This window comes from Gopherus evgoodei, chromosome 6 (genome assembly GCF_007399415.2).
Source record: "Gopherus evgoodei ecotype Sinaloan lineage chromosome 6, rGopEvg1_v1.p, whole genome shotgun sequence".
Classification (NCBI taxonomy): Eukaryota; Metazoa; Chordata; order Testudines; family Testudinidae; genus Gopherus; species Gopherus evgoodei.
Window position 1 is genome coordinate 132,621,052 of NC_044327.1, and position 1,117,817 is coordinate 133,738,868.

At 50.2% G+C, this 1,117,817-nt stretch overlaps 2 protein-coding genes and 3 long non-coding RNA genes across 10 annotated transcripts; 2 read left to right on the top strand and 3 right to left on the bottom strand.

The window, feature by feature from the left end:
- The first annotated feature begins 22,326 nt into the window (after positions 1-22,326).
- LOC115653974 lies at positions 22,327-52,505 on the top strand. The gene is made up of 4 exons (XR_004001055.1): positions 22,327-22,763; positions 23,162-23,322; positions 38,509-38,716; positions 52,331-52,505. It is a non-coding gene; the product is annotated as an uncharacterized LOC115653974 (long non-coding RNA).
- Positions 52,506-64,384: 11,879 nt separating this feature from the next.
- Positions 64,385-72,804, bottom strand: RPP25L (ribonuclease P/MRP subunit p25 like). Of its 2 annotated transcripts, none has more exons than XM_030567144.1 (2): positions 72,709-72,804; positions 64,385-65,873 (listed from the first exon to the last, which is right to left on the bottom strand). In XM_030567144.1, the coding sequence occupies exon 2, from the start codon at positions 65,862-65,864 to the stop codon at positions 65,307-65,309; it is 558 nt and encodes a 185-aa protein (XP_030423004.1). In that variant the 5' UTR covers positions 65,865-65,873; positions 72,709-72,804; the 3' UTR covers positions 64,385-65,306. The 2 variants fall into 2 exon arrangements, with proteins under 2 accessions (XP_030423004.1, XP_030423006.1); XM_030567146.1 differs by having other exon boundaries at positions 72,685-72,746.
- Positions 72,805-149,880: 77,076 nt separating this feature from the next.
- On the bottom strand, positions 149,881-624,386 carry CNTFR (ciliary neurotrophic factor receptor). Of its 5 annotated transcripts, XM_030567634.1 has the most exons (11): positions 624,215-624,386; positions 527,182-527,267; positions 457,530-457,662; positions 374,635-374,716; positions 309,330-309,560; positions 225,160-225,277; positions 224,033-224,199; positions 206,137-206,300; positions 159,649-159,829; positions 155,028-155,172; positions 149,881-151,092 (listed from the first exon to the last, which is right to left on the bottom strand). In XM_030567634.1, coding segments are annotated over exons 4-11 (1,089 nt in total). In that variant the 5' UTR covers positions 457,530-457,662; positions 527,182-527,267; positions 624,215-624,386; the 3' UTR covers positions 149,881-151,091. The 5 variants fall into 5 exon arrangements, with proteins under 5 accessions (XP_030423494.1, XP_030423497.1, XP_030423496.1 ...); XM_030567637.1 differs by lacking the exon at positions 457,530-457,662 and having other exon boundaries at positions 149,881-150,974; XM_030567636.1 differs by lacking the exon at positions 457,530-457,662 and having other exon boundaries at positions 149,881-151,014.
- A 689-nt stretch (positions 624,387-625,075) lies between these two features.
- LOC115653728 lies at positions 625,076-645,338 on the bottom strand. The gene is made up of 3 exons (XR_004000988.1): positions 645,251-645,338; positions 642,539-642,540; positions 625,076-625,088 (listed from the first exon to the last, which is right to left on the bottom strand). It is a non-coding gene; the product is annotated as an uncharacterized LOC115653728 (long non-coding RNA).
- A 161,053-nt stretch (positions 645,339-806,391) lies between these two features.
- On the top strand, positions 806,392-810,265 carry LOC115654087. The gene is made up of 3 exons (XR_004001086.1): positions 806,392-806,403; positions 807,417-807,426; positions 810,165-810,265. It is a non-coding gene; the product is annotated as an uncharacterized LOC115654087 (long non-coding RNA).
- Positions 810,266-1,117,817: the final 307,552 nt, after the last annotated feature.

Here is a 1,117,817-nt window from a genome sequence, read left to right on the forward strand (position 1 = left end):
GCTGTTCGGTAGCCCTTGTTTAAACTGATTTGGGTGGGTATCCTCTGAGTTCACACAGACAGGTCCCCACAGCTGGCCCTAACTGGGCCCCATGTCGATGCAGGAAGGAGGCCAAGGACTGCACGGAAGAAAGAGACGGAACTGAAGTGGGAAATCTGTACTTCAGGGGTGAAGCACACTGGTGGGAAACACATGAAAGGAGAACTCGTGCTGCCACTGCCTGAGCAATCCCTGTTGACACCAAACATTTTGGAAGGGAGATTAAACCTTGCACTTCAGGCAGCTGGCCGATCTCAAATGACAAAAGACCAAGCTGAGAGCTGCAAGGGGCAGATGATCTCACATCTGCAGGGCCCCACCAAATTCACAGCTGTGAAAAACGCATCACGGATGGACTGTGACATCTGATCTCCCCTGTGAAATGTGGCACCCCAGCTGGGGACTCCTACTATGCACCAGGCTCCAGCGGCTAGTCCCAGCCTGGGCTGGGGAGGGACAGGACTCCCTCTTCCCCTGCAGGGGTCACTCCTGGAGCTGAGTCAGACCCACCTCCAGGAACCTCACCCAGCTACAGGAAGCTCTGCGGCTGCTGGCTGGGAGCCCAGTTCTGGAGGCAGCACATAAGCAATGGTGGCTGTCAGCCCCCGACCCGGGCGCAGAGGCCGTGGCCCCAGCTGTCAGCCCCTGACCTGGACAGGAGGGTGCTGGGAAAACTTGGACGGATGGTAACTCACCCCTCCCATATTCTATGACCCTCACTTCTGCACTGCTGTTGGCAGTGGTGCTGGTTTTAGAGCTGGGCGCCCAGCTAGCAACTGCTGATCTGCGGCTGCCCAGTTCTGAAGACAGTGCCCCTGTCAGCCGCAGCGCAGAAATAAGGGTGATAATCCCATAACCCTCCCACAACTCCCTCCGCCCCCACAACCCCTTTTGGCTCGCGACCCCCACAGTTGCATCACCATGAAATTTCAGATGTAAACCTCTGAACCTGTGAAACTTTTTAAAATCCTATAACCGTGAAATTGACCAAAATGGGCCGTGAATTTGGTAGGGCCCTACACATCTGCTACCGTGGGGTTCTTACACCTTCCTCTGATGCACCTGCTGCTGGCCATGGCGAGACAGGACACAAGACTAGATGGACCCGGGGTCTGAGCCAGTCTGGCAGTTCCTGTGCTCTGTCCCCAATCCAGCAGCCTTTGCCCAGCACGAAATCCACCTGAAACAGACTGTGTGACGTTTAAATCCATCCCCATGAGCTGGGACAGGCAGAAGTGACTTATGCAGGATTCATTAGCTCAGCTGCTGAACGCCTCAGCCAGAGATTCTACACAGAGCGACAAGGGGGAATATTTGAGAGTTCACAGCAATCGTCCAGGAAACCTCGGGGCACTGCGGTCATTCATCAGAGGAGTCTTTTCATGTTACCATGGGAGTCCTGCGCGGTGCTCCACAATCCAGTCTCTATTCCTCTCACAGCAGCACAGGCCTAATCCTCCAGGGTGCTGAGTGCCTCCTGGGAAGTGCCAAGCGTCCTTGGAGCCTTGCAGAGCTGGGCGGGACAGCTCCCCATGCAGGTGCACCCTAGACTCAAACTGAGCGCTTTGGGGTCTGGAGAGAGGAGCTCTGCCAGAACCAGAGAGATGCCTCCACCCGGCTAGACTGAGGGGAATCCCGAGGGAACCATCCCTACATGGAGATACAATGGGGGCAGGGGGAAGGACAACTGGAATCCCTGCAGCACATTGGTCAAAGCCTGCGTGGCCAAGCTCAGGCTACCCACTGTGCTCCCTGCCCCTCCACAGAGAGGAGGCAACTGTCCAGAACTTGGACTATTGAGGGGGAAACTGAGCCCCGGAACATTTCAGGTGAAACTCTGGAAACCCCCTCCAGCAGGGAGATCTGGGAGGGTGTGGAGCTGTGCTGTCCAGGGCAGAGGGAGGGCGCAGGACAGGGGGGTCTGCACAAACACTACAGCCCAGGCCAGCACTGATGGGAAAGGGAGGGAGAGCAGGACCGAACTCCACTCTGGTGTTGCATGCACAATGAGGAAGCGTCTTGGAACTGCCTCCTTTCCCACCACGGCTATTCGACCTGCAGTAATCCACTGCCAGCCTCCTTACGTAAGCAAAACCCCGTTCCCAGGCTGCAGAGCAAGGCTGCCTCACCCACGGCTGGCTTTGAATAGCCCTGCTCTCTCCCACACCCGTCCAGCTCCCTCTGCCCCTGCAAGGCCATCGTGCCACCTCCCGCCCCACATAAACTTCAAGCTCATTCGTCTCTGAGACGATCGCTGGGGCCAGCAACACAAACTCCGGAGTAAGGGTCAAACTGCCTGCTGCATCCTTGCAGGGGCCCGCAGCTGGGAGGCAGCAGGGAGGGCGGGGGGCAGCCCAACACTCCTCTCCCTCATCCAAAGCCAAGAAACAATTTCTTCACTCACGTGTAACACAGCGTGGTGTGTGAAATCTTAAAGGGCCGCCGGCCAAGTGCGGCGTGTGCATTCTTCAAGGGACAGGGCCGGCATCCAGCATCTCTGACTGCACATCAAAGCACAAATTTCCTTCCTTCTTGTTGCTAACAAAGCTCCGGGTGATTACAAACGGGACGTTTAAGCAAATCGAACCCTCTTTCTGCTTTTTATGCTGTTTTATTTTCTGCCTCCCGTAGTTTGGATAACAGACCTAGCCCCACCAGTTCCTCTGAAGAGTCAGTTTGACCAGTAGCAATTTCACTTTCAGTTTGCTCATGCCCCAGCACAAGCCTGGGGTGCAAATGCCCCAGCACCACTGACGCGTTTGTTCTGGTTTTCTGAAGATGTTATCACTGGAACTAACAGTAGAAACAAGTTTTTATGATTTTTTTTGCTCTTAAAAAAAATTCCTAAATCTGGGGCTAAGGACCAGAGAATTGGAAGTGGTCGGGAAATGTCCACGTTTAGAAATTCCACATGACGTGTCCTTTCTCAGTCTGAAATGGCCTTTCGGTTTAGGGTTAGGTTTAGTTTAGACTTCTAAAAAGTTTTTAAAAATAAAAAAGTCCACATCAAAACACAATGTTTCAGTTGACCTGATCTGAAAAAAATGTTTGGATTATCGGCTTGTGAAAATTTCTGAGATTTCAACTTCTCGTCAGTTTGGCATGGGATTTTTTTTTTTTTAAATCATGGAAATTTCATAGGATGGGGCAGCATATAGTGCCCAGCCCTATGGAGATGGGCAGGGACCCCCCCGCCCTGTACGTATAAAACTTTCTGCATGGGCATTTGTTCTGAGAGTGACCAACATGATCTGGAATTAATTCCTAGTGCCTGGCAGGACACTTATAATGGGAGGAATCTATGCCACTGTAGTCATGGAGTGGGGTATGTGAGCCCTTAGCCACCTTCTGCCTTTTCCCACCATATTCCAGCCTCCTACTGCAACAGGTGGAAGATAAGGGATCCCCCCAGGGTTTCAGAGGATGCAGCAGCACCCAAAGCATCTCTCTCAACTTCACATAACATAAGCAGGCCAAATCATCCCTGGTGAGAGGCCATCAGGGCGTTCCAGCAGGGATGAATTTGGCTCAGTGCGTTTGATGAGATGCGCCCACCTCCTGTCACACTTTAAGGGCCTCCTGCTGCCTCTCCCCATCCCAAACCACCCAGTACCACGCTCACCCTGAAAACGCCTTGCGGGGAAGGGGATGGGTGGGGGTCATTCCCCCACTCCCAAAGGAAGATGCCACGAGGGGAGGGAAAGCTGAGCAGTCCCATAACCAGGGGCTCTGGCCAGGCAGCACATTTCGAACACGGGAAAGGGGACGCTGCCTTGCCAGGTGTGTTCACGCTACCAGGAGTCTCAGAGGCCAGTGCTGGGGCTGGCACTCAATAACGCGACTCAAATACCGGACTTACCCAAAGAGGTAAACTGCGCCAGCCAGACATTCGCTTCCCACTCACCGCTGCTCACACCCATAGCCAGCTAGGGGCACCGTCAGGGGTGGGAGCGTCACAGCCTGGGCCAGACTAGACAGCCTGCTCCAGTGGCGCACGTCCCCGCCCTCAGCGGTGGGTGCACAGAACCTGCCGACAATACAGCAAGTCCCCGGCTGAAGCTGGGCCTGGGGCTGCTTGGGGCTGACAGACACGCTGCATCCCAGGCAGAGCGTGGGAGGAGCCGAGTGCCCCCAACAGAGAACCCCAATGGGAGCGGCTTGCAGGACAAGACCCCAGGAAAGCTGGGGGCAGGAATGCCCTTAGGATCTCCATCTGCAGCCTGTTTGGGGCTCTCTGAAGCTCCAACATCTGACTCTGCTGATCAGGGCCGGCTTTAGGAAGTGCGGGGCCCAATTCGAACAGTTTCAACAGGGCCCCGGCAGGGATGACTAAAAAAAAAACCAAACCAAACCAACAACAAAAAACACCTGTAGAAAAACAAGTGGGGCTTGTACTCACCAGGTGGTGCTCTGAGACTTCGGCGGCACTTTGGCGGTGGGTCCTTCACTCGCTCCAGGTCTTTAGCGGCACTGAAGGACTCGCCGCCAAAGTGCCGCCGAAGACCCAGAGCAAGCGAAGGACCCGCCACCGAAGTGCCGCTGGAGACCTGAAGCGCCGCCAGGTGAGTAAAAATTAAAAAGGAGTCTCTAGCCAGGAAAGGGATTCTCACTGGGTGCGGGGCCCTCTTAGGCGCGGGGCCCGATTCGGGGGAATTGGTATAATTGGCCTAAAGCCGGCCCTGATGCTGATGTCCTGTCCGCCTCCCCTTTGCCCCGAACGCTGCAGTTGGACAGGCTCTGTAGTGACGATGGCAGCAGCACCTGGCCTGTTAGAGCGCCCTGACAATCCAGCAACAGCGCCCACCCTGACACCCCTCCCCGTCGGGCCGATGCCTCCCCAGAGGCCTTTGGGGGTCAGCCAGCTGCACCTCTGTACAGAGAAGAGCAACCAGGCACCTGTGGAGCGCGCTCAGCGAATCCCAGCAGGACGCTGCAGCCTATTGCAAAGGCACAGACAACCAGAGCTGGAAACACTTATGGAAAAGCAGGAGAGCAAAACAATCAAATCGGCTCCGCTGGCAGGGAGAAGGGAGCCTTGGCCAAGAGTGCCAGGGAAACCCAATCCACCCCCCTCCCCATGGGCCCTTATGCAACTTTTCAAGAATAATAAAACTTGGAGAGGTCCCATCTTGCAGCCCCCAAACTAACTGCGGGGTCAAAGCAGCACCAACCGCTCGTCTCAAACCTGTTTCAAAATCGAAGCCCGTGAGTTAGTGCCAGCAAAGAGGGGGAGCGTTCGTGGGTCTGTGTGCATCCCAAGAGCGTGGATGCATGCAAACGAGGGGTGTGTGCACAAAGGAAGGGGTTGTCTGTGTGCATCCAAAGGGGGCGCATATGCAAAGGACTGGGGTGCTCGTGTCTGCGTGCATCCAAAGGGGGTGCGTGTGCAAAGGACAGGGGTGCTCGTGTGTCTGCATGCATCCAAAGGGGGTGCGTGTGTAAAGGCCAGAGGTACTTGTGTGTGTCTGTGTGCATCCAAAGGGGGTGCGTGTGCAAAACCCAGGGGCGCTTGTGTGTGTGTCTGCGTGCATCCAAAGGGGGTGCGTGTGCAAAGGCCAGGGGTGCTCGTGTGTGTCTGTGTGCATCCAAAGGTAGTGCGTGTGCAAAACCCAGGGGCGCTTGTGTGTCTGCGTGCATCCAAAGGGGGTGCGTGTGCATCAGTGCATGCACAGAAGGGGGGAGGCCAGAGCACTGAGGCTGGCCGGCTCCAGCCCAGGAAGGGGGTGTATTACCTGGCTCTGCGCGGAAGGTGCTCCGGGGATGGTCACCCCAGCCCTGCCCGGAGACAGCGGCGGCTCAGCCCCAGGTGAGTGCCCCGGCAGGCTCCGCGGAGAAGAGCCCTCGGGGAGCAGGCGGCTCCGGAGGAAAGAAGCTGGGAATCGCAGCAGCGACTTCGGAGCAGCAGCAGCGGGGGAGGGAGCCAGAGAGGCGGCGATCTAACCGCTGCCTCCATGGCCAGGGCACCCCCCGGAGGAGGAGCCCGCTCCCCCTTCCTCCTCCTCCTCAGCCAGCCAGGCGCTGCCCCATCAGGGCCGGGGCTCCCACGCGCGTCCGCGGCCAGCAGCCTCGCCTCGGGGGGCAGCGGAGCAGAGGGACCCCCCCGGCTGGCCCCCTGCCCCGGATGGTGGGGAGGGGGATGCGCCCGCTGCAGAACTTCCAGGCAGTTTTGCTTGGCTCCTGGATTCCACGCGAGTTTTCACGTCCACCACTTTCCACTCGCTCCCGGTGCAGGCTGCCCCGCTTTGCCCCGGCACAGCAAGGGGGCCTCTTCCTGGGTCCCTCGCCCTGTGGGGGGCGGTCAGCGTTCACCTCCTTTCCATGGCGATCGGGGGTGCCCCCCCCCGCTACAGGTCTGGTCTGTAGGCGGGTCCCACGCGTGTCACGGCCACGCGCGTGCAGCAGGGCTCGGGTGCCGCTTCCTCGGGAGAGCGCGGGGCTGCGGGGGCCTCTGCAGCCGGCGCCTCCCACGAGTCCCCCCCAGCGCGCGTGGGGGCCCCCGCGCGGATGCTGCAGAAGGGCGGGGGTGGGAGGGGGAGTCTCCGCGGAGCGAGGCGGGCGCTGGGCCCCGAGTTCCAAAAAACAACTCATCCCACTCCCGCCCCCCGCCTCCCGCCCCAATTCCAGCTGTCTGAGCCGGGGCGGGGCTTCCCGGGCCAAGCCTCTGCCTCCTCCCCTGCCATTGGCGGCTTGGCACCCGCCGGGCTCCTCATTGGCCAGGCACTGGGCGGGCCCCGCCCCCGGGGGGGGCTCACCCATCAGCTGGCTGCCCCTGCTGTGCTGGGCGCAGGATGGGGGGTGGCCTGGGCCCCACTTCTTCCCAGCTGCAGGGACAGGGCAGCAGCTGCAGCATCTGGAGAGGGACAGCTTTGCTGCTGTCAACACCAAGGCAGGAGCATTGTATTGTTGCCATAACAAAGGCTTCGGGGGGCCCTGCTTTGCGACGCCTACAACAGAGAGTAAAGAGCAGAGGAATTTCCCCCACAGCCTCACTCCCCTTCAGGGCTGGCCTGCTCTGTTACAGGGGCACCTGGAGAAGTGGGGGTTTTACCCACGAAAGCTTATGCCCAAATAAATCGGTTAGTCTTTAAGGTGCCACCGGATGCCTTGTTGTTTTTACTGGCAACACAGAGTCTGTCTTTCCTGAATTCCCCCTGGATTAATTTTGCCCCCCCCCAAACCCTTCACCACATACACACAACCCCCCCCCTTTTGAGCCTGTTTGAGAGGTACACTCTGAAGGCCTTCAACTGAGGGTCAAGTGCCTGGCTGACTGTTTTGTAGCAGGACGTTTGTATGTTGCCTTTAAATTCTGCATGAATTTAGCACTGACTAAAGGTGTCAGGTTGCAAGCTTATCAAAATGAAGCCCCCCCCCACACCCCCAAGCGAGGTGCCAGCCCATGCCAAAGTCCCCATGTCTCCACTGAACCCTGACAAACACCAAGCTGGGACCAGTCTGGCTCACCTGGGTGGTCGTATTGTTAAAATAGGTATGAGATGTATAAAAATGTGTTTAGACTTTATTGAACGCTTGTGAGTTGTTGCCTGCATTCATCTCCCTGATAACTTCCGTACTGTAAGGTGATATCTGAAGCATTTGCATTGTAAGCCTCTACAATCGCCAGACAGGAGAGATGCATTCATTAACGTGAAATACTAGCTCCAACAGGTGTAAGAAGGCCCACGGACAGCTGTGTGAATTGCTCCCTCCACCCCCATGAAGAGTAGATGTGCAAGTGAATTCTTCCCATCTGCTGAGTTTGCAACTCAAAGCAGAAGGAGGGAAGGAATAAAAAGCACTAACCAGAAGGAACTGTTTCTTGATGCTGCTCTGAAGGGCAAGGATTGCTAAGCAGAAGATCCCCAGTGCTTAGCCTGGGTTAGCCATAAAGGACATATAAACCTCGCTTATCACAGAAGCTTCTATTCCCTTTTGAAACGTAAGATTGGAACTCATTTGTGTTTGTATGTTCACCTGCTTTAACCTTGTAAATAACTTTCTGATTTCCTTTTCCTAGTTAACAAATCTGTAGATGGTTTGTTATAGGATTGGCAACAAGTGTTGTCTTTGGTGAGAGATCTGAGGTGCAATCGACCTGGGATAAGTGACTGACTGGTCCTTTGGGACGGGGAGTAACCTGAATATTGCTGTGATACTTGGTGGAAGGGACCAAGTATCTTGCCTGGGTGGCAAGACAGATCGAAATACCCAAAGGGGCTGTCTGGGACTCCATGACTCGGCTGTTTCAGCACCTGAGGAGTTTAGACTTAGTAAATGGTTGCTGAAAACTAAGTATAGAATACCCAAAAAAACCAGGAGTACTTGTGGCACCTTAGAGACTAACACATTTATTTGAGCATAAGCTTTTGTGGGCTACAGGCCACTTCATCGGATGCACAGAATGGAACACACAGACAGGAGATATTTATACATACAGAGAACATGAAAAGGTGGGAGTAGCCATGCCAACTGTAAGAGGCCAATCAACTGAGATGAGCTATCATTGGCAGGAGAAAAAAAACCTTTGAAGCGATAATCGAGATGACCCATAGAACGTGTGAGGAGAACTTAACATGGAGAAATAGATTCAATTAGTGTGATGACCCAGCCATTCCCAGTCTCTGTTTAAAACTAAGTTAATTGTATCTAATTTGCATATTAATTCGAGTTCAGCAGTCTCTCTTTGGAGTCTGTTTTTGAAGTTTTTTTGTTGCAAAACTGCCACCTTCAGGTCTGTCACTGAGTGGTTAGAGAGGTTGAAGTGTTCTCCCACTGGTTTTTGCATGTTGTGATTCCTGATGTCAGATTTGAGTCCATTTATTCTTTTGTGTAGAGACTGTCCGGTTTGACCAATGTACATGGCAGTGGGGCATTGCTGGCACATGATACCAGTTTAGGGGTTTGTTCCCTGTTTCCTCTCAGTCTGCCCGGAGGTTGGAACCTGTGCCCTTGAGCCACTGCAGGACACATCTCTAGGAGCTCGATTTTCACTCAAGACTTAGGTCACGGTAAGAACATGACCTCAAGGGCACATGCCAACTAACACGACTCTGCAGTCAGTGTAGACTGGGGCCAACTCGTGTTAACATCCTGTCAGCTGGTCACAGTTAGCCCAGGGTTCCAGTAGGATTTACCTGTGTCCAGCAGGTGTGACTGTCCCTGTTTACATTGGCTGCTAAGTCATGGATAACCGTGTGTTAAGTAACACAACCTAATCTTCTTGTGAAGACAAGCCTCTAGGAGTGAGACAGGCGTTCAGTCTCTGAGGCCCATTCAGCCCTTAGCCTCAGCTGAGTTTTCTAGCAAAGTGCTAGTCAGTGTGGACTGTGGGGAATTGTTTGGGAACTGGATAAGACCATCTATTGAAGGCTATTTGTCTCTTATGAAATGGCCTGCAGAAGGAAAAAGATGGAGAACCAGTGAGCTGGGAAAAGATACCTCTCCCGCCCTGGCCACCAGCTTTGAGTCTGGCTAGAATGGAGCAGGTGTCTGTCCTGGGTGCATAGCTCATGGGAACCGGAGGAAGGGTGACCTTTGCTTTTGAAATTCATTCATCTTAGTTAGTAAGAATCCCCCAAACCAGGTGCAGTTTCTGTGGCTTCTGCTTTTGCTGCAAACATTTCCCATATCTTTAATACTGTTATGCTGAAGGTGGTGAATTCATTCATAGATTCATAGAGCTGTTTCCCAGGAGGAACCATCAGATCATCTACTGTGACTTCCTGTATATCACGGGCCGTTAAATTTCACCGAAATACCCCTGTACTGAGAGTCCAGTGACTCGTGAATCGCTGCCATCAGGTGAGTCTTGGATCCAAAGATAATCAAGACCTCATTAAAACTAGTGGGTGACAACTGCTCTTTCAGGCTCTTTCAGGAAGGAACAATCACGCCCCATCATGTAGTAAAAATAACTGCATGTAATTGTGGTGACCACCCCAAGCAATAGGCTGTATGGCAGGCCAGAGTTAGCCAAGGAAAAATGACAAGAGGTTCCCTGAGCACATGTGGGGACCCAGGCTACGGATCACAGGCTGTGGGTGCTGGAGGCAAAAAGCCAAGGAGGAGGAGTTGAAAGCGTGACCCTAAGAGGACACAGGGAGAGAGGACTTCTTGGGCACAGAGCTCACTGGAGTGGCAGATATGGAGATTTCTGAGCAAGATAGCTGCCTGCTGTTGCTTGCTTCTCCTGAGTCCAGGGAAACGGGACTTTTGTACGATTCTCTAAATAAGATTAACCAAGAACTGACCTGACTTGTATCACTGATTTCTCCTCCTAATGGCCTGCCAGGCCCCGAATACTGGCAAACTGCTCAGGGCGAAGGGGCAGCCGTCACATCCAGCCAATTCAGTTCCTGAGGAGGAGGCGTATGGCAGAAATGTACAGCATTGAGAGGAAAGCGCAGAGACTTTCGGTACAGCCTTAGGCCCCACTCTTGCAACTGGTTCCCTTGCATTAGTTCTCATTGCAGGATCAGGGCTTTAAAGGACTAGAGGGGAAAAAAACCCACTGACTCAGAATGTACAAGTTCAACAAGAAAATTCCCAAGCCCTATTACATATATATCTGTATTCCTGAATGTCTCAAAAATCTCCACTGGTATGTACTGGGCAGCTGGTAATTCCAATAGGAAAAACTCTCTTGTATTGAGATCAGAGATGCAGGTGGATTGTAGCTGATCTAGAGAACAGCGGGGAATTTACAAAACTCCTGCTAGGCAGATCCACAGGCTATTTACCTAAAGAGAGCTGTGGCCATCTGTGCCTGTTCCCAAGGTCTTTGGCTGCAGCCCTGAGCTTCCTGTCATGACACGGATCATTGGATTGCCAACATAGTTGCTTCCTGCTGAGTTCTGCAGAGAAGGAGGATGGGCCTGGGGTTAAGGACTTGGGGATGGTTCTGTTCTTGGTCTGTCACAGGCTTCCCAGGTGACCTTGTCTGTGTCATTTCTCTTCTCTGTGGCCTCCTTCCCAATCTGTCAGATGAGGGTAATAATCCCTCCTGTCTCCCATCTGTTTAGACTGAGAGCTGTGTGGGGAAGGGGCTGTCTCATGCTACGTGTGTGTTCAGTGTAGCCCTCCACCCAAGGGGGCCCGGATCTCGGTTTGGTTCTCTAAGGACTTGCTGGAATGCAAATAATCATTAGAGCCAGAGCATTTTAAAGAATTGGAGCCCGATTCTGCGCTCCTTTCTCATAGCGACTGGTACCTTACACCACCTACTTTCAATACAGCTACACAAAGAGTGAGGTACCACTTAATACCATACAGGGGCAGCAGAATCAGGCCCGTAACACCGAGGGATTTAGTCCTGTGTTTCACACCGCCCTTTGGCTTTCAAAGATTTACTCCTCACGTAAGTGGTATCAATCACAGGGCTGCTCCCTGCAGCCCCTGAGTGGCACAGGGCTCCTGTTTTCCTGTAGAAAGGCCTCTGCAAGATGGCAGCCAAATCTGAGCTGGGCCTGACAGGAAGGATGGTGTAATGGTTAGGGCACTGGCCTGGGACTCCATTCCCTGCTCTGCTAAACACTGTCCGAAGTGCTGAAACCCCCCAACCCATGAAAGCCAATTTCTGCAGGATGCACAACTACAGCCCCCAGAGATGGGAGGCAGCAGAATGTTAGATTTCTGGGAACACTTGATCTTTCATGGAAGGATTTTGATAGCCAACAGGGAGCTTAATAGCATGAAATACCAATGCTCTGTGCTTTCAGCTTTCAAAGCACTTTAGAAAGGGGTGCGAACCCGTGTGAGGAAACTAAACCAAAGCAAGGTCAAGGGACGTGGGGAAGGTCACCCAGCCAATCAATGGCACAGCTGGGAGTAGAACCCGGGAGTCCTAGTCCAATGCCCGGCTCACAGAATCACAGTCCCATCCCCAGGATGAGTCCACCCTATATTTATGGAGCAGCAGCCATGCTGAAGGATCCCAGTGAAATGTGCATGCAGGGTTCATTTACCTGCCTCTTATGGACGAGAGGAAGCAGAGAGTAAATATCTTCAGCTAAAATGGCCAGGGGGACTTGGAAATTCAGAATGCACCCACCCCCGCTGGAATTGGGCTGGGATACCAGGCATAACACCCCAGATCTTGCAAGAAGGCCTGCGGAGTCTTTAAACCCTGTGAACAGTCAAGGCCAGTGAAGGGGTGTGGAGAAGCGTGTTTTCTAGCGCTATACTCTGAGCAATAGCAAGCAGATTTCCAAACCGCAGGGGACTTGGGCCCCTCACAGAGTCGTGTTAATGACCTTGCTGAGGAAGGGCATCAGAAATCTGGTCAGGGATGATGGGGAGGATGCAGGGAGCAGGTGGCAGGGGAGACATTCATCACGAATCATCAGGCCTCGCTATCCTGCAGGTGGAGTTTGCTGATTCCGGTGGTGGGTAATAAGAAATGCAAAGCGCCCCGAGACCAAGCATCCTGCAGGAATCTGGCTGGACCGAGTGCCAAGGCTCCTGCAGTGTCACTTCGGGAATAGAATAAACTCTACAATCATCCGTGAGCCCTGGCATGAGCTGACCTTAGCTAAGGGCGAGGAGCGGAGACACTCCCTACCGCAGAGCCAGTGGAGCAGCACCACCGTTAGGGTGCATGGGCTGGCATTGACTGCTGGGGGCTTTGGGCTGCAGCCGTTCAGCATGCAAACCCAGAGCAGATGGAAGAGAGGGCAGGCTCCGAACTGCACTGCCCCGTGCCGGGATCCTATCCAGGTTCAAGGCTCAGTCAGGGATTTGACAGGTGCTCTCCTTCAGAGGAAACGTGAAGCCAAAGCCCAGACTAGTTGTGATCACAAAGGGTGTGTCTACACTGCACACTAAGCCCAGCACCTAATTTCGGTATGAACCCCGGCTCTGCTTCCATTCACACACAAATCAGTCTGACCCAGGTGTCAAGGCTGATTCCCCACTCTGGCACTTTGAGTGCAGAAGGTGGGGGCCCACAAGGACTCTAAAAATTAATACTGGCCACTTCAGGCTTGTATTAAACTCCCGAGGTTACAACTTTTCTTTGACCTTGGATTGGTAGATGCTGCCACCACCCAAGTGCAGAACCCCTTTGAGAGCCCAGGAAGGCGCATTTGGGAATTCTTTCCTGAAATCCTTTCACCCCCCTCTGGGGAACAGCTGAGAAAGGAAAACAAGGAAATCAGCTATTGCCACCAGCTAATTAAACAACATATTAATTAATTAAACTAATTAAACAACATATGCACAAACCTCTTAGGACACAAAAATCCAATCCTGGTCTTAAAAAAGGTAAATTTTATTAAACCCAGAAAGAAAGGAAATACATTTGGAACTTAGGCTTTTAGTTAGATCTTATAAGAATCAATTACAAAGATTAAGCATCAAGCTAGCTCTCTTGGGGTTCAGCTTAAAGGTTACAAGCAAAACAAAAGCATCTGGGGTTAGCACAGGGGAGTCCACAAGCCAGTAAGAAATAAAAGAAATAACCCAAATCGCGTCTTTCTAGACATTCCCTGATTTACTTACCTTTTTGGGTTGTTAAAAGTAGTTCTGGATATGATCTGATGATTTTCATATCTGCCTTAAAGCTTCTCACAGCATAACTGCTCCCTGGTCCCCTCTTTCCCGGGGAAGTATTTTCCCCATTTTAAAAAGTTTTAACCTTCTCATTGGCTCTTTTGGTCAGGTGCTGACTCCCTTTCCTTTACCAGGGGACTTTTTAACCCTTTACAGGTAAAGCAAGCAGAGAACAGCCACCAAGCGGGACTTTATAGCTAACTGGCTGGCTGGGTGTCCATCAAAGAGAGCTAAACCCCCCCCCCCACCTTCATTTGTCACACCAGGTCAGCAAGCACTCAGGACCCAGGTCCTAGGGCCCTCACAGAGAGGTGAGTCAGAGCCCACATCCTAATGTGACAAGTCTAAGCCCTGTTATTTTGCAGTGTGGATGCAGCTTAAGCCACAGACCCAAGTCAGAAGGCTGCGTCGTGCAGTGTGGACATGCTACCATGGCTGGGAGACTCGTTTCTGGTGGCTGTGAACTCACGTTTACAATGCAGTGTGGATGCTCCAGAGCAGGCTTGGAAACACCAACTCCACATGCCCAGCTCCCCCAGACCTGGGTTTCCAGTGCAGTGTAGACACACCCTATGGGGCTTTGTGGCACTTTACACAAGAGCAGGGCAGTTAACGCCTAGCCAAAGCCCAATGCTGGGAACCCTAGGTGCACCCCTCTGCTGCTTCAATAACGCACAGAATTCTGCTTCACTTCCTGTCCTAAACTGGCATGTAGACTTGCTGGGCACTGTCAAACAGCTGCTGCCTTCTGCTGGGTGACACGATTCCTATACCCAGGCTAGGTAAGCCTGGCTGGCTAACGGGTAAGGAAAGCATTTCAAGGGAGCTGCTTCCTCCCCTCTACTGGGGACCTGCCGGCCAACAACACTGCCTTAAAAGGGGCTGGGGGATGTGTTGATTTTGTGCCACCTCTGTCAGTGGGTCTTCAGCTCTGGCACAACATACACAAGCTCCCCCAGGGAGGGTGGAGGTAGAAACATAGGGGGTAGAGCCCTGCCCCTGAAGAACAGCCAGTCTGACTCCAGCTTCTGGATTTAGAGTGTCTCCTAGGGGCTTAGACAGCAGAAACATAAATGTCTCCATAGCCATTATATACCCCAGAGTCACGGCACCTCTGACATGTACACAGCTCCCTCCAGCCTTCCACAGAGCTACGGGGGTGCACGTACCCCTGACTGAAATGCAGCCACCTCTGGAGAGGAACACAACAGCTGTTTATTGTGGACGGCAGGGCTCACAGTTCCGAGCAGAGTGAGCTGGGTATCCCTCAGGCCTTCTCTTTGGGCTACAGGTTCAAATCCCTCCAGGACAGGTGGGGCGGGTAGATCCCTTTGTCTCAGCAATTCAGCCTGATTGCAGTGAGTTTGCCAGCTCTTTGCCAAGGGGACGACTTGGGGCGGGATGCATGCCAGGCTCTGGAGCTGCTTTGCTGTCTGGTTGTAAATTGTCCCGTCCATGCATAAGGTCCTTTGTGGCTGTTCTCACTGTTCCTGTCTCAGTCCAGGTGTCTGTCCGTCTTGACCTCCACGGGAGGGTAGGAGCCGGTGGGGAGTGGGCTTCCCTCTTTCCCGGCCTCCTGAGATACTATCATGAAAACAGTGGGTATATTTCTTAAATGGATGTCCCCAAGACAGGATGACCTAATGCTGGCCCAGAATCCTTTGCATCGGCTGTAGCCTGCTGCAGCGGAAGCGACGTGACAGCTGGAGCAAAGACTTTGGGACCCATCTGAGACGCGATGGCGCTGTCTGTGCAGAAATGATCCTTCTTAGCCCTAGGCTTGGGCTGAGCTGGGATTATGAACCGACCCAGACTAGGCCACACTGAGGGTGACTGGACACGGGCGGGTGTGGGGAGGCAGCTGACTTGACACCACTGGAATAAGCAAGTCTCCTGGCATATCTCCCGCCCCAAGTCCTCCCTCTCCAGTGTATGTTCCTGCATTTCTCAGTGCCCAGTGCTTCTGGCAACAGTGCGTCTGTAGAATAAACCTGACAAAGGTAAAGCTCATTATCCTGAGGGGAAACCGAGGCACAGAGCCAAGCTACGACTAGCTAAGGGCGCACAGCAACTAAATGTCAGAGCCAGGACTAGCGCCCAAGTCTTCGAAGTCCCAATCCCGTAGCCCATTCACTGACCTGCTTGCCTTCGCTCCGTTCTTCTGCAGCCCTGTGCTGGCGCTGGCCCCAGGTCACCTCTACGCAGGCTCATCTTCCCCTGGTACCCGCTCTGCTGCTTCTCCCTCAGACTAAACCCGCTTCCCTGGCCCCTTCGCCAGGAGGTTTCGCTTGAGAAAGGCAGTTAAACAAGCTGGCCTAGGCCTGAGCTAGTGACAGTTCGGGGCTGGGCCACGACAGACCTGACATTGCTTTGAGATCACGCTAACGCCCTGAACTCGCTTCCGGCCATGCCCAATGACCAGGGTAGCATCAGGAGGCTGCCTGCCATTGCCCTCGGCCCCTTGAAGCCAGGCTGGGCTGCTTGGAAAGCAACGACGCTGGGAACAGGCGGAGCAACCCACCAGACACCAGCACAAGCTATCGCGGCATCTCTTGCTCAAGGGGGGGAGAAGAAAGCCGGGCAATGGGGGCTAATAAGCAGCAGAAACACTGCTAAAGGGGGTGCTTTGCATGAGGCATTGGCTAGTCACTGAGGCGCCTCTAAATCCTCTGGGCCGAAAGCCCCAGTAATCACAGGGCTATAAAACACTAGCCACTTCAGAGCAGCCAGGGCCAGGTCAGCACATCGGTCGCTGCCATGAATCAAGCAATGCTCCCTGTTCTAATCCCAGCCAGATTACACCAGCCAGAGCCCTTTATTAAACTCATGTCAGCCTCATCAGCGAAAAGGACAGCGGGCTGGGGAAGATGCATTTACATGAGTGGATGGCTTATGTTAGGGAGAGCGGTGGGGGGGGGAAGGGGGCTTCTGAATACTGGCTGGGCCCTGTGCTCAAATTGTATGTAGGCGCTATAACATACATGCATCATATGTCATGGATGTGTCTGCTCTAGGTGTAATATGCAGATGTGTGAACGTGAAACACACACACACGCACACACGCACTCCTTCATGTGTGTACTACACACATGCATGTGGGTGCCCGTGAATTGTACGTATGTGAAATACACACATCATCTGTCCCGTGTACAATACATACCCGCGCATTATGTGTCTGTTGTGTGAACACATGCGTGTGTCATGGGTGTGCATGCTGCATGTGCCTGATATGGATGCATCACTGGGTGGCCATAACATACATCACATCACGTGCAGTCAATGTGCAGCCCCGAACTCCTTGGTGTCAGCGGGAGTTTGGCATGAACAAAGCCTGCAAGCTGGGGGTCAAGGGTCTGTGACACTTGCAGGGAGGGCGGGGGCGGCCTTTGCTGCATCTGCTCTGTGACGAAAAGAGTAGCTCATAATACTCTGCACTTGGACAGTGACTTCCATCCATGGACCAGCGCGTCTCACCCGGTCACCGATTACCTCGCTACCCTCCCTGGTCCTGCCCAGCCCTCTGAACATGGGACGATGCTGCACTCCTGACAGTTTGACTTCAGTGTGGAGAAACAAGGAACCAGGGATTCCTTGTGCCCCAGGCAGTGGAAATTCCTTGGGTCAGTGCAGCAGAGCAGGGCAAGGAGACGAGAGACAATACAGAGCGTGCTTGGAAAGGAGCCAGCTAATGGGACCACCTGAACCCAGCTGGAAAATGGTCTCAAACGCTGCCTCCAGCTGCCTTTCATACCTGCTGCGTGGTGGGACTGCTCCAGGAGCTGTTAACATCTCCTCCCCATGCGCTGGGCATGTCAGGAGCCATCAGGTCGCCCTGCAGCTGAATTGGGCGGAAATGTAGCTGTGTACAGGCATTAACCCCTTCTCAGCCAAAGCCCTTGCCACTGGGTACAAGCCGTGCCACCCCAGGCACTAAAGGAATTACCACCTGGGAGACTCAGAAAAAAAATCCATGTGGAAAGTAATCAAAGTGTCAGAAAAACTGGAGCGATTAACTCTGGTAGGTCCCGGCCAGCTCATGCACCCCATTGACTGTCGTGTGCATCTGTGCACCAGAGACAGACCAGGACAGGGCCGGAGCCTCAGCTGGTGTGACACAGCCACGCGCCTTTGACTTTAATGGTGCAATGGAGCTGAATCACCCCACCAGAGAATCGGGACCCCAGGTAGGGCATACATCTGTCTTTGGCTGCATGTAGACGGCAGGATTGCTTGTTTGCCTGGGTGGGTATGTGCATGTAGACGAGGATCTGTACAAATACTGAAGGGCAGTCTGTGTGTGTGTGTGTGTGTGTGTGTGTGTGTGTGTGTGTGTGTGTGTGTGTGTGTGTGCTAAGCATCTATGTTGTGTGTGTGCATCCGTGTGCTAAAGGTCTCTATGGGTGTGTGCACGTGTATCTGTGTACTCTGGCAACCATCTGGAAGCCAGGGTGCTTATTCTACTCACAGCCCCTCTCTGGTGGCATCTCTTTTGGGTCCCAGTCATGCCAAACTTCCTGCCAGCTGGGAGGGTAATTCCAGCTCCTGCCGCCTGCCGTGGTTAGCGAGGCTGGGGAAACGTGTCTTCTTTCCCCTTGCTGATCCTTGCTACGTGCTTTTAGTGGTCACTCGGAGATTTTTCTGCTTCACTGCCACCTTGGGTCAGAGAAAGCCTCTCTTCCGACGACTGCTTAAAACCCTTCCTTTGCACCTGACTGGGAGACTTAACTCTTAGCCTTTGTGCTCAGAGAGCTCCTCTCTTCCCCTGCCCTGAAAGTGCTCTAGCCACCTCATTCTACAGAGCAGGAAACTGAGGCACAGAACGGGGACGTGCCTGTGATGCTGGCAGACCAGGTACCAGCTCATGCCAAAGTCCCCATGTGTCAACTGAACCCTAACAGACACCCAGCTGGGACCCGTATGGCTTTCCTGGGAGTTCCTATTGTTAACATTGGTATTGGAATTATAAGGCTGTGTTGAGTGTGTAGACTCTAGTGAATGCTTGTGAGTTGCTGTCTGCGTTCATCTCCTTGATAACCTCCTGCCTGTGTAAGTGACAGGACAGGAGAGAGACATTCATTTTTATAGTGTCTGTGTCTCAAATGCTTTGTCGAGTTAGAAAGTGTCTCGATGAGAGGAGGAGGATAGGTGTTTTCAGCAGAAATCTGAGCTGGCCGGTGGAGAGAGACACAGGGAGATCCCTGGGGCTGAGGAGGAGAAAGGGGGCACATTGCAGAGGGAGAGCACCAGGGCCTCGCTTGGTGACCCCCCCGGTGACCTGACTTTCCTGACTTGGAGGGAAAACAACTGTCAAAATATCAGAATTTCCCATGGGACAGAAAATTCTAGTCGTCACCAGTTCTAACTTTGATCCAGTCTAAACGCCAAACATGGATCATGCCTGTTTCACACTGACTAGGATCCTTCAGGGTTCATTTATGACCCCCTCCTTTAATTACTTTTGGTCTGGAATGAACGAAAGGCACTGTCCTGTGCCATGTTCCTGTAAGCTGTTGCACAGCTGCCATGTTCTACCCAAGAGGTGGCTTCCTTTCAGCGGTGGGTAAAGTGAATCCTTTGTATAAAATGTGCCTAGTGCTTTAGGATATTTAGATAAAAGGTACTGCATAAAGCTTGGGAACAGTGTGCCAGTTATTGACATTCTGTGTATTGCATCATATCGAGTCCAGCACTAGGTGAGGAGAAGCAGGGTCTGGCAGTTAGAGCACTACACAGACCATCAGTATTTTCAGCCTGGTTTTGGTTAAAAAGCTGGACATGGGACTGTGCGACAGAACACCTAGGTTCTCTCTGATGCTGAGTTGCTGTGGGAATCGCTGTGTATTCATTCTCTGCTGAGGTTCTGGTAAGGCCCCATCAGTACAGTATATGAGTGTAATGTTGTGAACCTGATAAGATTCAAAATCAACTCTGATGCTGAAACCCTGGAGTTCAGAGACTTTAAGGCCAAAGGGGACCATTGTGCTCAGCTAGTCTGACCTCCCGCCCATTGTTCGTCGCAACCACGTGCAGGCAGCAGAACTGTGTGCAGCTCCATAGAGATTAGCGGAAACCTGCCCAGTGACACTAACTTTGGCCCTCTGCAGTATTACAGCTGTGACTTGCAATGACTTCCCTAGCAGTCATTAAAATGTGCTTCGAGAGCAAACAGGTTAAACTCCTTGACTCCCAGAACGAGGAGCTGGAAGTCCTTAAAGCCTGTCTAATTGAATGTAACCCACAGAAAATATCTACCCTGGTCTGCCTTGGCCACGTCAGGTTCCATGAGCGATTCTGACCGATTATCTCTGCTGCCATCTGGTGTGTCAGAGGAAGGGCGCTCCGTTAGAACTCATAAAAAGTTGTCATTGAAAGGAATGAACATTTTTATGAAATGTTTGGTTCCTTTCAAATTTTGGTTTTCAGTTTGTTTGTTTACTAAAAGAAAATTGTTTCCTTTTGGTTTTCCCTTTTCTGCTTCTTTCCTTTTCCTTATCCACCGTCTTTTTCCAGTGAGGAGAAGAAGGTTAAAGGTGAGGGATATTGGAAACTGAAATGAAAGGTTTTCTTCAAATTTAAAAATTTTGCTTCATTAGAAAAAACTCCTTTAGCCCCTGTGAAGGCCCCTGTTCAGACGTCTCAGACAGGGTGACCAGATGGGGGTGGGGGGCAATAGGAGTCTATCTAAGAAAAAGACCCAAAAATTGGGACTGTCCCTATAAAATCAGGACATCTGGTCACCCTAGTCTCAGATTAGTCACACAAAGGTTGAATCTCCTAACACTGGAGCAGGGAGGTGGGATAACCTCTGCACGTGGCTTTAATGAGCCCATTACTGGATACAGTGCCCAGTTCTGATGCCCACGCTTCCGAAAGGGTTCAGAAAAGAGCTCTGAGAATGATCAGAGGACTGGAAAAGCTGCCTAACAGTGAGAGACTGAAGGAGCTCAGTCGAGTTAAATTAGCCAAGAGAAGATTAAGCGGTGACTAGCTCAAGGTCTGCAAGTACCTACATGGGGAAGAGATTGGTGATGCTAGATGGCTTTTTAATCTAGCAGAAAAAGCCATCACATAGTCCAAGGGCTGGAAGTTGAAGCTAAATTCAGATGAGGAATAAAACTGGATACCATGAGATTAGGCCTGATGAAAGACTGGGAGTGATGGGGTCATTACAAAACCTAAACTTAATTTCCTCCATACTAATTTCTCCCTACTGTTACTCTCACCTTCTTGTCAACTGTCTGTAATGGGCCACTCTTACCACTTCAAAAATTATTTCTCCTCCCTTGGTATCCTGCTGTTCTTCTTCGAGTGATTGCTCATATCCATTCCAGTTAGGTGTGCGCGCCGCGCGTGCACGTTCGTCGGAAACTTTTTACCCTAGCAACTCCAGTGGGCCGGCAGGTCAACCCTAGAGTGGCGCCGCCATGGCGCTTGATATATACCCCTGCCGGCCCACCCGCTCCTCAGTTCCTTCTCACCGCCGTGTCGGTCGTTGGAACTGTGGAGCACGGCATTGCTGTCTTCCACGTCCCTAGCTCTCCTTCGTTGTACAGTTCATAGTTGTAGTTAGTAGTAAATAGTTGTTAAGTATAGTTAGTTAAGCAGTATTTTGTAAATAGTTGTAAATAGTTGTTAGCCGGTTTGGGCCGTAGCCCTTCCCGGCACCCGGCACCGGGCCCATGCCTAGTTCGCCGGGCTTCAAACGGCGCCACTCTAGGGGGCGACCTGCCGGCCCACTGGAGTGGCTAGGGTAAAAAGTTTCCGACTAATGTACACGCGCGGCGCGCACACCTAACTGGAATGGATATGAGCAACACATCTCGAAGAACAACAGTTACAAAGGTGAGTAACTGTCTAGACTGACCTCACACTTGGTAAAGCAACCCCCATCCTTTCATGAAGTTATACCTGCTTCTGTATGTTTCACTTCATGCATCTGATGAAGTGGGCTCTAGCCCACAAAAGTTTATGCCCAAATAAATTTGTTAGTCTCTAAGGTGCTGCAAAGCCTCCTCGTTTTTAATAGTGAGTGTAATTAACTGACGCAACAATGTACCCAGGAAAGTGGTGGATTCTCCGTCATTTGGAGGCTTTAAACAAAGGCAGGATGTCTATTGAAACAGCTCAAAAGAAAGTCATGGATTTGATGTAGAAATGACCAGGTGAGGCTCCATGGCATGTTACACTCCCTCTCCCCATGGCCACAGCTTGCAGCTCACAAGCTCCAGGAAAGAGAGGGACCCTGGCTGGCAAACCCTGGCAGATATCTGGGGGCTGCAGGGGACACATGACCCCATGTGTCACCTCTGAGAGTTCTTTAAACAACCTCCGTACCACCATATAGAAACACCTCTGCCCGCCTCTTGGGTACTTTCCTTGGCTTTTGCATCACTCCCCCTGCTTAGCAAGACAGGTTTCAGTTACGGTAAACCCCACCCCTCAGTTAGGGCATAGCACAGACAGTTCTCCTACTATATTCACTATTACTACTCACTATTCACTACACTCACTATTCACTACTCTTACTGTCAGAAATGTACATCTTATGCCTCATCTGAATTTAGCTTAAACTTTCAGCCATTGGATCATGTGATGCCTTTTTCTGCTAGATTAAGAAGCCATCTAGTATCACCAAGCTCTGCCCAATTACATCGTGCCTCCCCACTATCAGCAGGTACCAGTCGTCATTTGATGCACATGCACCCACCCAGTGTGTAAAGACGGAGCTGATCAGACAACTGAAAATCCTTGTTCCTGCTCAACTGTTTCTAGATCTGAACTCACTCCTCTGCAGGCTGAGGGGCTGAGCCCGGTGTGCGGACGGCACTGCAGTGAAAAACAAGGCAGGGGACGTGGCACCCAGTGAAACCACAAAGAATTGGGCTAAGTGGTGGAACCACCTCAGAGGCGAGACAGCTGCAAAGGTGGCAGCAGAGACAGCAGCAGTGGAGGTGTTCCTTGACTCCTCCCTCTCCACCCCCCAGTTCAAGGTGGGGGGAGATGAACCCACTTTAAAGCATCCCTGAATTCTGGGACTTGGCTGACTTCGGCCAGCCAACGGCAAGCGGGACGCAGTGGAGGGCAAGGGCAGTGGCATGATAAAGGGACTTTTATCTGTTGGAGTTTCATGCTGCAAGGTGGGAAACTGAGGCACTGCCCAGCATCCTGTGGGCCAGGTATTTTCATATGGTTTGCCTGCTTTTGAATAGCGGGTGAGGCGTCTGCCCAGATCGATCCCGCAGTCTTGCTCCCTCTTGTTATACACACAGTACTGCTCGCATGTGGGGCAGCTTGGCCTCATAGAGGCGCCCAGGGGTGGAGTTCAGTTTGCCCGGAGTTCTGGGCAGGAGCCCAAGCTGGATCTGGTTTGTAATGTTAAGAGGATCCCCTAGATATTGAATCCAGTCCTTGTTGCTGCCAAAACCACCTGGCAGAAGGGCTACACTGGTCCCTTCTGGCCTGAGACTATGAAAATCACTGGTCATCTTGGGCTGTTTAGGCCACAGACATTATTACAAACTTATTTCTAAGTCCACCTTGACCTGTCGTAAGTGATAACCCACATGCTTTCCAGATGGAGACAGGATGCCTGAGAGATCAAATCCTCCACAAACTGTTGCTTGCTGCCCACCTACAGCGATCGCTGCAGAAAGATTGTGGAGCAATAAGACATCCTCTGAATGTGATAAGAAACCTAAAGACAAAACCGGTCACCCTCCAGAGGGCTGGAGACGGGTAAGGAACACACCAGAGCAAGCCCTTTGGTCTGCCTGCTCTTTGCTGACGTCTCGTTAGCTGCCTCAACAGTGTCTGAGTCCCATCCAATGTTGGCCAGGTGGTAAGGACGCTAGCCGAGGACTTGAGAGAGCAGAGGTAGATTCCTTGCCCTGCTACAGACTTCCAGTGTGACAGCCCAGTCCCTTAACCTCCCAGTGCCTCAGTTTCCCATCAGTCAAATGGGGATAACAGCCCTGCCCTGCCTCACACGAGGATTGGGAGGATACATTGAAGATTGTGAGGGGCTCGGTTACTACAGGGATAGAGGCTGTGGAATTACCTAGACAGAGAGAGAGGGAACCAGCACTAAATTCACTCCCAGGATCTAAAGCAGGAATAAAGCTCAGAGAGACATTGCAGAGACAATCCTGGGGCCATTTCATTCTGCCACCAGCCGGGAGTCCCCGTGCTTGGTGCGGTGTGGGAACCCCCACTGCCAGGGTCTCCTGCGTGCACTGCTGGAGCGAACAGTGAAAGGATCTGACTGCGCTGGCTTGACGAGATTCTAATCATGAGGCTGATCTCCGAGGAGGACTGGTCTCTGCCTCCTTGGAGAGAGGCCACAGGGGCAGAGGGCACCGTGGGGAGGGAAGAGAAAAGATGGGAGTTCACATCAGGGGCACGGGGACCCCAGAATAAAGAAGGTGAGGGGAGATTGCCCAACGGCCAAACCCGCATGAGATCAGGAAGATCAAACGGTTGCTGCAGGGTTCCTGGAAAAGCAGCAAAGCCCCTATTAATGTAGTGAAACCAGGTGTTTGTCAGCCCTTCACACTAGGGAAAATAACGGGGGAGATGTAACCCCCATTCTGCCTTTCCCCAGCGCCAGTCCATGCAGAATTGGATGGGTTTGCATCACTCTGCCCTTTGCCTGACTGCCCTGGGGGGGGGGGGAGCACGCTGGGAGCTCCAAGGTCACATCCAAGAGCAAAGATTATAGATGTATGAAATCAAATGAAGTCCTGATGGTTTGATTCGTGGTGCGGCTGAGTCAAATATACACAAAACAATGGTGCTGAGGACCCAGCGATGGGGAGGACCCATTCGATTGGCTACTCCAGCTGGTGGTCAGCACAGGGTTAGGCCCTACAATCTCCTCCTCGGGCTTTTGCCCAGTACAGTCACAAGCTATGGTGTTTATACCACTTCTCTTGGAGGGCTTTTCTACAACCTAATTATTTGTGTTGCAATAGCACTGGCTAAAACCTGGGTCCCAGTTTGCTAGGCTGTGTACACCCCCCGCCCCCAAGAGACAGTTTACAACCTAAAAGGCTAGGACAGACAAAGGAAAAGTGATTATCCCCATTGTACAGGTGGGTAAAACTGAGGCCCGGGATGATGACGTGACTAGCCCAAGGAGCCAGTGGAAGCTGAGTTCAGATCTCCTGCGTCCCAGTCCAGAGCTTTCCCCATCCTCCCCACTCAGACACATTTAATCAACCTCACCTTTAGAACACTTTCCCTGGGAGTCGCCTGCCACTTCATTTCACCCCATTACTCCCAGTCTGCCCCCCTTGGAGCTGCCCAGAAGCTCCCCTCCTCACCTAGATCTTTCTGTGCCTTCCTGCTCTTAGCACCGCTCACTCCACAGTCCTCGGGGAACAATATCGCCCAATTTTCTAACAAGAGGAGCTATTTTTATCTCAATCTGCCTGCCATTCTCGTGTCATTGATTGGGGTGGGCTGCCGAAGCTGTCAGGCTGCAGTAGCAGGCACTGGAGTGTGTGTTAACCAGACAAGAGGAAGGAACGTCGCCTGTCATAGCTTCGGCAGAACACAAACCCCAGCTGTCTGGAGTTTGGGCTTTTTTTAGAGCCTGCTGCACAGAGACTGCAAGGGGAGTTCCCTTGTCTGCGCCTCGCTTTCCCCTCCGATGGCACTCCTTTGCCAGACAGCCAAGATTTTCAGCACAGCCACCTGCAGCCTAAACCTAGAGATGGCCATTTGTGCTCGGTGGTTTTTAAGATACGCCCCGATGGTCAGGTTTTTTCACAGAGTATTAAATCAATTCCCTTGAAATCCTTGGTGCTACTGCCTGGATCCAGTACACCCTTCTCAGTAACAGCCACAAAGATTAAAGGGCTGGAAGGACGGATTTATTAAGAAGGGATTAAAAGGGCTAAGTATGCGTAGCTTGGTTGGGAGACAAATAAAGGACCAGCTATATGTGTCTGAAGGAGATGAACACCATGGGAAGGAAGGGAGACTTGTCTAGGGTGCAGAACTGAGGGCACCTGGGTACACCTGGATTTAGGATAATTTAGCCTGAATATCATGAAATATTTCGGATAGTGAAAATATACGGAGCTCCAGAGAGGAGAGCTGGGAGGCACATGGCTTGGGACATTTCCCTGCTGTAGCCTCTCCAGTTTAAAAAACAACGAGGAGTCTGGTGGCACCTGTTTTTTGTAGATATAGACTAACACAGCTACCCCTCCAATACTTGTCTCCAGTTCTAACAATCCAGCATGGGCCACCATGGGATGGACAAGACAGGCCACAACTAGACATCTCTGGAGGCAAGAGAGAGAGCCAAAAACTTTTAAAAGGACGAAGTTGTTTCCATTTCTCAGGATGCAAAACAGGCCCATTTTTTGTGGTCTTTTTAATTAATTTTTTTGCGGACAATGTTATCAACATTTTTCATTGACTGAAAACGAGCTTTTGGGTAAATGTTCCCAAAGCTTTTAGTGAAAGTTTTTCATTCTCATTATTCCCCTCACCACCCCCAAAAGTCACCAGTTTTTAAGGAACATTTTTGAGTTGGGCGGGGAACCAAATGGCCCTGTCTCAAGGATGCTCTTTTAGTTTGAAAAATGTCAGTGTGCTCCACTAGAGAGCAGACGGGAAAGGTCCCACTGGGTAAGTTATTCCACAACTTCCTGCTTGGAGTTTTTGGCACCTTCCTCTGAAGAAGCTGCTCCTGGTAGGGCCCTATTAGTCGTACCTTTTTTTTGGACCAGAAGAGTCCATTTTGATCATTTAGTCTGACCTCCTGGATAACACAGTTCCAAGAACCTCACCCAAACACTTCTCTATCATCCCATAACTTCTCTTTGAGCTATGGCGTATCTTTTCAAAAGACATCCTGTCTTGATTTAAAGACTCCAAGTGAAGGAGAATCTACCATGTCCCTTGGTAAATTGTCCAAGAGCTAATTTCCCTGCCTGTTAAAATGTGTATGTTATTTCTAATCTGGATTTTTCTAGCTTCAGATACCAGCCATAGGCTCTCCTAGTGCCTTTTTCTGCTAGATTGAAGAGCCTGTTACTATCAACAATCTTTTCCCCTGTGTAGGTATTTGTACATAAGAACAGCCACACTGGGGCAGACCAATGGTCCATCTAGCCAATGGAGCTTCCTTCATCACCAAACTCCATCCTGCCTTACCCATGCTTTCCCGTGAGGGGCGACCCTCGCAAGAATCCATTTCAGATGTTCACTGCTCTAGAAAGCCAGGGGGCTGAACCTCAGGGGATAAATAAAGAGTATATTCCTATCAAATTAATGTCATTAAAGCAGAGACCCAACCAGCATACACACCGTTGCAGTAACGCAGAGGGGCAGGAGTTCCTTGTTTGGCAGGGAGAGATGCGGTGTTAGTCTGATGCGATACATCAGTCACACGCACTCTGATGATCACCATGGGTTCAAAGGGTTTCTTAGATATCTGTGGTTTAGCTGGACGGTCGCATTCAAATCTGTTTTCTTGACTTCCTGCAGCCTCCATGACTTTCCTGGTCTAACATCCACCCAGAGAGGAGGAGTATTCTGGCCTTCCCAACTAACTTTGGCCTGGTCACTGGACAGGTGTCTGCCTTTGTCTGGATTGACCTGATCCTCCAAGTCATTCACTGGCTTCTAGGAGGTGAGGTCTCTCCACACGTCACAGATCAGGGCCCTAGTGAGTTTCCAGGTTCCATCTGATCAGTGTTTCCCATTCCTAACACTACGGTTGTGTTTAAGATACCATGTACCTTGCCACACGCAGACAAATTAATCTTCCTTCATCACTGAGGATGGAAGAGGTAGAGTTTCCTGAGACAGAGCCGTATTACTCCCTGTCCAGGGAAGGGTCACGTTTCTATTCTTCAGCAGGGCCGGCTCCAGGCACCAGCTTATCAAGCAGGCGCTTGGGGCAGCAACTCCGGAGAGGGGCGGCACTTCCACGTATTCAGCGGAGGGTCCCTCACTCCTGCTCGGAGCGAAGGACCTCCCGCTGAATTGCCCCAGAACGCGATAGCAGCCTTTTTTATTTTGGCTGCTTGGGGCGGCCAAACTCCTGGAGCCAGCCCTGTTCTTCAGCTACTGAGTAAGATTTAAGCACTTATTGCAATAAATCAAAGCTGTAAACTCCTATACGATACAGGGAAAAGACAGCACATGGCAATGGAGCCGAACTCATTTTGGGAAGGGTGAGTTACTAGGGTCTGTGGAGAAGGATGTGAAGTAAGACTACATAATGCCCTCAGTCTGCAGCTCAGCTCCCACTGGCATCAAGGGATGGTTTAAACCAAGGCTTGAAATGACTAATCACTCAACAAGAAATTCTGTTCCTCTTTCGGACCGCTGCTATCCCTGCCCTTTGCTTCTCTAGTTCATCTCTATTTTTATGTCTCTTCTCTATGCAGCACCTTCTCTGAAGCAGCCACCCCCATGCCGTCCTGGGAATCTCACTCCTAAAGTAATCAGCAGTGAAATGGTTAATAGTTTATAGTTAAACGGGACATCATTGGGCTTCAGAGTTAACATCTAATGGGGTATGTGATAAATTAAGGGGGGGGGTAGCTCCCTTTTATGGACACCCAGCCAGCCAATAGCTATAAAATCCCTCTTAGCAGCTGTTCTCTAATTGCTCTACCTGTAAAGGGTTAAAAAGCCTCACTGCGATGCATAGGTAACAGGAAGCGGGTGGGCACCTGACCAAAAGAGCCAATGGGAAGGCTAGAACTTTTTAAAACCGAGAAAAAAGAGTTTGTCTGTCTGTTGTTGTCCCGGGGAGAGGCGGACAGGGCAGCAGTTATGCTGTAAGAAGCTTGGGCCAAGTGTGAAAAAATCATCAGTATCATATCTAGAAACTACTCATTTAAAACTCTAGATATGTAAGTAGATCAGGAAATGTCTAGGAAGCCGTGATTAGGTTTATCCCTTTGATTTCTTAATGGCTTGTGGATTTCTCTGTGCTAACCTTTGTTTTGCTGTAACCTTTAAGCTGGACCTCAGGAAAGTTATTCTTGGTGCTTAATCCTTGTAGTTGCTCTTTTAAAAATCTAGCAATAGCCAGAGTTCCCCGATGTATTTTCTTTCTTTCTTTTAATAAAATTTACCTTTTTTAAGAACGGGATTGGATTTTTGTGTTCCTAAGAGGTTTGTGCACATGTTGTTTAATTAGCTGGTGGCAACAGCTGATTTCCTTGTTTTTCTCTGTCTCAGCTCTTCCCCGGAGAGGGGGTGAAAGGGCTTGAGGGTGCCCCACAGGAAGGAATTCCCAAGTGCGCCTTCCTGTCCTCTCAAAGAGGTTTTGCACTTGGGTGGTGGCAGCATCTACCCATCCAAGGTCAGAGAGAAGCTGTAACCCTGGGAGTTTAGTACAAGCCTGGAGTGGCCAGTATTAATTTTTAGAATCCTTGCAGGCCCCCACCCTCTGCACTCGAAGTGCCAGAGTGGGGAATTCGCTTTGACAGGGTTAATGGGTGCATGGAAGACAGCACCTCTTGGAGTGACTGCAGACTCAGGAAGCCAGCGCTGTCTCAGTTTGCACTTGGTGCACATCTGGAAGGGCTTCTGTACAGCCATAAAAAGTGGTGAGGTTTTTTTGTTGTTTTTTTTTTTAAGGAAAGCTTGAATTGCATAGAATCTGAATATGTCACACAGGGAATATTAACTCATCAGGCAGGCTAGATTTGGGTGCACCTCCTGTGTATACAACACATTTAGTAATCATCCCTTCTGTCCAGTCATAACCCACTTCTTTGTTCTCTTTCTATGTCCCAGCCACTGCCATAGAGATGAGTTACTGCAGGTGCCTCTAGCTACATATATAACAGGCTTTGGGAAGGGGGGCAGGATAGCTTAATGGTTTGAGCATTGGCCTACTCAACCCAGGGTTATAAGTTCAATCTTTGAGGGGGCTATTTAGGGATCTGGGGCAAAAATCAGGACTTAGTCCTGCTAGTGAAGGCAGGGGAATGGACTCAATGACCTTTCAGGGTGGGTCCTTTCCAGTTTTATGAGATATGTATATCTCCATATTTTAATAGGCTAGTGTCAGGTACAGTATCTTTCCCCTTCTTGTATCTCAGCTTACCTTTCTGCTGTGGGACAGATCAGAGGTTAGTCTTTTCATGATACATTATTATACAGTGTGAGATCTCTGATAGAAGGAGAATGACATTAAATCTCTAAAGGCAAATGCACACACACACACACACTCTTCCTCATAACTCTGGAAACTATTGAGACTTATTGTCAATAATCACTTTTTTAAAGAGACATTTGAGGGGTGGGGGTCCCCAAGTTTTAGTGCTTGTTACTATCACAAGTTCAGTTGCAAAATATAATTCTGTGCCTGGTGGCACATACATCTTCACCCCTACAGCTCGTCCCTGGGAAGACTTACCCTGCTCAGTATCTGTGGAATGCTGTCCAACCCACCCCCGTCAGGCATGCCAATGGCTTACAGTTGGGGAACGAGGGATAACCCCACCATCTCCTTCCAGCTCCCCTTGTGTCTCTGGAATGACAGTCTGCAATTTGCACAGCCTGCGGCAGTTCTAGTCCTCTCCTTCTCTGGCGGGGTGCACGAGGCTGCAGTCTGAGTCCAACAAGTTGGCCAGATTCCTGGAACACAATCTTCACAGCAGAACCTTCCACTGCCCTGCAGAGTCCTCCACTCCAGCACCTGGCACTCACTCCTCCTATTTATAAACTCCTCCCCATCCCCTTGCGTTCCCATTGGTCCACTTTCAGAGTGACTCCGGCTGTGTCCTGCCAGGCTGTTTGCCCACAATGGAAAAAACCTAGGTAGCTTCAAGCAACGAATTAGCACACCCATTGCCTGTCACACCCAATTTCTGGATGATTCTGGCCCACCCAGCAGTCACCCTGCCCGGCTCAGGGAAATCTGCAGCATTTAGTGGGGTAAATAAGGGAAGAACCTGAGGGCTACATAGTGCTTGTTTTGGGAACTCTGGGCATGTCTATGTAGCATTTTTGAGTGAGCTGCCCAGCCTGGGGCCACAGACAGCTGGAGGGCCTTGCACTAGTACTGTAAAAACAGACGTATAGACAGTGCTTTGAAGTTGCAGCTGAAAGTTAGGGACGGGGGGTGGCCTTCAGAGCCCAAACCACCACTTCAAAGTGCTGTCTATACAGCTGATTTTAGAGCACTAGTGCAGGCCCTGCTAGCCCGAGTTTGTGGCCCCTCTCCAAAATGCTGTGTAGACATGGCCACAGAGTTCCCAGAACAAAACAAGCACTATGTTGCCACCAGTGGCTTCCCTTATTTACATAAGAACATAAGAACAGCCCTACTGGGTCAGACCAAGGGTCCATCCAGCCCAGTATCCTGGTCTACTGACAGCGGCCAATGCCAGATGCCCCAGAGGGAATGAACAGAGCAGGGAATCATCAAGTGATCCATCCCCTGTCACCCATTCCCAGCTTCTGGCAAACAGAGGCTAAGGAACCATCCCTGCCCACCCTGGCTAATAGCCATTGATGGACCCATCCTCCATGTACTTATCTAGTTCTTTATTGAACCCTGTTATGGTCTGGGCCTTGACAACATCCTCTGGCAAGGAGTTCCACAGGTTGACTGTGCGTTTGTGAAGAAATGCTTCCTTTTGTTTGTTTTAAACCTGCTGCTTATTTAATTTCATTTGGTGGCCTCTAGTGTTTGTGTTATGAGAAGGAATAAATAACACTTCCTTATTTACTTTCTCTACACCAGTCATGATTTTATAGACCTCAATCATATCCCCCCTTAGCCATCTCTTTTCCAAGCTGAAAAGTCCCAGATTTACTAATCTCTCCTCATACGGAAGCCGTTGCAATGCAAGCTTGGGAGTTTACACACACAGTAAGATCAGATCACAGATGAACACACATGCTCCAGGATGGCTGGAAACTAAACTTTTGTAGCCAATCAACATCTGAAATCTATCCTATGCCTATCAGCAGCAGGCTGGGCACAGGGCAGGGAGTAAGCTTGACTTGTTGACGTCTGTGGGAGTTTTCCCACCAATTCCAAGGGGAGTGGGAGTGGGCCCATAGTTTGTTTCACTGCAGACTTCACCCAACCACGTTGTAATTAGAGCAGCAATCAGCCAGACCAAAAGACTAGCGCTGAGGCAATTGCTCCTGGCCCAGTCCCCACTGATGCACCTATCCGCCTGGGTCCAGACATTGCCAGTGACTGCTTTCCTGGCTCCAGTCTCTCTCTGTAGCTTTGGTTGCAAACCCCACTCTAGTGGATAAAACTGGAGAGTGCCACAGGAGTTCAGCACTGTCCTTCTCCAACCCCTTGTCCCGTTGCCTCCCCGCACCAGGCCGTAATGTAATAGCGATTAACCGGCTCTTAAAGTGCTGGTGGGGGGCCCTAGCCGGATTTGGCTGGGCTCTGTGGGAAGCGTATGTCACCATGCCAGCACCTCTGCCCTTTGAAAGAGTACAGAGACACCCGCTGGTGTCAGGCCAGCTCTGATAGACAGGGCAGGGGGTGGGACTTGGGCCCTGCCTCCATCTCACCCTGCCTGTGTTGGACGATGCCTAGCTTGGCCGGAACCGCCAGCCCTGTGTGCTGCAAGAATGCCACACCTAGACTGTGGCTAGATCCTGGGTTGGGGCACAAAGATGTGTGTGTGCGGCGGGGAGGGGGTCATTCTTGTTGGTCTGCTCAGGGCCAGCCCAGACTGGGCCCCTAAATTATTAGAACTGGGCTTGTTCAGAGACACATGGGCAGGTTCTCCATAGGTGTCATAACATTTATAAATCTATTGTCTTACTATCCTTATACTTACAACTTGGAAACAGAAGATTAGAAAGCCTGGAGATAGAAAAATCACTCTCAGAGCCGAGAGGGCACAGATACAAGACAAAAAACAAAGAACTCACACCCAAAACTTCCCTCCCCCCAGATTTGAAAAAGTCTTGTTTCCTGATTGGTCCTCTGGTCAGGTGTTTCAGGTTACTGTTTGTTAACTCTTTTATAGGTGAAAGAGACATTAACCCTTAGCTATCTGTTTATGACATGCCCCCCAAATTGCAGACAGTGGGGAACCTCACTGGCAGCGATTTCTTCCTAGAACTTTAAAATAAACAGATTAATATAACACATGCACCTTTACAAACTCTCACGGGAGAGAGCATCAGCTACTTTGTTAGAAGCTCCTGAGATGTGCTGAATTTCAAAATCAAAATCTTGGAGAGCTAAACTCCAACGAAGAAGTTTCTTCTTGTTCCCCTTGGCAGTATGAAGCCACTTTAGCGCAGCATGGTCAGTTTGTAGCTGGAACCGCCGTCCCCAAACATATGGGCGTAGCTTTTCCCGGGCGTACACAATGGCATAGCATTCCTTTTCACTGACTGACCAGTGACTTTCCCTCTCAGACAGTTTCTTGCTGAGAAACACGACAGGATGGAAGTTGTGATCCGTTGCTTCCTGCATGAGAACTGCTCCGATACCATGCTTAGATGCATCCGTGGTTACTAGGAATTACTTGTCAAAGTCCGGGGCCCTGAGCACAGGGTCAGACATGAGCGTCGCCTTAAGTTGGGTAAAGGCCTTTTGACACTCATCAGTCCAGTTAACTGCATTTGGCTGGGTCTTTTTGGTCAGGTCGGTCAGTGGTGCCGCGATTTGGCTGTAGTGTGGTACAAATCGCCTGTAGTACCCGGCCCAGCCTAAGAAGGACTGAACCTGTTTCTTTGACTTTGGGACAGGCCACTTTTGGATAGCATCCACCTTGGCCTGTAGGGGGTTTATGGTTCCTCGACCCACCTGGTGCCCCAGGTAAGTCACTCTGTTTTGGCCTATTTGACACTTTTTGGCCTTAACAGTTAGTCCGGCCTGCCTGATGCACTCAAAGACCTTTTCCAGGTGTAGTAGGTGTTCGGGCCAGGAGTCTGAAAAAATGGCCACATCATTGAGGTAGGCAACTGCATATTCTCCCAGTCCTGCTAGTAGACCATCTACCAGCCTCTGGAAGGTGGTGGGTGCATTTCGAAGGCCGAAAAGAAGGACATTAAATTCATACACCCCTGCATGGATGACGAATGCTGACCTCTCCTTGGCAGGTTCATCTAGCGGTACTTGCCAGTACCCCTTGGTTAAGTCTATTGTAGAGATGAACTGGGCACGTCCCAACTTCTCCAATAGCTCATTGGTGCGTGGCATTGGATAGTTGTCCAGACGAGTTACTGCATTTAGCTTACGGTAGTCCACGCAAAAGCGTATTTCCCCATCTGGTTTGGGTACCAGAACCACTGGAGATGCCCATGCACTGGTAAATGAGCGGATTATACCCATCTGTAGCATGTTCTGGATCTCCCGTTCTATAGCAGCTTGGGCATGAGGAGACACCCGATAGGGTGGGGTTCTAATGGGGTGAGCATTACCTGTGTCAATGGAGTGGTATGCCCGTTCAGTCCGTCCTGGGGTGGCTGAGAACAATGGGGCGAAGCTAGTGCACAGCTTCTTGATTTGTTGCTGCTGCAGACGTTCCAGGGTGGTTGAGAGGTTCACCTCTTCCACACCACCACCACTTTTTCCTTTGTAGTAGACACCTTCAGGCCACTCAGCGTCATATTCTCCCTGGGCTGTAAACTGACAAACCTGTAAGTCTCTGGAATAAAAGGGCTTGAGAGAATTAACATGGTACACTCTGGGCTTTAGTGAGGAATTGGGAAATGCTATGAGGTAGTTCACAGTTCCCAGGCGCTCTTGGACCGTGAATGGCCCTTCCCACGATGCTTCCATCTTATGGGCCTGTTGTGCCTTCAAGACCATAACCTGGTCTCCTACCTTGAAGGAACGCTTTCTGGTATGTTTGTCATACCAGGCCTTTTGCTCTTCCTGAGCATCCTTTAGATTTTCTTTAGCAAGGGCTAAAGAGTGTCGGAGGGTGTTTTGTAGGTTGCTTACAAAGTCCAGAATGTTCGTTCCTGGAGAAGGCGTAAACCCCTCCCATTGCTGCTTCACCAACTGTAATGGCCCCTTAACCTCGTGGCCATACACAAGTTCAAACGGTGAAAACCCTAAACTGGGATGTGGTACAGCCCTGTAGGCAAACAGCAACTGCTGCAACACTAAGTCCCAATTATTGGAGTGTTCATTGACGAATTTACATATCATGGCCCCCAAAGTTCCATTAAACCTTTCAACCAGGCCATTGGTTTGATGGTAGTACGGGGTGGCAACCAAGTGATTCACCCCATGACTTTCCCACAGTTTTTGCATGGTCCCTGCCAGGAAATTAGATCCTGAATTTGTAAGGATGTCGGAGGGCCAACCTACCCTGTCAAAAATGTCTGTTAGGGCCTGATACACAGCGTTAGCCCTGGTGTTGCCTAGAGCTACTGCTTCCGGCCATTGGGCAGCAAAGTCCACGAAAGTCAGTACGTACTGCTTTCCTCTGGGCGTCTTTTTTGGGAAAGGACCCAGAATATCCACAGCTACTTGCTGAAATGGGACCTTAATTATGGGGAGTGGCTGGAGAGGGGCCTTGACCTGGTCTTGGGGCTTTCCCACTCTTTGGCATACCTCACAAGACCGGACATACTTGGCAACGTCCTTGCCCATCCCCTCCCAGTGGAAGGACTTCCCCAATCTGTCTTTGGTTCTGTTCACCCCAGCATGGCCACTGGGATGATCATGGGCTAAGCTTAAGAGCTTCCCCCGGTACTTAGTTGGAACCACCAACTGTTTTTGCGGCTGCCATTCTTCCCGGTGTCCACCAGAAAGAATCTGCTTGTATAAAAGTCCTTGGTCTATAACAAACTGGGATCGATTGGAAGAACTGAGAGGCGGTGGGGTGCTCTGTGCCGCCGCCCAAGTTTTCCGAAGGCTGTCATCTGCTTTCTGCTCAGTCTGGAACTGTTCCCTTGAGGCTGGGGTCACCAGTTCTTCCTTAGACTGGAGACTTGGGCTTGGTCCCTCTGGAAGCGATGTAGATGATGGGGTATTTCTGTTGCTGGTGAACCGCTCTCCGCTGGTGCACCTGAGGGTATTTCAGGCTCTGGCTGAGCCTTTTGGGTATGGCTGTCTTGTGCTTCTGCCAGTTCTGGCTCGCTGGCTCCCTCTGGCGTTGAGTTTGAAGATGTGGTTGCACTTGCTGGTGCTGGTTGCTGTTCCAGTTCCAGGCCTGGGACTGGAGGGGCTGTGGCTGTTTCAGTGGTTGGCATGGGATCCGGGTCCACTACCTCTGTCTGGGTCTCTGGTAACACAGACAGGCCCCTGTGGACGGCTCAGGAACAGGAATGGGTCTGGAAGCTTGCCTGGTTTGGCTACGTGTAACCATTCCCATTCTCTTGGCCTGCTTCACCTGGTTGGCCAAGTCTTCCCCCAATAGCATGGGGATGGAATAATTGTCATAGACTGCAAAAGTCCACATTCCTGACCAGCCTTTGTACTGGACAGGCAGTTCAGCTGTAGGCAAGTCTACAGCTTGTGACATGAAGGGGTAAATTATCACTTGGGCCTTTGAGATGATGAATTTGTGGTCTATGAAGGATTGGTGGATAGCTGACACTTGTGCCCCCGTGTCTCTCCATGCAGTAACCTTCTTTCCACCCACTCTCAAAATTTCCCTTCGCTCCAAGGGTCTTTGAGAGGCATCTGGGCCTGGGGATCTTTGGTGTGAGGGTGGTGTAATGAACTGCACTCGGTTTGGGTTCTTTGGGCTGTTGGCCTTTATATGTCCCAGTTCATTACACTTAAAGCATCTTCCAGCTGACTGGTCACTGGGTCGAGGTGAGTTACTGGAGACTGGTGAGGTGGAAGAATAGGGCGTCTGTGGCTTTCCTTGGGTTGTAGGTGGGGTCTTTGGCTGCCCTCGGTTGTAGGGTTTATTGTCGGTGTGCCCTCTGGGGTATTCATTCCCCTTGACAGTAGCTTTCTTGCTTTCTGCCGCTTCCATCCATTTGGCTCCAATCTCTCCCGCCTCGGTGAGATTTTTGGGTTTTCCATCTAGTATGTACCGTGTTATGTGCTCAGGAACACCATCCAAGAACTGCTCCATTTGTATGAGGAGGTGCAGTTCGTGCAAGGATTTAACATTGTGTCCCGATATCCAGGCCTCATAATTTTTCCCAACGTAGTAGGCGTGTTTGGGAAATGACACATCTGGTTTCCACTTTTGGGTTCTGAAACGCCGACAGGCATGATCCGGGGTTATCCCCATTCTGTATCTGGCCTTGGTTTGGAAAAGTTTATAGTCGTTCATTTTCTCCTTAGGCATTTCAGCTGCCACCTCTGCTAAAGGTCCACTGACCTGTGGCCTCAATTCTACCATGTACTGGTCTTCAGGGATGCTGTACCCAAGACAGGCTCTTTCAAAATTTTCTAAGAAGGCCTCAGTGTCATCACTTGCCTTGTAGGTGGGAAATTTCTTGGGATGGGGAACCATAATTGGCGAAGGGTTGTTAGGATTGACTGGAGTATGCTGCCCAGCCTGCACTAACTGCAGTTCATGTTTTATCTGTTTTTCCCTCTCTTCACTTTCTTTTTGTTGTTTTTCCATTTCTCGGTGGTAGGCTGCCTCTTCTTCTGCTTGTTTTATTTTGTGGGCCACCTCTTCCTCTTGTAGTTTTCTTCTGTGGGCTGCCTCTTCTTCTTCTTCTTCTTTCCTTCTGTGGGCCACCTATTCTTCTAATTGTTTTCTTTGGTGGGCTGCCTCTTTGGCTGCTTGTTCTCTTGTGTAGGCTGCCAGTTTGATGTTTTCTATTTCCCAGATCTGGATCTTAGCGTCCAAAATATGGGTGTTAGCATGAAAACCTCCAAGCTTAGTTACCAGCTTGGACCTGGTATCGCTGCCACCAGCTAGGGATTATACAGTGCCTAGCTCACTGTGGTCTCCCCAAAACCTTCCCTGGGGGACCCCCAGACTCAGATGCCTTGAGTCTTACAACAAAGGGAAATAATCCCCTCCCCTTGTTTCCTTGTTACTTCCTCCCAGGCTCCCCTCCTTGGACGACCCTAGGAGATTCCCTGCTTCCAGTCCTGGAAACACAAGTACCGAGAGAGCTAATCTCTCTTCCCCCTCACCCAGAGGGTATGCAAAGTCAGGCTTAGTAAATCTAACACAAAGAGATTTTCCCCCTGACTTCTTCCTCCAACCAATTCCCCAGTGAGCTGCAGACTCAATTCCCTGGAGTCCCCACTAAAGAAAAACTCCAACAGGTCTTAAAAAGAAAGCTTTATATAAAAAGAATGAAAAAGACATTAAAAATAGTCTCTGTATCAAGGTGACAATATACAGGGTCAATTGCTTAAAGGAAAAAAATGAATAAACAGCCTTATCCAAAAAGAATACAATTTAACACATTCCAGCAACTACACACATGTAAATACAAAAAAAATATATAAACCTATTGTCTTACTATCCTTGTACTTACAACTTGGAAACAGAAGATTAGAAAGCCTGGAGATAGAAAGATCACTCTCAGAGCTGAGAGGGCACAGACACAAGACAAAGAACAAAGAACTCCCACCCAAAATTTCCTTCCCTCCAGATTTGAAAAAGTCTTGTTTCCTGATTGGTCCTCTGGTCAGGTGTTTCAGGTTACTGTTTGTTAACCCTTTTATAGGTGAAAGAGACATTAACCCTTAGCTATCTGTTTATGAGAATAGGTAACAGGTTCTGCTATGCGCTGACACACAGATAATAGGAACCCCTCTAGCTCCAGGCCCCCGGCTCGTCAGCTCTGGCTCTAGATGCTCACACATGCAGCTCTGGAGATCCCTGGTCAGTCTCTGCTGCGTTGCCCAAGACAGCGGTTGCCGCACAGGGGCAGTGACTGTGCATTCACTCCCCAGTGCACGCGGAAGTGGCCAGCTTGCCATCACTGGAGTGTGCAGCTGTGGGCACAATTCCACATGGCTCAGCGCAGGCCTGGATGCTCAGTGCTGATTTTCTCCCTCCCTAGACGCCCTGCAAATTTCCCATTGCAATGAAACGGCCATAATCCTGCACCGAGGCGCCTTTCGGACTCTGGATGGGGAAAGCAGCAGCAGTAGCCGTGTGCCGCTTGTAGCCCTACCTCGTGCAGATATGGCGGTGCCATGAGCTACTCCGTGATCGGATGCGAGGGCACAACTTTCACAACGCAACAGGCGGGCACGGTGGAGCAGCAGGTGTTTGCTTTTGATTAGCTTGCTCCTAGATACCAGCCACCTTCCGAGGCTCCTTCACTTCCAGGCCTTGCCTGCCCTCGTGCAGCACCCTGGAGCTGCTGGCAGAGCCGCGCTCTCTCTCCCACTCCCTATGACCGCTCCCATTTCCTGCCCCAGCCAGCTCAAGAGCCCCCGCCTGCTTCCCCTGAAATCCATGGCAAAGCTCCCCTTTGTCCTCCCTGACAGCAGGAGCAGGCTGCCAGGCCCTAGCCCACGGCCAGCTCCCCGGGGGCAGGGCAGGAGATGCAGCCCCCAGCTGTTCAGGCACCAGTGTTTCTGCACACAGAACGCTAGGCAGAGACAGGAGCCTTCCCCACACCTGGGGACTCAGCACCCTGCACGGCGGCTAGACCCACCAGCAGAGTCCCAGTTCAGACCCCCCACTGCCAGGCCCCCCAGCCCAAAGCTTGATGTCCCGTGTCCTCCTACTGCGCTCTGGATGTGTCCAGTTCCCCACTGCTGCGTCTGTCCCTAGCTGCCCGGCCCAGAGGTGCTCCACCCCACCCTTTTCACCTCCATAGGACTCAGTCATACTCAGCCGGGCTCCAGCTGAGAGTCATGGGGGGGCTGCCCAGGGCTCACTTGCTGACCCCAATCCCTGCTCTCTACTCCCTGTGCAGCCACTCCAGCCTCCCCAGCATAGTCCTCCCCTGCCCCAGAGAGCCCCAAGGAAAGACTTGTGTGTCATTGGAACTGGCTTCTCCCCAGTGTTTGCCATAGGGAGAGGGCAGGATGGCCAGCGGGAGCACAGTCTGCTCCAGCGTGGCTGGATACTTGTCACACACCCAAACCTACCTACCTACCTGCCTCTGCCTTGCCTTGCCCTACCCCCCCACCTCAGTTCACAGTGGAGGACAGGCTATTTATCCATGAGTGCCTGGAATGGGATGGTTGTGCTAATTAGTGGGTGGAGTTAGAGCATATGATTTAGGCAGTGTCCCGGAGCTGCAGGGTGCCCTAAGACCTCGCATCTATTTGTAAATGCTCTTGTACCTGTCTGCGACTTGGCTCGTCCTCTGTCATCATCTTCCATTATAAATCCTGCACAGATGCGAGGCTTGTTCTTTACAATCTCAGCTCCATGCCACACCAGCGTAACAATTCATCCAGCCCGAGCCCCGGCAGTAACGTGTGTGCATATGCACAGGAGCGTCAGGCACTTGCTTCGTGCATGTGATGGTCTCTCCTCTCTCTTATGCACCTGAACCCAGACGTTCCCAGGTTCTAGGCCTGGGATGACTGTGAATATCTGTAGGACTGAGGCTATTGGCAAAGCAGCTCCCAAGATGGGTCCTGAATGCCCATCCAGCCCAGATGCCTGTAACAACTTTTCTTCTAGAGGAGTACATAAAAGACAGGCTCACTATATCTGAGTGTATCTCCCTCCTGTGGCTGGGCCCAGTGAGGATCCCCACCTTGCAGGTGTTAGGCGAGGATCCCATTAGCTCAGACAGCAGAGACCTGTGTTTTTCTTGATGCAGAAGGTGCTGAGTTCAGACCCAGTTTCCCGAACCCCATGTGATTGGTGCAGAGCAGTAATTGTATCCCAGGGTGCACCAGCTAGAACTGGTGCACAGCGGCATCAGATATGGAGTTGCCAACCCTCCTGGATTGGCCGGGAGTCTCCCGGAATCAGAATCGATCTCCCAGTGGCTACAGAAACCAAGCCGGGAGATTTTAATAGGTTCCTAAAAGTCTGGCCGGCAGCACAGCGGGGCTAACGCAGGCGCCCAACCTGCCCTGGCTCCACGTGGCTCCCGGAAGCAACCGGCACGTCCCTCTGGCTCCCAGGCACAGGAGCGGCCAGGGGGTCTCTGAGCACTGCCACTGCCCTAAGCGCTAGCTCCACAGCTCCCAGTGGCCGGGAACCACAGGGCGGTCACTGCAGCAGGGACTGTGACTGCAGGCAGGCGCCGCACGCAGAGCCACCTGGCCACCCCTGAGCCTAGGAGCCGGACATGCCAGTTGCTTCCAGGAGCCGCTCAAGGTAAGAGCTGCCAGGAGCCCACGCCACTCACCTCCTCCTGTGCCCCAGCCCCCTGCCCCAGCCCTGAGCTCTCCACCCCTAAACTCCTTCCCAGAGCCTGCCCCCACCCCCTTCTGCACTCCAACACCCTGCCCCAGCCCTGAGCCCTTCACCCCTAAACTCCCTCCTAGAGCCTGCCCCCTGGCCCCCTTCTGCACCCCAACACCCTGTCCCAGCCCTGAGTTCCCTCCTGCACCCAAACTCCCTCCAGGAAACTGCACCCCACACCCCCTCCCACCCCCCAACCCCCTGCCCCAGCCCTGAGCCCCCTCCCACACCCAAACTCCCTCCCAGAGCCTGCCCCCACCCCCGTTCTGCACCCCAACCTCTGCCCCAGCCCTGAGTCCCCTCCTGCACCCAAACTCCCTCCAGGAAACTGCACCCCACACCCCCTCCCACACCCCAGCCCCCTGCCCCAGCCCTGAGCCCCCTCCCACACCCCAACTCCCTCCCAAAGCCTGCACCCACTACCCCCTCCTGCACTTCACCCCCCCGGCCCAGCCCAGTGAATGTGAGTGACGGTGGGGGAGAGCGAGCGAAGGCAGGAGTGAGGATGGAGTGAGCAGGGGAGGCAGAGCCTCAGAGAAGGGGCGGTGTGCGGGGCGGGGCCAGGGTGCGTGAGTTTGTGCGATTAGACAATTGGCAATCCTAATCGGATACAAACTCCACCCTTCCACCAGCGTGGTCTTGGTGCTGGGACCCAGACGGCTTTGTAAGCGTGGGTGAGCACTGTCACCCTCTAGTGGGTGGGCACCCATGGAGGATAAGGGTCACCCTGTTAAGAGCACCCCTTTGCTCACACGGCAGGGCCATGTGCATTTAGTGATGCTCGTTGCCCGCTGAGGCCCATGGTGCATAGGTCACACTGTGACAGATGCACGTTCTCATCTATAGGGGTCGTCATCGCCCCCTCCTGACTGCAGTCTGTGTCACCTGTTTGTTCTCTCAGCATCAAGGGCTAACCCCTACCCCTCTCCGGCCACACCCACATTCTCTTTCTTATGCCATGTGGGTCCTCTAACCTCGCCCCTTCCTTGCTGGGCGCAGGATTCCACATGGACGTGTGTATGGATTGTTATCTTGGTCATCAGGCATAAGCCGCTACAGCGAAAGCTAAAGCACTTGTTCTCATCCCCTCCCCTGCCCCGAGTGTAGCAGACTTCTTTTTTGTGTGGCTCTCTCACACACACACACACACACACACACACACGCCAGTGAATTACACATATCTCTACCCACAATGGCCTTTAACAAACCTAGTCCTGGGAGTGTCTGACGAACCCCCTCAGCTCCCATTGACTTCAGCATTAAAGGAGTCCAGCACGGCCTACAAGGATGAGCACAAACCCACTGTGGAGTGACCCAGCTTCCCCGTAAAACACACACCAAATCCCAGCGAAAGAATCAAACGAAGGCGAGTGAGGACAACACCCCTGACTTGAAAGCCTGCTGCACATGTGGGACACTGTGTGGTACAAAGCAACAGTGAGCAAATAAACAACCAACCCTGAGAATCTCTTGTCATCAAAGGAAGGCTTGAGATATCTTCAATCTCCAGCTGCTTTCTCCTTCCCCCGACATCTTGACCTTTTGCCAAAAGGCCTGGCAGTGACATAGGAAGAAAGCTCTTTATCTTGGGTTTAACAACAACAATAACAACAAGTGACACCTGGCAGAGATCAGCAAGGCATTGCATTTTATTACTCTGGATAGCTCCGCAGAAGCCACAGACTGGCTAACCTAGTAAGGAGGGCTTTAAACTAGGTTCGACGGGGACAGGTGAGCAAAGCCCACAGGTAAGTGGGGAACAAGACCTGGGAGATGGGTTGGAAACAGGAGGGAGCACGGGCTATAATGGCAGAGAGGAATGAGGGTCAGGGCAAAGCTGGGAGGCAAGATCAAACCAGTATCTTAGATGCCTTTATACAAACGCCAGAAGTATGGGTAATAACCAGGAAGAACTGGAAGTGCTAATAAATAAATACAACTATGACATTATTGGCATTACTGAAACTTGGTGGGATAATACACATGACTGGAATGTTGGTGTGGATGGGTATAGTTTGCTCAGGAAGGATAGACAGGGGAAAAAGGGAGGAGGTGTTGCCTTATATATTAAAAATGTACACACTTGGACTGAGGTGGAGATGGACATAGGAGATGGAAGGGTGGAGAGTCTCTGGGTTAGGCTAAAAGGGGTAAAAAACACAGGTGATGTCGTGCTGGGAGTCTACTACAGGCCACCTAATCAGGCGGAAGAGGGGGATGAGGCTTTTTTCAAACAACTAACAAAATCATCCAAAGCCCAAGATTTGGTGGTGATGGGGGACTTCAACTAACCAGATATATGTTGGGAAAATAACACCGCGGGGCACAGACTATCCAATAAGTTCCTGGACTGCATTGCAGACAACTTTTTATTTCAGAAAGTTGAAAAAGCTACTAGGGGGGAAGCTGTTCTAGACTTGATTTTAACCAATAGGGAGGAACTTGTTGAGAATTTGAAAGTAGAAGGAAGCTTGGGTGAAAGTGATCATGAAATCATAGAATTTGCAATTCTAAGGAAGGGTAGAAGGGAGTACAGCAGAATAGAGACAATGGATTTCAGGAAGGCGGATTTTGGTAAGCTCAGAGAGCTGATAGGCAAGGTCCCATGGGAATTAAGACTGAGGGGAAAACCAACTGAGGAAAGTTGGCAGTTTTTCAAAGGGACGCTATTAAGGGCCCAAAAGCAAGTTATTCCGATGGTTAGGAAAGATAGAAAATGTGGCAAAAGACCACCTTGGCTTACCCTTGAGATCTTGCGTGACCTACAAAATAAAAAGGCGTCATATAAAAAATGGAAACTAGGTCAGATCACGAAGGATGAATATAGGCAAATAACACAGGAATGCAGAGGCAAGATTAGAAAGGCAAAGGCACAAAATGAACTCAAACTAGCTATGGGAATAAAGGGAAACAAGAAGACTTTTTATCAATACATTAGAAGCAAGAGGAAGATCAAGGACAAGGTAGGCCCACTGCTCAATGAGGAGGGGGAAACAGTAACGGGAGACTTGGAAATGGCAGAGATGCTCAATGACTTCTTTGTTTCGGTCTTCACTGAGAAGTCTGAAGGAATGTCTAGTATAGTGAATGCTTACGGGAAGAGGGTAGGTTTAGAAGAGAAAATAAGGAAAGAGCAAGTAAAAAATCACTTAGAAAAGTTAGATGCCTGCAAGTCACCAGGGCCTGATGAAATGCATCCTAGAATACTCAAGGAGTTAATGGAAGAAGTATCTGAGCCTCTAGCTATTATCTTTGGGAAATCATGGGAGACGGGGGAGATTCCAGAAGACGGGAAGGGGGCAAATATAGTGCCCATCTATAAAAAGGGAAATAAAAACAACCCAGGAAACTACAGACCAGTTAGTTTAACTTCTGTGCCAGGGAAGATAATGGAGCAGGTAATCAAAGAAATCATCTGCAAACACTTGGAAGGTGGTAAGGTGATAGGGAATAGCCAGCATGGATTTGTAAAGAACAAATCATGTCAAACTAATCTGATAACATTCTTTGATAGGATAACGAGCCTTGTGGATAAGGGAGCAGTGGTGGATGTGATATACCTAGACTTTAGTAAGGCATTTGATACAGTCTCGCATGATATTCTTATAGATAAGCTAGGAAAGTACAATTTAGATGGGGCTACTATAAGGTGGGTGCATAACTGGCTGGATAACCGTACTCAGAGAGTAGTTGTTAATGGCTCCGAATCCTGCTGGAAAGGTATAACAAGTGGGGTTCCGCAGGGGTCTGTTTTGGGACCGGTTCTGTTCAATATCTTCATCAACGATTTAGATGTTGGCATAGAAAGTACGCTTATTAAGTTTGCGGACAATACCAAACTGGGAGGGATTGCAACTGCTTTGGAGGACAGGGTCAAAATTCAAAATGATCTGGACAAGTTGGAGAAATGGTCTGAGGTAAACAGGATGAAGTTCAATAAAGATAAATGCAAAGTGATCCACTTAGGAAGGAACAATCAGTTTCACACACACAGAATGGGAAGAGACTGTCTAGGAAGGAGTATGGCAGAAAGAGATCTAAGGGTCATAGTGGACCACAAGCTAAATATGAGTGAACAGTGTGATACTGTTGCAAAAAAAGCAAACATGATCATGGGGTGCATTAACAGGTGTGTTGTAAACAAGACACGAGAAGTCATTCTTCCGCTTTACTCTGCGCTGGTTAGGCCTCAACTAGAGTATTGTGTCCAGTTCTGGGCAACGCATTTCAAGAAAGATGTGGAGAAATTGGAGAGGGTCCAGAGAAGAGCAACAAGAATGATTAAAGGTCTTGAGAACATGACCTATGAAGGAAGGCTGAAGGAATTGGATTTGTTTAGTTTGGAAAAGAGAAGACTGAGAGGGGACATGATAGCAGTTTTCAGGTATCTAGAAGGGTGTCATCAGGAGGAGGGAGAAAACTTGTTCACCTTAGCCTCCAATGATAGAACAAGAAGCAATGGGCTTAAACTGCAGCAAGGGAGATTTAGGTTGGACATTAGGAAAAACTTCCTAACTGTCAGGGTAGTTAAACACTGGAATAGATTGCCTAGGGAAGTTGTGGAATCTCCATCTCTGGAGATATTTAAGAGTAGGTTAGATAAATGACTTTTAGGGATGGTCTAGACATTATTTGGTCCTGCCATGAGGGCAGGGAACTGGACTCGATGATCTCTCGAGGTCCCTTCCAGTCCTAGAGTCTATGAGTCTATGAGTCTATAAGCAGCAGACATCAATGCTGGAAATCACCAGGGCTGTCCTTAATGTCCTGCGGAAAGGCCAAAGATCTTATTCTTTGAACAGCTGTCATTGCTGTAACATCGGGCAGAAAAACAACTCCTGGAACAAAGCTGAGTTCCTCTGGCAGGCGTTAGGCAGAAACAAAACAGCGCATGTCTAGGTAGTTATCTGGCCCTATTCACCAGGGAATCTGTGCACCTCACACTCACCAATTGAGGTGACCCTCGCAGTGCCGCTGAGACGGGGAGGTGATAGCCCCAGATTGCACAGGGTGTCAGGAATGAGGACTTGCACAAGCAGTCAATGGAAGAGTTGGGAATTGAACTGGAGTCCCAGCCAGTGCCCGAGCCACTAGACCATCCATCCCACTGCATGCCAAAAGGGTGGCCACAAGGTAACAGGCTCTGGAGTCCTTATTCTAGTGTTTTCAATACACAGGTTTGAGGCGTCTTTAAAATATAAGGACTATGTCAACGTCAACAAACATCTAGAGGGGGAAGTGTGGAAAGTTCTACGCTTTCTAATTTGGTTTAATTTTGTTTTGACATATTCATGTTAATAGTTATATTTGTCTATATTATATTTTACATATTATCTGTTACTTTGCTGACACTATACAAACTGAAATGACTGGACACTGAAGTGAAATGTTTCAATGTCTCCAAACTGAATTTTTTCAGAATTTTCCTTCCACAAGAAATTTTGACAGTTTGTTTCAATTTGGAACTAAAACAAATTGTGAAACATTCAAGTTTCCCACGGAAGGGAAATTCTATTTTCCAACCAGCAGCTAAGGTGACCTTCAGTTTTCCACCCCAGCCCAGAAGGGACCCAGAATTGAGACAGAATTCAGCCCGTCGTGAAACATTCTTGTCTTTTCTCACTGCGTTACAGGTTGCCTGTGGGTGGGAAACGTCTCCCTTGGGTGAGGTTTTGCTGCTCATGGACGATATTTTGCTCTCCACTCTCAAACTGGTCTTGGCACATCTGGCCAGCTAGCAGGGACAGGGTTATGCCCCTAGTCAGTCAGCTGTAGTTCCGTGTTCTGCCACATACCTGCAGCTGTGTTTGATTAGAGCCTGTGTGGTACTGGGAAGACGCCCCAGCCCAGGAGACAGGAGGTCAGAGCTCAGACAGTTCTTACTGTCTTCAGGAATGCTCCAGCGTAGTGAGTGTCTTCCTGGGGAACGAGGAGGGCTCCATCCTGAAACAGCTTGGAAAAGACTGGGGCATTATCTAGCTACAGAGAGCAGGGCCAGCTTTAGGCCTATTCCACCAATTCCCCCGATTCAGGCCCCGCGCCCAAGAGGGCCCCGCGCCCAGTGAGCATCCCTTCCCTGGCTAGAGGTGCCTTTTTAATTTTTACTCACATGGTGGCAGTCCGGGTCTTCGGCGGCACTTTGACAGCGGGTCCTTCGCTTGCTCTGGGTCTTCGGTGGCACTTTGGCAGCGGGTCCTTCGCTTGCTCCGGGTCTTCGGTGGCACGTTGGCAGCGGGTCCTTCGCTTGCTCTGGGTCTTCGGTGGCACTTTGGCAGCGGGTCCTTCTCTTGCTCTGGGTCTTCGGCGGCACTTTGACAGCGGGTCCTTCTCTTGCTCTGGGTCTTCGGTGGCACTTTGACAGCGGGTCCTTCTCTTGCTCTGGGTCTTCGGTGGCACTTTGGCAGCGGGTTCTTCAGTGCCGCTGAAGTCCTGGAGCGAGTGAAGAACCCACAGCCGAAGACTCAGAGCACCGCCCGGTGAGTACAAGCCCCATGAGTTTTTTTACGGGTTTTTTTTTTTCAGTCATCCCTGCTGGGGCCACATCGAAACTGTTCAAATTGGGCCCCGCACTGCCTAAAGCCTGCCCTGCCAGAGAGTGGAAAGGAGGCAGGATAGGAATCTACTGAGGGAGGAAAGATTGGCTCTCCATGCAGTGCTGAGAGCACCACTGGCAGGCAGCTGCAACCAAACCATTCTGTGACCCCGTCTGTGGTTTACAAGATGGAAAGACGAGAGGGATCCGAGTGAGGAAGCAGGCGGGGATGTGCAGAAAGGAAGATGGGAGAAAGGAGAACAGCAAAGCAGATGAAGAGAAGAGAGGATGATCCTTAGGCTCTGGAGCAGACACTCAGGAAGGAATCCCTGCCACTGAGCCAAGTGGTGCATGCAATGCTGCAGCTGAGCATCCGCACCCGCCAGTTACTGGAGAAGAGGCTATTGTCTCTCAGTCAGTTCTAGTCCCAGCCCGCAGCTCCGAGGGTTTATTTTTAGCAAAGAGGCAGGGAACCTTCTTGCCTTTAATGGAAATTGATCTGTTATTCATGGCTTTGATGGGTGAGTGTCCGCCCATCGCTCGGACCTGACCTCACCTTTGCCCAGTTATGCAGCTGCATTAGAGCCGTACAACTTGTGTCCCAGTTCCAGGGGGAACCTGCTCTGCTGGATGCCTGCTCACAGAGAGGGGGCAGCTCTCTGACTGCCAGACAAACCCTCCCTGCTGCTGCAGCTCCCAATTGCAATGAGATTGTTCCACATGACCGGGGTGGGGCACCTATGACTCTCCATCTCCCTCCCGAGTGTCATATCCATCTTGGCAGTCATCCAATCCAAGCTTGGTTCCTTTGGACTGGGGGCCTTGGCTCAAGGTGGTAAATGTCAATACAGCAGACTGGCACCTCTGTCGAGCTGCTAACTTGTTCTCCAGAATCTCAGCTGTCATTTAAAAAACTAAGATGGTCTCCAGCCATTAGGTTTGCAAAATATACCCTCCAAAATGTGACCCGAATGCAACCGACACAGCAGAGACAAGTCTGCGGAGAGCCTGGAGCAATAGCTCACAGAGGTGTGAACTGTCCCACTCATCTCAGAGAGGGGGTAACTCAGCTGCACAGTGATGCTAATCTAAATGGCAGCATTGCTGCCTCTTTCATTGTTTGCTGCTGTCAGAAAAGGGAGGGAGGGTCACAGATCTGCAGGATCCACCTGGAGCGATGACTCAGGCTGGTGCCATAAATGGTTGCTATGTAGGAGGTGCCACCACTTGTTCCGCTGTGCTGCCCCAGTCAAAGAGCCACGCGCAGGAGCCCAACAGCACAGGGAAGGGGCGTTCAAGGAGCCCAGAGAGCTGCACAGTAGGAATCCTCCAGCTCCCTTGTTCCTCCCACTGCTCCCTGGCTCTTGCTGGAGATTCCCTTCCTTCACGATACCTTCAGAGAAGAGTCAGGATCATCTCCAGATGGCCAGAGTCCTGCAGTCTGATGGAGGGAAGCTGGGGGCTAAGCCTGCCTGTGGCTCCCATACACGCTCGCAGCAGCCTTCTTGCTGTTGCTTCAGCCCGCATGGGTCTTCGTTCCACTCTTGCGCTGTGCCCACGGGCTGCAGGCAGAGGAGAGCGGCTCCTGACCAAGGGCTTCCTGGTTACATCATGCCACCAGCCCAGCAGAGGTGGAAAGAGGGGGCCAGGGGTAGGTAACGCTGACATTACAGGCACCAGGAGGACCGTGGTCTCCTGGAACCACTGGAGCCCAGGGATGCTCTGTGACTTTGCGTGCCCAAGCTCTTTCAAGCACTCAGCTTGTGTTTTATAGCAGGTTAAGAAACAGAGCAGACCTTTGCTTTCCCGGGAAAATTAATCTCTGGAAAAATCCAGGACCCCTGGAGCTCCATTCCCCCCCTCTCTCTCCTTAATCGGGGCCAGGAGGACATGGTCTGCTGCCGGAGGGAGATTGCTTTATTAAGGCAGTAAGTCAGCAATGGCTCTTTGCAGGGCACCAGGGCAGAGAAATCAAGCTTGCATTCTGGCCCCTGGAGAGGCTGGAACAGCGTGGCACAGTGAGGAGTGGTAGGCTCTGCTGGCTGTGTGTCTGAGGGGAGAAGGGGCACTACTAGGAAAGGTTTTTCTCTGAAGACGGCCTTGAACCACAGCCTGAGAACATTCTTCCAATAAGCACGAGCTTTCAAAAACTGGTCTTCAATTTGAGTATCAATTCTGCCACTCACTTTCTTTCGGTCATGGTAGCCGCTAACGGACAATGTATGCTGCTCACTCATTGCATGATTGGTAATGTATGCAGTATTCTTCCACCCATTGAAGCCTTTGCAAAGCATTCCCCACCTTTTGGTGTCAGAAAACAAGCGGCAATAAAAACAGTTCACTTTCTTCGCAGAAGGCGAATAGATGGGCCATTCTCCCTTGCCAATCCGTTTGTTATATTCAGACATTGATTTGGTCAGGTAATGATTCTGATTGGTGTACTCCCCCATTGTCAATGAAAAGTCAGCATCTAGATTCTGGTATTTCTGTGGGCCCTTCTCAGTCCAATATGCAATGAGATCTTGAGAAGTCATGTTCCACTCGCCTGGATCACTGGAGAAGGATATTTTTGCGTTACTATCACTGGGAAAGGGTTAGGGAAGCTAGAGAAGCCACAGGAGGCTGCTCCTTTTCACCAGGTGTGGGTGCCACGGGTTCACTTGGGCTGGAGTCGCCTGGACTTCCTCACCACCAGTCTTGGTAGGAGGAAAAAACGTTAGGAGAGGAGAGCTTTCAGCACTGCATCTTGTCTTTGGCCTCCTTCAATTTCTGCCAGCCTCCTTTCTTCAACATGGTTTCTATTGTCCAGTGTAGGCCTTCTGGGTGCAAAGTTCAGCAGGTTCAGCATATCTATTCTAGAATGTGTGATCAGCTGCTCTGACATGAGGTTTTTAAAGCATGAGTTCTGTGTGCACTAGCCCCTCACGGTTTGTATTTGTTTTAAGCTTTCTGTAAGAAAAAGGTAACAGCTAGAAGGGACACAGCTCTTTAGATGGTTGCCCAGTCATACTATTTAGCACTTCTGTACTATGTTAGCTCTTCAAAATCACTGTACAACAAGAAACAAACTTAATCTAAAGCCTTTCAGCATTTGAAAGACTAGGAGTTAACAAAACAGAGCTATTCCCTGTTGTGTTCTTTGCCCCTCCCCTCCAACTAAAAGATTTCATTGAAAATCAGCATCTTAAAAGAACCATTAAGGATCTTTCAAAAGAACAGTCCAACCACAGCTGCTGTAGTGACACCCTTGTTACATCAGGTCTGGTGTTTGTTTAAGGCTGGTGTAGAATGAAGGGCGAGCTTCCTGTTCCGTTTGCACGTGTAAATCACGCAGTCCTTGCTTATTTTTTTTCCCTTAAAGTGCTCTGAGTTTAGGGGAAGAAAGTGAATGAGATTCTGCTTATATCAGATGTAAAAAAGCAGAAGGGACCAAAATCTAGTCTTGTGTAAAAATCTGTTCTCCGTGAAGTCAATAAGGCTACACAGGTGTACCTGTCAGCAGGGATTGGCCTGTGTTCTCATTCCTTCTCCAATCACATTCCAGGCTTACCCAACATTTTCCACTTGGGAAAGAAGTGAGTTTGAGTTGGGGCACAAAAATGAGGCCTAACTTCAGGTTTATTTAGCTTTAAGTTTTTGGAATGAAACTCAAAAGAAATCAAATGTGAGGTACTTTTATGATGGATTGAACTGCTAGTGAACCATCAAATGGACAGAACCTGCCTTTAGCCTATCCCGCCAGTCCTTGTATCAGAGCCTGCTAAGACCTGGATTTAGAATCCTGGAGGGAGAGGGGAGGGAGAAACTTACAACATTGTGTGTTGAGCTTCCTCCAGTGCTTTTGTAACCCCTTAAAAGTACAAAGCTGTGTTGGCCTGTGGCACTAGGCTGAGTGTGAGGAAAGAACTTGGTAGCCTGTGCATCCCAGTACAGAAAAATACATCAAAGAAAGAAGTTGGATTTCTTTGATTTTTAGTACAGTTCAAGGCAGTATTGAACACCGTGCATCACAACTCTGAAGCCCCTTGATGGAAGGTTCTGTAAAAGTTACAGGACTGGTATCCAGAATGGGATGAATTGTTTTTCCTACAGATGTGTGAGAATTCGTTCCTTAGACATGGGCGGGGCAGTAGTTCTGGCTGGAGCTAGATAGAGTGTGTGCAGGTTCTGTGCAAGCTTCCCACACTGCTGCCCTGGTGCTGCCTCTTCCCCCCCGCAACTCTCCCCGGCCCTGCCCCCCGGCACTCACCAGTTGTCCAGAAACAGGACCCAGCACACATAGAAGATGATGTTGAAGGACACTAGGACCCGGGAGGCAGTGTCCTGGAGCTGCCTGCCAGCCTCAGCCCAGGAGAGGGACAGAGGGACCTTCTTCCCTCCCTGGCAGCTAAGCAGAGCTCTGCAGAAATTAGGGGTGGGGGGAGTAGAGGGGCAATGCCTGCTCAAACTGCACCCACAGCTTGCACGGGTTCCCGTGGTACCTGGATTTATAGTGTCTGGTCACCAGTGTTAACTGGATCTCCGGCAGTGTCCAGACGCAGCAGGCTGCCGGCTGAGCTCCTGCTAGGCTTTGCCTTTCCCCCAGCCTGGCCACACCCCCTGCCTGACCAGTAGGGCCTAAAAATAGGAGGGCCTAAGGTTATCGCTATATTAGCATATGGGTTAATCCATCCCTGCCCCTGGGCTGGCATCACGGCCCTGGCAGAGCAGCAGTGGGAGGCAGCCCGGTGGTTGTCTCCTGCAGAACCATGGCTGTCTCCGTTACACCCCACCACGCCCAGTGAGGACTCGCAGCCGCTCCCTCCGGGCTGAAGGGCCGTTAGCCATTCTTACCCCCGCCCAGATTAAGGTGACCAGATGTCCTGATTTTATAGGGACAGTCCTGATTTTTGGGTCTTTTTCTTACATAGGTTCCTATTATCTCCCACCCCCATCCCAATTTTTCACATTTGCTGTCTGGTCACCCTAGCCCAGAGTTTCTGCATTTCAAACTGCGATCCACTGAAAGCATCGCACCTCGTAATTGATCATCCAGGCCTCCAGTTTCAGGCTGAACCAGCTTCAGGGCAGCAGCTCCTATTAGGATGGAGACAATGAGTTTCTGCAAACGCACCAGGACCTGGCCGGCTTCCATCTGACTAGCGATTCCCATTAAAGTCTGAGGGGCTTTGCTCGGTGCTGGGCCCTGCTAAGGGCTGTTCAGAGACGGTGCCCGTGCCCACAATCCTGAAACAGCACTCAGGCCATACAAGAGGGCTGTAGCTCAAGCCAGATTCTGCTCCCCACGTCTTCCTGGCAGCCACCTTCTCTGCTTCTTCCAGACCATTTCTGCAACCTCAGCACTGTTGTTCTGTGCCTGAGAGGTCCATGGATTATTAAGCCCCAGTGAACCCAAAGGAGAAATGGGTGGTACAGGTGAGAACAAACATCACAGCTGGGTGTGTTTATTTTTATAGGGATGCAGTGTTGTTGTGTCTCTAATCTGGGACCAACACAGGCTACAAGGTGGGGGAAATAATCTCTTTTTTTAGCCCAGCTTCTGTTGGTGAGAGGGACACGCTTTTGAGCTTCCACAGAGCTCTTCAACTCAGAAGCATGTCTCTCTCTCTCTCCAACAGAAGTTGGGCCAATAAAAGGTATTACCTCCCCACAGTGGCAACTAGTGGGGTGGGACACAAAGGGGGCACCAGCTAAAGGGGGGCATGTGAAATCACCACATGACACCCCCATGTGACTCCTCCCCACCTCAGCCCCATCCCAGGGTCCCCAAGCTCTCCCTGTCCCATCCCTTCCCCATCCCACATTACCTGGTGTGTGTGGGGGGAGCTCTGCACTGCGCCGGGCAGCATCCCCTCTCAGGCAGCGTGGGAAGGTGCAGCAGCAGGACTGGAAGAGGAGAGGCTCTGGCCCTACCAGCTGCTAGCCCCTTGCCTCCCTTACTGTGTTTGGGGATGGGGGGGGTCAAGTGACTTTCCAGGCTCCTCCCACCCATTGCCCTCATCCCCCATCGTGTCTCTTTATTTTTATAGGCACAGAAAGGGCAAGTTTGTGGAGAGCCATTAAACTGGTGTTGTAAAGTCCGGGCACCTGGGTGTGCTCAAATTCACACAGAAGGGCAGCCTGGGGGTGAGCAGTCCACCCACTTCACCTGATGAGACCCAGGTGAGATACCCTGTCTCAGTGCTGGGAGTGCCTTGGGAACACCTGAGGAGGGGAATGTCCCCGCCAGCCATATAAGGTCAGGCTAGGTGACAGTGGTCCCTTCTGGCTATGGAATCCATAGGGAATAGTAGCAATAGGCTGTAGGGCTGCTGATCAGCCTAGGTTTTCTGGCATCATCCTGGTGTTCATGGAGTAGGGTCAGAATCACTTCCAGGGACCACGATGCAGCAAACGGTGTCACAATTCATCAAGGCAACAGCCTAATACAAACAGCATGATAGTGCTGGCCCTTTTGACCCAAGCAGCTAGCCCACACTCAAGGCCTTGCCGGCTTGTTTCAGTTAGGAGGAGAAATTGATTATATGAGTCAGCTATGTCTCTGCTGCAGTCCTGTTTATTTACAAAGAATGTTCACAAAGTCTGTTTCCCTGAACAGGTTAGGAACAAACAACAACAGGCAGTTTCCTTGTTTGGAAATCCAACCCTGTTTCCAGTCAGCACTCTGCCCCCCAAAAGCTCTGTCTCTGGGTTTCTTCCCAGGGTCACACTACAAGAACTTCCTTGCTGTCTCCTGGCTTTTCTGTAGCTGACACACACTGTTGCAATCCAGTCAGTGCTCAGTCCCACAGCTTCTACGCCAGCCTTGTCCATGATTTGGGCAGTAGCTTCTACTGGTTCAGCAATCACTAAACAAAGGGACAGTTACTTGCTCCCTTGATTAGGCTGAATGAAAGGCAGCTAGCACACACTTAACAAGGTCTGTGATTGCCCATATAGAAAAGACACACCTGATGGCTGCTACCAACATCCTCCAGCATAACAATATTAGGATGCATGCATTTGTCCCATTAGATCACTGGCTCTTAATCTGTGGCCCCCAGGGTGTCTGGGAGCAGTCCCAGGTGGCCTGCAGATATGCTTCAAAGCTGCAACAACAGTGATATTGCAAATCCCGATGCTTTAAGCAAAGACTCTTTGGGTTTTGCAGATGCTTTTTCCATCATTTACACTCAAAATCCGCAAAGTTCTTCTCTGCCCCCTTTGTGTGGGGGTCTGTTAGTGCAAATCAGCTGTGATTAGCTAGATAGATGAGTCCAACATTTGAAGGGAAGCATACACCTAGGCAGCCAGAGCCACAGAGACCTGGAGTGATCCTGGTCATAAAGGACACAATTAATGGGAGAGACGAGAGGATGATAAATGTAAAGCCCTTAATTCAGGGAAAGGAAGAAAACAGCCGAGAGGAGAAAAGAGGGATGAGAGAAAGAAGTAACTAGCCAGCTAACATTGTGAGAGTTTAGTTTCATTTTGTTTTCTTAATGACCTGTCCATTGCTAGCTAGGTCAGGAAGTGGAGGGCTCAGGGGTTGGGAGTGGAAATGGGCCTAAAAGGATTTTGATTTGAAATGGCCCATGGCATGAGAGAATTTGCAAACCACTGTGTAAGAGAGAGAGTCCTATCCCCTTCTTAGCTAGGGTAGCCATCAGGGCCCCTAGGGGTGGTGCGATAGGAGAACCGAGAGGATGAATCAGGACAAACACAAAAGCCGCATTGTCATTTTAAAATGTTTGCTGCATTTGGCTAGGGTTGTCTATTCATCTAGCCTGAATCAGCTTGCTTCTCTCCAGTATTTTACAAGCTCTGTTTAGGAGCCTGAGTGCAAAAATAAACCACATGGCAGGATTATAATAAAAGTAGGCCAAGAGCTGTGGCGCATTGTCTGCATATAAAAATCAGGCGCCTTGGGCCATCTGGTGGCTGCTGTCTCTCTACAGAGCCTGCTGATGAGATGTTATGTTGTTTAATAGTTTTTCACAGCGGGTGCGTTGGCTTCTCTGAAGACAGAACAGGGAGCCTGAGTAGCTGGGACAGGACCTACTAGAGTGGAGTGTGATGTTTGTGTTGATCTTTAGGTGCTCCTGTAGTCTGAGCTGCTTGGAGCATGCTCCCTGTGAAGGGATAGGACTGCGTGCCTCCAGATTAGCAGGGGAAGGGGACAGACATGTGAGCAGAGCTAGGCACAGCCTTGGGAAACTCTCACCTGACAGCCCGATCCTATGTGGTGCAGAGCACCCCACAAGTCAATATGAATTCAGGGTACTCAACACTTTGCAGGATTGGATATGGAGAATATAGGGGTGGGTTTTTCAAGATCACTCAGCCCTGGTCTAACTCTGCTCCCCGATGCTAATTTTTACTCCTGCTGTGGAGTTTCGCACCCATTAATATCAAGGCAAGAAGCACAAAAGTTCTCAATCTTATATTTTGAAAACAGAGGCACAGAGAGGGGAAAAAACGTGAAGAAGAGCTCTGTGTGGCTCGAAAACTAGTCTCTCTCATCAACAGAAGTTGATCCAATAAAAGATATTCCCTCACCTGCCTTGTTTACCTAAGATCACACAGCAGATCAGTGACAAAGCCAGGAAAAGACCTCAGTTTCCCTGACTCTCAGTCCCATGCTCAAGCCACTGTACCACGCTGCCTGTTACTTACATTGTGACAGCTCCCAGAAGTGCCAACCAGTGGCAAGGCTTACTGAATCAGACACTGTACAAACACACAGGAAGAGTCCCTTCTCCAAAGAGATTACAATTTAAGACAACACTTGAAAGGCATGGGGGAGGAATGCAACCACGGTATGGTCAATTTTAATACCATAAACTAGTGGCTTAAAAAAATTATAAGAAAACAATCAAATAGGTCCATCAATGGCTATTAGCCAAGATGGTCAGGGATGCAACCTGGTGCTCTGGGTATCCCTAGCCTCTGACTGTCACAGGCTGGAGGCGGATGATGGGGGATGACACTTGATGATTGCCTGTTCTATTCATTTCCTTGGAAGCATCTGGCATTGGCCACTGTCAGAAGACAGACTACTGGGCTAGATGGACCATTGGTTTGACCCAATATGGCCGTTCTTACGTTCTTAAACCCAACTGCTTGTCAAGCTGTCCAGAATTAGCTGGCTGATGTCTTACAGGTATCACGGCAGGAGTGGGCCTTGCAAATGGATTTGGAGGTGGAGCGGGTAGAGGTTTATCCATCAGTTCAGTGAGGGCAGGAGGAATGTGGAAGAAAGCATGAAGACAGCAGATGAGGCAAGTCTTGTTGGCAGAGAAGCATGGGGAAGGGCTACGTCTATTTTACGTTCTTACCAGTTTAGTATTGGGACCGCAAAGCACAGCCCAGGATAACCTTGTCCTTGAATCTGGCAAGCAGCATACCCAATCTGCTCCCAGCACTTAACAACCAGGGTCCACTAACCCCAGCACTGCCCCAGAACTTGAAGAGCTCTGTAGAGGCATTTATTCCGAAGCTGGAAGAACCCAATTAAAGTCTCATGGACCAGGCCTGACAGCAAAAGAGCTCTTCACATCTAACGGTATTTCAAAGATTATGTTTGAAAGGAAGGAAACCCCTGCCTCAGATGAACATCCCACTAATAAAAGCAAACCCGGCTCTTCCTTCCCCTTGTTTTCATGGGTGAGGCTATCGCTCTGCTTGATGGGGCCTTTGTGAATATTTCAGGAGGGATCAGAAAGCCTCTGCAGTTGATGATGATAAACAGCAGACAGCATTAAAGAAGGGAAATTGTATGATCTTCAAAGGGAGGAAAGTGAACATCTGAAATTCAAATGAAAGGAAGACTCCTGCCTTCAGGCACACTGCAGCTCTCAATGCAAGAGTCTTGATGGCACCACTTGGAACAGAGGTAGGCAACAGACAGTAACACTGAGATTCTGTCCATTCAACCTGGAGCTAGCTTACATGGTCCCAACACATAGGCCATGGCTACACTAGAGAGTTGCAGCGCTGGTGAGGGGGTTACAGCGCTGCAACTTAGGATGTGGCCACACTTGCAAAGCACGGCCAGCGCTGCAACTCCCTGGTTGCAGCGCTGGCTGTACACCCAGTCGAGCCTCGGGTGTAGCGATTCCAGCACTGGTGATCCAGCACTGGTCAGCAAGTGTGGACACCACCAGCGCTTTTATTGACCTCCGGGGTATAAGGAGGTATCCCAGAATTCCTGTCCACAACAAACCAGAAGAAAGGGAGAGCTTGGAGTTCAGCCAAACTGCTTATTTAAAAAACAAACACAGCTCCGGTTTGCTGAGCGAGCGGAGGCAGGCAAGGGAATTACTTTGGAATGTTCACAGCTGTTTGCTTGAAGAGAGAAACAGCAGGGCTCACATGGCAGAGGGGGAGGGGGAAGTCCATGTTGAGCAGATGCTTATCTGGTCTGATGGCTATTTGGGAGTACATAATTTGCATTAAGTGAATGAGAGAGGGGTGGGGGAAGGGGGTCAGAACTTTTAAAATGATTGAAGGTAGGCACTGTGTGTCTTCCAGTCCTTAGAACTTGCAAGGCAGGGAGCTGAGAACAGTGTCAACTCCAAAAATCCACTCTCTCTGTCTCCTCCACGCTCCCTGTCACATTCCACCCCACCCCCCTCTTTTGAAAAGCACGTTGCAGCCACTTGAATGCTGGGATAGCTGCCCACAATGCACCACTCCCAACAGCGCTGCAAGTGCTGCAAATGTGGCCACACTGCAGCGCTGGTAGCTGTCAGTGTGGCCACATTCCAGCGCTGGCCCTACTCAGCTGTACGAACACGCTGTAACTACCAGCGCTGCAGAACTGTAAGTGTAGCCATGGCCATAGTACCTGTCTGCTGTCCATGCCAACCCAGTGGCATCATTACGTGGTGCATCAATAGGGGGAGTTGCACATTTAGCAGCCTAAACAGTTTGTCTCTCTTGAATGATCTTGTCAAAGGGATAAGAGTAGTTCTTAAATGCCCTTCTGCCCCAAAAACATAGTTTCAGAATCCAGTGCAGAATATACAGTTGCCTGCCTTCTAATCTAAAACCGGAGCAAACTCCTTGTAGTAAAATGAGACCCTGAAACATAAACCCTTATCAGAGGCCCAGTATGAGGCCTGAGGCCTGAACTAAAGTAATGGTCAAGACTTTGCTAACATAAAGCAAAGTTAAGCTGTGAGCCAGAGGCAGGCCCTGCTCACAGAAGCTGGCAAGGAAAGGGCTGATGCTGTGAAAAGAGACACACCTAAAAGGTACCGGACACCAGATATCAGAACATTTGCACAGTTGTACACGCCACACGGGTAACAAGGAACAAGCTGACCCATCCCAATGACAGGGCCAAAGGGGAATATGATGCATAGAGTTGGTTTGTTCGAACCAACATGTGCAAGGTGAGAGGCGGCACCTTGCTACACAGAGGGGTTGCACCGCAATACGTCAGGAGTGATGTGTAATTTGTACCTGTGTATAAGAATGCACATCTGAGGAGTTGTCTTTGTCCAGCCTCGGGGGCAGTGGAAAATCTCGTCACTGACTGAGCTGTGTCCATTGTCAGGGAGCACATACGTACTAGCTAGCAGCATCTTGGACTTCTATGCTGGGGAGCTGGAGGCTGTGTTTCTGACAATAAACTTCGCTGGGTGCCTTCGTACCTTACTAGAGTCTGTAGTCATTGAGGGTTCTCTCGGGGTCTGCTGGGTCTGCCATCTGCACAGAGCCGGGGCAGCACACAGGGGGAACATGCACGCAGCCGACTGTTATCATCCAACAAGAGCAGAGCACCACACAAGGAGCATCTGACGACACTCCTCGTATGATGGCAAATTGTTCAGGGTCCAAGTTGCTTGGCCAGAGTGCTGTGGATGCTGCAGACTGATGGGCACAGGAAAGAGAGGGGACTTCTGGCTGATTTATAAAAGCAGGCTTTACGGACTTCAAGGGGCACATCTACACTGCCTCTGGGAGTGAGTGTCCCAGCCCTGGTCCGCAGACTCACACTAGCACTTTAAAAATAGCGGCAGACATGTTGCATTGACAATGCAGCTCGGGCTCTCAAGCCCACCCACCACTCTCTCCTGTGGCTTCAGAGCCTGTGTTCCAGCCTGAGCCACAATGTCTACACAGCTATTTCTGGAACACTAGCAGGAGCCCAGCCCAGCCAGGGAGGCTCACTCTCAGAATGCAGTGTGGACATGAAGGAGATTTACCACAACCTGGGACCATTCCTTCCTGACCCCTGTAGATTATCAATTTAAACCTTGAAGCCAGATACTGAATGAGACTTTGCTTACAGTTAGCATGTAAGCACTTTGGGGGAAGGGCTATTTTTTTTGTCTGCGTAGCGCCTAGCACAGCAAGGGCCTGGATTGGGACTGGGGCTGCTAGGCTCTTACGACAACACAAGTAGTAATTAGACTAGTTCTTAAACTGTGGTCAGCAGAGAGCTGGCTGGTCACATGAGGGTGGCTCTGCTCCTTGTTTCCAGCTGCCAAATGGCACAGAGAGCTAAAAATCCATTACGTAATTTCCTTTCTCCATTGCCTATGAAAGCGACTGCTGTAGTTGCCATGGGGATATTATAGGGGAGCAAGTGAGATGAGGGGTATCCACAAAACAGTCACTCAAATGGGGCCCCTCTAGGAGTCTGGCCCGTTGGGTTTGGCATGCACAGTAGTGTGCCATCAACAGGCAGAACACTGAATCCAGACCTTGACCTGTGTCTAATGTTGACATGAACAACACATCCTCTCTCCTGTATCTCCTGGGCATCAGCAGGCTCAGTCCCTGCCAACCCATGGATAGAGCAGGGGCAGGCAAACTTTTGACCTGAGGGCCACATCGAGTTTAGTAAATTGTACGGAGGGCTGGTTAGGGGAGGGGGTTGTGGCCCGGACCCCCTCTCCTATCTGCTCCTCCTGTCCCCGGAACCCCGCCGCCCTATCCACCCCCATCCCACTCCCTGTCCCGACCGCCCCCGGACCCCTGCCCCCCCAACCCCTCCTCTCATTCCTGACAGCCCCCTCCAGGACCCCTGCCCCATCCAACCATCCCTTTTCCCTGTCCCCTGACTGCCCCCTGCCACCCCAATCCCCCCCTTCCTGATTGCCCCCCAGGGCCCCTGCCCCCATTCAACCCCAATTGCTCTAGACCGTCATCCACACCCCCGCCCCCGACCACCACCCCGAACTCCTCTGCCCTCTATCCAATCCCTCCTGCCCCCGCTCCATGCCCCCTTACCGCGCTGCCTGGAGCACCAGTGGCTGGCAGCGCTACAGCCATGCCACCCGGCTGGAGCCAGGCCACACTGCTGCTGCCACCACCACACAGCACAGAGACCGGGTCAGGCCAGCTCTGCAGCTGTGCTTCCCCAAGAGCTCACAGCCCCGCTGCCCAGAGCATTGTGCCGGTGGCAGGGCAAGCGAGCTGAGGCCGTAGGGAAGGGGGGACAGCAGAAGAGGAGAAAGGGGCTAACCTCCTGGGCCAGGAGCTTGACGGACGGGTAGAATGGCCCCATGGGCCATAGTTTGTCCACCCCTGGGATACAGGAAAGGATACAGAACCGGAATCAAATGATCACCTGCATGTCAGAACAAAGCAGAGCAACAACTACTGGGTGACCAAGCCAACCTATTCCATTCTCCCAACAGAACAGAGCCACATTCACTGCTCTGATTCAGCCATGAGGAAGCAGGACTTGCAACTGCCACATAATTCTGTGGCTACATTTGTGGGGTTCTCAAAGAGGATCAGCAGCATGGCTTCCTGTTGCGTAAATAGCAAGTGTACCTATATGTGTAAGTGCTGGGAAATAAGAGACATCCACAGCTTTCCGGAGAAAGATTCTTAGCAGCACTGATTCAAAGTAATTCCGTCTCTGGGTTCTGGGGCCATCACAGAGCTTGTATGGTGTAGGAAGTCACAAAAATCTTCACTGGGAATAACAGTGCAGCCTCTGTCTTAGTTTCTATAAGTCAAAAAGGGTGGGTTGATATAATCTGATATGGTAGTTTTCTAACAAACACCTACTTAAAAATAAAAACACTCTGCAGCTTTAACAGGCATTACATGCTAAGTGGTACATTAAAGAGGATTACATGTGCCATTTTGGGATCTGGCTCTCTTTCAAAAGAGCATTTTAGTAGAAAACAAAAGCAATTTGAGCCCTCTGGTGATAGGTTCACTAGACACACTCAGCTTGATCAGTCCCCTGTGCTTGCTTCTTTGGCACTTGTTACTTATCTCTGCTAATTAGTTAACAAAAACCAAGCTTCTCCCTAGATTTAAGGAAGACAGGAGCTCTGTGCCAGTGGCGAGGACTAGCATGCCTCTTCTGAAAATGAGTTACCTCAATTTAAATGAGATCTTCATCTTCAAAATACACCTCCACCTCGATATAACGCTGTTCTCAGGAGCATGAAATTTTACTGCGTTATAGGTGAAACCGTGTTATATCGAATTTGCTTTGATCCACCAGACGTGCAGCCTCGCCCCACCCCAGAGCATTGCTTTACCGCATTATATCCGAATTCATGTTATATCGGGTAGCGTTTTATTGAGGTAGAGTTGTGTCTCCAGCCATCATATACCTTGTTGAGTAAATTTATTCTGGTGGAAGTGCATTTATTTATATTCAGTCTGCCAGGTTCTCTCTCTCTCTCTCTAAGTACTTTGCTGAATTGGGGCCTCAATTTGTATCCATCTGCCTTGAAGGTATACAGACACTTCACTGACAGTGGTTTTTTTCTTTTTTACAGACTCTGAAAACAAAAAAAGAATTCACAAGCAACTTCCAAGTCTCATGAATTTCTCTTACACAAACACACACTAGGCTGTTACTCATGGCATAATTACATGGATAAATTCTAAATCTGCATTACAGACTTCATGCAGCTTTAACTCCTGTTATAATTTCTAATCAGACAATGATCCTTAAACAAAGCATATAAGATTGAGTATGTTTGTCTTCAGATCAGTCAAGATCTTAATAAAAATCAGTTGAGCCTCAGGCTATGGGAACCTGAGTAATGGGATGTAGCCAGCATCTTCAGGTCATGAATTTCAAGAGAGGCAGATTATCTTATTCATCTTTGTACATCTGCTTTATGACCCTTAGTTATTGTGTCATGAGTAAATAATACTTCCTTATTTACTTTCTCCACATCAGTCATGATTTTATAGACCTCTATCATATCCCCCTTAGTCGTCTCTTTTCCAAGCTGAAAAGTCCCAGTCCTATTAATATTTCTTCTCATACAGAAGCCATTCCATACTCCTAATAGTTTTTGTTGCCCTATTCTGAACCTTTTTCCAATTCCAGTATATCTTTTTTGAGATGGGGCCATCACATCTGCACACAGTGTTCAAGATGTGGGCGTACCATGGTTTTTGTAGAGGCAATATGATATTTTCCATCTTATTATCTAACCCTTTCTTAGATATTTCCTACATTGTTAGCTTTTATGACTGCCACTGCACACTGAGTGGATGTTTTCAGAGAACTCTCCACAATGACTCCAAGATCTCTTTCTTGAGTGGTAACAGCTAATTTAGACACGGTCATTTTATACACACACACACACACACAGAGTTGGGATTATGTTTTCCAATGTACATTACTTTGAATTTATCAACATTGAATTTAATCTGCCATTTTGTTGCCCAGTCACCCAGTTTTGTGAGATCCTTTTGTAGCTCTTTGCAGTCTGCCTGGGACTTAACGATCTTGAGTAGTTTTGTATCATCTGCAAAATTTTGCCGCCTCATTTTTTGCCCCTTTTTCCAGATCATTTATGAATATGCTGAATAGGACTGGTCCCAGTACAGACCCCTGGGGGACACCACTATTTACCTCTCTCCATTCTGAAAACTGACCAACTTTCTTTCCTCACACTATCAACAATCCTTCTAATTTTTTGAAGAAAAAAAGTTTCACAAATCTGGTTCACTTTCTACCATTGACACTATGTATAACTTTGTATTTCATTCAGCTTGGACAAATATAGGAGAGTCACTTTCACTCTGTCTCTCATACATTAGCACTGGAACACAACACTGGCAGGCAAATGTTAATATCCTCACAAAAAAAATTTCATGGTATTGTGTGTTTCAAGGAAATATTTATATTTATTAGAGATGAAAGCATCAAGAGTAAAGCATAGGCGAGGAAGAGTTTGCTGACAAAAATATCAAGTTTTATGCAATCGTGAATGCAACTTGTGTTGTGAAACATGACTTTTGTGATATGATTGAAAAGACACTTACATGCTCAACTTTAGAGGTAAGTATGTGAGTCAACCTTGTGTGCTGGTGAGCGTGCAGATTAAAAAAACTTGTTCTTGATTCTGAAAGTGTCTCACTTAATGTGACACAAGACACACTAATACTTCCCTTCAATACTGACTTATGTAAATCCTTGATTTTACAGAAGTTTACATTTGACTTCAATTGACCTAGCAGTGTTATTTTAAGTAAAGAGTGGCTTTGGCAGGCTCTGAAGGGAGTCTGAGAGTGTCTCATTGCTGATGCATTTAACAGGAGAGTGGAAATTATGGACATCATCCAGAAAGCAATTTATAAGATTTGTTCTTGCAAGTAATCTTTCAATTACAACTATAGAATCTTTTCCCTGACTCATGTTTAACTGAAACAGATTCTCATAAAATGAAATGGCATAAGAAGGAAACTACATTATTTCCTCTGCTTCTTTCAGCAAAGTTCTGAAGCTTCAGAACTATTTCAAAAGTATCTAAACAGATTTAACAACACCTAACCACAAAAAGCTGCCCCACAATCCCTTTAGGGAACACAAGTGTTAACCTTTCTGAGGCTTTAAAGATGATTTGTAACGGGAAACAACCTATTGGAGCCTTTTACAATTCTTTAAGAAGAACAGAAGTTCAACATATTAATCCCTTCCTCCTCAACCACAGCTGAGTGTGCTCAGGTTTCAGCCTAGAGTGATCTCTAGTCCAGTCCTCTAAATGTTACTAATGGCCTCTGGCAAAAAGAGAAAAGGATGGAGACAAGATTTCTAATGTAAAACACAAGGGGGAACTTTATTTTCCCCTTTACCATTCCTTTATGATTCATAAAGCAGGGTTTAAAATAGCGAACACCAAAGCAAAAACTATTAACAATTGTATCAAATGCTTATACAGAGCTGTATGTCAAGATGATTTATACCAATTACTATCCTCACAAAACCTCTATGACACACATACAACATCCCCCATTCTCCAGACAAGGAAAAGGAGGAATAGAAGGGATGTGACTCCCCGAAGGTCACACAATCACTAACTGCCAGAGCTGAGATCCCAGCTCCTTATTCAGATCACCAGTCTCTTTCAAGGAATTAGCAGAACATACCCAAAAAAGGGAAACTGAGCCCAAAAGCTCTGTTAGGAAGTCCAGCCCAACAAAATGCCATTGCAATAGCTAGTTGGCAGGGAAAGCCAAAAATGCAACCTCAAGCTCAGAGTTCTACAACATAGCCCACTACCCTTTCATCTCTAATACAGACGCAGGGCTCACTCAGACTGCGAAAATAGCATGTTTCATCTTCAAAGCAACATCCATGGCAACTGAAACCTACTCCATTTAATGCAGATTAGTTTTGACCTCATGACTTCTGGCAAATTACCATTAAACAGAGTTTCAGCAAGTCTGGTCTACCTTGCCTCATTTTTAAAGCATAAGCAGCCAAGTATCACCAAGGAGGTCTTCAACAAAAAACCCTGTCAAAATAGAATGCCAGATTTGTTATGAGAATTTATTTGCCACGGCTATGACCATATCTGTTTTCACATGCCCCTCATCCCTCTCCCAGTTGTGCTAGGTTTCAGCATTCTCTACCAAAGAGCTCGGTCACTCTGTGTTTGGTGGTAGCACTCGAGCCACACTAGGTGGCTTGGTTTTTTGTCCTTGATGCCATTAACAATTGCTTCTGATTTATCTTCGTCTCAAGGCTTTTTGTAGGATTCTCCACGTCCTCCAACAGATCTAGGATGCTTTCCTGTGCGGCCAGCCCCCCTTCCTCCACTCTGCTTTCTTTTAATTTGTCCCTGGGACTCTGCTTTAAGTGTCTCGATCCAGAAGGCATCAAAAGAGCCTGGGGCCTGATACCCAGGCTCTTGGGAATCTAGCGCATCTTTGCTCAGCAAGATACATATGGCAGGAATATTTCTCTTCACTGTCAAGGCATCTAGACCAGCCTCAGGGACAATGGGCTCCCAGATCTCTTCAGTCTGTCTGAAGAGCACTTTGGTGATTTGGTGGAGACCTGTGAGTCGCCGCTTCATGATTTCCACACAAGTGATAGTCTTGCTGATGGCTTTGCCAGAGCCAGTGAAAAGAATCTGCCTAACTGAGTCCGACTCCATCTTGCCGATAGCATAACCCATAAGATTTCTGATTTTGCTGCCATCCTTCACTTTCATCTCAATAATATCTGAAGGCAGGTTGGTGAATGGAAGGGGAGAGGGCTTCTCCACAATCTTGGATTTCTTATAATTCTCCATCGCAGACCACTGTAAATGAGAAGAACATCATCAATGAATATTTCTAATTATGATTCACAAAGACAACATACCTAAATTCACAGGCTACATTACCTGATTGATAAAAGTTGAGTAGAATCCACACTATATTCATTTGAGTTACCATACCACCTGAGACCTTGTCATGGACTGGGACCCCATTGTGCTAGATACTATATTCTGACTTCCAGCGTGTTCTAAAGCAGCAGTTCTCAACTGGGCCCCTGGGGGTCCACGAGCTGTTTCAGGGGGTCCACCAAACAGGGTGCTTGGAGCCCCAAGCCCAGCGGCTGAAGCCTGGATCACTGAAGCCCCAGCAGATGCTCCCCGAGCCACTCCCCAACTCCAAGGGGCAGAAGCCTTGAGCCCCTCATTCCCCGAGGCTCCCAACCCCCTTCCAGTGGCTGAAGCCTAGCCCCCCTCCTCCACCATGGAGTTTTTATAGCATATTGGGGGGGTCTCTGAAGGAAAAAGGTTGAGAACCCCTGTTCTAGAGTATCTACCTGAACTCAATAATCTAAACAGTATCTTAATTCATATTCAACTACCTGTGTTTTGACAGCACCCAGGGATCTCATTCTGTGAGAGGCTGCACAGACACACAGGAAGACAGTCTCTGTTCTGATATTTACTCATGCTGCTTAGATTTGCTTGAAAATGATCAGGACAGTTTTAGGCACCTATAGGTACCATAATATAGAAGAATGCATACTGAGTAGTAGGCCCAAACATACCAAACGCCTCCATTTCACATAACACTATTTAAAAATGTTATTTGCCTGATTAAATGAAATTCTCCAGTCTAAGATGCTGCCAAGTACTGGAGTTAGAGATGATTCTGGAGTTACAGATGACAACAGTCACACAAAACATTCATAGGAACAATGTGATACATTGAAAAAGTAAATAAGAAACAGCAAGCTAGTTTGGATTCAAACATTACTATGCATTATCTGCAATCCAAGCTTTGCTTCTGTGTGGCTAGCACCTGGGAGCCAGAAACTGAAACTAACTGATGTAGTTTTGCAGTCCCAAGCACAGAGAAATGGTAAAACTAAACAGAGTCACTGGTGAAATGCAGGAATTAAGTCATTTGGATGAGCTCAGAGGAAGAATGGACTGTTATTTTTATGTCAATGGGACATTTACCACAACTGTGCCTCATGAGGGACTCTGGAGCCAGCACAACATGAACCCTTAAGATATTTCACATCAGAGACAAACAATTCCCATCCCCAGAATAACTCAAAGCCTGATGATACATGCAGCCCATAGGAAGGGGAATTTTACTGAAGAAGGCTAAATGAACTGGAAGGATAAGAGCCCCCTGTCTCTAGCCAGTTATTGTACAAGGCCTGGGGTCAGATCTTGTCTGACGTGAGATGTGAAAGTATGCAGGTCTCAGTTTTTTTGGGGAAAAAGATATGTAACTAATGAGGAGGTGTCTCTGCTTAGGGTTTGAGAGGAGGGTTGGGAAACATACAAGGGGCCTGGGATGGATGTGGAGACTGGGTAAAATTCTCAACTCTGCAGAGTGGAAGGGATTGGGTGGATAGATGTGGGGGAAGGATTGGAAAGGAGAGATACAGGAGATGGGGAAGGGTCTCTGCTCAGGGATGTGCATGGGAGGGACTGGGATGGATAGGGATGGATATAAGCGATGGGAGGCAGGGATATGGGGGCGGGAGGATCTCTGCTCAGGGACACAGAGAAGGGAAGAACAGCAAAGAATCCTGTGGCACCTTATAGACTAACAGACGTTTTGGAGCATGAGCTTTTGTGGGTGAATACCCACTTCCTCAGATGCATGTAATGGAAATATCCAGGGGCAGGTATATATATGTGTGCTAGCAAGCAAGCTAGAGATAACGAGGTCAGTTCAATCAGGGAGGATGAGGCCCTGTTCTAGCAGTTGAGGTGTGAAAACCAAGAGAGGAGAAACTGGTTCTGTAATTGGCAAGCCATTCACAGTCTTTGTTCAATCCTGAGCTGATGGTGTCAAATTTGCAGATGAACTGAAGCTCAGCAGTTTCTCTTTGAAGTCTGGTCCTGAAGTTTTTTTGCTGCAGGATGGCCACCTTAAGGTCTGCTATAGTGTGGCCAGGGAAGTTGAAGTGTTCTGCTACAGGTTTTTGTATATTGCCATTCCTAATATCTGATTTGTGTCCATTTATCCTTTTCCGTAGAGACTGTCCAGTTTGGCCGATGTACATAGCAGAGGGGCATTGCTGGCATATGATGGCGTATATTACATTGGTGGATGTGCAGGTGAATGAACCAGTGATGGTGTGGCTGATCTGGTTAGGTCCTGTGATGGTGTCGCTGGTGTAGATATGTGGGCAGAGTTGGCATCGAGGTTTGTTGCATGGATTGGTTCCTGAGCTAGAGTTATTATGGTGTGGTGTGCAGTTACATGCATCTGAGGAAGTGGGTATTCACTCACGAAAGCTCATGCTCCAAAACGTCTGTTAGTCTATAAGGTGCCACAGGATTCTTTGCTGCTTTTACAGATCCAGACTAACACGGCTACCCTCTGATACTAGAGAAGGGAAGAGGATCTCTGCTCAGGGGTGTAGGTTGGGATGGCTAGATACAGGGAGAGAGGGGTCTCCATTCAGTGGTGCAGGGGAGTGGATATCGGGAGTGGGAGGGCTGGGATAGATGGATGGATACAATAGGTCTCTGTTCAGAAGTGCAGAGGGATGATATGGGGGGGAGGGAGGTTTCTGCTCAGGAGTGTGTAGGGGGGTGTTAGGGATTGATGGATATGGGGGAGGAGGGTGCCTGCTCAGGGAGTAAGGCAGGATGGATATGGGGGAGCCTATGCTCAGGGGATAAGGGGGGAAATTGGTATGGAAGGAGAGAGATCTCTGCTCAGGGGTGTAGGAAGGTGTGGGATGGATGAATATGGGGGAGGGGGGTTCTCTGTTCAGGGGTGTGTATGAAGGTTTGGGATTGATGGATACAGGGGTCTCTGCTCAGGGAGCCCAAGAGGATGAATACGGGGGGGGGGGTGTCTCTCTGTTCAGGGGTGTGTATGGGGGTTTGGGAATCAGTGGATACAGGGATCTCTGCTCAGGGTCCAAGCAGATGGATATAGGAGGAGGGGATCTCTGCTCAGGGTGATGGATACAGGGGTGAGAGGAATCTCTGCCTGAGTGCAGGGGACGGAAACAGGGGGGGTGTCTCTGCTTGGAGGTTTAGGGGGGATGGATACAGGGGAAGAGGGGTCTGTCTCTGCCTGGGGCTACAAGAAGGAAAAGGGAAGAGGGGTCCCTGCTCAGGGGTGCAGGGAGGGTGGATATGAGGGGGGGTCCCTGCTCAGGGGTGATGGCTATGGGGGGGTGTCTCTGCTCAGGAGTGATGGATATGGGGGCTCTCTGCTCAGGCGTGTGGGGAGGTTGGCCATGGGGGGGTCCCTGCTCAGGGGTGCGGGGAGGGTGGCCATGGGGGGGTCCCTGCTCAGGGGTGATGGATGGGGGGGCTCTGCTTGGGGGTGAATATAGGGGGTGGATATGGGGGTCTCTGCTCGGGGTGATGGATATGGGGGGGTCTCTGCTGGGGAGGAAGGGAGGGTGGTTATGGGGGCCCTTGCTCAGGGTGATGCATATGGGGAGTCCCTGCTCAGGGGTGATGGATATGGGTGATGGAGGGGGGGTGTCTCTGCTCGGGGGGGCAAGTGTGGTTATGGGGGTCCCTGCACAGGGGTGATGGATATGGGGAGGGTATGGGGGGGTCTCTGCTCAGGGGTGTAGGGAGCATGGCTGTGGGGGGTCCCAGCTCGGGGTGATGGATATGGGGGGTGGCTATGGGGGGTCTCTGCTCAGGGGGCAGGGAAGGTGGTTATGGGGGTCCCTGCTCAGGGGTAATGGATGGGGGGGGTCTGCTCAGGGGTGATGGATATGGAGAGTGGATGGGGGGGTCTCTGCTTGGAGGGCAGGAAGGATGGTTATGGGGGGTCCCTGCTCAGGGTGATGGATACGGGGGGCTGGATATGGGGGGCTCTGCTCAGGGGGCAAGGAGAGTGGTTATGGGGGTCCCTGCACAGGGGTGATGGATATGGGGGGGATATGGGGGACTCTGCTCAGGAGGTGGGGAGAGTGGTTATGGGGGTCCCTGCGCGAGGGTGATGGATGAGGGGTGGATATGGGGGGCTCTGCACGGGGGTGATGGATATGAGGAGTGGATATGGGGGGCTCTGCACGGGGGGCAGGTAGGGTGGTTATGGGGGGGCTCTGCGCGGGGGTGATGGATGAGGGGTGGATATGGGGGGCTCTGCACGGGGGTGGTGGATATGAGTGGTGGATATGGGGGGCTCTGCGCGGGGGTGGTGAATATTGGGGGCTCTGCTCAGGAGGCGAGGAGGGTGGTTATGGGGGTCCCTGCACGCGGGTGATGGATATGAGGGGTGGATATGGGGGGCAGGGAAGGTGGTTATGGGGGTCCCTGTGCGGGGTTGACGAATATGAGGGGTGGATATGGGGGGCTCTGCTCGGGAGGCAGGGAGGGTGGTTATGGGGGTCCCTGCGTGGGGGTGATGAATATGAGGGGTGGATATGGGGGGCTCTGCTCAGGAGGCAGGGAGGGTGGTTATGGGGGTCCCTGCGTGGGGGTGATGAATATGAGGGGTGGATATGGGGGTCTCTGCTCGGGAGGCAGGGAGGGTGGTTATGGGGGTTCCTGAGTGCGGGTGATGGATATGAGGGGTGGATATGGGGGTCTCTGCTCGGGAGGCAGGGAGGGTGGTTATGGGGGTCCCTGCGTGCGGGTAATGGATATGAGGGGTGGATATGGGGGCAGGGAGGGTGGTTATGGGGGCCCCGGGGGGGTGATGAATATGAGGGGTGGATATGGGGGTCTCTGCTCGGGAGGCAGGGAGGGTGGTTATGGGGGTCCCTGCGTGTGGGTGATGGATATGAGGGGTGGATATGGGGGTCTCTGCTCAGGAGGCAGGGAGGGTGGTTATGGGGGTCCCTGCGTGCGGGTGATGAATATGAGGGGTGGATATGGGGGGCAAGGAGGGTGGTTATGGGGGTCCCTGTGCGGGGGTGACGAATATGAGGGGTGGATATGGGGGGCAGGGAGGGTGGTTATGGGGGTCCGTGCTCAGGGTGATGAACATGGAGGTGGGTACGAGGGCTCTGCTCAGGGGGTGGGGAGGGTGGTTATGGGGGCTCTGCGCGCGGGTGATGAATATGAGGCGTGGATATGGGGGGCAGGGAGGGTGGTTATGGGGGTACCTGCGTGGGGGTGATGAATATGAGGGGTGGATATGGGGGGCTCTGCTCCGGAGGCAGGGAGGGTGGTTATGGGGGTCCCTGCGTGGGGGTGATGAATATGAGGGGTGGATATGGGGGTCTCTGCTCGGGAGGCAGGGAGGGTGGTTATGGGGGTCCCTGCGTGGGGGTGATGAATATGAGGGGTGCATATGGGGGTCTCTGCTCGGGAGGCAGGGAGGGTGGTTATGGGGGTCCCTGCGTGGGGGTGATGAATATGAGGGGTGGATATGGGGGTCTCTGCTCGGGAGGCAGGGAGGGTGGTTATGGGGGTCCCTGCGTGCGGTTGATGGATATGAGGGGTGGATATGGGGGTCTCTGCTCGGGAGGCAGGGAGGGTGGTTATGGGGGTCCCTGCGTGCGGGTGATGGATATGAGGGGTGGATATGGGGGGCAAGGAGGGTGGTTATGGGGGTCCCTGTGCGGGGGTGACGAATATGAGGGGTGGATATGGGGGGCAGGGAGGGTGGTTATGGGGGTCCCTGTGCGGGGGTGACGAATATGAGGGGTGGATAAGGGGGGCAGGGAGGGTGGTTATGGGGGTCCGTGCTCAGGCTGATGAATATGGAGGTGGGTATGAGGGCTCTGCTCAGGGGGTGGGGAGGGTGGTTATGGGGGTCCCTGCGTGCGGTTGATGGATATGAGGGGTGGATATGGGGGTCTCTGCTCGGGAGGCAGGGAGGGTGGTTATGGGGGTCCCTGCGTGCGGTTGATGGATATGAGGGGTGGATATGGGGGTCTCTGCTCGGGAGGCAGGGAGGGTGGTTATGGGGGTCCCTGCGTGCGGGTGATGGATATGAGGGGTGGATATGGGGGGCAAGGAGGGTGGTTATGGGGGTCCCTGTGCGGGGGTGACGAATATGAGGGGTGGATATGGGGGGCAGGGAGGGTGGTTATGGGGGTCCGTGCTCAGGCTGATGAATATGGAGGTGGGTATGAGGGCTCTGCTCAGGGGGTGGGGAGGGTGGTTATGGGGGTCCCTGCGTGCGGTTGATGGATATGAGGGGTGGATATGGGGGTCTCTGCTCGGGAGGCAGGGAGGGTGGTTATGGGGGTCCCTGCGTGCGGGTGATGGATATGAGGGGTGGATATGTGGGTCTCTGCTCGGGAGGCAGGGAGGGTGGTTATGGGGGTCCCTGCGTGCGGGTGATGGATATGAGGGGTGGATATGTGGGTCTCTGCTCGGGAGGCAGGGAGGGTGGTTATGGGGGTCCCTGTGCGGGGGTGATGGATATGAGGGGTGGATATGGGGGGCAGGGAGGGTGGTTATGGGGGTCCCTGTGCGGGGGTGGTGGCTATGGGGGTGGATATGGGGGGGTTTGTCTGAGGTTGGAAGGGGGTCAGGAAAGGGAGGGGGTCGCCTCGGGGGGGTGCGGGGCGGGACAGACGCGGGGGAGGGGGCAGGCCCGGGGGGGCAGAGGGGGGCTGTGTCCCCATCACGAGGCTGAGGGGCCGGGACCCGAGGGGGAGGGGGAGGTGCCGGAGGGAGGGACACGCGGGGGGGGGAAGGGGAGCCGCTGCCCTACCTGCCCCGCCCCCGCCGCTCTCACCGTTCCCGGCGGCAGCGAAACGCCGCACGCGCCACCGGCCCCGCGAGCCCCGGCGGCCCTGTCCGGCTCAAGAGCGCGTCGCGCGGGCCACGTCAGGGGGCGGGGGGCGCAGAGTGACGGTCGGGGAGGGGCGCGGCCGCGTGCGCCAACGGCCGCGAGTCTGGGCGCCCCGCCCCCCGCAGTCACGTGAGCGCCTTGTGCCCCCGCCCCCCTGCGCCGTCACCATCGCCTGGCGTCACTCACGCTCCCTCCTCAACGGCAGCTGCTGCGTCACGGCGGCCCGGCTGGATTGCCGGCCGCAGCGCGTGCCCCCTGCGTGTCAGGAGACCCCGCCCCGCTCTCTGCCGCCCTCCCCCGCCGTTTCCATGGCGCCCTTGCTGCTCAGCTACCGAATAGGGTACCCCTGTGACGTCAATGGTTGCTATGACGACATGATGTGCGTGACGTCACCTAGCCAGGATGCCTGTAGTCAGGACCAGACGCCAGGACCGGGGAGACACCCCCGAGCTGGCCAGTGCCTGGGAAAGTTATAAAACACCCCCACCCCCACCCCCACTCCCCCCCCCCAGCTCCGGCTCCTGTCGTGTCCCCAGCCCCTCGGGGTGCAGGCGGGTCAGCTCCCGGGACTGCCGCAGGGAGTGCAGGACAGGCAGGGACTCTTGTGGCTGCTGAAAACCAGAGGGGGAGTCCAGGTAGCAGGAGGGAGGCTGGATAGGACAGTGGACTGGGAGAAGAGAGATTGGGGGTTTATATCTGGCTCTGCCAATCTGGCTGTATGATTTGGGCAAGTCATTTCATCCCTTTGTATCTCTGTTTAGACTAAGCTATTCAGGGCAGGGACTGTCTCTTCTTGCTCTGTGCGTGTACAGTGCCCAGCACAGTGAGGTCCTAATCTCAGCTGCGGGCTCTAGGTGTCACAGTAATAAATTACAATAGTGACGTGTCACCCAGTCTGGAATCTGGCCAGGATACTAGAACGTCTATATCCTACTCTCAGAGAAAATGTCTTGGGATCTTCAGTGAAGACAAGTATTCAAGGCCGTTTGGTTTTACATTTCATTCAAAAGACAGCACCTTCACCAACACATGGACCTAGATCTTCATCCTGGCACATTTGTTCAGTTCTGATTGAGAGAGAAGAGCATCAGCTACTCAATCACCTCAGCAATTTGGATTTTCTTTGGATGTCTCAAATCCAACTACTGACTGTCTACACTACAGCCGTTACAGCTGCACATCTACAGCACTGCTGCTGTAGCACTGTAGTGTAGATGCTTTCTACATGGATGGAAGGGATTTTTCCATTGCTTAATTCACCATCCTTACAGGCAATAGTGAGGGTGATGGAAGAATTTTTCTGTCAAATTAGCTTGTCTATACAGGGGGTTGGGTTGACCTAACTACATAGCACAGGGTGCAAAATTTTTTATAGCCTTGAATGTCATAGCTAGGTTGATGAATTTTTATGTGTAGATCTGGGCTCAATCTGAAACCGCTTAGTTTTTGAGATGCAACAAGTTCTTAGTCTGAGCTGATATTACTGCAGGGCTTCTAGGACATATGAATATCTCAGTAAAATATATGTAAGCAGAGTCAGGATAAGATCTACCCTGACATCTGGTGGAAAGAATTTCAGAGAGTGTATTTGCATAGGCACGCCTACCCTATCCCAGACTGCTGAGCTGTGGGACTGCTTGGTGACAAATGACTCACCCTCAGTTGGGTGGTACTCGCTAGACAAGGGACATGGGTTCCAAAACCCAGTGAAGTGAGAGAGGCTGGGGACAGGTATCTGTGTTGGGGGGGTGGGGTGCAGCAGCAGCAGCAGCAGCAGCAGCAGCAGCAGCAGCAGCAGCAGCAGCAGCAGCAGCAGCAGCAGCAGCGTTGTGGAGCCAGAAGCACCACTTCCACTCTCTCCACTGTGGAATGTCAGAGTTGATTTTTTTATTCCCTCAAGAATCTGTATACAGGTTACTGAGCTGAATTCACGTTGGGCTAATGGTGCACTAGCACGGGGGCTCCCCTACTATGAGCTGGAATCACTAAGAGCTGAGATCACTATTAGAGCTGAAATCACTGAGTACTGTGCTAACTAGTAGGGGAGCCTGAAGATATAATGTGAAACAGAGCGGCTGGCAGAGTGGAGCAGTTGCGGGGACGGCTGGAACGGATCACGGGACAGCTGGTGGAGCAGAGTGGCTGGCAGAGCGGAGTAGCTGTGGGACAGGTGGAGCGGCCCACAGAGTGAGCGGAGCCGAGCATTTTGCAGGGAGAACTGGAGCAGCTCATGGAGCGGAGCAGTTTCTGAGGACGGCTGGAGGAGCAGCGTGGAGCGGCTGGTGAAGCGGAGCAGTTCGTGGAGAAGGCGGAAGCAGAACCCACGGAGAGGCAGGGCAGTTGGCCCCGGACCACGTAAGGTGACCCTTTCTACCCAGGCTGGGGGGAGAGACCTCTACAGATAAACTCTCGAACTCTGGGGTGGCATTGACCAGAGACTTTTGGGTTGTTGGACTTTGGGGTGATTGGACTTAAAACCCTAAGGGGAAAAAGGACAGTGCCAAACGTATTTGGAGGTGGGTTTTTGTTTATGGTTTGTGTTATAACCCTGCTTGTGGTGTTTCTCCAATGGGATGCCACATTGATTCCTTCCTTTATTAAAAAGATTTTGCTACACTCAGACTCCGTGCTTGCGAGAGGGGAAGTATTGCCTCCTAGAGGCGCCCAGGGGGGTGTGATATGTGAGTGTCCCAGGTCACTGGGTAGGGGCTTGAGCCGGTTATGCATTGTGTTACTGAAACGGAACGCCTGGATACTGAACCCGGCCCTTGTGCTGCCAACTCAGAGGGGCAGAAGGGTTACTTAAAGACTTAACTGCTGTAACACCAATGAAAAGGCTGACTGCCAAAACAAATATAGAGTATTGAAATCATAGTTTCTTAGAGTAATGGAGCCTTAAAATGAAATAGTAGCAATAATGAATTATAGGAAACTCAGTTTGTTGACAGTTTACCAAGACTGAATTAACTGTACAAATTATTGGATGATTAGCAGCAAAAATATAACTTCCACCATCTCAACATTAGGATTTTTAGCTCCTCATTATTGAGTCATTACTCTTAGAGACCCCCAGACTTCAATGTGATGTGAGAAATGCAGATTTCATGCCACTTAATTGTAGCAAAGCTCTATCGGCTTGCACCAGGCATATTACCTTGATGGTTTTGTTATTAGCTTTGCTCAACTACTACTCTGTGTCTTGGAAATTTTAGACCAATGAGCTGATGCTGACTCAGTCCATGGGGTTTCACCATCTGTAAACTGTGCAATAATAGCACTTACCCCACAAGGGTGTTGCAAGGATTAGTTAATGAGCTAGTTTCAGGGCTAGCGTAAATGGGTGCTTTTTTGAGACAAATTCAGAGGAGATAGTTTCATAGAGTTTTAGCCCAGAAGGAACCAACAGACCATCCAGACCAACCAAAAGACCTTCTGTACATCACGGGCCATTAATTTTTCACCCAGATGCCCCTATATTAAGCCCAAAGATTTTAGTTAGATTAAAGCATTTCAGACCTCAAGAGGCTAAACAGGAAACATCAAAGTGCCACCAATGCCTGAGGCTCCTGCAATGGCAGGGAACTGATTAGGTGAGTGTGCCCAAGAGGTCTGCATACCATGCTACAGAGGGAGGTTAAAAAAAACAACCCACAGTCCCAGGCAATCTGACCCAGGGAGACATTCCTTCCTGACCCCAGATCTGGCAAACAGTTTGACCCTGAGCCTGTGAGCAAGAAACACCATCTAATCAACTAGAAAGGATTCTGTGTACCACCTCAGAGCATTAGTCTGTCCCAGCTCCAGCTGCGGTCAATCTCTGATCCTTCAGAGGAAGGAAAAAACAACTACCACCACCCAGAACATGTGGGGGGAAAATCCTTCCAGGCTCCTGCAGGTGATGTAAGCAATGTAAGTTACACGTCAAGTATAAGATGATCAAAAAACTGGTGTAAGTGTCCAAGTATGGTAACTTGAGGAACAGAGTGGGCTTTAAAAATAATATAATTTATATACTAAGAGAGACTTATCTGCATTACAGTAGCATCTACAGACTCCAGTCCCATCGTTGGAGGCACAAACAATGGACAAAAGACAGTCTCTGCCCTGAAGAGCTTATAGTTTAAGTATAAGATGAGGGACAACAGATGGATACAGCAGACAGATGAGGGGAGCACAAGGGAACAATAAGATAACTGTGATTAGCATGGTAATCAGTGGTCACAACACACCAGCTGTCCTGCCATTCCCATCACAATGACATATGTTTAATATCAGAGGGGTAGCCGTGTTAGTCTGGATCTGTAAAAGCAGCAAAGAATCCTGTGGCACCTTATAGACTAACAGATGTTTTGGAGCATGAGCTTTCGTGAGTGAATACGCACTTCATCGGATGCATGTAGTGGAAATTTCCAGGGGCAGGTATATATATGCAAGCAAGCTAGAGATAACAAGGTTAGTTCAGTCAGGGAGGATGAGGCCCTGTTCTAGCAGTTGAGGTGTGAAAACCAAGGGAGGAGAAACTGGTTTTGTAGTTGGCAAGCCATTCACAGTCTTTGTTTAATCCTGAGCTGATGATGTCAAATTTGCAGATGAACTGAAGCTCAGCAGTTTCTCTTTGAAGTCTGGTCCTGAAGTTTTTTTGCTGCAGGATGGCCACCTTAAGATCTGCTATAGTGTGGCCAGGGAAGTTGAAGTGTTCTGCTACAGGTTTTTGTATATTGCCATTCCTAATATCTGATTTGTGTCCATTTATCCTTTTCCGTAGAGACTGTCCAGTTTGGCCGATGTACATAGCAGAGGGACGTTGCTGGCATAGGATGGCGTATATTACATTGGTGGACGTGCAGGTAAATAAACTGGTGATAGTGTGGCTGATCTGGTTAGGTCCTATGATGGTGTCGCTGGTGTAGATATGTGGGCAGAGTTGGCATCGAGGTTTGTTGCATGGATTGGTTCCTGAGCTAGAGTTACTATGGTGTGGTGTGCAGTTACTGGTGAGAATATGTTTCAGGTTGGCAGGTTGTCTGTGGGCGAGGACTGGCCTGCCACCCAAGGCCTGTGAAAGTGTGGGATCATTGTCCAGGATGGGTTGTAGATCCCTGATGATGTGTTGGAGGGGTTTTAGCTGTATATGATGGCCAGTGGAGTCCTGTTGGTTTCTTTCTTGCGTTTGTCTTGCAGTAGGAGGCTTCTGGGTACATGTCTGTCTCTGTTGATCTGTTTCCTTATTTCCTCGTGTGGGTATTGTAGTTTTGAGAATGCTTGGTGGAGATTTTGTAGGTGTTGGTCTCTGTCTGAGGGGTTAAAGCAGATGCGGTTGTACCTCAGTGCTTGGCTGTAGACAATGGATCGTGTGATGTGCCCGGGATGGAAGCTGGAGGCATGAAGGTAGGCATAGCGATCGGTAGGTTTTCGGTATAGGGTGATGTTAATGTGACCATCACTTATTTGCACTGTGGTGTCTAGGAAGTGGACCTCCCGTGTAGATTGGCCCAGGCTAAGGTTGATGGTGGAGTGGAAGCTGTTGAAATCGTGGTGGAATTTTTCCAGAGTCTCCTTCCCATGGGTCCAGATGATGAAGATGTCATCAATGTAGTGTAGGTAGACAAGGGGTATGAGTGGACGAGAGCTGAGGAAGCGTTGTTCCAGGTCGGCCATAAAAATATTGGCATATCGTGGGGCCATGTGGGTGTCCATAGCGGTGCCACTGATCTGGAGATATATATTGTCATCAAAGTTGAAATAGTTGTGTGTGAGGATAAAGGCACAGAGCTCAGCAGCCAGCTGTGCTGTGGCATCATCAGGGATACTGTTCCTGACAGATTGTATTCCATCTGTGTGTGGGATGTTTGTGTAGAGAGCCTCTACATCCATGGTGGCTAGGATGGTGTTTTCTGGAAGGTCACCAATGCATTGTAGTTTCCTCAGGAAATCAGTGGTGTCACGGAGATAGCTTGGAGTGCTGGTGGCATAGGGTCTGAGCAGAGAGTCCACATATCCAGACAGTCCTGCAGTGAGAGTGCTGATGCCCAAGATGATGGGGCATCCAGGATTTCCGGGTTTGTGGATCTTGGGTAGTAAATAGAATAACCCTGGTCAGGGCTCTGAGGGTATGTTGATTTGTTCCGGTGTTAGTGTAGGGAGTGTCCTGAGTAGATGGTGCAGTTTCTTAGTGTATTCCTCAGTGGGATCTGAGGGAAGTGGCCTATAGAATTTGGTATTGGAGAGTTGTCTAGTGGCCTCCTTTTGGTAGTCAGACCTGTTCATGACGACAACAGCACCTCCTTTATCAGACTTTTTGATGATAATGTCAGGGTGGTTTCTGAGGCTGTGGATGGCATTGCGTTCTGCACGACTTAGGTTATATGTTTAATAGCAACTCTGAAGGGCGCAGCTTCCTGAATAACCTTGTCTTTGGATTTGGCAAACAGGACACCCTCCTCTTCCCAATGCTTGACCACCAGGGTCCGCTAACCACAGCACTGCTCCAGAACCGCCTTGCAGAGCCCTGTAGAGGCATTGATCTCAAGGCTGGAAGAACCCAGTTAAAACTTCAGGGATCTGGCCTGACAGAATAAGAGCTCTTCACATCTAAAGGGATTTCAAAGATTTTGTTTGAAAGGAAGGAAACCCCTGCCTCAGATGAACATCCCACAAATAAAAGCAAACCGGCTTTTCCTTCCCCTTGTTTTCGTGGGTGAGGCTATCACTCTGCTTGAAGGGGCCTTTGTGAATATTTTAGGAGAGATCATGAAGCCTCTGCATCTGAGGATGACAAGCAACATAAAATGTTAAGGGAAAGTGATCTTCAAAGGGAAGAAATTGAACTTCTGAAATTCAAATGAAAGAAGATTCCTGCCTTCAGGCACACTGCAGCTCTCAATGCAAGGGTGCTGGCAGCACTTGGAACAGAAAATCTCAGGCTGAGAGAAGTCAAAAGGGTAGGCCACCAACAGAATACCGAGTCTGTCCATCCAACCTGGGCATAGCTCAGATGGTCCCAATACATAATATCTATAAGGGATGTGTGTATTGTTTCTGTTGTGGGATGCCAGGCAGGAGGTGGCAGAATTGAGACAGAATCTCTACTGCTTTCCACAGTTCCCGTTGGCTGGGAATGGTGAACCACAGTCACTGGGAGCTGCGGGGGGCTGTGCCTGCAGATAGTCGATGTCAGCAAAATGTCTCATGGCCGAGTCAGATTACCCTGATGGGCTGCAGGTTGCCCACCACTGCTCTATAGTAACGTTTTCAGTTTCTCTTCATGAGAGTTTGTCCATTCCCCTAATTCTCACCACCCATCTCTGTACTCCTGCTACGTCTGCAATCTTCTACTTCTCTCTACATCTGTTTGAGATGGGGTGACCGGAACTAAATTCAGTATTCCAGGTGACAACTCACCATTGCCTTATACAAAGGCATTATAATAGTTTAAATTTTATTCTCCGTTCCCTCCTTTATGCACCTTAACATTGTTTAATTCATTGACCGCTGACTCATAAGCCATAGAAGTCTTCAGTGAGCTGTTTACACTGATGTCCATATCCTTCCCTTCAGTTGCTACAGTTAATTTAAAACCCAGCAAGGTGTATAAGTCATTCAAACATTCCTTCCTTTGTGCAATTAGTGCTGGCTGCCAAAATATGGTCCACACACTGGGGAATGAACCAGGGGCCTCCAGAGTTAAAAGTGTGAGCTGCTACACCAAGCTAAGCTCAAAGGCCAAGCCTCAGTAGCTGGGAATTGTAACAACTCCTGTCCTGTCTGGATTGGCACAGAGGGGGAACCTGTAACAAACACTCATCAGTGGGTTAGACATTGTCATGATTCAGGGCTATTAGCTCCTTTGATCACCCATTCTCTGTGAGTGCATCCCCTTCAGGCATTTGGCATCTTGCCTTCACCTGTCCTGGGATGAGATTATGCAATTTTCCCACTCTTACACTGGTTCCCTGGGGTGCAACACCCTCTGTTCTAACCCTGATTGCTCAGTAAGTCCCCCTGGCTTCAGCTACCTGCCAGCCTTCCCTGTGGGAGCTGTGGCCAATGTTGAATGCAGTGACCTAAAGAGCCTTTTCAGAACAAAGCATTGTTTAATCTCAACAGCAGGACACAGCACAACAAGGGAAAAGGGTTTTAAAATGACAAAAGACATAGGCATATATCCTTCCTACCAATTGTCTAGGTACGCCTAGCTTATCCCAGACACACCCCACCTCTGTCTGCTCGCACAATCTGCACCCCAGCAATTTCTACTTCTCTCTCTGACTTAAGAGTGTGCCTGTAAAGCCGGTGGTGTCGGGGCTCGTCCCTCTCAGGCGCGGCAGGGAGCCAGGGTGCCTCCTTACACACAGCAGTTCAGGTAGGCCTAACCCCTCAGCAGGCGTTGAGGGAATAAAGGGTCTGTAAACAAAGTATAGCCCAGGCCCTTGGGCAGGGCGGGGCAGTGGCAGTTCAGGCTCAGGCCTCCAGCAGGCTGAGCAAACACAGTATATCAGCCCAGAAGGCTACACAGAAGGCCTCCTCAGGCCAGGGAGAGGGGGAGTCTGCCACCCTTGGGAGGGTGGCAGGGGGAACGCAGGCCCTCCCACTCCACTGCGTTCCAGCCCGGGGCCCTAGCAGCGGCAAAGGCACGCTGCTGTCAGTGGGGATCCTGGCCGAAACACAGACATGGGTTCAGGCTCTTCAGGAGCCAAACCAGGGTCAGCTACCCCAGCTACTTCCGACCTCCCCATCTCTGGGTACCTGTCTCTCACCAGCATTGTCTGGGGGGTCCCAGACCATGGGCTCCTCCGGGTACCAGTCGTAGGGAGGCTCAGGCTGCTCCTCGGGGTACCAGGCACAAGGCAGGTCAGGCCGACGTTCCTCCAGGTACCGGGTATGAGGCAAGTCCGGCCAGCGTTCCTCCGGGTAGTGAGCGCGGGGCAGGTCAGGCCAGCGCTCCTCCGGGTAGTGAGCACAGGGTAGGCTGGGCCCAACGGGACCTCTGGCTCCAGCATCTGGCCTCTCTGGCAGCCAGCCACCAACTGAGTGCTTGGGCTGGGCTTTTATACTTCCTGCCCCGCCCCTTGACTTCCAGGGGGCGGGGACAGGCGGCAGTGGCTCCACCCACTGAGGCACCTGTTCTGGCTCGTCCCTCTCAGGCGCGGCGGGGAGCCAGGGCGCCTCCTTACAGTGCCCCTTTACAAAGTCCACCCAGTCCTTTGTTTTCTCCTCTGCCTCTTGAGCCTCATCATACTGATGTGGTTGGCTTTTCAGGAGGCTGAGTATGTAACAGAGGCATCCTATCCCTGATTTTAGGGCAGCACAGAAGAGGGCTCAGGGCCAGCTGGGAGCAACTGAACACTTTCTGTCTGGTGGTTATGAGCATCTGGGTGGTAATTACTGGGCTAATTATGTAATTGGCAGAAATAGAGTGGATACAAGAAGAACAAACAGAAAGCAAGGGATGCTCGGAAGGTTAGCTGTGCTGAGCTGAGGAGAGAAGCTATGTGGAAAGTTCCTGCTACACTATGTCCATGTTATGTGGCATGTGTAAAAGTGAAGAGGAATAAAAGATACACATGGTGAAAGGAAAACAGCCTGTGTGTATGTTGACTGGGAGGTAACAGAAATAGGCTAGACAGTGCGGCACACTGAGTAGCCATGGAGGAGCCTGTGACAGGGTATACACTGCAGAGCACTTGATTTTCTGCATTGTTTTTGTGCAAGTCAGCTTCTGCTGCAATTAACCCCCTGGTAATCAAATAGAAAACACTGCAATAACCATCAGGCAAAAAGAATATATAACAGTCACAAAAATATTCCAGGCAGCTCCCATGTGCTTCCCATTAGTGACTTTACATTTGTCCACATTGACTTTCATCAGTCATTATGTTGTCCACCTAACTTGGTTAGGTCCCTCTGAAGTGCGTCACAGTCTTCTGTAGTCTCAACTAACCTAAATCATTTTATGTCATCTGCAAAATGTTGCCACCCCGTGGCTCACCATCTTTTCCAGGACATTAATATACTTAATATCAATCCTAGTTCAGAAGCTTATGGCATCTCACTGTTGATCTTTTGCCATGAAGAAAATTGACCATTTCTACTCTTGGATTTCTACCTGTTAGCTAATTTTTGATCCATGATAATGTAAGCAGTGTCAGGATAAGCTCTACACTGACATCTGGTGGAAAGAATTTCAGAGAGTGTATTTGCATAGGCACGCCTACCCTATCCCAGACTGCTGAGCGGTGGGACTGCTTGGTGACAAATTGCTCACCCTCAGTTGGGTGGTACTTGCTAGACAAGGGACATGGGTTCCAAAACCCAGAGAATTGAGGCAGGGGCATCAGCATCTGTCTGCATGTGTGTGCTGGGGGGGGGGGCCAGTCTCCTTGTGGAGCCTGAAGCACCAGTTGCACTCCCTCCTCTCTCCACTGTGGAATATCAGAGTTGATTTTTTTTATTCCCTCAAGAATCTAGATACAGGTTACTGAGCTGAAATCACTTTGGCTAATGGTGCACTAGCACTGGGGCTCCCCTACTATGAGCTGGAATCACTAAAAAGCTGAAGTTATTGAGCTAAGAGCACTGAGTATGGTGCGAACTAGTGGGGGAGCCCAAAGCTATACTGTGGAACAGAGCTGCTGGTGGAGTGGAGCAGTTTGCGTGGACGGCTGGAGTGGGTCACGGGACAGCTGGTGGAGCTGAGTGGCTGGCAGAGCGGCTGGCAGAGCGGAGTGGCTGTGAGACGGGTGGAGCGGCCCACAGAGCGCACTGAGCCGAGCAGTTTGCAGGGACACCTGGAGCAGCCCACAGTACAGCTGGTGGAGCAGAGCAGTTTGTGAGGACGGCTGGAGGAGCAGAGTGGAGCGGCCGGTAAAGCGGAGCAGTTCGTGGAGAAGGTGGGAGCAGAACCCACGGAGAGGCAGGGCAGTTGGCCCCGGACCATGTAAGGTGCCCCTTTCTACCCAGGCTGGGGGGAGGGACATCTGCAGATAAACTCTCAAACTCTGGGGGCTGCACTGACCCAGGACAGAGACTTTTGGGATTGTGGGACTTTTGGGACTGTGGGTGATTTGGGGAGTTGCTGGACTCAAGAGCCCAGGAAAGAGCACACAGCCCAATTTCCTGGGGTGGGTCTTTGCTCACGGCTGGGGCTATGAACTCTAGTTGAGGTGTTTTTCCCAATTTAGTGTTTGTTGTTTATCTCATGTATTAAACCTTTTCTGCTACACCGAGACTCTGTGCTTGCGAGAGGGGAAGCATTGCCTCTTTGAGGCGCCTAGGGGTGTGTGTAAGATTTTCCCAGGTCACTGGGTGGGGGCTCGAGCTGGTTTGGCATTGGGTTATTGAAACAGAACCCCTGGATACTGAACCCGGCCCTTGTTGCTGCCAACTCAGAGGGGCAGAAGGGTTACAATAATATTTCGCTTTTTATCTCATAACTAATTAATTAGTTTCTGTAGGAGTCTCTTCAGAGGGATTTTGTCAAAGGTCTTTTGAAACTCTCCTTAAATTATTCCCTTTCTTCTACTACTACTTTATTTTACTTTGGAACTGGCCTGTCATTTGTTGTGTGCATCCACAGCACCAAGCACAATCGACCCACCCTCACTGGCTTTCGGGTGCTACCACAACAACAACAACAATAGTTTTGTTCTAGAAACAGAAATTTGGTGGCCATCCTGGGCTGGCAGATGATGACTACACTCGCCAGAGCCTTTCCTCAGACTAACTGACTGAGCAGTGAATCTCTTGGAAGTAGAAAACGATGAACTGGGTTGTCAGCCAGAGATGCTTTCACACAGCACTACACTTTGACATGAGGGAAGTCTGCTCTCTTCTAGTCTTGCAGCTCCCTCCTGTGGGCAGTGCAGAGGCCCGTGGATGCAGGTTCTTTAAGCACGGCGGCCCTCAGTTCAAGACATTGGTGGCATGACAAACTCTATAGGTGTTGCAAAGTATACACACACACAAAAGACATCATGTATATTTCAGAGATAAGTAACATCTGCCCATGGTAGGGCTGCACATTGCCTGGGATTTGATTCCTTTGTGTCCATCTGTCATTGATATCCATCCCTGACACAGTGTCGGGTTGCTACCTAGCAGGATGCCATCTTTGCCATCTCTTTCCTTTCTCCCAGGGTCAGGAACAGTTTTTCCTCCTCACTTTTTGATGAGAGGTCTTTTATCAAGACCATTGTCAGAGCCTGTGGAATGAACTCCCACAGAAACTAAGGACCATCACAAGATGTCTCCATTTCTCTGATCTCCCTTCTCCAACATCAGCATAGAGCAGTGTGTACATTAAAAAAACAACAACAGCAAACCTACCAAAACAAAACACTAGCCCATCTGCCATCCCTACACAAGTCACAGTTGTCTCCCTGGGGAGATGATATGAGGAAGAACAAACCACATCAGACAGATGTCAGCCCCATCAGTCAATGCACTCCTGGAAGGCACATAGATGCTACAGTGATAAGGGCGGTATACGAACCAACAGAGAGAGACTGAAGAAATCTTTCTCATGTATCCTTGTACTTGAGATGCTGGATTAGAAAGAATCATCTCAATCTCCTGGCCTCTTGGGTGGGTCGATGTGGGGCAGGAGCAGAAGGAGATGGAGCCATGAAAAGTCCTTCTCGCTCCATCTGTGGCTGTGTAGAAAGAAGTGCCAATGGTTTCAAACCACCCGCCATCTTCTGCCAAAGACTCCAGCACCTTCTGTGCTGGTGCAATACAGCTGTGTTAGTGACAGCTGGGGCACAGGGCAGCACCCCAGGCAGGAGTAGCTGTGTGGAGGAGGTTTCACTCACAGGGCCTTGGGGCTGGAGGGGGCAGAGCGGATCAGTCATTTTCAGCATTTGTTCAATCCAAATTTCCTACAGGTTGCTGCCTCAGTTTCAACATGCCTCAGACTGAGCCAAGCCCCTGCCCATTCCAGTGGTACCTGCAGCCCAATTTCAGCCCCACTTGCAGTTGAGTGGCCCGTCTAAAATACAGATAAAACAGACTGGAAGGGGAGAACATTTAGAGAATCAGGGTTACAGAGAAGTCTCGATGTAGAGATGCCCTTGGGAACAGAACTACAGCACCATGCAACAGTGCAGCTTGTGTGGGAAGAGCCCAGTATTTGTATCCCCATGGACAATGCTGCACTAGGGCCAGGAGTCAGGGGCAGATCCTGGAACTAGCCTCAGAGCTAAGGCAGTGACTAACGGTGAGTCCTGACTCACCTCCAGGAGTGGGAAGTCACTCTAGCTTCAGCCTTGGCCTAGTTCATCCCTGATGGCCACCTGGTCTGTGCAGCTGAGTCTATCCGCTCTGCAGCTAGGAGTTCAAAGAAACTCTGTTCAGAACCAGTCAGTCCGGGCCATCTCACACCCACTTGCTTTCATTGGGGGGTACCTCAGGAAGAGCCTGCCAAGCAAACGCAGTGAGCAATCCCACCTCTCTCCTAAAACAACAAAAGCTGGCCACACTTAATATTTTCCTGGTAGGGGCTTGGCCAAGTGAAAATCTGCAGTAAACCAGTGCAATGCCAGACCGGATGGATTATTAACGATTAGATACCTGGGACACATTTGCCAGAGGGAGGAAGTGTGCTCGGTGTGCTTTGGGAGCCCTGCCTGGGAATTCGCAGGGTGCAGGAAAATTAACGCTTTGCAGCAGTGGTGAGTGGCTCTGCTGCAGTTTAACATGGAGCCTGTTGGCGAGAGGAAACTAATTTCTTAAGCAGGGAGTGATTTCCCAGAGATCCATCACTATGGGCAGAGTTGTGCCCATGCTGAACAGAGGCTGCCATAGTCTAGAGAAACCCTGCACCCCTGGAATTTCTGAATGGGCTCAAAGGAATTGAGTGATATTTGTGCGCTAACACTTCAACCACTACCCCAGTCATTCACGGCCCTATCTGGTGAGGTGCTGAGTGCTTCCCACAATGTGCTGAAGCCATTAAGCACCTTGCAGGACTGGGGCCTGTAGTGAAAACTATCTCCCTGAAGAATGGGCAGCTGACCTGATGTCTGTGTCAACCTTTGGGAACAGACAGTGCTGTTCATCCCCCTTTGTAGCCGAATCCTCTCCCTTTTCTTACAGCCCCAGTCCAGGGCAGGAAAGCAGGGCTGGCCCCAGAGCAAAATGCCTGCACCCCCCCCCGCAAAGCCACATGTGTCTCATGCCATGGGAGGTGACCCCAGTTCCTAGGAAGAGACAGTTAACAGTAATGAGGAATTTGATTATTAGAAATGTAGGTAGTTGGATTTGCGATAATCAGGAGAGCCGTTCGGTGAAGAGCCTGCCAGGTGCAAAGGTTGCGGAGCTCGAGACATCTCAATAGAATTACATGCCGCGCTGAGCAGGAGCCAGTGGTCATGGTACATGTAGGTACCAGTGACATAGGGAAATGCAGGAGAGAGGTCCTCGAGGCTGAATATAGGCTGCCAGGTAAGAGATTAAAGTCCAGGACCTCCATGGTAGCATTCTCTGAAGTGCTTCCAGTTCCACATGGAGGGCCAAGGTCTCAATGCATGGATGACATGATGGTGTTGGGAGGAAGGATTTAGATTTATTAGATTTATTTATTTAGATTTATTAGGAACTGGGGAACATTTTGGGAAAGGAGGAGCCTATACAGGAAGGATGGGCTGCACCTAAACCAAAATGGAACCAGATTGCTGGCATGTAAAATGAAAAAGCTCATATAGGATTTTTTAAACTAAGGGCTGGGGGAAAGCCGACAGGTGTGGAGGAGCACACAGTTCAGACAGAGACATCCCATAGGGGAGGATTTATTAAAGGGGATTCTCTATATTCTAGTAAAGAAGAGAGGATAGAAGTTGATGAAGTACAGGTAGGAATTGAAGAGAAAGGGTCAAACAAAAGAGGCCCATTCAAGTACATCCCATGAAGACAGACAACTAAATATTGACAAATGTTGTAAATGCTTGTACACAAATGCTAAAAGTCCAAATACTAAGATGAATGATCTTGGAGTGGCTCGTATTAAAAGAGGATATTGGTCTAATACGCATCACGGAAACTTGATGGAACAATGATAATCAACGGGATGCAGTAATACCAGGGTAAAAAAAAATAGGAGTGAGAGTAGGTCACGCTGGCGGAAGAGTGGCACAGTATGAGAAAGAAAGCACAGAGTCAAAGATAGTAAAAATCTTAAATGAATCAAACGGTACCACAGAATCTGGACAGCAATCCCATGCTTGAATAATAATATAACTAGGAATATCCTACTGATCACCTGACCAGGATGGTGACTCTGACTGTGAAATGCTCAGGGAGATTAGAGGCTGTAAAAACAGAAAACCCAATAATAATGCAGGATTTGAGCTAGCCTCATATTGATTGGGTACAGGCCACCTCAGGATGGGATGCAGAGATATTTCTAGACACCATTAATGACAAGCTTCTAGGAGCAGCTCGTTCCTACAAAGGAGGATTAAATCACGAATTGCCTCCCAAGTGGAGCACAGGATCTGATGCAAGAGGTGAATAGAGCTGAACTGCTTGGTACTAGGAACCATGTTGTAATGAAACTGAACATCCTTGTGGGGGGGAAATGCCAGAGAAACCCACCACTGTAGCATTTAACCTCAAAAAGGAGAACCCCACAATAATAAGGAAGCTTGTTAAATGGAAGTTGAAAGGAACAGTCACATGTGAAATGCCTGAAATCTGCATGGATGATGATATTTAAAACCCCATAATAGAGGCCCAAACTTTTCTGATTTTGCTGCCTCTCTGCTGCCTGCCCAGGCCCATCACCAGCTCTTCTGGACTTCTCCCTTGCACAGCTTGGCTCTAGGCCGGACACACCTTGTAGGTTCATTAATCCTTAAGGGGCCAGTATAGGGTTTATAAATCCCGTCTGACTTCCCCCTCCAGGGGGCACTGTCTCCCTTGGGTGAGTTCCTCAACTTCCATAACAAATTCTGACCATGTGAACTAATTAAGAAACACCCCTCCAGGCTCTCTCCCTGTGCAGACGCTGTCCCCCGTATTCCCAGGGGCAGGGGGAGGTGGCAAAAGCCAATCCAGCGCCTCCCAGCCCGGTAGGCAGATTCACGCTAGCTCCGCTCGAGCGAGCGCGCTAGAAATAGCAGCTTGGACGTTGTGACTCAGGGTAGCCACCCGAGTCCAAGCGACCACCTGGGGCCGAGCCTGGACCGCCAAGTGTGCCGCAACATTCACAGGTGCTAGCGCGAGGCCCCCTAGCACGAGTCTGGCCACCCGTGCTGGGAGGTATGCTCCCAGCTGCAGTGTGGAGAGTACATGGGTGCTGCCTTCAATGGTCACGTATGTTCACCCTCCCCAGGGGGGCCAGTTCCCCTGAACCCAAACATGGCCTGGAAGCCGCTGGGCCGGTGGGAAAGCTCACTCACTGCTCTGGAACGGTTGGTTGATGGAGCGACTGAGAATCGAATTTCAAAGAAACAAACGCACACACCTTCCTGGCTTGGGTCCCTTGGGAGGAGCAAGTAGGGCCAGCCTTAGGGAAAATGGTGCCCTGGGCGAACTTGCATTGTGGTGCCCCTGGCCCCCGCTGTCTCCCCAGGCTCCCTCCCCATTGCCCCCAGGTCCTGCTTTCCCCTCACTCCAATTGCCCTGAGCTCCCAGGCCTGCCCTGCTCCTTGCCTCTTGGCCACGGTACCCCTTGACCACAAGGCCCACCCTTAGGGCTAGCTGCTGTTGCTTTCCCACTTCTCTGCCCTAGGAACTCACTGTAGCCTCCTTCCAACAGCAGATTCCCCAGGAAACACCCAGCAAACAGCAGCAGCTGCTTCTGCTACTGATTCAGCCAAGGAGCCCTACCCCCACTTCCCTCTAACCCAAACCTCCCCCGCACCCTAGGTTAGCGGGAAGTCTCCTTCCATTTACTGGCTGAACTCCCCCCACTTCCCACACCCCCATATGCTGCTGCGTGGGGTTGGGGCTGGCTGAAGGGGTTATGGCTCCTCCCAACCCCATAGCTTCAGAGAAACCAGAGCAGGCAGAGGCTAGGCTGTGTCTTTCCTTTGCCCTAAAAGACATGGAGAGGAGGAGGAGAAGGAGGAGGCAGTGTCTCACCCCCACCCCACAAGGCAGACGGGGTAGAGGGGCCTTGTGTATCACACACACGTATGGCTTGGCCGGCCAACAGAGGGTGTTCTGTGTGAGGGGTGCTCCTCAGCTGTCCCCACCCCAACAGAGAGCCCCCCATACACAGCTGCTGCAAGGGAACGGAGAACAGTGGGTTGTTTTCCTCAGTAGCCCCCTCCCCCCGCCCCCGTGCCAGCTTCCTGGGGGGAGACAGCGCCAGGGCTGGCCTCCTCAGCGGGGTTCCCCCCGAGCAGCTTTGGGGGAGAAGAGAAGGAAATGGGGGGTATTCCTCAGCCAGCCCCCAGCTAGGGGGAAGCATGCCCTGGTGCACCTGAACACATTCCCCCTTGTCCCCCAGTGTGCGCGGGCGGCTCACCGGGTGCAGCAGAGGGGCCTCTGCTCCTGCCAGGCTGTAACTAACTCCACCTGCCCTGCCAGGCAGCCCAGCGGGGAGGAGCGCACTGCAGTGTGTGTGTGTGTGTGTGGGGGGATTACATTGGGAAACAGCCTGCCTGGGCTGGGGGACACGTTCCATGCAGCCTCTCCTCGGCCTCCTGAAGCGAAACTGTGAACCCCCTGCCTCGACAGGGCAGAAGGGGACGCACTCCCCCGCCCCATGATTACTTCATATGTCTCCCAGGTGCTGGCCAGCCCTATGCTGGCAGCTAGCTGCTAGTTTGGAGCCCGATGCTGAACCATCACCCCTGCAGGTGCCTGCTACACACAGTGACCCCCGAAGCCAGCCGAGACACCCACCTAGGCTCGTTGTGGCAAAGCCCACAGGCGGCGGGGCTGCAGAGGGGGCTAAAGCTCAGACTTTGGAGACTCCCTGTGGGGAGTCTTAACTAAGAGGACAGTTTGCACCTCTCTGCCCTGCAGGCCAGCGCTCCCAGAGCTGGACATGGGTGATGCCCCACACCCTTCACACTGCACTGGCCAGCTTCAGACGCTGGTGCTTACCAGAAGTGCTGCTTCTGGCCCAGGCAGGAAGCCAGCCCTGCACGGGCAGCAGTGGCTGCCAATCAAAGTGGGGAAAGCCAGGGAGGTGCCACAGCGCTGCACCCAGAGGATCCTGAGCCCCTGGACCAAGGCGTCCCTGTGACCACAGAGCCCTGGGGAGTCGCCCATGTCGCCCAACCCTAAGGGCAGCCCTGGGAGCAAGCACTCAGGTGAACCATTCTCAGAAGCTCTGGGCTCAGCCACTGGGAACAGGGCGGGTGCATCTGTCACGGAGTGTGGGGAGTCCGGCCCTGCACCCCTCTTCCTGGGACCCACAGTGACTCTTAGCCAGCCAGTAAAACAGAAGGTTTATTGGACAACAGGAACACAGGTTACAGCAGAGCTTGCAGGCACAGTCAGGACCCCTCCACCGAGTCCTTCTGGGCTTTCAGGGTGCTTGGATCCTAGCTAGGATACCCTGAATTCCGCCCACACAGCCCCAAGCCCAAACTCAAACTGCTTCCCTCCTGCCACTCCCTTCCTTTGTCCCCTTCCCGGGCAAAGGTGTTGACCTTTCCCCTCCCTTACCTAGCTCAGGTTACAGGCCCTGGCATCGTCCATCCCCTAAAGTCCTCCCCTGCTCTCCCACTCCCCACACAGACAGTCCCTACTGCATCACATCTCTCCCCCCTTCGAGACTGAACTGAGCGGGGTCACTCTGCCCAGTGACCTGGGGAAGTTCAGGGCCCCCTCTCTGGGACAACGCATCCGCTGTCAGGTTGGCACTTCCCTTCACATGGACCACGTCCATGTCATAGTCCTGCAGGAGCAGGCTCCACCTCAGGAGCTTGGCGTTGGCTCCTCTCATCTGGTGCAGCCAGGTCAGGGGAGAGTGGTCGGTGTACACGGTGAAGTGTCGCCCAAAGAGATATGGCTCTAGCTTCTTAAGGGCCCACACCATGGCCAGGCATTCCTTCTCGATGGCCGCGTAGCTTTGTTCCCGGGGTAGCAGCTTCTTACTCAGGTACACGATGGGGTGTCTCTCCCCCTTTTCATCCTCCTGCATTAACACTGCCCCCAGTCCCGTGTCTGAGGCATCAGTGAACACCATAAAGGGTTTGTCAAAATCTGGGTTTGCCAGAACTGGGCCACTAACCAGAGCCTCCTTCAGCGCCCGGAAAGCCTCCTGGCACTGCTCAGTCCAGATCACCTTGTCTGGCTTCCCCTTCTTGCACAGTTCAGTGATGGGGCCGGCTATGGCACTAAAGTGGGGCACGAACCTTCGATAGTACCCCGCCATCCCAATAAAGGCCTGGACCTGCTTTTTGGTTTGGGGAGCAGGCCAGTCTCTGATCACCTCCACCTTGGCTGGTTCCGGCTTCAGGCAGCCGCTCCCCACAAGATGGCCCAGGTAAGATACTTCAGCCATCCCCACCTTGCACTTCTCCACCTTTACTGTTAACCCAGCCTTTTGGAGTCGGTCCAGGACTTGTTTAACCTGGGATATGTGGTCCTCCCAGGTCTGGCTGAAGACGCAGATGTCGTCAATATACGCCACGGCAAAACTCTCCATCCCCCTCAGTAGCTGATCCACCAGGCGCTGGAAGGTGGCCGGTGCTCCCTTGAGGCCGAAGGGAAGGGTCAGAAACTCATAGAGCCCCAGAGGGGTGATAAAGGCCGATTTCAGCCTGGCATCTGCGTCCAGCGGCACTTGCCAGTAGCCTTTGGTAAGATCCATTGTGGTGAGGTACCGAGCACCTCCCAGCTTGTCTAGGAGCTCGTCAGGCCTGGGCATAGGGTAGGCATCAGATACGGTGATGGCATTGAGCTTTCGATAGTCCACGCAGAACCGGATTGACCCATCCTTCTTGGGGACTAGCACCACTGGTGAGGCCCAAGGGCTGGAAGACGGCTGGATCACCCCCAAAGCCAGCATGTCCCTGACCTCTCTTTCAAGATCCTGGGCAGTTTTCCCAGTGACCCGAAAAGGGGAGCATCTTATAGGGGGATGTGACCCGGTCTCCACCCGGTGGACAGTCAAATTAGTGCGTCCAGGCTGGTTGGAAAACAGCTGTCGGTACAGATGCAGCACCCCTCTGATTTCAGCATGCTGGCCCGGGGTCAGTTGATCAGAGAGGGGAATCGCCTCCAGGGGGGAACCAGCTTTTGTCCCAGGGAATAGATCTACTAAGGGGTCATCTCCCTGCCCCTCCCAATGTCCACACACGGCCAACACCACATTCCCCCTGTCATAGTATGGTTTCATCATGTTCACATGGTACACCCGACGGTGATGTGCCCGGTTTGACAGCTCCACCACATAGTTTACCTCATTCAGTTGCTTGATCACCTTGAAGGGCCCTTCCCAGGCGGCCTGGAGTTTGTTTCTCCTCACGGGGATGAGAACCATCACCTGATCCCCGGTGGCGAAGGCACGGGCTCGTGCTGTGCGGTCATACCAGACCTTCTGCCTCCTCTGGGCTCGGGCCAGATTCTCCCTGGCCAGGCCCATGAGCTCGGCCAGTCTTTCCCGGAAGGTCAGGACATACTCCACCACTGACTCTCCCTCGGGAGCGGCCTTCCCCTCCCATTCGTCCCTCATCAGGTCTAGGGGCCCCCTCACCCGCCTTCCATACAACAGTTCGAAAGGTGAAAACCCGGTAGATTCCTGGGGTACCTCCCTGTACGCAAACAGCAGGTGAGGTAAGTACTTGTCCCAATCTTGCGGGTGCTGGTTCATAAATGTTTTTAGCATCATCTTCAGCGTCCCGTTGAACCTTTCTACCAGCCCGTTGGACTGGGGGTGATACGCTGAGGCCCAGTTGTGCTGGACCCCACATTTCTGCCATAAGGACCGGAGCAGGGCCGACATGAAGTTGGACCCCTGGTCCGTTAAGACCTCCTTGGGGAACCCCACCCGGCTGAAAATTGTCAGCAGCGCATCTGCCACTGTGTCTGCTTCAATAGAGGACAAGGCCACCGCCTCGGGGTAGCGAGTGGCAAAATCCACCACCACCAGGATGTATTTCTTCCCTGACTGGGTCATCTTGCTGAGGGGTCCTACTATGTCCATGGCCACCTTCTGGAAAGGTTCTTCTATGATGGGTAAAGGCCTCAAAGCCGCTTTCCCCTTGTCCTGGGCCTTCCCCAACCTCTGGCAGGGGTCACAGGATTGGCAGTACTGTCGGACATGGGTAAAGACCCCAGGCCAGTAAAAGTTCTGTAGCAGCCTCTGCCTGGTGCGCCGGATCCCCTGGTGCCCTGCGAGAGGGATGTCATGAGCCAGGTACAGCAGCTTGTGATGAAACTTCTGGGGAACCACCAGCTGCCTCCTGATCCCCCATGACTCTACTTCCCCTGGGGGAGCCCATTCTCGGTACAGGAACCCCTTCTCCCACAGGAACCTCTCCTTGCAACCTCTCCTCATGGTCTGTACCGCACTAAGGTCAGCCCGGTCCCTGTGCTTCCGCAAGGAGGGATCTTTCTGCAACTCGGCCTGGAACTCAGCAGCTGGGACAGGGATGGGGACCGGCTCTCTCTTGCTGGCTGGGTCTGAGGCCGCAGCCTCTTTGAACCGTGCCCCTGGGCGTTCCGCGCTCCCTGGGTTAGGGTCCTGCACCTCGGGTCGAGTACCTTCCCTGTTGTCGGGGAGCAGTGCCCTTTGCCGACTCTGACTACGAGTCACGACCAGGGCACTCTGGGTGTTACTAGGCCAGTCCTCAAGGTCCCCTCCCATTAACACGTCAGTGGGCAAATATTGGTGTACCCCCACATCCTTGGGGCCCTCCTTGGCCCCCCATTTCAGGTGTACCCTTGCCACGGGTACCTTGAATGGGGTCCCACCCACGCCCATCAGGGTCAGGTAGGTGTCGGGCACCATCCGATCTGAGGCCACCACCTCGGGCCGGGCCAGCGTCACCTCTGCGCCCGTGTCCCAGTACCCAGTGACCTTCCTCCCATCCACTTCCAGGGAAACAATGCACTCTTTCCGGAGGGGCAGCCCCGCGCCCACCCGGTAAACCAAAAACCCGGAACCTGAAGCATCCGCCGGTGGTATGTTGCCAACCCCCCTTTCCTGGGAATGTAGCCCCTCCTCCGATTGGGTTTTTACCCAGTCCACCCTCTGCGGGTTGGGTCTGCTTGGTCTGTCCCTGAGCTTGGGGCACTGGGCCCTTATGTGACCTCGTTGGCCACAGCGATAGCAGCCCATATCTCGTGGGTCCCCTTGAGTGGGTCGGAGGGACCTGCCACTGGATGTTCCCCTTTTGGGGGGGTTCTCTATAGGCCCCCTTTGGGAGGTCCCATGATGACTCTCTCTCTGCGTTGAGGCAGGCCTGCTCCTTCGAGACTCCTCCCGGCCATCCCCTGCCCGACTGTCCACAAATTGGTCGGCCAGCTGGCCTGCATGCTGCGGGTTCTCCGGCTTCTGGTCCATCAACCACAGCCTCAGGTTGGACGGGCACTGCTCGTACAGGTGCTCCAGTATGAATAGGTCAAGCAGGTCCTCTTTAGTTTGGGCCTCAGCTGTCCACTTGCGGGCATACCCCTGCGCCCGGTTGACCAGTTGTAGGTATGTGACCTCACGGGTTTTACGCTGGCTCCGGAACTTTTTCCGGTACATCTCAGGAGTCAGCCCAAACTCGCGGAGCAGGGCCTGTTTGAACAGTTCGTAGTCCCCTGCCTCCGCCCCTTTCAGTCGGCTGTACACCTCCACGGCTGTGGAGTCCAGTAAGGGGGTGAGAACTGCGATCCTGTCTGCAGGGTCAACCCGGTGCAGCTCGCAGGCATTCTCAAAGGCCGTCAGGAAGGTATCTATGTCCTCCCCCTCCTTACGCCGGGGCAGCAAGTGCTTATCAAAGCTCTTTGTAGGCTTGGGTCCCCTCTCACTCACCGCAGCCGGGGCCCCACTGCTCGCCAGCCGGGCCAGCTCCAGCTCATGTTTACGCTGTTTCTCCTTCTCCTCCCGCTCATGGTTACGCTGTTTCTCCTTCTCCTCCAGCTCATGTTCACGCTGTTTCGCCTTCTCCTTCAGCTTTTGCCTCTTTAACTCGAGCTTCTCCCTTTCATATTCCAGCCGCGTCCGCTCCACGGATGCCGAGCGTTGCCGGGAGGATCCCCTGCTGGGGGGTGAGCTTCGCTGGGCAGATCCCCTGCTGGCCGGGGGTGTCACGGTGCCCTCGGTATACACTGGGCTCCTCCCCGCCCTTCCCCTACGCCTAGGAGGGGGGGGTCTCGGGAAGCCCTCGTCCGCCGGCTGACCACTCCCAGCGGGGACAGACACTGGTGCCTGCGCTGCATCTGCTCGGCTGCTTCCCTCAGAGACAGGGCTCCGTTCATTCATGCGGTCTCCCTGCTCCAGCTGGGCAATCAGCTGGTCCTTGGTGCATCTCCCCGGGCGCAACCCCCTCTGCTTGCATAGCTCCAGCAGGTCACACTTGCGCCGCTTGGCATACATCTTCCTGCTGGCCACTCACAGGCCGGGGTGCTCGCCGCTTCCCACGGTTTCCAGGGGAACCCCTAGTGCACCAGCCCTTCGTGAGGTCACCACCTCTCTGCCAGGGTCGAGCTGCAGACTCCTCGCCCCTGGGACCGCTCGCTGCAATCCCCCGGGGGACCCTGTTACTGCAAAGTCCTTCTCACTGGGCACACACTCCCAGGGGTTAATCACCCCTTCGTTTTACTGCTCCCCAGTCACTTACTGCAGGAAGCGCCGTCCACGGGGTGCAGTACATCCCACCGCTGCCACCAGTTGTCACGGAGTGTGGGGGAGTCCGGCCCTGCACCCCTCTTCCTGGGACCCACAGTGACTCTCAGCCAGCCAGTAAAAGAGAAGGTTTATTGGACAACAGGAACACAGGTTACAGCAGAGCTTGCAGGCACAGTCAGGACCCCTCCACTGAGTCCTTCTGGGCTTTCAGGGTGCTTGGATCCTAGCTAGGATACCCTGAATTCCGCCCACACAGCCCCAAGCCCAAACTCAAACTGCTTCCCTCCTGCCACTCCCTTCCTTTGTCCCCTTCCCGGGCAAAGGTGTTGACCTTTCCCCTCCCTTACCTAGCTCAGGTTACAGGCCCTGGCATCGTCCATCCCCTAAAGTCCTCCCCTGCTCTCCCACTCCCCACACAGACAGTCCCTACTCCATCACAGCATCACAATGGACAGGTAGCCCACAGCTGCCATGGCAAGCAGAGAAACAACCTCCCTCCTTGGAGACACTTGGGGTATGGCTACATTTGGAATTTCAAAGCGCTGCCCCGGCAGCGCTTTGAAGTGTGAGTGTGGTCAGAGCGGCAGCGCTGGGAGAGAGCTCTCCCAGCGCTGCATGTAAACCACATCCCTTACAGGTGTAGCCGCCCTGATTACACTGACGCTTTACAGCGCTGTATCTTGCAGCGTTCAGGGGCGGTTTTTTCACACCCCTGAGCGCGAAAATTGCAGCGCTGTAAAGTGTGAGTGTAGCCATGGCCCAACTGGATTCATGCATCTGAAGGCCAGAAGGGACCATTAGCTCATCTAGTCTGACCTCCGGTCTAGCGCAGGCCACAGAATGTCACCATGTTACCCCTGCACTGATCCCAGTAACTTGTATTTTGGATAAAGCATCTTCCAGAGAGGCGGCCAGGCTGGATTCGGAGACATCAAGAGATGGAGAAGCCACCACGCCCCTTGGGAGGTTGTTCCAATGGTCAGGCACCTTCCCCGTTAGACATGTGTGCCTTACTGCTTGTTAGAATTGGTCTGGCTTCAGCTTGCAGCCGTCTGTTCTTGTTCGGCTTTTCTCGGTTAGATTAGCAAGGAGCAACCAAGTTCCTGCCATTTTTCTCCCTGAGGCAGGTACTTCTTCACCGTAGTCAATATGTCTCTCCTTACGTGAGTTACTGCAAGGCATTTTGCCTCACCCTTGAATCATTGTTGTGGCTCTTCTGTGCACCCTCTATAATTGTTCACTGTCCTGTTTAAAATGTTGAAGGACATAAATCCACACCGTGTAGAGGTCAAGCATAGGAGTTTATTACACACAGTGCTGGTGGCATGTTACCTTGCTTATTAGGCTGAGAGACACTGCCAATTAATTGATTACAATAGAATATATGGATTTTACATGGGAGGGGGAAAGTGACGGGGTAGGCAGTTCCACACCCCAGGATACGTTTTGCAGCAAGACAAGATAGCACATTAGCCAATGGTTAAAAGGTTACATAATGTCTCTGCCCATGGTCTCAAGTTAGCAGGTTAACATTTAATGAATAATTTTGTAACCCTTCTGCCCCTCTGAGTTGGCAGCAACAAGGGCCGGGTTCAGTATCCAGGGGTTTCGTTTCAGTAACACAATGCATAACCGGCTCAAGCCCCCACCCAGTGATCTGGGACACTCACATACCACACACCCCTGGGCGCCTCTAGGAGGCAATACTTCCCCTCTCGCAAGCACGGAGTCTGAGTGTAGCAAAATCTTTTTAATAAAGGAAGGAATCAATGCGGCATCCCACTGGAGAAACACCACAAACAGGATTATAACACAAACCATAAACAAAAACCCACTTCCAAGTACGTTTGGCACTGTCCTTTTTCCCCTTAGGGTTTTAAGTCCAATCACCCCAAAGTCCAACAACCCAAAAGTCTCTGGTCAATGCCACCCCAGAGTTTGAGAGTTTATCTGTAGAGGTCCCTCCCCCCCAGCCTGGGTAGAAAGGGGGCACCTTACGTGGTCCGGGGCCAACTGCCCTACCTCTCCGTGGGTTCTGCTTCTGCCTTCTCCACAAACTGCTCCGCTTTACCAGCCGCTGCACGCTGCTCCTCCAGCCATCCTCAGAAACTGCTCCGCTCCACCAGCTGCTCTGTTCCATGAGCTGCTCTAGTTCTCCCTGCAAACTGCTCGGCTCCGCTTGCTCTGTGGGCCGCTCTACCTGTCCCACAGCTACTCCGCTCCGCCAGCCGCTCTGCTCCACCAACTGTCCCGTGATCCGCTCCAGCCGTCCCCACAACTGCTCCACTCCGCCAGCTGCTCTGTTCCACAGTATAGCTTCAGGCTCCCCCACTAGTTAGTACAGTGCTCAGTGCTCTCAGCTCAGTGATTTTAGCTCTTTAGTGATTTCAACTCTTAGTGATCTCAGCTCTTAGTAGGGGAGCCCAGTGCTAGTGCACCATTAGCCCAAAGTGCGTTCAGCTCAGTAACCTGTATTTAGATTCTTGAGGGAATAAAAAAAAATCAACTCTGACATTCCACAGTGGAGAGAGTAGAACTGGTGCTTCTGGTTCTACAAGGCATAGACTACACCACCAGGCACAGATACCTGTCCCCAGCCTCTCTCAGTTCACTGGGTTTTGGAACCCATGTCCCTTGTCTAGCGAGTACCACCCAACTGAGGGTGAGTCATTTGTCACAAAGCAGTCCCAGAGCTCAGCAGTCTGGGATAGGGTAGGCGTGCCTATGCAAATACACTCTCTGACATTCTTTCCACCAGATGTCAGGGTAGAGCTTATCCTGACTCTGCTTACACTTTGATAAAATGTTATTAGTATAAAATATATATATATGTTGAATTCTGATTTGGGATCCATAGGAATGGAGCAACTCCTTTGATTGTCCAACAGGTATATTTTTAGGGGTTAAAACAAAGAAAGAGTGAGAGTATATGACAATATAGATTGTCTTCTTTATGTCTTAAGGCAGGCGTTGGTCCCTGGGAAGGGAGGTGGAAGGATGCCATATTTTATACTGACGTGCTAACTTTTTATAAACTCAAGGTTGGATCTGTAGGAAGAACATCTCCCAACAGAAGAGACTAACACAATAGGAACAGGGATTCTTTGTTCAATTTGCAACTCTGAATAAGACACAATTATTTAGTTATTGCTTTAATATCTGGCATTTCTACTGACCAAGCATATTTTTAGCAAAGGCAATGTTATTTTGTTTCCCCCAGCTTTCTCTTAGCTGATCACTATTTGCTAGGCTTCTGGCCTCTTGACCAGACTTTGGACTTTGGGTCTGGAAAAAAGCTGGCACAATCCATATACCAGGTTGTTACAAAAAATGCACATGCATTTTAACCCTTCAAATGTGGACACCAGAACTGGGTGCAGTATTCCAGTATCTGTCTCCCCAGTGGTGTAAACAGAGGTAACAAGTCCCCTGCCTACTGCTTGTCACTATGCTCTTTATACATCCCAGGATCACATTAGTGCTTGTTGCCACAGCATGATACTGGGAATCCATGTTCCGTTGTTTGTCCACTGTGATCCCGAAATCCTTTTCCAAGACACTGCTTTGATTTCCCTAATCCTGACTCTTTGGGACTGAAAGCTCCATTATCCCCAGCATGGGGCCTCCTGGCTGGCTGATGGATCCTGGAACTCTCCCAGATCTCTCAGACTTCTCAGCAATGAGGCTAAACCCTTGGGAGAGTCTGGAGAGTCCCTGGCTTGTGTAAGATTTATTATTCCTCTACCCAAGTCAGCCATCTCCATAAGAAACCTCAGGGCTGATTTTGAAAGCTCACAGCTGTCACAAGTTGTAGGGCCAGGGATAAAATCATTATCAGAGCAAATTCCATGTCAGCTTTCACAGCTGTAGAGTGGCTGACCATACCAGGGGCGAGTGACATACCCAGCATTCATAATCAAAGGCGATTCAGACTCTGGGCTCCTGTGATTTAGATGATACTCGGTCCCCAGAATCTAAACACACATTAAAAAATATTCACTGAAAAAAATCAGACGGAAAGTGTTTTGATTTCAGTGTGAAAAGTTCAGTTTTTAAAAACCAAATCCCCCCCCATTCCCCTCTGCCCCCCAATCCCCTTTCCCCCCCCCCAAACAACTTTTTCCAGTTTTCAGTGAAAGTTCTTGGTGCTCATGGCTTCGATGGGTCTTCTCCTTGCACAATATAAGGCACAGGTGAGGTCTTCCAAAACGTTGCCCAGGCGGTTTGTCCATTTCATGCCTTTCACAAACCCACGTTTGATCTAACATGCAGCACGTCCCTCCAGGCCCAGCTTTGCCTCGTTGTGAAGGTCCATTTTCCTGACCCTGATGTTGAATTGTCTCCCAAGGGAAGAGTGGGAGCTTCATTGCTTGGCAGTTTTAAAATCAGGTGGGACAAATTCAGTGAAACGGGTCCAGTCGGAACAATCCTGTCTTGGCCCCAGGGAGATAGACTGGGAAGTTTACTAGGCCATTTCAGCAGGGCCGGCTTTAAGTCGATTCACTCGATTCCCCGGAATCGGGCCCGTGCCAAAGAGGGCCCCGTGCCCGTGCCTAAGGGGGCCCCGCTCTGGGGCTCTTTGGCAGCATTTTGGCAGTGGGGGTCCACTCTGGGAGTCTTCAGCGGCATTTCAGTGGTGGAGGGTCCTTCGGTGCCATGGAAAACCCGGAGCGGACACCCCCTCCGCTGCTGAAGTGCTGCCGAAGCCCCGGAATGCTGCTGAGTATTCCAGTCAGGCTCCACGGGTCATAAAGCCGGCTCTGCTTTTCAGTCAGTATTACCATTGTTGTATGTGTATGACAGTCATGCTCTGAAGACCCAATCAGGGATTGGGGTCCTGTTTTGAAGGGCATTGTACACACCCATAATGAAAAGCCGGTCCCTGCCCCACAGCATTACAGTCACATACAGGACACAAAAGACAACAGGTAAGTAAAGCTCCATCTCTAACATCTATGAGTCTATGGCCAAAATTCAGCCCTGCTGGTGCCACTCTGTTGAAGTCCATGGAGAGGCACATAGCTGAGTTTGGTCCCCACGCAGGACTTGTCCCAGCATAGCTCTGTTGTTTAGGGGTATGATTGGTTTCCCACTATAGCTAGACTAGTACAAGCCTTGGTGTGGATGCAATTATACCTGTATAAAGGTGCCTTATTCCACCACTGGCTTTAACATGCAGGCTGCTCCCTGCAGCCCAGCTTGACCTCCCTATGCCAATTAATGAAGAACCATCTACTTCTATAAAGGTGCCTTATCTTGGTATAGTTTATTCCCCTTCCCATATGGCAATAATCTATCCCAATATATGCACATTTGCATCCATGTAACAGCACTCACATTCGGCAGGGTAGCACTGCTTTAACTGTGCCCTATAACTAACACGGTACAAGGCGAGTGTAGACAAGACTCCATGTGGATTCTGCCAAACAACCGCAGTTCTGACACACCACCACAAGGGGACACTGTGACACTGCTTCAGCCACCAAGAGAAGGTCTGTGGGGCTGAATGTTATTTCAAGGACTTGGCTTGATGGGTTTTAGTGGATCCTGCCCCAAGACCGCTAGTGGGCACGGGACGGCGTGAGACCCTCCCACCCTGTTGCTATCAGGGCTGTCCGGTCCCCACCTCACCCTGGAAAGTCTCATGAGCTCTTGGAAAGGAGCAGCTGGGATTTTGGGGCTTTTTTATCCCGAGAGCCGCACAGGCGTGGAATGAGAGAGCAGCCACCCAATGTCCCGCTCTGCCCCCAGCTCAGATCGGTAGCAGCAACCTCCCTCCCCCCACCCGAGCCCCGCTCCATGCAGTGGTACAGGAGTTTCTTTGCTCCTCCTCCTCCTCCTCCTCCCTCTATTCTCTCCTCCCCAGTATTCAGGAGCCCCTAAAGCATAGAGGGCAGAGACCCTGCTAGGCGAGTGGGTCAGAGCCCAGCTGAGACCCGGGTCCTAGCCCTGTCATTTTGCAGTGTGGATGCAGCTTACGCCACAGATCCGAGCCAGAAGGTCTGCGTGGTGCAGTAAGGACACATTAGCACGGCTGGGAGACCCGGGTCCAGCAACTATAACCCAGTTACCCTGCAGCTTGGACACTCAAGTGCAGGCTTGGAAATATCAAGGCCACAAGCTTGGCTGCCCCAGACCTTGGGGTCACCATGCAGTGTAGACAGGCGCTGGGGAGGCTGTGGTTCTGAAACACTCAGGAGCTGAATGTAACTATGAGCAGAGAGACTCATGCTAGGAGGCGGACATCATCGGGGCATGCACAGCTGGGTTATCATCTGCAGAGGAGTAACTGGGGCTAGGAATCAGGCCTCTCAGGAGAGGATGGAAGAAAGAAGGGCAGGGACAGAAAGTTGGGATGCTCCACAGGGGAGGAGGAAAAGCCTCCACCTGGAGCAGGTAGAAAGGTAGGAATTGAAGCAGAAGAGATGCCAGCTTCCTAGATCGTGAAGATGGGCCGGGCCAGTCTGGTCGGCTAGTCCAGCACCATGGGGATTAGTGCAGCTCCTAAAACACAAGCCATTTTCACACCGCTCCAGGGAGAATCAAGCACTTGGGAAGATCAGTCTCAGGGAATGTAAAACACACATACAGACGAAATAGCAGCGACCTTCTAACAAATACCGTGAGCAGATGGGAAATCTCAGTATTATCCCAGCTGGGGTGAGCTGCAGTAATTACAGAGAACCTCTTCCCCGACCCCCAGCTGGCGTGCCTAATGCAAGGATCGACCTCAGATCGGAAGTTTAGGGTCTCAAACGGACAGGAGAGGCGAAACCCCAGAATATGAGCGGCCAAGAGATGGTGGGGGACGGGGCTGCTGGGTTTTAGCCAGAACCTCTGGCTCAGAGAGGGCCAGATCGTGACTTTTAACCCACCCCTGAGCCAAGGCTGGTGCACTGGGCCCCAGCAACACCCATCTCTGTTTCCCTTGCACCATGTGGGGCAGGAGTCATTTGCTGTAGGCCTATACCAGGAGCAAGTTACAGCACCTACCCGTGTTGGTTCTGTGATTTCCCCCACCTCAACTCCTTTGACACCTTCTAGGCACCTGTCCTGGTGAGGGATAATGGGCGCACAGCACCCACTCGCGCCTGCACGCCTAGTGCCAAGGTCTGGGCAGTGCTCCTACACCCCCACTCTCTGGTCTGAGTGTGTGGCGCAGTGGTGCATCTACACTTCAATCACTGGCTGCAGTGGCAGTGCGCGTAGACATGCCTGAGCTAGCTTCCATCTAGCAGCTCGGGGACCAAGGGCGGGGAAGCTGAGGCCCAGGCTAGCAGCAGGCTCCCCGAGAGGGAGGGCAGACGGGGCCCAGTCTGCATCCTGCTGCCTTCAGGCTCTGCACAGGCTGCTTTACAGTGTGGGTAGTCTGGCTTGGAGCACTCTGGCACATGCCTTCCTCTCCCACCTCCTATGGCTCCGATACACCAGGCAGCTCTTGTATCTCCACCCGAGGGGGTTCCCTGAGACATCTCCGAGCTGCTGGTCTTCCGGTAGGAGCTCCGCAGGACCTGAGAGCTAATCTCAGTGACCAGGTCTGTAGTGGCGGCCAAGGGGAGGACCTCCTAATGGAGCCCCTGCTGCACAACCCAGACCTTTGTGTGCAGCTGGCGGAGTCTCCCCGGTGCACCGGAGGTTGGTCCTGGCTGGGGCTGCTAGAGTCGGAGACCTCCTGAGCTATGATTGGAGGGACTGGGTGGACACTGCGGCACTGGGCCAGGGCATGGAGCTACCATTCCCCCTCCCCGCCCCGTGTTTCCCCTGTCGCATGCTCCAGAAGGTGAGGGCAGCCTTGTCTCGAGTGGGTCCTGTGGAGGTTGCTTCCTGCCCACCCCTAATCCCTGGCTCTCCAGAGCTCATCATCAGGTCCCGGTCTCATGAGCCCCCCCTGCCACCCCGACACATGTCCTGAGTCATGTGAACGACATCCAGCTGGTTGGTCTCCAAACCATGCCCGGAGAACACCTGCCCATGTTCCTGCTTCACACCCGCCACCTCCTCACCCTCGTGTCCCGTCCTGACAACAAGTGACCGGACCTATTGCCACCTGCCAAGGGCCAGGAGCCCTGGTGGGCCAGTCTGTGCCCACTGTGATTCCATAGCCCACCGGGGACATCAGCTCGCAGCTCCTCCATGGAGCCGTGAGCGCGGGCATGTACCTGGCGCGGTTCACGATCTCCCCAACACCACTCCCATCTGTGGACAGAGGGAGACCCTGGCACCCACCTATGCAGAGTGTGACAGGTTGCAGCCCCTCTTCTGGCTCCCACTGAGGGTCTGGCTGCACCTCCTGATCCTTGCACATTGCCCCATCAAATCGCGGGACCTCCTCCTGGTGCTGACCAAGATGCCCATCCAATCACCTGCCTCAGGTAGTGTCCACACACTCCTTCGGGGTCCCTCCTCCTGGATTCTGAACCTTTGACCTCACTCATGCTCCCGTTTTCTCCTTCATCTTCCCATGTACTCAGTGGTGGACTGGCCTAGTGGCTCCTCCCCCTGGCCTGTAGTTTTGGGCGGGCCTAAACCCGCCTGTCCCAGGACTCACAAACAGTACAGGCGGCTGCATGAGTGTCACAGAGTCACCGGGCGATGCTCTGGAACTGCTCCCCACCAAGCCAGTCAGGACTTTGGGGAGCCTTCTCTCCCTTGGAGCAGACTTGTTTAGGGCAAGAAGCTCACACAGCTTTACCTCCTGGGTCTTTCCTTGGAGCATTCAGCATCCTCTGCCCCTCCGTGCGCTTCCCACAGCGAGTCTGCCCCAGCGGGGTCCTGGGGAAGCCACCGGGTTCTGCACCCCCACTTTGCAGTCAGACGTAACTCTTAGCCAGCCACTAACACAGAGGTTTATTCGATGACAGGAACAGGGTCTAAAACAGAGCTTGTAGATACAGCGAACCGGACCCCTCGGCTGGGTCCATTCTGGGGGGCAGTGAGCCAGACCCCAGGTCTGCCCTCCACCCTTGACCCCAGCCAGCTCCAGACTAACAACCCCTCCCAGCCCCTTCTTTCTGCTCAGCCCCTTTCCCGGGCCAGGAGGTCACCTGATCCCTTTGTCTCCAACACCTTCAGCTGGCACCTTTGCAGAGGAGGGGCCCAGGCCATTAGTTGCTAAGAGACAGAGTGTCAGGCATTTAGGTGCACTGGCCCTTTGCTCTGCCAGATACTTAAGAACTGCAATGGGGACACTGAGGCACCAACACAGTATTCAGAGAAAACATTAAGAACTTTTCCAGTTTGTTACAATGAGTAATTAGCCAGGGCTATGGGCTGGCTTGTATCGTTTGCAATGATGCCTGTGTCGCAGCTGGTAATCTTGCTAGCTAGATAAAAACCAGCTCGGGTTTGTCCACACAAGCTGCAGCCGCACCTCATGAATGCAGGTAGACGCACCCCTAGTGAAGATCTAACCCAGGGGTAGTCCATTGGCAGACCGTGGGCCAAATCCGGGCCTCCAGATGATTTTGAATGGATAAAAACATAAGAATGGCCACACTGGGTCAAACCAAAGGTCCATCTAGCCCAGTATCCTGTCTGCTGACAGTGGCCAATGCCAGGTGCCCCAGAGGGAGTGAACCTAACAGGCAATGATCAAGTGATCTCTCCCTTGCCACCCATGTCCACCCTCTGACAAACAGAGGCTAGGGACACCATTCCTTACCCATCCTGGCTAATTGCCAGTAATGGACTTAACCTCCATGAATTTATCCTGTTCTCTTTTAGACGCTGTTATAGTCCTAGCCTTCACAACCTCCTCAGGCAAGGAGTTCCACAGGTTAACTGTGTGCTGTGTGAAGAAGAACTTCCTTTTATTTGTTTTAAACCTGCTGCCCATTGAACTTTTTATTTACTTAGTATCATTATTTTTTTTAATTATTATTTTCTCCGGAGTCTGGACCTTGACAAAGAAATTTGGACCTTGACAAGAAATCACTGACTACCCCGACCTAACCCACAGTAGAGATTTTGGGTCCATCTGTTCACATCTCACTATAGTGAGCAATTACTCCCCTGAGTAATCCTGTTAGATGCAATGGGAAGGCCTGTGCGTGCAACTGCTCCCCGGGTGAGCAAGGACCTCACAAGCTGGCATAGTGTTTGATAAAATGGTTATTTATTTGGGCTTTCGGGGCCATCCTGCCACACGAGCAGCATTAAATCTGGCATGAAATGAGGAGAAGAGATATGATCACAGCTGCCCGCCCAGCACAGAAGGTCCCTTGGGAAGTGGGTAAAGCCAGGGCACGGAGGGGGGTTACAATTTCCAGACAGTTCACAAATTGTCACATACCCATTGGTGGGATTCCTGACAAGTTATTCTCAACAGGCCGGAAGCTTTCTGGTTAAATGCTTCCACGCCAGTATGCCGCAAAGTGAAATACACTCCCGGAGCAGCTTCCCCAGAGAGCACTAGATTCCAGGGATTTCTTGCTGCAACATATAAAAGTTTTACTAGAAGTAATCCAAGTAAATACTGCAAATCTCCTGGCCCTGCCAAGACAAGCTCTTGCCACATAAATTACTGCCACACAAGGGGTTAGAAGCTCTAAAACATAACGCACTTCGCCAGCTAAACACAAGGCATTGACACCAGCTCAGAGATTTGTTCTGCCTCGGAATTTTATTGCTCCCCAAATTGTCCGAGATACTATGTGATGAGGAAACACGTTGCTGACCTATCTGCTGCGGACATGTCGAGCTGTGCAATCTGTTTGGAACGAGGCAAAGGAAACTATGAATAAAAAGGTGGAATTAGCGATTAGACATGCGTTTCAGGGATTGCAAAGGGAGATGAAATGTTCTGACAAGAAAGAAACAGCTTCTCCCGCTGCTAGGTGTTATTATTACAATAATAATAGAGAGGCTCCAGAAGAAACTGGCTCTCCACCACCCTGCTAGGTTCTGCTCAGTCTGCTCCAAAGGGTTTGCATTCGAAATAGACAGCAAAAGATTATTGCCACTATTTTACAGGCAGGGAACGCAGCTGGATGTCTGTCGGAGCTCAAAATCCCAGCCTCAAAGACAGTCCGTTCGGAGTCCATGGGGGACATTTCCAGCTGCCTAGCAAAAGGACAAACAAATCTGCTGACGTTTCCCGTGGACATTTTTGTTGAAGTTTTTTTCTCACTGGATATTTTTCAGTGGACTCTCGTTACACTGAAGGAGCCTATGGGGGAAGGGGCATCTCCAAATACCTCCCTGTCACAGCTCCCCCCTCTCCTCAAGGGTCCCAGCAATACTCCACCTGACACCTGGCTAACATAGGAAACACCCGTTGGGGGTTAATTTTTAATATTCCAAAGAACTCTGCCCTGCGTCTTCAAGCAAACCTTAATGTCCCACTGTGAAATCCTCAACCCACCTCATCTTCTCTGCAGCAGGGCCTTCAGGATTTTGGCTCTCTTTTCCCCCTGGGTGCCTTCATTGATGAACCAGTCAGCCCAAGTGATCGCCTCCCCTCCTGGGCTTACCACAGTCCTCATCTGCCCTTCCTGGGCTTGACTTCATCCCAAAGGATGGCAGCTTCCCAGCCAGTCTCTTTCTGGCCCCCAGCCCTGGGTCATCACCACAGAAGCAAATTCGCCTCCTGCAGCTTTCTTCACTGGCTCTTCTGCCAGAGCTGTCCCCACAAGCTTCCTCTCTGCAGCTGTCTTCTTAGCTTCTAATTCAGGTGTTGCCCTGCCCTGCATTAACCTCAACCTGGGTGCAGCTGTCTAGGCATCAGGGGCTGGTTTCATGTAAAGGGACCACTGCCCTGTGACAGGGGCTAGCTCCATTCATTTGGGGAACACCTTGATGGGCATGGCCTGGCTTACTGGGGTTCAGAGAAATAAATAAATGGAGATACACCTGTCTCATAGAACTGGAAGGGACCCTGAAGGGTCATTGAGTCCAGCCCCCTGCTTTCACTAGCAGGACCAAGTACTGATTTTGCCCTAGATTCCTAAGTGGTTCCCTCAAGGACTGGGCTCACAGCTCTGGGTTTAGCAGGCCAATGCACAAACCACTGAGCTATCCCCCCCCCCCAACACATACAATGGAGCAGATCCCAGTAAGAAGCTCACAGGTTTTGGGGTGGCTAGAAGAAATGCTGGGATGTTAGTGACAGCCGTGCACAGCTGCAGTAATCTACCCCCACCTTGGAGCCAGAGCAGAGCTCGGGGGATGTGACCGGGGTCCTAGTGGGGAGCCAGCTGTGGTCACTCAATTAGGGTGAGCTGCAAAAAATGGGGCAGACAATCCCCATAGAGCTGGTGGATATTCCAATACTTAGATTCACCGAGCCAGCATAAAACAGCTTCTTTATCACCTCACTGGTTACTCAGACGTCCAAACAACGCAGTTCCCTTAAAGTGACCCAGCCTCAGGCCCCATCCAGGTACCCATGTCAAATATGATGAAAATGTCTGTAAATCTTATTTCATCATATAAAAGAAAAGGTTCTACCAGTCCCAAAGGATCGGACACATCACCTCCCAGGTTAACGAATGTTTCGGATCTTACCCAAATACACGCTACCGCCTATTCTTATTAATTAAACTAAAATGTATTAAAAAACAAAAGAGAGAGAGGCTGGTTAAAAGATCAATACACATACAGACATGAGTTCAATTCATTGAGGTGCAGATTCACAGCAGAGATGGTGAACTTTGTAGCTGCAAAGAGTTCCTCTAGAATTCAGGTCATAGTCCAATGTCCAGATCTCATATTCAGGGTGTACCAGCATAACTGGGACCTCAGTCTTGCAACTCAAACTTCCCCCAATGAACTCTAAGCAGATCTGAGGTGGCAGAATCATGACCCAAGGACAATTTCATGTCTTTTGACAACTTGGGATTCCCTCAGGAACAACAGGTCATTAGGATGACTTTGAAGGAGGTCCATCACTGGTACTTAGCTATACTCATCAACATAAGGCCATTTGCTTGTTCCTCCACCATTCACAGCACATTTCAATGAGAGATGAATACCGAGATAGCCCAAGTTTACAATTCATTTCAATGATATCAGAATACAGCACAGACATGGACGGTTGATTACATTGTGGACCCTACTCACGCATATGTAAATACACAAAACCACAGACATTATCTCCCCACATGTCTTTTGAGGGTTATTTATTTTTCAGGATGTTTAACCCTTTCTAGCCATGTGTCACAGAGGGGAAATGTGACTCTTGTGATTCTCTGCTCCCCCAGCAGCCCATCACCTGGGGGCAGGAGCAGGCTCTGCACCTGGATCCAAGGTCCACGTAGCCCCATCTGGGTACAAGCTGGGCTCTTGCACTCCCTTATGCCCTATGCAAGCACACAGGCCAGGGCACAGTTTAGCCCCAAGAGAGGTCGGCTGCAGTCTCTACAGCCAGGGCCTTACCCTTCCACAGCTGCAGTGCAACTGCACCGAGTGTCTTCAGCACCAGCCTGGGTATCCAGGACATGATGGAAACAAGACATCTTCTTCCACCTTCAGTGGACATGGAGATCGACTGATCACCGTCCTCTGTGCTCCAGCCCTTAGGTTCCCCTCAGGCTGCTTTCTTCAAGACTAAACATGCCCAGTTTTCTTAACCTGTCCTCACTGGTCTAAACCTTTGAGTATTTTTGCTGCTCTGGTCTGAACTCTCTCCAGTTTGTCCACATCTTTCTTACAGTGCAGTGCCCAGAACTGGACACGGCATCCAGCTGAGACCTCACCAGTGGTAAGCAGAGCAGGACAGTCACCTCCCGTGTTTCAACCCAGGACACTCCTGCTAATACACCCTAGAACGACAGCAGCTTTTTTCACAACTTCATTCAATCTGGGAGGCACTCTCAGCCCCAGAACCTTTTCTTCAGTACTGTCCCTAGCCAGTTACTCCCAAATGGGTGACTGTGCACTTCATTTGTCCATCCCAGGCGTAGTACTTTGCACTTAGGTAACCCTCATGCCAGGTGGAATTGGCAGCAACATCAGCCAGGTTCGATACCTAGGGGTTCCTCTAAACAGGTCAACACAGACCCAGCTCCAGCCCCAGAGCTGCCCAAAGGATTCAGGGGGCCTGCGGCAGACCAATTTTGGGGGAGCGGACCTAAAAAAAGGCACCATCCACTGCGGTGCTTGTACTTACCGGGCGGTGCTCCAAGTCTTCAGCGGTGGCAGGTCCTTCACTCGCTCTGCATCTTTGGCAGCACTGAAGGAATCGCTGCCAAGCACCACTGAAGACCCGGAGCGAGTGAAAGACCTGCTGCCGAAGCACCGCTGAAGACCCGGAGTGAGCAAAGGACCCACCGCCGAAGTGCCGCTGAAGACCTGGAGCAAGTGAAGGACCCGCTGCTGAAGTGCCGCTGAAGACCCAGAGCGAGTGAAGGACCCATCACCGAAGTGCCGCCGAAGACCCAGAACGAGTGAAGGACCCTATGCCGAAGCACCGCCGAAAACCCAAAGCGAGCGAAGGACCCGCTGCCGAAGCGCCGCCGAAGACCCGGAGCAAGCAAGGACCCTATGCTGAAGCACCGCCGAAGACCTGGAGCGAGTGAAGGACCCGCTGCCGAAGTGCCGCCGAAGACCCGGAGCAAGCGAAGGACCCACCACCGAAATGCTGGCGAAGACCCGGAGTGAGTGAAGGACCCGATGCCAAAGCGCCACCGAAGACCCGGGGTGAGCAAAGGACCCGCTGCTGAAGTGCCGCTGAAGACCTGGAGCACTGCCGGGTGAGTCAAAATTAAAAAGGCGCCTCTAGCCAGGGCAGAGATTCTGAGCCAGGGCTCACAGGGCCCCTGCGGGGCCTGGGGCAAATTGCCCCACTTGCCCCCCCTGCCCCTGGCAGCCCTGTCCAGCCCCTGCCCAGGAACCTGGGGAAATTACACTCCACCCCGGGCACCTCTCAGAGGCAATACCTTCCCTCTCACAAGCACGGAGCCTGCGTATCGCAAAGAAAACTTTTAATAAAACAAGGGAACAGAACCCTTGCATGATGTGGGGAAACCCCACAACCATGATTCGAAAGCATGTGACCAAACAGCCACCCCAGAGTACACTGGGCAGTTGCCTGGGCCTCAGTTTCTCACCTTGGGTTGCAAAAGTCTGTCAAACAAATGTTCCTTTAACACCATTCCCGTCTCCTTCCACCGCACCCCACTCCCAGTGGCTGGCCTCGGCCAGCGAAGACCCGGCGTTCCCAGGTACGTTCCCATGAGCCCATTCACTCTGTGTTGCTGCCCTTTGCTCCACTGCCCTCAGCCACTGCACCGCTGGCCGCTGCGCCCTCAGCTGCTACCACCCCTCTCTCTCCTGCAACCTCTGCAAGGCCCTGGGATTGCAGCAGCTCCTGCAGCTGCTCTCACTGACGCACACTTCCCCAGCAGCCCTGAGGCTGAGCCCTCACACCTGGTTTCAATGATTGCAGGTCTAGTGACCACTTAACAAAACAAACAACTCTCAGTTGGGTCTAATGAGCTGTAATCAGTGGGTAGGGGAAGGGGTCAAGTGAGACCCAGAGCAGCACCCACACCAGGAGATAACACCACCTTGCTGGGCTCTGGCATCCTTTCTCCCTGCTTTGAAGTGCAGCCCACCTGAGGGTGAGCGGCTAAGCACAGATCTGCTTCCCTTTACTCAGACAAGAAGGATAAGGAGCTTTCACTACCCCTGCCACTGACTTGCAGCCAGCGGGTGACCTACATGTCACATGGAGCATGTCTGACAGGCGGTGAGGTGGGCGCTGGGCGGCCAAGGGCCTGGAGCCGATTCCAGCGTCAAATCCAGCCCCGGGAGCCGTGGCTCAGAGCAGTGCCTGGGACTGGATGGCTCAGCCCGGTGGCAAAGCCCAGCCCTCAGCTGGCTCCCTCGTTGACCATTTCAGCCGAGAGAAGCCAAGGGTGGACAGGGCCACGGCTCCACTGGTGGTGAGTGAACCGCCGGCTGGGGGAGGCTAGTCCCCGGCTGGAACCGCTCGAGGACGCGCCCCCTTTCTCCTGCAAGAGCCCCCCTACGGCTGCCAGCCCCCCATCCCCAAGGGGCCCAAGGGGGAAGGGCAAGCAGGGCTTCGGGAAGGGCTCTCTGCTCTCTGCTTTCTCTGAATGGACAAGAAGCCAGGCATGGGAGGCAGCGCCGCCAGCAGCAGTTACAGGCCCAGGAGGGGAAAGCAAAGGGTATGCATTTGCTGGAGGGTGAGATGGAGTTAAGCGTATACATAATGGGCCAAATTCTGCATTCATGGGGGGTAGAGCTGGAGTAACCTCACCGAGTTCTTCTGTTTCTCTGGATTTACACTGATGACAATGGGAGCAAAATTAGCCTCCTATAGTGTGTCTGCACTGCATGGTAAGCCAGGGTGTGGGGGACCCAGGCTTGTGGATTCAGTGTTTCCATGCCCGTGCTTGAGTGTCCACACTGCAGTGTAAACTGGGTTTACAACTGCTGGCCCCGGGCCTCACAGCAATGCTAACGCGTCTGCACTGGACTACACAACCTTCTGACTCAAATCTGCAGCTCGCATTGTTTCCACACAGCAAAACCACAAGACTTGTACCCAAGTCTCAGCGGAACTTGGGCTGGGAGCCACCCATTCCTTGCAGAGTCCTAGGACCCAGGTCCTGGGTGCTTGCTGACCTGAGTCATGGTGGTTTATGTGCAGACAGAAGGGGGGTTGGGGGTTGGGGGGGTCAAACCTGAGTCTGAGCCCAGGGTGTGCAGCATAGCAGTCCCCATAAGCTGCAGCCTTCCCCCGATCAGCAGTGGCCCCTCGGTAATGACTTAGGTGTGCCTTGGGCACAGGGATCAATTGGACCCTCCCCAGACAGCAGCTGGAGGGCACTGTGACAGCAGAAACCAGGGGATAAATTCCCTCTCACAAGGACAAGAGCAATGTGTTTACGAAGATGAGTTACCTGCCAATTCAAAAGCTGGAGGAGCCTGAGAGGCAGCAGTAAGGGGCCAGCTTGGAGCCACGCCACGTTGGCTCTGGGGCAGTGATGGGACTCAGCGGGTGGGGCCTGGCCCCAGGGAGGGGGATCCCCGACAGGACAGGATACCTGGAGGCAGAGGGGTTACCTGAGATACAGTAGCTCCTCTGGGAGATCTCACCATGGAATGCGCCTCCCTGTGACCTGCGTTCCAGTTCCAGCCATGGGGAGCAAATGAGACAGGGCGGGAAGCAGAGGAGGCCTCTGAGCTCAGGGAGAGGCCCCACAAAGGTGGGCGTTCCTGTCTGCCGTACATCTTCAGCACTGCCAGTCAGGGTCTTTCTGCCCTGCTGCTCCAGCCCTCAGCACTTCCAGGGGCTCTTAGCAAGCACGGGGAGTGAGGGCCAGCGGGTACCTTACTGGTAGAGGGAATAAAAGTCACCTGCCCTTGTAGAAATGCAGACCTTTCCACCTCCTGGTAGTGGAACACCTTGGAGAGTTTCAGGGCACAATTCTGTCCTGAGCGCTGTGTGGGGAGGCCAGGACTGGGATAACAGGGAGGCTGCAGGTTGGGATGGATTGGCCCTGACAATGCTGTGTGGGGGACTCAGGGTTGGGGTAGCAGAGGGGCTGCTCGTCAGGATGGAGGGGCATTGGCAGAGCTGGGAGGGGGCAGCCTGGAATGGTCTGGTCGAGGTTAGTGCATGGTCAGGGTGGGACCATCCAATTCTGCTGCAGCTGGGGGTGAAGAGAATGAAATGCTGGGTGTAGGCACCAGGTGGAAAGCAGGCTGCTGAGGTCAGGCAGGTGAGGTGTGCGTTGCAGTGACAGGGCTATGGGGAAGCAGGACTGCAGTGGTGAGGGGTCAGCAGGGAGGTGCACTAACAGAGCTGTGCAGGCAGAACGTAGCCAGCAGTTGGCTGGCACTAACCGGAGCTGTTGGACCCGAATGCTTATAAACTGGGCTCCCCTGGGGGCACAGGGCTCAGAGACAGGCACGTATCTATTACACACGGAGTAACCTCCAGCTGGCTGTATATTACGGGGCTGTAATTCTGTCAGGCAGCCCTCTGGTGACACCATAAAGTAGGGGAGTGAAGCTGAAGTTGTTTATCAGCCTTGCCAGAATCCCCATGGTGGGATGAACCTCCAGAATGTGCTACCGGGGCCCTTGGGGAGCATGTTCCTCAATACCAGACATGGGGAAGTGAATGGTTCCAGGACGCCCTGGCTCCAGGTTCCCATTTGGCCAATCTCAGCGCAGAACCAAATGCCATGGGCCGGAAGTCCCCAGTCGCGTGCCGTGGAGAGCCAAGAGCAAATGGGTGAGCAGCGAGCCACAGGCCGGAACAGAGTCACGTGAAGGGTCTGTGGAGATATTCCAACCATCAGACAAGTTCATGGGAATCGGAGGGTGAATGAGGCCACAGTGTGTAGCACGCTGCCTCAGGGCATGGTGATCCCCGGGAAGGAATCAGCCCTGTTCCCTTCCCCCTGCTCCAGCCCGATTCCAGGGAGGTGGTAATTGGCTCCTGGCCTATGTCAGCATCACCCCGGCCCTGCTTTACCGGCTGGTGCACTGGCTGGGTGGAACCTTTTTTCCTGCCTCTCCCACCTGCCGGGAGGAAAGCCGGTGTGCTAATAAATTTGTTAGTCTCTAAGATGCCACAAGTACTCCTGTTCTTTTTGTGGTGTGCTTAGAGTGGTTGTTACTAGATTTTCAGGCACTTTGGCACTACAGTGCTGGGGGCCATCAAAGAAAGCAAGCATGGATGGATAATGGTTTATTAAATCTCAAAGCATCAGTAATTCCAGCAGGAAAAGATAAACACCATGCAGCCAACAATGTTAATGCGCCATTCCATTTGTGGTTCTAATCACACAGAGCCAGACACCAGCGGCTCCTCAGCTGGCGTTGATGGGCACAGTTTTCAGTGGAGTCATGCAGAATTACACCAACGAAGGATCCGTACCAGGAAATTGATAGTTCAGGTTCCCACTGAAATGCGGCTGCTTCTGGGGTAGAGGGCAGCAACCAACCAACATAGTAGCAGGAGGACAAGGTTTTGGCCAGGGATAGCAGGGCAGCCACCTGCTTTCCCAGAGAGCATCAAGGGGGTCTTTAGCATTCACACAGCAGGCAGGTGTCATGTGGGAGGCTCCTATGCAGAATGTACACTGCATGCAGCTCTATCTACCTGTGTCCGCTGATGCTTCTGCTGAAATTTGAACCTGTGGTGGCAGGGAATCAAGGTATTTTAAAGGTGAGGCCCCAAACCATTGCAGCAATGACACAGGGATAGACTAGGAGTCACAGGAGACGGGATTCTGTCCCCACCTCCACTGTGCTGCAGGGTCTGGTGTGAGTCACTCACACCCTGTCTGCATCCAGCTTTGGGGAGTGCTTTCAGGCCACTGGGTTACAACTGCTTAGCCTTATTCACCTAATCTCTCATTTTTGTGTGGGAGGGGGCGAAGGGGGGATTGCAAGTGGATTTGCCGAAGGAGGTTCTGCAGGAAATGAAACAGCAGCTGCAGCCCGTTGTACCAAACCTCCCAGCATCCCATCGTCTCCCAGAGCCCCTGGTGGAGGCCTAACCAGGCCTGAGATTCCCTATCTTGAGCTCACGGCCTGGGCTGCTCAGTACGTTGGTTCTAGTCACTGAATCCCCAAGAGGATCAAGGACCAGCCCCGGCTCTCCCAGGCAACCCTGCAATTAGGCCATCAGGCAACGCTGCAGTTGTGTATCGCCCTGCACCATGAAACCCCGGAATAAAACATGGTTTAGAGAGGCCACAGCGCTCCCAGGCCTGGAACTCCAGGTGCACTCAGGTGGTCTCTTGATCTGGTGCTGAGCAGGGCCAAAACAAACACCACCACCCAAGACAACATCAGGCTGTCCAGAGCAGCGAGCCCATCTGGTTCCAAGCGTGCAGCTGCTGTCCCACTGCAATTCACTCCGGCTCTTATAATTTATTCATCCCAGGATGCAGCTTATCCATCTGCAGTGTCATTACTGGAGATACTATTAGCTTTAAAATTTTATAAACTGCGGCGCAGGTGACAAGTTGAAAAGTTAAAGAGGGTGATTGTTGCAGGAGAAGAGGGTGATTGTTGCAGGAGAAGAGGGTGATTGTCAAGCAGGGCTCACCCTGGCTAAGAGATCCAAGCTCTTTAGAGGTAATGGGGGAGATCTGTATCTCCATGTGCTGGGCCTAGCCATGTCTCCAGATCTTTCAGCTCTCTCTTGGCTGTAAAGCTGATAGTGCCCCGGTGAGAGTGATTGCAAAAGCAGCTGTTTACATCTAGAAGCATCAAGCTCAGGTGCCTGGTTGAAGATATGAACGCAGCAAACACAGGAACGCAGGGCTGTCTGCGTAGGAAGACGTGTGTTTTGCTTCCTAGTTTTCCATGAACTGGGATCAGGGAGACTTTGGATGGGTACCTGCACCCTAATGTTTCCTAAATACCCCATCGTATTTGGATCCTGCAGTTTTGGGTTGTTCACTTTGAGACACCCAAATGTCCCCATCCAACCCTGCCGAAACCAAGACAGCCAAAGTGAGAGGGCTTCATTGCTCTGCACCTCATGGTCCTTAGCTGTGGAATCAGGATTATTTAATGGTTCACCTCATCCTGGTGCCACGTGGTTAATTCTGTCTGTCCATTCATCCCTGTCTGTCTGTCTGTCTCAGGATGTCTCTAGCCGTTGGCTGTAGGCATTGAGCAGAACGTGCTTTGCAGCCGTTCGATGGCATTCTCCTGAGAGGGTGAGACATTGGGCTCAGCTGCCATTTTCAGTGGTTCACAGCACTGCAGTTTCCAAACTGGAGCTCTGCCAGCCCCATTCCCCACGCAGAGCCAGGCGGGTGCCCAGCGGAGGAGCTTTAGAGCAAAGTGGTGAGGCAGTCGTCTAAGGGGAGGAGAACACTCAGACGCCGAGGAACTCGCTGTGAGCCTAGGCCAGGTCTGCAAGCCGTCCTTGCAGTGGGATTCCTCCCCACCGCTTGCCCTGAGCTCTGGCCTGGGCTCACTGGGCCCTGTTTAAAGGTTGCTGCAGCCCCCATCCCAGAGGTTATTAATTACAATTAATTATTGCTTAATTCACTGAGTGGCCAAGCCCAGCCCTGGGCTCTTCCAGCTCAATAAGGAAGTTTAAAAGTTTCATTTGCCACTCAGTGAGGGCTGGGGGTCATGGAGTGGGCTATACAGCAATGCTATAAGCATGAACTGCAGCCTGTCTGTCCGTCCCCCCCCCAAGTAATAAATTAGGCATGTGCTGGGAGTGGGGATCAATCAGACCCTCCCCCAACAGCAGCTGAGGTAGTTCTGACAGTGGGAGTGGGGGATAAATTCCCTCTCACAAAGAACAAGAGAACTACGGGTATAAAGATGATTTACCTCGGATGATTTACCCGAGAGGCAGCAGCAAGCCAGAGCTAATCCACATCTGGCCCTGGGGCGACGATGGGACTCAGAGGGTGGGGAGTGGACCGGATGACACGGCTGGGGGAGCAACAGACAGGAAGGAGGGTGCAGGGTCCCCAGGGATGGGGCATTAACTGAAGCACCTTCAGATGTTTCTGTCTCACGTGCTTTTGTTTTTCATGGGAGAGAGTGCGATTTAGGGCAGGTTTCCTCTCCAGCAGTTGTCCTCATTCACCCTTCACCCAGACCCCCCAGATTCATGTCCCCCAGGCCCACTGACCCGCATGGACATAGGAGCACACCCACCCACCCATCCATGCATGAGCTTCCATATGCAGACGCATCATCCTCATGTGAAAATAATTCTCAGCACCTGCATTGGGAAGGGGAGTCCAGAATCAGCATGGTGGCTAGAAGCACTCCGTGAGGACAAGATGGCGCTCTCCACGTTTGAGCTGGGTGGACCATGCCTGCCAAGGGTGATCCTGCTGTGACATTAAGCAGCCAAGGACAAGGGTCAAATCCACGAGTGGTGGGGCTCAGAGAATCCACAGAATCAGGAACATTCAAACGACAAAGGAAGTTGATCGCACCATGGGTGGTCCACCCAACAACCACAGCTGTCAGCCTGGAAGGGCTTGGGGAGATTAGCACAGATGCAGATTGCTTTAATATGATGCACATAAACTCACACCACCAATTAACTGAGGGACCTAGTAACCTAGGGAGGTGGTGGGATCTCCTTCCTTAGAGGTTTTTAAGGTCAGGCTTGACGAAGCCCTGGCTGGGATGATTTAGTTGGGGTTGGTCCTGCTTTGAGCAGGGGGTTGGACTAGATGACCTCCTGAGGTCCCTTCCAACCCTGATATTCTATAATTCTGTGATTAACCGTAGTATCTATTCTAGACTAGGTCTTACCTCGGCCTCATTACCGCAATATCTGAGCACCTTCCAATCGTGCATTAAGCGACATGGCTAATATCTGCCATATGCAGTTCTCTCTTCCTTTTTCTCCCCCAGAGGACAGCCAGAGGAGAGTTTTGCTTTTCAACTGTTATTTTTCATGTATTGATCACCTGCTTCCTGTCTGACACATGGTTATTATTGATGACTAGTTGAAGACATGTGCCTTGCAGTTGGAGCAGAAGGTGGGCAGCTTTGGGTGGGAAGGTCCTTCGTTCCTGGGGGATTTGTTCCACAGTCCCAGACCAGCCCCTGAGAAAGTTCTGTCTCCTGCACAGATGAGCTTTACCCTTATTGTAGACAGTTCCACTGTGCCGCAGGAATGAAATTGTCACCCACGTCCGGCATCCTGGAGCTTTTGGTGACCTTTTAGATCTCATGGTTTCATAGATTCCAAGGCCAGAAGCGACCGCTGTGAACATCTAGTCTGCCCTCCTATAGGACACAAGCCAGAGAATCTCGCCAAATAATTTCTGCATCAAGCCCATCACTTCTCTTTGCGCTACCACAGGGGTTCTCAAACTGGGGATCAAGACCCCTCAGGGGGTCATGAGGTTATTACACGGGGGGTCACAAGCTGTCAGCCTCCACCTCAAATCCCACTTTGCCTCCAGCATTTATAATGGTGTTAAATACATAAATAAGTGTTTTTAATTTATAAGGAGGAGTCACACTCAGAGGCTTGCTATATGAAATGGGTCACCAGTACAACAGTTTGAGAACCACTGTGCTACAGTGTCTCTTTTAGAAAGACATCCAAGATTGAAAGACTCCAAGCAATGCAGAATCCACCATGTCCCTGGGTATCTCCTGAGCCCAGGCCATTGAAAACCTTGATGATAAGAGCCAAGGCCTTGAACTTCACTCATTATTTGACAGAAAGCCAGTGTAGAAAGCAGAGGACAGGTGCAAGGTGCTCACAGCAGCCGATGTTGCCAGGGAGACAAGCTAAAGCATTCTGTTCTAGCTGGCATTTCCTAAGGGCAGATGGCTTTGTGTCCAGGTGTATTGCATTGCTGTAGTCAGGGTGGGAAGTGATAAAGCTGTGAATATTGGAGGCCAGCCATCATCCACTAGAACAGAATGGAGTCTCCTAGCCAACTGGAGATGGTAGAAAGTGTGACTCATGGACGCTGCAATGTGAGAGCTCAGCATCATCCAGGAGTCCCCTAACCTGCAAATTGATATAACCAAAGGAGATCGTTCCCTGCCAACCATCAGAACCTCTGCCTTGCCCTTCCGCTACATTATCTTCCTACTCCCATGTGGCACAACCTTCAGCCTCAAGGACACTAAGGTTGAATTGTTCCTCCCTCCGATTGCTGCTAGAAACATCATGTGGGCACAAGTAGAGATGAGCAAATAATGTGTAATTCATCATTTATTTATCACTTTTGCCTCTTTTCCCCTTTGCAAGCAGATTTCAAAATTCTTCACAGGTGCTTGCCGTGTGGAACGAATGGTGACTTTCTCCCTTGTCTGGTTTGAAAAACGTATGAATGGCTCAGAAGTGAATATTCAAGGTCTGAAATTCCAAATTCATGCTATGCTGCTGAGTTGTATAAGTACCATTTCTAGCCCATGAACAGATGACTTGCAGGCCTGACCCACACAGGGAGAATCTGGAATATTACAAAGGAACATGTGCACTTTGTCACTCACTCACTGGGACACATCTGTAAAGCGTGTCTCGGCCACTACCGGATAAGAACTTACTAGGGCTGATAGCTAATAGAGTCCCTCGTTTAATTTAGGTGGTAGAGAACGGTGCTGAAGGCTGAAGTTCAAACTCCACTGATGATACTTGGAGAGGGGGTGGCAATGCATTCACATTTACTATTTGTGCTACTAAAGTGCAACGGCTCAAATATTTGGGGGAAGTGAGCACGGAAGGGCCATAAGCCCAGTTCGATGGAAATGCCATCCTGAATTCAATTGGCCAGTCCCAGGGAACGTTTCCCAGCATCCTCGCATCGCTGTAAATCACTCAAGCGACCGACGGTACAAGAAATGCACCCAGGGCTTGATCCAAACCCCAATTACATCAACCCAACACCTTCCACTGACTTCAAAGGATTTTGGGTCAGGCTGGGGTTTGGCCATGAGGGGAGTTTATCCAACTACGCTGCTGCCAACTATGTGCTTTACACATTGAAATCAAAGATCAAGGGCCCGAGTCTCCCTGGCTGGCCCCATAGCGCTGCCATCGACCCCTGGCAAAGCACGTAGAAAACCACTTCTTCCCAGAACAGCCACCATCTTGCACTCCCATTGCAGGGGGGTCACAGGCTGCCCGAGAGGGAGGGCAGCGAAGACTCAGGCCCCAATAGGCCGCCTGTCCTCTTCGGCTCAGTTCATGCCGATCCTCTTTCTGTAGCCTAGGAGAGTGCGGGGTAGGCCAGGCAGCCTCAGCCCGGGGTAGCTGCCTCTGTGCTGTGCATGTTCCTTGTTCCCTCACCCGAGGGCCAGGGCAGCGAGTGCTGGCCAGGCACAGGCCGCACTGCTAAGGCACTTGCTCACCTGCTCAGCCGCACGTCTGCTCTCTGAAAGCAACTTCTAGTGCAGACTCGGTCTCGGTCCCACTCCCCCTTCACGGCCTCGGGGCTGGATTTCCAGTTGCCCTCTGAAGGGCCAGATTCCAGCAGCCTTCCACAAGGGACGTTCCCCAAGCCGTGCTGCTGCTCTCCCCACCTCTGTCCCTTCCTGCCGACTGCCTTGCTGGCTTCACATGCTTTGCTTGCGGCAGGGGAAGAGTGGGCTTTGTTCCGTTAGTAACCCCAAGAGCAGCAGAGGCAGTGCCCCGCAGGCTGGCAAGTTATCTCCATAATGGAGTTGCCGTACAGAGCTGTCTCCTCTGAACTCGAGCAGTTCAGGTGCTGGCTAATCCACTCGTCTCAGCTCCCAGCACTGCCCCGCTCCACAACTCTTTGGGGTGTCAAACGGCACCTCGTCCCCCTGCTTCAGTCTCGCTGCCTTTCGGTTACCTCCCTTCTGATGTGAATTTTACAAGAGCCGACTTTCCAGCCCACAGCTGCTCAGCGTCTGCTCTCCATGGCACGTCCCTCTTCAGCGCATCAAGTCCCATGGTCTTTGGGAATCTATTTCCCTTGGGAAAACATGCTTCCCACCTACCCAGGAACCACCACATCACATCAGAGCAGGGGCAGACATCTAGACCAGAGTCCTGTCTCCGATAGCAACCAGCATCTGGTGTGGCTGAGGAAGGTGCAAGACACCCCATGACGGAACTGCAGGCAATAACCATTCTTAGGGGGAGGGGCTTCCTACCCCTGTTAATTAGTGGCCTCAGGCACTGCACCACTGGCCATTAATTAGTGGTTGGCTCCAGCTCTGAAGCAGCAGCGTTCCTATCCCTTCACATTTCAATCCTATCTCCTTCTGAGGTCCCTGCCTGGAAAACAGGATTCAAAGGAGCCAGAAACTGCTTGCAGGGGGAAGTCTGCAGAACGTTGCCACAAGCCATTGTAAAGGTTGAGAGCTTAGCAGGATTCCAACATGCTAAACAGTTATTTTTTCTATTGAGAGATCTAATCCTTGTTTGAATTTCGCTGACCTCAGGAGCATCCTGTGGCAGGGAGCGTTTTCGGCACACGCCCCGAGCCAGGGCTGCGCTCTTTGGCGCTCTTCGTGCGATCCCTGGGAGCCTCGTTCTGTGGCACTCGAGGCGGCAGGCTTGAGGGTCTCCCATCACGGCCCTGGAGCAGGTGCGTACGTACTCATGTCACACTCATTACTGTATGCTGAAACCGCTGCTGTAATGTCTGCCCAGCCTTGTGCCGAAGGGCCATGGGACGGGAAAAGGGGCTGCCAAGATGAGGTCTAACAGCAGCATTTAAAAGCCAACAGTTGCTCTGGCCATTGTGAGATGACCCCTTTTCTTCAGCATCAAGGTTCATTCTGGGGGAGCCCTTCCCTCCCTCCCAGGTGCATTGTGGGGGAGCATCTTCCTCTCTCCCGGGTGCATTGTGGGGGAGCATCTTCCTCCCTCCCGGGTGCATTGTGGGGGCGCGTCTTTCTCCCTCCCTGGTGCATTCTGGGATGTTGTCAGGTGGGCAGGGTCTCAGACGAGTATATGGGAATTTTCCATGGGGCTGGGAGGGGAGGGGAGACAGACATGAGCAGGTGCCAACCTGGAGCCCAGTGCAGATCCCTAGTGAACAGGATACTCTGGTCTCCACGTCCCTGCTTGTTGCTCCTTCCTGACTCTGCCAGCAAGGTCGTGACCCTCCCCTACAATACCCGACCCACGTGCTGTGGGGCAGCACTGCAGGGAGCTGATGGGGTGAAACGATGGGTCAGGGAGGAGGCTGACACCAAGTCCTGGCGACTGAGTGGCAGCAGGGCGGCTGCAGCAGCAGGACCCAGTGTGGTATCTGGAAAGGCGGCAGGTGGGTGCCATCCCGACCAAGCGAGCAGGGGGCCCCATTCGTTCCCGGGGCAGCCAGCCCTCTGCCTTGCGCTGCAATGCCCTGAGCTGCCCTTCCATGGCAGCCTGGCCCAGTCCCTAGGTCTAGCGGCTGCTCTCGGCTTTGCTGGGGCCCTGCTGGCCCTTGCTGCAGCTCTCGCCTCAGGCGCCAAACCTGGCTGCTGGTGCCAGCGGTCGGTGTCGCTCCCATCGAGCAGCAGGATGAGGCCATTGCAGCACGTGGCTCAGCGCCGAGGAAGGACTCCCCCTTCCTGGAGCCTCGTGTGCATCTGGGGCTCCATCCCCCTCCGGCAGCCCCGTGCACCTGCACTCCTAGGCGGAGAGGAATTTACCCTGCCTCAGGCTCTCAGCATAAGGGGTCGGCCCTCATAAACCTCTGCGGCACCAGAGCCCAGGCCAGCTGACTCGCTGGCGCCCACAGGGACAGCCCCCTACGCCCCCTGCACATTCGCCATCCGCTCGTCCAGGCCCACTCCTGTGCTGGGATGATGCGCGGGGACCGAGGTCATTCCCAGGCCACATAAAGCTGCCTGGCTCAGGTGGGGCGGGGATGCAGTTGGGATCTGTGCTGATGGCTGCGTGTCCCCCCAATTGCTCCCCACTCCCCCTCCAGGAGCACTCTGGGTAACCCCGTTCTGTGGGAGGCAGGATGAAGTCATCCTGGTCCGCAGCGAGCTCCTCCAGCTGCCTGGAGCCTGGGCAGATTGTGGGACGTGTCTGGTGACTGACGAGGCCTGAAAGCCACATTTATGTGAGATGATATCAAGAGTTTTAATTTTTTATGAGTGAGGGGGAGCGCCCAGGGACAGAGGGGGGAGCGGGGCGAGGGACGGGGGCGAAACGCGCTTTGGTTTGGTTTGTTGACCCGCAGCTGCAGAAGTGCTGCTCAGATCAAAACAACATCCAGTCCCGTCCAAGGCACAGGGAGCAGCTGGGGCCCGGCAGGGAGGAGGCTGGGCCGCGGTTTGCAGAGGCCGGCATGGAAAGGAGACGTTCCAGCAGAGTGGAGGCCGCCTACGGGCAATTAGGAGCCAGGCGGTGGCACACGCTAACAGGTGCTCTCTGGGCGCCTGTGACCGAATGCAGCTGGGGCTGACTGCTTTGCCCAGGTAGTTTGAGCCCCCTGCTATTCCAGGCCTGGCCTCCCCTTGCCGAGAGCTCTTCCAGTGCCCCTCAGCCCAAACCCACAGCCCCAGCAGCTGCTCCAGGCCGGGTCTGCTCCTATGTATTGCCTGAACTGTGCATTTGGGAGACAACATTGCTACGTTCTGCTGTTCTCCTGCTTTTTCACTCCTTTGGCACAGCTCTGTCTGGGATGCCCATCACCCCAGCATCTGAGCCCACTTGTGCTTGCCCGTTCCTTAACTTGAGGGGTAGCTGAAAGGCCAGGGTCCGTTCACATACCATGGGCAGCCATCTCATGACATCTCCTGTGAGGCACTTCCTGAGAAGCTGGCCATTTTGGACCCAGCCTGTTTTCTCTGAGACTGGACAGCTCCTCTGCTCGCCAACCTGTGAGATGCCAAGTTCTCTACCCACATTTCAGCCTGAAGCCTCCCCCAGCCCTTGCGGAGCGGGTCAGTTATCTGTCCCCTGTCACAGACAAGGCCTGTGGCTTCTCCAGGGTCACGTGGCTGCCAGCCAGTGGCAGAGACAGGACAGGAACCCAGGAGTCCTGCAGCCTGCCCCATCCACTGGCCCATGCAGGAGTGCGATTTATACCCAGAGGCTCTGGCAGGGCAGGGTAGCGCACTGGCATCTCATGGGATCGCCCCAGAAAGGAACACACAGAAACCACATGGGCTGGAAAGCTCCAAATCTTCCACTAAGAAAGGCATTCAGTCGCTGCACTGGGCCCTGACCACTTTGGGGGCACAGCCTTTGGAGAAGCAGGCATAGGCATGGGCACTTGGGCAATTTCTCCTGCTCTCCATCTGTCCCTGCTACTTAAACCAATCTATCGGTAATGCCAAGGCATGCAAGGAAGTTTTCACTGGGGGGGGGGTTCGGGACTAGGGGGGATCCGTATATCGAAAGGGTTCTGTCAGCTTGTCTCTGAGCTGTTCGCTAAGTCACCTGAAGCTGTGTCTGTCCCCTGCCTGGCTGGCCTGAGTGCTCTAAACCCCGGTGTCTGGTAGCCAGTCCTCAGCTGTCAGTGACGCGCCCGTGGTCAGTGGCATCTGCCAAGCTTTGCTGGTGCAGAGAGGGCTGAGGGGGGAACGGCCCTAGTCCAGCGGTTCTCAGACTGTGGGTCAGGACCTTACAGAGGGTCCCAACCCCATTTTAATGGGGTCGCAGAGCTGACGTTATGCTTGCTGGGGCTCAGGGCCGAAGCCCGAGCCCCACCACCCAGAGTCAAAGCCAAAGCCTGAGGGATTCAGCCCTGGGCGGCAGGGCTCAGGTTACAGGCACCGCACCTGGCCCCGGCCCTGGCCAGGGTGTCAGAGCTTGCGAGGACTCAGGCTTCAGTCCCCCTTCCTGGGGTCGCGTAGTAACTTGTGTTGTCAGAAGGGATTGCGATGCAATGAAGTTTGAGAACCCCTGGCCTAGTCACACCCTGCCCCAAGGCTGCCGAGGGGTCTGTGTGTCCCGCTCTGGCCCTCAGGCCTTTGGAGACCCTCCTTCCTAGGCCCTTTTGTTGTTATTCAGCTTGGTTACTGATGCCCCCCAGGACAGCTCAGCAGGACTAGAATAGCAGGTCTTGATTGTCAGGTGAGGGGGAGAGTAGAGCTCTCAGCCCATCTGTTCCCACCAAAGGGAGAGAACAAGGACTGTTTATAAAACTCCGCTGCAGCTCGCTGGGTTTGAGAATGGAGAGACTCCACATCAAAGACTGTTTCCGCTCAGAGGCTCCTCCATCAGGGTCAGCTATAACATCCTGTGACAGCCCCTCCGCCTTGTCTTCAGCCTGGGGCTCACAGAGAGGCCATTGCACATAATATTGAGCAGGGAGGTACGTAGGGTGACCAGATGTCCCAATTTTATAGGGGCAGTCCTGAATTATGGGTCTTTTTCTTTTATAGGCTCCTATTACCTCCCACCCCCTTTCCCGATTTTTTACATTTGCTGTCTGGTCACCCTAGAGGTACAGTAGCTTTGAGTGCTCCCTGCCCTGCAGGGGTGTTACCCCCTAGACCAGACCTTGTGGCGGTTACAGCTAGGAGGACGCAAATACAACAGGGCTGCGTGTAGGGCCATGGCTTCCCCTCTGCCCCTTGATGTGCTGCGGGTGCATGCTGCCATCCCGTCCACCGGCTCCTGCTGTCTGGGGAGTGAGAGCAAATCCTGCACTGGCACCATTGCGTGAGAAGGGAGGGATAGCTCAGTGGTTTGACCATTGGCGGTGAGTTCAATCCTTGAGGGGGTCACTTAGGGATCTGGGGCAAAAATCAGTACCTGGTCCTGCTAGTGAAGGCAGGGGGCTGGACTTGATGATCTCTCAGGATCCCTTCCAGTTCTAGGAGATTGGTATATCTCCTATTATAATTATTATTATTACCGAGCCACCCCTGCAGGGACCCTGCTGGGGGACGCTCCACAGCCCAGCTCTCTGCTGTTTTGGTGGTGTGTGCTCTGCACCTCGCGCTGCCTTTGCTCCTGGCAGGGTCCACGTCAGGGATACATCAGCCCGTGGAGCCCCGTGCACCAAAGGCAAGAAATGCTGGAGCCGCCACCGGACGCGCGAGGGCTCTTTGTCTAGCGCACAAAGGTAGAGCGAGATCCAGCAGCTGGATGTGGAAGCTAGAAAATGTCAGACTAGAAATGAGGAGCACATTTCTAACAGGGAGGGTGACTAACTGCTGGAACACCTTGCCCAGGGACGGGATGGGTTCTTCGTCACAGGGAGTCTGGAAATCAAGATGGGATGTCCCTTTCTTAGGGATCCTCTGCAGCTCAAACAGATGTGACGGGTTTGATCCCGGAATCCCCTGGGGAGGTTGTCCGGCCTATGATACACAGGAAGTCAGCTCATGAATGATCCCTTCTGGTCTTGGAATCTAGGAATCCTGGCTCTGGAGGGACCCACTCGAAGGGGAAGTGGGAAATCTATCTCCACGCCTTGTTCAGTCCTCTGCCTCGGTGCTGAGATTGTCAAGGGCCAGTTAGTGCCAGGTGTAGGGTGGTTTGTGCTATGCGGGAACAAATCTCACGACAAGGGCTTTGACTGCAGCCTACCAAGCTTGTCCCGAGCAGAGGCCCCTGAACAGAATGCGATGGGCACAGCAGCGGGGAACATTACAGATATCACAGAGCTGGTTGGGGAACCATTTTCCATTGGTGAAGGAGCTGCCTTCAAAAGCACACTGGGTTTGCTGACATTGCATTTAAGGGAAAAGAACAAACAACCACAACCATGTCAAACTGTCCCATTCCTGACATTTTTTGAACAAAATGTTTTGATTTGTCATTTTTGCCACAAATTTTCATTTAGATTCTAAAGTTCCATTTGAATGTAACATAACATTTGAACATGTGAAATTGGGACAAACCATTTTGATTGACCCCCAGAGGCAATTCCCACCCCCCACCAGAATTTTCCCACCTGGTGGATTTCAAAGGTTTCCGATTCACAGTGAAGCCAGATTTCAAAATCCCTTATGGGACTGAGCAGTGGTCCACTGGGCAGCTCCATTAGTTACACACCGAAGTGTGGTGGAGATGGGACTAAGGCTATCTGGATTGAGACGCGGGCAATCTGGAGTCGCTGCCCTGCTCTGTCTTGGGCAAGTCATGGCAGCTCTCCGGGCCTCGATTCCCCATCGGGAGAAATGAGATAATAATGCTTTCTCAACCTCGGTCTGGGCTGCAGGCTCTTAGGGGTGGGGGCAGCGTATCACTTTGGGCAGGTACATCTGCCCGGGGGCTGGAGGGAAAACGTCTGGGCCGTGTAGACATACCTGCCCTCGCTCTGATTGCACTAGCTCGCTAAACTTAGTGAAGTAACTGCAGCAGCCTGGGTGGTGGCTGCCCGTGTACGTGCCCAGCGTGTCAGATGGGTTTGGACTCGGGTCGGCTGCCATGGCTACACTGCTATTTTTAGTACGCTTCGCGTCTGCCCACCGGCGCTGCAAATTACAAGGTCCAGTGCCAGTGTAGCCATTCCCTGAGCATGCAGTGCCCAGCAGAGAGGGGCCCTGGTCTGCGCTGGAGCCACCATGTGCTACGGTAAAACATAATACACTAGAATACGGTCAGCGATCCACAGGGAGGAGCTGAGACCCTTGTGACCCGTCAGAGGGATGGTTTCCCTCGGGGGTTTTGGTGGGTTTTGGAGAGTGGCACAAGCAGTGATAAGCCCTTTCTGCCACCTTCCTCTTTATGTTTCCTCCCTGCTGCGCTGCTGTAACGAGTCTGAATTAGGCTTGTGGCGTTCCTGCTCTGCTTTTGTGGGGTTTAATTAGCCCTCTGCATTCTCCCAGCAATTAGCATGGCACATACTCTTCCCTGGGAGCCGTGCAGACAAACAAGGAAAGGAGGCCAGACTTCCGGGAGACACTTTCATTCCGTGCCTAAGCCAGTACCAGAGCGCCAATTACTCTGCTTCTGAGCCCACGCAGCGGCATTAGCACCCCTCGGGCTGTCTCCTTTCCATCAATCACACAGTCTGTCTGAGCAGCCCAGACAGCAGAGCTGGGTTTAAAGACAAGAATCAATCAGAGATGCTATTAGATAAACAGAGTGGCAAAAGCCAAATTAATGCTCAGCTTTTTCTTAAAAGGGATTAAAAACAAACCAGTTAATTGCTCATTAGGTGCCTTCAGCTCAGTCGGATCAACCTCCGGAGGGCGAGCAACTCACATGGGGTTCAGCTGCTCAGTGTTTGGGTGCCATGCGGTTCACAGTGCCATCCTCCCTCCCCTTTGGAGCGCCCGCCTCGCCATGGGCTGCATCAGAAAAGCCTGTCTTGTTAATGACTGACAACAAAAATTCCTACACCACCCCCAGAGGGGAGACCCAAGCCTGAGTCTGCCTGAGCCCTGCTACCCCGGGGGAACGGACCCAAACCAAAGCCTGAGTTCCAGGTAATTCTCTCCTTGGCTGGCCAAATGGGGGAATCTCGAGTAGGCACAGGGAGGTTAGTTTATCTCTGCCTTTGGCACTGATGTGACCGCTGCTAGAATCCTGGGTCCAGTTCTGGTGCCCACAACTCCAGAAGGATGTTGAGAAACTGGACAAAGTTCAGTGAAGAGCCATGAGGATGACAAGGACCAGACAGCATGGTCGAGTGAGAGACTCAAGGAGCTCAGTCACTGAAGCTTATCAAAGAGAAGGTTAAGGGGTGACCTGCCCACAGTCTCTAAGTACCTTCGCAATGAACAAATATTTAATGATGGGCTCTGCAGTCGAGCAGAAAAAGAGATCCAGTGGCTGGAAGTCACAGCTAGCCAAATTCAGACTGGAAACAGGATGCAAATTTGATGACAATAGGGGGCATGGTGGATGCTCCATCACTGAAAGTTTTAAATCGAGTTTGGAAGTTTTTCTAACAGATCGGTTCCAGCTGGAACAGGAATTAAGGCAGGGAAGTCCTGTGGCCTGTGTTAGATAGGAGGCCAGATGAGCACAGAGATCCCTTCTGGCCCTGGAATCTATGAATCTGCCATTTGGTTCTGCCCCTTCTAGCCTATGCTGGATCTTGGGCTACTGCAGCCCGGCACCTAAACACTGTGGGCTGGGGTGGGAGGTGAGCGTCGGTGATTCACTCACCCAGAACGGAAACCTAGCATGGAGTTGTCATAAACAGATAGCTAAGGGTTAATGTCTCTTTCACCTGAAACACCTGACCAGAGAACCAATCAGGAAACCGGATTTTTTCAACTTTGGGTGGAGGGAAGTTTGTGTAAGAGGTCTTTTGTCTGTCTGCCTGTTTCCTCTGAGCTTTGGAGAAGTACTTTCTACTTTCTAGTCTTCTGTTTCTAAGAGTAAGGACAAAGAGATCAGATAGTAAGTTATATGGTTTCTTTTCTTTGGTATTTGCATGAATATAAGTGCTGGGTGCTTTGATTTGTATTCTTTTTGAATAAGGCTGTTTATTCAATATTCTTTTAAGCAATTGACCCTGTGTTGTATCATCTTAATACAGAGAGAACATTTGTATTTTTTCTTTCTTTTTTATATAAAGTTTTCTTTTAAGACCTGTTGGAGTTTTTCTTTACTTCAGGGAAATTAAGTCTGTACTCACCAGGGAATTGGTGGGAGGAAGAAATCAGGGGAAAGCTGTGTGTTGGATTGCTAGCCTGATTTTGCATTTCCTCTGGGTGAAGAGGAAAGTGCTTTTGTTCCAGGATTGGGAACGGAGAGGGGGAGTCTCTGTGCAGTTTCACAGAGCTTGTGTCTATGTATCTCTCCAGGAGCACCTGGAGGGGGGAAGGGAATCAGGATTATTTCCCTTTGTTGTGAGACTCAAGGGATTTGGGTCTTGTGGTCCCCAGGGAAGGTTTTTCAGGGGGACCAGAGTGCCCCAAAACACTCTAATTTTTTGGGTGGTGGCAGCAGTACCAGGTCCAAGCTGGTAACTAAGCTTGGAGGTTTTCATGCTAACCCCCAAATTTTGGACGCTAAGGTCCAGAATCTGGGAATAAGGTTATAACATGGTGTAGCAGCGGCGGGATATAGACAGAATCCAGAAGCCAGTAGGAATATTATATTTTTCTTTTCTCTGCTAAGGGCTTTTTAGCAGAGAGAAACAGTTTGGTTTTAAAAGGGAACCAGAGAGAATTTTTTTTTTCTGCACTCTAGCAGTTTGTGGTTTGCATATTAAGCGAGAAGACTGTTAAGGGTCTTTTGTCATGCAATAGCCCTCCCATTAGGAGGCAAGTAGCAGCACTTATATGCATGCAGATAAAGTGGTTTTTCTGGTTTCCCTTAATTGAACATTAGCTAGAGAGAGAAAAGGAAAAAAGCACTGTTGCTAGGCAGACTTCAGGAGGCAACAGAGAGCCTGCAGTTCAGAAGATAAACACCGGAGGGCACCCCAACACAAGAAAACAGGAACCATGACTTCTAAGGCAAGGATTGACGCCGAAGAACAAATCAAAGACGCTGAACACAGGCGACAGATGGAGATGAAAGAAAAGGAAGAAAGCCTCAAACTGGCAGCCTTCCAAAGAGAACAGGCAGCCCAAGAGGCAGCACACAAAAGAAAACTAGAAGAAGAAGAGGTGGCCCACCGCCGAGAAATGGAAAAACAACAAAAAGAAATGGAAAAACAACAAAAAGAGAATGAAGAGAAGGAAAAACAGAGAAAACATGAACTGGAGATGGCAAAAGCTGGGCTGTATGTGCCAGCCAACCCTAACAACCCGGCGCCAATTATTGCTCCACAGCACAGGAAATTTCCCACCTACAAGGCAGGTGATGACACCGAGGCCTTCTTGGAAAATTTTGAAAGAGCCTGTCTTGGGTACAGCATCCCCGAAGACCAGTACATGGTAGAATTAAGGCCACAACTCAGTGGACCTTTAGCAGAGGTGGCAGCTGAAATGCCTAAGCTGCAAATGAACGACTATAAACTTTTTCAAACCAAGGCCAGATACAGGATGGGGATAACCCCAGATCATGCCCGTCGGCGCTTCAGAACCCAAAAATGGAAACCAGAGGTGTCATTTCCCAAACACGCCTACTACATTGCAAAAAACTATGAGGCCTGGTTAACAGGAAACAACATTCAAACCTTGGAAGAAGTGAACCTCCTCATACAAATGGAGCAGTTCTTGGATGGTGTTCCTGAAGACATCACACGGTACATACAAGATAAAAATCCCAAAACTATCGCTGAGGCGGGGGAGATTGGAGCCAAATGGATGGAACTGGCAGAAAGCAAAAAAGCTACTGTCAAGGGGAACGATTACCCCAGGGGGCACACAGACCATAAACCCTACAACCGAGGACAGCCAAAGACCCTACATACCACCCAAGTAAAGCCACAGATACCCTACTCTTCAACCTCACCAGTCTCCAGTAACTCACCTCGGCCCAGTGACCCATCAGATGGAAGATGCTTTAAGTGTAATGAACTGGGACATATCAAGGCCAGTTGGAGGTGGAGCTACTAGGAAGGTTTGAAAGCTAGAAGCCTCTGGTAATTGGCTGAACCTTAACCAGTGGGCGGGGCATTCACTCAGGCCAGGGCTTTATAAAGCTGCGCACAAGCGACCAGGGAGCTTAGCGAACAGGAGCTGCTAACAGGGAGTTTTGCAAGGGAGTTTGGAAGGGGAGTAGGAAGGGGGGGTCCCTTGTCGGTCTCATCTGTGACCCATTGGTCCTCTGAACCCATAACCTGATCACATTGAAAACCTTTCTGTTTACAGCAGAGAGGACTTTGAGAGAGTTTGACAGAGGGAGGCTTACAATGGTGAGGAGGACCCGCAACACCTGTGCTAGCACTACTTCTGTCTCCTCCACCTGCGCCTGTAGCCAGACAGAGCACCAAAGCATGGATGCTTTTACCCAGATTCTGGTGTGGGCTTGCAAAGACTGTAATTTGCAATTTCCACTTACTGATATCCAGGCTGGGGGTGGCATCCAATGTGAAAGGTGCCTGCTGGTGGAATCTCTCAGGCAGCAGGTGGGAGAGCTACAGGAGGAGGTGGCCAGGCTGAGGAACATCCATGCCCATGAGCAATTCCTGGACAGTATCCATGTGGAGACAGCTGATGGTGCTGTCCCTGTTGACAGGACTACTGACACTCCAGTGGAGGAGATGCTTCACACTCCAGTGGAGGAGGAGGCTCAGGGCGGACACAGCCAGCTGGTTACTTCTAGCAGCAGGCAGTGCTCCACCGCTGCTGCGAACCCTCCTGTTGTGGTAAAAGATAACCATTATGCTCTTCTTGATACAGGAGAGAAGAAATCACCCCCAGTAGTTAAGGGGGTGAAGCCTCGTACCCCTAAGGCTGGGAGGTCTGCTGCCACCACTGCTAAGAAACGTAGGGTAGTGGTGGTTGGAGACTCTCTGCTGAGGGGGACGGAGACACCAATCTGTCGCCCTGACCGTTCATCCCGGGAGGTATGCTGTCTGCCAGGGGCCCGTATCCGAGATGTTACAGAGGCTTTGTCGAGGATTATCCGGCCTTCTGACTACTATCCCATGCTACTCATCCATGTAGGCACAAATGATACTGCGAGGTGTGATGCTGAGCAGATCAAGAGTGACTACAGGGCTCTGGGAGTACGGGTTAAGGAGTTTGGAGCGCAGGTGGTATTCTCTTCGATTCTTCCTGTTGAAGGTAGGGGTCCGGGCAGAAACAGATGCATCGTGGAGGTGAATGCCTGGCTGCGAAGATGGTGTCGCCAGGAGGGCTTTGGCTTCCTCGACCACGGGATGCTATTTGAGGAAGGACTGCTAGGAACAGATGGCGTTCACCTTTCGAAGCGGGGAAAGGCCTTATTTGCGCACAGACTGGCTAACCTAGTAAGGAGGGCTTTAAACTAGGTTCGACGGGGACAGGTGAGCAAAGCCCACAGGTAAGTGGGGAACAAGACCTGGGAGATGGGTTGGTAACAGGAGGGAGCACGGGCTATAATGGCAGAGAGGAAGGAGGGTCAGGGCAAAGCTGGGAGGCGAGATCAAACCAGTATCTTAGATGCCTTTATACAAATGCAAGAAGTATGGGTAATAAGCAGGAAGAACTGGAAGTGCTAATAAATAAATACAACTATGACATTATTGGCATTACTGAAACTTGGTGGGATAATACACACGACTGGAATGTTGGTGTGGATGGGTATAGTTTGCTCAGGAAGGATAGACAGGGGAAAAAGGGAGGAGGTGTTGCCTTATATATTAAAAATGTACACACTTGGTCTGAGGTGGAGATGGACATAGGAGACAGAAGGGTGGAGAGTCTCTGGGTTAGGCTAAAAGGGGTAAAAAACACAGGTGATGTCGTGCTGGGAGTCTACTACAGGCCACCTAATCAGGCGGAAGAGGTGGATGAGGCTTTTTTCAAACAATTAACAAAATCATCCAAAGCCCAAGATTTGGTGGTGATGGGGGACTTCAACTACCCAGATATATGTTGGGAAAATAACACCGCGGGGCACAGACTATCCAATAAGTTCCTGGACTGCATTGCAGACAACTTTTTATTTCAGAAAGTTGAAAAAGCTACTAGGGGGGAAGCTGTTCTAGACTTGATCTTAACTAATAGGGAGGAACTTGTTGAGAATTTGAAAGTAGAAGGAAGCTTGGGTGAAAGTGATCATGAACTCATAGAATTTGCAATTCTAAGGAAAGGTAGAAGGGAGTACAGCAGAATAGAGACCATGGATTTCAGGAAGGCGGATTTTGGTAAGCTCAGAGAGCTGATAGGCAAGGTCCCATGGGAATTAAGACTGAGGGGAAAAACAACTGAGGAAAGTTGGCAGTTTTTCAAAGGGACGCTATTAAGGGCCCAAAAGCAAGTTATTCCGATGGTTAGGAAAGATAGAAAATGTGGCAAAAGACCACCTTGGCTTACCCTTGAGATCTTGCGGGACCTACAAAATAAAAAGGCATCATATAAAAAATGGAAACTAGGTCAGATCACGAAGGATGAATATAGGCAAATAACCCAGGAATGCAGAGGCAAGATTAGACAAGCAAAGGCACAAAATGAGCTCAAACTAGCTATAGGAATAAAGGGAAACAAGAAGACTTTTTATCAATACATTAGAAGCAAGAGGAAGACTAAGGACAGGGTAGGCCCACTGCTCAATGAGGAGGGGGGAACGGTAACGGGAGACTTGGAAATGGCAGAGATGCTTAATGACTTCTTTGTTTCGGTCTTCACTGAGAAGTCTGAAGGAATGTCTAGTATAGTGAATGCTTACGAGAAGAGGGTAGGTTTAGAAGAGAAAATAACGAAAGAGCAAGTAAAAAATCACTTAGAAAAGTTAGATGCCTGCAAGTCACCAGGGCCTGATGAAATGCATCCTAGAATACTCAAGGAGTTAATAGAAGAGGTATCTGAGCCTCTAGCTATTATCTTTGGGAAATCATGGGAGACGGGGGAGATTCCAGAAGACTGGAAGGGGGCAAATATAGTGCCCATCTATAAAAAGGGAAATAAAAACAACCCAGGAAATTACAGACCTGTTAGTTTAACTTCTGTGCCAGGGAAGATAATGGAGCAGGTAATCAAAGGCATCATCTGCAAACACTTGGAAGGTGGTAAGGTAATAGGGAATAGCCAGCATGGATTTGTAAAGAACAAATCGTGTCAAACCAATCTGATAGCGTTCTTTGATAGGATAACGAGCCTTGTGGATAAGGGAGAAGCGGTGGATGTGATATACCTAGACTTTAGTAAGGCATTTGATACGGTCTTGCATGATATTCTTATAGATAAGCTAGGAAAGTACAACTTAGATGGGGCTACTATAAGGTGGGTGCATAACTGGCTGGATAACCGTACTCAGAGAGTAGTTGTTAATGGCTCCCAATCCTGCTGGAAAGGTATAACAAGTGGGGTTCCGCAGGGGTCTGTTTTGGGGCCGGTTCTGTTCAATATCTTCATCAACGATTTAGATGTTGGCATAGAAAGTACGCTTATTAAGTTTGCGGATGATACCAAACTGGGAGGGATTGCAACTGCTTTGGAGGACAGGGTCAAAATTCAAAATGATCTGGACAAGTTGGAGAAATGGTCTGAGGTAAACAGGATGAAGTTCAATAAAGATAAATGCAAAGTGCTCCACTTAGGAAGGAACAATCAGTTTCACACATACAGAATGGGAAGAGACTGTCTAGGAAGAAGTATGGCAGAAAGAGATCTAGGGGTCATAGTGGACCACAAGCTTAATATGAGTCAACAGTGTGATACTGTTGCAAAAAAAGCAAACGTGATTCTGGGATGCATAAACAGGTGTGTTGTAAACAAGACACGAGAAGTCATTCTTCCGCTTTACTCTGCGCTGGTTAGGCCTCAACTGGAGTATTGTGTCCAGTTCTGGGCACCGCATTTCAAGAAAGATGTGGAGAAATTGGAGAGGGTCCAGAGAAGAGCAACAAGAATGATTAAAGGTCTTGAGAACATGACCTATGAAGGAAGGCTGAAGGAATTGGGTTTGTTTAGTTTGGAAAAGAGAAGACTGAGAGGGGACCTGATAGCAGTTTTCAGGTATCTAAAAGGGTGTCATCAGGAGGAGGGAGAAAACTTGTTCACGTTAGCCTCTAATGATAGAACAAGAAACAATGGGCTTAAACTGCAGCAAGGGAGATTTAGGTTGGACATTAGGAAAAAGTTCCTAACTGTCAGGGTAGTTAAACACTGGAATAGATTGCCTAGGGAAGTTGTGGAATCTCCATCGCTGGAGATATTTAAGAGTAGGTTAGATAAATGTCTATCAGGGATGGTCTAGACAGTATTTGGTCCTGCCATGAGGGCAGGGGACTGGACTCGATGACCTCTCGAGGTCCCTTCCAGTCCTAGAGTCTATGAGTCTATGAGTCTATAAGGCCAACTGTCCCAAGAACACCATGCGAGTGCAATTCATTACACCACCATCACCCCAAAGATCCCCAGGCCCAGATGCCTCTCAAATACCATTGGAGCGAAGGGAAAATTTGAGAGTGGGCGGAAAGAAGGTTACTGCGTGGAGAGACACGGGGGCACAAGTGTCAGCTATCCACCAATCCTTCGTTGACCCCAAATTCATCAACCCAAAGGCCAAAGTTACAATTTACCCCTTCATGTCACAAGCTGTAGACTTGCCTACAGCTCAACTGCCTGTCCAGTACAAAGGCTGGTCAGGAATGTGGACTTTTGCAGTCTATGACAATTATCCTATCCCCATGCTACTGGGGGAAGACTTGGCCAACCAGGTGAGGCGGGCCAAGAGAGTGGGAATGGTTACCCGTAGCCAAACCAGGCAAGCTTCCAGACCCATTCCTGTTCCTGAGCCGTCCACAGAGGCCCCGTCTGTGTTACCAGAGACCCAGACAGAGGCAGTGGACCCGGATTCCATGCCTACCACTGAAACAGCCACAGCATCTCCAGTCCCAGGCCCGGAACTGGAACAGCAACCAGCACCAGCAAGTGCAACCACATCTTCAAACTCAACGCCAGAGGGCGCCAGCGAGCCAGAACTGGCAGAAGCACACGACAGCCATACCCAAAAGGCTCAGCCAGAGCCTGAAATACCCTCAGGTGCACCAGCGGAGAGCGGTTCACCAGCAACGGAAACAACCCCATCACCTACATCGCTTCCAGAGGGACCAAGCCCAAGTCCCCAGTCTGAGGAAGAACTGGTGACCCCAGCCTCAAGGGAACAGTTCCAGGCTGAGCAGGAAGCAGATGACAGCCTTCAGAAAGCGTGGGCGGCGGCACGGAGCACCCCACCGCCTCTCAGCTCTTCTAATCGATCCCGGTTTGTTATAGACCAAGGACTTTTATACAAGGAAATTCTTTCTGGTGGACACCGGGAAGAATGGCAGCCGCAAAAACAGTTGGTGGTTCCAACTAAGTACCGGGGGAAGCTCTTAAGCTTAGCCCATGATCATCCCAGTGGCCATGCTGGGGTGAACAGAACCAAGGACCGATTGGGGAAGTCCTTCCACTGGGAGGGGATGGGCAAGGATGTTGCCAAGTATGTCTGGTCTTGTGAGGTATGCCAAAGAGTAGGTAAGCCTCAAGACCAGGTCAAGGCCCCTCTCCAGCCACTCCCCATAATTGAGGTCCCATTTCAGCGAGTAGCTGTGGATATTCTGGGCCCTTTCCCAAAAAAGACGCCCAGAGGAAAGCAGTACGTACTGACTTTAGTGGACTTTGCTACCCGATGGCCAGAAGCAGTAGCTCTAGGCAACACCAGGGCTAACACTGTGTGCCTGGCCCTAACAGACATCTTTGCCAGGGTAGGTTGGCCCTCTGACATCCTTACAGATTCAGGGTCTAATTTCCTGGCAGGGACCATGGAAAAACTGTGGGAAACTCATGGGGTGAACCACTTGGTTGCCACCCCGTACTACCATCAAACCAATGGCCTGGTGGAAAGGTTCAATGGAACTTTGGGGGCCATGATACGAAAATTCATCAACGAATTCTCCAATAATTGGGACCTAGTGTTGCAGCAGTTGCTGTTTGCCTACAGGGCTGTACCACATCCCAGTTTAGGGTTTTCACCATTTGAACTTGTGTATGGTCACGAGGTTAAGGGGCCATTACAGTTGGTGAAGCAGCAATGGGAGGGGTTTACGCCTTCTCCAGGAACTAACATTCTGGACTTTGTAAGCAACCTACAAAGCACCCTCCGACACTCTTTAGCCCTTGCTAGAGAGAACCTAAAGGATGCTCAAGAAGAGCAAAAGGCCTGGTATGACAGACATGCCAGAGAACGTTCCTTCAAGGTAGGAGACCAGGTTATGGTCTTGAAGGCGCAACAGGCCCATAAGATGGAAGCATCATGGGAAGGGCCATTCACGGTCCAAGAGCGCCTGGGAGCTGTAAACTACCTCATAGCATTTCCCAATTCCTCACTAAAGCCTAAAGTGTACCATGTTAATTCTCTCAAGCCTTTCTATTCCAGAGACTTACAGGTTTGTCAGTTTACAGTCCAGGGAGATGATGCTGAGTGGCCTGACGGTGTCTACTACGACGGAAAAAAAGACGGTGGCGTGGAAGAGGTGAACCTCTCAACCACCCTGGAACGTCTGCAGCGGCAACAAATCAAGGAGCTGTGCACTAGCTTCGCCCCATTGTTCTCAGCCACCCCAGGACGGACTGAACGGGCATACCACTCCATTGATACAGGTAATGCTCACCCAATCAGAACCCCACCCTACCGGGTGTCTCCTCATGCCCAAGCTGCTATAGAACGGGAGATCCAGAACATGCTACAGATGGGTATAATCCGCCCATCTACCAGTGCCTGGGCATCTCCAGTGGTTCTGGTACCCAAACCAGATGGGGAAATACGCTTTTGCGTGGACTACCGTAAGCTAAATGCTGTAACTCGTCCGGACAACTATCCAATGCCACGTACTGATGAGCTATTGGAAAAGTTGGGACGTGCCCAGTTCATCTCTACCATAGACTTAACCAAGGGGTACTGGCAAGTACCGCTAGATGAACCTGCCAAGGAGAGGTCAGCATTCGTCACCCATACGGGGGTGTATGAATTCAATGTCCTTCCTTTCGGCCTTCGAAATGCACCCGCCACCTTCCAGAGGCTGGTAGACGGTCTACTAGCTGGACTGGGAGAATTTGCAGTTGCCTACCTCGATGACGTGGCCATTTTTTCAGACTCCTGGCCCGAACACCTACTCCACCTGGAAAAGGTCTTTGAGCGCATCAGGCAGGCAGGACTAACTGTTAAGGCCAAAAAGTGTCAAATAGGCCAAAACAGAGTGACTTACCTGGGGCACCAGGTGGGTCGAGGAACCATAAACCCCCTACAGGCCAAGGTGGATGCTATCCAAAAGTGGCCTGTCCCAAGGTCAAAGAAACAGGTCCAATCCTTCTTAGGCTTGGCCGGATATTACAGGCGATTTGTACCACACTACAGCCAAATCGCTGCCCCATTGACCGACCTGACCAAAAAGACCCAGCCAAATGCCGTTAAGTGGACTAATGAGTGTCAAAAAGCCTTTACCCAGCTTAAGGCAACGCTCATGTCTGACCCTGTACTCAGGGCCCCGGATTTTGACAAACCATTCCTAGTAACCACAGATGCATCTGAGCGTGGTATAGGAGCAGTGCTCATGCAGGAAGCAACAGATCACAACTTCCATCCTGTCGTGTTTCTCAGCAAGAAACTGTCTGAGAGGGAAAGTCACTGGTCAGTCAGTGAAAAGGAATGCTATGCCATTGTGTACGCCCTGGAAAAGCTACGCCCATATGTTTGGGGACGGCGGTTCCAACTACAAACTGACCATGCTGCACTAAAGTGGCTTCATACTGCCAAGGGGAACAACAAGAAACTTCTTCGTTGGAGTTTAGCTCTCCAAGATTTTGATTTTGAAATTCAACACATCACAGGAGCTTCTAACAAAGTTGCTGATGCACTCTCCCGTGAAAGTTTCCCAGAATCCAGTAGTTAAAAAGTGTTCTTAAAATCTAAAGTCTGTTAGTTATATACTTAGTAGTATATGTAAAGGTGCATGTGTTGTATTAATCTGTTTATTTTCAAGTTCTAGAAGAAATTGCCGCCAGTGAGCTTCCCCACTGTCTGCAATTTGGGGGGCGTGTCATAAACAGATAGCTAAGGGTTAATGTCTCTTTCACCTGAAACACCTGACCAGAGAACCAATCAGGAAACCGGATTTTTTCAACTTTGGGTGGAGGGAAGTTTGTGTAAGAGGTCTTTTGTCTGTCTGCCTGTTTCCTCTGAGCTTTGGAGAAGTACTTTCTACTTTCTAGTCTTCTGTTTCTAAGAGTAAGGACAAAGAGATCAGATAGTAAGTTATATGGTTTCTTTTCTTTGGTATTTGCATGAATATAAGTGCTGGGTGCTTTGATTTGTATTCTTTTTGAATAAGGCTGTTTATTCAATATTCTTTTAAGCAATTGACCCTGTGTTGTATCATCTTAATACAGAGAGAACATTTGTATTTTTTCTTTCTTTTTTATATAAAGTTTTCTTTTAAGACCTGTTGGAGTTTTTCTTTACTTCAGGGAAATTAAGTCTGTACTCACCAGGGAATTGGTGGGAGGAAGAAATCAGGGGAAAGCTGTGTGTTGGATTGCTAGCCTGATTTTGCATTTCCTCTGGGTGAAGAGGAAAGTGCTTTTGTTCCAGGATTGGGAACGGAGAGGGGGAGTCTCTGTGCAGTTTCACAGAGCTTGTGTCTATGTATCTCTCCAGGAGCACCTGGAGGGGGGAAGGGAATCAGGATTATTTCCCTTTGTTGTGAGACTCAAGGGATTTGGGTCTTGTGGTCCCCAGGGAAGGTTTTTCAGGGGGACCAGAGTGCCCCAAAACACTCTAATTTTTTGGGTGGTGGCAGCAGTACCAGGTCCAAGCTGGTAACTAAGCTTGGAGGTTTTCATGCTAACCCCCAAATTTTGGACGCTAAGGTCCAGAATCTGGGAATAAGGTTATAACAGGAGTCTCACCCGGGACATGGACCACTCGTTCTGGGCTAGCCAATCAACCTCGCTCCAGGTGATGGAGCTCCCGCCATGCCCTTAGGGGTGAAGATACCACAGCCTGTGAGAGCTTGCTGCTGGGAAACATTTCCTGCGACTGAGCATCCCCTGCCCTGCTCCCCCAGCCTCTCTCCTTCGGTGCTGCGTGGCGCGTTGGTAATGTCCCAAAGCAGCACCTGGGAGGGGACTGACGGTGGAGAAGCCGCGGGGTCCCATTCTGCGCAGCCGACCCAGTCTGGATTTCATGTTATACGACGCACTGGTCTCTCAGACTGCTGTGATTCCTGGTTCCTCCCTTTGCGGGGTCCTTCTGGGAAGTGGAAGGCCAGGACTCGCCAACGTTAGAAACATTCACACACAGCTGTGCGTAATGCTGCCAAGATGTTCGGCATCCGGGCCTCTACCATTCTCCTTCCCGGGCTGCCTTCACGCTGCAGCCTACCCGTGCCAGGCTCCGTAAAGGACAGCGCACCAACCCACAGCCACCTGTGAGCAGTTACTTACGTAGAGGCTGGGCAACAGTTAATTAGCTAAGGGACCACTGTAAGTGCTCAGGTGGGAGGGCCCAGAACATGGAGGAAGCTCCTGAGCCGAGGAACGTCTTAGGGAGCCGGGTAGGGTGCTCAGCAGGAAAGGGAACCTCAGGACGGTTTCCAAAAGGACAGAGCTAGGAGGCCAATGCCCTAGAGAGAGCTGGTGCCAGCGAAAGAGTCTTCCCACGCAGCGGTAGGTGGGCAAGGCCGCAGAGGAACGAGATGCTGCTCCAGAGAAGAGCTGCTATGGTTTGACCTCTGTGGGCCCAGACTCCAGAGAGGGAGCCCTTCTTCGGGTGAGGCCACACTCCAGAGGCCTTACTGGTAAGGAGCCTGGCAGAGGAGATGGGTAATTCGGGACAAGGGGGTCGGGGGAGTGCAGCCAGACAATATTAATTCCGCCTCCCCCCCCAAGCTAAAATGCTGGCGTTAAGTTGTTTTGCAAACCATGTTCAGTCTTTGGTTAAATTAACTAGGCCCTTGGAGGGACATTGCTCACTATGCACAAACCTCGTTAACGTATTGGTAGCCCATAAGGGGAAACTGAGGCAGGGATAGCCACTGTGATTCTGCCTCAGGCCACCAGGGGGGCATGCTGGGCGACAGGCTAGCCTCAACACAAGGGTGCGCTTCGGGTGCGAAGGCCCCACCATAGCTGTGCATCAAGCAAACTGCTTCCCAATCATCACATCACCTTCCCGGGCTCATTCTTTGGTTAAACAGCTGAATCACTCTTCTACCCAAAGGCTCTGTGTGGTGCTCCTCAGCCCGGCCGGTATGGCCCAAAACCTCTGGCCCGACCGAAGCTAGATCTGTCTGCCTGGCCGGACCCAAGAGGCAGCCGCTTTTCTAATTGCTTTCCCATTAGGAGCTGCCTTTTCCCTGCCAGGTCCCCACCCAAAGAGCCGGCTGACATTGTAAATCACCCTGGCTTTTAGGGACGTGAATCCATAATTAGTGCATAATTAATTAGCAGCTGTTTTCCACACTAATGACACATTAATAAAAGATGAAGGCGTGTTGTTGGGTAATGGAACATTAACGATGAAACATGATCCTGCATGAAGCCTGTTAATTCCCATCGCTACCGGAGCGGGGAAGCGGGGTGAGTTTGGAGCGAACAAGCCCCTCGCCAGGCTCCATCCCCCTCATGAAAGCTTCTGTGAGACCCCGGTTGGCTTCACATGTCCTTCACATGGCATGGCTGGGTGTTTCCGGTCGCCTGCCTCACTGTTCTGGTCACCGCCAGCTTCCTAGGTAGGACTAGGCCTGCTGGGCCAGATCCTGACCTATGCTCCAGCCTCTTTGTCCTGCACCTGTCGTAAGGGGCATGGCTAAGGAAAAGGGATGTGGCAATCCCCAGCAGGCACAACTGCCCTCAGGAGAGGAGGGCTGTTACTAGTCAGCATCCCTGAGATTGCGGTGGATGAATTGGCCCCCAGCAGCTCCAGGGATCAGAGAGAGAAAAATAGCATCCATCTATTTTCCAACACCGACCTCACGTCTTGCCCCGACTACAGCTTGGTTGGACCCCTGATGGAAAAGTCCAAACATGGGCAATTTCTACGCTGAGTAAAATGCTATTTCTCTCTCTCGTGCCTGCATGGAAAGGCACCATGGCAATCAAGCCGCTCTCCCTTTTGCAAACGTGTTTTGGAGCGCTCAGCAAACTGCTCGGTTCCTATCAGGACCCAACCACCGAGACTGCCCAGATTCATCCAGCCCTCAGCAAAATCTCCTCTGCCAGCAGGAAAACAGCTGGAGGTTTATTGAAGAGGGACCTTACTCGGCACGGAGTTGTCTCTGCTAGGCACCAGGCGACGGTCCACCAGCATCTCAGAATGAGAAAGAAGGCTGCTGGTTTTGAGCCACAAGCTGCCGTGCAGAGGGACTTCTCCCAGCCTGAGGCCGGGATCTCCATTTTAGGGTATTTCCCTAGGGGAGCAGGAATAGGTGTGTTTGCACTGCAGACACTCTGGAGTTGATTGTGGTGGCAGACAGTTAGATAAGGTCACTTCTTTTGACAGCCAAGTGCAATATTCATTTTCCCCCCAAGTGCGGGCCCTGATTCAGCAAAGCATGTGCTCAACTTTAAGCATCAGCCTAATCCATGTGATGTCACTGGGACCGCTTGTGCACCTAAAGGTGAGCACGTGTGTCAGTGCTTCGTTGAGCTGGGAGGAGCATCAGTTTCCAGAACTGCCAATTTACTAACAACCTGTTTACTCACCCACCTAGCAGTAAGTACATGGCTGAGCATCGCTCACGCACCTGTCATGGCACGATCGTGGGGCCATGGTTGTTTCAGGGAAGAGGCAGGTTTCTGGGCAGTCCGGAAAACACGTGCTGGGAGCAGGGGCCAGAACAGTGGTTCTCAAACTTTTTGTACAGGTGACCCCATTCACACACAAAGCCTCTGAATGCGACCCCCCTCTTATAAATTAAAAAAGGGGGGGATTTAATGTCATTTTAATGTCACAGGGGCCAAGGCTGTCAGCCCGGCAGGGGTGAACCAAAAGCCACTGGAGTCATATGTGCCATCCCCGGGAACCGCCAGAGGCCAGACCCCTGCAACCATGGGTCACACGCAGAGACACCTTTGCTCTGTATTTTCTTTTCCCAGCAGCAGCCAAAGTAGCCCGGAGCTGGAAGAGCTGCAGCAAGGCCCCAGTGTCATACTTCCCGGGCAGGGCAGGCAGAGCAAATGCTAATGCGATTGCATGGGTGTGGCTGGGGATGGGCCCCCTCCAGCATCTCCCTGGCAGACTCGGTGCAGCCCAGACAGGCCCCATCCGGCTGTAGGGCATACCCTGCTTCAGACCAACAGAGCACATCCTACCCCCAAGCTGTAGCTTTAGGCACATTGCTCCCTATAACTGTAGGGTGCAGCTTGTGCTGTATCAAGAATTGCAAGGATTAAAATTAAAGGGGGGGTGCTGAGCCCTCTCTCTGGTTATTGAGAATGTCCCTGGTCAGAGAATGGGGGCCCAATGAACAAGGCATCTAAATGCTCCTGCCAGGATCTGGGGGGCTGGGAAGGCCCCTCTCTTTAGGGTTGCCAGGTGTCCTGTTTTCGACCGGGCCATTAAAAGTCCATTTGGCGGCGCGGGGCTAAGGCAGGCTCTGCACAGCTCTCCAGAAGCAGCTGGCACGTCTACCCCTAGGCACAGCGGTGGCCAGGGAAGCTCCGCACTCTACGCCTGCCCGGAGTGCCGGCTCCACAGCTCTCATTGGCCGTGAACCAATGAGAGCTGCGGGAACAGCGCCTGCAGGCGTGGGCAGCACACACCGCGCAGAGCCGCCTGATCGTGCCTCTGCTGAGGGGCTGGACATGCTGGCCACTCCCAGGAGCAGCACGGAACCAGGGCAGGCAGGGAGCCTGCCTTAGCCCCACTGCGCCACCACCGCCTGGGAGCCGCCTGAGGTAAGCGCCGCCCAGCCAGAGCCCGCACGCTGAATCCTCTGCGGAACACCCTCCTGCACCATAACTCCCTCCCAGACCTAACACCCCCTCCTTCACCCCAACCCCTTACCCCACCCCTGCATCCCATCCTGGAGCCCACACCCCACAGCTCTCCTGCACCCCAACACCCTGCCCTAGCCCAGAGCTCCCTCCTGTACCCCAAACCCCTCAGCCCCAGCCCACCCCAGAGCCTGCACCCCCAGTCAGAGCCCTCACCCCCTTCCACACCGCAACCTGGAGCCCTATTCCATACCCTGAACCCCTCATTTCTGGCCCCACCCTGGAGCCCACCCCTCCATCTCCACAGCTCACTCCTGCCCCAGCCCAGTGAAAATGAGTGAGTGTGGGGGAGAGCGAGTGATGGTGGGAGGGGGGCTGGAGGGAGGGGGATGGGGCCTCAGAGAAGGGAGCAGGGCTGGGCCTCGGGGAAGGGAGAGGGGTAAGGGTGCTCAGTTTTGTGAAATTAGAAAATTGGCAACCCTACCTTTCCTATCTGCAGGCCATTCCGCCCGGCTGGGGAAAGCCTGGCTGGTGAGCGCTCCAGCAACGCAGGTGAAAAGCAGCAGCCCCGTGCTAAGGATCCGTCCCTCACGGACCAGCCCAGCGTTCGGTTCCCGTTACAAGCCTAGCTGGAGCACTGCCCACATCCTTCCTTGCTGGGTGGCACCGTTTGCCAGATACTTTCTGCCCATGGGGTGTTGATGTCACCTAGCTGCTCTCTGTGGCGCATCACCTGAGCCATGTGTTACACGTGCGCGTGTACACACACACACACACACTCCCTCCCTAGGCTAATAGCCGCCCAGTGGGTACATGGGGGGAGTGGTTCCTTAGCAATCATGAGAGCTAGCTGGTACCTTGCACCTTCCATAGCACTTGCTGGCTGGGCCCTCGGCCCACATGGCTGGTGCCTCTGGCAGCGCCTTGGCGGAGCGGCCGGCTGTTGGTTACCCCAGCATTAACATGGGACTTTTTCCTGTGCAAAAAGATTTCAATACACTGGGACCCCCAATGGAACCTCTTACAGGTGACCTTCATTTTGCCTGTACCAGCCATGGGCAGCCTCGTGACAAGAACAGCACTAGGAGCCCAATGGCACAATCAGCCCACTGCCCTTCATCTCCCGGCCACAGCATGTTCCAGTGGAAAGGTGCCGGGACGCTAGCAGAGAATGGTAGTGTGACAACGGCAGTGTGCTGCATGAGGTGACCCACCGTGGCCATGCCCTGGTGCGGTGCAGGGGTTCCCCAAGAATTTCACATGCGCTGGGTCAAACCTCCCTCCAGCGTGTCTGCTTCCCTCGGCCTGGGCCTGCTGCTCTGGGAACGTCAACTCTGAAACAAAGCCGGAGCCATGCGCGATGGGGACAGGGCCCCACGGAGCCTCAGCGCAGGCGCCCCGTGTCCCGGGTGGCCCCAGCCAGCGAGCTGGGACTGGACGCACGGGTGAGCACACTCATGTACCAGATACGTGTGAGTCTTTGGTAGGCCCTGTGGCTGGTGAGTGGCGGCTTTGGGTGAGGGGAGGCTGACCGCTGCATGGGGACCGTAGAGGATGGGTTCACACTGGACCACCACTAGGCCCCTGCCTGGTTCTTAGACACCGTGTTTTGAAGGCTCACAGAGACATGAACACTCAACCGCTAAGTCATACGTCGCTGCTGCTGCGGCCTCCATCTGCACGGAGCCCAGCTTGGAGGGGGACTGGCCTGCACGGGATGGAGCTCTGCTCGGGGTTAACCTTGCTGACCCCAGCCAGCTGAACAGGGCGCGGGGGAGATCAGCGAGGCTGTTCCCGTTCAGAGCCCTATTAAACTCTCAACAGTGGTGGGGCTTAGCAGCCAGCGCCAGAGAGTTAATTAGGGGCCTGTGCTGGGGTTTTATTGCCCAGTTAAACATTTAGTGCACTGTGGTGGGAGGGACACGGCTGCAATGGCTGGAGCCTGCAAGCGGCTTTCTGGGAGCCTGTCCCAGGTCTGGCCTCTCCATCTGACTGTGCTGGACAGCACATGGGCCAGGGTGACACTCCGGGCCCCGTCCCCCTCCAGCAGCCCAGCTCCAACCTCTGGGCCTTATTTCCCCCACTCACCCTGCCAGCTGCAGGAGACCAGCAGCTCCCATCTACTCCAGTGGGCATCCCAGGATGGGGCCCCACCTCCTTCTCACAATCCCACCAGCTCCAGTGCAAGAGCTCTCTCCTGTGCAGCTGCTGGCCCGCGGGCACCCGTCCCCTGCTCCGCTTGCATGTCTTCTTGGCACAGCCACCTCTTCGCCCGGCTCGCGCTGTCTTTGTCTTCCCCATCCTCAAGGCGTTTGGCCTCTGCTGTGGCTCCCCCTCCGGTTCGCTGGCTGGAGAACAGACTGGTCCCACTGTATCTGTGGCAAGTATTACTAATAAAGTAGCGCCCAGAGGTTCCATTCCCAGCTGGCACCCGTTGCACTAGGCACTGTCCCCACACTGCGAGATGTCCCTTGCCCCGAAGAGCTTACAATCTAAGCAGGTGAGACAGACAAAGGGGGAGGGGAAACTGAGGCACAGGTCACCAGCTGAGCTGGGAACAGAAGCCAGGGCTCCTGACTCCCAGTTCAGTGCCCTGTCCACCAGACCCCACCACCTCCCTCTTGACGCCTGCCTTGCTGCAGGAGGTGGTTATTACTGGGTCAGAGACCGGCTAACACATCTGCCCCTTGTGAAAGTTTAACTAGGAACGGCCGAGTCAATGCAACTTTACCATGAAATTACCCTTGAGATGAATGCTGCAGTAATGGGGCATCTGCACTTCTGCTCTGTGTCTTCCGACAGTGGCCAATGCCAGGTGCCCCAGAGGGAATGAACAGAACAGGGAATCAAGTGATCCATCCCGTCACCCTTTCCCAGCTTCTGACAAACAGACACTAGGGACACAATCCCTGCCCATCCTGGCTAGTAGCCATTGATGGACCCATCCTCCATGAATTTATCTAGTTCTTTTTTGAACCTTGTTATGATCTTGGCCTTCACAACATCCTCAGGCAAGGAGTTCCACAGGTTGACTGTGCGTTGTGTGAAGAAATACGTCCTTTTGTTTGTTTTAAACTTGCTGCCTATTAATTTCATTTGGTGAACCCTAGTTCTTGTGTTATGAGAAGGAGTAAATAACACTTCCTTATTTACTTTCTCCACACCAGTCATGATTTTATAGACCTCTGTCATATCCCCCCGTAGTAGTCTCTTTTCCAAGCTAAAAGTCCAAATCTTATTAATCTCTCCTCATATGGAAGCTATTCCAGATACCTAATCATTTTTGTTGCCCTTTTCTCTACCTTTTACAATTCTAATATATCTTCTTTTAGACAGGGTGACCAGATCTGCACACAGTATTCAAGATGTGGGCGTACCGTGGATTTATACAGAGGCAATATGATATTTTCTGTCTTATTATCTATCCCTTTCCTAATGATTCCCAACATTCTGTTTGCTTTTTTGACGGCTGCTGCACATCGAGTGGATGTTTTCAGAGAACTATCCACAGTGACATCAAGATCTTTCTTGAGTGGTAAGAGATAATTTAGACCCCAGCATTTTGTATCTATAATTGCGATTGTGTTGTCCAATGTGCATTACTTAGCATTTATCAACACTGAATTTCATCTGCCATTGTGTTGCCCAGTCACCCAGTGCTGTGAAACAGCATGAGTCCAGAACTAGTAAGGCTAAAGGACCAAGACCGCCCTTGCACTGGGAGAGGTGCCAGGCAGAGCTGTCCCTTGGGTGGGGGCGAATGGGGCGACTGTTCCAGGCCCCACGCTTTGGGGGGCCCCATGGGTCGGTGTCACTGAAGAGACGAATCCGTCACTTCTGCTGCGGGCCCCACACCCCCTTTGTGATGGCCCTGGTGCCAGCTATCTAGAATGATGGGGGGCTCTTAATCTAGTTTGATTTCCTCATTCTGATAGGTATAAGGCTGTTTTCTAGAACACAGGGGGTCTGTAGAATGCCAAGTCGCTTGAACTCTGGGTAGTGCTAGAATGCCAAAAACTCTCCAAAAGGCTCTAGAACTCTTAGGGATTCTAGGACTCCAAAGGGCTCTAGAATACTGGAGGTTTTAGGTCTCCAGTGGGCTCTAGAACTCTTGGGAGGTTCTGGGACTCCAACAGGCTCTAGAACTCTTGGGGGTTCTGTGACTACAATGGGCTATAGAACACTTGGAGGTTCTGGGATTTCAATGGGATCTAGAACTCTGCAGAGGGATTCCAAAAGTCTCTAGAACTCTTGGGAAGGTTGAGGACTCCAAAGAGATCTAGAACTTTTTTTAGGGGTGGGGGTCTAAGGACTCCAAAAGGCACTAACACTCTTAGGGATTCTGGAACTCCAAAAGCTCTAGAACTCTGGATCTGGGGCTTTTTCAGTCAGTCCAATTTCTTCCCCACCCATCAGCCCTGGACAGTGGGAACGACTGGAAGCATTCTGCCCTCTTTAGCCCCCCATCACTGGGGTCCCCAAGGGTCTAGAACACTCGGGGCTCAGCCCCGACCCTGACCTTGAGGTGAAATAATTCCAGGGGCCGACAGTCATCATGAAATGATCAGGTTTAATGAACAACCTCTCTCCTGGGTGCTTTGTTGTTGTTGTTGTTGTTTGTTTTTGGGTGTGTGAGTGTATATGGATTTTTTTGTTTGTTTTTTTATATATACATCTATAAAAAATTCAAATACAGCATGTTAACTTTTGGAATACTAGGACGTCGGGTATTAAATACTGCGCTCGGAACGGGCAAGGAGCTGTCTTACAAAACAGGACCGGGGTGTGGCGGGCGTAGGGGGAGGAAGGAATGAAGGATGAGGGGTGGGAATGGACGAGCGTGGCGGGGAGATACGTTTGTGTCGCTACAGTTCCATTATGAATATTTGTTTTTCAATAATAAGACAAATACAGAAACCGAGGCGCTTCCCTGTAGAAATGGAAGGGAGGTGATAAAGAGAGACAATCAGGTGACGGGCCAGGGGAGAGTTGCAGACTTCGCCGGAGCTATCGTCTCCTTGCTGATTTCGCCTGGGCTGGGGGGCCCGGGTAGGTGTCTGGGAGGCACCAGGAGTCCAGGGCAGGCGGGCGGTGGAGGGAGGAGGGTCAGTTTGGCTGCTGTTTTCTTAGATTCCTTTTTCCAGTACAAAAGAAAGCCCCAATGTACTAGTCTGCGCTTGTGAAAACAGCGCTTATGTCCTCTGTCGCACGGGACTGGGGGTGGGGAACTGCATCTAGGGAACTAACCTCCCCCCAGCCCCTCCGGCCTGGGGCTTCTGGAAGCCAGTTCAGTTCTTTGGAGCCCGCCGTGAGGAGCAAGGAGGGGGGTCACCACCTTACAAGGCTCATTGTGGTTTCGATGCCCCTCCCCCTTCCTGTGTGTGTTTGACACGTTTCGTCACCCGTGTTGTGGCGGCGGCGGCAGCAGAGCGCCGTGGGGGAGAAGCGAAGTCGTGTAGCATCTTTGGCATGGCGGTTTAGCTGTATGATCCGATCTCTCGCCCGGGATGGCTGGTGCTCTCCTCTGGGCGCTGCGCTGCAGCACGGCTGGGGTCCGGGTCTCACTGTTTGGGGGGGCATCGGGGTGGGGGGAGTCTCTCTCTCTCTTTTTGTAAAGGCTCCGCGGTTCCCCTGGCAGTTCGGGGAGGGGGCGGGGAAACCCTCACGGCGTGGCAGGTCTGTCCTTCTACAAAGTGAAGCGATGAAGAGAAATGTGATACGTCCGCCTTAACATGTGCAAAATAGAAGAGAAAATAGATTCAGACGGGGCGGTGGTCTCCTCCGTGGGGCTGCGAGGAGGGGATCTGCAGGCGGGGAGAGGAACAGAGAGAGGGGTCACCGCCTGCGCCCGGGGGGCTCCGAAATCAGCACACTCTGGAGTGTCACAAGCCAGAAGAGACCCACCAGATCATCCAGTGTAACCCGCTCTGTATCACAGGCCACTCAACACCCAGCCTCCCCCCATGCTGCACCCAGAACCTGGATTACAGCAAAGCATTACAGGCCTTGGGAGCTATTGTGTGCCACAGGCAGAGATCAGGAGTGACTGAGGGGCACCAGAGCCCAACGTCTTGGCAATGGCAGGGAACCGACTAGGTGAGATAGAGCCAGATGATCCCAGCAGGCAATCCACTCCCCACAGAGGAAGACACCTCCCCCTGCAAGATCACTGCCAATCTGACCCGGGAGAAAATGATCCCAACCCCAAATCTGGTGATCAATTAGACCCTGAGCAACTCACCACCAAGTGCCTAAGAAAGGGACTTCTCAGCCAGCACACTCCGAATAGTGTCCCATCTCCACCCCGGCCATCTCTGATACTTCGGACCGAAAAATCCCCAAACCCCAGAATACAATGGGGAACAAATTCCCTCCCAGAGCCCTCCAGGTGATGGCTGAAGCCCTGAAGCACACAGGTAGATTTATAGATACACAGATTGGCCCTTGTGCCTATCCCTGGGGTGCTCCACTCTGCATCATAGCGAAAGGAATCCACAGGCTGCAGTCAAAGTGCAGGGATCCCAGAAATCCTGCAATTACTGGAAATTTTGGCATTAACTTCAATGGGGTAAGGAGTTCATCACTCTGGAAAATGGAGATCTCCCCTCGCTGGTAGCAGCAGGGGGTCCCTTATCCTCTGAAACGCCTCCTCCAATAGGAAGTGCATTGTTTCAAGGCTCAGTGGCTCTGAAACGTCCAGTGTTCCAGGCTAAGCAGACTGCTTTGTGTGAGGAAGAGCAGTGTGTCCACACACAGCACTGCTCTCCCCTGAACGCAAAGAGAGTCACTCCCTGGGCTAAGGCGATCCTATCTGTGCGTGTGTGGGCAAGGGGCATCCAGGAGTTTGCCTGTGTGTGCGTCCACACGGGTGTGTCTGAGTGCAGACCTGCGTGAGCGTGTGCATTTGAGTGTGTGTGTGAGCAGGCGTACGATGTGCGGGTGGATATATGTGATGAATGTGTGTGCATACATACAGGGTGTGCACGCAGGCTGGGTAGGGTTGCCAATTTTGGTTGGACATATTCCTGGAGGAATCATTTCATCACATGATATAATTTTAATTAAAGATGAATCTTCAATTCCTGGAGACTCCAGGACAATTCTGGAGCCTTGACAACCCTAAGTGTGTGTGTGCATCACTCTGTGTGTGGATGCATATGTGAGTGTGTGTGTGTGTGTGTGTGTGTGTGTGTGTGTGTGTGTGTGCATAAACGTGCATATCCATGCATGGGCATGAGTGTGCACAATTGTGTGTATGTACCTATGGGTATTCATGCATGCCTTTGTGTGCATGTACATTTGTGTATGTGTATGTGTCTGTGCGTACATCAGTGTGTACCTCACAGACTCATCAACTTTAAGGTCAGAAGGGATGATCATGATCCTCTAGTCTGACTTCCTGCATGTCGCAGGCCACAGAGCCTCCCCCACTCACTCCTGTAACAGATCCCTGACCTCTGTCAATCTGACTTGTGGGAAAATTCCCTCCCGACCCCAAATCTGGCGATCAGTTAGCCCCTGAGCATGCGGGCAAGACTCAACAGCCAGAGCTCTGGGAGAGAATTCTCTGTAGTAACTCAGAGCCCTCCCCATCTCGTGTCCCGACTCAGGCCACTGGAGATATTTGCTAATAGCAGTTGCAAATCGGTCATACGCTATCGTAGGTAACTTCATCATACCAGCCCCTTCATAAATTTATCAAGCTCAGTCTTGAAGCCAGATAGGTTTTTTGCCCCAAATGCTCCCCTTGGGAGGCTGTTCCAGAACTTCACTCCTCCGATGGTAAGAAACCTTCATCTCATTTCAAGCCTACACTTGTTGATGACCACTTTCTATCTGTTTGTTCTTGTGTCCACATTGTGCTTAACTCCGATAACTTCTCTCCCTCGCTGGCGTTTGTCCCTCTGATGTATTTATGGAGAGCAGTCAGATCTCCCCTCAGCCTTCGTTTGGTTACGGTAAACAAGCCAAGCTCCTTGAGTTTCCTCATATAAGGTAGGTTTTCTATTCCTCTGATCATCCTAGTCTCCCTTCTCTGCACCTGTTCCAGTTTGAATTCATCTTTCTTGCACATGGGAGACTAGACTATGTATGTACACGGGTGTGTGTGTTTGCCTGCTAAGCTTTCTAGTTAATTTTTAAAGTTTAAAAGTTTTAAAAATTGTTTAGGAGTCTTTTGAAAATGTCTGGACGGTTTTGTGCCTCTGCTTTTGAGAAGGACTGAATTTTTCTTTTGCTTTTTCAACCTTTCTGAATTCCATATCTTTTTAGATTTAAAAAAGTTGCAGTTTTTCCAAACTGAAATGTTTTGGATGCTGAAATCAACATTTTTTTCAGCCCAAGCATGTTCAGTTTTCCAAAAACACCACGTGTGTGTGTGTGTGTGTGTGTGTGTGTGTGTGTGTGTGTGTGTGTGTGTGTGTGTGTGTGTGTGTGTGTGTGTGTGTGTGTGTGAGATTTCTGGTTTTGAAAACCGATCAAATTTACTCCAAAAAACCACACCATGTTTCAAACAAACAATCTCATCACACTTATTTGGGACCTGGCTCTCATTTTAACTAAGGACCCTTCCCCCTCGCTGGCCCAGCAGACAAAATTAGAGTGAAAATGCCTTTAGGAAACCCTGCCAAACCTTCCTTCCTTCAGCCATGATGATACTCACAACACTGACCCCCCTCCCACCTGCAAATCTGAGCACTGACACCCCCTTCGACTCACACCCCGGCACTGACGTCCTTTCGTACTGCAAAGCCCTGCCAGGAGAAACAAGACTCAACCCGTCGCCCCAAACAAACAACAAATCAAATCAAATCAACACCCCTCCCATCAGCACTCTGACCCCCAAAAGACAGAAAGGCCAGAGATTTTACTACTGCTCCTGATTTTACACGAAACGCACCCAGACAGCATGATGATGGGCAGAAGGCTAAAACAGATTAGAATAGACCGGGGTAGGCAACCTATAGCACGTGTGCTGAAGGCGGCATGCGAGCTGATTTTCAGTGGCACTCACACTGCCCCGGTCCTGGCCACCAGTCCAGGGGGCTCTGCATTTTAATTTAATTTTAAATGAAGCTTCTTAAACATTTTGAAAACCTTATTTACTTTACATACAACAATAGTTTAGTTCTATATTATAGACTTATAGAAAGAGACCTTCTAAAAATGTTAAAATGTATGACTGGCACGTGAAACCTTAAATTACAGTGAATAAATGAAGACCCGGCACAGCACTTCTGAAAGGTTGCTGACCCCTGGAATAGACAGACAGACAGACAGATGTGCATGGGGGATAGATAGATAGATAGATAGATAGATAGATAGATAGATAGATAGATAGATAGATAGATCTAACAGGCATCTTGTGTCTCCAGTGTCCTGGGCTACATCTGCACTGGACAGGTGTGTTTTTCGCCCAAGACACCTGGCGCCCGTTAGCCCCTGTGCACTCCTGGTGGAGACAAGGCTCCGTAGCGTCGCTGTGAGCTGACCTAGGTGAGGCCGACCCAGCACAGGGCTCTAGTGCTGGCCTGGCCTAGCTCCTTGCCGGTAACTCTACCAGTGCAGGTAGCTACCTCCCAGTGAACACACACTTTGGTGCCAGTGAAGAGCACACAAGGACTCTACGTACTGCCCTGCAAGTGTGACTGTCCCATTCCGGCGGCCCGCATGGGGCTAGTTTGGCTCCAGCCCAGTGAGGATGGGCAGGAGGGAACTGCTGGAGCTGGAGAATACTTACTAAATAAACAGAACGCCAACTGCTGCCAGTACCAATCCCTCTGCCCAGGACACGGTCACGGCCCCACTGCCAACGACGGCCTCCAGGTCGCAGATCTTGGTGGTGGGGGGCGGCACGAAGGAGGAGGTGCCGGTGGTCGTCGTCTCTGGAGCGAGGGAAAGGAACAGCCTACAGATGGGCCAACAGGCAGCTACGATCTGCATCACCTACTTCCCGCTTCACCTTCCCTCCAAGCATCAGGCCCGCCCTGGGATGGCACAGACGGCAGCTCCTCTCCCAGACCAGGGCTCGCCATGCCAGCCTGTCTGTCCCCTGCCTATTAAAAGCCCTCTGCCCTCCAGCAACCTCCTGCGTTGCCCTGACAATACTTCCTGGATGGGGAGAATCTGTCTGTCCCCCCGTCATCTCACCAGCTAGCCTCTTGCTTTGTTAGTCTCTCTGTGCACGTGTGTATCCAGCCCTCCTTCACCACACGAGCCCCTGATTTATTGCCTCTTCACCTCCTCCCTGGCTGAAGGGGGCTGGGCATGGCTCCCTTTGCTCTGGGCACGGCCCTGGGAACGGGACACTGGCATGAGCTGTCCTCCCTCAGCCCTCCTCCTGCCCATTCCGAGGGGCCTGGCGAGCAGCCCCTCCAAGAGCTCCGTGCCCCCACCGGGCTGGTCTATGAGCATTGCAGCCTCCTGGGTGGGCCTCAGCTCTGCACGGCTCCTTGGGGTGCCTGCGTCTGCCGAGGGACCGGCACGGCGCTTTCTGCAAGCCCAGCTCTGCTTGGGCCCCGTGTTACATGGAATGGCCAGCAGAGGGCACCATCCCCCCACAGAAATGTCCCCGAGGTTGCAGGGCAGATTTGGGGATCCCCAAAGGCAGAGTGGCCAGAGCCTGCGACGGGAGCCGGGAGACGCAGCACGGGCCATCGGCCCGCCCATGTGCATGGAGAGCCATGGCCGGGCTGTGCCTCGGGTCTCCCTGCCACGCAGGCCTGGGCTGGCGTGTCCCCCCAGGTTGGAACGTGGAGGTCTCTGCTTGGGGGGACCGGCTGGGGATAGCAGGTCTAGGGGGGTGGCTCGACTTTAATGCCACACGTGGCTGGTGTCCTCCGTGAGGGGGGTTAGAGAGAGAGAGAGGGAGCTCCTGGTGGGAGTGCCAGTCGCGTGCGTGGTGATTTGGCTCACCCCTGGGGAAATCTGGCCAGACTCATCTCCCTTTGGGGTCCTCCCCATCCTACAGTGCTCCTGATTCCCACGGGCATGCGCTGTCTCCTGCAACGCGGCACCAGCAGGGGGTGAACAGGGCCGTGAATCCACACAGGGCAGAGGAATGTTGTGGCTCGGCTTGACTGTGATGAATGAGGCGCGAGCAAGTGTTGCCTCCCAGGCTGGCTTCCGTAGGCCTGGTCGCATCAGATGCACAGAGCCCCCTGACATCACTGGCATCTGACATCACCAGCAGTGTGGGGACAAGTTTCATGACATCATCAGACATGTCAGAGTTCATGGTGTCATCAGGGCTGTGACTCAAGGCCTCTGACATCACCCTCCCAGCACGTCATGTGCCCTGAGTCGCCCTTAGCCTCAGTCAGGCTTGTCAGGAGCACCGCAAGTCACACGTTTCTCGACCTCATCAGCCTGCACCCCCTAGCCACAGCCTTTTCCCCTGGTGCCTTGCACTGGGCTGTACTCCTGGCATACAGCCCCCCGCCCAGACATTTCCCTATTCCCCCCGAGAGCAGGCCCCGGAGGGCTCTAACCTGGAATTCCCTCCAGCCTATCTGGGGCCCCCACCTCCATAGCGCTGCCAGAGCACAGTCACCACCAGCTCTTCCCTGGCAGCAAGAGGCTGCTCATGCTCTGCTTTTCGATCTAACTGGGGCCACTGGGCAGGACCCAAAGGGCAGCAGTGTCAGTCCAACATCTGGAGAGCAGGCCAGGGGGAGCCGGTCACTAGTCACATGCTGACCAGAACTGCCACCAGGGGCCAGGGGCCAATCCTGGGCGGGATGATCTCAGCAGGTGCTTAGCCGAGGTGTCCAAGAGACAGAGAAAGGGAGGAGCAGAGGCTAATTCAGAGGGGTCCGGTGCAGCTCAGCTATTTCAGAGCAATTGTCATTGTGTGTGCATCAAGAGGTGTGCAAAGGGGGGTGCGTGCGAGAAGTATGTGTGTCTGCATGCAGGTCATGTGTGTGCATTCCAGGTGGTGTGTGCATGCATATGAAGAGGAGTGTGTGACTCAACCTGCAGCGACACTTGTATAGTGTGTCATGCTCACAAAGGATCGGTTAACTGAACTGGAGAAAGTCGGTCATGTGTGCGTATTCATGTGAGCGTTCACATGCCTCAGAGAGTGTCTGCGAGTGAATACAGCTGTGTGTGTAAATGGGTGAATGCATGTTTGTAAGCACTTGGGTGTATGTTTGTGTGATGTCCGGGTGTGTGTGTCTGAAGGTGTGTTACTTTGCCAAGATTTGTGTATGCGTCTGAGGCAGCATGTGTCTGAATGGCTGCAAACTACTGGCTCTGTCTGATAAGCTTCATGCAGCCGAATCCTGGCAGGTGCGGCAGCCTCCAGAGGGCACATCTCGGTGTATCATCCTTCAGCTTGAGAGTGAGCAGCCTGGGCTTCTTCCTCCAGCCCACAGCAGCGAGTGTCTCCCTGCTCGCCTGCATGCCCCATGCGAGCGAGGCTGCATTGGCTCACACAGCTAACAGCCCGAGGATTTGCACACACAGAGCGTCGGCAGTGCCAAGGCCTCGCACACCCATGGCCAGTAGTGCCGAGGATTTGCGCAGCGCTGAGAATTTGGACGCTCTCCCAGTTGTCTGCGAGAAGCAGTGACTTGTTTGCTCTGGGGATGTGGATTGCCCAACCTCCTGGCAGCCAGTGCCAGTTGGAGGAACCAAGCCGGCGGCCGCTCCAGTCCTTCTGGGAAACTGAAGGCCGACGTCGTGAATTTGGATGCGGTCCCAGCTCTTTCCTAGAAACAGAGGCTCGTTAACGTTGTGCCTTTTCTTTCTAATTGGTGTGGCTCTGAGCCATTGTGCGGGGTCGGGGGGCTGGTCGCACTCCACTGAATAATAACCTTCCTACGAATCCTTAGCGCTTCTTCGCAAGCCGGAGGCCAGAGCCGGGAGGGGTTGAGTCAGCACAGGCCAGGCCACCATCTGACATGCCGGCTGAAACGCTGTAACACAGCTGGGGGGAGTGCACCCGCCGCAGGGATAGTACATGGCCCGGTCCTGGTGGAGGCCAAACCTCGCTGGCTCTTAGCCAAAGCTCTCGAAGGGGTCAGGGCAAGAAACAGAAGCAGAGGCTAATTCCGAGGGCGCCGGCAGGGCTCCGTTGTTTCCGAGCAGTGTGTGTATGGACAGGTGTTTTGTGGGTGGGTGAGCATCCAGGACATTTGCACGTGTGTGTTGTGTGTTGAGGAGAGAGAACCACGGGGCTAGTGCTCAGCCCAGGGACTGGAAAAGTTTGAATCCCAGCTCGGAGGCTGCGTCACTCTGGCCAGGGGTGGGTTGCTGAGGTCCAGCTGGCAAAGGTCTCTGCTAGTTTGGGGGGCCCAGCCTGGGAGGCTGGAAATGCTGCTCACTGGGAACCCACATCTAGCTGGCTCTTTTAAACCTTGGGCTTTAAACGTCCCATGACTCAGTTTACCCATCTGTCTGCTGGAGAAGGGGGGGGGAGGGGCTGTTCAGGTTAACTGTGTGCAACCAGAGATGGACAGAATGGAACAGCTCGAGATGGAGGGAGGAGGCGTCTGGTCTGAGTCACGGCCTGGGACAGGCTGGAGGGAGCCCCGTCAGATGCATTGACGACAACAAGGGGCTTGGGCCTTGTTTCTTTTTTCGTTTCTCCCCACTCTCTGGCAGGAGCTCCAGTGTCACAGCTGGGCAGATCCAGTGTGGACAGCATAGGCATTATGGGCCCCAGCCAGCCCCAGGAGTCACGTGATGAATACGAATCTCAGCTGCCATTTAAATGCAATGTGTTTCGGTCCTTCATGGATGCACAGAAAAGCTTGAAAATGTGCCCTAATAAACTGATGCCTACCTGAGTATGCAGAGAGCCTGAAGCAATAGCTCCAGAAGCTGGGGACTGCCCCCTGCATCTGGATCCTGAAACCTGCTGCCACCTGGAGGAAGGGCAGGGCCTCTGGGTCCCTGGGTTGCTTTCACTCAGTCTGGCGAGCGCCAGTGCTCCTGACCTCCAGCTGTCCCATGATGCAGTGCACCAGCTTGACAGGGTGAGGTCTAGTGGGTTAGAGACTGGAAGGCAGGACTCCTGGTTCTGTCCCTGGCACTGGGAAGACAGTGGGGTCTAGTGGTCAAAGCAGGGGGCCTGGGAGTTAGGACTCCTGGGTTCTGTGAGCAGCTCTGGGAGGGGAGTGGTGTCTTGTGAGTCAGAGCAGAGGGCTGGGAGCCAGGACTCCTGGGTTCTCGTCCTGATTCTGCTACTTGCTGTGTGAACTTGGGCAACCCTGTCACCCCTTCGTGGGGCCTGACTCTCTGCTTCCCATCATCTGTGCAGCAGTGGTGATGCCAAGCCCTTGGCAGGAGAGGTGTCAACCCCTGGGCCCTGCTGCATCGTTCCTGCTGGCCCCCCTGCTGCCTGGCACCCTCACCTGCCACCTGGGCTTCCGTCGTGAGATGCTTGGGCTCCTCCGTCCAGGGCGTGGCGTGCACAGCGACGCTCCAGTCGCTCCACGTGCCAATGTCGTTGTCCTTGGCGGCCACCTGGATGATGTATTCCTTGCCAGCGTAGGCATCGGTGATGGTGTGGGATGTCCCGTCCGACAGCTCCACCTGCATGGGGAAAGGGGAAGGGGTAGTCACCAGGGAGCAGTCGCATCCCTAGGGGAAGGTCTGTGGAGAGAGGCTAGAGGGGACCCTGGGGCTTGGGCAGGGCCTTTTCTTGGGCGTGGATGGGGAGCTAGGCCCACGGAGCAGAGCAACCGGCATCCCCTGCCCTGGCCACGGCTCCAGCAGGAGGGGCCTGGGCCACATCCCCATTACCGGGTGACATGAATGCTACAGCCGGTCACTTCTGCAGGCCAGTTTCACAGGCAGCCTGAGATCCCCTGGAGTGGGACAGGGCTGGGGGGCTGACCCGGGCAGCCCTCCACGTACCCAGCTCCCATCAGCATCAACGGGGCCTGGGGGCTCCAGGATCAGGCCTGCGGAGAAAGGATGGAAAAGGGAGGAGGATGGAGGGATGGGATGGGAGAATGGAGGGGGAGGGGATAGGGCACAGGGATGGGGTGATGGGGGAATAGAGGGGGGAGGGGACACAGGGATGGGGGAATGGAGGGGGAGGGGAGGGGGCACAGGGATGGGGGAATGGAGGGGGAAGGAAGGGGAGGGGGCACAGGGATGGGGGAATGGAGGGGGAGGGGATGGGGCACAGGGATGGGGTGATGGGGGAATAGGGGGGAGGGGACACAGGGATGGGGGAATGGAGGGGGAGGGGAGGGGAGGGGGCACAGGGATGGGGGAATGGAGGGGGAAGGAAGGGGAGGGAGCACAGGGATGGGGGAGTGAACGGGGAGGGGCACAGGGATGAAGAATGGAGGGGGAGGGGCAAGGGGATGGGGGAATGGAGGGGGGCACAGAGATGGGGGAATAGAGAGGGAGGGGATGGCGCACAGGGACGGGGAATGGAGGGGGAGGAGATGGGGCACAGGGACGGGGAATGGAGGGGGAGGAGATGGGGCACAGGGATGGGGGAATGGAGGGGGAGGGGATGGGGCACAGGGTGGGGGAATGGAGGGGGAGGGGACAGAGGGAAATGGAGCTGAAAGTGCGTGAGGAGGGGCAAGGGGAGGAATTGTAGCTTGGCAGGGGATGGGGGGCGTCATGGCAGCCTGTCTTTCAGGTGCCATCTGCTGGGCCAGGGTGTTGGCGCCAGTTCTGAGCGGCAGCACAGCATGTGCCAGGCGCTGCACAGCAGGAGCAGGGCAACAGCCGACCTCCGCCCCCGAGGCTGGTCCCAGCATCCCTGACCACTGTCTGGCAGCTCCTCTCTGTTGGGGATGGGGTGGGGGGCAAGGGAGGGCTGGAGCCAGCTGCCTCCTCTGCCCTCGCCCTGAGCCCTGCACGGGAGGGTCCATCATTCCCGTCGGGCTGGGCACAGGATGCATCAGCGCCGTAGCGGCTTAGTCCCTGCCACCGGGTCCAGCAGGCCAGCCAGTCTGCCCTGGCAGTGCCCATGAGCGCCAGAGTCACCGAACGTGGGCTGGGGGCAGGAGAAGGGGAGACATGGCTAGAGACCAAGGACCGAGAGACAGAGGGGAGGGACAGAGATAGATCGCAGAGTGGGACCAGGGCTCTATTGGCTGCCTCTCTGCCCCCCTGGCAGTGCCCCGGGCACCGCCAGCCCAGCCTGCAGGGGATGCTGCACAGGGGGAGCTGGCTGCAGAAGGGCGGGAGGCCAGGCCCAGCGTCCACACCCATGACAGGCGAGCCTCAGTGCATCCTCCCAGCCGAGCTCTCCCTGAGCCCCAGAGCCAGAGCCCCTGCTGCACTCCGGTGCCCCACTCCACAGCCATGCTGCCCAGGACACCTGGCAGCAGCCTGGAGGGGCACAGGTAAGTCCTAGGGTGATCCTTACTCCAGGCTTTCTCTCTGGGGGTGGAGGGGTCTTTTCACAGAAGACGCATGCAGTGGATTCTGGGCTGATGCAGGGAATGACCCCTGCCCACACCCATGCCAGCGTCAGGCAGAGCTTTGGGCAGGGTGTCATAAACAGATAGCTAAGGGTTAATGTTCTTTTACCTGTAAAGGGGTAACACCAGTAACCTGAAACACCTGACCAGAAGACCAATCAGGAAACAAGACTTTTTTAAAATCTGGGCGGAGGGAAGTTTGTGTGTGAGTTCTTTGTTCTTTGTCTTGGGTCTGACCCTCTCGGCTATGAGAGTGATCTTTCTATCTCCTGGCTTTCTAATCTCTGTTTCCAAGTTGTAAGTACAAGAATAGTAAGACAATAATAGGTTTATATTGTTTTCTTTTGCATTTACATGTGTGTAGTTGCTGGAATGTTTTGAATTGTATTCTTTTTGAATAAAGCTGTTTATTCATTTTTTTCTTTTAAGCAAATGACCCTGTATTTGTCACCTTAATACAGAGAGACCATTTTTATGTCCTTTTCTTTCTTTTTTATATAAAGCCTTCTTTTTAAGACTTGTTGGAGTTTTTTCTTTAGTGGGGACTCCAGGGAATTGAGTCTGCAACTCACCAGGGAATTGGTGGGAGGAAGAAGTCAGGGGGGAAAATCTCTTTGTTTTAGATTTACTAGCCTGACTTTGCATACCCTCTGGGTGAGGGGGGAAGTACTTGTGTTTCCAGGACTGGAAACAGGGAGGGTGGAGTCCCTCTGTTTAGATTCACAGAGCTTGCTTCTGTATATCTCTCCAGGAACCCAGGGAGGGAACACCCGGAGGGGGGAAGGGAAATGGTTTATTCCCCTTCGTTGTGAGACTCAAGGAATCTAAGTCTGGGGGTCCCCCAGGGAAGGTTTTGGGGAGACCATAGTGCGCCAGGCACTGTATAGATTCCTGGCAGCTTTACCAGGTCCAAGCTGGTAACTAAGCTTGGAGGTTTTCATGCTAACCCCCATATTTTGGATGCTAAGGTCCAGATCTGGGAAAAATGTTATGACACAGGGGGGCGGTGTGTGTCTGTGGGGGGACAACATGTCGTGTTTGTGAGGTTTCCTCCTCGCCACAAAGCCTGGAAACTCCATTGTTTTCAAACGAAAGTGGGGATTTGGGAGCACAGCTCTGGGGTGAGGGGTGAAATCTGCAGCTGCAGACTGACCAAATCCACAGGGCTCTGCTCCATCCGTCATAAGCATCCCTACCATAACAAAGCTTGTGCTCAGCCCCGCGCGAACGAGCACCCCGCCGGTAACAAGCCCGCTGCCTAGCAGTCAGGAGCAATCCTGCGGTAACAAACAGGGACTGGCATGCCTTAGCCAAGGATAACATACCTGCCCAGCATCCAGGAGCACCCTACAATCACAAATCAGCGCCCGGGGCCCAGCACGCAGGGACAGCCCACCACCAATAACCAGCCGGCACACGCGAGGGAAGGAAACGCACTACAGGGACAAGGGAGCTCTCTGGTTCAGGCGTTCAGGGGCTCGGCAGAAAATGGACAGGACACTGCTTTGTGAAGTGCTGGGCAGCTGTAGCTGTGTTGGTCCCAGGATATCGGACAGACGGGGTGGGGAAGGCAAAGCCTTCTCTTGGCCCCACTTCTGTGAGAGAGCTCCCAAATGCACGGCATTCCTGCTCGAGCCAAGGCCAGACGCCCAGGCGGACTCCCGGAGCCAGCCCCTCTCCGGATTTCCGCTGCCAGCCCACGCCACCCCACACACCCGGCGTTACAGGAGGGTTGCCCAGGCGCCGCATTGCACGCTTGGTGTGATGGCTTAACGCTGAGGCATTCGCCTTCGCGACCTCTGGACCCTGCACTTGAGTTTGACTTTGGCCACAAGTCAAATAAGCCAGTGGGTCTCTCCTCAGTCACCAGCCGGCGTCTGTCCATACAGGCGCCAACTTTCTTCTTGCTGGGTGGGTGCTTCACCATGCTCTGTCCTCGAGGCCACGCAGCCCCCCTCTTCTCCCAAGGCCCCACCCTCGCTCCTCCTCTTCCCACCCCTGCTCTGCCCCTCCCCCCAGCACCTCCTGCCCACCATCCAGTGGCTGGTGGGTGCTGAGCACCCACAATTTTTTTCCATGGGTGCTCCACAGCACCCACTGATTTGGCACTTATGTCTGTCCACATTTCAGAACCATCACAGAGCTCAGCACTGCTCCGAGCTGAGCGTCAGGGGGAGACCAGCATCGAGGGGATCAGCAGAACGGGGCGGGGGGCAGGTTGGACAAGCAGGGGGCAGCAAGTCGCAATGGAGGTGCATCGGCGCAGCTCTGGGCGGGCAGGCTGCGACTGGACGAGCAGTGGGACTCCCAGTCAGGGCTGGGGGGCACTGACTAGAGTTGTGTGGGGGGAAGCTGGAAGACAGAACTGAGGCATGCTGGGAGCACTGCACAGGGATGTACCAGTGCTGGGCCTTACTTACACGAGAGTGTCACGCCTGCTACACATACAGCGTGTTTAACACCCAGCTCTCGCGCTGCGAAACCAAAGGGGTGAGGCTCATTATTCTGCACAGACAATGGCAAAGAGGGAAACCAGGGGAAATCTCTCTCCCTCCGCCCACGCCACCTAGGGCAGAGTAAGGCTCAGTGGGTTCCTTGGGTTGAGAACCTGGGTGGTGCAAGACATGGGTTTGCTCGAGGCAAACTGCTGGCTTGAAGGCCCATCTCCGGAGCACATTCCAGTGTCCACACAGCACCGTAGGAGCTCAGGCTGATCGACTCTTACAGGATCTCTTAGCTTCTGCCTTTGGGCACATGACATAGGGCATGTCATAGAATCATAGAATACGGGTTGGAAGGGACCTCAGGAGGTATCAATCCCCAGCAGGACCAATCCCCAACTCAACTGTGAACACTATAATCGTCAGTCCACCTATGTACGGGGGAGAAGCTGCCCAGGGCTTCTTGCCTCCGGTGGAGAGATCCATGCCTAGAGTCTGGTCAGCTGCTGTGGGGAGCTGGGAACCCAGGGGGCAGCAGCCCACCCCAGGAGCCTGGGTGTCAGACCAGCTGGGGAGCCGACTTTCTTCTCAATGTCACCGCTCCAGCTATGGACAAGCCGCCTTATGTCGACCTAACTCTGTAGTGCAGACAAAGCCATTGACTGAATGCAGGAACAGAGTCAACGACATTTCCCAGAAGGCTAGCTCAGCACCCTGGATTTTGCAGGATTGTATCTGAGATTTCCATGGTGGAATTCTGCCCTGGAGTGCAGGTCTGGCTCTCACTTCATCCAAATCCACTTGCTTGGCCCTACTTGATATGTCTTCAGTGCTGTGCATGCCAGATCCTCCCCAGGCATGAACTGGCACCATGGCACAGACTCAACGGCACAGGGCCAGTTTTCAATGGCTGAGGATCTGTCCCATTCCATTTAAAATAACACAGGGACATTCATAGACTCATAGACTCTAGGACTGGAAGGGACCTCGAGAGGTCATCGAGTCCAGTCCCCTGCCCTCATGGCAGGACCAAATACTGTCTAGACCATCCCTGATAGACATTTATCTAACCTACTCTTAAATATCTCCAGAGATGGAGATTCCACAACTTCCCTAGGCAATCTATTCCAGTGTTTAACTACCCTGACAGTTAGGAACTTTTTCCTAATGTCCAACCTAAATCTCCCTTGCTGCAGTTTAAGCCCATTGCTTCTTGTTCTATCATTGGAGGCTAAGGTGAACAAGTTTTCTCCCTCCTCCTGATGACACCCTTTTAGATACCTGAAAACTGCTATCATGTCCCCTCTCGGTCTTCTCTTTTCCAAACTAAACAAACCCAATTCCTTCAGCCTTCCTTCATAGGTCATGTTCTCAAGACCTTTAATCATTCTTGTTGCTCTTCTCTGGACCCTCTCCAATTTCTCCACATCTTTCTTGAAACGCAGTGCCCAGAACTGGACACAATACTCTAGCTGAGGCCTAACCAGCGCAGAGTAAAGCGGAAGAATGACTTCTCGTGTCTTGTTTACAACACACCTGTTAATGCATCCCAGAATCATGTTTGCTTTTTTTGCAACAGTATCACACTGTTGACTCATATTAAGCTTGTGGTCTACTATGACCCCTAGATCTCTTTCTGCCATACTCCTTCCTAGACAGTCTCTTCCCATTCTGTATGTGTGAAAAAGACGGTTACTCACCTTTGTAACTGTTGTTCTTCGAGATGTGTTGCTCATATCCATTCCAGTTAGGTGTACGCGCCGCGCGTGCACATTCGTCGGAAAACTTTTACCCTAGCAACTCAGTGGGCCGGCAGGTCGCCCCCTAGAGTGGCGCCACCATGGCGCTCCATATATACTCCTGCCGGCCCACCCGCTCCTCAGTTCCTTCTTGCCGGCTACTCCGACAGTGGGGAAGGAGGGCGGGTGCGGAATGGATATGAGCAACACATCTCGAAGAACAACAGTTACAAAGGTGAGTAACCGTCTTTTCTTCTTCGAGTGATTGCTCATATCCATTCCAGTTAGGTGAATCCCAAGCCTTACAAAGGCGGTGGGGTCGGAGTGAAATGTGGCAGAATAAAACTGCTGAGCCAGAGGCTACAGCCTCTCTTGACTGCTGAACCAGGGCCTACTGCGAAGCAAAGGTATGGACCGAGGACCAATGGAGCTTCACGACAGATCTCGTGGGTAGAAACATGAGCCAGCAAGGCGGCAGATGAAGCCTGAGCCCTGGTAGAATGCACGTTGATGTGGCTTGGGGAAATATGAGCCAAATCATAACAAGTGGGGATGTCCGCCATCACCCCAGATGAGATCCTCTGAGAGGAGAACAAGCAAGCCCTCCCTTTGGCCCGCTACCGTGACAGAGCTGGGGCACCTTAGGAAATGGTTCTGTCAGCACAATATAATGCGAGCAGTCCACAGATGTCCAAGGAGTGCAACGGTTGTGCCCATTGCGTTGAACTGTGGGTAACATGAAAAGCCAAAACCACCTTAGGGAGGAAAGCCGGGTGCGGTCATAACTGCACCTTGTCATTGTGAAACCTAGTGTACGGCGGAACCCCCGTAAGAGCTCTGATCTCAGAGACCCGTCTGGCCAAGACTAGGTTGAGGTCCCAGGTCGGGGCTGGGCGGCGCACCCGAGGGTGCAAGCGCTCCAAGCCCTTGAGGGACCTCGAACCCATAGAGCGTGAGAACGCTGAACGTCCATCTCAGCCTGCTGGAAGGTAGAGATGGCTGCTGAGTGTATCCTCAGCGCTGATACCGCCAAGTCCTGCCGCTGAAGGCCAGAGGCAGGCCAAACAGAGGGGATCGAGACCTCAGCAGGAGCAAGATCGAGCGTATTGCAGCTGTAAAAGAAACGCTTCCACCTGGCCCGGTACGTTGACCAGGTGGAAGGCTGCCTGTCACCCCGACTCAGGTACGCAGCAGCCACCGTGAGGCGAAGAGGCTGCAGGTCCGAGTGACGAAGCCTGTCGTTGCCCTGAGTGATGAGGTCTGGGCTGACAGGCCGAGTAACGTGGTATGTCAGCGCTGCCTGGACCATTCTGGAGTGATCATGATGATGCACGCTCTGCCCCTGCGGAGTTTGAGCAGGACCTAATGAACCAGTGGGAACAGTGGGAAGGCATAATGCAGTTGGCCTTTCCACGGCATCAGGAATGCGTCCAAGATCGATTCCGAGGAGAGATCTTGGAAGGAGCAGAACACCTGGCATTTCCTGCTCTCGCGGTGAGCGAACAGGTCTGTGTGAGGAAACATCTCCACTTCCGGAAAGCGGGACGCCTCACATGGGGCAGAGTGATCACTCGTAAGGCAGGAAAGACCTGCTGAGGCAAAGAGTTAGGACGTTCCAAACGCCTGGGAGAAAGGACGTCGCCAGCTCCATCGAGTGGGCCATGCCAAAGACCCGGAAATGGATGGCCTCCTGACAAAAAAGGGGGGGGGAGGACTATTTCCCCCCTGAATACTTATGAAGCACCTGGTCGTTGTGTTGGCTGTAAACACCGAGATACAACGGCCTCGCAGCTGCCGCTGGAACCCCTGGCATGCCAGGCGGACTACTCTCAATTTTTGGGGCATTGATGAGGAATGCCAGCTCCCTAGAAGACCAAAGGCCTTAAGCTCAGAGGTGACTATGAACACTCGAGCAGAGAGATGAGGCGTCCGCTGTCAGGGGCAGTGAGCCGGACTTGGAGAGGACGGAGGCGGAGCTTGGCGTGTTTGGTTACAAACTTGCGGGCAACCATAGACCCAGGAGACTGAGACAAGAACGAGCTGAGGTCGTTGGGAAAGCCTTCAGACCTCAGATGATTGTTGCCATCGCCTAAAATCTCAGTTGCGATAAGCAGGCTCCGGCTAGGTAGGAGACCAGGATAGCCCCTAGGGAGCCCAACCTCTGCGTGGGGACCAGAGTGGATTGCTCTATAATAAACAGCAGGCCTTGACCTGTGAATAAGACCGTGGCGATGCCCACGCGCTGAGTGGTTTGTGTCTCAGAGTCTCCGTGGATAAGCGAATCGTCCAGATACGGAAAAACGCATATCCGACATCAGCGACGGTAGGCGGCGACTATGGCCGTAAACCGGGAGTATTGACAGTCGGCTATAGAGCGGAGGCATCTCCCGTGCGGAGGGAAGATGGCATTGTGAAAGCACGCGTCCCCCATATCCAGGGCGGCACAGCAGCCCCCAGGAGGCAAGGATGGAACAATGGTTCCCAGGGACACCACGCAGAACTCCAACCCCATCCCAACCCGGTTGAGTCCGCGCAGGACCAAGAAGGTCTGAGACCTGTGTTCGAGTGGGGGACTAGGGCATAACGGGGGTAAAACCCCTTACCCCTTTCGTCCGCTGAAGTGGGACAGGGCTGGAGCAAATTAAAGGTGGTACCTATGCTCCATCGTGCGCAGGACCCAGCGATCTGAAGTAACTGGGGCCATGCCAGGAGAAAGCGGGATCGGGATCCCGTCCTGCGACTGGTACACCGCCCTCAGGTGAACCTTGGAAGGTCCGTCTTTGGACCCAGTGGTAATTGCGAGGGACCTTGACTTTGGCTCTTTAGGGGTCCTGACGTTCGTCTGCGACCACCTTGGTCCTGCCGTTTGCCAGAGTTCTGCCTCTGGCTAGGCACAGAGTATGGCGGCTGGGGCCAGAAAGGCCTGCGTTTGGTCGCTGGCGTATACATGCTGAGACGCATTAGGACCCTATTGCCCACCAGACTTCGCAGTCTGGGGCTGTCTCTGCCGCGAAGATGCCTTTACCAACAAGGGGTAAATCCTGAATGGCATACCGCAGCTCCGGCCGGAGGTTTAAAACCTGAAGCCATGAAATGCACCTCACGGCGACACTCAAGGCCAGAGTGCTGGCCGCAGAGTCTGCTGCGTCCAACGAGGCCTGGAGGGACGCTCTGGGAACCTTCTTTCCCCCCGTCCTCCAAGACGGCAGCGAACTCCAGGTGGAAGTTTTGAGGGAGAAACTCCTTCACTCAGGTGCTATAATTATCGCAGCTAAGCAAGGCTTGTTGCTTTGCTACCCCGAGCTGCAGGGCCCCTGCAGAGTACACCTGGCGGCCAAGCCTGTTCATTCGCCAAGCCTCTTTCTGCTTCGGGGCTGGCGCCCGCTGGCCATCATATCAGGATCGTGGTCCTGAGCATAAAATCTGCGCATATGGGATGACACGGATGCGTGTCCGGACGGCCATGGAGGTACTAAAAGAAGGCACAGGCAGAGTCTCTGACTCACTCGGACCTTGCCCAACTCGGCACCGGGGACCGGCATCGGGAGGCGTATCGGTACCTGGAACGAGATCCAGACCCGCAACCAGAACGGTGTCGGGGGGTCGACCGAGATCTCGAGGCTCGGAGAAAGGCTACAGGAGTCAAGGTACCTGCCCCGGTGCCAGAGGTCGGAATGGTGCCGATAGCGGGTCGGCGAACGGGATACCGACCGGTGCAGCGAGTGTGACCAGTACCGAGGAAAACAGCACCGGGACTGCCAGTGGTGTCCGTCGTGCCGACAGGACTTGGAGTGTCTGCGGGACCGTGATCATGAACGGTGCCGCTCTGCTGTGCTGACAGGGGACAGTCCCCTGAAGAGACTGTATTACCCGTACCGGCGGTGCCCGGGTCAGGCAGCACTGACTCTGTCATGGCGCTGAGAGCCCTCGCCGTTGGTAACATCTCCGGCGTGAAGGGAACAGCGGGCTCAACCACAGTGCGTACTGGGGAGCTGTCAGGCACCGGATTCGACGGCCCTCGTGGGACCGGGATCCACGGTACCGAGGTCATCAGAGCTTCGGTAGGTGTCGGTGCCGGACGATCCGAGTTAGATAAGCTGTCTGGCTGCGGTGCTGTCAGCACTGAAGCAGCGGGAGTAATACGCTCAACCACGGCGCGTGCCGGGGAGCCGTCGGGCACCGGATTCGATAGCCCTTGTGGGACTGGAATCGACGGTGCCGATGTTGTCGGTGCCTCAGAGGCGTCGGTGCCGGGCAATCCGACTTAGACTAGCCCTCTGGCTGCGGTGCCGTTGGCATGGAAGCAGCCGGAGCAGGAGCTCAACCACGGCGCGTGCCGGGGAGCCGTCAGGCACCGGATTCTACGGCCCTTGCGGGACCGGGATCGACGGTGCCGACGTCATCGGTGCCGCAGCAGGTGTCGGTGCCGGGCGATCCGACTTAGACTAGCCCTCTGGCTGCGGTGCCGTTGGCACGGAAGCAGCCGGAGCATTAGCTCTACCACGGCGCGTGCCGGGGAGCCGTCAGGCACCGGATTCTACGGCCCTTGCGGGACCGGGGATCGACGGTGCCGACGTCATCGGTGCCGCAGCAGGTGTCGGTGCCGGGCGATCCGACGTAGACGAGCTCTCTGGCTGCGGTGCCGTTGGCACGGAAGCAGCAGGAGCAGTAGCTCAACCACGGCGCGTGCCGGGGAGCCGTCAGGCACCGGATTCTACGGCCCTTGTGGGACCGGGATCGACGGTGCCGACGTCATCGGTGCCGCAGCAGGTGCCGGGCAATCCGACTTAGACGAGCCCTCTGGCTGCGGTGCCGCTGGCACGGAAGCAGCAGGAGCAATACGCTCAACCACGGCGCGTGCCGGGGAGCCATCAGGCACCGGATTCTACGGCCCTTGTGGGACCGGGATCGACGGTGACGACGTCATCGGTGCCGTAGCAGGTGTCGGCGCCGGGCGATCCGACTTAGACGAGCTCTCTGGCTGCGGTGCCGCTGGCACGGAAGCAGCAGGAGCAATACGCTCAACCACGGCGCGTGCCGGGGAGCCGTCAGGCACCGGATTCCACGGCCCTTGTGGGACCGGGATCGACGGTGCCGACGTCATCGGTGCCGCAGCAGGTGTCGGCGCCGGGCAATCCGACTTAGACTAGCCCTCTGGCTGCGGTGCCGCTGGCACGGAAGCAGCAGGAGCAGTAGCTCAACCACGGCGCGCGCCGGGGAGCCGTCAGGCACCGGATTCTACGGCCCTCGTGGGACCGGGATCGACGGTGCCGACGTCGTCGGTGCCGGGCGAGCCATCTTAGACGAGCTCTCTAGCTGTGGTGCAGTTGGCACAGAAGCAGCAGGAGCAGTAAGCTCTACCACGGCGCAAGCCGGGGAGCTGCCAGGCACCGGATTCAGTGGTCCTGGGGGACTGGAATCGACGGTGCCGAAGTCATCGGTGACTCTGCAGGTGTCGGTGCCGGGTAACGCAACTTAGGCGAGCTCTCTGGCTGCGATGCAGGTGGCACGGAAGCAGCGGGAGCAGGGGGCTCAACCACGGCGCGTGCCGGGGAGCCGCCAGGCACCAGCAGGAATCGTAGGCTCTCTCGACCTCGGAAGAAGGGAGCGGTGCCGAGTCGACATCGGTGCCGGCGACGGTCGGTGCCGAAAGGCCTTGGTAGTACCGGCGGGGTCCGGTGCCGAGGAGGCGCTTCTGCCCGCCGCTTGAACATCGCTCGGCGCCCAAGATGGAGGGGTAAGTGAAAGTCCCGCACCTTTTTGTTCTCGGCTTAAAAGCCTTGCAAATGGGGCACTTATCTGTCAAGTGTGATTCCCTGAGGCACTTCAAACAGGAGTCATGTAGATCTCTCTTCGGCCGCGGCTTCTGGCAGGCCGGGCCCCTTTTAAAACCCGGTGAGCCATGCATGGCTCCGGCACTGGGCTCATGGAAGGGGCTACTTCCTGAACCCCGCTAACTAAACTAACCATGTTAGCAAAGAAAACACGTATAACCATACAAATATATATATAAAAGGGTTATAACTGCATAATTATATACGAGAAAACGAGTAGCTAGGGAAGTGGAGGTCAGCTAAGCCGCGCTCCACTGTTCCAACGACCGACACGGGCGGTAAGAAGGAACTGAGGAGCGGGTGGGCCGGCAGGAGTATATATGGAGCGCCATGGTGGCGCCACTCTAGGGGGCGACCTGCCGGCCCACTGAGTTGCTAGGGTAAAAGTTTTCCGACGAATGTGCACGCGCGGCGCGTACACCTAACTGGAATGGATATGAGCAATCACTCGAAGAAGAACTGATTGTTCCTTCCTAGGTGGAGCACTTTGCATTTATCTTTATTGAACTTCATCCTGTTTACCTCAGGCCATTTCTCCAATTTGTCCAGATCGTTTTGAATTTTGACCCTGTCCTCCAAAGCAGTTGCAATCCCTCCCAGTTTGGTATCGTCCGCAAACTTAATAAGCGTACTTTCTATGCCAACATCTAAATCGTTGATGAAGATATTGAACAGAACCGGTCCCAAAACAGACCCCTGCGGAACCCCACTTGTTATACCTTTCCAGCAGGATTGAGAGCCATTAACAACTACTCTCTGAGTACGGTTATCCAGCCAGTTATGCACCCACCTTATAGTAGCCCCATCTAAATTGTACTTTCCTAGTTTATCTATAAGAATATCATGCGAGACTGTATCAAATGCCTTACTAAAGTCTAGGTATATCACATCCATCGCTTCTCCCTTATCCACAAGGCTCGTTATCCTATCAAAGAACGCTATCAGATTAGTTTGACACGATTTGTTCTTTACAAATCCATGCTGGCTATTCCCTATCACCTTACCACCTTCCAAGTGTTTGCAGATGATTTCTTTGATTACCTGCTCCATTATCTTCCCTGGCACAGAAGTTAAACTAACTGGTCTGTAGTTTCCTGGGTTGTTTTTATTTCCCTTTTTATAGATGGGCACTATATTTGCCCCCTTCCAGTCTTCTGGAATCTCCCCTATCTCCCATGATTTCCCAAAGATAATAGCTAGAGGCTCAGATACCTCCTCCATTAACTCCTCGAGTATTCTAGGATGCATTTCATCAGGCCCTGGGTGACTTGCAGGCATCTAACTTTTCTAAGTGATTTTTTACTTGCTCTTTCCTTATTTTCTCTTCTAAACCTACCCTCTTCCCGTAAGCATCCACTATACTAGACATTCCTTCAGACTTCTCAGTGAAGACCGAAACAAAGAAGTCATTAAGCATCTCTGCCATTTCCAAGTCTCCCATTACAACTTGCTATACAGGAACAGACCAATGGTCCATCCAACCTGGCTCCCTGCTATGCTGGGTCAGACCAACAGCTCATGGAGTCAGATGTCCCATCTCCCTGGCACACCAGACCAAACGCACCCTCCACTCCTCTCACTGGCAGGTCCAGTGCCAGAAATGTAGAATTAATTCCCCTGCATTTGCCCACTCACCTCCCCGAATGGCTCTGGTCTTGGATACAGTTCTGTGTTACATGACACACGCGAAGTGTTTGATCAAACCCAGGGGCAATGCACTGATTCGCCTGATGCGCACATGTCTGTGTGTGTGGACACCATGTGACTTCCATGTGGGTAGAAGGAGCTGCAGTGTCTTCCCTCCTTCTCCAGCACCAACTCACACCTCCTCTGCCCTCTAGCCCTGGTTATCTCAACCCTGAGCCTGTTGGATTCTCATACCTCAAGAACCAAGGCCAGGCCTTCCTAGATCCTGATGTCAACGGGCCAGGGTCACTCCCCAGCCTCATGCAAGGACGTGCACGGTGCCATTATCTTCTCACCTCCCTTTCAGTCACAACACATGAACTGGTGCTTGCTCCCCCAGCACCGCCTCTGGAAACCTGCAGCCCATGGACCCCTTAGATGGGTGCTGTCAGACGAGCGGGAGGGGGCTGTCATGTTTGTCATAGGAAATCTCAGGATCAACAGGACGATGGTACCCTCCTGTGAGCCCTGCATTTAACCCAGGCACTGCTGCTGCCCACTTCCCATCCACGGCATCGGAGCCCTTATGAACAGCCCCATGTGCAATTGGCAAGACTTGCTCATGCCCCCTCCCTTCCTTCACGGCCTCACTGACACAAGCCATCTTCTCTCCAGACACATGTGGCTAATAAACACGTCTGAGTGGATGAAGGATTGCGAGGGGTCTGACATGACCCATCTGCTCGGCTCAGGGGCGGGGAAGTTGGCCTCTGCTCTCAATTCTGGAGCTCAGGAGGCCAACGGAGAACAGAGGCAGGAGGGATAGAACCAGAGCTGGGACACCGACCATGAAGCTCCCGTCTCCTTCCCCCCTCTCCCTGGCAGAGAGCATGGGCCAGATCTCAGCTCAGCAGTCAGAGGAGGGAGAGGAAGCCGCTCCCTTTGTGGCATGGAGTGCTCAGCATGAGCCCAAATCTGTGCAAGAGCAGAGGGAAAATTCAAGGGACATTATGTGCTGCCATCCCAGGGGGGCAACTTGGATAGTGGGTGTGTGAGGTGGGACTCCGCCGGGAATCTGGAATCCTTCTGTCAGTCCGAGGCTGCTGATGAAGTGATGGGATAGTCTGACACCTCCACTGTTGTCTGTGGAGTAACAGTGAGTAATATGAATGCCCCAAATCAGGGCAGAGTAACTCCAGCAAATTCCTTGGGGCCCCAGCTGAACAAACACCTGAGTTTTTAAAGAGCGAAATTCAGCTATGGGAGCAAGGTGGAGATCCCCATCCTCCCAGCACACTGCGCAGCCGCACGTTCAACCAGTGAAAAACAAGACAGTCCTGTTACGCCATTCCAACCACTTCCCGCTGGCCTGACACCCTCCCCAGGGCCAGGAAACTGTTATCCAGCATGTGCTGAGAGCTGGTGACCTTTTCTGGGGTGCCCCCGGGAGGACGACTGACAGACCAAGGAGATGTGCCTGCTGAGACAGCCGGCCCAAGAATAGCGGTGTGCAAAGGGAGTAGGGTGACCATATGACCCAATTTTGTAGAGACAGTCCTGATTGTTGGGTCTCTTTTTATATAGCCTCCTCTTACCCCCCACCCCTGTCTCGACTTTTCACATTTGCTATCCGGTCACCCTAAAAGGGAGGTCCCCGTGTGTATCTGTGCATGCCATACTAGGTCTGGAGCAATCAGAAAGAGATGAGAGCCATGGGAGGAGGGCACCCGTGGGTGGAGACTGGAGGGGAGAGGAGTTAGGGAGACTGAAAGTCCCAGGGTTGCTAAAGAGGGAAACAAGGGAGAACAAGGCATTTAATTTGTTGGAGTTGTCTTGATGCTGACCCGGGTAAGGAGACCCATGGGCTGGGCTGGTGGAGAATGATGTCTCATTGGTGCCATGTGACCCAATGGAGATACCCTAGAGCCCTGGTACCCCAGAGAGGGTGGCAGACAAAGAGCCAGAGGATAGCAATGGGGGTGTGTGTGTATGGCTGTCAGTGTGTGGATAGTGCTGTGTGCAAGTCAGTAGGAGTGTTGTGCAACAGACTCTGTGTGTGTGTGCACGTGCGTGTTTTTAAGTATGTATGTTTGCGGGTAACAACATGTGTATACTGAAGCGGTGTGTTTGTGTGTGCCCAGGTGCAATATTGTGTGCATGAGTGAATGAGCGGGAGGGTCAGTGCACAGACGTGTACATGAGTGTTAGCATGGATGCATGGAAGTTTGGTGTGTGAAAGGTTATGTGGGAGTCTGAGAGAATGTGTGCACTGCGGGCGTTGTGTGCATGAGTGTGTCCAAGAGTGTGGCAGCATGTGTATGTGGGTGTGGGTGGTGTCTGGGTTTTTATAGGGATGTGTCAATGTGAGTGTGTGTGCATGTATGGGGTGTGTTGGTGTGTGTGCTGAAGTGGGTCAGTGTGTGTGAATGGGGGTGAGTGCAGGGTGTGGGTGTGGAAGTGGGTCAGTGTGTGCGCATGGGTGAGAGTGCAGGGCGTGTGTGTATGGAAGTGTGTTAGTGTATGCATGCGTGTGAATACTAGGTATGTGTGTATGGAAGTGTGGCAGTCTGTGTGCTGGGCGTGTGTGTAAGAGTGTTAGTGCATGTGCATGGGTGTGAGTGCTGGGCATGTGTGCGGAAGAGTGTCAGTGCACGTGTGATGCAGAGAGCGCAACGGGTCCCCTTAGGGAGTTAATAGGAATTATTAATGGCATCTGATTTCCTCTGGGAAGCTGGAGTGTCCCCCCTACTCTCTGGAAATAAAAAAATCTGCCCCCCCCCGCATCAGCTCCCCCTCCCCACCCCATGCTTACGTAATCCTCTGGAGCCACTGAGGGAGCCTGTGGTTTACAGCTGCGGCGCATTCCTGGGCCTCTTGCTGTGGGCTGCACATCCAGGGCTAACTCAACACCCACTTCAAAGCCACACACACGAGGATATTAACCCCCGCCCCGCCCCATGGAGGGGGAGCCCCACACGAGCTGTAGGGAGGTCACAGGCTCCCAGCCCCATTGTAACAGGCTAATGCCCCCGTGTCGGCCTGGGGCCATGGCTATTGTATGCTTGATCTGCCACAGCGTGGTCCCCGCTGCTGTGCATGGGGCCTGTGGCCTGGGTCCGGTCTACACGGCAAAATGCAACAGCACAGGCCGACTATCTGCCAATCTCTAGACACACAGCCAAAGCCCCTCCCCGGGGTATGATCCCCCCAGCACAGGGGCACATGCTGCATTGGGGCTGGAGCCTCCATTTCAATCTGTCTGTGGGGGTCCATTCCAGATCCAGTGGCAGGTTGCTGCCATTGCTGCTCTCTTCACTAGCTCGATAACCCCCCATCAAACTCCTGCCAACATTATCTGACACTATTAATCTCTCCCCCTCCCCGCCGCCAGACAGGAGGGAAGTCTGGGGCCCAACTTTAACAGCTGATAAAGCTGATTGGGACCAAACCCCAATGCAATCCGCACAGCTGCCGCTCCGCCAGCAACGCCCCCCACACCCACAGGACTCTGGCAATCACAGCTGCAGAGCAGAACTGGGCCCATTCCCCCTGCTAATCAACATGCAGACAGGAATATTCCACTTCTGGGGCCACCTCGGCCAAAGCAGCAAATCAGCTCTCTGCCACAAAGCCCCGGAGCTGCAAAAATTCAGTCGGTCGCTCTCGAAGGTACCTAGATTCAGAGATTCCAAGGCCAGAATTGACCACTGTGATCATCTCCTCTGCCGTCCCGTAAAGCGCAGGCCAGATACCTGCCCCACGCTAATCTCTAGAGCAGAGCTGTTAGCAAAACACCCCATCTTGAACTGAAAATTATCAGTGATGGAGACTCTACCACGACCCTTGGGAACTTCTTCCACAATTAATTGCTGTCACTGTTAAAAATTTAGGCCTTATTTCTTGTCGGAATGTCTCGCTTCAATTTCCAGCCATTGGATCTTTCTCTGCTAGACTGAAGAGCCCATGATGAAATAGTTGTGCTCCATGGAGTACATACAGACTGCAATCGAGTCACCCCACACCCGTTTCTCTGTTAAGACTGAGCTCCATGAGTCTATCACTGTAACACCTGTTTTCTAACCCTTTGCTGATTCTTGTGGTTCTTCTCTGAACCTTCTGCAATTTATCAACATCCTTCTTGAACCAGGGGCACCAGAACTGGATCCCAGCAGCGGTCGCACCAGTGCCAAACACAGAGGTAAAATAACCGCTCTACTCCCACTGGAGATTCCCCTCTTGATGCATCATGGACTCGCATTAGCCCTTTCAGCCACAGCATCGCACTGGGACCTCAGGGTCAACTCATCACCCATCACGATCCCCAGGCCCTTTTCAGAGTCACTGCTTTCCAGGGCAGAGTCCCCCTCCGTGGAAGTGTGGCCTGCGTTCTTTGTTCTAGACGGTTCCCAGTACTAAACAAAACCACACACCCCTTCGACTGTCAACTCTTTGGGGCAGGGACCACGTCTTTGCTCTGTGTCTGTACAACAACAGGCTGCGGGGCCAGCCCTGGGGCTCCTCCTGCGACAGAAATACGATGTGAACCTCCTAGCGAGTGGGCTGATTAAGCCCGTCCCAGACTGAAAGATGCTGAAGGTGCCAGTGATACAAGTCACGGGGAAGAACAAATCAAAAGCAGCACCAAGCTAGCCTGCTGTGCAGCCTTGCTCGGAACAATCACGCCAGCAGGTGAGTGGCAGAGCCAGAGCAGACCGTCCCCAAGTACCGTCAAGGACCCTAAACCGGAGGTGGAAATTGGAGTCACCAAGCAGTGCTGACGACGCTGTCTGGCCAATGTGTCAGAGGCAGGCGTCCTCAGCTGGTGTGAACTGGCCCGGCCCTGCTGAGGAGCCGGCCTGTGATTTTCGTGGCGCAGAGGCTGGAATCTGACACTTCTACACAGTCCCGTTACTTGGTCTTCTGCTCTGGGCCTGGGACAGTCCTGGAGTGCGTGCATGTGAGCGTCTGGGGGATGGCTCGCCTGGACCTGGGAGCTGTGATTCCCAGCCCACGCAGGTGTGCCTACACCAGCTCTGCTAGCGCCCAGAAACAGCGCTGTGTGTGCAGCTGTGGCACGTGTGTTGGAGATTGTTGGTGTGACATGGGTGTGATTATGAGCATTTGTGGTGCTGTGCTGTGGGTATCTGTACTGTGTATTGGTGTGTATTTCTGGTGACGCATGCTGGTGTATATTTGTGGTACTGTGTATTGGTGTGTATTTGTGATGGTGTATATGTGTGGTACTGCATGTTGGCGTGTATCTATGGTGCTGTGTATTGAATCTATGGTAATGGTGTATATTTCTGGTGCTGTGTGTATTTCTGGTGCTGGTATGTATTTTTTGGTGCTGGTGTGTATTTGGGGTACTGTGCGCTGGTGTATATTTGTGGTGCTGTATGTCTCTGTGATGCTGTGTGTCTCTATGGTACTGCACTCTGGTGTGTATTTGTGGTGCTGTGTATTGGTGTATATTTCTGGTACTATGTGTATTTGTGGTGCTAGTGTGTATTTGTGGTACTGTGTGCTGGTGTGTGTTTGTAGTGTGGAGTGTCTCTGTGGTGCTGTATTTGTGGTACTGCACGCTGGTGTGCATTTGTGGTTCATAGATTCATAGATTCTAGGGTCAGAAGGGACCAACGTGATCATCTAGTCCGACCCCCTGCACAAAGCAGGCCACAGAACCCTACCCCATCCACTTCTATAACAAACCCCTAACCTATGTCTGAGTTATTGAAGTCTTCAAATTGTGGTTTGAAGACCTCAAGCTGCAGAGAATCCACCAGCAAGTGACCCATGCCCCACGCTGCAGGGGAAGGCGAATAACCTCCAGGGCCTCTGCCAATCTGCCCCGGAGGAAAATTCCTTCCCGATCCCAAATATGGTGATCAGCTAAACCCTGAGCATGTGGGCAAGACTCACCAGCCAGCACTCAGGAAAGAATTCTCTGCAGTAACTCAGATCCCATCCCATCCAACATCCCATCATCAACCACTGGGCATACTTATCTGGCGATAGTCAAAGATCAATTGCCAAAATTAGGCTCTCCTGTCATACCATAATCTTAAAGCCAGATATGTCTTTTGCCCCCACTACTCCCCTTGGAAGGCTGTTCCAGAACTTCACTCCTCTCATGGTTAGAAACCTTCGTCTAATTTCAAGTCTAAACTTCCTAGTGTCCAGTTTATACCCATTCGTTCTTGTATCTACATTGATACTAAGCTTAAATAATTCCTCTCCCTCCCTAATATTAATCCCTCTGACATATTTATAAAGAGCAAGCATATCCCCCCTCAGCCTTCTTTTGGCTAGACTAAACAAGCCAAGCTCTTTGAGTCTCCTTTCATAAGGCAGGTTTTCCATTCCTCGGATCATCCTAGTAGCCCGTCTCTGAACCTGTTCCAGTTTGAATTCATCCTTCTTACACATGGGAGACCAGAACTGCACACAGTATTCCAGGTGAGGTCTCACCAGCGCCTTATATAACGGTACTAACACCTCCTTATCTTTGCTGGAAATACCTCACCTAATGCATCCTAAAACCGCATTAGCTTTTTTAACGGCCATATCACATTGGCGGCTCATAGTCATCCTGTGATCTACCAATACCCCAAGGTCCTTCTCCTCCTCTGTTGCTTCCAACTGATGTGTCCCCAATGTATATCTAAAGTTCTTATTATTAATCCCTAAGTGCATGACCTTGCACTTTTCATTATTAAATTTCATCCTATTACTATTACTCCAGTTTACAAGGTCATCCAGATCTTCCTGTATGATATCCCGGTCCTTCTCCGTGTTAGCAATACCCCCCAGCTTCGTGTCATCCGCAAACTTTATTTTCACATTCCCGCTTTTTGTGCCAAGGTCAGTAATAAAAAGGTTAAATAAGATCGGTCCCAGAACCGATCCTTGAGGAACTCCACTAGTAACCTCCTTCCAGCCTGACAGTTCACCCTTCAGTACGACCCGTAGTGGTGCTGTGTGTTGTTTCATGTCATCCATGCTGCCCCACGCGGCATCCCCTTGCCACTACCAGGCTGATCCCGGGGAGGCCGGGTTTGCCCTGGGACCCACAGGGCATCGGCCCCTTTGTTCACCCTGAGCCAGCCTGAGCGTGGAGCTGCTGGGGAGCCGCAGAGGCAGGTCCCGGTCCCCGGCTCTGCTGCAGTGGAGGAGGAGGAGGGGGACCGGGGGAAAGATGAGATTTGTTTCACAAATGCTCCGATTCCCTTTGTGCTTTATACTGCAGTGGGGCCCTGCTGCCTCGTGCCAGGTGGCTGGGCCCACCCCCTGCTGTGCTGCCAGCCGGCACCCCCAGCCAAGCCCCACGCCAGGGGGCTGGCGCACAGAAAGCCCCCCTAGCTCGGCCATTCAGGATTTACAGGGGGACTCTCAGCAGCACTCCCCACCCTGCTCTGGGCTCTCCCCTCGGTATGGCTGCTGGACAGAACTGAAGCTTGGGACATGATGGGGAACTGGAGCCAATTGCAACAAATAGAAAGTTACAGCCCCACCCTAGAACATCTTGGGCTCCGGCTCGAGGGCCGGCACTCGCCTTAGAGGCTCCGTGGAAGACCCTGGGGACTTTATTCAACCGCCCCCAAGATTGGCAAGATTTCCGATAGAAACACAGCTACACACCCCCTTTCCCTGCAAAGCTTCCCCCCTCCCAGACCCATTATACTGCAGCCTCAGCTGTGCCTCACCCTCTTAGGGGTCAAACTGGCCCTCGGATTGGAGTCTGTGTCCCCCTGCCCTTTCCTGTTTGATGTTGGGAAGATGCTGGGACAGTGCCAGGGGAGCGCCGCCGGGTGTCACTAGTCATTTGGAAATGAGCGTGAGATGAAAGGGACCGTGGCTGCAGGCAGCTTAGACAGCAACAGCCGATCATTGTTCCTGGCCTGGGAAAGGCCGGCGCTGGGGCGGGGACGGGGGAGCGGGGGCTTTGCAGATTCAAGGACCAAGGCCTAACTGCCTGTGTCACAGTGTAGGCAAATGAGCGGGCCCTGCAGCGAGGGGCCGGTGAGGTGATCCCGTGGGGCTGTCGAGGGGCCTGTCACGCTGACCCAAGGTGGGTCACTTGGAGGTGGGACACATAGAATCATTGCATAGAACTGGAGGGGACCTCGAGAAGTCTCTAGTCCAGTCCCCTGCACCGAGGGCAGGACTAAGTATTATCTAGACCAGCCCTGACAGGTGTTTGTCCAACCTGCTCTTAAACATCCCCAATGATGGAGATTCCACAACCTCCCTAGGCAATTTATTCCAGTGCTTAACCACCCTGACAGGTAGGAAGTTTTCCCTAATGTCCAACCTAAACCTTGCTGCAATTTAAGCCCATTGCTTCTTGCCCTGTCCCCAGAGGTTAATGCGAACAATTTACTCCCTTCTCCTTGTAACAACCCTTTATGTAGTTGAAAACTGGTATCATGGCCCCTCTCAGTCTTCTCTTCTTCAGACTAAACAAACCCAATTGTTTTCAATCTTCCCTCCTAGGTCATGTTTTCTAGACCTTTCATCAATTTTGTTGCTCTTCTCTGCATTTTCTCCAATTTGTCCACATGGGTGTTGCAGAGGGAGGTGGGACAGATGGCTGTGGACAAGGCCCCAGAAATCCCACCTCGCTTCTCTCCCCTCTGGAAGCGCCTCTGTGCAGACAGCAGACCGTAGGCCCCCAGCAAGTCTCCCATCCACCAGCTTGTTTATCTGTCCGCCTTGGCTCCCGATAACCCCCGAGTGCCCTGACTGCCAAGGAGTAATCTATCACCAGCTTGGACAACGTTGCTAGGCAGCCCATATCTGCCTTGGTTTGAATTCACTCCGCTGCTCCGGGCTGCAGCCCTCTTGGCCAGCCTTCAGCATGCAGAGCTGGAATGGGCTGCCCCAGAGAACTCCAAGACCTCTCTCTCTCCAGGAGACATCAGCCTGCAGCCACCAAAATCCACATTCAGTTCGGAGCAGACACAAAGTTGAGCGAACACGGCTAGATCTGCACCTCCTGCCTGCACAAGCAAGAGGCTCTTGGAGTGGGGGTAAGGTGGAGCCACCAGACAGCTCTCTCTCTAGGTTCTTCTCTAGCTTCTCTCTTTGGGGTTGCTAAGCACCACACAATCCCCGTAACATTATTCCCATTGTGCAGATGGGGAAACTGAGGACCAGACAGAGGAAGTGACTCGTCCCCAAGGTCACATATGGTGTCGGTATCGGTGCTGGGAACTCTCAAGTCCCCAGCCAAATCCCATAACCACAGGCCAATGCCCATCCACGTGTGTGATGGATACAGCTTCCAAAGTGCTCTAAGCAGCAGCCACAGTGCAAGGGAACACAGGGATGAAAGCCATTTACTGGAGGCAACGGACCGAATCCTCTGGGACACAGAGAGGTGACAGCTCCTGGGACGGTCTCTTTGTGTAAATGCGTTTGCAGGGAGAGAGGCGTAAGAGAGTCCCCCGGGCGACGGAGACAGGGGATGGGAGATGAATGACATGAGACATCTGACCGAAAAAGATGGATTTTCCCCTCTCTCTGGATTTACTTCGTTGACTACTCTGCAGCAGGATGAAAAAGACCAGGATCAGGCTGCTGGGTGTGTGATGCAGCCAGGGTTGGAGAAGCAGAGGGAAGGGGAGGAGAGCGTGGGCAATGCGAGAGGAGTAAGATATTGCTACCCTCTACGAGGAGACCTCACCTCCGTGGAGCAGCGCCAGGTCTCAGCTGAGATCTGTCAGTCAGCGGCTTGGGTTCTAACCAGACATGTAAACCTGCGAAAAAACCGCAGAAATTGGGCTTGTTTTTGGCTTAATTGGTTTGTGAGTTGCTTGTTGGCTAGTTTTGGGCTTGTAGCTTGTTGTAGCTTGTGGCTTCTTTTTTTTGATCAGCTCCCGGCAAGCAGGGGCAAGGGGGGGAGAGTCAGGGGTGCACAGCGGGCCCACCACAATCCCAGACTGCATGCCAGGGGGGTCTAGTCACATAGAGTGTTGTGGTTCTTAGGGATTGGCTTGTTTTGAAATGGGATTAGCTTGATTTTTGGCTTATTGTGAAAATTGAGGGCCTTATTTACCACCTGACAGTTGGGCACTATGATTCTAACCCAGAGTTTTCTCTCATGACCAAAACCAAAGCAGAATCCAGATCCGTGGAGGCGAGGAATCTCCGCTGGCATCGGCCCATCATGCTGTGCGTGAGATTCCCAGCTGCATTCATGAGATGGAGATAGGCTCTACGCACAGCACCCAAGCACCTGGGGACATGCTTTCTCCATACCAAGGAATGCCTTCTGCAGGCCGTGCAGTGACCCCCACTCCTCCTGGAGCCAAAGGGCACCTGAGGGGTGCTCAGCACCATGCAGGATTCGTCCCTCGGCTGATGTGCTGTTAAACATGAGAGGAAGGCTCCCCAGAATATCTCCACCCAGCCCTCCGGCCCCGTTGCGTGCCGCGCCTTTGTCAAAACAGACCCCCACGCTGCATCGTGCGCTGGAGCATAATGAGGGTAGATTGTAATTGCAGTCATTACGCTTCCTCTCCCGCACACGCTCCCTCGCTGCTCGGATGGAAAAACACTGGCTGTGGTTTCTCTCCTGGGCCCTTCCCCCACCCTCACGGAGTCTCCCCTGCCTCGGGGAGAAAGGAGAGCATGTCCAGCTGGCTTTGTGCTCACCTGGTACAGAGACACCAGCCAACGTCAGGAAGCAGGCCTGCTTCACACCGACTCGGAGTCTGCATGGGGCATTTTCATGGGTTCCCGCTGCCTCATGCATGCTCCTCTGGGACTCCGCTGCTCAGCAAGCACCTGCACTTTGTTGGGTGTCAGGGTTTCAAGCCCCCTGCCATGGAGGTGGCACCGGACAGAGTTGCAGGCCGGTGATGGAGCATTTAAAGCCGCACTTCACAGTGTGTCCGCTTGATGGCACCACAGAATTTTTAAATACATTTGCCACTCGCCAGTCACCATAACGCAAACGAACTGGGAAAGCCGCCTGGTGCCCAACCTGAGGTCTCGACAAGCACACAGGTTCCCCTCAGCTGAGCTCCAAAGGGGAACAGCAGGTGTCCTTGGAGGCAGAGAAAACACAGGACTTGGTTGCAATGACTATTGAGGGGATTCCTGATTGTGGTTGCTGGGCACAGACAGACCTTGGGGTTCCCTAGGGTGCCTTAGCTCCCAGCCTGTGCTGCCTAGTGTCACTATGCAGGGGGTCGTGGCTGTCACCAAAAGGGCTGCTGAGTGCAGAACAACAGGGTTTCTACCCCAGCCAGAACTGGGGCACTGTGCTAAGCGAGGCAAGCGTGAGCCACAAGCAGCCGAGTATTGAAAAAGGGCAGGTGAGGCCACCAGGGGGCGCCAGCCATGCCTACTCTACCCCTGCTTTGAATGTTGGACTAGCTCTGCCAATCCCCATCTTCCATTTCTCTGTCATGGCAACAAGCAAGAAGGCGGAGCAATGGAGAGCCAATCAAAGCGCAGGCTGTGGAATGCAGCTTGTGAGCCCCAGTGAGCCTTTCTGGCTGCTCCCTGAGTCCCCTCTGAAGCCTATTCCCATTGCACCTCTCCCTCCAGGGAGTGCACAAGCCCTAACTGGAGCTGCCAAGGGGCAGGAAGAGCCCCGCGGAGCCAGCCTGTGCATTCCCCAGGGAACCATGCTGGGTGGCCCCATCGGGCTGGAACATGTTGGGAAGAGAAGAGATTTCCAGACTGACCATGCAGGATTGAGACAGACAGCCAACCCCTGCCCCCCTGGGCCACGGGGGCCAACCTGGGCCACACTCACATTCCCCCAATACTAGCTGTGCCCAGAGACCCAGCAAGGGGGAGCAGGGAGAGAGCGATACTGAAGGCTGCAATCCCTCAGTGCCCCAGTCCCCAAGTTGATCCTCTGTCCTGTGACCAGCTAGCATCCTGCCCTCCACCTTCCGCCGGATCCCACAGCATCACTGGTGACAAGCATCCCCCGCAGCTCCCAGACCCTTCCTCACCCCTTCAGAGATGATCCTCTCCCTCCCCAAACCCTCCAAGTTGTCAAAGGCCTTCATACCTTGTGTATCCATTCCCCAAGGCAGGAAGTCATACAAGTGGTCCTGGTTTCAAACATTGGGCCACCTTAATAAATTCAGGTATTTTGTACCTCTCTGGTCTTTTCCCAAGCCCTGGTCAGGGGTTTCCAGGGAGTGCCCCAGCCTAAGGCACAGAGCCTGAGGGAAATGGAAGGCGGCACATTTAAAACTGAACAAAGGAACACACAAGACACACTTAGCCTGTGGAACTCATTGCCACAAGATATCAGTGTGGCCAAGAGCTAATCAGGACCAATTCAGGGATAGGATATTTGCATGGATAACAAGAATATCCAGTATTATAAGAAAAATAACTGAAGAAACCCTCCTTTTTCAAGGCGAACCTCTAAACATCGGCAGGAGCTTCCCCCGGGCTGAGGAGGTTGAGTCTATAACTCCTTATTGCGGGGCTCCTGCACCTTCCTCTGAGGCAGCGGGTACTGGCCATTACGTGAGACAGAATGGCAGGCTAGATGGACCCCTGGGCTGATTCTGTCTGGCAATTCCTCTGTTCCTAGGACTAATGTCTTCTATCTACCAAATAAACAAAGACCAAGAGTTACCAGGTCTTCAGTCACCACGGACCAGAGCCATCCTGGGAACTTACAAGAGAAAAAGAAGGAGCTGCACCGAATTGGGCACATGCAATGTTTGGTTCCTGGTTCCGATCCCCGCCTGGCTGGGAGTCACCAAAAGCCATCCCCCATCTGGCTCAGCAACCCTGGGGAGTGGCACTCCACTCCCTAGCTGGGCAATGGCCACAGGAGATTTGGTGTCCACTGGCTCCATGTTGTCGGCAGTGGCAGAAGAGAGCCAGGGCATCAAGCGGACCAAAGGGACTGAACCTGCCCTCCCAGTTAAAAGAAGCCACAGGGCAACTCTACCGTCGGGGCAGCGCAGATGGGAGGAGGCAACGAAAGCAAACCCTCTCCTCTCAGATAACCCATAGTTAGTGAGACCTGCAGGGATAGGGCTCCTTGGCTGTCCTCTGTAGACAGTGGGCCAAATTCTGCATTGGGTGCACTAATGGTAATCCAGGGACACTCCAACAGAAAGAGGCTGTATTTACATCAGGGTAACTAGTGGGGCTCACTGGGAGTAGTGGGGTAAAGTAAGACCTGACCTGAACCTTCACCCAAAATTTCAGCCCAACCTGATATGCAGACATGGGTCAGCGCTGCCTTTGCGCCCCACAGCGCTGGCTGGGCATGGAAAGGGATTCACCCAAACACAGTGACTCAGGCCATCCGGGTGCTGGATGCACCAGAAACGGGTCGAGGAACCCAAAGGGTTTGGGGAACACCCGAGGGTGGCAGGCCATGGAACAGTGGCCTGGACCTGAGTAGCTGGAGAGTGGATTAGACGCTCCATAGGAAGTGGTGAAGCGCTCAAGACTGCCGTGATTCCAGGGCAGCTTAGCTTAGCTGTTAGTGTGACAGGTGCAGGGCAAAGCTTTGCAGCATCCAGGGCTCTGGCCGGCCAGCCCAAGCAGTTTCCAGCCTCTGGATTAGGTTTTGAATCGATAAGGCAGAGAGCACACTGGGAAGGGATCCGACCCGACAGCCAGCCAGATTGGTGGAGGGAGGAGGGGCAGAGAGGCAGCATCAAAGAGAGAAATTCCTTAATCCACGTCCCTGCCACACAGGGACAAAAGTGGGCGAAGGCTGTGAATGGTAATTTTTTTGGCTGGGGGAGGGCTGCGTTTCACAGCCCGCTTTGTGCACCTGCCAAAAGTCACTGGGGCTGGCTGCAAAGCAGAGCGGAGATTAATGAAGGCTCAATAGCCAGTGCAATGCAGGGCCATTAGCATTGCAAAAAAAAAAAAAAATCCCGACTCCATGAAGCCGGTTATTCAGCTGTCCACGCTGACAGCTCGTGCAGGAAATCTCAGCCATTCTTCCACTGTCTGTCCTGTCCCACCTCCACCGCCCAGCTCTCCGAGAGACAACGTCCTTCCCTTTGAGTTTCCTCAGCCCCCAGACAAATGCTTTTCCACCACTGCCTCCACCTGCTAACTGAGCGGGGACAACTGGCTTTAGAACAGGGCCCAAGTCCTCAGCCCAGGGATGCCCCCCAACCAGGAGCACGGAGGGAGCTGGGGGGCTCAGGGACTCCCATGGTATTACATAGCAGAGGGTCCCCAGAGCCCTATGTCCTGATGTCCGTGCTAGACACCGAGGGACGTGGCAGACCCGTGCATGGAAAGGAGGTGACGGTCAGTCTAGGCAGAGCGATATCCCCTGCTAATGAGGGCTGGCTGAGTGCTCTCTTCTGTGGGCGCCTCCCTCGCTTACTAATAAGCTCCTGACTCTAGGACGCAAGCCAAGCTTGGAGGCCATCTCGTCAGCTCTGAGGCAGTGTGGACAGAGGAGAGGTAGGACTCACGCAGGGCCACCGAGCAGCTCTGCCAGGCCAGCGGTCTGCTATGAGGAAGGGGCACCAGCTGGGGCGCCATGTGACCTGGGGGCACAGCGCACATGTGGCAGGGAGGCGATGGTGCTGGATGTGGCATGCTGGGCAGCGCAAGGCTGCAATGGGGCAGGGGAGGGATGGGGCATAGCCTGGTCTGCAGCAGAACCTAACAGAGGGGGGCAGGAACTTGACAACTCCTGTCCCCAGGGTCCCTTCCAGCTGGGACCAGACTCTTCTCCTCCCCCACACCCCAGCCTCTGCGCTGCCTCTCCAGGCCTACAACACAGGTCTCCCTGGAGCATGGAGCAAAAACCAGAGGATGAGGAGGCTGGGAAGACACGAAGACCCATTGGGTGACCCTGGTCAAGTCCCTTCCTCTCTCTGTGTCTCTGTCAAATGGGGACAATGTCAGACATTTGGGGTTTGCCCCCCAGTGCAGATTCCAGCTCTACCTCCCCCCACCCCCGGTATATCACTCGTTGGGCCTGAGGGTACCGAGAATCAGGGACACCAGCTTGTATAGGAACAGGAGCGACCCAAATCTTGGCCCATGATGCCAACTGAACCCCCAACCCATGGGGCACTCTCTAGCTGGAGCTCCTGGCTGGGTTCCAGCAGGCACTCAGTTGCTGGGCTATAGAGAAATCATTAGCTTTCCCTGAGTCGTTAGGTGCATGCTGGCAGGCTCAGGTCTAACATCAAGGGGAGAGAGCAAAGGGGTTGACACGGCCTGGGCAGTAGCACATGGTCGGTGTGGGGTCTGACCCAGCAACTTCAAGAACAGCACCGAGGGGCACTGGCCGAGCTCTGTGTGTGGGGAGTTCAGGGCTGGGATAGTGGGGGCTGCGGGTCGGGACTGGGAGGCATTGATAGAGCTGAGGGGGAACCCAGGGCTAGGATAGTGGGGGCTGTGGGTCAGTAGTAGGGGGTAGTGGCAGAGCTGGGGAGCAGGAGCCCAGGATTGGGATAGTGGGGGCTGTGGGTCAGGAGTGGGGGGCATTGGCAGAGCTAGGGGAGGAGCTCAGGGCTGGGATACTGGTGGCTGTGGGTCAGGAGTGGGGGGCATTGGCAGAGCTGGAGTGGGGGTGGCCTGGGACAAAAGGGAGCTATGAGTCAGAACTGAGATGCATAGCAAGTTTGCTACCAACAGCCCCCTAGGCCTCCCTCCAGACACTGCCATTAATCCCTCACTCAGCAATTCCTCCCCATCTGGAGGTGTTCAAAGCTCGTTTAACCCTGTCCATGCCCTGGGGCTCTAACGGTGCCCCACACGCTGAGTGGGAAGCGGCTGAGCGAGGTGCTAAACTACCTGCAGCCGTCCAGTCCCTCCACGGGACCTCGCGCTCCCTCACCATGTGCACCATCCTGGGGCGAGAGGCAGGCCTGTCCACTCAACGCTTCCCCACCCCATGCCTGCCTGCCCCCAGCCCAGTTTGCCCGCGGGGGTAAAAATCTGGGGCAAAACCCCAGCCTGCATTCCTGGTGCACTCTGCCTGGTAGCTGGGTGAGCTGCAGCCAGGCCTGAGGTCCAGAAGCCCTTCGAAGGGATGTGAACAATCCCCCACAGCGGGGGGTGGGGGGTGAGGGCTCTGTGGCTGCTGGGTTCTGCTTTCTATTCCTCCACACCTCCCCTCCCTCCTGTCAACACACAGGCTCGCAGCCTGCTAGGAACGGGGGTGTCTCTCTGCAACCTAGTGCACTGAACAGAGCTTCTCCCTGCCCCAGGGGGGCACCGCTGAGCCAGACGCAGGTTCGATGCCGAGAGAGCTGGGTCAGGTCCCTCGAGGGCATCCACTCCCTCTCATTCCCCTTCCTTGCATTTCTCAGGGGCGGAGGCATAGGCGTGGTTTGACTGGCAGCTCCAGCCAGACCAATGGGGCCACATGGGGAGGGCAAATTCTCCACCTGCCTGAGACTTGCAGTTTGGGGGGGGCAATGCCTCCTCCTCCCAAACTATGCCCACGGGTGGAGGCGCTTTAGGGCAGCCGTGCGGCCACGGTGCAGCGTGGGAGATGGGTGGGGAGCCCGGCACGTAAAGGAGGATGGGCACCTGAACGACCACTCCCATGAGACCCAGGGCGGGGGGGGGGTGCTTTTCAGAGCGGGAATATTGCCGTTTTCACGCACTTGGGTTCTCAAAGAAAAGGACCTATTGCCCAGACTCTTTTGGCAAAGGAACGCACTGAACGGAGAACCCCATTTCCCACCGAAAAGCAGTTTGGGTGGAAAACGTGACAGTGGCCCCAGGGCGACGATGGGGGTGGGGGAGGCAGCCAAAGGGAAAGAGGAGGTGCAGCAGAAGGGGTGCTAAGAACGGAGTGAATAAGCAGGGAGGGGCAGAACTGGGAGGGGCCTTGAAGGGAGAACAAGAAACCTGAACTCATCAAGGTGGGGTTCAAAGTGCAGGGAACCCCATTAAAAGGGACAAACAAAGGGGGAAAAAAACCCCATTGGATCTGTGCCCTTTTCTGTTTCTTTGCACCAGATGAAGAAGGGCTGGAAGGTTATTTGAAATACGCATATAAATCAATCAAAGGACAGGCCATGGGAATCCTACATCCAATATCAACACAGCCCCGACCAACCCAGGAGATGTGGAGAGTCCCGGAGAGCAACTGAACGCTGAGCTGTTGACGGGGAAGGGATGGTCAGGCTCAGTCTATGGGCTCAGCTCGCAAGTGTCAAAGCCTCTGTAGGCTGCTGCGAGCTGGTGTGTGTCCACACACAAATCTCCTCCCAGTGGGAGAAGTTACTCCAGTTTGCAAAAGCAAGTCTGTAGCAGCGAGAGTTAAACTGAGGAGCAGCAGCGTGCGCAGTTCAGTCATTAGGGCACTACCCTACCACTTCAGAGACCTAGGCTTAATTTTCTGCTCTGCCACACACTAGCAGTGTGACCTCAGGCAAGACACTTAGCCTCTCTGTGCCTCAGTTTCCGCACCTGTACAATGGGGTTAATAGCACTGTCCACCTCGCAGGAGTATTGTCAGGATAAATACATTAAAGACAGTGAGGTGCTCAGATACTGCGGTGACAGGGGCCAGATAAGTACCTAAAACAGATATGTCCTGCTCCAATTTCACTAGGCCCATGCATGCAGCTCTCCCATTACATCCCCTCGGACGTGTTTACACACAAATGCACACTGCTTTAGTTAAACCAGTTTAGCTCAAACCTGTTCTTAATTGAGTTCTAGGTAGGTCTACACTATAGTGGCACAGCTGCGTCATGTAGAAGCGGTTTTTCCATCACTGTAGTTAACCCACCCTGCCAAGAGGCAGTAGGTAGGTCAATGGAAAAATTCTTCCTTTGTCCTAGCTGTGTCTACACCAGGGGTTAGGCCAACTGAACGACGGTCCTCAGGGCACAACATTTTTCACAGCCGAGTGACATAGCTGGTCAGTCTGATTTTTAAATGTGGCCCAGCCAAGGTTTAGCCAAAACAAGCTTGGTTTAAACTGAAATAAGAGCGTCCACACTGACTTTAGCACCAGCTTAAGTAAATCAATTTAGAATCACTCCTTTGGTTAAACAGGTGCATTTGTGTGTGCAGACAAGCCCTTAGGCAGAGTCTTTAAAAGGCTTTGGGTTTCCATTCCTCTTGGTCGATGCCTATTAAAGTCTGACATCCAATGGGCCTTCGTTAAAGATTTACCGTCCCCTGCCATGAAGCCGGGATCTCCCAACACACATGCTTTGAGACAACTGAGCTGACAACCCTGATATCTCTAGGGGAAAATGATGTTAGAAACCTTCCAAATTTCCAGGTTTTCTTTACCGGTCACAAAGAGACATGCTGGAGACTTGCTCCCATCTGGGCCTGCAGGAGTCCCCGCTCAGTGGCATTTTTAGCCTTTCCTGATCTAGATGTTCCCCATAGACATAGGGATGTTTTCAGTTATTAACGACCATGATGATTCTGGATTCCAGGCTCCTCGCTGGCTGAGCGCTGTGCATCCCCAAGAGGAAACGGGAATTCACTGCTCGCCCAGGCGGAGGCAGCCCAGCTACAGCCTGCAGAAGATTTCTGCTTTGCTTCAGGTTACTTGGCTTCCTCATTAACGTGTCAAGGGAACAGTCATAAACAGAACCCTGCCGAAAGAGCACAACCCCCTCCTCGCCTGACCCCCCCTTCTCTCTCTGATTAAAGACCAGACTCCGCCATCTCTCCTGGCCTCCTCCCTCCCAGGGTGGGCCCACTGAGACCAGTGGACCTGCTGGCTGAGTCAGACTCGACTGCACCTGCTTACAGATATGGCCCATTACTCAACGAGGGGGCGGGGAAAAACAACAGAAAATGTGGAAATGGCAGAAGTGATAAATGGCTTTTTTTGTTTCGGTTTTCACCAAAAAGGTTAGTAGCTATTGGACGTCTAACATAGTGAACGCCAGTGAAAATGAGATAGGATCAGAGGCTCAAACAGAGAAAGAACAAGTTAAAAATGACTTAGACAAGTTAAACGTCTTCAAGCCACCAGGGCCTGATGAAATACACCCTACAGTATGGAAGGAGCTGACTGAGGAGATATCTGAGCCGTTAGGGATTATCTTCGAAAAGTCATGGAAGACGGGAGAGATTCCAGAGGACAGGAAAAGTGCAAATCTACTGCCCATCTCTAAAAAAGGGAAATAAGGAGAACACGGGGAATTACAGACCAGTCAGCTGGAAAGATAATGGAGGAAATAATGAAGTAAAAGATTTGCAAACACCTAGAAGACAATAAGGTGATAAGTATGAGTTAGCATGGATTTGTCAAGAACAAATTGTGTCAAACCAACTTAGCTTTTGTTGACAGGGTAACAAGCCTTGTGGATGTGGGGAAGTGGTAGACGTGGTATATTTTGACTTCATTAAGGCTTCTGATACTGTCTCGCATGACCTGCTCATACACAAACTAGGGAAATACGACCTAGATGAAGCTACTATAAGGTGGGTGCATAACTGGTTAGAAAATGGTTCTCAGACAGTAGTTTTCAGTGGTTCACAGTCAACCTGGAAGGACATAACAAGTGAGGTCCTGCAGGGACTGGTCCTGTAACCGGTTCTGTTCAATATCTTTATAAATGATTTAGATAATGGCATAGAGAATATACTTATAAAGTTGGTAGATGATACCTAGCTTGTGGGGGGTGGGGTTGCAAGTGCTTTGGAGAATAGGCTTAAAATTCAAAATGATCTGAACAAACTAAGGACAAATGCAAAATATGCCACTTAGGAAGGAACTATCAATTGCACACATACAAAATGGGTAATGGCTACCTAGGAGGGAGCACTGCGGAAGTGGATCTAGGGGTCATGGTGGATCACAAGCTAAATATGAGTCAACAGTGTAACTCTGAGATGTATTAGCAGGAGTGTTGTTGTCATAAACAGATAGCTAAGGGTTAACGTCTCTTTCACCTGGAAAGAAGTGATCTGAAACACCTGACCAGAGGACCAATCAGGAAACGGGACTTTTTCGGATCTGGGTGGAGGGAAGTTTGTGTGTGAGTCCTTTGTTCTGGGGTCTTCTGCCTGTCCCTCTCAGCTATGGAAAGGATTTTTCTATTTCCTGCTTTCTAATTTTCTGTTTCCAAGTTGTGAGTACAAAGATGGTTTGTTGTTTTGTATTTACATGTCTATAGTTGCTGGAGTGCTTTGAATTGTATTCGTTTTGAATAAGGCTGTTTATTCAATATTCTTTTAAGCAATTGACCCTGTATTTGTCACCTTAATACAGAGAGACCATTTTTATGTACTTTTTCTTTCTTTTTATATAAAGCTTTCTGTTTAAGACCTGTTGGAATTTTTCTTTAGTGGGGGACTCCAGGGAATTGAGTCTGTGCTCACCAGGGAATTGGTGGGAGGAAGAAGTCAGGGGGAAATCTGTGTGTGTTAGATTTACTAGCCTGACTTTGCATTCCCTCTGGGTGAGGGGGGAAGAGAGATTAGCTCTTGGTAATTCTGTACTCCAGGACTGGGAACGGGGAGGGTGGAGTCCCTCTGTTTAGATTCACGGAGCTTGCTTCTGTGTGTCTCCCCAGGAACACCTGGAGGGGGGAAGGGAAAAGGTTTATTTCCCTTTGTTGTGAGACTCAAGGGATTTGGGTCTTGGGGTCCCCAGGGAAGGTTTGGGGGGACCAGAGTGCCCCAAAACACTCTAATTTTTTGGCTGGTGGCAGCTTTACCAGGTCCAAGCTGGTAACTAAGCTTGGAGGTTTTCATGCTAACCCCCATATTTTGGACGCTAAGGTCCAAATCTGGGACTAGGTTTATGATAGTTGTAAGCAAGACCCAAGAAGTAATTCTTCTACTCTACTCCGTGCTGATTAGACCTCAGCTAGAGTATTGTGTGCAGTTCTGGGCCCCCCATTTCAGGAACGACGTGGACAAATTGGAGAACGTCTAGAGTAGAACAAGAAACATGATGAAAAGTCTAGAAAACATGACCTGTGAGGGAAGATTGAAAAAATTGGGTTTGTTTAGTGCGCAAAAGAGAAGACTGAGAGGGCACGGTAACAGTTTTCAAGTACATAAAAGACTGTTACAAGGAGGAGAAAAATTGTTCTGTCTAACCTCTGAGGATAGGACAAGAAGCAATGGGTTTAAATTGCAGCAAGGGCGGTTTAGGTTGGACATTAGGAAACGTTTCCTAACTGTCAGGGTGGTTAAGCACTAGAATAAATTGCCTCGGGAGGTTGTGGAATCTCTATCATAGGAGGTTTATATGAGCAGGTTGGACAAACACCTGCCAGAAATGGTTTAGATAATATTCAGTCCTGCCCTGAGTGCAGGGGGCTGGACTAGATGACTGTTCCTTTCCAGTCCTATGGTTCGAAAGCTTCTCATGATTTTGGGGGTCTCAATATTTGGGCGCCCCACTGGAGTCAGCTGAGAATAGCCTGATTTTTGGACAGTGCTCAGCCCGTGCCCTCTGCTAGCCACAGCAACCTGAGAGACCTCCCAGAGGCCAGCCCCCATCCTTATCACAACCGAAAGGTAGCGCTGGGCTCTCATCCAACCACACCCATTGGACTGGGAGCAGGAAGCATTCAGGAAAGGCCTGTGGCCTGTGTAAGACAGGAGGTCAAGCTAAACAAGTCTGCAACTCTCTGGAAATCTTAGCTCTAATCGAGATACGGAGAAGCTATGCAGCTCCATGAATCCCTGTGAAACTTTTCCTTCTGTTTCTCCCAGTGGCCCAGCTCCAGAAGACAGGTCTCAGGGAGGCTGGTGTTCTGAGCATGGCCGTGCCTCACCTGCTCTGGGCAGGGCTAAACGACATGGTGGTTACAATGCAGTGCCCAAGGGTCACGCGTTTGCTACCGGAGGGCTCCCACTGCTGCTACCACCAAGCAGGGCCACCTGAGGTGGGCGCAGTTTCCCTTCCCCCTGCCCCATTTGAGACGGTCCCCAAACTGAGCAGCATTGCAGCCTGGCACGCAGGATTGCAGCGCCACTCAGGCCTGGTTGCTTCTCCAAGGGACACGAGCTGCTGCTACGGGGTAAGAGCAGGGCAGGCTTGCACTGCGATGCCCACCCCTCCAACCTCCCCAGCAGCCCGGCCTCTCCTTGGGGTTCCTTGTTTTGGAAGACGGGGAGGGGGTCAGTTTCACTGTGGCCCCAACAGAGCTGACCCAGTGGCAGTGATGGAGGGCGTTTCAGGGAAAGAACGCAGATCCAAAAGCCTTGTACCAGTCTGTACATTCCACTTAGCGAATAGTTCCAATAGCAAAGGCCCCTGTAGCAAGCAAACACCTCCGCCAGTAAAGAATTTGACTCCCTGACTAACTCCCTCCACTCCAGGGGAAACACTCACCTGACTAAAGTTAATCATGGGCTTACGTAACTGACCAGCTCTGTTTTGCAGGCATCCTAAGAGGGAGGAAAATTGTGTGTTTGCAATTGCTTGCGTGGGTGTGTTGCGCGTGCATTTAGGGGAAGGCATGCAAACATGCGTGGGCAGCATGAGTGTTTGCATGCACGTGTGTGCATGAATGTACTTGTGTGCATATGAATGTGTGCATTCATGTGAGCCTGTGAGCATGTCGGTGTGTGCATATGTGGGTAGGAGTGTTTGTGTGTGTTTCACGCATGCACATGTTGCTCAGCAGGTCCTCCAGCTACTGCCTTAGGGTACATCCATACTGCAATCATGGAGTGTGATTGTAGCTTGTGTAGATATACCTGGCCTAGCTTTAAGCTGGCTAGCTCAGGTCCTGGAGCAGGGAAGCTGTGGCAGCGGGGCCTAGCCAGGTGAGTAATTACCCAGGGTTCCCGGCTGGGTTGTACAGTCCACACTGCTGGGCTTCACTGCCCCGGGACCCCAACTAGCTAGACCATAACCAGCTGATGTAGCTTTGCATATGCTGCAATTAGACTTCCTGACTGCAACGTAGCCTGCACCTCGGGGACAAGCTGGCTTTGAAAGCCCAGTCCTACAAGGTGCCCAACTCTTCCTAGCTGCTAGCAATTCATGTCCAAGGTCGTAGGAGTTAAGTGGGCTCCTGCCTGTGTATCAACTCGGCCCCTGGGGCTATGGACACAAAGCAATGCACGTTGGGAGTAGTATGTGTCTCTGCCTCTGTTACTTGCCGATTGTTAGTCTTTATTTTCAATGTCATAGAGGCACTTTACAGACATGCTCCTTGCTGAACTATGAGCCAAACCCAAACCTCCAACACCCCAGACAGCAGGGAAGAAGGGAAATCCCACTGAAGAAGTTTGGATGGTTTCTCAGGACGCACTGCTAACGCCCCCCGCCCCGCCCCATCCCCCACGCTGCTCCGGCCACTAATGGAGGTTTGTAAGACCATTTTTCTTAGTGATCCGCCCCTGGGGGTCTCCCCAGCCACCCCACTCCCAGACCCCTGGATTCTGCCCCCTCTGAGGTGGGAAGCGCATGACATTGTGACAGTCCTCAACATCCTCCTTCCTTGGATGAAGGTGGGTTTTTTAAATTGCTGACTTTGCCACCCGAAGGGGAAGGCAGAGAAGTGCCATAATAAAAGCTGCCAGTCGTGAAGCTGTAACCCAGTGGTGACCCCTTTCACACAGCAAGCCTTGGAGGGCGACCCCCCTAATAAATTAAGCACACTTTTTAATATATTTAACACCATTATAAATGCTGGAGGCAAAGCAGGATTTGGGGTGGAAGTTGACAGCTCGCAGCCCCCCATGTAATAACCTTGTGGCCCCCTGAGGAGTCCTGACCCCTAGTTTGAGAACCCCTGCTGTAACTGAACCAGGATTGGGTGACCTCTGCAGCCAGGTTGCCTTCTACAAGCAAACTCACCAGGGCAAAGCATCCTGGACAAACAACAATGAAAACTGCCCCGAAGTAGCATCTGTTCCACAAAGTAGCGACACCACACCGGAGATGGCTGGGGCAAATGGAGCTTCACCGATTTCCTCCCCACTTCTCCACCTGCTACTTGCTCAAATGCTCTGCAGATGAACAGGCTTTGCTGGGGGATTTGTCTTTGCTTTGGTTTGCCCCAAAACAAGAACTGTGGGGGGCTTTGGTAAGCAGACCCAGAGGTTCGTCTCTTTCGCTGTCGCTGCTGCCTTGCGACTTTGCACGGGGATGTGGCTCCGTGATTCCCAACAGGTATCCAGACACTGGCTGAGCAATTGCTTCTCTGTGATCCCAGCAGGCATCAGTAATAACATAAGAACGGCCATATTGGGTCAGATCAACGATCCATCTAGCCCACTATCCTGTCTGCCGACAGTGGCCAATGCAGGTGCCTCAGAGGGAATGAACAGAACAGCACAATCAAGTGATCCAGCCGGATGCCTGCTGCATCAATTGCTCCTCTGAGATCCCATATCCCAGGTGAGTGGCCTGGCCACTGTGCTGTTGGCTACTTTGGGGTGGATCTCTGTCTCTGAGACCAGAAATTCCATCCCACGCCCTCCTAGCAATGGGGCAGATGGTTTGAAACACAGCACTTGGCATGGATCTGCAGTGTTGTTAAATCTCCCAACTGTATTAGAAGTCTCTTTCCATTTGGTGTTTTTTCCCTAAAGCTCCAGCTTCAGGAGTCATGAGATTGGGAGTGGGGGCAGATCTCAGCTTGAGAAATGGCTTCTCTTGCCTGGTAACAAACTGACTAGTGACTGGGAGCATCACTGTCCTCTACTGGACAGAGTCAAAACTGCTCGATTATAGAATCGTAGAAGATTAGGGTTGGAAGGGACCTCAAAAGGTCATCTTAGTCCAACCCCCTGCTCAAAGCAGGACTAATCCCCAGACAGATTTTTATGCCAGTTCCCTAAATGGCCCCCTCAAGGATTGAGCTCCCAACCCTGGGTTTAGCAGGCCAATGCTAAAACCACTGAGCTATGTGTCATAGGGGTCCCTTGAGCTTGAGTGGCGGGACTTAGGCTTTCAGAACCAGGGGCCCTGATGCTACATGGTGGAGCAAAGTGACACTGGAGAGGTTCCCACACTAAAGCCCTGATCCAGCAAAACAGTTAAGGATGTGAATAGTTCCACTGCAGGACACATCATCCCACTCCCTGCATGCTCCCCACTAGACGGGGCGACTGCGTGTTACATGGCTCCGCTTGGAGGTCTCTCTGGTGTGTGCATGCCATTGTAGTGATGGTATTGCATTATCTGGGTGTTTTTATATAAACGTAGCCTCTAGTGGGGGCTTTAGCACTGTGGGCAAATGCGAATGGAAGTGTGCCTAGGAGTTGGCTGATGGATGATATGAGTAGGGGTGTGGGTGGGTGTCTACATCCATGCACACATGTGGACTTTCATGCAGACAGGACTTCGGTGTGTGTGTCTGCAGAGGTGTGTGATCGTCTCCATGTGTGAGAGCCAGCGTGCTCGCCGGGATACAGTATGTATGTGTGCAGCGGTCGCTGCTGCTGTTGTGAGTTAACTGAAGGAGCCCGTAAAATCAGAAACAGGCTATTAGCAATCCATTAGGGCAGAGTATCCAGTTCCAGCCTAGGTAATCCATTAGAGGAACATCTGAGCGCATTAGGAGAGCTCGCTGGAGGCCAGGACAGGGCTATAAAACAGAGGAGGAAACCATGCTAATCTGGCTTGAATTACCAACTTAAAAGCCGGAAAAAAATAAAGGATACCCTAAATATTTAATGTTTTATATTTAGGAGACAAAATGTGAGGTTCTGCCAAGAGAGGAGAATAAAAAGACCTGTTTCGTCTGCAAATACATCCCATCTCTCCGTCCTGGCAGCTGAAAAGGAGCAGCCCAGCTTTCCAGTCCCCTGCCTCTCTGGGGTGAGCTCATCAGGGCAGGCTAGAAGGGAGAACCGATTGCCACCCATCATGAAATTAATTCTACTTTTGATGGGGCTGTCAGCCTAGAGTGCTGGGGAAGGGATGTGTGCCCATGGCTGGTGTGTGTACCCCCTTTTTGGGGAGGCTAGCCCTGGCCCCGCCCCTTCTGCCTGGCCCCGCCCCTACCCCACCCATTCTGTCTCCCCTTGCATGCCGGAGCCTCAAGCCCCCCACTGCAGCTGGAAGAGCCCCAGCCAAGCGGCTCCAAACACTAGCCTGCCCACCTCAGCTGTCCTGAGCTCTGGGCAGCCAGCCAGTCCGCCCCAGCTGCACCGGCCAGCCCGAGCCACCCCTGGCTGCTGGCCGGCCCGAGTGCCCACTGGCCTGAGCCGCCCCAGGCCACCAGCTGGCCTGAGCCCCAGGCCACCAGCCCAAGCGGAGCCCCTGCTGGCTTCAGGGGAGAGGCAGAGCAAGGGTGGGGCCTTGGGGCAGAATGTAGGCAGGGCCACGGCATGGGATTAGGAAGGTTTAGCCTCTCCTGGCCTATTATACCCGCTGCTCATGTGTGTCCCAGCTGTGTCTTAAGTGCTGCAACATGCCACGCGTCCACCATACATAACAGTGCGCACAGACACCCACGTTTCAGTCGAGGTGCAGCCTGGGGCCCCTTCTTTTAGCACACTGATCATAATTCACATGCTTAGAGGACTGAGTTCAACCTCACAGCGGTCCGGGGCTGAGGGATGAGATAGCAGCAGGAAGGAGCCTGGCTTCAGTCAGGCTGAGTGCGCAGACTTGGCAATTTGGGAGCGCCACTGTCCCCAATCTCACTACTTGTGTAAACAAAGCAATTTTGATATGAAGTCACTCAGGTTCTCATACCTGCTTTTATTCCGTCCTGTCCCTGCCCTGTGGCTGGAGACCTTCACTTGTTGCTACATGAAACATAATGTTAGCCTGTTGGGTCTTTGAATTCCAGCAGCACAGGCCCCAGCCCCACAGTGCTGTAGCCAGCCCCTCCTCTATCTGCCCATAGAGGATGCTGGGTATCCGGGGGGCCTCGGGCCAGATTGAGGGCAAATCCTTGGAGCCCTGGAGAGGGCCCCGAAGCAATCCAGAGGTGGGACATAGCTAATTACTGATGGCCAGTTGGGTGAGTGGGGAGCAACCAGCAGCTGACTGTCATGGGTGCCAGGATGCTTCCAAGTGGGGCCCATGTCTGAGCCAGCCCCCTGCCTCCAGATGTGTGGGGCAAGGGTGGGTCCCCACTTTAGGGGGAGGGGGAATTGCTTTTGCTGCCAACAAATGATGCACGCAAACAGAGTCTGAATGTACGTTCCTGTCCACAGCCAGTCACTCCAGAGGCCCTCTTGTGACCTGCAGCTCAGCCAGCCAGTCTGGGTTGTTCTTGCAGTTCTTCTGTTGTGTGTCCGGAGCCTGCTGCTCCGGGAATCACTCTTTTCACCCTGGGAATGTTTAATAAGTTGGCCTGCTCCCCTCTCCACCTTGGCATGTCCCTGCGCCCCGCTGGGTGACAGCCCTGTGGCACAAAGCAAGGCTGGGTAGGGGGTGCAGCCTAGTAGGTGGCAGGCAGAATTTCCATTAGCTGACTCCTATGTATGCAAGGCGTTTAAATGAGGTAGGGGGTTAAGTGTGTGGGGGGTGAGGGGGAGGTGAAGAAGGGGGCGAGAATGGTGGTTAGCATGAGGCCCTGGGTGCGGGTGGGCACAGGTGCCAGCATATGGTTTAATTGCTTCTTGTGGCTGCTGGCAGAGGTCCATCCTTCTCCACCTGGTCTCCTTTTTATTAACCTGCTGGGACACTTTGTGATGGACGTTCCCGCGGTCAGCAGTCAGGTCGTGTGTAATGGCCTGGCCACATGGGGAGCTGAGTGTGGGAGGGCACCTTGTGTTTACACCAATAGCTCCTTACATCCCTGTGTCAGCCAAACAAGGGCAGCTTGGACATGCCACATGGTTTGGGATGCACCTCCCCTTCCTGGAACATGCCCTAGTCCAGGGTAGACTGGTCCCTAGACTCCCCTAGGGAGGGGAAGGGCTAGTGCCACCTGGGAAGGACACAGTATGCAGCAGAAAAGAGACCTGTCTGTGACACTTTACACTCATTAACCATTTTCACGTCACCCCTTTTTCAGAGGTGCCAGTCAACACCTGCTCATCCCCTTCAGGCTGTGGGCAGAGGAACGGCCTCTCGTTCAGTACCCAGCAACCCTTCTTGGCAAATGAAACCTCAGAGCTTCTTATTCAACTGCTGCACAGCACCCGGCTGAACTGGTCACGGTGCGAGTGACATCCCGGCACGGTACCAGGAGCTCAGGGCTGCCTCTTGCCTGTCTTCAGTGCAGGCTTGGCACATACGGTGGCCTCATCTCAGTCGTGCTGGTCCCCGGCCAGCAGGGTCCCAGGACTGGCATTGGAGGAATTGCTGCAGGTCAGGATTAAGATGCATTGGCAGAGTTGTGTGGGTGGGACTGTGGTGCATCGACAAAACTGAGGTAGGGGGCTGAGGAGAGGAGATGCCGAGGGCTCTGTGTGTATGGGAAGTGTCCCTGGAGGCGGAGCTGTGGGTTGGGATTGTGGTGGAAGGTGGTAAGGTGATAGGGAATAGCCAGCATGGATTTGTAAAGAACAAATCGTGTCAAACTAATCTGATAGCATTCTTTGATAGGATAACGAGCTTTGTGGATAAGGGAGAAGCGGTGGATGTGATATACCTAGACTTTGGTAAGGCATTTGATACGGTCTCGCATGATATTCTTATAGATAAACTAGGAAAGTACAATTTGGATGGGGCTACTATAAAGTGGGTGCATAACTGGCTGGATAACCGTACTCAGAGAGTAGTTATTAATGGCTCCCAATCCTGCTGGAAAGGTATAACAAGTGGGGTTCCGCAGGGGTCTGTTTTGGGACCGGCTCTGTTCAATATCTTCATCAACGATTTAGACATTGGCCTAGAAAATACGCTTAATAAGTTTGCAGATGATACCAAACTGGGAGGGATTGCAACTGCTTTGGAGGACAGGGTCAAAATTCAAAATGATCTGGACAAATTGGAGAAATGGTCTGAGGTAAACAGGATGAAGTTCAATAAAGATAAATGCAAAGTGCTCCACTTAGGAAGGAACAATCAGTTTCACACATACAAAATGGGAAGAGACTGTCTAGGAAGGAGTATGGCAGAAAGAGATCTAGGGGTCATAGTAGACCACATGCTAAATATGAGTCAACAGTGTGATACCGTTGCAAAAAAAGCAAACGTGATTCTGGGATGCATTAACAGGTGTGTTGTAAACAAGACACGAGAAGTCATTCTTCCGCTTTACTCTGCGCTGGTTAGGCCTCAACTGGAGTATTGTGTCCAGTTCTGGGCAACGCATTTCAAGAAAGATGTGGAGAAATTGGAGAGGGTCCAGAGAAGAGCAACAAGAATGATTAAAGGTCTTGAGAACATGACCTGTGAAGGAAGGCTGAAGGAATTGGGTTTGTTTAGTTTGGAAAAGAGAAGACTGAGAGGGGACATGATAGCAGTTTTCAGGTATCTAAAAGAGTGTCATCAGGAGGAGGGAGAAAACTTGTTCACCTAAGGCTCCAATGATAGAACAAGAAGCAATGGGCTTAAACTGCAGCAAGGGAGATTTAGGTTGGACGTTAGGAAAAAGTTCCTAACTGTCAGGGTAGTTAAACACTGGAATAGATTGCCTAGGGAAGTTGTGGAATCTCCATCTCTGGAGGTATTTAAGAGTAGGTTAGATAAATGTCTATTAGGGATGGTCTAGACAGTATTTGGTCCTGCCATGAGGGCAGGGGACTGGACTCGATGACCTCTCAAGGTCCCTTCCAGTCCTAGAGTCTATGAGTCTATGAGTCTATGGATATGCAAAGCTGTGTGTGTGTTGTGGGGAGCCCACAGTTGGACTAGCAAAAAGTGCTGCAGCTCTGAATTTAAGTGGCTTGACAGAGCTGTGTAGGGAATCTTGCATGGCCCTGCAGTGCTACCCAATCTGAGTTTAAAGAGCTGATTCAATTAATCACTGCAAATAATTCACCTGATGAACAGCGGCATTTTCATTCAGCTTATTCACAAATCGTATTTTTCATTCTCTAGCTGGCTTGACAGACAGTCTAATAATGAGCCCAGGACCTTAGTCGGCAAATGTTGGCTGTCAGTCACTGAGCAAATTATTCCCAAACACACTTTTGCATTATTTGACCCGCTTCAGCGATCGGTGTCATGTCACTCACAATTAGGTTTGGGATTTTTTTTTAATATATAAACAAGCAATACAGAAGAATGATGCAGCCACAGCATGAGTGATGGCAGAGAGGGAAAAAGCCTGGAATACCAGCACTTCTGGATCAGACACCTTGGTTCTTAAAACAGGAATGTCAAGCCACGCAATATGGGGGAAAGGATTGTTTTCGTCTATGTCGCCACTCCCAGATGCAATGGGGAATCATCTGCAGACTGCAGTGATGAATCACACTGGGGTGTTACAGCAGGGATGGATTGTGCCTTGGGGTTTGTTTTTTGACTGAGAATTCTCATCTAACGAGGTGACCAGATGTCCCGATAAAATTGGGACTGTCCCAATATTTAGGTGTTTGGTCAGGACGCAGTTTGTCCCGATATTTCGCAGCACTCTGCTGCTTCTTTTTTTTTTTTGCTCTGCCAATGGCACTCCGGTCTTTTTTTGCTCTGCTGGCGAACCCCCCCAATGTGTCCTGATATTTTCTTCCTCTCATCTCGTCACCCTACATCTAACATATTGAGATGGTCCCCCTTGCCTTGGTATCAGAGCACCATACAGTCTCGAATGCGTTTAGCCTCATGGTCCCAATGTGAAGTACAAAGTGTGCTTATCCCCACTGTGGCACACAGAGAGTTTAAGTGACTTGCTCAATGTCACATGGGAAGTTGGTGGCGGAACAGGGACTAGAACCAGTTTTCCATGTCTGAGACTAGCATCCCTAGCCATAGGACCATCCTTCCACTCTTAACATAGTTTCAAATGACACCAATCATATTTAACACGCTACAGGAGGCTGGAAAACTTCCAAGACCCCTTTTCTCTTGGGGTGCAGCATAAAAGGACTGGCACGCAGGCACACAATCAGACCGAGTGGGCCGGCCTATCTTGAGAGCTCATAGTGAGACAGACATAGCCACCCTGGCCCAAGGAGCTGCAGGCAGCAGGATTGTTGCTGTCACCTGTGTGGACAGGCAGGCTACTCCCATCCCAAAACAATACAGTAATAGATGAAAGAGCATTTGATTGCTCGTGTAATTCCTGCAATGAGCCAACTTGGCAGAGCTGGTCAGAAAAGCCTTTTCTCCAATTGTTTTGTTTAAACTTTCCCTGGAGTCTTCTGATTTTTGACAAAGTGAAACCAAATTTTGCATTTCAAACGTAATTTTTTTTTTGTTTATGAAAATGTTCAAAAACATAAAAAAAAATTTTTATTTGTAGGTTTTATTTGTTAGATACCCCTTCCCTCTTTACTCCCCCTGCTTTCCAGTGGAAAAATGGGCAGGGTAAAGAGAAAGAAAAGGGGACAAAAATTCCCGCCCCCCAACCCCAGAAACCAAGAATGTATTGGTTTTCAAAAAAAGAAACAAAAATTTCCACTGGGAACAAAACCACATTTTTGCCTGGTCAAAAAATAAGAAAACTTCTAAGGACACAAAAAACTGACACAGAAATTTTCTTTGCCTTCAGAAGATCTTTTTTCATCCAAAAAAACCCATCTGACAAAGCAAGACGGCCCAGCTCTACAAACATATCTGAGATCCAGGTCTACCATCAAGCTGTTGGTCCTGCTCCATTTGCCGGTGGGCTAATAATCTCCCCATCACATAGTCCACCACCAAACATCGCCCTAACTGGGATTATAATCAGGCAGTCTCAGAAGAGAAAACAAAGGTTGAATGGATATGCTCAAATAAATTCGTTAGTCTCTGAGGCCTGGTCCACACTACGCTGTTAAACCGATTTTAACAGCGTTAAATCGATTTAACGCTGCACCCGTCCACACTACACTGCTCTTTATATCGATTTAAAGGGCTCTTTAAATCGATTTCTGTACTCCTACAAAACGATAGGAGTAACGCTAAAATCGATATTACTATATCAATTTAGGGTTAGTGTGGACGCAAATCAACATTATTGGCCTCATTCTTTTACAGTTGTTACCCACAGTGCACCGCTCCAGAAATCGACGCTAGCCTCGGACCATGGATGCACACCACCGAATTAATGTGCCTAGTGTGGATGCACACAATCGACTTTATAATATCTGTTTTATAAAATCGGTTTAAGCTAATTCGAATTTATCCTGTAGTGTAGACGTACCCTAAGCTGCCACAAATACTCCTGTTCTTTTTGCAGATACGGACTAACACAGCTACTACTCTGAAACCACTCAAATGCCGTTACCTGTGCTATCCCTGTTCTTCTAGCGAACAGTGGACTTCTGTCCTAAGAACCTCACTGACAATTTTCTTTTTTTAAAAAAAAAGAAACAAGAAATAAAAGTAAAACTACGATAACGTCAAAGCAAAGGCTGTGTCCCTGACAGTGCAGCGTATTGTGGCACAAGGTATTTTTTATCTCCGGTTTGGAATCTAACATGGCAGAGTGCATTTAAATGCGGTGACATTTACATTTCAAATGTCTCTTACATCTCGGCGGGCAAGTTTTATGTAGAACATATGTGTGGAAAATAGATACTGGCCCTGTATTAGAGTGCAGAGTGGGGGAGTGGTTTGAAGGAGGAATGGGACTTAAAAGAGACGCCAGGCCTTGGTTGCGTTGGCTTGTCATAAAGGAAATAATCAAATGTGCATTTTGTGCAAGCTGGTTACCAGGCGGTAACATCGCCTTCGCAGCAATAAAGCTCCTTCTCGTTCCCGAACATCTCCTGTCCAATGTCCTTCCCAAGCCATAGGCCCATTCAGAGGCATTTACTGCCTCCCTCAACTCCACTGAGGGAGGGGCTGCAGGCTTGGGCCTCTACAACACAACAACCCCACAGCCTTCCCCCCACCACCTGGCCCTCAGTGAAGGCGATTGAGAGGTCACTCACATGTTGCCACTGGTCAAGGATGAGGGGGCGATACCGCAAGAAGAATTTGAGTGGGAAGGACTCGGGGTCAGGCCAAGAGGAAGGGTTCTGCCACCTCACTTCGAGCCTCCGGGGGTTGTTGGATACTGGCTTGGCCACCACGTTCTCTGGAGGGTCCGGTTTTACTGGAATAATACAGAAAGGTCTTTTTACACCTTATACTCTTAGTCCATTCTCATGCTATTTCACAATACAGGGTTGGGTTAGCTCTACTCCAGGTACAAACACACCGCAGGTAGCTTCCTCCCATGGTACATTTTGCCACTCACAAAATATCAGCTAGCTGTGCAACATGGCCATGTAGCCTCTATATTCTGCCTTATACTTTGTGGATATGTTGCAATATGTTTTATGAAGCATACAGTAAATATGTGGAATAGCAGATGCTTATTTCGGTACAGATTAGAAGCAACAGGTACTACAGCGAGGAGGGCCAGACAGATCGATGTACATGGGTGATAGGTAGATAGACAGACAGACATTGTACTTGAGGACTCAGTCAGATAAGGTGACTGGTAACGAGTTATAGACACTTGTAAGTACACTTCTAAGCCATCTGTGTTCAATCCTGACCCCAAATCATTACTTTCAAGGGGATGACCCAGGCGGTCCCTTCCAGTGTGACATTCTATGTTCCTATGAAATCAAAAGGCCAAAGCTGGTGCTCGTTACTCAACCAAGCTGACTTCAATGGGAGTTTGGCCTGAGTAAGAATTGAGTAAAGGCCTCAGAATTTGGTGCATTGACTTCGATGAAGATTTAGGCTCCAGAAGGACTGAGAACATCCGGATTCAATCCAGACCGGTTACTGACTCTTCATGCTCCCCCAGAACACAAGTCCCATGTTTTACCTTTTTCCCCCAACTTTCAGCCTCTTCCCCTTTGACTCTAGCTTGGGGTACCAGAATATTTGCTCACCTACTTCAGAGGCTTTTTGAGTAAGGAGTAATTAGCTGAGGTTTGTAAAGTGCTTTTAAAGCTGCAGATGTATTAGGGTATCGATAGCAAATCAGTCATTATTATACTTCTAGACAGGCCATTTTCTTGTTGGGGATGTGGTGGTGTCCCGTCAAGCATTGTTGAACTGAATTCCCAACTTCTAAAACTTTTAATTTGCTTTAGCAAGTCTATGAAAGGCCAAGGTCAGGGCAAGAGCATTAGTGTGTTAATAACATAAGAACATAAAAGAATGGCCCTGCTGGGTCAGACCAAAGGTCCATCTAGCTCAGTATCCTGTCTGCCGACAGTGGCCAATGCCAGGTACCCCAGAGGGAATGAACAGAACAGGGAGCCATCCCCTGTCACCCATTCCCAGCTTCTGGCAAACAGAGGCTAGGGACACCATTCCTGCCCATCCTGGCTAATAGCCATTGATGGACCCATCCTCCATTAATTTATCTAGTTCTTTTTTGAACCCTGTTATGGTCTTGGCCTTCACAGTATCCTCTGGCAAGGAGTTCCACAGGTTGACTGTGCATCGTATGAAGAAATACTTCCTTTTGTTTGTTTTTAACCTGCTCCCTATGTTCTGTGGTAATTAACAGCGTGTTAATTATTGAACAGGTGAGAAGCCCAGAGTTTGCAGGGCGCCTGACCTAGCTGTATGTTCTGTCTCCCCATTCAGGCTAATACTCTCCTGGGGAGTTGGTTAGACAGATATGCCCCAGAACCTGGCAGCCGGACACAGCCAGACTGCAAAACAAACCCTGCCTGAGCAGCTGTGTGCTCCTGTCTGCGCAACAGTGTGGGCCTTTCCAAACCAAACAGGTGAGCAAATCCCTGCGGTCCTGCTCTCAACTCAAGGGTAGTGATGCTAGAACAATTCAACGGGCTACATGATCTCTTTCCCTCACCGCAGCGTCGCAGACAGGCACCAGCCCTCCACAGCTGCATGGAGATGGAACAGGGTGGGAGGCAGTTCCATAACGCACTTTCACAACGGGAGAGCAATTCTATTGTCTCAGGGTGAGTGGCGACTGGCCCAGAGCCCACGGATGACAGTACAAAGATGGCCTCTGACTCCACCGGGCTTTGCCTCAGTCGCAGGGAGCAAGCCTGTGCAAGAAATATCATCACACCCATTTTGGAGACGGCTTCCTGGCCTGTGGTATGCAAGAGGTCAGGCCAGTAATGGCCATCTGGCCTTCAGTATCTGCAGATGACATGACTTCCACCACCACTCTGAAAACACCCCCTGGACAATCATCTCCACGGCAACCGACTGGCCAGGTCACGATCAGTGACTAGGATTCACAAGTTGGGTCTCAGCAGTGGAGGGACACCTGGCGGAGAGGACTCTGTTCAGCCGGAGCCTCCTCAGCCTCTCTCAGTCCCAGACCCTCTCTCTGAGGGCTGGTCTCTCTGCGGGCATCTGATGAATAGCGGGCATCATGCAGCTATGCCCTCTGAGCCCCACGGTCCCAGCGGAGCTGCTGAGGTGATGGGCTCCCTCCAACCCCATGCAGAATTGGGGTTCAGGCTTGGGAGGGGATCTCCCTTTCTGCTCCATCTATGCTGCACTCACAAACCTGCTAGCTGACAGTCCAGTGCCTCCCTAGCCTGCAACTGGAGAGGGAGCCCCTCGCCCACATAACACTAGGGAGCGGGAAGTTTAGCATGAGGGAGGATGGAGCTTTTGGGGTCATTTTTGGCCATGCAGCACTCCGCCAGAGGGGCAGAGGACCCACCAGAATCCTCGAGGCTTTTGAATAAAACTCAAGTGGAGTGTAACGTGTCTGTCTCCCGGTCTCGTCTCCAGCAGCCTCTGGAGAAGTCCACCGCCATAGCCCCAGCCGCTGCCGGACAGTTTCGGCAGGATGAGCCTAGGTTTGTAACTAGAGCGCCCTGGCTTTTTCTTCACGGATGCCTCCAATGGTTACTCCTCCGCTTCCTACCACAGGACTTTGGCCAATGGCGATTCCTGTGGACTATGGTAAAATCACCCACAAAGGTGGGTGGCCAAAGGACTCACAAGGCCAATAGATCATGCTCTTTAGCTGATTTGATCTGGGCAGCGCTATTATACTCAGTCTTACAAGTTCTTTTTCTGAGCATGCAAGTGCTGTTCAGTCTTTGAAGACATGTTGCTTGTTGTTAGTTTTGTGATGGGGTTGCTTTTGGGTGGTAGCTGTAGCCAGCAGCAAGGGAGTTTGGTCTCTGTTCTCCAACTAGAATCAGTTCTTGGTGGGGAGAGCTACTCCAGGGCACTGAGCACTGGGCTGAGATTCCTGGAAGAAGGGGTTGCCTGTGGGTCGTTTGTGACCACCTCTGTTCCAGGACTGGTGAATACAGTGTGAATAAATGAAGTTACACTAAGAAATTACCCAGACTCCTCATCAAACCATCCCGCAAGGCCCAGAAATCTGCTACTGCTCGCCAGAGGGACAGCAACAGATACCTGGCCAGTTAATGACCAACTTCTCTACTGTGTTTATTGTTATTATCTGCTGGGCCCTGGCAATGTGCTTGGTGCTGTCCTGGACACGACACAGAGACAGCCCCTTCCCCGAAGTGCTTGCGACATAGCTGCGAAGGCAGGATGCACTGGGGAAACCAGGGGAAGGAAGAACTGGGGGGCTGGTTATTCTTTGCATGGCGAGTTCCCGTCCAGCAGGCCCAGTGGAGGAGTGAGTGCGAAGGAGTGCCTCGAGCGCTGGACGCTGGTGCCTGAGCGAGCAGGAATGGGGAGGGCATTCGATGCAGAGAGGATGGCGGGGGATCGTGAACCTGCGTCCTTGAGCCATATCCTCCCTCTCCCGTCGCTTCACCCTCTTGTCTGCAGCTGTGTCAGTTCACTGGCTGCCTCTTAAACTTCTGGTTCCAGCTTTCCACGTCCCACATCGCTCAGGCCCAGCCTACATCTCAGGCCTCGTCTCCTTTGATGGCGCTCCCTCCGCATTGCCAGCTTCGACACCCGTTCAGCCACTTCTCTCACCAGCGTCCCCACCCCCTCTCTCCCCTGCCTCGCCTCGCCTGGAACCTCGATGCTGCTGTCCTGCCTACGAGCCGCGAAGGGGGAGTCAGTCAGGGAGAGGAAAAGATGAGTCAGGAGGCAGATGTGCACATGCGTGGGAGAATGACTGACCGATCCCAGCAGGGGCACCTCCTGCGCTCCCCAGATCTCTCTGTTCAGCATGCCACTTGTTGCATTGTGTCAGGTCTGGGGGTGTGTGTGTGGGGGTTATACAGTGTGCTTGGCCTGTCTGGCCGACAGCTGGAGAGACGCGAACCTACGGGCCTGACGATGCTGCCAGGTGCTGAGCATCCTCGACTCCCACATGACTTTCCTTATAAGGTTTTATTCCTGTTGGGGTGGGGGTGCTTTGTAGCCAGGTGACGTGTGCAAATGAATGAGCTTTTTGGGGTCACTTTCAAGGCACAATCACCCCATTTGGTAGCAGGCCAGCCAGGGGGAGGGCGGACAATTATTATCAGGCCAGATTTTCCTCTGGTGGCTTTGTCTTTTATCAACAAGCAGCAGGGGGAGGATTTGTCGGGTCTGTGCAGTCCTGAGCTACTCCAGATGGCTGTGTAATTCCTGCTCTTGCTTTGAATCCTGGGGCTTGGGGTGGACATCGCTTCCATTAAAAGGGCCTTTGAGTCCAAACACATACGGAAAAGTATAAATCCAGCACTGGCTCTGTGGATTTTGTGGATTTGGTTTGCAAAACAAAAAATCTGTGTAGCTGAACGAATGCAGATGATTCCAAAATCCAGCTTAACATCAAGTCTGCGAGGAGCCTTGGGGATACAAGGCGCCGGGCTGGATGAATGTGAGATATTGCGACAGGGGAAACTTTCAAACCCTCCAACTTAAATCCATTCACTTTGCAGGTGTTTCTCTTTTGCTGTGTTTGCTAAGGGCCCAAATACTCAGGGCCAAACTCTCTGCTGGTGTCACACTCCGAGCCAAATCCTGCTGTCATTTGTAAAGCCAGAGTAACTTCATCAAATAAACAGGGAAGTACTCGGATACTGGGGTGAAGATCGGGGCACATGTGCTTCAGACGGGCTGACAGCCGGATACGTGACCCTTTGGGTTTACGCCAGTATAACTGAGGGCAGTCTATGGCCCCATGACGTCAGTGAAGCTGCACCAGGGATGGGCTTGGCTCTTTGTGGATGGAAAGAGAGTCCCAGCATAAGAACAAATACCAAAATAGTATCAGTGAGTGAAACAAATCCATCCATTTTGTCAGAGATTTGGTTATGAGCTATTCGCATGGGGAACAACTCTTTCAACTAAACTTTTTTCCCATTCAAAATGGAGGCTGGCGGGAGGACAGCTGAGATTTCTGGGAGAGAATCTTCTGGCTGTGAGCAGCAGCAGACTCTGTCCTTAAGAGGGTCTGCATGTTCCTGGTCAGCAGAGAGTCTGCAAACGGCTCGTCAGTGTGTTTAGAAAACAGTGCTCCCAACCCTGAGGTCCTTGCTCAGTTTTCCCGAATCAGTGGCAGTTTTGCCCGAACAAGGATTGCTTAAAAATGGAGTCACGCGTGAAGCACAACGACATCCTCAATCTGCAAAATGGCGTGAAAACTGGGCTGTGAAAAACTCCGCCACGTTCTCATCACAGATTTTCAGGTCAGAAAGGACCATCGTGATCATCCTGTATTGCACAGGTCACAGAACCTCACCCAGTGGTTTCTGCTTTGAGCCTAGCAGCTTGTGGTCAAACCGAAGAATATCCTCACCTCAGATCCTCAGCTCACTGAGACTTCCCAGCTCTGGTTATCCAGGTGCCTTTGTGTCACCTCACTAAGCCAAGAACCTACGTTCATTCTGATTGTGCAGTGAGGAGCCAGCTAGTTTCAAAGAATGTTTGCATCCTGGTCTCAGTGAAACATGGTTCAGTGAGAAGAAATTATTCAGCCAGTGGGAATTTTACCTTTGTTTTCAGTGGGACCAGGGCTAGGCCAATGCCAGATCCTATGAACTGCAGCTAGCATAACTATCTTTGTTTGTTTTGTCCATCATAGGGTGGATGCTCTTCAGAGCAGGAAAAATGGCTTAATTTAGTGCTGAAAAGTGCTGTGTACATTTGCAGCTATGTATAAATCGGTGTCACTGTTATAGCTTCTCTGGAATATACCAGCTGGTTTGTCTGATGGACTGTTCAGGAAGAAATCCTTCATCTCCAATCAAGTAATAACTTCCCAGCGAGATTCCAACGTGCAAGACAGCCAGTCTTGAACACCTTGTTTCCATCTGCACCACCACAGGAACCTATTAACTAGCGCTGGGGAATCTACAGAAGTTTGGAACATCCTGGAAGACAGCAGTAAAGGGCAAGAGGGGGCCAACGTTGAAAGTCTAACAGATGCCAGCTTCAGATCAAGTGTAAAGTCTATAGCATCACTGCTTTCTGTCATGCTATACACATTCTCCAGCTTTGTAACTGGGTAAGAGCTGCTCTTGGGATTTCAATGAGGAGATTTGCTATCTAGTGCTCAAATACTATAGTGAGGGGGCCCAGACAGACAGGACAGGGGTTCAGTTCTGGGCACCCCATTGCCAAAAAGATATTGACAAGCTGAAGGGAGTTTAGCAAAGAGCAACAGAAATGACTGGGAGACCTGCAGCAATTGATGTATGAAGAATAAAAGGCATTAAATCAGTGGTTCTCAAACTTTTTTACTGGCGAACCCTTTCACATAACAAGCCTCTGAGTGCGACTCTCCTAATAAATTAAAAACATTTTAAAATATATTTAACAACATTATAAATGCTGGAGGCAAAGCGGGGTTTAGGGTGGAGGTTGACAGCTTGTAACCCCCCCATTTAATTATCTCGTGACCCCCGAGGGTCCCGACACTCAGTTTGAGAACCCCTGCATTAAATCAACCAACTGATCTGCTAAGAGGAATCCACCTCGGCTCATGACCGATTTGTGAGCAGTAAAAAAAAAAAAAGAAAGCATGGTAAGCAATGTAGAGTGATGGTGAAATGAAGGACCTGCCTACACAAGAAAGTTATACTGGTATAAGGTAAAGTATACATTTAAACTGAGATAGTTCTACTGGTATAACCCTATGAGGACACTCTTATTCTAGTATAAGATAATGTTGCTTGGGAAGTTGTTTAAGACAGAAAAAAAGCCACTTTTATACTGGAATAAGCGTGGCCACAAAGGAAGTGATACTGGTATAACTATAGCAGTTAATTATGCTGGGAGAACAAGTGGGAATCCCTACCACTTAGATCTTTTATAATTAGATTATACAAAACAATAAAAATTGTATTATAGGGGACAAGCCTGCATTGTTCTCCATAGGGATGGGCTGGATTGAACCCTATGGGGACATACGAACCGCATGGTGACCATTTAGGCTGTAGAAGAGATTGACCTTTCTAACTGACCAGGGGCATTCTTGCTAGCACTCAAGCAAGCAGATATCAAACAGGGGGGTTCTGTGATTTTTGCAAAGACTTTGTCATGTTGATAGAGGTACACCGAGTCTCTCATTTGATGTCTTTGCTTTCGCTCCTTCGAAAAATGTCAGTCATCCAGCCAGAGAGCAGAACAATACCACGTGGCTCAGGTAACCCACTTCATGCCAGGAATAAGAAATGAGTAGAGCAGAGAAGAGTGGAAGTAGTAAACGAATCACTTAGCTCACAAACAGTGCATAGGCTGTGAGGAGTTCACATAAAACGTGCAGCACCTCATTTAAAATACTGACCCAATCCATTACAAAAAGAATCAAAATCCCTTCATGGATAATTCACTGGCAGAAAAAAGGGGAAAATTCACCAAATAAATAATCCTCGGCAAAAAAAGATCTAATTACCACTTGCTGCTGGCCCAGCAGTTCTAAGAGCAGCAAGGGCCGCATTGGACTGGCCAAGTAAATTTCCTTCCCATGTTTTCATTTCCAAGATTGCCATGCTGTGTGAATGCCCTGCCCCAGTCAGACAAACTTGACCTCAGCTTGTCAATCTCAGCCTAGCCTGGCACCTTGTCATATCTCAGAAATGAAGCAGTCCGGCCCCATCAGTTGCGGAAAGGAGGAATTCTCCACGTAAAAACAAGGTCCTGCAGGAGCACACTATGCTGTCCAAGGCGCCGCCTTTCACTGAGCTGTAAAACCAATCACTTAAGATCATTAAGTATCTCAGGGCATTTTTCAGAAGAGTAAAGGCATTAAACTCCATGGCTTGCCCAATTCCAGTCTAGGTCTTTTAATTCTGCCTACCGCAGTAGTTTAAATGGAACTGACCTGCTGGGTAGGTTGTTACAGACCTATCTGTGCAGCATGTGAGCACCTCACAGGCATTAATACTGGGTCCTCACAAAGTCCGTTGGAAGTAAGGAAGTATCATCAACCTCACTCTACAGCTGGAAAACAGGGAGATTAAGTGCTTCACCTAAGACCACAGAGGGGGCTTGTGGCAGAGTCAGGAACTGAACCTGTATCTTTCAAATCCAGTCCAGTGCCTTGACTCCAAGGCCATTTTGCTTGTCTGTCCTCACACTCTAAATTGCTGTTCAGCGTGGCCGGGCTGCCATCCAAGAGGTGGCTGCGTTTTGTAAGGGGTGGTGAAGTCTCCCTGGCGTATAACCTGCATGCTGTTCTGCAGAATGCTCTGGTTTCCTTTTGGGTCAAAGGAGTCAGGAACCGCCTGCTCTTTCGAGTGCCGGGATTGCATTTGAGCATGTTATCACATCCGAATGAGCCGAAAATGTGTTTCCCTCCCTGAGGTTGGTGGCCTGCACTCCACTGTTCGCTTGGAATCGCGTTTGCCTTGAATTGCTTTTGATATGCGGAATAATTAGCACCAGCAGGATGTTACATTTTTAATGCTGTGTATTTTCTTTTGATAACTTGCCCAAGGCTCCCATCAGAAAAATCGTGGCAGAGGTGAGGTGCTGTTGGGTTTTTTCCCCCCTCCCCTCTTTTGCATGAAGAATGCAAATACCATCTGTCAGGCTGCTTTAAAGCTGTTAAAACACAAGTCGGGATTCAGAGAGGAGCTGTTCACTCCCCCTCCCCCACATACAGCAAACGTGAACGACAGTGCGAGAGTCTCTTCTCTGTCAGAGTGATATTTGTACTGGTGAAAGGCTCTGGCAGTCCCCAGTATATGCAAAGGACAAAGTGTCCTATGGGCAGAGGCCAAGGAACCTTCCTTCAGGCTCACTCCTCACCCCAACCATGGCCTGCAGGGATCACCTCTCCATGGCCTAGGCAGTGCTTGGCTTCTAGTGACAAGGCCACTCAAGGGCCCAAATAGTGCCTATCAGGATAGGGGGTGGTGGTCATGTGACACTGCACCCCATATTCTTCACAGTGATATTATGATGATATGATTATGGCATAAGTCGGATGTATTTTATGTAAGATAGGTCATGCAAGAAATCATTGGAAAAGTTATGATTTACTGAATAGGATTATCCTATTTGTATGCATGTTTCATTTTTGTGTCTGAAGCTAGGAATATTGTCTATGTATCAGTATTACAAATGTGTTTACACCTGGGGAACGCCCACTAGGCAAAAGACTGTCAGTCTAGATGGCAGGCTGGGAAGGGCCCATTCAAATTAATGAATTAATGAACCATTAGGGAGAACAATAAGCCTTAGAAGAAGCTTATTTCCGACATGGGGGCCTTCTTGAGGATGCTACAAACAGCCTCATGGCAGCTGTGACACTACAGGGACCAGAGACCAGGTCTCTGGTCTCCATCTTGGAATATCAGTGTTCTTCTAGTGACTGGCATGGAAACCAAGCTTTGAGACAAAGGGTTCTCCACCATATGCTCTTCACTGACTACCCACCCAAAGTGACTCTTGGAAACACCGAAGGAACGGAGACTGAACTGGGGGACCCAGGCTAAAGGGATTTTTAGCCCATGAAAGGAACACCTGGGGATTTTAGCTGTAAGCAAGTGCAGCTGGCCCCTTAAGAATCTGCAGCCTGCTTGAATCACCATTTAAGGTAAGGATTTGCTACTCATATACAATCTCTTTAGTATATTAAACTTAGTTTGTGTGTTTTGTTTGTTTGCTAGGTAACCTGCTTTGATCTGTTTGCTATCCCTTATGATCACTTAAAATCCATCTTTTGTAGTTAATAAACTTATTTTTACTTTATCACAAACCAGTGCATGGGAGTCATAACTTGAGGCAGAAAGCTGTTGCATATCCTTCTCCACTTTGAGGGAGGGGGCGAATTTCATGAGCTGACACTGTACAGATCTCTGTGCAGCACAAGATGGTCTAATTTTGGGTTTATACTCCAGAGGGGGTGGTGCACTTGAGCAGCTGGGTAGCTCCTTAGCTGAACCTCCCCATGCAGAGCTGATCACAGCGTCTACATGTACTGCAGCTGGGTGCGTCCCTACCTGTATGTGTGCTGGTGCCTGGGAGAGGGCTTGGCAGGCTGGTCACAGCAGTACAGCATAAAAGGAACCCAGGCTGGTGGGTCAGGGGGGCTCAGTGGTACCCGAGTTCCAGGTGGCACCCTGAGGGGGACCCGTCACAGGTCAGATATGCTTTGAGAGCTGGGCTTGCTTCACAGCTGGGCCACCAAACCGCCAGATGAGGGTAGCAGCTTGTGGATGCTGGTGCCCCACTGGCAAATGGCCCTCACATGCTGCCTCTCTAAGGCCAGACTAGAGTCACCGGTAAATACCATGGTTTGTTATGCTCGGCTGGCATGTAAGGAGTCGATAGAGGGTGACACGTCCCAGCGTTTCTGTTGGCAAATGCTGCCTTTCCCTTTGGGAAATGGAGCAAAACTGCACGTTTCTAGCCCCTGTCTCCCAGGCAGAGTAGGTCCTAGGTCCCCTCCTTGCTCCTGTCGAACCTGGCCATATAGATGTGGAGGTAAATGCAGGGGTTTGGAACAATTTGTATAGTGGGGGTGCTGAGAGCCATTGAACCCAGCTGTGAACCCTGTATATAATGGAAACCACTTCAAGCTGGGGGGTGCAGTAGCACCCCCAGTTCTAGCACCTATGGAGCATAAATGACTGATTGTTCTGCCCAGACCTGATGCTTTTGGTCTGTTTTACCATGGGGGAGCAGGGAGGAGGAGTTTCCTCGCACAACACTCGGCCTGACAGGATGCCTGAGGGCCTGGAACACAGTCATAGGCTACGTCTGGGAGCTTGGGGTGTGACTACCAGCTTGCACAGACACGCTCGTGCTAGCTCTCAGGGAGCGAGTGCACTAAGAACAGTAGTGTAGCCACGGGAGCACGGGCACAGGCAGCAGTGGCACAGGCTAGCCATACCGAGTTCCCACCTACAGGGTTCAGGCGGGTTTGTGCTTGGCACGGCCAGCCTGTGCCATTGCTCGCTTGCTTCATGGTGTTTCCCAGTAAACAACCAGCGGTTCCTGACTCCTGCATGGAAACCATGGGCTGAACCAGGACACCATAAGAGTCAAGGCCCTGCCCGGGCCGCCCCACCCCGCACAGGAGGGAAGCTCTCGTCCCTTTCCTTGGCACTTTAGGGTACGTCTACACTGCGACTGAAAATCTGCGGCTGGCCCATGCCATTTGACTTGGGCTGGGGTTGGCTCTAGGACACTGCCAGACGGGAAGGTCCCAGAGCTTGGGCTGCAGCCTGACTCTGAATGTCTAACACTGCATTTAAACAGCCTCTAAGCCTGAGACCTGCAAGCCTGAGGCAGCTGGCCTGGGCCAGCCGTGGGTGCCTATTGCAGTGTAGACACACCCTTCACGTCGCCTGGATGCACAGGGGGAGTCACCCAGGTGGCCCTATCAGAGTCCAAGCCCTTTCTGATGAGTAACCTCTGGCTGTCCTCCCCGTGCCCAACCCGGAATGCACTGCTCTTCATCCCACCAGGGAGAGGATCCTTTTGAACTGGGCCACGTGCCTATAGCAGCTGAGGCATGGGCTGGCTCCTTCTCATCCCGCTGTAAGGTCTCGCCAGAATGTCTCTGCCGGCTCACGCTGCCTACAGGGACTTTGGTGGTGCCAGGATGGATCAGACCGGGGGCCCATCTAGCCTGGAATCCTGTCTCTGACTGTGGCCAGCCCTAGCTGCTTCAGATAGCCGGTGATGGGACAATCTGCCCACAGGGGAAGTTTTCTCCTGAGCTGCAGTAGCTAATGGTCAGTTTATGCCCTGAGGGTTTATAGCTCCCTTGGTCACTGAACCTAGTCCCTCTCTGTGTGTCTCTGCTCCAAGGCCTCCACCTGCTCCCCTAGCCCATTCTCCCTGCTCCCACCCACTGCACCTGTCCACCTGCTCCCATGCTCCTTTGGGGCAAAGAGCGAGGCATTTGGCTTGTGCAGCGTGGCAAGGGATGCATTAGCTGCACTGGCTCCTTTCCCTACTCCTGACTGCCCCGAACTCCGAGCTCCTCTCCCAGCCTCAGCGAATACTGATACCGTTGCAGAAAGCACAACTCAGAAAAGCATTTCCAGGCAAGAGAGGGGAGGACAGCAGCCCAGATTCCTTACTGCTGAGAGACGGAGGCAGGAGGGTTGGTACGCATCTTGCAGCCATCATTTAAAATGGCAACACAGAGTGACTCTTTGCAGCTGGATGCTAACGAGTGGTGCTGTGTGACCGGCAAGCGAGGCAGCAGCAAAGGAAATCAAAAGAATGTGCCAGTCATTTTCCACTCAATTAGAACTCATCTTCTGAGCTGCTGGGGAGGGGGTTTTCCGCTGGAGACTGGAGCAGGGGAGAGGAGGAAACACACCAAAGGTTAGTTCTTCTCAGGGCTCTGGTTGTTTAGATAGGCCCCATCGCTGGTGGTCTGACAAGGAAACAAGTGGCAGACTAGCTCTACGCTCAACTGAGATTCAATTCAATTCCATTCAGAGGGAGTCAGGGAGAATCTACTAAGCGCCTGCATGTGTGGCTGGGCTTCTGGGGGGAGGAAGAGCCTTTAATCTGAGGCTGCATCTGAATTTATTGCTGGCTGCGTCTACATTAGGAGCTGCTGGAGCCATAGTTCCCAACGGGTGCAATTATCAGCAGAGGCTCTAGTATAGACAGGGCTCAGGTGTGTTTACCTCCACCACTCAGACAAGGGTTAGATGGCAATGGCCTATCTAAACTTGGATAAAAAGGTGGATTTTTTTAGGAACATAGGACTGCAAGGGACTTGCTGGGTCATTGAGTCCAGTCCCCTGATACCACAGGCAATCCCATCGTACCATCCTGTTCATAAATTTATCAAACTCCATCTTCAAACTAGTCAGATTGTTTCCCCAAACTATGCCTAGTGGAAGGCTTCACTCCTCATTCCTCTGATGGGTAGATACCTCCTTCTAATTTTAATCAAGTTAGTTCAGTCAGGGTAGTTTAACTCTGTTGAAACCCCCACTTAAGAAGAATGGCCATATTGGGTCAGACCAATGGTCCATCTAGCCCAGTAGCCTGTCTTCTGACAGTGAGCAGTGTCAGGTGCTTCAGAGGGAATGAACAGAACAGGTAATTATTGTGATCCACCCCCTGCAGTTCACCCCCAGCTTCTGGCAAACAGAGCCTAGGGACACTCAGAGCACGGTGTTACATCCTTGACCATCTTGGCTAATAGCCATTGATGGACCTGCCCTCCAGGAACTTATCTAGTTCTTTTTTGCTACCAGCGTGGATACATTTCAATGCCTTTCGCCCAATTTCAGCACGTTATAAAATGTGGGTTTTAGCTACAAGAGTTTAGTATGTGCTAAAATTCAATGGTTTTCTCTTGACTGGAGTTTTAGAAGACGTTAATTAGATGGAACTAGTTAATATCATAGATTTAAATCTCAGCCTAGATAAAACCATTCTGGTAAAAGCCTCGGCACCCTCCTGAGCCTTGTTTACACTACAGCTCCCACAAGTGGAACTGCACCTGTGGAGCATCCTGGGTCTGATCAATCCTGGCAATGAAAAGACCAGTCAAGGAAGAGTTGAGTCCTGCAGTGACATGTCCTAACCTGCATCACGTTGTTGACTCATATTCAATTTGTGATCCATTATAACCCCCAGATCCTTTTCAGCAGTATGACTCCCTATCCAGTTATTCCCTGTTGTGCATCTTGTCTTTATTGAATTTCATCTTGCGGAAATTAGACCAATTTGTCAAAGTCTTTTTAATTCTAATCCTGTCCCCTAATGTGACCATAACCCCTCCCAGCTAATTTTTAAAGCATACTCTCCTCACCATGATCCAAGTCATTCATGAAAATATTGACTACCACCAGATGCAAGACTGACTCCTGTGGGAACAGATACACACTCAGAGTTTGACAGAAAATGGTCGATAACTACTCTTTGGGTATGTTCTTCCAACCAGTTGTGCACCCACCTTACAGTAATTGAATCAAGGCTACATTCCCCCTCTTCCCCCCTCCCTGATTTTTTGGAGACTGTCATGTGGGACTATGTCAAAAACCTTACTAAAATCAAGATATATCATGTCTACTGCTCTCCCTGCCTCCATGCACTAGGCCAGTAACCCTGTTGAAGAAGGAAATTAGGAAATCGGTTTGTTTTTGACAAGTTTGTGCTGGCTAACCTTATTATTCTCTAGGTGCTTACATACCTGTTTACATTGTTTAATAATTTGTGCCAGTATCTTTCCAGGTATCAAAGTTATGCGGACTGGTCTATAATTCCCTGAGTCCTCTTTGTTCCCCTTTTTAAAGATAGGTAATATGTTTGCCCTTCTCCAGTCCTCTGGGACCTCACTCATCCTCCATGAATTCTCAAAGATAAGTGCTAATGGTTCCAAGATTGCTTCAGTTAGTTCCTTAAGTACCCTATGATGAATTTGATCAGGCCCTGCTGACCTGACTACATCTAACCTATCTAACAATTCTTTAACCTGTTCTTTTCCATTTTGGCCTGCATTCCTTCCCCCTTGTTGTTGCTGTTAATTGTGTTTAGTATCTGGTCCCCGTTAGTGACCTTTTTAGTGAAGATTGATGTAAAACAGGCATTAAACACCTCAGCCTTCTTAATGTCACCAGTAATTAGCTCTCCTTCCCTACTAAGTAGAGGACCATCACTTTCCTTCATCTTTCTCTTGCTCTTAATGTATTTAAAGAACCTCTTCTTCTTGCCTTTTATGTCCCTTGCTAGGCGTAACTCATTTTGTACCTTAGCCTTTCTGATATTGATTTGCTTGAATTGCTAAATATTTATTTAAAGTCAGGCAAGCTCTTTGAGACCTCAAAAGAGGCCCAATTTGGGTGGTGTAGGAAAGTTTGAGTAGGTTCTCTGCCGATGACTTCCTCCCATAATTTCTCTGCTGTCTCCCCAGCTGCCTACTTAACCACTTACTCCTCAATAGGGTGTCTATCCCCTTACTCTCTGCAGGTGTAAACGCATCATTTCTGTAGATGTGCAGACTAGAAGGGATCAGTATGATCATCTAGTGTGACTTGTTGCATAACACGGGACATAGAAATTCACCCAGTGATTCCTGCATTGAGTCCAACAACCTGTAGTGGAACTAGAGGTCCCCTTAGTTTAAGGAGTGTGTCCTTTAGAAAGACCGCTAGTTGTGATTTAATGACGCCAAGTGATGGATAATACACCACAGCCCTGGGCTAGTTGTTCCAACTGCTGTTATAGGGATTTGTTATTTGTATTACTGTAGTCACAAACCAGGACTCCACTGAGTTAGGTGCTGTACAAACACAGGACACATGGTGTTCATTGTTACCTCACTGTTAAGATTTGGTGCATTATTTCAGGTTTGAATTTTTCTGAATTTAGGACCATACAGGGGCCAAATCCATCTTGGGGTGAGTGAATGCAACTCAGCTGAAATCATGGAGTTGCACCTGCTTACACCAACCATGGATTTTGCCCATCTTTCTCTCTCCCAGAACTGACATATGCATTGCCTGAACACTGGCTGAACTGCAGGGATATCATTTCCTTGCTCCTATGGCCCAATAATTGATGGTGCATTCGTGTAACCAACACATTGTTTTACTTGTTTCTGAGCTTTGCTCTTCTCTCCCAACTCAAATGGAAGAAAACTTGAATCTTGATGGAAACTGAAGGTCAGCTGGTTAATTCTTGCGTTTACATTTTTGGTCTGGTTTTGGCCAGAACCAGAAACATGAGAATATCTGTGATAGTTTCATCTTAATTGCTCCATCCAGCAGGTTATGACAAAGTCTGAGATGCTCCTAGACTCAGCCAAAGCTTTTCTAGGCCTAACCAGATAGAATCAAAGCCAAATGGAAAGTTTGATACTACTGATGATGTCATTCATCTGTGGGTTGTACTGGGCTTTGGGTTCCCTTGAGATGAGGGACGCTGGAGATATGAAAGGTTCTATTCCTTTTGGGTTCTTATCACGGCCCCCAACACTGTGGCAGCCATGTGATTACCACCATTATTACATAGAATAGCAACAAGCGTTCCAGCGAGGGGTTAGGCCAGGTGCCACCATGTGGGTCAACCGGCTCCTGAAGCCTGGCTGCCTGGTCAGTAAGGCTCCATTGTACATTACAGCTCGGCAGGTGGCTGGCTGAGATTTCTGCCGAATGAGCATCTATGAATTGTGGACACAGAACTTAGCACCACAGAGTGCTGGTCTCGGATTAGAGCTCCTACGGGCTAGGCTAATACGCATAAATAATAATGCTACCATAGCTCATCCTCCTTCTCCTGTTTGCTTCTGTCACCCAGCTCTTGCCTTAGATGAAGACTGTGCATTTACTGGGCAGGAATAGGCTTCTACTGTATGTCTGGAAAGCACCCAGTACGATGAGGCCCTGGCTAGACCGAGGCCTCCAGGTGCTAACGCAGTGCACGTGCTCAGTAACAACAGCCTGTCCCACTTGTCTGCTGTGTTTTCAGTGGCTCTTCCCTCTCCTAAGAGATGTCTGCATCTCTCAGCGTAGCTGAAAGCAAACCACATGGAACCTGAAACAAGGGAACTATTTATCCATTCTTTTAGGGACCACAATTGGCCTACAGGCTGTTCCTGAATTACTCATTGTGACCATCTATTGCTCGTGGCATGTGATAGGGCAGCCGAGTCACCCAGGGCACTATTATTTGGGCTCCCTGACTGGCTGAGTGAAAACAGGGGTGGAGTAAGTCTTGTGCAAACAGTGAACCCCTCTTTTCATGCACCCATTACCTGCGGGAACTTCTTTTTCCTGGCTCAGAATGGGAGGTGGACCGTGGAACCACTTCAAAGGAGGCCTGGTTCCCGCCCCAAGCCGCGTATCAGTGGAAGGGAGCTGAGCGTGCATTCTGGGGACTGCTCTGACAGCTCAGTTATCTCCTCTGATCCTGGCAGCCCGAAATGGGAAACAGGCAACACACCAGGTTGTAAGCTGGGACTCAGATGGCTCGGGGGCTGCCTGTTCAAATCTTGCTTCACTCTGTGGTGACCACATGGCATTGTCATCAGACAGCTGTTTGATGGCCTAACTAGTGGTCACAGCTAGGGCTACCAACCCACCAGGATTGTCCTGGAGTTTCCAGAAATTAAAAGATTAATCTTTAATTAAAGATTGTGTCAGGGGATGAAACCCCCAGGAATATGTCCAGCCAAAACTGGCAGAACCTAGTCACAGCCCATGTCCTAAGCAAAACACGCAGTGAAGCAACACAGAGTTGGCATGGACTCTCTTTCCAACAGCAGAGGAGCCAATGGGCTATATGAACCATAGAGACCATATTCCCTTCTCCTGACTGGAGGGAGTCCCTGCACAACATGGGTAGGACACATCCATGCTCTGCCCTGGATAATCCCATTCTGTGGATAACAAAGGCTCTGTTCCAAGGCTGTCAACCTGGCACCTCTCCCCCCACTACCACCCAGGAACTAAGGAAGGCAGCCTGGCGCCACACTCAGAACCAGTCAAACCGCCCGCCCGGCTCCGAGAGCCCAGCGCCAGCTGGAGAAGTTACCTATGGTGAACTCGTCAAAGGCGATCGTGGTGGCGTTTCTGCCCAGGGCATTCGTGACTATCAAGGTCACCTTGTACTTCACCGTGGAGAACAGCTGGAGATATCTGATGTGACACCTGTTTTTGGGGAAAGTGTCTTTCTCACAGATCAACTCTCTTGGGCCATGCCTGTCAAAATCAGAAAAGAAGAGAAATCAGGCGTTACCCCGAGGATCAGCACTCAGTGGGACAGGCTCACTGGGGCCCAGGCCTGGTGCCATGCTGCTATCCCTGTGCTCCAGCCTGGCCTTAATTATCAGGCCTCTTCTCAGCTCAGACCTGCCCTCAGCCTTAGGGAGACGCCTCCATCTTCCCCTGGGCTCCCCTCTTTGGCTCAGGCCTCAGCTACACCGTCACAGGGGCTTCCTGCTGTGTGGTGAAAGCTGGGGATGGTTGGGTCTGGTGGTCCAGTTTGGGTCTATCTTTAAGCAGACCCCACCACTCTCCATCTTCTCACAAACCCAGCCACGAAGCCTGCTGTTTTCTGGCTTCACTTTCAGGCTGAAACTCTTCTCCAGCTCCCGGGCTGACCTGCTCCCCCTTTCTCCGTGTGCCATGGGACTGTGACCCGGCGTTTGAGCCGGGCCTTGCCCCAGCCTCCCGTGCTGTGGATGGAGGCGACTGCACCCATTTAGAAACAGCTCTGCAAGCACAGCCAAGGGGGTGTCTCAGCTTCTGCCTGGATTCTGCCATCAGCCCCGGTACAACACTGCAACCCTATCTCCTGGGGCTACAAGGTGCTGCGCCAGCTCCAGTGCCCAAGAGGTTATCTCCTTCCAAAGGGGACGCTGCGGCCTCACGCGCTCTCCATGACTTTAAACCATCGGGAAGGGGGATTTTGTGCTGACGGACAGCCCTGGAGCCAGAAACCCATTGATTCATCCACAGAACAAGGACAGTGGGCAGCTGTAGTGCAAACTTCCGTAAGCTCCCCACTCCAACCAGATGCGGAGAAGAGCCAGCAGCTCCCGTTCACACGCAGTCAAGGAGCAACTCCAGATTTATTCCAGATTTGGCCGTAAGTCTGGAGACAAAATTCCCCCTTGCAAAGAGGCAATTCTCCCCTCCCCTCAAGACCCAGGCACTTACATGACGGTGATATTGAAGGCGTTGGGGATGTACGTAGGACTGGGTAAGTGCCAACTGCAGTAGAATCCCTTGGGGTAGTTGTTGGATCGGCACATCAGCACTGGCTCCTTGGGCGAGGCTGCAGGGAAGCAGAGACCCAGATTACTAGTGGGGACGTCCTCATCGCTCCGGTCTCTGTGATGGAGGAAGTGCGGAGAGGCGGGGACACGCTGAATGCAGGAGGATTTCACTGTCATTATTATGCAATGGAAACTCTGACCCAGGAGGACCTCATGGGCAGAGGCAACAAATCCAATCCCCGCCATCCGGCTTCCAACTCTAAAGCCCTCCATGTGGCTCCCCGTATTGCTTGGGAGGGCCGGATTCTACGGCGCATCAGAACCTGGTCAGCAGGTCACCCACAGAAGGCATCTCTAGAGCTCATTCCCTAATTGATGTGTCTTTTCTGGCCCTAAAAAATTGATATCTACCCATGTCACTGATATCTAAGCACCTGCCTATGCACCTGTCTGTGCCCAAGGCAGCCGTCACTTGTATTTGAGACCGTGTCGTGCCTACAGGCTAGCCCGAGGACTGTCCCCTCTGGACAGTGTGCCCTGGCCTCACTCAGAGGACCCGGTGGGAGCATGGGGTTTCATCTGCCTCACAACACTGGGAGATTTGCAAACAAGAGAGCCTGAAGGTGACAATGAAAGTACCAGAAGCATCAGAGAGCGTGTCCTATCTAAAGAGAGGGAGGAACTGGGGACACGCAGCTTAGGAGAGAGAGGAAAAGTTGATGGTCTGTAGCGAACAAGAGGGGCAGGGATTGTGCAGGCTAGTTAAATGGGCCAAGATGGGGGAAATGCAAGGTACCCGTCAGGACCAGTCTGCATCAACACTGGTCAATGGAATTATTTCACCAAGGACGGCAGAAAACCAAGGACACATGAGAGGAATGCACATATGCGTTGGGCCAGGAGAACCCCCTCACCTGCTCTAAAACCTGTGGCTTGGCCATGGCTTCTTCAGAGGATCAGGGATGTTTCAGATGGAAGGATCTGACCATAGTTCACAATGCGGGCCGAGCCCATGACTACAATAATACAAAAAATAAAAGCAGTGTCGCTGTAACCACATCGGCCCCAGAACGTTAGAGAGACAGGGTGGGGCAGGTAACATCTTGTATTGCAGAAGTTGGTCCAACGAAAGATATTACTTCACCCACCTTGGCTCTCAAAGAATAAAAAAAGTCAGCCTACGTGAGCATAATGGTTCTTTCTGGCCCTAAAAAATCCATATCTAAGCACCTGCTATGCAGGTCTAGGTGTTTGCGTGGTATGCCAGCATGGATGGACACTTCACTCTGTAACTTGCTCCCACGGCAATAGAAATAGACATAGACAGATCTTCTAGTGCTATGTCTGGTTGACCTTTAAAGGATCCAAGCCCCGGGGCTCCCACCTCTTCCCTGGGGAACAACTCTAGAATCTATTACAACTCACAGTCAGGAAGGTCTCTGATATACATCAGCCCTGGTTTGTCATCTCCTTAGTGCTGCTCATATCCCTGAGCACGACAACAAAGAATTCCTTGCCCTCTTTGAGAGAAGACTGCCTTCCCCAAGCAAAGAAGGAGCAGCCATCATGGCCTCCACTCAACCCACCATCCATCGCTCCCATATAGCCGCTGAACAGGGTTAGATCCCCACTGCACGGGTCAGCATTGGGCTCCCAGAGACACATCAGCCCAATGCTCCACTCCGCTCAGGAGACTCCTTTGAAACAGAGTCCAGTTCAAGGTCTCTGGCCTGATGTTCGGAGCCCTCCGTGGGCCTGGCCACAGCAACAGGAGAGATGCCTCGCCCACAACAGTGATCTCCCTTGGCAGTGCCATTCCACTGGGACAATGGAACTGCCAAGCCATAGGGGGACTTGTGAGCACAGGAGTCGGGACCCAGGCTGCTGCATTGGAACTCGTTCCCACTATGGACCCCATGCAAACCCTCTGCAATGTCATTGCACACTCACACAGTGTAAATATACAAACCCACTCACAAGCTCCCAGCAAGAGAGGGGGAAAGGCTCTTCTTATTTCTATTTCACATGATTCAGGAGGTGTTCAGTCACTGTGGGGATGGGGATGGATGGACAGACAGGAATCCTGGTGGGAGCTCCAGTCCACAGAGTGCCTGTGTAGAGGGTGGGTGGATGCTGATTTGATCCTACCCATGGGGAAATCTGGCCAGACTCATCTCCCTTTGGGGTCACCTCCCATCCTGGGATACTCCTGTTTCCCATGGGTGTGCGCTGTATCAGTGCCAGCTTAGAATCATAGATTATTAGAGTTGGAAGGGACCTCAGTAGATCATCTAGTCCAACCCCTTGCTCAAAGCAGGACCAATCCCCAAATCCCTACATGGCCTCCTCAAGGATTGAACTCACAACTCTGGGTTTAGCAGACCAATGCTCAAACCACTGAGCTATCCCTCCCCACCGGCTGACGCATGCTCAACACCCCAGGCCCAGGCCCTGACCTGTCCCACCTCTTCCTGCACCACCCTCATCCTGCCCCCATTCTACCCCTTCCCCCAAGTCCCTGCCCCTTCTCCCCCTCATCCCTTGAGCATGCCATGTTCCTGCTCCTTCCTCTCTCTCCAGGAAAGTCCTAAATGCTGCCAAAGAGCTGTTAGGTGGCGGGAGGGGGGGAGTGCTGGGAGGGAGGGGGAGGAGCGGGGATGCGGCGTGCTTGGAAGGGGGGAGGAGGCGAGGCAGGGGCAGGGGGAGCTTGGATGCCAGTCGGTGCTGAGCACCTGCAAATTTTTCCCTGTAGATACTCCAGCCCTCCACACACGGAGTTGGTGCCTATGGTCTGCAGGGTATGAACAGGTTTTTAAGGCCCAGCTTGACAAAGCCCTGACTGGGATGATTTAGTTGGGAATTGGTCCTGCTTTGAGCCGGGGGTTGGACTGGATGACCTCCAACCCTGCTACTCTATGATTCTATGAACTGGGCCCTGAATTCACATGGAGGCCGACACCCCTTTGCTGTGTCTGGACAGAACACTGCAGTTCAGCCTGGTGGGATGCCAAGACAGGTGATGAACGTGGTGAGAGCAGCTCATGACTCCCCCTCCCATCCCTGGAGGCCTCACCACACCACAGCACATGCACAGAGCCAGCAGCATCGCAGAGCTTCATGGTCGCATCAGTATCGCATATGACATCAGCAGCCTGGCAGGCCTGGCTTTATGATCACACACATTTAAGCCTCTATAGAGAGGATAAATAACCAAGATAACCCAGGAGAGCTGTTGGTTCCTGGTACATCATCCAGCCGAGCGAAGTCTGGGTCTCCTGGGTGTACGTCAGCTGGAGAGCATTTTGCTCACCCTGAGCAGTGAGCCGCACAGGAGGCAGCTCATAGACTCATAGACTTTAAAGTCAGATCATCTACTCTGACCTCCTGCACCATACAGGCCACAGAATCTCATCCACCCACTCCTGTAACAAACCCCTAACCTATGTCTGAGTTATTGAAGTCCTCAAAGCTCCAGATACATTAAACCAAGCTGCCTATGGCTCTTTCTTTCCAGAGGGTGAAATGAGGAGAGAAACCCCATCCCACCGTGAGCAAATTGCTCACTGTGCCTAGTCCGGTTTGCAGAAAATCCTCTGGGGAAGAAAAAAGCGTGAGGTGACAACTGGGATGCCATTCCAGATGCTCCAGGCTGAGAGGCTGCATTGCAAATCAGAGCTGCCATGCATGCCACCGACATTGTCCCAGGGAGAAGAAGAATAATTTGCCTTCCTATGTAGCCACTTCTAGCCAAAGAGAGAGGGGGAAACTGAGGCAAAACACGCTGCAGCAGTTTGCCTGAGAACACTAACTGAACCTAGGCCATCCTTCCCCCCTGGTCTTCGGGGCGTTGTGTCTGTTGGGAGAAAGCACTCCCTTAGCATGGCACAGACCTTGGCCAAAGCACTGAGGAGGGTGGAGAGGGAGAAGAAACCTGCTCTGGTATAAGGTTTGTCTCACCTGATGGCTATTTCAGCCTTCAGACAACAGATGAAGGCCAGAGTCAGGACAATGAGCCTCACAGTTAAATAATTCAAGCGGAGTCTGCAGAAAACCAGTTCAGATCATCGCAAGGCCAGAGATTCCCCCCTCTCCTGCCAGTCCTTTAACCCCTTTGCTGCCTGTGGAGCTATCGCTTACAACCCACGCAGTCACACCCAGTTGGCACTGTGGTCATACACCCTCTTCCTCAGAATCCCACATGAGCTGGAAACATGCGGCCCCAAAGTACGAGGGGGGCTATGGACCAGCCTGTTGTATCTCAGAGCTACCACATGGTGGGAGTAGCTCATCAGGGCATTCTACGGAGAAAAATCAAACACACGGAGTTCTAAAAGGGTGGGGGAGTCCCAGAGACTGGGGTACCAGGGGGCTGGCGGCGCCCACTGCAGGGTGTGTGCAGTGATGGAGCAGAACCCAGAGACTGGCAGAATCGGGGGGCTGGGCTGGAGGGGACACAATGATGGGTGCAGAACATCTATGTTTGGGGTATCAGGGAGGGGAGCACCCTGGCTTCCCCCCCTGCAGCAAGGGTATTTAGGATCCATTATTCATACGAAGGAGTTGATTCCGGCCGTCTCCTTCCCTCTGTCTGTACCCTGACACTGGCTCCCAACTCTTGCCCTTCTCATTACAAGCATCCTCTGCAGCCCTGCGGCTTTGACTCGATCTGTGCCCCACCTCCCTTCCCAGGCCTGGAGAGGCACTCAAAGGCTAGAGCTGCTTCTCCGAAAGGTCAAGCTAATGCGCTACCCAGCAGCCAAGCTTCCCGGTGCCCTCTCCACCCAGCCGCCCCCTCTGTGATGAACTTGGAATGTTCTTAATGTTTTCTCTGAATACTGTGTTGGTGCCTCAGTGTCCCCATGGCAGTTCTTAAGTATCTGGCAGAGCAAAGGGCTAGTGCACCTAAATGCCTGACACTCTGTCTCCTAGCAACTGATGGCCTGGGCCCCTCCTCTGCAAAGGTGCCAGCTGAAGGTGTTGGAGACAAAGGGATCAGGTGACCTCCTGGCCCGGGAAAGGGGCTGAGCAGAGAGGAGGGGCTGGAGGGGGTTGTGAGTCTGGAGCTGCCTGGGGACGAGGAGTGAAGTGCAGACATGGGGGTCTGGCTCACTGCCCCTAGAATGGACCCAGCCGAGGGGTCCGGTTCGCTGTATCTACAGACTCTGTTTTAGACCCTGTTCCTGTCATCGAATAAACCTCTGTTTTACTGGCTGGCTGAGAGTCACGTCTGACTGCAAAGTGGGGGTGCAGAACCCTGTGGCTTCCCCAGGACCCCGCCTGGCCGGGCTCGCTGTGGGAAGTGCACGGAGGGGCAGAGGATGCTGAATGCTCCAAGGAGAGACCCAGGAGGTGAAGACGTGTGAGCTTCTTGCCCTGAACAAGTCTGCTCCAAGGGAGAGGAGGCTCCCCAAAGTCCTGCCTGGCTTTGTGGGGAGCAGTTCCAGAGCATCGCCCGGGGACTCCGTGACACCCTCACACTAGCTTCTGACGCACCAGCATTCACGTGCAGCCTGTGCTTCTTCCCTGAAGCATTTGTTCCAGGGGGTGGAGGGAAGGGGACATCTGCTGCTTAGGAAAAGCAAAGGGCCCGGCTAAAATCTCTGTATCAGGAGACAGCACCAGAAATGTGCAGGGCACTTGGGAGCCTGATACAACGTGAACTCGCCCCATGCCTCCCTTGCAGAGACAGCACAGAATTGCCAAGAATGAATCCTCAGCTCACCTCGGCCTCACGGAGAGGCCCACACGCTACCTGCACCATCCCAGAAGGCTGCCTCGCCTGCAAGTATCATTAATTAATCTTTAACGAGACTTTAATTAGCCCATCTGAAGATTATTTATCTTCTTTGTCCCGGCCACACGCCTTGTAAATTAGATCCAGCTATCAGCGATCTTTGCTAATTCCTCCATGCCCTGAAGACGGCTGGAGATTTGCAGGCTGGGCTGAGAACTTTAGTTCTGCTTTTCAGCGAGAAGGGAGGACGTCTGAACGGCTTCGCTGCTGCATTATCGCTCGACAGCCTCAGAAGGACTCACAAATATCGTTAGTCTGTTTGTCTTCATAGCAACCCCCTTGAAAATGCTCTTTGTCTGCCTGCTCGCATACAGAGGTGCATGAGCACTGTGTGCAAAGAAGGAAGTAAGGATAGATAGATAGACAGACAGATGTATCTGGGAGATGGAGAGAGAGAGGGAGAGATGTGCATAGGGTTGGTTAGATAGACAGACAGATATTGCCAGACTATCTTAGATCTTAGGTCCATCATCTTGCTACCAACAGTACTCAGTGCCATCTGCTCCAAAGGAAGGTGGTAGACCCCTGCATGCCACTGGGGGTGACCTGCCAGAGGGGCATTTCTTCCTAAACTCCCATTATTTAGAGGCAGCTCATGCTCTGAGCTGGGAAGGGTTATGTTCCATGTTCAAAATGTTCGTTAATTTTTAACAAAATCATTTACTATAACACTCCAGCGATCTGTGTTTTACACATGCCCTGCTCAGCTCTTGGCTTCTGTAGGATACTGTGGCAATGAGTTCCACAGGCTAACAGCGTGTTGTGTGACAAAGCACTTCCTCTCATCCGTTTTAAATGTGCTGGCATAGATTACCACCTGTCATGGGCTTGGGAGTTCTGTTACCAGGGAAATAAAAATAGACCCACATGTGAGGCTGGGGAAATGACAGCCCATGTGACTTTCTCTGCATACCCCCTGCTGACAGCACAGCGTGTGCATTGCTGAATTAATGCACATACCTTAACACAGTGGATAAGACAACTTTCTTTTCTGTTTTTAAGCAAGGGGAGGAGTAACAAACTTTTGGAGTGTCCTCTGGGCTTGGCAGCAGGTGGTATTTTCGGCAAGCTCAGCAAGCAAAAGAGAATCAAGTCAAAGGCAATGAAATGAGGCTGGTAACCCATCTGTGCAACCAAAGGGACATTTCCATATGAAACACTGCGACTGCACATTGTGCCACTGTCCTGTCTTTTCTGATATCTGGGAAGGGAGCAAAGTGTTCACTGGCCTGAATATTACACAGAGCTGCTTCTCTTTGAACTCCTGCCTGTCCCAGAAAGCTTAGTGTTTAAGATGGCAGAGTGACCCAGTGGATAGAGCACTGAACTAGGACTCAGGAGATCTGGGTTCTATTCCTGGCTCTGCCACTGAGCTACTAGGTGACCTTGGGCAAATTGTTTCAGTGCTTCATTCCTCAGTTTCCCCATGTAAAATGGTCATGATAATAACCATCATGACCTCCTTTGTAAAGCACTTTGAGAACTCTGGATGAAGAAGCAGAGCATACAGTTCTCCATCCATGGTGGATCCCCTCACACAAGATTACCTCAGCCTGGGGAACCTGCTGCCACTGGAAACTACTGAGGACAAGTGTTTAGGAGAATTCCAAATATGACACTTGCATGAATTAAAATAAGTATTGGCAGTAATGCCAGCTAGGATAAAATGACACAGGCAATTGACTTGCCTGGGTGAGGGTAGGCCATGATCAGAAGTATGTCCTCCTGTGATGGAATCAAGGACAGTTAGGTGCAGTGTGTGTGTTTGGGGTGAGGAGGGGTCCTGCCTCCTTCTGAAGTATCCAACATTAAAGGAGACAAGAATACTGGACTAGATGGAGCATTGGTCCGTGACAATGTGCCAGCAGGAGGGAAACTGGCTCAGGTGGAGAGCCAGGAGGAGGGATACCGGGCCAGGTGGAGCGCCGGTCCGTGGTGGAGTGACAGGAGGAGGGATACCAGGACAGCGAGTGTGCCAGTCCATAGTGGTATGCCTGGAGGAGGGATATTGGACCAGGGGGCACTCTGGTCTGTGGCAGGTGGAGAAGTTTTCATTTGCAGCACTGAATGGTTCTGAGTGAACTTGTTACCTATCTTGTAGTCTCCACCCTCTCCTTCCAGAGGGTGAAGTGGGGCTGCCATGGGCCCTCCGGGCTGTGCAGTGCCCCTGCGCTACAGTGAAATCCTGGCCCACCCCCTTGCCTCTAGCAGGCAGAGCTCATCAGCCCATCCCATGCTCTTAAGGAGAGAAAATAAAGCAGCAACCCAGATCGATACAGGGCTCCTTAATGCTATTGCTGGAGCCGGGCCAGGCTGCCAGGCCGCTGGAGAGAGAGAGGCGGAGGGCTGGGGGGAAATGAAGCCATCAAGGGAATGTTAAAGACGCTCTCTGCACTGAGGCTTCGGGGTTCCGTGGGTCACCCTCCGCTACAGAGCCTCCCAGGGGCCGGGTTCCAAACAGCGTGTCCCTCGGGCTGCTTTGGGGAACTGCTCGCAGGACGAGATGGTGGTGCAAAGCAAAGGGCGGAGTTTGAGGAAATGTGTCCTGTTTCCTACCCAGAAGGAACAGAAATGACAGGACCACAGAGAACAGGAGCAGCACATGCCCCGTTCCCAGACACGTCTACGGACCCCACGGCTGCATGCAAACGTCCCCTCAAAGCTGGAATCTCATCGCGGGTGTCATGTCCTTTCCCCTCAGTGTTTTGTAGCTGACAAGATTCTGATCACTACATCCATCCCTGGCTGCCCTCCAGCTCCTCCAACCTTTTTTTGTCCTGTCTGACTTATTTCTAGTCATAAGGCCCAGTTCTCCCCTGGGGACAGCCTGTGCAACCCTGCAGCCAGTGGGGTGCCATGGGTTAGAAACGAGGGCAGTCCCCAGCCCATTAGGTAACCTGCTCGGCCGGTGAACCTGCATGCTGCCTCCTCTGGCACCTCCAGAAGCAGGTGTATATGGGGAGTTGACCTCTTCCGCCTCTTTAATCTGCAGTAATATTTACTTCTCTGCCTTCGCTTCCTGTCCAAGAGATGGAGAAATTAATCCAGCTGAGATCTTTAGCTATTGCCTCAGCGCAGACAGCTCCTGCTCTGTCGGTCTGTTTACCAACCTCTCTCAGACACAAAGCCACCCACATGCCGTGTGAAACCCCTGCGGGTTTAATCTCGTGGTCAATGTCCGTGTTTAACTGAGTCCCCGCTACTCGTATCACACCTCAGCCTTCACACACCTGCTTCTAATCCAGCTGTCCTGTCTCATGAGCTCCTGGTATGTGTGTGGAAAATACAGAGTCAAATTCATCCAGTGGAGTCATCTCAGTTACACCAGGGATGAGTTCAGGCCAGTTAGCATTTCCTTCCTGCCTTTCCCCAGGGGATTCGCTAACCAAAGGCTTGGTGTGCTCACTCCTTCTCTGTGAGTTACTTGTCCCCGTGGTTCTCTGTCTAGATGGCAGCATCTCTCCCATGCTGCAAGGGACAGACAGTCCAAGCCAGCGAGAAAGCCAGTACCACAATGTCCTGCCATATGCACCATTATCTGATGTTGAAAAACTATACAACATTAAAATCTTACTTGTCTTTAAAACATCCAGCATACACCAAATTCCCTATTATTTGTATGAGAGTATACCTAGAGGCCACACTGTGCTAGGTGCTGTCATAAGGGGCAGGCCCTGCCCCCCATACACCTTAGATTATAAATAGATCAGGGACACAAAGGAAGCAGTATTGCCCCAGTTTTACATAGAAGTGACTTTACCAAGGTCACAGAACACTTCAGTGGCAGAGCTGAGGCCAGAACTCAGGTCACCTCACTCCTAAAGAACTTCATTCTACACTGGACCATGCTGCCATCTTACAGATGATGGAGTATTGTTGAGTAAACATGTTGTCAGCATGAATTTGGATGCGGCAGGTCCTTCACAGGTGATGGAACCACCAATCATGTGTGTCAATCATCCTAAATGAACCCGTTACATACGGTGCTGTCAGGTGCAGCATTCCACTTGTGACACGATTCACCTGTAAAATAATTCTATGGCACTTGGGCTGCTCTCTTCACTGCCCTGCGTTTCGCGTAGTCCCTCACGTCTGTGCAACGGGAGTGTGAAATGCTCCCGTTCTGCTTTGGTGGCGCTGGTGTGAAAGGACCAATTCCATGCGACACAAAGCAATGAAGAATAAGGTCCTGTATAGATTCATGGACTCTACTAGGACTGGAAGGAACCTCAATAGGAGAGAGATAGCTCAGTGGTTTGAGCATTAGCCTGCTAAACCCAGGATTGTGAGTTCAATCCTTAAGGGGGCCATTTGGGGACCTGGGGTAAAAATGTGGGGATTAGTCCCCCTTTGAGCAGGGGGTTGGACTAGATGACCTCTGGAGGTCCCTTCCAACCCTATGATTCTAGGTCATCAAGTCCAGTCCCCTGCCATCATGGCAGGACCAAATACTGGTCTAGATCATCCCTGTTAAACATGTATCTAACCTACTCTTAAATATCTCCACAGATGGAGATTCCACAACCTCCCTAGGCAATTTATTCCAGTGTTTAACTACCCTGACAGTTAGGAACTTTTTCCTAATGTCCAACCTAAATCTCCCCTGCTGCAGTTTAAGCCCATTGCTTACATTGGGCTTAAACTGGATACATCGATCAACCAACAGATTTTTGTCTCACTCCATCTGTAAAGCCACAAAGTCTTCGTACTTCGAGTCTCACTGCGCAGGGAAAAAACGTAACCAATCCATTTGGGAAACTACTAAAAATGATTTACAGTAGCTTTTCCTGGCCCTGAGGGTCATGAGATAATGGGCATTAAAATCATGGCATATTTATATATAGAAAAGCTATTTTAGGTAATTTTTAGAGGTTTCTGAAATGGATCAGTTATAATTTTCCTCGCCAGCTGAGAACTTAATGTACTAAAGACGCCTGGCTCTTCCGGTGGAGGGATACGAAAAATAGTACCAATGAAAGGTTTAAAGGCTCTCTAAAACATTTCTGTGAGAGGCTGATTTCTTTTATCACACGTGGCACATCCAGAACGTAGGACGACGAGGGATTTTATTGACATGAGCTTAAGATGACCTACATAACTCATCATCCCTAACTCAAGCCAATAAAACCTTTATATGACAAGGTACCATCGCATATTTCCTTCAGAAACAACATTTCACACTGTGTGTCTGTGTGTGTGTGTGCACGCGCACGCACGCTGTGATATTAGATAGATCTTGGCCTCCTCCAGGCCTCGCTGAGGATAATTTACACAGGTCTGCAGCCACAAAGCCAGCTAAGCCTGCTCCCCAAGGCTTTCCTAGAGGAGAGCGATCTCTGGGTGGTGTAGGACTGATGTAACTGGTGCTACACCAGCCCCTCCTGCCTCCTTATGTAGGAATGAGGCAGTAAACTGGCACGGCTAATGCTCCAATTGCTGGAGTCATCCTCTGGAGGTTGCTGCAAAGGGGCATAATTTAAGAGTGTTAAGTTGAGCTCAGCTGGGCCTGGGGATCTAGGAATGTGTGTGTGTGTTTGCACACTGCACACACCTGTGTATCTCCATATACACAGAGTGTCACCAAGGCAGTCTGTACAGGCTATCTGTATCCACATACATATGAATATGCTCCTGGATCAGTGCTTCTCACTAGATACACCATTGGTGCCCTTCCTCCCCGTGATAGCAGCACTTGTCGCTGAAGAAAACATATGTTATTTATTCTAATGCAGATTTCCCAAAAATTGCTGGTTCCTAGAGGGCCACTGGGAAATTAAAAACTATGAATAAATCATATTTCTACAGCTGATAACGGGCGCATCTGTACAGACAGGAACGAGTTCTCACCAGAGTCCGCCTGCAAGTCTCTGCTCTGGAGCAGCTGCAGTAGTAAATGAAGTAATAATTAATAATCATGTTCGTGTTCATCACACCTTCCACTGAAACGTCTGAAAAAGCTTCCTGGAGCGAGCCCATCTGAAAGTGCAGATGTGGGAACCGGAGACACCAGAGGTTGAGATTTTGCTGTAGGCGACACCGGTGTAAATTGCTATGATTGCACATTGTCATGTGACTTTCGGTTCTTCGGTGCGCGTGGAAGGTGGCAGCGTTGTTGAAGTGAAGATGAACGTGCTACAGAGTTAATGTGACACCGTGACAGCGAAGGGCTCATGGTTGGTGATTAGCATTGCATCACGTACGAATGTTGACATTACTGATAAGCCCCTTGTTTTTTAGGGTATGTGTTGGGAGGAAATGCACTTTTGCAACTTAAGGTAACGTGTTTTGCAGTGGAATTTTCTAGGTTTTTAAAACCAATGCAACATAGGTCAATTGTGAGGGAAACTAAGGCTCCAGGAATGGAGAGGCAGAAGGGCCCAGTGGTTACAGCACTAGCCTAGGGATCTCAGGAGATGTGGCTTCAATTCCCTGCTCCATTACAAACTTCCTGGGTGAATCCAGACAAGTTAGTCACTCTGGCTACATGGAGGATATCAGCCCTGCCCCGCCTTGCCTGGCTGGGAGGATAAATATAGTCTAACAAAAGAGCATGAGGTGCTTAGATACTCTGAGGGCTTCTATAAATACCACAGAGAGACTCTGGAGACGCTCTGGAGAGAGAGGAGCAGGTATGATAATTTCATTGGCTGAGTTCCCAAGACCCGCAATCAATAATCCTTAAACCCTAGTCGAGGACCTTCTGGCCCCCATCCACAGTCCTTCATCAATGCTCCAACAGTTTCTTCTTGTGAGCTATTACCTATCATGCTATTGATACACAACGTATTTGTTGTTGGACATCACAGTTCAAATAGCAGGACACTCCAAAACCTAAATCCCTGCTTCCTTACAGATCTGTGGATCAATCCATCCATCGATGTATGCCCAGATACCCAAGGAGGGGAGCGTGGGCTAGGAGTGTCACCCATCTTCAGAACCATCGATTCTACTGTGTTCCAGAAGTGAGTCAATTTCCACATCTCAAAAATCAGGAATTCACTGCCAGGACCAGGGCGTGGGTGCTCTGATTTAGCAGTTAGAGCCAGGGGGCCAGAGCCGGAGTAGACAGGCCATTAGTTTGGTTTTGAACGGGACAGTCCACTTTTGGGGTGCTTTTGTCCCCCGTCTGGTTCTGACACAAATCCGGACATGGTTTGTCTGGTATCAGACGGGGGGAATGTCGCTCCGCCCCCTCTGGCGTGACTCACATGCGTGGGTGAAAGGCAGCGGGCTCTTCTACATGGCACCCGTCCTGCAGTGTGATCTTGCATGTGGCCAGGCCCACGCCATTTCCGAAGCGCTGGAACACCTGGTATTCTGGCCACCCTACGCCGGAGTCAGGAACCAGAAGTCGAGCCAAGGGGCCGAGTCAGAGTCAGGAGTCAATCACCAAAGCCAGGGGTCAGCACCGTAGTCCGAAACTGGGCAAGGGAGCAGGGCTGGGGTGGCCTGGAGCTGGACTAGAACAGGCCAGGAGCCAGGCTGGAGCAGGGCTGGGGTACTTAATGACCAAATACTGTCTAGACCATCCCTGATAGACATTTATCTAACCTACTCTTAAATACCTCTAGAGATGGAGATTCCACAACTTCCCTAGGCAATTTATTCCAGTGTTTAACTACCCTGACAGTTAGCAACTTTTTCCTAATGTCCAACCTAAATCTCCCCTGCTGCAGTTTAAGCCCATTGCTTCTTGTTCTATCATTAGAGGCTAAGGTGAACAAGTTTTCTCCCTCCTCCTGATGACACCCTTTTAGATACCTGAAAACTGCTATCATGTCCCCTCTCAGTCTTCTCTTTTCCAAACTAAACAAACCCAATTCTTTCAGCCTTCCTTCAAAGGTCATGTTCTCAAGACCTTTAATCATTCTTGTTGCTCTTCTCTGGACCCTCTCCAATTTCTCCACATCTTTCTTGAAATGCGGTGCCCACAACTGGACACAATACTCCAATTGAGGCCTAACCAGCGCAGAGTAGAGTGGAAGAATGACTTCTCGTGTCTTGTTTACAACACACCTGTTAATGCATCCCAGAATCACGTTTCCTTTTTTTGCAACAGTATCACACTGTTGACTCATATTTAGTTTGTGGTCCACTATAATCCCTAGATCTCTTTCTGCCATATTCCTTCCTAGACAGTCTCTTCCCATTTTGTATGTGTGAAACTGATTGTTTCTTCCTAAGTAGAGCACGTTGCATTTGTCTTTATTGAACTTCATCCGGTTTACCTCAGACCATTTCTCCAATTTGTCCAGATCATTTTGAATTTTGACCCTGTCCTCTAAAGCAGTTGCAATCCCTCCCAGTTTGGTATCGTCTGCAAACTTAATAAGCGTACTTTCTATGTCAACATCTAAGTTGTTGATGAAGATATTGAACAGAGCCGGTCCCAAAACAGACCCCTGCGGAACCCCACTTGTTATACCTTTCCAGCAGGATTGGGAGCCATTAATAACTACTCTCTGAGTATGGTTATCCAGCCAGTTATGTACCCACCTTATAGTAGCCCCATCTAAATTGTATTTGCCTAGTTTATCGATAAGGATATCATGCGAGACCATATCAAATGCCTTACTAAAGTCTAGGTATACCACATCCACTGCGTCTCCTTTATCCACAAGGCTCGTTATCCTATCAAAGAATGCTATCAGATTGGTTTGACACGATTTGTTCTTTACAAATCCATGCTGGCTATTCCCTATCACCTTACCACCTTCCAAGTGTTTGCAGATGATTTCTTTAATTACTTGATCCATTATCTTCCCTGGCACAGAAGTTAAACTGACTGGTCTGTAGTTTCCTGGGTTGTTTTTATTTCCCTTTTTATAGATGGGCACCATATTTGCCCTTTTCCAGTCTGCTGGAATCTCTCCCGTCTCCCATGACTTTCCAAAGATAATAGCTAGAGGCTCAGATACCTCCTCTATTAACTCCTTGAGTATTCTAGGATGCATTTCATCAGGCCCTGGTGACTTGCAGGCATCTAACTTTTCTAAGTGATTTTTAACTTGCTCTTTTTTTATTTTATCTTCTAAACCTACCCTCTTCCCGTAAGCATTCACTATACTAGACATTCCTTCAGACTTCTCAGTGAAGACCGAAACAAAGAAGTCATTAAGCATCTCTGCCATTTCCAAGTCTCCCGTTACTGTTTCCCCCTCCTCATTGAGCAGTGGGCCTACCCTGTCCTTGGTCTTCCTCTTGCTTCTAATGTATTGATAAAAAGTCTTCGTTTCCCTTTATTCCCATAGCTAGTTTGAGCTCATTTTGTGCCTTTGCCTTTCTAATCTTGCCCCTGTATTCCTGTGTTGTTTGCCTATATTTGTCCTTTGTAATCTGACCTAGTTTCCATTTTTTATATGACGCCTTTTTATTTTGTAGGTCATGCAAGATCTCGTGGTAAGCCAAGGTGGTCTTTTGCCACATTTTCTATCTTTCCTACCCATCGGAATAGCTTGCTTTTGGGCCCTTAATAGTGTCTCTTTGAAAAACTGCCAACTCTCCTCAGTTGTTTTTCCCCTCAGTCTTAATTCCCATGGGACCTTACCTGTCAGCTCTCTGGGCTTACCAAAATCCGCCTTCCTGAAATCCATTGTCTCTTTTTTGCTGTACTCCCTTCTACCCTTCTTTAGAATTGCAAACTCTATGATTTCATGATCACTTTCACCCAAGCTTCCTTCTACTTTCAAATTCTCAAGGAGATGAGGATAGAGCGACGGGCAGGGAAGAAAAGTGGGGACCGGGGGGAGGAGAAGGGGTTCCACCTGCCCTGTGTTCGACAGGCTTCCAGCCACCCTGCTAAACCCCTGGAGAGTTAATGACACTGAGGCTGGGCGTGAACACCAAGCTGGCGCGATGCCACCAGCTCATCCCATGGCAGACACTTCTACAGCTCCCCAGGCGCAACGTGGTTGGACTGGGCTCACCATACCTTCGCCTACCTTCCCTCTGACCCACCACTGATACGCAGCCACCTCTAGCGAGGAACGTGCAAACTATTTCAGCACAAACACTGGCCTACGAATTAAAAGTCAGTTCTACTCCTGCTGACTTCTCATCAGCCTCAAGTTTAGGACAGGAAGTGCAGAATAGCACAGCCAGCCGGAACTAGTAGCAGGCAGAATATCATTTCCCAAGCTGGAGTTTGGCCCAGACATTCCAGCGCTTGCAAAACCAAAGGGCCTTTCCCGTGACCTTTGGTGACTCTCCAGCCGAGAGGACGCAGGGCTGGCTTCTCACTCCAAAGCCAAATACTGCACCGAAAAATCCCCTGCAGGGAGTCACGCCTGACAAGAGGGTGGCAGCATCCACTCCTGTGAAGCATCTGATGAATCTGACCAGACCTATCTTGTCACGAATCAACAAGCAGCTGGCTCTGAGATGGGATTAAATACCGAACACAGAAACTGAATCAGTGTCCAGGATAATTGGGGGTAAATAAGACATTAAATAAATCAAGTCCAGCTGCTTCCAGTCTGAGCCGCAGCAGCAGGCAGGGAAGCCAACCGGCTACAACAGCTGATGAGCTGCATCTCAGAAGCCTGGAGAGGCCCCAGCCAAGAGCGGTGCAAGGGGCTGTACACATGCCTATGGAGAGACAACCCCTGCTCCGACGCGCTTACATCAGAAATTGACAGAACATGGCGGAAAGGAAGAACTACTATCCCCATTTCACAGAGGGGCAACTGAGAGCTCAGGGTTACCCAGGGAGGGCCCTGGTGGAGCTGCAATTTCAGCTCCCAAGTCCCAGTTCCCGAGCCCATCACCCTCCCCCTCTCTCGCTGCTGTGATCTCGATTTATCTGTCAGTGACCGAGGATGCCAGGTTACTGGTTCACATGCAGCCCAGGGCAGCACTGGCCAAAGGTTCTTGCCAGCTGCCTAGGGGTCTGTGAGAAAGGAGTCTGCCAGGGCCCAGCCCATTGGTCAGCTCCTGGAGGCTGGCCTCCAACTTTCCCTTACAGGGAGTCATAGAATCATAGATTATCAGGGTTGGAAGGGACCTCAGGAGGTATCTAGTCCAACCCCCTGCTCAAAGCAGGACCAACCCCAACTAAATCATCCCAGCCAGGGCTTTGTCAAGCCTGACCTTAAAAACCTCTAATGATGGAGATTCCACCACCTCCCTAGGGAACCCATTCCAGTGCTTCAACACCCTTCTAGTCCCTTTAGTACAGGTTGGGGCATGCTGGTAGGGCGCCCGAGCCTTTAGGGAGCAGCACTCCCAGGCCAGGCAGGGGTGTTCTGCTGGCATGAAAATTCACTTTAATAAAATCCAGCAAAACCACTCCTCACCCATCTGATGCTCACAAACCAGCCTGATTCGGGGTGCCCCGATCCTGATCTCATGCACAGCTCTCACTCAGCGATTTATTGCACGGCTGCCGAGACCGGCCTGCCCATGGGCTCTGTGATCACAATATTCGTTTAGAGCCCAGCAGCTGCCATATCAAGTGCGAATGAATGTCTAACCTGGTGGCCTGCTGTCCCCCAGCACTCCCACAAGTGCCCGTCTCCCCTCCCGCCGGCTCATCCAACTTCTCTGGAGCAGCGGCATTCAGATGTTTTAGGCTGTGGACCTCTTTCCAAAAAATGTGCGACCATCTCAGATCGGGTGATAATACACCCATGAAGACAGAAAATAAAAAGATTTGTAAGGGATAAGCCTGCTCAGACGAGAGGTCATGTACCCAGCTTGTAAACGATTGCTCTAGAGCGTTAGGGAAGGAGCATTAACCACCCACGTTTCTCGCTCTCTTCCCATGCTCCCAGCTCAAACACGCTCAGCTTGTGAGCAAAGAGAGGATTTTCCCCCACTTTGCTGCCCGGGCTGCAGACTCAGCCTGGTGCCTGAGAACTGAGTTGTGTTCTTTCCTTCTCCCCCATCATTCCCAGTCATAAGGTGCTGCAGGCTAAATTCTGCTCTCGGTGTCACCTGTTCAACTCCTTTGCATTCAGTGGGTTTGCACAGGTGGAGCTGAGTGGAACTTCAGAAGCAATTCTGCTGCTGATGCACCAGAGGGAATGGAGAGCCGCTGGGCTGGCTCAGCAAAGCTCCTCGGAGAAGGGCAGCAGCAGAACTCTGGCTGGTGCGCTCACAGAGCTGCTGAGCAAGGAGGGGCCACCGCTACCCACAAACCTGTCACAGGAGATCCATGCTAGTTTTCCACTGCTCTGTGCCTCAGCTTCCCCATCTGTAAAATGGAGTTGAGAATACTTTCAGACATTGCTGGGGGTTGCATATGGCTCTAAGATTCTGCAGAGTTGAGCACCGTGGAAATGTTGCTAAACAAAAGAAACTTTCGGCTTTCCTCGTCTCCCGATGTCCAAAAGGTCTCCCATTAGCTCACCATGGATTTTCAGCGACCAGGGTTCTCCTCCATCACCACTTACCCTGGGCTTTGCTTCCCGCCCTCTCCCCTGGCTCTGCCTTCTCTGCGTCAGTAGTATGTATTTGCAGTGACGCTGCCTTGATGAGTTTGCTGCCTATGTCGATGGAGAACACATGCTCCAACAGGGGCATTGCTGTTTGTTCCCAGCCAAGATATGGGAACAGCTGCCATGGACGCGTCTCAGCATCCGTGTGGGAGAAGCTGTCAAGAGCTGTCCAGAGGAAACCACTGGTCCTGCACAGCCCAGGAACTAAGCTACATACCCGTGAGCTCCATCTAGTGGTGGAGTATCTGTTAACCAACTCCGTACACCTCTACCAACATCTCTCTTTTACAGAGCGCTCCTGTCAGAGAAGTGAGTTTTCAGGAGGGGTTCGAAAGAAGGGAGGTTCTGATCTACTCTCTGGGCACTCTGCTTGGAACCCAGAGGGGAGAAGGTGTGAAGAGAAGGGATTTTTATTTAGATCTTAATTAAGACGGGATTTCAGAGGGCTCCTGATGACGCCTCCTTATGGCTGCAGTATTGGAACCCCCGCCCAGTGCCCAACTGCCTCCCGAGAACCACAATCTCCATACAAATACAAAGCAGATTTTTCCTATGAGAAACCTTCCTTTTCCTCAGCTCCTGGCACCAGCAAGCCAGAGTACAGGGAAATGTATGCCCTGCAACTGCCTCTGAGCTCCCTCCCCTACCTCCCGCTAGCTTCCAATCAATTCTCCTTGCCACTCCAGATGGATATGACAGGGGAAAATATCAGGGATAATCAGACACAACAGGGGCCGTCAGCAAGAGCCAAGTATCCTCCGCAAAGCTGTCCTACCAGAACTCCTGGAAATGGCATATTTATCCAGGAGGATCCTCTAGAGAGGCCATCTAAGCAGTTTGTCATGTAATGAGTCACCGGGCCCCAAGGATATTAGTCTCTATCCCTCCCAACGGAGAGGGGCACGTACTGTACGCAGTAGGCAGCAGCCCTCCAAGCAGGGCCCTGCTCTCAGCTCACCTTTGCCCAGGTCCCTCCCCACCCCTCCTGCAGATGGATTTCCACTGGGCTTTCCCAGCTAGCCAGGGGAGAGAGAGGGGTGTATGTGTGAGGTCTTGCCTCAATCCCCAGAGGACAGAGAGGAAGTATTAGGGGGTCTCTGACCCAGTTGATGAGGGGAGGGGAAGTTACTTACGTCTCTCTTCTCTCCTCCACATGGGAGGACTGACGAGGGAGCGAGGGCAGCGCCGCAGCACCGGTTAGGGGCAGGAAGGGTCTTGTCTGTCGGTGAAATGCAGACCTAGCGCCGAGGAGCAGCACAAGGTCTAGGCTGCTTGGAGGCCAGGGTGACACCCGGGTCTTGGGCTGGCCCTTCGGCCTGGGGTGAATTTCACCCAGGGGTGGGGGTGCTGAGCAGGGATGAGGATAGGGAGCTGCTCCAGTTTGTCCTGGGATGAGGCAACCCCCCGCGGGTGAACAGAACTGTTGTGGTTTGTCACCCCCGGAAGGAATCAAACCCAAAGACGTGGGATGGGGAGGCTGAGGGCAGTTCTGTTAATTACAGACATCCCATGAGACAGGCGAAGCTGGGGCCGGAGGAGTTTCATGAGGCAGCCTGCTCCAGCTGCATAAAACTCAGCAAGCTTCTGTGCATCGTCCCCTGCTGTTTGCACCTCGGTAGGGCGTGCACCCAGCCGCTCCATCTCCCGGCCACGTGAGAGTTACCTGCACTACACCTATCGCACCCCAATGCCTTTCCCAGTCAGTCCGCAGTGCCACAGAGTCAGAACCAGACCCAGCACAGCAAGCTGCAGTGTGGAGGAGGTGGGCAGGATCTGGCCCAGAGTGGGCAGAACATCACCCCTACCCCCAGAGTAGTGACCGGTTTCACGGCGGGGGTCCCTGGTGTCACACGATTCACGAGTGTTTGGACGGTTGCTGGGTGCGTGGGGAAACATTTCCCAATTCTGACTGCTTCTCAGGTGTGTAATCCTCCTGGGAGAAGCAGCGCTTCCTACTGGCTTGTCTCCGTCACTACCTGCTAGTCTCTTGGCCTGAAAGATGCCAGCCCTCCGACCGGGCGGCAGAAACACACAGACCACTTGTCTTCAGGAGGCCACTGAGTAACCAGTGCTCGATGTTCGCTCCCAGCCCCCCAAGCTACAGGCTGCTATGGTGCAATTATTTCACCAGCACTTTGGAGCAAGCAAAAAACAATCTGCAAATTAGAAGAATGAGGCCAAAGTAAGAACGGCTCTAACAGGCCCCTGGATGGGATCCTGCCTGACTACCCTGCAGGCCAAACCTGCGGCGGGCCAGCCCTGCGTGGAGCGAAGCCAAGTCAGGAATTCTGCTCGATCCACGAGGAGGAAGTGGAATTGATGGGGCACTGGCCTGAGGCGGCCACGGGCTGGTGACAGAGGCAGGGTGGTGTCACTAAAAGCCAAAGAGAGTGGGCTGCGTTTGTGCCGAGTTCTAGCTAACCCCTAGCAGGTGGGACCACAACGGGAGGCATGGGACGTGTGTGTGTGGTGGGCCAAGCGATCAATTTAGGGAGCAATTGGGAAGGGGGGGTGTTTCTTTCCTTGGAGAATGGCTCTGAAGCTTCTGTAAGGGTCTGAGAGTGTTGGCTAGAGCCAGGTAGGAAGCTAGGCCTGATGGCCAGACTTTCTCCAGCACAAGCACCCCCCAAAGCAGACCTGCCTCACCCGCTTGTATCCCAGCCCCAGGACTGCTCCGGCCCCCAGCTCTCTCGATGCACTGTCATCCTGGGCCACAGCCCCACCTGCTCTCCCAGTCGTGGCCTCACTCCTGGCTTTGCCAATGCACCTCAATCCCGACCTGCAGCCCCTCCCTTATTCCACGCCTGGGTCCCCCACGCAGGCTGCCAACGCACCTTAATCCCGATCCGCAGCCCTCTCTGCTATTCCAGCCTTGGGGCACCCCTAAGCAAGAACAGCCAAGGGCCCCAAACTGCCTGGCACGTTTGGAAAATGGACCAACAGCCAGTGCTACGGAGTTTGATTACAAGTCAGCCACCATGCTCACGTCCCAAGAGGGGCAGTGCCAGCTTCCCCACAGACCTTTGCCAGCTGCACGGGGCTCTACTCTGACCTGGAGAGACCACCACCAGGGTGAGACGGTTTCCAGGGCCCATTCCAGCCCTGGCCTCTGCTGAGCCACACAGAAGGGGGACTAGCTGGCGCCGATCGAGTGATGATTTTGCAGAGGATTGAGCTGACCAGTTCATTCATCACTAGTCACTGACCCACGGTTACAGCCATCAGCCCTGAACGACCACTGTGCGCATTGTTAACGTTCCCCAGGAGCTGCTCCAGCCAGCCGCAGAGGGGAGCCTCAGCTCTTAACCAAGGGTTTGGATGTGCTGGCTTTCCTCATGCAAAGGCTTCTGGGGGCTCCAAACAGGCCCTGCACTGGCCCCCTCCACTACTTCCGCCTTGTTTCCTGCCAGAGCTGCTCCTTTCCCAGGGAGGGGGAGGTGCCCCTGAATGGGTTAAGGTCTGGAGTCTGCTTGGAGCCCTCCTCCGACGGGAAGGGCTGGGAGGAACTCCTCCAAGTCCCCCGGGGATGCCAGTGGGGCAGTAATTAAACATCCAGGACCACTGCCAAGAACCCCAGATGTTTAATTAAAAAAATGAAGCTCACCTCTGCTCACCTGCTCCATGCAAGCAGCGCAGGTTGGGAGCCACAGCGGAGAGCCCCCATCTGTGCTCCAGGAGGCTTCCTGGGGCATCCGGCTGCTGAGAGGTGCCCGCTGCCCAAGACCCCCCACCAGCTGAGGAACCGGCGAGGGAGGCGAGTCTTTTCTCCAATACAATGGAGGTAGCAGCAGCAGCCCATGGAGGAGACTGTGGAGCCAGGTGCAAAGGTAGCTAGCTTTCCAGAGATGGAGGGTCTCAGTCCTACAGGTGGAGATGCCTGGGGAGATGGCCAGGAATTGCTCCTCCCTCTGCAGGTGGCCTCAGCGACTCACAGACAGGCCTCGTGAGATGCCACAAGCAACCTGGGAGCCACTGAGACACATCCCAGGAAACCTCCTCTGCTCTGAGCGGCTGAATGCACTGCTACAGACTAGGGACCGAATGGCTAAGCAGCAGTTCTGCAGAAAAGGACCTAGGGGTTTCAGTAGATGAGAAGCTGGATATGAATCAACAGTGCGCCCTTGTTGCCAAGAAGGCTAATGGCATATTGGGCTGCATTAGTTGGGGTATTGCCAGCAGATCGAGGGACGTGATCATTCCCCTCTATTCGACATTGGTGAGGCCTCATCTGGAGTATTGTGTCCAGTTTTGGGCCCCACACTACAAGAAGGATGTGGAAAAATTGGAAAGAGTCCAGCAGAGGGCAACAAAATGATTAGGGGGCTGGAGCACATGACTTATGAGGAGAGGCTGAGAGAACTGGGATTGTTTAGTCTGCAGAAGAGAAGGATGAGGGGGGATTTGATAGCAGCCTTCAACTACCTGAATGGGGGTTCCAAAGAGGATGGAGCTTGGCTGTTCTCAGTGGTGGCAGATGACAGAACAAGGAGTAATGTCAAGTTGCAGTGGGGAAGGTTTAGGTTGGATATTAGGAAAAACTTTTTCACTAGGAGGGTGGTGAAGCACTGGAATGGGTTCCCTAGGGAGGTGGTGGAATCTCCTTCCTTAGAGGTTTTTAAGGTCAGGCTTGACAAAGCCCTGGCTGGGATGATTTAGTTGTGGATTGGTCCTGCTTTGAGCAGGGGGTTGGACTAGATACCTCCTGAGGTCCCTTCCAACCCTGATATTCTGTGACTCTATGAATGACGGACCACGGTGCAAATGTCGCTGAGAGTCTCTATCCTGCTCCTTCTGCCTTGGCTTCCCCTTCTCTCCGCTGGTGGGGTCTCCTCTGGACTGTGGAGAGTGGGAGTAACTGTCTCCACCACCCCGTTTTCAGGAAGGTTTGACCTGAAAATGCCGTTAGCACCTTGCTGTTTAATAGGGGAACTTGGCGCCGGTGAAAGGCGCCCATCTAGCAGCCCTCGAAGCTGAAGCTACAGAAGAGATATAACACAGCCAGCCATGGTCCAAGCTTCCCCGAAAAGCTGCCTCCAGGCAGTCCAGGAGCCATTCCTCTGCTAAGAACGCCCAGAAGGGGGTCAGGCAGAGCCAAGTTCAGCAGTATTTGTGATACAATCTCTGTTCTCTCAGCACCACGCCTCTTTCACCTAGGCCACCAACCAACCATCCGCGTTGTTGGCCTGGGCTGGATTTGAACCAGTGCCCTAGAAGCATCTGCAGAAACAATCACCGAACGCCCAATGTGTGATCTGCAAAAGCGCGTCATCAAGGAGCGATGAGCAAAAGCCATCCCAGCCCCCGGAAGATGGGGATGCCATCGCTCTACGGAGCAACCTGCCTCTCGGTCAGGGACGGACACCAATGAGAAATGGACACAGGTGAGCCAACCCTGAACACAGCATGTGGTCTGACCCTGGGTGAGTCCTAACCCACTCTGACAGAGACCGGAGGGCTCTGACTTGGTTTTACACTCAGAGAGCTTGCCCTGCCAACACAGCCTCACTTAATTTGTATCCTGTCCAGGAAAAAAAGAAGCCACGACATTTCATTCTTTAAAATAAATTCCAACCTGTGTCCCCGCTGGGATCCCAGGGGCCTGGGCTCCAGGTACAGTCCGTGTCACAACCTGCTGACTGGACCCAGGTCAGCCTTACTTTCTTCACCCCAGACAGGGCTGGCTCTAGCAATTTCGCCGCCCCAAGCATGGCGGCACGCAGCAGGGGGTGCTCTGCAGCTCACCAGTCCCGTGGCTCCGGTGGACCTCCTGTGCCTGCGGGAGGTCCGCCGGAGCCGCCTGCCGCCCTCCCGGCAACTGGCAGAGCGCCCCTCGCGACATGCTGCCCCAAGCACGCACTTGGCGTGCTGTGGCCTGGAGCCGGCCCTGACCCCAGATGAGTAATCTCTGGAAAGTACCTGATCAATAAAAAGCAACGAAGAGTCCTGTGGCACTTTATAGACTAACAGACATATTGGAGCATAAGTCTGACCAAGTGGGGATTCACCCGCGAAAGCTCATGCTCCAGTACGTCTGTTAGTCTATAACGTGCCACAGGACTCTTTGCTGCTTTTACAGATCCAGACTAACACGCTACCACTCTGATACCTGATCAATGTATCTCAATAAGGAGCCCAGTCCTTGCAATCCCCTCAGTTCAGATCCTTGACTGCTGTAAACCGGAGTAGCTCCGTTGACGTCAGTGATACTATCCTAATTTGCACCAGTAAGGATCCAGGCTGAGGTGAGGATTCGCATGAGCGAGGCTCCGACTGACTATGTCACTGCATCGCTCAATGCCTGAGCATCCCCTTTCAGAATGCACATCGGGCCGGCAGAGGGCTTGGCTGATCGGTGCGGTCGGCTCAAACCCCGCTGTCCTAGGAGCCCTGCGCTGAGAAGGAACCTGGAGTGGAGATTCTGCCCTGCCCCTTTGCATGGCTGCAGGACTGGCTTCACTACCCTACATCTCTCCAGTGCTGGCGTTTCCTACCCTCCTTGGCAGCCTGGTCTGGTGCCGAACTCTCCGGTTTAGCCTATCTTTGCCCTGCAGCAGCTTGAGGCCCGGGGCCCCTGTTCTGTGCCCTGCAGCTGCGGGGATGGTTGATCCCAGTCTGTTTGCACAGCTGGAGCTAATTCGCAGTCTCCTTTCCCCCAGCCTGGGGAAGGTTCCCTTAAATCTTTTCCTCACCGAGGTTTATTTCCCCATCCCCCTTATGGCACTGGCTGGCATGTAACCATCATTAGCCCTTGGCTCTGCCAAGCAAAGGGAAGGGGCAGCTAGCGCGGGGCAGTGTTCGTGCCATCCAGACGCTTTCCCAGCCTTGTGCTGCAGCAGCAGCAGCCCTTCATTATCATAATCTCCTTCCCAGCTCACTCCTTAGTCTCAGTGACAAGTTTATAGGGCTCAGGAACTTTGAAAAGTCCACAAGATTTGAACACCGCTCAAGGGCTGGCGAGCGTCCAGGTGCTTGTTGGCTCTGGGACAGGAGCTGGGAGATAAATACCTAGGAGAGGATTAAAGGAAGCGCCTTGTAGTTGCTCTGGATCTGGCTTCTCCTCTCCCCCTTTTCCATTTCATTAGCGATGGGCTGGCGGTTCAAAGGCACATTCCTCAGGCAGGAAAAGCAACGCTGCTCCTCTGATTAGCTAATGCACAGGGCATTCATTCCCTGTGCACACCAGCCACCTGAAACAGCATCGCCCAGAACAAACTAATGAAGCCATGAGCCAGGTCAGTTGCAAATATTTTTATCTCCTAACAGCAACAATGATTTCAGTGCAGGAATTAGCAATGTGCAGGGGAACTCCTGCTGCCCCCTTCAACCATCAGCCAGTCTCTGGTCCCTGCAGAATCCCCTTCATCTCAATGCATAGCACTTAAACAAGGCCTTGGGTGAGAGAAATAGAGACGTGTTTCACAATCCACATGCACGCACCAGCTGTGCGCCGAAGTTCCTGCACAGCTTAGGAGCTCTGCAGGAGTGAGCCTGTTGCCCTGTGGAGTTTAGGAGACAGGAACATAGGAGTTAGCACATTGGGATCAGACCAGGGCTCCATCTAGTTCAGTATCCTGCCTCCAGCCGTGACCAGCCCCAGCTGCTGCTGAGGAAGGTGAAAGAGCCCATAGTAAGCAAACAAAGTGTCCTTTTCCCATACCTCTTGGCTATTTACAATCCTGATTATTGTGATTCCACATGCTCTTGCTTCTAAATGTCCAGGGCTCTTCTGAATCCTGCCTCATTTGCATCTGGCGAGTTCCATGGGCAAATTAAATCTGGATCTGATCGGCTTTTGGAAATAATAAATACACCCGACTCAGCCATCCTTAACTCGGGCAGCCCTACTTCATCCAGCCTCAAAACGCATTTCGGAAGGGATTTTCAAGGGGTCGTCATTTTAAAAGCTTTACGCTGATTTTCTTCCAACATCGGCTTGTTGCTCAAATCTCAGGCAGGGTTATTAAGCCAAGCTGGAAGTTTCTGCTGCCTCTTAGTTAGAACTGTTGAAAATTTTTGATTGGAACAAATGAAAAGCTCTTTCCCCCGGCATGCCCATTAGAAAGCTGACAATTCACAACACAAAACGAAGTGCGAAGCATTAACTAAATTATCCACAAGGCGTGTGTCATCCAGCCCTAATTATTACATGTACCGTATTTGTAAGATTGTTTTCATTCCTCTCTCTTCTCTACACTGTATCATGCTGTCACGGAGTCACCGGGCGATGCTCTGGAACTGCTCCCCACCAAGCCAGTCAGGACTTTGGGGAGCCTCCTCTCCCTTGGAGCAGACTTGTTCAGGGCAAGAAGCTCACACGGCTTCACCTCCTGGGTCTCTCCTTGGAGCATTCAGCATCCTCTGCCCCTCCGTGCGCTTCCCACAGCGAGTCCACCCCAGCGGGGTCCTGGGGAAGCCACCGGGTTCTGCACCCCCACTTTGCAGTCCGACGTGACTCTCAGTCAGCCAGTAAAACAGAGGTTTATTCGATGACAGGAACAGGGTCTAAAACAGAGCTTGTAGATACAGCGAACCGGACCCCTCGGCTGGGTCCATTCTGGGGGGCAGTGTGTGATGGAGTAGGGACTGTCTGTGTGGGGAGTGGGAGAGCAGGGGAGGACTTTAGGGGATGGACCATGCCAGAGCCTGTAACCTGAGCTAGGTAAGGGAGGGGAAAAGGTCAACACCTTTGCCCGGGAAGGGGACAAAGGAAGGGAGTGGCAGGAGGGAAGCAGTTTGAGTTTGGGCTTGGGGCTGTGTGGGCGGAATTCAGGGTATCCTAGCTAGGATCCAAGCACCCTGAAAGCCCAGAAGGACTCGGTGGAGGGGTCCTGACTGTGCCTGCAAGCTCTGCTGTAACCTGTGTTCCTGTTGTCCAATAAACCTTCTGTTTTACTGGCTGGCTGAGAGTCACTGTGGGTCCCAGGAAGAGGGGTGCAGGGCCGGACTCCCCCACACTCCGTGACAACTGGTGGCAGCGGCGGGACATACTGCACCCTGTGGACGGCGCTTCCTGCAGTAAGTGACTGGGGAGCAGTAAAACGAAGGGGTGGTTAACCCCTGGGAGTGTGTGCCCAGTGAGAAGGACTTTGCAGTAACAGGGTCCCCCGGGGGATTGCAGCGAGCGGTCCCAGGGGCGGAGGAGTCTGCAGCTCGACCCTGGCAGAGAGGTGGTGACCTCACGAAGGGCTGGTGCACTAGGGGTCCCCCTGGAAACCGTGGGGAGCGGCGAGCACCCCAGCCTGTGAGTGGCCGGCAGGAAGATGTATGCCAAGCGGCGCAAGTGTGACCTGGTGGAGCTGTGCAAGCAGAGGGGGCTGCGCCCGGGGAGACGCACCAAGGACCAGCTGATTGCCCAGCTGGAGCAGGGAGACCGCATGAATGAACGGAGCCCTGTCTCTGAGGGAAGCAGCCGGGCAGATGCAGCTCAGGCACCAGTGTCTGTCCCCACTGGGAGCGGTCAGCCGGCGGACGAGGGCTTCCCGAGACCCCCCCTTCCTAGGCCTAGGGGAAGGGCGGGGAGGAGCCCAGTGTATACCGAGGGCACCGTGACACCCCTGGCCAGCAGGGGATCCGCCCGGCGAAGCTCACCCCCCAGCAGGGGATCCTCCCGGCGACGCTCAGCATCCGTGGAGCGGAGGCGGCTGGAATATGAAAGGGAGCTGAGACGGGAGGAGCTCGAGTTAAAGAGGAAAGAGCTGGAGGAGAAGGCGAAACAGCGTGAACATGAGGAGAACCAGCGCCAGCGTGAGTGGGAGGAAAAGGAGAACCAGCGTAAACATGAGCGGGAGGAGAAGGAGAAACAGCGTAAACATGAGCTGGACCTGGCCCGGCTGAGGAGCAGTGAGGCTCCGGCTGCGCTGAGTGAGGGGGGACCCAAGCCTACAAAGAGCTTTGATAAGCACTTGCTGCCCCGGCGTAAGGAGGGGGAGGACATAGATACCTTCCTGACGGCCTTTGAGAATGCCTGCGAGCTGCACAGGGTTGACCTTGCAGACAGGATCGCAGTTCTCACCCCCTTACTGGACTCCACAGCCGTGGAGGTGTACAGCCGACTGAAAGGGGCGGAGGCAGGGGACTACGAACTGTTCAAACAGGCCCTGCTCCGCGAGTTTGGGCTGACTCCTGAGATGTACCGGAAAAAGTTCCGGAGCCAGCGTAAAACCCGTGAGGTCACATACCTACAACTGGTCAACCGGGCGCAGGGGTATGCCCGCAAGTGGACGGCTGGGGCCCAAACTAAAGAGGACCTGCTTGACCTATTCATACTGGAGCACCTGTACGAGCAGTGCCCGTCCGACCTGAGGCTGTGGTTGATGGACCAGAAGCCGGAGAACCCGCAGCATGCAGGCCAGCTGGCCGACCAATTTGTGGACAGTCGGGCAGGGGATGGCAGGGAGGAGTCTCGAAGGAGCAGGCCTGCCTCAACGCAGAGAGAGAGTCATCCTGGGACCTCCCAAAGGGGGCCTATGGAGAACCCCCCCAAAAGGGGAACATCCAGTGGCAGGTCCCTCCGACCCACTCAAGGGGACCCACGAGATATGGGCTGCTATCACTGTGGCCAACGAGGTCACATACGGGCCCAGTGCCCCAAGCTCAGGGACAGACCAAGCAGACCCAGCCCACAGAGGGTGGACTGGGTAAAAACCCAATCGGAGGAGGGGCTACATCCCCAGGAAAGGGGGGTTGGCAACATACCACCTGTGGATGCTCCAGGTTCCGGGTTTTTGGTTTACCGGGTGGGCGCGGGGCTGCCCCTCCGGAAAGAGTGCATTGTTTCCCTGGAAGTGGATGGGAGGAAGGTCACTGGGTACTGGGACACGGGCGCAGAGGTGACGCTGGCCCGGCCCGAGGTGGTGGCCTCAGATCGGATGGTTCCCGACACCTACCTGACCCTGATGGGCGTGGGCGGGACCCCATTCAAGGTACCCGTGGCAAGAGTACACCTGAAATGGGGGGCCAAGGAGGGCCCCAAGGATGTGGGGGTACACCAATATTTGCCCACTGACGTGTTAATGGGAGGGGACCTCGAGGACTGGCCTAGTAACACCCAGAGTGCCCTGGTCGTGACTCGTAGTCAGAGTCGGCAAATGGCACTGCTCCCCGACAACGGGGAAGGTACTCGACCTGAGGTGCAGGACCCTAACTCAGGGAACGGGGAACGCCCAGGGGCACGGTGCAGAGAGGCTGCGGCCTCAGACCCAGCCAGCAAGAGAGAGCCGGTCCCCATCCCTGTCCCAGCTGCTGAGTTCCAGGCCGAGTTGCAGAAAGATCCCTCCTTGCGGAAGCACAGGGACCGGGCTGACCTTAGTGTGGTACAGACCATGAGGAGAGGTTGCAAGGAGAGGTTCCTGTGGGAGAAAGGGTTCCTGTACCGAGAATGGGCTCCCCCAGGGGAAGCAGAGTCATGGGGGATCAGGAGGCAGCTGGTAGTTCCCCAGAAGTTCCGTCGCAAGCTGTTGTACCTGGCCCATGACATCCCTCTCGCAGGGCACCAGGGAATCCGGCGCACCAGGCAGAGGCTGCTACAGAACTTTTACTGGCCTGGGGTCTTTACCCATGTCCGACAGTACTGCCAATCCTGTGACCCCTGCCAGAGGGTGGGGAAGGCCCGGGACAAGGGGAAAGCGGCTTTGAGGCCTTTACCCATCATAGAAGAACCTTTCCAGAAGGTGGCCATGGACATAGTGGGACCCCTCAGCAAGACGACCTGGTCAGGGAAGAAATACATCCTGGTGGTGGTGGATTTTGCCACTCGCTACCCCGAGGCGGTGGCCTTGTCCTCTATTGAAGCAGACACAGTGGCAGATGCGCTGCTGACAATTTTCAGCCGGGTGGGGTTCCCCAAGGAGGTCTTAACGGACCAGGGGTCCAACTTCATGTCGGCCCTGCTCCGGTCCTTATGGCAGAAATGTGGAGTCCAGCACAACTGGGCCTCAGCGTATCACCCCCAGTCCAACGGGCTGGTAGAAAGGTTCAACGGGACGCTGAAGATGATGCTAAAAACATTTATGAACCAGCATCCGCAAGATTGGGACAAGTACTTACCTCACCTGCTGTTTGCGTACAGGGAGGTGCCCCAGGAATCTACCGGGTTTTCACCTTTCGAACTGTTGTATGGAAGGCGGGTGAGGGGGCCCCTAGACCTGATGAGGGACGAATGGGAGGGGAAGGCCGCTCCCGAGGGAGAGTCAGTGGTGGAGTATGTCCTGACCTTCCGGGAAAGACTGGCCGAGCTCATGGGCCTGGCCAGGGAGAATCTGGCCCGAGCCCAGAGGAGGCAGAAGGTCTGGTATGACCGCACAGCACGAGCCCGTGCCTTCGCCACCGGGGATCAGGTGATGGTTCTCATCCCCGTGAGGAGAAACAAACTCCAGGCCGCCTGGGAAGGGCCCTTCAAGGTGATCAAGCAACTGAATGAGGTAAACTATGTGGTGGAGCTGTCAAACCGGGCACATCACCGTCGGGTGTACCATGTGAACATGATGAAACCGTACTATGACAGGGAGAATGTGGTGTTGGCCGTGTGTGGACATTGGGAGGGGCAGGGAGATGACCCCTTAGTGGATCTATTCCCTGGGACAAAAGCTGGTTCCCCCCTGGAGGCGATTCCCCTCTCTGAGCAACTGACCCCAGGCCAGCATGCTGAGATCAGAGGGGTGCTGCATCTGTACCGACAGCTGTTTTCCAACCAGCCTGGACGCACTAATTTGACTGTCCACCGGGTGGAGACCGGGTCACATGCCCCTATAAGATGCTCCCCTTTTCGGGTCACTGGGAAAACTGCCCAGGATCTTGAAAGAGAGGTCAGGGACATGCTGGCTTTGGGGGTGATCCAGCCGTCTTCCAGCCCTTGGGCCTCGCCAGTGGTGCTAGTCCCCAAGAAGGATGGGTCAATCCGGTTCTGTGTGGACTATCGAAAGCTCAATGCCATCACCGTATCTGATGCCTACCCTATGCCCAGGCCTGACGAGCTCCTAGACAAGCTGGGAAGTGCTCGGTACCTCACCACTATGGATCTTACCAAAGGCTACTGGCAAGTGCCGCTGGACGCAGATGCCAGGCTGAAATCGGCCTTTATCACCCCTCTGGGGCTCTATGAGTTTCTGACCCTGCCCTTCGGCCTCAAGGGAGCGCCGGCCACCTTCCAGCGCCTGGTGGATCAGCTACTGAGGGGGATGGAGAGTTTTGCTGTGGCGTATATTGACGACATCTGCGTCTTCAGCCAGACCTGGGAGGACCACATATCCCAGGTTAAACAAGTCCTAGACCGACTCCGAAAGGCTGGGTTAACAGTAAAGGCGGAGAAGTGCAAGGTGGGGATGGCTGAAGTATCTTACCTGGGCCATCGGGTGGGGAGCGGCTGCCTGAAGCCGGAACCAGCCAAGGTGGAGGTGATCAGAGACTGGCCTGCTCCCCAAACCAAAAAGCAGGTCCAGGCCTTTATTGGGATGGCGGGGTACTATCGAAGGTTCGTGCCCCACTTTAGTGCCATAGCCGGCCCCATCACTGAACTGTGCAAAAAGGGGAAGCCAGACAAGGTGATCTGGACTGAGCAGTGCCAGGAGGCTTTCCGGGCGCTGAAGGAGGCTCTGGTTAGTGGCCCCGTTCTGGCAAACCCAGATTTTGACAAACCCTTTATGGTGTTCACCGATGCCTCAGACACGGGACTGGGGGCGGTGTTAATGCAGGAGGATGAAAGGGGGAGAGACACCCCATCGTGTACCTGAGTAAGAAGCTGCTACCCCGGGAGCAAAGCTACGCGGCCATCGAGAAGGAATGCCTGGCCATGGTGTGGGCCCTTAAGAAGCTAGAGCCATATCTCTTTGGGCGACACTTCACCGTGTACACCGACCACTCTCCCCTGACCTGGCTGCACCAGATGAAAGGAGCCAACGCCAAGCTCCTGAGGTGGAGCCTGCTCCTGCAGGACTATGACATGGACGTGGTCCATGTGAAGGGAAGTGCCAACCTGACAGCGGATGCGTTGTCCCGGAGAGGGGACCCTGAACTTCCCCAGGTCACTGGGCAGAGTGACCCCGCTCAGTTCAGTCTCGAAGGGGGGAGAGAAGTTGTCACGGAGTGTGGGGGAGTCCGGCCCTGCACCCCTCTTCCTGGGACCCACAGTGACTCTCAGCCAGCCAGTAAAACAGAAGGTTTATTGGACAACAGGAACACAGGTTACAGCAGAGCTTGCAGGCACAGTCAGGACCCCTCCACCGAGTCCTTCTGGGCTTTCAGGGTGCTTGGATCCTAGCTAGGATACCCTGAATTCCGCCCACACAGCCCCAAGCCCAAACTCAAACTGCTTCCCTCCTGCCGCTCCCTTCCTTTGTCCCCTTCCCGGGCAAAGGTGTTGACCTTTCCCCTCCCTTACCTAGCTCAGGTTACAGGCCCTGGCATCGTCCATCCCCTAAAGTCCTCCCCTGCTCTCCCACTCCCCACACAGACAGTCCCTACTCCATCACACAGTGAGCCAGACCCCAACGTCTGCCCTCAACCAGCTCCAGACTCACAACCCCTCCCAGCCCCTCCTCTCTCCTCAGCCACTTTCCCGGGCCAGGAGGTCACCTGATCCCTTCAGCTGGCACCTTTGCAGAGGAGGGGCCCAGGCCATCAGTTGCTAGGAGACAGAGTGTCAGGCATTTAGGTGCACTGGCCCTTTGCTCTGCCAGATACTTAAGAACTGCCATGGGGACACTGAGGCACCAACACAGTATTCAGAGAAAACATTAAGAACTTTCCCAGTTCGTCACACACGCAGTACACAGTACACTAAATTCTCTTAAGCTCTCTTCTAGGTCATACACTAGTTGCTAATCCTTGAATCAATTCTGTTGCCCTTCTCTGGATGAGCTGTAATTTATCAATGACCTTTTAATGATGAGGAACCCAGAACTGGATGCAGTTTTCCTAAGTGTATCCCCACCAAATCTGTGTACAGAGGCATTGTTACCGTCTTTGTGCTGTAAATGACAGCCCTGGACTTGCTACATACGCTAGGTGACATTGACTGTCATTTGCTGGCTGTTCGTTACCACTGAGTTAAAGGAGCAGATTTACTAGACCGAGCCAGCTGGGGGCAGTAATAGGGCTTGATTTTTTTGGTTAACATCAATAGTGCCACTTTTTAAAGGATTTATATTTTGCTCCTGCAGAAGCACATATAAGAAATCCTCGTGTTCCTGCTGATTTTTAAAAATAATATGCATTCCCCTCTGCCCTTCTCAACCTCCAAACGAAGGGATAATCCCCTCTCTCACCATCCAAAAGCAAGAGGATGCCCACTGAAACAGAAAGATAGCACAGAGAAAATTGATACAAAGAAATAATATTTTTACCCATCACATAATTTGCCTGTGGAACTCCATGCCACAAGACCCCCAGGAAGTCCAAGAGCTCAGCTGGATCCAGAAAAGGATCATGGATGTTCGTATGGTTAAGGAGAACATTCAGAGTCACATTGGAAAGGATAAAATGTTACCAGGGCGATAAACCCTCATGCTTCAGTGCACAAACCAGTCACTGGTGGCAGTCAGGAAGAAACTTCCCTTTAAAGATTTGTCAGTCCCTGTCCTTTCCTTTCGGTGGTAGCTGCTGTCATAAACAGATAGCTAAGGGTTAATGTTCTTTTACCTGTAAAGGGTTAACACAGGGAACCAAATACCTGACCAGAGGACCAATCAGGAAACAAGACTTTTTCATATCTGGGTGGAGGGAAGTTTTGGGTGTGAGTCTTTTGTTCTTGGTTCGGTGACCCTCTATCTCCAGGCTTTCTAATCTTCTGTTTCCAAGTTGTAAGTACAAGGATAGTAAGACAATAGGTTTATATTGTTTTCTTTTGTATTTACATGTGTGTAGTTGCTGGAATGTTTTAAACTGTATTCTTTTTGGATAAGGCTGTTTATTCACTTTTTTTCTTAAGCAACTGACCCTGTATATTGTCACCTTAACACAGAGACTATTTTTAATGTCTCTTTCTTTCTTTTTTATATAAAGCTTTCTTTTTAAGACCTGTTGTAGTTTTTCTTTAGTGGGGACTCCAGGGAATCGAGTCTGCAGCTCACCAGGGAATTGGTGGGAGGAAGAAGTCAGGGGGGAAATCTCTTTGTGTTAGATTTACTAAGCCTGACTTTGCATACCCTCTGGGTGAGGGGGAAGAGAGATTAGATCTCTTGGTACTTGTGTTTCCAGGACTGGAAGCAGGGAATCTCCTAGGGTCGTCCAGGGAGGGGAGCCTGGGAGGAGGTAACAAGGAAAGACGGGGAGGGGGTTATTTCCCTTTGTTGTAAGACTCAAGGCATCTGAGTCTTGGGGTCCCCCAGGGAAGGTTTTGGGGAGACCACAGTGAGCCAGGCACTGTATAATTCCTAGCTGGTGGCAGCGATACCAGGTCCAAGCTGGTAACTAAGCTTGGAGGTTTTCACGCTAACACCCATATTTTGGACGCTAAGGCCCAGATCTGGGAAGAAATGTTATGACAGCTGCTGCTGGAGATGGGATAACCAGCACCACTCAGGCATTTTGCAGGTGTAAGCACATGGAACGATCACACCACTTGGGTCAAAGCTAGGGGAGATTTCCCTAGCACCTTCCACCCAGAGATCCCCAAATCACAACAAACTGCACAGCCATTACCCCTCCCAAACACAGCTCATTGCAGGGACACAGCTGCAGCAGCACACAGACAGTCTGACCTAGGACCGTCCTTAGGCATCTGCAGCATACGCGGCTGTGTAGGGCACCCGGAAATGTGGGGCTTACTGTCCACCCTCCTGCCTCTTCCTATCCCTGTTCTGACCCTTCCTGCCGGTTTGCACCACAGCTGGCTGCTGCAGCCTGTTACTCTGGAGGGGATCTAGTACTTAAAGGTGAAAAAGCCTCCAGCCTGCCAGACCTATTAGCACTACACTGAAACGGTCAAAGAGCCATTCAAGGAGTAATGAAGCCATTTAACGGGCATTTGCCAATGTCCAGGTATACATTGTCAATTTCTGAACTTACTGACAAAAACAGACTGTCATATTTACTCAGAACATGTTAATCTACAGGACCTTAGTTTAAAATTTGCTTTAAAATATTTCATTGGTGTGTTCATAGAATATCAGGTTTGGAAGGAACCTCAGGAGGTATCTAGTCCAACACCCTGCTCAGAGCAGGACCAATCCTCAACTAAATCATCCCAGCCAGGGCTTTGTCAAGCCTGACCTTAAAAACCTCTAAGGAAGGAGATTCCACCATCTCCCTAGGGAACCCATTCCAGTGCTTCACCACCCTCCTAGTGAAAAAGTTTTTCCTAATATCAAACCTAAACCTCCCTCACTGCAACTTGAGACCATTACTCTTTGTTCTTTCATCTGCTACCATGAGAACAGTCTAGATCCATCCTCTTTGGAACCTCCCTTTCAGGTAGCTGAAAGCAGGTATCAAATCCCCCCTCACTCTTCTCTTCTGCAGACTAAAGAATCCCAGTTCCCTCAGCCTCTCCTCATAAGTCATGTGTTCCAGGCCCCTAATCATTTTTGTTGCCTTCTGCTGGACTCTTTCCAATTTTTCCACATCCTTCTTGTAGTGTGGGGCCCAAAACTGGACACAGTACTCCAGATGAGGCCTCACGAATGTCGAATAGAGGGGAGTGATCACGTCCCTTGATCTGCTGGCAATGCCTCTATTTATACAGCCCAAAATGCCATTAGCCTTCTTGGCAACAAGGGCACATTGGTGACTCATATCCAGCTTCTCGTCCACTGTAACCCCTAGGTCCTTTTCTGCAGAACTGCTGCCTAGCCATTCGGTCCCTAGTCTGTAGCAGTGCGCGGGATTCTTCCGTCCTAAGTGCAGAACTCTGCACTTGTCCTTGTTGAACCTCATCAGGTTTCTTTTGGTCTAATCCTCTAATTTGTCTAGGCCCCTCTGTATCCTATCCTGACCCTCCAGCGTATCTACCACTCCTCCCAGTTTAGTGTCATCTGCAAACTTGCTGAGGGTGCAGTCCACAACATCCTCCAGATCATTAATGAAGATATTGAAAAAATCGGCCCCGTGACCCATTTCTGGGGCACTCCACTTGATACCAGCTGCCAACTAGACATGGAACCATTGATCACTATCCAATGAGCCCGACAATCTAGCCAGCTTTCTATCCACCTTATAGTCCATTCATCCAGCCCAGACTTCTTTAACTTGCCGGCAAGATACTGTATTGCTGAAGATTATAAAAATCACATCTCTAAAAAATCCTTGCACAGATTTTTAGATGCACAATCTGAGTATTCATCTTTAGCCTTAAAGGTTTGGATCTTCAGACATATTGTTTTTTAACTAAATCCTTCAAAAGACCCCCTTTCTCCAAAATACACATGCCAGCCCAGGCTGCCGTTGGGCATAGGGGCACCAGTTTAATAATACTGGATAGGGCCCCATAAATCCTACGGATTGCCCTGGTCTGACCAGGCATGTTTCACGACAGGAAGTGAAGTGCAATCCCACCTCCAAGTGAAACAGCAGTGAGGCTGAAGGGGGACAGAACATACGTATTCCCATTACTTGGAATCTGACCAGGGCCCTGTGTTTAATACCCCAGCTCTTGGGGAAAGTACCTGAGGAAGTGCCACCAGTGGATAGGACCCCTCCCCTGTCCCATCTGAAAGACGGCACCTCTGGGGACCCCCCGCCCAGCGCCATGCCGAGGCATTGGCTGGGTGCTGGCTCAGGAAGAGGAGAGCTAGCTACTGAATAAACACCACCTCTGCTTGCCACACCTTTGCTCTCAAAGCAGGTCTCTTGTCCAGGCCTAACACCGTGTGACAAGACCGTTGCCTATGGAGGTGCTGTCTGACCAAAGAGACTTTTTATCTTCTTCCCTCAGAATCCACGAAGTCCCAGTTCACCTGCCCTCGCCAGTCACTACTGCAGGAGTTCTCGCTCCTGGGATGACAGAGTCCACAGCTCATATCTCCTTCTTTAATCTCCTCCCAACCAACCAACCGACCTCTTTGCCAAGGGAAGCTGAGGGGATTCCCTCCTGAGCCCGTTAAACACCACTTCTTCGCTAGCCCTCCACGTGCTCCTCCCTTCAGACTGCTCACAGCTAGAGCAGGGCAAAATGTTTCAGACTAATCGTTTATTCACCGGAAAAGGCACTCTGGGGGTTGACCGAAACTATCTGAGAATTCCAGTCAAATCTGGCAGATGGATTTGGCTGGAAAAACTCAAAAAGAAAACACGTGAGAAGAAGTGGAAATGTTTTCTTCTGAAATTGAGCTAAAAACAAAGATAAAGGGTAAAAACCACCCAAATATGACACAAAACAAAAAGAAACAAAAACTTGTTTCAGGCTGGACAAAATGTTTAGTTTGACCCCAAATTAATATGCTTATTTTATTTTTTGGTTCGGCCACTGAAGTGAGAAATTAATGATTCACTCAGCTGAGTTCGCAGCCCTCGGCAGCCTGGGGAACACAAAATCCACCCTCAAGCTCCACTGACTGAAGAGGGTCCATGAAGATTTGTGAGCGCTCCCCAGATCCCAACTTTCATAAGCCTTGCAAAGCCTAGCAAGGTAAAGCCCTAGCACAGAGTGCAAAGCAGCTATTCGCATTGATGCCGTTACAGCCTTGGCTGGAATCGGGGCAGATTCCCAGCACGGACGAGGCCTTCGCATTGCACTCGATGCAGCATAGAAGTTTGGCAGGCAAAACCAGTGTGCTGGGTTTTTCCTCCCCCAAGGTCACACAGTCTTAGGCTCTCTGTAAGATCGCACTGAGGCTCCTTAGGATTTTGCCGGGTATTTGATGGGATTTCAGCAGCCTCTAAGTGCGACTTCCCAGAGAGGAAGAAAAAACCCCAAAGCTTTAGAAGGAAACATTATGAGAGGCTTTGAAGGATTTTGCTCCCCTCTCTGAAGGATTGCACAGGAAATTGCTATTAGACAGAGGGAGAGGAGCGGGGCTAGGAAAACATGTGAGTTCGCCCTGCCTTTGCACTGACCACAGTCTCGCTAAGGCAGCCGGTTTGGGGCGGCAGTTCAGGCTGCACAGGCTTTGGAGCAAACTCGGGAGGGGCGGGCACTCTGGCTGCGCCTGCTCTGAGGTCGGTCGAAAATCTCCCCTTGGCTAATGCCCAGCACGCAACAAACAAGAGGGAACCCGTCTGCTCCCCTCCCCCAGCCTAGAAGGGGGGAAGCTCCCTTCCCCCAATAGAACAAGAAGAAACACCTCTGGCCATCTCCTTTCATTCATTACACTCATTACTTAGGGGTGGCCATTCCTGGAACGCAGCAACTAATGGCTAAAGAGGATGAGTAAATGCCGGAGCAAGTGGGAACCCTCAGGAGGATGGAGGGACAACATCCCTGCTACACACAAGGCAGCAGAGTCGTGGTCAGTGGAGCATCAGAGGGAGGAGATGGAAGACACCTTTGATTTCCTGGACAGATCTGGACACTCTGTGCTACTCAGGTCAGGTTTTTGGCACTTTCCGAGGGTAGGGATCAAACCTCCCTTCAAGGGCGGGGCCGGTGTTGACAAGGTGTGATGCGATTGGACGCCCAGGAGGTCACGTTTTCAGAGCCACATGCAATACCTGAGTTGTGCCAGAGGAACGAGGCCTGGTGCATGCACCCTACATAGCCCAGCTTCTGTGCCTGGCTCGGGAGCTCTGGTCAGCAGCAGCACTGAGGATTTTGGAAGTCCCCACGAGACGATCATGTTTGAGGCCCATAGTTATTTTTTGCCATTTCCCATGGCAAATTAGCATGTGCGGCTACCACGGCCTACACCACCGTTACAACAATTGCATCCACGTGCAACCCCTTATGTCAGCTATCCAGTTGCATGCATGACTACTGCCACTGCATGAAACTTTGCAGGGACGGCAGGTGCGAGACATGAATGTGCATTTCAGGAGATGCAATTCTAGTTTTTGGCCCTGAAATGAAAGAGGGAGTTGTTGGGGAAGAACCCAGGAGAAGGGGAAAAACATGGTCTCTTCCTGCCTCTCTTCCCATCCTGCCACTTTAATTGGAGCCTCGGTTAAGTCTTGGATTTAAAGCAGCAAGTGTCTTGCAAATGTATTGCCACACACATAGTGTGTCATCTGCATCATTTAATAGGATACATTTTCCAGAGCAAAGGGGAGGGTGGAAATTCACCATAAATGTCTGGCACCTCTTCTGAAATGTTAAACCCATGGCAATAGATTATATGTGAGAGGCTGGGTTGTAACGATCATCTGCAAGGGTGTTTTTAACAACAGTGCAGCTGGCTTCAGATGTCAAACAATCATACGCAGCACTTAATATCTTCCAAGCCCTTTACAAAGGACGGATGGGATCCAGGCTCCATGGCAGTTCACAGGAGATTTGTCACCGGTTGCAATTCTAGCTGGATCTGACCCATTAACTCATCATGCTGCCTAATCTCTGGGAGGCAGGTACCAAAGTTTTGCACTGGGCTCTGCTGAATGGAATAGAACCGCTCTCCTGTGGGTCAGGGGCTCCCAGCGAGAGATTCCGTGGCAGGGGCCTGTATTTGGGAAGTAGGAGGAGCTCAGTTCCAGGCCCACTGTTTGAGCAGTCGACAGATTTGTTAGAGTATCGCTCAGTCTGTTTTACAGACGGTGCCCAGTGACACAACCCAGGCCACGGAGGGAGTCAGTGGCGAAGGCAGGAACAGCACCCAGGAGTCCTGGGGTTGAACTGGTAGAACTCATTTCAGGAGATCTCATAGGACCCAAACAAGTCATGATATTACCAGCCGCATGTTTTATCCCTGGCTGCATTCTACATGGAATGGGCAGGTGGGGAATTTAAGCACGCAGGTCCTGCGGAAGGCCTATGAAACCAAACTCATTACCCCTTCACATAACACAAGACCAGGGGTCCCCCAATGAAATCAGTAGGGAGCAAGTTTGAAACAAACAAAAGGAAGCGTTTCTTCACACAACGCACAATCAACCTGTGGAACTCCTTGCCAGAGGATGTTGTGAAGGCCAAGATTGTAATAGGGTTGAAAAAGAACTAGGTAATTTCCTGGAGGATAGGTCCACCAATGGCTATTAGCCAAGATGGTCGGGGATGCAACCTCATGCTCTTGGTGTCCGTAGCCTCTGACTGCCAGAAGCTGAGAGTGGATAACAGGGGATGGATCACTCCTTAATTGCCCTGTTCCGTTCGTTTCCTCTGGGGCACCTGGCATTGGCCACTGTTGACAGACAGGACCCTGGGCTGGATGGACCTTTGGTCTGGCCCATTGTTATGTTTTTATGGTCTAAGGATCATCCAGCTAGTAGGGGGTCTCACTTCTCTCTTCTATCGCAGGCGCCTAGATACTGATGGGCAGCAGCATAAAACCCTGCAGTTCTCTCTGTGTCAACTACAAGGCCCGGCTGCATTGGTCCCCCATGGGTCCAGCTGCTGCAGTCCCACCTGTGGGAGGGCAGGGCCTGGCGTTAGCACAGGCCAAACAGTTTGAAAACCAGGCACTGCACCCGCAAAACACTCCTTGGCAGGTGCAGAGAGTCACTACAGAGCCGCCACACCCACAAGCAACGAAGGGGTGTGTTCCCAGTGGGTGGCTGTGTGTGATCTGGGCTTGCACCCCACGCCCCCCAGTGAAGGAGAGGTCCCAGGAGTCTCGCAAACCTACCCCCTCTGGACTCCTTCCTCTGCTGCCACAGGCACTGAGGCCTTTCTCTCCTTTCACTGCTGGAACACCGGGGGCAACTGGTCTCAGTTCTGCTCCAGGCAGTAACTAGTTTGGGTTTTTATCCCATGCCCATCACTCTTGTATCTAGTATCAGAGGGGTAGCCGTGTTAGTCTGGATCTGTAAAAGCAGCAAAGAATCCTGTGGCACCTTATAGACTAACAGAGGTTTTGGAGCATGAGCTTTCGTGGGTGAATACCCACTTCTTCAGATTCCCATGCATCTGAAGAAGTGGGTATTCACCCACGAAAGCTCATGCTCCAAAACCTCTGTTAGTCTATAAGGTGCCACAGGATTCTTTGCTACTCTTGTATCTGTGCATCAAGTGACTGGCATCTGCTGGCTCTCTCAGCCAAGGACTGCAGGGCCGAAGGAGATTGGCTCCCTCCGGCCGAGGTCGATCGTGGGGCTGGGAAAAGTGGTCTGCTACTGCCTAGGCTGTGCTAAGCCTGTGGGTGGAAAGCCAGAACCGTCAATCCAGCTCCTTTCACCCAAGCTAAAACTAGACCATATAATGACCCACCCCTGGCCCCCAGATCCTGCATTAAGGGAGCAGTTAAAAGTTGCAAGCTGTGCCCTGCCCATGCCACTCATGATGCCCACGCTTTGGGAAGCTGCCCAGAAATCCACGCTCACCCCTCCCTGCCACAAACCAGCGCTGCAGCTGAAAAAATGCTTCTCGCAACAGTTGTTTCCCTGCAGTCTGAGCAGATGTTCTAGGTTCTGTTACATGGGATGGATCCCGCTTTGATTTATTGCTGGACGTGACTTCTGGAGATTCTCAACCCCAGCTCCCTCTTGCTCTCCTCCCTGTCCTATGTTCTTTTATGTTCGCTTTGCGGTCTCCCCAACGCTTCCTGCAATAAACAGAAACTCCTTTCCAGCGTAAACAAACGCACAGAACACCCCAGTAAGGCGCACGGGTGTTTTCTCTTTAACTCCCCACCCCCACTCACTGCTAATATTCTCTGGGAAATTTTTTTTTATTTTCTCCCCTTCCTTGCATTTTTTCGCAGAGATTTATAATGTGCCGGCCCTACTGGAGTGGTCTAGCCCACTTCTCATCACAAATGTGTTATTTAAAGTCACTCTTACAATATATCGACATAAGTAAAGCCACACAGAATACCAATACCTAATATACAGCCCACTTCCCAGGCAGAAGCGGGTGGAAAATGAAGGTAGGCTACCTGGAATTCTGCCTTAGCCTGAGAACATAAGAACGGCCGTACCGGGTCAGACCAAAGGTCCATCTAGCCCAGTATCTGTCTACCGACAGGAGCCAATGCCAGGTGCCCCAGAGGGAGTGAACCTAACAGACAACGATCAAGTGATCTCTCTCCTGCCATCCATCTCCATCCTCTGACAAACAGAGGCTAGGGACATCATTCCTTACCCATCCTGGCTAATAGCCATTTATGGACTTAGCCACCATGAATTTATCCAGTTCCCTTTTAAACGCTGTTATAGTCCCAGCCTTCACAACCTCCTTAGGTAAGGAGTTCCACAAATTGACTGTGCACTGTGTGAAGAAGAACTTCCTTTTATTTGTTTTAAACCTGCTGTCTATTAATTTCATTTGGTGACCCCTAGTTCTTGTATTATGGGAATAAGTAAATAACTTTTCCTTATCCACTTTCTCCACATCACTCATGATTTTATATACCTCTATCGTATCCCCCTTAATCTCCTCTTTTCCAAGTTGAAGAGTCCTAGCCTCTTTAATCTTTCCTCGCATGGGACCCTCTCCAAACCCCTAATCATTTTAGTTGCCCATCTCTGAATCTTTTCTAATGCTAGAAAATCTTTTTTGAGATGAGGAGACCACATCTGTGCACAGTATTTGAGGGGTGGGCATACCATTGATTTATATAAGGGCAATAATATATTCTCAGTCTTATTCTCTATCCCCTTTTTAAGGATTCCTAACATCCTGTTTGCTTTTTGGACTCCCTCTGCACACTGTGTGGACATCTTCAGAGAACTATCCACGATGACTCCAAGATCTTTTTCTTGACTCGTTGTAGCTAAATTAGCCCCCATCATATTGTATGTATAGTTGGGGTTATTTTTTCCAATGTGCATAACTTGACATTTATCCATATTAAATTTCATTTGCCATTTTGTTGCCCAATCACTTAGCTTTGTGAGATCTTTTTGAAGTTCTTCACAGTCTGCTTTGGTCTTAACTATCTTGAGCAGTTTAGTATCATCTGCAAACTTTGCCACCTCACTGTTTACCCCTTTCTCCAGATCATTTATGAATAAGTTGAATAGGACTGGCCCCAGGACTGACCCTTGGGGAACACCACTAGTTACCCTTCTCCATTCTGAGAATTTACCATTAATTCCTACCCTTTGTTCCCTGTCTTTTAACCAGTTCTCAATCCATGAAAGGATCTTCCCTCTTATCCCATGACAGCGTAATTTATGTAAGAGCCTTTGGTGAGGGACCTTGTCAAATTACACAGCCACAAAATATGGGCATTGCCACTATTAATCCCAACTATTCCAAAGCTTTCCGAGAAGTAATATGTCCCAACAGGTAGGGCGCCAGCCAGGGACTCCAAAGACCTGGGTTCTGTTCCCAGCTCTTACACACCTAACACACAGATATCTCTGGTTCTGCTGGCCAGCCCAGCGTAAGCTGCCACCTGAGATGCTCCATCAGGGGACTTTCCCAAAGCAATCGTAAGTTAGGATTTAAAGACACTTGGCATTAGGCTACATTCGATTCCAGTGGGAAGCAAATGTGGCACTCCTGAAAACTCCACCAGCAGGATTTAATTTTCCAGTCAACCCTCGTAAACTGCTCCAAGATCAATCTGAAGCTCAGCCTTTGCAACTGACCGCAGAAGGGAGTGAGTTCTTACTGGTCAGTGGAATTGCTAATTGTTAAGGTATTAGTGCTGGTCCGGAACAGGGTCTCACCTCCCTTTAAGGTTTCAGAGGAACAGAAAGCCCTGCGCTGACCAGTGCAGATGAGTTTGGAAGGACACGGGCTGAGGTGCAGATTTCTGGGGATAACTGGATTATTAGAGAACGCTCCCATCTGTTAATTTGGAAGAGTTATTAATACTGAGAAAACCATGCTGAAAGGTGTTAATGGCTTACCCACGATGGGTGCACGGTCAAGGAGATCACAAGGGTTAAAGCCCTCTTCTTGGCGGGGCAGTTAAAGGTCTGAGGTCTCCCTGTATGGCACACCAGCTGCTCACAAGAAAGGCCAGATGCCAGCCTCCCCTCTGAAACCCTGCCATCCCACAGGAGGGGCTCAGAGCCAGAAGGTTCCCCTGGTGTACAGCTCAGGGACAGGGGCAGGAGGAGGAAACAACATCTTCAGCTTTTAGATTGGTGTGGGGCCCTAGAGAGAGACAGAAGGACAACGCAGCTACTTCTCTGGACAAGTGCCTCACCTGAGGCTTCTGTTAACGGGAACTGCTTGCCTGTGTGCAGTTTATTACCTCCTCTGCAGGACTCAGGGGAACTGACCTGCCTGGCCCCAAAATCTGCTACCATTGAGACTAAACTGCAAGCCCATGTTCTGAAGTAGTGCGAGGTGGTTAAATAAAATCTAGGAATAAGGAGACAATCCAGGTGTACAGTTACCTACATGGGGAAGAGATTTCTGATAATACAGGGCTCATTGGTCTAACAAAGATCTAACATGATCCAACAGCTGGAAATTCAAATTAGACACAGTCAGACTCAAGATAAGGGGCAAGTTTTGAACAGGGAGGATAACTAACCATTGGAACAACTTACCAAGCGTTGTGATGGATTCTCCATCCTTGGCAATCTTTAACTCAAGAAGGGATGTATTTACTAACAGATCTGCTTGGTTCAAATGGGAAGTAGCGTTGGGAAGTCCTATGGCTGGTGGGATGCAGGAAGTCTAGACTAGATGGACTGTAATGGTCCCTTCTGGCCTATGCTTTTTGGGTAGCAACTCTCATAATCCTGCTGCAAACAGAAGGAGTAAATGCTTTCCATTTCTTCAATGGAATGAAGGCAAAACGGTAGCTTTGTGTAGAGTAACAGCACCCAGATCCACCTCGCAGGGTCCTAGAGTCCAGGCTCCAGCCCGAGCCCTGATGTCTACACAGCAAGGAAACAGTTGCACAGACCGAGTCAGCTGGCACCGGCAAGCCAGGGGTGTCTAGCTGCAGTGTACACAGACCCAAAGGGTTCCAGCCATTTACACCAGGCAAGGACCTAGGCCAGCATATTTTATTTAGAGAACCAAATGCCACAATACTGTTAGGAAATAACTGTTCACGGTAAGGAAGATTATGAACTGTCATATTTTTGCAACAAGGGGAAATAAAAGGCTTGAGTGCCTGTGATTTGATCCTCTTGGAAGAGTTATTTTTATAACTATCAAGAAAACAAGGGAGATAAGTGGAACTCTGAATGCAAGGCCTGAGGAGGGAGGATTTGCAGCCATGGCCAGGAATATGAGATGACTCAGACTTCACCAACCTGCTGCCAACTGGCCTCTTTGGTAATATTAGAAATTGTCCTCTATGAACTAGTTGCCAGTGTTATCAACTGCTGGAAAGTGCTGACAGCGCCTGGTTGTAAAAATGTGATGTTGGCTGCTTGCTCTCGGCCATCCACCTGTGTCTGCTGGTTTGGTGTCATCTGTGTCACGCCTCGTGGCCGGAGTGAATTCAGACGAGAGCCGCTCTGTCTCCCGAACAGTCCAAGTCCTGCCGCGGGGGACTCCTTTACAAGGCTGTGAGCTGTGTTTTGATAGGATAATGAGGCATGTGCCGGGCGAGCTGCCTCGTGAACGGCAAGTCCTCTTTTCATTGTTCCTGCGATGCTGTTGGGAGCTGGCTGGCATGGTTGTGACATGACACACGCACCATTCACCTCCATTAATGTCCGACTTGTGAGGCGCAAAGGGCTCTGTCACTCGACGCTCTGGACATTCGATAGATGAGACCAGCCCATAGATCGGTGGCCCCCTTCAGCAGCATGTTTGTCATTACCAACAAAACCCACATGGCTGCTCAGGACCAAGGCCATGGCCATGGATGCAGGAGGGCTAGTTCTGGCATACTACTTACACCAAGGACACACTTTTGCCTTCTTTCCCAGCCAAGCCCACCGGAGTAGCCTCCAGCCGTTTCCATCATAAATATCACTCCACAGTCCATAAGGAACTGATCCGGCCTTGGTGTCCCAATACTGCTCCAGCGACAAACTCACAACAATGTCCGGACTGAATCTGTGCCCCAGGTCATCTGCAGTGACAAGGCATAAGCCTTTCTGGTGAGCCAAACCTTTCTCATGGCGCACCTGGGCAAACCTGGGGATGGGACAGCTTTGAGAACCTGTCACAGGTATGTTTAACGTCTCCAAACTGGGAAAGGCTATTAAGCCTCTCCTTTGTATTCTCCTGGCAGCATCTAACACAGAGGGTCTATATAAATCATAACAGCGGAATATCTGTGTCCCTGGGTAGAAACAAGAGTCAAATGATCTGTCAGCTGCCCGTGTCTCTGTCTGGATGAGAACTGATAACATCTGCACACAATCTAAATAAATCTGAAGTACGTCCCCTCTACATAGTAACCCTGAAATAAAGGCAGCCAGTTTTTCCTCTCTAGTGGACACAATATAAGAAATGGGTCACACTTTGTAGGAAGGCCCCGTTTATCAATGAGCATTATTCAGAAATGCTGTACAGATGTCACGAGCATGTAACAGACAAGCAGTCTGGGTTACAAGCATCACAGCTCCAGTTGCTGCTCCTCAGCCCTTTCCAGAGCTTTGTCTGATCCGTCGCTCCAAGCCCAGAGTTCTCCTCAACCCAAAGACGCTTCATTGCCGTAGACAGAGAAGGACTCTCGAGTCCATAATAAGTAACCATCGGAAAGAATGCAGCAGCCTTCTATTTTGAGAACATAGTCCTGACTTTTGCCTGGTGGCCCGTGAAGACCACATGGTAGCACTGGAAAAAGTTCCCGTTTGTTCTGGTCAACAATTAAACACTCATTCTCCAACCCTAGTTCCAGCTACATTCCTCGGATGTTCATTTTGTATTCCGGCTGCTCACCGGGCACTCCGCTACGACTATAAAATCTCCGATAGGCCAGAATTTATTCTTATTTGTATTACAGTGGCACCAGGAGACCCCCACTGAGACTGCAGTGCCATTGTGTGAGGGGCCGCATGTGCCCAGAGTAAGAGAAAGCCCTGTCCCGAAGATGACCAAAAGGAGAAAGCGAGGATTATTATCCTTATTCTGCCGATGGGGGAATTGAGACACACGAAGATTATGGAACCTGCCCTAGCTCACACGGGAAATTTTGTGGCAGAGCCGGGCCTCAAATCCGTAACAGCAGCCTAGAGCCTTGGCCACTAGAACCAGTACCTACGTAGCAGTGTGCTCCTGACACTCAAATCCGCCCAGGATGCTCTCTGGAACCCTCGCTATTGAACCCAAGAGACCTTCACTGCAAACAAACGATTGCCGTTCTGCTTGCTGGCTTCACAATCACTCGGAAACCTGGTGGCGCTGCTTCACCAGGAGCTGCCCACCCCTTATGAGGCAGGGGAGAGAGAGCTCTTGTGTCCACCAGCTGGTCCACATCCCCTTATTTCTGAGAGCAGAGGGCACTATCCTCCCTTTGCAGCATTTGTGGTGTCTGGCTAGCTCGACAGTGATCTCTTCCATTGCTACCTACCTCGCCCTTGGAGAGAGTCTCCCAAACAAAGCAGCTAAACCGGTTTTACCTCTTGCCACCATGAGAGTTTCTGGCTAGTTCCACTGGAGTTTTGCAAGCTCCAGTTAGCTCGGTAGGATGGACAGCTGTGTGCTCATAGCATTCCACGTAGGTCAGTACGGGCCCCATCATAGGTCCTCTCCCTCCCTTTGGAAAGTCTGTGTTGTTATCTTTGGTCTGTCTGTTCTATACGCATTAGGAGCGTCTCCCCCAGCCCTGCTCAGGAGCGTGTGCACAACGTCTGGTTCTCCAGCGGGGCCTTTGCAGCTTCAAAATATTCAGAGCATTCAAGTGCAGGAGCTCCACTGCTTCCTGTTCACATCAAAATGACCCACAGGGTCCTGTAAGAGTTGCCATGATGGTGATTTTTATTTAAAATCGATATTTTTTGTGGCATCCCAGAAGTGCTAGCTGCCAATAATCTCTCTCATCTCTCAGGAGCTCCGCAGCGGCAATCAGATTTCCTTTGCTTTGCACACTGCTACGGCGGCTGCACCTCTGCCTTTTAGCTCGCGCCTCCATCTCTCTCATTCCGCCTTTGCGGCTGGCCAGCTCCGTCCTTCTCCAGGGAACATCCAGCTTTTTCCCACTGCAGTCCCTGGGGGATCTGAGGAACACACGCCCGGTCCAGGGAGAGTAGAGTGATTTCACTTGGCAGTGCCACCCGGTAGGACATTGGGTGTTATGCTGCAGCTCCTTCCTCCTTCCTGTGATCAACCCTGCTGGTTGCTTGGCTGACAGCAGTGTCGCAGGATTGTCGTCATTTTCTTCATCACCCCTGCAAAGCTTGGAAATTCACTAGACTCCGGAGATGAAATTCACCCCTGTGCACTTAAGTGGTGCGTAGGGTTGACATTACCCTCAGAGAAACAAACCACACCAGCTGGAGGTCAGCAACAAACTCTTCTTGACGGTGTTGTTCTTGGGCAGAGACCAAAGACTCTCAACCCTGACATTGAGCTGCAGAACCTGATGGGAAATAACCCATGTGTGAGGTTCAGGTCACAGAAACCATGTAAGGAAATGAGTTTATAATGGCAGCCCAAACCTTCAGCTGAACTAATTTATTAAACATCACGGAAAATTATTTTGTTGCTTTAAAAAAAACAACCACCCCAAATCCCCAAAGAACATCCCCTCTCCCCCCGTTTCCGCAAACCATCTCTACTGGTTCAGGAATCTAGCACATCTTTCGGCTTTCAAGCCAGCATAAGTAACTGAAACACTGTTTTAATGCATCTGCTACTCTAGGAAAGTAGTCACACTTATTCGTATGCTAATGATTTGCTATTGTTTGTATTGCCACAGCACCTTGGAGTCATAGCCAGAACCAAGCCCCCGTTGTGCTCAGTGCTGTACAAAGACAGATCTTGTCCCAAACAGCTTATAATCAAGAGATGGCAGATGGATACAGACCAAAAGAGGGGGTGTACTAGGAAACAGTGAGGCAATATTGGTCAGCATGAGAGGCAGTGGGCTCAGCACACCAGCCACCTGACCGATGTCAGGTGTTTTGTAGGCACCATGGAGGAGGAGAGTTTTACAGAGGGATTTGGAGGCAGAAAACAAGTCAGTTTTACAGGTGCTCATGGGGAGCTCCTCCCACAGGTGAGGGGCAACATGGCTGAAAGGATGAAAAGGCTCGTTTAAAAATGTCACAAGCGGTGTAACAAATTGACACTGGTCACACCCGGTGTGGCCGACTCACAATTTTATCATGCATCTCATGATATTTGGTGTTTTTCCTAAATCCTCAGCTCCAGGAGTCATGGCATCAGCAGAAAATCTCAGCTTTCATTTCAGTGTCTAGCCTTCTTGCTGGTGACAAAAATCTTGAGAACGTGACCTCCTAAAGATCCCAGGTGGGAATGAAAAAGAACCCCTCATTTTTGTTTTTTTAAAAAATCTCATGATTTTTAAACTGATCTCATGATTTTTTTTAGAGGCCAGGCTCATAGTTTTGCAACATTTGTGGTTGGCAATACCACTCCCTCTCTGCCTGGGCGAAACAGAGAGCAGAATTTGGCCTAAGCCTGAGAGCAAGAGACCAATGAGTGTGGAATTCAGGGAGTACACTAACTACTGCCACTGGAGCTACAATTCCCAGAAAGCTCGCGGAAACGACTGGCTTGGGTGTTTCAAATAAGCCCCCCAAAAGGAACACAACCAACCAAGGCATAAACATAATGGCAGATCAGCGGATTATGGATTTGCAGTGTCAAAATAATTGCTCAAGACTTGCTCTACAGCCGGGCTTTAGAACGGGATTGTTGCTGCCATCCATATATTATATTTGATGAAACCAAGTTAGCTGCGTTTTTATCTGTCAATTAGGAACCATGAAGCAGTTATTAAATAGAGCCAGAGCTCTCCTTGCTGCTCTCTCGGGCCGCACGGCAGACACATAACAGCCTGTAATGAGGCATTAAGAAGCAGCGGTTTTGTTTCTGATTGGATTGGAGATGATAAGCCAGAGACGAGTAGCTGCACGCTGGGGAGTGGATCCGCAGCTAACCGGCCGGAGAGAAACAGCTGCGCTCAGAAAGATCAAGATGCAAGTCCGCCCCCCCTTAAAATGAGGCTCTGACGAGCGGTTGTCTCGCTGTGATTGTTAGCTGGGTGGAAGCTGGCTAGACCCTGAATTTAATTAAAGGCTTTCCCAGAGTGCACCCGCTGAGGCCGGGGCAGGTCGGTGCTCCGCTGGGCCCCTGGCACCCGAGGAACGGGTTTGGAGAAGAAGCAGGCAGGCACCAGGCTGCACGCTTTGTATGGGAGCGATGGGGCTCCCACACATCAGTGTCCGAGACAGAGAGAAGGGAAAACATCCGCATGGAAAATACATAAGTGACGCGGACCGAACTCGCCCCTGCTCCTGAGGGTCTGATGCCCTGGGGAGGAGGCTGGAAGGGGGTGGCACAGCTGCTGCTCACAGGGGCTTCTCCTCCACTGTCATAACACTGCTCTGGGAGACAGGCCACCAAGAGAGATGGACTCCTGGGCTGGCAATTCCTCAGTTCCACTCAGACCTGGGCTGCATTGGAACCAGCGACCCACCCAGTTCCTAAAGTGCAGCAGGGTGAAGGCAAATTGCTCACCAGTAACCCAGCCATCTGCTCCACACCTGGTGAGGACAGGGGCTAAAGGAAAGATTTGGGTGTGTTATTACCCTGGTTTGTTACAAACAGATCCCCATCCATGGGGCTGTGCCCTTCGGGGGCCAGCTGCTGGGAACTCCCCATGTTTCAGGGTTCTAAACCTACTCAGTTTCCCCAGAAGGCAACATACGTTGCCCACAAAATTGAGGGCACCAGCATTTCGAACCGACAGTCTGATAGAGCCGTGAATGTCAGCACAACATGTCACCTCGACCCCAGGGACTGCTGGGAGGTGAGGGAAGGTCTTTAATCATGACATCTCTGATGAGAACAAGAATCACCAGTGAGACGTCTCCTTTTCTCCGCCAGGCACCACAGCTATGATAGTTTCTTGGCTCCTAAAGCGACTCAAACCCTGCGCACGTCTTTGTCGAAAGGGTAACGACAGTAACCAAGTGTAGATGGAAAAGAGAAATTGCAAAGGGTCAGTTTCAAAGGAGCAGCCTGGGGAGGGGACCAGTAGGGGAGGGATTCTGATGGGAGTGGAAGGGAACCAGGATGGGTAAATAACTTCCAGCCGGCTCACTGGATGCTGAAGTCTTGTCCTTTCAGGGATTCCAGGCCCACTGCTGATCAGATCAGCAGAAGCATTGGGCACTGCCCCCAGACCTGCCAGCTCCTAGCACCTCTGGGTGCAGGCCCCGCTGCTCGGAGAAAGGTGGTTCACCTCCCCAAGGAAACCTCAGACAACTACCATGTCTGTCCAGGATGGACGCTTTATGGCAGTGCCCAGGGCTTCTCCGAGATGCCTCTGGAATAAAGAGAAAAGCACAAGAGCAGCAGCAAAGGCTTGAAATACATGGAGACAAAAGAATCTAACGGGCCCCTAAGAGACCATGCCCCCGCTGCCTCGTGCCATGCACAAGCATTGTTGCCCACGGGTCCTGAGCACCAGTGAGAGGCAGGAAGAGGAGAAAACCTGAGGAACGTCAGATCTCGGACTACTGGAGAGCACTGAAAATCAGCTGGAAACCAAGCTGAAAGCTCCTCAGGGTGCTGCAGAGGGGACAGAGGTGCCCTGATCTGCTCTGCGACGAAATATACACAGCTGTGGTCCAGCAGACTAACAGGGAGCAAGGAAGTGGAGGTCTGGGCTCTCCACTCTCACCGCCAGAGACACGGATAAAGCCAGGATCCTGCCGGAGAGTGCACTAGAGCCACCACCAGGGCAGTGAGCTGTGGGCACAGAGTACCCTGCAGGTTCCAAAAAGCAAGGCCCGGTCTTGGGGAAGTTAAAACAATGGCTGTTGTGCATTGTGTGAACCAGGCAGCCCCGGCGCTCCCAGCTCCAGGGGGAATTCTGCACCCCGCAGCTACTGCTGGGGGAAGGGCTGAGCGGTCAGCGCGGCCGCGATCTGCACCGCCCATGGAGATGGCTACCTGGGACACGAGGAAAAGAGACAAACTCAGAGCAGAAATCACAGTGTTTTAACCCCACAAGTAGGTCTAAGGGAGGGGCTGGGGGAGAGAGGCACAGAGGCCCCATAAGCAACAGTGTGAGATCAGCTTTGAGAGGCTGAGAAATGCAGGCAATGAGAGCTTTGAGCACTCAGTTCCCACTGCAATTCATGGAGCACCCAAATTCCGAAGTGTTCTGCACCGCGGGGCATCTCAGTCACAGGGCAAAGCTCTCAGACCCACTGCAGCCTGAGGCTAGAACTGGGATGCAAAGTGAGGCAGCCATTCAGGGCTTTACGGATGGGTTGGAATGTACCAACGTGGGGGTGTTTGCACGTGCGTTGTTTGCCTGCACGGGACAGAATCAGAACTGCTCGCCTGTGTGTCCAGACCCCACGCTCCCAGCCACTGATGATAAGCCCCACTGGTTCGGGTGGGTGGTGTATCTGAGGCAAGAAGCCGCACACCCTCTCTCGGCTGTCACTGTGACGTTGCACATGGTCACGCACGGTGTGGCAGAGAGAGCACCAGAAGGTACTAGGCAGTGGTGGATTGGTCACAGATCAATCATCTCTCCCCAGCCCAGCTCCTTCATCTCTCTCCTAATAACCTTTTTTGGGGGGGAGGTTGGTATCAGTTATTTGGATCAACTTAGCACAGCTGGTGAAAGGTGCTGCATTCGCCGGAGCCCTGGGGACTGATGGCCACTGGAAAGATCCAGCCAACACAACGGGAGTGCAGGCTTTACCTCCAGCCCAACCGGAAGGACTCGTTTTCCTGGCTTGTGGTCTCCAAGGGGCCTGGCTGTGAAGGTGGTTTGGGTGAGGTGAACTCCTAGATGGAGACTCACCAACTCTTTAGCACAACCGGCAGCCCTGCCTGTCTTCACAGCACCCACTCCTCCAGCTGCTCCATGCCCCTTTGCCTTTCATGCCTTTTAAAAAAAAATCCTCCTCCCCCCTTGGACTATTTTGCTGTGCCCATCACTATACTGGGGCCTCAGTCCCTGCGGGGCCTCTCCATTGGCTCCAAAGCTGACCCATTGATTTTGGTCCCTCGATCTAGAAAATAAATCAATTTCCCAAACGATGCTAGAGCTTCGTACATTAGCCCTGGTGCTGCATGAGGAAGCAGAGAAATCCGAATGGGATTAGAGAAGAGCCCTCCGCTAGCCCAACCGTGATTAACGGCTTCTGAAAATACCTTCATTCCAGCAGTTAGATTTCCGCTGGTGTGAGATGTAGCTGGAATCTGAGGCGTTTTTCCGCTGGTAATACCTCTGCTCTGGGATGGGGCTATGGAGGGCAGGCAGGGGGGAGGGGAGAGTTTTCATGTAGATCCTGCTACTGCCTCCTCCACTCACATCATTATTTTCCTTAAATTTGACCAAGAACAAATTCTCGGGGATTAGCGTCCCGGTGTGAACAATATTGAGGGATTATGAGATTAGAAATGCCATTTACGCTGAGCGGAATAACTTTAATTCTTATCGGATGGTCTACAGATGTAGGCAATCAAAGCATCCTCTCCATGCACAGCAATGGACGGCAAGTCAGAGGTAGGCGAACATGACTCGGCCTTCTCCTAGCGAGAGGAGAAGCAGGCATTCCCGAGATAGCATGGCAAGATTGCTTCTCAGCTGCCAGGTCTCCTGCTTCTATTACTTTTTTCAAGGGAGCGTCTGTCAATTCCCTGCCAGGAACTCTGCTGAGTTGTAGGCAGCATCTGTTTTGGTTGGTTCTCTTCCGGAAGAACCTTTGCTGTGGCCTGTTCCTGTCACGTCCACCTGCTGGCTGGACCATGCTGGGAGCCGGCTGGCTGGGAGGATGCACGACTGTGCATCCAGTCTGCAAACACTCAGATTTCCATGTCTCATGGTTTTTTAATTCTCTCTCAAATAAACACACAAGTTAATTTCATGTTTGTGAACGCGTGGGGCTTGGACTTCTGGCTTTAGCACACATAGTGCAGGCTTCCCACATACGCAGCTCTGGTGATGCCCTTTAGCCAGGATCTGCAGGCCCCCACTTCCATCCTTTCTGAGAAGGATCCAGCCCTTTGGGTGCTCAGCCGCAGGAAAGGCAGGGCAGATGCTCTTGCAGGATTCTTGGTTCTTCTCCCTTCTGGTTGGGTCCAATGCCGGTACCCCAAAGGCAGCAGGGATGTGAAAAACAATGGAGCAAATGATCTGCGGGGTTTTTGAATTTCAAGATAGCCTGGCTGATGCTGGCCCACTTGGCTTGGCCAGCCCCTCATGGTAGCCAAGGAGAAGATATGGCACCATCCATCAAGACAGCCCCCATGCATGGAACAAAACTCTGCTCGCCTGCAGCCCTCATTTGCCTTTGCCCCACCAGTTTCAAAGGGGCCACCTGCTCCTGGGAGTAAAGTCCCATAGAATCAGGGCCTAAGACCCAGAGCTGGGGGGAAAGCTGATCTTGTGGCCCAAAGGTAGGCCCAGGAGTCAGGTGATGGTAGGGTGACCAGATGTCCCGATTTTATAGGGATAGTCCCAATATTTGGGCCTCTGTCTTATATAGGCGCCTATTACCCCCCACCCCCGTCCCAGCTGGAAGGACCTCTGCACCCAGGCCCAGCCAAGGGACAGGCACCTGAGCTTGCTGGAGGCAAAACAGAACTGGGAGAATGAGCTTCCTGCATGGGCCACTAGGAGGTGCTGATCGGCCCACCCTACACACTTTGCACAGTGGGGGTGGGAAGCGGGTCAGTCAGTGATTGACCCTGGCCTGTCATGTCCCAGTAAGGGGCATGCACCCCAACACGCTTCCCCACCAGGGCTGCCTGCAGCCAGCTACACAGCCTGGATCTGGCAGCTTCCCCCAGCTGCCTTCTCTTCTGCCCTCGACTCAGCGTGACAGACTGTGCGGCCGTGGGATGGCTCGGCCAGAGGCCCCCTGTCCACATTGCAGACCCGCCCCTGAGAGCTGTGTTGGGGCAGGCTGGCCTGGCAGCCTCCTCCATGTCCTTAGCGCCCGGAGTGCTCTCGGCCCATGCGGCAAGCTGGACAAAGGAGGGAGAGATTTGCATAAAGCTTCTCCACAAAGAGGCCGCTTTCCCATCTAGCTGCCTTTTGAAGCCGCATTACCTCATGCCGGCTCTGTAACAAAAGCCCTCGGTCAATGTCCTCATTATAAGGAGATCAGGGGACCATCCTCTTGTTATTGCTAATGTCGCTCATTATTTTTTCGCTTCTCCCAACCTTCCTTTTCCACTTTTCCTTTCTTGTCCTTGGCTTTTTCATTTCCTTGTTTCCTTCCCCCTCTCCTGCAGACACCTTGACAATGAGCCCTCCCGATATGCCCCCTCTCTTTCCAGTCTGTCTCTGCCAGATGAACTCGGGAACACAATGCAGATGAAGCCATGAGACGTAATAAGTTCTGACGGACCGGGTGGGAGGTGGGGGAGTGCCATGCGGGAAGCAGCTCATGGCTTCGGCATTATTCCTGAGCGCTAGAGAAGTAGGGCTGCAAGGGACAAGCCGGAACAGGGCCGTATCTCACCATGCGGCATCTCGCCCCTTGCGAAGCAGGGCAGCTCATCCCCAGCAGAGCCATTGACACTTTGTGTAGGGATCCTCTGACCAGCTCAGACCCAGGGTCCAGCTAGCTCAATATCCTGTCTCTGGGACAATCGGCCCCCCTTGCAGATCTCATCCTGAGCCCTATTAATCGGAGACTGGCTGAAGCCCAGAAAATCCTGATGCAGGAGATTTAATATCCCTTCCAAACTGTGCTGCTCTTAGCTGTTATAACTCTGGCTAGGCATATCCAATACAAGTTGTATTCCTCATTTGGGGACAAGCTGAAATGAATTGAGTGCTTTGCACTGTCTACCTCCCTGCAGGAGAAGAGGGATCCACCCCTCAGAAATGGAATATCTACTGTGCTGCCTGTCTGCCTGTCTGTTTAGATTTGAGAGGAAGAGAATAAACGGGAGCGGGGGGGATGACAGAACAATAAGGTCTGGTCCAGAGGCTACTGCAGTCAATGGCAATATTTCCACTGATTTCAAAGGGCTTTGGACCAAGCTCCTACAGGATAATGAGTGGTAGAGAGAAGGTAAAGCAGGCGCTCCTATTTCCCCTATCTCATATCACAAGGACAAAGGGCTACCGGATGAAACTGAGGGGCATCTAATTTACAGCTGACAGAAGCAATCACTGTATTACACAATGCATGCATAGCCTGTGGAACTCATTGCCACTGTATTATTGAGGCAAAGAGCTTAGTAGGATTGGACATTTATATGGATAGCGGGAACAGCCTCTAGAAATGGTTATTGCAATAAACTATGCTGAGTGAGGAAGGCAGGGTCTACAGCAGAGCGGATCAACAGCAGCTGCCTGATTAACCACCGTCACCTGATTGGCTGCTGGGGCCAGTAGGCTGGTTCTTAAGGCAGCAGCAGCAGCTCCTCTCCAGCTCCTCATACCCACCCCTGTGCCCACTCCTGCGTTACTCCTGTGCCTGGTTCCTGCTCCCCCTGCCCCAAATCTCTGCTTCCCTGATCCCCTCCTTGCTCCAGCTACTGCCCTCTGGTTTGACCCTTGGCTTTGGCTCCTGACTACTGATGCCCACTCCAACCACTAGGCAAGACTGCCCTCATCCTGGCTGGCTGAGAGGCAGGCACCTACCTCTCACTGATAGTGGGGTTCGGAGGGAACATAATCTGTGGACAGGTCGTTCCATACTGCCCCACTAGGGGGATTCTTGCCGCTTTCCTCCCGAGCAGCTCGTGTCAAAGAGAGGTGGAAGATGCCCGTCAGCTGAGATCCGGTTTGCTGACTCCGGCATTCCATCCTATCCATCAGGGCTGCCTAGCACTCTAGCCTCAAATCATTTTTGTTGCCGTGTCATAAGACAACCTTGTCCTATTGCGTTATAATCTCCCATGGTTTGTCCTGCAAATCATCTCGCTGTGCACCCGGGCCGTCCCTTCAGACTTGGCCTGGCCACTGTCACGGAGTCACCGGCGATGCTCCTGGAACTGCTCCCCACCAAGCCAGTCAGGACTTTGGGGAGCCTCCTCTCCCTTGGAGCAGACTTGTTCAGGGCAAGAAGCTCACACAGCTTCCACCTCCTGGGTCACTCTTGGAGCATTCAGCATCCTCTGCCCTCCGTGCGCTTCCCACAGCGAGCCCACCCCAGCGGGGTCCTGGGGAAGCCACCGGTTCTGCACCCCCACTTTGCAGTCAGACGTGACTCTTAGCCAGCCAGTAAAACAGAGGTTTATTCAATGACAGGACAGGGTCTAAAACAGACGCTGTAGGTACAGCGAACCGGACCCCTCGGCTGGGTCCATTCTGGGGGGCAGTGAGCCAGACCCCCAGGTCTTCCCTCCCCCCCGACCCCAGCCCAGCTCCAGACTCACAAACCCTCCCTCAGCCCCTCTCTCTGCTCAGCTCCTTTCCCGGGCCAGGAGGTCACCTGATCCCTTTGTCTCCAACACCTTCAGCTGGCACCTTTGCAGAGGAGGGGCCCAGGCCATCAGTTGCCAGGAGACAGAGTGTCAGGCATTAAGTGCACTGGCCATTGCTCTGCCAGATACTTAAGAACTGCCATGGGGACACTGAGGCACCAATACAGTATTCAGAGAAAACAATTAAGACTTTCCCATGTTCGTCACAGCCACCATTAGAGCCACCGCAGATCCTCTAGCATTTCAACAAGGGCGTGGCAAGGCCTCTCCAATGCAAATAACCACAGTGACAGACCCGGGGCAATATCTAACACTGGCCAGAGAGCTTAATCCAGTTCCCCAGTACTGAGTCCAGTAACTTGTGTTTGACTAAAACATCTTCCAGGAAGGCGGCCAGTCAGATCTGAAGACATCAAGAGAGAGAAAATCCACCATTTCCCTAGGCAGTTTGTCAATCAGCCTCATTGTTAAAAAAGTGCCTTGTCTCCCATTGGCCCTGGCCTGGCTTCAGCTTCCAGGCTCTGGTCTTGTTCTTCTGCCTTTGCTCCACTAAGAGCCCCGTAGTACCAGGGAAGTTCTCCCGTGACGGTTCAGATCCACTGTTATCAAGTCACTTCTCAATCGTCTTTCTGAGAAACCAAATGGACTGAGCTCCTGAAGTCTCTTGCTCTCAGGCTTTTTTTTCCAGCCCTCAAATCATTTTTGTCTCCTTTGCACCCACTGCCGTTTTTCACTATCATTTTAAAACACCAGAATGGGATGCAACATTCCAAACTGGTCTCCCCAGTGCTGTCTACAGAGGTACAGCCACCTCCCTGCTCCTACTCACTACTCCCCTATTCACACAGCTACGGATCACGAGTCCTTTTAGCCCCAGCACTGCACTGGGATTTTGGATATGCTCTTCTCCGAGTCACAGCTTTCCAGGATACAGTCGCCAAGCTAAACAGCCTTGTTTTCAAGTGACAGGTTTACATTTTTGTGCTCGACCAGTTTCAGAGATAGAAGTCCATGTCCAATACTCAGTGAAATACCCCAAAGGAAGGCTACTCCCATGTTACTAAGGGTCTCTGATATTTTGTTTCTGCAGATCCGGACTCCCAGGGGCACAGTTCTTAACACCATGTGTTATGATTCTGGCTAGCCAGTGAGAACTATTGGGGTCCGAAATATGTCTCCACAGATACACACACAGAGAAGTGGCGATGCAATTGTCTGCCACCCCAGTGCTTTCGGTGCCTTCCCACTATTCAAAACTCCTTCGAAGCTTAAAATATATCGGAAAGCATTGAGTGGTGAGCAGTTGCAGAACTCACTCACTGCAGTTGGACGCCCCCTGAGGCAAAGGATGCACCCGCTGCAATCTCTCCAAGAAGGGCTATTGATCCTCCTGCATCGGTGGAGAACATGATTCCTCAGCTGCCATCAGGAAGCAGTTTCCCCATTGGGATCAACCAGGTACAACAATGACAGGCCGCTGTTAGCCCTTCGCTTCACTAGGTAACTAGTTAACATGGGGCAAAACCCTACTGAAGACAAGGCAATTTTAACACGTTAGCAGGTTGGAGATTAACTCTCGGAGCCTCCCTGGCATTCGCCTCAACCTGCTAACACATGTTAAAACTCCAGCTGCCTTGTCCACACTAGGCTGCTACCACATTGTAAAACCCACCACCCCTTTTCCTAGCATAAAGAAAAGAGGATGCAGGGCTACAAGAACCACTGATGGGTTTCAGCACGTCAATATACACCTTACCCCGGCCGTCTGGAGCATTCAGAACCTGTTGTCCCTCGGGTGGGCTCGTCTCTACCTATCAAGGTTTATAGGAGTTGCCCTTCACCGTGGCATCAGAGCGCCTTAGGGCCATGTTAGGCGAAGATCTCTTTGAAGGCTCCTGTCTGTCCGGGCAAATAGGCCAGGTTTATTTTACAAGCAATGGAGAACAGAGCAAAATGACCATCCCCTGTGCCAGGGCAGCCCTTGAAGATGAGCTAGTTGTTCAGATGATTGCTGCTTCCAGCTGCTGTGTGGGACGTACCTACAGCCTCGCTCGGATCTACTTGCCTGAATGCTGGTGACAGGGATCCTGAAAGCCAGAGCCTTGACAGGAGACATAATTCAACTGCCAGGGATGCCCCAGCCGCCCGTGGAGCTCACCTCCGAGTGAGGAGAGCAACAGAGCAGGAGGAGACAACCCGACAGAGCTGGACCACGTCTCACCGGCTCCTCCCAGAGCTCAAACACGGAGTCACTTGCCCCGGCCTGGTCTTAGGGAGAGAGGGAAGGATGGACGTGAGCCAATGCCAACTCCAGGCAGGCAAAATAAATACCTGTCACCTTTGCTGCCCTGCTTTTCAAAGTCCCCAGCGAGGGGCCTTCCGTGATTCCCCAGCGTAAGCCAGCTTGCTGTCAGGAAGCTTTTCCCGATAGACGCCCTACGTTATCCCAATCTTCCGAGCGCTGCACCCACGGATCACAGGCAACTCGCTGTCCCCTTCCTGCTCCTACTGCACTATGTGGCTAACCTCCAGCATCTCTGCCTCTGCTCCATGAAGCACAGCCGCCCACACCTTATCCTGCCCCGCTTCAGTGCTCTCCTGGCTGTTCCCTCTCTCCTCCCACGCCGATCCCACCGCACACTTACTCTTTGGGTAACCCGGTGCCCAGGAGGACACAACACATTCCGAGCCTCGGCATACCAGAGTTGAGAGAAACCAGGAGCCTCTGAGTACGAAGCCCCAGATGACACTGGCCTTTTCTGCTGCCATATGGCCACTGCAAACTCAGGTCTAAGACGTTGCTCACTCCCAATCCGGACCTCTCTCCCAGCCCCACTGATTCCCCAGTGCCTCTCCCGCAGGGAACTTCCAGCTTTGGAATGAGTTTGCCCCAGATGATTGTCATTTTGGTGTCTGGGGATGAGGCACTCTTAGCAAACCCAGGAGCCAGAGTCCCAGCTGGTGTGACTCCACCCAGATCCATTGTCTGCACCCACCAGAGTGGCACCAGTTTACATCAGCTGAGGATGTGGCCCAAGCTTTATGTCAGTCAAGGTGACCAGCAGTCCTGATTTTAAAGACACCGTCCCGACATTCAGGGCTTTGTCTTATATAGGTGCCTATTACACCCTCTCCACACCCTCTCTCAAATGCTGATTGTTCATATTTGGTATCTGGTCACCTTACCATCAGTTTGCATGGCCTCACAGGTGCCACACGGGGGAAGGGAGACCAGTACAATGATTCCTAAAGAGAATACACTTTACAGCCTCTTTATGAGCTTCTTAACGATCGAGAAAAACTCTACTACCCTTTAAAGCGAGTGAAATGCTTAGCGTCCACCACAGTCCAATGCAAACAGCAAACAGAGCCTGGAATGAGCCTGCCTCCCAATTGCCACCTTCTAAATGCTCTCCTGATACTACAGCTGCTTTAGCAACTGATTCCAGGTGAAATCTCACCTCTACTGCCCGTGGTTGTCGCTTTATGGACAGAAAAGTTGGCGGAATTCTACCCCCTTTCCCTTGTGAAAATGCAAGATGCCCACCCAACAGTAACCACCGGGACTTGACCCTGGGACTTCCAGCACCGAAGCACAGACCTGTTTCCCTTAAACTAAAAGTTTAGCTCATTAGGTAGCAGCAGACTGGAGTTGGCTGTACGTGGATTAGCCACCAGGCAGGGCTACAACATACACTTTCCAAGCATGTCACCTGGAGTTGCAAAACTGGAGGAAAGTAGCTCCAGGCACGAATCAGCTGATTTGCCAGAGGCAGTTCATTAGAACTCACAGCTGTAAAGCTCTTTTCAAACGGACAATTAAGAAATGAGTAACAGAAGCGAGAACAATCCCAGGTGTAACACGTGTTAGTGGAAGCGGGGCTTTTTCCCCAGGCAGTTTTGCTGGCAGTGCGAATGCGTTTGTCTGGCAGAGCCTGGCAAATTGTCTGCTGTGCCATGAAAAGGCTGAAAAGTGACAGACATGCATTCAAAATAGGAACTAGAATCCAAGGAATATATCAATGATCGTTTAGGGCAGCGATTCTCAAAATTTTTCCTACCGCGACCAACTTTTCCATATTTAAGCTTTCCCCAGGTATCCCCACCGCTAGCCAGGACCCCTTCCACTTAGCAAAATGGGAAGGACAAAATCATCACGACACCCTGATGCTTATCTGTGAACCCCAGATTGCAGCAAGTGCAGCATGAAACAGAAGAGGCAACCAACGTTAGACAAAGAGGTAGAGCTGGTCAAAAATGGGAAACAGCTTTTTCCATGAAAGATTTTGAAATCAGAAGTTTTGCGATTCCCCCCACCCTGTATCTCAAGAAAGACTCCATGCTAGTATCCTCAGGAATCTCCTAGTTAGGGGTAGCTGGGTAAGAGAGGATATAGCTTTTGAAAAAATCCCATACGATGTTCTCATACGAAAACTAGGGCAATCCAGTTTAGATCAGTGGTTCTCAAACTGTGGGACGGGACCCCAAAGTGGGTTGGGACCCTGTTTTAATGGAGTCGCCAGGGCTGGCTTACAGTTGCTGGGGCCTGGGGCCAAAGCCTGAGGACTTCAACCCTGAGGAGCAATGCTCAGGTTACACGTCCCCTGCCTGAGGCTGAACCCCTCGGGCTTCGGCTTTGGTCCCCAACCCAGGACAGTGGGGCTCAGGATGGCTCAGGCTTCCGCCCCCTCTCCTGGGGTCGGGTAGTAATTCCTGTTGTCAGCAATGAAGTTTGAGAACCCCTGATCTAGATGAAATCACTATAAACTGGGTGCAAAACTGGTTGGAAGACGGTACTCAAAGAGCGGTTATCAATGGTTCTCTGTCCTTCCCCTCTAGGATTCTATAGGATCGGACTGGATCCAGCCCAAGCCTTTGCCCACAACTTGGAATGACTCATTTTAGATGTTCATGTTACTTGAAAGTGACATGGTAAATTCAGTTTGCAAAGCAGGATTGTTTCCACTGGCAATAAATGGATCACCCCAAGGATTTGCAAGGAATACACAGCAATGGATTATTGCTCTGCTGCCTGGCACTTTAAGCAACTATTTACATCTCAATTTAGTAACATTTTACCACCTGCTTTGCACGAGTGTAAATATTTGCCCATGCAGGATGCCAGAGAACTAGGAGTAAGGCCCAATCTCTGCCTCTGAAAACAGAGGGTCTGATGGGCCACAGATTTACGCCTTATGTCACCACTTACACCTCTGCTCCCAAGTCAGAATTCTCCACCGGCGCCGGTGGTCATGTTTGATCAGGCCAGGACATGCCGGGAGTGCGTCGCTCCCCCACAGTTGGAGACACCGGAAACGCTCAGCAAAGTTGAAAATCAGGCTTCCGATTTAGATGCCAGTGTGGAAATGTGGGTTGCAGCTTATCCGGACAATTTCCCCTTACAAAGCTTTTCTTGGGACACTGGCAGTGCTGCGCAGAGCCCAGCTGGGCTGCAGTGGCTGGAGCAAACACAGCCCCTGCACTGTGAAGCCCATTGCATTCCCCGGAGAATTATCTTGTCAATCCTCCCAGCTGCCTCAGGCCTCCCCTGCGGGTGATCACAGCGCCCAGGAATCAGTCCTCTTGTGGTTGCTTTGCAGGCCTGCCTCAAACCAAAAGGCTGGCTCGCCTCTCCCCCAAGTTCTCAGCAGCTGGAAAAGCAGTAAATCAGGGAGGAGCTGTCTCACCGAGGGCTGCTGGGCGGCGGGTTCCCCTGGGGTCCTGGTAGATGGAAGGAGCTTGTGTGCATTGCTGCAAAGCGCAGATTGTGCTGTGCGGGAACGGCCCGGAGTCACTGACCGGGAGAGCCATTCCACATGCTGGCCCAACACCCTCAGCCAAAACACATTGCTTGGCTTGACACTATGGGAGGAGGAGGGACGGAAAGGGTTAGAGGAGGGTGGTGGAGCCTGGAGTGGAAAGAGAGGCTGACAAAAATAGCCCTCCAGGCTTTCCATTATCTCCCCCCGCACCCTGAACTGGACTGCCAGGCTTGGTCAAAGAAGATAGTCACTCCAGTCTCAAGTCCTGCAGGGCAGGCCAGTGAAGGGCTCAGACGCACCCCTATGCATCACAGGACAGATTTTCTCCAGGACTGTCGGAAGCACACAGCACGTGGGGGAAGACGGGCACTGCTCGGAGTTGCAGACACGTAGCATGCTCTGGGGCAGCCCTACAAGGTCCCGGTGGATCCCACAGAGAGCACAAGTGGGTACTTGCAGTGAGGACCATGGCACGGGGCTGGGAGCCAGGAGATCTGAGTCCTAATCCTGGCTCTGCTGGTGAGTTTCGGCAAGTCTGTGTCTCTGTTCAGACCGTGAGCTCCCTGAGGCCGGGACTCTCTCTCATCATGTCTATCCAACACCGAGGACACACAGGGCCCGATCTCGATTGGAGACTCTTGCAATAACATGAACAACCCAGGCTTCCTGCCCAAAAGGGATTCCCTTCCTCGCTGTGTTTACAGAAGAGCTGACAGCTCGGAGGACTGTTCTGGGCAGGGGAAGACTAGAGGAGAAGAAGGCGAGACCTGGGCTGTGTATTTCTACTGGAGACATGAGGAGCTGGGGCCCTTTTCTGGGGCGGCAGGACGATGTTTATCCCATCCAGATGAAGACAGCGGCTGACAAGGAGCCACCACAGTGCAGGGTTGTGCTTGGGTGGTAAGTCTGGGGAAATGGACAGACAGCAACGGATCAACTTAAACGAAAAGAAGCTAAGTCGGCTGCAAACCGATTGAAGCGAGTCCACCCAATGGTTTGTACCAGTTGAACTACATTGATCAAGCCGCCGCCCCTGATTTTAAAGCGGTGCAATGTGGGCATGGAAAAAGGCCTGCAGCCTCGAGACAAGTGCCTCACGTAGCCCCAAGTTAGCGCTGTTAACAGCCCCAAGGAACGGTGCTGCTGGTCCGTACACTCACCAGACTTCGCTCTTCGCTCCTGACATTGTTCATCCCATTGAGCACTCGTTCCCGGGCTGCTTGGTGCAGCAAGATGCCTGAAGCAAACCGTCTGTGGCTACTGATGGGCCACGGTCCCGGCCTATATCCCCTACGCAGCATTGTTCTGCTTCAGCTCCTCTTAGGCCTGGTCCACAGTGACTCGCTCACTTTGCTCAGGGGTGTGAAAAATCCAGCCCGCTGTAGCTAAGGCAACCTAGCCCTCGGTGTAGCCAGCTCCGTGTCCGGTGCAGCTCTCACCGCTCGGGGAGGGGGGGTACCTACACCCATGGGAGAAGCTCTCTCATCACAGCAAGTCGTGGCTGCACTCAAGTGCTCTGTTGGCACAGCTGCTCCTCTGTAGCCTTTCAAGTGCAGACAAGCCCTAAGTCCTACATTCGCCTCTTTTCTTTTCGCACCCTGGATGCAAACAGGAACATTGTCCCGCAATATTATCCAGCTGCTGGTTGCCCCCGTGGGTTAGAAAGGAAAAGAAAACGAGCAACCCGGGCCAAACTTCTGGAACCCACTCACGGAAGCGGAGCAAAGCCACAAGCGTCACTGTGTCCCAGAGCCCGAGAGGAGGGCCGTGGAGAAACAACCCACTAAAGGACAAAGCCTCTGGCTGAGCTCTGTGAGATGCGTGGCTCTCAGCGGAGACCTGGCTGGAATTCACCTCCTGGCAGGTTCGGAGGTGGCCTCCAGGTGACGCAGCACGGCTGTGAATTGTTTCTCTCGCCCTGGTTTACAAGTGGTGGCCTGGGCCTGGACTCCCACCACAGTAGTGTGAAGACCAGCCACTCATGCACACAAAATGTACACACACGGATACACGCACGCACGCAAACAAGCACAGATATGCAGGTATACGTACATGCATCTGCCAGGGCCGGCTGAGGTATACTTAATCCTGCTTCAGCGCAGGGGGTGGACTACAACAGATGCCCCTTCGAGGTCTCTGTCAGCTCTCAAGTCCTAGGATTCTATGCATGTATTTGTGCACACACCTGCATGCAAACATACGTGCATACACCCATATGCACGTGGCCACACATACATTCACACACACATACAGGTGAAGCTGGCGTGAGCTACAATCTTCTCAGCTCTGGGTACACACATATTGACTCTTTCAGCCTGAAACCTTCTCTGGGTTGCCTCAGACACAGCTTTAGCCTCGCTGCTATGATTGCATTAATAGTGCAGACTGCAGACCTGCCTTTGGCCTCCTCTTCAGTGCCCTGGCGAGCCCGCCCCAGCATGCAGCAGGGTCCTACCCTCTCCCCCTCCCTCTCTGCAAAGCTAAGCAGTGACAGGACGGGCTGTGTTAAGGTGGCACACCTGGTCACACTGATGGCTCATGGCAAAGCAGTGTCCTTAAGAAAGGGACTGTTCTCACAGAGATAAGGCTTGGCGGATGCCAGACTGTGACTGAATAGCAGCAGGGATATAACGCAGCCTCCCTCCCACACACTGTAACAAACCCTAGGAACCGCATGCTTGTCACCGTGCTGCGTACTGCAGTCGCTCAGAACTTCATGGTGGAAGGAGAAAAACTCAGATCCTCCTGGCTCCAAAAGTACCAGCCCCTGAGCTAAATAAAGATGGCGCCACCTTCACTGTTAGCACTATAGGGGCTAAGACACATGGTCAAAGAGGTCTAGTAACTGGCATTGGTGCACCTTGGTCTTTTGCAGCTCCCTGAGAAGTATTTCTATGCCAGGCATGCAACACACACGATGGGCATCTGACATGATATTACAAGGAAGAGGGAGCAAAACTGTCCTCTTTAACTTCTGAGGATAGGACAAGAAGCAATGGGCTTTAAAAGGCAGCTTTAGGTTGGACATTTGGAAAAACTTCCCGTCAGGGTGGTTAAGCACTGGAATAAATTGCCACTGGAATAAATACACCTGTCAGGATAATATGTAACCTGCCTTGAGTGCAGGGGATTGGACTAGATGACCTCCGTGACACACTGTACCTCAGGGCAACACCCAGCACCCCCATGTTCATCCTTATAATATGATTGCGTGGTATCCAATGCAAAGTTTGTCATGTCGGGTGTCTTCGGAAGGCTCATAATGCACTGAGCATTGTTGTTATAGTGATGTTCTAGGAATTGTTGTTCCAGTAATTGTTGTAGGTTGTCATTTCACGTATATACTTATGAGGCTGAAAATGTCTCCTCATGGCTTAAAACAGGCCCAGGCAAAACTCTCCAGGAGCAGAGGGGCAGTTCACACCTCATCAGGGCACGTATGGGACAAACCCAGCCCAGCCTCACAGGAACAAAGGACACTGGCCTAGGCACCAACAAAGGATCTGTTGGACTCTTGAGTAAGTCACAACCCTTCCCTTGGTCAGTTTGGGACTGAAATGAGGTAATGCTCACCTGACTCTGAAGGGGCAGGGGGGGGGCAAAGCCAAGAGGGAAGGAAGAACATGATAAAAGGGAGAGACATTTCCCATGCTCTTCCTCTCTCTTCCACCTCCATCTACAGACATCACCACCAAGCCGCTGAAGCGCTGATCAAAGGGGAGAGCCTGGCTGAAGGGCAACCAGGCAGCCTGTGGTGAGAAGCATCTAAGTTTGTAAGGACCCTGAAAGTGTTAAGATCGGCTTAGAATGCGTTTTGCTTTTATTTCATTTGACCAAATCTGACTTCTTGTGCTTTGACTTAGAATCACTTAAAATCTATCTTTTGTAGTTAATAAATCTGTTTGTTTATTCTACCTGAAGCAGTGCTTTTGGTTTGAAGCATGTCAGAGACCCCCCTTGGGATAACGAGCCTGGTACATATCAATTTCTTTGTTAAATTGACGAACTCCTATAAGTTTGCGGTGTCCAGCGGACATAACTGGACACTGCAAGACGGAAGGTTGTGTGCGGGACCGGAGATATTGGCTAGCGTCATTCAGTTGCACAATCCAAGCAGTGTCTGGCCGAAAGTGCTCGCTCGCATAGCTGGGAGCAGCTTACATGCTAGACGCTGCGTGTGAACAGCCCAGAAGTGGGTGTTCTCACAGCGGAGCAGGGTAAGGCTGGCTCCCAGAGTCGTGGATGGGAGTGACCTAGCAGATCACCAGTCCAGATAATATCTTGGAAACATCACAAACTCACAAGGTCCCTTCCAGTCCTACAATTCTGAGCTAGCTGGCCCTAGGGGAAAGCAGGCTCAGGCTTCATTGTGACTTAGCAGCTATTTCTCAGCCTCACAGATGAGCTGGCAACACAAGAGCTAATTAGTGACCCCAGATGGGGCTTAATTAGAAAGACTGACCCCAGCTGTTAGGCTTGAAATGAGAGGAAGGTTTCTAACCATCGGAGGAGTGAAGTTCTGGAGCAGCCTTCCAAGGGGAGCAGAGATGCCAAAAACCTACCTGGCTACAAGACTGAGCTTGGTAAGTTTATGGAGGGGATGGTGTGATGGGACTGCCTACGATGGCATATGGCCGATCTGCGATTGCTATTATCAAATATCTCCAATGGCCTGAGACGGGACACTAGCTGGGGAGGGCTCTGAGTTAGTACAGAGAATTCTCTCCCAGCTCTGTGGCTGGTGGGTCTCACCCACATACTCAGGGTCTCACTGACTGTCACATTTGGGGTCGAGAAGGAATTTTCCCCCAGGTTAGATCAGCAGAGACCCTTGGCAGGGTTCGCCGTCCTCTGCAGCATGGGTCACTTGTTGGTCTGAACTTGAGTAAATGGAGAATTTTCTGTAACTTGAAGTCTTTAAAAGAAGATTTGAGGACTTCAGTAATTCAGCCGGAGGTTATGGGCCTATTACAGGAGTGGGTGGGGGAGGCTCTGTGGCCTGTGACGTGCAGGGGATCAGACTAGATGATCATGACGGTCCCTTCTGGCTTTAAAGCCTGTGTGTGAAGCCACGAGAGCCCAACTAAACCAAGCTGAGAACTCAGTAGTCGGGGCAACCCAGGAGCTAGGGAAGGGCCTGAAGAAAGGCCCAGTAGTTTGGGTCTGGCTGTGGCCAGGAAGCAGAGCTGCGGGAGCAGGGGTAATCCCTGTGGAGGGGCCCCAGAGGAGAGGAGAGCCCCAGGGACCAGGGAATGAGACAGAAGCCAAGGAGGGGTGAAAGGCCAGTGTACATGGGACACAGACTCCCAGCAAGGAAAGGCCTGGGGTGAGGGCAAAGAATGTATTGTTTGGAGTCAGTCCAGCCGGGGCAAAGGACCCTGAAAGGGGTCTGAACTGCTGGGTGACTTGGCCCAAAGACTGATCCACAAAAGATGCAGTGAAGGAGTTAAGGGAACAGACCAGCTGGAAGTGGTCACCATGGACGAGAATGTGGCCACCAGAGGGCTGTGAAAGGCAAAGTCCCCTGCAACGCCGTGTCCCAGCTTGACGGGGTGCCACAGAGGTTAGGATGCACGTTTACATCATTGAAGTGTTTAGATGCCATCATAATTATGAACATGGGACATAGATAGATAGATAGATAGATAGATCTGATCAGCTGTCTAAGATTCTAACTGTACGTGTATTGAATCCCCATATTCAAACACCATGTTATCTGTTCCTGCCTAAGGTACCTATAACATACGGGGCATATGCATAAGACCACTATTCCCAGAGATACGAATGGTATAATACTGACCCCATTTTAAACGTATTTTAAACTTGCAAGCAGTTTGCGATAGGTGTAGAATATTCCCACCTCACCAGTTCCATACCGTGTGTATCTCCGCCTCTCATATGAAATGAGGGGCTGCATTCCACCCTGCACCTCCCTTGTGCATAGAGTAACCATGCAATAAATCATCCCCCAGCAAGCAGTCTGATGCCCTGGAGAGGTTCCCGACCTGCTGCTCTGAGCTGGCTACTCCATGCCCTACCTGCACTAAACAAAAACTAGACACAGAAAATCATTTCCTTCCAGACAACCAGCACAGGAGACAAGACAGCACTGAAGGGGCAGGTAGGCAGCTAATGTCCCTGTGGGTTAAAAGTTACCAGCTGGGACACCTGGCTTGCCTCATTGGAGATTAGACTGATGAGAGACACAGCAATGCTCAGAGTGGGTGCAGCGTCTCGGGGCACCGGCTTCTAGGACAGCCACTGGTCCACTTTGCCACTAACCCGCCAGGGATTGAGCCAGGGACCGCCACAGCACGGCTTGAGCGAGCAAAGCCTCCAAGGATGGGGGCTGCAATCCCTCATATCTTCTGTGGATCAGCACCGAGAGGGACTGTCACACCCACCCACCAGTGGGTCACGCTTCCACCCTGGGCGTAAATGGCTCATAATGTTCATATACAAGGGCAAAGGAACGATGCTCACGCTCAGCTGATGTCCAGCGTGTTCAGGGTGGGGGTAAGGTGTATCAAACAGTGAGGGATGTAGCAGGAGTTTACAACAAGGCGGCTCTATTGCTACTCGCATTTACCGTGCCCGATCCTGAAATAGCAGGAGCCAGAACCTCCGCTGGTGTGGGCACTGCACACATTTACACCAGGAGAGTATCTGGCCCTAGAAGAGCCAGGCCCATTCCACTGCCTCATACCAGGTCAGCTAAGCTACTCGGCCACACTGCTGACATACACCCCCCATTGCAGCCCAGCGGGGATGGATTTACTGCACAATGCCACCTATGGAAGTGAGATCAGAGCCGGGCCCAACCCTCCTGGAGGCAGCTTGCCCTGCTGAACGTCATCTGGGGGAAATCCAAGGAAGCAACTCTGGATTGGGCTCCACCCGACAGCAGAATCCATCCCCAGTTAGCATGTGCTTCCAGAAAGCCTGCTGGTGTGCGTAGGTGGGCACATGCCATGCTTGCCCTGGGATATAGCATTACATTTCCTGGAGACATGCCCGATGGCAGGTTTGCTTTGTTCCCCTCCAGGCTTTTCAGATGCATCACGAAAGGAGCCCTCTGCCCAGCAAGCTGCTGAATCCCTGGGATCCAGACAGATTCCAGGACAAGGTGCAAACATTACGTGGTTAGCTACACCCTGCACGGAGCTGGTCACGTACAGGGAGGCTCCTTTCATGAAACACAGAGCCTAGTGCAGAGAGAGCGAGCAGCTTCCACTCCCGGGACACGATCATAAACCATTTTAATAAGGGAGTCCCTCCCCCGCCCCGATTCAAGTGAACACTGTCTTGGTTAGTTGGCAGCAAATGCTAAAGACCCCGGGGAGCTCAGGCAAGGAGGAGGGGGAGAAAAGGGACATCTGTTTAGAGCATTTCCAGTCCATGCTCTCCCAGGCTATTGCTATCTCGTTTTGTCAAAATTTATCAACTGCGTAATTGTTTAAACAGCATTAAAGTGCTTGGAGCAAGAGCGACTGGAAATCGTCCTGCAGTGCCTGTAGTACTGATACTGACAGCTCAGGAGAGATCGGGGAGGGGAATGATCCATGGGCTGCCAAAATCCTCCAGCTCATGATCTCAGGGGGAACACACCCCAGCTTGCCTGAGACCTCCCCCCTTCCTCTCAGCTCCCCTCCTTGTTTCCCAGACCCCAAATTCTCCTCCCCCATCACACAGCCCTGCTGAAAACCCATTTATTATTCTAAATTATTTACAGCAAAGATGCCAGACTGGGAAACCACAGCTAATGACACTGTCATTCAGGCTAAAGACACCCAGCTTCACCTTGGACAGAGCGCCAGCAAGATAAGCTATTTGCTGCATCCCTCACTGTGTCTCTGAGCCCCCCTACCCCCCGCCACTTGGGACTCCTCAGGTGAGCCATGGCAGGAGAGGTGGGGTTGGGGAAAAGTGGTGTAGTAAGATGAGGTCCTGAAACATAAACCCTTATCAGAGGCCCAGTATGAGGCCTGTGGCCTGAACTAAAGTAATGGTCAGGATTTTGCTAACACAAAGCAAAGTCAAGCTGTGAGCCAGAGGCAGGCCCTGCTCACAGAAGTTGGCCAGGAAAGGGCTGAGGCTGTAAAAAGAGACACACCTAAAAGGTATCGGACACCAGATATCAGAACATTCGCATAGTTGTACACACCACACGGGTAACAAGGAACAGGCTGACCCATCCCAATGACAGGGCCAAAAGGGTAACATGATGGATAGAGTTGGTTTGTTCAAACCAACACGTACAAGGTGAGAAGCGGCACCTTACTGCGTAGAGGGGTTGTACCTTTACTGTGCAGAGGGATTGTACCATGCTACGTAGAGGGGTTGCACCGCAATATGTCAGAAGTGATGTGTGACTTGTTTGTACCTGTGTATAAGAATGCATCCCTGGGGCGGCGTCTTTGTCTGGCCTAGGGGGCAGTGGAAAGTCCCGCCACTGATTGAGCTGGACCATTGACAGGGAGCCTGTATGTACTAGCTAGCAGCACCTTAGCAGCACCTTGGATCTCTGATCCAGGGGCTGGAGACTATGCTTCTCTTTGACAATAAACCTGGCTCCGGTGCCTTCGTACATTATCGGAGTCTGTGGTCCTTAGGGGTTCTCTCGGGGTCTGTGGTGCCAGCTCTCTGCGCAGAGCCGGAGCAGCACCCAGAGGGAACACGCAGGCAGCCGACTGATATCAACGTTGAATAGAGCAGAGCACCACACCGGTAGCCTCAGATGACAAGCGGTAGGGAGTAGGAGATGGGACACAATGAGATGGTTCTAATCCCTTTCCATTGGAGGGCCGGAAAAAGCTTTTCAAATGTTAATTGAGATGCTTTTTACATGTGGGAAACTGAGGCACAAAGAGGGTAAGGACCACGCCTCCAAACCATGGGGAGCTGCAGGTGGCTCAGCATCTCTCAAAACTTGGTACAAAGCGACCAAGAAGCCATATAGCAGAGCCAGGAATATACCATGTCTCCCTCTCCCAGTCCTGTGCTTTATCCCCTCTGATTTCTTGCCAGGATGTGGCTGCAGGGGTGGGGTGAGTGAGGGAGGGCAAGGGCGTGGTGTGCTCAGAGGCCAGGATGAACCCCACTGCTTCCTGCTGACAAAATGAGGTGTCTCCTTACTGGGTTAGTGTGGACAGCCCTAGAGCGCTGGGACGGGCAGTGTCACCATCCCCAGGACACGACAGGACTTTCCCCGAGATCCGACAGGTGAAGAACACACCTGTGGAATGGGAATGCCAGGCAGGGTCCCTGCCCATCTCCACCCTGTGCGTCCGGCTACACTGGGCTGGAGGGGTCATTTCCGGCTCAGGTGGATACACCCGCACAAGCACTGATGGAGCCCAGCAGTGGAGCAGCTGCCACGGGAGGTAGCTGCCCCGGAGCAATCCCGTCGGAGATCGTGGGGACGAAGCTTTGCCGCTGCTCGCATCAGGGTAGCCAGGCCACTGTGGTTAGCGCGCTGACTCCATCAGAGCTAGCCCAGGTACTGCTGCCCGAGCTGGAACGTAGGCCTGCAGCTGCAGTGCAGCCATGCCCTACAGGGAGCAGCCGGGTTCTTAACCCCAGCAGAGTTTGGTCCCTGAATTTGATTGGATCTGATCACCCGTGCATGCTGCCAGCCAAACAGCAGACCACAAACCTCGCAATGTAACCCCCCCAGGGCTGATGCCACCCCCACGGGTAACTGGCCTGGGAAAGGTGAGGCAGGGCCCTGGGCATAGGGGCTATACAGAAGGGCACCACCAAGCTAGGAGCAGACGCTGGCGTCTCTGGCCAGCCAACAGGAGCCAGGAAGATGTGGGTGGCAGGGGGGTGAGAGGTTCTCTCCCACCCCTGCTAGCAAACGCCATGGCACAGGCGGACCCCTGGAAACTCAGCACCCGCCAGCGGCAGGAAGTTCACAAAAATATTTTGACAAGGGGCACTTAGCCGAGCCGCACCCCTCCTCAGAGAGGGGCCCAGTGTAAACAGAGCGCCGGATCCCCACGCCACTAGGGCCCCCGTCACGTCCCACTCGCTGGGCGTGGGACGCCCCTGAGATGATGCGGCTGGAGCGTCTCTGCTTCATTGCTGTTAGCACTGCCCACAGCTCAGCGAGGGACCGCGAAGATGGGGCGGGGGGAGGGGGCTGTGGGAAGCTGTTTACACAACGGATTGGCTTCTTTAATTATTGTGCCGGGTCTGTCATGTTAACAAGGATAAACAAGTCGGGGGAAATCTCCCAGCTGACGCCGGGGCTTTGGCATTCACGGGGCGGGGGGAGACCAAGGCAGACCAGGGGCGGGGGGCAGGGGGTGGATTTAGTGCTCATTAAAGCGAGAGGCTGGGGACGGGGCTGCCATGAGGCTGCCAGGCGATGGCTGAGGTTCCGCCCTAGCCTGCCAGTCCCATACACCTCAGTGTGTCTGTCCTGCTAGCACAGCCCGGAGCACCCAACAGAAAAGGCCGGCTCTCCTGCCTACTGGTGCCGGGGGAGCTGGGGGACAGGAAAATCCCCCCTGGGGAATAAGATGGGAACCCAAACTAATTTTGCTTGTGCCCCCAAATCCAGTTGCAAACTGACCAGCTAGAGCTCTGAACTCACTCACCCCCTTGGGGTTTCTGAGTGAATCCCGCTGACGGCCATGCAGCTGGTCCTCACTCACACTGGGGTGGCTGAGATCGGAGCGAGGATCTCGGTGCAACCGAGGATCCCTCCTCAACACAGTCACTAATGTCCTGGGGAGTGCGCCCAGGGGCTTTGGATCGGGGCCGCACCCCAACACAGTCACTAATGCCCTGGGGAGCACGCCCAGGGGCTTTGGATCGGGGTCGCAGCGAGGCAGGCCAGCTTTAGCAGCAGTGTCTCCAGCAGGGCTGGCTCCAGGCACCAGCGCAGCAAGCAGGTGCTTGGGGCGGCCAAGAGGAAGGAGCGGCACGTCTGGCTCTTTGGGCAATTTGGCGGCAGATCCTTTGACGGGCTTGCTGCCGAAGAAGAAAGTGGCGTGGTGGAGCTGCTGCCGAAGTGCCACCGGTTGCGGATCCTCTCCCACTGCCTAGGGCGGCAAAAACCTTGGAGCCAGCCCTGGTCTCCAGGACGGGGAGAGTAAAAAAAAAACCTACAGAAGCAGCAGATCAAGTCACCCAGCTGGAACTGACCTTGGTTCCCCGCTGCCAGGTGCCCACAGCACCGCAAAACCCAACACGGCAGTGGACATTGCTTTGGCCCATGTTGGCGACCGAATTCCCCTGTGCCAATGGGTGTGTACTCACCTCCTGCTATCTGTTCCGTGGCTAAACAGTCCCCAGGGTAGATGCCAGGCAGCACTCCCAATGCTAAGGCCAGGGCTACCCTACAAACTCACATCGGCACAGCTACGTCGCTCAGGGATGTGAAAACCCCACGCAGTGAGACTGACCTCACCCCTAGTGTAGACAGCGCTGTGTCTCCGGGCGAGCTGTATGTGTCGACAAGCCCTAGGGGGTGACGGAGGAAGTGAAAACTCTGAGGTAGAGGGGGGGAGATGGCTGCCCAGCTTGGTGTGCAGAGCCCGGGTGGGGATGGGGTTAGTACGCACGTCTTCACTGATGCAGCCACCAGGCAGGCTCCGACAGCAGCCAGCGCCAAGTGTCTGTTGAGAAAGCCAGCCCCCTGCGGAGGTATTTCTCTTCCCTCGGGCTTTATTACCCGGGACATTAGCAGGGAAACTGGAGCATCAGAATTCCCTTGAGATGTCTCTGCCCCTCGTGCCTGTTCCACCTCTGACTCAGAGTCAGTCTCTGATCTGCCTAGGCGTCTATACCGGCTTATCATTGCAGTAGCTCAATGCCCAAGACAGGGAAGATCTGCCAGCTCACAGCTTGGGCCCAGTCCTGCAAGCCTAGGCAGGACTCTGTTGGAAGGTGATGGGATATTTGCCTGAGAGAGGACTGCAGGCCCATGCACTTTGTCCAAGGCCCAGGAGCTGATGTCCGGTCTTTCCTACTGCACTAGAGCCAAAGTGCAAAGTGCCCCAGGGTCACTGCAGAGCTCCAGAGGCAGATCAGCTGAAGTCCATGCAGCTCCCTGTGGCTGAGACCTTCGAAAACTCAGCTGTGGTGTGCAGACGGTGATGAGCCCATGGCAGTATTTGGTCAGAGAGTGGGTTTGCACTGGGTACCCTGCCCTTGCCCTTGCCCAGGGAGCTGTCAGCGGTTCTCTGCCCCAGCGATGTGACCAGTGGGCCAGCACAACTTGGGGATCCAGAGGTGAATTGATTACGGTGTGTGCGCACCTTCCTGCAGAGACAATACCAGGTACTAACGGACTCTCTAACCTAGCCGAGACAGGTACAAGAGCCGACAGTTGGAGGTTTAAGCCAGACACATTCAAGTGATGCAGATTTTCAGGTGAGGCTGGTTAATCATTGCACCCATGGTCCCAGGGAAGTGCTGTATTCTCCAACTCTTGATGTCTTCACACCCCAGCCTGGTGGCCTTTTGGGAAGGGAGGCTTTAGCCAAACCCAAGTTATCGGGCTTACCAGAAGGGTAACCAGATGAAACTAGCCTGGGCTATACACAAGGTCAGACTAGATGCTCTGATGGTCTTTTCTGGCCTTAAAATCCCAGACTCAAAGATGATTTATATAAATGCAAGGTGGTGTTATTCTATCGGCTCTCCATGAGGTGCCCGGAGACACACGGTGGAGCAGAAGAGCAGGGAATGTCAGATTTCACTGGATTATTAGCCAAGACCGACAGGCTCTTGGCTAATACTGAGAGGCCAAGCAAACTGGGCTTCTTAGAGACCGGGAGCACCTTTGATGGGGTCTAATGAATGCTCCTCTCTTTCTGATGAGCTCCCGGCCCCACGGCCCTTGCAGCTGCTCCGTGTTTACAGCAGGAAGAAGGGATATTTTTATTGTTTCTGACATTGGCTGCCCCGGATTATCCTAGTGTATACGGAAAGCCAAGTCAGCACCACTCTGCTAGGCTGCAGCCGGGCAGCTTGCCTGCGAGGGAGGGGAAGGAATGCAGCGGTGATAACATGTGTGTATGCGCCTGGGTGGGAGGGCGATTAGAGCCATTCAGTCAGCATGTGCAAAGAGCCTTCTCCTTCGCTCTCACCCCTGGGCAGGGCCGAGCGAGTCCTGCAGGGGAACGAGGCGGAGAGGTCGCTCCTTGCCTTTGAACGTGTTGTCTGGTTCTGCTCCTAATTCCATTAGAACTAATTGCATTTGGGAATGCGGTCTGGTGTCATGTTTTGTTTTGTTTTAAAGGCTGGGATATTAATTTGCATATCCTTACCCAGCATGCCTTTCTCAGCCCTCAGCACTTCCAGGACCTGAAATCTGTGCACAAGCAGCGAGGTTCATGGGTTGAGTTTTTGAGCCTTGAGCGATCCAACCCCCTTTGGACTCGGAGGCTGAATTCTGAGGGTTGTGTGCCCAGGAAAATGATCTGCATTTTAGATTAATAGCACATCGTAATAATCTAATCTAATTTGTAACACTCCCACCACTGTGGTTTATTGGTGAACTGTGGGTCACTTCTATGCCTCACCATAATGTATCTGTAGGGGACACTGTGCTGATGTATTGAGGTGGCAATTAACACAGCGGTCCCAGGCTGTTCTACCTTCCAGGCACAGCCAGGTTAATCTCACCTGCAGGGATCCCCAAACCTGCTGTCATCAGCCCAAGCACAGACAGCACGGTACTGAGGAACATGGCAGGCCTGGGAACAGGGAGACTCGCTGAGTGTCTACCCAGCACCTTTCCCAGTCAAACAGCACCCCCCAAGTCACCCCACTGCACCCACTTGAGTCACCCCACATCCCCCCGAGTCATCCACAACACCCACCGAGTCGCCCCACTGCATCCCTGAGTCACCCTGTAGCACCCCTCTGAGTCGTCCTGTAGCACTTTGAGTTCCCCCACATCTCTGAGTCATCCACAGCACCCCTTCAGTTGCCCCACTGCACCCCAAGTCACCCTACAACGTGCCCCTGCAGCACCCCCAAAGTCGCCCCACTGCACCCTCAAGTCACCTTATAGCACCCCCCCGAGTTATCCTGCAACAACCCTCCCAAGTCGCCCCACAGCACCCCCCCAGAGTCACCTCACAGCAGGCCATTAGGGGCAGCAATGATTCAAAAGGGAGAGCACCCCCTAGTGACGCACCCACACACCTGCCCGCAGTACAGAGCCCAACTTGCACGGTGCTGGGACACTGGGGCCAGCACTGACTCAGAGGGGAGAGTACCCCCCGTACTGCTCCAGCAGCACAGCGCCCTCTAGTGCTGCCCCAGGGTGCTCACTCTACCGAGTAGGGCTGCCGCCTCCGAGGTACAGAAACCCCAAGGAAGAGACCCCACTGCTTCTCACATCATACCACGGCACTGGCCAACCAGCTGCGCCCAGCCCTGTTTCCCAGGCCAGGCCCAGCCCCTCTCTTCCCCACAGCTCTGGGCCCCCAGACTCTGACCCCAGCCCCTGCAGTCAGACACCCCAGCCTTTGTGCCGCCACCTTTCCTTCAACCCCATGAATCTGCCCCTGCCCTGCCCCCACTTGCCACAAGCTTGCTAGTCCTGGCCACCCATCGGTGCACGGTGCTGTCTGGCTGGGACACGGGCACTGCCACCGTCTCTGAGCAGGCTTGGCAGAGCGATGTATTATCACGCAATTGACAAGACCCGGGACTTTTAATGTCCCAGGAAGACTTGCAGATTTCTCGTGGCGGCTACTTGGAAAATGGGTCGATCCTGGGAAAACCTGGGCTGATGGCAACCCTAGGAGCGAGTCACCCACACTTCTCCCTGCAGCACAGCACCCGCAATGCTGAACCGGGGCACTGGGCTCGGCACTGACTCCAAAGAGCCAACCACCCCCGTCCCGCCGGCTGCCCACTCTCACAGCTGCAAGATGGGGGCAACACTCTGTCCCTGCTAGCTGAGCGAAGGACACATTTCCTGTGACCAGCAGCACCTCATCAGCTCTTCCTACCCCTTGGGGCAGCACACTAGGGTTACCAGATGTCTGATATTAGGGGCTTTGTCTTATATACACAACTATACTCCCCACCCCTGAAAAAAAAAAGTCTCAGATTTTTCACACTTGCCATCTGGTCACCCAAAGAGTTCAAGGGCACGGCTGGGCAAGGGATCTGTCCCACGAAGGGGTAGGTAGTCGAAGGGGTAGGTAGCCTGGTGGTTTTCTGGAGATGTTTTTCTTTCTCTTTCTTTTTTTTTTTTTTTTTTTAAGGGAAGGGAGTGGGGAGCCCAGCCCCAAACCGCAGCTGGAGCCCAGCTGAAGAGCAAAGCGACTTCTAAGGCAGAGGACCAGGGGGTTGTTGTTATTTATTAGCGGCTAATGCTTGATTGTCCGCTAATCAGGCCAGAGAACAGAGACGTGGGCCATCCTGGCCCCCTGCTCACATGTGGTTTCTGTTGCTTTGCCTGTCTTCCCCTCCCCTCCCTGGTTGGGGTTTGTTTGTTTTTCTGTTAATTTGGTTGTTTTTCCATGTCGTTTTCCGTCAAACCGCATGTTTTTTCCCTTCATCTCGCCAGCCATTTAGTGACAGGCAGCTGGGGAAGGAGTCCGGCATGGAGCCCTTCTCTCCAGCTCTGGTGGGTGGCCCCCTGCCAGCTCCGGCGCTCTGCAGAGTCCAACGCGCTGCATTCCATTCCACGCGGAGCCAAGCGCTCACCTGCACTGCAGGCAATTAGGGACACATGGTACAAGCAGAGCTGGCTACTCCCCCTCGACAGATCCCCCAGCAAAGAGCAGTCATGCGCTTAACGGGCTTCTAAAGCGACGGATTCCTCCCGGCCAGCTGCTGTGCCACGCGGTGGTGCACGCTGAGGCTGACTCCCCGCCTGCTCCCGTTCACTCTGCCGCTTCCCCCGGCTTTTCTCTCTGCTCCTGCTCCAGCCTATGGAGAGCTGACCTGGGATCTAGCCCTAGACCTGTTAGAGCACTCTCCCACCTGGACGCCAACGCAAGCCGCCCTGGCTAGGATGAATGGCGGGCGACGCTGACTCTGACTCAGCAGCTCCTAGGGGCTGAGGGAGGGAGGGAGCGTGCTCATGGGTGCATGATTAGACTCAAGCTAGCTAGATGTGTCTGGGGATGGAGAAATTGGTTCCCTCCAGGGTACGGATGACCTAGGAGCTCCTTTACTGGAATCCATGGCCATTAACTCAAGTCCCCCTTCCACGTTGCCTGGGAGGCCTTCCTGGTCCCATTTGCACAGACACCTCGCTCTCCTCTCTTGGCTGGCCTTCTGCCTCTAACTAGCCTCTCCTCTCTGGCCCGTTACAATTATTTTTATAACAGACTATAAAAAGGAGAGCCATGTGCCAAACCTCAAGAGCACATCTCCGTTCCAGCCACTCCCCCGCCCTCGGGCCCTGCGTCGCCTAACTTGGAGCGTGAGCTCTTCGGGTCAGCCGGGAGCTTGGTCTGGGACGGCTCAGCTCCCCTGGGGCACTCCGGTTCCACCCCCTTCCTGACCCCGCATGATCCATTGCACAGAGCTGCGCGCCGCAGGAGAGAATTGCCTGTATGGAAAGTCCCATCGCATCCCCATCCCTCAGCACGTCTGGCCTCGCTCACCCAGCCCAAATCCCCCGGGCAGTGGGGCGCCGCTGGGAGCACCCAGAGCAGCCAAGAGTCCTGATTGCACAGCTCTGTGCAGCCTCTTAGGTGTACATGGTGTTACCGAAATGTCGGGTCCGCCTAGCTGAGAGCCAGTGACAGCCAGACAGGGATAAGGAAAGGTTGCTTTATTTTGCAGAAGAAAGGAGAGCTTTGTACCTTGGTACAAAAAACTCTACTTCATACAAAAACTAAGAATTGTTTATACACACACACAGGCTTTGGTCATGTTAGCATTTGATTGGTGGTTAGCAAACCCTGCACTTCTGCAATTTGCTCAGCAAAGACCAGCGTAGGACCAGCTTTAACTGCCTCAAGACTGATAAGGAAAGACAGTTCAAAAGTTCAGGCTACTATGTCTGTGAGGTGTCCAATTTTTCCTAATGGTTGCCAGCTATTATAAGGCTACCAGCTGTTAGGGGGGCTGCTAACTGTCACAGTCCCCACTTTGGGCCTGACAATTCAAATTGTCAGGCCCGTTATGCAATTTGCGATTAAGCTGGAGGGAGAAATATTGTGTTTTCCTACGGACAGTAGAGCTTTTAGTAACTTTCCAATATCTGCGCAATCTGTTCTGTTCACTGTGCTCGAAGACCTTCTCTACGTGAGTTCAGTGAGGGCCCGACTGGCAAGTGCCCAACCCCCAGGGCAAACAGTAAGAGGGACGTAGCCTGAAACAATTGACCCAGGGGGCCATCCGGTTCCATTCCTCATCTAGGACCCTGGCCAGGGCCTTCAGCTGGAGGAACAAGAAAGCCCATAATGGACAATTCCAGAAGGATCCACGCTTCCCATTAGTGAGTGGCTGCTTTGATCCACATGGGGCCTGGCAGTCACACAAGTCAGGCAGATTTAAATCTGCGCCTTTGACGTCTGGGCACTGACATCATCCCTTCAGGGGCGGGATTTCCTGTGCACAGAAAGTGGCTACACGTAGCCTGCTCAAAGGAGAGGCCGTGGCTTTAAAGGATCAGTGGGCATGGACCTGTTCCTGAGTGGCTCTTTTTTTAATGGCCAGCCAACGACATGACAGGATACTGAAGAGGTCGATAACTCTGCCTGTCCCCAGAAAGGGAGATCCCTTTGCAGGAGGAGGGTCCGGTGGGCTGCAGCGGCACAAACCCAGAAGCCGAGGATGGGGCCTTATGACCATTTGCACCCTCCCTTGGAACCCTGCCCTGCTGAAGGTGGGGAAGATGCCAGCACCAAGCTGTCAGTCAACTCTTGTCCTGGCCCCGTAGCAAGGGCACCAATTCTGAGTCCAACCTCCATAAGGTGCACCCCAATGCTGAGCTAAGCTGGGATTTCAGGCAGGGCCGGGGGCACCTCTACCCGGCCCAGATCCAGGCTGGAAAGCTGCTCTGAGCTCGGCGTCATTCTTGTTTTCACCCTGGGTGAAAGGAGGAGTCCTTGTCCACTCAGGGACATGCCCCTCTGCAGCAGCACATCTCTGCACTGAGGTTATTAATTCCACGAGAGGAAGAGGCAAATGAGTGAGGTGGGGGTGATGGAGGGAGAGGGGGAGGAAAAAGTTGCAGAGAGAGCTTCCAGCTAAAATCCAGGCAATTAAATTAATTACCAGAAAAAGCATCTCACCTGATTAGTTCCTTGCATATTTAATTAAGTTAGCAACATCGGGCATTCGCTTATTTCTTTATCTCCTGTTCTCTCTGCTGAGCTCACAGCCCCTGTACTGTCCGAGCTCTCCCCAGCCTGCCGCAGCCCAGAGCGAGTGAAATCCTGCGCTAATAGAAACCAGCAGGATATCAGCTCTAAAGCCGACCCATTCCCATGGGCCCCTAAGTGGATTGACGGGGATTATTATTAGTGAGGTGCTTAGCAGATGTAAGAGCCATTGCAAAGTCACGGCTATGCCACAGCTGGAAAGGAGCCTTCAGAGGCGACAAGCTGAGCCAGGCCCCCTCCTCCTCCCTCCAGATCTGGACTCCAGCTTCCCCTTCCCTGAGTGCAGAGCTCAGCTGCTCCCAACCCCGTTTCCAACAGGAAGGATTTCTGGTGGAAGTCAGTGCCTCTCCCAGCACAGGGACGGCATTGGGTGTCATGCCCCCCAAAGTCACCCTGGAGCCAGAGAGGCTCTGAACTGGGGGAAGGGGGGCACAGAACGGGCCCCAAGGGTGAGTCCAGCCTGAACGAGAGTCACTTACTCAACAGGGTTGCCACTAAATGATGCACCCACTCTGGCCTCTCCACTGCACAAGGCCTCATCAATCCACCATCCAGCCCCTCTACGGTTTCTCTGCCACCTCCCGCCCCCTCCTCCCCATCTGCAGATTTCCTCTCCTTCTCCTAATTCCGCCCAGCTCTGGATCACCCCAGCAAACCACCCTCTTGCTGCTCCGTCACCGGCAACTCTTGATAAGGTGCCTCCGGGGGCCCTTCGCCCACAAGAAGTGGTTCTCTCCTCATTTTGTCTGCCATGCTCTTTGCTTGCAGCCACAAGCCACTGGCCTCCCTGGCTCACAGGTCTAAAGCCCCAGGGCTTATTTGCTCCCTTCAATCCCCCACTTGTACCTAGCTGGGTTTGGTCCCACCCTCTCTGGACAACATCTTGCTGACTTCCTACAAGAACAGATCCATTGTGACCTTCTGCCCTCGGTCCACACCCTGTCCTCGTCCCTACCCATCACACATACCAAGGATTCTCATCTGATCTGCTCCTCTCCCCCGGATACCAGCCCCTCTAGCTACTGAGCGTTCTTCACCCATGGAAAAAAGAGTCAATGACTGGATCTTAAGGCATATGTAGGAGGAGACAGAGTTAAGATTACACCTGAATTCTGGCATTTCCTGACTTGCGTGTCCCTCGCTTTACAATCTGAATAATGTCTGTTTAATATGTGTGCACGGGGGTGTGTGTAGATTAATACAGCATCATCCTGCCACAGCGTTACACTTCACAGGTGGCATGTGACTGGGTTGGCTGCTTCTGATGCGCCCCCTTGTGACTCAGGGTCACATGCCAGGCAGCCTGCCTCAGTTTCCCTTTTGGGACCTCGCAAATAAAACTTCCCGGAAGGCTTTTTCTTGCGCAAAAGTATCCCTCCTTGAGGACTGGGTTTATTAATATAAAAGAAACTGTGAATAAAACTCCAGCTCCCAAACAGTCCACTCATAAGTCCACAGAACCCAAGGTTTTCCTTCCCCTTCCCAGGCCTCCTAGCCTGGAGCAACTCTCAGGGTCTTCCCTGCAGGAGCCTTTCCTCGCTCTCTGCGGACTCTGCTACAGCTTCCTGGGCTTTCCCCTTCACTGCAGCCACCTGCTGCCCTTTTAGGGAACTACCTGATTGAACCCAGGTGTGCCTCACTCTGGGGTGAGCCACCCTGGTACCTGACTGCTCCGGGATTGATGTTCACCATTCATGGCTGGTTAGTTAGGCTGAAGACGCCTTTCATGACAGATCATTTGTCACCCCGCTGGCCCCTTGGATGGACCCAGTAAGGTGAAACAAGCATTTAGAGAAAAGACCCATGATGCACCGGGCTAGATGGCCTGAACCCAGGAATCTTGGCCAATATTGTCACCTACACGCACATCCCGTCCTGTGAAATACAATTGCCATCACCTATATGCTCCGAGTTCTGTGAATTCTAGTGCCGTCGTGTACAAACACATGCTCATAGTCTCCCACCCAGCAACTACGATCATTAATGCCTTGCTCCAGCCACTCATCTGAGACGGCCCCACCGCAGCACGGCCAGAATTGCCCCTTAGAGCTAAGCACGCTTTGCCGATTGCTAGGAGAATCTCCCCCTTCCCTCAATCCACAATGGCGGACGTGAGTCCATTATTCCTCCGGGCTGCACCATCACGTGGGCGTGGATGGGAGAGCATCACCTTGCACCAAGTGAGCCAAGCATCAGTTACCCTGTGAGAGGGGGGCCAAGTGGGGGGAGGAGATGCCCAGTGCTGGGTTGTGTTATCGGGGTACGGTGCAGAATAGATAAGCAGGGAGCTGACATCAGGAGGGGGCCGTGCAGCTCTCACGGTCTATCCCCAAGGAGGCACCCAGACCTCGCGCTACGACGTACTCACTTCCCACTTTCAGGTAGGTCTGGTATTTGAGGTGCCACGAGGAACCTTCGTAGCAGGCGTACTGGCCGCTGTGCGTGAGGTCGACGTTTCGCAGCACCAGGCGTGACCCGTTGAAGTGGGACTCATCGATGTCGGTGCCGTTGGCCGTCCAGGTCACGGCTGCATCCCAGTCCATCGCCCCGCACTGCATGGTCACGTCCGCGCCCAGCCGCTCGTACTGGACGTGGGTGTCTGAGGAGACAGAAGGAGAAGCCTGAGGTGAGCTCTAAGCATGTCTAAGTGAGCCATGCTTGGGGGCATGAAAATGGTGGAGCCTCTGAGAGAGAGACACACACACCCCAGAGCTACCCTGAAGAAAGTGTGAGAGTTAAGTCACCCCACAGCATGACCCGAGCACAGCTCCGGAGCCAGGCCCTGGCGGGTTCTAGTCCCAGCTCCGAGCACATCCTTTAAATCCTTCTTGATGCCTCAGCTTCCTCCCCTACACCGCACTGGCACTGGCACGGGCCTGCACACTCCAGTAAGCTGCTTGGAGATCTACAGCGGGAAGAGTTCCCACTCATGCCAAGCCCTCTCCTCGTCAGCCCCACTTCCCACGGCAGGGCTTACGAAGGCAGAGAGAGCTCGCCTGGCTCACCTCAGCGCTACGGCTTAGCGGGCTGGACGCTGACCCGGCATCCAAACCCCATCTACTCTAGTCCTGTCAGCCTCCTGGGGGACCTTGGGCTGGTAGCTTCAGCGGGAGAAGGGTCCCTCCTTACTGCTGAGCTGGGCGAGGTAGGCAAAGGAGTTCCCTTTGTTTGCCATCTGCTTTAACCGTGACAATCATTCGGGCTTTTCCTCTGCGGACCACAGAGCCTTTCCCAAAGGGTGCGGGGCACAGCCCATCGTCCCCAGCTGCCTGTGCCCCAGCAACAGAGCCAACCTGTTCTACTGGTTGGTACTCCTCTGCTGGGGGACTGGTGCTACTGGGCACCCAGAGGCTGTGACAGAGATTGAGAGTTCGTGGTTTCTACCAGGTCATTTGTCTCTCGTCAGGCACAGGCAGCAGTGACGAGAATGGCATTGTGTCAGGCAGCAGTCGGTCCCTGTGTCTGGGAGGGAGGGAGATGTAACACCCACAGCTTCAGGATAGGACAAACACTGCAGAGGCAACACGCCAAGAGAGAGGCTGGATGATTGTTGCTGGTGGTACAGGATGGTTATGAACAAGGGGAAAAGCTCAGGCATTAGGACAGGGAAGATGATGATTACGCACAAAGGAACATTCATTCACAGGCAGTCAGACTCTGTTTCCAGGTGGTAAAGCTGGCTGGAAAAGTTCAGATGGGACATGCTTTCTGTGGAGTTTGCTGGTTCAACATTCAAACGTTTTGTGGAGACGGTTCAGTTTCAGCAAAGGTTCAATGGAAGCCAGGCAGCATTTGAATCCTGCCTGCCAGGAAGGTTTCCATTGGAAACTGGCCTGGTTTCCTGCCAGCTCACCCGCCCGGCTCCTTGGCACACTGCCCGGTGGGCTGACATGGAGCTGGGAGTCCCAGCTCCCACGCTCGCAGCACCTCAGCAGACTGGGCTTCCAGTCTCCCCATGTAGTCTGACTCAGAGCTGGGAACCCCAAGGCTTCGAGGGTCTGTGGCATCCTGCCAGGTGCACTCCCATGGAATCGGGGACCTCAGGGCTTCCAGGGTCCACAGCTGGCCGATTACGCTGGGTGTGCAATTTGCCCAGGAATGCGGGTCTCCCCGTTCCTGGGAACCTTCCAAAACAGCTCAAAATCCAGCTACACACAGAAACGCAAAGGGACAGACGGCATGTGTGGGAAGTGGGGGTACGGCTGAAGGGGCAGTAAAGGGAAAATTTTATACCTAGACCTCCTTGATCTTGACCCCCCCCACACACACACTAACCCAGCTCTGGGTGCCCTACACACAGCTCTCCCAACATCCCTCGACCCTGATCTGCAGCACGGCTGTTATTCCAGCCCTGGGCTCCCCATATTCAACTCCACTGGCGTTCCTCAACCTTGACCTGCAGCCCCCGCCACCACAGTGTTCCTACCCCTTCCCCAGCAGCATTTCCAGCCATCCCTCAGTTCTCACTTGGAGCGTGCACTCCTCTTGGGCAGGCACTGCAATCGGCACTGGATTGCACGCCTGAGCGGGGCTGCAAACCCACATGGGCGAAGGCGAGAGGCCATCTCCCAACCCACGCCTCTCGCTCCCTCCTCTTCCACCTCTAATGCTGCTTTTGGAACGAGACTGACTGGCGCACAGGCACCACGTCCGATGCCGCTGACGAGGAGCCTGACCGGAGAACGCACCGGAGTGTGAGAAGCAGGAGAATCAAACCGCCAGGTCAGCACTGGGATGATTCTTCATTATTCGTACTGCTGTAGTGCCTAGGGGCCCTAATCACGGACCAGGACCGGACCAACACAGGGACTCCCCCTGCGTGGGCACCAGTCCACGTTGCCCAGGTCTCTGGGTACGTTGGCACAGCAACAAAACCCCCATAGAAACGAGCCTCAGAGCTCGGGTCAACAGAGGCCGGCGCATGGGGCTTGCACTATGGCGCGAAAACTAGCTGTGCAGACATTCCTGCTTGAGCTGGAGCCCAGGCTCTGTGACCCTCCCTCTCACCGGGTCCCCCGAGCAGGAATGGTGACTATTTTTAGTGCTGTAACGCGAGCCCACATCTGTAGACCCAGTCTCTGAGCCTCACAGCTGGGTTTTTGATGTTTGCAGTGTGTTCGTACCCGCTGCGTCCTGGAGGAAGGCTGGGCAGCACACAGGGCTGCAGAATGGCCTCTGGCCATGCACTGTGGCCTTCCCTCTGCAGAGCAGCCTTTATAGAGGCACAGGTGATCACTGCACTTCGGTGCAAAGCTTACCCACGAGGGACACAGCATGCCCCCGGGGGGCCATTCCAGATGGAGGGCTGTGGGTGGCCAGCTGTGAATATTTGCGTACACGGGATGTGAGTGTCTGTGTGTATATGGGGACTGTATGCAAATTGTGCGTGTGTTATCCTGTGAGGGGAGATTCAGTGCTCACGTGGGGGCAGAGCATGAGGCTAGTACTGAAACCGGCCCTACATGCCCTTGGAAATGTCTCTGATAGCAGCCAGGTCCCAGGCAGCGCTGTGGGGAGAGTGCAGAGGTTCCGAGCCACCTGCTCCTTGCCCAGCGTGCCGCTCTGTGGGGCTGGAATCATCCTGTCCCAAAGGGGGTGTGTGACGTTATTGATATAATCTGGGACCATATAGAACATGGTTGCAACCAAGGTCCTGTAGTGGCACTAAATCTTATGTAAAGGGGGTCATATAAGGTGTCTAAGCACCAGGTTATGGGTTACTGGTTATGATTATGCTGTCTATAAGTATGTATCATTTTGTAGTTGAAGTTATGAGTATTGGCTCTATACTGTCTGTATTTCAAATTGGTGCTGTAGTTCTGGGTGACACCCCAGACAAGTTGGTGTTAGCTCTGCCTAGCCTGCTTGATGGCCCATTAAGGACCATCAGCTACACAACTGACCCATGGAGAGAAGGCAGATACACCTTGTAACTCAGCAAAGTGTGCAGGGACTTGCCCATGTGACTCCAGACTCCATTTTGCTGTAATTTTCCACAGTAAGAACAAAGAGGTTCTTACACCTGGAAAAGCCTATATAAGGCTGATGCCTCATCTCCATCTGGTCTTCAGTCCTGCTTCTTACCTCTGGAGGGACTTTGCTACAAACTGAAGCTCTGAACAAAGGACTGATGACCTATCCCAGAGGGGGATGTACTCCAGAGACTTGATTTGAACCTGCAGTTTACTCCATCCCTGCTACAAGCCTGAACTAAGAACTTTTCCATCACTGTATGTAATTGATTCCATTTAACCAATTCTACTTCTCATCTCTACCTTTTTCCCCTTATGAATAAACCTTTAGATTTTAGATTCTAAAGGATTGGCAACAGCGTGATTTGTGGGTAAGATCTGATGTGTATATTGACCTGGGTCTGGGGCTTGGTCCTTTGGGATCGAGAGAACCGTTTTCTTTTATTGGGGTGTTGGTTTTCATAACCATTCATCCCCAGGACGAGTGGCACTGGTGGTGATACTGGGAAACTGGAGTGTATAAGGAAATTGCTTGTGTGACTTGTCGTTAGCCAGTGGGGTGAAACCGAAGTCCTCTTTGTCTGGCTGGTTTGGTTTGCCTTAGAGGTGGAAAAACCCCACCCTTAGGCTGTGACTGCCCTGTTTGAGCAATTGGTCCTGAATTGGCACTCTCAGTTGAGTCCCGCCGGAACAGCATCGTCACAGGGCGGCAGGTCATTTCAGGGAGGCCGCAACTGCTGGCACACGCCGGGCACAACTGGTGTTGGAAGAAAGTAGAGAATGAATGGGACTGGCTTGAACTCAAATAACTGTTGATGCGGCTTCTGGGAGGGGAAAGGATTGCCATACAAACAGGCTGGAGCAGAGGATGGACCAACAGGAAACTGCTCTGATTGGACACTTTGGATGGGCCAAAGTAGCTGCTGCCTGTAGGTGGCTTTTTTTTTTTGTCCAGAGGAGAACTTGGTGACTTCATTGGGTGCTCCCATCAACGTGGTTCTCAACACCACCCCCTGCTGAGACCCTGGGAGCTCCCATCACCCTGCTGGGGCTTCCTCCTGATCCTGAAAGGTAGAGACACGGACCACAGGGCATCACGGTTCGTGTTTCTGTGCCCTGAGCAATTCCTGAAAGGCCAGCCTAGGCGTCTTACACTCATCCTGCTTCACCTTCAGGTTCCACCTTAGTGCTCCTGCCTCAGGATGCTTTCCTTTGGCCAGCCTGGCAAGCTAAAATGGATTCCCAAATGGCCTTGGAGGTGCTTAGGTACCCCAGTGATGGGCGCACCACCAAATGAAAGAGCCAGCAGAAAGGTTTGGCTGGAGACTGCTCCAGTGATCCATCCAGGAGGTGAGCTCCAGTATCTTACTCAGACTCCTGCTCCCGTAAATCCCCCTGGGAGCTTTGAACAAAGCCGTTATCCTTTGCTCCCCTCAAGCCTCTTCTGTTGTGTTGCCCGTACAGCAACTGCTGGGTTTGACCCCACAAAGGCTGCCGAAGCAGGGCAGGTGCACCCTGTTCAAGCCTGAGGATCCTTTGAGAGGAGGGATGTCCGAGAAACACAAGTGTTATTACAGCCTGAGGCAGGGGAGGGATCCTGTCAGTGAGGAGGCTGAAGGAGTCCCCAAGGGGGAAGGTGCTGAGCCTGTTGACTTTGAAAGCTTCCCCACCTACCGGTCCCCGGAGGGAGGTAGAGGAAGCAGAGGGTGCTGATGGAGCAGCTCACGGGTTCCTTCTCTGTCACCCTCCAGACAGCGGCTGAGAGCGTGTCTGTGGCTGCAGGGCGACAGGGAGAGGAGGATTCTGAAGTTGCGTTCTTATTTGCCCATAAATGAATGGCTGTCCCAGGCTGGTTGCCAGCCGCCAATGCTCCAGCAACGGGGAGGGATTAGGGAGCTGTTCCTAGCCGTGCGGCGCATTGTCTCGGTAAGCGGCGCTCTCTTCCCAGGGCGATGATTTAAGGCCCATTACGCTCTACATACCAGGGAGAAATCCAGCAAACCACACGCTCGTCTCTCTGCCTGTGTTCCAGAGGCGCCCGCGGGAGCAGAGCCAGAGGGCTGACTATGCAGTCAGCACGCCGCAGGGCCGCTTAGCACACTCATCGGCGAGGAGCGGAGCTGCTAGCCCGGAAAGGGGACTTTGAGCGGGATCAGCTTTTACGAGGCAGAGGGATAAACCCAGAGCCAGCCTCTCTGAACGTGACCAGGCTCATTGCACGGAGCAGCGCTGGATGTCAAGCCTTGGTGTTCCAAGCCAGCGCCTCGGCTGCCAGGTGCAGTCCACGGTGTGCGTGGAGCGCGTTTACATTCACACAGCACCAGACTGACGCAGCTCAGAGACCGACGGCCTCTCTTTAGCTGCAGAACAAGTACAGCATGGACAGCAGAAGCACGCAGCTCCCACGCAGGCAGCCACCCACGGGGGCTCCCCAGCTGTGCTCAGGGGGGAGCCAATTTCTGGAGTTTGCCAGTCCTGGCTTATTCTTCTGAGATTGCCAGCAAACAAATATAAGAGCATCAGAGCTGCCATGCCGGGGTTCCCCAATGGCCCATCCGGCCCAGGACCCTGTCTCTGACAGTGACACGTACCAGAGCTTGGGGGGAGTTATGGAGTGATCCGTCCCATCTTCCACTCCTGGCTTCTGGCACTCAGAGGCTTAGGGACACGCAGAGCATGGGGCATCCCTGAACATCTTGGTTAACTGCCATTGATGGACCTGTCCTCCAGGGACTGATCCAATTCCTTCCAGAACCCCTTTTTGGGACCACTGGGAGGGACGGGGAGTTGGGAGACCTGGGCTGAATTCCTGACTCTGTCCCATATTCCTTGTGTGACTGTGGGGGAGTGACTGCCTCTCCCGTGCCTTGGCCCCTCTACACAACGGAGGTAAACTCACCCGCAGCCCGGTGAGGAGAGGGTGAAAGCCACTGGTGACTGTCAGGGGCTCAGCTACTGCGGGAAAGGAGCCATGTTAGTACCCAGAGATGGAAGTTGCTGATCATCTGCCAGGTAACAGCAGTTGTCTCTTGTTGCTAAGGGCCCATCTACACCCCAAATAAACGTGTGACTGGAGCACAGGCAGGCACAGCCGTGCTAGCGCTAGCCTGGGTAGCTGTAGCAATGAAGACCTGGCAGCACGGGCAAGCCAAGTACAAACCCACCGTGCCCAGCAGGCTGTGCCACCACGTTTGCTACTGTTAGCTGCACCAGCTAGACGAGCGGGGGTACGCCCACTGGCGCTGCAGCCCCACCTTCACTGACATACCCTAGGGCAGCGTGAACAGAAGGATGCGGCATGGGGGAAAATGTCTCCATCGGGTTTGGGACTATTTTGCAGCCCCAGCACTTCAGACCATTGAGCCTTGTTTGTTTGCATTGACTCGCATGGAGGCCTGGGAAGCCCCTTTCAACCCAGAGCCTCAGGGGATGTGGGACAGGAGATAAACCAGGACAGGGCCGTCCTTGGTCCTGGGGAGGGAGAGAAAACCAGACCAATGTTCTTTACGCGCAGCGCGGTGGCCTTGGCGGAGTCGCCAAGTGCTTCTGATGCAGCATTCAGGGTTTTCCCTGGAGCCCGGGGCACTGCGAATACTGAGGTCACCTCTCCTAGTGACCTTGGCCGAAGGGCCAGAGTTGGGCCGGGACCAGGCAGACTGGAGAGGGCTGGGGGATGTCAGTCACTTTGCACCGCCCTGATCTCTGCCAAAGGGCCAGCGATGTTTCTATCAGACATGCCATCTCCCAACCAGGCGAGGGGCAGCGAAGAGCCCTCCTCACTCCCCTCGGGGAAGATCCCAGCTGTGGAAACCCTGTCCCAGGTACGGCATTCCAGCTCTGAGCCCCATCTCCTGAGACGGGTGGGCCTCCTCCACGGCGGCAATCTGGGCACCCACAGCACCTCCACCGTCATGGAGACACCCTGCACCATGCAGAGGAGGCAGCAAGGATCTTCTGCCACCGACGCAGGAGGAGGGGGGCACACAGACAGCCTGTATGTACCTGCCAGGGGGCCTAGCTCCAGGAAGACTGAATCCTGAAGAGGCTAAATGGGCCCTTATTCCAAGCCCCCTCTGCCTTTCCTCCACTTGCGTGCCACACAGCTTTCCACTGCCCCAGAAGCTAAGGAGAGTCACAGCTCCCCATGTTTTCTGCCTGTCCCGTGTGAAATGCTCCCCCCACCAGCCAGCACACCTTTCCATGCCTCTCACACTCGACCGGGTAGCATGGCTGCTCGCGGAAACCCCTGGGGGCCAGCTCCTGACTCGGTGAGGATGGGCCCAGCCCCACCGATGTGACCAGAGCTCAGCCAACACACGCCCGCTGCAGACCCGCTCCGGGGGCTCTCCCGACTCGCCCCAGGGGTTCTCCAAACACAAAGCAGAAAAGAAGGGGAGATTTTTTGCATTCCTGGTGGAAGTGGCTGCTCCAGCCCGCTGAATGGGGCTCATTGTGCAAGGCTCCCTTGCGAGCAAATTACCGGCATTCATTCCTCAACTCCGGCAGGCTGCCACAGCAATTTACAGGCTGACTTGACCCAACTATTCTCACCGCAATGTGCACCCCCTTCTGCCCACATACAAGGTGGATTTGCTGCTTGTGGAATTGGGGGTGGGGGGGAGGAGGAGGCACTGTTCACAGACAGGCATCCTTCAATATTGCTAATAGCACCTTCCTCATCAGTAGGTTTCAAAGCCTTTTGCTTGATGTGGCTCAGTATCTTTGGCCCCATTTTACACATGGGCAAACTGAGGCACAGAGCAGATGAGTGAGTTTGCCCAGAGGTCGCAGAGGGAGTCAGTGACGGGACTGAGAATTGAATCCAAGCCTCGTGATTCACAGGCCTTCACCCCGGCCACTGGACGTGCATCTCTCTCCCAACTGGGTCTGTCCAGCCACCAGCAACCCTCTAGATGGCGAATTAGATCCCCGTGAGTCTATTTGTATAGAATACATTTCGTATCCGCACCGTGCCGGGTGGGGGTGTGCAGAGCACTTCAGGCAGAAGGGCTCAGGACCCTGTGACTTTCACACTAAACTAGATCAACACCACAACACAAAAATAGCAACAGCCCCTGCTCCCCCCCGGGGGGTGGGGGGGACAGGGACGAGGCTGGGGAAGACTGCAGTAAACACGAGGAGGCGATGGCTGCTGGGAGAAAGGTGGTTATTCCCACCTGAGCTGATTAGTGTTGCAAACTCGGCAGGCTTCCCTACTCAGCTCTCCTGACCTGCAGCCCCACTGTTACTCCAGTCCCCGGCTTCTCCCTCAGCTCAGCAATCCCACCCTGCAGCCCCCTCGGCTAATCTAATCCTGGGCCAACTGTACAGATTGCCAGTGGGCCCTGTCCTGGGTCCCCTCATGGCTCGGCCACTGCATTTCCACACTGCCTTGCAGCACTCCCTTCTGCAGGGGCACCCAGCCCTGTCATCTAGCACCCCTATTGATTTCGCTCCTGGGCCCCCTCTCCCCACAGCCCTGACTGGCCGGGGCCCCTATCTACACCAGCCCTGCTTTCCTCCAGACCAGTAATCATGCCAAGTTGCTGTCACAGAGTTGGGGGAGACAAGGCCCTGCACCCCCGGCTTCCTGCGATTCATCGTGACTCTCAGCCAGCCAGTAAAGCAGAAGGTTTATTTAGACAACTGGAACACAGTCCCAGACAGGTCTTGCAGGTACAGACAATAAGACCCTCCCAGTTAGGTTCATCTTGGGGGAGGTGGGGGAGGCACCATCTGGGCTCCCCTCCATTCTCCCAGCCAGCTCCAAACTGAAACTCCCTCTAGCTATCTTACTTAGCCTCCCCCTGGTCCTCCCATAGGCTTTGTCCAGTTTCCCAGGCAGAGGGGTCACCTGGCCTCCAACCCCCTTCCTGGGTTCTCATCTTACCTGCTCAGGCATCCTCCCTCAAGGAAAGTCTCCCATTCCCAATGCAGATAGTCCCAGTGAAACTCCCCTGCAACCTTCCCAGGTCAATACTCCCCCCTCAGTATTCAAAGACCACATTAGGAACATTCCCACTTTGCCACAGTTGCATGTTACAGCACAGACAAAACAAGCACAAGGCCAGGCTGGGGCATGAGCCCCCTCTCAGGTGTGCCTGGAATGGAGCAGAGGGTTTAATTCCTGCTGTCAGCCCCTTCGCTCTCTTCTGCTGCACTTTGTCCCCACCCAGCCTCAGTTGCCAACAGAAACCTTCCCTTGCGGGCGGAGGAATTTCATGCAAAGGGAGCCAGTTCCTCCAGGAGTGATTTCAAACCAAATCTATCTTTGTACGGAAACAGAGGTAATGGAGTGCTGTAGATGGAGCCAGAGATGTGGACTGTTCCAGGTTTAATTTGTTCGTTAATGAAGAACTGCAGTCAGTGAAGCCTTGTTTCGTTTGCTGCACTTTGGTAAATCCCTCGAGTCAGCAGCTTGGCTCTCCTGACAAGGAAAAATAATTAGCGAGAAACTTTAATTAAGAGATAACAGATGGGTGCTAAAGGACTTCCACTTAATCACTCCCAGATAGCCTGGAGCCTGATCTTGGTTTACTTCAGGAGAGTAGTAAATGATGCATCCCCTTCTCCTGCGATGGATAGTGCTTCGGGAGATTCACTGCACTAATCACGGCTGGCGAGCATGATGAGCACTAGGCGTGCAAGCCCGTGAATCTGGGGCCTGGTGGGACTCTGAGGGCTCATCTCAAGAGGGACCAGAAATGCGGCTCAGGGTCCTTTCTCCCCAGGGTGACCCCAGATGGGTCCTTTGCTCGTTTCCCAGCACAGCGATCAATAACTTGCTACAAATCCCTCCCTTGTTCTCCTCCAGACCAAGACCAGGTCATGAGAGGCAGGAGGTGGCTTAGGGGACCTGCAGCTACTCGGTTTCAAAGAATCCATCTTGGTGCTTTAGTGACACAACGAGGGAAAAGAAAGGAAACCCTCTGACAGAGACCAGCATCAGGGACAGAGACTGGAGACTGGCCCTGGTGGGATGGCTGGAGCGCGAGCCTGGGACAAGTGTTGGATGCTCCAGGCTGTCTACTGCTGCTGGTGGGACACTGAGCTAAAGACTGTCATGGCAGAGAAGGAACTGGTCCTGCTGCTCATCACCAAGCCACTGAAATCCAGGGAGGACAATGGCAGCTGTAGAAGGACTTGTCTGAACTCAAGAGAAGCCCAGAGAGGTGCATTATATGGAAGTGTACATGCTGGCAGTCTCCCTCCATCACTGGGGAATCTGTATGTGTAACAGACCTTACTCGCTCAACTAGTCACAGGCGGGCTCAGACCAAGGTTCCTGCTAACCCAGGAATCAGTCTCCAACAGTGGCCAGTACCAGCAGCTTTAGGGGAAGGTGCCAGAAAGCTCCTAGTAGGTGCTTATGGGGCAACCTGCCCAGAGAAGGTTGCTCCTGACCCCAAGAAGGTGGCTTGTACTCTGAAGAAGTAGGACTTCAAGCCTTTCCAAACCCCTGGTTTTATAAAGTCCGTAGTATTGTAACTTGAGGTGTTCTTGTTTCTGGGCTAATGCCCAGTCATGTTCTGGGCCCTGGTCAGCTCTTGGCCAAGTGGTATCCTGTGGCAATGAGTTCCGCAGGCTAACTCTATGTTGTGTGAAAAAGCATTCCCTTGGATGGGTGTTGGAGATCCCTGCTTCCAGAACTGCACTTGTCCTTGTTGAATCTCATCAGGTTTCTTTTGGCCCAATCCTCCAATTTATCTAGGTCACTCGACCCTATCCCTACCGTTCAGTGTATCTATCTCCCCCCAGTTTAGTGTCATCCACAAACTTGCTGAGGGTGCAATTCCTCCCATCATCCAGATCATTAATGAAGATGTTGAACAAATCGGCCCAGGACAGACCCCTGGGGCACTCCACTTGATACCGACTGCCGATTAGATATCGAGACATTGATCACTACCCATTGAGCCCAATGATCTAGCCAGCGTTCTATCCACCACATAGTCCATTCAACCAATCCATACTTCTTTAACTTGCTGGCAAGGTAGGTAGGATTCTGCATCAGGGTGTATAGTAGGTAGGAGTGTGCAGGGCGTGCTAAGTAGGTAGGGCAGTGGGAAAGAAGGTAAATAGGTAGGATTGTGCATCGGGGTATACAGAATGTAGGGATGTGCAGTAAGCGTTAAGTAGGTAGGTTGTGGGGGGGCAGGTAGGTAGGGTTGTGCATTGGGGTGTACATTAGGTAGGGATGTGGAAGAGGTGTACAGTAGGTAGGGTTGTGAGTGGGAAGTGTACAGCAGGTTGATATGTAGGGTTGTGCATCGGAGTGCGCAGTATGTAGGGGTGTGCGTGGGGGTGTACAGTAGGCCGATATGTAGGGTTGTGCATTGAGGTATACGGTAGGTAGGTGTGTGAGTGGGGGGTGCACAATAGGCAGATACATAGGGTTGTGCATTGAGATGTACAGTAGGTGGGGTGTGCGGGGGGGGTGCACAGTAGGTAGATAGGGTTGTGCATTGGGGTGTACGGTAGGTAGGGCTGGGTGTGGGGGTGCACAGTAGGTAGATAGGTAGGGTTGTGCATCAGGGTGTACAGTAGGTAGGGGTGTGTATGGGGGGGTGCACAGTAGATAGATAGGTAGGGTTGTGCATTGAGGTGTACGGTGGGTAGAGCTGTGTGTGGGGGGTGCACAGTAGGTAGATAGGTAGGGTTGTGCATCAGGGCATATGGTAGGCAGGGGTGTGTGGGGAGGGTGCACAGTAGGCAGATAGGTAGGGTTGTGCATTGAGGTGTACAGTAGGTAGGAGTGTGCGTGGAGGGGTGCACAGTAGGTAGATAGGTAGGGTTGTGCATTGGGGTGTACGGTAGATAGGGCTGTGCGTGGGGGTGCACAGTAGGTAGATAGGTAGAGTTGTGCATCGGGGTGTATGGTAGGTAGGGGTGTGCGTGGGGTGCCCGGTAGGTAGATAGGTAGGGTTGTGCATCGGTTGTATGGTAGGCAGAGGGTGGCATGGGGGGTGCACAGTAGGAAGATAGGTAGGGTTGTGCATCGAGACGTACGGTAGGTAGGGTGTGCGATGGGGGTGCACAGTAAGTAGATAGGTAGGGTTGTGCATCGGGGGTGTATGGTAGGTAGGGGTGTGCGGGGGGTGCACAGTAGGTAGATAGGTAGGGTTGTGCATCGTGTTGTATGGTAGGCAGGGGTGTGCATGGGTGGTGTACAGTAGGTAGATAGGTAGGGTTGTGCATTGGGGTGTATGGTAGGTAGGGTGTGCACTTGGGGTGCACAGTAGGTAGATAGGTAGAGTTGTGCATCGGGTGTATGGTAGGTAGGGCTGTGCGTGGGGGTGCAACAGTAGGTAGATAGGTAGGGTTGTGCATCGGGGTGTACGGTAGGTAGGGCTGTGCGTGGGGGTGCACAGTAGGTAGATAGGTAGGGTTGTGCATTGGGGTGTATGGTAGGTAGGGGTGTGTATGGGGGGTGTACAGTAGGTAGATAGGTAGGGCTGTGCACGGGAGGCACAGTAGGTAATAGGTAGGGTTGTGCATCGAGGTGTATGGTAGGTAGGTGTGTGTGTGTGGGGTGCACAGTAGGAAGATAGGTAGGGTTGTGCATTGGGTGGGGTGCACAGTAGGGGTGTGCATGGAAGCCCTCTTTCAGCCTGCTCTCCCCCAGGATCAGTCTCTTGGCTCAGAGGTGTGACTCCCGCACGGAGGGAAGCCCTTCCATCCCTGATCAAGTTTAGTCTCCACGTGTGTCTCTGTGCCATGTTGCTCCTCTGCAGCGGAAGGAGCAAAGCCACAAGAGAGACACAGGCGTGGAAGGCGTCTCCTTGTCCCCTCTAGCAGTTCATCTGGAAGATGAGCAGGCATGGTTCCATCAACGCTAATGCAACATTTATGGGAATTTTCTTTAAGGAAGGGACACTTCTGCAATCAGACAAATATGCCGTTGTCACAAGAGATCAGCCCGTCCGCGGCTCCTCTTGCGCTCCCACGGCTGTTATGTAATGGCTTCGGTTGTGGCGGCTAATGAGTCCTCAGCTACAGAGTCTGACTGAGGGAACGGAAAAGGGGAGTCACGGCGAGGGACTTGCAATGCGTGGAAGCTCCTTGCAAGCATTCAAAAAGCAATCCTGGTGTGTTTGGGCAGCAATTTTGCTCTACCAAGGGAACAGCTGGTGAGCACCTGTGGTCCAGCCAGCCCCACTCCACTAGCTCTCAGCCATGCAGCTTCACGATCCACCTACTGTAAAGACTGGAGGGTGCCAATCCATGGCGCACCCCAGGGCGAGGGAGGCACTGCCAGCTGAGAACCGCTCCACAATGTCCTCAGCAGCTCAGTGCCTCTCAGCTCACTGGGAGAGCTGTGGCCTTTGGATTTAAAGTGGCAGCTGTAGGACACGTGCGAGGCACAGATGGTAGCCCGCCTAGTGGAATTTAGGCAAGGATGGACCCTCGGGTCAGGATTAGGGGTTATGGAACTCAGGCAGGTTCATTTACCAAACAGAAGATGGGGAGGTACCTTGAGCATGGTGGGTAGGAATCTTGACAGGCAGAGAACGAATACTCGTGGGATCTTCAGCCCAGCCGAGCAGGCAGAACAAGGACCAATGGCTGGAAGTGGAAGCCAGACAAATTCCGTTTGGAAATAAGGCACATGTTTATCAGGGAGGCTGCTTAACCATTGGAACAAACTCCCCAGGGACATGGTGGCTTCTCCATCTCTTGATGTCTCCAAATCCATCCTGGTGGTTTATCTGGAAGATGCTTTAGCCAAACACAAGTTCCTGGGCTGAGTACAGGAGTGATGAGGTGAAGTTTAATGGCCTGTGCTGTACAGGAGGTCAGGCTAGGTGACCTCCTGGTCCCTTCTGGCCTTAAGCTCTATGAGTCAATCAAATGGACACTAAGCAGCATCCAAACGGGATTCACGAGGGACTAGTGCCCAGTGGGGACCGGAGCACAGCTCCCTTACGCATCTGGGCAGATCCCTTGGCATCTGAACCACAGTGGCCTTTGTACGTCCTGCCTGGCTCCCCATCTGCAATGGAGCCCACCTCAAAGCTCTGCTGACGTACTTCATAGCACCTGAAGCAAATCGCCAACATCCTGCATGCCACCGAGGCGAGGACAGTAGGGTCACCAGACGGTTCCCGATTTTACAGGGACAGTCCTGATCTTTAATGGCTTTATCTTATATAGGTGCCTATTACCCTCAAGCCCCGTCCCGATTTTTCACATTTGCTCTCTGGTCACCCTACAAGGAAGCAGCCCCCTTCGCTCAGGTGCAGGGCAGGAGATCTTTGTTTTCAGAGGTGCCGAAACGCCTCTACTCCAGCTGACACCAACAGGAGCTGCGAGGACAAGGCACTTGCGAAACCAACCCCTTGTCTGAGGTCACGCTCAGACTCAGTTCTCTCAAGTCCCATCCTAGTTCATTAACTACAAAATCATCCTCCTGCAGCCCATTGGCGGCCTCTGGTCCCTCCAGGCACAGCCATCGCGTGCGCCCTCCAAACATCAAAGAAGGCACCGTTCCTCCCCGAAGTGCCTGCACCTGCGGTGGCTGCATTCTGTCCTGCTCGGAAGGAAGTCCAACATCAGAGCTGAGTGGGGAGCCCAGGGCTGGAACAGGGCAGGACTGAAGGGCATCAGCAGAGCCGGCTCGGGACAAGGGACAGGAATGGCAGGTCAGGAGCAGGGTTTTGTGTCTACTGCAGCTCTTCTGAAAACACAGGTTGCACTTTGTGGCTCCGTAAGAAGGTGGGACCACAGTGAGTTAGCAGGCAGGTAAGCTGGGAAAGCTCTAGCGACAGGACAGTGGTAAAGTCTCTCTTGATCACCCTATAATAAAGATTTAGACCTGCCCACTGTCAGCCGCATGTATGTGTGTGTGTGTCTCTCTCTCCTCTCTGAGCCTAGCACAAACTCACCTGCCATATCGACCCCCCAGATCTGTTCCCACGTGTTTAAGGGTCAAAGAGTGGATCGGGCTGGGCTGCACTGGGTCAGAGACCTGTTCCAGGAGCTGCGCTTTTATACAGATAACGTGTAGGCTGGTGGCAGTTGCCATTGCTGCTTTTAATCTCCGGATGGTTAAGTCCCACTCCTGATTTTTTAGCCCTTGGCTGGCAGTGTTTGCACTCCGCCCTTGGTCTGTTTACTGGTCTAGCTCAATCAGGGATCCCGCTTCCCGTGCCCCGCCACGTGGCGTGCCTTCGTAGCGCTCGTCACGCTGCAGAGCCCTTCTTTGAAACTGCGCTGACCCAGCGGGGCTGGGGGTCGATGTCCGATGCCTCCCACGGACCCATTTCTGAAAGGCTGAGACTCTTCGCTTCGGCTAGAAGAGTCGTAAGCCCTGGACACAAGTCGGCCCTCCCCCCTTTCCTTTCCTTTCCTCAACAACACTCCCCCTTCACCTGGACGCCGTACCCGGAGTGGCTAGTGATTTCTGACGCGTTGATGGGACCCGGGCGTCCACTTATTTCCCGGCTGTGAGTGAAGTACTGATGCGTAAGGGATCCCGTTTCCAGGAGGAAGTCTTGGAAAGCCTTCTCCTGAATTACTAACTCCTACATTTTTGCAAAGGAACATCCGCTGGAGTTTCCCACAATGACACAAGCACTGCACAGACTCATCCGCCTGGCTCGCCAACGGCCTGCCAGGAAGGGCTAGGCTACCCCAGCGCTGCCATTACAGCCTGGGACGGGGCACCATCGCTGGGCTAGCACTTGAGAGACCTAGGACCAAGCCCTCTGCTCTGCCACTGGCCTCACATCACGGTAACGTCTCTCTCGAGCTGGCCTGGCACGAGCGAGAGCAGCTACACTGCGAGATATCACTGCACCCATCCTGGCACTGCACTCACTCCTGCATGGCACAGACTTCTGGGAGAAGCTCCCACGGTTCTTAGCACTGCCAGGAGTAGAGATGTCCTATGAATTCTTCCCCCAGTGTACTGGGGGTGGGGGCACCTTGTCTGTCCCTTCTGGGCAGAGCTGGGGAGGGAGGAATTGTGGGAAGACCCTGGAGGACTAGAGCAGAGGCTCTCAAAACTTTTGCACTGGTGACCCCTTTCACATAGCAAGCCTCTGAGTGCGACCTCCCCTTACAAATTTAAAACCACTTTTTATATATTTAACACCATTATAAATGCTGGAAGCAAAGCAGGGTTTGGGTGGATGGCTGATGGCTCGCGACCCCCATGTAATAACCTCACAACCCCTGAGGGGTCCGGACCCCCCAGTTTGAGAACCCCTGGACTAGAGGCTTTCCAGTGGAGCTAGCCTGCATCCACCCTCCAGAGCAATCATATTAGCAACTCATGAGTTGTGTTAACTCCAGCTTAGGCCGTACCCGCCCTGGCTAGCGAACTCATAAGTACCATTGTGCTCGAGTTAAGCGGGTGCGTGTGTGGACGAAACTCGAGTTAACTTGGCAATGAGAACAAGCCAGAGTCACTTAGACAAAGCACTTAGGTCATGAAAGCAGCCTCAGAGAATCAAAGGCATCTGGCACCTAAGTCCCATAGGAGTTTGCAATCACGGTCACAACACACGAGCAATCCCATCCCTATTCCCTAGGCTTAACCCTTAAGCATGCGCTGATGTTGGAGGGGGATAGAGGGCTCTGAACCCTGCAGGATGGAGCTTTAGGTGCACACTTGGTTAAAGGCCCTTTATCACCACTTAAGTCATGTGCCTGGGGCGTGAATTGCTTCATCAGTGCTCCCATCTACACTCCACACTGAAATAACGACCAGGCCCTCAAACAAATACACCAGAGTGGATGGTTATTTGCCTCTGGGATGCTCATACTGACGTAACAACAAGGATCCGGATCCAAATTCCTCTCACTGAAGTCTGTAGATTACCACCAGGGACCATGCAATATAAGCATGTTAAAACAAACTCTCAGAATTAGAGAAATCAGAGGTGTAAAGACCAGCTGGGTCCACTTCAGTTTACCCTCCTGCTGCCAACACACTATTGGTCCCTACAGTATCGTTGCTATTTCTCAGTCTAGTTTTACACACTGCACAATCTGCGCAGGACCAAGTTACGAGCACTGTGTGAAACCAGAGCTCTCAATTTCCAGACTCTGGGGCGTGCAAGTGCACAACTGTTATGTTACATTCACGGGTTTTTTTTTTGCACTTAATAGCTTTAAAATTCAGCTCCCGAGGCAGCTTCCATCGTCTATTTTCCTGCTGCAGGCTAGGGCTTCGTCACGTACACAGTACTGGGCTTTGTAAAATCACCACTAAGGTCAGATTAAAAAATCAGACCTAAAGATGAGATTTATTTAAAAAAACCAACTGCCCAGCCCAATTAAGTAGGTCATGGGTACATTCTAGATGGATGGCGAGTAAGTAAAACTAAGGATTCCAGCATAGCACCATCCACCATCATGTGGTCAAGATTTTGGGGGGTACAGTGCAGTATGGATTGCACCCGCAGAGCTGTCCTCCTCTATGTTCTTTCTGATTCTCCACATCAGGGCAGAGAGCCAATGCTCAGGACTTAGCTGACAACACTGTCAAACGATGCACGAGATGGAACAGAACCCAGCTCACTCGCTGCTGCGTCCTGCGAGCACTGGAGCGAGAATCCACTAGGTACAACAGGAGCACACAATAGAATTATAGAAGATCGAGGGGAAGTGATTATTCCCCTCTATTCGGCACTGGTGAGGCCACACCTGTAGTACTGTGTCCAGTTTTTGGGCCCCCCACTACAGAAGGGATGTGGACAAATTGGAGAGAGTCCAGCAGAAGGCAACGAAATGATCAGGGGGTTGGGGCACATGACTCACAAGAAGAGGCTGATGGAACTGGGGTTATTTACTCTGCAGAAGAGAGAGTGAGGGGGGTTTGATAGCAGCCGTTCAACTACCTGAAAGGGGGGGTTCCAAAGAGGATGGAGCTGGGCTGTTCTCAGTGGTAGCAGACGACCGAACAAGGAGCAATGGTCCTCAAGTAGCAGTGGGGGAGGTCCAGGTTGGATATTAGGAAACACTATTTCATGAGGAGGGTGATTAAACACTGGAATGGTTCCCTAGGAAGGTGGTGGAATTCCTTCCTTAGAGGTTTTGAAGGCCCGGCTTGACAAAGCCCGGGCTGAGATGATTTAGTTGGGGTTGGTCCTGCTTTGAGCAGGGGGGTGGGGCTAGATGACCTCCTGAGGTCTCTTCCACCCTATATTCTATGTGTGACCTGCAGGCACGCAGGGAAGAGACCATTTTCCCCAAGTCACTTTTCCGACTCAGGACTGAGTCACATCACTTCCCTGACTAACATTTGTGTTGACAGTTTCGGGTCACGTTTATTGGCTAAATCCTAGGGGCTGACTCAGACAAAACTCCAACTGCTTTCCCCCAGGTAATTAAAAACAAGGAAAAGATCTCAAGATTGGATCCAGTAACAATGACATGCTAAATGTGTATATCGTGCCTGTTGCTCCCAAAGGGTCCCAAAGTGTTTGACAACTACACAAACAATTGTGGGATGCAGCCATCTCTATGATGGAGAGAGGCAACACGTTTCATACACAACATACTGCAAACAGCGGGAGAGGGTTACTTTGACCACAGTCGCTGGGGGAAATCCCTTATTCTATCCAAATTGAGTCCTTGTAGCTTGGGCAGGACCTCAGCTTTTACAGTCTCATATGAGGAAGATGGGCAGCTTTGGCATAATCGTATTTCATGTCTAACCTCCTGAACGACACAGGCCAGAGAATTTCACCCAGTTACCCTGTATTGAGCCCAATAACTTGTGTTTGGCTAAAGCCTAACTTCAGGAAGGGCAGCCAGTCTGAATCTGAAGACATCAAGAGCTGGAGAATCAACCCAGAAATCAGATCCATGGATTCCAAGGCCATAAGGGACCATTTTGAGCACAGGTCAGAGACCTTCCCCCAAACAATTCCTAGAGCAGATCTTGTAGATATTACATTACCCCAAATAACTGCAGCCCAGCGAGAGATACCTTGATGTATCCCTCATGGAGGATGAGTTCATTGAGTCTATTAAGAATATGAAAGAGGGGAAACCCAGATGGTTCCCTGCCAAATTCTACAGACAGTTCTGTGATGCTTCCCTGGAGATACCCGGCTCTCACTACAAATACCAACTGGCTTTGAGAGTGACAGCACATGCTGGTTGTTATCACATGGTTGAATGCCTATGTATTAGCCAATGGGATTTTCTTTCTTTCTTTTTCTTCTCTTTCTTCTTTAAAGGCAATAAAGTAGCCTATACCATACGATAATAGAAACTTTCAGCTCTGGATCAGACCAGGGATCCAGCTAGCCTAGTATCTCTAACTGTAGCCAGTACCAGCTGCTTCAGATGAAGGTTAACGTCACCCTGCAGTGGACAATCATGAAATAACCTGCCTAGAGGGTAAGTTTCTTCCTGACCTCAATAGGTTAGTGGCTGGTTTATGTCCTGAAGCATGAGGGTTTATATCCCTTCTGAAAAAGTCCTATATAATGTGATTGAGGACAGTCTCATTACCATAAAATGCCTAACCAGTTTTGAATGCTATTACTATCTTGGCCTTATGGTATCCAAGGGCAATGACTTTCGCTGGTTAACAAAGTATTCCTATTTTCAGTTTATTCCTTTTCAATGTCGTTGAACTCCTATCTGGAAGCATGGCTCGTGGCTACAGCATTAGGCCTAGGACTTCAGAAACCTGGGTTCCGTAAGGCTTCTTGGTAGGGCAAGAGCTTGGACAAGTTACAGTTTCTCTGTGCCTCAGTTCCTTTCTGTACAGTCTGGATAATGGCCCTGCCCTGCCTCATAGAGGGGTTGCGAGGACAATACATTAGAGTCTGTGAGGTGCTCAGACACTGCGGGAAAGAGGTCTCTGTTTGTACTTTAGAAGATAGACTCTAACTCGTGTCTAAATTACAGCTCACTGGAAAATAGGGGAACAAAATACAAATATTTTAAAAATAATGTTCTCAGGATTTCCCCCACCCCGTCAATTTAAAATGTAGAAATTCAAAATGTCATAATTTCAAAACTGAAGAAAAATCAGTGTTTTTATTGGATGAAAAATTTGGGGGGGGGAAGAGAGTGGAATTTAAAAATTCATCTACTTCTTCCTTTTTTAAGTTTTTTTTTTTCAAATTTTTTGGGGAAAATTGTGGCCAGCTTTCTGGCTCATCTTGGATTGGAGACCATAGGACACTTCGGGATTTAGAGCAGTGGCCCAATTAATCCACAACTGTGGCCCATGTGACATCCTCAAGGCCATTCAGGTAGTATATACACTGTGTGGATGTGGCTCACAGAACACCCAGAGAGCTGGATATGTGGCCTACAGGGGTAAATAGATTGAGAACCACTGAAAGAGTGTGACAGAATCCAAGGCCAGAAGGGACCATTGTGATCATCTAGTTTGACCTCCAGTACAACACAGGCCAGAGACCTGTCCCACACTAATACCTAGAGCAGAGCTTTCAGAAAACATCCAATCTTGCTTTAAAAATTGTCCATAATGGAGAATCCACCATGATCTTTGGTAAGTTGTACGAATGGTTAATTACCCCCATTGCCAAAAATTGACACCTTATTTCAATCTGAATTTGTTTAAAGCTTCTGCTTCCAGCCACTGGATTGAATTATACCTTTCTCTGCTAGATTATTCTCTGTGTAGATACTTATAGACTGTAGTCAAGTTGCCCCTTCTCCTCTTTGTTAAACTAAACAGACGGAGATCTTTGAGTCTGTCACTGTAAGGCGGGTTTTCTAGTCCCTTTATCATTCTTGTGGCTCTTCTCTGAGCCCTCTCCAAAATATCAACATCCTTCTTCAAAAGTGCCACCGTGGCTAAACAACAAAGCAAAAGAAACAGCGAGAGGCAAAAAGGCATCCTTTAAAAAGGAGAAGTTAAATCCTAGTGTGGAAAATAGAAAGGAGCATAAACTCTGGCAAGTGAAATGTAAAAATACAATTAGGAAGGCCAAAAAAGAATTTGAAGAACAGTTAGCCAAAGACTCGAAAAAGTAGCAGCAACTTTTTTTTTAAGTACATCAGAAGAAGAAGCCTGCTAAACGGCCAGTGGGGCCACTGGACGATCAGAAGCTAAGGAGCACTCAAGGATGACAAGGCCACAGCGGAGAAACTAAATTATTCTTGTGCATCGGTCTTCACGGATGAGGATGTGAGGGAGATTCCCAAACCTGAGCCATTTTTTACGTGACAAATCTGAGGAACTGTCCTAGATTTTTAGGTTTTGGAACAAATTGAAAATTAGAACATTAATAAGCCCCAGGACCAGATGGTATCACCTAAGAGTTCTGAATGACTCAAATGCGAAATCACAGAACTATTAACTGTGATTAAACTATCGTTTAAATCAGTTTCTGTGCCAAATGACGAGATAGCTAATGTGACACCAATTTTAAAAGAGGCTCCAGAGGCGATCCCAGCAATTACAGGCCTGACTTCAATACCAGGCAAACTAGTTGAAACTATAGTAAAGAACAGAATTGTCAACATACAGATGAACATAATTCGTTGGGAAAGAGTCAACATGTTTAGTAAAGGGAAATCATGCCTCACCAATCTACTAGAATTCTTTGAGGGGGTCAACAAGCATGTGGACAAGAGGGATCCAGTGGATATAGTGTACTTAGATTTTCAGAAAGCCTTTGAAAAGGTCCCTCACGAAAGGCTCTTAAGCAAAGTAAGCTGTCATGGGATAAGAGGGAAGGGTCTTCTCATGGATTGGTAACTGGTTAAAAGATAGGAAACAAATGGTAGGAATAAATGGACAGTTTTCAGAATGGAGAGAGGTAAATAGCGGTGTCCCCGAGGGGACCAGTCCTATTCAACATATTCATAAAGGACCTGGAAAAAGGATTAAACAGTGAGGTGGCGAAATTTGCAGGTAAAACTACTTAAGTCCCAAGCAGACTGTGAAGAGTTACAAAGGGATCTCACAAAACTGAGTGACTGGGAAACAAAACGGACGATGAAATTCAATGTCGATAAATGCAAAATAATGCACATTGTAAAACATAATCCCGACTGTACCTATAAAATGATGGGGTCTAAATTAGCTGTTACCACTAAAGAGAGAGATATTTTGGAGTCATTGTGGATAGTTCTCTGAAAACATCCACTCAATGTGCAGCAGCAGTCAAAAAAGGGACCAGAATGTTGGGAATCATTAGAAAAGGGATAGGTAATAAGACAGAAAATATCATCCGACGAAGTGGGTTTTCACCCACAAAAGTTCATGTGCCAATACGTCTGTTAGTCTATAAGGTGCCACAGGACTCTTGCAGAAAATATCGTATTGCCTCTATATAAATCCATGGTACGCCCACATCTTGAATACTTTGTGCAGATGTCGTTGCCCCATCTCAAAAAAGATATATTATAATTGGAAAAGGTTCAGAAGAGGACAACAAAAATGATTATGGGTTTGGAACAGCTTCTGTATGAGGAGAGATTAATAAGACTGGGACTTTTCAGCTTGGAAAAAAGACGACTAAGGGGAGATATGATAGAGGTATATAAAGTCATGACAGATGTGGAGAAAGTAAATAAGGAAGTGTTATTTACTCCTTCTCATAATAAAAGAACTAGGGGGTCACCAAATGAAATTAATAGGGAGCATGTTAAAATCAAAGAAAAGGAAGTATTGTTTCACACAACGCACAGTCAACCTGGGAACTCCTTGCCAGAGGATGTTGGGAAGGCCAAGACTATAACAGGGTTCAAAAATAACTAGATAAGTTCATGGAGGTTAGGTCCATCAATGGCTATTAGCCAGGATGGGCAGGGATGGTGTCCCTAAATCTCTGTTTGCCAGAAGCTGGAAATGGGTGACAGGAGATGGATCACTTGATGATTCCCTGTTCTGTTCATTCCCTCTGGGGCAACTGGCAGTGGCCACTGTCAGAAGATAGGATACGGGGCTAGATGCACCTTTGGTCTGACCCATTATGGCTGTTATGTTCTGATGGACACCAGAACTAGGCACAGGATTCCAGCAGCGGTCGCAACAGTGACAAACACAGAGGGAAAATAACCTCTCTGCTTATACTCAAGAAATCCCTTGTTTACGCATGCCAGGATCGCATTAGGCCTTTGGGCCACAGCATTGCACTGGGCGCTCATGTGTAGCTCATTATCCACCATAGCCTCCCAAACCTCTCTCATAGTCACTGCTTCCCAGGACAGAGTCGCCTATTCTGTAAGCATGGCTACAGTATCATGGGTTTCAGAAAACCGAACTGTAACGGAAGTCTCAGCTGCTAGCAGGTAGATGGCTTCAGAGTATTTTGAAGGTCCCGTTGTGCTCATTGATATGAGAGGTTAAGTTCTCCAGTTCTGGATTTTATTTTGTCATTTAGAATTTTGTTTTTTAAGCCTTTTAAAAAGATTTGGAAAATATCTTTGGCCATGACTCAGCAAAACACTTACACACATGCTCAATTCCATCGCTATTCGGCAAAGCACTTAAGCAAGTCCTTAATTTTAAGCACGTGTTTAAACGCTTTGCTGAACTGGGGTCTTTAACCCTGTGGGGGGGGGAAGAGGGAACATTCCTTAGCTCTGTGGGATTCTCCAGCCATGTCAAGAAAAATTTGGGACTCTCCTCTGCAACGGAATAAAATGAAAAATAAGAATAATGACAAGTTTTTAAATTAAACACAAGAAAAAAAATGGTTCCTGGGGTAGAGAAATTCCCCGAACAAATGGAACATTTCATTACAACCTAACTCATGCTGCTTCCAACACTCTCCAGAGGAGCTGTCCTGTCCCTTTAACATGGAGAAATTAATTAGTTTTTTTTTTTAAACAAAAAACTTTCTTCCCCTGCACTTCCATCCCCAAAGCAAGCTGGGTTGGGGAAAGAAAATTCTTGGCTTCAAGGGTGAAAAACCAGTTTTGAAATGAGTCTGCTGTGAAAAGGTTGTTAGGACCAGGAGGGGGAGAGAGAAAAGAAGAGGAAATGAATAATAGTAGCAGAGAAAGAAAGGACTCAAGACACAAGCACAAAGCAGCTATCGGAGGGGTAGAGAGTACAAAAAGTCCAAGAGAAGAGAGCGAGCAAAGGGAAATGCAAATCTAGGCAAGTATGCATAGAAAGCAGCTATCTGAGGGAAAATGCCTTTTCTGTCCCAGACTTGAAGTCATGAATAGAAAACAACCTTTTCAACTCTGCCGGGCAAAAAAAAAAAAAAAAAAAAAGAACAGCGCTCTGGTACTAGGCAACAAACATTTTTATTTTCTCAAGCAAAGCAAAAACTATATACACAGCACTTTATCTATCGAAAGGCGCATCCTCACACACAGCACAGGACAACCGGCCCAGCTGGCTCACTTATTGAGTTGACAGAGAAACATAGACTATCAGGGTTGGAAGGGACCTCAGGAGGTCATCTAGTCCAACCCCCTGCTCAAAGCAGGACCAATCCCAACTAAATCATCCCAGCCAGGGCTTTGTCAAGCCTGACCTTAAAAACCTCTAAGGATGGAGATTCCACCATCTCCCTAGGGAACCCATTCCAGTGCTTCACCACTCTCCTAGTGAGAAAGTTTTCCCTAATATCCAACCTAAACCTCCCCCACTGCAACTTGAGACCATTGCTCCTTGTTCTGTCATCTGCTACCATGAGAACAGTCTAGCTCCATCCTCTCTGGAATCCCCCTTTCAGGTAGTTGAAAGCAGCATCAAATCCTCCCTCATTCTTCTCTTCTGCAACTAAACAATCCCAGTTCCCTCAGCCTCTCCTCAAATCATGGGAGATTGTGATTGGAAAGGTCCATGTTCCCATCTCCCAGGGGGACAGCGCAGGACTGTTGCTTCCAGGGCTTTCTCCAGCCCAGTTTCAAATGTCTCCAGCGATGAGGCTCCCCATGATCTAACAGGCCTTGCAGTCAGAGTATCATTCCTGCTGCTCAGCCTATGTTTCCCATTCTTGCTTTCCCAACTCGTTAGTCCTGGGTATTCCCTCTTGCTCCGCTCCTCCCCTGCCTGGGTTTGCACACATGTGCACCTCACCGTAGAAGGTTTTGGGGGGTAGCAGCGCTTCTGGGGGCGAAGAGCGGGAAGATCTGTTACTTTGTTGACACTGCGCCCATCAAGACCCCCGGGAGCAGATCAGTGCAGGAAAAGTGACAATACGGGACATGGAGTGGGATGCAAAAGGTTTTGAACTGTCCTTTCGCTCAAGGAAGGCTCCCGTGATCCCCTTCACATTCTACAGCCAAATTTCCTTCTCCTGACCCCCTTCAGGGAGCATGAAGCCCATGCAAGGCTCCGGTGTAAGAACTTACTGCTCCATGCCTTACGTCAATGAATGCAGACCTCAGCCGAGACTGGACTCCCGTTGTGTGGGGTGCAGGACAGACACCTAGCAAGAGACGACAGCTCCTGCCCAAAGGAGCTTACAAGTGAAACAGACAAGACAAAGGAAGTATTCTTATGGATGAGGAGCTGAACCCACCGAGAGGTCACGTGACTTGCCCAAACGTACTCGGGGAAGTTTGTGGCGGAGCCAGGAATTGAACCCAGCCTAGCACAACGGGGCCCTGACCTGAGCCATTTGCAATACAAATAATTAAATAATGAACAGTCATCTGGGCCGCAAAGCATCTACCGGTCTTCACTCCCTCTGCAGTTCCATCGGATGCAGAATTCTTCTGGACAATCCAGTTGTTTAGCGGTGCTGCTAGATGGCTGCGGGATCTCAGTCAGAAGTGACTCCATTTAAAGCAGCAGACGAAAGAGATTCTTGTAAATACTTTCCGCATTGAAAACACTTCCGTGTGCAACAGTTCCAGGGAAAGAATGTGCCTGGCACAATGCCACAACAGCAAGGAAAAGAAATGCCAAGCCACCTAACAGCAGCCAGTACTACTCATGCACAGATCACATGCTGAATCCCCCCCCCCCACTCCTATTCCCACCTGTAGCAGGGTGGTTCCCTGCTCCTGCCCTGAAGAGCTTGAAACAGCTCAGGAGAGGGCTCTGGCAGAGGCAAGAAGCCTGAGCTGATTGGGAAAGTAGGCTCAGCTATGGCCATGCCCCAATCAGGCCCAGCTGGCCCCTATAAGAGGCAGTGAGCCAGGACCCAGTCAGTCTCCCTCTGCCTGTACAGGGAGAAGGGCCTGGCTGCAGGGACTAGAGACAGGATACCTGAGTGGAGCAGGGCTGGGGAAAGGCAGAGGAGCTGGGGAGCTCCAGCCTGGAAAGCCCCAGACTGCGGCCTAGCACAAGGTCAACAGGTACTGGGGGTTGCAGAAGGCAGCCCAGGGGTAGGCCAAGGCAGCAGGTCCAAACCCAATCTTGCCAGTGATGAGTGGCTCATACTGCAGTCTGCCCCAGGGCGTGGGGGCTAGATGATGACTGGCAGTTGCCTTATACTGAGGCGAGGTGGGAATAGTGGGTGGGGGTTCCCCGGGGAGGGGAGACCCTAAGACTGAGGGGGTTACTGCCAGGGAGCAGCACCCCAGGTAAAAGGGCACCGGGTCCTGGGAGGGACACAGGCACCAGAGGACAGGTGGATCACCAGCCTGCAGAGGGCGCTCCGGAGCTGGAACCGAGCTAATTCCCAGAAGGCACCAGCAGGAGGCGCCGCAGGGGTGAGTCTGCTCCTCTATATCACCCCACCGCATGCCAGCTGGCAAGCACCCACTGTCAAAACGCTCCCTCCAAATACAGCAAACCACTCCCCCAACCTTTCTTCTTCTCCGCCCACACCCTTTCTCACAATATCCCTCAGTAGGTACAGACGTGCCAGGTAGTAGAAAAGAGATCTAGCAGAATCTGCCTAAATTGAGCAGCAAACTGAAGCTGCATGGTGCTAGTGAGAAAGCACAGATTCACTAATGCCGTGCAAAGGAGATTAAAAGAAAAAATCATTCAAATGTTGCAAGCACACGCCTGGGGTGTCCTGGGCAGTGAAGGGCACAAGGGATTGTGGAATGCAGTGTAGAACCAAGACCAGTCTCTGCGTTCCCCAGCTCCTCCAGTTCTGCCTGGTCCTTAAACACACTGCAGAAAGGCTGGGGGAGCCTCCTTGTCCTCAGGACCCTCGTAAGGGCCAGTCTGTGTCTAGCCTGAGTATTCACAGCGAATCAGCAATGGGCTGTCCGGTCACACATGCCTAAATGCTCCATTTCTTACAGGGTCAAAGAAACTCAGTCCAAACTAGTCGTCAGAGCGTACACAACGCCAGGAATTCTTAACCAGGTCAACAGTGCAAACTTGCAGTGTGCTAGAAGAGACTGGAACATGAACAAATCTGTCCTTCATTTACGGCGGTGCTAGCCATAGAGTCTTCATTCCTACTCTATGATTTAGAGCAGGATAAATAGCATAACAGGATTAGATCTGCCACCTAAATTCTGAAATGTTCCTTCTGGGTATATATCCAACAATCCCACTGACAGATCAATAGAAGAACCTCTGCCGTCATCTCAGCTGAGCTGCCAAAACTGTAATTGAAAAAACCTGGAGAAAGAAAATGTACCATGGATAGAAAGTGCATGGAACCACAGAGCTCCACTTGTACTTATCAATGATCAATAGGCTTGGTAGAACTCCATTTGATATGTTTATAATTTCAATGGATAATATTGACATTTCTTTTTAAGCTTTTTACATTTTTATCAATATACATTTTCACAGTTGCAGAAAATTATGGAGTGGGAATCAGAGAATTATTTCATGACTGTAGACATTGGAGATTCAAAAAAGTTAAAGCTTTAAAAATGGTTAAAACACAAATTGTCAACACTGCATGTCAAGATATACAAAGTAAATAGCCTTATGTCAACAAATCATACTTGGTTTTACTATTCACTCACACACCCATTTGTAATAAACCTAATTCAAACGCCTGAATCACTGGATTTTGACTCTAATAGTTTCTCAAGCAGCATTTTTCTTACTTTGTCTATCTGTAAATTTCAATTACTATTGATGGCAATATTTTTCGTTGGTTTGTGTGCATATGGTGGAATCAATGTTTACCGACATTTACCAATAAAAATCCAATCTTTCCAAGTCTATTTTTAACTGCTACAGTTCGTTAATGTGCTTTGATAAATAACCATCAATATTATCCATCAAAATTATACCAAAATTAAAAATAGACTTTTACCAAGCCTCGTGCTAAACTAGGTACATGCCTGCAAGAAATACCCAGAAGATACAGCAAGTTGGACAACCTGCCTTGCTTACATAGTCAGAGTATCATAGAACTGGAAGGGACCCTGAGAGATCATCTAGTCTAGTTCCCTGCACTCACGGCAGGACTAAGTATTATCTAGACCAGCCCTGACAGGTGTTTGTCCAACCTGCTCTTAAAAATCTCCAATCATGGAGATCCCACAACCTCCCTAGGCAATTTATTCCAGTGCTTAACCACCCTGACAGTTAGGAAGTTTTTCCTAATGTCCAACTAAACCTCCCTTGTTGCAATTTAAGCCCATTGCTTCTTGTCCTATTCTGAAAAGTTAAGAAAAACAATTTTTCTTCCTTCTCTTGTAACAACCTTTTACATACTTAAACTGTTATCATGTCCCCTCTCAGTCTTCTCTTCTCCAGACTAAACACATTTTTTCAATCTTCCCTCCCAGGTCATGTTTTCTAGACCTTTTATCATTTTTGTCGCACTTCTCTGGACTCTCTCCAATTTGTCCACATCGATCCTGGAATGTGGTGCTCAGAACTGGACACAATACTCCAGTTGAGGCCTAATCAGTGCGGAGTAGAGCAAAAGAATTACTTCTCGTGTCTTGCTTACAACACTCCTGCAAATACATCGTAGACGATGTTCACTTTTTTTGCAACAGCATTACACTGTTGACTCATATTGAGCTTGTGATCCACTATGACCCCTAGATCCCTTTCTGCCATACTCCTTCCTAGGCAATCACTGCTCATTTGTGTGTGTGCAACTGATTGTTCCTTCCTAAGTGGAGCACTTTGCATTTGTCCTTATTGAATTTCATCCTATTTACTGCAGATTATTTCTCCAGTTCATTTTGAATTTTAATCCTATCCTTCAAAGCACTTGCAACCCCTCACAGCTTGGTATCATCTGCAAACTATGCCATTATCTAAATCATTGATGAAGATATTGAACAGTACCAGACCCAAAACTGATCCCTGCAGGATCCCACTCATTATGCCCTTCCAGAATGACTGTGACCCACTGATAACTACTCTCTGGGAATGGTTTTCCAACCAGTTTTGCACTCACCTTATAATAGCTCCATCTAGGCTGCATTTCCCTAGTTTGTTTATAAAAAGGTTATGCAAGACAGTATCACAAGCTTTACTAAAGTCAAGATATACCACGTCTACCACTTCCCTCTATACACAAGACCTGTTACCCTGTCAAAGCTATCAGGTTGGTTTGACAGGATTTCTTTTTGACAAATCCACACTGGCTGTTACTTATTACCTTACTGTCTTCTATATGTTTGCAAATTGATTGCTTAATTATTTGCTCCATTATCTTTCCAGGTATAGAAGTTAAGCTGACTGGTCTGTAATTCCCTGGGTTGTCCTTATTTCCCTTTTTAGAGATGGGCACTATATTTGCCCTTTTCTAGTCTTCTGGAATCTCTCCCGTCTTCTAGGACTTCTCAAAGATAATCGCTAATGGCTCAGATATCTCCTCAGTCAGCTCCTTGAGTATCCTAGGATGCATTTCATCAGGCCCTGGTGATTTGAAGACATCTAACTTGTTTAAGTACTTTTTAACTTGTTCTTTCCCTATTTTAGCCTCTTCTGATCCTACCTCTTTTTCACTGCCATTCACTATATTAGACGTCCAATCACCACCAGCCTTACTGGTGAAAACAGAAACAAAGAAGTCATTAAGCACCTTTGCCATTTCCACATTTTCTATTATTATTGCCTCCACCTTCCCATTGAGTAATGGACCTACCCTGTCCTTGGTCGTCTTCTTGCTTCTAATGTATTTGTAGAATGTTTTCTTGTTACCCTTTATGTCTCTAGCTAGTTTGATCTCATTTTGTGCCTTGGCCTTTCTACAAGGAAAGAAGTTTTCCGAATGCAAGATGCCTTAAGGGCCATTTGGCTTCTGGGCTAGATTGCAGCCCACAGCCCAGCTGGCAAGAACTCCCTTCCAGGAGAAGCATTGTGTAAGCCAGTGCGTTTGGAGTGCTTGCTGCCATGGCTAAGGGTAATACAGTCGAGCCCAGTGTAACCTCAGCTTCCATGGCTTCTTATTTCAAGAGATTTAGCCAGTTAGAGAGAAACGTGTGATCTCTGGAGAAGAAGAGAGGCCCGCTGGGTAGAGCGCCAGCATGGGATCCAGGTTCAGCCACTTTCGGCATGTCTGCAATGGAGTTGGAGGTGTAATTCCCAGGGGGTCTGCCAGATCTGTGCTAGCTCTGGTTGATCCAGCACACTATGCTGCCCTGCGTATAGTCCCATCGGAGACTTTAGGCACACCCGAAGGTGGCTTGCTGCTCCCGCCACTCATGTGGCCACGGACACACTTCTGTTTTCAGTGCGCTGGCTTGCTCGGAGCTAGCGTAGGCACGTGGCCTCGAGCTGGAATTTACACCTCCAGGTCCAGGGAAGATGCACCATTCGTCAGTCCCTCTGGGCTGCAGTTGCCTCGCTGTGAAATGGGGAAGCAGCACTTCCCTCCTGCACAGGATGTTCGGAAGTTGCTCGGGTGCTCACCTGCCACACTAAGGGGGATGAGAGACAACACAGCCTAGCAGCCAGTTACCATTTTTATTCCACAGGCAGCTCCCAGGTGGGAGTCTGCAGGCAACCCTACCCCACTGAAGTCAATGGGAGTTTCTCTTTCCGCAGGAGCGGATTTCGGCCAGCACTGAGCAATTCTGAAAATCCCCCTCGTCAACTTGTTTCTTTTAAAACAATTATTTATGTGTTTTAAAACTCCAGGATCATCCGACCGTTCGGTGAGTTTCCCTTCTCTATCTCGCCCATCACTGCAGCTGCTAGGTAGCTTCTGGAGAGCGCTGGCTAGTTATGTAAAAATGGTTGCAATGATTATGTTGTACCACTTCACTGCTGCCCGCCTCCTAATTTTGCTGCAGCTCCCACCTTATAATTACAAGTGAAGTACAATCAATGCTAATTAATTAAGGGACAGAACCTGCCAACCATAGTCAAATTAAGTCATACGTTATCCTGCGAGCAGACTGTCATAAACAGACAGCTAAGGGTTAATGTCTTTTTCACCTGAAGCACCTGACCAGAGGACCAATCAGGAAACCGGATTTTTTCAACTCTGGGTGGAGGGAAGGTTGTGTCTGAAGTCTTTGTTTTCTTCTGCCTGCTTTTCTCTGAGCTTTGGAGAAGTAGTTTCTGCTTTCTAATCTTCTGTTTCAAAGTTGTGAGTACCAAAGAGTTTGTTTCTTTTGTATTTACATGTCTATAGTTGCTGGAGTGCTTTGATTTGTATTCTTTTTGAATAAGGCTGTTTATTCAATATTCTTTTAAGCAATTGACCCTGTATTTGTCACCTTAATACAGAGAGACCATTTGTATGTATTTTTTCTTTCTTTTTATATAAAGCTTTCTTTTAAGACCTGTTGGAGTTTTCTTTAGTGGGGAACTTCAGGGAATTGGGTCTGCAGCTCAAAAGGGAATTGGTGGGAGGAAGAAGTCAGGGGGAAGTCTGACTTTGCATTCCCTCTGGGTGAAGAGGAAAGTGCTTGTGTTTCCAGGACTGAAATTACAGAGGGTGGATTCCTTCTGCTTAAATTCACGGAGGTTGCTTCTGTGTATCTCTCCAGGAGCACCTGGAGGGGGGAAGGGAAAAAGGATTATTTCCCTTTGTTGTGAGACTCAAGGGATTTGGGTCTTGGGGTCCCCAGGGAAGGTTTTTCAGGGGGACCAGAGTGCTCCAAAACACACTAATTTTTTGGGTGGTGGCAGCAAGTACCAGGTCCAAGCTGGTAACTAAGCTTGGAGGTTTTCATGCTAACCCCCATATTTTGGACGCTAAGGTCCAAATCTGGGACTAAGGTTTGACACAGACCCTTTGATTTTGGTGGAGCTTCTTGCATATGAAGGTATATTGCTCTACACGAGGAAAGGGGAAGAACCCAGCCCTAAATTATTTGAACTGAATCCAAAAAGAAATCACTGGAAAACACACTGCAACCCGAGCTAGAAAGAGCTGGACATGTCTCTCTCTTCCTTGCTCTAAGCTCAGATTTGGCAGGGTGATGGAACACTCTGAAATGTTTTCTCCAGTCTGTGGTCTTCTGCATTATCCCCCCAGGCTGCACCGAGGTGTTCTCGGGGGTTAATCTCTTTGGAGGTAGATTTTTCTCTTTCTAAGCACCTTTAATGAATGTTACCAGCTAATTGGGGTTTTAATTCTTCAGAACTAAGAAAGTAAGAAAGTAAGAATTCCGAGTGTTGGCCGTCACTGGTGATGAGTGGGGACCAGGCCAAGTCCTCAGCTGGTGTCAATCAGCAGAGTGCCATTTGCTCTAGGGGAGGTGTGACACTCTGTGCCCCAAAGCAACACAGTGGCATCCCCACAATCACCACTGTCATAAAATTATGTATGTTTTGTACAAAGTCTGCCTTGTGAGTTATCATTCTAAAAGTCTTGATCCGTTGAACATTAATATCCTGTTGTATTGTACATGCTGGCACTGTATATGAAGTTCTGAAGTTTTGTTACGTGTGTGTTACTGAAAGATGTTGTGAAGCTGGAAACACCCACAATTAGCCTTTCAGGTACAACAATGAAGAAGCTAGACAGTGCTAATGGCCCATCAATGAAAACAATGGACCATGGAGGAGCTTATCCTCACCTGGGTAGGTTCAGTCAGCCTATGAACAATGGCTGCCATGACTCACCAGGAGCAGGCAAGGACTTGTGACTAGATCACACGATACTGAACTCCATTTTGGTACCTTTATTTTACCACAGACTGAGCCTGGAACAAAGGGGTTCCCATCCTATGGAAGAAACTATGTAAGAAGGAAGTGACATCTCCACGGGGCTTCACTCCCCACACAAGAGAACAGCTGGAAACACCTGAGGAACAAAGATTGAACCGAGGGAAGTGCTTGTCCCAGGCTAAAGGGATTTCTAGTTTGTTTATGGAAGCTTGATGGACTGTTTATACTATCTACCAGGCTGAAACACTGCTTGATTCAAATCCTATCTAGTGTATAAAACTTAAAGTGTGATAAATGCGTAAATGTGTGGTTATGCAGATGGTGTCAGAGAGAGAGGGCTCTGGATTCTTCGACCATGGGACGTTGTTCCAGGAAGATGGATTTGCTAGGAAGAGATGGGATCCATGGAATACTGAGAGGGAAGAACAACTTTGCAGGCAGGCTTGAGGAGGCTAATGAGGAGCGCTTTAAACTAGGTTCACCAAGGGGTGGTAACCTAAGCCCTGAGGTAAGTGAGGAAGCAGGATACTGGGAGGAAACACAAGGAGGAGGGTGCAACAGGGGAGGCCTCCTGATTCATACTGAGAAAGTAGGGTAATCAGCTAGTTATCTTAGGTTCCTGTACATGAACGCAAGAAACCTGAGAAAGAAGCAAGAAGAATTGGAAATCCTGGCATAGTCAAGGAACTATGAAGTGATTGGAATAATAGAGACTTGGTGGGGTAACACATGATTGGAGCACTGTCATGGAGGGTATAAACTGTTCAGGAAGGACAGGAGGGGGAGAAAAGGTGGAGGAGTTGCACTATATGTAAGAGAGCAGTTATGATTGCTCAGAGCTCCAGTATGAAAGTGAAGAAAAGCCTGTTGAGAGTCTTTGGGTTAAGTTTAGAGGTGAGAGCAACAAGGGTGATGACGACCACCAGACCAGGAGGACGAGGTAGACGAGGCTTTATTCGGACAACTAACAAGCTTCCAGATCACAGGCCCTGGTTCTCATGAGGGACTTCAATCACCCCGACATCTGCTGGGAGAGCACTACAGCAGTGCACAGACAATCCAGGAAGTTTTTGGAGAGTGTTGGGGAGGTGAAAGTGCTGGAGGAACCAACTAGGAGCCGTGCTCCTCTTGACCTTCTTCTCATAAAAAGGGAAGAATTGGTAGGGGAGGTAGAAGTGGGTGGCAACCTGGGCAGAAGTGACCATGAGATGGTTGAGTTCAGGATCCTGCCAATAGGAAGAAAGGAGAGCAGTAGAATATGGACCTGGGACTTCAGAAAAGCAGATTTTGACTCCCTCAGGGAGCTGTTGGTCAAGATCCCTTGGGAAACTAATATGAGGGGGAGGGAGTCCAGGAGAGCTGGCTGTATTTTAAAGAAGCCTTATTGAGGACACAGGAACAAACCATCCCGATGTGCAGAAAGAATAACAAATATGGCAGGCAACCAACTTGGCTTAACAGAGAAATCTTCAGTGAGCTTAAACACAAAAAGGGAGCTTACAAGAAGTGAAAACTTGGACAGATGACTAGAGAGGAATAAAAAAATATTACTCAAATATGCAGGGGTATGATCAGGAAGGCCAAAGCACAATTGGAGTTGCAGCTAACAAGGGTTGTGAAGGGTAACAAGGGTTTCTACAGGTATGTCAGCAACACGAAGGTGGTCAGGGCAAGTGTAGGCCCCTTACTGAATGGGAGAGGCAATCTAGTGACAGATGATGTGGAAAAAGCTGAAGTACTCTATGCTTTTTTTGCCTCAGTCTTCACAGACAAGGGGTACGTCTACACTACAGGATTATTCCGATTTTACATAAACCGGTTTTATAAAACAGATTGTATAAAGTCGAGTGCACGCAGCCACACAAAGCACAATAATTTGGCGATGTGCATCCATGTACCGAGGCTAGCGTCGATTTCTGGAGCGTTGCGCTGTGGGTAGCTATCCCATAGCTATCCCATAGTTCCCACAGTCTCCCTCGCCCACTGGAATTCTGGATTGAGATCCCAATGCACGATGGTGCAAAAACAGTGTCGCGGGTTATTCTGGGTAAATGTCGTCACTCAATCCTTCCTCTGTGAAAGCAACGGCAGACAATCATTTCACGCCCTTTTTCCCCGGATTGCCCTGGCAGACGCCATAGCACGGCAACCATGGAGCCCGTTTTGCCTTTTGTCACTGTCACCATATGTGTACTGGATGCGGCTGACAGAGGCAATACTGCAGTGCTACACAGCAGCATTCACTTGCCTTTGCAAGGTAGCAGAGATGGTTATCAATCATTCTGTACCGTTTGCCATGCCATTGCAAATTGGCGATGAGATGACGGTTATCAGTCGTTTTGTACCGTCTGCTGCTATCATGGGTGCTCCTGGCTGGCCTCACTGAGGTCGGCTGGGGACACCAAGAAAAAAATGAGAATGACTCCCCGGTCATTCCCTCCTTTATGTTTTATCTAAAAATAGAGTCAGTCCTGCCTAGAATATGGGGCAAGTGCACTAGAGAACCAGTGTAGCAGAGAGCACAGCCGCTCCATGTCAGATGTCACAGAAATGATGAGCTGCATGCCATTCACGGGGGTGCCCCTGCAACAACCCCACCTGTTGCTTCCCTCTTCCCCCAACCCTCCTGGACTACTGTGGCAGTGTCCCCCCATTTGTGTCATGAAGTTATAAAGAATGCAGGAATAAGAAACATTGACTTTTTAGTGAGATAAAATGAGGGGGAGGCAGCCTCCAGCTGCTATGATAGTCCAGGCAGGACATTAAACGGTGTGGGAGAGAGAAGTCCAGCATCCCGCTGCTATGACAGTCCAGGCAGTACAGTATCTTTTCTTTAGACATGAAAGGCGTGGGGGGGGAGGCTGATGGAGCTCAGCCCCCAGTTGCTATGATGAGGACGGTTACCAGCCATTCTGTACCATCTGCCGGGAATAACCGGGAGTCATTCCTATTTTTACCCAGGCGCCCCTGGCCGACTTCACCTGAGGCCAGTCAGGAGCACTCACGGGATGATGACGAGGACGGCTACCAGTCCTTCTGCACTGTATTGTCTGCAACCGGGGAAGGGAGGGGAGAGGATGCTGCTGTTCAGTGCCACAGCACCCCATCTACCAGCAGCATGCAGTAGACATACGGTGACATTGAAAAAAGTCAAGAAATGATTTTTTCCCCTTTTCTTTCACAGGGTGGGAGGGGGTGTAAATTGACGAGATATACCCTGAACCACCCCGGACAATGTGTTTGACCCTACAGGCATTGGGAGCTCAGCCAAGAATGCAAATGCTTTTCAAAGACTGTGGGGACTGTGGGATAGCTGAAGTCCTCAGTACCCTCTCCCTCCCTCCATGAGCGTCCATTTGATTCTTTGGCTTCCCATTACGCTTGTCACACAGCACTGTGTTGTTGACTCTGTATCATAGCCTGGAGATTTTTTTCAAATGCTTTGTCATTTCGTCTTCTGTAACGGAGCTGTGATAGAACAGATTTGTCTCTCTATACAGCGCTCAGATCCAGTATCTCCCATACGGTCCATGCTGGAGCTCTTTTTGGATTTGGGACTGCATCGCCACCCGTGCTGATCAGAGCTCTATGCTGGGCAAACAGGAAATGCAATTCAAAAGTTCGCGGGGCTTTTCCTGTCTACCTGGCCAGTGCATCCGAGTTCAGATTGCTTTCCAGAGTGGTCACAGTGGTGCACTGTGGGATACCGCCCGGAGGCCAAAACCGTCGATTTGTGGCCACATTAACCCTAATCCGACATGGCAATACCGATTTCAGCACTACTCCTCTAGTCGGGGAGGAATAAAGAAATCGGTTTTAAGAGCCCTTTATATCGATACAAAGGGCCTTGTTGTGTGGATGGGTGCAGGGTTAAATCGGTTTAACACTGCTAAATTCGGTTTAAACATGTAGTGTAGACCAGGCCAAGGTCAGCTCCCAGACTGCTGCACTGGGCATCACAGTATGGGGAGGAGGTGAGCTGCCCTCAGTGGTGAAAGAACAGGTTAAGGACTATTTAGAAAAGCTGGACATGCACAAGTCCATGGGGCCGGATTTAATGCATCCAAGGGTGCTGAGGGAGTTGCTGATGTGATTGCAGAGCCATTGGCCATTATCTTTGAAAACTTGTGGCAATTGGGGGAGGTCCCGAATGTTTAGAAAAAGGCAAATATAGTGTCCATCTTTAAAAAAGGGAAGAAGGAGAATCCGGGGAACCAAAGACCGGTCAGCCTCACCTCAGTCCCTGGAAAAATCATGGATCAGGTCCTCAAGGAAACCATTCTGAAGCACCTGGAGGAGAGGAAGGTGATCAGGAACAGTCAACATGGATTCATCAAGGGAAAGTCATGCCCGACTAACCTAATTGCCTTCTATGATCAGATAACTGGCTCTGTGTATATGGGGAAAGCAGTGGACGTGTTATTCCTGGACTTTAGCAAAGCTTTTGATATGGTTGCCCACAGTATTCTTGCCAGCAAGTTAAAGAAGCATGGATTGGATGAATGGACTATAAGGTGGATAGAAAGCTGGCTAGATCGTCAGTTTTGACAGGTAGTGATCAACAGCTCCATGTCTAGTTGGCAGCCAGTATCAAGTGGAGTACCCCAGGGGTCAGTCCTGGGGACGGTTTTGTTCAACATCTTCATTAATGATCTGGATGTTGGGATAGATTGCACCCTCAGCAAGTTCGCAGATGATCCTAAGATGAGGAGAGAGGTAGATCTGCTGGAGGGTAGGGATAGGGATAGGGTCCAGAGTGACCTCGACAAATTGGAGGATTGGGCCAAAAGAAATCTGATGGGGTTCAACAAGGACAAGTGCAGAGCCCTGCCCTTAGGATGGAAGAATCCCATGCACTGCTACAGGCTGGGGACTGAATGGCTAAGTGGCAGTTCTGCAGAAAAGGACCTGGGGATTACACTGGATGAGAAGCTAGGTATGAATCAACAGTGTGCCCTTGTTGCCAAGAAGGCTAACAGCATATTGGGCTGCATTAGTAGGAGCATTGCCAGCAGATTGAGGGAAATGATTATTCTCCTCTATCTGGCAGTGGTGAAGCCACATCTGGAGTTTTGCATCCAGTTTTGGGCCCCCATTACAAAAAGGATGTGACAAATTGGAGAGAGTCAAGTAGAGGGCAACAAAAATGATTAGGCGGCTGAAGCACATGACTTACAAGGAGAGGCTGAGGAAACTGGGATTATTTAGTCTACAGAAGAGAAGAATGAGGGGGGGATTTGATAGCTGCTTTCAACTACCTGAAGGGGGGTTCCAAAGAGGATGGAGCTAGACTGTTCTCAGTGGTGGCAGATGACAAAACAAGGAGCAATGGTCTCAAGTTGCCGTGGGGCAGGTCTAGATTGGATATTAGGAAACACTATTTCACTAGGAGAGTGATGAAGCCCTGGAATGGGTTACCTAGGAAGGCAGTGGAATCTCCATCCTTAGAGGTTTTTAAGGTCAGGCTTGAGAAAGCCCTGGCTGGGATGATATAGTTGGGGTTGGTCCAGCTTTGATCAGGGGGTTGGACTAGATACCTCCTGAGGTCTCTTCCAACCTTAATCTTTTATGATTTTGTTTGTTGCTTAGGTAACCATCTTTGATCTGTTTGCTATCACTTATAATCAGTTAAAATCTATTTTGTATTTTTTTTTATTTTTTTTTTACGTAAAACAGTGTGGTTTGAATGAAGTGTTTGGGAAAAATCTCAGCTCAGTTAACAAAGGTTTTGTGCAGATTCCACCCCATATTGAAGGAGGAGGCAAACTGGGTAATTGTAATAATCTTTTTTTGACCGGGGCAGGGTGGTCCAGCTCTGGGATCCTAGGCTGAGGAGCTGGGAGTATGTTGGCTGTAATCTCTCTATTGTTGGTTCATGCAGTGGCTGTCCAGGGCATTCATGAACACAGTTGGGTGTGGCCCCTGCCTGTGGATGTTGGTGTGAGGGCTTGGAGGGCTTTGCAGCTTGTCACAACGTCACAGTGCAAGAGGGAACCCAAAGCTGAGACAGAGGGCTCGGCTGTATCCCAGTTCTAGGAGACACCCCAGGGGAGGAGCGGTGTTCAAAGCCAATCAGTCTGCTTTGGTGGATTTCTTCTATTTGTGCCTTCAGATGTCTCTGAAGTACTGAGTGGGCATGCAGGTACTGCAGTGATGGGCAATTGGGCACCATTACAGGACCCTGGCTAGATAGGTAAGCAGGCGGATTCTGAAACATGTTCCTCATGGACTGCCTTCCACAGGCATGGAGATGACAGAATTGGGGCCAGGTTCAGCTACACACACGCTTGTGCTGAGTAGCACCTTACTCCATGTGCAGCCATACTGAACAGGTGTGAGATACCTTCTCGGTCCAAGCAAGGGTGGCAGCAGAATCTGGCTCATGACCTAGACGTTGAATGAGGGCGGGCGGAGACTATTTGAATATTGCAGTGAGTATTAATGTCCTGGCCAGGAGCTCTGGAGTCGGGTGGCCCAATGCCAGACATGAGCATTCTTGACTTTGGACCAATGCAAGAGCACAAAGATGTTCCAAGAATTGGGGGCAGAGTGCTGGACGCATGTCATTAGCTGCCGCTGAAAGAATGGGACTCTGTTCAGAAGTGCTATGCCAGGTCAGACCAAGTGAATGCTGAGGGAAGGTGGGAAATGTCACTGGGCAAAGCTGGTTCAGCTTCCGATGGCTGGATGGATGAAGCAGAGAGGATGATGGTCAAAGCCAGAATTGGTGCTTTCCCTTTGCTCCACTGGGAGACTCTGAACTGAGCTGTGCTGCAGTTCACGTGGCATTGATGAGCCCTTTGCAACTGCTCCAGCTTAGGCTCCTTCGTTGCAAGGCTCTAGTGTGGTACCCTTGTCAATGCTGGCCCAGTCGGGCCTGGTAATACTGGTAAAAAGATCTGAGTCCTCAGAACACAACTTCTTCTTTATTTTATTACGTATGCACCATAATCCACAAAGAATCCTTACAGATAAAAGAACGGGGCAGATCTGTCATTCTGCTCTGGAATACAAGCTCCAAACCTCTGGGCAACCATCTATGACGCCTGTCTATGCCACGCCGAGGCCAGCAAATAACACCAGAACTCCTCTGAACTCGGAGGAGCAGTGTGGTGCTCATGTATCTCGCCACATTGACAACTCCTTCCCGTGCCACTGTGTGCTGCTCCCCTCTTGGCCCCTCAGATTGCCCTGACAGCCAGTACAGCTTGTGGTGCGGCTCCATACTCAAGTAATCAAACTTCACGTTCCATTGCAGTAGCCGGCTCTGCACAGGAAGTATCAGGTGTATGTGTGCACACAACCAGAAGACGCCGTGGGGATTCTCAGCCAGACTCTGAGTTCTAATCCTCCCCTGATTTCCGAGGTGGCCTGGGAAGAGTTACTTCCCCCCTCCCATCCGTGTCTCGGTTTCCCAACCTGACAAGGGAGATGATGATACTCGCCAGGGTGCTGTGAAGAATAAATAGTTAATGTTTGTTCAGCCACTTTAAGATCCTCAGCTGGTGTAAACTGGAGGAGCCATGCTGACTCCACTGGATCTCCATTGATATACATTAGCTGACGACCTGACCCTTAAAGTGCTAATTACTGTGGTTATCGGCACAGACATCACATCTGAGGACACTCAGTTATGCTGCCTGTGGACTCTCTTGTCAGGGTGCCCTGTCCCTTCACAAGTAAAACCAAGAACAGCAAAAGCTTCCTCCCAAACATACCACACCACACCACACCACACCACACCATGTCTCCTCTATGGGGAATGCACTCCTTTTGCAGCACATGTACTTACTGAAATCCAGCCACTCTGGGCTTAGCGAAAGCTACCAGCAATTCCAGCAGACTTGAACTGCGAGCAGCATGCCACCATCTCCTCCACTCTCCCCACTGGTCTCCCATAGACTATTGGACCAAGTTCAAGGTCTCAGTCCTTTTCATCGCAGTGCTGCAAGGCCTGGGCTCAGGGTATCTAAAAGGGCCCAAAGCTCCAGGATGAAGATCATGGTCGACAGCTTCGCTCTTCTGGCCCAGGAGAACAAGGGTAAAAAGCTCATCTGTGCAGGAGTAGAACTTGCTTGGGGCCAGTCCCAGACTGAGGAATGGCCTCCCCCAAGAACTAAGGACCATCCCAAACTCTCCTCTCTTCCACTGGAAGAGCAAGGCACATCTCTTCACCCTACCTTCTGTAACCAACATAGAGTCACGTGTGTCTATTGTATAGCATAAAAAAAAAATTCCAAGCCAAAGCACCCCTCTGCATACACTTCTCCCACCGGGGAGAGGATGAAAGAACGGACACATGGTGGATGTTAGTCATGTTGCTTAACACACAATTGGAAGGTGGTTAGTTACTACGGCGATGAGCATGGCATAAGAACCTATGTAGAACAGAACAACTGTGCAGCCAGAGAAGAGATTGAGACAGGGACACTTTCTCCTCCAGTGTCCCCCAAACAAGGAAATGAAAGAGACGTCCTGCCTCAAATTATTGGTGATCACGAGGTGATGAGGAAAAACTGGACCCTGACCCTTGGAGATGGCGAGAGATGCCATGGTACAACAGAGCAACCTGCCACCAGATGTGGAGCGGTCCCTGCTGACAAACAGACACAGGGGATCAAGCCCCAAGCGAAGCCTGTGACTATATCCTGCGTGGGTCGTGCCTGCCCCAGCAGACCAGAGGAGTCTGCCTCTGTTTTATACCTGGACAGCACTTGTAGAGCTTCTCCTGCCCGTGATATGCTATTGAACGTGTCGCTGTGCTCTGAAAAGTGACCAGAAGAAGGATAGCAAGGGGTTTTCGTTTCTCAGTGACTCCAGATCAAATGTGCCCAGCCTACCAATGGAGAGAGATTTTCTCTAACTGCAGACTCAGCCTGCACTGTGAGAGTCAAGCCAGGTTCATTTCAGGAATCATCCCGTCATAAAGACCCTGCAAGCCACATTCTGCCTACAGCAACACCCACACAAGCCCTTTGCATTCAATGGGTTTGCACTGAATCTCCAGAAGCAGTTCTGCAGCTGCTGCACCAGAAGCACCTTCAACCCCCTCTCCTGTAGCTACGCTACCTCTGCACGGCTCACAGGGGTTAGCAGCAGCACACACTGGCTTTTGTCGCTAAAGGCAGCAGCTCTGTCTGGTATACACTTGAAGCAGAGCTCCTGAGTAAGGAGGGGCCCATTTTCCAGCCCACTTCACCGAAGAGGACTGCACTTTGACACATACATGTGTTGATTTTCTGTCTACTCCTTGCTTGCTGTGAACATCAGTGCTATCTAGCCATGCACAAGCCATGCTCATCCCAAGCCCGAAGAATCTCTCGCCCCACATGCTGGAAATACATCCACAGATACCCTCATTTCAGCCCCCTTTGCTCTGCCCCACATGCTCCAGCTCCGTACCATCTTCCATGCAGCACCTGGCACTTACAACTCCCCTCTGACTTCTAAGCTCACCTCTCAGGCTCTCTTTAATACTCACTCCATCCAGAATAACTCCTGCCATCCTCCCCCAACCCCGCTTCAAAGCAGCGTTAACAAACTCATCATGGAACTAGCAAGACACATGCTGAACTCTCTGGCTTAGCCACTGTGCTTGTGTTTGTTTCCCAAGCTTTGTGCATGGTCTGCTGAGACTAGTCTTCATAGCCGTGACCTGCTTTCTTATGGACTGCTGTCAGTCCCTCTGTGGGTCTCCATGCTCTAGTGTCTGAATACACTGCCTGAGGCGGATGGACGGCAGGAAGGCAGGTGGTGCTCTGTCAGTTGACATCCTCCCATCATGCTTTGAACTCACACGTGGCGCCTGCAGCGTGGGCTCTCCCTGCCTGAATTAAGCATGGGATGCTTCTTACAACATGACACAGAGATGCTGCCACCAGGACTGACCCACGGGCAGCAGTTCCAGCCGACAAGTCCATGGAAAAACACTATGCTCCATGTTGGGGACCAGGATTCTTGCTTCTTAGTGCCCTGCAACGCCCTGTGAGCAGCATAGGTGGGCAGAAAGCACTGCCCCACCCTTCCTTACCCCAGCCCCAGGTATACACATGGACAAAGCTAGAAGCCAGCCAGCCTTGACGGCATCTCTTTACACAATTAACGTCTGGTTTCCATTGGCACCTGGTAGCAGCTGAGCCTAAAGAGCAATCATTCCTAGCTAATCCAACACCCACGGATCAATGGTCCATACACTGAGCAAATAACACTGCAAACCCTCTGCCTTTATCACTGCCGATTGCTTTGCAGTCTCACTTCAGTTCTCCACCTGATTGGCCTCCCTGACGCGCTTGTTACAAGGTGACACGCATCACTTTTTCCCTCCATAATGAGCCTGCCCCATATATCCCTTTCCAGCTTTTTTAAAAAAAATCCATACCACAATTATAACAGCGTCTCTGTACAGATCCGCTCTGTTTCGCACCGCGAGGGCCTGCTTATTCAACTGGAAGCCAGTAAAACTTATCTAGCCGTCCAGGTCCAAACTCCAGCACATTGGGGTTTGAGTTTTGGGAGGGTTATTTTAATCTAAGTTTCTCCTACCTGGCTGATACTGCTGCAATTGGGGCAAGGACTCGATATGCTGTGCTGATCTTTATCCCTGTCTACCCAGAGATTCTGGCTAATTGCACCAAGGATTAGAACTCAAAAAGTCTCCTAATACAAGGATTATGCAAAATATAGACACCTCTGCTCTTCTCAGCATGCATTAGGGGCCTGGTTCCTGAGCTTTGCCCATTGCTCCTCGGGTCCTAGCCTGACAACCTTCCTATCAGGGGGGCACAAATGATGGTTTGGTCTCAGTGTCCCATTTTAGCTACGTTCCAATCGTCCACGGCTCTGCACACCGAGGGCCGTTTGTCACAGGGGGATTTAACCAAAGCATCCCACAGAGGCAGGAGGCACTGGCTCACTGCAGACACAGTACTGGCAGTGGATGAGACTCTCTAGGCAGCTCTGCCCCGCAGTACCCTGGATATTCCAGTCCTGGGCTCCAGACACACATGGCTCTGCTGATGTACATTGGTCCCAACCTACAGCCCCCCTGCTATTCCAGTCCCTCTGCAGACAGCTGTGCCCATATCCCTGAGTCATGACCTGCAGGCCAGTTCCTATTTCAGCTCTAACCTCCCTACACAAACACCTCTGCCAATGCACCTCAATTCTGACTTGCAACGTCCCTTATTTCTGTCTTGGGCTTCTACAGAACCTGCCCAGCAGACCTCAACCCTGAGCAGAAGCCCCCCAGCTATTTCAGTCCTGCTTCTGCGTCAGCTGCCACTAGGTGGAAATTGTGCTGACACACATGAGGAGTGAATCTATGGTTTTAGATGCGGAAAGCAGTTCAGAGCAAGTAATTAACAACTGGGACTTTCAATCCAAACTTGATCTGGGCACTCGCCAGCCAGGGATTGGATTGGACTGAAACAAGGAGACACCCTGTTCCCATTGGCATCTGTATATGATATTCCAGAGCAAGAGTCCCATATGCCTTTGGGTGGTGATTCAGCCAAACACCTGAACTGTTTGGGATTTCCACTCAAACCATAATCACCTCTGCATTTCTACATACCTGTCACCCCAAAACCCTTTGCAAACTTAACAAACCAGCTGGCACATCTTACACAGGGATCACTGAAATGCAGCTACTGCTAGGGTGGAGCACAGCAGATGTTGAACAGCTACAGCTGGTTGAATATAATCAGAATATTCCCTCACAGGCCAAGCTGCCGTTTGATTCAGCCATCTTCAAGCCCCCCCCCCCCCCAACCCCATTGGAAACATTCATGCAAATGGGGTTTGGAGCACACAAGTGTTTGGGAAATTGCTGCTTCTTCATGCACAGACAACAGTTTGGGGTTATGAGACTTGCTCAGCCCCACACAGGGAGGCAGAGCTGGGAGGAAATCTCGGGCAGCCCTGGCTCCCAGCCCTATGTTCTGTCTGTTCTTTGATCCTCTCCTGGAGTTCCCTGCAAAAGCAGATCCAATCCAGTCCTCACTCAGTGGAAGCCAGAGGGGCCTTTGCAGGTCATGCTTCTGCATGGGCCTTTGCATTCTGCATTCCAGACCTGGGACAGTGGGAGCTGCTGCTCTTGGAATCAGCTTCTACCAGGCTGGAGGGAGATCCCTCTCAGGGCTGGGCATCATCGCTGTTGGTACTGTCCAAGCACTGGCTACTGCCTTCTTGCACACAGCCTGGCACAGCTGGGGATGGGTGGTCAGGCCTAGTGGATGGAGCTAGAGCTTGGCCTGGTGGGTAGGACTGGAGCCAAGGGTCAGAGCTAGGATTGAAAGCCAGGAACCAAAGCCAGAGGGTCAGAGCAGGGCTTTGGAGCTGGGGGTCAGAGCCAGGGTCCCAAGCCAGGAACCAAAGGCAGGGGTCAGAACTGGGGTCAGAAGCCAAGGGTCAGAGCAAGGTGAAGGAGCAGGGTCTGTGATAGCAGCCAGTTGCGGATTCACCTCGCTACACAGGCACCTTCCACCAGCTGTCCCGTCCAGGCTTAAGGAGTGCACCTGGACCAATCAGGGACCTGGCAGCACTGCCAATCTGGCCCTCGGCAGGTGGCACAACAGCAGACCCAAGGTCCCACTCCCCTGCACTCTGAGCCCTCAGTCCAGCCCCAGGGCAGTTTGGGCTCTTTCACGAGAGCCCTGCTGCCTGGCACAGCCCTCTTGGCTGGGACCAGTCCCCGTGCCAGAGCGTCTTCCTCAGGGCTGCTATATTTGGTGCCCGCTGCATATGCGGGCTTCCCGTTCCCAGCAGAGCCCTTTCCAGGTGATTTGCAAAATGCAGCAATCCTGCGAAACTGGGGACACCTTTGTCCAAACCTGCTCTGCTGGGTCCTGTGCTTGAACTGGGCTTTATCCAAGAGCGAGCTCCACGGATTAGACAGTGATTGCCAAGCCAGCAACTTGCTGGGCATGCTAAGCTGAGCAGCAAGATCCTCCCTGGTGCCAACGAGCCAGCTCCCCTCCAAGCAGTGTCCTTTTCTTCACAGACCCTGCTTGTATTCATCCAGGTGGGATACAACCAGGAGCATCCCTCTCTCCCCTGGCCTGCTATCCCCCCGCCTCCCTCAGAGGGACACACACTCTTTCTTTTATGAATTAGCAAGCTGGCGTCTCTTACTGCTTTTGGCTCCCTCTGACAGGCTCTGGCAAGAAGCACAGCGGAGCCATGCTCGCTCCAGCAGTCAATACCGGGCCCCTCTCCAGGATAAACACCCATCGCTCTCTCTCTGCTGCAATCATTGCAGCAGCCAGACCCTCCAGGACAGGACGCCTCAGTTGGTGAATACTCACCACGGACTAAGGAATGTCACTTCAGCTGCTAGCTGGAGGTTCCCAGGCTTAGCCCTGTGTGGATGGGGCTGGGGGCGTCACACGGAGACTCCAGAGGCAGCATGTGTCCCAGGTTCCTCCTCGGTGCTTTCCGTGTGTGGATTTGAGAGCTCGTCAAACAGGGAGAGCAGGAGAGGTTAGTCCGTGGTTTCCTGGGGACAGGTGTGGTGCTAACTCCCCCTGGTGCTCTGCTAATTCCACTTAGTTCCGAGCTGCAGACACCCCTGCTATCCCAGGCATAGGGTCCCTACACACAGCTCTGCCATGATGAAAATGGGCCATTGAATCCTACTTTTTAGTTCCTGTCTCCTAGCTGGCTTTTTCTCAGTGACAATACTTTGCTTTTTACCCCATGACTACTTCGTAGCCTCTTGTCATAGCCTTTTAAATGTCTAAATAAATTACATCAGTTGGTTCTCCTATATCCACTACTTTATTGACACGATCAGAGAATTCTAACAGATTGGTGAGGTACAATTTTTCTTTGCACAAACTGTGCTGATTAAACCCTATCAGATCACAATGTTCCCGGTGTTTTATGATTGTTTTTAATGATCATTTCAACTAGTCTGCCAGGTACAGATCGTTTACTGGTCTGTGGTGCCCCGAGAAGCTTTTTGAAATACAGGTACAACATTTGCTACTCCCATTCTCTGGAACAGCAGCTGATGAGAGACTGAAAAATATTTTTGTTAGCATCTCAGCCCCTTCATATATGAGTTCCTTCAGAGCCCTGTATGGACCATCATGGCCCAGGGATTTATTGCTTTTTAAATTACCAGTTTGTCCCAGCACCTCTTCTTCTGTCACCTCAATCTCTGAGAGCAGCTTCTCTTTATTATCAGGGCAGAGCAGATGTGGGATAGGAAAACTCCAACATCCTCCTGGGTGAAGGCTGGTGCAAAGAACACAGCTAGCATCTCAGCAATGTCCTTATCTTCTTTCATTGCTCCCCCTAGTGATCCAGCAAATCCACCAGTTCTTTCACAGGCTTCCTGCTTCTGATATATGCATCAAAATCCCCTAAATTGCTTTGCAAATCTAGCCCAAGTGTTTGACACAGTAATAAAATCATATTGGGTATGAAATAAGCAGAAGCTCAGCTTTCTTGGGTTCCCTTCGGCTTTCATAGAGTTCTCTCTTTCATAGGATTCCTGGCGGTTCCTTAACACAGGGTTCACCAGAGACAAGGAGGGCGGGAAAACCCAGGCGGTGCATGTCAGTGTGGTTAAGGACTGAGGAGAGCAAAGAGCAATGGGGTGGAGGGACGCTGGATGTCTCAGGGGTGTGGAATGAGACCTGCAGCCTTTCAGTTCCCTGACTCACTGCACATCCGGGCTGGGTGTGAGTGAAAGCCGTGGCAGCCTATGGGAAAGGAGACCAGGCTTTGTCCAGCTCATTAGCAGCTCAGGGTCTCCACCACAAAACCACCAGCACCAACCGGCATCCTTGCTGCTGGTCTCAATGGGGAGTGCAGTGCATTGCACTGGGACTCAGGAGACTAGGGTGTTGTTCCCAGATCTACCACTGACCTGCTGCGTGACCTCGGGCTCTCGATCTTAGGCATTGTATAGCCCATCACTGCAGCAGCTGAGCGCCCCGTGAGGCAGGGCAAGTCTCTGACCCCTATCCTGGAGCCAGAGAACCGTGGCGCAGAGAGGCTAAGTGATGTGCCAAGGTCCCACAGCGAGTCTGTGGCTGAGAGAGACTAGAACGCAGGTCTCCCAAGGGTGAGGCTAATGCCCTGACACATCTGGCCCAGCTTTCTGCCAAGTGAGAGACTCCTGGCCGGGCTCTGTAGGCACTACTGTAAAACAACAACTAGAGAGTGGCTGCTCAGGGATGAGTCAGACCCTCGTCTCCTGCTTGTCCTCTGACTGGGAACGATCATCTCCGAACCCGGCCGCCCGCTGCCCAGCGGGATGGAGTAAAGCCTCTGACAAGTGCCAAGCAGCCTGCTGAGGGGTGCGGAATGGGGTCTACAGGGCCAGAGCAACAACACGCTTCCTCAGCGTCTACTTCGCAGCGCCGCAAGGCAGCAAAGCCTGCAAGGACACATCAGCACTACAAATAGGGCGTCTGCGGTAGGGGCTGACCACATTTATTAGCATGTCCGTGACCTGCCTGACCCCAAGGTCAGCCTGGGAGAGCGCGGCAATAATGCACTGGGCACCTGGACAGGAAATCTCCTGCAGCACAGGGGGCCGGACGTCCAGGGATAGAAAGAGACATTCTAGGAGCTGTTGTTTTATTTTGCTTTGCAGACAGGGAAGCCTTGTGCCTTTCAGGAGCTGCCTCTTGGCCTGCAGAGAGCCAAGTGTCTGGTGGAGGAAGGGAGGAGAGGAGAAGAGAAGGGGGAGCAACCAGAACCGGCCATGCCTCCAACTCTGCTCTGAACTAACTAACTTCCTACAAACCCCGGTGCCAACTCTGTCCACATCTCTATTCAAGGGACACCATCACAGGACCTAACCACATGAGCCACACCATCAGGGGCTCGTTCACCTGCACGTCTACCAATGTGATATACGCCATCATGTGCCAGCAATGCCCCTCTGCCATGTACATTGGCCAAACCAGACAGCCTCTACGCAAAAGAATAAATCTGACATCAGGAATCACAACATTCAAAAACCAGTAGGCGAACACTTCAACCTCTCTGGTCACTCAAAAACAGACCTCAAAGTGGCGATTCTTCAACAAAAAAACTTCAAAAACAGACTCCAACGAGAAACTGCAGAACTGGAATTAATTTGCAAACTAGATACCATCAGATTAGGCCTGACTAAAGACTGGGAGTGGATGGTTCATTACAAAACTTAAACTTAATTTCCCCAATTCTAATTTCTCCCTACTGTTACTCTCACTTTCTTGTCAACTTTCTGTAATGGGCCACTCTTACCACTTCAAAAGTTATTTCTCCTCCCTTGGTATTCTGCTGTTAATTGACTTATCTCGTTAGACTGACTTAACACTTGGTAAAGCAACCCCCATCCTTTCATGTATTTATACCTGCTCCTGTATCTTTTACTTCATGCACCCGATGAAGTGGGTTCTAGCCCACGAAAGCTTACGCCCAAATAAATGTGTTAGTCTCTAAGGTGCCACAAGGACTCCTTGATGTTTTTGCTGATACAGACTAACATGGCTACCACTGAAAGCTGGGAAAGAGTAAAGCAGCATGGGGGTGTGGGGCCACAGACATTCATAGGACCTAGATGTCCTAACGTCCCATCCAGTATCTGATGGGATGAAGCTGGAATGTCAGCATGGATGGGGCAGCACTGCCCTGTGTGTGATTAGTCTGAAAGATCCCAGAGAGAGAGAGAGAGAGAGAGAGAGAGAGAGAGAGAGAGAGAGAGACCGTGGCTCTGGCAGTGAAGAAAGGCATCGCAGACGGTGGGCTAGGAGGAAGTGGAGAGGGAGAACGGCAGTGGTTATCTGTGCTAGGCCACTAAAGGGATAGAGGTCAGCCACACAGCCACAGCTATCGCACCTCACATGGGCTAGCAGAGACCTGTACCCGCTCTAGGGTGCCCACGCTGCCCTTGGGGGGAGGTTAGCTACACATGTAGAGAACAGAGAACACCGAACAAATGGCCCTGAAAGCTTCCCAGAGGGCACCTCTGCGACCCAGAGAGCGCAGAACCCACCCAGAGAAGAAGCCCCCCCCTGCTGGCAATATTTCTGACCCACAGGGAGGACCTGATTGACAGTGCAAGGTTACTAGGCAGGGCCCACTGGGCTGAAATCCACAGTGCAGGCTGAGGCTGCTGTGCACAATTCAGTGCCCTCCCCGGCTCGGCCGTGTGTGTGTTAGAGAAATCCTTCACTTGGAGCACTCCACGCCAGATCCACATCCGACTTCACCTTCCACAGTACTGGGAAAACAAGCTGGGCACAGAAGAGACCCATGGGGACAGCTTGGTCTCCCCAGTCTCCAAAGCCTCCAGGGGCTGTGCTGGTCACAAAACATCTTTGCTTCCCAGCTCCTTGGCAGATCACAAGTATTTCCCCATGACATCCAGAGCCCCCCACTCATTTCCCAACAGTCTGCTGCCGACGGGCTATTCCTCTTCCTCCTTGTGTTAGGCTGTCACTTCCCTCTGCGGCTGTCACACTAGGGCAAAGACTGCACGTGGCAGGGGCAGAGAGCTGGTCCTCCAAGGCGCTGCTGGGGAACCTCTGCTTTCCTGACATCTGCACACAGGAGGGCCATGCACATTCCACCCCCAGGCAGGACGAGCTCCCCCAGGGGTGTCGGGGAAAGGGAAGAATCTGGAAATGGGTAGGGAGAAAAAGGGGAACAGGACGGCAGCGACGCTGGGATGTTTCTCTTTGAACAGCGGTGTTAAAATGATTTAAACAGATTCCTTGAAAGGGGAAGCTTGAATTCTAATCATGGTACATAAGCAGCGGGCGCCGGAGCTCATATGGGAGGGGTAACGTGTCTCCAGTGACTCACGCTGACTCGCGCCCTGCGCATGAGGTGCATACAGAAGCAACTTGCGTTCCAGAAGGCGGAACGCTGGAGGCAGAACCACAGACTCACGTGCAACAACACCGGCTGCCAACAGCAAGCGGGATGCTGTCAGCAAAGGCGGGGGAAGATCTGGGGCGCCACCCTGCCTCCCCCACAATCCCGCTCTCTTTTGAGGCACCCTCCTGCACTGGGAATGAGGAAAGCCTCTGGCAGATGCCTCCGGTCCTGAAGTCCCATGCAGGGGGCAGGCATTTCGGATGTGTCTGCCACCCCAGGTCTCCCTTTTGCAGAGGGTATGTTCTCCCTCTGGGCAGAAGGCCCCTACAGGGCTACCTGGACATGATACCGAGTTTGAGCCAGAGCGAGGGCTGGCCCAGCTATTTTAAACAAAACAGTTCATCCAAAAAAATTTGTCTCTCCCCTTCTCTTCCCCCACAGCTTGTTCATGATTCAATCTGGTGAGGCGAACACTTTCCCTGAACTTATTTGAGCTTATGGATCACTCTCCAGTTGAGTGCTTGGCCAGTTGTTGCTATTGGAGCTTTGTGACTGGCCAAGCTAAGTCAGGCGGCCTTTGATTCTTCCCCCTGATTGGATGAGCTAACTCTGATGCAGTACTTCTGACTAGAATGAATTTCACTTCTTGATTGAATGACTCTTGTTCCAGGGCCCCAAGTTCCTTTGTCAGGAATGTTCATGGGAACAGAATTTCAGCCACAAGAATGCCGGCGAAGAGCAAACAATCAAAGTCTAAGCAGGCGTCACCTCACCCTAACAGAAGAAAGGGTTTGCGAGCATGATACACTTGGCTCTCAGGACAAAAGAAAGCTGAGTTTGGAACGAGTCTCATGTGGTCATCCAGCTTGCTAAGGAGAACATCCGGACTCAGATTAGGAAGGCTTAAAAATGTAATTGCTAATGGGGACTGAGCTGTAAAACGAGGACTTCTCGTTAAATGAGGGTGTTTCTTTTGGGGTCTGTTCTGGGCTAGTCAATAGCTTTATCAATGACCTTGAAGAAAATATCAAATCATTGTTAGTAAAATTTGCTGAGGGCCCCCAGGTTGATAAATAATGATAAAGACAGGGCAATTATGCAGAACATGCTGGACCCCTTGATAACTTGGAGTATTCAAACAACAGCCTGTGTTTTAATTCGGCCACATGCAAGTTCATACATCCAGGAACTAAGACTGTGGAAGATGGTTAACGGACACTGAGCTGCGTTCAGGGAAGCAGTGATTCTGATAAGGACTGAAGTGTCATGGTAGAAAGCAACTGAATATGAGCTCCTGGAGCTTTGCTGTGGGCAAGAGGGGAATACCAAGTAGGAGCAGCAATGACAGGTGATAGCCAGGAGACAGAGCTTTCTTGTGGCCAGACCCAGACTGTGGAATTAACTCCCTCAGAATTAAAGGCCCTCCCAAACCTCAAGGTCCTTCTGCTCTATGCACAAGGTGCATTTCTTTGACCTTGCCTTCTCAAACAACCATATATTATATATATAAAAATTCCACAGTGAAACGCTCCATTGCACACACTTCTCCCCCTGGGCAGAGCAAGAGAGAGCAAACACGTGGCAGATGTTAGTCACGTTGCTTTAAGCACGACTGGAAAACATTCATATACTACAGTGGTGAGTGCAGCATAAGAACCTGAACCGAACAGAACAGAATAGCTCTGTATACAGAATTGGTGAGAACGTTCCTGGAACGCTGTTTCTGTTCTGGTGTCCACACTTCCAAAGGGATGTTCAAAAATGGGAAAAGGTTCAGAGAAGAGCCATGAGAACGACTCAAGGAATGGGAAAACTGCTTTACCGTAAGAGGCAGAAGAAGCTCAATCTGCATGAGCAGTTAAGAGGAAACTTGATCAATGTCTGCAAACATCTACACAGAGGAGAAGATTTCTGATCGTGGGGTCTTTAATCTAGCAGACAGAGGCATAACAAGACCCAGTAAGTGGAAACTGAAGCCAGATAAAATCAGACTTTGAAATTAGGTGCAAATTTTGAAGTGAGGATAATTAAACCACTGGAAAAATTCACCCAGGATTGGAGTGGGTTCTCCATCATTTGAAGTCTTAAAATCAGGAATGGATGCCTTTCTAAATGAGATGCTTCAGCTCAGACAGAAATGATGGGCTTGATGAAGGAAACATGGGGTAAAATATTTCAGGCTGTGCCATGCAGGAGGTCACACTAGATGATCATAACGGTCCCTTCTGGCCCTAAGTCTATGAATGTATGGAAAAACCAAGATATCTAAACCATCATACCTTTGGGCAAGAGCTAAGCTCTAATGACTGGGGGCTGGGAGGGAAGTATCCCTGAGTGCAGGTGTGACAAATGAAGGGGCAGGAGGTAGCTCCATTTTATGAACACCCAGCCAGCCAGTTAGCTATTAAGTCCCTCTTGGTGGGAGAAGGAAAGGGAGAGGGCACCTGACCAAAAGAGCCAATGGGAAGGCTAGAACTTTTTAAAATGAAAAAAAAAATTCTCCTTTGTCTCTATGTGGTTCTCTGAGGGCAAGAGGGAAACAGGGAGCAGTTATGCTGTGAGAAGCTTTAAGTCAGATATGAAAATCATCAGATCATATCCAGAACTACTTTTAACAACCCAAAAAGGTAAGTAAGTCAGGGAATGTCTAGAAAGACGCGATTTGGGTTATTTCTTTTATTTCTTACTGGCTTGTGGACTCCCCTGTGCTAACCCCAGATGCTTTTGTTTTGCTTGTAACCTTTAAGCTGAACCCCAAGAGAGCTAGCTTGATGCTTAATCTTTGTAATTGATTCTTTTAAGATCTAACTAAAAGCCTAAGTTCCAAATGTATTTCCTTTCTTTCTGGGTTTAATAAAATTTACGTTTTTTTAAGAACAAGATTGGATTTTTGTGTCCCTAAAAGGTTTGTGCATATGTTGTTTAATTAGTTTAATTAATTAATTAATTAATATGTTGTTTAATTAGCTGGTGGCAACAGCTGATTTCCTTTGTTTTTTTTCTCAGCTCTTCCCCGGGGGAGGGGGAGGTGAAAGGGTTTGAGGGAACCCCACAGGGAGGAATTCCCCAGTGTACCTTCCGGGGTTTCAAAAGGGTTCTGCGTTTGGGTGGTGGTAGAATCTACCCCTCCAAGGTCAGACAGAAGCTGTAACCTTGGAAGTTTAATACAAGCCAGGAGTCCTTAATTTTGAGAGTCCTTGTGGCCCCCCACCTTCTGCACTCAAAGTGCCGGAGTGGGGAATCAGCCTTGACAGCAGGGTATCCCATAACTGCCTCCTGGCAGTACCTGATGCTGACCATTGTCAGAGAGAGAATAGTAGGTTGGATGGAGTCCTGCTCTGATCTCGTACCTTCAAAGAGAGAGAAGATCTTTTCACGGTCAGGTAATTTGGGCGCAATTCTCAACTTGGCAATTAATAAATAACCCAGTGGAGAAAGTTCTCTGGGTTTTCAGTGCAATAGAGGAACACAGGATCTGCTGAACCAGATTAGACCATTGGTCCTGACTCTGGTACCTGCCAACACCAGCTTCTTCAGAGAAAGGGAAAAGGAAAAAAACAATGTCTCTTGCAATTTGTCACACTGCACTGTGCAGAGGGGTTCCCTCCTGACACTGCTGGGACCAGCTCATGGCCTGAAGCTTGGGGATGATTATTCCTCCTACCCCAGATCCACTGATCCATGGCTGAGCTATAAAACGCTGCTTTCCCCCTTTCGAAATAGTCACCCCTCATTCTGCTGGACACATGCAAAACCCACTCATGCCTCCTGCCGCCGGCTTTGATCGAATGGCAGAACAGTGCTGCCGTCGTGGCCAGTGCTGAAAAGGAACACACGGTTGGCCCAAAGTGTTTTAACTGAGAGTAATGGGATTAAATAAAGCAAAGGCAACAGTGAGAGCCACCCCTTTGGGAAAAGCATTCCCAAGAGACAGGGTAGCACAGTCATGCCTTTTACTAGCCAGTCATGCCTTTTATCTGGGAGGATCCTACAGTCTTCAATACTGTACAGGCTGCAGGATATAAATATAGCCTTGAAACGGGATCAAAACGCCCAAGGGAGGAGAAATGCCATGATTTCTGGGGCATTTGAAAATTTCTTCCTTAACTGAAACATTCAGAAATGCTGAAACGCCCAAACTTCACATGTTTTTCCCCAGCTCAATAGCTGGCTGAAAAAGGAGGAGAAAGAAATGGGAACATTTCCCTTCCAATGGGAAATCAACCTGCAAGGCCCCGACTTCTGTTACTGCTTGGCAGAAGGGAAAGAGTATTCCAGCAGATCCCTACTGAGGCCAGTGCCCCGTTGTGCTGTGTGCTAGGTGTACTGTACGCGCGCACACACACACACACACACACACACACACACACACACACACACACACACACACACAGTCTCTGAGGAAGTGTTGCTCTCCCCCACTGAACCAAGGTGCACAGAGATGAAATGAATTGCCCAAGGTCCAAGCATCACTCCATGTGAACTGAACGCACGTCTCAAGTCCCAGGCCAGAGCCTTAACCACAAGACCGCCTTTCTTGCCTGAGAGACCTGCTATGATGGTTGCCAGCAATAGCAGGGTAGTGGACTCGATGACCCAAGAGGCCCCTACACCCTGTGTTCTATGGGACCCAATATATTGAGCTGACTAGGAGCTGTGGGTACTCAACACCCCTGGAAAACAAGCCAACATACTTAGAGGTCTCCTCACCACACACTTTCTACCCCGTTCAGCTCTTCTTCTGAGAAACATGAGATTCCTGTCCTGAAGGGCTCGTGCGTCTGCCCAGCCTCAGGGAGAAAAGTCTATTATTCAGTACTGGAGAGACAGTGGACGCACATGGACCTGCGGGCTTTTTCCTACCCTTCAAATATGCATGTGTGTTTGTGCAAAGGCAGGTACCTTGCAGCTGCTTTAAATAAAGGCACCATGACAGCCATGAAAGCCATCACTCCAGATCCAGGCAGCACTTCTGCCTTTCCTCAGCCTCAGCAGCCCTTTCGTGTGGCTGGTTCAGGGAACACCACGTGCAACATTCTCTGCCAAGACCGGAGCCGGACTAACAGTGAGAAGTTCAGCCCTGCACAGAGAAGCCAGCATGAGGCTTGGCCAGTACCTGCCCCCTAAAATCAGGTAAGGTCCCAGGGTTGCTGTGGCACATGACTGCATGCTGCCCAGAAGGAATCTGCAAATTCCACTGCCTGGTTCGATTTGACCCACGTTTGCAGGGCCATTTCCCAGTTCCTCCATGCGGGTGGACCAGTCTTTGTTCGCTCAGGTGCCTGGGAAAAGCTCTCTCTTGGTGCGAATACAGGTATGAGTGCCCCAGCTATGCACCTGCTGCCCCGTCCACCCCATCCCCAGGGTGGGAGTGAGGCTGTGAGGAGACATCTCCAGCGAGTGCTCAGCCTCAGAACTTGGAGGAGGGTGTTTGCTGTGGGAGCAGGTGGGGAAAATCAGCACCAGGCCATAAGAACCCTCCGGAGCCACTTCTCTGCTCAGGGCTGGGCCACATGTGGGTTCCCTGGGCCAGCGAGCCCAGCTGCACCAGTAACAACCATGCTAACTGGTAGCATGATGCAAAATGGAGGCTGGTGGATTCAATCCATGCCCAACGCAGCCAAGGGAAAGAATGGGCATTGATCTTTACAGCCTGGCACTCCACACCACCTCAGCACTCAGGAGATGAACCGTGCAGGGATCTGGACACCGCGTTTGCAAACCCCATCACCGTGCAGTTATATGGCAGAAGAAAACTAGATGTACCGGCAGCCGTAAGGCCAATCAATCTGACCTCTTTCTTTCTCTCTCCCCGTCAGGAAGGGACCCAGCTCCTTTACAATCTGGGCTGCGCATGCATAGCCAAGTATCATGCTCTCTCCCGTGCAGAAGAGACTGGAAAAGGCCATGGCTAGACGAGGAGCACTTTGCTAGCATAGCTCTACGCGCCCAGCAAAGCACTGCTCACGCGGATGCAGTCTACACCAGCAAAGCCACTGTTTTGCCGGCCAACCCCCAGAGCAAAACGAGCGCTAACGGTAAAACGCACTTCTGCTGCTCTAACTGTAACTGCACTAGGCTCGGCTGCTTTGGTCACAAATCACATCCCTGAATGAGGGATGCAGCCCCGCTGGGAAAAGTCTGTGGTGTGCACCTGGCCTGTGTGACTTAAACTGTCCGAGGCCTGTTATTTCCTGTCATCATCTCTCTGAAACTGTCCCTCCCTCAGAGAGAGTCAGTTCAAGGCTACTAGTCAGCCAACCGGCGGACAAAAATCATACCCCGGGGACTTAGGCAGCTAACCCCAGAGCTCAAAATCCCCCAGGCCTAGCTAGCTTGATAAAAACTACTCAAAGAATGACAAATTTCCAGCATATTTTTGAGAGAGACAAGGTGGGGATGAGGTAATGTCTTTTCCTGGGCCAAAGAGTTCTCGGTGCAGTTCGGAAGCTGGTCTCTTTCACCTACAGAAGTTGACCCAATGAAAGAGATCACTTCACCCGCCTTGTCTCTCTCATACATTGGGACCGACATGGCGACACCACCACTCTAAAGGCCACATTTTTGGAATTCAACATGGCTTCCCTGGCAGAAAATAAAGGCAAAGCCTTTGCTCATTGTGATTAGCTCATCCAGGGCTAGCGGATCCCCCACACTCTGATTAGCCGACCCAAAGAGGAATGGGCAGAGCTACAGGAGAGCGCCTTCTCTCCCAGTCCAGTGAGGGGTGGTGACAGAAATAACTAGTAAGGTTGGCTGCTCACTGGGCAGGCAATTTGCATCACCTTGCTATGCATTCTGAAGGCTGCTCTCAGACTAATGACTTTGTCTTGGCTGGAATGCGGTCAGCATTTTAAACAAGGTGAATGCAAACGGGCACTCCCGGGAGATTTTGTAGCAGAACAGATTGCAAAAGATTACCAGGAGGGTTGGAGAGAGAGCGCAAGCGAGAAAGAGAATAAATAAAATCAAATCTCTCTCTCCCCCCAGTTGAGGAATGATTGGGGTTAATTGCTCATTGCTGGTTAGTAAGCTGAGAGATAGCAGCTTCTTTGCGCATCAATAAACTAACCTCAGATACTCCGGTCTCAGAAGTTCATTCATTTCAAGAGACTTTTATCTCTTTATGGCCTCTCCAAAGTGAAAACATAATTACTGTTTAAACCTGAGTTAATTCAGCAGGGTGAGGATCAATAAAGCAGAATTACTCCTTTCAAACAGAGAAATCACAATAAGGGACAGATGTGTATGTAACCAGGGGATAGCTGAATGATAGGGGAAAGGAGAGCATGTGGTTCGGGTGGGGCATTCCAGGTCTGCGGTATTTTTGTAGTTCAGGATGTTATAGTTGATCGAGGCGTTCATATACTCAGTCCTAGAGTTTGGCATGGCCACCCATCACCATAGCACCTGGGCGCCTTCCATGTTACAGAGATCGACAACTGCAAATTTCCCGGTGCAACTTCAGACAGCTCCATGATCTTAGATTCATGGATTCCAAGGCCAGAAGGGACCATCGTGATCATCCAGTCTGACCTCCTGTATGACACAGGCCAGAGGCCTGCCCCACACTAAGTCCTAGAGTCGAGCTTTTAGAAAAACATCCACTATCGATTTAAAAAATGTCAGTGACGGAGAATCCACCAGGATCCTCGGTCTCTCTTTGCCAGATACAGAAAGCTCTGGTTGGGATTGGGTGTTCTTTTCTTTGGGGTAAGGAGATGGGGGAAAAGGGGAGCAGCCGATGGGGTGAATGTAATTCCGGTTGGGATGGGGGTCAGGATGGACTCCTTGTATCTGTAAAAGTTGCATAAGTCACATTGGGCAGCATTATTATATACCTTGTTCTGTCCCCCTGCCCCCCTGCAATGTAATGTACCTACATAGTAAAATAGCAAACTAACAATATCCCAGAGACACAAAGAAAGAACACGAGGAAGAAAATCCAAGAATAAAATGAAGTCGCATAGTCTAACAGACAGACTGGGGCTCAGGACTCCTGGGTTCTAGGGCTGGCTTGGACACTGATTGGCTGGGAAACAACCCACTCCATGCCTCTATTCCCCTTCCATGTTCAGACTGGCACCATCTCCTGGAAGTGCCACTAATTTCTACAGCCTCCAGGGATTACATAACCTCCCAGGAAGTGGCTCCTTGATTTGGCTGCTCCCCAGCCAGAAGATGCGAGGGGCACCCACGCGGTCACACCATTAGCTCTGGGCTCCCCTTTCCCACCTATGTATATGCCTTGCAGGTCCATCGCAGGCATCACCACCAGCGCTGTGAGTGTGTCAGTCCACGGAGTCCCGACAACACACGGGCAGAGGTGCAAAGCTACTGCTTCATCTACAAAGGTCCCGGCTCCTAGATACTGCAGAAGCTCTGTGGGCCTGCAGAGGGCTCTGAACCCTCACATGGTCACCTACTGTATTGCAAACTTTTTGCTCCACTCCATCTCGGTTATTTATAGGATTTCTGTGGGACTCCTTACGTTTCCACCCACAAGTTTGTTGCTAACAAGTGCAAGGCCTGATGCTTAGACAGCACAGGGCTGGGTGCATTAGAATGACCATTGAAGAGAGTCAGGGGCTGTGCACCGCATGGGTAGAACAGAGCGAGTGTGTGTATGGTGTCAAAGTGTGTGTGCAACACTGAGGCAGCGTGTGCGTGCGAGGGCGAGCGTGTGAGCAAACAGGAGGAACACACGTGCGTGTGAGAGGGAATCCGGAGCCAGCTCTGCATGCCGCCCGGCTCGGCCTCGTTAATCCTTTTTCCATCTCCCCTCCCTGGCAGGCGAGAGCGGGAACAAGGCAGACCGAAATAAACCAGTATTCTTTGCTGTAATTGTGGGTGTTTCGCTCCCTCCCTTAAACTGGCAGAAGGAGGGTTTGTTCCAGCCACTAGAGCTCCTGACAGCTGGTTAAAATTCACTCCTGGGCAGAGACTGGCCGAATAGAAATCCTTCCCCTAACCCTACATGGTCTGCTCCCACCCCAGATCTCTGGCAGCCTGGAACTTCCCCCGTGTGTACCTCGCTGCCTCGCCTGGCCCTCCGCTCCCCTCCCCCAGCCCCGGTGACCCTCCACCCTCCTTGGGCTCTTCTTACCACAAAGCCTGCATGGTCCACCCTGAGAGTAGGCAAGCCACCAAACTGCGCAGGGTGGCATCTGTGCCAAAGCCTCGCCTCACAGTTTGAAGCAGCAGGTTTGCATGGGAGCCTGCTGTAGTAAGTGAAGGCCCTGATAAAGGCCCAGTATGAGGCCTGAGGCCTGAACTAAAGTAATGGTCAAGACTTTGCTAACATAAAGCAAAGTGAAGCTGTGAGCCAGAGGCAGGCCCTGCTCACAGAAGCTGGCAAGGAAAGGGCTGATGCTGCAAGAAGATACGTACCTAAAAGGTACTGAACACTAGAGATCAAAACATTCACATACTTGCACATTCCACACAGATAACAAGGAACAGACTGACCCATCCCAATGACAGGGGCAAAAGGGTAATATGATGGATAGAGTTGTTTTGATCGAGCCAACATGTACAAGGTGAGAGGCAGTACCTTACTACGTAGAGGGGTTGTACCTTGCTGCGTAGAGGGGCTGCACCTCAATACGTCAGGAGTGATGTGTAACTTGTTTGTACCTGTGTATAAAAATGTATCCCTGGGGCGATGTCTTTGTCCGGCCGAGGGGGCAGTGGAAAGTCCCGCCACTGACTGAGCCGAGTCCATTGACCGGGGACACTTTCTCGAAGTAGGCCCTGTAAAGTAACAATCTGGAGGGAACTGCAATTGTGTCCATACGGCAATAAACCTGGCCGACGTGCCTTCATACCTTACTAGTCTCTGTGGTCCTTGGGGGTTCTCTTCGGGTCTGCTGTGTCAGCTATCTGCGCAGAGCTGGGGCAGCACACAGAGGGAACACACGCACGCAGCCAAGTGATACCAACAGAGAGAGAGCAGAGCACCACACTGGTAGCATCTGACACCACACTTCTGACAACACCTGCCAGTTCCATACTTCCTCTGCCCCAATCTGCCTCACCCCAAGTCCCTGCCAAATCCTGCCTGCCTTCTTACCCAGTAAAACCACCCTGGTGGTGTTGCTAGGCTGCGGAGGTAGATTTCAGACCCAAAAGGGACCCTTCTGACCATTCAGCATGACCTCCTGCATAGCACCTCCCCCAGGGATTCCTGCATCCGGTCCAGCCACTGGTGGAAAGAGATATCAGACTCCAAGTGCTGGAGAATTCACAGCCTCGTGTGCTACCGAGCCATTCCAGTGCTTAGCTACCCTCACTGCTAAACATTTCCCTTTTTCCCCATTTGAACTTGGCTGATTTAAGCTCTCAGCCACTGGATCCCATCCTGCCTTTGTCTGCTAAATTAAAGATCCCTCAAGGCAGGAACGGGGGTCCGTCCGCAGGCCCTCTGCGGTATCACCCAGGTGGTGAAAGTCTTTCTGAGAAAGGGCGTGCTGCTGTGCTCATTCCTTCCCCGCAGGATTTCGGATGGGGGATGTGAAGGATACAGGATGCTACAGCAGCAGCTCTGTTTACGGGATCACTTTTAATCCAGGGTGGACACACTGGAATGGCGTCTCTAAGCCAAGCTTGTGTCCTGCCTGGTAAACAACGGTTACTATGTGGAGTGGATCTCTCCTCCAACAGGCCTAGGCTGACAATGATTGTTTTGTCACCGGGTCGTCAGGCTGTTATTGTGCTGTGTGTGCAGGACTCTACCTCTGCCTGTGCAATCGGGTTGGCTGCTCCGCCATCCACCCACCTCGCTGTGTGTGACACCCTGCCCCAGCTGCGTGCCTGCCCTTGGAGCACTCCGGCCGTTGCAAGGGCACTAGAGGACACAGCTGCCCAGGTTTTCCTGGCATGCACCAATACACACATGTTCTAGCAGCATCGTCAGCGCAGTCACACACGCATTGCTGACCAGACACATGGCTGTGATTGTGATAAAAGCCACGTTTGTTGATTCTCCCTCCCCGACCAGATTTGAACCAGAGAATGTCAGCACAAGTGGCTACCACTTGAGCTAAGGGAGCAATTCTGTGAGCTAGAAGCAGCAGTAGACTGTTATCTTCCATGTGGAGCAGTCATTAGAGGGGGATGCAACACCTGCTGTGAGTATGTTATACAGACTGGTCTAAAAACCATGTCTTAGGCAGCAAGTAGAATAGCCCTTAATCACTTCACAAAAAATACTAGCACAGATACCTGACTGTGGCCCCTTGCCAGAAGGAGATTATCATCCAGTGAGAGCAGGGCAGTCCCTGTGTCACATCCAGGGCTAAGTGGGGACTGGGAGGAGTCAAGGGCCCCTGGGGACTCCAGGTAAGGACAGAGCTGCTTAGCCACAACCATCTCAGGAACCTCTGGCCTCACTGTTTGGGTGCCCACATCAATTATGGCTGCCTCGGCTTCACCCAGCCTCCCCCTTCCAGTTCAAAATAAACATTGCTCAGAATCTATTTAGCTACACCGTCCCACTTCTCTCAGTACTACCTGTATCCTGGGCTATTGCACACCTCAGCCTTGTAGGGAAACTGGTCAGGAGAACGGGGCCAAGCAGGAGACATTTCATATTTATATATTTAGGGCCAGACTTTGCTGCCCTTTAGTTCAGTGCTACCTTCCCATTTGAACAGTCCCTCTGAAATCCATGGGGCTATTCACCCAGGGCAGTGAGTCAGGGTATCAAAATCTGGCCCTTATTGATCTGTTTTCTATTTTTCTTACCATAGGCAGAACAGGTAGCCTCACCCCTAGTTAAGGTTGCCCTTCTAGACACCTTCTAGGACGCTTGCTAATTGCTAGCACTGAGGAAGTCAGGAGAGGACGCTTGGCCCAGCATGGCTGTGAGCTTCCGTACAGAACGGCTTGTCAGAGTCTCCTCGCTTAAGTATTTAGCACTAACGTATTCCCCCAAATGCTTCATATGTTATTAAAGCTGAACATCCACTAATCATGTTATGAATAGGGAGGTGGCCGTTGCCAAGGGCTCTCTTTGCTTTTGTGGAGTCGGGCAGCCCCGCGTGCCACTTCTCCTGCTTTTTCCTTGCAGCCTAGATTCCCCCCCTGGGGATTTATTTAATAGGGTGTTAAAAGGGATACTGGTGCTCTGGGAATAGCCTGCAAGGGGGAAGGATACATTGGGGCACATGGGACAGGCCTGGGGAGCTTGGGCAGGAAGGGGAGGCACCAGGGTGTGGGGGAGGATATTGGAGGATTCTGCCCAAGTTTCATTATTCAGGCTTGAGATCCATGTCCATGGCGTGGGTCGCTGAGGGGAACACCTGGATTTAGACCTGGTTTCAGAAAAGCTCTGCCTTGCTGTCCCCCAGGGCTCCCCAGCTCCCTCTCTGAGGCCTCCAGCTCCCCCAAGGCTGCCGGGTCCCCCTTGGATTACGCCCCGGGGAGCAGGACCTGCCCTCTCAGAGTGGGCTACGCTGCCGGGGAGGCCTCAGAGGCCATGGAAGCTCTGAAGGCCAGGACGCTGCCCTTCGGGAAGCAGCTGCCGCAGAGGGACAAGACAGAATGACGTGCCCACTCCACAGCGCCGGGGAGGGTCAGAGTGCAGAGGACACATGGCCAAAACCCTTGACCCCTTGGCTACCAGGCAGCCGCACACGAAGTAGAACTGTATCCTGCACCCACAGCACCTGCTGTGCATATTCAGGGGCCTTGAATTGCTGTGTGATGCCAGCTGCCTGGGGTCACAGAGTCAGAGACCCATCTAGGGAAATGTAAGGACACCGGATCCCTATCAACGTTCGCAGAGTCCTTTAACTCTTAACAGCCTACCCAGCAAAGGTGTGCATCAGGCCCCCTTTGCCAGCATATCTGTGCCCCACACAGTTTGTAGTGTCACATAACACCCCTGTGAGCTAGGGAATGCCGTGGTCCTTATTTTACAGCTGGGAAACCGAGGCAGCAACTGACTGAGTGACTTGCTCACGGTCACCCAGGAAGACTATGGCAGAGCAGGGAATTAAGCCGGCGAGCACTCTAACCACTGAGCCAGCCTTCCTCCTGTGTGGCAGCCCACAACACATGGCTGAGCAGGACTGATTCCATCCAGAGGGGTCAGGGGTGCACACTCCCAGCCACCCACTCCCCTAATCACAAAGCTGCAGCTCTCCAAAGAAGCAAGATGGACAGGGCTCCAGGCTGGCCTACTATCCCACATGAGGTATTTTCACACCGTCCTTTTGGGGCGTGGAGAAGCACCCGCCCCTCTCAGGCTGCAGCCCTGCCTGCCCTGCTGACTCCAAGGGCAGAGCATGTTTGGGGAATGGTGCACTCAGCCAAGATGAAATTCCAGGACTGATAGCCACCCTTCCTCAGCAGCCAGGACCACACAAAGCAGCTGGGGTCCCCTGGGAAATCTGGCCCCGTCATTCTCCTGGTTACAGCTGTGCCCAGGGAATTGCACCGGGGTCTCGGGCTCTGCCTGCTGCTGTCGTGACTCACACACTCCCAGCAACGCCCTGCTCTCTCTAGAATGGAAACAGGCCCTGTTTATCTCAGCCACTGGTGATAGGGACTCAGCAGAAAAAGACTCTGGGCATCACAGCAAGGGACAATGGGTGCATTCAGGTATGACTGGCCATGGATCACCCCGGCACTCCCACGGGGGTACTCTCAAAGGCTGCAGGCAGTGTGCACAGAGGTAGGCTGTGGGGATACTCTGCGTCCCTGCACTGGTCCATTATGGTCACCCCCTTCCATTCGCCAGTGCCACCTCTATAGCAGCCGACGAACGCAGGGCTCATTGCCCAGTGCATGGCCGGGCACTGTCCTCCTAAACGCAGTGGGGTGCGGAGGAGAGGACATGAAAGGAGATGAGACACATAGCCTGTTACAGACACTGCAGATGGAGCATACAGATTGGACCGGAAGATAAGAGGCAGAGGGCTACAAGAGATACATGATAAACAGGTCCTACGCTCTCGCAGAGACAGAATTCTTTGCGGGCCAGGGAGGGGGAGCTGTGATTCACTTACCCAGCTGGCTGTGCCTCTGAGCGTACACCATCACCACTGCGGCGAGCACCACGCAGCAGGCTGACGGGACAGGGTTGGCCATCTGTGGAAGCAAACGAGAGGGATGGGTCATGGTTTGTCCATTGGGTGAGAGTGCTCTGTACTCAGAGGAGAAACTCAACCCCCAGGAGTTGGCACTAAAGCCGCGCACCGGTGTCTGGCGAGGGGGCGCTGGGTAGCTGGTGGCACTGTGTTGCTGAGGACGAATGTCACTGAGATGGTCCTAAATAGCCTGTGCGACTTTCCACTAGAGCGAGGGTGTGAGCTCTGGGCCCTGCCCACTGTTAATTTGGAGTAACTCCTGCGGCCTTTGATGGGAACCGCCCTGGTATAGCTGAGAGCAGAACTGAGCACTTAGAAATACCCCTTACGCATTCCTATGGGCATGTTATTTTCCCCATCCTCTTCTAAGCTCCGACATCCCTGCCCCAAACAACCCTGTTGGAGGGTGTTGCTGTGCATTGTTAAGCAGCTGCAGTACTCCACACCAGAGGTAGATGCCTCTGAATGGCATGGCAGACGAACATCAGAACAGCCACACTGGGTCAGACCAAAGGTCCATCTAGCCCCGTATCCTGTCTTCTGACAGTGGCTGGTGCCAGGTGCCCCAGAGGGAATGAACAGAACAGAGCAATTATCGAGTGATCCATCCCCTGGCATCCAGTGCCAACTTCTGGCAGTCAGAGATTTAGGGATACCCAGAGCTTGGGCTTGGGTCCCTGATCTCAGTAGCCACACGTTACAATCGTACTCCCAGAGAAAGTTTGGAATCAGGTCCTATTTATGAGCCAGCTCCAATGCCCTCCACTGCATCGCCTCTGGGAGCTGCATGTGTCCAGGGGCCGGATCTAAGACATGAGAGGTGACAGAACTCTGCAGTAGCTGTTGGTATCTCATCTCAAATGGCCATAAGGCACCACAGACAGGGCGCTGGCCTGAAACCCAGGACACCTGGTTTCTATTCCTGCCTCTGAACTGCTGGGTGACCCTGGGCAAGTCACTTCCCCTCCTGCCCTTTGTTTGTCTATTTAGATTGGAACCTCGTTGGGGCAGGGACTGTCCCTCATGGTGGAAGTGTACAGCCCAATGGGGCCCTGACCTAGGATGGGACCGCCGGGTGCTACAGTACTAAAAATAATAAATAGAGACAGCAGCAATCATTGCATGCCTCCTCTATGCATCTTTAAGCCCACGCTTCCCTCTGTAGTATGGATATTATTCTATTAACCACCAGACCTGTCCAGGACACTGTACAGAAGTTGGGGTGACACGAGTAAGCCAAGTGAAGCAATTATCCTGCTTGGCCAGGCTGCGGGGCTCGTCTCCGTTAGTCCTGCATGTTAGGAGAGCCTCAGACACACTGCAGCGGGGAAGAAGCAAGAATCGCCAGGGGAGCAGGAGCTGGGAGGGCACTGGGCTACGTTCTGTCTGGGGGGGGAGGAAGCATGAGAACCACCTCCAGACACAGACAGGGCCTTTCCCTAGGGGAGAGGGACCAGTTCTATGGAGTAGGTCCATGAGAAAGTCATGGACTAGAGGTTCAGCGGGGAGCGAGGACGTTAGGGGAGCTGGGAGAAGAGTGGTTTGACTGAAGAAAGGAGCTCCCCAGGGCTGGCGTGTGGGATTCCCTGTCACTGAAGACGGCTCCGGGCTGACAGAAGGATGGGTCAGAAGTGCCCTAGCCAATCCTGCCACGATGCGGGGGCACTGATGTGACAACCCACCAGCGGCCCAGCCTGCCCCAACGATTCTATGAGCCACCCCTCCCCTGGTGCCCCCTCGCTCCCAGCACGCCCGTTCAGCCTCATCGCAGGAGCAGCAGCCCCACTCCCCTCGCAGATCCTGTTTCCATCCCTTCCGTGCCCGAGACATGCAAGTCATCCACAGAGAGTTTTACAAGCTGCAAATGAGTCAGTCCATGCACTGGCTCCAGCATGCCAGGGGCACCATGCCATTTCAGAGAGCACGTGCCCCTCCCCGCCTGCACAGCCGTTCTTCAAAAGGGTCACTTTAGCTCGCTTTGACATGCTCTGCAAGGGAGGGGGCTGGGGCCGGTGAGCTGGGAAAATGGCTCGGTGCAGCTAAAGGGCTGAGACCTCTCTGGAATGGTCCCAAGGCCAGGCTGTAGGTAATCCTGCCTACACACACCCAGGCCTGCCTGCTCCACTGGCCCATAGACACGTGTACGATGCCATCACCATGGCATCTAGCCATACTATCTATCCCCTGCTGTAGCAAACAGACCGAGAGGACTTTGGAAAGTTGCTTCTTTAGAGCTGTTTGCCTTGTGTTTGAGACTGCAAATGTGCTTGGGCAGGGACTTTCTTCTATTTGATGTGTGCGTACAGCACCTGACACAACTGGGCAGGTTCCAGCCCTCAGGGGGAAGGGGGTTTAGGTCCTACTAGAATACAAATAGAAGGAAGGGAAGCAACTTTCCTGGCTCACGCGAGGAGTGAAAACGAATCTGGTGGCTCTTCCATGCCCTGCCGATCATGTCAAGCAGCCGGCACACACTTTGGCACAACTGACACACTCTAAGTAGACAGGTCCTAGGGAAGGTGATGGTAGCACAGCTGGGTCCATGTGTGTAAGAAAGTGTCCCCCTCCACTCCAGAGCATCCCCTCCCGCCTGCATTATGCTGCCTGACCCCCCAGCACGTCCCTCTCCACAAATCAGAGCTCCTGACCGGAATAGCGGCACGCCAGCAAGGATGGTGCAATTCAAGCCACATGGCTTGGCTGGAAGGTTTGTCTTGCCTGGGACTGCACTGGAAACAACATGAGACAGAGCTGTGCAGCCAACCACCGTCTCCATTCTGGGTGCTGAAATCCTACCAGGAGCTCGGGGCAGCGGAGGGAACAGCCTGGCATCTTGCTAAATTGAGAGGGCTATTGCTGGGGACACTGGAAGGGCACCTCTCCAATCCCCCACACCAAGGTGGTGAAATAGGTTTGTCTGACGGTGGGTGTTGCACCACCTGTTTAGAATCCCCCCTCTCCTTCAGTGGCTTGCCACCACTGCAGGCTGGGGGGCTGGAACAATTTTTATACTGGGGGTGCTGCTGACGGAAACCAGATCTTTGGAATTTTGTTTTTTTACCACTTGAAGCCCAGGGATGCGGCAGTGCCCCCAGCACCCCTAGTTCCAGCACCACCGATTGCAGGGCAAAGGACAGGTCACCACCAGTATGATGACCCCTTCTTATTTAACATTTCCTAGAGCTGCGTAGGTATGAAAAACATGGTGTAGAAGAGACAGATACACAGGGATGCTGTCTAAGGGCCTCGGGGTAGGTATTATTCCAGATTTACACCAAAGGGAGGGGAGACTCATGCCCCCATGTAGGTAATCAGGGGTGAAATGGGCGTAGGGGAAAGGCAAGGGTTAAACAGAATGATTCATTAAAAACAGAAAGAGTCAAGGGTTGAAGACACCGGTATCCCCGTCACAGCTCCCTGCATCATCCCTTCTAATCCCCCAGTCCTCTGAGCAGAGAGGTAGGCACAGAAGGGTGGAGGTGTCTCTCTGCCCTAACCCCAGTGTGCCAACTCCCAGCGCTGGGCCAGGTTAGCCACGCAAGCGCTATCCTTTGCAGGGCTGCGGAAAGCACCACTCGGAGCAAGAGCGGAGCCGGGGAGCAATCGAGATTCAGCTGCAATCTGTGTCCGGCGGCAGCGCAACGACATATCACCTCCTCAGCAGGGCTGAGAGACCAGCCTCCACCTAGCCCTCTGCACCTGCACGGCAGGCAGTGCCGCGGGCGTCCTGGCCCAGAGAGCGGGAAGATGCAAGCGCCGCATCGAGTGAAACGTGCGTGCAAAGCACCAGGCAATCCGGGAGTCTGGTTTCGTGGTTCACGCCGGGGTAGACGGCACAAACGGGGAAACTAAATTAGCCTTTTAAAATCATTGCAAACTCAGTAATGTTAGGTGCTACGTCGGTAATGTGCAGAAGGTTTGTCGTGTAACACGGAACATGCTTATAGGCTCTTTAGCCATATGGCGTCCATTTAAACTCCTAACAGGGGAGCCGTAACTGGCCCAAAGAGCAAAGCATATTCCACATAAAACACACAAGCTAGAGAAGCCCATCTGGACAGCCTGGCACATCACCACCAAGCTCAAATCGAAGGCTCAATGGAAAACCCGAGGAAGAGGGAATCTTGGGGGCAGGAGGTTGAAGTGCCATGAATGAGCACAGAGCTCGCTCTCCTGGGGTTCACAAACCTTTCCCTGCTGTTTAAACTCACTTCCAGTTCCCGTCCCCCGAGCAGGACTCACTGCTCTGCTGCAGGGCCGCCCTCCCTCCCTATGAGGGATGGGAGAAGCCCCTGAAGCAGGCTGCCACCAGCTGACATCCTGCCTGTGCAGGGCACTCCAGCGGATAGTGTGCTGAGACCTTACCAAGTCCTGCCGCAGACTTACCACTCTGCAGCATCTCGCCCTGGCCAAAACCAGCACTGCAGCCCCTCTGCCTCCCCCGCCCCTCCACTGGGCTATAGTGGCCTGGGTGGTGACTCGGTCACATTGAGGCTCCCAGACCTTCCAGGGTAACAATGTCCCAGCTCAAAGGAAGGAAAACTCTTCTCAGGCTCCTGAGCTCTGCAGAGCATGGCCACTGCCCCTCTGGAGACTCTCCTCCTAGGCCTGCTGCAGGAGGCTCGCTCTTCCCAGCTGCCCTCTCCCTTCAAAGGCAGGCCCAAGGCAAGAGCTCCTTCCTGCAAGCCTCTCGGTGGTTCCCTTCCCAGAAACTCCCCACTACCTTACCCTCCTTATTGCCTTGCAGTCCTTCCTTTATAGGAAAACCTAAACTGCTTCTCCCCAGCTGGGTCAAATCCTGAATGACCTGATCCCTTCCATGTGTCACAGAATGAGCTAAGTGGAAGGTGCAATCCACCTAGAGGAAAAGTGGCAGGGCAGGGCCCTGTATTTCTACACTGACTGACCACATGAGCTAGTTCCGGCTCCTGCTGAAATGACGACAGAGCCCTCAGAGGGTAGCTGGCAGCCAGGAGACAGTTGGCAGCAATGTCCAATGTTGGAAGATTCACTGGGCTTTATTCTCTGTTAAATTAAGACCCTTTTTTGCAGCATCAAAGTGGCTGAAAGAGAAGTCCCTGAGAATCCCTCCTGCACAGGGGCATCCTGCTCTGTGCCCTCAGCCCCTGGCATAGGGGGTGGATGGAGGACATGGCCAGAGAGTGTATGGCGATTCTCTGCTTCCTGGGAGCTGGGGTAGAAAGGCGGAAGGTAGAGCATCCCTGAGGTTGCCGTCTCTCCCCTGTGCAGCCCCGGAACACATAAAGCCCCCTCCCACTCCATCTCTGGCCCAAGTTCAAGCAGAGAGTATCTGAGAGTCAGACCCCGGGTGCCAACTGTGCCTAAATTCTGACAGCACACGGCCGAGGCATCCCACATTGTTTCCAAGGGACATTCAGTAAAAAACCCACATTAATTGCATCAGCTTTAAGCTCAAGGTCACGTCAGCTCGGGGCCTGGTCTCAAGCACCTGCCGTGACAGTCCATTGCAGGGCGGCTGCCAAGCAGCAGCAGACATGGGAAGCCAGTGTGATCCAGCCACCCACACAGTGCTAAAGACTCTATTGCACAACGTGTCATTTGGTTTCCTGTGGAGAGCTGCTACACCAAGAGGGCCACGTGCTTGTGCCAGGGGCTGGGTCATTAGCACAGGGCTGTGAGCAGAATCATTGGAACTGAGGGCATCATTTGCAGGGGAGACTTCATTCCACTGATTTAGCCTCTTTCTCTGTTTGCCATTACGAGGGAGCGGGCTGAGACTGTCTTCCACTTACTCATTCTCCCAAAAGCCTTTGAGGCTATTTATGGGCCTGGGGATGTTTCAGGGGCTGGTTCTGATGATTACATGGTCTTCAAAATGCAAATGTTATTGGTTAGTTTTAAATGCACACAACTTAGGTCACATGTTTTTGGGTTTTGTGCCCTAAATGATCTGGGAAAAGAAGTAAACAGTGAGGTGGCAAAATTTGCAGATGATGCACAGCTACTCAAGGCAGTTAAGTCCCAGGCAGACTGCGAAGAGCTACAAAAGGATTTCACAAAACTGGGTGACTGGGTAACAAAATGGCAGATGAAATTCAATGCTGATAAATGCAAAGTAATACACATTGGAAAACATAATCTCAACTATCTCTACAAAATGATGGGGTCTAAATTAGCTGCTACCACTCAAGAGAGATCTTGGAGAGTCCTCTGAAAACATCCACTCAATGTGCAGTGGTAGCCAAAAAAGCTAACAGAATGTTGGAAATCATTAGAAAAGGGATAGATAATATGACAGAAAATATCACATTACCTCAATATAAATCCATGGTACTCCCACATCTTGAATATCGCATGCAGATGTGGTAGCCCCATCTCAAAAAACATCTATTGGAATTGGAAAAGGCACAGAAAAGGGCAACAAAAATGATCAGGGGTTTGGAATAGCTTCCATTTGAGAGATTAATAAGACTGGAACTTTTCATCTTGGAAAAGAGATGACTAAGGGGGGATATGACAGAGGTCTATAAAATCATGACTGGTGTGGAGAAAGTAAATAGGGAAGTGTTATTTATATCATAACACAAGAATTAATGTGTCACCAAATGAAATGAATAGGCAGCAGGTTTAAAACAAACAAAAGGAAGTATTTCTTCACACAAAACACAGTGAACCTGTGGAATTCCTTGCCAGAGGATGTTGTGAAGGCCAAGACTATAACAGGGTTCAAAAAAGAATTAGATGAATTCATGGAAGATAGGTCTATCAGTGGCTATTAGCCAGGATGAGCAGGGATGGTGTCCTTAGCCTCTATTTGCCAGAAGCTGGGAATAGGCGACAGGGGATGGATCACTTGATGATTACCTGTTCTGTTCATTCCCTCTGAAGCACCTGGAATTGGCCACTGTCGGCAGACAGGATACTGGGCTAGATGGACCATTGGTCTGACCCAGTATGGCCGTTCCTATGTTCTTAATTGGATGAGCTTAATTCTTAGTGTTGGATTTCGGAGGTAGGATTCCCATGGTTTATCATTTCAAAAGTCACTTGCCATTCCTATTCTCTGACACTCACTACGAACTGGCTCCTCCCAGAAACGTGCCTGCCAGTGACCTCAGTACTAGAACAGGGATCTCAAAAGTATTCAAAGTGTCCACTCCATCTTCAAGAGAGAGCATCTCATTGCACCTCCCGCCATTTGCCAACCTCCAATCTCCACCTCTCCTCCCATTGGACAGCACCCAGCACCACTTCCCTTCCCACTGGGGTCACCTTCACCCCACCCCACCCTTCACCACGCCCCGGCCTTCCTCTGCCTTCCCATCGGCAGTTGTGTAACAGCATGGTAGCTACCAGCAATTGCCTCTGGGAGAAGAAACCTACATTTAGTGCATTTGTAGCTACTTGGAATGTGATTTAGCAGCTGGAGGAAGGAGGCGCATTCCGCAGCGTGTGAGCAGCCAGCAGCCAGGGAACCTCCATGCTAGATTCCGGTGGGTGGCTGCTTTTGCTTCTGCATGAGACTACAGACAGCGGGTTTATTGTTCAGGCGTTTCATCTGCAGTGATGAGAACAACTGGTCTCCACCTCGTGCGTCCTGGTAGCACTTTACACTGACAAAGCACTCTGCACACATGAATCTGCCCTAACCAACTCAGCAATGGCACAGCTCCCACACTGCAGCAAGAGTGTAGCGAAGCCATGGCCATCGTGCTGGGCCTTGATGGGACTCAAAAAGGGGAATTCAGATCTGTCCTGGATCCCCCTGTCTCCTAGTGAACACCGTTTGGGCGAGCCCTGCACAGCAGCTGCGAGTGATACCGCACGCAGAGGGAGATGCAGGGGCTAGGCTCAGCACTGTGGATGCGTGAGGGTTGCTGCTTTGCACAGATCTTCTCTTGTAGCGACCACACACATCTGCTGTGCCTCAACACAGCAGCTGGGCACGTAATGCCTGTGCATCCCTACGCTCCTGTCACCCTGGATGAATTTGGAAGGGAAAAGGGTATGGGCTGAGCACAGAGCAGAGACAATGGGAAGGTCTCTCCCCTGAAGGATAAGCTCGGCCAGGGGTGTGGCCCGAAGCCTGAGGAGGTGCGAAGTGTGGGACAGGGAAGGCCAATTTCAATGTAGAGCATGGCTTTGTAAAGAGCAGAGTGGGCCTGGTGGGCTCAGATCAGACTATTGGGTTGACAGAACAAGGAGCAATGGTCTCAAGTTGCAGAGGGGGAGGTTTAGGTTGGATATTAGGAAAAACTTTTTCACTAGGAGGGTGGTGAAGCACTGGAATGGGTTACCTAGGGAGGTGATGGAATCTCCTTCCTTAGAGGTTTTTGAGGCCTGGCTTGACAAAGCCCTGGCTGGGATGATTTAATTGGGAATTGGTCCTGCTTTGAGCAGCGGGTTGGACTAGATGACCTCCTGAGGTCCCTTCCAACCCTCATGTTTTATGATTCTATGATCTATTCTGGTATCCTGCATCTGGCAGGCACCACAGCCAGATGCATAGGAAAAACCATGACGCTGCCAAATCCATCTAATTGTGCAATGATAACGTGTGTGTGTGTGTGTGTGTGTGTGTGTGTGTAAGTCCCTTCTGACCTCTGCAGCTACAAACCTGTGCCCTGAAGCGTAAAATCCCCTTATGTTAACTCACATCACTACCAGCTGGTCACCCTGCGAGACAACCCTTCTCTGCTGCCCATTCCACAAGGCAAACCCATATGCTCCCCTGCTAGTCCCCAGCCACTCAGCCATTTAAAATCACTACTCTTACTCCTTCTGCTATGACCCTCAGGCCCAGCAGTCCCCCTGGGGCCTGAAGAGCTGACAATTGAAATAAACAAGACAGACAAAGGGTGGGAGGAAAAGACGGATGACCATCCTCATTTTACAGATGGGGAAACTGAAGCCCAGAAAGTTTAAGTGACTTACTCAAGGCCATACAGGGAGTCTATGAAACAGCCTGGAGTTAAGCTGAGCTTTCCTGAGTCCCAGCCAGCCCTTAACCACACAGCCAACCTTCCTCTCTATACGCCTGTGTTGAAGCCATCCATTGTTTTCAGAACTACAGCTGGCTGGAAAATATGGGGGTTTTCCTGCAGAAGATTTTGATAAAAATGATTATTTTTCATGTTTGTCAAAATTTTCTATGGAAAATGTTGATTTTTTTTTTTAGCTCAATGTTTCGGCTGAAACTCCAAAACTTTCTAAGTTTTGAGCATCTGGTTTTTTTGACATTCTATGAAAATGTTTCATGGAAAACAGACTATTTACATACACCCACGCCCACACCCACACACATGCATTTTTGTTGAAAACCCTATTTTCTGTCCAAAAATAAAAGAGATGGATACTTTTCTGCCATGCCGAGTAAGTGCCCTCTTGGGGGCAGCAGCGAAAGGAGAACATCTCTAGATCTGCAGGGCCAGGTTGGAGACACCTCCATAGGTTCAGAAAGACCCGTGGCTGAACCTCCTGAGACCAGAGATCTGATAGGAAATATCATGAGAGCAGCTTTCCTGGTGATATTTCTGCTACTTCAAGATTTTTTGTCCAGGCTGGAAATAACACAAAAAGAGCATCCCCTCCCACAATTTTAGATGAAGCTGAAAAAATTAGGAAACTGGAAACATTAACCAAGGTTTTCTCAAACCTCCACAATTTGTCTCCAGTTTTGAGGGAAGCTTAGAGCCAGTTCTGACCTGAACGAGCCCATCTATCTGTAGCAGTGATTCCCCCAGACCCTGGAATAAAAGCTTGGCTGCTTTCTTCGCTGACCGAATGCCCCTCAGAGCCCCACCTGTACAGCGGGGCACTCTGGCTGCAGCAACCCTTGCTGACCCTGCCCTGCCCGAGTACAACCAAATCTCTGGGGGTGGGGAGCGTTACCTATTTGAAAGCCCAGTGCTCTGCATATCAGGATTGTTTCTCTTCAGCGTCTTCCCAGACCTGAAGGGCTGGTGGGAAGGCAAAGAAAATCCCCAGCGCGAGAAGGACGGAGCATGTACGAACTTGCTGAGCCAGCCAGCACGCCGGTACACAGCCCCCCAGGAGCTAGGGAGAGCAAACTCAGCCTGTTGCACACCCTGTTTGCTCTTCTAGGTGTCAGACACATAGCAGGGGAGCAGCGCGTTCTCGCTGGCAGCAATGACATGAGCCAGCGGCACGCCCTGTCTTGGGGCATCATTATCTTGGGTGTAAGGGCCAGGAGCCCAAAGCAGCAGCCCCAGCTGCCCTCCACTGAACCTGCTCCTCAAAGAGGAGGCTGCTGGCAAATGGTTCCTTAATTCAACTCAAATAAGGTTCCAATATCTCTCATGGTGACACTTCAGAGGTTTATAGACTCCAAAGCCAGAAGGAATCATTGTGGATTTCCAAGCTACAGACTCTCACCCAGGGAGAGGTGGGACACTCAGTTTAACCCAAGCATATTTCAGCTTATTTCAAATCTCGCAGGAATGGGCCGTTTACACATGGCTTTGCACCCGATTAACTAAACTGGTGCAAGTTTGTTTGGAGGCAAGGCCCTGGATTGCTTCTTTAAGCAGGGGGAAGCTGCTGATGGGGCAAGTGGAGAAGGAGAAGATGGAGCTCAGCTACCAGGGTGATTGGTGCAGTAGAACAGGACAGAATAGAGTGTGGAGAGGACTTGGCAGGAGGTGAGTGAGGCGAGATCAAAGATCCAGCCAGAAGGTGGAACGCCACTTTATCTGTTGAATGAACAGGGCAGATGCCTTTAGCAAAGGCCACTAAAATAGCTCGCAGATGGTAAGATGTGGCACTCGGAGGACTGGCTTGGTGACTTAGGAATGAAAGTCTCCATGACCCATTCTCCTTCCCCCAGTGCACAGAACTTCCTCTCATCCAACAGTACTGCAAAGGATCTAGTCTCTGACCACTGTCCATATCATAGGACCTTTCCTAGACACCGGCTCATCCCTGGTCTCTGGTCACCAGCATATTAGCTCTTTCCTTTGTCTCCAGCTCCAACCACCTCTCAAGCTGTTTCGTTTGGGTGCTTCTGGAGTCCTGTGTGTACTGGAAAGATGGACAAGGAGAAGCTGCTAAGAGCACAACTCCCCAGGCCGTGTTGTACTAGGGATGGCCACACTGGGTCAGACCAAAGGTCCATCTAGCCCAGAGGGAACGAACAGAACTGACCAGCCAGTGGAGAAACCATCTCAAACCTGCTCTGCACCAGCTTGACTCAGACCATTCCTTCCGTCTCCAGCGCTCTTCGGCGTGAATGCTGGAGCCAGCTTGCGAGCCACAAGCCCTCATGGCGCAGTGCTCGGAATGCCAAACATCTATGCAAAACTGCCCAGGGCAGAATAGAACATCCCAATCTCATCGCTGTCACTCAACCGCTGTGCACCGCGTTCTTCTCCCCGCCAGCAAAAAGAAGGAAGGGGGACGAGTGTGCAAACAGGGAGCAACAGATGGAAAGGAGGGGGGGAGGGGAAGCTGCCTTTGGGAACCCAAAACTATCCAGTGTCATCTCTAGTCCTCTAAAATCTGCAGAGACACCCCAGGCTGGAAAGGGGGGAATAAAACCCTTGCCTATTACCTTCTTATACAGAAGCCCCGACATGTCCCTCAATAGGCCTAAAGGAGACCTAGCAGAGTCCTTGTCAGTCCTAAACCTCATTTTGTTGCTTAAAAGGAGAGAAAAGATGGGAATTATCGTCTTCCTAATACGTGCTTCAGAAAGTCTTACCTGCAAGGGTCAGAGATGCTTACACTTGAAAGGGCTCCTTTAATCTCATTTAAACACCCCCTGTCAGCACAACTATTAAAGCCGGCCTCCCAGACGACTCTCGCCCAGAGGATTACAACGGTCAGCTGGAATTAACGCGCCCGCTGCTTTCCCAGGTGCCCCCCACCCATACACACACTTCTACCTCTTCTCCTTTAGAATGCGGGGTTCTTTTAAACGACAGGAGAGGAGGTGTCTAAGCAATGGTTGCAAGTAAAGAGGTGAGTCCTCAGATTCTTACGTGTATTGCAGAAAGACCAAGAGATCCCAGCCAAAAGCAGGCCCAACTCTACTGGATCCTGCCCCAAAGAGCTTACAGTCTAAACAGACAAGATGGACAGAACGGAAGAGACTTGTTCCAGGTAATGCAGCAGGTGTGGGGTGGTGGTGAGAGTCAGGATTAGAACCCAGCTCTCTCGACTCTCAGTCCCATGCTCTACCCACTGGACAATGCTACCTTATTTTAAGCAAATCAAGCTTCGACCCAGGGCCCTTCCAAGACAAAAGAGGGCAAGGGCACGTGAGCTTGCGGCAGTCTGACATGGGTAGGAATGCTGCACCCAGGCATCGAATGCTGGCTGTGAGACTGAAAAGTCAGGCTGTTTTTCAGGGAAAGAGGAGGGGAAGAATGTCCTTTTGGCTGAAACTTTATAGAAGCTTCCACAGGCCCACAGATGGATTTTGGAGAAAAAGTTTGGCTAGCTCTGTTAAGCTGTTTGGAGTAAAACACTAGCCTGGGCTTTAAGAATCCTAGATTCAGTTCCTGACCCTGCCACAGGCTTCCTGTGTGACCCTGGGCAAATCACTTCATCTCTGGACCTCAGGTCCCCATATGCAAAATTTAGATTGTCAACTCTTCAGGGTAAGGGCTGACTATTGCTCTGTTTTGTACAGCTCCTAGTGCAACGGGGCCTGGTCTGGGTGGTGCCTCCCAGTTAAAGGGTCATTGAAATAATAACACTACCACATAGGAGAAGTTCTGGAATTGTCCAAAGTTCTAGTTAATAATTTGGAGAATGATTAAAGGCTTAGAAAACCAGCCTTCTAGTGATAGACTCAAGGAGCTCAATGTATTTAACTTAACAAACAGAAGGTTAAGAGGTGACTTGGTTACAGATGATAAGAACCTACCCGAGAAATAAACATTTGAAAATGGGCCCTTCAGTCTAGCAGACAAAGTTTATAACAAGATCCAATGGCTGGAAGTTGAAGCGACAAATTCAGATGGGAAGTAAGGCACATTTTTAACAGTGAGGGTGATTAACCATTGGCACGACAGATCAAGGATGGTAGTGGTGATTCCATCATTGGCCATTGGTATATCAAGTTCAGATGTTTTTCTAAAAAGTCTCCAGTTCAAGCAGGAATCACTTTGGCGCCAGGGCCTGTTTTCTACAGGAGGGCAGACTAGATAATCATAGGTTTCAGAGCGGTAACCGTGTTAGTCTGTATCAGTAAAAACAACGAGGAGTCCTTGTGGCACCTTAGAGACTAATAAATGTATTTGAGCATAAGCTTTCGTGGACTACAGCCCACTTCATCAGATGCACGCAGAGGAAAATACAGTAGGAAGATATATATACATAGAGAACATGAACAAATGGGTTTTGCCATACCTTAATTGATTTGTCTCGTTAGAGTTAGTATGGCAACACCCATCTTTTCATGTTCTCTGTGTATATAAATCTTCCTACTGTATTTTCCACTCCATACATCCGATGAAGTGGGCTGTAGCCCACGAAAGCTTATGCCCAAATAAATGTGTTTGTCTCTAAGGAGCCACAAGTACTCTACTTTGATATAACGCGACCCGATATAAGACAAATTTGGATATAATGTGGTAAAGCAGTGCTCGGGGGGGGGGGGGGCAGAGGCTGTGCACTCCATTTCACCGATAACGCGGTAAGATGTTCTGGCTCCCGAGTTGACTGTTATATCGGGGTAGAGGTGTACTCCTGTTCTATTGGCCTTGGAATCTATGAAAAGACCAATAGGCTGAAATATCTAAGAAACGAGACTGGCAGCAGAACACAGCAGGAATTTCAAGGGAAAGCCCAATCCCGTGGTATTTCTATCCTTGGTTTTCCAGAACAAGTTGCTTTAAATGCGTTTCAGGCACATATCCCGGGCAGTACCCTGAGTTCAAGCAAGCTCCCACTGAAGTTAATGGGAGTTTTGCCCAACTAAGGGCTGAATAACATCAGAGCCAGGAGCTCAGGATTTGGCCCTTAGGATCTGGATGATACTCAGAACCATACCTGTGATGATGTTCAGCTCCATCCCATTACTAATGTCCCCCCTTCGCAGTCACCTGCTGCCTGTGGCTAGAGAGTAAAACTCTGATTGGCCTTCAGGGACTGCTACCACCATCCAATGACAGACCCCTCAGAGCTAGCGGGGGTACCAACTCTGGACATATGTGTTCTCGCCAACCACTGGCCCAATGGCAAGCCTCCGATTCCTGAGCAAGCTCAGAGACAAGCTAGACAAAGGCCAACTAAATGCTCATCTGATTGAAACCAACATTTTATACCTGGCACAATCTGGATTCAGGTCAGGACATGGAACTGAAATTGCTACAGTGGCACAGATGAATGATCTCCTCCTGTCAATGGGTAGCGGACAGACATCCACGCTTATCCTTCTGGACCGCACTGCAGCATTCAGCACTGTTGACCCATGAGTTTCTGTTGCCTTGCCTGAGAGAAGTGGCAGGGGGTCCGGGGTAACGTGCTAGAATGAATCCTTCCTCGAGGGATGCGACCAATGAGCAGTGAAGGAAACCTCCACCTCCACCACTAGGCCGCTCACTTGTGGAGTCCCACAAGAACCAAATCTCTCTCTTGTCCTATTCAACATGTACACGCAGCCCCTAGGTGAACTGGATGGGGACGGCATGACTCAAAGGTGAGCAATATGAAGATGTCATACAGCTCTACCTATCCACCACCACATGAGACCACACCACCACCACGCAAGGTGATCTACCTGGGCATGAAGCCTTCAGAGCATACGAAACTCCAGCTAGTACAGAATGCTGCAGCACATCTCCTCAGCCACACAGGCTACCACAAGGACATCGAACCCATCTTCCACTCACTATACCAGCTTCCCATCGAATAGTGAATCAAGTTCAAGGTCTCCGTCCTTATCTTAAAGGGGCCTCATGGACTGAATCCAAAAAGAGCAAAGAGCTCCAAGACGAAAACCGTGGTCAACAACCGTGCTCCTCTGGTACAATGGAGCTCCTTACAATAGGAGTAAAGCTCATCTGTGTGGGAGACAGCATTTCTCAGTGCTGGTCCTGGACTGTAGAATGACCTCCCACCCCAAAACTAAGCACCCTCCCAAACCTCACCACTTTCCACTTCAAGTGCAAGGCACATTTCTTTGACCTGCCTTCTCTAACAAAATACAGAGCAACAGGTATATTTAAAAACCCTACCAACACAATACACTCCACTGCACATACTTCTCCCCTGGAGGAGAGGAGGAGAGAACAAACAACATGCAACACAACATCTGTTAGTTGTGTTGCTTAATGCACCAGAGGAAGGTGCTCAGATACCACGTGATGAGTGCAATAGAAGAACCTGAACTGAACAGAATAGAAGCTACCAGCACCATCCAAATCCTTGACCCCATGAAAAATGCATCCTTTGTCACTTGCCATAGGAACCTCCTTTTGAACAATGGCAAGAACAGTACGAGTGGGCAACCTTTCAGGGATCGTCTCAGCTAGGCCTGACTATAAACTGTCTTTGGCTCAGTGAATGTTGCCTTAACTGCGGGTCCATGCAGATGCTGCTGCGTGGGATAACATTTTTATACACACACATTTTGCACATGCAGCTGCCTGGTTCTGCCACAGTCTGGTCCCATCTCCCTTTCAGAATCCTGTAATGGATCACTTCCCTTGGCTTGTACCTGTCCTCTCAGCTGCCACAAAATTAACTGGGCTATCTGAAAACAAAGGGCACCAGTTCAAACCCAGCCATCTGTTCCAGCACTGATAAAAGCCATCGCAAGGTGCAGCATACTAATAGTGAGGCATATCTGGTCTGGCTTAGAAACCAGCTCTGAGAGAACGCACAGAAGGGTAAGAGGAGCCCTGAATTCTGATGTTCTCTGGTTGCATCCCTGGGGAATATCAGATGGGAAACCATTCATCATGGGCTCCCACTGAACTAGGTACAGGAGTTCAGCTGAGATAGAATAAATGAGCCAAAACCTTCACTCAACATTCAAACTCAGCTGGTTGGGTTGGGTCGGGTGATCCAAGGTAGTTGTGCTGTTCCTTGCTGATTTTTTTCTTTTATTCTACTCTGCTATGCTATCAGCTGTGGCGTCCAAGCTCCCTGCAGTGAGTGAAATTGCTGGGTAACTGGAAGCAATTGTATGTCTTCTTCTGTTAAAGAAGTATTGGGTAAGTTAACTTTCCAGAGTTCTAGATTCAGCATCTTTTTCTGAAGCTCTTTCATCTATAGCAAGGGCTTGATGTCAGTTACACCCAAGAAAAATCTTGAATAGCTGGGTACAGTCTGAACGTAAGGCAAGCCCTGTCTCATTGCGGGATCGACGTCGGTGCCCTCAGCCTCAGAAATGTCTGTGCGAGAGCTCTGTATTTTTACTGTGCTGGCTGTGAGCCCAATTCTGCCCTCAAACACCCATTGAAATCAAGAGGAGCTGCGCCAGCAAACCTGAAGGCAGACACAGATTCATAGATTCCAAGGCCAGAAGGAACCATTGTCTTTATCTCATCTGACCTCCTATGTAACACAGACCAGGGAATTTCTCCAAAATAATCTCAATAGCAGAGCTTTTAGAAAAACATCCCATCTTGATGAAGAATCCACCACAGCCCCTGATAAGTGGTCCCAATGGTTAATTACTCTCTCTGTTAAAAATCTGCACCTTATTTCCCATCTGAATTTCTCTAGCTTCAAATAACTGTTCTCTAAATTGAAGATCAGATTATTAAATATTTGTCCCTCGTGTAGCTACTTATAGACTGTAATCAAGTTACCCCTTAACAAAATAGATTGCGCTCCTTGAGTCTATGCTACAAGACATGTTTTCTAATTCTCTCATCAATCTTGTGGCTCTTCTCTGAACTCTCCAATTTTTCAACATCCTTTTTGAGTTTTGAACACCAGAACTAGGCACAGGATTCCAGCAGCAGTTGTACCAGTGCCAAATACAGATGTACAATAACCTCTTTGCTCTTACTGGAGATTCCCCTGCCTATGCATCCGAGGATTGCATTAGCTCTTTTGGCCAGAGTGTCACACTGGGAGCTCACATTCCAAGCTCATTATGCATCATGACTCCCACATTTTTTTCAGAGTCCTTGTTTCCCAGGATAGAGTCCCCCACCCTGTAAGTATGGCCTGCATTCTTTATTCCAAGATGTCATTTACATTTAGCCATATTGTTTGTTTGCATCCATCTTAGCAAGCAATCCAGATCGCTCCGTATCAGTGACCTCGTAGACTTTAAGGCCAGAAGGGTCCATCGTGATCATCGAGTCTGACCTGCTGCACATCGCAGGCCACAGAACCTCACCTGCTTCAGTAACAGACCCCTAACCTCTGGCTGAGTTACTGAAGTCCTCAAATCATGGTTTAAAGACTTCAAGTTACAATGAATTCATCATTTACGCTAGTTCAAACCTGCAAGTGACCTGTACTTCATGCTGCAGAGGAAGGTGAAAATCCTGGAGTCTCTGTCAATCTGACCTGGGGGAAAATTCCCTCCAGATCCCAAATATGGTCATCATTTAGACCCTGAGCATGTGGACAAGACCCACCAGACACATACCTGAGACAGAATTCTTTGTAGTAACTCAGAGCCCTTTCATCTAGTGTCCCATCTCTGGCTGCTGAGGATTTTTGCTACTGGCAGTAGCCGATAGGTCACATACCACTGTAGACAGTCCCATCATACCAGCCCCTCCATAAATTTATCAAGCTCAATCTTAAAGCCAGTTAGTTTTTTTTATCCTCACTGCTCCCCTTGGCAGGCTGCTCCAGAACATCACTCCTCTAACAGTTAGAAACTTTCGGCTAATTTCAAGCCTAAACTTGTGATGGCCAGTTTCTATTTGTCTATTCTTGTAGCCAGTTTCTATTTGTCTATTCTTGTAGCCACATTGGCGCTTAACTTCAATAACTCTTCTCCCTCCCTGGTATTTATCCCTCTGATGTATTTACAGAGAGCAATCATATCTCCCCTTAGCCTTTGTTTGGTTAGGCTAAACAAGCCAAGCTCTTTGAGTCTCCTTTCATAAGACAGGTTTTCCATTCCTCATATCATCTTAGTTACCCTTCTCTGCACCTGTTCCAGGTTGAATTCATCTTTCTTAAACATGGGAAACTAGAACTGCTGCAGTATTCCACCTTAGATCTCACCAGTGCCGTGTTTAACGGTACTAAGACTTCCCTGTCTCTACTGAATATATCTTGCCTGATGCATCCTAGGACTCCATTAGCCTTTTTCACAGCTGCATCACATTGATGGCTCATAGTTATCCTATGATCAGCCAACACATTCAGGTCTTTTTCCTCCTCTGTCACTTCCTACTGATAAACCCCCAGTTTATGAAAAAAATTCTTGTTGTTAGTCCCTAAATGCATGACCCTGCACTTTGCACTATTAAATTTCATCCCATTTTTGTTACTCTAGTTTATAAGGTCATCCAGATCTTCTTGTATGATATTCTGCTCCACCTCTGTATTGGCCATACCGCCCAACTTTGTGTTATCTGCAAATTTTATTAGCACACTCCCAGTTTGTAATAAAAATGTTAAATAAGATTGGCCCCAAAACTGATCCCTGAGGAGCTCCACTAGTAACCTCCTTCCAGCCTGATACTTCCCCTTTCAGTACGACCCATTGTAGTCTCCCCTTCAACCAGCTCCTTATCCACATTTCAGTTCTCACTTTAATCCCCATCTTCTCCAACTTAACTAAGAATTTCTATGTGGAACTGTACCAAATACCTGACTGACATCCAGGTAGATTAGATCTACTGCATTTCCTTGGTCTCAAAAATCAGTTATCTTCTCAAAGTAGAAGATCAGATTGGTCTGGCATGATCAACCTTTTGTAAAACCATGCTGTATTTTTTCCCAATGACTGTTCACCTATGTCCTTAACAACTTTCTCTTTCAAAATTTGTTCCTCTTCATTATTTCCCACTCCCCCAATCCTTGTGTCATCTGCAAATTTTATCAGTGATGATTTTACGATTTCCTCCAGGTATTTAATAAAAATGTCAAGTAGTGTGGGTCCAAGAACAGATCTCGGTTGGTCCCCACTGGAAGTACACTCAAGCAGTGATGATTCCCCATTTACAATTAGATTTCGAAACCTACCAGTCAGATAGCTTTTAATCCACGTCATGGGCGCCATGTTAATTTTATGTCTTTCTGGTTTTTTAATCAAAATGTCATGCGGTACCAACTCAAAAGCCTTACAGAAGTATAAATATATGATACTACATCAACACTATTACCTTTATCAGCCAAACTTATAATCTGATCAAAAAAGATATCAAGTTCGTTTGACAGGATCTATTTTCCATAAACCCATGTTGATTGGTATTAACTACATTACCTTCCTTTAATTCTTTCTTAACCAAGTCCCGTATCATCTGCTCTATTATCTTGCCCAGAGACAATGTCAAACTGACAGGCCTATAAACACCCAGATCATCCTGTTCATACTTTTAAAATATTGGCAGGACGTTAGTTTTCTTCCAGTCTTTTGGCACTTCCCCGGTGTCCCAAGCATTATTGAAAATCAACATTAACGGTGCGGTGAGCTCCCCAGCCAGCTCCTTTAAATCTCTTGAATGCAAGTTAACTGGACGTGCTGATTTAAAATGGCTAACTTTAGTAGCTGCTGTTTAACATCCTCCTGAGATACTAGTGGACAGGAAAGGGGGTGATCATATGATATGACTATATCGTGCGATGTTTCCTCAAATACAGAACAGAAATATTCACTGAACACTTCTGCCTGTTCTACATTATTATCAGGGCCGACTCCAGGCACCAGCGCAGCAAGCTGGTGCTTGGCGCGGCCCATGGAAGGGGGTGGCACTTCCAGGTCTTCGGTGGCAATTTGGCAGCAGGTCCCTCAGTCCCTCTCGAAGGGAAGGACCGTCCGCCAAATTGCCACCGAAGAATGAAGTGGTGCAGTAGAGCAGCCACCGAAGTGCCGAATCGTGGCTTTATTTTTTCTCTCATCACCGCTTAGGGCAGCAAAAAAGCTGGAGCCGGCCCTGGTTCTTATGGATAATTCTGCCATTTCCATCCAGTAATGGAGAAATACCATTGTTGGGATTCATTTTGTGAGACCAAATTCTGTTTTTGCTTAAGCTGGCACAGAGCTGCAGTAAATTAACTGAAGCCAAAAGAGTTATTCAAGATTTACACAAAATTTGACCCTAAGAGCATATTTGTCACCACTGACAATGGAATGCCAGAGCTGCTGAAGCCCATGAGGCTGTGTGGAACACGCATGGCTAGTACAGCTGGGCAAATAATGGATATTTTGGTTCTCTGGTAATTCTGAAAAATTGGAAACCCCGTTTTGGGTCAAATCGAATTTTTCAAAATGCCTGTTTCAGGTTGAACAAAACATTTTGCTTTGATTTCAAGCATTTTTCAACTTTAACAAATTAATTTGAAGAAAGTTTCTCAATGAAATGTTTTGAACCAAAAAATCGAAATATGTTTTTTTTTTTTTTGGAATTTTGTTAGAGGGGGTGGGGAGGGACACGGACAATTTGGTGAAACTAACATGAATTCACAATGCTCAGGAAGTCCAATATTACCTCGCCCACCTTGTCTCGCTATGAATTCACAAAACATTTCAGTGATGCAAACCTGCATTTTTTGCCAAAAGTATTTCAGCTGGAAACTTTGCCCTGCTCTAGTGGCTAGAGGATCGCAGAGGACACAAGCACTTGAAGAGAGCAGAGATGGCTCACGTGATGGAGGCTGATGAGTTTGCTTGCTCAGGGCACCAGATTTTGCTCCTTGCCCTCTTGCCATCCCTTTGTGTTTCCAGACTGGAAGGTTTAAGGGGAGTGACTGGAGCTTTCTGTCAGAGGAGAAGTGAAGGAATGACTGGAGGACATTGGCTCTCATAGAATATCATAGAATATCAGGGCTGGAAGGGACCTCAGGAGGTCTCTAGTCCCACCCCCTGCTCAAAGCAGGACCAATCCCCAACTAAATCATCCCAGCCAGGGCTTTGTCAAGCCGGGCCTTAAAAACCTCTAAGGAAGGAGATTCCACCACCTCCCTAGGGAACCTATTCCAGTGCTCTGACTGGTCCATCCCCAGGGCACCTGGTCCAGCAGCACAGAGGCTATTAGGAAGTGAAACTGGACCAGGATTCTGAAATGGTTTCTCAAGGGGGTGGAGTGGGAAGATGATAAAGAGACACGAGGAAAGAAGGAGAGTTTACAGCCAGACACAGGATGATGAAAACGAAAAGACGGTTACTCACCTTTGTAACTGTTGTTCTTCGAGATGTGTTGCTCATATCCATTCCAGTTAGGTGTGCGCGCGCTGCATGCACGTTCTTCGGAAGATTTTTACCCTAGCAACACTCGGTGGGTGCTCCCTGGAGTGGCGCTGCCATGGCGCTGGATATATACCCCTGCCACCCCAACCACCCCTCAGTTCCTTCTTGCCGGCTACTCCGACAGTGGGGATGGACGGCGGGTGTGGAATGGATATGAGCAACACATCTCGAAGAACAACAGTTACAAAGGTGAGTAACTGTCTTTTCTTCTTCGAGTGCTTGCTCATATCCATTCCAGTTAGGTGATTCCCAAGCCCTACCTAGGCGGTGGGGTCGGAGTGAGATGTGGCAGAATGCAAAACTGTTGAGCCAAAGGCTGCATCATCTCTGGACTGTTGAACCAGAGCATAATGCGAAGCAAAGGTGTGGACCGAGGACCAGGTAGCTGCGTGACATATCTCCTGGATAGGTACACGAGCCAGAAAGATGGCCGATGAAGCCTGACCTCTGGTAGAATGCGCGGTGATGTGGCTTGGGGAAATATGAGCCAAATCATAACAAGTGCGGATGCACGTCGACACCCAAGATGAGATCCTCTGAGAGGAAACAGGTAGGCCTTACATTCGGTCTGCTACCGCGACAAAGAGTTGGGGCGTTTTAAGAAATAACTAGAGAACTACGAGTAGCTAGGGAGGTGGAGGTCAGTAAAACCGCACTCCACTGTTCCAACTAACGAAAGAGGTGGTAAGAAGGAACTGAGGGGCGATTGGGTCAGCAGGGGTATATATCCGGCGCCATGGTGGCGCCATTCCAGGGGGCGCCCAGCCGACCCACCGAGTGTTGCTAGGGTAAAAATCTTCCGACGCACGTGGCACGCAGAGCGCACACACCTAATTGGAATGGATATGAGCAAGCACTCGAAGAAGAAGGAGTGAGACTGGAAGACTTATTTACATTGTAGCGTGGCAATGCAGTAACCTCAAGGCAGCAAGACACGCAAAGTCAGGAAGACACCTGGTGACCACCTTTGTCTCCAAAGGACAAACATGGGGGCCCTTCATCCCCATCCCTGTTCTGTTGCAGGGCTCGCCCCAAGATTGCGGCATCACTTGATGAGCCTAGTGCTGGAAGTCAGGTCTGCCCCCTCCTCTGGACTGCATTCAGTGTCATGCATCATGACCCAATGAAACGTCGGGCTGCTGGTGGGAGAACCTCACAAGGTTCTGAAGATGAGGAGCATGGTATAAAAACGAGAGAGAGAATACAGGGATGCATGGATAGATGGTGTAGCGTCTAAGTACAGGTATCCTATGTACGGCAGAAGTCAATTATCCGTAAGTTAGAGCAGTAATGCAAGAAGCCTACAGGCCTCGAAGCCTGTAAGACAACAGCTTAGACTGAAGCATGGGGCCCAAAAGCCTTCGCATACATCTTAGCATGAGTAACTGAGTGATCATAAAATACCGTAGGACAGGCTGGTGTCATAAACCAGTAGGACTAAACTGTGGATAGATAACTGCAAAATACCAGTTAGTGCTAGCTTTGGAAATTTTAGGACAGGAACATCCACAGATGTTCAACTACAAAAGTGCTATGGTAACCAACTAGTGTGTATGATCATGAGTTTGAGGTAAATAATATAGTCCAGGAGAAGAGAGTCCCCCCTCCCCCAATGTTATCAGGGTGAGGAAGATTAGATATGAATTAATGAGGCTGAACAGCCTTATGAATATTCGTGTCAGCCACAAACCCCTATAATAGAGCTCTCCACGGCGTAAGCCATTGGGATCTTCTTGGCATGCACACAGAACCACTCATGGATCACCTGTCTCACCACCGTGAAGGTCTCTGAGGGGCATGGTGTGAGTATATGGATGCTCTGATGCTGGTTGCTTTAAGCATTCTGTATTGTCTCTAGCTACTTTGCTGGGTTGGATGTTAGTGCTTTTGCTAAGTACTCGTAAAAATATTACAAGGACACAATATCTTTCCAACGACTGATACACTCTCATGCACTCTGGAGTCCTTGGAATAAATCTAATCCTTCTGGATCTGGTCACAAGGCAGGCCCCTGCCAAACTACAGTGTTAATGAGCATTTCTAACTGATCACTAGAACTAATGCACAATCAATAGATCAGGTAGCAATGGCTCGAGGGCTAAGATGGAAACACCCTAAATTTCAGCCAGAGAGGAGCAGCGAACAGTTCAGATGTTTATCAAAACTTCTTGCATCTGCAAACTGAAGCTGGCAATCGCCCAAGAACAGCTCTTCTCATGTGGCTCCCGGTACATTCTGCATCCATTCTGGCTGGAATTATTACAGGAGCAGCGCTTTCTCACTTTATTTTGGCATGGCCATTTCTAGTCTCCAGACACGAACATGAAACTTATTGGGAGTGTAGTGTAAAAAACCAAAACAACGCAAACTGTTTAGGGAACTCAGAAAAGGGGTGGACTGGGGTTCGGTTTGAGAGTTCTGGGCAAAGGTTCAGGCCAGTGATTGTTTTTTATTGGACTCATGTTGCCAAATTCTGCCCCGCCCTGGCCCAATTTTGCAGATGACCCCAGAATTCTGCCTTAGTGAAGTTTGCGTCCAAACCACTTTACAAACTCTCCGATGCCCCTTAACAACACAAGCAGAGAACCAGCACATCCCCAAAGTCTCTCACAGTCACATGCTGTCCTAACCAAAACGAACAGGAAAAGAAAAGAAGCCTCGGATTGAAGCACTAACATTTCGTTTCCAAAATCCTCCCCTGGCTCTGGCACGATCCTGCTTGGAAACATCCCGGCCGCACACAGCGTCCAACTCGCTCCTGCATTTGCTTTTTCCATCAAGGAATATCAGGTTGTCTTGAGGTCTGAGTAGCTGATGTGCAGCTGGGGTCTGTGCTCCACGGGGACGTGCAGGGCAGACTCTGGGGCCTTGTCAATGTCGGGGTGAGCGGCGCTGGCTCAAATAGGGTGGCACTGGTGTCAATTGTGTCCTTGGTCTCTACACTGGGGCAGCTACCCTGGCAGCTGCCATCCCGGTGTAGAGAAGGCTTCGAAGATGGTAGAATTAGTATTGGTAGAACAGACCGGAGCTTGTTTTCTCAGCACTTTTCATACATCACGTAGCCCAGAGCAGTGATGTAGGGGTTGCTAGTGCTGGGAAATGCACTCACACAGCAATGGCTCCCACACAGCCTGGGCATCCCAGCCTGTGTATTGCTGGCTGGGACACTGGCGTTAATCCCTAAAAAGCCAGGGGATCTTGAACTGTCTCCTGGAGGGCACCCAGAGACACTGGGGAAGGGACGTTGGTTTGACGCCTGCGCTGCAGCCTAGCAGCTTACACAGCGCAGCACGCCCCTCACCCTAGTATTGTGCCTGCAGCATAAGTAGCGGGTAGGAGCCTGTGGAAGTGGGAGGGGGCTTGAAATCACAATCTGCTTGCCCCCAGACAAACACAGATGCTACCAACCAAGCCATTCCCCCGCCCTGCAACGTGGAAGAGGATTTGTTTGGAGGAGCTGGATGCAAGCTGTTGAATCGCTGCGTTGGCCCCGGGGTTTGCAGTTCATGTACTGCAGAGTGTACAGGCCTCACTCCCTTCACACCCATCCTCCAAGGATACTCAGGTCCCAAAGGAGGCAAGAAGATGGGTTCCTGGCTCTGCTTCCCCTCCACCACACACCAGCTGTGCTCACTGGGAAGTGCTTGGAGAGGGATTCTGTTTCCCTGGGGTCGAATCTCTCACAGAGCTCACGCTGGAGCAGTGCAGCCCCTCACCTCATGCTGGGCTGAGTCTTGGAGGCGCAATCCAGGCCTAAAATCGACTAGCACAGCAAGCAACCAGCCCTAATGAACAGGAGCCTAGAAGCCCACGACCTCTGCTTCTTCCACTCAGGTAGTTCTGCACACTGAAGTGGCTAGAAAGTCTGTGTTCCGGATACACGTGTAAGACCTCGTGCCAGAGAACAGGGGAGGCTGGACACCAGATTATCAATTCCAGGTGAAATTAAAACACAAGCAGACTGTATTTTTTAAAGCATCTAATAGGGGAGAAGCTGCTGAAATCGTTAGTGATATTGCTTTCAAAGAACCAGTCCTAGCAGGACGCTGGCATGAGAAGGGCCACACTGGGTCAGACCAAAGGTCCATCTAGCCCAGTATCCTGTCTGCCGACAGTGGCAGGTGCCAGATGCTTCACAGGGACCCAACAGGATAGGACAGGTAATTATCCAGTGATCCATTCCCTGCCGTCCAGTCCCAGCTTCTGGAAATCAGAGGCTAGGGACACCCTGAGCATGGGGTTGCATCCCTGCCCATCCTGGCTAATAGCCATTGATGGGCCTATCCTCCAGGAACTTACCTAGTTCTTTTTAGAGCCCAGCTAGACTTTTGGCCTGGCAAAGAGTTCCACAGATTGACTGGGCATTGTGTGAAGAAATACAGGCAGCCCTTAACTTTATGACGTTCGACTTACGATGAACGGTACTTACGAAGCTTTGGAATTGACATCCTGATTCAACTTACAACAATTGGTTTTGACTTTACAACACGCGGTCCTGCAATTGAATGGACTGTGATTCCGAGTTAAGATGTTTTGACTTACGATGTAAAAGCAGCAAAGAGCCCTGTGGCACCTTATAGATAACAGACATATTGGAGCATGAGCTTTCGTGGGTGAGTACCCACTTCATCGGCATGCATCCAACCAAGTGGGTACTCACCCACGAAAGCTCCAAAACGTCTGTTATCTATAAGGTGCCACAGGACTCTTTGCTGCTTTTACAGATCCAGACTAACACAGCTACCCCTCTGATACTTGACTTACGATGAAATTCTCAGGAACCAATTATGTCATAAGCCCGAGGACTGCATGTACTTCCTTTTGTTTGTTTTTAACCTGCTGCCTGTTAATTTCATCGGGTGACCCCTAGTTCTTGTGTTATGAGGAGGGGTAAATAACACTTCCTTATTGACTTTCTCCCCACCAGCCATGCTTTTACAGACCTCTATCATATCCCCCCTTAGTTATTTCTTTTCCAAACTGAGCAGACCCAGTCTTTTTAATCTCTCCTTGTATGGAAGCTGTTCCATGCCCCTAATCACTCATGTTGCCCCTCTCTGCACCTTTTCCTATTCCAATATATAGTGGCCGTCACTATCGCTTAATCTACACAAATATAGGCAAGCAAAGAGGGTTCCAGCCAGACTCCCTATCCCCAGGCAGGTTTGCCAGGAGGCCAGATTGCCCTCTGGGTGCAGAGGGGAATTTAAGTCCCTCATGTCTCCTGGAGATGCCGTTTGATGCCTTACACTCCATTGTGGGAGCATCAGCAGGCCTGACATCCTGCCTGCTTTTCCACTCAGGCAAAACTCCCTCTGACATCTCCAGTTTACACCGTCTTGGCCTCACTTCACTTATAGTCCTCCCACTGAAGCCACTGGGAGCTTAGCCTGAGCAAGGACTGAGTTAAACCTGAGTAATGACTTCGGGATCAGCCCGTGTGACGGGGAGTGTCCATCTGTAGAGACAACCTGGTTCTAGGATGAGTGAAGCTGCTGCCATCTAGGCCCACCTGGGAGCCAGGACTCTTGGGCTCTGTTTCCAGCACTGGGTGCCCTTGGGCAAATCTCTGCATCCCTGGAAGTGGCAGTTTCCTCATCTGGTTTTCCTCCGGAAAGTCCAGTCAGTAATACTGACCAGGCACTGTAGGCGGGGGAGGATGGGAGGTGTTGGGTCATCACCCTCACCAGCCCCTACTCAGCCAGGGTCACCTCCCACCTGCGTTGGGTGGCTGCAGCTCCCGGCCCTGGCTCCGCAGGCGAGTCCCTCCTGAGCAGGGGGGAGGGAAAGCAGCGAGTAATAGGGTGAGGGGGGAAAAGGAGTGAATGGTGGGTGGGGCCTCGGGGGAAGAGGCGAGGCAGAGACGGGGCCTCGGGGGCAGAGGGGGGGCGGGAGAGGTTCCAGCACTCTGGCTGGAGCGTCTGGTTGTGAAATATTATGAAGGTGACAGCCCTAGCGTGGGTGTGAGACCCACCTCAGGGAGCAGTGTGACCATGGCCTGATTCATTCAAGTGCTACGGGCCCATCAGAGGAAAGGCCTTACCCGGCCGTATGCCTCACTGCCACCCAGCCCCCTGCAGCAGAGTGCAGCCAGGACTGGTGCAAGGATGTTTCACGCCCTAGGCGAAAATTCCACCTTGCGCCCTCCCCCGTCCCCGAGCCCCCACCCTGAGGTGCCCCCCACCCCCCGCAGCAGCTCCCCCCTTCCGCCCTGAGGCACACCCCCTGCGGCAGCTCCCCACCCCCCACCCTCAGGGACCCCCACGCGCCCCAGCTCACCCCTGCTCCGTGCATGAGCACTCCAAGCACGCCGTGGCTGCTTCACTTCTCCCGCCTCCGAGGCTTGCGGTGCCTAAGCTGATTGGTGCTGCAAGCCTGGGAGGTGAGAGAAGTGAAGCAGCCACAGCACGCTCAAGGAGGCGGCGGGGCAGGGGTGAGCTGGGGCAGGGAGTTCCCCTGCGTGCCGCCCCCCTCCCCCTTACTTGCTGCAGGTGGCCCTCCCTGCGCTTCCCTGCTCCAGCTCCCTCCGCCTAAATGCCAGTGGCGACCAGGGCAGCCGAAGATCCAGCCGCTGCGAAGAAAACGGTGCCCCCCAAATGCCAGCGCCCTAGGCAACTGCCTAGGTCGCCTAAATGGTTGCACCGGCCCTGAGCGTAGCCCTTGCCTATCATTTACCAATATCATGGGAGCATCGAACCAGGCCAGGTCCCTTCAGTGGCAGACAAGACCTCTGTTTAAATAGCTATTTACATGCCTGGTAACAAATTAACACCCTCCCCAACATATACAACCCCACCTGACCCCACTCACCCCTCCCCTGGGACCCACTCAACCCCCTGCCAGGGCACGGGACCCCCTCACCTACCTCACCCCCATTTTCCCTTGCTGTGCAACCCCAGTCCGCTCCCCAACCTCGCTCTTCGCCCTCACTCCACCGGGCTCCTAGAACCTCCAATGCTGTGTCCATCCCCCTCCTATGTGAGCAAATAGCTGATAAAATCGCCTGGGCCACACCCCCACCTACCCATCATTAGGCTCCCTTGATCCCCGTTCTATTTAATTGCCCCTGTTTCTACCCTCAAGGTAGTGAAGAGGGCAGGTGGGGTATCAGGGACCTGCCCAATCCCACTCTCCTCTCTAGTCCCTGACACCTCATGCCCATGCTCCCCACTCTCACTGTGTGGAGGGTAAACGAGGCTGGAGGTTTTTTCCTCGGCCAGGGGTTTCAATCTAAGATATGGGGAAGGAGAGGAACGCAGAAGAGATAATAGAAGGCAAATTGTTCCTATTTGCTGCTGGCTCAGAGTTTTCTTCCGCAAGCTGCATCTGACTCCAAACATCTGCGCCACACTTGGGCTGGCAGTTTACAAACAACGCTGCTCGCATGGCAGAGTTTCCTGGACTGCGTTCACTGCACCATCTCAACGCCGCCCCTCCTGCGAGACGGACAGGCGAGCAAGGTCCGTAACAAATGCCCCTGGGGGCTCCGTGCATCTCCCACTGGACGTCACCAAAACCCCCATCCCAACTGGCAGCCTCTGCAGCGAATAGGTCAGAGTCGGTCCAAGAGAGCCAACTCCCTTCTCATGACAAGGACTGGGCTCCCTGGGGCTGGGGAAGACACCCTGATGGGGCAGGTTAATTGGCCCCTGTTCTGCAGGAGGCGTCGGTCTCCAAGGTCTCTAAGTGGGTGTAAAGCAGGAGAGTCCAAGCTGCCCAGCTGCTGCAGCAGAGACGGGAAAGTAGCAGCTCACACTCCTCCTGGCTCAGATCACAGCTGCAGGGGACGCACTGGGGGAGGCAGCGTCCCTACAGTGTCTGGGCTGATCCCACTGCTTACGAAATCCTGGATTCCTCTTGCTTGGCCCAAAGACTCTGCCCATCGGCTCCTCTCTGGCCCCACAGGAGTGGGGCTCAGCCCAGCGAGCCCCCTTGGTTGATGACAAAAGGCTTACACTAACCCCTGTGCCCTGCCTCAGGGGCACAGCGGTACTGGGCAGCACGCTCTGCCACTCAGCAGGGGTGGAGATCCGGAGCTGTCCCCTGCCTGGGAGACTCAGGCTCTCGATCTGGCCCCTTTCTGCCCCTGCTGAATTTGCTTTTAAAAAATAATAATTGAAAACCCCTTAAAAATCCAGTGATTTACATCTGAGGGCCTCACAATCATTAACACATTGCTCCTCCTAGTACCCCTGTGAGGTAGGGCAGGGCTGTTATCCCCATTGTACAGATGGGGAAGCTGAGGCACCAAGCGACTAAGTGACTTGGCCAAGGTCACACAGGGTGTCGGTGGCAGAGCAGAAAACTGAAACTAGGGCTCCCACACTCTAGGTTAGCAGCCTAAATACTGAGTCATCCTTGCTGTCAATAGGTGAGGCCTACATTAAAGATGGCAGCAGCAGCGAATGCATTTCACCAACAGACCCACTAGCTGCTGCATGGCGTGGAGAGGAGGGAAGAGAGCCAGCCAGCAGAGCGTGGGAGGTGGCTGTCCTGACCTTTGTTCTCCTTTACGTTTCCCAAAGAATCAGTGGCCCTGTGGGGCCAGGCCTCTTAATCCACCAGGATGGCATGGCTAGGAGGCCAGCTCTGGAGGGGAGTTGGGGATCTGCCCTCTCTGGGTGCCAGAACAAAGTCACTCTTTGAAAACTTTCCTGGGGACATGAGGGAGGAAGTTAATCCTCCCCTCTGCTCCCCCCCTCTTCTCCCATGCATCAAGCACAGGCGCCTTCTGGCAACTGTCTTTCCCTCAACACCACCTCAGCTTACAGTAGGACCTCCATAACTCAGCTCCAAGCCCCGGCACCCCCACCCCTCCGCCTCTGGACATCCTCCCTGCTCAGCTAATAACTCTGGATTTGTTGCAGCAAGGACTGCTGCATACAGCAGACTGGGGCTGCCTACTGCTGCTGACCCGGCCTGCCCTCTGTCCCTGACCAGCGCAGTGCATCAGCTCCACAGTCATAAAAGTGCTCCATGCGCTTCCCCCCACCTCCAGGGTATGCAGTGTTTCTTCAGGGTCTTCAGAGGTTACAGGCACAGGGCAAAGGGAGGTGGCTTCCTTCGGAGTCCGGCTGAAGCAGGCGCAGCAGCAGATCAGAGCTTTGCTTTGAGAAAGCCCAGGGAACAGCTGGTGAGCACATCAGAGATGCACTTGGCCCAGGCAGAGCTGACACATACAGAGCTGATTTGAGCTCACCTGGAAGAGATCTGGCTTTGCTTTCAATCTGTGCATCTTCCGTGACCCCTGGATTCTGAAGTCACTCCTTAGCGAGGCATCCAACGTTGGCCGTGAACATGCTTTGGGATTTGGAGCGAGGGTTTGGTTTTTTTTAAACCCACTTTCACTTTTACAGGCAGCAGCCTGAAAGGAGCCAGGACCCACGTACAAGGCTCTGCACCCTTTCCCTAACCCTAGCCCCCCACCTCTGAATCCCGACACAGCCATTAAGCTGGTATTTGTTTAGGAGGAGGAGGAGAGAAAAACGAGGAGAATGGAGTGGGCTGGGAGCAGCTGGGCTGAAATCAAAGGCAAAAAGTCTCTCGCCCCAAAATACAGGAAAATTTAATTATCGAGGACAAAACACCATCTGTTTGTGTGGACTGTGACCTCGCGCTGGCCCCAGCTTTAACAGCTCTTAAATTAGCATGTTTGTTAGGGGGTATTAGTGCTCCACATCAGGGAACGAGTTGCAGGGAAGAGTGGGATGGTTACATAAAATTTGCGTCTGAGAGGGGCGCTATAGCTCTTATGTACCTAACGTGAGAGCAGGGCTCCAGATTCCTCTATCCTAGGATTGCTAACGAGGAGTCCATTCAAGGCCAGGAATAATAATAATAATAATGCTGAACAATAACAAAACATGGTTCAGTCGAAAACAGAAAGGTGGGATCGCAACAGAAAGCCCTGAAATGCTGTTCTGTCTCCTTACAGAGTCTATTTCTCGGAGCCACTCGGCACTGGTTTTCTCAGAAGCATAAGCTTTATTCTTCAGCCAGTTGAGAGGAAAGTTAGACAAAAAAAGCACAGCACAGGAATAAGGGCAGCTTTGGCTGCTGACCCTGCGTGGTGCTAAGCCCTTCCATTTCCCATTGGCCCCCAACCAGTCCTGAGACTAGAGACGCTGGAAACTTTCTCACATTTCAATTAAAATGTTCACTAACGGGGAAAAACATGTGTGACGGGTTGGATCACAGAAACCCCCTTGGGAGCTGCCAACTGATGTGCCAAGACTACTTCTATCCCTGTTTTCCCTGCCAGCTTAGGACTCCAGCACCCTGTCTTGCTGAGCCAGACATTCTTGTCTACTTCAGCAAAGACCCAGAGTCTGAATTACCTGCCCCAAAGCTGCAGGTTTACCTGACAACAGCTCACAGAAGTGTCCTTGTCTTCAGCACCCAGATGCCCAACTCCCAATGGGGTCTAAACCCAAATAAATCCGTTTTACCCTGTAGAAAGCTTATGCAGGGTAATCTCATAAATTGTTCGCCCTCTATAACACTGATAGAGAGATATGCACAGCTGTTTGCTCCCGCAGGTATTAATACATACTCTGAGGTAACTAATAAGTAAAAAGTGATTTTATTAAATACAGAAAGTAGGATTTAAGTGGTTCCAAGTAGCAACAGACAGAACAAAGTAAGTCACCAAGCAAAATAAAATAAAATGCGCAAATCTATGTCTAATCAAACTGAATACAGATAAGATCCTCACCAGTTCCAGAATGTTCCCTTTGACAGGCTAATCTCCTTTTAGCCCGGGTCCAGCAATCACTCACACCCCCTGTGGTTACTGTTCCTTGTTTCAGTTTCCTTTAAGTACCCTGGGGTGGTGGAGAGGCTCCTTCTTTAGCCAGCTGAAGACCAAATGGAGGGGTCTCCCAGGGGTTTAAATAGACTTTCTCTTGTGGGTGGAGACCACCTCCTCACCCTGTGTATAATCCAGTCAAAAAATGGAGATTTGGAATCACATGGGCAAGACACATGTCCATGCACGACTCAGGACCTGCAGGCAGCAGTCATTACCCACATGCTACCTTGAATGTCCTCAGGTAGACTTCTAATGTGGATTGGAGTCTTCCACGCTCTTTTGTCTGTTAAGTGCGTCTGGATTGGGCACTTAATTTGCACATTCCTTTCCCAGGAAGTGACCAAAAGGGCTACTTGAAATCAAGCAATTATACAGCCAATGTTCATAACTCTGAACACACAAATGGTGCCTGCATACAATTAGGATGAACATAACCAGTAGATCATAGCCTTTACATGTAGCAAAACCCTATTCCAGTTATAGCATACATACATTTATGAGCACCCCCAACCCATAAAGCATTATGGGGTACACTGTCACAACATGGATGGCATTTCATGCAGTGTTTTTCAACTCACCGCCGCTGGGAGCGCTCTGCACCCTGGCAAAGCAGGCCTCCGGGGTCACCCCTTGAACCCATCCAACGCCAGGCACCAGGCACCACAAACAAAGGGCAACCGTTGACAATTCCAGCCTACGTAAGTGTTGGTTTTGCACGTCTCAGCCCAGCTGGGTTTCAATCCGCTTTAGGGTTCAAGGTAATAGCCTGGCAGAACTTAGCCTGATGGTAACGTGATTTTGCTTAGATCACAAACCCAGCTTGCTCAAGGGACATTCCCGGGCTGAAATAGCAGGGTGGGGTTGCAGGATTGAGGTGCACCAGCAGAGCTGGGTGTGGGGGAATCCAAGATGGGAACACCACGGCAAGGCTGCAGGTCTGGAAGAGCAGGGGTTGGTGGGGCAGGACAGGCATGGCTAGAGGTGTGTGTGTGTGTGTGTGTGTGTGGTGGGGAGGGGCTCAGGACTGGAACATGGCCAGGAGTGATATACGCTGGAAAGAAGATCTGCTCTGTACTGGAATTGTAGGGAGTGCTGCAGCTCAGAGACTGGCTTCTGCTCCCAATGTACCCAACAGTACAACCCCCATTCATAGAATCATCGAATCATAGAATATCAGGGTTGGAAGGGACCTCAGGAGGTCATCTAGTCCAACCCCTTCTCAAAGCAGGACCAACAAGGGCCGGTGCAAGGAAGTTTCACGCCCTAGGCGAAACTTCCACCTTGACCACCCCAGCCCTGCAGCAGCTCCCCGCACCCCCCTTTGCCCTGAGGCACCCTCCCCCCCACAGCAGTGCCCCTCCCCTCCGCAGCAGCTCCTCCCCCGGGGAGCCATATGGCACCTCCCCACCCCAGCTCACCTCTGCTCCGCCTCCTCCCCGAGCACACTGTCCCCGCTCTAATTCTCCTCCCCTCCCTGGCTTGCTGCGCCAAACAGCTGGTTGGTGCTGCAAGCCTGGAAGGAGGGAGAAGTGGAGCAGTAACAGTGCACTCAGGGAGGAACGCTGTAAAAAAAAAAAATTGGGAGCAATGCTTTTTAGTGCCCCCAAATCTTGGCGCTCTAGGCAACTGCCTAGTTCGCCTTAATGGTAGCACTGGCCCTGGGACCAACACCAACCAAATTATCCCAGCCAGGGTTTTGTCAAGCCGGGCCTAAAAAACCTCTAAGGAAGGAGATTCACCACCTCCCTAGGTAACCCATTCCAGTGCTTCACCACCCTCCTAGTGAAACAGTGGTTCCTAATATCAAACCTAGAAAATAGAAAGGAGCATAAACTCTGCCAAGCCAAGTATAGACGTATCATAAGGTAAGCCAAGAAAGAATTGGAAGAGCAATTAGCTAAAGATACATACACGTCAGCAATGTTTTAAAAAGTACATCAGAAGCAGAAGCAGTGGGGTCACTGAACGATCGAGGTGCTAAAGAGGCACTCATGGAAAGCAAGGCTGTTGCACAGAAACTATATGAATTCTTTGCATCAGTCTTCACTGCGGAGAATGTGAGGGAGATGCCCACACCTGAGCCATTCTTTATAGGTGATAGGTCTGAGGAGCTGTCGCAGATTGAGGTGGCATTAGAGGAGGTTTGGAATAAACTGATAAATTAAACAGTAATAAGTCACTAGGACCAGATGACATTCACCCAAGAGTTCTGAAGGAACTCAGTTATGAAATTGCAGAACTAACAACTGTGGTATGTAACCTATCGCTTAAATTAGCCTCTGTACCTGATGACTGGTGAATAACTAACACAATGCAACCTTTAAAAAAAGGCTCCAGAGGCAAATCTGGCAATTTCAGGCTGGTAAGCCTAACTTCAGTACCGGACAAACTGGTTGAAACTATAGCAAAGAACAGAATTATCAGACGCAGAGATCAACATGATTTGTTCGGGAAGAGTCAACACTGCTTTTGTAAAAGGAAATCATGCCTCACCAATCTACTAGAATTTTCTTTGAGGGGTCAAAAAGAGTGATCCAGCAAATATAGTGTACTTAGATTTTCAGAAAGCCTTTGACAAGGTCCCACACCAAAGGCTCTTTAAACAAAGTAAGCTGCATGGGATAAGAGGGATCCACAACTGAAGGATACAAGGATCCTCAAAAGACAGGAAACAAAGGCTAGGAATAAATACTCAATTTTCACAAGACAGACAGGTAAATAGCAGGGGCCCCCAAGGATCTGTACTAGGACTTGTGCTGTTCAACATATTCACAAATGATGTAGAAAAGGGGATGAACAGCGAGGTGGCAAAATTTGCAGAGGATACAAAATTACTCAAGATATCTAAAACCAAAGCTGATTCTGAAAAGTTACAAATGGATCTAACTAAAAACGTGACTGGGCACCAAAATGGCAGATGAAATTCAGTGTTGATAAATGCAAAGTAATGCACATTGGAAAACATAATCCCAACTATACATATAAAATGATGGGGTCTAAATTAGCTGTTACCACTCAAGGAAGATCTTGGACTCCTTGTGGATAGTTCTCTGGACATAACCGCTCAATGTGCAGCGGCAGTCAAAAAAAAAAGCAAACAATGTTAGGAACTATTAGGAAAAGGATAGATAATAAGATAGTAAATATCAGAATGCTACTGTATAAATCCCTGGTATGCCCACATCTTAAATAAGTAGAGTTAAGGTCACCTCATCTCAAAAAAGATATATTAGACTTGAAAATGGTACAGAGAAGGGCAACAAAAATGATTAGGGGTATGAAACAGCTTCCATACAAGGAGAGATTTTGGCTACGTCTTCACTACCTGCCATATCGGCGGGTAGCAATCGATTGTTCGGGGATCGATATATTGCGTCTCATCTAGACTTGATATATCAATCCCTGAACGCGCTTATATTGATTCCGGAACTCCACCAACCTGAACAGAGTTGCGGAGTCGACATGGGGAGCACGGACATTGATCCCGCACTGTGAGGTTGGTGAGTAATTCGATCTTAGATACTTCGACTTCAGCTACGTGAATAACGTAGCTGAAGTTGCGTATCTGAGATCGATTTTCCCCCATAGTGTAGACCAGCCCTTAGAAGATTGTGATTCTTCAGCTGAGAAATGAGACAACAAAGGAGGGATATGATTGAGGTCTATAAAGTCATGAATCGTGTGGAGAAAGTAAATAGGGAAGTGTTATTTACCCCATCACATAACTCAAGAACCAGGGGACACCCAATGAAATGAATAGGCAGCAGGTTTAAAACAAATAAAAGGAAGTATTTCTTCACACAAAGCACAGTCAGCCTGTGGCACTCGTTGCAAGGGGATGTTGTGAAGAGCAAAACTATAACTGGGTTCAAAAAAGAATTAGATCAGTTCCTGGAGGATAGATCCATCAATGGCTATTAGCCAAAATGGGCAGAAGTGCAAACCCATGCTCTGGGGTGTCCCTAAATCTCTAACTGCCAGAAGCTGGGACTAGATAACGGGATGGGGCATTCGATAATTGTCCTGTTCAGTTCATTCCCTCTGAATCATCTGGTACTGGCTGCTATCAGGAGACAGGATACTGAGATAGGTGCACCACTGGTCATACCCAGAATGGACATTCTTGTGTTCTTGAAGTTTGGCTTTTTAAGTAAGCCCCCCAAAAAAATCAATACTGGAGAAACATGGTGATGATAAATCATTGTTCCAGCCCCAGTGGGAAGGGAAGAAACGTTTGCTGTTCCCAAGCCTAGCGGCTGATTTCTTTCCCAGTGTCAAGTCAAATAGAGCAGCTCTTTTTTTTCACTTCTCATGGTTGATTGGGTGCAGTAAGGAAGGTAGGTACGGTATTGGATTTTTGCCTAGTGCCAGCTGTTGCAGTGAGCAGAAATGCTTTGTCACAGATTGTTTAAGTCATCTGACATCCACATTCTAGTGAATAATAACAATAGATCACCTTATATTTCTGTGGTGCCCTTACCCCGAAGAAATCAAAGGCACTTTATGTACAGTATACTGCGATTGCTGCAATAACCGTTGTGTTCACCTCAGGGATGAAACATAGCTGCTGTTTTATAGCAATGCTACTCAGCATCAGAGGGCAGAAAATGAAGAAGGATTGTGCGTCCAATTGAAACTGGAGGGGAATTCAGGCAGAAGCAGAATTCAGGCAAACCTGCTCCTATGAAAAGTGCTGTGGGATCTTTAATGGCCAGAAATAGTCAACACATCCACCCTGCTTCTCATAGAAAAGACAGCACATTCCTTCATGACACCAGATGCAGGGAGAACGACATTGCCAGCTGAGACACCAACCGCACTTTCTGCAGTGCCTGAGTTTGCCATGGAAATCTCCCGGTGGCCCAGCTCAGCCCTACTTGGCTTATGAGATCTCTCTAGACCACAGCTCAAAGTGATAGGGCTGGAGGCGATAGCTGCTACTATCCAGATGTTGTATTGCAATTGTCTGCCGGTCTCATTGCTCCCAGGCAGGCTGTCTCCTGCCCTTCCTACTAAGAAGAGACAACTGTCAAAGCGGTGTGCTAAATATGGAAGAGAACATGCTGGGAACCTTGCCTTAGGAGCGGAGGTTGGCCAGAGAGTGCATCCAGCTTTGGGCACCCCATTCACATAGAGCAACTACTCCTGGCAATGCGTGCTGTAATACTGTAACCCATTTGTGAGTCACTCCTCAGGGTCTGCAACTCTTATCAGGCCTGACATACGCACTCCACATGAGATACTGATGGCATGATATACACCCGAAAGGTGGCATGGACGAGATCACTGGAAAACCAACAACTCACTGATAACTAATACTCTTGCATGAAGTATGTATGGGGTGTGTCAAAACTTACAGATGCCTGATAGAATTAGGTTTTTCAAACATGTTTGGCAAGCAATGCAGAAGCCCTTTCTGCCCTAGGCAAAGGAACATGTAATTTGTTTGGCTGACCAGCCTGGTCATCAAGCAGAGACAATTAAGGCACATTTACATAAAAGGTAAACAAAGTCATCAAGCCAAAAAAGGGATGAGATAATGACTCAACTATCAGCAGTGGGGGAGGAACTGGCATGAAGTCATAGAATATCAGGGTTGGAAGGGACGTCAGGAGGTATTTAGTCCAACCCCCTGCTCAAAGCAGAACCAATCCTCAGACAGATTTTTGCCCCAGATCCCTAAATGGCCCCCTCAAGGATTGACCTCACAACCCTGGGTTTAGCAGGCTAATGCTTAAACCACTATCCCTCCCCACCATATCCTCCCCAGATCGCATAGTGTCTCTTCCCAGGAGTGGAAAAGGGACTCCAGCTCAGAATACATTTCAAAATGTCACTGGTCTATAAAGACAGGGAGTCTGAACTCCAAATGATAAGCAATTGATGAACTGATTGTGTACAATGTTGCTGCATTATCAAAGTGTATCAAGTAAGGTCATTTATGAAAGCTAATGACACAGTGGTGATTAATATCATTGTAAAATGTTTGTATTAACACTATATTACGGATTATGAATAGCCACCGATGCTACGCTTTACAATCTGTGACCAAAGGGAGAAACAGTGTTTGGCTAGAGGGAAGGGAGCTAGCTACATGTCTTCAGTGAAAATAACCAAAGCGTGACCAAAACCAGTGGAAGCCCCATTTACCTAGAAATCGGGGGGGGGGGAGTCAACAGGAAGAGAAGAACGGCATGAGAATATCCTGAGTCTGGGGACAAAACAGTGACTTTGGGAAGATATAAGGCAAAAGAAGAAGCCATTTTGGAATCCATCACTGGGCAGACACAAGGTGAGAAAGGCGGGTCCGTCAGCCCAAGGAGTTGAAGTCTCTGGGAACTGAACATAGGTGAGAAACCTGCTTACGCAAAGATCTTTTGTCTAGGAAAAGAAGGGAAACCATCATCTTGTACTTTTCTGGAAGGTCCTGACCGAGAGAAGTCAGCCATGGCTGAGAAGAAAAAAGATTGGCAATGAATCTACCTTGAACCCAGACTGTAACTTGTTCAGTCTGAGCCAAAGCAGCATATTTTACTTGTATTCGTTTGTAACCACATTTGTCTTTATCCCTTGTACTGGAACTCACTTACCACCACTCTCTTTTTGATTAAATACACTTGTTTTACTTTCAATCTAAACCAACCTAGGGCTGTGTTTGAACTGAAGTGATCCTCCATGTCGATTAAAATAAGAAGCCAGGCTTTCGTCTCTTTAAAGGAGCAACGAACCTTATTCATTATCGAAATGTTCCAGGAGAGGGCTGGACACTTCAAGGCACACCATCTGGGACAATTCGAAACAGGCTGTGTGTTGGGGTCCCCCAGCAACTAGGAAGCAAGGCTGGTGGTTAAGTTGTAGGCAGGCTTCTGGGGTCAGAGTGCTTAGCCAGGGCTGTTCAGCAACAGACACCCAGGGCACTGCACGCTTGTCTGCTGGCTGTTGGTGTCTGAACTGTGAGCCCAAGGAGCAGAGTATTCTAGCCCGGTTTCCCTTCCCAGATCAGCTAAAACAAGGAGCAGCTTTACAAGTTAAAATCGTGAGCCCACCACATCACATGAGAGGGCAGAAGTACAAACGTGAGACCAAGTTCCTCCTGGCGTAGCTTTAGTGAATTTGCACCAGGGCTGAGATTGGCCCGTAACATATACACCTGTCAAAGCACCAGACAAGTCAGGGCTGCTGGGAGGAGACGGAAATGCAGACTGTAGCTGGAGCGTGGGCTTTTATTTTTCAGACTGCAGGGACTGTGTCTAGCTGTGTTTGTACCACCGTTCATTCAACTATTCCATTAAAAGCACACCGCAGAGAGAGGGCTGTTCTTTAAGCTCGTCCGCGGGGGCACAGCTAGAAATTAGCGGATGCAACAAAGGGAACGTAGGGTGATTGTTACAGACAGGTCTATTAGAGGGTTCATGGAGGCCCTGCTGCTGTTATTTAAACCTGGATGCTAGAGAGAGCCCTGGGGCACAAGCTGCAGGGCGCACTGGCCGTAAGGTTGTGACCTAATACCGGGAGGTATTTTCCATGGCTAATTATAAACATTAGCTAATCTGTTTTTGCTGCCTCTAGAGGTGTCTGCTGGCAGGCTGAGGTAATAAAATGGAGGAAGAGAAATCACCCAGATTTTAAAACCTATTTATTGAAGTTTATGAACCAGGAGATTACTTGGTGCAACATGTGCTTTGCACAGTTCTCAGGCAGCACCCGTTATCTCCGGACACAATCTAGACACGCGTGTGGGGCCACCACTTAGAACAGGGGATTGTAGAGGGGAGTTCTAGGCTTGCTTCTTCTGCAGCTTGCTGCATGGGCATCATTTCATCTCATTGTGCCTTAGTTTTTGCCTCTGTCAAGTAGAGATAGTAATGCCCTCCCACCCCCCGCCGCTTCCGAGGGGCATCATGAGCCTTTGTCAGCTGAGCTCCACAGCCGAAAGTGCCTGCATCTGTGCAAATTGTTATTGCGACCACTATATTCTCCATGGAGGTGCATGGGGGAGGTGTTCTCCAGGCTGGGCAGGAAAGGTGGGGGAGGGTGTGTTCCAGCCGTACACCCACGTACAGTCGGCAGGGGCTCTGATGGGCACCGCTGTCAAGGTGTTAAGAGAGCTGTCAATTGGCACAACGAGCTAAGAAACACTGATCCCAAGATACAGTTGATTAGATTGTCCCCTCTGTCCCTACCCACCACAGTGTGTGTGTTATGTGTGCGTGTTTTGGGGGGAGCAGGCTCTTCCTCCCAAGCCTGCCTGTTCGCCCCTCCGCATCCCTGCCTCTGAACACCTCTTGGATGGGAAGGGGGATCCTGGCGTCCCCAGTTGGTGCAGATTGGCAGAGCTCTACTGAAGCCAATGAATCTCTGGGGGATTTATACCAGCTGAGGATCTGGCCTGCTGACCCTACATTTATCAGAGCTGAACAAGGAAGGGGTAGCGATTGGGCTGCAGTGGATGGTCTGTTGATGTGCCAGAGTTGATGGGCAGTCAAGGCCCAAGGTTGTCAGGCCCAAGGTTCCCGAGAGGGCCCCATGGGCCATACTGGGGAAGGGTCAGCAGGCTCCCTGGCACTGCTGGAAAAGCAGGAGAGCAGGGTCTGTACTGATCTCCATCCCCGCCGGGTCTCTCCCCGGGGAACTGATTGCAGGTGAAAGCTGCTGTGTTGACCTCCCTGGAGTATAACGGTTGGTGCTCATCCCCACAGCAGGTACCCCCGCAGGGCAGGCTCCCTCTCCACATTCCAGGGCAGCGCATCACTCTGCCCGGAAGGGATCCTTGCTAGAGGATGCCAAGGGGCATCGCACCGCCCAGGGCCTCTCTGATAAGAAGAGCGCCCAGCCAGCTGGGACAATGACTTAGATGCCTGCACCCTGGGCACCAGGCTGAGTCTGACCAGGACGGTTCGTATACGGAGCAGCAGCCAAGGTGTGGGGTGGAGGTGGAGGCATGTCTGAGAGCTCCACGCCCCCTTCCAGTGCCTCTGTGCAGTGGGGTGGAGAGAGTCCCATCACCCAGAGCACAGAGAGGGGGACAAGCCGGGGTTCGTGATGACTCCTGCATGGGTCCCCCACAGTTTCCAATCTCGCTTCCACACCCATTCTCTGTCTTGAGCCCTCCCCACCTTGCAAGAGCAGGGACCTCCCCCTGGACTCCATGCCCCCGGTCCCACTGCGCCTGGTCTGACAGAATCGCCGCAAAGGATCGCGAGGCGCCACCGGTGTGGGCAAAGGCTGAACGAGAGGCCCCGGTACGAAAAGGCGATGAAGACGCCGTGCTAGAACAAGCGACGCAGTTTGACCGAGCTGGGGGTAGGGCGAGCGGTTGCTGCTCTCTGCGCCACGGCAGATGGGCAGGGGAGAGCATGCGGGGCTGGCTGCTGTGTGGTTAGAGCTCTGGGCTGTGCATGGTTCTGGAACAAACCAAGCACCGTCACTCACTCTGCAGGGCAGGCGGCGGGGGCGCGCGGCAGGATTCAGGCTTCGCTACGTCTCCTCCAAACACCGGGACAAATGGCCTGTGACCTACAATGCTAGTGAAACAAAGGACCGGCAAGACTTATGGTCTGAGCTGTGCAGGTCCAAAGCTCCCTACCCCTGACCCCAAGCACCCTGGACCATATCCCAGACTGGCCACTGAGTCTAGTCAGGCCTCCTGGCTTCCTCTCCCAGATCCGCCCCTTCCCCTACCACCCTGATTGATCATCTTCCCAACGCTCCCCACCTCAAAAAACGTTCAGGGTGGAGGTGTCTCTGGCTGGCTGCTCAAATCAAAGCTGGTGCTTCCCCTTCTAAGTCAGGGGACTCTGATACCCAGAGCCCCTGGTTCCTGGAGACAGGAGCGACTGTCAATTGATTTGGCTGTGGAACAGCAGGAGGGAGTGAGAACTTACTCTTTACTCTGTAATTGGACATATTAGCCCAGGCAAACAACGCCACCCCCTTCCCAGAAACAGTGTGTCAATATTTGCTTTTCCCCAGTGTGCTCTTCAGTGGAAACATCACCCAAACCAAAACTCACCCTCTCTTAGAAGACTCCCCAGTTCTGGAGTGGGAACCTAAATCTTCCTAAGGTCCATCTCAGAGAGTCAGAGCCTACAAGAGACCACTGACTCCATACATTCCAGGCCGTAGGGATTCCCGCACTGGAGCACCTTCTAGGCAGACACCCATTCTCAGTTTAAAGCAAGGCCTAAGCAACTTGCCCAAGGCCGTACACAGAGCCGGTGGCAGAGCTAGGAATTGAAGCAGGTATCTCTAGGGCTAGCATGATGCTCAAACCACACGGTCCCATTCTTGTGCTCCACCATTAGATCAGGCATCCCCATCCTCATTCACCGCCCCTCCAGTCGGCATACAAACTGCTCCCAGAAACCCATCCCTGCCACGTCGTCTAGGAGAAGGGAGACCCAAACCGCTGAGTAGCTGCACGATCTCACTGCTGTCAGCCTTGTCCCGCCTCAGCCTGACCCCGTCCCCATCAGGAGTCAGTCAGCCCGTCCCCACCGGGAGTTACTCTCACTCGCTTCCACCTTCGGCTGTGAGCTCTCTGGGCCTGGGCCAGTATCTCTGCAGCTGTTGTACAAAGTGCCCGGTGCACTCCAGGTGCTAAGGCCAAGGTGCCGGCACCCAACGCTTCTCTCTCCTCCCAAACCCTTCTTACTCCCCATGTCCTCAGTCATTCCACCTTCTCTGTCAGTCAGGCCAGCCAGCAGCCTGTCATTTGGTCTCCCCCACAGCCTTTCACCTCCAGTCCATATGAAAAACAACCAAAATTGTCCCATGGTTTCCTTGTACTCTCCCGTTGGTCTGCCTGTATCCATCTCTTGCCTTTTGTCTTAGACTGGAACCTCTTTGGGGCAGAGACTGTCTTTTAGTTCTGTTTGTACAACACCTAACACGATAGGGTCCTGCTCCAGGATAAGGGATCTTAGGCGCTACAGTAATACCAGGTAATAACAGTCGGATCATCTCCCTGGCCTCACTGCTTCGAACGCGTCAGTGCCTCTCCCTCCGCCTTTCCCAACGCATCATATTCCTGCTCCTTGTCCTCACCTTCAAGGCCCTTGGACGATCTGCCCCTCCCTACTTATCCACTCGCCTTTCATTGTACTGGCCCAAAACCTGACTGTTCTGCTAACGACCTGTCGCCCTTCCAGGGACTTGACCTGCAACCATCTTTGCTCCTTCTCCCACACTGACCCATGGGCCTGCAACACCTTTGGCACTGATCTCTACCGGGAAATGGCCCTCTCCTCCAAGGTGTCTAGTCACGGAGAGGTTAAGACGCAGATAGGTGAATATAGTTAATTAAAAATTAAAACTCAATATAAAATTAAACTTATAAATTTATAAAATTTATAAATTAAAAATTATAAAATTAAAACTCAATATAAAATACAAATATATTTAAATGTACAGGCACTATCCCTCCTCCCCCCTTACACTGATTGTCTTCTTGTACTGTAAGATCTTGGGGCCAGAGTTGGTCTTCATGCGGGCGTAGACAGCATCTACCGCGTTGTGGGTAATCTCCTCCCCCTCCCAGTGATAGCAGCAGCTTTCCTGGGAAGTGTCTTTCACCAGCTGTCAGACTTCACCATCCTGATACTCATCTTAAACCTTCCTTTGCTCACTTTCATCTCAGCAATAATGCCCCTCAACAGTCTACACCCTCCATGCACCACAGTTCCAGAGTGTTCATCCCTTCCCCACTCAAATTAAGCTATCCGTGCAGTCCTGGCCCTTTACGTTTCCAACTCTCCTGCAGGGTGAATTCCATTAAACAACATCAGGCTCCTCTATAAAGAGAGACACTTCTTTCTAGCACTAAAGGAGGAATTTTAAAGGGCCAGGACTGTGTTTAGTTCTTTCACCCTTTCCTTATAGATTCATAGACTCAGACTTTAAGGTCAGAAGGGACCATTATGATCATCTAGTCTGACCTCCTGCACAATGCAGACCACAGAATCTCACCCACCCACTCCTGTAACAGACCCCTAACCTATGTCTGAGTTACTGAAGTCTTCAAATTGTGGTTTGAAGACCTCAAGCTGCAGAGAATCTCCAGCAAGTGATCTGTTCCCCATGCTGCAGAGGAAGGCAAAAAATCTCCAGGGCCTCTGCCAATCTGCCCTGGAGGAAAATTCCTTCCCGACCCCAGATATGGCGATCAGTTAAACCCTGAGCATGTTGGCAAAACTCACCAGCCAGCACCCAGGGAAGAATTCTCTGTAGTAACTCAGATCCCACCCCATCTAACATCCCATCACAGACCACTGCAAGAAAATGCACCAACCTACTGGGTCTAATTCCTCTATCTGAAAGTATGGCGGGCTCCCAAAGCAAACCAAGCCCCTACACTACTATGGGATGTAATGCCGCTCAAGCCCTGGCCCCGCTCCAGGCATCAAGACCTGCTGTGGTAGGATCTGAGGCAACATCCCCCAGGAGAAAATTAGATTCAACTCTCTTCTTCTTAGCATATGCGCAACATGCTTCAGGTGTCCAAAATCACCGAATTTGATCCACTGGTTGGATTATTAGCTTCCCTGGCCCAGGTCACGATGGGGAGTACGACATGAACGAAATTGCAGTATGTTTCCTTCTCTACATGATATATGATGCAAAATGCTTGCACCTCACAGGGAAGTTTCTAAAGAGAGGGGTTACGACGAATGCGGTATAACTGGCCCAGAGACTGCAGGAGTCTTTAGGATGAAATCCTTAGGCACGGGAACATAAAGCCGAGGTGGTCCGAAAGCCGTCATTCACATAATGCACAGAACTCCAGCCTTCCTGCTACATTGCTGCTCTTCAGTAACCATTTAGCTGCAGAGAGTCACTTGCATCCAGCGGAAAACAAACATATATTTCGAGGAGGAGGAGGAAAAATGAAGAAAGCAAATCTCTGGTGGACCATTAACAGACTACGTTACTAACTCGATGGGCCAGGGTGGCAGAACTGGGTCTGAAACACCTTGGGCCAATTCCTATCCTTGTTATATTTCTAATGCTGCCTTCTCTACCTCTCTGCTAAAGACTTTCTGCCATTGTTAATCATCTTTCCATGGTCTGTCTTCCTCCTCTTAAAAAAAATAAAAGCTACTCTACCACTCTGTACTGATAATCCAGGGCATTAGTCACACCGCAATATCTGAGGCCAATAAATTAACATCCCTATTCAACACACGACAGTGACAAGCCCCATATACTCACCTAGGGAGACAAATATATTCTAGAGCATTTTTCAGAGAACAATATGTTGTTTCTATCAAAGTGGTGTCGTACTGGAAAGAGCCAAGCACAGCTTACAACCGCTGCTGCTTCACATTTCTGCAACAACTGAAATTGTGATGATTTTTTTCAACTTGCAAGTTTAAAAATCTTTCAGGATTTGGAAAGCCTCTTTCTGGTTTCCCCCTCCCAATGACATCACTTCCTGCCTTCCCCTTTGGCACTTCCTCTCTGTCTTCAGGCTCCCATGCTGCAGGGCTGTGACAAGGGCAACATTACAGCCTGACCTGAGCTCCTTGCATCCGAGATGCTTTCTCAAGCAGGGAAGAGAGGAAAGGTTTCAATTTAAAACCAAACCAAAGCTCACTCCCTTGCTTCCTTCTCTCTTTAATAGAGAGGCTGGGGACAGAGGAGTGGGTTAGTTTTGATCTGCAGCAAGTTATAAACTTTTGAAGATTTCCCCATTGCTCCCCCTTGTTCCCCTCACTTTCTTCCGGCCTCGCTTCAGAGTTTGACAGGCCCATTAGAAATCTATTCCCTCTGGCCCGACCCTTTCAGAGTGTATTAGTCAGACAATCCATTAAAGCTGGGCACATTCTTTAGCTAATGCCCTTCTGTGAAATTAAAGGAGGGTGGAAATATTCCATCAAAGTCAGCCACATCACCCTTGATGAGTTACTGTAATTCTATGCCGCAGCAGGCCAATGAAGGAGAAAAAGAGAAAGAGAGAGAGAAAGAGGAAGGCGGGGCAGGTAATCAGTCCTCTGCCATACGCTGAGAATGAATATTAGGATGTCAGGCCTGGCATGGTTGTTATGGGAACCCAGCGCCAGGAATGAAGCTGCTCCAAGAAGAGCCCAATCAGGGCTCGCTGAGCTGTGGCTGGGGAAAGCATGGAGATGCATTTTCAGAATTAATGTCAGAACTGGATGGCCTGGTGCTACCAGGGAAGGTGTAGGGGGAACTGCCCACAACAACAGCCAGTGTTCTGCAAATATCTGCCTGTGATCCCAGGAGAACATCTCCAGGAGTCCATCGTGGCTTGGCCATTGCACCGAATGCTGGCTCACGCGGCTGCACTGCCAGTGCACGACGTTGTATAGCAAACCGTCCACCCCAAGTATAGAAGATGAGGGTTGGAAGGGACCTCAGGAGGTATCTAGTCCAACCCCCTGCTCAAAGCAGGACCAATTCCCAACTAAATCATCCCAGCCAGGGCTTTGTCAAGCCTGACCTTAAAAACCTCTAAGGAAGGAGATTCCACCACCTCCCTAGGGAACCCATTCCAGTGTTAATAATAATTGGAGATATACCTATCTCCTAGAACTGAAAGGGACCTTGAAAGGTCATTGAGTACAGCCCCCTGCCTTCACTGATTTTTGCCCCAGCTCCCTAGGTGGCCCTCTCAAGGACTGAACTCACAACCCTGGGTTTAGCAGGCCAATATGCAAACCACTGAGCTATCCCACCACCCTCCTAGTGAAAAAGTTTTTCCTTATATCCAACCTAAACCTCCCCCACTGCCACTTGAGACCGTTACCCCTTGTTCTGTCATCTGCCACCACTGAGAACAGTCTCTATCCATCCTTTTTGGAACCCCCTTCACAAAGGAGGGTTGGAACCATTATCCCCCTTTTACAGCTGGGGAAACTGAGGCACAGAGCAGGAAAACGACATGCCCAAGGTCACACAGATCAGTGGCAGGGCTAAGAGGAGAATCCCGGTTTCCCGGCTCTCAGTCCTGGTGCACTGCTATACCTGAATAAAATAACCAGCTCTCTTTCTTAGGGTCTGGCTCGCAGTATGCTAGGGAAGGGTGAGTAATATTAAGACAGGGCAGACAGGGGAACGCAGGGAGACAAAGGAAAGTGGTAGAACTGAAGGCAGCCTGCAGTGACAGAGGGATGGGAGCCCGGTAGTGGAATGAGAAAGAGCCCTTCTGAACATGCTCCGTCTTCGCCGCAAACCTGTTCAGCTCTTCTTCCCGCCATAAGCCACCACCCTGCCAGGCACTCAAAGCCAAAATGTTTTGGGTTTTGAAGACGTCTTCATCAATGGAAGGGTTTTTGGCAGAGAGAGACGGAACCCCGCTCCACGGCCTGGTGGTTAGGATGCTGCCAACCTAGATTCACTCAGAGCTGAGGATTTTATCCCAGAATCAGGCAACGTAGGGACGCAAACCTGAGTTTTCCACATCCCCGGCGGGTGCCCAGATCACACAGGACATTTCGGCACCATTCTGTTTTCTCAAAAGCAGGCAAAAGGTTTTGGCTTTGCTCTAAAAATCTCACAACCTGGGAAGCTGCCATCTGCCTTCAGCCATGGGGCCCAGTGCCCTGTGGTTCCTAATGCCATTGAGAGAGGGGCACTTAGCAATGCTGGTCCTGCCTCTGGAAATGGCCGCCTTCATCCTACTGGGGAGGGGGGTTCTTAGTGGTCTAGCCACCATCGCCTGCCACCTCACTTCCCGTCAGACAGGGCAACGGCGTCCCACGCTCCCAATAACAAATGGTCTGGAGCATTTCCCTTAGCCATCCCTCTGCTCCCACAATGCGGCAGTGAGAGGCAGGGGTAAATTAGCAGTTGATGGGAACAGCAAGGTGTAGGGGAGACCACGGAGTCGTGTAGGGCAGGTGGGCACGAAGAGCACCCCTGTCTCTGCCCCAGGCTGGGTTGGGATGGGCCCTGTTCTTAACCAACCAGGATGCGACATGGAAAACATGGAGCCTTGAAAATGGTGGCCCCAGAATGAGCCCTGGGGGAGTCCCCCAGGGGAGACAATGAGAGCTGGTCCTGCTGGCTGAGAGTGGCCTATATAAATGGGAGATAGAGCGGGTTCCCTCTAGCTCATCCCTTCATCGGGGCTGGATAGTGCCCTGCACACTATCCCCCAGGGCTTGGCCCAGGCTGTGAAGGAGCTTAAGGGAGCCTTGCACTCACCTCTCAAGGAGCTACAATGGGAGTGGGCACCAGCTCTCATTGTCTCCACTCTCCTTGGGCTATTAACCCACAATCCAACAGCCGGTTAAGCCCTGCTTGCTCCATTCCATCCCATTACTCCCAGTTAAATCCCCTGGGGCAGTGGCTCTCCATCTGTCCAGACAACTGTACCCCTTTCAGGAGTCTGGTTGGTCTTGCGCACCCTTAAGTTTCCTCTTACTTCAAAAAGACTTGCTTACAAAATCAGACATCAAAATACAAAAGTGTCACAGCAGAGGATTACTGACAAATGGCTGACTTTCTCTTTTTGACCTTATAATTATAACAGAAATCAAATTAGAATATAAATATTGTTCTTACACTTCAGTGTACGGTATATAGTGCAGCATAAACAAGACATTGTCTGTATGAAATTTTAGTGTGTACTGACTTCGCTGGTGCTTTTTATGTCGCCTGTTGTAAAATTAGGCAAAGGCAGTAAAAGCTTTGTTATCTGGCATGTTGGGGGAATGGTGGTGCCAGTAAGTGAAAAATTCCAGTTAAGGGAGAGGGAGGGAGTTTAGGTGCAGGAGGGGGTGCGGGGCATGGGCTCTGGGAGGGAGTTTGGGTGCAGGAGAGGGCTCGGGGCAGGGGATGCAGGAGGGGTTTCAGGTGCTGGATCCTCACCTCGAGTGGCTCCCCACAAGCAGCGACCTGTCCCTGCCGTTCCCAGTTGGAAGCACAGCTAGGCGCTGTCCCCACCCCGCCAAGAGCTCTGGCTCCACAGCTCCCATTGGCTGGGAACCACGGCCAATCAGAGCTGCAGGGGGTAGCACCTGCAGGCGGAGGCAGTGCACAGAGCCGCCTGGCTGCACCCTAACTCCCTCTCAGAGCCCATGCCCTGCACCTCCTCCCCAACCCCCAGCCCTCCATCCCCTCCTGCGCTCTGAACCCCTTGTGGCCATTCCTCCGCCTAGGAGCAGCAGAGACATGCTGCTTCTGGGGAGCCATGCGGTGCCAGGTAGGGAGCCTGCCACCCCCGTGCCAGCCAGACTATAAACTGGACTTTCTATGAAGATCAGAAATGCCAATTCTAGAGCTTTCTGGTTGGTACCGGGCCGGATAACACGGCTTTTACTGTATCTAGATGAGCTGATGTACCCCCTGGAAGACCTCTGCATATCCCCAGGGGTACACGTACCCCTAGCTGAGAACCACTGCCCTAGGGAACCACTCCACACAACGCCTCTGCCTGCTGCCCAGCAAATTTTTCCAGGCAATTGTCGCAATGCTTCACCAGCAGATTTTCCCTGACTCCTTTTAACCTTTGAAACACATTTGAATACTTTCAGCCTTTCCCCTGTAAACCAGAGTCCAGAATCTGCCCTCAGCTATGTCTGCACAACCCAGGTTGGCTCCAGATTTGCATTAGTTCATTGAACTGTTTACGCTGGTCCTATGAAAGTTTCATCAGCACTGAAAGTAGGAATAATAAAGCAGGGGAAATCCTCCAAGATCTGAGCATTCACCGAGTGAGGGCTGAGGAGCAAGGCTGAGCAGTGCCTGAAAGCATAGAATAATACACTATGAGCGTTGGAAGGGACTTCAGGAGGCCATCTAGTCCCAACTCCCTGCTCAAAGCAGGACCAATCCCCAACTAAATCATCCCAGCCAGGGCTTTCTCAAGCCAGGCCTTAAAAATCTCTAAGGATGAAGATTCCACCACATCCCCAGGTAACCCATTCCAGTGCTTCACCACCTTCCTAGTGAAATAGTGTTTCCTAACATCCAGCCTAGACCTCCCCCACTGCAACTTGAGACCATTGCTCCTTGTTCTGTCATCTGCCAGGACTGAGAACAGCAGAGCTCCATCCTCTTTGGAACCCCCCTTCACGTAGTTGAAGGTTGCTATGAAATCCCCCCTCACTCTTCCCTTCTGCAGAGTAAATAACCCCAGTTCCCTCAGCCTCTTCTTGTGAGTCATGTGCCCCAACCCCCTGATCATTTTCATTGCCCTCCGCTAGACTCTCTCCAATTTGTCCACTTCCCTTCTGTAGTGCGGGGCCCCAAACTGGACACAGTACTCCAGGTGTGGCCTCACCAGTGCCAAATAGAGGGGAATAATCATGTCCCTTGATCTGCTGGCAATGCTCCTACTAATGCAGCCCAAGATGCCATTAGCCTTCTTGGCAACAAGGGCACCCTGCTGACTCATATCCAGCTTCTCCTCAACTGTAATCCCCAGGTCCTTTTCTATAGAACTGCTGATTAACCAGTCGGTCCCCAGCCTGTAGCAGTGCCTGAGATTCTTCCATCCCAGGTGGAGAACTCTGCACTTGTCCTTGTTGAACCTCATCAGATTTCTTTTGGCCCAATCCTCCAATTTGCCTAGGTCACTCTGGACCCTATCCCTATCCTCCAGCATATCTACCTCTCTCCCCAGCTTAGTGTCAACTGTGAACTTGCTGAGGATGCAATCAGGGCCGGCTCCAGCATTTTTGCCGCCCCAAGTGAGGGAAAAAAAAAGTCGATTGCCACCACTTCATTCTTTGGTGGCAATTAGGCAGAAGGGCCTTCCTTCTGTGAGGGACTGAGGGACCCGCCACCGAATTGCTGCCAAAGAGCCGGACGTGCCGCCCCTTTCTGTTGGCCGCCCCAAGCACCTGCTTGGTGCGCTGGTGCCTGGAGCCGGCTCTGGGTACAATTAATCCCATCATCCAGATCATTAATAAAGAGGTTGAACAAAACTGGCCTCTTGATCTCTCTCTGCCCCACTGCATTTCCTTCAATCATCTACTGCATTCCCATCTTGTTCCAGTTCTGATGGAACTTGTCTGACTGGGTCTCACCCAGGTTCTTAGATCTCTCCTGTTGCCAAGCCATCAGGCACTTAAAGAGCCAAAGCTGTTGATCTCCCTGCACTCAGACAGTGCTGGCTATCAGTATAGCTACTGAGTTATTACTAATAAACCACTGGCTTTTGGTGCAATTGCACATGGGACTCTCTATACCTCTGCCTCCCTCCTGCACCTCCCCACAGCACAGTGCCAGGCCTGGCCAGATCCAAGCACCAGGGAGAGGGGAGGACATGGGGGCGGGGAGGACCAAAGGAAGAGACAGCTTTAGCCAGACCCCTCTGCAGTGAGAGGAGGTTTGCTGTCCTCACTCCCACGCTCAGGAGTGATCACCAACACAGGCTGTCTGGGAAGAGGAGGAGAGCAGGAAAGGTTCAGAGGGCAGGAAGAGCAGGGAAGGCACAGAAAACAAACAATAAGAAGAGTGTGGGCAAAGAAAACGGGCTGTGGGCCAGAAGGCCTGGATACCTAGGAATGGAAGACAGGAGCCCTCTCCATAGGACAGGGAAACAAGCTCCCTTAATGGTACAGAAATAGCCGAAAGGTTAAAAATATTCAACTATGTTACTTGTCCCAGGACAACGGGGCAAATCTTCCCCATCAGCCCTCCCACAAGCTGTGCTGCTAGACCAACAGCAGAAACCGCGGCATCGCGAAGCTCACTTTGCACCCGCGCTTGCCAACGAGCGGGTGAGGAGGACATCCCTCTCTGACTCCTGTTGTCTGTTCTGGGATGGAAGATTCCCCCCACCTCCCGCCTCCACGGCCATCTCTCAGAGAGGAGCTGCTAACTGGAGATAATAACCCTAACTCGGGAGTGGCTCCAGCAGCGAACCTATGAGTACTGAGAGCTTCAAAAGAACCTGGGACTCAGGGCAGATGAAAGCCCTGCTTAGCTCACTGGCTGGGCACCAATTAGGAGAGACTCCTAGCACAGATACCGGTCTCACTCTGGCCTCACAAAAATCTGCTCAGCTTGCAGACTGCAGCTGCTGAAGTCAAGCAGCATGAGGCTCTTTTCTACAGCTCTTGGAGAAGAGCGGGGAGCCTGGAATTTGGGGCTCAGAGCGGCACTTAAGACACTTGATTTATTTATAGAGCTGGTCAAAATTTGTCCTTTTGATTTTTCACAAAAAAATCTGGACAGTATAAAAAAAATGTTCTCCTTCTGAAGCTTTCAAAATGGAAATATTGTTTTTTCATCTTAGAAAATTTCATCTTAGAAAATGGTTTCAAAAAATTTTCCAAACCACCAAGAGAGCCCCATGAGAGACGCAGCAGAAGGAACACTGCAAGTATTAATATGCATGCTCATCCAATCAAGGAGTTAGGAAAACGCCATCTGATGACACGACACGACATGCACCCAATTAAAAGTTGCACAGTGGCAAACTGGAAGCATTAGCAATTTTGACACCCTCTCCACACAAAAAAGTGGTTTTTTCCCATGAAAAATAAAACACCAAACATTGATGAAATGTTTTCACCCACATTCCCCTTTTCGACAAAAACAAGCGGGTCTGAAAACTTTTGACCAACTCTGCTTATTTGTTTAGATTTATATGCACCTCCATGAGGGAAGAGCAGCTTTACCCCAGGCTGGAGGGACTCACTGATTATTCTTAAGCACACCACCACCAAACGGACTGTGCCTCTAACCTCCAACCACCACTTAGCACAGCCACAGCATCAATCAATAACCCGAGGGTGGAACCACATCTAAGACCTTTGCATTGTCCCTTCAGAGCTTTCGCTGCACAACCTACCCTAGTGGTCAGTAAACTAGTATGGACCCAGGGAGCAGAGAGGGAATTCCAAAGCAGAGGGACCCTCACAAATAGTTCCTTGCCTGCTAGCTCCACTCCTCTCTACGAGGACTCCAGACGATTGCAGCTGAGGCCGTTGGGGTGACACAGCAGAAGTCCGCTTGACCAGCGTCAGTGGTCTAGCACAGTGGTCCCCAACCCGGTGCCCATGGGCGCCATGGCGCCCACGGGGGCATCTTAATGAGCCCGCGTCCTGGCCTCTGGGAGAGCACCTGCTGAAATGCTGCAGAATTTCAGCAGTGTTTCGGCAGGGATGCCTCTCGATGACAATGCTTGTCGCCAACAAGTGATGTCATGGAGATGCGTCGCCCCCAAATTTCGGCGGGGATGCTTCTCGATGATGATGCTTGCCATCGACAAGTGACATCATCGAGAGGCGTCACTCCTGAATTTCGGCAGTGATGCCTCTCGATGACGTCACTTGCTGTCGACAAGTGACGTCATCAAGAGGCGTCGCCACCGAAATGCTGCTGAAATTCAGCAGCATTTCAGCGGGTGCTCCACAGCCACAGCGGTCCTTCGTCTGGCGCCTGCCAGACGAAAAGGTTGGGGCCCACTGGTCTAGCAGCTTGGTATAGTGAGCCAGCCTCTCAGAGGAACCCCGAGCTAGCCAATGCAGAGAGACAGGGAAAGAGAAATAAAGTCAAGGAGGCAAACGGCCAAGGCAAAGGTCAAAGAGAAGGCAGAGAACAAGGACGAGGTCAAGAAGAAGAAAGGGAAGGCCAAGCAATGCAAGTGAAGATCACAGTGCAGTTCATTCGCAGCAAGCCAGCTGAATAACGTTCCCAGAATGCAGGAAAGTCCACGCCACTCTCCGCTTGCGCTAAAGCCTCCCTGGGCTTTCCAGCATTAATGGTGGCTTTGAGTACGTACCGGGGGGGGGGGCAGGTGGAGAAACTAGTCTGCACTACTCACACTAGCTCGGTGAGAGCTACCACAAGGATGCCGAAGCAAGCTGGGCATGACACCCCTAGCTGCAAGTGTAGACAGAACCAAAGAGAAGCAGTTTTACGAAAGACACCTGAGAAGGGCTGAACCCCGGCACAGGCTGGAGGAAGAGCCTGGTGCAAAGTGCCTGCTTACATTGATGCTGAGCTGTATCAGCAGCTTCCCACATGTGATGTGAAATCCCCCGGGGGGCTGGGGTGAAAGGAGGGCAGCTGGAAGATGTGACGACCCCCTGCGTGTCCCAGGAAGAATGGCTCTGGGTCAGGCACCAGGCTCAGCATCAGGAGCTCCAGTTTCATGCACCAATGCTAGCAGTCTAGGTAACAAACAAGAGGAATTGGAATTGCTCATTTATGACCATAAATTCGATCTAGTTGGTATTAATGAAAGCTGGTGGGATGACTACCAAGATTTGCATGTTAAAGTCAATGGCTGTAACCTATTTAGGAAGGATAAAATGGCCCAAAGGGGAGGGAAAGCAGCACGCTGTCAAAAATAGCATTACCTGTTTCCGAGTCACCGATAGCTCAGAAGAAAATGATCCCAAATGCTTATGGATCAATGTCCTGACAGACAAGGCACAAAGACTGAGGGGTATAAGTCGGTGTCTGCTGCAAACCTCATAATTTACTCTAGGGAACAGGATGTTATCGTACGCATTTATTTATAATGTGTAGGAACAAAACTTGCCTGATCATGGTGGACTTCAGTTTGAGTGGCATACACTGGAGATCTCAAGCCGCCAGTACTAAAACATTCTTGGAAGAACTACATATTATAGATGACAATTTCCTGTCACGAAAATGGTTGCCTCCAACATGGGTGAATTTTATATTAGATCTTGCCTTGACAGATAAAAAGGAACTGATCACCGAACTGAAAATTAATGGTAGCTTAGGTACAAGTGATCATCACTCTATCAAATTAAAAATGGGCAAACAGAAAAAAGTCCAGACCAGTGATATGTATACCTGGTGTTTTAAAAGGGCCAATATCACAAAGCTGAAAACAATTATGAACCAAATCAGATGGGAGGAAGAATTTAATCAGAAAAAATCTGAATGATAATTGGTAATTTTTTAAGAACACCTTACTAGCTGCCTAAAAAGTCACAATCCAGAGAGGAGGTCATATAGGTTGAAAGGGGAAGTGAAGAAAACTATAACAAAATGGAATAATATATAACAAATGGAAGAAAGGGGAATTTGGTAGTAATGACTATAAATCACAAGCTAGGAATGGTAGAAAACTGATAAAGGAAGCTGTTATAAACATACAGCTAAGGGTAGCATAAAATTCCTTCTTACCTGTAAAGGGTTAAAAAGCTTAGATAACCTGGTTGGCACCTGACCAAAAGGACCAATAAGGGAAGTAGATACTTTTAAATCTGTGGGGAAAGGTTTTGGGTTCTTTTGTTATTTTGGAGTCAGCAAGGAACCAGGGCAGGGAAAATACACCCCCCTAAGCCATATCTAAACTAAGCATCTAATATTGCAAAAATAGTAAGTAATAGTAAAAAAATGTGTTAAATTATCTTTTGTTGTGGCTTGTGAATTTTCCCTTTGCTAAGAGGAGGTTTATCCCTGTTTTTGTAACTTTAAAGTTTTGCCTGGAGGGGAAATCCTCTGTCTTTTAAATCTTTTTGTTACCCTGTAAAGTTATCTTCCATCCTGATTCTACAGAGATAATTCTTTTATCTTTTTTTTTTTTGGGGGGGGGGGAAGGAGGGGGAAATAAATTCTTCTTTTAAGAACTTAATTAATTTTTCATTGTTCTTAAGATCCAAGGGTTTGGTCTGTGTTCACTGTACCAATTGGTGAGGATATTATTCTCAAGCCTTCCCCAGGAAAGGGGGTGTAGAGCTTGGGGGAATATTTTGGGGGAATAGGACTCCAAGTGGTCCTTTCCCTGATTCTTTGTCTAAATCACTTGGTGGTGGCAGGATACTGTTCAAAAACAAGGTGGAATTTGTGCCTTGAAAAAGCTTTTAACCTAAACTGGTAAAAATAAGCTTATGGGGTCTTTCATGCAGGTCCCCACATCTGTACCCCAGAGTTCAGAGTGGGGAAGGAACTATGACATGGTGGCAGAGGTGAGATTGTTAGTTAACAGAGACTTTCCCAGCACCCAGTGTTCAGACTTTATTTTGCTGAGTAGTAATGAATATAAATCACGATCTACAAACTGTAGAAAACAGATAAGAGAAGCAAAGGGACACAAGGAGACATCTATGGCCAGCAGAGTTAAGGACAACAAGGAGGATTTTTTAAAGCATATTAGGAACAAAAAGAAATCTAACAATGGTATTGGTCCATTACAAAATGGAAATAGTAAAATTATCAATAATAATGCAGAATAGGCAGAACTGTTAAATACATATTTCTGTTCTGTAATTGAGGAAAAATAGATGTTATAGTCATATCACATGATTACGCTGTTAACATTAGATTAGTATTTTAGGAGGATGTTACACAGCAGCTACTAAAGACAGATGTTTTTAAATCAGCAAGTCTGGACAATGTGCACCCAAGAGTTTTAAAAGAGCTGTGTGAGGAGCTCACCAGACCATTAATGTTGATTTTCAATACATTTAGGAACACCAGGGACGTGACAGAAGCCTAGAAGGAAGCTAACATTGTACCAATATTTAAAAGGAGTAAACGGGATGACCCAGATAATTAAAGACCTGTCAGACTGACATTTATCCCAGACAAGATAATGGAGCAGCTGATATGGGACTTGATTAATAAAGAATTAATGGAGTGTAATATAATTAATGCCAACCAACATGGGTTTATGGAAAATACATTCTGTCAAACTAAACTGACATAATCTTTTTTGATACGATTACAAGTTTTGTTGATAAAAGTAATAGTGTTGATGTAATGTACTTAGACTTCTGTAAGACATATGATTTCGTACTGCAAGACATTTTGATTAAAAACTAGAAAGATATAAAATTAACATGGCACCCATTACATGGATTAAAAGCTGGCTAGCTAATAGGTCTCAAAATCTAATTGTAAACGGGGAATCATCACTGAAAGAGTGTGTTTCCAGTGGGATCCTGCACGGATCTGTTCTTGAGTCCACGCCATTTTTATCAGTGACTTGGAAGAAATCAAAAAATCATCACTTATCAAATTTGCAGATGACACAAAAATTTGAGGAGCGGTAAATAACAAAGAGGACAGGTCACTGATACAGAGCAATCTCGGCGCAAACAAACAATATGCATTTTAATATGGATAAAGGGAAATGTGCATCTAGGAACAAAGAATGTAGGCTATACTTACAGGATGGAGCACTCTATCCTGGCAAGAAATGACTCTGAAAAAGATTTGGGGGTTATGGTGGATAATCAGCTGAGCATGAGCTCCCAATGTAATGCTGTGGCCAGAAGGGTTAATGCAATCCTGGGATGCGTAAGTAAGGCACTCTTGAGTAGGAGCAGAGACATTACTTCATCTCTGTATTTGGCACTGGTGCAATCGCTGCTGGAATCTTGTGTCCAATTCTGGTGTTCATAATTCAAGAAGGATGTTGACAAGATGGAGACAATTCAGAGAAAAGCCAGGAGCATGATAAAAAGACACAATTATGAGACATGTAGATGAGCATGGTATGTTGAAGAAGTGTCAACATGGCTTTTGTAAAGGGAAATCATTTCTCTCCAATCTATTAGAAGTCTCTCAGCAAGTCACAAGCATACGAACAAAGATGATCCAGTGGATATGGTGTATTTGGATTTTCAGAAAGCCTTTGTCAAGATCCCAAGACCAAGACTCTTAAGCAAAGTAAACAGTCATGAGATAAGAGGAAAAGTCTTCTCATGGATCAGTAACTGGTTAAAAAATAGCAAAGAAAAGGTCAGTTTTCACAGTGGAGAGAGGTAAATAGCAGGGTCACCCAAAGGGTCTGTACTAGGACTGGTGCTGTTCAACACATTCAACATGATCTGGGAAAAGAGTAAACAGTGAAGTGGCAAAGTCTACAGACAATACAAAATTACTCCAGGTAGTTAAGTCCAAAGCAGACTGTGAAGAACTACAAAGGGATCCCACAAAACTGGGTGACTGGGCAAGAAAATGGCAGATGAAATTAAATATTGATAAATGCAAACATAACCCCAACTATACACACAAAATGATGGGGTCTAAATAAGGTGTTACCACTCAAGAAAGAGATCTTGGAGTCATCGTAACAGTTCTCCGAAAAGATCAGCTCCATGTACAGCAGCAGTCAAAAAAGAATGTTAGGAACATTAGGAAAAGGATAGATAAAAAGACAGAAAATGTCATATTGCCTCTGTATAACTCTATGATACGCCCAAAACCTTGAATACTGTGTGCAGATGTGGTCGCCTCCTCTCAATAAAAGATATACTAGAATTTTAAAAAAGTACAGAGAAGGGCAACAAAAATGATTAGTGATACGGAACAGCTTCCATACGAGGAGAGATTAAAAAGACTGGGATTGTTCGGTTTTGAATAGAGATAGATGTGCATAAAATCATGAGTGGTGTGGAAAGGTGAATAAGGAAGTATTATTTATCTCTTCACATAACACAAGCAGGGCTCACCCAGTGAAATCAACAGGCAGCAGGTTTAACACAAACAAAAGGAAGTATTTCTTCATACAACGCACAGTCAACCTGTGGAACTAGTTGCCAGGGGATGTTGTGAAGGCCAAAAGTAGAGTGAGTTAAAAAAAGAACGAGATAAGTTCATGGAGGACAGGTCCAGCAATGGCTATTAGCCACGACAGTCAGGGATGCAACCCCACCTTTGGGGGTCCCTAAACCACTGATTGCCAGGAACTGGGACTGGATGACAGGGGAGGGATCACTTGATAATTGCTCTGTTCTGTTCGTTCCCTCTGAAGCATCTGGCACCAGCCACTGGCAGAAGACAGGATACTGGTCTAGCTGGATCACTGGTCTGGTCCAGTGTCGTCATTCTTATGGATTAGAAAACATGCTTTATAGTGATAGACAAGGATTTCAGTCTATGCAGCTAAACAAAGAGAAGGTTAAGGGGTGACTTGATCACAGTCAGTAAGTCCCTAAATGGGGAAAAATATTTAATATGGGACTGTTCAGTCTAGCAGAGAAAGGCGACACGATCTAATGGCTGGAAGCTGAAGCTAGACAAATTCAGACAGGAAATTAGGTACACGTTTTTAACAGTGACACTGATAAGCCATTAGAACAATTTACCAAGGGCTGTGCTGGATTCTCCATCCCTGGCAAATTTTTAAAGCAAGATGGGATGTTTTGCTAAACACTCTGCTCTAGGAATTATCTGGGAGCAGGTCTCTGGCCTGCACTCTGCAGGATGATCACAGTGGTCCCTTCTGTCCTTGGAGTCTGCAAATCTATGACACGGGATAGCTCATCTTTAGCGAGCCTGCTAACCTCCTGAGTCCACACTTGCCTGACTCCCTGGGGCAAAGCGGAGGTGGCTAGCTCGAGCCTCTGCTAGCGTAGCAAGGTCCACACTGCTGTTTGCAGTCTGCTGGCTCAAGCAGTGCTATCACCTGTCTGTCTACCTGGCCTGGGCGTCACAGCTGCCAGCTGCTGTGTGCAGATGCGCCCAGAGAGACCAAGTGACTTGTCACACAATCGCACCAAGGGTCTAGGATCCCAAGTTAATACCCTGACCATTGGACAATTCTTCCATCTCCCAGCAGGATTATTTCTTGTCTGTCTGTCTGTCCAACACCTAGCACAATGGGTGCAGGCCTCTAGATACAATCCTAATAAAACACTACAGAAGACCCACAGGCCGGGAGAACTTGTGCAGCGTGTGGCATGCTACCGCACTCTCTGGCCTTGAGAGAGGCTGACCCGACCCTGAGCGCTCTTGATAACATAGCCCTGGAAATCAAGGCCATGATCCAGAGTGGCAGTGCTGTGATGTCTATAAGGTTCTGTTAGTCTATAAGGTGCCACAGGATTCTTTGCTGCTTTTACAGTGCTGTGATGGGAGCCGTGAGGAAGCTAGGGACAGTTGGTCCATTACTCTGGCATGGAGTCCATCACTCCAGCCTCCCTGTGATAAGGAAGCTCCTTCCTGAGCTGGCAGTCTGGGATGCTGGTAAATTATTAACCACTGAAATGAGGCACATCAGGATGCAAGCCCTGTGCGTGTGCACAGTTCAGCAGGGAGGGAGAAGATGGGGGAAGGACCTTTGACAGGCTGATGATTAATTAATTAAAAGATAGGGAGAGAGTGACTCTTTCTGCTGGTAAAGTTGCTTCAATTAAAGCCATCAAGCAGCCCAAGTATGGGAAGGAAAAAACAAGCAACAGCCCCCTGACACGGCCCCACATGTGTTGCACCTAATGGCTCCGCTATTCAAACCGGTCTGACCCCTGCCTTTATTTTCACAGATGTGAGTTCACATTCGAAAACAACCAGCTCTGCATTCTTCCGCCCCTCAGTTTGCCGCATGTGGGAAACAGTAGTGCTGGGACATCTGACCTCCTGATGTGTGGCACAAACCAGCAATTAGATAGCAAACAACTACCACAGAGACCCTCTGGGTGACATTCGCTCCGTGTGCGAGGCCAGCTGAAGGCTCCAAGCACCACTTATGCCATCGGCATAGCAAAAGATTGCAGGCATTAAAACGAAGATGCAAAAAAGATAATAAAATAAAAATGCCGAAACTCTGCCTGACTCTAAAACTCACAGAAATTGTGGGTGATTTGCCCCTAAGTGGTCTGATCTCACCATCACAAGAGAGAGTGCACATGCAACCAGAAAAACCCGGTCATAGGTCCCGGGGCACAGTTAGGGCACCCGCACTATGGAAACACAAATGAGCCGTAACACACAATTGGGCACCCAGCATCCTCAGGACCAGCAGAGAGAGGAGGAAGGAAAGGAGTCAGTTGTCAGCTAGAGCCAGAGGTTTAAAGAACAGAAGAACGTTGTGGTTAAGGCTCTGAGACCTGAGTTTGATTCCAGCCTTTGCCGCAGACTCTGGGCGCGACCTTGTCTCTAGGGCTTGGTTTCCCATTGGTACCGTGAGGACAATGATGCTTCCTTTGGCTGTAAACTATTTGCAGCCAGGACTGTCTTGCTATGTGCATGCAAAGTCTCTTGTACAACAATAGGAGTCTCGTCTTGCTGGTGGTCTCTGGGTGCATGTGTAATACAGACCTGGCTTAGGAAATTCAGTTCAGTACATAATTCAGTGCTTTGCCACTCTGGTAATGACGAGTGTTTTACCCAATCACATTTGAGGGCTCCATGAAACAGTTGTACAATTGACATGGCTTAATAGACTGCTGTTTATGAGACATAGCAGTATTTAAGAGACACATTTCTCTCAGAGCCGCACATAAAATTTGATAGTTAAATAGCTGTAAATGCTACTGAGGTCTGACAAATTGAAGAGGAATAGAAGGGCTGTCATGCAGGGTATCAGCCAATATGCTCTGCACCACAGAGGCAATGAGACTTCCAGTCTCATAAAACCCTTTTTATATTGGAAGTGAGAATTTGTGCAGTGCACGAGTTCTTTTTTATTGGGCTGGTGTGATGCTGAGAAAATGCAGTTAAAGTTGCATGAGTCCTCCTTGGAGCACGACTGGGGCACCCATAAATCAAAAAAGTGCTTCTGAAAAGTGTTTACTAAATAACCCACCTTTAATTCAGTCTAGTCTTGGTTTATGGGGCAGGACTAAGAGAGCTCGCAGGGATGGAAAGGCTCAAAGTACGTACGTAAATCTCTTAAGGGCAGTCATAGGAAAGGATAATTCTCACTGGACACCCATGACTAAGTGCTGTCCGATTCAGACTGGAGCCCTGCTGTGTGAAGCACTGTACAGACATGTAGGTAGACGTGGCCTGAAAAGCTTCTGAAGAGTAATGACAGTTATGCAGGGCGGAATTCTTTTCAAGTGAAAAAAGGCCAAACTGTATCAAAGACAATGGCGCTGCACCCATTTATACCAGTAGAGAATTCAGCCCAACCAAACCTTATTGAGCCTATTCAATCCACCTTCTTTGGGTCGGTGGGGAATTATTTTCTAAAGCCTTCTTGCTAATTTTTTGACCAATCCAGGTTTTACATGTCCCGTGCTGGTGCTTTCTGCCACTTCCTTGGCAGACTATCACAAAGGAAGCTTGGATGCTGGGGAAGATCATAAAAAAGGTACAACAGAAGGCAAAGCAAAGGAACTAAGCCAGGGAGCTTTACATGCTGGGGAATTAATTCAGGTTTTGGTTCCAGCCACAAAGCTCAGCGGCTCTGAACCAGATTCCCATCCTGGCCCACTTTGTGATGATAACACTAATGGTCATTGTTGTGGTCTCTGGACTTCGGCCTTCCAGTATAGGCAGAGCTCAAAAAGTTCCAATTCCAGAAAGTGGTTCTGACCCCACATAACTTCCATTGACTTCAACGGAGTCACTCCTGCATACAGCAGCATAGGTGAGACCAGAACCCAGTCCCAGAGGTTCTTCTGAACCCAAGCCAAACCTCCCCTGCCTGCAAGGTCCATCTGGACACCTCCTGCGACCAGACTGTTCCCACAAAGACTCCTATGCTGGGGCGAGCAATGCTGGCCTAGGTTGCACACTGGAAATGAACCGTTTCTGAACTTCCACAAGTGATTTGATTGGCGAGGAAGGTTCGGGCTCATGTTATCCCAGACAGCTTCTTCATCTCGACTCCAGAGACATGTTGCTTATGTCATCGCAGCCTGGCTTCCTGGTTAACCCACCCTTCCTACGGCTGAGCTCGTCTGCACAAGAGGCTGGCAGCGATGCTGGCAGCTTTAGCTCTGAAATCAATTACCTACACTTTATGAGTACGTCTAGACAGCCAAAGAAAAGACCCACAGCGACAAGGCTCAGAGCCCAGGTCAGTGGACTGAGATTTGCTGCTGTAGTTTTCTTTTTGGCTGTGTAGACGTACCCTTAGAGAAGCCAGGATTGTAGAACATACCTAACACAGGGTGAATCCCAACAATCTCAGCTAGGGGACTGCCCATGGAGCTAATGGAACTTGTTCCAAAGTAAGGATTGAGCTCAAAGAGTCGCAGGTTTGGGACCTAGTCTCTTTCAAGGTACTTCTCTGGCCCCTATCCCCATACCGCGTGTTCACCTCGCAAACATTAATGGGTTTATCCTCTCAGCAACCCTGTGGGGTAGGGACATTTTATTCCCATTTCATAGATGGGGAAGTCAAGCACAGTGAGGCTAAGTGACTTGCCAAATGTGACAATGAGTCTGTAGCAGAGTTGGGAATTAAAACTAGGTCTCTCATGTGCCAGGATGATGCTGTTCACCACAAGACCACCCTCCAATGTCCTCCTGAAGATCTGAGTTAAGTCAATCCAGGTGTGGGCTTTCCCAAGGGCTAGCAGAGATCAGTACCTGTCTATAATGAAAATGAAAATCTTTGGGCGTAGATGAGTTCCTCGCTTTCCAGTGGTCTGGAATTCACTCAAACGGCATGAGCGCTGCTTTCTCCGTAAGTACGTGTGTGCGCGTGTGTGTGTAAACCAGCTTTCCTCCCTGTGGGAATCTCCCTGGAAAATGCAAAGCAATGAAGAAAAATGGCTTGCTTTTCCATGAACCCACAAACCCTGTTATTTGTCACCTGGTTTTGCCAGCAGCACGGGTCTTTTCCCACGATCCTAGGAATCAGCATATTTCCAACTCACTTCCACACATGGTGTTGAACAACAGTAACCGACTGGCTTTGTTCAGCAGCTGCTTCGGGAAGCCAAGGGAAAGGAAAGCAAGATTCACTTACCAGGATTCAGAGAAGGAGTTAATGTGTACAAGGGGAACACAGACATCCAGAGTCAGAACGCTGAAGGCTAAAAAACCAAAGAAGAGCTTTGCAAGGGATCTAAAGCGTTCTGCTCCGGGGCAATCACTAACTATTGGGGTCAGGAGGATGCTTCCCTGGGGACTGACTAATTCTACTGTAGGGTTGATTGCACCTTGCTCTGAAGCAGTGAATGCTGCGTACTGCTGGGGACAAGACACGGGCTAGCCTGAAGCACTAGTCTGGTCCACTTGGCAACACCTATGTTTAAAGTGAAGGTGCTGTAAGCGTGACATGGTAGACACTTGTTGGAAGAGCAGAGAATGAACCCAGGTAGCTGGTTACTGCAGCCGATGAAGGCACCGACCTGGCTACTATGTGGATGAAGGAGGCAGCTGGAATCTCTGCTATTGTGGGTCAGCGCAGGAGCCTGTCACCTGTGAAAACTGGATTTCGACCTGCATGAGGAGTTCAGAGCTCTGCCTCACTTGGCATATCACAAACACAGCTGAGGATTTGACAAAGGCCATCACTGCTCAGCATAAACCAAGGACTGCAGTAGAAGGGGTCGGGGGGCTGCAGGTCAAGACTGAGGAGCATGAACAGACCTATTTGGGGGACTATGGATTGGAAAGCAGGAGGGGGGATGAGGGTCAGGAGTGAGGGGCATCGGCACAGCTGGGTGTGCGGAGCCCAGGACTGGAATGGCAGGTGGTGGGGCGATTACACTGCACTGGCCTAAGCAGTAAAAATCATTTACTCTGAAAGCGACAGGAGAGCGGAGCTCGTGAGGACGTGAGCTGGAGGGCAGGGAAGGGAAGGAAATAGAAAAGTGAAACTGAATGCAGAAGACGAATGAGTCTCTCTGGACAATTAGCCCCATCCGTCCGTCACCTAGATCTCAGCAGTTCAGAAATCCCTTCCCAAGGTCGCAGCCACTCTCCCCTGGCCGCCAAGACAAAGTTCTTGTCAGGCTGAGTGAGACGAGGAACTAACCTGTGACAGTAATCTCTGAAAGGCAGTTTCTTTTCATGCTCTGGCTGATGGATCACCTGCCCCTTCCCATCTCAGAGATGCCGGCCCGATAGCAGTGCCAGCCACAGTCTGTCACGTCACTCCCTCTACACAGATTTCACAACACAATTCTTCGCTCCGCAGAGTCACACAGTTGCCAGCGGATACCCTACTTCAGTAGACGGAGATGGATTCCGTCCCAGGGCCCCTACTTTCTGGAAGACGCCTCATCAGTCTGAAGCCTGGTCTACACTACGCATTTAAACCGATTTTAGCAGCGTTAAACCGATTTAACGCTGTACCTGTCCACACTAAGAGGCCCTTTATATCGATATAAAGGGCTCTTTAAATCGGTTTCTGTACTCCTCCCCGACGAGGAGTAGCGCTAAAATCGGTATTACCAAATTGGATTAGGGTTAGTGTGGCCGTAAATCGACAGTATTGGCCTCCGGGCGGTATCCCACAGTGCACCACTGTGACCGCGCTGGACAGCAATCTGAACTCAGATGCAGTGGCCAGGTAAACAGGAAATGCCCCGAGAAATTCTGATTTTCATTTCCTGTTTGCCCAGCATGGAGCTCTGATCAGCACAGGTGGCAGTGCAGTCCCAAATCCAAAAAGAGCTCCAGCATGAACTGTACAGGAGATACTGGATCTGACCGCTGTATGGGGAGACAAATCTGTTCTATCAGAGCTCCGGTACAGAAGACGAAATGCCAAAGCGTTTGAAAAAAAAATCTACAGGTACACAGTGCTGCGTGACAAGCGTAACGGGAAGCCAGGGACTCAAAGGGACGCTCATGGAGGGAGGGAGGGGGTACTGAGGACTCCAGCTATCCCACAGTCCCCAGCAGTCTCCGAAAAGTATTTGCATTCTTGGCTGAGCTCCCAACGCTTGTAGGTTCAAACACATTGTCCGGCGTGGTTCAGGGAATAGCTCGTCAATTTACTCCCCACCCCCCACGTGAAAGAAAAGGGAAAGAAATCGTTTCTTGACTTCTTTCAATGTCACCCTTTGTCTACCGAATGCTGCTGGTAGACGCGATGCTGCAGCAGTGAAGAGCAGTATCCGCTCCTCTCCCCTCCCCGGTGGCAGACGGTGCAGTAGGACTGCTAACCGTCCTTCTTATCAACCCGTGAGTGCTCCTGGCTGGCTTCAGGTGAGGCTGGCCAGGGGCGCCTGCGTGAAAATAGGAATGACTCCCAGTCATTCCCAGTAGATGGTACAGAATGGCTGGTAACTGTCCTCATCATAGCAACTGGGGGCTGAGCTTCAATCAGCCCCCTCCCTTTCCTGTGTAAAGAAAAGATTCTGTACTGCCTGGACTATCATAGCAGCGGGATGCTGGGCTCCTCTCCCCCGCACCGCTTAATGTCCTGCCTGGACTGTCATAGCACCGGAAGGCTGCCTCCCCCTCATTTTATCTCACTAACAAGTCACTGTTTCTTATTCCTGCATTCTTTATAACTTCATGACACAAATGGGGGGGACACTGCCATGGTTGCCCAGGAAGGTTTGGGGAGGAGGGAAGCAACGGGTGGGGTTGTTGCAGGGGCACCCCCTGTGAATTGCATGCAGCTCATCATTTCTGCGGGATCTGACACGGAGCGGCTGTGCTCTCTGGTACACTGGTTCTCTAGTACACTTGCCCCATATTCTAGGCAGGACTGACTCTATTTTTAGATAAAACATAAAGGAGGGATTGACTCGGAGAGTCATTCCCAGTTTTGCTTTTGCACCCCCGGCCGACCTCAGCCAGGGGCACCCATGATAGCAGCAGACAGCACAGAAGGACAGATAACCGTCATTTCATTGCCAAATTACCCTGGCAGCAGATGGTACACAACAACTGGTAACCATCTCTGCTATCATGCAAAAGCAAATGAATGCTGCTGTGTAGCACTGGAGTATCGCCTCTGTCCATGGCATCCAGTACACATATGGTGACTGTAAAAAAAAAAGCTGGACGGGCTCCATAGTTGCCGTGCTATGGCATCTGCCAGGGCAATCCAGGGGAAAAGGGCGTGAAATGATTGTCTGCCGTTGCTTTCCCGGAGGAAGGAATGACTGACGACATTTACCCAGAACCACCTGCGACAATGATTTTTGCCCCATCAGCCACTGGGCTCTCAACCCAGAATTCTAAGGGGCAGGGGAGACTGCAGGAACTATGGGATAGCTATGGAATAGCTACCCACAGTGCAACGCTCCGGAAATCGACGCTAGCCTCTGACCATGGACGCACACCGCTGAATTAATGTGCTCAGTGTGGCCGCGTGCACTCGACTTTATACAATCTGTTTTATAAAACCGGTTTATGTAAAATCGGAATAATCCCGTAGTGTAGACGTACCCTGAGAGAGCTGGCCCGAAAGACAAGTCAGAGCTAGCTCGTCTTCAGCCTCATGTCCCCTGCTGACCTCCACCAGAGCCCCGGGAGAGACTGACATGAGACAATAGGATGAACCATTTTGGATAAGTCAAGCTCTTGCCTCAGCCTCCCTGAGGGGTAACCCCGGCTAGCTGGGTCCTGTGCGAGGCAACCTCACCCCTGGAATAGCTCTCGCTTGGCTTGTGCTAACTCCCCCAACTCTGCAGCGCGTCTCTGAGTCTGTCATCCTTCCACTGCCTGGATTTCAGTCATCGGAGCAGAGGGAATATCACAGCCTCGCTGAGCTCCTCATGCTCAGGCTCCGTGGTAACACGCACGGCTGCGTCTCCACGGAGGGGGAGGAAAGGCAGCAGAGTGGGCAGAACTAGCACTCTGCATTGCAGCCCATGGTTCCCCCTTAATGCAGGCCTACGGGTTACACTTGCTGCCAGTAGGAGCAGCCCTAACTGGGGGAGCAGAGGGCAGAAGAGTTAAGTCAATCTTATCACAAGAGCTTTCCAGGCCACCCACCACCTTTCCCATTCAGGTTCTAGGTTCATTTGGATCCCAGAAAAGTCAGGACCTGTGGGCACTACCTGTCTGGATCCATCTGATGCATTTCTATAACGCCCATGACCAGGGCTTCTAACCACCGCCAGGCACAACATGGGGAGACACGGCCGAGGCACCAGAGTGGATAGCTCATTGGAAATATTGCCGCATGGTTGTCAGAAAAAGGAAACAAGGCGCTCTCTCCTTGCCTCGACACAGCCTAGTCACAGTGATAATCATGTCATGTCCTCGCGTATAGGGGTGCATGCCATTCTAGCTACCTAAGGTACTTCTCTAACTCCCATTCCCGCAGCATCTGTGCACATCACACCATGGAAGTCTATGGAGGAGCAGGTCTGCCAAGTGCCAGCGAGCACCCTACCTGCAGTGGAGGGGGGATGGGTTCCCCAAATACCAGTGCTGAGACCCAGAGAGACAGAAGAAGACAGTCTAAGAGGAGGGAATGGGAGGGAGTGGGAACTCTCTGCACTGGGATACTGGTGAGGCCGAGCGCCTTAGCAGGCTTCAAGAAAAGCTTCGCTATGATAAGGACACCCACAGTAAATAAGGATAAAGCATCAATAATGAAAACACCACCTCCCACGTACGGGCGTGAAGCAGGCACCAACCAAGGGGAGTTCATAAAAACTTCCCCAGTAGGCAGGCGATTCTCCGGTTCTCCCGTCGGGTGATTGTTCCACCTTCCTTTGAAGTCGCTAATAGTGGTTAGCACCAGGGACAGGATACTGGATAAGGTGGACCCTGATCGGTTCAGTTCAGCAATAGACATCCCTATGTAAGCACTCATACCAGTCCTTCCCCTCAGGCCTGATCTACAACACACGGGTAAGCATTAGACTGACATGAAGGTGTCTTTTGTTACGTTTGTTAGAGGCAATGTATGTTTATGGCTCTGTATAATTAATACATTAGGCCTCTCGCCTCCGATCCTGCCAATGTCTCCTATACCACCAGCTTTTCCTGTGCCACAGTCGTCCCTCTGCCAAGCAGTCACAGGTACCGGGACCTAGCAGGTCAGTTTGTCAATCAGTGCTGTGGAATATGAGAATAACTGGTTTGTTTACACCATATGCACCAGCCCTGGAGCAGAGGGGTCATTTGGAGCTGGATTGAGAAGGGGAAAAACATCCCCACAGAGCAGGAAATCCATGTTCAGGAGATAAAAGGCAACTCAGTGGGGACTAGGCCTGGCCAAAGCCAGCGTTCAAATCCTGCATTAGGTCATGCGGGAAGAGGAGTTTGGTTGGTTTCAACCTAACCTGTATCATAAAATCACCACACACGTTGGCAGGCTTAGCTGTCCCCATAGGTGACCTCGGCGACTGTGCTCTGCTTTATCATGGGGGAGATACAAACGTGCTGTGCTTTCCTATAGTGACTTGATTTTTGTTCTTTCTTGTTATTCATTTCCTTACTCTAAAATAACGACTGAAATATCAGGTCGTAGGGGAAAGAACAGCAAAGGATGGACATTGCATCTTAGGGTGGAGGGGTCAAATTGCCCAGAATTGGCCTCTTTACTGCCATTGAAATCAGCAGTAAAACAGCTGACACCGATGGGCACAGAGCTAGGCCAGTCTCTGCCCTTTAGCAATCCCGCTCTACATGATTTATTTGGATCACACCTGATCAGCACCAAGCGGCAAGGGAACAGCCATGCCAGCAAAGAGTCACGATTGCTGGGTTTATAACAAAGACAAACTGCCCCTCCCCTTTCTCCCAGAATGCAAGCAGATGTATGTTCAAATTACCTGCTGCTAACTACCACACTAAGCAACGCGCCTCGGTCTGGGAATGAGTTTAGGAGCAGGACCAAGAAATGTGTGTTAAATGAATGATGAGAGGATTAGCAGGAATTCAGCAGGTCCTGGAAGGGTGAAATGTCACCGGTACAGAAAACACAGGTCACTCGTGTGGACGTTTCAGCTTCCCACAGTGGGGATAAATCTCTGGTTTACACCCATTTCACAGAGAAATTCTGCCATTCGCTAGGGCTGGAGGTGCATGGGAAGCTCATGCTGCTGCTGCAGAGGGAAGATTTCGGCCTTAGGGCTGTCAGACCTGCACCTTTGACCAGCACTAAACTCCCTTAAAAATTCAGGCCACATTTTGTTTGTTTTATAGGATGATACTTGTGCTCTTCCAGTTGGCCCTTGCCAGAGGGAGGCTTTCTGCAGAGAAATGGGAAGAGGTTAGCTGGTGAACATAAAATGCCTTTTGAAAAACAGCCCCAAATCCAAAGGGCTCCCCCTTCTGAAGATGGGTTTTCCTCCTCCGTTCCACACTGTGCATTTGATCACATGTGGAAGGGTCAGAAGTCGGGACTGCAGAAGCACTCAGAACTCAGCTATTAATTTACCTGAGCCTTGCCCAATCCCTCTATATCTCCCGAGGCCAAATTCTGCTTTCGGTTTACATCAGCGCAGCTCCGATTACAGTCAAGAGGCCAGACCACGGCCTCACTTACAGAGCAGCAAAACTGGAGCAGCTCCCATGAAGTCCAGAGAGAAGAAAGCTCAAAGAAGGCCTGATGAATCAGAGGAGCGGGCGTTCTCTCAGGACTAGAGTACTGGCCTGCAGGTGAAGTAGTCCTGAGTTCTAGTCCCATGTCTGCCACTGACCTGCTGCAATATCTTGAACAAATCACCTTGCATCTCTATTTCTCCTCACGCCCTTTGCCTGGTCTGCTTAGCTCATAAGCTGTTCAGACCAGAGGCTGCCTCTGATTAGGTGTGCAAACAGAAGCTGTCACAAGGGAGCCCCAATCTCTGTTAGAGATACCAATGCAGTTGAGAAGAACAGGAAAGGGAAAAAATAAATGAATATTCATGAGCAAAGGCTGCTGATTGGACCCAGTGGGAGCTGGGTCCATCCCTCACGCCAGGGAAGTCACTTTATTTATAAATGTGTTGCTATGTTGCCTCAACTTCCCACTTCTTAAATCCTCCTCCCCTGCTGAAGCGAGACCATGGGATCGCTGGGCCCTACCCCACATTGGCCCTCCAGCTACAGTCACCCCAGAACAACCCGCATGAGGATGAGGCGACAACCGCAGAGCAGAGGGAACTGCAGCCTGGCAAAGCCTCACACTGAACCCGAAGCCAAGCTTTGGCTGACATCCAAGGAAGGATGCAGGGCAGTAACCTGAATAAAGGGCTTCCCTGGGTAAGTCAGAGCACCCTCCGGGCTGCTCTACCCTAAGGCAGCCTCTGCACAGCTGCATACGAGCTGCATCACCACACAGAATTTCCATAGGGCTGAGCAATATGAGTGCACCACTTCTTGCCCCCTATGCTGGTGCTTATGATGGGGGCGGCATAGTGCCGCTTACATGGGTCCTATGCTTTTCCTGCCCTGGAGGAGTTCTCCCCAGCCCCTTGCAGGTCACTTATGGTCCCAGAAAGCAGAGGAGCAGCAGCCAAGTGTTCGAGAAGGTGCCAGAATCAGGTTCTCAATCCCCAAGCTACACATTTATTGCATTAAGTTTCTCCATGGGAAATACACAGCCAAGAGAATCTCTAAGAGATGGGGCTTGAAGCCTAGCTCACGGGCCTTACATTGGAGAGATCACCTATCATTTAAACGTCATCAAAACGTGACACTGGTTTGGCGGCTGGTGTGCCGAGACCACAGCCTACTATGCTGACCAATATTGTCTCGTGGTTTCAGCTGTCTGTATCCATTTGTTGTCTCTCGTCTTATGCTTCGACTCTAATACTAGCTCCTTTGGCCAGGGATTTTTTCTGTGTTTGTCCTGGGCCACAACTAGTGCTCCTGGGCACCACGGTAATGAAGATAATACATGAAAAAGGTAATTGACATATTTTCTAAAGCGTCTAGTATTAAAATGATACACTTGATCCAGACAGGTGACCAGAATGAGGCCGATATTCTCCCTAAAACCAGGGTCAATGCAATGGATCGTGTGGCATGCGACCCACGATTCTGATTTTTCTCCTCTTCAAGAAGAGAGATTCGCAAACCCTCTGAGCGTGTGCTTGCTTTACTGGAGGAAAGATGGCCTCGTGCAGCTGGGACTCAGGACAACCTGGGTTCAATTCCTGCCTCTGCTATCTCTGACCTAAGCATTCAGAACTCCACCCTTCCCCATGTCTTGCAGCTGATGCACTGCATTGTCCATCCTCATTTCATTCTTAACATCCTGTTGGTTGCTGCCTCTCACTCGTGTCTCTATACCTTTCCCCACGCGGCCTCCTGTGCACAGAATGCTCTCCCACCATCCTGTCGTAATGACCCATTTCTTTCCGAAGGCCCAAAGGAAGCATGGTTATTAGAAACGATCACGCAGCCACCATCCCCCCTCTGGATTTCCTGGTGCATTTCAACCTCTAACCCTCGGCTGGAGCCGATCAGAAATTTATGACTGAAAAAGTTCCTCTTGGAAAATATAGTTCTTCTTCGAGTGATTGCTCATATCCATTCCAGTTAGGTGTACGCGCCGCGCGTGCACATTCGTCGGAAAACTTTTACCCTAGCAACTCAGTGGGCCAGCAGGTCGCCCCCTAGAGTGGCGCCACCATGGCGCTCCATATATACTCCTGCCGGCCCACCCGCTCCTCAGTTCCTTCTTACCGCCCGTGTCGGTCGTTGGAACAGTGGAGCGCGGCTTAGCTGACCTCCACTTCCCTAGCTACTCGTTTTCTCGTATATATTTATGCAGTTATAACCCTTTTATATATATATTTGTATGGTTATACGTGTTTTCTTTGCTAACATGGTTAGTTTAGTTAGCGGGGTTCAGGAAGTAGCCCCTTCCATGAGCCCAGTGCCGGAGCCATGCATGGCTCACCGGGTTTTAAAAGGGGCCCGGTCTGCCAGAAGCCGCGGCCGAAGAGAGATCTACATGACTCCTGTTTGAAGTGCCTCAGGGAATCACACTTGACAGATAAGTGCCCCATTTGCAAGGCTTTTAAGCCGAGAACAAAAAGGTGCGGGACTTTCACTTACCCCTCCACCTTGGCGCCGAGCGATGTTCAAGCGGCGGGCAGAAGCGCCTCCTCGGCACCGGACCCCGCCGGTACTACCAAGGCCTTTCGGCACCGACCGTCGCCGGCACCGATGTCGACTCGGCACCGCTCCCTTCTTCCGAGGTCGAGAGAGCCTACGATTCCTGCTGGTGCCTGGCGGCTCCCCGGCACGCGCCGTGGTTGAGCCCCCTGCTCCCGCTGCTTCCGTGCCACCTGCATCGCAGCCAGAGAGCTCACCTAAGTTGCGTTATCCGGCACCGACACCTGCAGAGGCACCGATGACTTCGGCTCCGTCGATTCCAGTCCCCCAGGACCACGGAATCCAGTGCCTGGCAGCTCCCCGGCTCACGCCGTGGTAGAGCTTGCTGCTCCTGCTGCTTCTGTGCCAACTGCACCACAGCTAGAGAGCTCGTCTAAGATGGCTCGCCCGGCACCGACGACGTCGGCACCGTCGATCCCGGTCCCACGAGGGCCGTAGAATCCGGTGCCTGACGGCTCCCCGGCGCGCGCCGTGGTTGAGCTACTGCTCCTGCTGCTTCCATGCCAGCGGCACCGCAGCCAGAGAGCTCGTCTAAGTCGGATCGCCCGGCGCCGGCACCAGCTACGGCACCGATGACGTCGTCACCGTCGATCCCGGTCCCACAAGGGCCGTAGAATCCGGTGCCTGACGGCTCCCCGGCACGCGCCGTGGTTGAGCGTATTGCTCCTGCTGCTTCCGTGCCAGCGGCACCGCAGCCAGAGGGCTCGTCTAAGTCGGATCGCCCGGCGCCGGCACCTGCTGCGGCACCGATGACGTCGGCACCGTCGATCCCGGTCCCACAAGGGCCATAGAATCCGGTGCCTGACGGCTCCCCGGCACGCGCCGTGGTTGAGCTACTGCTCCTGCTGCTTCCGTGCCAACAGCACCGCAGCCAGAGAGCTCGTCTACGTCGGATCGCCCGACACCGACACCTGCTGCGGCACCGATGACGTCGGCACCGTCGATCCCCGGTCCCGCAAGGGCCGTAGGATCCGGTGCCTGACGGCTCCCCGGCACGCGCCGTGGTCGAGCTAATGCTCCGGCTGCTTCCGTGCCAACGGCACCGCAGCCAGAGGGCTAGTCTAAGTCGGATCGCCCGGCACCGACACCTGCTGCGGCACCGATGACGTCGGCACCGTCGATCCCGGTCCCGCAAGGGCCGTAGAATCCGGTGCCTGACGGCTCCCCGGCACGCGCCGTGGTTGAGCTCCTGCTCCGGCTGCTTCCATGCCAACGGCACCGCAGCCAGAGGGCTAGTCTAGTCGGATTGCCCGGCACCGACGCCTCTGAGGCACCGACAACATCGGCACCGTCGATTCCAGTCTCACAAGGGCTATCGAATCCGGTGCCCGAAGGCTCCCCGGCACGCGCCGTGGTTGAGCGTATTACTCCCGCTGCTTCAGTGCTGACGGCACCGCAGCCAGACAGCTTATCTAACTCGGATCGCCTGGCACCGACACCTACCGAGGCTCTGATGACCTCGGTACCGTGGATCCCGGTCCCACGAGGGCCGTCGAATCCGGTGCCTGACAGCTCCCCAGTACGCACTGTGGTTGAGCCTGCTGTTCCCTTCACGCCGGAGATGTTACCAACGGCGAGGGCTCTCAGTGCCATGACAGAGTCAGTGCTGCCTGACCCGGGCACCGCCGGTACGGGTAATACAGGCTCTTCAGGGGACTCTCCCCTGTCAGCACAGCAGAGCGGCACCGTTCACGATCACGGTCCCGCAGACACTCCAAGTCCTGTCGGCACGCCGGACACCACTGGCAGTCCCGGTGCTGTTTTCCTCGGTACTGGTCACACTCGCTGCACCGGTCGGTATCCCGTTCGCCGACCCGCTATCGGCACCGTTCTGACCTCTGGCACCGGGGCAGGTACCTTGACTCCTGTAGCCCTTCTCCGAGCCTCGAGATCTCGGTCGACCTCCCGACACCATTCTGGTTGCGGGTCTGGATCTCGTTCCAGGTACCGATACGCCTCCCGATGCCGGTCCCCGGTGCCGAGTTGGGCAAGGTCCGAGTGAGTCAGAGACTCTGCCTGTGCCTTCTTTTAGTACCTCCATGGCCATCCGGACACGCATCCGTGTCATCCCATATGCGCAGATTTTATGCTCAGGACCACGATCCTGATATGATGGCCAGCGGGCGCCAGCCCCGAAGCAGAAAGAGGCTTGGCGAATGAACAGGCTTGGCCGCCAGGTGTACTCTGCAGGGGCCCTGCAGCTCGGGGTAGCAAAGCAACAAGCCTTGCTTAGCTGCGATAATTATAGCACCTGAGTGAAGGAGTTTCTCCCTCAAAACTTCCACCTGGAGTTCGCTGCCGTCTTGGAGGACGGGGGGAAAGAAGGTTCCCAGAGCGTCCCTCCAGGCCTCGTTGGACGCAGCAGACTCTGCGGCCGGCACTCTGGCCTTGAGTGTCGCCGTGAGGTGCATTTCATGGCTTCAGGTTTTAAACCTCCGGCCGGAGCTGCGGTATGCCATTCAGGATTTACCCTTTGTTGGTAAAGGCATCTTCGCGGCAGAGACAGCCCCAGACTGCGAAGTCTGGTGGGCAATAGGGTCCTAATGCGTCTCAGCATGTATACGCCAGCGACAAAACGCAGGCCTTTCTGGCCCCAGCCGCCATACTCTGTGCCTAGCCAGAGGCAGAACTCTGGCAAACGGCAGGGCCAAGGTGGTCGCAGACGAACGTCAGGACCCCTGAAGAGCCAAAGTCAAGGTCCCTCGCAATTACCACTGGGACCAAAGACGGACCTTCCAAGGTTCACCTGAGGGCGGTGTACCAGTCGCAGGACGGGATCCCGATCCCGCTTTCTCCTGGCATGGCCCCAGTTACTTTCAGATCGCTGGGTCCTGCGCACGATGGAGCATAGGTACCACCTTTAATTTGCTCCAGCCCTGTCCCCCTTCAGCGGACGAAAGGGGCAAGGGGTTTTACTCCCGTTATGCCCTAGTCCCCCACTCGAACACAGGTCTCAGACCTTCTTGGTCCTGCACGGACTCAGCCGGGTTAGGATAAGGTTGAAGTTCTGCATGGTATCCCTGAGATTCATTATTCCATCCTTGCCTCCTGGGGGCTGCGGTGCCGCCCTGGATATGAAGCACGCGTACTTTCGCAATGCCATCTTCCCTCCGCACGGGAGATGCCTCCGCTCTATAGCCGACAGTCAATACTCCCGGTTTACGGCCATAGTCGCCGCCTACCGTCGCTGATGTCGGATATGCGTTTTTCCGTATCTGGACGATTCGCTTATCCACGGAGACTCTGAGACACAAACCACTCAGCGCGTGGGCATCGCCACGGTCTTATTCACAGGTCAAGGCCTGCTGTTTATTATAGAGCAATCCACTCTGGTCCCCACGCAGAGGTTGGGCTCCCTAGGGGCTATCCTGGTCTCCTACCTAGCCGGAGCCTGCTTATCGCAACTGAGATTTTAGGCGATGGCAACAATCATCTGAGGTCTGAAGGCTTTCCCAACGACCTCAGCTCGTTCTTGTCTCAGTCTCCTGGGTCCATGGTTGCCCGCAAGTTTGTAACCAAACACGCCAAGCTCCGCCTCCGTCCTCTCCAAGTCCGGCTCACTGCCCCTGACGGCGGACGCCTCATCTCTCTGCTCGAGTGTTCATAGTCACCTCTGAGCTTAAGGCCTTTGGTCTTCTAGGGAGCTGGCATTCCTCCTCAATGCCCCAAAAATTGAGAGTAGTCCGCCTGGCATGCCAGGGGTTCCAGCGGCAGCTGCGAGGCCGTTGTATCTCGGTGTTTACAGCCAACACAACGACCAGGTGCTTCATAAGTATTCAGGGGGGACATAGTCCTCCCCCCCCCCTTTTTTTGTCAGGAGGCCATCCATTTCCGGGTCTTTGGCATGGCCCACTCGATGGAGCTGGCAACGTCCTTTCTCCCAGGCGTTTGGAACGTCCTAACTCTTTGCCTCAGCAGGTCTTTCCTGCCTTACGAGTGATCACTCTGCCCCATGTGAGGCGTCCCGCTTTCCGGAAGTGGAGATGTTTCCTCACACAGACCTGTTCGCTCACCGCGAGAGCAGGAAATGCCAGGTGTTCTGCTCCTTCCAAGATCTCTCCTCGGAATCGATCTTGGACGCATTCCTGATGCCGTGGAAAGGCCAACTGCATTATGCCTTCCCACTGTTCCCACTGGTTCATTAGGTCCTGCTCAAACTCCGCAGGGGCAGAGCGTGCATCATCATGATCACTCCAGAATGGTCCAGGCAGCGCTGACATACCACGTTACTCGGCCTGTCAGCCCAGACCTCATCACTCAGGGCAACGACAGGCTTCGTCACTCGGACCTGCAGCCTCTTCGCCTCACGGTGGCTGCTTCGTACCTGAGTCGGGGTGACAGGCAGCCGTCCACCTGGTCAACGTACCGGGCCAGGTGGAAGCGTTTCTTTTACAGCTGCAATACGCTCGATCTTGCTCCTGCTGAGGTCTCGATCCCCTTGGTTTGGCCTGCCTCTGGCCTTCAGCGGCAGGACCTGGCGGTATCAGCGCTGAGGATACACTCAGCAGCCATCTCTACCTTCCAGCAGGCTGAGATGGACGTTCAGTGTTCTCACGCTCTATGGGTTCGAGGTCCCTCAAGGGCTTGGAGCGCTTGCACCCTCGGGTGCGCCGCCCAGCCCCGACCTGGGACCTCAACCTAGTCTTGGCCAGACGGGTCTCTGAGATCAGAGCTCTTACGGGGGTTCCGCCGTACACTAGGTTTCACAATGACAAGGTGCAGTTATGACCGCACCCGGCTTTCCTCCCTAAGGTGGTTTTGGCTTTTCATGTTACCCACAGTTCAACGCAATGGGCACAACCGTTGCACTCCTTGGACATCTGTGGAGTGCTCGCATTATATTGTGCTGACAGAACCATTTCCTAAGGTGCCCCAGCTCTATCCCGGTAGCGGGCCAAAGGGAGGGCTTGCTTGTTCTCCTCTCAGAGGATCTCATCTGGGGTGATGGCGGACATCCCCACTTGTTATGATTTGGCTCATATTTCCACTAGCCACATCAACGTGCATTCTACCAGGGCTCAGGCTTCATCTGCCGCCTTGCTGGCTCGTGTTTCTACCCACGAGATCTGTCGCGAAGCTCCATTGGTCCTCGGTCCATACCTTTGCTTCGCAGTATGCCCTGGTTCAGCAGTCAAGAGAGGCTGTAGCCTCTGGCTCAGCAGTTTATTCTGCCACATTTCACTCCGACCCCACCGCCTTTGTAAGGCTTGGGATTCACCTAACTGGAATGGATATGAGCAATCACTCGAAGAAGAAAAGACGGTTACTCACCTTTGTAACTGTTGTTCTTCGAGATGTGTTGCTCATATCCATTCCACACCCGCCCTCCTTCCCCACTGTCGGAGTAGCCGGCAAGAAGGAACTGAGGAGCGGGTGGGCCGGCAGGAGTATATATGGAGCGCCATGGTGGCGCCACTCTAGGGGGCGACCTGCTGGCCCACTGAGTTGCTAGGGTAAAAGTTTTCCGACGAATGTGCACGCGCGGCGCGTACACCTAACTGGAATGGATATGAGCAACACATCTCGAAGAACAACAGTTACAAAGGTGAGTAACCATCTTTTTTGTCAACACTGAAATTTCCCCTCAGGAAAATGGTAGTTTCCTCCCCCCCGCCCGGTTTTTGATTGGGAAAATCAAAATGAAAATGTTCCTTTTGAAACGTCAATTTGAAATGAAACAGTTTTTTTTTTTTTTTTTTGAAATGTCGATTTGAAACGAAAAATTTCTTTTTCAACCCTAGGGTGGAACATTTTGTTTGGATCGAAAAACATCCACACTTTTCCTTGGGGTGTTTCCTGTTGAAAACACGGGGGTGGGGATTTTTTTGTTTCATTAAAGTTTGCGCTATCACAACTCCATGTTTCAATTTGGAAAGGAATTTTGAAACAGCAAAACTTCCTGCAAAAGGGAAATTCAGTTCTTGGAGCACGTCTCTTAGACCATAAAGTGCTTTGGAGCCGTGACTGTCTTTACCATGCTTATTGCAGTGTGTGGAGCACACGGCTGGCACTAATCAAATCAGCAGCAACACTCAGGCGGCAAATGGCCTGTGGTCCTCCATGTTGTGTTCATATGGACACGCTGCCCTGTGGTCTTCTGCAAACATTTCCCCTCCTCAACACATGTGGGACAGTCCTTTTCCAAGGAGTATTCTGAGTCATGCACTCTGTACAAACTCTACTGTCGGGGCCCATTTTCCCTTTGCTATCACATGCACTTGCACATCGAGAGCAACGCACACTCATCCCACCATGCAACAGGAAAACGTGGGGGAATGAATCCTGCCAAGCGAACCCACAACCCATTCCAGAAAGCAAACTCCCCACCAGGACAAGGAGTGATTTACCACCCTGAACAAATGGAAGGATGTTAATGAGTCTGGAAAAGGACATGAGTCATTGAACAAAGGCGTCTGCTTTTCCAGCACAGATGTTGAGTGATTCTCACCTGAAATGAGTTTTTGGACAGCTACATTGCACACACCATTCCAACCGGAGCATGCTCAGGTTGCTCACTCCTGAGCAGGGAGTCATCTCAGAGTTTAATAATGGAAAAACAGTTATGACACGTACACCCACCCAGAGACACTCGCACAGCGGCGTCTCGCAGAAAGCAGCTGGGGAAAAACAGCTGAGTTTAGCTTGGGGCGCGATAAGAAATAAGGACCTAAGGAATAAGCAGGCCTGTGGGGTAAGCACATCCACAGCCAAATATCAAACACCATCCACGTGGCTCTTGTCACCAACCAGAGGTCAACATTTGCCATTGGGCACCAGATCACGGTCCCTGGGCTGTTGCAGTTCTAGTTGTACAGGACGGGCAGTAAGGACTCCAGGGTTCTAGTCCCAGCTGACTTTTTAATGGTAACTACCACTGCGGTGGAGCGAGGATGTTTCTGAGTGTCTCTGATACTCCGTTATGCACCAGGGATTTAAGCTGGCTTGCTGCTTTAAAGTCTGTGGGAGACGGGGGGAGGGGGGAGCACTCAGTCTCTGAGATCTTGGCCAAACCTGCCATCCAGCCACAATAAAGTATTTTCCTTCTCTAGTATCTACCATCCAAGGATTTCAAAGCCCTTCACAAATGCTAATGAATTAGCTGAGCCTTCCCCCTGCCATGAGTGAAGGTATTATCCCCCCTAACAGATGGGAAAATAAAGGCACAGAAAAGCGAGTGACTTGCCATGGGTCACCAAGGAAGGCTTTGGCAGAGCTGGGAAGAGAACCCAGGAGTCCTGGCTCCCATCTTCCCTCCCTAGTAGAGCTGGAAAATCAGTCAATGCTCCCAGCAATGAAGCTTCCATCATTTCCCTCGGGAGGCAATTCCACAGTCTACAGACCTGCAACCTTATCGCCAGGCTACATTTTCAGTTTAGTAGCAGAAAGGCAGGAGATTTAATGAGACAAACCTGGCTGCTTTTGAGAAGTTAGATTTGAGTAAGACCATGAGCAGAGCTGTGGTTTAGATGGAGAGGATATTTCATAGCATCCTAGAATCCTACAACTCAGGATGGAAAAATTCTATTAACTCTCTCCAGGGGCTAATGCAGGATTGTTCCCCACTTTCTGGTGCCTTGCCCAGTCCAGCTATTTGATCAGGACCAGAGCTCAGCAAAAATATGAAGTTTCACTTTGCAAACTGCCCTGTGTCAAATAAAACGCTGGGGGTTTCAGCGTGTTTTCTGCAAGAATTTGTAATTTTGCTCAAGGACGAGATTGTAGCAATTTCACCTGCTGAGCACAAGTCTTGGAGCAAAGAACTGTGGCGTGCTGGCCTGCCAGGAATCACAGACCAGCAGGCAGACGGGCCAGGACGAGATGTCTGCCACAGCAACACTGCAAACAAAGCACTTTTGTGTCAGTGCGCACTCACCAAACATTTGAGGCTAAACTGCAACAGGTTCTGCTGCTGAGGCTGTAAGTTCGTTTGGGGCAGAAACCATCTTTTTGTCCTGCATTTGTACAGTACTGAATACAAGCAGGGCCCAATCCCTGACCAAAGCCTCAAAGTGCTGCTACAACAAAACTCAAACAATACTAGTCATTTTGCAGACAAACCCTATCCTGCCATGAGTGCAGGGACTGGACTAGAAGACCTCTCTCGAGGTCCCTAAGATTCTATGACTATCTTTCCACCACTTTGGCTGGCGGTGTGAAAGCAGTTCTGATCAGAAGCTAAACATTATGGTAATCGGGGTAACAGTTCAGGGACTGCCTGCGTACATTCTGTGTGTGTCAGAATGGCCCACAGAGAGGAGAACACAACGTTGTTTAGAGCACAGAGCACTGGACTGGGCACTCGGAAATTCCATCTCTGGCTTTGCTACTGGCTTGCTGGGTGACCTTGGGCAAATCACTTCACTTGTGCCTCAGTTTCCCCATCCGTACAATGGAGATAATGCTACAGCTGTCCCTGTGTAAAGCAATTTGAGATCTGCTGATAAAAAGTGCTATATAAGAGCTAGGCATTATTCCTACAGCTAAGAGAGCTCTCCTTTACCTCCGGAGATAGAGCTCTATGTTCTGGGAGCTGACAGGTCCATTTCTGAAGAACGCAGGTTTGTTCCAGGATGCTGGACAGAGTCACTTACCTTTGGGCCAGCGTTTGGATGAACAGAACAGGGGGGTGGCAGAAGCTCAGCAGGGGACATAACTACACAGTTTTGCCAAACGTCCAACTGTTACATGGCACTGCTAGTACATCTTCTCTGGGACCCCGCTAAGGGAAAATCACTCTTTGCTCTCAGGAGACATTGGGCTCTGTCCTGCTGCCTCTCTCCACTGTAATCCCACAGGGAGAGGCGGCCACACTCAAATTTGCTAAGCTAGGAACAGTTACTGAGGAAGCAGAAGGCTGGATTGTGGAGAAGAGCCGCTGCTTTGGACTGTGCAGTGTTGTTGTAGCCGTGCTGGTACCATTCACTCCCCCTGCACCCGGGCAAAGTCGCACCAGGGATAACATGTCAATGGGCTACATTTTCCGAAGAAAAGGTGCATCCAAGTTGCACATGCAAAAATGGTCAGGCGTCAGCACGGTGACCTGCAGCATGCACCTCCTTGTTTCCAAACTTTGCATCCGGGGGGGAGAGGGGGGAAGGGGAAACTCTGCACCAAGTCAAATCTAGGGCCCTGAAATTAACACAGGCAGCATTGTAACATGTTGTCCTGAGGCAACACCATGATCTTGCCAGGTCACCAGGCACCGAAGCAAGGCTACCAATGGGATGAGACAACTGGTGTGAGGTGAAAAGATCCAGTGCCAAAAGGAGACAGGCCTGTATTCTGTGCAAAGCTTTGGGACGAGCTCTAGGGCATGCTGTGCTAACAGAGGAGAACTGTGAACTTCCAGCCATCTAGATCTGGATTTCCACTGGATCTACAGCAATGCTAGTGAGACTCTATCCAGACACCTTGCTTGGAAGGCTTCCCTTGTTCCTTAGGATAATAATAACAACTCTGCTGTGCTGGCATACCGGTCAAGGCTGAGCCAGCAAGCAGAAGAGACGCTGGGTGTATTCTCTTTCTGCTCAGAGAGCAAAGCTTTCCTTTCAGACCCCGACATGCAGTCCTTGCTGGCGACGCCAGTCCTGAGCCAAAGGCAGTACAGCGGCAGGGTTTGCCAAAGATCGTGCTAAGCTGCCCCATTTTTTGCAGCCTCTGGGAGGAGGTGCCCACTCTCCCTGTAATAACCTTAAGTACCCTGTCAGTGTGCTCCATTGGAGGGGGCATTGGCATTGCCCAGCCGTGTGACCTCAGGAAAGCCAACCGCTCTTTGCCTCAGTTTGCCCCGCTGTAAAATGGAGACACAGACAATTGACAATCTTTGTAAGGCACTTTGAGACCTTCGGAAAGGGGCTACAGTTTGGTGCAAAGTCAGTCATAAGGATCTTCCTTTAAAGGGAGGAGGGGAGGAGGGAGAGAAAGCAAGCAGGATCCTAGATTCAGGAGTTTTCACCTGCTGCCACAATGCAGACACCTCTGGGAAAGAACACGGAAGTCAACCGCTTACTGTAACGCTGCACAGCGCAACAACAGTTCGACACAGAACACTGTACCCAAGTGATTCAGGCAGGCCCACGCTAACGGCTTGGATTTCTCTCTCACCAGCACCTCTTGCACGAAGTATCACGGGAACTTTCCTGGTCATAGCTGGTCAGGACACGAGTATTTACATCCCATCGGAAAGAGGCTACTTCCAGGATTGCAGCCTGCCGGAGCGCGATCCGAGGTCCCTGGCTGCGACCTAAAACAGAGGGAAGAGCGCCCACCCGGGGTGGCAATTGTACTGACAGGTTGCAAAGACTTAATAAAAAGAACCGATTTCTTTGCAGGACTGATGAATAGGAGAACCCGGGCTGGGGGCAATAAACAAAGAAACATTCCCCATGTTGGTCTTAGATGACGGATCAGGAAACACACTGCACGGTACGTTGCACATTCGGGATGTGGCAGGGCACCAAGGACATTTCATATGCTACAAAGCTGGCTCCTCTACCGCAGCTGGGATTTCAAATATCAGCTTTGACCTTGGTCATATATTTTACACAGCGAGTTGTCTACATTGGAAATAGCAGGGAAAAGGGCTGATATAGCTTTTATTTTTTTTAAGATTTAATGCACGGTCTTAAAACTGGGGCAGCCCCAGTGGATGGCCTAATTACGTGCCATTCCCCATTAAGAGAAAAGACACGTCTGAAGAGATCTAACGCAATGTGAAGCACCAGCCCAGAATAAAGAGATGAGCATAAAAATGCCATTTGCTTCATTTCATCTGCAATTGATCTTGATTTCTTCCTTCGGGGCCAAGACTGCAGGTCGGTTTGTCTCTGGGCACGGAAGGGGTGGGTAGGAGAATGGGCATGGGCAGTTTTTACTAGCAATTCATTCACACATAAGGGATACCTCATCAGGATCTCCAAGGTGGAGCCAGACATCCCTGTCCCCCAAAGGAGGGATCTGGGACTGGTGGCATGGGGAGAAAGCAGGTTGCATCTTCATACATAGTGTAGCCAATTATTCTGGGGGGAATTCTGCAACACTGCATACGCAGAATTTAAGCAGAAATTAAATGTGTGTGCAGAATTTCCTTTTCCCCCCACCACAGAAATGGGCTGCAGAGCTGCTGGCTGCCACTGGGGGCTGCTGGACCCAGCAGAGCCCAGTTTGCAAATAGAAGACACTGCCAGGGAAAATGGGAGGGAAATGGAGGGTTCCTGACCTCTGCAGTTCTCAGCATGCCCTGAAGGAAGGAAGCGGCATGCAGGAAACTCCACACAAGCCTGGGACCTGGCATCAGGCACTTTCTCCCTCTGGATCCCTGGGCTCTGGGGAGCAAGGGGTGCAGGTGTCTGGGCTGTGGGGGCACCCCACATTTGGGCTCTAGTGGGAGGGGCAGAGAAACGGGACCTGGGTTGTTGTAGAGGTTTCTTTAACTCTGCTCCTGGGGGAATTGTTGTGTGACAGTGTGTGTCCGTACTGTTACAGACTTGCTGACAGGTATTTTGAAATAAATGACCAAAATCATTGAAACTGGTGTGATTATATGGTGTTATTTTGATAAAATATGCAGAATTGCACCCAATTTTTCATTTTTTGGCACAGAATTCTCCCAGGAGTAGCCAGTGCACGTGTTCAGGCGCTTCTGTCCTGCCTGTGTTGTCTGCAGCCAGAACATCGCTCGGCATAACTGAGCTTTTCCCTTCACCACCCACCTCCCAAGGACTGTGGCTTCAAAAGAGTTTATGCAGAGCCCTGCAAGAGCCCCTTCCTTCCGCACAGATTCAGACTTCCCAGGGAGAACTGCCCACACCAGAGACAAGCGCGACTGTGGATGGGTAGAGAGAGAGATTCCCTTTCATAAACGGCATGTTATTATTCTGTGCTGACAGCCTAGATCCCCACCCTAACTGGTCTGATAGCATTGTCCTTCAACCTACATGTTTACACTGGGCCACCTTAACAGATAAATAATTCAATTCCCCGCTCCCCCTCCCTTCCCCCGGCGAGGGATTAACTGCCTCTGATAGCCTTGATTTGCTAAATAAAACACTCTTTGAAGGCTCCCTGTAATAACATTTGCAGGGAAAATTGACATTCGTCCTCCTTCCCATCAGCCCCGATGCTTTTGTTTGAGAGTTAATAACTTTGACGCTCGGCTGGGCTATTGATTTCTCCGGGCACAATTGGTTTTTTGGTCCAAAATACACAAATAAATAAACGAGCAGGTGATGGCGCAACCCTGCTGAACTTGTGCGGGCCACTGCGGCTGGGACGTAGCATGGGAGCTGGGCTCCATTCATCATCCAAGAAGCCCTACGGACAGCCACTTAGACCTGGTCTGCAGAAAGAAACCGAGCAGGCTGACCTCCCCCAGCACCCTCAGAAAGAAGGGCTGACGCTCAGGAACGGAGCGGCAGATTTCAGGGGCCAGCATGGAAAGTTCACCTTTTAATGCTCGGTATCAGCCCGACAAGGTTCTGAGCAAACAGAAGCTACTCGCTGCGGGAAGCTTTGCTGCAAATTCTGCAACCTGACAGGTTGGTTTCCCAGATGGGGCCCAAGCAGTCAAGGTGGAGTCGGGTATTTAGTGAGCGTAATTTGTTTACCTCCACACTGTGCACGCGCCAGCTTTGCTGGGTCGGGGCGGTAGCAGGGAGAACGCAGGCTACTACCTTTGGTGGCTATGGCACCATTGCCCACTTGGGAAAACACCACCCTCACAGGCCTCTCCTCACCCTCTCTGGGGACTCTCACTACTCGAGGGTTACCAACCTGGTAATATTTAAACCTCCCCTGCCCCGCCTCTTCCTCCCCAAAGCCCTGCCCCTGCCTCACCGCCTCTTCCCCAAGGCCCCACCCACTCCTCTTCCACCCTCTCCCTTGTCGCTTGCTGCTTTTCCTGCAGAGCCAGGGCTGGGAGCTGCAGCCGTCCGAGGTAGGTAGGAGGCGTCCCCAGCTGACCTGGCCCCTCCCAGCCTCCCCCGCCTGCTTTAACCAGTCAAAAACCAGGTACCACTTGCAGCCCAGTTCTCTGCTTAGAAAAAAAACTGTCCTTTTCCTGCCCCAGCCCCTGAGTTTGGCAGCTAGGCAACCCCTCTTGCCCAGCAAAGGGGAGGGCTGGACATCCACCCTCCCTTCATGCATCTTTTCTCAGTGACGGAGCCAGGTTTGGCAGCCGGCAGAGAGGGCGATGGCTCATTGGGGGTGCGCTGCTGAGCCAGTGGCAGGCCCGGCTCCCCAGTCCGGGCACTGTGACCTGGCGCATGGGGTCGCCGCCACATTCAGGTTTGGCCCAGCTGCAGCCCCGTCAAGATGGAGGAGCAACTGGGGAGCGAGTGGCATTACGACCTGGCGCACAAGCATTCAGCGCCACGGGACCCCATGCGCCAGGTTGCAATGGCCGTACTGGGGAGCCGGGCCCAGCCTTGCAGGACAGGAGCCATTTCTGTGGAGGGCGGGGAGCATAGGGCAGGCTTGCTGTCCCATCCCATGTGAAAATTTCTGTCCTACACACCTTTCATCAATTGCATGGTAGGCTTGAAAAAGTGTCACCCTTACTAAAGGCCCCAGGGGTGCAGGTCACGCCCCAACCCCCACTTAGCTCCACCATGATCTGTTCTGCAATGCAAAGGAGACCCAGAGCACTGACTGCATCCGGCGGGCTCACCTACTCAGCCTTCCCAGCAAGGGGCTGGGGGTTGTGAATGAACCCTTTCCCTTGGGAGAGTGCATCAATGAGGATGCACTCAGGCAGCAGAGCTCTTCCTAAGGGAAGGGTCCTCCCCAGCTCACACCCTGGAGGAAAGCTGAACTGCAATTTCCCTGACAGAATAGCTTCCCATTGGAAAACGCATCTCAGCAGAGGGTTAGACTAGATGGCCCTTGTGGTCCCTTCTAACCCTGTGGCTCTAAGATCTGACAAAATTGATATCTTTTGTGGGGACTTAGCAATTAGGGCAAAAGGTTTGATGGGAAACTAACATGTTTAGTTTTGACTTTATAATAATATATAAAAGTGTTTCAAGAAAATTAGATAAAATATTTCATACCATTTCAACTCACAAAGAAGTCCAAGATTTTGACTTTTCGCTCTAATTCAGGACAAAATTTCAAAATCTGGGTATATCCTGTGGGGCAGAAATTCCATTCTCCCCCAGCTCTACCTCTGGGCAGCTCAGGAGCCTGAAATGAGGGCCCTACCCTGAAGGCGGAGGAAAGAAAAAACACTCTTTTACTGACACCATCAAAAAGTCTACTAGATTAGCAAGGCACAGTTTTCCTCCGCAGCCTGTCTCTGACTAGGATCATTTAGCATGCAGCGTTGTTGTAGACATGTCTGTCCCCAGATGTCAGAGACACAAGGCAGGTGAGTAATGTCTTTTATTGGAAATATTTCTCTCACCAACAGGAGTTGGTCCAATAAAAGATATCACCTCCCCTACCTTGTGTCTCTAGGATCATTTAGGTCAGTGTTCCCCAGACCCTCGAAAGAAGACCATCACTTCTGGAAAATGAAACCAGTCGTGCTGTCCCTTCACACACTGGAGTCCCACCAGCTATGGATAAACACCTGTACATCTCTTCACCCCCTGCAGTCCTGCATGCTCCTTCCTTACCTCCCTCCCCAGCTTAGAACATGCTTCCAAACATGAAACTTCCTCTGCTCTCTTCCCTGCTACGATGAGAAGTGAAATAAGGAGCAAGGTGGCCACTCAAAGTATCAGTGTATGAGTTGGTGACCACAGCGGGGACTCTAGGCTCTCTACAGATTCAGGCAGACATCTCTGCATCAATCACCTTCTCTTCACATTTAGAAGGTTTTCTTTGTAACCACAAGAGCTAGAAACATGGGAGTTCTTTTGAATGAAACAATTAACACACCTTGATTCTATCCTTGGCTTCTTGCTGATATACAAAAAAATTTTTTTTTTTTTTGCAATTTGCATTTATGTTCCTAATTGCTCTTCAAAAGACTTTTTGGGGGGGTGGGAGGGGGGGAGATAGTTCTTGGGAAACAGTTTCCCTACATGCAGTGTAGTTGTAGCTGTGTCAATCCCAGGATATTAGAGAGACAAGGTGGGTGAGGTAATATTTTTTACTAGACTAACTTCTGTTGGTGAGAGAGAGACAAGCTTTCGAGCTTACACAGAGCTCTTCTGCAGGTCTGGGAAACTTAGTCACAGTGTCACAGCTAAATATTAGGTCTACACTCTGTGACACTGATTAAGTTTCCCAAAGTCACATTTTCTGAAGGACCTTTGATGACCGGGAAAAGCCTCAATGTATAGCAGGGCATCAGGCAAGAGGTGGGAGGCACGAAGCAGACACATGCTGAGTTTTCCAGGTAAAATTCTATTACCTTTGCTAAATGTGTATGATTGTTTCAAGAGGATTTCAGTGCGAATTGTGGGTACTTGGATAGATGGATCAATCGGTTCATCTAGCTTTACTGCAGCTTCTATAAGAGTTTCCGTATCCTCCACTGCAATTCTCCATCATAACTTCCAGCCCCAGTAACAACTCTTCTATGACTCCCAACGGATCTGTCTATGCCTTTCAAAGCAATAACTCCTCAACGAACAGCCAGACCTGCCAAGTCGACTGCTTTTCCTCTGCAGACTACTGGTTTTTGACTCTCTGTATGGACCTCCGGGGGCTCTTGACCAATTTCTCTCTCCCTTTGGCTCCAGGATTAGAACTAGGGGGATGAGAGCGGGGTGTAGGTGTGGATTTTAATTTTGTTTTTTTAAAGAAATAGCTCCAGCAGTAAAGATTTCAGTCATCTTCCATTTCCTTAACTTCTCTCATCCTTAGATGATACAACTCCAGATCCCCCAGCCATGCTCACACAAGACAGCACTCTAAGGAAATATTTCTCCCTCTCTTTAAGTCATCACTATTCAGATTGCTTATTTCATCCCACCCATATCTGAAGTGTGTTATAAGCCCTTCCTGGGTCTCCACTGGAGAAATTACTCAGTCTATTCCTTGTGGTTAGAGAACAACATTCAAATAATTGTTAAAAAATGGGAATGCATTGATGGACCCCTGATTTCCAGAGTACAGCTTTCAGTTATCACTACCGATTCTTAAAGAATCCTAGTACACAATCCTTGCCTTTCAATGTTCTTGGTCTCAATCGTGTGTTCAGTAAGTTAGGGTTAGCTGAGTCCCTTTGATTATTATTTCTTGTTTATAGCACAGCAGTGCATATCAACTAATGCTGGTCAGGAAATGATTTTTTGGTCAAATCCACAAAATATTTCAAGGTTTTATCAACCATCCACCCCCGCCCCTCACAACCATGTTACATTTGTCAGGGTCGAGGGGGAGGGAGGAGAAAGGTTGACAAAAACGTGAATGTTTTAGCCAAAAATGAATTTGTGAAAAATCATTTTCATCCCCTGCCATCCGCCATCCGAGTGATAGCAATTTCCTGCCATATCCTTGGCAGATCTTATTGAAATCAGTTCAAGGCTCTTTGTGGTCCATGATATTAAATGAATGGTGTATGTGTGTATTATCGTGGGCCAGGATTGGACGTAACCTCTCGATGCAGAAGATACAACAAATGTGAGACCTGGGACTTCAAAGGACAATATTGAACAATGTGCCAGACAAGAATGGGCTGTGATTAAGTGTTCCTGGGGAAGTTTTAGAAGAGAATGCAAATTCTGCACCTCTGGTTTACAAAAACCCAGTCTTTGAAGCTATGCTCTGTAGAGCAGGCCATTATCTGCTGATCACTGGTTACATGAGGCCAAAATCAGTGGTCCAAACAGCTTGAAAGAAAGACTGATCTATTCATGGTTGTTCTGGTTCTGAACCTGAGACATTTCTGAACTTGCAACCATGGGCAAAACCCAGTTGTGGGTTTCAAAGGACTGACACCAACCAGAGGGCTGAGATAGGAGTTGCGGTGACCTGTGGAAAACTTTTTCAGCTTAGGCATAGGTTCTTTTGTCATTTGTAACTTGTTTTCTCTGTAACATTTCCACCTTAAAAATAAACGGGCTTGCTTAGAAAGAGCTGGACGGTAACTTGTCACTGTGGACAATTATGCTATTCAGAGTCTCTGGAGAGAACGCAAACCCGTCTGGGCGACTGAGAATATCATTGTAGGCAAGGAACTGTGCAACCTGGACAAACCTCATTCAGGAGGGAGAGTGACAAAGGTCCTTACCCAAGAGAGGTGGTGGCTTAAAAGCTGAAACCTAGAGTGGCTGCCCTTGCTGGACCGAAAAAGGGGTGCAGTGAGATATAAGTGCAGCTCCAGGAGAGCTGGCTGCAGGACGTATCATGCGGAGTTCTGGAAGGATCTGGTACTATTCAGATGATGGAGTGGAAAGTGTGCTGATCAAATCAGCCAATAGCACCAGCCCGGCAGGGTCTGCAAGCACTTTGGAGAAGCATTTGACTGGGATGTACTAACAAGAATGCCGTACGTAAGATACAGGAGGTAACTGTCTCATTCTGCCTGGCAGTAGTGAGACCTCAGCTGGAGCACTGTGTCCAGTTCTGGGTGCCGCACTTTAAAAAAGATGTGAACAAATTGGAGAGAGTCCAGAGGACAGCAACAAAAGTGATAAAAGGATTAGAAAACTGGACCTGTGAGGAAACATTAAAAACCTGGGTATGATAAGTCTTGAGAGGGGAACTGATAATACATGAAGGGCTGTTATCGAGAGAACAGTGATCAATTGTTCTCCAGTCCACTGAAGGTAGGACAAGAAGTAATGGGCTTAATTTGCAACAAGAGAGATTTAGGTTAGAAATTATGAACATTTCTCTAACTCTAAGAGCAGTTAAACTCTGGAACAGGCTTCCAAGAGAGGTTGTGGAATCTCCATCATTGGCAGTTTTTAAGCACAAATTAGTCAAACACCTGCCAGGGATGGTCTAGATTTCCTTCGTCCTGCATCAGCGCCAGGGAACTGGACCTCTCAAAGCCCTTCCAGATGTACATTTCTGATTCTATAAAGTTAAACTCCACCCTTCTTCTCAGGCTGGTCGCACCCAGATTCCTCCCTCCAGACTGCTCAGCCCACACCCTAGATCCTATCATCTTCCTCCAACCTCCCTTCTAAGCAGCTGGTATAAATGGGATGCTTCAGACAAATGCTGTCAGCCTGTTACAGGTATATTTAGATGTGCCTGCACACACGTGCGCAAAATCTGAGCTAGCACCCACGACCCACATGGCACTGTCCAGCAGTACCTCTGTTGCCATCAAATGAATCTAGCCTTTCAAGACACCATTACTCCCATGGTGCCCAGTTAGTACAAAATAATTAAGCTACCTAGGGATCTGTCAACTGCCACAATCTGAAAGCAAGCCAGAAGATTTTGTGGCTGATCTCAGACTGGATTTTCCAAAATTGTGCCAAGCAGAGCTAGCCAAAAACTTCCATCAAAAATCTAACACACCTTTTCCAGGGGGGAGGGGGTAAGCGGAGGAGGAGGGCAATGCTATTTTCTGGCCAGTTGACAGAATGGGTAAAATTTTCCAAATATTTGAAATTAAAAAAAGAAAAGACATTCTAAATGCTTTGACCGGCTCTAGTGTTGACTTTGATTAACCTGATTCAGAAGCAGCTGAGGCTGGCACGAAACTTGGAAACAACTTTGGAAAGCTTCTGAAAGAACAGGTGCCCTACACAGCCCTCCTGATGGAGTGAGAAAGATAATCCAGAGTTTAGTCCTGGCTCAGCAGACGACTTGGTGGAGAACAGGGAGAAGTGTCTCTGATTTATTCAAGTTCCTATACCGTGCTCTTTATCATAGTATCTGAGCCCCTTCCCGCAAAGGCAAGGACCGCACGGAGCAAACAAAGGCGAGCCACATACACTGATATTTATCCAGTGTTAAGCATCAAAAGAAGAAAATTCATGGCCACTCTGACCTGTCGGCTTGTTGATGGAACTGAAGACAGAGTGTGACCTATGCAGTAGCAGATTCTCAGTGCTCCCTTTTCCACGAGATGTTCCTAAACTGCAGGTGGAAAACAGGCAGCTGGGCATACGGACGGATCGTCAGGCAGAAAGTCTGACATCATCACTTGGTTCTTACCCACTCAGTGGGCGTTACACCAAGTACAAGACAGGATACTGGGCTAGATGGACCATTGGTCAGACCCAGTATGGCCATTCTGACGTTCTTACAAGTTGAGCAAAGACTTTAGGCGTCAGGTTGATGGGGCTTGGGGCTGTGTCCAGCTGCATATTCAACATAGAGGCTCCAGGCCTCCTCAACTAAGATGATGGATCCCCAAGAAACAATAGGGAGTGGAAGGCATTGTTTACCGGTACCAGCTGTTCTCTGAACACTGCCCCTGACCCCCAATCTCATTGGCTAGTCTCCATGCACCATAAATGGACCTGACCAGAACTCCTGCCTCTGGACAGCTGGGCATTCCCCCTTCCGCAGGGAGTTTTTGGGTATCGTATTGCCACCACAGTGACTGTTGTGCCACCCCTCGAACAGTAGTGCAAGGGATGTCGCCAATGGACAGGTGGCACGTCCACAGGAAACGGTTGTGCACGGCCAGGTTGCCCCCCCTGTCCCAGCCCAGAAGATCCAGCACAAGACGCTGACTGGACAATGAAACGTATGACTGACTGGTCTAATTTTCATTTCCCGTGGTGACTGAAAATCAACAACTGACAGAAAGCTGGTCTTAGGCTTCAGGTACTTACTGAGATGCAGGAGATCTTCAACTCCTGCCTCTACCACAGACTCCTTGTGTGACCTTGGTCAAGTCACTTCATTGCTCTATGCTTCAGTTTCCCCATCTGTAAAATGTGGATAACATCACATCCTACCGCACAGTTTTGAGAGGAAAATTCCACTTATGTTTGTGAGTAAGTAAAGACTTGGTGAAAACAATAGAATCATAGACTTTAAGGAACCACCGTGATCATCTAGCCTGACCTTCTGCACATTCCTGGCCACAGAACCTCAAGCCCCCTTCCACTCCTGTAACAGACCCCTAACCTCTGGCTGAGTTACTGAATTTTGCAAATCATGATTTATAGATTTCAAGTGACAGAGAATCCACCATTTACAGTAGTTTAAACCTGCAAGTGACTTGTGCCCTGTGCTGCAGAGGAAGGCAAAGAACCCTCAGGGTCTCTGCCAATCCGACCTGGGGGAAAATTCCTTCCCAACCCCAAATCTGGCGATCAGTTAGACCCTGAGCATGCGGGCCAGACCCACCAGCCAGACACCTGGGAAAGAATTCTCTGTAGTAACTCAGAGCCCTCCTCATCTCATGTCCCATCTCAGGTTGGTTGCTGGAGATATTTGTTGCTACCAGCCGCAGATTGGCTACATGCCATTGTAGCCAGTCCTGTCATACCATCCCCTCTATAAACTTATCAAACTCAGTCTTCAAGCCAGGTAGGTTTTTTGCCCCTTCTGCTCCCCTTGGGAGGCTATTCCAGAACTTCATTCATCTGATGGTTAGAAACCTTCATCTCATTTCAAGCCTAAACTTGTTGATGGCCAGTTTCTATCCATTTGTTCTTGTGTCCACAATGGTGCTTAACTCCGATAACTTCTCTTCCTCCCAAAATTGTTATCTATAACTACATCAATCTCCCCTCAGCCTTTGTGTGGTTAGGCTAAACAAGCCAAGCTCTTTAGTCTCCTCTCATAAGACAGGTTTTCTATTCCTCGAACCATCCCAGTAGCCTCTCTCTGCATTTGTTCCAGGTTGAATTCATCTTTCTTAAACACAGGAGACCAGAACTGCACACAGTATTCCAGATGAGGTCTCCCCGGTGCCTCGTATAATGGTACTAACACTTCTCTGTCTACTGGAAATACCTCGCCTGATGTATCCTAGGACTGCATTAGCCTTTTTCACAGCCCCATCACATTGGTGGTACATAGTCATCCTGTGACCAACCAATACACCCAGGTCTTTCTCCTCCTAAAAGGTAATAATTGAAGATATACCAATCTCCTAGAACTGGAAGGGACCTTAAAAGGTTATTGAGTCCAGTCCCCTGCCTTCACTAGCAGGACCAAGTACTGATTTTACCCCATATCCCTAGGTGGCCCCCTCAAGGATTGAACTCACAACCCTGGGTTTAGCAGTCCAATGCTCAAACCACTGAGCTATCCCTCCCCCTCTACTCTGTCACTTCCACCTGATATGTCTCCATTTTATAGCTTATTATCCTATTGTTCTTACTATTTAATTATCTTAGACATCACTGGGGGAAAGACATTTTTTAAAAACATACGGGCCCAAACCTTATGTTCTAATGCATGAAAACTCTCCCTGAAGTCAACTGGAGTTTTACCGGAGTAATATCAGTTTGGATTTCAAGATCTGGCCATGGGAATTTTAACTTGACAGCATCCCTTTGAGGTATCACAGAGTTTGAACAGTCTCATCAGAAAAACTTAAAATCCACCCTGATAAAAAAGCATCTCGCATACACCCTGATCAAAAATGAAACACACCAGAAAACAACAAGAGCACTGCACATCTCCAGCAGAGCCGGGCAAGGGTGGACGAAACCAACTCGTGATTTGTTTTCATCATGGATAGGGTATTGTTCACTTCTCCACAAACATTTGGGCAACTGTTTTTTTTTTTGTGCATCAAAGCTTGGGGAGAGGGAACTTACGTGTGAGAACACAGCTATCCATACATGAATGCAGATATTTGTTCTGGACTCAGCCACCATCTATATATCCATGGTTACTTGGTCGGAATGTGACAAGTTAAAACTGGATGTAAAGTCTGCTAGACAGCCAAACAATTTGGATTAGTTCCTCTCTCCCCATGAGCCAGGAAGGAACCAATATATTTTAAAAGTTGGGATCTGTGTGCGCGTAGCCAAATAGAATGATTTCCCTTAGGCAAAAGGAAGACAAGAGGAACATACAAAACAAATATCTTTTAATGTCCTAGACCTTCTTGCCTTCAAGGTCTCTCTGTTTAGAGGGGCTCCTTCTTTCAGGGCGACTCCCACACTGCTAGCACTGCTCCTGCTTCTAAAGGTGAGCTTCTCCAGTTTGAGACAAGACATCGCTCCAGGTGACTTTGGCGAACCGGAGCTCGACCACTGGAATCGAACTAGTTAATACCCAATTCCCGAAAACCCAGAGGCCCAAATACATTTGTAAACACTATTGAGCGAACAACTGCAAATAATAAATGGATTTTAAAAATTGGGACTGGTTGGCAGACAATTCAGACAGAAAACAGGGCCAAATGCAGTGGATAAATTGCTCAGCGCGAGTAGTTTGACCAGCCATTATTCATAACTAATGCAGTCCTAGTAAATATAAAACAGAGGCCAAATCTGACTGTATAGATCCAATGACCTCATCTGTTTTCATCCTAGTTATTGAAGAAAATGAGAGAAGAGAGTGTGTCCTGCAGAGAATCCTTCTCACCTCCCACTTCAGCTTTCTGGGGGGTGCCACAGGGCTCTGTCTTTACTCCCCTTCTCTTCTCCCTCCACACCTTATCTCTGGGTAATCTCACCCGCACACACACATTCAGCTACCAGTTCTCAGCTGAGGTCTCTCAGATCCACCTCTCTGCCACAGACCTGTCTCTTTCGGCCCATCTAAAATCTAAGCCTGCCTCTCTGACAGCTCCTAGGATGTCCAGCTGGCAGCTCAAACTCAACATGGCAAAATCAGACCTATTATCTTCCCCCGCAGACCCTCCCTGATATTTCCTTTCTCCATCGCCATGGACACCACCACCATCCTGCCTGGAACCTGGGTGTTATCTCAAACTCAGACCCCTCTCTACGTCCCTGAATCTAAGCTGTATTGAAGTCTTGCAGATTCTTTCTGCATTACATCTCTAACATACAACTTCACCTCTCCTCTCACACGGCTAAGACTCTTGTCCAGGCTCTCGTATTTTGCGTCTTGATTCCCTGCAACATCCTTGGGTGTGGCCTTGACGAACAGTCTAGCTCCACTCATATGCACCCAGAAGGGAGCTAGGAAGATTATTCTCCTAGTCTGTTGCTTTGATCACGTCACCCTCATCTTTGCAGCCCTCCACGGGCTCTCTCTTCTCTATTGTATCGAACGTAAGCTCCCAGCCTTCACTTTCAAGGCCCTTCAAACAAGCCCCTTCGTGCCTTCTCCCACCTCACCCCTTGGGAGATGCTCCCCAAAACTAACTCATAGCCACTCTCAAGACCCTCCTTAAAACTCTGATTTCCTGTTATGCCTTCGAAATAAACCACCACCAACTTGACAACAGACTGCTGGTGGGCTGAGACCATTGCCTATTGCGCTGAGCAATATTATTTCGTTGTTTCTTAGCACTCCCCCATCTGTCTGTATCCAGCTGTTGTCTCTTGTCTTAGATTGTCAGCTCTTTGGGGAAGGGACTGTCTTGTTCTGTGTTTGTACAGGGCCTAGCACCCTGGGTCGTGGTCCATGGCTGCATCTGTACAGGGCCTAGCGCCCTGGGTCGTGGTCCACGGCTGTGTCTGTGCAGCGCCTAGCGCCCTGGGTCGTGGTCCATGACGGGGGCTTCTAGGTACTTTGGTAATACAAGTAATAAAATGATAATATTTGAAAAAAATAGCACCCAATCAACATCTCTTTCAAATACACACCCATGTGCACACACTATGACATATACACATATTTACAGACTCACTTCACGCCACCCCTCCCCCTAGTCTCTCTGCATCCCCTTTCGCCACCGAGGATGTTGGAGACATATCTAACTGGGACGTGCTTTTTTCAGGTAATAAACATGTGGCACTTTCAGAGACTGAATGGTCACATAACATGAAAAGACACAGAAGAACGGCCATACTGGGTCGGACCAAAGGTCCATCCAGCCCAGTATCCTGTCTTCCGACAGTGGCCAGTGCCAAGTGCCCCAGAGGGAAAGAACAGAGCAGGGAATCATCAAGTGATCCATCCCCTGTTGCCCATTTCCAGCTTCTGGCAAACAGACACTAGGGACACCATCCCTGCCCAGCCTGGCTAACAGCCATCGATGGACCTATCCTCCATGAACTTATCTAATTATTTTTTGAACCCTGTTATAGTCTTGGCCTTCACAACATCCTCTAGCAAAGAGTTCCACAGGTTGTGCGGCGTGTGAAAAAATACGTCCTTTTGCTTGTTTTAAACCCGCTGCCTATTAATTTCATTTGGTGACCCCTAGTTTGTGTATTATGAGAAGGGGTAAATAACACTTCCTTATTTACTTTCTCCACACCAGTCATGATTTGATAGACCTCTATCATATCCCCCCTTAGTTGTCTTTTTTCCAAGCTGAAAAGTCCCAGTCTTACTAATCTCTCCTCATACAGCAGCTGTTCCATACCCCTAAGAATTTTTGGTGCCCTTTTCTGAATCTTTGCCAATTTCAATCTATCTTTTTTGAGATGGGGCGATCACATCTGCACGCAGTATTCAAGATCTGGGCGTACCATGGATTTATACAGAGACAAAAGAGGAGCTCCTGGAACAAACTGATACATTAAAGAGTAACGAGTCATAAAACCAAGGGTTCTCCAAGAGCTTAAGCAGGAAATGACTGAACTGCTAAAAACCATTCAATCCATCATTAAAATCAGTTGCCATGCTGGCGGACTAAAGGATACTTACGTTACACTAGGGGTAGGCAAGATGGACTAGCGGTAAGCACCAGAGTCTAGTTAAAACAGGAATTAATGCAGGAAAGTTCTCTGGTCTGTGTTCTACAGGAAGCCAGGCTGAGGTCCCTCCTGACCTTAGAATCTTTGAGTCCTGAGAATGACAGAGCAGCAGGTCGTACTCCAGGAGAGGTGAACTGAAACATGGCTCGTGGTGTCTCCATAACCGAGACTGATTTTATGTTTTAATTTTGAAATTAAAAAAAAAAAGGTTTTGAAATATTCAGGAGGGGAGGCGGAAAGGGAAAAAAATTTAAGAATATTTTAGTCATTACACCCAGGTTTTTTTCCCCCTGGTCAAAATTTTTCAATATTTCAACATTTGGAAATAAGGGGAAAAAATGGAAAAACTTTTAATGAAATTATTTTCCACATTTTTTTTTTAAAAGCAGCTCTAGTTCCCAGCCGCTTTCAAGTTTAGCTTCTGTTTTAGCACCCCTAAAATTTGGGCTTAACCAAAGTAGTTGGTCCTGAAGATTGCCATATTTATTCTGACCACAAAGGAGAATGTTTCTGTAAAGGATACAGAAAATTTATTAAAAACTGTTTTTGAATTACATGCCATTAAAAATTAACCTATTCTGAAACACTGGCTTTTCAAAACAAATACTGTTCTTTCATCAATAATCTCAAAATATAGGCTAACCACACAGCTCTTTTGGAAAAAGAAACATAAAAATGATACCAGTACACACTGACACCACATATTGATCTAACTTCAGACGCAAGTCCACGTACATAAATAATTTTATCATACATCAATACTGTTTTACACTCCATTAAGCGGCATTATTCTCAAGAAACAGAAATTATAAGTACTTTACCAAAGGATGCCACTGTCAGTTGATAAATACAGTAATGATATTCCACATTTAAAAGCACCCATTAGAAGAACATATTTAGTTACCTAAAACAATTTAATGAAAATAATACATAAAATAAATCCATGGGTTGTTATCTTGTGATGAAATATACATTGCTTTATGCCATTTAAGATTTATAACACCTTGCTCTTTTCGTTAGATCTCAAAGTGCCGCACCATCTGTAACATATTTATCCTCACAACAACCATGTGAGCTATGGAAACATCATCATCCCCATTTCAGAGATGCGGAATTGAGGATAAGTGATTAGTCAAAGGTCATGCAGTCAGTGTGTGGCAGAGAAGGGAACTGAGCCCAGCTGTCCCAAGTCCTAGGCTTGATGAGATAACTGGGTCTGTGGATGAGGGGAAAGCGGTGGACGTGTTATTCTTTGACTTTAGCAAAGCTTTTGATACGGTCTCCCACAGTATTCTTGCCGGCAAGTTAAAGAAGTATGAGATGGATGAATGGACTATAAGGTGGATAGAAAGCTGGCTAGATCGTCGGGCTCAACAGGTAGTGATCCATGTCTAGTTGGCCGCGGTATCAAGCGGAGTTCCCCAAGGGTCGGTCTGGGGCCAGTTTTGTTCAATATCTTCATTAATGATCTGGAGGATGGCATGGACTGCACTCTCAGCAAGTTTGGAGATGACACTAAACTGGGAGGAGTGGTAGATACACTGCAGGGTAGGGATAGGGTCCAGAGGGACCTAGACAAATCAGAGGATTGGGCCAAAAGAAACCTGATGAGGCTCAACAAGGACAAGTGCAGAGTCCTGCGCTTAGGACGGAAGAATCCCATGCACTGCTACAGACTAGGGACCGAATGGCTAGGCAGCAGTTCTGCAGAAAAGGACCTAGGGGTTACAGTAGATGAGAAGCTGGATATAAGTCAATGGGTGCCCTTGTTGCCAAGAAGGCTAACGGCATTTTGGGCTGTATAAGTAGGGGCATTGCCAGCAGATCAAGGGATGTGATCATTCCCCACTATTCGACACTGGTGAGGGCTCATCTGGAGAACTGTGTCCAGTTTTGGGCCCCACACTACAAGAAGGTTGTGGAAAAATTGGAAAGAGTTCAGCGGAGGGCAACAAAAATGATTAGGGGGCTGGAGCACATGACTTATGAGGAGAGACTGAGGGAACTGGGATTGTTTAGTTTGCAGAAGAGAAGAATGAGGGGGGATTTGATAACTGCTTTCAACTACCTGAAAGGGGGGTTCCAAAGACGATGGATCTAGACTGTTTTCAGTGGTACCAGATGACAGAACAAGGAGTAATGGTCTCAAGTTGCAGTGGGGGAGGTTTAGGTTGGATATTAGGAACCACTGTTTCACTAGGAGGGTGGTGAAGCACTGAAATGGGTTACCTAGGGAGGTGATAGAATCTCCTTCCTTGGAGGTTTTTAAGGCCTGGCTTGACAAAGCCCTGGCTGGGATGATTTAGTTGGGGATTGGTCCTGCTCTGAGCAGGGGGTTGGACTAGATGACCTCGTGAGGTCCCTTCCAACCCTGATATTCTATGAAGCAGCCTTCCTTATAATCCCCTTTTCATTGCTTTGAACAAGTTAAGATATTGATCTCACACAGCAACTTTAGCTGATGTTTTTAACTTAGTTTTTTGGTTTTGGATTGAAGACAGAATTATAAAACACTTAGACAAGCAGGACTGATAGGGCCAGCATGGCTTCTGAAAAGGAAAATTGTGCTTCTCTAATCTATTAGAATTTTTTAATGTGTCATCCAAATAGTGAGTAAAGGAGAACCAGATGCCTAGTTTTGTTCAGGGGTTCTCAACTTTTTTCTTTCTGAGCCCTCATTCCCCTCCATCATGCTACAAAAACTCCACAGCCCACCTGTGCCACAACAACTGTTTTTCTCCTTATAAAAGCCAGGGCTGGCAGTAAGGGGTAGGAAGCAGGGTAATTGTCCAGGCCCCAAGCCACAAGGAGAACCACAAAGCTAAGTTGTTCAGGCTTCGGCTTCAGCCCTAGGTGTTGGGGCTCAGGGCCCTGAGCTGCAGTCATGCGCAGCAGAGCATCAGCTTTTTGCCTTGGGCCCTAGTATGTCTAATGCCAGCCATGCTGGGTGGACCCCCTGAAACTGGCTCGCAGCCCCCCAGGGGGCCCTGGACACCTAGCTGAGAAGTTGGATTTTCTCAAAGGCTGTGACAAAGTCCCCCACAAGAGTCTATTAAGGAAACAAAATTGTCATGAGTTGAAGGAGAAGGTCTGTTACCAGTTAGAAACAGGCTAGCAGGCAGAAAACAAAAAGTAGAAATAACTGGCCAGCTTTGTACGTGGTTGTCACGGAGTCACCGGGCGATGCTCTGGAACTGCTCCCCACCAAGCCAGGCAGGACTTTGGGGAGCCTCCTCTCCCTTGGAGCAGACTTGTTCAGGGCAAGAAGCTCACACGGCTTCACCTCCTGGGTCTCTCCTTGGAGCATTCAGCATCCTCTGCCCCTCCGTGCACTTCCCACAGCGAGTCCACCCCAGCGGGGTCCTGGGGAAGCCACCGGGTTCTGCACCCCCACTTTGCAGTCAGACGTGACGCTCAGCCAGCCAGTAAAACAGAGGTTTATTCGATGACAGGAACAGGGTCTAAAACAGAGCTTGTAGATACAGCGAACCAGACCCCTCGGCTGGGTCCATTCTGGGGGGCAGTGAACCAGACCCCCAGGTCTGCCCTCCACCCTTGACCCCAGCCAGCTCCAGACTAACAACCCCTCCCAGCCCCTCCTCTCTGCTCAGCCCCTTTCCCGGGCCAGGAGGTCACCTGATCCCTTTGTCTCCAACACTTTCAGCTGGCACCTTTGCAGAGGAGGGGCCCAGGCCATCAGTTGCTGGGAGACCGAGGGTCAGGCATTTAGGTGCACTGGCCCTTTGCTCTGCCAGATACTTAAGAACTGCCTAGGGGACACTGAGGCACCAACACAGTATTCAGAGAAACATTAAGAACATTCCCAGTTTGTCACATCGGTGGAAGTGTAACAGTGAGGCATCATAAAGTTTCAGACTAAGATATTAATGGTTTAGAAGAGAGCTGAGCAGAGAAGAATATGATAGACTGCAAAGAACCTCCAAAAGGCCTAACAAAGTGAGACCATCAGGAAGCACTTTGAAATTCAGTGCTGACAAATACAAGGTAACACGCTGGAAAGAATATTTTGAACTAATCGTACACATTGCTGGGTTGCAAATTAACTGTGGCCACAGAGTGAAAACCTCTGCCAGTCATTGTTCAGTGCTCTCAAAAAGGCAAACAAAATATCACACTGTATCAAGGATGTGATGGAAAATAATACAAAAATATTATAATAAAACAGTTATTTATCCAACGGTATTAATTGACTTGGAATACCATGTTCAGCTCTGGTCTTTGTCTCTCTAAAGAGGGAGAGAGAAAGAAAGGATGTTCAAAGACGGGAAATGCAAATGATTAGCTATGGGGAAAGACTCTGATATGCATGGAGGTTGAAAAGGTTGAGCCTTTAATTTGGAGAGGACATGAATAAGCAGGAACATGATGGAGGAATATAAAATTATCAGGTGCAGAAAGGTAAATCAAGTGCTCCTATATACCTGCTTATAACACATGGACAGAGGGACAGGCGATGAAATTGAAAAGCAACACATTTAAAACTTCGACAAGAAATAGATATATTACAAAGTGTGTGGTTATAGCCTGTGGAACTCATTGACACAAGGTATTGTAGTGACTCAGAGCTTAGCTGGATTCAAAAAAGATTTAGACATCTGTGTGACTAGAAAAAGTATCCAGTTACATTAGATATGTTAAAAGTTGATAAGGGACATAAAATCCCCAGTTTCAGAGTATAACGCAGCAGCTAACCTCATGCAAGGACACATCATCTATAGGCAGATTATTCCATAACTATCCATTAATAATGAATAACAATAATATCATCTAGCTCTTATATAGCACTTCTCACCCGTGGATCTCAATGTGCTTTACCAAGGAGGGCAATATCATTATCCTCATTTTACAGATGGGAAACTGAGGCACAGAGAGGGCAAATGATTTGTCCAAGGTCACCCAGCAGACCAGGGAATATAACCAGGTCTCCTGAATCCCAGTCTAGTGCTCAATCCACTAGCCTACACGTCCTGTCCGGGACCAGATACATGGCTCTGCTCGGATAGGACAGTTTCTATATCCTTAGATGAACACACGCACACAGTGTTCTGGGAACTGCCAGACTGGATCAGATCCCAGGTCCACGTAGTCTGGTGTCAGGATGATCGAGAGGAAGGTGCCAGAAATGGTGCAGGAGGAAAACAACGGGTGACCTGCCCCCACGGAAAGCTAGCCCCAGCTCACCATTAGTGCGAGGTCACTCATTTCATGCCCTGAAGCAGGAGGGTTTACGTTTCCTGCAAACATCTTGATTATTTTTTGGTATTTACCATGACACTGCTGGATGGTTTTAGTTACAGACCCATCTAATCCCTTTTATCAGAAACACAATCTACAAATCCTTAATCCAGACCTGACATGGCCCGCAGCATGTTCCTTCTTCCACCAGTCACTCTACATACACCAATTCATCCTCACAGCATCGCTGTGTGGGAGGGACGCCACTGTTATGAACACAGTTATACAGACAGGGGAAACTGAGGCAGGGAGATTAAGGTCAACATTTATGTAACGTAGCCACTACTTTCATGTGCTTCGATTTGGGATGAGTACCGGCCCAACCCACAACTGGGGTCAATGGGATGCTCTCACGCCTCTGACAATGGGGCCCAAGGCACCTTGAAGTTGGATTCTGAAAAATGGAGGCCCCACCCCAACAAAAACATGGGTCTGACGTGACTGATGGGTCAGTGAAAAAAGAGAGCCTTCTGATGGACAGGTTAAACTCTGCCGCTGAAAGGTCCCAGTGCCATGTTGCTGAGATGCAGCATTCTGGATGCCGCACACATGATCTCCAAGCATCAAAAAGCCTTATCGGGAATTATATTCTTCCCATCTCCAGCTTTGCCCTAACTGCCCCACCCCTGCCCCCACCCCCTTGCACTTCACGCTGCCTTTTTCCAGGGCCTGGTGATTTCCCAGCCGATGAACGCATTACCACCTCCTTCTGCAACGCCCCGCGGCCGCTCACATTTCAGGCAGGGTGAGAAAAAGATGAAGTATGAAAATCCCTTTCCTTTCCAACCTGGTTGTCCCAGCGTCTGGTGAGCTGCTCAGACAAAAGGACTGGGAAACTGCACAGGCTGAACACGAGCGTCTGAACCAAACTCACACCATATGCAGGTGGCGGGGAAAGAGATCTCCCTTCCCCCATTCCAGACCTCTCTATCGCCCCGGAGCAAACTCTCCCTCTGCAAGCTAATGCATGGCCAAAGTCCAGCCTGTCTGCACTGAGAAAGGGACCTCTCTCTGTCCGCTCTGCACAGCCCGATATCGTCTTTGATCATGGGATGGCAGCGGAGATAGACAAATACGGATAGGGTAGTGCAAGGGATCGGGTCCTGCCCATTTACACTGGGTGGGCTTGAGGAACACCAGGAAGGCAGCACCGAACTCCAGCCATGGATTTACCTGTCCCAGTTGTATAGAAAGGGGTGGGGGGTGTCACAGTCTTCTGACAGGGACTGCAAGGACTCTAATTTTGCACCCACAGCCACTCGTGATTGGCCGTAAATGTCTGACTGTCCCATTGCACCCAGAGTGTCCGAATTCTAGCATTCCCATCCAGGTGACAGCACCTGGCGCTGGGTAACTGCGACTGATCCAAGGAGCAAAAAGAAGACTGGATCCAGCAAACCTTACTCATATAAACAGTCTTTATCCACATGCGGAGTCACATTGAAATCAGTGGGTCTCCTCCCCGGAGAAGGGATTGCGGGATCTGGCCTATGAAGCCCCAGGTGCAGTCAGACACCTGTAAGGATAATGCTTGGTCTTCTCAGCAGCAGGTACTGTAAATGCCGGATTAGAGGTTCAGATTCTCCCCAGGCAGGCTTGGCAATGTATTCTGGCAATGCATACCCCCAAAGCTCCCCCCATCCTAGAAGCTGCAATATAAAGAGAAGGCTTTGTAATTCCCTCTCAAGTTAAACAGGCCAAACTTTAGCCCCTTACACAGGGCCTGTCTTGGCGGTGTGGGTGTATGTACCTGTGAAACCGTGACACCGTTTTGTTCTGTGTTGGTGCAGCATGTTAAAAAACAAAAACAAAAACCAGACACACACACACACAGATACACACATACCACACCCTCTCCTGAAGACTTTACTTTTGTTCTTTCTTCCTGCTGTCTCCCTCACTTTAAAGCATCAGATCACAAAGGCCAGGCTGAAGTGCATGAGAGCTGGGGATAAAGCATTCTGGCTCTGAAACAATCTTCCAGAGGAGATCTGGAGAATCCAGAGTCTGACCATCTTTAGGAAATATTGCAAAACCTTTCTCCTTGAGCAGGACTTCCCACCGTGACACTCACAATTCAAATACCCCTTTTATTCTCCCTCCCACCCCCGAAAAACCCCTATCCCAAGCAGAGTGCTGACCCCAAAAACGGAGAACAGAGACTCCACGGAGTCCCCGGTAGACTTCACTCTTACTATTGATTTTACATGGAAGGACAGCGAGATGGAGGGATAGTTAGAGAGATCTCATATTTAGAAATCTTGAAACTCATCCATCTGTAAATACAGTGATGCTAGATAATGAAAAAGCTTCTCCGAAGGCGCTGAGCTCAGCAGATTTCTCTACAAATGATTCCTATTAGAGTAAAAAATGGCATCGCTAGTGCCTATTAGACAGTCCAAGCCTGACATAAAAGAGGCATTAAAGAAAAACATATGTTCCTGCCACCCATCTTTATAGAGTAGCAAGGAACTCAGATGGGCTTTAATGGAACCACCATCTATCACTGACCCAGCCTGATGCCCACAGCCCTAGCAAACCACTGCAAACACAACAGGTCTCCTCCTGGGCTGAAACGAGGGACACATCAAAGGCTTCAGAAAGGCCCAATGCTCAGATATCAAAATAACTAGCACTTTAGGATCTAAGGTTCTTCTATTGACCTCATTGCTGTAGCGTCTGAGTGCCAAACAAATATTGGCTACACCTTCACAGCAGCCTTGTGAAGCAGGGACGCAGCCGTCTTCCCATTTGACAGAGGGGAAACTGAGGCACGGTGAGGTTCAGTCTGTGCGCAAAGTCAGGCTCAAACCCAGATCTCCCAAAATGCCTGAGATAGATACGGAACAACTACAGACAGCACAGACAAGTCCCTCTGCATTCTTCACCTGCAATCACATCTTCATATGGGAGCCATGCCCTCTCTGTGTCCATCACCCTTCCCCTCAGGGGCACCGTGTGCATGTCCCCTCCCCAACCGCCCTCAGTTTCTCCACCATCCTGGCATCACCTGCCTCTGCCATTATATCGCCTCTATAACATTACGCACAAAACACTATGCTAGACACAAGTTAAGGTGGCAAAGCCAATCACCCAGAAGTCAGGAAATGCCAGAATTAAGAGTTGCTCAGGCAAATTTAATTCAGCCACCTTGTGCGCATGAACAAGGATCCAGCCTGTAATTCCACAATCATGCGTGGTTTTTTCCCTGTCTCAGTCAGTGTACAGGATGGTTACCACAGTTGAAGGCAGCCCTGGAGAACTGCATTCTAACCCTGCTTCTGCTCCCTACCTGCCTTCCACCAAAACTGACCCCCTGGCCCAGTCTCCCTGTTCAAATCTACTTCCTCCACTCCAGTCCGGCTCTTGTCTCCTCTGCATTTGAGTCAGGTAGCTTCCTCTTCCAACCAGCCAGGGAAGCACTGATAACCCAGGAGAGATAGGCTCCCTGCTTTGTCAATTGAAGGGGACATCCTGCTCAGCCTTTGCACCCACCAGTTGGAGGATGCTAAGTCACTCTGGGGGGAGAGGGGAGTAGCGTGTGGGCCGGCTATGAGGCACTGGAGCATGCTCAGTGCTGATAATCTTTGGAAAATCTAGCTTTCAAACGCTAATAAGCCTCTTTTGAGCATGTGTGAACTCAGATTTTTCAACGGTTCATAACGGGGCCAACGTTCATGGGAACAGGAAAAGGCACATCATGGGCACTGGGGTGACTCCCTTGTTCAATTTCAAGGCCCCAATCCATAGCATGGGAGTGCTGGACGTCCTCAACAAAACACTGGTTCAAAAAAAAAAAAAAGTTTTTTAATAAGGGCCAAACACTGAACTTTCCTGTACTCTCCTTCCTGGAAACAGCTGAACTGTTTGAGCTGAAACTTTCCAAAAAAATTCAGCCTGAGATAGGAACTCGGCATGGGAAAAATTTAGCCTAAACGGTTAAAGATTGACAAAATTATAAGCAACTGGAAACAGGGTCTTATAATGGGAACTGTCAAGCAACCTTAACACTAGGTAATGCTACCAGATCCACCCATAATATTGGGAAGGGAGGAGAGTCCAGGATACACATGAGACCTTTGTATATTCTGCTCCCCCGTACATTTCTGATCTCCCGTCCTTTCTCCCGGAGAGCTGCTATTATTTCTCTTTAGATCATCCATCTAATGTAGGCCTTGATCCTGCAATCTGATCCACATGGCTCTTGCACCCAAAGGGAGATGCCCAGAAGCGCACCCATGCAGGCCCAGTTGCAGGATCAGGGCTGCAGCCCGTACAGCTCTTTGTTGTGGGGACTTGGTCGTTCTTACACATCTGCAAAACATCATGACACAGCTACAGTGCTCTATGAAAAAAATAACTGGTGTAAATCAGCACTGACTTCAGTGGAGCTGCATCCATTGACACAAGCTGCAGCACTGGTCCATTGGCTCCAATGAGCCTGATTAATACCAGCTGGGGATCCGGCCCATTGACTCCAGTGAACTTGATTAATACCAGATGGGGATCCGGCCCATTGACTCCAAGGGAGCTCTGCCAATTTACACCATCTGAGAATATGGCCTAATAATTAGTAACAACATAAGGTAACGGATCAGTGACAGGATCAATACATATTCTGCATAAAAAAATAAAAGAAAAATGAACTTTTCATACAGCAGGAGCCTAGACACATGGAATGTGCCAGGAATCACTGGAAAGACTGTATTCCTCTGTGAACACTCCAAATAGGATAAGGGGTGGGACTTTAACTGTGAGACTCCTCCCCCATTGAGAAGCCCCTCCCCTTCTGAGCAAACAACACAGGTGTGCAGAGTGTGATCGCGTGTGAACTCCTCCTACCAAAAGTTTAAACTCTGAGTTTTCCACCTTAATCTTCAAAATATTTAATTTTGTGCTGGAGCTGCACCAGTTTTGCGAAGGGAAGAGACAAGAAGCCAGCTGCTTTCATATGAACCCCGAATGCGTCTGCAGCGCCAGCCACCCCCGGGGCCCTCCGCTCAGCTCTTTCACTGTCTGAGAATTGCTTTCATATCGGCGAGGAGGCTTGGTTTCAAGCCTGAGAGTCGCTTGACTGACGACCCTTTTGCCCAGCAGCATAGGCACTATCCATCCTGCTGCTAAAATGAAAGGTTCCTTTGTTCAGATACATCAGTGACTTCCACCGCACTGCAGAAACATCTACAGCCAGAGACGGAAAAGCAGGCAGCGGCTGTCTGCAGAGCACAGGGTGCCCTGGTGCGGAGCAAGGAGACGAGGAGTGTGAGAGGAGGGAGAGCAACTGAGACAGAGTGGGGGAGAGATGGAGCGAAGGAGAAAGAGATGAAAGGAGGAAGATGGGGAGGGACTAGGAGACCATGAGGGAGGAAGAGAGGTAGAATGAGACAGGGAGGGAAAAGGGAAGATGGGACTTGAGGGAGGAGGAAACGCGCAGAGGACACGTCCCTACTTGTTCAGAACAGGTTTGGATCGCGCCTGCGAGGCAGCCCTGACCAAAGAGGTGGACCCGAAGAGGGCCGGGAGGAAGAACCGACACCAGGCAGGGACGGCTGCAATAGATGAAGGAAGGTCAGAAAGTTGAGACTCCCTGGGTGTGTGATGAAAGATGAAAGGATGCTCAGCCCTCGGCCGATGGGGAGAGAGAAACCCCCTCCAGCGTCCTGGGTCACATCAGCCCTTTATATACCAGAGTGCCCTGGGGCGGAGAGGAGTTTGAGTCAGCCCTTTCCAGGGACACCAGGAATGCTAGACACAACATGCTTGGGGGGGGGGGAGGCCCTATACCAGGAGCAGGCAAATTTTGGGGCCTGAGGGTCGCATTGGGTTTAGGAAATTGTATGGAGGGTCACTTAGGGAAGGAGGTCGTGGCCCGGCCCCCACCTCCTATCTGCCCCTCAGGACTCCTGCCCTATCCAAACACCCCCCCACCCCCGTTCCCTGACGGCCCCTCTGGGACCCCTGCCCCATCCACACACCCCTGCTCCTTGTCCCTTGACCGCCCCCGGACTCCCGCCGCCTCATCCAACCCCTCCTCTCTTCCTGACTGCCACCCTGGGGCTCCTGCCCCTATTCAACCCCATTCCCCCTGATCACCATCCACACCCCCGCCTGACCACCACCCTGAACTCCCCTGCCCTCTATCCTGCCCCCTTACCGCGCTGCCTGGAGCACCAGTGGCTGGCAGCGCTACAGCCATGCCACCCGGCTGGAGCCAAGCCACGCTGTTGCTGCCACCACCACATGGCACAGAGACTGGGTCAGGCCAGCTCTGCAGCTGTGCTTCCCCAAGAGCTCACAGCCCCGCTGCCCAGAGCATTGTGCCGGTGGCAGGGCGAGCGAGCTGAGGCTGTGGGGGGACGGGACAGCAGGGGAGGGGCCGGGGGCTAACCTTCCAGGCCAGGAGCTTGGGCAGGACAGGCCCACCGGCCGGATGTGGCCCGTGGGCCGTAGTTTTCCCACCCCTGCCCTACACCAACCCTCGGGCCCACAGAGGAGGGATTAGAACAGGGGAGAGCTAGGATGATTCCCCACCCCCAACCCCAAGAGACCCATCCACACACAAACATCCCCAGCAGGCACGGCACGAGGGCACTTTGCACTGGAGCCGACCCATGGAGCCGGTCTACGGGGAACCGGGCCCCATCCCAGCGAGGGAGGGAGGGAGGGGCGGGGGAGTCTGTCGCTGGAAAAAGGGCTGCTTGGGGGCACTAAGCCAAACGCGCTGGGGTCCTCGCTGCTTTCTGACTCGGACGAGATCCCACTGTAGCCACAAGGGGAGTCACAGGTGAGCCGGCTGCCCCCGCCCCCCCCCCCCCCGTCACACGCACTGCCCAGGAGCCGAACGTGTGCGTGAGTGAGGTCGTGTGCTGTTCGCACTTGGGCTGGCGCCGTCAAAGCAGCATCCCAGAGAGACAGCCAGGAGGGGGAGAAGTGGACCCGCTGCCAAACCTCGGCTCTCCGTAATAAAACGACATGGCCAAACGATTGCTCAACCTGGGGTCAGGCCGGTCCCAGCAGCCTGCAGTCTCTCAGTTTCTGGGAAAGAAGCAGAGGGGGGCACTGCCTTCAACCCCCACAGTAACGGGGGAGGCAGCCACTCTGATCCATGCAAGAGCCCCCTGCTTGGACCACCCTCTGCTGGGGGCACTGGTAGGGGGAGATCCCTGCTCACAGCAGGCTGGGGGTTATTTATAATCGCTCGCAGCGTGGCCCCATTGTGCAGGGAGAGCCAGGCCCCTCCTCACGGAGCTGGACAAGCTTTGGGGTCAGGGCAAGGAATGGACTCCAGTCCCCAGAAGCATCCACGACTCGCTCCAGCCCTGGTTCTTAGAAAGCAGCTGGAACAGAGCCATGTGTTTCCAAGATTTGGGGAGCAGGGAGTGGGTTTCATTCCCTTCCTCCACTCCCCTGCACTCCACACTTTCGGGGGGGGGGAGGGGAGAACAAAAGCTGAGTGGGGGGTGAGCTCTGGAAAAGCAAGCGCGGCGGCTAGCTGGGAGGCAGGGTTTCAACACCTGCTGCTGTGAACTCGGCCGCTGACCTGAGAGGGGCTGACGCAAGGGAAAGGATTCCAGAGGCTTTTGGCAGCTTGCGGCGTTCAGCGCACGCTCGATGGCTCCTTTGGGTGCCGACGAGAGGCTCAGCGCATGAGCTCAGCGTGCAAGGCATTACGGAGTCACATGGGCGTGCGGGGCTCCCCTGCGGACACAGGGAGCGGGGCTGGAATGTTGGGGGGGTGCACACCCCGCGCTTTCTGTATGTGCACACATGCACGAGCACCGTGCGCAGATCTCCTTGTGCGTGCAGACGCGCTTGGGGACATATGCACACACACACACTGATGTTCTCACTGCATGCATCTGGGTCTGAAGGCGTGTGTACACACACACACGCACACATACGCCTTCTCTCTGCACGGGTCTCCACACGGGTGCACGTACGTGTGTGTGTCCGAACATTCTGTATGTCAGGGCATGTACCTGGGTCGGTCTGTCTGGGTCTCCTGTGTCCGTCTCTTTGCACACACACGTGTCCCTGTGCAGATCCGCTCACGTGTGTGTACGTGCGAGCGACTCCACCTGTGGAACGTGACTGACACTAGGACACAAAAGCTGCTCCCGTGTTGGACGACGTGGCCATGACATTTTCTCCCGAACAATTTCTGATTGTTAAACCAGGATTAAGCGGGAGGAATGGAAAGTGGATTAGCAAACCCCCCTCTCTCCCAGCTCTCCTTCCTGCGCCTGTCACTAGCCCAGGCCTTTTTTCCAAACCCAGCCTCTGCCAGAGGGAAGAGCTGGAGGATTAACCTCTCGAGCGCTGCACTCGGGGCAGGTGCTGCAGTGGAAATGCAAAGCTCCGGCCAGCAGGATGGGAAGCGTCTGTGACCCTGGCAGAAGAGTGAGATTTGGAGAGGAACCCAGGGGCCAGCACCTTCAGCAAATAGTGCCGATCCGTCGGCTGCATCTGTGCAAGTGACTTTTCGGAGATTCACAAAAGCTGCTCCCTGCTCCAAGGCCCCTACAATCTGTGTAGAGACACAACGGCGAGTTTACCCCCCCTATGGGCAGAAGGCAGATTTCAGTGGCTTTTACCCATCGCCCTAAAGCAAAAATCTGCCAGTTTTCCCAGAGGAAGTTACTTTTAGTTTCCCTAAACAAACCCCAGGGACCTGGGGGTAACGAGAGGGGATTGCTCCCCTTGGCTGCTAAGAATTACCCCCTCCCTTGCCCCCCATTTCAGCGCTACACAATTTATGGGCAGGCGGAGCTGACTGGGTGAATGGGAGCAGAAAAGAAAACCTTCACGTCAGAGGGAGACGGACATTAGAGATGGTAGAGACCATGCGGCTCCCAATAATGCATTTTCTGTGCAGGGCAACGTGAGGGGCCTTTTACTCCACACAAACAATCTGCCCTTAAGGGACAGAGCCTGATCTCCAGCCTAATTGCATCCTTTAGCCCATGGGGCCACCCTGACCCATTCCCCCTCTGCCTGGGATACTGCCAAACCAGCTCCTACCTCGAATACAATGAAAAGTGACTTAAATGAAAGCACTGTAGTGGTGTTACTTGCTGGACGGATCCCACCCTGCTACCTAATCGGTTGGGAAACAGCACTAACCCCTCTGAATGGAGATGGAGTGCTTCCCTCCTGCTGCGACAGGCCACCTGAGCTTCCTTGCCTTCTCCTCTGCTCCGGCAAGCATGGGGAGAAGAAAAGGTCTGTGGCTTCAGCGGAGATGCATAACAGCTCTGCTGGCTGGGGAAGAGTGGGGAAGTGGATGGTGTCCTTTCCCTGTCCAGAGAGGGAAGGAGAAATTTGTGGTGGCTGTTGCTGGCCCAGCTGGAGGAACGAAGGCAAGGGCAAGCCGTGCTGTCTGGCTAGCTGAAGGAAGGGACCAGACAGCCTTGCTGCACCCACTTGGGGAATTAAGCCATCTCCCTCCTGATGTTCCTTCCTTATTGTGAAATGATTTTGTGCCAAACACATTTCACTAACCGGTGCATTGCACTTTTGCGCAAAATTGCCCAGTGTATAGAGAGGGACCAATCCCTCCGTGATCATTTCTATCCCAATCCCTCCCTCCCATGAGCATATTTCCATCATGCCCATGTGTTGCTCTCCTCCAGAGCATATGCGCACAAACACAAACACAGTCTGTCCAGAGTTCAAGGCTGCAAAATTCTAAGAGGGAGCTGGAGGCATGAATGGATGCCAGGTTCTGCAACAACAGAAAGATCGGGTATGAATTTTGCAAGCGATACCAAGTCTTTGAGGCAAAGGGGAACAAGGACTGCTTGTCCTGCTGACAGAGGAGTAGAGAGTCCTACACAGTCCTGCCCCCCAGCACAAAAATTCAGGAAGCATCCATTGTCTCCTCTGCCTTAAGCATCATGTGTTATTTACCACGTGTCTCTCAACTCAGTAATATCTGTCCGTCTCCCTGCAGCACTTCAGGGAAACAAATGCCGAGTAAGCGCATGCGTCGGTACCAGCATGTGCAGGACCCCAGGGTCTGGGAGCATGCACCTGTGCATCAGGACGCAGCTAGCCTTTGGGCGCCAGGAAGCCCATGGGCCTTTCCCCCAAACTCCCTCAATGTCCAGGACACAAACATCGCAGCTTCAGTTTAAAATGAAACAGGCCCTAGCCCTTTACTCCAGCAAAGGGAGCCTGGAGGACCCAGAGCAACCAGCTTCCTCAGGCTGCCAACCCTACATCAACCAGGCCTAGCCTTGGGGATCTGCAAACACCACAGCCACAGAGGCCTTGCTATTCTGATGACCCCCTGGCTGGGGGTAATGATGGTGGACAGGAGGAGGGGGGTGCGATTGAGTTTGTTTTGCCATCCCATTAAAAAGGTTCAGGATGGTTCTGCAGAAGGGTGCACACCCTGGCCTGTATGAGGGCACAGCTGTCGGTGCATAGGCAGCGACTGCCACCGCGAACCAGGATTTTAATACCAAAGCAGATTCCCCTCCCACCAGAGCTGCAAGAGCAGCTCCACTAGCTGGCGCCAGCTGCAGAGAGCTACCCTCCCCAGATCTGTCACATGCTTCACAAGCCCACACATCTGTGTGGATCTGCCAGCACAGGGTGGGTGTCTCTAGGTGTCTGCAGGGGCGAGCTCTTGTCAACACACTGGATGTGTCTCTCTAGATGTCCGCTGCTGCTTCTTCTGCATGCAGGCTTCACTCTGGGGGATGGGAAGGCTTCAGCGCCAAGCTACGCCAGAGCCTGCATGCAGGCAATTTGCAATTAACTCCTTTTGACGGGGCAAGGAGACAAATGACTGTAATTTACAAATAGACTTTATCTTCAAACGAATGCCTTAACCGACACCTATTGATTTCAGCTCCCCCTTTGGAGAACTTCCTGCAATTAAATTGTCACATCCCTAATACCCATGTAAAAATGAGCCAGATACTGCATTTCGCACAGCACCTCCCCCGGGCAGGGAGCACAAAACCCATTTGCCAAGTTCTCTTTTACTCTCAGTTAGGCGAGAGATCAAATTCAGCTAACCGCTAGAAAGTGGAGCTTTTATCTGCCTCTCGGGGGCTGCCAGCCAAGTCGCACAGACAGCTCAAATTATGCAGACCCTGCCCTGGCTTGTCTCCGATGGACCCAACTCATCTGGGAGCTGTGCCTTGCGAGCCAGCCTCTCAGCTCGGGCACACGCACAGAGCCCTGCAAACCAGAGGGCTGCTGGGTGAGCAGTGCAGCTGGGAGCCCAGGAGAGACAGGGAGTTTCTTTTTTATCTGGTCTCAGGGCTTAAGCCAGCAGCAAAACAAACCTTTGCTGAACATGGGAACTAGGGTTGCAGGGGGGCTGCAGCACCCCATTTTTGTGCAGGGTCCCGCCCGCCACCCCACACTCAGGGCCCCTTCCAGCACCTGGGGTCCTGACTCCCAGCTGCAGGACCTGCATCCAGGGCTCTTTTCCCAGCCCTGCCCCAGGCCCCAGCTCCGGGGGGTGGGGGAACACAGATGGCAGTAAGGGGGGGGTGAGGTAAAAAGTTTGGGGTGGGGAACCACTAGCTTTCAGCATCCCCACTGTAAAAAATGTTCCAGCTGCCACTGCGCTCCACACATGGGTACGAAGATCTGAGCTGCTCTGGTGCAGCTCACCTGCACGCCACTGGTGCCAGGCATCCGCAGTAGAGATTAGCACAGGGCCAGGGAAACGAGGGCACCAGTACAGACAGGCCCTCAGCCTGTTGCCATCTGCCCGCAGTCTGTTCTCCCGGTGACCAACTGGGGACATTTAAAGTATTTAAACAAATCTCAGCTCGCAGTGAAATTCTGCAGGCTTAGCCTCCAGCTGCTGATTAAAACTCCACCCACGGAGGGACAGAGATCCAAGCGGCCAACGCTCATAGCACTGGCAGTGCCGCCATCTTGGATCTGATATCAGAACGTCTTGCTGGAGACCCAAGGTATTTAGAGACGGACATGGAGTGGCTCGCTGTAGGAGCAGATGAGGTGGGAATTGCTTTTCTCTCCCAGGGCCAATTATGCTTTATCTTTTAAGAGCTGGGATGCTGTCATAAACAGATAGCTAAGGGTTAATGTTCTTTTACCTGTAAAGGGTTAACACAGGGAACCAAACACCTGACCAGAGGACCAATCAGGAAACAAGACTTTTTCAAATCTGGGTGGAGGGAAGTTTTGGGTGTGAGTTCTTTGTTCTTTGTCTTGGGTCTGTGCCCTCTCGGCTCTGAGAGTGATCTTTCTATGTCCAGGTTTTCTAATCTTCTGTTTCCAAGTTGTAAGTACAAGGATAGTAAAACAATAGGTTTATATTTTTTTTTTGTATTTACATGTGTGTAATTGCTGGAATGTGTTAAATTGTATTCTTTTGGAATAAGGCTGTTTATTCACTTTTTTTCTTAAGCAGTTGACCCTGTATATTGTCACCGTAATACAGAGCCTATTTTTAATGTCTTTTTCTTTCTTTTTATATAAAGCTTTCTTTTTAAGGCCTGTTGGAGTTTTTCTTTAGTGGGGACTCCAGGGAATTGAGTCTGCAGCTCACCAGGGAATTGGTGGGAGGAAGAAGTCAGGGGGAAAATCTCTTTGTGTTATATTTACTAAGCCTGACTTTGCATACCCTCTGGGTGAGGGGGAAAGAGAGATTAGATCTCTCGGTACTTGTGTTTCCAGGACTGGAAGCAGGGAATCTCCTAGGGTCGTCCAGGGAGGGGAGCCTGGGAGGAAGTAACAAGGAAACAAGGGGAGGGGGTTATTTCCCTTTGTTGTAAGACTCAAGGCATCTGAGTCTGGGGATCCCCCAGGGAAGGTTTTGGGGGACCACAGTGAGCTAGGCACTGTATAATTCCTAGCTGGTGGCAGCAATTACCAGGTCCAAGCTGGTAACTAAGCTTGGAGGTTTTCATGCTAACACCCATATTTTGGACGCTAAGGTCCAGATCTGGGAAGAAATGTTATGACAGATGCTATCATCACCATGACACCAACAGACTCATTTTCCCTCCTCCCAACTCAGTGCTAACGATGCTGTGACACAAACAGAGTCAGAGACTGACTGTCCCAGTGCAGTGCATCTAGCCCGAGCCACCCTCCAAGATGGGATTGTTCCCTACAGTGTATTTCCCAGTGATTGGCCCAGACTCATCCCCTCCCGCAGCACATAATGATGGATTCTACTGTTAGTTCTGTCAGCGTGAATTTGTAGTGACTCCTCAGAAGATTCCCTGCTTTTTATACCCTGGGGCTGCTAACAGCCACAAGGCCAGAAGCTGCAAACCCTAAATCATGCAAAGTAGCACGTCTGACTTCAGTGCAACAGCTCACATGAATAAGGCACCAGAGGACTGAAAAGGGCAAATGTAGTGCCAGTTTATAGCAAAGGGAAATAAGGACAACTTGGGGAATTACAGACCAGGCAGCTTCACTTCTGTACCCACAAAGATAATGGAGCAAATAATTAAGCAATCAATTTACAAACACCTAGAAGATCATAAGGTGATAAGTAATAGTCAGCCTGGATTTGTCAAGAACAAATTGTGTCAAACCAACCTACTAGCTTTCTTTGGCAGAGTAACAAGCCTTGTGCATAGGGGGGAAGCAGTAGACGTGATATATCTTGACTTTAGTAAGACTTGATACTGTCTCTTATGACCTTCTCATAAACAAACCAAGTAAACACAGCCTAGATGGAGATACTATAAGGTGGGTGCATAACTAGTTGGAAAACCACTCCCAGAGAGCAGTTATCAGTGGTTCACAGTCAAGTTGGAAAGGCATAATGAGTGGGGTCCCGCGGGGATCAGTTCTGGGTCCGGTTCTGTTCAATCTTCATCAATGATTTAGAGAATGACATAGAAAGAACACTTATAAAGTTTGTGGATAATATTAAGCTGGGAGGGGCTGCAAATGCTCTGGAGTGTAGGATTAAAATTCAAAATGATCTGGACAAACAGAAGAAATAGTCTGCAGTAAATAGGATGAAATTCGATAAGGACAAATGCAAAGTGCTCCACTTAGGAAGGAACAATCAGTTGCACACACACAAAATCGGCAATGACTGCCTAGGAAGTAGCACTGCGGAAAGGGATCTGGGGGTCATAGTGGACCACAAGCTAAATATGAGTCAACAGTGTAACACTGTTGCAAAAGAAAGCAACCATCAATCTGGGATGTATTAGCAGGAATGTTGTAAGCAAGACACGAGAAGTAACTCTTCTGCTCTACTCGTGCTCATTAGGCCTCAGCTGGACTGTTGTGCCCAATTCTGGGCACCACATTTCAGGAAAGTTGTGAACAAACTGGAGAAAGTCCAGAGAAGAGCAACAAAAATGAGTAAAGGTCTAAAAATCATGACCTGTAAGGGAAGACTGAAAAAACTGGGTTTGTTTATTCTTGTGAAGAGAAGACTGAGAGGGGACATGATACCAGTTTTCAAGTACATAAAAAGTTGTTAAAAGGAGGGGGAAAAAATTGTTCTCATTAACCTCTGGAAACAGGACAAGAAGCAATGGGCTTAAATTGCAGCAAGGGCAGTTTAGTTGGACATTAGGAAAAACTTCCTACCTGTCAGGGTAGTTAAGCACTGGAATAAATTGCCTAGGGATGTTGTGGAATCTCCATCATTGGAGGTTTTTAAGACCAGGTTGGACAAACACCTGTCAGGGATGGTCAAGATATTACTTAGCCCTGCCCTGAGTGCAGGGGCCTGGACTAGATGACCTTTCAAGGTTCCTTCCAGTCCTATGATTCTACAGTTCAGCCCAACATGGCCGAGCAGTTTCTGTTCCCAAGGTTGTCCTCAGGGTAGAACTAGATACAGTTCAGTCTATGCTGTTCCAAATAGAGGTGTCTACTCCCAAGTTGGGTTCTATTGGTCTGTTGTCCTGATGTGCGGCCTGAAGCTTCCTTTGCACAGTTCCATCCCGTTACTTTGGATAATGCACCACTGACCGCAGCCCTGCCCTGTTCCTCTCCTTCCTTGGGCCTTGGTCCAAAGCCAGCTGAATTACTGAGAGGCCTCCCTTTGGCTTTGAATCAGCCCGTTGCCTACGCCCGTCTGATAACTGTGGGCTGTTAACACATCCGCCCGCCTTCACCCGCAGTTTAGCAAAGCTACTGCATTCCTCTAATCTCTCCTGTATCAATCCCTAGAAAACCTTGGCTTTGTCGTTCAGAAAAACTGTTCTTCTCTGACGACTGAGGGAGCAGCAATGGGAAGCCCCAGGGCTCCTGACGGCCTGGGGAGGTATTCCTGGGTTTCGGGTTCGGAACACCCCTGGAGCAGGAGCTAAGGCTGTGTCTACACTGCAGCTAGGAGTGAGCACCAGTGAGTCTCAGAACCTGGCACAGGCATTGACATTTATTTTTCCATCCCCATCTGCCCCGAGGCCCTGCTCCCACTCTGCCCCGGCCCTGCTCCCACTCTGCCCCCTCCCCCAAGGCCCCGCCTTTACTCCATGTCTTCCCACCCCACTCCACTCCCTCCCCTGCCTGCTGCTGGCTGCTCTCTGCCCTCCCGCAAGCACCCCCTGCCAGCCACCAAGCAGCTGATAGGCGCCCCTGCCAAGCAGCTGTGGCTGGTGGGTGCTGGGCACCCCTTATTTTTTTCCATGGGTGCATGAGCCCTGGAGCACTCACAGAGTCAGTGCCTGGGAAGCCTGCGTCAACAGACTCAGACTTGCGGGGCTGGCGCTGCTGGGCTAAAATTAGCCACATAGACCAGACTCCAGGAGATTCGGAAGGTAGATCAGCATCTTAGCAAAGATCATGGGCCCAGGCCTAATTCCATGCTGGCTGCCCCAGGAGCTAGCAGGCGGCTGTGGTTTGTTTTGCCGATACAGAGAATGGCTACAGCGTAATAGGGATAATCTTTCCCTTGCCAGCAACTGGCACTTAACCCACTACAGGGCAATAGGCAAATGACTGAGGAAACAGCACTGCATTGGCAACAAATGTGGCTGCATTTCTTTGCTGCGTGCATCCGTAGCATTTGATCCACAAGACAAAAATAGCTGGGTTGAGGTATCCCGCAAAACAACACCACATCAGTTGAGGACAGCGTCGGGGGGGGGGGAGTAGGATACATACTGAGTCATTCCCACCAAGGTCACTGGTTCAACTCCACCCCAGGATTGGGTGTGAAAGGAGTTCTTATAAGTAGCTTCTCAGTGGGATCTGATAGGTCAGCAGTTAGGGCAGTAGGCTAGGACTTGGGAGACTTGCGTTCAGTTCCCTGCTTTGTCGCAGCCTTTGTGCGTGGCCTTGGAAAAATCACTTAGCCTCACCAAGCTTCAGCCTAGCCCTACAGGGAGCGTGAGGATAAATGTATTAAAGATCGCAATACGCTTTGAGAAAAACACCATAGAAAATCCAGGTCTGCGTATTATTATATAGTGTCCCCTTGGAGGAAGTAAGGTACTGCAAGGAGGTATGTTATGAAGCATAACAGACACAAGAAAGTAAAAGCCACAGTTATAAAACTTCATTAGGGAGGAGATCATAGAGGGCGCCTGATATTATATCTATCATTGGCGCCGCTGAAAAGAAACTTGGAACTAAATTATGTCTGCGCCTGCGTGTAAAATGCATCCACCTCTAGGGTGGAAAATGGCATTTGTTCCACAGAGCATAGCAACACACAGCCCAGGAAGAGAGAAAAATGCTGCATCTAATGGGATCTGCAGGGGCCAACTGAAGAAGATAGAAAGTTATTTTCCCAAAATGGCTCTGAAGGTTGCAAAAGGCTTTTGTTTCACATCACAAGCCAGAATCTCCAGCAGACAACTCCCCTAGTACACTATCTCAGTGCTAACTCCAAGAGGAAAACACAACCAACACTGCTTCCTCAGGCGTACTGGGTGTCTTTGGCCATCTCCCAGGCGAGAACCAGCCCTGCTCAGCTCAGGAGGACAGAGGAGAGCTTACACCAGCTCTTCTCTGCTAGGCAGGTACATCACACAAACCCCCAATCTGCTGGGCAGCCTCAGCAGAGAGGCCAAAGACAGCCTGGCTGTGGGAAGCACATTGGCCTATACCCAGGATAGGAGTGTGCAGAGGGGAGCTACTCCACTGCCGTCCCCTGCCATACCTGCTCTCTCTGGAAAGCTATAAGACTTTGCTCTTCAGGGACATCAGTCAGGCAGCTGCCAGTGGAGCCATTTAGAAAATTAAAGGGATAAATCGTTTCCTTAATTTAAAAGGGTGGCAGCAAGCAAATATACCTTGGGCACGAGCCAGAGATGAGCAATGAGCAGGGACCTGGTTTCAATGCAGGCTTTTGTTCAAGGAGATGGATACAGCTGTGTGACAAAGTTCCTCCTCTACCTTGGTGGGTCCTGCGCTTATTGGCAGATTTTCTCACCTCAGTGATCTTGCCCACAGTCTGGATCAACTCCTCCTGTGTCTGATCAGGAGTTGGGAGGTTTGGGGGGAACCCAGACCCACCCTCTACTCCGGGTTCCAGCCCAGGGCCCTGTGGATTGCAGCTGTCTATAGTGCCTCCTGTAACAGGTGCATGACAGCTGCACCTCCCTGGGCTACTTCCCCATGGCCTCCTCCCAACACCTTCTTTATCCTCACCACAGGACCTTCCTCCTGGTGTCTGATAACACCTGTACTCCTTAGTCCTCCAGCAGCACAGCCTCTCACTCTCAGCTCCTAGTGCCTCTTGCTCCCAGCTCCTCGCATGCACTTCCTCTCCTCTGGCTCCTCCTCACCTGACTGGAGTGAGCTCCTTTTTAAACCCAGGTGCCCTGATTAGCCTGCCTTGATTGGCTGCAGGTGATCTAATCAGCCTGTCTGCCTTAATTGGTTCTAGCAGGTTCCTGATTACTCTAGTGCAGCCCCTGCTCTGGTCACTCAGGGAACAGAAAACTACTCACCCAGTGACCAGTATATTTGCCTTCTACCAGACTCCTGTACCCCTCTGGCCTGGGTCTGTCACAAGCTGGCATATGCCCCTTGGATACTGACACGCACTTAAGCACCTGTTACTCTTAGTGCGTTGCTGTTATTTATTGGTGTTCCAGATGTGCCCCAGTATATCAGAATCGGCCCAGAGCCCAACTGACCTCGGGACCCCATTGCACTGGGCACGCCATAGACCCTGATCTGCACAGGGGCCCCCGCTGTGCCAGGTTCTGCACAGACCCCGACCAAGATCAGAGCCCCTTTGGGACTATAGCTAGTGAGGTGGAGACACACCAATTCAGGACTATAAGTCCTGGAGTGGCTTGACTTCTTGGGTGGCGATTCACATCGACGGCGGCAAACCCCCAGGTGTTGCCAGTTTCAGCCCAGGATTAATTCAGCTCCTGCTTCAGTCAGCCAATCAGACAGCAGAAGCCGTACTGTGCGACAGGCCAAACACCCTGAGAGGTGACGCGTATGGCTGGTGAATACCCCCGCCCGGCCAGAAACGACTCAATCAAGCCACCTCGCGAACACCAACAAGCAATGGAGCTGCCTGCAGTAAGCAGGGTCTACCCGCAGGCAGTGCCCACACCAGCCCGCAGCGCCAGCCGCGCTCAGGGGGTGGGACTGGGAGGTACAAACAGGTCTTGTGTGCACGGGGGCTGGGCAGCCTTAATGGATCCTGGGTGGGGGCTCAGCCTGCTCCATTGGCCACTGGGCAGGGAAGAGAAGGCTGTGCCCCATCATCTCCTCTGGGACTATGTGCATCGAGGAAGCAGGCCCTGCAGTTCTGGAATAATTAGAGGTCACCCCTTTCCCGCTCCCCCTCCCCAGGAGATGCTGCCCTCGACCAGCCACTGTTCAGCGGGTGGAACTGAGTTACCGCACAAGCCTGGCAGAGGGGCCGCGGGAAGAGCGGGGAACCCAGGGGATGAAAGACAGCGAGGCTCCCCCAGAGAACATGCATGCTCACCCCAGTGCGCTGACAGAGCCTGCAGCCGCGGAGGGCTGGGATCCCCCGGGTTCCTGACTGGGCACTTTAGCAGCACAGTCGTCAAATGGAGCAGGGTTAGCCCATCGCTAAACAGTTCTAGAAATCCCGTCCAAAGGCCCAGGGAAGCTACAAGGACCCTCGCTTCCATGGACTTTCCTTGGTCAACCTTAGCTCAGGCAAACTTCCTGGGAAGTCAATGGCCCCATTCTGTTCTCACTACGCACCGGCTTTCCGCCGGCCGAGCTCTCCCGAATCCAGCGAAGCCGCTCCCGCGTACGAGGACAGATGGCAGAACGGAGTCAGGCTCAAGGCGAGTACAGCGGGAGCAAAGGAGGAAGGCACTCAGGGGGCAGCCCAGAGTTGGCAGGGAACTCCGCATCCTGCTTAGCCAATCACCGAGGCCAGGCTGAACGACTCCGAGGGGAGCAGGGAGGACAAGGCGGCTCCAAGCTGCATCCTGGGCTTCCTTAAGACACTCACATTGTCTTCTTGCTTTTTCCCCTTCTTCCCCTCCCCCGCTTTGGACCAAAGCAAATCCCCTAATCCCAGCTCCTTTCCGCCAAAGACACATGCACCTGCGAAGCAGCTGGTGCCAGCAGGCAAACCGGAGCCAAGCACAACGACCGGGCCAAAGAGCCCTCATCGCGCCGAGACCAGCTTTAAAAAACAACTGTATTTCGCCCAATCCCTGTTCATCTGGCCTGCGTTATTGCTCCGGTTGTGTTCCCGCCCAGAGGATCAGCCGAGATTGCCTCCTTGCAAACCCCCAAATGGTCTGAGACGCCAAAGCCAGTCTAACCGCCCGCAGAGCACAGGGCTGAGGATTTCACCCAGCCATTCCTGCCTCAAGCCAAGCAGTGGTGGAACTACCGCGCGTCTCACAGCAGTGGTTCTCAACCAGGGATCTGGAGCCCACTGGGGGGCCACAAGCAGGTTTCAGGGGGTCCGCCACGCAGGGCCAGAGTTAGACTTGCTGGGGCCCAGGGCAGAAAGCTGAAGTCTGAGCAACTTCGCTTGTGGCATAGGACCCCTGCTTGCTACCCCCTAATGCTGGCCCTGGCTTTTATATGCAGAAACAAACAAACAAACAAACAGTTTATGTGGCAGAGACAAGCCGTGGAATTTTATAGCATGTTGGGAGGGCCTCAGGAAGAAAAAGGTTGAGAACCCCTGTCTTACAGCCTTGTCTTAGCTAGGATTTTTCCCTTGCATTAGTTACCACGTTAGCTAACACGGGATAAGAACACGCCTTCTTCCCTAGTGAAAATGCCCAGTCTTGACACCATTTCCCTTGGACAGTTGTTCCAGTGATTAACCCCCCTCTCCATTAAAAGTTGGAGTCTTAGTCTGACTTTGCAGTTGTCTGGCTTCCGCTCCCAGTGACTGACAAAACAAGATCCATCAGTTCCAAGGCCAGAAAGGACCAATGTGATCATTTAGTCTGACCTTACTGTCCAAGACTGGCCATAGAACTTCCCCCAAATAATTCCAGGCACAGACCTTTTAGAAAAATACATCCAATCTTGATTTTAAAATGGCCAGTGATGGAGAATCCACTCCAGCCCTTGGTAAATTGTTCCAGTGGTTAATTACCCTCACTGTCAAAAACGTACAACTTATTTCTAAAGAGTCCTCTGCTATCAGAAATTTTTTCCCCATGTTATTTACAAACCTGACATTGTAGAAGCTGCCTAGGAAACTTAAGAGGCACAACTCCCATTCATTTTGATGAGAATTATGCATCTAAATCTCAGCCAAAACTTTGGGGAAAAAAGTCACATTTTTTTAAAAAAAGGAGAGACTATTTTGGACAGAAGATGAGCCCTATTTTTGTGCAAACCTTGTTTTGGCCAGAAAAACATTCAGAACACAATGGTTTTGCTGTCAAATGACAAATTTTTGCAAAGATGAGAAACTTCAGAAATTAAGAGTGTGGAAAATTTCACACACAGAGACAAAATAAAGGCTCCTGGTCACTTTATTCTACTACAATTTTGCCCCCTCCCCCCCACACACACGCAATCAGCAACATGTGGAAAGGAAACAGAGAAAAAGGCTGGGAAAATGTAATGAACTGTCACAGCTTAGCACTTTTTGCTTCTTCATGACACATGACCAAGGCTAAGCAAATGCCTCAGAATTATTTCCCATGAACTCATAAAAGGTTGAATTACGATCACCTGTGCGTGCTCTCCCCAAGTTTGCGTCTGCTTGCCAGAGGCAGTCTAGTTCTAGGTAAGAAAGTTCATGGAAGCAGTAAACCTTCGAAAATAGTTACAGAAAGCTAATTCCGTGATGAGCATTCTTAGCACAAACCTGTTTCAGAGAGCTATGCTCAGCCATTACCATTGTTCATCAAATGCATTGAGGTAGTGCCCGGAGGCCTCCCCTGAGATGGGGGTGTACAAATGCACAGTGAGAGAGCATCTTCTCCCAGGAGAGCTCACAGTTAAAATAAGTAAGAAGCCAACTGATGCCTGGATAGATTTTCAAGAGAACTCTTCTCTGTCTAAGCCCCTCCCCTGAAACAGCCAGATTCCCAAATGCATTCAGCAACCAAAGGCTTGTTCTCAAGGAGACCTGAGCACTTTTGAAAATCTGGCTCTAAGTGAGTGGGTCCAGGGCCAGACAGGGAGTCTGTGGCAGAGCTCTGAACTGACCCTAGATATCCTGAGTCCCAGCCCAATCCCTTCACCACAAGATGAGCCTTCCTCCAATCAGGGAACAGATGCAATACCACGTGAGCTGCAGATCAATCCAAAGTAGTTACCGGGGCTCAAAGTTCCAATACGGAAAACTCCCAGCAAACTGCTCCTGAATGATCTATGGGGACAAGAGCTACTGGCAGAAATTATTCTGTCGATAACTTGGAATAACAAAGAAAACTGTATTATGCTTCATTTTCACAAACATACACGGTCCCTGCCCCAGAGAGCTTCCAACCTAAACAGCTTCCAATCCCTACACAGACTGAAAGAGGAGAGATTTCCTCGTAGAATGGTCTGCTACTAATGACTGGTTCTGATCTACATATGACACATAGCACCGCCATGATGTGAGCAGAGTTACGAGATGAAATCCTGACTCCTATCAAGGATGGTCGCCCCATCTCAAAAAGATATATTGGGATTGGGAAAGGTACAAAAAAGGACAACGAAAATGATTAGGGGTATGGAACAGCTTCCATATGAGGAGAGATTAATAAAACTGGGACTTTTCAGCTTGGAAAAGAGACGACTAAGGGGGGATATGATAGAGGCGTATACAATCATGACTGGTGTGGAGAAAGTAAATAAGGAAGTAAGTGTTATTTACCCCTTCTCATAACACAAGAACCAGGACTCACCAAATGAAATTAACAGGCAGCAGGTTTAAAACAAGCAAAAGAAAGTATTTTTTCACACAACACACAGTCAACCTGTGGAACTCCTTGCCAGAGGATGTTGTGAAGGCCAAGAACTAGATAAGTTAGTGGAGGATAGGCCCATCAATGGCTATTAGCCTGGAGGGGCAGGGATAGTGTCCCCAGCCTCTGTCGCCAGAAGCTGGGAATGGGCGACAGGGGACGGATAACTTGATTCCCTGTTCTGATCATTCCCTCTGGGGCACCTGACACTGGCCACTGTCAGAAGACAGGATATTGGGCTAGATGGACCATTGGTCTGACCCAGTACGGTCATTCTTATGTTCTAAATCAATGGCATCTCATTGACCTCAGTGGGCCAGGATTTCCCACACATTGTAAAGAAGTCAATGTCACAATGCCCCAAATAAATTCAAAACTCATTCATTGCAAACTCAGCTGTTGTCATCTCCACAGTCCATTCTTTCCACCCATTGCTTTTCAGAGTATTAGGTCTGAGTTCCAATTCTAGCTGATGGTGGCTTTTTCCAAAGGAGCAGGCGTTCCAGTTCTGTGCTGGCACAGGAGTGCCGTGCAACCTTAAATAAATCCCCTCTTCTGTCTGGGTTGGAATTCCTAGCAGCACAGAAAAACTCGCAACAGTAGCTGAAATGCCCCGATGGAAAGAGAAGGTTTTTGGAACCTCGGCAACAGGAGAAGGTTCACGGGTAGTCTTTATGTCCTCTGTGCCAGCCATCTGGGGAGAAGACACCTGCTATAGAACCCCGCCTTGTTTTGAGCTCACTTCGACTTGCTCCAAGATGCAGCTCATGCTAAGCCTTTTGAAAATCAGCCCCAAGGAAAAGTAATGAGGGAGCAGAATTTGCTGCTATAAGAGATCTTGAAGCTGAAGGCAACGGTGCCTCCATCGGCCAGGGAGAAAACATACCTCAAGGTGATTAAACTTCACAGGGGGAGAGACAGAGAAACCAGGAATGAAAAACAAATCTCCCATGACAGGACTTGCCAAGGAGCTTCCGCACTGCTTTGTTACCTGCCGGCCGGGTGGGCATTCAAGTGGGCCCCTCCATGAGACAGCACAACTTCCCGTCGCATCCAGATCAGTGAATGCCCCTATGTACGCACCGCAGGACACAAGCGGCCTGCTCCTGAGTAAGGGAATCTCCGCAGCCAAGAAGGGCACTGCAGAGCTAACCAGAGAATGTGCAACTCACAGCAGGCTTCATAGAATGCACTGGGGTTTCTTCACTTGCTCCACATACTGGGGCTAGATTTTAATGAGTTTCCCCAGCTGATGTCTGCAGGACAGGGAAGGCGAGAATGACCCACATCTAATGAGCATGCCAGGCTTCCAGACCTCCTGTACCCACTTGGCTCTGCATGGCAGTGTGGAGACAGGCCTGCATCTGCTGCTTCTCCTGTGCACCATGACTGAGCATGGCTTGGTCTTGTTCCTAATCATCTCCCCCAGCCCCAGTTCCTATGTAGCTCAGAGCGAGTGGCTGTTCTCTAGCAGGACAGGTTAAAGGACTGAGACACCAACTGCTCTGGTTTGCACATGGACTGCACGGCATTCCAGACGATCCTGCCCCACTTACTAGGGCACTACTGCCCCCAAAAGACAAGGAGGGAGTGGAAGCATTGCCCAGTGGGATACTGCCCTCTGATCCCACCAGACTTTAGGGAAAAGAGAGGCTGCATCTTCCTTTGTTCCCCAGCAACCCTCTCTCTCTGGCTGGTTCATGATTTGTGCTGATGGTTTCTAGAGTCATGCCAGGCCATCCCCAGGCTCTCCGCGGAGCTTTCGGGGGAAGAGGAGAGAGTGGGAGTGCAGGATGCTACCCAGTGGTGAGATGAACTGGGCACTTTGATGCTGTCTAACCTACCCAGGCTGGGAAGTAGTGAGCAGCCACCACTGATTTTCCCATGCAGCTAGTATATCATCCTTGGGATGCTGGACCTTAAAGGAAAGCTACAGCCAAGCCCAGCAATGAAGGGGTTACAGGTCCGTTCTAGACCCAGGAGCTGCTTGGGAAATGTCAGTTGTTTATTGTGGGACATTTTTTTTTTAAAGTTTCCCCTGAACTTTCTGCACTTTTATTTCTCCCATGCCCTATCTCCCAACTCAACATAGTTTGTTTTTTCAAAACACAGTTTGAAAGGAACAAACATTTTCCACATTGACAGAAAGGCCATTTTCCATCAAAACGTGTTTGTGATGGGAAATTTTACACCAGTCACCTCATTTCCCCCAGCTCGCACTATCTCTGTCCTGCCCTGCTGAGCAAAGCCCAAAACCTCAGAGTAGGAACTCAGGTGGGTCTGAGTACAGAGAACTGCTGTGGACAATGCTTGCTAGAGGCTTCAGCCCCTTGTTTGATTAGCAGCTCATTGCAAACAGATCCTGGGTCCCTTTGAACATATTTGCTCTTTGCAAGTATTTGCTGAATAGGTTGGCTGGACCAGTGGACTGTTTGCAAAGTAGCCATTATTCATCATTGTGGCGTGTGGTTGGTTGCCTGAGTCACATGAGGTAGTTTCTGCACCCTGATTGGATGACTTGGGCTTTATTTCAGACAGAAGAGCAAACAATAATGCACTTTGCAGTACGACTATTTGGACTGACAATCGTGGATGCAAATGGTCATGGGATGTCATTTCCAGCAAGTGCCTGGCAGCTGTCAGTAACAAATGGGGAGAGCCATGAATTGCAGCAAACCAAACTCTTCGCTCGCTTATTTACAAAGCCATCCCCCGCCCCCACCCCCTATTTAACCAGGTCTAGTAGAAACCAGATGCTGCATCAGAGACCAGCTTCCTTGGGAAAAGAAATGACACACAAGAAAAGCAAGGGCTATTCAGACAGTAACCCTGGTGTTCTGCATATCCAGCGTGCAGGGAGCTCTTGTGCTGAGGCTCAGCACAAGCAGAGGGAGGTTTTAAAGCTCTTTGGAATCCTCCAGGGACTCATGAGAAGTCGTGGTGCTCTCCCGTTAATCACTTGGAGGGAGTCAGAAGCACGGGGGAATGGAAGAGAAATGTCATCAGGATGTCAGTCTGTCTCAGAGGCAGGTCAATAATAAAACCCCCAAGCAGAGGAACAGCTTCCCTACCACAGCACAGAAAGCCAGCGACCAAGAGGGCAAGACTGGCTGCACCCTTCTGAAATGCCGTCAACAGCGGGGGGATGCGCTGCCAGAGAACTGACATTACTGCAGGTCGTGGGACATGATCGCTTGGGCACTCTCTGTCAAATAGCCTGGGCTGCCACCTTACAGTGAACTTGCTGGTGGCCAGAATAATCTAGCTAGGCACAAGCACCTTGCAAAACACATATACTGGAGTCAGTTGCACCACGTAAATGCAGCCGTCTCTGGGGTGGGGCATGGTCACTGTTAAAGAGCCTGCTCCTGTTGATGGAACGAAGGACTGCAGGTGTGGACGTCAGCAGGGCCTGAATGACAGTGGCCAAGTCACTTAATCTCGTTGTGCCTCTGTTCTGCTATCTGTGAAACAGGAATAATATCACCCTGCCTCACAGAAGTGCGGTGAGGCTAGATTCAAGAGACTCTGATACTACAGCACGGAAATCCACATGCATGCCTGCAAACAGTCAGTGTCTAAGCAGCTTTTGAATTCAGAGAGCAGGACCGGGTGCTAGAATCTGAGGTTTCCCCTCTGGCATTACAACGGATTTATCAGTAGGGTGTCACACTACAACTGTCTCCGCTGTTTGTGCCTTCAGATCCCTTCTCAAGGCTCTCTCCCTTTGCACTGACCACAAGGAGCAGTGGGCAGCAGTCTAGCCACAAGGGGCAAAAGGCAGTGAAGATTTTCTGAGCTTCAGCAATGGCCTTGTGAATTCACAGCTGCATTTCCACCCAGCAGCGCTGGCATATCTTTGTACAAGCAGGCTGTTGTTTACTCTAGTGCTGCCTGCTTGGCAATATTTAAAAACCAGACACTCCAGCAGGAGTGCCGGAACCTCCCCTGCTCTGCCTCTTCCCCTGAGACCCTGCCCCTGCCTGCCTCTTCTCCCCGATGCTCCACTCCACTGTCCACTCCTCTTCCCCGCTCGCCTGGGAGCTCACCTGTGGAGCAGCGGCTGGGAGCTGTAGCCTCCCGATGCACACAGAAGTGTCCCCAGCTGAGCAGGGGCTGATGCGGGTGATGACCTGGCGCCTCCCCCTGCCCACAGTAACCAGACTTTGGGTGTCTGGTCAATAGATCTGACTGGACAGAGTCACATCCCCTTTTCAACTGGAGTTTCTGGTCAAAAACCAGGCACCTGGCCATTCTAGTTCACTGACGTGTTCTGAGAAAGCAGAAGCTCGCAAGGACCCACCTAACGAATACGTGCAATTCATGCAGGGGCAGACTGTTAGTATTATTTGTATCCCCGTAGTGCCTAGGACCCGGCACCATGGCCTAGGACAGGGGCCGGCAACCTTTCAGAAGTGCTGTGCTGAGTCTTCATTTATTCACTCTCATTTAAGGTTTCGCGTGCCAGTCATACATTTTAACGTTTTTAGAAGGTCTCTTTCTATAAGTCTCTAATATATAACTGAACTATTGTATGTAAAGTAAATACGGCTTTTAAAAAGTTTAAGAAGCTTCATTTAAAATTAAATTAAAATGCAGATCCCCCCAGACTGGTGGCCAGGACCCAGGCAGTGTGAGTGCCACTGAAAATCAGCTTGCGTGCCACCTTTGGCACGCGTGCCATAGGTTGCCTACCCCTGGCCTAGGAGCTCAGTTGAAAGGATAAGTGTGGGGGGAGGAGGGACTGCTAGGGGACTTCTCACCGAGCATTCACAGACAGCTACAGGGGCTCTCTTTCTCTCTCTCTCTCTCTCTGAAGCAGATGAGGCCGAGCCTGCCAGGATTCATAGAGTTCAGGCTCTGGGATGATTTTTCCCCTAACGTTTCCAGGTGGGGGGAAAGGACATGACATATTCATACGCCGGGGTGTTCCTGTGCTAGGATACAGCTTTAGCATGCATAGTCTGCGTCTTGTGCAAGGGATGAGATCATCGGCCTAGTTCTGACCTCGCTCACCCCCAAAGTAAATCAGCAGGGTCTCCGGCCATAATTGAGTGACTAGAGATTTCAGAAGCCTCAAACTTCTGGGTATTCCACGTGAGGAGCCTTAAATGGGCCTGATTGTATAGGCTGGGTACTCAGCAGTATCTGAAAAACTCCCCCTTTAAGGCATCTCAACTTGGGCCCCCCAAATCCCTAGGCACTGTTGAGAAATCAAGCCCAATCGATGCCTGAGAGAGAGAAGACTCCGGTTCAAAATATTTACCTATCACAACAAGCACTGCGTTTCCTGGCTAATGCTACAAACATCTTAAAAGCATCAACACTGAAATTTTATAAAATAAATTGCCCAGTTTTCCTCTCTCTGAGTGTTTCGGCTGATCTCCCCACCAAATTTCTCCCAGCTTGGCCAATCCAAAGAGTTTCCCTTTTATTTATCAATTGGTCTCCGGCCAACTGCAATCTGTGGCTCCCGTGCACTGCAGGAGTTTGGGTCACAGGCATCGTAGGGGAAGACAGACAGATCTGTTTTGAGAGGGGGAAATAAAAAGAGGTTTCAACTGGAATTTTAAAAAAGAAACAGAATGGGGAGTCATGTTATGGCTGCCATCTTGATCAACATTAGGGATTAAACTAGGTATTACCAGCTCTGAAAACATTCCTTGCTTGAGCTAGCAAGCCAGGCCCAGTAGAGTGAGGGGGTCTCTAAGAGACCATATTGTCTGTCGCTTGGGCACAGACAGGGACGCGGCACACACCCTGAAATGACTTTAGGTTTTGTAAAAGCTTGTTGTCACAAAACTGAAATGACAGGCTCAATTTGACCTGACCCTAAGCGTCCCTTTTAAAGTGCTTTTCCCAGGGGTGAGAAGTGCCCAAACGACATCCCTAGAGAATGCATTCTTCTGTTTATCCCGAGATTAGATCCCATTTCAGCATGCCCTACACATCCCGCTGTTGCAGCAAACTCCTAAGCCAGCCAGCAGATCACATGGGTAATTCGTTTAACTCAATTGAATTATTCAGAGCAACATGCAGTTCTGGAGGGTAACTAACTTTTAGAAATCAGCATGGAAAAGCCAGTCCCTTGCATCCAATTTCTGGTGTCACCCGGGCTAGAAAGACTGCAAGAAGGGTTACTGATCCGTCTGCCACAGACCATTCCTCCCTCGCTGGGGATCTCAGCAGACAGGCCAAGGACTGAACAGGCATGCAGATCAAAGAGGCCGGAGTGCTGTCTCCCCACACAGTGGTGCATTGGCAGGGGGGTGCTCGCTGCCCATGTACTGCAGACCCCACAGATAACAGATGCCTTTGGTCTATAGGGCAGCCCACATGGCTCCCCTCATCAGCACTAAACTAATTTTGGCCTTCCACAGATAAAACCCAGCCCAACCTACCTTTACAAACAGAGACGATCACAAGGAGGACAGACCGAGGGATGATCCACAAACACATGCAGACCGCGGACCCTTCCAAACAATATTCTGCTGAGTCTCATTTGGGATGATTTATGAAGGCTGATGCCTTTGTTAACCTTTGTCCACATCCCCCCCCCCCGTCCACCTGCTGGGCATCTCACGACCCACACGGGATTGTACCAGAGCAGCCAGGATGATGATTTCATTTGATCTTCCCTATTAGCGCCATTAGGCACTGTGGAGGGAAGCATTCAATCAGCGTACTGCTGCAGCCTACCCATCCGACTGGCCCTTCAGATGAGATGGAGAAGTTCTCCATGTTCTTCCAGGATACGCACACAGAAATAGTGCTGGCTGCAGAGCTCTTCAACCCAGATACCACACGCCGAGACCTTTAGTTTGCGATTAGCACACTCTAGCCCATGTCGGATGCAGCCATTATTCACAGGCCTTGCCAAAAACTTAGAGCAGAGGGTCCCAAACTTTTTTCCCCGAAATACCCCTTCGGCATCCGATGAGATGTCCTGCACTTCTTTTATTCTTGTTAATTCTGGAATACCCCCGCTAGTGTGGGAATGTCTCACCCGCAACCCCAGCATGACTTTGAATGCACAGGGAACCCTGGTTTAGACAATTTGTTTTCAGTCTTAAACTCAATTCACAAGCTCCCCATACAGACTCTTCTCTGTTTATGTTGGTGGCCAAAGCTACGCTGCCAGCTCTAGCCATTTTTTCATGAGTCCTGCGATATTTAGTGTTTTTCTTAAAGCTCCAGGAGTCAGGAGAATCAACTTCCAGGTTTAAAAAACCACAAACAAACAAAAAACAAACAGCTCCTAGCCCACACTGGGGGTGGGGGGGCACGGAGGAATGTTCACAGGGGTGAGGGAGGTGGGGAGGGAGCGCCACCCTGCCCCGCTATGCTCTCAGCTCTGCTCCAGCCGCGGCCTTGGCCTCAGCCCCTGGCTCCCGGCCCAGCAACAGCTCTTGCTTCAGCCTCAGCCTCCTTACCCCCGTCCCCTCCCTTCCCTGAGAGCTGTGGCCCTGCTCTTGGCCCCAGCTCCCGACCGCAGCTCCCAGGGAGGCCCGGACAGGGTAAAGGCAGGGTGCGCCACCCTGCCCCGCTATGCTCTCAAACCCAATTCCTTCAGCCTTCCTTCACGTCTTGAGAACATGTCCTATGAAGGAAGGCTGAAGGAATTGGGTTTGTTTAGTTTGGAAAAGAGAAGACTGAGAGGGGACATGATAGCAGTTTTCAGGTATCTAAAAGGGTGTCATCAGGAGGAGGGAGAAAACTTGTTCACCTTAGCCTCCAATGATAGAACAAGAAGCAATGGGCTTAAACTGCAGCAAGGGAGATTTAGGTTGGACATTAGGAAAAAGTTCCTAACTGTCAGGGTAGTTAAACACTGGAATAGATTGCCTAGGGAAGTTGTGGAATCTCCATCTCTGGAGATATTTAAGAGTAGGTTAGATAAATGTCTATCAGGGATGGTCTAGACAGTATTTGGTCCTGCCATGAGGGCAGGGGACTGGACTCGATGACCTCTCGAGGTCCCTTCCAGTCCTAGAGTCTATGAGTCTATGAGGGCAGGATGTGAAAAGTTTGGGGACCATTGGCATGGGGACAAGAATGGGGAGTAAAGGGCTGTGGCCAGCACACCCCTGCTTGCAGCTGATCCCCATCCGCTGGAAGGATCCCTGGTGCCAGCGAGAGCAACTTTCAGGCTACTTTAACTTGTGCTGGAGACTGGGCTGGGATCCGGAAGCCCCTGGGTCAGGGACAGCCACTATTGCCATCCCCACGCCAGACCTGGAGCAAGTGTGGCTCAGCTGATCTGGAGAATGTGGCCCAAGATTTCTCCATGGATCACAGCGTGAACAGAGCTCAGCCATGTTAGCCACAGAAAATAGTCTTTTCTGGCCAGTGATCTCATCTCACAGACACATACGCGCATGCACACACGTGATCTGAAGAAGCAGCAAATTTTAACCTCAAGCCAGTTTGCCAATACGCTCCTGCAAAAAATAACCCCTCTTGCCGGCACTGTACTAGGGTGACCAGACAGCAAGTGCGAAAAATCGGGATGGGACTGGGGGTAATAGGAGCCTATATAAGAAAAAGACCTAAAAATTGGGATTATCCCTATACAAATCGGGACATCTGGTCACCCTAGGGCTGTACTCACCATGTGGCAGCTGGTGGGCTCCTCCCCAGGACTTGCTGACACTCGTTAGACAGCAGAACTTTGATTGCCTTCCTCAAGTCTCGCTGGGCACGAGGCAGCGTGTATATATAGCGCTTTGAAAAATGAAATTACACGGACTACACAGCTGCTTTGAGAGGAGAAAAGATCCGCAGATGTGGGAGTACACGATGGGTGTTTAGAAAGGCCTCGCTTTTAGACTAGGCCTCGCTGTGTTTTTGGCAGAGCTTTAGGGCATTTGTTCCGAAGCTGTGTTTACGCGCCTTTGATCAGACGTGTTTAACTTTTCTGGTGCGTGACAACAGCAAAACAAGTTTGATATGTGGATAATGAAACACTTTTTCCTTTTCTTTGTAAACCCTTAACAAGGTTTTGCACATCAGCAACTAAACAGGGGACAGAAGCGGCACTGTAACAACTGCTGCGTGTTAACAAAAACAAAAAAAACGAAAACAGCCAACCAGCTCATTTGTTAGAGCTTTTCATCTGAACCGGCCGCATCCTCACCCGGGCAAAAAATCACACGTACATCTTCGGGAGACTGAGAACAAAGACATCAGGCTCTGGATGACTTTGGGCATAAATTATGATCCCTCTCCTGCTGAAGAGGATAAACCCCTCAAGGGTCTCTCCAAGCTTAAAGCCTGTAAACAAGCTCTCTCCAATTTGTTACAGTTCCTAGCTACAGAGTCTTGGCTTTTTAGCCCACACTTCAGAGACGCAGACTTTTGTGCGTGTTATAGGTTCTCCTCCCCTCGGCACTGATCTGCAGAGGAAATTAATTGTTAGAGGCACCAGCTACAGAACATTCACTCGAGCTGTAGCAGTTCATGCTTTGAACTGTGGAGGTCCCAGGTCAAGGGATGGCTCTCATGCTTTGAGATCTGGAGGGCCCTGCTTTCATTTCCTCCCCAAAGAAAGCAGGTTCCTGCCGGATGTCAGAGACACAAAGGTATCCTCTGCCTCTCTCCTTGGACACACAGCTCCATGTAGATCCAGGCTGCTGTTGGTTCCCTGGCCACGCCTGCATCCTGTCCCTCACCCATGCCTGCATTTTCCCCATGATCAGGTATCTCACACCTTGATGTCCCATCCGGGTGCCCATCTTGACATGCTCGGTTCCTGACTGTACCAGGACTGCTGTGTGCCTTGTTGACTGGGAACCAACCTGTGCCTGTCTTAATTTCCCTCAGACCTTTAGTCCCAAGGCCAGAAACCTGGAGACATTAGGGAAGAGGAGCAAAACACTGGGTTACATGTTGTGCTGGTGTCAACCTGGAGAAGCTCCATCCGGGGAGTCCTCTGGGTTCACACTGATGGAAGTCAGAGCACACTTTGGATGGCTCATACTGGACAGATTTGGCTTAGGGATATGATAAAGCACCAGACACCAGGACCTTGTAGAGCAGAGCCCTGTTCTGTCCTTAAACCTCACTGGCCCAAGGCCAAGGACTGGCAAAATTAACTCCTGGAGAAGCAATGGGTCTAAGGTCCCAGATCCAGTAAGCCAGAGGTATAAAACTAGGAGCTGTAGGCCTTTTGGGGTAGGAGAACCCAGCTCCCTAAAGAGACACCTAGCACTAGCTTCTAGGACTGGAAGATCCTAAGACGACAGACACTAAACCCACAGCATTACATGTAAAAAAAGCTGGATTTGGTCCTCCACAATGCGTAAGTTCTAATTTTTATCTCTTTCTGAGCCCTGTGCAGTTGGGCTCATGATAGTGGTGATGATCTGGCTTTACAGGCAGAGGCCTACACTGATATAGTAGCAACAATTTAAAAAATGACTCTCGGAATCGTTCCTGAAATAGATGTTCTGACAAGCTTGTGACACACAGGCAGCATGCTGCAGTATAAAAGGTTTATTTGCACTCATTGGAGATCACATACATGCCTGAACTCCAGCCCCATCTCAACACCTACGACTAATGAAGCCACCCCAAAAATGTGACAGTGAAATATACGATACCCACACATAGTCTTCCTATGCAGGAAGAGCGAGTGAGAGTATGTTTGTGATGCGATATGCACACACAGCGGCTGCCATTCAAATGTCCAGAATTTGTCAATGGTCACTACAAAGAGGTATCTGAGATACCACTATCCCCCCCAGACTTACAATTATTTCCTATTCTATGCTGCCACTGTATCATACAACTTGGAAGATATACACAGTCATGTGAGAGAGAGATCTTTTTGCCACAGCTGGACATGGAAGCATATGTTCAGTGGTGATAAATATTTGACATGCTTTTAGTCCTGAAAAGGCCTAGTTCCGAGGCCATCGGCCTGTAAGTGAAGACCAGGGCTGATTAATGGGTTAAACAGCTCCCAGTTATGGAAGGTTAGGATCAATCCCAATTCTCTGCTAGTTGTTGAATCTTTAATGCTTTTTATTGGGAGTGGAGTTTCTTGGCAGAGGTTAGCATTTTAATAGGGCCACTTTAACGGCATAGATTTTAAAGGGATTTAAAAAAACGAGGTTTTCATGTGATCACTTTGTTAAATTAAATTAAAAAAAAAAAAGGTTTGGAAAAGCCCATTTTTCTCCCAAGCGAATTTGCTGCTTTCAGAGTCTGGCTCTCCCCTCACTCTTAGGGCATGGCAGGGCTGTGAAACAATCAGTTATACCCTCCCTCAGCAGATCTGAACCACAGCTACACAGTCATTTGTTCCTTCCACTTTCAGGCTTCACAGAAGCTCCTCGGAGGAGCTGGGACCTAACTGTTTCAGAAATATTTGGATGACTCTAATAGGAAGGAACACCACGTTGTTTGTTTAGCACGTTATCACTTTAGAAGCAGGTATCGAGAGAGATGCTAACATTCGGGTAGCATCATGAGGGAAAGAACTATAGGAGAGAGAGAATGTGGGGCAAGTGTTGATGATACAGTAGGAAGTGTGATAGACATCTTCACCTGAATGTCTTGCTGCCAACTCAAACATGACATGGCCAAACCCAAGAGCCTGATCTTTTCTCCCAAGTCTTATCAGTGATGTATTGTAAACTATGGTAAAATATCAAGCTATGACTAAGTTTCCAAAGGGCTTCCTGGTCCTTCTTGCAGGGTAGGGGGACTCCATAGGGAAGCATGAAATCTGGGTCTTCAGAGTCAGGTTGCAAAGAGGCACCTTGGTCAAGAGGGTGAGTTGTGCCTTACTGCCTTAGGGAGCAGCCTGCTTTGTCTCTCTCTGTTTTGGGATTCTTGTTCTTCAGTTCTGAATTATAAGCAATAAAGTCATGTTACACTGCAACCTTCCAGCAAGAGTGCTTATGTTTTGATCCATGCCTCTGTGTGTATGCTGTGAACATAATATGATCTGCTCCTCCATCGCTGTTGGAAACACCATCACCCCCTCCTAACAGTCAGGCCTATAACCAGGGCATCATCTTTGACTCAGCCCTGTCTCCAGACCCACAACATCCAGGCTGTGTTCAAACCTCACTGCTTCTTCTTCCATAAGCACCTCTCCAATCCAGCCTTTTCTTTCTGCCCAACAGCTGAGAACTTCCCGGACTCATTTTGTTCTTCATATTATTGATTGATAATGCGATAACTATAGGGAGTCCCCAATCATGGATCAAGATCCCACTGTACTTGCTGCTGCACAAACACCCCACAAAAAGATGGTCCCTCCTCATCTCCCATTTTGACTCTCCCATGATGCCCTCCTTCGGGCCCAGTAGACACAAACCCTCCCCTGGCTCCCCCACTTTCTTCGTCACATCCAAGGACAAGCTTCTGGTCCCAACCTCCAAGACATATCTCAGGAAAGCTCTTCCCTTCCGTTCCACTCTTCTCTCTTATCACATCAGCACCATGCCCTCTCTTCTGCTCTGCCCGCCTCCATTTCAGAGTTTTCTCCTCTCAAAAGCAACAGTTGCAGAGACACAATGGTCTCTCAGGGCTACAGTTAAGATCCTTTCCCAGCAGCTGTGCCAATGCCGACCAATGCACCGAAAATGTCATACGTGTGAACTTAGGACAGGAAAGCAGGGTTTTTACCACAGAAACAGAGCTTGCCCCATCTTCTGCTATTATGCTCCTATGGAACTAAACTAATCCAGGTTTACAGGGCTATGCATATACTTCACATACACCACACACCAGTTCCCATGTTCACTGGCGCACACCCATTCACACACCACACGAGTCAGTTCACACACGGCCCCACTCACACTCATTCACACACACTAACCATCCCCACCCTGCCTCATGTCCCCCTCCTCCCATGCACACACCACACACTTCCATTCACACACACTTGCTCCCTGTATCTCCTCTCCTTGCACTACTTCCTGCCATTCCATACCCTCAGTGATACACACGCATCACACTCCCATTCACGCGCATGGGTACCACCGGCCTTCAATTACTGCACATCAGCATCACATTTCGACTCTTACAGGCAAACCATTTCCATGATAATTGTCATTTCTCAGTTGCTGTTGTAAACATGGATTAGGGGCTGAGAGACAGAGATGAGCCTTCACTGTGGATTAACCTGCACATTGTTTTTTGTGACAAGGCCAATATAAGATCCAGACTTCTGTCCCTTGCAACGTGACAGCTACCAACCAGCTGGTTCCCAGCTCCGTTAATTACAGTTTCAGAGAGATTCTATGAGCCATTAGCCTCTGGCCCTCCCTGAGAAGCTGCTGCAGCTTCGAGTCCTTCCAAGCGCCCAGATTCCTCGGCATTCCCATGAAAACCTGATGTCTGCCTGCCCAGAGAGAATCAGTGCGTGCTCTTGTGATTGGCTTTAGTGCACCGAGGCAGGAGCTACCCAACAATCTGCGGGGTTGGAGGCAGGGCAGAGAGATCTATGATGCGGGGACTTGACTGCATCCCACTGGCAATGAATAAGCCAGGGTTCAACGCCCTTCGTGCCCCATAGTCTGGGGGCTGAGCCATCCCCAGGGTGGCCCGTTCAGACTCAGTTCCACCTCTGAGATATGCTCACCCGTATCTCCCCAGCACACAGCTGGGCACTCAGGCTGGGCACTCCCCTGGCTGAACAATGGCAGGGTGGGGGCAACACCTGGATGCCACGTGATGCCTTGTGGCAGGTCCTGAGTGTGGAATGGGCAGAGGTCTGAGGCCCTGGGAATGGGAGATCCTTCCCATGCCACGCAGAGGGCAGCACAGAATCAGGCACAGCAGCAGGAGCTGGTGAAACATATGCCAGCGGCAGAGCAGCAATGACAAGGGGGTGAGTCCAATACAACACCACTAGCTGATGTGCGGTGGAGTGAGTCAGGGAAGAGCTGACAATAGCAACACCTGATGTATTGGGTGTATGTTTCCCTCCAAGGACACAGACAGACAGACCATTGCTTCACCAGGTTCTTCGGCACGGTAACTCCCTCGCCCCTCGTCACGCCCCTGCCAACCAGATCGACTTGTTCACAGTCCACACTGCGCATCCCCAGCCAGGAATTAGCTCCAGAACGGTAAATTACATGACCCAGAAGGTTTGATGGAACAAGCCCTTTGGTGGCTTGGAGATGGGAGATGCTATTAATGGAGAACTTTCACTAATTGCTTTTGTGTAATTGGTGGCTGCTAGGCGGAACTGGGTAACAAACGAGATCCAATTACGTTTTCTCTCGGTATTTATTTTATTAAGTCGAATTAATCAGCTGATGAAGGGCCCCAAGACGATGGCTCATGGCCTAGGGGAAGGGTCATTTAATTCCCCGCTTGGCAAAGCACAGAGGGAGCTTTTCAGAGATGCACAGACTAAACCTCTGCACCATGAAAGAAGCCCAGGGTCCCACCCCCACTGCCTGTCCCAGCTACTTAGACTGAGAGTTCTGGGGCAGGGACTGTCTTTTCCTGCATGTCTGTGCTATGCCTGGCACAATGGGACCCTGGTCTCGGTCTGCGCAGCATCCGACACAACGGGGGCCTAATCTCAGTCGGGGTCTCTAGCTGCTACCGCAGCAAATGTAAGAGTGGCTGGTACATCCACAGAGAAGAGTTTCATTTGCCTTGCACGGGTTCATGGGGTAGACCACAGCTGCCTCTGTCTCCCATTCCTGCCCCCCACCCTTGGCCAACCTGTGCGGCTAACGCTTACAGTGCTCCTATGAGCGCTAGTCGGGGGCCCAGCTAATGCACCTGCCAGCGCACAGCGGCCTCTGCCGGATGTACCCAGCCAGCTGGGAGGTGTGGCCAAGCCTGCACATACGGTGATGACAGCGTTTGGAAGAAGCAGTAGGGAGCCAGGCTGCGGGAAAAGCGGTTTGTACTCCAGATCACCTGGCCAAATCGCCATTTATGCTGGATGGCTCCTGCACTCAGTGGCTACTGCTTTGCTCCCTGCTGGCATATGCCTCTGTCGTGGGGCAGAATCCTACCAGCGTCCGGCCCTTGGCCATACAGCTCACCCTGCCGTCATGGCATACAAGCCATTTACCACCACCAAAGAACATTCACATTATGGCATCACCCAGGCGACAGACTTCAGTGTCCATTTAATTAATGGAGAGACTTAGTGAAGCCCATGCTCGTGCCCTGTCTAACTGAGTGATTATCTATGGCATGCCTCGCTGAAGTGTCCAAGCACCAGGGTATCCAAGGCACTGCTTCAGAGTTAGTGAAGTGACTGCTAGGCAAATTCTAAGTAAGGTAGGGGGAAAGTGTCATTTTTCTTGAAAAATTATTAGTAAAGTTCTTTAAAAAGTTTCTTTCTGGTTAGTTTCTTTAAAAAGACTCTGATTTATGAATATTCTTGCAGACGTACAAGCCGTGTGAGATTGCCCGAGACTCGTGGGTTCATGTTATTCATGTTGGCTACTGAATAGTTGTGAAAACGCTCCTGAATTCTAAGTATCGCATGAATCGCTATCGGCCCCAACTTTCACACCAGACAGTGCATTAGTTGCTTTCTATTGCAGGCCTGTCTGAAATATTTCAGCCAGGCAGGCAGGGAGCAGATAACAGCACCATGAGGTTCAACGAACTGATCCCAAACAGCTAGCCATCAAAGCAAACAGCATGGGAACCAACTATCTGGCAAACACTTCTGAAGACCTGGTCTGTCCCTAGGGACGCAGGAGGGGTTTGTGCACAACTGGTATCCAAGAGAGAGGCTAGATTCAGCATCAACAGCATTATCCATAAATAGCCAACTGCCTGGACTGTTAGCACCTCGGCCTCCCTACTCAGCATTTAGTGACTCTTTCCTCAGCAAAGTCTGCTGAAGAGACCCCAGGATGTAACCAATGGATTATTTATTGTTGTTGTGGCCAATCACTGAAATCTTCCAGTTGGAGGAATGACTTCCAGCGCTTCCTTGAGAAAATCTTTAACAAGACTGATTTTAGAATCAGAGAAACGTGGGGCTGGAAGGGATCTTGAAAGGTCATCCAGTCCAGTGGCTCTCAATCAGGAGCACGTGTACCCCTGGGGGTACGCAGAGGTCGTCCAGGGGGTACATCAACTCAGCTAGATAGCTGCCCAGTTTTACAACAGGCTATGTTAAAAGCACTAGCAAAGTCAGTACAAACTAAAATCCCATACAGACAGTGACTTGTTTATACTGCTCCATAGACTATACACTGAAATACAAGTACAATATTTAAATTCCAATCAATTTATTTTATGATTATATGGTAGAAATGAGAAAGTCAGCACTTTTTCAGTACCAGTGCACTGTGACACTTCTGCATTTTTCTGGCTGTTTGTGTAAGCAAGTTGTTTTTGAGTTAGGTGTAACTTGGGGGTACACAAGACAACTGAGACTCCTGAAAGGGGGGCAGGATTCTGGAAAGGTTGGTAGCCGTTGGTCTAGTCCAGGCCCCTGCACTGAGACAGGACCAAATAAACCTAGACCATCCTTCACAAGAGCTTGTCCAACTTGTTCCTAAAACACTCTGTGATGGAGATCTCACAGTCTCCCTAGGTTGCCTATTCCATAGCTTAACTCTCCTCGGAATTAGAAGGGTTTCCTGCTATCTAACCTACACGTCCCTGGCTGCAAACTAAGCCAATTCCTTCTTCTCCTACCTTCAGCGGACAAGGAGAACAACTGATCACTGTCCTGTGTAACATATTGGAAGACAGTTCTCAGGTTCCCCCCTCAGTCTTTTCTTCTCTAGACTAAACATGCCCAGCTTTTCACCTCTTCTCTGGAGAATTGCAGTCGGACCCCGGCCCAGCGCCAAGCCACAAGCTGAAAAGCATTGGTTTGAGAAATACAAATCAGATCTTAGCATGAAGTGAGTGAACCTCCTCTCCCTGCACTGCTCGGCAGGCCAGTCACTAAAACTCCTGCCACGGAAGGCGCGTTTCGGACCCTTCAGACAGTCCCACAGTGGGTTACGCCATTGGGTTTACAGCTCCTAGAGCCAGGGGAAGCGACCCTGAGAAGTACATAGTCAGGCACATCAGCTCTCCTGCAGCACCCTGGCGCTCCGGACAGAGTTGATGCCTCTGGTCTTATCAGCACCTCCGCTGCCCCACCCCCTTCCCCGGGAAGGGGGCAGGATCGCAGTGAAGGCTGCCCAAAGAGTGGGTGCATGATGGAAGCAAGGAATGGGTGCCAGGCTGTGGATGATTCATTCATTCACCAGCAACCAGACACCACACAACAAAAACACTAACCCAGGAACCTATCCTTGCAACAAAGCCCATTGCCAACTCTGGCCACATATGTATTTAGGGGACACCATCAAAGGACCCAATCACATCAGCCATGCCATCAGGGGCTCGTTCACCCGCACATCTACCAGCGTGATATATGCCATCATGTGCCAGTAATGCCCCTCTGCCATGTACACTGGCCAAACCGGACAGTCTCTACGCAAAAGAATAAATGGACAGAAACCAGATGTCAAGAATTAGAACATTCAAAAACCAGTTGGAGAACACTTCAACCTCCCTGGCCACTCGATTACAGACCTAAAAGTCGCAATATTATAACAAAAAAACTTCAAAAACAGATTCCAACGAGAGACTGCTGAATTGGAATTAAGTTGCAAATTGCACACCATCAAACAAGGCTCGAATAAAAACTGGGAGTGGATGGGTCATTACACAAAGTAAAACTATTTCCCCATGCTTATTCCCCCACCCCACCCCCTCTATAGTTCCTTACATCTCCTTGTCAATTGCTGGAAAAGGGCCATTTTCATTACCACTACAAACCATTCTTTTTCTCTCCTGCTGATAATAGCTCACCTTAATTGATCACTCTCCTTATAGAGTGTATGGTAACACCTGTTGTTTCACGTTCTCTGTGTGTTTTTTTATTTATATATATATAAAATCTTCCTACAGTATTTTCCACTACATGCATCTGATGAAGTGGGCTGTAGCCCTCGAAAGCTTATGCTCAAATAAATGTGTTAGTCTCTAAGGTGCCACAAGTACTCCTGTTCTTTTTGCAGATACAGACTAACATGGCTGCTACTCTGAAACCCATTCAGGTTAGGGACTGTTCTGTCGGTGGCACTCAGAGTCTGGGTATTTCTCGGCTTCCCCTACGGCAGGTTTTGTTATGAGCAAAACGGGAGGCTTTCTGAAAGCTCAGAGCAGCGCCTTACCCAGTGCATCTATACCATTTAGACTCAGTCTTCCGCCTTGTCCACATAAACATTACCCCAGAGGAAATCAAATCAATTTAGCTAATCTAGGGCAAACTCCTTGGGCACACTCTTCTATCAGTTTAAAAACGGTTCTAGCAGTTTGCTGGTGCTTGTGTAAATTTATCAACACAAATTCAACTGATATAAGCCAGCTTTAAATCAATTTAAGTGCATCCTCCTGGGTGTGGTGTTCTGTCCCCTCTAATGGCACAGAGACCACTTTGAGATTAAAGAGTCTGCTGCAGCCTTAACTAAGGGCCATGTGGCTTTTAACTCATGCAATAGAGGCTCATGCATTAGCTTTGGAAGTCCCAGGTTCGATCCCGCCTGCCGACAACCGGGATCTGTCGGCGTTACGCATCCACACACAAAGTCGCATCTGTGGAAGTGAATGGGTCTGGATTCGTCCCTTTAATGAAACCGGCGCCAGGTGTGTTTGTATGTGTGCTCATCTACATGCACCAGGCCTTAACAACAGAGCAGGAAATACTCGGTCAGGAGCAAGCTTTTTCCTGCCATTCCAGCGGCTCCTCGGCATCAGTCAGGCTGGGGGCGAACCCACTGGACAGTCCATTTGCATCTCTGCTGCCGGGCTCAGAGGCACACCAAACAAAAGCAAGTGGCTCAGGTTCAATTCCTGTCTCAGGTGAGGATTCAGACCAGTTTCTTATTTTATCCAAGGCCTTTGGGGAAGGGCCTCTTATCATTTGCTATTTGGCTGTCCAGCGCCAAGCGCGGGAGGCCTTCGGGCCCATCTACACCATGTAAATTATGAGTTTCGTGGGAGCCTTAGAAGGAAAATGAACTCTCATATTCTGAAGCCCTTTTGCCCGTGTGGCTTGGCTCCCCCCTGGGCGCAGCACTCGGCTCCTCTGTTGCTGAGGAGATGTGGTAACATGGGAAATGCATCACGCGATGGAGAGAGCTGGCCCAGGTCCACAGCTAAAGCAGAATCCGAGAGGCAACAGAGGCAGAGAGAGGCCAATTCAGCCACTCGAGGGCAGAGCTGGGATTAAAACCAAAGAGCTCTCCCTCCCCCCAAATGTCATGCTCCCCGATACGGCTGTTGCTTTAGCGCTGCGATAGCACTGAAGACAGAGATAGAAAAACCTCAGCCCAAGAAGCACAGCTGCCTACCTGTTTGTCTGCTTACTGAGTGGTCGCTGCTGTTGCATCTCAGCACCTCCCAATCCCTGCCAGATTGCACTGTCTGGGCACCCTGGCGGGAGAGGGGAGAAGGTGTTTTCCCCCACTGTGCAGATGGTGAACCAAGGCACAGGGAAGACTTGCCTAGATTCACGCAGGGAGGCTGAGCCGGGAACTGAATCCATGTCTCCTGAGTCCCAGCCCAGGGCCTTAACCACGAGACACCCCCCATCATTCCATGCTACTTGAAATGCACAGGTGTATGGGAATGGGGGGGTGTCCCCCCACCCCCGCCAGGACCTCACCTACACAGCACATTACCTTTCCTCCTCCACACGGGCCCACCTACCCCCCTCGTCTCCATTTCCATCTCAAGCGCCTCCCCCCGGGGACTCTTTCCTGCTTCCATTTGTGCCTGTATTTTACCGCTGAGCCTGCTGTCACTCACGTAACCTTGCCAGTTTAGTAATTTGTGGCAATAAAGTGTCACTGTAGGGAAAAAATACAGCATCCCAGTGCCATATAAATCCCCAGTCCATAAATTGCACAGTGCCGGCATGCGCCTCTCCCCGCTCTTGTTATGTACGTGTGACCATCTAGGAAGAAAAGGAACCACGCTGGTGTGTGATCTTACAGGAGAGCAGCGTCTTTGCCACCTTCCTTAGGTGCACCGAGTGGCTGGAGCGTGCTGTGATTGCACTAGAGCCATGAGGCCTCCGCAGAGGCTTCCCAGAGCCAGCCAGTAATCAAGAGGTTCTTATTAAGGAAGAAACAAGTTGCTAATACGCACTAGTGACATTCCAGGCTCCCTCCCCACCACCCTGTATCGGCCTCACTGCACTGGGCTGCAGAATAGACACAATCCAGGGATGGATTAAGCAATCCAGGGTCCCATCAGCACCGTGATGTGGACCCCCCTTCCTCTGCCCCTGCCCCCACTTGGAGAGGTCCTTACCCAACCGGAGAGGCATGGGCAGCAGCCTAGGAGTTCCCTTAGGAGACTCTGCCCCCTTGGGAGGAACATGGGTCCCCCCTCTGAACCAGAAAGGCTGAGGGAGAAGCAGGGTGGCTCCCCAGTACGTACCCCAACAATCACAGTTTATCTGCTGGATGGGTGGGACCCAGTGAGCCTTTCTCCTCTGCCACACACAAAGTCCTCTACCAGGATGGTGCTGGCAGGGGTTCCCCAGAGACATGGGTCTAGGAGCTTGCAATCAATTGACACATCTGGGGCAACTCCCATGTCCAACCTACTGTCGCAGACTCTCTGCAGACTAAGACAGAGGCCCCTCTATTGGTTATATTCAAGTCACATTTCCAAGGTTTCTTTGCAACCACTTGGGCTAGAAACTTTCTTTTAGTGGGAGCAGGGATTCTGGTGTAATCACAGAAGCTGGGCACGTAGGCACAGCCCTGTGGCTTCATCACCTGTCTCAGTCAATAACAGCAGTAAGGGGCAAACCTCACCCTCCTTCCTCCTACGAATGCAAAGGGCTGTGTCCAAAGCACAGAGCAGTGCAATGCTGCTACCAGGGGAGGGGGCAAGCCAGGGACCCTGCACAGCATGCAGGGGGGAGGAGGGAGCAGTACAAACCCTTTCAGAGCTGAACCCAATGAGAGCTCTGTGAATGCCACCAGCGCAGAGGGAACATGGGGGTGTGCCAGGTCTGATCCATTCACTGCCTCGCGTATCCATCAGCCATTCCCCAATCCATGCAGGGGGAGGAACATGCTGTGACTGCACTGACAGCATGTGCCATCCCCAGTTGCAGGAGCTAGGAATGGGAGAGGAGGATCATGAGGGACAATGTCCAGATGTGAAGTGGGGCCAGAAGAGAGAGCACTCCCCGATCGATCGCCATTCCAACTGGGGAGTTCGACCCAAGTCAATGGGAGAGCCTGGCTCTTGGAAAGGAGAGGAAGTGAGTGGGAAGAGAGGGAGTCTGGAAGGGACAGCAAGAGAGGAGGAGATCTCTTGCATGTAGCCAGAGCATGGTGGCCGTCGAGAAACAGCCTAGCACCAGGCTGGCACATTCTTGCTGTGGCCTGGGCTGCTCTTTGCCAGACATGGTAAAACGACACTCTTGCTGAAAGATGCTGCTTTTACCAGAAAAATGCTGTTTGCGTTAGGAGATCCAGCATCGTCAGTAAGGGCTCTGTCACGAGGAAGGTCTCAGCAATCTCCAGGGACGTGTGTTACTCTGTGGCTATTGCTCGCAGACGTTCCCCTATCAATTTTCAAACTACCGATACCAGTAAGAAATACAGTCACCTCTTTAGTGTCTACTGGACAAAAGGAATGGTTTGTCTGAAGTGCTGAGACCTAGCTACAGCTAGAAAAACCCATGAGCCATGAAAGCAATCTAGGTTACAGACTATACATATGAACACACCAAGCAGTGCATCCTACCTTGCTTGCTTTCTTCTTTATAGCCAGGAGTATTTAGTGTCACTTTGCTGCTATCCTTCTGGCGGTGTGCGCGCTTGCAATTTGTTTCTCTCTCTCACACACACACACACACACACACACACACACACACACACACACACACACACACTCTCTCAGGATAAGAGCACCAATGAATGCCCATCATGCATAAAGCTAGAGAGTCCCATATCTAAGTTGTGTCCCTGTTCTGGCATCCGCACTGAAATCCAGAACGTTGCTTATGAATATAAATACACTTGTGAAATTTCAGAGCCCGTCTAAAACCCATACGTGGTTTTCGCATTCACTTCCAGTCTCGCCCACTCGTCAGTGGAAAACATGGGCAACAGCTAACAACTCCCTGGAGAGGGACAAAACGCAAACAAAAGGAGAGCGAAGGAGGTTTGGCATGTTCTGCATGAGCATTAAAAACACCATCAGGAAGAGACACGTCCCCCCAGGGGCTCAGGAATGGTGCACCACATGGGGAGAAACACAAAAGTCAGGCATGAAAATTAACATGCCACCAATAGAGATGAAACCCATCAAACAAACCACCCGAGCTGGTCGCTAACCACGAAACCAGACAAGTGCAAACAACCTCCTCTCTTCCCCCTTCCCATGTGCCACCTGCAAGAGAGAACAGCCAGCACTGGCCATTCAAAGCCGTGCAACGTCACCCGGCCTGCAAAGCAGAACAGCAGCATATGGACAACAGCCCCACATCAAACACACTCTGGGATGATGCTGTGTGATGTGCTACCGGGGCTGAATGAGGCAAATGGCCATTCAGCGAAGCAGCTAGGGGGCAAGGAAAACCACAGAGCACAAGCCACCCAACCCCCAAACATGAGACAGGACAAGAGAGACAGATTCTTCTTTGGCTCCTGCACCCATCCCCAGTTCCCTGCAGAAACATGGGCTCAGTGCCCTTTCACTGGTCTCTATCATTCCACCCAAGTGAGGACTTCAGCAATTTCCTGCAGAGCAGGCCCGAAACCAAACTAACCCCTTTCAGTCTTCTAGCCTCTCCACCGTCCCTCACTGCCCCCTGGGAAAAAAACCCCTCACATGTACAATTGCAGGGACGCTGAGGAACCCAACTGAGCTGACTTCCCAGAGTGGCTCCAAGCAGCCGGCAGTTTTACCCTCCCGGCGCTGGTTCTAACCCCCAAGGGTGCAGCTGGGTTTGGCTGGGAAGGTCTGTACTCAGAGCATGCTACATCCAGCGCAGCGCAGCATGGGGCAAGTGTTCCAAAGGCATGCAGATCATCAAGCCATTGAAACCCGTCTGACGGCGGGCTCGAATGAACAACTCCTGCCCCATGGAGATTGCTAGGAAAAGCATTTAACACCCTGGAGAAAAATTAGATGATAACTTTGTCCACTGGCTCGTTTGTCCATTCAAAGGCTGGTGCAAGGAAGTGTGGTCCAGGGGTGAGGGGGCTAGCCTAGGACACCTGGGTTCAATTCTTGGCTCAGCCACTGACTTCCGGTGTGACCTTGGACATATCACTTAATGGACCCCATGGCTCAGTCCCTCCCCCTCCCCGTAAAATGGGGTGAATACTGAACCTCCCTGGAGCGGTTCGAGAAGCTAGAACATATAATGACCATGAGGCATTCAGACACCGTGGTGCTGAGGGCAATGTAAGTACCCAGAGAGAGTGCCCGTTGTGGCTGTGAAGTCCTGAGTGGCCAATGGTGTGTAACATTGTGACCACTCCAAGGTTATTCATAGGTTCCAAGGCCAGAAGGGGCCATTGTGATCAGCGAGTCTGACCCCCTGTGGAGCCCAGGCCCCACACTAACTCCCAGAGCAGAGCTTTTAGAATAACATCCAACCTTGATTTACCAAATGGTCAGTGATGGAGAATCCTCCATGCCCCTTGGTTAATGACCCTCACGCCTCTGTTCTTCTCCCCCCAGGTAAGTGGGTCATTCAAACCCCCTAGTATTGATGCGGACGCAACATGTAATTCCAGGTTGCTGCTGCCTTCCAGGGGAATGAAGATCCTTTCCAAGATGGCCACTCCCTGAGACTACATTTCATTTGCACCACACGATTCAGGTTCTGGCAGCTCCAGGTGGGCTCCAACCCAGGCAAACTGAACAGCAATATGCATAGCAGCGGGGAGAAGACTGTGGGGACTGGTCCTCCTGCCAGCCAGGCATCTTTCCAAAGGAGTGCAGCAGGGCTAATGCGGGGTGCCGTTTATCACAATTCATACAGAAGCTCCTCTCCAGCACACATGCAGATGCAGGAGAGGTGGAAGCACCTGTAATTGGGACCAGCCCTGCGCAAAATTCATTCCAGGTAATGAAACAAATGATCCCTGGACGGATGGATTTGCTGCTCCCTCCTTTCCTTGACCTATTGCTGTTTGGCTTGGACAGCTCAACGTGGCCTTATCGGCAGATCGGCTTGCAGCCGCGGCGCTCTGCCAGCCTCCCTTGTTCCAGAGCACTGGGTAATATAATTTTTTTTTTTTTAATATTTATGGGCCAGATCACATGCCTTATTAAGCCAGACCTAAATCATTCCTCCACCTGCCCCCACCTCCAAGATCCTGTGGAATGTGCCTGCCATTAAACACGCAATTAGCCTGCATTTACCAATCTGCAAAAGGCTCTGGCCAGACATTCATTGCTCACCAGTGGGGATTTTATTCCTCCCACCAGCTGAGTCCATCCTGTTCACTGTCTAATTAGTCACCAGCAAGCCAATGCCACTGGAACTGGCTGCAGTACCACGAGCCACCAAAGTGCCACGGTCTCCTCCTCAGAGAGCGGGAGACCAGCCGGTGTCTTTGGACAAGTTAGTGTCCGAATCCTGCCAGCTCTAGGACACAGGCCTGGCCAGCTCCGGCCAGCTGCTGCATGCCCTCAATTTCCCTTGACCGTGGTGAAAGGTCCTGCGGGGGCCCAAGGGGAGAAATGGGGACATCTCTCCCCCTCCTTAGAACCCCTCCAGACCCAGAACTGTGCAGGGGAGAACAGGCTTCTCGAGGGCAGTAAGACCCACGTGGCATCCCCTCTCCCCCAGCCATGCGGCCTTTGGGAGGGAGGAGCCAGCCCAGGAACAGGTCAAGCCAGGACTGTCTGACGCTGCTGATGTCATCAGATTGTTTCCCAACGTTGCCCCCTGAATGGTCCATCCTCTGTGCTGACGGGCTGCTCGCCTCAACCCTCACCTGCGCCTCGCCTTCCACCCAGCCAATTCTCAGCTACCGTAACCCCACGGAGAGGATTTCAATCACAAAACAAATGTGGAACAGACGTGACGTTTGCACCCATCACACAGTGGTCCCTCTGCTTGTGAGACAGATCCCTCCCCTCCATCCTTTGTCTAGTTACACTGCAAGCTCTTCGGGGCAGAGACTGTCTCTTGCTTTATGTCTGTCCGGCACCCTGCACAATGTTGCCTGGTTCTGCACTGCCATAATCCACGTGAGAAAGAACAGATAAAGCCCTCAACACCTGGCGCGATTGGAGCTTTCAGACCCTGCTCCTGTGGCCCGTTGACATCAACAGAAGCTGACAACACTCAGCACTCTTTGCAGGAGGTGCTCTGCTCCCGGCAGGATGGGACTCCAGTCTCTCTGGTTGGCACACATGTTCTGCACGCATCTCGCTTCTCCTGCTAAACGAGCATCCGGCCAAGGGGCTAGGAGAATACCAGCCCAGCAGGGGTTAACGGAGAGGCCCAGATGGAACGTGTTCATTGCTGACGTGGGCCCCAGGAATGATACCACCTTGGAGGGGATCACTGCACAACCAAGGCTGGCTCAGTGCTTTGAGGCTGTATGACCCCACCAGGAAAGGGATAGGATCAAAACAGATCAGAATGCTCTGGGCACAAGGGCATCCCAGACGGAGAGCCACAAGCACTACCACTCAGAGCCAGCACTAACCTAGGCCCCTCTCTCCCTGCTGCCTGGCTCGGGCGATTCAAAAAGCAATGTGACAGAGCCGGATTCATACTCCTCTACTCTGAGCACCAGGGGATGTATCATTCAGCAAAGCCAAGGAGAGAAACAAGCAGCGTTTAACCATTAGCATGTGTGTAAGAAGACCCTTAATAAACTCTTTTCCCTCGTTCCTGTCTGCCTTGCTCCGGGCCACTAATCCAATTGAGCAGAGCTCAGCGCTGGTAACAAGGCTGTGACACATTTGTCAGATCCCTGACTAGACTCATGGCTAATTTTACAACACTAATTTATCTTAGCATATTATATCGCTTTAATGTCGTCCCCCCGGATCCCATTACCACCGCCGTACCTTGTAGCCAGTGTGTACCGGTAATTGCTATTATTAGCAATGTAAGCCACTGGAGATGCCCTGCAAATAAAGGGAGCAACAAGCAATCCAACCAGCAGGCCAGCATGCACTGACTCAGAAAGGGAAGCAGGCCAGCCCGCCAGGAAAACAAGGCAGCAGAAAGAGGAGGAAAAGATGGCACCTGGACATGGACAAATGGGAAGAAATAAAGGTCAAACTCTACTTTTGGTGACACTGGTGTAAATCCAGAGTGACTCCGCCAACAGCAAGGGAGCCAGGCTGGTGTAAATCCGGAATGACGCTGCTGGCGGCAAGAGAACCACACTGGTGTACATCTGGAGTGACTCCACTAGCAGCAAGGGAGCCAGGCTGGTGTAAATCTGCAGTGACTGCACCGGCAACAAGGGAACCACGCCAGTGTAAATCTGGAGTGACTCCACCGGCAGCAAGGGAGTCATGCTAATGAAAACATGGAGCCACTCTAATGCTCTGCATTTACACCTCAGCTTTCCCAGTTGCAGTTGACTCCCCTGTGTTATGCAAACAATGGCGATTCCAATTTGAAAGTCCTCCTGCCCTGCAATCTAGGGACAGATACATATTTTATAAACGCAGCAGCCCAGAACTTCTAATGACCTCATCACTTCTGACGGGGTTCCAAATTCAGTTCAAGGAGTTCTCCCTGCGTTAGTCAGAACAGTCCCAAGATACCTCTGGGGCCACTTCATTTTACCGCTGTCTAGCCTGTGATGACACGTCCCTGTGTCACTACACAACATCCGCGCATGGTGACACAACAGCTCAGTCTTGGATCGCAAAGCTGAGAGGAGACAATTCTATCTAGGGAGAGAAGGGCCAGTCGCTCCCCACAACAGGCTGTGCCAGAGAGGCAGAAGGCAATTGCTTACGTGCTGGACACCATCTACCAAGGCTAGAGGTGATATTCGGCCAGCAAAAGCCATCAGGAGTTGGGCTTTTCATCAAAAACGGTGCAGCGTCCCTTGCACTGGTGCGGGACTGACTGAGAGACCTGCCTGTTTGGAATCACCAGAACAACTCTGCTTTCCTGGAGAGTCTCTCAAAGAAATGCTGACCTGCTCAGCTTAAGAACAGAGGTTTGACGCTGCTTCTCCAAGAATCTAGCCCAAGTCCTGCTGCCAGGAAACCTTCCCACAGAGCCCCCTTCCATGGGCACTCGGAGATCTGCACTTTTACGTGTCGCCCAGCTGAAGTCAGATGTCTCTTCCCAAGAAGCTAAATAACTAAACAAATGGCAAAAGCACGGTCTAAAGGCTCCAAAAAAAAGACAAGGCAGCACCTGCCTCCTTGGCAGCCAGCATCGGGAGGAGAGGCCGGGAGGTGGGGGACACAGTACGCTAGACTCCTGGATGTGCCGTCTGGCAGTGATGCTCAAACCGAAACAAGTGGGTCTATGACTAAACAACCTCTTACCTTTCCACCGGTCTGAATTCCCAAGAGTGTCCCCGATTTCTCATCAAATTCCTCGGGATTCCTCCACACTACCTGGCGGGGTAGACCTGGGGAAGGGGAAAGAGAAAAATACTGTCAGAGACTGGCACTGCTACTTCATCGTCACCATTTTTCTGGGTGGGATTTCCCGCACTCACGCCTCTGGGCGAGGACCCACTTCTGGCTGAGACTCAGGGCCGGCACTTCCATTTAGGCGACCTAGGCAATCGCCTAGGGCGCCGGGATTATTGGGGGGCGGCATTTTGCCGGGGGGGGGCGGCAGGCGGCTCCGGTGGACCTCCCGCAGGCATTCCTGCGGAGGGTCCGCTGGTCCCGCGGCTCTGGTGGACCTGCCGCAGGCGTTCCTGCGGATGGTCCGCTGGTCTTGCGGCTCCCGTGGACCAGCGGACCCTCCGCAGGAAAGCCTGTGGCAGGTCCGCCGGAGCTGCGGGAGCAGCGCGCGGGGCAGCGAAATGGCTGTGCGCCTAGGGTGCCAAAAACACTGGTGCCGGTCCTCCTGAGACTTGGTAGCTGGTGGCCAGAACAGCGTGCACAGCTCAGCGAGGTAAAAAATAATTCTCATGGGATTGTTCCTGCCCCACCCCAAAACGTGTGTTGATTTCGTTAGTGCAATGTATACGGTCTGGGGTGGGGGAGGTGTCTGTTTGCCCTGGCACTGTCTTTGATCTGGTTTAAAGAAATAATATGAATCAAATGGAACCAGCAGCAACACCCCTCAGCCAGAATAAAAACGCCTAACGCAAAGAAATGACAAGCCGCCTCCCCGGTAGGTCTTGTCACACCCAAGGCTCCGAACCTGCACGTGCTGAACTTCACGTGCCGTGGTTACATCCCGTTGACTTCAGCAGGACTGCTGGGAGCTTGGAAAGCCTGTGAGCACATGTACAACCAGGTGCCCATATGCACGAGGAGCACCTAGGATTGTAAACTGAGTCAGGACTGCGTCTTTGCTCCCTGTTGGCACAGGGCTTGGGCCAAGCCCAGATGAGGGAAATCGTAGACATAGTCTGCGCTGAAAACCACCACAATAGGCATCTCTACCTAGGTTTATAACCCAGTTACAATGAGTACATCTCACACCATCGGTGCTGCAGAGAGACTTTCCCAGGAGCAGAAGCAACTTTAGGAAACGTTCATGTCCCTGCTGCGTTTAGGGGGTCACCCCAAAGCCCTCGGAAATCGACAGACTTTCTGTTGACTTCAACGGGCCAGGGCGAGGGTTAAAAAACCCAACCCCAAAGGCCTGTAAACGATAAATAAATAAGTGAAACCTCATTGGGCATCTGTGTGGCTGATTGAGAAACTCTCATTTGCAAAGCGCTGGGAAATAATTAAAAAGTTTTCCCGGAGCCTAAGGAGGGAAGCGGCCCGTTTGTCACGCCAGCAGCGCATGGCGCGCTGCAATTTATCACGTCTGTCAGGTGTCAGGCGCTGAAATATTTAACTCTGCCAGCCCCGAGCCAAGCCAGCGCCACACCCCATCACTCACAGCAGACTCTGCCGGACATATGGGAGCCAGCGATAGAAGGAGCTGGCAATGACGGACGGAGATGACAGAGGGCTCCCCCGCCCTTCACAGGCTCGGCTGAGAGGCCGACAAGACTGTTTTACAGCACTGAATTGCAGATGAAGTAAACAGACGAGGCTGGGTTGGAACTGAATCACAGCGCCAATCAGTCACCACCTGTCGGAGAGCAGTCAGGGCTGCCCAGGGTGATGGCGGAAGGGAAATGGGAGGGAGATCCTGGATGGATGGGGAAATTCTTAGTTGGTTCCCCAGATCCATCCACAAAGATGCAGCTCCCAAGGGGTAAGCAAGGAGCACACGACCCAGGACGCTAAGGGGGAGCTTTATCCAGGACCCTGCCCAAGACAGACCTCTGTGGAGACACCCGGTGCCAGAAGAAGATCGGTATCAAGGTGTGAAGTTATAGCAGTGTGATCCAGGGGACAGGGCACGGGGCTGGGAGTCAAGGCAGTTGGGATCCTAGCCCTGGCTCTGCCACTCAGTGACTGTGGCCTCAGTTTCTCCTCCTGCCCTCTGTTTCTCTTGTCTGGTTAGTCTGTAAGGTCCCCAAGGCAGGGGCTGTCTCCCCCTAGGGGTGTATGTTGCACCCAGCACAATGTGGCTTAGATCTGAGCTGGGGCCTCTACTTGTCACTGTAATACAAAGAATTAACACTAACCAGGTATGACCTGGCTAAACCCCAGGGACACAGCAAGACGACGGGATAAACACCAGAGCAGTTTCCATGAGCCAGAAGAGGGACAGCTGCCTCCGGTGCAACCTGGACTTGGGGCAGGAGAGATTCCTGGCATGCAGGTAAGGAGACTGATTATTTACTGGGCACCCTCCATGCTCTTGGCCCCACACACAGTTCCCGGCTGCCGAGCTGACAAGTCTACCTGCGCCAGTCCCCATACCAGAATAAGACAGATGAGGATTAAGACAGTAGCCGGATACACCTGGCGTTTGGAGGAAGAGTTTGTCCCTGGGCACAGAGATGGAACATCCACCTCCCCTAGAGAGGGTCACTGTGGCCTCACCATGGGGCCACAGACTAGATCAGGGGCGGGTGAACTTTTTGGCCCGAGGGCCACATCAGGGTTGTGAAACTTTATGGAGGGCTGTACCCCCCCAACAGCCCGTCCTCTGCCTTCATCAGCCCCCTCCCACTTCCACCCCCCTCAGAACTCCTGACCCATCCAACCCCCCCCCGCTCCTTGTCCCCTGACCGCCCCCTCCTAGGACCTCCCACCCCTGACCATCCCCTCCCAGGACTCTCCACCCCTTATCCAACACCCTCTGCTCCCTGTCTCGACCCCTATTCACACCCCTACCCCCTGACAGGCCCCCTGGGACTCCCACACGTATCCAACCCCCCTGCCCCTATTTCCCATCCCCTAACCACCCCCTCCCAGAACCTCCACCCCCTGTTCCCTGTCCCCTGACTGCCCCCCGGGACCATTTGCCCCATATCCTACAGCACCCGCTCCCCACCCCCTTACCATGCCACTCAGAGCAGCAAGAACTCGCAGCCACGTTGCCCACACTGCCCGGCAGGAGTGGCAGGCCAGAGCGCACGCGGCGCGGTGATCTGAGGCTGTGGGAGCAGGGGACAACAGGGGAGAGGCTGGGGGCTAGCGTCCCCGACCGAGAGCTCAGGGGCCGGGCAGGACACTCTTACAGGCCGGAAGTGGCCCGCGGGCCGTAGTTTGCCCACCTCTCGACTAGATGACTCTTGAGCGCTTTTCTTGCAAGAAAAGAGGGAGGCCCATTGGCAGATGACAGGACGGGGGAGAAGTTGCACTCGGGCTGTCCCATGGATTTGGAAAAAAAAAAAAAAAAAGACTCCAGTCTCCAGGGACTGCCCAATCCAGGACCCTTCACCAGCAGGAAACCCACTTTGTAATTCTTGGGGGGGAACCAAGCACACACTCATACACCTGTATTGTGGCTATTTCCCTGGCAACAGGATGGAAACCAGAAGAACAAAAGAAAGGCCATACTGGGTCAGACCAAAGGTCCATCTAGCCCAGTATCCTCTCTACTGACAGTGGCCAATGCCAGGTGCCCCAGAGGGAATGAACAGAACAGGGAATCATCAAGTGATCCATCCCCTGTCACCCATTTCCAGCTTCTGGCAAACAGAGGCTAGAGGAGACACCATCTCTGTCCATCCTGGCTAATAGCCATTGATGGACCTATCCTCCATGAATTTATCTAGTTCTTTTTTGAACCCTGTTATAGTCTTGGCCTTCACAACATCCTCTGGCAAGGAGTTCCACAGGCTGACTGTGCGTTGTGTGAAGAAATACTTCCTTTTGTTTGTTTTATACCTGCTGCCTATTAATTGCATTTGGTGACCCCTAATTCTTGTGTTATGAGAAGGAGTAAATAACACTTCCTTATTTACTTTCTCCACACCAGTCATGATTTTATAGACCTCAATCATATCCCCCCCTTAGCCGTCTCTTTTCCAAGCTGAAAAGTCCCAGTCTTATTAATCGCTCCTCATACGGAGCCGTTCCACACTGCTAATCATTTTTGTTGCCTTTTTCTGAACCTTTTCCAATTCTAATATATATTTTCTTTTGAGATGGGGCGACCACATCTGCACACAGCATTCAAGATGTGGGCGTACCAGGGATTTATATAGAGACAACATGATATTTTCTGTCTTCTTATCTCTCCCTTTCTTAATGATTCTCAACAGTCTGTTCACCTTTTTGGCTGCCGCTACACATTGAGTGGATGTTTTCAGAGAAGTCTCCACTATGACTCCAAAATCTCTTTCTTGAGTGGTAACAGCTAATTTAGACCCCGTCATTTTATATGTAGAGTTGGGTTATGTTTTCCAATGTGCATTTTTTTGCATTTATCAACATTGAATTTCATCTGCCATTTTGTTGCCCAGTCACCTAGTTTTGTTAAATCCCCTTTGCATCTCTTCAGTGTCTGCCTGGGACTTAACTATATTGAATAGTTTTGTATCATCTGTGAATTTTGCCACCTCGCTGTTTACCCCTTTTTCCAGATCATTTATGAATATGTTGAACAGGACTGGGCCCGGTACAGACCCCTGGGGGACACCACTATTTACCTCTCTCCATTCTGAAAATCCTGAGGCACCTGCAACGCTTACAATGCAAACCACTGAGTAATTCTGTAAACAGGCCCCGGCTCTGTAAAATCCTGAACGAGGACCCAGAATTTTTTGCAAATTGTGGCCAATTTCAGAGGGAAATTCTAGATTGACAGGATCCAACTGGGCTCACTTGACAAGGAGAGGCATTTAGCTAGTATCCCACTGGGAGCGCCATATGCACTGAATGTAACATATCACCCATCCAGCTGGATACTCTTGCAAGACGGATGTCTTGATGAACCGTGGGAATTCACACTATCACAGGAGGACTAAGCAGTACACCAAGCTGTGGCCTCCAATGCACACAGATAACAGAGACAAAAGCTAAGTCGCGCACACAGACACACCATGAGGGATGAGAACTTGGGTCTCCAGCTACAGAGATGCAGTCCTCTGCCAAAGAAAATGCCATCCACGTCCTCTTCTCAGGCTTCCAGACACTACACTGTTCAGGCCTCAGAGGGTGCCGGGTAATACCCACACATTAGACAGCACCGAGGTCAATCTGAGCAGCCCCGATTCATTTTCCCTAGACAACAGCAACAAGCACTCCCAGAAGCTATGGGGCCTGCTTCTCTTCTCACCAATCCTGCTGGCAATCAGGGGAAATCCCCTGAAGACAGTAGAGTTCCATGAGTGTAAGCGAGAGGAGAATTACGCCCTGTGGCTTACATGATAAGAGCCGTCCAACAAAGGGCAGGAGCGTGTATTTAATATTTATTTTAATATATACGTACACTGATGTTGAAACCCTGTGCCGTGTGAAATTAATCTCAACTCTTTAACCGTGGCACACAAATGTATGCATGCACACACGCACGCCCACAGAGTTTTCAGAATTGAGCCAAATGTAGGTGGATTTTCATCGGGACAGCAAAAGGTACATCCCTGACTCCAGCGAGACACCCCACTGCTAAATATTACAGCCTTGCTCCAAAGCCGGGAGTTGCAAGAGCATCTCAGTGAAACAGTTGTGAGAATCATAGAATCATAGAACTGGAAGGGACCTCACGAGGTCTCTAGTCCAGTCTCCTGCACTCCTGGCAGAACTAAGTATTACCTATATCGTCCCTGGCAAGGGTTTGTCTGGGCAAAATAATGTATTCTTTTCCCTAACTTCATTCTGAGAAAGTTAAACTGGTTTTGCTGAAATTTTCCAGAACATTCCACACTGAAGCAGGCTCCCCGAATGGGGCATTTCAGCCCCAATGGTTAAAGTTGGTAGTTAAAAATAACTGAAAATAGTCTTGTAATCAGCTGTGAAGAGCAACCTTAATGATAGGCATCACATCTGTAATACGTTATGCATCCACTTATCGACCAAAGGAAATCATTTTCCCTGCCTAAAGCTGGCTGCTTTAAAAAAGCTGACCTCACTGGTACCAAGAAATGCAGAGGCAGTAAATCCACAGAGCCCTACAGCAATGCTATGATGTATCCGCTAGACGGCGATTTTGGTCTTCTCCCTTTGCGGGTGCACAACCTGAAACCCACCGCAAAGGGGCGAGAATTCTGCAAGACAGATGCTCAGCACTGTCCGAAATTCAGGCCTCTTGGAGACTTCTCAGTCTGGGAGCAAGGTCGCCCAAAATCGATTTTGAATGGTAAGAGTTGGTTCTGAAGCACTCCCACTGGTCACCTGTTGGGGGAGCCACCTTGTGCTGGAGTGATCGCTTCTGGAATGGCAGCAAAGAAAAAACACCGTTGCCTTGGTAGCCATCAGGAGAGCATGGCATTTTCATTGGTCTCTGCCTTCGCTCACATAAATAAAACGACAGGAACTTTATTTACTACCTCAGAAAGGCGGAGAGATGAAAAAGCAGTTGAATGGGTGTCACAGAGTCCCCGGGCGATGCTCTCTAACTGCTCCCCACCAAGCCAGTCAGGACTTTGGGGAGCCTCCTCTCCCTTGGAGCAGACTTGTTCAGGGCAAGAAGCTCACACAGCTTCACCTCCTGGGTCTCTCCTTGGAGCATTCAGCATCCTCTGCCCCTCCATGTGCTTCCCACAGCGAGCCCGCCTCAGTGGGGTCCTGGGGAAGCCACCGGGTTCTGCACCCCCACTTTGCAGTCAGACGTGACTCTCAGCCAGCCAGTAAAACAGAGGTTTATTCGATGACGGGAACAGGGTCTAAAACAGAGCTTGTAGATACAGCGAACCGGACCCCTCGGCTGGGTCCATTCTGGGGGGCAGTGAGCGAGACCCCCAGGTCTGCCCTCCACCCTTGACCCCAGACAGCTCCAGACTAACAACCCCTCCCAGCCCCTCCTCTCTGCTCAGCCCCTTTCCCGGGCCAGGAGGTCACCTGATCCCTTTGTCTCCAACACCTTCAGCTGGCACCTTTGCAGAGGGGGGGCCCAGTCCATCAGTTGCTAGGAGACAGAGTGTCAGGCATTTAGGTGCACTGGCCCTTTGCTCTGCCAGATACTTAAGAACTGCCATGGGGACACTGAGGCACCAACACAGTATTCAGAGAAAACATTAAGAACATTCCCAGTTCGTCACAATGGGGAAGCCAAGTGAAGCCCGAGGAAGATTTTCAACCTGCAGAATAAGAGAAACAAAGCCCTGCTCTATCAGCAGACCAAACTGGAACCCCTGCGGCAGGCCGTATCGACAAACCGCACGTAGCTCAGGAACTGCGACCAGCACGGCACGTCCTGAGCTATCCAAGCAGCTTGCAGTTGGGGAGCTGTGGTGGGCAGGGAGTCACTGGGGATGTGCTGGACTTTGTTGGCAGGCCCGACAGGCTGAAATCACGGTGCAGCGGAGCCACTGGGGAGTGAAGAAAGGGTCCTGTTCTTCGTTTGAATTGATGTAAGGGGGCTGTTTACTGACCAGGCCGAAGGATCTGGCAGAGCAGCGTCATTTCAACCTGGCTCTGAACAGTAGCTCAAGAAATCGCACAGCGAAGCTGCACCCACAACAGCCGTCTGTTGCAGGTCTGAAATCTGGCGGTAACCCCAGCCAGAGAGGGTCTCCCACTCAGCAAGGGTGTCCCCCAGACTTTTGGCATGGTGAGCACCATCAATCCCTGCAGAGCCACCCCTGCTGCAGCTGCTAGCCTCAGAGCCTCACTCGCCCCTCTCAGCCCCTGCACCCTTCAACCCAGCCTGCCCAGGTGCAGCATCACTCCCCATCCCTGGAAGCAGGGCGAGGCTGGGCAGGGCCCACAGCAGCAGCGAGGAGAAGCCATCCTGGCCACCCCACCGCCCACTCAGTTTTGGCCCTCAGCTTCCTGTGGGCCCGAAATTGAGCAAATGGCAGTGTAACCTGATGCCCAGGGGTCAGAGCATCGCTCAGGTTTGGCCCCGCAACCCCCTTCTTCATGAGGGAAGGGTCGTGGGGCAGCCAGTGCTGCCCCTCCTCGCCCCTGCCCCTGGGATGCACTATGTGCAATGTGCATGTGGCTGTGGGCGCTGCACCCACTTACGCACCCTTGGGTGCCTGGCTGGTGTATTGCAGCCAATGAAAAAGGAAACCTATTCCCAGAGTCTCCTCCCACTTTCACTGGTGTAAATCAGGAGTAACTCCCGTGGGGTCCTGGAGTTAATGTGGGTGCACAGGAATCAGGGCCTGCGTTTCAACAACACTCCCTGTGGCCAAAGAGAGAAGATTGGTCATGCCCACGTGAACCTCAGCTAAATCGGAGCCCGCTGCAGTTCGACTGAAGGCAGCGCAGCAAAATTCACTGATTACACAATCCATTGTGAGTGATTCGCCCGGTTCTCATGCTTAATGGGGCAAAATGCCCATTGGCTCCCATACGGACACCTAACCCCGCCTAGAACCAGCTTTCTTATTTAGAGGCCGACAGACAGGATGTGCCTTGATCCAACTAGTGCAGGTAACAATAGCAGCAAAGATAGCATAGCGCAGGCCCCAGAACATGCTCGTCAGCCCAGGACGTACCCAGAGTCCGTGCCAGCCTTGGGCGGTCTGTGCTGTGCTCTCTGCACTGCCGTTGGTACCCTCACTAGCTGAATCCAAGCTAGCTCATGTGGTGTGCACAGATTCACGTGTGACATTAGCTATGAAGCCACTGGAGCTGCCGTTTCCACGGTCCGCTCTTTGGGGCAGGGGCTGCATGTGTCGTGCAGGGCACCGGATACACGACATTAAGTGAGGAATCCTGCTGGGCCAGCTTTGCAGAAATCAGGGCTAGTTTCTCACTCCCCACAGGAGAAGTGAGAAACACCAGTGCCCCAGCAGAGATGGCGCCAGCAGCATGCCCAAGGGGGTTAAAGGATCTTTAGCTGGGCTGTCGGGCGCTGAACAATATTGTCTGCCAAACACTCATCTCCTGTGTTGGAGAAGGCAGAGAATCTGGAAACAACAATTCAATGCATCCTCTTTGCGGAGAGCTTCCCTGCAGGCAGGTGTGGAGAGAGATGGGCAGATCTCATCCAGACGCCCCCAGGCCCTGACATGTAGGGTTTTCTCAGAGCTTAGCCGAAACCGCTGACTACCCCCCACAAGCAAAGACTCAGGTGTGCAGCTGCATCACGCATGCCCCACCCTAACCACCGCACTGATGCTGTGGAAAAGGGGCTCATGCATGGGCTGGAGGCAGGACAGTGAAGTTCAGAGGCAGGTAATGCCAGTGTGTGGCTCCTGACCACTGCAATAATGGCCCGGGAGGCCACCTGCCATCCATCAGCAAGCCTTCATTCCCTGCCCCACTGAAAGCCTCAGCCACCAGGCATGCAGAACAACACACTAGGAAAGCCACCACAGCCAGGCAGCCTGCACCAGGCGCAGGGCGATGAGCTAATGGTGACCTAATGGGTCTCTTCCGTCATTCTCATCTGTGGTCCCATGACTCAGGATCATGCTGATCAATACGAGGCCATTTGTCAGTGAGATCAGCATCATCCCCAGCTGAGTTCAGACGAGACCTCCGGCCCTGACTCAGCCAGTGTGGAGTCACTCCTGCAGGGTCCATGCATAAGCCCAGAGATGGTGCAGAAGACTGGGGGGCACTGCCATTTGCTCCTGGACGAAAGCCAGAAGACAGACCCATCGGCGTGGTGGGCGTCTCCAGGAACCATGCCAAGGCGGGGATCCTAGCAGTGCATCCAGAGCACCTTGCAGAAGCTCAATTGCGGCCAGGAATGTCACCTGGGAGGACTCCAGGACTCAGTGGTCAAAGTAACTGAAAGGATGAGGAGCTGTCACCATCCCAGACTCCCAGCTCCCCTTCCTCCTTGGCTATGCCAGAGCCTTGTTCATCCAAGATCAGGAGAGGAAGACGAGCTGCCCTCCTCCCGTCCTTACTTTAACCCAGTCAACACCCAAGCAGACAATGCCTCCAGTCCCTACCTCGGGATTTCCGGTCCATCTCTCCAGCCAGGGGATTCTCACAGGTGGTATCCTGACCCCCTCTCCAGCCAGGAGCCCACTGGGCCTGAATTCTGGCCTTGTTGTAGGCAGTGGAGGTACCTACTACTCTACCCTGGTCTAGCCAACACCTCCACAAAGAAAGATCAGGGCTCTCTCTCACTCCATCCTGAGAGGGGGACCAGCCAGGTGTCTGTCCGGGACACCCAAGGGTGTGAATCCTGAACAGCTACAGTGCAAGCCAGGGCCGACTGTCACTGCCTCCCCGTAGGTACCAGTCACCACAGACAACTCCTTGAGGCTCTCCCTTAGCTCTGCTCGGAAAGGGGAAGGCCCATCTTCTGGGATATGGTGCCTGGTAGAAAGGCAGGGTGGTCTAGTGGTTAGAGTGTTCGCCCAGGAGACCGGGGCTCAGCTCCTTGCTCTGCCACAGACCCCCTGTGACCTTGAGCATGTCACTCAGACCTTGCCATACCCAGCTCCCAGGTGCCCTGCTGCTCGGTGGCATGCTCTGCTCTGAGGCCCGGGCTCCCCACGCATTGTAAGGGGAAAGTCAGGCACCAACCGCAGAAACCTCAGAGCCTGCGGGGTTGGCTGGCATCTCAGCAGCGGTTTTGTGAATGCCAGTGGTACCTAAATGCAGGACGTAGGTGCCAAGAGAGGCATTTAGGCCCCTAAGTCTCTCTGTGAATCTAGCCCGGCATCTCTGTTCCTCAGTTCCCCATGTGAGGCTAGCAGCCTTGCCGTGCCTCACAAAAAGAGATACTTCTGTGGCACCTGTCACCACAGCATCTACAGGGTCAGGAATCAGGGCCTGCCACCGAGCCAGTCTCCAGACAACCTAACGAGCGCACTGGCCTGTAGCAGGCTGCCTGCTGGTGGGAAGAATCAGCAGACTGGCCCTGAAGCCCAGCAGCACTTCAGTGGCTGCTCAAAACATCTGCCTACAGCTGTGATAGTTCCTGTGCCTGCTTGTTCGCAGCCTTGCTTCCACCTTGTTCCAGCCCCACTCCTGCCTTGGCCCCAGCCTTCCATGTCCAGGTAACCTGGTCCCAACCCTCAGCTCCGATTCCTGACTTCGGCTCTGGCACCTGGCCTCTACCCTTGGGTCCGATTCCTGGCTACCAACTCCTGCTCTAGCCACTAAGCACAGCAACCCACGTCCCGATCACTGTCATAAGCACCTCACGATCGTTAGTATACCTATCCTTAGAATTATAGAACATCAGGCTTGGAAGGGACCTCAGGAGGTATCTGGTCCAATCCCCTGCTCAAAGCAGGACCAATTCCTAATTAAATCATCCCAGCCAGGGCTTTGTCAAGCCTGACCTTAAAAACCTCTAAGGATGGAGATTCCACCACCTCTCTAGGGAACCCATTCCAGCGCTTCACCACCCTCCTAGGGAACTAGTGTTTCCGAATATCCAACCTAAACCTCCCCCACTGCAACTTGAGACCATTACTCCTTGTTCTGTCATCTGCCACCACTGAGAACAGCCGAGCTCCATCCTCTTTGGAACCCCCTTCAGGTAGTTGAAAGCAGCTATCAAATCCCCCCTCATTCTTCTCTTCTGCAGACTAAACAATCCCAGTTCCCTCAGCCTCTACTCATAAGTCATGTGCCCCAGCCCCCTAATCATTTTTGTTGCCCTCTGCTGGACTCTCTCCAATTTGTCCACATTCCTTCTGTAGTGGGGGGCCCAAAAGTGGACGCAATACTCCACTTCACTTCCCTTGATCTACTGGCAATGCTGCCACTAATGCCACCCAATATGCCGTCAGCCTTCTTGGCAACAACGGCACCCTCTTGACTCATATCCAGCTTCTCGTCTACTGTAATCCCCAGATCCTTTTCCACAGTCCCTAGTCTGTAGCAGTGCATGGGATTCTACCATCCTAAGTGCAGGACTCTGCACTTGTCCTTGTTGAACCTCATCAGATTTCTTTTGGCACCATCCTTCAATTTGTCTAGGGCCCTCTGTACCCTATCCCTACTGTCATAAACAGATAGCTAAGGGTTAATGTTCTTTTACCTGTAAAGGGTTAACACAGGGAACCAAACACCTGACCAGAGGACCAATCAGGAAACAAGACTTTTTCAAATCTGGGTGGAGGGAAGTTTTGGGTGTGAGTTCTTTGTTCTTTGTCTTGTGTCTGTGCCCTCTCGGCTCTGAGAGTGATTTGTCTATCTCCTGCCTTTCTAATCTTCTGTTTCCAAGTTGTAAGTACAAAGATAGTAAGACAATAAGTTTATATTGTTTTCTTTTGTATTTACATGTGTGTAGGTGCTGGAGTGTTTTGAATTGTATTCTTTTTGGATAAGGCTGTTTATTCACTTTTTTTTTTCTTAAGCAATTGACCCTGTATATTTTCACCTTATACAGAGACTATTTTTAATGTATTTTTCTTTCTTTTTATAAAGCTTTCTTTTTAAGACCTGTTGGAGTTTTTCTTTAGTGGGGACTCCAGGGAATTGAGTCTGCAGCTCACCAGGGAATTGGTGGGAGGAAGAAGTCAGGGGGAAAATCTCTTTGTGTTAGATTTACTAAGCCTGACTTTGCATACCCTCTGGGTGAGGGGGAAGAGAGATAAGATCTCTCGGTACTTGTGTTTCCAGGACTGGAAGCAGGGAATCTCCTAGGGTCGTCCAGGGAGGGGAGGCTGGGAGGAAGTAACCAGGAAACAAGGGGAGAGAGTTATTTCCCTTTGTTGTAAGACTCAAGGCATCTGAGTCTGGGGGTCCCCCAGGAAAGGTTTTGGGGAGACCACAGCGAGCCAGGCACTGTATAAATCCCTGGCTGGTGGCAGCTTTACCAGGTCCAAGCTGGTAACTAAGCTTGGAGGTTTTCATGCTAACACCCATATTTTGGATGCTAAGGTCCAAATGTTGGAAAAAATGTTATGACACCAACCCTCCATGGTATCTACCTCTGCCCTGATCTTAGTGTCATCTATGAACTTGATGAAGGTGCAATCCATCTGTCACGGAGTCACCGGGCGATGCTCTGGAACTGCTCCCCACCAAGCCAGTCAGGACTTTGGGGAGCCTCCTCTACCTTGAAGCAGACTTGTTCAGGGCAAGAAGCTCACACAGCTTCACCTCCTGGGTCTCTCCTTGGAGCATTCAGCATCCTCTGCCCCTCCGTGCGCTTCCCACAGCGAGTCCACCCCAGCGGGGTCCTGGGGAAGCCACCGGGTTCTGCACCCCCACTTTGCAGTCAGACGTGACTCTCAGCCAGCCAGTAAAACAGAGGTTTATTCGATGACAGGAACAGGGTCTAAAACAGAGCTTGTAGATACAGCGAACCGGACCCCTCGGCTGGGTCCATTCTGGGGGGCAGTGAGCCAGACCCTCAGGTCTGCCCTCCACCCTCAACCCCAGCCAGCTCCAGACTCACAACCCCTCCCAGCCCCTCCTCTCTGCTCAGCCCCTTTCCCGGGCCAGGAGGTCACCTGATCCCTTTGTCTCCAACACCTTCAGCTGGCACCTTTGCAGAGGAGGGGCCCAGGCCATCAGTTGCTAGGAGACAGAGTGTCAGGCATTTAGGTGCACTGGCCATTGCTCTGCCAGAAACTTAAGAACTGCCATGGGGACACTGAGGCACCAACACAGTATTCAGAGAAAACATTAAGAACTTTCCCAGTTCGTCACATCTCTCCCCCCTTCGAGACCGAACTGAGCGAGGTCACTTCAGCCAGTGACCTGGGGAAGTTCGAACCCACCAAGGTTCCCATGGATGCCCCAGCATCTCTCCCATCCCTTGGTGTGAGTTACACCAGGACAGTCCAGTCTTACGCCCTCCCTTAGGTCGGGTGTGCTTGATGGCACTTGCAGGCCGCATGTGGGAAGGTTTATGCGGCTTGAACCCTTTTGCTACCCCAATACCCCTGGGCTTCAAGCTGGGATTGGGTCTTTTCCCAGCACTCTGGTCTGTGATTTGGGCTCCCTCGGTTAAGAGCCCCCATCTTGACCTTTGCCAGTTCTGGGCTTGGGCAGCCACTTCCCACTTTGTGGCCCAGACACAACACCTCTGCCGTCCCCCCTTGCATTTTTCAGCTTTTACCGTCAGTCCCACCTTCTTGAGGCAGCCCAGCCCCCTCTTCACCTGGGACACCTGTTCCTCCCAGGTCTGGCTAAAGATGCACATGTTATCAGTGTCTGCCAGGGCCAAGTTCTCCATCCCTCTCAGCTTGTCTAGAATCTCCCCAGGCCTAGGCATGGGGTCAGCATCGGACACTGGGATGGCTTTAAGATTCTGATAGCCCCCATAAAACCAGACCTTCCTGTCTCCCTTGGGGATCAGCCCCATGGGTGAGGCCCATGGGCTGTAAAACGGCTGGATCCCATCTAAAGCCAGGATGTTCCTGATCTCTCTCTCCAGGATCTGGGTTGCTTTCCCAATGACTCTGAATGGGGAACACCTGATGGGGAGATTGGCTCCCACCTCAGGGAAGAGATCCCCCCGGGGGTCTTCCCCCTTCTCCATCCAATCCTCCCTCTTCAGGTCCGGGGTCCCCTCACTCTCCTCCCATCCAGCAGCTCAAATGGGAAGAGCCCTGTGCATTCCTGGAGCACCACCAGCTGCCTCCCGATTTCCCCCAGTTCTACTTCCCCTTGGGGAGCCCATTCCCGGTACAGGAATCCCTTCTCCTGCAGGACTCTGTCCCTGCAGCCTTCCCCAAGGTTTGCAGCGCTGTGACCAGCAAGTTCTCTCAGCTTCTCCAAGGAGGGATCCCCCTGCAGCTCAGTCTGGGGTTCAGCAGCTGGGGCAGGGAATGGGACCTGCTCCCTCTCACTGGCTGGACCTGGGGTCACAGCCCCCCTGAGCCCTGTCCCTGGTAGCTCCCTCCCTGCTGTGTAATCACTTCCCAGCAGCACGTCTGGACCAGGCAAACCTGTTTGGCAGCTGACCTGCCCTGCCTGGGTGTCCCTGCACTCAGCTGGGGTCTCAGCTCCCCTTGTGCTCAGCGCTGCCCTTGCTGTCCCAGTGGGGCCAGGCAGCGAGCTCTCTGCTCTGGTCACAGCATCAGAGCCAGTGTGAGCCCCCTCTCCGGTGTGCAGGGGGGTGGGGAGCATCTCTCCCTCCCACTCAGCCCCAGGGGGCTGGTTACAGGTAGGCAGGTATCCTGAGCCCAGCAGCCCCTCCCCCCTGCCAGCCAGGTTATTTGCATTTTCACTGACCATTTCAATCCTAGCCAATTGGTTCCCTGGATTTGAATTCAAACCCTCGGCCGTTGCAGGAGCGGGGCCTGGATCCTGTCCCATGGGGAGACAGTCACCCCCCAACAGGGCCTCCCAGCCGATATCCTGGAGAACCCCAACCACCAGCCAGCCCGACGCCTCCTGGGTCTGCACAGGGATCTGGGCCATAGGCAGGGTGAGGGGCTTCACCCCATAGAACTTCACCCAGGTTCCACAGTCCCTCAGCATCTGGGGCTGCACCACCACAGTTCTCTCTGTCCCAGGGTCTCGCCCATGCAGGCGTGTTTCCCCACTGACCCCTGGGCAGCCCCCTATGTCTCTCTGCTCCACCATCACCAATCCACGCTGCTGCTGCTTCTCCTGCAGCTTTTCCTCGGGCTCTTGCTTTCTCTCACGGTCCTCTCGCTCTCTCGGGCTCTGCTCCCATCCCATCCGTCTCCAATCTCCTGATGGGGAACCCAATCGTGAAGACCCTCGTCTGATTGGGGACCAGACTCCCAGGGATGCCTGGCTGATGCTCCAGCTGCTCTCAGATCCTCTTGTAGCCCCATCTGGGCCAGGAATCTGCTCCTCAGAGCGGTGCTTCTCCTTCAACTGCACGATTAACTGTGCCTTGGTGAATTTCCCCATGCGTAACCCTCTCTTTGTGCACAGGATCACAATGTCCTTCTCAAGGAGATGGTGATAGGCCATCACTTCACCGTTCCCAAGTGGCTCTGGACTCACAGGCCTGTGTGCTCTTGGCTCCCCCATGGTTTCCAGGAAGAACCTCGGGTGTGCCAGCCCTTCTCGTGATCACCACCTCTTTGCCAGGGTCGAGCTGCAGACTCCTCCGCCCCTGGGACTGCTCCTGCAATCCCCCGGGGAACCCTGCTACTGCAAAATCCTTCTCTCTCCCAGGGTCGAGCGGCAAGCTCCTCCGCCCCTGAGACTGCTCGCTGCAGTCCTCAGGGGGACCCCGTTACTCCAACAGTCCTTCTCGCTGGTCACACACTCCCAGAGGTTAACCGCCCCCTGAAACCGTCCCTCTCTGAGCCTTCAGCACGCCTGGTCCTCATTATCCCTCCTTTGTTTTACTGCTCCCCAGTCACTTACTGCAAGCAGCGCCATTCATGGGGTGCAGTACGTCCCGCCGCTGCCACCAGTTGTCACGGAGTCACCGGGCGATGCTCTGGAACAGCTCCCCACAAAGCCAGTCAGGACTTTGGGGAGCCTCCTCTACCTTGAAGCAGACTTGTTCAGGGCAAGAAGCTCACACAGCTTCACCTCCTGGGTCTCTCCTTGGAGCATTCAGCATCCTCTGCCCCTCCGTGCGCTTCCCACAGCGAGTCCACCCCAGCGGGGTCCTGGGGAAGCCACCGGGTTCTGCACCCCCACTTTGCAGTCAGACGTGACTCTCAGCCAGCCAGTAAAACAGAGGTTTATTCGATGACAGGAACAGGGTCTAAAACAGAGCTTGTAGATACAGCGAACCGGACCCCTCGGCTGGGTCCATTCTGGGGGGCAGTGAGCCAGACCCTCAGGTCTGCCCTCCACCCTCAACCCCAGCCAGCTCCAGACTCACAACCCCTCCCAGCCCCTCCTCTCTGCTCAGCCCCTTTCCCGGGCCAGGAGGTCACCTGATCCCTTTGTCTCCAACACCTTCAGCTGGCACCTTTGCAGAGGAGGGGCCCAGGCCATCAGTTGCTAGGAGACAGAGTGTCAGGCATTTAGGTGCACTGGCCATTGCTCTGCCAGAAACTTAAGAACTGCCATGGGGACACTGAGGCACCAACACAGTATTCAGAGAAAACATTAAGAACTTTCCCAGTTCGTCACACCATCCCATCATCCCGATCATTAAATGAAGATATTGAATAAAACTGGCCCCAGGATCAACCCCTGGGGCACTCTGCTTGATACCGGCTGCCAACTAGACATCGAGCTGTTGATCGCTACCTATTGAGCCTGACGATCTAGCCAGCTTTCTATCCAACTCATAGTCCAGTCATCCAATTCATACTACTTTAACTTGCTGAAAGAATACTGTGGGAGACAGTATCAAAAGCTTTGCTAAAGTCAAGGTATATCATGTCCACTGCTTTCCTCATATCCACAGAGCCAGTTATCTCATCACAGAAGGCAAATCAGCTTGGTCAGGCATGACTTGCCCTTGGTGAATCCATGCTGACTGTTGCTGATCACCTTCCTCTCCTCCAAATGCTTTAAAATGGATTCCTTGAGGACCTGCTCCATGATTGTTCCAGGGACTGAGTGAGGCTGACTGCTCTGTAGTTCCCTGGATTCTCCTTCTTCCCTTTTTTAAAGATAGGCACTATATTTGCCTTTTTACAATCATCTGGTACCTCCCCCAATCACCACGAGTTTTCAAAGAATGGCCAATGGCTCTGCAACCACATCAGCCAACTCCCTCAGCACCCTTGGGTGCCGTGCAGAGTTGAGCAGAACAGCAAAATTATAAGAGGAACAGAGAGCAGCAACAAAATGGATAGACCTGCCATTGCAGAGAGCAGATGTGGGAGACTTCTATGAAATAACAAATGTAATGGAAGGTAAATGGGGTGAGCGTACTTACTCACTCATAATACTAGAACAAGGGGCCAGGCAAAGAAAATGAAAGTTGGCACATTTAAAACTGACAACAGGAAGTACCCTTTTTTTTTTTTTAAAGAAGGTACACAGCTAGCCCGAGGAACTCATTGCCACTAGCTATCCTTAGAACTATGTGCTAGGGAGGATCCATAAAAGGAGTCGGAGTTTATATAGATGATGAGAACATCTCCAGAGCCGTATGACAGGCTGTACACACAATGCTGGGTCAGAAAAATTAACAGTCTGTTGCAGGAAGTTAAAAAAATTGTTTTCTTTAAATTTCCCATGAAAAAAGTAAACACCCTGAAAAATTTTTCAAAACCCAAATATATATCTATTGTAAGACCACAAAATGTTTGATGGGAAAATTTTGCCTCACATAAATAAAGGATATAAACCCTCCTATTCCAGGGTGTAAGAATCGAGCAGCATTATAGCAAACCTTCCCTTATGGATACTTTGATTTCAGTAAAGCCTTTTGACACATCCCCATGTGACATTCTCATAAGAAAACTAGGGAAATGTGGTCTACAGAAAATTACAATAAAGTCGTGCACAGCTGGTTGGAAGACCGTAGTCAAAGAGGAATTATCAACAGTTCACTGCCAAACTGGAGGGTGTATCTAGTGGAGATCCGCAGGGTTCAGCCCTGAATCTATTACTAGTCAATATTTGCATTAATGACTTGGATAATAACATGGAGAGTATGCTTATAAAATGAGTGGAGGACACCAAGCTGGGAGGGGTTGCAAACACTTTGGAAGACAGGATTAGAATTCAAAATGACGTTGACACATTGGCAGGGTGACCAGACATCCCAATAAAATCGGGACCATCCAGATATTTAGGTGGTTGCCCCACGTCCTGCAATTTGTCCCAATATTTCACTCCGCCGGCAGCACTGGGTTTTTTTGTTTTTTCTTTTTTGCTCCGCTGGCGGACCCCGCCCCCCTCCCCCACGTGTCCTGATATTTCCCTCCTCTCATCTGGTCACCCTACACATTGGAGAATTGGTCTGATATCAACAAGATGAAATTCAGCATAGACAAGTCCAAGAACTACACTTAAGGCATGGCTACACTTGCAGCTGTACAGCGCTGGGAGTTAAACCTGTCTTCATACAGCTGTGTAGGGAAAGCGCTGCAGTCTGTCCACACTGACAGCTACCAGCGCACTGTCATGGCCACATTTGCAGCATCTGCAGCGGCATTGGGAGCGCTGCATTATGGGCAGCGATCCCAGCATTCAAGTGGCTGCAACATGCTTTTCAAAAGGGGGAGGGGTGGAGCATGACAGGGAGCGTGGGGGGAGAGCGAGTGGATTTTTGGAACCGACAATGTGTCAGTTCCCTGCCTTGCAAGTTCTGACCCCCTCCCCCACCTCTCTCTCACCCACTGAAAGCAAACAGCATTTTTCCCTAACAGACCAGATAAGCAGCCACTCCAAAATGGACTCCCTCCTCCCTCCCGCCCGCCGCTTCTCTCCTCAAGCCCCCTCCTTCCAAGCAAACACTAGCTCCAAAGGGAGCCCCCCTGCCTGCCTCTGCTCCGTCACAGCAAACAGGAGCTGTGTTTGTTTTTTTAGATAAGCAGCTCCAGGAGCCTGGAGTTGACAATAAAACAAACAGAGGCATCACAACAAAACAAAGAAAGTAATCTTTACTTAAAAGGATAATGGGAAGCTTTCAGAGATCAGTCACAGAGGTCAGTCACAGATTATTCCCCGTTTACACTGGCACCCCAGCGCAGCACCAGCGCTGTTCTCTTTATTCCTCTCGTGCAGGTGGAGTACAAGCAGCGCTGTAGCCAGGGAGGTACAGCACTGTATGTGCCTTGCCAGTGTGGACGGGGAGTGAGTTACAGCGCTGTAAAGCCACCACCAGCGCTGTAACTCTTAAGTGTAGCCAAGGCCTTTGAAGGAAAAATCAGAATGAACAACTACCCAGTGGGAAATAACTGGCTGGGTGCTAGTCCTGCTGAAAAGGATCTGAGAGTTGTAGTTAGGGCCCTACCAAATTCACAGCCATGAAAAATGTGTCACGGATCATGAAATCTGGTCTTCCCCTGTGAAATCTGGTCTTTTGTGGGCTTTTATCCCATACTCTACAGCAGGGGTAGGCAACCTAGGACACACGTGCCGAAGGCGGCATGCGAGCTGATTTTCACTGGCACTCTGCCTGGGTCCTGACCACTGGCCCGGGGGGCTCTGCATTTTAATTTAATTTTAAATGAAGCTTCTTAAACATTTTAAAACCTTATTTACTTTACATACAACAATAGTTTAGTTATATATTATCAACGTAGAGAAAGAGACCATCTAAAAACATTAAAATGTATCACTGGCACGCAAAACCGTAAATTACAGTGAATAAATGAAGACTCGGCACACCACTTATGAAAGGTTGCCAACCTCTGCTCTACAGATTTCACGGGAGAGACCAATGTTTCTCAAATTGGGGCTCCTGATCCAAATGGGAGTTGCAAGGGGGTTCATAAGGTTATTTTAGGGGGGTTGCAGTATTGCCACCCTTACTTCTGTGCTGCCTTCACAACTGGGCAGCCAGAGAGCAGCAGCTGAAATAAGGGTGGCAATACCATACCATGCCACTCTTACTTCTGCGCTGCTGCCTTCACAGCTTGGCGGCTGGGAGCGGCGGCTGCTGACTGACGGCCCATCTCTGCAGACAGCAGCACCATCCTTACCTCCACGCTGCTGCTGGTGGCAACTCTGCCTTCACAGCTGGGCTCCCAGCCAGCAGCCGCTGCTCTCCAGCTGTCCAGCTCTGAAGGCAGAGCCCCCGCCAGCAGCAGCAGCGCAGAAGTAAGGGTAGCAGTACCGCAATCCCCCCCACAGCTACTTTTTGGGTCAGGACCCCAACAATTACAACACCATGACATTTCAGATGTAAATAGCTGAAATTATGAAAAATTTATGATTTTTTAAATCCTATGATCACGAAATTGACCAAAATGGACCGTGAATTTGGTAGGACCCTTAGAGCGGATCACAAACTGAATAGGAGTCAACAATGTGCTGCAGCTGCAAAAATGCAACTATCATTCTGAGGTGTATTAACAGCAGCGTTGTATGTCAGACAGGGGGGTAACTGTCTGGCTCTACTGCTGACTGGAATACCGTGTCCAATTCTAGGTGCCACACTTCAGGAAAGCGGTGGACAAATGGGAAACGGTGCAGAGAAAAGCAATAAAAATGATCAAAGATTTAGAAGATCTGGCCTATAAGAAAAGGTTAAAAAAAAAAAAGGGTTGTGTTGAGAAAAGCAGACTGATAGTGGGGACCTGATAACAGTCTTTCTATATGTCCAGGGTGATTATAAAGAGGACAGTGATCAATTGTTCCCCGTGTCCACTGAAGGCAGGACAAGAAGCAATGGGCTTAATTTGCAGCAGGGGAGAGTCAGGTTAGATATTAAGAAAATCTTTCTAACGCTCAGGGTAGCTAAGTGCTGAAACAGGCTTCTGAGGAAGGTTGCGAACTCCTCAGCAAAGGTTTTTAAGACCAGACTGGACAAATACTTCTCAGGGTTGGTCTAGGCTTACTTGGTCCTGCCTTAGCATGGGGGGCTGGACTAGATGACCTTGTGAGGTCCCTTCCAGCCGACATTTCTATAATAGGGCATTCTTGAATTGTCCACTACAGGGATCACGCAGCTTCACCTGAAGAAACTAGAGACCACTAATGGAGACACAATACCAGACTAGATGGACCCTTGGGCTGATCTGCTCTGGCAGTTCTCCTCTCCCATTGCAACCCAGTGGCTCTGAACCTGTCTCACCGGGAGCAGAAATCCCTCCTGTGACTCTGCTCTGCCGTCTTTTGATCCTTTGCCTCCTAAACTGCCATTAAAAGCCTCCGACTCAGTAACGACATAACGAGGGCTAAAGACGAAAATCACCTCCTTGTCTCTATAGATTCAGTGTGGGCACAAACCTGCCGATCCCACACAAAAAGTGAGGAAACTGGAAACACACCCACAGAACCAGGAGCTTTTCCGGCTAAACTAGAAGGTGGCTGGATCCGGGGGCAGGAGGGAGGAACAAACCCAGCTGCACTGATCCTCCTCTCCAGTTACCATCTGTATCTGATAATGGTATTGATCAGGAAGCTCTGGATGCTTCGTTTCCTTGGCCACCCCCGGTGTATCCGTCAGCTGTTACTGAAGTAGAATCTGTTGAGGATCCTTTGGTGACGGCTGTTGCAGAAGCAAGTGCACTGACGCCGGGAAATACAGAACTGTGTCAAAACCAGTTTTTAAAGCCTTCTATTCAGGCCAAGAGGCTGGTTATTTGCATGGATTTACTCTGGGTGCTTCAATGTTTAGTTAGCGAGTCGGCTAATCTGTGTGCTGGGAAATCCCTGGAGGCTTAAGATCTGGGCAATCAACATCATTCATCATTTACATTAGCTATTGTCTTAATCCTCTTTAAACTACTGTATAATATATAAGGGGAATGGATGTTCTGCAAGGGCTAAAACTCGCATGCTGGAGCTAATCGGCTTGAGCGCCATGCTAGAATGGCTGATACAACAATGTCATAGAAGAGAAGAGAAACTATTCAATTTCCCAGAGCTGATTTGTCTCTCTTTTTCCCTATGACATTTCGAAGGCACCTGTCGCCCTGGTATGTAGCTTAAGGGCATACCTACACAGCAGCTGTGGGGTGTAATACCTGGCTCTGGTAGACATCCACACACTGGCTCTGCTGGAGAGAGCATGCGAACAAATAGCAGTGTTGCCACTCCGGCTAGCCACCCCGGCACACACCTAGGACCCCGGAGAGGGCTGTACTTTGATGGCTAGCCTGAGCCACCGCGGCCACGCTATTTTCAGTGCGGTAGCTCCCATGCTGGGAAACACCCCCCAGCTGCTGAGCAGATGCACCTGAGTCTCTCTCAATGGAAACATTCAGTGCTTCCCTCCCCCAGTCCACACACACACACACACACAATATCTCCGTTACCGTTCAGCAGGTTAAAATATCCCAGGCAACTGTTTGGAACGTACGTGAACTGGCCTAAGCAAAATCCAAATCCTGAGGGCCACACTCACTCCAAACTCTCACGAACCTCGGGGGCCGTCTCTTCCTTGGGGGCGCTGGTCCACTAAAGGGAAACTCTTTGTTCTAGGAATGCAGGGGTGGGGGGTAGCGTAGCCAGCAGAGAGCAGACAGTGCAGAGGGCTGGCACCCGAGGGTGGCACTGGATAGGTCAGTCCAATGAGAGTAGTTGAGATGTCTCTGTGGCAACACAGTTTAATGTTTGCTAGAGCTTCGGTATCACAGCTCACACCACGCAATGCTACCGCATTCGGGGAGACAGAACAGGCTCCTTGATGGGAAAACAAAGAGTTTAAGGGGTGTGTGGAGGAGGGTACCAATAAGGAAATAGCAGATGAGACTTTGGTTCCCTGCTGGCTGGAGCTGAGGGAGCTAACGGACAGACACAGGAGAGCTAAATTGTCTTTTGAAACGCTGTATCAGTATTCACATTACAGAGGCTGCTTCCAGCAATTTCAGCTTATTAATAATAAATGCTACATAATTACAGCAGACTCGCTCTTGTCCTCTTCCTGGTTTCTGTCAACGTCTGCTAGGGTGACCAGACAGCAAACGTGAAATATGGAGGGGTAATAGGTGCCTATATAAGAAAAAGGCCCCAAAATCGGGACTCTCCCTATAAAATTGGGACATCTGGTCACCCTAACGTCTGCTTAGCTCGGTGCAGCCCACACCCAGCCAGCCCTCTGGGGCTCCCCCACCTGCCAAGGCAAAGGATGGCCACCAGTATCGTTAAGTTCTTCAAGGCAGGGACACTGCCGCCTTCTGTGTTTATAGCTTACCCAGCACAACGGGGCTCCGCTCCGCAAGCTACAGTAATACATAGCAAGGGGAGGAAAGTGCCTGTATGGGTATGTTCTGCCTATGCCCCTTCACTATTACTGGGCGGATCGCAAGGACAGCCCAGGATCAGGCTCTGTTGCATTAGATGCTCTATACTTAGCAAGACCTGGTCCCTGCTCCAAGGGCCAGTCATGGCCCTGTTGGAGAGGCTGTTCTCAGAGATGCCCTGGCTCCGCCCTTGGGGTCTGCAATGAGCACACGCTGCTCGGATAAGGAAGAAGCCAAAACACCGGGCTCAGCGGGCTGCCTACAGCCGGGCGCTTCGCTCATCCCCACGTCCCTGACAGGGGGCCGACTCGGGAAGTCTTTACTCCCCAGCACGGCTGTGTGGGGTTTACCACAGATTATTGCGTCTGGGGAGTGTGATCCGCACACCTCCACCGGGGGCACTCCTCACTCAGGCTAAGATCCCTGAACTCCAAAGTTGTACCTGGAGGTCAGATACAGAGGGTGACATTTGTGCTGGACAGACACGCACCCAGGTACCCGTCCTCCAGGCAAGGCATTTTACAATTCCTGCCTGCGTGGAATTCACCTCCTGCACCTGCAGCTTGCTGGGAACACCTGGAATCCTCTCCTCCTGCTGCTAATGGGAACATGCCCCCAATCCTCTGAAACCTCCTGTGACAACTGGTCCATGTCAGTAGCCAGCACAAAAATCTCCCCTCATCATGGCTCTGCACATGCCACTCCCATTCCCTATCATCTACACAACTCTCAACGATTCTCAGCCTGTTTCCTATATTGCTTTGCTCGTTGGTCCCCTTTTCAGCAACCCTCAACCCTGCTTTTCCACAAGAGCCTTCTCCCAGCGCGCAGAGCCAGCTGGCCTCTGCCCTCCATCTCCCAACACCTAACCAAGTTTCTTGTTGGTATTGGCCTGTATTGACTCATAGAATATCAGGGTTGGAAGGGACCTCAGGAGGTCATCTAGTCCATCCCCCGGCTCAAAGCAGGACCGATTCCACACTAAATCATCCCAGCCAGTGTTTTGTCAAGCCTGACCTTGAAAACCTCTAAGGAAGGAGATTCCATCACCTCCCTAGGGAACCCATTCCAGTGCTTCATCACCCTCCTAGTGAAATAGTGTTTCCTAATATCCAACCTAAACCTCCCCCACTGCAAATTGAGACCATTACTCCTTGTTCTGTCATCTGCCACCACTGAGAACAGCCGAGCTCCATCCTCTTTGGAACCCCCCCCTTCAGGTAGTTGAAGGCTGCTATCAAATCCCCCCTCATTCTTCTCCTCTGCAGACTAAACAATCCCAGTTCCCTCAGCCTCTCCTCATAAGTCATGTGCTCCAGCCCCCTAATCGTTTTTGTTGCCCTCCACTGGCCTCTCTCCAATTTTTCCACATCCTTCTTGTAGTGTGGGGCCCCACTGGACACACTACTCCAGATGAGGCCTTACCAATGTCGAATAGAGGGGAATGACCACGTCCCTTGATCTGCTGGCAATGCCCCTACTTATACAGCCCAAAATGCCATTCGCCTTTTGGCAACAAGGACACACTGTTGACTCATATCCAGCTTCTTGTCCACTCTAACCCCTAGGTCCTTTTCTGCAAAACTGCTGCCTAGCCATTCGGTCCCTAGTCTGTAGCAGTGCATGGGATTCTTCCAACAGCTGAGGCCTTTCGGTAGGACAGACACTCAACAGAAATACCCCCTTTCTGCTCATTGCTGGTGGCTGCGCAGATGGGGGTTAAAAACCCTCTGGCGCTTCTTGGAAAGAGAGAGAAAGAATTTCATGGCATCTGCCTGCAAACTGAAATTCTGAGCTGACACTGCTAGTAACGTAACGGCAGTATTTGTGTATATCAGAGCAAAGGTCTAATCCACACCTTTAAGTTTGGCTCTCTCTTTTGTTGGCTTTTCAGGGGAGGGCTGATACCCCATAACATGGAAGAATAGCAATACTCCAAATGGGATTTGACTGGCAGACTCCAAAACCATACTAAGAGCTCCCAGAGCAAATTTACTTGACTCACAACCCCTTATTATAGACATTTCTAGACACGAGACTCACGGGAGAGTGAAAAACCACCAAGATATCAGATACCAACCCAAAACTATGTTAAGGGAACATGAAAGTCGGTCAACAGAGTGCTGAAGAGTCAAGAAACCAGAGAGCTACAGCTGCGTATAACACCTTAACTCAGCCCCCCGGCCACAGCATCATGAGCCGTAGTAATAAGCACATCAGCACAAACTATTTCTCAAATATTGCAAAGCAGAGCACAGTTTTTTCAACACACTTTAATGCAGAGCGTCCTGCAACTCCCGCATTCCTACATGCATCTCAGTCACACCGGTCTCAGATTGTATTTATTGACTTGGAAGTTTTATATCAGGATTTCTCGTCTCTCTCAGGTTTGGTATTTCCCCCCTAGTGCCAATACGCAAGGCTATGCCCTATTTTCATCGGCATTGCTGATTTAAAAGGGAAATGGGAAACTGACTGTTCACTGCGAAAAACATGGACTTCTAAAACCAAAGGAATGGGGCTGTTTACTCCCAGCGTTCTGAGCACTGTGGTACAAACTCTCCCTCCCCAAAATATGCCGATTCACCAAAACCACGAGAAAAGGTCAGTTGAGACAAATTATGATGCAAACAAATTTTAAAATAAGTTTTGAAGTTGTCAAAATATACTGACTTTTTTTATGGAAAAATTCCAGTTTGAAATGATTTTTCATTTCAAAATTTAAGCTCGGAGTAAAAATAAAAAGTGGCTGAAATCGAAGCAAAACATTTCCATTGACTCAGACCAGCATGTGTGTGAGAGAGAAAGAAAATTTTCAAGATTTTGTCTTTTCATCCCCAGAGCAGGGAAAATTGTTTCAAAATCTCAACAAGTTTCAGGAGATTTTCACTGATCCCCACCAGCTCTATTAAAAATAACTACCTGTCATAGGTTCCTTTCAAAGAACAAACTTTCCCCTCTCTACAATGATACAAGCTCAATGCTGCTTTCTCTCCTCTAGTCTCCCAGCTCACTGTTGATTCCCATGGAGCTAATGGGGCAGAGAGGGTGCCAGCCACCTGGGTGATGACGTCAAAGCATGTGATATTGCTTGAGCAATGAGGCAGAAAGTAAGGATGCAAATGAAGGACGGTACCTACTCCCTGCCCCAGGGAACAAGCAGATGACATCGAGCGTGTCGGCAGAAATGAATCTGATGCTACTGAGAAAGAAGAACCAGAAAAATTGCGCCCATCAACGAAGGGAAATGTATCCTGTACCATGTGCTGGGTTATAAAAGAGGATTCAATTTTTCTGACCTTTGTAAAGCACTTTGAGATCTACTGATGAAATTAGGGTTGCCAATTTTGGTTGGACGTATTCCTGGAGATTTCATCACATGACATAATCTTTAATTAAAGATTAATCTTTAATTCCCGGGGACTCCAGGACAATCATGGAGGATGACACGCTTAGGATATGTGCTATATAAAAAGTTAGAGATGATTATATCATTATTAAAATTAAGCTGGCTCTTTACTAAGAGAACTATTTATAGAGGTACTGCAACTAGCATTCCAGCCATGTGCACACACACCGACTTCCTGGCGTCTCCTCCAACCTCTTCTCTCCCGCAACCTGTGCTCTTCCCTCCAAGTTCCATGCTACTGGGAGAGTGATGGAGAAATGATACTGACCAGCAGAGAGCGATGTGATAAATGGAGAAGCAGGGTGGCAGACACCAGAGCGGGGAGGCAGCAGGTGTGTGGATGCAAACAAGACACTAGAACGTCCATGGCAAGACAGGTGAGATGGCAGAGCTGGCGACAGCAGTGGGATCACTGAAGATGCCATCGTGAGTGCAGAGTTGTGTGGCCCCATGACACGGTGGTGGCAGTCTAAGTGACCTGTAAACACAGCGATCGCTATGAAAGTCCCCATTTCTGTTTGCAGCGACTGTTTCCTAAGCTGTCACACAGAGCAACGACAGCGTCAGTGCGGACATCCCGGCGTCTCCATCGGGGAGGCACTCAGCAGGCCGTGCGCTCACAGAGATGGGGAGCAGGGCATTGGCAGGACTCTGGTACGTGCATGCTAGTGCAATGCACTCCCATTTTCTGGCCACGTGCTCTTCACACTCCTCCTCACACTCTTTGTCCAGCTTATCCTACCCCGGCACTGCAGTGTCCCCTGCTCTTCCAGGCCTGGCCCCTTGGCCCACACACTCAGCTCTGCCAATGCCCCCCGGTCCTGTCTCGCAGCACATGATGGTCTCCCAGCTGCATCTGGAAGCAATATGGGTGTCCTTCAGTCCTCCCCCATAGCCTCCCCCACTGCTCTTCCAGTCCTGGTTCCTTGAGACACGTAGTTCTGCCACTGCCCCTCTATCCTGACCCCGTCCTCCACATCTCTCCACCATTCCAGACCCAACCTCCCATCTACCACCTCTGCAACTGCCCTCCAGGGACAGGAACTTCCCACGGTTAACAGACGGGAGCCCAGCGCATCACACCACCACCCCTCCATGCGTGGCAGCCCTCATGCAAAGCCTCCCCACCCCCCAGCCACCAGAGAAGGGCCACTGACCTGTGGAAAGCTCCCAGACAGCTGAAACAGCAGCAGCAGCAGCACCTGGGACAACGACGGCACAATTACAAATGCCAAGCGTCTCTGTGAGCCCTGGCCTGCTGCTTTTAAATGTCAGCAGTAAAACTAGCTGCACATCAGACAGTATTAAATGGAAGAGGAGAAAAGCAGAAGGGAGGGGAGGGGAAGAGATTGAGACACGAAGGGGAGAACAGACAGCTCTGCTAATAGCGAGTCATTCAGAAGTCTCAGAATCCATTCAAAGCACATAGGGCTTAATTTAACGTAATGGTTTTGTCAAACACTGGCACTCTGTTAAAAGCACAGGGGAGCTGGTGACTAACATCCAAGCACTTCTGTCTTCCCTGATGGCTAGAAATCTGCTTCGGCAGTCCCCGTGGAATCCAGTCGGGCTTCCCGGAGAGCGTGGCCCTGCCAGAATGAGTCCCAACAGCCGCCCACGGTTAGACCCTGACTTGGGGGCTGCACTGCCAGACCCCAGGATTGTAAAGAAAAGCTGAAAGATGTGACCCCAACAGGCACAGAAACCATACGGCAGAGGAAAAGAACCACAAAATTGTTATTTAAAAAAAAAAAATCTCCTGGTAGTTATACCCCCTCTGGTTTAGGCGCAGAAGGCAGACATACGATTTCTGAATGCTTGGGCTTGACGACACCACAGTCCCTGCCCCATTCCATCTGAGAGGCAGAAGAAGAAAAGGAGATTCCTGGTCTCCCCCTCCCTTTCCATTACTTGTTTATTTCACCCACCCGTTGAGTCGCATCTGTAATGGGGAGCTCTGTGGGTCAGGAGCTGTCCTGGTTACCGATCAGTACAGCACCGAGCACGCTGGGGCCTCAGTCCTTCATGGGTGACCACTAGATGGCGCTACAGTGGCCATCAGAGGCGGCATGGGCGGCTGTGGTGGTGGGAAGCTAGCAGGAGCAAGGACCACCCTCCCCTGCTCCAGGATGAGGGACAGCTCCCCCGTCCCCAGCCTCAGGGGGTGCTGCGGCCCCCAGAGCTCCCACTCCACACACACAACAACCTTGCTGCCTGGTAACGGAGACACCAAGCAACCGGCCCAGGGAGCCTGGGGCAGAAGAACCAGGAGCTAGACTGACATCTCATGAGTTTCAATCTAGTGCCATTTCCACCAGGCTGACCTGCCTTTCTGCCTTCCTCACCACTGACGAGGCCCCCGCACCATCAGGGCCCCTGTTTCCCAAACACTCCCCCCACTCCGGACTCTCAGGGGAGTTACCAGCCCAGCCAGGGCCACCATCTTCAGCTGCTGAGATCCGCCGAGGGGGGACAGCTGTCGACACCACAGAGCCCTGCGCTGGGTCCGCAGTTCTGGTTGGGTGGTATTGGGAGGGCAGCAAGAAAGCCAAGGGGATGGGGACAGAGACAGTGAACTCTTCATGTGTCCCCCGTAACCACACACATTCTGAGAATGTGATCCTGGAACTCCAGCTTTGCTGGGTTTCATCACCATAGCGTGAACCTTGTCCCCGCTCTCCCCCGTTCCCTGGCAGCTGGATGCGGAATATTCTCCCTGCACCAATTTATCCTCTCCCATGGGGTTTGCATTAAAGGATCTCCTGTGTGGGGAGAGCCTCCACTAACCCCTGTTGAATGCAACTGTCCCAGGAGGGGCATAACAGAACAGCAAAGGGTCCCAGGCACCATCCACCGAGCTGATTAATAACGGAGTTCACGGGAAACAAACTCTAAACTTCCTGCAGGGGGCGCCCTGGGTCCCTGGGACAGCCCTCACCCCCCATCCCCCGCACCCCAGGACCCAGGCTCCTGTTTGAATTAAGACACCAATGGAAGTGGGTTTAAAGGTCTCAGCCTGGCCCTTGACTCCTTAGTGGGAGTTTTTCCACATCACAAAACCACCAGACAATTCTGCTTTGATTGACAGTCTTTCACCAGGAGAGGCCCAGGGCTGAACAGGAGCGGGGAAGGGGGGCTGCGGGTCAGCGGTGGAGCTGGGCACAGGGAGCCCAGGGCCAGTATTGCAGAAGGGGGCACAGGCCTGGGCAACACAAGACACTTTTGCCAGTAAAATAATGTTGGTTCCGAGTGGGATTTTTACACAGGATTTTTATACTGTCTGCAGCCCAGAAGAGGAATAAGTGCAGGGGAGGGGGGCAGGATCGAGGGGCACCGCAGAGCTGTTGGAGGGGAACCCTGAGGGATGGAGGGAGCAGCGCCTGTGGGTTGGGATTAAGGCACACGCGAGTGACGTCAGGACCAGAAAAGCAGGGGTGGGGGCTACAGATCAGCAATGCAGGCGGTAGGTCAGGACTGAGGTGCTTGGATGGAGCCAAGCTTGGGGGGAGGGGAAAACGACGTATGTGCACGCGCGTGTGCAGCGAGCGTGCTCACGCAATCCCTAGTTGTATGCGGCGCCCCTTAGGATTCCTCTTTTCACCCATAGTAAAATTCACCACTTTGAAAGAAACCCATCAAAATTCTTTTGCCAGCACAGTCTCCTCAGCAAGGACGAGCAACTTCTTTAGAGAAGCACCCAGGGCCTCTCAACTGCGGCTCCTAAAGCTCTGAGATATGTAACCGGCCCGTCTCAGGACCAATCTCCTTGTTTGGCCGGAGCAGCCTGCGTTCTGTAGCGAACAGCTGCCCCATCTCTTCTAGCTCACCCGCTGGATCTCTCTTTTCTAACGTCAGTGATTTCGCCCCAACACTTTGAGGGGACATCATGAAAAGGGACAATTGCCCAACGCCATTCACCCGCCACAGCGGCCTGCCATCGTCACAGGCTTTGCAAAACCAGCATGGAAACGGACTAGCCCAAACACATGATCTGCTGACAGCTCAGATACTGTACCACCCATCCCAAACCACATATAAAATATAGATAAGTCAGAGAAATCACCACCACCACACATACACGCTACACCAGCCTGTCCTTCCGAAATGATACTTAGATAATACTTAGTCCTGTCGTGAGTACAGGGGACTGGGTTAGATGATCTCTCGAGATTCCTTCCAGTCCTATGATACTTCATTTCTCCCCACTCAGTTCTCATAGGGGAAAAGGAATATGAGGACCCAAACCCCACAGGTCATTTACAGCCTTTCAACTTTATCGTCTGTGTTATTATCTCTCCTCCTCCCTCGGCCAAAAAAATAAATAGCAATCCCTTCATCCACAAAAAAAACCAAACTTTTTTTTAAAAGAAAAATTTCCAGCTAGTGCTTTAAAATGCAGCCACTGCTGACAACCCCTTTTTCATGACTTTCCAAGAGAGCAATTCAACCTCTCCCTCTATTCTGCGCGAGGTAGAGCAGCCCCCCTTTGTTCGTCTCCCCGCATTCTTTTGTCCAACCCTGAAAGCGCTGAGCGCTCCTGCATGAGGAATGTGAAACTGATGTGATGTGATAGGAACAATGCTCCAGCCCCGGCTCCTTCAGAAGGCAGATCAAAGCCCCTATTTGCATGGCTTTCCATCGCCCTCATGTTCGCTCTCTCTCTCCCGCCTGTGAGATATTGGGGCTGCTCCAGCTCCTTCATTGTCCTTGGGGCCTGAATGAGATTTGCCGTTCTCCCCTAAATTACACTCCCAGGGCCCTTTGCACCTGTCACTGGCTTGCCCCTCTGGGAGGAGACACCACAAAACTAGCACAGGGGACACACACACACACCCTTTCCCCTCCATTGTGGGGGGCAGGGGAGAGGAGAAATTTGTATCTGTGGACGTCGCTTGGAATAACCCGAGAAGTATTTAACTTTGCCAACAAAAGGCCAAGAAAATGCCTCAATCAATCTGGTTTCCAGCTGCTGCTCTTTCTCCCACTGCCTCCTATTTTCAGCTGAGGCCACAGAGCATCTCAGGACGTCTGCTGGGGCCCAGCCGATCCATCGGGGAACAGGAGGGGGTGGAGAAGGTCCGCGAGGTGGAAGGACAGCAGCCCACCAAGGAGAGGTGAGGAAGAGCAGATAAATCATGGGCCATGGGCAGCGAGGCTCTGAAGCGTCTGGAATAATGGGCCAGCACGTGGAGCGCATCTGCACAGAAAATAGGACATCCCTTTGGCAACAGCAGGGCACGAGCATACGGAAGCATGCCGGTCCCAGGCCAAGCCAAAAGAGCCCAGGGAAGCAAGGGCCAGGGGAGGCGACCCTGCCATGGGCTGCAGCACCTGGACCCTTTTGCTTTTCACATTTCCCTTTTCTCCAGGCCACAGATCTCTGCTTCCAAGCGGCACTCTGGTCACGCTGCCTCCGGGACCGCAGGCAATGGCCCACCTTGAGCAAGCCCCAGAGCTCCTGGCGGTGCTGATCCAGCACAAAGGGAGGGGCCCAACCCGGAGGTTACTCCAGCAAAACGCCCTGGGAAAGCCCTTAGTTTGTGACCCTCTATGGAAATTAGTTAGCTCCACCAGCCCCTCCCCTTGGAGTGTCATGCAGCCATCTCAGGGCAGGCACCTACAACCACTGTCTACATGGAACAAAACTCTCAGCAGCTCAGAAAACCACCATCAGGGGGAAATCCGGTCAGAGGGTAACAGTGCAGACTTGAATATGGCCAGGACTCCCCAGCGGACACCCCAGGCCAGACCCTTTGACTGGGGTAAACTTTGAGTCACGCCACTGACTTCAATACTGATTCGCACCAACTGAGGAACTGGCCCCAACAAGCAGCCAAGACCTTCACTTCATGCCTTCTCTAAAAGAGGGCAACTCTGGTGATGTCCGTCCCGCCCCCCGGGGGAGGGGGGGGCATTTCTTGGGTGCAGCTTGAGAAGGAAGAAAGCCAAACAGTTTCCCCCTCAATTCCCAACAGCAGTTTTTTGCCTGCACTTCTCCATCCAAGTCCTAACCCAGCCTGGCTCTGCGTTCAGGAGCAGATTTTAAGCCACCGCCCATCCTGAGGCCATGCTACGGCAGGAGTTCCCCACCTCCGGAGCAATTCTAACTGAGACAACTTCTCCATGGGACCCATGGGCAGCACAGACTGGGTAGCAGCTCTCCCCACTCTACAGGGGTGTAATAAAAGCTCCGCTCCACACCTGACCAACTCTGCTGGCTGGTGCAGAGAAGGAGGCCAGCGGCAGCTCTGCAGGGAACAGAGCCCAAGGAGAAAGTGGCTAGGTACCCATCTACTTGGCCCGGACCCACTCGAGTGCTGTAGACTACAGAAGCGTTCTTCTTCGAGTGCTTGCTCACGCTGATTCCAATTAGGAGTGCGGCATGGCTGTCCTCCACTCTCCCTAGCTTTTTCTTCCCAGTTTTAGATAGTTGTTGTTCTAGTTGTATAGTTAGTATAGTGCAGTAGTTGTTACAGTTACTGTTAAGTTTGTAATTAGATTTAACGAGTTGTAAGGGACCCTCCCCATTCCTCCCTGCCTGCCGCCTGGGCTCATGCTCCGGGTTTTAAACCGTGTTCAGCCTGCTCAAAGCCTATGCCAATGGGAGACCCCCACAACTCTTCTTTGAAGTGTCAGCCTGGTGAGACTCCCCGAGACAAGTGTAGGATCTCTAAGGCGTTCAGACCTCGAACCAAAAAGGAGCAGGACTTTAGGCTCAAGCAGCTCCTTATAGAGGCGGGCCTGAGCCCGGATCCCCCAAGTTCTGGCACCAAGAGCGTCAGTGCGCAGTGACCCGGCGGTAGCCTCAGGTACGGCACCGCAAGCGGACTCGGATAGAGGCCCGCGGCACCGGACCTCTCCAGCACCGCGTCGAGTGCAAGTGACTCGGCGCCGTTCCCTGTCTCCAAGCCAGAAGAGACTGCGCAAGCCGGAGGTGACTGTCTCTTAGCAACAGGCGACGGCACCTCCTTTGCCAACCTCGGAGTCACATCTGGCACCGGAGCAACCGAGGGTATCGGCACCATTGATTCTGGCAAATCCCAACCCAGCAGCTGTGATGCAGTAGGGACTGTCTGCGTGGGGAGTCGGAGAGCAGGGGAGGACTTTAGGGGATGGACGATGCCAGGGCTTTTTAGACGATGCCAGGGCTTTTAAAGACTTTTTATCAATACATTAGAAGCAAGAGGAAGACTAAGGACAGGGTAGGCCCACTGCTCAATGAGGAGGGGGGAACAGTAACGGGAGACTTGGAAATGGCAGAGATGCTTAATGACTTCTTTGTTTCGGTCTTCACTGAGAAGTCTGAAGGAATGTCTAGTATAGTGAATGCTTACGAGAAGAGGGTAGGTTTAGAAGAGAAAATAACGAAAGAGCAAGTAAAAAATCACTTAGAAAAGTTAGATGCCTGCAAGTCACCAGGGCCTGATGAAATGCATCCTAGAATACTCAAGGAGTTAATAGAAGAGGTATCTGAGCCTCTAGCTATTATCTTTGGGAAATCATGGGAGACGGGGGAGATTCCAGAAGACTGGAAGGGGGCAAATATAGTGCCCATCTATAAAAAGGGAAATAAAAACAACCCAGGAAATTACAGACCTGTTAGTTTAACTTCTGTGCCAGGGAAGATAATGGAGCAGGTAATCAAAGGCATCATCTGCAAACACTTGGAAGGTGGTAAGGTAATAGGGAATAGCCAGCATGGATTTGTAAAGAACAAATCGTGTCAAACCAATCTGATAGCATTCTTTGATAGGATAACGAGCCTTGTGGATAAGGGAGAAGCAGTGGATGTGATATACCTAGACTTTAGTAAGGCATTTGATACGGTCTCGCATGATATTCTTATAGATAAGCTAGGAAAGTACAACTTAGATGGGGCTACTATAAGGTGGGTGCATAACTGGCTGGATAACCGTACTCAGAGAGTAGTTGTTAATGGCTCCCAATCCTGCTGGAAAGGTATAACAAGTGGGGTTCCGCAGGGGTCTGTTTTGGGGCCGGTTCTGTTCAATATCTTCATCAACGATTTAGATGTTGGCGTAGAAAGTACGCTTATTAAGTTTGCGGATGATACCAAACTGGGAGGGATTGCAACTGCTTTGGAGGACAGGGTCAAAATTCAAAATGATCTGGACAAGTTGGAGAAATGGTCTGAGGTAAACAGGATGAAGTTCAATAAAGATAAATGCAAAGTGCTCCACTTAGGAAGGAACAATCAGTTTCACACATACAGAATGGGAAGAGACTGTCTAGGAAGAAGTATGGCAGAAAGAGATCTAGGGGTCATAGTGGACCACAAGCTTAATATGAGTCAACAGTGTGATACTGTTGCAAAAAAAGCAAACGTGATTCTGGGATGCATAAACAGGTGTGTTGTAAACAAGACACGAGAAGTCATTCTTCCGCTTTACTCTGCGCTGGTTAGGCCTCAACTGGAGTATTGTGTCCAGTTCTGGGCACCGCATTTCAAGAAAGATGTGGAGAAATTGGAGAGGGTCCAGAGAAGAGCAACAAGAATGATTAAAGGTCTTGAGAACATGACCTATGAAGGAAGGCTGAAGGAATTGGGTTTGTTTAGTTTGGAAAAGAGAAGACTGAGAGGGGACCTGATATCAGTTTTCAGGTATCTAAAAGGGTGTCATCAGGAGGAGGGAGAAAACTTGTTCACCTTAGCCTCCAATGATAGAACAAGAAGCAATGGGCTTAAACTGCAGCAAGGGAGATTTAGGTTGGACATTAGGAAAAAGTTCCTAACTGTCAGGGTAGTTAAACACTGGAATAGATTGCCTAGGGAAGTTGTGGAATCTCCATCGCTGGAGATATTTAAGAGTAGGTTAGATAAATGTCTATCAGGGATGGTCTAGACAGTATTTGGTCCTGCCATGAGGGCAGGGGACTGGACTCGATGACCTCTCGAGGTCCCTTCCAGTCCTAGAGTCTATGAGTCTATGAGTCTATGAGTCTATGAGGGCCTGTAACCTGAGCTAGGTAAGGGAGGAAAAAGGTCAACACCTTTGCCCGGGAAGGAAAAAAGGAAGGGAGTGGCAGGAGGGAGGCACTTTGAGTTTGGGCTTGGGGCTGTGTGGGCGGAATTCAGGGTATTCTAGCTAGGATCCAAGCACCCTGAAAGCCCAGAAGAACTCGGTGGAGGGGTCCTGACTGTGCCTGCAAACTCTGCTGTAACCTGTGTTCCTGTTGTCCAATAAACCTTCTGTTTTACTGGCTGGCAAAGAGTCACTGTGGGTCCTAGGAAGAGGGGTGCAGGGCCGGACTCCCCCACACTCCATGACAACTGGTGGCAGCGGTGGGATATACTGCACCCCGTGGACGGCGCTTCCTGCAGTAAGTGACTGGGGAGCAGTAAAACTAAAACGAAGGGGTGATTAACCCTTGGGAGAGTATGCTCAGTGAGAAGGACTTTGCAGTAACAGGGTCCCCCGGGGGACTGCAGCGAGCGGTCCCAGGGGTGGAGGAGTCTGCAGCTCGACCCTGGCAGAGAGGTGGTGACCTCACGAAGGGCTGGTGCACTAGGGGTCCCCCTGGAAACCGTGGGGAGCGGCGAGCACCCCGGCCTGTGAGCGCCCAGCAGGAAGATGTATGCCAGGCGGCGCAAGTGTGACCTGCTGGAGCTGTGCAAGCAGAGGGGGCTGCACCCAGGGAGGCTCAGCAAGGACCAGCTGATTGCCCAGCTGGAGCAGGGAGACTGCACGAATGAATGGAGCCCTGTCTCTGAGGGAAGCAGCCGGGCAGATGCAGCGCAGGCACCAGTGTCTGTCCCCGCTGGGAGTGGTCAGCCGGCGGACGAGGGCTTCCCGAGAACCCCCTTCCTAGGCCTAGGGGAAGGGCGGGGAGAAGCCCAGTGTATACCGAGGGCACCGTGACACCCCCGGCCAGCAGGGGATCTGCCCGGCGAAGTCCACCCCCCAGCAAGGGATCCTCCCGGCAACGCTCGGCATCCGTGGAGCGGACGCGGCTGGAATATGAAAGGGAGAAGCTCGAGTTAAAGAGGCAAAAGCTGGAGGAGAAGGCGAAACAGCATGAACATGAGCTGGAGGAGAAGGTGAAACAGCGTGAACATGAGGAGAACCAGCGTAAACATGAGCGGGAGGAGAAGGAGAAACAGCGTAAACATGAGCTGGAGCTGGCCCGGCTGAGGAGCAGTGGGGCCCCAGCTGCGGTGAGTGAGGGGGGACCCAAGCCTACAAAGAGCTTTGATAAGCACTTGCTGCCCCGGCGTAAGGAGGGGGAGGACATAGATACCTTCCTGACGGCCTTTGAGAAGGCCTGCGAGCTGCACAGGGTTGACCCTGCAGACAGGATCGCAGTTCTCACCCCCTTACGGGACTCCACAGCCGTGGGGGTGTACAGCCGACTGAAAGGGGCGGAGGCAGGGGACTACGAACTGTTCAAACAGGCCCTGCTCCGCGAGTTTGGGCTGACTCCTGAGATGTACCGGAAAAAGTTCCGGAGCCAGCGTAAAACCCGTGAGGTCACATACCTACAACTGGTCAACCGGGCGCAGGGGTATGCCCACAAGTGGACAGCTGGGGCCCAAACTAAAGAGGACCTGCTTGACCTATTCATACTGGAGCACCTGTACGAGCAGTGCCCGTCCGACTTGAGGCTGTGGTTGATGGACCAGAAGCCGGAGAACCCACAGCACGCAGGCCAGCTGGCCGACCAATTTGTGGACAGTCGGGAAAGGGATGGCAGGGAGGAGTCTCGAAGGAGCAGGCCTGCCTCAACGCAGAGAGAGAGTCATCATGGGACTTCCCAGCGGGGTCCTATGGAGAACCCCCCCAAAAGGGGAACATCCAGTGGCAGGTCCCTCCGACCCACTCAAGGGGACCCACGAGACATGGGCTGCTATCGCTGTGGCCAATGAGGTCACATATGGGCCCAGTGCCCCAAGCTCAGGGACAGACCAAGCAGACCCAACCCGCAGAGGGTGGACTGGGTAAAAACCCAATCGGAGGAGGGGCTACATTCCCAGGAAAGGAAGGCTGGCAACATACCACCTGTGGATGCACCAGGCTCCGGGTTTGTGGTTTACCGGGTGGGCGTGGGGCTGCCCCTCCGGAAGGAGTGCATTGTTTCCCTGGAGGTAGATGGGAGGAAGGTCACTGGGTACTGGGACACGGGCGCAGAGGTGACGCTGGCACGGCCCGAGGTGGTGGCCTCAGATCGGATGGTGCCCGACACCTACCTGACCCTGATGGGCGTGGGCGGGACCCCATTCAAGGTGCCCGTGGCAAGGGTACACCTGAAATGGGGGGCCAAGGAGGGCCCCAAGGATGTGGGGGTACACCGATATTTGCCCACTGACGTGTTAATGGGAGGGGACCTCGAGGACTGGCCTAGTAACACCCAGAGTGCCCTGGTCGTGACTCGTAGTCAGAGTCGGCAAAGGGCACTGCACCCCGACAACGGGGAAGGTACTCGACCCGAGGTGCAGGACCCTAACCCAGGGAGCGGGGAACGCCCAGGGGCATGGTGCAGAGAGGAAGCGGCCTCAGACCCAGCCAGCAAGAGAGAGCCGGTCCCCATACCTGTCCCAGCTGCTGAGTTCCAGGCCGAGTTGCAGAAAGATCCCTCCTTGCGGAAGCACCGGGACCAGGCTGACCTTAGTGCGGTACAGACCATGAGGAGAGGTTGCAAGGAGAGGTTCCTGTGGGAGAAGGGGTTCCTGTACCGAGAATTGGCTCCCCCAGGGGAAGTAGAGTCATGGGGGATCAGGAGGCAGCTGGTGGTTCCCCAGAAGTTCCGTCACAAGCTGCTGTACCTGGCCCATGACATCCCTCTCGCAGGGCACCAGGGAATCCGGCGCACCAGGCAGAGGCTGCTACAGAACTTTTACTGGCCTGGGGTCTTTACCCATGTCCGACAGTACTGCCAATCCTGTGACCCCTGCCAGAGGGTGGGGAAGGCCCGGGACAAGGGGAAAGCGGCTTTGAGGCCTTTACCCATCACAGAAGAACCTTTCCAGAAGGTGGCCATGGACATAGTAGGACCCCTCAGCAAGATGACCCAGTCAGGGAAGAAATACATCCTGGTGGTGGTGGATTTTGCCACTCGCTACCCCGAGGCGGTGGCCTTGTCCTCTATCGAAGCCGACACAGTGGCAGATGCGCTGCTGACAATTTTCAGCCGGGTGGGGTTCCCCAAGGAGGTCTTAACGGACCAGGGGTCCAACTTCATGTTGGCCCTGCTCCGGTCCTTATGGCAGAAATGTGGGGTCCAGCACAACTGGGCCTCAGCGTATCACCACCAGTCCAACGGGCTGGTAGAAAGGTTCAACGGGACGCTGAAGATGATGCTAAAAACATTTATGAACCAGCACCCGCAGGACTGGGACAAGTACTTACCTCACCTGCTGTTCGCATACAGGGAGGTGCCCCAGGAATCTACCGGGTTTTCACCTTTCGAACTGTTGTATGGAAGGCGGGTGAGGGGGCCCCTAGACCTAATGAGGGACGAATGGGAGGGGAAGGCTGCTCCTGAGGGAGAGTCAGTGGTGGAGTATGTCCTGACCTTCCGGGAAAAACTGGCCGAGCTCATGGGCCTGGCCAGGGAGAATCTGGCCCGAGCCCAGAGGAGGCAGAAGGTCTGGTATGACCGCACGGCACGGGCCCGTGCCTTCGCCACCGGAGATCAGGTGATGGTTCTCATCCCCGTGAGGAGAAACAAACTCCAGGCCGCCTGGGAAGGGCCCTTCAAGGTTATCAAGCAACTGAATGAGGTAAACTATGTGGTGGAGCTGTCAAACCGGGCACATCACCGTCGGGTGTACCATGTGAACATGATGAAACCATACTATGACCGGGGGAATGTGGTGTTGGCCGTGTGTGGACATTGGAAGGGGCAGGGAGATGACCCCTTAGTAGATCTATTCCCTGGGACCAAAGCTGGTTCCCCCCGGAGGCGATTCCCCTCTCTGATCAGCTGACCCCGGGCCAGCACGCTGAGATCAGGGGGGTGCTGCATCTATACCGACAGCTGTTTTCCAACCAGCCTGGACGCACTAATTTGACTGTCCACCGGGTGGAGACCGGGTCACACCCCCCTATAAGATGCTCCCCTTTTCGGGTCACTGGGAAAACTGCCCAGGATCTTGAAAGAGAGGTCAGGGACATGCTGGCTTTGGGGGTGATCCAGCCGTCTTCCAGCCCTTGGGCCTCGCCAGTGGTGCTGGTTCCCAAGAAGGATGGGTCAATCCGGTTCTGTGTGGACTATCGAAAGCTCAATGCCATCACCGTAACTGATGCCTACCCTATGCCCAGGCCTGACGAGCTCCTAGACAAGCTGGGAGGTGCTCGGTACCTCACCACTATGGATCTTACCAAAGGCTACTGGCAAGTGCCGCTGGACGCAGATGCCAGGCTGAAATCGGCCTTTATCACCCCTCTGGGGCTCTATGAGTTTCTGACCCTGCCCTTCGGCCTCAAGGGAGCGCCGGCCACCTTCCAGCGCCTGGTGGATCAGCTACTGAGGGGGATGGAGAGTTTTGCCGTGGCGTATATTGACGACATCTGCGTCTTCAGCCAGACCTGGGAGGACCACATGTCCCAGGTTAAACAAGTCCTGGACCGACTCTGAAAGGCTGGGCTAACAGTAAAGGCTGAGAAGTGCAAGGTGGGGATGGCTGAAGTATCTTACCTGGGCCATCGGGTGGGGAGCGGCTGCCTGAAGCCGGAACCAGCCAAGGTGGAAGTGATCAGAGACTGGCCTGCTCCCCAAACCAAAAAGCAGGTCCAGGCCTTTATTGGGATGGCGGGGTACTATCGAAGGTTCGTGCCCCACTTTAGTGCCATAGCCGGCCCCATCACTGAACTGTGCAAAAAGGGGAAGCCAGACAAGGTGATCTGGACTGAGCAGTGCCAGGAGGCTTTCCGGGCGCTGAAGGAGGCTCTGGTTAGCGACCCAGTTCTGGCAAACCCAGATTTTGACAAACCCTTTATGGTGTTCACTGATGCCTCAGACACGGGACTGGGGGCGGTGTTAATGCAAGAGGATGAAAAGGGGGAGAGACACCCCATCGTGTACCTGAGTAAGAAGCTGCTACCCCGGGAACAAAGCTACGCGGCCATCGAGAAGGAATGCCTGGCCATGGTGTGGGCCCTTAAAAAGCTAGAGCCATATCTCTTTGGGCGACACTTCACCGTGTACACCGACCACTCTCCCCTGACCTGGCTGCACCAGATGAAAGGAGCCAACGCCAAGCTCCTGAGGTGGAGCCTGCTCCTGCAGGACTATGACATGGACGTGGTCCATGTGAAGGGAAGTGCCAACCTGACAGCGGATGCGTTGTCCCGGAGAGGGGGCCCTGAACTTCCCCAGGTCACTGGGCAGAGTGACCCCGCTCAGTTCAGTCTCGAAGGGGGGAGAGATGTGATGGAGTAGGGACTGTCTGTGTGGGGGATGGGAGAGCAGGGGAGGACTTTAGGGGATGGACGACGCCAGGGCCTGTAACCTGAGCTAGGTAAGGGAGGGGAAAGGTCAACACCTTTGCCCGGGAAGGGGACAAAGGAAGGGAGCGGCAGGAGGGAAGCAGTTGGAGTTTGGGTTTGGGGCTGGATGGGTGGAATTCAGGGTATCCTAGCTAGGATCCAAGCACCCTGAAAGCCCAGAAGGACTCGGTGGAGGGGTCCTGACTGTGCCTGCAAGCTCTGCTGTAACCTGTGTTCCTGTTGTCCAATAAACCTTCTGTTTTACTGGCTGGCCGAGAGTCACTGTGGGTCCCAGGAAGAGGGGTGCAGGGCCGGACTCCCCCACACTCCGTGACAGCAGCCAATCCCCAACCCCTCAGTCACTGAGCTGACGGAGCCACAGGACTGGATATACCAGCACCTGCTCTCTGAGTTCAGTTGCCTTTGTCGAGAGGCACCCGGGTGATGAGGACCGTGTAAGTACCTAGATGGCTACAGAAAGAGGTTGTTTCAGCGGCTCGCTAACTCGCTGCCCTTAATTCCTTCCAGAGTCAATTCTTGACCAGTCGCACCACACATGCACGCTTCTTTGCTTTCAATTCAGCCACAAAACCCATTTACTGAGCCTGTCTCATCCGGTTTCCATCAAACCTACTAGATTCTCCTTTGGTGAAATAAGTAAATTTACTGTAACACCTTCCTCTGTACAAGAACAGCTAAAATGACAGTCCTGGCGCCTAACTCGTTCCCTTCGCAGCAGGAGCTAAACGCTGTTTGTTTTGGATTGTGAACTGCTCCGACTTTTTGAAATGCATGAAAATACCAAGACGGCAGGGAGGGGAGTATCTATTTATCCTGGAAAAATGTTCCCAAGGAGAATATTTATTTACCTTGCAGTTTACCGTGGAGAAGCTCAGATTAGTAATTTACGAGGAAGGAGCTTCAGGCTTTGGGCAAATGTTACCATGAGAACCTAAACATCTTCCTGTCCTGACTTCGTCACGATTGTCAACACTCCAGCATCAAGACTCCTGTATTTTAAATTCCCTGTTTAGTCTGAATCATCTGCTTTTCCCCCTAAAACCTCACTCAGGGATTCCCACTCTCGCACTTTACAAGCTCGACAACTGCGAGGGTAGTATAGACCAGGGGTCGGCAACCTTTCGGAAGTGCTGTGCCGAGTCTTCATTCATTCACTCACTCTCATTTAAGGGTTCGTGTGCCAGTCATACATTTTAACGTTTTTAGAAAGTCTCTTTCTATAACTAAACTATTGCTGTATGTAAAGTAAATAAGGTTTTCAAAATGTTTAAGAAGCTTCATTTAAAATTAAATTAAAATGCAGAGCCCCCTGGACCAGTGGCCAAGGCCCGGGCAGCGTGAGTGCCGGTGAAAATCGGCACTCGTGCCATAGGTTGCCTACCCCGGTATAGACGCTGATGGAGAATTTTACACCTGTGCAGACTGGCGGACAAGACGCCTCAGCACCACTCACACCCCGTTGACGCCCTCAAAATAAGAGGATATGTGGCACACAGACCTTTTGTTGGATCCTACACGTGGTGGGGGGAGGGAAATGCACCCTCAAAAAGCAGGGTTGGGAGCATGCTCAGCTGATGAGCATCACAGGTAGCTTCCCTATAAGCACTGGTATTCCTAATCTTTTGTATTTTGAAAACACTGGGCCTGATTCTCAAGCACCTTGGTCAATCACACCCATCATTTGGTAGCATTTTGACCAGGTATAAATGACTTGGCAGTGGGGGTCAGATCCAGTTCTTCCTAATGTGCTTAAAAACCACCACACATGCAGTTTTCTAATAGCTATGGCTTTTCTGTTACTATTATTTTGTATTGGTGCCACAGCAGCACCAAGGAGCCAAGCCTGGATCAGGGTCCCGTTGTGCCAGTAGCTGCGCAAACAGAACAAATGTAAACCCCTGGGGTCAGATTTCACAGCGCTCAGCACCCAGCTTTGCAGTCAGATTGTCCAACAAGTTCAACACCCAGTGCTCTGAGCCTGTCTGAAAAACTGCCCTTTCTCTCCCGCACTGAAATCTGTCAGCTCGTGGGCTTGAAATGCTCCCTTGCAGTAACCTGTATTTTTCCTTCTCCTCACACCTATGTTTATAATTTCCACAGATCTCTTTTTGATTTCTTTGTCCTCAGTAGCCTGTGCAGTTTCTCCCAATTTAGTATCATCTGTGAATTTCATTAGCTTGATCTTTATGAGAATTGCCTGCTCCTTCTAGATCAGTCATGAAGATATTAAATAAGAGCAGATCTAATACAATTCCTTGCAGTGCCTTGCTAACCCCTGCAGGGCTGGGACCTGTATTGGCCCAGCAGTTGGGACAGAAATTACAGTATTAGTGCCAGTAAAAACCCAGATTTAGGGTGTGGGGTTTTTTTTAAATGCAAAGCTATGTATTTGAAAGAATTACAGCCAGGCAGCAAAAGGTTACGCAACGCTACTTTTTAATAAGCCTTAATTTTTACAGCATAATTTCTTAGTAACTATGTTGGCCTTGCAAAGCTGGTATAGCTACCTGTTTTAGATGAAGACCTTCATTTTTTCTTTGTTTTGTCTTTTGTAAACACTTAGTTTGTTAAGTGTTTCCCAGAGCAGGCAGCTGGCTACCCTGGGTTCTTTGTTTAACAGCATTACGGGCCTTTTTAGATGTTAATCAGGGTGAGAGCTGAGCTTATGATATTTTTCAATATTTATACCCATTTTTGAAGGAGTTACATGTTCTCAATATATGCTATGTTGGCACTACATAACTTTTTTTAATGAATATTTTTGGAAGGGACACTATAGACAGACAGAGGGCCAACTGACACTTACTATTTTATTAATCATTTGCTTATTAATTAATTATTTTTTGAGGCAACTTTTGTGGCTGTGCAGTTGTACTGGGTCGGCTGACCCAGGTTAGGTAGTTCTCAGTTTGCCATTTATAGGTTGTTTCGCGTAATTTGTTTGACGAACACGACCTGACAGTGACCACAGCCCTTTTACATCCGCACAAGTATGCATGTTCAAAGTACACAGTTGGGTCAATATTCAAGTGCAATGTTTGCTCTCTAACTTTTTTATATGGCCTGTTTGATGCTGAGAGACCCCTGCTTCCAGAATTCTTCAGCAAATTTAAACTTCCCACGTTTTCCCACACTCATGCCAACCACGGGGATTTATAATAATTTAACACCATCCCAACAGATACCTTGTGGCATCTGAATACATTACCCTCTATTGCACTCTTTGACCTAGCTTGGACTTTGTCGGACAGCTTGTCAATGTGCGGCTGAAAGGGGGGGCACGCATTGGCTTTCAGGTTTGTAAAAACCCGTAAGATACAACAATAGTAATTCATGTTTTTGCAGACAATGGTCATGCTTGCTCTGCCTTTGTCAGGAAAATGAAATCCCACAATGCAGCCTGTTCTTGGCCACACGGGAGCTACAGAGGAACAGTCCATTTGCAGACTGAACGAATGCCCCAGAAGTCCCAGTTATACCCCACAGAGAATGGGAATGCTTTACTCGCTTGTCGTTGAACGCTGTTGTTTGCTGCCAGTTAGTTACAGGGGCCCAATTCTTGTGACTGCAAATCAGGAGTAAACCCACTGGAACCAGCATGCCAAATTCCCCCCTGCACTGGTGTCAGGGCCAGTCTGGGGGTTGCAATTAAACAACCCCAGGGCAGGCTAGAGTGCCCTGAGGGCTGCTTTAACTTATTCCCTGGATTCAGTGGCCGTTATGTCCCATTGCTTCATCAGGGCACAGGGTTGCTTCAGCCACACCTCCTGCCTTGCCCACTTTCTCAGTACACCCTCTCTCTGACCTTGGAATAGCCGCTGTGCCGGAGGGCTCCTACAGAGGCAGCGTAGAGCTCGGTCAGAGAGTCATAGAGTTTGAGGCCAGAAGGGACCACCATATCATCCAGTATGATCTCCTGTATATCACAGGCCAGCACCACCCAGCACCTGCACACTAAACCCAGCAGCCGAAATTAGATCAAAGTATTACAGCCCACAGGAGACTAAACTATTATGTGCCACAAGCACAGAATAGGAGAGACCAAGTTGCATCAATGCCCAATGCCTCTGCAATGGCAGAGAATTCAATAACTCAGGTAATCCTGGCAAGCAACCAACCCTCATCCCAACAGTGATGCTGGAAGACCAGCTCATGTCAAGCTCCCCGTGTCTCAATTTAATATAGGTTCTGTGGGTATGGAGAAAGCTGTGGATGCGATATACCTTGACATTAGCAAAGCTTTTGATACTGTCTCCCACAGTATTCTTGTCAGCAAGTTAAAAAAGTATGGATTGGATGAATGGACTATAAGGTGGATAGAAAGCTGGCTAGATCATTAGGCTCAACGGGTACAGATCAATGGCTCGATGTCTAGCTGGCAGCCAGTAACAAGCAGAGTGTCCTGGGGTCGGTTTTGTTCAACATCTTCATTAATGCTCTGGATGATGGGATGGATTGCACCCTCAGCAAATTCATGGATGACACTAAGCTGGGGGTAGAGGTAGATATGCTGAAAGGTAGGGATAGGGTCCAGAGTGATCTAGACAAACTGGACATTTGAGCTAAAAGAAATCTGATGAGGTTCAACAAGGACAAGTGCAGATAGAATCCCATGTTCTGCTACAGGCTGGGGACTGACTATTTAAGAAGCAGTTCTGAAGAAAAGGACCTGGGTATCAGAGTGGACAAGAAGCTGGCTATGAGTCAGCAGGGTGCTCTTGTTGCCAAGAAGGCCAATGCCATATTGGGCTGCATTAGTAGGAGCACTGCCAGCAGATCGTGGGAAGTGATTATTTCCCCTCTATTTGGCACTGGTGAGGCCACACCTCGAGTACTGCATCCAGTTTTGGGCCCCCCACTACAGAAGGGATGTGGACAAATTGGAGAGAGTACAGCAGAGGGCAACAAAAATTATCAGGGGGCTGGGGCACATGATTTATGAGGAGAGGCTGAGGGAACTGGGATTACTTAGTCTGCAGAAAAGAAGAGTGAGGGGTTTGATAGCAGCCTTCAACTTCCTGAAGAGGGGTTACAAAGAGGATGAAGCTCGGCTTTTCTCAGTGGTGGCAGATGACTGAACAAGAAGCAATGGTCTCAAGTTGCAGTGGGGGAGGTTTAGGTTGGATATTAGGAAACACTATTTCACTTGGAGGGTGGTGAAGCACTGGAATGGGTTCCCTAGGGAGGTGGTGGAATCTCCATCTTTAGAGGTTTTTAAGGCCCAGCGTGGCAAAGCCTTGGCTGGGATGATTTAGCTGGGGACTAGTCCTGTTTTGAGAAGGGGGTTGGACTAGATGACATCCTGAGGTCTCTTCCAATCCTAATCTTCTATGATCCTATGAATACTGACAAATACATAGCTGGAATCAGTCTGGCTCATCGCTGTATTAGTATTGTTAAAAATAGGTAGTATGATTATAAAAATGTGTTTAGACTTTATTAAAAGCTTGTGAGTTGCTGCATACATTAATCCTAGGGTAAAGCGCTGACCTCCAACAAAAGATGTCACGCCCAGCACCCATCGACGCAAGACAGGCTGTTGTAGGACATTAAAGAGAACAAAAGTCATGGTTATGCTGCTCTTCTCCCACCCATGAAGATGAATCGTGCAAGTGGATTCCTCCCATCAGCTGAGTTTGCAGTCCACAGCACATGGGAGAAGGGGAGTAAAACACCCTAAAAAGAAGGAACTGGATCTCTGTGCTACTTAGACTCTGGTGAGCAAGGTTTTCTAAGAATAAGCAAGGGATCCTGGGTGGCTTTGCCTTAAAGGACATATGGAGCTTGCTGAGTATAAAAGTTCCTATTACCTTTTGAAACTTAAGACTGTAACTCATTTGTGTATGCATGTTTCCTTACTTTGACCTTGTAAATAACTCTCTCGATTCCTTTTCTTATTTAATAAATCCGTATATAGTTTATTATAGGATTGGCTATCAGCATGGTCTCTGGTGTGAGAGCTAAGGTGCAACGGAGCTGGGGTAAGTGATTGACCCTTTGGGACTGGGAATAACCTGAATATTGCTGACATTCTTGGTGTAAGGGACCATCTATCACAAAGGTAAGCTTACGCGAACGCATCAGACGAAGTGGGTATTCACTCACGAAAGCTCATGCTCCAATACGTCTGTTAGTCTTTAAGATGCCACAGGATTCTTTACTGCTTTTTAAGATCCAGACTAACATGGCTACCCCTCTGATACTTACCTGAATGGTGAGACAGATCGGAGTACCCAAGGGGACTGTCTGTGACTCCATGTTTAAGCTGTTATAGTGCCTAACAGAGACGCTTACACTTGGTAATTCGTTGGCGCAGTCTAAGTATAGAACTCACAACCAACTTGGGGGTTGTGCCCTGCTTTCTAACAGTCTGCTCATGCTGGAGTCCCAGCTGGACAGTTTAACACAAAGTGACGGCCAACCCGCCTGGAGGGGGGCGGAGGGGAAGATTCCCTCCCAACCCTACATACGGCAGTTAGACCCTGAGGGCATGAGCAAGAGCCAGCTAGGTAAGTGTGTGAGAAAGAACTTTCGGTGGCACCTCAGAGCCCTGGCCCAACTCCTCCATGTTCATAGATCAACAGTAAATGGAGTCCCGCCAGCATAAACGAGACCAGAGCCAGGCTTTGCGGAGGCCAAGGCAGCTGTGGCTGCAATAGAAAAGTACCTTATGTCGTTAGCAAGCACAGCCATGCTGCCAGGCTCTGCTGGCTACAAGCTAGCATGGTACCGAGGCCAGAGAGCGGTGGCAGATGGAAATGGCTCCAGTTTGTGGGAGCGACTAGTGGAGTGCCGCAGAGGGGCAACCACAGAACCAGCCCTCTTCATGTGCTGTGGATTTACTGGAAAGGTCAAGCAAATACCTGAGCAAACCGAGATCCAAGGGGACATGGGAAAACAAAGGCCTGGGGCAGAGAAGTGGCTCGTGCATTTCAGTGCAGGGAAATGTCAAGTGGCGAGGAGAGGGCTGAAATAGGTCACAAGATATTAAGCCCAAAATGGTCACAGGGCAACAAGAAGCCGATCAGGGAAAGGAGCTGGGAGCAACAGAGACAGAAGAGGAAAGCCATCAGCTCCAAGAGCAATCCCAATCCCAAGGCAGGTGGGCAAACACAGCCACAACTAGCTGAGCGAGACACCCCCTCTCCCCAGGGAGCCAGTCCCCTCCAGCCCAGACTATTGTCCACAGTCTTGTTCCCTGAGCTTACAGCCATTTGCCTGCACCTTGATCCCAGGAGCGACTGAAACAACCCAAAGGCAGCCTCCCTAGGGCTGTATTTCATCCCTGCTCTGGAACAGTGAGGTCGCTGTACAGGCAGCCTCTCCTTCATCGCATCCCACTGCAAACACTTACCTGCGTTTTGTCAGTTATAGCGTCTAACCCTCCCTCACCCTCCCGCCACCCTTCCTAGAATTCTCTCTTCCCCCGGGTACCGGTGTTGTGGATCGTTTCCCCATCCTCCCTCAGATCTACCAGCTATCCTCTTTCTAAATTGAAAGCAATGCTTTTTAAAACACAGGCATATGCAAGGTCATGCATCTAGGGACAAAGAATGTAGGTCACACTTCGAGGACAGGGATCTGTCTCCGGGAAGACAGTGAGACTGAAAAGGACAGAGGAGTGATGGTACATAACCAGCTGAACATGAGCTCCCAGTGTGATGCTGCGGCTCAGAGGGCAAACACTATCTTTGCACAGATAAGCAGAGGACCATCAGGTAACAATACAGAGGTGGTATGACAGCACACAGTACAGTGTACAGCAGGGTGAGACCATTACTAGACACAGTGTCCACTGAGGATGTTGACAAATTGTAAAGGGTTCAAAAAAGAGCTAGGAGAATGATCGGAGGTCTGGAAAACCTGCCTCAGTGAGAAACTACAGAAGCTCAATCTATTTAGCATATACAAGAAAAGGTTAAGAGGTGACTTGATCACGGTCTATAAGTGCCGACACGGGGGAAAGACTTCTCACAGCAGGGGCTCGTCCTTCCAGCTGCCTGTGATGTTCCCCTCTGGTGTTATCCTGACCACTCCAATCCTTCACTCTGGGATCTAGCCTTACCCTGCTCTGCTGGGAGAACCCCACTCCTGGGCTGTTCACGCAGCCTCTAGCATGTAAGCTGCTCCTTGGATTGTGCAACCCAATGACACTAGCCAGGATCTCTGATCTCAGGACACAACCCTAGGAACCTCCATTTTGCAGCGTCCGGTTATCCCCACTGGATGCTGCAAGCTTACATGAGTTCGTCAATTTCACAAAAAAAATTGATATGTATTAGGCTTGTTATCCCAAGGGGAGTCTCTGACATGCTTCAAACCAAACACACTGCTTCAGGTAGAATAAACAAAAGATTTATTAACTACAAAAAGATAGGTTTTAAGTGATTACAGAAGTCAAAGCACAACAAGTCAGATTTGGTCAAATGAAATAAAAGCAAAACTCTTTCTAAGCTGATCTTAACATTTTCAGCGCCTTTACAAACTTAGATGCTTCTCACCACAGGCTGCCTGGTTGCCCTTCAGCCAGGTTCTCCCCTTTGATCAGTGCTTCAGCCGCTTGGTGGTGATGTCTGCAGATGGAGGTGGAAGAGAGAGGAAGAGCATGGAAAACATCTCTCTCTTATCATGTTCTTCCTTCCCTCTTGGCTTCCCCCCGGCTTCAGAGTCAGGTGAGCATTACCTCATCGTACTCCCAAACTGGGCAAAGGAATGTGGGGTGACTCATTTGAGAGTCCAACCGATCTTTTTGTTGGTGCCTAGACCAGTGTCCTTTGTTCCTGTGAGGCTGGGCTGGGTTTGTCCCATACGTACCCTGATGAGATGTCAACTGCCCCTCTGCTCCTGGAGAGTTTTGCCTGGGCTTGTTTTAAGCCATGAAGACACATTTTCAGTCTCATAACTATATACATGAAATTGTAATCTATAACATCGATATAACATCACTATAACAACAATTATTATAGCATCACTGTAACAACAATCCTCAGTGCATCAGGAGCCTTCCAAAGACACCCGACGTGACAACCTTTGCATTGGATACCACACAATCATTTTACAAGGACAAACATGGGGGTGCTGGGTGTTCCCTCGAGGCACAGAGCACCACACCACCAAAGGCAGAATGACATGCAAGGATCAGAGGCTGAAGCTAGACAAATTCAGGCTAGAAGGTAATAAACCACCAGAACTTGCCAAGAGAGTTGGTGGATTATCTGTCGCTTGGAGTCTCGAGGTCACGACTGGATGTTTTTCTACAAGATCTGCTGTAGCTCAAGCACAAGTTATGGGCTTGATGCAGAAATGATGAGGCGAGTTTGTCTGACCTGTGTTCTCCAGGAGGCCAAGCTAGATGATCACGAGAGTCCTTTCTGGGGTGAAAGTCTCCAAATCGCCATTGCCTGTCTCTCTCTCTCTCTGTGTTAGTTACCTGGCCATGCTGTGGTTTGCAGTTTGGGATGTGAGTGGCATTTCAAAAGGCAGCAAGGATGGCCCAGTAGCTAGAGCATTAGCCTGTGCTAGGAGAGATCTGTGTTCACTCTCTTCTCTGCCATAAACATCCTGTGTGACTTACTCTCTCCGTACCTCAATTCCCTACCTGTAAAATGGGGATAACACTATGACTTTGCCTCACACAAGTGTTGAGATAATATATATGCTTGCTTCTGATTTTCCAAGGAGCATGGGTTGTGCTCGGATAATCAAGAGGGCAGGCGCCATTCAGCAGCAGGGTAGCCTCACCCCTGGCCAGGGCCTCATTCCCCTTCTCAGTCCCCTCAATCCCTTCCTTGGCCCCCATGAGTCTTGTGCTGGCGGACAAGGAAGGGAGTCAGATAACAGGGTGGTTTGGATAAAAGGGTTTTGATAAAACTGGAGTATACTCAAATACTAGGTGAGGGGGAACCAGCTAAACCCCTCAGACAGAGATAGCTCGGCCCTACCAGATCAATGAAGACACTAAATCCGAGCCACTGAACATCAAGCCATGCAGCACTCCACTAGACATCTTTCCCCAGCTAGAGACCTCACTACATACACTGCTACCTCCTGGCGTAGGATCACGCCCACAACGTGCTCCAAGCTTCCCTGACACTCCAGGAGGGCTCTAAGGACAGAGGCCGGCGGACAGAGGTTTGGGAAAGATGACCAGCAAGAAACTGACTTTTTAATACTGGTAAACTGGATCCATTGTAGGCAGCACAGGAGACGCAGGACTTACAGCTGGACAGAGCAGGGGAAGGATGCGCCATATACGTCCCTTTACCCCTCTCAGCAGCCACTTTGCAAACCGCACTATGCCCGCCCTGCAGTGTCCATACTGAAAGCAATTAAACCCTGCAAGATTTCTTGAGACTTGGCATCAGACACACACTAGGGTCTGGCTCTATTACTGCATTTCTTCCAGCCACTGCATCGGTCTTCTTATCTCCAAAACAATCCAGACAGTCCGGAATGATGTTTGCTTTACAAACCTTATTGCTGTTTATTACGGTGGTTCCCACGCAGGTTTACAGCTTGTTTATATTAGTGCTATTACTTTTATTAGGGATAGAAGCTATTTACTGGACAGTACTTGCTAGGATCATTTTCCTTCTTTCTTCAGCAGACTGGTTCTACACCTCCCTGCATCTTCTGGGACCTTCCCGGATCTTGATGATTGTTTGTTTGTTTTTTAAATTAAGTGCCAGCGATTAGCTAAATTCAATAGCGAATTCCCTCAATACCCCGAAGGCCACTTATCCAGATCAGCTAACCATTCAAAAAGTTCCCAGTATATCCTTATCCTGGCCTTTATCAATAGCTATTTTTGTGAGGTCTTCCTCACGTCTTTAATAGTCTTGGTATACACAGATTTAAAGAGGAGTTGAGTATCTCAGCCACTTTGGGACTCTCATTGATTTCTTCCCCTATACTTAACGGGTCTGCTTGCTTTCTTTCCCTCCTGCTAGATTTGTGAAAACCCTTCTTTATTCCCCGTAGCCTCTCTGGTTAGTGGCAACTCACTCCATTCAGACCATATCTGCACAAGCGCTACAGAACCACAGCTGCAGCTACACCCCCAGACATCTTCTACATCATGGGAAGGGGTTTTCCCATCAATGTCATTAATCGACTTCGCCAAGTCATGGTAGCTGGGTCAAGGGAAGAATTCTTCCACCAGCCTAGCTGGGTCTACCCTGGGGGTTAGGTCGACTTACGTGCAGCTCTCGGTATTTAACTTTCCACAACCCTCAGCAACACAGCTAGTTTGATCTAATTCTTAAGCGTAGACCAGGCCACAGGTTGTTCTCTTTCCCTTGCAAGCCACAATACATTCTCAGTATTCTCCTTGCCACAAAGCCATATCAGCTGGGTCTTCTTGTGACGAACTGGGAAAGTTCTTAATGTTTTCTCTGAATACTGTGTTGGTGCCTCAGTGTCCCCATGGCAGTTCTTAAGTATCTGGCAGAGCAATGGCCAGTGCACCTAAATGCCTGACACTCTGTCTCCTGGCAACTGATGGCCTGGGCCCCTCCTCTGCAAAGGTGCCAGCTGAAGGGATCAGGTGACCTCCTGGCCCGGGAAAGGGGCTGAGCAGAGAGGAGGGGCTGGTGGAGGGGTTGTTAGTCTGGAGCTGGCTGGGGACGAGGAGTGAAGTGCAGACGGTGGGGGTCTGGCTCACTGACCCCCAGAATGGGCCCAGCCGAGGGGTCCGGTTCTCTGTACCTACAAGCTCTGTTTTAGACCCTGTTCCTGTCATCGAATAAACCTCTGTGTTACTGGCTGGCTGAGAGTCATGTCTGACTGCGAAGTGGGGGTGCAGGACCCTGTGGCTTCCCCAGGACCCCACGGAGGCGGGCTCGCTGTGGGAAGCGCACGGAGAGGCAGAGGATGCTGAATGCTCCAAGGAGAGACCCAGGAGGTGAAGACGTGTGAGCTTCTTGCCCTGAACAAGTCTGCTCCAAGGGAGAGGAGGCTCCCCAGAGTCCTGCCTGGCTTGGTGGGGAGCAGTTCCAGAGCATCGCCCGGTGACTCCGTGACACTTCTACAGTACGTTCTTTCTCAGCAGAGAAATGTCAGTCTGTTCCAACTGGCATTGTCTTCTAGGGCTCAGCCACCTTTCAGCAGATTGAGAGGTTTCAAGGGCAGAAGGAAGGGTTTACAATCCTGCTTCTTCCATAGTCACAGATTTTAACACTTCCTCCCACCACACCTGGCTCTCTGAATTTCTTCATTCTCTTCTATGAGCTTTGGTGCAGTTAAGTACACTGCCATGGTTACTTCCCCTTAACTGACTTCTTATCTCACAGTCACCGGTAACTTTTGACCACAGCTATGCAAAGAGAAGTTAGATAAAAACATACATCCTCTTTCTGGAAGGCTGTAACATGACTTTATTTCTTAAAATTCAGAGCCCTAGCATGCAAGAATCCCAAAACAGAGAGACACACAAAGCAGGCTGCTCCCTAAAACAGAGGCACGGCTCACCCACTTTACTCTCTAGGCTTCCTCTCTGCAGACCAACTGCTTAAAGCCCAGATTGCATGCTTCCCTACAGAGTCCCCCAGCCTGCAAGCAGGACCAGGAAAAACCCCTTACATTTAAAGTGACAGCTTACAGTTTTAACAACAGTTTTCAATGCACCACAGTGACATAGCTCCCCCACTATCCTCAAGTCTGTTTCCCTTTTCAGTTCCTCCTACCCAGTAAATAGTCGACCCAGGCTGTATTTTCTGGAACATAAACTCGCCCACTACATAGAAGAGAAGCCATGCTGGGATGCATTTCTCACCAAACAGTTGTCTGGATCAAGTCCCCTATTAGCAGAGTAACCTGTAGTTGAGGAGATCTGTTTGCTCTTGGCCTGGAGGAGCCCCCTGCAGTTTTCCCTTTGTTTCATTGCGCCTGGTTCTCCATCACACTCTTCATTGTCAACTTTCATCTGAGTGGCACTGAAAATAAACCACTTTTGACACCGGCTGCCACCTCTCCTTCCCTCTCTGTCACAGCTTTATAGATTGCCTCCATCTGTATTGACATTCCAGTTAGAAGACTCATCCCAACAGCAGCTACTTATGTCCTCAGTTATAATCTCAATAGCAACCTCCAGTCTTCCCTGCTCTCTCTCCATGCCCCCCGGCAGTCTGAGAGCGTGGCTCAGCGCCGAACCTCTGCCAAGACCCCTGCAAGAAACCGGCCGGCCAAGGACTGACAGGTCAGGGGCGAACTCCTTCCCCTAAACAAGGCTTGTAAGTGACCCAGGGCCATCCAGTTAGGCACAGAGCTGGCCGAGGTAGCCAGGTGTTACTGCCGTTTCTCTCTGTGTCCCCTCCTCCTTTTTGTTGCATCCTTTCTGTTACACCACAAGTGTTTTGGGGCAAGAGTCGGGTCTTCCTCTGGCATCACCGAGCATAGCGGGGCCCCGATCCTGACCGTGCCCTCTAGGACATGACAAGAACACGAACAGTTGCAGCAAAAGGACCTAGGTTTCTGCCTAGTTGTGGTGAGCAGCCTCCATGCTCGCCTCTCCTATACCCACTCCTGTTATCTGCTGTCTGCATCACAACAGAACTGCAAGGTGCCAGCTGAGACCAGCACCCAGCGGGTACGTTTACACAGCAAACAAAGGGCAGACTGGCACCCAGCCCAGCATACCCATCCCAGCTATACCCGCTGGGTATAGACTCCGGTTGCCCAGCTATGCCTTCATTTCTCATGTTACCATTGCTAGCTAGATCGAACCTAGCAGGGGTATGTGCCCCCAGGCTAAAAAAAATCACACCTTCATGTGTGGGGTAGACACCTCCAGAGAGAGGGAGTCCCTGCTCCACAGAGCTCACAATCTGAATAGGCAAAGGGTGGGAGGGGAAACTGAGGCACAGAGAGGGGAAGCGTCACAGCAGGTCAGAGGCAAAGCTGGGGATAGAGCCCAGGTCTGCAGACCCGCAGCCAAGTGCTCTCTCCACTAGGTTGCACTGCCCCCGATGACACAGAAGCTCCTATTAATGACTGCAAATGCAACAGTGCGGGACAGGCAGATGCAGGGTGTTGATGGTTGGGACACCACATTACAAAGCACAGAAGGCACAGCACAACTATGCAGCAGCAGCAGCATTCGCTTGCTTCAGTACTCTGGAGGGACCTGGGGGGCACTGGCAGAGAAGCGTCTGTTTTGATTTCATATGATCTCTACCTGTCCTTCACCCTCAACAGCGCTTCCTCCCCACACCCAGAAATAACAAGCAGGGAAAATCAAAGGAAAATATTTTCCAGTGCACTTCTGATCCGTATTATACACGCTCATCACCAGCAAAGGATCTGGCTCTGGTATCTCTCCCCCAGCACCAGCCAAACAAGGAGAAATGCATTATGTGCGTGTGCATGTGTGTGTATTGGGGCGGGGGGAGGGATAATGGGAACGAGACAGAACAATAATACCAACCAAATGAGGTGACTTAATAGGTCTTTGATGTCTGACTTTTCTGTGATTCTATGAGGGAGCATGGCTTATTGGTTAGAGTGGGGGATGCTAGACATCAGGACTCCTGGGTCCTATGTCCATCTCTGGTAGGCAGTGTGGGCTAATGGTTAGGGAAGACTTTAGCAGGCAATATTTTAGCTGACAAGTTACTAAAAAACAACCACCACCAATAATAAAATTAACTCCTGCTGCTTCCTGGGTTGTTGTTTTTTTTTTTTTAAACCCTCCTTTCACTTGGATTTCTTTCCCTCCCTCTCCTGATGTATCTTCGCTCCTGTATCTATGGTTCACTCCCCTCCCAACACACACAAGTTAACCTCACACCAGGTTAACACTACTTCACATTTTCCAGTTCTCCTGGCTCCTTTACCTGCCCCTGCTTTCTCTCCTAAGTCACCCCTTTCCCATCACTCTATTCTCCTTCCCACTCCATCACCCCTCGTCCATTTCAACTTGCTAGTCATTTTTATTCCCTTGCCTGTTGCACATCCACTCTCTGCAGCTGCCCCCACAGCCCCCCTCTCGATACTTTCACCCTCCCCCTTTCAAATGTGCCCCCCTTAGCCAGCTATTGATATTTCAGGTGTCAGACCACAGCCCCTTGTGCCCCACACGCCATCCCACAAGGCCCCCCACCACTGAAGGGCCATGCTCCTGAGATCTCTCCTTTTCTGGGCTGCAGGGAGCTGGCCAGAGTAGGGGGGGTTAAGTAGAAGCAGCAGGAAGAAGTGACAGAGGGAAAATGTCAGCTGATTATTTGTATTGCAGCAGCACCTTGGGGTTCCCCAGTCACAGACCAGGCCCTGGCGCGCTAGGCGCTGTATGAACACACACAACAAAGAGACAGTTCCCGCCCTGAACAGCTGACAACCTCAGTACAAGACAGGACAGAGACTGGGGAAGTGGGAGGAAACCATGAGGCAATCATGCGTAGCGTGAGCTCTCTGCAGGCCTGGTGGCCGAGGCATGCACCCTGTGGCGAGATGTCCTAGGCTGCGGAGCACTCCGGGCAGGGAAGGGACGGGAGATCAGTCGCATGGGACAAGTGGCCATGCACAAGCAATGAGGACTGGACTCCTTCACTGGAGGGGGATTGCATAACACGCTGCTCAGTGTTTGCCATATGTTCCCCTTTGCATCTGATCCACAGGGGATGGGCACCGGCTACAGCCCCGGATCCAGGACAGGTCTCCTTCTCCTGCTCCCAACTCGTGCTTTCAGCTCTGGAGGGGCCCAGTTCAATGCCTGGGCTTGGCCAGGATGGACTCCACAGGCCAGAACATGCTGTTTTTCCTAATACGCAGCCTCCATTGCTCAATTTTGCCCCAATTCCCCTTCGTTAGACCAGCTTTTATTACTGCATGAGAGCCTCCTCTCTCCCTGCAGCCTGCTCTCCCCCCTACCTCCTGCCTTCAGGAGCACATGTCCAAACCGTACATCGTTAGCGCTCTTACTCTGCTCCCATAAATCAATCCCCTGCTTAGAGAAGAGGAACAGAAAACAAATTCCCTCCTGTTTCTCCGTGGTGCGGTGGCTAGAACTGCACACGGTATTGCAGCTGCCTGTGATGGCACCAGAATCAGACACAAAGAGACAACTGCCTCCCTGCTCCATTCCCCCTTCCGCTGAGGAGCTGTGTTCTGGAGTAGACTTGGTCATTTATTGCCCAGGTTTCTAACCTTTGTCCCTTCTCACTGTTCCTCTCCCCCCACTAGTGTCTGGAACATCTTCAGGGTCAGCCTCATCTACCCATGTAATTAACAAGTCGTTTACCAGGCTGGGGAAAATCCTGGAGAATATACAGGAAAGGAGAGAGAGAGAGAGAGAATCCAGATACGACCTAACAGGGTTTTGTTTTGTTTTTTTCTTGCCCTGCTGCTTATTTCTAAGTGCTGGGCTTTATTTATTTATATTGTGTCCATCTCTGCAAGATCCGGGTCCATTATGGAAATTAAAGGGAACTACTGCCAGCAGGAGGCATAGATCAAACTGTTGTGTCTAGCCCCCACTGAAGACGTACATACCCTCTGGCTATCGGCCCAGCACCAACCCAAGAGAGCTGGAGACTATAATGCAGGTCCCACGCTGTGTCCGAACAGTTAGGCCGTGGGCTCCCACATCCAAAGGGAAGGATGCCAGCTAAGTATCTGCTGTTCTCCCCCTGGTATTCAACACTAGTGGGCATAAAAACCATGATGCAGAATAGAAGGAGAGGCAGTCACGAAGGGAAGCAGGTCCTGGGCCATTCAGTGCTTTGCAGCTCCTAACCAGCTCCCGGAACTGGGCTTGAAATCGGTTTCCAGGAACAGCTGCGGGCAGGTCACTGGTGTTTCAGAAGGCCAGGAGGAACCCTTGCACATTAACTGACAGGGCTGTAACATTAGCGATAGAACTGATCAAAAAGGTTTTGGGGGGTTTTTTGGACGGAAAATGTAGTTTCTGGAAAAATCAAAATTTTTCTGCAGGAAAATTTAGATTTTTGCCAAAACCTTTCAAGTTTCCAGTCTGGAAAAATCAAAACAAAATTTTGCATCAATTCAAGCAGTACGGTGCAGCATGGGAGTTGCACAGCTGCAGGTGCATCATGGGAGATGTAGTCCATCCAAGGATCCCAGTCCATAGAGAAGAACAGGGGTAACAGAGCCAAACAACAACTCCCACGTGGCCGCACAGGACAATGCAGTTTGCTATCAAATGAATTCAACGTTTCAAGTTCATTCAACAAACCAAACAAAATATTTTACCATTTCTGAGATTTTTCTGAACGTTTCATTCTATAAAACTTTTTGGATTTTCAACTTTTTGTCCCAGTTTGGGCCCAAACCAACCATTGAAATATCAGATATTCCCACAGGCTGGAATTCTGATTTTTGCTCGGCCCTCGTTTGAGCTCTAGATGAAGACAGGCCAGGGTGTTGTCAGCTAGAGGGAGGAGAAAGCAAACCCTACCCTGGATATGAGATGGCCGGGGGTGTTCAGCTTCAGGACACACTGGAAGTCCCTTCCTCTGGCCCAGGCACTGAAGATGCTGGTACCTGATCGTTTGTGGGACAATGGAGACTGAGTGGGGAATGTCCTGCTTGCTGGGGTGAGCGTGGCTGGAGTTTTCCTGCTGCTGTTGTCACTGTGGTGTTATTTGAAACACCACCTTGAGAGTCAGGCAGGCACCTTTTAAATACACCTTATTAATTTAGATAAATGAGCAGCGGAGACACTCTCACCTGGTATACAAAGGAGCCTTTGAAGAATCTCTTGAGTACATGAGTCAGCCTAGAACTGCCTCCCTTGTCTGGATGAAGCAGGACCTATGGGGGGACCAGGCAAGCCCAGAGGAGCACCCTGAATTTCTGGGCAGGGAGAGAGTAGAATAAGCCCTAAACCAATGGTCCACCACTGCTGCAGCTTGAACTGGAGGGATGACCCCTAACGACATCCCTGTTTGCAAATCCTGAGCATCTGGGTATGTCCCTCTCTCTCAACCCGACCCACTTGCCCCTTCTGACCTTCCACTCACTCCATTATTATTCCTGTATTTACAGGCAGATGCAGCACCTTTCGCAAGCCTCCAGAATCACACCTACAGAGATCGCAGCCATCTCTGGGCTGCCATTTGGAGAGACAGCAGAACCACCCAGCAGTGTAGAGCAGGACGTGAAGACGACCTTATCTACCCAAAAGCCACCAGCAATGCAGAGGCAGAAGAAAATTCCCAAAGATAGAACATGGCCAGGGAACAGAGGCTAATGCCTCTCCCACAAGAAGTGCCAACAGCTCTTCAGTGGTGAGAGGACTTTAAGATTTTATGTTGTGTATGAAAAATGTTACAGCATCCCCTAGCACAGCCTGGAACTCCAGGGACAACTCTGACTCAGACAGGAAAGTGACACCTACTGAGGGCTTGTCTACACAGGAAAGTTAATCTGGAATGAGGCTGCTACAGTCAGGGTCCAGATAATGGGCGTGAACACCAAAGGGTAAAATAGGGGGTCTGAAACCCAAAGAATAAGCAATTAAACAACTGGTTGTATACAATGTCATTGTGCATAAATATATGTCAAGTAAGGTCTTTAACGAAAGCTTGTGATGATCTGAACTGGAAAGTCCCTAGGAGATATGTACACAAGTTTTGGGTTTGACTGGGCGTCTGTGTGCACGCGTGTAGAGAACTGTCGTTTAAACCAACTCCAAATACTTCTACCCCAAGCAGGTGTCTGGTGTGCAAATTGTGGGGAGTGTGTGCACCAAAGTGAAGTGAACTGGGGGCAGGCTTTGCTCCTTTGGTGGTGATGAACCAGAGGGGAAAAGTCTGAGTGCCTGGCAGTTAAGAACTCAGGGAGATAGATTCGGGGGGCTCAGGACCAGAAGTGCTAGTGGATCACCCTGCAGGAAGTAGCTAGGTGAGCCCCAAATGCACATCAGGCTGGCTAATGGTCAGAGCTCTGAGTCACAGCAGCATAGCATTACGGCACGCAAAGTTACAGTAACAACTCCCAAAATGTCACAAAAGTAGGGTGTGAACTGAAACCAGATTAACTCTCCCTGGTTAATTCCATGTACTGGTGCTCTTAGTCCGGAAGAAGACTGCGTGCTCCAAATGAGCATAATCCTCTGGAACAAGGCACTCACATCCCAGGCCAAGAACATCCACATGTGGAGTGAATCGGGAATAGCTATTCCAGAACAACTGTTCTTGTAGACAAGCCCTGAGTCACCAGCACTCACTTCTTGTAGTGGAAGTCTCCAAATATTAACCTGGCCAGACTCTTCTCAGCTAACGAGATGTTATGCTGAAAGGTTCTGCCAAATAAGATGATCTAGGGTAGGGTTTCTCAGTCTGGGAGTCACATGGGCCATGACCCAGATTGCTAAATGCAAGGAGAGGGCCCAGCATGGGAATGGTTCAAAAACACTGATCTAGAGCCTGCTCCTGCTCCCACTGAAGTCACTGGAAAACCACCCAGGACTTGACCAGGGGCAGGAGCAGGTGCTGAACCAGCTACACCTCTACCTCGATATAACGCTGTCCTTGGGAGCCAAAAAAATCTTCCCGCATTATAGGTGAAACCGTGTTATATTGAATTTGCTTTGATCCACCGGAGTGTGCAGCCCCCATCCCCGGAGCACTGCTTTACCACGTTATCTCCAAATTCGTGTTATATCTGGTCGCGTTATATCAGGGTAGAGGTGTACCTGGAAGTCCAGCTACCATTCACTGGGAGATAAAAATCGGTTTCTGCTGCAACATTCTCCCCAAATGCCATCCCTTCTATGGCAGCTGCCACGCAGGGCACTGTCCCTCCACAGCTCTCATCCCTTTGTCCCTGTCCCCAGCTCCATCCAACAAACAACCTGTAAAGAAAGCCCCTTCCGCCATCGAAGCAGGTGCTCGCTGCAGCCTACTGGGAGCCGCAGGCCACTGCATGTGCTGGGAGAATCCAGCTGAATGATCTTGGTGCAGCAACAAAGCCCATCAGGATGCAGCAGCTGAGATCAGTCCACCAGCAGGGTCCTTCTGGCCCATCCTTCTTTGGGGGAGAGATTTTACTGTGGAAAGTGGTCAGATAGATTCTGTCAATCTTATGGAGAGAGAAGCTTGATTAGCATCATGTTATCTATAAGGTTGTTTCCTCTCCTGACTTTGCCTCCCCCACTTTAGTGCTTAATGCACTGAAATAAACCTGTGTGCACCTACAGAACTTCATGCTGCCGCAGGTCATGGCCCCTTAAAACACCATGGGGACCGACCAGAGATTAGAACTCAGATTCTCCGGTTCTAAGAGCATGGGCCCTGCACCACCACTTGAGCTACGGGAGAATCACTATCAGCCATGAGCAGTATATGGTCCTATAACACACTTCTGAGTCGTTCTGATTCCACCCAGAAAGGGGCAGCTGTGTCCAAACACACTAGCCACTTCCTTGGCGCTGGAGCCAGGAGTGCCTTTACATACCTGAGCAATGCCGCATGGGCAGCATGGCCCAACCCAAACTGTATTGTACAAGCAACTCCAGCAGGCAAAGAACGGGGCTCTCAGGTTAGTGCAGTAATAGAGGGGCAGAATCTATACCAGAGGAACGGGGTCAGGTTCTACACGTAGTGCCATGCTGCTCTACAATCAACCAACAACCTCCAAACTAGACCTGATGTATTCCTTTAAAAGCAATAATAAAGTGAGCATAGTCTGGTGGGAAATGGCAGACCCACAGCGCTGGAGACGGAAATCCCCCAGTCACCATCATTATTTATAAGAGCTGCTCCAAATTTTTGGAACAGAAAGTTCTTTTGTTGAAAAATGGCCTTTTTTATTAAAAAGAAAATGTTTTTGCAAAATCTGTCAAACTTTTGACATTTTTCATGGCTTTTTTAAAATCAAAACAGATACAGAAATTTCATTTCAATAACCATTTCAGTGATGCTTTCACAAAATATTTGTTATTTCTAAATAATGAAGGGTCTGTTTCAAATGCTGGGAAAGGAAAACAGCTTCAAGCATTTCCCATTTTGCCATGAAATTGTTTTGCCAGTTTTTGACCTGCTCTGTCATTTGTCAGAGTCGATATGGGTGCTCAGGACTTCTGAAAATCAAGCCAGCTAGGGAGGTGCCTAGGAGAGGCAGTGTAGCTTTATGAACAGAGCACCAGACAGACTCAAGTGACCTAGGTTTGATTCCCAGCTCTGCTGCTAGCTTTCTGGGTGACCTTGGACAAGTCACTTCCCCTCTCTTGGGCCTCAGTTTCCCCATCTGTAAACTGGGGATAATAAGACTGGCCTCCTTGGTGAAGCACTTCAAGATGTAGTGATGAAGAGTGCCTTGCAAGAGCTGGGTAATATTATTAAACACGGATTTCAGAGCCTGACTTTAGGTGTCCAAAGTTTCAACATTCTGACCCCTATGAGCTACCGAATCACAGCCAGTGCCTAGATTAGAACGTAAGAGGACAGAACCGTGCAGACACTGCTGCCACTGGACGAGGGTAACAGGGGCCCTGCTAACCAGACTGGATTTAAATTGGTGATCCAGGTGGGAGGTTCATTGCCAGCCAGCCTCCGCCCCGCATCCCCACCCCAGACACGTTCTGCTCTCCCACTGCCCCTTACTCCAGTCACTACAATAACAACATCTCCTCCCAGGAGCTTCGTGCCTGCCATGACTCCAGCTGTGTAATATATTGCACAAATCTGTCATGGACAGAGAATGGCAGCAAAGCCAGTCGGCTCCTTTGTCATACGTTCGGTTTTCTTGAAATCCCTCTGTATTTCCTGTCTCCTGCTAGGGGGGTCTGCTCTTCCTCTGGATGTCACTGGCATGGGGAGGTGGATCTGAAGCAGCCCCTACTGAACTTCACCCTGCATTTCCCCAGTGATTCAGGGAGCTCTGGACAAACCAGGACGCTTTGCATTTGAAAGCCTCATTGGGGGTGGGGGGGAGCAAAAAACCCTTTGGCAGGCCCCAAGTCCGGAGGGAAGAATGCCTGGGCCAGCAGATTCTGGGAGGCAGGGCACAGCGGAGCTGTCCATCAGCCACTGTCTGGCCTCTGCATTCATCCCTTCCCCTGACAGCTTCCACCAGCGGGAACGCCCAGGGAGCCAGCTCTGAGGTTGCACTGGGTATTCTGGGCTGTCTTTTCACTGACAGTTCACTCTCTCTCCAGCCGTAGCACAGAAGCTGCCTCCGGACTATGGGCTTCTTAAACTGATCAAAGTTATTTCAGGGGCGGGGGGGAATCCTCTCTCTTCTGCCTCTTAATCTGCGTTGGCAGTGTCCAAACCTCCCTCTAGTACACACAGGCTCGGCCGTTTGCAGGGCCGCCCTTCGCATGCACTGATTAGAAATTACAGCCCTCTATAAAGCAATTTGACCACCCACAGCCCAGAACTTGGTATGTGTAACATACTGTAACAACACTTAATGGAGAAAGCAAACCCTTCGACCGGCTAGTAATAGCCACACACAGCACTTAATGGAATGCAGTATATAAAGTTTAAAGGCCAGATGGCAGCTAGTTAGATTTCAGATCCCATCCTGGCAGCACAAGGACTGTTCTGAGCTAACAGGGACACCAGCATTAGTTTCTCTGGCCAGGCAGGGCTGGGCAGAGCCTTTCAAAGGGAGTAGCATACAGTTGCCCGGCTCCCCCAGAAGTGGTATCATCATCATCATCATCATCATGTGGCTGATGGCGTGTTTCTGGTAGGGGGGCTAACTCCTGGAACTGTGGAATCTTTAATAGCTGCAGATGAGGCATCTCACCTGATGGATGGCTCCTCCAGCAGACTACCACCCTCGTAACAGGCTGGGACACTTGGTTTCAACTACTGAATTCCTGGCACCCCGTCCCACAGCATGCTTTAGAGGTTTCCCTTGCCCAAGCACAGACCTGGCTTGTCCCTGCTTAGCATGTGAGAGCAGGTCAAGTGCACGGTGTAAGTGCAGGATCACATGCCCGCTTGTATAAAGCTCCGTTCTTGTTAAAGTCACAGGGCAGGAACCCGGCAAATCAGGCTACGCACACAACACAGGCCATGGCGCTCAGGCTGGTGAACCCTCTGACATGCGTCAACAGCTTTATCACCCTCCAGCTACCTGCTGTTTGCTGCCTATGGGACAGGAAAGAGAGTCACCATCAGATCTTTGACGAATCTGAGGACATTGACAGATCCCACCCTAATGCAAAAGTCAGGTTAATGCACAATAAGGTCATAATTAACGAGCTAGCACCATTGCATCTGGGGGATGGATGATTCCAATAAAATGAGAGCCAGCATCCTTTAAATCCAGCCTAATTCCTACATCCAGTTCCTTGCCATGGAAAAAAACACCCACCAGTCTCCTCTCTCTCCACTCAAGAGCCCGCTTTCACGTTGTCATGGGCCCAACATGCAGCCTGCAGGTGCCCGTTTCCTTCTCTAATTGCAAATTCCTCTACTTATCTACACAGATTTACAATTTTCTCAGTTCAAGGCATCTCGGTGTTTTATTCCCCCAGTACTAGAGCCCCAAGCAGCTTTCCTGTTAACATCTATTCAGCACTAGGCTCGGAAGGTGGAAAGAGCAAGGCCTACTCTCTCGCCAACAGGCATCTTGGAGATGCCTATCACTACCTACCGTGCAATAACAAAGAAGCACACACAGTCCAAAGCCCATGAGCAACCCTGCAACAGCAATCATGGCTGTGTGGCTCAGCCAGAGCCCAGGAGCAACTTCACCACAATCAAGTCTGTGCAACCTCGGCACAGGCAACCCTACTACAGCCAATGGGTGTCACCCTCACAACACTCACAAGCAGGGCAGTCATAAGCTTGTGTGACACAAACACTAGCAGAGGGGTTGACAAAACAAGAGCAAACCACGAATGGAACATGGTAAACGCTCCCTTTCAGCCGCTGCGCATCCCATCATCCCGGACTGTGTTCAGATGAACAAACCGATCTCCAGAGATCGATATAGTTCCTTTGTCGTCCCTGCTGCAAGCGATTTGGCCTTCAGAGCCAGCAATGAGCTGGTATCATGCATGCTCCCAACCCGGGTCCTTCAGAACAAGTTAGGGCACCAAAGAAAGATGCCTATCAAGAATTTTTGCAGCCAGTCCCAGCCTGCTGACATCTCGGCAGAGCAAAGAGCAGGAGCTCAGCTTCAGAGCTACAAAGTCATTTCAGCTCAAGCTATTTCCTCCAGGGAGCCGCAGGACACAACCGAGAAGGTCGCCACAGCTAACTTTTGAATGTGCAGGATAATTATCGCTGCAAACGGTTTGTAGCTGGGCTGGGTCAGGACATCCAGCAAGGGGCACAAGGGACCTACAGCCTTTAATTGAGGACGGGTTTGGAGGGAATGGGGCTGATAAAATAGATGGTTTTAAACATTAATTCTTCTTTCTCCCAGTTTGTGTCTCACCTGCTTCCCTCCTAAGGCAATGCCGATGCTTCACTCCCCCTCCTTGCACTTTGGATGCTGCCCCTCCAATCGGCCGGACATTTCACAGCCCTCTGTATTCTGAAGGATGCCGGCTGATTGCACAAACCTGCTAAATCTATAAAGCAAAGCCCTTTACATCAGCACTCCAAGAAGAGGGAACCCATGGCTTCCTCTCAAAATTTAAACAAATATTCTTCCATGAGGCTTTCTAAGGACAGCAAGAGACCCTGAACATTCATAATAGGGATCTTACATTCACTGGGCTGTAAGCTCTTTGGGGCAGGAACCGTCCTTTTGCACTGTGATTCTCGAGGTCCTGGACACCACTGTTCCCAGGGCCCATCTTCTGAGACTTTCTTCAAACCCCACCACCCCTCAGTTCCAAAAATCACATGGATGGAACCTGACCCTGAATGGAGCCGAACCTCCCACATTGATGAAAGTCTGGGACTCACCCTTCAAGCTTTTGTAGAATTGTTTATGCTGTGGTAGCCCCTAAAGGTGCCAACTGAGATCAGAACTCCATTGTCTGGGTGCTGCGCACCCTCTCAGGGATTGTCTACACTTGAAACAACACAGCAGCACAGCTATCGCGCTGAAGTGTAGACATGACCTACGCCAATGGGAGAGTCTCTCTGTCGGCACAGGTAATCCCCCCCTCCCCTCCAAGAGACAACAGCTTGGTCCACAGAAGAATTCTTCTGTTGCCCGAGTATGGTCTACACTAGGGGTGAGGTCGGCTTAGCTCCCCACTGAGGATAGAGTTAAATATAGTAAAGATCTTACATGACTCAAACTGTGCCAAAGAATCTCTAGATAGAAATTCTGAGCTTGAAGTATAAGAATATAGCAGTAGGGTTATACTACACACCAACTGACCAGGATGGTGATGGGGATTGTGAAATGCCCAGGAAGATTAGAGAGGCTAGACATACAGAAAATTCAGCAGTAATGGGGGATTTCAACTGCCCTCATATTGACTGGGTACATATCACCTCAGGACATGATGCAGAAAGAAACTTTCTAGACATCATTGATGTCTGCTTCTTGGAGCAGCAAGTCCTGGAACCCACAAAGGGGGAGGCACTTCTTGATTTAGTTCTAAATGGAGCACAAGATCTGGTCCAGGAGGTGAATAGCTGAACTGCTCGGTAATAGCAACCATAATATAATTAAATTTAACATCTTTGTTGCAGGAAAATGCCAAAGAAGCCCACCACAGTATCATTTAATCACAGAAAGGGGGAACTACGCAAAAATGAGGAAGCTGGTTGAATGGAAAGTAAAAGGAACATTCACAAAAGTGAAACGCCTGCAAGTTGCATGGAAACTTTTTTAAAACACCATAATAGAGGCTCAATTTAAATGTCTATTCCAAATTTAAAAAAATTGGGAAGAGGAACAAAGAGGCATCACTGTGGTTAAGCAACAAAGTAACAGAAGTAATTAGAGGCAAAAAGACCTCCCTCAAAAATTGGAATTTAAATCCTATTGAGGAAAATAGAAAACAAACAACTCTGGCAAGTGAAGTATAATTAGGCAGGCCAGAAAAGAATTTGAAGAGCATGTGACATTATTGAGATAATCTGGGACCATATAGAACATGGTTGCAACCAAGGTCCTGTAGTGGTACCAAATCTTATGTAAAGGGGGTCATATAAGGTGCCTAAGACCAAGTTATGGGTTGTTGGTTATGATTATGCTGTCTACATATATGTATCATTTTGCAGTTGTATACTGTCATATTTCAAACTTATGCTATGTTTCTGGGAGACATCCCAGACAAGTTGGTGTTAGCTCTGCCTAGCCTGCTTGATGGTCCATTAAGGACCATCAGCTTCACAACTGACCCACCTTGTAACTCAGCAAAGTGTGCAGGGACTTGCCAATGTGACTCCAGATTCCATTTTGCTGTAATTTTCCACAGTAAGGACAAAGAGGTTCTTACACCTGGAAAAGTCTATAAAACGCTGATGCCTCATCTCCATCTTGTCTTCAATCTTGCTTCTTACCTCTGGAGGGACTTTGCTACAAACTGAAGCTCTGAACAAAGGACTGATGACCCATCCCAGCGGGGGATGTACTCCAGAGACTTGATTTGAACCTGCAGTTTACTCTATCATTGCTACAACCCTGAACTATGAAATTTGCCATTACTGTATGTAATTGATTCCATTTAAACAATTCTAGCTCTCATCTCTATCTTTTTCCCTTTATGAATAAACCTTTCGATTTTAGATTCTAGCCATGCAAAGCCGGCTACAACAGTGCCATGAAAATGCCTGTTCTCACTTTCTGGTGAGATTGTAAGCAAGAAGCAGGCAGCATTATCTCCAGTAAATGTAAACAAACTTGTTTGTCTTAGCAATTGGCTGAACAAGAAGTAGGACTGAGAGGACTTGTAGGCTCTGAAGTTTTACATTGTTTTGTTTTGACTGCAGTTGTGTAACAAATATAAAATAAAAAAATTAAAAAAATCTACATTTGTAAATTGCACTTTCATGACAAAGATTGCACTACAGTACATGTATGAGGTGAATTGAAAAATATGATTTCTCTTATTTTTACAGTGAAAATATTTGTAAGCAAAAATGATACACTTCGATTTCAACTACAACACAGAATATATGACAATCTAGAAAAACATCCAAAATATTTAATAAATTTCAATTGATAGTCTTATTATTTAAATAGTGCAATGAAAACTGTGAATAATTGCAATTAATTTTTTGAGTTAATCGCGTGAGTTAACTGTGATTAATCAACAGCCCTTTAAATTACTCAAGATCGCAGTCATCTTTGGACTTGGCTAAGAGTTACAAAGGGATCTCACAAAACTGGGTGACTGGGCAACAAAATGGCAAATGAAATTCAATGTTGATAAATGCAAAGTAACGCACATTGGAAAACATAACCCAACTCTACATATAAAATTATGGGGTTTAAATTAGCTGTTACCACTCAAGAAAGATCTTGGAGTCATTGTGACAGTTCTCTGAAAACATCCACTCGATGTGCAGCGGCAGTAAAAAAAAGAATGACAGGAACCAAGAGGAAAGGGATAAAAAATAAGACAGAAAATACCATAATGTTTCTAGATAAATCCAGGTACACCCACATCTTGACTACTGCATGCAGTTCTGGTCGCCCATCTCAAAAAAGATAGATTAGAATTAGAAGAGGTACAGAGAAGGGCAACAGAGATTATTAAAGGTATTGAATAGCTTCCGTATGAGGTGAGATTAAAAAGACTGGGACTGTTAAGCTTGGAAAAGAGATGACTAAGGGGGGATATGACTGAGGTCTCAAAAATGATGACAGGTGTGGAGAAAGTGAACAGGAAAGTGTTATTTACTTCTTCTCGTAATGCAAGAACCAATGGTCACCCAATAAAATTAACAGGCAGCAGCTTTCCAACAAACATTCCTAAGTGTTTTTTCACACAACGCACAGTCAACCTGTGGAACTCCGTGCCAGTTGCGAAGGTCAAAACTATAACGGCGTTCAAAAAAGAACTACGTAAGTTCCTGGAGGACAGGTTCATCAATGGCTATTGGCCAGGATGGTCAGGGATGCCACCCCATGCTCCGGGTGTCCCTAAGCCTCTGATTGCCTTTTCTGTTCTGTTCATTCCCTGTGAAGTACCTGCTGTTGGCCACTGGCAGATGACGGGACATTGGGCTAGATGGACCATTGGTCTGACCCACTATGGCCAGTCACTCTTTCCTACATTAGGGGAATGGATTTGTCATGCTCCTGAGTGACGTACCAGGGTCAACATAACTTTTTAGTGTAAACCAGGCCCCAGTGAGAGACAGTCCCTGCCCCCAAAGAGCTTACAGTCTAAACAGACAAGTGGTTGGAGAAAGGAAGTTTTATTATCCCTGTTTCACAGATGGGGATGGCAAAGTACAGAGAGATGAAGCAATCTGCCCAAGGGGGCACCAGGAGGCAGTGGCAGAGCAAGGAACTGAATGCAGATCTCCTAAATCCTAGTCCAAAGTATTGGCCACAAGACCTTCCTCTCTCTCTTACGGGAGTTTACCTATACTTATAAATCAGTGCCCAGAAGCCATGGCGATGGCCCCTTTAGACATGCAGAGAGCCACAGACAGGCAGGTGAGACAGATGAGGGGGTGGTTATATGCTAAGGACTGATCAGTAGGGAAGAGCGGAGCTGGGCAAGGACGTGAAGTTGTGCAGATGTGCTGGAGTCGAGGGAGGAGGTAAAGTGCTCAGATCAGTAAGCCTGGAAGATCATTTTTGCAGCTATATCTGAATAGGCTGGAGGATCAGGGGGCTGTGAAATGGGTCTGCAGGGCTGGCGTCCTTCAAGACTACAAAAGACACACACACTTCCACTTGCAACTGGCCAGGAGGTTGCACCCATCCTAGCAGGCTCAGATCTGGCCACACGACCGGGACACAACCATAACATCCAGACTCGGCTGCTACAGCTCTGTGTACCTGGGGACGAGGCCCCATGTCGTGAGGAAGCTCCAACACAGGTTACCGAGGAAAGTCACCCCGAAATGCTGTTCTCTGCACCGGCTTCCCAATGGGTGGGGAGGGATAGCCTTGGCCTGCTAAGCCCATGGTTGTTAGTTCAGCCCTTGAGGGGGCCATTTAGGGAGCTGGGGCAAAAAAAAAAAAAAACAGTTGGAGATTGGTCCTGCTTTGAGCAGGGGGTTGGACTAGATGACCTCCTGAGGTCCCTTCCAACCCTGAGATTCTATGATTCTCTGAGCAGCACCCAGCTCAAGGCATCAATACTGGTCTTCAAAGCCTTCCTTGGAACAGATCCTGACAAATGGAAACGCGACCAGCCTCCAACTCGCTGCACAAGAGACCTCCCCCTTCATCCAGCAGCGCCTGCCTTCGCTCAAAGCAGAACTGCTGGGCTGGCCTCTGCAGAACAGAAATCATCCCCCCGGTAGATGCCCAGGTACTATGGTGCCAGCAGGGCCACAGACAAGAAGCTAGAGAGACTGGGAAGGGGAGCTGGGAGGCCAGTGAGGAAGAGACTGCTGTGTTTGAGATGGGAATGAATGAGAGTTTTCACTGCTGGGATAGAGAGGAAGAGTCAGCTCTGGGACTATGCGGCAGAAGGAGTTAAGATACATGACCTGGCTGTGCTGGGCACGGGAGCACTGAAGACAACCAACCCTCAGTGTTGTGTGCTTGCGTATGTACGTAGGCCAGATGCACTGTGTACACATACACAAACTGATGCATCATGTGCTCGTGTGTACACACACAAGTACATAATGCATTTCTGTGTGTTTATGGATGTACCTGGGGCAGATGCACTGTACACACACACACACACACACACACAGTGTGTGTGACCTGCCATGTGTTTACATGCACACAAGAGCATATAATGCATCTGTGGATGTTTATCTCTGCATGTCCCCTTCCTATGGCATGGCACCTGGGGAATGTGATTTTATAATACACATTTAAGTAATTCAATGAACAAATCCAAGGGCATGTGCCTTATAATTAAGCAGCATTTCTTCCTTAACATGCTGGCAAGGTGCCTGCAATTAGCAAGCCCTTGATTCACTGCTAATTCCCCACAGATCAAAAGCACCTGATACCGTACATCTGTAGGTCCCTCCGTAACTCAGCAAAGCTCTCTCCCCCACCCTCTATTTAAATCCTGGTGCGATTTTTCACACCTTTCAACTCAGTAACACTTAATCGGACACCCTGGGCCCAGCTCAATGGGCCAGACCAGCCGCAGGTGGGCTGAGGCTGACGCAAGCCAGGGCAAAATTATTCTCATTAAAACAGCGAGCGAGGCGGCGCTCGGCTCGGCTCAAGGAAAATTGCTTCCCGCAATGGCTCCGCCAAGCCAGCCTAAAGGAAAGCATGGGAAAGAGCCTGGTCGGTGTGGTGCGCTGACAAGATCCCCTGGAAATGCAAACAACGGTCAAAGCAACCGCATTAACGCGGCATGGGAGACTAGGGAAAAAGTGGAATTTCCCGGCCAGCTTTTTCGGCTGCCGCAGGCTTAGGCCAGTGCGTGGGGCTATTAGGGGGATGGAAATGTTTTCACGTGGTTGGGCAAAATTCCTCACACTTTCAAGTCTACAAAGAACCCCAGTGGCGCTTAATAGGCTAACACAAACACAGCCCCGTTACAGATCGTTAACGCGGACAGAGGGCTGTGGGAAGCAGGGCCATTAGGGCTCCCATCTGAGCTCCCGGCTTACCTTTGCACAGAGCGGCCCATCCTGCCTCCTGCTTTTTGAATCTCATAAAATCGGCACTTTTGAGGTGGAGAAGTAGCCCTTCCTCCTGCCCCGTGGCTGGGCAAAGAGCACCCAGCTGTGAGGATGGGTCACCAGATCAGTGGAGACTTCCCGATGGCCAGGTGGATGGAGATTGCCCAAACGCTTGCGATGGAATGTAGCTCTCGTCAAATGGAAGGAGCTCATCGCTCTAGCTAGAGGAAGGCACTGGATCAGCTTCCTCTAAGCACTTCTGCTGATGGCCCTCGGTCCCAAACTGCAGCCACCCAGCTAGTCCAGCCCTGCACGCCCCACACAGCTCCACTGCCAACCCCCAGTCCTAACCCCCGAATGTTTGTTTTAAATCGGCTGCTTATTAATTTCATTGGGTGACCCCTAGTTACTGTATTACGTGAAAGGATAAATAACACTTCCCTATTCACTTTCTCCATATCATTCATGATTTTGTAGGCCTCTGTCATAGCCTACCTGAGCTGTCTCTTTTTCTAAGACGAACACTCCCAGAGCTTTTAAATCTCGCCTTGTATGGAAGCTGTTCCATACTCAATCATTGTTGTTGACCTTCTCTGTGCTTTTTCCAATTTCGTATTTCAGTTCCTTCAGAACCCTTGGGTGAGACCATCTGGTCCTGGTGACTTATTACTGTTTATCAATTTGTTCCAAAACTTCCTCTACTGACATCTGAATCTGAGACAGTTCCTCAGATTTGTCACCTAAAAAGAATGGCTCAGGAGAAGTGATTTACCTGTATCCTCTACAGCGAAGACCGATGCAAAGAATTCATTTAGCTGTTCACAACAGTCTTGTCTTCCTGGAGTGCTCATTTAGCACCCTGATTATCCGGTGGCTCCACTGATTGTCTGGCAGGCTTCCTGCTTCTGATATACTTAATTTTTTTGCCGTTAGTTTGTGTCCTTAGCTAGGCGTCTTCACATTCTTTCCTGGCCTGACTGGTTAGGATTTTACTTCCTATTTTTAAAGGATGCCTTTTTGCCTCTAACCGCCTCTTGTACTATGCCGTTTAGCCATGGTGGCAGGGTTTTTTAATCCTCTTACCCATTTGGAGGTACACATTTACTTCGAGCCTTTATTATGGTGTTTTGAAATAGTCTTCGTGCAGTTAGCAGGCATTTCACCCTTGTGACTGTTCCTTTTAATTTCCATTTAACAAGCTTCCTCATTTTTGTATAGTTCCACTCTTTGAAGTTAAATGATATTGTGGTTGGCTTCTGTGGCATCTTCCTCCAACAAAAAAAATGTTTAATTTAATTACATAATGTTCACTATTACCAAGCGGTTCAGCTCTGTTCTCCTCTTGGACCAGATCCTGGGCACCACTTAGGACTAAATGAAGAATTGCCTCCCCCCTTGTGAGTTCCAGGACTAGCTGCTCCAAGAAGCAGACATTGATGGTGTTTAGAAAGTTTCTCTCTGCATCCCGTCCTGAGGTGACATGTACCCAGTCAATATGGACACAGCTGAAACCCCTCATTATTATTGCATTTTCTGTTTTTGTAGCCTCTCTAATCGCCCTGAGCATTTCACTGTCACAGTCACCACCATGGTCAGTACAGTCCTACCGCTATATTCTTGTTCTTGAAGCATGGAATTTCTACCCACAGAGATTTTATGGTACTGTTTGATTCACTTAAGATGTTTATTTTCTCTGACTCTATCCTTTCTTTCATATACAGTGCCACCCACCACCACCACCACCACCAGTGCAAGCTACTCTGTCACTGCTCTTTATTTTGTCCCAGAGCTCTTCTCGGGTCCTTCATAAGAACATAAGAACGGCCATACCGGGTCAGACCAAAGCTCCATCCAGCCCAGTATCCTGTCTTCTGACAGTGGCCAATGCCAGGTACGCAAGAGGGAGTGAACCTAACAGGCAGTGATCAAGTGATCTCTCCCCTGCCATCCATTTCCATCCTCTGACAAACAGAGGCTAGGGACACCATTCCTTACCCACCCTGGCTAATGGCCATTTATGGACTTAACCACCATGAATTTATCCAGTTCTCTTTTAAACACTGTTATAGTCCTGGCCTTCACAACCTCCTCAGGCAAGGAGTTCCACAGGTTAACTGTGTGCTGTGTGAAGAAGAACTTCCTTTTATTTGTTTAAAACCTGCTGCCCATTAATTTCATTTGGTGACCCCTAGTTCTTATGTTATGGGCACAAGTAAATAACTTTTCCTTATTCACTTTTTCCACACCACTCAAGATTTTATAGATCTCTATGATATCCCCCCTTAGTCTCCTCTTTTCCAAGCTGAAGAGTCCTAGCCTCTTCAATCTTTCCTCATATGGAATCCTCTCCAAATCCCTAATCATTTTAGTTGCCCTTCTCTGAACCTTTTCTAGTGCCAGTGTATCTTTTTTTAGTTGAGCAGACCACATCTGTACACAGTATTCGAGATGTGGGCGTAACATGGATTTATATAAGGGCAATAATATATTCTCAGTCTTATTCTCTATCCCCTTTTTAATGATTCCTAACATCCTGTCTGCTTTTTTGATCACCTCTGCACACTGCGTGGACATCTTCAGAGAACTATCCACGATGACTCCAAGATCTTTTTCCTGACTCGTTGTAGCTAAATTAGCCCCCATCATATTGTATGTATAGTTGGGGTCCTTTTTTCCCCAGGTGTCTGTAGGTCAGGCCCTTTGTAAGAATCATTCACAGCTCTTTCAATGCTGCGCAGTGAGACAGAACTGGCAAGTTGAGAGTCCGCTTCCTCAGACCCTCAGCAGCCCCCATGTTCCTGCTTTGCCTTCCTCCTCCTCTACCCTCTGCCTCACCTGAAGAATATCCTGTTTCTTCATCCTGAGCCTCAGTTCCAGACTCCTTCATTCAGGGCCAGGTTCTGACCTCATTTACACCAGCACAGATCTGGCGCCACTCCCATTTATGTCAGGTAACTGGCCTTCCAGTTTTTCCCCTCACTCCGGAGTCACCATGGAAGGGCCTGGGATCTGGTGTAAAGCAGAAATCACTCCCCGGAGATCAGTGGAGTGACTCAGGGGACAAAAAGAGCTGGATCAAGCCAAGAGCCAAATTCTTCTCTCATCTACACCAGTGTAAAACTGGAGTCACTCCAATGACTCCCGTGGTAATTCTGACTGAGCAAGGACCGAGTAAACCCTGAGTAAAGGCTCAGGATTTTGTCTGGGGAGAAGGCATGTGGCCCAGATCTCCTCACACCTGTAACCTCATTGACATCACAGGAGCTGCTCCTGAGGTACATTGGCACAACCAAAATGGGAATCTGGCCACGGCCTCCTTTCTCAGTCCTTGCGGACACCACCACCCTCCTGCCTGTCCCTCGGGCCCGTAACCTGGGCGCCATCTAGGACTTGGACTCTCTCTAGGTCCTCACATCCACACTACATGTTAACCTTGCCCATTTTTTCTGCACAAAGTCTCCACGACAGACACGCCTTCCATCTCCAAGGCTAAAACTCTCCCCAAGCTCTCATCCTCTTCATAACTGCGACTTCCCTGCCCATGTCCTGTCAGAACCCTGCCATGAAGATCATTCTCCTAGCCGGTCATCCTGACCATCTCCCCACTGGCTCCCACTTCTTTCACGTTCAAGGCCCCTCGCCACCCACCCCTCATCTCTCACTCACTACCGACTCCCACCCCCAGTCAAGACCAGCCTTTGTCGACCATGTGTTACGTTTTCAAACAAGCCCTTTTGTGCTTTCTCCTCTGCCGCCCCTCACCCTCGGGGGGCGCCCCTCATAAACTTGCAAAGCTGCCTCCTGTATCCACAAAACTGGGTGACTGGGCAACAAAATTGCAGATGAAATTCAATGTTGATATGTACATTGGAAAACATAATCCCAACTATACATATAAAACAATGGGGTCTAAACTATCTGTTAGAAAGATCTTGGAGTCAACGTGGATAGTTCTCTGAAAACATCCACTCAATATGCAGCAGCAGTCAAAAAAGCAAAACAGAATGTTGGGACTTATTAAGAAAGGGACAGATAATAAGACAGAAAATATCATATTGCCTCTATATAAATCCATGATAACACCCACAGCTTCAATACTGTGTGCAGATGTCGTTGCCCCATCTCAAAAAAGATATATTGGAATTGGAAAAGGTTCAGAAAAGGGCAACAAAAGTGATTAGGGGCATGGAGCATACAGGGGCTTCTGTATGAGGAGAGATTAATAAGCGTGGGACTTCTCAACTTGAAAAGAGATAACTAAGGGGGGATATGACAGAGGCCTATCAAATCATCACTCATGTGGAGAAAGTAAATAAGGAAGTGTTATTTACTCCTTCGCATAACCCAAGAACTAGGGGTCGCCAAATGAAATTAATAGGCAGGTTTAAAATAAACAAAAGGAAGTATTTCTTCACGCAACACACAGTCAACCTGTGGAACTCCTTGCCAGAGGATCTTGAGGCCAAGACTATAACAGAATTAAAAAAAAAGAACTAGACAAATTCAAGGAGGATGGGTCCATCAATGGCTATTAGCCAGGATGGGCAGGTGTGGTGTCCCTAGTCTCTGTTTGCCAGAAGCTGGGAACAAGCCATTCGATGATTCCATTCTGTTCATTCCCTCTGAGGCACCTGTCATTGGCCACTGTCGGCAGACAGGATACTGGGCTAGGTGGACCTTTGGTCTGACCAGTGTGGCCATTCTTATGTTCTAGCCCAAATCTTCACCTAGGTCAATATTGTAACATTATGGGACTAGCTAGGACTTTTCTCATTGCACATGGTGGCCACTTTGCAGCAACAGCAGGACAAGATCTCCCATCCTTCTATTTCATAAACATAGGATGCCACTTGATCTACCGGAGAACTGCATTGTCCCCAGGGCCTTTGACACAGGTCTGACTCTATCCAGTAAAGCACAGTCGTGGTCATAGGGCAGACGCTGGCCAGCTAATGCCACTGGCCTAGACCACTCATGGACAAGAGGTCTACTATGCAAAGTGGGGTAGGGGGGATGGAAACAAGGTGGCCCAGGGAAGGAGTGGAAGGGACCAGTGGAGATGCACTCGGTCACACCTCCACCACCAGCCCTACGGAAAAGATTACACAGCCTGGGGCTTCACTGAGCCACCCCCCGTCTCCAGGGACCCCGCAGGCTGCCACAGTCAGAGCGGTTAGCTCCTGGACAAAGGGCATGGGTCATAGACATGGGGTGACTCTGCAGCCTTTGCTGCAAGGGAGATGCGATGGACCAACACGGAGAAAGTCCATGAGAGAATCCTTGTGGATAATTCCTGTCCTCAAGGCTTCTCTTGCAGGAGAGGGACTGTCAGGTCCATTATTACATGAGGATGGGGAAACTGAGGCACACACAATAAACCAACCCATGCAAAGGCACTCAGAGCCACCTTCTCTACCCTAGCCATATTGCCCTCCCTGCCCTAACAAACCAGCATCTGCTTCAGTACGATGCTGCCTAGAGAGTTAAGAGCTCTGTCCCGTCCGATCTCGGGCTGCACTTATTTTTAATGGTTTGTTTCAGACAGCACCAGGTCTTATTTATAACATCATAAAACAGTGTGAAGCTTTACAAGGCAGAGCCAGTTAGGTGTTCAGACACTCTGCCATCAGGAGAAGGTCAACTTCACCGGGCACCGTCTCTCTCCAGTGCTCAGAGATTCTCTTCCCACTTCAGTCAGGTTCCTCAGAGGAAGCCTTTGAGAATGAGGGTTTGCAATAGAGGGCTGGTAACAGAATATACCATTTTTGCTTTGCAATGCACCAGGACTTTGTTTGCAACGAATAAACAGTGGAATTCTGTGATTTGTTTTAAACAGTCATGCGGCACGCATGGCAGCTTCCAAACTTTCCGAGCCGTTTTGATCTACACAGCCATGGCAGGAGACAGGCACAAAGTTCCAGAGAAACAAAAAGGAGTTTTGCTTTATCTGTCATGCAAAAAGACAGAGGGGGAAAAAATCCAACCCCCAAATGATCCTGCTTTCAATACAGCTTGTCAACCAGCTCCCTCTCCTCCTGGTCTTTCTCATGCTGAGAAACAGTTTGTGTGCATGCATGTGTTTAGCACACTGCAAACCTGCTCACGCAAGCCATTGGGAGGATTCAAACTGCTTCTCTGAATCTCATCACCACACAAAAGGCTACTGAAACTGACGCATGGAAGGAGTGACTCCCGGCCCAATGTGGCTCACGACAATTCCAACTGCCTCGGCTGAGGAGAGAGACTTTTAGAACGTAAGAACAGCTACACAGTGTCAGATCAAAGGTCCATCTAGCCCAGTATCCTGTCTTCCGACAGTAGCCAGTGTCAGGTGCCACAGAGGGAATGAACAGAACAGGTCATAAATTGATCCATTCCCAGCTTCTGGCAAACAGAGGCTAGGGACACCATCGCTGCCCATCCTGGCTAATAGCCATCAATGGACCTATCCTCCATGAATTCATCTAGTTCTTTATTGAACCCTGGTATAGTCTTGGCTTTCACAACCCTGGCACAACCCTGGTATAGTCTTGGCCTTCTGGCAAGGAGTTCCACAGGTTGACTGTGCCTTGTGTGAACAAATATTTCTTTTGTTTGTTTTAAACCTGCTGCCTGTGAATTTCATTTGGTTACCCCTGGTTCTTGTGTTATGAGAAGGGATAAATAACACTTCCTTATTTACTTTCTCCACACCTGTCATGATTTTATAGACCGCAATCCTATCACCCCACAGTGGTCTCTTTTCCAAGCTGAAAGGTCCCAGCCTGATTAATCTCTCCTCATATGGCAGCCATTCCACACCCTTAATCATTTTTGTTGCCCTCTTCTGCCCTTTTGGATCACCCAATAAAAGCAGCTGCCTGTTTGCCATTACATCTTGTATATGCCCAATCCTTAGCAAGGCCAGGTCTCCCAACTCACCCGTTCCACAGCAAAGAGAGGGCACGTACAGTCAGTATTGCTAGGTCTGCATTCATCCTGTGTCAGCCGGCCACACTGCGGGGCACCCAGTTCAAATCCCTCGTGTGGGTGACGGACTCTCCTAGCTCAGCCACTGCATGGAAGAATGGTTACTGCCCACCCACTGTTATTCTGCCCCTTGCCACCAAAGCGATCCTAGCTCACTGCACCAAGCACTGAAGTGCAGTCACCTCTGAGGCAGAACGTGGCAGCTGCTTAAGCAGCGCGTAGCAACGCTGCACAGGGATCACTTCACCAAGTGCTTAAATAGGGTGGTTGATAGTTTCTCCATCACTTGGGGTCTTTAAATCAAGACGGAGTGTCTCTCTCTCTCTATAAAGATCTGCTCCAGCTCCACACAAAATGATTGCCTAGCTGGGTGAAACCCTCTGGTTTGTGTTATGTAGGGAGTCAGTCTGGGTGAATTTGATTGTCCCTCATGGCCTTAATAATCTATGAAATGCAGCCACCTCTGGGTGAAGAAGTATACAGCTGCCATTTGGCAGCACATAAGATCACTTTTTCACTCAGTGCTGAAATGAAGCCACCTCTGGGTTGGAACATGACTGAAGCAACACTGCATAAGAGCTAAGCCTTGCTCTGGCATTTGTTTTCCTCTTCTTCCTCTCCCAAAGTCCCAGTGACACTCCTGCCTGAGCAAGCTGTCCCCAGGGCCCATTAACACTGCTATGTCAGGGAACTGGGCAGGAGACCTCAACGCCTTCTCTCCCCAGCACCCGGACTGCTGCTTATCAGGCACTGACGCTACTGAATTTAGTCCCTTTACTGTCCTTGCACAAGGTTTATCTTCTTGCTAACTCTTTCCCTTCCAATGCTTTCCTCCTCCATTCAGCAGGTTCGCTCACATGCACCAATCTGTGCGCACTTAATCACTAGTAGAAGGTTGCTCACACACACACACACACACACACACACAGGGTGCTCACACTGGTCTGTGAGTACAGAGTGACTCTCGCACGAGGGCACATGTATAGATTTTGGTGGCTCAGGGTTGTTCAAATGCACTAGGCTGTACGCAGGGGTCTGTTGTTGTCGGGTGCCCATACACTGGTTTTGTTAGTGTAGGGATGCCCAAATGCACCAGGCTGGATGCAGTGGTCTGTCAGCATAGGGTAGCTCGCACACCCCAGGGGCATGGCTGGAAAGCTAACGGCAGGCTGCTCATGTACACTGCTGGATAGTGTTGAATTTCCTTCAAGAGCTCTGCAGTTTTTGGTTTGAATTTTAAAACACTCCCATAAAGAATCAGCGTCTTTGTAAACATATGAGAAAAAAGGAGAGATTCTCGGAGCCTCTTGACCTTGACGAACGATGTCCCTATAATTATTAGCCTGTGTTTATTTTCAGCTAAACCCAAACTATTGAATAAACAGTGTCAAGTTGGTTTTCCCGAGCGGGTGATTATCTTCTCTGGCTCCTCTAATGAAAATGATCAAGGGGCTAGTGACCTCACACTACACACGCTAAATAATGCAAGATGCTTTGGGATTAGACAGGCAAATCATAACCCTGCTTTATCTTATCACTTCCTGAACAGCTCCAGGCTTGTTTTCAATACCGTTTGGCAGCGTGAGCCAAATGCTATCTCAGTGGAAACTACGGCAAAGCGAGCCTTGAGAGCTATGCAGAGAGCCGGGCCCTCCATCAGATTTGTAGGGAAACCAAGAACTGCAACAACATGAGTTTTTTGGGGGGTGTCTTAACTGGTGTCTGACTTCACCGCCTGCAGGGTAACATGATGCTCGTCCATTATCTGAACTTCGATAGAGAAGAAGGTGGTTACGTATTTTGGGTAAGGAGATGAGGACTAGAAGCCATAATAAGGAGGAGCCTACAATGAACGAGGTTCCTTCTACAGACTGGAAAAGCTACAAGCAACTGTCCTGCTACAGGACAACCTCTAAGGAAGATGCTTCCCCTGGGGACAGGTTATTCGCCCACTGGCTAACTGGAGGAGGAGCAATCACACCCCGTAACTGATGTAACAGACTAGGCCTAATCAATTCCTGAAGCAGCCCGCAAGCATCCCAGAGCACAGGGCACCTATTCCTCAGGGACTCTAAGAGAGCGTTTACACTGCACTAAAACGGCCCCGGCTGGCCCATGTCAGCTGAATTGCAGTGTAGACATTCAGGCTCAGGCTGGAGCCTGGGTTCTGGGACCCTCCCCTGTCATGGGGACCCATAGCCCACATTACCCTGTAATTCTACAGCCCTGTGAGTCTGAATTGGTGGCCACGGGTGTTTTATTGCACCCAGACACCTGCCAGGCAACGGGCATGGCACAGCCTGCAGGGTTAACTGGAGGGATGATGATCCAGAATGCAGGGGACGTGACTAGACAGGAAGGGTCTAGAGGAGAGGCCATTCTGAATTCGCTGCCCCTCTTGTGGGTGGAGAGAAGCCGACTGAGAAGGGGAACACTTTAATGACATTGAGTGCCCACATCCATGAGCTGCCTGAATTCAGCCTGGCAAGGGACGACAGTAGCATGAGGGTGGTGGCTTTCAATACAGTTTTCGCTTTCTGCACTTCACCCCTTTCTTTTCATTGAGCTGTGCCTGACTAAGTTCTCCTTCCTCCCTTGCATCGATGTGTCCTCTTCTGTGCCACCCCCTTGATACCTGGTTTCAGAATTCTGTCCCAGTCTCAATTCCTAATAGATTCAGTGGTGCTGAATGAGGTGCCCTGGGAACAGGCCCATTGGCACCAGCCGCCAAACACACCTTCCCCTCTCCGGCCACTCTCCGTAAAGCTGCCAATCTCAAAACATGCAGTGATGGCAAGAGGGAAAGAGGCAAAATCTGGTGCCCTAGGTTCACAGATTCCAAGGCCAGAAGGGACCACTGTGATCATCTAGGCGCATCTCCTGTATAACACTGGCCATAAACTTTCCCCCAAATAATTCCTAGAGCAGATCTTCAGATTTATATCAGTGATCCTAGCAAAACAGCACCTTAACTACATCTGATACAGCTGCTGAATTGGGAGGAGTTGCAAACACCTAGAAAGATTAGAAATAATACAAAGGAAATGAAGACAACTGGAAATACCACCATGATATAATTATGAGGTTGAGCATGGGAAAATACAAGATAATGCAGCTGGGGAAAATGACCCACAGCAAAAAGATACTCTAGAGAAAACAGAAGCTTGGCAAGTATCAATGGCCATTTTGACACTGAAGTGATAGTGGCCAGCCAGTTAGACAGAGGTTTGAAATGCAACATGGCAGAATCCAGTGCTAACATGACCTTGGGATATACGCACAAAGGCATCCTTCATCAGCACATAGGGGTATAACAGCCACTGACTATGCAACTCTATCAAGACTGTACACAGGAGACTTTGCTGAGTCTTGGGTGACTCACCACTAGAAGGATGTTGATAATTTGAAGGGGAATCATTTATATTCTTCCTGTCTGTCTAGGGAGCTGTAGGGATGAGGAAAGGTTACATGGGACCATTTTTTAGTGAGCAATGACCAAGGGGGAAACCGTAATTCTCTCTCTCCCTAGGTTTAGACGGTCACCCATCACCATGGTATCTAAGCGCTTTTCACAAGAAGTTAACAAAACACTCAAAATTTCTCCTTCTTCCAGCTTGGACAGAAAGATAAATCATGAGTTTTTTGGTAGTTGAATTAAATGTAAGTGTGCAAGGGACCTGGATCCACTGCTGGCATATGCCAGCAGAGCTCTGCTGAGGTCAGTGGAGCTATGATAATTTTCACCAGCTGAGGATCCAGCCCGTAAAGATGCTGATGTGTTGAGAAGACGGTCATGGGAAAGCTAAAGCCAGGTGTAGGGTCAAATGGCTGAACAGTGTCATCTCCTAAAGGAGAACTACATTGAGGTGGGACCAGGGGGAGGAGGAAAAGGAAAATTTAGACTATCCCAAGATCAGATCACGGAATTGACTCCCCAACAGGAAGGGTGGGACCTCCAGCTTTTGGGACATTTAAAACTAGACTGGCTAAAGCCCTAGAAACTATATTGTGGACAAAAATCCTGCATGGACATCCAGGAAAGGAACTAAGAGAACGTTCCCTTTCACGTGTCTATAATAATCCTTAACTCTTTCCACCAGTAGATCTCAAAGCACGTTAAAAAAGTGCCATTAACCTCCTTTTACCAGTGGCACAGAGAGGGACTGGATCTGCCCTCAGGTTGCACACCAAGTCTTAGAAGCTGGGATTGGGCGACAGGAGTGGATCACTTGGCGATTCCCTGTTCTGTTCATTCCTTCTGGGGCACCTGGCATTGGCCACTGTCAGCAGACAGGATACTGGGCTAGATGGACCTTTGGTCTGATCCACTAGGGCCATTCTTATGTCTCTTGACTCGCAGTCCAGTGCCATCCCCACTGGCCCTCCCTGCCTGCTTAGGACACCTGGTTACAAAATTGAAGCCTGGAAATTTATACTTGATGCTTTTCTTCTCAAAGACAGGAATTCTGTCTAGACAGATTCAGACTGGAAATAAGGCACACATTTTCAATACAGAGGGCAATCAACCACTGAACAGCTTAAACAAGAGTCGTGCTTGATTCTCCACCACTGGCAATTTTTAAATCAAGACTGGATGTTTTTCTAAAAGACTGGCTGTGCTTCAAGCAGGAGTTACTTCAGAGCAGTTCTCTGGCCTGCGTTACAGAGCAGGTCAGACTATCAGTGAATTACATCCCAGAGACTAGACAGAGACGACGCAGGCATCCTACCCACACTGCTTAGGAAGGCTTTGGGGTGACAGCCCCTAGGGACACAAGACCAGTTTACCCTGCCCACAGACAGTCGAGCGGTTGGTCCTTTGGTGAAGGCTGCCAAGAAAGCAGCCGATGGGTGTCAATTGCGCCGGGGGTTTTTGGTGATGCAGGCACATGACCTGTGGGGTATGCGCTGAGGCCCCTGCCCGCTCACTGCACACACTTCACCCCCAAGGGTGACACATTTCAGCCACCACCGACCTGGGCCAGATTCGAATGAAACAAAAAAGAAGAAGTTGTAGACAAGAGTGCTCCCCGTGCTCCCATACACAGCATCTCCGCTGTCTGAGAGTCTCCTGACCCCCAAAACACAAGGGAGCGTTAACCCAGCCCTGCACAGCCCTGGGACCTGCAGGCTGCTTCCTCTCTGCCTCCCACATCACCACCAAAGTGGGCACTGCTGGTCGCATGACAGAGTCTTTATTGCAGGTGATGCCAGAGGCAGGAAGGACTCCAGCCAGGGGGAGTCTGTAGGGCTAGCGTCTGGGGAAAGCATCTTTCTGCTGGGCAAGGCTTTGGTGAGGGAGAACCGACCTGGAGGCTCCAAATGCCAGTTCAACCGTCACCCTCACGTGGTCAGTCACCAGAAGGATCAACAGATACAGACAGAGAGAGGAGTGTGGGTGATGGAGAGACAGTGTCGGCTCTGCACAAACACAGACCGGGTTCAAATAATAATCTCATATCTTAATAGAGTTGGGTTGTGACCACATGAACGGTGAGCGAGGGGATAAAGCAGAGGACTGAGACTCAGGAGATTTGGACTTCTGTTCCCCTCCTCTATCACAAGTCCCCCTTTCATGACCTAGGGGCAAGTCACTGAATCTCCCCGTGCATCTGTTTCCCCACACAGGCAAAGATGCCTTCCTATGTCACAGGGACCCTTGGGGATTACTATCACCACACATGATGCAGGGCGGTAGGTCTCCATGACACCTCCTATAAATAATATCAATTACAACCATCCTGGGTCTTTCCCCTGTCCTTTCTGCCAAAGGATCTCAGAGCAGAGCCCAAGCTGCAGTCAATTCAGACCTACCTCCCTGGGAGTGCCCCAGACCCCCACTCCCCAGGGAGGTAGGCCAGAATGACCAGCCCTGTTTTACAGATGGGGAATACTGACACCAGTCCACAGCTGGGAACGGTCACCAGGCAACCTGGGGTCCCACACCTGTCAGAGGACGGGGTGGGGGAAGCGATGGGGTGTCATTTGGTGCCTATTAACTGACACTGTGCATTTTCCTTCCACTCATCCAGCCAAGGATCTCAAAGCAATGTCCCAACATCTTAACCCTGCGTGCCAAGAGGTCACCATTAAACAACGAACAGCCTGGGCCAGTGGATACAGGAAGGAAGTCAGGAGACATGGGTGCTCTCCCTGCCTCGGGCAAGGCCCTTTTCCTCACTGTCTTTGCATCCCCCTCCCACTCTTTGTCTTCTGGGTTTGGACTGGAAGCTCTTTGGGGCAGAGACTGAGCGTGTGCCCAACACCCAGCACGATAAGGTCTCTAGATGTTATTGTAATCCAGAGCCACCATCTCTTTGCAGCAGAGATCTATGTAAGGGGTTGTCCGATTAGGAGAAGAAGTGGGGGTTGGCTAGCGTGTGTTAGCTAACTCTGCCCCTTTTCCTAGCATAGATCCAGGTAATTTCCTTTTATCTCAGTATAGCTGGTCCGGGGAGGAGTGTGGGACGGAACCCAACCCAGCAGTTGGGCTGGGCCTACGCTTGGGAGAACATCACAGTTGGACGGAGGTTCGTTAGCATAATTTTTAAATAAAATTCAACGAGCAATTAATTAGTTCAGGGAAGTCCAATGGCCTGTGTCATGCAGGAGGTCAGACTAATGATCACAATGGTCCCTTCTGGCTTTGGAATCTATGCTTCTCACCACCCTTGAGACAGGACATCCCTGAGATAACTCAGAGCCAAGGGGCAGTGAACTACGGGGACCCGATGTTGTCAGACTTGTCCACAGCCAGCTGGGAACACCAATAGCCCCACTGCGCCACTTAGAACTTCACCGAACCAGAGAGGGCAGGAGCCAGGCCCTCCTGCTCCGAGAGCACCGGTCCCCATTATTGGAGCTGAAAAATCATCTCTGCTGGCAGGATGGGAGCTACGGCATGCAAAGGAGCAGTCCTGATGCCATGCAAGAGGGTGGCAATACTGTTCACCCACACTAGCTAATCCACTGTGGTATTGCCCCTAGTTTATGGATGGGTAGAGAGAAGTTCAGAGAGGAGATATGACTGAACATATGAATGGCCAGACTGGGTCAGACCAAAGGTCCCTCTAGCCCAGTATCCTGTTTACCGACAGTGGCCAGTGCCAGGTGTCCCACAGGGAATGGACAGAACAGGTAATAAAGTGATCCATGCCCTGTTGCCCATTCCCAGCTTCAGGCAAATAGAAGTCACATGGCGAATCTGTGGCAGAGTGGGAGTAGCCGAACCCCAGTCCTCAGATTATAACATGAGAGGGTGCTCCCTGCCCTGCAGCCGAAATATGACTTTGTTTCACTTCTCAAATAAAAGCTAGATTCCCCAGCATGGCCAATGTGCCTGGCAAGCTACTAACACTATCTGAACCGAAACGAGGGTTGCCCCAGGATTGTCTCAAAGTCGCAAGGAATTAAAGATTAATATCTAAGGAATATGTCATGTGATGAAATCTCCAGGAATACATCCAACCAAAACTGGCAACCTGAACTGGAACGATACACTGCTCTACCCTCCAGGGCACTCGGAGCAACAGGGGATACAGGAGACAGAAAGGTCTCTATCATTCTCAGAGCAGGGTCAATAAAAACACAGACCATCCAGTGAATACTTTTAATGACTCACAGGAGGGCGCCGCTTCTGCAGCAAACAGGCGTAGTGGAGTACGTACGTAAACATGGGTCTGTGGAATACATGCGGACTCTAGCTATGGCATGTGCCTAGGGTATGGATTACGAGCAAGCTGCTCCGTAACGCAGAGCTAGGAAGCCATCGAAAAACATCAATCCCTGTTCAGCACAGCTTGAGAACTAGATGAAACCCTCTCTGATGGCTCCCGGATTTCAGCGCATGAGAACATTAGGAGAGATTCTCAAAAATAACTTGTGATGCCCCAAGGGCCCTAAGCATCAGACCGTGCCAAGAACCAGCCCTTTGAAAACTAGGCATCTGAAGCAGTTGACCCAAGAACTGAGATCCCCATAAATCACTAGTGATTTTGGGGCAGCTTGACCAGGATACTGAGGATTGTTCTCTAGCACTTTCCACACGGGGCTCTCACTGCACTTTCCAAGTATTCATTGATTCAACCTCACGCCCCTGCTCGGAAGGGAGGAGGGTTTAATCCTCATTTCAAAGACAGGGCAAGTGAGGCCCAAAGGTGTTCAGTGACTCGGCCAAAGTTGGCCGGTGGCTGAGACTGGGCTAGAATTCAGGCCCTCTGAATCCGAGTCCTGTGTCCTAACTACTAGGCAGCACAGACTGCCTCATTATTGTCAGCGTTATTTTTAAACCGTGCAGGAACAGGCTGAGAGAACACGGGCGTTTGTACAAGCAGGACATGTTTTATTTCATGAATGAAGAATAACATCCTGCTACAATGAACCCAGTGTTCAACTTGCCTTCTCCACGGTGTCCTATAGGCAGCAGCAGCAGCGAGAACTTTTCCTTTGCTTCCAACGGGAGCCTAAGGACTCCCCACCCCCTCACCCCGTAAGCGAAGGAAACTTTACGCTTCTTGTAGCTGATCACATAAAGCATCAAACAGCCACTCTGCGCGCATGGCTTTGAACAGAGGCAACCCCAGGTCACTTTTGCTAATCTACAGCTCTGTCCTCGGGTAACCGCAGCTGCATTGCACTTTGTGACCAAGGCCTTTCAGGATGCCCTTAAAGAGCTCATTAGTAAGATCAAAACGAGTGTCACATCTTCTCGTGCCCCACGCTGGCCTGGTGTGCCACTGCAGTGTGAGGGATGCTCAGGAAGAGCCCAGGAGGAGCGTGGCACCGCTGGGCCGTTTGGGGCATATACAGCAAATGTGATAAAGGCACCACAGGGGCAGAGTAGGGGCTAACCAACCACATTTACTAAACCTACAACCTGCAAAGCTTAGCTACAGAGACACTCTGCTGGGGTCTGTAACACACAATACAGTGAGTTCCGCTAGAGGGCTGCCAAACTATTTAAAGGGATACTACCCAATTCCCAAACGCTGCAACCACCCTCCTCATCAGCGCCTTTGATGCTCATATTGGAAGCCACTGAAGACCTAGTACTAGAGGCTGAGAGTAATTCCAAGTCAGTGAGGTTACTCACCATTTACACCTGGGTAATGAAGAGCAGATATCTCCTCTAGTTAGTATTTAATTGGGTTTCTACACATTGCTAACACAGGGCTATGCCTGGCGATGCATTTGCTCCAGGATGCCCCGGATGTCGCTTACAAATGCAACCCAAGATGCAGCAGCTCAATGCAACACAACTCACCCCTGCAGCAAAACGGGATCCTCTCCAGCGATCCCCCACCTCCATTTCCAAGTGCCTGGGAATAACTCTGGTCTTCTACCCTGTGCTATGGCATCCCCCATTTCCAGGCTATCTCAGATCAAGCTGGGGAGCAAATTCCAAAGCCAGGGGGCCCTCAGTGAATTCACGCAGCCAGCAGCCCCATTCTTGTGCTCAAGTGGGGAAATCAGCTGCAGCATAAATGCAGGGCTCTCTCAGCAGCATAGCACGGGGAGGGAGCTGGTCACAGGTAGGTAGGTCTCTCTTAAGCATTCTTTATGTATTGCTCCATTGTGCGGTTAAAGCAGACCCATGGGATCAAAGGTCACATTTTGTCCTCAAACATCTCCCCCTCCACCTCAGCAGGCCCCAAGCCAGACGTGAACCCTGTAATGGTTATTTCTTGGGATCTATGGCAGTAAAATTGAGAGCACATCAAACCCAGTCCGTGACCTCAGGCAGAGCTGCAAACACATGCCACGTTCACCCAGAAGCCTGGAGGTGACCCAAGGCTTCTCAGGGACCTGGGAAGCTGGAAAGCTCCGGCCTGGCAGAGTACACCAGTGACATGCTTGAGGCATGTGTGCCAAGTGCCCCCTTCTTGTGACTGGTCCCCATGCAGGAAAACAGCCTACTGCTGCTACCGGTTGACAGAGTTCCATCTTTCACACAAAAGTGGCAGTAGTCTGTGTGTTGGCAGCGAAGGCGTTGGGTTCAAACCTTGCTGACAGCCCAGGGGGTGGGTGGGGCTTCGTTAAACTGGCTTTGATGGCAAGTGTGGCACGGCCATGCCCATGACCTCACCATCATTCCAGGCCCTTTGGGGTGCTTAATGCAGACTGCAGCTCCCCTGTCCTGGGATTGTTCCCAGCCCTATGAATATGGCAGCTAAAAACACACCCTCACCTCCAGCCCCAACAATGCCTCCCTCCACTTGTGCATCTGCATGGAACCGTCGGACTGGAAGGGACCTCGAGAGGTCATCTAGTCCAGTCCCCGGCACTCATGGCAGGGCTAAGTATTATCTAGACCACTTAATTAAGCCTGACTATACCTGTTGAGGTAGGTAAGTATAATCCCATTTTAAAGATGAGGAAGCTGAAGTTAAGAGATTTGACCAAGGTCACATGGAGTCAGTAGCAGAGTCAGTGAGAAGGACCTAAGAGGTTCCATGAGTCTTGTTTTAACCACTGGGTCACGCTTCCTGCTAGGTCCACACCAGTGACCTAGCCCAATCCACCCTGATATTGTGGTTTGCGCTGACCCATGTATTCACAAATCCCAGGCACGCTCTGGGCTCATCCATATTAATTACAAGTTCCAAGGGGAAAAGAGTCCAGCTTCTTGCCTAGCAGCATTTCCAGCATCAGAAAGAAATCCTGCTTTCAGCATCTCCACCTCACCTGGCATTTCCAGCGGCACTTTCAACCCCTCGCTTTGTGTGCATCACACGCTGCTTACACCCAGCCAGCTCCACACTGCTCCGAGATCCTTAATGGCTTCCATGGCCTTTCCACAATGCTCAGAGACGGGAGATCACAGTTCCTGGAGCAGCCACAGTGCCTTCAACAACGGCAGCTTCCTTACAGAAACGCTTGATCACGATCCTCTCGCTCCTTTAACCCAAAACAGGGAGAGACAGAGCAATACCCGAAAGGAAAGAGAAAGGCGATTTCCCTGGCAACTGGAGCGAACATTAATTCTTCTGTTGGCCACAGCTTTCTTTCATCCAGACAGCTCAACGTGTTTTATGAGCAACAATAAACTCAGCAACAGCCCTGTGGGTGTGCTGAAAGTCACCTGCATAGAACAACTTCATCTACCAGGGACATTAGAAGCAGTCTCCCCTGCGGCAAGCCCTTCGCCAACGCACGGCAACACGGAACAGCCGTCAGGACTGGAGACAACCAACATTCCAAACAAGTTGCACCGCCAGGATTGGAACCAGACTCCCCTCGCCAGAGGACTTGGACTAGGACGATCGGGTTCACTCATTCTTTCTCAAAGCGTCACCGGCACTCAGAACCCTAATTCTCGAGCTCCTCAGCCTGCCGCAGCACAGCTCACCTCTCAACACCACGCTGGGGGGCTACTTCAGTGTTATCCCACAGGGAGAAGTGCCAGCATGAGCGTAACCACTGGCAGGGGGCTCCTCTGCCAGGGCTGATGCAACCTGACGCAAAGTGTTCTTTTAACGGGACACCTGTCAAACCTAAGACTCACCTACATTGAACTCAAAGTCGTTCTAAAGTCCAAAACCTGCCCCTGGGCACCCTGCCAATCTGTGTGGCTGTAAAATAAACCAACATATTTCTAAGCATTTTTCTTTCCTCGGTTGTTGTGCGAAAGACCCACACAACAGCTGGGGAAATGATAATAGACACACAAAGGAGAGCCAGCAAAAGTGACTAGACTAGTCAAAGTGCTGTCAGATACACAATGTAAACAAACTGACAACATAGAGAAACACAATTTCTTTCTCTAGTCTCTTTCCATTCTAATCATTTTAGGTGCAACATGCAAAACCAACTGGCAAACACTGTTTAGACAGAACTGATGTATGTGATGAATGTCAGCATTTCTAATGATAGACAGACAGTGGCTCCTGCAAATAATTCAGTATCTCATCACCGACGGCATTTTAAAACTAACGGTTTAGAAATTAATCTTTCAAAATATTAATATTAATATTAATAAAAGGATTTGGATTTCTAGTGCAGAATTTGGATTTCTGATGTCATGAAGTGTTGAACAAACTGTAGGTACCTGAAGATTTTCCACTTCCTGCTGTGCAAAAAGTAGATAAATACTAGAAAAAATACATGCAGATATACCAAAGTTATTAACTATCAAAATTCATGAGAGCAAATCATCCCAAACCTGCATATAAATACAATGTCTTTTTGTAACAAGAATGGAATGCATTCCAATACACAATAAGTGTTTGTATATATATGTAAATATACGCACACGCGTTCATAGATTCATAGAGTAATCCATTTTAAGGGCAGAAAGTATTATCACCATTATTTGTACATATACATACAAAACCATACATAAAAAACACATTTATACACACACACACACACACACCCATATATAAGGAGACATGTGCATCCTGTTTGAGATAGCAACAAAAAAAATCATGCAATCAACTGGTCTCACAAGGTTTTTGCTGTTCTGGGACATGACCCTGTGAAAACGGCATATGGGGATACCTTCATATCACTGCCTCTAGTTGAATCTGAACCCACACAGTGATCCAGCCTTGAATCTAACCTCAGGCGCTACCCCTAACTTCAGCCCTGATCAGAGCGCGGTCTCCTCGCTTTATCACTTGAGAAAGCTGAAATCACGCTCAGCACTTCCCACAGAGACTCCCAGCCTGTCTGGCCCCTTCCATCTCCTCTGTGTCTCTGAAAGGAAACTTACCTAGGGTTGCTGTACCTGACCCCAGAGCTTCAGCCAAATGCGCTGATCTGAGGTCACTCAAGCCAGGTTTTACATCATCAACAGGAAACCAATATGCTCCATCCACTCGTAAAGGCAGGGGGATTTCGGAAGGAAGAAGGCAGTTTTATCTAGATGAGAATCTGGCCTGTGCAGTGGGATGGATGCTCTACTTACAAAACACACCATGGGGTCTTCAAAGAGCCCCAATGGTCAGTCCGCAGCTCACTTTTAAGCCTCTTCCAAAAAAAGATTCTAGCAGCACCTGTGCCCCCTAGTGGCATTCTAGGGAACTGGAGCAGCACCAGCTCGGGGAATAGCACCACCAAACCGCCTTAATGCAGCCCCTGGGCTACGCTCAGCAGGCTTCCACGCAGGTTCTGGCCAGGCCTGACCCTGCTGACTTTGAGACCCCTTACATCATCCCAGCCTGCAGCAGTGCAAATGCATAGCGTCGTCCTGATGGGTGACTAATGAGGTCATTTCCTGTCCGTTACCACTTTCAAAGGAAGTGATGAGCAACGCGGCGGCAGCTGGTAAAAGGGCAAGATCTCGACCTGGAACCACCTTCTGCAGAACACCCCCTGGCACTGAAAACACCTGCCATGCCAAACACCTGCCGTGTGGAACTTCCCCTGTGCTCCAGTGACACCTGCCTTGCCATCACGTCACGATGCCCCATGGGGGTGGGGAGGCCACTTTCCAAGATATCGCTCCTAGACAATTCTTCCCTGGACTGACATCTCCAGGGAGCTTCTGGAAGTCTGCAGTCTGGTAACAAAGAACACCAGGGCAGAGCTATCTTCCATTGTGGTGCCAGAGTCCAACTACCCGATCCTGTGCCAAGGGGCACCCAGCATCCCCTCACATCACCCCACCCAGGCCAAGGAACCGAACTGACAGTTACTGCTAGGTGCCAAGGATACTGGAGGGGTACACAGGGGCTTCTCAGTTGCACGGACAGAGAGCTCAGCTAGGCTGGTTTTGTAATTAAAGCACTGGATTAGAACTCACAAGACCTGGGTTCAAACCCTGGCTTTGCCATAGACTCCCCATGTGATCCTGGGCAAATTACTTAAATCTCAGCTGGCCTCAGTTTCCCCATCTGTAAAATAGGAATAATACTCCTCCCCCTCTCTCATACATTGCTTGTTTGGCTATTCAGCTATAAGCTCTTTGAGGCATGGGCTGTTGCTTCCTCCATGCCCACACAGTACCTAGCACAGCAGGGCGTTAATCTCGGCTGGAAAAGTTAGGTGTTCGGGGAGTACAAAAATCACATGGCTAAATTTGGGAGCAGGGAGGAATTTTCTTCATCATGGCTGCCCATTGATCAGGGGACAAGTCACTTTCATAGAGGCTGGACAGCCATCTGACTAGGCTGGTGTAGCCACAACAAAACCCTAGGATTCTAGGACTGTTTGGGGGCCAGAGGTTAGGACAGAGTGGACATCTTCCGGTTTGGGGCTGCCGGAGCTTCTCATCACAGAGGGAGATGCACTATTCTACTAACCATCCTTCTCAGCGCAGCTCAGAGGCAAACGTACCCAGAACCGATGGCAGCCAGGCCCAGGCACTGCGTCACCAGAACAAAATGGGCAAATTGGCACGATTTTCTGAAAAGCCAAGAACAAAAACAGTGCAGGGGAAGGAGGGATTGATTGACACAGAAAACTTAGAAGAGTTAGGATCTATCTTGCTTGGCAATGCAAGTACTGACGGGGTGGCCTGGATGCTAATTTGCAAAGGAGATGGAAGGGAATTAGCGCTGGTGGGTGCGTGGAGGGGGGTACTAGCTTTAGTGGGTTGACATTACAGGGAACTTTGGGCTGAGCATTGGGAGAAGCTTCCCTAGTGGAAGATCTAGTTAGTGTTACCAGGGGAAGGAAGGGGAGCCCATCTGTTGGGGTACTTAAAGGTGGCACTAAAATTCTTTCCAGGGATCAACCCTGCCTTGGTGCTCAGGAGCAGACTGAAAAGGCTCTTCCCACTCTGGCTCATTCTAAGAAGAACTGTGGGGCTTTAGCCCCGGCCCACGAGTGCTGGTAGTGTCAGCGTCTAGGGAAAGGGGACACTTTCCCCCAAGCCAGCCCCCCTAGGAGAGGCAGAGAAGGTCCACGTCTGGGCAAGGCTCCTGCCACGTTGCTCACTGCCTGGAGAAGGCGCCGTGCGGGCTGCTGGCGAAGGCACCTGAGCGCAGAACTCCAGGGTGAGAGCTCAAATAGTGACCCGCCCCGGCACGTCACTCGGCAAGCCCCACTGGTCAGGCACGGCGACCGCAGCACTGGGAGTCACGCGCCCCGGGGTGTGCCAGCCCAGCCTCGGACCCACAGGGCTAGCTGAGGGGATTTTCTCCTCTTCCTCTTTATATATAATGACTCACAGCTGTGGAGAGCAGAACTACGTGCCTGAAAGGAGCTCAGTTAGCTGGATGCGGGTGCCCTAAGCATGTGCTGGCCTTTGCACCCCGGGGAAGCCTAGCAGGCGATAAGGACCCTCATGGACTTGGAGCTCAGCCCCTTGCAGGATCAGGCTCTCAGAGCCTAATTCAAACCAACACGATGGGATTGTTACAACCAGCCCTGGCCCTAAAAGCCCTATGCAGGTGCAGAGTCTAGAGTCCCCCCTGAAGCACCCCATGTACTAGGCAAGTTACCTTTCTGCAGGGGCACCCAGGGAGTAGGGAGCCGGAATGAGAGGGGCCCACATGTGGGGGGCTCCCAGGGGGTGGGAATTTTCCCATGTCTTTGATGCCAGCTGTGCTCCAGCATGAGCGAAAAAGTGCACATGCCTGTTGAACTCGACCATGAAGCCATGTGGATGGGTGAGGGGCGCAGCCAGGAACATGGCACCAGACACACCAGGGGCAAATCCTGCACTTACGTACCCAGGCAAAACTCTCACTGAAAGTCCAGGGGGGTTGACTGGAATAGAACAGAGTAAGGGAGCTCCAGGAAAGACCCATGCTGAATGCAAGCAACTCAAACTGCTTTCCCGAGAGCACCGTCCCCCAAATGCTTTCTGCAGCTCATGCTAGAGATATGCAGCCCGAAACACACATCTATAACCAGGGTACAGGGAAAGCTTAGGGGCTCTGTGTCGTGGTCACAGATTTGGGTGTGAAACCAGGTCCTGGAAAGCATTCCTTCTACGTCTAGGAGATTTATCCCAAGCTGGAGTCGGAACAGTTCCCCAGCAGCTCCAAATGTTAGTTTCCAACAAAGACCCTCCAAGAAAGAAAGAAATGCATCCGTTCCCAGCACTGCACTCCCTTGACCGGTACTATTTTGATGTAACTTTTGGGTGGTTGGTGGTCATTTTAATCAGAGCAAGGAAAAAAATTGCAGCAGGGAAAAGGAAAAAGTAGATTTCACTATAATTTACAAAGAACTTCAGGGCAGCCTCAGCTCCAGCATTTGCTATCACGGACGCTGCTGCGAGACAGCACCGGAAAGGGAAAATTTGCTCCCCACGTTTCAGCCCAATGCCAGGAATTTGGGAGGTTATCCCCACAGACCTTCTCAACTTGTGTCATGCTCACTGCACAGTCCTCGAGCCCCAGAGGGCAGGACGAAGGGGCGCAAAGGAGGCAGAAACCGCTCCAAAGAACAAACTTTATCACACGTCTCGACGAGGCCGGTTCTCGTTCCCAAACGTCGCCCCGCAAGAGTCCACCCCAAGCCAGCGTCGGCACGGCGAGGACAGGGGCGAAACGGACCAGCAGGAAACAAGCTTGTTTAATTCTTTCCCAAGACGTTCCAGATCACACACTCCCCCCCACACCCCAGCCTGACCCCTGGGCAACACACACCCCATCACAAAGGCTGACTGATAGGAACAAAGTCAGAGGGCTCAGCAGAAGAGGAAAAGGTTAGTGCCTCAAAGTCTGTTTGCATCTCACACAGACACACACTCTCTCTCTCTCTGCAAAATGTCTCTTTTCTGTTGTTCCTGAAAATCCATTCAATGTTAAAATAAAGAATAAGCTCCAACCCCTCCTCTCCTGCCAAGCCCCACTACCCCATGCACCAATTTTATCTTTCAAAAGGGGATTAATATTTTCCAGCACAGCTTTAAGAGGCTGGGCTGGGCTCAGAGAGCTTGACAATAACCGGGTGAAACTTCCGAGGTATAGGGGCACACTGCATTCCCTTCCCTGCCACCCCCCTTCCAAAAAAATAATCCTTCCATTTGCAACTGGGCATGAAAAAAAGAAGCCAGGCTTTGAGCTCCGGGGGCCATGCCTGTCCAGGGAGCTCCAGGCCCTTGCAGAGCAGAGCTGGTCCAGACCCTTTGATGTCCCTATTTAAAGAAGTGCTTTTAGGAAAACAGGCCCCGTGTCTCTTCCCACACGCCAAATCCGACCAGGCGCAGGGGTCTTGGAGCCCAGCTCCTGGCAATTAAACTACCTCCCATCTCCACCCAAGTTTGGGCGAGTTGAAGGGAACTCGGATCTGCCCAAGGTGGGAGAAGAGGAATGAAACCGAAGGGAAGATGATTGATAAAGAAGGACAGAGGGCAAGGACTGGGGGGGAGGCAGTGGGAAGAAAAGCAAAGGGAGGAAGAAAGCATTTCCGCTCCAACTAATCAATCAGAAACGCAGAATAGCTTCCGTGGAGGACGCCTGACACTGGGTCGCTGCCTCCTCTGACCCCTGGACGCCACGGCCGGGCCGGCCAGAAAAGCTCAGAGAAGCGCCAGCTAATTGTCTAGCCAGGGAACCGGGCTGCAAAGCCATCGCGCCAGGCAAAGCCTCCACTTTCCGCTCACCACACCCCTCTCCTGGCTTCAAAGCGGCACCCGCGCCGCGCATGGGGGGCTCGGAGCTGCGCCTGTTTGCCAGGCTTTTTGCACAGCCCCCCCCAAGGATCCCCTGGAGCCCCCGGCCCCCCGCTGCCCGTGTGTAGCAGCGAGCCCACACCAGGGCTGGGGACCCAGCAGCCCGCACACAAGCCGGGGATTTCCGAAAAGCCACAGCCCCCAGCGGGCACCTTCTGCGCCCCACGGAGCGGGCTCCCCGGGCACGGCAGGGCGCAGCCCCCGGGCTGGGGGGAGCAGCATGACCAGACTTTCCGCGGGGTGAGGATCTGTCCGGATGCAAGTACGGTACTTACGGCGCTGCTCCTCCGGCGGCCTTTGATCCACGCCCCGGCCTCGCTCCTCGGCCGATGGAGCCACCAGCTTCTTCTGCACCGGCTCGAAGGGTTTTAAGCTCTTTTAAACTCTCACGCGTAGCCCATGTGACCAGGGAAGCCACTGGGGAGAAGCGCTGGGATCCAGCGAGCCCTGCACCCCCTAGCAAAGGGTTTTAGAAATGCTCCTTGCAGAAAGCACACACACACACCCCCGGCGCTGGGCTGGGCACACACACACTCACCCCCCCGGCGCTGGGCAGGGCACACACACACACAGAGCGCTGGGCAGGGCACACACACACACACACACCCAGCGCTGGGCAGGACACGCACACACACACACACACAGAGCGCTGGGCAGGGCACGCACACACACACACACACACCCAGCGCTGGGCAGGACACGCACACACATACACACACACCCACCCAGCGCTGGGCAGGGCGCACACACACCCACCCAGCGCTGGGCAGGGCGCACTCACTTACACACACACACACACTTACTAGGGTGACCAGATGTCCCGATATAGGCACCTATTACCCCCCATCTTGACCTGATTGTTCACACGTGGTATCTGGACACACACCCAACTCTCCACACACACTCGTAACTCTCCACACGTCCAACTCTCCACACACTTACACACGCACCTCTCCACGCGCGCAGCCAACTCTCCACACACCCCAGTGTCTCCACACGCACACACACCCTCTCCACAAGCACGCAGACACACACCCCACCCACCCCTGCTCAGCAGGTTCAAAACTCTCCCGGCTTGGTTGGGAAAGCAGCTCCCTTGCAAGCCTGGGCTGCAAAGCCACCTTTCTCCCTTTCTCCTTTCAGACAAAGCTGGCAAGCTGCTCTGCGCGCAGGGGTGTCCTGTCCATTTACAAATCAATACCGACCTCCGGAGAACCCTGCATTAAACATGAGCCCTCGCAGGGCTCTGAGCCCAGATGCTGCTGCTCCCAGCCAGCGGCTGGGGGGACGCTCCTCCGGTCCCTCTTTTGGGGGTGCACAAGGTCCGCGCCTTTGGGGGCAGAGTGCTCAGGCTTGCAGCACCCCTTCAGAACTCGCAAGGGGAATTTAACAGAGGGAAGCTGCTGAGCCGGGGGGGTGCATTTCAGGCTGGCTCTGTCGAGAGGGGTGACACTCAGGGAGCCCCTGTCAGATTAGTCTACCACTTGGCAACGCGTCCCACACACGCGTTCAAACACATAGGCAGACACCACAGGAGTAGGTGTCATTGGGCATGGCAAGGCACAGGCAGAGCAAAGCAGGCTCAGACAAGGCACAACAAGGCAGCTGCAGGCGTGCACAAGTGCACACGGGTAAAACAAGGCAATGCACAGCAGCTGCAGATGTGAACACACGTGTGCAGGCAAAGCAAAGCAAGGCAGCTGCAGGAGTGCACAAGTGCACAGGAGCAAGGCAAGGCAGCTGCAGGAGTGCACAAGCATGTGCAAGCAAAGCGTGGCAGCTGCAGGAATGCACAAGCACACAGAGGCAAGGCATAGCAGCGGAGTGCACGAGCGTGTGAAAGCAAGGCAAGGCAACTGCAGATGTGCACAAGTGTGTGTAAGCAAAGCAAGGCGTGGCAGCTGCAGAAGTGCACAGGGGCAAGGCAAGGCACGGCAGCTGCAGACATGCACAAGCATATGCAGGCAAAGCAAGGCATGGCAGCTGCAAGAGTGCACAAGCCTGTGCAAGCAGGGCATGGCAGCTGCAGGAGTGCACAGGGGCAAGGTAAGGCATGGCAGCAGAGTGCACAAGCACGTGCAGGCAAAACAAGGCAAGACAGCTGCAGGAGTGCACAAGCGTGTGCAAGCAAAGCATGGCAGCTGCAGGAATGCACAAGCACACAGAGGCAAAGCATAACAGCGGAGGAGTGCACAAGCGTGCACAAGCAAGGCAAGGCAGCTGCAGGAGTGCACAAGCGTGCACAAACAAGGCAAGGCAGCTGCAGGAGTGCACAAGCGCACATGGGCAAAGCAAGGCAGGCGCAGGTGTACACAGGCACAGCAGGTGCACATAGGCAAGGCAAATCAGGCACACATGTAGATAAAGGTGGACTGAGATTTATTGGGGCCCCCGGGCACCATTACCAGCCACTATTTAAAAATCACGTAGTAGCCTCAGGCAGGTGTGGAGCAGGGGTGGCAAGGTGATAAGGTGATCAGCTTCCCTGCCATGAAGCTCAGCCCCTGCCTGTGATGCCAGCCTCTTTCCGGTGTGAAGTTGAGGTTGGCCTTAGCCCCCTTGCCATGGGGCCCCGCTCCTGCTCCTCCTCTCCCCGAGGCCCCGCCCCCTGGCCAGGCCAGAACCAGGCAGTAAGAGCCACCCAGGGAGCCTCAGCCGCTGTGGGGAGACCCAGACCTTTCACCTGCCCTGGGCTGCACACCCGAGAGGTGGGGGATAGGGCTGAAGAGGGCTCTCAGGATTCTCAGCCCCCTGCCCAGGCTCTGGCTTCTGGCTGGTCGTGGAAGAGCTGGGACAGTTGCAGTTTTCAGCAGACAGCCCCATTACTCAGAGAGTGTCAGAGGATTGTACTTAACTATTCCTTTCAGCACATCCACAGTCTCATCATCCCCTTAGTACGGCTCATTTTGCTGCACAAAACCCAAATGTCCTTCCTCTTTTTCCTACAGTGAAAAAAAAAACACTGATGAATTTCCACTTAGAGCAAATCCGTGACTTGGCTGTAGAGGGGAGGGGTCGGGGAGAGATTTTGTTGATGTTGCTAAAAGTCACTGGCCACTAGGCAGAAACAATGACATTTTGTCTGGGACCGAATTCCTGCATAACTTGTTTGTTAGTTATATAACAGTAATGAATATGAACAGATGCCAGTGTGTGATTTCTTTTAACATGGAGACACGGTTACACACCCGTGTCCACATGGCCCTAGACAGGATGAGACTCTTAATCCAGTGGCAAGGAGACCAAGACGACTGGAGACTGCCATCCTGCTGCAACCTTCGTCCGCCTTCACAGCTGTTTGGAGAAATTTTCTCTTCCTCTGCCTGCACCGGCATTGAGGACTTGGGAGGTCAGATCACTGTTCATCTGGAACCTCACCTTCAACCTTGCCGATAATTATTATTTTTATGGTAGCACCTACTGGCTCATTGTGCTAGGGCCTGTACACACACATAGCGAGAAGCAATCCCTGTCCCAGTGATCTTGCAATCAAAACAGACAGGAGACAGAAAGCTTGGTGGGAGGGGAAACTGAGGCACAGCAACAAAGCGATTTGCCCAAGGTCACACAATAAGTCAGTGGCAGAGCTGGGAGTAGAGCTCGGATCTCTGAGACCCAGTCCAGCCCCCTCACCACTGGGCCACGCTGCAGATAAAGTGCAGGCTTCCAGGCTGAAATATTCAGAAAATGAAAAAGTAAATAGCCATTTGGCAACAGCCCCATGCGCAAAGCGAGGCTCAGTTGTCACAGAAACTGATCAGTGCCAGAGAAACAAAGAAAGCGACGAAAGGAAAAGATCTGAGCCTGGCGGGAAGCATTCAGAAACCACGGTGACAAGAGCCATAGGAGTGGGTGACTTAGACAGGGAGAGACAGCAGGAGACACAGAGCTGCTGGGCGTGGACAGAGGGGTTAGCTGGGAGGAGAGTTGAGACACAATGCATTTCAGGCCGCTGAGAAGTGCCAGGCTGACAGCCCTAGATACTGAAGTGCTCAGTTATTCACCCAGCAGCAGGGCAAGCTTTGTCCACACATGATTCACCCTGGCCACCTTTAAAGCTAAGAGCGGATTTTGGTCTCCACAGTCCAGCCTCAAGTCCTTTGTCCCTCTGCTGAGGGCACCTGGGCCATGGAGTGCTAGCAGTGCTGGGCGGTTGGTGTCAACGTGATGAATCATCATCAGAAAGTCTCGCTTGCCCATCAGGTTCCCAACTGGTGTAAATTGGCTGTGATTCCTCTGGAGTCCATGGGCCAGATCCCCTCTGGTGTAATTAGCATTGGTGTCAGTTGAACAAGCATTGAAGTCCACAAAGCCAAATTTACATCAGTTGAGAATCTTGCCAAAATCTTTCCAAACCAATTATTCCAGATCTTGTGGCAAACAACTGACTGCCTCATCCAGCGGTTAGTCAACCATCCAGCCAGCTGGCGGAACAATTTGTGGGGAGTCATTTATTTAAAGGAAAACACCAAGGTCAATGATCTGTACGGAAAACTCCAGTTAGTGTGTGCACTCCAGCATCCCAGCTTAACAGGACAAAACATCAGCCCCTCTGGTTTGCGGCCGGGCAGATGCGATTCCCTAACACACGCCTGAGACATTTACAGAAATAGCCCCTTCCAGGAGGGCATCTCGCTGCTAGGAGGAAGGAGCAGAGTGGAGGGGGGCCGGGGGGAAAGCAACCCCTACATTCCCTGCAGGGCTTCAGGTGAACAGCAACTTAGCAAATCGGGCTTGGATCCTTGTTTCCATCTTATGCACAAAAGAGATTCGGGGGTGAGGGGGAGGGAATAAACAGTGGCCAGGAAAAATACAGAGGATGCACAGAAATAGCTGACCTAATATATCACATACCAGCAAGTAAGACTTATCAGGAAAGAAGCAACAGAACACAGGAGCCAAGAAACCAGCCAGCTATTTACCAGCCAAACCAGCTCACGTTCTCCGAGAAAGTTGCATGCAGGAAACAAGAGGGAGAAAGAGAGAAAGGCAGATCATGAAGAGACTGTAAGAAAAGGAACTCCACAGCCTGCCGCTACTCCTGGACTGATTAAAATTCCTCAGCAGTCATGGCTTGAGAGATTATTTTATGTGCCACTTCACCTCATCCTCATTAGGTTCTTGCTGTGGCTTTCACTGTGTGAAACAGCTGTCGCTATCTTTGTGTGTGTGTGTCCCCGTGTGCATTCTCCGTGGGTCCACACAAGCCTTCTCCGTGTTTGTGTGTGAGAGTGAACAGAAGCATGTGGCTTCCTTGTTTCAGTGTGCAAACTGAACCATGTTTATGCCAAGAGTGGGTGTTTGTCCACATACCCACAGGGTGTGATTCAGTGAGCGGTGTGGGGGAATTGCCATCTGGCCATGTATACGCAAGACTCCATGCATCCTTCTATCAGCCACAGCACTGACTCAGACCGCTGACTCCAGAGGTTGGGAAAAGCAGGCTTCGGCAACCACGGTGCAGCACCCCCAGCCACGATGAGCACAAACCTACTGGAAAGCAAACATTTTTATGGGAGCGTTTATGGTCCCTGTGTCTGGCCTGGAAGCAGCCCGGGAGCCTGCAAACCAGTTTGCGGTCCCCCTGGAACCTTCTGCATTGCAAGCGCTTTGCCTATAAAAGACATCTGCCTCGGGCCGTGCGTTTGGCCCTTTGGGAGAAGGAGGTGAGCTGCAAGTGCTCTTCCCCTGACAGAAGCAGCTTGCCTTGCCCCCAAACACACAGATGTCGCTCCCCGGCACCTGGCAGCCTGCCCTGCGTCCTTTGTGGGGAAGTGTGCATGAGGAGATGCAAATCTAATCCCTGGCCACTTCAGATACACCCTCTTGTGCACCAAGAGAAGGCAGCTTGCCCAGTGGTTACAGCACTAACCTACCACCTGGGAGACCACAGCTCAATACCCTGCTATCCCACCAGCTCCCTGGGTGACCTAGGGCAAGGCACTTAGCGTCTCTCTGCCTCAGTTCTCCATCTGTACAATGGGTCTAACAGCACTGCCCTGCCTCACAGGCACAGGTGCTGGAACTAAGGGTACTGTGGCGCCCCCTGGCTTGAAGTGGTTTCCATTACATGCCGGGTTTACAGTTTGGTTCAATGGCTCTCAGCACCCCCACTATACAATTGTTCCAGCACCCCTGCTCACAACCGTGTTGTGAGGATAAATACACGAAAAGACTATGAAGCGCTCAGATACTATGGTGATAAATACCCAAGAGTAATTATTTTTTGAAAGAACTCCGCTAGGAGGAAAAACCACCCCGACAGACAGACAGACCCACCGATGTTAGGCAATCAGAGGGAGGGAGCTGGGCTGAGACTGAGGAGTTAACAGCAGGAACATAATGCCCTACATTTTCTATCTGACTGGACCTACTTTCAGCTCCCGTTCTGTTATAACCCCTCCCTGAATCCCTTTCACCAGGCAACAGGCCCGGCACTCACCCAGTCCCATGGTTCTCTGAATAGCAACCCCCACACCCTTTTGTCCAAGCCGTCAAGTTGGTTTAGGGTTTGGATGTATCTGAAAGCAAACAGCCAAGATGCAGTTTGAACCTATTGCTGGAGATGGGCAGACCAGCTCTGGGAATTGTTTGGGGGCCTGTGCTCTACAGGGTGTCAGACTCAATAATCACTGTGGTCCCCCTCTGGCCTTGAGAGCTGGGAAGACAATAGGAAAAATTTCCATGAACATTTTCACAATTGGGGTTTTTTTTGGTCAACATTTTGGATACTGGGCCACCAGCCCTAGCAGGGTTAAACACTAATGGACCTGATTGTCATCTCCTTTATAGAGTGGGAGGCAGGAGGCAGAGCCCTGCTCCCGACCATTTTTAATCCTTCTCCCATCCGCTCCCACTATCATGGCAGCGGATCCTGCAGGCCCCGCAGGATCCCAGTCCCATTGCAGGGATATACACTGGTCCTGTGCAGGGCTCCAGTGGGAAGGGCCCCAGAGTTCGGGCTCCAGCCCCACAGCAATGAAACAGCCCTGCAGCCAGAGCCCCACAAGCCCTAGTCGGCTGGCACAGGCCAGCAGCTGTGGGTGTCTAGTTGAAGCGTAGACATATCCAGCGTGTGGTGTAGGAGATACTCATCCGGTTCCCTGGAGTCATACTGGTGTGAAGAGAAGGAGAATCAAGCCCCAGTCTCGGGCGTGATCTTTTAAAAAGCTACATTCCCCCAGGGGTTTTGTTCTTCTCTAATTCTAGTGCTCAAATTTAGGAGGAGGAGGTGAATATTAAAACCCCCTCCGCCAAAAGGATGTATACTCCCCCAAATCACACACACACTCTCTCTCTCTCTCTGTGGAATTGCTAAGCTGCTTATCACCTCCTTGGTGTCTAAGCACCATGGGGGAAAACCACTAGCAGTGGGAGGGTTGGGAGAGTTCTGCCTCAGGTGCACACACTGAAAAGCAATGGGATTCTCTAGCTGTATTTATTTTAACTTCCCCACTTTCTCCAATTCCTCATTTCCTTTCTTTCCTTTGCCAGAGAGAGCCAGATGGGCACTGCCACCCTACCTGCCATGCGAGCTCTGATTCATCCCAGCGCTTCTGCCACTTCTTGAGCAGGCTGGGGATCTAAATATCCTTCTCTTTCAGAGCCTGGACCCACCCAACAGACCCACTCCTGCAGCAGGCAAGGCAGTGTGGCTGTACCAGGGGATTGGAGCTTTCGGGATTTTTCCCCAAAAAAGGTGTTTAGTCAAAAAGTGGCTGTTTTCCACACACAAAACTTCTGTGAAAAAATATCACCCTTACCCATCATTTTAATTTTGCCAAATTTATTTTCAAAATGTTTTCATTTTGAACCAGAAAGTGTATTTTCTTCTGGGGGTGGGAAGGTTTTCGACAAGCTAGAGATTTTGGTAAAAAGATACGATGGAAAGCATAGTGAGAAATGGGCCCATTTCAAACTCGCTGAGATGGAAACACCTTGGAAATGTCAACATTTTTTCAGGAAATTGTCTTCCCATGTCCCAACCAACTGTCCTGCATGTCTGTGTCAATGTCAACTCCATAGTGCTGCCCTGGGGTGCTGCATGGAATCGCTAAACCACTACTCATGTCCCCAGTCTAGACAGGCCCCGCTCCCTTCCCTGCCCCCGCCCATGAACCAGGCCCCCCTCCCAGTCTTAGTGGGTTGCCGTGTTCCCTTTCCCCGCTGTTCATTTGATGCATTGTTTTATTCATTCACTCTGGCTTCCTGTTCTCAGAGTGTTCGTTAAAACCTGCATGAACACCTGATCAAAAGCTCACTGAAAGGACGCCTGTGGCTCTAAACTCGGTATTGCTCAGACAAGGGGCTTCACAGGGCAGGGACTGTAGGTACCTCTGTTCCTCAGCACCCTCAGGAAGGGATAAATGAAATTCTCCCTTCTCTGCTCCTGGACATTCTTGTTGCCCACAGCTCCGTTGTCATCTTCCTGCTCTTACTCCTTCCCCCCTTGTCCTCTTCCATGTCCCTTTCCCTTTCACTCATCCCCGCCACACCCCCTTGATTCAGCACCTCTCTATGGGCCCATCGCCATAAGCGTCTGGTCTCTGCATCTCCCCCTCCTCTCAGGCCCAGAGCTGGGACCAGCACCAAGAGACTGATGTCCGTGCTATTTCACAGATTCATAGATTTCAAGGCCAGAAGGGACCATTGTAATCATCTCATCAGACCTCCTGTAGAGAACAGGCCAGAGGCCTGCCCCAAAACAATTCCTAGGGCAGATCTTTTAGAAAAACAGCCACTCTTGATTTAATCCCTGTCAGCGATGAAGAATCCACCCCAACCCTTGCTGCCTTCCCCACGCTCCTCAGTTCTGCTGGCTGACGACAGCCCTAAAATCACAGGGGCCAGGGCGCAGAGTAGTGACAAAATATCCAGAGTAAATATCCTCTGAATTCAAAGGGCTTTCAAAGGAGTGAGAATTCTTCAAGGAAAAATGGCCCTGTCCTGTGAAAATAGGCCAGCTGCTAAGGCAAGAGCAGAGGAGCTCGTAAAATCACCAAGAAGGGCTCTGAATTGAACTGGGTGAGAAATGTTTTTCCTGTCTGGAGAGAATTTTTGAGATTTCATCAATATTTTTTCCTGAAATCTCAAAAAATTTCTCAAACCAAAAATCAGAAAAAAAAAATTGGACTGGGTCAATTGAACCATTTCATTTAGATACTTCTAAAATGTTTTCTTTTGATTTTTACCTCTTATAATTTCTTACATTATAAATCAATGTACATTTCAAAAGTGAACATATTTCCAAGTGAGAAAACAGAACTTTTCCACTTAGAAAATGAGCAAGTTTCGATGAAACCTTAGAAAATGTTGAAACTGGACATTTTGACAAGTTCAAAACTTTTTTCAAGATCTTTTCGAAGTGCGAAATTGTCAGGCGTAGCCCTTTCCCACAGTTTCTGTTTCAATGAATTGACATTTTCCAACAAAACCCATTTTGTTTAAATATTGCCAGCCAGCTCTGAGTATTTTGCCACCTCCCTAAGCAGGACACCCATTTATTTTTTATATGAGAACCATAAAGTTTCTACCCACATGGAGATGATTCATGTCACCTGTTCTGGGACCACATGGTTCCGGGCTAGCTGCTGTGAGGTACTCACCACCATGAAACCTAAACACTGATATATTGGCCAATAGAAAATTAACCTGGAATTTGCCAAGATGACACCAGAGCTATGCAAAATATTCATAGTGAAACATAAAATGGTCATGATTCCAGATTTTTAGTCATGCATTCCTGAAAGGTAGCGAAAACCCTATGATACCTGGCGGAAAAGTCTATGAAATTTAGTTTTTAGCTTAAACATTGAGGAGTCCTTGTGGCACCTTAGAGACTAACAAACTTATTTGAGCATAAGCTTTCGTGGGCTAGAATCCACTTCATCAGATGCATGGAGTGAAACATACAGTAGGGAGATATAAATACACAGCATATGAAAAGATGGGAGTTGCCTTACCAAAGGGGGTCACTGCTAACGATCCAGTTCAATTAAGATGGAGGTGGGCTATTCTCAATAGTTGACAAGAAGGGGTGGAAATCACTTTGGTAGTGCTAATGAGGCCAATGTAAACAAGGCCGCCCATTTCAAAAAATTGACAAGAAGGTGTGAGTATCAGCAGCGGGGAATTAGTTTTTGTAGTGACCCAGCCACTCCCAGTCTTTATTCAGGCCTAATTTGATGGTGTCCAGTTTGCAAATTAATTCCAGTTCTGCAGTTTCTCATTGGAGTCTGTTTTTGAATTTTTGTTGTTGAAGAATTGCCACTTTTCAGTCTGTTATTGAGTGTCCAGGCAGAATGAAGTGCTCTCCGACTGGTTTTTGAATGTTACAATTCTTGATGTCTGATTTGTGTCCATTTATTCTTTTGCGTAGAGACTGTCCGGTTTGGCCAATGTACATGGCAGAGGGGCATTGCTGGCACATGCTGGCATATATCACATTGGTAGATGTGCAGGTGAACGAGCCCCTGATGGTGTGGCTGAGGTGGTTGGGTGCTATGTTTTTCCACTCGCAAAGACGGATCATTGTTAAAAAAGATCTCAAAAATCTGTAAATTTCATTCAGCCAAAGATCCAACCTTATGTGAAAACATGAGAAAATTAGTCTTTCCCCAGTCACTTTGATGCAAAAGAGAGGTCATTTTGACAAAAATTGGAACGATCCCTTCCATTGTCACTTTAATGCAAAAACAAGCCAACTTGGGCAAAAAATTAGAACTGGGTGAAATTTTCCAAATTTTGATCCTTTGACATTGAAATTTCAACAGGAAAAAAATCACTATATCCGTATGACTTCTTGATTTAAACTGGTCCTAGCAAAAAAGCTTGCAGACAGTGACATTTCTGCATTACAAACTGATCCCCAACGAAGCTGGAACTTTAAAGTGACTTTTACTTATTGTATGCATGAAGCGTCACACAAAAGTTGTGATCGTATTTATGCACGGCTGAGTCTGCAGGCTGTGGCAGAAGCATTTTGTGCGCCTGGAAGGGGGGTACACAACTGCATAACAACCAGTGCTGTGCAGAGACAGCAGGAGGTGAGCTCCCTAGGGCAGGGAAAGACTTTTTAAACCAATTCCTCTTACATTGTGTAGGCGCTGTGCTGCTATTTCCAGAGTGCGTGCCACACACACGACAGGCAGAGGGATGTTCTGTCTGGCAAAAAGGGACTATTACAGAACAGTGAAGATGGTTGCTTTTGAAAGCTGCGAGGACTAATGCTCCAGTTGCATCTCACGGGAGGAAAATAAATAAAATCAAAAGGCCTTTTGCCTCATTGATTTCTGACACTCATTCACAGCAGCCTCTGGAATAATTCTCCTTGCCTGCAGTGCCACCTACTGGCAGGGCCTGCTTGGGGATGGATTAGAGTTGGTTTGGATTTAGGTCCAGCTGCGGTGGTGAGGTTGGAAGGGAACAGGCAGTCTGTCCTGCCAGTGTCTGTCATCCCAGCAGGCCTGGATGTGGGCCAGGTGCGGGGGGGGGTGCTCAGTCGGCAGAAGAGCTTCAGAAAGGTACACTCGGGGATCAAAAAAAATATATATATCAATCCTATGGAGTCATTTTCTCCATTAGAAAAGCAGGTGTCTCTCTTCCCAAGGAAAGGGTGCAAGAAACAGCCACGAAAAATGACCTTCCTCCTGGGGCTGCAGGATGGGAGAGATCCTTGTTATTGTTTTATCTTTGGGGTGGCCAGATGTTATAGCGAGGGGTTCATATAACCCCCTACGGAAAGGCAGCATGGGCCACTGGCCAGGGCAGTGGATTGGCAATTAGGACATCCAGGGTATAACTCTGGCTCTGCCACTGTCCTGCTGTGTGACATTAGTCATGTCCCTCCCTCTGCCTGTGACTCAGTTTCCCCCCATTTATTGTCTGACCTGGTTGTTCAGACTGTTTGCAAGCTCTTTGGGGCAGGGACTGTCTCTTACTATGTGTCAGTGCAGCATGCAGCAGAGTAGGGCCCGGATCTTGGCTGGCGCTTCTAAGTGCTACCAGAGAATAAGGGTAAGGAGGTAGCAAAGCTGAACAACAGCAGGGTTTTCACGACTGTCAAAAGAAATCCACCTGTGACTTCCGCTCCATCCAGCAAAACGAGGCTTGGGAGCAAGTCTTTCGGGTCTGTGCTTTCATATGTGATTCTAAAATATTTCCAAGCTGGTGGATAAAGAAGAGACGTCCATTTCTGGGGCTGATTCCTTATACCAGCGTGAAGTTCCACTTGGGAAGTTGGCACTGGGACATTGAGGCTGGCAAAGGTAGGGTGAGTTGGTGACACCTGTGCTCTGTTGTTTTATTGCTGTTTGTGTTATAGGAGTGTCTGGTGGCTCTAAGCAAGATCCAGGCCCCATTGTGCTAGGCACTTGTGAGAGACAGTCCCTGCTTTGCCTCAGCCATCTAAATAGACAAGGTAGACAAAAGATGGGAGGGGAAATGGCGGTTCAGAGAGGAAAAGTGACTTGACCAAGGTCACAGAGCACGGCAGTGGCAGAGCTGGGAATAGAACTCTCCTGAGTCTCAGTCCAACAACCCAGCTGCTCGGCCATGCTTCCTTTGCTGTCAGATTTTCCCCAGGCCAAATTCCTCGGCCCTTTGCCCCAAAGGTTTGTGGTGTGTTTGGCTCTGATCATCAGTGCGTTGAATTGTGGGGCATGCAGCATTTCCCTCGGCTTCCTGTGAGTGCGTCCCATTGGCCATGCAGCCCCCAGCTCAGGGAGGGGAGCACTCAACCATTTAGGACAGGACACATCAGTCACTCCTTCCATCTCAGGACTTCACTGCACACTCCCAGCCTCCATTCATTGACCCTCTGGCCTTCACCTTCTGAATCATGGATCTCTCCCCCAGCCCCTGGCAATCCGAGACTCATGTAGGTGGAGCCAGTTGCCTATGGCCACACGACAGGTCATGGGCAAAGTTCAGAATAGAACCCAGGAGTCCTGGCAGTGACAGAGAGAAGACATCCTTCCACCAGAGGGAGATGGCTCTTGGCTCTGCTCCCAGCTGGACAGTAGGAGTCCCAGATAGAACTAACTGGCCCCTTGTTGAATCTCGAAGCTCATGATATGAACAAATTGTCTGTGAATCACCTATGAACTCCTAGGACAGGCCCCTCCAGAACAGGGTAGACCCACCTAAGGGAAGTTTGTCCTGCTTTAATTCCAGGCCTCAAACCAGATTCTCCTCTGATTTACACTAGTTTTTAATGCCACTGGGATATACCTGCCTATCTCATAGAACTGGAAGAGACCCTGAAAGGTCATCAAGCCCAGCACCTTGCCTTCACTAGCAGGACCAAGTACTGATTTTGCCCAAGCTCCCTAAGTGGCCCCTCAAGGATTGAACTCATAACTCTGGGTTTAGCAGGCCAATGCTCAATCCGCTGAGCTATCCCTCCCCCCAATGTCACTGAGTTCTTCCTGATTTAGGCCCAGATTCAGCAAAAAACTTTAGCATGTTCTTAGCAGGGCAGAGTAACGTTCCGAGGTGGGAACAGAATCGTCATCCTAGATGACTGGCTCGGGGTCCAACTAATCGCCAGATTTGGGGTCAGGAAGGAATTTTCCTCCAGCTCAGACTGGCAGGAACCTTGGTTTTTTTTCGTCTTCCTCTCCAGCATGGTGCATGGATCGCTTGCTGGGGTTATCCGGGCGTGTCTCACCTAATCCGTTCCCTGCCATCGCAGGGGCATTGGTGTTTCCTCTTCTATCTGTGGCACATTGTTTAGACTCCTGAGGTTTGAAATGCTTTAGTCCCACTAAAGTCTTTGGGCTTAATATAGGTGTGTTGGGTGAAACGTAATGGCCTGTGGTATACAGAAGATCAGATTGGATGATCTGATGGTTCCTTCTGGCCTTAAACTCTATGAAACTTTACATATGTGCTTCAACTGCGTCCATCTTAGTGGGACTTCAGTCCATGCTGAAGCATGTTGCTCAACAGGGATGGGCAAAAGCACATGTTTCCTTGGGTCTTCAATACTGATGTAATGATTCTGGAATGGGTTCCCTAGGGAGGTGGTGGAATCTCCTTCCTTGGAGATTTTTAAGGTCAGGCTTGACAAAGCCCTGGCTGGGATGATTTAGTTGGGAATTGGTTCTGCTTTGAGCAGGGGGTGGGACTAGATACCTCCTGAGGTCCCTTCCAACCCTGATATTCTATGATTCACCAGGTATATCTCAGTGGCATAAAAATTAGTGTAAGTCAGAGGAGAATCTGGATTGAGCCCTGCAATTAAAGCAGGACAAACTTCCCTTAGGTGGGTCTACCCTGTCCTGGAGGGGTCTGTCCATGAATCACCTCTCAATGTCTAGTACAGGATGCTAGGAATCATTAAAAAGGGGATAGAGAATAAGACTGAGAATATATTATTGCCCGTATATAAATCCATGGTACGCCCACAGCTTGAATACTGCTTATGGATGTGGTCTCCTCACCTCAAAAAAGATATTCTAGCACTAGAAAAGGTTCAAAGAAGGGCAACTAAAATGATTAGGGATTTTGAATGGGTTCCATATGAGGAGAGATTAAAGAGGCTAGGACTTTTCAGCTTGGAAAAGAGGACACTAAGGGGGGATATGATAGAGATGTATAAAATCATGAGTGGTGTGGAGAAAGGGAATAAGGAAAAATTATTTACTTGTCCCCATAACATAAGAAGTAGGGGCCACCGAATGAAATTAACGAGTAGCAGGTTTAAAACAAATAAAAGGAAGTTCTTCTTCACACAGACAACCTGTGGAACTCCTTGCCTGAGGAGGTTATGAAGGCTAGGACTATAACAGGGTTTAAAAGAGAACAGGATAAATTCATAGAGGTTAAATCCATTGCTGGCTATTAGCCAGGATGGGTAAGGAATGGTGTCCCTAGCCTCTGTTTGTCAGAGGGTGGACATGGATGACAGGAGAGAGATCACTTGATCATTACTGTTAGGTTCACTCCCCCTGGGACACCTGGCATTGGTCACTGTTGGCAGACAGGATACTAGGCTGGGTGGACCTTTGGTCTGATCCAGTCTGGCCATTCTTACGTTCTGGTGCCATATCTACTAGCCAGCTCCTGGGCCATCAGATTCCTTAACATATGTCTACACTGCAGTAAAAGACCCACAGCTGGCCCGGGTCAGCTGAGTCGGTCTGTGGGGCTATGAAACTGCAGTGTAGACATTTGGGCTCAGGCTGGAGCCTGGGCTCTGAAACCCCACAAAGGGGAGGGTCCCGGAGCCCGGACTCCAGCCTGAAATTGAATATCTACACTGCACTTTTATAGCCCTGCAGCCCAGGCCTTGTGAGTCCAAATCAGCTGACCTGGGCCAGCTGCGGGTCCTTTATCACAGTGTAGACATAACCCTTAATGTCGTGAGTTACTGTGCTCAACCATTGCCACGCTTCCACAGCTGTCTGAGTATCAGACTCTTTCCCCTAGGGCCACGCTGTCACAGCTGAATGTTTCCTTGGCATTGTCTCACTCCTCCTTTTGCACTGTGGGGAGGGGAAGGAAGGGGGAAGGAAAAAAGGGAGCAGGACAAAACCAAAATGTTTGGGTTGTGATTTGAATCAAAATGAACGTTTTCCCTTTCAAATCACTTTGTTGGAAAAAAATCGTAAGGTTTCGGGAAACTTTTTGAACGCAATCAATAATTTTTTGTTCAGAATTCTCTTTTATCCATTACCATTGTCCTCCCCATCAGGAATTTCTTCCTGATAATTCAGCTGAAATTTTCCCTGGCTCAGTTGTATCTCAACATGCGCCAAGTTACATCCTCTTACACCAAACCAAAAAACTCCTCCTTCTTTTCCACGTAGCCCCTTTTGTTTTCACAGCCTGTCCCCTGTGCATCCCCTCCTTTCAGCCATCACTAAGCTAGGCTGCACGGATTGAGCTCCTTTTAGTCCTTCCTCACAAAGTCAATCCTCTCCATCTCTCAGATCATGCTGGTTGCTTTTCTCTCCTACAGTTTCTAGTACCATGGTGCCCTGAAATAAGCACAGCCTAGCTAGCTGTTTCTCTGTGGCACAACCAATGAGCCTGCTCAGCTGTTAACCATGGAGTTGGTGCGTCGAGCCCGTCCAGGGACAAGTCTGGCTTTAAATTGTGACTAACCTAGTGCTGTGGTGGAGGCATCATCCCTTGAGGTCTTTCAGCCAAGACCAGGGCTGCCCAGAGGATTCAGGGAGCCTGGGACAAAGCAGGGGAACTGTGGTGCCTGTACTCACCCAGCAGCGGTCTGGGTCTTTGGCGGCATTTCGGCGGCGGGGGGCCTTTCAGTCGCTCCGCATCTTTGCAGCACTGAAGGGCCCCTGCCGAAATGCCGCCAAAGACCCAGAGCGCCGCCGGACCAGGGCTTGCAGGGCCAGGGGGAAATTGCTCCACTTGCCCCCTCCACCGGGCGGCCCTGGCCAAGACTGGATTTCTCTTGCAATGCTGCAGCTCAGACAGAGGCATGGGCTCGATGCAGCCAGCCCTGGGAGGGATCTCAGGTCTGTGCCATGCAGGAGATCAAACTAGATGATCAGAATTGTCCCATCTGCCTGTAAGGTTTATGAATGATATTTAAAGGTTGGCGAGCTTGGCTTTGGTCAATAGGTTTAGAACAAAAGGCTTTTGTAACTCTAGTGCCATCCTCTCATTAAACCCAAATTCACTTCAGGACGAAATGCAGAGATAAAATTTCTCGATACTTTAAATGACTGCTTCATGGAGCAGCTGGTACGGGAACCCACAAGGGGAGAGGCAACTCTAGATTTTATCCTGAGTGGAGCGCAGGAGCTGGTCCAAGAGGTAACTATAGCAGGACCGCTTGGAAATAATGACCATAATACAATAGCATTCAACATCCCTGTGGTGGGAAGAACATCTCAACAGCCCAACACTGTGACATTTAATTTCAAAAGAGGGAACTGTACAAAAATGAGGAGGTTAGTTAAACAAAAGTTAAAAGGTACAGTGACTGAAGTGAAATCCCTGCAAGTCGCATGGGCCCTTTTTAAAGACACCATAATAGAGGCCCAACTTCAATGTATACCCCAAATTAAGAAACACAGTAAAAGAACTAAAAAAGAGCCACTGTGGCTTACCAACCATGTAAAAGAAGCAGTGAGAGATAAAAAGACTTCCTTTAAAAGTGGAAGTCAAATCCTACTGAGGCAAATAGAAAAGCTGGCAGTGTTTGTGCTCCTAAGTGCAAGAGTGTAATAAGAAAAGCCAAAGAGGAGTTTGAAGAACGGCTAGCCAAAAACTCCAAAGGTAATAACAAAATGTTTTTTAAGTACATCAGAAGCAGGAAGCCTGCTAAACAACCAGTGGGGCCCCTTGACGATCGAAATACAGAAGGAACGCTTAAAGATGATAAAGTCATTGCGGAGAAACAAAATGAATTCTTTGCTTCAGTCTTCACAGCTGAGGACGTTAGGGAGATTCCCGAACGTGAGCCGGCTTTTGTAGGTGACAAATCTGAGGAACTGTCACAGATTGAAGTGTCACTAGAGGAGGTTTTGGAATTAATTGATAAACTCAACATTAACAAGTCACCGGGACCAGATGGCATTCACCCAAGAGTTCTGAAAGAACTCAAATATGAAGTTGCGGAACGATTAACTAAGGTTTGTAACCTGTCCTTTAAAATCGGCTTCGGTACCCAACGACTGGAAGTTAGCTAATGTAACGTCAATATTTAAAAAGGGCTCTAGAGGTTATCCCGGCAATTACATACCGGTAAGTCTAACGTCGGTACCGGGCAAATTAGTCGAAACAATAGTTAAGAATAAAATTGTCAGACACAGAGAAAAACAAACTGTTGAGCAATAGTCAACATGGTTTCTGTAAAGGGAAATCGTGTCTTACTAATCTATTAGAGTTCTTTGAAGGGGTCAAACATGTGGACAAGGGGATCCAGTGGACATAGTGTACTTAGATTTCCAGAAAGCCTTTGACAAGGTCCCTCACCAAAGGCTCTTATGTAAATTAAGCTGTCATGGGATAAAAGGAAAGGTCCTTTCATGGATTGAGAACTGGTTAAAAGACAGGGAACAAAGGGTAGGAATTAATGGTAAATTCTCAGAATGGAGAGGGGTAACTAGTGGTGTTCCCCAAAGGTCAGTCCTAGGACCAATCCTATTCAATTTATTCATAAATGATCTGGAGAAAGGGGTAAACAGTGAAGTGGCAAAGTTTGCCGATGATACTAAACTACTCAAGATAGTTAAGATCAAAGCAGATTGTGAAGAACTTCAAAAAGATCTCACAAAACTAAGTGATTGGACAACAAAATGGCAAATGAAATTTAATGTGGATAAATGTAAAGTGATGCACATTGGGAAAAATAACCCCAACTATACATACAATGGGGGGTTATACATAACTATACATACAATGATGGGGGCTAATTTAGCTACAACGAGTCAGGAAAAAGATCTTGGAGTCATCGTGGATAGTTCTCTGAAGATGTCTACGCAGTGCGCAGAGGCGGTCAAAAAAGCAAACAGGATGTTAGGAATCCTTAAAAAGGGGATAGAGAATAACACTGAGATTATATTATTATTATATATTATATATTATATTATTGCCCTTATATAAATCCATGGTACGCCCACATCTCGAATACTGTGTACAGATGTGGTCTCCTCACCTCAAAAAAGATATTCTAGCACTAGAAAAGGTTCAGAAAAGGGCAACTAAAATGATTAGGAGTTTTGAGAGGGTCCCATATGAGGAAAGATTAAAGAGGCTAGGCCTCTTCAGCTTGGAAAAGAGGAGACTAAGAGGGGATATGATAGAGGTATATAAAATCATGAGTGATATGGAGAAAGTGGATAAGGAAAAGTTATTTACTTATTCCTATAATACAAGAACTAGGGGTCACCATATGAAATTAATAGGCAGCAGGTTTAAAACAAATAAAAGGAAGTTCTTCTTCACACAGTGCATAGTCAACTTGTGGAACTCCTTACCTGAGGAGGTTGTGAAGGCTGGGACTATAACAATGTTTAAAAGGGAACTGGATAAATTCATGGTGGTGAAGTCCATAAATGGCTATTAGCCAGGATGCTTAAGGAATGGTGTCCCTAGCCTCTGTTTGTCAGAGGATGGAGATGGATGGCAGGAGAGAGATCACTTGATCATTACCTGTTAGGGTCACTCCTTCTGGGGCACCTGGCATTGGCCACTGTCGGTAGACAGATACTGGGCTAGATGGACCTTTGGTCTGACCTGGTACGGCCGTTCTTATGTTCTTATTTTCTTATGTACAAGTCCACTTGCCACCCTGATGCTGTAATCTTCAGCAGTGTCTTCTATTACCCTTGTGGGTCAGGCTGCTCCGTCACACTGCGGTGAGCTACTGTCAGAGCAAATCCAGCCTTGAAGGGGTTGTCTCAGGGCAGAGACCTCCCCTTGCAGACTAGTACAGAAAACCTACAGTAAGTGGCACCAATAGAGCTGGTCAGAGCGTTCAAAGTGTAGGTAACCCACACACCTTCTGGCTGTGGTGTCTGTCCCTCTAGTGACACCGAGACCACTTAAAGAGAGAGAGAGAGAGAGAGAGATTAATGAGTCTGCTCTACAGCCTTCAACAGCTGTATGGCTTTTAGCTCCTTCAGTAGACGGAGCTCCAGAGGTCCCAGGTTCTATCCACCCATCGATGACCAGGGTCTGTCCGTGTTACATGTAGGCAAGCCCTGAGACACCAAAGGTCCAGGAGAAGGCAGAGTTTCCCCTGGCAATGTGGGGCTTAGGAGTAGGGGCACAGGGCATATACAGATGCCTCAGGATCTGAGCAGGTCTCCAGAGATCTGTCAGTTTTGAGATCCCACTCGCCCCCGTCCTACTATTTTCCTTGAAGGGAAAAATGCCAGGAAACCACTGTGAGGGCAGCCTTGCCTAGCAGTCCTCAGTTCCTTACCACCATTAGTCCCAACCGGAGCACCATCATCCAGCTGTTTCCATTAGGAAAGGGATAGAAAATAAGACAGAAAATATCATAATTAGGGCTGTCAAGTGCTTACAAAAATTAATCACGATTGATCAGGCTGTTAAACAATAGAATACCATTTATTTAAAATTTTTTGGATGTTTTCTACATTTTCAAATATATTGATTTCAACTACATAGAATACAGAGTGTACAATGCTAACTTTATAGTTATTTTTTATTACAAATATTTGCACCGTAAAAACAAAAGAATTAGTCTTTCAATTCACCTCATGCAAGTACTGTAGTGCAATCTCTTTATCATGGAAGTTGAACTTACAGCTATAGAATTATGTACAAAATATAACTGCACTCATAAATAATACAATGTACAACTTTAGAGCCTACAAGTCCACTCAGTCCTGCTCCCTGTTTGGCCAGTTGCTCTCACAAACAAGTTTGTGTACATTTGCAGGAGATAATGCTGCCCACTTCTTGTTTACGTCACCTGAAAGTGAGACCAGACATTCATATGGCACTGTTGTAGCTGGTGTCGCAAGATTTTTACGTGCCACATGGGCTAAAGATTCATATGTCCCTTCATGAGTCAGCCACCATTCCAGGGGACATGCATCCATGCTGATGACTGTTTCTGCTCGATAACAATCCAAAGCAGTATGGACCAATGCATGTTCATTTTTATCATCTGAGTCAGATGCCACCCACAGAAGGTTGATTTTCTGTTTTGGTGGTTCGGGTTGCTCTTTTAAGACTTCTGAAAGCATGCTCCACACCTCCTCCCAGTCAGATTTTTTAAGGCACTTCAGATTCTTAAACCTTGGGTCGATTGTTGTAGCTGTCTTTAGAAATCTCACATTGGTACCTTCTTTTCGTTTTTTCAAATCTGCAGTGAAAGTGTTCTTAAATCAAACAGCATGTGCTGGGTCATCATCCAAGACTGCTATAACACAAAATTCATGGCAGAATGCGGGTGAAACGGAGCAGGAGACATACAATTCTTCCCCAAGGAGTTCAATCAGAAATTTAATTAACACATTTTTTTAACAAGTGTCATGAGCATGGAAGCATGTCCTCTGGAACGGTGGCTGAAGCATAAGGATCATTCAAATGTTTAGTGTATCTGGCACGTAAATACCTTGCAATGCTGGCTACAAAAGTGCCATGCGAAAGCCTGGTCTCATTTTCTGGTGGCATTGTAAACAAGAAGTGGGCAGCATTATCTCCCATAAATGTTTGTCTTAGCAATTGGCTGAACAAGAGGGAGAACTTAAAGGACTTGTAGGTGCTAAAGGTTTGCAGTGTTTTGGTTTTTTCGAGTGTTGTTATGTAAGAAAACAAATCTACATTTGTAAGATGCAATTTCACAGTAAAGAGACTGCACGACAGTACTTGGTATGAGGCGAATTGAAAAATACTATTTCTTCTGTTTATCATTTTTACAGTGCAAATATTTGTAATAAAAATAATAATACAAAGTGAGCACGGTACACTCTGCAGTCTGTGTAACTGAAATCAATATATTTGAAAGTGTAGAAAAATATCCAAAAATATTCAACACATTTCAATTGGTATTTGATTGTTTAACAGTGCGATTAAAACTGTGATTAATTGCCATTCATTTTTTTAATTGCGATTAATTTTTTTGAGTTAATCGTGCAAGTTAACTGTGATAAATTGACAGCCCTGCACAATACCACTATATAAATCCATGGTACACCCACACCTGAAATACTGCGTGCAGATCTGGCCAAATAATATATATTGGAAATGGACAGGGTACAGAGCAGGGCAGCAAAAATGATGAGCTGTTTGGAACAGCTTCCACATGAGGAGAGATTAATAAGACTGGAACTTTTCGGCTTGGAAAAGAGATGACTAAGGGGGATATGATAAAGGTCTATAAAATTGTGATTGTAGTGGAAAAAGTGAATAGGGAAGTGTTATTTACTCCTTCATAACACAAGAACTAAGGGTCACCAAATGAAATTAACAGGCAGCAGGTTTAAAACAAAAAAAGGAACTTTTTTCTTCACACAGCGCACAGTCAACCTGTGGAACTGGTGCCAGAGGATGTTATGGAGGCCAAAAAAAGAGGCATTCATAAAGGAAGTAGATAAGTTCATGGAGGATAGGTCCACCAAAGACTATTAGCCAAAGTGGTCAGGGACACAACTCCATGCTCTGGTGTCTCTAAACCTCTGTTTGCCAGAAGCTGGGAATGGGTGATAAGGGATGGATCATTCGATGGTTACCTGTTCTGTTTATTCCCTCTGGAGCACCTGACATTGGAAGACAGGATAATGGGCTAGATGAACCTTTGACCTGACCCAGTCTGGCCGTTCTCATGTTCTAGTTTACCTCACTGGGTCACAGCAGCACTTGACATACCAACTCCTAAGCCCCCTCACCACACCTGACAGGAAGAAGACATCTTTACATCACACTTACAGCAAACAACAACCCCAGATCCCAAAAGGTACGTGTAGCATGTGAGGGAGAGGGAGAGAGTTTGCAACTGGATGGCAGAGATTAGAAGGTTTCAGAGTAATGGCTGTGTTAGTCTGTATCCGCGAAAAGAACAGGAGTACTTGTAGTCTCTAAGGTGCCACAAGTACTCCTGTTCTTTTTTAGAGATTAGAAAGTGAATTCTTGGCTGCCACAAGAGACACAAGCTGGCAAGAAAGAGGGAGCTGGCTGGGCAGCTGGGAAGGGGAGTGAGCAGGGAAGTGATCAACTGTAGAAGAACAGAATTTTGTAGCTGCTTGCACCTGCTATGAGCATTGCAAGGGGAAGAGGTTTCGGGCCCCCGATTCTCTTACATGCTCCCACCTCCTTCTGTAACAGGATGCACTAGCAAAAAAAAAAAAAGCTACCGGAACAAGGGGATGGGGGTGAGGAATCACTTTCCCAGAAACTTTGTTTATTCCAGAGAGATCAGAATTTTGGGACTACCCAGAACACTAGACTCACGGTATGTGCGGACAGCCAGCATAGCTCAAACCTCTGTGCTTGGTTTGGTTTAATAAGGACCTAGTATGAATGAAATCACTCGGGTGGTTTCCTTTTAAGATTTAAACATTTCCCCTGCAGCCAAGGTTGTGGGCCCACATTCACCATCCTTGGGCTAGTGCATGGAGACCGGGCAGCGAAAGTTATTAGAAATAGGAAGTGAAACTGGTCAGCTGATAATGACTTAGTTGAGAGCAGCCAATGAAAGTGATTGTGTGTGCGTGGGGGGGAGAGGTGTTTTGTTGTTATGTGGGTAACAGCTTCAGAAACATCCAACTGACTTAGGAACCTATTTTTACGGCTTAGTTTCTTAAGTCTCTTCTGAAAAACAGGCTTTTGAAAACTTTACCCTGGATATTTATCCTTCTCCCCAACAATCTGTCTTCTCAGACCCGCACAGGCAGACCCCACACCTGCACTGAGCCCCACTGATTTCGTGATGGCCCTACAGGGACCCTGCTGCAGGATTAGGCCCTTAGACTGTAAACTCTTCAGAACAAGGGCAGTCTGTGCGTGGGCAGCACTTGCTAAAATTCCCAGACCAATAACTACCCGAGCTGAGCAAAATGTCCGATAGTCAACAGAATCAGGGAGTGGTGGGGACACATACTGTGTGTCTCTGTTCATTTTGTACCTGCCAGCCAGATCATGTGGCAAAGGACCCATTGGAAACAGTCTGAGGTCCTAGCATAGATAATATTAACATTCAAGGTTGGGATTAAGGGATTAAGAATCAGACTTGACCGGCAGCAGCTCTGAGCGCCAAACCAGAGCCTCTCCCCCAGCTCAAGCTTATCTCAGCCCCGTGTTGCTCTTTGTAAACTGGCATAAGAAAGTGTGTCTCTCAGCAGATGCAGTCGCAGACTGTGACACGGAGCAGCAAACACACAGCGGGGGACCATGAAGTTATTATTTCAATTAATTGCGTACAGAGCTTAACGAATGCAAAATAGAGACTCAGCACCAATTGTTCAAATCAGCCGACTCCAGCCACTGCTATGACTGCAGTTGCAGAGTGAAGGCGGTACCCACTCAGCCAAGCAGGCACCTGCCCTGGGGTTCCTGGTTCCTTCACCACCATTTGTAGCAACTCCATAAGCAGGGCCCTTGGATGTCAGTGTGGATGTTCCAGCATTTCCGTCATGCAGTTCAGAAGAACATACAGCACCATGCTGCTTGCATGAGGAAACACGCTAATATCCCAGCTGCCATCTCCTGAGGGGGTGGGGTGGGGATGGGACTTATGATCCATTCACTTGGGCTTGGTCATGATCTCAGTGATGTGAATATGAGTCACACCACCCATGTAAATCCAACCCCAAAAGTTTTATAAGGGCAAAACCAAGGTTGCCAGTAGAGCTGGTCTGGAATGGTGTTCAGGCAGGAAATGCAGTGTCAGCAAAAAAATCAAAGCTTTCTGCAGGAAAATTTGTATTTTGCTGGAAATTTTTTCAATTTTCAATCAGGAAGTGCTAAACAGATCATTTCAGTATGTTGAGCTGATCCAAAACATTTCTGCTGTAGTGGTGGTTTGGACCTGGCTTCCTGGTGGACTACAACTCCCATGATGCATCATGGACTCTCCCCCAGCCAAATTGGGTGGTGCATCATGGGAAATGTAGTCTTGGTGGGGACAGGAATTTTGTTTCTATTGGTGGCTCACGTCCACACATGACCTCTATATTGATACATATAAGAAAATTAATTCCACACATGGATGGAAAAAATTAGAGGGGACATTGGCAGGGAGCCTACCCTGTTTGGGAGAATGAGGAAAACATGTTTCTTGGCATAAAGGGCATACAGTTGAAGACACCTGTGACTTGCAAAGTGTAGATGGAGAGAGAGAGATGTAATTCCATATTCACAATTTCAAAAAATATATAAATAGGTAAAGGAGATGCTAACTATCCACCTTCACCCCTCAAGCCATCATTGTAAGCTCTTTGGAGAAGGGATCACGTCTTCCTACTTTCAAGTGCTTGACCACTGCTTTTCCTGTTGTTTGCAACTATCTCATTGTAACCGCTTGCTGCCCCCGACCATCTGCTGTATCCACCCATTGCCTCTCATCTCATACCCACAGCAGCAACTGTCTTTGGGCTGCTCAACACACAGGTTTTGTACCAAATTAACTACACTGATTTAGAAAAGGATATAATTAAATCAATCCAATCCCTGTAGTGTGGATGCAGTTGTGCTGGTATAACATGGATTTTGTATCAGTAGAGCTTATTTTGGCACAGTTATGGGAATAGCTGTATTGCTTTAAACTTCTCTATATTGATGTAACTGTTTCTATACTCGAGGGGTAGGGGGGCAACTGGTCTGAGCATACCCCCGAAGTTGGTGTCATAGAATATGAGGGTTGGAAGGGACCTCAGGAGCTCATATAGCCCAACCCCCTGCTCAAAGCAGGACCAATCCCCAACTAAATCATCCCAGCCAGGGCTTTGTCAAGCCTGATCTTAAAAACCTCTAAGGAAGGAGATTCCACCACCTCCCTAGGGAACCAGTGCTTTACCAGCCTCCTAGTGAAATAGTGGTTCCTAATATCCAACCTAAATCTGCCCCACAGCAACTTGAGACCATTACTCCTGCTCAACTGGCTCTTAAACATGGCTGGCCAGAGACAGGGAGTGCCGAGTGTCAGCTGGTACAACATGCCAGCCAGTCCGAACTGCTCGCCCAGTCAGCCCCAGCCTCTAGAACTCTGTGAGAAGCTCATTGTCTTCATGGGAGGTCGATTATCTCACATCTGTCTACCATGGGGAGACACACCTTCCTCAGACGCAGCTGGTATTCACCTCAGAGACAAGATAGCAGACTAGAAGGACCACGGATCTGATCCACTCTGGCCATGCCTCCGTTCCACAGCTGTCTGGATTCAGGGCACCGTCAAAGGCTCCCCTCGCTTTTCTGCCAAGCGTTCATGGAACGCCTGCTCCCCTACCCTGCTCAGTGCCCTCTCTTGCCCCACAAACTCCAGGAGAAGAGTGGTGGCAGTGCGAGGTGCCTGCAGCTTCCCCTGCCCCCTCCAGGCAATGCCATGCAGCAAGCGGGCAACGTTGCTGGGGAGGAGCGAGGCAATGGCACCACACTATGCTCCCAGAGATGGGGATCACCCACCCTCTGATGAGTGCTGATTGTTTGTTCTAGAGGGGGCCACGCTCAACCCTCCTGTCCCAGAGCAGTCAGTCCTCTGGCATCCCCTCTGGCCAGAGATGGCTCGGAGTCCCTGTTGCTGCTGAACAAAGGAGGTTAGTCCCTCCTCCTTCTCCAAATACTAATGGACAGCCAGGACTTAGCTAAACTTCAGCCATCTCCAGAATTGTCTCCGAGGAAGGACCTTCCCTTTGAGGTTCCCAGCCCATCCCCTGGCCAGGACTAGCTTTAAACGGGTGTGAACGGCATGGTGACACACACACTGATGCCAGTCTTGGCTTTAACAATCCCTAGGATGTCTTAGCATTTCCATAGGGCAGGGGCAGCACAACCCTCCCCCAAACATGTTAATCATCAGCCCAGCGTTCTCCAGCATCTTCAGAAAGCTTTTGGTGAAGGGTACCAGGGTAAAGTTTATGCCCTCAGTAATGTAGCTGAGACCCAGCTGGTGAGACCTACCCCAGCTCTTCCAGAGATGACCTGGCTGACGATGGGCAAGGGAAGAATTTCTCCTCTATTGGACACTGAGTGAGGCTCCCAGATACCATGGTGGGGATTTCACATTGAAGTGTAGACAGGATTAGATAAGATTCCTTTGTTAAGTGCCCAGATACTGGAGTGGGCCACGTTTTTTCAGATTTCTGCTGGCAAATGCCATTGTCGATGAAATGAAAAGGTATGGCAGGAACTATTGATTTTCAACAACAACAAAAAAAAAAGAACAAAACAACCCATTTTGTTTCTACTTTGCCATTTTGACTTGTTATATTAGAAACTATCATATATGACTCAGTCACAAAATGTTGTTTCAAGTTTCCAAAAGAAAATTTCAGAATTTTTGTTTTATGGGAAGTTTCAAATTTCCCTTCTGGAATGGAAAAGGAAAAAAGAAAAGAAAAATGCCAGAATTTCATATGGAACAGAAATTCTGCGTTCTGACTGGTTTCCCTAAGGTTTGTCCACACAGCATTTTGGAGTGAGCGGGAGTGAGGGCCCCCCCCCGGCCTGGGTTGACAGACTTGGAGTAGTGGGGCCTTGAACTAGCTCTCTGTAAAAAGCTGTCTAGACAGTGCTTTGAAGTTGTGGCTCCGGCTGGACTTTGAAGCCTAGGGAGTAGGGCTCAGAAGCCTAGAGACCACAGTGACAGGCACTTTCAAGACAGAGCAGATTAGGTATTATTCCTCAAACTGGTTTCCGACCTGACCCAACCCAATTCCTCTTCAATAACCAGTGTCTTCAAAGCAATTCTCTGCACCTTCTCTTCCTAGTAGCTGGAAGAGAGAAAATCCTGGAGCAGACACACAATTATTCCTCCCTGGAGAAGATTCCCTCTGGGCAAATGAACTTCAGCTAGTTCCTAGAGCAGATGGCCTCCTCCTTTCTCTCTTTGAAGAAGCCCTTATGACACCTTGTCCACAAGCTTAATGTGTTTTAAACCATCTCCATGCCTGTCCCCTAAGGACTGCTAAAAAGTCACAAGCAGGAAGAAGATGGAGGCTTAAATAACCGTGCCTGGGCTCCCACCCCTACAGAGGGGAAGGGGCTCTGTACACTCGGTGTTACCTTTCACACGCCAGGCCGAGGCTCCCGTCAGAGCGAGCCGGCGATGAAAGGAGTGCAGGGACATCAGCCGGGGTTTGAACTTTTCACCATTTTTTATTTTCCTGGAGGGGGAATTTTTCTTGTGGTCTCAAAAAGCCCTTCAGGAAATGATTTAGGAGCAGAGAGGATCAGTCGGCTAATAGGCTACAGCTGAAGCAATGCTTGTTTACAGTTCTGTCACTGAAATTGCTTCCTTCTTGTTCGTGTATGCTCTCTCGAGAGCGTTCACACACACAGTTCGCCACCATACGGACAACAGGCTAAAAGGGGCTTGAATAGGGCAACCAGACAGCAAATGTGAAAAATTGGGATGGGGGCGGGGGGTAATAGGAGCCTGTATAAGAAAAAGATCCAAAAATCGGGACTGTCCCTACAAAATCGGGACATCTGGTCACCCTAGGCTTGAAAGGGAATCCAGATAACTCAGTGTCTGAGAGAGCCTTGGGAGGGAAGCTCATGCCAGATGGGCCCCCCCTCCTCCCCAAAAGTTGTTGATAAACAAAACAGCCTACCCACCCCAAATGATACACTCCTTGGATGAATGTCTCCTTTAACTCCTAGGAGGCCCTTCTGGGGAACCCTACAATAACAAAGAAATGTTTGCTGCCAGGCATTCAAGAGGGTTCCCCTATTAACGAATGTTGGGCAGAGCTGGCTAGGCTGTTTTGTTCAGAACAAAGCAGTTCATGAGACACCTCCCACTACAGCGAAGCAGTGTGAGCCCTCGGACCCTAAAGCAGCAAGCCAACCACCTAGAGGTAACCCTACAATAACAATGCTCTACACTTGCCTAACACCAAGTCTGGGGATCTGGGTGTGTTTTATAAGGGTTACTGGGCAGCCCTGCACCCGCCCTGTGCTATGAATTATGATCTCCATTTCACTGCTGAAAAAACAGAGGCAGAGAAGGGAAGTGATGGGCCAAGGTCACCCAGCACATCAGTGGCAGAACTGGGAATAAGAGAACTAACTCCCAGCTTTTGCCTTAATTCCATGACCATCCTGCCTCTCACTGGCGAGTGTTTCATTTCCCGGCTCCTGCAGCTGAGAAAAACTCATTGTTTTATCAATGAAGGGAAAGGACTTCATCTGATGCTACCCCAGCTCTCTCCTTTCCCCCGGGGGAAGGATGGTGCCATGGCACAGAGCTCAGAGTCAGAAGATTCAGGGGTTTTCTCTCAGACCTGTCTCAGGCTTCCCGGGTGTCACTTCACTGCCTCATGACTCAGTTTCCCCTTCTGTGAAAGGGAGATAAATCCACTGATGTTTGTGAGGTGCATGTGGTGAGCATCCAAGAAAGGCCACAAAATACAATTAGTTAAAGGTCAGGAAACAGGTCCCAGAGTCACGGAGACCAGCAAATTCACTTCCATTTGTCAGCCTCTGCTTCCCAGCTGCCCAGTGCAAGCAGCGGATTCTGATGCAGCCAATGCCTCTTGAAGCTCTGGAAGTGTGACCCACCGGCCAGCATGTGGGACACTGGATCCACCCAGGAGGTAACCCTGGAACAGCCCCCCAGCTCCCTGAGACTGTGAGGTCTTTGGGGCAGAGACGGCCTTTGAATAGTGTGTGTACACCGTGCTGAGAACCATGGGGTGCTCTGGACATGACTGCAGTACCAACAACCAACCACCAGGGGTGGGGGATTAGCTCTCTGTCACCCCCGGGACACCTCAGAAGCAACACATCACTCAGGCTTTGCCTTGCTCCCCAGCACCCCTGTATGGCCAACATGGGGCAGCTTGGACAGAACATGCCACCGGTTTTTCCAAGCAATCCTTCTCCTCGCCCACCCCCGAGGTAATTTACTGCTTGTGTCTTGCTCAATGCAAGAGTTGGAGTTTGCCACAGAGTAACCATTACGCCTGCTGGCTACCACGGTGCAACGAATTAGCATCTCTGGGACTTTGCTGGGAGCTACAGAATGGTGTGACATTGGCAACAGCTGGAGGGCTGCCCCTGCTGGGGAAAGGTTGTAAAGCACTGTCTCTTGGGGAGAGAAAAGGGGGATCCTGTCACCCTCTGGCCATGGCCAGGAACGGAGGCTTGGATCCGGATTTGCAGCATTGCAACACCTCACTTTTAGGTCCCTAGGAAGTCCCAGGAACACACTGAGATCCCCAAACCTGGGGTCTGAGCCCCAACTGCCTAGACAAGGAATGGGGAGAGAGGGCCACCTAAGAATGGGATCCACAGAAGCCAGCACGCCGGGCACGTGTGGGAGCCTAAACTGTCCAAGGGAAGATGCTGACAGCAGGTGTGTGCACTATGCCCAGCCCCTCCCTCAGAGATTGGTGCCCAAGTGCGGGGAGCCACTGCCCACCTAGAGGATTGGGTCCCATTAAGCATAGTGGCATTCACCTTACTGGTAGTCCAATGGGACTCGCCTGGGATGTGGGAGACCCAGGTTCAATTTCCCCTTCAGGCTGAGGGTTTCCCATGGCTCAGCTGAGTGCCCTGACCATGGGGCTTCATGTGGTCAGGTGAGTACCACTGCCACTATGACCAAGGGGATCCAATCTGGTAGGCATGAGCAGAGGCCACCTACCCGGTAGTGCCCTGCATGCAGGTTACATGGCTGAATGCTCATCTCTGGTTGGTGAATCGCTCTGGGGCTCAGACAGGTGTCCAGACACTGGCAGGGAGGCAGCAGTGCCCATGCTCAGAGACAGACACTTAGGTGGTGTGAGAGTTTAGGTGCCTACTGGGTTTTGTGGCTCACAAATGGAGGGTTAAAATCCATGTGCATTTTATAACACAACCTGGTATATGGATTGTGCCTGCTCTTTTTTAGACCCAAAATCCAGAGTTTGGTCAAGAGACCAGAGGCCTAGCAAATAGTGATTAGCTAAGACAAAGCCGGGGGAAAAGATAACTGCCTTTGCTAAGATATGCTTGGTCAGTAGAAATGCCAGATGTTGAAGCAATAACTGAATAATTATGTTTCATCTAATGTTTCAGATTGAACAAAGGATCCCGGTTCCTATTGTGTCAGTGTCTTCTGTAGGGAACGTTCTTCCCACAGATCCAACCTTGAATTTATGAAAATTGGCCCATGTCAGTATGAGATATGGCATTCTCCCACCTTCCCTCTCAGGGACCAGTGCCTGCCTTAAGACATAAAGGAGACAATCTATATTGTCATATGCTCTCTCTCTTTCTTTGTTTTAACCCCTAAAAATATACCTGTTGGACAATCAGAGGAGTTGCTCCATTCCTATGGACCCCAAATCAGAATTCAATATTTTATATTAATAAAATTTTATCAAAGTATTCGTTAAATGTTAACTTGCTCACTTGAGACCATGGGTGCAAACATTATGTAACCTTTTAACCATTGGCTAATGTGCTATCTTGTCTTGCTGCAAAACCTATCTCGAGGTGTGGAACTGCCTATGCCGTCACTTTCCCCCGCCCATGGAAAATCCATATATTCTATTGTAATCAATTGATTGACAGTGTCTCTGAATCTAATAAGCAAGGTGACACTCCGCCAGTGGTGTGTGTAAAACTCCTATGCTTGACCTCCACAAGGTGTGGATTTATGTTCTTCAGGTACCTAAACCCAGACTTAGGTGTCTCTGTGAGGCCAGGCCTTACTGCTGCTAGATATGGGAGGTCTTCTCTAGCTGGAGTGGCAAGTGCCTGGGTGCTTCCTAGTGACCATGCAAGGCTGCCCTGGCTGCTCAGTACAGATCTGTTATAGTAGCTGCATGGATGGGAGTGAGCCCCAATATTAGCACCATCTAAGGGGTTTATACTGTCACCCATCTGGGATGGTTCTCAAGGTACTCTGGACTGAGGGTCACTGTTAACCCCCCCCCCCATCTCTAGAGAGAAAATTCGTTCCTGGGTGCTAGCTGGTGAGTCTTGCCCACATGCTCAGGGTTTAGCTGATCACCATATTTGGGGTCAGGAAGGAATTTTCCCCCAGGGCAGATTGGCAGAGGCCCTGGAGGTTTTTCGCCTTCCTCTGCAGCGTGGGGCATGGGTCACTTGCTGGTGGATTCTCTGCAGCTTGAGGTCTTTAAACTATGATTTGAGGGCTTCAATAACTCAGACATAGGTTAGGGGTTTGTTACAGGAGTGGGTGGGTGAGATTCTGTGGCCTGCATTGTGCAGGAGGTCAGATTAGAGGACCATAATGGTCCCTTCTGACCTTAAGTCTATGAATCTATGAGACTTGCCTGTGCTTGGCTGGGCTTTCAAGTGCTCTTCCCTGGGATACACCAGCCATCTCTGTGCCTTGCGGGTTAAGAAGAGATGCACCCCAGTCCCCTGAAAGTGTTATTGTGATATTCAGCCCCTGGACACTGGCTACTCACAGAAATCCCAGATCCTCTGCTCCCAAAGGAATAAGGTACCCCAGTTTTACCTTCAATCACCGCTTCTGTATAGCGCACGTATAATAAAACAAAAGATTCAGTTGACAAAGGATAGAGATTCCACTAGAAACAGGGGAGTGTGGTGGAAACAAATGTTACAATATAAAACAAAATAATAAACCATGAACTAGGGCCTGCATTTATTAAGAGTTACCTTTCCTATCTAATAAATTAGGTCTCCCACAAAGTTCAGTCTGTTGCAGAACTGGCTGGCTTCCCAGGAACCAGGATTCAATCTTACATGACACACTCCTGCTCCACAAGAAGTCCCTTCAGTGAATGAATGTGAAGTGTCTTTCCCCCACCCTGGGATGTACTCAATCAGTCCTCTGGCTTTATTCACCAACAGGGCAAGCCCCTGTCTGCTGTAATGTTCCCTTTAGCCTTCAAAGGGGTCCCATTGTTTCCAGTTCTCTTGGATGACTTTCCACTGACTGTTCTGGGATGGGGCAAGAGTAGAAATTGAGCTGTGCATTACATCACCAGCTGACCAGGGAGTGGTGACATATTCCCTTCTGCCTGAATGGATGATTCCCTGGTCACTATTTTTTAATTCAAGACCACAAGGCCTAGTTTTCAATATAGTTACATTATTCCTTAACTATTACCCTATGAGCACATCCTACAATGATTATGAGTGTTGATAAGTTATAAGCTTCCAGTAAAGACTTTGCATGTTACCCTTCATGGATAAATATAATGAAATCAGATCTGAGACAGGAGTTGCTTTAAAAGAGTGATAAATACTTTGTCTATTGGCATCAGTGGGCCTTTGTGTCACACTGTCACTGTGGTATCTAAACAGAAGATTGTCCAAGGCGTCACAGGTCTCCTGACTCCTTGGCTTACAGATTCATCGATTGCAAGGCCAGAAGGGACCATAGTGACCATCTAGTCTGACTCCTGTTGAACACAGGCCAGAGACCTTCTCCCCCCACGCCCTCCCCCCCCCAATAATTCCTAGAGCAGATCTTTTAGAAAAAAAATCCTTAATTTAAAAATGGTCAGTGATGGAGAATCCACCATAAGCCCTGGTAAATTTTTCAAATGGTTAATTGAGATCACTCTTAAAAATTTACACCTTATTGCCATCCTGAATTTGTCTAGCTTCAACGTCCAGCCATTGGATCATGTTAGACTGTTCTCTGCTAGATTGAAGAGCCCATGATTAAATATTTGTTCCCCATGTACAGGGCCGGTGCAACCACTTGGGTGACCTAGGCAGTTGCCTAGGGTATGGGGATTTGGGGGGCACCATTTTCTTCGGCAGCGACCGCGGCGGCCGGATCTTTGGCTGCCCTGGTTGCCACTGGCATTTAGGCGGAGGGAGCTGGGGCAGGGGAGTTTGGGGAGGGCCGCCTGCAGCAAGTAAGGGGGTGGGGGGTGGCACGCAGGGGAACTCCTCACCCCAGCTCACCCTTATCCTGCCTCCTCCCCGAGCACGCCATGGCTGCTTCACCTCTCCTGCCTAAGCTGATTGGTGCTGCAAGCCTGGGAGGTGGGAGAAGTGAAGCAGCCACGACGTTCTTGGGCTGCTTGTGCGCAGAGCAGAGGTGAGCTGGGGCGGGGGGGTGCCTCAGGGCAGAGGGTGGGGAGCTGACAAGGGGGGCACCTCAGGGTGGAAGGGGGGAGCCTCAGGGCGAGGGGTGCGGGGGGGTGCAAGGTGGAAGTTTTGCTTAGGGTGCGAAACATCCTTGCATAAGCCCTACCCATGTAAGTACTTATAGACTAATCAAGTCACCCCTGAACCCTTTTGTTAAGCAAAGCAGAATGAGCTCCTTGGGACTACTAGCACTATGAGACATGTTCTCCAGTCCTTACAGCATTCTCGTGGCTTTTCTCTGAACTTTCCAATTTCTCAACTTCCTTCTTGAACTGTGGGCACCAGAACTGGACACAGGATTCCAGCAGTGGTTGTACCAGTGCCAAATATAGATGTAAAATAACCTCTCTGCACCTACTCGAGATTCCCCTGGTGATGCATCCCAGGATCACATTAGCCCTTTTGGCCAGAGCATCGCACTGGGAGTTCATGTTCCGCTGATTATCCACCATCACCCCCAAATCTTTTTCAAAGAGTCTCTGCTTCCCAGGGTAGAGCCCCCCATCCTGCAAGTAGGGCTGCCATTCCTTGCAAACAGGATGTTAGGAATCATTAAAAAGGGGATAGAGAATAAGACGGAGAACATATTATTGCCCTTATATAAATCCATGGTACGCCCACATCTCGAATACCGCGTACAGATGTGGTCTCCTCACCTGAAAAAAGATATTCCAGCACTAGAAAAGGTTCAGAAAAGGGCAACTAAAATGATTAGGGGTTTGGAGAGGGTCCCATATGAGGAGAGATTAAAGAGGCTAGGTCTCTTCAGCTTGGAAAAGAGGAGACTAAGGGGGAATATGATAGAGGTATATAAAATCATGAATGATGTGGAGAAAGTGGATAAGGAAATATCCTAATATCTGATTTGTGTCCATTTATCCTTTTCCTACGGAATGGCAATATACAAAAACCTGTAGGAGAACACTTCAACCTTCCTGGCCACACTACAGCAGAGCTTAAGGTGGCCATCCTGCAGCAAAAAAAACTTCAGGACCAGACTTCAAAGAGAAACTGCTGAGCTTCAGTTCATCTGCAAATTTGACACCATCAGCTCAGGATTAAACTGTGAATGGCTTGCCAACTACAAAACCAGTTTCTCTCCCTTGGTTTTCACACCTCAGCTGCTAGAAGAGGGCCTCATCCTCCCTGATTGAACTAGCCTCGTTATCTCTAGCCTGCTTCTTGCTTGCATATATATACCTGCCCCTGGAAATTTCCACTACATGCATCCGACGAAGTGAATATTCACCCACGAAAGCTCATGCTCCAAAACGTCCATTAGTCTATAAGGTGCCACAGAACTCTTTGCTGATTTTATCTTGCTTACTTATACCCAGTTTACCAAGTGATCCAGATCACACTGTATCAGCCACCTGTCCTCTTCATTATTAATAAATCCCCTAATTTGTGTGTCATTTGCAAACTTTCCCAGTGATGATTTTATGTTTTCTCCAGGGTCACTGATATCAACGTTAAATAAAGGTCCAGGAACTGATCCCTGCGGGACTCCACTAGAAACACACCTTTTCCATGATGCCCTGTTGTACAGCTACATTTTGAGACCTGTCAGTTAGCCAGTTTTTAAACCATGTAATGTGGGCCGTGTTAATTTGATAACAAAATGTCATGCGGTACCATTGAGTCACACACCTTGGTGCAGTCCAAGTATATTACATAAACGCCAGTCCCTTTATCAACCAAACTTGTAATCTGAGCAAAAAAGGATATCACGTTAGTTTGACAAAATCTATTTTCCATAAACGCAGCCCAGTGCCTGTCCGCTCATTCAGATAGCCCCCATTTAAAGCTAAGCTACGTGTGCACAGATTTGTTTCTCAGAGCTGGGCACCTTTCTCCTCATTCAGAATTTCCTGCTGGCACTGACTAATCAGGCTTTGCAGAGGCAGACCCATCACCAGCCATCTCCTTTCCCCTAAGCATCTTCTCCTGGCCAGGCTTGGCCACTGACACAATTGTTGTTATTGTTCGTTGTTATTGCTAAGTGGAACAGGGAAGTTCCATTTTGTGAAGGATGCTGAGATTTCCATCATTCTGAATCAGGACAGCACCCAAAAACATTGAACATCTCAACTCATTCCAAAGAAAGTTTAATTTCCGGTTGACAAAAATGTTTGGTTTCGATTTTGACTTTTTTAAAAAAACCTCTGTATTCTATTATCTGTAGTGCAGAACAAAAACAAAATTCAAAACAGAAAGTCATTTTAGACTAAAAAGCCCCAAACATTTCATTCCAAAAAGGTCAAACCAAGATGTTTGACACGGTCAGCACTCCTCCACCCCCACCAAAGTTTTCTTCCCCAATGAAATTCCAGCAAAATCAGCCTGATTTCAGCAGAACTGCACGTTCTGATGGAATATGGTTCCAATAACATTCCTCTGACCAGCGCTAGGTGTTGCAGGAGCTGCCAGAAACCACAATGAGGATCAGGGCCCCTGTGTGCAAAGCGTGACCGACATAAGTCTCTCCTACTGGCAACGGGAGACCTTACAGTGGCATGGCTGTACCACTACTGCTGTGCCACTGTAATATCTGCAGTGCAGACATAGCCTTAGAAAAGTAGTGACACTTCTGGGTGGGACAGAGGGAATTAAATCAAATAGATACCATTTTATATCTACACCATGAGTAAAGCATAGGCATTGCCCCACTGCATCAGATCAGGGCTCCCAGTGGCGTGTCTCTGACAGCACAGAGGAAAGTGCAAGAAATCCTGCAGCAGGCAGTTACGCAGTTATCTGACCTCAGGGGAAGTTTGCTAACTCCCAATAGCTAGAGGGTCTCTTAAAAGTCACTCATTTCACTATCCAGCCACCTATCCTTTCATGTAGGCATCACAGCAGAGCTGGGTCTTGAGGAAGGATGGGGAAGAGGAGAGGGAGGGTGTGCCATGTTGAGATGGTTTTGGGAGAAGAGGCCGAATGGGGCAGCATTTTTGGCAGAGCAGAGGGAGCACAGGAAGAGGGCAATGCAGTGCAGAAAGGAACTCAATCAGGCAATTATAATTGGGAAGTGTCTCGAAAGGGAATAGCAAGTAGGAGCCAGGAGGGGTGATTTCTTCTGCATATTTCATTAGCAAGACCATTACTGGATACCAGGCCCAGCTCTGGTGTCCAACTTCAAAAAGGAGGTGGACAAATAGAAAAGGGTGCCGAAAAGAGCTACAAGAATGATCTGGAAAGCCTGACTAAAGACGCTCAATCTATTTCACTTCCAAAGAAGGGGAAGAGGGAGCTCAAGCACAGTCTACGAGCATCTGTGGTGGTGAAGAGATTTCTCGCAGAAGACTGCTCTTGAATCCAGCAGAAAAAGAGCCAACGGGCTGGAAGTAGAAGCCGAGACAAATACATACCACAAATAAGGTGCTCATTTTTAACAATGATTAGAATGAACCATTGGAGCAGCTCATGCGGCTGGGGATATGGGGGAGTCTCTGTTGCTTGCAGGTTTTAACACAAGTCTTTCGAAAAGGTGTGTGTGACATGTTCGGTCACAGAGACCCCCTTGAGATTGTCACCAGATGTGCTGAGACTACCTCTGAGCCCATTTTCTCTGCCAGCTTGGGACTTCAGAACTCTGTCTTGTTGAGCCAGATATGCTAACCTGCTGCAACACAGACCCAGGGTCTGACTCACGCCCCCAAAGCTACAGACTTAACTGAAAACAGCTTAGCAAGGGCTCCTGTCTCCAGCACCCAGACACCCAGTCCCCAATAGGATCAAGCCCCCTAATAAATCCATGTTAATCTATATAAAGTTTATACAGAACAAACTCATAAATTGTCTGCCCTCTCTAACACCAATAGAGAGATATGCACAGCTGTTTGCTCCCCCAGGTATCAATCACTTACTCTGGGTTAATTAATAAATAAAAGTGATTTTACTAAGGATAAAAAGTGGATTTAAGTGGTTTCAAGTAATAACAGACTGAACAAAGTAAGTTACCAAGCAAAACAAAATGCACAAGTCTAAGCCTAATACATTAAGAAACTGAACACAGGTAAATCTCACCCTCAGAGATGTTCCAATAAGCTTCTTTCACAGACTAGTCTCCTTCCTAATCTGGGCCCAATCCTTTCCCCTTGTACAGTCCTTGTTAGTTCCAGCAGGCATCTTAGGTGAAAAGCAGGAGATTTCACGACTGCAGCCCCCTTTGTTCTGTTCCACCCCCTTTTATAACTTTGGCACAAGGCAGGAATCCTTTGTGTCTCTGGGCCCCCATCCCTCCTTCTAAATGGAAAAGCACCAGGTTTAAGATGAATTCCAGTATTATGTGACACAGTCCCGTCCTGTGAGACCCCTAGTCTCCATTCTTCCAGGGCTGGCCTTCACACACCCAGGAAGTTTTGCCAGTAAACAGAGCCAATTACAACCAATTGTTCTAGTTAATGGGAGCCATCAAGATTCCAAGCCACCATTAATGGCCCACACTTTGCATAATTACAGTAGGACCTCAGAGTTATATTTCATATTTCTAGTTTCAGATACAAGAATGACACATTCATACAAATAGGATGACCACACTCAGTAAAGTATAAGTTTTGTAATGATACCTTACAAGAGACCTTTTGCATAAAGCATATTCCAGATACACCACAGTCACACTTATAAACATATTTTATGAAGCATATGGAGTGCAATGTCACAGTATGCAATAGCTTAAGCAGTAGCTAGGGGCTTGATGCAGAAATTCTTGGGTGAGGATGGTTGGTCTGGGTCAGACCAGAACCAGACTAGATGACTGAAATCTATGAAAGTATAATCTCATCCCCAGATGCACAGCTTCACCCGGGCATGGGCCAACAGCTTTAATTGGCGGACAACTTGCATAAATTTGGCCCTCCACCTAGAATTTCAGTTAGGGTTTAGCAGGGGACTGGGTGACTTTGGGCATCAGGAATGAGATACTCAGAGTCCTCCTGCTTTAAGGTCACTGGGTTTCCAATCCAGCCCAGGCCAGAATAATTGACAGTCAATCCCACCCCAGAGCAGATTGAGATGTGTCCATAGCTCACACAAGCACGGCCACACGTGGCAGCAAGAGTCTCACTGATCAGTCTCAGCAGAAGCCTAAGAACTGGCTGGGTCTTGCCAGAGATTCCCTTGTTCTAGCACTGAGTTTCAGACACACATTGGCATGGAGGAGTCCCTACCCTGCTACTATCGATGCTGTACCTGGTCTGGGGTTCAGAGCATCTGTCATCAGGGCTTTCAACCCTGTATCTCCCCCACAGTAAATTCACTTTAAGAGAAGGGGGTAAGAGGATGTATTTCATCTTATATAGCAATAGCCTACATAATGCGCTCATGACATTAGCCAAGCTTTAGGGCATTTGGCATTGAAGGTGGCTAGGTGAGAACATTAATCTTCCATCTCTGAAAAACTGGGCACAAGTCTGGGTGAAGATAAACCTCAAACCACCCCGCCCAGCCCTGCCACACTATGAAAAACAACAACATTGAGGACACCCAATTGCTACTGTGGACCTGGAGGGGCGGTCCTGACAAGCCCAGGAAGGCTCAAATACAGAGCTACCACTCAGTTTTCCATTAAACTTCTCTTTGAGCCTAGAATTTCTGCACAAAATATTTTCACAGAAAGTTTTTTCTTTAATGCAAAATTTAAAAAAACTGGGAAATTATCAGGATGTCAAAAACTGAACTTTTTTTAAAACTGTAAAGGTAGTAAAAGTACTGAAGTAAAAATCTTAAAGGAACCTCAGGACGGGATGCACAGATAAAGTTTCTAGACATCAGAAATGACTGTTTCTTGGAGCAGCGAGTTCTGGAATCCACCAGGAGAGAGGCAATTCTTGATTTAGTTCTAAGTGGAGCACAGGATCTGGTCCAAGAGGTGAATATAGCTGAACTGCTTGGTAGTAGTGACTGTATTGTGATTAGATTTAACATCCCTGTGGCAGGGAAAACACCACAGCAGCCCAACACAGAACTGTTTAATTTCAGAAAGGGGAATGACACAAAAATAAGTAAATTACTTAGAGAAATTAAAAAGGTACAGTGCCAGAAGTGAAATCCCTGCAAGCTGCATGGAAACTTTTTAAAAAAGACACCATAATAGAGGCTCAACTTAAATGTATACCCCAAATTAAAAAACATAGTAAGAGAACCAAAAAAAGTGCCACCGTAACTAAACAACAAAGTAAAAGAAGCAGTGAGAGGCAAAAAGTCATCCTTTAAAAAGTGGAAGTTAAATCCTAGTGAGGAAAAGAGAAAGGAGCATAAACTCTGGCAAATGAAGTGTAAAAATACAATTAGGAAGGTCAAAATAGATTTTGAAGAACAGCTAGCCAAAGACTCAAAGAGTAATAGCAAAAATTTTTTTAACTACATCTGAAGCAGAAAGCCTGCTAACAACCAGTGGGGCTACTGGACGATCGAGATGCTAAAGGAGCACTCAAGGACAATAAGGCTATTGCAGAGAAACTAAAAGAATTCTTTGCATCGGTCTTCAGGGCTGAGGATGTGAGGGAGACTCCAAACCTGAGCTGTTCTTTTTAAGTGACAAATCTGAGGAACTGTCCCAGATTGAGGTGTTATTAGAGGTGGTTTTGGAACAAATTGATAAATTAAACAGTAATAAGTCACCAGGACTAGATGGTATTCGCCCAAGAGCTCTGCAGGAACTCAATGTGAAATTGCAGAACTGTAGTCTGTAACCTATCATTTAAATCAGCTTCTGTGCCAAATGAAGAGGATAGCTAATGTGACACCAATTTTTAAAAGAGAATCCAGAGGTGAACCTGGAGGGTCAAACCTGACTTCAGTATCGGGCAAACTGGTTAAAACTATAGTAAAGAACAGAATTGTCAGACACAGAGATGAACATAATTTGTTGGGGAAGAGTCAACATGGTTTTAGTAAAGGGAAATCATGCCTCAGCAATCTACTAGAATTCTTTGAGGGGATCAACAAACATGTGGACAAGGAGGATCCAGTAGATATCATGTACTTAAGTTTTCAGAAAAGCTTTTGATGAGATCCTTCACCAAAGGCTCATAAGCAAAGTAAGCTGTCATGGGATAAGAGGGAAGGTTCCCTCATGGATCAGTAACTGGTTAAAAGACAGGAAACAAAGGGAAGGAATAAATGGTCAGTTTTCAGAATGGAGAGAGGTAAATAGTGGTGTACCCCAGGGGTCTGTACTGGGCCCAGTCCTGTCCTGTCCTGGGCCCAGTCAAAAAAGTGAACAGAATGTTGGGACCATTAAGAAAGAGATAGATAATAAGACAGAAAATATCATGTAAAAGCAACAAAGAATCCCATGGCACCTTATAGACTAACAGACGTTTTGGAGCATGAGCTTTCGTGGGTGAATACCCACTTCGTTGGATGCATGTAGTGGAAATTTCCAGGGGCAGGAATATACAAGATGCAATACCTTTCTTTGCTGCTTTTACAGATCCAGACTAACACGGCTACCCCTCTGATACTAGAAAATATCATGTTGCCTCTATATAAATCCCTGGTACGCCCACAGCTTAAATACTGCACACAGATGTGGTCCCCTCCTACGTCTCAAAAAAGATAGATTGGAATTGGAAAAGGTTCAGAAAAAGGCAACAAGAATTATTAGGAGTATGGAACAGCTTCCATATGAGGAGAGATTAATCAAACTGGGACTTTTCAGCTTGGAAAAGAGACGACTAAGGGGGGATATGATAGAGGTCTATAAAATCATGACTGGAGTGAAGTAAATAAGGAAGTGTTATTTATCCCTTCTCATAACACAAGAACTAGGAGTCACCAAATTAAATTAAAAGGCAGGAGGTTTTAAATAAACAAAAGGACGTATTTCTTCACATAACGTGCAGTCAGCCTGTGGAACTCCTTGCCAGGGGATGTTGTGAAGGCCAAGACTATAACAGGGTTCAAAAAATAACTAGATAAGTTCATAGAGGATGGGTCCATCAATGGCTACTAGCCAGGCTGGGCAGGGATGGTGTCCCTAGCCTCTGTTTGCCAGAAGCTGGGAATGGGTGACAGGGGTGGATCACTTGATGATTCCCTGTTCTGTTCATTCCCTCTGGGGCATCTGGCATTGGTCACTGTCAGAAGAGAGGATACTGGGCTAGATGTACCTTTGGTCTTACCCAATATGGCTGTTCTTATAAAACCCATGACAATCTTCAGAAAAAAATTAAAACAAACTTTGTCATGGAAAATATATTTTTTTCCAACCAGACATTTATCTGGGAACTTCACAAGGCCAGGTAAGATGAGCACAGTGCATATAGGCTCCATCACAAGATTGCAGCCAGGCTGAGGAAATGCAGAAGATAGCAAAAATAACAGATAAGGAACAAAGGAAGCCAAAGGCTTGTGAACGTCAAGGGTTTGATGCGTAGGCAAAGGTTTGGCTTTATTTCTTCTTTGATTTGAAATTGCAGGGGAGAAGCTGCTGGTCAGAACTGAGGGGCATTGGCGCAGCTGGGCAGAGGCCAAGGACTAGCATAGCAGGGGATTGGTTGCGTTGGGATTGAGGGGCATCAGTAGAGCTAGGTATGGGTGGAGGCAGGCCAAGGGCTGGAATAGACAGCGGGGTTAGGGGCAGGGTTCAGAAGTGTTTGTATGGGGAGCTCCAGGCTGGAATAGCATGAGGACTGCTGGTCGGTATTAAAGTGCATTGATAGCATTCACACAGTACCTGCCAATCAGCTGTCACCAGCTCCTCACTTTTACGTGTACGTTTCTGCTCCTCTCTCACCATCACTGACTTTTCAATGGATTTATTTCTGTATTTGCCTCCAGTGTGCCAGCCAGGCAGATTTCTTTTCAGCACTAGCAGAGAGGATGTCACCCCCCATCCCCACCCCACTTGTAATTAACAAAACATTGTTTTCAGCACATGCAAAACAGCTCAGCTGGAATAAGGGGCAGAGGCAGCTACTCACCCAGATCTGCTCCTTATCAGCCCTCTCTCACAAAATAGGAAACGGAATTGATCTAGACAAGGGGAGAGCCTAGTCAACCCCTCCCAACCCCATCTGAACAGGAACGCAAAGTGCATGTCAGAGGCTAGGGAAAGAGCAATGAAAAATATTTTTTATTTTTAAAATTCTGCTTTTAATTTTTTTTTTTCAAACTAAAAATATCGGCTTGTTTTAAAAGTTTCCAAGCTGGAAGCTCTGAAGAAGCAAAGCGACAGATGCTGCAGATGGCAGATGTTTTTCTTTTTTTATTACTGTTTTAATGACTAATATTTTCCACACCAAAACTCACAGATGGTGGTTTGCATCCCCTCCACTGGGGTCACCGTGGGAAGGCCCTGACCTGCATTGGACTTGCCCAAAGGGTGCTGTGTATTTATATTGAGGTTGGATTGTGCCTACTGCTGTTAACCAATTCTCTGCCACTAGGTACATCCAGAAACACCATCATACTTAGCACTAAGGCCTTGTCAACACACAGTTTGTGCAGCAATTTAACTAAAGTGGTTCGGCAACCCTAAAATGCTGAGTTTAATGGGTGAGTTTAATCAGAAAACACATTTGTTTAAAACCAATACCTCTGGGTATCTTAATTAACTCCCTGCTATTGCAAGGGCATTGGTGCGCCTCGGTCCCTCCTTTTCTCTGCCTGTAGCGCACACTAGTTCAGACTCCCGAGGGCTGTAATAAAGAGAATCATAGAACATCAGGGTTGAAAGGGACCTCAGGAGGTATCTAGTCCCACCCCCTGCTCAAAGCAGGACCAATCCCCAACTAAATCATCCCAGCCAGGGTTTTGTCAAGCCTGACCTTAAAAACCTCTAAGGAAGGAGATCCCACCACCTCCCTAGGGAACCCATTCTAGTGCTTCACCACCCACCTAGGGAAATAGTGTTTCCTAATATTCAGCCTAGACCTCCCCCACTGCAACTTGAGACCATTGCTCCTTGTTCTGTCATCTGCCACCACTGAGAACAGCCGAGCTCCATCCTCTCTGGAACCCCCTTCAGGTAGTTGAAAGCAGCTATCAAATCCCTCCTCATTCTTCTCTTCTGCAGACTAAATAACCCCAGTTTCCTCAGCCACTCCTCGTAAGTCAGAAACTTAAGTCTAATACTTTAGACTAATACTTTAGTCTAACCCAGGTTATAGGGGTTAAGGTGGGGGTGGGGGGTTGATATTTAGTGGCCTGTGCTATACAGGAGCTCACACTCAATGTTCCAGTCCCTTCTCACCATAAACTCTATGACTAGTTTGTATTGTATTGTAAATCTGGACTCTGATTCAGGTTGGAGCCCCAAACTCTCAACTGTCCACACACAAGTCTGCCTGACCCAGGTTAGCAAGCACTCAGGACCCAGGTCTTAGCATCCCCCCAGGGGGTGGGTCCGAGCCTGAGTCCTGCTGAGACTCAGGTCTGAGCCGGGTCATTCTGCAGTGTGGACACAACTCAAGCTGCAGACCCGAGTTGGGCAGTCTGGACGTGTTAGCACTACTTCGAAACCCGGTCTAGCAATTGCAAATCCAGGTTTACAATGGAGCACAGATGCTCTATTGTAAGCTTGGAAACACCAAGTCCACAAGACCATGTCTCACCGCCCTGGGTTTACAATGCAGGATAGACACACCCTATGAATCTCAGGGACAATCCACCCAACCCAGGATACCTTTAAATCAGTTTAAGAGAGTTTTAAGCTTAGTTGACATTGATTTACAAACCAATTGAAAACTAGACTGATTGAAGACACGCTTAAATTGATATGAGCTTCCAGGCACAGAGCTGCCCTGGCTTCGGCGTCACACCTTTGATCCACCAGTGCAACTCTGTGCATGGGCCAGGCCTTAGATGGCTCCTTACTTGATGATGTGCTCTTAAGAGGAGGCTTTCCCTGGCTCTGGGATACCTGTGTCTGCCGGGAGGAGGGGATGGCAAATGGAGAATCCACAGACTCAGTTCACCATTTCCATGCAGCTCATCATCCACATCACTAAATCAACTGCAAAACCAAGAACAGATGGGTTTGACCCCAGTGCCAAACAGGCATGAAACCCTGGTGTTAAAAACTCCCATTGCCCTGGTGCAAAGGAGTGTGCAAGGGGCAGGGCACTGGTGCGTCGTGCCCTATACATAGAAGCAAAAACTCTACCTCCAAAGCACAGGCAGGGGAGGAGGCAGGGCCGGAGGATAAAGTAGCTTATTTTCAGCTGCAGCATGATGGGAAACTTTCCTTTATGCCCTAGAAAAATATAGCACATCTGTAGACAGCAGACCCTTTCCCCATGTGAAACCTGGATGTCCCCAGCGGACATTTATCCCACAGAGGCAGGACCTGGACCCCTCAACCATCCATTCAGTGTTGCAGAACAGTCACAGACAGCGGCTCCTTCCCCCTGCATGTTCCTGGTGTTACACCTTCCAAGCAGCAGTCAGACTTTTCTCCTGCCACACGGAACCATGTCCAGGCAGAACACGTCTGCTGTGCTGTCCATCAAACTGTGCCAGGTAGATGCAATAAGAAGACACCCACCTAACGTACTAGGGGCACCTGGGTTGAACGCAGCTGCTCTGGTGCCACACGTGCCAGTTGGACCATACCTGCTCTGCTGGCCGTGGCATAATTGAGTACGGCTGCAACAGAAACATAATGGGCAACAGAGCCCCAGCACCCAAAGGGTTAATGGTTACAGGACATGAAATGCTGGCACAAGATCGAGAGGGGCAGCTGAAAACCCAGCCCCAAGTGCATAGCCTGTCACCACGGGTAAGGCTAACGCAGCCACGGAGATCCCAGCATTCTGCCCTTACCTCACCCCGGAGGTATTGAGATTCCCATTACACAGCAAGGGAAACCAAGGCACGGAGCTAAGAGGTGAACCCAGAACTGACTCTCAGCCCTATAAGTGGGTAGCCGTTTTAGTCTGTATCACAAAAACAACAAGGAGTCCGGTGGCACCTTAAAGACTAACAGATTTATTTGGGCATAAGCTTTCATGAGTAAAAACCACAAAAGCTTATGCCCAAATAAATCTGTTAGTCTTTAAGGTGCCACCAGAGCCCTATAAGTGTTAACCACAATTTCCCTCTCGGACCCCCTGCTGCCAACAAATCCCACCCAGCACAACAGTCAGACTGCAGAGAAAGCCGAACGTTCCACCCTAAAAGGCCCCAGGCACAGGCTGCAGCCACCCCACAAGGTCAGCTCCACAGCTAGAGCTGGAGCACCCCAGCCACTCCGAGCAGGAGGCAGCAGCTTTGGTATGGCCAGGGCCTGGAGCGTGAAGAGCCTGTGGAGTTCTGAGCCTCTGGGATGCCCACCCTGGATGCAGCACTGGGGACAAGGCCCTGGCTCCTCACAAAAGCGGCAAAGCTCAGGAACATTCAGAAACTCGCTGGGAAAGAGGAGCAATGAAGCACAGCCCCAGATCCAGGCAAACAAACTGGGCTCAACTCCTGGAAGGGGCTGCAGAACTGCATACTCCCACTGCAGTCAGCAGGCTTTAGGGGCACACAGCACTTGTCAAGATCAGGCCCCATTAGCCCCCCCGATCTGACACAGAGGAACATCACCATATAGTTACAAGGAGGGTAGGGGGCAGAGAACAAAGGCAAGCCAGCCTCACCCACTTCCCAAAGGGTTCCTCTCCCCTAGGGGAGCAGAATATTATGACCCTTAAATCACACTGGCCTGGGTAAATTGGAAGGAAGGGCCAGCCCCACAGGAAGCAATGGGGGAGAGCCAAGCCCAAACACTTACCCCCGGGAAGGAGAGAGATGCAGCTTAGCAGCAGGTCCCTTGCAAAGTGGGCCTATTAAGCCTGCAGCTGGCTGTGTCTCCCAGATTTAAAGAGCCAGCTCCCAGGAGAGCATGCTTGGAAAGGCCACTCGAAGAGGGCCAGCCTGTGCTAACTAGCCTGACAGCAGGTCTGGTCAATATCAGTAAATGAGGCAGAATTCCCCAGCTTTCTGCAGGCTGGGAGAGTTTGATGTAATTGACCCTGAGTGTTCCATAGTCGCAGCTTAGCTTTTTATGTGGTGGGGATATTGCTCTCTTTTATTGTGCTTTGCTGTGGTATTATGTTATACTGTGTAATAAAAGCCTAGCTTCCTCTCCTCCTGGGCTCGAAGCATATGGCCCGTTTTATGGATGGAGGCTAAGGAATGGCTAATCTAGTCTTACGCTCTGGGAGGACTGTGTCTTTTGACATGACTGTACAGCACCTAGCACTCAGTGAGCATGACTGTCGGGTGTGGGGATGCAGGAACATACACACAATTACCTACAAAAATTACTTTACAAGAATGTTATCCAGGTGGTAGAACCAAGCTCTCAAAAGCTAGGAAATGACCAATTTACATTTGCCTAGGAGACCTTAATTGGGCCTCCTTGTGCTTCCATCCTGTGCCTGGAATGGGGTAGGAGGCCTGTGGAGAAAACAGCCTGTGATCGTGTCAGTAAAGGCTGCATTGCTGCTCACACACACAAGGGGCCAGAAATATGGTTTCTTAAGCAACCATAAATCTCACATTTGCTGTCTTTGGAGCGCAGAACTCTGCAACCTAAATTACGTTCTTCTAAGGTTTCTTTGTTGTGTGTAATTTCACTGGGGTTTTTGTTAAAGGGAAAAATAAATTCTCTGATGGGCCAAGGGGAGCCTGGCTGAAATCTTGCTCTGCTCCACCAGCTGGTGGGGTTCTCCAGTCCCATGTGTTGCCAGGTGGTAAATGCAGGCGGGATACGCCATCTCTTTCTCACTCATCTTGAGAGGATCTTCTTCGCTGCAGCTCCTCTCCCTCCTGTGTGCACAGCACCCTGTCTCCCTCCACACTGAGCTGGCTCCCTGGGCTGGAAGGAGGAGAGGGGCCTCTTTGGCTTTGTGTCTCCACGTTTTGTTACTTTAGGACTTGGTTTGGGATGAACCTTCCTGCAGGGACCTGGCACGTCCCCTCCATGCACCCGTCCAGCAGCAGGGGCTGGCCCCAGAGAACCCTTGCATGTGTAACCTGGAGCCTGGTGCAGGCTGTGACAGGACCATGGACACTCACACAGGGCTGGGGTTGTGAGCCCTGACAGCTCTGGAGGGGTAGTTGAAGGAAGCCTTAGCATGGTTAGGGCTCTTTCTCCTAGGCCCTGAGAAAGGTTACTGCAGGTCAATTATGGAGACCTGAGTCTAATTAAGAGCAGTCTATGACCTTTAAAACCCACTTTCAGGGTGGGAGAAAGGCTGAGGATCAAGGTGCAGAAGGCTTCTCCTGAGGGAAAAGCTGTATGATAAAAGCTGGGGCAATCTGGTGTTTTTTTCTGTTTGGGGAGGGGGTCTTGGGGCTAGACAGGATGGCTGGTGACTGGTAGCTGGCATAGGAAGGAGCAGCATTCCAGTGGGAGATAGGAAATGTAATTGTCTTTTTCCTTAAAGAAGCCCCTGGGACAACTCCGAGCTGTGCTGTGGGTTGTCACGGGAGGGGATCCTGTTGCAGTGCAGGTGTGATCAACAAAGCCCAGTTATGCACCTCAGGCTCTCTCAGCTTCTAGGGGAGCGGCCGGGACTCAGCAGCTCTGGAACTCAGGTTGGTTATTTGGGTGCTTAAGTTATGTCAAGGGGACACTGGGCCTAGCTAAGGAGAAGTGGGACCAGCTGAGTTTCTGTGATCATCCAACAGACTGCAGTGCATTGAGGTATTTGTACAGAGTCACCCCAGCCATCCACCCCCAATGCTGCCTTAAACTACCATACCTGTCTGCCTACAACTCCCCTGCGGGACTTTGGGCTGCTCAGGCTGGACAGGCAGGGTGTACTGGTGCCAAGTCTGACAATTGTATCATGATATGTTGGTGTTTGTCTTAAGGCCCCACATGCTGGGAATCTCCCCTTTTTTTTAATGTAAGTTTTTAGCCCTTCCGGCATCACAGCTAAAGCTTTAGAATACGAATTCTGACCCTTCCCTGTACCCACACACACACCAGCAAGCAAATGAAAAGAACCTTGGATGTATTACTTTTAAAATCTCATGCTTTTGAAGCCAGTCTCCTGTGTTTTCTGGATGTTTGTGGCTGGCAATGCAGAGGGCACTTTGCAGGACCCAGCAGCCACCTGCAACTACTGACTGACAGCGAGAGTCCAAATGGGATTTTTTCCCCCCATCTGATAAAATACTTTGGTTTGCTTGAAGCTGCTTTAATCTGAAATCCCCTGTTGATTTGATACTGGGGCTACTTGTGAGAACATGTAGGACGTTTCCACCCTAGCCTGATGCTGGAAATGGAAAGAGCACGGAAAACCATTGATGATTTAATTCAGAGGTTTCACATGGTGACCTGACTCAGCAGTGCAAGCGGCAAAGAGCAGGTCATAGCTGGGATCAGCTCCGAACGGCCGCAATAAATAACAGGACTGCCAGTGTGGTTAACACAAGGGATTGAACTAGGACCTCCAGAGCTGAGCGCAGGCAGTCACAGCGGGAGCTAACACAGCAGGCTTTGTAAAGGTGGCTGTAACAAACTCACATCTCATCGACTTTAAGGCCAGGCAGGGCCATCATGATCATCTAGTCTGACCCCCTGCATATTGCAGGTCACAGAACATTGCCTGCTCACTCCTGCAATAGGCCCAGAACCTCTGGCTGAGTTACTGACCTCCTCAAATCGAAATGTAAGAACTCTGAGTTACAGAGAATTCATCCTTTACTCTAGTTTAAATCAGCAAGTGACTAATGCCCCATGCTGTAGAGGAAGGTCTGATGTGTTCCCTGGGGTGCAACCTGAAACTGGGGTACCGCTGAGCCCTCTGACTCACCATCCTGGGCTCCCTTGCACACTGTGATAAGCTGCAAACCTTTGGCAGTTATTACACTTAGGGCTTGGCTACATTTGTGAGTTACAGTGCATTAAAGCAACCCCAGGCACCATAGCTCACTCCCCATCCACGCTGGCAAGGCACATAGAGCGCTCTGACTCCACGGCTAGAGCATTCCTGGTACTCCACCTCAGAGGGAGGAATAACATTTGTTGTACCTTGGCTACAACGCACGGGCGTCAGTGTGAATGAGGTGTTGCGTTACTACACTCTGATCGGCATCCGGAAATGTTCCATAATTCCCTTAAGACAAGTGGCCACTCTTGTCATTGTTTTGAATTGCTGTAGGAATGCGGATATGCCCTTTGAAAGCTCCATTTCTGACAGTCAGCTGCTTATCTGCTCCGAGACAAAGCAACCATTACTATGGAATGCTGTGTGAGAGGGAGGGAGGTGGGGGAGGTCTGCTGCTGTCTGAACTTACAAGACAGCATGCTGACATGCTCTCAGCCCCCCAAAACCCACTCTTTCTCCCACCCCACATACACACAACACACTCTCTGTCACACCCCATCCCACCCCATTTGAAAAGCACGTTGCAGCCACTTGCATGCTGGGATCGCTACCACAATGCACTGCTCTCTGTGGCCATTGCAAGAGCTGCTAATGTGGCCGCACCAGTGAACTGGCAGCTGTCAGTGTGGCCAGACTGCAGCACTTTTCCTACTGCGCTCTCCAAAGGCTGGTTTAACCCAAATCGCCCTTCATTTGCAAGCGTAGCCATGCCCTTACACAGACATTCACAAGCAGGGACACACCCAACGGAGGTACATGAATGCTTCTCCCAGCCACCCATGAACTAACACTAGAGAGGCTCCAGCTCCCCTGCCTTGCACCCCAGAACTGTGCCATCTTGCTCTGATTAGAGCCTGACCAGTGTAAGGTCATTATCCAGCCCGCCCCTCCTTTGGTGTGGAGAGGACACGCACCAGCCTTGTAAAATGTGCTGTAATTTCCCAAGCACTTCAAGCAAAGGACACTGTTTTAAGTAAAGTATAAAACAGATTTATTAACTACAGAAAGAGATTTTAAGTGGTTATAAGTGGGAGGCATAAAAGATCAGAGAACGTTATGAAAGAAAATAAAAGATAAACACACAATGTAAATCTTAAACCTTCTTACACTAGGCAGAATGCAGATCAGCAGTTTTCTCACCCTGCTGGATGTTACAGTTCTTAATGCATAGGCTTCTCTTTAAGCCTGGACCAGTCTCCTCAGCTGAAGTTTTTGTCTTCTTAGCATTCTTGTTGCTTCCACTGTAGCTGCGGGGAGGAGAAAGGCAAAAACAAGATGCCACTGTCCCCTATTTTATATCCTCAGTCATAGAATCGTAGATTATCAGAGTTGGAAGGGACCTCAGGAGGTATCAAAGCAGGACCAATTCCCAACTAAATCATCCCAGCCAGGGCTTTGTCAAAAACCTCTAAGGATGGAGATTCCACCACCTCCCTAGGGAACCCATTCCAGTGCTCAATCCATGTGTCTGGAAGAAACTTGCCCAGCCATGTCCTGGTGGGCTTTGCTGAGTCACTGGGTTAAGCAATCCCCAGTGTGTGGTGCTTGGGCAGCTGTCATTGAATTGTAAATCCCTTGATTACAGCTCCTCTGATGATTAAAGGTCATTGACCACCCTGTTGGATGGGGGTCCTTTGTGTGTCACTAGCAAATGTATAACATATATCAGTACCAACCCTACAGCAAAATCTCATAACTTCATACACACTAATGATATACATATTTGGACAGAACAATGGGTTTCAGGAGATCATGACCTTTCATATGATATCTTACATGGCTTCCTTCGCTTGAGATATCAATAAATTATGAATATAGGGGTCACAGGGTGCCATTCTGAGGTACAGTGTGTCACAGATGGCGAATCCCTCCCAGAGTCTCTGCCAGTCTGATCTGGGGAGAATTCCTTCATGACCCCAAGTATAGTGATCAGTTAGACCCTGAGCATGTAGGCGAGACCCACCAGCCAGAGCGCTGGGAAGGAATTCTCTGTAGTAACTCAGAGCCTTCCCCATCTCTGCCTGCTGGAGATAGTTTCTCAGTGCCGACGTGGATGGTCCGTATGTCACTGTGAACAACCTCATCATCCCCTCCAGAAATTTATCAAGCTCAGTCTTAGAACAAGTTGGGCCTTTTACCTCCACTACTCAGTAAGTTCACGTCTGCAGAATAGTCTCTTGTACTTGGACTGCAACTGCTTATTTCTTCAGGCCGCCCTTGGTCACTTCTTTAAGGATCCCCACTGATATGTCTTCCTGTGTTTCCACTCTGATTTGCTGCAGTTTTTGTTAGCAACTTCCTCTGAGGGTTGGGTGTAGCTGGGGATACAGAACACACCCTGACTGGCCAGTGGCTTCAATTACACTCTTTTTATTTTGGACTTACAGAAAGGAGAGGCGGGTGGGATTCAGCGGTAACAAATATAATTGGGGATTCTTCACTGGGGCTGATGGTCACACACGTATACCCTATGGGCATCTAGCTCCCTGACTGCCAGACCGGAACAGTCCTGCTCCAGCCCCCACATCTGAGCCCTCGGCAGACCAGTGTGTTTGGGTCCCATGTGCTAGATTCGTGTGCTTTGAAACTTTCCTCTGAACAGTGCCCAGGCACTGCCTCTGGCTCTGGGTATCTAAATAGATGCACGGGGGCAGGGATGAGGAGATTCTCCTTCTAACCTGAGCTTTGGGCCAAGGTGAGGCAGGTATTCTTACCATCATTATTTGCATATCAGTCACACACTGAGGCCTCCCTGCAGTGGGTGTGGCAGAGACACACAGCAAGACACAGTCCCTGGCTGGAAGAGTTCACAGTCTAAATAGACCAAGGCTCTAGCATCATCCCCATTTTACAGAGCACAGAGAGGTGGAGCGACCAGCCCAGCCCCTGGAAGAGCTGGGATTAGACCTCTAGTAGCTAGTGTACCAGACAGGCTCCCTAACCACCTGGGAGCATGTGCTACTGGCTGCGTTACTGACTCCCATCATTTTTATGCTGCGTAGAGACCAGCCCTGTCAGTGTATTAGAGATACCCAGATTAGACAGGCGGCTAAAAAAGATGGCAGCCGTGCTGGTGGGCCCCACAAGTCCCATGCAGGACACACAGACGCACCCCAGTGACTAGCTGATTCCATTGTAGTGTCTGGGCCCCAGCTGGCAGCCCCAGCCCCTAGCGACGTGGGTCAGTGGAGAGGAAGAGAAACCCACCTTCCCCCTCCCGGCATGGTGAAGTCCAGTCCGAACCCCTTACCAAGATGTGCAGTGAGCTGAGCCATAAGTATGGGGAGCAACCTCTGGCCTGGGACGCTAGAGGCGATTATTGGGCTGCTCTCAGCTGTGAGGACTTGTTTCTCTTTCACTCCCTCACTTCAGAAGATAATGATCTCATCGCCTGTGAAGCTCGCGCCTTCTCCTGCCCCCTCCCATCTCCATTACAGGACAGAAACGTTATCAACCAACAATCACTGGATGTTAAAAATCGTTATCATGGAATCCAGCTGCCAACGCAGCCTGAACGTGCTTTGCAAGTGCCTGAAATGTACAAGAGAAGGAGGGAGGCAGAGAGCGGGGAAGCATTAGGATTAGCTGTGAATGGTAATTAACTGGTCCACATTTGAAAGGCGCAGGAAATGCACGGAGGGAAGCAGAACGGGGTCATTGGTCTGAAGACCAGCCCTGAGCAATTGACGAGAAACTGAGCAAGTGATGGCTTAAAGGGGTTTGGGGCACGAAGGGCCTGGAGGAGATTGTGGTGCGAAGGACAGGCTGCGGCTGGAGGACACACAGGGGAGGAGTTTGTGATGTTAGAGGCATGTCCTCCTTCGAAGGGGGCCAGGCTGCTAATCCCAACATGCTCACACTGTGCTGGGATTGTGCTCTGCCCACGTGGCTGGAGTAGGATACAGGCCGTTGGATGGGCTCAGATGAGACTGGGGAGACCAAAAGCCAGGGCGTGATGTGGGTCAGGTTGCAGCACCGGTCAAACTAGGTGCAGCATTTGGGACGCTGGCAAAGAGGGAGGATGAGGAAGGGGCTACAAAACTCTAAAAATGAATGAAATTCCGTCCCCAGGCTCCTTCCCCCGGAAACTCCGCCCATATCCATTACCAGCTGACAGCTGTTCAGCCGCCTGTGCCGGAAAGGAGCCAGGAGGTCTCAGCCCTTACAGGAGCTGGCTCCTTCCTGGGCAGGAAGCCCAAGGGATGAGCCCTGGAGGCTGACCTCCTCTCTCACCTGTCGAGGGGTCTGTGCAGGATGCGGGGGGAGCATGTTGCCTGGGTAGCAGGGCAGGAGCATGTCCTGCTGCTGCCTGTGCTGCTCCTGCTCCATGGACAATAAGCCCACGGCACATGCCCCTGCATTCAATGCAGTGATGATCCTTACCGAGCCACGCCCCAGCGTTCTCCAGGGACAGCCCCGCACACAGCAGGAGCATTGCCCTGTTCCACTGCCAAACAGCAGGGGGAACTTGTAGGAGAATTTGAGCTTCTCCCTTCAACCCTCGAGTGCATGAGTATTTCTGTGGCCACCTCGCCGTCTTACCTGCAAGCATGGCCTCCCCAGAATCACCCAGATCCTAGCAACTAGAGATGAAATAGTCCTGCTTGCATCTCCTGCCCCTTCCCCTGCCACCACCCTGGGAGTGGTCCCTAGAGTAGTCACTCGCAGAGAATCCAAAGATGGAAAGCGCAGAGACTGGGAAGATGTCCAGGGCTGTCACCTTGCATCCTGCTGGGTGAAATAATCACCCTGCAATATTGGCATGGTCAGGCCAACTGTCATAACTTTCCTACTCAGATCTGAACCTTAGAGTTCATAACATGAGAAGCTAGCATGAAACCTCCAAACTTAATTACCAGCTTGGATCTGATATCGCTGCCACCAGCCAGAAAATTCCAATGTCTGGCTCACTCTGGTCTCCCCAAAACCTTCCCTGGGGGACCCCAAGACTCAGATGCCCTGAGTCTCACCACAAAGGGAAATAACCCACTTCCCTTCCCCCTCTTTACCTCCTCCCAGATTTCCCCGCCCTGGGTACTCTAGGAGATTCCCTGCTTCAAGTCCTTGAAACACAAGTACCGAGAGATCAAATCTCTCTCTCCTCTCACCCAGAGAGTATGCAAAGTCAGGCTTAGTAAATCTAACACAAAGAGATTTTCCCCCTCCCTTCGTTTCTTAGCCTTAACCAGTGAAAAAACTCAAACAGGTCTTAAAAAGAAAGCTTTATATAAAAAGAAAGAAAAAGACATAAAAATGGTCTCTGTATCAAGGTGACAATATACAGGGTCAATTGCTTAAAAGAAAAAATGAATAAACAGCCTTATCCAAACAGAATACAATTTAACACATTCCAGCAACTACACACATGTAAATACAAAAGAAAACAATATAAACCTATTGTCTTGCTATCCTTGTACTTACAACTTGGAAACAGAAGATTAGAAAGCCTGGAGATAGAGAGATCGCTCTCATAGCCGAGAGGGCCACCGAACCAAGGCAAAGAACACCCAGCCCAAAACTTCCCTCCCTTGACATTTGAAAAAGTCTTGTTTCCTGATTGGTCCTCTGGTCAGGTGTTTGGCTCCCTTTGTTAACCCTTTACAGGTAAAAGAACATTAACCCTTAGCTATCTGTTTATGACACCAACAGCGAATGTCAGCATTCACCGGTGCAAGATCATTGCACCCTGATGCAACACAGCTGAATTCACGCTTTGCATGACCAAAGCAGGGAGAGAACACACTGACCTAGGCTCAGTCCAAATGTCCCGGGAGTCGCAATCAGCTGTCCCAATGGCATGGCATCACATCACTAAGCGATGTGTCGAGTTAAGCCATCCCCAGGGCTTCCAAAGGCTGCAGAAGCATCATAAGAACATAAGAACGGCCGTACCGGGTCAGACCAAAGATCCATCTAGCCCAGTATCTGTCTACCGACAGTGGCCAGTGCCAGGTGCCCCAGAGGGAGTGAACCTAACAGGCAATGATCAAGTGATCTCTCTCCTGCCATCCATCTCCACCCTCTGACAAATAGAGGCTAGGAACACCATTCCTTACCCATTCTTGGGTTCAGGAATGTCCCTAGAATAATGGAGCAGGAAGTGAGCCTGGCAGCTCCCTTCTTTCACCAGGGTACTTCCAAGCTCTTCCCAGGCGAGAACCCTGATGCATAAAGAGCAGTGAATTGGGTGCACAGGTTCCTTCAGTCGACCGCACGCTCTGCAACCATTCAGGAAAGATGGTTTGGTCTAGAAAATACCCAAATGCTCCTCCAGGAAATGAACTACACATGATGTGGTTCCAAGAACTCTAAGTTTGTGGAATCTGGAAAGTGTAAATCTCTCTTTTTCTCCTGCCACCTATTAAAGAGATGTTAAAGTTTGCAATTCCCGCCTTAGAATAAGCTTCCCTTTCCTCTTGCTGGCCTGGTCTTCCTCGGGGGTGCGGGGCAGGAGAACCTGTTTCCATGTTCCACCCAGTCCTTGGCCTCTCTGCTGTGACTGCCGATAATGGAGCCTCTGCCATTTGCCTGTTTGAAGCTGGAGTGTGATACATCCCTTTGCCCCGGGGCCACAGACAGAAATCAGAGGGGTGAGACTTGCAGTGGTGGGTGGGCAGGGGCCAGCCAACGCACCGGAGTTTAGAGTCTGTCTATCTAGTAGCTGTGCTGCAGAACACCCCCATCGGGTAGGGAGCTGCCATCAGCACCCTCATTCTACAGAAAGGGGAAATGAAGGGGGACAGGAATGGAGTGGCTTGTTCAGGGTCACACAGGGAAACTGTGACAGAGCCAGGAACAGAACCCCAAACTCCCGAATAGCAGGATAGAGCCTTAATCACAAACCAACCCGCTGCTGACAAATCATCCATTAGTTAGAAGAGACAGTAGCAGCCACGTGCTCTGTTCTCCCGTGCGCACAGGGACACGTGTGCACACACTCACCCGGAACCCATGTGGTGATGGAGGAGGAGGAGAAGGCACAGCAGCTGGAGTCTTGAGAGAGACTGGCTGGTCCAGAAGGGAATCCTGCCCTGAGGGACTCAGAATCCTGGAACAGCGGCTCTGCCACGCTCGCCAAGGGTGCAGCATCTCCTACTGCCTTGCCCCCTCTCCACATCTGGTCAGCTCCACTAGCCAGTGGGCAAGGTGAGTTGGAGCCATGGACCTGCCCCTCAGAACCTGCTTTGGGGTGGCTAGTGCTAGCCCGAAGCAGCTGAGTCAAGGGCTATGCTTGCAGCTGTGCGACGTGCAAAGGATGAGGGAAAAGGACCTTGTCCCTGCCCTGCCCCTTCTGCTGGCAGTGCACCAATGCAGGTCTAGACACAGTCTGGCCCCACATCTAAACAGACCTGCGATTCAGTCCTGTTTGTCATACATCACTGGGGGCCTGAACACGTCAGGATCCGGGTGGCTTCTCTTTGCTCCCAGAAAAAGGCACAATCAGCACCTCAGCCCCAAATGCAGCCGGCTAAATCCTCCTTCTCCACCACCTCCCCCAGGCCTGTGACCGATGGAGGGTCCACAGGGGTCTTGGGAAAAATCCAGGACCTGCTCCTGCTGTGATCTTCCCCAGCTGTGGCACCCTCATAATTAATCCAGGGATGTCTTATAACGTGTGTGATAGAAGAGGTCAGACAAGACAATGGTTCCCTTCTAATCTGAATCTCTATCAAGCACTTGATGTCACATCTCTTGGCCTTTAGGGGCCACATTCTGATCCCAGTTTCCCTGGTGTAAATCTGAGTTCCCTGAAGTCAGCAGACAGGGGAGAGCATGACCACTGAGCTCAGACTCTAGCTACGCCTATGTCCCCCGACTTCATCCTTTCTCCAGCAGAGCCATGTGTTTGGTGAGGGATGGTGCAGCTGAATGTCTCCCTGATGCATCCCGCACACACTCCCCTCCAGAGCCCCGATGGAAGGGATTGTCTCCCCTGGCCCAGGCACCAGCTGCTCTCTTTGGAGAGCACTCCATCTCAGGTGCAATTACAAACACGTCACTGTTCATTTGGCCGGCCCTGCAGCGTGCCAGACCCGGCCGGCCCTCGGGGGAATAGGAAGTCAAAACAATTTAAGAAGGAAAGTAGAAACTTCCACTTTTATTTTGCCATTCCCTCTGTCCGCTCTGCTGAAGCAGGGCTGGGTGGGAGAAGAGAGGACACGCCGCATGGATGAAATACACCAAAGACAGAAGCATCATTAACATGCTCAAGATTTATTGTTCAGTCCTTCCTGGTGCTGCAAGGCTGGGTATAGTCGGCTGAAAGCTTTTAAACACACAGCCGCTGGAAAGAGGCCAAGAAGTGTCTCTGCTTCTTTGTCCATGAGCTCCTTCAAGATCACTCATGCTGGACCTTTTACCTGCAAGTATCCCAGGTGACCTGTAAAATCAATCCCCTTGGACTGGATATTTAGCTGATTGGGTCAGGCTCCAGACTGAGGCCTCTGATATCTACATCACTACAGGGTATTTATGGGAGAACACAACAGCTGGGAGGGAGAGGCATTAGTTAGCTGCTGTAAACAGGGCCTCCCTGTAACTGGTAAGTTCCCCATCAGCAAGGCACCAAACTGGACCATTCAAGAGACTTTTTCTCTCGCTAGATTCAGCACTCACAGCCTGGCAGTGATGGAGGGAGAATGGACAAGATGGGATCTGACAGGATGTGGCAGTTTCTAATCCATGATTTTAGGGATGCAGCTGTCTAATGTCAAAGCCAGCACGGGAGGGGAGTTATGTTCTCATCTTTTGCAGCACAGCTGTAATTCCCTTTAACCATCAGGAACACTTGCTGCCAGTAGGATAATATCTAAGATCCGCATGTGAGCACACCTGCTCTGACAAGGTGATGCAAGCGGGTACAAAGACAGTGTCCACGGATGACCATTCGAGTGATTGATATTACAGTAGCACCCAGGGGCCCTGCTAGCTGATGCACATGCTCAGAGACAGTCCCTGCCCCTCGGACCTTCTGGTCGAAATGAAGATGTAACACGTAGCTGTGACAAAAAAAGGGAAGGAAGTGGAGGTGGGCAGATGATAGACTAGAAACACATGGTTACATAGATTAGCTATGGGCACCATTTTCAGATTTTGAGGTGGGGCATTAGTATCAGTAAACAATAGCTATTAAGGATCCGTAGTTGCTGGTGCTCACCTGAGTAACCATGTTCAGGCTGTAATTTACCCACAGCATCATATAGGTAGGAGATTTTAAGGTGGGAAGGGCCTGTTAGCCGGAACCCCTGCACGCCAGAGATAGACATTCAGTGATTCCTGCATCGACCCAGAGACACGGCATGTTTGCCAGAAGGAGACACTCCATCTGAAATTGGACCAAGCCAGGGCCAAAGTAGGTCTTGCAGAGGGATTTGGAGGAGGGCAGGGTAGGGCTGTCATGGGTTGGGGCAGGAAGTGCATGCCATGGGCAGCATGTCAGAAAGTGCAAAGCTGAGGGTAGGAGAAGAGGGCAAATGGGCTGGCAGAGAGGGGACCGAGGTTACACAGGTGTCCAGGAAAGCTCCTGGCGGCCCTGAGCCCTTGTAACTCTGTGGGATGGGAGTGTGAGTCCAGAGCGCAGCCCGGCTGTACATATCCATCTCCTTTCTAATCGTTCCTGAATCGAACGAGCCCCATTTCCCACCATTAATTAATTCACAGAGCGACTCGGCTGGCTGAAATTACAGAGAAGAAGGGTTTTTTATTGGCCATCTCTCAGCATTTTTAATTTGCTACATGAGGTAAGTTTTAGCAGGTGCCAAAGAGCAGTTTAAGAAATTAGCTGGCCTTAGCATTTCCTCGTCTCTCTCTGTTTAAATGTGGCCCTCAATGCCTTAATTAAACTGGAGAGCGTTTGCCATACAAAACTCCACAGGCTGCCCCTGCTCCCCCCGGCAGGGCCTGGTTAATGCCCTCTTTAACCCCCCCTGGGGATACTCTGCATCTTCCACGCAAGGACCTATAACGCAGGAGGCAGGGGCTGCATGGCAGGACTGAGGTGCACTGGTGGAGGTGCGTGGGGAAGCCAGGACTGGGATAGCAGGGGGGCTGGGGGGCAGGACTGAGGTGCACTGGCAGAGGTGCGTGGGGAAGCTAGGACTGGGGTAGCAGGGGGGCTGCGGGGCAGGACTGAGGAGCACTAGCAGACGTGCGTGGGGAAGCCAGGCCTGGGATAGCAGAGGGACTGCGGGATAGGACCAAGGGGCATTGGCAGAGCTGGAGGTGTACAGCCCAGGACGGTTGTAGCCGGCATGGAGCTGCAGGTCTGGATTGCACTGCACCTGCAGGGGGGCTGTGGGGCAGGACTGAGGTGCACTGGCAGAGGTGCGTGGGGAAGCCAGGACTGGGGTAGCAGGGGGGCTGTGGGGCAGGACTGAGGTGCACCAGAGGAGGTGTGTGGGGAAGCCAGGACTGGGGTAGCAGGGGGGCTGCGGGGCAGGACTGAGGTGCACTAGCAGAGGTGTGTGGGGAAGCCAGGACTGGGGTAGAGGGGGGCTGCGGGGCAGGACTGAGGTGCACTGGCAGAGGTGTGTGGGGAAGCCAGGACTGGGGTAGAGGGGGGCTGCGGGGCAGGACTGAGGTGCACTAGCAGAGGTGCGTGGGGAAGCCAGGACTGGGATAGCAGGGGGGCTGTGGGGCAGGACTGAGGTGCACCAGAGGAGGTGCGTGGGGAAGCCAGGACTGGGATAGCAGGGGGGCTACGGGGCAGGACTGAGGTGCACTGGCAGAGGTGCGTGGGGAAGCCAGGAGTGGGGTAGCAGGGGGGCTGCGGGGCAGGACTGAGGTGCACTGGCAGAGGTGCGTGGGGAAGCCAGGAGTGGGGTAGCAGGGGGGCTGCGGGGCAGGACTGAGATGCACTGGCAGAGGTGCGTGGGGAAGCCAGGACTGGGATAGCAGGGGGGCTGCAGGGCAGGACTGAGGAGCACTAGCAGACGTGCGTGGGGAAGCCAGGCCTGGGATAGCAGAGGGACTGCGGGATAGGACCAAGGGGCATTGGCAGAGCTGGAGGTGTAGAGCCCAGGACGGTTGTAGCCGGCATGGAGCTGCAGGTCTGGGTTGCACTGCACCTGCAGGGGGGCTGTGGGGCAGGACTGAGGTGCACTGGCAGAGGTGCGTGGGGAAGCCAGGACTGGGATAGCAGGGGGGCTGTGGGGCAGGACTGAGGTGCACTGGCAGAGGTGCGTGGGGAAGCCAGGACTGGGGTAGCAGGGGGGCTGTGGGGCAGGACTGAGGTGCACTGGCAGAGGTGCGTGGGGAAGCCAGGACTAGGATAGCAGGGGGGCTGTGGGGCAGGACTGAGGTGCACCAGAGGAGGTGCGTGGGGAAGCCAGGACTGGGATAGCAGGGGGGCTGCGGGGCAGGACTGAGGTGCACTGGCAGAGGTGCGTGGGGAAGCTAGGACTGGGGTAGCAGGGGGGCTGTGGGGCAGGACTGAGGTGCACCGGCGGAGGTGTGTGAGGAAGCCAGGACTGGGATAGCAGGGGGGCTGCGGGGAAGGACTGAGGTGCACTGGTGGAGTTGCATGGAGAAGTCAGGATTGGGATAGCAGGGGGGCTGTGGGGCAGGACTGAGGTGCACTGGCGGAGGTGCGTGGGGAAGCCAGGACTGGGGTAGCAGGGGGACTGCGGGGCAGGACTGAGGTGCACTAGCAGAGATGCGTGGGGAAGCCAGGACTGGGGTAGCAGGGTGGCTGCGGGGCAGGACTGAGGTGCACCAGCGGAGGTGTGTGGGGAAGCCAGGACTGGGGTAGCAGGGGGGCTGCGGGGCAGGACTGAGGTGCACCAGCGGAGGTGTGTGGGGAAGCCAGGACTGGGGTAGCAGGGGGGCTGCGGGGCAGGACTGAGGTGCACCAGCGGAGGTGTGTGGGGAAGCCAAGGCTGGGGTAGCAGGGGGGCTGCGGGGCAGGTCTGAGGAGCACTAGCAGACGTGAGTGGGGAAGCCAGGCCTGGGATAGCAGAGGGGCTGCGGGGCAGGACTGAGATGCACTGGCAGAGGTGCGTGGGGAAGCCAGGACTGGGATAGCAGGGGGGCTGCAGGGCAGGACTGAGGTGCACTAGCAGACGTGCGTGGGGAAGCCAGGCCTGGGATAGCAGAGGGGCTGCGGGATAGGACCAAGGGGCATTGGCAGAGCTGGAGGTGTAGAGCCCAGGACGGTTGTAGCCGGCATGGGGCTGCAGATCTGGATTGCACTGCACCTGCAGAGCTGTGGGGAGTCCCAGGACTGGAGTAGCAGGGAGGGAGGGCAGGAGCTGCGGACGGACACTCTAGAAGCTTGCATGTGTCATCCCTGTGCCATGCCGTTGCCTCAGCCAGGGCAGCTAGTTTCTCACTTTCAGGGCGATTAAATTCCATCACCCATCATCATCCACTTTGACCTTGGAGCTGCCACACGCCTGACCTCCTCCCTGAGGACTATTCAGGGAGAAAAAGAATGAGGCAGAAGCAATGGGATGTGCAGTATATGGGCCATGCAATGGTTCCATATGCATTCTTAAGGCTACCCTTTCATATCCATAATAGAGACACGGGCCATTAACTCGAGTAGCATTGCCAGGAGTTTCTGTTATAATCTGTAATGGATCAAATAATGCAAGAGATCAGTACCTGGCTGCTCCGTTCTATAGGTTCAGTAACTGGTCATTACAGAATTTATAGGCTCCGTAATTGGTCATTACAGCATTGAGACAAACAGTCGCGAACCCACCCGGGAGATATCACCGGAGTAATGACGGCCAAATAGCCCACAAAAAGCCATGACATGCCCTCGCTGATGGTGAGCTAAGGTAATGGGTGAATATTTGAGGGATGACTCTTTGGCTATAATTCCTAGGCTGAGGACAGGTGATTGGTATCTGAGATCAAGGCACGGTATCGTTCCGGTCCCTTCACTACTACAGTGGTGGATACTACAGAAAACTCATAGATAGATAGATATGGAGTGTATGGGAACAGATAGATAGATATGGGGTGTATGGGGACAGATAGCCCTTGAAAGGAGGACACTTTCTCTGACCTTGTAGAAATTGAGGATGTAAGTCTCTTTATTCCAAGTTGTGAACATTTAAGGGCAGCTCTTATTTAAGGTTGTACTGGCAGGTACAAAAATTAATAAATAAATAAAATTAAAAAATAAAATCAGGAGCCCTGGTGCAGCACGTTGGGTTCAAATTCAGCTCTGGATTTCCCACACTGGGGGCTTGGCAGTGCTCAGATCCAGGCCTACTGCAGAATGAGCGGGTGACCAAAAGCAGCCCCTTCTGCCCCGGCTTGCCCCTGACATTCCCCCAGCAGGCCTCTTGCATGAAGCCTTGTGAAAGGGTTTGCGGAGTGCTGCCTTTCTCACACACTGCCTGCATGGGGGAGTCTTGTCCTGGCTACTTACGTGGGTTTTGTGGCCCTTACATGCATCCAGAGAGTGTCCCTCGCTGGGAATTCTCACCATGCTAGCCAAGGAGGACAGGGACTTCCTCTTCTGCAGAGCCCACGGCTCTTACCATTGTAACAGCTCCATGGAAAGAGCTGCACACAAGAAGCCCTTTGCAGGGGACAGGATCAAGTCATTTAACTGGTGCTACAAAACCCAAGAACTACGCTCTGTATCTTGGTGCGTCATCTATTGGCGCCTTATCTACTAACGAACCCCTTACACAGACATCTCTCGCTGAGCGAAGCCTTTCTTAACACTGCTCCTGCTACTTCCACCCTGGACTACAAGGTTGGGGTCCAGATGCCAAGTTCCTCCAAGTTTGAGGAGTGCCGGGGGCCAATATTTTGTCCATCTCTGGTTAAGATCCAGGACAGGTTTTTCTGAAGAGGCCAGTGGCTGGGTGAGAGGGGGAGAGTCATCCTTGAGGAGGTCAGGGGGCTGAGGCTTTCAGAAGCATTCGGACTCCCAGTGGATAGTAAGACACATGGCTTGTGAGACGAAGGGAGTTAGCCAGGTGAGTTCACCAGCACAGGCAGGCAGGCAGGCAGGTTGTTAAGTTGCTGGGTGTTCTACAAAAAGGAACCCACAATGGGAGGACCATGGCCCGTCGCCGACACTGCTGTTAGCTTTGCCCCTGCCTGCACCTGTGGGGGCCCTGCCAGACAGATATCCTGAGCCTGGTGGCTTCCACCCGGGTCCTGGACTTGACTTGCTGGGAATGCAGCCTGCATGTCCTCGCTGACAAAGCCAGCCAGGGGAAACCACCTGGCCTGAGAGGTGTCTCTGGGTGGAGTCCCTCAGGGAGCAGGTTAGAGAGCTGCAGAAGGAGATGGCTGGTCAGCATAGCATCCGGGATCGCAGGGGCTTCATTGACAGGATGCACGTGGAGATATGAGACGGAGGATGATAGCCAACTACGGCAGCACTGGAGGAGGAAGGAAAACCAGCTGCTCTGTGAGGAGGAGACTGGCTACAGGCAACCTCAAGCTGTAGACAATGCTTCCCTCCTTACCCCTCCCAGTCCCCCCATCCATCGCAAGTAAGAGCCAGTATGCTGTACTGGAAACATGAGGTGACAAGAAGACACCCAAAAGATGGCAGCATTAGGTGCTGGTGCTCATGGACTCCCTTCTGAGGGGAATGGAGGCATCCATTTGTCAACCTGACGTGACATAAGAACACAAGAACGGATGTACTGGGTCAGACCAAAGGTCCATCTAGCCCAGTATCCTGTCTGCCGACAGTGGCCAGTGCCAGGTGCCCCAGAGGGAGTGAACCTAACAGGCAATGATCAAGTGATCTCTCTCCTGCCATCCATCCCCATCCTCTGACAAACAGAGGCTAGGGACACCATTCCTTACCCAGACTGGGTAATAGCCATTAATGGACTTAACTGGATAAATTCATGGAGGTTCTCTTTTAAACCCTGTTATAGTCCTAGCCTTCACAACCTCCTCAGGCAAGGAGTTCCACAAATTGACTGTGCATCCTGGGAGGTAGCCTGCATCTGAAATGTTATGGAAAGGTTGACAAGGAGCGTTCTCCCCTTGGACAATACTCCATGCTGCTCCTGGGCACTAACGATGCTGCGAGGCCTGACGCTGAGCAGGTCAGTGGTGACTACAAGGCCCTGGGAGTGAAGGAGTTAGGGACACAGATTGTGTTCCCGTCCATCCTCCAGGTTGAGGATAAGGGCCCAGGCAGGGACACATGCATCCTGGTGATGAATGCATGGCTGCACAGATGGGGTCGACAGGAAGGCTTCAGCTTCCTCGGACGCTGTTCTGGGATGAAGTCTACCTTAGAGATGGGCTCCGCCTGACCAAGAAGGGAAACAGCCTCTTCTAGCACCCACTCACCAACCTAGTGAGGAAGGCTTCACACTCGGTTCAAAGGGTGGAGGTGACAAAAGCCCAAAGGTAAGTATAGAAAAGGTGACCTTAACAGAGGGCTCAAAGTGTGTGTGTGTAGGGGGAGGGAATTACAGTCAGGTCGTAGGAACAACAAGAGGGGAAACAGTAGGGGAATCTGCTCAACATCTTAGATGTCTGTACAGAAATGCGAGGAGTACAGGGAATAAACAGGTAGAGAAAGACTATCAGGATGATCTGAGGAACGGAAAACCTACCTTACAAGAGGAAACTCAAGGAGCTTGGCTTGTTTAGCCAAACCAAATGAAGGCTGAGGGGAGATCTGATTTCTCTCTATAAATACATCAGAGAGACAAACACCAGGGAGGGAGAGGAGTTATTAGAGTTAAGCACCAGTGTGGACACAAGAACAAACGGATAGAAACTGCCCATCAGGAAGTTTAGGCTTGAAATGAGACAAAGTTTTCTAACCATCAGAGGAGTGAAGTTCTGTAGCAGCCTGCCAAGGGGAGCAGTGAGGGCAAAAAACCTACCTGGCTTCAAGACTGAGCTTGATAAGTTTATGGAGGGGCTGGTATGGCATTACTGCTTACAATGGTGTGTGGCCCATCGGCAACTGCCAGTAGCAAAAATCCCCAATAGCTGGTGATGGGACACTAGCTGGGCAGGGCTCTGAGTTAACATAGAGAATTCTTTCCCAGGTGTCTGCCTGGTGGGTCCTACCTATATGCTCAGAGTCCAACTGATCACCATACTTGGGGTCAAGAAGGATTTTTCCCTTGGGTCAGAGTAGCAGAAACCCTGGGGGGGGGGGAAGAGGTTCACCTTCCTCTGCAGCATGGGGCATGAGTCACTTGCAGGTTTAAATTAATATAAATGGTGGATTCCCAGTAACTTGAAGGCTTTAAATCATGATTTGAGGACTTCAGTAACTCAGCCAGAGGTTACAGGAGTGGATGGATGAGGTTCTGTGACCTGTGATGTGCAGAAGGTCAGACTAGATGATAATGATGGTCCCTGCTGACCTTAATGTCTATGAATCTAACTGGAAGCATTAGTTCATAAACTAAATTATGATTTAACTGGAATCACAGAGTTTTGGTGGGATAAATCTCCTGACTGGAATATTGGTATAGAGGGGTAACAGCTTGTTCATGAAGGACAGGCAGGGAAAAAAAGGAAGAGGTGGTGCATTGCACACCAAGAATATATACACTTGTCTGAGGTCCAGAAGGAGGGGAGAAACAGAGCAGTTGAAAGTTTCTGGATGAAAGTAAAAGGGGAAAAACAGGGGTGATGTCAGGGTGGGGTTCACTAGACCATTAAATCAGGAGGAGGCGGTGGATGAGGCACTTCTGGAACAAATAAATATCCAACACATGTGACCTGGGAGTAATGAAGGATTTTAACTACCCACACATCTGTTGGAAAAACAATATGGCAAAACAAGATGTCCAGTAGGTTCTTGGGCTGTATCAGAGACAACGATTCATTTCAGCACGTGGAGGAAGTAACCATTTTAGAAGTGATTCTGACTAACAGGAGCCCTTTAATGGCTTGAAAATCAAGAGAAATTCTGCAAAAAGTGGAAACTTGGATAAATTGCTAAGGAGGAGCACAAAAGACCAGCACAAGCAGGTAGGGACAAAATCAGAAAGGCTAAGGCACAAAATGAGCTACACCCAGCAAGGGCCATAAAGGCAATAAAAAGAGGTTCTACAAGTACGTCAGGAGCAAGAGAGACAAAGGGACGTGCAGGCCCGGCGAGTTAGTGGAGGTGGAGAGCTAATAACAGACGAGCAGGTGTTTAATGCTAGTTTTGCTTCTCTCTTCATAAAAAGAGGAACACAAGCCAAAATAGGGAAAGAACTGGTTAATGAATATTTAGATAAGTTAGATGTGTTCAAGTTGGAGATGAAATTCATCATAGGGTACGTAAGTAAATAGCTGAAGCAATATCAGAACTATTAATGACTATCTTTGAGAACTCCTGGAGGACAGGTGAAGTCGCAGAAGGGCAAACATAGAAACTGTCATTAAAGGGGAACAAAGAGAATGGGGGGAATGATAGACAAGTCAGTCTAATATTGGAAAGCTATGGGAACAAATGGTTAAAGAACCAATTTTGAAGGGTCTGAAGGATAATAAGGAATAGCCAACAAGGATTTGTCAAGAACAAATCCTGCCAAGCCAACCAAATTTCCTTCTTTGACAGGGTAAGTGGCCTAGTGGGTAGGGAGGAAGCTGAAGCTGTGATAAATGTTGATTTCAGGAGGGCTGGTGGCACAGTCCAACACAACGTTCTCATAAGCAAACTAGGGAAATGTGACCTAGATGAAATTACTATAAGGTGGGTGCACAAGTAGTTGAAAAACCCTACTCAGAAAGCAGTTATCAATGGTTCCCTGTCAAACTGGGGGGACTTATCTATAGGGGATCCCCAGGATTCTCTCCTAGGTCTGGTAATAGTCAATATTTTAATTAATTACTTGAATAATGAAGTGAAGAGCATGCTTATAAAATTAGTAGATGACACCAAGATGAGAGGGTTTGCAAGCACTTTGGAGGACAGGATTAGAATGCAAAAGGACCTTGATAAAGAAAGAGAATTGGTCTGAAATCAACAAGATGACATTCAATAAAGATAAGTGCAAAGAACTTCACTTAGAAAGGAAAAATCAAATGCACAACTACAAAATAGGGAATAATCGGCTAGGTAGTAGTACTGCTGAAAAGGATCTGGGGGTTATAGTGAATCACAAATGGAATATGAGCCAACAATGTGATGCAGCTGCGATAAAAGGCGAATAGCATTCTGGGGTGTATTAATAGGAGTGTCAGATGTAAGACACAGGAGGTAACTGTCCTACTCTGCTGGGCACCGGTGAGGCCCCAGCTGGAGTACTGCATCCATTTCTGAGTGACACAGCTTTAGGAAACGTGGACAAATTGGAGAGAGGCCAAAGGAGAGCAACACAAATGATAAAGGGTTTAGAAAACCTCTGAGAAAAGGTTTAAAAAACTGGGCATGTTTAATCTTGAGAAAAGCAGATGGAGAAGGGACCTGATAGTTTTCAAATATGTTCAGAGCTGTTATAAAGAGGACAGTGATCAATTGTTCTCCACGTTCACTGAAGGTAGGACATGAAGCAATGGGCTTAATCTGCACCTCCAAGGGACATTTAGGTTAGATTTTAGGAAAACTCTAAGAGTAGTTAAGCTCTGGAACAGGTTTCCAAGGGAGGTTGTGGAATCTCCGTCACTGGAGGCTTTTAAGAAGAGCCTTGACAAACACCTATCTGGGATGATCTGAGTTATTCTTGGTCCTGCCCCTGTGCATGGGGCTGGATGTGGTGATCTCTCAAGATCCCTTCCAGCCTGACATTTCTATGAATCTGTGATGGCTGGAAAACAATTCTTTGCTGCTCTGCAGCCGTAAAGAAAGGCTAATACAGAAGGGAAGGGTGTACTTGTGATCACAGCAGAACAGGAAGGATTCAATAGCACAACTGCTGTGCAACAAGGATGAGATGAGGCTTTGCAACCAATGTGAGTATCAGTCGGAATGCTGCATCTTCACCAACAGAGCATTAATGTCAAACTCACTAAGTCAGCACTTTTAGAGTTAGGTGATAGATTTCATATTATATTTTTATCGTGTATTTTTATGTTGTGTTTTTATTTTTCTGTTTTCACATTAAAGGTTTGTGGGAATGGAGCACTGGTGAAATGCACCATTTTGACAACTCCGGAGATTGAAGGCCTCTCTTTATCCCAAAAGAAGATGGCGCTCTGGCAGCAATGACTTGTGCACTGCACTGCTGATTAACAAGGACCACCTCGAGAGTTCGGTCACTGAGGCCCACAGACCCCTCTGGTGGGGGATTAGGGCCAGTTAGAATGGTGGGGCTGCTTTTGGTCAGGGTACATGCCACTGGGAACTGGACTGAGATCCACCAACTCTCACCGGGTATCAAATTCCAGGGTACAGAAGAACCTTGAAGCTACGAACCCCTCAGGAATGGAGGTTGTTCGTAACTCTGAAATCTCGTAACTCTGAACAAAACGTCATGGTGCTTCTTTCAAAAGTTTGCAGCTGAACATTGACTTAACACAACTTTGAAACTTTAGTACGTAGAGGGAAAATGCTGCTTTCCCTTTATTTTTTTAGTAGTTTACATTCACAGTACTGCACTGGATTTGCTTTTGTTTGTTTGTTATTTTTGATCTTCGCTGGCTTGTGTACTTCCAGTTCCAGATGAGGCATGCGGTTGACCGGCCAGTGCCAAACTCTGAGGTTCTACTGTATTTCCTAGATATGGGCCTCCTGAGGCCAGGGATGTTTGGGAAAGGGGAGTGCATGAGCTCCCAGGGAAGCAGTTGGCCCGGGGGTCTCAAAGATGGAGCAGGTCACCTTTACACTGGCAGCGGGCAAAAGGGAACTTCTGGCTGGTGACCCACACTAAATGAAGCGGTGACCTCATTCTGCTTCCTAGTGGACAGGAGTCCACATTACTAATTGGCCCTTTCGCTGGCAGCCTCAGCAGAAGGGCTCAGGACAGAACAGTCTGTGCCAAATGAACGTAGCAGGAGTTGCCCAACGTCAACAGAGCCGTGTGATGGGAGCTCGCCCTGGCCTTGTCCCCGGTGATCCTGCTCTGTGGATCGAGAGCTTCCCTCCCCAGGGATATCAATCCAACCCCTATCATCAGTGCTCATAAACCCCACCATTAAATGGATGGGGGAGCATTAGCCTTTGGCTTCTTCGTGTCTACCACAGTGAGTACAAATACCTTTCTGCAAAGGATTAAGTAATAAATGAGCCTTCATCTTCACCCAACACCTCGGAATGCATTTCCAGTGTATCCCAGCTGCAGCCCGCTGGGGCTGGCAGCATTTGAAATAGAGGACAGCCATAAATCTCTCCAACAGGATATGGGCATTTTACAGCTGGCAGTTTCCACAGAGAAGTAGCTGTAAATAATGGAGTGGGATATCTGGCGCCTGTCTCCAGGGGAGGATTGATTTGGGTGGAAATGCTATTGAGCTTCATATGTATGCTACTGCTGTAAATAAGCAAAGTTTAAGCAGTGACCCAGGGTCAGTCTCTCAAACACACACACTCTCTGCTGTTCCACCTGCTTGCTTCCCCAGGCTCCTTCTCCGGCTGTTGTTATGGACTGCGGCACTCCTCGGATGAGTGGATAGACTGAAGAGTTACTCCAGGTACAAGGGGGCCGTTGCTGCAACTTAGGCATTTTGCTTTTACATTCAGTTCATGCTAAGGAAACAAGGGGGTGAGGAGGGAGGGGGAAGCAACTTTGAAGCTTAGCTCATAGTTAGGATGCAGCTTCTGCAGCTGTTTACTTTCCAGATAAATGCTCCTTTGAGCTCCCAGTTCAGGATTTTAATGATGCTGTTATTCCTGTGTAGCAGCATATGGTTTGCTGGTCTGCTCCCGTCTTTGTTTTGCAGCCTTATGGTCTCATTTCAAGTCTTCAGACTTGAGACCATCTGGAGGGAAGTTAACCGTTTGGGTGCTTCCACAGGCATGGGTGATGGCCAGCCATTGATTGTGCTTCCAGGGCCGGGTGGAACGCAATGATGGGCACGCCCTGGTATGTCGCAAGCACTCGGACACATGGCAAAGGGATGCAGGTAGAGGCTCCTACGGGGTGTAGAGGGCATGCCTGTGTAGAACATGCCTGCCAACACACTGCCAGTCATGCCAAGTTCCCCCAAGCATAGAAGACACCTGTTGGGCATCACCAAAAAAGCCTAGGTGAAGAACATCTGCCAAGCACTGCCAAATGCACAGCTGTGCTATTTAGCATGTCACGGACAGTAGCGGATTTCAATGGAATGTCAATAGCCAGGAGCAGCACAGCAAATGCAGCAGACCGGTGGCGAAGGAGAATTTTAATCCCCTTGCTCCTTCGTACACAACACACCGATTTCAAACAGTTTCTGGAACATCCGCTGAGACCAAACTGGGATGCAGCCTCTTTTTGGCCTGTATTTGTATGGATTACGGCTCTGTTTTCTGGCGGAGAATGGGGGCTTGGCCATCCCTTCCAAATGATCACCAAGCGGCTGACATGGAACACCTGTACCGGGGAAGGAACACACAATTTGCGGATGTGTGAACGACGATGTTTTGTGAGAAGAAAGAGAAGAGGAAGCATCTTAGAATCAAGCTGCAGAGGGGGAAGTTTGATCCTTTTGCGACTTATTATGTGACAATGTTTTCTTTTCTGAAGTTGACAAACCCTCCTTCTGACCTGGAAGAACCCTTATCTAGGATCAGTCTTGCTAGTCAGCTACGACCTGTCTCCACGGCATTCCCTCCATGGCCTCTCTCTCATGGGATGGGGACAGTGAGGCTAGCTGAGTGACATGGTCACCTGCCATCAAGTAACCGGACAGAGGCCTCTCATTCATTGCAGGTGAAGGCCCAAAGCATGAAGCCAATGGGGCTGATTCAGGTATTGAGACCAAAGTCATCAATGCTTCAGCCTCTACCAATCTGCAAAGGTTCACGTCCACACCCTCGGGGTGAGAGGCAGTGCATTCTATTGCAGGCTCAAAGAACTACCTAGGGCAGGGGTGGCCAACCTGAGCCTGAGATTTTCATGGATTCATAGACTCTAGGACTGGAAGGGACCTCGAGAGGTCATCGAGTCCAGTCCCCTGCCCTCACAGCAGGACCAAATACTGTCTAGATCATCCCTGATAGACATTTATCTAACCTACTCTTAAATATCTCCAGAGATGGAGATTCCACAACTTCCCTAGGCAATTTATTCCAGTGTTTAACCACCCTGACAGTTAGGAACTTTTTCCTAATGTCTAACCTAAATCTCCCTTTATGTACATTGCCAATGTACATGGCCAAAGAGCCATAGTAATATGTCAGCAGCCTCCCATCAGCTCCCCCGCCCCCTCCCAGTGCCTCGCACGCCGATCAGCGCCTCCCTCTCCCTTCCCACATCTCCCGGTCAGCTGTTTCATGGCGTGCAGGAGGCTCTGAGGGGAAGAGGAGAGGACCGAGGGCACAGCAAGCTCAGGGGAGGGTGTGGGAAGGGGTGGAGTGGGGGCAGGGCCTGTGGCAGAGCCAGGGGTTGAGCAGTGAGCGCCCCTCCAGCACATTGGAAAGTTGGCTCTTGTAGCTCCAGCCCCGCAGTCGGTGCCTATACAGGGAGCCGCATATTAACTTCTGAAGCCACAGATTGGCCGCCCCCGGCCTAGAGCTCTGTGTAAGCTCACTAGCTCATCTCTCTCGCCAACAGAAGCTGGTCCAATAAAAGATAATACCTCCCCCACCTTGTCTCTCATGTCCTGGGTTACAACACTGCATTGAACTACTTAGTTTCTTTTCTGCCTTTCCAGAATTCCACTAAAAGAAATGTCGAGGCTTAAGCTATAGCTTTCCAGACATTCAGTGGTGGGACACTGATACACAGCCCTTGGCAGGAAAAAATAAAATGGGAGATAAAAAATAATCATTAATAAATATAGTAGAGCCCAGAGGAGGAACAAGGCCCCTCTGTGCTAGGCTCTGCACACGTCAACAACAAAGAGAGACTCCCAGCTCAGCAGAGCTCACAGCAATCTCTTAAAATCAGCATCAAGCTCTGCCCTTCCCCTGCCCTTCAATATCTTCACAAATGCTTCCCCTTCTGCTGGCACACCCTGAGTCTTAAAGAAATCTGAGGAGAAACAAAGAAGTCTGACAAGATGTGGCATCTCTCCACAAAGGGCTACCAATTTTCTTACGGAGATCCCTGTAGGGCAATTAGCATCTCTTTACAATAACATCCTCTCTCCTTCTTTTGTTTCCCCTGAGGAAGAGCAGACTGTCACCGAGAGCTGGTGAATGGAACTTAATGAATGCTGAAAAGACATTTCGCTTTTGACCACAAACTGGATGGAGCTGGTACCACCTGGGGACTGACTGGTTAGCACTAGAGTCCAGTAGTAATAGGGGATTTCAGCTGTGTCCATATTGACGGGTACAAGTCACCTCAGGGCGAGAGATGAAATTTCAAGACACCATTAATGACAGCTTCTGGGAGCAGCTAGTCCTGGAACCCACAAGGGGAGGGGTAATAGTTGATTTAGTCCTAAGTGGAGCACAGATTCTGCTCCAAGCGGTGAATAGAGCTGGACAGCTCTGTATCGTGACCATAATGTAATTAAATTAAACATTCTTGTGGGCGGGGAGGAAATACCAAAGAAGCCAACCACAGTATCATTTAATTTCCAAAAGGAAATTTACCCCAAAAATGAGGAAGCTAGTTAAATGGAAATTAAAAGGAACAGTCAAAGGTGAAATGCCTGTAAGCTGCATGAAAACTTTAAAAAACCCACCATAATAGGAGGTTCACATTAAATATATATCCCAAATAAAATAACAAAAAGACCAAAAATGTTACCATGGCTAAGCAACAGACCAAAAAAGCAGTTGGAGACAAAACGGCATCCTTCCAAAATTGGAAGTCACATCTCTTGTCCTCAGAAAGAAAGGAGCATAAACTCTGGCAAGTCAACTGTAAAAGTAGAATTAGGCAGGCCAATAAAAACTATTTGAAGATCAATTAACAAAAGACACAAAAACTGACAGCAAAATGTTTTTAAGTACATTAAAAGCAAGAAGCCTGCTAAACAACCAGTAGGGTTACTGGACAACGGAGGTGATAGAGTAGCTCTCAAGGAAGACAAGGCTGTTGTGGAGAAGCTAAATGAGTTCTTTGCATTGGTCTTCAAGACTGAGGATGTGAGGGAGATTCTCACACCAGATCCATTCTTTTCAGGTGACAAATCTGAGGAATTGTCCCAGATTGAGGCGTCGATAGAGAAGGTTTTGGAATAAATTGATAAATTAAACAGAAACAGATAGGATTCACCCAGGAGTTCTCAAGGAACTCAGAAATGATATTGCAGAACTTCTAACTGTGGTATGTGATGTATCACTTAAATCAGCCTCTGTTGCAGACGGCTGGAGGATAACCGATGTAACACCATATTTTTAAAAAGGCTCCAGAGGCAATTCTAGCAATTACAGGCCGGTAAGCCTTATTTTGGTACCAGGCAAACTGGTTGAAACTACAGTAAAGAATAGAATTATCAGACACATAGATGAACACGATAAAAGAAGAGTCAACCCAGTTTTTGTAAAGGGAAATCATGCCTCACCAATCTATTATAATTCTTGGAGGGGATCAATGGACATGTGGCCAAGGGTCATCTATCAGATATACTGTACTAGGACTTACAGAAAGCCTTTGACAAGGTCCCTCACCAAAGTCTCTTAAGCAAAGGAAGCTGTCATGGGGTAAGAGAGAAGGTCCTCTCATGGATCAGTAACCAAGGAAACCAAGGGTGGGAATAAACGGAGAGAGGTAAATAGCAGGGTCCCTTAGGGATCTGTACTAAGACCAGTGCTGTTCAACACATTCATAAATGATCTGGAAAAGGGGGTGAACAGAAAGGTGGCAAAGTCTGCAGATACAAAATTATTCAAGATAGTTAAGTCCAAAACTGACAGCGAAGAATTACAAAAGGGATCTCACAAAACTGGGTTACTTGGCAACAAAATGGAAGATAAAATTCAGGATTGATAAATGCAAAGTAGTGCACACTAGAAAACAATCCCAACTACACATACAAAATGACAGGATCTAAATTAGCTGTTACCATTCAAGAAAGAGATCTTAGAGATATCATGGATAATTCTCTGAAAACATCAGCTCAATGTGCAGCAGCAGTCAAAAAAGTGAACAACGTTAGGAAAGGGAAAGATAAGAAAACTGTAAATATCATAGTACCACTATATAAAACCCTGGTACACCCACAGCTTGAATACTGCGTGCAGTTCTGGTCACCCCATCTCAAAAAAGATATATTAGAACTGGAAAAGGTACAGAGAAGGGGAACAAAAATGATTAGGGGTATGAAACTGTTTCTGTGTGAGGAATGATGAAAAAGACTGGGACTACAAAAGCTTGGAAAAGAGATGACAAGGGAGGATATGATAGAGGTGTATAAAATCATGAATGATGTGGAGAAAGTAAATTAGGAAGTATTATTTACACCATCACATAACACAAGAACCAGGGGTCACCCGACAAAATTAATAGACAATAGGTTTAAAACAAGCATTCGGAAGTATTTCTTAACATAACATACAGTCAACCTGTGGAACTCCTTGCCAGGGGATGTTGTGAAGGCCGAGACTATAACAGGGTTCAAAAAAGAACAAGATAAGTTCATGGAGGTTAGGTCCATCAATGGCTATTAGCCAAGATGGTCAGGGATGCAACCCCATGCTCTGGATACCCCTAAGCCTCTGATTGCCAGATGCTGGGACTGAATGGCAAGAGACGGATCATTCAGTAATTATCCTGTTTTGTTCATTCCCTCTGAACCATGAAGCATTGACCACGGTTGCAAGACAGGCTACTGGGCTAGCTGGACCCATGGTGTGATCCGGTATGGCCGCTCTGATGTTCTGTTCTTAGAGTTCTTGGGAGCAATCACACTATGCCAGAAGATGGTTGGAATGATAAATGGTTAGAGTTATGTGGAGCTGTCATGGATTCACTCACTGCTAGCAGCACCTCCTGCTGGCTGTCCTGGGAATTAGCTCTGCCAGGGATTGCACTCCCCTTCTGGCAGTGTCTCCTCCTGGGCTGTCTTACCTCGTGGCATCTCTCACCCCAGGGACTGCAGTCTCCTCATTGTGGCTTGGCCCTCCCACCAGGTCACTAAGGTCATTTCCAGGGAATTCAAAGTCCTTCCGGACCTACTGGCTGGCTGTGTCTCCAACGCCCTTGACACTCCACAGTGGCTGGTAGCAGGCCTACCCTCTGCACTGGGTTCCAGCCCCAGGGTCCCTAGAACAAGCAGCCAAGGTCTGTGCGTCCTACTGCTGCTGTTTCCCTGGGCTTCTTCCTACTCATCTGGCTTCCCCTCTCTAGGTTTGCCAGCCTCCGACTTCCTCCCCTGAGGGAGTGGCTGCAGCCTACTTCCCTGCCTTCCTGCAGCCCCCATCTGTAGCCGGCTTCCTGGCTTTATAAGCCCCTGTTCCTGCACAGGTGAGCCTGTGTGCAATCAATTAATTCCCAGCTCCCTGGCTCCTCCTCCAGATGCAGCCAGGGGAATTAATTAATTAACCCCTTCCAATCCTGTGTGGAGTGGATGCCCCATCACAGAAGCACTTCAGGAAACTGGCTTTCAGTTAACTAGGAGATACATGAGACTGGGTTTAAAGTTTATAGTAGGAAATGGACTAGCTCAGTCATAACATGCTTGTAGGCATATGCGAACGAAGCAATTGATTAAGGCCCTGAGTAGCTCAAGGGGGCCTCCTATTAATTATTAGTATGTTGGGGGAGGTCACGGGGTCACTCCTTTGGCTGCCTGCCCCTCAGCCTCCCTAGGCTGGTTTTAACCCTCTCAGGGTCAGTGCAGGGCAAGCGCCCCATCACAGGGGCCAAAAATATTCCTGCTCAAGGCCCCTAAGGGGCTGGCACTGGCAGCGCATGCGTTTCTCCCGCAGACCCAAGCCTAATCTGCTCTGAGGTTCTAAAGCGCTCACTGAACTTCCCACACCCTATGTACCACCCATGTGTGCCCAGCTCTGTGCTCCTTGCAAGCAGAAGAGCTGAAATAACAGGAGGCAAGGCTGTCCCGTTGTGACAACCGGCCCAATGAGAAGCAAGAAGTAGCGTGGGAATCTCACTGGGAAGCTTGCTCCTCTGAAATTTCCCACCCAATAATGCAGACTCCAGAGGTTCAGGTAAGGTCTGGACAGGACCTGCGCTAGGGGTTTCAGTGGCCTAAGCAGACAGCAATTTCGCTGCCCCGCGCGCTGGTCCCGCGGCTCCAGTGGGGCTGCCGTAGTGGTGCCTGCGGAGGGTCCGGTGGTCCGTGGCTCCAGCAGAGCTGCAGCAGTCATGCATGCAGAGGGTCTACTGGAGCCCCGCAAGGAGCCGACCATCCGCAGGCACGACTGCGGCAGCTCCACCGGAGCTGCGGACCAACGGACCCTCCACAGGCACCACTGCGGCAGCTCCACCGGAGCTGCCAGCCGCCCCCTCTGGCAAAACGGCGCCCACCAATTATTCTGGCGCCCTAGACGATTGCCTAGGCTGCCTAAATGGTAGCACCGGCCCTGGGTCTGGATCAACATCAAACTTTGAGAGGTTCACCAAATGCTAATTTACGACAGTTGGGATGGGGAGGTGATATTCTTTCTTTGTTGTACAATAATGGCTTACACTACATTTCCCCATAGAGTAAAACAAAAGCCAGGAAACATTTTCCACCAACAAAAATTCTTTTCATTATTTTTCAACAAAATTTCAAGTGTGTGTGTGTGTGTGTGTGTGCATAGCAAGAGAGGGAGAGAAATTCACACAATATTTTGTCAATATTTGTTAACATTTTAAATTTTTGGAAATTTATGACCAGCTCCAACTATATCTTGTCCCTTCCTGATGACCTCTTCTGTTGCTGCGTAAGTGACTTTTATTGGCAATTTATTCCCCTGCCCCATTCCTATGTGTAATCAGCACTATTTGCAAGGAACTACCCCTTTTTATAACACTTTAATCCTGTAAATAAATAGATCTCCTCATCTTCCATCTCTACTATTTATTCCTGGTCCTCAGCACACTTTTGCTTGTCTCTTTTCTCTAGATTAGAGCAGGTTGAAAAATGCTGTTTATTTGCTGTGGAAAAAAAAAAGAATGAAATGAAAAACTATTTTTTTGGTTCCTGGTTTTCAAAAAGTGGGGAAAAGAATCAATTTTCTAGGTTTCCCCAACTTCATCACCCTTTTTTATCCTGGAAAGGGGGAGAGAGAAAAAGGAAGAGTGCAGAAAGCTGAAAAACCAAACAAGAAAACTTTTTTTTTGTTGTTGTTTTCAAACAGTTTTTACTCTCTTTCCAAAAGCCCAAAAGTTTCAAACTGATCAAAAATGTTCAATTGAAAAGCAATTTTTGGCCAACAAAATGTTTCACTATTTTTTTCCAGCTCTATTTTATATGTTCCCTTAACTTCTCTCCACAGCCTCCTCCCATCAAGCTTTTTAGCATCTACCATCTACGTATGGATTCCTTCTGTTTTGTCATGGGCCTGACATCTAGGCCACATCTAGGCCTGACGCGTCCAAGGCACTGAGCAATGCCTGGGAGTTGAGGGTACCACACAACAGGGCTCTGTACTTTGCAGGATCAAGCCCCATACAGTCTAGCACCCCAAGTATGGGTCATACTGAGGCAGTCATCCTACCACCTCCTCAGTGGCTGGCTGTACAGGGGATAGCTGATGCTGGGCCCAACGTAAGAGGGAATGTTGTCCCTTTGAGATGGGGTCCAGACCCTGCTTTGCCCTGCTTCTCATTGCAGCCTTGAGGAATGCCATGAGTTGTCATTCCTAAAAGGATGTGATTATAGGCTGCAGCAAGGAATGCTGGGAAAGGGGGCAAGGGCATAAAGAAAGCCCTTTTCCTCAGAACAGAGGGAGACATGGAACAGCAGGAGTTCTTGGTCTCCCCTGTGAAAGGATCCGGGTAGCTGCTGGAAGATGCTGGAGAGGGGGGTGCGTTTTGGATTGACAGGAAGTGTTGGGATTTTGCATTAGGTCCCAGTCTGCAGGCGACTTTGAATGCAGTGAAAGAGGTAGCTTTAGGAAGAGGCCAGGAGGCCTGCAGGGGGAATCTGCTTCCTTTGTAGGGGCCCAAGGCTGGAGCTTCCCTCTTCCCACACCATGCCTAGGTGGGAGCTGAACACAGACCCCAGTGAAAAGACTCCAATGATGCTTTGGGTTTGGGCTTTCAGTGCCCAATTGCTGAAAGGGCTAAATTGACACACCACAGAGGAGGCTAGAGACAGCTTCTGCATGTCTCTGATGGGTTGGGTAAGAGGACACAAGAGTGGGAATCAGGCAGCTTTGGTTCTAGCCCCAGCTCTCCTGCTGGGGGACTGTGGGCAGACATTTTCCCTCCCCGGGCCTGTTACCCCACCGGTCAGAGTAAGTAAGCTCTTGGGCCAGGGGCTATCTCTGGTTATGTCTTTTCTCACGCCTACACCACAGGGGTGCCAATTTTACCCAGGGTTTCTAGGAGCTACAGTAATACCAATACCAATAACAGTAGTAACAGTTCTAGGAAAATATGCCAATTAATTAAATAACTGACATAAAATGTCACACACAAAAGTGCAAGAAATTCAGAAAAGTCTCCCCCAAACTGCAAGCCCCTTTCACTACCAGATTTCCCTTCTCTTTTCTGCTTTCGAACCAATAACCTCTTCTTTTGTTCGGTGCCTGCCAGTAGGATTCCAGAAGTACTAATGTATCTGAATTGAACCTTTCTCCATTGGTGTCTCCTGGCTTCTCTTTGTTTTTGCTTTACATTCTTCTGTAACTGTTCTCTGTGCTCTGGTGGGCTCCCAGCTCCCCTGCCTCCGTATCATCTCTGAATGAGATTTACAAACAATGTCTATCTTCTAGATTGCACTGAAAGATTTTAAAGACCACTTGTATACCAATAGTCACTCTCGTGGAGTCCTCTTCTTCTCAGATGAGATGCTGTGTCCCTGATAATCACCCCCGGACAAATTACTTCCACTCGAACTCAATGGAAAGGCTCCATTGATTTCAGTCGGAGCTGTATTTTGTGGAGTTCCTATTAAAACAGTATCACTGGGACTTTGCTAGAATTAGATTATGAGGCAAGTTCAATAAAATCTAGGCACATCCCTGGACAAAAACACTCCAAACCTATAATAAAAACTGGAACTGAAGGTTGTAAATCCCCATCAGTAACTTAAGGGAGAGAAACTTTTTGAAACTGTTGTTTTGAACAAAATTTTACTCAGAAAATCAAAAAGTCTGAATTAAGATGGGGGGAAAAGTGTGTATGAGAGAGAGGGAGAGAGAAAGAGAGAGATCACTCTGCTGGAGGGAATCAGAACTTCTCAACTGTGTGACATAATACCTATACTTCAAACATCTAATGGGGATTCCCCGTTAGGTAACCTTATAAATACAGTACAAACTGGGTATAGCCAGCATTTGAGCCAGCACTAAGACATAACCTAGTTCTGGGGTCAGTACAAAACCCATTAGGGTAGTTTATAGGACAAAATAAAGCTGGTTTACATTGTAATGGCTTTACATTTCAATGGCTTCCTGCCTCTTTCTGAGGAGCCTTGATGTTCGTGGTGTTCTTCTTCTTAAGGCCTCTAGCCAACAATTAAATTATTTGTATTTAAACATTACATAACACAGCAATGGAAGGCTGCAGCCAGCAGCCGCTCTTCTGTTCCTGCAGTCCAGAGCTGTGCCTTCCAAAATGGAAGACCATCTCCAGCTGTGCAGCCACCCACCTGCTCAGCACAGCTTCCAAGGTGAACACCCAGGCTGTTTAAAGTCTGACTTCACTCTTCACTTGAATGGGGTGGGAAACAGCTTTCCTGTCCTGTGAACAGTTTTGAGATTTTGAAAATTTTTCCCATCTCAAAGCCGGAGAAAAAGTTGAAATTGTGGGGTGGGGGGGAGGGAATTGCGAACCAAAATGCCAAACATTTTTAGTCCATGTTTTGCTTTGATTGCAATCATTTTTAGTTTTAAAAAAACTTAAAGAGGATGTTTTGACAATTTCCAAAGCTTTTTCCGAAAGCTTTTTGAGTGGAGAAGTTCATCATAACTTGACCCTTTCCCACGAAAAGTTTCAGTTTTGACAAATTGAAATTTTTTGGAGATAAAAACATTATGTCCAAAGATTCCCAACCAGCTCTACTCTTAACCCTTGAGCTCCGGAGCGCACGACAGTGCTGTCTTCCTGACTGCAGCTGTGTTAGTGGGACAGATGGTTTTCACAAGCCACATCAATATAATTTAGCCCAGGATAATTTTTCTTAATATTGCTCACAACTTTAGGGCACTGGAGAGGCCCAGCAACATGACAATTGTCATTGGCTGAGCCTCTGGAAACCAGTTGGATTTGCTGCTCCTTCGTTATGAGGTCCTGTCTAGCTGTTTTACCGCATTGCGGGCACCAGGATCTGACAACAGTCAGTGTTATTTTCATACTCTGATTCCTGCCTGTCTCGAAAGGGTGTTGATAACCCCAGAGGGAAAGGAGCAAGATCTCTGCCTAGAAGATTTTCTTTCATCCTCAGCAGGGATTCTCCATCCACTCCTCCTCTGTCAGCTGAGATGGCAGAGTCCAAACTGAACAGGTTCAGATAATGTCACTCTTCTTCCTCCTTTCGGTGCAATTTATAATTTTTACTGAGAAAGGGAAGACATGCTCCATAAATCAGGATCTGAGGGATAGAGTCTTGGCACAATGTGGCATCAGTCGCTCTCTGTAGAAGATAAAGCTGTAAATATAATGCATTTTCAAACAGCAAGCCTGCAAGGCTGTGACACTGTGTGTGTGTCTGCTTCCCCTATACATATTTCAAGCAAGGTTGTTGGAGTTATTTGAGCAGTCTCCTTTTGATAGGCAGTCAAGCCCACATAGGCCACAGCCAGAAATCCAGCCACTCTCAGGGATAACCAGCAAAGAATCCTGTGGCACCTTATAGACTAACAGACGTTTTGGAACATGAGCTTTCGTGGGTGAATACCCACTTCGTTAGATGCATGTAACCAGGGATAACCAGTGGCTGGAAACTCAGACACACCAGAAGGTCAATAAGTCAGATAACCAGGTTGGATTCTAACAAAAAGAATAAAGTAAAATGTACCGCAAACCACATAAAGTGACAGAAACCAATGGAACTATTATACCTAGACTTGTTTGATGTCATGCTGCATGCAAATTACTGCCTAAGGATATTTTTGTCATATAAGAACGGCCACAATGGGTCTAATCTAGCCCAGTATCCTGTAGTCTGGCAGTGGACACTGCCAGATGCTTCAGATGAAATGAACAGAACAGAGCAATTTCAAATGATCCATCCCATGTTCTCCAGTCCCTGCTTCTGGCAGCCAGAGGCTAGAGACACCCAGAGCATGGGGTTGCATCCCTGCCCATCTGGGCTAGTAGCCATTGATGGACCCATCCTCCATGAACTTATCTAATTCTTTTTTGAACCCCATTATAGCTTTGGCCTCACAATATCACCTGGCAATGAGTTCCACGGGTTGTGAGTTCTTACAAATACTTCCTTCTGTTTGCTTTAAAACTGCTGCCTGTTAATTTAATTGGCGGACCCTTGATTCTTGTGTTATATGAAGGGGTAAATAACACTTCCTCATTCACTTTCTCCATGAGTCCCCTAAGCATATTTATGTCAACATATAATTAATATTAATCATAATAAAAAAGAAATAGATAATGTCATGACCTTTAGCACTCATAGCTAGGCCTCTAAACCCTAAAGGGTCGTTCACTGCCATGTTACAGGATATCCCATATAGAGGTGGGTACATTTTCAAACCAAAACTTTTTGGCAAAAAAAGGTAGATACGGCTCCAGAAAATAATGTAATGAATTCATGTTGATTTCAACAAATTCTTATTGGTTTAAAAACTGCATTTCATTTTTGACATTTTCAAAACAAAAAACATTTTGGTTTTTCTTTTGAAAATGCCCTTTTGTTTTCTAAATACTCAAAATCCATGTCAGGATGCTTGGTGTGGGACATGGCTAACAGCGCCAGTCTCAGGTCAGACTGCCAGATGACGGAGCGTGCACCCTAAAATGGTGGTATATTCTATCCTAAGATTTCACCAAGACAGTCACAAATATCTGTTTCCAAAATACTATACTAATTATTATGAAGCATCAACAGTCCCCTTCAGAACCTCTAGCCCGTCATGCACCCAGACAACCCAGACTTCGGGGATAAATGATTATTAACACATATATTAGATTCTTCCAGTTTCAAAGAACCAAAGACCCATCCCAGGTCAATATATCCTTTGGGATCATGCCAAACAGCATGCTGCAGTCAGTCTTTAGTAAACCTACTAAAGATTTATTAATAAAAAAAGAAAATAGATTAAATGGTTAAAATGAATCATAGACATTACAGTTGATTTCAGAGTTTGTAGATCAGGATAATAGCAGTGATGTTAAATCAGCCAGTTTGTAATAAGCCTCACTGGATCACCCAAACACTGGGAAGTCCTCAGTTGCTATAAATATACACAGGGCAGCTGTACTGAATTGCCTTACCTGTAAGGGGTTGATCAGTTCAATTAACCTAGCTGGCACCTGACCAGAAGGACCAATGGGGAAAGAAGATACTTTCAAATTGGAGGAGGTGGAGGGAGGGAAGAAAGGTTTAGTTTGTGCTCTCTTTGTTCCCTCTCTGGATGGAGAGAGGCTCCAGGCAGGAAAAACATCTCCTGGAAACATACCTGAAATGAGCATCTAAGATTACAAAAACTGTAAGTAAGGCAAGGAAATGCATTAGATTATCTTTTGTTTTACCTTGTGAATTTTCCCTGTGCTAAGAGATAATTTTATTCCTGTTTTGTAGCTGGAAAGCAGAGTCAGAGGGGAATCCTCTGTGTTTTAAATCTTTTTATTTACCCTGTAAAGTTGCCTTCCATCCTGATTTTGCAGGTGTGGTTCTTTTCTTTTTTTTTTTTAATAAAATTTTTCTTTTAAGAACCTGATTAATTTTCAGTGTCCTAAAAACCAAAGGGTTTGGTCTGTGCTTTCATTGTAACCAATTGGTTAGTATATTATTCTCAACCTCCCCAGGAAAGGGGCTGAAGGGGCTTGGGGGAATATTTTGGGGAAACAGGGACTCCAAGTGGCTCTTTTTCCTGAATGTTTGTTTAAATCACTTGGTGGTGGCAGCAATACCGTCCAAGGACAAGGAAGGATTTGTGTCTTGGGGAAGTTTTAACCTAAGCTGGTAGAAATAAGCTTAGAGGGTCTTTCATGTGGGTCCCCACACCTGTACCCAGAGTTCAGAGTGGGGAGGGAACCCTGATATCAGTGCATTTTTCAAAGCTTCTTTTCGTTAAAAATCACAGTCCAGAGATGTGAAGCAGGAAAGAGGCCAGGGGATGATGTCACAGTCTTCATTTATATTCCTCAGTCCATGTGCATGGAAAGTTACAGTTTCAAACATGGAGTCAGGGATCACATGTTCTACGTGCTTTTCTGAGTCATGAGGCATCCACTGCTTTCATGCTCTCTGGGGCATTCTGGGGAGGAGCCCACTGGAAGAGCTGATTCTCTTTAATGGCCCATCAACCATGGCGTGTTGATCTTGATTTAAATCTGTCTTGTGGGTGCTACCCAGGAACACAACATGTCTGAAATACGAACACATAGCAAAGACTCATAACTTCATGTACAATGATAAAACACGCATGTAAACATGATAACTTTGTGCAACAGATCACAACTTTTCCAGTGATATCTTACAAGGTATACCTCGTATAAGATTTATCACACTCGTGCAACAGTAATTATATATCAGTGGCTGCAACAGTGTCGGTGCATTAGTGGTGATACCTTAGTGTAAACATGGCCATCTTTCTTTTTACACATCATCACAGTCTAAGGCCTGGTATACACTCGGGGTGGGGTGAGGGGGATCAACCTAAGATATGCAACTTCAGCTACGAGAATAGCGTGGCTGAAATTGACATATCTTAGGTCAACTTACCTCCCATCCTCACGGCGTGGGGTCGACTGCTGCCACTCCCCCATCGAAACCGCTTCTGCCTCTCGCCGCGGTGGAATACAGGAGTTGATGGCAGACCGATCAGGGATCAATTTATCTCTCTACAGTCTACACTAGGTGTGATAAATTGATCCCCGATAGATTGATCACTACCTGCCGATCCAGTGGGTAGTGTAGACGTACCCTTAATAAAATGTTTTATTCAACCTGAAACAATTTTTTTTTGTTTTGCTGAAATTTTCAAAAAATGCTGTTTTTGGCTCAATCTAAAACAATGTTTTAACATTTGCTTGGATATGCTAGCAAATGCGTTAGTTGCCCAGCTCCAGTCAAATGATCACCCAAGAGGCCAGGAAGGAATAGCTTACAGCACAGGCCAAATGATTAGCTGTAGTTTTCATTTACAGGGCTATCTTTTTTTTTTTTTTTACTCTCCTGTTCATTTTGGCGTGTGGCCTCTGCCCTCCTGAGTTCCTGATGTGTGATCAGATGAGAGTCTGTTATCATGAGATTTCCAGCACAGTTTAAAAAATGCAAGAGCTGAAAAGATTCAGAGATGATCTTGATCCATACTGCAACTGCTGGATACTGACCCAAGCCAAAGCTTTGTACATCTCACTAATGTCTGGCATTGGCCAGCACCTGAGGAAAGAGTACTAGATTTTAAAGTTAGACAGAACCACTATGCTCACCCAGCCTGAACTCCTGTATAACACAGGCCAGAGGACTTCACGAGGATACTAGACTACATGGACTAATCGTTTCACAAGAAGCAGGACTGGCTAATACTCTGTTTGGATAATGCAGGAGATAGGATAACAGGCAGGACAGAGGGAAGTGTGATCAAACAGTCTGGGAAGTAAGTCCTATGGTCACTTGTGTATTCACCATTCTCAGATTCTCCAGGATTTCTCTAGTCCCCAGTGTGCAAAATCCAACAAAAACAACCCACCACCACCCAGGGCCAAATTTTAGCGCCCTTCCATGACCCTACCACCCCACTCCATCTCGCTGTTCCCATCAGCCTTCTCAAAGTCCGCATTCCCTGAACTTGGTGAATCCACATGGTCAATCAGCCCAGAGTCTGAGACTGACAAGGTAGTTTAGATTAAAAGGTTTCACTTAAACCTCCCCACAAACCAGGCAGACTTCAGTGGAGACAAAAACTTAAGCAGCTAAAATAGCAAGGAATTGGGGCTTCTGAATCTTGTGGGTTTTTTTCCCCTAAGAATGCGGGCACTGGCTCTAACACCCTTCTGCATCATCTCAGCTCTTGCATCAGTCTCCTAACCCTCCAGGGCTTCATCTCATCTTCCTTCTGCATGGCAGCCCAGAGCTCAGCTACCCACATCTCAAGCATGTGGAGTCTTTGCTTCTTATTGTTTCCCCCCTTTTACAGATGGGATGCTGTGGCTCAGATTAAGTGACTTGCCTTAGGTTACACAGGAGGTCTGTGGCAGGGACAGGAATTCAACACAGAACTCCTGAGTCCTACTCCAGTTCTTAACCACAAGGCTACCTCTTCCAGGCTATTTACAGGTGCAAAGAAGCATCAGCAGAGTAGCCCCAACATCAAACAACGCCACTGGTTCCCTGGTCATTTCAGGATCCAGTTCAAAACTGTCTTTCTTGCTGTTAAGAGTGTTTTGTTGGACTTGCTCCCGATTATCTTGCTGACTTTGCCTCTTCTCTGCTCACCTAACACCAATCTTCTAACAAACTTCCACTTGTTGCCTGAAAACCCTGAATCTCCCAGCCCCACGTCGACACTACGGAGTTATGCTGAAAAAGTAACAGCGCTGTAATTATGCTGGTGTCATCCCTGTAGTGTAGACATGGCCTAAGTACTGTAGCTCTCGTGCCCGGTGTTCACTAACAAAGCACTCAGTGTGGGCTTCGCGCTGATTTCAGTGGGGGCAGAGTTAGCCCAATGGCGAATGCTTTTTTAAAACTTGCTCCAAAATTTCTGGCTTATATCTTACCAAAACCACTGGTGACACGGAAAGCTTGCTCGGAGGACCCAGACATCATTTTCACTATGTCTGGGCTTTTGGCTGCATTAACAGCCTGAGAAAACCTGAAGTCTTCTTCCAATCAGCCCCATCAACCACTTCTCCTGAGCCAATCATCACCATTGATGGCACAAAACTAAAGAACGGAGATCATTTTACATGCCTAGGCAGGACCATCTCCAGTGAGGTTTCCCTGGATCAGGACATATCAAACAAAATACGGAAAGCAAGCCAGGCTTTTGTGGAAGACTTCTTTCTAAGATTATTAACCGGCATGCCACCAAACTGTCAACAAAACCAATAATGAGGGGGAGGGATAGCTCGGTGGTTTGAGCTATGATTTGCTTAAACCCAGGGTTGTGAGTTCAGTCCTTGCAGGGGACCATTTGGGGTTGGTCCTGCTTTGAGTGGGGGGTTGGCCTAGATGACCTCCTGAGGTCCTTTCCAACCCTAATAATCTATGATTCTATGAATGCTCCATCTCAACCAGGAGCATAGCTTTTTATTTCTTCCTTTGCCTTAGCTTCTGCATTCCTCTCCCCTGTGCAATGGGCTAGTTTAACATTGTAACTGTCATGTGTCACGCGGAGCATTTTGAGAGAGCTGGCCTGGAGGAGGCTGCACAAATAAACCACAGCTCCCTTGCTCAAAGGCACAGCGGGCTGAAAGTGAGCAAAAGGAAATTTAGCCTGAACATCAGGGAAGACGTGTTCTAACAGTGAGATCTGTTTGGTGGTGGGATATTTGCTCAAGGGACATAGTGAAGGGACCAGTTTAAATCACTGTCTATGTGGCTTTGAAGTGCAGACTAAGGGGGTGTGAACTGCAGCACACACTGAAGTGTTATGCTGTAACTATCTTGTGTAGACCCTCCTACCGCAAATGAGGAGGTACCTAGTTCATGTTGATGTGGTCCAGCTTGACATGGGACTATGTTAATGCAAACAAAGTACCATTTAGTTCATGCTAGCATGGTGTACAGGAGGCAGTTACCGTGCAATACTTCAGTGCATGCTGCAACTTACACTCCCTGTAGTCTACTCCAAGGGCTAGGTAGACAAGCCCTAAACTGAGCCTAGACACTTCCCTGGGGAATGTATTGTAGGGAAACAGCATTTTATTGTGAGTCTTGTGATATTTGGTGAGCTGTTTTCTTAAAGCCCCAGCTCCTGGATTCATGTGATTATATGAGAACCTTAATTTTCCTTTTTGGTGACTTTCTAGTCCTTATGGTTCCAGAGAAAAGCTTGAAAATGTGAACCCTAAAGGCTGAAAGGCAAGTCACACTGCTTGTCATTTACAATCTCTTTATTTTTAAGCCCTGTCTCAAAATTCTAGGGGCTTGGCTCATGACTTTTGGATGCTAACTGTTGGTAATACTGGAGAAAAATCCTGTCTTTGGGACCAGCTGCCTTCTGGACCCACCTGGAGGAGCAAGGTTGGGGGATTGCAGGGGGGGAGCTTTTAAAGCCACCATAATGCTGTAATTTGAGAACTCGGGCACTGCTGGGGTTTAGTCAAGTGCAAGAGCTTTTAGTGTGCAACAGGCTAATAAACATCTAATGAACCTGCACCTGTGTGTGTGTGGGGGGGTGGGGGCTGGAATTACCTTCTTCAAGTCCTTCTGAGACCCTGACTTCCCCCCCCCTCAATTTCCATGACTGGGCACACTGACAGCACCTGGCGGCTAATTATGGTATCTACTAATGCATCGGTGGGGAGATGGTCAAGGTCATTTCCACCAATAATTTCTATGTCCCAGGCTGGGACCTGCCATCTGGAGCTCAGCAGCTGATGCCACAGTGGTTCGATGCTTTATGAGTATAGTAGGTAGGTAGGTCTTCCTGGGCCCTGCTACCAGCTTCCATCCTACCTTTTGCTTTACGTGATGTGCACAGAATTCCTGTGCTCTCCCACCTTCCAGCAGCTCTCAGAATTGCTCCCTGTGAGAAGCAGGGATTGATGGGGTTAAAGATACCTGCCTTGTTGTGTTTTTCTCTGAAAGCTGGTAATAACTAGCTTGTTCAAAGGCTCCTGGATACCATCCCTGCTACACGGGATATACACTTCCAAAAATTCCAGCCAACTCCATTAGACTCCTCCTGCTGGCTTCTGTTGGTTTCTGCTGGTGTGTAATGGTTTTTATTCTCCTCTACTGGGTGTTAGCTGGAGGACTTGCCCACAGGCCTGGTGCTCCATTCCAAAACCTGGTGGTCAACTGGAACCATCAGAGAACAGCTGAAAATTTGCAACTGGAATTTCCACTTGGGTCCCCTCTGATACCTTAAGGTGTAAAGTATCAGAGGGGTAGCCGTGTTAGTCTGGATCTGTAAAAGCAGCAAAGAATCCTGTGGCATCTTATAGACTCATAGACTCTAGGACTGGAAGGGACCTCGAGAGGTCATCGAGTCCAGTCCCCTGCCCTCATGGCAGGACCAAACACTGTCTAGACCATCCCTAATAGACATTTATCTAACCTACTCTTAAATATCTCCAGCGATGGAGATTCCACAACCTTCCTAGGCAATTTATTCCAGTGTTTAACTACCCTGACAGTTAGGAACTTTTTCCTAATGTCCAACCTAAATCTCCCTTGCTGCAGTTTAAGCCCATTGCTTCTTGTTCTATCATTGGAGGCTAAGGTGAACAAGTTCTCTCCCTCCTCCTGATGACACCCTTTTAGATACCTGAAAACTGCTATCAGGTCCCCTCTCAGTCTTCTCTTTTCCAAACTAAACAAACCCAATTCCTTCAGCCTTCCTTCATAGGTCATGTTCTCAAGACCTTTAATCATTCTTGTTGCTCTTCTCTGGACCCTCTCCAATTTCTCCACATCTTTCTTGAAATGCAGTGCCCAGAACTGGACACAGTACTCCAGTTGAGGCCTAACCAGCGCAGAGTAAAGTGGAAGAATGACTTCTCGTGTCTTGTTTACAACACACCTGTTAATGCATCCCAGAATCACGTTTGCTTTTTTTGCAACAGTATCACACTGTTGACTCATATTAAGCTTGTGGTCTATTATGACCCCTAGATCTCTTTCTGCCATACTCCTTCCTACACGTCTGGCTCTGTTGAACAAGTCTCCTACTGCAAGACAAACCCCAGAAAGAAACCAACAGGACTCCACTGGCCATCACATACAGTCCCCAGCTAAAACCTCTCCAACACATCATCAGGGATCTTCAACCCATCCTGGACAATGATCCCACACTTTCACAGGTCTTGGGTGGCAGGCCAGTCCTCGCCCACAGGCAACCTGCCAACCTGAAACATATTCTCACCAGTAACTGCACACCGCACCATAATAACTCTAGCTCAGGAACCAATCCATGCAACAAAACTCTGCCCACATATCTACACCAGCGACACCATCACAGGACCTAACCAGATCAGCCACACCATCACCGGTTCATTCACCTGCACCTCCACCAATGTAATATACACTATCATATGCCAGCAATGCCCCTCTGCTATGTACATCGGCCAAACTGGACAGTCGCTACGAAAAAGGATAAATGGACACAAATCAGATATTAGGAATGGCAATATACAAAAACCTGTAGGAGAACACTTCAACCTCCCAGGCCACACTATAGCAGACCTTAAGGTGGCCATCCTGCAGCAAAAAAACTTCAGGACCAGACCTCAAAGAGAAACTGCTGAGCTTCAGTTCATCTGCAAATTTGACACCATCAGCTCAGGATTAAACAAAGACTGTGAATGGCTTGCCAATTACAAAACCAGTTTCTCGTCCCTTGGTTTTCACACCTCAACTGCTAGAACAGGGCCTCATCCTCCCTGACTGAACTACCTCATTATCTCTAGCTTGCCTGCATATATATATACCTGCCCCTGGAAATTTCCACTACATGCATCTGACGAAGTGGGTATTCACCCACGAAAGCTCATGCTCCAAAATGTCTGTTAGTCTATAAGGTGCCACAGGATTCTTTGCTGCTTTTAAGGTGTAAGTGCACCTCAGTACCTGCTTGTCAGTCCAGGTGATGCTACAAGCCCTTATCAAGTGAGACAAGACATCCCTCTGGGCATCTCATCACAGCTTTGACTGATGTCTCCTCAGAGGAGGCCTTCCTAGCACATTGCAATAAGGTGGTGGCTCAGGGCAGAATTAATTACAGTGCCAACAAGACCATGACCCAGGCCCAAATTCTGCTGCAGGGAGCTCCAGTGTCTCTCAATATCAGATAAGTTAGTTGAGAGACATTCCCCCTGTAGCTCAAGCAGCAGACGTTAGAGGAAGAGTATCTGGGTTCTCTCTTTGTTGCTGTTTGGTGCTGATATGCAGCCTAGTGACAACTGTGTAGGCCTAACAGGGTGTAGCTGTGCTGCAAAAGAAGAGTCTCCACAAACACAGATGTTGTCTGATGATTAGCAGCCTCCTAAAGCTGATTACAGAGACACATGCCCGGCTCCTTGGAGTGCCTTCTTGTGGTTCATCATACCCACTGCAGAGTCAGAGTGGCAGGATTTTAATACCTCCCCTCTGAGCCATGTGCAATCACAAGACACTTTGTGTGACGGTCTCCAGATCGGGATGTGCTTCTGCTGAAAGCATGATCTCTTAGGTGTAACAAGGGGAGGATTCCTAACTACGATACACATGTACAATGGCAGGAACATGGAATAAAGTCTTCTGCCAAGCCACGCTTTGCAGTCGCCGCTTAGACACAAGACTCAGTCTCCCTTTCCCTGGCTTGGGAAGGCGAGATACAAGATTGCGTTGGTTTCAGCCGGCATGATTTATGGGAAAGAAATTGCAACGCAATGAGCGAGACTGATGGGAACTTTACAGGAGGCTTTTTATGTAATTAAAACCAGTGCATTGAAGATTGGAAATAATAATACTGGCTCCTGGCCTGGGCTGCTTCTGGCCTTCTGTCTTAGAACTTTAATACCAGCTCCCCTCCCCGCTCTGCCGGCTCCCTTGTCTGCACACCCCCAGCCCCAAGCACTGGCTGCTGGTTTCCTCTTTTCCTGGATCTTTTTCAGGGCCGATACTTTTCCATCGGAGCCTGGAGAGATCATGAACACTCCCTCTCTCCCTCTTTCTGTGTTTTCAAACCCTGGGTGCAAGCTGCAGCTGAGTATTGAGGTGTTTTCTTGTGTTGCCCCATTGCCGAACGGAATGGCAATGCTGGCAGGCAGGCACCTGGATCTCAGCGCACTGGGAAGCAAACAGAGCCAGTAAAACCAGGGCAAGGGTGTATCTTGTTGCAATGACGGTTTGGTGTCTATGACATATTTACCCCAAGGTGCATGGGGGGCTGAGCATCTGAGCTTGTTTTAACCAGGTGCTTTAGAAATACCTCAATGCCTTTTATTCAGTGAAAGAAGCTGGACAAAGGAAAATCTAAGCGTGGACTCAGCAGTGAGTGCAGGCCAAGGGGTGATGCAGGGCACAGAATGGACGCTTACTGGCCTTTCTCTGCTGTCTTCCATCTGAGGTGCTCTGAACCTGTGCCTGCATCAACGAACTGAGCCTCACAACAGAGTTTCCTCTGAGAGGTAAGGACCAGAATCCCCACTGCACAGACTAGGGAAACTGAGGCATGGAGAGGGCAAATGACTTCTGCGAGGTGACACGCAGCCCATGGCAAGGCTGGGAACACGGCCAACATTCCCAGGCCCTGATCCTCCACTGATGGATAGACTGGGAATAACGAAAAAGGAAGATGGAGAGGCCTATATCTCATCCCCGCCCCTTCCGCCAGCCAGCCAGCCAGCCAGCCAGCCCCACCATAAGGTAAAGCCGGGTAGAGGCTCATCCATTTCCTATTGAAGATAATTGTTCGTAGACTCTCCTTGAGGTTTTTAGGTACCACCCTATGGTTTGCAGTAAGGATGCCTTTCCCAATCCTCTCCTCTCTAAATCTTCCTCTGGGGCCTGGACCTAGTCAGCTTTCCTTGAAACACTTCATCTCTTGGGCCAGGCTGAGAAACCAGCTCGCTCATGGGAACAAACGGCTCATGCTGTTCTCCCTCCTAACAACAGTGACTGTTAGCCCAGGTGAAACATACAACAGCAGCAGTGTAACGCCTGATTTCTATCAGCATAAGGGACATGAGAATCAGGGGAAGCGAGCATCAAAAAGGCAAGATTCAATTCAGAAAGAATTCACCAGAGAATTCAAACTACAATCCATGGGGAGTGTTTCTGCAGAATCCATTCACCTTGACTGCTTTTTTTTCTGCTATAAAATGTTGTTGTGTATATAGAAACGTGCAAATTAGTATATGCATGAAAGCATCCTGGGCCAGCTCCTCAGCCAGTGGCTTAGTGTAATTACAGTGGCCAACTTTCTACTCACACAAAGCCAAACACCCTTGCCCCACTCCCTGCCCTGCCCCTGACCTGAGACCCCGTCCCCCACTCATTCCATCCCCTTCTCTCTGTCGCTCACTCTCCCCACCCTCACTCACTTGCTCATTTTCATGAGGCTCGGGCAGGGGATTGGGATGAGGGCTCCGGTTGGGGGTGTGGGTTCCAAGATGGGGCCAGAAATAAGGGGTTCAGGATGTCTGAGGGGGCTTTGGGCTGGGGTAGGGGGTTGGGGTGCAGAAGGGGTGGGGGCTCTGTCTGGGGGTGCAGGCTCTGGTGTGGGGCCGGGGATGAGCAATTTGGGTCCAGGAGGGGGCTCTGAGCTAAGGGTGAGGGGGTTGGAGGGTGGGAGGGGGATCAGGGCTGGGGAAGAGCATTGGGGTGCGGGGAGGTGAGGGCTCTTGCTGCGGGTGAGGGCTATGGCATGGGGCTGGGGTTGAGGGGCTTGGAGTGAAGGAGGGGGCTCTGGGCTAGAATCAAGGGGTTTGGAGGGTGGAGTGGGGATCAAGGCTGGGGCAGGGGGTTGGGTCATGGGAGGGGGGTCAGGGGTGCAGGCTTCTGGCGGAGCTTACCTCAAGCAGCTCCCAGAAGCAGCAGTCCCGTCTCTGGCTCCTACATGTAGACGTGGCCAGCTGGCTCCGCGCGCTGCCCTGTCCACAGACACCACCTCCACATCTCCCTTTGGCTATGATTCCCGGCCAATGGAACTGCAGGGCGGCTGCTTGCAGCAGAGGCAGCGTGCGGAGCCCCCTGGCTGCCCCTCACACCTAGGAGCCGGATGGCGGAAATGCTGTTGCTTCCAGGAGCCGTGGAGAGCCACAGCAGGCAGAGAGCCTGCCTTAGCCCTGCTGCACTGCCAACTGGACTTTTAATGGCCTGGTCAGCCGTGCTGACCGGAGCCACCAGGGTCCCTTTTCGGCTGGGCGTTCTGGTTTGAAACCTGGACACCTGGCAACCCTAAGTGGAATATCTGTGATTTACTATTTGCACAGAGTCTAACAGAATTAGACCCTGACCCCTTACTAGGGGCCTCTCAGCACTTCCACAGTAAGAATGTTAAACAAGAATAATTCCAGTTCAGTACAACAGACACAGTCTCTCATGCTCCCTGGGTTCCTATATGCAGTGTTGTTGTAGCTGTGTCGATCCCGGGATCTTAGAGAGACTGAGAGGACAAGGTAATATCTTTTTATTGGACCAACTTCTGTTGGTGAGAGAGACAAGCTTTTGGCCTACACAGAGCTCTTCTTCAGAGAAGAAGTTCAAAAATTTCTCTCTCTCCCCACCAGAAGTTCATCCAGTAAAAGATATTACCTCTCATACCTTGTCACTGAATTCCTTTAGGCATTTTTGCTATTAGTAGCATAAGCAGACCTACTACCATTTTAATAATCCTATTCAAATGAATACTTTTTCATTATGCTCAGAACAGAACATGGAAGGGGTAGTTTACGCTCCAGGTCTACATGGAATAGAAGGAAAACATTTGCATTGAAACTTTTTTATTTTAATGGAAAATGCCTTTTCCTTTGAAATGAAAACTTTCGGCAAAAAAAGACTCGTTGTCGTTGAAACTTTTAATTTTTTTTTAATGAAAATGGTCAATTTTTTTCACTGTTTGAAAAGGCTTGATGGGAGGCCAAATCACTCACTTTTTTCCCACTGGGAAAAAGGTTGGGGGTGTGCAGGAGTATGTGTACGATGAGGGGTTGATCTGTGTTCCTCCCATTCCCACCAAAACAAAACAAAGTTTTATGACAGTTCATGGAAAATCAAGTTTTCATGTCTTTTTGTTTTTAAATGGTGCAACATATTTTCTGGTTTTGATCAGCTCTGACTAGGACCTTCTAGCAGTACATAGCCAAACCCTGAAGTAAGGAGGCGCTAAACCTACTACCCATGGCTCCTTAAGACCTTCTCGGATCATGACTCAAGGTGAGGGGAGAAGAAAGGGGCTCATATTCCCTCCCAGGAGCAGGTCAGCCAGGAGGGGTAGGGAATAAGTAGTTCATTGACTAGCCACTGGAGCTAACTGGATTGGATGGGGGGAGTTTTGGGCCCCCCACTACAAGAAGGATGTGGAAAAATTGGAGAGAGTCCAGCAGAGGGCAACAAAAATGATTAGGGGGTTGGAGCACATGACTTATGAGGAAAGACTGAGGGAACTGGGATTGTTTAGTCTGCAGAAGAGAAGATTGAGGGGGGATTTGATAGCTGCTTTCAACTACCTGAAAGGGGGGTTCCAAAAAGAATGGATCTAGACTGTTCTCAATGGTAGCAGATGACAGAACAAGGAGTAATGGTCTCAAGTTGCAGTGGGGGAGGTTTAGATTGGCTATTAGGAAAAACTATTTCACTAGGAGGGTGTTGAAGCACTGGAATGGGTTCCCTAGGGAGGTGGTGGAATCTCCTTCCTTAGAGGTTTTTAAGGTCAGGCTTGACAAAGCCCTGGCTGGGATGATTTAGTTGGGGATTGGTCCTGCTTTGAGCAGGAGGTTGGACTAGAGACCTCCTGAGGTCTCTTCCTACCCTGAGATTCTATGGTTCTGTGAGTATGCTGCCTCTTGGACAGCACATACCTCCCCTAACAGCAGGAAAGGGGAGCTCCAGCCAGAGAAGTTCTGTCTCTAGGGTACAATCCCTTCCCAGTGCTTCTCTTGTTGCACTGCCCAGTCTAGTCCTAAGAGGCTTTGATCCCACCACCGCATGGATCTCAGGCTGCAGGACCACGCTGAGCATTGCAATCCAAAGCCTGCCTGCGCAGGAAGGGCCAGGCCCCTGCCCACCTGCCCAGAGAAGTGTTGCACATGCGGCAGACTAAGATCACAGAGTTCTGCACCAGCGCAGGAGGAAGATTCTTTCCAGGGCCACCTCTCTGGTTTGCTGAGCTGGGAACACCCTAGGCTGGCAAGCCATGAGGTATGGCCCTTCTTCACCAAGGCTGCCTGCATCCGGGGGCCTGGTACTCGTAATGCCAGCTGTAGGGTTTCTCTCAGGCCCCTTCTTGTCTGTGTGGACGGTTCTGATACCTGCAGCCGGTGTGGGAATTTGGTGGGAGGGGCGTCATCTGCACCCAGTCACTGCCTTCTAGACATTGCATCCACTGGGAGGGTGCCACACCTAGTTCTCCAGTGGGCACCAGGAGTGTGTGACCTCTGCTATATGGCAGCCTTGTGTGCGTAGCTCTCTGGACTAGATGCAGCTGGGAGCCATACGGGTAGGTTCCCAGGCCATGCTCAGCCCTCTGGCAGATTCCATCTGCATGGCAGCGCGACCCTTTGTGCTATTGACAGGACCGGGCAGCACACGAACAAGGGATACAGACACCCTATAAAACAAGCAAAACACAGCAAATCTTTGCCTGCTACTTTTGCATTATTAAAAGACTCTTCCAGATCATTGGGAATCGTGACACATTTCCCATTTCATACTTGGCACAGCTGTTCTGCTAGCATGTTATTATACGATGCAATTTGGTGAGAATAAAACTTCTGAATAAAATAAGAAATTGGGTTTCTCGCTTCATCCCAGGAAGCAGATTCTGACACGCCCTGCATCCAGCTGTTACTTTCTTTGCCATTTTCTATTCATTAGAGGCCATGGATTTGGTTGCCCTTCCCTCCTTGCTGTCTGAAAACCGCTAATCACGTTTTTTTATTTAACTAAACAAAAACATTTACCCCTTAATGGTGTCTCTTTGTTATGCAAATGTGCTTAGCTCCTACCCAATGAAATGCATGTGCATGTGAGACGTGGAAAGTCTGCATTATATTTTCATAGATGTCAAGGGAAGAAAGGACCATTAGATCATCTAGTCTGACCTCCTGTATCACAGGCCAGAGAATTTCACCATTACTCCTGCCTTGAGCCTAATAACTTGTGTTTGACTGTCACTAAATCATCTCTTCCAGAAAAGCAGCCAGTCTTAACTGGAAGACTTCAGGAGATGGAAAATCCACTACTTCCCTTGGCAGTTTGTTCCAATGGTTAATCACACTCTCTGTTAAACATTTATGCCTTATTTCTAATTGGAATTTGTGTAGTGTTAACTTCCCGCCATTGGTTCTTGTCTGCTATTCTCTGCTTGATTAAAGAACCCTTTAGTACCTGGTATTTTTCCTCGTGAGGGTACATACACACTGTAGTCAAGTCAACTCTCAGTTCTCTTTTGTGAATCTAAACCGGCTGAGCTGCTGAAGTCTCTCACTCAGGCACTTTCTCCTGCCTCAAATCATTTTTGTGGGTTTTCTCTGCACTCTCCCATTTTTTAAAATTCTTTCATCAATGTGGACACCAGAACTGGACGTAGTGTTCCAATGTTGGTCTCACCAATGCTGTTTCTATTTCCCAATGTTAAGTATCCTCACACCTTCTATGGGTCATCTCGATTATCACTTCAAAATTTTTTTTTTCTCCTGCTGCTGATAGCTCATCTCAATTGATTGGCCTCTTACAGTTGGCATGGCTACTTCCACCTTTTCATGTTCTCTGTGTGTATAAATATCTTCTTGCTGTATGTTCCAGTCTATGCATCTGATGAGGTGGGCTGTAGCCCACGAAAACTTATGCTCAAATAAATTTGTTAGTCTCTAAGGTGCCAAAAGGACTCCTGGTTTTTTGCTGTATAGAGAGATATAATCACCTCCTTACTCACTATGCTTGTTTATACAGCCCAGGATCATATCAGCACACCATAACACACTGATAATGTTTTACAATTCTGGATCCTGCTTTTTTCCCATATTCCAATAGCGTTGTCTGGCAACCTCAGGAGGAATTCATGTAAACTTCTGGATAACTTTCTATTGGTGAAATCCTAACCCTCCTTAAGCCACTGACAAAACTCCCACTGACTTCAATCAGACCCATATTTTTAACATGCCTCCCATAAGAGAGCGTGTTTCATTTTTATTAAAGCTCAGCTGAAGGGCAATACAGCGTCTTTACTAAAAATACAGGAGCTGTAAATGCTCTGCAGTTGGGCCCAGTGGCCAGTAGCTACTGATCAATCCAGTAATATACATCCTAACTGAGGGACCCAAATTCAGATCTGTTTCAAAGCCCAGTGAAATCCGTGGGAAGGCTCACACTGGCCCTTAGTGAGATCTGATGGGGACGTTTACCTTTCCTCTGTCTCAACATAATTGGAGGATTTTTATGCATGCTTTAGCTTTTTATTGTCCCATTAATTTTTTTTAATAAAATCTAATCCATGGACCATAGGAAAACATCTGGAGCAGCTACGTGGGCTGTGTTCATTTTTATCACCACACATCCACTGTGTAAGCCTAAGGGCAGGTTTCTTCACATTTCTATGTTGTGTATCCCATAGAGTCTTTGTGCATTATAAACATGGGCGGCGGATGAAGCCCCTCTTCAGGGAGGCTAGCCCCCAGCTCCGCCCCTTCTGCCTGCAGGCCTCCCCACGGTCAGAGCCCTGCACCATGCCTCCCCTCTCCAGACCCCAAGCTGCAATGGGGAAAAGCATCTCTGACTCTTGTCCAGAAGAGGCTTTTCATATGCCCCATGAAGGTTCCGGGGTGGCTGAGGAGGCATTATTTGCTACTCAGCTTCCTGGGTTCATCAGTAATCTCTCTGGAGTCCAGAGGGATCACTATGGACCTAGGAAGCTGAGTAGCACTTATCATCTCCTCAGCTGCCCCGGAACCTGCATGGGGCATAATAAAGTAAAAACTCCCCCCGCCAAACCTTGCAACCAGGGTTCGGTGGCTGTGCCAGCACCAGAGAAGGCTGAGCCTCCCCTGGTCCATTATACCTGCCACTCATGATTATAAAGCTTCATAAGTTTATGAAAGGGATTGTAGGACATGGTTGCCTGAAAGAACAGGGGACTGAACTTGGTGACACAAGAGGTCCCTGACAGTTCTATGTTCTTATCATTGAATGGAGACATTTTCCAACATTTAAGACCAGAAGGGAGCACTGTGATCATGTGGTGGGACCTAATGCATAGCACAGGCCAGAGAACCTCACTCAGAAATTTTGGCTCAAACCATAACTGCCACTTGAGCTAGAGTACCTCTTCTAGAAAGATACCCAGTCTTGAGCCTACACATCTCTAGGTACATTTTTACAGTGATTAACTTCTCTCCTTGTTAAAAATTTACATTTTATTTCTAGTCTGAAGCTGTCTAGCTTCAGCTTCCAAGCACTGGATCTCTTTCTGCCTTTTTCTGCTGGATCAAAGAGCTGCCTATTACCAGAAATCTCATCCCCATGTATGTATTTGTAGACTGTCATCAAGTCACCTCTTATCTTCTCTTGGATAATTTATAGCACTTAGTCTCTCAGCATAAGGCAGGTTTTCCAGACCTCAAATCATTCTTTTAGCTCTTTCCAATTTGTTAACATACTGTTTTGAAATATGGGCACCAGAACTGGACGCAGTATCCGGTAATGATCTCACTAATGCCATATACATAGGCAATACCATCACTCTGCTTCTGCCTGCTATTCTCCTATTTAAAAACCCAAAAATCACATTCACCCTCATAGCTATAGTATCCCACTGGGAGAATTGTTGACATGGTTATCCACCCTAAGTCTTTTTAAGTAGCGCTGCTTCAAAGGATAGAGTTCTCCTCCTTAATTTTAAGGTTTATTCACATGGCTGTAGAAAGCCTAAATATTTTATGACTGCCTTGGCAACTTGACTTGTTATGGGAAGAGCACAGTTCTAACATGAGGAACCTTCTTATGTGAGGTCAGTTTTGCATCTTCAAATATACTCTAGGTCAGATCCTACGCTGGAGTGAATTGGAACCACTCTGCTGAGGACTAGCTGACATTACTTGTGGATCTGGCTCGCAATCAGCAAGTTTAAGTTTCTTCTCAACAGGACTTCCTCTCTTCCTTAATGCTCTTGTGGTGTGAGTACCATTGATCTTAAGGCTAGGTGTCAAGGAACATCCCTAACTGGCTCCCCCTTTTTAACTCAATGTTAGAGGATGCTAGTCCATTTGACATACTATAAACTGTGGTCATGGGCTACTTTATATTGTCTGTACCCAGAATAAACTCATGTATGACCTGCAGCAGCAAATACCACTCCACATGCTCGGCTGCTTTTTTCTCATAGACTCATAGACTCTAGGACTGGAAGGGACCTCGAGAGGTCATCGAGTCCAGTCCCCTCCCCTCATGGCAGGACCAAATACTGTCTAGACCATCCCTGATAGACATTTATCTAACCTACTCTTAAATATCTCCAGAGATGGAGATTCCACAACTTCCCTAGGCAATCTATTCCAGTGTTTAACTACCCTGACAGTTAGGAACTTTTTCCTAATGTCCAACCTAAATCTCCCCTGCTGCAGTTTAAGTCCATTGCTTCTTGTTCTATCATTGGAGGCTAAGATGAACAAGTTTTCTCCCTCCTCCTGATGACACCCTTTTAGATACCTGAAAACTGCTATCATGTCCCCTCTCAGTCTTCTCTTTTCCAAACTAAACAAACCCAATTCCTTCAGCCTTCCTTCATAGGTCATGTTCTCAAGACCTTTAATCATTCTTGTTGCTCTTCTCTGGATCCTCTCCAATTTTTCCACATCTTTCTTGAAATGCGTTGCCCAGAACTGGACACAATACTCCAGTTGAGGCCTAACCAGCACAGAGTAAAGCGGAAGAATGACTTCTCGTGTCTTGTTTACAACACACCTGTTAATGCATCCCAGAATCACGTTTGCTTTTTTTTGCAACAGTATCACACTGTTGACTCATATTAATCTTGTGGTCTACTATGACCCCTAGATCACTTTCTGCCATACTCCTTCCTAGACAGTCTCTTCCCATTCTGTATGGGTGAAACTGATTGTTCCTTCCTAAGTGGAGCACTTTGCATTTATCTTTATTGAACTTCATCCTGTTTACCTCAGACCATTTCTCCAATTTGTCCAGATCATTTTGAATTTTGACCCTGTCCTCCAAAGCAGTTGCAGTCCCTCCCAGTTTGGTATCGTCCGCAAACTTAATAAGTGTACTTTCTATGCCAACATCTAAGTCGTTGATGAAGATATTGAACAGAGCCGGTCCCAAAACAGACCCCTGCGGAACCCCACTTGTTATACCTTTCCAGCAGGATTGGGAGCCATTAACAACTACTCTCTGAGTACGGTTATCCAGCCAGTTATGCACCCACCTTATAGTAGCCCCATCTAAATTGTACTTTCCTAGCTTATCTATAAGAATATCATGTGAGACCGTATCAAATGCCTTACTAAAGTCTAGGTATATCACATCCACCGCTTCTCCCTTATCCACAAGGCTTGTTATCCTATCAAAGAATGTTATCAGATTAGTTTGACATGATTTGTTCTTTACAAATCCATGCTGGCTATTCCCTATCACCTTACCACCTTCCAAGTGTTTGCAGATGATTTCTTTAATTACCTGCTCCATTATCTTCCCTGGCACAGAAGTTAAACTAACTGGTCTGTAGTTTCCTGGGTTGTTTTTATTTCCCTTTTTATAGATGGGCACTATATTTGCCCCCTTCCAGTCTTCTGGAATCTCCCCCGTCTCCCATGATTTCCCAAAGATAATAGCTAGAGGCTCAGATACCTCCTCTATTAACTCCTTGAGTATTCTAGGATGCATTTCATCAGGCCCTGGTGACTTGCAGGCATCTAACTTTTCTAAGTGATTTTTTACTTACTTTTTTTTTATTTTGTCTTCTAAACCTACCCTCTTCCCGTAAGCATTCACTATACTAGACATTCCTTCAGACTTCTCAGTGAAGACCGAAACAAAGAAGTCATTAAGCATCTCTGCCATTTCCAAGTCTCCCGTTACTGTTTCCCCCTCCTCACTGAGCAGTGGGCCTACCCTGTCCTTGGTCTTCCTCTTGCTTCTAATATATTGATAAAAAGTCTTCTTGTTTCCCTTTATTCCCATAGCTAGTTTGAGCTCATTTTGTGCCTTTGCCTTTCTAATCTTGCCTCTGCATTCCTGTTATTTGCCTATATTCATCCTTTGTGATCTGACCTAGTTTCCATTTTTTATATGACGCCTTTTTATTTTGTAGGTCACACAAGATCTCGTGGTTAAGCCAAGGTGGTCTTTTGCCACATTTTCTATCTTTCCTAACCATCGGAATAGCTTGCTTTTGAGCCCTTAATAGCGTCCCTTTGAAAAACTGCCGACTCTCCTCAGTTGTTTTTCCCCTCAGTCTTGATTCCCATGGGACCTTACCTATCAGCTCTCTGGGCTTACCAAAATCCGCCTTCCTGAAATCCATTGTCTCTATTCTGCTGTATTCCCTTCTACCCTTCCTTAGAATTGCAAATTCTATGATTTCATGATCACTTTCACCCAAGCTTCCTTCTACTTTCAAATTCTCAACAAGTTCCTCCCTATTTGTTAAAATCAAGTCTAGAACAGCTTCCCCCCTAGTAGCTTTTTCAACTTTCTGAAATAAAAAGTTGTCTGCTATGCAGTCCAGGAACTTACTGGATAGTCTGTGCCCCGCGGTGTTATTTTCCCAACATATATCTGGATAGTTGAAGTCCCCCATCACCACCAAATCTTGGGCTTTGGATGATTTTGTTAGTTGTTTGAAAAAAGCCTCATCCACCTCTTCCACCTGATTAGGTAGCCTGTAGTAGACTCCCAGCACGACATCACCTGTGTTTTTTACCCCTTTTAGCCTAACCCAGAGACTCTCAACACTTCCATCTCCTATGTCCATCTCCACCTCAGTCCAAGTGTGTACATTTTTAATATATAAGGCAACACCTCCTCCCTTTTCCCCTCTCTATCCTTCCTGAGCAAACTATACCCATCCACACCAATATTCCAGTCGTGTGTATTATCCCACTAAGTTTCAGTAATGCCAACAATGTCATAGTTGTATTTATTTATTAGCACTTCCAGTTCTTCCTGCTTATTACCCATACTTCTTGCATTTGTATATAGGCATCTAAGATACTGGTTTGATCTTGCCTCCCAGCTTTGTCCTGACCCTCCTTCCTCTCTGCCATTATAGCCCGTGCTCCCTCCTGTTTCCAACCCATCTCCCAGGTCTTGTTCCCCACTTACCTGTGGGGTTTGCTCACCTGTCCCCGTCGAACCTAGTTTAAAGCCCTCCTTACTAGGTTAGCCACTCTGTGCGCAAATAAGGTCTTTCCCCTCCTCAAAAGGTGAACGCCATCTGTGCCTAGCAGTCCTTCCTCGAATAGCATCCCATGGTCGAGGAAGCCAAAGCCCTCCGGGCGACACGATCTTCGCAGCCAGGCATTCACCTCCACGATGCATCTGTCTCTGCCTGGGCCCCTACCTTGGACAGGAAGAATCGAAGAGAATACCACCTGCGCTCCAAACTCCTTAACCCGTACTCCCAGAGCCCTGTAGTCACTCTTGATCTGCTCAGTGTCACACCTCACAGTATCATTTGTGCCCACATGGATGAGTAGCATGGGGTAGTAGTCAGAAGGCCGGATAATCCTCGACAATGCCTCTGTAACATCTCGGATACAGGCCCCTGGCAGGCAGCATACCTCCCGGGATGAACAGTCAGGGCAACAGATGGGTGTCTCCGTCCCCCTCAGCAGAGAGTCTCCAACCACCACTACCCTACGTTTCTTATTATCAGTGGTGGCAGCAGACCTCCCAGCCTTAGGGGTACGAGGCTTCACCCCCTTAACTGTTGGGGGTGATTCCTTCTCTTCTGTATCAAGAAGAGCATAATGGTTATCTATTACCACAGCAGGAGGGTTCGCAGCAGGGGTGGAGCAGTGCCTGCTGCCAGAAGACCAGCTGCCAGTGTCCACCCTGAGCCATCTCCTCCACTGGTGTGTCAGATACACCCTGAGCCATCTCCTCCTCCACTGGTGTGTCGGTAGTCCTGTGAACTGGGACAGCTACGTCAGCTGTCTCCACATGGATACTGTCCAGGAATTGCTCATGGATACGGATGTTCCTCAGCCTAGCCACCTCCTCCTGTAGCTCTCCCACCTGCTGCCTGAGAGATTCCACCAGTAGGCACCTTTCACATTGGATGCCACCCCCAGCCTGGATATCAGTAAGTGGAAACTGCAAATTACAGTCTTTGCAAGCCCACACCAGAATCTGGGTAAAAGCATCCATGCTTTGGTGCTCTGTCTGGCTACAGGTGCAGGTGGAGGAGACAGAAGCAGTGCTGGCACAGGTGTTGCGGGTCCTCCTCACCATCATAAGCCTCCCTCTGTCAAACTCCCTCAAATTTCCATCTGCAGCTCACTGTCCGCTCTGCTCTGCCCACAGATGCTGTATGTGCTCCTCCTTCACCTGGAGAACTCCCTTGCGAAACTCCCTGTTAGCAGCTCCTGTTCGCTAAGCTCCCTGGTCGCTTGTGCACAGCTTTATAAAGCCCTGGCCTGAGTGAATGCCCCACCCACTGGTTAAGGCTCAGCCAATTACCAAAGGCTTCTAGCTTTCAAACCTTCCTTGGTAGCTCCGCCTCCAACTGCCAGCTACAGCACACGGTCCTTCAAACAAACAAACAAACAAACCACCACAACAACCAAACAGACTGACAAACGCAAGCTCAGCACACAGCAAGTAACCCCCAAACACAAACACACACACTGCAGACAGTCACTTACGCCACAGATGCTGTATGTGCTCCTCCTTCACCTGGAGAACTCCCTTGCGAAACTCCCTGTTAGCAGCTCCTGTTTCTGAATCGATTGAAATGTAGAGATATAGATCTGTGTTTCATCAGTGTATTGCTGGCATCTGAGTCTGTAATGTCTCATGACCGTAGGCAGATTTTGATCCACACTAGGAATCTGCACGTAGCACTACATCACATTTGTCCTAGTGCTTCAACTGAGATTAGCATCTGGAGGAAAAAAAGGGGCTGAAACTAGAGCTTGTTTGGAAAAATAATTTGTGAAAATAATATTGCTAGTTTCATAGATGATGATGATCATCATTAATACTTATTTGTGTTACCATACGAGCTAGGAATGCCTAGTCATTGTCCAGGATTCCATTGTGCTAGGCACTGCAAACATAGAACAGAAAGACAGCCCTTGGCCCTGTACAATTTATAAACTAAATACAAAACATGAGATAACAGATGGATACAGACAGTTGGGACAAACAAGGAAACAATGAGACAACAGTGGTCACCATGACAGGCAGTGGTCTCAGCTTATCGGCTGCTTAGCTGTTCTCAAGCTTTTTGTCGGAATCATGGAGAAGGAGAGTTTTATGGAGGAATTAGAAGGAGGATAATGAGGTGGCTGTGCAGATGTTTATAGGGAACTTCTCCCAAGTGTGAAGGCCACCATGGGAGAAAACACAAAAGTGCTTGTTTGAAAATTTAACAAGTGGGCAATGGAGGCTGGCATCATGGACCAGCTGGAAGTAGGAGTTGACATTTTGATAGTTAATTGATGAATTTTTATTTTTAATTTTTACAATTTTTGAGGAATTTTGTGTTATTTTGTTTTATCCATGCATGGGGCTGTGACTCCTGCCCCGGGGGTGGGGGTGGACCTGATGGGGTTGCAGAGCAAGCCTACCCAACACTCAGCCTGCAGCAGCAGCTCTTGGCCCATGCGGCTGGGGTATTGTGACCTGACACACAGGGTCTCAGGGCTCCTCAGGGAGAGCCAGATTTAGGGACAGGTGACCCAGGCGACTGCCTGGGGTACCGGGCTGGGAGAGTGCTGGACTTGAGGTGCTGTAAGGTATTCTAAAGTTTAACAAATGGAGGGGGTGGGCACAGAAGATGCCCTTTGCCTGGGGCACCATTTGGTCTAGGGCCATCTCTCTGCTCACGTGTGGCTTGTGTGCCCCTCTCATGGAGGAGCAGCTGGGCGAAATTTGAGAGAATGGTGTTGTGACAATTGGGCCTACACATTTACCTGAAACGTGAGCTCAATTGTAAAAAGTATGTAAAAATTCATATGATATTTTATTTACCTACAAGAACAAATGTTGATGGGAAAAGATACGAAAAGGAGACAGAATAACTGAATTAGTCTAAACAGAAAGGCCAAGATGATCTGATTCAAGGACTGTGTTGAAATTCTGTTTGTTAAAAACAGGCGATGCGGAGCCGGAAGTTAATGAGCCAAAACTGGTATGTCGGATATTAGGACTACTTGGTGGACAGAATAAAGACGGGAAGGGTTATTGCATCCATCACTCCCTTTTTGGGTCCTTAGAAGAAAGATTTTGTGGAGAAAGTATGAAAGAACAAAAAGGAACAGACAGAAGGAACAGTCAGAGCTCACTGGGGTGAGCTTCACCATCATGGCTGCCACCCCTACTGTCTCCTGGGTCCCTGTGTCTTCATCATCCAGATCCTGAGAAATGTCCTAAGCAGACCAGGCCAGAGAGAGGAACCCAAGTGACATAATCACCTCTACTAACTCCAGCTGAAACCCAAACACCACCTGGGATGAAACAGCATCCGACTTTACCAACAGCAGGAGCACCAACAGCTTTAGCTCATCTCAACCAATGTCTCTTTTCCCCAAAAGAACAGTTATTTACCATCTTTGCTACCCTCTAAGAGATTGTCAAACAACAAGGGTTTTTTTTGTTTCCTTTTCAAAACTCTCTCCAGCTAAAGGGAAAGGAACACGGGATGTTGTTAAAATGACAGGCTTATTTAATAGCTTACATTTCAAAGGCTTTCAAAGGTTTTCTTTCTTTTGTGGATCTTCAGTAGAAGGTTAAAGTTGTTTTTAATAGTGTTTGCAATAGTGCTAAGGAGCCTGCGGTCTCTGCATACCAAATCCTGACCCTTGCTGATTAGTGTTAGACTGTAACTAGGTTACGTTAACACTTTTGAGCTATTTTTTCCATCTAAATTAATGCAACAATGCAATCACAAAGCCACTCACTCATATTTGGCTCAGCCACTGACCCAGCCATGACAGAGAATCAGCTGGACCAATGCCTGAAGTGGAAAACTGGGTCCAGTCCCATAGGACAGCTGCTGTTTCAGGGTGAGTTTTTCATCGTATATGTTTGATTTTGCTTTACTTTGTGTTATTTTGCATTTGTGAGAAACACAGGGCTCTATCGATAGTGAATGAGAGATGGGGCGGGGACCTGTCTTGTAAGCACTTGAAAGTGAAGACAAGTAGCTTATGTTTGATGCCGTAGAGAAGGGGGAGCCAGCGGAGGGCTTAGAAGAGAGGGGCGATGTGATCAAAGCAATAGGCTAGGAGAACAATCTCTGCATCAGCATTTGAAATGGAGAAGATTGAGTTTGTCAAGTGTGTTGCACCAACCGAGACACAAAATGAGAGGCTGGGTGAGAGTTTTTGCAGTGGCTGGAGAGAAATAGCTGTATCTTAGACATGTCATGCAGAATGAATTGGCAAGATTAATAGACTTTAAGGCCAGGAGGGATGACTATGATAATTTATTTTGACCTCTTGCATAACAAAGGGCACAGAATTCCAGCCAGCTATTCCCACACTGAACCCAACAACTTGTGAATGAACTATAGCGTATCTTTTAGAAATACATCCAATTTTGATTTAAAGAATTCAAGGGATGGAGTATCTACTAAGTCCCTAGATAAATTACTCCAAAGGTTAATTATCCTCAGTCTTCAAAATTGAAACCTTATTTCCAATTTGAGTTTTTCTAGCGTCAGCTGCCAGCAGTTGGATCTCATTCTGCCTTTATTTGCTAAATTAAACATCCCTGTAGTAGCAGATAATTTCTCCCTGTGTAGATACTTTATAAAGCACGGCCAAGTTTTCTCTTAACCTTCTCTTTGTAAACTAAGAAGACTGGGGTCCTTAAATCCCATTTTAAGGTATGTACTCCAGACCTCAGGACATGACTTTCTAGTAGTGGTCTCACGCATGTCACAGAGGCAGGTAATATCACCTCTCTATTCCTGCTCAGTGTATTCCTATTTATACATCCAAAGATCATGTTAGCAAATCTGATTTTGAAAACTGACCAATTTTTTCTTGCTTTTCAAAGATTTTCTACAGATGTCCTCATTTTTTATTTTCAAAAACTGCCATTTTCAAAAATGAAATGTTTTTCCTTCACAGTTGAAAATTTGCACTTTAAAAACTAGTTTGCACGATCCCACCATGGGACTCAGCTGACCAAACAACATGGGTAAAAATGGGGAGCAAAAACAGAAACTGAAAACAAAAAAAGAAACAAAAACAGTAAATTAAAAATGAAGGCGAAATTGATCCAAAACCAGAAAAACTCAAGAAAATCAAAATATTTTCCTCCTAGAAGAGGGAAGTATTTGGAAGAACCGGGCAACTCTGTGGTCTTGTACTCCATCGTAAGTGTCTGGTCTTCCCGTCATTAAAATGGCCCACAACCCTGGAGTCCCTCGTGATTTTTTTCTCCATTATCGTCGGGAGGGGAGGAGGGGTTCAAACTTTTTCATGGCTTGCTTCCCAAGATCATCATTTTTTGGTTTAAAACTGAACAATTTCATTTGCCAAAACCCCCAAAAGTTTCAATTAGTTTTTTCTTAGGAAAACCTGAATATTCTTGACAGAAAACATACTTATTTTTTTGTGTGTGAAAACTTCCCTTTGGTCAAAAAGCCACTTTCCATCGAGAAAACATCTTGACAGAATTTTTGAATCAGCTCTAACACTGAGCACAGGGTACATAACCAAGCAAGATGAAAAACCTCTAGGGACGGGGAGACTACATATTCCATCCCCTTGACACCACAACAGGGAAGGTGAAAGGCATGTAATGGGATCACTAACCACTGATGGCAACTGGATTGAGATCCAACAACTCTTTTTCCCACAAGGCCCACAAACAGATGACTCATTTGTGGTTTCTAATACTATTGGGTGGATTCAAACCAGTAAGCTAGAGAGCACTGTGCCATCCAAAGAAAGCCAACAACGGGCAATATTACGGGTCCCACCACCTTAGTAGATTCAGAGTCTAATAACACATCACTTGAGAGACTATGATACGTTGATCCAGTCAAACCATCATGCCACCTACCAGGGCAAATTGTGTTTCTGCAACCTGCTGGAATGGTTGGAAAGAGTTAATAAAATAGTGGAATAAAGGACACTTCTGGACGTAATTTACTTGGGTTTTCAAAAGGCTTTTGACAAGGTTCCCCACAAGAGACTATTAAGGAAAATAAATATCTACAGGGTAAGGGGCAGCATCCTGTTGTGGATCAAAAACTGCTCAAGCAATAGGAAACAAAGAGCTGGAGTGAATGAGTGCTTCTTGGGGTGGAGGGAGGTTAAGAGAGGGGGACTCCAGGGGCCTGCACCAGGACTGGTGTTATTTAATATATTAATGGTTTGGAGGAGGAAGAGGACAGAGAGTTTGTGAAATCCCTCCATGTGACACAAAACTATTTAGGTTGTGTGTGGGTTTTTTTAAGAAAAAAAAAAGAAGTTAGTTATGAAGGATTGTGAGAAACTCCAGAAGAATTTAATCAAACTGGGAGACTGGGCGGCCAAGCTGGCTGATGAAATGTAACTGAGATAAATGTGAGGCAATGCACACTTGGAGCCCTCTCTGAATTGCTCGCGGGCTCTCCTTTGACAGGCTCTGAGCAAGCAGAAGCCCCTTAGGAAAATAATCTTGCAGTCACTGCATGTAGCTCAATGAAGAGGTCTGTTCAAAGGCCAGCCACTATCTGAACAGGAAATAGGATATTTGGGTGAATTCTTGAGGAAAAAAAAAAAGATAAAGAACACAATGTCAGTGTCCAGATAGGATGTGACGATTTGGGCTCAGCCCAAGGAATTGTGACTTGTTGCGTTGCCTCACCTCCTCAAAAATGCAACAAAGACGGGGAAGGACCTGGAGAAAAGCAGAGAGAAAAAAGCCACTACTCTCTATAATGCCCATAAATGTGCTGGGTGCCCAGCCCTCCCAAAGAGACACTGTGTCAGGCATGGAGAGGTTGGAGGTGCCTGTATACGAGAGGAGATTGCAGAGGAAAGGGTAGGGAAGCAGCATGATCTGGGGAAGGAGTGAGGAAACTTTTCTGGCAGTGCCACTGGCTGCGATGGCAAAATTACTTGGAATGGGGCATCAAAATCCCTTAGGCCCCTGTGAGACTCTCAGCCTGAGTAAAGGAAGCAGATGCAGGGTGGGAGAAAGGACAGGTTATTACCTTCACTTTGCAGCTGTTCAACAGCCAGTGGGGTTCTGCTGCTGCAGGGTGCCTCGGTTATGGGGTGCATTCACCACCAGAGTGGCCCCTTGTGTCAGGATGCGGGTTGCACCAGTTCTTTCACTCTAATACCCTACTTTGTCCATCCTGGTTCCACAGCAGTCTGCTGCTTCCATGGCCTCACCCTTCAGCCAGCTCACCTCTCAGTCAATTCCCCTCCTGGGTTAACAGAAAAGTCTGGTGACCTCTAAGCTTGGTCCTTGGCCTCCATCTGATCCTGGTCTTTCAAAGAGTCAGGAACAATATACCTTCCAAACGCTATTTATTTCCTGGGCTATTTCTTCTCTTCTGATATCTCTTTGATCTTTGAATACCAGACCTCCCAAAATCTTCCATCTGATGGGGATTGGCTGACCTCTAGACATCGCTACCTTTAAGGGGGCAGTTCAGACCATCACAGCCACACATGCTGCACTCGTGTGAGTCATCAGTCAATTCTCTGTGTCAGATTTGATGAAGCTCATCACTGAGAAGAGTTGTCCACAGGACCCCATTGAACCAACGACAGTCCACAAAACTGTGGGTAGTTTATTCATTGAAACAAAATAATCAAGCAATGTGTTCCGAGACCAAAACATTTTGATTCGATTTGGATCAATTATTTACTTCAGTCCTACTATGCTCAATATTTTCCAGCTAGGAACTGAGGTCAACAAACTCATTTTTCCTGCAAGTACTCTCCTGAATTCAGCCATCTCAAGCTTATCGATATTTAGCTTTTCAGGTCTTGACATGTAGAGATTGCCCTACTTCTCCCTATGTGACTGTGATGACTTTCAATGTATTTTCTAGCTGTTGGAACACAAGAAACTATCCTGAAAAGATATCCAACCACTCCCCAAATATATATGAAATGATCTGTGTCTTTTTTTCAATGGTGCCAGCATTTCAGAGATTAATAAGACTGGGACTTTTTCAGCTTGGAAAAGAGACGACTATGGAGGGATATGACAGAGGTCTATAAAATCATGACAGGTGTGGAAAAAGTAAATAAGGAAGTATCATTTACTCCTTCTCATAACACAAGAACTAGGGGTCACCAAATGAAATTAATAGCCAGGAGGCTTAAAACAAACAAAAAAAGAAGTATTTTTTCACACACAGTTCACATTCAACCTGTGGAACTCGTTGCCAGAGGATGTTGTAAAGGCCAAAACTATAACAGGGTTCAAAAAAGAACTAGATAAGTTCATGGAGGATAGGTCCATCAACGGCTATTATCCAGGATAGTCAGGGATGGTGTCCCTAGCCTCTGTTTGCCAGAAGTTGGGAATGGGCGACAGGGGATGGATCACTTGATGATTCCCTGTTCTGTTCATTCCCTCTGGGGCACCTGGCATTGGCCACTGTTGGAAGACAGGATACTCGGCTAGATGGACCTTTGGGCTGATCCAGTATGGTTGTTTTTATGTTCTTATTGTCCATGAAAATACCTGAGTTTTCCAAATGGCTGCTCAATGAAGGCAAAGTCTTTTTAAGTTTTTGGTGTCCAAATTTTTCTTGAACATTTCCAGATCTTTTCATAAGTATCGATGTCAGACATTTTCTTGGCCATCATGTTTTGCATTAGTTCATTGACATGTTGAGTGAAGTAAGCAAAATAAATAAATAAACAAAATCAAGTCATTCACCCCTGACACATTTGTTAGCTCTGAGAGATCTTGTCCTTTCTGAACTAAGACCTTCCTGCTTCCTTGCAAACAATCTTCTGACACTGTTGTTCACCAGAAATCATGAATGTCGACACTCTCTGTTTCTCCTAGAAGTGTTTTAAACTCTCAGGTGTTAGCAGCAATGAAATCCCCAACTTCTGATGCCACTTTCATGACCTCTCCAAGTGTTGCTAAACATCCTTTGGCAAAGAACCCCTCTTGATGCCCAATCCAATGAGATTCTAACTATTGTCAGCTGATTCCCTCAGGAAGACATTGAATCTATCTAGTTTAGGTATTTACATGGCCCCTATTACTGTAATATCTGAATGCCTCACCAGCTGTAATGTATTTATCCTCACAACACCCTTGTGAGATACGGAAGTGCTATTATCCCTGTTTTGGAGCAGGAGAACTGGACACTGGGTCTCCCACCTCTAGCCTATAGAATCATTCTCTTTCTCTCCTTTTCTGGACCAGTGACTCTTTTAAGTATTTATACTCGGTGGAACAGCTTCACAATGAGCCCGAAATCAGACTATCCCATTGCTCAGTGAAAGGTGAGATACCCCAGTACAAACCCTTTCCCTCTCTCTGCCTGAGTGGGGAAGATTACCTGGGTCTCCTGCCTCTCATTTGAGCACTCTAATCTCTGGGCTAAAATCTGGAAAGTGGGTCCAGCCATTAGCTATCTCCTCTTCTACTCCACTGCGCTGAATACTCCTCTTCTGGCTGGTTATGTGGTACCGAACTCATTCTCACAAGAAATAATGGAGGCTCCTAAACTGTCTGACTCCAGGAGAGATGTGAGACTTAGGACACAACCCCTCTGGTGGGTGTCCCCCACTGGCTGGTTAGGCAGCTTCTCGCCTAGCATGCTGGCTTTTGTGGATTCCATTCTAAGTGTCTTCCTCTCCTCTTCATTGTATGGGGGCCTAGGCACCTAACTCAGGCTCTGGGAATCTGGGTGTAAGTGATTTGCCCAAGATCACACAGGAAACCTGTGACACAGCAGGGGTTGGGCCCATGTTCAAATCGAAGTCCTTGGCCAGTGTTCTAGCCTTCCTTACCCCATTACAGCCCCCTTCCCATGAGCTGCACAGGGCTGCCCAGAGGGGGAGGGAGCAAATGGGACAATTTGCCCCAGGCCCCACAGGGGCCCCGCGAGCCCTGGCCTGGCTGCAGTCCGGGTCTTCGGCGGCGGGGGGCCCTTCAGTGCTGCCGAAGATGTGGAGCGACTGAAGGCCCCCCCGCCACCGAAATGCTGCCGAAGACCCGGACCGCCGCTGGGTGAATACAAGCTCCACAGCTCCCCCGCTTTGCCCCAGGCCCCCTGAATCCTCTGGGCAGCCCTGGAGCCGCATCTGTTACAACAGTCAAGATTTTGATTTTGTCCGTTGCTAAAAAATGCTCAGGCCACTGCACCCTAAATATTTAATAAGCTTTTCTTGAGTTTTGTCTCCTGCTGTAATCCTTGTGATCACCACCAGTCACGTCTGTGGATTTATGTAAGTGCTCTCACCTACACAAAATGAGAACGTGCTGGTAGTTTCCAAGTCAATTTTAAATATCTTCAGTGATATTCTGAACTCTGTTTTTAACAGAATTTCTACTGCATGGCAACTCTTTAATGAATTGCTCAGTTTTTGTCTTTGCTGGGAAAATCTTCAAAGTAGCAGCTGAAGATAACTTTGCCCCCTTGACACACCACCGTCAGGAAGTGGCTTCCCACACTTAGCTGGATGGCATGATAATTGAAAACATGCAGCAGCAAGATTGTGTGAGCCATGAGCAAACTGCAAACACATCCAGCTGGTTCTGGAACTTTCTGTGTTCATTCATTTCTCTTCCATGGGTAGGCAAAGTTTCTGATGGTCCGTTTGAAAGTGACATTTAATATCCAGGGCTTGACTTTCTGTAGCCTTGCACCTTGTGTTCCTACTTAGATCAGTGTGAAGTGTGTATAAAATGCTACCATAGAATTTAAAACCAGAAGGGACTATTAGATCATCTAGTCTGACTTCCTGTATATCACAGGCCAGAGAATAATACCCAGTTGCTCCTGGATTGAGACCAATAACTTGCACCATTACACTTGGTCAAAACTTGCTCATTCTTTTTAACTGGAGATAGACAGATATAGATATCAACCAACTATATACATTTCTTACAAAAATATTCTTGATCTACAGTAAAAATATTCAGTTTGGGGTAAAAAATTACAGTTTTCTAACCCCCAAAATATTTACATTTCTCTTCAATGAAATGTTAGAAAATTGCAACCAAAATGAAACATTTCCAAGCCAATGATTGTGTGGTTGAAAAGCCATTTTCAGTACTATACAATATAAGAGTTTCAATGAAAAAATTTCAACCAGCTCTTGCCACTCTTCTGACTTGTAAAAGCAGCAAAGAATCCTGTGGCATGCATCCGACGAAGTGGGTATTCACCCATGAAAGCTCATGCTCCAAAATGTCTGTTAGTCTATAAGGTGCCACAGGATTCTTTGCTGCTTTTACAGATTCAGACTAACACGGCTACCTCTCTGATACTCTTCTCACTTGGTGATGACAAATGATGATAAAGTGCAAAGGGAAATCAGGCCTTAGATTTTTGGAAATCACGAACAAAAAAAATCCTGCCATCTCTTTCAATGACTCTGCACTTCCACTGCCTTGGCCGTCGAACCTTGCCCCGTCTGGGAGTCAGTTCCTAGCAGAGGCTCCTGCTCCTCTGGGCAGAGTGGGAGACCAGCAGCCAGGCAATGCCTATGCGTTCCGCTTCACACAGGCTGTGTGTGTCACAGCTCACGTCGCGCTCCCTCTCCTGGATGCCCATCAGACTGCGGTGCGGGATTCAGATGCTGATCCCCCATATGCTTTACGGCTCTCGAGTCTGAGCAGAGTCCAGACTCTGCCCTCAGCTTTCTAGATGCCTCTTGTGGTGAAGATCCTCTGTCTAGCACCCCTTCCTGAGGGCTGGAACCCTACAATCCAACTGCCCAGCTCCTGGGACGAGAGCTGAGCCCTCAGACTCTGCCATAGCTTTAACATACCCTCTCTCAGAACGCCAGCTCTTTGGGTACTCTGGGTCCACAGGTTAAGTCTTCCAGGGCAGGTGATAGGTGTAGCACACAACATAGACAGACAGATGTTGTCCAGGGTTCTGGAACACCAGTGGTCTTAACCAGGTAGCAGGAGAGATACACAGATCTCGACAAAATAAACCCTACGTGCATTTCCCTGCCTCGGGTTCCTCACCACTGTGAAGCCATCTTTGGGCTAGGGGTTTGGTCCTCTGGGGCAGTCGCTCTCAACCTGTCCAGAGGGCTGTAACCCTTTCAGGAGTCTGATTGCTCTTGCCTACCCCCAAGTTTCACCTCACTTCAAAACGACTTGCTTACACAATCGGACATAAACATACAAACGTGTCACAGCAGAGTATCACTGACAAATGGCTGACTTTCTCCTTTTGACCATATAATTATAAAATAAATCAATTGAAATATAAATATTGTACTTACATTTCAGGGCATAGTATATACAGCAGTATAAACAAGTACTTGTTTGTATGGAATTTTAGTTTGTACTAACTTTGCCAGTGCTTTTTATGTAGCCTGTTGTAAAACTAGGCAAATATCTAGAAGAGTTGTCGTGTCCCCGGAAGACCTCTGTGTACCCCCAGGAATACATGTACCCTTATCTGAGAACCACTGCTCTGGGGCATCCAGGATCCTTCTGCTGCAGCTCATGGCTTAACTCCTGAACCATGGACCCTCTCTTTTTGCAGGTCAGCTTGCTTTTTCTGACTTCTGTTGGTCCCACAGCTAAACCGCCCCCATTCCCAGGCAGGAAAGCATGCCCGACTCTTCCCCTCTCCTGCCCAAAACTTCCTGTGTGATTCTGTGAATCTTCCCCCTGACCCACCTAGGCTCTGTGGTTTTTATAGCTAGCATTAACATGCTGTTCCAGAGGAGTAGCCGTATTAGTCTGTATCTGTAAAAACAACGAGGAGTACTTGTGGCACCTTAGACACTAACAAATGTATTTGGGCATAAACTTTTGTGGGCTAGAACCCAATTCATTGGATGCATGGAGTGAAAAAGACAGTAAGCAAGTCTGAATATACAGCACATGAAAAGATGGGAGTTAGTTGCCTTACCAAGAGAAGGAGGGGTCATTGCTAACAAGGCCAATTCAATCAGGGTGGATGAGGCCCATTTCCAAGAGTTGACAAGAAGGTGTGATTATCAACAGAGGGACAATTACTTTTTGTAGTGACCCAGCCACATCCAGTCTTTATTCAGGCCTAATTTAATGGTGTCCAGTCTGCAAATTAATTCCAGTTCTGCAGTGTCTCGTTGAAGTCAGTTTTTGAAGTTTTTTTGTTGCAGAATGGCCACTTTTCAGTGTGTTATTGAGTGTCCAGGCAGAGTGAAGTGCTCTCCGACTGGTTTTTGAATGTTATAATTCTTGATGTCCGATTTGTGTCCATTTATTCTTTTGTATAGAGACTGTCTGGTTTGGCCAATGTACATGGCAGAGGGACATTGCTGGCACATGATGGCATATATCACATTGCAGTTACTCCAAGATCTCTCTCTTGAGCGGTAACAGCTAATTTAGAGCCCGTCATTTTGTCTGTATAGTTGGGATTATGTTTTCTAATGTGCATTACTTTGCATTTATCAACACTGAATTTCATCTGCCATTTTGTGGCCCAGTCACCCAGTTTTGTGAGAGCCTTTTGTAACTCTTCGCAGTCTGCTTTAGATTTAACTGTCTTGAGTAGTTTTGTATCATCTGCAAATTTTGCCACCTCACTGTTTACCCCTTTTTTCCAGATCATTTATCAATATGTTGACTAGGACTGGTCCCAATACAGACCCCTGGGGGACACCATTTACCTCTCTCTATTCTGAAAACTGACCATTTATTCCTACCCCTTGTTTCCTATCTTTTAACCAGTTACTGATCCATGCGATGACCTTCCCTCTTATCCCATGACAGCTTACTTAGCTTAAGATCCTTTGGTGAGTGACCTTGTCACAGTTTCTGAACATTCTAAGTACACTATATCCACTGGACCCCCCTTGTCCACATGCTTGTTGACCCTCTCAAAGAATTCTAGTAGATTGGTGAGGCATGATTTCCCTTTACTAAAACCATGTTAACTCTTCCACAGCAAATTATGTTCATCTATGTGACAATTCTGTTCTTTACTATAGTTTCAACCAGTTTGCCCAATACTGTAGTCAGGCTTATTGGCCGGTAAATGTCAAGATCACCTCTTGAGCCTTTTTAAAAAATTGGCGTCACATTAGCTGTCCAGTGATTTGGTACAGAGGCTGATTTAAGTGATAGATTACATACCACAGTTAGTACATCTGTAATTTCATATCTGAGTTCTTTCAGAACTCTTAGGTAAATACCATCTGGTCCTGTTACTTATTACTGATAAGCAGCTCTTGTGTTCTAATGATCCCCCATATCTGGGAAAGATGTGACACAGCCTTCACATAGAGGCATTCAAAAATATAGCATTCAAATATAGCATTGACCAGAGTTCCTAAGCTGTACAGACAGATTCCCCAAGTCATTACAGCGTGGTCAGGAGAAGGGACAGTGGCGGTACCCCTGTCAGAGTCCCAGTTTAGAATTTCTACCACTTATTCCTGTAGAGAACCCAATAACTTGTGTCTGCTGTGGAAATTGGGCTGGAAATGTCTTCTCAGAAGATCTGTAGGATTAGTTTGCATTGGTCGTCTCAGAACAGCTGTCCAGCTGGGACCAGGGAATGCAGAGGTGGCTGGGGAAAGAGAAGAAACTTGACCAAACTTTTGGGGCTTTGGGGCTCAGATTGACCTGTGGACAAAAGTTCAGACTTGTTCGTGTTTTATCTGAACAAGTCTGACCATTTCTAATGTCGGCTGCATTTGTCTGTCTGTCTCGTATTAAATGCTTTTCTTTTGTTTTTGTAGGTCACCTCAAGCACCCCCCATTGCTAAAGACAGCATCCTGAATGAGATGGTCCCAGTGATCTAATCCAGCATGAAATTTCCTCCATATGCTGTACCTTCATATGCATGTGTGTGCGTTGTGCACGTGCAGGGATAGTGAGGCTACCCAAGATATATACTGATGTAACTGACACAGAATCTGATCTGGGTGGATGGGTTTGGAAGCAACTAGGATAGCAGTGGACATTTCAGGGTCCCTTCCAGTTCTATGAGATAGGTATATCTCCATATAGGGAGAAAACAAGTGATTTTCCCAGCTCACAATGCCATCAGGGGCAGGGTGACATTACTTTTATTAACACATTCCACCATGTTGGATACCACTGGTCACTGATTGCTCCTATGGAGAGAGGAGTGGGGCTGATGGCAGGTGTCAGCAGATTGGCAGCCAATGTAAATGAAGTAATCACAAATTAAAATTGAGGAAAGATAGGTGCAGCCAAGGCTGGACTACAGTAAAAAAGTTTTATTGTAGCAGGAGAGTGGGTGTGATGAGGGAGGGGGAATTGGGCTTGATTCCATTTAAAGCATTAGATTTACCTTCATCAATATCAACCCTCTTTGCTCAATAAATCTCCCTATTGGACAGAGCAGCGTTTGATCACTGCTGAACAATTAGTTGGCGGAAAGTCGCTTAGCGCTTTGATTTCAATTTCCAAGCTGGGAATTTCCCCTTTTGGCTCTTTTTTCAGCCCTGTGGCACCATGAGTCCTTTCTGTTACCAGCAACAAGGTACCGGGGCACCTAAAAGAAGTGAATGATTAAATGGGGGAGGGGAAAGAAGCAGCCACAAACTCCTGGGTGTATTCACTCAACTCTAACCATCGTCTCTTTGTTCTCATTCCTGTACATGACCATGATAATACCATTCTGGAAGCCAGGGGACCTGGAGTTTATTCTTGACTCTGGTCACTAAGGCCTGGTCTACACTACGCGTTTAAACCGAATTTAGCAGCGTTAAACTAATCTAACCCTTCACCCATCCACACAACGAGGCCCTTTATATCGATATGAAGGGCTCTTTAAACCAGTTTCTGTACTCCTCCCCGACGAGAGGAGTAGCGCTGAAATCGGTATTGCCATGTCGGATTAGGGTTAGTGTGGCTGCAAATCAACGGTATTGGCCTCCGGGCGGTATCCCACAGTGCACCACTGTGACCGTTCTGGAAAGCAATCTGAACTCAGATGCACTGGCCAGGTAGACAGGAAATGCCCAGCGAACTTTTGAATTTCATTTCCTGTTTGCCCAGCGTGGAGCTCTGATCAGCACGGGTGGCAATGCAGTCCCAAATCCAAAAAGAGCTCCAGCATGGGCTGTACGGGAGATACTGGATCTGAGCGCTGTATAGAGAGACAAATCTGTTCTATGAGAGCTCCGTTACAGAAGACGAAATGACAAACCATTTGAAAAAATCTCCAGGCTAAGATAGACAGAGGCCACAGCACAGTGCTGTGTGACAAGCGTAACGGAAAGCCAAAGAATCAAATGGACGCTCATGGAGGGAGAGAGGGGGTACTGAGGACTCCAGCTATCCCACAGTCCCCACAGTCTCTGAAAAGTATTTGCATACTTGGCTGAGCTCCCAATGCCTGAAGGGTCAAACACATTGTCCGGGGTGGTTCAGGGTATATCTCGTCAATTTACCCCCTTCCTCCCCATGAAAGAAAAGGGAAAAAAATCATTTCTTTGCTTTTTTCACTGTCACCGTATGTCTAGTGCATGCTGCTGGTAGACGGGGTGCTGCGGCACTGAACAGCAGATTCCTCTCCCCTCTCCTCCCTGGTGGCAGATGGTACAGTACAAAATGACTTATAGCCGTCCTCGTCATCATCCCGTGAGTGCTCCTGGCTGGCCTCGGTGAGGTCAGCCGGGGGCACCTGGGTAAAAATAGGAATGACTCCTGATCATTCCAGGCAGATGATACAGAACGGCTGGTAACTGTCTTCATCATAGCAACTGGGGGCTGATCTCCATCAGCCCCCGCCTTTCATGTCTAAAGAAAAGATTCTGTACTGCCTGGACTATCATAGCAGCGGGATGCTGGGCTCCTCTCCCCTACACCGCTTAATGTCCTGCCTGGACTATCATAGCAGCTGGAGGCTGCCTCCCCCTCATTTTATCTCACTAAACAGTCGGTGTTTCTTATTCCTGCATTCTTTATTACTTCATCACACAAATGGGGGGACACTGCCACGGTAGCCCAGGAGGGAGAAGGGAAGCAATGGGTGGGGTTGTTGCAGGCACACCCCCCGTGAATGGCATGCAGCTCATCATTTCTGCGGGATCTGACACGGAGCGGCTGTGCTCTCTGGTACACTGGTTCTCTAGTACACTTGCCCTATATTCTAGGCAGGACTGACTCTATTTTTAGATAAAACATAAAGGAGGGATTGACTCAGGGAGTCATTCCCATTTGTGTCTTTGCACCCCCGGACGACCTCAGCGAAGGCCAGCCAGGAGCACCCATGATAGCAGCAGACGGTACAGAGCGACTGATAACCATCATCTCATCGCCAATTTACAATGGTATGGCAGATGGTACAATAGGGATGGTAACCATCTCTACTACCTTGCAAAGGCAAATGAATGTTGCTGTGTAGCACTGCAGTACCGCCTCTGTCAGCAGCATCCAGTACTCATACGGTGACAGTGACAAAAGGCAAAACTGGCTCCATGGTTGCCATGCTATGGCGTCTGCCAGGGCAATCCAGGGAAACAGGGCGCGAAATGATTGTCTGCCGTTGCTTTCACGGAGGAAGGATTGAGTGATGACATTTGCCCAGAATCACCTGCGACACTGTTTTTGCACCATCATGCATTGGGATCTCAACCCAGAATTCCAATGGGCGGGGGAGACTGTGGGAACTATGGGATAGCTACGGGATAGCTACCCACAGTGCAACGCTCCAGAAATCAACACTAGCCTCGGTACATGGACGCACACCGCTGAATTATTGTGCTTTGTGTGGCCGCGTGCACTCGACTTTATACAATCTGTTTTACAAAACCGATTTATGTAAAATCAGAATAATCCTGTAGTGTAGACATACCCTAACTTCCTGTGTGACCTCAGGCAAGTCCGTTAAGGTTCCGTGCCTCAGTTTCCCCATCTGTAAATGGAGACAATGCAACCAGCCTGCCTTCTGGGAAGGTTGCAGGCCTAACCTCATTAACATTTGTAAATTGCTTTGAGATCTCTAGAGCGAAGGGTAAAGTGTGTTTAATTTGACAGTTTATTTTGCAGACATGCAGAGAGTAGGAGTGGAAGTGCAGAGACATATATTGGATTTGGCATAATTAACACATCATAAAACATCACCACAAAAAATACACGGCCTCTTGAGACTTGTTGTTGGATGAGCAGTGGTGAGAGAATAAGTTAACAGAGCTGCAGAAATAAGCAGCCCCTGTTACATAGCATGGAAATGTGGGGATGTGAGCAACAAAAGGCACAAATTCCACAGCACTCAGGGAAGACCAGCAAATCAGAGGGCTGTGCTGCCTTCCAACCCCTGTAATTTCGGCTACCAAACACCTCACGCTCAGGGGCATCATTTCTGAAAAATTTGGGACTGGGAAGACAGACATTCTCTGTCCCAAACAGCATCACAGATGAAAAAAACGAGGAAATTCTTGCTTTCCTCATGACTGCATCCAATATAAAGGGGGCAAAACGTGGGAGACGTATTGGAGCAGACCAACCTAGACAAAGTCTGAGGAGGGGAACAAAGACCAGGAGGGGGGCAACGGCCCCACTTTCCCCCCTAGCAAATGACACCGCTGCTCACATTGCAGCCTGAACTGGTTCTTACGCTGCTCCGTTACCACGGGTGGACTGTTCCATCTGACCATTACAAGAAAAGGAAGAAACATGTCATATTTTGATAGTACTGCAAAACCTGTAAAGAGACTAATCCCTTGCTGGGCAATCTCTGTCTGAACAGGGCACCTCCATAGCAAAGCGACTGTTGTCAGCTGGTGTGTGAATGTGCACGGATCTATTGACGTGGGTGGAAGGATGCTGCTCCACCAGCAGGGGCTCTGACCCATTGACCTCAATGGAGCTATGGTGAGTTTCACCAGCTGCAGGTTTGAACCTCTGTATGCAGTTGGCCTCCACCTTCATTAGAAGGCCACCTCGATTAAGCAAGTTAACATGGTCAGTCCCTTGGGCAGTCCTGTAAGAGGGGTCTTTGTGACTAGCCAATTTGATGAGCGTCTGTCTGTAATATTTGGCTGCAGCTTCCCAGTGTCTGAAAAGTAGCTTGCCACTGCATTTGAGAATGACACCCCCACCCCACCTCCATAATGGCAACCAGGAAGCACATTAACTGTGTCAATAGTAAACTAGTCCTGGTCTCTGAGCCAGCTCTGTCCCTGCCTCCCCTGGCTGGTGACACCGACGCGTGAAAGCACAAACCCAACATAGGAATTGTTATACTGGATCAGAATCAGGACCCATCTAGCCCAGAGTCCTGTCTCTGACCGTGGCCTGCACCAAGTGCTTCAGTGAAAAGTGAAGAAGCCCCACTGCAGCAGATGTGGGACAGTCTGCCCTCCATGAAGGGCTCATCCTGATCTCTAATAGTGAGAGGGTGGTTTAGACCCTGAACCATGAGATCTTACACATTCTCCCTAATGGGAAAAACGATAGCAAATAATTCCTATTAGCTGCATCTCACTATTTGTTCCTACCTTGCCTGGCGACTGGTTGTTGTCCACTTACATTCTGTCCTTACCACAGCTGTTAACTGCGATTTGGTAACTGATCAGAGTTCTTTAACCAGTCACAAGTAACACAGTCTGGTGTGTTGGGCATGCCAGCAGCTCTTCTACCACCACAACCACTTTTGCGCATTCACTCCTTCACCATTGCCTGACCGTGTGCTCGTGTTGGAGCACGCAGGGAAAATCTGAGCGGCATTCTTATAAGGCCTCCACCGGGGGCAGCATGCATGGAGGGCATGTGCCCATGGTGGCACTGTTACTCAAGATTTTCAGAACCCAAAGCAGTGGAAATGTAACTGTTTCACTCCAGGCGGTGCCCGGAATAAATCAATGGGAACAGAGCTAGTCCAGCAGATGAAAGATTGATACAACTAAGCGTGCTCTTATCTAAAACTACTATTTATTAGATCTAAGTACACAAAGACATAAGCAATAGGTTTAAAACATCTCAAATAATTATCTAAAATCTGAGATGGTATCGAGTAATTAGCAGCAGGTCAGCAATGGCTGGTCACTTCCCTGCCGTGGAATATGGTGTCAGGAAAAAGTCTCTGAGGACAACTTCAGAGAACTGCTCCAAAGTACACTCTATTATCTTTTTGTAACTAGCTTTTGCAAAACACACAGCTCTTTGTGACCCCTACTGGGTCATCACTTATTCTCACTTCAATCAACTGCTTATCAACAAAGCATTCCTAACAATCTGAGCCATAATAAAGTTTTATATCAAAGATGTCCAAACTCAAGGTCTCCATCCACTTATTTTCTTTCAGTCTCATAATTAGCTGCCTCTTTTCTCTCTTCCTCCCATTCTGATTAGCAGAAACTTCAAGCCTGCGGATAGCAGTTGACCTTGCCTCCAAGAGCCCTGCTTGTCCAAATGAACCCTTAACTATGTGGTTGGTATTCTATTATCTAGACCATCCCTGACAGGTGTTTGTCCAACCAGCTCTTAAAAACCTCCAATGATGGAGATTCCACAACCTCCCTGGGCAATTTATTCCAGTGCTTAATCATTCTGACAGTTAGGAAGTTTTTTTTAATGTCCAACCTAAACCTCCCTTGCTGCAATCTAAGCCCATTGCTTCTTGTCGTATCCTCAGAGGTTAAGGAGAACAATTTTTCTCCCTCCTCTTGTAACAACCTTTTATGTTCATGAAAACTGGTATCATGTCCCCTCTCAGTATTCTTTTATCCAGACTAAACAAACTCAATTTTTCAACCTTCCCTCATAGGTCAGGCTTTCTAGACCTTTAATTATTTTTGTTGCTCCTCTCTGGACTTTCCCCAATTTATCCACATTTTTCCTGAAATGTGGCACCCAGAACTGGACACAATACTTCCATTGAGGTCGTATCAGCGTGGAATAGAGAAGAAGAATTGCTTCTTGTGTCTTGCTTACAACACTCCTGCTGTTTTTTGCAACAGTGTTACGCTGTTGACTCATATTTAGCTTGTGATCCACTATGACTCCCAGATCCCTTGCCGCAGTGCTCCTTCCTAGGCAGTCATTGCCCATTTGTGTGTGTACAACTGATTGTTCCTTCCTAAGTGGAGCACTTTGCATTTGTCCTTATTGAATTTCATCCTATTTAATTCAGACCATTTCTCCAGTTTGTCCAGATCATTTGAGTTTTAATCCTGTCCTCCAAAGCACTTGCAACCCCTCCCAGCTTGGTATCATCCACAAACTTTATAACTGTATGCCATTCTCTAAATCAAGGGTCAGCAACCTATCAGAAGTGCTGTGCCGAGTCTTCATTTATTCACTGTAATTTAAGGTTTTGTGTGCCACTAATACATTTTAACGTTTTTAGAAGGTCTCTTTCTATGTCTATAATATATAACTAAACTATTGTTGTATGTAAAGTAAATAAGTTTTTTAAAATGTGTAAGAAGCTTCATTTAAAATTAAATTAAAATGCAGAGCCCCCTGGACCGGTGGCCAGGACCCGAGCAGTGTGAGTGCCACTGAAAATCAGCTCATGTGCCGCCTTTGGCACACGTGCCATAGGTTGCCTACCCCTGCTCTAAATCATTGATAAAAATACTGAACAGAATCGGACCCAGAACTGATCCCTGCAGGACCCCACTCATTATGCCCTTCCAGCATGACTGTGACCCACTGATAACTACTCTCTGCGAACTGTTTTCCAACCAGTTTTGCACGCACCTTACAGTAGCTACATCTAGGTCATATTTCGTTAGTTTGGAGCCTTCTACTTCAATTCTTCTTTCCTTTCCCTCTCCTGCTCAAAATTCCTTGTGGATCTCTTCCCTCTGACTCCTCTTATAACCTCCTGCGTAGTCACCTTTCTCTGTGTCCTGCTTCCACCACTCTAAATCCCTCAGCTCCTGCAGACCAACTTGGTGGAACTGGTTTCCCACCCCAGGCACCCTCCTTAGCATAACTATTGTGAGGTCGAAGCTCCGTGGTTAAAGTTAAGCACTCCTCATTGTCCTCAGTCTGGTGTGTGCCTCCTGCAGGTCCTGTGCAGTGCTGCAGTTCGTATTTGAATAGGGGCATGCAGTGATACAGCAATTATCATAGCATCAACTTCATAAGATCAACCAGAATTTATAAATTGTACAGCTAGAGTTCCCAAATTGTCGCAAACACAAACTGGGGTAAAGAGCCAACAGTACCAATTAATTTAAAACTCATTTAAAATTGCAGTATGGACAAAGCCCTTGCGATTGCTCAGACTTACCCATGTGTTAAGGAGTTCAGCTGTCTCTTGCAGTTAACAACTTGCCTTCTCAAATGCAACTCACAGCTTACTCCTGGTGAGAAGCACTTTTGACACCCTCCCACTCCCCCCTCAAACTTGCTGAGTGCAGGGCTGGGCTAAGCAGGTGGTGTTTTGCCTTAGTGATACAATCATGCAGGTTTGGAATAAAATGTTGACTTAATTTTAAATCAACGGATTATCATTCCACCACCGCTGCAGCCCTTTAATAACCAAATCGCATTCCGAGGCAGATCTGAAGGGATATTTGCTACGATGCCTATAACGAAGTCTTTATCCTAATGCTGTCGAACAGGAGGCAGTCACATATCACCTTGGAGCAGTGTGACTCAAGAGGGAGTTTCAGTCCAGGCCTATGCAGACTTTCATATTGCTCTGACGCGATAGGCCCTTATCACACATATTTATGCGAGGAGGTTTCTTCTCGTTAGCTGTAGCTATGAGGAGTTGCTGCTGTATATGACTATGCTGGTTTATAGGCTGAAGTGGGTGACAAAATGAAATGAGGAAGGTCTCTTAGACCCAGGACCTGCCACCAGATCTGCTTGCAGGGTTATGAAGCAGCACTGGGCCAAACATGTTGAAAGCATGGCCAGGAATATGGGCGGAATTAGGTATGTTTGCAGTCTGATACTATCAGTGGCATTAAAGCTCCCAATACAGGTGTGTTTGACAAGGCACCTCCAAACCCTAATTAGGTAAAGCCAATCCCCATAGCCCAGCTCCAGAATCTGGGCTGGACAGTGGGAATGCCTGCAGGGGGCAGGGGAGGAATTCTGTTCCCAGGAGAAGACCATTCCAACCTCTGCACAGCAAATCTCACCCACAGTGTGGCAGGTTTTGTGCCACACAGACGCCCTTCTCACATCCTTTCTCCGGCCCATGAACAGCACAGCCATGCTGTTTCTGCGGCTAGGAGCTGGGGGCTGGCTCGGGCCCAGATTGACTCAGAACTGTTTCACTAGAATTGATGCCTTCCCCGGCATTGCTGGAGACCCAAACTCCACAGGGTATGGGAACTGTTGAGTGAAAGTCACCCCTCTCCTGGCGCCATCCCAGGACGGGAGAAACACAAAGAGCAAAGGGTGAAAAGGAAACTAGATTTAAAAAAATCAAAACCAAGGAGCTTCGATTGAAATAGACACTTTTTAAATTGTGCAGGGACCTCTTAAAGCACCCAGATCCTGATTCATGGTTCCAATGGAGCCAGCTTCCCAATCTGCTCTTCGTTTCCCCCAGGAAAAATATTTTTTCCAGGTTCTTTTGGGTGTAAATTTCATTGCTGCAGTCTAGAGGAAACACCCGGATAATAAAACCATTTACAGCAGGAGGCCCCAGGGAAGGACTCGCTTTGGAGAAAAACCCTGCTTCGGCCTCTCTCCGAGGGGACTTAAGAGCAAAAGGTTTTGTTCAGACGATCCCATTGGACCCCACATAAAGGCTGAGTCTAAACATTATGAAGACGGGGTCCTTGGGGATTGGGGAGAGGAGGGAAGGGATTGTACCTAATAGAGCAAATACTAAATACAGAACTATAAAATAAAGGACATCAGGAAAATAAAAACAGTTCATTTACCACTCAAGCGTGCAATGTTTGTAATACTAACACAAAAACAGTAGGAATTATTAATATCCAGGGAACCCTCCTGATCTGGCAGCATTAATGCACCACACACACACCCCTTCAGAATGCAAGGACACACCCACCCACCCACACATACACCCCTTCAGAATGTGAGAACACACATACACACATACACACCCCTTCAGAATGCGAGAACACACGCACACACCCCCTTCAGAATGTGAGAACACACAAACACATCCCCTTCAGAATGCGAGAACACCCCCCCACACACCTGCACACACCCCTTCAGAATGTGAGAACATAAACACACACACACCCCCCTTCAGAATGTGAGAACACATACACACACACCGCATTCAGAATGGGAGAAGAATAAGGCTGTTTAATTTACACTTGCAGAACATTAAATAAACCCATCAACACCTCTCAGTTGCTCGCAAAGCCAGATACCAGCTAGGGGCATGGAAGCATGGAGTTGTTATTGCAGCAGAGAATCCTGTGGCACCTTATAGACTAACAGACGTTTTGGAGCATGAGCTTTCGTGGGTGAATACCCACTTCTTCAGATGCATGTAGTGGAAATTTCCAGGGGCAGGTATATATATGCTAGCAAGCAAGCTAGAGATAACGAGGTCAGTTCAATCAGGGAGGATGAGGCCCTGTTCTAGCAGTTGAGGTGTGAAAACCAAGAGAGGAGAAACTGGTTCTGTAGTTGGCAAGCCATTCACAGTCTTTGTTCAATCCTGAGCTGATGGTGTCAAATTTGCAGATGAACTGAAGCTCAGCAGTTTCTCTTTGAAGTCTGGTCCTGAAGTTTTTTTGCTGCAGGATGGCCACCTTAAGGTCTGCTATAGTGTGGCCAGGGAGGTTGAAGTGCTCTCCTACAGAGCACTTCACTATGTGTTGTTATTACAACACATGCAGGAGACAAATACAGAATCCCAGCTGTGATCTCCCATCCCTCTCCTGGATAAGAAAACAATCCTGGCACTGCACAACCATGCTACACTAGCACTGCACATCCATGCATCTGAGGAAGTGGGTATTCACCCACGAAAGCTCATGCTCCAAAATGTCTGTTAGTCTATAAGGTGCCACAGGATTCTTTGCTGCTTTTAAGTTTCTGGTCTGTCTCTGCATTGACTTCAGTGGGCTTTGGAGTTCACCTAAGGAAAAAGGTGTCTGGGTCAGGGCCAGGGTTAGATTACTGGGCTTTGGGGGCAGAGCATTCCCAGCAGCAACAGCCAAGCTGTGGCGCTCCTTGCCCAAAGCTGGCTGGGTTCAGATCAATGGTGAGGCAACACCTGGAGTACTGTGTCCATTTCTGGGCCCCCCACTACAAGAAGGATGTGGACAAATTGGAGACAGTGCAGTGGAGGGCAACAAAAATGATCAGGGGGCTGGAGCACATGACTTATGAGGAGAGGCTGAGGGAACTGGGATTGTTTAGTCTGCAGAAGTGAAGAGTGAGGGGGGATTTGATAGCAGCCTTCAACTACCTGAAAGGGGGGGTTCCAAAGAGGATGGAGCTCAGCTGTTCTCAGTGGTGGCAGATGACAGAACAAGGAGTAATGGTCTCAGGTTGCAGTGGGAGAGGTTTAGGTTGGATATTAGGAAAAACTTTTTCACTAGAAGGGTGGTGAAGCACTGGAATGGGTTACCTAGGGAAGTGGTGGAATCTCCATCCTTAGAGGTTTTTAAGGTAAGGCTTGACAAAGCCCTGGCTGGGATGATTTAGTTGGGGTTGATCCTGCTTTGAGCAGGGGGTTGGACTAGATGACCTCCTGAGGTCTCTCCAACCCTAATCTTCCATGATTCTATGAAAGTGGAAGATGCACCTTTTCGATGCCGCCTTCCCCAGGAACGATGACCACGAATCAATGAAAAACCCAGTACGCTACACCTTAAGAGACAAAGGAACCAAGCAATTTGATCTCTCTGATAGGCCCTGGCCAGGCCGGCCAGTAAAAGCTGGAAAGGACACTGAGGGTGAGAGAAACCATCTTGAACAAAGACTGTATTGTGCTAGATTAAATTTTAGTCTTTTAAATACAAGTTTTCAGCTTTATTTGATTGTAACCCTCTCTCCCTCTCTCCCTTTCACTTGGTATCACTTGATCCATGCTCTTTTGTTAATCAATGTGTTTTACTTTTACTGTAAAGCAATGCAGTGCTGTGCTTGAAGGGAAGGGGGTATTTACCTCAGTTAAACTGATGAGCTGTGAGGTAAGAGCTCTTTAACGGAGCAGTGAAGATAATCATCTGTGAATGCTCCATGGTAGGGGCTGTGCATTGCAGAGAAACATCTCTGAGGAGCTTGGCGATGGGAGTTCACTGATTGTTACCTGCTAGGTGAGGTTTGGGCCAGGATAGCCCTGGAGCGTTTGCTGGTGAGGCAGACAGGTTGGTGTCGCAGGGAGCTGACACACACTCTAGGCACCAGAAAAAGTGACTTGTGCTGAGGCAGAGAGGCCAGTGGCTCACAGCTCTGGGTATCCCCAGCAGTGCGTTACAGCCACTAACTGGCTGTCTTGTGACAGTCTCAGCAGACGTACTATGGATTCATGGGGCAGGGAGTAAAGTACAGTGAGAGATGGGAAGCGTGTCTCTGCTGCTGCATCTGGGCTGTAGCTAGGTAGAAACCTTGGAGTACAAAGGGCTTTAACCTATCATCTTTCACCAGCATAAAATTCAGTTTTACTCTCTAAAAGCAGCAAAGAATCCTGTGGCACTTTATAGACTAACAGACTTTTGGAGCATGAGCTTTTGTGGGTGAATACCCACTTTGTCAGTTTTACTCTCGGCGTATCATCCTTGCACCCCTTAACTGAGTCAGCTGACAAACCGACCTTGCAGCCAGGAATTCCTGCCCTTCTCTCCACATCCCTCTGTGTAACTCAGCGAGTGGACAGTGGTGTTCTCTGTTGCATGGAGCAATGATTTTTAGATCCATAGATTCCAAGACCGGACGGGACATCTGCAATCATCTCATCTGAAATCCTCTAAGGCCTGGGCCAGAGACCTGCCCCACAGTACTTCCTAGACCGGATCTCTTAGAAAAACATCCCATCTTGACTGAAACATTGACTGTGATGGAGGCTCCACCCTGACCCTGGGTAAGCCGTGCCAATGGTTAATTACCCTCATTGTTCAAAATGTGCACCTGATTTGCAGTCTGAATTTGTATAGCTTCAACTTCTATCTTTTGGAACGTCTACCTTTGTCTGCTAGACTGAGGAGCCCTCTGTGAGCAAATCTTTTTTTCACTGTGTAGATGCCCAAGTCACCCCTTAAGCTTCTCTTGGTGAAGATAAATAGACTGAGCTCCTTGAGTCTATCACAAGAGCCCCGTGTCTTTTGCAAATGCAAAATAGAACAAAAAGCAACGTATACAGTGAAACACTCACCCTGCAGTGGCAGCTCCTGTGACTCCTGTACCATGGGGCTGGGCCCGGCTCCCTGCTCTGAGTGTTGTGACCTGGTGTATTGGGTTGCAGAGCTGAGCAGGTCTGGCTTAGCCATGGATGGAGGCGCAAGTAGGCCAAATTTGAGTGAGTGGTATTATGATCTGGTGTACAAGAGGCTCAGTGCTACACAGGTTTGGCCTGGGTGCCCCTTTGTCATTGGAGGGTGGGGCAGCCAGGCCAAATTTGAGGGGTCACAGTGCCACTCCCTTACACTTTGCCTGGCTGCCCCTCCATCATCACAGCAGAGGGGTGCCCAGGCCAAACCTCAGTGGTGCTGCGACGCAGCATAGAATCATGGAACATCAGGAGGTCACCTAGTGCAACCCCCTGCTCAAAGCAGAACCAGTCCCCAACTGTTTCTTTTGTTTTGCCCCAGATCCCAAAAGGGTCACCTCAAGGATTGAACTCACAACTCTGAGTTTAGCAGGCTAATGCTCAAATCACTGAGCTACCCTCCCCACCATACATGCCAGGCTGCAATGCTTGGAACTGGGACCTGAGCTGAGCCCTGAAGGATGGGAGCCACTGCTGCCAGGTGACTACAGGGCAGGCTTGCTCTGCAGTCTACCATCCCCGGGCCTCCCATGTCCCTGGGGGCAGGAGCTCCCCCACCCTCGGCTCCCACGCCCCTGGGAGTAGAACCTGACACCCCTCTTCAGTATGGATAAAATGAAATAATACAAAATTCCTGAAAAAATATAAAGAAGTCAGAAGAATTTCAGGGGGCTCTACCCCTATAAGGCAAATGAGTCGCTAAACCATTTGGCAAGGCCCTACCTGCCTTTACAGCACCTAGCACAACATGGACCTTACTAGAGTTTCACTCCATGCATCTGAAGAAGTGGGTTTTTGCCCACAAAAGCTTATGCCCAAATCAATCTCTCAGCCTTTAAGGTGTCACCAGACTTCTCATTGTTTTTGTGGATACAGACTAACACGGTTACCCCCCGATACATATTAGAGTTGGGGTCTGTGGCTGCAAATAAATAAAAAACAAGAGTTTTGAGGCTTCAGAAACCAAAAAGACGTTAAAAAAGCAGCAACTTGAAAAACAGTGACACAAAAAGACACTCGACTCTACAAAAGAGCTCATCTTCGGGGGAAATTAGCGAAGGCTGCTGATAGCTGGATCCAATTTATTAGCGACTTGGAGCGGACGGTCATGGGCAAAAGAGATAAACAATCTTCAGACGGAACAGTTGCAGATCAGTTGTGACATAATCAGGAGAGCAGTTTCTCGGGGCTCCAGGAATGCTGGGCCTGACTCTTCATTAATCAGAGATAAGCCAGAATTATGGGGTTATTGCTGTTCTCCAGCAGTGTCAAAACTGATTGTTAATTGTTCCATTTGAAGAATTATTTCTCTCTTTCCCTCAGGATCATCCCCCTCTCAGCTTCTTTTCCATAAAAAGGAATGACCCCAATAGACCTTTAAAGGGTAGCTTGCAGAGCAGGGCAGATGCTATCAGTCATTATTATGAGCTATTGAGCAGCTGGATGGAGAAAAAAGTGACCCATTACGTACATGATTTTGTCTGTTTAGTGGGACTTGGTACAGTGTAACTTTAAGAGGGGGAATCAGCAGGTTTAATGCACAGGAAACTAGGTTGCATTTCTTCTCTCTGGCTCTCAGTAACGCTGGACGAGGGGCCTGTGAGAAGCATGGAATAAGAGTTAGAGACCTGAATGTGCTAATTTGGTAATGTTGGTAACGCGGGGGTCCTGGCAAATAGCTCGGGTCCCCTCCTGCTGTTTGGCAAATTAAGTGCAGCTGATTTTGCGATGTAGAAAATTTGTTGGGATTTTACTTTTGCTCCAGGCCAAAAAAATTCTGGGGGAATACAAGGCTGGAGTTTTTTTTAACCCTTTCCTCAGCGAACGAGGAAAGCAGGGAGACAGGTTGGAGGAAGGCAGTTTAACACTATATTTAGGGCTTTTAATGGGCAGCGTTACTAATACTCTATGTACAGCTCCAACATCTGATCAGTCATGCCTCTTTAGACCTCCTCACCACTGGGGGGCGGTGTGTGTGTATGGCGCTGGACACAAATTGCTCCCGAAGCAGGATTCGCTGCAGTTGTAATGAGAATTTCTCCCTGATAACCCTGAGCAGCAATTTTCATTTCCTGGTTTGCATTGCACGGCATGTTGTATTGCACCATGGTATTTGAGGTATTACTGTGTGGTGTTTGGGGTGTTTATTGCCACACCAATCGCCTCCACCCATACAAACAGTTGCATTTAAAAACCCAGCAGGGGCTTGTGAATGTTTCTGGTGTGTGGATGGGTGTGCAACTGGGTGGATAGGCTAAAACACTAGACTGGGAGACATGAGGATCAATCTGCAAAACTCAAATCTTCTTCCAGGGGAATTATCGAAGCCTGCTGATGGCTGGACCCCATTATGAGGACTCTGGAGCAGGTAATCAAGGAGTAAAGAGATCAATTGGCTTCACAATGACCTCCAGCGAGTCCCCTGCTCCATGCCTCCCTTTCCCCAGCTGTGAAATGCAGATATTGACACGGATCCACCTTGCTGAGAAGTTGTGATGATTCAGTTCATTAACGTGTGCGAGCTTTGAGGTCTTTGGCTGGAAGAACCTATAGAAGGGCAAAGAATTGTCATTATTGTTACAAAAAAAATTCTCAGTCATGGAGCCGGCATGTCTAATTTGCCTTTAGAAAATGTTCTGCTCTTTAGAGGAGTCGGCAGCAGTGGAAGAGCCTCGCTGAGATCCATAGATGCTAAGGCTGTAATCATCTGGACTCACCTCCCGCATAACGCAGACTAAAGAACTGGTGAGGAATTCCTCTGTACCATCCTGGCAGCCCAGGGCCAGATTTTCACATGAACTCAACCTCCAACATGCACCCAATGCAGTGAGACCTTTTGAAAATCTTGCCACTTATTTAGGTGGCTGCATGGGAGCTCGGTGCCTTCAAAAAAATAGCCCTTGGTCTCCACGGTTCCAGAGATTTGGATAGAACCTTGATCCTCTGCTCAAAACTCTGCCTGAACCCATCTCATTAATGGAACATTTCTGGAGATTTGATATTTCTTTATGTATGTGGCTTCTGCTTCTGGCTGCGGCTCGGAGGGATGAAATACCTCCAAAAATAGTTCTTCTTCCTGTACTTCCGGCCCACCTGGCAGCAGGGGGTACCAGGAACCCCAGCAGAAAGGTTGTTACTGTGAGGTCCTAAGACTCTATATAGGGGAACCACACTTGCTGTATACGGGAGCTCACGCTAACCCTGCCTAAAGTGTTCTGCAACAGCAGTCATTTGTCTGGTTGCATAAAAGCCAGGATGGATTCCTCAGCAGCACTCTCTCCACTTGTCACTCCAAAGTCCCGGTATGGTAGGTGTTATAACCAACGAGAGAGAGAGCAGCAGGGGAACAATGGCAAGATGGAGACAAATTCATTGGCCCAAAAAGTCCAGAGAGAGAGTGAGCAATTATCCAAAGACCAAAAGGAGCCCAAGACAGCACATCCATCTTGTAGAATAAAAGCAGTTAACATGTGAAAGGAAACAAAAGAACGTTTCCTTATGAACCGTCTCACTGAGATCCAGTGATCTGCTTTTGCCTACAGGGAAAACAGAAGGGCATCTATAGCTATATGATATTCCTTTCAATCATCTTCACTTTGTTTTTCCTCAAGGGTTTGCAGAAGTTGTTCCCCTTCAAAATGTAAACGCTCGTGTTTCACAAAAGGTGGCCTGGAGGCAGCATCATGGAGTTTCCTCTGTACGCCAGAAACGCTTATCGATTCTTGTGGGAATTGCAGCCGTCTCCCGTGTCGCTCCAGGAACTCACCATGGCAATGGCTATGATAACACATTGCTTTCACCACCAATTTCACTTGCATTTCTGAAGCCCCTTCCGCTAACGAGGTCACAATGCTTTATGCACACTGGTTAACTGTGCACAACTGCACTCTACTGGATAGGGTTGGAACTGGACTCCTGCATGTCATAGACCCCTCTACTGATTATAACTAATGGGGGATTCTCCTTTAGTTCAAGGATGTGTTTTTGCAGCAAGAGGGCTCTAGCATTGAAGTTCTCAGCCGTGAGGGCATTCAGCACAGCGACCAAAGCAGAATCCTCACCGCCTAGAGGCTTGTTGCAGAAATACTCTCCTGATTCTACAGCTGTTGAAAGCTGCTAATTCATATCACTTCCCTCAGCTTATAGAGGAAACTCCAAACAGAGCAGGGAATGGAACCCAGGATCTGGAAGAATCCCAGCTCCTAACCCGGTGTGTTAATCACAATGTTCCGCTTTCAGCTTCTGGCTTGGGATCTCAGCACCATCTTCATGGAATCATTGGACTGGATGGGACCTCGAGAGGTCATCTAGTCCAGCCTCCTGCACTCAGACCAGGACTAAGTATTAACTAGACCATCCCTGACAGGTGTTTTGTCCAACCTGCTCTTAACAATCACCAGTGATGGAGATTCCACAACCTCTCTAGGCAATTTTTCCAGTGTTTAACCACCCTGACAGGAAGTTTTTCCTAATGTCCAGCCTACACCGCTGTTGCTGCAATTTAAGCCTATTGCTTCTTGTCCTGTCCTCAGAAGTTAAGAAGAACATTTTTTCTCCCTTCTCCTTGTAACAACCTTTTTATGTACATGAAAACTGTTATCATGTCCCCTCTAGGTCTTCCCTTCTGCAGACTAAACAAACCCATTTTTTTTCATTCTTCCCTCACAGGTCATGTTTTCTGACCTGTAATAATTTTTGTTGATCTTCTCTGGACTTTCTCCAATTTGCTCACATCTTTCCTGAAATTTGGCACCTAAAATTGGACACAATACTGCAGCTGAGGCCGAATCGGCGTGGAGTAGAGCAGAAGAATTACTTCTTGTGTCTTACTTACAACACTCCTGCTAATGCATCCCAGAATGATGTTCACTTTTTTTGCCACAGTGCTACACAGTGACTCATATTTAGCTTGTGATCCACTATGACCCCCAGATCCCTTTCAGTAGTGCTCCTTCCTAGGCAGTCATTGCCCATTTTGTGTGTGTGCAGCTCATGGTTCATGGTAACCAATTGCAATGGCACGAATTGAGACTGTAAGTTCAGGTGGAGAATCATAGATATGTTGCACTGGAAGGGATCTTGAGAAGGCATCAAGTCCAACCAGGACCGGCGCTAGGGTTTCTCGCGCCCTAGGCGCATGGCCATTTCGCCGTCCCCCACGCTGATCCCGGTGGAGCTGCCACAGTCATTCGTGCAGAGGGTCCGTTGGTCCGTGGCTCCAGTGGAGCTGCCGCAGTGGTGCCTGCGGGCAGTCCATCGGAGCCGTGCGAGCAGCCGACCTTCCGCAGGCATGACCGCAGCAGCTCCACCGCAGCCGCCTGCCGCCCCCCCGGCAAAATACCGCCCCCGAATAATCCTGGTGCCTTAGGTGATTGCCTAGGCTGCCTAAACGGTAGCGCCGGCCCTGAGTCCAGCTCCTTTCACTGTGACAGGACCAAGAAAACCTAGACCATCCCTGACAGGTGTTTGGCCAACCTGTTCTTAAAAACCTGCAATGATGGGGATTCCACGACCTGCCTTGGAAGCCTCTTCCAGAGCTTAGCTACTCTTAGAGTTAGAAAGTTTTTTCCTGATATCCAACCGAAGTCTCCCTTGCTGCAGAGTAAGCCCAGTGGTGGGGCCAGATTTTCAGTGTAGAGGGAGCAAACATAAAAAGGTGCCCTCCCTTGGCTCCTCTTCTGGCCACGACCCCCAACTGGACCCCCCGCCCCGCTCACCTTCCATCCTGCACTCCCCCCTGTCCTCGGCTTGCTCCCGGCACTTGGTGCACTCCACACGGGGCTCGCCAGTCAGGTGGCCTTAAAGGCACAGGGGCCCTTTCGCCTTCCCCCGCCCGCCACATTAGCAAGGGGCTGGGGGAGGGGTGGGAAGCACTTGGCCACTGAGCCCTGAGCCAAGGAGCCAGCCTCCTTGCTCTTCTGGCCACGCCTGCCGCCCTTGCATGGCTCCTCTGGCTATGTTGCTGGCAGTGCCGGCTGGCAGGCGCCACTTCAATGCTGCCCTGCGGCCCCACAGCTCCTCTGGCCATGTTGCTGCCAGCGCCAGCCAGGCAGGCGCCACTTCTGAGCCTGCCATCCTGAGGGGAAGCAGCTGCTTCCCCTGAACCCCGCTAGCTACGCTGCTGAGTACGCCCCATTACTTCTTGTCCTACCTTCTCTGGACATGGAGAACAATTGATCACTGTTCTCTTTAGAACAGCCCTTAATCTATTTGAAGACTGTTATCAGGTCCCCCTTCACTTTTCTTTTCTCAAGACTAAACATGCCCAGTTTTTTTAACCTTTCCCCATAGGTCAGATTTTCTCAATCATTGATCATTTTTGTTGCTCTCCTCTGGATTCTCTCCAATTAGTCCACATCATTCCTAAAGTGTGGCACCTCACTTTGGACAGAGGACTTCAGCTGAGGCCTCCCCAGTGCTGAGTAGAGCAGGACAACTACCTCCCACGTCTTACATGTGACACTTCTGCTAATACAGCCCAGGATATTTGCCTTTTTTGCAGCTGCATCATATTGTTGACTCACATTTAATTTGTGATCCACTACAAGCCCCAGATCCTTTTCAGCAGAAATACTGCCCAGCCAGTTATTCTCTGCTGTGTCGTTGTGCATTTGATTTTTCCTTCCTAAATGTAGTACTTTGCACTTGTCTTTACTGAATTTCATTTTGTTGAATTTGTGAAGGTTGTTTTGAATTCTAATCCTGTTCTCCAAAGTGCTTGCAACCCTCCCCCCTGCAAATTTTATAAGTGGACTTCCCATTCCATTGTGCAAGTCATTACTGAAGATATTGAACCGTGCCAGACCCAGGAGTGGCCCCATCTGGACCCCATTAAATACGGCCTCTCAGTTTGACAGCGAACCGTTGGTAACTATTCCATGAATATGGTCTTCCAACCAGCTGTGCACCCACCTTATAGTAAGTTTATTTAGATCACATTTGCTTAATTTGCTTATGAGAACGTCACGTGAGACTATGTCAAAGGCCTCACTAAAATCAAGAATAAGCCACAGGAACTGAGGAGGTCCAACATAAGAAAAGAGAGACCATTTCCATGGAGATGCCCCTTGCAAGGAGAGAAAAGAAATCTGGGAAGGAGGGCATTTGTTTCTAAATAGAGCAATTTCCAAAGTAGTCCATGGAGCACTTGCAACAAGCTGCTTTTCAAAGCTAATTTATTTGTTGTTCAAATACCAAAAGCCGGCAGCAAATGAGCTCACTCCAGCACCGGAGAGCAGCCCTGCTCCTGATGTAGCAAACGCTCCTCATTCATCGCCCTTCGCTGGGTGGACTGGAATGTCGTGCACAATGTTGAGCATTTGCTGCAGGGAGAAGGGAGTATTTGGACAGATTCAGAGGCAGATAAAGAAGGCAATGAGGACAGTGATGTCAATTAGAGGGGGCTGGGGAGGGGGCAAATCCTCCCTCATCAAAGGATTTTGCATTTGCTCAAAGCTGCATAAGCCACGGAGCAAGGGGTGGCCACAGCCCAACCACTTTTAATCTGTGGCCCCATACTAAATAGATACAGCTGCTGTTGGAGTGGTCTGAGCATCGCTCCGGCTGTGTGGTCACAGCACCACTGAAATTTGAGCCAGCCACCCTCCATCCAGATGGAGAGGTGGCCAGGCCAAATGGTCCTGTAACCCGGCACACAGGGAATCTGCCAAGAACTAGACTCCCACTGACAGTGGTTCCTGTACTGGGTGGGTGGCAGAGACGGAAGACTCCTCAGCTGAGGGAAACCCAGAGTTTCTGCAGGATAGAAGAGCAGGGAATGGAATTCCCCCCCACCGAAGAAATCGTATATTGGCTCCACCAGATGGGGGACCCGCGAAGATTATGGCTCTGGAGAGAGGTCAGGAACACAGAGCCAGGGGCCTAAACCTGAGGGTGCTGAGCAGACAGTTAAGCTAGCACCCAGTATTGCCAACCCAGAGTGTTAAAAAATTGTGAACCCCCTCCCCGCCACCAAAAATCATGAGTTTGGCTTTAAAATCGTGGGATCTCACAAAGAATATATTTGGAGCTGTTTTGATTTGCTTCCTAGCTTTTGCACCTTTGCTGGGGGGGGGGTGACACATTTGTAACCCTGTCTCCCCAGTCCTGTGGGCTAGAGCCTTGCTTTTTTTAAGACAGTGACAGCTGAGATTCTGGTGTATTCACATGACTCTGGGAGCTGGGGATGGATGAAAAACAGCAAATCTTGTGCAGATGGTGGTAAAAATCACAAGTGCTGGCAACACTATAAATACCTCATAGGGTCATGGCCTAGAAAGAGGCTAGGGGGTGGGAGGAAGAAGAGATCAGTACTGGACGTCTGTGTCACACGAGAGCATCGCGTGAAGATATCATGGTGATGAATGCAGGGTGGGTAGATAGATAGACAGGACTGTATGACAATTGAGAGAGCCTGACGATCTTGCAATGAGTTCACGAGAGGTTTCTCCAGGCAGAGTGTCATTGTAACCCACTGATGGGGTGTGTTACAGGTCACCCTCTGGGCTGATCCACAGAGTTTATGCTCCTGAGGCTTGATTCTTTAGCTCAAGTTGTAATAGCTCATGATTTTAGCTCTGGCGATACCTGGTTCAATCCCCAATGTGGTGGCCATCACACAATGACCACAGAAGACAAACGCCCAAGTGCAAGAGAGAGGACCTGCCAGGGGAACTGCAGGCCGGACCCACGTGGGGAGCATGGCCTCCTGCCCTCAAAGGTGACCAACAAGTCCCCCTCATGAGCAAGGAGTTTCCTGCCCAGGCTGAGATGCTGCACGCAGCAATAAAAGCCCTTGCCCTGCATCTGCTCTGCGGTGGCAGCTGCTTTTTATGGGGACAAGGGCCAGAGCAGGGCTATTAAAATTTTTATGGACAGGAAAGAGACTGTAAAAGGTAGCTGCTGCAGCAGGAGAGAGGGAAGGCCAGGGCTCCCTTCGCCCACCCGTTTGCAGAGAAGGCTCCCCCGTGTACAAGCTGCCGCGGCTGCGCCTCTGTGCATATTGCTGGGCCGTGCTCTGAGGAGAGCCTGGAGGCTTCGACAGTTTGTGAAGCAACAAATCTCAGCCATGTGAGTGTAATGCAGCAAGTAGCTCGGCCTGGGGCTGGGACTGGCCCATTGGAAAATGAGCGGAAGCAGGAAACAATTCCTTTCCCCAAACCCCTCCCGCTGTGCCTGTGAGTCTCTCTCCCTCCCATGCACCACTACAGGCTGGGGACTGACTGGCTAAGCAGTAGTTCTGCAGAAAAGGACCTGGGGATTACAGTGGACGAGAAGCTGGATATGAGTCAGCAGTGTGCCCTTGTTGCCAAGAAGGCCGATGGCATATTGGGCTTCATTAGTAGGAACATTGCCAGCAGATCGAGGGAAGTGATTATTCCCCTCTATTCGGCACTGGTGTGGCCATACCTGGAGTACTGCATCCAGTTTTGGTCCCCCCACTACAGAAGGGATGTGGACAAATTGGAGAGAGTCCAGCGGAGAGCAACAAAAATGATTAGGGGGCTGGAGCACATGACTTATGAGGAGAGGCTGAGGGAACTGGGCTTGTTTGGTCTGCAGAAGAGAAGATTGAGGAGGGATTTGATAGCAGCCTTCAACTACGTGAAGGAAGGTTCCAAAGAGGATGGAGCTCAGCTGTTCTCAGTGGTGGCAGATGACAGAACAAGGAGTAATGGTCTCAAGTTGCAGTGGGGGAGGTCTAGGTTGGATATTCGGAAACACTATTTCACTAGGCAGGTGGTGAAGCACTGGAATGGGTTACCTGGGGAGGTGATGGAATCTCCTTCCTTAGAGGTTTTTGAGGCCTGGCTTGACAAAGCCCTGGCTGGGATGATTTAATTGGGAATTGGTCCTGCTTTGAGCAGAGGGTTGGACTAGATGATCTCCTGAGGTCTCTTCCAGCCTTAATCTTCTATGATTCTCTTCTTCTGTACTTCCAATTAAATTAAAGCATTTGATGGAGGTAGGCAGTGCAGTGGGGGACAGAGAGAGCAGTCAGGGCTTACCACCTCCACAAAAGATTTCATCAGACTAGTTCAAGCCCTGATGTCTTCTGCTGTTTTCCTCTTGGAAAAGGAATTCAGTCCTGGTGAGCCCAAAGTCAGGTATGTATCAGTCACACAGATACACATAAAGTGGGGATGGCACTTGCTGTGCCTCACCTCTGGCCTAGTGATCCCAACTCTGGATCAAAGGGAACCATTTAATCTTTGGCCCCTCCGCAGCATCTGCCAGGTAGTCACCATTTGCAAGGATGGTTTGCCAGCTGGTAATGGCTAGGCATGGGGCAAACTGAGATTATTGTTGATCTTCTTAGCGATGATTTGTATTACTGTAGTGCCTTCTGAGATCCGGGCCCTGCTGTGCTAGGCACTGTATGCATATATAGCAAGAGGCTGCTGCTGCCCCACACAAACTTACAGTCTAAGTTAACAAGACAGATGGGAAACTGAGGCACAAAGTGATGCTGTGACTTGCCCACAGGCACACAACAGGTCAGTGGCAGAGCCAGGAATAAAACCCAGCTCTCTTGACTCCCACTTTGGTGCCCTATCCACTAGATCACATTACCTCCTTGTTTTGCTCATACACTTGCCTTCATTGTCTGTTTCATCCACCACTTGTCTCTTGTCATAATCCTAGATAATTAGCCCCAGGGGCAGGGACTCTCTTTTCATTCCTGGTTTGTACAGCTCCTAGCACAATGGGGACCTGAACCTTGCTTAGTGCCTCTTTCAGTACCCAGAAAGATAATGGAACAAATAATCAAGCAATCAATTTGCAAACATCTAATAGCTTTCTTTGACAGGGTAACAAGCCTTGTGGATAGGAGGCAAGCGGTAAATGTGGTATATCTTGACTTTAGTAATGCTTCTGACACTGTCTCACATGACCTGCTCATAAAAAAAACTACGAAAATGCAACCTAAATGAGCGTCCAAAATATGGGGGTTAGCATGAAAACCTCCAAGCTTAGCTACCAGCTTGGACTTGGTACTTGCTGCCACCACCCAAAAAATTAGAGTGTTTTGGGGCACTCTGGTCCCCCTGAAAAACCTTCCCTGGGGACCCCAAGACCCAAATCCCTTGAGTCTCACAACAAAGGGAAATAATCCTTTTTCCCTTCCCCCCTCCAGGTGCTCCTTGAGAGATACACAGACACAAGCTCTGTGAATCCAAACAGAGTGACTCCCCCTCTCCGTTTCCAGTCCTGGAAACAAAAGCACTTTCCTCTTCACCCAGAGGGAATGCAAAATCAGGCTAACAAATCCAACACACACAGATCTCCCCCCTGATTTCTTCCTCCCACCAATTCCCTGGTGAGTACAGACTCAATTTTCCTGAAATTTCCCAGTAAAGAAAACTTCAACAGGTCTTAAAAGAAAGCTTTATATAAAAAGAAAGAAAAATACATACAAATGGTCTCTCTGTATTAAGGTGACACAATACAGGGTCAATTGCTTAAAAGAATATTGAATAAACAGCCTTATTCAAAAAGAATACAAATCAAAGCACTCCAGCACTTATATTCATGCAAATACCAAAGAAAAGAAACCATATAACTTACTATTTGATCTCTTTGTCCTTACACTTAGAAACAGAAGACTAGAAAGTAGAAACTACTTCTCCAAAGCTCAGAGAAAGCAGGCAGCCAGAAAACAAAGACTCAGACACAAACTTCCCTCCACCCAGAGTTGAAAAAATCCGGTTTCCTGATTGGTCCTCTGGTCAGGTGCTTCAGGTGAAAGAGACATTAACCCTTAGCTATCTGTTTATGACAGAGCTACTATAAGGTAGGTGCAGAACTGGTTGGAAAACTATTCCCAGAGAGTATCAGAGTGGTATCCATGTTAGTTTGTATCAGGAAAAACAAAGAGGAGTCCTTGTGGCACCTTCGAGACTAACAAATTTATTTGGGCATAAGCTTCGTGGGCTAGAATCCACTTCATCAGATGCATGGAGTGGACAATCCAGTATGCAATATCTATATCTATATCTATATCTATACAGCACATGAAAAGATGGGAGTTGCCTTACCAAGTGGTGGGCCAGTGCTAATGAGGCCAATTCAATTAAGGTGGAAGTGGCCTGTTCTTAACAGTTGATTACTTCTGTAGTGCTAACGAGGCCATTGCAATCAAGGTGGATGTCGCCCATTTCCAACAGTTGACAACAAGGTGTGAGTATCAGCAGAGGGAAAATTACTTTTTGTAATGATCCATCCACTTCCAGTCTTTATTCAGGCCTAATTTGATGGTGTCCAGTTTGCAAATTAATTCCAGTTCTGCAGTTTCTCATTGAAGTCTGTTTTTGAAGTTTTTTGTTGTTGAAGAATCACCACTTTTAAGTCTGTTATTGAGTGACCAGGGAGACTGAAGTGTTCTACTGGTTTTTGAATGTTACAATTCTTAACGTCTGATTTGTGTCCATTTATTCTTTTGTGTAGAGACTGTCCGGTTTGGCCAATGTACATGGCAGAGGGGCATTGCTGGCACATGATGGCATATATCACATTGGTAGATGTGCAGGTGAAAGAGCCCCTGATGGTGTGGCTGATGTGCTTAGGTCCTATCATGATGTCCCTTGAATAGCTATGTGGACAGAGTTGGCAACAGGATTTGTTGCAGGGATTGGTTCCTGGGTTAGTGTTTTTGTTGTGTGGTGTGTAGTTGCTGGTGAGTGTTTGCGTCAGGTTGGGGGGGGCTGTCTGTAAGCAAGGACTCTGCGTGGACTCCTCCTGAAGGGCGAAACAACAGACTGGACTTCTACATAGAGTGCTTCCACCAATGTGCACAGGTTGAAATTGTGGAAAAGCAGCATCACTTGCCCCATAATCTCAGCCATGCAGAGGACTGGACTAGATGACCTCTCGAGGTCCCTTCCAATCCTACACTTCTATGACACTATGATAATACCCATAATAATTTTTGTGACAGAGGCCTATCTGCTAGGTATTAAGACCACGAAGGTACCTAAATACCTTTGAGGATCTGGGCCCAAGTTATTTGACATAGGTTACTGAATAGCTCTCTGATGCTACTAATCTGCTACTAATTGGTATCCTAGAAATTAAAGATTCTTTATCATCTGAGCTATCTAGTCTCTACGTTTATACAGCAATGTGGTGCAATCTCTGGCCAGTATTTCAAAGAAAGATATTAGAGTGACCCCTATATGCAGATTTCAGAACACTTAGCATTATACAAAAAATATTGACTTCTTTTTTCTGAAAAGCTCTGGCACCTCCATCATTTGCAGCAATTTAGCAGACAGAAAGCCCTTGGCCTAGAGAAGTGCCTTTTCTTTATCTCCTGAAATTCATTCAGGTTTAGTGGGTTAAAAAAATCACCACCTACAGAGCTTGCTCTCGTCAGGAAAATGTTGGGCATCTGCCCAGATAATAACTGAACATGAACATTCTCAATTCCTGGGCCCAGGTCACTGCTCCAGCAGCAGCACTACGCTGTCCTGGGAATCTTTGGGGGCTGCCAATGCCACTGTAGTTTTAGGGATAAGGAGTGAGTTGGGCCAGGTTGTGTCCTACTCTTAGCATCTCTCTCTCTCTGTCTTTGTTCCCCCAGGCCCTCATCTCCACCTCTGCTCCCAGTCTCCACTCCCCTCTCATTCTCCCGCCATACTTTCAGTTCCCTACCCCCAGCTTTCACCCACCTTCCCTCTCCTTTGCTGTCCCAAATCCCTCTTCTCAGGGGGACTCTATGCCCCTCTTTCCCTTTCTGCTCCTCTTGTCTCATGGCTCTATGGTTGGTGCTGAGGCACGGGTTGGATTGAAGGGGAGGGAGAGAAGAAGTGGTATTTTCCTAAGCTCCTCCCACAAACTAAATCCCTCCCACTAACCAAACTGGACCCATTTGAGATGCCAAAATAAAATGCCGTTCACAGTATACAACCATTCCTCTTCTTCCCTGCATGCTCTGAACAGCAGTGAAATAATTAATAGTGCTGGTATCACCATTAGACTTCAGAGTCAAAACCATATTGAGGTGAATAGGGGCAGCTGACGTCTCTCTGAGATGCTGTTGCAGTCTGTCTGCAGACTCAGGCAGACATGGCTGCATCTATGATGCTTTACAACCTGGAACAGGAAACAGCAGCCCCAGGAAAGGACCAGTTTGCTGAGCTGCCCTGAATCAACCTGACCCCACACTTGTGCTCAAGGCCAGCGTGTCCTCCTTTCATTTTCTCTGAGCCATCAGGGCTCCTCTGCCCCTCACTAACTCTGACCCCTTCAGGTCCTGCCTCCCTTTGTGCTAACTGGGCCTCAATCGCCTTCCCTTGCCAGGGCCCTCACTCCCAGAGATATCATCTCTTTCTCTCCCTTACCATCTACTCAGCTGCTTGTCTTCCCTGCTCCTTGGAGACACTTCACCTGGGGACACGAGAGGTCTCAGTCCTGGGCCTGCCACACTGTGTCATGCAGCTGAAATGCAGTGGCACTGACTGCAGCTAATCATGCCAGCACAGCACTCAGCTGCCACCCAGCAAGAAGATGCATCTGAACAAATAGGTTTCATATTCCAGTGGAGAGATCTGTCAGTGGCTCCCCCTCCTCCGGGAAGCAGAGAATGTCAAGCTATGTAGAGCCCTTTCCTAATGATCCCAGAGGTGAGCAGCTGCAAAGCCAGATAGCCTCCGGCGCTTAGTGAGAGTCTATTAGGGATAGCCACACAGAGAGGGAGAGATTAGGAGCCATTAGGCCAGCAGAGTGGTGCCGTCCAGTTCTGCCTGAACATCACTGCTGGGGGGGGGGTTATTAGAAAGGAAACACTAGGCCAGGCCTCCACTTTGATGGCCTCTCCAGGAACTGGCTCTGCATTCAGATGGAGCAGAAAAATGATTAGACACCCCCCCACCCCAGTGGGGATACAGGCAGTGATGGCTGATGTGCAATTTAACAGAGATTCTCCCCGGAAAAGGAGGAAGAAAAGGTGGAGCAGGGCAATGGGACTGTGATCTTTCTATTGCCTTCTCTGCTGTTAAGAACATAAGAACAGCCATACTGGATCAGACCAAAGGTCCATCCAGCCCAGTATCCTGTCCACCGACAGTGGCCAATGCCAGGTGCCCCAGAGGGAGTGAACCTAACAGGTAATGATCAAGTGATCTCTCTCCTGCCATCCATCTCCACCCTCTGACAAACAGAGGCTAGGGACACCATTCCTTACCCATCCTGGCTAATAGCCATTAATGGACTTAACCGCCATGAATTTATCCAGTTCTCTTTTAAACCCTGTATAGTCTTGACCTTCACAATCTCTTCAGGCAAGGAGTTCCACAAGTTGACTGTGCGCTGTGTGATGCTTTCATTTGTTTTAAACTTGCTGCCCATTAATTTCATTTGGTGGCTCCTAGTTCTTATATTATGGGAACAAGTAAATAACTTTTCCTTATTCACTTTCTCCACACCACTCATGATTTTATATACCTGGCACCTCTTTCATTACTAATTAAGCATTGGGACTGCTGGACTTCAATGCCAATATTTGTTTTTGAATACTGTTGCTGCCATCCAGTGGGAGAGCAGAAGCAATACCACATGACTTTAGTGGCCAATCGCACAGAGCGAATAGCAAACAATGAATGAATACCTACAAGAGCTTAACTTCAGTATCCGGAAAGATAATGGAGCAAATAATTAAGCAAGGAATTGGCAAAAACCTAGAAGACAATAAGGTGATAAGAGACAGTCAGCATGGATTTGTCAAAAACAAATCCTGGCAAACCAATCTGATAGCTTTCTTTGACAGAGTAACAAGCCTTGTGGATAGGGGGGAAGTGGTAGACATGGTATATCTTGACTTTAGTAAGGCTTTTGATACTGTCTAGCATGACCTTCTCATACACAAAGTACGGAACTACAATCTAGATTAAGCTTTTATAAGGTGGGTGCATAACTAGCTGGAAAACAATTCCCAGAGAATAGTTATCAATGGTTCACAGTCATACTGGAAGGGCATAACGAGTGGGGTCCTGCCGGGATCAATTCTGGGTTTGGTTCTGGTCAGTATCTTCAACAATAATTTAGATAATGGCATAGAGAGTACACTGATAAAGTTTGTGGATGATACCAAGCTGGGAGGGGTTGCAAGTGCTTTGGAGGATAGGATTAAAATTCAAAATAATCTGGACAAAATGGAGAAATGGTCTGAAATAAATAGGATGAAATTCAGTAAGGACAAATGCAAAGCTCCACTTAGGAAGGAACAATCAGTTGCATATCCATAAAATGGGCAAGGACTACCTAGGAAGGAGCACTGCAGAAAGGGATCTGGGGGTCATAGTGGATCACAAGCTAAATATGAGTCAACAGTGTAAACAAAAAAAGCAAACATCATTCTGGGATGTATTGTCGGGAATGTTGTAAGCAAGACACGAGAAGTCATTCTTCCACTCTACCCCATACTGATTAGGCCTTAGCTGGAGTATGGTGTTCAGTTCTGGGTGCCACATTTCAGGAAAGATGTGGACAAATTGGAGAAAGTCTAGAGAAGAGTGACAAAAATGATTAAAGGTTTAGAAAACATGACCTATGAGGGAAGATTGCAAAAATTTGGTTTGTCTAGTCTGGAGAAGAGAAGACTGAGTGGGGACATGATAATAGTTTTCAAGTACATAAAAGGTTGTTTCAAGAAGGAAGGAGAAAAATTATTCTTCTTAACCTCTAAGGACAGGACAAGAGGCAATGGATTTAAATTGCAGCAAGAGTGGTTTAGGTTGGACATTAGGAAAAACTTTTCTAACTGTTAGAGTAGTTAAGCACTGGAACAAATTGCCCAGGGAGTCTCTGTCATTGGAGGTTTTTAAGAGCAGGTTAAACAAATATGTGTCAGGGATGGTTTAGATAATACTTTGTTCTTCTGTGAGTGCAGGGGACTGGACTAGATGACCTCGCAAGGTCTCTTCCAGTCCTATGATTCCATGATTCTATAATAAGGCTTTGAGAGCAATCTGTAGTCTGAAATGTAGTCAGATAGGGACTGACTTCAGGAGTGCTCTGGGCCAGATTCTCAAGGACTAAGCCCTTATAACCAGCCCTGGGTTTTTAATATTAATAGTTCTCTCTTATATAGCACTTTTCTTCAATAGATCTCTCAGCACTTCACAAGCTTTAATATATTTATTCTCACAGCACCCCTGTGAGAGAGGGGCATTAACCCCATTGTACAGATGGAGAAACTGAGGCACAGAGCGACTATCCTGCCCAAGGTCATGCAGGAAGCCTGTGGTAGAGCAGGGAATGGCACCCTAGTTTCATAATGCCAAGGCTAATGCCAGATCTCAAACCCTACTTTGACATCTCCCCATGAGTCAGATTCTTTATACATGTTCAGAATCCAGCAGCTCCCACTGTGCCCTTCCAGGGCAGATTTTCAGCCTTTCTGGTGGGTGCTGAACACTTCTGAAAATCTATTCCATCCAGCATCTCACAAGCAAAAAATCCAGGGTGGCTCACAAACCAGGCAAAAAGGTGAAATGAATCATGCACATTGTTCTCTGCCTGCATGCAGCTTGGTCAGATTTAAGCAAATCAGACCACCTGAAATATAGCATCAACCGCGCCGAGAATGCCATCATCTGTTGGTAATAGTCTGCTCCTCTGGTTTGCCAACATCAGAAATATGAGACTCAATCTACTTTCCAATATGTGTTGCAACCTGTGTGTTACCTCTTCAAAGGAAGTAACTTATACTGAGAGAAGAAAAAGATAAGCCCCCAGAGGCCACCTTTTGGGAAGCATTTGCTACAGGGTCTCACAAAATGTTACTTGGAAAATTAATTAATTCATTCCAATTGCCTTTGATCTGAGCCCCGACACCTGACTGAAAACTGGCTTAGGGACTGTAAACATAAAGGGATGATAAACAGCAAGGTACTGAAAGAGGGAGAGGCATCTGGAGGGAGTTGCAGAGAGCGAAGCTACAGCTGGCTTGGTTTTAACATCTTTATTAATGAGATGGAAGGAGATATAAACAAGATATTAATAACATCCCAAGATGCAACTCCAGGGAGAGGAGCAATGAGCAGAGTGGGAAAATATAAACTCCCATGATGGGGTGAGGAGGGATTCCGAAACATGGACAACCAGCAGGAGAGAGGCCCTTGGAAAGCAGGGACCGTGTAAGAGAATATGGTGGGCATCAAACTGGAGAGACGAATTCACAGTGTGCGAGGTGGCAGGAAGTCAAGACAATGCAGTTTGGGCTGTAGGAGCACCAGACATCGAAACCTGTGTGTTCATCTAGTTATCACACATCTATATGTCAGAGCCATATGCAGCAATATTTCATTTTTTACGGCACCAACCATCTCAGAACATATCAGAACATCATATTCCGCTAGACACTTCCTCTAGGTACCATGTTCACCGGGGACACATTCAGGAAAGCACTTTACATTATAGGTGATAATTTTCTCACACAAAAGCTATCACAGTCAACAAGAGGCAGCTTTATTTTGGACCTCATTATGAAAGACGAATTCATCACTGAACTGGACGTTGGTGGCTGCATCGGGTCCAGCAATCATGACTTGATTACATTTGGTTTGGCTGTACCAAGGACAGTCCCAATCAGTATTAGATACACTTGGTGCCTCAAAAAAGACTTGTTTTCCAAAGCTGAGGAAAATTATAAGCAGAATTGATTGGGGATAAAAACTCAGACAGAAAAATACAGCGTTGGTTGTTGAAAAACTGGAGAGTGCAGAAAAAAGCCAGATGTTTGTATTTATTTATTTGAGGACAGGAAAAAATGCTTTGTGGTGAGAAACTTCAAGAGCTCAATTTGTTTAGTTTAAAGAAGGCTGAGAGGTCACTCGATCGATGTATAAAAAAACCTTCACAGGGATAAAACACTGTTCACTAAAGGGCTCTTTAATTTAGCCGAGCAAGGCAGAACAAGAACCAATGGCTGGAAGCTGGACACAAATTCAGCTATGCTAACAGCTCACAGGTCTAGCTGGCAGCTCAAACTCAATTTGGATAAACAGATCTCCTAATCTTCCCAGCCAAGCTCCTCCTACTGCCTTCTGTTACTGTCACCGTGGACACCACCACCCTCCTGCTTGTCACTTAGGCCCGTAACCTGGGTGGTCGTCTTCAACTTGGGCCTCTCTCAAGGTCCTTGCATGCCGGTAATGTCTAGGTTTTGAAGATTCTTTTTGGATGACATCTCTGACGTATGGCTTTTCCTACCCATCCACACAGCTAAAATACTCCTCCAGGCTCCCATTAGCTCATGTCTCGGTTATTGCAATCTCCTTCTCTCTGGCCTTCATGCAGGCCATCCTGCCCCACTTTTCTCCAGTCAGAATGCTGCTGCAAAGATTATTTCCCCAGCCCATCGTTTGGCCATGTCACCCTTCTCTTTGCATCCCTCTATTGATTCCCCATTTCTCTATCACTTCAAACATAAGCTGCCTGTCTGGCTATCGTCTCTCATTGTGCCCTCCTGTCGGTTCTTGATCAGCCTCCATCACCCACTTGTTACATTTTCAAACAAGCGCCTTCATGCTTTCTCTCAGGCTGTTCCTCACGCTTGGGGTGCTCCTCATAGACATCAGGAAAGCCACCTCCTTGTCCTCCTTCAACTCCTTCTCAAAACTCTCCTTTGCCGTGAGGCTGACAAAAAAAGCTGACTATGGTTCCGCTGTTGGTGGGCTGACATCACTGACTATCACGCTGGCCAATATAATCATAGAACTGGAAGGCACCTCAAGAGGTCTCTAATCCAGTCCCCTGCACTCAAGGCAGGACAGAGTGTTATCTAGACCATTCCAGACAGGTGTTTGTTCAACCTGCTCTTAAAAATCCCCAGTGATGGAGATTCCACAACACCATCACATTGTTTCCTCATATTCCTCCCATCTGTCTGTGTCTGTCTGTTGTCTCTTGTCTTACACTTAGATCAGCAGGGCCTAGCACACTCTCTGACTAGGTCCCCAGGTGCTACAGTAATGCAAATAAATAAATAATAATAATAATAATAATAATGGAAACTGAAACCAGCCAAACTCAAATGAGAAATGAGGTACAAATATCTAACAGGGAAGGTGATTAACCAGTGGCACAGACTCTCAAGGGAAGTGGTATATTCTGCATCTCTTGATGTCTCCAAATCCAGCCTGGATGCTTTAGTGAAGTTATTGGATTCAATGCAGGGGTAGCTGGGAGAAATTCTCCAGTGCTATACTATTCCTGTGCTATACTTGAGGTCAGATTAGATCTGATGGACCCTTCTGGCCTTAAAAATCTATTAATCTTTGAAAGTACTGTCCTGCGTAGGGGTGATTTACTGATTAGTGGCCCCAGATAGCTTATACCTGCTATAGATGTTGTTGTACCCACTGTAACTTTTCACCATAATAATCTAGATACTTCTACAATATCATGTTCATCTAGATTCGTATCCAACTTTTGGGCCATAGCTCCAGATATATCTGCCATAGTTGCACACTGTTTATTTACTGAGATACAATGTTCCTCTAGATACCTTGTCCAGAGTACTGTGTTCATTTACCTATCTCATAGCTAGATACTGTCCTGCCTCCATGGTAGATTGTTCAGCTCAGATAGCAGCAGATAGGTGGCAATGTTTTGTCTGAAGTTTGAAAATGATGCTGCCTTTGTTTTCTGCATACTCCCTCTGACATGTCTAAGAACTCTGCCTGTCTGTACAGACAGCAGCCATTTTGCTCCCAGACTTGCTGCAGCTTGTTACAGAAGGAGTCACACACCATGCTCTCTCGTGGGGACTTTACTTTTCTCCTTGCTGATTCCCTGTGAGGTGTGATTCCCTGTTTGCACAGACATACTTGCACTAGCTCTCATGTGATCTAACATGCTAAAAATAGTAGCGTGGGTGCCAAGTGCTTTGAACCCAGCATAGAGAGAGAGGCACTTTTGCTGACTCAGTCTGAGCTGAGAACAGGTGTGTCTAATTAGCTCTGAGGTAGGACTATAACAGGGCTTCATTATCTCTCTGAAGCAGAGGAAACTAGGGATGGAAACAGAGAAAGTCCTGCAGGAAAAAATCTGAGGAACTGCTAGACTTGGGGAGAAAGGTTAGACTGAGGTTTGTCTTTTACAGTTAATATCTTTGGCTGTTATCACTTATGTTAACAATCAAAGCAAAGTCCAGATAGTGAGTACAATTGCACGGTACACCGTGTGTGCAGCTCTGTTCACAGCTGGGTGAGAATTCCACCTGCTTTCATACATGTTCTGTGATGTATGTATGGAAACATGAGCCTTCCTGCTGAATGTCAGATGTGTTAGGGGACCTCTCCTCTAGAAGCTGGTGTTAATGTGGCCACACTCTCAGTACAGTGACGGGAATTCAGAGAAGAGCAACAGAGATGAAAGAGTTAAAGGGGCTGATTTATAGGGAGAGTGCTAAAGGATGAGTAAGATAGGAGTTAACTGCCTGCAAGTATTTGAAAGGTGTGTGTGTGTGGGGGGGATTATTTAGGGTGCCCGGCGGGGGAGGTAGCAGAAGTTTCACTTGGAGGAGTGGGATGAAATCAAGCAAAGAAAAATCAAGACAGATGATCAGGAAATGCTTTCCATCGCTGGGGAATGCTCCGTAAGCAAGGGGAGGGGACCTCACTGCTTGAGACTTATACAACTACACAACTTCTACAACTGGAAATCAGAGGAGAATACACTGTAAGGAATAACCCTACTCTGGTTCCCAGAAATAGCCTGATTGGACTGCTCCATCTCCAATGTCCATAGGTCACCACCAGTCCTGCTGCTCTTGTGGTGAGGACACCATGGGGCAGAGAGCAATTGTGGTGTGTTCCCACAGATACACACTGGAAGCCTTGGTTGTGATCTTAGGGAAAAGCAGATTGACCCTAGAAAACTCCACACCCCCGAGTGACGTAGTTAAGACAACCTAAGTCCCTGTGTAGACAGCGCTATATGTTCTTCTGTCAGCCTCGTGACCGCCTCTTGGGGAGGTGGATTAACTACAGCAGTGGGAGAACCACTTCTGTCGCAGCCGTGAGTGTCTACACCGAAGTGTAGATGTAGCCTCAACCTCTCTGTCTCTGGGTCCTCAGCTGCCCCCCCACATCTTCAGAGCATCTGAGCCCAGCTGGTGAGTGAATGCAGAGGGGTTGGTAGGGGAGGTGCGTGGACCATTCCAGAGATGGATATTAGGGAAAGTTCTACTTGATTTCTCCATGTCACTAAAAAACACTTTGAAAAACTTCACTGCATTTTCTTTTAGAGGCAAAACCATTTCTGGTCTGGTGGGCAGGTCACCCTGCTTAGAGATACAGAGGCTTTTGTGCTGACACAGTCTGAGGTTAGAACGAGTGTATCTAATGAGGGCTTGAATGGAGAACATGACCCTGCCCGGAAAGACAGTTCCTCTGTGCTTCCTTCTCCATGACACGCAGATCTGATGTCCCAGAGTCTTGGCAGAGGGACTGTGTGTGCTTGTCCTGCTGCACAACCCCAGTATTGCTTCCCTGGACACATGGCCTACTCCTTCCAATTCTCTCCCCTTCCACGATAATACTAAGCCCTTATAAAACACTTTGCAGCCTCATGGTGTTGTGCAGGCCAACTAATCCCCAAAGTCCCCACAGAAGTGCCACAATATTATTATTTCCATTTTACAGATGGGGAAACTGAGGCACAGAGCTTAAGTGACTCACCCAAGTGTACACAGTTGGGTTTGTAACTCATGAGTCACTAACTCCCTGATCCATGCTCTAACCGCTAGATACCTCGCCCCACCTCCCCCAGCAACTACCTCCTAAACAGGGCCACCCAGAGGATTCAAGGAGCCTGGGGCAAAGCAATTTCGGGGGCCCCTTCCATAAAAGAAAGTTGCAATACTATAGAATACTATATTCTTGTGGGGGCCCCTGCAGGGCCTGGGGCAAATTGCCCCACTTGCTCCCCTCCTCTGGGCAGCCCTGCTCCTATATTGTAACCTCTGCAGGTCGCCTACACTGTGCCTCCCCTCCCAGGGCAGTCATGGAATCACTGACATGCCGTGTCCATTCTGAAGCATGGCTGCTTTTCCTTTTGCAATATCTCTCCCTCCCTCCCCCAGCCTAGAGTTGTGTCATTTCCATGGTTACACCTTACCTTTAAGAACGACATTTTTCCAAGCCTGGAGTGCGATTCCAGTGCTTCACCCTCGGCACAGAACCGTCTCCCTGTGAAGTGGCACTAATTGAGCATGAAATGCTCTGCACCTAAATGACGCTATAATTTATACAGAGCTAAATGACTGTGAGCAGTAATTTTAGCATGCTGGGAACAAGCCCCTCCTTGGAACGGTTCTGGCAGTGCCTCTTCCGCGCCCTTGTCCTGCGCTGACTTGGGAAGGGGGCTCAAGGACAAGACTTGCTGGTGGACTCTGAGGCTCAGCCCTTATCAAGAATGAGAAACTCCATCAAGGAATCTCAAATAGGGGAGCAGATATATGGATGCTTCGTTTCCGATCCAAGGGTGCATAGGCCCCTCCGGCACAGGTATCATTTGGGGCCTGCCGACCCAGGGACAGCCTGGCTAAAAGTTGCAGAATCCGTACCCACAACCCTGGCTATCCCTGACAATGTCCAGCTGTACTTCTGCTGTCATCATATCAGGAGACCCAATTACAAGTTGACGGGTACAAGACCTAACCATCTCCCTGTAACTGGGTGAAACCCCTGGAGAGTCCAAGGCTTTATCCCATATCTGGGAATGAGGCTGGGTCCCATCTACACTACAACTCTAGCCATGTCCCCTGGCTCAGTGCGGATGAGTCCTCTGACTGGACCACTGTAATTTCTGTGATTCAGCGTCTGTCTAAAGCATCCTGCGAGCTCTGGGCACTTGGCTTCCGGCCCCTAATCTGTCTTTTGAGCATAAGCCTGAAGTGCCAATGGTTTGTGCTCTCCTGAAGAGAGAGCTTAAGCACAGATTTCTTTGCCATTTAGAAACATGCTGCCAAATTATCCAAAGGGGGCGTATTACTTCCCACGTTCGGATTGTTCTCTTTGATCCAGCAAAGTGGGGACTATTACAACAGTAACCGACTCGGCTGTTCCCAAGTGCCGTAGGAATTTGCCCCCACTAAAAATTATCCTGTCCCAGTTAATCTGATCCAAACAAAAACCGGTTCAATGTCCTACAGAACAAACCAGCACAGTGCTGAGTGCCTTGCAGGGCCTGGGACCATTGCTTTCTAGGTACATATGGGGAAAGACCCGGACCCTGAAACCTGACTCTGACCCTTGGTATCGACCCTGGCCTGGAACCTGACTACGAACTCCTTCGCCACTCCCAGCCTCAGGTTTGACTTTGCTCTGGCCCTCGATCCTGACTGCCCTTGTTAGGATCCTGACGGACAGGGAATTGGAAAGTTAGTGCGCCATGGTCAGGGCCGGCTCTTGGCACCAGCGAACCAAGCACGTGGTTGGGGCGGCACATTTTCAGGGGCGGCATTCTGGCCATCTTTTTTTTTTCTTCCAGTGGCAAAAGACTAGAGCCGACCTTGGCAGTAGCAGCGCATTGTGCGTGGGGGGCACCCTGGGGCTGCGCGGTTTGCGCCGAGGAGGAGCAGCACCCGCACCTTGTGGCTGGGCCGCGCAGGCTCTGAGTGGGGGATGCTTGGGCTTGGGGGCCGCCCCATGGGGCACATGGAGCTGCCTACAGGTGCTGCAGGGCGTTCGCCCCCCAGCACTGCAGCCAGGGCTGGGCGAAGCAGCCCGAGCCACCCAGGGACTGCGGCAGGGCAGTCAGAAGCAGCAGCAGCAGCAGCAGGGCCACAAAGGGTGGGTCTCTGCCGTGTGGGGCTGCTGTCCCTCCTTCTGGGGCTCCGCTCCCTTTGGGGCTACCTTGCCCCAGCTCCTCAGCCCCCTGCCAGGTGGTCCCTCAGCTCCTCTCCCTCTGCCGGGCGTTCCTCCGGCTCTGCCCTCCCGGGTCTCGGTCAGTCCTGGAGGCGGGAGCCCTGGCTGGAGGGACCCTGGGCTGAAGTGTGGCCCAGGAGCCCCGCTGCTTACCCCGACCCTGCCAGCGCCAGCCCGGTGTGTAATTCTCCAGCATGGCCAATGAAAAAGACAGCAGGTGGGTGGAGATTAAACTAGCTAGAGATATAAAGGGTAACAAGAAAGCATTTTTACAAATACATGAGAAGCAACAGGAAGACCAAGGACAGGGCAGGCCCATTACTCATGAGGATGGAAAGACAATAACAGAAAATGCAGCAACCATCGTAATGGTAAATGCCTTTTTGTTTTGTTTCAGGCTTCATCAAAAAAGTTAGCAGTGATTGGATGACTAACACCGCACATGAGGCTAACATAGGAAAAGAAGGAGATGAGAATGACTTAGACAAGTTAGATGTCTTCAGGTCACCAGGGCCTGATGAAATGCATCCTAGGATACTCAAGGAGCTGGCTGAAAAGAACTCTGAGCCATTAGCGATTATCTTTGAAAACTCATGGGGACAAGAGAGATCCCAGAGGATTGGAAAAGGGCAAATATAGTGCTTACCTGTAAAAAGAGAATAAGGACAACCCAGGGAATTACAGACCAGTCAGCTTAACTTTGGTACCTGGAAAGATAATGGAGCAAATAATCAAACCATCAGTTTGTAAGCACCTAGAAGAAAACAAGGTGATAAGCACCAGTCATCATGGATTTGTCAAGAACAAACCATGTCAAAGCAACTTAATATCCTTTGACAGGGTAACAAGCCTTGTGGATAGCAGGGAAGCAGCAGATGTGATAAACCTCAACTTTACTAAGCCTTTGCATACAGTCTTACATGACCTTCTCATTAACCAATGAGAGAAATACAGCCTAGATGAACCTACTATAAGGTGGGCGCACAATTGGCTGGAAAACTGTACTCAGAGAGTAGTTATAAATCCTTCTGAATCGAGCAGAAAGGTCACCTTGACAAGTCCCACAGGGATCTGTCTGGGGTCTGGTTCTATTCAATATCTTCATAAATTATTTGGATAGAGCAGTGGTTCTCAACTTATTTATCATTGCGGGCAGCATATGCCCGCCCCGGGCATTGTGGGCTGGCTGCCCAGCCCGGCTGCCTGCCATGCGGGGCTGGCTGCCTGCCTGCCCCGGACCCCTGTAATATGACTTTCCCGGACCCCCCGAACCCATGGGGCCAGCCAGCTGTCTCAACCCTGGACGTCCACCTTGTGGAGCGGGCCAGCAGCCCCACCACTACTGCACTGGGCGGCAGAGCCTGCTGGACTCCACCGTGCCGGGCATCTAGGAACCCAGACCCCGCCATGGGGGCCGGCCTTTAGCACACAGCTGAGCTGGGCTGCAGCTGTGTGCTAATTGGCCTGCATGCAGCTCACAGGCCGCAGGTTGAGAACCACTTGGATAGAGAGGACACTTATAAGGTTTGCAGCTGATACCAAGCTGGAAGGGGCTGCAGGGGCTTTGGAGGCCAGGACTAGAATTCAAAACGATCTGGACAAACTGGAGAAATGGTCTGAATTAAATAGGATGAAATTCAATGAGCACAAATGCAAAGTGCTCCTCTTAGGAAGGAACAATCATTCCAGGGGCAGTGGTCACCGGGAGGCATCTGCAATTATTACAAGCTAAGGCAGAGCAATTGCAGAGCATCCAGTAGCAGGATTCGGCATTAGTTCGACTCTGGAAGTAAGCTCAAAGACTGGGAGTAAAGGCGGATGGCCAGGCATTAGTAACAGAGCCAGGGCTCCCGTGTGTGAAGTCAGGAGCTAGCTTGGTTTGGATAGTGCCAAGGGATAAGCAAAAGGATCTCTCGGCATGGCTACATGCAGGTACTAGGGGTGGTCACACTAAACAGAAGGAAGCCCAGGAAAGGTTGGCAAAAACAGGACAGTGGCCCAAATGGGATCAGGATTTGAATGAACATCTTAATTCTTGCCTTATTTGTGCTAGATATGATCCAGCAAAGAGAAACTGCAGAGGGGTGTATGATTTGTTCAGTGGGTGGGTGGTTCTTAAGGTGTTTGATTCAGACAATGGCAGTGGATTTGTTGGCTTAGTGGTTAAGGAAATATGGACACTGTTGGACATAGATCAGAAACTCCACATTGCTTATCATCCCAAAGCAGTGGGGCAGATGGAAAGAATGAAGAGAACCATTCAAACTGAACTCAGGAGGGGAGTAAACAGCACGGGTAGTAACTGGGATGAAATATTGCCACTGTTCTTAAGGCACATCAGAGCTAGCGAATGTAGATCGGGGGGAGGAGGGGACGGGTTCTGCATACGAGGCCTTAAAGGGGAGACCAGCAAAACTATGAATATGATTAACCTTGTACCAGGCCATCTGGCTATGGCAGCCTGGTTGGAGGCCCAAATAAAGGACTTGCAGAAGCAGATTATACAGGTGCAAAAGTGTGTGGTGGCAATAGAGGAGACAGATGTTCAGAAGACCAAGGTGAGGTAGGTATTGTAGTGTAATCAGGCCAAGTCATTTGTGTGTTCCTAGAGTCCAAAGGAAATGCTAATGGTATTGTTTTCACTTAGCTATAATCTGTTGATTGCTATTGTGTTACAAGCAGGGGCGGCTCTAGCTTTTTTGCTGCCCCAAGCATGGCAGTCAGACGGCTTTCGGTGGCTTGCCCGTGGGAGGTCTGCTGGTCCTGTGGCTTTGACATAGCTGCCGCCGAATAGCCGCCGGACCTCCCGCAGGGATGCTGCCCTCGCAGGCACCAGCAGGGTGCCCCCTGCGACTTGCCACCCCAGGCATGTGCTTGGAGCGCTGGTGCCTGGAGCCGCTGCTGGTTACATGATGTATGTTCTGGTAATTAGATAATCCTAAATCCAAGTCGGTGTTAGTGCTAAAATGAGAAGATGTTTGATGTGTAAATTTCATGAAAACTAATGAAAGATTGTCATTTGTTGGTACATTGCATTTACATTGCGTGTACCCCTGTAATTACATTTGCGTTGTGTATACCCATCCCTGTAACTAAAAATTACCCATGAAGCACAACTGGAGCCTTGGAAGTGCAAATGAAGAAAAGTGCTAATTTCAAAGCAAGCGGCCATGGAGTGAGTGAAAACACCTGTCAGGTTGTTGTCTGGAGAAGAAGCTGTAAGTACTGATTCAAAGGAAGATCGTCTATTGCTGACTGTTTGGACTGTTATAGGGAAGATACCAAATGCAAAGTGGTGGTCCCCAGGAACATCTGAGTTCCCTGAAAAGATTCTTCGGAAACTGGCAGATTACTACATCAACTGCCAGGACTTACAAATTTTGTCTCACCTGTTAATGTATTTTACCTGCTTTAACTTCTCAATAACTCTCATTTCTTTTTCTTAGCTAGTCTTTAGTTAGTTTACCATAGAATTGGCTGTTTTTCATGTGAGATCCAGAGCATCAACTTGATCTGGGGTAAGTGACTGATCCTTTGGGATGGGGAGGAACCTGCTGTGGTGTGATTTTTGGTTTGTATAACCTTGTATCACAAAGTCCAGATTGTCTGAGCGGCAAGATATATTGGAGCGTCTATGGGGACTATCTGTGACTCCATGGTAAGACTGGGATAGTGATCCAGGAGTTCACATTTGTTACTGGCTTGGTGTAATCTAATAATGGAATCAACCACCAGTTTGGGGTGTCTGCCCTGAGATTGGGACTCGCATTTGTGAGCTATTCCAGACAGCATGACAGAGGGCATGGAGATAGCCCCCAGGTTCACACACACTCTGGTCAATGATTTGCAAAACCACTGCAGAAGCACGTCAGATCCAGCCGTAGAGTGAGAATGGAGGGAAACATGATCTACAAATCACCTTCCGGGGCTAAATGAAGTCGATCCACCTTTGTGGGAAATTTCTCTCATTTGGAGACTTGGGTAGCATGTGCAGCAGCAATGTAGAGAACTACCCAGGGTGTGTTTGGATGGTCTCAGTAGGCCAAAATGGACAGCTGGAGAAGAGGCTGTCTGGTTTAAGAGTTTATGGGCATAGCACAAGAGACTCTGGAATTCTTTGGTATATAAATAAATTATGGGATTTTTATTTAAGACATAACACGTGTGCTTCAGTAGGGCCTGGATGGTTGGTGGGCATACAGGTACATAAAACCCAGCTCTCTTGCTGACAAATAACAAATGATATGCAACATTGCATGCCCAAGCCTACATATAGAATCATAGAGGATTAGTGTTGGAAGAGACCTCAGGAGGTCATCTAGTCCAACCCCTTGCTCAAAGCGGGACCAATCCCCAACTAAATCAACTATGGTACCTCTATCATTGAACCCCTCCCACCTCCCAAAATGATGCTCTTCCTCTGTGTCCAGTGACCACTCCATAGCCATAAAATAGTATTTTTTGTATACACCTCACTCATGAAACAGTGGGAGAAGATTTAAGGTGCATATACCTCTGACCTATTTTGGAGTTTACAAAATACAGATTGCCCAGGACCTGCCTGGCCCCACATAAGAAATGGTTTACTAATAATATTAAATCCTAGATCAGATTCTGGCAGAATTTTGTGGGAGGTATACTGCCAGGGTTTATAAATACTATGAAGAAAAGAGATACTTTGGCAACTTTATTGAGTGGAGCAGGAGCTGGGGTTTCACTATGCAGTTCTGCAGATGCTGATGGGTTGAATCTTAGAATTAACTCTTTGGTTAATGATTTTGGAAAAGCAATCAAACAGGAGGTGGAATCAGTAGCCTAACACGGCAGCAGCAGGCAGTGACTCTTAGCAATATGCACGCTCTTGCACCAGCTTTGAAATGTATGACTATATCTGTAAATACTGTGATTTGTTTAATGTTTCTCAAGCAATTGCTTGCAGCCTATATGGTACTAAACTTGTTATGTGTTTAACTCAGGCGATAGAAGAAATTAAGTGGAGCGGGCTGGTCGAGACTGTTAAACAGCACACTGAACTGGACCACACTAGTGGAAAATGGAATTTGTAATATCAGGGATGAAAATTTGCAATCCCCAAGGCTAGAAGGTCCTGAATCTTGGGCACCACACACAATCAATATGGGACTGTGCCAGTCATGACTGCTATTCCCAGGTGGACAGGGAGTCCTAGAGAATTCGTGTATGTTCACACTATGAGCACTTTTGAGAATGGAACATATAGACAACACTAGCCGAGTGGTAAGCTAGCAGCAAGGAAGGTGTAGAGGTAAACTCTACATGTTGCCAAAGAACCCAGCATAGATGGTCTGTAAATGCATCCGTCTCCGCAGGAAGTAAGGCCTAACTAGTCACCAAGGAGAGTGTGAAGGAGGTGGTAAGGCTCAGTCATACCATGTGTGCGGTGGGTTACTGCTCCTTTTCAGCTGGAGAAACGCCATGTCAGGGGGACCTGGATGTGTCTTGTCTAAACCTCACCTTTCCGACTCAGACTGGGACTGGGACCCCTGACCAAGTACATGGAGTGAGAAGAGTGTGAGGGAGGAGGTAGGGTGACCAGATGTCTCGATTTTATAGGGACAGTCCCAATTTTTGGGTCTTTTTCTTATATAGGCTTCTATTATCCCCCACCCCCAGCCCAATTTTTCACACTTGCTATCTGGTCACCCAAGGAGGAAGTGATGGCCAACTCTGAATGGGAAACATTAGTGTCTAATCCCTTTGATCCCAGAGTTCCCTTGTCCGATTTAGTAAAGAGAAACGCAGAGCAATTGCTGCCCGTTGCCCAGTGGAGGGCCAAGAACCAACGAATGGGGGACAGTGCTGCACAGGCTGTGACCACACGCTGGTGGGGCATGCCAGAGGAGGTGAGAGCGCACCCCCTGGTGCAGGCTTGAAGTTGAATTGAAATGAGTGTAGTCATGGGAATGTGTAGCTGGATGCTGAAACTGAAAAAGCAAGCACGGAAAGAGAGAAATATGGTGTGAATGAAATGAATACTAATTTAAGAGAATACGGCAATTAGGGCTGGCCCAAGTTAAGACAAGATTCTGCCATAATCTGATCTGGGATTTGATATTATTAGTAAGCCATTTCTTATGCAGGGCCAGGCAGGTTCTGAGCAATCTGTATTTTGTAAAATCCAAAATAGGTCAGAGGCATATGCACCTTACATCTTCTCCCACTGTTTCATGAGTGAGGTGTATAAAAAAAGTACTATTTTCTGGACACAGAGGAAGATCATAATTTTGGGACGTGGAAGTGGTTCAATGGTAGAAGTATTTGTAGGTTGGGGCATGGGATGTTGCATATCATTTGTTATTTGTCACCACAAGAGTTGGGTTTTATGTACTTATATGCCCTAACCTGTAAAGCAATTGGTCCCTAGGCAATCTGCAAAGCAGTTGGTTTTTACATGTAAGAAGTATTGATGTTAGTAGCTAGGAAAGATGTATATAAACAGTGCGGTGTCTGACATGAATTGCAATTTTGGTGTCACCCTGCCTCTGACCCCGCCTGCATCTGGGCCTGGCCAGCGGGGGCAAAGAGCTGTTACCTGCCTAATAAAGCAACTTGAGTGATGAGCTGGAGTTGAGCGGAGGTTTTTTGGATCACAAAGGACTGGATGAAGTGAACGAGGTGTTCTGGATAAGCAGAGTGGAAAAGGTCTCAGAGGGAATCCAGCAATGGGTGGAAAGTGCTAAGTATGGTTATTAATGGGGAATGATGTCCCTGTCCTGGAATTCTAGAGATGGCAAAAGATTCTCCATCTCGGTAACATTCTGCAGGACTTTCCCCTCAAAGATTCATTGAGTTTCTACAGTAACTGGATAGATTTTTCTGGGGATAGCCCTTGCAGAGTCTTACACAGCACCAGCAGGGCTGGCGTAATGTTCCTTCAGATGGCTCTGCTAATGCTCCCACTCTTTCCTGGCAGCAGCCCTTGTCAGTCCAGTCCAGTCCAGTCTGCAATACAGGGTATCCCTGCCCCAACTCCCAGTTCTGCCAATGCACCTACAACACTGTCCCCGGCTCTGTCAGTCCAATGCTGAGCCTCCGCTGAGCAGCCTGACTGTGCCTCTGTGTATAGGCAGTTTGTGCTCCAGGTAAATATCCACTAGGAGCATCACAGGACCCAACTATACGTACAATATAATAGGGGCTAATTTAGCTACAACTAATCAGGAAAAAGATCTTGGCGTCATCATGGATAGTTCTCTGAAGACATCCACGCAGTGTGCAGTGGCAGTCAAAAAAGCAAACAGGCTGTTAGGAATCATAAAGAGGGGATAGAGAATAAGAAGGAGAATATCTTATTGCCCTTATGTAAATCCATGGTACGCCCACATCTTGAATAGTGCGTACAGATGTGGTCACCTCATCTCAAAAAAGATATACTGGTATTAGAAAAGGTTCAGAGAAGGGCAACTAAAATGATTAGGGGTTTGGAATGGGTCCCATATTAAGGGGGAATATGACAGAGGTATATAAAATTACAAGTGATGTAGATTCATAGATTCTAGGGTCAGAAGGGACCAATGTGATCATCTAGTCTGACCCCCTGCACAAAGCAGGCCACAGAACCCTACCCATCCACTTCTATAACAAACCCCTAACCTATGCCTGAGTTATTGAAGTCTTCAAATTGTGGTTTGAAGACCTCAAACTGCAGAGAATCCACCAGCAAGTGACCCATGCCCCACGCTGCAGGGGAAGGTGAAAAACCTCCAGGGCCTCTGCCAGTCTGCCCCGGAGGAAAATTCCTTCCCGATCCCAAATATGGTGATCAGCTAAACCCTGAGCATGTGGGCAAGACTCACCAGCCAGCACTCAGAAAAGAATTCTCTGCAGTAACTCAGATCCCATCCCAGCCAACATCCCATCACCAACCACTGGGCATACTTATCTGGCGATAATCAAAGATCAGTTGCCAAAATTAGTCTCTCCTGTCATACCATCCCTTCCATAAACTTATCGAGCTTAATCTTAAAGCCAGATATGTCTTTTGCCCCCACTACTCCCCTGGGAAGGCTGTTCCAGATCTTCACTCCTCTAATGGTTAGAAACCTTCATCTAATTTCAAGTCTAAACTTCCTAGTGTCCAGTTTATACCCATTTGTTCTTGTATCTACATTGGTACTAAGCTTAAATAATTCCTCTCCCTCCCTAATATTAATCCCTCTGATATATTTATAAAGAGCAAGCAAGTGAAGGAAGTAGATAAGGAAAAGTTATTTACTTATTCCCATAATACAGAACTAGGGGTCAGCAAATGAAATTAATGGGCAGCAGATTTAAAACAAATAAAAGGAATTTCTTCTTCACGCAGAGCACAGTCAACCTGTGGAACTCCTTGCCTGAGGAGGTTGTGAAGGCCAGGACTATAACAGCATTTAAAAGAGAACTGGATAAATTCATGGAGGTTAAGTGCCTTAATGGCTATTAGCCAGGTTGGGTAAGGAATGGTGTCCCTAGCCTCTGTTTGTTTGTTTGTCAGAAGGTGGAGATGGATGGGAGGAGAGAGATCACTTGATCATTACCTGTTAGGTTCACTCCCTCTGGGACACCTGGCATTGGTCACTGTAGGCAGACAGAATACTGCGCTGGATGGACCTTTGGTCTGACTGAGTACGGCCATTCTTATGTTCTTATGTTTTTCTTGTGACTTACAGCTAGTGCTGGTTAGCTGTGAATGTAGAACCTGGCTTTGCATATCCAATTGCCAGAGGCTTCTGGGAAATGCACTGAAAATCCTGAGGCAAGCTTGAGCGGCATGAAAGAGCCAGGTGGGTGACTGTTTTACCCACAGATCCGACAGTACCTCTGCATTTTCAAAGCCTTGCTAGATTGTACTGTACTTTCCTTTGTGGAAGCAAGTCAATCTGAAAGAGGCTTTTGACTAATGATTTGATTAGCCTATATGAGAGGAGCAAAACTAAAATGAAAATGAAAAGCAGGAGGGAGAGGAAAGGAGAGAGACCTGATTTTGACTTTATTCACACAGTCATAAATCAACATTAATTCCACTCAAGTTAATGCAATGTCAATAGAATCGGTTGGAAAATGGGGATTTTTTTTTCCTGTGGAAAATTTCAATGAAAACAAAACATTTTTTTGTTTGGGGCAAAATTTCCAGTAGAAAATGTGACTGTTTAATTAAAAAAACAAAGGTTTTTATTTTTGGCAACCGAAACCTACATTTTTGGGGCAAAACTGCCAAAATAATAACAATTAAAATATTTAGTCTTCAGCCGTCCAATGAAAGATTTTGTTGTGTTGAAAAGCCAATCATCTATCGGATTTGACCAGCCCTATGTGTCAAACTAGTATAAGAGCAGAAATAAATCTCCATATTCTTGATACTGGGCAGTAGGACAATATTATTTATTTCAATAGTACCTAGGGGCACCAATTCAGGATCAGGGCCCTATGGTGCCAGTCAGTGTACACACACACAGTATAAAGACAATTAAATAAATTAATGGAGATATACTTATCTCCTAGAACTGGAAGGGACCCTGAAGGGTCATCAAGTCCAGCCCCTGGCCTTCACTTGTAGGACCAAGTACTGATTTTGCCTCAGATCCCTAAGTGGCCCCCTCAAGGATTGAACTCACAACCCTGGGTTTAGCAGACCAATGCTTAAACCACTGAGCTATCGCTGCTCCAAAACATAGAGTCTTCCCTAATGCAATTTTCACCTTTCATTTTGGCTTTAAAAAAAAGCCAACCCCAAAAGTGATGTGAAAAATGCAACAATTTTGATACTTTGCACTTAGAAGATAAATTCAGACAAAGAACCCTTTTCTCCCTGAGAGAGTACACGAGTGTCCTGCTTTGGTGCAAAATCCCAGTTTGTGAAACTGCACAAAAAAGCAAAATGATCCAAAACAACAGTGGAAAAATTGTCCCACCAAAAATGCATGGTCCTTTTCTTGACCATTTAGCCTTGTGCAGGAGGTCAGACTAGATGATCAGATTGGTCCCTTCTGACCTATTAGTCTAAGACGTTGCTTGGCAGGAAAAGCTGATTTCCTAGGATATTTCCTTGATGCTTGACTAAGAATTTCAAGAGCACAGCTGAGCAACCGTTCTTAATTCCAGAGCTTTGTGCTTCATCTTTAATTCCTTAAGAGGATCAGTGCAGGACTCTATAGACACTGCTGCTCTGACACAGCTACAAATACAATATAACTTGTTACTGATCGAACTCTGCTCACTGAGGACCATCCAAATATTTATTCCTGTGAGGTAGGGAAGCATTATTATGCCGCTTGTGCAGATAGGGAAACAGAGGTACAGTGCGATCAAAGGATTTGCTCAAGGTCACACAAGGTTTTTATGTCAAAGTTGCAGATGAATGTAGATTTCGTGTAAACTAGTCCAGTGTTTTAATCACTAGGTAATTCTTCCCTTCGCCAACTAGTGCTGATGTTTTCTTATGTAACGCTGGATGTATATGAGGTGGAAGGACTGTCTTCTGTAGCCGCTTGCTAGGGATGTATTCTGATTGGCGGAAACAAGAGCATTCAGAATTCCTCTTGGTTTATTTGGCCCTGTGTACTCATAGCTAAGAGACTTTCAACAAGTTAAAAACCACATGATCATGAGAGCTGACGTCCACATGGCCTTGGGCTATGCTACTGCCAGACATGATATAGCCCTCATTGCTAAGAGAAAGTGTGAGCAGCTTTACTGACACCATCCAGCTATAACACAGTCCCCCAAAGGCTGGATGCTGAAGCTAGACAAATTCAGCCCAGATGTAAGGTAAATTTGTAACAGTGAAGGTAATTAACCATTGGAACAATTTACCAGGAGTCGCGGTGGTTTCTCCATCACTGACCATTTTAAAATCAAGATGGGATGTTTTTGTAAAAGACCCACTTTAGTTCAAACAGGAATTATTTCAGGGATTTTTTCTGGTCTGTGTTCTACAGGAAGTCAGACTAAATGATCACAGTGGTGCCTTCTGGACTTAGAATCTACAGATCTATTAAAATATCCATTGTTCTCCATTGAAGGCCAGATCAACATTAGAAACGTTTGCCAGTATAAAAATGTCAGTTAGAGGTGTGATTTTTTTCATGACATTTTAAGACCAGCAAAAGCCCTAATAGAATTATACTGCGACCACTTTTCTAGTATAGACTAGATGGCAGTGCAGATATTTTAATTATAATATTTCCAAAGTCTTGGCTAAACATGGCACTGGATCTCATGTAAAACCTGGAGCCTTCAGGATCTGTTTCTCCTTCAGTTGTTCCGAAGTCCTGGTGTGGGACATGGAGAGGATCTTTACAATGGATGGATGGATGCTGGGAGGGGGGAATGTGATAGTACTGCAGTGACTTATTTTCATACTACTAAGTTAAATTAAAAGCAAAAGCAACTCCTTGCAACTAAATACACTAAACAGACCACTGACCTAATCAGCTCTTTCAATGGGAATTAAATGCCAATCTATTTTAAAATGCCTTTTGCTGAGGGCTTAATGAGGGCAACTGGGGAAAATCAATTGGTTGTGTGATTTGGAATTTCAGAACATAAACAATAAATGCTAATTAGAAACATTCTTATTGACAGCGTAAACTTTTCCGATAGTTTATAGACACGTAATTAAAGTTTGATGAATTTGTTTTAGCAATTTAGGGCCTGCTGGCAGCAAGAAATGGCTCCCACCTTTGGGAAACCCTCTGTCCATATGGCCCTTTCACATAAGAATGGTCCTACTGGGTCAGACCAAAGGTCCATCTAGCCCAGTATCCTGTCTGCTGATAGTAGCCAGAGCCAGGTGCCCCGGAGGGAATGAACAGAACAGGCAATCATCAAGTGATCCATCCCCTGTTGCTCTTTCATGTGGGAGAATGACTCCTGGAGGAGTCCACAAGGATGCAGCCAGTTGGAGGAACTCTGTGTCCTGAGCTTAAATTGTTCACAGAGAAGCTGGGTATAGGGAGCTGTTGAGAATCCTGGAAAGTGAGAACTTCACTGCAACTGTGGGAACAGTGCTCAGATCTTCCTAGTCCAAAATCATAGGCCCTGCCATTTGAGCTAAAGGAGAATCACTGCTAGCATTATAGGGCCTATGACACATAGTTGAGCAGTTCTGATTCTATCCAGTAGAGGGCAGTAGTGCATATATGTATGAGCCAGCTCATTTCTATCTTAGGGACTATTATCATAATAGCTGAGCAGACCACTGCACTCCATTTTCCAGATGTGGAACTATAGCACTGAGGCACTAGCCGAAGGTTATGGCAGAACATCTGGCATGGCATAGGAAACTGAACCTGGGTCTCCTGAATCCTAGACTAGCGCCCCAATCCGTGGTCCATCCTTCCTATTGAATCTAACTCTAGGATGAACAAACAACAGAGCTGGTCAACATTTTTCAAATGGTTTTTCAACATCAGGAATTTTCCTGATTGGTGTGTGTGTGTGTGTGAGTTTGCCAGGTATTTTGATAAACAGGAACATGAAAACCTGAATAATTTTTTTTCATTCATCAGATTTCTGGTTTCTTGTTTTTACTTTGGTTTCCCTTTTTCTTTCCCTTTTCCTCCTTGTGTGACAGAGCGATGGGCAATAACAGCGGATCCAGAACTCTGACCACTGCTGCTTCGCACGCTCCAGAATATGGGGAATGTGCCAAGCTGATAGGCTGGAGAGAGTTAAAAGCTAATGACCTCATTAACTCAGCAGGCACGAAGGCACAGGAAGTGTGAAGGGTGGCGAGAGAAAATGAAAGACTGTAGGCTGGGAGAATCAAGGACACAGAAGGTCTCTCCTCTGCTGGGCTCAGGAGATTTAGAGACCCGGGATACTGCTTAGATAGTGACACAATCTGTAAAGGTGGCGGGAACCTTGGAATCGTTGTGGACCTTTCTCTGAAAACACTCAATGTGCAGCGGGAGTCAAAAAAGCGAACAGAATAATGGGAATCATCAGGATTGGGATACATAATAAGACAGAAAATATCACATTGCCTCTGTAAAATTCCCTGGTATGCCAACATCTTGTATACTGCGTGCAGATGTGGTCGCCCCATCTCAAAAAAGCTATATTGGAATCGGAAAAGGTACAGAAAAGGGCAACAAAAACGATTATGGGTATGGAACAGCTTCCATATGAGGAGAGATTAATAAGACTTGGACTTTTCAGGTTGGAAAAAAGACTACTAAGGGGGGATATGATAGAGGTCTATAAAATCATGACTGGTGGGGAGAAAGTCAATAAGGAAGTGTTATTTGCTCCTCCTTATAACACAAGAACCAGGGGACACCAAATAAAATTAATAGGCAGCAGGTTTAAAACAAACAAAAGGAAGTATTTCTTCACACAAAGCACAGTCAACCTGAGGAACTCCTTGCCAGAGGATGTTGTGAAGGCCAAGACCATAACATAACAAAAGGAACAAGATAAGTTCATGGAGGATGGGTCCATCAATGGCTATTAGCTAGGATAGTCAGGGATGGTGTCCCTAGCCTCTGTTTGTCAGAAGCTGGGAATGGGTGAAGGGCTGGATCACTTGATAATTTCCTGTTCTGTTCATTCCCTATGGGGCACCTGGCATTGGCCACAGTCAGCAGACAGGATACTGGGCTAGATGGACCTTTGGCCTGACTCAGTATGAACGTTCTTATCATCTAATGTAACAAACTTTGCAAATAAATCATTGGGTGCTTTCCCTGAAGAAACTCTCCAAACATTTTTTTTGTGGCCCTGTTAGGGGCACTGGAACAGGAGAGGCCAGGGGGCCAGGGCCCCATCACTTTTAAAAATGGGAGGGCTATGCCTTAAGGGTGAGCAAAGGAGGGGAGGGGGCAGAGAGAAGTGAGCAGGGGGCGGGATCTTGGGAGGAAGGGGCAACATGGGAGTGAGGAGTCGGTGGGGGAAGAGGCGGCGCAGGGGGTGAGGCTATGGTTTGGGCACCGTGCCCCCCCACACTTTTCAGGAGTTTCCACCTCCCTGTCATATCCCCTGTCCTCGCTTTTTTCACTGGGAAAGGAGAAAAGGGGGAAGAAGAGACGGGGTTGAGGGAGGGCAAGAAGAGCTGAAAGCCAACTAAACAGAGTTTGGAAAGCAAACATATTCAGTACATTTGGTGAAGGTTCTTCGAGAACTGAAAGCTCGTTCATTTTCCAGCCCCGCAGCAAGGAACAAAGCTTCGGCAGTCGGGACATTCCCCCTCAAAGATGTTTTCTGTTGTCCAGCCAAGTCTCGGAAGCAATCGCCGCTCCACAACGGAGAGGAATGATGCCAGCAGCAGGGGGTTCCCCTCGGTGTTTCAGCCTGAGAAGAACTTCTCATTGCTACAGCCAGCGTGTGATGGGGGGCCACCATCTCAGCCTGCCCTCCAGGGACCTCCAGAGCTCAACGCAGATCTCTTGACAGTTAGAGCTGAAGGGCCAGGCAGTGCAGCTAGGGCACAGGGATGCATCTCTCTCTCTCTCTCTCTCTCTCTCTCTCACACACACACACACACACACACACACACACACACACACACACACACACACACACACACACACACACACACACACACACCAGTTTGCCTCAGCCCTGACCTGGGACGACGGGCCCTTCAGGCTGAAAGGGATACTCATTTTCCGCAGCTCAGCTCATCTTTGGCATCTCTCTGGAGACAGCCAACAAGGGGATGGATTACGACAGCAGGTTTTATTATGCAGACATCCCTCCGTTAGGAAATGGATTGAGATGCACTAGCTTGTTTCACGCAGGTCCCTGACAGCCTGGTGCAGGGAACGGGCTCTCAGTCTGGAGAGAATCTGCTGAAAGGCCCCGACTCCGGTCCTCGCCGACTTACTTATTTAGCACAGCAGAGACTTGGCTTCAGGTTTGCTGCATAAATAGTTGCAGCAGAAGAGAGTGGGAGCATTAGCGGCTCCCTGAGTCTATTTGTCTTTTACTGTTGCCACCGAAATAGCGATTTCCATGGCGCACTGTTTCCATCAGGAGTCGTTCCTGGCGTGAGGCATCGTTGGCTTTGCTTAGTCTCCTCGTGTTTCTTCTCCTCCCCTTGAGAGGCGAAAGAAAGGTTTGTCATCCCATGAGGCACCCCTCTCTCTGAGGGAAGCTAAACCAGCAACATGGGGGTTTTAGCCCCCCACCCCCCTACACACCATGAACCCCTATCTTCAGGACCGAGTTAAGGAACCGACATGTACACGAATTGATACCATGTGCTCCCCCCGCCTCCCGGAGATTAGCCCCATATGGGGAAAGAGCTGCGTTCCCATCCATTTGTGAGGGGGGTTGAGCTAAATTTATAGCAGGCGTTTTTTAAATATATGTAACAACCCAGGAGATAGACTTCAAACATAGCCAGAATTGGCCGCTTCTCATAATATTTAAAATATACGGTGCAGTTCATTATGTTGTAAATATATTGCTAACACACAGTGATATATACTTACAATATGTTCCTACCACGCTGTATTTTTCTACAGTTTCCTGACCACATGTTAACCATATCAACAGTCCCATAGCTTTAGGAATGGGCCCTGTCATGGATGACGGTTGTAGATCTCATTGAGCAGGGATGGCATAAAACGAGATCCTTCACAGTTCAGATCTGGCTTTCACAACCTTTAATTCTGGCCTCTGACATTTTTCACCACTATCCATGACATGCTGAGCTCAGGTATAACAACGTTACCCCCTTTTACCCGAGGCTGATCAAAAGGTCAGGGCACCGGTGGCATGTTCCAGTCGGAAAGAGAAATTGACAATGGAGACAGGTTTTGGTTTCGTTTTGCTAATGTAATCTTGTCTGAGTACCAGGAAAATACAAAATGATGCTTCTCTGAATGCTGGAGAAACCAGAAGTAGGAGACAACTTTCCTGTTTGCAACAAACTCTTTCAGCCTGCTTGTTCACGCAGGGATGGTGTCCCTAACCTCTGTTTGCCAGAAGCTGGGCATGAGCGACAGGGGATGGATCATTTGATGATTCCCTGTTCTGTTCATTCCCTCTGGGGCACCTGGCATTGGCTACTGTTGGAAAACAGGATACTGGGCTAGATGGACCTTTGGGCTGATCCAGTAGGGCCATTCTTATGAGTCTGACTTTCTTTCTGCTTCTCTCTGTCTTGTTTATCTGTGTTGTCCTAAGCCGCTTCAGCCTCTCTGTCTCATGCACACACCCACAAACCAAAACCACTTCCTGCAATCAAAGCCCCAGCCCCTGCATCTGAAGCCCCTTGGGTCACATAATTCAGCATCTACTCAGTCCTTTCATGTGCCGGGAGTATTGGGCGCTCCTGCTGTTGTTCCAGCCTCCTGATAACAATGGGTTCTTTATACTTATTCTGAATGGACGGTGGCTGCCACAGCTGATCCATAACAAGAAAGTTTAGCCTGGCCAACAACAATCATATACTAGGGCCTGGTCTACACTACGCGTTTAAACCGATTTTAGCAGCGTTAAACCGATTTAACGCTGTACCTGTCCACAGTACGAGGCCCTTTATATAGATATAAAGGGCTCTTTAAATCGGTTTCTGTACTCCTCCCCGAAGAGACGAGTAGCGCTAAAATTGGTATTACCATATCGGATTAGGGTTAGTGTGGCCGCAAATCGACGGTATTGGCCTCCGGGCGGTATCCCACAGTGCACCACTGTGACCGCTCTGGACAGCAATCTGAACTCGGATGCACTGGCCAGGTAAACAGGAAAAGCCTCGCGAAATTTTGATTTTCATTTCCTGTTTGCCCAGCATGGAGCTCTGATCAGCACGGGTGGCGATGCAGTCCCAAATGCAAAAAGAGCTCCAGCATGGACCGTACGGGAGATACTGAATCTGAGCGCTGTATAGAGAGACAAATCTGTTCTATCACAGCTCCGGTACAGAAGACGAAATGCCAAAGCGTTTGAAAAAAAAATCTACAGGTACACAGTGCTGTGTGACAAGGGTAACGGGAAGCCAGGGACTCAAATGGACACTCATGGAGGGAGGGAGGGGGTACTGAGGACTCCAGCTATCCCACAGTCCCCAGCAGCCTCCGAAAAGTATTTGCATTCTTGGCTGAGCTCCCAATGCCTGTAGGTTCAAACACATTGTCCGGTGTGGTTCAGGGAATAGATCGTCGATTTACTTCCCCCACACACACGTGAAAGAAAAGGGAAAGAAATCGTTTCTTGACTTCTTTCAATGTCACCCTATGTCTACTGAATGCTGCTGGTAGATGCGATGCTGCAGCAGTGAACAGTAGTATCTGCTCCTCTCCCCTTCCCAGTGGCAGATGGTACAGTATGACTGCTATCTGTCATTATCATCAGCCCGTGAGTGCTCCTGGCTGGCTTCAGATGAGGCTGGCTGGGGGTGCCTGAATGAAAATAGGAATGATTTTTGGTCATTCCCAGTAGATGGTACAGAACAGCTGGTAACCGTCCTCATCATAGCAACTGGGGGCTGAGCTCCATCAGCCCCCTTCCTTTCCTGCGTAAAGAAAAGATTCTGGACTATCATAGTAGCCTCTCCCCTACACCGCTTAATGTCCTGCCTGGACTGTCATAGCATCGGGAGGCTGCCTCCCTCTCATTTTATCTCACTAACAAGTCACTGTTTCTTATTCCTGCATTCTTTATAACTTCATGACACAAATGGGGGCGACACAGCCACGGTAGCCCAGGAAGGTTGGGGGAGGAGGGAAGCAACAAGTGGGGTTGTTGCAGGGGCACTCCCTAGAATGGCATGCAGCTCATCATTTCTGCAGGATCTGACACAGAGCAGCTGTGCTCTCTGATACACTGGTTTTCTAGTACACTTCACCATATTCTAGGCAGGACTGACTCTATTTTTAGAAACCATAAAGGAGAGATTGACTCAGGGAGTCATTCCCAGTTTTGCCTTTGCACTCTCAGCCAGGGGCACCCTTGATAGCAGCAGACAGTACAGAACAACTGATAACCCTCTCTGCTATCATGCCAAAGCAAATGAATGCTGCTGTGTAGCGCTGGAGTATCGCCTCTGTCTGCGGCATCCAGTACACATACGGTGACTGTAAAAAAAAAAAAAAAAGCTGAACAGGCTCCATAGTTGCCGTGCTATGGCGTCTGCCAGGGCAATCCAGGGAAAAAGGGCACAAAATGATTGTCTGCCATTGCTTTCCCGGAGGAAGGAATGACTGACGACATCTACCCAGAACCACTCGCGACAATGATTTTTGCCCCATCAGCCACTGGGCTCCCAACCCAGAATTCTAAGGGGCGGGGGAGACTGTGGGAACTATGGGATAGCTACGGAATAGCTACCCATAATGCAACGCTCCGGAAATTGACGCTAGCCTCTGACCATGGACGCACACCGACGAATTAATGTGCTTAGTGTGGCCGCGTGCACTCGACTTTATACAATCTGTTTTATAAAACCAGTTTATGTAAAATTGGAGTAATCCCGTAGTGTAGACGTACCCTAGGATTGCCTGAGCGCTTTGTCCCTGCAAGCAGGGCTGTGTTCTGGAGGGAAAGTCAGCATCAGGCCTGCCGTAGACTGGGAATACAGGGCACATTTTACAGGCTGCAGTATACAAAGGATATGAGCCCTAGGAAAGGGAAGGAGAGGAAGAGGAGGAGATGGGGATGAAGGGAGGGGGACAGAGAGAGATGAAGTAGCGGCAGAGGGAAAGAAAAGGAAGATAGAGGAGATATAGAGGGAAAGGGGTACCACAATCCTACCAACCTTTGTGTATTTTGAAGTTGCCTGCTGATCCACTGTAGCTCAAGCAAGGCTAGATTTTCCAGAGCTGGGGTCCCATATGGCACCTAAATAAGGACCAGATTCACAGAAGTGCCCAGCACCCAGCAGCTCTTGTTGTGAGATTTGTGAGCACTCAGTGCACACTCAATGCACAAATCTGGCTACTTATTTAAATCTGACAGAAGGAAATATATTTTCACATGTGATTAGACTGTGGAACTCACCACCACTGGAAGTCATGAAGAACAGGAATGTAGCAAGTTGTAGAAAGGGTTTGGACACTTATGTGCATCACAAGACTATCCAGAGTTATAATTAACAACAACATTTTTGGTAGGGATTTTAAACCTCATGCTTTGGGGCTTAGAGACCAGGACGAGATCTAATGGGGTCAGGGAGGGGAACAAATCATCCCCCATCTGCTACTGCAGGGTTCTCGTACCTTCCTCTGAGGCCCTTGGGGCTGGCCATTGTCAGAGACAGAACACTGGACTAAAGGAACCTTGAGTCAAGCAAGTGTGCCAAGTCTTATGCTCCTATGAAAATTCCAACCATGGAGGCAAATCTGCTTCCTGGCTAAAAATCCTCCGGATTTTGCTGAAATTCTGCAGAAAAGCTCTAAACCACCGAGCTGAGCTAAAGGATGGAGATTTTCGACTAGCAAGTACTTTTCAGGACATTATGAGGATGGGAAAATTGGGTCCAGACGTAACCGTCTAAAGTGCTTGAAGGGCTATATAACAGTATGATACTATTAACCTTTAAACTGCCTGCCATATTGGGGGTTTAAATAGGCCACCTTAATGTTGCACTAATGGAGCTGTTATGCACAGAATTCCACTCTTTTATTTCAGAGAGCAAACAAGTAAAGCGAAAACAAGCCACTTGCTGCTGTTGCTGGACACTGGTAAATCCCTGATTCCAACGCTGCCAACTCTCATGATTTTGTTGTGAGTGTTGAGCTATTTGGTGTGGTTTTGTAAAGCCCCAGCTCCTGGAGTCATGTGCTAATGAGAGAATCTCACTTTCATTTTAAAAAGGAAATTTTTCGACCTCGTGATTGTGGAAAAAAGTTTGAAAATGGAATCACGTCTTCAAAGGCTTAAAACGCAGATGGAGAATACAAGAACTCACATGCTCAGGGTTTAGCTGATTGCCATATTTGGGGTCGAGAAGGAATTCTCCTCCAGGGAAGATTGGCAGAGGCCCTGGAGGGTTTTCCCTTTCCTCTGCAGCGTGGGGCACAGGTCACTTGCTGGAGGATTCTCTGCACCTTGAGGTCTTTAGACCATGATTTGAGGACTTCAATAACATAGGCCTGGTCTACACTACTCATTTATACCAAATTTAGCAGAGTTAAACCGATTTAAACCTGCACCCATCAGCACAACGAGGCCCTTTATATCGATATAAAGGGCTCTTTAAACCAGTTTCTGTACTCCTCCCCGATGAGAGGAGTAGCGCTGAAATCGGTATTGCCATGTCAGATTAGGGTTAGTGTAGCTGCAAATCGACGGTATTGGCCTCCGTGCGGTATCCCACAGTGCATCATTGTGACCGCTCTGAAAAGCAATCTGAACTCAGATGCACTGGCCAGGTAAACAGGAAAAGCCCCGCAAACTTTTGAATTGCATTTCCTGTTTGCCCAGCATGGAGCTCTGATCAGCACGGGTGACGATGCAGTCCCAAATCCAAAAAGAGCTCCAGCATGGACCGTACGGGAGATACTGGATCTGATCGCTGTATGGGGAGACACATCTGTTCTATCACAGCTCCGTTACAGAAGATGAAATGACAAAGCATTTGAAAAAATCTCCAGGCTATGATACAGAGTCCACAGCACAGTGCTGTGTGACAAGTGTAACAGAAAGCCAAAGAATCAAATGGACTCTCATGGAGGGAGGGAGGGGGCACTGAGGACTCCAGCTATCCCACAGTCCCTGCAGTCTCCGAAAAGCATTTGCATTCTTGGCTGAGCTCCCAATGCCTGTAGGGTCAAAAACATTTTCCCGGCTGTTTCAGGGTATATGTCGTCAATTTACATCCTTCTCCCCCGAAAGAAAAGGGAAAAAAAATGTTTCTCGCCTTTTTTCAATGTCATCATATGTCTACTGCATGCAGCTGGTAGACGGGGTGCTGCAGCACTGAACACCAGCATCCCCTTCCTGATAGTATCTGTTTTCATCATCAGCCTGTGAGTGCTCCTGGCTGGCCTCGGTGAGGTCGGCTGGGGGCGCCTGGGTAAAAATGGGAATGACTCCTGATCATCTCTGGCAGATAGTACAGAACGGCTGATAACCGTCTTCATCATAGCAACTGGGGGCTGAGCTCCATCAGCCCCCCCCCGCCATCTTCATGTCTAAAGAAAAGATTCTGTACTGCCTGGACTATCATAGCAGCAGGAGGCTGGATCCTCTTCCTTGCCACCCTTTAATGTCCTGCCTGGACTATCATAGCAGCTGGAGGCTTCCTCCCCTTCATTTTATCTCACTAACAAGTCAGTGTTTCTTATTCCTGCATTCTTTATTACTTCATCACACAAATGGTGGGACACTGCCACAGTAGCCCAGGAGGGTTGAGGGAGGAAGGAAGCAACAAGAGGGGCTGTTGCAGGGGCACCCCCTAGAATGGCATGCAGCTCATCATTTCTGTAGGACTTCTGGGGCTCTGACACAGAGAGGCTGTGCTCTCTGGTTCTCTAGTACACTTGCCCCATATTCTAGGCAGGACTGACTTTATTTTTAGACAAAACATAAAGAAGGGAATGACCAGGAGAGTCATTCCCATTTTTGTCCATGTGCCCCCGGCCAACCTCAGCGAGGCCAGCCAGGAGTGCCCATGACAGTGGCAGATGGTACAGAATGACTGATAACCATAATCTCATCACCAATTTACAATGGCATGGTAGATGGTGCAATAGGGGTAGTAACCATCTCTGCTACCTTGCAAAGGCAAATGAATGCTGCCATGTAGCACTGCAGTACCGCCTCTGTCAGCAGCATCCAGTACACATACGGTGACAGTGACAAAAGGCAAAACGGGCTCCATGGTTGCCATGCTATGGCATCTGCCAGGGCAATCCAGGGAAAAAGGGCGCAAAATGATTGTCTGCCGTTGCTTTCACGGAGGAAGGATTGAGTGACGACATTTACCCAGAATCACCCGTGACACTGTTTTTGCATTGGGATCTCAACCCAGAATTCCAATGGGTGGGGGAGACTGCGGGAACTATGGGATAGCTACAGGATAGCTACCCACAGTGCAAAGCTCCGGAAATCGACACTAGCCTCTGTACATGGATGCACACCGCCGAATTAATGTGCTTAGTGTGGCCGCGTGCACTCGACTTTATACAATTTGTTTTACAAAACCAGTGTAAGTAAAATCAGAATAATCCCGTAGTGTAGACATATCCTCAGACATAGGTTAGGGTTTGTTACAGGAGTGGGTAGGTGAGATTCTGTGGCCTGCGTTGTGCAGGAGGTCAGACTAGATGACCATAATGGTCCCTTCTGACCTTAAGTCTATGAGTAAGAATCCAACATTTTCTTTTTGCAAGAAAAAAAAAGTCTGTGATTTTAGGCTGATCTCACGATTTTGAGGGACCCAACACTTGTGATTTTGAAGGCTTGCCGTGGGCAATGTTGTGACTGAACTCACCAGCTGCAGCATCAGACACCAAGGGTCTACCCTTTGTTATTATTGCTTCCCTAATCTTCAGCTTTCCCAGCTAGTCCTGCTGCCCTGTACACCAGAAGCAAAGGTGTAAACCATCCCCTCTGCTGCCCCATTCAGGAGGTGTGACTTTCCAAGCCAAGGAGAGAACCATTGAAATTGCAGGTGGTCACCAAATGAAATTCATGGGCAGCAGGTTTAAAACAAACAAAAGGAAGTATTTCTTCACACAACGCACAGTCAACCTGTGGAACTCCTTGCCAGAAGATGTTGTGGAGTTCCACAGGTTGACTGTGCATTAGGTGAAGAAATACTTCCTGTTGTTTGTTATAAACGTGCCGCCCATGAATTTCATTTGTGACCCCTAGTTCTTGTGTTATGAGAAGGAGTAAATAACACTTCCTTATTTACTTTCTCCACACCAGTCATGACATGTATAGACCTCAATCATATCCCCCCTTAGTCTTCTCTTTTCCAAGCTGAAGAGTCCCAGTCTTATTAATCACTCCTCATACGGAAGCCGTTCCATCCCCCTAATCATTTTTGTTGCCCTTTTCTGATCAATTCCACTAGATCTTTTTTGAAATGGGGTGGCCACATCTGCACACAGTATTCAAGATGTGGGCGTACCGTGGATTTATACAGAGGCAATATGATATTTTCTGTCTTATTATCTATCCCTTTTTTATGTTCTTATAAAAGGGACAGCTCTCTATGAACTCCTGAAAAAATAGCATAGCCCAACTGAGCATGCTCAGAAGCTATTCTAGCTGAGCATGCTCAGAAGTGATCTTTCAATTACTCAGTTTTTATCGAAAACGTTTCTCTCATCCCAAGCCCAGCAAAGGGCCATCTCCTCAGTAAGGACAGTTTCAATGCAGAATTTGGAGAGGGGCTCGTCTAATGCTAATTTTTAGACCCTGAGAAGAACATTGAGTCTGAAAATGCCCTAAGAGTAATTTTCCTCCCACAGTGCAATAACTCAAAAATAGCTGAAAGGATTTTTGTCAAACTGTAGGGGGAAAAAATCATTTCTTCTTGTCTGAGACAAAGTGTGGAAAGTTTTATCTCTAACAGAATTTTTTTCACAGACTTATGACCATGTGAAACTAAGAGGTTAGAATGAAAAGCCCAATGTAAGGGTAACTATAACTTTTGCTATTGTGAAAGCTGTAATATATGAAGCACAATAAATCTATGGGAAATATATTCTTTTCCATGAAGGGAATTGTCAGAGCCCAGTGTCTAAGTACCAAGATTGATGATAGGGGAACTGTTTTTCCAGTTGACATTTATTTTGCAGAGATATTAATGAGAAAACTGTTTCTTTTCCTTGAGTTCAATTTTAGGGCATTTCTCGACTCTGTTATCAACCAAACCAGCCCATCTGAACGCATTTGACGTGTGAACTTGAGACAAGGACTACCAAGCCTTGGAAAGAATGTTTAAAGGGCTGTGTTAAGCCCGGATTTTGACCTATTTTTAAAGTTCTATAATCGGCTGAAAAGCAAAAAAAAAAAAAATGCAAAAAAAAAAATCTGAAAACCCACCTATGTAACAAAACTAAAGCTATTATTTATATAGGACCTACAATATTGCGTGGTTCTCTGGGCAGTCTTTTCATCTAGCCAGCAGAAAGAGGGCATCGTTGCTAAGAGATATCATATGAGAAAGGAAGTAAATGAAGCTGCTGTTGATGGGTGCATGGCAAGGCACACAACGATGAATGTAACACGGTGTAATTATTATAGCTGGTCTGTGCTGGAGTGCATCAAACCCCTAAGGTACCAATGACCTGCCATCTGTGCCATGACTCAGAGGCAAACTTTGCAGGCATTTCAGCCGGTAAGCCTAGAAGTCGCTAGCCCCGGTGGGTCCTAGCCATGTGGCTAAGGGAAAGTGTATTTTACTAGGGCTGGCAGGAAAGGGGAAGGTTGCCGATACCCTAGGTACCGAGGCTTGAATAGTTACAGCTCAATGGGAGCAACAGCAGTTCTTATTTGGGTCCCTTGGGCAGCCCATTTGAGCGTTCTGGCTCTTCGAGCTTCGTGCCTGGGCTGCCCACTCCAGTCCGGGCGCTATTCTAGCAAATAGGTGCTTGCAGGCTCCCAGGCAGGCTCACTTAGTGGTGTGTCTCATCGGGATCCCTCTGTTCTGGCTCCCTGCCCAGCTGCTGCTGCTGCCCCCTACACCCCACACAGACCTGCACCCAGCTATGATGTGCGGCCATCACAGCCTTCCGCCCGGGACTCTGCATCCAGTTCCTGGGGGTTCCTCTCTGTGTCCAGCTTCTCTGCTGCTCCTGGCTGGCCAGGCAGCTGCTGCTTCCCCTAGGTGCCCTGTCAGTTCCTCCGACCCAGCCTGGAGAAAGGGAATGTCCCGTGGAGAGAGAGCTATGGGCACCTAGTCTCCTGCTTAGCGGGGTCATCACATGGGCTTCTTACCTTATAACAACAGCTAATTTTTGCCCTAACTAGACATCTGAACATCTCAACGCACAATTGGCCAGATGTATTCTGGGATATTTGGGAGGGATTGGGGGTGTTGTTTTGGGGCTTGTTTCTTTGTTGCCTTCCTTTGATGTATCGGAGACAGGCCACAGCTGGCGACGGGACCCAGCATGGACCAGTGCTCTGAGGTGGTTCAGAGAATCCTCTTAGATGCCTGGCTGGTGGGCCTTGCTCACGTGCTCGGGGTCAAACTACTTCACCAGATTTGGGGCGGGGAAGCAATGTTCTCCTAGGGACTTCGGAGGATTTATTGCCATTCTCTGCAGCATGGGGCATGGATCAGCTGCTGGGATCAGCTAATTAACCCCCTCCCATCATAAGGCCTTGGGCATTGGTGGTTTTATAAAGGGACCATATAGTGCAACAAAAATAAATCTACTCACAGGACTGCAGGCTGGGAACTTGCTGCTTCATTTAACTCCATCACAATCAGAGCAGGAGGAAAGTCCCACTGGAAATAAGGAGAGATGGAATGTGGCTCCCACCCATAATATGCCGAGTAACCCTATTAATAGGGTGACCATACGTGCCATTTTGGCTGAGAAAGTCCTTTTTTAAGCCCTGTCCTGGCTGTCCCGACTTTTTTTTGGCAAAAGCAGGGTGCGGAAGAACATGCAGGGGGCGGGGGGGGGGGAGTAGTGATACCAGCCCCGTGAAGGTAGGGCTCAAGTGAGCAGCGATGCCAGCCCCAGGGAAAGCTGGTCATCCCATCTAGTAGATGCATCGCTGCTTGCCCAAGCCCTGCCAGCCCCATGTCAGGGGAGCTCAGGCGCACGGCTCAGGCCAGCCCTGTGTGTGGGGAGGAGGAAGGCTTGGGCCAGCCCCATGCAGTGTCCCATTTTTCCTTTGGGAAATATGGTCACCCTACCTACTGGGAGTTAATCCATGACAGTCCATTATAGGGTTCTTACCTCTTTCTCTGAAGCAGCTTGCACTGGCCTCTATCAGAGATGGGATATTGGGCTGAGTGGAGCCCTTGTCTGATCCATTCTAGCTACTCCTGTGTTCCTACCATGGGCCCCCGGGTCCTTCTCATAGGACTGATTAAATCTTAGCTACTATACTCCCTGTGACTTCTTAAAGGCTGGTCTCTATAGAGCAGGGCTGAGGCAGTATGGGAAGGGTATTGCTGCTGTCTCTGTTGTGTCTGCTGCTCTCTGGATAAACAGAGGACTCTGGCCCCCCGAGATGCGGATATGGCCCTAAATTCACTTCGGAGGGGAAAGGAACATTGCAGCCTGCGTGTGAAGGGACTCAGCTTCCCTGACAGCACCTCTGCTCTGGGTTTTACAGCATGAAATTCGTGGCCCCATCTCCAGCAATTCAGCTGCGTTTTTCTTGGCACGCTCATTCCCACCAGGCATCATGCATGTGCTCCTTGTAGTGGAAACTAAAAAGGCCAAGAAGTGGCCCCTTGAAATTCAGCTCAGCCAGGCTGTTTTTGTTGCTGACAAGCACATCTATCTTTTTGTACCTCCCAGAATGTGAGTTTTGAGTGCCTGGCTTTGTGTGCACAGACCCTGCACCATTTGAATGTGGGAAGGGTTGCTGTGCAGCATGTATTTGGTTTGGAGACCTCCTTGTACAGGGATGAGGATGGCAGAGGAATCTGCATTTGAGTTATACTGGCATCTGGGTTATATTTGGGTACATTGGTACAAATCTGGAGTGACTCCACTTCCTGCAGGGGGGTTATACCAGGTTTACACTGGTGCGGCTGACATCGGCGTCTGGCCCTTGATTTCTCTTTTGATTCCTCCTCTCTCTCCTCTGCTATATTTTAGAATCTCGTCAGACAACCTGTGCTAATTGTGTCTGTGAGTGATGCTTACCCAACAACTGCCTCCTTGTCACCAGACGGTCCCATTTGTAGGGCCACTTTTTGGCATCCCAGCCCATTCAAGTGGCTCTGTGGGGGATGATCCAGTGGTAGAACAACCCTGCTGGTTAGCTGACCTCGCCCTTTCCCATTCCCCACCTTCCCCATGAGGCAATTCCCACCCACTCCCTTAACTCCCACTCAGGTCCATGCTGAGTATCTGCATCCAGTCCCCCAAACGACCCTTTCTTCATTGCACAGGAGCACATGCAAACGTTAAGCAAGGCAAGGACTAAGGCAGAGGCCATGGGACTTTGAGATCAGGGGACAGAAGGAGACAGAGAGGTTAATGGGGGAAGTTTGCAGGTGATACCAGCTAACCCTCTCCCACCCCCAGCCACCAAGACTACCCTCTCTAGTACGCAGCTCACGCCACCATTATCTGGGTGGTTAGCGGGTTCCATGCAGCGCCTCCAAACACACAGTGTCCTGCCCTGTTACAAAGTGCACAGGGACGCGTTTCCGTCAGAGGCAACAAATCAAAATGCAATCACTCAGGTCACAAATTTGCTCTTACCAAAGCAGGCCATAAATCACCTGGCAAGGATTGTTCACTGGCTTTGCTGCTGTATGGGATGAGGTCGTAAGAGGGTCTGAGATGGTGGGGAGTGGGTTAGAGGGAATTGGGGATCCCAGTGTTTTGACTGGCAGGGTGTAATGGGGATAGAGCAGCGCCACAGGGCTCCCTCCCTGGAGACAGTGTCTTTGCCCTCTTGGGGCTTCCTGGCTACAGCCCTCTGGCTGGGCCATTGCAGTTCAGTTCCTTCCCAGTGGCTAGTGGGGGCTGGGAGGGACTCAGGCCTGCCCACTACTCCCTGTCGGTAGCAGGTCAGTAGCAGCCATCTGCTGTATCCCTTTAAGTATGTTGCACCACTTCTCTAGTTTCCCGGGCCACTTCCCTGAGGCTTCGCGCCATCTACACCCTTTCTCCACGGCCTTTTCCTAACAGAGTCCCAGCAACCAGCTCAGGGCTCCGTCTGGCAGCACTGCTTGGTCCAGGGTTCTGTAGCTCCGTCAGCCATCCACACGCCATCCCCACTCCAACAGCTCCAGCAATGAACTGACCTGCTTCTGGCCCTGCAGCTCTTCTTATACTAGGCTGCTGGGCCCTGATTGGCTGTGTCCCACACAGCCACTCTAGGTAGCTTGGAGGACTATCTTCACTGCCCTTTTGGGGGGCGGGGTGTGGCAGGGCCATGAGGTCTCCAGCGGTGGGCATGAGCAGGTCTGGTGTACCCAGTCACAAATGGGAACACAACGGTGGAGGGCTGAGGACTGCTAATGGGGTGACTGTGATGGGACCACTGGGTGAGTTACACTACTCTCTCTTCTGGGCCATTGGTGGATCCCATTTGGAGAATGTCTGGAGGAAAACAAGGGACCCTCAAGAGGGAGAGGACTAGCTGGCCTGGCAGGACTTCCTGTGATTGTAGGATGGAGATAAGTACAGATTCACATGGCTTGTTCATGCCTGAGACTACCCAATGCACCCCAAACGGTATCAACATGAGATGCGCTACAGTGCTGAACTCCCGTGGGGCTGTGTTCCATGTGGCCTTGGCTAAGGAACATGGCTATGTTATGGGACAGAAAGGTACCCTGGGATCCATCTTCCCACATTGTCTACACATGCAAGCTCTGTTGTTTTTATCGGATGCCAATTACTATAGCACCTAGGTGCCAAATACAGTAAAAAGATACATATAGAAATGACACAAAATTGATTGTTCTATTGTTATCCTTGAGTCTGGTAATTTCTTTCTGTCTTTTCTCCAGAGGGTCTACTCGAAAAGCAAATCAGAGGGTTCAGACTGGCTGAGTAACCCAAAGAACGTACAGACCATGAGCTGGGCCCATCTATGGGATTCTCTGCCAGATGAAGGGGTTGGGGACCTTGAAAACTAGACCAGATAACCCCTGCCTGCAATGTTCTTGCAGGGAGCTTTGGGAAGATGAAGTGGATTATCGAATAGAGCTTTGCCATCTCTAACTTCCATGATTCATAGATTCCAAGGCCAGAAGGGACCATTGTGATCATCTAGTCCAGGGCTAGGCAACCTATGGCATAGGTGCCAAAGGCGGCACGCGAGCTGGTTTTCAGTGGCACTCACACTGCCTGGGTCCTGGCCACCAGTCCGGGGGGCTCTGCATTTTAATTTAATTTTAAATGAAGCTTCTTAAACATTTTAAAAGCCTTATTTACTTTACATACAACAATAGTTTAGTTATATATTATAGACTTATAGAAAGATCCCTTCTAAAAACATTAAAATGTATTACTAGCACACGAAACCTTAAATTAGAGTGAATAAATGAAAACTCGGCACACCACTTCTGAAAGGTCGCCGACCCCTGATCTAGTCTGACCTCCTGTAGAACACATGCCAGAGACTTGTCCCACAATAATTCCTGGAACAGAGCTTTGGGGAAACTATCCCATCTTGATTTAAAAATCGTCAGTGATGGAGAATCCACCACGACCCTTGGTAAATTGTTCCAATGGTAAATTACTCTCACTGTTAATAATTTATGCTGTATTTCCAGTCTGAACTGGTCTAACTTCCAGCCATTGGACAGGATCGTGTTAGATCTTTGTCTGCTAGACTGAAGAACTAATTATAAAATATCTGTTCCCCATGTCATTATTTATAGACTGTGATCAAGTCTCTTTGTTAAGCTAAATAGATTGAGTTCCTTGAGTCTAGCACTAGAAGGCAGGTGTTCTAATCCTTCAGTCATTCTCCAGGCTCTTCTCTGAACCCTCTCCAGTTTATCAACATCCTTCTTGATTTTGTGATCCAGGCACTCAGCTATGGCACTGAGTGTGGGGGGAGGTGAAGGCAGGTCAAAGGTCAGATTTGCATTTTGCTGAATAATTGACTTGTACAGCCCGGGCTGATTTTCTCCAGGCTGAGTAAACTGCCTTCAGGGCTAGATTATGCAGCTGCACAATGCAAAGCAGTTCTGCTTCTCTTGAGAATCTTGCCCACATTATGATCCATTTTAATAGCTGAAGCACTTGACAAATTTGACATGTGCTGGGATCATTCACCCACCACTGGATTATAGCCACCTCTGGGAGACAATGCAAAGCAGTTGTTTAACAGCACAGAGCAATACTTCACAATAGTTTAAAAGAGGCCATGAGGGAAGATGTGGTACCCAAGCAAATTTGCAGAAGGAATTTATTGAGTCAGGAGGTAATTATCCAATTGGAATTTTTTTGAGGATGCAAAGAGACCAAGCCAGCAACCCACACTCATGTGAGTTGTGCCTATTAATCCCAGCTGTCCTGTTGTCATTAGCAAGGCTATAGGCATGAGTGAAGGTAGTAGGATCTTTAGCTCTCTCCTACTCTTGGGGCTTGTCTACACTATGAAATTAGGTTGAATTTATTGACCTTTAGCCTCTGATTTTACAAAGTCAGTGCTGAATGTCCCCACTATGAACAGTCTGTCAGCGGAGCGCATTCCCCACTACCGTGGCTAGCATCAACTCACGGAGCGATGCACTGCAGGCAGCTTTCCCACAGTTCCTGCTCCTGATTGGAATTCTGGGTTAGGTGCCCAATGCCTGACGGGACAAAAACATTTTTTGCGATGTGGTTTGGGTACATATCGTCAGCTTCCCATGATGCACTTGGCTTCTCCCTCCCTCCCTCCCTGAAAGCAACGGCAAACAATCATTTTCATGCCTAAGCCTGGGTTACTTGTGCAGACACCATAGCACTGCAAGCATGGACCCTGCTCAGCTGTACACTATTGTTGTGAGTGTCACAAACACCTTACACATTGGCCTGAGGTATCTGCAGAGCATAGTCAGGATCCGCCGCATGGAAGAATATGGTGCCATACAAATAGCCATGCTGGAAGCCATGGAATGGAGCAATTCACACATACTGGCAGCAGCAGCCAGGCTTGTTGACACGGTGTAACGCCGCTTCTGGGCCATGGAAATAGCATAGACTGGTGGGACCGCATCGTGATGCAGGGATGGGATGAGGAGCAGTGGCTGCATAACTTTCGAATGCATAAGGCCACTTTCATGGAACTTTGCAGATTGCTTTCCCCAGCCCTGAAGTGCAGGACTACCAAGCTGAGACCTGCTCTGACAGTGGAGAAGCGAGTGGTGATAGCCGTGTGGAAGCTTGCAACGCCAGATTGCTACTGGTCAGTCGGGAATCAGTTTGGAGTGGGTAAATCTATCGTAGGGGCTGCTGTGAGCCAAGTCACCAGGGCAATCAAGTCATTTCTGCTAAGAAGGGGAGTGACTCTAGGAAACGTGCTGGACATAGTGGATGGCTTTGCCGCGATGGGGTTCCCTAACTGTGGTGGGGCGATAGACGGAATGCACATCCCTATCTTGGGACCGGACCACCTTGCTAAAGAGTAACATAAACTGGAATGGCTACTTCTCAACGGTGTTGCAAGTGCTAGTGGATTACAAAAAGAACAGGAGTCCTTGTGGCACCTTAGAGACTAACACATTTATTTCAGCATGAGCTTTCGTGGGCTACAGCCCACTTCTTCAGATGCATAGGATGGAACACACAGACAGGAGATATTTATACATACAGAGAACATGAAAAGGTGGGAGTAGCCATGCCAGCTGTAAGAGGCCAATCAACTGAGATGAGCTATCATCGGCAGGAGAAAAAAAACCTTTGAAGCGATAATCGAGATGACCCATAGAAGGTGTGAGGAGAACTTAACATGGAGAAATAGATTCAATTAGTATAATGACCCAGCCATTCCCAGTCTCTGTTTAAACCTAAGTGAATTGTATCTAATTTGCATATTAATTCGAGTTCAGCAGTCTCTCTTTGGAGTCTGTTTTTGAAGTTTTTTTGTTGCAAAACTGCCACCTTCAGGTCTGTCACTGAGTGGTTAGAGAGGTTGAAGTGTTCTCCCACTGGTTTTTGAATGTTATGATTCCTGATGGCAGATTTGTGTCCATTTATTTTTTGTGTAGAGACTGTTTGGTTTGGCCAATGTACATGGCAGAGGGGCATTGCTGGCACATGCTGGCATCTATCACATTGGTAGATGTGCAGGTGAACGAGCCCCTGATGGCGTGGCTGATGTGATTAGGTCCTATGATGATGTCACTTGAATAGAGATGTGGACAGAGCTGGCATCGGGCTTTGTTGCAAGGATAGGTTCCTGGGTTAGTGTTTATGTTGTATGGTGTGCGGCTGCTGGTGAGTATTTTTTTCAGGTTGGGAGGCTGTCTGTAAGCGAGGACTGGCCTGTCTCCCAAGATCTGTGAGAGTGAGGGATCATCTTTCAGGATAGGTTGTAGATCTTTGATGATCCGCTGGAGAGATTTTAGTTGAGGGCTGTAGGATACGGCTAGTGGTGTTCTGTTATTTTCTTTGTTGGGCCTGTCCTGTAGTAAGTGACTTCTGGGTACTCGTCTGGCTCTGTCAATCTGTTTTTTCACTTCAGCAGGTGGGTATTGTAGTTTTAAGAATGCTTGATAGAGATCTTGTAGGTGTTTGTCTCTGTCTGAGGTATTGGAGCAGATGTGGTTGTATCTTAGAGCTTGGCTGTAGACAATGGATCGTGTGGTGTGTCCTGGATGGAAGCTGGAGGCATGTAGGTAAGTATAGTGGTCAGTGGATTTCTGGTATAGGTATAGTGGATTACAGTGACCGTTTCACCAACATCAACGTGGGGTGGTTGGGAAAGGTGCATGCTACATGCATCTTTAGGAACTCTGGTCTCTTCAGAAAGCTGCAAGGAACTTTCTTCCCAGACTGGAAAATTACTGCCGGGGATGTTGAAATGCCAATAGTTATCCTTGGAGAGCCAGCGTATCCCTTGCTCCCGTGGCTCATGAAGCCATACACAGGCAGCCTGGACAATCGTAAGAAGCAGTTCAACTATAGGTTGAGCAAGTGCAGAATGGTGGTGGAATGTGCCTTTGGACGTTTGAAGGGGCGCTAGCGCAGTTTATTCACTAGGTTAGATTTCAGTGAAAGCAATAGTTCCATTGTTGTTGCGCTTGCTGTGTGCTTCATAATATCTGTGAAAGTAAGCGGGGAAAGTTTCTGGAGGGGTGAGGGGTTGAGGCAGACTGCCTGGCTGCCAATTATGAGCAGCAAGACACCAGGGAAATAAGGAGAGCACAGCGAGGCACACTGCGTCTCCGAGAGGCTTTGAAACCCAGTTTCATGAATGCTCCAACAGTGATGTGACAGTTCTGTGTGTTGTTCCTTACCAACCTACCCCCTTTTTGCACATGTGCTGCCCTGTAAACTAAGTCCCCACCAACCACAGTGTGCACAGTGAATAAAGAGCCTTTTGTCCTCAATTCATGCATTTTTATTATGCTAATAAACACTGAACAGAGACAGCCATGAATAGCAAGGTTATCAGGGTCTAAGGGCCTGATAACACAGTAAGGGAGGGGCGAGGACATGAAGCTTATTATAATTGCACTGTCTAGTAATCAAAGCTGTGGGAATGAGAGCTTTCTGCTCCATGAACCATTCCCTGGAGTTGAGTTCAAGCGATAACGGAGCTTTCCCCTCCACCCCCACATTCTAGGACGTCTGGGAGAGGAGCATATGGAACTTGGGGAGGAGGGCAGCTGGTTCATCACTGGGTGCAGCGGGACTCTAAGGTCTAGCTGCCTTTCCTGCACCTCAACCAGATGCCTCGCCATATCTCTTTGCTCCCCCATAAACCGCAACATCTCCTCTTGTGTGTTATGCTCTTGTTCCCTGCATGCTTTCCTGTCCTCTTGGTCAGTGCGCATGCTCTCTGAGAGTGTGAGCCTCCATGCATGCAGTGGGGCCCTGTCAGCCTGAGAGGAACACATTGAATCACAGAACACGTCTTTCCTTGTCCGCCTTTTTCCCCTTCTAATCTGGGACAGCCTTTGTGCTGGACTGGAGGAAGCAGCAAGAGACAATGTTGCAGCTGCAAGGAAAAACATACATTGTTGAAAGGAAAAGGTTAACTCGTGCAATGAATGAAACAATTCACAACACTAAATACATTCCCTGAGGTACATGGTCACATTTTGTTTTTTAAAAGAAGCGCTTGCCACTAAGATACAACACATGGCATAGCGCTGGGCAGCAAATTTCAGTTTGCTGGCAGGCCTGGTAAGCACACACAAAAGGAGAGGAGGTGTCAGGGGACACCCGGGGACCTTTTTTGGTGTGGAAACTCTTGGCACATAAACAGGCTTTTCTGGGGAGCACCCTTTGCGTGGCTGGACTGGCCGCCACTGTATCCAATTGTTTACCTCACATTAAACATTACCCACAACTGCATTTAACCCCTGTGATGTTATTACAAGTGTGCACTCACCAGAGGTGCCTTCCCCACCATCACGGTTCTGCATCGGTGAGTCTTGGGATTGACTCCAGAGTTAGGAAACAGCCCTGGCTGTCCGGGAGAATGGATCCTCCACTTGCCTGCTGTGAATTCTCCTCTTCCTCATCAACAATGTCCTCCTCATTGTTGCCCGTGGTCACCTGGGTCCCTTGGGAGGTATCCATGGAGAGTGTAGGGGTACTGGTGAGGTCCCTGCCTAGAATCACATGCAGCTGCTTATAGAAGCAGCATGTCTGTGGCTCAGCACCAGAGCGACTATTCGCCTCCCTTGTCTTCTGGTACGCTTGCCTGAGCTCCTTTATTTTCACGGGGCACTGCTGTATGTCCCTGGTGCAGCCTTTGTCCCCCATGCCCTGTGCCATTTTGGTAGAGATGTCAACGTTTCTTCTGCTGGATCGGAGTTCTGCCTGCACAGACTCTGCTCCCCACACAGCAAAAAGAGCCAGTGTCTCCTGTATGTTCCACACTGGAGTGCGTTTGCGGCCCTGGGCAGGCCTGGTCAGCTGTGCTGGTGAGCTCTCCATGCTGATGAACCAGGAAATGAAATTCCAAAGTTCCCCGGGGCTTTTCCTGTGTACCTGGCTGAAGTACAGTGGAATTGAAAGTGCTGTCCAGAGCGGTCACGTTGGAGCACTCTGGGATACCTCCTGGAGTCCAAACCCATCAAATTACACTATGCTGTCTACACTACCCCTAATTCGACCTGGGAAGGTCAACTCTAGCGCTACTCCTCTTGTCCAGGTGGAGCACAGGGGTCGATTTTAAAAGCCCTTTACGTTGGTGGAAAGGGGTTGGTGTGTACACACACACACATTATAAATTCGACCTAATGCAGCGAATGTCAATCTATTGATGTAGTGTAGACCAGCCCTTAGAAATAGCGTCACAGGGTCTAATGTCTCAGTTGTATTATCTTAAGGATGGTGATATAAACACTTTGACCAGAGCAAGATGTGCAACATGGGAGAACAGAAAAACTCTCTCCTGCTGTCCCCGAAAGATGTTGCAGTATCAATATATTAGCAGCAAAGAATCCTGTGGCACCTTATAGACTAACAGACGCTTTGGAGCCTGAGCTTTCGTGGGTGATGTCTGCACTTTTCCCAACTTCCACACTGCTTTCCTCAGACAATATTCACACCCTTGAACCGGTGCTATAACTCCATACCAGGGGCTGAAGATGCTAGGAACAGGTGGGATATCTATGGAGTCGGTGACTAGGGACATAGGAAAAATTCCCTGCCAACAAAACCAAAGAGACAGGGACTGTGCAAAGGCAGAACATTTCTGATGTTTGCTGCCTATCTCTGATCAAACTGAATGGAGCTTCTGAGGAACCACTCTACTAAGATACAGCTGGCAAACCCTGCCAAAAAAAATAACCCTTCATTTTTCTCACTTTGTTCTTCCTCATTCAGTGAACTTTGGTTTTTTCCCCATGTCCTCCATGCTGTTACAGAGATGAAGCCAATTAGATTATAAACTATTTGGGGCAGGTCCTGTGTCTTACTTTGTGTGTGTACAATGGGGCCCGGATACTGATGAGAGCCTCTGGGCACTACTTAGACAAGTAGTACATTAAAATGGCGCGGCAGAGAAGCCCAGTGAGTGGGGTGTGTTGAGGTGATGGGCTTGGAGTCAAGAGAACCACATTTCCTGCTGGGCTATGCCATAGACCTATTGAATGGCCTTGAAAAGTCACAGTACACACACACATGCCCTCCTTTGTGCCTCAGTTTCCCCATCTGTAAAATGAGGATAATGACACTGCTTTTTCTTTGCAAAGCACTTTGGGCTGCATGGATGAAAAGGGCTATGTGAGAGACAGGACTGGACCGTGTGTGGGTTACAAATGGGAACAGTTCTGGGAAGACGGATTGTCACTTGTACCATGCCTGTGGCCAGGCCACACATTCCTCTTTTGTTGTGTCACACTGTTTGGTTGTTTTTAAAATGTTTTTTCCCTGACAAAATAGTGAATGGAAAACCAACCGGTGACAGAGCAATGAGTCTGCTCACCAGCTCAGAGCTGTCTTATGCAGAGGTAGGTGAAGCCTGGGACCTAATCCTGGGAGACCCCCAAGATATGTGGGCTGATTAATAATCAGTTATTATTTCCACCTTGCCCAAAGCTGAGGCAGGCACCTCACAGAGCAGAGACTGCCACAGGTCCTTGCCCTGAGGAGCGGACAGCTGAAACAGACAAGGCGGGCGCCTGGACCAACTTCTGCTGATGAAAAAGACAAGCTCTCGAGCTCCATAGAGTTCTTCTGACCTCTGGCAGTTTAGACCTAACACGTGCTCTTAGACTGTAAGGTCTTTGAGATGGGGATTGTAATTTACAGAGCCTCGTACAGCACCTTGCACTGCCATGGTTAGAGCCTCTAAGCCAGAGGCAGGCAACCTATGGCACACGTGCCAAAGGTGGCACACAAGCTGTTTTTCAGTGGCACTCACACTGCCTGGGTCCTGGCCACCAATCCGGGAGGCTCTGCATTTTAATTTAATTTTAAATGATGGTTCTTAAAGATTTTAAAAACCTTATTTAATTTACATACAACGATAGTTCAGTTATATATTATAGACTTATAGAAAGAGACCTTCTAAAAACATTAAAATGTATTACTGGCATAAGGAACCTTAAACCAGAGTAAATAAATGAAGACTCGGCACAGCACTTCTGAAAGGTTGCCGACCCCTGCTCTAAGCACTACTTTAATACAAATTAATAATAGTAGGGCATAGACAAGGGAGGGACACGTGGGATTGGATGGGGTCACACAAATACACCTAGTGCACACTGCTTAGTGAACAAACTTTTTAAAACAACTTTTAAATGAAAGTTGCAGTTGGATGACTTCCTCTAGGCTTGGCAGCAGGAGGTGGCTCTGAATGTGGTAAGGGTTGCTGGTGTTGCTTTAACATAGCTGGATGGCCAGCAAGTGTTATCCTCGGTTTTGTGGGGCAGGTTACAATGGGAAAGGGTTGACTATATTTGCAATAAATATAACCCGACGCTTGGAGCATTGTGGGCCTGACATAAAGCCCAGTGAAATCAGTGGAATGTTCCCATTGGCTTCTGTGAGCTTTGGGTCAGTCCCACACACTGCTGAGCGAGCCAATCACAGACAGCTATTTAGTCACTGAATTTAAACCATTGCAACTGATGCGTGTAGGTCTCAGTCCCATGGTATTGCCTCTGCTCCCCGGCTGGCCAAGTCCCAAAGCCACAAAGGGCCATCAAACTGGCCTCACGAACACTGCTAGCACAAGCCCTTTAGTGAATGTTCCCACAAGAGCTCACCTGGGGGTGCACGTATGTGCATGAGTACTCCCCTGCCAATATATGTTTGCACAAATATTCCCCTCCAAATACCCATCCACATGCAGATTTGCTGGATGCACGTTCACACAATTGAACACTATGCCATCCCTTTCCACAAACACCCTTTCAAACAGAATTTTGCTCGCACGAGTATTTGCAGAAAGCAAGCAATGAGGGCCACAAGCACCATTGAAAGCCAGTTCCCAGCTCTCACTTGGATGAATACTGGTGAGTTCTTTGCCTGATAGCATCCTCCCTGGTCCCAGGATATGCATACCTTCCTATATGTTTCCATCTGAGTCCTGAGAAACTCTGCCGATTCCCCCCTGCTGCCTATGAGCTGAGACGGCTATACGGGAAAATAATTAATACAAACAATGGCTCAGCCTGAATCTGACTCCTCTTTACTAGGGACAGCCAAGACACACAGATGTCGAAATATTATTGAATTCCTTTGGATACATTTGATCTCCGGAGCCAAGGAATGTGGGACATTTCAGCTTATTTTTAAAACACTGGGCTACAAATCAGTAATTCAATTAGCAATAGCACCGTATGAAATCACCTCCCAGCTTCAGAATAAGGTGAAGTATTTTACTGGGTTATGAACACAAAAGTGCTGCCTCCAAGTTACATCTATTGTAAAGAAAGTGTCCCGTAAAATCTTTTGATGGTTTAAAGTAAGAGATTTTTTACAAAACAGAGTTTGCTGAATTCATTGAATTCACCCCATGCGCAGATGGCCCTGCACAAATCTCATTGCATCACTTGCTTAAGGCTAATTTGAGGTTGTAAATGGTGCATAAGCCTGATGTTGCACCTCTGTACAGAGATAAATTTCACCCAGTTTAAGTGGCACCTACACTTCCTTGTACTTTGCTGGCTTTCCACAATGAAAATAGGTCCGTCAATTTCACTTCTGCAGCTAGTCCCTTTCTGGTCAGGTTCACTTTCAGGATCACAAGCATCAGCTCAGCGCTGCAGTGACTATGTTGCCAACACTGTAGAGCAGAGTTGTTTAAAAAATGTGCTTCCCCTGGAATAAAAAACAAAATAAATTCCCATGGCCTTAGGTTTTGTAAAAGCTGCTTTTTTGGATCAAATGGGAACTGACAGCTTTCCTTTAATGCAACATTAAATCTGAGATCTTAATCTCATCACACTCAGGAAATTCAGAAGTTGAGCTTCCCACAGAAACCTTAACTCTGCCCCCTTGCGCATATGCTTTACAAAACAAGCTTTCATTCCATTATCACCCCAAATAATGTCTATGTAGTTTTACAAAATGCTATGGATATAATCTACATGCATCTAAGGTTACAGAGGAAAGTTCATTTTAAACATAAGACAGAGCAGACAATTAAGGTTATTTAAAAAGTAACATTGGAGACACATATGAAGATAAGCTGATACTTAAAGACTATTGGGGCAGTGCCTTCAAAATGACTAGGTAGATTGATTAGATAAACTGACAGATCTCTCGAATGCTTGTTCAACATACCAGGTTCAGCTTCAGAAAAGCAGACTTTGACTCACTCAGGGAACTGAGCGGCAGGATCTCCTGGGAGGCTAATATGACAAGGAAAGTAGTCCAGGAGAGCTGGATGTATTTTAAAGAAGCCTTATTGAGGGTGCAGGAACAAACCATCCTGATGTGTAGAAAGAATAGTAAATATGGCAGGCGACCAGCCTGGCTTAACAGAGAAATCTTCGGTGAACTTAAACTCAAAAAGGACTCTTACAAGAAGTGGAAATTTGGACAGATGACTAGGGAGGAGTATAAAGATATCACTAGAGCATGCAGGGGTGTAATCAGGAAGGCCAAGGCACAACTGGAGTTGCAGCTAGCAAGGAATGTGAAGAGTAACAAGAAGGGTTTCTACAGGTATGTCAGCAACAAGGTGGTGGTCAGGGAAAGCGTGGGACCCTTACTGAATGGAAGAGGCAACCTAGTGACAGAGGATATGGAAAAAGCTTAAGTACTCAATGCTTCTTTTGCCTTGGTCTTCACAGACAAGGTCAGCTCCCAGACTGCTGCACTGGGCAGCACAGTATGGGGAGGAGGTGAGCACCCTCAGTGGTGAAAGAACAGGTTAAGGACTATTTAGAAGAGCTGGACCTGCACAAATCCATGGGCTGCATCTAATGCATCTGAGGGTGATGAGACAGTTGGTGCATGTGATTACAGAGCCATTGGCCATTATCTTTGAAAACTCATGGTGATTGGGGGTGGTCCTGGATGATTGGAAAAAGGCAAATATAGGGCCCTAGGAGAATCCAGGGAACAACAGACTGGTCAGCCTCACCTCAGTCCCTGGAAAAGTCATGGATCAGGTCCTCAAGGAATCCATATTGAAGCACTTGGAGGAGAGGAAGGTGATCAGGAACAGTCAACATGGATTCATCAAGGGCAAGTCATGCCTGACCAACTTGATTGCCTTCTATGATGAGACAACTGGCTCTGTGGATGAGGGGAAAGAGGTGAATATGATATACCTTGACTTTAGCAAAGCTTTTGATACAGTCTCCCAAGGAATTCTTCCAGCAAGTTAAAGAAGTATGGATTAGATGAATGGACTATAAGGTGGATAGAAAGCTGGCTAGATTGTCGTGCTCAACGGGCAGTGATCAACGGCTCAATGTCTACTTGGCAGCCAGTATCAAGCAGAGTGCCCCAGGGGTCGGTCCTGGGGCTGGTTTTGTTCAAAATCTTCATTAATTATCTAAGTGATGGGATGGATTGCACCTTCAGCAAGTTCGCTGATGACACTAAACCGGGGGGAGAGGTAGATATGCTGGAGGACAGGGATAGGGTCCAGAGTGACCTAGACAAATTGGAGGACTGGGCCAGAGGAAATCTGATGAGGTTCAACAAGGACAAGTGCAGAGTCCTGCACTCAGGATGGAAGAATCCCATGTACTGCTACAGCCTGGGGACTGACTGGCTAAGCAGCAGTTCTGCAGAAAAAGACCTGGAGGTTACAGTGGATGAGAAGCTGGCTATGAGTCAACAGTGTGCCCTTGTTGCCAAGAAGGCTAACGACATATTGGGCTGCATTAGTAGTAACATTGCCAGCAGATCGAGGGAAGTGATTATTCCCCTCTATTCAGCACTGGTGAGGCCACATCTGGAGTATTGCATCCAGTTTTGGTCCCCCCACTACAGAAAGGATGTGGACAAATTGGAGACAGTCCAATGGAGGGCAATTAAAATGATTAGGGGGCTGGAGCACATGACTTATGAGGAGAGGCTGAGGGAACTGGGATTGTTTAGTCTGCAGAAGAGAAGAATGAGGGGGGATTTGATAGGAGCATTCAACTCCCTGAAGGGAGGTTCCAAGAGGATGGAGCTCGGCTGTTCTCAACGATAGCAGATGACAGAAAAAGGAGCAATGGTCTCAAGTTGCAGTGGAGAAGGTCTAGATTGGATATTAGGAAAAACGTTTTCACTAGGAGGATGGTGAAGCACTGGAATGGGTTCCCTAGGGAGATGATGGAATCTCCTTCCTTAGAGGTTTTTAAGGTCAAGCTTGGGATGACTTAGTTGGGAATTGGTCCTGCTTTGAGCAAGGGGTTGGAATAGATGACTTCCTGAGGTCCCTTCCAACCCTATATTCTATGATTTTATGATAGTGGCTGAAAGTTGTCACAGTGTGATGGCTGCTCAGTGGCTTCTGCAGAATGGATTTTGCGGGTCTTAGTTCTATTCATACTGCACAAGTGTCTGCAGGACAAAATTTGCTGCCATGTGTAAACCTCTTTGCACCCAGTCTCAGCAGAGACGCCCAGAACTACAAGCGCCATGGAGGCCGAACGCTCCTCTCCAGTCCTTGTGATGATCTGCTGGCAGCCTGTGTGATGTGACGGCACCTCCACCCAAATCCACGGTGGGTTGAAATGTACCTTGGAACCCTGGTGTGGAAGAGCGGCAGGGCTGCCTGTTGCATCTTCACTGCGCCGTTAACCCAGGCCTGAGCACTCAGTTTAGCCTTGCCCAAGTGGGACCGCCCCCACTGCAGTGTGTTTAGGGGTCCTTGCCACTAGGGGCACATCCCCTGGGTCTTTGTGCTGAGATGCGCTCGGATTCTTTCCTGGGCAGTCAGATTAGCTACAAGAGAATTGCTCTGTTCTTTGAGGGGAATTGTGGGAAGGCACTGGAGGACTATCCACACTCACGGGATTTAGCCAGTGTCTGCACTGCACAGAATGTGGGTGGTAGCCTGAGCTGAAATGGAGCATGGGCTCTAACTGGCTCTCCTGGCTAACTAAGCTAGGCCAGGCATAAAGCCCCTCCAAACCCAGGTCAGAGGTTTTCCTGTGTCCCTGGGAGAGGGTGCTAAATCACCAGTAAGATCTCAGGTTAACTGTGCGGTGAAGACACACCCCAAAGCAGAATTATTATTTTCTGCCATCAGCGTCGCCATGAACATCCACTTTCAAACATCCAATCCCTGCCCCGCCAGTAGTGATTCACTGCTCCGGCTACACTATTCCACATCCCCAGGAACTGTTCCACAGAGCCGGGGTTCTGCAGGGCTCGCAGCGCGTAAAGCGCAGCATGGGTGGCACGACCAGATGTGATGGGGGAAGCAGAGGGAGGTTATTGTTCAAGGGAAAGCACGTTGAGTGAATGTGCGTCACTCATTGGTGTGGTTATTATTGTTAAGTAGTGTTACCGTAGGGCCTGAAGGCTGCAGTCAGGGACTGGGGCTCTGTGAAGGCATCCCGCTCACCACAGGAGCACCTTCTTGTGGCTGGGTCTGAGAATTAGCTTTCCCCACACCTGGTGCCCCATTCTGTCAGGTGCTCACACTGCGGGCCCTCTCCTCCTCTGTGATTTGGGGGTGCTCCCTCTTCAGGACTCAGCCCTGTAGCCAGGTAAGCATGTAATCTCCCCTTCTGGGGTAATAAAATCCCACTGGAAAAGCTGTCTGATGCTGTCTCATATGAGCTTCCATTCCAAGTCTCCAGGCCCTGTGCCACTTTCCCAGTAGCCAGCAGGGGAACCCAGGACAACTTACTATGTGGGGGTCCAGCCCTAGGACCCAATAACCAGCAGCCAAGCTCTGCACAGCCCCACTCCTTGCTGCTGTTCCCCTGGGATACCTCCTGCTCAGGCTTTCTGGGGCTTTCTTTCCTGGCTTGACCTTTCTTTGGGATCCCAAGGCTTAATCTTCCCATTGGACGTCATCCTCACCCCCTCTCTGCTCCCAGAGAGTGACTGCCAGCTCCTTCCCTGCAGCCCCCTTCTGCTCTCAGCATCCTGGCTGTGACGTTGCAGTCTATATGATTTATAAAAATTTGATGAGTGAATATAATGTAACTGGAATATGCTTCATGCAAAAGGTCTTTTGTAAGATATCATTACAAAGCTTATAATCTACTGAGTGTGATCTTCCTGTTTCTATAAATGTACCATTCTTGTATCTGAAACTGGAAATATGAAATATAACTCTGAGGTCCTATTGTAATTATGCAAAGTGTGGGCCATTGGTGGTGCTTTGGAATCTTGATGACTCCCATTAATCAGGGCAATTGCCTGGATGGCTCTGTTTGCAGGCAGGCCTTCCCGTGAGTCAAGCTGGGAGGAATGAAAGCTTGAAGTCCTGCAGTGTAATGTGATCATGGCACCTGGACTAGAATCCATTTTTAACCTGGTGTCTTTCCACTGAGAAGGAGAGGGTGGGAACCTAGAGAGGGACCAAAGGATTCCTGCCTTATGCAAAAGATATATAAAGGGGTGGAACAGAACAAAGGGAGAGAGGAGCCATCATGAGGAATCCCCTAGCTACCACCCGAGCTGGAACAAGGGCTGTACCAGGGGAAAGAATTGTGCCCAGGCCTGGAAGGAGTCCAGTCTGAGAAAAAAAATACCGAAGCATCTCTGAGGGTGAGATTATCTGTATTCAGTTTGATTAGACACAGTTTTGCGTGTTTTATTTTATTTGCTTGGTGACTTACTTTGTTCTGTCTGTTACTACTTGGAACCACTTAAATGCTACTTTCTGTATTTAATAAAATCACTTTTTACTTATTAATTAACTCAGAGTATGTATGAATACCTGGGGGAGCAAACAACTGCCTATATCTCTCGATCAGTGTTACCGAGGGTGAACAATTTATGCTTTAAGCTTTATACAGGGTAAACCAGCTTTATTTGGGTTTAGACCCTGTGATGCAGTAGGGACTGTCTGTGTGTGGGGAATGGGAGAGCAGGGGAGGACTTTAGGGGATGGACGATGCCAGGGCCTGTAACCTGAGCTAAGTAAGGGAGGGGAAAGGTCAACACCTTTGCCCGGGAAGGGGACAAAGGAAGGGAGTGGCAGGAGGGAAGCAGTTTGAGTTTGGGCTTGGGGCTGTGTGGGCGGAATTCAGGGTATCCTAGCTAGGATCCAAGCACCCTGAAAGCCCAGAAGGACTCGGTGGAGGGGTCCTGACTGTGCCTGCAAGCTCTGCTGTAACCTGTGTTCCTGTTGTCCAATAAACCTTCTGTTTTACTGGCTGGCTAAGAGTCACTGTGGGTCCCAGGAAGAGGGGTGCAGGGCCGGACTCCCCCACACTCCGTGACAACTGGTGGCAGCAGTGGGATATACTGCACCCCGTGGACGGCGCTTCCTGCAGTAAGTGACTGGGGAGCAGTAAAACTAAAACGAAGGGGTGATTAACCCCTGGGAGTGTATGCCCAGTGAGAAGGACTTTGCAGTAACAGGGTCCCCTGGGGGATTGCAGCGAGCGGTCCCAGGGGCGAAGGAGTCTGCAGCTCGACCCTGGCAGAGAGGTGGTGACCTCAAGAAGGGCTGGTGCACTAGGGGTCCCCCTGGAAACCGTGGGGAGCGGCGAGCACCCCGGCCTGTGAGTGGCCAGCAGGAAGATGTATGCCAAGCGGCGCAAGTGCGACCTGCTGGAGCTGTGCAAGCAGAGGGGGTTGCGCCCGGGGAGACGCACCAAGGACCAGCTGATTGCCCAGCTGGAGCAGGGAGACCGCATGAATGAACGGAGCCCTGTCTCTGAGGGAAGCAGCTGGGCAAATGCAGCGCAGGCACCAGTGTCTGTCCCCGCTGGGAGTGGTCAGCCGGCGGACGAGGGCTTCCCGAGACCCACCCCCCTAGGCGTAGGGGAAGGGCGGGGAGGAGCCCAGTGTGTACCGAGGGCACCGTGACACCCCCGGCCTGCAGGGGAGCCTCCCGGCGAAGCTCACCCCCCAGCAGGGGATCCTCCCGGCGACGCTCGGCATCCGTGGAGCGGAGGCGGCTGGAATATGAAAGGGAGCTGAGACGGGAGGAGCTCGAGTTAAAGAGGCGAGAGCTGGAGGAGAAGGCGAAACAGCGTAAACATGAGGAGAACCAGCGTAAACATGAGGAGAACCAGCGCCAGCGTAAGTGAGAGGAGAAGGAGAACCAGCGTAAACATGAGGAGAACCAGCGTAAACATGAGCGGGAGGAGAAGGAGAAACAGCGTAAACATGAGCTGGAGCTGGCCCGGCTGAGGAGCAGTGAGGCTCCGGCTGTGGTGAGTGAGGGGGGACCCAAGCCTACAAAGAGCTTTGATAAGCACTTGCTGCCCCGGCGTAAGGAGGGGGAGGACATAGATACCTTCCTGACGGCCTTTGAGAATGCCTGCGAGCTGCACAGGGTTGACCTTGCAGACAGGATCGCAGTTCTCACCCCCTTACTGGACTCCACAGCCGTGGAGGTGTACAGCCGACTGAAAGGGGCGGAGGCAGGGGACTACGAACTGTTCAAACAGGCCCTGCTCCGCGAGTTTGGGCTGACTCCTGAGATGTACCGGAAAAAGTTCCGGAGCCAGCGTAAAACCCGTGAGGTCACATACCTACAACTGGTCAACCGGGCGCAGGGGTATGCCCGCAAGTGGACAGCTGGGGCCCAAACTAAAGAGGACCTGCTTGACCTATTCATACTGGAGCACCTGTACGAGCAGTGCCCGTCCGACCTGAGGCTGTGGGTGATGGACCAGAAGCCGGAGAACCCGCAGCATGCAGGCCAGCTGGCCGACCAATTTGTGGACAGTCGGGCAGGGGATGGCAGGGAGGAGTCTCAAAGGAGCAGGCCTGCCTCAACGCAGAGAGAGAGTCATCATGGGACCTCCCAAAGGGGGCCTATGGAGAACCCCCCCAAAAGGGGAACATCCAGTGGCAGGTCCCTCCGACCCACTCAAGGGGACCCACGAGACATGGGCTGCTATCGCTGTGGCCAACGAGGTCACATACGGGCCCAGTGCCCCAAGCTCAGGGACAGACCAAGCAGACCCAACCCGCAGAGGGTGGACTGGGTAAAAACCCAATCGGAGGAGGGGCTACATTCCCAGGAAAGGGGGGCTGGCAACATACCACCTGTGGATGCTCCAGGTTCCGGGTTTTTGGTTTACCGGGTGGGCGCGGGGCTGCCCCTCCGGAAAGAGTGCATTGTTTCCCTGGAAGTGGATGGGAGGAAGGTCACTGGGTACTGGGACACGGGCGCAGAGGTGACGCTGGCCCGGCCCGAGGTGGTGGCCTCAGATCGGATGGTGCCCGACACCTACCTGACCATGATGAGTGTGGGCGGGACCCCATTCAAGGTACCCGTGGCAAGGGTACACCTGAAATGGGGGGCCAAGGAGGGCCCCAAGGATGTGGGGGTACACTGATATTTGCTCACTGACGTGTTAATGGGAGGGGACCTCGAGGACTGGCCTAGTAACACCCAGAGTGCCCTGGTCGTGACTCGTAGTCAGAGTCGGCAAAGGGCACGGCACCCCGACAATGGGGAAGGTACTCGACCTGAGGTGCAGGACCCTAACCCAGGGAGCGGGGAACGCCCAGGGGCATGGTTCAGAGAGGCTGCGGCCTCAGACCCAGCCAGCAAGAGAGAGCCGGTCCCCATCCCTGTCCCAGCCGCTGAGTTCCAGGCCGAGTTGCAGAAAGATCCCTCCTTGCGGAAGCACAGGGACCGGGCTGACCTTAGTGCGGTACAGATCATGAGGAGAGGTTGCAAGGAGAGGTTCCTGTGGGAGAAGGGGTTCCTGTACCGAGAATGGGCTCCCCCAGGGGAAGTAGAGTCATGGGGGGTCAGGAGGCAGCTGGTGGTTCCCCAGAAGTTTCGTCACAAGCTGCTGAACCTGGCCCATGACATCCCTCTCGCAGGGCACCAGGGAATCCGGCGCACCAGGCAGAGGCTGCTACAGAACTTTTACTGTCCTGGGGTCTTTACCCATGTCCGACAGTACTGCCAATCCTGTGACCCCTGCCAGAGGGTGGGGAAGGCCCGGGACAAGGGGAAAGCGGCTTTGAGGCCTTTACCCATCATAGAAGAACCTTTCCAGAAGGTGGTCATGGACATAGTGGGACCCCTCAACAAGACGACATACATCCTGGTGGTGGTGGATTTTGCCACTCGCTACCCCGAGGCGGTGGCCTTGTCCTCTATCGAAGCAGACACAGTGGCAGATGCGCTGCTGACAATTTTCAGCCGGGTGGGGTTCCCCAAGGAGGTCTTAACGGACCAGGGGTCCAACTTCATGTCGGCCCTGCTCCGGTCCTTATGGCAGAAATGTGGGGTCCAGCACAACTGGGCCTCAGCGTATCACCCCCAGTCCAATGGGCTGTTGGAAAGGTTCAACGGGACGCTGAAGATGATGCTAAAAACATTTATGAACCAGTACCCGCAAGATTGGGACAAGTACTTACCTCACCTGCTGTTTGCATACAGGGAGGTACCCCAGAAATCTACCAGATTTTCACTTTTCGAACTGTTGTATGGAAGGCGGGTAAAGGGACCCCTAGACCTGATGAGGGACGAATGGGAGGGGAAGGCCGCACCCGAGGGAGAGTCAGTGGTGGAGTATGTCCTGACCTTCCGGGAAAGACTGGCTGAGCTCATGGGCCTGGCCAGGGAGAATCTGGCCCGAGCCCAGAGGAGGCAGAAGGTCTGGTATGACCGCACAGCACGAGCCCGTGCCTTCGCCACTGGGGATCAGGTGATGGTTCTCATCCCCGTGAGGAGAAACAAACTCCAGGCCGCCTGGGAAGAGCCCTTCAAGGTTATCAAGCAACTGAGTGAGGTAAACTATGTGGTGGAGCTGTCAAACCGGGCACATCACCGTCGGGTGTACCATGTGAATATGATGAAACCATACTATGATAGGGGGAATGTGGTGTTGGCCGTGTGTGGACATTGGGAGGAGCAGGGAGATGACCCCTTAGTAGATCTATTCCCTGGGACTAAGGCTGGTTACCCCCTGGAGGCAATTCCCCTCTCTGATCAACTGACCCCGGGCCAGCATGCTGAGATCAGGGGCGTGCTGCATCTATACCGACAGCTGTTTTCCAACCAGCCTGGACGCACTAATTTGACTGTCCACCGGGTGGAGACCGGGTCACATCCCCCTATAAGATGCTCCCCTTTTCGGGTCACTGGTAAAACTGCACAGGATCTTGAAAGAGAGGTCAGGGACATGCTGGCTTTGGGGGTGATCCAGCCGTCTTCCAGCCCTTGGGCCTCGCCAGTGGTGCTGGTTCCCAAGAAGGATGGGTCAATCCGGTTCTGTGTGGACTATTGAAAGCTCAATGCCATCACAGTATCTGATGCCTACCCTATGCCCAGGCCTGACGAGCTCCTGGACAAGCTGGGAGGTGCTCGGTACCTCACCACTATGGATCTTACCAAAGGCTACTGGCAAGTGCCGCTGGACGCAGATGCCAGGCTGAAATCGGCCTTTATCACCCCTCTGGGGCTCTATGAGTTTCTGACCCTGCCCTTCGGCCTCAAGGGAGAGCCGGCCACCTTCTGGTGGATCAGCTACTGCGGGGGATGGAGAGTTTTGGCGTGGCGTATATTGATGACATCTGCGTCTTCAGCCAGACCAGGGAGGACCACATGTCCCAGGTTAAACAAGTCCTGGACCGACTCCGAAAGGCTGGGTTAACAGTCAAGGCTGAGAAGTGCAAGGTGGGGATGGCTGAAGTATCTTACCTGGGCCATCGGGTGGGGAGCGGCTGCCTGAAGCCGGAACCAGCCAAGGTGGAGGTGATCAGAGACTGGCCTGCCCCCCAAACCAAAAAGCAGGTCCAGGCCTTTATTGGGATGGCGGGGTACTATCGAAGGTTCGTGCCCCACTTTAGTGCATAGCCGGCCCCATCACTGAACTGTGCAAAAAGGGGAAGCCAGACAAGGTGATCTGGACTGAGTAGTGCCAGGAGGCTTTCCGGGTGTTGAAGGAGGCTCTGGTAAGTGGCTCAGTTCTGGCAAACCCAGATTTTGACAAACCCTTTATGGTGTTCACCGATGCCTCAGACACGGGACTGGGGGCGGTGTTAATGCAGGAGGATGAAAAGGGGGAGAGACACCCCATCGTGTACCTGAGTAAGAAGCTGCTACCCCGGGAACAAAGCTGAGCGGCCATCGAGAAGGAATGCCTGGCCATGGTGTGGGCCCTTAAGAAGCTAGAGCCATATCTCTTTGGGCGACACTTCACCGTGTACACCGACCACTCTCCCCTGACCTGGCTGCACCAGATGAAAGGAGCCAACGCCAAGCTCCTGAGGTGGAGCCTGCTCCTGCAGGACTATGACATGGACGTGGTTCATGTGAAGGGAAGTGCCAACCTGACAGCGGATGCGTTGTCCCGGAGAGGGGACCCTGAACTTCCCCAGGGCAGAGTGACCCCGCTCAGTTCAGTCTCGAAGGGGGGGAGAGATGTGATGCAGTAGGGACTGTCTGTGTGTGGGGAATGGGAGAGCAGGGGAGGACTTTAGGGGATGGACGATGCCAGGGCCTGTAACCTGAGCTAGGTAAGGGAGGGGAAAGGTCAACACCTTTGCCCGGGAAGGGGACAAAGGAAGGGAGTGGCAGGAGGGAAGCAGTTTGAGTTTGGGCTTGGGGCTGTGTGGGCGAAATTCAGGGTATCCTAGCTAGGATCCAAGCACCCTGAAAGCCCAGAAGGACTCGGTGGAGGGGTCCTGACTGTGCCTGCAAGCCCTGCTGTAACCTGTGTTCCTGTTGTCCAATAAACCTTCTGTTTTACTGGCTGGCTGAGAGTCACTGTGGGTCCCAGGAAGAGGGGTGCAGGGCCGGACTCCCCCACACTCCGTGACAGACCCCACTGGGAGTTGGGCATCTGAATGTTAAAGACAAGCAGACTTCTGTGAGCTGCTTTCAGGTAAACCTACAGCTTTGGGGCAAGTAATTCAGACCCTGGGTCTTTGCTGGAGCAGACAGGATGTGGTGTTTAGATATGCTTGTAATCATTAGAACTGGGACCACAGGATGTTGGGAGTCGGAAAGGAGCTTAGCGAACAGGAGCTGCTAACAGGGAGTTTTGCGAGGGAGTTTGGAAGGGGGGTAGGAAGGGAGGGGTGGTCCCTTGTCAGTCTCATCTGTGACCCATTGGTCCCCTGAACCTATAAACCAAGCCACATCCAAAACCTTTCTGTTCAGAGCAGAGCAGAGCTGACAGGGAGCTGCAGACGGGAATTTGAGGGAGTTTGACAGAGGAAGGCTTACAATGGTGAGGAGGACCCACAAAACCTGTGGCAGCACTGCTTCTGTCTCCTCCACCTGCGCCTGTAGCCAGACCGAGCACCAAAGCATGGATGCTTTTACCCAGATTCTGGTGTGGGCTTGCAAAGACTGTAATTTGCAATTTCCACTTACTGATATCCAGGCTGGGGTGGCATCCAATGTGAAAGGTGCCTACTGGTGGAATCTCTCAGGCAGCAGGTGGGAGAGCTACAGGAGGATGTGGTTAGGCTGAGGAACATCCATATCCATGAGCAATTCCTGGACAGTATCCATGTGGAGACAGCTGACATAGCTGTCCCAGTTGACAGGACTACTGACACACCAGTGGAGGAGGAGATGCCTCAGGGTGTATCTGACACACCAGTGGAGGAGGAGATGGCTCAGGGTGGACACAGCCAGCTGGTTACTTCTAGCAGCAGGCAGTGCTCCACCCCTGCTGCAAACCCTCCTGCTGTGGTAATAGATAACCGTTATGCTCTTCTTGATACAGGAGAGAAGACATCACACCCAACAGTTAAGGGGGTGAAGCCTCGTACCCTTAAGGCTGGGAGGTCTGCTGCCACCACTGATAATAAGAAACGTAGGGTAGTGGTGGTTGGAGACTCTCTGCTGAGGGGGACGGAGACACCCATCTGTCGCTCTGACCGTTCATCCCAGGAGGTATGCTGCCTGCCAGGGGCCCGTATCCGAGATGTTACAGAGGCATTGTCGAGGATTATCCGGCCTTCTCACTACTACCCCATGCTACTCATCCATGTGGGCACAAATGATACTGTGAGGTGTGACACTGAGCAGATCAAGAGTGACTACAGGGCTCTGGGAGTACGGGTTAAGGAGGTTGGAGCGCAGGTGGTATTCTCCAATTCTTCCTGTTGAAGGTAGGGGTCCGGGCAGAGACAGATGCATCGTGGAGGTGAATGCCTGGCTGCGAAGATGGTGTCGCCAGGAGGGCTTTGGCTTCCTTGACCACGGGATGCTGTTCGAGGAAGGACTGCTAGGAACAGATGGCGTTCACCTTTCGAAGCGGGGAAAGGCCTTATTTGCGCACAGACTGGCTAACCTAGTAAGGAGGGTTTTAAACTAGGTTTGACGGGGACAGGTGAGCAAACCCCACAGGTAAGTAGGGAACAAGACCTGGGAGATGGGTTGGAAACAGGCGGGAGCATGGGCTATAATGGCAGAGAGGAAGGAGGGTCAGGGCAAAGCTGGGAGGCAAGATCAAACCAGTATCTTAGATGCCTATATACAAATGCAAGAAGTATGGGTAATAAGCAGGAGGAACTGGAAGTGCTAATAAATAAATACAACTATGACATTATTGGCATTACTGAAACTTGGTGGGATAATACACACGACTGGAATGTTGGTGTGGATGGGTATAGTTTGCTCAGGAAGGATAGACATGGGAAAAAGGGAGGAGGTGTTGCCTTATATATTAAAAATGTACACACTTGGACTGAGGTGGAGATGGACATATGAGACGGAAGTGTGGAGAGTCTCTGGGTAAAAAACACAGGTGATGTCGTGCTGGGAGTCTACTACAGGCCACCTAATCAGGTGGAAGAGGTGGATGAGGCTTTTTTCAAACAACTAACAAAATCATCCAAAGCCCAAGATTTGGTGGTGATAGGCGACTTCAACTATCCAGATATATGTTGGGAAAATAACACCGCGGGGCACAGACTATCCAGTAAGTTCCTGGACTGCATAGCAGACAACTTTTTATTTCAGAAAGTTGAAAAAGCTACTAGGGGGGAAGCTGTTCTAGACTTGATTTTAACAAATAGGGAGGAACTTGTTGAGAATTTGAAAGTAGAAGGAAGCTTGGGTGAAAGTGATCATGAAATCATAGAATTTGCAATTCTAAGGAAGGGTAGAAGGGAGTACAGCAAAATAGAGACAATGGATTTCAGGAAGGCGGATTTTGATAAGCTCAGAGAGCTGATAGGTAAGGTCCCATGGGAATTAAGACTGAGGGGAAAAACAACTGACGAAAGTTGGCAGTTTTTCAAAGGGACGCTATTAAGGGCCCAAAAGCAAGTTATTCCGATGGTTAGGAAAGATAGAAAATGTGGCAAAAGACCACCTTGGCTTACCCTTGAGATCTTGTGTGAACTACAAAATAAAAAGGCGTCATATAAAAAATGGAAACTAGGTCAGATCACGAAGGATGAATATAGGCAAATAACACAGGAATGCAGAGGCAAGATTAGAAAAGCAAAAGCACAGAATGAACTCAAACTAGCTATGGGGATAAAGGGAAACAAGAAGACTTATTATCAATACATTAGAAGCAAGAGGAAGACTAAGGACAGGGTAGGCCCACTGCTCAATGAGGAGGGGGAAACAGTAACGGGAGACGTAGAAATGGCAGAGATGCTTAATGACTTCTTTGTTTCGGTCTTCACTGAGAAGTCTGAAGGAATGTCTAGTATAGTGAATGCTTACAGGAAGAGGGTAGGTTTAGAAGATAAAATAAAAAAAGAGCAAGTAAAAAAATCACTTAGAAAAGTTAGATGCCTGCAAGTCACCAGGGCCTGACGAAACGCATCCTAGAATACTCAAGGAGTTAATAGAAGAGGTATCTGAGCCTCTAGCTATTATCTTTGGGAAATCATGGGAGACAGGGGAGATTCCAGAAGACTGGAAGGGGGCAAATATAGTGCCCATCTATAAAAAGGGAAATAAAAACAACCCAGGAAACTACAGACCAGTTAGTTTAACTTCTGTGCCAGGGAAGATAATGGAGCAGGTAATCAAAGAAATCATCTGCAAACACTTGGAAGGTGGTAAGGTGATAGGGAATAGCCAGCATGGATTTGTAAAGAACAAATCATGTCAAATTAATCTGATAGCGTTCTTTGATAGCATAACGAGCCTTGTGGATAAGGGAGAAGCAGTGGATGTGATATACCTAGACTTTAGTAAGGCATTTGATACGGTCTCGCATGATATTCTTATAGATAAACTAGGAAAGTACAATTTAGATGGGGCTACTATAAGGTGGGTGCATAACTGGCTGGATAACCGTACTCAGAGAGTAGTTGTTAATGGCTCCCAATCCTGCTGGAAAGGTATAACAAGTGGGGTTCCGCAGGGGTCTGTTTTGGGACCGGTTCTGTTCAATATCTTCATCAACGATCTAGATGTTGGCATAGAAAGTACGCTTATTAAGTTTGCGGACGATACCAAACTGGGATGGATTGCAACTGCTTTGGAGGACAGGGTCAAAATTCAAAATGATCTGGACAAATTGGAGAAATGGTCTGAGGTAAACAGGGTGAAGTTCAATAAAGATAAATGCAAAGTGCTCCACCTAGGAAGGAACAATCAGTTTCACACATACAGAATGGGAAGAGACTGTCTTGGAAGGAGTATGGCAGAAAGAGATCTAGGGGTCATAGTGGACCACAAGCTTAATATGAGTGAACAGTGTGATACTGTTGCAAAAAAAGCAAACATGATTCTGGGATGCATTAACAGGTGTGTTGTAAACAAGACACGAGAAGTCATTCTTCCGCTTTACTCTGTGCTGGTTAGGCCTCAACTGGAGTATTGTGTCCAGTTCTGGGCAACGCATTTCAAGAAGGATGTGGAGAAATTGGAGAGGGTCCAGAGAAGAGCAACAAGAATGATTAAAGGTCTTGAGAACATGACCTATGAAGGAAGGCTGAAGGAATTGGGTTTGTTTAGTTTGGAAAAGAGAAGACTGAGAGGGGACATGATAGCAGTTTTCAGGTATCTAAAAGGGTGTCATCAGGAGGAGGGAGAAAACTTATTCACCTTAGCCTCCAATGATAGAACAAGAAGCAATGGGCTTAAACTGCAGCAAGGGAGATTTAGGTTGGACATTAGGAAAAAGTTCCTAACTGTTAGGGTAGTTAAACACTGGAATAGATTGCCTAGGGAAGTTGTGGAATCTCCATCTCTGGAGATATTTAAGAGTAGGTTAGATAAATGTCTATTAGGGATGGTCTAGACAGTATTTGGTCCTGCCATGAGGGCAGGGGACTGGACTCGATGACCTCTCGAGGTCCCTTCCAGTCCTAGAGTCTATGAGTCTATAAGGACAGGAAACAGGAAGAAGGGGGGAGGAGTTGAGGAGGCTGAGTGAGAGTTACAGAGGGTGCAGCAGCAGGTTGGTAAAGACGTGTCATAAACAGATGGTTAAGGGTTAATGCCTCTTTTACCAGTAAAGGGTTAAAAAGTTCACCTAGCCTAGCTAACACCTGACCAGAGGAACCAATGTGGGAAGAAGATGTTTCAAAAGGAAGGAGGGAAGTTTTTCCTTTGTTTGAGAGTTTCAGTTTCAGCTGGAGTGAAAAAGATCAAGGAACCAGCCTCTTATCAGAGTAGTAAGTGTTAGAAAGAAATAAATAGGTTTACGTTTATTTCTTTGTAACCTGTCTTATGCAGTTAGAGGTAGAATCAAATTGGGTATTTGGGTATTTTTTTGTGTAACTAAATTTGTGCCCAGGGGAATATCCTCTGTGTTTGGAATCTGTTGTCTGAGAGAGTAGCTGGTATGCTAATCTCTCCCAGAGGGTTTTCTTTTACCTTTCTTTTCTTTAATTAAAAGCCTTTTTCTTAATACCTGATTGATTTTTTCCTTGTTTTTAGATCCAAGGGGATTGGATCTAGATCCATCAGGAGTTGGTGGGAGAAAGGAGGGGGGGTGGTTAATTTCTCCTTGTTTTAAGATCCAAGAGATTGGATCTGGACTCACCAGGGAATTGGTGGAGTCTCTCAAGGCTACCCAGGGAGGGGAAGGTTTTGCGGGGAAAGGGAGTGATCCAGACACTGAAAATTCTGGATGGTGGCAGCAATACCAGATCTAAGCTAGTAATTAAGCTTAGAAGTGTCCATGCAGGTCCCCACATCTGTACCCTAAAGTTCAGAGTGAGGAAGGAACCTTGACAAGAGGTTTCCACTGTAAAAATAAAGTCCTGTTGAAGCTTGTTAATACCTCGCCTGGTTGATACAACATTTTGGTGACGAGGATGGATCTTCTGCCTCTGAACGCACCTGCACCCTTTCTGCAAAGCCCAGGTGAGCCTCCAATTGCTTTTACTGTCTGGATCCACATATCTGAGACTTATCTGCTTGCAATCAGTGCTACCGAGATTTCTGAAGTAAGAAAGCGTGCTCTGCTAATCCACTGCCTTGGAGCAGAAAGGCAGCGTATATTTTACACGTTTCCCCTTGCAGATGATAAATATGAGACTGCACTCACTGCATTAAAGAACCATTTTGTGCCAAAAGTGAATGTAGTAGCTAATCGCTACAGATTTCGCCAGCGTGAGCAGAAACCAGAGGAGACTATAATGAAGTCTAGTGCTTCCCTGAGGAGTCTGATTATAACTTGTGACTTTGGGAATATGGCAGACGAGATGATTAGAGACCAGCTCATTGAGAAAACAACCATGCTTCGTGTAAGTAAATGCTTACTTCCAGAGGGATAGCTCAGTGGTTTGAGCATTGGCCTGCTAAACCCAGGATTATGAGCTCAGTTCTTGAGGGGACCACTTAGGGATCTGGGGCAAAAATCAGTACTTGGTCCTGCTAGTGAAGGCAGGGGGCTGGTCTTGATGACTTTGAGGTCCCTTCCAGTTCTAGGAGATTGGTATATCTCCAATTATTATCTTTAACCACAACTTACACTAGAAAAAGCAATAACCATTGCTACTCAGATTGAGTCAGCTACAGCTGAAACCAAAATAATGAGCAAAGATACAGGAGGCACAGTCCAGGTTGTGACTCCTTTGCAAAAAAGTTCACTATTGCTGCAGACAAACAATTGCAAGAGGAAAAATAATAAAAAAGCCACCGAATCAGCAAATGCAAAATACCGTAAAAGCATGCTTTCGCTGTGGATCCCCACAACCTCCTGCAAGCTACATAGGATGTCCAGCAAAAGTAGCTCAGTGCAATCATTGCAAAAAGATGGGGCATTTTGCTAAAGTATGCTGCAGTAGCAATTTCAATCAACAGGTGCATGCAGTTACAATACCAGATGTTACTGTGCTGAGTGTGGACAAAATCACTACTGCACATATCCCAGAACAGATGAAGTGCACTGTAAACGTTTCTGCCATACCCTCAGGCAGATCACACATTATTCAGCTAGTGTTGGACACTGGCTCAGCAGTATCTATACTACTGGATTCTCTCTATTTGCATTACTTTAAAGATGTGTCTCTTACTGAACCCAAACTTCAGTTGGTGAGCGATTTGTATTCCAGTACATGGCTGCCTGCCAGCAATAGTTACTTTTGGTGATTGCTGTGTAACTGCAGAGTTCTACATTGTCTACAAAGGCCATCTTATCCTTGGCAGAGATTTATTGGCTGCTTTAAATCTCAGGGTAGTTAATGGACGAATTGATCTTCTTCAGCAAAGCACTCTTGCCGTACACACACCAATTTCAGCTGGGACCCAACACCAGGTTGAGGAGAAACTCGGCTGTGCTTATGGATTTCTGCATAAAGTTAAAATACAGAATAATGTGATGCCTGTATGACAGAAATTACAGCGCTTACCATTTTCCGTCAGGGAAGCTGTTTCAGAGGAACTTAGAAAACTGGTTCAAAAGGACATTATTGAAGAGATGAACTCCTCGGAATGGGTTTCACCTATAGCAGTGATGCAGAAGAAGGGTGGAGGCATTCAACTTTGTGTGGACTTAAGGGAGCCAAATAAAGCTATTGCGATTGACAGCCATCCTCTTCCTCACATAGAAGTAGTATTTGCAGAACTCCATGGAGCAGAGATGTTTTCTACTCTTGATTTGCAGAGCACGGACCACCAGGTTCTGTTGAATGAAGATACCAGAGACCTCACAGCATTTATTACACTAGGGACTATTTCGTTTTAAATGTGTTCCATATGGTCTCGCATCAGCCCCAAGTGCCTTCCACAAATGACGTCATTGATTCTGAAGAATCAACATGGAGTTCAGTGCTATTTGGATGATATTATCGGGTTTGGAAATACTACTCAGGAGCATGACAATAACCTGCAGCCTGTACTACACCACATCAGCAAAGCAGGCCTCAAGCTCAATAGGTCCATATGCAAATTTAGGCAAACTGAACTCCCCTTTCTGGGGCATACAATAAAACCTGATCCAGATCATATCTTGGCAATTTCAAGTACTACTCCTCCAACAGATTTGCAAACCTTGCGTTCCTTCTTGGGTCTTACTTCCTGGTATGCAAAATTCATTCCCAGTTATGCTTCTGTCATTGAACCGTTACGAGAATTACTACGGAGAAGTTCAACCTTAGTGTGGACAACAGATGCACAAGCTAGTTTTGAAACAGTGAAAGACTTGATTGTACATAGTTCAGTACTTGCACTATTCAGTCCCGTATTGTCCACAATTGTAACTACTGATGCTTCTGATTATGGACTTGGGGCTGTCCTCACACAACTTCATGAGGACAACACAGAGAGGACTGTTGCATTTGCTTCAAGGACACTGAGTAATGCTGAGAGAAAATATTCTATAGTAGAAAAAGAAGCACTTGTTTGTGTCTGGGCTACCGAAAAATGGAGAACTTACCTGTGGGGCCACACGTTCAAGTTGCACACAGACCACAGCTCTTTGACGACGTTGCTCACCATGGAAGGACTGGTAAGAGCAGGATATCGTATTGCTAGATGGTCTGCAAGACTACTCTCTTTCAATTATGACCTGGAATATAAACCTGGAAACAAAAATGTGGTAGTTGACTGCCTCTCTCGCCTGCCTTTGCCTTCACCAGATGGTCCACCAGAGGATGAGGATGTAGTAGTTGCGCTTATTACAAGCGCTCTTACTGCAGTTACAAGAGAACAATTTCAAGCTGCTTGTTCAGCGTGTCCAATTCAACAAAAACTACGTGAATTTCTGACAAAGAGATGGCCCAGCAACCCTAGAAAACTTGACCCAGTTTTGCTGCCTTATTGTAGAGTTTGGGATGAACTTCCTTTGCTCGATAGCTGTGTGCTACGAGGTACACACCGGCTACTTGTTCCCGAAGAATTATTACAGTCAAAACTCAGGTTTCAGAGTAGCAGCCGTGTTAGTCTGTGTGACGAACTGGGAATGTTCTTAATGTTTTCTCTGAATACTGTGTTGGTGCCTCAGTGTCCCCATGGCAGTTCTTAAGTATTTGGCAGAGCAAAGGGCCAGTGCACCTAAATGCCTGACACTCTGTCTCCTAGCAACTGATGGCCTGGGCCCCTCCCCTGCAAAGGTGCCAGCTGAAGGTGTTGGAGACAAAGGGATCAGGTGACCTCCTGGCCCGGGAAAGGGGCTGAGGAGAGAGGAGGGGCTGGGAGAGGTTGTTAGTCTGGAGCTGGCTGGGGTCGAGGGTGGAGGGCAGACCTGAGGGTCTGGCTCACTGCCCCCCAGAATGGACCCAGCCGAGGGGTCCGGTTCGCTGTATCTACAAGCTCTGTTTTAGAGCCTGTTCCTGTCATCGAATAAACCTCTGTTTTACTGGCTGGCTGAGAGTCACGTCTGACTGCAAAGTGGGGGTGCGAGACCCGGTGGCTTCCCCAGGACCCCGCTGGGGTGGACTCGCTGTGGGAAGCGCACGGATGGGCAGAGGATGCTGAATGCTCCAAGGAGAGACCCAGGAAGTGAAGCTGTGTGAGCTTCTTGCCCTGAACAAGTCTGCTCCCAGGGAGAGGAGGCTCCCCAAAGTCCTGCCTGGCTTGGAGGGGAGCAGTTCCAGAGCATCGCCTGGTGACTCCGTGACAGTCTGTATCTGCAAAAAGAACAGGAGTCCTTGTGGCACCTTAGAGACTAACACATTTATTTGAGCATAAGCTTTCGAGGGCTACAGCCCACTTCAACTCATGCACCTCGCACACAATACTCATCATGGAACTGTCAGAACAAAACAATGTCTATGGGATCTGTATTGGTGGCTAGGGATGGACTCTCAAACTGAAGCACTTGTAAAATCCTGTGTCACTTGCCAAATGCATGATAAGACAGCAGTGACATGTACCCCTCCATTACAGCCTGTCCCTCTTCTTGAATCTGTATAGGAAAAAGTGGCGATTGACATTGTAGGACCCTTTGATACTGCTCCAACTGACTGTTGTTATGCCATCACTTTAATAGACTACTTCAGTAAATGGCCTGAGGTACAGTTTACATCGCAAATCTCTTCTGCTACAGTAATTAAGTTCCTCTCTTCAGTTTTTAGCAGAGAAGGTAACCCCAAAGAACTGATTTCTGATAATGGTAGTCAATTTACTTCCCTGGAGTTTGAAACTTTTCTAGCAGAGAGGAACATTTTACACAGAAGGTCATCCCTATATTACCCTCAAGCCAATGGGGAAATTGAACAGTTTAACAGAAATTTCGAAGAGAGTTTGCAAACAGCTAAACTGGAAGGGCGATTGTGGGTACCCTTCACTACTGATTTCTTGCAAGCATACCGGGCTACACAACATGCCACAACATAAAGATCACCTGCAGAGTTATTGCATAGGAAACAGATGAATACTAAACTGAACATTGCTGGATTGTTAAAGGCACAACATGATGCCCCATCCAAGAATGATGTGAGAAAAACAGTTGGACAGAACCAAGCAAAGTATATTTCACAGACAAGTGGAGGGGTGCTAAGGAACCAAAGTTTGAGTGTGGTTCCTTTGTTAGAATATGAAAACCTGAAATTTTAAGCAAAGGAGGATAGTATGCCAACACCCAGTCTGCATTAGATGACTTCACCATAGTATCAACACAACAAGATATTTGCATGGAACCGGGACTTGAGAGATGGCCTGTCAGACCCAGGCGACCACCTGGACTAGAGACTATGTTATGCAGTATTTCAGTGTAATATTTCTGCCAATAGTATAGTGTCTTGTTTCCTATTTGTTCCTGTGGTTAGAACAACAATGTTTATTTTAATTGGGAGAGTTTTTTAAGAGAGGAGGGAACGTGGTGTTTAGATGGGTTTGTGATTATTAGAACTGGGAGCACTGGGTGTTGGGCGTCTGAAAGGAGAGGAAACAGGAAGAAGGGGAGAGGAGTTGAGGAGACTGAGTGAGAGTTACAGAGGGTGCAGCAGCAGCTTGATAAAGAGGTTTCCACTGTAAAAATAAAATCCTGCTGAAGCCTGTTAGTACCTTGCCTGGTTTGATACACCACCAGCCCACTCCTGCCCAGCTGGGCTTCATCTTCAGTTAAGCCTGGCTCTCCCTCCTGGTGCAGCCAGGCATCATGAGCAGGCTCCCAGGCCCACATTAACCCCTTCCAGGCCTGTGTGGGGCACACACCCTATCACAGGCCCCATTGTGCTAAGCATGACAATCCGTGCCCCAGTGAGCCCGGGGAAGGACAGGATCCAACCAGTGGATGACAGGAGGATGGGATTGATATCAGCAGGCAGCGGGCCATGTTACGTGGGAAGGCTCGAAGGTCACCCGTGTTAGTAGTTTTATGGATGGAGCTTGTATTGTGCTGTACAAGGGTATCATGGCTGGGCATGGCAGAGCAGGGTCTTCTCCTCTGGAGGCCTCTGCTGAAAGCTGCTCCAGCCCTGCGGCATCAGCCTCTGCTCATGACATGGCCATGCGGCCCTCCAGCCAGGTCACATATAGCACCCTCTGACCCCATGGTAAACTGGCTTCAGCACAAACATTGGCTGGCAGCTTCACACTGGTCGTCAGGCTCCCAACCCTTGTCTCCTGGGGCCTGCACAGCACCATACTTGGGGGGCCCTAGGGGAACCAAGACCCACCCTCTGCTCTGGGTTCCAGACCAGAGACCACTAGTGAGCAGTTCCGGTCTGTCTATTCCTCCCTGGGCTACTTCCTACCATGTCTGTCTCTCGGCTCCCCCACCCCTTCTTGGGAGCACTCCTCTGCAAATCCCAAAAGCAAAGTAGATTTGCTATAGGGAACACAGCAAATGTAAAGGTCCTGTGCCACGTCTACCTGGCCCAAAGGGGCTCTGGGGGCTAGCGGTCTCTGCATAGCCCCTGGCCCCAGCCCAAACCTCCTCAGGAAATCTCTAGGTTTCAACTGGCCCCAGGTAGGCTTTGTTTCAGGGGTCATCACCAAAGTCCATCCTTTCTTCCAGTCAGCTCCTTACTAAGCTGGGTTTTTCCTTCTCCCTCTAGGCTGGCTCCTCTGACAGGTTAACCCACAGGCTCTCATAAATTCCTTCTGGCCCAGTGTGGGGTTTGTAGTCCCCAACATGGATACCCAGTCTAGTGTGCAGTTCACTCCCTTCCCCGGCTGTGCAGCAGGTTTGCAATTTGCTCTCTGGCAGAGTGACAGCCCATCTCCTAGTTTGCTGCCTTCCAGGGCCAGGTCCTCAGCTGGTATAAGCTGAGCTCACCCCATGGAAGTCACTGGAGTGACAGTAATTTGCACCCGTGCAGATTCTCGTCTCGTATTATCCAGTCTCCTTCTTGCGGAATGACTACACATTGGAGTGACTGACTGCAGAGGTGAACTTCTGGGGCGTCCCCTGCCAGAAAGACACCATACTCATGCTGGATTATTTCTAAACTCCAGCACTCTCTTACAGTATCTTCAAACCAGCAGGACACCAGGGCAGCCCAGAGGATTCAGGGGGCCTCGGGTCTTCGGTGGTGGGGGCCCCCCGCCACTGAATTTACGCTGAAGACCTGGCACTTCGACGGCGGGTCCCGGGGGGAAAGACCCCCTGCTGCGGGTCTTTGGGGCACTTCGGTGGCAGGTCCCTGGGCAGAAGGAATTCTTATGGTGGCCCCTGCGGAGCCCGGGGCAAATTGCCCCACTTCCCTCTTCTCTCCCCCCCCAGTGGCCCTGCAAGACACAGCTGCACTGCACCGGCAGGGCCGGAGGGGGACGGGATCCAATGGTTTCACACTAAACCCTGGTGTAGTTATCCAAAGTGGGAGGGGAGGGAAGCAGTGGAGGGAAGTCACTTTCCTCCAAAGCTCCAGAATGGCTGGATGGGAAACTCTGGACTAGTGTGTGATATTCTAGGAGAATCTTTCTGTTACCACCATGGGGCTATGGATCAGGCAGGATCTCTCTACGTGAGGCACTTCCGGACCACAGCCTCTGAGCATTGCATCACCTCCACGCTGTTTAAACTAACATCCCCGTAGGTTAGGTAAATGCTATTTTCCCCATTTGTCCAATGGAGAACTGAGGCACAGAGAAGGCAAGTGATACAGCTGGGAATTGAACCCATCTTTCACCCGTCCTAGGTTAGCACCCTAATCACTGACCGTGCAAAGGCTGGGGGTGGATTAAGGAGCCTTCAACACCCTAGCACCACCTTTCTAACTGCCCATGGTGCAAACCTGTTCAATGGGGATAGTGAGGCGGCCGGGACATGGCCCTCTGGCCCCCACAAGCTGGCTGACCATGCCAGGGAGCATGGCTTGTGCTCCTATAAGGTGAGCTCTCCCACAGCACACGGGGCAGCTCCAGGAGGAATTGTGACTCCCTGACGCAGAGCGCCCCTGGTGTTCCCACTGGAGGAGGGTGATTGCCTGCCATCCTCTTCCATGAAGGCTGGGGCTGGAAGTCCTTCATGTCGGGGAAGGACCAGGCACAAAGCATTTCACAAAGCTCTAGGAACTCCCTAGATGCAGCGACAAGAATGAGGTCACAAAGCATGAGCTTAAAAGAGCTTCTCCTGGCTGAGCAAAGGCCTGGAGCATTCAGTACATGGAACAGGATGAAAGCAGCCACACCAGCTTCCTTTTGCAATCCAGTCTCTCCCTGGCCTCACATCTCCATGTGCTTGGGGCTGTTCTCGGCTCCCCTCTCCCATTTCTTAAGAACCCAACCCAGCCGGTGCTGGTTTCCCCATCGCATTTCCCCAGGCCCACGTTGCAGCATGGGATTTCCTTTGAAATGACTGTATGGGAAAGTATCAGAGGGGTAGCCATGTTAGTCTGGATCTGTAAAAGCAGCAAAGAATCCTGTGGCACCTTATAGACTAACAGACGTTTTGGAGCATGAGCTTTCGTGGGTGTTCACCCACAAAAGCTCATGCTCCAAAACGTCTGTTAGTCTATAAGGTGCCACAGGACTCTTTGCTGCTTGTGTGGGAAATGCAGCTTCTTGGGTCATTTCCCAAACAAAAGCCCAACAAGGAAAATCAAATTAAACCAATGAGAGGTGGAAGCCAAATCACAGTGTCCCTCCGTCCCATCCCCAAACAGGTCAATGGGGCTGCAACTGCCATTTGGAACAAGAATGCTGCCTTCCGGCTTCCCTGACCCTGTCCGTAAACTCCCCCAAGGTCAGATCCAGTAGCCCCTAGGTTTTTCTTCTCCCAGTTTCTGCTCACTGAGGCATCAGAGTTCGGGGGCATTGCGCGATCACAAGTTTGGCTTGTACACTAATGTGTACACGCCAGTGTTATTGCCTTTCCACCCACCTCCACATTCCCTCTCTGGTCGCAGCAGCCTCCTGTCCCATCCCTGCTAGGCACTAGCTGTAATACATATAATACATGATTCATAATGATGATGGTCATATCACCGAGACCTTATCTTCCTTCCTCACCCCCCTCCCTCCACAGTACAGTCAGTTCATCCATCTTAACCAAGGCTGGACTGCAGTGTCCAGGTCTGGTGCCCACCCTTCAAAAAGGGCATTCACGAACTGCCGAGAATTCAAAGGAGAGCCTCAAGAGTGACTCAAGGACGGGAAAAGCAGCCTTACAGTGAGAGTCTAAGGCGCCTAATCTACTTAGCTTATTGACAAGAAGGTTAAGCGGGGCCTTGATCACTCCCTTTAGATGCCTACGCTGAGAGAAGATTTCTTATCGTGGAGGAATCTTTAATCTAGCAAAGTTAGACTTGGGATCCAGAGGCTGGATGCTGAAGCTAGACAAACTCAGACTGTTAATAAGGTGCAAATTTTGAATTGTGGGGGTGATCCACCATTAGAACAATCCCCTTATGGCTATGGTGGATTCTTCATCACTTTAAATCGAGACCAGGTGTCTCTGTCCACGCACCACAGAACAAAAACACTAACCCAGGAACCTATCCTTGCAACAAAGCCCAATGCCAGCTCTGGCCACATATCTATTCAAGTGACATCATCATAGGACCTAATCACATCAGCCATGCCATCAGGGGCTCGTTCACCTGCATATCTACCAACATGATATACGCTATCATGTGCCAGCAATACCCCTCTGCCATGTACATTGGCCAAACCGGACAGTCTCTACACAAAAGAATAAATGGACACAAACCTGACATCAGGAATCATAACATTCAAAAACCAGTAGGAGAACCCTTCAATCGCCCTGGTCATTCAGTAACAGACTTAAAGGTGACAATTTTGCAACAGAAAAGCTTCAAAAAGAGAGACTCCAATGAGAAATGGCTGAACTTAAATTAATATGCAAATTAGACACCATCAACTTAAGCTTGAATAGAGACGGAATGGCTGAGCCATTATACACATTGAATCTATTTCCCCATGTTAAGTATCCTCACACCTTCCTGTCAAACTGTCTGTAATGGGCCATCTTGATTATCACTACAAAAGTTTTTTCTCTTAATTAATTGGCCTCAGAGTTGGTAGGACTACTCCCAACATGTGTATATATCTCCTCACTATATGTTCCATTCTATGCATCCGATGAAGTGGGCTGTAGCCCACAAAAGCTTATGCTCAAATAAATGTGTTAGTCTCTAAGGTGCCACAAGGACTCCTGTTCTTTCTGTTTAAAAGATCTGCATTAGCTCAACTGCAAGCTGTGGTGATTACCGGGGGGAAATATTCTTGTTTGTGTTATGCAGGAGATTAGAGTAGATTATCACACCAGTCTCTCCTGGCCCTGGAAATCTATTCATCTCTGACTCTCAGCTCAGAGAAGACATCTCAGGAAGAAAAAGTGAACCCCAGTTTCTTCATGTGAAGCCAGTAGATATGTTTCACAGGGTGCCCTGAAGTTCAGCAAACTTGGGGCTCCTGCTCAGAATGAAGTGGAAGGAGCTTCCACGTTGAACTGCTTCCTTGCATTCCCTATCCTCACCAGGGCCGGCTCCAGGCACCAGCCCAGCAAGCAGGTGCTTGGGACGGCCCAGGGGAAGGGGCAGCACATCCAGCTCTTTGGCAGCAATTTGGCGCGGGTCCCTTCGTCCCTCTGGGAGGGAAGGACTTGCCGCCGAGTTGCCACCGAAGAAGAAAGCGGCGCGGTGGAGCTACCACCGATCGCGGCTTTTTTTTCCCCCCCCGGCCATCTCCAGGTGGCAAAAACCCTGGAGATGGCCCTGATCCTCACCCTCCAAACACAAACGTGCAAATCTGAGAAGGGTGTGCAAGTGCAGAGACGGTTGCAGATTGTCCATCAGATAGGTGGTGCATAGTGGGACAGGTGATGTCTAAGGTCTGAAGGACCTAAACCATCTGCAGGTTTTAAGGGCAAAACGATCACCTTGAATTGCACCCAGAAAACATATTGGTAGCCAGCATTGCCTTTTGAGCCTGGCTGTAGTTGCATGTGACATCAGAAGCAAGGCTAAGTGATTGGATGGCTGTATTCTCCAGTAGCTGATGTTTCCATGTGGACTTCAGTGGTAGCCCGCATGCAGCACAGGCAGATATTCACTTTTTTTAACTGGGTAACAGAGGTGAGGTCTCCATCCAAGAGGGAAGTTCTCAGCCCTCTGGTCGCACGCAAATAGGCGGGAAGTGCTCATGGCTACCGGGAACCCAGGAACGTCTGTGGATCCAGAAGAAGCCCCAGGTTGCCAAATCCAATTTCAAAGCTGAATTCTGCCTGACCGTGTAAAGTGAGCAGATGTCACCTCTATCAAATGCTCTGCTGGCCCACCAGGAAAGCCTATTTTCATTGAGCTTTGCCCAACCTGCTCTTGCCCAAGTTCTGCTTTTGTTCATTCATTGGGAAAGGCAAATCACTAGGCCTCTTCATACAACCAAACAGCATCCAAAGTGCCACGCTATAGTATCTGTACTTACAGTCTCCAAGTCTAACTCCTCTCCTACCCTGATACAGGGCCCCTCTAGGCCAGGTTCGAGGGTGGTCCACTGGTGAGCAGGTGCTTACCCTGCTCTTGCTGTCCATGTTCTGGCGAAGAGAACTTCAGTCTCATGAACTGTCCTGTCATCAGTACTTAATTCACTTTAAGCCCTTCCCTCCTGGGTAGAGTTGGGCAGGAAATGATTTTCCTGGCTCTCAAATACTTTTGAGTGTTTCAGGTGTTCTCCTGCCTCACAGTGGGACAAAAAAGCAATATCTCAAAAAAATGTTGCAAACCAAAGAACACCCTGTGACGGTGCGGGACTCACCCCTGCAGCGCCTCCTGCTGGTCATCTCAGGCGATTAGCGTTTCCAGCCTCCGGAGCGCCCTCTGCAGACTGGTGTCCCGTTGCCACTGGCCTCCATGTCCCTTCCAGGACCCGGTGCCCCTTGTCTTTGGGGTGCTGCCCCCTGGCAATACCCCCACATTCTCAGGGTCTCCCCATCCAGGGGAACCCCGAACCCTCTATCCCCACCTTGCCTCAGTCGCGGGCTACTGCCAGTTACCATCTAGCCCCTGCTCCTGGGGCAGACTGCAGTATAAGCAAGCGGGGTTTGGACCTGCTGCCTCTGCCTGCCTTTGGGCTGCCCCTGGCAACTCCAATACCTAATTGGCCTTCCATTAGGCCACAGCCCGGGGGGTTTCCATGCCAGAGCTCCCCAGCTCCCTTGGCCTTCCCCCGGCACTGCTCCACTCCAGGTACCTTGTCTCTAGCTCCCTGCAGCCAGGTCCCTCCCTCTCAAAGCTAGAGAAAGTCTGTCGCTGGCTTCTGGCCCCAGCCCTCTTATAAGGGCCAGCTGGGCTGTCATTTAGCCAGTCTCAGCCTGATTGGGGCTTGGCCTTCAGCTGAGGCTCCTTTCCCCAATCAGCCCCGCTTTTCCTTCCCTGCCACAGCCCTCTCCCGGGGCTTTTTTTAAACCTTTTAAGGCAGGAGCGGGTGACCACCCCGCTACACATCCCAAACAAACCAACAAACAAAATCGGGTCCAGGTTGCTCAAAACAGTTCATTGCGAGAATTTTGAAACATTTTTCCAACTTTTTTCTTTAAGTAAGGAGATCTGTCGACTCTTAACCTGTTTTGTGACCTGCATCAGTGCTGGCAGATGAGAATTATTCGATGAAAACTTAGTTTGTGGAAAAATTCCCACCCAGCTCTGCTTCTGGACTCTTTGTGCATACGTGCAAAACATGCACCACGTTGGATACGCTTAGGGTAGTCCACTCTGTGGCTGGCCCAGGGGCAGCTGACTTGGGCTCGGGCTCAGGGGCTGTTTAACTGTGGTGTCGATGTTCAGGTTCGGAAGACAACCTGAGCTCTGGGAGCCTCCCACTGAGACCAAACAGTTACACAGAAAGCCCAGCCCGAGTCAAATGATCCGGACTCTGAGAGTCAGTGCCATGGGGTTTTTATTGCCACCGAGGCGTACTTTTTGTGTTGCACACCCACATAGTGAAGAAAAGACCCTGTGCCACAGAACTCATACAGAATGGGAAGAGACTGTCTAGGAAGGAGTATGGCAGAAAGAGATCTAGGGGTCATAGTGGACCACAAGCTAAATATGAGTCAACAGTGTGATACTGTTGCAAAAAAAGCAAACGTGATTCTGGGATGCATTAACAGGTGTGTTGTGAACAAGACATGAGAAGTCATTCTTCCGCTCTACTCTGCGCTGGTTAGGTCTCAGCTGGAGTATTGTGTCCAGTTCTGGGCACCGCATTTCGAGAAAGATGTGGAGAAATTGGAGAGGGTCCAGAGAAGAGCAACAAGAATGATTAAAGGTCTTGAGAACATGACCTATGAAGGAAGGCTGAAGGAACTGGGTTTGTTTAGTTTGGAAAAGAGAAGACTGAGAGGGGACATGATAGCAGTTTTCAGGTATCTAAAAGGGTGTCATCAGGAGGAGAGAGAAAACTTGTTCACCTTAGCCTCTAATGATAGAACAAGAAGCAATGGGCTTAAACTGCAGCAAGGGAGGTTTAGGTTGGACATTAGGAAAAAGTTCCTAACTGTCAGGGTAGTTAAACACTGGAATAAATTGCCTAGGGAAGTTGTGGAATCTCCATCTCTGGAGATATTTAAGAGTAGGTTAGATAAATGTCTATCAGGGATGGTCTAGACAGTATTTGGTCCTGCCATGAGGGCAGGGGACTGGACTCGATAACCTTTTGAGGTCCCTTCCAGTCCTAGCTCAGTGGTTTGAGCATTGGCCTGCTAAACCCAGGGTTGTGAGTTCAATCCTTGAGGGGGCCATTTGGGGATTAGTCCTGCTTTGTGCAGGGGTTTGGACTAGATGATCTCCTGAGGTCCCTTCCAACCCTAATAATCTATGATGATCTATGAACTCCCCATCTGCACAGGCAGGAAACAGAGGGGAAGTGACTTGCTGAGGTCCCACAGAAGGACAGTGGGAGAAGAACCCAGACTGCAGCGTTCCACTTGGCCAGGCTGCCTCTTGGCCTGGCTCAAGCATCTCTCCCCTCACTCTGTCTGCAGCCACTAGTGTCTCTGCTATAAAGAAAAAGCTGCTGGGGCTTGCACCTTCCGCAGGGTGGAGGTGGGGTGTACCAGAGATAACAGAGCACAAATATCCATCAGTGCCATTTACCGGCTAATCCGAGCGAGGGGAAGAAGCTAAACACCATTAATACCTGAAAAGTGGGGGGAAAGGGACTAAAAGGATGAACAGCAATAAAAAGTCCATTAGATAATCCACCGTCCCCAGCCCAGGCTTCTAAGTGCTTTATTTACCTCTGGTGCACTTGTGGCACCGCTCGGGGTTGGGCCTGAGCACCCTAATGCATGTGAGCAGCAGGCTGACTTCATTCAGCCATTCAATTAACGCCAGAAAGGACCCACTCCGGAGGCCGCACGCATCACCACGGCAATGGTGTATTTAGAGAGAGCGATTCAGGAGGCCGTTAGCATAATCAGAATGGATGAACCTACCTCAGGGAGAAGAGACACGGCTTTTAATAGCCCCGTAAGTGCAAGCGTGATGAATATTTATTGCACTTTTCCTTTCAGAGGGGACACAATGAAATATGCAGCCAGAGCTGGGCCAGGCTGGGTGGGGACATGGCGGGAAGCTGGGCTGCTGGCTGAACAGAAGGGCACTGGGCCGACAGGGCAGCCAGGACTGCTGTCTATATCCCCTCGTGCTTAGAGCTTGGTCCGCTGGAGTGCAAAGCCCACCAATGCGAACCATAAGGAGTGGGAGGCAGGGCTTGAACGAGCAGTGATGCCAGCCCCAGCCTCGGGCAGGGGGCAGGGTGGGGCGTGGGCGAGCAGCACTACCAGAGCCGCAAGGAGAGGCGGGCTTGGGCAAGGGCCTTGGGCCAAACTGTCATGGTGTCCTGTTTTCTCTTTGGGAAATATGGTCATCCCAGTTATATCTTGGCTGAGTCAGTGACCTTAACCTTGTCCGTGTGTCTCCTCTATTTCTCCTCCCACTCCTTGTGTATTTCAAGATGATCTACAAATGAATAGGCTCCTACAGCTAAAGCAACCGAAGCTATTGTTATTCCGAAATATCAGCATCTACACGCAGACCTGCGCCGAAATAACTAAATCCATTTGAATTTAAGCCTTTTGTTCCTTTGCTGCAAGCCTGTGTCTAGACCAGGCCTAGACTGAATTCTTCGATCAGGGCTTTTCCCATACAATGTGTACGTACAGCGCCTAGCGCCACGGAACCCTGATCTCACCTGCGGCCTGAATGGATCATTATAAGAATAACTGCCTCCTGCTAACCACAGCCTGCCTGGTTCCACTCTCAGCTGACAAGGGAACTTTAATGCCAGCCACAGTCTAATCTGCTTTTAAAAATCTCCAATGATGGAGATTCCACAACCTCCCTGGGCAATTTATTCCAATGCTTAACCACCCTGACAGTTAGGAAGTTTTTCCTAATGTCCAACCTAAACCTCCCTTGCTGCAGTTTAAGCCCATTGCTTCTTGTCCTATCCTGACAGGTTAAAGAGGACAATTGTTCTCCCTCCTCCTTGTAACCATCTTTTATGTATTTCCTCTCTCTATATATGTCTGGGTTTATATATGTATATTTGTTTGTGTGTATATATATATATATATATATATATATACATATACACACACACACACACACATAATTTTTCACTTTCATTATTAGAAATGTCAGCTTGTGCAACACCCCCTATGTTGTTTCCTAATATCCTTGACCTTTCATACGCAAGACAGATGGCTTAATAGCTATCACTGCTGAAAAGCCCAAGGAAATCCTAGCTGGATTAAAGTTTTAGTCCATTTCATTTTCATCCACTGCTTACAGCGAAGCTGTACGTGGCTATCAGACTAAAGACAGCAATTTGGGAGGCAATTTTCTTGAACTGCAGAATACAGGGAAAGGTAATGGCAGGATCAGGCAGTTAGATATGGCATAAACATTTGAGTGACTGGAAAGATGTATTGGTTTTTCTTTCATTCGCTTTTCTTTGTTCTTTTTCTAAATCATCCATAATGAAGGAGAGAGAAAAAAAGGCAGCACAAGATTTCACCTCTCCCAACAAAGGGCTACATTACTGGCTTCTCCCTTTGATCAGAGCCTGTTCTATCCGATCAAGGATAAACATCTCACCATGGCACCTGCTGGTTAATATTCAGGGACTCTGCTACCACAATTGTCTCCATTTTGCCATGGTTTGGAAGCCCCATCTCTGGAGAGATTTAGTAGACTGGATAAAGCATTAGCCGGGAGGGTTCCACTCTCTGCCCCACTTGCTGAAGTTATGGGGCCCACGTGGCAGTGGCAGAATCTGCAGAACTGATGGTCCAGGGCGGTGGGACAGTAATTTTTGTAGCCCTCATGGTTGTGAAAAAAAAATCGTGGCCAAGATTTTCCAAAAGTGGCTATTGATTTTGGGGGGCTCTCCACTTTTGGGTGCCCATCACACATTAAAGGGGAACCTCTGGACATCAGGACACTCAGGTGTCTTACTGTGGGCAACCAGACCCTGAGGGTCTGTCTACATTGAGATAAAACCACCTAGCTCAGGTGTGTTTGGCCAGGGTCACTGGACATGGGCTCACAGGGCTTGGGCTGCAGGACTGTAGATGTTTGGGCACGGGCTGGAGGTCAGGTTCTGGGACACTCCCCCTCGCGCAGTCTCAGAGACCAGGATCTGACCCAAGCCTGAGTATCTGTGCTGTAATTTTATATTCCCGCAGTCCGAGTCCCACAAGCCCAAGTCAGCTGACCCGTGTCAGCCATGGGTCTTTTATTGCAAAGTAGATGTACCTGGAGCTATGAGTTCCAAAGGCAGTATTTACTAGGGCTGGCTGAAAAAGTTCATATAAAATATACAACAATGGGCAACAGGGTTTCATCAAAACTGAAATTGGTTTCATGTAGCTTCAGGTTGACATTAATTTCTGCATCATCACAGGAATCCCATGACGCACCACAAAGGCTCAGCTGCATGGCTAGATGCAGTATGTCATGGTAGACTCAAAATGGCTGAGAAATTGGGTCCATAGGTGAGACTGGGGGCATGTACGACCTGGAACCATGACCCCCAAGGGGCTCTACAGCAGTGAAGCCGACACAGAGATTAACCATGACCCAGCTTGAAATGAATCTTTTCAATGTATCTGAACTGAATTTTTCAGAATTTTTCATTGCATGGAAAGTTTCCATATTTTGAGTTGTCGTTCCAGTTTCGGGGGAGGGGAAAACAGATGTCAAAATATTGGAAGTTCCCGTGGGACAGAAATTCATTTTCCAATCATCTCTGCTAGGCCCTTTTGGAAATCTTAGCCATTGAAAATGTGACCCAAGCTGAAACCGATGCCTGGGCACTGAGAGCTGTGAATTTCCTGGCCCCATATTAGCCTCCTTGGGGTGCTAATTTCAGTGACTAATGGAGATATTTCAGATGCTGGCGTGAATGATGTAATTGCTGAACTTTTTTGTGAGTCGACTGAGGAGAGGAGGGAAGGGGCTGGGAGCGAAGCACGGACGGGGAGCTGGATGTCAGCTTGGAAAAGAGGAGACTGAAGGGGGATATGATAGAGGTCTATAAAATCTAGTGATGTGGAGAAAGTGAATAAGGAAAAGTTATTTACTTGTTCCCATAATATACAAACTAGGGGCCACCAAATGAAATTAATGGGCAGCAGGTTTAAAACAAATAAAAGGAAGTTCTTCACACAGCACACAGTCAACCTGTGGAACTCTTTGCCTGAGGAGGTTGTGAAGGCTAGGACTATAACAGGGTTTAAAAGAGAACTAGATAAATTCATGAGGTTAAGTCCATTAATGGCTATTAGCCAGGATGGGTAAGGAATGATGTCCCTAGCCTCTGTTTGTCAGAGGGTGGAGATGGACGGAAGGAGAGAGATCACTTGATCATTGCCTGTTAGGTTCACTCCCTCTGGGGCATCTGGCTTTGGCCACTGTCGGTGGACAGGATACTGGGCTAGATGGACCTTTGGTCTGACCCAGTATGGCCATTCTTATGTTCTTATGTCACCAGAGGGAGGGACATGCGGAAGAGGAGAAGAGAGACTTGGGGACAGGGAATGGGGAGAGAACAGAAGAAAGAGAAGGAAAAGAGGCAAAGGGTAGGAATCGCACTGGTGCTGAAGGAGAGCGGTTCATAGATGTTGAGGCCAGAGGGGACAATTGTGGCCATCTCATCTGGCCTCCCATAGAACAGAGGCCAGAGAACCTCACGTGGGTGTTTTCATCAACCCCGACAACTTGGGGCTGAGCTATGATTCATTCTTATCCTTATTTGCATTCTGGCAGCAGGGCCCCATTGCTCTGTACAAACATATTCCAAAGCGACAGTCCCTGCCCTGAACACTACAGGCCACAGGTGGATAAAACAGACAATGGGAGTGCAGAGAAACTGGGAGACATTACAGGCAATCAGTGGTCGCCATGCCCCAGCGGCCTGCAGCATATCTTTCTAAAAGATGTCAGATCTTGTTCTGAAGCTCCCCGACGGTGGAGAATCTGCCACGTCCTTGCTGCTCATCTGTTCCAGCGGTTAATTACCCTCACTGCTGAAAAAATCTGCACCATGTGTCCAGTTTGGACACAGATTACTTCAAATCCCCGCCACGGGATCTTGTCACACCTTTGCCTGCTTGATGAAAGAGAGCTCTAAGATGCTCTTAGATGGGGCTAAGGGTGCAGATGATTTCCACCCTATCAAGGGGGTGGTTCTCCCCTCAGACAGAGCATGAGGCTTAAGGCTTAAGCCATGCCTCTGTCTGTGTCAGTCCCTCTGCGAGAGGAGATCCCCACCCTGGCAAACAGCCCCATATTTTGCTGGAAATGTGACCAAGATGAGGCAGCACATCCTATTTTAGGAACCCTGAATCTCAGTCTGAGCCAAGACATGTCAGTTTCCTTAACAGCCTGGAGAGTTTGGTCCCTGGCCAAGGATTTTGTCTGCCCTGATGGAATTGGCATTCTCCAGTATGTTTTATAAGCCAGAGCCAGGACATATTTTAAAAGTCCCAAGTGACAGGAATAAACCCAGCAGCAATGGGCTGCTTTGCCTCTTCTGCAACTGCTAATTAAAGGCAGCGGCATGGCTGACCAGATAAATGGGTTATTTTAGGGTTATCCTTCCCCTCACATCAGTGCAGAGGGAATTTACCTACAGAACTCCCCTGGGGGCTGCATAAACAGAATAGCTTGTCTGCTCCTTACCCCTCTGCTCCCTGGATGGCCAGGGCTTGTTGAGATAAGAGATTTTTGCACCTGTCTAAGCCTCCTCAGTGTTGATAAACTACGCCTATTTAAAGTGAGGCTAGATACATATAACTTACCCTGCCTCCAAACTCATTTTACTCCAGTGCCGTACGATACTGGATGTTTGCACTACTGTGGCTACATTGGTGCACAAGTCCCTAATGCAAACAAGCTCTTAAACTAAAACCTGATCAATCACGGACAAAATCAAGCGTGTTTTATTTACTGCCAGGTGCAGGCCAGCTGACCCAATATCTCCACAGGAGAGTGAAATTGGTGATGGAACCAGCCCCCTGCACCTGGAGTAACTCAGTTCTCCTCCCCACATACGCACCTTCTGGAGTGACTTCTCCCAGAGCCGCTTTAAGAGAACTATGTACCCGGCAACTGGGGCATTTCAGTGCATCCTGGTAGAGCCCTGAATGGATACAAAATTTGTATCCACATCCAATCCGCAAATATGGTCCGCAGATATAAAGCAGATCTCTGTAGATTTGCAGAGCTCTACTTACTGGTCCATTTGCTATCATACTTTTCCCCTTCAGAATTACTTTGGCAGTCAAACTGCTGATCAGGCAGGCGTGTATTTTGGCAAACTGTCCTGGAAATGTGACATTTTGTGGGAGGTTAGAAAAGGGTGAAAATGGCTGACAGTAATGGCAGAAAACGTGCCGCCAGTTTGGTAGGCAAAGTAGATTTTCCTAGCCCAGGCTGTTGGGTGAGAAAAGTTGCTTTGACTTGTGAACAGAACAGGTTTGAGGTAGAAATCAATGAGGCAGAATAATGACAAGAGAACAAGATGCCATTTCTGCAGAGCAGGTGTTCTGCTCTTTTTAGAATTCCTGGGAGTTCACTGCACCTAGCCACACTCACCCCCAGCTGGTGCCAGTCCTTGGTGCCGTGTATTAGTTCCAAACGTGCTCTCCCTTTCTGTTACATATGGCCGCACCAGAGTGGAGGCTAGCATTCTGGGAGTCCCTCTTTCCCGTCCGGCACCACCTGGCATCCTGCACACCTGTGCACGGGAGCATAAAATCCCACCACGCCTAGACGTCCCCAGCCACCATTTTGCACTCACGTTACACGGGTATAAATGGTGACACAAACATGCGTGACATGAGACTCAGACCTGGAGACCGATTCTGGTCTTGCTTAGGCTGGTGTAAATCTGGAGTGACTCTGTTGAAGTCAGTGGAGTTGCACCTGTGTAAGTATGATTAGAATCGGGCCCAGGGGCTTTTACATAAACCCATGCTGGTACTCAGAAGAGTCCTGTTTCCTCCTCTCAGGGAGCAGGGCGATATCCTGCTCCATCACCGGCACAGGTGCAGACCCCCTTCCACAGCGAGGCTTCAGAGACAGGAGAGCAGCATGATAATCTGTGAGGCTGATGCCTCTGTTCGCAGCCTGGCCTCTCTGAGCTCCTGCAGTAACTTAGCCAACTCTCCCTGGAATGACGCCTGAGACGCAGGTGCTGTCACTGTAGCTGATGGAAAACAAAAAAGCACTGCATAACGCTCTTTCAGTGACTGATATACCAATGAATGACAGGGCAATTACACCATTTATCCAGAGTGTCTCCCGCTCAGGCAAAAAGAGCTACAGCTCCAAAATGAAATTGAGTGGAGAATGAGAAAAGAAACACATACACAGTCAGTAGGCATCCTCAGCCAGTGTACTGACATGCCCAGCCAGGATCCTCATATGCACAAGCAATACACACATAGCATTGTTCTACACAAATGACATCCATACATAATCAGTATAGCTATGCAGACATGCCATGCCTGCAAAGACACACAGCCAGCATGCCTCTTCACACTGTACACATACAGGTACATTTCTACACATGAAACACTCGTGCAAGCAGAGCAAACAGTGTCAATTAACAGGCACCCCCCCTATGGTATGCATATATCTAAAACCTATATATTCACATGCAAACACAACACTAGCTTGCAGCCTTACATAATACACACACACACACACACACACACACACACACACACACAACCGCACACACAACATAACATGCAACATTGCCTCAACATGCTCACATATAACTAAGCCTAAGGGCCAGGTTCAGCAGTCTAAATGTGCCCTACACACATATAAGTGTGAGACTGAGTTGGAATCTGCTAGGGGGAAGGGGGAATCTGCTACGGTGTAGGTAGGTATTTTTGTGCACCCCTGTGACACAGCAAAACAACAACATGAGGCCATGGGACAGTGGCCAACACAAGGGGGTTGGAGTCTGCAGTTGAAAATGCCTGACATGCATCTTTCATGGTGTTTGAAAACTTCCCTCAAAGTTAAATGTTAAAGTTGCTAAGTGAGAACTGAGAAGGCAGGAAATAGTAAAGTGAAGGATGCCCGTGTCACCTTAATTCTGTCCCCGTGTTGGTATTGTCTGGCTTAGAATGCAGGTTACAATTTTCAAAACTGCATTGAGGAACTTAAGTCTTCCAGGGCATTTTTGACAGTTTTACTCTCATTCTTTAATGACACCACCTATTTTTTTCTGGCAGACCCTGCCTCAAACTGCACATGCTGGCTGATGTGCAGCAAGCGAGGCGGCTGCTCAATATTCATCTTTATCCTCACTGGCTAATAAGTGGAGCCATGCAGCATCCAACCTGCATGCTGCATACACCCAGAAGCCAGACTGTCAGATATCGGCAGCAATCCCAACAGCTGCTGGTTTCAGTTCAGGCCATTTACTCAGGTGCCTAAATATGCAGGTAGATGTCTTTCTTTAGGCACTCAAGTTTGCAAAGTTTGGTCTATAGAAACCTCCATCACCACCTAACAGCAGCCTTGGCAAAGAGCTCATGGGCTAAATGGGATAGAGAGAGACCAAAGTCCCTTTTTCATCCCTAGACAATGTTTGCTTAATTAGTCTTAACGAAAGCCTTATGAGGTAGGTAATGCTTGTTGATCTGATCCCAGATTCTGATCTCTGCGACTCTGGTGTCAATCCAAAGCAACTCCCTTGACTTCAGTGCAGTTATTACACTGGACTAACTGAGATCAGGACTAACTGAGATCAGAATCTGCTCTTTGAAGTTCCGCGTGAGTTCTTTTTAGAGATGGCCTCTCCAGGTCAGGGGCTGAGACTTTTGGTGGGCAAGATGTGCGAGGAAAGTCTGCCTCTGCAGCAGCATTCTGTGCAAAACCAGAGGCTCTGATCCTGTACTTTCCCCAGCCCCCTGGCTGTCAATCGGGCATCACTCACCAGCTCCGCAGTCAATCACAGATATTTCAGAAGAAGAAAACCCGCCAGGGAAAACAAATCAATATTTTCCAAAAGAAAAGGTGCTGAGCAAAGCAGTGTTAGCTCCCAGCATCTAACAAGGTGTCACAGGCAATGGAGGGCTTTGAAAAAAATGATAACAGAATAAGTCTGAAAATCTGGCACTTGGTAGTGATCAATGTGTGTGTGGGGTGGTGGGGGGAGCATACTAAACCTAGGAGATGAGGGTAGCATTCTCCAAAGGCAAGGTCTGTTCTGTGGCACAGATGGGAGCGGACAGGCTGCGCAGGATGCTCAAGGATGCCATCCCATTCCTGGATCCCATTAGTCCATGCTCTGGGGTGATTTTAAATGATCATTTTTGTTTGGTGATGTTACATCGGGTCATTATAATACCAGGAGCCGGTCCAGCTGCTTTGTGGCACGATGACGGGGCTAGCTGTGAACCTCTGAGCATTCTCAGTAAGTGTGCCCTCGCCGCCTCCTGGCTCCCAATGCAGGGTGCATTCCCCGTAAGTGTGCCCTCGCCTCCTCCTGGCTCCCAATGCAAGGTGCATTTCCAGGGGAAAGAGGGCATGGGCAGGCCTACCCCTCAGTGACACCTAATGACATAAAAAGTCCTTCATGCTGCTCTTACAAGCTGCCTTTGTCTTGCACAGAGTCCCACAGGGCATGGCTCTTCAGGTGAGCTAAGGTAAGGTTAAATGTATGGAATAAACCTACATAAACCCGTTGGGTAGAAAACCAAAGGTCTACGAGCAGGACCTGTTTCAGGGTTTCAGTGCAACTTTGCAGATAGGTTGGGGAATCTTTAAGAAGCTCCCCAGGAGATAGGAAAAGCCACTTGAGGAAAAGCCACTTGAGGAAGAAGTTCTGTTGCTAGGACACTGTCGCCTAAGTGTCATGCTAATGTCTTGTCCGATCAAACGGTAGAAGGATTAAGAAGAGATGGGGATGTCAGCCATTTCAATGTGTTTGTGTTGATCAGAAGCCAAGTGCACCCACACCAGAAAAGGCAGAAACACAGGGACTGATTGACAAAGTGATGCAATACAAGGGTGCACAACTACAGTGTGATCAAGTAGGGTTCAGGAGACCTGGGTTCGGTTCCCAGGGATTGCTGCATTCCCATCCCATCTGCTTCTCCTCCCATCCTTTGTCTGGCTCATCTATTTAGCCTGTACTGGGTCTTGTTATGTCTGCAGACAACACAACGGGGTCTCTTCTGCAGCTGGGGCCTCTTGACCCTGCCACCAAAGAAATTTTCTTAAAAAGCTCTAGAGCTAAGGTACAATTGCTCCAGCTGGAGGGATCAATCCAGGGTTGGTTCACAAATAATTGCTACAGATTAACAGCCTCTCACACAGACATTGTGTCCTGGACATTGCTGCTGAAAGAACTTCAACTGGCTGGTGAGGAAGAACAGACAAGACTTCATGCTGCTTTCCAGAGTGGAAACTCTGACATCTTTATGTCATAAACAGATAGCTAAGGGTTAACATCTCTTTCACCTGGAAAGAAGTAACTGAAGCACCTGACCAGAGGACCAATCAGGAAACAGGATTTTTTCAACTCTGGGTGGAGGGAAGTTTGTGTGTGAGTCCTTTGTTCTTGGGTCTTCTGTCTGCCTCTCTCTCAGCTATGAGAGGATTTCTGTTTCCTGCTTTCTAATCTTCTGTTTCCCAGTTGTAAGTACAAAAAGATCAGATAGTGAGTTATATGGTTTTTTCTTTTGTATTTACATGTCTATAGTTGCTGGAGTGCTTTAAATTGTATTCTTTTTGAATAAGGCTGTTTATTCAATATTCTTTTAAGCAATTGACCCTGTATTTGTCACCTTAATACAGAGAGACCATTTTTATGTATTTTTCTTTCTTTTTAAGACCTGTTGGAGTTTTTCTTTAGTGGGGAACTCCAGGGAAATTGAGTCTGTACTCACCAGGGAATTGGTGGGAGGAAGAAGTCAAGGGGAAATCTGTGTGTGTTAGATTTACTAGCCTGACTTTGCATTCCCTCTGGGTGAGGGGGGAAGAGAGATTAGCTCTTGGTAATTCTGTACTCCAGGACTGGGAACGGGGAGGGGGGAGTCCCTCTGTTTAGATTCACGGAGCTTGCTTCGGTGTCTCTCTCCAGGAACACCTGGAGGGGGGAAGGGAAAAGGTTTATTTCCCTTTGTTGTGAGACTCAAGGGATTTGGGTCTTGGGGTCCCCAGGGAAGGTTTTTGGGGGGATCAGAGTGCCCCAAAACACTAATTTTTTGGGTGGTGGCAGCTTTACTAGGTCCAAGCTGGTAACTAAGCTTGGAGGTTTCCATGCTAACCCCCATATTTTGGACGCTAAGGTCCAAATCTGGGACTAGGTTATGATACTTTAGAAGGGAAACGACAGAACCAGAAGCATCTGAGGTTCAAGCTGTGTGGTTTGAACACACAAAGGGGACAGGCTATGGAATCGATTTTGGGAAGTGTGTTGCTGAGGGGATCTCAACTGGCTGATGTCTTGAGTTGTTGCACAGGGTGTCTGCACATAGATGAACTTCACCATAAAAGCTTTCAGGGTGGTAGCCGTGTTAGTCTGTATCAGCAGAAAGAACAGGAGTACTTGTGGCACCTTAGAGACTAACAAATTTATTTGGGCATAAGCTTTCGTGGGCTAAAACCCACTGGCTACAAATATGAAACCACAAAGATTCTCTGGTTTCTCAATGGGTGAGGAAATACACGGGGAGCTCCATTGGGCTGCCTCATCTCTTTATTCTGATTGGTCGTCCCATTGACTAGTTCTCCTTTAGAGGTGCCCAGCGGAACAGACTGGAAAAGGCCTGCTGCATTCATGGGAGAAAGAACCAATCCTGAGCTGGACTCCTGAAGAATCAGGGAGCATCAGCTGGTGAGGAATGTCAAAAGAACTCTGCACTGACCTTCCTCTGCTCCTGGAGACATCAATGGGAGTTTTAGTGCTGCCTTTGATGGCGGCAAATTTGGGCCAGCAATAAGTGTGTTTGAGACTTCCCCCCACAGCAGGACCTGTGCCTCTGTGGGGCACCTTTACCTGGTTCCTGTCTCCTTTCCCTGCTAGTGAATCCAGGAGAAAGGCTTTTCTTGTCGCCATCGCCTTCCTTTCCTGTGCTTGCAGCACCCAAGGGGGTGAGCTGTATCTAAAGCACTAGCCAAGCAAAGATCTGTTGATATGTAACATAGACGCCTTCCCTCAGGGGATGATTTAGTTAATCGCTCCCTGAGTTGGGGGAGATAATCCATACAGAGATCGATTCGGATGTGCTTTAAGACCACCACCGGGGGCCAGGCATGTCCTGCCTACGCTTGCATAAGAAATTCTACTCAGGGTATCGATGAGCAACTTTGGCTCTTGTGAAATTGTAGTGAGCAGCCGAGATTGTGACTTGCCATCCTTTGTCTGAAGGCAGTAACTGGAGGGATAACTGGAGGTTTACCCCGGGGACCCTTTTTGTGCTGCCTGGATAGTTATAGGTGACGGTTATTATTCATTATTTGCACCATGGTAGCATACAGAGACCTCAGTCGGGGCCCAGGGCTCCATTGTGCCAGGCACACTCACATGTGAGAAAACAGACAGTCCCTGCCCCAGACAGGTTACAGTCTGAGCGTCTGATCAGAGATAACGGGTGGACACAACGCTGTAGAGGAGTGGAATTACCATTGGAGCACATCCTCCTGGCTGGGCATGGCATTGCAGGCTGTCCTCATCAAACATCCCTCAGTGACAGTCACTCTGGCTTTGCAATAATCTGCCTCTTCTTGCGACTGAGTCCCCTGGCCACGTCAGTTTTAGTCCCACCTTTTCCAGGGCAATTGACAGTCCAACGAACAATAGCCCCTTAGCCTCAAGCTGAGTCTTTGGCCCAAATCCTGACTCACTGGTCCTTCTACATTGGTTCCTGGGGTCTTTGTACTACCTGTTCCAGTGGGCCAGCAATGAACCCATCAAATTTCACCCACTTACACCTTTATTGAACCCAATAACTTGTGTTCAATTAAAGCCTCTCTTCCAGAAAGGTGTCCAGTCTTATTTGAAAGCACCAATGGTGAACCCTTTGTAGTTTGTTCGTTGGTAAGAGTAAGGTCCTATTTGGAGGCTCGTCTGATTAAAATGAATGGTCCAAGTCCCCTTCCCAGATGTAAGTTGTTTTATCTACTGTGATGAGTTTGATCAGGTTAGGTTGGTTTTGGAAATCCAGATTTTCATCCTGTTGACATCGTTGTTGAGTTCATGATACATTCCTAATCGTTGTCTGATATGACTTTGTTTTCCTGTACAGTATTCCATTAGCTGCTGGCAGAAGGGGAAATGAATACAATTTAATAAAAGTCAGAAGTCTTGAAGGAGTCTTACTATGGGCTTGCCTACACGGGAAAGTTGTAGTGCTTCAGCACATAGGGTGGACACAGTTATATGCCATAAAGGTCCTTTAAACTGGCATAGCTATTCCCATGTGGGAAGGGGAATAAGTATATGTATAAATGTCACCTTTATACTGGTATAACTGTGTCCACACTAAGACATTTATTGGTATAACTGTATTAGTAAAAAATCATGCATAGTTATATCAGCAAAACTTTGAAGCATTTACCGGGCCTCAGCAATAGAAATCCTGTGAATTCATGAGAAGGCTTGCCATGGATGAAATACCCTTGGAAGCGGTGTTTTCTAAAGTGCTCATTGGGGGCTGTTGATATTGATGTGAGAGCAGAGTTGACAATCCCACCCTGTGCTTTTACTCTATAGTTCTCACAGCTGGCACCTGCCAAGGTCTTGCAGCTTGTGGGCACCATGCTGTATAATTGTGGATGTGTTTATTTTTTTTTGTCTAACACTTTTTTTGGTGCTCAGGAGGTGGGTAGGGATGCTATGGGGTGATAGTCACCCCTGTGCAGAGTAGCCTTCACAAGGCCTCGGCACCATTTAATTTCTCAAAATACATTTTAAGAGGGACTTTGATGGTCTGTTTTCTCTGCACAAGAATGAATTTCATGCATAGTTTATGAGGGAGACAAGATAGGTAACATAATGTCTTTGTTGGACCAACCTCTGTTGGTGGAAGGGACAAGCTTTTGAGATTCACAGATCTGTTTCTAATATCTGGAGAAGGTAACAGGGTGTCTGAACTAAGTACAAGGTGGGAGAGATTGTTAAGTGTAAGGTGTTCACATAGGCTGCAGGAGACCACTTGATATGAAGTGGGCAATTAAGGATTAGCAGGAAGAAGGATGTGTCAAGAATGGTTGTAATAAGCCATAAAACCAGAGACTCAAACTTTAACAACTTCCCCCAAATCACCATCTTTGCCACCGTGGATGTCCCTGTACATCAACATCCCTCACCATGACGGCATCACTGCCTGCCTCCAATACCTATAAGACAGTGTATCATGCTCAGACATCCACCCCAAACACTTCGCCAAACTCATTCATTTCATCTTCACTCACAACAACTTCACATTAACATCACTTTGTTCAAGCCATGGGAACAAGGAGGGCTCCTCAATCTGCCAACTTCTTCATAAGCCATCTTGAGGGAAAATGGCTGGACAAATGCACCCCTACACCAACGATATTCCTGAGATACATCAGTGATATTTTCATCCTTCTGACAGACGACCTAAACTCCTTCCTAGATTTCCACCACGACTTCAGCCACCACCACCTGTCCATCAAACACTCTAGGAAATGCCCACACCAGCATCAATTGCCTGGACACCATGACTGGCTTCAGCAATGGAACCTGTGGACGAGGGAGTGCCGGGGCTCAACCCTCCTTGGGGAGGAAGGGAGCCACACCGGCCTCGTCTCGTCGTCCGAGGGCCTCTGCCCTCGGGATCGCAGTCCACTCTGGCGGTTCGGACCCTGTGTGCGGGACCGAACAGCTACACAGTTAAATACTAGGGGCCCAGCCCTTGGTTCGGGCGAGGCACCAACACAGTTATCAGCTCTGGCCCTTTGGAGCAGGGCAGAGCAGTGGCAGAGTCAAAGGGGGCCCAGCCCTTGGTTCGGGCGGGGCACCAACAAACACAGTTCAGCTAGCTCTGGCTTTTGGAGCAGGGCAGAGCAGTGGCAAAGTCAAAGGGGGCCCAGCCCTTGGTTCGGGCGGGGCACCAACAAACACAGTTCAGCTAGCTCTGGCTTTTGGAGCTGGGCAAAGCAGTGGCAAAGTCAAAGGGGCCCAGCCCTTGGTTCGGGCGTGGCACCAAACACAGTTATCAGCTCCGGCCCCTTGGAGCAGGGCAGAGCATGACAAAGTCAAAGGGGCCCAGCCCTTGGTTCGGGCGGGGCACCAAACACAGTTATCAGCTCTGGCCCTTTGGAGCAGGGCAGAGCAGTGGCAGAGTCAAAGGGGCCCAGCCCTTGGTTTGGGCAGGGCACCAAACACAGTTATCAGCTCCGGCCCTTTGGAGCAGGGCAGAGCAGTGGCAGAGTCAAAGGGGCCCAGCCCTTGGTTTGGGCAGGGCACCAAACACAGTTATCAGCTCTGGCCCTGTGAAGCTGGGCAGAGCAGTGGTAGAGTCAAAGGGGCCCAGCCCTTGGTTTGGGCAGGGCACCAAACACAGTTATCAGCTCCGGCCCCTTGGAGCAGGGCAGAGCAGTGGCAGAGTCAAAGGGGCCCAGCCCTTGGTTTGGGCAGGGCACCAAACACAGTTATCAGCTCTGGCCCTGTGAAGCTGGGCAGAGCAGTGGTAGAGTCAAAGGGGCCCAGCCCTTGGTTCGGGCGGGGGACCAAACACAGTTATCAGCTCTGGCTTTTGGAGCAGGGCAGAGCAGTGGCAGAGTCAAAGGGGGCCCAGCCCTTGGTTTGGGCGGGCGCCACACACAGTAACAATCAGCTCTGGCCCTGTGAAGCTGGGCAGAGCAGTGGTAGAGTCAAAGGGGCCCAGCCCTTGGTTCGGGCGGGGCACCAACAAACACAGTTCAGCTAGCTCTGGCTTTTGGAGCTGGGCAAAGCAGTGGCAAAGTCAAAGGGGCCCAGCCCTTGGTTCGGGCGTGGCACCAAACACAGTTATCAGCTCCGGCCCCTTGGAGCAGGGCAGAGCATGACAAAGTCAAAGGGGCCCAGCCCTTGGTTCGGGCGGGGCACCAAACACAGTTATCAGCTCTGGCCCTTTGGAGCAGGGCAGAGCAGTGGCAGAGTCAAAGGGGCCCAGCCCTTGGTTCGGGCGGGGCACCAACAAACACAGTTCAGCTAGCTCTGGCCCTTTGGAGCAGGGCAGAGCAGTGGTAGAGTCAAAGGGGCCCAGCCCTTGGTTCGGGCAGGGCACCACACACAGTTATCAGCTCCGGCCCCTTGGAGCAGGGCAGAGCAGTGGCAATGAGGGGGGTCTGCCAGCCGGTTACGGGGGGCAGGGGGAACGCAGGCCCTCCCACTCCTCTGCGTTCCAGCCCGGGGCCCTGGTAGCGGCTGACACCCTAGTGGCGGTCAGTGGGGAAGGGGGTCCTGACCAAACACACTGACACAGGCGCAGGGCCTTCTGCAGCCTGACTGTAGTCAGCTGCCCCCGGGCTACTTCCAGCCTCCCCCCTGGTTCCTACCTGGTCCGCTGCGGCGTCCAGCACCGTGGGCTCCTCCCAGTCCGGGCAGGGCGGTAGGTCCGGGAATACCTCCGGGACGCGGGCCAGGTCTGGTCTGGCGGCTCCTCGGGGCCGTAGTGGGGACGGGGCAGCTCCGGCAGCTCCTGGTCGTAGCGACTGCGGGCAGCTCCCACCGGCCTCGGGCTTCAGCGGCTTCCCGGCGAGGAGGGTCAGCGGGCACGTCTGCTCCTGCCGGCGGCCAGGGCCTGACTGAGGGCTGAGGCCCGGCTTTTATCCTTCCGGGTCACCGCCTGACCCTTTGAGGGGCGGGACTTCCTCCCAGCGGTTCGGCCCTGGGGGGTGATTGACGGGGCTCAACCCTCCCTGGGGAGGAGGGGAGCCACACCGCCTCGCTACACACCCTGTAGACAACTGTACACCACAAACCCACAGATCACTGCACCTACCTCCACAGATCCAGTAACCAGCCCCCACACACCAATAAATCTGTTATCTACAGCCAGGCTCTCAGATACCTCAGAATCTCCTCCGAGGAGAAAGTCCGGGATACACACCTTAACATACTCAAAACTGCTTTCACTGAACAAGGACACTCCGTCAGAGAAGTAGATCACGTTATGGAACAAGCTACCCAAATACCCCAGGAGAACCTGCTTCAATACAGAAAAAAATCCTCCAACTGCACACCCACACCTACCATCCTGCACTGGAGCCCATATGGGGTATCATCAAACAATTACTTGCAGCCTATTCTTGAGGAGGACCACATCCTGAAAGAAATCTTTCCCAACCCTCCTCTTCCTGCCTTCAAACATCTCCCCAACCTCACCAAGTTCTTCATCAGAAGCAAGCTCCCCACAGAGTAGGATGTGTGAAAGTAGAATGAATTATATTGTAAAAATAAGAATGGATTAAAGAAATGTTGTATGTACCTTTAAGCAGAAATAAGAAATGTTGAAACACAGGTGCCAGGAAAAGAAACATTAGGCATAAACAAGGGTGCTAATGGCGAAAAATTAACAGAAGATAGGTAATAGTTAGTAAAGAAATAAAATATGCATGCCTAGCCCAGGTAAACTTTTCAGATTCTGCTTCCTTTGTTTTCTTGTTAAGTGCTCGCCCTTTTATCTGTATAAATAAGATAGTTTGTGTCTTGCCTGGTGCTCACATTATCTGGGTGTTATTAGCAGAGCGCTGTGCTAATAAAACAGAGTGGTCTGACAAACTGTGAGTCCTGAGTCTAACTTTGACACATGCTAACCCAAAGCAGCACCAGCTCCTGCTAGGACAACAGATGCAAAACCTCTAGTTGTATCTCCACTGCTACAATGAGCAATACCACCCACAACACACCTTTCAAGATCCATGGGTCCTACACGTGCCTATCACAACAGGTGGTGTTCCTCACCCAGTACATCAAATACCCCAACAATAACTATGTGGGTGAAAACAGACAACCATGACGCCCTCAAATGAAGTAACACAGAAAAATGATAAAAGACAAAAACACCATGTCGCTTGTGGGCGAACACTTTTCCCAAAGTGATCACTCTATAGCTGATCTCTCAGCCCTCATCCTCAAAAGAAACCTGCAGAACTCCTGCAAAAGATGAGCTGGAGAGCTTAAATTCATAACCATGTTGGACACTAAAAACCATGGTCTTAACATAGTCACTAGATTTATGGCTCAATGAAATGTATAACATGCCCTACTGCCTGCTCACCCTTAATTACGCATTTCATTTTAAGAGATCTCCTACAGCATGCGTAACCCCCTTATGCTTAACAGTCTGTCATAAGAACATAAGAGCAGCCAGAATGAGTCAGACCAAAGGTCCATCTAGCCCAGTATCCTGTCTGCCGACAGCGGCCAATGCCAGGTGCCCCAGAGGGAATGAACAGAACAGGGAATCAAGTGATCCATCCCCTGTCGCCCATTCCCAGCTTTTGGCAAACAGAGGCTAAGGACACCATCCCTGCCCATCCTGGCTAATAGCCATTGATGGACCTATCCTCCATGAATTTATCTAGTTCTTTTTTGAACGCTGTCCCACCTTTAGTTAGCTCAGTCACTCTGTCACCTTCTCCAGACCTGAGGGATCTAAAAAGCTTGTCTCTTACACCCAACCGAAGCTGGTCCAATAAAAGATATTACCTCACTTACCCTGTCTTGCTCGTACCTTGGGACCAGCATGGCTACAATAACACTGCAAACATGCATAGTTTATTAAAACCAAGCTTTGTTTGGACGTGTGTGTCTTTCTTCTACGTATTTCTATCAGAATATTATAATAAGGGAATGGATTCAAATATCCACCCTGTCACAAACTATAATATCCTTGGATTTTCAAGTATCCCCCTCACAGACATCTCTCTTCTTTAAACTAGTCTCTTGAGATCAAATCCTCTTTCCTTAATTGCTCCCTGGCAATCATCACTGTTATTCTTCATGAAAGAGGCAGACAAGAAGCCTCATCTCCTTTTTGTGAAATCGTTGCCCTCATTTCTAAGCCCCAGCCAGCCGATAGGAAATAATTAAGCTCCTATCTGCACAGCGTGGGGCTCACTGGGTTGTCAAGTTGCAGGTAGTTTGTTATTCTCGCTTTATCACCCTCTGCAGCAGCGGGACGGAAATTATTTAGAGAGCTCTGCCTGCGTGTTTATCGCTACACATTTGATTAAAGAGTCCTGGTAATTATTTTATTTATTTGTAAATAAAGCATTTCTTTAGCCTTGGTGGGGGAAATGACGAGTCTCCATGTACCTGTTCCATTACAGAGAGATTGTTTAGGGGCTGGGGGACTCAGAGAGTGGAGACTGGACAGGACGGGTGGGTGCTAACTTAGAGTCATAGAGTCATAGACTTTAAGGTCAGAAGGGACCATTATGATTGTGTAGTCTGACCTCCTGCACAATGCAGGCCACAGAATCTCACCCACTCACTCCTGTATCAAACCCCTGACCTATGTCTGAGTCACTGAAGTCCTCAAATCATGGTTTAAAGACTTCAAGGTGCAGAGAATCCTTCAGCAAGTGACCTGTGCCCCACTTAGAGACAACGGGGTCAATTCCCTACCCAACCACAGACTGCCTCCGTGACCTTCAACAAATCACACAGGGTCCATCTACAGAGCAGCTAGACCCCTGGGGCTGGTCTGGGCCAGCCGACTGGGGCTCATAGGCCTTGGCTGCATGGCTTTGTAGACATCCGGGCTAGGGCTGGAGCTTGGGTTGTAGGACCCCAGTTCAGGGGCTGCTTTTCGGTATAGACAGCCCTGAGCCCAGGCTAGTGCTGAGGAAACCACTTTGTCATTCGATGGACGAGTCGCCACTTCTACAAAACACGTTGGTGGTCCCTGCCCAGTGCTTGGAGGAGGGGCTGCACTTCACCCCGCTCCCTGACCTTACAGTCAGCACTGATTGGCTCCCTTCATGGACAGGCTCAGCCCCAGGGCCAAGGACTGGACAGGCTGTGGAAACTGCCCTACCACCTCCCACCCTCCCAGCAGGTGTCCCTCCAGGGGACATGTTGGCCAGGATGCTTGCTGTGCTGTTGCCTAGCCTGGTGGCTAGATGGAGGATGTCATGCTGCTGTCAGTCCGGCACAAAATTCCCTGCAATAGAAAATAAAATAATAAAATAATAAAATAATAATAATTAATAACAATTAATGGCAATAATAAAAGAGCTGGCAGTGATGTGTCTGCTGCCTAGGGAAGGAGATGTGCCCTGTCACCAAGAGGACTTGGCTTTTGTCTCTGCTCTAGCTTCAGACAACTCCGCTCTGCCTCCCCCAGCATGTTTCTTGCTTATCAGCTTGGCTGCCCATCCACCTGCTGAGGGTGTGTGCAGAGCAGGGAGCTGAGACGGGACAGACAGTGCAAGTGGCTGATTGAAAAGAACCCACTGGCCAGGGAGAGCCAGAGCAGGGCGACGCAGCTCAGGAGTGGGTGGGAGGGTGGGATTCCTCCGGGCTGGCAGGTTCCCAAAGGGAGACTCCCTCGGCTCCCTCTCCAATGGATGCTGTTGGCAAAGCAAAGGGAGGTGGAGACCCCCAGGTCACAGGGTGCGCCCTCAGCTACCTGTGCCACCCAGCCTGTTTCTGTGGCCTCCTGGGCACAAACGCCCACAGCCCATTTCTTTTTTCGCCACGTGCCCCTTTGATCCTCAGTTCCCAACGTGGCAGGACGTAGCACAGGATATGGCAGGAGAGGCCTTCCACAGCTTTCTCTCCTCCCCCAAGCTCCCTCTTACTTCCTGTTCCTCACAGTTACATATCCTCCCTGTCACAGAGCCAGTCATCTCAGGGACCCAGCAGTTACCGCCCAGGGCTCAGGAGTCTGCGCCAGTAACCAGCTGATTCATCCTAGGTAAGACTGCAACCTACCAGGTGCTCCACCAACCTCAGTGCAGAGGGTGCTCCGGCTAGCACTCTGTTACAGCCCGTAGGTGGGACTCCGTAGCCACCCACTGCCGCTCGATTCGCTTTCACCCTGCCATGCTCAGGGCAGTAGCGCTGAAAGGACAAGTTGGCCATGGGAAGTGTGGGGGCCGGGGGCGGGGGTCTCTCCAGCACTTGTATGACTCAATCAATAGAGATGCATTTCTGAACTGGCTCGGAACGCAGCACTGCTGCTGTGACAACAGAAAGCAGCTCCCGGCTCTAATTCTGCCGGAGTCGAGGCTTTGATGAAGCAGCTCTTTGCTCTCCCCCAGGGTGGTTTGGAGACGGTACGTGCAGCCCAGCTCCCCGGTGGTGGGGAAGCAGCGCATTTCCGACCGGAGCCAGGAATGCTAATGGACTCATTTCTTCTCCCAAGGCAAGGAAATTATTTCTGCCCCCGGCTGACCCCGAACCACAGAGACACCGTAAAACAACAGCAGTGTGTTAAAAAAAAAACAACAACTCAGCCACGTGGCAGCCTCCCTGGTTACCATCCCTGGAGCTGGGGTAGCTAGGGCCATGGGTAGCAGGGATGGGGCAGGGGAATGGGAGTCATAACCTGCGAGCAGGTTATGAATGGGAGTCTTTCTCTAGAGACCGGGACAGGTGTCTCAAGACAAGAGTTTGGGTAGGATGGGCTATCGGGCGGGACTTTTTAATCTCACAGAGGGCCACTGGTATGGGGAAGAAGGGACCTTCTGAGACAGTCAAAGCTGGGACCTAAGGAAGCGGAGAGTATGAGGGATCAGCACTTCGAAGGAAACAATATGATTATTAGCAGTATTTCACCAGTGCCTAGAAACCCAAGCAAGCTAAGAGCCCCCTGTGCTGAGCACTGTACACACACATAGCAAGAGACAGTCCCTGTGTCTGCTTATCCCCTTAAGAATCTGGGTTCTGATGCCCAGAGGTTGGGCACAGGGCTCTTTGGGTCATCACAGCTCCAGCCACATGATTTTAGGGTCCATATTCAGGGTACGAACTAAGGGCCTTTAGAAATGCAGGAAAAACCCAGGATGCATTTAGACTTTGCTGTTCTCTGGCAAGGTTTGCACAGCAAGAGAGGAATAAAGACCCGTGCACCACACAGCATGAATTTAGAGAGGTCAAGACTTCACAACGGAATTTACCCACCATGATTTTGCCATTGGGCAGGCTTCATTGTGATACAGATCAATAGGTACATGGGCTCGGATTTTCAAACAGAGCACAGAAATGCGCATACGTCTTTGCAGCCACACATGTGAAAAGCTGGGCTGCTATATACAGAGCATAATTCCTGCAGACTTGGTCAGCCCCAATGCAACAGGACTTTGTAGCAGTTTCAATACCCAATTTTTTATATTTTACTGAATATTCAATTTTTTTTACTGAAATTGGATTTTGAAAACCAGAATGTTTTTGTTTTTTTCATTGAAAAAACAAAACAAAACAAAAAATGTCATTGGCAGTCCAGAAAATAAAACATATAAAAAAAGTCTTGCAAACAATAACTAGTATTTTTTGGTCGGTTGCAGTTAATCGAGTCTGTTAAATACTGTGATGCTGGCAGACCAGGTGCCAGCTCATACCACAAGCTCAGGGTCTCACTGAACCCTGGCAAACCCACTTCATCAGATGCATGGAGTGGACAATACAGTAAGCAAATATATATCACAGCACATGAAAGGATGGGAGTTGCCTTACCAAGTGGGAGTCAGTGCTAATGAGCCAATTCAATTAAGGTGGAAGTGGCCTATTCTCAAGAGTTGACAAGAAGGGTGAATATCAAGAGAGCAGAAATTACTTTTGTCGTGCTAATGAGGCCAATGCAATCAAGGTGGACGTCGTCCATTTCCAATAGTTAACAAGAAGGAGTGCGTATCAGTGGATGGGTCACTATAAAAAGTAATTTTCCTCCTACTGATACTCACACCTTCTTGTCAACTGTTGGAAATGGACGACATCCACCTTGATTGCATTGGCCTCATTAGCACTACAAAAGTAATTTCCCCTCTCTTGATATTCACCCTTCTTGTCAACTCTTGAGAATAGGCCACTTCCATCTTAACTGAATTGGCTCATTAGCACTGACTCCCACTTGGTAAGGCAACTCCCATCTTTTCATGTGCTGGGATATATATTCTGCTTACTGTATTTTTCACTCCATGCATGTGATGAAGTGGGTTTTAGCCCATGAAAGCTTATGCCAAATAAATGTGTTAATCTCTAAGGTGATGCCTCGATGCCACAAGGATGCCTCGTTGCTTTTTCTGTAACTGTGTAACTCACCACACAGAAAAATAAGCATTAATTCAGGTAAAGTGCCTGTCCTGCATCCAAGATGGTCCACTGAAGGCAAATGAGGCATTGAGTTGCATCAAAGGACAGAGACATTGTTGATTGCATTCCTCACTCCCTTCCAGAAGGGGAGACCTGCGCATGATCTCATCCCATTAGCTTGGATTGTGGGGGGAAGGGGATAAAAATCCCTGACCAGAAGAAACTGGAAGGGGCAAAGATTCCTAAACATAAGCAAGAGATCCCCATGCTGCTTGGTCGGAGTCACTCTTAAAGGGTATATAAAGCTGCTTATTATAGAAGCTTATGTTACCTTTTCAAATTGAAGACTGTAACTCATCTCTGGGTGTATCTTTCCTATTTTAACCTTGTAAATAACTCTCCTTTCTTAGTTAATAAATCTTTAGTTACTTTATTACAGGATTGGCTACAGGCATTTTCTTTGGCTTGAGATCTGACCTGGTGCAAGTGACTGGTCCTTTGGGACTGGGAATAACCTGAATATTGTTGTGATTTTTGGTATAATGTGACCATCTATCACATAATCCAGCCTGTTTGGGTGGCAAGACTGTGATACTGCTTTAGGAGTTCAGCTTGTTACCAGATGAATGAAATCTGATTATAGAACATAGCACCAGATTGGGGGGTCCGCCCTGTTTCCTGACAGTCTGACCCGAGGTTGGCACTCATAGCTGTGAGCCACTCCAGGCAGCATGATAAATATACTGATTTTAAAAAGGCCCAAAGCATGTAAAGAAATGCTCTTAAAAATGGAGAGCAGCTACAGGAACAAACTGATCATAAATTAGAAACACTGCAGGTAAATTCACATTGTGAAATGTCCATTTTTCTCTCAATCCTTTGGGGCTTCACGAGGGGCAACCTGAAAAGCCTGGAACCTGCTGCTCCCAAGCACCATTTCTCACTGCTTGAGATAAAACAGAATCTAGCTGATCCCTTTCCTGTATGGGACCTAACACACAGAGTTGAGCAGCTCTGATTCTGCCCAGTAGAAGGCAGTCCTCTTCATATACGTTAGTTGGTTTGTCATGATACTTTTGATAAACGATTCTTGAATATCACTTTCTCCCCTCTTAAGAGGATGTGTGTCTTCAGGGGATGTGTATTAATGTAGGGTTTTCAAAAGCAGCTGCGGGAGTTCAGTGCCTAACTCTCATTGATTGCCACAATCCCTTCAGCACTTCTGAATGATCCCCTCCTTGTTTCTTACTGGCGGCATATTTCGTTTTTTTCTTGCAGCCGAAAAGATGTCTTTTAAATTGTATTTCCTCACCCAGGGTATGATCAAAAATGGGGAACTGGGCCTGATAAGAAATTCAATCAGTTACTTGGAAACTATTCTCTGAGCAAAGAGCCGAAGTCCAGTTTATAAAATACACAGGGAGGGGATCCTGCTGAGTTAAATCCCTGCTGGAATCACACAGTTCCCAGGCGACGGGGTTTATCTCACGTAACAGGCCTCTGCGGCACAGTTGCAATGCAATTCAGTCGCGCTTTGCCATCCGGTAATTCCAATGTTGGAATTTTCATGAATCTCCCCTTGACATATTGACTTAACGTTCTGTGGCGTGTTTTGATATTCCGTGACACAGTGAGTTAACTGCGGGTTTTCCTCTGTTGCTTTGACTGACAGCGCCATCCACACCTGCAGAAAGGACACTTTCTGGATGGACACACTTCACCCGGCTACATCTGAATTACACAGCCAAACAGGTCTAAACTTACTGTGAGAAATCAACTCCGTACTGGAGTCTAGGCACGCAGAGAGACGCTTATGCATTCTCAAAGGTTTTGGGCAGTCCCTGTAATCAGGGAGTGGAATGTTTGTCTGTAGCCATCCTAGTAGTCAGATGACCCCCAGTATCATTGAGATCACTAGCTTTGCCACAACAGAACGTATTTTCCTGAGGTTCAAGATGCCAGCGTGGCTTGCTGATGTATCGTTGCATTGTAACGCAACCTTGCGAGGGAGAGGATGATGTTGGGCCAGCCCTGGAAGATGTTTCGGGGTTAGACCTGGCCAAATAACTTATTTTTTCCCCAAAGTTTGCCGGCAGTTTTGGATGGGGAAAAAATTAGGCTGGGGTTGAACAGAAACTGATTTTTTTTTGTTGAATTGCAGCAAATTGAAAAAGTTGGAAAAAACTTTTTTTCATCTCTGGGAATTTTTAACCTTTTGAAATAAAAGCAAAGGTGATGACGGGCTCGGTTCCTGTAGCTGGAGGAGGACATACCACCATTATGCCCAATATCTCAGTGGTTAGGGAGCTCGCTAAGAAGGAGGGATGGCTGGGTTTGAATTGCTGCTCTGGAGCTGGGACTTGAACTGGGTGTGCTCCCCACTCAACTACTGGGTATTCTGGGTTGCTCTCAGTCATAGAATCACAGAATCTTAGGGTTGGAAGGGACCTCAGGAGGTATCTAGTCCAACCCCCTGCTCAAAGCAGGACCAAACCCAACTAAATCATCCCAGCCAGGGCTTTGTCAAGCCTGACCTTAAAAACCTCTAAGGATAGAGATTCCACCACCTCCCTAGGGAACCCATTCCAGTGCTTCACCACCCACCTAGTGAAATAGTGGTTCCTAATATCCAACCTAAACCTCCCCCACTGCAACTTGAGACCATTGCTCCTTGTTCTGTCATCTGCCACCACTGAGAACAGCCGAGCTCCATCCTCTTTGGAACCCCCCTTCAGATAGCTGAGGGCTGCTATCAAATCCCTCCTCACTCTTATCTTCTGCAGACTAAACAATCCCAACCCTGTTGGAGTTGTTCCACTTTGTAGAAAATCTTTATTGGTGAGAATGAGAGGGAGAATGACTCAACAGCTTAGGGTACTCACCTGGGAGAGGGGCAGCTGGGCTTAGGTCCCTGCTCCAGAACGGTGATTGGACCCTCCTCCAGTTTGTGAATAGCACCTAAGTCCCCTTGTGAATCTAGCCTGGGGGGAAAAAATTGGCCAAACTGTTCAGCCAATCCACGTCAATTTGGAGAATAGTTCTGGTTGGCCTACAACTGCGATTTTTGGCAAAGAAACTATTCATCTGCAAAATGTCTCCCAGCTCTGTTCAGGATGCTTTTGTGCAGCTGGACACTGAGGAGCCTAGTGTAAAGAAGAAACCTCTTGGCAAGAACTGGGATGGAACCTTAGGAACCAACCTCGGAGCAGACCAATGGCCTGTCTAGCACAGCATCCTGTTGCCCTGTCTAATGGGAACAGGCTCACACCCCATCTAGTTTAATCTCCCTATGAATCTTTTCCAGCTCTGATGCCATCAGCTGTTCTATGATAATCCCAGGGCTACTGACATTAAGGGATATCTCTTGCCCCTGTTTAAAGAACTGAGACTGCTTATATGTAGACATCAGGGTCATCAGAGAGGTCATCAGAGTTCACCCTGGACCCTTCAGGCTTCAGAACCCCAAATGCTAGCCCCTACTTGCTGAGCTAAAGGAAAAGCCCTGCCAACTCAGGCAAGTGGCTGGCTCTGGAAGCTATGGCAGCCAGCTATTGGAGAGAGACAGGATCATATGAACTACGCAGCATGCTACACTTGAACTGAGACAGCTGTAGCAGTCTGGCTGGTTGGAGAACCCCATATAAGAACATAGGAACGGCCAGACTGGGTCAGATCCATGGTCCATCTAGCCCAATATCTTGTCTGCCAACAGCGGCTGGTGCCAGCTGCTTCAAAGGAAATGAACAGAGCAGGGCAATTAGCAAGTGATTCATCCCCTGTTGTCCAGTCCCAGCTTCTGGCAGTCAGAGGTTTAGGGACACTCAGAGTTGGGGTTGTGTCCCTGACCATGGGGTTGCATCCCTGACTATCTTGACTAATAGCCATTGATGGACCTGTCCTCCAGGAACTTATCTAGTTCTTTTTTGAAGCAGTTATCTTTTTAGCCTTCACAGAATTCCCTGGCAATGAGTTCCACAGGTATCCGGGGAGGTGGCAATGGTATATTTCAGGAATGATCATGTGCAGAAAGATTTCAATAAACTGAAGACTTCAGAGGGACACCAGGAGTTTGAGGATCCAGGTGCAAGACCATGCAAGATCCATGTAAACATAAACCTGGAACAGCCAGTGAAGAGGGAGGAATACATAAGCAACACTTAGAGGAGACAGCGAGATGAAAAAGAGAGAGATGGAATCCTGAGGATATAGTTTCCAAAGGAGCTGAGCAGGGAGCCATGGGAGCCGGTGGACGCAAAGCAGCTAGGAAACTCCAGACTGGGAGGCTGCCAAGGAAAGGAGAAAATTGCATTAAATCTTATTTATCTTTAAACAAAGTGTTCTAATTGCTAACAAAGGCATTTCAAGCAAATTGTAGTAAAACTGAGTTATTCTGATCAATTTACGTAGTCAAGCAAATTACGGAATGAGTCTGAACAAGTGCCAGATACAATAGAGAGAGGGGAAGGCGGTAATTTGGGGGAGGAAAATTACGTGATGACTTGAAACAAAGAATTATTAACCATGAGTTTGAGATGTAGATTGCAGGCTAATCGGAATGCAAAATGGGATAGAGATTTTAAACTGTGTTTTAGGGTCTGGGAAATCTGATTAGGGTAAAAGAAACAAGAATTTGCTAGGAAAATGTTGGCGTTAGCTCCTGCAAACACTGACACCATGCAAGGAGTCCTTACTATGCCTAAATATGCCAACTGACCTCTGTGGAGCTAGGATGACCTCATGCAAGTGTTCCCATTGGCCAAGAGATAGTCTTGTGGTTAAGACATCGGCCTGGGACAACTCCGGATTCAACTCCTGCTCTTCCTGTGACCCTGGGCAAGCCGTTTAGGATGGGATTCTTAAAAGTGCTCCAAGTTTCCTCCCACTGAAACTGCTAAGTGCTGTCATGACCCCTTTCCTTCAGCTCTCGGTGTCTCTTTTCTAAAAAGTGGTGAATAATTAGGGCTGGCTGGAAAGCACAGAGGTTTTTTTCATTTGTTTTTCTTCCACGTTGGAATGAAAAGGGACCTTTCAAAAAATGTAATGAAAAACCACAACCCACCCCAGAATAGCCAACAGCTTTGTGTTCGGGACACTCATTTACAGTGGGAGAGACCCAGGTGCAAGCTCCAGCTCTGAATCAGGTAGAGCAGAGTCTTGAATTTAGGTCTCCCACAGCCCAGGTGAGTCCCCCCCAAGCCCCAGGTTAGTGGATCATCTGGGGCAAGGGCAGCCCCTCTCTCACCTGAAATTTCAAGCTAGCTCTGTGACCCCATCACAGGGAGTTTTGTTGACACAGATACATTTCTGCAAAATGGTTTGGTTCTGACAAACGAGCATTTGCTGGTGAAAAAAATCGCTTGCTGAAAAATTCTCCAGTAGCTCTCTTTATAGGACTACTTTTGTCAGTCTTGACTGCTTACATTGTAAGCTCTTTGGGGTGGGGACTGCTGCTCATTATGGGTATGTGCAGCACCTAGCGCAATGGGGCTCTGGTCAGGCTTAGAGCCTCTACACATTCTGTACTACAAGGAGCAGCCAATCAGGGCCTGGCAGGCCAATATAAGAAGATCTGCAGGGCAGAGCAGGGTCAGTTGCTCCCTTTTCACCTGCAAGTCCACCAATGTAATATACGCTATCATATGCCAGCAATGCCCCTCAGCTATGTACATCGGCCAAACTGGACAGTCGGTATGGAAAAGGATAAACGGACACAAATCAGATATTAGGAATGGCAATATACAAAAACCTGTAGGAGAACACTTCAACCTCCCTGGCCACACTATAGCAGACCTTAAGGTGGCCATCCTGCAGCAAAAAAACTTTAGGACCAGACTTCAAAGAGAAACTGCTGAGCTTCAGTTCATCTGCAAATTTGACACCATCAGCTCAGGATTGAACAAAGACTGTGAATGGCTTGCCAATTACTGAACCAGTTTCTCCTCCCTTGGTTTTCACACCTCAACTGCTAGAACAGGGCCTCATCTTCCCTGACTGAACTACCTCATTATCTCTAGCTTGCCTGCATATATATACCTGCCCCTGGAAATTTACACTACATGCATCTGACGAAGTGGGTATTCATCCACGAAAGCTCATGCTCCAAAACGTCTGTTAGTCTATAAGGTGCCACAGGACTCTTTGCTGCTTTTACAGATCCAGACTAACACGGCTACCCCTCTGATACTTGCTCCCTAGAGTTCATGGAGGGAGGACTGGCTGTCTTGCAGGTGGAAGAAAGCTAGCATCCTGGACAAAGGAGTGCTGGGCAGGTAAACGGGAAGAGAGAGAGAGGGAGAGAGAGAGAGAGCGCTCCTGGCTGGCTGCTAAGAGCAGGATGCTGAGGCCCTAAGGTAAGGGTGAAGAAGGTGCTGGGCTGCAGGGAAATGGCCCAGGGAAACGTACTCAGAGATTGGACAGGACACAACATGGGGCTGCCATCGACAGGGTCCCTGGGCCGGTACCCTGAGTAGTGGGTACTCTCCACTGAGGAAGGGGCTGGACAGTTGAACTGCACTACTGGCCCCTGGAAGGGGAGGCGCAGAGTGTGGCATGGCCGGAGGGCTGTGTCATGAAGAGGATGCTGCGGTCCTTGCAGTAATGTGCGTCAGGGAGCAGAAACGATGGCAGGAGAGACACCACTAGCATGGGTGTACTGACCTCTGGAGCTGATCCCCAAGATGACCAGCAAGAGGCGCTTGCATAGGGAGTGGAGCCCTGTGATGAATTAGGAATGTTCTTAATGTTTTCTCTGAATACTGTGTTGGTGCCTCAGTGTCCCCATGGCAGTTCTTAAGTATCTGGCAGAGCAAAGGGCCAGTGCCCCTAAATGCCTGGCACTCTGTCTCCTAGCAACTGATGGCCTGGGCCCCTCCTCTGCAAAGGTGCCAACTGAAGGTGTTGAAGACAAGGAGATCAGGTGACCTCCTGGCCCGGGAAAGGAACGGAACAGAGGAGGAGGGGCTGGAGGGGGTTTTTAGTCTGGAGCTGGCTGGGGTCGAGGAGTGAAGTGCAGATGTGGGGGTCTGGCTCACTGCCCCCCAGAATGGACCTGGCTGAGGGGTCCTGTTCGCTGTATCTACAAGCTCTGTTTCAGACCCTGTTCCTGTCATCGAATAAACCTCTGTTTTACTGGCTGGCTGAGAGTCACGTCAGACTGCGAAGTTGGGGTGCAGGACCCTGTGGCTTCCCCAGGACCCCACTGGGGCGGGCTCGCTGTGGGAAGCACATGGAGGGGCAGAGGATGCTGAATGCTCCAAGGAGAGACCCAGGAGGTGAAGCCGTGTGAGCTTCTTGCCCTGAACAAGTCTGCTCCAAGAGAGAGGAGGCTCCCCAAAGTCCTGCCTGGCTTGGTGGGGAGCAGTTCCAGAGCATCGCCCGGTGACTCCGTGACAAGCCCTCACAAGTACACATAATAAATAATAATCTCAAAGGAGCAAATAAAAAACCCTTAAATGGGCAGATAGCTGCATGCGTGAGGACCGCTAACACGACTAAGGGTTTGTAAGGACCGGGTTCTTTAGGCTCTAGCCTGCACTCTGCCCAACAGATGTAACTTTATGGCGTTAATCTGGATTTACCGAGAGCAGCATCTGTCTCTAAGTGTGTTACTATGTGCAAACTGTAATCTTGTAACTAGTTATCGGCAGAGAGGAATGTTCAGAGGAGCATTTAGGAGAGGATGGAAAACAAGACTAGAGAGAATTTTTAATAATATTTATTTGTCAGAGAATGCGAGAGTGTGCGGAGTTCTGTAGAGCTGGAATTTCTGCACCCTAAGAGGAAGATAAGGGGAAGGATTTAGAGCATTACAGTGGCATTGAAGTTCAAGGGAGTTGAATTATTAATGTTTGCAAAGCACTTTGAAAATGAAAAGCACCATAAACATGCTAAGTGTCACATTAGCAGGAGCTCTAGAAGAGGAGTTTACGTATGAAAGGACACATATCTGTTAGCACCATGCTGATAACTTGCTGTCTCCAGAGAATTCTAAAGTCAGGTTCATTCTAAAGGGAGCAGGAATGGCCGAGGAGCGTTCAGAAGCTGGCGCAGACCAAAACGTTGGTGGCCATGTAACATTTAATCATAGATGGGAAAGGCCCATTAGAGCATTCCCTGGGTCCAATGCAGACATTAACCAATCTTCTTCAAAATGCCTCATGACACGGGACTTACGCCACTTCCTTTGGGAGACTGTCCCATCTGTGATCCAGGGAGAGATGCCAGCATCATGGGGCCAGCTCCACAGCTGGTGTAAACCGGTGCAGTTCCACTGACTTTAATGGAGCTATGCTGATTTATGCTGCCTGGGGATCTGTTCCATGGAGTTTGGACCTGAAGAAGAACTTCCCCCGAGCTCAGAACAGGGCTCAGAGCTAGAGTGCTGGTTTGAGCCATCACTTAGATGGATATCATTTCAGCAGAGCTACCCTTGGGCATTGTACTCCACTGATGCAAGAAGATGAAACCCTTGCTCTGAAGAATTTACAGTGCTAAGGGCCCAGTTCTGCGCCCTTGTGATGACAGAAGCTGGTGCAGATGGATAGTTCTCAAAAATTCCAAATTTGGCTGGAATATTTTCACCGCACATTTTGAATTTTCCCAAGAAATTGCCCTCATTTTCTGACCAGTAGAAGCAAAGAGAAGACCCAAAGGCTGCCACTGGCAATGGCAGGGAATCGATTGTGTCAGATATGCTCTGCTGACCCCAGCAGCGATCCGAAGTCAGGGAAAGATAGCCGCAGTCTCTGCTGTTGGAAAAGCAATCCCTGCCTGTCCTCGACTTTCACTGTCTGCCACTAGCTCTAGGAACACTCCCCTCCTTACTGATTGTTCAGCCAAGCTGACACGCACTCTCAATTTAGTTCTGCTGATCATTCCTTGCAAATCAATCCTTCCAGCCCTCGAGTCATTTCCTTTTCTCATCGCTGACCTGCCCAGCTGTGCCTCTTTGGCCTTGGAGATTCAAGCTCAAACCCGGTGGAGATGTGTGTATAACTCCCCTGTTTTTCCACGTTCTACAATTCCCCTTTGCATGAGGTTGCATGTTGCCCTTGAAGATTTAAATTCCTCAAAGTGGGGAGATTCTGATCTCTTGCACCAGTGGAAATCCTTAGTAACCCCAGTGACATCAACAGAGGGTTACTCTTGATTTACAACAGTGTAACAGAGATCAGTGCTCACATGTGATGGAGACAAGTAGTGATATAAAACCTCATAAGATCAGGATCCCATCCCTGGCCTAAATTTTCAGCCAGGAAGCACCTAGTGTACTGTTCATAGATTCATAGACTTTAAGGTCAGAAGGGACCATTATGATCATCTAGTCTGACCTCCTGCACAATGCAGGCCACAGACTCTCGCCCCCGACTCCCGTAACAAACCCCTAACCTATGTCTGAGTTATTGAAATCCTCAAATCATGGTTTGAAGACCTCAAGCTGCAGAGAATCCTTCAGTGATTCTGCAATAATAGATTCATAGTCAGAAGGCCAGAAGGAACCAATCTGATCATCCATCCCGACTTCCTGCTTAGCACAGGCCAGAAATCTTCACCCAGTGGTTCCTGCAGTGGAAGAAATAATTACTCCATATTAGTAATTATTACACACAATTGTAATACATTCTAATATTTCATCTCCATTCTCTCCAGCCTGCCAATGCTCTCCTGGTGCTGAGGGGCTCAGGGCTGCAGGCAGGATGGACAGTGGAGCCTCATCAGCACTGTCCAGGTGCATTATCGCATCCTTGCTCTGCGATGTGACACCTGTTCCATGCAGTCAAAATTACATTCTCGCTGCCGGAATACAATGCAAACTCCAATTTCATATTTGCTGTCCATTATCATGGTTAGGCTTACACCCTTCAAATATTTGTAGGCTGTTATCATGTCTCCTGTGAGTCATCACTGAGCCGGGCTAGACATATTTAGCTCTTTTAATCTCTCCCCGTAAAGTAAACCCCTCCGACGTCTTGATCATATTTGCTGCTCTGTTTTGAAATGCCAGTTTGTCAGTGACCCTCCCGAAAGAAGCTCGGCATCCTCGGTGCAGTGGGGGACTAGCAGCTCTCTGCTCTGTGACTTGGTACCGTTTCAGACAGAGCCCCAAATCATGCAGAGCTTCTTTCTGCCATAGTGCATTGCAAGCCCTTCTCTGCTGAGCACCGGCTGCCCACGTCTTTTTCCAGCACTGGCTCCCCTTTCCCGTTGAATATCTGCGTCCTGCGCCATTTTGGAAATTGCAGCAGTTCAGGCTGATTCTTGTTTTACTTCCTGCCCTTCTTTCTGATCTCTCTAGGTCTCTTGCTAGGATTGCGCCATCCAGGCTTGTGTTCACAAGGCCTCCCACTTCAAGCAGGAGAATGTAATTAACACACTGTTTCCCTCCACTCCCAGACTATTCATAATGTGAAATGAGGCCACTACCTTGCAGAGCAACGCACAAGGCAGATGCTGAACAAGACTTGCTTTCAGCCCCGTGCTGCATGTCAGGCCTCCCCGGCTGCCAGAGAGAACCAGGTGGAGCTAATTTGCTTCTGCACCAGCAGCTGAACTGAAATTGATTTCCCTTCACCCTGACACCTGTGCACGCCTTCCCCCACCAGCTGGAATGAGTGCGATGACGAGGCACCAAGGACACTGGATGAGGCAGCTTAATGCTTTCAAAGTCTTGAGACGGCAGGAGCAGGAGGAGAGTATGTGGAGGAGGCTCTTTCACATGAGGCTCTCAGACCCCCTTGCAAAGCCAAGAGCCCATTTCTCTGTTGGAGAGTGAAGGGGTGAGCAGCAGCAGCTCCAGGCACCAGAGCTCCAAGTGCATGCCTGGTGCGGCAAGCTGCAGGGGGTGCCCTGCCAGTCCCTGTGAGTGTGGCAGTCAGGCAGCCTTCAGCGGCTTGCCTGCGGGAGGTCCGCCAGTCCCGTGGATTCGGCGGCAATTCAGTGGTGGGTACGCCAAAGCCACGGGACGGGGACCTCCCACAGGCAAGCTGCCGAGTCTGCGGCACCGGGGACCTCCCACAGGCAAGCCATCGAATACATGGGCCCGGCGACCTCCCGTAGGCAAGCCGCCGAATCCATGGGACCAGGGACCTCCCACAGGCAAGCCGCTGAATCCATGGGATCGGGGACCTCCTGCAGGCAAGCCGATGAATCCATGGGACCGGGGACCTCCCACAGGCAAGCTGCCAAATCCATGGGACCAGGGACCTCCCTCAGGCAAGCCGCCGAATCTGTGGGACAGGGGACCTCCCACAGGCAAGCTGCTGAATCCATGGGCCTGGGGACCTTCCGCAGGCAAGCCGCCAAATCTGTGATACCGGGGACCTCCTGCAGGCAAGCCGCCGAATCCGTGGGACCGGGGACCTCCCGGAGACAAGAGGCTGAATCTGCGGGACAGGGAACCTCCCACAGGCAAGCCGTCGAATCCATGGGACCGGGGACCTCCCACAGGCAAGCCGCTGAATCCATGGGACTGGGGACCTCCCACAGGCAAGCCACCAAATCCATGGGACCGGGGACCTTCCGCAGGCAAGCCACTGAATCCGTGGGACCGGGGACCTCCCACAGGCAAGCCGATGAATCCGTGGGACCAGGGACCTCCCGCAGGCAAGCCGCTTAATCTGCGGGACCGGGAACCTTCCGCAGGCAATCTGCCAAATCCATGGGACCGGGGACCTCCTGCAGGCAAGCCGCCGAATCTGTGGGACCGGGGACCTCCCGGAGACAAGACGCTGAATCCACAGGACCGGGAACCTCCCACAGACAAGCTGCCAAATCCATGGACCAGGGGACCTCCTGCAGGCAAGCCGCCGAATCCGTGGGACCGGGGACCTCCTGCAGGCAAGCCGCCGAATCCGTGGGACCGGGGACCTCCCGCAGGCAAGCCGCCGAATCCGTGGGGCTGGGGACCTCCTGGAGACAAGAGGCTGAATCTGCGGGACCGGGAACCTCCCACAGGCAAGCCGTCGAATCCATGGGACCGGGGACCTCCCACAGGCAAGCCACCAAATCCATGGGACTGGGGACCTCCCGCAGGCAAGCCGCTGAATCCGTGGGACCGGGGACCTCCCACAGGCAAGCCGATGAATCCGTGGGACCAGGGACCTCCCGCAGGCAAGCCGCCGAATCTGCGGGACCGGGAACCTTCCCCAGGCAATCTGCCAAATCCATGGGACCGGGGACCTCCTGCAGGCAAGCCGCTGAATCTGTGGGACCGGGGACCTCCCGGAGACAAGACGCTGAATCCACGGGACCGGGAACCTCCCACAGACAAGCTGCCAAATCCATGGGCCAGGGGACCTCCTGCAGGCAAGCCGCTGAATCTGTGGGACCGGGGACCTCCCGGAGACAAGACGCTGAATCCACGGGACCGGGAACCTCCCACAGACAAGCCACCAAATCCATGGGACCGGGGACCTCCTGCAGGCAAGCCGCCGAATCCGTGGGACCTGGGACCTCCCGCAGGCAAGCCGCTGAATCCGTGGGGCCGGGGACCTCCCGCAGGCAAGCCGCTGAATCCGTGGGGCCGGGGACCTCCCGCAGGCAAGCCGCTGAATCCGTGGGGCCGGGGACCTCCCGCAGGCAAGCTGCCGAAGGCAGCCTGCCTGCCATGCTTGGGGCGGCAAAAAAGCTAGAGACCCCCTGGGGTGAGCATGCAATACTGTGGATGTGAACCTGGGGAAGGCTTTCTAATGCCACAGAGGAGAGCAACTGAGGCCAAAGTGAGTTGGAAAATAAGGGTAGATAAGGGGCTCAGTGCAATTCAGAGCTGAGAGGTGTCAAGCAATTAGATCAGGACAGAGAGATTGGAACCCTGCCTTATAGTGACAGACTCCCAGAGCTCAATCTTTTTATCTTAACAAAGAGAAGGGTGCTGGGTGACTGGATTGCAGTCTAGAAGTATCTACATGGAGAACAGATCGTTAATAACGGCTCTTCAATATTGCACAGAAAGGTACAACACCAGCCAATGCCTGGAAGTTGAAGCTAAACAAATTCTGAATGGAAATAAGGCAAAAATATTTAAGAGTGAGTGCAATTAACCACTGGAACAATGTATCAAGGCTCGGGTGGATTCTCCAGCACTGACCGTTTTAAAATCAAGATTGGATGTTTTTCTAAAAGCTCTGCTATAGGGATTGTTTCAGGGCAGGTCTCTGGCCTGTGTTCTACAGGAGGTCAGACTAGATGATCAGGATGGTCCATTCTGGCCTTGGAATCTATGAATCTATGTGGCAAAAGAAAATCATGCCCTAAACAATTATGAGCTATGAGAAACTGATTCGGGAAAGGATCTGGGCTGGCGAGGCAGAGAGCTGGAATGCTGCCCCCTTCGATCCTGAAAGCTCCGAATGCGAAGGCAGCCCTGTGGTGTCTCCCTAGATGAAGGCACAGCTGCTAAGATGCTGCAAGCTTGGGCGCTGGGACTTCCAGGTTCCCAGCTCCCCATCAGCGAGGAGAAGGCAGGTTGGCTGGAAGCCAGGCAGATTTCTGCTGGAACCCTGGCAGGGTTCCACTGGAACATCATCGAAACTGACCCATCTGCAGGAAGCGTTTCGATTTCAACAAATCAGCAAATTCAGACAAAAAAATGCTTCGCTGGATTTTTTCCAGCCGGCGCTAATGATGATAGTAGACAGAGAGACCGATAAGGAAATTGGAATCTATCCAAGCTACACTAGACCTGTGTAAAGCAGAGCAAGGACCCCAGAGCGTGGGTGCTTATTAATCATACTTTTATTTTATTATTTGTGGTGCTGATTTTGATTGTTGATTAGGCCTCGCGCATGGTCGTCTATATTTCCCTTTCCTCCTGGGCACACCAGGACACAAAGGGTTCCTCCTCTGGGCTGAGATGCTGGTCATCTTGGACAAGGAGAAGGGTTTGCTTGTTAGTTTTCCGAACGGATAATTAGCACTGCAGGCAGTAAGTAACCTGGGAAAGGGAACTAAATTTACACAGAGCTCTGCAACCTGGCTAGTCCATCTGGGCTGCTACTCTGCATTTGGACAAAGGGTCTTTCCAGCGACTTTTGTCTTCCTGCTGAAGCTTTGATTGCTGTCGATGGTGCCTGATGCCTGCCAGGGTTGTGTCTCGGCATTTCCCCCGCTGTCCTCACTAAACGATGATTAGTGGGTGCTGGCTTCCTTCGCAGCCAGCAAGTTAGCAATGCCAGCAATTTAACCACTGGAATTTTCATTTACAGCTGACCTTGAGCAGCAACTTTAAAGGGTGTGTGTTTGTGTGTTTGTAAAAACTACATTACAGCACTCCGCCTTTATCATTTGGCCAGTGGAGTATTTTAGACACTGGTCTCGATTCCTGTCTTCCTGCAGGTTTTCCTCTTGATTGATTATTCATGGCCACTGCGCCGTGAGCAGAGGTCTGCCAGCAGCCATCCACAGCGACGCCTCGGTCTTTCCCCTGACAGCTTCCAGCTCCCTCACCGCCCAGCCGTGTCTGTAAGTATCGTAAATTGTTCCTTCCAATGCACATTACCTTGGACTTGTCCACGTCCAATTTCACCTGCCACTCAGTTGCGCACTGATTTGTACTGCTAGAGGCTTTCCGGAACCAAAGTAACATTCAGTCACCAGCGAATTTCACTGCCGTGCTATTCCTTCGCCCTTTCATGCTGCTGTTAATAAACCCCCACACTAATGCTGATCTCAGGGCCTCTCCGCTATTAACCTCCCTCTCTGCGGAGAAATGGCCATTTACTCCTTCCCTTTCCTTCCGAGCTTTTCTCGTTTTTAATCTGTGGCTTGGCTTTTGCTCTCATCCTGTGGTTACCAAGTTTCCTTAATAGCCTCCTGTGAGGGATTTTATCAAAAGGCTTTTGAAAGCTTAAATAAATTATATCCACCACCACTTCACTCTCCGCTAGCTTGTTAACCCTTTTGGGGGATTCTAGAAGCCAGGTTAGATAGGCATAGCCCGGGGGCACTGCCCGCTCTCTTCATCTGCCCCGAGTCTACACAAAACCATGCTGCTAACTTTTTCTTCTCCTCTGGACACCGTACCCAGGATACAGCAAGAGATGGGTGGGAAATAGTTTTCCCATTCAAAGAGCATTTTCAAGATTTCAAAAAATCTTCCCGTCCCGAATCAGGATGAAAAGTCAACGTTTTGGAAATTTTTGCAAATCAAAAATCTTAAAAATGCTTCTGGTCAATCAAGATGTTCCGTTTTGATCATTTCAAAATGTTTCATTTCAGTTTTGACCTTTTTAAAATAAAATAAAAAATTGTACTAGAAAATTAGCTCCAATTTCCAAATGAAAAGTCATTTTGACCCCAAAAACATTTTTAAAATGTCCAAGCAGGATGTTTCAACAATTTCAAAACCATTTTTTCCCCCAGCGTATTTTAAAATGGAAAGTTTGTCCAAACCGACCCATTCCTGCGAACCGGTTTGGCTTTGAAGAATTGGCATTTTCCGACAAAATAATGTTTAGTCAAAAAATTACCCTGCAGTTCAATTCAGAACCTCTCACTCTCCACCCCACCCACACTGCTCCCGCCACTGGCTCTGCATCAACATCCATCTTCCTACACTTACCTTCAGGGCTGCTCCCTCCCCGTCTATACCTCTGCCTTCATATCTATCTACTCTCTTGCACAATTCATACATAAATACCATGGTTGTCACTCTGGTACGTCCTTTCTGTTCCACTGGAGCTGCGATCTGCCCAAGTCTCCTGCCTGAATACTCCTGTAATAGCATGGCTGATTCTAGGATCAGGTCAGGAATGGAGGGCTCTCCTGTTGCATCATGGTTTGGGATGTTTTTCTTAAAGATCTGCTTCTTTGGCTTCTGTTCTACAGGAGGTCAGATGAGATGATCACAATGGTCCCATCTGGCCTTGGAATCTACGACTCATCCTGATGCCAGGTACTTTGAACCTGTCTGGAAGGTGCAGAACCAGTTTAGCTGAATCGCTCTTACATCAGCTGTGTTCAATTAGCTCCAATCTGTGAGCATAAGAGGAGTTTGGAGGGCACCTCTGGACCGAGAGAAGTAGGGGCTAGAACAGAGGAGGTACTGCAAGGAAAACCCTAGAAACCGCCAGTTGAGGGAGGAAGGTTGAAAAGATGAATCTATTTAGTTTATCCAAGAAAAGGTTATGAGGTGCTTTTATCAAGGTCTAGAAGCGCCTGTCAAGGTGTCCGGACAAGGCTCAAGAGCATGAGTACCAGCCTGAGAGCGGACTCTTAGGAACCAGGGCACAAACCTCAAATTGTGCATGAGTTCTATAGGTAGATTTCACCAACAATTGTGAAGTGTAAACTCCCCAGGCGCTATAACAGCCTTAACATGGAGTCACAGGCAGTACCACTGTCTACACCAACCCCATGAGCTTACCTTTGTAATAGCTGGTCCCTTCAACTATGGATAACAGCAATATTCAGGTTACTGCCAGTCCCAAAGGGTCAGTCACTCACCCCGAGTCAGTTGTGCTTTAGATCTCACACCGAAGACAACGTCTGTAGCCAATCTGCTAATAAATTAGCCAAAGAGTTATTAAATTGGAAGAGGAAATAAGAGAGTTCTTTACAAGGTTACAGCAGGCAAACGTGCAAACATAAAAGTTTCAAAAGGCAATAGAAGCTTCTATAATCAGCAAGTGCTATATATTCTTTAGAGCTAATCCAGGCTAAGCTGCTGGGGATCCTTTGCTTATGCTCAGAAAACCTTGTCCTCCAGAGTCCTAGCAGCATACAGGTACCGTTCCTTCTGGTTATTCCCTCCCTCCCACCCTTTTGTGCTCCAAGCTGCAAACTCAGCTGGTGGGAGGAATTCATTTGCACGAGTCCTCTTCATGGGGGGCGGGCTGAGCAGACAAAGAAAGTTGTTTGTTCTCTGTAATGTTTCATAATAGTCTGTCTGGTGTTGATGGGCCTTCCTAGTTGGGCAGGACATAATGCCTTCTGTTGGAGACCAACACTTTCCACTAGTTAATGTCTCTCTCCTGTCTGGTGATTTACACAGTCACTGAGACTTCCAATACAAATGCTTAAATATTACCTTATAATATTGGACACAAAGTTTATCAGGGAGATGAATGCAAGCAGCAACTCACAAGAATTCAATAAAGTCTAAACACTAAACACATTCTTATCATTCTAATACCTATTTTAACTACATTAACAGCCAGGTGAGCCAGCCTGGTCCCAGCGAGGCATTTATCAGTGCTCTGCTGAGACACGGGGACCGTGACATGAGCTGGCACCTGGTGTTGCCAGCGTCACAGAGCCTACATGGGGAAGAGGTGTCTGCTAGAAGACAGCTCTTTAATCTAGCAAAAAAGGTATAATGAGATCCAACATCTGGAAGCAGAAGCTATACAAATTCAGAATAGAAACAAGGTGCAAATTTTTAACACTGAGAATAATTAAGCATGGGAGCAATGCACCCAGGGATATATTAGATCCTTTGTCATGTGTAGTGTTTAAATCAAGGTAGGATAACTGACTAAAAGGTATCCCATAGCTCCACCACAAATGATGGGTTGGACAGACATTACTGGCCAAGGTGTCAGTGTCACAGAGGAGGTCAGACAACATGATTAGAATAGTCTCTTCTGCCTTTAAAATCTGTCAGTTAATGTTGCTGTTATCTGAGTTACCAATACAACCAGACCCCAGCATAAGGGGGTAAATTTATGCCAGCGGGTGTGGGAACTCTTGCTGCTTGCACAGATCTAGTTCTCCTTCCCTCGGTGTCAGCTTCACCTCTTCCTTACTCAAGGGATTCCTTCCCTGCCCTCCTACGCCAAGCAGCCTCTTTCAGAGTCCTTCTAGGCCCCATGCCTCCCAACAGTGTGCCAATGAAGTCAGAAAGACCCTGGTGCACTTGAGCTGCCGGCAAACCAGTGCCAGCTCCTGCCAAGGCCCGCAGCTCTCAGCTGAACACTGACCGAGGCCTAGCTGGAGCCAGGCTGGCTCACCAGAGTGTTAGCGTTGTTATATCAGGTATTAGCCTTATCAAAATATGTTTCGTGTTTAGACTTTAGGAAATGCTTGTAAGTTGCTGCCGGCAGTAATCTCATGTACAATACCGATATCCTGTGTTCTAAGATGAGATTTAAGTGTTTGCTCTGTACCTGTAACTCACCAGACAGGAGAGGAGCATCAAGAAGAGAACAGGAGGTGTTCTCTCTTGCCCCACAAAAGCAGGCCCATCGACACCAGATAGATCATTGGGAACGTCAGCGGACAAAAGACTCTGGGGATTGCTTTCCCCCAACCCCGGCCCCAGTGTAGAGGAGACTTGCAACTGAATTCCTCCCAACAGCTGAGTTTGCAACTGGAAGCAGAAGGGGGAAAGGAACAAAAGCCCTAACGAGAAGGAACTGTCTCTTTTATGCTGCTTGGACTCTGAGAGGAAAGGACGACTAAGCCTAAACTAAAGATCCCCAGTGTTTAGCCTGGGTTAGCCCTACAGGAGACTGAGAGCATGCTTATTATAGATGCTTTTATTACCTTCTGAACTCATTTGTATGTCTATGGTTACACGCTTTAACCTTGTAAATAACTCTCCTTTTCTCTGTCTATGAAATAAATCTTCAGTTAGTTTGTTTTAGGATTGCTACAAGCCTTGTCTTTGGTGTGAGATCTAAGATGCAATTGACCTGGGGTAACTGACTAGTCCTTTGGGACTTGCTGTAACCTGAATATTGCTGTGCTCTTTGGTGTAAAGGGAGCATCTGTCACAAAGACAAGACAGATCAGAGTACTTAAAGGGACTGTATGTGACTCCACGGTGAGGCTTTTATAGTGCTTGAGGAGTTTATACTTGGTTGGTGAAATCTAAGTATAGAACGCACAGCCAGTTTGGGGTTCGTGCCCAGCTTCCTCTCAGTCCATTCTGAGGTTGGTACCCACACTCCCAAGTCACTGCGGGACAGCTTGACAATGTCTTTACACTGTGATAATGTGTTCATTAGTAATGACATGGGAGGACAAGAAGATAGATGACCAGTACATTAGAGGGGTATGTAAGAGATTAAGATTAAGATAGATAGATAGGTAGATGAGGTGAATGGGGATGATAGATAGATAGATAGATAGATAGATAGATAGATAGATAGATAGATAGATAGATAGATAGATAGATGGTTTGGCAGAATTCAATTTTTATATTTTTATCATTTCAGTAGAGAATATTGATGTCTGTTTGTAAGCATTTTGTCTAATTTTACTGATTTACATTTTCACAGTGGCACAAAATTATGGAGTTAAAGCTTTTTTTAAAAATTGTATCTATTTAAATTTTCACCATGGTAGGAAATTGCTGTGGGGTCAGACATTGCAGGTGGCAGACAAGAATTATTTAATGACAATAGATGTTGAGATTCAAAACATTAAATCTCTATAACCATTAAAATACAAATTGTCAATGGCACATGTGTGATGGAGTAGGGGCTGTCTGTGTGGGGAATGGGAGAGCAGGGGAGGACTTTAGGGGATGGACCACACCGGAGCCTGTAACCTGAGCTAGGTAAGGGAGGGGAAAGGTCAACACCTTTGCCCGGGAAGGGGACAAAGGAAGGGAGTGGCAGGAGGGAAGCAGATTGAGTTTGGGCTTGGGGCTGTGTGGGCGGAATTCAGGGTATCCTAGCTAGGATCCAAGCACCCTGAAAGCCCAGAAGGACTCGGTGGAGGGGTCCTGACTGTGCCTGCAAGCTCTGCTGTAACCTGTGTTCCTGTTGTCCAATAAACCTTCTGTTTTACTGGCTGGCTAAGAGTCACTGTGGGTCCCAGGAAGAGGGGTGCAGGGCCGGACTCCCCCACACTCCGTGACAACATGTCAAAATACAAAGTCAAAATCCTTAATTCAAACTCTAATCAATTCTCCAGCAGCATTTGTCTTACTTTGCCTACCTGGACATTTTGATAAATATCAATGGAAACATGTTTTCATCATTTGAGTGTGTGTGATGAAATCAATGTTTACAGACATTTAGGGATAAAATGGAGCCCTTCCAAGCAGATAGACAGAGTCTGTTAGACACCCTGTCTTGCTTCACGCGTAGTTCTCCTTCATCCAGCATGTCCCATATGTGTGTGAACTCTTGTGCCTTCTTCAGATTGCAAACTCATTGGGACAGACCCATTGTCTCTCCCTATTTGCATGCTGTTGTGTGCACCCTGATGGCACACAGTTAACAATAAACAATAATAATAACCTTGCCATGTATATGTGCTGTAATGTCCCAGGTAGCGCAGGTCTGAATACCTAATGCCTTGCTGATTGTTATTCACTCTATATTCAATGTTAAAAAAACACACACACAAAACCACAACCCTATAGTTAGAAAGCGAGATAGGTCTGCTTAATTTCAGGCCATTATCTCCTGGTAATTGCTGGAAGGATTTCATTCAGTGCCAGAGCAAAGGAAGCAAATCAATTCCCCCCCCCTTAAGAAAAAAAAAAAGCGCCCTGCTGTTCTCCAAAGGGTTCGGGTTTTCAGTCCGTGGCTGGGAGCGAGAGCCAGGGCTCCTTTATCAAATTCACATTTCATTTCCAGAGCACGCTAGAGCCGGGACGTATATTTACAATGAGAAAATGGGAAAAAACAAAAGACAGCGCTGGGGAAATGCTAATGGGAGAAAATGAGCTGGGACTCCTGGAAGAATAATGGCCAGACAGACAGACGTGCATCTACGGTGACAGGGAGAGACGCTGAGGCAAAGAGAGAGACACACACAGGCACATGCACAGAAATGCACAGAAGTGTGGGGCACCCACTCGCACGCAAAGGGTTTGTCTGCACAGCGGCTCGGCTCGAGCGAGCAGCGTGGATGCGGCAGCATGAGCTAGGCACCCGTGTGCGTATGCTAGGGATCGGGCGGTTTAGCACGCGGGTGGCTAGCCTGTGCGGCTGTGGGTGCCGCTGTGACCACGCTCTGTGTTTAGCAGGCTGGCTCAAGCAGTGAGAGTCCTTCTACCCAGGCCGGGAAGCATGCTCCCAGCTGCAGTGTAGATGTACCCTGAGAGAGACATGGACTGACACACAGACACAGAGCCAGGGAGAGAGAAACACACCTGGACGTGTGCACACAGCCAGCCGGATGGAGCACCAGAGAAAGAAACATGCAGAGACCCCACCACGGATGCAGGCGCACACCCAGCAAGCCAGACACACGGGGCCCCGCTGTGCAAGCTGAGAGCCCCCATCTCCATCAGCTTCTGTGGCACATAAGGGGGCTCAGCATCTCACAGAGGCCTGGACTGTGACCTGGCCCTCAGAATCTTACCGGGGCCTTCCTACTGCTCCTCATGCTCCCAACCGTGTACCAGGTCAGGCTGCACATGAATCGCATTGAGGGGGCAGGCTGGGGTGGCCCTTCCAACAGGACCATGCCTGGAATGCAGATGCTCAGTGCCACAAAGACAGTGCTACCAACATAGAATCATAGACTCATAGACTATCAGGGTTGGAGGGGACCGCAGGAGGCCATCTAGTCCAACTCCCTGCTCAAAGCGGGACCAATCCCCAACTAAATCATCCCATCCTTCCTCCATGAGTGCATAATGACCTTCCTCCATGGGTCACCTCGTTGAAGCCAGCAGGAACTGTCCTGGAGCATGGTGCCTTTCTGCACAATTCAGGACACCCTGATCCAGCCCGCGGTGAAGAGCTGGAAGGGTGATTTATGCCGGAGGGGCTGCAGGGAGACCCTAGCCATGTGCAAGAGTGAGACGGGAATAGGCAGAAAGAAGGCAAGGAGCTAGTTCCCCAAGGAACATTATCAGGGACATCATAGCTGTGTCTCTTTGCCATTGTCTCAAGCATTAGGCTGGGGCTTGTGAGAAGATTGAACGAGGTGCCCTCCTTGGTTCCGTCTGACCTGTCTTGCAAAGTTCCCATGCTCAGGGCAGCTTAGATTCATGGCTTCATAAAGAGAAAGGCCAGAAGGGGCTCATATTCAGTCTGACCTCCTGCATCACACAGGCCGGAGAGCCCTCCCAGCAAACCCCTCACTCCTGTTTGAGCGGGAGTGGATCGTTTAGAACAAGCCATTTGGGCTCAAGCACAAGTCTTCAAGTGACAGAGACTCCAGCGTGTCCCTCAAGGAGCTGTTCCAATGGTTAATTACAAGCGCTGTCAGAAACACCCTGTACAGAAACGTGTGCCTCTTTATTGCAGCAAAGTCACAATCAAACTTTCCCAGGCTATATTATCCATTGCTCGGTCACGATACATTGCACCCTCAGCAAGTTCGCAGATGACACTAAGCTAGGGGCAGAGGTAGATATGCTGGAGGATAGGGATAGAGATAGGGTCCAGAGTGACATAGACAAATTGGAGGATTGGGCCAAAAGAAACCTGATGAGGTTCAACAAGGACAAGTGCAGAGTCCTGCGCTTAGGACAGAAGAATCCCATGCACCGCTACAGACTGGGGACCCACTGGCTAAGTGGCAGTTCTGCAGAAAAAGACCTGGGGATTACAGCTGGATATGAGTCAGCAGTGTGCCCCTGTTGCAAGAAGGCTAACGACATATTGGGCTGCATTAGTAGGAGTGCTGCCAGCAGATTGAGGGAAGTGATTATTCCCCTCTATTTGGCACTGGTGAGGCCTCATCTGGAGTACTGCATCCAGTTTTTGGCCTCACATTACAAGAAGGATGTGGAAAAATTGGAAAGAGTCCAGGGGAGGGCAACAAAAATGATTAGGGGGCTGGAGCACATGACTTATGAGGAGATGCTGAGGGAACTGGGATTGTTTAGTCTGCAGAAGAGAAGATTGAGGGGGGATTTGATAGTAGCCTTCAACTATGTGAAAGGGGGGGTTCCAAAGAGGATGGAACTTGGCTGTTCTCAGTGGTGGCAGATGACAGAATAAGGAACAATGGTGGAGGTTTAGGTTGGATATTAGGAAAAACTTTTTCACTAGAAGGGTGTGTGAAGCACTGAAATGGGTTCCCTAGAGAGGTGGTGGAATCTCCATCCTTAGATATTTTTAAGGCCCGGTTTGACAAAGCCCTGGCTGGGATGATTTAACTGGGGTTGGTCCTGCTTTGACAGGGGGTGGGACTAGATGACCTCCTGGGGTCTCTTCCAGCACTAATCTTCTATGAGTCTATGATCAGATTAATCTTCCCAGAACCCAGCTAAAGATTCCGGCTGGCCGGCTGGGAACACCCCCTCCTCCTCCGAGTACACTAGAAAGGGGGAGCAAATTTCTTAACACCTCACCTCTTTGGGACACTCCTGTTGCATACATACGTGGGGTGAAAGCTTTTCCATTACAAAGACAGTCCACATTTTACTATCCCCCAGCTGCATAGGAGACGGAATAATTGCCAATAATGGGCAATACAATGTCCTCGCTGCTAAGATCGAAAAAGCCATTTGTTTCTCGTGTGCACCTTATTTCTAGGCTGCATGGGGGAGTCGTAAGTAGAAATTGAGAGAAGGAAAATGAAGGCTGATTGTGGCCCAAGGTAGTGAAAACCTCATGACAATCTCTTGAGAACTAGCTGTGAGATTCTGGCACTAAATCCCAACCCAGAGGAACGCCTTGGTATGCAAAGCCCAGCTGGAGGGCTCATTGCTGTGAGAACCAGCCGACCCTGCACCAGTTCTCCTCGGCCCATCCTTCATGATTCATTACTTCCAGTTAGTTAATAATTGCTAACTATGAATTCTGAAAGACTAATCGGTCACTGATAATTGGTTATTGGGACTGGGCGACGGGATGGATCACTGGATGATTCCCTGTTCTGTTCATTCCCTCTGGGGCACCTGGCATTGGTCACTGTCAGAGGACAGGATATTGGGCTAGATGGACCTTTGGTCTGACCCAGTCTGGCCATTCTTATGTTCTTATGATAATTACGGCCACAGGCAGAGGACTGGGCATCAGGAGCAGATGAGACCCTGTGCAGCACCCACCCTGCTTCAGGCATGAAACTCTCTAGGGATCCAGACCAAGCGCTGAGATCTCCAGATCACAGGTGCCAGACCAGCTGAGTAGCTTCAGAGCAGAGGGCCTTTCCTGGCTTCCGGTCCTGCAGGCATTGGCAGCTGTAAGGGGCTTTGTGGTGGCTGTCTTGAGTTATGTACTTCGATAGGGAGCCACAGAGCCGTGTCCTGGGTAGGGCCTTGGCAGAGTGAGTGTTCCTGATCTCATTGCACCGGTGTAGGACGCAGGCGGAGTGTCAGAGCTGTTTGTTCCTGGGGACTGATCCTGCAAAGCTGGGTTGAACACCGTCCACTCCCATCAGCTCCAGTGGAAGTTCAGGGTACCCAGAGCCGGCTCTGGGATTTTTGCTCTGCCCCAAGCAGAAAAAGAAAAACCCTCCTGGAACGCGGCCTGTGGAATTGTGCCGCCCCACGCACGGGCTTGGTTTGCTGGTGCCTAGAGCCGGTCCTGAGGGTACCTAGTACCTTGGCCAAGGCTCTGAACCGAGCACGGGGAAAGGGAGGCAGCCAGCACATGCCAAACTCCATCACAACTCCCAGGAAGGGGTGTGTCCAGGGCCCCGGCATGCATCGGGGGGGCACACCTTGCCGATGTGAACAGTACCTCTCACTGCAGCCAGGGCCAGGGCCAGCTTTTTTGCCACCCCAAGCAGCGAAGTGGGGGTCGGGGGAAAGATTAAAACCGATCGGCGCCACTTCGGCGGTAGCTCAATCGCACCGCTTCATTCTTCGGCAGCAATTCTTCAGTCCTTCGCCAGCTCTCTTCCTTTTCAGCGGCACTTCAGCGGCAGTTCAATGAGGAAGAAAGGGACTGAGGGACCCACCGTCGAATTGCTGCCGAAGACCCAGCAGGAGAAGGCATTCAGCTCAGCTCCTGGGGCCTTGTCTACACTGGGATTTAACTTCAACCCCGGGCGTAGCTGCTCCAAACCTCCCAACCACCGACAGCAGTGCAGCATGACTGCAAACCCGGGCAAGTTCTACTGGTGCAAATCACACTGCTCCCATGGAAATGGAGTCCAGCGTAGGGGCCTGGCGTCATCAATTTACACGGGGGTACGGTGAGCGCTAAATGCACCCACCACGCTCTGGCGCTAATGACTGCCTGGCAATGTACAACATGCGCTTAGGACTCTGCATTGGTGCAGTGCAGGGCGGCTCAAAGGCTATGTCTACCTAGGTGATATTCCCGTGCATGCATGAGTGCTGTTTGAGCTAGTGAGCTAAAAACAGCGTTGTGGCCAGGGCAGCAGGGGCAGAGGCTTGTGTTGCTATTTTCAGCCTACTTGCTCTGCTGAGACTGATAGACACGCACACACACAAGCACGCACGCATGCACGCACACACGGCTGCAGTATAGACATGCACATGGGTCCCCTGCTCCTCCTTGGGACAGGCACTATTCAGAGAGCAGGCTCCCTAACAGTCCATATTGCAAATTCCCTCAGAAAGAGGCTGAGAATCCTTCAGAACCGGCTTTCTCCCCTCTGCCAGGGACACTGGTGCAGGAAAAGCAAAAAGAGAAGAACCCAGAAATTGATTCTTACCTCATATCATTAAAAAATAAATTGCTGGAGCGCTGTAACATAAAGTAAGAATCAATCTTATTTTTTAACACCAGAAATAATCTAATGAAATACAAGATTGAGTCTGAATATGGGCTCTTGGTGCAGACCCTGTGGGAACTGATTACAGAATTGAATGGCTCCGAGCTGATAAGATGAATTTGGAATAAATCTTACTTTTAACTACTCCCTTTTTATGCTCGTAAAAAAAAAAATCAGATTTATTCCAATCAAAACTTCTTCTAAAAAGGGAGACAGTTTCCATTTGTCATGGCACTTTTTCAGCGGAACGGCACTGAACTTTGGAGTCAATCTTGCTGCTCGTTATGCGCTCCCCAGAGAGGAAAAGCAGGAGGCACAATATTTCTGATTTACAGCTCAAAATGAGACAGTAATGATCATAATCATCAGGACGAGAAGCGGGAGAGGGCCTTGGGCGGAAGGGGGCTCCCTCCACAGGTTCTGCTACGGGAGATGATGTTCAGAAGCAAAAGGTTGTCAGTTCCGCCAACAGCTTCTTCGCTGTGTTGCAGGTGGTAAGCTGCAGCATCCCCTGCTATTCCAGTCCTGGGGGCTCCCGCCTACGCTTGCTGCTGGTCCTCCATCCTGATCTGCAGTCCCCTCTGCTACTCCAGACCTGGGATCCTCCCACCCAGCTCTGCCAGTGTCCCTGAATCCTGATTTGCTACTGTCACAGCCCTAGAAACCCGACCTTTAGCAAGAATTGGGATTAACTGATAAGATTTGCTTTCACTTTTGTGTTCAGACAGCAGTTGGATTCATTAGTGAATGACCTCCCCTAAGGGGACTTATCCAAAGAAGAACCCAAGGGGGGCAACTGGTGCAGGATCATGGAGGAAGAACAGGGCCCATGTAAGATGGTCAAACACAATCCTCACCATGTACATCAGTCCCACTTAATGGTCTCAGGTTGCAGTGGGGAAGGTTTAGGTTGGATATTAGGAAACACTATTTCGCTAGGAGGGTGGTGAAGCACTGGAATGGGTTCCCTAGGAAGGTGGTGGAATCTCCTTTCTTTAGAGGTTTTTAAGGTCAGGCTTGACAAAGCCCTGGCTGGGATAGTTTAGTTGGGGTTGGTCCTGCTTTGAGCAGGGGGTTGGACTAGATACCTCCTGAGGTCCCTTCCTACCCTGATATTCTGTGATTCTATAACGTTAGCTGGGAATTCCCCGCTCCACCCTCCACCCCACACCCAGGAAATTTCTTTTCATTTTCTTCCAAATTTTTCCATGGCATTTTCAGGTTTTTTGTTAAAAAGAAAATTGACATCCGGACATTTGGGGGAATTTGGGATGCCAGAAAACAAACATTTCCAAGATAGTTTCTGTTTTTGGCAACTGAAAAATGTTTCGGTTTGGAGTTTGTTTTAACTAAAAACCTGCAAAATTTTCAAAAAATGAAAAAACAAAAAGAAAAAGCTTTTGGCTTTTTGACAAAGAAAACCGGACATTGCCCAGGGTAGCTTCTGTTCGACAACAGAACCATGTCTCGTCAAGAGTCGTTTGGACTGAAAAATCTGACTCGCTCTGGCAGCACGCCTGTGGGATTGTAGGCCATGGCCTGGCTTCCTACCCACACCTCTGCGGTGGAGCACACGGGCCCTTCAGACACCCTTCAATTAGAGATTCGGGTGATCAATGTTAAAGAACACCAACCCCACCAGCATCGACCAGAGCATAGTGAAAGGGAAAAGACACCTCCTCTTCCCTCTTCCTGCCACAACCTGGCTGGAATTTCAGGCCAAAAGACCTGGCTGGCCGTGTACTGCAGCTGGCATCTTCCAAGCTTCAGTAGCTGGAAAGGCAGCCAGTTGGTCAGGCTGAAGAACAATTTATTCTCCCATCCTAGCGAAATCTGGTCTGCATTAAAAATAACAAAACCTCCTCCAAGCCCATTATGTTTAAATAATGTTAAAGGTTTGACTTAACGCAGCGAAAGCAAATTCCAAGGCCTAATGAAGAAGGATTGTCTGGCACGGTAATAATAATAAACTTGGTGCACATGTGTAGAAAGAGAGAGACGTTCATATGAGGAGCTCACCGCATGATAATTAAGTAGGTCTCACCACACTACTGGAGCACTATCGGTAAGGGGTATCCCTATTTTCCAGCTAGGGAAACTGAGGCACAAATGAGGAAGAGTATGGCAGCCCCTGCCTCTTCTTCATGTGCTCCCCCCATCACCTGGAGCAAGGTGGGAGTGCCTGCAGCTCTTCCTCCTTTGCAGGTAAGTGAGGCCAGAGTGGGGAACAGGTAGAGCCTCCTGTGCATTGACATGAAGTGGGGAGTCAGCTGTGCCAAGATTCCTGGGAGAAAAGGGAGGAATAAGGAGACACTCTATGCCTTGGTCTGTTCATGGGACAGTGCAGCTTTGTCCTCAGGGCTTGTCCCACAGGGCATGGGTGGTGGGGACAGACCCACCAGCAGAGGAAGACACAGACACCTAAGAAGTGTCTGAAATGGAGAGTGATCCAGGGGCCATCACAGCTGGGTGGTTGCCAGGAGGCCCAGCTCAGTTGCTGAGTAATGGGTGAGCCAGGCTCCTTCTGCGTCCTTGAGGAAACCTCACGAGAGAAGACAGTGCAGCAGACGTGGCTAAAGTGCCTGGCTGGAATCCAGCCCACGGACACCTTCTTCTCTGCTCTGAAAGGGGACTGTCCATCAATTCTCTGGCGATCGTCTCTCACGTCCTCCAGCGCACTCCTGTGGCTCTGAGGGGCAGGTGCCTCGAAAAGGGGCTGTTGACTCAGAAGTAGCCAGGAGATGCCTGTCAGAGTCGAGGTGAGTTTGGCCGATGAAGGCGCCAGGTCCCAGCATGCCGTGCTCCATCTGGATGGAGGTTGATAGTGATGATGGACACGTATGGCTGATGACAGACAGAGACAGATTTGATTGGCTAGCTCTACAGGTGTTGCCAAAGTAGGAAAGAGTCAGCCCCACCCCAGTCTGTTGGGGGGCAGGCATGACCCACCTGGGACAGGGTCACAGGCTCTGCTTGGGGCTTAATCCCCTGTGTTCTTTGTCAGCAGGGACCATTCCTGCATGACCTATGGTGGCTTGCTCTGCCTCTGTCTGTGCCCCAGGGTCTGGGTTAGCCTTTCCTCATCTCTTCGCACTGAGATGTCTTTGAAGATCCCTGATCAGTTGAGAAAATCTCTCTCATGCCAGGGCATTTTTGGGACATTGGAGTAGAAAGCCTCGAACTCTTCTTTGTCACATTGGTTGCACAGTCACTCCTTTCTGGGTTTCGACCATAATTTGGGCCTCCTGCCTTATGCCTGCTACGTTAGAAATCTTACTGGAGAGAAGCAGACACTATTGTCTGAAATCAATAAGCAAAAACTCATGTGCTTTGGACACATCAGGCAGAGAGATGGAAAAGACCTTGAGAAAGTGATCCTGGAAGGAATGGTGCTGGGTCATCCTCGTAGGGGACAACTGGGGAGGAGATGGATGGATGGAATGTGATGGATCATGGGAAGGTCTGCTGCTGAGTGTGCAAAGAAGCCTTCCAAAAATTCTGCTAAGAGGTCACCAGTCTTCAGACATGAAAAAATGGACTTTATATAGTTTATATCTAGATAGACAGTGGGACAGATAGAGGTGGAGTGCACATGGGGAGAGATAGTGGTATATGCAGGAATAGATGGTGTGTTTATGGTAATAGATAGTGAGATAGATGGAGAGTGTTTATGGCAAGAGATAATGAACTAGATAGAAGGGTATATATTGGGATGGACAGCAAGCTAGACAGATGTGGGTGTGTGGGGATAGACAGCGAGATAAATAGAAGATTCTGTATTCTCAGTCACAATCCTTTCCCAAGGCCCTCCCAGCTTTGTTAATCACCTGGGGTTGCTTACATGCCACAATTTGCATGGTAATTATAATTAACGGGAACGGCAATAAAGGAACCCGAACGTGCGATGTTGTTATCAAGACATAATTATCCCAGAACAAGTCGGTGATTACAGTTTGCTGAGGACGGAGCTAATTGCTACAGCCCCTTGCTGCGTGACAGGTTCCCTTCGCAGCCACCCTGGGAGGCCTGCTCCCCAGCCAGCTGGCAGCTCAAGGCCTTTGTGTGGTGCAGAGGAGTCGAGGCACTAGCCTCAGGGTGCTGAGATCAAGCCCCAGCCCGGGTAGAGGTGGAAAGGAGGCTGGTGAGTTTCACCCAGGTTCTGGACAGCGGGTGCCTCCCCATGAGGGCAGGTCTCTGCTGAGCTGGGATGTGGGTGAGGGCAGAAGCACACCAGCAGAGATGAGATGTCTGTAGGCCTGTGTGCACCATGGATGTAGCTTACACCCTCAGCCCCTACTTTCACAAGCACCAAATGTACTTGCAATGCTTTCGAGGAGAACCCCCGAGCACACCAGGGGCTGGGGGGCTCTGCGAAGTGGCCAGTCCCACGGTTAGAGGATACAGCAGAGGGGCCTGGGCCATGGCACGCTGAACGAGTGCCACAGGAATGGCCCTGGCACAGCAAGCAACAATCCCCGGGAAGCAAAGGGTTGAGTATCTTGCTCCTCTGGGCTCAGGGGCATCCCAGCCACACCTCTGTGCCTTCTGGGGAAGCACTGACTGAAGCTCACACACCAGGACCAGTCACTTACAAAGCATCCTCAGGCTGCAGTTTTTCCATTTGTCCCTAGCTCTAACTCCCTTCTTCTCTGCCAGAATCTGCACCAGGCCTTGGACAAAGGGAAGGACCTGGAATCAATGGAAGCACTGCCAGCAGATTGAGGGACGTGATCGTTGCCCTTTATTTGACATTGGTGAGGCCTCATCTGCAGTGTTGTGTCCAGTTTTGGGCCCCCCACTACAGAAGGGATGTGGAAAAATTGGAAAGAGTCCAGAGGAAGGCAATGAAAAGGATTAGGGGGCTGGAGCACATGACTTATGAGGAGAGGCTGAGGGAACTGGGATTGTTTAGTCTGCAGAAGAGAAGAATGAGGGGGGAATTGATAGTTGCTTTCAACTACCTGAACGGGGGTTCCAAAGAGGATGGATCTAGACTGTTCTCAGTGGTGGCAGATGACAGAACAAGGAGCAATGGTCTCAAGCTGCAGTGGGGGAGGTTTAGGTTGGATATTAGGAAAAACTTTTTCACTCAGAGAGTGGTGAAGCACTGGAATGGGTTACCTGGGGATGTGATGGAATCTCCATCCTTAGAGATTTTTAAGGTCAGGCTTGACAAAGCCCTGGCTGGGATGATTTAGTTGGGGATTGGTCCTGCTTTGAGCAGGGGGTGGGACTAGATGACCTCCTGAGGTCCCTTCCAACCCTGATATTCTATGATTCTATGCAGCCATGGGATGGGAGGTTTACAGGGCAGGTGATAACAGCCCCTGTCTGGTCTGGATAATGCCCCGCATTGTCACACCCCAGTAAACAGAAGCCTCAGACAGAGGGAAAACAACTCAGCTGACTGATGCGGTGCCATACAGCTTTCTACCTCCAAGATGCCAGCTCCATTCCAGCCCGGGCTGGCAGTGACAGCAAGCCCTTCTTAACTGAGAGCTGTCTGGAGCCCTTTGGGTGACAGGAATTTCCTAGGTCTCAGTCCAGCCCATCACAAGACAGCTGTCCCTATCCCAGCACCATTACATCATGCAGCAGCTCAATGATCCATCTCTGAGTTGGGAGCATGGAAGAGGTAACAGGCTATGGCATTGCTTAGCAGTTCTTAACAAATCCAGGGCTACTGGGGATTTCATGATCGCTACCATGGAGCTTGTCAGGAACTTCATGGGGATAGAATTCACATCCTCCCACTCAGGAATCCCCACGCTCTACCACTTGAACTAAAGGAGACTCCCCACTAGGTGCTAGGAGCATAGGGCTCATGAAACACAGTTGAGTTCTTTTGGTTTTCCCCAGCAGAGGGCAGCGGTGCACACTGGCCTGTTGCATTCTATTCTCGTTTGCCATGAACCGTCCCAGCAGAGAGGTCAGTGACCACCACCTTGGCTCGTGGATAAAGGCCGTTGTAAGGGTTGTGGTGCTGTCACTGCTGGGGCTTACCTGAGCCTCTGGATAAGCAGAGCCCTCCAGTCACCAGAGCTCACAGGGTTTGTCTACACCGCAATGAAATACCCGCGGATGGCCCCTGCTGACTGACTCAGGCTAAGGGGTCTGGGCTAAGGAGCTGTTTAATAGTGGTGCAGATGTTTGGGTTGGAACCTGGGCTCTAGGACCCGGCAAGGTAGGAGGCACCCTGAGCTTGGGCTGCTGGCACACGGCAGCTGCATGTGCCTGACTGCACTGTAGACTTACCCATGGTCCAGCTCCTTTCACCAGAGGAGCACACGGGTCTTTGCCTGCTCAGTTGGAACCTACAAAGAAAGAAGTAGCGATGCAACACAGCTTTGTGGTGTGCAACATCTCTGGTGCCTGCTGCATCTCCAAAGGCTGCAGCCAGAGGAGCGGGGCGGGGGGGGGGAATCATAGAAGTGCATTATAAATTATAGAATGCAGCACCATTACCATGTTTTATGGAGGGTAGCTTGAATCACTTAGCTTCAGAGCGATAACGGAGGTAGGGAGGTGTTTGGAGGCAGCAGAAAGAGAGGGGGGTGATGTTTCCTGCCGAGGTTTGGCGTGAGATGAGGGTGAGATGACAGGTTGCAAGGAGGCTGTTTCAGTGGCAGGAGCTGCAGAGGAGGAGAACCTTTTGTGCGAAGAAAGGTGAGATTGTGCAGAGAGAGAGAGCTGGCAGGAGAACCACAACGAATACACGGTCTATAGAGCTGACTACACCAAGCAGCGATTTTGACCAGAAGGAAACAAAAATCACACTGATAAAGTTTGCAGATGACACAAAAATTGGGGAGTTGGTAAACAATGAAGAGGGCAGGTCACCGATTCAGAGTGATCTGGTTTGCTTGGTAAATGGGACGCAAGCAAACAATAATGCATTTTAATACAGCTAAATGGAAATATAACTATCTGGGAACAAAGAATGTTGGCCATTCTTAACCAGCGGTGAACCTCTCCCGGGAAGCAGTGTCTCTGAAAAAGATTTGGGGGTCATGGTGGATAATCAGCAGAACATGAGCTTCTAATATGATGCGGTGGCCAAAAGAGCTCATGTGATCCTGGGTTGTGTAAACAGGAGAATCTGGAGTAGGAGCGGTGTGGTTATTTTACCTCTCTACTTGGCACTGGTGTGACTTCAGCTGGAATCTTGTGTCCAGTTCTGGTGCCCACAATTCAAGAAGGATGTGTAGAGGGTTCAGAGAAGAGCCACGAGAATGGTTAAAGGATTAGAACACCTGCTGTAAAGTGATAAGCTAAATAGATTGAGCTCTTTGAGTCTAACAAAGAGGAGGTTACGGGGTGATGATCTCAGTCTAGAAGTATGTACAAGGGGAACAAATATGTAATAATGGATTCTTCAGTCTAGCAGAGAAAGGTATAAAACAATCCAATGGCGGGAAATTGAAGCTAGACAAATTCAGACCAGAGATAAGGGATAAATTATTGACAGTGAGGGTAATTAACCATGGGAATAATTTACCAAGGGCTGTGGGGGATTCTCCATCATTGACAAATTTTAAATCAAGATGGGGTGTGTTTCTAAAAGCTCAGCTCTAGGGATTGTTTGGGGCCAGGTCTCTGGCCTGGGCTTTACAGGAGGTCAGACTAGATGATCAGGACGGTTCCTTCTGTAGTAAGTAGAGGCCCTGAGATATAAACCTTGGCATCAGAGGCCTGGTTTGAGGCCTAAGGCCTGAACTAAAGTAATGGTCAAGACTTTGCTAACATAAAGCAAAGTGAAGGTGTGAGCCAGAGGCAGGCCCTGCTCACAGGAGCTGGCAAGGAAAGGGCTGATGCTGTGAAAAGAGACACACCTAAAAGGTACTGAACACTAGAGATCAGAACATTCACATACTTGCACATTCCACACAGATAACAAGGAACAGGCTGACCCATCCCAATGACAGGGCCAAAAGGGTAACATGATGGATAAAGTTGTTTTGTTCAAACCAACATGTATAAGGTGAGAGGCGACACCTTACTATGTAGAGGGGTTGTACCTTGCTACGTAGAGGGGTTGCACCTCATACGTCAGGAGTGATGTGTAACTTGTTTGTACCTGTGTATAAAAATGCATCCCTGGGGCGGTGTCTTTGTCCAGCCGAGGGGGCAGTGGAAAGTCCAGCCACTGACTGAGCTGAGTCCATTGACCGGGGGCACATATTCGTAGTATGCCCTGAGTTAGACTAAGAAATCTACAGGGAACTATTATTGTGTCCAATACGGCAATAAACCTGGCCGAAGTGCCTTCGTACCTTACTAGACTCTGTGGTCATTGGGGGTTCTCTTCGGGTCTGCTGTGTCAGCTATCTGCGCACGCAGCCGAGTGATATCAACATTGAACAGAGCAGAGCACCACACCGGTAGCATCTGACAACACCTTCTGGCCTTGGAATCTAGAAATTTTGGATGTGGGCTGATGAACTTTGGTTGACAATAGCCAGGAGCTATTGGCTCATTGACCATCCACCTCAGGCTTCCTCCTTCCCTCTCCAATGGGAAAGAGAATCATGACCATACGGACACCCCATTCTGAGGACAATGTTATGGAGTGGGATGCAGTTGGTCTTGCTTAGTAGTCAGAGCAGGAGTCATGCCTAGTGGTTGGAGCAGGCTTCCAGGTTGGGGAACAAAGCCAACGGTCAGCATCAGAGTCAACTGCCAATTACCAGAGTCAGAGCTCAAGCCAGAGTCAGAACCAGAAATCAAAGCTGAGTGTCAGAGCTGAGGCCAGATACCAAATGCCAAGGGTCAAGCCAGAGACAGGGTCCAGATTGGAAGTCGGAGGCCGGGGCCGGAGTCAGGACTGGTCACTGGTGATTGGAGGCGAGGTGTAAGAGCAGGAACTGGAGGAGAAGCAAGGATCAAGTGCAGAGCGGGAGCCTGGTGGGAACAGGATCAAAGGCAGGAGTGAGGCAGGAGCCAGGATCGGAGCAGGAAGCAGGAACAGGGTTGGGTGCAGGAGGCAGGCACACACAGGGACCAATGCAGCCACAACAGGAAACTGCCTTGTTGCCTGGACAAACTTCCTGTGCCACTTTCTAGCTTAAATAGAGTCGTTGGACCAATCGGTGGAGCTGGGCAATCCTCCAATCAGGGCTACTGTGGGCAGTGCCTTGGCTGAAGTTACAGTCTGGTTAGCTTCTCAGCCCACCTGGTTTTACAAACAATAGGTGGAGGTCTGGATGCATCATCTGTCTGGGGACTCCCAGACCAGGCTTCAAGATCTGGGACATCTCAGATGGTTTCCTGGCCCTGGCTACAAACTCCTCGATCATGGCTCATGATGCTCCAATCCTGCTGGTTGTGTAGTGTAAGTGGAGTGAGAATCACCAGGTTGTGGGGCATGTCTGGGGAGAGCTGACCTGGGACCTGCGCTCCACTCCCTGCTCTGCCCACACGCAGGCAGCGAAGAGAGGGCGCTGGCTCTGCTGGAAGTTCTGACTTACTTCCACATCTATGCAGATAGCGCCCAGATACAATGGTGACGGGCGCTTCAGAACCTTCTCTATCGGCGTGACTGTCAAAGCTGCTCTGGTGAAAACATACTGTCCCATAGCAGCTGGAAGCTCACAGAGGGTACGATGCCAACTATGTATTGGGGAAGAGGGCAGAGAGGAATGGAACCGGGGAAAGTGAGAGACATTTGAGAGAGAGGCCAAGACAGGAAGGAGAGATCTTGGAGAGGGGAAAAGAGAGTAAGAACTGAAACAGGAAAGGAATAGAGAGGGGAGGGGACAATGGAAAGCCAGACAAGGGGCTGCAATGGATTTGGGGGGACAAGGCAGGGACTGTCTCAGATGGGAAGGGGCTGGCCCAGGGAGGTTGACAAGTATGGAGGTGGAAGGTGCTGCTTGGATCAATGGAGAGAGCCGTTAATTACATTCAAGGCCCTGAGGTGCACCAGAGGGTTCTCACATTCCCAACCCTGCCTGTCCATGCCAGCCCCAGTCCTGTGCTCACAATCGGGGACCCCAGCTCTGAGCAGGCTGGGAGAAAGGTCATGGTAGGAGTCACCCTTCCATCATCCTACGCCCTCGCTCCTGGGGTCTACTCTGCAGCGTGGGCGGGATTGGATTGCTGGGAGAGGCAGAGATGGAAGATGCGCCACAGAGAAGTGCGGTGTTAATTGCCTTCTGGCCACTTACTGCATTGTGGAGGTTTTATTCGTTATCTTCCTGGATTATCTCCGGTTTATCATCTCGGCAAGGGAGCCTTCCGAATCCTCAGTGTGAGGTTGGCACCGCTTTCCACGGGGTGCTGGGGATCTTGAGCAGAAACCTCCGGTGGAGGGAATACACGGGAAAAGAAAAAGACAATGGATATCAGGTTTGAAAATTTAAAAAACCAAATAATTAAATCCCCTTCGAAACAATGGTCACCTCTCCGAATGCCCCTCTCTGGAGATCCCCACGCTGACCATGCCGCTCAGCCAGACTCCCAACCTCAGCTCTAGAGATGCCCAGGACTTGAATAGCAGGGGGTTGCGGGGCAGGACAGAGGAGGGATACCAACAAAGCCTTATGTGTGTGTGTAGGGGAGGAGCCCAGAGCTGGAAAAGTGGAGAAACTGTGAGTCAGGACTGAAGCACATTGGCCTGGGTGGGAAGGAAGCCGTGTGTGTACATGTGGAGAGAACCTGAGGCTGGTAGGAGGACGGCTGTGGCTCTGGAATGAAGGAGAGAGCGGTGGGTGGGGTGCCCAAGACTGAAATAGCAAAGGGGTTTTGCCACTCCAGCGTGAGGTACGTATAGATAAATAAACTCCCCGTGGCTTTCCTCTTTAATGGAAACCATTGCGGCTGGAAATGCTGGACGTATTAATAGCAGCCGGAGCTCCTGCAGGTTGGCTCGTATCTGGATTAGATTTGCATTAAGGAGGGAAAACGAGTCAGATCAGTATTGATTTCCACAAATATTTGGCTGTTTAAAAAAGACCCAAATCTGGAGCTTATCAGATTCAGACCCAAACAAAACGTAATGGTACAGAGAGCAATAGATAACAGGACCAGCAAGTGAAGGAGTGCTGGAGATGGAGCCTTCATCTCCGGGGATGAGAGAGAAGCACAGAGTAGGGCTCTGGAGAGGCCTGGACTCTGCATGGTGGCTGGGAGCCAGGAACCACTCAGCGCTGGTCCCATCACTGCCACTGGCTTGTTTTGGGACTTTGGTGCAGTACCCTATGTCCCAATTTAACCAGGACAGTCCTGCTTTCCTATGGCACATGTCCCAGGATCTTCTACCAGGACATCTGGAATGGCCCCCTTTTTGAGCCCATCAATGAAAACATTTGGTTTAGTTTACAGGAACGAGATGCTTTTTTCCAGACCTGTCACTGCACTGAGCAGCTTTGTTCTGCTTACCAGGAACTAACAGTCTCCAGGAAGGATGATCAGAGCGCAGTGAAGGGAGAAATCAAACAAGTGTTGAGACCACCAGCACTAAGATTTTAGTTTGGATAGAAGGAGACAGGTCTGGAGCAGGGAGTCGTCAGCACAATGTTGGTTGTTGAATGTATGTTTGCAGATGAGATGACCCAGAGATCAGCTGCAGAGGGAGAAAAGAAGGGGACCACGGATGAAGCCCTGTGTAGCCCCTACTGAAAGTTGAAAGGGCATGAAGCAGATCCTCCAAAGGACACGCTGAAGGAGCAATAAGAGAGAGGACACAGTCGTGGAAGCTGAGGGAGCACAAGATTTCAAGGAGAAACGCTTGATCAACAGGTCAAAGAGGATAAGGGTGGAGTTCTGGTTCTCAGCTGTAATTGGGAAAAGGTCATTAGAGACTTTGCTGGGAGCAGTTTCAGTAGAGTTCCAGGGGCAAGTCTGGGAAAGTTTCTCCATCCATGCACTGAGGATAATACTCTTCATCTCCTCCGCTGGATGGGGCTGTGAGCGTGTCTCTGTGGGAACTAACTAGACACTTCCAAGTTCTTCACTCTCTGCACTTTCTTCGACGCTGCTCCTCATGTGCAGAGCGTCCTCTCCCAGACTGATCCCTTTCCTCCTTCACATCCCTCCTCAAGACCAACACCTTCCAGGACACCGCCAAGAAATCAGTCACTCAGTTGGTGTTCGTTACCTAGCAATAATTACCATGACATAAACATTTCTCCAGCTGACCTTTTCCAAAACAGCTGAGGGTACGTCTACATTATAATCAATGACCCACAGCAATGAGACTCAGAGCCTGGGTCAGCTGAAGATGTGGCAGAGCGTGATTCAGAATAGGCTGTACAACCCTCACCCAGAGCCCTGCGTTATCTCTACACTCTAGACGAGGCCTCAGAGTTTAAGCTGATTGGGGCAGAGACTGGGTATTTATTGCCTCTGCTCAAAACCCTATGATTTATTATGATTATTGTTGTTGTATTAATAATTCAGTGCCTAGAAATGCTTTGGGAACTATACAAATATTGCCATTATTTCAGCATTGCTGTAGCCCTGTGTGAGTTAAAAGAACTCTGCAGAAATTAACTAATTAATCCCCATGAAATTCTCCCCCCTCCTCTGTAGGTAGCCCTATTTCAGATGGGGAAACTGAGGCACAGAGCAGGGGTGTGACCCATCGGGGGTCACAAAATGAGAAAGTAGCAGGCCCAGGATTTTGGAACCTGGCGTCCTGACTCCCAGCTGAAGTCCATGCTGCCTATTTATTATTCTAAAATGTTGAGCAAAATGTGACCTTCCTGTCCTTTGAATCCGTTTGAAAGTGCTGCAGAAATGCTCGAGTCTGTTATTCCAGCCCCACTGAGCCACAGCACAGTACACGGAAGCAGCACACAGCCCCAATTTCCACAGCAACCAGCTATGATGTCACAAACAGGGGATTAAGATTCCAGATGGGAAATAAGCAGCAGGAGCCTGCAAAATCTTCAGATACAAAGATCTTCTTTCCATGCAAATGTCCTTCTGCAATAAAACTCGGGGGAGAGAGCAAATGACAGAAAGGGACGTCAGCAGCATTGTCGCTTAATAGGATATTTTTTCTCTCCTGGGCTTCCTGCGAGGCGTGAGCGGGCAGCTTAGACAGATGTTTGCTGATCAGATATGCTGATGATCGGGCCCAGAGGGAACGAAACTTGAAGAGATTCAGTTTACCCGAATGAAATAATAACACTTTCCAACTGCTCCTAGAATGGCAAGTGCAATGTGTTCATTAACAATTGGAAACATCAAGGGGTGAGGAAGTCTTTGGGGATGTTTTCTGAGGAGACCAGGGTTAGGTGGCAAATTTTCAAGCCGTTCCAAATGAATGGTCAGGGAAATCGCTGGTGGGGTTAACCAACAATGAGCCTGTGCATGTCTCCAGACAAGCCAAATGCTGCTCAGACATGGAGAACCTGAGGGTCTCAGAAGGAGGGGGACAGTTTCATTTTCTGCCCCACATGTTCCCAAGCAGGAGAAAAGACAATGTTCTCAGAAGAGGCTATCGGCCAGTCCACCCTCTACCCCCTGTAATGGGGTTCCCACCCACGGCTAGTGCACCTCCTTGTGTCTAGGTCTGAGAATGTAGCTCTCACTGCATTGAGTATCCCCTTGCTGCCCACTGCTCGCTCTGGGATAGTCTCTCTTCTGGTAACTTGTCCCTCTGGCCAGGCCACTATTTAGTCCACCTCTTCTGGGTTACCAAGTCCAATAGGGCCCCTCCTCACGCTGTCTGGGGTGGCTCACGACCGCAAGGGCCGACCTCAGGGTGGACTGTCAGAAAACATAGAAATAGATTTCACCAACCCAGTGCCAAATGTGAACTTGTGGATCACAATACCAGTGCTACCATGGAGTCAGAGACAGTCCCCTTAGATGCTCCTATCGAGCTTGCCATCCAGCCAGACTGGATAAATGGTTACTTACACCAAAGATCACATCACGTTCAAGTTGCCAGTCACTTACTCCAGATCAGTTGGCACTCTGGATCTTGCAGCAAAGACAACTCTGGCCGCCAATTCTCTAGTAAACTATTGAAAGGTTTATTAGCTAAGAAAAAGGAAAGAGAGGTTAAAGCAAGTAAAATCTATACACAGGTGAGTCGCAGTTTGTAATTCCAAACGATGGCAGTGATGTAATAAACTGCCAGTCTCCCAAAACTCTTTTCAGGGTACCCAGATTGTCCCTGAGGATCACAGAATCATAGAATTGTAGGGTAGGAAGGTACCTTGAGAGGTCATTTAGTCCAGTCCCCTGAAGGATAAGTATTATCTAGACCCTGACAGGCATTTGTCCAACCTGCTCTTAAAAATCTCCAATGATGGAGATTCCACAACCTCCCTAGGCAATTTATTCCAGTGCTTAACCACCCTGACAGTTAGGAAGCTTTTCTAAAACTAAACTGCCCTTGCTGCAATTTAAGCCCGTTACATCTTGTCCTGTCCCCAGAGGTTTATGAGAACAATTTACCTCCTGTCTCCTTGTAACAATCTTTTATGTACTTGAAAACTGTTCTCATGTCCCCTCTCACCATTCTCTTCTCCAGACTAAACAAACCCAGTTTTTTCAATCTTCCCTCCTAGTTCATATGTTCTAGACCTTTCATCATTTTGATCTTCCCTTTGCATCTGGGCCCTTCTGTGTAAGAGTCCGAACAGTCAAGAGATGAAGGATCTTTCCTAGAATACATATTTATAACATCTTCTGACCAAAACCAAGCGGACAGTGTCTTTACCCACTTTTCCTTTGATGATGGTGAGGGAGGCACGCACTTGGAGGATATGACTGCCAGTCACCACACACACTGGCCATTTGCACTGAAATTCTCTCTTCTTTGAGGGGTTATTTAGTTACAGGGGTTTACACAATGGAAATGTTTGCTGCTGCGTCATAGCAGGATACAGACAAGAGAAAACAGTACAAGTAATCTGCCATTAGTTTTATGATGTCTATACACCAAATACACTCTTCTACCTTCAGCAATCACTTTGATCTATATTAATACACAGGTGAATTGGCCTGAATACACTCTGCCAATGTCCCACCGCTGTCCAAATGCCATCCCCAGACTTTTCAGCCACACCGCAGGCCTGCACCACTATAGCAGTGGTTGGCAAAGGAAGCTGGGCCCCCTGCTGCACTGGTGACCCTACAATGACAACACAGGTCCACTAGGTCCCCAGTGCTGTCTCCCTGGACTCCTTCCTTCCCAGGCTCTAACTCGTCCCTTGTTCTGGGTTTTGCCCTGGCCTTCCCTCTCTCAGGTGATGCCAGGTAACCTAACTGGCCTCTTCAGCCCTCATTAACCCCTCAAGGCTGGTTTGGGGTAGGCACATACCAACACCCCCCAACTCAGAGCTGCCCTCAGAGCAGGCCGAGCTATTCAGCAAGATTCATCCCATTTGCAATTTGTCCGGAAGCAGCTGAAGAGTCTCACACATTGCACTCTTCCAGCTTATGTGAGTGATACCTGAAGTCACATGTATTCATCCCTGTTCCTCGACTGGCTAATATAACCTCTGAAGCCACCAATCCACTCCCGGGGCAAAACTGATTCCATTTCTTGACGGAACGAATTTCAGCGCCAGCCCTGGAAGCTGCCATACGCAGACATTAATATAAACAGCTCTGCCCATGTTCACATCCAGTAAAGGGGGAACGGTCCAGCCCAAGCGAATCTGGTTTCTCATCCAGCACACTATTTGTGAGCAGGCAATTACACTGCACACCAGCCCTTGGTGCCACCTTCAAAAGTGCATCCAGCGGCACTCTCCCACTGGCCTTGAGCTGGGTGAGAAATGCCAGTCCTGGTTTGCTGGGGCTTGTGTGAACATCTCAGCTGGTTTTTCATCTACCTGGAGGCAGGTTCTCCAAATTTCATGCCGAAGCTCAGGTCTGCAGTTACCAAACACTCAAAAGTGAAACTCGGGCAAAACTGCCGAATTGCACCTGGTTTTTGGCTACAGCTGCATCAGAATCAAACCCTTGTACCCACCCCCTGCATTCAAACCTGCCCCGGCCCCAGGTTGGACTGGAAAGGGGACTGTTTCCCACCTCTGCTTCTGGTGCGACTGAAGTCTCAACACAAGAACCGCTCGACTCACCAGGTTTCGGCCCAAAAGCATGGAAATCTCATTTCATCGTTTAGGTACCAAAAACTCACAAGAACGGGCTGGTGAGATTCTAGCTCCCCTGAGCCTCAGATCTCCAGTCAGGTTCCACCTGGAAGCCAGACCCTGACACACCCAGATCCAGATCCAGGTAGCAAGTCTTCCGTCCATCCAGCAAAGCAGCCCAGATTAGTGCCAGACTGGGCATGGGTTTCAAACAACAAGAGAAGGCAGGCCAGGAAGGAGGAGTTCTTATTTAAAATCATGGGTAATTAGCCAATAATAATAATAGAACGTGTTCCCGAGCTCACCAAACAATAGATGAGCTTCTTCTGGGCAGCCTGACACGCTTGCTTTAGATTCCACCTCTGTGGTGCTCAGTAATTGACGGAGGAAGAGCTATTTGTTGAGACTACCTCAGTGCTCCAGACAGGAGGCATCACTTGTCCAGCTGAGTAAGCCTCCCATCTAGTGCCTGGGCTCATGTACATCTGTGTAGGGAAATGTGGAGGTGTCCCCAGGATTTGCAGCTCCTGTAATCTTCCCTTGGAAGCAAAGACCAAACAATTGTTCCCATTGCGTGATGCCCACGAAAGACAGAAGGAGACAGTCCTCCATCTATGCATGCACTCAGAGACACAGGGCGAGAGAGACAGGCACCCCGAGGCCACGGTGATGGGCATAGTGCTGGAGTCTAGTCTGCAGAGTGTGTGTGTGTGTGAGAGAGAGAGAGAGAGCATGAGCATCAGTGCGTGAAAGAGCATTTCAGTGTGTGTCTGTGCACAGAGCCAGTGGTCAATTGAAGGAGTAAGGGGCTATGCCATCCCCCAAACCCTGCTCTGACCCCAGGGATGTGTGTGTAAGGCTGTGATCTCAGTGAGGAGGGGGTGATGCTTAAGCCAGTGGAGGAGGAAATGTGACTCTGCACATCGCCTGGAAAGAATGCAGCTCCTGTTGCATTTACAGCTCTCCTGGGAAAGGCTGCAGGAGCAGGGGAAGGAAACCCAGCAGCAGGCCCAGGGGATATGGCCAGGGCCTGGCTTTTTGAAGATATGTGCTCCTGTGTTACAAGTGTCAAGAGGGCACCAGACGAGCCTCTTTAATGAGGTCCAAGGGGCAGGGAGGTCATTAAGCTGCTACACCTCGCTCGACGCGGCTAGAAGGAAACACAGAAACAGCAGCTGTTAAGGGTCTGGTATTTCTCTCGCCAACTTGCGCTCTGAAAGGGAAACACAGATCCAGCTGGGGCTGGGTGCAGACAGGGGTTCCCGTCCCTTCACTGATGGGAAGAGCCTGTGTAACGCTGACAGGCCCCAGTCGTCGGGCTCGAACCTGGAGCCTCTGGAGCTTGGTGCATGAGCATATACCGCATGGGCTAAAAGCCAACGGGCCCTTAGCTCAGGCAGTAGAGCAGACTCATTTAACTCTCTCTTGGGGTCTCGGTGCCACCAGATGGGACAGACACCACCCCCAGGAGGTGTGTGGGTTACACCGCCACTCTCTTTCCTTACAGACCTGATGGGAGATTGGCCGAACCGTAAGTGCCTGTGCTGTTCTCTTTACCACCAGTCATGGCCTCCTGGAAGCAGGTGAGACCACCATTGTCTGGGAGGGCTCAGCGGGAGTCAGGCCACTCATTTCAGAGCAGCCTCATAAGGCTACAGCAGCATGGTCCGGCGGGTGGTGGGCAGCCACTTGCAGTGGTCTCTCTGCTGGGAATCCCAGAGACTTGGATGAAGACCAGCCCCCAGGTCATTTCACACACAGACCATCCCGTGGTCCAACAGTGGGCACGGCTTTTGGGTGTTGAATTTGAAGTGGGAGTGTGAAGCAGGCAGGGAAGATGGACATAGGTCAGTACTTCCCGGCGGAGGCTGCAGACGCAATCCACCAGCCGCCATCACAGTGAGGCAATAGAGCAATACGGTGTTATTAACGCATTGAACCTCGCTCAGAGCAGAGGTGGATGGAAGCAAAAAAGATTACATTTAGCCATATTAAAATGTAACATCTGCATCTAGGAACAAAGAATGCCAGCCACACTTGCCAGATGCGGGACTCTGTACTCGGAAAAAGATTTGAGGGTGGGGGGGAGAATCAGCTAACCATGAGCTCCTAGTGCGATGTTGTGGTCAAAAGGGCTCATGCGATCCTGGGATGCATCAACAGGGGAATCTCCAGTAGGAGCAGAGACGTTATTTAATCTCTTTAATTGGCACTGGTGCAACTGCTGCTGGAATCTTGTGTTCAGGTCTGGAGCCCACAGTTCAAGAAGGGTGTTGAGAATTTGGAGAAGTTCAGAGAAGAGCCACAAGAATAATGAAAGGATTGGAAAACCGGCCTTACCATGGTAGGCTCAAGGAGTTCAATCTATTTAATTTAACAAAGAGAAGGTTGATATATGGGGAACAAATATTTAATTACAGGTTCTTCAGCCTACCAAAGGCAGTGATAACACAATCCCATGGCTGGAAGCTGAAGCTAGACAAATTCAGACACGAAATAGGTGAACATTTTTTAATGGTGAGAATAATTAACCATTGGAACAAGTTACTCAGGATCATGGTGAAGTCTCCATCACTGATAAATTTTAAAATCAAGATTGGATGTTTTCTAAAAAATTAGATCAGACATTATTGCAGGGCAGGTCTATGACCTGTATTATATAGGCCAGTGGTTCTCAGCCTTTCCAGAGTACTGTTCCCCTTCCAGGAGTCTGATTTGTCTTGTGAACCCCAGGTTTCTTCAAAACAACTTGCTTACAGAATCAAATACAAAAGTGTCACAGCGCCCTGGTGCCGAAAAAGTGCTGATTTTCTCATTTTGTCTGCATCAAACTTTAGTCTGTACTGAGTTTGCTAGTGCTTTTTATGGAACTTGTTGTAAAACTAGGCAAATATTTAGAGGAGTTCACGTACCCCCTGGAAGACCTCTGTGTACTCCAGGGAGACATGTACCCCTGGTTGAGAACCACTGATACAGGTGGTCAGAGGAGATGATCACAATGGTCCCTTCTGTGCTTGGAATTTATGCCTAAGCAATTTGGGGTGGGAAGGAGGCTTGCGGGGAATGAGGTACTAGTTCCAAGGTCTGGGGTGTGGAATAGCGCATTGCAAGGAAGGGTTCAGACAAGGGGTCTGAGCCTGGGAGCGCACACACACAGCCAGAGCTAGGAGCAATGACTTGGCTCTGCCCATATCTGCTTGGCTTAGAAGCACATGGGGACTGGACCAGGCTGCGATGGCCAAGATTCTGCTCATGGGAGGACCTTGAGCTACTGGGCTGAGGATCCTGCACCGTTGGGACGACTCTTCGGTGGGCGATGACACAGGGCGACTCTTTGCAGAGGGTGGCAGCGGAGCTGAGGGAAGTCTGGCGAGGTGCCTCCTACCCAGCCAGGAAGTTAAGTTAAAATCACTATAGGTGGGCTAGGTGGCGGTGCCGCAAGACAGAACCAAGCAGCACTTCCCAAAGGGCTGGAGATGGACCCTTATGAATGCACCTCAGAATTTTAGGACTGCGCTACCCACTGACACCAGACTGGGAATGGGGCTTGGGGAGAGGGCAGGGACATGGTGACAGGACATTTGCCTATTGGACAGTCACACTGGTGAATGGGAACGCCATTAACGGACCCTGCAAAAAGGTACCGTGGAGAGGCTTGTTTTATTTATCACTCAGATAGATCTGTTGTTGCAAGTTGATGCTGTGTCCCCTTTGTCCCTAATAAAGTTTTCCTTGTTTCCTGCACAGTCTCGGTGATTGTGAATGGGGAAGCATCCGCTGGTAAAGGCACCCAGGGAAGGGAGTTAGTGATCCCAGAAGTGCTCGGTGGGGCTTGAGTTGGCAGTGATTGTTCATTTCTAGAGGGACCCCGAGGTATTTGAACCCAGCCCCTCTTGCTGCCGACAACACCTAGCAGAAGGATTATTACGTATGGATATAGGAATTCCCTTAGGAACCTTAAACAGTCCTGAATGGCAGACACAGACCTGTGGGGGCGGGGTCTGGTCCCTGACTGCTCAATATTTACAGAGAGCAAATACAAAAGGGGCACAAACCTGAGCAAAGCAAATTCATTCTTCTATTCAAGCTGATACGTGTAGGGGGGGATTTCCCACCAATATTTGCTCATTAGCACTTTATTGGCCTGTGCTCTACAAGAGGTCAAACTAGATGATTAAAATTGTCCCTTCTGGCCTTGGAAGGAAGACAGACAAACAGATAGAAATTTTCTTTCTTTCTTTCTTTCCTTCTTTCTTTCTTTCCCCTAAATTGACTAACCAACAGACAAACACTCCCCAACACACCCCCACCAAAAAGGGTAGAGATCAAAGTTTCATGGCTTTGAAGCTCCGTAATGGTCAATCGAGGGGGCCTTCTCCAGAGAACGCCAAGTCTGGTGTGTCCATTGCAGAACAGAAGGGGGGAAAATTGTTTCCTTCTGCTTGCCCAGATCTGTGACTGCAGCCCACCCCCCATGCACACACACAAAGCCACTAAATTGAAAGTTAATTTGAATTCAAGTTTATATAATCCAGGCACATCCCTTCTTAACAGACAGGAAACGACCGAAGCATTAACCTCCCATCAGGGAAGGCAGACAAAAGGCAAAACATTTCCACCTTCCACTTTAGTTTGTTTGGTTTGGTTTAAAAAAAAACAACAACAACCCTGAGTTGACTCAGATCCAAGTAGGAAATTCCCTGCCGGGATCCCGAGGTGCCTGGGAAAGAAGACGTAGGTCTGGGGTCACAGCTAACAGGGCCCTCAGAAGTTTACGGCCTCTCGCTATCAGCTGCTTTAACAGCCCGTCTCTCCGCTGGTCCCGGAGCCCTGCCAGGTTACTGGAGATCCTTTCAAAGAGAAAGAGCCGGGTGCTTCCTGCCCCAGACAGAGAGGGTGAAGGTCAAGGGATTCCACTGTCTCCGTCCGCATAGCTGTTGATCTAGCCCCAGCTCCCTACTGATTGAACTCAAGCAGTTTAGAAGCTAAACAAGTTAAATCAACGCCACCCTTAGCGAGGGGTTTAAACAGGAGTAACGGAGATCAGACCACAGTTCATCTCTGTACCTTGAAGGGAACAAGGTCTTCAATTCAACAAGACCTGTCCAGAGCAGAGCTCTGGTCAATATTTCCAAACCCACAGGGCAGAAGCTCAAGCTCCAAGCCCTGGTCTCTCTCAGGCCTGAAGCCCCAAGCCCTAGCACCTGCCATGGGGCAGAAGCCCAGAGTCCTGGGACTCCTCCCAACCCCCACATGGAGATAAAGCCCCTAGTCCCACCCCACTCCAGCTCCAGCAGCTGAAGCTCAGAGCCCCGAACCCACCCCCCACCCTCTGCTGGGCCCTGGGATTTTTGTAGCACGTTAGGGGTGGGGGATGTTGGGGGATCCGGGAAATAATCGATGAAAATTTAAGCCCCAACGTGAATCAACTCTCTTGATCTGCACCCACAGACCTGTACAAGTGCTAGGGGTTACGCCAGGTAACTAACCAATGGAGTGGGACAACTGGTACCAACCCAAGTGTAGACCAGGCCTCACTGAACAGCCAAGTTTTTCTGCAGCTTTCTGGCCATTTCCTGGCCATTCTAATTAGCCCATCTCTCCTGGGCTGAGAGAAAGGGGCCTGCTTCAGGATAAGTGCCTGCTGCATCCATCCAGCTGCTGAGCCACAGCACCAGCCAAGCAGAGGGTAGCGGAACAGGGCCAGGTGCTCAGCTGGTGGGAATCCGTGCACCAACACTGGCCCCATTGATGCCACTGAAGTTACAGGCTATTTACACCAGCTGGGATCTGGCCCCAGGCTTCCGGCGGAGCTACATTGATTGACACTAGCAAGGATCTGGCCCATTGACGCCGATGGCTCTCTGCCAAGTGACACCTGCTGAGGATCTAGCCCAAGGAGTGTAGACAAGTCAGAACAGAAGTGGGATCGCACCCTCGTCAAAACCAGGCAAGAATCACTATTTTGCATCTTTTTCACAAAAGCCCTGATATTTTCATCCCTGGACTGAATTTGAGTTTGGGGTCAATTACTGTGATTACATGACTGCTTGGCTAGGAATTCGGAAAACACCCAACCTGGTTACTTTGTGCTAAACCATCCCATTATTTGGGATGCCTCTCGCCTCCCCCATTGCATCCGCTTGTTTGACTCATCCACCTGTTATGGGACCATGGCCGGACTTGTCATTCACGAGGGGCCAGATACTCCACTGAGCTCAGACCTTAGCTGCTCCCACTGCTGAGTTTGGAAATCTGGAACCAAATATTTGCTCAGCCCGGTGTATCATTCATCCCCAAACTCCACCTGTACAGTCCCCGTCACACTGGTTGCCTTCTGGCACTCGCGTGTCCTTTGCCTAAATCACTCTTGACACTGGAGAGATTGCAGAGACCCAGATGCCAACGGCTTGTGTCCTGTCATTTCTCTCTCAAATCCTGCTGTTTCATCTTTATTCTGTTATAGGCTTTTTAAGGATGGGTGAAGCAGCTGGAATAAAACCGTTACCCTTATTTATTATTAGACAGCTCCCAAGGTGCTTTGCAGACGTACAAGGCCAAGATGCTGAAGTGCTGTGAGGCCTTGGTAGTAGATAAATAGACAGTTGTGAATGGGAACAGACCCCTAGATCTCCCTGCTCAAAGAAGCTTCCAATCTGTCAGAGACAGATAATGCAACTAGCCCAGACATCTGAGATATCGGGGTGGAGGGAGTCATTCTGAGGAGAGCAAATTTTCATTTCTTCTTCAGGTTATTTGTCCCTTTATTATTTTCTGTTTGGTCCTGGTCAGGTACAGGGCAGAGAACTGCGACAGGAGGCTGGCTGAAAGACCTGAGGGCAGAATGAGGGGAGCATAGGTGCTGACTCCAGGGGTGCTTTGGGGCTGGAGCACCCTTGGAAAAAAGCAGTGGGTGCTCAGCACCCCCCAGCCATAGCTGTTCCATGACAATGACACTGATCAGCTGCTTGGCGGTGCCTCGATGAACTAATCAGGGGTGCCACCAAACAGCTGATCAGCACCACTGCCAAACGATTGATAGGAGGCCATCACCAAACAGCTGTTTGGCAGCTCGGGGAAGGGCTTGGGGGAGGGCAGAGAGCAGTGAGCAGTGGGCGGGCAGGGGCCTTGGAGAGGGGGCGGACAGGGTGGGAAGAGGTAGAGTAAGGGCAGGTGTTAGGGAGGGGGCAGAGAGCAGGTGAGGCTTTGGGGCAGAGCAGGGATGGAGTATCCCCAGGGAAAACTAGAAGTCAGCACCTATGGTAGGGAGTGAAGTCCCTGGATGCCCAGTGGGAGTGAGACTGCTCCAAAAGCAGCATTAAAAAGCCAAGGAGCTGTAGACGAGAGGGGATGGAGAGGGCCCAAAGGGCAGGAGAGGGGGCATGGAAGAACCGGGGGCAAAGATGGAGGCCAGAGAGGAGCTCTAGCGTGCCGGGAAGGAGAGAGAGCACCGCTTAATGAACAGCAGTCCTGCCTGGCAGTCAGGACCCCAGCTAGCCCCATCCTGCTGTGTCACAGTCCCTCTCAACCTCTCCCCTTAAAAAATTCTTCCGTGGAGGGCCTGGCTCTTCCCATGTTTGCACAGCCCCCAGCACACGTGCCACCGTAGGTGCTACTGGAACACGTCTCAATGATAACAACGAAGGGGAGATGGAGAAGACAACGTGAGGTGTGAGCGAAACCAGCGAAGGAGCTTAGGGCAGGATGGAGGTGGTCAGAGCAGGCAGAGGAAGGGGAGATCAGTGCCGAACCTGAGCCTACTTGGACACTGGGCAGCTATTTTCCATCCGGGTCGTAGCGCCCAACAGCCAGGCGCTGATTCAAAGCGAACCCTTTACGCTCCCATCACTACCTATGCCAACGAGACACGATACCGTGAGAACCACAGCTTCCCCCGGCCCCGTGGCTGGAGGCATTCCAGCTTATTCAGCTGCTCCACTGGCAAACTGCTCCGGCCATGCTCAACTCAGGCCTGGTATTTACGCGTCTTTCCAGCTGACCATGAAGGAACACAACGGAAGTACCCCGGGAAGGTTAAACAGCTTCTATTCTTAGCTCCTGAATTTGTGTGTTTGCTCCTGGTGTCTTTATTTGCAGTGTAGACGTCCCCTGAGTGATCTGCCCAGGGTCGCCCAGGACACCTGTGATAGAGGGGGCATTGAACCCTGGTCTACATCTTGCACCCTACCTCCTGCACTCTCCTATAGCTGGGAGCAGAGGTAGGGCTTTTATCCTGTCACAGGGCCAGTGGCTAGAGGGGGTCCTGATCTCTCACACACCAGGCCAGACATCATAAAAGATGGATCAGGAATGGGACGGAAAGTAAGGGCCACACAAACTGAGGTCCTGATCCTCTACTGGGCTGCCTGGGATGGGGAATGTGCAGATCTCGGGGACACAGGGGTGTGGGGAGGGAACCAGTCTCCCCATACTGCTCGCCTCATTGCAAAGAGAGTTGCAGCATTTCATTCGGAGGGCGGTCGGTGCATAGACACCAGCTCCGGGGGTGCTCTAGAGCTCAAACATCCATGGAAAAAAAATAGGGGGTGCTCAGCATCCACCAACCACAGCTGTTCAGCAGGACTGCCCGTCAGCTGTTTGGCAGTGGGAGGCACTCGGGGAGGGGAGAGAGCAGTGAGTGGCTGGCGGGACGGGGGCATCGGGGGAGCAGGAAAAAGCAGAACAAGGGCGGGGCCTTGGGGAAGGGGTGGAGTGGGGCAGGGCCTCAGGGCGGAGCAGGGGTGGAGCACCCACTGAGAAAAATCAAAGTCAGCACATGTGCGTCTTGGCCCACAGCCTCAGCTGACCTCAGTGGAGTGACACTGATTCACATCACCTGTGGGTCTGGCCCTGTTGACCCCAAAGGTGCTATGGCTGCTTGACACCAGCTCAGGTTCTGGCCCCAGCTGTTTAAGGGAAAGGTGTCTCACAATGCAAGTCCTTTGGCTTGGAAGTTCTGGACAGTGGATCTAGTCCCATTAGAAATTAACCCAAAAGCCCCAAGAACAATATTTTCAGGACCTGAATCTATTGCCTTGATTTTCCACTACACAGCTGAGGGAGGGTTGAAATATTTTTGCAATTAGTGTAACAATATTAGTGGCTGTAATTATGAAATAGTTTTTTTGGGATGGGGGTGGAGGGTGAAGGGTGGAATATCCTTTTAAAAATTTATTCTTTTATTGGGAAAATGTAATTATAAGCCCGTTGGCCTGCCGGTGAAGGGAATTAATGCCCAGCTTCACAGCTGTCAAAGGCTTGATTAATTGGACTTGCTGTGCTGAAACCTCATCTGTTTGTCTTGTGTAGGTATGCAAATGAAAACCCCAACGCTATCAATCTTGCAAGCACCGTGCACCTTTCGGTTTATCAGCTACCTGGCTCCTGCCCTCCTCTTTGTTTCAAAATGGCCCGCGTGGCCCAAACTTCTGGATCTCAGCCCGGTTCCAACCTGCAGCCAGCCGGTAGCACATATTACCGGCTCTGAGCAGGGTTAGACGACAAGCTGTGAAAGCCCCAAGGCTCTGTTGCTACTATCTATTGAGCAGCACAAGCGCCGTCGTAAAACCACCAGTGTAGTTGCATCCGCAAATACTACCGGTCCCACTTCACCAGGTTCTGGTTAGTACCCAGCAATGGTCCATGCTAAATGCTGGATTCCGTGGGTGGGGATGGGAGCATCACCTCTCTTCCTGAGCTCTGCTGGAGCTGAGCAGAGGTGAAGAGAAGCTGCTGTTGTCCCATATGGGGCTTGCAAAGAGGAATCCCTGGCTCCTGGCTGACCCTGCAATCAGATAACAGTGGGGATGGTCTTGTTCCCCTGTGGGGAAGAACTTCCCAGCCCGCCCTGCCCTGAATTGCCAGCCCCTACAGCAGCTGCAGTGGGTGTCAAGAGAAGTTGTTGGCAGGGGTAAGCTGGGCCATGCTGTCCTGTGATAGTGACATTTGGGGAGGGAGGATGGGGGGGCTAGTTATTATTGCAGGGTTCAGCTGGGCTGGAAATCCGGGATGGCTAAGCCTTTCTCCCGGCAGAAAGCCCATTCTTGCCCCAGCCCTGCTTTAACTCCATCTGCTGGAGTCTTCCCTTCCTCCTGCGCCATTCGTGGGCAGGCTGCACTGCAGTCTGGGCAGCCCTCACAGCTCTGCAGAGGGCAAAACCCGTAGGTGCTGAATCAAACTGCCCTGAGAGTGCGTGGCAAAGGCTGCAGTCTGGCGCAGCGGAGGAGACCCGTCTGCCTACCCGCACCTCGCCCTCCCAGGAATGAAGCATCCTGCAAAAAGGACCCCGGCACATCACCAGCTGTGCACCCTGCCGTGATGTGGGTTCCAGCGTGGGTCAAGGGCCACATCACTCAGGACAAGAGGCTCAGGGAGACAGAATATTAGGCAGCAATTAACGTAGCCCTAGAGGAAGAAATCTCCGCCAGGAAAGGCCTGCTCCTGTCACCTTCGCCAGGCCCAGAAGGATAATACGGGATCCCTGCAGCCTATTCCACAGTGCTTTGTCCACTCGCATTTCAAATAGCCCAAGCAATGGAGCTCCCTTAAGAGGCTTTCCCAGGCCCGTGGGGAGCTCACTCACAGGAGATTTTATTTCATACCCAGCCTGTATTTCCCTGTGCCCAATCCCATCCCTTCGCTCCTCCTTTATATGCTCTTGGGCCACACACATTGGGTATTTCCATCCTTTGGATGCTAGTTGTCGGTTACTGTACTCCCCCACCAGTTTCTTTGCCGTGCTAAACAGCCCCGGTCAGATGTCAGCTCCCTTCCTTAAGGACATAAGAGCGGCCACATTGGGTCAGACTAAGGGTCCATCTAGCCCAGTATCCTGTCTACCAACAGTGGCCAATGCCAGGTGCCCCACAGGGAGTGAACAGAACAGGGAATCATCAAGAGATCCATCCCTTGTCACCCATTCCCAGCTTCTGGCAAACAGATGCTAAAGACACCATCCCTGCCCATCCTGGCTAATAGCCACTGATGGATCCATCCTCCATGAATTTATCTAGTTCTTTTTTGAACCCTGTTATATTCTTGGCCTTCATGTCATCTAGCAAGGAGTTCCACAGGTTAACAACGTGTTATGTGAAAAAATACTTCCTTGTGTTTTTTCTAAATTTGCTGCCTATTAATTTCATTTGGTGAACCCTAGTTCTTGTGTTATGAGAAGGAGTAAATAACACTTCCTTATTTACTTTCTCCACACCAGTCATGATTTGATAGACCTCTATCATATCCCCTCTTAATAGTCACTTTTCCAAGCTGAAAAGTCCCAGTCTTATTAATCTCTCCTCATACAGAAGCTGTTCTATATCCCTAATCATTTTTGTTGACCTTTTCTGAACCTTTGCCAATTCCAATATAGTTTTTTTGAGATGAGGTGACCACATCTGCACGCAGTATACAAGATGTGGATGTACCAGGGATTTATAGAGAGGCAACATGATAGTTTCTGTCTTCTTATCTCTCTCTTTTTTAATGATTCCCAACATTCTGTTCACTTTTTTGGCTGCCGCTGTACATTGAGTGGATGTTTTCAGAGAACTATCCACAGTGACTCCAAGATCTTTCTTGAGTGGTAACAGCTAATTTAAAGCCCATCATTTTATATGTATAGCTGGGATTATATTTCCAATGTGCATGACTTTGTGTTTATCAATCTTGAATTTCATCTGCCATTTTTTTGCCCAGTCACCCAGTTTTGAGAGATCCTTTTGTAGCTCTTCGCAGTCTGCCTGGGACTTCACTATCTTGAACAGTTTTGTATCATCTGTGAATTTTGCCACCTCACTGTTTACCCCTTTTTCCAGATCGTTTATGAATAAATTGAATAGGACTGGGCCCCTGGGACAGCTCAATCTGGGACAGTTCCTCTGATCTGTCACCTAAAAAGAACGGCTCAGGTGTGGGGCCCTCCCTTACATCCTCAGCCGTGAAGACCAATCCAAAGAATTCATTTAGTTTCTCCACAATGGCCTTGTTGTCCTTGAGTGCTCCTTTAGCATCTCTATCGCCCAGTGGCCCCACTGGTTGTTTAGCAGCTTCCTGCTTCTGATATACTTAAATTTTTTTTATTACTTTGAGTCTTTGATTAGCTTATTATTTTTTGGCCTTCCTAATTGTATTTTTACATTTCATTGGCCAGAGTTTATGCTCCTTTCTATTTTCCTCACTAGGATTTAACTTCCACTTTTTAAAGGATGCCTTTTTGCCTCTCGCTGCTTCTTTTACCTTGTTGTTTTGCCACGGTCGCACTTTTTTGGTTCTCTTACTATGTTTTTTAATTTGGGGTTTACATTTAAGTTGAGCCTCTATTATGGTGTCTTTATAAAGTTTTCCTGCAGCTTGCAGGGATTTCATTTTTTGTGATTACCTTTTAATTTCTGTTTAACTAACTACCTCATTTTTGTGTAGTTCCCCTTTCTGAAATTAAATGCTAAAGCGTTGGGCCGTTGTGGAGTTCTCCCTACCACAGGGATGTTAAATTTAATTACATAACGTTCACTATTACCAAGCGGTTCAGCTCTATTCACCTCTTGGACCAGATCCTGTGCTCCACTTAGGACTAAATCAGGAATTGCCTCTCTCTTTGTGGGTTCCAGGACTAGCTGCTCCAAGAAGCAGACATTTAAGGTATCAAGAAATTTTATTTCTGCAGCCTATCCCAAGGTGACATCTATCCCCATATTGACTGGATACTTGAAATCCTCCCAGTATTATAGAGTTTTTTATTTTAATAGCTTCTCTAGTCTCCCTAAAAAACGACAGAGTCCTGTGGCACCTTATAGACTAATCAGATGTATTGGAGCATAAGCTTTTGTCGGTGAATACGTCATGCATCTGACAAAGTGGGTATTCACTCACGAAAGTTATGCTCCAATATGTCTGATTAGTCTATAAGGTGCCACAGGACTGTTGCTTTATACAGATCCAGACTAACAAGGCGCCCCCTCTGATGCTCTAATCTCCCTGAGTATTTCACAGTCACTATCACCATCCTGGTCAGGTGGTCGATAATCTCTCTACTGCTATATTATTATTATTTGAGCATGGAATTACTGTCCCTAGAGAGTCTATGGTACAGTTTGGTTCCTTTAAGATTTTTACTTCATTTGATTCTACACTTCCTTTCACATATAGTGCCACATACTCCTTGCCTTCAGTTTGCAGGAGAAAATAACTGCAGGTGGAAGGGAGGTGAAATCAGGGATCTGATGCCTACGGCGACCAGACCAGCACCCATAAAATAACCACAGACAAAATTACACCTTCAGGGAATTGTATCCACAAACCTGCAGGTGCCGAGAGTCAGGCTGGGCTAGTGCCAGGTTGCAAATCAGCCCCTCCTGCTCCAGATTTAGCTCTTTGATTTTCTTCTCCTAGACCAGGCCCTTGCTAGTTGGGGTAGCTGTTTTCTGAATTCCTTCTGGCATGTCAGCGTCTGTCTGGCTGTGAGACCAGCCAGAGCAGTAGCTTCTTAAGGGATCTCCTGGGGCTACAAAGAGATGGTTATTGCATCCTTGAGTGCTGATGGGTTAATGCCTCTGTGGCTGCAGCCCAAAATCACACTGGCTATTTTTTTTTTTTGTCTGCAAAGTGTGAAGCCACATTGCATTTTCACCCTTCATCGTGGGGTGTCTGGGGACATTTCTTCTTCCTGGGCCTCTCCCTCCCATCCTGGCCAGAACAGAGGGATCATGGGAACAGGGCGTGCCGGGGAACTGGAGCCCACATGGAAGAGAGGCTGCTGTACAGTCGCCCTGTTCCCCCTGCCTCATCTGACAGGAGCCTGTAGCTCAGAGCCTCCTTAGCCTGCCCAGGAGTGACATGTCTCCTGGGACAGCCCAGCCCCAGCCCCCTTCTCTCTGGTCAGGGGGCCTGGATTCACCCCCCACTCAGAACAGGAGTGTGCCCCAGAGTGCTGAGACCCAGGCCTCAATCAGCTCTCTGGGAACTGTCCTGCCAACAAGTTTCCCCAGAGAAGGGCCTGACAGATGGGAGCTGGGGCTAATTGTCAGATCAGGCTGAGTGGGGGGGGCAACTAATGAGCTAGTTCACCCATGGACAGGGAGAGTGGGAAGGGAGTGCAAAGGGGGAAAGAGAGAGGAAAAGGGGGAGGCTCCCAGAGCCAGGGAGATCTCTGCTCTCTAGCCCAAATGCTGCATGTCACGGTAAAGGACAGCAATGAGGGAGGTATAGTCCTTCTGCCAGGGGGAGCAGGCAGCAACCAGGGCCGGGTTCAATACCTAGGGATCCTCTACATTGGTACAACAGAACCAGCTCAAGCCACCATCTAGTGACCTGGGAAAATTACACCCCACCCCGGGCGCCTCCGAGAGGCAACACTTCTCCTCTTGCTGGCACAGAGTCTGAGTGTAGAAAAGAAACTTTTAATAAAAGGAGAAAGTAACTCAGAGTTAGTTTGGGAAAACACCTCAAATGGTTCATGAACATAAACCATGAGTAAAGACCCATCTCCAAGTAAGTTGGGCAGTGTCCTTTTCCCCTCAGGTTCTTAGGTCCAGCAACCAAAAGCCGCTTTAATGTGCCTATCCCTTCTCTGCACCCCACTCACAGTTGCTGTCCTTGGTCAGTGCAGACCCAGAGTTCAGAGGTGAAGCTGCAGAATTCACCTCCCTTCTGGGTGGGGTAAAGAGGTACCTTACTCGCTCCATTGCTCAGGCACTTACTCACTGCCCCGCTCTCCTGGCCACCTGCTCTCCACTCTCGCTGCCCCGCTGGACACTCGTCACGTCTCTCCGCCACACCAGCCACTCATTCACCAGCTGATGGTCAGTCACCTTCTGCTGCTACCTGCCTCAACCTCTGCATATCAGTCTGAGGCCTTGGCTACACTACAGAGTTGCAGCGCTGGTGAGGGGGTTACAGCGCTGCAACTTAGGATGTGGCCACACTTGCAAAGCACGGCCAGTGCTGCAACTCCCTGGTTGCAGGGCTGGCTGTACACCCGGTCGAGCCTCGGGTGTAGGGGATCCAGCGCTGGTCAGCAAGTGTGGACACCCACCAGCGCTTTTATTGACCTCCGTGGCATAAGGAGGTATCTCAGCATACCTTAGAAGCCTCTCTGGTAATCATGCACACTCCACTACCCTGGGCTCAGCTGACCCCTCCTTTAAATGCCCCGGGAATTTTAAAAATCCCCTTCCTGTTTGCTCAGCCAGGTGTGGAGTGCAATCAATCATTCAATCAATCAGCGACCATGCCTCCATGCCCCAAACGAGCCCCAGCATGGAACAATTTAGAGCTGCAGGACCTCATAAGTGTTTGGGGAGAGGAGGCTGTGCAAGCACAGCTGCGCTCCAGAAGGAGAAATTATGATACCTATGGGCAGATATCGAAGTCCTTGCTGACAAGAGGCCACGAACGGGATGCGTTGCAGTGCAGGGTCAAAATAAAAGAGCTGAGGAGTGCTTACTGCAAAGCCCGTGAGGGAAATCGCCGCTCAGGAGCTGCCCCCACAACCTGCCGTTTTTACAAGGAGCTGGATGCCATACTTGGGTGTGACCCCACTGCCAATCCGAGGACCACGATGGAGAGTTCAGAGCAGGGAGAAGTGGGGGAGGGTGTAGAGGAAGCCGACAGTGAGGCTACTGGCGTGGAGGGAGATGCCCCGGAGTCCCAGGAGGCATGCAGCCAGGAGCTCTTCTCAAGCCAGGAGGAGGCTAGCCAGTCGCAGCAGCTGGAAGTTGCTGGTGAGGAAGAAGCAGAGGAGCATGCTCGGGGTAAGCAGATTTTTATGTTTTGAGAGAGGAGGGTTTGGGTTATGGCTGCCTGCATGTGTGCCTAAACGTGGAATAGCCCATTGATTTGCTCTATCACGTCTCTGTAATCAGCCTCGGTAATCTCTTGAAAAGTTGCAGCCAGAGCGTGGGCAATGTGCTTTCACAAGTTTATCGGGAGAGCCATCGTGGTCCTTGTCCCGGTCAGGCTAACTCGTCCGATCCACTGTGCAGCGAGGGGTGGGGGGACCATTGCTGCACACAGGCAAGTTGCATAGGGGCCAGGGCGGAATCCACATTGCTGTAGAAGACCCTCCCTCTCTTCCCAGGTAACACGCAGCAGTGATATATCTGGCAGTAGGAAACCCTGTTGAGAATTTAGGGATACTTGAGTGCAGGGCGCCAGGTTCGCGGTCCCACCCCCCAGCCCCGTGGTGCGCTCCGGTCACCCCCCCCTTTTCCCAGCAGGCATCCAGCCCCGCAGTGCGCTTGGGTGTCCCCCCCCTCCAGCACGTAGCTATCCCCGCGGTGCGCTCCAGTCTCCCCTGCCCCTTCCCAGCAGGCATCCAGCCCCGCGGTGCGCTCGGGTGTTCACCCCCGCCCAGCAGGCATCCAGCCCCGCGGTGCGCTCGGGTGTCCCCCCCCTCCAGCACGTAGCTATCCCCGCGGTGCGCTCCGGTCTCCCCTGCCCCTTCCCAGCAGGCATCCAGCCCCGCGGTGCGCTCGGGTGTTCCAAGCACGTTGGTAGCCCCACGGTGCGCTCCGGTGTTCCCCCCACCCCTCCCAGCAGGCAGCCAGCCCCGCGGTGCGCTCCAGTGTTCTCCCACCCCTCCCAGCAGGCAGCCAGCCCCGTGGTGCGATCCGGTGTTCCAAGCACGTTGGTAGCCCCGCGGTGTGCTCTGGTGTTCCCCCCACCCCTCCCAGCAGGCAGCCAGCACAGCTGTGCTTCCCACCCCCCCAGCAGGACGGCATTAACGCGCCCCTCCCCCCGGCAGCAGCTCGCCACCTTCCTGTTCACTACTGTCCCCTGTGCAGGACACCAGCTACGTCCTGTACACAGTGCAGATAAACCCCAGTGACCCATCGGTCAATTCCCCCTCCCAAGGGGAACTCGGGGGAAAAACACTCACCCCATTGCTCGCCATGACTTAGCTTCCCTAGCCTCTCTGTGTTATGTGAGGTATGTGCGAAGGATGCTACCAAAAGTCTAAAAACTCCTTCACTGTGTGATAATAAACAATGTAGCCTCTGTGTATTACATGGTTCTATCTTTCTTTTTTCTAGTGACCTTGACCAATGCAGCCGGATCACCTGTCTCACGTCGATTGCAGAACTTGAGAAGAAATCCCAGAAAATCAAAAGAAGAATAGATCAAATCAGTTATGAGTCACTACAACAGAGAAAGTAGGAAGACACAGGAATGGAGAGAGAAAATGTATGAATGGAGAGAGAAAATGCATGAGCGGAGGCAAACAGAAAGCAGGAGAAAGGAATTGGCTAGCAAAAAAACCTCAGAGCAGATGATAAGCCTCCTGGCTCGCCAAACTGAGTCTTTCGAGTCTCTCGTAGCCATGCAGGCAGATATGTACCGTGGTAACCCACAGCCCTCCCAAAGCTCTCTTTCTTGTTCCCCAGTATTTGCACAAAACACCTTTCTCCAGCAGCCAGTTTCTTATTGCCGCCGTCTGCCCCCAACACCTGTACGATCACCTACCAGCCCTGATAACTATAATTCTTACCCTGTGCACTCCACCCCCATTACCCTGCAGCATAGTAATCCTGAAGTGCAGCAGACATTGAACAGTAATCCAAACAGGACATATTCAAACCTCTGAATGTACAGTCCACCACCCTAACCCCCCTTGCCTTTTATGTACTGTATGTTGAATAAAGGATTTTATGTCTTTTTCAATATGTTTTATTATTGCAGGAAGTGGTAAATTTTGTACCCCAAGGTAGAACAAAGCACAGCAAAGGCACCAAACATTACTGTTGGCTCTCAGCATCAAATTGCTCCCTTAAAGCATCCCTAATCCTTGAAGCCCTTTTCCTATTAGCCCTGCTCTCTGGCTGTGCAAATTCATCCTCTAGGTGTCGAACCTCGGAGGTCCATTCCTCACTGAATCTTTCACCCTTCCCTTCACAAATATTATTGATAAAAAAAATAAACCCCAGGCCCTGGAGCCAGGCCTTGATTAAGCTAATAATTACATCAAGGCCATAGGCCTCAATCATACTAACATATAGTATACTAACATATAGAAAATAAGAAAATAATCATTACTAACACGCCTGAGGCTAACTCTCTGATTTTATTATACACAAACTATGAATAATGCTGCTAAAAAGAGGAAGTAACCAGCCCACCACTGCCGGAATGTACTAACAGCTTCTGGTTCATTATAGTTCATTAAGTTGCTTGTGCAAACATAAAATATAACTCATAATCATTTGACTAAAGGTACACCAATATGTATTTTTGGGTATGAGTTCCTCAAAAAGCTCAAGCAACGTGTAATAGCTTAACCGCAAGTAGGGGAAAACCAGGTGTCAAGGTCCTGACAATTACGAAACCTCTGTATGGGAAAGTAGGAAAGAACAGGCTTACAATTTTAGCTCATTAGCTCACAAATGATATATTAATAGCAATTGTTTTTAGCAGATGTTTAGAAGAGGTCATGTATTAGCCAAATAAGGTAATATCGGATGTATAAGCTCATATGATAATTTGTGGTTTTAATTATAAGCACAGGTATCACTGCTGTAAGGCAGAGCGACTTACCCCTTGCTAGGGGACTTGTCGTCTCTCCGTGCGTACGCATGTATTCTCTGATTAATCAATAAAGGAGCCTCAGGCTGTCTGATCAACTCAACACAGTGGTGGTCATTTTCCACGACATTATGGAGGGTACAGCACGCGGATATAACAGCAGAGATGCTGCTTTCCCCCAAATCTAGTTCCCATAAAGACAACGCCAGCGGGCTTTCAAACAGCCAAAAGCACACTCCACAGTCATTCTGCACCGGCTCAGCCTGTAGTTGAACCGGTCCTTGCTCCTGTCAAGCTTCCCTGTATACGGTTTCATGAGCCAAGGCATTAAGGGGTAAGCGGGGTCTCCAAGGATCACAGTGGGCATTTCGACGTCCCCTACTGTGATCTTGCGGTCTGGGAAAAAAGTCCCGGCCCTCAGCCTCCTGAACAGGGAGCTGTTCCGAAAGATGCGTACATTGTGCACCTTTCCAGGCCATCCTGAGTAAATGTCAGTGAAACGCCCATGGTGATCCACAAGCGCTTGCAGAACCACGGAGAAATACCCCTTGCGATTAACGTACTCTGATGCCAGGTGGGGTGTGACAGAATAGGAATATGCATCCCATCTATTTCCCCTCCACAGTTAGGGAAACCCATTTCTGCAAAGCCATCCACAATGTCCTGCACGTTCCCCAGAGTCACAGTTCTTCTTAGCAGGGTGCGATTAATGGCTGTGCAAACTTGCATCAGCACCATTCCAACGGTGGACTTTCCCACTCCAAACTGGTTCGCCACCAATCGGAAGCTGTCTGGAGTTGCCAGCTTCCAGATTGCAATAGCCACCCGCTTCTCCACTGGCAGGGAAGCTCTCAATCTTGTGTTCCTGCGCCGCAGGGTAGGGGTGAGCTCAGCACACAGTGACATGAAAGTGGCTTTTCTCATCCGAAAGTTCTGCAGCCACTGCTCGTCATCCCAGGCTTGCAGGACGATGTGATCCCACCACTCAGTGCTGGTTTCCCGAGCCCAAAGGCGCCGTTCCACGGTGCTGAGCACGTCTGTTACTGCCACAAGCAATTGAGTGTCTTCAGCGTCAGGAGTTTCAATATCATCGTCTGACTCCTCACTGTCACTTTGCAGCTGAAGGAATAGCTCCACTGCCATGCGTGATGTGCTGGCAACATTCATCAGCAAGGTCCTCAGCAGCTCAGGCTCCATTTATAACAAAAATCTCAGAAATCGCGCTGCAGACTCACAATGCCGTCAAACTGCTCGGAATGTGTAGCAAAGCACCACGGGGCGTTGGAACAGGAAGCGGAAAGACCCGCACACTTCCTTCCCCTTCCCACAAGCCACAGCGTCAAAATGGGACGAGGTGCTCTGTGGGATAGCTGCCCACAATGCACCACTCCCAACAGCGCTGCAAGCGCTGTAAATGTGGCCACACTGCAGCACTGGCCCTACACAGCTGTACGAACACAGCTGTAACTACCAGCACTGCAAAACTGTAAGTGTAGCCATACCCTTAGTAATTTGCAGCTCTTTGCAGGCTAGGCAGAAACTCTGCCCCATCTCAACTGATTTCGACTCAGTGATTCTTAGCAAGCAGGACAGAAACACAGTCCTACCCCAAGTGATTTCAGCTCTGATTGGGCATTTAACATAACAAAGAGGTACTTAATGAAACCTATTTAGCTCTATTCTTTGAGCAGTGGAGAGGGAGAGGTTAAACCAGTCCAGGGAGAACTCTTGATGAGGGTGGGCATCTCTTGGCTAGGAATACCTGTCTCCACCCCTCTTACTTTCACAGGGCTGTGACATTCGAGTCCCTGGCTTAATGACGTTCTTTCAAGTGAGGGTGGCCCCCTCATCTGGGACAGGTTAAGCACAGTCCCGCTTTCCTGTATTCCTACAATAATTACCATGTTGGTAACCCTACTTCACTACCCCTGCATTCAGTACTAAGGTGATTTGTACTTAACACCAGCCAAAGTTGATCATTTTGACACCGCTGTATCTGCTGAACATGTAAGCAAAGCAGGAGCAAATTGTATTTACATAAACACACCCCAGTCGTTCCACCTCCCAGCTAGCTGTCAGGGAAACATTCATTCAGACCCTGCTTACAGAGATAAAATTTCTAGACACCATTAATGACTGCCTCTATGAACAGCTAGTCCTGGAACCCACAAGGGGAGAGGCAATTCTTGATTTAGTCCTAAGTGGGGCACAGGATCTGGTTCAAGAGGTGAATAGAGCTGAACCACTTGATAATTGCACCAATTATATAATTAAATTTAACATCCTCATGGGGGGGAAATACCAAAGAAACCAACCATAGTAGCATTTAACTTCAAAAAAGGGAATTACACAAAAATTAGAAGATACAGTCACACAAGTGAAATGCTTGCAAGCTGCATGGAAACTTTAAAAAACCCACCACGATGGAGGCTCAAACAAAATGTATACCTCACATTAAAAAACATAGTAAGAGGGCCAAAAATGTACCACTGTGGCTAAATAACAAAGTAGTTCGAGGCAAAAAAGTATCCTTTAAAAATTGGGAGTAAAATCCTACACAGGAAAATAGAAAGGAGCATATACTCTGGCAAATAAAGTGTAAAAATATAATTAGGTAGGCTGTGATGGGGTGTTCACCCCTACCAGTCTGGAAGGGGTTAATGAGACAGAGAGGGGGCCAATTAACCAGCTAGGCCACAGCTGAGGAATTAGATGGCCCTGAATGATGATGGCACCCAACTGAGAAGGAACAGGCAGGTCTACAGAAGCTGCCAACAGAAAGGGGCTGCAGGGTAGTAGTCTGCAGTCGCTTTCTGGGAGGAGGGAGTAAGAGCTGGTACATACAGAGACAGGAGAGATAGAAACTGTAGGAAGGAGCCCAGGGAAGGAACATGAGGGTCTGAGGGAAAGCAGGCCAACATTGCAGGTAAAGGGCCCCTGGACTGGAACCTGGAGTAGTGGGCAGGCCACCGGGGAAGTGGCTTGAGGATACCGCCTGAGACCATTGGTACAGAAAGACTTTGATACCCTGGAAGGGGAAGATGATAGTGATCCGGCCAGAAGGCCACCCCTGAGTCACAGAGAGCAAGAGATATGACAGGGCGTACAGCAAGCACCAGAAGGGGGCATTAGACCTGTGTGGAGCTAATCCCCAGATGCGGCCATAAGGAGACACCCCTAGCAGTGAGCGGAGCACACCAAAGAGGCCAAAAAAGAATTTGAAGAGCAACTAGGAAAAGACTTAGAAAGTTACAGCAATACAATTTAAGTACTTCAGAAGCAGGACGCCTACCAAACCATCAGTGGGGCCACAGGACAGTGGAGGTGCTGAGGAGCACTCAAGCAAGAAAAGGCCATTGTGGAGAAGCTAAATGCTAAATCCTTTGTATCAGTCTTAACAGCAGAGGCTGTGACGGAGATTCCCACACGTGAGCCATTCTTTCAGGTGACATCTGAGGAACTGTCCCAGATTGAGGTGTTGATGCAGAAAGTTTAGGAACAAATTGATAAATTAAACTGTAATAAGTCTCCAGGACCAGAGGGTATCTAAAATTGCAGAACTACTAACTATGGTAGATAACCTATCACTTAAATCAGCCTCTGTATCAAATGATTGGCAGATGGTTAATGTGATGCAAGTTTTTTTAAAAGGCCCCAGAGGTGATCCCGGCCATTACAGGCCAGTAAACCTAACTTCATTCCCAGCCAAATTGGTTCACACTATAGTAAAGAACAGAATTATCAAACATGTAGATAAACACGGTACACTGGGGAAGAGTCAACACAGCTTTTGTAAAGGGAAATCATGCCTCAACAATCTACTAGAATTCTTTGTGGGGGTCAACAAGCATGTGGAGAAGGGGGATCCAGTGGATATAGTGTGCTTGGACTTTCAGAAAGCCTTTGACAAGATCCCTCTGTGATGAACTGGGAAAGTTCTTAATGTTTTCTCTGAGTACTGTGTTGGTGCCTCAGTGTCCCCATGGCAGTTCTTAAGTATCTGGCAGAGCAAAGGGCCAGTGCACCTAAATGCCTTACACTCTGTCTCCTAGCAACTGATGGCCTGGGCCTCTCCTCTGCAAAGGTGCCAGCTGAAGGTGTTGGAGACAAAGGGATCAGGTGACCTCCTGGCCCGGGAAAGGGGTTGAGCAGAGAGGAGGGGCTGGGAGGGGTTGTTAGTCTGGAGCTGGCTGAGGGCAGATGTGGGGGTCTGGCTCACTGACCCCCAGAATGGACCCGGCTGAGGGGTCCGGTTCTCTGTACCTACAAGCTCTGTTTTAGACCCTGTTCCTGTCATTGAATAAACCTCTGTGTTACTCGCTGGCTGAGAGTCACGTCTGACTGCAAAGTGGGGGTGCAGGACCTGGTGGTTTCCCCAGGACCCCGCTGGGGTGGACTCGCTGTGGGAAGTGCACGGAGGGGCAGAGGATGCTGAATGCTCCAAGGAGAGACCCAGGAGGTGAAGACATGTGAGCTTCTTGCCCTGAACAAGTCTGCTCCAAGGGAGAGGAGGCTCCCCAAAGTCCTGACTGGCTTGGTGGGGAGCAGTTCCAAAGCATCGCCCAGGGACTCCGTGACACCCTCAAAGGCTCTTGAGCAAAATAACCTGTCATGGGATAAGAGAGAAGGTTCTCTCATGGATCGATAACTGGTTAAAAGACAGGAAACAAAGGGAAGGAATAAATAGTCAGTTTTCAGAATGGAGAGAGGTGAATAGTGGTGTCCCCCAGGGGTCTGTACTGGGACCAGTCCTAGTCAACATATTCATAAATGATCTTGGAAAAGGGTTAAACAATGAGGTGGCAACATTTGCAGATGATACAAAACTACTCAAGATAGTTAAGTCCAAAGCAGACTGTGAAGAGTTACAAAGGGGCCTCAAAAACTGGGTGACTGGGCAACAAAATGGCAGATGAAACTCAATGTTGATAAATACAAAGTAATGCACATTGGAAAACAATCCCAACTCTACATATAAAACGATGGGGTCTAAATTAGTTGCTACCACTCAAGAAAGATCTTGGAGTCATTGTGGATAGTTCTCTGAAAACATCCACTCAATGTGCAGCGGCAGTCAAAAAAGTGATCAGAATGTGGGAACCATTAGGAAAAGGATAAAAAATAAGATACCAAGTAACATAATGCCACTAGATAAATCCATTGTACGCCCACACCTTGAATACTACATGCAGATCTGGTTGCCCCATCTCAAAGAAGATATTAGAATTGGAGAAGGTACAAAGTAGGGAAACAAAAATGATTAGAGATATGGAACAGCTTCCATACGAGAAGAGATTTAAAAAAACTGGGATTTTCACCTTGGAAAAGAGACGACTACGGGGGGATATGATAGAGGTCTGTAAAATCATGAGTGGGTTGGAGAAAGGTGTATAAGGAAGTGTTATTTGCTCCTTCATATAACACAAGAGCCAGAGATCACCCGATTAGGGTGACCAGACAGGAAATATGAAAAATTGGGACAGGGGGTGGGGGTGGGGTAATAGGAGCCTATATAAGAAAAAGACTAAAATTGGGACATCTGGTCACCATACGCCCTATGAAATTAATAGGCAGCATGTTAAAAACAAACAGAAGGAAGCATTTCTTCACACAACGCATGGTCAACCTGTGGAACTCCTTGCCAGGGGATGTTGTGAAGGCCAAAAGTATAACTGGGTTCAAAAAAGAGATACATTCATGGATAATAGACACACCAGTGGCTATTAGCCAAAATGCTCAGGGATGCAACCGCATGCTCAGAGTGTCTGACTGCCAGAAGCTTGGACTGGACGACAGGGGATGGATCACTCAGTAACTGCCCTGTTTTATTCATTCCCTCTGAAGCGTTTGGCATTGGCCACTGGATACAGGGCTAGATGAACCATTGGTCTGACCCAGTATAGCCATTCTTATGTTCTTATCTAAATCCCTAGGCAGGCGCCTAGATAAACAGCCTGATCTCCGAGGTGCTAAGTGCCTGCTGTTCCCACTGGCTTCTGGGGGGTTGTGCAGGGCAGAATTAGCCCCCTTTTGCACACTTCTCACTTCCTAGCTCTGGTTCCTGCCCCGAAGCACTTTTCCAGTCAACTGCCCTCTTCAGATGTAGTTCTCCTGGCCTCCTGTACATGGAGGAATCTGGCTGGTTGCTGCAGTGAGGAGACTATTCCTGCCCCCTCCTAAGATGCCAGCGCTCTTCTGTGAGCGCAGCATCCGAGTCACAGCTCAGCAGCCTCTGTGGAGCACATGACCCAGGCCACTGAAACCAAGGCCCTGAGACTCAATAGTCAGGGACTTAACAGCGAGCGTCACTGCTCACATCAGCAGTGCATGGGCCATCCCCACTACACAACCTGAACTCCATCCCATCAGGCTGAGCTTGGTGTAAAGCCTGAGACAGACCTAGGGCAGATTCAGCCCAATGACCATGCTCAGATACCATGGTGATGGGCACAGGGTGACAGACCTATTCCAAGGCCAGAAGGGATCATTGCAATCATAGAGTCTGACTGGCATAACAAAGGCCCGAGACCTGCCCTAAAATAATTCCTAGAGCAGATCTTTCACAAAAACATCCAATGGTCAGTGATGGAGAATTCACCGTGGCCCTTGGTAAGTTGTCCCAGTGGTTAATTCCTCTCACTGTTAAATGTACGTCTTATTTCCAGACTCAATTTATCTAGCTGCAACTTCCAGCCACTGAATTGTGTTGACCTTCCTCTGCTTGACTGAAGAGCCCATTATTCCATATTTGTTCCTCATGAAAGTATCACAGACTGAAATCAAGTAACCTTCTCTTTGTGAAGCTAAACAGATCTAGCTCCATAACTCTCTCACTGTAAGGCAGGTTTCCCGATCATTCTTGTGGCTCTTCTCTGAGTCCTCTGCAATTTCTCAACATCTTTCTTGAACTGTGAACACTAGAACTGGATGCAGGATTCCAGCAGCGGTTGCACCAGTGTCAGATACAGGGTAAAATAACCGCTCCGATTAGATAGATAGAGAGAGTGTATGGGATAGATAGATACATACTGTGGCAGAGCTCTGACCTTGTTCCCATGGGTCCCATGCTTTCATGCGGTTTATGCTAGTGTCAGGGGCTCACTGCGACCCTCCACGTAGCCCTTCTCTCTCTAGGGCCAGGGTTACAGTCTACTGAGCCCTTTTCATTATAAGCCAGCAAGGAGGTTGGTGAGAGAACTCCCACAGTCTCTGCTGTCCCTGGGGGCTTATTTCAGGACAGTTTAGCCTCTTGTCCTGACAGGGGCCTGAATTCCCCTCCCAGGAGGCTTTTACTGTAGTGGCAGGTTGGGGGGGGGGGAAACCCGGGCCCATCCTCTACTCTGGGTTCCAGCCCAGGGACCCTAATGGCAGCAGCTGTTGGCAGCCAACCTTTCACTGCCAGAGTTGCTACATTTCCCTGGGCCACTTCCCCACAGCTTGCCTGATTCTCCCTTCTTCACCCTTCCCTTCCCTTCCTTTAGGGCTCCCTTTCCAGTGCTTTCAGGGTGTCTTCATTACCCAGCCCTTCAGCCACACTTCTTCTGCCTTGGCCTGACTGGAGTGAGCCCTTTTATAGCATCCGAGGGGCCTTAATTAGAGTCAGGTGCTTAACAGCCTCACCTGACTCTTAGCAGGTTAATTGGAGTCAGGTGTTCTCATTAGCCTGGAGCAGCCCCTGCTCTGGTCACTCAGGGAACAGAAAACTGCTTATCCAGTGGCCAGTATATCTCCCTTCTACTACTCTGCTGTTCCCAACTGTCCTGGGTCTATCACAATAGATAGACAGATAGATAGATGATGGCTAGACCATTGTACCCTACCCAAGTCTGATTCTCTCCTTTGAGCCCCACATTTACTCCTCACTGTTCTTTCTTTGGTTATTTCTAAATCTTGGCTGGGAGCCCAGAGGAGATGTCCATTGGACACTGCACTTTCCTCGCTGTACCCTGCACCGAGTGCCTTCGGGCTGCCGCCTCCCTGAATGCAGCACACATGCATCACTCCGAGTGGCTGCCTCTGGGTGTGCAGCCTTTTAGCATCTGCATGGACCTGGAGTGAAACTGCCTGACCCCTGCCACCCAGGGACGTGGTCCTAGAAGGCAAATCTTCCAACAGCCACGTCTCTAGGGCCCCGGTGAGGGAGGACAGTGACGTGACGCCGGGACAGAGTGTACAGGCTGCTGCGGTGCAGGGGCTCAGAATACTGCAGCCGTGGGGCAGGGAGTGGGATGGGGGAGGTTTGGAGCTGACTTCTGGCACTCAGCCCATGCTGCAGGCAGCCATCAGAGACCTGGCATTAGCTGGTGCCAGCGCCGCACGCCAGAGTGCCAGGAGGCTGCAGAGAACTGGCTCTGATGACTGTGAGGCTTGTGTAACTCGCCATGCGTGCTCCGCTGCTGCAATGAACACCAGAGCAGATGTGCTCCTCAGCTCAGGGCAGAGAGTGGGGCTCAGCCGGAACCACAGGGAGACCCAGTGAGGCCACACGAGGCAGCCTCAAGGAGCCAGAGAGGATCCCACGCTCTGTCTGTGGCCAGCAGCCTCTATGCAGTCATCACAGATGACCCTGTACATTTAGACCTGCCACCGGATTCCCCCTGGGGTGTAAACCCCACGCTGGCACTGAAAGGGTTCAGAGGAGCTGGGGTGCTCTGTCAGTGCACCGGGGCTCACCTGGAGGATGGGCCAGGCCCCATCTAAGATGAGACCCATTGGGTAGCTAGTACAAAGGAAGGGCTTCGGGGCAGAAGGAGGGAGGTCCAGGGTGGGGCACAGGCCTCGGGGTTCTCTCCTGGGAAGGCTCTGGAGGAAGGCTAGGAGAGCCAGGGAGCAGCCAGTGGGGTGCAGCGAGCTCTGAGTGGGAGCCCTGGTAGCAGACCAGGAGCTGGATTTCCAGGGAGCCTGCCCTGGGTGGTGATCAAGGGAGGCACGATGCAGGGGGAATGGAGAGGATGAAGGGCCAGGCCTGAGGAGGGCAGAAGGTGGTGTAAGTTTCTATTTTTGGTCAGGGAAGCCCTGGCCCTGAAGGAAGGGTGAGAGCCCATGCAGCCTAAGAAGATGGAGACATGGCGCCTGAGTGGCATGCAGGGAAGACAGGGAGGTGCTGTGCCAGAGGCCTGCTGAGGTGCCAAGGTGGGAAGAAGGCCGGGAAGGGAGCAGGCAGTGTCTGCTTAGACCTTGTCTAATCACTAGAGAGTCCCTGGGCTGGAAAGCAGAGGGATGGGAGGGCTTGGGCTCCCTATCAACCCCCGAGGGAGTGGGTGAGAACCCTGGGTTGTAGGGGATAAGGACTTCGGAAAGCCCTGAGATGGGAAGGTGTAAGGACCGTGGAGCCGTTATGGTAATTGAGATGGAATAGATGGGCCCAAGGTGCTAACATAACCCAGTCACTGTCCACAGTTAACCAGTGTTTGAAAAGGGCCAGGGCTTGGTATACAGAGACCTCCACAGGCTTAGCACCCTGGCAAGCATCCTCTGAACCTTTTCTTCGAGACAGAGAAGAGAAGGAAAAACAGACAAAGCATCTGAAATGTAAAGCATTAAGTCAGGCTTTCTTTGTTCCCTTTAGCTGGAGATAGACATGAGAAGGGAAACCCCCTGTGGTTGGACAGTCTCGGAGGGTATCAAAGACAGTAATAAGTAACTGCCCTGGGGAAGAGAGAAGTTAGCAGTGATGGGCTGGAGATGTTGCTGCTACTGTTGTTAAAGGCCAATCTCAGAAAGCCCCCTTCTTTGACATTCTCTTAGATGGTAATAAACTGACCTCCCAGGGGGTGTTTGGGATCCACTGAAGCCCCAGGGGTGGCGATGTCATCTGAGTCCCCAACTCTGGTCTGACCTGGTCAGGACACCTCTCTGGATCGGAATGACCAAGGCCCAGGATCCCAGGAAATGGGGGGCTGGCAGCCACCATGGTGAAACTCTTGTTGTCCCCATCTGTTCTGTTCTTCCTTTTGTTCTTTCAAAAGTCTTTGTTTTAAGGACCCCAAAGAGAGTGGTGTGGTGACGGCCCATCCCTCAGATTTTGTCCACCAATTGGGCCTACTAGCCGATACCTCAATTTTAGCTCATTAATGTCTGGCTTCATGTCACCAGTTTTTAACAAGCACAATTTCAGCACAGTCCTTCAGTCAGCTCGGCTTGGTCTATTTATTCAGGCTGATTCAGTCCATATGTCTCTGTTTCGTACCTTTTCCCATCAGCGTTTGTTACCACAGGCCATTGTAACATCTTATGAACTTTTACAATTGATCTCACAATTCGGGGATTGTCACGACAGGGCTCAGAGCTGGGGGCCGGAGACCTGATGTAAGGACACTGGACGAGAGTTTGGACGCTTGCCCCCAGAAGGCGGGCGGGGGAGTGGATCACCATAAATGACCTGGCTGGTGGGCTGAACCATGGGAAGAGACACAGCTCCGCAGGGCTGGGGTGGCCACGGCTGGATGTGCTAGATGAGGCAAGCCTGCCACGCCGAGCCACGAGGGGGCGGGAGTGCCAGTGGCGAGTCTGCCCCTCTGATTCTGTTTTGGGCCTGTCTCATGCAGGCGTATTTGAGTGATGGGAGAGGGGTGCGGCCCTGTGATACATGAAGTGGCGGGGGTAGCTCCCTTTGATGGACACCCAGCCAGCCAGCAGGGCCGGCTTTAGGAAGTGTGGGGCCCGATTCGAACAGTTTCGACAGGGCCCCGGCAGGGATGACAAAAAAAAACACATAAAAAAACACGTGGGGCTTGTACTCACTGGGCGGTGCTCTGAGTCTTCGGCAGCAGGTCCTTCACCTGCTCCGGGTCTTCGGTGGCACTGAAGGACCCGCTGCCAAAATGCGACCGAAGTCCTGGAGTGAGTGAAGGACCCGCCCCCAAAATGCCACCGAAGACCCAGAGCGCTGCCAGGTGAGTAAAAATTAAAAGGCGCCTCTAGCCAGGGAAGGGATTCTTGGCCACTTGCCCCTCACTCTGGGCAGCCCTGCCACTGGGCGTGGGGCCCAATTCGGGGCAATTGGTGGAATTGGCCTAAAGCCAGCCCTGCCAGCCAGTTAGCTGTAAAATCCCTCGTTAGCTGTTCTCTGCTTGCTTTACCTGTAAAGGGTTAACAAGCCCACAGGTAAAAGAAAAGGAAATGGACACCTGACCAAAAGAGCCAATGGGAAGGTAGAACTTTTTAAAATTGGGAAAAAAACTTTCCCTTTGTCTGTTGTTCTCAGGACTGCAGGGACAGAGCAGCCCTCGTGCTGTGTAAGGCTTGAACCTGGTATGAAAATTCACCTTCCATCTCTAGCAGAAATAATTTGGATAGGGAATGTTTAGTTAGACACAATCAGCTTTATTTTTTATTTTGGCTTGTGGATCTCCTCTGTGCTAACCCCAGATGTTTTTCTTTGCTTGTCACCTTTAAGCTGAACCCCCAAGAAAGCTATTTCGGGGCTTGATTTTTGGAATTGCTCTTAAAATCTAGCAAAAATCGAAGTTCCAGATGTATTTTTTCTTTTTTGTTTTTAATAAAATTTTCCATTTCTTAAGAACAGGGTTGGATTTTTGGTTTCCTGAGGTTTGTGCATGTTGTTTGATTAGCTGGTAGCCACAGCTAATTTCCTTTGTTTTCTTTCTCGGCTCTTCCACAGAGGAGGGAGGAAAGGGCTTGAGGGTGCCCCACAGAGAGGAATTCCCAAGGGCTCCTTCCTGGGTTCAAAGAGGGTTTTTTTGCACTTTGGTGGTGGCAGCGTTTACCAAGCCAAGGTCAGAGAGAAGCTGTAACCAGGGCCGGTGCAAGGAAGTTTTGCGCCCTAGGCAAAACTTCCACCTTGAGCCCCCTCCTCCCCACTAACCCTGCCCCCTGTGGCAGTTAACCGAGCCCCCTACCCGGGGAGCCCGCCACCCCCCCGGCCAGGGGAGACCCCCCCCGCAGCAGCTACCCCCCCGCATCTAACCCCACTTGAGGAGACTCCCCCCCCAAGGCAGCTAACCCCACCTGGGGAGACCGTCATGGCAGCTAACCCCGCCTGGGGAGAACCCCCCTGTGGCAGCTAACCCCGCCCGGGGAGCCCAGCCCAGCTCGCTTCGGCTCCACCTCCGCGGCTCTAATTCTCCTCCTCTCCCAGGCTTGCGGGGCCAATTGGAGGAGACTTAGAGCTGGGCTGTGTGCTCAGCAGAGGAGGCAGAGTGGAGGTGATCTGGGGTGGGGATCGGTTCACCTGTGCGCCCCCCGCCACGTTACTGTGGGCGGCCCTCCCCATGCCCCCTTTCTCCCGCCCCAGCTCACCTCCACTCCAGCTCCTCGTCTGAGCGGGCTTTTAGGCGCCCCCAACCACGAGGCGCCCTAGGCAGCCGCCTAGTTTGCCTAAATGGTTGCACCGACTCTGGCTGTAACCCTGGGAGTTTAATACAAGCCTGGAGTGGCCAGTATTAATTTTTAAATCCTTGCCGGCCCCAACCTTATGCACTCGGAGTGACAGAGTGGGGATTCAGCCTTGACAGGCCCAGACTAGAACTGGGGAATCCACCCATCCCTGAGGAAGAAGGTAACTTTTGCCCCACTTCCAGCCAGGGAAGTTCTAGGGGGACAAGAGGGGACGGGGTGTGGGTGGAGGGATCCCAGTGGTGATGCAGGGACCTTCACTGGGATGCTGAGGCTTGTATCCCATGGTTGGTTCTACACTCCCAGTCCCTGCCTCTCAGGGCTGTTCCCTTACTGTGTATTCAGCCCACCACCTGGGTCATACCCCATGCAGCTCTGGCAGCCAGGACATCGCACGCTAGGTGCATCATGAACACAAGGCCCATCAGAGAAGGTGACTGTTGTTTGCCAAGGGGCTGCTCCTCCAATGGCCCATGCACCTGAAGGGCATCCGCTTGTAGCCAGGAAGCTCGTTGCAATCGAGATGGGGGTGGGGTTTGAGTTCTGCACCCCATATCCCTGCCAGCACTAGGAGCCCTGACCCTAATCCGATGGGGCGACGCTCATCTCCCCCTCTACCCCCCGAATCCTGCTGCCCTGGGAGCTCTGTCTCTCTCTGGGAGAAGAATCAAAGGTCACCTGAAAGAGCCCAGGGAACACTTCGGCCACAGCTCACTGCATCTCCCTGGTCCTTTTCTCCCTTTGTTTTTAAGCAAGCCCCAGCTGGGGTCTGAGATCCCCCAGGTGCCTGGCTGTGCTGAAGTCATTAGATATATTTTTCTGTAGCTGAGTAATTTTAATTTTCTACTCAGTTACCTTTTGGTTTCTCGCTTTCTTGTTTCTCTTAATTGCCTTTTCCATATATTAAGGATCCCTTGGCGTTCTCTCCTACTTCTTCAACATGCTCCTGGTCTCCTCCCTCCCTCTGGTCTCTCTCTGGTCTCTTTTTCAGATCCCAACTTGGGAAATGCCAACCCTGCCTTCCTAAATTCACAGCTGGGTAAGCTGTTCTCCTCCGCTCCTCAAGCCCGTGGCGTGGCCATTGCGCTGTGCTTCTAAACAGCTGCTGCGCTCCACCCCAGAGGCGGCTGCAGTTCAGCCACAGAGCCCACCTCATGCTGTGAAGGAAACTAGTGCAGTGACTGAGGCTAGCAGATGCATTGACTGCAGTGAAATCACACCCATTTACACCAACGTCTGATGCTGTAATTTGACCTGCTGTGTTGGGTTGTGGAAGTTATGCATTGGTTCAGGGCCAGGTCTGATTTTATCTGGTCTCTTTTAAAGATAAAATAATAATGCACACTGGAACCTCCTACAGTATCTTTCATCCAAGCCCCCTACGTTAAGCCCCATAGACCAGTTGTAATCCCCTGAGTCAAACAGATGGGAGGTGACTTGCCAGAAGTCACTCAGCTAGTCAGTGACCAAGTCAGGAATAAAACTCAGGTGTCCTGGTTACCAATGCCCTGCCCTAATCATGACACCACCCTGTTCCCCAGAGCAGAGGCAGCTCTATTATTTTGCCACCCCAAGTATGGCAGGCAGGAAGCTTTCGGCAGTATGCCTGCGGGACATCCGCTGGTAATGCAGATTCAATGGGGTGCCTGCGGGAGGTCTGCCATTCCTGCATCTTCGACGTACCCACCACCGGATTGCCGCCAAAACCACGGAACCGACAGACCTCCCACAGGTGCGCTGTTGAAGGCGGACTGACTGCCCAGGCATGCCCTTGGTACACTGGTGCCTGGAGCCGCCCCTGACCCAAAGCTGGGAACCCTGGTCTTTTCTCTGCCCCCTCCAGAAAACAAAGCCTTAACCACAGCAGAGCTCAGCCAGCAACTTGACGTGTCTAAGAATCGAAATAAGCCTCTCTAAATCTCTTGTGACCGCCAGAGAACACCTGTTTTATAGAAGCACGAAGCCATGGAAATAGACATCTTGCATGCTCTTTGCAAGGTACACACCACCTATAATCTCTGCTGTGCTCGGGGAATGAGCTGTGTATTTAAGGTTGTGTTTTCCAAAGGGCAGCCCAATCAGCGGCAGCTGCAAAAGAACAGCAGGTCTTGTGGGTCGACTGGGCTGCAGCAGGAGATGGGGCTGCATTCCCCATCTCTGCCATGACCTGGGGCAAATCACTGGGGGCCAGGCTTGGAAAAGCAAACTGCTGAGTTTTCTGCTGTCAGAATAGGAGCCAAACCTCTGAGTGAACGATGCCAGCAGGAAAGTGCAGTGCCACTAAATCCTTGGGACTGGGCATCCTTGTGCCCCCGTCTGCCTATATCCAGCTGTTGTCTGTCATCTTCTGCTAAGGGCACTGTCTTTTTGTTCTGAGCTGGTACAGCATCTACCACAATGGGGGTCATGGTCCATGACTCCTTGATGCTACTGCAGTACAAATAATCCTTCGTGACACCTTGCTGCACAGGAGAGGGTGTGGGAATTAGGCCTTGCCCAGTCACGTGGTCCAAGAGCCCCGGTAATAGCTGGTCCCCAGTAGCAGATCCCTAATTTGTCAGTGATTCCAGCCCACCAGGAGGTGACATCGCCCCCTCATGCCCATGGTACACTGGCAGTAGGTTACATGGTGGCTACGCCTACACTACGAGCTAGGGGTGTGATTCCCCATCTGCTGTACTCATGCTCGCGGTCACTGGCGCATGTCAATAGCGGTGTAGCCACGGTAGCGTAGTGCCATGCCTGAGCCAGACCCAGAACAAACATCCCTGAAACCCAGGGGTATGTACTCAGCACGGCTAACCTGTTCTCCACTGCCCCTGCCTGTGCTATGGCAGCTCTGCTGCTCTTCATACTTGCACTAGTGCGAGCATGTGTACACGAGCTGGGAAGCACGTTCCTTGCTCGTAGTGCAGTCATAGCCTGAATTAACAGCTGGAAGTTCCATCGTTTGGGTTATTTAAAGCTCACTTTGGGCAAACGCAGCATGGCCCAGGGCCTAGTGCAACAGCTTAGGAAGTTAGAGTTCAGGTTTCTGCTCCCTGCTCTATCACAGACCTGCGGTGTAGGCTTGAGCAAGTTGCTTGCCTACTCTGTGCCTCAGTTTCCCCTCCCCTCTTGAAGACTACGTTTTCAAAACAAGCTCAACATCCTCACATTGGGGGCCAGGATTTCAAAAGAGTCCAGCCTGGTGAGCGATCCAGGGCAGGTACTGTCTCTCATCATGTCACTGTTCAACACCCGGCACTGTGCAGCCCTGATATTGCTTGGGGCCTTTAGGTGGCACCGTAACAATAATGGATTGTCGAGAACAGCCCTGCCTGGGAAGATAAGGCTTGGTTTCTACAGCACTGGCTGGGCAGGGAATGTCCAAATTCCCCTTTCATTTTTCCTTATAGCAATTCTTTCTTGTAAATGGTTGTCGTTTGACAGCCACCTGGCAAACAGCAAATGGAAGGAAGTGTGGTATAGATGGAAGGAGTTCCCGGAGAGCCATCTGCCTAGAAACCTGTCTGCGGATCCAACTGCATCAGTGTTTCAAAGACTCAGAGAAGCTGTAGGATGAATAATAGCATTGGCTGGAAGAGACAAGAAGAACAAAGTTCCCATAGCACCTACAGTAAGAGTGCTTTTAAAACACCAGTTACTCTGCTCCTGCCACGCAAAGCCACTCTTCTCAGCAGCACCAAATAGTTAAAAATCTGGTAGTCTCGGCTAGGGTGACCAGATTTCCCGATTTTATAGGGACAGTCCTGATTTGGGGAGCTTTTTCTTATATAGGCTCCTATTACCCTCCACCCCCTGTCCCGATTTTTCACATTTGGTGCCTGGTCATCCTAGTATCTGCATAGAAGGAGCCCAGATTGGAATAGGAGGGAGGCTTCAGGTTGGGACGGAGAGGCATCAGGAAAGCTGGGACAGGGCGGGGGCCCCAGGACTGGGAAAGCATGATGCCAGGGCTTGGAACTGAGGGGCAATCTGGTTGTTGGGCCTGGCGTGGCGGTGGCTGTGCTATCCGCGAGGTCAGACTAGATGATCTAATGGTGCCTTCTGGCCGTAAACGATATGGCACTGGCAGAGCTGTAGTGGGTGCCCAGCACTGGTGGCTACGGGGCAGGCTGGAGAGGCATTGGCAGGGCTGGGGGGGTGGAACTCGGGGCTGGAATAGGAATTGGGATGGGGGTGCAGGACAGTGTGCAGTGCCAAAGTCCGAAATTGGAAGGGTGCTGCTGCAGGTCGGGATTGCCCAGCTCCCCCCTGCAGCATGCCAGGTTCAATCCAACATGGCTGAGCAGCAAATTTGGCCTCTTTCCCTCAGACTAAAACACGGGGGAGCCAAGAAACTCGTCTCTCTGTGTATAATCCTCCAACAACCATGGGAGCTGGGCTCAGTACGGGCTCCGAATATAGCAAATAAGCTCCTTAGGGCGGGGATGATCTCTTGTGCACCCAGTGCAGTGGGACCCCATCATGGTCGGGGCTTCAGTGGGACAGATTCTGTTCTCAGTTCCACCAGCATAAATCCTGAGTCACCCTACTGGAGCCAATGGCATTATTTTGATTTGACACCACTCTCCTGAGCTCCGAGTCTAGCCCTATCCCAGCATCGCCATACACATGCTCGTTACGCCACATCTGTTATCACCAATTGTCTATCCATCAACAAATAAACCGCAGGTGGTTTTACCTTTGCCTCCCAGTTTATTCCCAGCCAAGCCCTGGACAGCTACATGCATTCACAATCTGAGACACATTCAGGATCTGTATTCAGGCAATTCTTATTTCAAGCATGAAACCGGCACCACAGGCTGCATGAAGCTGGGTCTTTGTATGGCGCCTACATGCTCCAGGCTCCTTTGGCCTTCTGTTTGCACAGGAAATGCCAGCTGCGCTGCTGATTGATCTTTTCTCTCTTTGCTAATAACCATCAGAGCAGTGTTTCCACACACCAGGTATACTGTGTCTTTGGAGCTGGGCTCATCAAACGGGGAAACTGACAAGCCAAGCAGCTGAAGAATAATTGTGTGTGCAAGATATTTTGTGTACCATGGTTTGTGTAATTGTGTGTGTATGAGAGAGAGAGGGGCTGGGGGGAATGTAAGACAACGCACGAGAGACAGTATTTGTGTGAGTATGCGTGTGTATCTGTACACATGTCTGTGTGTTTAAGAGGGAAAGATGGATTGGTTGGATGCATGTGACTGTCAGGGCCGTCCTTAGGATTTATGGTGCCCTAGGCGAGATTATTAAACTGGTGCCCCTGTGCCTGATCTGCTCTTAGCAACACAAATATAAGCTTACAGTATTGGAAAACTTGCCACATTCATGTTATTAAAACCAGTTTAACTTAATAAAGCACACTGTAATGCTGATGGACTAGCACTAAAGAAGCAGAACTATAGAAAAAATTCTGATATGACAGAATGATGCAAATAATATAATTTTTTTAATTTATCAAAATTTAATTGGAAATTTATATGAAGAGGTATTGAAACAAAGATTTGTTTTTAATTAAAAGCAATCTTTCTGGCTTTTTTGGCTACAAAATCAGTAATAATGTCATCGTATGACAAAGACAAAGTCGTGTCTTGTTCGATTGCAAGAATAGCAAGACCAGTTAGGCGTTCCTGACTCATTGTAGAGCGGAGTTAGTTTTTAATGAGCTTTAGTTTTGAGAAACTCCGTTCTCCTGATGCTACTGTTACAGGAATTGTCAGTAGAATACGAGTGGCAATGTACACGTTAGGATATATGTCAACAAGCTTGCGGGTATGAATAAACTGTACAATGTCCATCACCGATTTTGCATGTGGCAACATTGATGACAGTGTACTCCATTCTTCATACGGTTCAAGTCCATTTAAATCAGAACTATCACCGTGCTTCAGGAGGCTCTCTAGTTTCTTGTACTTTGTCATTAGTTGCTCTTGTTTTCCTATTTCATTGAATTTAGTTATGTCATACAAAAATCCAATCCTGCTCAGGCCACTGCCAGCTGAGTAAATGAAACCCCAAACCGGCAGTGGGCTAAGCAGGGCTGGTGGCTAGAACCCTAGACAAGGATCCCAGGCCCTGCTCAGCCCGCTGCTGGTCTGGGGTTCTGACCACCAACTCCTGCCAGCCAGGATCCCGGCCGCCAACCCCCCTCAGCCTGCAACCAGCCTGGGATTCTGCTCACCCAGGCTGGCAGGAGGCAGAGTGGGGCCGGCGGCTGAGCTCCTGACTGGCAAGGGGCCGGCAGCCGGAACCCCGGAGTAGCAGTAGGCTGAGTGCTGCTGGCACCCCAGACTGGCAGCAGACTGAGCCACTCAACCCCCCACCGGCCCTGCTCAGCCCGCCACCAGCCCATTCAGCCCGCTGCCGGCTGAGTGAATGGAACCCCAGGCTGACAGCAGGTTGAGTGGTTCAGCTGGTCTGCTCAGCCCGCTAACAGCCTGGGGTTCCTTGGGGGTCCCCAGGCCAGCAGCAGGTGCTGAATGGGGCCGACGGCTGGTATCCCAGCTGGCAATAGGGCAGCAGCCGGAACCCCAGAGCAGTGATGGGCTGAGCCGCTCAGCCTCCTGCTGCATACCATCAAAAATCAGCTCACTTGCCACCTTTGGCACGTGTGCCATAGGTTGCCGACCCCTGCTTTATACACTAGTAAGGAGATGAGCATATTACAGTTGTTGGAGGGCTCTTATCAGGAGTAACAGGCTATAGGAAAGTCAGTCAACATTTTTTGTTTCTCTGATGAAAACTGGCCCACTCCCTGCCTCAAACCAAACCTGTCACTAATAATTGTCAACAACTTAATTTTCTGTTTTTGGCTAAGATATTGATTTTTTTTAAAAAAAATATTGAAATTGGATTCAGGATAGTTAGCAAGAATTTTTGGCAAACAAAGTTGTTAAATGACAATCTAAATGGCAACACAGTACTGCTTTCATGCTTGGCTCACACCCCAGCCTGCTGGTCCAACTGCTGCAGTAGAGGAGAAGAAGATAGGTGGAAAACTGCAGGACCCCAAAATCCACCTCTTGGGGTGCAGAGTGGCAACAGCAGCAGCAAACCCTCAGGTCCAATCACACACCAATGGGCACCACCACCAGCCTTACGGACCATGGTGAAGTTAGCACAGTATCTGATCTCAGACAGGTCACCCATGGAGCTACAGCAGCTTAACCTGCCCTGTGCAGCTCCCCCCGGATGAGATGGATCACTGGCAGCTGCCAGCCCGGGGGAGAGGTGCTCCCCAGCTAGGGTGGCCAGATCCAGATGTCCTGATTTTATAGGGCCAGTCCCGATATTTGGGGCTTTGTCTTATATAGGCACCAATTACGCCCTCCTAGAGTGACCAGACAGCAAGTGTGAAATATCAGGACAGGGGTGGGGGGGTGTCATAAACAGATAAAAGCAGCAAAGAATCCTGTGGCACCTTATAGACTAACAGACGTTTTGGAGCATGAGCTCATGATTTCATGATCACTTTCACCCAAGCTTCCTTCTACTTTCAAATTCTCAACAAGTTCCTCCCTATTTGTTAAAATCAAGTCTAGAACAGCTTCCCCCCTAGTAGCTTTTTCAACTTTCTGAAATAAAAAATTGTCTGCTATGCAGTCCAGGAACTTATTGGATAGTCTGTGCCCCGCGGTGTTATTTTCCCAACATATATCTGGATAGTTGAAGTCCACCATCACCACCAAATCTTGGGCTTTGGATGATTTTGTTAGTTGTTTGAAAAAAGCCTCATCCACCTCTTCCACCTGATTAGGTGGCCTGTAGTAGACTCCCAGCACGACATCACCTGTGTTTTTTACCCAGAGACTCTCCACCCTTCTGTCTCCTATGTTCATCTCCACCTCAGTCCAAGTGTGTACATTTTTAATATATAAGGCAACACCTCCTCCCTTTTTCCCATGTCTATCCTTCCTGAGCAAACTATACCCATCCACACCAACATTCCAGTCGTGTGTATTATCCCACCAAGTTTCAGTAATGCCAATAATGTCATAGTTGTATTTATTTATTAGCACTTCCAGTTCTTCCTGCTTATTACCCATACTTCTGGCATTTGTATAAAGGCATCTAAGATACTGGTTTGATCTTGCCTCCCAGCTTTGCCCTGACCCTCCTTCCTCTCTTTCATTATAGCCCGTGCTCCCTCCTGTTTCCAACCCATCTCCCAGGTCTTGTTCCCCACTTACCTGTGGGGTTTGCTTACCTGTCCCCGTCGAACCTAGTTTAAAGCCCTCCTTACTAGGTTAGCCAGTCTGTGCGCAAATAAGGCCTTTCCCCTCTTCAAAAGGTGAACGCCATCTGTTCCTAGCAGTCCTTCCTCGAATAGCATCCCATGGTCGAGGAAGCCAAAGCCCTCCTGGCGACACTATCTTCGCAGCCAGGCATTCACCTCCACGATGCATCTGTCTCTGCCCGGACCCCTACCTTCAACAGGAAGAATCGAAGAGAATACCACCTGCGCTCCAAACTCCTTAACCCGTACTCCCAGAGCCCTGTAGTCACTCTTGATCTGCTCAGCGTCACACCTCGCAGTATCATTTGTGCCCACATGGATGAGTAGCATGGGGTAGTAGTCAGAAGGCCGGATAATCCTCGACAAAGCCTCTGTAACATCTCGGATACGGGCCCCTGGCAGGCAGCATACCTCCCGGGATGAACGGTCAGGGCGACAGATGGGTGTCTCTGTCCCCCTCAGCAGAGAGTCTCCAACCACCACTACCCTACGTTTCTTAGCAGTGGTGGCAGCAGACCTCCCAGCCTTAGGGGTACGAGGCTTCACCTCCTTAACTGTTGGGGGTGATTCCTTCTCTCCTGTATCAAGAAGAGCATAACGGTTATCTTTTACCACAGCAGGAGGGTTCGCAGCAGCGGTGGAGCACTGCCTGCTGCTAGAAGTAACCAGCTGGCTGTGTCCACCCTGAGCCTCCTCCTCCACTGGTGTGTCAGACACACCCTGAGGCATCTCCTCCTCCACTGGAGTGTCGGTAGTCCTGTCAACTGGGACAGCTACCTCAGCTGTCTCCACATGGATACTGTCCAGGAATTGCTCATGGATATGGATGTTCCTCAGCCTAACCACGTCCTCCTGTAGCTCTCCCACCTGCTGCCTGAGAGATTCCACCAGTAGGCACCTTTCACATTGGATGCCACCCCCAGCCTGGATATCAGTAAGTGGAAATTGCAAATTACAGTCTTTGCAAGCCCACACCAGAATCTGGGTAAAAGCATCCATGCTTTGGTGCTCTGTCTGGCTACAGGTGCAGGTGGAGGAGACAGAAGCAGTGCTGCCACAGGTGTTGTGGGTCCTCCTCACCATTGTAAGCCTCCCTCTGTCAAACTCTCTCTCAAATTCCTGTCTACAGCTCCCTGTCAGCTCTGCTCTGCTCTGAACAGAAAGGTTTTGGATGTGGCTTGGTTTATAGGTTCAGGGGACCAATGGGTCACAGATGAGACTGACAAGGGACCACCCCTCCCTTCCTACCCCCCTTCCAAACTCCCTTGCAAAACTCCCTGTTAGCAGCTCCTTTTCGCTAAGCTCCTTTCCGACTCCCAACATCCTGTGGACCCAGTTCTAATGATTACAAGCATATCTAAACACCACATCCCTTCTGCTCCAACAAAGACCCAGGGTCTGAATTACTTGCCCCAAAGCTGTAGGTTTACCTGAAAGCAGCTCACAGAAGTCTGCTTGTCTTTAACATTCAGATGCCCAACTCACAGTGGGGTCTAAACCCAGATAAAGCTGGTTTACCCTGTATAAAGTTTAAAGCATAAATTGTTCACCCTCGGTAACACTGATCGAGAGATATAGGCAGTTGTTTGCTCCTCCAGGTATTCATACATACTCTGAGTTAATTAATAAGTAAAAAGTGATTTTATTAAATACAGAAAGTAGGATTTAAGTGGTTCCAAGTAGTAACAGACAGAACAAAGTAAGTCACCAAGCAAATAAAATAAAACACGCAAAACTGTGTCTAATCAAACTGAATACAGATAATCTCACCCTCAGAGATGCTTGGTATTTTTTTCTCAGACTGGACTCTTTCCAGGCCTGGGCACAATCCTTTCCCCTGGTACAGCCCTTGTTCCAGCTCGGGTGGTAGCTAGGGGATTCCTCATGATGGCTCCTCTCTCCCTTTGTTCTGTTCCACCCCTTTATATATCTTTTGCATAAGGCAGGAATCCTTTGGTCCCTCTCTGGGTTCCCACCCTCTCCTTCTCAGTGGAAAGACACCAGGTTAAAAATGGACTCTAGTTCAGGTGCCATGATCACATGTCACTGCAGGACTTCAAGCTTTCATTCCTCCCAGCTTGACTCACGGGAAGGCCTGCCTGCAAACAGAGCCATCCAGGCAATTGCCCTGATTAATGGGAGTCATCAAGATTCCAAAGCACCACTAATGGCCCACACTTTGCATAAATACAATAGGACCTCTGAGTTATATTTCATATTTCCAGTTTCAGATACAAGAGTGGTACATTTATAGAAATAGGAAGATCACACTCAGTAGATTATAAGCTTTGTAATGATACCTTACAAAAGACCTTTTGCATGAAGCATATTCCAGTTACATTATATTCACTCATCAAATTTTTATAAATCATATAGACTGCAACGTCACAGCCAGGACGCTGAGAGCAGAAGGGGGCTGCAGGGGAGGAGCTGGCAGTCACTCTCTGGGAGCAGAGAGGGGGTGAGGATGACGTCCAATGGGAAAATTAAGCCCTGGGATCCCAAAGAAGGGTCAAGCCAGGAAAGAAAGCCCCAGAAAGCCTGAGCAGGAGGTATCCCAGGGGAACAGCAGCGAGGAGTGGGGCTGTGCAGAGCTTGGCTGCTGGTTATTGGGTCCTAGGGCTGGACCCCCACATAGTAAGTTGTCCTGGGTTCCCCTGCTGGCTACTGGGAAAGTGGCACAGGGCCTGGAGACTTGGAACGGAAGCTCATATGAGACAGCATCAGACAGCTTGTCCAGTGGGATTTTATTACCCCAGAAGGGGAGATTACATGCTTACCTGGCTACAGGGCTGAGTCCTGAAGAGGGAGCACCCCCAAATCACAGAGGAGGAGAGGGCCCGCAGTGTGAGCAACTGACAGAATGGGGCACCAGGTGTGGGGAAAGCTAATTCTCAGACCCAGCCACAAGAAGGTGCTCCTGTGGTGAGCGGGATGCCTTCACAGGGCCCCAGTCCCTGACTGCAGCCTTCAGGCCCTACGGTAACACTACTTAACAATAATAACCACACTAATGAGTGACGCACATTCACTCAACCTGATTTCCCTGGAACAATAACCTCCCTCTGCTTCCCCCATCACATCTGGTCGTGCCACCCACGCTGCGCTTTACATGGCTGCGAGCCCTGCAGAACCCCGGCTCTGTGGAACAGTTCCTGGGGATGTGGAATAGTGTAGCCGGAGAAGTGAATCGCTACTGGCGGGGCAGGGATTGGATGTTTGAAAGAGGATGTTCATGGCGACGCTGATGGCAGAAAATAATAATTCTGCTTTGGGGTATGTCTTCACCGCACAGTTAACCTGGGATCTTACTGGTGATTTAGCACCCTCTCCCAGGGACATAGGAAAACCTCTGACCTGGGTTTGTAGGGGCTTTATGCCTGGCCTAGCTTAGTTAGCCAGGAGAGCCAGTTAGAGCCCATGCTCCATTTCAGCTCAGGCTACCACCCACATTCTGTGCAGTGCAGACACTGGCTAAATCCCGTGAGTGTGGATAGTCCTCCAGTGCCTTCCCACAATTCCCCTCAAAAAACAGAGCAATTCTCTTGTAGCTAATCTGACTGCCCAGGAAAGAATCCGAGCGCATCTCAGCACAAAGACCCAGGGGATGTGCCCCTAGTGGCAAGGACCCCTAAACACACTGCAGTGGGGGCGGTCCCACTTGGGCAAGGCTAAACTGAGTGCTCAGGCCTGGGTTAACGGCGCAGTGAAGATGCAACAGGCAGCCCTGCCGCTCTTCCACACCAGGGTTCCAAGGTACATTTCAACCGGCCGTGGATTTGGGTGGAGGTGCCGTCACATCACACAGGCTGCCAGCAGATCATCACAAGGACTGGAGAGGAGCGTTCGGCCTCCATGACGCTTGCAGTTCTGGGCGTCTCTGCTGAGACTGAGTGCAAAGAGGTTTACACATGGCAGCGAATTTTGTCCTGCAGACACTTGTGCAGTATGAATAGAACTAAGACCCGCAAAATCCATTCTGCAGAAGCCACTGAGCAGCCATCACACTGTGACAACTTTCAGCCACTATCATAAAATCATAGAATATAGGGTTGGAAGGGACCTCAGGAAGTCATCTAGTCCAACCCCTTCTCAAAGCAGGACCAATTCCCAGCTAAGTCTTCCCAGCCAAGGCTTTGTCAAGCCTGACCTTAAAAACCTCTAAGGAAGGAGATTCCACCATCTCCCTAGGGAACCCATTCCAGTGCTTCACCATCCTCCTAGTGAAAACGTTTTTCCTAATATCCAATCTAGACCTTCTCCACTGCAACTTGAGACCATTGCTCCTTTTTCTGTCATCTGCCATCACTGAGAACAGAAGAGCTCCATCCTCTTGGAACCTCCCTTCAGGGAGTTGAAGGCTCCTATCAAATCCCCCCTCATTCTTCTCTTCTGCAGACTAAACAATCCCAGTTCCCTCAGCCTCTTCTCATAAGTCATGTGCTCCAGCCCCCTAATCATTTTAATTGCCCTCCACTGGACTCTCTCCAATTTGTCCACATCCTTTCTGTAGTGGGGGGACCAAAACTGGATGCAATACTCCAGATGTGGCCTCACCAGTGCTGAATAGAGGGGAATAATCACTTCTCTCGATCTGCTGGCAATGTTACTACTAATGCAGCCCAATATGTCGTTAGCCTTCTTGGCAACAAGGGCACACCGTTGACTCATAGCCAGCTTCTCATCCACTGTAACCTCCAGGTCTTTTTCTGCAGAACTGCTGCTTAGCCAGTCAGTCCCCAGGCTGTAGCAGTACCTGGGATTCTTCCATCCTAAGTGCAGGACTCTGCACTTGTCCTTGTTGAACCTCATCAGATTTCCTCTGGCCCAGTCCTCCAATTTGTCTAGGTCACTCTGGACCCTATCCCTGCCCTCCAGCATATCTACCTCTCCCCCCGGTTTAGTGTCATCAGCGAACTTGCTGAAGGTGCAATCCATCCCATCACTTAGATAATTAATGAAGATTTTGAACAAAACCAGCCCCAGGACCGACCCCTGGGGCACTCTGCTTGATACTGGCTGCCAAGTAGACATTGAGCCGTTGATCACTGCCCGTTGAGCACGACAATCTAGCCAGCTTTCTATCCACCTTATAGTCCATTCATCTAATCCATACTTCTTTAACTTGCTGGAAGAATTCTTTGGGAGACTGGTCCCTGAGGTCCCTGGCAGACCTTAAGGTGGCCATCCTGCAGCAAAAAAACTTCAGGACCAGACTTCAAAGAGAAACTGCTGAGCTTCAGTTCATCTGCAAATTTGACACCATCAGCTCAGGATTGAACAAAGACTGTGAATGGCTTGCCAACTACAAAACCAGTTTCTCCTCCCTTGGTTTTCACACCTCAACTGCTAGAACAGGGCCTCATCCCCCCTGATTGAACTGACCTCGTTATCTCTAGCTTGCTTGCTAGCACACATATATATACCTGCCCCTGGATATTTCCATTACATGCATCTGAGGAAGTGGGTATTCACCCACGAAAGCTCATGCTCTAAAACGTCTGTTAGTCTATAAGGTGCCACAGGATTCTTTGCTGCTTTTACAGATCCAGACTAACACGGCTACCCTCTGATACTTAATAAACAGATAAGAAAAGTTAATAGCACAGAAGTACTTTATATCTCTTTGACTGTAAAGGGTTAACAAGTTCAGTAAGCCTGGCTGTCACCTGACCAGAGGACCAATCAGGGGGCAGGAGACTTTCAAATCTTGAGGGAGGGAAGTTTTGTGCGCTGTTAGATTTTGGTTGTTGTTCACTCTGGGGGCTCAGAGGGATCAGACGTGCAAGCAGGTTTCTCTCCAATCTCTCCAATACAGGCTCTTATATGTCCAGAATAGTGAATACTAGGTAGATAAAGCGAGTTAGACTTATGGTTGTTTTCTTTATTTGCAAATGTGTATTTGGCTGAAAGGATTTTAATTTGTACTTGTATCCTTAGGCTGGGAGGGTGTTCCCAGTGTCTATAGCTGAAAGACCCTGTACCTATTCCATTTTAAATTTACAAAGCTAATTTTTACTGTTTTTTTCTCTTTAATTAAAAGTTTCTTGTTTAAGAACCTGATTGTTTTTGTTTTTTTATTCTGGTGAGACCCCAGGGGACGGGGTCTGGATCCACCAGGGAATTGGTGGGGAGAAAGGAGGGAAGGTGGAGAGAGAGGCTAATTTCTCTGTGTTAGGATTACTTTCTCTCTCAGGAAGAGTCTGGGAGGGGGAGAGAGCAGGAGGGGGGAAGGTGAATTGTCCTCCCTGTTTTAAGATTCAAGGAGTTTGAATCACAGTGATCTTCCAGGGTAACTCAGGGAGGGGAAGCCTGGGAGAGGCAACGGTGGGGGAAATGGTTTGCTTTCCTTGTGTTAAGATCCAGAGGGTTTGGGTCTTGCGGGTCCCCGGGCAAGGTTTTGGGGGGACCAGAGTGTACCAGGCACTGGAATTCCTGGTTGGTGGCAGCGCTACAGGTTCTAAGCTGGTAATAAAGCTTAGAGGAATTCATGCTGGTACCCCATCTTTTGGACGCTAAGGTTCAGAGTGGGGAATTGTACCATGACAGGGGGGTAAAAGGAGCCTATATAAGAAAAAGACCCCAAAATTGGGACTGTCCCTATAAAATAGGGATATCTGCTCACCCTACCCCAATCTCCTATCCTGATTTTTCACACATCTGGCTAATCCCAGCCCTGTGTGACATTCCAATCCTGGCTCGCTGCTGAGGAAGTGAGTTACTTTCACTTTCATTCCTCAGCAGGCAGCCAGGCAGCCCCCCCCCCATACCCCCCAGCACCTCACCCAACCCAGCCCTGACGGAGGGGAGGGAGGAGAGAGAGAGGGATGCTCCTGGGGAGGAGGGAGAAAGGAGGGGGTGCTCCGTGGGGCGGGGGGGGAGAAGAATGGATGTTATGGGGGACAACGAAGGATACTGGTTCCAGAGCCGCAGAGCCTGCCTCACCTCACCTCAGCCGGGGGGAAAGAGTCACACTCACAGGTGAGCTCCTTCCCCACCCTTTCCCAGGGACCCCAGCAGCCAATCCCCTCCCTCAGGCTGTGCTGCATTCGGCTCTCTCTAGGACCCAGCAGCCCTGCTCTTACATGCTCCACTGCTTCCCGTCTGTCCGGGCTCCCGGCAGAGTGGTGCCCCCAGGCAGAGTGGTGCCCTAGGCGGCTGCCTATTCTGCCTATGGCTAAGGACAGCCCTGGTGACTGTGTGTGTCTAACAGCAGCTGGGCGAGAGACAGTGTGTATGTGTGGGACAGTGTATGTACAATGGTGTGTGTGAAACAGTGTGCGTTTGTGTATTGCTGTTCGCAGGGTTGTGAGAGCATGTTTGTTTAAAGATATGTGGCTGTGAGAGATTCCCAGATTCCAGAGCCAGAAAGACCACTGTGATCATCTCATCTGCCCTCCCGTAGAGCGCCCCCAAATGATGCCTGGAGCAGACTGTTTAGAAAAACATCCAACCTTCATTTTAAAATGGCCAGTGATGGGGAATCCACCACAAACCTTGGTAAATGGTTCCAGTGGCTAATTACTCTCACATGAAAATGTTCCTTATTTCTGTTCTGAATTTGTCTAGCTTCAACTTCCAGCCATTGGCTTGTTTTAGACCTTCCTCTGCTGAACAGAAGAGCCCATGTTCCCCACACAGGTACTTATACACTGCAATCAAGTCACCCCTTAAGACTGAGCTCCTTGAGTCTATCACCGCAGGCCATGGTTTCTCTAATCCTTTAATCATTCTTATGGCACTTCTGTCACGGAGTCACCGGGCGATGTTCTGGAACTGCTCCCCACCAAGCCAGTCAGGACTTTGGGGAGCCTCCTCTCCCTTGGAGCAGACTTGCTCAGGGCCAGAAGCTCACACGGCTTCACCTCCTGGGTCTCTCCTTGGAGCATTCAGCATCCTCTGCCCCTCCGTGCGCTTCCCATAGCGAGTCCACCCCAGTGGGGTCCTGGGGAAGCCACCGGGTTCTGCACCCCCACTTTGCAGTCAGACGTGACTCTCAGCCAGCCAATAACACAGAGGTTTATTCGGTGACAGGAACAGGGTCTAAAACAGAGCTTGTAGATACAGCGAACCGGACCCCTTGGCCGGATCCATTCTGGGGGGCAGTGAACCAGACCCCCAGGTCTGCACTTCACTCCTCAACCCCAGCCAGCTCCAGACTAACAACCCCTCCCAGCCCCTCCTCTCTGCTCAGTTCCTTTCCGGGGCCAGGAGGTCACCCTGATCCCTTTGTCTCCAACACCTTCAGCTGGCACCTTTGCAGGGGAGGGGCCCAGGCCATCAGTTGCTAGGAGACAGAGTGTCAGGCATTTAGGTGCACTGGCCCTTTGCTCTGCCAGATACTTAAGAACTGCCATGGGGACACTGAGGCACCAACACAGTATTCAGAGCACCGTTCGTCACCCCTTAAGACTGAGCTCCTTGAGTCTATCACCGCAGGCCATGGTTTCTCTAATCCTTTAATCATTCTTATGGTGCTTCTCTCAACCTTCTCCAATTTCTCAACAGCCTCCTGGAATCTGGGACAGAACCGGACCCAGGATCCCAGCAGCGGCCGCCCCAGTGCCAGATACAGAGGTAAAATAACCTCTCCGCTCCTGCTCCAGATTCCCATTTATGCAAGATTGTGCGTTTTGAGATGGTCTGTGTGGCTGTGTGAACAATATACAATCACAGGAGGCATCTGTGTGATAGTGCACATGTCTGTGAGTGCCAGACTGTTTTTGCGTGGCATGGGGCAGTGTGTATTGTCACACTGTGTGTGTGTGTGAGAGAGAGGTTACGGAGGGCCAACCGTAGCAACAGGGCTTATCTAAAACTAGCTCCATGGGGCCCTGGTTGATATGCCCGTGACAAGGCAAAAGCAGAAAAATTCTAACGCTACATGGGGATGTTTCATGTCTTGTTTCATATCTGAGAGCAAAACCCCTCTCTAAAAACATGCTGTGAACTGCCATGGAATGCGCGGTGGCAGGAGAGCATGGCCCACGAAAGAGAAAGTGTCTCATCCTAGCACCACGCACTTCAGACGCTTGCGTCTGAGTCTTGTCAAGCGCCGAGCACTTGAGTGTTTCCTTGGCTAAGCCTGTTTGGAGGCCAGGAGGAGAATCTATTATTGATCCGTCTGTGATTGATTGGCTTCCAGTGTCCTAGAGCTGGCCTGCTTCCCTGACCCAGAGCAGTAATTACACAACTGAAACAGCATGAAGTAAAAGCTGGAGCTAGAAAACCCGTCAGTAAGTACCATCTGTAGCTGAGGTTTTAAAGCGGCCTAAGACTCGCCGCGTCTGAAACCCAGGTTAAGGGCAGCGTAACGTGGCAGGGCAGAGGGAGCCGAAGGCAGAGCCGGGGCTTTTTGATCTGCTTCTGCAATTCATTCTTTGTTTCTAGGCATTGTGGGAGGCTCAGGACCCATGGGGAAGATGGAGCTGGCTACGGAAGATGTGTAGAGAATAGCAAACTCTGACAAAAGGCTGATTGCTGGAGCTGAGACATAATTAGGGGTGAAGGAAGCTAAGGCAGCCGAAACCTGCAGGGGGGAGAGAATACAAAGGAAGCAACCAGTGCAGTCTATTGACTGTGTGTCATAGACCCTATTCTGCCAATACATGACACTCAGTTGTTCCAATCACACTTTAAGGTGGCTCCTTTCTTCCTAACTCAGGGGTCTCTCTAGGGGTGCATCCACACTACCCTCCAGATTGGCGGGTTCCGATCGATCTATTGGAGATCAATATATCGTGTCTCGTCTAGATGCTATATATCAATCCCTGAACGCGCTCCCATCGACTTCGGAACTCCATCAGGACGAGCGTTGGAAGTGGAGTCGATGGGGGAGCCGCGCCTGTTGATCCCGTGCTGTGAGGATGGGAGGTAAATCGAAATAAGATACATCAACTTCAGCTACTCTGTTCCCATAGGTGAAGTTGCGTATCTTACATCAACACCCCTCCCCCCCAGTGTAGACCAGGGCTAGGTAAGGACACCATTACTGTAGTATCTGCGCAATTGACGACCTCTAATGCATTGATCCTCTCAATACCCCTGTGAGGCAGGACAAGAGCTATTATCTTCATGGTACAGATGGGGAAACTGAGGCACGGAGTGACTCAAAGGTATTTAGGTGCCTAGCTTTGGGGATCTGGAGGTAAGTGGTTTGCCCAGGGCTGTTGTCAGAGCCGGGGATTGAGCCAATGTCTTTCAACTCCCAGACACGTGCTGGTCAGATTCAGGTCTATTCAGAGGTCAGCAAACTTTGGATCCCAAAGGAGGTTTAGCAGAACCTGAGACCCCATGAGCCCAATTCATCGCTGCCATTTGGCACCAGTGTAAGTATTTTCCCAAGGCCCACGGCAGGGGAAAACCAGGTCCCATGTCTCTGTCCTGTCTCCCTGAGATAGGCCAGCCCCTGAGGCCCTCCCCTTTCCTTCTGTGCATGTGTCTAAGCTGCACAGTGGGGCCAGGTAGCCTGGCTACCCCTGAGAGCACAGGCATGGGGAATAGCACAGAACTAGATCCACATGGGCAGGACTCAATGGCACGGACTTCCTGACAGGGCTAGCCCCTGAGCTCCGATCCCATTGTCACCACCGGCTCTCTGGGCAGTGTGGAGGAGAAGGTTTCTGTACTGGCTCACCAGCTGGGATGGCCAGCGCAGAGATCACTGAATGCCACCAGGGATGGTTTTCAAGATGCTGACACTTGCCTGCGAGGAACTAGACTGAGAACCCAGCAACTCATTTCATCTAGATCACCAATCAGCCATGGGCTGGGAACAGCTTCCAGCCCCTGCTGCGAATGCAATGGGTCTGCAGGTGTGACTAGCAGAATCTAGTGACCTGTCCCCAGTAGGAACTGGTGAGCTAGTAGGATGGCCTAGGCTGTTATGAACTGGTGTCTGAGGGGTCCAAGATGTTGCTAAATACAACTGGCGTTTCCAGAGCCCCTTCACTCCAGTCATTTCAAACATCAGTTAATTCAGCCTCCCAACCTCCCTATGAGATAACACCAGTGTCTCAGATTCTCAGAGGGGGAAACTGAGGCACGGAGCAGCTTTGCCAAAGGCCACACAGTGAGTCAGCAGTAGAGCTGGGAATGGAACCCAGGCGTCCTGGCTGTGTGGTTTTTCCCAGACCACTAAACAGCACTCCTTCCTGTGCGCATAACCACTCCCTAGATGACAATGCCTCGCCCTTACATAGGGCCAACCAGCTGGAAAGACTCCTAAGGGCTTTAGAAAGATAAACACTTCACCTGTGACTCAACTGTAGCCACCTCTGGGGTGTAACAATGCCACTGTTTAACAGCCCACAGCAACGCCACTCCACAATTTAGGGCCTAAAGCAAGAGCCATGCACATCACAGAATCTATTCTACAATGAGCTCATGTAACCCACATGCTTGCACTGTGGTATCTAGTGGTGTATGTAAGGGAAGGACCAGTGGGGAAGGTACATAGCTCTTGGTGTTTTGTTTCAGGGTCTCTGCCTGCAGACTTGCCAGAGCCAGGCAGGGTTAGTATGTTGGTAGGGCTAGAATAAGCCAATAGGTCTGCCAACTTTCTAATCACACACAACTGAACACCCCTGCCCCGCCCCTTTCCTGAGGCCCCACCCCTGCTCACTCCTTCTCCCCTCCCTCTGTCGCCCACTCTCCTCCACCCTCACTCACTTTCACCGGGCTGGGGAAGGGAGTGTGGTTGGGTTGGGGTGGGGGAGGTGAGGGTGGGCTCCAGCTGGGGGTTTGGGCTCAGAGGTGGGGCCAGTGAAGAGTTGGGGGTGTGGGAGAGGGCTCTGGGCTGGGGTGGGGGTTGAGGTGCGAGGGCAGGGTAAGGGCTCTCGGTTGGGGTGCAGGAGGGGGCTGGGGCTGGTTGTTGGGGGCTGCGGGCTCCTGGAGGGAGTTTGGGCTGGGAGGGAACTCCAGGCTAGGGCAGGGAGTTGAGGTGTGGGAAGGGGGTTGGGGTGCGGGGTCCCAGCAGTGCTCACTGGAAGCGGCCGCCAGGTCCCTGTAGCCCCTAGACACATGGGAACCTAGAGAGGCTCTGCACACTTCCACTGCTTGTGGTTCCCAGCCAATGGGAGCTGCGGAGCCAGCCCCTGGGGCTGGGACACTTCTGGGAGCCATGTGGAGTTAGGGTCGGGAGTAGGCCTGCCTGGGCCCCCCTGCGCTGCCGACCGGACTTCTAACTACCCGGTCAGCGGTTCCGAGCCCAACCACCAGGGTCCCTTTATGGCCAGGCGTTCCGGACAAAAACCAGACGCCTGGCAACCTTATAAACAGAAACTGGGTGTGGCCCACTGTAGTGGGGCCTGTGCATCCCGGGAGCCAATCAGGGCCCAGATTGGAGGGAGCCAATCAGGGCCAGGCTCACCCATATATAAAGGCTGCCCAAAGCAGGAGGGGTCAGTCTGTCCCAGGCCTTTGACAGGGGAAGGTCAGTCTCCAAGGGGGAGACTAGCACTGTGGACAGTACAGTGCTGGGCAGGCTCAGGGAGGTTGGAAGGCTCTAGCCTATAGCTGCCAGGCTGCAGGCCCTGAAGGGAAGGGCCTAGCAGGTGCAAGGGGCTGTAGGGGAAGCGGCCCAGGGGAACAGACAGAGGAGGGGAAAGAAAGAGGACAGCGAGGCTGATGCCAGAGAGTCCCTGGACCGGGACCCAGAGTAGAGGGCAGGCCTGGGTCCCCCCTTCCTCCTTGCAGTACACCCAGCCATTGGCTGTAGGGAGTGGCCATTATAGACTATGCCCGATCCCTGACGAGGGATTATACTTTGGGGTGTGTGGTTGCACATGGTGGCTGGAATGTTGGACTGCTGATCATCAATCCCCAGAAGGGGGTCCAGATGGACAAAGGGGCACTGCTGGAGGGCAGTGGCCTTGTAGAGGATGCTGCCGAGCAGGGAGCAACGCTGGTCCAGCGACACCAGCGGAGGGCAGAACAACAGATGGGACACCACCAGGAGGGGGTGCTCCACTGGAATTGAGCAAATTCCCAAAATCACCAGCAGAAGGTGCCATGGGTGGTGAGTCCCAACCCGTTTACACCCATGCTGGGTGTGCCCATTAGCTGCTTGAAGCAGCTTGGGTGATATCCACTGTGGGCAAGCAGCGTGGCCAGACACACCCAGAGTCACTCTCGGAATGGAACCAATGGGAATGCAAGAGGAATGGGAGGAGTTTACAAACAGGGGGAGTGAGACCAGAGCCAGGCTGGAATGGAGAACTGGGTGGAGCAGCACAAGGACAAGATGGCTCCGCTGTGTGGATTGCAATCCAGAGACTTGGCCAGTTTGTTGGATTCAGATTGCAGCCTCCTGCTCCCCACTAGACCGGCTGCAGGCTGCGCAAATTGCAGACACTCAAAAGGATTTTGCAGGAGACACTCGGATGACCCCAGCTGTAAGATGCTGATGTGCTCTGCTCTGCAGAGTCAGAGCCGGGTAAGTCCTCCCAGAAAAGAACCTGAGTAGTGTACGTGTGCATGTGCAGGATTATATTTTGCAAGTGAACTTGTGATGGTAACAAGTATTAACATTTGGAGACGGCCTCCATCTCCCTGTCTTCAGCAGAGTGGTTAGTAACAGTATTCACAGTAGCATCAAGGGTTGTAAGCAAACTGTATTCAGAGAGAGATTTAGTCAATGCTTTACACTGGAGATTGTGTGGCCCTCTCCTTTTATCAGAGATCGAACTCAGTATGAAACAGACACATCAAGGTCCTGAAAAGACTAAACTCTGGCCAGTCCCAGAGCAGAGCTGCAGCAAGGGGAAAGAAATACTGTACTCGACATTAGCCTATCGTCTTCCCTAGACCCATTAACTAGCACCTGGGCCAGGGGCCTGACTCTGCATTTAGAAGTGATAAGTGGCTGCAACTCTGACTTTGCCTGGTCTGAATGAGATCCAGGAGCTCATTAGGGTGGGACCATCCAGTCCATCCCCCTGCGCTGTGCTAGGGTTGATCCTTAAACCATCCCTGGTCAATGGCTTCCTAGTGTCAGCTGTGGTTCTCCATGGATTCCATCACACGTGGCAGAGCATTCCAGTGCCCGGGCACTTCTTAGGGAGCCAGAGAGTATGGCCTGGTTACTTTGCATGTGGCAGTAACTGAGGAGTTGCCTGGCCCAGCTGAAGCTCAGAAGGCATCAGGCCACCCAACAAACACAGCAATCTGTTATTTGTGCCTACCAGTGGGGGAAGCTATAAACCTTAGTATGAGATTAAACTGGCTCAGGCACACCACTGCCCTCTGCTGGGAGGATCAGAACTGCTCACCTGTGTGTCATAAGCCCTGTACTGCTAATAGTCAAGGGTGATTCTTCAGCTCAAGGGGCGGGGGCCTGTGGTTTTTAGAGCAAGAAAGTCTGAGGTCTGTTTGACAGCATCAAGGTCTGTGTGGAATCAGGTAACAGGGCAAAGGTGACAGGGGAGCAGCTGTCCAGTGGTGCTTAGCCCCAGCAGATCCCATTGACTTCAGCTGTGGCTGTGGAGGCTCTGCACCTCCAAAAATCAGACCCAATGTGACTGAGTAGCTTCAAGGAGAGCGAGAGAAATGGATAGATATACAATTTAAGCTGCAACTGGACTCAGTATTCATAAAGTGAAGGTCACGTGCCATTGGCTGTAGGGTTGTTTCAGAATGTACAGTGCAGATCCTGGATGCTAGAAAACAGGAATCACCAGGTTGAATCAGACCTGAGGTCCATCTGGTCCAGAACCCTGTCCCTGACAGTGATCAGCAAGAGATGTTTCAGAGGGAGGGGTAAGGACCCTGCAGTAGCAGACGTGGGATAATCTGCCCATCACATATGTCATAAACAGATGGTTAAGGGTTAATGTCTCTTACCTGTAAAGAGTTAAGAAGCTCAGTAACTTGCCTGACACCTGACCAGAGGACCAATAGGGGGACAAGATACTTTCAAATCTTGGTGGAGGGAAGTCTTTGTTTGTGCTTTTTGTGTTCGTTGTTTGCTCTTGGGGCTAAGAGGGACCAGACGTACACCCAGGCTTTCCCAATCTTTCTGAATCAGTCTTTCATGTTTCAAGGTTGTGAGTAATAGCCAGGCAAGGTGGATTAATCTTATGTTTGTTTTCTTAACTTGTGAATGTCTTTTTGCTGGAAGGATTTTTACCTCTGTTTGCTGTAACTTTGAATCTAAGGCTGGGGGGCGGGCAAGTCCCTCTAGTCTACATGAATCCGAGTACCCTGTAAAGCATTTTCCATCCTGATTTTAGAGTGAATTTTTACCTTTTCTTTCTTTAATTAAAGCTTTCTTTTTAATAACCTGATTGATTTTTCCTTGTTTTAAAATCCAAGGGGTTGAGTCTGAACTCACCAGGGATTGGTGGGGGAGGGGGGAAGGAGAGGGGATGGTTAATTCATCCTTGTTTTAAGATCCAAGGAGTTTGGATTGGTGTGAAGCCTCTCAAGGCAACCCAGGGAGGGGAAAGTCTGTGGGGAAAAGGAGGGAGATGGTTAATTTCTCCTTGTTTTAAGACCCAAGGGTCTGGGAAGGTTTTGGGGGAACAGAAAGTGTGCCAGACTCTAAATTCTGGCTGGTGGCAGCATACTAGATTTAAGCTAGTAATTAAGCTTAAAAGTGTTCATGCAGGTCCCCAATTTTTGTATCCTAAAGTTCAAAGTGGGGGGAAAAACCTTGACATGGTGAGCAGCGGTTGGGATTTTTAGGAACCAAAAACCTGTAGGATTTTTTTTTCTTTTTTTTTCTAGCTGCTTGGAAAGCAGCCTGAGGGCAGAGGTGTTAAGTTTTTAACAAGGATCTTTGTTAAGAGGAGGCTTCAAGCTGTGAGCCAGCAGACAGCCAGCAAAAGGCATTTACAAGTTGAATTGTTTTCTTTCTTTCTACCTCTCGGGTATAGCTAGTTAGAAAATCTCTGTTGACCAAGCAGCCTGAGCTGAAGCATCCCAGTCAGTAAGCTGCAGGAAAGCAGAAAAATGAGTGCCAAGAAAGCAGTTAAACAGGAAAAGGCTAGGCTGGAAGCAGAAGAGAGAGCCAAAGAGGCTGACCACAGGAGAGCTATGGAGATGAAACAAAGAGCTGGAAATGAAAGAAAAAGAGCTGGAAGAGAGGGAAAGAGAGAGAAAGCATGAACTGGACTTAGCACAGGCTAAGCAGGATGGAGCAGCCAACCCTAACAACCCTTCTCCAGGTACTGTTTCCCATCCCTGAAAACTCCCCACCTACAAGGCACATGATGATACCGAGGCCTTCTTAGAAAATTTTGAAAGGACCTGCCATGGGTACAGCATCCCTACAGACCAGTACATGATAGAGCTGAGGCCACAGCTCAGTGGACCCTTAGCAGAGGTGGCGGTTGAAATGCCTAAAGAACATGAACGATTATGAACTTTTTCAAACCAAGGCCAGAATCGGAATGGGGCTAAGACCTGAGCATTCCCGTCGGCAGTTCAGAGCCCTAAGGTGGAAACCAGATGTGTCATTCCCCTGACACGCCTACCACATTGGAAAGAATTGGAATGCCTGGATATCAGGAGCAAATGTTAACTCTCTGGCAGAGCTGTCCCTCCTAATGCAAATGGAACAGTTCTTAGAGGGTGTTCCTGAGGAAATAGAAAGGTACATCCTAGATCGGAAGCCCAAAACTGTAACCGAGGTGGGGGAGCTTGGAGCCAGATGAGTGGAGGTGGCAGAAAAGAAAAAAGCTACTAGCAAGGGGAGCGAATATCACAGGGGGCAAACCGAAAATAAACCCTATCACCAAGGGCAACCCAAGACCTCACTTACAACCCAAGGAAAGCCCCAGACACCCTATTGTCCCACCTCACCAGTCTCCAGCAACCCACCTCGGCCCAGTGACCAGTCAGTTGGGCGATGCTTTAAATGTAATGAACTGGGACATATAAAGGCCAACTGCCCCAGGAACCCCAACCGAGTACAGTTCATTACACCACCATCACACCAAAGTTCCCCAGGCCCAGATGCCTCTCAAATACCCTTGGAGTGAAGGGAAACCTTGAGAGTGGGTGGAAAGAAGGTTGTTGCGTGGAGAGACACGGGGGGCACAAGTGTCAGCTATCCACCAATCCTTAGTGGACCCCAAATTCATCAACCCAGAGGCCCAAGTGACAATTTACCCCTTCATGTCAAAATCTGTAAACTTGCCTACAGCTAAACTGCCTATCCAGTACAAGGGCTGGTCAGGAATGTGGCCTCTTGCAGTCTGACAATTATCCCATCCCCATGCTACTGGGGGAAGACTTGGCCAACCAGGTAAAGTGGGCCAAGAGGGTGGGAATGGTTACACGGAGCCAGGCCAGGCAAGCTTCCAGACCCATCTCTGTTCCTGAACCATCCACAAGGGCCCTGTCTGTGTTACCAGAGACCCAGACAGAAGTGGTGGACCCGGATCCCCTGCCAATGACTGCAACAGCCATAGTGCATTCAGTCCCAGAACCGGAACTGGAAAACAACCAGCACCAGAACCGTTGCCAGCACTGACGCCAGCGCTTGCAAACCCATCTACCACTCCAATGCCAGAGGGTACCAGTGGATCTGAAGTGGCAGAAGCAGCAGACAACCCTGCCCAAGAGGCTCAGCCAGAGCCTGAAATATCGCATAGTGCACCAGCGGAAAGCAGTTCACCACCAACAAAAACAACCCCATCACCTATATCACTTCCAGAGGGACCAAGTCCACAGTCTAAGGAGGAACTGATGTCTCCAGCCTCAAGAGAACAGTTCCAGACTGAGCAGAAAGCAGAAGCCTTCAGAAAGCTTGGGCGGTGGCACGGAGCACCCCAGTGCCTCTCAGCTCTTCTAACCGATCCCGGTTTGTTGTAGAACAAGGACTTTTATTCAAGCAGATTCTTTCTGGTGGACACCAGGAAGACTGGCATCCACAAAAACAGTTGGTAGTTCCAACTAAGTACTGGGAAAAGCTCTTAAGCTTAGCCCATGATCATCCCAGTGGCCATTCTGGGGTGAACAGAACCAAAGATCGGTTGGGGAAGTCCTTCCACTGGGAGGGGATGGGCAAGGACGTTGCTAATTATGTCTGGTCTTGCGAGGTGTGCCAAAGAGTGGGAAAGCCCCAAGACCAGGTCAAGGCCCCTCTCCAGCCACTCCCCATAATTGAGGTCCCATTTCAGCGAGTAGCTGTGGATATTCTGGGTCCTTTCCTAAAAAAGACCCCCAGAGGAAAACAGTACATACTGACTTTTGTGGACTTTGCTACCTGATGGCCGGAAGCAGTAGCTCTAAGCAACACCAGGGCTAAAACTGTGTCGGGCCTTAACAGACATTTTTGCCAGGGTAGGTTGGCCCTCCGACATCCTTACAGATTCAGGAACTAATTTCCTGGCAGGGACCATGAAAAATCTGTGGGAAGTTCATAGGGTGAATCACTTGGTTGCCATCCCTTACCACCATCAAACCAATGGCCTGGTGGAGAGGTTTAATGGAATTTTGGGGGCCATGATATGTAAATTCGTCAATGAACACGCCAATGATTAGGACCTAGTGTTGCGGCAGTTGCTTTTTGCCTACAGGGCTGTACCACATCCCGGTTTGGGGTTTTGACCATTCGAACTTGTGTATGGCCACGAGGTGAAGGGGCCATTACAGTTGGTGAAGCAGCAATGGGAGGGGTTTACACCTTCTCCAGGAACGAACATTCTGGACTTTGTAAGCAACCTACAAAGCACCCTCCGACACTCTTTAGCCCTTGCTAAAAAAAAACCTAAAGGATGTTCAGGAAGAGCAAAAGGCCTGGTATGACAAACATACCAGAGAACGTTCCTTCAAGGTAGGAGACCAGGTTATGGTCTTGAAGGTGCAAAAGGCCCAAAAGATGGAAGCGTCATGGGAAGGGCCGTTCACGGTCCAAGAGCACCTGGGAGCAGTTAACTACCTCATAGCATTTCCCAATTCCTCACTAAAGCCCAGAGTGTACCATGTTAATTCTCTCAAGCCCTTTTATTCCAGAGACTTACAGGTTTGTCAGTTTACAGCCCAGGGAGAAGATGACGCTGAGTGGCCTGAAGGTGTCTACTGCGAAGGAAAAAGTGGTGGTGGTGGTGTGGAAGAGGTGAACCTCTCAACCACCCTGGAACGTCTGCAGTGGCAACAAATCAAGAAGCTGTGCACTAGCTTCGCCCCATTGTTCTCAGCCACCCCAGGATGGACTGAACGGGCATACCACTCCATTGACACAGGTAATGTTCACCCAATTAGAACCCCACCCTACCGGGTGTCTCCTCATGCCCAAGCTGCTATAGAACGAGAGATCCAGAACATGCTACAGATGGGTATAATCCGCCCCTCTACCAGTGCATGGGCATCTCCAGTGGTTCTAGTACCCAAACCAGATGGGGAAATACCCTTTTGCGTGGACTACCGTAAGCTAAATGCAGTAACTTGTCCGGACAACTATCCAATGCCACGCACCGATGAGCTATTGGAGAAATTGGGACGTGCCCAGTTCATCTCTACAATAGACTTAACCAAGGGGTACTGGCAAGTACCGCTAGATGAACCTGCCAAAGAAAAGTCAGCCTTCATCACCCATGCAGGGGTGTATGAATTTAATGTGCTTCCTTTTGGGCTGCGAAATGCACCCGCCACCTTCCAAAGACTGGTGGATAGTCTCCTAGCATGATTGGGAGAATATGCAGTTGCCTACCTCGATGTTGCCATTTTTTCTGATTCATAGGCAGAACACCTGGAAAAAGTCTTTGAGTGCATCAGGCAGGCAGGACTAACTCTTAAGGCTAAAAAGTGCCAAATAGGCCAAAACAGAGTGACTTACCTTGGACACCAGGTGGGTCAAGGAACAGTAAACCCCCTACAGGCCAAGGTGGATGCTATCCAAAAGTGGCCTGTCCCAAAGTCAAAGCAACAGGTCCAATCCTTCTTAGGCTTGGCCGGGTTTTATAGGCGATTTGTACCACACTACAGCCAAATCGCTGCCCCACTGACCGACCTGACCAAAAAGACCCAGCCAAATGCAGTTAAGTGGAATGAGTGTCAGAAGGCCTTTACCCAGCTTAAGGCAACACTCATGTCTGACCCTGTGCTAAGGGCCCCAGACTTTGACAAACCATTGCTAGTAACCACAGATGCATCTGAGTGTGGTGTAGGAGCAGTTTTAATGCAGGAAGGACCAGATCAAAACTTCCATCCTGTTGTGTTTCTCAGCAAGAAACTGTCTGAGAGGGAAAGCCACTAGTCAATCAGTGAAAAAGAATGCTACGCCATTGTGTATGCCCTGGAAAAGCTACGTCCATACATTTACAAACGTAGTGAATGCTTATGGGAAGGGGGTAGGTTTAGAAGATAAAATAAAAAAAGAGCAAGTTAAAAATCACTTAGAAAAGTTAGATGCCTGCAAGTCACCAGGGCCTGATGAAATGCATCCTAGAATACTCGAGTTAATAGAGGAGGTATCTGAACCTCTAGCTATTATCTTTGGAAAGTCATGGGAGACAGGAGAGATTCCAGAAGACTGGAAAAGGGCAAATATAGTGCCCATCTATAAAAAGGGAAATAAAAACAATCCAGGAAACTACAGACCAGTTAGTTTAACTTCTGTGCCAGGGAAGATAATGGAGCACGTAATTAAAGAAATCATCTGCAAACACTTGGAAGGTGGTAAGGTGATGGGGAATAGCCAGCATGGATTTGTAAAGAACAAATCGTGTCAAACCAATCTGATAGCTTTCTTTGATAGGATAATGAGTCTTGTGGATAAGGGAGAAGGGTGGATGTGGTAATACTAAAGTCTAGGTAAGGCATTTGATGCTGATAGGGAACATAACCCCCCCCCCCCCCCCCCGTTTTGTTAGATAAGCCATGGTATGGTTCTCATTAAATAGCTTTGCCATTATTTTATAGTTAGATAAGCTTTGTAATTGTTTTTACAGGCCCTATGTGCGGACTTCAAGCTCTAACAGACAAAATGTTAAATAAAAACATTTTGTTTGTTGGAAACTGAGGACTGCGCATGGAATTATCAGCATATTAAGCACTGGGTATGAAGAAATGGGATATGACACACTGACAAAAGAGGAACTGGTAGGAGGACAGGAGGCCTCTTGGGGGGCCAGTTCAGCTTTAGGCAAGTATAGGGTAGCAAATATTGCCTGCTTACGGTAACTGCAAGGTGGAGTTACAAAATGACCAGCTCACCTACTGCCAACACGCATGATGCGTGTTGAAATAGCTTGCTGATTTACAATATTAATTTACCAGAAAAGGGCAAATAACTTGTGTAATCAATATGACGTTTTGCGGTTTTAACCTTTATAAGCTTGGTGAAAATTGTAAGGGGCAGAGCAGCCTACCCCTTGCATGGGGTTATGCTGGCTCTCCCTGTATGCATACTTGTAGTCTTATTATAACATTAAAGGTGCCTCAGGCTGTCTGATCCAAAATCAACTGGGTGGTGGTTTTTTCCTCCACAATATGGTCTCGCATGATATCCTTATCGATAAACTAGGCAAATACAATTTAGATGGGGCTACTATAAGGTGGGTGCATAACTGGCTGGATAACCGCACTCAGAGTAGTTATTAATGGCTCCCAATCCTGCTGGAAGGGTATAACAAGTGGGGTTCCGCAGGGGTCTGTTTTGGGACCGGCTCTGTTCAATATCTTTATCAATGACTTAGATGTTGCCATAGAAAGTACACTTATTAATTTTGCGGACGATACCAAACTGGGAGGGATTGCAACTGCTTTGGAGGACAGGGTCAAAATTCAAAATGATCAGAACAAATTGGAGGAATGGTCTGAGGTAAACTGGATGAAGATCAATAAAGACAAATGCAAAGTGCTCCACTTAGGAAGGAACAATCAGCTTCACACATACAAAATGGGAAGAGACTGTCTAGGAAGGAGTATGGCAGAAAGAGATCTAGGGGTCATAGTGGACCACAAGCTAAATATGAATCAACTGTGTGATACTGTTGCAAAAAAAGCAAACGTGATTCTGGGATGCATTAACAGGTGTGTTGTAAACAAGACACGAGAAGTCATTCTTCTGCTCTACTCTGCGCTGGTCAGGCCTCAACTGGAGTATTGTGTCCAATTCTGGGCACTGCATTTCAGGACAGATGTGGAGAAATTGGAGAGGGTCCAGAGAAGAGCGACAAGAATGATTAAAGGTCTTGAACATGATCTTTGAAGGAAGGCTGAAGGAATTGGGTTTGTTTAGTCTGGAAAAGAGAAGACTGAGAGGGGACATGATAGCAGTTTTCAGGTATCTAAAAGGGTGTCATCAGGAGGAGGGAGAACTTGTTCACCTTATCCTCCAATGATAGAACAAGAAGCAATGGGCTTAAATTGCAGCAAGGGAGATTTAGGTTGGACATTAGGAAAAAGTTCCTAACTGTCAGGGTAGTTAAACACTGGAATAAATTGCTTAGAGAGGTTGTGGAATCTCCATCTCTGGAGCTATTTAAGAGTAGGTTAGATAAACGTCTATTAGGGATGGTCTAGACAGTATTTGGTCCTGCCATGAGAGCAGGGGACTGGACTCGATGACCTCTCGAGGTCCCTTCCAGTCCTAGAGTCTGAGTTTGGGGACGGCATTTCCAGCTACAAACTGACTATGCTGCGCTAAAGTGGCTTCATACTGCCAAGGGAAACAACAAAAAACTGCTTCGATGGAGTTTAGCTCTCCAAGATTTTAATTTTGAAATTCAACACATTTCAGGAGCTTCTAACAAAGTAGCTGATGCACTCTCCCATGAAAGTTTCCCAGAATCAACTGGTTAAAAATAGTCCTTAAAATGTGAAAAGTCTTGTAGCTTACATAATTAGTAGTATATGTAAAGGTGCATGTGTTTTATTAATCTGTTTATTCTAAAGTTCTAGGAAGAAATCACCGCCAGTGTGGCTCCACACTGTCTGAGATTTGGGGGGCGTGTCATAAACAGATAGTTAAGGGTTAATGTCTCTTTTACCTGTAAAGGGTTAAGAAGCTCAGTAACCTGGCTGACACCTGACCAGAGGACCAATAGGGGGACAAGATACTTTCAAATCTTGGTGGAGGGAAGTCCTTTGTTTGTGCTTTTTGTGTTCATTGTTAGCTCTTGGGGCTAAGAGGGACCAGACATACACTCAAGCTTTCCCAGGCTTTCTGAATCAGTCTTTCATGTTTCAAAATTGTAAGTAATAGCCAGGCAAGGCGGATTAGTCTTATGTTTGTTTTTCTTAACTTGTGAATGTGTCTTTTTGCTGGAAGGATTTTTACCTCTGTTTGCTGTAACTTTGAATCTAAGGCTGGAAGTGGGGGTCCCTCTAGTCTACATGAATCTGAGTACCCTGTAAAGCATTTTCCATCCTGATTTTACAGAGATAATTTTTACCTTTTTCTTTCTTTAATTAAAAGCTTTCTTTTTAATAACCTGATTGATTTTTCCTTGTATTAAAATCCAAGGGGTTGAGTCTGAACTCATCAGGGATTGGTGGGGGGGGGAAGAAGGGGGATGGTTAATTTCTACTTGTTTTAAGACCCAAGGGGTTTGGGTCTAGGTTCCCCAGGGAAGGTTTTGGGGGAACAAAGTGTGCCAGACACTAAATTCTGGCTGGTGGCAGCGTACTAGATTTAAGCTAGTAATTAAGCTTAAAAGTGTTCATGCAGGTCCCCACTTTTTGTGCCCTAAAGTTCAAAGTGGGGGAAAAACTTTGATAACAGGTCTCATCCTTGTCTCCAATAGTTAGAAACTGGCTTAAGCGCTGAAGCAGGAGCTTTTGTATCCCTTTCAAAATCAGTTAGCATTAACTATTAAGTGCAGGACAGTCTCGATTTCCATATAAATGTCCCATCTCTCTTGGACATTTAGTCTTAGCCTCAATTATTTCTTGTGCCAGTGAGTTCCACAGTCTAATTCCACTTGGTGTGAAAAGGTAGTATTTATCCCCAAAGGTATTATTAAGAAAGGGATATATAATAGGACAGAAAATATGTTGCCTCTATATAAATCCATGGTACGCCCATATCCTGAATACTGCGTGCAGATATGGTCATCCCATCTCAAATAAGACTTACTGGAATTGGAAAAGATTCAAAAAAGGAAACAAAAATGATTAGAGGTGTGGAACAACTTCCGTATGAGGAGAGATTAATAAGACGGACTTTTCAGCTTGGAAAAGAGACGGCTAAGGAGGGATATGTTGGAGGGCTATACAATCATGACTGGCATAGAAAAAGTAGATAAGGAAGTATAGTTCACTACTCATAACTCAAGGGCGGTATAGCTCAGTCATTTGAGCATTGGCCTACTAAACCCAGGGTTGTGAGTTTAATCCTTGAGGGGGTTGCTTAGGGATCTGGGGCAAAATCAGTATTTGGTCCTGGCAGGGAGCTGGACTCAATGACTTTTCACTGTCACTTCCAGTTCTGAGATTGGTATATCTTCAATTATTAGAACTAGGGGTCATCAAATGAACTTAATAGGCAGCAGGTTTAAAACAAACAAAAGGAAGTATTTCTTCACACAAAGCACAGTCAACCTGTGGAACTCCTTGCCAGAGGATGTTGGGAAGGCCCAAGACCATAACAGGGTTCAAAAAAGAACTAGATAAATTCATGGAGGATAGGTCCATCAGTGGCTGATGGGCAGGGATGGTGTCCCTAGCCTCTATTTGCCAGAAGCTGGGAATGAGCAACAGGAGATGGATCACTTGATGATTACCTGTTCTGTTCATTCCCTCTGGAGCACCTGGCAGTGGCCACTGTCAGAAGACAGAACACTGGGTTAGATGGACCTTTGGTCTGACCCAGTATGGCCGTTCTTATGTATTCCCTTGTCTCTGTTATGAATTTTCCACCTCTTTAATTTTGTTGAGTGTCTCCTTGTGTTCTGAGACACCTAGACAGGAATTCCTAATCTCCCGCCTTAAGACCATTTCTTATGTTATAGACACTCAAGTCCGCTCTTCTTTTCTGCAAGGTGACATTCCCAATCTTTTCAGTCTCTCTTCATAGGAGAGTTTTTTCCAGCCTTTGATCATCCTCACACTTCTCTGAGCCCCACTGAGTTTCACAATTTCTGTTTTGAGATAGGGTGTGTGGCACCAGCATCGATATCCAGATGAAGCCACAACACTGATGTATAGAAAAGAATATATTAAGAATATTTTTGGCATTATTCTCTACCCTGTTCCTAATGCAGGCTGGCGTCTTTTTGCTTTCCGGACCATAGCAGCACATTGAGCAGAGATTTTTCACTGCTCTGTCTACAATTTAGGTCCCTTTCTTGTGCTGACCTGGTTAGTTTAGAACCCTTTGGGTGTCGTGTAGTTTTCTACTCCGATGTGCGTTACTCTGAATTTATCAACACTGAATGTCATTGGCCAGGCTGCCCATTCACCTTGGCTTGTTTAGGTCTCTCTGAAGTTCCTCACAGTCCTTGATTAACCTATATAAGTGTGTGTCATCTGCAAATTTTGCTGCTACTTTGCTCCAGCCCCTTTCAATATCATCATAGACTCATAGAATATCAGGGTTGGAGACCTCAGGAGGTATCTAGTCCAACCCTCTGCTCAAAGCAGGACCAACCCCAACTAAATCATTCCAGCCAGGGCTTTGTCAAGCTGGGCCTTAAAAACCTCTAAGGAAGGAGATCCCACCACCTCCGTAGGGAACCCATTCCAGTGCTTCACCACCCTCCTAGTGAAAAAGTTTTTCCTAATATCAAACCTAAACCTCCCTCACTGCAACTTGAGACCATTACTCCTTGTTCTGTCATCTGCTACCGCTGAGAACAGTCTAAATCCATCCTCTTTGGAACCCCCTTCAGGTAGTTGAAAGCAGCTATCAAATCCCCCCCTCATTCTTCTCTTCTGCAGACTAAACAATCCCAGTTGATCCCAATTGCTATAACATACTAGATAACACAGGACCTAGTAAGAAACCTCAAGGTCTGACTGCTAACTTTTTGCCATGATGAAAATGGCCTGTTTGATCCCAGTCTTTGCGCTCTGACCAATTACAACACTTTGCCTCTTGCCCCATGACTACTTTCTCTTTAGCAGCCTCTCGTGCAGGACTTTGTAAAAGGCTTTTTCAGAAACCTGACTAAATGATGAGTACCTGGGATCTGCTGGTGACTTTATAATTTTGACCCGGAGATTTTGGCTTTGCTCTCTGATGCTCTGATTTATTCAGCTGGCTCAGTGAGATAAACACCAAGATGAGGATATGATTACTGAGGGAAACCTGCAATTCCGTGATCAATGCACAAAATGAACATGCTGTGAAAATAGGTATCATTAGCCTGATTGAGATAAGGGTCACTCATTGGTCTTCAATTCAATCCTTACCATGCAAATTAAACAGTTGCTTTCCCTCCTCCTTTAAAAATTGCGGCAACAAGTGAAAAGTGCCATGGGTTTGACCCTGGGCAGGGGCAGAGGAAGACCTGGTGCTCAAAAGTACACCTCTGAGTAGGGTGACCACCCTTTCTGAACTGGGTGGGACAGTCCCAGTCCTGGGCTGAATGACAGATTCCCTGTGGCCCTGCTCTGCACTTTCCCGAGGCTCAGGGTCAGTACGGTTGCCAACCATCCAGGATTGTCCTGGAGTCCCCAGGAATTAAAGATTAATCTTTAATTAAAAATGTCATGTGATGAAACCTCAAGGAATATGTCCAGACAAAATTGGCAACCTTAAGTGCCAGCCTCTTTCAGCTGGGGGCTGAGGTGGGTCTTAGTCTCTTCCCCTTGCCACAGGGCCCACCCCTGCTCCTCCTTTTTCCCCTGACACCCCACCTCTGGCCCAGCCAGAAGCCAGAACCAGGCAGTAGTAAGAGTCATCCAGGGAGCCTGGGGCGCTCCAGAGTCCCGGACCCTCCACCTGCCCCGGATGGCATGCCCCTAACATGGCTCAGGCTTTCAAAGGGTTAACACATCCCATTGCAGTAACTGCGGACTCCAGTGGTGGCTGCTGCAATCTGGCTGGATCTGATTCCAGACAGGGGAGAGCGAGCCAACCCCGAGCACTCTACTGAGCCTCCTCTGCGTCCTGCCCGTCAGGCCACGCTGCTCTGAAGCCCCATCGATCAGATGGCAGGTAAGGGAAGCAGACCTGCCCCCAGGCCTTGCAGCATCTCTGTGCCAAGTAACAATCTCCTGGGCCTGCAGAAACGTTCTCAGTTCTCTCTTCCTCCCACCCCAAACCCGGGCACCCGCTCGTGCACACTCCCCCTTCTCCTGGAGGACTGAGCAAAGAGCTCCATGGTGGTGATTAGCTTGTTGATTCACAGCTACCTAATCATCAGCGGCTGATTTTGTTCCTGCAAATAACACGTTGTGCATGTGACAGCAGGAGACCCAGATGTGGGGGCACCTGTGATTGGCTCTGATTATCTGCGGCCGTGATGGCTGCAGCTGAGAGACAGCTGCTGGGCATTCCTGCTTCTCTGAGCAGCAGGAACTGGCTTGGCTCTACATAAGTGCAGTGCGTAGTCTCCACTACCGCCCCTCGTACATGAAGGGAGGTGAGGGCAAGGATGATGCACCATTCGGGACCCTCAGCCAGGCTCAGACGTCCCCGCTGATGTCAGTGACAATTGGGCACAAGGCTCAAGATAGCTCGGGTGCCACACGCTGTTACGTTTGTTTGACGAGCCCAGCAGCAGGTGTACGTTGTGTTGCCAGCTGGGGTGGATTCGGCACTCCCCTGGCTGGCAAAGCTGGTCCCCACTCAGGTCCCTGTATGGGTCACCCCTTGCATTGCTGTACCCTTGGGAGGTGGAGGGAAAGACTGTCAGCAGCTGGGTGCCTCGGGATCTCAACACTAGTGTCTCCTGACTGAGCTAAAAGACCCACTTCCGTTAGCTGAGGCTGTAGCAGGCTCATCTTTTTCTGTATGGGACCCAGCAGCCCTTAGCGGGGGCGGAATGGGTCTGGGTTGCAGACGCATGCAGGGGAGCGACTGTATGTACGCCGACGTGACTGGCTACAATCGCAGGTGGCAAACTGGTACTTACACAGGCATTCACAGTGCACGGTGCTCAGTCGGTGCCTGTAAAGTGCCATCTAGTCTCTGGGGACCACTTCGTCTTTTGCTTCTCGGCGGAGACTTCCAGCAGTAGGGCTCCTTAGTGCTGATTTGCAGTGGTAGGTTCGGTAATTTGCTTCACAGGGAACTGGACTGAGATCTGGGGAAGTCTGGATCCGTTCCAAGCCGGGCGTTGTGATCGAGCCCTTCTCTGCTGCTAAACTGTTAACAAAGGATCGCTCCACCCGTCTCTGTCTGTCTGTGCATTTGTAGTGTGCCGGAGACCTCAGGGACCAGCTGCTGCTCTAATCCACAGTCAGAGGCGAATTAAGATTTACTGGGGCCCTGAGCACAAAGAACATTTGGGCCCTACACACCCTGAGGGCCCAGGGCTGCCGGAACCAGGAGGGCCAAGGGGGTCATGCCCCCCATCCACTTTAAAAAGTGCCTGAGGTGGGCCTTAGCCCCTCCTCCTCATGGGGTCCAGCCCCCTGCCCCTCCCTAAGGCCCAGCCCCATGGCTAGGCTGGTAGCCGGAGCCAGACCATGGTAAGATCCACTCAGGGAGCCCAAGGCCACTGTGAGGAGCCCTGGACCCGCCACCTGCCCTGGGCAGTGCGCCCCAGGGGCCAGGGATGTGGACCAGTGGCTGCTCTCAGGCACTGCTGAGCTCAGCGGGGATGCGCTTGGCATGGTCCCTGCCATTCCAGTGGAGGAGAGGAGCCATCTGGTGAGACGCTGCCTGCAGGTCCTGCTGGTACCAGCTTGCATCTCAGCTCCCCAGGTAGGCCCATGCCCATTGCAGGCCCTCAGAGCTCGACACAATGGCAGGAAAGAGGGTTTATTGCAGATGGGCAAGGTCCCCGTGCTGCTGCTCTGGCTGCTAAATGGGCAGAAGGCTGGTTTGTGTTCAGGGCCCAGCTTGGGGTGTCAGGGCAGCTAGATTCCAGGCCCAGCCCTGTCTGAACACATTTAGACCTTCGGCAAGGAATTCAAAAGATTCAGATTCCCCATCGTTACCGTGGCGGGGGACAGTGTTCACCCACCCCACCGAGATGTTGCCCAAAGACGGGACAAGCTGCAATTGGTTTCATATTCCACTGCGTCTGTCCATTTCTCCTCACCGACTCACGAGTCTGCCATCGTGCCGTGGGCTAGTTGGGCTTCCTGACTGGGGAGAGACAGAGCTGCTGCTGCTAGTGGCAAGATCGTTTCTAACCGAGCAAGTTTGTAGCCAAGACATCTTTATTCCAGTCATACTGGTTAAACCCTATGAACTCCCGTTTAGTCCCTCTCTCTCATCCAGGGCAGGACAGTTCTCTGTGGTCTATTCACCAGGGTTTGGGCCAGTCTCGTTTAAAATGTCCCAGGAGATGGGGCTCCCACCCCTTCCCTGAGCGGCAATTCCATCTCATTGCCAGGAACTTTTTCCCGGTATTCAGCCTACCTTTTCCTTTGCTGAATTTTTTCCCATTGCTTCCAGTTCCACTGCTCAGCTGAGCTATCCTGCCCCGGTGCTTACATCCTCCAGGAACTAGCAGGCCGTTATTTACGACCTTCCCCCCCACTCAAGTTATAGCTTTGCCAAACAATTTATCTGATTTACTCTCACCTCTCAATTCATCTCCTCAGCCCCTTAATCACTGTCTGCTGCTGTTCTGTGAACTGCTTCCAAGTGCTCAATATCTTTCTGGTACTTAGGTGCCCACACATGAGTGCGGTACCCCAGATGCAGGCTCTGGAGCACGCTGGAGAGATGGGGGAAACTCAGGAGGCTTCCAGAGCTCCAAGCCTATGAATGCTCTTGGCTTCCATCAGCTGCCAGGGAGAGATGTTCACTGTCTTTTGAACAACGTGGAGTTGAATGGTTCTGCCCTTCATCTGCAACTTGAGGGCAGGTCTTCTATGAGTTATGGCTGAGTTATACCAGACCTGCTCCCTAACCCATGCTCAGTGGGAGAAGCAAAGCACATGGGAACTCAGGCAATGCTACAAGGTAGGCCGAGTGCGGAAGCAGGGCGCAGGGGAGCAAAGAATACCGTTGATTGGACTAAGAATGGACAAGGGTCCTCCCTCCCACTGCAGGTCAGAACCATGGGCCCATCTACGCTGGTATCCCTCCTCTTCCCTTCTACCTCATGGGGTTACTGCTGATACTGTAGCAAAACTGTAGCCACCTCTGGCTTCCTCGTTCTATTCCGTTCAGGTTCCAACCTGCCCATATCTGAGCACCTCTCATGACGTGACGTTCATCCATCCCACTTATCTGTTCACAGCAATAGCAAGGCTAGACCCTGCATCTTCCACCCCTTCAGCTCCAGGAGAATCGCTGTTGAAGGGTGGCTGTGCAGGGCCAGTGGCACAGAGCTGAGCAATTCCTGTTCTTCCCTGGAGAGGGCAGCGGTGCCATTATCAGCTCATTGCAATGGTTTGAAAATATTCGTCTGCCTTCTTTCATTTTTAGTCTGCATGCTGCCATCCGCGGATTCCCTTGCCTTTGGGAGATGTCATCAGATATCCCTGCAGGGCTAGGTTCTGATCTCATTTACACTCCTGTAAACCAGAGTGATTTCAACAGAGCTACTCCAGTTTTGTCACCGAGAGGAGAACTTAACCCGCAGGATACATGGCTATGCTGGGAAACGTCTGAAGCCTGCCTACCCCTCTGACACACACACACTAATGCGCTCACAAACAGTAATGTCACCCAGGAGCAAATAGGCAAAGTGCATTGCACATAGAGTGCAATAAGTGCCAAAAAGTCAGCTGTCGCTTTCCTAAAGCAATGGATAATGAAGCTCCTGCCTCTCCTGCCCGTTTATACAGACTTTAGCTACCAGAGAAGGGCAGTTTATTCTATAATCGAGAGGGGTGGGCATGGCCTCTTAGGGGCCGGGTTAAGGACAATGAACTGATCGTGATTGCTTGTGAAATTCCTCTGCCAAGTAAATACGGTTTCCTGCTGCAACTGGCTAACTCCTGCCAGGATTCCCTGATGCACCGAAGCATCTCCTCCACTGACAGTTTCAAAGAGACGCTGCCTGCAGCCCAATTTGCCCATTTCCCTCTCGGCCCCTGGGCTCATAGCTTGGCTGCAGCAGAAGGTGGCTATTGGCCTGGCTGTCGTCTGGGGCATTTCACGCAGGCCGTCCCAAACCCCTCACACGGCAAAGGAGAGTGCATAACACAGGGGAGCCCAGCCCTGCGATCTCAGTTAAAGAGCACAGACAAGGAGGGCCTTTCGCAGCAGGTGTCTTGCTGAGGGCTACTGCTGAGCACACCTGAGAGGGAGGCCCAGCCGCCCAAGAGTCAGGGAGGAGATACGAGAATCAGGCAGCCGCGGTAGCTGCAAAAGAGGTGGGGAGGGGAGGATGATACACCAGAAGGAATGGGGACGCTCCTCGGGAAGGCTTGTCTAGGGGATGATAAGAAGCCAGGTACAGCAGGCAAGTGGGCCCTAAGGAACCTGAGACAGGTCTGAGATTTAGGCTCTCGGGGGCACTTAAGCCATTTTTGAAAAGGGGACGTGGACCAGAGTCTTAAAGGTGTTTAGGTCCCTGGAGATGCAGCTAGCTGCCTATGGGATTTTCCAAAGTGCCTAACTCCCAATGAAATCACCTGCTGAGGTGCCTCTGAAAATCCCCCAGGTACCTCTCTGCATCTGTAGGTGCCTAAATACCTTTGACAATCTAGCCTGTTCCACTGAGCTTTGCAGGATATTCAGAGGAGGGATGTTATGCAAAGCCAGTTTTTTTATTTCAGTTTGGTTTTCTTTTTAATAACTCTGGGTTTGTTTTTTTAACATGATGTTGCAATTTGTGGGACTGTCATTTGAGTAATTTCCCACAGATGCTCTGGGATCATGGCCCAGAGGTGGAGATTCATGGATTCCTAGGCCAGAAGGGACCACTGTGATCATCTAGTCTGACCTCCTGTAGAACACAGGCTGGAGAACTGCCCCACAACAATTCCTGGAGCAGATCTTTTAGGAAAACATCCCACCTTGATTTTAAAATTGTCAGTGAAGGAGAATCCACCCGAGCCTTGGTAAATTGATCTAATGTTTAATTGCTCTCACTGATAAAAAATTAAGTCTGAATTTGTCTAGGTCAGTGGTTCTCAAACTGTGGGTCAGGACCCCAAAATGGTTCATGATACCATTTTAATGGGGTCGCCAGGGCCAGCTTAGACTTGCTGGGGCCCTGGGCTAGAGCCAAAACCTGAGCCCCACCGCTCGGGGCCAATGTTGAAGCCTGGCGGGGCTCAGGTTACAGGCTCCCTACTGGGGGTGAAGCTCTGGGGCTTCGGCCCTGTTTGTATGCAGTGTTGTTGTAGCCCTGGATATTAGAGAGACAAGGTGTGGGAGGCAATATCTTTTATTGGACCAGATTCTGTTGGCGAGAGAGGAAAGCTTCCGATCTTACACGGAGCTCTTCTTCAGAGAAGAAACTCAAAAACTTGGTCTCTCACCAACAGAAGTTGGTCCAATAAAAGATATTGCCTCCCCCACCTTGTCTCTCTACTATCCAGCACTACAACAACACTGCATACAAACTTTTAATGTAAGTCAGGTAGGCTGACTGGTCAGAGTGAAAGCCTGCCTGCTTTCCTGCCAACCTTAGCTCCCTGAATCCAGGATACTCCAGATATCTGCCTCCCAGGGGAGTTGGATAGCCAGGAGCAAGCTGAAAAATTCCATTTTGATTCTCCTGAAATGGAATCTTTCTGCATGTGTTCTCCTCTGAAAAATTTTGAGTTTTTGACTTTGTCTCAATTCGTGATACACTTTTTTTTCCCAAAGAATCAAAATTTTTCACGGGAGAGAAATTCCATTTTCTGGCCAGTTCTAATCCCACAACTGGGCAGAATTCACTCACACTTTTGGCAATGCCAGAACGAACTCCAGGCCTGTTTATTCTGTCTTGTTTCCCAAACTGGTGTAAATACAGCAGCTGAGAAAGCCGATAATTGTTTTTCCCTGGGAGAATGGACTTGCATATTTGAGGAACACCACAAGCGTGATTTTGAAGAGCGATTGATACAAAATGTTTCATTTGTATTGGAGATAGGCTCAGATTCAAATGAAAACACCCACACCTTCTCTTCTCCCCCAAAGCTGTATATGGGTTGGATGTGGAATTAGATGAGAACCTGGATTTCATGAGATGGGCCCATTGTATCTGCATGGACATTTGAAAAGCAACTCAACCTGTCATCAGTTTGAATTCAGGCCCACATTTCTAGAGTTGGTGGGGATTTTTTTTTGTTTTTTGCCCTGCTACAAATGTCAATCAACATTTTTTTTTTCATTTTCACCAACATTTTTCTTCCAAATATTTTGGGTAGAAAACTAAAAGCAATTCAGTTTTTGGCAACTGAAAAAATGGCCACAATTTCAGGAATCAGCTGTGAGTCTAATTTTGATGCACTCGTCTGGGAGACGTTATGAGAGGCCCTGGGCTGAGCTAGCAGCAGTCTGCTGATGACACTCAGCTGCATATCCCATGATCTGCTGATGCAACCAGTACTAAGGTGTCAGAACGCCTACAGCAAATGAGCTCTGGGATGTAGGGCCGCTGGTTTAAAATGCGTTGAAGAGCCAGCCAAGATACTGGCTTCCCCATCCATTGAAGGCTCACAGCCCCCATTCGCCAAAGTGGTGTGAATCTTCGGGATCCTGTCTGAGCCGTCGCTAAGCCTGGATGATCAGGGAGCAGCCATTTCCCCAAATGCATTTTCACATGTTGAACTCACTAGGAAAATTCAACCCTTCCTCCCAAACCAGGAGATGGCCCCAATCATCCTTGCGTTTGTCACCTCCAGGCTGCTTTCCTGTAACTCACTGCATCTGAAGTTGGTACCGAATGCAGCTGTCTGCTTCCTTCAGGGCACAGGCCTCTGTCACCACATCGGGTCTGTGCGCAAGCCCCTCCAAGGGCTCTTGGATGCTTCCAATGCCAGTTTAAGGCCTTGGTCCTAATTTTCGAAGCAGTTAATGGATCAAGCCCCAGCTACGTCAAAGACTAAATTTCGATCGATGAAACGCCGTGACAACTATGCTCCTCTGGGACAATCCAGATCCCAGAGCTCTGGACAGAGGACTTGAGAGCTCGGGGAAGAGCATTCACAGTCAAGGTGATGCAGCTATGGAACAGTGTGATGGAGTAGGGACTGTCTGTGTGGGGAGTGGGAGAGCAGGGGAGGACTTTAGGGGATGGACGATGCCAGAGCCTGTAACCTGAGCTAGGTAAGGGAAGGGAAAGGTCAACACCTTTGCCCGGGAAGGGGACAAAGGAAGGGAGTGGCAGGAGGGAAGCAGTTTTGAGTTTGGGCTTGGGGCTGTGTGGGCGGAATTCAGGGTATCCTAGCTAGGATCCAAGCACCCTGAAAGCCCAGAAGGACTCGGTGGAGGGGTCCTGACTGTGCCTGCAAGCTCTGCTGTAACCTGTGTTCCTGTTGTCCAATAAACCTTCTGTTTTACTGGCTGGCTGAGAGTCACTGTGGGTCCCAGGAAGAGGGGTGCAGGGCCGGACTCCCCACTCTCCGTGACAACTGGTGGCAGCGGCGGGACATACTGCACCCCGTGGACGGCGCTTCCTGCAGTAAGTGACTGGGGAGCAGTAAAACGAAGGGGTGATTAACCCCTGGGAGTGTGTGCCCAGTGAGAAGGACTTTGCAGTAACAGGGTCCCCCGGGGGATTGCAGCAAGCGGTCCAAGGGTGGAGGAGTCTGCAGCTCGACCCTGGCAGAGAGGTGGTGACCTCACGAAGGGCTGGTGCACTAGGGGTCCCCCTGGAAACCGTGGGGAGCGGCGAGCGCCCCGGCCTGTGAGTGGCCAGCAGGAAGATGTATGCCAAGCGGCGCAAGTGTGACCTGGTGGAGCTGTGCAAGCAGAGGGGGTTGCGCCCGGGGAGGCTCAGCAAGGACCAGCTGATTGCCCAGCTGGAGCAGGGAGACCGCATGAATGAACGGAGCCCTGTCTCTGAGGGAAGCAGCCGAGCAGATGCAGCTCAGGCACCAGTGTCTGTCCCCGCTGGGAGCGGTCAGCTGGCGGACGAGGGCTTCCCGAGACCCCCCCTTCCTAGGCGTAGGGGAAGGGCGGGGAGGAGCCCAGTGTATACCGAGGGCACCGTGACACCCCCGGCCAGCAGGGGATCCTCACGGCGAAGCTCACCCCCCAGCAGGGGATCCTCCCGGCAACGCTCGGCATCCGTGGAGTGGAGGCGGCTGGAATATGAAAGGGAGCTGAAATGGGAGGAGCTCGAGTTAAAGAGGCAAGAGCTGGAGGAGAAGGCGAAACAGCGTGAACATGAGGAGAACCAGCGTAAACATGAGCGGGAGGAGAAGGAGAAACAGCGTAAACATGAGCTGGACCTGGCCCGGCTGAGGAGCAGTGAGGCCCCGGCTGCGGTGAGTGAGGCGGGGCCCAAGCCTACAAAGAGCTTTGATAAGCACTTGCTGCCCCGGCGTAAGGAGGGGGAGGACATAGATACCTTCCTGACGGCCTTTGAGAATGCCTGCGAGCTGCACAGGGTTGACCCTGCAGACAGGATCGCAGTTCTCACCCCCTTACTGGACTCCACAGCCCTGGAGGTGTACAGCCGACTGAAAGGGGCGGAGGCAGGGGACTACGAACTGTTCAAACAGGCCCTGCTCCGCGAGTTTGGGCTGACTCCTGAGATGTACCGGAAAAAGTTCAGGAGCCAGCGTAAAACCCGTGAGGTCACATACCTACAACTGGTCAACCGGGCGCAGGGGTATGCCCGCAAGTGGACAGCTGGGGCCCAAACTAAAGAGGACCTGCTTGACCTATTCATACTGGAGCACCTGTACGAGCAGTGCCCGTCCGACCTGAGGCTGTGGTTGATGGACCAGAAGCCGGAGAACCCACAGCACGCAGGCCAGCTGGCTGACCAATTTGTGGACAGTCGGGCAGGGGATGGCAGGGAGGAGTCTCGAAGGAGCAGGCCTGCCTCAACGCAGAGAGAGAGTCATCCTGGGACCTCCCAAAGGGGGCCTATGGAGAACCCCCCCAAAAGGGGAACATCCAGCGGCAGGTCCCTCCGACCCACTCAAGGGGACCCACGAGATATGGGCTGCTATCGCTGTGGCCAACGAGGTCACATACGGGCCCAGTGCCCCAAGCTCAGGGACAGACCAAGCAGACCCAACCCACAGAGGGTGGACTGGGTAAAAACCCAATTGGAGGAGGGGCTACATTCCCAGGAAAGGGGGGTTGGCAACATACCACCTGTGGATGCTCCAGGCTCCGGGTTTTTGGTTTACCGGGTGGGCGCAGGGCTGCCCCTCCGGAAAGAGTGCATTGTTTCCCTGGAAGTGGATGGGAGGAAGGTCACTGGGTACTGGGACACAGGCGCAGAGGTGACGCTGGCCCGGCCCGAGGTGGTGGCCTCAGATCGGATGGTGCCCGACACCTACCTGACCCTGATGGGCGTGGGCGGGACCCCATTCAAGGTACCCGTGGCAAGGGTACACCTGAAATGGGGGGCCAAGGAGGGCCCCAAGGATGTGGGGGTACACCAATATTTGCCCACTGACGTGTTAATGGGAGGGGACCTTGAGGACTGGCCTAGTAACACCCAGAGTGCCCTGGTCGTGACTCGTAGTCAGAGTCGGCAAATGGCACTGCTCCCCGACAACGGGGAAGGTACTCGACCTGAGGTGCAGGACCCTAACTCAGGGAACGGGGAACGCCCAGGGGCACGGTGCAGAGAGGCTGCGGCCTCAGACCCAGCCAGCAAGAGAGAGCCGGTCCCCATCCCTGTCCCAGCTGCTGAGTTCCAGGCCGAGTTACAGAAAGATCCCTCCTTGCGGAAGCACCGGGACCGGGCTGACCTTAGTGCGGTACAGACCATGAGGAGAGGTTGCAAGGAGAGGTTCCTGTGGGAGAAGGGGTTCCTGTACCGAGAATGGGCTCCCCCAGGGGAAGTAGAGTCATGGGGGATCAGGAGGCAGCTGGTGGTTCCCCAGAAGTTCCGTCGCAAGCTGTTGTACCTGGCTCATGACATCCCTCTCGCAGGGCACCAGGGAATCCGGCGCACCAGGCAGAGGCTGCTACAGAACTTTTACTGGCCTGGGGTCTTTACCCATGTCCGACAGTACTGCCAATCCTGTGACCCCTGCCAGAGGGTGGGGAAGGCCCGGGACAAGGGGAAAGCGGCATTGAGGCCTTTACCCATCATAGAAGAACCTTTCCAGAAGGTGGCCATGGACATAGTGGGACCCCTCAGCAAGACGACCCGGTCAGGGAAGAAATACATCCTGGTGGTGGTGGATTTTGCCACTCGCTACCCCGAGGCGGTGGCCTTGTCCTCTATTGAAGCAGACACAGTGGCAGATGCGCTGCTGACAATTTTCAGCCGGGTGGGGTTCCCCAAGGAGGTCTTAACGGACCAGGGGTCCAACTTCATGTCGGCCCTGCTCCGGTCCTTATGGCAGAAATGTGGGGTCCAGCACAACTGGGCCTCAGCGTATCACCCCCAGTCCAACGGGCTGGTAGAAAGGTTCAACGGGACGCTGAAGATGATGCTAAAAACATTTATGAACCAGCATCCGCAAGATTGGGACAAGTACTTACCTCACCTGCTGTTTGCGTACAGGGAGGTGCCCCAGGAATCTACCGGGTTTTCACCTTTCGAACTGTTGTATGGAAGGCGGGTGAGGGGGCCCCTAGACCTGATGAGGGACGAATGGGAGGGGAAGGCCGCTCCCGAGGGAGAGTCAGTGGTGGAGTATGTCCTGACCTTCCGGGAAAGACTGGCCGAGCTCATGGGCCTGGCCAGGGAGAATCTGGCCCGAGCCCAGAGGAGGCAGAAGGTCTGGTATGACCGCACAGCACGAGCCCGTGCCTTCGCCACCGGGGATCAGGTGATGGTTCTTATCCCCGTGAGGAGAAACAAACTCCAGGCTGCCTGGGAAGGGCCCTTCAAGGTTATCAAGCAACTGAATGAGGTAAACTATGTGGTGGAGCTGTCAAACCGGGCACATCACCGTCGGGTGTACCATGTGAACATGATGAAACCATACTATGACAGGGGGAATGTGGTGTTGGCCGTGTGTGGACATTGGGAGGGGCAGGGAGATGACCCCTTAGTAGATCTATTCCCTGGGACAAAGGCTGGTTCCTCCCTGGAGGCAATTCCCCTCTCTGATCAACTGACCCCGGGCCAGCACGCTGAGATCAGGGGGGTGCTGCATCTGTACCGACAGCTGTTTTCCAACCAGCCTGGACGCACTAATTTGACTGTCCACCGGGTGGAGACCGGGTCACATCCCCCTATAAAATGCTCCCCTTTTCGGGTCACTGGGAAAACTGCCCAGGATCTTGAAAGAGAGGTCAGGGACATGCTGGCTTTGGGGGTGATCCAGCCGTCTTCCAGCCCTTGGGCCTCGCCAGTGGTGCTAGTCCCCAAAAAGGACGGGTCAATCCGGTTCTGTGTGGACTATCGAAAGCTCAATGCCATCACCGTATCTGATGCCTACCCTATGCCCAGGCCTGACGAGCTCCTAGACAAGCTGGGAGGTGCTCGGTACCTCACCACTATGGATCTTACCAAAGGCTACTGGCAAGTGCCGCTGGACGCAGATGCCAGGCTGAAATCGGCCTTTATCACCCCTCTGGGGCTCTATGAGTTTCTGACCCTGCCCTTCGGCCTCAAGGGAGCGCCGGCCACCTTCCAGCGCCTGGTGGATCAGCTACTGAGGGGGATGGAGAGTTTTGCCGTGGCGTATATTGACGACATCTGCGTCTTCAGCCAGACCTGGGAGGACCACATATCCCAGGTTAAACAAGTCCTAGACCGACTCCAAAAGGCTGGGTTAACAGTAAAGGCGGAGAAGTGCAAGGTGGGGATGGCTGAAGTATCTTACCTGGGCCATCGGGTGGGGAGCGGCTGCCTAAAGCCGGAACCAGCCAAGGTGGAGGTGATCAGAGACTGGCCTGCTCCCCAAACCAAAAAGCAGGTCCAGGCCTTTATTGGGATGGCGGGGTACTATCGAAGGTTCGTGCCCCACTTTAGTGCCATAGCCGGCCCCATCACTGAACTGTGCAAAAAGGGGAAGTCAGACAAGGTGATTTGGACTGAGCAGTGCCAGGAGGCTTTCCGGGCGCTGAAGGAGGCTCTGGTTAGTGGCCCAGTTCTGGCAAACCCAGATTTTGACAAACCCTTTATGGTGTTCACTGATGCCTCAGACACGGGACTGGGGGCAGTGTTAATGCAGGAGGATGAAAAGGGGGAGAGACACCCCATCGTGTACCTGAGTAAGAAGCTGCTACCCCGGGAACAAAGCTACGCGGCCATCGAGAAGGAATGCCTGGCCATGGTGTGGGCCCTTAAGAAGCTAGAGCCATATCTCTTTGGGCGACACTTCACCGTGTACACCGACCACTCTCCCCTGACCTGGCTGCACCAGATGAAAGGAGCCAACGCCAAGCTCCTGAGGTGGAGCCTGCTCCTGCAGGACTATGACATGGACGTGGTCCATGTGAAGGGAAGTGCCAACCTGACAGCGGATGCGTTGTCCCGGAGAGGGGACCCTGAACTTCCCCAGGTCACTGGGCAGAGTGACCCCGCTCAGTTCAGTCTCGAAGGGGGGAGAGATGTGATGGAGTAGGGACTGTCTGTGTGGGGAGTGGGAGAGCAGGGGAGGACTTTAGGGGATGGACGATGCCAGAGCCTGTAACCTGAGCTAGGTAAGGGAAGGGAAAGGTCAACACCTTTGCCCGGGAAGGGGACAAAGGAAGGGAGTGGCAGGAGGGAAGCAGTTTTGAGTTTGGGCTTGGGGCTGTGTGGGCGGAATTCAGGGTATCCTAGCTAGGATCCAAGCACCCTGAAAGCCCAGAAGGACTCGGTGGAGGGGTCCTGACTGTGCCTGCAAGCTCTGCTGTAACCTGTGTTCCTGTTGTCCAATAAACCTTCTGTTTTACTGGCTGGCTGAGAGTCACTGTGGGTCCCAGGAAGAGGGGTGCAGGGCCGGACTCCCCACTCTCCGTGACAAACAGTTTTCCAGAGATCAAACCAATCTGGAGACTGGCCATTTTTAGGAACAAAGCCTTCCTCTTTCAAAGGGCCTTTCTGCCATCAGTGGAGAAGCACCAGAGACTCCATAAAGTGCACTAGGGACTTTGCTATTGATTTTATGTGGCAGGCACTCAGCTACTCTAGCGTTGGGTGCCAGAATAAAACTCTAAAATGGTAGATTAAAAGAACCCTTTCTAACTCTGAGGATAGCTCAGCACTCTGGATCAGGTTACGTAGGGAGGTAATGAAATCCCCACCAGTGGAAGTTTTAGGAACATGTTAGACAAACATTTGTCAGGAATGGTTTTTGTCCTGCCTCAGCGTGGGAGAGGGATGATCTAGAAGACCTCTTGAGATCCCTTCTAGCCCCACTTTCCAAATTCCCATTGCATAATTGGGCAGAATTGCAGGTTGATCTGCATATACGCAGTACTAGCAGTTTCCGTTTGAGTATCTTAGCCTATCTAGATACATTGCACTTGATTAATAAATGCTGATCTCTAAACAGAGCTGAAGACGTCTCCACTGCTAAAGAGAGGCATTTCTTTAACCAGTGGGAATGCCTCTGGAACATGTATGAAATGCATTGAGCTTTGTCCTGGGCTGCTGCCCCAAACACTGGTGTAAATCCTCAGTGACTGTTGATTTCAGGAGAGATGCACCGGACTTACACAATTATATCTGGAGAGTAGAGTCTCCATTCCTGTCGTACAGCCCAGAAGTTGGTAGTAAAAGCTGTGAACTACACACCCACAGCAAATCAAATTATTTCATTCCTCTCTCTGCCCAAGTAGGGCTTCCTCTTTGTTTTCACCAGGCAAACTTTTTGCAGGAGAGAGTTCAGAAAGGAAAAATGAGACAAACAAAAAATGTCTGTGCTCTGAAGTTGTGATTTGGTAAGTTGCAGTTATGGTTCAAACAGGTGATAATCCCTCCCTACAAGCTGTACTTCGTTTTTGTGCAATTGATGTGAAAATACATGTCTTGGGACATCTGATTTTATGTTGCAATTCCTCTGAAATGTATTTCTTTTTATCTTAGTGGAGGATGTTTTGGGGAGGTAAATAAACCAGTCATGCCATAGTGGTAATGACACACTTAGGGGCGACTGGTTTCTGCACATAGTCTAGAACAGATAAAGTTCTGTGAAATTGGCAAGAGTTGGAGCCAGAGACCAAGACCAGAGTGAGGGATTCTCACTGTGGGCTGATGTGAAAAAGACTTGCAGACTAGTCTTAGGATTTCAAATGATCACAGGCCTTTGCCAGCACTCTCTGGATTTTCCCTAGTTTTATGTGGATGGGGATTTATTTGCTACAAAAACTGTGGAACTAGCCACTCTGCCATGTAGAATTCATAGATTTCAAGGCCAGAAGGGACCATTAGATCATCTAGACTAGAGCCAGATAACAGCCTGTGATGTATGATTGAAATATGACCATTTATATCAAGGATATTGCCACGCTTAGACAATTGCAACAAATCTTGTATAAAGTATATCATGTAAGGCGTCAATGGAAATGTTCTGATTTGCTAAATGTGATTATCCTGTTTATATGCATTTGTCATGTGGGTATCTGAAGTTATGACTATTGGCCATGCACAGATATCTTATCTATGTGCTGTATTCTTGGGCAAAATCCACAGTGAATCCAGGCAGCTAGGTGTTGACAGCCCATTAAAGACGTCACTCTCACAATGGGCCATAAAAAAACCTCATCCCACCCCATAAATTTTCCTGTGGAGGCCTTAGCATGGTTATGGCCAGTGGCTGCCCCTGGGAGTCAGCAGGACATGTGATCCTGGATTCCATCTTGTGCCAGTAACTTTCCACAAGCTGAGCTTTTGAAACAGGTCATGGTGAAAATTTCTGTAAAACCCTGTAAATCTCCAGGCAGATGGCAAAAGGTCTAAAAGACCCCTGAGCTATCGCCATTTTGCCTCTTTCCTGCTCTGATTGTCTGGACTGTGGATTTACAACTAAAAGGAGCACATTGGCAGGGCTTCAGTCCATAGTCCAATTTTTTGGAAGTTACTAGAGACTTTCCAAGCCAGCAGTCTACAACATCACTGCTACAAACCTGCGGTAAGAACAGTGCCATTATTGTATGTATATGATCTATTAACCATTTGTAACTCTCTTCTCTTTTATTACTAAACCTTTAGATTTTAGTTACTAAAGGACTGACAACAGCGTGATCATTGGGTAAGATCTGAGTTATGTATTGGGATTAGAGGACCCTACATGTGATGAAATTGGTTTTCAGTAACCCCTCGTCACAGAGCCCAGGGGTTGGGTGATAAGACAAGGGCCGGAGACTGCGTCTCTGACTTCTTGTTAACCCGTGTGGGGAGACAAAAGTTTACTTTTGTTACTGGCTTGGTATAGCTAATGGAAGAGCCACCATTGGTTTGGGGTGAGCCTGCCTTATTTCTCAGCGCTGTGTCCTGAATGGGTATTCTCAGCTGTGACCCACTGAGGCACAGTGGTGCAGCCTATAGAATAGGGCATGGTGCCTAATTTCAGACTTTTTTGAACATCAAGCATTTGAAAGTTCAACCTGATCAGAGCATCTCCAAGTTTGAAGCACCATGTTATCAAGTTCAGACTTTGCTGAGAAGTGACTCCAAAGATGATTTAAAAAAAATCTAATGGAAAAATCAATATAGACCAGCCACTGGTCCAAGTCCGGTTTTCAGGGCAGGTCTCTCCATGTTATACTGTAGAACACAAGCTGCACATTAACCCCAAAAAAAATGTCATTTTAAATCACCCAAGGGAAGTTGAACCCCTGGGTTTGTATTACAGAAGAAGGAAAGGTTTGTGAGCCCTGAAAAATTGCTTGAGAATCTTCCTCTCCACTGAGTTTCCACAGGCCTACTATGAACTAAACTCCACAGCCAGTGTTTGGCATGATCCCTGCAAGATTCTTCCGTGGTTTGAGGCAGTATAGGGTATGGACACACACACAACCCAGTTCAGGGGCTGCATAGGAGCGTTAGCTGGGGTTGGAGAAACTGGTTATAAGCTTCTAGTTAAATGCTGCTGCAAAGATCATATTCATAGCCTGTCACGTTGACCATATCACCCCATTCCTTTGCTGGGTCCCTTTTCTCCATTGCTTAAACCACGTAAGCTACATGTCTTCTCTTTCAAAACCCTTCATGGTTTATCCCCATCGGATCTAGCAGCTCTCCTTCAGAGAATCATAGAATATCAGGGTAGGAAGGGACCTCAGGAGGTATTTAGTCCAACCCCCTGCTCAGAGCAGGACCAATCCCCAAGTAAATCATCCTAGCCAGGGCTTTGTCAAGCCTGACCTTAAAAACCTCTAAGGAAGGAGATTCCACCACCTCCCTAGGGAACCCATTCTAGTGCTTCACCACCCTCGTAGTGAAATAGGGTTTCCTAATATCCAACCTAGACCTCCCCCACTGCAACTTGAGACCATTGCTCCTTGTTCTGTCATCTGCCACCACTGAGAATAGCCAAGCTCCTCTTTGGAAACCCCCTTCAGGTAGTTGAAGGCTGCTATAAATCCACCCATTCTTATGTGTTGCTCTGAGCTGGGGGACGCCTCTTTTGCCTTCCTTGCTGGGGTCCTGCTCAAGATGGCACATGGGATGCAAAGTAGGAGGCCTGGGGGGCTCATTGCCAAGCAGTGCTCTGCCCGCTCACAGCTATCTTTCTGCCCTGGCAGGTAGATGAGCTCTGCACATACTGAAGGGGTCAGGCATCACTGAGAGCTCCCTTCCTGGGTTCGTAAAGCCGTACAGGTGGAGAGGGTTCTTCTTATAGAACCTGCCAGCCCTCGAGTACACCTGTAACTGGGACTCCCAACATCCCCTGCAGGAGGCATTGCTGGTCCCCCAGTGCCCCTGTTCTCCAGGCTCTGCCCCCTCCCAGAAGCTCCCCCCCCGCCAATCCTTTTGTTTTGCTGGGAGTTACAGGCACTTAGGATGAAGCAGGGAGGCAGACAGGTGAAGAGGGGTGGGAGGAGCCCATTTTCAGGTGAACCTCCTGGAGTTTGCGCACTGGGTCTTGTCAGTAGCTGCAGACAATATGCCGAGGGCTTGACGCACGATCATCAGTGCTTGGGCCCGTGCTGTCCTGTGCCAGTGAGGGTAGCTGCTGCATCCAAGGGGAGATGTCCCCAATGGGGGATGAGATTTGCCCCCCCTGCCATCAGGGGAGAACAGCTTTAGACACCCCTCCTGAGCCTTGGGCAGAGCATTCCTGGGAGAAGTGCTGGACCAGCATATGTCACGCATGCCCTCGCCCCATCTGTCACCACACACATTTTGGCACCCCAACGCAGCAAGGCAAGGCACCCGTAAGACCCTCATTCCAGGCGCACTTTCCACTGCAGGGGCCTGCAGCCTAGGTCCTGCAGCAGGAGCGATTCTGTGCGGGTGTGGATGCATTCACGTCTGCATGCATGTGTGGGTCGCTGCGGAGTTAACCTGGGGGATTGGAAGTCTGGACCGAGCCCCTGAGTTAACCTAGCCTGGGTGGGAACAGCTGGGATCCTGCTGGTGCTGCGCTTCCCCCTGTGTGTTTCTCGGACACCTGGGGGCCCATCCTCTGGTCCTTGGCACTGCGGTGAGCTGAGCTGCTCTGAGATTCTTTCCCAGGGGGTCCTAGGAGAATTCGTGCTTCGGGGCACCACTATTAGAGGACGACTGAGCACTTGAGAGACCAGCATCCTCCCTTCAAAGAGGCCACGTTACCAGTTGGGGTGCGAACAGCAGCCGGGTAGCAGCCTTGAACCCCAGCCCAGCCAGGTTGAAAGCACCAGTGAGAGGATTTGATGTGTGGATGGGAGGGGAATTAAGATGTGCACCTGGGGCGGAGTCTGAATTAACTCTGCAGTGAAGACAGACTGTGGCGGGCATGTGCGTTTTCAAGGATAAACTGAAAAGGCATCGACTGTCCGTATCTGCCTGTCCAGCCAGGCCTGGTGCAGTAGCAACCAGTCAGGTGAAACAGCGGCTGCTACCGGGTTGCCCTGACCCTGTTTCCACACAGTCCTCCCCCTGCGCAATCACTAGCCCTCTGCCTTGGCCCACGCAGAGCTGGCGTCTCCATCAGCTCGCTGCAGCGGAGAAATCAATTCAGGGAGAGATGAAATGGCTCGGATAAGAGGCTCTTTAAGCTCTTCTCTCCCAGCGTGGGTGAGCGAGGCGGAAGGAGACAGGTTTCTCTGCAAGCCATTAAGAGGAGAGAGATTTTCAGGGCAGAAAGAGGACAAGACCGAGTGTGGGAAGCACTGGGTGGCTGGTGCAGAATGCACAATGCGGAGGAAGGGCTGGGGAGAGAGAAGGCTGGAGAAGAGCCCTCCCAGCCACTGGTCTGACTCACACCTAGGTCAGATTGCAGATCTGAACGTGGTGAGATGGCCTCATCTCCCAAGTCCAAGGCATGCCCCACTTCTCAAAGTTCCCTTTGCCAAACACCTGCCCGGGCTGGACAGCCGCAAGGCGGCGACCGGGCAGGCAAACCTGGGGGCTCGTGTGTGTCCAGGATCTCAGGGTTCTCCCCGACTCTTCCAACGGGCCCTTTGTCCTTCCCATGAACCACCCCTAGAGCCCAGCAGGTGAGGGCTCCGGGTAGGGCCTCCATTGCCACAAGAGATTGGGATAAGCCGAGACAGCGCCAGGCTCACTTCAGCCCAAGGGCTTTGCCACCAGGTTGCACCTGCCACAAACAAACAGGCAAGAAATGAGGAAAAAAAAGACAAGGAAAAGGAAAATCTACATAGCAGCAACTAAACCCACTACTCTGCAATAAAACACCCATGGCTGGCCCGTGTCAGCGGACTCGGCTCCTGATGTTGCAGGGCTGTAAAATTGTAGATGTCTGGACTGGGGCTGGAGCATGGACGCTGGGGCCCCATGAGGGACGGGGAGGGTACTAGGGTAGGTACTATGGCAGGGGTGGCCAAACTTTTTGGCCTGAGGACCACATGTGAGTGAGGAAATTGTATGCAGGGCCATCAATGTAGGGCTGGGGCAGGGGGTTGGGGTGCAGGAGCGGTGCAGGATGCAGGAGGGGGGCTGGGCAGGGGGCTGGGGTGCAGAAGGGGGTGTGGAATGTGGGAGGGGGCTCAGGGCAGGGCATTGGGAAGCAGGAGTGGTTCAGGGGGCTCAGGGCAGGGGTTGAGGGTGCAGGAGGAGGATCAGGGCAGGGGGTTGAGGTGTGGGCTCTGGCAGCTCCAGGGTGGCAGCGGTGCACAGCGGGGCTAAGGCAGGCTCCCTACCTGCCCTGGCCCCGCGTGGCTCCAGGAAGTGGCCAGCATGTCCTACTGTGGCTCCCAGGAGGAGGCAGCTCTGCCGCATGCTGCCCTCGCCTGCGGGTACCACCCCTGAAGCTCCCATTGGCCGCAATTCCCTGTTCCTGGCCAATGGGAGCTGCGGGGGGCAGTGCCTTCTGGCGAGAGCAGCGCATGGAGCCCTCTGCCCCTCCTCTCGCAGGGGCCGCAGGGACGTGGTGCCAGCCACTTCCAGGAGCGGCGCAGGGCCAGGGCAGGCATGGAACCTGCCTTAGCCCCGCTGTGCCATGGGGCTGGCAATCCCGCGGGCTGAATTGAAAGTCCTGACAGGCCGGATCTGGCCGGCACGCCGTAGTTTGCCCTCCCCTGTACTATGGTGACAGACAGATCACGCCTAGGTTGAACATCTGACCGGAAGAACAGCGCTTCTCACACCACTGCACCTCACCCCTACCTCCCTGGCAGGGCCTGCGCTGAAAGCGTGTGGTGGTGGCGCACAGTTCATACCTGAGAGCTGTCTGGAGGAGTCTTTATCACTGGGGATGGAGGACTGGGTGGCTCTAGGGACCACAAACCAATAAAATCCACGCCATCGGCACGGGGAATGGGAGATGTGGCTTGTTAGGTTAGCGCGGGAGCCTTCCTTTCTGCAGCCCTACCAGAGAACTCAAGTAGCAATGAGTTTGCTGGGACATAAGAACGGCCAGACTGGGTCAGACCAAGGGTCCGTCTAGCTCAGTGTCCTGTTCTCCAACAGGGGCCAGTGCCAGGTGCCCCAGAGGGACTAAACAGAACAGGGCAATTATCAAGTGATCCAACCCCTGTCTCCCATTCCCAGCTTCTGGCAAACAGAGGCTAGGGACATTTCAGAGCACGGTTTTGCATCCTTGCCCATCCTGGCTAATAGCCATTGATGGACCTATCCTCCAGGAACATATCTAGTTCTTTTTTGAACCCTGTTATAGTCTTGGCCTTCACAACATCCTCTGGCAAGGAGATGACTGAATTTCTGCTTCCTGGTTGGGAGTGGGGGAACTGCAGGGTGGGGTTGAGGGGCTTTGGCAGAGTTGGTGGGGGGTGACCACAGGACTGGACTAACAGGTGGATTGCTGGTCAGGACTGAGGGACGCCGGCAGAGCTGTGTGTTGGGATTCCAGCCCTAGGATAGCAGGGACAGGACTGAGGTGAATTAGCAGAGTTGGGTGTGGCTACACATGCCATACACATGTTCACATACAAACACATGCACAAGTGTATTTCTCTTCTACCAGCCGTTCTCCTTCCACCTCTCCCTCCTGCAGACGCCCTTCCCAGCTGGGGCTCCACACTGAACTTCATTTGCAACCTGCATTCCAGAGTTCTTTTCCTCCCGCATTTCAAAGGGAAAGACGAAAAGCAAAGCAAACCTGTCTGGCACGTCCTCCGCAGAGTGAATGCCAGCTCTCAACAATCAATAGCCAGGGCTGTTTTCATTTCATAATAATTATTGGGTTGCTTTATTGTCAGAATCATTCCAGTTCAATGTACTGCATGGATTTTATGCCAGCTGTACTTAGTTTGTCTTGTTTTTAACACTCCTCCCATCTTGCTCAGAGTAATATTTGCACTAGGCTTTGGAGACTGGGATTCTTCCCATTGTCGCCAGGGGCAGGGGCAAAGAATTTGGGGGAACATTTGCTGCCTGTTGGTTTGAATTGAGAGAGAATGGCCAGTTGGCATTGCGTGGGAGAGAGGATCTCTTTGTGAGCAAGGCAGCAGTTACTGAGAGCTCCTGAATCTGATTCCCAGCTCTGCCCCCGACGCCAGATGGTGTTGGCCAACTCATCACACCTCCCCGGGGCTCAGATCCTAATTCTGTCTTATTTATTCAGATTTAACGTCTTCCTTTTAAGGTAGGGTTGTGTGTGTGTGTGTGTGTGTGTGTGTGTGTGTGTGTGTGTGTGTGTGTGTGCACGCACAAAGGGGTCCTGATCCTGGCTGGGGGCAATGGACAGAAAGCAATCACGGGAAAACACTCCTAGTGATCATGAGGCTGTGGAATAGTTCCACAAGGGAAGTGGTGGTAGCTGCAGAGAACTGTCTTGCATTGAGTAGACCCTTCTCGTTAGCCCCCCCAGTTCTGCCCACCTTGCCTGGAGGTTGGGCAGCGAATAAACCAGGACCCAGAGGGCTCTCACAAGGTTGTAGGCCCTCGCCGTGTGTTAAAAGTGCATTGTACCGGTGTGCAGAGAGTAAAATTGGATTAGCTTCCTCAGCTGGGTGTCCGAGTCTCACTGGCCTTCCCAGGAGCAACCAGTGGTGGAGATGGTCCCCCTGCAGGGAGCTGGCAACTCTCTTCTCGCTGTTAATGACATCTCAAAATAAGGAAAGCCTGGACCGAGTAAAGCAGAGAGGCCTTCCCAGCTGGGAAAGCCTGAGGAGGGGGCACTGCAGGACAGAGCTTAGATGCACGGTTGTCACACCGCCAGCGATTGGTGACAATGCATGTTGAGTCGAAGGAAATTGGGAGGCTCTTAGAAGGTTGGAATGACAACATTAGGGGCCAGCGGCTGCCCTGAATGCATCCAGATGAACAAGTGATGTCCTTAGCCCTGGCGGAGAACAACCATGCACTTGGGCTTTGGTGAGATCGACCTCCGCTACCTCTGGGATAGTCTGTTCCTGGGTTAATCTGAAGTCCTGCCCCAGAACACAGAGTGGGGTCTCCTGGCCTGCTTCAGCAGTGGTCTCCAGACAGCAGCATGGCTCTGCTCGGGTCCCCGCTGGGGAGAAGCCTTTGAGTGATTCCCAAGCACACAGATTTCAATTCTAGGTCCCTCCCAGACAAAAGCGTTTCCTAGGACGGTGCTCAAGGAATTCCAGTTTTTCCTTCTGCCCAGAGTAAACCAGCATCTCAGACTCAAAGCAACCAAAAGACCCTGTGGGACGGGGAAGTGAGACAGTGCCGAACGGTTCTCCCGTGCTGGCCGAGAGGGGAAATGAAAATTGCCTGGAAGAGGGATCCGAGTCTAATAACTGAGATTTCAATATGCTCCCTCAAATGAGCTAAAGCAGCTGGCGCCATTGTACGAAGGCAGGCTGGGAGGCCAGGCCGCGCATCTGTTCTGCTGTGCTCCAGGGTCCGATGCTGATTGTTTCGCTTTGTTATTGCACATATGCAGCGGGAGCTATTCTGTTGATGGGTAAGTCGCTTGCTCGTCTCTCACTTTTTCAATTACTGCCTGCACGCTGCCTTCCCGATTGCCTGGCAGGTCCCGGTTCACCTGCCTGCTGAGCGTAATTTGTTTTTAATGTACAGCTCTGGGCTGTTGGGTTTTTTTAAACAAAGTGATTTTTCTATTCGCATTTATAATTAATTCCTAATCTGATGGTGTCTGCACAGAAAGGAAAAGGGCTGTGGGAGGAATCCTAGGAGAGGCAGGTGCCTCCGTGTGTCTCCGTGTTCACACTTAACCCCTTCTGCACCCCTTCGCTGCCAAATGCTTTATAACTCATCTCTGCAGGGCCCGGCCTGGCCCTAAGCATGCACGTTGTATTGGCTCCCGAGCCAGCTGGGCATACTGAGCGGGCGCTGGCGTAGCACATAGGATCGCCTGGCTCTCTGGCCGCTGGCCCCAGAAAAGCCGGCTAAGTCCTGGCAGCTCACGGAGTTCTGGCTTAGCTCCCGGTGTGCTTGTGCTACCGTGTGCCCGGGGTTTGGCCCGTGTGTCTAGTCCAGAAGCAGAAGCATAGTTTAAGGAAGAGTTGAAGGCTGGGGTTTGTGACGGCCTCCATCCCAACACAGCCCCGAAAGCAAGGAAAAGCCAAGTTACGGGACACCAGTTCACAGTGTATTAATGCCCATCCAGCACCGGCTGGGACGGCTCTTCGCAAAGAACCCCACTCCTCCTCCAAGTGAGGGGGAAGGACACTGCGCACGGCACACGCAGCCTTAATTACAGTTCCATGCATCCCCCACCGGCATGTCACACATGGCACGGCTCTGCACACTGCACGCCTCCCCTCTGCGCACACATCACACTGCACCCTTCACCTCTGTGCATATGTCACAGTGCACATTTCATCTCTGCGCACACATCACAGCGCACGCCTCCCCTCTGTGCATGTCACAGTGCACATCTTATCTCTGCGCACACATCACGGTGCACACTGCACCTCTGCACACACATCACACTGCACCCTTCACCTCTGTGCATATGTCACAGTGCACATTTCATCTCTGCGCACACATCACACTGCACAGGTCACCTCTGCGCACATCATACTGCACACATCACCTCTGTGCACATCACGGTGCACATCTCATCTCTGCGCACACATCACACTGCACACGTCACCTCTGTGCATGTCACAGTGCACATCTCATCTCTGTGCACACATCACAGTGCGCACGTCACCTCTGTGCACATATCGTACTGCATGGCTCACCTCTGTGCACATCACAGTGGATGCCTCACCTTTGCGCACACATCACATTGTGCACCTCACTTGTGCACACCCATCACACTGCATGCCTCACCTCTGGGCACACTACACTACAAACCTCACAGGTGCACACACATCACAGTGCACACCTCACTTATTCACACATCACCTCTGGGCACACTTCACACTGCACGCCTCACCTCTGTGCACACATAATAATGAATGCCTCACCTCTGCGCATATTACATTGCATGCCTCCCCTCTGTGCATACGTCACACTGCACACCTCCGCCCTGTGCACACGTCACACTGTACACCTCACGTCTGGGCACTTGTCACACTGCACACCTCACCTCTGTGCATACGTCACACTGCACACCTCCCCTCTGTGCACACGTCACAGTGTATGCCTCACCTCTGGGCACTTGTCACACTGCACACCTCACGTCTGGGCACTTGTCACACTGCACGCCTCACCTCTGGGAATACGTCACACTGCGCATCTTATCCCTGCGCACATATGCCAACCCTCAACATTTGAAGTTGTAACTAAGGTTTTGTATTATACTATCAGGGAAATTAGTCAAGTTTTTCTTTCATTCTTCCATCTGTCCCTAGTCCGCTAAGGGCCTGATCCAAATCCCACTGAAATAAAACGGCCTCTGGATCTGTCCTCAAACATGCCAGCAAATCTGCAGTCACACGCTGAAAAGTTTCCAGACTCCTTCCATGTCCTGGGAGTGTTGGGAACTGTGCCAGCAGCCATCCATCTGCAGTAGCACTTACCTTCAAGTGCTTTCAATGTGCTGGTAACTAATTGAAAAATGACGGCATTTCCCCAAAACTCAGCACAAAGGCAAAGCCGCCGAGGAAATCCCCTTTCGGAGGAGCTTTTAGAAAGGGAGCTTTGTCTAGTGCTGATAGCACAGGACCGAGGCTCAGATCCTCACAAACATTTAGGCTCCTAACTCCCAGATACCTTCATGGAGCTAGGCCTGAGTGTCAGGCAAACCGCTCTTTCCCTGACTCTGCCACAGACTTCCTTTGTGTTCCGGGGCAAGTCATCTGATTGCGCTCTCCATCAGTTCCCCTGGCAATGAGATGAGCTCGCAAGGGGGTTGAGGTGGCATTTGGAAGGCGCTATAAACGGACAGAATAGTACCGTGTGGCTGTCTTGTCTCTTTGGAGCGCAAACTCCGTAAGGCAGAGGCGGTCTCGTACCACGTGGCTGTAGAGCTCAGTGGCTCCCCAGCCTGGATTGGGACCTTTGTGCACCACGGCAAGACAGGCATTAACTCAGAGCAGTAACCGTGGCAGCGATAATGATTCTCTTCTCCAATCACACGCGGCCATCAGAGCAAGCAAATGCTGTTTGTCTGCCGTGATTTCTACCTTCCAGGTGCCATTTTGCCTCTGCTGAGTTGCCCTCACTGAATGCACCACACAAGCAATTTGACAGGCCCATCGGGCAGTCCTGGGACCAGTCACCTGCGATTCCTGTCTCCATAAGGGCTGGGGAGCATCTGTTCCGGGTGACATGGATTATGATTGGACTCAGGAGACGTAGATTCAATTACCAGCTTCCTGAGTGACCCTGGGCACGTCACTGAGGCCCTGTTCTGCAAGGGTGTTTAGATGCCAAACTCCTATGGAAGTCAATGGGAGCTAAGAAGTGGGCCTTAGCCACTCCGTGCCTCAGTTTCCCTGCAGCACTGTGGGGACAACAGCCCTGCAGTGCCTTGCACAGTGGCACATTAGCCAAGGGGCCTACAGGACCCATGCCCAGGGGCCCCAGCCAAATGAGGGGCCCCAGAAAAACAGGCTCCCTGCCCCCAGCAGACAAACTCAGGGGTGGGGGAAGTCTCCATGCCCTGACCCCCTCCACTCCCCAGCAGCAGCACTGGGCAGGGCGGGGGAAGGCCTGCCCTCCCGAGACCGGAGGAGCTCTGGCTCCCTGTTGTAGTCTCAGGGCTGGGCAGCTGTCACTCCCCACTGCAGCCCCGGGGTCCTGGCGGGGACACTGAGCTTCTTCGGTCTTGGGGCCACAGTGGGGTGGGGAGTAAAGAAAGGAGCAAACGAGGGCTGTGGGAGGGGGGGAAGAATGGGGTGGGACTGTGGGTGGAACAGGGGTGGGACCACAGGTGAAAGGGGCGGGACGGGGCGGGACCACAGCCAGAAGGTGTGGGGAGGGGCCCCCTACTTTCTCTGACCCAGGCCCCATGAAACTGCAGAACTGTTCTGAGACTCAACACATTAAAGACTGGCAGGTGACAGCGATGGGGGCCAGATAAATACCTAAGACACAGAGTGTTGGATTTCACATCCGAACCACTCCTCCAGGAGTGATCTGCACCACTGCTGTCTGGCCTGACGGCACTCCCACTGCCCAGAGATGTCTGTCCACATCTCAAGACTTCCCCTGTGCTGTTCTATGGCAGTACAGAACAGCTACCCGCACTGCGCACCGTGACATTAGAACGACAGCTCGCAGCCAAAGCGGCGTTCTTGGGGAGTGACAAAAGCAAAAGCTCATCTGAGAGCAAGCTAAGGAGGGAGACAGCTGTCTAATAAGCCAGGCAGTGCAGCCAGCGCCGGCCCTGTCATTTGCTTTCTAAAAGCTCACGATCATCCCATCCCCAGGAGTGACTGTCAAATCTGGCCCGCTTGCATGTTAATCAGGCACAATCAAAGCAGGGCGCATCCAGCCAGTGTATCAGAAATGCTTGATGAGCTGAAAGCATTTGCGGATACACTGGTGCATGTCTAGCACCCCCGGTGAGCTCGGAGCTGTATGTGGAAGGTGGGAGGCAGGGCAGGTGGCCTACAGAGCTTGCAGTCTAATGGGCTGAGTCTGATCTCTCTCAGACTGGTGTAAATCATGAGTCACTCCCCTGGGGTTAGTGGAGTCACATCCACTAACATAAGGGTCTGGTGTCCCATGGTTGTGGGAGTCCCATGAAATGCCACCACGGCTCCGACATTGGTATTAGACTGTAGCACATCATTGGAGATGTAGTCCATGTCCAGTAGCGTAGTGGGACCAAGAAATACAGCTCCCAGGCACCACTGCGAGCAGATTAGACAGACCGGCTGATTGACCCTGACCTGAACTGGAACACGGTGTTTCAATATTTCTGATGGCCTATCCTGATGACATCATTCTGTTCCTGTGGAAAATTTCACTATGGACAAAACCTCATTTTCAGACGGGAAAAGGTTTTGTTCGAAACTTCTGGACCAGCCCCGGACTAAGCCTATCAGGGCAAATCTTGGGGTCTCTATTCAATCCTCATTGAGGGAAAGTCAATGGAAAGCTACTGAATAAGAACTAAGAAGGACCTCCGGACATACAGCCCTTAGAGGGTAAACTCACAAAAGGTAGGCAGAATGGTCCATTGGCCAGGGCCTGGCATGGGAACTCAGAAAACTGGAGTTCTCCTCCTGATCTTTCATAAACTGCATGTGTTAACTTGGACAAGTTACTCCATGTCCGTTGAGCTTCATTTCCCCATCCCTAAAATAGGGATGATCAATCCCTACTGCAAGGGATAAAGTCCGTTAGCGACTGTAGGGCGCTATGTGAGAAACGGTTTTCTCATCCTGCCAAGAGATTTTAGAAATTTTCCCCAACCTGAATCATGGCGAAAGGTCTAAATTTAAAAAAAAAAAGGCATGAACCAAAAAATATTTAGACTCAGGTCAGTTGAAACATTTCATTTTGATACTTTCAAAAGCTTTGTTTTGATTTTGACCTTCTTTATCAAAGCAAAATAATAAAATTAAATTCTACTCCACTAGGCTTACAACTTGAAATCAAAACTTACTCTGAACTGGAAAAACCAAAACTGGTCATTTTGAAAATGCTTAAATGGGAGATTTTGACACTGAAAACTTTTCTTTCAGAAAGTGTTTCAAGCTGAGAAATTTGCTGAAACTGCTCCCTTTGTGCAAAAAGCTTTGATTTAGACAAATTGGCATCCTTTGACAAAAAAAATGTCACTGAAAAATTCCCGACCGCCTCTAGTGCTCAGGGCTGAGGGCTATATCAGGAAGGGGCTATCCATAAATTACGTAATGCACTAAGGGATGGGTGGGTCTTTAATTTTACAGGACAGAATGTTTGTTTTAGTATTACAAAGTGTTACAAGGGGGTCTTGGACATCACCAAAATATGTGTTACATAATTTATGGATGGCCCCTAAGCACCTAGATAGATCTGGGGTAGGGGCTGAGTCTTGCTGTGTGTTTGAATAGGGCCCAGTGCAATGACGCCTCGATCCTGGCTGCACCCTGAGGCCAGCCCAGTAACAAATAGTAATGCACATAAAATCGTAACTAGTGGTTCATGAAGAGATGATACCAGGCAACACTGTAGGTCCAGTGGGGTCTGAAGGCAGCACTTAGATTTGCATGGCTCATATGCTCATTCTGGACAATTGCACCTGCCGATGGCCAGTTAGGGGCCTGAGAGAGATTTTGCTGCAGTCATTACATGCACACGATGCCTTGTTGTTTTGCATGCCTGGTTTCCTCTGCTAAGTTAGCCCCTGTTGTAAAGAATGGAAGCGAGCGCATGCAGCCTTGGCTTCTAAGTCTGCTCTGCAGTCCTTCTGCAGTCAGGGCTGTGCAGGAAAATCTGTTACTTCTCTTAGCAGGGGCACGGGCTCTTCGTATTTCACAAGATGTTTGGCAGAGCACAATGACCTGATTTTAGACATTTCATCTCCTCTGGTTACATCTTCTAATCATGTGAAGGTCAATGTTAACATTTAAGGATTCCTCCATATCAGCTGCAGAGCCCTGAGCATGGACAGCGAAGGAGCAGAATGCAAACACGCAGCGATAACTCAAAACTCCAGAGAGTTTTGTGCTTTCAAAGAGTTTTCCTCCATCCCCACCACGCAGATCTGTCTCGATCTATGGTACTTATATGGCTCCCACATCACTCCAGCGTGCGAGCACCTCTCTCTCGTGAATGCATTTCATCCTCACAGCCTCCCTGGGAGGTGGGGAAGTATGACTCTCTTTTTATTCATGGGGAACTGAGGCAGAAGCTACATTAAGTGAGTTGGCCAGGGTCCCCCAGAGAATTGGTGGCATATCATGGAATGAGTCTAGTTTCTCTGTGTGACATTTTGGGGTTCACCCAGGCCAGTAAGGGGGTCGCTCACCATCTGTTCTCTAATCCTGAGTGTCTTGTGCCTGGGCAAGTTTGGTCCAGAGTTCTGACCCTATCAGCCTTGCCCTGGCTTTGTCCAACCTGGTTACTCCTTGCAGACTCACCCTAGTCCCCGTCCAGTCCTGAATTCACCCCAAATCGTCCTATTGCAGGGACCTGTCCCTTTCCCTGGGACCTCACAGAGACAGTGTGACATTTGCTGCCTCACCAGAGACAGTAAAACACACCAACCCGTCAGCTTGCTAGACGCCACGTGTACCCAGCACTCGTGATTTAGAGTGGAAGCAAAATAAGTGTATTAACACAGCATGGATTGAGTGATACCAGCCACAGCAGACTTTGCCGGGCTCGGCCTTTGGAACGTACAGATTGGCACAAGGGCTTCACCATTCATACTGCGATCAGTCCTTGCTTTAGGGAGCACACAGCAGGCCAGACACTGCACAAACACAGAAGCCGCCCCAGCTGTAAGGAGCTTATGTGTGAACTGTGGGATGGGGTGGATTCACAGCAACCAGGGAAGGGATTCGTTCCCTGCAAAGGGAGCCAGGGAGAGGTCATACCATGCCCCTGCTCAGCCTGCCCAATTGTCACCACTGCAATTTTATAGCCCTGCAGCCTGAGTCCCATGCACCCGAGTCAGCTGACCCAGGCGAGCTGCGGCTGTGCCATGGGTCCTTTATTGCAATATAGACAGTGGCCTTATCTGTGCATCTACTTAAGCAAGAAGAGGAAGCAGCTACTGGGGGCAAAGGCACTGGGCAAAGGGCCTGGGAAGGTTGCCTTGAGTGCCAAGCCTGGACACTAGTCGGTGTGTGGTACTTTGCTGTGACCACAGGACGCAACTGGGCAGCTGCCGGGGCTGTTCAGCGTGGGAGGCTCAGAAAATGGGTTTTGTTTTTTTCCATGGAAAATTTTGCCTTTTTATTGAAAAAGTGAAAACTTCTGGTTGACAGTTCTGTGGGTTTTGTTTTTTGGACAAAGAGTCAAAATTATCGTTGGAAAGCAGATACTTTGTGTGTGGGGAAAAATCATTTGTTAGAAGCCTAATTTTCCATTGAAAACCAGTTTCAATGGAAAAATCTTCCATCAGCCCAGTTTGGAAGCCAAGAAGTCAGGCGCCTTATAAATACCATAGACTGATAGATGAGATTTGCTTTAGTTGCAAGTTGCAACTGACGAGGCAGAGAATGGAGGGGGTGGGCAGAGCAGCCCATCCTGTGAGCAAACTGCTCTGTGAATTTTCACAGCACATCTGGGTTGTTTTTCAGGCTTTTGGCCTGTCTTTTCTAGCTAGCAGCACTGGACACGGCATGACACTGGTTGTCTACAACATGTTTCCCTCTCCCCACCCACTGTGAATTTCAGAGGTCTAATTTCTTAGCATTTGCATCATGATAGTACAACTTTTCGTGCATTTAAATCAGTTTATGAAAGTCTCCAGAACGGGGGCAGTTCTGGAATTTAAAGACAAGATATTGCTTGTGTTTCATAGTGTCTGTGTTGTTCTATTCCTCTGGGGAACACCCAGCACCCCCATATTCATCCTTATAATATGATTGTGTGGTATCCAATGCAAAGTTTGTCATGTCCGGTGTTTTCGGAAGGCTCATAATGCACTGAGCATTGTTGTTATAGTGATGTTCTAGGAATTGTTGTTCCAGTAATTGTTGTAGGTTGTCATTTCACGTATATACTTATAAGGCTGAAAATGTCTCCTCATGGCTTAAAACAGGCCCAGGCAAAAACTCTCCAGGAGCAGAGGGGCAGTTCACACCTCATCAGGGCATGTATGGGACAAACCCAGCCCAGCCTCACAGGAACAAAGGACACTGGCCTAGGCAGCAACAAAGGATCTGTTGGACTCTCAAGTAAGTCACTCTGTCACGGAGTGTGGGGGAGTCCGGCCCTGCACCCCTCTTCCTGGGACCCACAGTGACTCTTAGCCAGCCAGTAAAACAGAAGGTTTATTGGACAACAGGAACACAGGTTACAGCAGAGCTTGCAGGCACAGTCAGGACCCCTCCACCGAGTCCTTCTGGGCTTTCAGGGTGCTTGGATCCTAGCTAGGATACCCTGAATTCCGCCCACACAGCCCCAAGCCCAAACTCCAACTGCTTCCCTCCTGCCACTCCCTTCCTTTGTCCCCTTCCCGGGCAAAGGTGTTGACCTTTCCCCTCCCTTACCTAGCTCAGGTTACAGGCCCTGGCATCGTCCATCCCCTAAAGTCCTCCCCTGCTCTCCCACTGCCCACACAGACAGTCCCTACTGCATCACATCTCTCCCCCCTTCGAGACTGAACTGAGCGGGGTCACTCTGCCCAGTGACCTGGGGAAGTTCAGGGTCCCCTCTCCGGGACAATGCATCCACTGTCAGGTTGGCACTTCCCTTCACATGGACCACGTCCATGTCATAGTCCTGCACGAGCAGGCTCCACCTCAGGAGCTTGGCGTTGGCTCCTTTCATCTGGTGCAGCCAGGTCAGGGGAGAATGGTCGGTGTACACGGTGAAGTGTCGCCCAAAGAGATATGGCTCTAGCTTCTTAAGGGCCCACACCACGGCCAGGCATTCCTTCTCGATGGCCGCGTAGCTTTGTTCCCGGGGTAGCAGCTTCTTACTCAGGTACACGATGGGGTGTCTCTCCCCCTTTTCATCCTCCTGCATTAACACCGCCCCCAGTCCCGTGTCTGAGGCATCGGTGAACACCATAAAGGGTTTGTCAAAATCTGGGTTTGCCAGAACTGGGCCACCAACCAGAGCCTCCTTCAGAGCCCAGAAAGCCTCCTGGCACTGCTCAGTCCAGATCACCTTGTCTGGCTTCCCCTTTTTGCACAGTTCAGTGATGGGGCCGGCTATGGCACTAAAGTGGGGCATGAACCTTCGATAGTACCCCGCCATCCCAATACAGGCCTGGACCTGCTTTTTGGTTTGGGGGGCAGGCCAGTCTCTGATCACCTCCACCTTGGCTGGTTCCAGCTTCAGGCAGCCGCTCCCCACCCGATGGCCCAGGTAAGATACTTCAGCCATCCCCACCTTGCACTTCTCAGCCTTTACTGTTAACCCAGCCTTTTGGAGTCGGTCTAGGACTTGTTTAACCTGGGACATGTGGTCCTCCCAGGTCTGGCTGAAGACGCAGATGTCGTCAATATACGCCACGGCAAAACTCTCCATCCCCCTCAGTAGCTGATCCACCAGGCGCTGGAAGGTGGCCGGTGCTCGAAGGGCAGGGTCAGAAACTCATAGAGCCCCAGAGGGGTGATAAAGGCCGATTTCAGCCTGGCATCTGCGTCCAGCGGCACTTGCCAGTAGCCTTTGGTAAGATCCATAGTGGTGAGGTACCGAGCACCTCCCAGCTTGTCTAGGAGCTCGTCAGGCCTGGGCATAGGGTAGGCATCAGATACGGTGATGGCATTGAGCTTTCGATAGTCCACACAGAACCGGATTGACCCATCCTTCTTGGGAACCAGCACCACTGGCGAGGCCCAAGGGCTGGAAGACGGCTGGATCACCCCCAAAGCCAGCATGTCCCTGACCTCTCTTTCTAGGTCCTGGGCAGTTTTACCAGTGACCTGAAAAGGGGAGCATCTTGTGCTTCCGCAAGGAGGGATCTTTCTGCAACTCGGCCTGGAACTTAGCAGCTGGGACAGGGATGGGGACCGGCTCTCTCTTGCTGGCTGGGTCTGAGGCCACAGCCTCTCTGCACCGTGCCCCTGGGCGTTCCCCGCTCCCTGAGTTAGGGTCCTGCACCTCAGGTCGAGTACCTTCCCCGTTGTCGGGGTGCAGTGCCCTTTGCCGACTCTGACTACGAGTCACGACCAGGGCACTCTGGGTGTTACTAGGCCAGTCCTCGAGGTCCCCTCCCATTAACACGTCAGTGGGCAAATATCAGTGTAGCCCCACATCCTTGGGGCCCTCCTTGGCCCCCCATTTCAGGTGTACCCTTGCCACGGGCACCTTGAATGGGGTCCTGCCCACGCCCATCAGGGTCAGGTAGGTGTCAGGCACCATCCGATCTGAGGCCACTACCTCGGGTCAGGCCAGTGTCACTTCCCAGTACCCAGTGACCTTCCTCCCATCTACCTCCAGGGAAACAATGCACTCTTTCCGGAGGGGCAGCCCCGCGCCCACCCGGTAAACCAAAAACCCGGAGCCTGGAGCATCCACAGGTGGTATGTTGCCAGCCCCCCTTTCCTGGGAATGTAGCCCCTCCTCCGATTGGGTTTTTACCCAGTCCACCCTCTGCGGGTTGGGTCTGCTTGGTCTGTCCCTGATCTTGGGGCACTGGGCCCGTATGTGACCTCGTTGGCCACAGCGATAGCAGCCCATGTCTCGTGGGTCCCCTTGAGTGGGTCGGAGGGACCTGCCGCTGGATGTTCCCCTTTTGGGGGGGTTCTACATAGGACCCCGCTGGGAGGTCCCATGATGACTCTCTCTCTGCGTTGAGGCAGGCCTGCTTCTTCGAGACTCCTCCCTGCCATCCCCTGCCCGACTGTCCACAAATTGGTCGGCCAGCTGGCCTGCGTGCTGTGGGTTCTCCGGCTTCTGGTCCATCAACCACAGCCTCAAGTCGGACGGGCACTGCTCGTACAGGTGCTCCAGTATGAATAGGTCAAGCAGGTCCTCTTTAGTTTGGGCCCCAGCCGTCCACTTGCGGGCATACCCCTGCGCCCAGTTGACCAGTTGTAGGTATGTGACCTCACGGGTTTTATGCTGGCTCCGGAACTTTTTCCGGTACATCTCAGGAGTCAGCCCAAACTCGCGGAGCAGGGCCTGTTTGAACAGTTCGTAGTCCCCTGCCTCCGCCCCTTTCAGTCGGCTATACACCTCCACGGCTGTGGAGTCCAGTAAGGGGGTGAGAACTGCGATCCTGTCTGCAGGGTCAACCCTGTGCAGCTCGCAGGCATTCTCAAAGGCCGTCAGGAAGGTATCTATGTCCTCCCCCTCCTTACGCCGGGGCAGCAAGTGCTTATCAAAGCTCTTTGTAGGCTTGGGTCCCCCCTCACTCACCGCAGCCGGGGCCTCACTGCTCCTCAGCTGGGCCAGGTCCAGCTCATGTTTACGCTGTTTCTCCTTCTCCTCCCACTCACACTGGCGCTGGTTCTCCTCATGTTTACGCTGTTTCTCCTTCTCCTCCCGCTCATGTTTACGCTGGTTCTCCTCATGTTTCCGCTGGTTCTCCTCATGTTTACGCTGTTTCGCCTTCTCCTCCAGCTCTTGCCTCCTTAACTCGAGCTCCTCCCGTCTCAGCTCCCTTTCATATTCCAGCCGCATCCGCTCCACGGATGCCGAGCGTTGCCGGGAGGATCCCCTGCTGGGGGCTGAGCTTCGCCGTGAGGCTCCCCTGCTCGCCGGGGGTGTCAGGGTGCCCTCGGTATACACTGGGCTCCTCCCCGCCCTTCCCCTAGGCCTAGGAAGGGGGGGGTCTCGGGAAGCCCTCGTCCGCCGGCTGACCACTCCCAGCGGGGACAGACACTGGTGCCTGCGCTGCATCTGCCCGGCTGCTTCCCTCAGAGACAGGGCTCCGTTCATTCATGCGGTCTCCCTGCTCCAGCTGGGCAATCAGCTGGTCCTTGGTGCGTCTCCCTGGGCGCAACCCCCTCTGCTTGCACAGCTCCACCAGGTCACACTTGCGCCGCTTGGCATACATCTTCCTGCTGGGCACTCACAGGCCGGGGTGCTCGCTGCTCCCCACGGTTTCCAGGGGGACCCCTAGTGCACCAGCCCTTCGTGAGGTCACCACCTCTCTGCCAGGGTCGAGCTGACTCCTCCGTCTCTGGGACCGCTCGCTGCAATCCCCCGGGGGACCCTGTTACTGCAAAGTCCTTCTCACTGGGCACACACTCCCAGGGGTTAATCACCCCTTCGTTTTACTGCTCCCCAGTCACTGACTGCAGGAAGCACCGTCCACGGGGTGCAGTATATCCCACCTCTGCCACCAGTTGTCACAGAGTGGGGGGGAGTCCGGCCCTGCACCCCTCTTCCTGGGACCCACAGTGACTCTCGGCCAGCCAGTAAAACAGAAGGTTTATTGGACAACAGGAACACAGGTTACAGCAGAGCTTGCAGGCACAGTCAGGACCCCTCCATCGAGTCCTTCTGGGCTTTCAGGGTGCTTGGATCCTAGCTAGGATACCCTGAATTCCACCCATCCAGCCCCAAGCCCAAACTCAAACTGCTTCCCTCTGGCCACTCCCTTCCTTTGTCCCCTTCCCGGGTAAAGGTGTTGACCTTTCCCCTCCCTTACCTAGCTCAGGTTACAGGCTCTGGCATCATCCATCCCCTAAAGTCCTCCTCTGCTCTCCCACTCCCCACACAGACAGTACCTACTGCACCACACACTCCCCTTCCCTTCGTCAGTTTGGGACTTAGATGAGGTAATGCTCACCTGACTCTGAAGCAAGCGGTTGGAGGGGAGAGCCAAGAGGGAAGAAAGGACATCATAAAAGGGAGAAGCCTGAAGGCCTTCATCAAACATGTATTGTCTATTAAAGACCATTGCTTCAGCCCAGATGGACCATAGCTGATGACATTGCCTCCAACTTTGTGTAGTGAAGTTCCCAGATCCAGCTCAATCCTGTGAATCCACAAATCTTTGCGTTGGCTCCACAGATGACGCCAGGTAAGGTTACCCGCACACTGTAGGTCACCTCACCTTTACTCTGCCATGAGCTTAAGGTGTAACCTGGTTAATTTACGCACCTGCCATCCCTTCCCCGTTCCTAGGGCTCCGAGCCACCCATACCCAGTTCTTAGGGATCAGAGCATAATCTTCTGTGTGTTTACAGGGCCTTTTACCTCTGAAAATCCTTGCACAATAATATCCTTAACCTCTCCATTAACAGTTACCAAAGCAGAATACACACACTAAGCACACCGTGCTCCCCACTCCCAGTAAGGCAGATTAACTTTTCCTGTTGGCCAGTCAGGATCAGGTTGTCTGGGGGACTCCAGTTTCTGTACAATATGGTTGGCAGAGTGTTGAGGTCTGACAGCTGTGATCTTGGGGCTGTGTCCTGGAGTTCCTTTTGGCCCCAGTTTATAAAGTAAAGTAAAGTCTTACAAAACAGTATTTTTTCACCAATCCTTGCCCATTATGAAACACTTTACTCAGTCAGACCCCTCACCTTAGCTGATTTAAATCTTGCCAAACTAGTTACACAACAGACAGAAACAATGAAAGAACCAGACAGAAACCCTACAGAGAAGCAATAGAGAAGTGGTTTCTTGCCAGGCAGATGCTGTCAAACAAAGTTTTTATTAAACATCTTAAGATCTGTTTCTTTGTCGGCTGATGGTGGGTGCTGTTAGGCCAGGGGCTTTCTGAACAGCCTGGTAGTACATTGTTGTAATGTAATTTAGATGGAATGTGAGGATGTGACTTTCTGCTTCTTGGCTCCTGGCTGCTGCTGTCCTAATGTGGCTGCAGAAAACGGGCATCAGACCTTACAGGAGGGTGAGGGAGTGAACCAGGGGCGGCAAAGCCTTTCCAAAAGTGGGGGGGGCAGGGGCCCCTGCCCCCCGAGGTCCCACTACCGGCCCTCGAGGCCCCTCCTCTTCCACTGGAGGCCCCGCCCCCGGCCAAGCCAGAAGCCAGAGCAGGGCTGGGGAACCCACGCCCCTTCCCCTGCCCAGGGTGAGGTGGGGCCAAAAGCAGCCCTCTGCCTGTGTCCCTGTCCTCTGGTTCCCCCACCCAGGGGAGGAGGAGAGAACCAGGCTCCCCACAGCTGCCCAGGAGGCTCTTGCTCCAGCCGGTGGGGAGGGGGCCTCAGAGGCGCAGCCCAGCCACGATAAGAGCCACGTGGGCAGCTGGCATGAACCCCCTCACATGTCGATGGAGAGATGGAGAGCCTGATGCGCTGGGGTGTTTCGTCCATGCTGACTTTTCAGTACAGTGAGCACTGAAGGAAGAGCAGATCTTTGCAAGATAGTGGCATTTTGTACAAGGTCAAACCACTCTGTGCAAAGGATTTGGTGCTGGCAGGGGCGTGCTCCAAGTCTGTCTAGAAGGGGGCTGAGATTCTGGTCCATATAACAATACACCGGTGTGATGGATCCTGAACTTGGTCTCAGCTCAAAGGCGTTTTTGCATCTGTAAGCAAGATGTGGGCTTCATGCAGGGGACAATGGCCTGGTCTAGACTCATTAGCCTAAAACTCCTCAGGGCAGCAGCTCCCCTGGCTGCAGCAATGACGCAGACAAGGCAGCTGCTGGTGTTTTAATTGCCAGGTCCCAGAGAGCTGCTGTGAGCCGCGGTAGGCAATGTAGGAGTATTGCCCAGGAGGACTGTCTGGGCCAGACGTCCAGGCAGTGATGCTGGAGCAGTGGTGGGATGGCGAGTGCAGACACAGCCGATGTGGATAGACAAACGAGCGACAGCCCCTGAGCAGTAAAGTATGGGTCGAGCTGCATCCTTTTGGTGGGGCTGTATGAATTCTCACTGAAGGCTTGAATCCCTTTGGGAGCTTCAGTTGTGTCCCCCTCCACCACGGGCGGCGGGTGAACCTCCCTCGGGAAGGCTACCCTGCCAGCCCTGCCCCTTCCACCTGAGGCCCGCCCTCTGCATGCCAGATCCCCAAGTCCTCCCCACCCTGCGGCTGGAGGAGACCCAGCCCTTCTGTCCCAGCCATGCCAGGCCGGCCCCCTCAAGTGCCAGGTTGAGCCACCGGCCCCCCAGCACCAGCCCAGGCCGCTGGCCAATGCTGAGCCCCTGCTGGCTTCAGGGCAGAGGGGGAGAGAGGACGAGGCCTCCCAGGGGAACATAGGCAGGGCCACAGCCCGGGGCAGGGGAGGCTTAGCCTGCCCTGGTTTTTAATACCACTGCCCATGCTCTCCACATGCCAAGGCCCACAGCGGGGATGGGATTTGCAACAAAGACCTAAAAGGAAAGACATGGAAAATTATTCCAGCAGGAACCTTCAGGTGCTGTGGCATTCTGGCCATGCGTGGGAACGAGCCAACCTGTAGCCTCGGGTGCTGCGTCTCCCTCTTCCTGCCTTTGGAGGCGGGGGGGGACGGACTTCAGCTTCATGTGGAGCGGGGGAAACGCTGGGCCCTTGAGAGCTGTGTCTGAGTGTTTGCATTCTGCTCCTTTGCCGTAAATGCTCCAGGCTTTTTAGCTGATAAGGAGCAATCCCTAAATGTTTGAACTGACATTCATATGACTGGAAGATGTAACCAGAGATGAAATGCCTAAAACCAGGTCTTTATGCGGCACCAACCACCTCCCGAAATACCAAGAGCCCTGAGACGTGTCTCGCTTTGTCACTGCACAGCCCTGGCCCCAGGAGGACTAGAGCAGTTGAAATTCCAGGCCAGCACGCGCTCACTTGCATTCAGTAGAATAGGGCAAAACTTACGGCGTCGGTCGTATATGGTTGGATGCCTTTATTTTTGTATGTTTGGGTTTCCTAGTCACTGTCTGGGGAGACGGGAGAGCTGCAATCTAAGATCAATGTACATTGCAATAACAGGGAAATGAGACTAGTCCCTGCACTGGCCATAGATGACTAAAATGCAGTGTGTGTGTGTGGGTGTTATCATCACTTCTGGAGCCAGAACGACTGAGAGCATTTTAAACTGTTTGGGTGAAAGGTAATAGCCTGTGCTATGCGGGAGACCCAACAAGATGATCTAATAGTCCTCTCGGGTCTTAAACTTTATGTAACTATAAACATGAGTGACTTGGGGATGGGCATTTTTGATTGTTTGCCTTTTTTTTCCATACAGCTCAGCTCTCACTGTTATCCCTTGTTTCACTTCTGCACAGGAACCCCCGCGGATGCTGCTTTTGCCAGGATAGCATTTGGTCACTGACGTATACAAACGCCGGGCAGCTTTGCCTCGTCTAAATCCGCTGTTATAAAAGAGCATTTCTTCTTGCCGGGTCAAGTGCCTGCAGCTCTATTGATTGAGATCTAGCCATGGTGTCTGTCTGGGTTTTTATCTCATGGCCATTGCCGTGGTGGCTGAGAGCTTAGTTAGTGTAGCCCAGCTCCTGTTCACTGGCCCAGTAGGAGGTTGTCCCAGATAGGGGACACCTGCCTTGTGAATTCTTTTTACACAACTTTGGGAAATTGGGCCTGAGGCTCCTCTGTGTGCTCTGTGTTGTGTGTTCACCTCCGACCAGACCCACTCAAACAAACCACCAGGAACAAGGTTTTATTCTGTAACAAAACACAGAACAGGATTACAGTCCAACAGCCTCCTCTTTGCCTGCCTGCCTCGTGCTCCCAGCTTCAGTCAGTGCTGAGCCCTCCTGCTGGAAGGGCAGCTCCATCCTAGCAGGAACCAGGAAGTTCTTCCAATACGCTGCAGTTTGTAGCCCACTACCTGTAGTTCCCATTAGTACAAGAGTCCATCTCTGGATGCGAATATTCTGTTACATTGTTGGGCATCCCCGCTGTTGCATCACAATGACAACCTCTGTTGTGGTGGTGCCCAGAGGCCCCATTATGCCTTGTGTTGTGCAAATACGTAATGAGAGACGGTGCCTGCCCTGAAGCGCTCCTAGTCCAAAGAGACAAGCTAGACAAAGGGCAGAGGTGGGGGAAAGAGGCTCAGAGAGGGAAGGTGACTTGCCGAATGCAGAGCAGAGAATAAGGACCCAGGTCTCCTGTGTCCCCAGCTCATATCCGGTGCATGAGACCACCTGGGCCACTTTCATGTTGGAAAGAGCGGCTGCCACTTGAATACAGCATCTGATCATCTCATCTTTGACCTTTCCCCTTCCCTTACCGTGAGATGTGCTTTGCCCTACTTCCACGGGTCTGATCCAAAGCCAATGGAAAGATACCCCCCCCTCACTGACTTTACGAAGTATGGAACACCGTACAGTGCCCGCAATCACAAGCCCTCACTGGGGAGTAACTCCTCTATGTTAGGGTTGCCAGGCTTCCAGTTTTCGACCAGAATGCCCAGTCGAAAAGGGACCCTGTCAGCTCTGGTTGGCACCACCAACTGGGCCGTTAAAAGTCCAGTCAGAGGTGCAGTGAGGTCCTGGGGCTAAGGCAGGCTCCCCACCAGCCCTAGTTCTGCATGGCTCCTGGAAGCGGGTGCCATCTCCTTGCAGCCCCTAGGCACATGGGTGGCCAGGGATGCTGCTCCTGCCCCTAGTGCCAGGTCTGCAGCTCCCATTGGCTGGGAGCCATGACCAATGGGAGCTGCGGAGGCAGTGCCAGCAGGCACAAGGGCAGTGCATGGAGCCTCCCAGGCTGCCCATGCACCTAGGGGCTGCAGGGACCTGGCAGCTGCTTCCTGGGAGCCAGGGTAAGCACCGCCAGGACCCCCTACCCCGAACCCTCTCCTGCACCCAAACTCCCTCCCAGAGGCTGCACCCCCCCCAACCCACTGCCCTAGTCCAGAGCCCTCTCCAGCACCCCAACCCCCTCATCCCAGCTCCATCTCAGAGCCCACACCCCCAGCTGGAGCCTGCACCCACTCCCACACCCCAACCTCCTGCCCCAGCCTGCTGAAAGTGAGTGAGGATGGGGCTAGAGTGAGTGATGGAGGGAGGGGAGATGGAGCGATCAGAGGCGTGGCCTCAGAGAAGGGACGGGGCAGAGTGTTCTGTTTTGTGCCATTAGAAAGTTGGCAACCCTACTCTAGCTGGTAGCTGTAGTAGTCTCCTATCCTTCGTGGGGCTGGATGACACACTGAACAGCGCTCGGCTTCTGTCCTCCAGCACCAGAGAACGGGAGCTGTGCTGAGCTGGCTCGTGATTCATGGAAATCGGGCCAGATGCTCAGAAAACCCAGCTTCTTGGCAGCACAGTCCCTACCCTGTTGTGAGTGTATTAATCATGGCCTGCTGCAGTGCTAACTCTCTGATACCTTGTCACCAGCATCCCAGGCAGCTTCGGTGGCTGGAAGTTGCAGTCTCATGGGTTGCCGTTCCTAACTGCCGATTAATTAAGAAATTGCATCCATGGTTTAGGTTTGCTGCTCTGGCCAAAGGCAAAACCGCAGGCAGCTAGCAGTCAGACTGCTGTGAAAGGCCCTAGTGGCTTCTCATCCCAGTCTTAGTCATCAGTTATTTTCCATCCTCCAGGGCAGGCAGGGGACATGTGTGTGAGCACCTCCCAGTGTACACGGGGGACTGTGTGGTGTGTGCATGCGAGTCGGGTGCCGGGATGTGAACATCTGTCTGTGGGTGAACACACATCTTTGTGTCTTCACTAGGCTTTGTTTCTTAGGGCACGTCAACAGTGCAATCTTAACTCAAAGTAATTACTGCGGTGGCTGATGCCCACACTACCTTCCTTCTGCCGGTGGTGCACGTCCTCACCCGGAGCGCTTCACGAGGGGCAGTGGGGCAGGCTAGGACCCAGGGCTCTCAGCACCATGCATCTTCCCCCCCCCCCCACCAGAAGCCCAGCTCCCCCTGGCTTCTTGCCTCCCAGGAGCAGGGGGGAGGGGAAAGCCTCTGATAGGGAGATCTGTACCCGGAGTCTAGTCAGTGGCCGTTCCCTGATGGGGAGCAGGGAGCTAGGACCCCAGGCAGCAGCCCAAGCTGAGAGCCTGGGTGGCAGCCCTGCCTGGAGAGACCTGATGGCAGCCCAGCTGGGGAGCTGGAGCCGGCTTTGTTGGCAGTGTCGCTGCTGCAGCGTGAAAATGACAAAATGGCCAACGTAAGGAATGCAGCGTCCCCACAGGCACTGCTTCGCCCTAACTACACCTTTCCTGGAGGTGGAGTTGTTCTGTCGGCGGAGGAGGGCACTTACATCGGCGGGAGCGAGGCTGTAGTGTGTACACTGACACAGTTAGGTCAGCGTAAGCTGCCCTTTGTCAACCCATCTCTGGAGAGTAGACCAAGCCTTAGTAAGGAAAGGGGAATTTCAGAGTGAGCTTATTGGCACAAGAACATGTCTGGCATCTGCATGTCCTGAGTTCTAATCCCGACTCTACCAGTGACTCTCCCTTGGCCTGGACCACTTCACTCCTTTCTGCAGCTACTCCTTATCTGCACAATGCGGATACGGCCACTTCCCTGGCTTAACTAGTCAGCGTCCGTGCATTGCTTTGAAGAAGTAAAATGCTCAGTATGGGAACTTCCATTAACCCTCCCTTGCAATCCCTCCTGGGCAATAGAAGGATAATCTAGGCCGTGGATTCCACGGTGACACAGGGACAGGGGAAATCCCAGTCGTGGGAAAGCAAAGCCATTATGGCTCTTCCTGCTTTGATTGCTCATAAAAATGAAGAAAAACTGATGCTGCTACAAAAATGGTTGAACTTGAGACAAATTAACACCAACCGGCTGCTGCTCTGACTCCAGGGAGGGAGAAGGTTGAATTTCTTTATCCTTTTCCCATTTGTTGGTGGGAGCTGGCAACGTGTCTCCTACATTGGCCAATCACAGGAGAAAATAATCCGTGTTTCTATAGACTCCTGGTCCCGGCTGTAACCACTAGACTTCAGTCTCTTTACAGTTAGATGAACTGATGCCTGCTGAAGCAGCTGCAGCTCCAGGCGGTCCTTGCAGTGACATCGTGTCTGTCTGTCTAGATGCTTATTGTGACAGATGGCAATTTTCTGCAATATTCTGGATAAACCTGACTGAACTAAGTTTAATACTTTTGAGGTCCATTGTATTAAAAATGCAACTGTTTATGTGTTATTGTAGGATTTTTTTAGGAGAAGTAAATAATTAAAACCTTAGGGAAATGTTCAGAACAATACGTATGTTTGGGACAATAGGTGTGAAGTTGGTTTCCTAAGAAGTACTTGGGGTGAGGGGGATGCAAATGACCCACCTCTGAATCCATCCTTTTGAAGCTGCACCTTGAGAAAAAAACATTGTCTAGCAATTACCAGCTCTGTGAAACTCCAGATCAAAGACCCTCAAACTGTATAAAGGATGGACTAGACCAGGGGTCGGCAACTTTTTGGAAGTGGTGTGCCGAGTCTTCATTTATTCACTCTAAGTTAAGTTTTCATGTGCTGGTGATACATTTTAACATTTTTAGAAGGGGTCTTTCTATAAGTCTATAATATATAACTAAGCTATTTTTGTATATAAAGTAAATAAGGTTTTTAAAATGTTTAAGCAGCTTCATTTAAAATTAAATTAAAATGCAGAGCCCCCCAGACTGGTGGCCAGGACCCGGGCAGTGTGAGTGCCACTGAAAATCAGCTTGTGTGCCACCTTCGGCACGCGTGTCATAGATTGCCTACCCCTGAACTAGACTTTTCATGAGTGATCTCATTCTGAGCAAAGGGTTTTGAACTTGAAACCACATGAAAACCCCCGGGTGGAGTTTTGAAGGACTATTTGCTTGCCAGAGCCCATGCTGGAGTTGGAGTGATCTCTGGTATGTTTTCTCTGGAATGCTTTTACCTTAGGAATAAATGTGCTTGCTTAGAAAGATCTGTGTGCTAACTTAAAATGATGGGCGATTACACCGGTTCCTGTCTCTGAAGAGAAAGCAAGCAGGCAGTCTGTCTTGCAGGGGAATAGCATGGCATAAATATGAGCTGTGCAGCCTGGGAATACTCTGGCCAGAAGGTGACAGCCAGGGAAGTCAAGTATCAGAGGGGTAGCTGTGTTAGTCTGGATCTTAAAAAGCGTCAGAAAGTCCTGTGGCACCTGATAGACTAACAGACGTATTGAAGCATGAGCTTTCGTGGGTGAATACCCACTTCGCCAGACGCATGTGGTCATGCGAAAGCTTATGCTCCAATACTTCTGTTAGCCAGGGAAGCTAGAAGCTGAGCATAGATGACCTTGCTGGATCATAGTGGGAGGACACAGTTACAGAGACACTTATATTGTTCTGTCACAATAGTATCTGAGAGTCTCAAGTCGGGTCTACACCAGAAACTTTTCCCAGGATAGTGATGTCAGATAGAGATATGATGATTTTTATGACATTTTTATACTGTTACAAGAACATAAGCCTTAGTGTCCAAAGCCCCAGTGAAAACAGTTATACCACGGAAAAATGTTTGTTGCCAGATCAGCTTATTTTGTTTAAGGAATTGGGAGGAGCTATCCTGGCCACTGTGGTTTTGGAACAGCAGGCTGAATGGTGTCTGCATTAGAAGGGTTTGCTGGTAGAGCTACCTGGATACCGCCCCCCACCCCCCGCTGATTTCAAAATCATGGCAGATTTAGAAACACAATCATGGAGCCAAGAGCGCACAGGCGCTGGGAGGGGCGGGGGCTGCTCCACCCCCTGGCATGAAGTGGTTTCCATTACATGCCAGGTTTACAGTTTGGTTCAATGGCTCTCAGCACCCGCATTGTACGGATCGTTCCAGCACCGCTGAGAGTGAGCGATACCAGCTCTCCTCCCGCACTGGCTTGGTGAGCTTCACTTGATTCTCCTGCTCAATTGAGTTGGGGCTTGTCATGGGGCGGGACTCACCCCTGCGGTGCCTCCTGCTGGTCGTCTCTGGGAATTAGCATTTCCAGCCTCAGGAGCGCCCCCTGCAGGCCAGTGTCCTGCTTGCCTCTGGGCCCGAGTCCCTCCTGGAGCCCGGTGCCCCTTTCAGGCCGGGGTGCTGCACCTTGGCACTACCCGCCCCCCCACAGATCTGGGTCTCCCCTCCCCAGGGAACCCCCACCCTCTATCCCCACCTCGCCTCAGACTATGATTACTGCCCGTCTCAATCTAGCCCCGTTCTCTGGGGCAGACTGCAGTGTAAGTGCCACTCATTACCGGCGAGGGGGGTTAGGACCTGCTGCCTCCGCCTACCCTTGGGCTGCCCTCTGCAACCCCAGTGCCTGTCTGGCCGTTAACAAGGCCTGCAGCCTGAGGGGTTTCCAGGCTTGAGCTCCCCCAGCACCTCTGGCGTTCCCCCAGCCCTGCTCCACTTCACGTACTTTGCTGTGCTCCCAGGCAGCCAGTCCCTTCTCCCTCAAGAGCTAGAGAGAGAGTCCTCTCAGTGCCTGGCTTCACTGGCATTTATAGGGCCAGCTGCCATCCGGTTGGGGCGTGGCCCAGCTGCAGCTGCTTTCCCAACCAGCGAGCCACTAGCTCGCAGCCCCAGTCTCCCAGGGCTGGCTTCAAGCCCTTTCAGGGCAGGTGCAGGTGACCACCCCGCTACAGGGCTCTAATTTAACTGTGTCAGCTCAAGAAGGGACCTGCTCAGTGCTGCCTGCAGCTCATGGATGTCCCGGTGCATAAGGAATGGGACGGAGAATAATGCGGAGAATATTCTAATGTCTTTATACACACCAGTGCGACAGCCCCATCTGGAGACTGTATGTAGCACTGGACACCCCATCTCCACACAGATATGGCAGAGCTAGAGGAGAGGCGATCAAAGATGGGTGACACGAATGATCAATGGCCTGGGAAAACTCTCCTATGGAGAGCGATTGAAAAGATCGGGACTGCTACCTTAGAGAGAAGAGGAATAACAGGAGACCTGGGAAACATCTATAAAATAATGACTGGGCTAGAGAGGAGTTTCTGGTCTCCCTGTCTCATAACCCAAGAACAAGGGGACTTCAATGAACTTAGAAGATGAGACACTTAAAACCGACGAGAGAAAATACTGTTTCACACAATGTCTGTTTAGCCTGTGGAACTCACTGCCACAGGAAGCTGAGAGACCAAGAACATAACAAAATGTAAAAAGGGATTTGAGATTTGTAAGGCTAATGAGAATGTCCAGAGTTATACTTAAGTATAACAAAAAGTTTGGAAAGGATGTTCAGCCTCCTGCTTCAGGACTTAAGCTGATCTCTGACTAGTAGGGTACGTCTACACTGCAATAGACCCATGGCACAGCTGTAGCTCGCGGGGCTGAAAACTGCAATATAGACATTTAGGCTCAGGCTGAAGCCTGGACTCTGAAACCCTGTGGGGGGAGGGGTGTCAGAGCCCAAACCCCAACCCAAGCCCAAATGTCTTCACTGCTACTTTTAGCCCCACACCTGAGTCAACTGACCCTGGGCTCTGTGACTCGATGTCACTCATTTTTTATTGTAGTTTAGACGTACTTTTAGATACCAGGATGAGACTTAACATGGGGGGTAGATTACCCCACATCTGTTAGTGCAGGGTTCTTACACCTTCCTCCAAAGCGGCTAGTGCTGGCTACAGTCAGAGACTGGATACCCGACTAGAAAGACCCCAGGTTTGGGTCAGCGAGGCAATTCCTACATTCCTGTGTGTAGTGTTGCTCTGCGCTGTTAAACAGCTGCAGCATTCCAGAGGTGGCTGCAGTTCAGAGAGGAACGATCCGACTCTCGTGTACAGATTGAAAATTACAGTGCTTTGCAAAGCCTCCTCTGGATGTAAGCAACTTTTTCCATGTCAGCTCACGAGCCTGTTCCATTTTATCCATCCAAACTACAGGGACTCTACTTTTTTCTTTCAACCCAGATGGAAATTGGCTTCAGTCTGTAGCCCAGGGCTCCGCCTCCGCTCCTAACTGGCCACAGGCAGCAGGAGGCTCAGAAATGCTTTAATGCTTTAATTAAAACAATCTTTTATGTTCCCATCCAAGCCTCATTCTCTCTACCTGGTGAGAAATGGCTCGTCTCAATCAACAATCGGGCTTCCGGATAGTTGTGCCGAGCAGAATGGTACTGCTTTGTGTTAATTAAAGCTCAGATCTCAGCATCGCCCAGGCTGGATAGGCATCTCAGAAGCCAGGCTGCTCGCGGATGGGCTTAGCAAAGGGACATTAGGTTCTAATGAGATCTTGGGCAAAATCTGCCTGGTAAGCAATCTCATGCTGGTCATTTCTCTTTTAAAATAAGTGGGTTTTCAGCCTCATCAAAGGGACGTTTTAAACCTTTAAGAACATCACCCCCCCAACACCTTCCGCACTTTAATTAATGCGCGGTCTACGGTCTGATAGATACGGTGGTGATCAGTGGATGGACAGAGGGTATGCACAGTGAGACACAGCAAAGAATCCTGTGGCACCTTATAAACTAACAGATGTTTTGGAGCATGAGCTTTCGTGGGTGAATACCCACTTCCTCAGATGCATGTCAGAGGCATGTCAGAGGCATGTCAGAGGCATGCATCTGACGAAGTGGATATTCACCCACGAAAGTTCATGCTCCAAAATGTCTGTTAGTCTATAAGGTGCCACAGGACTCTTTGCTGCTTTTACAGACCCAGACTAACACGGCTACCCCTCTGATAAGTGAGACACAGAAGAGGAAAGCTGTGGATGGAGAGGTCTGGTGATGATCCGGTATCTAGAGAGAGGAGTGTGTGTGGTGATTATCGCTGGGCAGGAAATACCGTCGTCTGCCTATTTTTTTTCTTCTTCACACAAATGGACTTTTAGATTCGTCCAAAGGTTTTGGTGGCCAAAAATAAACAAATCTTGTTTTTTGACAAAAGCCCCAAACATGCCAACACATTGCAAAAATGGCCATTTTGTTAAAAAAAACAAGCAACTAATAAATAAACCCAACGTCTGGAGTTAAATGTCTGACTGGTTCTGGCAGTGACAGACACAGTCTGGATGGGGATAGGAGCAAAGTAGTTAGCTCAGGAGGGGCATCGTGGGGATAATATTCAGCCCCTGCAACCATCCCTGCTTTCGGCTGCGGAACTGGCACCGTTACTAGTGCGAGTGAGGTCGTGAGACACCTGAGGAGCAGGAACAGAGCACCTGGTCCGCAGGCTGGCTGCCCCCTTCAGCCTCTGACCCTCACTGCTTTCCTGATCCCTGCCCCTGAAGCAGTGGTCCCCAAACTGCAGGGGCTGTGGAGGAATGTTCGAGGGGGGACGTGGCGAGGCCTGGGCCAGCCCCCATGGGAAGTGGGGAAGTAGTGCCACCCAGCCCCTCTCTGTCCCCAGCCCAGCTCTGGCCCCGCCACAGCTCTGCTCTCATTCCCTCTCTGCCTTTCACCCCAGCTCCTCCCCATCCCCATTCTGCCCCCAGCTCTATGGGTACCCCAAAGCTCCTCTGAGGAGCCCGCTGTGCAGGAATGGGGGGGTGACAGATTCCATTATTGGTAAGGGGGGGCATGACAGGAAGAGTCTGGGCACCACTGCCCTGGAGTGTAATGAGCCGGTTCTGCCGCACGTTCTTGTATTGCTTGCCCCAAATGGGGGTTTGCCTGCATCGGTGTCCACCGCGTAGAAAAGAGTCAAGCGTGGTGACCCAGCATCATGGGATGAACGCAGGAGGCCTCAGCTGTGCACCACAGGCCATATCCTGCTGCCCGGTGATGGAAATACTCCACCAGCTACCACAGCAGGGACCTGAGCTGTTGGTGCAGGACAATCCAAGTCGTCGCTCGCCTGGCCGCCATGCCATTCCCAGCGACCCGGTGTGGAGTGATAATTGAAGTCACTGGTGGCCAAGAATGGGAAACTTGTCGTGAGCTGATCTCTGAGATGGGGACCGGAATCTGCAGAGCGAGTGACGAGCCACTGCTGAGATGCCCAGTGTGGTATCTCTTTGCACGTGCTGCTGGGGACAGCAGGGCCTTTAAAGTGTAAGGGGCTGCTGGCAAAAGATCCCAGAGGCCTTGGCTGTCAGATGGAGGGCCCTGGCTGCCCCAGCTCAGCTGCCTTCCTCTTGCGAAGCTGCGGACTTTGACTGACAGCCCAGGCACAAAGTGGGGAATCACAGAGCCTTTGGGAGAGAACTGCTGCCATTAATCACGGCTCCCTTCTGCAGCTCTCCGATGACTGAACAGGGGCTGATCCGGCTCGTCAGTATCCATCCCTGCTCAAAACAATAGCAGGAAATAGGCTGTAGCTGCAAACACCGTTGTAAATGAGGAAAGACCATGTTGAGCCCTGGGAGCCACTCCTTTGTCTCCCAGCAAGGGAATGCAGATGGGCGTGGGGATCAGGGTTCCTGGGTTCTAGTCCCAGCTGGGAAGGGAGCGTGAGGCCTAGTGGGCAGCCCAGAGGGGTAGGAGTCACGCCTCCAGAATATTGTGTCCAACTCTAGCACTGACTGGCTGCATGACCTGGACTGAGTCTCTGGTCATCAGCCTCCCCCTCTGCAAAATGGGAGCCGTCCCATTTCCCCGCCTCGTGGTGGAGCAGTTGGAAGCTGAATGAATTAACATGTGCAAAGTGCATCTGGTTCATCCGCTGATGGGGCAATCCCCAGACAAGTACCGAGCCCAGGTTGCATCGAATACATTTCCCTTCAGCCACAATTAGCTCCGTCACTTAAAAAGGAGCCTATTTGCAAATCCAGCTGGTCGGCTTTCGGTGGCGAACGCTGGCTGCTGCCCAGGGCAGCGCTGCAGCTGTGCTCGGAGGATCGCTCTGTGCTAGAGAATTCCACCGCCACCTTGAGATCTAAGGCCGGGTAATTATCTTCCCTGACAGCTTAATTCATTACCCTGGGCGCGTGAACCATGCAAACCGCAGGAAAAGGGATGAGGATCTGGTTTCCGAAAATGTTTGCAATATGTGAGCTGATGTTATGCTCGCTGAATGAGCAGGGAGAGGAGAGCCGCGTTCCCAGCATCCGTTGACAGCTCCTCCAGCAGGTTTGAATCAATCCGTTTTCCTGTAGCGGAGGAGTAAATGGGGCTAAAACCATGCTTTGCGAGTGCCTGGGGATGCTTCATCTCTTCTCGTTGACACTGGCCCCTTCCCTTCCTGTCAGTGCGGGGAAAGCGTAGATCTAAGGCACAACGCTGCATCCACACTGTACATATACTACCTGTATGGCCCTGAGGTGTCACATGGGCCTCAGCTGTGTGCTGATTGGCCCGCAAGCGGCCCGCAACCTGCGCATTGAGAACTGCTGATCTAAGGCAAACGGCCTCAGGGGAGTCGCACAGAGATGGCCCCAAGCCATAACATTCGGCTGAGTTTGCCCCAAAGCAGCTTTGGATTTGGGTCCCAGTTCGGCTCGCTGCGGAGCAAGGCCCGAGCCGCAGAGTTAAGACACGGATCCAGGTCGGAGCATCTCCAAAGCAGCCCAAGGGTGTCCCACTTCGGAGAAGTCTCTAGTTTAAAAGGTGGTTATGGCCACGAGGCACCGTCACACAAGAGATGCGCGTTCCATCACCAGCCCCAGCTCCTTGGAACAGCCAAAGTCCTGTTGGGAAGATGGCAAGCTCAGTTCCCTTGTCATGAGTTGGTTGGCCTCAGCGTGGTATGGCTGAACTCCTCCCAGGACCCATTTCAGCCCTCCTCTATTAAAGGAAGGGAGGCAGAGTGGCCTAGTGGGTAGGCGCTGGGCTCTGCTCTGTGCCCTTAGCCAAAGCATTTCCCATCTCTGTTTCTCCTCCCCGCACTTGCCTGTTGAAATAGCTCTTTGGGGCAGTGGCTATCTCTCATTAGTTGTGTGTACAGCGCCCAGCGCAGAAGAGCCTTGATTGTGGCTGGGGGCCTTAAATACTGCCACCCCCTAAAAATAATAACTATGGGGAAGGGGTGGGAGGGATTTTCCAGCATCAGCTGGTGCAATGAGTACGACTCTTCAGAGTCTCCGTCTCTTAGTGTGACATTCCAGTCTCGTTTCCCAGGGTTGCAAGATGGAAAAGACCTTCCAGACCCTGGCTTCTGTCCCTGCCATCCCCGGGGAAGGTGAGACAGCAAGATGGGCTTCTCTGAGGTCTCAGATGGCGGTGGGCAGGCTGTTCACAGAAGAGCAGCCCAGTGGGATGGAAGGAATTGTGTGTCGGTGTCAGCCGTGACAGCTGAGACATAGCTTACCCCGGGGCTTCTGCACGTCAGATGGGACGGCCCTGCTCACCAGATGCTAGGGGAGAGGGGCTCTGCCAGCTATACAACAAGCCGCTGCGGTTACAACACCCGTCACCATTTCTTTTATCTTCTGCGGAAGAAATAGCCTCTTCCCTCACAGCCGCCGCTCCCCTTCTCCCTGGGCTCGGCTGTCGCTGGGAAGGGCTCAGGGTAGATGGCACACAGAGCCTTGCTGGAACATGGTAGCTTATCAGCCAGTCCAGTACTAACATGACTGGAGGATGCTTGCGCCGCAAGGGGAACTCCACCTCTATGGCTCTGTGCATCTACCTCTGGGTGGAACACAGCCGTCGTTTTACTCCCGTTGAAGCGGGATCTGCACATTGGAGCCACACCATCCCTGTGCTTGCCAGGAGCCAGGTTTGAAGTCCCATCTGGCGCATCCCACCCCGGCAACAGAGCTCCCATCCCCTGAGAAGCACCAATGGAGAGGGAAGAACGGTCTCTGGTGAGCAACAGACATCACCACATTGGGGCACTGGTTCTGCAATGGAGGTCACAAATCCTTGGCTAATCAGCAGCCCTCCCTGAAGCACTGGGAGGTCTCCCCGCCAGATACCTACCAGGCTCTGCATTACTTAACTAACAAGATCTGCCGCCTACACTGGCGCAGTGTTCGCCTTACCTCTCCCTACATGGCCCCAAACTGGATTCCTACTGTCTGAATTTAATGCTGAAATACCCTAAAGGGACACTAGCTCCTTGGGGAGTGGGTGATCCACAGAGCTCTGGCCAATAAATCTATCACTCCAGCTTTGGGGGCATCCACCACACGTCAGGAAATGCATTTAGGGGAATACTTGCAGAGCCTGCGTCTAAACCAGCTAAAGCAATTTCAGAAGTGCCTCGTTCCAAATGGTAATGGATAATTTAGTGATCACAGGATCTGATAAATAAGCTAAACTGCAACATAAATAAATAGGCTCTGGCACCAGCCCCTGCAGCCCAACCCAGCTTTACAGGGTACAGCATCTTCTCTGCACACTGCTGTCTGCGCTCTCCATTATCATTTATATTGCAGTGGCCTCTGCAGGCTCCAGCTAAGCTCAGGGCTGTGTTGCGGAAGGTGCCCCCATTACCCTGGTGAGAGGCGCTCTGTGCCCCCAAAGAACTGGGTGGACAAGGACAAGACAGAGAAGTGAAGTGACTTGCCCAGAGTGAGGCAGCAAAGCCAGGAAGAGAACCCAGGTGTCACGTGCTGGGGAGCATGGTACAGGTTTCTCGCTGGGCCAAGGCACAGAGGAGACGAGGTGGTACAGCTGCTGGCTCCGGAGGTGTGGTGCTTGTGCTCAGGCTGTAACAGCTCATGCTTTTGAGCTCCGCAAGTCCTCAGTTCAGTCCCCGTGTGTTGGTCAAGAAACCGGCCATTGCTCAGGCAAGCGTCCTACGCAGCCTTTGCCGTAGGCTGTTAAATAAAGGGAGGGGAGGACAGGGCTGCCCAGAGGATTCAGGGGGCCTGGGACAAAGCAGTTTTGGGGGGCCATTTCCATTTAAAAAAAAGTTGCAATACCATGGAATACTATATTCTTGTGGGGGCCCCTGTAGGGCCCGGGACCTGGGGCAAATTGCCCCACTTGCCCCCACTCTGGGCAGCCCCGAGGGAGTACACTGACTTAAGCCTTTCATCCTCTTAGCAGGGTCTCATGATCCCTATTTCACAGTGGGGAAACTGAGGCACACAGCAATGCCGTGACTTACCCACGGTCATGCAGGGAGTCGGTGGCAGAGCCAGTAAAGGAAGCCAGCTCTCCAAACTTATAGTCCCAGGCTTCCTCTGCCACCCCCTGGTTCCTCTCTGCACTAAGGAGCAGCCGCCCTATGCTTTAGTTGCTGGCCCAGGTTGGGAAGGGAGAGAACCTAAAGCACGAGACAATTTTTTAACAAAGCAGGTACCAGTCAGAGAGACTCATTAGGAATGAGCTGCTTGTCAAGCCAGGGCTCATTGCTTTGCCAGTCAGGCTTTCCTGCCCGCTGTTCAGTCGCTCACTCAGTGCTGCCCTGTCGCAGCCAGCAGGCCTGTCTGTGTTAGCTGGCTCCCCAGGCTGCTTTGAGAGCAGCGGGGCCGCCCAGGGGCACAGCTCTGCATGCACGTCAAAAAGGCCTGCGAAGCACATGGAAGCCATGAGACTTTCTTAGAAAGTTCAGAGTCGCGTCGCTCGAGTTTTCAGGTCATCGGAGGCCAGACGTCATCTCAAACTCTGGTCCTTTTTGCACGGCGGGAGGTGGGGAAAAGTGTATTCCAGACAGCGCTCTGAGCACCAAGCGTTCCAGCCGCTAAAGGTTAAAGGCACTTGGCATATATCCGCCTTCAATGTGCTCCTTCCTGCCATCACGATCAGGCAAACTCCTCTGGCTTCCTTTTAAACCCACCGGTTCTGTCTGGTGCTCTCTGGTGTCCGTCTACCTCTGGTATTTCTCTACAGAGAACGAGGGAGTATGCACCGCATGAAATTAAGAAAGGGGAAATTTCAACTGAACATCAAGAAAAACCGCCTGGCAGGAAGATTTATGAGACTGTGAAAAAACCTCTCCAAGTGAAGGCCGGGACCGTTTAAAACTAGATTAGACAATGCATAAGAAAACATACTACAGGGAACAATCCTGCATTGCCCGAGGAGGAGGTGGGGCCGGATAGGCACTGTCCAGCTCTGATCTCTGTGAATCTAATCTGAATCCATCGAGCTATCCTGGTACTTATACCATGCCTATCATCCCCAGGTGGCAACTATATGAAGATGAATGTACGGCCAGCAAAGAGCCTGCAGCTTTTTTAGCTGCAGCAGGATTGTTAGACCCAATGCGTGGCCAAATTCTGGCTCAACTGATCACGTTCTGTTTCCCCCCATGCAGTTTAAAACTAGATGCAGCACAATTCTTCATTTCCTGTCTCAAGCCTAGTGATGCTGTAAAAGCAGTAAAGAATCCTGTGGCACCTTATAGACTAACAGACGTTTTGGAGCATGAGCTTTCGTGGGTGAATACCCACTTCGTCAGATGCATGTAGTGGAAATTTCCAGGGGCAGGTATGCTGATGATTGTTAAACAGCTGCCACTCTCCCCCGCAGAGGTGGGTGCACGTGAAGTGAAGCGATTCCTGCATGTGCAGAGAGGTGGTTGGTAAAGTGCTTCGGGAGGAAGGATGGGGCATACAAAAGTATCAGGATTAATCCTGATGCATCCCCTGCTCTCCAAGCACAGCTCCTAAAGGGCAGCACAGGCAGAGTTCAGAAAAGAGCTTTGTTTCTGATTAGTGACTTTCACAGACCTGGCAGCGGGGAGGCAGAGTGTCCTTGCAAAAGGGCTCGCTCTGTTCTAGTGGCTGTGGTTGTGACTTTTCTGAGCACTGAACGCACCACCTTTCAGGCGAGCCATAAAGGTGAAGTTCTCACCACCTGCTGCTATTAGAGATCCTGTGACAGCTTTCCCTCGAGTAGGAATGTTTGTACTAGAGGGGCGAGACGTTTGACTGCTCGCTACAGGAACTGCTGCTCTTTCGCTGCCTGCTGGCACTCCTGTGGGCAGCACATTTTTCACAGTCCAGTTCTCACAACAGCCTTGTGTTAATCTGGCTATACTGCAAGTCATTGGCTTTCGAATGAGTCCACCTGTTAACTGCACAAATTCCCATGATCTTTCATTACAGATTAAGAGCTTTTTAGGCCAGAAGGGACCATGATGCTCATCCAGTCTGACCTCTGTTGCTATGTAGGGCTGTACTGTGATGCTCAATGGTCTCTCCTGGTATCTGGTGGTTTGTTTGTTTTGCCAAGTGCCACTGTTGTGCAGATTACCTTGTTCCTTGAGTTTTTGAGTGATTTTGACCAGTGGTTTGCAATCCCCTTCCTGATCTCATGTGGTTTAGATCATCAAGGGCTCTGGGCCTGCCCCACAGAGCAGTGTGGAGGAGTCCTCCTCTTTTATTTCTCTTTGACACTACTTGCTTCTAGAGAAACTTGACCGGCTGCAAGCAACCCCCCCAGCTCCCTGCCAAGTTCCCTTCCAGATTTCGGGAGGGAGGGGAGGTTAAGTTGGCTTTGTTTGCACAAAACTGGGAAAGGGGCAAAGATTTATTTTACTTATACCACCATGTAATAAAGGGGTGATGTACTGGAGTGCTCTTTAATTCCTAGCTCTGGTCACATGAGCCGGGTCAGGCCTGACAAACGATTTACACCCCTGGTCAGATTCCAGTTGGAAAACTGTAACCTGCCTCCCTAAATCCTCAAGAGCCAAGGTAGCTGAGGTAATCTCCTTTCCTGGGCCAGCTTCTGTTGGTGAGAGAAACAAGCTTTCGAGCCACACAGAGCTCTCGAAGAGCTTTCGTGAGGCGGTGTGGGTAGTTTGAAAGCTTGCCTCTCTCGCCAACAGAAGTTGGTCCAATAAAAGGTATCACCTCACTCACCTTGTCTCTCCAATATCCTGGGCCCAGCATGGCTCCACCATCATGGCAAACCCAATGGAAGATCCCTAAATCCTCTTCAGTTTCAAATGGATATAATTTCCATCTTCCCTTCCCCTCCTGTAGCATTGCTGTGAACTCCTGGCAGTGGCCTGGAAGTGAGCAAAGCATCCAGGAGAGTGGAAAAAATAATCATTATTGGGTGACTTGACCAGGAACATGGGCCTCTGCTGGGTCTCCATGGTCAGTCTACTCAGGGTTCATTCAGCCCCCATCACAGCTGGTGTCCACAATGGGCCATTTCTCTTTAAATAGCAGTGTCTGCAGGCTGATGAGTGACCCAAATAGCGGCCACAGGGTTAGGGCTGAGTGCTGGGAGAAATTCTGTCTGTCAAAACAGAAGATGGAACTGAAATTATTCATGAAATTGTATCCATTTTTGACAAAATTTTCTCAAGAAAACAGTTGGGGGAAACGCACTCTGAACATGTCAGAATGGCTGGTTTCGACATTTTCAGCAGGGAAAGTTTCAACCTTTCATTTTGAACTGTACTTTTATATATTTAAAAAAGCACTGTGAATAAAAAATGGTCAAAATTGAAATGTTTGGCATTTATCAAAAATGAACCATTTTGATTGACCCCAAATGATATTTTTTTTATTTCCAAATTTTGGCTTTTCATATTTGAGAGGATTTTTTTTCCAAAATCTCAAAATTGTTTGCAGGATGGAAAATCTATTTTCCAACTAGCTCGAGGGGGGGAGATGGGTGACGGTCGGGGGAGTCCCCACTATCTCTCATACATGGTTCCCACCACCCCATGCAGCCCCTGCTGAGATCACAGCCCCCACTCATCCCTTGGCTCCTTGTCATTCTTACCAGGACTTGGTAGCCATCATGAAATATAAAATGAGCCAAAATGTTCATCAGTGTGATGCTGGCAGACCAGATGCCAGCTCATGCCAAGGCCCTTAGGCCTCAGCTGAACACTGACAAATGCAGCACGGGAAACCAGTCTGGCTCATCTGTACGTTAGTGTTGTTAAACTAGACCTTAGGCTTATAAGAATGTGTTTAGTGTTTAGACTTTTGACATGCTTGTAGGATGATGCATGTATTAATCTCACTTATAATATCCATATCCCACGATAGAAGGTTATATGAAGCGTTTGCTTTGTTATCTTGTGTCATGGTGTAATTCATCAAACAGGAAAGGAGCATTAATAAATGTCAGATGCTGGCTTCCTATAGAACATGTTAGGTTCTGCCCACCAAGAAGGCCCATTGAAATCAAATGAGCCATTGCAAAGCATCAAAGAACAAAGACTTTACTGATTGCTTAATCCCCCCCAACACATGTCCATGAGACAGGAGACAGGCAGGTGGACTCATCCCATCAGCTTGAATCCTGGGGGAGGGAATAAAAATCCCTGACAAGAAGGAACTGTATCTCTCTACTGCTTGCACTTTGAGAGGGCAAGATTTCTAAGCATAAGCAAGGGATCCCCAGTTGCTTAGCCTGGGTTAGCCCTAAAGGACATATAGTGCTCTGCAGAAAAGGACCTGGGGATTACAGTGGATGAGAAGCTGGATATGAGTCAGCAGGGTGCCCTTGTTGCCAGGAAGGCTAGCGGCATATTGGGCGGCATTAGTAGGAGTGTTACCAGCAGATCGAGGGAAATGATTATTCCCCTCTATTTGGCACTGGTGAGGCCACATCTGGAGTATTGTGTCCAGTTTTGGGCCCTCCTCTACAGAAGGGATGTGGACAAATTGGAGAGAGTCCAGCAGAGGGCAACAAAAATGATCAGCGGTCTGGGGCACATGAGTTATGAGGAGAGGCTGAGGGAGCTGGGCTTGTTTAGTCTACAGAAGAGAAGAGTGAGGGGGGATTTGATAGCAGCCTGGAATGATTTAGTTGGAGTTGGTCCTGCTTTGAGCAGGAGGGTGGACTATATGACTCCTGAGGTCTCTTCCAACCCTAATCTTCTATCATTCTATGATTATAGAAGTTTCTACCATCTTTTGGAATCTATGACTGTAACTCATTTGGTGTGTGTATTTTTACCTGTTTTAACCAGGTAAATAACTCTCATTTTTTCTAGATGATAAATCTTCAGTTAATTTAGCGTAGGATTGGCTACAAGCATTGTCTTTGCTGTAGGATCTAAGGTGCGCTGGACCTGGGGTAAGTGGTTGATCCTTTGGGACTGGGAGTAACTTGAATATTACTGTGATTGTTGGTGTAAGGGACCATCTATCACAAAGGCAAGCTTCCCTGGGTGGTGGTGTAGAGCAGGGCACCCAGGGGAACTATCTGTGACTCCATGGCTGTTGTGCTGCCTGAGGAGCTCACATTTTGACACGTGGTGGGTGAGCACTCATTGCCGTTGGGGTTGGGGGTGGCCTGCTTTCTAAAAGCCAGCCCTGGGGTTGGTCCTTATGCTCCTGAGCCACTCCACAGTGTGACAATTGGCGTAGTCGTCACAGGATTCACACGTCACAGGCCAGTTGGGTGTCTAAATCATAACCCAGCACTGTTAAAATTTAAACTTGATATCGAGAATTTTCAAGCTGAAAGATTAGACGCAATAAGTGACCCATAGCCATAGGAGGGTCGTGACAAAAAATACCTTTAACAATTATGCAAGGAGAGGGGACTGTCCCCTAAAAAGAAAAGTCCAGTTCAGGAGCTAACGGCTTTGCTCATAAGTGCTGACCCGAGGGAGTCCGAGAACCTTTCTGTCCCAGACCCTGTAGAGGAAACCGTGTCGATGGAACTGGCCTGATTGCAACCCTGGAGAGCCCAGGAAGGACATGAGCACCAGCGACTGATGGCGGAATTGCAGATCAGGGACTGGAGCACTCAGTACCCACCGGCAGCCCTGCAAATCAGCTCCTCCCGCTCCCCTCCGCCCCCTCAGTGCCTCCTGCCCACAACTGCCACCCCCACCACACAAGGGAGAAAGTCTGCCCAATTCATACAGAAACTGACTGTACAAAAATGTGCCTGTCCACCTTTGAGAGACTGTGTAGGATGCCCAGTATCCCAGAGGATAAGCACACGGCTCTCCTCCTAACCGGGTTAACTGGGAAAGCCAGACAAGTTTTTATGCTGCTTCCCACTGATATTTTAATAGGTAATGATATTTTAACCATGTCTCAGTCAGTTAATGCCATAACTCGCAACTAGAAGCAGTATGACTCGATCTGGCCTATCTGTCTATGGACAGGGCGGGTAACGCCCCCAGTCCTTTGTCAGCGGAGTCACAGTTTGTCCTTTGAGGAGGATTTGGAGATTCCGCTGCTTTACCAGAGTCCGTTCTTAAGTGAGACAAAAGGAGTTTACTGGGGCTCAACATGCTGATCTGTCCCTGCGCCAGGAGAGGAATGTGGCTCAAAAGAACACCCCGGCCGGGGAAGGAAAGGGTAGAGTTTTTTCTAGAAGGAAGTTTGTTGTACCAGGAGGCTCCAAGAGGGAAAAAGAGGTGTCCTGGTGAGGTCTGCAAGCAGGTCTTTGTGCCTGATCAACACAGGACAGCATTGCTGCAGGTAGCTCATGATTGCCCATTTGTTGGACACTTAGAAGAGGAAAGAATCTGTGGCAGGCTTAAACAGAATTTCTATTGGCCTCACATGACTGAGGCAGTAAACAATCAATTTGTCTTATATTAGAAGCATAATGGGTTAAAGGCCCCTGCCAGGCACCTTTGCAGCTGTTGCCCATCATTAAGAAGGGGTTTGCCAGAGTGTCAGTAGATACTGTACAACCCCCTCTCCACAACTTCCAGGAATGGAAAGACACATGTATTGGTTGGGGTGGATTCTGCCACCAGGTATCCTGAGGCCACAGACCTATCCAACATAGAAGCTGAAACTGTGGCTATTACCTTATTTGTCACTTTTAGCAGAGTCGGATTTTCTAGGAAAATCTTGTCAGACCCTGGTGCAAATTCTGTGTCTGTAGCTTTCAAAAATTATGGGAGTTGTGTGGGTTGAGGCTTATCAAGGCTGCTCCCTATCATCCAGAAATTCATTGTCTGGTGGAAATATTCAGTGAGACATTGAAGGCTCTGCTAAAGATGTACATTACCAGGTGAGAGAATGACTGGGTTGTGTTACTCCTTATTTGTTATTTGTGTAGAGGAGTGTACCCCAAGAGTCTGCAGGCTTGTCCTGTTTTGATCTCCTTTATGGCGACAAGTGAGGGGAACCCGAGATTTAATTTGAGGCTTTTGGGAGGGTGGTACAGAGGAGACAGGACAGCCGGCGGGGGAATACGTCACTTGGTTAAAAGAGAATGTAACGGCTGTGATGGACTTAGCGCCTCAGAAAGCTTGGTATGACAGGCATGCTGAAGAAAGATCTTTTGACATAAGTAATTTGCTGTAAGATCTACGGTGCAATTGACCTGGGGTAAGTGATGAGTCCTTTGGGTCTGGGAGTCACCTGAATATTGTTGTGGTTTTGTATGTAAAGGACCATCTATCGCAAAGGCAGCTTCCCTGGGTGGTGATGTACGTCGGAGAGCCCAAGGGGACTGTCTGGGATGCAGAAGGCTATTGTGGTGCCTGAGGCACTTACTCTTGGTGGATGAACTCTAAGTGTAGAACTCACAGCCAATCTGGGGAGGGTGCCCTGCCCTGCCCTGCCCTGCCCTGCCCTGCCCTGCCCTGCCCTGCCCTGAGGTTCATACTCAGGCTTCTAAGCCGCTCCAGACAGCTTGACAATCCCCTCCTGCCTTGCAACCCCTCAATAATTCGCAGCTGAGAGAGCACCTGGCCAGTGAGATTCTGTCCCAGTCCAGTGCAGAGAGAGCAGGTCGAAGATCCAGAGAGCACCTCATCTCAGCTACATCTTCAGGCAGTTGCTTCTAGCTCCACCCTCTCACTGCGACCTCTAGTGCTATATGCCGCGAGGCACGTGCGGGGGAGGAGGATGGCTGTGCTCGCTCTGTCCATGGACAGGAGGGAGGCACCCACTAGAGCGCTGGGTGCTCTGCCATGGCCTGGTCTAGATCCTGCCTGGTGGAGAATCAAGAGGCTGGATGCAGCGAGTTGGTGCTGAGGACTATGTTCAGCCAGTGACCCTGTTAACATGGAGCAGGATTGGGAACGGGGCTGTGGAATGTGACATTGCTGGTTTCTTTTGTACTGATTGGGTTAGGTTGGGTGCAGTCATTGGCGATCCCCATTATCAGAGATCTGAGATGCCCTGCCCAGGTCTTCCTTCACCAGCCAGGAAGGGCACGGACCAGCATCGTAGGCGGCGGTTTTGAGAGCTGTCACTGCTTCCATTGCTATTACTTGTGTGAATGGGCCAGTTTCTTGGCCAGGTTGCATCGGCCTTCTGCTTTCAGAGCTTTACCAGGTAGTTTGGAATGTCCTTGATCTTGTCTGGGAAAAATAAGGATAATTTCTCTCAATGGGAGGTTCTCGGTTCATTTATTTTAAGGCCAGAACAGGCCAATGCAACCTTCCAGTCTGACCTGCACAGCACAGAATTTTACCCATAGATTCTCACCTAGTGATTCCTGCCTCGGGCCCCATCATTCGTGACTGAGCTAGATTGCATCCTCAGAAAGATACCCAGACTTGACTGAAAGACGCCAGGGAATGGAGAACCCACTACTTCCCTGGGGAAGCTGTTCCAGTGGCTAGTTACCCTCACTATGAAAGTGGCATCTTCTTTCCAGTTTAATTTTTCTGACTCAATCTTCCAGCCTTTGGATCTTGCTCTGCTTTTGGTTTGCTAGATTCTGCCAGATACCGTCTCCCCCCGGGGGCATCTATAACCTTCTCCTTGAGGAAGTAGATTTGTCCCTGTACTCGCTCACTGTAAGGCAGGTTTTCCAGACTTCGAATCATTCTTGCAGCTCTTTTCTGAAGAGCCCCCAGTGTTTCAGCATCTCTTTTGGAATGTGGCCACCAGACTCAGACACTGTATCCAGTTATGGTCCCACTAACACCATATCCAGGGATAATACCATCTCCCTTCTCCTGGTCCACAGTCCCCTGTCCATGCATCCTGAGACTGAATTACCCATTTATGCCACAGCACCACACTAGCATACAGTTCTCTGCTCTCACCTGAAATGCTATTCAGAGTCTGTGAATTCCACTTCAGCCCCCTGCCCCGCTCGCTGTAAGACTGACCCACATTCTTTGTCCCTAGACACGTGACCGTGTAATGGGCAGTGTTGTGGGATGATGGTATTCTAGGTTTACAAAGTGATTATTCCCCTCTATTCAGCACTAGTGACGCCACACTTAGAATAGTGCATCCAGTTTTGGGTCCCCCACTACAGAGAGAATGTGGACAAATTGGAGAGAGTCCAGTGGAGGGCAACAAAAATGATCAGGGGGCTGGGGCACATGACTTATGAGGAGAGGCTGAGAGAACTATTTAGCCTGCAGAAGAGAAGAGTGAGGGGGGATTTGATAGCAGCCTTCAACTACCTGAAGGGGGTTCCAAAGAGGATGGAGCTCGGCTGTTCTCAGTGGTGGCAGATGACAGAACAAGGAGCAATGGTCTCAAGTTGCAGTGGGGGAGGTTTAGGTTGGATATTAGGAACCACTATTTCACTAGGAGCGTGGTGAAGCGCTGGAATGGGTTACCTAAGGTCAGGCTTGACGAAGCCCTGGCTGGGATGATTTAGCTGGGATTGTTCCTGCTTTGAGCAGGGGGTTGGACTAGATACCTCCTGAGGTCCCTTCCAACCCTGATATTCTATGATTCTATGATTTCCCATCCAGAGTTCTGAGGACTCCGCATATGCCGCTTCTAGGATTTAGAAGCAGCGGATCCTTAACCCCCAATAACTCGGTGTCCCAGGCTGGGAGCACCATGTGAGTTTGTGTCTGTGTCCAACTGCACTTTCCCCGGCTCTGCTTGAGCTTTCTTCCTTTTGTTGTGGGTCCTGTCACAGCCAAGGGGATGTGGGGGGCGAGGAGGGCACGTGGAGGCAGCAGGGTCTATCTATCCTACGTATTTATTCTTGATTGAGCAGAGCTCTCGACAAAGGAGCTTTGGAATGGGGCAGGGTCCCGGAGTCAGCACCTCAGTGAAATGTCACACTGGGAGTCTGTTTGTTCTGCCCAGCTGGATGTGTCTGGACTGTCTCCTGTGGCCTACCTTATCAGCCTGGCACAGCACACTTCACATCCAGCCTCCAACGTCCTGGAAACAGCCCTGTGTTTTTAGACTGACCCCCAGATCTGTAAAAGGAGCCACAAGGAAGTGGGGGGACTTGCCTGGAAGCTGCCCATCAATTTAACGGTTCGTTGGGAAACTCAATTGCCAGAACCCGCCTTGTGCCTCCCAGGTCTTTGTTCTGCAGTGATTAAAAAGATTGAAAAAGGAGCAGAAAGGAAAGGAAATGTGCCTGAAAAAAGAGCTAAGCTGGGAGTGGGACTGGCCCTCTCTGGGTAGGAATGAATCATGCAGGTCATGCCATCCAGTGCCCGCTCCGGTGCCCCGCTCCCGCAAAGCCCTGCCCTGCAGCTACAGGAACCCCCCTGCTTTCTCTTCCTGGTTGCATGTGAGCACATGTGTGAGAAGCTGGTGTTCTGAAAAGCACGACCCTGTGCGGCGAGCACACATGGAGCTGCTCAGCGCGTGTCCTACTGCATATTTCATCCCTTCCCCTTTCTATAGAGACAGCGAGATGACAAACCTGCCATGGGTTTTTTTTCCTTCTTTTGGTAAAATTAATAAAACATGTTTCCATTTCAACGAAGCAGGCCGAGGGGAAGGCGAAGGCTCCCGGGATAGGCTGTTTTCCTCACGCTGCATCTGAAGTGTCCGTGTTCAGTCAGTGCAGTCTGTATCCCCAGCCGCTTGCCAGACTTCAGCCAACATGCCAGGGAGAATTACACTGGGCATAAGTAATTCCATATTTCGGCACTCTTTATTCCTATCCCTAAGGGTTGAAGTTCTGCTTGTGTGAAGATCCCACTGAAGGGCAAGCTAATTAATACCTGGATGGCCTCTAACAATATTCCTGGGCTTTCATTCTCATTGTTACGGTGATCAGTCAGCTTCTCGGTTTCATTTCTTGTTTGTGTTACCATAACATCTTCCCCACAAGGTTCACCAGCAGGTTTCAAGCCTGTAACCTTGACCACCGCATCACAGCTACTTCAGAGTTAAAAGGAGTGACTCCATTAACTGGTAGTAGTAGTAGGCTGTTATCCTCTAATGGCCTAATCCCTAGAGAAGGACATGATGCAATCTCTGCCAGCGTGCTACAGAACTATAATGACTACTGTTGGATCTGAAACAAGCCCTGCATCTGGACGTCTCAAACTCTAGGGTAATTTGCATTGAGATCTTCAAGATGGGCACCAAGAAATCATGGTGATGGGCACCTCGGCTCTGCAGGAGTTTGACAAATAGATTACACTGTAATGACTCATGTTTGTACAGCCCCCTGCGCAGTGCGGCCCAGATCCTATTGGAGATTCTGGAGCTACAGTAAGAGTTGGACTGGATTATGTTAGAGGAGGGCTTGACAGTTGGGTTGCTCCTATGTCTTTGGCGGACCAAAAGAAAACTCCGAGTTCAAACCCTTGAATTTTGGGGGTGTTTGGACCCGGAACTGAATCCAAACTTTGTGGCTCAGATTCCTCTAGGCTGCTATAGAGGGGAATGACAGATGTGGATTAAGGCTATGAGTTGGCCTCTCGGAGCAGGCCTGGGCTCTATTTCCCACTCTGCGCCAGGGGTGACCTGGGGCAAGTTGTTGATTCTGGCTGTGCTTCAGTCCTGCAAAATGGGGATCGTAGTACTTCCCTACCTCTGCGGGATGCCAGGAGGAGGAATCCATCAGTGGCTGTGAGCCTACGGCGGTAGGAGCTGCACGAGACCCTGCAAATGCCTGTTAAATGGAGCGGATGCTGCCGGCGTCAGCGTGCAATGGGAAGTGAGTCTCTCTAAACCTGGGTTCCAGGATTTTTCCCTATGATTTAGTCACCAGGCCTGTGCCTAATCCAGTATCGAGCCTACCAACGAATGGGGCTCCTCACCTTTCCAGGGGAAGATTATTCCACAGCTTGGTACATCACTGTCAGGAAATTTTCCCTGATACTCACCCTAAATTTCCCCTTTCTCAATTTCATCCATTGACTCCTAGTCAGACCTTCTTGTATAACTACCTGCTCGCCATTAACCTCTGTAAATAACTCCATGGTTAGAGGTCCGGCTGTTGTTTGATTTTAATTATGCCAAGTGAAAATTCTCATCTCCATTCGTGAGTTGGACTTTGTACGTCCGCGCTGTGTTTGTACAAATAGGTTTAATTTTAAATGAATCGCTCTAGCTCGGGAGAAGAGTGGGGACTGAACAAAAGAGCAGTGATCGAACTCTGGCACAGATCCTGTGAAGGCTGGCGCAGTGTATAACTAATGTAGCAAATCCGTGCCCCCGTGGGCCCACTTGCAGCGAGAGTGGGGAGAGAACGCAGACGCCTCTCTCTAGCAGCTTGTCTGTGTGAGGATAATAGTCTACTGCTGCTATTGACTAATGGAGTTACTCCTTTAGCTCTAGCAAGAGTGTGTTGCTGAAGGCCCCTCGTCTGAACCCTGCAGGAGGCCAATCATCAGAGCATAACCTTAACTAGGACTAGATGGCAAATGGCTCAGTGTTGCACTGGGAATACACCCACATCATGGGCCATGGGCATTCAGCGCACTCCTCCCCAACGTGCACCATTCCTGCTCTGCAAGTTGATGCGGGAGGGGATGGGAGATGTCACGCTTTCCCCAGGGAGCAGGGAGGAAGCAGTCCTGGCACCTCCTGCAGTTCTGCCTGGCCCTTATGCAGAAGGGGTGTAAGATGCCCCTTGCCCCATTCCTGCCCCACATATCTGAGGGCTAGGCAGAGCCTGCTTCTTTGTGCCTGCTAGCATGAACCTAGTAACAGGGAGTGCCTGGCTGGGGGGGGCGTTAATGGTGGTAGCATTCTTTGCCTGTGTATGCATGTAATCAAGAGATCTCGACTTCCCCGGCAACAAAGAAATGCACAAATCAAGAAATATTAACATGTCCTTAGCAAACACAGAGCAGATGTTTCAATAAGGCCCTTTCAAAAACACACCAGATAGAGAGGAGCAAGTTTGTTCCTCCAGAAAGTGGTCTTGCTTTATGCGGCAGCTAGCACAGACAATTCCCTGACATTCCTCAGCGCGGGACACCAAGCGAGTTCCAGGACATTCCCAGCCCCATTGGGGACGAGCCGTCCAAAGCCGGAATCTTTTATTTGACATCTGCTGGGAGGGGAGAAACCCCAAGAAAGGGATGAGTTCGTCTGTTTTACCATCTTGGAATAATTCAGGATAATCGAGGCAAAAAAAAAAAGGCAAAAGGGTTGGGGTGGGGGAGGCAGCCTTTCAAAGGAGAAAAAGAATCAAACATTTCTAAACAGCGGGGCGGCCGAGCCAAACCAAACAGCAATGATTCATTGACTTGTCTTCACCCTTCACTTTTCCTATAATGAGCAAAGCAACCCTGGCAATGTGCAGCCACGGCTTCCTTCCACTCCCAGCAGTCCTGGGAGAAAATGTATAAACCAACACCTTCTGGACCCTAGCGGCTCATGATTAACAGAGAGGAAGGAGGCTGGGGGGCGGGGGTTGCCTTCCCCTGCAGCATGAGCTTGCTAAGATCATCTCGACATATGCCACTGCAGGGGGATTGGGTACTGGTGGCCCCCAGACCCCTCCTGTCCTCTGCGTGTAGCACACAATAGTTACCCCAGGGGCTGACTACTTTAGTCTAATCCAGGTTATTCAGCGCCATACAGAAATAACGGGGGAATTAGTGGCCCGTGATGTGCAGAAGCTCAGGTGAGATGATCTGCCCCCTGGATGTCTCCCTTTAGCAGCCTTGCGGCCATCTGCCCATGTTCTAGCTCATCTCTCTATCTGATCTGCTTGACCATCTAGTCTGATCTATTTAATTCATCTAATCCATCTGATCCCTCTGCCTCACCTATCCTAGCTAGGCTATGCTGCCTCGCCTTCCTGTCTGATCTAACAGGCCTGTCACGTCGGTTTGTAAGAAACGCCCAAGGCTGTAGGGAGAATAAATCAAGATTGTTGGATTTATTTATTTTTTGCCACTTTCGATGCAGTGGCACAGAAGTGAGGTGGTGCTCATTGGTCGCATTCCTGCAGCGGTGTAGGTGAGAGAGGAGGGAACATTCACGGATTTGGACGCTCTTTAGGACTTGCTCTGCCACAGACTGGCCGATGGGACCTTGGGGAAGTCTCTTGGGGTCTGTCTACCCTGCAGCTAGGTGTGATTCGCAGTGCAGGTAGACAGACTTACGCTATCTCTGCCTCAGCTGGCACACTAAAAATAGCAGTGTGGACATTGCAACATGGACAGCAGCACAGGTTAGCCACCCAAGCCCTCCTGACCCCCCTGCCTCCAAGCTCAGGTGGCTAGCCCCAGGTCGCTGGTCGTGCCACAATGTCTACACTGCTATCATTATCATCCTAGCTTGAGCTGAACTGGTGTGGACCTGTCTGCCCAGACTGGCATTGTGTCCTGGAGCGCGTGGAACTCCCCCCCTCAGAGGGTTCAAAATCAGATACAGCTGCTCAATAACCCTGCAACTTACGAGTCAATCGATGTGTAACAAGGCCCATCAGGAGCTGTAAGAAACACAAAAGAGTTCAGCTGGCGTTTTCCGGGCCGTTATTTAATTTTCTTGCCATTTCTGCAGCTTCTGGTTCGAGCCAGAAAGAAAAGAGCCCATCAGACAAGCTGCAGGTGTGAAAATTCCCATTTCAGTTTTACAACCCCCAAGATTTTTCAGCTAGTCTGACGAAAATCTAAACTGAGCAGCTGGCCGGGGGGGTGGGGGGGGGCAGTTACCTTCTCTTAGCAGAAATACGGTCGCTGACTCAGTTTCCCATGCTGCTGTTCTTTATTTGATTTGTTGAAATGTTTGAGGGGGTTTGTCCAAGTGTCCTTGACAAGTCTTGGCCTATATCCAGCCATTTAAACAGTCCAATCGTCCTGCTCAACCACATCCTTACAATGCCCCTCCATTCTCAAATGCCCGTGGGGAGAAGATGAGTTTTGCAGTTGTGTGTGTTACGTTGACCCTCTGGCTAAACCCTCGTCTTAGGCAAAGAGTCCATAGGAAACCAGCATCCACATGAGTGCTCAAGTCATCATCCACTTTCTCGCCTCTGGGTCCCACTAGAGTCTGTCCGTCGTCTCCCCTCTGTGGGATACGACAGCAGTGCCCCTGCTGGTCTTTCAGAGCCCAGAGGAAGCTCTCCCCATGGGCTCTGTCCAGCGAAACACGCATCAGGTGCCACCGCAAGCTGCCCCACTTCTCTTCCCCACACAGCTCCCTCCTTCACACTGCCATAGTCCCTGATTTTCCCTCCTGGGTCTTTGGTCTGCCTGGCTCTCTAGTCCAAACAGCGCTTTCCCTTGGTATATCTTATCCAGCCATCTGGCTGTCTTTTTAGGCCTTTTCCCAGGCCCTTGGGCTGAAGAAACCCAGACTGGCTGCCCTTTTCCTCGTCTTTCTTCCTTTAGAGAACCTCAGTACAGGTCTTACTTCTGTCCCTGCCCCAGTCCCAATCCCAGTCTCTTCTGTGTGAAGGGGCTGCTTATATCCCCTGGCACGCCTTCCCAGCGTTCCTTGCTGTGACCACCTTGACTCACATTAGTGCTGGAAACTACAATTCCCAGAATGCCTCCCTATCTCAGTTGAATGCCGGAATAGGGCAGGGGAGGGGCTGTAGCCTGCCTTAAAGGCCAGTACATCCTGTTACAGGGTCTTTGTCTGATCCTGGTCTCCTAGAGCCAAATTCTCCACCAAAATCAGTGGAGTTACAACAGGGAAAGCCAGTGTAAGAAAGAGGAGAACAAAGCCCCTAATCTCTAGAGATAAACGGGAGTTCAAATAGGGTGGTGTGCTCCAGTACGCAGTACCGGCAAGAGATTTTTAGCAGGTTCAGGATACCAGAAAGACTTGGGAAGGCTAGCCGCCCCCCCCCCCCCCGAGTTGGTGTGTGGAGCTGCACTCTGCTCCTTAAAGGAGCAGAACATGGCTATGGAGGGCATTCATTCTTTGCGGGTTTAACAACACAATACAGATGCTAACAAAGTTAAAGAAAGGCTTTGTTTAAGTTTGTTAGTGTTTGTATTGTGCTGTTAAGTTGGTCAGGAGTCCCCAACAGGGGAGAGGTGTGGGGGACGGAAGGTGTTCAGACTGTTTTTGATTCCTGCTCTAGCCTCTGGACTATGAACATATACTGATGGGAGTTTCTAACCACGGGACTGAGGACTTAAGGTAATATGGAGCCTTCATGTTTCCTTGATACTTTGCAGATGGACTTAGGAGTTGGATCTGGTACAGAGACTCTTCTAGCCTCATTGATTGCTGATTTCTCCCTTGCAATGGACAAAGATTAGATGGCTGCTGACTTTCTCACATGAGTCAGCAGCCTTTGATACCTGTGGTACAAGCAACACAGCCCTTGCTTCAGTGGTTTTGTTCTTTTCTCTCCAACTGTCAAAGCCTGTTCCCATTGAACTCAATAGCAAAGCTTATTTTGATTTCAATGGGAACAGGACTTGCCCCCAAGAGATCAGTGAATGTGATTCTGATCAATTGCTTATCTGCCCAGAGACAGTTCTCATGTATGTTCTAGCTGGTTGATTTTGACTGCCCCTTTAATATATGGAGATATACCTATCTCATAGAACTGGAGGGGACCCTGAAAGGTCATGGAGTCCACCCCCTGCCTTCACTAGCAGGACCAAGTACTGATTTTGCCCCAGATCTCTAAGTGACCCATTCAAGGCTTGAACTCACAACGCTGGCCAATGTGCAAGCCACTGAGCTATCCCTCCCCCTCCTGTAGGTCATGCTGAGGAAAATAGTAAAACAATTTGGGCTGTAAAGTTCTCTCAACCTGCACGTGGCATACACAGCTCTGTGCATCTCTTCCATCAAACCCAGATGGAGCGGCATCTTTGCTTTCCTAGTGCCTGGCGGAGAGCGATACTGAGGCCTTGTCTACATTGCCACTTTACAGCACGGAAACTTTCTCGCTTAGGGGAGTGAAAAAACACCCCCGTGAGTGATTCATGGTTCAGCGCTGTAAAGTGGCACTCTAGACAGTGCACCAGTGCTGGGAGCTGCCTGGGTTTTTTACAGCCTTGGTAGTGAAGACATGCCCTTAGATCAAGGCAAGCTGGCAGAAGCTTGGTCTGGACACAGGGGCGGCACTGGTAGTGTGTTAAGGAAAAGTGGGGTGATTGTCCTTCCCATCCTTCTTTCATTTAAGAAGTTTTCAGTTTGGGGTGCTGCTGGATCCTTAGTGACACCGGGAAGTACAGGTGGCTCCAGGGGCCCAAAGCATCATTTTGCACCTGCATCTGTTATCTTAAAATTTTAGATAGGTAAGGGGGCTGTCAGAGGGGACGGGGAGAGCGTGGGACCATGGGGTGGGGAGGAGTCATATGGAGGGTCACATGGGGAGGTCATGTGCCCCCCGTTGTGTCCCTCCCATGAGTGCAGTATCGGCAATAAATTATTTCTACTTGCACCACTGGAGCTAAAACAGGTGCTGGATTATATCACTCTCAATTCACAGCCATTGTAAAGTCATGCTGTGGGCAAGGGAGCTAGTGAGGCACTTCCTGTGAGACCAACAGTTATGTTATAACATGTAGCTTTGAGATCCCTCCTTCAGGAGCTGGATAGCAGGTTTCACAAGGGGTCTAGTTTAGTGCAGGTGGGCTAGGCCTGTTGACTTGGGATCTGCACTGATTCAACATCAAGGGAGCTCTTTACATGATGTGATGGGACTCAGAAGGGTGCCCCCAAGTCTGGATATCCTGGAAAATATCCTGGCATTGTGAAGTGGGTTCCATAGGGGAAGGATGGAGATGTTTTAAAACCAGTGAAGAAGATACCCAATAGGTGTCAACTGTGTCTTGGCCAGGGCTTTGGGGTGGACTACCTGAACGGATGGGCCGTATTTACCAAAGTCAATGGAGTTACACCATGGATGTATCTGGCCCCAACGCATCTCTCTCCTTGCTCTGGTTTATGTAAGTCTATGCATGTGCCCTTTGTGTTCAGAATAAAGGGGAGACAGGTCTTGTTGAATGTGGTTCATACGTCCATAAATGTCTCAAGAGGTGACAAAATGGGCAAAATGAAACTCATCACAACCCCCAGCCTACCGGGGCTTCCCTACTGCTGTAAAACAGCCTAACAAACCTGCCAGTCAGTTCACAGCAGCTGCATAATGGGGGACGATCTGGCGCTGCAATAAACCCAAGATCAAAGTCATCACCACGTACAGCTATAAACATCATGATTGCAAGCACATAATTGCAGCCTTGTTAACACGTTCCGACTTGCAATGTCACTTACGTAATTCATAACCATTTAACAAGACAGCCGATGGCAAATTAACTAAACATCAATTAGCGAGGAATATGGTCATCACATTCATCCCGTTAACTCTTGGCTAATTACCTCATTGTATCTCCCATGTATTAATTGCAATCTAATTGTTTCCCATATCTTGCTGCTATAATTGAAAGTTTAGGAACAATCCAACAAGCAGATGTATTTCTCCTGGCACCTCCATAAGCACCCTCTGTGTGACAATTGCAGCGCCAAGGGGCACTGCGTCCCCATTACTGTTAACAGGAATGATGGACCTGTTGGAGTGCTCTGAACGGCTGTGTCCCTTCTTTTGCTTGTTTCGTGAGAGCCAACATCATCAGAAGCGTTCTCTTATTTTATGAAACTCTGGATCCCATTTCAGATACCCCACACCCACAGATCCCACTGCTTTTGACTAAGTCAGATTCTTGGCTCTACTGAAAATCAGCTGCACCCAAAACGGAGGCCCGTAAAAATGAAAATTTGCCTTCAGGTTACCTGAAACCCTAGTTCTCACCTCCCGTCCTCTCGCACGCACCGTCACTTGTAGCCTAGTCTGCAGTTTAAAGTTAACTTTCACTCGGTTTGCAGTGGGCTGAGAGGGGTCAGCCCTCAGATCAGCTACAGTGGTGATGCTGTTATTAGAATGAGGTCCCCGAGAAGCACAAGGAACAACTCACTACGCTCTTATCTTATGAGCAAGATGAAGATGGTATGCACTGCGATATAGCAAAGAGAGAGAGAGGCTACAGAATGGCCAATGCTTGTATTAAACACATCCTCCCATGCGGGGAGCCCCTCAGGTATCAGTGAGTGGCCATCATCCCGGCATGACCCACTTTGCAAAGGCTGGGTAACAGCTTTTGTGATGTGTTATGCTGCTGCCATCTGTAGCTGATGCATATTCATGAGGGTTGCAGCCCCTTTTCCTTCTCTGAACTTCCACACCCCACTTATGTTGGGGTCCCCAGTTCTGATTGTCATAAACAGATAGCTAAGGGTTAATGTCTCTTACACCTGGAAAGAAGTACCTGAAACACCTGACCAGAGGACCAATCAGGAAACCAGACTTTTTCAGATCTGGGTGGAGGGAAGTTTGTGTGTGAGTCTTTTGTTCTGGGGTCTTCTGTCTGTCTCTCTCTCGGCTATGAGAGGATTTCTGTTTCCTGCTTTCTAATCTTCTGTTTCCAAGTTGTAAGTACAAATATAGTAAGGCAGTAAGGTTTCTATTGTTTTCTTCTGTATTTACCTGGATATAGTTGCTGGAATGTTTTGAATTGTATTCTTTTTGAATAAGGCTGTTTATTCATATTTCTTTTAAGCAAATGACCCTGTATTTGTCACCTTGATACAGAGAGACCATTTTTATGTATTTTTCTTTCTTTTTATATAAAGCTTTCTTTTTAAGACCTGTTGGAGTTTTTCTTTAGTGGGGAACTCCAGGGAACTGAGTCTGTGCTCACCGGGGAATTGGTGGGAGGAAGAAGTCAGGGGGAAATCTGTGTGTGTTAGATTTACTAGCCTGACTTTGCATTCCCTCTGGGTGAGGGGGAAAGAGAGATTAGCTCTCGGTACTTCTGTTTTCCAAGGCTGGAAACGGGGAGGGTGGAATCCCTCTGTTTAGATTCACGGAGCTTGCTTCTGTGTGTCTCTCCAGGAACACCTGGAGGGGGAAGGGAAAAGGTTTATTTCCCTTTGTTGTGAGACTCAAGGGATTTGGGTCTTGGGGTCCCCAGGGAAGGTTTGGGGGGACCAGAGTGCCCCAAAACACTCTATTTTTTTGGGTGGTGGCAGCTTTACCAGGTCCAAGCTGGTAACTAAGCTTGGAGGTTTTCATGCTAACCCCCATATTTTGGACGCTAAGGTCCAAATCTGGGACTAGGTTATGATATACCTTAATCAACCGGTTATCTCATACGCGTTAGCATTTGCATCACTCGGGTGCTACAGCATTATTGCGGTTTAATGCCTTCAGTTAAACGTGTTCCTTAAAATATTAGTAACCGTGTCTGCAGTTTCTTGCTTCACACCAGTCAGCTGATGTAGCACACTTGCTGCTCTATTTCGTCTTGTGACTTAAGGTAACATGCCTGTCAGTTCCTTGTGTCAGCCTAACAACCCAGCCCTTGCTTAGCTCTGCTAGGTAACTAGTTTACAGACCTCTTGGTCCTTTGTTTGTGATACAGCGTGAATCAATACTCACACTGCCAAGATAAACTACAGGCTAGAGAGACCTGATGAGGCTAGGTGATCCAGGGCTTTGCTTTCCTTCTTTCCTTCTTTCTTTCTTTCTCTCAGACATGTTCTTAATCCAGCAAGCTCCAAGGGCAAATACAAAAGCTGGGAGAAACATGATAACATCATTAAACTAAAGGGGTGCCCCCCCCTAAATTATCTTACAACCTTCCCTGCACTCACCCACTGCCACAGACCTACATGAGACTTCTGTAGTGGCTAGGCCTTGTGCTTGCCCCTCTGCATGGGGGTGAATTTTATTCTGGGTCAGTTGATGAGTCTGGCCCGCACATCTGGCCTGATGGGCAGACGCCAGGGCCTCTACTGGCAAAGCCCTTCCTGCAGGCCTCAGAAGTTCCGCTCAAAGAAGTTCAGGGTAAGGGTGGTACACAGGGAGAGAGAGGCAGGTCACCCAGATAGAAAAGAGAGACCAGAGCCCAAGCTCTCAAATTTGGAAGCGGCGCTGGGGAACAGAACCAGCTTCCTGTGGCTGCTGGTGCAGAACAAATGGGCAGCCATGGTCTGGGACAAACAGAGCTCTGGTGTGGTCTTCAGAGGGCACCCTACTTAGGGAACAATATGGTATTTTAACCAGCTGGGCCCAAAAAGCCCTGGCTGATGGCTCTGAGGGCCACGTCAGGAAGACCAATGGCCGGTGGCCCAAGACTGTCTGCTGCCCTGCTTGGTGCTCCATGAGCAGCTGAGTATTCACACCCTCCCCCAGAATTCAGCAGCGCATGGGGTCATCCCCCACCCCCATAGGAAGGGCAGACACTTCCTCCACCCAGTTATTTCTCTCCCGCTCCACTCTTTGAATGATGGAAGCACGTATTGCGGAAGGACTTGACTGACATGGGCCCACCCCTGGCTCCCCCATCAGCCCTGCCCTGCAGTGTTGTATTGTCACGTCCCCCCATGACCTATAGAGCAGAGCCGGGGCATTTCCCTGGCAGATCAGAGTTGAGGTTAAGCTCTTGCCTGAACTGCTCTAGGAAGAGGCTGTGGGACTGGAGGGAGGAGGGGCTGGTCTCGTCGAGGCCTCTGAGAGCATCAGAGATAATTAAGTGGGCACTTTGCCAGATTCTCCAGATGTTTAATTAATAGTGAGACGCCCCCGCTCAGCTGTCAGTGCGAGGGGTGAGCTGGCTCTGTGCTGGCTCTGCTGTGCAACAGGACGAGGTCAGCTGACAAGGTGCCAGGTTCCTAGCTTCTCTCATGGGGCATTAATTGGCCTTCCTAACGGTCATCCATCTCACCTCATTCGGCTGCTCCTTTAGGCTCTTCCTGCCAATGCTCCCCGCCCCATCGCCCTCTCCTAAATGCTTCTTTCCCAGGGACTCCCTCCCAAGGCCCCGAGCCCCCTGACCCCAAGCTGGGGGGATAGTCCCTTTGGCAGGCCCCAGGCCAGTCCCTGCCTCTGCCATTGGGGGCACTGAACACCAAACAGGAGCAAACACACAGTCTGTCCTGGGAGCCTCCTGTGACGCCCACCACAGACGGAGCGACGCCACACAGTGCACCCTGGGTACGTGTCCCACGTGCTCTGCAGGGACCAGCTCGAGGGATGAGTTTGGTCTCCAGGCCAATTCAGTCCCTGGTCGGCTTAGTCCGGTGTCCTAGCCGGGAGGGGCTCCCGTTCCAGTCACAGCCTCCAGATGCTGCTGTAATGCAAAGATAGGAAAGCCATGCAATGAGTGTCATTTGTCGTGGCCTATGGGCACCTCTGTGCTGCAGACTCCGACCCCAAGAGCCTTTGTGCTGTGACAACTTGTACTTCCTGTGGACCTGGGCCAGATTGGAACCATTAGCCTAGCACGGCTCCGAATCCCATTCCCACTCCCCTGTGCCCTCCAGAGCCTCAGTAACCTGGTCTGGAAGGAGCCAGGAGGCTCTGTTCTGTACAGAAAGTCACCTCGTCCTGCATCTCAAACACCAGCATAACTAAGGGGCTGGTAATAAAGCCAGAGCATGCTGTGCGCCTGCTGTGAAAACGTTTCCATTGAATTTTGTGTAAGCTGTAACAATAAAGTAAAGCATCAATATGGCCGGGCAATCAGGATGAAATTCTTGGCACAGCTCGTTGAGTCATTGGAGACTGGTCCACACCGATAACTTGGCCGATCCCACAGAGCTGCAATGCACACGCAGCTGGCTTGTGAGCTGTAAAGTTACTAATCAAGGGGACAACTCAGCTCTTGCGCAAACCATGGTCGATAGCAGGAAAATTAAAAAGGGCCTGACGTATGTTTCCTTCACCTCCCGCCAGCCGTTCTTGCTGGCTGGAGAGCAATTTCTGCATGAAATGACCGCGGAAGATCTTATTGATCCAGCTGGATACATCATCCCTCTTCCGACAGGCCAGCCGTAACGAGGTCGTCATGTGTGCTTTATGTGAGCTGCCTCAGTGTGTGTGTGGAGGAATCATTCGAAACCAAGGCCCCTCAGCTGAGACGTGAAACCCCTGCTCCCTGCAGCTCCTATCTCTGGTGTCCCTCCATGAGGGAGTTCAATCTCTTAGCAGGATGCTGACCTGGTACTCTGTCAGTCGCAGGCCTTTCTTCAACAGCATTGGCCACTGTTGGAAGGTCTGTCCCAGCTGAGTCTAGTATCTCAGGCCCGTGAGCTACTAGGATGCAGTGCCTGTGAATAGCAGTGAAGTTCTAGCAGTTCGGGTTGTACAAACCTGGCCGGAAGCACAGGTGTGCTGGCCCAGGCGGGGGTCCGAGCCATTATCTCATCACTGCTGTTTTTAGCCGCGCTAACTAGATTCAAGCTAGGCCAGGTATGTGCACGAGCTGCAGACTCTGCTTGCAGAGTGGACACGCCCTAAGTCTGCAGGAGTCCACGGGGAAGGTGCCGAATAGCAGAGGAGGCAGGGGGCAGCTGGTGGTGAATGGGCGGGGAGGGGATCTGGGTGCTGAGAGGGACATGGGGTCTGTGGGGAGGCAGAGGTGGGGAGGGATGACTAGAAGGGGGCAAGGTGCGGGCTGGGTGATGGGGAATGAATAAGGTGGCATCCTCAAGACTCTGGGTCTCTATAGACAGGGTTCACATTGTGGGAATTTGTGGGGCGGGGTGTGGGGGGGGGGGCGTCACTGTTGCATTCTGCTAATAAAAATCTTTCTCAGCTCCCCTGCCAGCTCAGATACCATGGTGCAGAGTACAGTAAAAGCACTTTAGAAAGACAGATGCCACCGGTGACCCATTGCATCTGCAGTAGGGACCGGCTTGGAGCAGCTCCCTCTGCTTCTTGGTTAGGCCATTTCAGAGGCAGGTGATGGCAGTTAAAGGCAGAGGCCCAGATAATGACAGAGTGGCCAAGCCACCCTGCTGCTTACCCCGGCCATGCTGTGCACCCCTCCCTCCCCACATCAGCCCTTTGGATCCTGCAGTTGTTCCCAGAGGCTAACTCTTTGAAAGCCAGACGTCTGCAAGAAGGAAGGAAGAATGGGGTCCAGTGGTCTGAACGCAGGACTGGGGAGCCAGAAGACCTGGGTTCTGCTGTGTGATCTTCAGCGAGTCAGCTGAGTACTCCGTGCCTCAGTTTCCCCATGTGTGAGATGGGAGTTAACAGTGCTGAGCTGCCCCTAAGGAGGGCTGTGAAGTAACTTAGCCTTTGCCGAGTGGTAAGCACCAGTGAGAGGCCCAGGATGAGCATTCCCCAGCGTAAGGATGTTACATCAGTTATAAGAAAAGTCTCTTTTCAGTTAAAAACAAAGAATCAGCACATGGCATAAATGCGTCCCTCATGTAAGATGCTAGGTTCGGAGCCCTGGGGACTGGGGTCCTCAAGCTAGAGACAGGAAAGACCAACTAGGCTCAGGCAGGCATCTTCCTTATTGTACATTATCTAGTATTTTGTCCCCAGAACAGACAGCAGGACAGCAAGCCACCCTTCCTGCTGACCAGCAGGGACTACTTCTGGAGAGGGAGGCACTCAGAGACCAAGGTGATGGGCCTGGTACGAAAACCTGAGTAGAACAAAACAGTGCCTCAGTCAGATAGCCCTTCCCATGAGACAGCCAACAATTAGTGATTGCTACGGCTGGGGGCGTGCACCCGCCTGGCATGAGCACCTGTCTGCTGAGAAATGCACAGAGCCACCTGTCTGCTGAGCACCTGTCTGCCGAGCACTGCACAGAGCCACCTTTCTGTTGAGAACCTGTCTGCTGAGAACTGGACACACCTGTGTGTTGAGAACTGCACAGAGCCACCTATCTGCCGAGCACTGCACAGAGCCACCTGTCTGCTGAGCACCTGTCTGCCGAGCACTGCACAGAGCCACCTGTCTGCTGAGAACTGCACAGAGCCACCTGTCTGCTGAGCACCTGTCTGCCGAGCACTGCACAGAGCCACCTGTTTGTTGAGAGCCTGTCTGCTGAGAACTGGACACACCTGTGTGTTGAGAACTGCACAGAGCCACCTGTCTGCTGAGCACCTGTCTGCTGAGCACTGCACAGAGCCACCTGTCTGTTGAGAACCTGTCTGATGAGAACTGGACACACCTGTGTGTTGAGAACTGCATAGAGCCACCTGTCTGCTGAGCACCTGTCTGCTGAGAACTGAGCAGAGCCACCTGTCTGCTGAGAACTGAGCAGAGCCACCTGTCTGCTGAGAACTGGACACACCTGTCTGTTTAAAACCTGTTTGCTGAGAACTGGACACATCTGTGTGTTGAGAACTGCACAGAGCCACCTGCCTGCTGAGCACCTGTCTGCTGAGAACTGAACAGAGCCACCTGTCTGCTGAGAACTGGACACACCTGTCTGCTGAGCACCAGTCTTCTGAGAACTGCACAGAGCCACCTATCTGCTGAGAACTGAACAGAGCCACCTGTCTGCTGAGCACCTGTCTGCCAAGCACTGCACAGAGCCACCTGTCTGCTGAGAACCTGTCTGCTGAGAACTGGACACACCTGTCTTCTGAGAACCTGTCTGCTGAGAACTGGACACACCTGTATATTGAGAACCTGTCTGCTGAGAACTGCACAGAGGCCACCAAATTCATTCCGCACAGGCCACCGACCTGCCATCACGGGGGCCAGTGGATGGAAGTAGACAAATTCAGACAAGAGACAAAGTGCTAATTGTTCACAATGGTAGTAATTAACCCATAGAACTGCTGTCCCAGGGACAGGATGAGTCCCCCCAACACTTGCTGCCTTTTAGCTAATCCAGAAACTATGGGTTGGGTGCCAGAACTGCTGGGTTCATTGCTGTGACCTGTGATAGACGGGAGGACAAAGGATATGATCTAATGGTCCTTTCTGGCCTCTCTGGATCTTCATGTACCTGCCAACCCAGGCTGGCTTGGATCCCATGACTGAGTGGCCAAAGCCTCCGTGGTTATTACATGAGCTACCCGGTCCCTCGACTATTTCTGCAGTGGGTCCCAATTTTTCCTGTATCACTGCCAGAGGGCTGGAGATGGGCTGGCAATTTGCAGCCTGAACGTGTCTGCATCATCCCACACAAAGGAATTGTGCGCTGTTTCTGGAGGCTGTGATGGGAAGCCATTGGCCACCTTATACTGCCAAGCATGATTCAGAGTCCCGAGTCCTTTGCTCCTTCGCTTTCTCTCCTTCGCATTCTTTCCAAAAACATTGCAGGCTACACTGGTCCTATCTCCGTCTGCTAGGGGTGACACTGTGTGTTAAGAGGGGAATATTCTATATTCTTTTTCATCCCAATGGGCTTTATAAACTCACTAACACTTATTAGGAAGCCAAAAGACAGGCACTTCGAATAACACCCCCTATTAAAAATGTCACAATATTTAAAACTAGGACTGCAGAATATCCTGCTTAGAGTGAACGTTGGTAAGACCAAGGCTATAACTGAGGGAGGAGGACTCACCATGAAGGATATTACAGGCAGAGAGCTAGAAGAGTGAAACAATTGAAATACCTGGGATCAGTGTGTGATGGGGTCCCTGGGGTGCAGCCTGGGACTGTGGGCCCACTGTGCCCCCTTAACTTTCCAGCCTGGGCTGTCTCTCACCATGCTTTGCTAGTGACAAGCACCAAACCCCTCCAGGGTTGTCACTCAGCACAACCACATGTGGAGCCCCACTCAGTTGCTTGAATACTCCCAGAGCCAGTCATGAATCACATGGGGAAAGGCACCAGCCAAATCCCCCCAGCTCCCAGCACTGGACCTCAGGAATAACCGTCTTCTGCTGCTCGAGACGAGCACTGCATGTTTATTAATTGGTTCACCACTTCATTAATGGAAAGTGGACATACACCAGCCTTTGTAAACCTGAGCAGGTTTATCAAACACTTCAGGCAAACTCACTGGTAAAGATAATCAGTAAACCAAGTAAAAAGTGGCAGAGTCCTGTGGCACCGTATAGACTAACAGAAGTACTGGAGCATGAGCTTTCATGGGTGAATACCCACATGCATCTGACGAAGTGGATATTCACCCACAAAAGCTCATGCTCCAATACGTCTGTTAGTCTATAAGGTGCCACAGGACTCTTTGTCGCTTTTCACAGATCCAGACTCACATGGCTACTCCTCTGATAGTAAATCAAGTTTATTGATTATAAGTGACAGGCAAAAAGTTAGAGTTCGTTACCAAAATAAAAGAAAATATAAGCACGCAGTCTAAGCATTCCACCCTATTAGACTGGGCAACACCTAGATTAAGCAATTTTTCTCACCCCACTGGGTGAGGTAGTGCAATTCGAAGTACACTGGTTTTGCCGTTGAAACCTGGGCCAGTCTCCTCTGTTGGAATCTCCAGTCTTCTCAGTCTCCTGGTGCTTGCAGCGGAGGGGGTGGCAGGAGAAAGGCAAAGCATGGGGCCTCTGTGTTCTGGTTTATACCCTGAGTCCATGTGCTTGGAGAACACAAGTCCTTCTTGCAGTGTGGGGCCCAAAACTGGACACAGTGCTCCAGATGAGGTTCAACAAACTCTGATGAGGTTCAACAAGGACAAGTGCAGAGTCCTGCGCTTAGGACGGAAGAATCCCATGTACTGCTACAGGCTAGCGACCGAGTGGCTAGGCAGCAGTTCTGCAGAAAAGGACCTAGGGGTTACAGTAGATGAGAAGCTGGATATGAGTCACCAATGTGCCCTTGTTGCCAAGAAGGCTAACGGCATTTTGAGCTGTATAAGTAGGGGCATTGCCAGCAGATCAAGGGATGTGATCATTCCCCTCTATTTGACATTGGTGAGGCCTCATCTGGCGTATTGTGTCCAGTTTTGGGCCCCACATTACAAGGAGGAAGTGGAAAAATTGGAAAAAGTCCAGCGGAGGGCAACAAAAATGATCAGGGGGCTGGGGAACATGACTTATGAGGAGAGGCTGAGGGAACTGGGATTGTTTAGTCTGCAGAAGAGAAGAGTGAGGGGGGATTTGATAGCTGCTTTCAACTACCTGAAGGGGGTTCCAAAGAGGATGGATCTAGACTGTTCTCAGTGGTAGCAGATGACAGAACAAGGAGCAATGGTCTCAAGTTGCAGTAGGGGAGGTCTAGGTTGGATATTAGGAAACACTATTTCACTAGGAGGGTGGTGAAACACTGGAATGGGTTCCCTAGGGAGGTGGTGAAATCTCCTTCCTTACAGGTTTTTAAAGTCAGGTTTGACAAAACTCTGGCTGGGCTGATTTAGTTGGGGATTGGTCCTGCTTTGAGCACAGGGTTGGACTAGATACCTCCTGAGGTCCCTTCCAACCCTGATAGTCTATGATTCTATGTGGCCTGACCAATGTTGAATAGAGGACAATAATCATGTCCCTCGATCTGCTGGCAATGCTCCTACTTATCCACCACCTTCTTGTCTTTCCGAGGTCTGTGATGCCCCCACAGATTACCTGGGGGTTGAGGTGGGCTAGAACAGGGTCATGGCCTTGATGATGCAAGCTGTATTGGGTGCTTCATTGCTGCTGAGGTCGTTTATTGCTTGTTGGCAACAGATTTTGCATTGATCAGCATCATCTTTAGTTCATGAGGTACTGTGCTGTCTGCTTCCAGCCTGTGCTAGGTAGTGCCCTGTGCAGCACATAGGTGTTAGATGTCTGGAATGTGTTTTTTTCATGTCTGCTCTGCGTCCTTAGACGATTCCTCCCAGTTTGGACTGTGATAGCAGAAGCAGTGGATTGTGCCATGCGATGACCTGATGGAGAGATGCTGTCTGGTTCACTACGGGGAAGGCAGGTCGGTTGGGCCCATTTTGGAACGGTAGCCTGGTTGAGTGCTGGGAGTGGGCAGATTGGGAGCAGTCTGTCCTGGAGGTGGTGGCAGCAGTCTGGCAGATCAGCAATGGAAATAACAACAGCAGGCTGTGCTGAGCCCTGCAGGTACTCTGCCCCACTTTGGGAAGGAGGTGGGGAGGGTGCCCTTACCAGTCTGGACAGTGGCCGCCTGACCGCAAGCTGATGAAGAAGCTGCAGAAGCAGGGCCGGAGCTCAGGGCTCCTTTCTCATCATAAGTGCTGAGTCCTGCTGGCGGGAGGGAGGAGAGAGTGTCCTGAGAAGCAGGGACCCGGCTCCTTTAAGGGCTCTCCAGTGCCCCTGCTTTTCCGGTGGTGCTGGGCCCCGCTGCTATGTCCCCACTGGGCAGGGGGAGGAGAGAACAGGCACCAGAGGGAACCACAAATTCTTGTCTGTGTCCAGCAGCCTCCGTGAAGTTGCGTCTCTGTATTCACTACAGCCCCGGGTCCTTTCACTTCTCTGCCATGAGGGGGCAATACAGGGGACACAGGGAAATGTTAACATTCCTTGTTCTTGTGCTTCTTCTGCAAGCTCCTGAACTCTGCTCACCCCCTGAAGACATCCAGGGGCTTCCTCCCTCACAGGACCAAGCTGGCATCTGGTACTTTTTCAGATTGATGGACCCTGCCTGGTGTGAACCCACTGGCCTCAGTGCCATGAGGCTAGGGACCAGGCCAGCGTGATTCAGAATGCTTCGAGGTCTGGAAACATGCCCTGTTGGGATAGATTCACAGAGCCCAATCTATTGACCTCATCAGACAAAAGGCTAAGGGGTGACTTGATCGTGGTTTATAACTACCTATGTGGAGAACAGAAATTTGGTAACGGGCTCTTTGATCGAGCAGAGGAAGGTCTAACATGATCCAACGGCTGGAAGTTGAAGCTAGACAAATGCAGACTGGAAATAAGGTGTAAATTTTTAGCAGGGAGGGGCATTAGACATTGGAACAAGCTACCACAGGTTGCAGCAGATTCTCCATCACTGGCCATTTTTCAATCGAGGGTAGATAGATGTTTTTCTAAACAATCAGCTCTGGTTCAAATGGGAATTAATTCAGTGGTGTCCTCTGGCCTGTGTTCCACAGGGGGGTCGGAGGAGGTGATCGCAGTGGTTCCTTCTGGCCTTCGAATTGATAGAGTGGGGAGCTTCTCTCCCTTCTTCCCACTTGTCTGCATGCTGGAGCCTCTGGGGGATTCTGGGCTGGCCCGGAAGATTAATGACACCAGGGGGTTAATGACATTACCAGCCGCTCCGCGCTAATTCCACTAAGTCTTGTCTGGGTTCCCCTCTCATCGCAGGCTGACTGCGACCCAAGGCGCATTATGAGCAGAGACAGCTGCAAGGGTGAAGCCGGTACAGTACATTCCCCCCGTGACCTTTAATAAACTTACAATCCACTGCCTCATTAGACCAGGCTGGGGATTTTCAGGAGAGGTTGCAAAGAAGTGCTATAATGACAGTGAATTAGAATGAGGGGATTAGAAATGGAAGACCAGCTGTGTTCTGTTGGACAGACAATAAGGTGATGCATCAGGACACCAGGCTCTATTTCCAGCGATGATGCTGGCTCTTTGTGCCTCAGTTTCTCCACCACTGTACATGGACACCTGACAGCTCTCTGGATATACTGTAGTGCAATCCATCCATGATGAGTCTAAGATATTAATCTGACTCTCATTACCCTTGTGCCTGAGCACCTCACAATCTTTAATGTATTTATCCTCACAGCACAGCACTCCCATTACTTCCTATTAAACAAGTGGGAAACTGAGGGACGGAGCGACTAATGGCCAGATTTTTAAAGCTATATAGGTGTGTATGGTGCAGTAGGAACTAGGTGTAGAGCCGCTTTTGAAAAGTCCACGAGGCACCTATCTACCTTTGAAAATCTGGCCCTGCATGACTTGCCCCACCCCATCCAGGAAGTCTGGGGTAGGGTGAGACTTGATCATTAATGATCTGGATGGTGGGATGGATTGCACCCTCAGCAAGTTTGCAGATAGCACTAAACTGAGAGGAGTGGTAGATACGCTGGACAGTCGGGATAGGATACAGAGAGACCCAGACAAATTGGAGAATTGGGGCAAAAGAACTCTTTTGAGGTTCAACAAGGACAAGTGCAGAGTCCTGCAATTAGGACGGAAGAATCCCATGCACCGCTACAGACTAGGGACCGAATGGCTAAGCAGCAGTTCTGCAGAAAAGGACCTGGGGTTACAGTGGACGAGAAGCTGGATATGAGTCAACAGCGTGCCCCACACTACAAGAAGGATGTGGAAAAACTGGAGACAGTCCAGCGGAGGGCAACAAAAATGATTAGGGGGCTGGAGCACATGTCTTATGAGGAGAGGCTGAGGGAACTGGGATTATTTAGTCTGCAGAAGAGAAGAATGAGGTGGGATTTGATAGCAGCCATCAGCTACCTGAAGGGGAGTTCCAAAGAGGATGGAGCTTGGCTGTTCTCAGAGGTACAGAACAAGGAGTAATGGTCTCAAGTTGCAGTGGGGGAGGTCTAGGTTGTGTAACCCTTCTGCCCCTCTGAGTTGGCAGCAACAAGGGCCGGGTTCAGTATCCAGGGGTTCCGTTTCAATAACCCAATGCCAAACCAGCTCGAGCCCCCACCCAGTGACCTGGGAAAATCTTACACACACCCCTAGGCGCCTCAAAGAGGCAATGCTTCCCCTCTCGCAAGCACAGAGTCTCGGTGTAGCAGAAAAGGTTTAATACATGAGATAAACAACAAACACTAAATTGGGAAAACACCTCAATTAGAGTTCATAGACCAAACCGTGGGCAAAGACCCACCCCAGGAAATTGGGCTGTGTCCTCTTTCCTGGGCTCTTGAGTCCAGCAACCCCCAAATCACCCACAGTCCCAAAAGTCCCACAATCCAAAAGTCTCTGTCCTGGGTCAGTGCAGCCCCAAAGTTCAAGAGTCTATCTGCAGAGGTCCCTCCCCCCAGCCTGGGTAGAAAGGGGCACCTTACGTGGTCCGGGGCCAACTGCCGTGCCTCTCCATGGGTTCTGCTCCCTCCTTCTCCACGAACTGCTCCGCTTTACCAGCCGCTCCACTCTGCTCCTCCAGCCGTCCTCACAAACTGCTCCGCTCCACCAGCTGCTCTGCTCCACCAGCTGTCCCGTGAGCTGCTCCAGTTGTTCCTGCAAACTGCTCAGCTCCGCTCGCTCTGTGGGCCGCTCCACCCATCCCACAGCCACTCTGCTCCACCAGCTGTCCCGTGATCCGCTCCAGCCATCCCCACAAACTGCTCCACTCCGCCAGCTGCTCTGTTCCACAGTATAGCTTCAGGCTCCCCCACTAGTTAGTACAGTACTCAGTGCTCTCAGCTCAGTAATTTCAGCTCTTTAGTGATCTCAGCTCTTAGTAGGGGAGCCCCAGTGCTAGTGCACCATTAGCCCAAAGTGAGTTCAGCTCAGTAACATGTATCTGGATTCTTAAGGAAATAAAAAATCAACTCTGACATTCCACAGTGGAGAGAGGAGGATGTGCAATTGGTGTTCCAGGCCCTCACAAAGAGCCCATACCATCAGGTACACACACCAATCCCCAACCTCTCTCCCTTCATGGGGTTTTGGAACCCATGTCCCATGTTTAGCAAGTACCACCCAACTGAGGTTGAGTCACCTCTGTCACAAATCAAGTATCAGAGGGGTAGCTGTGTTAGTCTGGATCTGTAAAAGCAGCAAAGAATCCTGTGGCACCTTATAGACTAACAGACGTTTTGGAGCATGAGCTTTCGTGGGTGAATACCCACTTCTTCAGATGCATGTGGTGGAAATTTCCAGGGGCAGGTATATATATGCTAGCAAGCAAGCTAGAGATAACGAGGTCAGTTCAATCAGGGAGGATGAGGCCCTGTTCTAGCAGTTGAGGTGTGAAAACCAAGAGAGGAGAAACTGGTTCTGTAGTTGGCAAGCCATTCACAGTCTTTGTTCAATCCTGAGCTGATGGTGTCAAATTTGCAGATGAACTGAAGCTCAGCAGTTTCTCTTTGAAGTCTGGTCCTGAAGTTTTTTTGCTGCAGGATGGCCACCTTAAGGTCTGCTATAGTGTGGCCAGGGAGGCTGAAATGCTCTCCTACAGGTTTTTGTATATTGCCATTCCTAACGTCTGATTTGTGTCCATTTATCCTTTTCCGTAGAGAAATCACACAAATCAGACGTTAGGAATGGCAATATACAAAAACCTGTAGGAGAGCATTTCAGCCTCCCTGGCCACACTATTGCAGACCTTAAGGTGGCCATCCTGCAGCAAAAAAACTTCAGGACCAGACTTCAAAGAGAAACTGCTGAGCTTCAGTTCATCTGCAAATTTGACACCATCAGCTCAGGATTGAACAAAGACTGTGAATGGCTTGCCAACTACAGAACCAGTTTCTCCTCTCTTGGTTTTCACACCTCAACTGCTAGAACAGGGCCTCATCCTCCCTGATTGAACTGACCTCGTTATCTCTAGCTTGCTTGCTAGCATATATATACCTGCCCCTGGAAATCTCCACCACATGCATCTGAAGAAGTGGGTATTCACTCACGAAAGCTCATGCTCCAAAACATCTGTTAGTCTATAAGGTGCCACAGGATTCTTTGCTGCTCTGTCACAAAGCAGTCCCACAGCTCCCCATTCACACAATCAGGGTGACAAACTTTTTTTTTTCCTGCCCCAATAAAAAAGAAATTGGGAATCCCAGAGCTGTTAAAATAACCATCCCAGTCTGCTGTGGGCTTATGCTAAGTGGAGGGTGGATGCCAATGCAAATCTTTCCCCATTCTTTGAAATTCTTGGAATTCTTTCCACATTCCCTACAATTCACCACCAGATGTCAGGGTAGCGCTCATCCTGACTCTGCTTACAGTTGGACAGTAGGAAACACTATTTCACTAGGCGGGTGGTGAAGCACTGGAATGGGTTCCCTAGAGAGGTGGCGGAATCTCTTTCCTTAGAGGTTTTTAAGGCCCAGCTTGACAAAGCCCTGGCTGGGGTGATTTAGTTGGGGATTGGTCCTGCTTTGAGCAGGGGGTGGGACTAGATACCTCCTGAGGTCCCTTCCAACCCTGATGTTCTATGATTCTATGACGCTCCATTTCCTGAGTCCCATGGGAAAGCCCTTACCATTAGACCATCCTTCCTCTCCAGGCCCTGAATTAGGTGGGACTAAGAGACTCTTTGCAGTGCTACTAGGCAGCACAGCCCACGTTGGTCAGTATGAAAGCTAGAGTCAAAGAGACCGACACGGTCTGTCCAGTAGCCTCATCTGCTCTGCACCCCTCACAGCCAACATCCCTCCATTCTCTGCGAGGAGGGAGAGTCCATGTGCAGCACAGTGTGTATTAATTGAGACAAGCTGGGTGCCGGAGGCCCTGTTTGTATCATCTCACCTTTGGTGTGAAAGCCTTTCTCTAAGGGTACTGAGGTAATGAGCTAACTGTGAGTAGGTGACATGGAATATCTGCCAGCTGTGAGGCTACACAATGCCCAATTAGCACAAGCTAATGCAGCTGCCTTTGTTTCATGTGTTGGGAGGCTGGGATCAGCACAGCTGGTGAGGGCTGAAGCGAAATCAGTGCTAGCTATGTCCAGGCAGCAATGCTTGCATAAAGTGAGCTACCTAGATAAATTAAATGCAGTCTAGGTGAGCTTCCCTGCCCCTAAATGTCCCCTCCCTGGTAAAGCATTATTCCAACATCATCCCAGCACCTAAATTGTATTTCTCCCCTTTTAGTCTAGGTGGTTAGAGAAGAGGGCCTGACACCCAGGACTCCTGGGTTCTATTCCTGAGCCTGCCCCCTTGTTACTATGTGTGACCTAAGTAAATCAGTCAAACTCTGTCTGCCTCAGTTTCCCCACCTGTAAAATAGGGTGTGGTGAGGCTTAATTCACTGATCAGTGACAGCAAAGAGTGCTCTTAACATCTCATTGCTGTGTGGTGGCAGGGGGACTGATGAATTTGTTTGCTGCGTTGTGTAGCTCACTTTCCTATAGCCTTAGGTACCATGGTGATGGTGCTCAGACACTCCCAGTTACTAGGTTATCTGTAATCAGATTCCTTCAACGGGAAGAAAACAGCGACAAAGGACAGTCCCACAAACAGCCATTCACCCAACTCGAGTTCCAGCTTTGTCCAGTTGTTCACCTGGCTGGAACTTTCTACAGCACATAGAGAGACGTAGCTGCAGACTCATATACTGCAGGCTTTTCACCAGCGATGGGAGCAGTGTAAGAACCTCGCTGGAGCAGAACAGAACGGAGACTCTTCTGGCAGTTTTGTTTGACAACGAGCAATTTCCACCATATTTCAAATGGCACCATATTGGGCCAAAGGAGGCCACGGAAACGGTAAATTTCCAGAGTCCTGAGAGGCTGGCATGGCATCTGCTCCCTCGGTCTTCTGCAGCTGAAGGGCAGAAAGGGCCAGAGCCTGCAATGGCTGACAGTGCTGATCATCCACCGCAGCAAAAAATGACAACTGTGAGAAGCCAAGGGATAGCGGTCAGGCTGGAGAGCTGTTATTGCTGCGGGCGGTGGCAGAACGTCTGTTGGGGTCAGTACAGAGGGGTGATTGCTGGTAGGGCGGAAGGCCATCTGTATCGACAGAGGAGCCCCTGGTCTGGCAGGCGGAAGGATATTGGTTGCGACCAGCATGCGGAGGGATATCAGCTGAGGGATATCAGCTGTAAGAAGTTCCAAAGTAGCGTTTCCTCAGCGCCAGAAGAGCGACATATCCGGCCACTGTAGTGAAACCAGAGCAGCCTTTCCACCTGTTTACCAAAGAACCGGCCGAGACAGACAATAAGCAGAATGGAGAAGTGCTCCCGGAGCAGCAGCGCCATCAGGCAGGCTCCTAGTGCCTCTGTTACTAATCTCATTAATAGCAAGGTGCCACCAGGGGAAAATTTCCTTCCTCAGAAGTTCCAGGGGCCCGACTCTGCCGTCACTTCCACCCAAGAAAGCCAGAGTAACTCCGAGGAAGGCACCAGCATTCGCTTCAGATTCACAAAGCCGTAACAGAGAGCAGCATTTGTCCTAAAGCCTTTGAATATCACAAAGAAACATCTTTGTCTTTAATTTTAAAAGCCTCAGACAACAGCTAGAGCTGCTTCCTCTTTGGGGGCTTTTTGTTTTTAAAGGTAATTTCACCCTGGTGAGACATACTGAACTGACACATTTAAAATCTGAGTTGCCAGGAGCATGGCAAAGTGTGTGGAGCTTGGGCCAAGGCATCAGGACACCTGCATTCGTTTCCCCAGCTCTGCTGCCTGACTTGGGCAAGTCATTTCCCCGCTCTGTGCCTCGATTTTCCCATCTGCCAAATGGAGATAATGATGCTGCCTCTTGGTGGTAAAGGGTTTGGAGAACTGCAGAGGGAAAGTGCTATAGAAGAGCTAACTATTATTATTCCGAGAAGAAGTGCAAAGCAGGTCATTTGAGGGCAAATTATCCCTTCCCCGCTGGCTCGCAATAGAACCTGGATGTAAGATTTATTCCTGGATCTCTTGCCAAACAAGGATGCCGATTTTCATGTACATGTTCACTAGCACTCAGAATGTACCCGTCCACTCCCTCTCCTATGGCTATTAGCGACAGTCACTGCTGACCCAGGCTGCATCGGAACCAGGGATGTCAAGACGAAAGGCACTGGGTCTCCTTCCCAATGCTCTGAGTCGCCCGCTCTCCCCAGTGAAGACTTCCTCCTCTATTGAAAGCCACCGTTGGAAATGCAGCACACATTTTTTCAGCCTTTTATTTATGATTGTCCTCATCCGAGGCTCCTTTCTTAGCATGCAGGAGTTAGTGTTTTAGCTGGAACAATAATAAATATTGAACAAAGAAAGTGAATCTGGATCCAGAGCACCTCAATAAATAACAAGTAAAAAAACCCATCCCGAACCACACCAAGCAAGCAGAGCAGAGCTTGGTTTGTTTGTAGATTTAATTCAATGTCTCTTCTGTCCTGAAAGCAACAGTTCCTCCCTCTGCCTCAGGCTCCCAGGGTAGGCGTTTTCCATACTGGAAACAAATCTATTTTGACATTCCTGAAGCTTTTATACCCAAATTACCCTTTGTCAAAGAGCCTCACTCATTTCCCAGCCAAGCCATTGAGGGACAAACCCTTTGGAGCGAGGTGACCCGCCACAAGACTGGCATTGCTCCAAGTGCCCACGTTCTCCTCAGCCAGCTGGCCTCCTCCTCGGGCTCTGTCATGAGCCGCACTGGAATTGCTGAGGGAGGGAGCAGGGGGGCCAAAAACCTGCAGCCAGGCAGAGGTGCCTCTTCAAATGTCATTTCCCTCTAGCCCCCAGAAGCCTTGAGTTTCCAGGAGGAACCGGCCTCTCCTATTGTGTTTTGTTGTCAAAGCAAACAGAGCCGGGGGGTGGGGAAGGAGGGGCAATCCTGGTCATTACGGTCCTGTAGAAAGACCTGCAATCGCCAGTAAAATAATGGCCCCAATATTGGGAGAAAACATCGATAAGAACCTAGAGCATGGTGGAACATTGCAACCTAGTGTGTATGGGAGAAATCATACACCCGTAGGCTGGAAGGAGCCAGCTAGTCCATCCCCCTGTGCGGCAGCAGGATCGAGTATTCCTGACAAGGCAAACAAGCCTGATTATTCTGACTGAATTACCAAGCCTTGTGGTTAGCTATTCATTTAGTGTGTGCTTCTTGCTGGGCAGTATTGAAAGGAGAACAGATGTTTGCTGCCCGGAGAAGCTTAGTCTTAGTAGATCTAACACATACCTAGGGCCATATTTTGCACTAGGGAAGAGATGAAGGCGTGAATAGCCAGGTCGTCGTCCGTCAGGATGGGATGGAGTCTCCTGGCCAGCCAGAGATGATGGAAAGCACCCCTTGTGGATGCTGCTAGGTGAAAGTTCAGCATCCGTGAGGAATCCAAGGGCTTAATTGACCAACTATGGGTGGGCACCTTCAGCCAAAGGACGGCAGCCTCGTGGCTGGGAACTCAGCAGAATGCTTTCATCTGCCCCACATCATTCCTGTCTTGCTTGTGTTCATCAGTCAGCTGTCTGACGGTGGGGCTTGGAAGACACCGGGTCGGTCAGGGGACCAGGAGGGAGGTAATCATCCTTGACAGTCCAGGTCCCATCACTGCTTGGTGCCTCAGTTTTTCCACCTGTAAAATGAGGACAACGATACTGTGCTCTGCTGTAAAGCGCTTGGAGATCTACTGAAGAGAAGCACTTTAGAAGAACCAGCTATTATTATTATTATTATTTATTATATTGATTTGTGTTATCATAGCCCCTAGGAGCTCCAGCCAAGGACCAGGCCAGTGTGCTGAGCACTGTACAAATGCAGAAAAAAAAGACAGTTCCTGCCCCAAAGAGCGTCCAGTCTAAGCATAAGGCAAGAGACAAAAGATGGTTGCAAACAGTTGGAGGAGCACAAGGAAGCAATGGACGAGATACTCCTGAGATTTCTTCCAGCCCTAATAGTCCATGATTCTATGAGTCTAATGAGACACTGCTGGTCGGTGTCACAGGCCACAGCCCCAGCACATTACTGGACAGGGGTCAACGAAGGGGAGAAAGCGGAATGACACCCGGTTGGCAGGAGAGCTCACAAGAACCTTGCAAGGAGTCAAAGGGAGACAATGGGCTGAGCGTGAGAAAGGGGTAACTAAACCCCAGGGATGAGAGGACTGATTTAAGCTGGGAGAAGGGAAATGAGGTGAAATTGAGCAAAGGGGAATGTTGGTGAATATCAGGAATGATATTCCCTTGCTCCCAATCCCAACCCTGAGCCTTTTCCCCAGTGGATCCCTCACTCAGAACAGCCTCAGACATCAACCTCCTCTACAGCCCATTTCTTTTACTTACACATACACACAAAGAGAAGGAGGACACACACATACAGCAACACACACCCCTCTACCTGTTTCCCCTGGTGCACCTCACCCTTAATCATGTGTGTAGTTTCCGTCTGAATCCAGTTGCAGGCTGTATGGGGCAGATACCTCATCTTCTCTCCTCTCTGCTCAGAGCCAGGAGCCTCTGGATAAATACTAATCTCCATCTGCTGTGGGGTTGGGTCCCCAGGGAAATAAGGAAAGGGCCTTTGCTGTAATAGTTTAGCATCAGACTTGGGAAAGCATCGGAAAGGATGCTGTACGGAGCAACCCTGCCATGACCTCACGGGATAGGTTAGGTGTTACGTCCAGTAATCTCTTTCCTAGACTGGATTTCCTTGCTTCTGTATGATATTTACAAGCTATTGACCTGCCACTTGCTTCTGCCGATGGTGACTTATTGCAAAGCAGCAATTGACTCAAACAGCGAAGTCCGTCTCTGGCTCCAGACTTACACCAAAGCCAGGGGGGTTCTAAGCTGGGGGGTTGGTTCAGTCCTGTCTATAGCTGTTAAGAAAGTTTCCTTTACAGCAAAACACGCCATTGTGGTGATTTGCCTGGAGGAAAGCGTTAAGGCAGAGAGATGGAAGATAGACCCATTAACTCGGCCGGTCCCTTTCTGAATGAGCAGCCTCTGCAGAACTTTCTGGTTTGCCCTGAAAGAGTTGTGCACCCAACTCAGGCCCCTTGCCCCTGCCTTTATGACCTGCCAGCAGGAGGTGGGACGGGCAGAAGGGGAAGGCCCTGTTAGATGCCACAGGGCTGTGTCCAGCAGGACATTTGTCTGGAGGAGGCCTTGGAGAGATGTCTGATGATGTGAGTGGAGGAGTGTTGTTATCAGTGGTCTGAACACAGGACTGGGAGCCAGTAAGCCCTGAGCTCTGATCTTGGCTCACACACCCGCTCTTGTAGCCTTGGGTAAGTCCTGTCATCACCTCTCAGATTCCTCTCTGTAAAAGGGGCACCATCCTGGCCTAGACAGGTGGTCTTGTGGCTAAACTGCTAGGTGAGGACTTGGAAGAACTGGGTTTAATCCCCAGCATTGCCAGAAACTCCCTGCGTGACGTTGAGCAAGTCACTGAACCTCTCTGAGCTACAGCCCCTCTTTCAAATCTGTTAAAATTCTCCTCTGCTGTGAAGCCTCCCAAAAGTCTGACACCGGTAAGGCTGCTGGTGACTTAAACCTTCACCTGTCATGTCAACCGGCATTGTTCCTTGTCCCATCTCTTTGTATCTACCTCTTGTGTTACATTTAGCCCTGGTCTACACTGGGGGGTGGGGCGATGTAAGATATGCAACTTCAGCTACAGGAATAGCGTGGCCGTCCTCATGGCGCAGGATCGATGGCCGCGGCTCCCCCGTCGACTCCACTTCCGCCGCTCGCTCTGGTGGAGTTCTGGGGTGGACGGGAGCTCGTTCGGGGATCGATATATCACATGTAGACAAGATGCAATAAATCGATCCCTGCTAATAGATCGCTACCCGCCGATCCGGTGGGTAGTGTGGACATACCCTTAAAGTGTGATCTCTTTGGGGCAGGAATCCTGGTGTTTGTGAAGGCTAGGACTATAAGAGGATTTAAAAGAGAACTGGATAAATTCATGGCGGTTAAGTCCATTAATGGCTATTAGCCAGGATGGGTAAGGAATGGTGTCCCTAGCCTCTGTTTGTCAGAGGGTGGAGATGGATGGCAGGAGAGAGATCACTTGATCATTGCCTGTTAGGTTCACTCCCTCTGGGGCACCTGGCATTGGCCACTGTTAGTGGACAGGATACTGGACTGGATGGACCTTTGCTCTGACCCAGTACGGCAGTTCTTATGTTCTTACCTCGCACAATGCAGGACTGAGCCTGCTAGGTGCTCGGCTTGATTTACGGGGAAAGGCTGAGGGAACTGGGATTGTTTAGTCTGCAGAAGAGAAGACTGAGGGGGGATTTGATAGCTGCTTTCAACTACCTGAAAGGAGGGTTCCAAAGAGGATGGAGCTCGGCTGTTCTCACTGGTACCAGATGACAGAACAAGGAGTAATGGTCTCAAGTTGCAGTGGGGGAGGTTTAGGTTGGATATTAGGAAACACTATTTCACTAGGAGGGTGGTTAAGCACTGGAATGGGTTCCCTATGGAAGTGGTGGAATCTCCTTCCTTAGAGGTTTTTAAGGCCAGGCTTGACAAAGCCCTGGCTGGGATGATTTAGTTGGGGTTGGTCCTGCTTTGAGCAGGGGGTTGGACTAGATACCTCCTGAGGTCCCTTCCAATCCTGACATTCTATGATTCTATGATTCTATATGGTAATATGACTAATAAATAATAATGCGATGGTGATAATTGTACGCCTTGGGTTGTTGTGAGGTGAAATTACTTAGGTCTGGGCCACATGACTTAGTTAGGTTGACGCGAGGCAGCTTACTTTGATCTCACTATGGAAGTGTCTACACTTAAATTTCTCTCCCACGGACTTCATAACTCCACCTCTGCGAGCGGCGTAGAGTCACGGTCAATGTGGTTAGGTCGATGCAGTATCAGTGTAGACACAGCCTTGCTTACTTCGACTGTTGCTGGCTTTCGGCAGTCATCCCACAATGCCCCACCCTGAGAGTCCGATTGATACAAGTGCTCCTGGTGCAGACAGGTACCACTGACACACGGAGCAAAGTGCAGGCACACCCGAGCAATGTATTTACTGTGGTGGCTTTATGTCGGCGTAAGTGAGGTCGACTTAATTTTGTAGGGTCGACACAGCCTCAGGGAGTCTGGTGATCGGTGACCTAGACAAGGAGAGGGCCTGGTGAGCAGTAATTAGTTCATGCCCCTGAGGCACTAGGTGTTATTAGTTAGATGCACAAATGCTGTGGCAAAGAGGGCCAATCAAATATGCGGAAGGAGAGGCTATTTGAGATGTGGGAAATGTAAAGCTGCCTCTGTGGCTAGGCTGAACGGCCCATCTGTTGCCCCAGCCTGCCTGCCCCTAGCCATTCTGTGGTAGGGCAGAGGACCCCAGGGTGGATTGCAGATGGAGGAGTCAATGGGACCCTGCTAGCCCTTTCTGTTCTTTGATGACGCTAACGACACAGTTCTCACTGAGGGATTTACAAACAGCCCAACTGCATTAGGGCAAATGGTGAAGCAGATTTAGTGCCATTCACCTTGTTATTATCTCTTAGATTCTCCACAGCCGGTTGCTCTAACTTCTCTAAGGCCTGGTCTACACTACGCATTTATACCGATTTTAGCAGAGCTAAACCGATTTAAAGCTGCACCCGTCCACACAACGAGGTCCTTTATATCTATATAAAGGGCTCTTTAAACCAGTTTCTGTACTCCTCCCCGATGAGAGGAGTAGCGCTGAAATTGGTATTACCATGTTGTATTAGAGTTAGTGTGGCCGCAAATCGACGGTATTGGCCTCCGGGCGGTATCCCACAGTGCACCACTGTGACCGCTCTGGACAGCAATCTGAACTCGGATGCACTGGCCAGGTAGACAGGAAAAGCCCCGCGAACTTTTGAATTTCATTTCGTGTTTGGCCAACGTGGAGCGCTCACCAGCACGGGTGAACACGCAGAGCTCATCAGCATAAGTGTCATGGTACAATTCCCCTCTCTGAACCGTAGCGTCCAAAAGATGGGGTACCAGCATGAATTCCGATAAGCTCAATTACCAGCTTAGAACCTGTAGCGCTGCCACCACCCAGGAATTCCAGTGCCTGCTACACTCTGGTCTCCTCAAAACCTTGCCCGGGGACCCCCAAGACCCAGACCCTCTGGATCTTAACACAAGGAAAGGAAACCCTTTCCCCCACCGTTGCCTCTCCCAGACTTCCCCTCCCTGGGTCACTGTGTGATTCAAACTCTTTGAATCACAAAACAGAGAGGACAATTCACCTTCCTCCCTCCTTCTCTTTCCCCCTCCCAGACTCTTCCTAAGAGAAAGTAATCCTGGCACAGAGAGAAATCAGCCTCTCTCTCCCTCTTCCCTCCTTTCTCCCCACCAATTCCCTGGTGAACCCAGACCCAGTCCCCTGGGGTCTCACCAGAATAAAAAAACAATCAGGTTCTTAAACAAGAAAAGCTTTTAATTAAAGAAAGAAAAAACAGTAAAAATTATCTTTGTAAATTTAAAAAAAATGGAACAGGTACAGGGTCTTTCAGCTATAGACACTGGGAACACCCTCCCAGCCTAAGTATACAGGTACAAATTAAAATCTTTTCAGCAAAATACCAATTTGAACTCCTTTCAGCCAAATACACATTTGAACTTCTTCCAACCAAATACACATTTGCAAATAAAGAAAACAACCATAAGCCTAACTCGCTTTATCTACCTAGTACTTACTTTTCTGAATCTATAAGAACCTGTATCAGGGAGATTGGAGAGAAAGCTGGTTGCACGTCTGATCCCTCTGAGCCCCCAGAGTGAACAACCACCAAAATCTAACAGCGCACACAAAAACTTCCCTCCCTCAAGATTTGAAAGTATCCTGTCCTCTGATTGGTCTTCTGGTCAGGTGACAGCCAGGCTTACTGAACTTGTTAACCCTTTCCAGGCAAAAGAGATATAAAGTACTTCTGTGCTATTAACTTTTCTTATCTGTTTATGACAACAGGTAACAATGCAGTCTCCTGAGAATCGAAAAAGAGCCCCAGCATGGACCGCACGGGAGGTACTGGATCTGATCGCTATATGGGGAGAGGATTCAGTGCTAACAGAACTCCATTCCAAAAGACGAAATGAAAAAACATTTGAAAAAATTTCCAAGGCCATGATGGTGAAAGGCCACACCAGGGACTCCGTGCAGTGCAGAGTGAAAGTTAAGGAGCTCAGACAAGCCTACCAGAAAACCAAAGAAGCAAACGGAAGGTCCGGGGTAGGGCCGAAAACATGCCGCTTCTACACTGAGCTGCATGCAATTCTCGGGGGGTCCGCCACCACTACCCCACCCCTGTCCGTGGATTCCGAGGTGGGGGTGGTAATCTCAGCCATGGCTGAGGATTCTGCGGATGGGGAAGATGAGGAGGAGGAAGAGGAGGACGAGCTTGCAGAGAGCACACAGCACTCCGTTCTCCCCAACAGCCAGGAGCTTTTTCTCAGCCTGACGGAATTACCCTCCCAGCCCTCCCAAGTCACTATCCCACACAGTGAAGCCATGGAAGGGACCTCTGGTGAGTGTACCTTTGTAAATATAAAACATGGTTTAAAAGCAAGCGTTTTTTAATGATTGATTTGCCCTGAGGACTTGGGATGCATTCGTGGCCAGTACAGTTATTGGAAAAGTTTGTTAACGTGTCTGGGGATGGAGCGGAAATCCTCCAGGGACATCTCCATGAAGCTCTCCTGGAGGTACTCCAAAAGCCTTTGCAGAAGGTTTCTGGGCAAGGCAGCCTTATTCCGTCCACCATGGTAGGACACTTGACCACGCCATGCATGTAGCAAGTAATCTGGTATCATTGCATGACAAAGCCTAGCTGCGTATGGTCCCGGTGTTTGCTGGCATTCAAGCAACATCCATTATTTATCTCGCTGTGTTATCCTCAGGAGAGTGATATCGTTCCTGGTAACCTGGTTGAAATTCAGGAATTTAATTAAGGGGACAGAGATGGCCATTCCTGCTGGGCTGTTTGCCTGTTGCTTAAAATAAATCCGTCCTTGCAGGTAGCCAAGCGGGGTGTGGGGGAGGAATGGCACTGAGCTTTTTTGCATTTGGCTAGCAGGGATCTTCCCTGCTACCAGCCACATGGTGGGGGAAGAAGCGGGGTGATCAGCAGTGATCTTCCATGAGACCAGCCACGCGGTTGGGGGAGGCGTAAAGCGATCATCCCAGATAATTGGATGGGGAGGTGGTTTCTACTGCTGCATGTTAACAGGAAAGAAGCAGCACTGAACGGGATTTGCTTGGTATTTGGGAAAGGAGGGCGCTGTGTATATGAAGGCTGCAGAAGCCGAAAGCCAATGGCTTACCATGGCCACATGCAAGCTGAATTCTGCTGCTCGGACCTGCATCTGTGAGATCTCTAACACCAGAGTCGCAGGCACTCAATATTAAGATGCAAAATGTGACCTTGTAGTGAAATCACATGTGCTATGTAAGGTGAATAGTGTTGTTCACTGTGAAAGAGTATAACCATTGTTCTGTAAAATGTATCTTTTTAAATACTTCTCTCCCTTTTTTATCTCCCTCATGCAGCTGCACATTTTTCAAGCCTCTCTACTCCATCCCGAAGGCTATCTCAGATAAGGCAGAGGAAAAAAAAGATGTGAGACGAAAAGTTCTCGGAAATCATGAAAGTAACCCACAATGAAGGAGCTCATACGAATGAGTGGAAGGACGTGGTATCAAATTACAGGAAAGATGCCAGTGAACATGAGGACAGGAGGGACCAAAGTGAGGATAGGAGGGACGAACGTGAGGAGAGGAGAGATGCTCGAGATGAGAGGTGGCGCTAGGAAGATCAGAGGTGTAGGCAGGAAGATCAGCGGTGGCGGGATGCAACGCTGGGGCTGCTGCGTGATCAAACTGACATCCTCCGACATCTGGTGGAGCTTCAGGGACAGCAGCGGGGTCACAGAGTGTAACCACCCTCACCACTCACCACGTTCCATATCTTCCTCACCCAGACGTGTAAGAACGCAGGGGGGAAGGCTTCGTGCACCCGCTGTGACGTTATTGATATAAACTGGGACCATATAGAACATGGTTTGCAACCAAGGTCCTGTAGTGGCACCAAATCTTATGTAAAGGGGGTCATATAAGGTGTCTAAGACCAGGTTATGGGTGACTGGTTATGATTATGCTATCTGTATGTCTGTATCATTTTGTAGTTGAAGTTATAAGTATTGGCTGTATACTGTCTGTATTTCAAATTGGTGCTGTGGTTCTGGGTGACACCCCAGACAAGTTGCTGTTAGCTCTGCTTAGCCTGCTTGATGGCCCATTAAGGACCATCAGCTACACAATTGACCCATTGAGAGGAGGCATACACCTTGTAACTCAGCAGGGTGTGCAGGGACTGGCCCATGTGACTGCAGACTCCATGTTGCTGTAATTTTCCACAGTAAGAACAAAGAAATGTTCTTACACCTGGAAGAGCCTATATAAGGCTGATGCCTCATTTCCATCTTGTCTTCAATCCTGCTTCTTACCTCTGGAGGGACTCTGCTACAACCTGAAGCTCGGACAAAGGACTGATGACCCATCCAAACTGTGGATATACTCCAGAGACTTGATTTGAACCCGCAGTTTACTCCCTCACCGCTACAAGCCTGAACTAAGAACTTTGCCATCACTGTATGTAATTGATTCCATTTAACCAATTCTAGCTCTCATCTCTACCTTCTTCCCTTTATGAATAAACCTTTAGATTTTAGATTCTAAAGGATTGGCACCAGCGTGATTTGTGGGTAAGATCTGATGTGTATATTGACCTGGGTCCGGGGCTTGGTCCTTTGGGATCGAGAGAATCTTTTTCTTTTATTGAGGTGTTGGTTTTCATAACCATTCATCCCCAGGATGAGTGGCACTGGTGGTGATACTGGGAGACTGGAGTGTCTAAGGAAATTGCTTGTGTGACTTGTGGTTAGCCAGTGGGGTGAAACCGAAGTCATTTTTGTTTGGCTGGTTTGGTTTGCCTTAGAGGTGGAAAAACCCCAGCCTAGGGCTGTAACTGCCCTGTTTAAGCAATTGGTCCTGAATTGGCATTCTCAGTTGGGTCCCGCCAGAACTGCATCCTCACACCCGCCCACTCCACCCCCGTGGACAACCTAACCAAAAGGCTGTCATTACTATGAAATATTTTTAGTGGCCTTTTCCTTCCCTCCTATCCTCCTCCCAAACCACACCCGGGATACTTTGTCAGTTCTCTCCCTCTTTTTATAATGACTTTTTAATAAAGAATACATGATTTTTAAATGATAGTGACCTTATTTCCTTAAGCAAGCTGTAATTGAAGGGGGAGGGTGGGTTGCTTGCAGGGAATGAGTCAATCAAGGGGTCGGGTTCATGAAGGGGAAACAAACACAACAGTGACACCTACCCTGGCCCATGATGAAACTCGTTCTCAAAGCTTCTCTGATGCGCACCGCTTCGTGGTGTGCTCTTCTAATCGCCCTGGTGTCTGGCTGCTCGTAATCAGCAGCCAGGTGATTTGCCTCAGCCTCCCACTCTGCCATAAAGGTCTCCCTCTTATTCTCACAGAGATTGTGGAGCACACAGCAAGCAGCAATAACAATGGGGACATTGGTTTGGCTGAGGTCTGAGCGAGTCAGTAATGTGCGCCAGCGTCCCTTTAAACGGCCAAATGCACATTCTACCACCATCCTGCACTTGCTCAGCCTGTAGTTGAACAGCTCCTGACCACTGTCCCGGCTGCCTGTGTATGGCTTCATGATCCATAGCATCAAGGGGTAGGCTGGGTCACCCAGGATAACTGCAGGCATTTCAACATCCCCAACTGTTATTTTCTGGTCTGAGAAGTAATTCCCTTGCTGCAGCTGTTTAAATAGAGTAGTGTTCCTGAAGACGCGAGCGTCATGAACCCTTCCCGGCCATCCCACATGGATGTTGGTGAAATGTCCCTTCTGATCCACCAGTGCTTGCAGCACCATTGAAAAGTACCCCTTGCGGTTTATGTACTGGGTGCCCTGGTGCTCCGGTGCCAAGAAAGGGATATGGGTTCCATCTATCGCCCCCCCACAGTTAGGGAATCCCATTGCAGCAAAGCCATCCACTATGACCTGAACGTTTCTCAGAGTCACAACCTTTCATAGCAGCAGCTTAATGATTGCTTTGGCTACTTGCATCACAGAAGCCCCCACAGTAGATTTTCCCACTCCAAATTGATTCCCGACTGACCGGTAGCTGTCTGGCGTTGCAAGCTTCCAGAGGGCTATTGCCACTTGCTTCTCAACTGTGAGGGCTGCTCTCATCCTGGTATTATGGCGTTTCAGGGCAGGGGAAAGCAAGTCACAAAGTTCCATGAAAGTGCCCTTACGCATGCGAAAGTTTCGCAGCCACTGCGAATCGTCCCAAACCTGCGAAACTATGCGGTCTCACCAGTCTGTGCTTGTTTCCCGGGCCCAAAATCGGCGTTCAATGGCTAGAACCTGTCCCATTACCAGCAGGATCTCCAAAGCGCAGGGGCCCGCGGTTTGAGAGAATTCTGTGTCCATGTCCTCATCACTCTCGTTGCCACTCTGTCGTAGCCGCCGCCTCCTCACCTGGCTTTGCAGGTCCTGGTTCAGCATAGACTACACGAGAATGCGTGAAGTGTTTACAACATCCACGATTGCAGTCTTGATCTGAGCAGGGTCCATGCTTACTGTGCTATGGCATTTGCTCAGTTCACCCAGGAAAAAAGGCACGAAATGGTTGTCTGCTGCTTTCACGGAGGGAGGGGTGAGGCTGTACCCAGAACCATCAGCGACAATGTTTTTTGCCCCATCAGGCACTGGGATCTCAATCCAGAATTCCAAGGGGCAGGGGAGACTGTGGGAACTATGGGATAGCTACAGGATAGTTACCCACAGTGCAACGCTCCGGAAATCGACGCTAGCCTCGGTACATGGACGCACACTGCCGAATTAATGTGTTTAGTGTGGCCACATGCACTCGACTTTATACAATCTGTTTTACAAAACTGGTTTATGTAAAATCGGAATAATCCCGTAGTGTAGACATACCCTAAAACTCCTCACCAAACAAGCCACTGCTGGAGAGGGATCCTGTGTCCACAGGACACTATTTATAACCAAGATCCCATTTAAGAGATAAGCCGGGGGAATTTAAGCAGGATTTAAGCTAAGCAGTTCTCTGTGATTAGCAGACACTGTGTGCATTACGATAGATTTACTGTGGAGTTGGAAGCAGGAGAGGGGAAAAGCAAATATGTCACCAAAGCAACTATCCAGAAACCCAGCACGATGGTCATTGGCACGCTGTGCTGCGGACCTGTGGAGGCTGCATCCCCCACCCTTGTTCCCATCTGCATCTCAGGGACCCAGCTGATTATTCCTCTATCTCCCTTGAGCAGGGAACATTCCAGTCACTTGTTCGTTCTGTTAAACAGCAACAATCAATTCCGCCATATTGGTTCTCTCCCTGCAGCTGTGTGGTTCTGTTGTCAATTATTTCAAAAGCATTTGAGAAGGGGGATGGTCTTGTGGCGAAGGCCCTGGCCTCCTCCAGCACTGGCACAGGCTGTGTGACCTTGGGCTGCTCACCTGGCCTCTCTATGCCTCAGATCCCAGCAAAACGAGGCTAAGGAGACCACAGAGGTCTCTCTTAGCTGGTTAGATTATCGACTCTTTGGGGCTGCCTCCCACTGTGTGTCCTGGTTGGGTCCCTGTGTGCTGCCGTACTCTAGGCTGAGTCCAAGCGCTGTGTGGCCGTGATGTGTGGCCAAAGAACAGCATAAAGGTCAGGGTTGAGGACCACAGCGGGCAGCTCAGCAGAGCTCTCCACAGCGAGAAGAAAGCTTCTCCGTGTAGGAGATGGAGCTTCCTTTGGGCCTCGAGCTGCTGCCCAATACCCCCCGCGATGGCAAGTCTCAGAGCTGACGGCACTCGTGCTACGTTCCCACTTGGGCTCTGAAGCTAGGAGCAGGGGGCATGGCTCAGAGCCTGAATGAGAATGTCTACATGGCTATTTTTAGCACTGTGGCACGAACCGGAGTCTGCGGACCTGGGCTCTGAGACTCACTGCCATGGGGGTTCTTTGCAGCACAAATGTACCCATAGGGGCTGGTCAGAGACTGTGGGACGAACTCCCCCAGGAACCCAAGACCATGGGCAGTAGGTGAAGCTTCCCCTGGGGCAGGCTAGCTCGCTGTCCCAGCTCCTCCAACGTGGCCTTACCCACACTGCACCCCGCTCCGCCCCAGGCTCCACTCCCTCTCAGCCCCATCCCCACTCGGCCCCTGCTCACCACATTCCTCCTCTCTTCCACCCTCCTCTCCCACGAGGCCCCAACCGCCCACAGGGATGTGGGTTGGGTGACCAGACAGCAAGTGTGAAAAATTGGGACGAGAGTGAGAGGTAATAGAGCCTATATAAGAAAAAGACCCAAAAATTGGGACTGTCCCTATAAAATTGGGACATCTGGTCTCCCTAGATGTGGAGAGCAGCAGGCAGGGGAGGTCTTTGGGGAGATGGGGGTGGAGGAGAGGAGGGACGCAGCAGGCAGGGGGTTCTCGGGGTGGGGGGGTGGAGGAGAGGAGGGACGCAGCAGGCGGGAGGTCTCGCGGGGGTGGGAGGTGGAGGAGAGAAGGGACCCAGCAGGCGGGGGGGTCTCGCAGGGGTGCGGGGTGGAGGAGAGGAGGGACGCAGCAGGCAGGGGGTCTCACGGAGGTGGGGGGTGGAGGAGAGGAGGGACGCAGCAGGCGGGAGGTCTCGCGGGGGTGGGGGTGGAGGAGAGGAGGGACGCAGCAGGCGGGGGTTCTCGCGGGGGTGGGAGGTGGAGGAGAGGAGGGACGCAGCAGGCGGGGGGTCTCACGGAGGTGGGGGGTGGAGGAGAGGAGGGACGCAGCAGGCAGGGGGTCTCACGGAGGTGGGGGATGGAGGAGAGGAGGGACGCAGCAGGCAGGGGGTCTCATGGAGGTGGGGGGTGGAGGAGAGGAGGGACGCAGCAGGCAGGGGGTCTCACGGGGGTGGGGGGTGGAGGAGAGGAGGGACGCAGCAGGGAGGGGGTCTCGCGGGGGTGGGAGGTGGAGGAGAGGAGGGACGCAGCAGGCAGGGGGTCTCATGGAGGTGGGGGGTGGAGGAGAGGAGGGTCGCAGCAGGCAGGGGGTCTCACGGAGGTGGGGGGTGGAGGAGAGGAGGGTCGCAGCAGGGAGGGGGTCTCGCGGGGGTGGGAGGTGGAGGAGAGGAGGGACGCAGCAGGCAGGGGGTCTCATGGAGGTGGGGGGTGGAGGAGAGGAGGGACGCAGCAGGCAGGGGGTCTCGCAGGGGTGGGCGGTGGAGGAGAGGAGGGACGCAGCAGGCGGGGGTTCTCGCGGGGGTGCGGGGTGGAGGAGAGGAGGGATGCAGCAGGCGGGGGGGTCTCGCAGGGGTGGGGGGTGGAGGAGAGGAGGACTGCGGTGTGGTGGGGACTTCTGGAGATGGGGTGAAGTGGAGGGGAGGAGGGTCTCAGCCAGGCAGTGGTGGGCTGTGGGGACCTTGGAAAAGGGGCGGAGCAGGGGTGGGAAGTCCAGACATCCGACGGCAGGTCTGTGGCAGCTTTTAGCCTTCCCGGGTCTAATACACCCACCTCTTATGCCCAGGACCAACACAAATCTCCCCACCTTCTGCTCCAGGTGCCAGGCGCACCCCCCCCCCGCCACCTTCCCTAGCACACACTGAGCAGCACGTGCAGAGAACACGTTCAGGCATCTAGAAAACCAGCCGCACACAGCTACTCCCTGGGGAGAGGACGGGAGAAGGAAAGTACAACACAGGACAGATGCTAGTCATGTCCCTTAATGCCCGGCTGGCCGGCGCCCAGATGTTACAGGGATGAGGGCTGGTTGAAGAACCTGAATGGAACAGAGGAGACTCTGTTCTGATTCAGGAGGAGATGGCAGGTGCTTTAGTGCGGTGCCCACGCATTTGTTTAACATACACGTTGCTATTCCTTAGCTTTGTCTGTATTTTATTTCCTAGGTTGCTCTGAGGATTTGGGCCTTTCCTGCAGACTGGCCAGTTAAAATAACCTGTCGGGCCAGATCTGCAGCAGCTGGGCATTGGGGCCCCTGTGTTCACTTTAGACTGTGACGACCTGGGGCTCGGTGTCTCTCCCCCATCCGCAACTTGCTGTGAAACTGCCACCTGCTGCTTCAATGCAGAACGGCTAGTAACACCACCCAGCAGCAGAGGGAGCGGCTGGGCAGGTGCATGCTGGGAATCTGTCACAAACACAGCATGGAGGCCGAGAGTCCATTATCTCCCTTCACAATCACCTGCACGTGTGGTGCACATCTGTGACTTTTTGGCCACGTGCAAGACTGTCTGGTGAGAGACGTCAGGTTCAGAGCCAACCCTGCCGCCAGGTTTCCTTTCCCATCTGATGGTTGCTACGTGCTCGTAGAATCACTGCAGCAGTGCAGCTAGAACATTGATTTCCACCCTCTTCTTAATGAGCTAAATATCCAGACAAAAGCCGTGAAAAAAACCAGAATCTAAACACCTGTTCTCCAGAGCAGAATTAACTGTGAGACCTTGGCGTTTTTCCCCTGCAGCCCCTGGTCTCGTTCTCTCAGCATCTTCCAACTTTTGCACAAATGAGGTAGGGGGTCCTACAGACAACAGGCTCCTTCTCTACATGACCTTGATTCATCCCCAGAGCAGGAGCCATCCAAGGCATTGGATGAGGCAGGGCTCCTGTGGAAATATGGTATGTGATCATGCCATTAAAGACTGTATCATTATTCGTACGCACAGGAGGCTGAATTAAGGGTGATGGGCAAACTTAATACGGGCAGTTCCTATCTTTGGAGTGCTTGACTTTGCAACTTTAATACTGTTCTTTAAATGTAGGTTTTGCGGGTGTGAGATCTATAATTTGCCCATTGAAATATTGTCTCAAACTGATTAGCGTAGAAACAACAAACTGAGACTGTCCAGTGAGCCCTGTCTTGCCATTGCCGGATGGGATCAGGGCAGTTGTCTGTCAAGCTCAGTATCCTGTCTCTGAACAGTGGGCAGCACCAGATGTTTCAGAGAAAGATGCAAGAAACCCCTTAGTGGGCAAAAACAAGATAACAGTGCCAGAGAGTTTCATCCCGTTTGTCAGAGGTTATCTACATTTACAGCCTTTCCCAGACCCTGGGGTTGGTTTTTTTAGATCTTTGCTACTGTAACTGGATATGATTATTATTTATTATTACGGTTGTGCCTCCTGACCAGCTAAGATTGGGGCCCTGTTGAGGTCACATCCATCCATTAGCTAATCTATCCATCTATCTGCATTTGTCATATAGATGTGGGAGCCTTTTTTGAGTCCCGCTAAGTTCTTGGCCTCAGTGATATCTCCTAGCAATGAGTCCCACAGGCTATCAGACTTGTCTATGTTCTGAGCCAGGGCACTTCGTTTAACCCTTTTTGCCTGTCTGTGTTTTGTTTCCCTCTAACAGGGAGCACATGGTTTTCTATAACTTTAATATGTTGGTGATGTTTTGTTAAGGAAAAACAATTGCCCAACTGCTGGGGGAAGGCAGAAAGACAGAAGAATTAAGCTTGAGCAGCCTACAAAATCAACATCTCCAAACGTATTTTTCATTGTTCTTAAAGATGTAAGAATCTGAAGAGGCAAACAACAAGCAGTTTGCAGCTCTGATAAAATGCCATAAATCAGAAAGTTCAGCATCAGAACCAGCTTCCAAATTACCTAAACAATCCTCTTGGTTTTTAATGAGATCTCAGAGAAGCTTTCTCTGATGCTAACCAAAGAGAATGTGTCATGTCTGATCTCAGAGCAGCCTTTGCTTTGCCTGGGGGATGGCTGACGCAGAGAACTCTATAGCTACGTCAGATCTGAGCATGAATAATTTTAGTTTGAGCAGTCCCCCAAGATATTTTCAGATTATTAAACAAAATGTTTCATTCCCCACATGACACATTCCTGATCAAAGGGCATATGAAGGCAACAATCACAGTGCCAGAGATTTATCGGGAAATATCTGTATTCCCCCTTTGCTGAGTATTGGAACCTCTTTGATATCTGGAGGGAAGGGTTACAATTAGAACTAATCCCAAAATGGCCGGGGTTTCATAGAAAATTTCAAAATATGTTGATGGATTTTGAATACTGAAAAGTTTTGGCTGAAAACTGACTGATTTTGATTTGGAAATGCTCCTCAGTGCCTCATGGGAGTTGTAGTTTGGGTGCTTCATATTCCTGTTCTCCTTAGGCCAGGCTCTGTCTGTTGGACTATATCTCCCATGATGCACTGTGGTCTCCTCTTGGAGAGGGGAAGCGGTGCATTATGGGAGCTCCTGGAGCTGTAGTCTGGCCAGGGAGCCTGACCTGTAGAAGAGATTGGGAACAAACGACAACCAAACTACAGCTCCCATGTGGCACTGCAGCAGCATATACAAATCAAACCATTTTGGTTTCAAGCATGTGGTATTTTAATGAAAAACAGAAATTTTCCACAGAAAGCACACACTTCTCAGGAACATTTTGTTGAGTCAAAAACCTGATTGTCCACTGAAAAACATTGTTTTTCATCCAGTCCTTGTGACAGTCTTTCAGAGAAAGGTTTTCATCCAGCCCTCATTGAATATCAGGGTTGGAAGGGATCTCAGGAGGGATCTAGTCCAACCCCCTGCTCAAAGGGGGAACCAATCCCTAGACAGATTTTTGCCCCAGATCCCTAAATGGCCCCCTCATGGGTTGAGCTCACAGTGCTGGGTTTAGCAGGCCAATGCTCAAACCACTGAGCTATCCCTACCCTCCACCTTGGCACAATCTTTCAGAAGTCACAGCATTGGCTAATTCATCCTCTTCAGATATCAAGGAAACTCCCATCCGTGTGATTCTTTGCTGAAACATCCCAAATTATATTTAAAAAGAACGTCGATTAAGGCCCCCAAGAGAGTTTCAATGCCACGCTCGCCTCATTCCAAAACAAACAATTTCCATCGCTACTTACATGCGCTCAATCTCATCTACCTTATTCTTTGACTATTATCACTTGTATTACAACTGAGATTACGGCCTCACTGTGCCGGGGCTACATACATACACATAGCGAGCGATACAGCAAAATGTACCCACAACTCTTGGGCGCACTGTGTAATACAAACCAAACAGTAGCAATAAGGATGCCTTGACTTCCGGAGACACAGAGAGCTCTTAAGGGGGGTGGGTTGCCCCGTTACTTGAGCATATCTTCCTCCCTCCTTTGCAACCACAATTTGACACTATCACTGTGCACCCACCAGTTATCTCAGTAGCAAATGTGTCCTTTAGTTTTCACCTTCCTGCTGGCTGAGTTTTAGCCTTGTGTTATTATTACAGTAGGTGCCTGGAGGCTCCAGCCAAGCTCAGCACACTTGATGCTACACACACATGTCACAAGAGAGAGTCTTTGCGCCAAAGAGCTCACAGGCTAAACAGGACAGATGGACCGAGAGTAGGAGGGGAAGCACCTTGTCCGTCTTCACACAGGAGATCACTGATAGAGCTGGTAATAAAATCCAGGTCCCCTGGGCCCACTAGTCCAGTATCCTGGCCATTAGGCCGCACTGCCTCTCTCATAGCCACAGTAAAACAAAGGCTGTATCCATGCTCTGTTTCAGCCGCACAATGGTGTGAATACAGCTGGTCAATGTTTCCGCATTTCAACTTTTCAACAAAGTTTTTCACTGAAATTTCAATGAGGGGTGGGAAGAACCAAAGGGGACGTCTCAGTGAAAGGAGCACAAACTGTGTGACAGCGTGAGAGATAAGTGCATTGAATTGTGGAGCCTGGTTGGTACCGTGGGCTCTACTTGCATTGAAATGTGGGCCCGGTGGCTGCCCTCATTTGGATTTGCCCAGAAGCAGTCTATTATTCTGCCTTCCAGACAGCTGCCCTGTTTGACTCCTCATCGAATGACCATCACAGATCAGTCGAGACTCCATTCTGGAGTCATCAACTTTCAATGACTTCTGGCCCATGGCCATAGAACCAGAGACTCTTCACAGGGGCCTGCCCCAGGGAGGGGTCCGGCATAATATGAAATGTCACTGTTTGGGCACAGAGCAGGTCCATGAAAAAAGGGCTTGCAGCGGAGCAAGGGCAGTTCAGCGATCCACTACAACCTTTGGCAAATGGCTCCAATGGTTAATCGCCCTGGCCATTAAAAATGTGTCCTGCCTTATTTCCTGCCTGGATTTGTCTAGCTTCAGCTTCCAGCACAGGATGGTGTTAGACCTTCCTCTGCTGGACTGAAGAGCCCTTTATCAAATATTTGTTCCCCACATAGGTACTTATAGACTGTGATCAAGTCACCCCTTAACCTTCTCTTTGTTAAGCTGAACAGATTGAGCACCTTGAATTTATCACTCAAAAGCAGGTTTTCTAATCCTTTAATCATTCTAGTGGCTCTTCTCTGAACACTCTCCTGTTTATCAACATCCTTCTTGAATTGTAGGCACCAGAAGTGGGCATAGGATTCCAGCAGCAGTCGCACCAGTGCCCAATAACCTCTCTACTCCTACACGAGATTCCCCTGTTTATGCATCTATGGATCACATCTGCCTTTTTGGCCACAGCATCACACTGGGAGCTCATGTTCAGCTGATTATTCATCGTGACTCCCAAATCTTTTTCTGAGTCCCTGCTTCCCAGGATAATGTCCTCTGTCCTGTAAGTATGGCCGACATTCTTTGTTCCATTTATATGTAGCCATATTAAAACACCTATTGTTTGCTTGTGCCCAGCTTACCAAGTGATCCAGATCCCGCTGCACCTATGACCTGTCCTCTACATTATTTACCACTTCCCCAATTTTTATGTCATCTTCAAATTTTATCAGTGATGATTTTAGGTTTTCTTCCAGGTCATAGATACAAATGTTAAATAGCGTAGGGCCACGTACCGATCCCCGAAAAACCCCACTGGAAACACACCCGCTTGATGATGATTTCCCTTTTACAATTACACTTTGAGACATGTCAGCCAGCTTTTAATCCTTTTAATGTTTGTCATGTTAACTTTATATCATTCTAGTTTTTTAATCAAAATATCCTGCAGTACCATGTCAAACATCTGACAGAAGTACAGCATACTACATCAACATTATTCTCTTTAGCCACAAAACTTGTAATCTCGGCAAAAAAAACAATTGAGTTAGTTTAACAGGATATATTTTCCATAAGCCCATGTTGATTGGCATTCATTACATTACCATATTTTAATTCTTCATTAATTGAGTCCTGTATCCATCACTCTATTATTTTGTCTGGGATCAGTATCAGACTGACAGGCCCATAACAGCCTGGCTCATCGAGTTTTCCATTTTTAAATGTTGGCACATTAGTTTTCTTCCAGCCTTCTGGACCTTTTCCGGTATTCCAAGACTTATTGAAAACCAGCTTTAATGGTCTAGTGAGCTCCTCAGCCAGCTCTTTTAAAATGCTTGAAGTAAGTTATCAATTTAAAAATGTCTGCCTTTAGTAGCTTCTATTTAACATCCTCCAGAAATACAAATGTCATGGAAAGAGTGTTATCAACACCATATAATGAGACTATATCATTTGTTTTTTCCAAAATACAGAAAAAAAATTTATTAATAATGCCTATTCTGCATTTTTATGGGTAATTCTACCATTCTCATCTAGTAATGGAGCAATACCATTGTCAGGATTCTTTTTTTTCCTAATATATTTTAAAAATGCCTTCTTATTGTCCTTAACTCTGCTGACCATAGAGTTCACCTTGTGTCCCTTTGCTTCCCTTATCAATTTTCTATAATTCTTAGTTTCTGATTTATATTGATGAATATCAACTTTATCTTTCTTCCATTACACATTTTTTTTATAGCTGCCCTCACTTCCCCTCTAAACCTGGTTGGTTTTTTAGCTAATACAGCCTTCTTCCTCTGTTGTTGGATTGTTGCTTTGGGGGCATCTAATAAGTGTTCTTTAAATAATTTCCAATTATCATTCACATATTTTCTGATTAAATTTTTCCTTCCATCTGATTTGGCTTATAACTGTTTTCAGCTTTGTGAAATGGGCCTTTTTAAAGCACCAAGCATATATATTACTAGTCTGGACTTTATTCTGCTTGCACATGATAAATGTAATCAAGTCGTGATCACTTGTACCTAAACTACCATTAATTTTTAGTTCTGTGATCAGTTCCTCTTTATCTGTCCACATGAGATCCAATATAGAATTCTCCCATGTTGGATGCAGCACTTTTTGAGTTAGGCAATTGTCATCTATAATATTTAGACATTCTAAGGATGTTTTAGTACTGGCAGCATGACACCTCCAGCATGTGTCACTCAAATTGAAGTTCCCTGTGAGCATGCAGCTTTTTCTCCTGCACATTATAGATAGGTTTGTAAGGAGCCAAACATCCTATTTGGTGGTCTGGAGCAGATACCAAATAATATCGTGTCTTATGCTTTATCTCTTAGGACATTGATCCGTAAGTAGGGCCCTATCAAATTCAGGGTCCATTTTGGTCAATTTCAAAGCCAGGGTTTTTTAAAATCAGTCAGTTTCACAGTTTCAGATGTTTACATTTGAAATTTCATGGTGTTGTAACCGTGGGGGTCCCAGCCCAGAAGGTAGTCGGGGTCGGAGGTTGCAAGACTATTGTAGGGGGTTCGTGGCATTGCCACTCTTACTTCTACCCTGCTTCTGGCAGGGGCGCTGCCTTCAGAGCTGGGCAGCTAGAGAAGAAGGCTGCTGACCAGGCACCCAGCTCTAAAGCCAGCACCACCGCCAGCAGCAGCAGCAGCGCAGAGGTGAGGGTTGTAGGGGATGGGAGGGATGGGTTACCACATGTCCAGTTTTCCCAGCAGCCTCCCGCCCATGCAGGGGGGTAACAGCTCACACTTCCTGCAGCTGGAGGAGATTCTGGATGTGGGTCTGACCCATCCCAGGAGCAGCCCCAATAGGTGAAGTCCTGTCCTCCGCCCACATCCCTGGCTGGGACTAGCAGCTGGAGCCCTGCACTAGGTAGGAGCCCCTGGCTGGGTGCCAGATTTTATGGGGAGATCAGATTTCATGGTCTGTGATGCGTTTTTCGCTGCCATGAATTTGGTTGGGCCTTATCCATGCACATTTGGGATCATTTTCTTCTGAGTTACCAGTGACTCAGAAACAGGAAAAGCCATTTTTTCACCACTCCCCCTTGCCTTTTGCCCATTGGATACTTCTGAATAGGTCATAACTATTGATTTCAAGATTCCATTCACGCAAATCATCCCAGCCGGTTTCAGCAATACCAGCTAGAACAAATTTATGCTCCTAAATGAGCAATTCCAATTCTTGTTTCTTATCCAGGCGTGTAGCATTGGTGTATAGCAGAGGTGGGCAAACTACAGCCCGCGGGACCGGCCTGACCTGGTCTCTGAGCTGTGTGGTGGTGGTAGCATGGCCTGGCTCCAGCCGGGTGGCGCAGCTGTAGTGCCACCAGCCACCAGTGCTCCATACAGTGCAGTAAGGGGGTAGGGAGCAGCAGGGGCCGGATAGAGGGCAGGGGAGTTTGGGGTGGTGGTCAGGGGTCGGGGGTGTGGATAGGGGTCAAGGCAGTTGGGGGGGACAGGGAGTTGAATGGGGGCAGAGCAGCAGTCAGGAATGAGAGGCGGGGTTGAACAGAGTGGTGGGGGTCCGGGGGCTGTCAGGGGATAGGGAGCAGGGAGGTGGGGTGGATGGGGCAGGAGTCTCGGAGGGGGCAGTTAAGAGGAAGGGCCCCCCATACAATTTACGAAACCTGATGCAGCCCTCAGGCCACCCCTGGTGTATAGGCAATTAAAGAACGCCTTCTCTTTGTGTCCTTCGGTTCCTTAATTAATTTGCTTCTCAAAATCTTGATTTTGTGCTGAGTGCTTGCATCTTTCCACTTTTTACCCTCTCCTTTTGTTATTAATGTAACGTCCTCCTGGCTCCTCTAGCCAGCTTGTCCCTGAGGAGATTGGTCCCCCGTGTACTGAGGTGGAGGCCATCCAAAGCTGTGCAGCCCCGTCTCCCCATAGAAGGTGGACCGAGGTTCCACAGAACCAACACCTTCCATCCTACATCACCTACCTGGCCAGTGATTCACTTCCAGCATCTTCTGCCTTCTGTCATCATTGGCTCATGGGACAGGAAGCGTCTCAGAGAAGATCACATGGACGTTCTTCTTCAGCACCCTTCCACATTCCCTGAAGCCATCCGTTGTCTCCTGGGATGCCATGGCTTTAGTGCTGATGTGACCCATCACCAGTGGATCCTTGCCTGGCAACTTCAGAAGCCTATTGGATCTCAGAGAGATGTCTCATGTCCTGGCTCCAGGAAGGTCTCATGTCTTGGCTCTAGGAGGGCAGCATTCAGTCCTATTGTCCATCTGTCCCTGGCAGAATGGTCTTTCAATTCTTCTGAGTATTGAACCCCCAACAAGGGTTGTCTGTCTACTTTGGATGGCTGCAGAACTCTTTGTGGGCAAGCTTGATTTTCTTACAGCTGCCATCCACAGCTGTGTCCCAAACAGCTCTCTCTTCTGTTGGACCAACTGGATCTTGAAAGGTATCTTCTAATTTCCACACATTGAGGACCCAGTATTGATTGGAAACTGCCTTCTAGTAATGAATTCCTTCCATTACTCTTCTCTGTGGTGGCCACAGCCTGTGCGTCCTTGTCTCCCACCATGTAGAATGCCTCTGTGACCATTAGCTCTGATGGTTATGAATTGTCAGGCCTCCTCTCTGACTTCCTCTCTGTCTGACTCCTTTGTGGTCAGCTCCTTTCTGCATTGAAGCTGGGGTACCAACATGTCCTGAACTGGCTGTCTAGGAGCTCCTCAGCTTCTCTGATTCTCAGTGGTATCTCTACTTGCCCCTCCAATCCAAGAATCTTTCCTTCCAGCACATCCACCAACTTGCACTTCATGCACAGGAAGTCCCTTAGCACGTCAGGTAGGAAAGGAAACGGGGCTCCTCCATCACAAGTCACCACCATGGCTCCACCACTGCCCATCACAGAAGTGCGTGTAGAGCTGAACCTGGAAGGAAAGCCTCTCACACTCCCTCTCTGAACTCCCTCCCAAACACTCCTGTTAGCTACCACTTCTCGTGGCTCTTGAGTTCTCCTGACAAGTGACTTTTTATACCAAGGGTCAGAGCCTTGTGGCCTTCGCCAAAGCATCCACAGACAGGCTAGTCTCTGCTACGCAGCCTGTACATAGAGAAAAAACAAACAGCCAAACAAATGACCCACAGATGGGCCAGGCACACCACTCACCATGCCCCGCTACTGCCAAGCACAGAGTCTGCAGCTACGCCCTCCAAAACTGCCTTCTTCATGGCCCAACAGTTGGATTTGCTTCATGCTGTTTGGGACCCACAGCAAGCAGGCACCAGACTGCTCCTGTGTCCTCTCTCCCTCTCTGCTGAACACTGCTATGCTTGATGGGATTTTGCTTCTCTTGCTGGCTACACATTACAGCCCAAATAGACACACTTAACAGGGTACTGAAATTTGCCATAAAGTTTCCTGCATTGCATCAGTCTAATGCCCCACACAGTTAATATGGAGATAGATATTTTATAACAGGGAAAATAAAAACAGTTTGTCTCCTATTAGACTCCAGATGTTAGGAGTCGTATTTCTGATGGCCAGATGCTGCAATGAAATGGGTGAAGAATGGTCATACATACATATCTATAGGAGAGAATATTGGATTTGTTCAAGAATTCTGTGGTGGTCGAAACGTTTTAGTTCCACACCGCAGGAGGGAAGGGTAAATCCAAAGGCATTTCTCTGTGCTATTACATGGTGTCAATTTTTCAGCATTCCTGAGCCCCTCTGCATGGAAAATGAGGAACTTATAAAAAAGCAATGGATTCCCGGTCAGCATTAAACACCTGGATATAAATGCAAGGAGTGAAAAGCAAAGGGAAAACAGCCAGCTTTCGTTTACGGCCCATTGAAACATGCTGATCTTCAGAAATACTGAGCTCATCCAGTCCTCATTGGCTTCTAAGGGAGCTGCAGGTGCCCAGTACTTAGAAGGATGAGACCCTTTGCATGTACGTGCTTCCTACCACCCTACCCTAGAGGGGGTAAGTCTTGCTCAGACTCAGGCGCCCTTGACCCCGAGCATGCGTTCTCTAGCGGGGAAGATCTGTCGAGCTCCAACACTTCACTGGCAATGGAGATGCTTCTCGTGCTGGAGATTGGGCTGCTTTGGAGCAGACGGTTCTGAGTTTAGCTGAGGATGGCCGAGTCCGTTGTTTGCCGCTGTGAGTTTGTTACAGCGCAGCCAGGTTTCAGAGCAAGGCTTAAGGGAGGATACTTTGGTGCGGGAAGGAGAGCTGGATCTTTCCTTCTGATTAGCTGCCCATCACTCACTGCCCAACCCCGCCAGTGCCATGGGACAGCTGCTCCCTGCCAGCGGCTCTGAACTGAACAGTTAAGCCATGGGTGGCTGGGGACGGCTGGGGACAGCTGGGGGTGGCATAGCATAGCTGGCTGCTTGCCTCCTGTTATGTCACCTAAATATCCAGGCTGCCAGCATCTGCCTTTTAAATCAACCGCAGCAGGTATAACTGGAACCACGTAAAGCAGAGCATCAGGCAGAACGAACGAGTCAGCACCGGGATAGCACAGCATGGCCACCCTGCAGTGGCTGTATGAATCCCCCGTGATTCTTACCCAGACCTCCCGATAGGCCCAGGTCTCATGGGACTGTCCCACTTTGCCTGGTGGAAGTAGAACTTTTCCCACAATCAGAGATGGCTCAATACAATCTGCCGCCCTAGGCAGCACTGCCTCTCCCACCACTCAAATTCGGCTCAGCAGCCCCACGGTCTTGCCGGAGAGGCCAGTGGCGTTGCAGCCTGGCGTGCTGGGACACAGCGCCACTCAGGTTTAGCCCGGCTGCTTCTCGGTCCTGCCGGAGGGGCAGCCAGACCAGATTTCAGGGGAGGCGTTGCGGGTTGGCCCGCGGGTTTGCAGTGCCAATCAGTTTGGGCCCAGTCATGAGAGAGGGGCACTGGGCCAGATTTGAGCATATGACGTCCCGCGTTAGTCACTTGACATAGTACTGCACCTTGCCCCGTAGCTCTCCATGCTCTTCCAGACAGAGCAGGGATCACTGACGCTCACAGTAACAACCTAACGTCATCTCAGTTTCTCTCAGACATCAGACACTCAGAGCCACTGCCCTTCATTTGGATTCCCAGCCACGGCTTCATTCTGGAGCAGGCCCCAGACGCCGTCATTCTGGGGTGGCTCTTTTTCAAAGAGCTCCTGGCTCCAGGGCCGGCTTTAGGCTGTTTCCCTGAATTGGGCCCCATGCCAAAGTGGGCCCCGCGCCTAAGAGGGCTCTGTGCCATAGGCGCCTTTTTAATTTTTTTACTCACCCAGTGGCAGTCCAGGTCTTTGGGGACATTTCGGCATCAGGGGGTCCTTCACTCACTCTGGGTCGTCAGTGGCATTTCGGCGTCAGGGGGTCCTTCACTCGCTCTGGGTCTTTGGCGGCACTTCGGAGGCGGGGGGTCCTTCAGCGCCATGGAAGACTCAGAGCGAGTGAAGGACCTCCCGCCACCAAAGTGCCGTCAAAGACCCAGACTGCAGCTGGGTATTTGAATCGGGCCCTGCAGTTCCTAAAGCCGGTTCTGTCTGCCCCTGCTGCTCTCGCTGGCTGCCGGAGGTTAGTGCTGGAGCCCCTTGCTCACACTCGTCACGTCGCACACTCTTGGCAGTTTCACCACACTGCCAGAAGGGAGACAGGATGCGACTTTGCCAGCTCCCAGGCCCCCTGCAGCGGCCAGCCCACCGGAAGCCAAGATTTCAGCAAAGGGGCTTTCAGATCTGCTCGGCTGGCACCTCAGGCGTGAGCAGTGCGTCTTTGCTTCTTTTCCTCAAGTGTTGCCCAACGATGCTGGATTTCACCGTTCTGGAGACTGAAGATCTCCAGTTATCCCAGGACAGCCTCGACCGCAGCATCTCGGGATTATGGCTGAGCAAGCTCCCCCCAACCTGGCCTCATGCCTGCCCTGGAGGGACTCCCTCTAAGAACAGCCTAAATCACAGAGGCTGGAGTTAGCACCTACAAATAGCAGTGTGACCGGGGCTGACTCCATCACTCAAGGCCAGGTGGGATTGTCCTCAGGGCTGCGAGCCCAAGTGGCTAGCCCAGCCGGCCACCAGTGAGGCCATAGACACTGCTGGCAGAGCTAGTTCGGGAATCACACCTTCCAGCCCAAACGTACACAATCCCTAAGCCAAACTCCCATATTCCTTTTCCAAAGCAAAGTTACTGCTGGGAAACCAAGCAAACCCATTGTCACGAGAAGGGAGGCAGGTGCAGGAGACATAGCTTAAAATGAAAGCCCTGAAGGTCTTAATACTGCCTCGGCAGGGTGGAGCTGCATCAGCCAATCTCTTGAGATCCCTTCCAGTCCTGACTGTCTATGTTTCTATTTGAGACTGGTATTCCTGCTGGAGACCAGCCCGATACGCTAACAAAACCCCATTGTGCCCCCAAATCGAATCCCGAGCCCTCAGCTGTTACAGTTTAGACAGTGCAAGGGGAAATTGCATGCCAGCAATCAGGCACCAGAAGGGAATTCACTCCCAGTTCAATATTTAAAGAATCAGGCTTTGAAAGAAGAAATACGCTCATGTTCCCTTTTTGTCCTTTGCCAAGAAAATGGGGTGTGTGGGGGGGAAGCAGTGGAAAATATGTGCTGGCTGGCCCTGGTTTCCTTTTATCTTGCAGGCATTGTGCTGGGATGGGGTATTTCCCCCGCTGAGCCAACTGTCAGATCAAATGAAAGCTTAAAAATCAGAAAAGAATTATACCCTCCCTCAAAAAAAGGGAGGAGAAGAAGAAGCCGTTGTCAGGCCTGCACCGAGATTCCTGCGATGTGGAGAGGGGCAGGGCCCCACAGGCTCCATGCAGCAGGCTCGTGGCAGATGCCCCTCTCTGCACCACATGGCATACGCCGATGGACATGTGTGCATGAGGCTCGGGCCTCTGCAGCCAATCAATGAGTCTGCTGAGAGCAGCAGAGAGTTTGGAAAGGGCCCCGTGTTATAAAAGATTCCATAACTGGCCATTAAAGGATTTCTTTTATGTGCCTCTGAAGCCGCTGGTGCTGGCCCCCATCAAAGACAGTACGCTGAGCTACAGCTTTGGGGCTGAGCCTGTCTGGCAGCTCTTAGGGTCGTATGAAACTATGCTAATGTGGAGGAGACGCATGCAGGGTTCAGAGAAGCATCTCCAAGTCTGGAAGCCCTTCCAAGCTTCCGTAACCCCAGGGCCAGCCCACAACATTTTGGCACCTGAGGCAGGCAGCTCAAATGATCAGGAGTGGCTCCAGGCCCCAGCCCTCGGCGACTTGCCTGCGAAGGGTCCGCTGGTCCCATGGCTTTGGCGGACCTCCCGCAGGCGTGCCTGCGAAGGGTCCGCTGGTCCCGTGGCTTCGGTGGGACCCGCGGACCGTCCACAGGCAAGCCACAGAAGGCAGCCTGCCTGCCGTGCTTGGGGCGGCAGAATTCCTAGAGCCGCCCCTACAAATGACGCCTCCATGCCCCTTCGCTTGGGCCAAAACTTTGAAAGGTCTCAATTCTGCCTTCTTCCTGCTCGCCTCCTCTCATGGTGCTGCTCTGCTACCTACCCCAATAAAGGAGAACTAACAACTTAAAATGCCTTGTTCAAAAATTTTAAGTAACATTTAACTTTCAAACCCTGAACAGCAAGTGTAACTTTTCTTGTCTGCATAGTAAACACTGACATTTGTATCTCTTTGAATAATCAAAGTGGTGCTTTCTGTGCTTTCTTGGTTGCAAAGATTTGAACTGCTTTCTGAAGGTCCACAGTCTGGGCCAGCTCATGCTCTGTTGAGATGGTTGCAAGGCCGACCAGCCTCTGCTGTGTCATTGTGGAGCGTAGATGTGTTTTTATTAACTTCAGCTTGGAGAAGCTGCATTCTCCGCTGCCAACTGTTACAGGAAGTGTTAGAAGTATGCGCAGAGCAACAAAAGCATTTGGAAAGAGGGTGGTCATCTTATTTGTGCACATATATTCCAGAACGGCCTTTGGAGTTGATCCTGCTGAAATGTAACTTGAAAGGGCTTTCAGTTCATCACCTAAATCACTCACATCAATATCGTGCATGTCATCGTGTGTCAACACGGTCTCTAGTGCCCGGCATTGCTGGTGTAGGTCTTCTTCGTGTATAGTGAGGAGTTTTGGAATATCATACAACATCCCAAATATACGCTGGGTTCCTTGAGCTGCATGAAACGTTCTTCAACTGACTTTATTGCACAATCTAGCACCTGGTTAAAGAATTCAACTTTGAATTGTTGTTTGGGGTCTCTCATGGGATTATCCCCTGCCTCGTAATCAAAATGTCTTCCTCTTCAGTGACTCTTGTATTCTCGAATGGGTGGGAAAATAGCTTCAGTGTGAAGTTCCTCTGCCAACTTCTGTGCACTCTTCAGAATGTTTTGAAATCCCTCATCTGACCGGTCAGACTATAGGTGTGACTTTGCTTTGTCCAGTTGTTCCATTGCTCCAGATATATCAAGGTTAACACCTTGGAGTCTCTTGCTTACAACATTTATTTCAAACAGTGTGTCATGCCACAACACTGAGTCACACAGAAATGTGAAGTTATGTATGTGTCTGGTGATTCCATTTCCCTCTGCCACTGTTCTCCCATGAACAGTTCCTGTCATAGTATTATCCTCCATAATGGCAACTATGGCATCATCTGTCTTCCCAATGTGGTGTTTGATAGGCTTTATCGCCTCCACTCGACTTTCCCATTGTGTGGTACTCAGTGATTTCGGTGTCAGAAAGGATGTTCCCAGATGTTGCTTCTAAATTTGCCGTCGATGAGTTGATGCAGAGAAAAATACAGAGATGCTTTGAATTACATTAAATAATTCAGCAGCCTCACTAGAAGTTGATGCTGCATCACTGACCACCAAGTTCAATGAAAGAAAACTGCATGGGACAAAAAAAGCTCGAGGGTTTAACTCTCAGATCCGTGTCTGCACTCCTCTGTTCTTTCCTCTCATGTTGGCCTCTTTTTCGTAGCCCTGACCTCTCATGTCAGCTATCGCAATTCCTGTATCTTCCAGTTTTTTAAGAAGCACGTTTGTCGTACCAACTCCTGTAGTATCATCAATGTCAATAAATTCTAGAAAATGCTCTCTGACAGTCACCATTGCAGGGACATTTCGCTAGGTTCTGTTGTTACAAAACGCACCATTAAAGTCATCTATTCTGTATGGCTGATGTCAGGTGTGCAGTCCAGAATAACAGAGTAATATCTTGCTGACTTCAGATCTGCCACAATTTTCTGTTTGACTTTTGTTGCCAGTAACTGTATGATCTCATTTTGAATTGTTTTTCCAAGGTAGTGGTGTGTGTACATTTCTTGGGTGGTGACTCTTAGATGCTCCTGGAGTACAGCATCAAACTCAGCCATCAGCTCCACAATTTTAAGGAAGTCTCCATTGTTTGGCACATACAGCTGATCTGAAGTGCCACGCAGTGCTAGGTTTTGAGTAGCAAGCATTCTCACAATGGCAATGAGCCTTTTCAGAACATTTTGCCAGTAAAGACACTCTGATGCAATCTTCTCTTGATGCAGATCATCTATGGTGGCCTTTAACCTTAGTCTCATCTCTGAGATGAGGAAGCTCTCAAAAGGAAGGAAATATGGAAGGTGAGCGTTCAGCTGTTGTGACCTGCACGGGATATGCCATTTTTGTCTTTCCTCCATGGGACAAAGAAGCGACTTTGTCTGTACAATGTGCAAGCTGGTCTCCATATTGGAAGAGAAGGCTCGAGGTCTGGAGAAACAAGTATCGACCCTGCATTGCATAAGAGAAAATGAAGATTTCCTGGACAGATGTCAGGATATGCTTCTACAGGCACAACGTCCTGAAGAATCGGAGCAGGCTGCACAACGGGGATAGAGGGACAGTGAAGAGATTTGGCAGCATGTGACCTCCAGAAGAAGAAATAGGAGTGTCCATGTACCAGCAATGCAGATACAGGTGAGCAACCATTTTCATGTTCTTTCCACAGGTACTAATGCGGAGAGTGGACTAGATGGTACATCTGAGAGAAGGGAGCAGAAAGAGACTCCATCAATTGGAAGGCATGAGATGCACTATCCTAGGGATGGGGGTTCTACAACCACCACACCCAAGAGAAGGAGATGGGTGGTGGTGGCTGAGGACTCCCTCCTCAGGAGGACTGAGTCATCTATCTGCCACTCCGACCGAGAAAACCGAGAGGTAAGCTGCTTGCCAGGAGCTAGGATTCACGATATGACGGAGAGACTGCCAAGATTCATCAAGCCCTCGGATCGCTACCCTTTCCTGCTTCTCCACATGAGCACCAATGATACTGCCAAGAATGACCTTGAGCGGATCACTGTAGACTATGTGGCTCTGGGATGAAGGATAAAGGAGTTTGAGGTGCAAGTGGTGTTCTTATCCATCCTCCCTGTGGAAGGAAAAGGCCTGGGTAGAGACCGTTGAATCATGGAAGTCAATGAATGGCTACGCAGGTGGTGTTGGAAAGAAGGCTTTGGATTCATTGACCATGGGATGGTGTTCCAAGAAGGAGGAGTGCTAGGCAGAGACAGGCTCAACCTAACGAAGAGAGGGAAGAGCATCTTCGCAAGTAGGCTGACAACATGATGTCACCTCTTACTGAGGGGTGGAGCAGTCCTTAGTCACAATGCATCATTGGAGATGTACTCCAGTCAGGTAGTCCATCCCACAGAGGAGAAAGGGGACAAGAGGCACCCAAACGATATCTCTCAAGATGCAGCGTGATCTCACCTTTTTTGTGAAGGGTGGGAGTGCATCATGACAGTCCTCATTCACAGTGCATTATGGGAGATGTAGTCCAGCCAGGCAGCCAGCCCATAGAGAAGAATGGAGACAAGACACCACAACGCCATTTTCAAATCAAAATAATTGGGTTTTCAGGCAGTCTTCCCCCCCCCCCCGACAAAAGAAATCCAAACTTTACACAGAAAGCGGGCACTCCTCATGAAATATTTTGTTTCGTTGGAAACCCAATTTTCCATCAAAAAACTGTTTTTATGGAAAATTTTCAACCAGCCCTAATCATAACATTATCATGAATTAATAACAGTAACAGTGGTCCAAGGAGCTGGAGAGTACAGTAAGGAAAGGCTGGACTCTAGGAGTCTGGGGACTGGCAGGAGGAGATGCCAGCAGGAAGCCGAGCACGAGCCATGCACTCTAGCTTCAGGATGAGACAGAGGAGCAGTGAAGGGACAGGAGACGGTGGGTGAGGGAGCCATGGTCCATGCAGCAGGTGACTTTAGCTGCAGGCCTGCAGACAGCAGGGGTGAGAGGAGAACCAGGCATACCAGTGAGGAGGCTGCGGTAGTCGGGACCAGAGATGCTACCAGGCCCTAAGCAATCGCGCTAGGCTGGGAGAGTTGGAGTTGAGTGATCAAGAGGAGGAAGCAGGAGCATTTGCCAAGAACCTGGCCATGGGAGGAGGTGGATGGACAACATTAGGGCTGTGAGCTCGGGGGGCAGGGAAGACGGTGCGAGCTGAGGGGAGAGCACAGGAGCCTGGAAGGAAGGCAATATTTCATTACAGTGCCACTCTGCACACACCTTAACACAGGAGCGACTGGCAAAGCCATAATGTGCCCCCAAGGAGGGGCAAGGGGGATCACGGTCATGCCGTGTGTGTGTGTGTGTGTGTGTGTGTGTGTATGTGTGTATTAGGCTAATACGGTAGGAAGCTTTATTGCAGCAAAATTGATTTATTTTTTTCCTTCCTCTCCATCCAATTGGCATCCCTAATCACAGGGTTTCATTGTTTCAGCCAGAAAATGGGCTCGATGACATGTGGGGAGATAGGCAATTGGAAAGGGCAACCAACGGGTGTGTGCTACCAAAAGGATCCTTTCAAACAGGATCAGCGGGGGCGTGTGTGGCTGATTATGTATTGTGAGTGTGTGTAGTTCGGGGTGGTTTTTCTTAGTGTTTTCTTTACATAGTACCCCACAAAGTGCTAGGTGTTTTCCATACATAGGGCAATAGAAGCCTTAGTCTGCAGCAAGGGAGATTTAGGTTGGAGATTAGGAAAAACTTTCTCATTATCAGGGTAGTTAAATTCTAGAACAGATTTCCAAGGGAGGTTGTGAAATCATAGAATCATAGATGATTAGGGTTGGAAGAGACTTCAGCAGGTCATCTAATCCAACCCCTTGCTCAAAGCAGGACCAACATCAACTAAATCATCCCAGCAAGGGCTTTGTCAAGCCCAACCTTAAAAACCTCAAAGGATGGAAATTCCACCACCTCACTAGGTGACCCATTCCAGTGCTTCACCACCCTCCTAGTGAAATAGTGTTTCCTAATATCTAACCTAGACCTCCCCCCTGCAACTTGAGACCATTGTTCCTTGTTCTGTCATCTGCCATCACTGAGAACAGCTGAGATCCATCCTCTTTGGAACCCCCACCTTCAGAGAGTTGAAGGCTGCTATCAAATCCCCCCTCACTCTTCTCTTCTGCAGACTAAATAAGCCCAGTTCCCTCAGCCTCTCCTCATAAGTCATGTGCCCCAGCCCCCTGATCATTTTTGTTGCCCTCTGCTGGACTCTCTCCAATTTGTCCACATCCCTTCTACAGTGGGGGGTCCAAAACTGGACGCAATACTCCAGATGTGGGTCACCCAGTGCTGAATAATCACTTCCCTCGAACTGCTGGCAACGCTCCTACTAATGCAGCCCAATATACCTTTAGCCTTCTTGGCAACAAGGGCACTCTGTTGACTCATATCCAGCTTCTTGTCCACTGTAATCCCAAGGTCTTTTTCTGCAGAACTGCCACTTAGCCAGTCACTCTCCAACCTTTAGCAGTGCATGGGATTCTTCCGTCCTAAGTGCAGGACTCTGCACTTGTCCTTGTTGAACCTCATCAGATTTCTTTTGGCCCAATCCTCCAATTTGTCTAGGTCACTCTGGATCCTATTCCTGCCCTCCAGCATATCTACCTCTCCCCCCAGTTTAATGTCATCCGTGAACTTTTTGAGGGTGCAATTCATCCCATTGTCCAGATCATTAATAAAGATGTTGAACAAAACCGGCCCCAGGACCGACCCCTGGGGCACTACGCTTGATATCGGCTGTGTCATAACTTTAGTCCCAGATTTGGACCTTAGCGTCCAAAATATGGGGGTTAGCATGAAAACCTCCAAGCTTAGTTACCAGCTTGGAGTTGGTACTGCTGCCACCACCCAAAAAATTAGAGTGTTTTGGGGCACTCTGGTCCCCCTGAAAAACCTTCCCTGGGGACCCCAAGACCCAAATCCCTTGAGTCTCACAACAAAGGGAAATAATCCTTTTCCCCTTCCCCCCTCCAGGTGCTCCTGGAGAGATACACAGACACAAGCTCTGCGAATCCAAACAGAGTGACTCCCCCTCTCCGTTCCCAGTCCTGGAAACCAGAATCACAGAGTCAATCTCCCTTCCCCACCCCAACCCAGAGGGTATGCAAAGTCAGGCGAACAAATCCAACACACACAGATCTCCCTCTGACTCCTTCCTCCCACCAATTCCCTGGTGAGTACAGACTCAACTTCCCTGAAGTTTCCCAGTAAAGAAAACTTCAACAGGTCTTAAAAGAAAGCTTTATATAAGAAAGAAAGAAAAATACATACAAATAGTCTCTCTGCATTAAGGTGACAAATACAGGGTCAATTGCTTAAAAGAATATTGAATAAACAGCCTTATTCAAAAAAAATACAAATCAAAGCACTCCAGCACTATATTCATGTAAATACAAAAGAAACAAACTCTTTGGTACTCACAACTTGGAAACAGAAGATTAGAAAGCAGAAATACTTCTCCAAAGCTCAGAGAAAGCAGGCAGACAGAAAACAAAGACTCAGACACAACCTTCCCTCCACCCAGAGTTGAAAAAATCCGGTTTCCTGATTGGTTCTCTGGTCAGGTGCTTCAGGTGAAAGAGACATTAACCCTTAGCTATCTGTTTATGACAGGCTGCCAATTAGACATTGAGCCATTGATCACTCTTCGTTGAGCCCAATGATCTAGCCAGCATTCAATCCACTTTATAGTCCATTCATCCAATCCATACCTTTTTAACTTGCTGGCAAGAATACTGTGGGAGACCGTATCAAAAGCTTTGCTAAAGTCAAGATCTATCACATCCACGGCTTCCCCCGTATCCACAGAGCCAGTTATCTCATCATAGAAGGCAATCAGGTTGGTCAGGCATGACTTGCCCTTGGTGAATCCATGCTGACTGTTCCTGATCACTTTCCTCTTCTCCAAGTGCTTCAAAATGGATTCCATGATTTTGCCGGGGACTGAAGTGAGGCTGACCGGTCTGTACTTCCCCAGGTTCTTCCTCTTCCCTTTTTTAAAGCTGGGCACTATATTTGCCTATTTCTAGTTGTCTGGGACCTCCCCCGATCGCCAAGAGTTTTTAAAGATAATGGCCAATGGCTCAGCAGTCACACCAGCCAACTCCCTCAGCACCCTCGGAGGCATTCAACACGGCCCCATGGACTTGTGCATGTCTAGCTTTTCTAAATAGTCCTTAACCTGTTCTTTCACCACTGAGGGCTGGTCACCTCCTTCCCAAACTGTGCTGCCCAGTGCAGCAGTCCGGGAGCTGACCTTGTCTGTGAAGACCAAGGCAAAAAAGCATTGAGTACTTCAGCTTTTTCCAGATCATCTGTCACTAGGTTGCCTCCCCACATTCAGTAAAGGTCCCACAATTTCCCCAACCACCTTCTTGTTACTAAAATACCTGTAGAAACCCTTCTTGTTACCCTTCACATCCCTTGCTAGCTGCAACTCCAATTCTGCCTTGGCCTTCCTGATTACACCCCTGCATGCTCTAGCAATATTTTTATACTCCTCCCTAGTCATCTGTCCAAATTTCCATTTCTTTACTGCAGCAGAATTTTTCCTCAAGTATCTATGAGGCCTTGATAGCCTTCTCTTTAGAATGGGGTTCAATTACAGTGTAATTACCCTGTGTAACGCAGAGAGCCCCCTCAATGCCCCATGACAGAGGGCACACCCTACCATAACTCACCTCAGGCCTGACGTACTCCTTGCCCCAACACACTGGTGTCATAATCTATATCTAAAAGATGTCATGGAAGGCATTGTATGCAAACTGGTAACATGCTAGTCATTAACATTATTGCGTGCTGCATGTACAGGCGGTGTATAAAGAATTAAGTTCTGGAAATATGTTCATAAAAAGATGTTTGGCAAGCAGGGCATAAGCCCAGTCTGTCCTAGACAAAGAAATGTGGCTTTGCCTGTTTTCCCGTGTCTCCAATATCAATTGAGCCAGGTAATACCTCAGAGGACAATGAAAAGTACATCTACATAGAAGGTAAACAAAGCCATCAAGCTAAACATGCAAGGGGAAGACAGCTGAATAATCACAATGATGGATGGAACTGCACCCCCCAGGAAGCCTTCCTGGATCTTGAAACAGAGAGAACAGACTTTGGGAAATATGATGTTCGTCCATCGTTGTCGATAAAGACCTCAACAACTCATTCGTTCGATGACTGGACTCTGTGCGTCCAAAGATGACTGATCAGTCCGATTCGGGCATGGAACGTCCTGTCACACGTCGGGCAGACATGTGATGGCGCTGCCCCTGATGTGCAGGCAGCTCTGGACTTGCGCAGCTCATGCTTTCTTTCAGCCTCAGCAGTACACTTCGCCGCAGAGGTATTACTGCCTGTGTGAATGAGGCTGCGCCAGGCTGGACGGTTCAGTGCAAGGGTTTCCTATGTGGCGGTGTTGATCTCGAGGGACTTCAGAGAGGTCTTCAGTGTGTCCTTGAACCTCTTCTTTTGTCCTCCATGAGAGCGCTTTCCCTGGGTGAGTTCTCCATAGAAGAGTTGTTTAGGAATGCGCTCGTCTGACATTCTCACGACGTGTCTGGCCCATCTGGTCTGGGCTCTCATCAGCAGTGTGTGAACTGACGGCAGACTGGCTCTGGTAAGGACTTCAGTATCGGGCACTTTGTCCTGCCATCTGATTTTTAGAAGCTTTCGCAGACGGGAAATGTGGAAGCGACTGAGCCTTCATGCATGACTCCGATAAACAGTCCATGTCTCGCAGGCGTACAGCAGAGTTGGAAGCACCACTGCTCGGTAGACCTTCAGCTTCGTTGATAGGCTGGTCCCTCGACGTTCCCAGACATTGGAGCACAATCGGCCAAATGCAGAGCTGGCTTTAGCAATTCGACAGTTTACTTCATCATCGATTGACACTGCTCTGGAAAGGGTACTGCCCAGGTACGTTAAGTGGTCCACTGCCTGAAGTCTCTGTCCATTTACTGTGATGGACGGTTCTGAGTATGGAGCATGGGGAGCTGGCTGGTGCATGACCTCAGTCTTCTTGATGTTAATGGTGAGACCGAGGTTGTTGCATGCAGATGAAAACTTGTCCATACTGATTTGCATTTCTGGTTCTGTACTAGCATTCAGAGCACAATCATCGGCAAAGAGAAAGTCTCGAAGTACAGTTTCCTTCACCTTGGGGATGGCATGCAGCCTTCTCAGACTGAATAGCTTCCCATCAGTTCTGTACTTCAGGCCTATTCCTTCAGTGCAGTGTTGAAAGGCATCAGTCAGAGTGGCAGAGAATATCATGCTGAACAAAGTGGGTGCTAAAACACACCCTTGCTTGACGCCGTTGGTGATTGGGGGAAGGCCTCAGATGTTTCACCGTCATCCAGGACACGAGCCATCATACCGTGATGAAATTGACATACCATTCGTATGAATCTATCTGGACAGCCGAATTTCGACATGATCCTCCACAGGCCCTGGCGACTGACAGAGTCGAATGCTTTCGTGAGGTCCACAAAAGTTATGTAGAGTTCATGATTCTGCTCTTGACATTTCTCCTGTAGCTGACGCGCAGCGAAGATCGTGTCAATAGTCCCATGTCCCTTGCAGAAGCCACACTGTGATTCTGGCAGTAACCTTGCTCCAGGTGAGTGATCAATTGGTTCAACAGAACCCATGCAAGAACTTTCCCCGTTGTAGAGAGCAGCGAGATTTCATGGTGATTGTCGCATACCTGGTGATTGCCCTTCCTCTTATAGAGGTGCATGATAGACGCGTCTCTAAATTCCTGTGGAATGGATCCCTGCTTCCAGAAGGAGTGAAACAGCTCAGTGAGTTTCCGTAGCAGCACGGGTCCACTGACTTTGTACACCTCTGCTGTTATGGCATCTGACCCTGGGGCTTTGCCACTTGACAGCTGGTTGATGGCTTTCTTCACTTCGTCCTCTTCTAGTGAAGCATCCGTGGAGTCATTGACTGCAACCTGGGGCATCTTGTCAATGGCCTCATCACTGATGACTGAGGGGCAGTTGAGAACTGCTTCAAAAAGTTCAGCTCATCTCTGGAGAATCTGCGTCTTCTCTGTAAGGAGCACAGTGCCATAAGAGTTCAGGAGGGGAAAGCTCCCAGAAGACTGTGGACCATAAAGTGTATTGAGGGCTTCATAGAACTGCTTATAGTTGTTCCTGTCCGCATACGCCTGTATTTCATCTGCTTTGGTGCTCAGCCACAAGTCCTGCATTTTGCGCAGTCGGTTCTGTACTGTTCTGCGAGCGTTGATAAAGGCGGTCTTCTTTGCCGCTGAGGATGGATCGTTCTGATATGCATGATGCAGGCGGTGCTTCTCAGCAAGTAAGGCCTGGATTTCTGCATCATTTTCATCAAACCAGTCTTGCCGCCTGTGTGTGGAGGGCTCCAATATCTTCGATGCATCTGTATGAACAGTGTTGCGGAATCGCTCCCAGTCTTTCTCAGTGTCATCCTCAATACGAAGATCAGCAAGCTCATTCTCTAGGTCTTCCACTAGATTTTCAGTGATGTGGCTGTTCATTAGCTTCGACACGTTAATCCTTTTGAGAGCCTTACAGCCTTATGGTTGTCTCTTCAGCAAGATACGGAGCTTCATTTTAGATACTATGAGCCTGTGATCCGTCCAACAGTCAGCGCTGCACATAGCTTTTGTAAACCTGACATCTTGTCTGTCCCTTCTCCTGATGATGACATAGTCGATCAGATGCCAGCGCTTGGAACAGGGATGCATCCACGAAGACCTGTTACGCTTAGGGAGGCAGAAGACCGTATTGGTGATCAGAAGGTCATGTGCTGCACAAGTTTTCAGCAGTAACAGGCCATTGCTGTTACACTTTCCCACTCCATTTTTCCCGATGACTCCTTCCCAGGCTGCGGCATCTCATCCGACTCTTGCATTAAAATCACCAAGCAGGATCAGCTTGTCTGTGCAGTGCACTGATGATAGCAGAGCATCTAGTTCTTCATAGAATTTATCCTTCACATCCTCTGGGTTGGTCACTGTGGGAGCATATGCGCTGATCAAAGTAGCTTGTTTTCCTTTTTGAAGCGGAAGCCACATTGTCATGAGACGATCATTCACACCCTTGTGGGGACTGGCAAGTTTCCGAACAAGATGATTCTTGATGGCAACGCCAACTCCAGATTCGCGATGCTCATCACTGCTGTGGCCACTCCAGAAGAATGTATAGCCTCCGCCTGACTCGGACAGCCGTCCTTCATTAGCAAGGCGAGTTTCGCTAAGGGCTGCAATGTCAATGTTGTAGAGTGCGAGCTCTCTGGAGACAAGTGCTGTTCTTCTCTCCGGTCTGTCTGCCATGATGTTGTCCAGTAGCGTGCGCACATTCCATGTGCCAACGGTGATCAGTGTCACCCTAAGTTTTGTTTTTGTTCGACCGGTTTTGTGGGATCCCCACCAGCCATGGTATGCTGGCCAGGGTAAGGTGCAGCAGGCACTGTTTAGGGCACCTTTTCTAGCCCCCTCCTCATTCTGCGGAGGTAAGCAGTGCAATCCTGAATAGGGCTGCTCAGTCGCTCAAGACGACGCCGAGCTCCACTGCTGCTTCGGTCAGTGAGGAACGACCATTATTGAGCAGCCTGTGTGCAGGTCTGCAGCTACTGCTCCCAGTGTATCCACACCTGCTGCTTTGTGGCTCACCCATCGCCACAGGACTCGATATGATGTGATATGATATGATGTCGAGACTTGTGCGTGAATTGGGTTAAAGTGAGGGAGAGTTGTGTGACGTCAACCTCACTCTCTCTTCCGAGTTTCTATCTGTATCCATTGGCAGGACAAGAGTCGAGATGGCTGGAGACAGGGCAGGGCGCAGTGGATGACCAGGACACCTACGTGTGTTGTCGTGCTCTTGAGCGTTCCACAACGCTTGCTGTCCCCGCCTTCCTGACCGTTGAACCAGGTTTCCTCAGTCAGTCGGATTCAGCCTTCGCATGCAATGGGTAGACAGGCCCTAACTCACCGAGGGTCTCAGATTCATCGGCTGCCCTCACCTGGTTTAGCCCGTCAGTCGAGACGGTTTCCGGGGTGTGGCCGCTGTCGCATGCTGACAGCTACTTGGAGCCACAGGTGAGAGCTGGGTGTCAAGTGGGGACCAAAGTGGATGAGCTACTCCTAGGAGTATGACTGCTCCCCTATCAGAGGTACTACCCTTCCCTGACAACCCCATACACCCTAATATAAGCAGAAACAGATGGCCATTTTTGCATCCATAACCTAGGGGATGAAGGGGGAGCCGCACCCTTTGAGCTCATGAAAAGTGGATCCTCTTGGCCTGAACACCAAGAGGAACTGAAACTGACTAGTGGGGAGAAACCTGCTTAGAGGAAGATTGTAACTCACCTAAGTTAAGTTTTAGTCACTGGAAAGCATGTTTTGTTTTGTTTAACTGTGCCCATAAACTGTGTCTTCTATTCTTCCTTATTAGGGCTTCAGTCTCTGTTCTTAATAATAAGTCTATTCTTGTTTTACTACAAAAACATCAGAGTGCTGGGGATTAAACTGAAGGATGAAGGCCTCAGCTGAAATAACAAACTGGTTTGTGCTCTGTCTCCTTGGAGGCAACACACCTAATAACTTCTGTGTATCCAGGGAGAGGGACTGGACATGGCTGGGAGTTGTTTCTGGGGACCTCAGGAATTGGGGTTCACTGATTAGTACCTGTGTGACGAACTAGGAATGTTCTTAATGTTTGCTCTAAATACTGTGTTGGTGCCTCAGTGTCCCCATGGCAGTTCTTAAGTATCTGGCAGAGCAAAGGGCCAGTGCACCTAAATGCCTGACACTCTGTCTCCTAGCAACTGCTGGCCTGGGCCCCTCCTCTGCAAAGGTACCAGCTGAAGGTGTTGGAGACAAAGAGATCAGGTGACCTCCTGGCCCGGGAAAGGAGCTGAGCAGAAAGGAGGGGCTGGAAGGGGTGGTTAGTCTGGAGCTGGCTGGGGTCGAGGAGTGAAGAGCAGACGTGGGGGGTCTGGTTCACTGCCCCCCAGAATGGACCCGGCCGAGGGGTCCGGTTCGCTGTATCTACAAGCTCTGTTTTAGACCCTGTTCCTGTCATCGAATAAACCTCAGTTTTACTGGCTGGCTAAGAGTCACGTCTGACTGCAAAGTGGGGGTGCAGGACCCGGTGGCTTCCCCAGGACCCCGCCGGGGCGGGCTCGCTGTGGGAAGCGCACGGAGGGGCAGAGGATGCTGAATGCTCCAAGGAGAGACCCAGGAGGTGAAGACATGTGAGCTTCTTGCCCTGAACAAGTTTGCTCCAAGAGAGAGGAGGCTCCCCAAAGTCCTGCCTGGCTTAGTGGGGAGCTGTTCCAGAGCATCGCCTGGGGACTCCGTGACAACTGGTGGCAGCGGCGGGACGTACTGCACCCCATGAATGGCGCTGCTTGCAGTAAGTGACTGGGGAGCAGTAAAACAAAGGAGGGATAATGAGGACCAGGCGTGCTGAAGGCTCAGAGAGGGATGGTTTCAGGGGGCAGTTAACCTCTGGGAGTGTGTGACCAGCGAGAAGGACTGTTGGAGTAACGGGGTCCCCCTGAGGACTGCAGCGAGCGGTCTCAGGGGCGGAGGAGCTTGCCGCTCGACCCTGGGAGAGAGAAGGATCTTTGCAGTAGCAGGGTTCCCCTGGGGATTGCAGGAGCAGTCCCAGGGGCGGAGGAGTCTGCAGCTCAACCCTGGCAAAGAGGTGGTGATCACGAGAAGGGCTGGCACACCAGGGGTTCTTCCTGGAAACCATGGGGGAGCCAAGAGCACACAGGCCTGTGAGTCCACAGCCACTTGGGAACGGTGAAGTGATGGCCTATCACCATCTCCTTCAGAAGGACATTGTGATCCTGTGCACAAAGAGAGGGTTACGCATGGGGACGTTCACCAAGGCACAGTTAATCGTGCAGTTGGAGGAGAAGCACCGCTCTGAGGACCAGATTCCTGGCCCAGATGGGGCTACAAGAGGATCTGAGAGCAGCTGGAGTATCAGCCAGGCATCCCCGGGAGTCTGGTCCCCAACCAGATGAGGGTCTTCACGATCGGGTTCCCCATCAGGGGATCGGAGACGGATGCGATGGGAGCAGGACCGTGAAAGAGAGAAAGAGTCTGAGGAAAAGCTGCAGGAGAAGCAGCAGCAGCGTGGACTGGCGATAGTGGAGCGGAGAGACATAGGGGGCTGCCCAGGGGTCAGTGGGGAAACACACCTGGGGTGGCGAGATCCTGGGACAGAGGGAACTGTGGTGATGCAGTCGCAGATGCTGAGGGGCTGTGGGACCTGGGTGAAGGTCCCCGGGGTGAAGCACCTCGCCCTGCCTATGGCCCAGATCCCTGTGCAGACCCAGGAGGGGTTGGGCTGGCTGGTAGTTGGGGTTCTCCAGGATATCGGCTGGGAGGCCCTGTTGGGGGGTGACTGTCTCCCCATGGGACAGGATCCAGGCCCCGCTCCTGTAACGGCCGAGGGTTTGAATTCAAATCCAGGGAACCAATTGGCTAGGATGGAAATGGTCAGTGAAAATGCAAATGACCTGGCTGGCAGGGGGGAGGGGCTGCAGGGCTCAGGATACCTGCCTACCTGTAACCAGCCCCCTGGGGCTGAGTGGGAGGGAGAGATGCTCCCCGCCCCCCTGCACACCGGAGAGGCTGCTCACGCTGGCTCTGATGCTGTGACCAGAGCAGAGAGCTCGCTGCCTGCCCCCACTGGGACAGCAAGGGCAGCGCTGAGCACGGGGGGAGCTGAGACCCCAGCTGAGTGGGGGGACACCCGGGCAGGGCAGGTCAGCTGCCAAACAGGTTGGCCTGGTCCAGACGTGCTGCTGGGAAGTGATTACACAGCAGGGAGGGAGCTAACAGGGACAGGACTCAGGGGGGCTGTGACCCCAGGCCCAGCCAGCGAGAAGGAGCAGGTCCCACTCCCTGCCCCAGCCACTGAATCCCAGACCGAGCTGCAGAAGGATCCCTCCTTGGAGAAGCTGAGGGAACTTGCTGGCCACAGCGCTGCAAACCCCCTTGGGGAAGGCTGCAGGGACAGAATCCTGCCGGAGAAGGGATTCCTGTACCGGAAATGGGCTCCCCAAGGGGAAGTAGAACTGGGGGGAATCGGGAGGCAGCTGGTGGTGCCCCAGGAATCCACAGGGTTCTTCCCGTTCGAGCTGCTGGATGGGAGGAAAGTGAGGGGACCACTGGACCCAGAAAGGAAGGTGTCCCAGGTGAAGAGGGGGCTGGGCTGCCTCAAGGAGGTGGGACTAACGGTAAAAGCTGGAAAGTGTAAGGTGGGGACGGCAGAGGTGTTGTGTCTGGGCCACAAGGTGGGAAGCAGCTGCCCAAGCCCAGAGCTGGCCAAGGCCAAGATGGGGGCTCTTAACCAAGAGAGCCCGAATCACTGCCCAGAGTGCTGGGAGAAGACCCCGTCCCAGTTTGAACCCCAGGGGTATTGGGGTAGCAAAAGGGTTCAAGCCGCATAAACCTTCCCACACGCGGCCTGCAAGTGCCATCAAGCACACCCGACCTAAGGGAGGGCGTGAGACTGGACTGTCCTGGTGTAACTCACACCAAGGAATGGGAGAGATGCTGGGGCATCCATGGGAACATTGGTGGGTTCGAACTTCCCCAGGTCACTGGCTGGAGTGACCTCGCTCAGTTCGGTCTTGAAGGGGGAAGAGATGTGACGAACTAGGAATGTTCTTAATGTTTGCTCTAAATACTGTGTTTGTGCCTCAGTGTCCCCATGGCAGTTCTTAAGTATCTGGCAGAGCAAAGGGCCAGTGCACCTAAATGCCTGACCCTCTGTCTCCTAGCAACTGATGGCCTGGGCCCCTCCTCTGCAAAGGTGCCAGCTGAAGGTGTTGGAGACAAAGGGATCAGGTGACCTCCTGGCCCGGGAAAGGAGCTGAGCAAAAAGGAGGGGCTGGAAGGGGTGGTTAGTCTGGAGCTGGCTGGGGTTGAGGAGTGAAGTGCAGACGTGGGGGGTCTGGTTCACTGCCCCCCAGAATGGACCCAGCCGAGGGGTCCGGTTCGTTGTATCTACAAGCTCTGTTTTAGACCCTGTTCCTGTCATCGAATAAACCTCAGTTTTACTGGCTGGCTAAGAGTCATGTCTGACTGCGAAGTGGGGGTGCAGGACCCGGTGGCTTCCCCAGGACCCCACTGAGGCAGGCTCGCTGTGGGAAGTGCACAGAGGGGCAGAGGATGCTGAATGCTCCAAGGAGAGACCCAGGAGGTGAAGACGTGTGAGCTTCTTGCCCTGAACAAGTCTGCTCCAAGGGAGAGGAGGCTCCCCAGAGTCCTGCCTGGCTTTGTGGGGAGCAGTTCCAGAGCATTGCCCGGTGACTCCGTGACAACCTGCAAGGCCAGGTTTGGGCTGGCAGAGTCCAGAAGAGTTGCTGGCCAGACAGACAAGCTGGTACTCCAAGGCATTGATGTAGAGGTAGGATAAATGAAGGGGGGCTAGCTCCATTTTATGGACACTTAGCCAGCCAGTACCTATAAAATCCTTCTGAGTAGCTATTCTCTAATTGCTCTTCTTGTATAGGGTTAAAAAGTCTCACTGCTATGCAAAGGTAAAAGGAAGTGAGTGAGCACCTGGCCAAAAGAGCCAATGGGAAGGCTAGAACTTTTTAAAATAGAAAAAAGACTCCCCTTTGTTGTTCTCCTGGGGAGAGGCAGACAGCAGCAGTTATACTGTAAGAAGCTTGGGCCGGGTATAAAAAATCATCAGGATCCTATCTAGAAACTACTCGTTTAAAACCCCAGATATTTAGGTAAATCAGGAATGTCTAGGGAGACGTGATTAGGTTTATCCCTTTGATTTTGTTATGGCTTGTGGATTCCTCTGTGCTAACCCCAGGTGCTTCTGTTTTGCTTGTAACCTTTAAGCTGAACCTCAAGAAAGTTATTATTGGTGCTTAAGCCTTGTCGTTGCTCTTTTAAAATCTAGCGATAGCCTGAGTTATTCCCAGATGTATTTTATTTCTTTTTTTTTCTTTTTCTTGTTAATAAAATTTACTTTTTTTAAGAACAGGATTGGGATTCTTGTATCTCAAGAGATTTGTGCAAATGTTGTTTAATTAGCTGGTGGTAACAGCTGATTTCCTTTGTTTTCTTTCTCAGCTCTTCCCTGGGATGGGGGGTGAAAGGACTTAAGGGTGCCCCACGGGAAGGAATTCCCAAGTGTGCCTTCCTGTCCTCTCAAAGGGGTTCTGCACGTGAGTGGTGGCAGCATCTACCCATCCAAGGTCAGAGAGAAGCTGCAACCCTGGGAGTTTAGTACAAGCCTGGAGTGGCCAGTATTAATTTTTAGAATCCTTGCAGGCCCCCACCCTCTGCACTCGAAGTGCCGGAGTGGGAAAGCAGCCTTGACAATAGCATAACAGCAGCAAAGCTCTGTCTTGCTGAGGCAGAGCAGTAACACAGCAGCTGAGAGTTCTGGGTGAGCTGAGCAATGCACCCTTGCTTGTAATTATCACTAAATCATTAATAGAATATTTGTGCCTGAAACGTTTCGACTCCGTGTAAAGTTTCGTTTGCTCACGTGTAGTTGACCCATGGGCAGTGGCTGCAATATATCTGTGAACAGCCCAGCCAGAGACACTCAGATGGAACAAACTTTACTAGCATCTCAACAGTACTGCACCACAGTTTGCACTAAGCATTTCTTCAAGCGCTAACACCTATACAGCATGTGTAACGCTATCTGCAATAGCGCCACCTCGTGACTTCCATTGATGTTACAGTGCCCTGAAGAGGTACCTGATATCAACAACTTTTGGTGCAACTAATAGCCGGTAAATGCAGTAATTATCAAGACCTGGGAATAGGGTTTTAATCTTGGGGTCCTGCTAAATGAGCTGATGATTGATAATTGTAAATAAAAACCTGACTCAAAGGGGCTATCTGGAGCTGAGGCTCATCCTGCAATTTCTTTAGCTCCTTTCCAGCCAGCATCTTTTCATCAATGATAAGATGCTGCTGCTACTGTTGCTGCTGCTTTAATCTTAATTTGGCCTGCAGTTCACAACCTCCCAAACTGGCCAATTTTGTCGCCTCTGACCTGAGGGAAATTGCACAAGAATACACCCAGCCAAAGCCGCTACGGCTCTGAGTCAATACAGACAGAGCAACTCAGACAGTCAGAAGCCCAGTCCCAGGAACGGAGAATTTTGACAAATGATTATTTATTTGAATTTAGGTTCTGCCCCACTGTGGCCGAGCTGTGTGACGATGAAATCTCTGGCCGCTTCTCCTCGCCAGACAATGGGAGCTGAGAGATAATTAAAATTTGCTGGAAGCAAAGTAAATCAAAAGGGCCGTTTCTAAAGAAAAGAAACAGGGACACCTGTGGGAATGCAAGAGCCAGGAAAATGCAAAGACGGCATCCAACCGCTTGTAACAGAGATGTTGTCTCCTTCCCCATTGGCAGGATTTAGCAGAGCACAAAAAGAAAGCAGGAGGAGGGGATATTTTTGATGTTCTATTTAGAGCTTTGATTAATGTCGGTATTTTCATCACTGGGATTCTTTCTCTTATAGCTTGCTGAGGTTGCAGAGAGACAGGTAAAGCAAGACTAGCTCCTGGCGTTCCTGCCTGGGCTCTCAGTTCGGGCCCAGCTTGCCATCTCTTGCTTGCTCCAGGATGGAAGAGAAAGACGCACTCCCCCCCCCCCCAATAATGGTGGATTTCAGGTGTCTGAAGCAGGCAGTTTGCACAGCGCCTGCCACTCTGGGGCCTGGGGCACATCATCTGGCTTGAGCTGGAGTATGTTCCTAAGAGGGGCAGATGGACTTCGGTCCCTGCAGCCCCCAGCTACCGGAACCCGGCCCCAGGGCTGGTGCAAGGAGGTTTCACGCCCTAGGCAAAACTTCCACCTCGCGCCCCCCCCCCAGCCCTGCGACAGCTCCCTGCCCCCCCCTCCACACTGAGGCACCCCCCACATGGCAGTTCCCCCCCCGCCTTAAGCCCCCCTCTCCGCCTGCAGCAGCTCACTCTCCCCCCAGGGAGCATTGCGGCACCTTCCCACCCCAGCTCACCTCTGCTCCACGTCCTCCTCGAGCATGCCACTCCTGCTCTAATTCTCCTCCCAGGCTTGCGGCGCCAAACAGCTGATTGATGCTGCAAGCCTGGGAGGTGGGAGAAGTGGAGCAGCGACCACATGCTCGGGGAGGAACCGCTGTAAAAAAAAATTGGGGGCACCGCTTTTTGGCGCCCCCAAATCTTGGCGCCCGAGGCAACCGCCTAGTTTGCCTTAACGGTAGCACCAGCCCTGCCCGACCCCACCCAGTGGGTACAATACAATACAGTACTGTTACCCCATCTGACACAGCGACAGGAAGTCAAATTTCAGGTTGGGAGATGCTGAAAAACTGCAAGGGAGTCGCAGCCTTGACCACTCCCCTGCTTCTCCAGATGTTTGGCTTGACGCAGGTTCTCGTGTGCTGCACGTGCTACTGCCTTTGCCTCCCACTTGATTCCTAGACCTTATCAACACCCTGGAACTTGAGCGTGCAGAAGACCCTCTGCCCCACCCTTCCTGCTAGGATGGAGCTTCACCTCCCACCCAAGCTCACGGTAGCTACCAAAGCAGAGCCCGGTGTGAAAATCAAGGTTACTGTCTCAGATGGCCAGATTTTCAAAGTGTCCTGGGAAAGGGTTGGCTGGAGGGTTTAGTTTTGGTGAGGAAGGGGAGGCCAAGGTGAGGCATGTGAGATGGCTCGGGTAGCTAGATTCTCCCCACTCCTCCTCCTTCTGTCTTCTGTGCTTTTTCTTTTCTCCTTTCCCCCTGCTTCTCCTCCACCACCCTTTTCTTCACCTTCAACTTTCTTCCCCTTTTTGTTTCACTCTCAGCTCTCCCCTTCCCATAGCCACTCTGTCTGCCACACCTGTTCTCTCTCTCTAGGACATAAGAATGGCCAGACTGGGTCAGACCAAAAGTCCATCCAGCCCAGTATCCTGTCCACCGACAGTGGCCAATGCCAGGTGCCCCAGAGGGAATGAACAGAACAGGGAATCATCAAGCGATCCATCCCCTGTCGCCCATTCCCTGATAAACAGAGACTAGGGACGCCATCCCTGCCCATCCTGGCTAATAACCATTGATGGACCTATCCTCCATGAACTTATCTAGTTCTTTTCTGAACCCTGTTGTAATCTTGGCCTTCACAACACACTCTGGCAATGGTGGCCTACAACAGGAGCTAGCGAACAGGAGCGGCTGACAGGGGAGTTTTCCGAGGGAGTTCTCCAGGTGAAGGAGGAGTGATTACGTGACCCTTGGGGTAAGTTTGTTGTCTGTAGTGGGTGTATCTGTGTGTGTGGTGTGCTTGCTGCTTGACTGAAATATACCGTGTGCTCGGCTTGTTTGGGGACCGTGTGCTGACCGTGTGGGTGCTGAGCCTCGCGATCTGCTAGCAAGGCTGAGAGCTGAGAGCTTCTTCACATGGCTGTGATCCCTAAGCCTTTTTGCACCCACGAACCCTTAACCAGGGGGCAGGGCTATTCAGGTTTGTCAATGGGAGGGGGATCTGAACCACTCAGTCACCCAATTGGGGCCAAAAGGGCCCAGAGAGGGTGAAACCATTGCCTCCAGGGAGGAAAGGGACATGGCCCAATACCAGGGCCAGGACTGCTTAAAGACTGCAGACACACACCTCCAGAAGGAGGCGCTCACGGGGGGGGTGCCATGCCGTTACATTGTACAATAACTGTGGGCTGTCATCTTTTCACGTCTGCACCAGTCACGTGTGGGTTTCTTTGTCTGTTCCCAGGTTTTGACATATGCATTTAAACAATGTTCTTTCCAACGGAAGAGTCGATGTAGAGACTAAATTTTTCTCTCCTTTTGTTTTCAACTAAATATGTTGAAAATTGTCCCAAAAATCCCAGTCAAGACAAAGAGTTGGCACATCAAGAAATGCATTCATTAAATCAAAAAAATAGAGATGACCGTGCCGAATTAATCAGCCTACACAGTAATGCTCAGCCCCGGATTTTATTTCCTGTAATTAGCCCATTAATACGAATGTCTATAGAAGGGAGCTTTTAGCAGTAGGCACCATTAGCGTAATGGGGACGGGCTAATCGAGTTTTATTGGAATTTTTACTTCTACATCAAGCCTTTTAAACCAGCTGTCTCAATAGGCATTATTATTCTGATTAACGTTTAGACAGCACAAATCATACCGATGCCCTCAGTGTCTCTCAGATTTGATCATAATCATTCTGTGTTCCCAATTCCTCCGCTATTCCTAGGGGAGGATTTTTTTTAATGGCAACAGAGGTTGGAGGGGTCTTGTGTTTCCATGGAAATATTTCAGGTTTGACATGCTAATAAACGGAGCAGGTGGGGCCCGCTGCAACCTGAGCACCTCAGGACGCTGCTAGAATGGGAGGTTTATTTTTCCTCACTCATGGGAGGAGCTGCTGGCAGCAGGATCTGGAGGAGTGAGCTCAGGCTGAAGAGGCAGGATGCCCTGCATTTGAATCCTGAGTCTGCCACTGAGTAGCTATGAGCTAATTATTTCTGGCTTTTGCCTCCGCTTCTAAAGGAGCTCGATTCTTACCTCTCTCCTGCAGAGGTTTGTTAATTAAACTTGGAACAGCAGAAGTGAGCTGACTAGCAAGCGTGTGCACATGTGCGTGTGCAGCATTGCCCCCTGCTGGGCAAGAGCAGCAGTGCCTATGTGTTTCATACACCCTATGCTGCTAATGGAGATTTTCCTTCACCACAAGTTGTAGGGGGAGCTGTTTCCAGAGCAGGAGGCTGTGAAGCTCTGAGGGTAGGTGGGAGGTTGGCATGTGACAGCTGTGGATTTCTACGTGGTCACTGGTTTGTATTTGGACTCAGAGCGACTGCCATTTCCTTAGATGAGCCCCTGTACTCCTGCACAGCCACTGCTGTGGCCTTGGGTGGGCTCGTACCTCAAGCTTTGTCTTCAGCACAGGTGTGTCTGTGCTGCAACTGGCAGCGAGCACCCCATCCAGGGCAGACAGACTCACTCAAGTGGGGCTCACGCAAGTGGGGACGCAGTTTAGGCAGCGGCTCAGGCTCTCCAGCCCACCTGACCCTCTGGGTCTGAGCCTAGGAGACTAACCAGAGTCTAACGTGGGTGTTGCTGTTTACAGGGCGCTAGCCAAGCCCCATGAGCAGGAGTTTGTCCCCACGCTGGAAGCCGTGCAGCCAGACCCCCCCTCAGCTAGAGCCGCATGCAGCTGTAGTGAGTAATGAATGGAAGAAAGGGGGAGAAGGTGCAGGACTGGGAGCCAGGGGAGCTGGCCTCTGTGCTACTGATTCCATCTTACAAATATGGAAACTGAGGCAGGGCGAGTCACGGGCTTGCCCGAGGTGGCAGCCCAGTCAGGTCAGCAGAAGACTCATGAAAATAAGCTGCATGTGCTGACTCTTACCCCAACAAACTTGCATTAATGCCTGGGACAGATGCTGGGAATTACTGACACTAGAAAACAAACCAATAAGCACAATCAAAAAGCCAGGCTAATGCAGCTGAGAATGCCCCGTGTCCTCTTCCTGTGTAGCCCTGGGGCGCTGTTCAGTGGTGACTGTTTAGAAAGATCCAGCATGGTGTGTTTTGTAAAAGGGAGTGACGGTCTCCATCCCGTATGGGAGCTCAGCGGGGCTCCATTCTGAGAAGGGGAGAGACGCTGGCAAGCCCTGGGGATTATCTATCTTGCATGGTCCCGGAGACATCCATGTGTGGATGGATGTACTAACCAAGTGCAAATGAAAATCCACCAAATTCTCCAGTCAGTATTGGGTGCTGAAATGCCAGGCTATGGGCAGATGTATGGGGTATTTTAGCCTGAATGATTTTCTAGACAATCCCAGAACGTGCATCTGTTTATTGCTGTTAGCATCACCAGGGGGCTGAGATTGGGGCCCTGTTGTCCAAACATGGAGCAAGAGACGTCCCTGCC

Coding starts and splice junctions, on each gene's coding strand:
- RPP25L (XM_030567144.1), bottom strand. CDS start 65,864: ATGGAGAATTATAAGAAATCCAAGATTGTGGAGAAGCCCTCTCCCCTT.
- CNTFR (XM_030567637.1), bottom strand. CDS start 374,716: ATGGCCAACCCTGTCCCGTCAGCCTGCTGCGTGGTGCTCGCCGCAGTG. Junction 309,561..374,634: donor TCAGAGGCACAGCCAGCTGG/GTAAGTGAATCA, acceptor CTGTCTCCTCAG/ACACCCACGTCCAGTACGAG. Junction 155,173..159,648: donor GACGGAAGCCCAGGTGGCAG/GTGAGGGTGCCA, acceptor CCCTCGCTCCAG/AGACGACGACCACCGGCACC.